At 43.3% G+C, this 1,110,034-nt stretch overlaps 2 protein-coding genes and 2 long non-coding RNA genes across 4 annotated transcripts; 1 reads left to right on the top strand and 3 right to left on the bottom strand.

Annotated features, from left to right (window-relative positions):
* Positions 1-135,167: 135,167 nt before the first annotated feature.
* Positions 135,168-1,022,628, bottom strand: ASCC3 (activating signal cointegrator 1 complex subunit 3). Its single transcript, XM_069726311.1, has 41 exons — positions 1,022,407-1,022,628; positions 1,019,718-1,019,865; positions 1,018,796-1,019,367; positions 939,918-940,035; positions 926,677-926,884; positions 925,332-925,470; positions 925,114-925,239; positions 855,295-855,495; positions 848,447-848,587; positions 773,341-773,505; positions 722,329-722,505; positions 706,997-707,068; positions 615,626-615,760; positions 430,501-430,692; positions 408,542-408,766; positions 384,252-384,371; positions 383,338-383,502; positions 382,532-382,618; positions 372,083-372,259; positions 371,700-371,925; positions 342,017-342,171; positions 336,427-336,525; positions 332,683-332,851; positions 328,845-329,065; positions 327,966-328,051; positions 324,594-324,760; positions 324,363-324,508; positions 322,399-322,519; positions 312,667-312,809; positions 286,429-286,566; positions 286,225-286,345; positions 285,414-285,546; positions 272,188-272,313; positions 242,160-242,271; positions 234,933-235,067; positions 168,670-168,894; positions 145,876-146,027; positions 144,016-144,166; positions 139,902-140,108; positions 138,675-138,850; positions 135,168-138,589 (listed from the first exon to the last, which is right to left on the bottom strand). The coding sequence occupies exons 1-41, from the start codon at positions 1,022,494-1,022,496 to the stop codon at positions 138,442-138,444; spliced, it is 6,615 nt and encodes a 2,204-aa protein (XP_069582412.1). The 5' UTR covers positions 1,022,497-1,022,628; the 3' UTR covers positions 135,168-138,441.
* Positions 411,299-418,021, bottom strand: LOC138637534 (uncharacterized). Its single transcript, XR_011312404.1, has 2 exons — positions 417,508-418,021; positions 411,299-412,151 (listed from the first exon to the last, which is right to left on the bottom strand). It is a non-coding gene; the product is annotated as an uncharacterized lncRNA (long non-coding RNA).
* A 31,424-nt stretch (positions 1,022,629-1,054,052) lies between the features above and the next one.
* Positions 1,054,053-1,058,858, top strand: LOC138637743 (uncharacterized). Its single transcript, XM_069726655.1, has 2 exons — positions 1,054,053-1,057,856; positions 1,058,334-1,058,858. Exons 1-2 carry the CDS (start codon positions 1,057,437-1,057,439, stop codon positions 1,058,856-1,058,858), a joined length of 945 nt encoding a protein of 314 aa, XP_069582756.1. The 5' UTR covers positions 1,054,053-1,057,436.
* Positions 1,058,859-1,059,117: 259 nt separating this feature from the next.
* LOC138680691 (uncharacterized) lies at positions 1,059,118-1,059,867 on the bottom strand. Its single transcript, XR_011321733.1, has 4 exons — positions 1,059,776-1,059,867; positions 1,059,575-1,059,664; positions 1,059,366-1,059,455; positions 1,059,118-1,059,279 (listed from the first exon to the last, which is right to left on the bottom strand). It is a non-coding gene; the product is annotated as an uncharacterized lncRNA (long non-coding RNA).
* Positions 1,059,868-1,110,034: the final 50,167 nt, after the last annotated feature.

Below are 1,110,034 nucleotides of genomic sequence, written 5' to 3'. Positions count from 1 at the left end.
AAACTGTATATTAAGTAATTAGATAATGAACAGAGGGATGATCAGATACTAAACACAGAAGTAAAAAGCATTTGTGGTTTAGAAACAGAAGGAGACACTCCACAAATAGGCGATTACTAATAATACACAGGCTACGGAGATAGGAACAAAGAGAAAGGTAACAAGATGCAAATATATATAGCCTGATACTATACTAAAATAAACAGTTCATGGAGTGATAATGAAGAAACAGAAAAATAAATAATAAAGAGATAGAGTTAAAATGTACATGTTAAAGATAAATAATAAAGATAAAGACAGAGTGAAGAAACAGACCAACAGAGAAATAAAAAATAGATAATGAAGATACATATGTAATAGAGCAAAAAGTGAGGGATTACCAGAGAGATGGTCGGTGGGTGACTGACAGCCTAATGCTAACAATGGACATTTCAGCACATAAGTATAGATGTTCGTAGATTACACTACATAAGGACACTAGGAGTGAATGTGGTAGATGCCAGGGTCGCGGGGGCAGTGTGACAGTAGGTGACCAGTGTGGTGAGCGCACGCGGCCATATATCGCAGGTGTGAGACACTCAGGGCGCGGGGCCGTACTGGTACGTCAGGCTTCTGCTGGGATTACAGAGCATTGCGGCCATTGCAGTCCTTCTCCTGCAGCTGATTCCCGCTAATAGGCTGCAGGTAGCGCCAGTTCTCACCTGCCGCACACTTTCAGTAACGCTGCTTGTGTCACATACATTATTATTATTATTGATCTAACTGGAGATGAGTGAAAGCCAACGGCCAGGGCGCAATATTCCGAGCATGAAACCGCTCACTGTTAGCAAGTGATAACACACCTGTTCACACCTGTCTGTCTGCTATCTAGCCATGAGAGAAGGATCACATAGAGGAGGAGGCTGATGGTAGAGGGACACTGCCAGCTTGATGATGGGAGGAGAGGGACCCTGTCAGCCTAAAAATAGGAGGAGAGGGCCACTGTCAGCCAGATAATGGAAGGAAAGGGCTATGGTCAGCCTAAAAATGGGAGGAGAGGGCCACTGTCAGCCTGAAGATGGGAGGAGAGGGACACTGTCAGCCTGAAGATGGGAGGAGAGGGACACTGTCAGCCAGATAATGGAAGGAAAGGGCTATGGTCAGCCTAAAAATGGGAGGAGAGGGCCACTGTCAGCCTGAAGATGGGAGGAGAGGGACACTGTCAGCCAGATAATGGGAGGAGAGGGACACTGTCAGCCTAAAAATAGGAGGAGAGGGCCGCTGTCAGCCAGATAATGGGAGGAAAGGGCCACCATCAGCCTGTTCATGGAAGGAGAGGTCCACTGTCAGCCTGATGATTGGAGGAAAGGGCTATGGTCAGCCTAAAAATGGTAGGAGAGGGCCATTGTCAGCTTGAAGATGGGAGGAGATGGACACTGTCAGTCAGATAATGGGAGGAGAGGGACACTGTCAGCCTGATGATGGGAGGAGAGGGACCCTGTTAGCCTGATGATGGGAGGAGAGGGACACTGTCAGCCTGATGATGGGAGGAGAGGGACACTGTCATCCTGTTCATGGAAGGAGAGGTCTACTGTCAGCCTAAAAATGGGAGGAGAGGGCCACTATCAGCCAGATAATGGGAGGAGAGGGACACTGTCAAACTGATAATGGGAGAAGAGGGACACTGTCAGCCTGATGATTGGAGGAAAGGGCTATGGTCAGCCTAAAAATGGTAGGAGAGGGACACTGTCAGCCAGATAATGGGAGGAGAGGGACACTGTCAGCCTGATGATGGGATGAGAGGGACACTGTCAGCCTGATGATGGGAGGAGAGGGACACTGTCAGCCAGATAATGGGAGGAGAGGGACACTGTCAGCCTGATGATGGGAGGAGAGGGACACTGTCAGCCTGATGATGGGATGAGAGGGACACCGTCAGCCTGTTCATGGAAGGAGAGGTCCACTGTCAGCCTAAAAATGGGAGGAGAGGGGCACTATCAGCCAGATAATGGGAGGAGAGAGACAATCTCAGACTGATGTGAGGAAAAGGCCATTATCAGCCAGATAATGGAAGGAGAGGGACACTGTCAGCCTGATTATGAGAGGAGAGGGACACTGTCAGCCTGATTAGTGGGAGGAGAAGGACACTGTCAGCCTGATGATGGGAGGAGAGGTCCACTGTCAGCCTGATCAGGTCAGGAAAGTGATACGGTCAGTCAAAAAATGGGAGGAGAAGGCCACTATCACCCAGATAATGGGAGAGGTCCACTGTCAGCCTGATCAGGGGAGGAGAGCTCCACTGTCAGCCTGATTGTGACGGGGTTTGCAACAGAGCAGAAAGAGACATCAGGCCGATAGACAATCCAACAAGATTTATTGGAACAGGGAACTGGGATAACACAAATGAAAGTAGTTCTGCAGCGTCCGTAAGTAGTCCACAATGAGTCCACAATGAATCCACACAAAGGGAGCAGATCTGGGGGCGCCACCCGGCAATCCGACGCCAGGGAAATAGAAATAGTCCTTTAGTGAATGAAATGGCTCCAGCAGATGAGGGACACAACACAGTCCAACGTGGCAGCTTTTTACCCTCCACACTCTGGCACCATGATCTCGCCTCAGCATAAGATCCCAGCCCTTCCAAGTCACCTCACAACTGAATCAGCCAACACATGAGTCTATTGTTCGGTGTCCTGGGATCCACTCTTCCATGGGGGAGTGCTCCCCCCACTGGTTGTTGACTCATGCCTGATTATATGGCAGTCCAGGGATCAGGTCGGGGGAGGGATATGCTGTTACACTGATGACCCGAGGAAAGGGATATGGCCAGCCTAAAAATGGGAGGAGAGGGCCACTATCACCCAGATAATGGGAGAGGTCCACTGTCAGGCTGATGATGAGAGAAAAGGGCAACTGTCAGCCTGATTGTAGGAGGGGAGGTCCACCTTCAGCCTGATTATGGAAGGAGAGGGCCACTCTCAGACTGTTGAGACAGAAGAGAGGGCAACTGTTATTTGATTTTCTTTTCCCCATTTATAATACTTCATGTGTTTTAACCCCTTAGTGACAGAGCCAATTTGGTACTTAATGACTGAGCCAATTTTTGCAATTCTGACCACTGTCACTTTATGAGGTTATAACTCTGGAACGCTTCAACGGATCCCACTGATTCTGAGATTGTTTTTTCGTGACATATTGTACTTCATGTTAGTGGTAACATTTCTTCGATATTACTTGCGATTATTTATGAAAAAAATGGAAATATGGCGAAAATTTTTAAAATTTTGCAATTTTCAAACTTTGTATTTTTATGCCCTTAAATCAGAGAGATATGTCACGAAAAATAGTTAATAAATAACATTTCCCACATGTCTACTTTACATCAGCACAATTTTGGAAACAAAATTTTTTTTGTTAGGGAGTTATAAGGGTTAAAAGTTGACCAGCAATTTCTCATTTTTACAACACCATTTTTTTTTAGGGACCACATCACATTTAAAGTCATTTTGAGGGGTCTATATGATAGAAAATACCCAAGTGTGACACCATTCTAAAAACTGCACCCCTCAAGGTTCTCAAAACCACATTCAGGAAGTTTATTAACCCTTTACGTGCTTCAATGGAACTGAAACAATGTGGAAGGAAAAAATGAACATTTAACTTTTTTTTGCAAACATCTTAATTCAGAACCATTTTTTTTATTTTCACAAGTGTAAAAACAGAAATGTAACCATAAATTTTGTTATGCAATTTCTCCTGAATACGCCAATACCCCATATGTGGGGGTAAACCACTTTTTGGGCGCACCGCAGAACTTAGAAGTGAAGGAGCGCCGTTTGACTATTTCAATGCAGAATTGGCTGGAATTGAGATCGGACGCCATGTCACGTTTAGAGAGCCCCTGATGTGCCGAAACAGTGGAAACCCCCACAAGTGACACCATTTTGGAAACTAGACCCCTTAAGGAACTTATCTAGATATGTGGTGAGCACTTTGAACCCCCAAGTGCTTCACAGAAGTTTATAACGTAGAGCCGTGAAAATAAAAAAATCGCTTTTGTTTACACAAAAATGATCTTTTCGCCCACAAATTCTTATTTTCACAAGGGTAACAGGAGAAATTAGACCACAAAAGTTGTTGTGCGATTTCTCCTGAATACGTCGATACCCCATATGTGAGGGTAAACCACTGTTTGGGCGCACCGCAGAGCTTGGAAGTAAAGTAACGCCGTTTTACTTTTTCAATGTAGAATTGGCTGGAATTGAGATTGGACGCCATGTCGCGTTTGGAGAGCCCCTGATGTGCCTAAACAGTGGAAACCCCCAACAAGTGACCCCATTTTGGAAACTAGACCCCTTAAGGAACTTATCTAGATGTGTGGTGAGCACTTTGAACCTCCATGTGCTTCACAGAGGTTTATAACGTAGAGCCGTGAAAAAAAAAATCGCATTTTTTCTACAAAAATGATCTTTTTGCCCACAAATTTTTATTTTCACAAGGGTAACAGGAGAAATTAGACCACAAAAATTGTTGTGCAATTTCTCCTGAGTACGTCGATACCCAATATGTGGGGGTAAACCACTGTTTGGGCGCACCGCAGAGCTTGGAAGAGAAAGAGTGCCGTTTTACTTTTTCAATGTAGAATTGGCTGGAATTGAGATCGGACGCCATGTCGCGTCTGGAGAGCCCCTGATGTGCCTAAACAGTAGAAATCCCCCACAAGTGACCCCATTTTGGAAACTAGACCCCCCATGGAACTTATCTGGATGTGTGGTGAGAACTTTGAATGCCCAAGTGCTTCACAGAAGTTTAGAATGCAGAGTCGTGAAAATAAAAAATATTTTTTTTTCCACAAAAAGGATATTGTAGCCCCCAAGTTTTTATTTTCACAAGGGTAACAGGAGAAATTGGACTGCAATAGTTGTTGTCCAATTTATCCCGAGTACGCTGATGCACCATATGTGGGGGTAAACCACTGTTTGGGCGCACGGCAGAGCTTGGAAGGGAAGGAGCGCCTTTTTGGAATGCAGACTTTGATAGAATGGTCTGTGGGCATTATGTTGCGATTGCAGAGCCCCTGATGTACCTAAACTGTAGTAACCCCCACAAGTGACCCCATTTTGGAAATTAGACCCCCAAGGAACTTATCTAGATGTGTGGTGAGAACTTTGAATGCCCAAGTGCTTCACAGAAGTTTAGAATGCAGAGTCGTGAAAATAAAAAATATTTTTTTTTTCGCAAAAAATATATTGTTGCCCCCAAGTTTTTATTTTCACAAGGGTAACAGGAGAAATTGGACCACTAAAGTTGTTGTCCAATTTATCCTGCGTTGCTGATGCCCCATATGTGGGGGTAAACCACTGTTTGGGCGCACGGCAGAGCTCGGAAGGGAAGGAGCGCCGTTTTGGAATGCAGACTTAGATAGAATGGTCTGTGGGCGTTATGTTGCGTTTGCAGAGCTCCTGATGTACCTAAACAGTAGTAACCCCCCACAAGTGACCCCGTTTTGGAAACTAGACCCCCCAAGGAACTTATATAGATGTGTGGTGAGAACTCTGAATGCCAAAGTGCTTCACAGAAATTTATAATGCACAGTCATAAAAAAATATATATATATATTTTTCCACAAAAAAGATTTTGTAGCCCCCAAGTTTTTATTTTCACAAGGGTAACAAGAGAAATTGGACCCCAGAAGTTGTTGTCCAATTTATCCCGAGTACGCTGATGCCCCATATGTGGGGGTAACCCACTGTTTGGGCGCACGGCAGAGCTCAGAAGGGAGGGAGCACCATTTGACTTTTTGAGCGCAAAATTGGCTGTCGTGTTTGGAGACCCCCTGATGTAACTAAACAGTGGAAACCCCCCAATTCTAGCTCCAACCCTAACCCCAACACACCCCTAACCCTAATCCGAACCTGATCCATAATCCTAATCACTAACCCTAACCATAATCACAACCCTTACCCCAAAACAACCCTAATGTCAACCCTAACCATAACCCTAATCAAAACCCTAAATCCAACACACCCCTAATCCTAATCTCAACCCTAACCTCAAACCTAACCCTAATCCCAATACACCCCTAATCACAACCCTAACCCTAATCCCAAACCTAACTCTAATCCCAAGCGTAACCCTAATGCCAACCTTAACCCTAATGCCAACCGTAATCCAAACCCTAACCCTAATCCCAACTCTAACCCTAACTTTAGCCCCAACCCTAGCCCTAACTTTAGCCCCAACCCTAACCCTAGCCCTAAAGCTACTTTCACACTTGCGTCATTTGGCATCCGCCGCAATCCGTCGTTTTGGACAAGAAACGGATCCTGCAAATGTGCCCGCAGGATGCGTTTTTTGCCCATAGACTTGTATTGCCGACGGATCGTGACGGATGGCCACACGTCGCGTCCGTCGTGCACTGGATCAGTTGTGTTTTGGCGGACCGTCGGCACAAAAAAACGTTCAATGAAACGTTTTTTTGTACATCGCATCTGCCATTTCTGACCGCGCATGCGTGGCCGTAACTCCGCCCCCTCCTCCCCAGGACATAGATTGGGCAGCGGATGCGTTGAAAAACTACAGCCGCTGCCCACGTTGTGCACAATTTTCACAACGTGCGTCGGTATGTCGGGCCAACGCATTGCGACGGCCCCGTACCGACGTAAGTGTGAAAGAAGCCTAACCCTAAATTTAGCCCCAACCCTAACCCTAAATTTAGCCCCAACCCTAACCCTAAATTTAGCCCTAACCCTAGCCCTAACCCTAGCCCTAACCCTAGCCCTAACCCTAACCCTAGCCCTAACCCTAACCCTAGCCCTAACCCTAACCCTACCCCTAACCCTAACCCTACCCCTAACCCTACCCCTAACCCTAGCCCTACCCCTAACCCTAGCCCTACCCCTACCCCTAGCCCTAACCCTAGCCCTAACCCTACCCCTAACCCTACCCCTAACCCTACCCCTAACCCTACCCCTAACCTTAATTTTAGCCCCAACTGCTGTTCTCCTGCCGGCCGGCAGATGGAGACAGATGGCGGGGCGCACTGTGCATGCGCCCGCCATTTTTTTCTGCCGGCGGCCAAGAGGAGCAGCAAGAGGTTCCAGGGACACAGGTGAGTATTGTAGGGTCCCCGAATCCCCCTATTTCTCTGTCCTCTGATGTGCGATCACATCAGAGGACAGAGAATTACACTTTACTTTTTTTTTTTTTGCGGTCGCCGGTAAACAGTTAATTACCGGCGATCGCAAAACAGGTAAAACCGACCCCGATCATGCTCTTTGGAGTCTCGGCTACCCCCGGCAGCCGAGACCCCAAAGATTCTCCCGGGAGCCACGAGGAGCACCGGGGGAGATAGGTAAGTATTGGGGGGCCACCTGGGACCCCTTTTCTCTGTCCTCCGATGTGCGATCACATCGGAGGACAGAGAAATTAAAAAGAGTTGTTTTTTTTTTTTCTTTTGCGATCGCCGGTAAACGGTTAATTACCGGCGATCGCAAATGCGGGGAGGGTAAAAAAAACCCCAGAATCATGTTATCTGGGGTCTCGGCTACCCCCGGCAGCCGAGACCCCGGAGAAAATCCGACTCTGGGGGGCGCTATTTACTTTTTCCACAGCGCCGTTAATTAACGGCGCTGTGGTTTAAGTACCCTTAGCGGCCGCCGTTAAAAGGCGTATCGGCGGTCGCTAAGGGGTTAATAAGTATGTTTTTTATTGTGGTAAAAATAAAATGTAACATTTTTTAACCAATCTTAAGAAGCGTCAGTTTTGGTGATAGTTATAGATATTGCTTTTTGTTGGTATCTGTTATTGAGTTCACTCATTGGTGTTGATGGAATGAAATGAGCCAAGACAAATATAGCAGTTCAATGGTGGATTATCTGCTTTTATGCCATGCATCCCTATGTATTATGTTTCTAGATTACAGCACAGAATGATAGCACCATATAGCCATGTTTTATTATGAAGAATATCATAATAAAGCAGCATAGTCCAATATTTCAAAATATTGTCCTAGTAATATAATCTATCTCTAATCTTTAATTGCTACAATATTATGCCACCAGATGACAGTAGAAATATTACATTATTGCAGTAAAGCACATTGCAGTATGACAATATTTTAGGAATGACTTTCTATCCTGCCAGGCAGTAGTAGAGTACAAGATTCACACTACATTAACAGGTGTATTTGACAATATATTGTCACAACAGTGTCCTATACAGTACCGCGCATACAGCATTTTATACATTAGTACAAGGTCCATACAGCGTATTATACAGCGGTACAAGGTCCATACAGCATATTATACAGCGGTACAAGGTCCATACAGCATAGTATACAGCAGTACAAAGGGTTGGACAGACCCACCGGGACACCGGTGAAATGCCCAGAGGGCCCCAGAGAGGAGGAGGTAGGGAAAAAAAAGGACGCGGGCCATTTAAATCTTCAAGCGGCAGAGGAGCGCTCGGACACATGCATGCAGTCTCGACCGCTGCCACGACCAGGGCCCGCGGCACCACCCCGGCGAACCCAGGTAAGCGCTGGGGGCCTTGGGTGAATGGGCGGGTGGGACATGGAGTATGGGGTCCATGAGTCGGGGAAGTCTGGTGCCAGTGCTGGCATCGGGGCCCCCTGCTAATACTCACCTCTCCTTGTTCCGGGCGGCAGCTGCAGTGTCTTCAGCGCCCTCTGACACTGCAGCATCTCAGGGCAGAGTGTGCGATGACTTCATCACTGCACTCTCAGCCTCTCTGTCCTGAGCGTTGCAGAGCTGGAGAGACGCTGAGTGTACCGGACCTGCGGTGGGAACGGGAAAGGATTTGACTTTTTTTTTTAATGTATGGGGCCCATGATGTGCTGTGTGGAGGAGTGGGGGGCATAATACTGTGTGAAGGAGCGGGGGGCCATAGTACTGTCTATGAGTGGGGGGGCATAGTACTGTGTCTACGAGTGGGGGGGCATAGAACTGTGTCTATGAGCGGGGGGCATAGTGCTGTGTCTACGAGCGGGGGGCATAGTACTGTGTCTACGAGCGGCAGAGCATAGTACTGTGTCTACGAACGGGGTCCCATAATAATGTACGGAGGAGCGGTGGGGGCGTATTACTATGTTGAGGAGCGGGGTCCCATACTACTGTATGGAGGATCAGGGGCATAATACTGTGTGGAGGAGTGGGGTCCCATAATAATGTATGGAGGAGCGGGGGTGCATAATACTGTGTGGAGGAGCGGGGTCCCATAATACTGTATGGAGGAACAGGGGGGCATAATTCTGTGCGGAGGAGCAGGGGGCCTACAATACTCTATTAAGGAACAGGGGGCCCACAATACTATATGTAGGAGCAGGGGGCCCGTGATGTGCTGTATGGATGAGCAGGGGGCCGTGATGTGCTGTATGGAGGAGCATTGCATGGGATCTGTGATGTTCTGTATGGTTGCCCATAATATTGTATGGCGGACTATGTGGTGCCCATAATACTGTATTGCAGACTATATGGTTGGCCATAATACTGTATGGAGGACTATGAGGTGCCCATAATGCTGTATGGATGAGCATTATTTGGGGCCAATAATACTGTACAGAGAACATTATATGGGGCCAATAATTCTGTATGGAGGACTATGAGGTGCCTGTAATACTGTATGGAGCACTATGTGGTTGCCCATAATACTCTATGGTGGACTATGAGATTGTAACAGCGTGTCCCTCCCCCGACCTGTGTCCCTGGACTGCCATATAATCAGGCATGAGTCAACAACCAGTGGGGGGAGCACTCCCCCATGGAAGAGTGGATCCCAGGACACCGAACAATAGACTCATGTGTTGGCTGATTCAGTTGTGAGGTGACTTGGAAGGGCTGGGATCTTATGCTGAGGCAAGATCCTGGTGCCAGAGTGTGGAAGGTAAAAAGCTGCCACGTTGGACTGTGTTGTGTCCCTCATCTGCTGGAGCCATTGAATTCACTAAAGGACTATTTCTATTTCCCTAGCGTCGGATTGCGGGGTGGCGCCCCCGGAACTGTTCCCTTTGTGTGGATTCATTGTGGACTCATTGTGGACAACTTATGGACGCTGCAGAACTACTTTCATTTGTGTTATCCCAGTTCCCTGTTCCAATAAATCTTGTTGGATTGACTATCGGCCTGATGTCTCTTTCTGCTCTGTCGCAAACCCAGTCACAAACTGGTAGCAAGCAGTGAGGTCAGAGCAGAGGGAATGGAGGACAGTGGCCCATCAATGTCTGGAACCGGAACCTCAGGATACAAGAACTGGACTGTGGGGAGCCTACAAACAGAGGCCTGTGAATTAGGAGTCTGCTACAAAGAGATATAGATTATATTACTAGGACAATATTTTGCAATATTGGACTGTGCTGCTTTTTTATGATATTCTTCATAATAAAAAATGGTTATATGGTGCTATCATTCTGTGCTGTAATCTAGAAACATAATACATAGGGATGCATGGCATAAAAGCAGATAATCCACTATTGAACTGCTATATTTGTCTTGGCTCATTTCATTCCATCAACACCAATGAGTGAACTCAATAATAGATACCAACAAAAAGCAATATCTATAACTATCACCAAAACTGACGCTTTTTAAGATTGGTTAAAAAATGTTACATTTTAATTTTACCACAATAAAAAAACATAGTTATTAAAACACATGAAGTATTATAAATGGGGAAAAGAAAAACAAATACAGGAAAGGAAAGGCAGGTATGGCTTCAAAGTGGCATAATATATATCAGGTGCATAGAGGGCAATAATAGAAGGTGTCCAAAAAGAATTATAATAAATACATATATATTCAGTCTAAATAAATATAGCATCTCAAAAACCTGACCTGCACATCCAAACATAGACTCAGTGTGAACAGGTGCTGAACCTAGAGTCGCCAACTCTAGAGTCGCCAATTTTAGTCTAAGAAGAGGTTTCGCATGTACCCATTCAGATGGAGACGTTTATTCTCAGCGAGGTAAGGCAAGTGTAGGACCTGGTATAAGAGAGATGCCGTAAAGAGGCTACCAGGTACACATAAAATTGGCCATTTTTATGCGCTAAAAGCTCTCATTTTTCATATTTCTAGTGCAGTAATGCAGTTCAAATTTCGTGTTTTCAGGTTTGCATGTTTTAGCGCTGCAGTGTGCTGCCTTATTTACTTAACTATATACGAGTTGGCGACTCTAGGTTCAGCACCTGTTCACACTGAGTCTATGTTTGGATGTGCAGGTCAGGTTTTTGAAATGTATTCTCTAGCCTTCTGATCGTGCACTCCGCCTCCTAGCTTCAGGTGTTTTAATTACAGCAGGTCCAATACCCCTCCATAGAGAGAGAGAATTTTAGTCTAAGAAGAGGTTTCACATGTACCCATTCAGATGGAGACGTTTATTCTCAGCGAGGTAAGGCAAGCATAGGACCTGGTATAAGAGAGATGCCGTAAAGAGGCTACCAGGTACACATAAATTGGCCATTTTTATGCGCTAAAAGCTCTCATTTTTCATATTTCTAGTGCAGTAATGCAGTTCAAATTTCGTGTTTTCAGGTTTGCATGTTTTAGCGCTGCAGTGTGCTGCCTTATTTACTTAACTATATACGAGTTGGCGACTCTAGGTTCAGCACCTGTTCACACTGAGTCTATGTTTGGATGTGCAGGTCAGGTTTTTGAAATGTATTCTCTAGCCTTCTGATCGTGCACTCCGCCTCCTAGCTTCAGGTGTTTTAATTACAGCAGGTCCAATACCCCTCCATAGAGAGAGAGAATTTTAGTCTAAGAAGAGGTTTCACATGTACCCATTCAGATGGAGACGTTTAGTCTCAGCGAGGTAAGGCAAGCGTAGGACCTGGTATAAGAGAGATGCCGTAAAGAGGCTACCAGGTACACATAAAATTGGCCATTTTTATGCGCTAAAAGCTCTCATTTTTCATATTTCTAGTGCAGCAATGCAGTTCAAATTTCGTGTTTTCAGGTTTGCATGTTTTAGCGCTGCAGTGTGCTGCCTTATTTACTTAACTATATACGAGTTGGCGACTCTAGGTTCTGCACCTGTTCACACTGAGTCTATGTTTGAATGTGCAGGTCAGGTTTTTGAAATGTATTCTCTAGCCTTCTGATCGTGCACTCCGTCTCCTAGCTTCAGGTGTTTTAATTACAGCAGGTCCAATACCCCTCCATAGAGAGAGAGAATTTTAGTCTAAGAAGAGGTTTCACATGTACCCATTCAGATGGAGACGTTTATTCTCAGTGAGGTAAGGCAAGCGTAGGACCTGGTATAAGAGAGATGCCGTAAAGAGGCTACCAGGTACACATAAAATTGGCCATTTTTATGCGCTAAAAGCTCTCATTTTTCATATTTCTAGTGCAGTAATGCAGTTCAAATTTCGTGTTTTCAGGTTTGCATGTTTTAGCGCTGCAGTGTGCTGCCTTATTTAATTAACTATATACGAGTTGGCGACTCTAGGTTCAGCACCTGTTCACACTGAGTCTATGTTTGGATGTGCAGGTCAGGTTTTTGAAATGTATTCTCTAGCCTTCTGATCGTGCACTCCGCCTTCTAGCTTCAGGTGTTTTAATTACAGAAGGTCCAATACCCCTCCATAGAGAGAGAGAATTTTAGTCTAAGAAGAGGTTTGACATGTACCCATTCAGATGGAGACGTTTATTCTCAGCGAGGTAAGGCAAGCGTAGGACCTGGTATAAGAGAGATGCCGTAAGGAGGCTTCCAGGTACATATAAAATTTGCCATTTTTATGCGCTAAAAGCTCTCATTTTTCATATTTCTAGTGCAGTAATGCAGTTCAAATTTCGTGTTTTCAGGTTTGCATGTTTTAGCGTTGCAGTGTGCTGCCTTATTTACTTAACTATATATGAGTTGGCGACTCTAGGTTCAGCACCTGTTCACACTGAGTCTATGTTTGGATGTGCAGGTCAGGTTTTTGAAATGTATTCTCTAGCCTTCTGATCGTGCACTCCGCCTCCTAGCTTCAGGTGTTTTAATTACAGCAAGTGCAATACCCCTCCATAGAGAGAGAGAGAATATTAGTCTAAGAAGAGGTTTCACATGTACCCATTCAGATGGAGACGTTTATTCTCAGCGAGGTAAGGCAAGCGTAGGACCTGGTATAAGAGAGATGCCGTAAAGAGGCTACCAGGTACACATAAAATTGGCCATTTTTATGCGCTAAAAGCTCTCATTTTTCATATTTCTAGTGCAGTAATGCAGTTCAAATTTCGTGTTTTCAGGTTTGCATGTTTTAGCGCTGCAGTGTGCTGCCTTATTTACTTAACTATATACGAGTTGGCGACTCTAGGTTCAGCACCTGTTCACACTGAGTCTATGTTTGGATGTGCAGGTCAGGTTTTTGAAATGTATTCTCTAGCCTTCTGATCGTGCACTCCGCCTCCAAGCTTCAGGTGTTTTAATTACAGCAGGTCCAATACTCCTCCATAGAGAGAGAGAATTTTAGTCTAAGAAGAGGTTTGACATGTACCCATTCAGATGGAGACGTTTAGTCTCAGCGAGGTAAGGCAAGCGTAGGACCTGGTATAAGAGAGATGCCGTAAAGAGGCTACCAGGTACACATAAAATTGGCCATTTTTATGCGCTAAAAGCTCTCATTTTTCATATTTCTAGTGCAGTAATGCAGTTCAAATTTCGTGTTTTCAGGTTTGCATGTTTTAGCGCTGCAGTGTGCTGCCTTATTTACTTAACTATATACGAGTTGGCGACTCTAGGTTCAGCACCTGTTCACACTGAGTCTATGTTTGGATGTGCAGGTCAGGTTTTTGAAATGTATTCTCTAGCCTTCTGATCGTGCACTCCGCCTCCTAGCTTCAGGTGTTTTAATTACAGCAGGTCCAATACCCCTCCATAGAGAGAGAGATTTTTAGTCTAAGAAGAGGTTTCACATGTACCCATTCAGATGGAGACGTTTATTCTCAGCGAGGTAAGGCAAGCGTAGGACCTGTGTTGTGAATTCTGTGGCCAAGCTCCCTCCTGTGGTCGTGAGTGGTACTTCGGCTGGTTCTGTCTATGAGCTTCCTTTGGTGGATGAGAGTGGTACTGCGGCTTCTGAGTTTCCTTCCTCAGGTGATGAGGTTAAGTCGTTAGGTGCTGCTCTATTTAACTCCACCTAGTGCTTTGATCCTGGCCTCCAGTCAACGTTCTAGTATTGGTCTTGCTTTCTCCTGGTTCGTTCCTGTGGCCTGTCTATCCTGCATAAGCTAAGTTTTGCTTGTGTTATTTTTGTTTGCTATTTTTTCTGTCCAGCTTGCTATATTGGTTTTTCTTGCTTGCTGGAAGCTCTGGGACGCAGAGGGAGCACCTCCGTACCGTTAGTCGGTTCGGAGGGTCTTTTTGCCCCCCTCTGCGTGGTTGTTTGTAGGGTTTTGTGTTGACCGCAAAGCAATCTTTCCTATCTTCGGTCTGTTCAGTAAGTTGGTCCTCACTTTGCTAAATCTATTTCACCTCTGCGTCTGTATTTTCATCTCAACTCACAGTCATTATATGTGGGGGGCTGCCTTTTCCTTTGGGGTATTTCTCTGAGGCAAGGTAGGCTTATTTTTCTTTCTTAGGGCTAGCTAGTTTCTCAGGCTGTGCTCGAGGCGCATAGGACTGGTCAGGAGCGCTCCACGGCTACCTTTAGTGTGGTTGGATAGGATTAGGGATTGCGGTCAGCAGAGTTGCCACGTCTCAGAGCTCGTCCTATGTTTTTGGTCATTGTCAGGTCACTTTGAGTGCTCTGAACTTCAAGGTCCATTGTGGTTCTGAATTACCTGTTCATAACAGTACTGGAGGCCCAAAGTACTAATGCTTCTCAATAGAGGGAAAAGAGAAGTTCTGAGACCATTTTTTTTCTTTGCACTGTGTTCTGTCTTTCTTTTCCCCTTTACATCAGGGTGGTTCAGAACACAGGTGTGGACATGGACATTCAGGGTCTGTCCTCTTTGATGGATAATCTCGCTATAAATGTACAGAATATTCAAGATTTAGTGGTTCAGAATCCTATGTTAGAACCTAAAATTCCTATTCCTGAGTTATTTTCTGGAGATAGAGCTAAGTTTTTGAATTTTAAAAATAATTGTAAACTATTTCTGGCTTTGAAACCCCGCTCCTCTGGTGACCCAGTTCAACAAGTTAAGATCATTATTTCTTTATTACGTGGCGACCCTCAAGACTGGGCATTTTCCCTTGCGCCAGGAGATCCTGCATTATGCAATATTGATGCATTTTTTCTGGCGCTCGGATTGCTGTACGATGAACCTAATTCAGTGGATCAGGCAGAGAAAAATTTGCTGGCTCTGTGTCAGGGTCAGGATGAGATAGAGATTTATTGTCAGAAGTTTAGAAAGTGGTCCGTGCTCACTCAATGGAATGAATGTGCGCTGGCAGCTATTTTCAGAAAGGGTCTCTCTGAAGCCCTTAAGGATGTCATGGTGGGATTTCCTATGCCTGCTGGTCTGAATGAGTCTATGTCTTTGGCCATTCAGATCGGTCGACGCTTGCGTGAGCATAAATATGTGCACCATTTGGTGGTATTATCTGAGCATAAACCTGAGCCTATGCAGTGCGATAGGATTTTGACCAGAGCTGAAAGGCAAGAACACAGACGTCAGAATGGGCTGTGTTTCTACTGTGGTGATTCCACTCATGCTATCTCAGATTGTCCTAAGCGCACTAAGCGGTTCGCTAGGTCTGCCACCATTGGTACGGTACAGTCGAAATTTCTTTTGTCCGTTACTTTGATCTGCTCTTTGTCTTTCTATTCTGTCATGGCATTTGTGGATTCAGGCGCTGCCCTGAATTTGATGGACTTGGAGTTTGCTAGGCGCTGTGGGTTTGTCTTGGAGCCCTTGCAGTGTCCTATTCCGTTGAGAAGAATTGATGCTACGCCTTTGGCCAAGAATAAGCCTCAGTATTGGACCCAGCTGACCATGTGCATGGCTCCTGTGCACCAGGAGGATATTCGCTTTCTGGTGTTGCATGGTCTGCATGATGTGGTCGTGTTGGGGTTGCCATGGCTACAAGTCCATAACCCAGTATTAGATTGGAAATCAATGTCTGTGTCCAGCTGGGGTTGTCAGGGGGTACATGGTGATGTTCCATTTCTGTCTATCTCATCATCCACCCCTTCTGAGGTCCCAGAGTTCTTGTCTGATTACCGGGATGTATTCGATGAGCCCAAGTCCAATGCCCTACCTCCGCATAGGGATTGTGATTGTGCTATCGATTTGATTCCTGGTAGTAAGTTTCCTAAGGGTCGACTGTTTAATTTATCTGTACCTGAGCACGCCGCTATGCGGAGTTACGTGAAGGAGTCTTTGGAGAAGGGTCATATTCGCCCGTCATCGTCGCCATTGGGAGCGGGGTTCTTTTTTGTGGCCAAGAAGGATGGTTCGCTGAGACCTTGTATTGATTACCGCCTTCTAAATAAAATTACGGTCAAATTTCAGTACCCCTTGACGCTGATGTCTGATTTGTTTGCTCGGATTAAGGGGGCTAGATGGTTCACCAAGATAGATCTTCGTGGTGCATATAATCTTGTGCGTATTAAACGGGGCGATGAATGGAAAACAGCATTTAATACGCCCGAAGGCCATTTTGAGTACCTGGTTATGCCATTCGGGCTTTCTAATGCTCCATCAGTGTTTCAGTCCTTTATGCATGACATCTTCCGAGAGTACCTGGATAAATTCCTGATTATATACTTGGATGATATTTTGGTCTTCTTGGATGATTGGGAGTCTCATGTGAAGCAGGTCAGAATGGTGTTCCAGGTCCTGCGTGCTAATTCTTTGTTTGTGAAGGGGTCAAAGTGTCTCTTTGATGTTCAGAAGGTTTCATTTTTGGGGTTCATTTTTTCTCCTTCTACTATCGAGATGGACCCTGTTAAAGTTCAGGCCATTTATGATTGGACTCAGCCAACATCTCTGAAGAGTTTGCAGAAGTTCCTGGGCTTTGCTAATTTTTATCGTCGCTTCATCAATAATTTTTCTAGTATTGCTAAACCGTTGACTGATTTAACCAAGAAGGGTGCTGATGTGGTCAATTGGTCTTCTGCTGCTGTGGAAGCTTTTCAGGAGTTGAAGCGTCGTTTTTCTTCTGCCCCTGTGTTGTGCCAACCAGATGTTTCGCTTCCGTTCCAGGTCGAGGTTGATGCTTCTGAAATTGGAGCAGGGGCTGTTTTGTCGCAGAGAAGTTCTGATTGCTCGGTGATGAAACCATGCGCCTTCTTTTCCAGGAAATTTTCACCTGCTGAGTGAAATTATGATGTTGGCAATCGAGAGTTGCTAGCCATGAAGTGGGCATTCGAGGAGTGGCGTCATTGGCTTGAAGGAGCTAAGCATCGCGTGGTGGTCTTGACTGTTCACAAGAACTTGACTTATCTCGAGTCTGCCAAACGGTTCAATCCTAGACAGGCTCGTTGGTCGCTGTTTTTCTCCCGTTTTGACTTTGTGGTTTCGTACCTTCCGGGCTCTAAAAATGTGAAGGCGGATGCCCTGTCTAGGAGTTTTGTGCCCGATTCTCCGGGTTTGCCTGAGCCGTCTCTGTCGCGGGATGTGCGTTCTTTTGTGCAGTCCTGTGGGATTTGTGCTCGGGCTAAGCCCTGCTGTTCTCGTGCCAGGCCGAAGAGGCCTTGGACACATATCTCTATGGATTTTATTTCGGATCTCCCCGTCTCTCAAAGAATGTCGGTCATTTGGGTGGTTTGTGATCGCTTCTCTAAGATGGTCCATTTGGTGCCCTTGTCTAAATTGCCTTCCTCCTCTGATTTGGTGCCATTGTTCTTCCAGCATGTGGTTTGTTTACATGGCATTCCAGAGAACATCGTTTCTGACAGAGGTTCCCAGTTTGTTTCGAGGTTTTGGCGAGCCTTTCGTGTTAGGATGGGCATTGATTTGTCTTTTTCCTCGGCTTTCCATCCTCAGACAAATGGCCAGACTGAACGAACCAATCAGACCTTGGAAACATATCTGAGATGTTTTGTTTCTGCTGATCAGGATGATTGGGTGTCCTTTTTGCCTTTGGCTGAGTTCGCCCTTAATAATCGGGCCAGCTCGGCTACTTTGGTTTCGCCGTTTTTCTGCAATTCTGGGTTCCACCCTCGTTTCTCTTCAGGGAAGGTTGAGTCTTCGGACTGTCCTGGTGTGGATACTGTGGTGGATAGGTTGCAGCAGATTTGGACTCATGTAGTGGACAATTTGACTTTGTCCCAGGAGAAGGCTCAAAGTTTCGCTAACCGCAGGCGCTGTGTGGGTCCCCGACTTCGTGTTGGGGATTTGGTTTGGTTGTCATCTCGTTATATTCCTATGAAGGTTTCCTCTCCTAAGTTTAAACCTCGTTTCATTGGTCCATATAGGATTTCTGAGGTTCTTAATCCTGTGTCTTTTCGTTTGACTCTTCCAGCTTCTTTTTCCATCCATAACGTGTTCCTTAGGTCATTGTTGCGGAGATACGTGGCACCTGTGGTTCCATCTATTGATCCTCCTGCTCCGGTTTTGGTTGAAGGGGAGTTGGAGTATATAGTGGAGAAGATTTTGGATTCTCGTGTTTCGAGACGGAAACTCCAGTATCTGGTTAAGTGGAAAGGTTATGTGTTGTGAGTTCTGTTTTTGGGCTCCCTCTGGTGGTTACTGATGGTACTGGGTGATTTGTGTTCTGCTGTCTCTGGTGTCCACCTGTTCTATTAGGATTTGGGAGTTTCCTATTTAACCTTGCTTTCTTGTCATTTCCCCGCCGGCTATCAAGGTTATCAGAGTGTTTTGTTACCTCAGCTTCTGGCTTCAGTAATCTTCAGGACAAGCTAAGTTTTTGATTTTCTTGTTCCACGTTTTGCTTTATTTTTGTCTTGTCCAGCTTGCATATAATTGTTTCTTTGCTGCTGGTTGCTCTAGCGGGCTGTAATTGCTCCTCATGTTCCATGAGTTGGAACATGAGTTCAAGTAATTACAGGATGGTTTTTTGAAGGGTTTTTTGCTGACCGCGCAGTTTACTTTTGTATCCTCTGCTATCTAGTTTTAGCGGGCCTCATTTTGCTGAATCTGTTTTCATACTGTGTATGTGCCTTCCTCTCATTTCACCGTCATTATACAGTGGGGCAAAAAAGTATTTAGTCAGTCAGCAATAGTGCAAGTTCCACCACTTAAAAAGATGAGAGGCATCTGTAATTTACATCATAGGTAGACCTCAACTATGGGAGACAAACTGAGAAAAAAAAATCCAGAAAATCACATTGTCTGTTTTTTTAACATTTTATTTGCATATTATGGTGGAAAATAAGTATTTGGTCAGAAACAAAATTTCATCTCAATACTTTGTAATATATCCTTTGTTGGCAATGACAGAGGTCAAACGTTTTCTGTAAGTCTTCACAAGGTTGCCACACACTGTTGTTGGTATGTTGGCCAATTCCTCCATGCAGATCTCCTCTAGAGCAGTGATGTTTTTGGCTTTTCGCTTGGCAACACAGACTTTCAACTCCCTCCAAAGGTTTTCTATAGGGTTGAGATCTGGAGACTGGCTAGGCCACTCCAGGACCTTGAAATGCTTCTTACGAAGCCACTCCTTCGTTGCCCTGGCGGTGTGCTTTGGATCATTGTCATGTTGAAAGACCCAGCCACGTTTCATCTTCAATGCCCTTGCTGATGGAAGGAGGTTTGCACTCAAAATCTCACGATACATGGCCCCATTCATTCTTTCATGTACCCGGATCAGTCGTCCTGGCCCCTTTGCAGAGAAACAGCCCCAAAGCATGATGTTTCCACCACCATGCTTTACAGTAGGTATGGTGTTTGATGGATGCAACTCAGTATTCTTTTTCCTCCAAACACGACAAGTTGTGTTTCTACCAAACAGTTCCAGTTTGGTTTCATCAGACCATAGGACATTCTCCCCAAACTCCTCTGGATCATTCAAATGCTCTCTTGCAAACTTCAGACGGGCCCGGACATGTACTGGCTTAAGCAGTGGGACACGTCTGGCACTGCAGGATCTGAGTCCATGGTGGCGTAGTGTGTTACTTATGGTAGGCCTTGTTACATTGGTCCCAGCTCTCTGCAGTTCATTCACTAGGTCCCCCCGCGTGGTTCTGGGATTTTTGCTCACCGTTCTTGTGATCATTCTGACCCCACGGGGTGGGATTTTGCGTGGAGCCCCAGATCGAGGGCGATTATCAGTGGTCTTGTATGTCTTCCATTTTCTAATTATTGCTCCCACTGTTGATTTCTTCACTCCAAGCTGGTTGGCTATTGCAGATTCAGTCTTCCCAGCCTGGTGCAGGGCTACAATTTTGTTTCTGGTGTCCTTTGACAGCTCTTTGGTCTTCACCATAGTGGAGTTTGGAGTCAGACTGTTTGAGGGTGTGCACAGGTGTCTTTTTATACTGATAACAAGTTTAAACAGGTGCCATTACTACAGGTAATGAGTGGAGGAAAGAGGAGACTCTTAAAGAAGAAGTTACAGGTCTGTGAGAGCCAGAAATCTTGATTGTTTGTTTCTGACCAAATACTTATTTTCCACCATAATATGCAAAAAAAATGTTAAGAAAACAGACAATGTGATTTTCTGGATTTTTTTTCTCAGTTTATCTACCATAGTTGAGGTCTACCTATGATGTAAATTACAGACACCTCTCATCTTTTTAAGTGGTGGAACTTGCACTATTGCTGACTGACTAAATACTTTTTTGCCCCACTGTATGTGGGGGGCTGCTATTTCTGTGGGGCATTTCTCTGGAGGCAAGAGAGGTCTGTGTGTCTTCTAATAGGGGAAGTTAGATCTTCGGCTGGTGCGAGACGTCTAGGATCAACGTAGGCACGTTCCCCGGCTATTGTTATTTGTGTGTTCAGGTTTAGGGTCGCGGTCAGCTCAGGTTCCATCACCCTAGAGCTCATTGGTGCTTGTCCTTTTGTGATTCCCTGCCATTGGAATCATGACAGTATAGCCGGCCCAAAATGTTTGGGCTGAAGTAGGAGGAAAAGTAGTCTGAGGAAGTTTTTTTTTTTTCTCCTCTGAGGTTGCTGCTTAGCCCTAATTGCAGCCTGGCTGATTTTTTTTTTTTTCCTCCTCTTAATCCTTGAATGGCTCTGACCTTAGCTGTTTATCATGGACGTCCAGAGTTTAGCTTCCAGCTTGAATAATCTTGCTGCTAAGGTTCAAAATATACAAGATTTTGTTGTACATGCTCCTATGTCTGAACCTAGAATTCCTATTCCAGACTTCTTTGCTGGAGATAGATCTAGTTTTCTGAATTTTAGGAACAATTGCAAGCTGTTCCTTTCTTTGAAATCTCGCTCTTCTGGAGACCCTGCTCAGCAGGTTAAGATTATTATATCTTTCCTGCGGGGTGACCCTCAAAATTGGGCACTTGCATTGGCACCAGGGGATCCTGCGTTGCTTAATGTGGATGCGTTTTTTCTGGCATTGGGTTTGCTCTATGAGGAACCTAACCAAGAGATTCAGGCTGAAAAAGCTTTATTAGCTCTCTCTCAGGGGCAAGATGAAGCAGAAATATATTGTCAAAAATTTCGGAAATGGTCAGTGCTTACTCAGTGGAATGAGTGCGCCCTGGCTGCAAAGTTCAGAGATGGCCTTTCTGAGGCCATTAAAGATGTTATGGTGGGGTTCCCTGCGCCTACGGGTCTGAATGAGTCTATGACTATGGCTATTCAGATTGATCGGCGTTTACGGGAGCGCAAACCTGTGCACCATTTGGCGGTGTCTTTTGAACAGGCACTTGAGACAATGCAATGTGATAGAGTTCAGTCTAGAAGTGAACGGCAAAACTATAGGCGGAAAAATGAGTTGTGCTTTTATTGTGGTGATTCAGCTCATGTTATATCAGCATGCTCTAAACGCACAAAAAAGGTTGATAAGTCTGTTGCCATTAGTACGTTACAGTCTAAGTTCATTCTGTCTGTGACTCTGATTTGTTCATTATCATCCATTTCCGTCGATGCCTATGTGGATTCAGGCGCTGCCCTGAGTCTTATGGATTGGTCATTTGCCAATCGCTGTGGGTTTAGTCTGGAGCCTCTGGAAGTCCCTATTCCTTTGAAGGGAATTGACTCTACACCTTTGGCTATGAATAAACCTCAGTACTGGACACAAGTGACCATGCGTATGACTCCCGTTCATCAGGAGGTGATTCGCTTCCTGGTATTGTATAATTTACATGATGTTCTAGTACTTGGTCTGCCATGGTTACAAACTCATAATCCAGTCCTTGACTGGAAAACAATGTCTGCGTTAAGCTGGGGATGTCAGGGGGTTCATGATGATGCACCTCCGATTTCTATCGCTTCATCTACTCCTTCTGAGGTTCCTGTATTTTTGTCGGATTATCGGGATGTTTTTGAGGAGCCTAAGCTCAGTTCGCTTCCTCCTCACAGGGATTGCGATTGTGCTATAGATTTAATTCCTGGTAGTAAATTTCCTAAAGGTCGTTTGTTCAATCTGTCAGTGCCAGAGCATACTGCTATGCGGGATTATGTTAAGGAGTCCTTGGAAAAGGGACATATCAGTCCATCTTCGTCCCCTTTGGGAGCAGGTTTTTTTTTCGTGGCCAAGAAAGATGGGTCCTTGAGGCCTTGTATAGATTATCGTCTTTTGAATAAGATTACCGTAAAATATCAGTATCCTTTGCCTTTGTTGACTGATTTGTTTGCTCGCATTAAGGGGGCTAAATGGTTCACTAAGATTGATCTCCGGGGTGCGTATAATCTTATACGAATAAAGCAAGGTGATGAGTGGAAAACCGCATTTAATACGCCTGAGGGCCATTTTGAGTATTTGGTAATGCCTTTCGGACTTTCTAATGCTCCTTCAGTCTTCCAGTCCTTTATGCACGATATTTTCCGTGAATATCTGGATAAATTTATGATTGTGTACTTGGATGATATTTTGTTTTTTTCTGATGACTGGGAGTCTCATGTTCAGCAGGTCAGGAAGGTGTTTCAGGTCCTGCGGGCTAATTCCTTGTTTGTAAAGGGCTCAAAGTGTCTCTTTGGAGTCCAGAAGATTTCTTTCTTGGGGTATATTTTTTCCCCTTCTACTATTGAGATGGATCCCGTCAAGGTTCGGGCTATTTGTGACTGGACGCAGCCTGCATCTCTTAAGAGTTTGCAGAAGTTCTTGGGCTTTGCTAATTTCTATCGTCGTTTTATAACTAATTTTTCTAGTGTTGTTAAGCCTTTGACGGATTTGACTAAGAAGGGTGCTGATGTTGCTGATTGGTCTCCTGCGGCTGTGGAGGCCTTTCAGGAACTTAAACGCCGGTTTTCTTCTGCTCCTGTGTTGCGTCAGCCTGATGTTTCGCTTCCTTTCCAAGTTGAGGTTGATGCTTCCGAGATTGGAGCGGGGGCGGTTTTGTCACAGAGAAGCTCCGATTGCTCGGTGATGAAGCCATGTGCGTTCTTTTCTAGAAAATTTTTGCCCGCTGAGCGGAATTATGATGTGGGTAATCGGGAACTTTTGGCCATGAAGTGGGCATTTGAGGTGTGGCGTCATTGGCTGGAGGGTGCTAGACATCGTGTGGTGGTCTTGACTGATCACAAAAATCTGATTTACCTTGAGTCTGCCAGGTGTCTGAATCCTAGACAGGCTCGTTGGTCACTGTTTTTCTCTCGTTTCAATTTTGTGGTTTCATACCTGCCAGGTTCAAAGAATGTGAAGGCGGATGCTCTTTCTAGGAGTTTTGTGCCTGACTCCCCTGGAAATTCTGAGCCCACTGGTATCCTTAGGGATGGGGTGATTTTGTCGGCTGTCTTCCCAGACTTGCGACGTGCTTTGCAGGAGTTTCAGGCGGGTAAACCTGATCGTTGTCCGCCTGAGAGACTGTTTGTTCCGGATAGTTGGACCAGTAGAGTCATCTCCGAGGTCCATTCTTCTGCGTTGGCAGGTCATCCTGGAATATTTGGTACTAGAGACTTGGTGGCCAGGTCTTTTTGGTGGCCTTCCTTGTCGAAGGATGTGCGTTCTTTTGTGCAGTCTTGTGAGGTTTGTGCTCGGGCTAAGCCTTGCTGTTCTCGAGCCAGTGGATTGTTGTCACCTTTGCCTATCCCGCAGAGGCCTTGGACGCACATTTCCATGGACTTTATTTCGGATCTCCCTGTCTCTCAAAAAATGTCCGTCATCTGGGTTGTGTGTGACCGCTTTTCTAAAATGGTTCATCTTGTACCCTTGCCTAAGTTGCCTTCCTCCTCTGAGTTGGTCCCTCTGTTTTTCCAGAACGTGGTTCGTTTGCATGGGATTCCGGAGAACATCGTTTCTGACAGGGGATCCCAGTTTGTGTCTAGATTTTGGCGGACGTTCTGTGCTAAGATGGGCATTGATTTGTCCTTTTCGTCTGCATTCCACCCTCAGACGAATGGCCAGACGGAGCGAACTAATCAGACCTTGGAAACTTATTTGAGGTGTTTTGTTTCTGCTGATCAGGATGACTGGGTTACCTTTTTGCCGCTGGCCGAGTTTGCCCTTAATAATCGGGCTAGTTCTGCTACCTTGGTTTCTCCTTTCTTTTGTAATTCGGGGTTTCATCCTCGTTTTTCCTCTGGTCAGGTGGAGCCTTCTGATTGTCCTGGAGTGGACATGGTGGTGGATAGGTTGCATCAGATTTGGAGTCATGTGGTGGACAATTTGAAGTTGTCCCAGGAGAAGGCTCAGCAGTTTGCTAATCGCCGTCGCCGCGTGGGTCCTCGACTTCGTGTTGGGGACTTGGTGTGGTTGTCTTCTCGTTTTGTTCCTATGAAGGTCTCTTCTCCTAAGTTCAAGCCTCGGTTCATCGGTCCTTATAGGATCTTGGAAATTCTTAACCCTGTGTCGTTTCGTTTGGATCTCCCGGCATCGTTTGCTATTCATAATGTGTTCCATCGGTCGTTGTTGCGGAGGTATGAGGTACCTGTTGTTCCTTCGCTTGAGCCTCCTGCTCCGGTGCTGGTGGAGGGAGAATTGGAGTATGTTGTGGAGAAGATCTTGGATTCTCGTGTTTCCAGACGGAAACTCCAATATTTGGTCAAGTGGAAGGGTTATGGTCAGGAGGATAATTCTTGGGTGGTTGCCTCTGATGTTCATGCTGATGATTTGGTCCGCGCTTTTCATAGGGCTCATCCTGGTCGCCCTGGTGGTTCTCGTGAGGGTTCGGTGACCCCTCCTCAAGGGGGGGGTACTGTTGTGAGTTCTGTTTTTGGGCTCCCTCTGGTGGTTACTGATGGTACTGGGTGATTTGTGTTCTGCTGTCTCTGGTGTCCACCTGTTCTATTAGGATTTGGGAGTTTCCTATTTAACCGGGCTTTCTTGTCATTTCCCCGCCGGCTATCAAGGTTATCAGAGTGTTTTGTTACCTCAGCTTCTGGCTTCAGTAATCTTCAGGACAAGCTAAGTTTTTGATTTTCTTGTTCCACGTTTTGCTTTATTTTTGTCTTGTCCAGCTTGCATATAATTGTTTCTTTGCTGCTGGTTGCTCTAGCGGGCTGTAATTGCTCCTCATGTTCCATGAGTTGGAACATGAGTTCAAGTAATTACAGGATGGTTTTTTGAAGGGTTTTTTGCTGACCGCGCAGTTTACTTTTGTATCCTCTGCTATCTAGTTTTAGCGGGCCTCATTTTGCTGAATCTGTTTTCATACTGTGTATGTGCCTTCCTCTCATTTCACCGTCATTATATGTGGGGGGCTGCTATTTCTGTGGGGTATTTCTCTGGAGGCAAGAGAGGTCTGTGTTTCTTCTAATAGGGGAAGTTAGATCTTCGGCTGGTGCGAGACGTCTAGGATCAACGTAGGCACGTTCCCCGGCTATTGTTATTTGTGTGTTCAGGTTTAGGGTCGCGGTCAGCTCAGGATCCATCACCCTAGAGCTCGTTGGTGCTTGTCCTTTTGTGATTCCCTGCCATTGGAATCATGACAGTTATGGTCAGGAAGATAATTCCTGGGTCTTTGCCTCTGATGTCCATGCTGCCGATCTGGTTCGTGCCTTTCATGTGGCTCATCCTGGTCGGCCTGGGGGCTCTGGTGAGGGTTCGGTGACCCCTCCTCAAGGGGGGGTACTGTTGTGAATTCTGTGGCCAAGCTCCCTCCTGTGGTCGTGAGTGGTACTTCGGCTGGTTCTGTCTATGAGCTTCCTTTGGTGGATGAGAGTGGTACTGCGGCTTCTGAGTTTCCTTCCTCAGGTGATGAGGTTAAGTCGTTAGGTGCTGCTCTATTTAACTCCACCTAGTGCTTTGATCCTGGCCTCCAGTCAATGTTCTAGTATTGGTCTTGCTTTCTCCTGGTTCGTTCCTGTGGCCTGTCTATCCTGCATAAGCTAAGTTTTGCTTGTGTTATTTTTGTTTGCTATTTTTCTGTCCAGCTTGCTATATTGGTTTTTCTTGCTTGCTGGAAGCTCTGGGACGCAGAGGGAGCACCTCCGTACCGTTAGTCGGTGCGGAGGGTCTTTTTGCCCCCCTCTGCGTGGTTGTTTGTAGGGTTTTGTGTTGACCGCAAAGCAATCTTTCCTATCTTCGGTCTGTTCAGTAAGTTGGGCCACACTTTGCTAAATCTATTTCATCTCTGCGTCTGTATTTTCATCTCAACTCACAGTCATATGTGGGGGGCTGCCTTTTCCTTTGGGGTATTTCTCTGAGGCAAGGTAGGCTTATTTTTCTTTCTTAGGGCTAGCTAGTTTCTCAGGCTGTGCTCGAGGCGCATAGGACTGGTCAGGAGCGCTCCACGGCTACCTTTAGTGTGGTTGGATAGGATTAGGGATTGCGGTCAGCAGAGTTCCCACGTCTCAGAGCTCATCCTATGTTTTTGGTCATTGTCAGGTCACTTTGAGTGCTCTGAACTTCAAGGTTCATTGTGGTTCTGAATTACCTGTTCATAACAGTCCTGGTATAATAGAGATGCCGTAAAGAGGCTACCAGGTACACATAAAATTGGCCATTTTTATGCGCTAAAAGCTCTCATTTTTCATATTTCTAGTGCAGTAATGCAGTTCAAATTTCGTGTTTTCAGGTTTGCATGTTTTAGCGCTGCAGTGTGCTGCCTTATTTAATTAACTATATACGAGTTGGCGACTCTAGGTTCAGCACCTGTTCACACTGAGTCTATGTTTGGATGTGCAGGTCAGGTTTTTGAAATGTATTCTCTAGCCTTCTGATCGTGCACTCCGCCTCCTAGCTTCAGGTGTTTTAATTACAGCAGGTCCAATACCCCTCCATAGAGAGAGAGAATTTTAGTCTAAGAAGAGGTTTCACATGTACCCATTCAGATGGAGACGTTTATTCTCAGCGAGGTAAGGCAAGCGTAGGACCTGGTATAAGAGAGATGCCGTAAAGAGGCTACCAGGTACACATAAAATTGGCCATTTTTATGCGCTAAAAGCTCTCATTTTCCATATTTCTAGTGCAGTAATGCAGTTCAAATTTCGTGTTTTCAGGTTTGCATGTTTTAGCGCTGCAGTGTGCTGCCTTATTTACTTAACTATATACGAGTTGGCGACTCTAGGTTCAGCACCTGTTCACACTGAGTCTATGTTTGGATGTGCAGGTCAGGTTTTTGAAATGTATTCTCTAGCCTTCTGATCGTGCACTCTGCCTCCTAGCTTCAGGTGTTTTAATTACAGCAGGTCCAATACCCCTCCATAGAGAGAGAGAATTTTAGTCTAAGAAGAGGTTTCACATGTACCCATTCAGATGGAGACGTTTATTCTCAGCGAGGTAAGGCAAGCGTAGGACCTGGTATAAGAGAGATGCCGTAAAGAGGCTACCAGGTACACATAAAATTGGCCATTTTTATGCGCTAAAAGCTCTCATTTTCCATATTTCTAGTGCAGTAATGCAGTTCAAATTTCGTGTTTTCAGGTTTGCATGTTTTAGCGCTGCAGTGTGCTGCCTTATTTACTTAACTATATACGAGTTGGCGACTCTAGGTTCAGCACCTGTTCACACTGAGTCTATGTTTGGATGTGCAGGTCAGGTTTTTGAAATGTATTCTCTAGCCTTCTGATCGTGCACTCCGCCTCCTAGCTTCAGGTGTTTTAATTACAGCAGGTCCAATACCTGTTATGATCTGGTAATTCAGTACCACAATGGACATAGAAGTCAGAGCACATACAGTGACCTGACAATAACCCAAAAACATAGAACGAGCTCTGAGACGTGGGAACTCTGCTGACCGCAATCCCTAATCCTATCCAACCACACTAGAGGCAGCCGTGGATTGCGCCTAACGCTCCCTATGCAACTCGGCACAGCCTGAGAAACTAGCTAGCCTGAAGATAGAAAATAAGCCTACCTTGCCTCAGAGAAATACCCCAAAGGAAAAGGCAGCCCCCACATATAATGACTGTGAGTTAAGATGAAAAGACAAACGTAGAGATGAAATAGATTTAGCAAAGTGAGGCCCGACTTTCTGAACAGAGCGAGGATAGGAAAGGTAACTTTGCGGTCAACACAAAACCCTACAAACAACCACGCAAAGGGGGCAAAAAGACCCTCCGTACCGAACTAACGGCACGGAGGTACACCCTCTGCGTCCCAGAGCTTCCAGCAAGCAAGAAAAAACAAATCAGCAAGCTGGACAGAAAAAAACAGCAAACAAATAGCAAAAGCGGAACTTAGCTATGCAGAACAGCAGGCCACAGGAACGATCCAGGAGGAAACAGGTCCAATACTAGAACATTGACTGGAGGAAAGGATCAAAGCACTAGGTGGAGTTAAATAGAGCAGCACCTAACGACTTCACCACATCACCTGAGGAAGGAAACTCAGAAGCCGCAGTACCACTCTCCTCCACCAACGGAAGCTCACAGAGAATCAGCCGAAGTACCACTTGTGACCACAGGAGGGAGCTCTGCCACAGAATTCACAACAGTACCCCCCCCTTGAGGAGGGGTCACCGAACCCTCACCAGAGCCCCCAGGACGACCAGGATGAGCCATATGAAAGGCACGAACAAGATCGGGAGCATGGACATCAGAGGCAAAGACCCAGGAATTATCTTCCTGAGCATAACCCTTCCACTTAACCAGATACTGGAGTTTCCATCTTGAAACACGAGAATCCAAAATCTTTTCCACAATATACTCCAACTCCCCCTCCACAAAAACAGGGGCAGGAGGATCAATAGATGGAACCATAGGTGCCACGTATCTCCGCAACAATGACCTATGGAATACGTTATGAATGGAAAAAGAATCTGGAAGGGTCAGACGAAAAGACACAGGATTAAGAACCTCAGAAATCCTATACGGACCAATGAAACGAGGTTTAAACTTAGGAGAGGAAACCTTCATAGGAATATGACGAGAAGATAACCAAACCAAATCCCCAACACGAAGTCGGGGACCCACACAGCGTCTGCGATTAGCGAAACGTTGAGCCTTCTCCTGGGAAAAGGTCAAATTGTCCACTACATGAGTCCAAATCTGCTGCAACCTGTCCACCACAGTATCCACACCAGGACAGTCCGAAGACTCAACCTGCCCTGAAGAGAAACGAGGATGGAACCCAGAGTTGCAGAAAAACGGCGAAACCAAGGTAGCCGAGCTGGCCCGATTATTAAGGGCGAACTCAGCCAAAGGCAAAAAGGACACCCAGTCATCCTGATCAGCAGAAACAAAGCATCTCAGATATGTTTCCAAGGTCTGATTGGTTCGTTCGGTCTGGCCATTAGTCTGAGGATGGAAAGCCGAGGAAAAAGACAAGTCAATGCCCATCCTAGCACAAAAGGCTCGCCAAAACCTCGAAACAAACTGGGAACCTCTGTCAGAAACGATATTCTCTGGAATGCCATGTAAACGAACCACATGCTGGAAGAACAATGGCACCAAATCAGAAGAGGAAGGTAATTTAGACAAGGGTACCAAATGGACCATCTTAGAGAAGCGATCACAAACCACCCAAATGACTGACATTTTTTTAAGAGACGGGAAGATCTGAAATAAAATCCATAGAGATATGTGTCCAAGGCCTCTTCGGGACCGGCAAGGGCAAAAGCAACCCACTGGCACGAGAACAGCAGGGCTTAGCCCGAGCACAAAAACCAACAGGACTGCACAAAAGAACGTACATCCCGTGACAGAGATGGCCACCAAAAGGATCTAGCCACTAACTCTCTGGTACCAAAGATTCCAGGATGACCAGCCAACACCGAACAATGAACCTCAGAGATAGGTGGACGAATAAAGTTATCAGGGACAAACAGTTTCTCCGCTGGGCAACGATCAGGTTTATTAGCCTGAAATTTTTGCAGCACCCGCCGCAAATCAGGGGGGATGGCAGACACAATTACTCCCTCTTTGAGAATACCCGCCGGCTCAGATAAACCCGGAGAGTCGGGCACAAAACTCCTAGACAGAGCATCCGCCTTCACATTTTTAGAGCCGGAAGGTACGAAATCACAAAGTCAAAACGGGCAAAAAACAGTGACCAACGAGCCTGTCTAGGATTCAACCGCTTGGCAGACTCGAGATAAGTCAAGTTCTTAAGTCAATTGTATCATACAATTATTAGGTTCTGTAGAAGGACGTAGATCTGGGGATTTATTATGATGGAATATAGGCTGAACTGGATGGACAAATGTCTTTTTTCGGCCTTACTAACTATGTTACTATGTTACTATGTTATGATCAGTCAAGACCACCACGCGATGCTTAGCTCCTTCAAGCCAATGACGCCACTCCTCGAAAGCCCACTTCATGGCCAGCAACTCTCGATTGCCAACATCATAATTTAGCTCAGCAGGCGAAAACTTCCTGGAAAAGAAGGCGCATGGTTTCATCACCGAGCAATCAGAACTTCTCTGCGACAAAACAGCCCCTGCTCCAATCTCAGAAGCATCAACCTCGACCTGGAATGGAAGCGAAACATCTGGTTGACACAACACAGGGGCAGAAGAAAAACGACGCTTCAACTCTTGAAAAGCTTCCACAGCAGCAGAAGACCAATTGACCACATCAGCACCCTTCTTGGTCAAATCGGTCAATGGTTTAGCAATACTAGAAAAATTGCAGATGAAGCGACGATAAAAATTAGCAAAGCCCAGGAACTTTTGCAGACTTTTCAGAGATGTCGGCTGAGTCCAATCATGGATGGCTTGGACCTTAACAGGGTCCATCTCAATAGTAGAAGGGGAAAAGATGAACCCCAAAAATGAAACCTTCTGAACACCAAAGAGACACTTTGATCCCTTCACAAACAAAGAATTAGCACGCAGGACCTGAAACACCGTTCTGACCTGCTTCACATGAGACTCCCAATCATCCGAGAAGATCAAAATGTCATCCAAGTACACAATCAGGAATTTATCCAGGTACTCTTGGAAGATGTCATGCATAAAGGACTGAAACACTGATGGAGCATTGGCAAGTCCGAAGGGCATTACTAGATACTCAAAATGGCCCTCGGGCATATTAAATGCAGTTTTCCATTCATCGCCTCGCTTAATACGCACAAGATTATACGCACCACGAAGATCTATCTTGGTGAACCAACTAGCCCCCTTAATCCGAGCAAACAAATCAGATAACAACGGCAAGGGGTACGGAAATTTAACCGTGATCTTATTTAGAAGGCGGTAATCTATACAAGGTCTCAGCGAACCATCCTTCTTGGCCACAAAAAAGAACCCTGCTCCTAATGGCAACGATGACGGGCGAATATGCCCCTTCTCCAAGGACTCCTTCACGTGACTCCGCATAGCGGCATGCTCAGGCACAGATAAATTAAACAGTCGACCCTTTGGGAATTTACTACCAGGAATCAAATCGATAGCACAATCACAATCCCTATGCGGAGGTAGGGTATCGGACTTGGGCTCATCAAATACATCCCGGTAATCAGACAAGAACTCTGGAACCTCAGAAGGGGTGGATGACGAAATAGACAGAAATGGGACATAACCATGTACCCCCTGACAACCCCAGCTGGACACAGACATGGATTTCCAATCCAATACTGGATTATGGACTTGTAGCCATGGCAACCCCAACACGACCACATCATGCAGATTATGCAACACCAGAAAGCGAATAACCTCCTGATGTGCAGGAGCCATGCACATTGTCAGCTGGGTCCAATACTGAGGCTTATTCTTGGCCAAAGGCGTAGCATCAATTCCTCTCAATGGAATAGGACACTGCAAGGGCTCCAAGCAAAACCCACAACGCCTAGCATACTCCAAGTCCATCAAATTCAGGGCAGCGCCTGAATCCACAAATGCCATGACAGAATAAGATGACAAGAAGCAGATCAAGGTAACGGACAAAAGAAATTTTGACTGTACCATACCAATGGTGGCAGACCTAGCGAACCGCTTAGTGCGCTTAGGACAATCAGAGATAGTATGAGTGGAATCACCACAGTAGAAACACAGCCCATTCAGACGTCTGTGTTCTTGCCGTTCAACTCTGGTCAAAGTCCTATCGCACTGCATCGGCTCAGGTTTATGCTCAGATAATACCGCCAAATGGTGCACAGATTTACGCTCACGCAAGCGTCGACCGATCTGAATGGCCAAAGACATAGACTCATTCAGACCAGCAGGCATAGGAAATCCCACCATGACATCTTTAAGGGCTTCAGAGAGACCCTTTCTGAAAATAGCTGCGAGCGCACCTTCATTCCATTGAGTGAGTACGGACCACTTTCTAAATTTCTGACAATATACCTCTATCTCATCCTGACCCTGACACAGAGCCAGCAAATTTTTCTCTGCCTGATCCACTGAATTAGGTTCATCATACAGCAATCCGAGCGCCAGGAAAAACGCATCGATATTACTTAATGCAGGATCTCCTGACGCAAGAGAAAATGCCCAGTCTTGAGGGTCGCCACGTAAAAAAGAAATAACGATCCTAACTTGTTGAACTGGGTCACCAGAGGAGCGAGGTTTCAAAGCCAGAAATAGTTTACAATTATTTTTGAAACTCAGAAATTTATTTCTATCTCCAAAAAACAAATCAGGAATAGGAATTCTTGGTTCTAACATAGAATTCTGAACCACAAAGTCTTGAATATTTTGTACTCTTGCCGTGAGCTGATCCACACATGAAGACAGACCTTTAATGTCCATCGCTACACCTGTGTCCTGAACCACTCAAATGTCTAGGGGAAAAAAAAGGCAAAACACAGTGCAGAGAAAAAAAAAATGGTCTCAGAACTTCTTTTTTCCCTCTATTGAGAATCATTAGTACTTTGGGCCTCCAGTACTGTTATGATCTGGTAATTCAGTACCACAATGGACATAGAAGTCAGAGCACATACAGTGACCTGACAATAACCCAAAAACATAGAATGAGCTCTGAGACGTGGGAACTCTGCTGACCGCAATCCCTAATCCTCTCCAACCACACTAGAGGCAGCCGTGGATTGCGCCTAACGCTCCCTATGCAACTCGGCACAGCCTGAGAAACTAGCTAGCCTGAAGATAGAAAATAAGCCTACCTTGCCTCAGAGAAATACCCCAAAGGAAAAGGCAGCCCCCACATGTAATGACTGTGAGTTAAGATGAAAAGACAAACGTAGAGATGAAATAGATTTAGCAAAGTGAGGCCCGACTTTCTGAACAGAGCGAGGATAGGAAAGGTAACTTTGCGGTCAACACAAAACCCTACAAACAACCACGCAAAGGGGGCAAAAAGACCCTCTGTACCGAACTAACGGCACGGAGGTACACCCTCTGCGTCCCAGAGCTTCCAGCAAGCAAGAAAAAACAAATCAGCAAGCTGGACAGAAAAAAACAGCAAACAAATAGCAAAAGCGGAACTTAGCTATGCAGAACAGCAGGCCACAGGAACGATCCAGGAGGAAACAGGTCCAATACTAGAACATTGACTGGAGGCCAGGATCAAAGCACTAGGTGGAGTTAAATAGAGCAGCACCTAACGACTTCACCACATCACCTGAGGAAGGAAACTCAGAAGCCGCAGTACCACTCTCCTCCACCAACGGAAGCTCACAGAGAGAATCAGCCGAAGTACCACTTGTGACCACAGGAGGGAGCTCTGCCACAGAATTCACAACAAATACCCCTCCATAGAGAGAGAGAATTTTAGTCTAAGAAGAGGTTTCACATGTACCCATTCAGATGGAGACGTTTATTCTCAGCGAGGTAAGGCAAGCGTAGGACCTGGTATAAGAGAGATGCCGTAAAGAGGCTACCAGGTACACATAAAATTGGCCATTTTTATGCGCTAAAAGCTCTCATTTTTCATATTTCTAGTGCAGTAATGCAGTTCAAATTTCATGTTTTCAGGTTTGCATGTTTTAGCGCTGCAGTGTGCTGCCTTATTTACTTAACTAAATAAATATAGCAGACAGTTAAAAATAAGAAAAATACAGCTATCCTTTATGATTGTTCCAATAATGGCTCATATTGGCAGCAAGTATTGTGCTATCATAAGGCTCACAGTGATCCTCTCCTCTCTCCCAACATCAGATTGACAGTGGTCCTCTCCTCCCCTATTCAGGCAGACAGTGGCCCTCTCATCTCTCCCATCAGGCTGACAGTGGCCCTCTCCTTCCATCATCAGGCTGACAGTGGCCCTCTCCTCCCATTATCAGGCTAACAGCAACCCTCTCATCCCATTATCAAGCTGACACCATCCCTCTCCTCCTATTATAAGGCTGACAGTGTCTCCTTGCATTATTACGCTGACAATGTTACTCTCCTCCCATCATCAGGCTAACAGTTGCCCTCTCTTTTCTCTCATCAGTCTGTGAGTGGCCCTCTCCTCCCATGATCAGGCTGAAGGTGGACCTCCCCTCCTACCATTAGGCTGACAGTTGCCCTCTCCTCTCATCATCAGCCTGACAGTGGACCTCTCCCATTATCTGGGTGATAGTGGCCCTCTCCTCCCATTTTTAGGCTGACCGTATCCCTTTCCTCCCGTCATCAGTGTAACAACGTGTCCCTCCCCCGACCTGTGTCCCTGGACTGCCATATAAACAGGCATGAGTCAACAACCAGTGGTGGAGCCCTCCCCCATGGAAGGGTGGATCCCAGGACACCGAACAATAGACTCATGTGTTGGCTGATTCAGTTGTGAGGTGACTTGGGAAGGGCTGGGATCTTATGCTGAGGCGAGATCCTGGTGCCAGAGTGTGGAAGGTAAAAAGCTGCCACGTTGGACTGTGTTGTGTCCCTCATCTGCTGGAGCCATTGAATTCACTAAAGGACTATTTCTATTTCCCTGGCGTTGGATTGCCGCGTGGTGCCCCCGGATCTGTTCCCTTTGTGTGGATTCATTGTGGTCTCATTGTAGACTACTTACGGACGCTGCAGAACTACTTTCATTTGTGTTATCCCAGTTGCCTGTTCCAATAAATCATGTTGGATTTTCTATTGGCCTGTTGTCTCTTTCTGCTCTGTCGCAATCCCCGTCACACATACACCATATTATACGATGGAACATGGTCCATACAGCATATTATACAGCAGTACAAGGTTCATACAGCATGATATACAGCGGTACAAGGTCCATACAGCATATTATACAGCGGTACAAGGTCCATACAGCATATTATACAGCGGTACAAGGTCCATAGAGCATAGTATATAGCCGTACATGGTCCATACAGCATATTATACAGCGGTACAAGGTCCATACAGCATATTATACAGCAGTACAAGGTCCATACAGCATATTATACAGCAGTACAAGGTCCATACACCATATTATACAATGGTACATGGTCCATACAGCATATTATTCAGTAGTACAAGGTCTATACACAGCATTGGACTGTAGGACCTTGTGCCCAACAGAGAAAATTATTCTTGGGGCCCAATGTAGCTACATAGAAATAAATACAAGACCACCAATTGTGTGGTAAAACGTGTTAATATCAGGGTATAATATAAAGTAGTACATGTCTTAATTATGTGGCAGGGGTTGGTGTAGCCCCCCCTCATAGAATATAAAGTAGCCCCCTCATAGGGTACAATGTATCCCCCTCATAGTATATAAAGTAGCCCCCTCATATAGTATAATGTAGCCCCCTCACAGAATATAATGCAGCCCTCATATAGAATATAATGTAGCCCCCTCAAAGCAAATAATGCAGCCCCCATAGAATATAAAGCAGCCCCCCATAGGGTATAATGTAGCCCCTTAGAGAATAGTGCAACCACTCATAAGGTATAATGCAGCCCCCCACAGAATATAATGTAGCCCCCTCAGAGTATAATGCAGCCCCCTCATAACGTATAATGCAGCCCCTCCATGGAATATAATTCAGCCCCCCACAGAATATAATGTAACCCCCTCATAAGGTATCATGCTGCCCCCATAGGGTATGATACTGCCCCCCTTATAGATTATCATGCTGCCCCCCATAGGATATCATGCTGCTTCCCCTCATAGGGTATCATGCTGTCCTCCTCATAGGGTATCATGCAGCTCCTTCCCCAGAGGGCATCATGCAGCTCCCTCCCCATAGGGTATCATGCAGCTCCTTCCCCATAGGGTATAATGCCGCTCCCTCCCCATAGCGTATCTTGCAGCTATAATGTAGCCCCTTCATAAGGTATCATGCTGCCCCCATAGGGTATGATACTGCCCCCCTTATAGATTATCATGCTGCCCCCCATAGGGTATCATGCTGCTTCCCCTCATAGGGTATCATGCTGTCCCCCATAGGGTATCATGCAGCTCCCCCCATAGGGTATCATGCAGCTCCTCCATAGGGTATCATGCAGCTCCCCCATAGGGTATCATGCTTCACCCTTCATAGGGTATCATGCTTCCCCACTCCCCATATGATGTCATGCAGCTCCCTCTCCATAGGGCATCATGCAGCTCCATCCCCATAGGGTATCATGCAGCTCCCCCATAGGGTATCATGCAGCTCCCCCCATAGGGTATCATGCAGCTCCCCCATAGGGTATCATGCAGCTCCCCCCACAGGGTATCATGCAGCTCACCCCACAGGGTATCATGCAGCTCACCCCTCCATAGGGTATCATGCAGCTCACCCCTCCATAGGATATCATGCAGCTCACCCCCCATAGAGTATCATGCAGCTCACCCCCCGTAGGGTATCATGCCGCTCACCCCCCATAGGGTATCATGCAGCTCACCCCCATAGGGTATCATGCAACTCCCCCCATAGGGTATCATGTAGCTCCCCTCCAAACATCCAGGACTCACTGATATATATTAAAAAAACACAATATTCATCTTTCCTCCTCGCTCCCATGCCTGCGGCAAACACTGCCCGCTATTAAAGAGAAATGAAGTCACTCCTCTCCACGCCCCTAGACCTCAAGCAGCTTGCATTGTCTGTCTCTCCACTCTTTCTGCAGACTCTGGGACCTTGATTTCCAAGGTCTAGTGTGAAGTATCCACAATCAATGATGGTTTCAGAAGCCATGTCATTTGCTGGTGTAGGTCCACTGTGTTTTATCAAGACCAAAGTCAGCACAGCCGTCTACGAGGAAATTTTAGAGCACTTCATGCTTCCCTCTACTGACAAGCTTTTTGGAGATGGAAATTTAATTCTCCAGCAGGACTTGGCACCTGTTCACACTGCCAAAAGTACCAATCCCTGGTTTACAAACAACAGTATCACTGTGCTTGATTGGCTAGCAAACTCGCCAATATTCTCTATGGGGTATTGTCAAGATGAAGACATGAGACACTAGACCCAACAATGCAGACAAGCTGAAGACTGCTATCAAAGCAACCTGGGCTTTCATAACACCTCAGCAGTGCCACAGGCTGATTGGCTCCATGCCTCGCTGCATTGATGCAACAATTGATGCAAAAGGAGCCCTGACCAAGTATTGAGTGCACTTCCTGAACATACATTTCAGTAGGAAAACATTTTGGATGTTAACCCCTTCCCGACCCATGACGCCACGTAGGCGTCATGAAAGTCGGTGCCATTCCGACCCATGACGCCTATGCGGCGTCATGGAAAGATCGCGTCCCTGCAGATCGGGTGAAAGGGTTAACTCCCATTTCACCCGATCTGCAGGGACAGGGGGAGTGGTAGTTTAGCCCAGGGGGGGTGGCTTCACCCCCTCGTGGCTACGATCGCTCTGATTGGCTGTTGAAAGTGAAACTGCCAATCAGAGCGATTTGTAATATTTCACCTATTATAACGGGTGAAATATTACAATCCAGCCATGGCCGATGCTGAAATATCATCGGCCATGGCTGGAAATACTAGTGTGCCCCCACCCCACCCCACCGATCGCCCCCCCAGCCCTCTGATCTGGCCGGTACACTGCTCCGGCTCCCCTCCGTCCAGTGCTCCGCTCCCCCCCGTGCTCTTGTCCGCTCCCCCCGTGCTCCAATCACCCCCCCGTGCTCCAATCACCCCCCCTGCACTCCGATCCACCCCCCCCCGGTGCTCCGTTCCACCCCCCCGTGCTCCGTTCCAGCCCCCCCGTGCTCCGTTCCACGCCCCCGTGCTCCGTTCCACGCCTCCCGCACTCCGATTCCCCCCCCGTGCTCCGATCCCCCCCCCCCACCCCATCATACTTACCGATCCAGTCGGGGTCCCGTCCGTCTTCTCCCTGGGCGCCGCCATCTTCCAAAATGGCGGGCGCATGCGCAGTGCGCCCGCCGAATCTGCCGGCCGGCAGATTCGTTCCAAAGTGCATTTTGATCACTGAGATAGATTATATCTCAGTGATCAAAATAAAAAAAATAATAAATGACCCCCCCCCTTTGTCACCCCCATAGGTAGGGACAATAAAAAAATAAAGAAATTTTTTTTTTTCCACTAATGTTAGAATAGGGTTAGGGTTAGGGGTAGGGTTAGGGGTAGGGTTAGGGTTAGGGTTAGGGCTAGGGGTAGGGGTAGGGGTAGGGGTAGGGTTAGGGGTAGGGTTAGGGCTAGGGGTAGGGTTAGGGTTAGGGCTAGGGGTAGGGGTAGGGGTAGGGTTAGGGCTAGGGTTAGGGGTAGGGTTAGGGCTAGGGTTAGGGTTTCGGTATGTGCACACGTATTCTGGTCCTCTGCGGATTTTTCCGCTGCGGATTTGATAAATCCGCAGTGCTAAACCGCTGCGGATTTATGGCGGATTTACCGCGGTTTTTCTGCGCATTTCACTGCGGTTTTACAACTGCGATTTTCTATTTGAGCAGTTGTAAAACCGCTGCGGAATCCGCACAAAGAAGTGACATGCTGCGGAATGTAAACCGCTGCGTTTCCGTGCAGTTTTTCCGCAGCATGGGCACAGCGATTTTTGTTTCCCGTAGGTTTACATTGAACTGTAAACTCATGGGAAACTGCTGCGGATCCGCAGCGTTTTCCGCAGCGTGTGCACATACCTTTAGAATTAGGCTATGTGCATACGGTGCGGATTTGGCTGCGGATCCGCAGCAGTGTTCAATCAGGTTTACAGTACCATGTAAACATATGAAAAACCAAATCCGCTGTGCCCATGGTGCGGAAAATACCGCGCGGAAACGCTGCGTTGTATTTTCCGCAGCATGTCAATTCTTTGTGCGGATTCCGCAGCGTTTTACACCTGTTCCTCAATAGGAATCCGCAGGTGAAATCCACACAAAAAACACTGGAAATCCGCGGAAAATCCGCAGGTAAAACGCAGTGCCTTTTACCCGCGGATTTTTCAAAAATGGTGCGAAAATATCTCACACGAATCCGCAACGTGGGCACATAGCCTTAGGGTTAGGGTTGGAATTAGGGTTGTGGTTATGGTTAGGGGTGTGTTGGGGTTAGGGTTGTGGTTAGGGGTGTGTTGCGGTAAGGGTTGTGTTTAGGGTTATGGCTACAGTTGGGATTAGGGTTAGGGGTGTGTTGGGGTTAGTGTTGGAGGTAGAATTGAGGGGTTACCACTGTTTAGGCACATCAGGGGTCTCCAAACGCAACATGGCGCCACCATTGATTCCAGCCAATCTCGTATTCAAAAAGTCAAATGGTGCTCCCTCACTTCCGAGCCCTGACGTGTGCCCAAACAGTGGTTTGCCCCCACATATGGAGTACCAGCATACTCAGGACAAACTGCGCAACAATTACTGGGGTCCAATTTCTCCTGTTACCCTTGTGAATCAAAAAAAATGCTTGCTAAAACATAATTTTTGAGGAAAGAAAAATTATTTTTTATTTTCACGGCTCTGCGTTGTAAACGTCTGTGAAGCACTTGGGGGTTCAAAGTGCTCACCACATATCTAGATAAGTTCCTTGGGGGGGGTCTAATTTCTAAAATGGGGTCACTTGTGGGGGTTTCTACTGTTTAGGCACACCAGGGGCTCTGCAAACGCAACGTGACACCCGCAGACCATTCCATCAAAGTCTGCATTTCAAAAGTCACTACTTCCCTTCTGAGCCCCGACGTGTGCCCAAACAGTGGTTTACCCCCACTCATGGGGTATCAGCGTACTCAGGAGAAACTGGACAACAACTTTTGGGGTCCAATTTTTCCTGTAACCCTTGGGAAAATAAAAAATTCTGGGTAAATAATTATTTTTGAGGAAAGAAAACGTATTTATTATTTTCACGGCTCTGCATTATAAACTTCTATGAAGCACTTGGGGGTTCAAAGTGCTCACCACACATCTAGATAAGTTCATTTCGGGGTCTAGTTTCCAAAATGGGGTCACTTGTGGGGGGTTTCTACTGTTTAGGCACATCAGGGGCTCTGCAAACGCAACGTGACGCCCGCAGAGCATTCCATCAAAGTCTGCATTTCAAAACGTCACTACTTCAATTCCAAGCCCCGGCATGTGCCCAAACAGTAGTTTACCCCCACATATGGGGTATCACCGTACTCAGGAGAAACTGGACAACAAATATTGGGGTCAAATTTCTCCTGTTACCCTTGGGAAAATTAAAAAATTCTGGGCTAAATAATTATTTTTGAGGAAAGAAAACGTATTTATTATTTTCACGGCTCTGCATTATAAACTTCTATGAAGCGCTTGGGGGTTCAAAGTGCTCACCACACATCTAGATAAGTTCCTTTCGGGGTCTAGTTTCCAAAATGCGGTCACTTGTGGGGGGTTTCTACTGTTAAGCCACATCAGGGGCTCTGCAAACGCAACGTTACGCCCACAGAGCATTCCATCAAAGTCTGCATTTCAAAACGTCACTACTTCACTTCCGAGCCCCGGCATGTGCCCAAACAGTGATTTACCCCCACATATGGGGTATCATCGTACTCAGGAGAAACTGGACAACAACTTTTGGGGTCAAATTTCTCCTGTTACCCTTGGGAAAATAAAAAATTGCAGGCTAAAACAGGGCAAGAGCCCGGGCCCTGATGGGTTCTCGGCAGGCTTCTACAAGTCGTTCAACACATTGCTTAGTCCAATACTTCTGAAGGCCTGTAATTTTGTCTCTCTTGGGGGTTCATTCCCTACACAGGCACTCATCGCTCACATAACAGTTCTCCCTAAGCCTGGCAAGGACCCTTCTATGTGTGATAATTACCGCCCGATCTCTTTAATAAATCTGGATATTAAAATATATGCAAAAATGTTAGCCAATAGACTATGCCGCCTTTTACCAAAACTAATAAACCAGGACCAGGTGGGCTTTGTTCCAGGGCGAGAGGCGAGGGACAACACAATCCGAACTATCTCTCTAATTGACAGAGCGGGCAGAGAGGGGGACCCCCTGTGTATCATGTCAATAGATGCTGAAAAGGCTTTTGACCGGGTCCATTGGGAATTTATTTCCCAGACTTTAGAGGAAATTGGCCTAAAAGAGAACATGCTGCGTAGTATCTCCGCCCTGTATTCTTCCCCTAGTGCTCAGGTCAAGGTAAACGGTTCACTATCGGTAAGGTTCCCGATCAGAAATGGTACAAGGCAGGGGTGCCCTCTCTCTCCCCTCTTATATATCCTAACAATGGAGCATCTAGCCGTGGCCCTGAGAAATAACCCATCAATTAATGGTATAAAATTACATTCTGAAGAACATAAGCTAGCACTTTTTGCAGATGACATCCTGCTATATATTACGTCCCCCTCTACGAGCCTACCAAACATTATTTCAGAGCTACATAAATTTGGCCACCTAAGTAACTTCAAAATGAATTCCCATAAATCCGAAATCCTAAACATATCACTCCAACTTCCCCTGGTGGATCAATTAAGGAGGGCTTTCCCATTTAAATGGAGCTTTGATTCCCTTACATATTTAGGTATCAAAATTACAAACAAAACGTCTAAACTGTTTGAAACCAACCTTGCGCCAATCCTACAGAAAACAAACTCAGACTTGGAGAAGTGGCACAGGCTACAATTGTCCTGGCTGGGTAGGATCAATGCAGTGAAGATGGACCTCCTGCCTCGCCTCTTATATTTTTTTCAAACAATTCCCCTATACCTACCAGCTTCCTTCTTTTCCCGCCTCAAACAAATAATTACTCGTTTTATTTGGTCTCATAATCGGGCACGAATTTCATATACAACATTGAGTAGATCTAAATCGACAGGTGGACTGGGTCTCCCGGACCTCGCGATTTATAGTTATGCATCAATGGGAACTTGTATCCTAGACCTTTATCATAGTAAAAACAACAAAAAGTGGGTTAACTTAGAAAATGATCTTAATGGATGCGACTCCCAAATTGTACTTTGGAAAGGAGGCAAGGGGCTAGGGCCGGACATCTACATGCCCTTCCTTACGAGAAACCTGTTGCTTCTTATCAAAAATCGAAATAAAGACTTTCAGATCACAACCCTCCCGGGCCCCTTAATTCCAATTTACGATAATTCTGCTTTTCCGGCAGGGCAGAATAGAGAGACATTTCTAAATAAGAGAAAAGAGTCAAAACCCATCATCCACGACTATTTAAATGAGACAGGGATGAAGTCCCTCAGGGAACTATTCCCAGGGGAGGAATCATGCTCTGTTGACTGGTTCTTCTATGAACAACTTAAAAGTTATATCCACTCAATCTCTAAACAAGCCAACATCAACAGGCCGCTAACTCCCTTTGAGAAGCTTTGCATATCAGCAAACCCCCCAGATCATACTGTCTCGCTGCTTTATAAAATCTTCCAAGAGGGGAGGGCTCCGCTGCAGGGTTGGCCATTATTTTTCTCAAAATGGGAGGGCGATCTGGGAGGACCCTTGTCATCTGAAGATAGGGAAAAAATTCTTCTCTTCTCTTCCAGATCGTCATTATGCGCAGTATCACAGGAGAGGAGCTATAAGATTCTAGCAAGATGGTATAGATGCCCCTCCATGGTGCATGCGGTGTTCCCCACGACTCCTGATGTCTGTTGGAGATGTTTAAAGGAAATAGGCTCCTACATGCATATCTGGTGGGACTGCCCCCCCATAAGGGATTTGTGGCTGGCCGTCTTTGAACTTCATAATAAGTTGTCTATCACACAGATCCAACCTTCAGCAGGTTTAGCTTTGCTGTCTCTATGCAACTTGTCAATATCTAGGTTCAAGAGGGGCATCCTAAAACACTTTCTTACCGCAGTCAGAAATTTGATCCCTCGGTTTTGGAAACAAGAAAAATTTCCTTCCCGTACAGATTTTGTGGCAGAACTTAATAACATCTATAGAATGGAGCAGTTGATAAATCAGTCACCAGGTAACACAGAGAAAACTTACAACATATGGGCCCCTTGGATCGCTTTTAGGGAAACTCCTGAACTAGATCTCTGGGTTTCCAGAACCCGACACACTACATAGCCTATTCTCGTATGCTTCCGAGCCGTTCCTCGGCATGCGTTCTGTCCGCTGGGATATGGGGGCAGCCACACTCCTTCCCTGAACCCCCCACACCTTCATCCATCCTTCTTTTCTTCTTCCCACCCTCTTTTCTTTCCCCTTCCTTACTTTCTATGTTTGTCCTCCTCATAACTAGTTCAATTATACATATCGTATTTTGAATATTCACAAAGAAATCTAACAATTGGTACCAATTATCCCGGCTGTTTTTATTGTTTTTATTGTTATCAGCTTATGATTTCGTGATAGCCAGGAGCATTGTTGATCAGAAAAGTCAAATCATAAGACATAAATGCTGTAACTATGCTCCCCTTGTTCGACTTAAAATTACTGCCTATCATTGCACAGATTTACCAGTTTGTAACGTTTGCCTTTGTTCTTTATTGCTGTGACCAATAAAAATGATTTATACAAAAAAATTGCAGGCTAAAAGATCATTTTTGAGAAAATAATTTTTTTTTTTTTTCATGGCTCTGCGTTATAAACTTCTGTGAAGCATTTGGGGGTTCAAAGTCCTCACCACACATCTAGATTAGTTCCTTTGGGGGTCTAGTTTCCAAAATGGTGTCATTTCTGGGGGATCTCCAATGTTTAGGCACACAGGGGCTCTCCAAACGTGACATGGTGTCCGCTAATGATTGGAGCTAATTTTCCATTTAAAAAGCCAAATGGCGTGCCATCCCTTCCGAGCCCTGCCGTGCGCCCAAACAGTGGTTTACCCCCACATATGGGGTATCTGCGTACTCAGGACAAACAGGACAACAATATTTGGGGTCCAATTTCTCCTATTATCCTTGGCAAAATAGGAAATTCCAGGCTAAAAAATCAGTTTTGAGGAAAGAAAAATTATTTTTTATTTTCATGGCTCTGCGTTATAAACTTCTGTGAAGCACCTGGGGGTTTAAAGTGCTCAATATGCATCTAGATAAGTTCCTTGGGGGGTCTAGTTTCCAAAATGGGGTCACTTGTGGGGGAGCTCCAATGTTTAGGCACACAGGGGCTCTCCAAACGCGACATGGTGTCCGCTAACAATTGGAGCTAATTTTCCATTCAAAAAGTCAAATGGCGCGCCTTCCCTTCCGAGCCCTGCCGAGTGCCCAAACAGTGGTTTACCCCCACATATGAGGTATCGACGTACTCGGGAGAAATTGCCCAACAAATTTTATGATCCATTTTACCCTACTGCCCATGTGAAAATGAAAAAATTGAGGCGAAAAGAATTTTTTTGTGAAAAAAAAGGACTTTTTCATTTTTACAGATCAATTTGTGAAGCACCTGAGGGTTTAAAGTGCTCACTAGGCATCTAAATAAGTTCCTTGGGGGGTCTAGTTTCCAAAATGGGGTCACTTGTGGGGGAGCGCCAATGTTTAGGCACACAGGAGCTCTCCAAACGCGACATGGTGTCCGCTAACGATGGAAATAATTTTTCATTCAAAAAGTCAAATGGCGCTCCTTCCCTTCCGAGCCTTACCATGTGCCCAAACAGTGGTTTACCCCCACATGTGAGGTATTGGTGTACTCAGGAGAAATTGCCCAACACATTTTAGGATCCATTTTATCCTGTTGCCCATGTGAAAATGAAAAATTGAGGCTAAAAGAATTTTTTTGTGAAAAAAAGTACTTTTTCAGTTTTACGGATTAATTTGTGAAGCACCTGGGGGTTCAAAGTGCTCACTATGCATCTAGATAAGTTCCTTGGGGCGTCTAGTTTCCAAAATGGGGTCACTTGTGGGGGAGCTCCAATTTTTAGGCACACGGGGGCTCTCCAAACGTGACATGGTGTCCGCTAAAGAGTGGAGCCAATTTTTGATTCAAAAAGTCAAATGGCGCTCCTTCCCTTCGAAGCCCTGCCGTGCGCCCAAACAGTGGTTTACCCCCACATATGAGGTATCAGCGTACTCAGGACAAATTGGACAACAACTTTCGTGGTTCAGTTTCTCCTTTTACCATTGGGAAAATAAAAAAATTGTTGCTAAAAGATAATTTTTGTGACTAAAAAGTTAAATGTTCATTTTTTCCTTCCATGTTGCTTCTGCTGCTGTGAAGCACCTGAAGGGTTAATAAACTTCTTGAATGTGGTTTTGAGTACCTTGAGGGGTGCAGTTTTTAGAATGGTGTCACCTTTGGGTATTTTCAGCCATATAGACCCCTCAAACTGACTTCAAATGTGAGGTGGTCCCTAAAAAAATGGTTTTGTAAATTTCGTTGTAAAAATGACAAATCGCTGGTCAAATTTTAACCCTTATAACTTCCTAACAAAAAAAAATTTTGTTTCCAAAATTGTGCTGATGTAAAGTAAACATGTGGGAAATGTTATTTATTAACTATTTTGTGTCACATATCTCTCTGGTTTAACAGAATAAAAATTCAAAATGTGAAAATTGCGAAATTTTCAAAATTTTCGCCAAATTTCCGTTTTTATCACAAATAAACACAGAATTTATTGACCTAAATTTACCACTAACATGAAGCCCAATATGTCACGAAAAAACAATCTCAGAACCGCTAGGATCCGTTGAAGCGTTCCTGAGTTATTACCTCATAAAGGGACACTGGTCAGAATTGCAAAAAACGGCAAGGTCTTTAAGGTCAAAATAGGCTGGGTCATGAAGGGGTTAAAATAATTTTTTCAAGCTGGTGTTATGCAGCGCCCTGCAGAGTCCTGGTTCGTTGCAGTAATGTTGTTCTTCCATCAGGGGGAGTGATGTTACGTCTGAAGGCAATGAAGGAGATCTTCTGTCCAGGTATCACAACCACAAAACACACTTCACACTCCAGTCCGCCAGGGGGAACCATGCTTCTGTCTATTAGGGCACTCCTCACACTTAGGTAAAACTGGTGGGTTGGTTAGGAAGTTAGACAGAAGCTGACTGGAGGGAGAAGGAGATAGTCAGTGAGTCCCGACCGAGTTTGGCAGAGGCTGGTTGGAGTTGGTTCCAGCCAGCTCCAGACTGCTGCCTGTGGAAGACGAAGGTACACGGAGCTGCGCCTGCATCCCATACGGCAACATCCTAAGAAAGGATACAAAAGGAATTGTGTTGCAGTGAGTGAGCAATGAAGTCATAGCAACAGGAGAGGAACATCAGTGGGAGACCAGCTAGAAGCAGGCTGCCTCCTTCTGAAGCGCACTACCGGTAGCCAGAACACTGAGGGAGTAAGGATCTCTATGCCGTTACTTCAGAGACTGGCAGGACAGTTGATTCCACATCGGCTGCCCGACCATATACCCAGGAGGCAGGGTGGCAACTTGTGGGGGCCAGGGCGTCTCTAGGGTCCCTATAAAAAGCCTCAGGCCACCAGTCATACGGGTTTGTCCTATCCATCAGAGGGACAGAGAGAAGAGACTTAACATCTGAAATAGTTGTGAGGACCTTACCGAGTTGCTCAGCAGGGAGGTACTACAACGCCCAGGCACTAGAGGAAGGCTATTGAATTCCAACTGGATGAGGGGACTCTGGATTTGCCTTCAGACTCGCTGGACTCTGCCTACCCCGTGGTCCCTACCCTGGACTGTGGATGCTGAAGCCTTCAGTAAAGGTAAAGAGACTGCAACCTTGTGTCCTCGTTATTCACTGCGCCTTACATCATCCACCATCCACCATCTACACTCTGCCCTGGGGACATACTTCTCCTGTGGGAAGGTATACCATCTAGCTGCCATAACATCACCCCAGTGGACCCCTAAGCAGCGTCGGTCACCCTGACCGAATACCACAGGTGGTGTCACGAACATTATCCCTTTAAAGACCTTCCCCCCCATTTCATCAACGGATCTCCCGAGGGCCACGGACCGGGTCCGCCACGTGACATCCCCCACTGAGAACCGAAGGGACCCGGTACCGAGTACCCCGCAACACTTGGGGGCGCTCCAGTTATAAAGTATTCTAATTTGCTGAGATAATGACTTTTGGGGTTTTCATTGGCTGTAAGCCATAATCATCAGCATTAACAGAAATAAACATGTGAAAATATCTGTTTGTAATGACTCTATCTCATAAATGAGTTTCACGTTTTGTGTTGAAGAACTGAAATAAATTAACTTTTGATGATATTCTAATTTCGTAATTTTGTGAGATGCACCTACACTACCGTTCAAAAGTTTAGGGCCACCCAGACAATTTTGTGTTTTCACTGAAAACTCATACTTTTATTAATCAAATGAGTTGCCAAATGAATTTAAAATCTAGTCCAGACATTGACAAGGTTAAAAAAAAAAGATTTTTATTTGAAATAATAATTTTCTCCTTCAAACTTTGCTTTAGTCAAAGAATGCTCCCTTTGCAGCAATTACAGCATTGCAGACCTTTGGCATTCTAGCAGTTAATTTGCTGAGCTAATCTGGAGAAATTTCACCCCATGCTTCCAGAAGCCCCTCCCACAAGTTGGTTTGGCTTGATGGGCACTTTTTTGCTTACCATACGGTCAAGATGCTCCCACAACAGCTCAATGGGGTTGAGATCTGGTGACTGCGCTGGCCACTCCATTACAGATAGAATACCAGCTGCCTGCTTCTTCCCTAAATAGTTCTTGCATAATTTGGAGGTGTGCTTTGCGTCATTGTCCTGTTGTAGGATGAAATTGGCACCAAAGCAACCCCCGACCATCACATTACCTCCACCATGCTTGACAGATGCCGTCAGACACTATTCAAGCATCTTTTCAGTTGATCTGCTTCACACAAATGTTCTTCTGTGTGATCCAAAAGCCTCAAACTTGGATTCGTCTGTTCATAACATTTTTTTCCAATCTACCTCTGTCCAATATCTGTGTTCTTTTGCCCATGTTAATCACCACATTTTGAGAGGTATAATTTTTCTATATTTTGGTCCACAGAGTCATGTGACGTCTTGTTTTTTGCGAGACAAGTTGATGTTTTTATTGGTACCATTTTCGGGCACATGACATTTTTTGATCTTTTTTTTATTATGATTTTTGGGAGGCAGAATTAACAAGAACCAGAAACTCATGAATTTGTTTTGGGTGGGGCGTTTATACTGTTCCACATGTGGTAAAATTGATAAAGCAATTTTATTATTCGAGTCAGTATGATTACAGCGATACCTCATTTATATTTTTTTTTTATATTTTTGCGCTTTCATACAATAATAACTATTTTATATAAAAAATTATTATTTTTGCATTGCTTTATTCTGAGAGCTATAACTTTTTTATTTTTTTGCTGATGACACTGTGTCGTGGCTTGTTTTTTACGGGACAATATAATGTTATATCCGTCTTTTTGAGCGCATGCTGTTCCACTTTTTGTTCGGTGGTATGATGATAAAGCATTGTTATTTGCCTCGTTTTTTTTTTTTTATGGTGTTCACTGAAGGGGTTAACTAGTGGGACAGTTTTATACGTCGGGTCTTTACGGACTCGGCGATACTAAATATGTGTACTTTTATTGTTTTGGGGGTTTTTTTACACAAAGAAATGTATTTATTGGAAGGAGGTCCCTGAAAGATCTAAGGACTGGGTATGAAAACAGGTCCCCTCCTAATAGAGAACACAGAGAAGGCTGCAGAAACCAACTGAAAACAGAAACCAAAGATAACAGAACCAGAGATCCCAGAACTGCACAATATCAAACACAGAAAGCTATCAAAGCACCTTGCCAGAACTCTAGTGGATTAACACTGTTGTCCAGCAAGGATTGGGAGGCAGGTGCTGGGTAATAAAGGGTGATGCAATCACCTGACCTAAGGCAACCCAGCACCAGGGGAAAAAGACCAGTAGCCAGAAAACCACAACAAGATGGCAGATGGTCAAAAACAAAACAGATTCTAACAGTACCTCACCTTTTACGAGGATCCTCCAGATCCTCTTGGCCGAGCCTTATTCGAAAATCTCCTGTGAAAAGCCCTAATCAGCCTTGAGGCCGAGATGTCCTCCTCAACTTTCACCCAGGAATTATTCTCGAGACCGAAACCCTTCCAGGACACGAGATACTGCAACCTTCCTCTGTGCCACCTGGAATCTAAAATGCATGAAATCTCAAACTCGCCATCCTCATCAACTGGGGGAACAGTCGGCATCGCCTCCATATATGGTGTGTCAACTTTCTTCAGTAAAGATACATGAAAAGCTGAATTAATTCTCCAGGACGAGGGGCATGTCTAATCTCACTGTGGCCAAGTTGACAACCTGAATGACTTTGAAGGGTCCTACAAACTTAGGCCCCAGTTTTTTAGAAGGGATCTTCAAATGCAGATTCCTAGAGGACAACCAGACCATGTCCCCAACTGCAAACAATGCCTCCCTTCTTTTCTTGTCCAAATATTTCTTTGACCTCCTATTTGCCTCCTTCAGATTAAGGCGTACATTGGTCCAAACCCTGTCCAAATTTCCAGAAAAACTCTCCTCCTCAGGCACCGCTGCCCCAATCTTTGAAAATGGACCGAAAGATGGATGCCTCCCTGTACAGCAAAAAAAAGGAGAACACCCAGCCAAGGAAGACGTATGATTATTAAGAGCAAACTCAGGTAGTGGTAGATATTCCGAACACATATCCTGATTGTCTGCTACAAAACATCTCAAAAACTGCTCGACGTCCTAGTTCTTCCTTTCGGTCTGTCCATTGGACTCCAGATGATAACCTGATGAAAATTACAAATGAATCTTTAATCTGTCACTAAAAGCATGCCAAAAGTGAGCCACAAACTGTGGTTCTCCATCGGAGACAATGTCCATGGGAACCCCATGGAGCCTGAAAATCTCTTTCACAAATGCCTTAGCTAGAGTCTTGGCGCAGGGTAATTTATTGAACAGGACCAGATGACACATCTTACTAAACCGGTCCACAACAACCCAGATGACAGAAAAACCCTCAGAGACCGGCAGATCGGTGATAAAATCCATAGCATGTGACCATGGCGAACTAGGAACCTCCAAAGGGCACAGCAACCCTGCAGCCGGGGCATGTGAGGCCTTCGACCTACCGCACACTGTACACTGACGCACCCACTTGATGATTTCTCTTTGCCACCCTGGCCACCAGAAATTTCGACCGATCGACTTTCTAGTTTCCGAAATCCCTGGATGACCCACCAACCGAGACTCATGACATTCAGCAAACAAAGCTCTCCGCAAGGCTCTAGGCACAAATAATTTACTATACGGAGTGTTAGTGGGTGCAGTATTCAGGGCCTCTAGGATGCTACTCTTCAACTCAGAACCCAATGCTGCCACCACCACCCCTTTCTGCAAAATAAATTCCTCCTTCTCAGTATTAACTGCTGGAGAGAAACTACGAGACAAAGCATCCACTTTAACATTCTTTGTCCCAGGGATATATGTTACGCAGAAATGAAACCGGGCAAAAAAAACCCCAAAACAGTGCCCACGTAGCTTGACGGGCATTCAAACGTTCAGCAGCATCCAGATATATCAGATTCTTATAATCAGTAAAAACCTGTATCGGATGTCTAGCCCCCTCCAAAAAATGTTGCCAATGCTCAAACGTGAGTTTAATGTCCAGCAACTCTCTGTTCCCAACATCATAGTTGAGCTCAGTCTCCGAAATTTTTTTAGAAAAGAAAGCACAGGGATGCACCCCATCCTCTCCCTCCTGGGACAGAACTGCCCCCACCCCTACTGAAGAGGCATCAACCTCTACCAGAAATGGCTTGGTCTCATTTGTCTGGATCAAAACAGGAGCAGAGCTAAACCTCTCCTTGATATGCTCAAAAGCCTTAACAGCCTCAAAAGACCATTGAACAGTATTATTATTATTTATTTATATAGCACCATGTGTTGTGAATTCTGTGGTCAAGCTCCCTCCTGTGGTCATGAGTGGTACTTCGGCTGGTTCTGTCTATGAGCTTCCTCTGGTGGATGTGAGTGGGGCTGCGGCTTCTGAGTTTCCTTCCTCAGGTGACGAGGTTAGGTCGTTAGGTGCTGCTCTATTTAACTCCACCTAGTTCTTTGTTCCTTGCCTCCAGTCAATGTTCCAGGATTGGTCTTGCTCTCTCTCCTGGATCGTCCTTGTGGCCTGTCTTCACTGCATAAGCTAAGTTCTGCTTGTGTTTCTTGGTTTGCTATTTTTTCTGTCCAGCTTGCTATTTTGGTTTGTCTTGCTTGCTGGAAGCTCTGGGACGCAGTGGAAGCACCTCCGTACCGTTAGTCGGTGCGGAGGGTCTTTTTGCGCCCTCTGCGTGGTTGTTTGTAGGTTTTTGTGCTGACCGCAAAGCTATCTTTCCTATCCTCGGTCTATTCAGTAAGTCGGGCCTCACTTTGCTAAAATCTATTTCATCTCTGTGTTTGTATTTTCATCTTTACTCACAGTCATTATATGTGGGGGGCTGCCTTTTCCTTTGGGGAATTTCTCTGAGGCAAAGTAGGCTTATTTTTCTATTTTCAGGGCTAGCTAGTTTCTCAGGCTGTGCCCGAGGCGCCTAGGTCTGGTCAGGAGCGCTCCACGGCTACCTCTAGTGTGGTGTGATAGGATTAGGGATTGCGGTCAGCAGAGTTCCCACGTCTCAGAGCTCGTCCTATGTTATTAGTAACTATCAGGTCACTTTGTGTGCTCCTAACCACCAGGTCCATTGTGTTTCTGAACCACCAGTTCATAACAGTACTGGAGGCCCAAAGTACTAATGCTTCTCAATAGAGGGAAAAGAGAAGTTCTGAGACCATTTTTTTTCTCTGCACTGTGTTTTGTCTTTCTTTTCCCCTATACATTTGGGTGGTTCAGGACACAGGTGTAGTGATGGACATTAAAGGTCTGTTTTCTTGTGTGGATCATCTCACTGCAAGAGTACAAAATATTCAAGACATTGTGGTTCAGAAATCTATGTTAGAACCTAGAATTCCTATTCCTGACTTATTTTCTGGAGATAGAGCTAAGTTTCTGAATTTCAAAAATAATTGTAAACTGTTTCTGGCTTTGAAACCCCGCTCCTCTGGTGACCCAGTTCAACAAGTTAAGATCATTATTTCTTTATTACGTGGCAACCCACAAGACTGGGCATTTTCCCTTGCGCCAGGAGATCCTGCATTATGCGATATTGATGCGTTTTTTCTGGCGCTCGGATTACTGTATGATGAACCTAATTCAGTGGATCAGGCAGAGAAAAATTTGCTGGCTCTGTGTCAGGGTCAGGATGAGGTAGAGATATATTGTCAGAAGTTTAGGAAGTGGTCTGTGCTCACTCAATGGAATGAATGTGCGCTGGCAGCAATTTTCAGAAAGGGTCTCTCTGAAGCCCTTAAGGATGTCATGGTGGGATTTCCTATGCCTGCTGGTCTGAATGAGTCTATGTCTTTGGCCATTCAGATCGATCGACGCTTACGTGAGCGTAAAAATGTGCACCATTTGGCGGTATTATCTGAGCATAAACCTGAGCCTATGCAATGTGATAGGACTTTGGCCAGAGCTGAACGGCAAGAACACAGACGTCGGAATGGGCTGTGTTTTTATTGTGGTGATTCCACTCATGCTATCTCCGATTGTCCTAAGCGCACTAAGCGGTTCGCTAGGTCTGCCACCATTGGTACGGTACAGTCGAAATTTCTTTTGTCCGTTACTTTGATCTGCTCTTTGTCATCCTATTCTGTCATGGCATTTGTGGATTCAGGCGCTGCCCTGAATTTGATGGACTTGGACTTTGCTAGGCGCTGTGGGTTTTTCTTGGAGCCCTTGCAGTATCCTATTCCATTGAGAGGAATTGATGCTACGCCTTTGGCCAAGAATAAGCCTCAGTACTGGACCCAACTGACCATGTGCATGGCTCCTGCGCATCAGGAGGATATTCGCTTTTTGGTGTTGCATAATCTGCATGATGTGGTCGTGTTGGGGTTGCCATGGCTACAAGTCCATAACCCAGTATTGGATTGGAAATCTATGTCTGTGTCCAGCTGAGGTTGTCAGGGGGTACATGGTGATGTTCCAGTTCTGTCTATTTCATCATCCACCCCTTCTGAGGTCCCAGAGTTCTTGTCGGATTACCAGGATGTATTTGATGAGCCCAAGTCCAGTGCTTTACCTCCGCATAGGGATTGTGATTGTACTATCGATTTGATTCCTGGTAGTAAGTTTCCTAAGGGTCGACTGTTTAATTTGTCTGTGCCTGAGCATGCCGCTATGCGGAGTTACGTAAAGGAATCCTTGGAGAAGGGTCATATTCGCCCGTTGTCGTCGCCATTGGGAGCAGGGTTCATTTTTGTGGCCAAGAAGGATGGTTCGTTGAGACCTTGTATTGATTACCGCCTTCTAAATAAAATCACAGTCAAATTTCAGTAACCCTTGCCGCTGCTGTCTGATTTGTTTGCTCGGATTAAGGGGGCTAGTTGGTTCACCAAGATAGATCTTCGTGGTGCGTATAATCTTGTGCGTATTAAACAGGGCGATGAATGGAAAACAGCATTTAATATGCCCGAGGGCCATTTTGAGTACCTGGTTATGCCATTCGGGCTTTCCAATGCTCCATCAGTATTTCAGTCCTTTATGCATGACATCTTCCGAGAGTACCTGGATAAATTCCTGATTGTGTACTTGGATGATATTTTGATCTTCTCGGATGATTGGGAGTCTCACGTGAAGCAGGTTAGAATGGTGTTCCAGGTCCTGCGTGCAAATTCTTTGTTTGTGAAGGGGTCAAAGTGTCTCTTTGGTGTTCAGAAGGTTTCATTTTTGGGTTTCATTTTTTCCCCTTCTACTATCGAGATGGACCCTGTTAAAGTTCAGGCCATTTATGATTGGACTCAGCCGACATCTCTGAAGAGTCTGCAAAAGTTCCTGGGCTTTGCTAATTTTTATCGTCGCTTCATCAATAATTTTTCTAGTATTGCTAAACCGTTGACTGATTTAACCAAGAAGGGTGCTGATGTGGTCAATTGGTCTTCTGCTGCTGTAGAAGCTTTTCAGGAGTTGAAGCGTCGTTTTTCTTCTGCCCCTGTGTTGTGCCAGCCAGATGTTTCGCTCCCGTTCCAGGTCGAGGTTGATGCTTCTGAGATTGGAGCAGGGGCTGTTTTGTCGCAAAGAAGTTCTGATGGCTCGGTGATGAAACCATGTGCCTTCTTTTCCAGGAAGTTTTCGCCTGCTGAGCGTAATTATGATGTTGGCAATCAAGAGTTGTTGGCCATGAAGTGGGCATTCGAGGAGTGGCGTCATTGGCTTGAAGGAGCTAAGCATCGCGTGGTGGTCTTGACTTGACTTATCTCGAGTCTGCCAAACGGTTGAATCCTAGACAGGCTCGTTGGTCGCTGTTTTTCTCCCGTTTTGACTTTGTGGTTTCGTACCTTCCGGGTTCTAAGAATGTGAAGGCGGATGCCCTGTCTACGAGTTTTGTGTCCGACTCTCCGGGTTTGCCTGACCCGGCAGGTATTCTCAAAGAGGGGGTAATTTTGGCTGCCATCTCCCCTGATTTGCGGCGGGTGCTGCAAAAATTTCAGGCTAATAGACCTGACCGTTGCCCAGCGGAGAAACTGTTTGTCCCTGATAAATGGACGAGTAGAGTTATCTCTGAGGTTCATTGTTCGGTGTTGGCTGGTCATCCTGGAATCTTTGGTACCAGAGATTTGGTGGCTAGATCCTTTTGGTGGCCATCTCTGTCGCGGGATGTACGTTCGTTTGTGCAGTCCTGTGGGATTTGTGCTCGGGCTAAGCCCTGCTGTTCTCGTGCCAGTGGGTTGCTTTTGCCCTTCCCGGTCCCGAAGAGGCCCTGGACACATATCTCTATGGATTTTATTTTGGATCTCCCCGTCTCTCAAAAGATGTCGGTCATTTGGGTGGTTTGTGATCGCTTCTCTAAGATGGTCCATTTGGTACCCTTGTCTAAATTGCCTTCCTCCTCTGATTTGGTGCCATTGTTTTTCCAGCATGTGGTTCGTTTACATGGCATTCCGGATAACATCGTTTCTGACAGAGGTTCCCAGTTTGTTTCGAGGTTTTGGCGAGCCTTTTGTGCTAGGATGGGCATTGATTTGTCTTTTTCCTCGGCTTTCCATCCTCAGACAAATGGCCAAACTGAACGAACCAATCAGACCTTGGAAACATATCTGAGATGTTTTGTTTCTGCTGATCAGGATGATTGGGTGTCCTTTTTGCCTTTGGCTGAGTTCGCCCTTAATAATCGGGCCAGCTCGGCTACTTTGGTTTTGCCGTTTTTCTGCAATTCTGGTTTCCATCGTCGTTTCTCTTCAGGGCAGGTTGAGTCTTCGGACTGTCCTGGTGTGGATACTGTGGTGGATAGGTTGCAGCAGATTTGGACTCATGTAGTGGACAATTTGACATTGTCCCAGGAGAAGGCTCAACGTTTCGCTAACCGCAGGTGCTGTGTGGGTCCCCGACTTTGTGTTGGGGATTTGGTTTGGTTGTCGTCTCGTTATATTCCTATGAAAGTTTCCTCTCCTAAGTTTAAGCCTCGTTTCATTGGTCCGTATAGGATTTCTGAGGTTCTTAATCCTGTGTCTTTTCGTTTGACCCTTCCAGCTTCTTTTTCCATCCATAATGTATTCCATAGGTCATTGTTGCGGAGATACGTGGCACCTGTGGTTCCATCCGTTGATCCTCCTGCCCCGGTTTTGGTTGAGGGGGAGTTGGAGTATATAGTGGAGAAGATTTTGGATTCTCGTATTTCGAGACGGAAACTCCAGTACCTGGTTAAGTGGAAGGGTTATGGTCAGGAAGATAATTCCTGGGTCTTTGCCTCTGATGTTCATGCTGCCGATCTGGTTCATGCCTTTCATTTGGCTCATCCTGGTCGGCCTGGGGGCTCTGGTGAGGGTTCGGTGACCCCTCCTCAAGGGGGGGTACTGTTGTGAATTCTGTGGTCAAGCTCCCTCCTGTGGTCATGAGTGGTACTTCGGCTGGTTCTGTCTATGAGCTTCCTCTGGTGGATGTGAGTGGGGCTGCGGCTTCTGAGTTTCCTTCCTCAGGTGACGAGGTTAGGTCGTTAGGTGCTGCTCTATTTAACTCCACCTAGTTCTTTGTTCCTTGCCTCCAGTCAATGTTCCAGGATTGGTCTTGCTCTCTCTCCTGGATCGTCCTTGTGGCCTGTCTTCACTGCATAAGCTAAGTTCTGCTTGTGTTACTTGGTTTGCTATTTTTTCTGTCCAGCTTGCTATTTTGGTTTGTCTTGCTTGCTGGAAGCTCTGAGACGCAGAGGAAGCACCTCCGTACCGTTAGTCGGTGCGGAGGGTCTTTTTGCGCCCTCTGCGTGGTTGTTTGTAGGTTTTTGTGCTGACCGCAAAGCTATCTTTCCTATCCTCGGCCTATTCAGTAAGTCGGGCCTCACTTTGCTAAAATCTATTTCATCTCTGTGTTTGTATTTTCATCTTTACTCACAGTCATTATATGTGGGGGGCTGCCTTTTCCTTTGGGGAATTTCTCTGAGGCAAGGTAGGCTTATTTTTCTATTTTCAGGGCCAGCTAGTTTCTCAGGCTGTGCCCGAGGCGCCTAGGTCTGGTCAGGAGCGCTCCACGGCTACCTCTAGTGTGGTGTGATAGGATTAGGGATTGCGGTCAGCAGAGTTTCCACGTCTCAGAACTCGTCCTATGTTATTAGTAACTATCAGGTCACTTTGTGTGCTCCTAACCACCAGGTCCATTGTGTTTCTGAACCACCAGTTCATAACAACCATGTATTCCATGGTACTGTACATGAGAAAGGGGTTACACACAGGGTTATAGATATAATTTACAGTACACAAATGTATGATGACAGACTGGTACAGAGGGGAGAGGACTATTAGAACCCTTCTTGGTGAGATCAGTTATAGGTTTAGCAATCACAGAAAAATTCTTTATGAATTTTCTGTAATAATTAGCAAACCCTAAAAATCTCTGAACCGACTTCAAACATTCAGGCCTAGGCCACTCCAGCACTGCCTGAACCTTCACCGGGTCCATCTCAAACCCATCACTGAAGACAAGGTACCCCAAAAACTAATTTTCTGTACTGCAAACTCGCACTTCTCCAATTTAGCAAAGAGTGAGTTTTCACTCAAAATCTGTAGAACTTTGCGGACTCTCTGCCAATGCGACTCCAGATCGGAAAAGTACCGTATTTTCTGGTGTATAAGACGACTGGGCGTATAAGACGACCCCCAACTTTTCCATATAAAATATGGAATTTGGGATATGCCCGCCGTATAAGACGGGGGTCATCTTATACGCCCAGTAATCTTATACGGCGTGTGGTTCCCAGGGTCTGGAGGAGAGGAGACTCTCCTTCAGGCCCTGGGATCCATATTCATGTAAAAAATAAAGAATACAAATAAAAAACATGGATATACTCACCCTAGGACGGCCCCTGGCTCACAGCGCTGCTAGCGTCTCCCTCCGTTCCTAAGGAATGTAGTGAGTGAAGGACCTTCGATGACGTCGCGGTCAGGTGACCGGTCACCTGACTGCTCATGTGACCGCGACGTCATCGAAGGTCCTTCACTCACTGCATTCCTTAGGAAAGGAGGAAGACGCTAGCAGCGCTGTGAGCCAGGGGCCGTCCGAGGGTGAGTATATCCATGTTTTTTATTTTTATTCTTTATTTTTTACATGAATATGGATCCCAGGGCCTGAAGCAGAGTCTCCTCTCCTCCAGACCCTTGGAACAACACGCCGACATGCAGGATCGCTCCCTGCACACGCCGTACCCAGCGTATAAGACGACCCCCGACTTTTGGGACAATTTTTAGGGGTCAAAAAGTCATCTTATATGCCGGAAAATATGGAAGATCAAAATATCATCCAAATAAACAATAACACCCCTACCGATCAATGACCTCAGAATTTCATTAATGAAATTTTGAAAAAACGCAGACACATTAGTAAGGCCAAAAGACATCCCCAGAAACTCAAAATGACCTTCTGGGGTATTAAAGGCTGTCTTCCATTAATCGCCCTCCTTCACCAGCAGCAAATTATATGCCCCACGAAGGTCAATCTTAGAGAACCACTTCGCTCTGGTTAGTTGGTTAAACAAATCCGGAATCAGCGGCAACAGGTAAGGATTGCGCACAGTGATCTTATTAATCTCCCGAAAATCCAGACACGGCCTAAGGCACCCATCCTTCTTGTTACAGAACCCACAGCACCAAGAATATGTTGTGCTATATATATATATATATATATATATATATATATATATTTTCTGTATAATAATTTCCATTTGAAATGCATCAGTCCACAGGCTGCGCCCCTGGACAAGATATTCTCTTTCTGACCTCCCCCACCTTTGTAATTCCCACAGTAAATACCAGCAGGCTCTGGCCCCCTGCGGCTATTGTAATGTATGTCTGGCCTGTTTTTTCTATTGGCCTGCCCTGTGTATCTGTGTTATATATTCTGTGTGTTGTAAATAAAGTGTGTTCTTTTAGACTGGAAATACCTGGAGTAGCAGTCAGCTTTTATATGCTCCCATGTAATCAAGAAATTCTAGCCAGCGTCCTCCATTCAGAGTCCAGCAGAAGCGGAGTGGACCTCCTGAAACACGGGGGGTGCTGTAAGAGGTACTACAGCACAGTAGACCCCGTTACACTGGTGGCAGCGGTGGGATGTGATACCCCTTCTACAGGAGGAAAGGAATGAATGGAAGACAACTACCAGAAGTTAAAGAGGACTACACTAAAAGATCTGGTGGAAGCCTGAGGGTTAATCGCCAGCAACAAAACAAAAGCGAATTTGATAGCAGCCATCATGGAACACGACAGTGCTGCGCTCCCCAATGTGAACGTGGAGAAGACTGAATTCCAGAGGGAGGTAAAGAACAGACTGGCGTTCTATGGCCCAAACCCTGCAGTAGAGATCATACGAGAGGTGATGGCTGATGTGCGTACTGATCTGAAGGAAGAGATGGCCGAGCGGACCAGGATAGAGCTAACCAAGATGGAGATGGCAGAGCGGACCAAAGTGGAGCTGGCCAAGATGGAGATGGCAGAGAGAGGAGAGTCAGCGAGCAAGGGGAGCTCTGGCCTCCGCCCAGGTACCTTCAACAGTAAGCCACAAAAAGATCCAGTATAATGCCTTCTGAAAGTTGGGGGAGGCAGAGGAAGACATTGATGGCTTTCTACAGGACTTTGAGCGGCAGTGTGTCCTTCATCAAGTGAAGCCGGAGGAACGGGTTCAAATTCTGGCCAGCAAGCTGACAGGCCGGGCAGCAGACGCCTATCGCACGGTACCTGATGAGGACTGTATGGACTATGAGCGGATCAAAGAAGTGATCTTGGCCCGGTATGCGCTGACACCAGAGGCATACCGCCAAAAGTTCCGCGGACTTATAAAACAAGTAACCGATACCCACGCTGAATGGGCCTGTAAATTACGGCGGTCACTGCTACAGTGGGTACAAGGGAGCCAAGCAACCACTAAGGAGGACGTCCTCCAGCTCTTCTTGTTAGAACGATTCTTTAATGGACTAAACCCCAAGACACAGAAATGGCTTCAGGACAGGCGGCCAATGGCTCTTGAGGAAGCCGCTCGTCTGGCCGATGAACATCATGACGCCAGGAGGCCTCAGTTGTCCGGATCAAAGATGGTCACTAGGGGTCCGCCCATGGACCTGGAGGGCCCCAAACCACCAAATATTGTAGGGGGACCAGCTAGAAACCCGGCCTACCACAGTTCCCCTGGGGCGCAATGCCACACCTGCCGTCAGCTGGGCCACCTGCAAAGACAATGTCCCAACCGGTCTCAGCATACCCAGTGGCCAAAGAAGGGAACAACTACCTTCTGCCGGGCCGCTGTACACTGCTACCAAGGTGAAGCTGACCTGGCATTGGGGGCTACAACTAACCAAGGGGTGGAAGACATGGAGGAAGTGCTGCATGAAGTAGACCCCGTGCAGGCAGCCTGGGCAGATAATCGACAACAGCATCGACAGGTCGTGTGGGTTAATGGGAAACGCATGCAGGGACTAAGAGATTCTGGAGCAACTTTGACCCTTGTGAAGCCTCATCTCGTCCGGGACCAAGAGAAAATGGACCGGACAGTGGCAGTCCGTGTAGCAGGGGGAGCCATACATCGACTGCCCACTGCCAGGATTCACCTGAACTGGGGAGTTGGGGATGGCCTTGTTGAGGTCGGCTTGATGGAGGATTTGCCTGCAGACGTTTTGCTGGGAAATTACTTGAGGCCCATGTTGTCTGCCTTCTCGGTTGCCACTCTGGCTGAGACATATCCTGTGCCCACCTAGAGACAAGCTCGTCTGCGGAGGCGGAATCACACTCAGAGGAGGCCCAGGTAAGACATCCCAGCCCTACACGTATTCCCATAGCCAGACACATTTCTTGGGCCACCCCAGATGAATTTAAGAGGGAGTTACTTCAGGATCTTTCATTGGAGGGATATCGGGGGAAGGCACAGGAGGGGAGAGGGGTACTGGAAGGGGAACAATTTATATGGAAGCAGGGACTCCTCTACCGGATCACAGAGCAGCACCACACAGGGACGAGACCCACTATAAAACGACAGCTGGTAGTTCCCAAGAAGTATAGGAAGGAGTTACTGCGAATCTCTCATGACATACCCTTGGCCGGGCACTTCGGCGTCAGTCGCACCAGGCATCGTCTGACACAAAACTTCTTTTGGCCGGGGGTAACCTATGATGTTCGTCAATACTGCCAGACCTGTGACAGTTGCCAGCGCATTGGCAAGAGGGGAGATCGATGCAAGGCCAAATTACGCCCCCTCCCCATTGTGGAGGAACAATTTAGCCGAGTAGCGGTCGATCTGATAGGGCCATTAGCCAAACCCAGTCCGTCAGGGAAAAGGTATATATTGACAGTGGTAGATTATGCCACACGGTATCCAGAGGCTGTTGCGTTACCTATCATACTGGCAGAGACGGTGGCTGCTGCTCTGCTCCAGGTTTTCTCACTGGTTGGATTTCCCTGGGAGCTTATCTCAGACCAGGGTACCCAGTTTACAGCAGAGGTGACCAACCAACTGTGGAAGCTGTGCGGCATAAGGTCCATTAGAAGCGCCCCGTACCACCCGCAAACCAATGGGTTGTGTGAAAGCTTTAACGGGACATTAAAACAACTCATTGGGACTTTTACCAGGACCTACAGGGACTGGGAGAAATTCTTGCCTCACCTCCTGTTTGCCTATCGAGAGGTGCCCCAAGAATCCACGGGGTTCTCCCCATTCGAACTGGTATACGGGAGACGGGTAAGGGGACCCCTAGACTTAGTGCTAGAACACTGGGAAGGAGAGGGCATCATAGAAGGGGTTCCTATTGTACCCTACGTGCTGGAATTCCGGGACCGCCTACAGGAGCTGACCCAGGCTGTACGTGGGAACATGCAGGTGGCCCAGCGGCACCAGCGCGTATGGTACGATCGGAGGGCCAGAGAGTGTACCTTGGAAATAGGGCAGAAGGTCCTGGTGTTAGAGCCAACTAGGCAGAACAAGTTCCAAGCTGCTTGGCAGGGGCCCTACCAGGTAGTGGGGAAAATAGCCGACACCACCTATAATGTCGCCGATTGTGACGACCCCAGGGTTATCCGCATGTTCCACGTGAATATGCTGAAGCCCTATCGGGAGCACCCTGAAGAGGTAGTGGCCATCTGTGCACCTTAAGCAGAGGATTTAGCCGGACTTCCCTTGCCTGATGTCTTAGGGGAGAGGACTCAGTCTAAAACATGGGACCAGGTACACTGGGGTGAAGACTTAGGTCCCCGGGAGAGACAGCAGACAGAGGATGTTTTCGGGGAAACCCGGGTACACTCACCTGGCACAACACAAGGTTGAGACCCAAGATCAGACCCCCCTGCAACATCCCCCCTTCCGCGTCCCTGAGTCTGTACGAGAAGGGATGTGACAAGAGATACAAGAAATGTTGCGTTTAGGGGTCATTGAAGAGTCATATAGTCCCTGGGCATTATTATTATTATTATTATTATTATTATTATTTATTATTATAGCGCCATTTATTCCATGGCGCTTTACATGTGAGGAGGGGTATACATAATAAAACAAGTACAATAATCTTGAAAAATACAAGTCACAACTGGTACAGGAGGAGAGAGGACCCTGCCCGTGAGGGCTCACAATCTACAAGGGATGGGTGAGGATACAGTAGGTGAGGGTAGAGCTGGCCGTGCAGCGGTTTGGTCAATCGGTGGTTACTGCAGGTTGTAGGCTTGTCGGAAGAGGTGGGTCTTCAGGTTCTTTTTGAAGGTTTCGATGGTAGGCGAGAGTCTGATATGTTGTGGTAGAGCATTCCAGAGTAGGGGGGATGCACGAGAGAAATCTTGTATGCGATTGTGGGAAGAGGAGATAATAGGGGAGTAGAGAAGGAGATCTTGTGAGGATCGGAGGTTGCGTGCAGGAAAGTACCGGGAGACGAGGTCACAGATGTATGGAGGAGACAGGTTGTGGATGGCTTTATATGTCATGGTTAGGCTTTTGTACTGGAGTCTCTGGGTGATGGGGAGCCAGTGCAGGGATTGACAGAGGGGAGAGGCCGGGGAATAGCGGGGGGACAGGTGGATTAGTCGGGCAGCAGAGTTTAGAATAGATTGGAGGGGTGCAAGAGTGTTAGAGGGGAGGCCACAGAGCAGGAGGTTACAGTAGTCAAGGCGGGAGATGATGAGGGCATGGACTAGGGTTTTTGCAGATTCTTGGTTTAGGAATGTGCGGATCCGTGAAATATTTTTGAGTTGGAGGCGGCAGGAAGTGGAAAGGGTTTGGATATGTGGTTTAAAGGAGAGATCAGTGTCAAGGATTACCCCAAGACAGCGGGCTTGTGGGACTGGGGAGAGTGGGCAGCCGTTTACTGTAATGGATAGGTTCGTTGGGGAGATCGCGTGAGATGGGGGAAAGATGATGAATTCTGTTTTGTCCATGTTAAGTTTTAGAAATCTAGTGGAGAAGAAGGATGAAATAGCAGACAGACATTGAGGGATTCTGGTTAGTAGGGAGGTGATATCTGGTCCAGAGATGTAGATCTGTGTGTCGTCAGCATAGAAATGATACTGGGCATCCCCCGTAGTGTTAGTGCCCAAGAAGGATGGGACTACACGGTTTTGTGTAGACTATCGTAAGCTCAATGAGAAAACAGTGACGGATGCGTATCCCATGCCGCGTGTGGATGACTTGTTAGACCGGCTGGCAGGGCAAAGTATTTGACCACCATCGATCTATGCAAAGGCTACTGGCAGATTCCCCTTAGTCCTGATGCTATTCCCAAGTCGGCATTTGTCATCCCATTTGGCTTATTCCAGTTTCGAGTTATGCTATTCGGGATGAAGACTGCAGCGGCGACCTTCCAGAGGCTGGCTGACTGGCTTCTAGATGGTCTCCAGGACTATGCGTGTGCCTACCTGGATGACATCGCCATCTACAGCGTGACATGGGAAGAGCATCTAAATCACCTAGAGACAGTATTAGACAGGATACACAAGGCCGGAATCACCCTGAACCCAAACAAGTGTCACGTGGGCAAAGCAGAGGTTCAGTATTTAGGGCATTGGGTGGGAAGTGGGAAACAAAGACCAGAACCAGCCAAGATTGAGACCATAGCCAAATCGCCCACCCCACGCACTAAAACCCAGGTCATGGCATTTCTAGGGACAGCGGGGTATTACAGGAAATTCGTTCCTAATTACAGCAGCATGGCCAAGCCCCTCACTGATCTGACCCGTAAGAACCAACCCCGCCAGGTAACCTGGACCCCAGAGTGTGAGGAAGCCTTCCGCCAGCTAAAGGACGACCTCACCAATACCCCTGTATTGGCCGCACCCGATCTAACTAAACGTTTCCTGGTTCACACAGACGCTTCTGTTTGGATTGGGGGCAGTACTAAGCCAAGTCGGGCCGGACAGCCAAGAACACCCGGCAGCTTACCTGAGTCGGAAACTACTTGTTGTGAATTCAGCTTTTGGGCTCCCTCCGGTGGTTGTAGAGGGTAATGCAGTTGGGCCTGGATTGCAGGAGTTGACATGTGTATCTACTAATTGCAGGACTGACTGGGGTATATAGCTTTGCAGGATCCTTTAGTCAGTGCCAGTTGTCCATTGTTCTGGAAGAATTCACTTCCCTGCTGGTTTCTCCTGTTTGCTGTGCTTTTCTACAAAGATAAGTCCTCCTTGGTTTTTGCTGTCCACCTGCAGTGGACTTTATAGTTCTGTGCATTTTCATGTTTTTGTTTTGTCCAGCTTAGTCTGTGAAGGATTTTTTGCAGCCTAGATATTTCTCTGGAGATGCAGATGTACCCCCCATATCTTTAGTCAGATGCGGTGATCCGTATTTTATGCGGTGGATATTTTCTAGTGTTTTTGTACTGATCGCATAGTACTCTGTTCTATTCTTTCTTTTTAGCTAGCATGGCCTCCTAGGCTAAAATCTGATTTCATATCTGCGTATGTTATTTCCCTCTCCTCTCACAGTCAATATTTGTGGGGGGCTATCTATCCTTTGGGGATTTTCTCTAAGGCAAGATTCTGTCTTTAGGGGTAGTTAGATCTTAGGCTGTGCCGAGGGGTCTAGGGAGTGTTAGGTACCCCCCACGGCTACTTTTTGTTGCGCTGCTAGTTCAGGGTTTGCGGTCAGTACAGGGACCACCTTCTCCAGAGTCCGTCTCATGCTGCTCCTAGGCCACCACATCATAACAGTACAACTGGCCAAAAATTAGTTAAATGCATCTCAGAAGAAGGGAAGAAAGGTCTTGAGCCATTTTTTTTCTTCAGTCTACTTTGTCTACTCCTCCCTCTTAATCCCTGGGTGGCTGAAGAGCCTTGTGCTAGCATGAATGTTCAGGAATTAGCTTCTCGTGTAGACCAGCTTGCTGCTAGAGTACAGGGTATTTCAGATTTCATTGTTCAGACTCCTGCCTTAGAACCTAAGATTCCCACTCCTGATTTATTCCTTGGTGACAGATCCAAATTTTTGAGTTTCAAAAATAACTGTAAACTGTTTTTTGCATTAAGACCCCGGTCTTCTGGTGATCCTATTCAGCAGGTTAAAATCATCATATCTCTGCTGCGTGGTGACCCACAGGATTGGGCATTTTCCCTGGAATCTGGCAATCCTGCTTTGCTTAATGTTGATTCGTTCTTTCAGGCATTGGTAATTGTATGATGAGCCTAATTCTGTGGATCAGGCTGAGAAAATCTTGTTAGCCCTGTGTCAAGGTCAAGAAGCGGCAGAATTGTATTGCCAGAAATTTAGAAAATGGTCTGTACTGACTAAATGGAATGAGGATGCATTGGCGGCAATTTTCAGAAAGGGTCTTTCTGAATCCGTTAAGGATGTTATGGTGGGGTTCCCCATGTCTGCTGGTCTGAGTGATTCTATGTCTCTGGCCATTCAGATTGATCAGCGCTTGCGCGAGCACAGAGTAGTGCACACTGTGGCGTTGTCCTCTAAGCGGAGCCCTGAGCCTATGCAGTGTGATAGGATTTTGTCTAGAGCTGAACGTCAAACATTCAGGCGTCAGAATAGGTTGTGTTTTTACTGCGGCAATCCTGCTCATGTTATTTCTGATTGCCCTAAGCGTACTAAGAGAATCGGTAGTTCTGTTGCCATCAGTACTATACAACCTAAATTCCTGTTATCTGTGACCTTGATTTGCTCATTATCATCATTTTCTGTCATGGCATTTGTGGATTCAGGCGCCGCTCTGAACTTAATGGACTTAGAATTTGCCAGACGTTGTGGTTTTCCCTTGCAGCCTTTGCAGAACCCTATTCCTTTGAGGGGCATTGATGCTACACCGTTGGCTAAAAATAAACCTCAGTTTTGGACACAGCTGACCATGCGCATGGCGCCAGCCCATCAGGAAGATTGTCGTTTTCTGGTGTTGCATAATTTGCATGATGTTGCATAATTTGCATGATGATATTGTGCTGGGTTTTCCATGGTTACAGCTACATAATCCGGTGTTAGACTGGAAATCCATGTCTGTGATTAGTTGGGGTTCTCAGGGGGTTCATGATCAGGTTCCTTTGATGTCTATTTCCTCTTCCCCCTCTTCTGAAGTTCCTGAGTTTTTGTCAGACTTCCAGGATGTATTCGATGAGCCCAAATCCAGTTCCCTTCCACCATCCATAGGGACTGTGATTGTGCTATTGACTTGATTCCAGGTTGTAAGTTCCCTAAGGGCCGACTTTTCAACCTGTCTGTGCCTGAACATACCGCCATGCGGAGCTATATTAAGGAGTCTTTGGAGAAAGGGCATATTCGGCCATCTTCTTCACCGTTGGGAGCGGGGTTCTTTTTTGTTGCCAAGAAGGATGGATCCTTGAGACCCTGTATTGATTATCGCCTCTTGAATAAGATCTCAGTCAAATCTCAATACCCCTTGCCTTTGCTTACTGATTTGTTTGCTAGGATTAAGGGGGCTAGCTGGTTTACTAAGATTGACCTTCGAGTAGCATATAATCTTATTCGTATTAAGCAGGGTGACGAATGGAAAACTGCATTTAATACGCCCGAAGGCCATTTTGAATACCTTGTGATGCCATTCGGACTCTCTAATGCCCCATCTGTGTTCCACTCCTTCATGCATGATATCTTTTGGAGTTATCTTGATAAATTCATGGTTGTATATTTGGATGATATTTTGATTTTTTCCAATGATTGGGAGTCTCATGTGAAACAGGTCAGGATGGTATTTCAGATCCTCCGTAATAATGCTTGATTTGTGAAGGGGTCAAAGTGCCTCTTTGGAGTGCAGAAGGTTTCTTTTTTGGGTTTCATTTTTTCTTCCTCATCTATAGAAATGGATCCGGTTAAGGTTCAGGCCATTCATGATTGGATTCAGCCCACATCTGTGAAGAGCCTTCAGAAATTCTTGGACTTTGCTAATTTTTATAGTTGTTTCTTTGCCAACTTCTCCAGTGTGGTTAAACCTCTAATCCATTTGACCAAGAAAGGCGCTGATGTGACGAATTGGTCCTCCGCGGCTGTTTCTGCCTTTCAGGAGCTTAAACACCGATTTACTTCTGCCCCTGTGTTGCGTCAGCCAGATGTTTCTCTTCCATTTCAGGTTGATATTGGGGCAGGGGCCGTTTTTTCGCAGAGGAATTCTGATGGTTCCTTGATGAAACCGTGTGCCTTCTTTTCTCGGAAGTTTTCGCCTGCGGAACGCAATTATGATGTCGGCAATCGGGAGTTGTTGGCTATGAAGTGGGCATTTGAGGAGTGGCGACATTGGCTTGAGGGGGCCAAGCACCGTATTGTGGTCCTGACCGATCATAAGAATCTGATTTACCTCGAGTCTGCCAAATGGCTGAATCCTAGACAGGCTCGATGGTCCCTGTTTTTCTCCCGTTTTGATTTTGTGGTCTTGTACATTCCTGGTACTAAGAATGTTAAGGCGGATGCCCTCTCTAGGAGTTTTTTTCCTGATTCCCCTGGGGTTCTTGAGCCGGTCAGCATTTTGGAGGAAGGGGTGATTCTTTCTGCCATCTCCCCTGATTTGCGACGGGTTCTTCAGGAATTTCAGGCTGATAAGCCTGACCGCTGTCCTGTGGGGAAACTGTTTGTTCCTGATAGATGGACTATTAAAGTGATTTCTGAGGTTCATTGTTCTGTGTTGGCTGGCCATCCTGGGATTTTTGGTACCAGAGATTTGGTTAGTAGGTCCTTTTGGTGGCCTTCTTTGTCGCGGGATGTGCGTTCTTTTGTGCAGTCCTGTGGGATTTGTGCGCGGGCTAAGCCTTGCTGTTCCCGCGCTAGTGGGTTGCTTTTGCCATTACCGGTCCCCGAGAGGCCCTGGACACATATTTCTATGGATTTTATTTCCGATCTTCCTGTTTCCCAAAGAATGTCGGTTATCTGGGTTGTCTGTGACCGATTTTCTAAGATGGTTCATTTGGTGCCTTTGCCTAAATTGCCTTCTTCTTCTGATTTGGTTCCGTTGTTTTTTCAGCATGTGGTGCATTTGCATGGTATTCCGGAGAATATTGTGCCCGACAGAGGTTCCCAGTTTGTTTCTAGGTTTTGGCGGGCCTTTTGTGCCAAGCTGGGCATTGATTTGTCTTTTTCTTCTGCATTTCATCCTCAGACAAATGGCCAGACTGAGCGAACTAATCAGACCTTGGAGACCTATTTGAGATGCTTTGTGTCTGCTGATCAGGATGATTGGGTGGCTTTTTTGCCATTGGCCGAGTTTGCCCTTAATAATCGGGCTAGTTCTGCTACCTTGGTTTCGCCTTTCTTTTGTAATTTTGGTTTTCATCCTCGTTTTTCTTCTGGGCAGGTTAAGCCTTCTGACCTTCCTGGTGTGGATTCTGTGGTCGACAGGTTGCAGCAGATTTGGGCTTATGTGGTGGACAATTTGGTGCTGTCTCAGGAGGAGGCTCAACGTTTTGCTAATCGTCGTCGGTGTGTTGGTTCCCGGCTTCGGATTGGGGATCTGGTTTAGTTATCTTCCCGTCATGTTCCTATGAAGGTTTCTTCCCCTAAGTTTAAGCCTCGATTTATTGGTCCTTATAGGATTTCTGAGATTATTAATCCGGTGTCCTTTCGCCTGGCGCTTCCGGCCTCGTTTGCTATTCATAATGTCTTCCATAAATCTTTGTTGCGGAAATATGTGGAGCCCGTTGTTCCCTCTGTTGATCCTCCGGCCCCTGTATTGGTCGATGGGGAGTTGGAATATGTTGTTGAGAAGATTTTGGATTCTCGTTTTTCGAGGTGGAAGCTTCAGTACCTTGTCAAGTGGAATGGTTATGTGTTGTGAATTCTGTGGCAGAGCTCCCTCCTGTGGTCACAAGTGGTACTTCGGCTGATTCTCTCTGTAAGCTTCCGTTGGTGGAGGAAAGTGGTACTGCGGCTTCTGAGTTTCCTCCCTCAGGTGATGTGGTGAGGTCGTTAGGTGCTGCTCTACTTAACTCCACCTAGTGCTTTCATCCTGGCTTCCTGTCAATGTTCCAGTATTGGACTTGTTTTCCTCCTGGATCGTTCCTGTGGCCTGCTGCTCTGCATACTAAGTTTTCCTTTGCTATTTTGTTTGCTTTTCTTCTGTCCAGCTTATCTATTTGTTTGCTGGAAGCTCTGGGACGCAGAGGGTGTACCTCCGTGCCGTTAGTTCGGTACGGAGGGTCTTCTTGCCCCCTTTGCGTGGTTTTTAGGGTTTTGTGTTGACCGCAAAGTTACCTTTCCTATCCTCGCTCTGTTCAGAAAGTCGGGCCTCACTTTGCTAAATCTATTTCATCTCTACGTTTGTCTTTTCATCTTACTCACAGTCATTATATGTGGGGGGCTGCCTTTTCCTTTGGGGTATTTCTCTGAGGCAAGGTAGGCTTATTTTCTATCTTCAGGCTAGCTAGTTTCTCAGGCTGTGCCGAGTTGCATAGGTAGCGTTAGGCGCAATCCACGGCTGCCTCTAGTGTTGTTGGATAGGATTAGGGATTGCGGTCAACAGAGTTCCCACGTCTCAGAGCTCGTTCTATGTTTTTGGATTATTGTCAGATCACTGTATGTGCTCTGACCTCTATGTTCACTGTGGTACTGAGTTGCCTAATCATAACAATATTCACAGTTAGTGGGAACCCGGTAACCTTTCGAGAAATACACCCATGTTCCAGAGGAGTGTTATCAATAGCCACAACAGGAATAGGAGATGACAATGGTTCATAATCAAACTTATATTTGTCTAGGAATTGTTGATCAATCAAATTAAGTGCAGAACCACAATCCACCATTACCTGAAAATCAATGGAATGACCATGATATGTGGTATTACCAGAAAAAAAAACTCCTGCAGATTGTAAAAGCGCAATACAAACTGGAGTGTTTCTCTTACTGACCTTTTTTTTTTCTTTCCTTATGCGAACCTCTCATTGCATAATAAAATGGTCAGCCTTACCACAATTCAAGCATAGCCCTCCCGAAAACCTCTTCTTCCTCTCCTGGGAAGGAGAAGACATCGCCCCAAGTTGCATCGGTTCCCTGCTGTCGACAGGGCTATCTTGATAGGTGGGGTTCAGCCTTATAAGAGCCTTCTCTTCATTCTGTCTGTCTCTCAATCTTCTATCCACACGGATAGCTAACTGCATAGCAGTTTCCAAAGTATCAGGTGCAGGATATGCAATGAGAAAATCTTTAACTCTTTCACTCAAACCTGCTAAAAACTGACTCTTGAGCACTGGGTCATTCCACCTGACCTCTGCAGACCATCGTCTGTACTGGGTCCAATACCTCTCAGCATCAACAGAACCCTGTTTAAGCCGTCTGAGCTCTGCCTCAGCTGATGTGGCCCTATCAGGATCATCATACAACAACCCCATAGCAGAAAAAGATGCTTCTACTGATGTCAAACAAGGATCATCAGTATGTAATGAAAATGCCTAGATTTGGGGTTCATTTCGCAATAAAGACATAATAATCCCCACACGCTGTAATTCACTCCCTGAGGATCTGGGTCTAAGCCAAAAATATAGTAAACATGCATTTTTAAACGTAAAAAATTCCTGCCATTTACCAGAAAGAAACTCAGGTAATCCTACCTTAGGTTCTTCAGAGCATGCTCAAGAGTAATTACTCACGTGCTGTTGCAGGTCGGCTACTTCCAAAGTTAACCCTTGCAGGCGTTGGGCACGTTCTTGGACGCTGCACATATTGAAGGAATCCAGGAACTTTTTTTTTTTTTTGTATGGCCGGACAAACTGTTATGGAACCGCAACACAGAACTAGGATAGAAGGGTGAAAACTGAACCTGCACTGAGGCTAGGCTGATACCCTACGATGGAGTGGGCGACCCATTCCTTGCAAATAGACCCACCGATGATCCTAGGTGTAATGCTCGCGCCAAGACTGGTTGGCACAGGCGTGCGGGGGTGTGGCCCCACTGGACCACAGACCAGACTTCCCTGGAAGGAGTGTAACTAAGTAGCTTCCTAGATGTTCGCTGGAGCCTGGGATGGTGAGGTCAGACTTGAGCGGCAGGTAGCTACCAGCAGGGGTGGATTAAGGGTAGCCAGGGCCCTGGGCCGTTCAGACACTGTGGGCCCCCCGGCCATGTGACGGGGGTCATGTGACGGGGTCATGTGACGGGGGTCATGATATACCCGAACCAGATTATTCCAGAAAAATGGCCGGGCCCTACTCTACTGTAACCTATTAAATATTTGTTAAAATCAGCAATACAATTTAGGTATATTTTGACCAATAATATCACATACAAGGAACAAATACCACCGCACCATGACCAGACCACAAATTACAACCACAGTGATCAAATAATATCACATACAAGGAACAAATACCACCACACCATGTCAAGACCACTTATCACCACCACTTGGTGACCAAATAGCACATACAAGGGACAAATACCACAACACCATTTCCAGACCACATATTACCACCACATAGTGACTGAATACTACTGTACAATACCGATCAATAATAAAAAATAAAAAAAACACAATACTATCAGCATAAGTGCCAGTATTCATAGGAGATCTGTACTTAGTATGCAGTGTCTGTGTAGAGGTAATACAGAGATCACTGGTGGTATTATACACAGGACCTCTGTATATAGTATACAGTGTATAGTGTCAGTGTATAGGTAACACTGACTCACCAGTGACGTCTCTAGGTGAAGTCCTTCATCTTTCATCCAGCACAGACCGCCATCATTTCTTCCAGCCAGGACTCGTTTCTGCAGGAAAAAACACAGTTATCTCGAGCTCCGCTTGCAGAACACATTACTTAATTTTTCACAACTTCTACATTACACCACATGAAGAAAAAAAGGTGATATAGTGTCACTCTGCACAGTAACAGGACTGCCCCCCCCATTTAAAACAGTGTCCTCAAAAAATAAAATAAATACATCACTGCAGTAATAATATCCCTTAATTAGCCCCTATGGTAATAATTTTCCCCATCCTGGCCCGTTTATCTCATTCCTGGCTCCAGCCATATGTTCTCGCATCCTGCACTCATGAGTATCCATTCTACATTTCTACCCCATATGATCTCCCCATCCTGCCCCATCTGTCTTCATCGTATCCATCCTTCCCCATGATCCAATCCTGCCACATGTCTTTCATTTTGCCCCATGTCTCCAATCATGCCCCGCATCTACATTCTGCCCATGCCTCCAGTCCTGCCCCCAGTGTGTCCAGCAATCTGCCCCAGTGTGTCCAGCAATCTGCCCCAGTGTGTCCAGCATTGCCCCAGTGTGTCCGACTCCAGCATATTGCCCCAGTGTGTCCAGCATTGCCCCCAGACAGTGTGTCCAGCAATCTTCCCCAGTATGTCAAGTGTTGTGAATTCTGCTATTGGGCTCCCTCCGGTGGTTATGAGTGGTAGTGCTGCTGTCTCTGGATCGCAGCATTTATCAGGTGTGTTCACTTTTTGCAATTTGGGCTGGGCTATATAGTCTTGCTTGATCCTTTAGTCAGTGCCAGTTGTCCATTGTTTTTGGAGGATTCACATCCATTCCTGGTCTCTCCTGTTTCGCTGTTCATTTTCAACAAAGATAAGTTCTGGCTTTGTTTTTGCTGTCCACATGCTGTGGACCTTATTGTTCAGTGCATTTTCATGTTTTGTTTTGTCCAGCTTTGTCTGTGAAGGATTTTTTGCAGCCAAGCTGTGTCTCTGGAGATGCAGATATACCCTCCATGTCTTTAGTCAGATGTGGAGATTTGTATTTTCTGTGGTGGATATTTTCTAGTGTTTTAATACTGACAGCATAGTACTCTGTCCTATTCTTTCTTTTTAGCTAGTATGGCTTCCTATGCTAAATCCTGATTTCATGTCTGCGTATGTTATTTCCCTCTCCTCTCACAGTCAATATTTGTGGGGGGCTGTCTATCCTTTGATAGACTATCCAAGATAGTTTTCGCGTTTCTGTCTTTAGGGGTAGTTAGTTCTTAGGCTGTGTCGAGGGGTCTAGGGAGTGTTAGGTACTCCCCACGGCTACTTCTCTTTGTGGTGCTAAGTTCAGGGTTTGCGGTCAGTACAGGTACCACCTTCTCCAGAGTAAGTCTCATGCTGCTCCTCGGCCACCAGATCATAACAGTACAACTGGCCAACAATGAGTTAATTGCATCTCAGAAGAAGGGAGGAAAGGTTTTGAGCCATTTTTTTTTTCCTTAGCCTGTTTTGTCTTTTCCTCCCTCTTAATCTCTGGGTGGCTACGGAACCTAGTAATAACATGAATGTTAAGGAGTTAGTTACATAGTTATTAAGGTCGAAGGAAGACTATAAGTCCATCTAGTTCAACCCATAGCCTAACCTAACATGCCTTAACATGTTGATCCAGAGGAAGGCAAAAAAAAACCCATGTGGCAAAGAGTAAGCTCCACATTGGGGAAAAAAATTCCTTCCCGACTCCACATACGGCAATCAGACTAGTTCCCTGGATCAACGCCCTATCAAGGAATCTAGTGTATATACCCTGTAACATTATACTTTTCCAGAAAGGTATCCAGTCCCCTCTTATATTTAAGTAATGAATCACTCATTACAACATCATACGGCAGAGAGTTCCATAGTCTCACTGCTCTTACAGTAAAGAATCCACGTCTGTTATTATGCTTAAACCTTTTTTCCTCCAAACGCAGAGGATGCCCCCTTTTCCCTGTTTCAGGTCTATGATTAAAAAGATCATCAGAAAGGTCTTTGTACTGTCCCCTCATATATTTATACATTAAAATAAGATCACCCCTTAGTCTTCATTTTTCCAAACTAAATAGCCCCAAGTGTAATAACCTATCTTGGTATTGCAGACCCCCCAGTCCTCTAATAACCTTGGTCGCTCTTCTCTGCACCCCCTCTAGTTCAGCTATGTCTTTCTTATACACCGGAGACCAGAACTGTGCACAGTATTCTAATTGTGGTCGAACTAGTGACTTGTATAGAGGTAAAATTATGTTCTCCTCATGAGCATCTATGCCTCTTTTAATGCATCCCATTATTTTATTTGCCTTTGTAGCAGCTGCCTGACACTGGCCACTGAATATGAGTTTGTCATCCACCCATACACCCAGGTCTTTTTCATTGACGGTTTTGCCCAGAGTTTTAGAATTAAGCACATAATTATACATCTTATTTCTTCTACCCAAATGCATGACCTTACATTTATCCCCAATAAAGCTCATTTGCCATTTATCAGCCCAAGCTTCTAGTTTACATAAATCATCCTGTAATATAAAATTGTCCTCCTCTGTATTAATTACCCAGCAGAGTTTAGTGCCATCTGCAAATATTGAAATTCTACTCTGAATGCCCCCTACAAGGTCATTAATAAATATGTTAAAAAGAAGAGGGCCCAATACTGACCCCTGTGGTACCCCACTGCTAACCGCGACCCAGTCCGAGTGTGCTCCATTAATAACCACCCTTTGTTTCCTATCCCTGAGCCAGCTCTCAACCCACTTACACATATTTTCCCCTATCCCCATTATTCTCATTTTATGTATCAACCTTTTGTGTGGCACCGTATCAAAAGCTTTTGAAAAGTCCATATACACTACATCCACTGGGTTCCCTTCGTCCAATCCGAAACTTACCTCTTCATAGAAACTGATCAAATTAGTCTGACATGAACGGTCCCTAGTAAACCCGTGCGGATACTGGGTCATGAGGTTATTCCTCTTCAAATACTCCAGTATAGCATCCCTTAGAATTCCCTCCAGGATTTTACCTACAGTAGAGGTTAAGCTTACTGGCTGATAATTTCCGAGTTCAGTTTTTGTCCCCTTTTTGAATATTGGCACCACATTTGCTATACGCCAGTCCTGTGGTACAGACCTGTTATGGACCTGGTGGTTAGGAGCACCCGGAACGACCTGATGGTTAAACTCCCACAGGACAAGCTCTGGGAAGTGGGAGCTCTGCTGACCGCAACCCCTAATCCCATCACACAACTAGAAATAGCCGTGAAGCGTACCTAACTCGGCCTAGACGCCTCTTCACAGCCTAAGAGCTAACTAGCCCTAGAGATAGAAAATAAAGCCTACCATGCCTCAGAGAAATTCCCCAAAGGAAAAGGCAGCCCCCCACATATATTGACTGTGAGTTAAGATGAAGTCACAAACACAGAAATGAAACAGGTTTAAGCAAAGGGAGGCCAGACTTACCAAACAGACAGAGGATAGGAAAGGCATCTTTGCGGTCAGCACAAAAAACTACAAAAAGACCACGCAGAGTGTGCAAAAAGACCTCCGCACCGACTCACGGTGCGGAGGTGCCACTCTGCATCCCAGAGCTTCCAGCCAGCAAGGCAAAACCATGATAGCAAGCTGGACAAGAAAACAATGAACAATCAACCAGCAGGGACTTAGCCTCTGCTGGAGTACACAGGTCACCAGAAAGATCCAAGAGCGAACTGAACCAGCACAAGAACACCGACAGCTGGCATGGAGTAATGATCTGAGTGGAGTTAAATAGAGCAGCCAGCCAAAGAATAAACTACGTCACCTGTGGAAGGAACCTCAGAAGCAGCAGCTCCACTCAAAGCCACCAGAGGGAGTCCATGGACAGAACTCGCCGAAGTACCATTCATGACCACAGGAGGGAGTTCGATAACAGAATTCACAACAGTACCCCCCCCTTGAGGAGGGGTCACCGAACCCTCAACAGAGCCCCCAGGCCGATCAGGATGAGCCAAATGAAAGGCATGAACTAGATCGGCAGCATGAATATCAGAGGCAAAAACCCAGGAATTATCTTCCTGACCATAACCCTTCCACTTGACCAGGTACTGGAGTTTCCGTCTCGAAATACGAGAATCCAAAATCTTCTCCACCACATACTCCAACTCCCCCTCGACCAACACCGGGGCAGGAGGATCAACGGAGGAAACCATAGGCGCCACGTATCTCCGCAACAACGACCTATGGAATACATTATGGATGGCAAAAGAAGCCGGAAGGGCCAAACGAAATGACACAGGATTGAGAACAGAAATCTTATACGGACCAATGAAACGAGGCTTAAACTTAGTAGAGGAAACCTTCATAGGAACATAACGAGAAGACAACCAAACCAAATCCCCAACACAAAGTCGGGGACCAACACAGCGCCAGCGGTTAGCGAAACGCTGAGCCTTCTCCTGGGACAATGTCAAATTGTCCACCACATGAGTCCAAATCTGCTGCAACCTGTCCACCACAGTATCCACACCAGGACAGTCCGAAGGCTCAACCTGCCCTGAAGAGAAACGAGGATGGAAACCAGAATTACAGAAGAAAGGCGCAACCAAAGTAGCCGAGCTGGCCCGATTATTAAGGGCGAACTCAGCCAAAGGCAAGAAGGACACCCAATCATCCTGATCAGCAGAAACAAAGCATCTCAGATATGTTTCCAAAGTCTGATTAGTTCGTTTGGTTTGGCCATTTGTCTGAGGATGGAAAGCCGAAGAAAAAGACAAATCAATGCCCATCTTAGCACAAAAGGACCGCCAAAACCTCGAAACAAACTGGGAACCTCTGTCCGAGACGATGTTCTCCAGAATGCCATGCAAACGAACCACATGCTGGAAAAACAATGGCACCAAATCAGAGGAGGAAGGCAATTTAGACAAGGGTACCAAATGGACCATCTTAGAGAAGCAATCACAAACCACCCAAATGACCGACATCCTTTGAGAGACAGGGAGATCTGAAATAAAATCCATGGAAATATGCGTCCAGGGCCTCTTCGGGACTGGCAAGGGCAAAAGCAACCCACTGGCACGAGAACAGCAGGGCTTAGCCCGAGCACAAGTCCCACAGGACTGCACAAAAGAACGCACATCCCGTGACAAAGAAGGCCACCAAAAGGATCTAGCCATCAAATCTCTGGTACCAAAGATTCCAGGATGACCCGCCAACACCGAACAATGAACCTCAGAGATAACTCTACTAGTCCATCTATCAGGGACAAACAGTTTCTCCGCTGGACAACGGTCAGGTCTATCAGCCTGAAACTTCTGCAGCACCCGCCGCAAATCAGGGGAGATGGCAGACAAAATTACCCCCTCTTTGAGAATACCCGCCGGCTCAGGAACACCCGGAGAGTCAGGCACAAAACTCCTTGACAGGGCATCAGCCTTCACATTCTTAGAGCCCGGAAGGTACGAAACCACAAAATCAAAACGGGAGAAAAACAGCGACCATCGAGCCTGTCTAGGATTCAACCGTTTGGCAGGCTCGAGATAAGTCAAATTCTTGTGATCCGTCAAGAACACCACGCGATGCTTGGCTCCTTCAAGCCAATGTCGCCACTCCTCGAATGCCCACTTCATGGCCAACAACTCTCGATTGCCAACATCATAATTGCGCTCAGCAGGCGAGAATTTTCTAGAAAAGAAGGCACATGGTTTCATCACCGAGCCATCAGAACTTCTTTGCGGCAAAACAGCCCCTGCTCCAATCTTAGAAGCATCAACCTCGACCTGAAACGGGAGCGAAACATCTGGCTGGCACAACACAGGGGCAGAAGAAAAACGACGCTTCAACTCCTGAAAAGCCTCTACAGCCGCAGAGGACCAATTGACCACATCAGCACCTTTCTTGGTCAAATCAGTCAACGGTTTAGCAACACTAGAAAATTGGCGATGAAGCGACGGTAAAAATTAGCAAAGCCCAGGCTCTTCACAGATGTCTGCTGAGTCCAATCATAAATGGCATGAACTTTAACAGGGCCCATCTCGATAGTAGAATGGGAAAAAATGAAACCCAAAAATGAAACCTTCTGAACTCCAAAGAGACATTTTGACCCCTTCACAAACAAGGAATTCGCACGAAGGACCTGGAACACTATTCTGACCTGCTTCACATGAGACTCCCAATAATCCGAAAAGACCAGAATATCATCTAAATATACAATCATGAATCTATCCAGGTACTTTCGGAAGATGTCATGCATAAAGGACTGAAACACAGATGGAGCATTAGAAAGCCCGAATGGCATAACCAGGTACTCAAAATGGCCCTCGGGCGTATTAAATGCTGTTTTCCATTCATCGCCCTGTTTAATTCGCACAAGATTATACGCCCCTCGAAGATCTATCTTGGTGAACCAACTAGCCCCATAAATCCGAGCAAACAAATCAGACAGCAGCGGCAAATGGTACTGAAATTTGACTGTGATCTTATTAAGAAGGCGGTAATCAATACAAGGTCTCAAAGAACCATCCTTCTTGGCCACAAAAAAGAACCCTGCTCCCAACGGTGATGACGACGGGCGAATATGACCTTTCTCCAAGGAGTCCTTTATATAACTCCGCATAGCGGCGTGCTCTGGCACAGATAAATTAAACAGTCGGCCCTTAGGAAACTTACTACCAGGAATCAAATTAATAGCACAATCGCAATCCCTATGAGGAGGTAGGGCACCAGATTTGGGCTCATCAAATACATCCCGGTAATCTGACAAAAACTCAGGGACTTCAGAAGGAGTGGAAGGCGAAATTGACAGCAATGGAACATCACCATGTACCCCCTGACAACCCCAGCCGGACACAGACAAAGATTTCCAATCCAATACTCGATTATGGACCTGTAGCCATGGCAACCCCAAAACGACCACATCATGCAGATTACGCAACACCAAAAAGCGAATATCCTCCTGATGTGCAGGAGCCATGCACATGGTCAATTGAGTCCAGTACTGAGGCTTATTCTTGGCCAAAGGCGTAGCATCAATTCCTCTCAATGGAATAGGATACTGCAAGGGCTCCAAGAAAAAACCACAGCGCCTGGCAAACTCCAAGTCCATCAAATTCAGGGCAGCGCCTGAATCCACAAATGCCATAACAGAATAGGACGACAAAGAGCAAATCAGAGTAACGGACAAAAGAAATTTAGACTGTACCGTACCAATGGTGGCAGACCTAGCGAACCGCTTAGTGCACTTAGGACAATCGGAGATAGCATGAGTGGAATCACCACAGTAAAAACACAGCCCATTCCGATGTCTGTGTTCTTGCCGTTCAGCTCTGGTCAAAGTCCTATCACATTGCATAGGCTCAGGCCTATGCTCAGAGAATACCGCCAAATGGTGCACAGCTTTGCGCTCACGCAAGCGCCGATCCATCTGAATGGCCAAGGACATAGACTTATTCAGACCAGCAGGCGTGGGAAATCCCACCATGACATCCTTAAGGGCTTCAGAAAGACGTTTTCTGAAAATTGCCGCCAGGGCACACTCATTCCACTGAGTAAGCACAGACCACTTTCTAAACTTCTGACAATACACCTCGGCTTCATCCTGACCCTGACACAAAGCCAGCAAGATTTTCTCTGCCTGATCCACTGAATTTGGATCATCATAAAGCAATCCAAGCGCCAGAAAAAGTGCATCTACATCACGCAATGCAGGATCTCCTGGCGCAAGGGAAAATGCCCAGTCTTGAGGGTCACCACGCAACAAAGAAATAATGATTTTTACTTGTTGAACGGGGTCACCAGAGGAGTGGGGTTTCAAAGCTAGAAACAGTTTACAATTATTTTTGAAATTCAGGAACTTAGATCTATCCCCAGAAAACAAATCAGGAATTGGAATTCTAGGCTCTAACATCGGATTCTGAACCACAAAATCTTGAATGTTTTGTATGTTTTGTACCCTTGCAGTGAGATGATCCACACAAGAGGACATACCTTGAATGTCCATATCTACACCTGTGTCCTGAACCACCCAGAGGTTAAGGGGAAAAGAAAGACAAAACACAATGCAGAGAAAAAAAATGGTCTCAGAACTTCTCTTATCCCTCTATTGAGATGCATTAATACTTTGGGCCAGCTTACTTACTGTTATGGACCTGGTGGTTAGGAGCACCCGGAACGACCTGATGGTTAAACTCACACAGGACAAGCTCTGGGAAATGGGAGCTCTGCTGACCGCAACCCCTAATCCCATCACACAACTAGAAATAGCCGTGAAGCGTACCTAACTCGGCCTAGACGCCTCTTCACAGCCTAAGAGCTAACTAGCCCTAGAGATAGAAAATAAAGCCTACCTTGCCTCAGAGAAATTCCCCAAAGGAAAAGGCAGCCCCCCACATATATTGACTGTGAGTTAAGATGAAGTCACAAACACAGAAATGAAACAGGTTTAAGCAAAGGGAGGCCAGACTTACCAAACAGACAGAGGATAGGAAAGGCATCTTTGCGGTCAGCACAAAAAACTACAAAAAGACCACGCAGAGTGTGCAAAAAGACCTCCGCACCGACTCACGGTGCGGAGGTGCCACTCTGCATCCCAGAGCTTCCAGCCAGCAAGGCAAAACCATGATAGCAAGCTGGACAAGAAAACAATGAACAAACAATCAACCAGCAGGGACTTAGCCTCTGCTGGAGTACACAGGTCACCAGAAAGATCCAAGAGCGAACTGAACCAGCACAAGAACACCGACAGCTAGCATGGAGTAACGATCTGAGTGGAGTTAAATAGAGCAGCCAGCCAAAGAATAAACTACGTCACCTGTGGAAGGAACCTCAGAAGCAGCAGCTCCACTCACAGCCACCAGATGGAGTCCATGGACAGAACTCGCCGAAGTACCATTCATGACCACAGGAGGGAGTTCGATAACAGAATTCACAACACAGACCCTGTTATTATGGTGTCTCTAAAGATTAAAAATAATGGTCTATCAATAACTGTACTTATTTCCTGCAGTACTCGAGGGTGTATCCCATCCGGGCCCGGAGATTTGTCAATTTTAGTGATTTTTAGATGCCGCCGCACTTCCTGCTGGGTTAAGCCGGTGACATTTAATTGGGAATTTTTATCACTAGTCATTTTGTCTGTCATGGGATTTTCTTGTGTAAATACTGATGAAAAATAGTCATTTAGCATATTGGCTTTTTCCTCATCCACCATTTCACCCAGACTATTTTTAAGGGGGCCAACACTATCATTTTTTAGTTTCTTACTATTTATGTAGTTAAAGAATATTTTGGGATTATTTTTACTCTCTCTCTAGCAATGAGTCTCTCTGTCTCAATCTTTGCTGCCTTGATTTGCTTTTTACAGAATTTATTTAATTTTTTGTATTTATTTAATTCCTCCTCACTACCTACTTCCTTTAATTCTCTAAATGCTTTCTTTTTATCACTTATTGCGCTCCTTACAGCTCTATTTAGCCATATTGGCAGGGGCGGATTATCAGAGGGTCAATATGGGCGGTAGCCCAGGGCCCAGTGGTCTGGGGGGGCCCTGGGCTACCGCACAGATTGACCCTCCACTAATTGTCTGAATGCCTGCCGGCATTTGTGTGCCCCCGGACCCGGTGGGCAGAGAGAGGGGGCCCGCATTGGTTGGGAGGTGCGTGTATCAGCCGGTCAGCTGAGAGCTCCGAGTCCCTGCACCCGGCCTGCACAGCCAGCAAACCACATAATGGCTGCTCTGTGCACAGGACCTGTGATGAGGTCACAGGATGGGAGGAGTCAGGGGTCACATGATCGGGAGGAGGACCTCCGTGTACAGGACTTTGCTGGTTGCCATGGCGCCGGAGGAGGGTAAGGGTACCGTCACACAGTGCAATTTTGATCGCTACGACGGCACGATTTGTGACGTTCGAGCTATATAGTTACGATATCGCAGTGTCTGACACGCTCCTGCGATCAGGGACCCCGCTGAGAATCGTACGTCGTAGCAGATCGTTTGAAACTTTCTTTCGTCATCTAGTGTCCCGCTGTGGCGGCATGATCGCATGGTGTAACATATATCGTATACGATGTGCGCATAGTAACCAACGGCTTCTACATCGCACATACGTCATGAAATTATCGCTCCAGCGTCGTAGATTGCAAAGTGTGACAGCAGTCTACGACGCTGGAGCGATATTGTTACGACGCTGGAGCGTCACGGATCGTACCGTCGTAGCGATGAAAATTGCACTGTGTGACGGTACCCTTAGGCAGCGTATGTGTGAGGTCAGGAGGTGTTTACAGGGTGGATGTAGCAGAGCCGTGTGTGTACGAGGTGTATGGATCAGAGCAGCGTGTGAAAGGTCTATGGAGCGGAGTCGTGTGTGTACGATGTGTACGGAGCCGTGTGCATGAGGTGTACGGAGCGCAGCCGCGTGTGTACGAGGTGTACGGAGCAGAGCAGCGTGTGTATGAGGTGTACGGAGCGGAGTCGTGTGTACAAGGTGTACGGAGCACAGCCGCGTGTGTACGAGGTGTACGGAGCGCAGCCACGTGCGTACGAGGTGTACGGAGCGGAGTCGTGTGTAAGAGGTGTACGGAGCACAGCCGCATGTGTACAAGGTGTACGGAGCGGAGTCGTGTGTAAGAGGTGTACGGAGCACAGCCGTGTGTGTACAAGGTGTACGGAGCGGAGTCGTGTGTAAGAGGTGTACGGAGCCATGTGTACGAGGTGTTTGGAGCACAGCCGCGTGTGTACGAGGTGTACGGAGCGGAGCCGTGTGTACGAGGTGTACGGAGCACTGCCGCGTGTGTACGAGGTGTACGGAGCACAGCCGCGTGTGTATGAGGTGTACGTAGCGGAGCAGCATGTGAAAGGTGTACGGAGTGGAGTCGTGTGTACGAGGTGTACGGAGCACAGCCGCGTGTGTACGAGGTGTACGGAGCACAGCCGCGTGTGTACGAGGTGTACGGAGCGCAGCCGCGTGTGTATGAGGTGTACGGAGTGGAGTCGTGTGTACGAGGTGTACGGAGCACAGCCGCGTGTGTACGAGGTGTACGGAGCGCTGCCGCGTGTGTACGAGGTGTACGGAGCGGAGTTGTGTGTAAGAGGTGTACGGAGCCATGTGTACAAGGTGTACGGAGCACAGCCGCATGTGTACAAGGTGTACGGAGCGGAGTCGTGTGTAAGAGGTGTACGGAGCCATGTGTACGAGGTGTACGGAGCACAGCCGCGTGTGTACGAGGTGTACGGAGCGGAGCCGTGTGTACGAGGTGTACGGAGCACTGCCGCGTGTGTACGAGGTGTACGGAGCACAGCCGCGTGTGTATGAGGTGTACGGAGCACAGCCACGTGTGTATGAGGTGTACGGAGTAGTGCCGTGTGTGTACGAGATGTATGGAGAGGAGCCGTATGTGTATGAGGTGTACGCAGCGGAGCTGTGTGTGTGCAAGGTATGCGGAGCAGTGTGTGCAATGTGTATGGAGCGGAGCGGTGTGTGTATGAGGTGTACGGAGTAGTGCCGTGTGTACGAGATGTATGGAGCGGAGCCGTGTGTGTATGAGGTGTATGGAGCGGAGCCGTGTATGAGGTGTATGGAGCAGAGCCATGTATGAGGTGTATGGAGCAGAGCTGAATGTGTACGGAGCGGAGCCGTGTGTGTATGAGATGTATGGAGTGGAGCCGTGTGTATGGAGCGGAGCCGTGTATGCAAAGTTTACGGAGCGCAGCCGCGTGTGTAGGAGTAGCTATGTGTGGCCATTATCATGTGCGGCCAATATACAGTAAGGAGCATCATGTGTGGCCATTATACAGTATGGAGCATCATGTGCGGTCATTATACAGTATTATTGAGCATCATGTGCGGTCATTATACAGTATGGAGAATCATGTGTGGCCATTATACAGTATGGAGCATCATGTGCGGTCATTATACAGTATGGAGCATCATGTGCGGTCATTATACACTATGGAGCATCATGTGTGGTCATTATACAGTATGGAGCATCATGTGCGGTCATTATACAGTATGGAGCATCATGTGCGGTCATTATACAGTATGGAGCATGATGTGCAGTCATTATACAGTATGGAGCATCATGTGCGGCTATTATACAGTATGGAACATCATGTGCGGTCATTATACAGTATGGAGCATCATGTGTGGCCATTATACAGTATGGAGCATCATGTGCGGTCCTTATACAGTATGGAGCATCATGTGCGGCTATTATACAGTATGGAGCATCATGTGTGGCCATTATACAGTATGGAGCCTCATGTGCGGTCATTATAAAGTATGGAGCATCATGTGTGGCCATTATACAGTATAGAGCATCATGTGCGGTCATTATACAGTATGGAGCATCATGTGTGGCCATTATACAGTATGGAGCATCATGTGCTGTCATTATACAGTATGGAGCATCATGTGCGGTCATTATACAGTATGGAGCATCATGTGCAGTCACTATACAGTATGGAGCATCATGTGTGGCCATTATACAGTATTGAGCATCATGTGGGGTCATTATACAGTATTGAGCATCATGTGGGGCCATTATACAATATTGAGCATCATGTGGGGTCATTATACAATATTGAGCATCATGTGGGGCCATTATACAGTATTGAGCATCATGTGGGGTCATTATACAGTATTGAGCATCATGTGTGGCCATTATACAGTATTGAGCATCATGTGGGGTCATTATACAGTATTGAGCATCATGTGGGGCCATTATACAGTATTGAGCATCACGTGGGGTCATTATACAGTATTGAGCATCATGTGGGGCCATTATACAGTATGGAGCATCATGTGTGGCCATTATACAGTATGGAGCATCATGTGTGGCCATTATACAGTATTGAGCATCATGTGGGGTCATTATACAGTATTGAACATCATGTGTGGCCATTATACAGTATTGAGCATCATGTGGTCATGTGGGGTCGTTATACAGTATGGAGCACTGTGTGGCCATTATACAGTATCGAGCACTGTGTGGTAGGGTTGAGCGAAACGGGTCGAAATTGTTCAAAAGTCGCCGACTTTTGGCAAGGTCGGGTTTCATGAAACCCGACCCGACCCCAGTGGGGGGTCGGCCATGAAGTCGGCGATCTTTTGAATCTGGAATCGGAATTCCGATCCCGATTCCCGATATGTTTAAGATATCGGGAATTGGTATCGGAATTCAGATTAAAGTGTAAAATATAGAATTAAAATAAAAAATATTGCAATACTTACCCTCTGACGCGCCCTGGTACTAACCGGCAGCCTTCCTCCTTCGAATCCGCGCTTCTAGGACCTTGCCGTGACGTCGCGGTGACGTCGCGGCTTGTGATTGGCCGCGCGGCCGCCCATGTGACCGCTCGCGCGGCCAATCACAAGCCGCGACGTCACCCGCGACGTCACCGAAGGTCCTGGAAGGGCTGATTCTTAGGAAGGAAGGCTGTCGGAAGGAAGCAGGGCGCTTCCGAGGGTGAGTATATTCCTATTAGGACCGCGACGTCACGGCAAGGTCCTAGAAGCGCGGATTCGAAGGAGGAAGGCTGCCGGTTAGTACCAGGGCGCGTCAGAGGGTAAGTATTGCAATATTTTTTATTTTAATTCTATATTTTACACTTAAATATGGATCCCAGGGCCTGAAGGAGAGTTTCCGCTCCTTCAGACTCTGGGAACCATGGAAACCCAATGCACTGCATTGGGTTTCGAGTTTCGGCCGACCCCGACCCCGACTTTTTTATAGGATCGGCCGATTTCACTCGACCCGACTTTTCCAAAAGTCGGGTTTCGTGAAACCCGACCCGATCCTATAAAAGTGAAGGTCGCTCAACCCTACTGTGTGGCCATATTTTTTTTTTATAATTATTCTTTATGAACAGTGTGATCAGCAGTGCTAAATGGGTGTGGTTGAGACATGGATATGGGTGTGACTAGTGAATGGGTGTGGTCAGAGGTGTGTCCCAAAATTTGCTGCGGCGCGCAACGTGCGCCGCAAACTTTGTCCCTCTTTCCCAACTTCAAAAGTTGGGAGGTATGGTAATATGTGGTCTGGAAATGGTGCGGTGGTATTTGTCCCTTGTATGTGCTATTATTCGATCACTGTTGTTGTAATTAGTGGTCTGGTCATGGTGCGGTGGTATTTTTTCCTTGTATGTGATATTATTGGTCAAGATATACCTAAATTGTATTGCAGATTTTAACAAATATTTCCTAGGTTACAGTAGAGTAGGGCCCGGCCCTTTTCCTGGAATAATCTGGTTCGGGTATATCATGACCCCCGTCACATGACCCCCGTCACATGACCCCCGTCACATGACCCCCGTCACATGACCCCCGTCACATGACCCCCGTCACATGACCGGGGGGGCCTACAGTGTGTGAACAGCCCGGGGCCCTGGCTACCCTTAATCCACCCCTGCATATTGGTTTCCTCCTAATTCTAGTATGTTTATTCCCATACGGTATATACTGTGCACAGGTCCTATCCAGGATGCTAATAAATGTCTCCCATTTTCTTTGTGTATTTTTGTGTCTCAGGATATCGTCCCAGTTAATTGCACCAAGATCATCTCTCATCCGTTGGAAATTTTCCCTCCTAAAATTTAGTGTCCTTGTAAGCCCTCTACTACAAATCTTATTATAGGATACATGAAAACTTATTATTTTGTGATCACTATTTCCCAAGTGACCCCCAACCCTTACATTTGCTATGCGGTCTGGCCTGTTGGTTAATATTAGGTCTAGCAGTGCCCCCCTTCTTGTTGGGTCCTGAACCAGTTGTGAAAGGTAATTGTCTCTCATAGTTGTCAAAAACCGATTACCTTTGCTGGAACTGCAGGTTTCTGTTCCCCAATCTATTTCAGGGTAGTTGAAGTCCCCCATAATAATGACTTCTCCTTGAGTCGCAGCTTCATCTATTTGCTTTACGAGGCTATTCTCCATTGCTTCCATTATTTTTGGAGATTTATAACAAACCCCTATCAGTAATTCATTATTTTTTCGCTCTCCCCTTATCTCCACCCACAGGGATTCTACATTTTCATTAAATTCACCTATATTATCACGCAGGATGGGTTTTAAGGACGATTTTACATACAGACACACCCCTCCCCCTCGCTTATCTGTACAGTCATTTCTGAACAGGCTATAGCCCTGCAAGTTAACAGCCCAGTCATGGCTCTCATCCAGCCACGTTTCAGATATCCCCACCATGTCATAATTATGCTCCAACAACATTAGTTCTAATTCGTCCATTTTGTTGGCGAGGCTTCTGGCATTAGTATACATGCACTTGATGTTCCTCTCTGTACCTCTATTCTTTCTTAAATTATTAACTGTTCTAACCCCACCCCCCATGCCACCGCCACCCCCAATTTCCTTATTTGTGCCCAGGTCTCTGTCTGCACTATCTTCCCCTCCTATAAATTGAATACCCTCCCCCCCCCAATTCCTAGTTTAAACACTCCTCCAACCTTCTAGCCATTTTCTCCCCCAACACAGCTGCACCTTCCCCATTGAGGTGCAGCCCGTCCCTAGCGCAGAGTCTGCAGCCAACTGAGAAGTCGGCCCAGTTCTGCAGGAACCCAAACCCCTCCTTCCTACACCAATTCATGAGCCACTTATTAACCTCCCTAATCTCCCGTTGCCTCTCTGGCGTGGCACGTGGTACAGGCAGTATTTCGGAAAATACCACGTTGGAGGTCCTTGCTTTCAGCTTGCGGCCTAATTCCCTGAAATCATCTTTAAGGACCTTCCACCTACCTCTAACTTTGTCATTTGTGCCAATGTGCACCATGACCGCTGGGTCCTCACCAGCCCCTCCCAATAATCTGTCCATCCGATCAGCGATGTGTCGGACTCGAGCGCCAGGTAGGCAGCACACCGTTCGACGATCCCTGTCTTTGTGACAGATTGCCCTATCTGTTCCCCTAATAATTGAGTCTCCCACTACCAGCACCTGTCTGGCCTGCCCCGCTCTCCTATTTCCCTCCTTACTGGAGCAGTCACTCCTCTGGCTTTCAGAGGACATGCCTGGCTGCAGCAGTGCTACCCCTGTACTGGCACCCCCCGCATCTGCCAACTTAGCAAACTTATTGGGGTGTTCCAGATCAGGACTAGCCTCCCTAGCACTCTTCCCTCTACCCCGCTTCCTAACTGTCACCCAGCTTGCTACTTCACCATCCTGCAGCTCCATCCTACCATCCCCCCCCTCATCTGTCCCATTGAGCGTCTGCTCCGTGAGCAAAAGACTCCTCTCCATATTGTCTATGGATCTCAGTGTTGCCAGCTGCACATTTAGAGTCAAAATCGGGGTTTCCAAATGCACAACGTGCTCACATCTCGCACAGCAGTATGCACCCTCGATCGGCTGCTCAAGGACTGCATACATGTGGCAAGATGTGCACTGGATGGCATTAACAAGAGTGGAGCACATTTCCTAATGGGGATTGCACCAGACAGAAAAGGTAAATAAAAAAATAAATAAATAAATAAATTCAAAGTATTAATAAGAAACAGACAGCAATTCAGTAATTCCTCCCCTGGAAACTCCCTGAATCCAAAGTCACTGAATCACAAGTCACACTTACCGCCGTCCACACTTACACTCAGGCCACACTCAGCTCGCTCACACTCGCTATGCTGAAGATTTATAGATTTTTTTTTTCTTTCTCTAGTTCCCTTAACAGCAATCCACCTTACTGTTCAAATGCACTTCCAAAAAAAAAGTTTCTCGGGTGGATCAGCTTGCTGCTAGGGTACAGGGTATTTCAGATTATATTATTCAGACTCCTGCCTTAGAGCCTAAGATTCCCACTCCTGATTTGTTTTTTGGTGACAGATCCAAATTTTTGAGTTTCAAAAATAACTGTAAACTGTTTTTTTGCATTGAGACCCCGGTCCTCTGGTGATCCCATTCAGCAGGTTAAAATCATCATATCCCTGCTGCGTGGTGACCCACAGGATTGGGCACTTTCCCTGGAATCTGGCAATCCTGCTTTGCTTGATGTTGATTCTTTCTTTCAAGCATTAGGGTTATTGTATGATGAGCCTAATTCTGTGGATCAAGCTGAGAAGATCTTGTTGGCCCTGTGTCAGGGTCAAGAAGCGGCAGAATCGTATTGCCAGAAATTTAGAAAATGGTCTGTACTGACTAAATGGAATGAGGATGCCTTGGCAGCAATTTTCAGAAAGGGTCTTTCTGAATCCGTTAAAGATGTTATGGTGGGGTTCCCCACGCCTGCTGGTCTGAGTGATTCTATGTCTCTGGCCATTCAGATTGATCGGCGCTTGCGTGAGCGCAGAGTTGTGCACACTGTGGTGTTGTCCTCCGAGCGGAGCCCTGAGCCTATGCAGTGTGATAAGATTTTGTCTAGAGCTGAACGACAAGGATTCAGGCGTCAGAATAGGTTGTGTTTTTACTGCGGCGATTCTGCTCATGTTATTTCTGATTGCCCTAAGCGTACTAAGAAAATCGCTAGTTCTGTTACCATCAGTACTGTACAACCTAAATTTCTGTTATCTGTGACCTTGATCTGCTCATTATCATCATTTTCTGTCATGGCATTTGTGGATTCAGGCGCCGCTCTGAACTTAATGGACTTAGAATTTGCCAGACGTTGTGGTTTCCCCTTGCAGCCTTTGCAGAACCCTATTCCTTTAAGGGGGATTGATGCTACACCGTTGGCTATAAATAAACCTCAGTTTTGGACACAGCTGACCATGCGCATGGCGCCAGCCCATCAGGAAGATTGTCGTTTTCTGGTGTTGCATAATTTGCATGATGATATTATGCTGGGTTTTCCATGGTTACAGCTACATAATCCGGTGTTAGATTGGAAATCTATGTCTGTGACTAATTGGGGTTGTCGGGGGTTTCATGGTCACGTTCCTTTGATGTCAATTTCCTCTTCCCCCTCTTCTGAAATTCCTGAGCTTTTGTCAGATTTCCAGGATGTATTCGATGAGCCCAAATCCAGTTCCCTTCCACCACATAGGGACTGTGATTGTGCTATTGACTTGATTCCAGGTTGTAAGTTTCCTAAGGGCCGACTTTTCAACCTGTCTGTGCCAGAACATGCCGCCATGCGGAGCTATATTAAGGAGTCTTTGGAGAAGGGGCATATTCGGCCATCTTCTTCACCATTGGGAGCAGGTTTTTTTTTTGTTGCCAAGAAGGATGGCTCCTTGAGACCCTGTATTGATTATCGCCTCTTGAATAAGATCACGGTCAAATTTCAATACCCTTTGCCTTTGCTTACTGATTTGTTTGCTAGGATTAAGGGGGCTAGTTGGTTTACTAAGATTGACCTTCGAGGGGCATATAATCTTATTCGTATTAAGCAGGGTGACGAATGGAAAACTGCATTTAATACGCCCGGAGGCCATTTTGAATACCTTGTGATGCCATTCGGACTCTCTAATGCCCCATCTGTGTTTCAGTCCTTCATGCATGATATCGTTCGGAGTTATCTTGATAAATTAATGGTTGTATATTTGGATGATATTTTGATTTTTTCCGATGATTGGGATTCTCATGTGAAACAGGTCAGGATGGTATTTCAGATCCTCCATAATAATGCTTTATTTGTGAAGGGGTCAAAGTGCCTCTTTGGAGTGCAGAAGGTTTCTTTTTTGGGCTTCATTTTTTCTCCCTCATTTATAGAAATGGATCCGGTTAAGGTTCAGGCCATTCATGATTGGATTCAGCCCACATCTGTGAAGAGCCTTCAGAAATTCTTGGGCTTTGCTAACTTTTATCGTCGCTTCATTGCCAACTTCTCCAGTGTGGTTAAACCTCTGACCGATTTGACGAAGAAAGGCGCTGATGTGACGAATTGGTCCTCCATGGCTGTTTCTGCCTTTCAGGAGCTTAAACGCCGATTTACTTCTGCCCCTGTGTTGCGTCAGCCAGATGTTTCTCTTCCATTTCAGGTTGAGGTTGACGCATCTGAGATTGGGGCAGGGGCCGTTTTTTCTCAGAGGAATTCTGATGGTTCCTTGATGAAACCGTGTGCCTTCTTTTCTCGGAAATTTTCGCCTGCGGAACGCAATTATGATGTCAGCAATCGGGAGTTGTTGGCTATGAAGTGGGCATTTGAGGAGTGGCGTCATTGGCTTGAGGGGGCCAAGCACCGCATTGTGGTTCTGACCAATCATAAGAATCTGATTTACCTCGAGTCTGCCAAACGACTGAATCCTAGACAGGCTCGATGGTCCCTGTTTTTCTCCCGTTTTGATTTTGTGGTCTCGTATCTTCCGGGTTCTAAGAATGTTAAGGCTGATGCCCTCTCTAGGAGTTTTTTTCCTGATTCCCCTGGGGTTCTTGAGCCGGTCGACATTCTGAAGGAAGGGGTGATTCTTTCTGCCATCTCCCCTGATTTACGACGGGTTCTTCAGGAATTTCAGGCTAATAAACTTGACCGCTGTCCAGTGGGGAAACTGTTTGTTCCTGATAAATGGACTAGTAAAGTGATTTCTGAGGTTCATTGTTCTGTGTTGGCTGGCCATCCTGGGATTTTTGGTACCAGAGATTTGGTTGGTAGGTCCTTTTGGTGGTCTTCTTTGTCGCGGGATGTGCGTTCTTTTGTGCAGTCCTGTGGGATTTGTGCGCGGGCAATGCCTTGCTGTTCCCGCGCTAGTGGGTTGCTTCTGCCTTTGCCGGTCCCTGAGAGACCTTGGACGCATATTTCTATGGATTTTATTTCAGATCTTCCGGTTTCCCAGAGGATGTCGGTTATCTGGGTGGTTTGTGACCGGTTTTCTAAGATGGTTCATTTGGTACCTTTGCCTAAATTGCCTTCCTCTTCTGATTTGGTTCCGTTGTTTTTTCAGCATGTGGTTCGTTTGCATGACATTCCGGAGAATATTGTGTCCGATAGAGGTTCCCAGTTTGTTTCTATGTTTTGGCGGGCCTTTTGTGCTAGGCTGGGCATTGATTTATCTTTTTCTTCCGCATTTCTTCGTCAGACAAATGGCCAAACCGAGCGAACTAATCAGTCTTTGGAAACTTATTTGAGATGCTTTGTGTCCGCTGATCAGGATGATTGGGTGGCTTTCTTGCCATTGGCCGAGTTTGCCCTTAAGGCCGGGGACACACACAACGTATAAAAAAAGTTCCGTTTATGACGGACGAGAATCGCACCAATGTTACCAAAACAGTGATCCGTGTGCAGTGCGAGGATGCGATTTTCTCGCATAAAATGATCCGTGTGACATCCGTGTGATATCCGTATGGCATCCGTATGGCGAGATTTTCTCGCAGGCTTGCAAAATGGACAGATAACGGATTTTACACCAGAAAACATTTAAATCATCACCAAGGACATTATTTAAAGGCCCTAAAACAGGTTCCACCCACCAATCTATGCAGTAGAGTCCCTGCTTGTGTTGGTGCACTTCGGATTGATGAGCAACATGTCTGATCTACTCACTTTTACTGTTGTGAATTCTGTGGCAGAGCTCCCTCCTGTGGTCACAAGTGGTACTTCGGCTGGTTCTCTCTGTGAGCTTCCGTTGGTGGAGGAAAGTGGTACTGCGTCTTCTGAGTTTCCTTCCTCAGGTGATGTGGTGAAGTCGTTAGGTGCTGCTCTATTTAACTCCACCTAGTGCTTTGATCCTGGCCTCCAGTCAATGTTCTAGTATTGGACCTGTTTCCTCCTGGATCGTTCCTGTGGCCTGCTGCTCTGCATAGCTAAGTTCCTCTTTGCTATTTGTTTGCTGTTTTTTTCTGTCCAGCCTGTCAATTTGTTTTTTTCTGCTTGCTGGAAGCTCTGGGACGCAGAAGGTGTACCTCCGTGCCGTTTGTTCAGTACAGAGGGCCTTTTTGCCCCCTTTGCGTGTTTTTTGTAGGGTTTTGTGTTGACCGCAAAGTTACCTTTCCTATCCTCGCTCTGTTCAGAAAGTTGGGCCTCACTTTGCTAAATCTATTTCATCTCTACGTTTGTCTTTTCATCTTAACTCACAGTCATTATATGTGGGGGCTGCCTTTTCCTTTGGGGTATTTCTCTGAGGCAAGGTAGGCTTATTTTCTATCTTCAGGCTAGCTAGTTTCTCAGGCCGTGCCGAGTTGCATAGGGAGCGTTAGGCGCAATCCACGGCTGCCTTTGGTGTGGTTGGAGAGGATTAGAGATTGCGGTCAACAGAGTTCCCACGTCTCAGAGCTCGTTCTTGTTTTTTGGGTTATTGCCAGGTCACTGTATGTGCGCTGACCTCTATGTCCATTGTGGTACTGAATTACCTTTCATAACATTTTACCACCACAGAGTGTGTGCTTTACAACTAGGTACTTTCCCAACGTTTTGGCCAGCCATACCCAGTTATTGTAGATCCGAGGAGGCGGAGACGGATGTGGGTACATCCACTTCTAAAGCAACGGATCAATAAAGGCCATTTCAGCCGTCTGTATGCTGCTCTGAGGACTAATCCGGACAAGTTTTTCAACTATTGTCGGATGAGGATTCAAACCTTTGACATTTTGTTGGAGATTTTGCGTCCAGGGATCACGAAGAAGGACACCAGGATGCGCAAATCTATTTCAGCTGAGGAGCGCCTTATCCTTACCTTGCGGTATGCCTTAATAATAATTGTCCCAATTTTCTAATCATTTTTTGGTCGAGCCCCCTTATTCAAATTAGATACTTAAATGGTTAAGTAACTTCAACATCATTTGGCCTTCTTTCCTAACATTTAATTTTGGCAAAAATCAAAGCCATAGCATGTCCTTAATGTTTTAATAATCATGTTTTTTTTTAAAATTTTGTTTTTGCCCCATATAACCCTGTATTGTGATCATTTTATATTTTCAAACAATATTCTTTTGTCTTTTAGCTTCTTTGCCACTGGCCTATCATATGTGGCCCTGCATTTAGAGTTTTTATTGGGCAAATCTACAATTTCTGGGATTGTGCGGGATACATGCAAGGAAATCTGGGGAAGACTCCATCAAGAAGTGATGCCTGAACCCAAAATTGCAGACTGGTTACGTATTGCTCAAGGATTTCAGGACACATGCCAGTTTCCGCACTGTATTGGGGCACTTGACGGAAAGCACATCCATGTGCGTAAGCCGCCAGGTTCAGGGACCCAATTCTATAATTATAAACAGTTTTTCTCTGTAGTGCTGTTGGCCCTAGTCGACAGCAACTACAGGTTTATAATTGTAGATATTGGGGCCTATGGGAGAACTGGAGACTCTAGAGTCTTCAGTTCTTCCATTATGGGTCGGCGGCTGCGCAACAATGAATTGGATCTCCCACCCCCAAGTCACATACCAGGGGCTAATTTGGATGCGGTGCCTTACATGATGGTAGCAGATGAGGCATTTCAATTATCAAGGAACGTCATGAGGCCCTATCCACGGAGAGGCCTGGACTACCGGCGCAGAATCTTTAATTTTCGTCTTTCCCGTGCCCGCCGTCTGGTCGAGTGTTCATTCGGCATTCTCAGTGCAAAATGGCGGGTACTTCAGTCTGCAATCCAACTGAGTGAAGGCAATGTAAATGGCGTGATTAAAGCATGTGTTGTTCTTCACAACTTTACAAGAGACCATGATTGCCCATCATCTGCTGCAGATGACATTGATTATATAAAATACTGTCTTGACAACTACATGTGTTCGTCCTTCACGTCGTCAGCCCTCTGGCCTAAAAGTTCGTGATGTTTAACCAATTTTGTTGTGTCACCAGAGGGATCTACGGTTTGGCAAGACAATGCTGTTTTGCCTTAATTTTTATATAGATTCTAAGTTAATAAATCACATAATTTGCTTCATAAATTTGTGTATTATGTATCTGATTTGGAAATTATGTAAGTGTGTAAAGTTGACAAATCATGTATGTAGCTGGACAAATACATAACACTCTGATTTCTGAACAAATTTTTACTGCTCAGCGCATATATATATATGTATTCAAAAAACATATTTTCATTCTCATATGTAATTTGAGCCAAATAAACAACACAGTTTTACATGCCAAGGTAACAAAAAACTTAGGCCACAAAAAAGCCCAAATGACAGGCCAAAAATAAAAACAAAAACATTACAGGTTATGGTAGGTTGGGGGTGGTGATGGTGATGGCGGGTGTCCAGCATGTGCGGAACTTTGCCTGGGTGGTTGACCAACCACACTGTCAACCTGTGTTATTGCAGATCTAAATTAAGGGTGTTGTGGCAAGTTGCGATCATGTGTATGAGATAACACTTGATGTGGAGGGTAGAAGGGCATCAAGTCCTGGGTACTGGATTGACCCATTTGGTCAGACCCCCCAATATGGCCATGTCGAGCAGACACATGTTGGGACCAGCCTCCAAACATGTGTCTGTTCAAGTGGTCATATTGGGCATTTGCTGATAAATCATAAATTCCCCTGTTTTGGGGTTGTTGTGTGCTTTGTGCAGGCTGTTGTTGGGGAGCTATAGGTTGCGGGGGTGGTGCTGACACAGTTTCTGATTGGTCCTGTGGAAGGTCTTGCACCGCCAGAAGGTTGGTAGCTGACATTTGCCACCGTTCAAGATAATTAAAAATATTAGTGGGGTTGTTTGGGGGTGTGGCCGCATCTATCAAAATTTGTATGCAACCTCTGGTCCGCAGCCTGAGCGAGCGTGGAATGGGCCGTAAATAGCGGGCAAGACTGCGGAAGTACGCTTCCTCCCCATCGTCATGGGCAGCTCGTGGCAAATAGTCCAACACCCCTGTATCCACTTGCCTCCTGGTGCCAATGTTCAAAGCCACCCTTCTGCGCCGACCACGGTTTGGTCTTGTAGTAGGCTGTGGTGATGTATCCAGAGCCAATGTTGGACTGCTGCTCTGGGCTCCTTCATCAACCTCAGGATTTGCCTCCTGTGTAGCAGAAGACGCTGCTGCTGGTTGTGGTGGTGGGTGGTTGCTGCCTGTTGCTTGCCCAGATGGTCCAGCCATTTCAGCATCTTCACCAACAGGGTCAATCAACAACTCTGAGTCAGATCCAGTCTCTCTTTCTGTCAGATTGGACTCTGTTCTGTATTTCACAAAATATTATTTATATTAAAACATACATACATATTCACGTAATAAGATGTCTATAATATTTGGAGACATGCATGCACTTACGGTCGGAGCTCCATCATTGGTGCCAGAAAATTTAGCCGATCATAATAAAGGTATTTCCTTTTTTGGGGGGCTGCATCACCACTCCGCCCATGAACTTGACGCTCACGCCGGTATTGGTCCCGGCAACTCCGCCAGTGTCTAGTGACATCATTTACTGCAAATATACAAAATATTCGATATAAATATCACACACATAACTCAAACCGTTACAGGGTTTGCAAGAACACATGGGCCCAGGAGGCTAGGGGGACATAAAATTCCTTTGGCCCTATATTAACGGACTATAGGTAAAATACATTTCATCCATTTTTGTGTCTCTTGATAATGTTTTTGCATCTTCAACCAAGAGCATGGATCATTTACTCCCATCATAAACAAAACACATATGATGGGTTCAGGCTTATTTTTATCCTGAACCCACTATTAAACCACATTTTTTGTTGAAGAATGGTACTTACATATTTCTTGCTGAACCTCTTGAGGTCGCTCATCAAAATCGGGGAACATGTGGCGACATATTGACCTCCATGCTGCGTCTTTACGTGCACGGTCCGCATAATGTGCGTCGCATTGGTCCCATAATTCCGGTCTATCATGGACCAGAGCAATCAGCATCTCCACATTAATATGCCTGGCCATGCTGCTACAACAGTACACTCCGTGGAGGCGTGCTTCCTGGTTTGCAATCCAGCGTGGGCCAGAAATTAGCATGCCAAAGCTTCCTGATTATGGATGATTCAATTTCCTGTCACCTGGAGAAGTCTTCCGTATTTCTCGCTATGCACACGCATGGTCCGTATGTAATCCTATTTTTTCTCGCACCCATAGACTTTCATTGGCGATTCTCGGCCGAGATACGCTGACAATCGCAGCATGCTGCGATTTCACTCGGATCCTGAATACGGCTGAGAAAATATCGGATGATGGGAGCTGCCCCATAGATTAACATTGGGGCGAGTGCTATGCGATTTTTTATCGCATTGCACTCGTCCGTTTTACGGTCTAGTGTGACCCCGGCCTAATAATCGGGCTACTTCTGCTACCTTGGTTTCGCCTTTTTTTTGTAATTTTGGTTTTCATCGTTTTTCTTCAGGGCAGGTTGAGCCTTCTGATTGTCTTGGTGTGGATTCTGTGGTTGACAGGCTGCAGCAAATTTGGGCTCATGTGGTGGACAATTTGGTGTTGTCTCAGGAGGAGGCTCAGCGTTTTGCTAACCGTCGTCGGTGTGTTGGTTCCCGGCTTCGAGTTGGGGATTTGGTCTGGTTGTCTTCCCGTCATGTTCCTATGAGGATTTCTTCCCCTAAGTTCAAGCCTCGGTTTATTGGTCCTTATAGGATTTCTGAAATTATCAATCCAGTGTCTTTTCGTTTGGCCCTTCCTGCCTCTTTTTCCATCCATAATGTTTTCCATAGATCTTTGTTGCGGAAGTATGTGGTGCCCGTTGTTCCCTCTGTTGATCCTCCGGCCCCGTTGTTGATTGATGGGGAGTTGGAGTATGTGGTTGAGAAGATTTTGGATTCTCGTTTTTCGAGGTGGAAGCTTCAGTATCTGGTCAAATGGAAGGGTTATGGCCAGGAGGATAATTCTTGGGTTGTTGCCTCCGATGTTCATGCTGACGATTTGGTTCGTGCCTTTCATTTGGCTCATCCTGATCGGCCTGGGGGTTCTGGTAAGGGTTCGGTAACCCCTCCTCAAGGGGGGTACTGTTGTGAATTCTGCTCTTGGGCTCCCTCCGGTGGTTATGAGTGGTAGTGCTGCTGTCTCTGGATCGCAGCATTTATCAGGTGTGTTCACTTTTTGCAATTTGGGCTGGGCTATATAGTCTTGCTTGATCCTTTAGTCAGTGCCAGTTGTCCATTGTTTTTGGAGGATTCACATCCATTCCTGGTCTCTCCTGTTTCGCTGTTCATTTTCAACAAAGATAAGTTCTGGCTTTGTTTTTGCTGTCCACATGCTGTGGACCTTATTGTTCAGTGCATTTTCATGTTTTGTTTTGTCCAGCTTTGTCTGTGAAGGATTTTTTGCAGCCAAGCTGTGTCTCTGGAGATGCAGATATACCCTCCATGTCTTTAGTCAGATGTGGAGATTTGTATTTTCTGTGGTGGATATTTTCTAGTGTTTTAATACTGACCGCATAGTACTCTGTCCTATTCTTTCTTTTTAGCTAGTATGGCCTCCTATGCTAAATCCTGATTTCATGTTTGCGTATGTTATTTCCCTCTCCTCTCACAGTCAATATTTGTGGGGGGCTGTCTATCCTTTGGGGATTTTCTCTGAGGCAAGATAGTTTTCCCGTTTCTGTCTTTAGGGGTAGTTAGTTCTTAGGCTGTGTCAAGGGGTCTAGGGAGTGTTAGGTACTCCCCACGGCTACTTCTATTTGCGGTGCTAAGTTCAGGGTTTGCGGTCAGTACAGGTACCACCTTCTCCAGAGTACGTCTCATGCTGCTCCTCGGCCACCAGATCATAACAGTCAAGCATATTGCCCCAGTGTGTCCAGCATTGCCCCCAGACAGTGTGTCCAGCAATCTGCCCCAGTGTGTCCAGCATTGCCCCCAGTGTGACCAGCAATCTGCCCCAGTGTGTCCAGCATATTACCACCAGTGTGTCCAGCAATCTGCCCCAGTATGTCCAATTGTCCAGCATTGCCCACAGCGTGTCCAGCAATCTGCCCCAGTGTGTCCAGCATTGCCCCAGTGTTTCTAGCATTGCCCCAGTTTCTCCAGCATTGCCCCAATGTGTCCAGCATTGCCCCCAGACAGTGTGTCCAGCAATCTACCTCAGTGTGTCCAGCATATTACCCCCAGTGTGTCCAGCAATCTGCCCCAGTATATACAGCATTGCCATCTGTGTGTCCAGCAATCTGCCCCAGTGTCTCCAGCATTGCCCCAGTGTCTCAAGCAATCATCTGCCCCCAGTGTTTCCAGCAATCTGCCCCAGTGTGTCCAGCATTGCCCCAGTGTCTCCAGCATTGCCCCAGTGTCTCCAGCATTGCCCCAGTGTCTCAAGCACTCATCTGCCCCCAGTGTGTCCAGCAATCTGCCCCAGTATGTCCAGTGTTGTGAATTCTGCTCTTGGGTTCCCTCCAGTGGTTGTAGGTGGGAATGCAGTTGTCTCTGAGTCGCAGTCCTGGCCAGGTGTATCTGCTGATTGCAGTTCTGACTGGGATATTTAGGTGTGCAGGATTCATTAGTCCTTTCCAGTTGTTTCTTGTGAAGTGTTGGTTCACTTCCTGGCTTCTCCTGCTTAGCTGCCAATTCAGCAAAGATAAGTGTCCGTTTCTTTTTCTGTGGCACACATGCAGTGTGCTTATATTCTGTGCTATTCATTTGTTTTCTCTTGTCCAGCTTAGACTGTGTAAGTGTTTTCCCAGTCTTGTTGGATTCTCTGGGGTTGCAGATATTCGCTCCACATCTTTAGTTAGATGGTGGAGTTTTTGTATTTTCTGCTGTGGATATTTTTGGAAGGATTTTTAATACTGACCGCTTAGTATCCTGTTCTATCCTTTCCTATTTAGCTAGTGTGTGCCTCATTTGCTAAATCCTGTTTCCTGCCTGCGTGTGTCTTTTCCTCTACTACTCACAGTCAATATTTGTGGGGGGCTGCCTATCCTTTGGGGTTCTGCTCTGAGGCAAGGTAGAAATTCCTATTTCCATCTATAGGGGTATTTAGTCCTCCGGCTGTGTCGAGGTGTCTAGGTTTTGTTAGGCACACCCCACGGCTACTTCTAGTTGCGGTGTTAAGATCAGGGTTTGCGGTCAGTATAGTTACCACCTACTCCAGTGAAAGTTTTCATGCTACTCCAAGGTCACCTGATCATAACAGTCCAGCATTGCCGTCAGTGTGTCCAGCAATCTGCCCCAGTGTCTCCAGCATTGCCCCAGTGTCTCCAGCATTGTCCCAGTGTGTCCAGCAATCATCTGCCCCAGTGTGTCCCGCAATCTGCCCCAGTGTGTCCTCCAGCATTGCCCCCAGTGTGTCCAGCAATCTGCCCCAGTGTCTCCAGCATTGCCCCAGTGTGTCCTCCAGCATTGCCCCCAGTGTGTCCTCCAGCATTGCCCCCAGTGTGTCCAGCAATCTGCCCCAGTGTCTCCAGCATTGCCCCAGTGTGTCCTCCAGCATTGCCCCCAGTGTGTCCTCCAGCATTGCCCCCAGTGTGTCCACCGTTAGCTTACCCCAAAAAAACACAAAAAAAGAGTTTCCTCACCTGACCTGGTGCTCCAGCAGCGAGCTCCCTCCAGCAGCGCACACTCGCCGGCGATTGACAATGACATCAGATGCCGGCGACGTGTGCGCTGCGGCCGACATCAGCCGCCAGCCTCCAATTGGCTGGCGGCTGTTGTTGTTAACTATTGACATGCGGGCGCGCGGCCGCACGTCAATAGGAAACTGCGCAGCGCCGGAAGGGGCCCGGTGAGCAGACAAGACGGGGCCCGATGTGAGCCCCCTCTCTCTGCCCACCGGGTCCGGAGACACATAAATGCCAGCGGGCAGCGGGCATTCACCACCACACTCAGGGGCGGATTATCAGAGGGTCAATCTGTGCGGTAGCCCAGGGCCCCCACACACCACTGGGCCCTGGGCTACCGCCCATATTGACCCTCTTATAATCTGCCGCTGGCTACCAGGTACCACTACAGGGTGGAGTCTGACTGTGGATGCTGATCCCACTGGGGGACAGGACACAGGCAGGCAGGCACGGTAGTGACACTGGCTGACGGACAGGTACGGCAGAGGCCCTGACGGGCAGACTGGCGTGACAGAGATACAGGCAGTCAGACAGGCACGGCTGCCACTCTGGCAGACAGGCAGGTGTATGGAGACAGGTAAGATCCTGTTCAGACTGGAGGGTATATGGAAACAGGTAGGGACCTGTTCGGACTGGTGAATATAAAGAGACAGGTAGAGACCTGTACGGCAAGTTGCAGAATAGAGATAGGGCAAGGCCGCAAGAGTGGATGCAAAGCAGAACCACAGGCGGTGGAGTTAAGAGGTGGAGTTAAGAGCAGGAGGCGGAGCCAAGAACAGAAACGCAGGAAAGAGCAGAGAAGGAGAAGACTGAGCTAAGAGCAGAGAAGAGAAAGGCAGAGCTAAGAGTAAAGAAGGAGAAGGCAGAGAAGGAGAGGGAGCAGCTAATGATGGAGCCACTGGAGGCGGAGCCAAGAGCAGAGACTCTGGAGGCGGAGCGGAGATGCCGGAGGTGGAGCCAAGAGGGGAGATGCTGGAGGCGGAGCCAAGGGCGGAGATGCTGGAGGCGGAGCCAAGAGCCAGAGGGCACAGAGCCACAGGTTGTGGTGAGCAATGCAAAGAGTCACTGAACCACAGGTAGTGGCAAGCAAAGCAGAGAAGCACAGAACCACGGGTAGTGGCAAGCAGAGCAGAGAAGTGCAGAACCACAGAGGGGTAAGCAGAGCAAAGAGATAGCGCAGAGATACACACAGCAAAGTGGGAAAGGCAACAACCAAAGCAGGTACAGGAACAGACATAAACCAGAGTTCAGACAGGAATGGACATAGACCAAAGTACAGACAGGAACGGACATAGACCAGAGTACAGACAGAAACAGACACACGAACTAAACACAGATAAAGACCTGCGTATTGCAGCCCTCTGAGACAGGAAACAGACATGACCTGGCAGCTCAGTAGCAAATGCTAACTGAGGGAAATAGTTTGCTCAGGCGTCCTCCAATAGGTGAGGACGGTTTAAGTATCAGAGGCCTCTAGGCAATTGGCTGGGGAGACCATAGGACGGTGCACACAGAGTCAATAAGAATCTGGATTTGCCAGCGCCGCCCCCCTATGCACACAGACAGGAAGTGTACACAGAGCGAGTGGCCATGAAGCACATAGCATGGAGTCGGCAGCAGACAGAACTCACAGCATGGTCTGGGGTGAGTGAGTTGATGTATCAGGCAGGTGGGGGATGGAAGGCCATGCAGTGATGCAGGCAGGGTTGTTAACACTAGGTTAATCTCAGTGAAGATCTATAGATAGGGGGAAGGAGGTCCCTGAAAGATCTAATGGCCCCTTCACATTAAGCGACGCTGCAGCGATACCGACAACGATCCGGATCGCTGCAGCGTCGCTGTTTGGTCGCTGGAGAGCTGTCACACAGACCGCTCTCCAGCGACCAACGATGCCGGTAACCAGGGTAAACATCGGGTAACTAAGCGCAGGGCCGCGCTTAGTAACCCGATGTTTACCCTGGTTACCATGCTAAAAGTAAAAAAAAACAAACACTAGATACTTACCTACAGCCGTCTGTCCTCCAGCGCTGCGCTCAGCTTCTCTGCTCTCCTCCTGTACTGGCTGGGAGCCGGAAAGCACAGCGGTGACGTCACCGCTCTGCTTTCCGGCTCACAGCCAGTACAGGAGGAGTGCAGAGCACAGCGCTGGAGGACAGACAGCATTAGGTAAGTATCTAGTGTTTGTTTTTTTTTACTTTTAGCATGGTAACCAGGGTAAACATCGGGTTACTAAGCGCGGCCCTGCGCTTAGTTACCCGATGTTTACCCTGGTTACCAGTGAAGACATCGCTGGATCGGTGTCACACACGCCGATCCAGCGATGTCTGCAGGGAGTCCAGCGACGAAATAAAGTTCTGGACTTTATTCAGCGACCAACGATCTCCCAGCAGGGGCCTGATCGTTGGTCGCTGTCACACATAACGATTTCATTAACGATATCGTTGCTACGTCACAAATAGCAACGATATCGTTAACAATATCGTTATGTGTGAAGGTACCTTAAGGACTGGGTATAAAAACAGATAACCTCCTAATAGAAATCACAGAGAAGGCTGCAGAAACCAACTGAAAACAGAAACCAAAGATAGCAGAACCAGAGATCCCAGAACTGCACAATATCAAACACAAAAAGCTATCAAAGCACCTAGCCAGAACTCTTGCGGATTAACACTGTTGTCCAGCAAGGAATGGGAGGCAGGTGCTGGGTAATAAAGGGTGATACAATGACCTGACCTAAGGCAACCCAGCACCAGGGGAAAAAGACCAGCAGCCAGAAAACCACAACAAGATGGCGGACAGTCAAAAACAAAACAGATTCTAACAATAGTGTCAGATCGCTGATCTGACACTTTGCAGAGCACTGTGTCAGATCAGCGATCTGACAGGCAGGGCAGGAGGCTTGCCGGTGCCTGCTCTCAGCAGGCACTGACAAGCCATCTCCCTGCAGGACCCGGAAGGATCCCGCGGCCACCTTGGATCCGGGGTTCTGCAGAAGGAGAACGGAGGAGGCCCTAGGAACAACGCGATCACATCATATTGTTCTGAGGGTCTCAGGGAAGCACACAGGGAGGCCCCTCCCTGCGCGATGCTTCCCTATGCCACCGGAATTCTGCGATATTGTGTGATCGGAGTGTTCCGGGAGTTAATGTGTCCGGAGCAGTTCGTGACCGCTCATGGCACATAGTGTGGGGTGTCAGCTGTGATGATCAGCTGACACACGGCCGCGCTCCACCCGTGAGCGCGGCTGATCACGTATGACGTACTATTCCCATAGGAATTAAGTCCCAGGTCACATGGACAGGATAGTACGTCTTATGGCAGAAAGGGGTCAATCAAGAGTGGAGAAAAAGTTTTGGTGTTATCATTCATATTCTCTGAAAAAAGGCCAAGAAAGTAAAAATTCATCATTCACTTCTTTATACAGTCACAAATTTCCACCACTTTAGCAAAAATTTTGAGGCCGATTAGTGAAATGGAGTAACCTGCCCTCCTTCTACTTTCTGCTGATTCAGAATTCAGCAGGTCAGCATAATAAAATTACAGTCAACACCAAATGATCAAACTCACACTGATCATTCAATCACTATGTTTACACTGAACTGTAATTGGAAACTTTGCTGGACAAAAAGAAAAATGCTTATTGGATGAAAACTGAGTTACCACTGGGAAAAGGGGCTATACCGTCAGCAAGAGTGAATTTCATAGCAGTCAAATCGCTGCTCACACAGTATATCAGATTTAGTTGATTCAATTTTTATGTCTAAAAACACTTTAAAGATAGCACTACATATTAAAAACGAATCCTGAGCATTGTAAGACATTATCAGTGAAAACTATTGACTCAGCATGTCACATATTCTTAGAAGTACTTTCATCCAATGATGAAGGTTTTCAGCTTTTGATGTTTATTTCCAGACTGATATGAACACTTCCAAAATTCTTGCTGTAACCACAACTGTTTCACAATTACTGTTTTACCCCCTTCATGACTAATTCTGCCTTTAGATTCATTTTTATTGCAGCTTCCTTATCTTACTTTTTTATCTTTACTCTTTAATGAATCCTTCCTGTGGCCAGTAAAAAAATGTCCTTTACTTGTTTCTTCAATCTTAGCAGTAAGCTTGACAGTACTTTTGGCTTAAATCACAGCAGTGTAAAGTACTGACACTGTAATTAATGCATCACCACACACAAAGCACGAGGGATTGCTGTGAAGTGATTTATTTTTTCAAACTTTAATATTATTACGATCTTCCTTTGCTAAATACTTCAACATACTGTTCAAAATGTTAACCTTAACTACAGGCTGACATTTTCACTGAATTCATTCAGCTTTTAAAATTGGATATATCCTATTGTTGAGGAAGAGACATATATAATCACATTGAGCAGCCTTAATTAAAAAAATGAGACAATTGCATAACATTAATTACCCAAAAGACATTATCTTATTTCTTTACTTTACAAGCAGGACTGATATTATACTAAAGCTGGTCATACATAAGGGGCTGTAGATGGTCAGCTTTGAACGACTTGTTGTTCATGATTGGTCTGCATAATTTACGTTTTGCATAGAATGTAAAAAACTAAAACAACAAATTGCAGCTCAATAACTTACAATGACCCGACCCAGTGTTTCATTTATAGGATGCAGATATGACATTTGGTGTGACAAAAGCATATTTATCCAAGAAGTATCGTTTCTCTTTGCGGAGATTGAGATGCTAAGCATGCTGAAATGAGGAGACTTAAAGCCGCAATGCTCTTCTGGGAAATATGCAAATTGTCTCTTCAGAGAGGAAGAGAACAAGAACTCTAGTGCCACCTATTGGAAGGTAGCAATCCTACAAGTCAATGTCGACCCTTTAACGAGCCTTGCCACATGACTTAGGATAGTAGCCAAACCAGAATCTCAATTTGCAGACACTGTGTTTCGGGGTACTGCCCCTCGTCAGTGCAAACTGGAGATCTGGTTTGGCTGTGTGAGAGGCGTCCGACCGATATCCAAGAAGTATATTTTCTCCTTGTGGAGATTGACATGCCAAGGCTTTAAGTCTCCTCATCTCCACATGCTTAGCATGTCAATCGCCGCAAGGAGAAACGATACTTCTTGGACATCAGTCGGACGTCCCTCAAACAGCCTAATCAGATCTCCACTTTGCACTGATGAGGGGCAGTACCCCGAAACACAGTGTCTGCAAATTGAGATTCTGGTTTGGCTATTATCCTAAGTCATGTGACAAGGCTCGTTAAAGGGTCGACATTGACTTGTAGGATTGTTACCTTTCAATAGGTGGCATTAGAGTTCTAGTTCTCTTCCTCTCTGAAAAGACAATTTGCATAAAAAGCGTAATTTACACTGAAAGATCATTGTGAACTCTCATTTCACAATTATGTTGCACTGTAAACAGGCTACAGATCAACCAATGAACAAGCAAAACACTTGTTCATCAGATGAAATGATCCTTTATGCCGCACAAATAAATCATCGTTCTTGGCGGTGCATCATGCTGTGTGAATAGGACACACACTGCTGAAAATCAAGGCAGCCTATGTGCACTGAATGATGTATCACAGATCGGTCAGTGGGCAAAGTTTACTGTAGTTTGTGTAAATAGGCAATTAAATGACTACCAACCATTAAGTAAAGTTGTTTACCGATCAATGGATGTTTAGTGCTCAGTCTGTGTAAACGGACCCAAACTTTTTAGCAATAAGAGTCAACAAGGACCATACACTGTTATGAACTGGTGGTTTAGGAGCAACATGGGACGAGCTCTGGAGGTGGTACCTGTACTGACCGCAGTCCCTAAGCTCAACACAACACTAGAAGTAGCCGTGGGATGCTCCTATCACTCCCTAGGCACCTCGTCACAGCCTGAGAACTAACTACCCCTAAAGATAGAAACAGGAAAACTATCTTGCCTCAGAGAAAATCCCCAAAGGATAGATAACCCCCACAAGTAATGACTGTGAGTGGAGAGGGAAAAGACATACACAGAATGAAACCAGGATGCAGCACAGGAGGCCAGTCTAGCTAAATAGATAGGACAGGAAAGAATACTGTGTGGTCAGTATTAAAAACTACAAAAATCCACACAGAGTTTACAAAAATCTCCACACCTGACTAAAGGTGTGGAGGGTAAATATGCTTCCCAGAGCTTCCAGCTTAACTTAATTAATCCATACTGACAAGCTGGACAAAAACATAGAAAGCACAGAACCAATAAGTCCACAACTCGTGGAGAGAAAAGAGCAAGCAAGGACTTAACTTTGCTGAACTGGTCAGGATATCAGGGAAATCCAAGAGAGATGTGAATCCAACCAGGAACCATTGACAAGTGGCACTGGCTGAAGAGAGAGCCAGGCATAAATAGCCGAGCAGAAAGACAATCAGTGGAAGCAGCTGCAGACTGCTAAATCCAAGGAGCAGCCATACCACTTGGGAGCCCAAGAGCAGAACTCACAAAAGTGCCACTTACAACCACCGGAGGGAGCCCAAGAGCGGAATTCACAACAGTACCCCCCCTTGAGGAGGGGTCACCGAACCCTCACCAGAGCCCCCAGGCCGATCAGGACGAGCCAAGTGAAAAGCACAAACCAAATCGGCGCAATGGACATCGGAGGCAACAACCCAAGAATTATCCTCCTGGCCATAACCCTTCCACTTGACAAGATACTGAAGCCTCCGCCTCGAAAAACGAGAATCCAAAATTTTCTCAACCTCATATTCCAACTCTCCCTCAACCAACACCGGGGCAGGAGGATCAACCGAGGGAACAACGGGCACCACATATCTCCGCAACAAAGATCTATGGAAAACATTATGAATGGCAAAAGAGGCTGGAAGAGCCAAACGAAAAGACACCGGATTGATAATTTCAGAAATCTTATAAGGACCAATAAACCGAGGCTTAAACTTAGGAGAAGAAACCTTCATAGGAACATGACGAGAAGACAACCAAACCAAATCCCCCACACGAAGCCGGGGACCAACACACCGACGGCGATTAGCAAAACGTTGAGCCTTTTCCTCAGACAACGTCAAATTGTCCACCACATGAGTCCAAATCTGCTGCAGCTTGTCCACCACAGAATCCACACCAGGACAATCAGAAGGCTCAACCTGCCCCGAAGAAAAACGAGGATGAAAACCAAAATTACAAAAGAAAGGTGAAACCAAAGTAGCCGAACTAGCCCGATTATTAAGGGCAAACTCGGCCAACGGCAAGAAAGCCACCCAATCATCCTGATCAGCAGACACAAAGCATCTCAAATAAGTCTCCAAAGTCTGATTAGTTCGCTCAGTTTGGCCATTAGTCTGAGGATGAAAGGCCGAAGAAAAAGACAAATCAATGCCCATCCTAGCACAAAAGGCCCGCCAAAACCTAGAGACAAACTGAGAACCTCTGTCAGACACAATATTCTCCGGAATGCCATGCAAACGAACCACATGCTGAAAAAACAATGGAACCAAATCTGAGGAGGAAGGCAACTTAGGCAAAGGTACCAGATGGACCATTTTAGAGAACCGGCCACAAACAACCCAGATAACAGACATCCTCTGGGAAACAGGAAGATCCGAAATAAAATCCATGGAAATATGCGTCCAGAGCCTCTCATGGACCGGCAAATGCAAAAGCAACCCATTAGCGCGGGAACAGCAAGGCTTGGCCCGGGCGCAAGTCCCACAGGACTGCACAAAAGCACGCACATCGCGCGACAAGGAAGGCCAGCAAAAGGACCTAGCAACCAAATCTCTGGTACCAAAAATCCCAGGATGACCAGCCAACACTGAACAATGAACCTCAGAAATTACCTTACTTGTCCATCTATCAGGAACAAGCAGCTTCCCCACTGGACAGCGGTCAGGCTTATCAGCCTGAAATTCCCGAAGCACCCGCCGCAAATCAGGGGAGATGGCAGAAAGAATCACCCCTTCCTTAAGAATGCCAACTGGCTCAAGGACTCCAGGAGAATCAGGCAAAAAACTCCTAGAGAGGGCATCAGCCTTAACATTCTTAGATCCCGGAAGATATGAGACCACAAAATCAAAACGGGAGAAAAACAGGGACCATCGAGCCTGTCTAGGATTCAGCCGCTTGGCCGACTCGAGGTAAATCAGATTCTTATGATCAGTCAAGACCACAACGCGGTGCTTAGCTCCCTCAAGCCAATGTCGCCACTCCTCAAACGCCGACTTCATAGCCAACAACTCCCGATTGCCGACATCATAATTGCGTTCCGCAGGCGAAAACTTTCTGGAAAAAAAAGCACACGGTTTCATCAAAGAACCATCAGAATCCCTCTGAGACAAAACGGCCCCTGCCCCAATCTCAGAAGCGTCAACCTCAACCTGAAAAGGAAGAGAAACATCCGGCTGACGCAACACAGGGGCAGAAGTAAATCGGCGTTGAAGCTCCCGCAAGGCCTCAACAGCCGCAGAGGACCAATTCGTCACATCAGCGCCTTTCTTCGTCAAATCAGTAAGGGGCTTAACCACACTGGAAAAGTTGGCAATAAAACGGCGATAGAAATTAGCAAAGCCCAAAAATTTTTGAAGGCTCTTCACAGATGTGGGTTGAATACAGTCATGAATAGCTTGGACCTTAACAGGATCCATTTCCATAGACGAGGGAGAAAAAATAAAACCCAAAAAAGAGACCTTCTGAACTCCGAATAGGCACTTAGACCCCTTCACAAATAAAGAATTATCACAAAGGATCTGGAATACCATCCTGACCTGCTTCACATGAGACTCCCAATCATCGGAAAAAAATCAAAATATCATCCAAATATACCACCATGAATTTATCAAGATAATTGCGGAAAATATCATGCATGAAAGATTGGAACACAGATGGAGCATTAGAGAGCCCGAATGGCATCACAAGGTATTCAAAATGGCCTTCGGGCGTATTAAATGCAGTTTTCCATTCGTCACCCTGTTAAATACGAACAAGATTATATGCCCCTTGGAGGTCAATCCTAGTAAACCAACTAGCCCTTTTAATCTGAGCAAACAAATCAGAAAGCAAAGGCAAGGGGTATTGGAATTTGACCGTGATCTTATTAAGAAGACGATAATCTATACAGGGTCTCAAGGAGCCATTCTTCTTAGCAACAAAAAAGAAACCCGCTCCCAATGGTGACGAATGACGTCGCGGCTTCTGATTGGTCGCGTGCCGCCCATGTGACCGGCACGCGACCAACCAGAAGCCGCGACGTCTTTCGCAGGTCCTTAATTCCTAGAATTAGGAGTTTTGTGAATGAGAATGACGTCGCGGCTTCTGATTGGTCGCGTGGCGGTCACATGGGCGGCACGCGACCAATCAGAAGCCGCGACGTCATTCTCAGGTCCTAAAGGCGCTCATTTTAAACAAAGAAGCCGGCCGGTTATCAGCGTGATGTCCAGGGGCCGCCGGAGAGGTGAGCATATCAATATTTTTTATTTTAATTCTTTATTTTACACATCCCTATTGATCCGATACCGATACCCGATACCACAAAAGTATCGGATCTCGGTATTGGAATTCCGATACCGCAAGTATCGGCCGATACCCGATACTTGCGGTATCGGAATGCTCAACACTACTAGAGACATAGATTCGCTCAAACCAGTAGGCATAGGGAAGCCCACCATAACATCTTTAAGGGCTTCAGAAAGACCTTAACATAGTGGGAATAACCGAGACATGGTTAGAAGAAAGCTATGACTGGGCAGTTAACTTACAGGGTTACAGTCTGTTTAGAAAGGATCGTAAAAATCGGAGAGGAGGGGTTTGTCTCTATGTAAAGTCTTGTCTAAAGTCCACTTTAAGGGAGGATATTAGCGAAGGAAATGAGGATGTCGAGTCCATATGGGTCGAAATTCATGAAGGGAAAAATGGTAACAAAATTCTCATTGGGGTCTGTTACAAACCCCCAAATATAACAGAAACCATGGAAAGTCTACTTCTAAAGCAGATAGATGAAGCTGCAACCCATAATGAGGTCCTGGTTATGGGGGACTTTAACTACCCGGATATTAACTGGGAAACAGAAACCTGTGAAACCCATAAAGGCAACAGGTTTCTGCTAATAACCAAGAAAAATTATCTTTCACAATTGGTGCAGAATCCAACCAGAGGAGCAGCACTTTTAGACCTAATACTATCTAATAGACCTGACAGAATAACAAATCTGCAGGTGGTCGGGCATCTAGGAAATAGCGACCACAATATTGTACAGTTTCACCTGTCTTTCACTAGGGGGACTTGTCAGGGAGTCACAAAAACACTGAACTTTAGGAAGGCAAAGTTTGACCAGCTTAGAGATGCCCTTAATCTGGTAGACTGGGACAATATCCTCAGAAATAAGAATACAGATAATAAATGGAAAATGTTTAAGAACATCCTAAATAGGCACTGTAAGCGGTTTATACCTTGTGGGAATAAAAGGACTAGAAATAGGAAAAACCCAATGTGGCTAAACAAAGAAGTAAGACAGGCAATTAACAGTAAAAAGAAAGCATTTGCACTACTAAAGCAGGATGGCACCATTGAAGCTCTAAAAAACTATAGGGAGAAAAATACTTTATCTAAAAAACTAATTAAAGCTGCCAAAAAGGAAACAGAGAAGCACATTGCTAAGGAGAGTAAAACTAATCCCAAACTGTTCTTCAACTATATCAATAGTAAAAGAATAAAAACTGAAAATGTAGGCCCCTTAAAAAATAGTGAGGAAAGAATGGTTGTAGATGACGAGGAAAAAGCTAACATATTAAACACCTTCTTCTCCACGGTATTCACGGTGGAAAATGAAATGCTAGGTGAAATCCCAAGAAACAATGAAAACCCTATATTAAGGGTCACCAATCTAACCCAAGAAGAGGTGCGAAACCGGCTAAATAAGATCAAAATAGATAAATCTCCGGGTCCGGATGGCATACACCCACGAGTACTAAGAGAACTAAGTAATGTAATAGATAAACCATTATTTCTTATTTTTAGGGACTCTATAGCGACAGGGTCTGTTCCGCAGGATTGGCGCATAGCAAATGTGGTGCCAATATTCAAAAAGGGCTCTAAAAGTGAACCTGGAAATTATAGGCCAGTAAGTCTAACCTCTATTGTTGGTAAAATATTTGAAGGGTTTCTGAGGGATGTTATTCTGGATTATCTCAATGAGAATAACTGTTTAACTCCATATCAGCATGGGTTTATGAGAAATCGCTCCTGTCAAACCAATCTAATCAGTTTTTATGAAGAGGTAAGCTATAGGCTGGACCACGGTGAGTCATTGGACGTGGTATATCTCGATTTTTCCAAAGCGTTTGATACCGTGCCGCACAAGAGGTTGGTACACAAAATGAGAATGCTTGGTCTGGGGGAAAATGTGTGTAAATGGGTTAGTAACTGGCTTAGTGATAGAAAGCAGAGGGTGGTTATAAATGGTATAGTCTCTAACTGGGTCGCTGTGACCAGTGGGGTACCGCAGGGGTCAGTATTGGGACCTGTTCTCTTCAACATATTCATTAATGATCTGGTAGAAGGTTTACACAGTAAAATATCGATATTTGCAGATGATACAAAACTATGTAAAGCAGTTAATACAAGAGAAGATAGTATTCTGCTACAGATGGATCTGGATAAGTTGGAAACTTGGGCTGAAAGGTGGCAGATGAGGTTTAACAATGATAAATATGAGGTTATACACATGGGAAGAAGGAATCAATATCACCATTACACACTGAATGGGAAACCACTGGGTAAATCTGACAGGGAGAAGGACTTTGGGATCCTAGTTAATGATAAACTTACCTGGAGCAGCCAGTGCCAGGCAGCAGCTGCCAAGGCAAACAGGATCATGGGGTGCATTAAAAGAGGTCTGGATACACATGATGAGAGCATTATACTGCCTCTGTACAAATCCCTAGTTAGACCGCACATGGAGTACTGTGTCCAGTTTTGGGCACCGGTGCTCAGGAAGGATATAATGGAACTAGAGAGAGTACAAAGGAGGGCAACAAAATTAATAAAGGGGATGGGAGAACTACAATACCCAGATAGATTAGCGAAATTAGGATTATTTAGTCTAGAAAAAAGACGACTGAGGGGCGATCTAATAACCATGTATAAGTATATAAGGGGACAATACAAATATCTCGCTGAGGATCTGTTTATACCAAGGAAGGTGACGGGCACAAGGGGGCATTCTTTGCGTCTGGAGGAGAGAAGGTTTTTCCACCAACATAGAAGAGGATTCTTTACTGTTAGGGCAGTGAGAATCTGGAATTGCTTGCCTGAGGAGGTGGTGATGGCGAACTCAGTCGAGGGGTTAAAGAGAGGCCTGGATGTCTTCCTGGAGCAGAACAATATTGTATCATACAATTAGGTTCTGTAGAAGGACGTAGATCTGGGGATTTATTATGATGGAATATAGGCTGAACTGGATGGACAAATGTCTTTTTTCGGCCTTACTAACTATGTTACTATGTTACTATGTTACCTTTTCTGAAAATAGCAGCCAGCGCATCCTCATTCCATTTAGTGAGCACAGACCATTTCCTAAATTTCTGGCAGTATAATTCTGCCGCTTCCTGACCTTGACACAGGACCAACAGGGTTTTTTCTGCATGATCCACAGAATTAGGTTCGTCATACAATAATCCGAGCGCTTGAAAAAATGCGTCTACATTCAGCAATGCCGGATCCCCTGATTCAAGGGAGAATGCCCAGTCCTGAGGGTCACCACGCAGCAAGGATATGATGATTTTAACTTGCTGAATGGGATCACCAGAAGAACGGGGTTTCAAAGCAAAAAACAATTTGCAGTTATTTTTAAAGTTCAAAAACTTGGATCTGTCCCCAAAAAACAAATCAGGAGTAGGAATTCTAGGCTCCAAAGCCGGAGTCTGGACAACATAATCTTGGATACTCTGTACTCTTGCAGCAAGTTGATCCACACGAGAAAACAAACCCTGAACATCCATGCCAGAGCATAAATCCTGAACCACCCAGAGATCAAGAGGAAAAAAAATACAAAACAGAGCACAGAAAAAAAAATGGCTCAGAATTTTTTTTCCTTCTTTTGAGATGCATTTAATTCATTTTTGGCCACTTGTACTGTTATGAACTGGTGGTTTAGGAGCAACATGGGACGAGCTCTGAAGGAGGTGGTACCTGTACTGACCGCAGTCCCTAAGCTCATCACAACACTACAAGTAGCCGTGGGATGCTCCTATCACTCCATAGGCACCTCGTCACAGCCTAACTACACAGAACTAACTACCCTTAAAGATAGAAACAGGAAAACTATCTTGCCTCAGAGAAAATCCCCAAAGGATAGATAGCCCCCCACAAGCAATGACTGTGAGTGGAGAAGGAAAAGACATACACAGAATGAAACCAGGATGCAGCACAGGAGGCCAGTCTAGCTAAATAGATAGGACAGGAAAGAATACTGTGCGGTCAGTATTAAAAACTACAAAAATCCACACAGAGTTTACAAAAATCTCCACACCTGACTAAAGGTGTGGAGGGTAAATCTGCTTCCCAGAGCTTCCAGCTTAACTGAATTAATCCATACTGACAAGCTGGACAAAAACATAGAAAGCACAGAACGAATAAGTCCACAACTCGTGGAGAGAAAAGTGCAAGCAAGGACTTAACTTTGCTGAACTGGTCAGGATATCAGGGAAATCCAAGAGAGATGTGAATCCAACCAGGAACCATTGACAAGTGGCACTGGCTAAAGAGAGAGCCAGGCATAAATAGCCGAGCAGAAAGACAATCAGTGGAAGCAGCTGCAGACTGCTAAATCCAAGGAGCAGCCATACCACTTAAAACCACCGGAGGGAGCCCAAGAGCAGAATTCACAACAATACACCCAGCAGTAATCTGCTTTTGGTCAGCATCTGCCATGATACTTTATGCTACAAATAGGTTAGGATCATCAGTAAATGGTCTAATTCAGCCTTTACGCCAGACCAAAAGTATAATGTATGTTCAACTTAAAACAGGTTAGCCAAAAAAATATTAGATCAGGGACATGTTTAAGCACAAAATAAAGGGACAAATTGCAGTCTCTTAAGAGCTATATTGTAGTATTTGGGTTGTGTAAGGTGGCACCTGGACAGGTCGTGGAAAGTAGGTATGTGTCCCAGAGGTTCCAAGCCTCAGTGATGTAGGATGTTATGATCTGGTGGCCTACGAGCAGCATGAGACGTACTCTGGAGAAGGTGGTACCTGTACTGACGGCAGACTCTGAACTTAGCACCGCAACTAGAAGTAGCCGTGGGATGTACCTAACACTCCCTAGACACCTCGACACAGCCTAAGAACTAACTTCCCCTAAAGATAGAAATGGGAAAACTATCTTGCCTCAGAGAAAATCCCCAAAGGATAGACAGCCCCCCACAAATATTGACTGTGAGAGGAGAGGGAAATGACAAACGCAGACTGAAATCAGGATTTAGCAAAGGAGGCCATTCTAGCTAAAAAGAAAGAATAGGACAGAGTACTATGCGGTCAGTATTAAAACACTAGAAAATATCCACCACAGAAAATACAAATCTCCACATCTGACTAAAGACATGGAGGGTATATCTGCATCTCCAGAGATAAAGCTTGGCTGCAAAAAATCCTTACACAGACAAAGCTGGACAAGACCAAACATGAAAAAGCACTGAACTGTAAGGCCCACAGCATGTGGACAGCAAAAACAAAGCCAGAACTTATCTTTGTTGAAATGAACAGCAAAACAGTAGAGACCAGGCAGGGATGTGAATCCTCCAAAAACAATGGACAACTGGCACTGACTAAAGGATCAAGCAAGACTAAATAGCCCAGTCCAAATTGCAATAAGTGAACACACCTGATAAATGCTGCGATCCAAAGACAGCAGCACTACCACTCATAACCACCGGAGGGAGCCCAAGAGCAGAATTCACAACAGTAGGACCCAGAGAAGCAGGCTCCAGTACACTTAGTGATAAGAGGTGTTTTAATTGGCCGGATTATGGGTCTGGGTTTTATGAGCAGCTGAAAGAGCTAGATGGGATCAGGTCTTGGAATGCTCATTTAAGGCAGCTGGTGCTGTCTCACTATGTGTGTGTGAGACCTTGTATGTGCTGCTCAGAACCTGCTAGAGTGTGAGATTTAAATGACCGACATTTAAACAGGCGAGCCATACTTTATATGGACTGGTTACTTTCCATTTTTGTTCTGTTATACCTTTTTGTACGAGGCTGTTTTTTTGCTAAATCAGACGATTTATGAACATTTAATAAACCACCCATTTTTTTTAATTGGCGAACTGAATCCTGTGTGTGAACCAGCGTCTACCACAAAGCTGAGACCTCACAATTAGTGCTGCAAATGTGGGCGTAGGACAGGTGATTACTGTCTAGAAACTTCTTGACCTAGTTCAAGACAGCTGTAGCAATGCAAGCACATCCTGGAACCATGGAAGAGCTGATTAAACAAGTGGTACAGGTGAATCTGCAGCAGCAGCAAGATCAACAGGAGACCAACAAGATGTTGATACAACAATTCCAGCTACAGCAGCAACTAATGCAGCCTCAGCAAGAACACATGACGCTCCTGGCAGTGGCCATCCGTGTCAGAGAAGTCACATCACCTCCAGGCCGAAGAGACGAGACCCAGGTGAGGAAAACCGTAAGAGGGGCGTTGCAAAAGATTACTCAGGGGGTTGATGTTGAGGAGTTCCTGGCAGTGTTTGAGAGGGCGGCTGACCTTGAGAGACTGCCAAAAACAGAAATTTTCAGAAACAAAGTCCAACAATACCTGTTTTGCAGCCAAAATATTTATTTTCCACCAGTCAAGCACACAATTTACCCCCACTTGGGGACTCTTTTGGGACACTCTAAGACATATATTTCAATCTCTGACAGCGCCATATCTTCCTGGGGAGCCACAGAAGGCATACGTTGATCTGGTCCTGCAAGATGCCAAATAGCATTACAAATTTAAGGCCAAGATCTTGGCTCAACTGGGCAAAAGGCTGGCAGTCAAGGTTCAATGGGTCCATCTCTGGGACCTTCACAGGGGCAAACCTCCCTGGTCACAAATGTTTGACCTAATACACCTGGTACAGAAGTAGCTGCAGCCAGAGACTTGTTCCCCAGCCCAGATGTTTGAGAGAGTGGTCATGGATTTGTTTATCCGCTCTGTGCCAATGCCGAGTCAGTCCTGGTTTGCCCAGGAAAATCCCCAAAATGCAGACGACCTGGTGGGCCTAGTGGAGAGGTACGTACAGAGCGGTAGAGGGTTCCCTGAGTAGTCAAGCAGGGCTTAGGTTACCTTTCTGTGGTACCCAAAGGGGGATGACTCCCAAACAAAGGGACTAAATCCACATTGGGGGGGGGGGGGAGGGGGGGAGTCCAAAGTTCCAAGAGATACCTGAGTCGCAGCCGAGTAATCAGTCCCATGCCGTTTGTGTGTTGGTGGTGTCATGCTCCTGGCCATTTTGTCGACTGGTGTCCTCTGAACTTGGAGCCAATCGACTGCAGCTGGTATGGACTGACCTTGGTTGGAGTAGTGGTATTGCAACCACTAGGGACAGCACAGACAGGTAGCAGTCAGGAATAGCCAGGGAGTTGGTATACAGGAACAGCAATGCAGTTTAAAGGAGCAGCATGTAGTGTAGTCAGGGATAGTCAGGATGTCGGTACACAGGAGCAGCAATGTAGTTTTAAGAAGCATCAAATAGCATAGTCATGAATAGCCATGGGTCGTTACACAGAGCAGCAGCAGAATCTTGAGGACAAAGTTAAAGGAAGCTTGACTAGAGGCTGGTAGCTCAATAATCTCGCAAGGAAGGGAGGGCAATGCCACGTATAAATAGGGTGTTAAATCAGGGTGGAGCCCAGGAACGGACTGGGACTGAAATTCAGCCCTGGCATTTGAAATCACACAGGCCATTGGTGTCCCATACCCCCGAGCAATAGATGGGAATATATTACCCTGCCTGTAGGAAATCAAGATTTATTTATTACAAGACCAATATTTCTAATAATACCTCTAATACTGCCATATAAGATTAAATATTTATATCAACCTAATAGTATTGCAATACTACAGACAAACACCAACAAACTATGACCAAATACTACCAGCATGTATAATACTGATAATGACAGCATACTGATTGTTAAAGTTGAGGTTGAAGTGTATGTAAAGGTACCGTCACACATAGCGACGCTGCAGCGATACCGACAACGATCCGGATCGCTGCAGCGTCGCTGTTTCGTCGCTGGAGAGCTGTCACACAGACCGCTCTCCAGCGACCAACGATCCCGAGGTCCCCGGTAACCAGGGTAAACATCGGGTAACTAAGCGCAGGGCCGCGCTTAGTAACCCGATGTTTACCCTGGTTACCATCCTAAAAAGTAAAAAAAAACAAACACTACACACTTACCTACCGCTGTCTGTCCTCGGCGCTCTGCTTCTCTGGTCTGGCTGTGAGCGCCGGGCAGCCAGAAAGCAGAGCGGTGACGTCACCGCTCTGTTTTCCGGCTGACCGACGCTCACAGCCAGAGCAGGAGGAGAGCAGAGCACAGCGCTGGAGGACAGACGGCTGTAGGTAAGTATGTAGTGTTTGTTTTTTTACTTTTAGGATGGTAACCAGGGTAAACATCGAGTTACTAAGCGCGGCCCTGCGCTTAGTTACCCGATGTTTACCCTGGTTACCAGCAAAGACATCGCTGAATCGGTGTCACACACGCCGATTCAGCGATGTCTACGGGGAGTCCAGCGACGAAATAAAGTTCTGGACTTTCTTCCCCGACCAGCGATCTCCCAGCAGGGGCCTGATCGCTGCTGCCTGTCACACTGGACGATATCGCTAGCGAGGACGCTGCAACGTCACGGATCGCTAGCGATATCGTCTAGTGTGACAGTACCTTAACTTCAGACTTCTACATCCTCATAGCACACTGTGACGATGCTCCGGTGCTGGCATTGGGAGAATTGCGGCTTTGCAGCCATTATGTGACTGCAAGTACTAAGACAGATATTACCACCATACAGTGACCATATAATGGTAATATCAGTAGTACACCAGTGCTCTGCAGACCATATATGTGTATACTGTGCAGGTTCTCACCAGTGACATGCTCACTGACTGCCATAATTCATTTTCCCTCTTCCTTTGCATTCGGTCTAGACCACCATGATTTCTCATTCCATCCATAACTTGCTTCTGCAAAATGTAACACAGACATCTTCACTTTACTGATTTTCCAGAACCCTCCTTACACTCTACCACCTCTATACAAACGCCAACGTTTGATACCTTATAATAATTCCCTTGTGCCTAATTTAATAAAGCTTCCCCGTACATCCCTTTACCCTGTACATCCTTATAATAATAAAAATATCCCCTGTGCTTTCTTTCAGTGGGTACAGAAACTATTCATACCCCTTTACATTTTTCACTCTGTTTCATTGCAGCCATTTCGTAAAATTAAAAAAAAAAATTTCTGATCAATGTACACTCTGCACCCCATCTTGACTGAAAAAAACAGAAATGTAGCAATTTTTTTTATTAAAAAAGAAAAACTGAAATATCACATGGTCATAAGTATTCAGACCCTTTGCTCAGTATTGAGTAGAAACACCCTTTTGATCTAGTACAGCCATGAGTCTTCTTGTGAATGATACAAGTTTTTCACACCTGGATTTGGGGATCCTCTGCCATTCTTCCTTGCAGATCCTCTCCAGTTCTGTCAGGTTGGATGGTGAATGTTGGTGGACAGCCATTTTCAGGTCTCTGAGAGATGCTCAATTGGGTTTAGGTCAGGGCTCTGGCTGGGCCAGCCAAGAATGGTCACAGAATTGTTCTGAAGCCACTCCTTTATTTTAACTGTGTGCTTAGGGTCGTCTTGTTGCAAGGTGAACTTTCAGCCAAGTCTGAGGTCTAGGGCACTCTGGAAGAGGTTTTCATCCAGGATATCTCTGTACTTGGCCGCATTCATGTTTCCTTCAATGACAACACCAGTCATCCTGTCCCTGCAGCTGAAAAAAAACCCCATAGCATGATGCTGCCACCACATTTTACTGTTGGGATTGTATTGGGCAGGTGATGAGTAGTGTCTGGTTTTCTCCACACATACCGCTTAGAATTATCACCAAAAAGGTCTATCTTCCTCTCCCAGAGAATCTTATTTCTCATAGTCTGGGAGTCCTTCATGAGTTTTTTAGCAAACTCTATGAGGACTTTCATATGTCTTGCACTGAGGAGAGGCTTCAGTCAGGCCACTCTGCCATAAAGGCCCAACTGTTGGAGGGCTGCAGTGATAGTTGACTTTGTGGAACTTTCTTCCATCTCCCTACTGCATCTCTAGAGTTCAGCCACAGTGATCTTGGGGGTCTTCTTTACCTCTCTCACCAAGGCTCTTCTCCCACGATTGCTCAGTTTGGCTGGATGGCCAGGTCTAGAAAGACTTCTGGTGGTCCTAAACTTCTTCCATTTAAAGATTATGGAGGCCACTATGCCCTTAGGAACTTTGAGTACTGCAGAAAGTCTGTTGTAGCCTTGGCCAGATCTGTGCCTTGCCTCAATTCTCTCTCTGAGCACCTTGGCCAGTTCCTTTGACCTCATGATTCTCATGCACTGTGAGGTGTGAGGTGTTATATTGACACAAGTGTTCCTTTTCAAATCAAGCCCTATCAGTTTAATTAAACACAGCTGGACTCCAATGAAGGAGTAGAACCATCTCAAGGAGGATTACAAGGAAATGGACAGCATGTGACTTAAATATGAGTGTCTGAGCAAAGGGTCTGAATACTTATGACCATGTGATATTTCAGTTTTTCTTTTTTATTAAATTTGCAAAAATTTCTACATTTGTTTTTTTTTTCAGTCAAGATGGGGTGCAGAGTGTACATTAATGTGAAAAAAATGAACTTTTTTGAATTTACCAAATGGCTGCAATGAAACAAAGTGAAAAATGTAAAGGGGTATGAATACTTTCCGTACCCACGGTATATTAATAATAATATTAATAATAATAATGACTTCTTGCTTCCTCTAAAATAATAACAATCCCCCATTGTGCATCCTTATAATAAAGACCCTCAGTGCCTCTTTATTGTAGTGATGCTCCTGAGTAGGGGGGTACATAGAAATAACTGGCACCTGAGAAAAAATCCCATCACGTCTTAGTCAAATAAGGGCATATCTCCCAACATTTTAAGAATCTGAGAATTTTGCCCCTAGTGAAGCCCCTAAGTGATCTCACTCACTATGATACCTCTTTCATGACCACCATAGAGTATTATGCCCACACAAAGTATGATGACCCCACACAGCATGATTGCCCCACAAACCTTACACAAAGTATGATGCCTCCACAAAGTAAGATTGTCACCACAGCTTCCCATTCAGTATGATATCCACTAGAACCTCCAATACACTGTCCGAGAGGCACCACACACCCTACACAGTATGATGTCTACCACAGACCCCTATATAAAGTGTGATGTCCACCAAAGCCTCCTGTACAGAATGAGGACCCCACAGCCTCATACAGTGTGATGTCCCCCATAACCTTCCCATACAGTATGGACACCACAGCCCCTTAGCATAGTATAATGTACCCCCTAGACCTCCAGACAGAATAATGTCCACCACAGCCACCCCCCACAGTATGGTGTCCATCACAAAGCAAGATGGTCCCCCCACAGCCACCCCACACAGTATGATAGCTCACCCATACTCTTTGAAGATCCCCCATAGCTTCAATACTGCATGACGGTCCCCCCACAACCCTCTTTATGGTATGATGGTCTACCACACAGCCCCTATATAGTATGATGGTACCCCCAACAGCCCCGCATATAGTATGATGGTTCACCTCATGACCCATATATGTTGGTCCATCTCACAGTCCCCCATATAGCTTGATAGTCCTCCCAACAGGCCCCTATGTAGTATGATGGTCCACCCAACAGTACACTATATAGTATGGTGGTCCACACCACATTCCCTTATATACTATGATGGCCCAACTCACAGCGCCCTATATAGTGTGATGGTCCCCCACAAGTCTCCTAAAATTATAAGAATCCCTATACTCACCTAATCCAGGCACCTCATCGTCTGACTCCCCTTCTATCCATTCTCACAGTAGATTTTGGTGGCGCAATGCAGTGACTTCATTGCAGGGCAGACCTTCCCTGTTGGTGCTGGCCTTCGGCAGGTAGCAGGCAGAAGGGACACCGCACCGGCAGCCTTCTGGGGTAAGTGACAGAGCCAGTGACTTTGTGCTCTGTCGCAACTGTTAGCAGTATAGGCGTCTTGAAGATGCAGATTCTGATAACAATGTAGCACAAAAGGTAGCCCACTACCAGATAGGCAGTTCTTAGCATTTGCCAAAATTGCCAGATGGCCAGACAGGCACTAATAGAGCCAATTAGGAGCTCTTGGAGGAGACAATCAGAAACAACACAGGTACAAGTATTTGGGTTAGCATGGAACTGTGCAGCATGCTGAATGGCTCGGAGAGAAGAGCTACCACCAGGTCACAACAAGTGCTGGTTTTGAGTTCTGAAAGTACTCCCCCTTTCTAGGATGGCCTTTGGACATCTCAGGTGCTGACTTCGCTGGATATCTCTTATGAAAAGCTCTTGTAAGCCTGGGTGCAAGGACGTTGCCCTTCGACTCCTTCTGGTCCGTAACCCCTCCATTGCACCAAATATTGTTGTCTTCCTCTAAATCTTCTAAAGTCCAGAATTTCAACTACAATGTACTGTACATAATCATGGACTTTTTATGGTGGAGGAGGTGGCTGAGTTCTTCCTGGAAATGGGTTCTCACTGAATAGTTTAAGCAAGGATACATGGAACACAGGGATGAATTTAAGGCTGTTAGGAAGTTTTAAACAGAATGCAACTGGGTTAATTGGTGCATCTTTCACACATTCCCATTCCTCACCTCATGGTTTTTATACCATTATGAATCCCATTATTCTAGTCCATCTTTTCGTGGTTTTTCTTTATGTCAAGATTTCCCCCCATTACAGTTCTGCGCCTATTCTACTACCCTTTTTTTCCCATGTTGACAGTGCGCCCCAAATATGCACCTCAAAATGGCCGCTCATTGTACTTCACAAAAATGGCGACTTATATGCGCATGCGCACTGCGCTTGATGTCCTTGCAGTGCTGAAGGCCTCGTCCAACTACCATTGTGTAGTTTCCTCCACACATGCCAGAGTTGAATGCCCGCACACAGTGCAGCTGTGACCCAGGGGCGGTAGTGACATGTGCTACACATGATTCGCTGACTGGCCATCTACTATATAATTGTCAAAGGGTCACTTCCATCTGTCCTTCTGTCTGTCACGGATATTCATGGCATCTCTCTGTCATGGAAATGCAAGTCGCTGATTGGTCTCGCCAGCTGCCTGTCATGGCTGCCCCGACCAATCAGCGACGGCCAGTCGGATTAGTCCCTCCCTACTCCCCTGCAGTCAGTGCCCGGCGCCCGCTCCATACTCCCCGCAGTCAGCGCCCGCTCCATACTCCCCTCCAGTCACTGCTCACACAGGGTTAATGCCAGCGGTAACGGACCGCGTTATGCCGCGGGTAACTCACTCCGTTACCGCCGCTATTAACCCTGTGTGACCAAGTTTTTACTATTGATGCTGCCTATGCATCAATAGTAAAAAGATCTAATGTTAAAAATAATTAAAAAACAAAAAACCTGCTATTCTCACCTTCCGTAGTCCGACGATGCGCTCGCGCCTGCCGCCAGCTTCCGTTCCCAGAGAGACCGGTAAGTGATCTGGGTAATTTTGCAATGCATCCTGGGAACAAAAGATGGCGGCAGCCATGCGTGCATCGCCCAGAGGTTAGCGGATCTACGCTGGATCCCGCCGGCGGGTGAGTATATAACTATATTTTATTTTAATTATTTTTTTTTTAAACAGGGATATGGTGCCCACACTGCTAAATACTACACTACTACGTGGGCTATGTTAGATACCGCGTGGCTGCTATATACTACCTGGCCAGTGTTAGATACTATGTGGGCTGTGTTCTGTACTGCGTGGGCTGCGTTATATACTACATGGCTGCTATATACTACGTGGGCAGTGTTATATAGTATGTGGCGGTGTTCTATACTGTGTGCTATATACTACATGGCCACTGTTAGATACTTTGTGGGCTGTGCTATATATTACATGGCCAGTGTTACATACTATGTGGGCTGTGTTATATACTGTGTGGCTGCTATATACTGCATGGCTGCTATATACTGTGTGGGCTGTGTTATATACTACGTGGGCTGTGTTATTTACTGCGTGGCCTATATTAACGCATCTGGTATTCTACAATATGTATGTATGTATATAGCAGCCACATGTTATATACCACAGGCCACGTAGTACTCCTATATACTATGTATCCTGTGCTATATACTATGTGGCTGCTATATACATACATACATATTTTAGAATACCCGATGCGTTAGAATCGGGCCACCATCTAGTATGATGTACATGACAAGATGAGGTAAGATTAGACACACTCCCCCTGAGAAAGCACATCCGCAAAATGCGCGTTGGAGCGCGGATGGGTGTTAAAAATGCACTATGGGTAACCTTGAACATATATTCATTTTTATGTGGTGTAGCTGCCATATTTACTTGGGCCCACTGCACCATGAAAGTGCATTTGATTCAAGGCCTAGACAGGTAAGCACCTTTGCCTGTTTCTTTGGTGTTTTTTCTAGTATAGTAGAGATTTTTGTCTCTTTTTCCTCCTGTTGTGGTTTATTATGTGGTGTGTCTAAATAGTTTTTACGGTTAATACCATATGCACTTTACCATTTTGATATCCTAGGTTTCTTTGGGGCCCATTTTCTCCACTGCTAATTTTCTACCCACAGCCTGATACTATTCCGCTCTACCAATCATTCTTACTTCAGTACTTTCCTCTATTTTGAACCCTACTACAAGTTTCGTGTTTAAACCTGCCTTGATTCATGTCTCTTTTGTAACGTATTAATTTTGAATAAAATTTCGATTATTCTTTCATATACCTCCTTAGAGTGGTGTGTTTTGGATACTTTGTATCTACTTTCTAGGCTGTACATGTGTATAATTCCTCCATGTTTTTGACCATGATGGGGATATTGATTTCTTCACTTTAAGGCCCTTTATAAATACAAGTGCTTCTCACAAAATTAGAATATCATCAAAAAGTTAATTTATTTCAGTTCTTTAATACAAAAAGGTGAAACTTATTGTAGCGTTTCACCTGCTACGGGTCTTGGGGATACTCGCTTGGCAGCAGGATAAACACTTCAGGCACGATATCTCACACATATCAGTCCATATGGTTTATTTAAACTCCGCATAAACCAGACAGGGTACAGTCCGTTTCATCACAGCCATGAAACATTAGACAGTTCATGTAGCAGATAGGCTTCTCTGCTGTATATTATAATCCCGTTGTCCGGGGTTACCTCTTCCAGGACAACTCCACTCCCAGGAGTCTCCAACACCAACCGTCCAGGTCTACGGTCTGCAGGTGCTTCCAGGATAACTCCACTTCCAGGAGCCTCCAACACCAACCGTCCAGGTCTACGGTCTCCAGGTGCTTCCAGGACAACTCCACTCCCAGGAGCCTCCAACACCGACCGTCCGTGCTATATCCAGCACGCAGGCTCTCCAGCCTGGAATTGTCTCTGTGTGCTTCCAGGACGTCCCCACTTGGAACCGTCCAACACACAGGCCATTCTGCAGTGTCCTGCCAGGACACACGGAAGTGTGTCCACCCTGACAGACACTCACTCAATCTCTCACCATGTGCTACACACACCTCTTTTACATAGGTGTAACCACACCTAAGTACCTGTCACATGGCTAGTCAGGTGAGCGTGACATCACCACAGGTCCTTACACACAAAACCATCTTACGTGTTCAGACACGCCTCTTTGGCTGGGTTTGTAGGTGACTGAACCCACCCATCTCTCCAATCACCTGGAAGCCTTCCCAATGTAAACAAACCCCTAGGCAGTAGATCTGCTTGAGCAAAACATACCCAGGCTTCCATCACAGGGCCATCCACCTCTGCGATACATACCATCCATCATTCACATGACCAGTCGCTATGCTACATATTCCCCCCCTCTGCCTAAAGCCGTAGGGCTTTTGAACATTCTTTTACCCGACCAGAGACCCTTCTCTGTCGTCCCTGACAATCAAACCGTCTGTCAACCATTTTCGTCACACGCTTTGATAAGGATGACCCCTTGTCATTTCTTCTGCTACAGGATCTCCCGCTTAGGTCACTGAGCCCTGAGCTAAGTGAGGAGTCACTGCCTCTAACTCTTCCATCTGGCGTCAACATCTGAATGGGAGTCACCACCACCCAATCGGTCATCCTGTAACCTGCAGTCGGCCCTCACACAGGTCACAATTTCTGTTATGGCTACCCCTGCCATCCTGACTTTACCTTGGGGAGCACTATCCTTCCCCTGTGTCAGTACCTCCGTCCGCACAACCTCATACTCAGCTCTAGTGGTTGCTACTGGTAATGACACGTCACAGTCACCTTGCCCTACCAGTCGAGAGAACCGTCTCAGTCGGTTTTGAGCATCACACATCAACATCTCGTTTGGTTTGCCCCGCCCCCAGCGGTCACCACGTAGGCCTTGAGCTTTGGCCCTTACGTCACAGTGTGTCTGTGTCACCAAACCTTTAGTCACTACACTTTTGCTACAAGGTCTTCCACCTATGTCACTCATGCCTGAGTCAACTTCAGGCCCCACTCCATTGGTGGCCTCCTCCACTTCTTCACAAAGTGCAACTGGTACCATTTCTTTGCACCCTTTACGTCTCCAGCGACGGGAAGACTTTTTCTTTTGGTGGGGCTCTTCACTGTACTCCCTAACTTCCTCAGAGTCACAGTCACCCGCATAGTCTGTGTCATACCCCACAGTATGGTGAACCCCCAAGTCACATTCTTTCTGGGCGTCAGCTCCACACGGTTTATCTACCACACCACAAACAGTCATTTCGGTGTACACATTTGGTGACATCATGTTGGTAAGTTGGGCAGACGAACCCTTCCCACTGGTCACCCCGATGTCTGACCTGTCAATTTTGGGACCCATTACTGACTTAACGTACGCCCCTGCAACAGTAATGAGACTTCCACCCTCCAGCTGTAGAGGAACCCCCTCCTCCCACAAGTCTGAGGATAACTTACAGTCCGGCCTACTATCCAATGATGCATTCACCACCGCCTCTCTTTTTCCGCCATCCCTATTCGGGTTACCTCCCCTTTTTTGGACTCCACCCCCTTTTTGGTTACTGCACCCTTGTGGACCATTTTCTCCTTTAGGGCCACCACCCCTTTTAGGGACTCAACCCCCTTTTGGGTAACTACCCCCTTTTGAGACGCAGCCCCTTTTTGGCCAACCATAATTATTTGGGGTCACCACTCCGTTTTGGGACTCCACCCCTTTAGGGACACCACCCCACTCTGGGGTACACCCCGTGGACTTCCCACTGTACTCTCAGGCCCCAGTTCGCACAGCACACCAATGTGACTCTGGCCCTTTAAGAGTCTGCACACTCTAAACCAGCCATGTCTTTTTCTTTTTTTTTTCTTTCTTTTTTCTCTTTGCCGCAACTGCAGCTACACTTGACAAGGCTCTGCACCGCAGATTTCATGGACCCGCCGATCCACAGCAAAGCTTCGTAACCCCGCCGAGTTACCGCCAGACGCCTTCAGTCTTCGTGGCCCCGCCGAGCCACAGCAAGTCGATCACAGAAGAAAAAAAAGAAATACATGGACTCGCCGGTCCACAGCAAGCACTTGCACACGTGCTTATAGAAAAAAAAAACAGTCTCTCACTGACCCTGGTCAGATTAACACAGACTATGGTCTGTTACACACCCGGCTTTAACATAGCCCAAAACAGTTTTTCACTGACCCCGGTCAGTACAATACACGGTTTTCAGACCGTCACCCGTTGGCAACTTCACGGGTTTCTGGACACCCCTCAGCCTCAGAGATGCCCAGACGCACTGTCTCTGTTTTCTTCCAATCTGACCCCGGTCAGTACACACGGACACCTGTCCGTTACCTGTTGGTGCCGGCCACACAGTTTCCTGGATCCCTCTTCTCCTCAGAGGTATCCCAAAACAGTTCTCACTGATCCCGATCAGTATTTACTCACGGTTGTCAAGACCGTCCACTCCTCTGGCTCAGACCAGCCAGCGCTGCAACATGTGCTCCTTGGATCGTTGCCCGCATTCGAAACACCAATTGTAGGGATTGTACTCGCTCAGGTGCGGCGGATGACACTCTGGAGGCACGTTTCATTAAAAGTTCACAAGTTTATTGCTCCATAAACCACATAGCAACAGGAACAACAGATAAACAGTAGGGTTGAGCGACTTTTACTTTTATAGGATCGGGTCGGGTTTCACGAAACCCGACTTTTTCAAAAGTCGGGTCAAGTGAAATCGGCTGATCCTATAAAAAAGTCGGGGTCGGGGTCGGCCGAAACACGAAACCCAATGCAGTGCATTGGGTTTCCAATGGTTCCCAGGGTCTGAAGGAGAGGAAACTCTCCTTCAGGCCCTGGGATCCATATTTAAGTGTAAAATAAAGAATTAAAATAAAAAATATTGCTATACTCACCCTCGGACGCGCCCTGGTACTAACCGGCAGCCTTCCTTCCTTAGAATCAGCGCGTGAAGGGCCTTAGATGACGTCGCGGCTTGTGATTGGTCGGCGACCGCCCATGTGACCGCTCGTGCGACCAATCACAAGCCGCGACGTCACCGAAGGTCCTTCAAGATCTGATTCTAAGGAAGGAAGGCTGCCGGTTAGGACCAGGGCGCGTCAGAGGGTAAGTATAGCAATATTTTTTATTTTAATTCTTTATTTTACACTTAAATATGGATTCCGATACCGATTTCCGATATTGCAAACATATCGGAACTCGGGATCGGAATTCCGATACCAGATTCAGAAGATCGCCGACCTCATGGCCGACCCCACACAGGGGTCGGGTTGGGTTTCATGAAACCCGACTTTGCCAAAAGTCGGCGACTTCTGAAAATGGCCGACCCGTTTCGCTCAACCCTAGTAAACAGTCTTACTTCAGACAGTTGAATCCTCAATGTCCATATTAGAGCTCCGCTCTCTCTCAAACCTGTAGGCATACAGGCTGTGCCATGTCCAGCACGTAGGCTCTCCAGCCTACATATGGTCTCTGTGTGCTGTTCAGGACGTCTGTCCCCACGTGGAACCGTCCAACACACAGGCCACTCTGCAGTGTCTAGCCAGGACACATGGAAGTGTGTCCACTCTTGCAGACTCCCAAACACACTCAATCTCTCTCTTACCATGTGCTACACACACCTCCTTTACATAGGTGTAACCACACCCAAGTACCTGTCACATGGCTAGTCAGGTGAGCGTGACATCACCACAGGTCCTTACACACAAAACCATCTTACGTGTTCAGACACGCCTCTTTGGCTGGGTTTGTAGGTGACTGAACCCACCCATCTCTCCAATCACCTGGAAGCCTTCCCAATGTAAACAAACCCCTAAGCAGTAGATCTGCTTGAGCAAAACATACCCAGGCTTCCATCACAGGGCCATCCACCTCTGCGATACATACCATCCATCATTCACATGACCAGTCGCTATGCTACATTATATATTGTATAGAGTCATTACAAACAGAGTGGTGTGTTTCAAGTGTTTATTTCTGTTAATGTTAATGATTATGGCTTACAGCCAATGAAAACCCAAAAGTCATTATCTCAGTAAATTAGAATACTTTATAACACCAGCTTGAAAAAAATGATTTTCAAATCCAAAATGTTGGCCTACTGAAATGTATGTACAGTAGTGATAGGACTGCTCTATTATGGGTATACCTTGGCGATTGGTGGAGCAGCTTAACATACTTTTTTTTTGCAATAAAACGTATTAACTAAATACCCTGTATTTTTGTATTTTTTCATCTTTTCACTAGCACTTGCTTATTTACTGTGACTTTTTTACAACAGAGTATTTTTTTTTTACCTCTGTGCGCTTTTGTGTCTTCAAGTTATTTGGTGGTGTGAACAGGTTTCTACAGACTCGTTCACTGTGCAAGTAGCCCATGTGTTTTTGGTTTTGAAATGTATGTTCAGTAATGATGAGCGAATATACTCGTTACTCGAGATTTCCCGAGCACGTTCGGGGGTCCTCCGAGTATTTTTTTAGTGCTCGGAGATTTAGTTTTCATCGCCGCAGCTGAATGATTTGCATCTGTTAGCCAGCATAAGTACATGTTGGGGTTGCCTGGTTGCTAGGGAATCCCCACATGTAATCAAGCTGGCTAAAAGATGTAAATCATTCAGCTGAGGTGAGGAAAACTAAATCTCCAAGCACTAAAAAATACTCAGAGGTCACCCGAGCGTGCTCGGGAAATCGAGTAACGAGTATATTCGCTCATCACTAATGTTCAGTAAATGCACTCAATACTTGGTTGGGGTTCCTGTTGCATCAATTCCTGCATCAATGCGGCGTGGCATGGAGGCAATCAGTCTGTGGCACTGCTAAGGTGTTATGGAAGCCCAGGTTACTTTGATAGCAGCCTTCAGCTCGTCTGCATTGTTGGGTCTGGTGTTTCTCATCTTCCTATTGACTATACCCCATAGATTCTCTATGATGTTAAAGTCAGACGAGTTTGCTGGCCAATTAAGCACAGTAATACTGTTGTTTTTAAACCAGGAATTGGTACTTTAGGCAGTGTGGACAGGTGCCAAGTTCTGCTGGAGAATGAAATTTCCATCTCCAAAAAGCTTGTCAGCAGAGGGAAGCATGAAGTGCACTAAAATTTTCAAGTAAACGGCTGCACTGACTTTGGTCTTGATAAAACACGGTGGACCTACACCAGCAGATTAAATGGCTCTCGGAACCATCACTGATTGTGGAAACTTCACACTAGACCATGGAAGTCAACACACCAGAGTCTGGAGGAAGAATGGAAGACAGACAATCCAAGCTGCTTGAGGTCTAGTGTGAAGTTTCCACAGTCAGTGGGCAGTGGGCACTTGTCCACACTGACAAAAGTACCAATACCTGCTTAAAAACAACAGTATCACTGTGCTTGATTGGCCAGCAAACTCACCTGCCCTTACCTCATAGAGAATCTATGGGGTATTGTAAAGAGGAAGAGACAACAAACCCAACAACACAGACGAGCTGAAGGCTGCTATCAAAGCAACCTGGGCTTCCATAACACCTCAGCAGTGCCACAGGCTGATGGCCTCCATGCCATGCCGCATTGATGCAGTAATTGATGCCAAAGGAGCCCCGACCAAGTATAAGTGCATTTACTGAATATACATTTCAGCTAGCCAACATTTCGGATTTTAAAATAATTTTTTTTCAAGGTGGTGTTATAAAGTATTCTAATTGACTAAGATAATTACTTTTGGGTTTTTATTGGTTGTATGCCATAATCAACATCCTTAACAGAAATAAACACTTGAAATACACCACTCTGTTTGTAATGACTCTATATATTATGAGTTTCACTTTTTGTATTGAAGAACTGAAATAAATGAACTTTTTGATGATATTCTAATTTTGTGAGATGCACCTGTATATAGAGTCATTACAAACAGAGTGATCTATTTCAAGTGTTTATTTTTTATTTATGTTGGTAATTATGGCTTATAGCCAATGAAAACCAAAAAGTGATTATCTCAGTAAATTAGAATAATTAACAAAAAACACCTACAAAGGTCCCTTAGTCTGTTTCAGTAGGCTCCACAATCATGGGGAGGACAGCTGATATAATAGATGTCCAGAAGGCAGTCATTGACACACTCGACTAGGAGGGTAAGCCAAAAAAGGTCATTGCTAAACAAGCGGGCTGTTCACAGAGTGCTGTATCCAAGCTTATTAATGGAAAGTTGAATGGGAGGAAAAAGTGTGGTAGAAAAAGGTGCACAAGTGGATAACCGCAGCCTTGAAAGGATTGTTAAGAAAAGGCCACTCAAAAATTTGGGGGAGATTCACAAGGAGTGGATTGCTGCTGGAGTCATTGCTTCAACAGCCAACACACGGAGATGTATTCAGGACATGGGCTACAAGTGTTGCATTCCTCGTGTCAATCCATTCATGACGAATAGACAATGCCAGAAGCATCTTGCCTTGGCCAAGGAGTAAAAGAACTGGACTGTTGCTCTATGGTCCAAGGTGTTGTTTTCAGAAGAAAGTAAAATTTTTTATTTCATTTGGAAATAAAGCTCCCAGAGTCTGGAGGAAGAGTGGAGAGGCACACAAACTAAACTGCTTGAGGTCTAGTGTAAAACTTCCACAATCCATAATGGCTTGGGGAGCCATGTCATCTGCTGGTTTTATCAAGACCAAAGTTAGTGCAGCCGTCTGCCAGGAAATTTTAGAGCACGTCATGCTTCTTTCTGCCAACAAGCTTTATGGAGATGGAAACTTCATTCTCCAGCAGGACTTGGAACCTGTCCACACTGCCAAAAGTACCAATACCTGGTTTAAAAATAACAGTATCACTTCTTGATTGGCTAGCAAACTCGCCTGATATTAACCCCATCATGAATCTATGGGGTATTATCAAGAAGATGAGAGACAGCAGACTCAACAATGCAGAAGAGCTGAAGGCTGCTATCAAAGCAACCTGGGCTTCCATAACCTCTTAGCAGTACCACAGGTTGATCGCCCCCACACCACTCTGCATTTATGCAGTAATTGATGCAAAAGGAGTCCCAACCAAGTATTGAGTGCATTTATTGAACATACATTTCAGTAGGCCAATATTTTGGATTTTAAAATAATTTTTTAAGCTAGTGTTATAAAGTATTCTAATTTACTGAAATAATGACTTTGGGTTTTCATTGGCTATAAGCCATAATCAACAACATAAACAGAAATAAACACTTGAACTAGATCACTCTGTTTGTAATGACTCTATATAATACAGTTTATGAGTTTCACTTTTTATTCTGATTTAGTGAGAAGCACTTGTATATGTTTTTGGATATTCTTTCGTTAAATAGGGTGTTCAATCAAGGTGGAGCCAATCAGAAACAACACAGGTACAAATATTTTGGCTAGCATGGAACTGTCCAGCAATCTGAATAGCACAAGAGCTGCTGGGTTTGAGTCCTTACAGCAGCATAGGATGTCATTGCTCCTATTTTGTCTACAACACAATGCATTTCCTCAACCTGGAGAGGGCCTTCAGGCATGCTTAGTGTCTGCAAATGGGGTGTGACTGACTGGACTGTTGCACCCAGGAAGTTTGGTGACCCTGATAAGGGTCATACCTACTCAATGGCTGGTCCCTGTGAAGGTGCTGGCATCCGGGGTATCCATGGGGAAGCTAAGAACTATTCTGCAGCCCAGGTGGATGTAAGTATGGACTGTGGCACCGCGTCTCAGAAAGTGGGGGTCGTCAAGGCCTTGTTGTACTCTATAATAGTTGGATGTGACTTTGCATTGCTCTGGAACAAGTAGGGGAAAGCAGGGAGGCCTGGTTGCTCAGACGATAGCCAGATAACCACTAAAGAAACCTTATTGTAGGATGTAGTGAACGAGTCTTCCTTGTGTCTGCTTACTGGTGATAAGGATGAGGCCAACATTCTGAGCTGGAGGTGTCTGAGGGAAACTTTGGAGTTGCCTAATTCAGGGACTTAACTCTTGAAGGGGAGTTTGAAAATGTGACGGTGTTAAATGCAGTGCCTCAGGAGCCTGGGGCCGATAGTCGGTTCCCTCATTTTGCTATGAATGGTGATCTGTTTTATAGAGGTGATAGAGCAGTTACTGGTGCCAATTACTAGTGCCAGGGCCCTATAGACGCAAGGCGTTACATGGCTCATTCCCATGTGTTGGGTGGTCACCTGGTTGCAGATAAGACCTAGGAACGGATCCTCTTCTACTGGCCTGGATGCTAAGGAGAAATTATGAGCTATTGTCTCCCCTGCCCCACATGCCACCTAACCTCCCCAGTGGCCCAGTTCTGCAGTACCCTAGTACCGTTGCCCATCATCGATATTTCAAATAAAAGCATAACGATGGATTTGGTGGGGCCCGCGGTGAAGTCAAGAGGAAATCAATATATATTGGTGGTCCTGGAGTATGCTACATGGTACCCAGAGGCGGATGAAGCGGATGATTAATCTAGGTGTCACTGAAGAGTCCACAAATGGCTGGTCCAGTCCCATGGTCTTGGTGCCAAAACCAGAATGGGAGTGGTGGTTCTGTAACAACTACAGGAAGCTCAATGAGGTCTCGAAGCTCGACACCTACCCAATACCCAGGGTAGATGAAATGATTGAAAGGCTAGGATCGACCACGTACAAAACCACCCTTGATATCACAAAAGGGTATTGGCAAATTCCCATGTCATAAGATGCCAAGGAGAAGATAGCCTTCTCAACCCCAGACTGGTACACACAGATGCCGGTTTGGTTTCAAAGAGCTCTGGCTACCTTCCAGGGAGCCATGGACCGGATTATAGCTCCCCACAAGAAGTACGCAGGGGCCTACCTGAATAACATTGTGATCTTCAGCCAAGATTGGTGAAGCCATCTGAGCAAAGTCCAGGCAATACGTGTTAGTCTATGAAAGGCAGGATTTTCCATAAATCTGAAAAAATGCGCCATGGACACAGAGGAAGCTAAATACTTGGGCTATTTCGTAGGCACGGGCGAAATAAATCCCCAAATAAAGTTGACGCAATCCAGAGTTGGCCACAACCTCTCTAAAAGAAGCAGGTTAGGGCCTTCCTGGGCATCGTGGGCTACTACTACCAGTTCATCCCTAACTTTGCCATAATACCTGCCGCTCTGACGGACCTCCTTAAATGAACAAAGTTGGCTATGATTAAGTGGTTTCCAGAAGCTGGTCTTCCAGGGACTGAAGTGTAAGCAGCCAGTCCTGGTGCCATGCCACCGTATTTCTCTAAGGCGTTTGTGGTCCAGACGAATGTATCAGATGTTTCTCACAAGAGGTGATCGGGGAAGAGCACCTCATAATGTATCTAAGTTGGAAGCTGTCATCCTGCAAAAAATAATTACTCTATATTGGAAAAATAAAGTATGGCCATGAAATGGGCGTTGGACATGCTAAGGTACTACCTCTTAGTCAGGAAATTCAGGCTAGTTTTAGACCAAGCCCCACTGAGGTGGTTGAGGGAGAAGAAGGGGAACAATGCCCGAGGTTAAAGCTAGACATTACAGAATTTCGGTGGGGCAATAGTGAACAACTTGTCATAAGTTGTAGAATGACATCTGACACATCACATACAGCTAATGTCAGCAATGCACTTTGATCTCTGTCCTCTGTGACCTGGGTGAGAGCGGCAAGTGATGATGTGTTCACAGCGGTTGGCTGATGTCCACTGGAGACACCTATCATTTGTTATTAACGACTTTTTAATCATTCAGTTACAATTTTCTGTTATCTCAATAAACAACATTTTTTTTTTTTCAACATTGAAGACCCCAAATGAGAACTTGAGAAACTGAGTTTATATCAAAGAGTGTAAATGTTAATGTATGAGTAGGTCTTTTATTGTTCTGCTGTTTGACAGTAGGAAAACTTTTCTTTTGGATATTCCCACCAGCTGTGGAAAAAGGAGTGACTGCACCCAGTGACACTGTAAGAACATCCTTTGGGTTAATCTTTTGTAAGAAAAACAAGAAAAGACACAGATAGCAGCTCAAATATGATTACTATTTATTTGCATAAAGTTCCTATGTCACACTCTCATAAATATGCATATCATTATGGAATCAGCAAAAAAATACCTGGATACAATTTGTTTATTTAGGCATAAGAGACATTCCCTGTGTACTTTATACATAGCTAGTGTGCTTCCGATTGTCTTAGGATGTGACAATCATGTGCTTTTAGGTATGTTCAGCAATTCCATATCTTTTTGCATTTCCAGAAATCAGATATTTCCATACAAATGATGTGAAATTTACTCAAAGCACTAAGTCTGTTTACCCTTCATCCAACTTCAAACTTCTGCAACTGGATGAACATAAGGTAAGGTTATTCAGACAAGTGCTATTGTGTAAGCAAAGAAACAACTTGAGGCTTTGTGTAACAATTATAGGCAAAAGAAAGAAAATCAACATAATAAACTGATTTAATTTGTATGAACCTTTTTATTTTTACAGAAGACTTGTCATATGGTCAAAAGTAGCCAGTTTTTGCTCTTATTTTAGTACTCAGATTGAGTATTCGGATTTTTTTTAATGGGTTATCTAGGACTATATTAGTTTTTTGGCACATAGTGAAAAAAAAAATCTATCCAGCATCAGCTCAGAGCAGACACCAACCACTCCTGCCAGCAATTAAGCTGCTCCATGTCAACAGAGTAGCTCTTCTTTTTCTGGACTGCTCTGTCGATGGAGCATGACTACTGGCATCATGCTGACTGATAGCTGGCTTTGCAGTTAGGCAGTGGGGAGCCAGCTGTTAGTCATCATGACCGACAGTTATGACCCATTAACAGAGCACAGCGGAAGAGAAGCCACTGCCTCATTGATGTGACGTCAGCAGAAGCTGCAGAATCGCCAGCTGGACCGGACTGTGACCACTTTATGCCAGCAGATATCTGTGCTCTGCAGAACAGGCAGGTAATCAGCAGCAAGCTGCCTATTAGATATTAGACACATGGTAAAAAATTAGTATAGTCCTGAATAACCCCCTTACCTGACATATGGTTCTACAGAAATGGCTTTTTCATTTAGTGCTATTTTTTATAATCTTTACTAAGAAGGCGTTGCTCCCAGAGTAACCATGTAGAACGGCCTGTATACTCACCCCTCAAAGAATCCTGTGAGTAACACTTCATTCATAAAAATTAGCACTAAATAAAAAGGCCTATATCTCTGTAACCGGATAGCGGATTAAAAACAAAGCATAAAGAAAAAGAGCAACGGTATGCACAGAGCAGAATCGGGAATAAGAGCAGAAGCTGCCCACTTTTAACCTGGTAACAGGTCCCCTTTACCTGCAGCGAAAAAAGGAAAGAAAAAGAAAAAGGCACAACCGACTTATGTTACGGTCATTTGCGCTATCCAGGTCACTACTTAAAATGGCCAGAAATTTTCTAGAAAATGAAACAAATATTTAATGTAAATTAAATTTAAGAAATTAAATGATTAATCCATGAATAAAACTGAAGTAACAGTCAGTCACTGTAGTCGAAGCTCCTAAAAATCCTATCATTGTTATAACATCATAGCCAAAATAGAATTTACGTCAAAGCTACAAGAAAATGTATAGGTTTCAGGAGTTGGCAAATTAACATGACTTAATTATTGATATTAATTGAAGTCATCAGCACAAAATGACCGTTCTTAGTAAGGGACACTATGGAAATCGTACATTTAGTGTCCCAAATCATTGCTGCGTTTGCCAGAAAGGATTCTTTATTCATATATACGGAGATGTTCGGTGCACCCTTGGTGTGGCTAAACAGGTCAGTGCACCTCAACATCTACTTGATCTCCACCTCATAGTCCTTGGTTGATAGGTCTGACTTTAGAGTAGATACAGAAGGGCGAAGAAATGGAAACAAGTAGGTGGGAAGGTGCACAAAACTAATTTGGTCAGGCGAAGGGAGCACCGGGCACCTCCTTAGCATGACTTATGCTAACAAACTTCCTTTAAAGAGAAAATTTGCAAGAGAAACTGATGACCAAACTGATCTCATCCTTTCTTTCTCACGTTTCAGACCAGTGTATAAAGTGGACTCTTTGTCATAAATTCTGTTCAAATCAAGCAAAAAAAAAACTTGATAATGAAATATGGGAACTAATCTTACAAACATGCAATCGTATGGCCTTGTTTAAAGAAAAGTTGGAGTAATGTCATGTATTAAAATAGCTACAAAACTCCAAAATTATTGTATTTGACAGAAGTTGGAAACTGCCAAAGATAAGACTATTCCAAAAATCATACCAAAGTCTGTGTTGTGTGTCCTATGTCCGGGTCATAAGTCAATACTGTGAAGTATGGTAAGTGTGGACACATTTATTGTTGACGGGGTCCACTACATAGTGTATTTGGCCACTCATAGTTTGGTAATCATTGAGGCACACATTATTCTAGTTTTTGGCAGGGCTTGGCTTCGAGGGTGTTGGAATCTATTGCAGGTTCTTATCACCGCCAAGTAGAAAACTTCATTTGGTAATGTCTCTTAGTAGGATGTTAATAAGTATCGGATATGCCACTGTAATAATGGCAATCAAAGACAAAGCTGAAAACGCAGCTCATCAGAAATCGTTTTTTTTGCTTGGTGATAAGCTTCTAATGTAAACATCACCAGGAATGGTTGATTGCTGTGATCCCTTGTAGAAGACTCTGTCCATATTAGCGCTACGGCTCCTGTTCCCGCAGCTTTCACCAATCAGTTTGGAAAGTGACCCTAATAAATTCAACCAGATGTCATTGACTTATAATGGCCACTTCATATTTCGTTTTTGAATATGGAAAGACTAGATTAGTTTATATTTACAGAAAGAATAGTTCTGGATATTGTGCTAGTCTTTTTTTTAATCAAAATAGCTGAAAATTGGCAAAAGAGCTAATCTGGACAGAGTCTAATGTCTTCCTAAAGCATACACTACTGCTGAAATGCATTTACACGTAGTAAACAGTACCTCCGCTTCATTCATAGTCAGATTATTCAATCCCTAAGTAGCATTAGGGCTGATTTTTCTTACACTTTACAATGTACTCTTCACGGAAAATAAACCTCGATGATTATGACAAAAAAGGCAACTTCAGTTAAGGCCAATATGGCTCCGCCATTCCAGGGCGCCTCGATAAATGTACAAGCAGTTTGTGCTGAGATGGAAACTCGACTCCTCTCCGGGAAACATCAAGCACTTTCCTTTACAGTTCAGAATGACTTAGCAGCTGGTTTTACACACAAAAAAGTGTTCCCCTGGTAGAGTTGTAAAGGTCAGGTTACTTCATGACAAGGTCGTTCAGAGCAGCAGAGACCTCAGTGTTCACTTGGGATGACACGCTGGCGGGAATAATGCTGAGATATAAGTCATACTGTTGGTCCATGCCGAGGTAGCTGTCGCTCATGAGATACAGCGTGTAGATACACCTGAGAGACAGAGGAAACGGAGAAGCAATTCACTATAGCCCTGGTAACCGGGGGCACGTGGCCTGCAATAGTCACTGCCGCTTACCTGCCAGTATTCTCGGGGGTGTAAAACGCAACGGACGCTGTGCTTCTGGTTCTCACATATCCCACTCTCTTAAGTGCAACAAGCTCTTTCTTGTCCACCTCTCCCAGGATTAAAAACCAGCCTTCATCCTTTGCCTTGGGGAACTTCGGAGCAATCGCTTTACTGTCCTGCTTGCCCTGAAATGACAGGTTAGGAATAAATTGTGAGGTTAATAGTGAGAAGAATTTTTTCCATGTAAATTTCTGCTGAAGAGAAAGTGATGAAATGTTCGTCTGCTATCCTGCACCTCGGCCCCTGGTGGCAGCACCCCTAGACATAGAAGCAGTTACAACTTATAGGGTGCGGGAAGAATTAGGCACATTCTACGCCTTACCTCGTGTTTGGCTGGCTAACCTTCTGTATATGATGGCCTGCCTCCACCTGACTCTGAGAGCAGAACTACGTAGGGGCAGAGACCTTGATTACAGCGATGTGCCACTTAAGAGCATTTACACTGCAAGATAATTGTGAACCAGCATAAAAACACTTGTTATCTTGCCGTGTAAACAGGCTACCGATCATAAGATGAAAGCGCAAAATGTGCGTTTATCAAGTGGATTGTTCTTTTATGCCGAATAAAGGTTTACCGATAGGCAGTCATATCGCACCGCTGGTCAGTCTGTGTAAACCGACCCTTCCTGGGCTGCTTGCTGTAATTTTGATAAAATCCCGGTTTTCTCTGCTGCAAATCTAGCAGTTCTTTGAATGCGGAGCTCTGTATAACCCCGCCCATATCACTGTTGACTGCTTTCTCTGTATACTGTGCATAGGCACAAAACTGCCAATCAGTGGTGGGGGCGGGGTTTTACAGAGATCATGAATATGGAGGACTACATGGCAGCCAGGTTACTAGTCCTTTGTTGATTATCCTCTGCTGATAAAACAGAGATTTTATCAAAACTATAGCAAGCAGTGCCATACGTGACACAAAGCTGGAATCAGGGTCTCTGTCTGTATATAATGCTGCTCTCAGATCATGGGGCAAAAACCTGGTGACAGATTCCCTTTAAATACATTCATTACGCCAAATGATAATTTATTATCACATTACAAAACATATACACAATTTCTTTAGCATAGGGAAAAAAAGAGATTACTCCAAATAAAGCAATTTTTCAAAATTAAGAAAACTCTACTTAATAGAATGGCTTAGGATAAGGATGTGTCTGACACAACCTGGCGCTGTACCTTTCTGTATCCAGCCCGAATCCTGCGCAGATTCACCTGCAGCACATACTCCTGATCCGCGTGTAATGAAATCCATTTTTTCTCCTGCGCCCCTGGAAATATGATGGGTACGGAGCGCTCATCGTGTGCTTGTCCTGGATCCTCCCACCAGCCTTTAATGGTCATCTGGACGTCAATCACTGGGAGATTTGACACAAAGTTCCAAGCCTAGAATGAGGAAGAAGACGGAACAAATAGGAAGATGTTCCATCAGATAAGGTCATACAGATGCTGTAGATTTCATGATCAGAAATGCAATCTACTGTGGGGGCTGGAACGTTTTGTAAGGATTTTCTTGCTTTACCACCATGTACAAATGTACTGAGCTTGGGGATATAATGCCAATCGTATCCTGTATGGGAACCCTGCACCAACCGCTGCCATGCTGACAGTTTTCACATAATAGTTTGCATACAAGCACTTGTTTGCCCGCTAGATTACCCATGTACGAGCCATTATTTCTGCACACAACCATATATATATGTGACAACATAAGGCAGATATATACCGCTATCTGTGTACGTCTGCGGCCAGACTGTGGGACTGTACAGGGGCAGCGTATACGCTCACACTATTTCTGCAAGTACTGGGAACACCAGCCAAACATATTTATCTGAGGATTAATCTTCATCTATTGAATCAGACAAGGACGCCACCATGCATACAATTATTTAATTAGCAGCCAAATCCTCTTCCAGTTAGCAGCCGTTGCAGGCATACTGATGTGGCAAAAGATGCAAATCTCGCAGTAGTACTACTTTTTCTCATTACTACTGCAATTAGCACTTAAATTGATGCTTTAAACCTGCTAATTTCTGGAATAATTCAGAATTTTGATGTTACCTGGGATCGCCTCACAGTAGAGTCGGCAGCAGATTGCAACGCAAATTGAAGGGCTTTTCAGCCAAATAACCATCATCCTATCAGACCGAGCCAATTTGCATTTGGTTTAAAAGATAACAGAATGACAATTTATGCAAATAAATTAGGTAAGTTTACTTCCCAGTTCTCCCCGAGCGAATTATAACAATGTCCTGATCAGTTTTTTATCGCATTCGAAACCTGTTGTGCCCGCAACTTCCATTATGGCAGAAAAGTGTAAGTGAATGCTTGTTCCAATTTGTACTAATTACCTTTACTCGGATTCTTTTGTTTTATAGTAATCGAGTTGCTCAAGTAGACAATACATTTGCCATTAAAATGCTCCTAATTCACAACCAAGTTCAGACAGATCTGGTTTCAAAGAAACGGATTACAGGGAAATGGAACAATCAATGGCAGAGTGCCAATATTAACTTTACGGTTTTTTAATAGTTTTTATCCAGCTTGGAAAAATATGAAACTTTTCAAATCACTTTATTAGGGGATTTGTCTTAATTCTTGGAAACAAATTGCATGTAAATGGCTTCACCACATCTATTTGCCTGCATTTAGCTGCACTGATATCAGACGTATGGTCATTTGGAGTACAGATGATGGCAGTGAAAGGGTCAGGCCTGGAATCCTCCCTCTGAGTGCTGTGCTTATCAGGATAATCCCTTGTAGCAGGCATATCCCAAGAGTAGTGAGACCCAGGCGCCAAGCTGACCCTTTCACTGCCATTATCTGTACTCTAAATGAGTACGATCTGATAACAATACAGATAAAGGTAGGCAAACAGACTGGGAAAAAACAGGGATGTAGAAGTCAGCTACAAGCCAATTTGTTTTTACAACAATGAAGATGAATCCCCAAATAAAGTGATTTGCAAAGTTTCATAACTTTCCATGCTGGACAAAATGATTAAAAATAATAAAAGTTTAGTTACTCGTTAATTTTGTTGTCAATTGGAAGAATGTAATATGATAACATACAGGGGTCCTATAAGTGGCTACACATGGCAGTTTCCTAGACCTACTATACAGTTATCAGCCTAAAAAGTGATCTCAGTTGTAATAGTAATAATGGTCAATAACAGTTTAGTAAAGTAAAATTATTAAAATTGCAGCTTGATCTTCTCCAGATCCAAAAACTTTAGCGTGTCATTTATTTTAACAACGGTAAGCTCCGAGCACCAAGTGACCTAAAACATAACCATTATTCTGGAAATGTACATTTTTTCATACACTAAACCATCTAGGAGACAATATGGAAGTGAGGATAGGTGGAAAGAGTCATTAACAATGGATTGAAATGCTTCAACTGCATAAACCCGTAATAAAAGGTATACAATTTACTCCGACATTGAGCATCATACCATAAACACTCGAGGGACAAAGAGGGTCTGGATTAAAATGCTCGCTCCTAATGGAAAGCACATAATAGTCTGTGGAGAAAACATTTCCATGTGTAGGAACAACAGCATAATGAGTAGGAGCAATATCATATTAAGCACCTAATGAAGTGGATAGCCATAAACCCAGTTCTTCGTTGGTTAACAAGTCTAGTTAAGTATGAATGTCATTTCCATTGGAAATTATTGTATTGCTATTCCAAGTTATTTACATTAGCTCTACCAAACGGAAATCACATAAGGAAAGTCAAGTGATTTTTTAATGACATGCACTATTAATGTTTGAGTTTTGTGAGCCCATCTTTAGTTATCTATCAATGAAACAATTTCCAGACACACAAAAATCCATTGTTAGGCTTACTACTCTTTAGGGCTGATGCACATGGGCATATAATGGCGCCATACAACCTTCAAATTGTACAGAGCTCTACTACGGCACATAGTCCACTTCTGAGTTCATAAGAAGATTATACACAGATTGGAAAGGCTCCATGATAAGCTTCCAGGAGAACATCTATCCATAATGTGGTAACATATGGAGGCTCCATACATCAGAACCTAAGAGACACGGTATTTTGGAACAAGTACTATTCTCACAGTAGGGTTATTACACTAGGGAGCATACTTGTGCTCTCTTTCTCCCACTGGACTTCTAGATGAATTCAATAAATGACTTTTCGAGGAGGTCCCATAGCAGTATACAAAACAGAAGAGTAGGAGAGTCTAAGTAGGAAAAGGAACACAAGGTAAGAACTACAGAATATTCTGAGCACCCTCACATACATCTCACATGAAGTGAAGACCATTTCCCTCTAACATTCAATGGGTATCACTTGTACATAAACAGGTTTATCTTCATTTCTTCTTAGTAAGTATTTTTGGATACTTAGACCAGAAGTCGGGAGACACAAAAGCATCCCATACTAATAATTATTATCCAACTGAAATGTTCGGCCATTTTGACTCTCTGGCTTTTCTACTTTACCAAAATACAAGATCAATTTGTCCGTGATCGGATGATTTTCCATTACCTCCCACAGATGCTTTTGAATGAGATCTAGGGAATTTGGAGGTCAAATCACTGCAATCACTGCTGTCATGAAGTGGTGTACTTGGTCCGCAACAATATTCAGGTAGATGATATATGTCAAAGTACAATCCACATAAATGTCAGAACCCAAGTATTCTCAACAGGACACAGCCCTGAGCAAACATAGCTTGCATTTGTCCCATAGGTCAACATTTTCATCCCTCCATTGTCCAGTTGTGATGCTCATATGCTTATTGTAGGCACTTTCGGTGGTGAACAGGGGTAAGCATGAGCACCCTGACTGATCTGCAGCACATAGCCTCAATATATAGCACTATGTATTCATTCATCTTTTTTTTCCATCATATATAGCATTAACTTCTTTAACAATTTGTGCTCCCATATCTCTTCAGTAGGAAGGCTAGCCTTCACTGTCCACACGCATGAATTAGATTTGGACACCCTTAGCGCTATCACCAGTTCATTAAATATCCTTGCTTGGACCACTGTTACTTTTTTCAATGGTACAAACCACAGAATACTGGAACTGGGAATACCCACAAAACCTGCGAAAGCCGCTTAGATCATTACACTTGCCCATTTTTCCCCACTTCTAACATACAGTATCATCTTTAAGAACCGATTGTCCACTCGCTGCTTAATATTTCCCACCTCTCGATGGGTGCCAATATCACATGACAATCAACATTATGTTCTTCACCTGTCAATAGTTATCCTGTGATTGTTGATGAGTGAAACCATAAAATAATTACCTGTGAAATATGTGCAGCTGAGAGATCTTTTTCAACTAAAGAAAAGAACATTTCTTCCTTGCCTCCACATGCCGCCACCAGCTCTGGAAGACACTCAATAGGTCCGGTAACCTCTTCAGAATGTCTAATCCTTTTTCCTGTGTTCCAGTTTCTTGGGGAAAAATATAGGAAATATAGGAAAATGAGCTTTAAGAAATAAGTACCAGTATCCACACAGCATCATCATCATCACAAAATACTACCATAAACATAAGAGTTATGCTCAAGTAGCTTTGACTACAATAAAATTAACTTAGAAGCCTATGCAATAAAAACTATACTGATTGAGAAAAAACCCTGCAATATTCATGATCACAAAATTAAGAGCTAAAATAGAGCCCTACAAGAATGAGACCATTTATGTTTGCGTGGTTTTCCAGGCAAAATAAACACAAATAAGGGAGTTTTACATATTAACTTGTATGTTCTACGAATATAGCTCAACTAGGCGAGGTGACCCAACCACAGGTAGTGATTCCTGTGTTGGTACATGACCAGAGCGGTGTGTGAAAGGAGAAAGCTGGCTGATTATTTCAATAGCTAAGCCAGCCCCCTTCTTGGTCTATTCATTGGCTGTGACAAAGAAGGTCACGTGCACTAGCCCTTTGACTCACATTGGTCAAGGTTCTGTCCATTATGGAAAAGCACACACTAGCCGTAATCACGTTAGCGTGAGTGCAGACAATTAAAAGCAATGTATCAAAGGGGCTGGCCACTACTTTCTATAGATGGCCTATCCCTAAGATTGGCTGTTAATATCTGGTTGATGGGGGATGTGATATCTAATACCCCTGTTGATGAGCTGATAACGGCACCGGTTGGAAGTTCTCGGAATGTTGCTGGAACACTGCAGCATCATGAATTCTGAAGTTACAGGAACTGGGTACTGCAGATCCATCCACTATTTAAAAGAATAGGGGGTGTACACGGCTGAGGCCACTATAGTTCTGATGGAGCTTCTGTGTTCCAGTGCCTTCTAAGAACATCCAGCATCTGCCAGCAACAGCAGATTAATTAGGGGACTTGCAACCCATTGATCAGATCCTAAGGACAGGTCGTCTTTAAAAAAAGTAGTGGCCAATATCTTCAACTACATTTGTTTAGCACATAAAAGCATATAGTTATTTGTTCTTTTTCCCTTCATTTTTTATTTTTTCTTGTTGTATATTTTGAATGACATTTTGTGTGCAGTATTATGGGCCGGCCAATTTGCCTGAGTTGCAAGTAATATTTAGAGGTATGCTTTACAGCAGCTGCATGAAACATAGGAAACAATAGACAGGAGATGTTCCCTGATTTTCAGAGAAGGGTTTTGATAGGGTGCTTGTGACCTATGCAGAGGCCACGCGACAGAGAGGAGGAAGACAATCACCGAATGTGCATGCTGTGATCCTGAATTATCGAGAAATAAGTGATGTTGTCTTTGCAGTTCTGCTTGTGATGACAATGTGACAACTGGGAGAAAAAGCTCCATACAACAGGAAATATTAGGTTATAACTAGGTTGAGCAGCAAGGATAAAAAGTGCAACATTTCAGGATTTTTTTAAATTAAAAAACTAAAAAATAGGGAAAAACAACACCAAAATTAATATGATGATAAAAATGTAACCAGTAAGTAATTTTCTGTTGATTTCTAGTTCCATCAAGTTTCCACAAATTGGATCTCACATTCATACTTAGGGTATGATACTCCAGTAATCAGAAGTATGCTCCATCTTCGCTCTCTTATGTATATATTTGCTACTTTACATAGTAGGAGTTGCAGACTTAATCAAATGGCCTAGTCTTTCCCTAAATGTAGCCGCTTTAAAAGTACATACCTGAAGAGATAAAGATGGTGTTTCTCAATATTGGGTATAGTAAGGAAACCGGAATCATGTATCCAGCGAGCTTGGACGACCATTTGGACCAGATTTGTGATGTTTAGGACTGTAACAAGCCAGCCATGGTGGGCGGCAACATCCAACATAGCCTATGGAAAACGATCAGTAAGATTATGTCTCTCATATTAAACCTCCATGTACCAATCACTGCTAATATAGAGATTATAAATAAATATATACATATATTTCATATGTGTACATGTGTGTGTGCATATATACGGTATATATATTATATATATATACACATATATATACTGTATATACATACACACACACAAATGCACACGTATGAAATATTAGTTATGGAAAAAATGCAGCAGAGTAATAATGCTTTGAAAACCAGAAATGTTAATATCTTCTTATTATCAATTAACAAAATGTAAAGTAAATTACCGTAAATCAATATTTAGTGTAACCACATTTTGTCTTCAACATAGCATTGATTCTTTTAGGCCCACATACACTAAGTAAGCATGTTTGTAGGATGTATGAGTAACCAATTATACAAAGCAGGCGATAATCACTTGGCTATCATTTTGATATGTTTGTTAAAGCACAGTCATTAAACTGACACAGAAACAGCTGAGGCTTAATATTGGGTGAGGAACTACTGCTATGAAGGTGAGGTTGTAGAAGACGGTTTCATGTCACATGTCATAAAACATGGCAGGACTGAGCACAGTGGCAAATCACTCCCCCGAACCAAAATGGGGTTTCAAGATGCGCTCCTCAAGTTCTTCTGCAAAAAGAACAAATGAAATTGGAAACATTGAGGACTGTACGTTGTATGCAGTGGTCAGCCAAGAAATACGCACCATGCTTACTGCCCTTCAAAACCGGAAGATGCACCACACTGCAGAGCTGGCATCAACCAGTGGGACCCAGTCACACCATTCTACTGTTTGGAGAACTTCGGCCAATACTAGTCTGCATGGAAAAAGTGCAGCCAAAAATGATATCTTCAAAAGGCCAAGTGACTCAACTATGTACAAAAATAAAGGAACTGGGGTGCAAAAAATGGTAGCCGATGCCCTGGACTAATGACTCAGAAATTGGAATATTAATTTATTAAAAAAATCTAATCCATCTTGGTGGAAACATTTTTTTTTTGTCTAGCAAAATGGCGGCGGCAGTGCCTGCGCAGTAGCATCTATCAAGGCTGAATAATTTTATATCACCAAATAAAAGAATTAAATGCACATTACACCTGCGATCAGGCTGCAGGGCTGGCACCTGCCTGCTGAATGTGATTTCTTTTTCCAAAACATATATTCAGTATGTAACCTAGGGGGCAGGTCAGTGAGGGGTCAGTGACCTGTCAGAAGCCATACACATGATACCTAATCAGGGCACCACATGATGACCCCCCACAGGCCCCCCGAAGCACGAGCATATCAAAACTGAAAATAAACAACAACCACAAGGCACCATTGTAATCAGTATAACGGCGCCAACCTGACACTGTCTGTAGGTTACTGAGCACAATCCTGCTGACAGGTTCCCTTTAATAATAAGGGATTCTTCACTTGTCATGTCAGACTGATTTTTGAATCCTTATAGTCATTACAATACGGTTAGCCTGTCTTAATTTGAGAACTACAGTATACAGGTATTGTGAAATTGATTTTCAAAGAAAGTACACCAGCCTCATCAGGTCTATTAGATCTTTTTAATAGATGCAGTTTGTATTCTGAAATCTGTTGACATATCCAATGTCTAACAGCTGATAGGGCTGGTGCTAGAAAGCTTTACAAGGCCCGGGTCCTGCGCCCACCACAATTTGCTCTCAGTATGTTGGCACTATTTACGCACTGCGTGCCTCTGAAAGGCGATGCAGCGAATATGGCGGCAGTGCTGTGCATTATTATTTATACGATTGTATGGATATGCTGCCATGTTCGCCACGGTTACTTAGGCCTCATTTTATTTGATGCTTACACTTTGGGATTGTGTAGTTAAATGAACACTGGAATAGTATAGCACACTACAGAGGGGACGAGAAGCACTAATAATGGACCCTACCAAGGAGCCCACACGGAGGACCATGCCCGAGCCAGGAGCTGATAGGTATCTGGTCAGAGACCATAGACTCTCCTAAAGTGGACTTGTCCAGTTCATGGAGCTGCAGGAGAATTCATCATCATTTTCTGCAGCCCTGAAGATGACGGCGATCATGATGTACATTGCCGCCTATCTGAAAAGGAGTTTTAGTGTTTAGCTGCGCCTTATACCATCTTAGTGAAGGGACAGAACTACAAACTGGAAAAGAAACAGAATATCTATAATATCGTGAACACGATCCGTACAAATCCTCCTGACGATAAGGCAGCCAGCACATAGGTATACTTCCCAACGCTATTAATCGCAGCACTGAGTCCAATGTTTTACAGACAAACATCAGGCTGTGGACTTAAGACAAACTAAACCCCCAAAGCTTCTTCCAACAAAAGACATGTGTACACACAGCTTCAATTAAATTAGAGAAATTCTCAAGAAGTGCAGAATTGGGGATGAAGGAAAGCAGTAGAGCACTGATCAGCTGTCACCGCCTCATTATTACTGCCGGGGACATACATACAGCATATAGCGGGGATAAGTCTGATCACACACTGTACCCACTGGTGCATGAATGCATGCAATGAGAATAGTGTGTGGGCTGTGGAAGGAGCGATGGTGGGCACAGCAGTAACGGAAGGTGAACTGGACGTTTCCATCCCCTCCCCAGTATACAGCTTACATCATTACCATGCACACTTCACAACATTACAGTTTTTATTAGAAGTTTATACTTCTTCTAGGCTCCGATTGTTACTCTTTTTTACGTTCTTTCAGAACCCCATTACTTACAGTATATTAATTGGACCAACAAAGATTTCAGTTAAAAATGTCATCCAATGTAAGAAATATGTAACAAAAAAAAAGGCTGCAAAAATAGCAAAATAAACTGAAGGGTTAATCCTATCTTCTTAGGCTACTTTCACACATCAGTTTTTTGCCGTCAGGCTCAATCCGGCAAATTCTGAAAAAAATGGATCTGGCGCAGATTGTGAAAAACTGATGCGAGGGACCTGTTTTTTCAACGGATCCGACTAGCTTTATCTAGCTAATTGGATCCCCCCAAAAATTGTAGCATGCTCAGTTAAAAAAAAACAATCCATTTGACGGATCTGGCGCCCATAGGCTTCCATTCTAGCAAAAGCCGGAAGGCGCCATATCCGGCGCTGTCTGGTTTTTCGCAGCAGACTAAAATGTTACTGTGTACATTTTTTCCAGGCGTCGGAAAGCCAATTTTCACCGGATACGGTGAAAACGGACGAAACGTGAGGCCGTCCGGCGCTAATACAAGTCTATGAGAAAAAAACGGATCCAGCGGCAAATTTCGCCTGATCCGTTTTTTTCAAAATTTGCCGGATTGAGCCTGACAGCGAAAGCTTGATGTGTGAAAGTAGCCTTAGATGGGTAAATAAGCATAGTGCTTGTAAAACCAACTGTGCTCACTGGTAAGGGTAGTGGCTATGGGCTGAACAGGCGCAGTGCTTCCAAGCTGTCGTCCACCCAAGGATGGCGATGGAGGGCGCTGTTAGCTCCTAATCCCTCCACGCCTTGGTCCCACTGCACTCCCGATGCTGCAGAGGCAACACGCTCCTACATAGCAACAACGGCAGTGCGTAGTTGGGGTTCAAATCATTCCCCATTTGCCCCATGCAAAATAAACCAATAACATTTAAAAAAAAACATACACATATTTGGTACCGACGAGTTCAGAATCACCCAATATATCAAGGTAAAAAGACTTAATCCGATCAGTAAACGGCATAGTGAAAAAAAAAGTTAAAGCACAAGAATTAGTTTTCTTTCTGGTCACCACAACATTGCATTAAAATACAATAACGGGCGAACAAAAGATTGTATGCACACCAAAATAGTATCATTAAAAACGTCAGCTTGCCTTGGCACACAAAAAAAAGCCCTCACCCAGCCCCAGATCCCGAAAAATGGAGACGCTACAGGTCACGGAAAATGATGCAATTTTTATTTATTTTTTTATTTTGACCGAAAAATAAAAAAGTTATGGCTCTGGGAAAAAGGGGAGCGAAAAACAGAAATGCAAAAACTAAAAAGGGCCCAGGGATAAAGAGGTTAATGGTAGGTGCATGCCTGTATTCTGCTGCGTAGTGTAGAAGTTGGTGAAAAAGTGGGGAATGTGTTCTGGAAGCAGGGCTCTAAATAACTGTGCTATTTTCTGCAGAGACGAGTCCTGGCTGAAGTACTGATGACGGTCTGCACTGGATGAAGAAGAAAAGAGAAGATAAAAGGCTTCCACTAGAGATGTCACCGGCGAGTCAGCATGTTATCTGTACACTGACACTATGCACTATATACAGAGCTCCTGTGTATAATTATTATTATTATTTATTTATATAGCACCATTAAATCCATGGTGCTGTACATGAGAAGTGGTTACATCAAAATACAAATATCACTTACAGTAAACAAACTAACAATGACAAACTGGTACAGAGGGAAGAGGACCCTGCCCTTGCGGGCTTACATTCTACCGGATTATGGGGAAGGAGAGAGTAGGTCGGAGGTTGCAGTAGCTCCGATGGTGTTGAGGTGGCCATGTGGTCATTACAGGTTGCAAGCTGTAATGCACTTATGATAATATTAGTGTTGTTTTTTTAATTATTAATGATCAGTATTGAAATATTCGGTCACTATGTGGTGGTAATATGTGATTTGTTCCTTGTATGTGGTGTTATTCGATCACTATGTGGTGGTAATATGGGAACTGTTAATGTGTGATTGGTGAGGACATGGTGCAGAAGTGGAATTTTTCCAAGAGTGGGCGGTGGGACTGCGTAAGGTTTGAGAGGTGAGGGCGGGGCTGGGGTGGAGCCTGGGCAAAGTCTCAAGGGTACCCAAAAATTTTGCCAGTATGGGGCTACGAAATTCATGGTGGCAGTCCTGTGGTTGGACTATAATTGACTTACAAATGACTTGTACTAACCGGAAACTTTTTCTTAAAGGGTAGGTCATTAACGTTATTTTGTTTTGCAGTAAATAGGTTAAAAAGGAATCATAGTTTTATTTTTTTTCATAAATCAATAGAGTACATGAATGATCTTTCATTCCAAAAATTCTGAATTCACGGGTACAATGTGTCTTCAGTAAATACAAACTTTTCCATTAGAGAGATAGGAGATGACAGTTGGTGCTCATAAAGTTCTATGGAGAACTGTAACTGTTGCAACAGAATGTCTATGCCTGCCACTAGCTGCTCCCACCTCCATAGACTTGTACAAATACCAAATGTAATCTGCTATCTCAGAATTAGAAATATCGGTCTTCATTAAATACTGATTTTACACATGAACTGAGAGTGTAAGAGGAAAGAAATAAGTACATTTTTCTGATAAGACATATTACACATTTGCTGCCTTTCATGTGTATTATTGATGTGTGAAATAAAAAATGATAAAGACCGTTACACTTTCAATGTTCAGTGCCAATACTGTATTAATAATTTTTCCAAACCACCTACATATTTTGGCTGCCTGCAGCCACCACTAGGGGAAGCTTAAATTACAGACTATTGATTATAAAATTCCTGTACCGTAAGCTGCTAATTTGCCTCTAATGCCTCCCACCTTTGTGAGATGGACTTGGACCTCTGTATCAGAAGTCTTGGGATTACTTGCTTTCTTTATACTTCAAATACTGTATGTAGAAATAAACAAATACGGACCAGTCCTGTATCTAGGTGCCCATAATGGCTTGTGAACAGAGGTAAAGGGTCACTTAATTTCTACCGTCACGTGCGCTACCTATTAGTTTTCTCCCACACTTTGGACAAAAACATGCTAATTTCCAAATAGAGGGAAATGAAGTTCCTTGTGTGCATTCTGCGTCTATTACCGCCAGTCGGCCTCCAGCTGAGCCTCGCTCTCTGTGCAGCCTCCAGTTAGCCGGACAGGAGCAGGGAAGCTAATTGGGAATCAAACACAAGTTCATGACACTCCCCGCTATTCATTAGGACACCGGCTGATACCAGAACTGATCAAGCCTCGCTGTAGTAAATCAACGGGTCTCCCTTGACAACTGAAATCAACAGTTTTTCTTCGGAATGAGGGTAACAACAGGCGTGTTATTTACAATGCATCAATGGACGAGCTGATTTGGCTTTTTTTTTTTTTAACTTGCCAGATATTCTCTCCATATAGAAACATATATTTTTATCCAAATCTTGCAAATTGCATTTGAGCGTTCTGATTTAATCTACAAATTTGGTCTCTTTCAATTTTCGATAGAATAAAGGTTACTTTTTACATATCTCATCCTGGCAGCAAATCCCTTATGTAATAGGTAATTCTCTTTCAGTGCCGGCTTTTGTTCTTAATTAACGTCGGTGGTAACAGAATCATTGGCGAGTAAGTCTCTTATAATGCCATAGGGCTAAGTTTATTAACCTGGGATTTCAGGCTGGGTTTTGGAGGGCTTTCAACCCTTCATCCAAATCTACCAGTTGCTACAAATTTACCAGCACATTTTGACTCATTCACGAATGCAATATTCGGAACCACCACGTAGGAAAAGATGAAGAATAGCACTGACTGCATGTTCATTCTTCACCGATGAGTACATAGGGATGGATATTATGAGACGATGATGATGGATTAAACAGCCATTGGCAGCATCTTATCCAAATATTCCAATATGAATTAAGCCAAGATGCCTAATTGGAACGCTTGGCTTCTAGAATCAGACAGTAAGGGTGCCTTGTCTTAGAAGCATTCAGACAGTTCACGGAATGTGTACTCCACTGTATCTGACCAATCACATAAAAGGGAAAGTATCACCTACACAATATTATTAATAATTAAAATCATATACTGGTTAATAAGATTTAGAAATCCACAATAGACTGGAGATGTCCATTGGGGAGCGAGCTTCTTAGCTATGCTCGGTGCAGAGAGGAGGGACGTGATCTGTGACTATCACCTATTGCTATAAAGGCACAGATGATTGGCCTCGGGGAGACCAAAACATCCAACACCGCGGAGACACCATCACGTGTTTCTCAACGCAGTGATTCCAGAACACTGCCCCCATCCCTTATGGGAAATATGCAGATGCATGTAAAGAAGCTGCGGAGACACCATCACGTGTTTCTCGACGCAAGCAGTGAATAGCCAGGCCTTTCCCCGGGAAGGAACAACCACGGGAAGGGCAGCATCCTATGAAGGAAAGCCACCTATGCCAAGCATGGTATCCATCCACAGACAGCTGTTTCGGGGTTTTTGCCCCTCATCAGTGTGGAGTAGGAATCTGGCTATTAGGAGCAGTGCCTAGTAAAAAGGCTATAAAGGCACAGATGATTGGCCTCGGGGAGACCAAAACATCCAACACCGCGGAGACACCATCACGTGTTTCTCAACGCAGTGATTCCAGAACACTGCCCCCATCCCTTATGGGAAATATGCAGATGCATGTAAAGAAGCTGCGGAGACACCATCACGTGTTTCTCGACGCAAGCAGTGAATAGCCAGGCCTTTCCCCGGGAAGGAACAACCACGGGAAGGGCAGCATCCTATGAAGGAAAGCCACCTATGCCAAGCATGGTATCCATCCACAGACAGCTGTTTCGGGGTTTTTGCCCCTCATCAGTGTGGAGTAGGAATCTGGCTATTAGGAGCAGTGCCTAGTAAAAAGGCTATAAAGGCACAGATGATTGGCCTCGTGGAGACCAAAACATCCAACACCGCGGAGACACCATCACGTGTTTCTCAACGCAGTGATTCCAGAACACTGCCCCCATCCCTTATGGGAAATATGCAGATGCATGTAAAGAAGCTGCGGAGACACCATCACGTGTTTCTCGACGCAAGCAGTGAATAGCCAGGCCTTTCCCCTGGAAGGAACAACCACGGGAAGGGCAGATTCCTACTCCACACTGATGAGGGGCAAAAACCCCGAAACAGCTGTCTGTGGATGGATACCATGCTTGGCATAGGTGGCTTTCCTTCATAGGATGCTGCCCTTCCCGTGGTTGTTCCTTCCCGGGGAAAGGCCTGGCTATTCACTGCTTGCGTCGAGAAACACGTGATGGTGTCTCCGCAGCTTCTTTACATGTATCACCTATTGCTAAACACTACCAATCACCAGTTTGTGGCTGCCTATTTTATTTAAGTAAAACCAACTTTGCCATCATGACTCCAGAAAACCACCCATTATGGACTACCTTTCAATTCCTCCTGATGAACCAGTAATGGGGAAACATGTCAAGGTTAAGGCACTTTTGTACTTGTATGGGGTTCTTCTTATTGAAGTGACTATTTGCATCACCCCATATTGGCTTAGCCCCGAAGCCTGTTTTCACCGTCCCGAGCAGGCCAATTTTTACAAATATGACCAGTGTCACTTTATAAGGTCCTAACTCTGGAACACTTCAATTCATAAAAACGGAAATTTGGCAAAAAAATCGCAATATTCACACTTTTAATTTTTATGCCCTTAAATCAGATAGTCATGGCACAAAATAGTTAATAAATAACATTTCCCTCATGTCTACTTTCCAACAGCACAATTTTTGAAACTTACAATTTTTTGTTAGGAAGTTATAAGGGTTAAAAGTTGACCAGTGATTTCTCATTTTTACAACAAATATTTGCAAAACCACTTTTTTTTAGGGACCACCTCACATTTGAAGTGGTCTTTGAGGGGCCTATATGACAGAAAATACCCAAAAGTTACACTATTCTAAAAAGTGCACCACTCAAGGTGCTCAAAACCATATTCAAGAAGTTTATTATCCCTTTAAGTGCATCACAGGAATTTTTGGAATGTGGAAAAAAAAAATAAACATTTACTCTTCTTTCACAAAAAAATTTCCTTTCGACCTATTGTTTTTTTTTTTCCTTTCGCAAGGGAACAGGAGAAAACAGACCATGCAATCTGTAACAGTGGCAACCCCCAACAATTGGCACCATTTTCCAAACTAGACCCCTTAGGGATTTTATCTAGATGCATATTGAGCACCTTGAACCCACAGGTATTTTAATAAAGTTCATAACGTAAAGCTGTGAAAATAACAAAAATAAAAAATCTAATTTTTCCCAGATAAATCATTTTTAGCTCCAAATTTTGCATTTTCATAAGGGTAACAGGAGAAATTGCTCCATACAATTTGCTGTGCAATTTTCCCTGAGTGCGCAGATACCCAATATGTGGAGGAAAACTGTTTGGCCACACGGCAGGGCTTGGAAGGGAAGGAGCACCATCTGACATTTTGAAAGAAAACATTACTGCAATAATTAGCGGATGCCATGTCGCGTTTCGAGAGCCCCTGATGTGCTTAAACAGTGGAAACCCCCCACAAGTGACAAAAAAATCTTTTTTTAGCTCCAAATTTTGTATATTCACAAGGGCAAAAGGAGAACATGAACCCCACAAATTGTTGTGCTATTTCACCTAAGTTCACAGAGAGCCCACATGACATGCACCCGTAAATTAGGCGGTCTCTCATCAATACAGAAATGCCAAACATGAGGGAGCTAAATTTGGATTAGGCACCCTGAGGCTCAGAAGGGAGGGGTACATTTGGATCCGGGAGCAGAAAATTTTGAATTTCTTTTGGGGGGAAATGAGCCATTTAGCTTTTTCAGAGCCTTTGTGCTTCCAATAACGTAGAATCCCCCTATATTTCTGTTAACAGATGACGGACCTGAGTGAGGATTGGTTTTTTGTGGATTGAGTTCAAGCTTTTGTTGGGAACATTTTACATAACATTTATGATGAAATTTATCCAGCGCTCTATGCTGAGCACTTACTTTGGAGTTTCGATGTAAATCTCTGAGTGATGTGATTCAGATGAAATCTTTGAGGAATCCATTCACTATATTGAGGCAGCAGACCTACTCTGAACTCTGTCTGGCCTCTGTTCAGGGGTGTCTTTCTTTTCATAAGTGCACAAAATTGTGGCCGATGGCACTTTTATGTAATCCTAAAAGACGGACACCGCCGGATCACAGGTCAAACGGCATCCACAGTGCCTCCATCTGCCTCATTATAGGAAATCTTCCTATGGGGGTTCTGTCTGAATCACGTATTTAAGAGATTTACATGGAATTCCCGATGAAAACTCAGCACAGAACGCAGGATAAATGTGCGCTGAGCCTTACTGTGATCTTTGTGATCTTTGGGAAGCAGAATGAAAAAAATCAACAGCAGGTGAAGAATTGGTTTTATTTTTTACGCCATTCCTCATGCAGGATAAGGGATTGGGCGACTTTATTCTTCGGGTCGGTGCGATTACAGCAATAATAAATTCATATTGGGTTTTTATGTTTGGCTGCTGTCACACTAAAAGACGCTTTTTATTGCAAAAAATAGTTTTTGCATCACAATATTTTGAGAGCTATAACTTCTCCATATTTCGTCTGACAGTTATATTATGGCTTGTTTTTTTGCGGGACGAGTTGACGTTTTTATTGGTACTATTTTCGATCACGTGACAGTTTTTGATCGCTTTCTATTCTGATTTTTGGGAGAAAGAATGAACAAAAACCAGCAATTCAGAAATTGCTTTTTTTTTTATACCATTCCGTATATACTAAAATTGGTAAGGTAGCTATATTCTTCGGGTCAGCACAATTACAGGGATACCCAATTTATGTCTTTTTTATGTTTTGGCGCTTTTACACAATAAAAACTATTCTATAGAAAAAATATCGTATTTTTTGGACCATAAGACGCACTTTTCCCCCAAAATTTTTTTGGGGAAATGGGGGTGCAAATATACTTACAAATCCTGCGGTTGTGGCGGTGTGATGGGACTCTGTGGTGTGGTGGTGGCGGGCTGTGCTCTGGGGCAGTAGCAGCAGCTCTCTGTGCTTCGTGGGGGGCTCCGCAGGCATTTCGTCAAAGCCCGGAGGCCCCCGCACATCCGATGCTCCCATGTTGCGGTGGTCTTCAAGAACATGGCCTCCGGGAAGATGGAAGCAAGGAAGATGGCCGCCGGGTCGGGGGCGGTGCATGCTCAGATTCAGATCTAGTCCCGAGATGTCGGGAGACAAGATCTCGTTGCCGAGATTTGAATCTGAGCATGCGTGGCCCCTGTCCCAGCGGCCATGTTCCTGGGGACCACTGCAACATGGCAGCAACGGATGTGCGGGGGTCTCCGGGCTTTAACGAAATGCCGGCGGAGCCCCACATGGAGCACAAAGAGTTGCTGCCACTGCACCGGAGCACAACCCCTGCCCCAGAGCACAGCCCCCTGCCCCAGTGCACAACCCCCCCGGCCCCAGCACAGAGCCCCTTCCCCAGCACAGAGCCCCTGCTCCAGCACAGAGCCCCTGCCACAGCACAGAGCCGCCACCCTTGCCCCAGGACAGAGCCACCACACCAGCTTGGGATTGGATTTCCCGGAGGCCACCGCACCAGCCTGGACCACCGAATGACCCCTGTGACCACTCCTCCACCTGTGCCGATCCTTCCCTGGTAAGCTGAATTCGGACTGTAAGATGGACCCCCATTTGACACATTATTTTTTTCCCCTATTTTCCTTCTGAAAATTTGGGGTGTGTCTTATGGTCCAGTGTGTCTTATAGTCCGAAAAATACGGTAATTATTTTTGCATCGCTTTATTCTGAGAACTAGAACTTTTTGTTTTTTTCCGCTGATGGAGCTGTATGGCGTATTATTATTTGTGGGATAAGATGACGTTTTCAGCGGTACCATTTTTATTTACATTCGTCTTTTTGATCGCGTTTTATTGCACTTTTTGTTTGGCAGTATGATAATAAAGCATTGTTCCCCCACCCCCTTTTTTTTTTTTATCGGTGTTCAATGAAGGGGTTAATTAATCGACAGTTTTATAGAGCGGGTCGTTACAGACGCGGTGATAGCAAACATGTGTACTTTAATTGTTTTTGTTTATTTACATAAATAAAATGTATTTATTGGAAAAATATTTGTTTTTCTTTCTTTGTGGATTTTTAAAAAATATTTTTACACTTTTCAACATTTTTTTTTTTACATTTTTTACATTAACCCAGGATGGGACATCACTGTATAGCGTCAAAACGCTGATCTGATACTCTCCAATGCCTCTGCACTGCAGAACATTGGAGCAGCGACTGACAGGCAGGGAAGGAGATCTCAGGTCCTGCACTGAGCAGGCACTGACACGCCACCTTCCCTGAAGGACCCCGTGGCCATCTTGTGGCCGGGGGTCTCCAAGGAGACCATCAGAACAACGTGATTGCATCGCAAGCCCACTCCCTGTGCAATGCTCCTCGATGTCTCTGTCACTAGTGACAGCGGCATCAGAGTGGGCATGAGGCCGTGCGATCGGTGCGCCGTACCTGTAATGCTCTTTACGGGAATGCAGCACGAGCAGAGCAGTACATGTACAGCGCATGTCGGGAAGGGGTTAAGGACACAGGTGTATACCTATATATTAGTTGGATTAAGCACAATTTGCACTTTAGTATATGCACGGACTCTTTTCCCATACAACATACCGTATATTGTGTAGTTGTTTGACCACTTATGAATAGAAATGGGTGAAACCGAACAGTAAAGTTCGGCGTCTGTACTGAACACCTACTGATCGGGCACGGACAGCGAACAGGGACTTCACCAGTAAGTCCATGTTACTGTTCAGGTTCGGCCCCCTGAACACCGGGTGTTTTTCATGTGCATGGCAGCACATGAAAATCATTAGCACTGTCTGACAGCCGCGGTTCCCATGCTGTCAAATGAAAGCATGAGCTCGCAAGCTGTGATTGGAGAGAAATTTAACCCCGGTCACTGGAGTCGGCTGATAGGACTACTGCTCCCATCAGCCAACACCTGCTGCTGATTATAAATCATTAATTAAAAAAAAACAAACGCGTGGGCTGCAGCCCCCAGCTGTCAGTTTTGCCTGGCTGGTTATCAAAATCTACATGACAGCATGGCAAACACTGAATGTTCGGGCCCCCCATTCAACTGAATGGGGCCCGAGTTCGAGTCTAGGTACTGTTCTGGTACCTGGAACCTTTTTTTTTTTTAAACTGTTCAGCCGAACTCACCGAACCCGAACAACCAGGGGTCCGCCCATCTCTGCTTATGAATATCAGGGGTTATATATACACGACTATATATTGGGCAGGACAGATTTTGACTCCATGTTGTTGGATGCTCTGTCCTCTTTTCAGGTACACTGCCATTGAGGACTTACTTTAGTCTGGACTACCTAAGGTCAGATGACTGTGAGTGGGGGCGCCGTAGCAGGGCTTATCTTTAGGGTGCATCACTGAGGGAAAATGTTAGGACACCACTCTGCCTGATCTTGTTTTCAGCCCTGTTTTTTTTGTGATGTATTAATTGGATATCATTTGGTCACCACAGATATATGTATAAGTATTTGTTGGATAGGAATTACTAAGTTTATTTAGTTTTTATTTTAATAGTATCAATAAAGGTATAATTCATATTAATAGGGATTTATTCACCTTGTTAAAAACTGACTGCAGATGTAGTCATGGAGGGTTGTGGGATCTCACAACTCACAAGTTCAGACCTTCACTATAGAGTTTGGATCCTTTAAAAGTGCTTTAGGGGCTGGTTTCTTTATTATTTTAAGGCTATTTCCAAAAAGTTTTTACTATACGGTGACTCAACCTTGAAAAAAATTATTAAAGGGAAGGTCTACTGTTGAACATTATTCTGTTCTGTAAATAGGTTAAAGAGTACCCATCATTTTATTAATTTATTTGCATAAATCAATGAACATACGTGAAAATAGGAAACTCTGTAATATATTATTAGAGACATCTCTTTCTCCTCCTGGACAGAACTTTCATTCTAAAAATTCTCACTTTATGGGTAAAATGTATCTTTAGTGAATACAGACTTTCCCATTATTCAGATAGGATATGACAGTTGGTGCACACGAAGTTTTATGGAGAACTGTAACTGTTGCATTCATTTCTTAACTAAAATAGACCGCCACATACAAGTGATAGGTGGTCCGTAAGGGTGGGTCACTTGCTATCTGTAGATAAGTGTAACCTTTCATTACAATCATGTGTGGCTAAAGTAAAAACTGCATTTTTTAATCTATATATATAATTGTCTAAGGGGTACTTCCGTCTGTTTGTCTGTAACGGAAATCCCGGGTCGCGGCCGGCTGGCCGCGACCAATCAGCGACAGGCACAGTCCGGCCGTGAATTGGCCCCTCCCTACTTCCATCCAGTCAGTGCCCCCTCCATGGCCCCTCCAGTCAGCACCCACATAGCGTTTTAGGACTGCATTACACCGTGGCATAACGCGGTGTAACGCAGTCCGTTAACGCTGCCATTAACCGTGTAAGTGTGCCCAACTTCTTACTATTGATGCTGCCTATGCAGCATCAATAGTAAAAACATATGTTAAAAATTCTCTCCTTCTGCCATCCGCGCCAGCCTTTCCTGGTCCTCGCGACGCTCCGGTCCCAAGAATGCATTGCGGCAATGACCGGACGTGACGTAGCGGCCTTGTAGGACCGCTACATCATCCCGTGTTATTGCCGAAAGGCATTACTGGGAACGGAGCGTCGCGATGAGCATCAGTAAAGGCCTGGCCTGGATCCGGGGGCAGCCGGAAGGTGAGTATATAACTATTTTTTAGTTAAATTGTATTTTTTAACAGGGATATGGTGCCCACATTGCTATATACTACGTGGGCTGTGTTATATACTATGTGGGCTGTGTTATATACTGCGTGGGCTGTGTTATATACTGCGTGGGCTGTGTTATATACTACGTGGGCTGTGTTATATACTATGTGGGCTGTGTTATTTACTGTGTGGGCTGTGTTATATACTACGTGGCTGTGCTATATACTACGAGGGCTGTGTTATATACTACGTGGGCTGTGTTATATACTAGGTGGGCTGTGTTATATACTGTGTGGGCTGTGTTATATACTACGTGGCTGTGCTATATACTACGTGGGCTGTGCTATATACTACGTGGGCTGTGCTATATACTACATACATATTCTAGAATACCCGATGTGTTAGAATCGGGCCACCATCTAGTACACATATAATGATGTAAACACAGGATCAAAGTCACAAAGAATTCATAAAAAACATTTAAGAAGCACCAGGACATCTCCTCATGACACATTCCCTGTAAAGTCTCATGCACATGGATATATTAGCGCCCCATGTTTTATGCAGATGTAATTCTCTACCAGAAACATTTGGATAGGCCTCAGGGGAGAAGATCTCTGAACTATGGCCCTGTTGGGGTACTATTAGATAACAAAGACCCTGGGTAGTCCCATGCAGAGTCCTTGCATGTCCTGATATGGCTACAGGAGAAACTAAATAGCAAACTGATTCAATACTTAAAGGGATAGTCCACATTCTCTTTATTTTAATAAAAAAGTGTTGTGGACTTATCAAGTAGCCAATCTGTTCAATTATGATAGTGATCGCTAGTCCTCTAAGTAGATATCCATGCACTGTTCCCATTACGCTGGCTAAAAGCATACCTTTTATTACTAAAATCTAGTATTTTGTGTATGCAGCGCTACCATTATGTGTGAACATACCTTCAGGCCTGTAGGGTTAATCTGTGACAACATTTGCAGCATGTTCCATTATGGCTCCATTCTAAATATGAAATGTCTTTGGGGGTCACAAGATAACATTAATCTTAGGAGGCAGCATCCATAGTAAATGGCCCTAGTTATTGCTTTTGGACATGTTTGGCTCGGCATATTAGCATTTATCACTCACACCTTCGCAGTCCGATGCTTCGTGTTGCATGGATGTGTTTATCTAACTTACAAGCGATATTTTGCTTTTCATTAATGAGGTTAATTATTAATGTGTTTGTGCAATTCATCTTCCAGGTTATTTTATAACCCGAGAGTCAAGTGTTTAGAATTACATCAGGTTTCCATCAGCGATCTGCCTGCATTCGTTTCCCTTGTATAGCTGGAGGCCATGACCAGAACATCATTTACCTTTAAAGAGCTGCCGCTGGTTTGAGGCCTCTAAACTTTGTGTATCAGCAGAGATTTGCAAGCTTTCACTTTTCAACAGTATGACTGCCAATGACAAATGGCTGAGCGGGGTTTGTTCTCCAGGGATTAGTCTGGCCATTTATACTCCAACCATAAGATTAAAAATAAAAAATGCACCGACGTTATATGAACTGTAGTTCAAGGAGTCAAACCCTGTGAAAATGCAGCAACCAGATTTGGTTAGCCAGGCATGTTCTCTGCTGCGATCACCGTAGGGTAGATGCAGTATGACATGGTGGAGAGTCAGATGAATGGCTGACTACGTAATAAAACGAGAGACTGCAAGAACAACAGCCACACATAAAGAACGGCTCTCCACTGTGACTCGAAGTGGGGTGTGTGATCTAAGATGTCCGTACCTTTTGGAGACAGCCCCTCAAAGTTCTCAAAAGGTGGACTACATTCCCAATCATGGTATGTTCAGGGTATGTGGTCAGCATTCCCTTCTCTCTACAGAGCCAGGAAGTTCTTAGTCATATCCTATTTTGGTAACAAAGCTCAAAAGGGGATTGTGATTACGGTATATCTTTATGCCACAAAGTTTCAGCAAAAATTGTCATTCATGTTTCTGTATGCCACCATTCCCCATGGTTGACATATATATGGAACTAAGAAGCAAAATATGTTCCTACATATAGTATATGAAAGAGAATGCCAAAATATCAGCTGGATCCCCTTATATGAAATCAGAAACATGCAAGTACTTGAATGGGAGCCGAATTGTGATACTAACGGCATTAGCCATGAGACCTTAGACAAAGCCTTCCTAACCAGACAATGAGACGTGGCCACATCTTCCCATCTACTGAGATGCCATTTCCTTGGCTCATAGAAGACTGAAGATCTATCAAATAGAGACTTGGGATAACTATGCAGCAGCGAGCCATTCTTGCCATGGAAAAGATTAATTTGTACATATTACATTCAAAGTAGATTGTAACCCTCATTCTATTTATGATGGACCAACCATAGATATGATCTGTTACCAAATATCAAATGACAAGACTATGTAGCCCCAGGGCCTGGAGATCTGTTTGATGTTTTCCTATGGAGCGTGGGGTTGACGCAGGATGCAGATTCTCTATCAGAAATTAGAAGGTCACTTTTTATTAAAAAAAATTCTTGAACTTTAATTTAATTAACATAAAACATAAAATAATTCTGTCTAACATCCAGTACTACATTCAAAGGATACTACATTTCTTAAGGGTATGACCTACAAATTGTTCATCTGTGATGTACAGATGTAGTCATATGTAACTTAACAGATTACACGGCAATGGTATATCCGGAAGCAAAAAAGTGTACTGTTACACCTAACCTGATATCGATCAATGGCTTGGGCAATGGTACATTATCTTACATGACCTTCTGAGAGAAGTTATCAAGATGGTGAGTTATTTGTCAATTTAAACTTGACTCCATCTATAGATAACTTGTGGCCATGTACAAACAATAAGTGCAACATACAATTCTATGAAGTTTGTATTCACTTTATTTAAATAGCACCAACATATAGTACAGTGATATACACAGACGGCAATCACATTCAGTAGTATCTGTTAAACAGTATTTTACCCGTTCCACTTTCTTAATAGAACAGCTGGTGTAAAAAATCCATCCACAGTATAGAAATCAAAGCTGTGGCTATAGGAGGGTGCAGAGGTAGCAATCACACCCAGTCACTGGGGCATCAGGAGAACCAAAGGTCAATTTGCCACATAACAAGACAGCAGTATTATAGATGAACCATGGTAGGTGAGGTGCCCCAATAAGATGTATTTATTTATTTATCTAACTTACAGTGCCAATTATTCCACAGTTCTTTACAGACACTAACATCGCTGTCCCCATTGGGCTCACAATCTTCATTCCCCAGCAGTATGTTCTTGGGGTGTGGAAAAAACCCACGCAAACACAGGGATAACATACCAACTGTAATGGGAGTGGTGGAAATACCGTAATCAGAAGAGAGTCTGGAGGGGCGTAACTAGGTGAACACCTGCCTTTTTGCTAGAACCACTGATGGTGGGGTTAGACTTGGCTCCAGATGGATGCCAGGTACTACATGAGGACAGACCTTGGATGCACGGCAGCTGACATTCAAGGGGCAGGAAGCTTGAATGACCTAGAAGAGAAGGTTCAGCTTCTACAGGCAGGCATGGCAGGAACACAGGAGCAGCAGGTGCTGGTGGGCATGGCTGGTATACAGGGAGGCACTGGCAAGTGCAGGCAGATACGACTGTAATATAGGTGGGCATGGCAAGTGCGTACAGCTGATATACAGGTGGGAACGGTAAGTGCACGCAGGTACGGCTGATATACAGGCGAGAACGGCTGGTGTAGGCTGTAAACATGTAGGCACAGCAAGTGCAGGCTGATATATATATAGGCAGGCAAGTGCTGGCGGGCACGGATGAACTACAGAAACACAAGGCAAGTATGGGCAGACAAGTACAGGACAGGTAAAACTGAATGGCGGGTACAAGGGACCTGAGAACTAGCAAGCCTGCAGTCAACTGACATTAAACATTGCTCAGGCACCTCCCATCATTTGGAGGTGCCTTAAATAATTAGTGTCTATTGGCTGGAGACACTTGAGGATGTTGTGCGCTGTCCCCTTAAGAAGGAGCTAGCACACTGCGCAGAACCTGGGCAGCAACTGGAGGGGAAGGAAGTGATGCCAAGGCGGTGATTGAGTCTGTGTCTCTGCAAGGAGGAGGGGAGAAACATGCAGGGTTGCAGGCACTACACATACTCCTTTCAAATGCTGTTCTTGGTGTGATTTAAACCTAGAACCAAAGTGCTGAGAAACAGCAGTGTTACCCACTGAGCCTGTACATTAGTTGTGACTAGCCTGATGACATTTTGTGCACGTTGTGCATCAGTCCCGCAGGCAGAGTTATGCATCATACAGTAGTTTTCTGTCCTGAGTCACAACTGATGTATTTGGATTCCGAATTGGCTCCCATGTGAAAACATGGGATCACTATTGGCATTAGTTTTCTTTTTGTGTTACTGTATGACACAGATCAGTAGACATACAGCGAAGATCAAAATGGTAATAATGTTTAGAACTTTTTACTTTCCAGCTCCATATCTCACCATCCATTTCTGCTTTGATCATGAGACTACCATTATTTTATAGACAATCTTCTTGGCTATCTTATACATAAATATTGACTTGCAACTATTTAGCATATTATTATTATTTATTTATATAGCACCATATGATTAGTTATGCTGATTTTTTTCATGTCACTGCAATGTTACTGTTTTGCTCCTGGTGGTGTAAAAATGTTTTTCTTCCTGTATACTACAAATTACAACTTGTTCTCACATTCCGAAATAGCTCAGTGTATTATGAGGTTGATTCCCAAGTGAAAAGTCATTGGTTCAAATCGAGGAGCAGCCATGAAGACGGTTTCTCAAGAAAAAAGAAACATCATCATCCAGCTCATCTATAGCATTCTCTTGGCCAAGAAAATTGCCAAACTGCATCATGTGAGTGTCATGGCAGTTGTAAGAATTCGAAATGAAGTCCGTCCATCCATTCAGAAGCCAAAAGATGGACATCCAGGCAAAATAATGGAGTCAACAAGTCGGCTCATTACAAGGTCTATCAGTTCTGGCACAACAAACACAGCAGTGGAGGTGGCTCGTATGCTTTATAATAGCGAGATCACAGATGTTGACACAAGCACCGTGCGACGCAAATTAAACAAGTCTGGAATGGTGGTCCGAAAAAAGGTGAAGAAGCCTTAACTTCAATATTGTCATAAGGAGTGTTGGCTCGGGTTTGCAAACAAGTAGTGGACATTTAAAGATTTGAAATAGGTGATTTGGAGCGACGAAACGAAAGTCAATAGACTAGGCTCTGATAGGTTCAAATGGGTCCGAAAAACAAGGGAAAAGGGGCTAACGGATTGAGAAATTGAAGGAAATGTCAAGCTCTGTTGAGAAAGCCTGATAATATGGGGTTGTTTCACAGCCATGGGCATTGGATACTTGATGTTGGTCTCAATTCTGAGCTATATGTGAGTATCCTACAAGATGAATCATTTCATACACTCGAGTACTTTGGGTATGAAGAGGATGACAGTGTTCCAATACAACAACAACACGAAGCATAAGTCAAGATTGACAAAGAAATGGTTTAATGACAATTAAGTAGAAGCGCTGGAATGGCCCCCACAGTCCCCAGACCTCAACCCAATCAAACGCTTGTGGATAGAATTGAAGAATAAACTGTATATATACTCAAGTGAGTCGACCAGTATGCACCAACTTTGGAAATGTGTAGATGAGACTTGAGATCAAATTTCGGTTAACACATGTTTGAATCTGATCGAGAGCATGCCCTGAAGGATTCAGGCAGTGTTGAAATGCAAAAGTGGATTTACAAAATACTAACAATTAAAATTTAGATCTTTAGGAGCAAAGCAGTAACAATGCAGTAACATAACAAGAATCTGCATAAATAATGATATGCTAAATAGTTGCAAGTCAAATTTAAGTATGAGATATCCAAGATGATTGTCTATAAAATGATGGCAGTCTCACGTTCAAAGCAGAAGTTGATAATGAGATATGGAGCCTGAAAGTCAAAAGTTTAAAACATTGTTACCTTTTTGCTCTTCACTGTATGTGAATGTAGCCTTACATGTGCCATATGGCTCTCACATCAGATTGCTGTTGCACAAACAAACACTCGGATGACAGCTATATCTCTTGACTCTCCCATACACTGCATTTTTCAAGAAAGAGCCATCAGAATAATCTGGCGGCGGCTTATCTCCCAGTGAACAAAAAGATCGGCTGTTGGAAATCCAGCTCACTCCCAATATGATCTGTCAGGGGAGAACAGAAGGCCCTCATATGCCTTAGACTAATGGCCGCTCTTGCCACTAGCCAAAATATCTGAGGGGCAAGCATGGTGGCTCAGTAGTTAGCACTGCAGCCTTGCAGCGCTGGGGTCCTGGGTTCAAGTCCCACCTTGGACAACATCTGCATGGAGTTTGTATGATCTCCCCGTGTTTGCGTGGGTTTCCTCCAAGTTCTCCGGTTTCCTCCCACATCCCAAAGACATACTGATAGGGAATCTAGATTGTGAGCCGCAATGGGAACAGTGCCGTGGAATTAATGGCGCTATATGAGTAAAATAAATACGGTAAATAGAAAAAAAAATATCAGCAGAGTGGCATAATAAGAAAATGAATGGATTTATCTCAGTACAACGATGCATTGGCTGTAAATCGCAATGTAGTCAATTTTGGACATAAGTCAGTAACGTCCTCTAGAAGTGAAAATCGACATCTCCCACTATATAACACAATATATGTTTCTATAATAATTTCCCGTGCAACAGTTGTTCCTAAGATCAGCTGCGGTCTAACAAACCTAATTAATGAAAAAGTCATTTCCAGGCGCTATGTGGGGCTGTAAGAGCTTCAAGTATACCAGCCAGTGCCGAGTTAATCAAAATGCTAATGCGGGATGAATTAAAGTTGTGATTAACATTTCCCAGCTAATGCTTAAGTGAAATGATCACACCAAATGGGTTAAGCACTAATCATGTTATCCACTCCCATACAACAAAAAGGTGGGTGGCGAAGACTTGCTGCTTTCATGCCTCCTCTACTTGGATGTGCATCTTAATGCAGTTTAGTCAAAAGGCTTTAAAGTATACACAATTTATGGGCATTTTACAGATCCGATGAATCCTCTGCTGACACCGGCAGGGCCCAATGCTAACTTGTAGTGAGATAAAATAATGATCCTTGCTGGTCATTATAGTGTACTGCTAGCTGCTCGTTTCCCCTGTTGCTCTGGGTTCACCCATCGGTCAGAGGAGGGGTGAGAGCAGAGATTTACTATAGCCTTAACTTCACAAAAATGTAACCTCTGCTCACCAACCGTAACTAATAAGCAAATTGCTTCAAGCAGGTATTAAATGAAACGCTCAGATAAATTATACACGTTATTCCATAGCTTGTGTGCTTTTGTCATCAGACGGACATTTATTATTGATAAAGCCACGGCACATCCATGTGGTGGGCTGCCCGCTCTCCTGTCTACAACCATTGGGAAAGCTTTGGGGCACTTTCTCTGGGAGTACGTGGACTCAGAATCCAGCTAGAAAAACAGCACAAAGATTCAGCCTGTACTTTGGTAAATTGACCGTCCAAACTCTTCTAGATATGAATATCGACTAATTTATACTGTGAAATCAAAATTTGTCAAAACAGCAAGGTTTTATATTATCAAGTTATTTTATAGAAATATCTAGACTTAGATGACACATATCCCACATTAATATGACATGAGATTGGACTTGTCCCTCGTAGGAAATGTTCCTAACCACTAAGTGCTGAACTAATGAAAACACAAACGTGGGTTTACAATCGTTAGCAGTCTGATCAGACACTTATTTCCAGGCAGAACATATTATAAGCCAGAATTATACAATATGTAGAATTTCCTCTGAAATACAAAAGGCAGAAATTTGCTGTCAACATTTTTCTGATTTTGAGCTAAAGGTTTTCTACCACTAGAAGTTCATTTGATGTAATCAGATATTCTGACTTCTATGAGGCACCTTTGATACCAGAGGGCATATCTTTATCTACAGACACCTATACTGGAATGGTTGAGTTCACAATTACCTGACAGACTCTTATGGCTTGATCCAGGACCGTTTTGGTGTCTGTGGCATAGTCCGGACACGGTAATGCTGCCCTACTGAAATGGGCTTGTAGCAGTAGATGTGTTTTAGTGTGTGCGCTGTCCATGGAATGCGGGTTCACTTCAATTGGAAGATGTTTCGCCAGCTCGCTGTTCATCTGGTCTTCATTGTGTCTGACGGGTAGATCAGTGTATTCTTCAGCATCCTACAAAAACAAACAGTCGGTTAAATATGTGACTTACTCAAAATTTGCAGAGTTCACACTTACAGGGGTTTCACAGGAAGAGTCAAATAATTACGAGCTGATCTACAATACCTGGAAGTGGCATCTAAGCAGTGGGATAGATCTGTGGTGTTCCACTCTACACATTGCTTATATCCAAGTGCTGGCGGAACTGACATCAGCTGTTTGGTGGGGTGCCGGATATTAGCCGTCTACTGATCTGATACTGATGACCTATGTCATAGCAGCGGAACATCCCTTATATGGGATGTGCACACAATGTCTTTTTCAGGTGGACTCTGCCTGAAACCCACCTGAAAACACACTAACCCGCCCAAAAATTAATGAACATGTTGTTCCGTCTTATGTAACTGTTTTTTAAACGCTTCGGGATTTGAAAGCTGTTTGAAAGCTTAGAATATTTTTTTATATGGAAACAAAAAAGTGCCAGCAGCCAAAAATGTCCTACTAGGCATCTTCTGCATGAAAAGCTGTGCGGGTACGCCGGCGTCTATAAGATGCGGTGTGCACATGCTCTCTCGCTCATATAAATCACAAGATTATACTTAGGGTAATGGTCACTTCCACCTGGAACTATTGTTATTATCAGAACCTACCTTTTATATTTGTATTCAGACCGATGCCATAATTACGGTATACTCCGGTTATTTATGTGTAGGTGCAAATGTTAGCAAGTTGTCATTGCCATCATTGTACACTACACCTGTCCTGTTTTCCTATTGTTTCCAGCCCTTTGTGTCCTAGTAGCCTTTGGCTCACTAGTGACTGCTACCTCCAGGCCCATAAAGCCATGCTACCACCCTAGAGTTTCCAGACAAAGAACGCTATGGACTAACACAATGTAGTCACACAAAGACAATGTTTGCCAGATTTTCTACCAAATGCATGGTAAATAACAATCCACGCAGAATATGTAATTGCGATTGCTTGTTGATGTAAATATCAAGGTATAAGATGTCGAGTAATACGCATAGCATGGAGATAGGTAATAAAGCATCGGTGCAGCAGCGGCGTTACAATGTGGTGCGTGATGGTAACACATCTTCCTTTCTTTCGGTCTGTCAGTAGTAAACAGTTTTTCTCACACTTTAGGTTAAAGACTCCTCTGGGCATTAGTACCTAGCAGGAGGCTTGCCAATTGAGTTACTGAGTTGTACGACCATATGGCTGATTTTGTGGTCCGCTGTGCACTGGATGGGCTGGGAACGCCCCACATTTCTCTATTAAATGACTACCTGCACTTATACAGACAGGCAGAAGAACAGACATTGTAAATCTGGACACTTGAGGTGTCTATCACAGCCATTCCTAATCTTGTCTATATTTTAAAATCTTTGTCATGTAGTCTGTACCCAAATGTCCTCCATATTTTATATTACATAATCCAGCATTTACAGAAGAGAAGTTAAATGTCTGTGTTAAAAGCAAAAACAATTGCTCTAATACTCATTTGCATTGATTACATTTGATAAACTACTGATTTTGCAAGTTTTCCCACCTACAAAAAATGTAATTGTTATCGTAGCTACACTACAACTGTGAGAGACAGAATCTAACAATAAAAAACAGAAAATCACACTCCAACCTCTCCACTATGGCCAATACCAAAGAGCTGTCTAAGGACCCCAGGGACAAAATTGTAGACCTGCACAAGCCTGGAATGGGCACAGGAAAATAGGCAAGCAGCTTGGTGAAAATGCAACAACTGTTGGCACAAAATCGAAGAAACACAAGATGACTGCCAATCTTCTTCGTCTGGGGCTCCATGCAAAACCTCGTCTCGTGGGGTGAGAATGATTATGAGAAAGATCAGGAACCAGTCTAGAAATACATGGAAGGTCCTAATCAACAACCTGAAGAGAGCTGGGACCACAGTCTCAAATATTACCATTAATAACGCTCTACGACGTTGTGGATTAAAATCTTGCAGGGCACGGAAGGTCACCCTGCTCATGTCAGCACATGTCCAGGCCCGTTTGAAGTTCGCGAATGACCATCTGGATGCTCCAGAGAAGGCATGGGAGATGGTCATGTGGTCAGATGAGACCAAAATAAAACTTTTTGGTATCATCTCCACTCTCTGTGTTTGGAGGAAGAAGGATGAGTGCAAACCCATGAACACCGTCCCAACCATGAATCATGGTGGGGAAGCATCATACTTTGTGTGTTCTTTTCTGCAAAGGGGACAGATTCACTGCATTGTATTGAAGGGAGGGTCAATGGGGTAATGTATTGTGAGATTTTGGCGAACAACCTCCTTACCTCAGTAAGAGCATTGAACATGGGTTGTGGCTGGGTCTTCCAGCATGACAATGACATGTAGCAAACAGCCAGGGCAACTAAGGCGTGGCTGTCACAGGGGTGGCATCGGCACGGCTTCAGTCACCGCTCTGTGTATAGAGAGTGGCAGCTGTAACTGCGCCCCCGTCACTGACTGACACTGACTCTTCATTAGGGTTGGCTGTCAGTCAGTGCTGGGGGCACGGTTACAGCCGCCGCTAAAACCCAAACGCTTCCAGGGGAAAAAAGTTTAATTCCTCCTGGCAGCGGGGCTCTACGTGTGGGTGACTGGGCAGGTTCAGAATGCTATTAAACTGCAAATTAACCCCATATCTGCAGGTTAATAGTGTTTTTTCAGGTGCCAGGTTCACTTTAAAAAGTGTGACGTGATTGTCAAGATATAATGTTATTTATGTGATCTGTCAGTAGTTTTAAGTTGCATTTACACCTTGCAAAATCATTGTGAAACTACATAGTTTTTCCTGCTTTTCTGAAATCAAGAAGGCTTAATGTTATAGCTGATCGGTGTGTATATCGGTATAACGATAGTAGCACAAAACTATATTACGCTAATCAGTTAATGGACAATGTTGTTATTCTGAATGTCATGGCTGGTATATATATATATATATATATATATATATATATCTCAAAGGTTGCCGCACTAACCTATTCAGAATAGATAAATAAATGAAAAGAAAGCACATCAATAATTGGTTAGAAGGCCATTTCTATATTGTCCTTGATGATTTGGTACTTTGTATATATGCCAATTATTAATGAATAGCCAATCTTTATAGATGTACTGAGTGATTACTGATCGCTAACCGATCAATGGTAGCAGCAATCATGCAACAAGAAAAAGTAGCACAATAGGTCCCAGTCATAAACAATATAAAAGAAAACTTACTGGTGTTGCGCCGCTGCAGTGTCGGTGCTATGTTTTTATTGCATCACAATGTGCCAGCAAAGAAAATCAGTGAGCTAAATCCACGTGTGTGGGAGCAATTGGCGCTTAAAAGGACGAATATGCACGCTACTTCATGAAATGCACTGATCTGCAATGCCTCCGTGAGTCCAGTACTGGGGTCGGAGTGGCAATGCGGGGTGGTAGAATTCCGGGGAGCGTCCTCCCCTATTGGAAATGTATCGCTGTGCTCGCCAGGGGTTTCGACAAGCGGCGTTCCTCGGCCGAAGGCGCCGCTAGACTTGTAGCGGTGTGTGAGGGGGGGGCGTGGTCTGGGTGACATCACCTAGAGCTGGAAGCATGGAGCAGGGGGGCGGAAGCTGAACAGGGCCAATTGCCAAAGCGTTTCGAAGGTCCACGGACCTTCTTCATCAGGGCTGTTGGTCCTAGCTGTCATCTGCTCCTTACATAGAAATCTTAAAGCCCGCCCACCGCGACTAGTCATTAACTAAACCAAAAAACCCACAGAGGAAGGGACCAATTACCTGATTGTAAATTAAATGTGGCTGGGTTTGCATTGAAAATAAATTACAATATCTAATATAGAATCCCCCTTTAAACTAAAAATTACCACTATTATATCCCAATATATATCTTAAAAAATATAAAACGTACATATATGAAACCTTTATTACACTAATTTAAAAAATATATAATTGTGCTAAAAAGTACGTCGGGGTGCGTCCAGTTGCGCATAACGGCAGCGGTAAGGTTAACCCTTATTCTTTCTGTCTAATACCTATGTTATAACTTTGTACCTACATGGTGGCATGTGAGACGGAGCTATTGTGGACATTATCATGCATTAACCATTGGGACAGAACTTGTGCTGTCCTCCCCCTAGAGGTCTTGAGGGGATATGTTTGGACACACTATTGGGTAGGGCTATTGACCTTATATACTTTTAGTCCTTTTCGTTGGACGTTCATATTCATATGGTGCTGTATGTTGCTTAATGGTGTCCTTTACCATCATATATATATATTTTTTAAATTGTTTGTCAATATATGTGTGATTGTATTAATAAAGATTTGTCATAAGTTTTTCGACCATAAAACTCCTATGTTTCTCCTTTTGATAGTATATGGTAATGGAATGGTATACAGGTAGCTAGGTGATGGTGCTTGGCTTACTGATTAATAGGAGTCTGGGCATTTTTGTATTAGTCACAATATAGGATACAATTCATTGGAATTCTACCACATAACGTAAAAAGACAATCGCAGTTTACACAAATCATTTGGTGCCATTAACAAGCTCAGTCTTCTTCCGTTTAGTTAGTATTTTCACACTGAACCGAATTTGGATTAATTTCCTGTTTCAAGACTCTTAAATGCAAATTGTTAATTTTCTTATCTTCATGCACACAGCAATTAAAGGAAATTGAGAAAAGCAAGTGAAGCTTTGATTCAGCTTGGAGCGGAGATGAATGGAGGGCAGAGGGGTCAGCAGAGTCCATTATATTCTTATGTGAAATGCTGGTGCGACTGCCCCGTCCTTGTTTGTTTAGTGGAGGCTGGATGGACTACTAACTGCAAATCTGTGCCTGTGATTTGACCAGGCGGCCCGGCATAAAGCTGTCTCCCCGTTGCAAATGTTAAATGACAGTGATTGACAATCTTACGATGAAGTCTGCCTGTAACCCCCTGCTACTGTTTTCAGATTGCAGCAGAAAAGACGGAATAAAGAAACATTCTTCATAATCACATCAAATGGGCCCTGCTGTTCACTCAATATTTTTCATTTTCGTTTCCCTTTTCATTACAAACTACAATCTGTTCTGCAAATGCCATGGACTCGACAGTAGCAACAAAAAGAAGAATGAATTTATCTAAGCACATTCTGCCTGTGTGCCGTCTATATAGATCCAATAAAACTGGACACAATACGCTGCTTGTATATAAATAGCAAGGTAAAATGGTCTATATTCTAGACACAAAGAAAACACTAAATAAATATGGCACAAAACAATGGCGCGTGATATTCTAATTATCTACTATATAATTGTCTAAGGGTCACTTCCATCTGTCTGTCTTTCTGTCACGGATATTCATTGGTCGCGGCGTCTGTCATGGAAATCCAAGTCGCTGATTGGTTGCGGCAAAACAGCCACGACCAATCAGCGACGGGCACAATCCGGAAGAAAATGGGAAAATGGCTGCTCCTTACTCCCCACAGTCACCGCTCACACAGGGTTAATGCCAGCAGTAACGGACCGCGTTATGCCGCGGGTAACGCACTCCATAACTGCTGCTATTAACCCTGTGTGTCCCCAACTTTTTACTATTGATGCTGCCTATGCGGCATCAATAGTAAAAAGATCTAATGCTAAAAATAATAAAAAAACAAAAAACCTGCTATACTTACCCTCCGTCGTCCGATGATGCACGCCACTCGCCCCAGCCGCCATCTTCCGTTCCCGGCGATGCATTGCGAAATTACTCAGAAGACTTAGCGGTAACGCATCCTGGTAACGGAACATGGCGGCAGCCGCACGCGTATCGCCGGAGCTTCGCTGGATCCCATGGGGTGAGTAAATAACTATTTTAATTATTTTTTTAACAGGGATATGGTGCCCACACTGCTATATACTACGTGGGCTGTGTTAGATACCGCGTGGCTGCTATATACTACATAGACAGTGTTATATACTATGTGGGCTGTGTTATGTACTGCGTGGGCTGTGCTATACATTACTTGGCCACTGTTATATACTGCGTGGGCAGTGTTATATACTACGTGGCTGCTATATACTGCGTGGGCTGTGCTATATATTACGTGGCCAGTGTTATATACTGCGTGGCCTGTGTCATATACTACATCGCCTGTGTTATATACTGCGTGGCTGCTATATACTGTGTGGCTGCTATATACTGTGTGGACTGTGTTATATACTGCGTGGCCTTTGATATATACTACGCCGCCTGTGTTATATACTGTGTGGCTGTTACATACTACGTGGGCTGTTATATAGTACGTGGCTGTGTTATATACTGCGTGGCCACTGTTATATATTGCGTGGCCTGTATTAACGCATCGGGTATTCTACAATATGTATGTATATAGCAGCCACATAGTATATAGCACAGGCCACGTAGTATCTGTCTGCTATATACTACGTGGCTCCTATATACTACGTGGCCTGTGCTATATACTATGTGGCTGCTATATACATACATAAATACATATTCTAGAATACCCGATGCGTTAGAATCGGGCCACCATCTAGTATCACTATGTACAAGGAAAGAAAGCCGCCTAAAAGTAGAGTAAACATTTCACTGAAAACCCATGAGGAATGCTTGCAAATGTGAATCAACTACAGATCTACGGATAGGTAATAATGGCCGTACTAGGCAGATATTCTTCAAAACGTTGCTGAAATGGGACTGAAATACAATGATAGATAAAGACAGAACTATGGTTGTGATTAGAAAAAAATACCACAAATTAGATGAGGATGGCCATCAATACTGCTGCGTACATCCAATGCTACAGGACTGGACACACAGCATGCTGTCATGTAAGAAGGACCTAAGAGGTGCCATGAACATCTAACATCCTAGTATTACATATCCTCATAACTGATGCCAGGCTAAGGCTGGGCATACACGGCTCACTTGGCCAGTAGCTGCTGCATTTTCCACCTTAGGCTTATACTCAAGTCAATACGTTTTCCCAGTTTTTTGTGGCAAAATTAAGGGGGGTCGGCTTATACTCGCGTATATACAGTACTAGATGGTGGCCCGATTATAACGCATCGGGTATTCTAGAATATGTATTTAGTTTATTTATGAAGATTTTAGAATAATACATTGAATACACAGGATTTGGCCGGCCGCGACCAATTAGCGAAGCGTGGTTCAACTCCCGCACCAATTCGGGGCCGGACTGCGCCGGTCACTGATTGTTTGCGGCCGGCCACGTAGTATATAACAGCCCATGTAGTAAATAGCCCAGCCACGTAGTATATTGCACAGCCATGTAGTATATAGCAGAGCCACAAAGTATATAGCACAGCCACGTAGTATACAGCACAGCGCACGGAGTATATAGCACAGCCCACGGAGTATATAGCAGAGCCACGTAGTATATAGCACAGCCACATAGTATATAACACAGCCCACGGAGTATACAGCACAGCCACGTAGTATAGAGCGCAGCCCACAGAGTGTATAACAGCCCACATAGCATATAACACAGCTCACGTAGTATATAACAGCCCATGCACGCAGTATATAACACAGGCCACGTAGTGTATAACACAGGCCACGTAGTGTATAACACAGGCCACAGTAGTGTATAACACAGGCCACGTAGTGTATAGCACAGCCCACGTAGTATATTGCACAGCCCACGTAGTATATTGCACAGCCCAAGTAGTATATTGCCCAGCCCGTGTAGTATATTGCCCAGCCCACGTAGTATATTGCACAGCCCACGTAGTATATAGCAATGTGGGCATCATATCCCTGTTAAAAAAAAAAGAATTAAAATAAAAAATAGTTATATACTCACCTTCCATTGGCCCCTGGATCCAGGAAGCGTTTACAGACGCTCCTTGCGCGCTCTGGTCTCAAGAGTGGATTGCGGTCTCACGAGATAGGCAGCATCAATAGTAAAAAAGTTGGTCACACAGGGTTAATAGCAGCGTTAATGGAGTGCGTTACACCGCGGCATAACGCGGTCCATTAGCGCTGCCATTAACCCTGTGTGAGCGCTGACTGGAGGGGAGTACGGAGCGGGCACTGACTGCGGGGAGGAAGGAGCGGCCATGTTGCTGCTGGACTGTGCCGTCGCTGATTGGTCATGGCAATGGTCGTGGGCATTTTGCCACGACCAATCAGTGACTTGGATTTCCATGACAGACAGAGGTCGCGACCAATGAATATCTGTGACAGAAAGACAGACAGACGGAAGTGACCCTTAGACAATTATATAGTAGATAACAGAAACACGTCACCGCTTCTGGATTTATCACCCACTCCTGGTTTTAGTTTACCGATACTTAAAGAAAATACTGACCAAATACTGAACTTGTGAACATTGCCTTAAATTAATTGTTTGTGAGGATTGGATGAACAAAATCCAGCAATTCTAGCATGATGATATCCAACTTATACCATTTCTTTACCTCTTATTACTTTTAAACAAGAAAATCACTTTTTTCTTACTTGCATCTTATTCTGAGAGCCTTGTTATTGTTTTTTACAGAGCTGTATGAGGACATGTTTTGTGTACCAAGTTGCAATATTCATGGTACCATATTTGAATGCATAACATTTTTTGATCACTTTTTATTTAGTTTTTTCTTTAGGTCTGATGAACAAAAATGAAAATGTTGCCATTTTTTTTTGGGTGTTCAAGGTGTGGGCTAAAGAATGATATAGTGTTATAATACACAGCTCTGGCAAAAATTAAGAGACCACCACATCAAAACCCTGTCATGGGAAGCCCAATCTCCAGACCTGAACCTCACTGAAAACCTCTAGAATGTAATCAAGAGGAAAAATGGATAGTCTCAAGCCATTAAACAAAGAAGAACTGATTAAATTTTTGCGCCAGAAGCAGTGTGAAAGACTGGTGGAAAGCATGCCAAGACACATGAAAGCTGTGATTAAAAATCATGGTTATTCCACAAAATATTGATTTCTGAACTCTTCCTGAGTTAATACATTAGTATTGTTGTTTCTAAATGATCATGAATGTGTTTTCTTTGCATTATCTGAGGTCTGAAAGCACTGTTTTTTTTTTTTTTTTGTTTAATTTTGACCATTTCTCCATTTCAGAAAAAACAAACAAAATTTATTGCTTGGAAATTCGGAGACATGTCAGAAGTTTATAGAATAAATGAACAATTTACATTTTACTCAAAAATATACCTATAAAGAAAAAATCAGACAAACTGAACATTTTGCAGTGGTCTCTTAATTTTTGCCAGAGCTGTATGTCATTGCGAACACGACAGTACCAAGAATGTCATGTTTTTAGCTATGTTTAGAGAGAGGGTGCTGCTGCCCAGTGAATCTCTGGAACTTTACAGGAAAAAAGTGCCCCAGTCCCAGTGTGCTGTGCATCACATTCACTTGTAGACCGCAGGTCTCCGCTGTCTCCAGGTATCCATCCTCAGGAGCCGCCGCACACAATTCAGGGGACACCAAGTTCATTGCAACAAGCCAACGTTTACTAGTCAGTTCAAGTTCATCAGGGTGTAATATCTGGTATAGAGCACAGCACTTCATGTTCCTTACTTTCTTAGCACAACTCATCCTCTGCCCTACCATTCGTTCCTCCTTGAGCATCCCTTTGCCCACTGGCTCTGTTAGCCCCAGGGATCTCCCTTTCCGTTCAGCAGTGCACCCGGGACCCATTACCTTCCGTCATGACTGGTCCCTGTCCATCTTCCCCTGTACACCAAAGGACATGATGCGCCCAGTAGCCCCTATGTCATACATTGGGCTCTGTTGTGACGGGAGAGTCCGCTTGGAATTCTAGTATGGCGTCCCACTGCCTTGAATGGTAGACACATGCTGACCCTAGCAGCCCACTGGACTTGAACTTGTTATTACACTTCTCTATCACCTGACACTGTCAGGAAGTGCCCACCTTTTATTAACACTAATCCCCACCAACTGGGCTAGTTCTATCCATTAAGTATATCCTATCCCATAAACTAAACCTATTGTCCTTATCTTATCTCCTATGCAGTTGTTAAGCCACTTAACTATATTAACAGCACTTATTCTACTTCAGGTCTAAAGGTACCTTCACACATAACGATATCATTAACGATATCGTTGCTTTTTGTGACGTAGCAACGATATCGATAAGGAAATCGTTATGTGTGACAGCGACCAACGATCAGGCCCCTGCTGTGCCATCGTTGGTCGCTGAACAAAGTCCAGAACTTTATTTTGTCGCTGGATCTCCCGTGGACATCGCTGGATCGGCGTGTGTGACACCGATCCAGCGATGTCTTCACTGGTAACCAGGGTAAACATCCGCGCTTAGTAACCCGATGTTTACCCTGGTTACCTGCTTAAAAGTAAAAAAAACAAACACTACATACTTACCTAACGCTGTCTGTCCTCGGCGCTCTACTTCTCTGCACTCCTCCTGTACTGGCTGTGAGCGTCGGTCAGCCGGAAAGCAGAGCGGTGACGTCACCGCTCTGCTTTCCGGCCGTTGTGCTCACAGCCAGTACAGGAGGAGTGCAGAGAAGCAGAGCGCCGGGGACAGACAGCGTTAGGTATGTAGTGTTTTTTTTTTTTACTTTTAGGATGGTAACCAGGGTAAACATCGGGTTACTAAGCGCGGCCCTGCGCTTAGTTACCCGATGTTTACCATGGTTACCGGCATTGTTGGTCGCTGGAGAGCTGTCTGTGTGACAGCTCTCCAGCGACCAAACAGCGACGCTGCAGCGATCCGGATCGTTGTCGGTATCGCTGCAGCGTTGCTTAATGTGAAGGGGCCTTAAGGGTACCGTCACACTATACGATTTACCAACGATCACGACCAGCGATACGACCTGGCCATGATCGTTGGTAAGTCGTAGTGTGGTCGCTGAAGAGCTGTCACACAGACAGCTCTCCAGCGACCAACGATGCCGAGGTCCTCGGGTAACCAGGGTAAACATCGGGTTACTAAGCGCAGGACCGCGCTTAGTAACCCAATGTTTACCCTGGTTACCAGCGTAAAAAAAAACAAACAGTACATACTTACATTCCGGTGTCTGTCCCTTGCCGTCTGCTTCCCGCACTCACTGACTGCCGGCCGTAAAGTGAAAGCACTGCTTTCACTTTACGGCCGGCAGTCAGTGAGTGCGGGAAGCAGACGGCAAGGGACCTGACAGACACCGGAATGTAAGTATGTACTGTTTTTTTTTTTTTACATTTACGCTGGTAACCAGGGTAAATATCGGGTTACTAAGCGCGGCCCTGCGCTTAGTAACCCGATGTTTACCCTGGTTACAAGCGAACGCATGGCTAGATCGGTGTCACACACACCGATCTAGCGATGACAGCGGGAGATCAAGCGACGAAAGAATGTTCCAAACGATCTGCTACGACGTACGATTCTCAGCAGGATCCCTGATCGCTGCTGCGTGTCAGACACAGCGATATCGTAACGATATCGCTGGAACGTCACGAATCGTACCGTCGTAGCGATCAAAATGGCACTGTGTGACGGTACCCTAAGGTACCGTTACACTTAACGATTTACCAACGATCACGACCAGCAATACGACCTGGCCGTGATCGTTGGTAAGACCTGTGCTTACCCTGTACTATGCACTACTCACATTATCACTTTACAATCTTATACACTGCACACTACCATCACACAGTATAGCAGACGCACATCACTATTCATATTATATATGAAAGCACATAACACTGTACACATAGTGCGACTATTGTCTTCAGGGGTAGAAACGCAGCAGAAGAGTCCATCATTATTACAATCCCAGTCCATGTGCTGCATTTACCGTAGGGAAAAACTTAAGCCATTAGCCCTATTTTAACTTCTACAAAGATAACTTTCCACATCTGTTACACTCCGCTGTCACTGGTTCAATGAGCAGAAAGGAGATGACAGACTCTCTTCAAGAAATTAACCTAACAGCAGGAAATGCTGTAAAAGAAAAGAAAAAGCAACCATTATTCACCTGTTAAATTCCTCGCCACACCAGGAAGTAACTGTGGTGGTTCTACTGGTCACTGTTTATTTATTCCTGGAATAATGCTGTGCATTAAATCGAAAGGAATTCAGCAATTAATCAGTGGCCTCATGTCTTGTGCCATACATGCGGTCATCACAGCTGAGGCCAGTGATTGGTTGCAGTGGTCATAAGGCTGTACAGATCCTCATCGGTCCAGGTAAACTGCGGAGACCAGAATGTTGTCTATGGAGCAGTTTTTATAAACTCCCAGACAAGCCCTCCTATATATATATATATATATATATATATATATATATATATATATACGGTATATATATATTATATATCAGTGTTTTACTGCCAGGCAGCCTATTGATACTGCCTTAAAGAGGCATCATCAGCACATTTTTACCTATTGAAATATAGTCGCTCCTCTGGCATCCTACTCTTTTTTAACCAAATTATTTAAAGTGGTTTATGAATTTAAAAAAAAAAATTTTTACAACCCTTTACCCCCCCAAAAACGCACGTTCTGCGACAAAAATTGCAGGCATACATAAATTCTTTCCAGAGGGGACTGGAATTCACCAAAATAGGTGAACGCTTATAAAATAGTATTTAAAAGGCTATGTGCACACGTTCAGGATTTCTCGCAGAAAATTCCTGAGAATTCGGACATTTTCTGCAAGAAATCCGCAAGAAAACTGCATGCGTTTTTGCCGCGATTTTGCCGCGGTTTTTTCCAGACATTTCCCAATGCATTTTGGAGTGGGAAATCCGCAAAAAAACCCGGAAAATTAATGAACATGCTGCGTTTTTTGCTGCGATGCGTTTTTTTCACGGAAAAAAACGCATCATGTGCACAAAACATGCGGAATTCATTCTAAATGATGGGATGCTTATTGTATGCGTTTTTTGCGGTTTTATAGCGTTTTTATCGGGAAATACCGCGAAAAACCGTGAAAAAAACACAACGTGTGCACACAGCCTCAAAGAAGCAAATTAAAAGAATAATGCGCAACTTAAAAAGTAGAATAAATTAAAAGGAGCAAAAGCAATTCATGAACTGAGCCTGGTTTCTTTTTGTAGAGATTAGGGTTGAGCGACCTTGACCTTTTTAGAGTCGAGCCGTGTTTCGCGAAACCCGACTATCTTAGAAGTCGAGTCGAGTGGAATCGGCCGATTATCGCGAAAAGTCGGGTATCGCCCGAAACACGAAACCCAATGCAAGTCAATGGGGGAGCATAGTCGGCAGTGAGTGGAGGCCAGGAAAACACCTACACTGCCCATTTTAATGGCAAAAACATCCATTCTTGTTAAAGAAGCTTGTCAATCGTAATTTACCTTATAATAATTGGAAGGCATTTGAAATTGGGGGTCATTTGGCTAAAGTTGTGGGGGGTAGGGCTGGTTCAAGTAATTAGTGGGCCCAGTAAATCTGGACCACGTCACGGCAGTGGAGCAGGGAGAGGTAAGTATTTAAACTTTGCAAGTGCTGTGATCCTGAGCAAGCAGGGGGGGCCCACTCGTTGGCATTGGCACTGGCACAGGGCCCCTCAAAGTACAGCGGTGTGTTTGCACGGCGGGGGCGCCTCCCACCGGCAGCAACACTTTTGCGTACTATGAGAGGCCCTGTGCCAGTGACGTCGCCAACTAGTATTCCTCCCCCCACCTGATGAAGGAACCTGCACTTTCATCTGCACCTTCCTCTTTGTCCCCGTGTAAGGTGGTATGGTATGCGGGAAGAGGAACCTGACTTTCAGCAGGGTCACAATCTTGCTGTGTAGCGTGCACGGGGAATTTTGCGTTATGGGTCAATGTACCAGCAGACTCATCTATCACTGGCTGGGCAATGGGCAGGATGAGGAGGAAACACAGATATAGGCCCAAAGAATAAAGTGGGCTAAATGCAGTTCAAAATTGGTAACACAGGACTAACCAGGGGGCATTGTTTTGTTCAGTGGAGGACAACTGGAATGAGAGGCTGACACAGAGAGTAGGCCCAAATCAGTAAGTAGTCGACATGCAGTTCAAAATTGGCAACCGTAGTAAACAGGCGGCACAGCTTTGTTCAGTTGAGAACAGCAAGGAGTGGCAGACACCGATAGTAGGCCCCAACCCAACTAGTAGGCCAAATGCAGTCTAACATTAACAAATACTTAACAAGAGCCTGAAAATGGAATTTCAGGACAAGAAACCAGGAGAACAGCAAGGAGTGGCAGACACCGATAGTAGGCCCCAAAACAACTAGTACGCCAAATGCAGTTGTTCCATTTAACTACAATTTAATGAGAGCCTGAAGATAGAAGTTCAGGAAAGGCAACCTGGAGAACACCTTGGAGTGGAACACACCATCTCTCTACACCCCATACCCAATTTGTAGGCCTAATGCAGTGCAGTTTTCTACAACTACTAAACGAGAGTCTGAAGACCGAAGCAATGTGGACGAAACCTGGGGAACACCTTGGAGTGGAACACACCATCTCTCTACACCCCATACCCAATTTGTAGGCCTAATGCAGTGTAGTTTTCTACAACTACTAAACGAGAGCATGAAGATCGAAGCAATGGAGAGGAAACCTGGGGAACACCTTGGAGTGGAACACACCATCTCTCTACACCCCATACCCAATTTGTAGGCCTAATGCAGCGTAGTTTCCAACAACTACTAAACGAGAGCATGAAGATCGAAGCTCAGGAAAGGCAACCTGGAGAACACCTTGGAGTGGAACACACCATCTCTCTACACCCCATACCCAATTTGTAGGCCTAATGCAGCGTAGTTTCCAACAACTACTAAACGAGAGCATGAAGATCGAAGCAATGGCGAGGAAACCTGGGGAACACCTTGGAGTGGAACACACCATCTCTCTACACCCCATACCCAATTTGTAGGCCTAATGCAGCGTAGTTTCCAACAACTACTAAACGAGAGCATGAAGATCGAAGCTCAGGAAAGGCAACCTGGAGAACACCTTGGAGTGGAACACACCATCTCTCTACACCCCATACCCAATTTGTAGGCCTAATGCAGCGTAGTTTCCAACAACTACTAAACGAGAGCATGAAGATCGAAGCAATGGCGAGGAAACCTGGGGAACACCTTGGAGTGGAACACACCATCTCTCTACACCCCATACCCAATTTGTAGGCCTAATGCAGCGTAGTTTCCAACAACTACTAAACGAGAGCATGAAGATCGAAGCTCAGGAAAGGCAACCTGGAGAACACCTTGGAGTGGAACACACCATCTCTCTACACCCCATACCCAATTTGTAGGCCTAATGCAGCGTAGTTTCCAACAACTACTAAACGAGAGCATGAAGATCGAAGCAATGGAGAGGAAACCTGGGGAACACCTTGGAGTGGAACACACCATCTCTCTACACCCCATACCCAATTTGTAGGCCTAATGCAGCGTAGTTTCCAACAACTACTAAACGAGAGCATGAAGATCGAAGCTCAGGAAAGGCAACCTGGAGAACACCTTGGAGTGGAACACACCATCTCTCTACACCCCATACCCAATTTGTAGGCCTAATGCAGCGTAGTTTCCAACAACTACTAAACGAGAGCATGAAGATCGAAGCAATGGCGAGGAAACCTGGGGAACACCTTGGAGTGGAACACACCATCTCTCTACACCCCATACCCAATTTGTAGGCCTAATGCAGCGTAGTTTCCAACAACTACTAAACGAGAGCATGAAGATCGAAGCTCAGGAAAGGCAACCTGGAGAACACCTTGGAGTGGAACACACCATCTCTCTACACCCCATACCCAATTTGTAGGCCTAATGCAGCGTAGTTTCCAACAACTACTAAACGAGAGCATGAAGATCGAAGCAATGGAGAGGAAACCTGGGGAACACCTTGGAGTGGAACACACCATCTCTCTACACCCCATACCCAATTTGTAGGCCTAATGCAGCGTAGTTTCCAACAACTACTAAACGAGAGCATGAAGATTGAAGCAATGGAGAGGAAACCTGGGGAACACCTTGGGGAGGCAGACACCGTTAGTAGGCCCTACCAAAGTTGTACACACAATGCAGTTTTAAAATTCCTAGAGGCTGAAAACAAGACTATTGACGCTCAGCTTTTTTCAAAGGAACACAGCTGAATTGAGTGGCGCAGACAGACACAGGTAGTAGGACTCAAACCAAAAATGTGGCTCACTGCAGCAGAAAAAAGTTACAGGGGTACACAAGCTGCAGTGCTCTGGGCAGTGGAGGACAATTTCAATAGTGAACCGCAGACAGACTTTGTACGCCTACTATTAAAAAAAGGATGCTCTATGCAATTATAAATAGGTTCCAGGGGTACACGGGCAGCAGTGGTGTGGTCAGTGGAGGCCTAGTGGAAGGAGTGACCGCAGACAGGCATCGAAGGGCTAAAATAATAACACATGGCTGTAGGCAATTTTAAATTGGTTCCAGGGGTACACGGGCAGCAGTGGTGTGGTCAGTGGAGGCCTAGTGGAAGGAGTGACCGCAGACAGGCATCGAAGGCCTAAAATAAAAAAATTGGGCTGGCTGTAGGCAATTTTAAATTGGTTCCAGGGGTACACGGGCAGCAGTGGTGTGGTCAGTGGAGGCATATTGTAAGGAGTGACCGCAGACAGGCATCGAAGGCCTAAAATAATAACACATGGCTGTAGGCAATTTTAAATTGGTTCCAGGGGTACACGGGCAGCAGTGGCCTGGTCAGTGTAGTAGTAGTAGAAAGAACGGACCGCAGACAGGCATCGAAGGCCTAAAATAAAAAAATTGGGCTGCCTGTAGGCAATTTTAAATTGGTTCCAGGGGTACACGGGCAGCAGTGGTGTGGTCAGTGGAGGCATATTGTAAGGAGTGACCGCAGACAGGCATCGAAGGCCTAAAATAATAACACATGGCTGTAGGCAATTTTAAATTGGTTCCAGGGGTACACGGGCAGCAGTGGTGTGGTCAGTGGAGGCCTAGTGGAAGGAGTGACCGCAGACAGGCATCGAAGGCCTAAAATAAAAAAATTGGGCTGGCTGTAGGCAATTTTAAATTGGTTCCAGGGGTAAACGGGCAGCAGTGGTGTGGTCAGTGGAGGCCTAGTGGAAGGAGTGACCACAGACGGGCATCGAAGGCCTAAAATAATAACACATGGCTGTAGGCAATTTTAAATTGGTTCCAGGGGTACACGGGCAGCAGTGGTGTGGTCAGTGGAGGCCTAGTGGAAGGAGTGACCGCAGACAGGCATCGAAGGCCTAAAATAAAAAAATTGGGCTGGCTGTAGGCAATTTTAAATTGGTTCCAGGGGTACACGGGCAGCAGTGGTGTGGTCAGTGGAGGCATATTGTAAGGAGTGACCGCAGACAGGCATCGAAGGCCTAAAATAATAACACATGGCTGTAGGCAATTTTAAATTGGTTCCAGGGGTACACGGGCAGCAGTGGTGTGGTCAGTGGAGGCCTAGAGGAAGGAGTGACCGCAGACAGGCATCGAAGGCCTAAAATAATAACACATGGCTGTAGGCAATTTTAAATTGGTTCCAGGGGTACACGGGCAGCAGTGGTGTGGTCAGTGGAGGCCTAGTGGAAGGAGTGACCGCAGACAGGCATCGAAGGCCTAAAATAATAACACATGGCTGTAGGCAATTTTAAATTGGTTCCAGGGGTACACGGGCAGCAGTGGTGTGGTCAGTGGAGGCCTAGTGGAAGGAGTGACCGCAGACAGGCATCGAAGGCCTAAAATAAAAAAATTGGGCTGGCTGTAGGCAATTTTAAATTGGTTCCAGGGGTACACGGGCAGCAGTGGTGTGGTCAGTGGAGGCCTAGTGGAAGGAGTGACCGCAGACAGGCATCGAAGGCCTAAAATAATAACACATGGCTGTAGGCAATTTTAAATTGGTTCCAGGGGTACACGGGCAGCAGTGGTGTGGTCAGTGGAGGCATAGTGGAAGGAGTGACCGCAGACAGGCTTCGAAGGCCTAACATAACATAGTAACATAGTTAGTAACATAGTTAGTAAGGCCGAAAAAAGACATTTGTCCATCCAGTTCAGCCTATATTCCATCATAATAAATACCCAGATCTACGTCCTTCTACAGAACCTAATAATTGTATAATACAATATTGTTCTGCTCCAGGAAGACATCAAGGCCTCTCTTGAACCCCTCGACTGAGTTCGCCATCACCACCTCCTCAGGCAAGCAATTCCAGATTCTCACTGCCCTAACAGTAAAGAATCCTCTTCTATGTTGGTGGAAAAACCTTCTCTCCTCCAGACGCAAAGAATGCCCCCTTGTGCCCGTCACCTTCCTTGGTATAAACAGATCCTCAGCGAGATATTTGTATTGTCCCCTTATATACTTATACATGGTTATTAGATCGCCCCTCAGTCGTCTTTTTTCTAGACTAAATAATCCTAATTTCGCTAATCTATCTGGGTATTGTAGTTCTCCCATCCCCTTTATTAATTTTGTTGCCCTCCTTTGTACTCTCTCTAGTTCCATTATATCCTTCCTGAGCACCGGTGCCCAAAACTGGACACAGTACTCCATGTGCGGTCTAACTAGGGATTTGTACAGAGGCAGTATAATGCTCTCATCATGTGTATCCAGACCTCTTTTAATGCACCCCATGATCCTGTTTGCCTTGGCAGCTGCTGCCTGGCACTGGCTGCTCCAGGTAAGTTTATCATTAACTAGGATCCCCAAGTCCTTCTCCCTGTCAGATTTACCCAGTGGTTTCCCGTTCAGTGTGTAATGGTGATATTGATTCCCTCTTCCCATGTGTATAACCTTACATTTATCATTGTTAAACCTCATCTGCCACCTTTCAGCCCAAGTTTCCAACTTATCCAGATCCATCTGTAGCAGAATACTATCTTCTCTTGTATTAACTGCTTTACATAGTTTTGTATCATCTGCAAATATCGATATTTTACTGTGTAAACCTTCTACCAGATCATTAATGAATATGTTGAAGAGAACAGGTCCCAATACTGACCCCTGCGGTACCCCACTGGTCACAGCGACCCAGTTAGAGACTATACCATTTATAACCACCCTCTGCTTTCTATCACTAAGCCAGTTACTAACCCATTTACACACATTTTCCCCCAGACCAAGCATTCTCATTTTGTGTACCAACCTCTTGTGCGGCACGGTATCAAACGCTTTGGAAAAATCGAGATATACCACGTCCAATGACTCACCGTGGTCCAGCCTATAGCTTACCTCTTCATAAAAACTGATTAGATTGGTTTGACAGGAGCGATTTCTCATAAACCCATGCTGATATGGAGTTAAACAGTTATTCTCATTGAGATAATCCAGAATAACATCCCTCAGAAACCCTTCAAATATTTTACCAACAATAGAGGTTAGACTTACTGGCCTATAATTTCCAGGTTCACTTTTAGAGCCCTTTTTGAATATTGGCACCACATTTGCTATGCGCCAGTCCTGCGGAACAGACCCTGTCGCTATAGAGTCACTAAAAATAAGAAATAATGGTTTATCTATTACATTACTTAGTTCTCTTAGTACTCGTGGGTGTATGCCATCTGGACCCGGAGATTTATCTATTTTAATAACAAAAATGTCAATACAATGGTATTGTCAGTGGCAGGCATTGAAGGATGTCAGCGCATAGACTAAACATTGGTGGAGCTGTGAGATAATTTTGCAAGTGGTAGAGCACTGTTTGAGCTGGGGGGGGGGAACTGTCTTGTGGCCGGCGGTACAGGCCCAGGGCCCCTCATATTACAACGGTGTGTCTGACGTTGGGTGCGCACCACCACCGCCAGAGACACTTTATTGTACTAGGAGGGACCCAGTGGCAGTGCCGTCGACCAAAAGCGGGCACACCCACCTCTTCAGACAAACAGCACTCTCACGGGTGCTGTCGCCAAGTGTCGATACCACAGCCCCGTGTGGGGAGTTTGGCCATTTAGTGAGGTGTAAACATGTCGTATGCTGGACAATCAGGTGCAGAAAATTACGAGATTGGAAAAGGCATTCAGAATAGTCCACAGGCAAGACCTTTTCATAGGAAAGCTAGGTGTCAGCCGGGCAAGGTGGGGCAAAAGATTTCGAAATCCAGTTATGGTTCATTTTAATGAAGGTTAGATCATCTACATTTTGGGTAGCCAGATGAGTCCTTTTTTCTGTTAGTATTGAACCTGCAGCACTGAATACTCTTTCTGATAGGACACTAGCTGCCGGGCAAGCAAGCTCCTGCAATGCATATTCTGCCAATTCTGGCCAGGTGTCTAATTTTGATGCCCAGTAATCAAATGGGAATGACGGTTGAGGGAGAACATCGATAAGGGATAAAAAATAGTTTGTAACCATACTGGACAAATGTTGTCTCCTGTCACTTTGAATTGATGCTGCAGTACCTGTCCTGTCTGCGGTCATAGCAAAATTACTCCACAACCTGGTCAGAAAACCCCTCTGGCCAACGCCACTTCTGATTTCTGCCCCTCTAACTCCTCTGGTCTGCTGGCCCCTGCAGCTCGTGTGAGAACGATCACGGGCGCTGTGTGCAGGGAATGCCAGAAGCAAACGGTCAACAAGAGTTGATTGTTTGGTTGCTAATATTAGTTCCAAGTTCTCATGTGGCATTATATTTTGCAATTTGCCTTTATAGCGAGGATCAAGGAGGCAGGCCAACCAGTAATCGTCATCGTTCATCATTTTAGTTATGCGTGTGTCCCTTTTGAGGATACGTAAGGCATAATCCGCCATGTGGGCCAAAGTTCCAGTTCTCAAATCTGCGGTTGTGCTTGGTTGAGGGGCAGTTTCAGGCAAATCCACGTCACTTGTGTCCCTCCAAAAACCAGAACCCGGCCTTGCCGCGCCACCAATTTCCAGTGGCCCCGGAAAAGCTTCCTCATTAAAAATATAATCATCCCCATCATCCTCCTCGTCCTCCTCCTCCTCTTCGCCCGCTAACTCGTCCTGTACACTGCCCTGGCCAGACAATGGCTGACTGTCATCAAGGCTTTCCTCTTCCTCAGCTGCAGACGACTGATCCTTTATGTGCGTCAAACTTTGCATCAGCAGACGCATTAGGGGGATGCTCATGCTTATTATGGTGTTGTCTGCACTAACCAGCCGTGTGCATTCCTCAAAACACTGAAGGACTTGACACATGTCTTGAATCTTCGACCACTGCACACCTGACAACTCCATGTCTGGCATCCTACTGCCTGCCCATGTATGTGTATCCTCCCACAAAAACATAACAGCCCGCCTCTGTTCACACAGTCTCTGAAGCATGTGCAGTGTTGAGTTCCACCTTGTTGCAACGTCTATGATTAGGCGATGCTGGGGAAGGTTCAAAGAACGCTGATAGGTCTGCATACGGCTGGAGTGTACGGGCGAACGGCGGATATGTGAGCAAAGTCCACGCACTTTGAGGAGCAGGTCGGATAACCCCGGATAACTTTTCAGGAAGCACTGCATCACCAGGTTTAAGGTGTGAGCCAGGCAAGGAATGTGTTTCAGTTGGGAAAGGGAGATGGCAGCCATGAAATTCCTTCCGTTATCACTCACTACCTTGCCTGCCTCAAGATCTACAGTGCCCAGCCACGACTGCGTTTCTTTCTGCAAGAACTCGGACAGAACTTCCGCGGTGTGTCTGTTGTCGCCCAAACACTTCATAGCCAATACAGCCTGCTGACGTTTGCCAGTAGCTGCCCCATAATGGGAGACCTGGTGTGCAACAGTGGCAGCTGCGGATGGAGTGGTTGTGCGACTGCGGTCTGTGGACGAGCTCTCGCTTCTGCAGGAGGACGAAGAGGAGGAGGAGGGGGTGCGAACGGCTACAGCCAACTGTTTCCTAGACCGTGGGCTAGGCAGAACTGTCCCAAACTTGCTGTCCCCTGTGGACCCTGCATCCACAACATTCACCCAGTGTGCCGTGATGGACACGTAACGTCCCTGGCCATGCCTACTGGTCCATGCATCTGTTGTCAGGTGCACCTTTGTGCTCACAGATTGCCTGAGTGCATGGACGATGCGCTCTTTAACATGCTGGTGGAGGGCTGGGATGGCTTTTCTGGAAAAAAGTGTCGACTGGGTAGCTCGTAGCGTGGTACAGCGTAGTCCATCAGGGCTTTGAAAGCTTCGCTTTCAACTAACCGGTAGGGCATCATCTCTAACGAGATTAGTCTAGCTATGTGGGCGTTCAAACCCTGTGTACGCGGATGCGAGGCTAAGTACTTCCTTTTTCTAACCATAGTCTCATGTAGGGTGAGCTGGACTGGAGAGCTGGAGATCGTGGAACTAGCGGGGGTGCCGGTGGACATGGCAGACAGAGACGGTGGGGGATGGTATTGTTGCCGCCGGTGCCCTAGATGCAGTGTTTCCTACTACGAAACTGGTGATTCCCTGACCCTGACTGCTTTGGCCTGGCAAAGAAACCTGCACAGATACTGCAGGTGGTGCGGAAAATGGTGGCCCTACACTGCCGGAAGGGATGTTGCGTTGCTGACTAGCTTCATTGGCCGAGGGTGCTACAACCTTAAGGGACGTTTGGTAGTTAGTCCAGGCTTGCAAATGCATGGTGGTTAAATGTCTATGCAAGCAACTTGTATTGAGACTTTTCAGATTCTGTCCTCTGCTTAAGGTAGTTGAACATTTTTGACAGATGACTTTGCGCTGATCAATTGGATGTTGTTTAAAAAAATGCCAGACTGCACTCTTTCTAGCATCGGATACCTTTTCAGGCATTGCAGACTGAGCTTTAACCGGATGGCCACGCTGTCCTCCAACAGGTTTTGGCTTTGCCACGCGTTTTGGGCAAGATACGGGCCCGGCAGATGGAACCTGTTGCGATGTTGATGCCTGCTGCGGCCCCTCCTCCTCCGCTTCAGAACTGCTGCCGCCTGCACCCTGTTCCCCCAATGGCTGCCAATCGGGGTCAAGAACTGGGTCATCTATTACCTCTTCTTGTAGCTCGTGTGCAACTTCGTCTGTGTCACCGTGTCGGTCGGTGGTATAGCGTTCGTGATGGGGCAACATAGTCTCATCAGGGTCTGATTCTTGCCCTGCGAGGGCAATGTTGTGGTCTGAGTCAAAGGACCAGCATAGTAGTCTGGCTGTGGCTGTGCATCAGTGCACTCCATGTCAGATTCAACTTGTAATGGGCATGGACTGTTAACTGCTTCACTTTCTAAGCCAGGGACGGTATGTGTAAAGAGCTCCATGGAGTAACCCGTTGTGTCGCCTGCTGCATTCTTCTCTGTTGTTGTTTTTGCTGAAGAGGACAAGGAAGCGACTTGTCCCTGACCGTGAACATCCACTAACGACGCGCTGCTTTGACATTTACCAGTTTCACGAGAGGAGGCAAAAGAGCTAGAGGCTGAGTCAGCAAGATAAGCCAAAACTTGCTCTTGCTGCTCCGGCTTTAAAAGCGGTTTTCCTACTCCCAGAAAAGGGAGCGTTCGAGGCCTTGTGTAGCCAGACGACGAACCTGGCTCCACAGCTCCAGACTTAGGTGCAATATTTTTTTTCCCACGACCAGCTGATGCTCCACCACTACCACTACCCTCATTACCAGCTGACAATGAACGCCCCCGGCCACGACCTCTTCCACCAGACTTCCTCATTGTTTTAAAAACGTAACCAAACTAACGGTATTTGTTGCTGTCACACAACTTACACGGTGAGCTATAACTTCAGTATGATTTAGCTACCCCTTTACAGGTGAGTGAGACCACAACGAAAATCAGGCACAATGTTACACACTCTGTTGTTGGTGACAACAAATGAGAGACATGCCACACACGCAGGACTGTCACTGAAGCACAAATGTAAATATTAATCTCCCACTGATTTGATTTTTTTTTTTTTTTCAGGGAGACTTTAGGAAAAAAAAATAATAGAATAAAATGATTTTTTCAGGAAGAATTTAGAAACCAAATAAAATAAAATGATTTTTTCAGGGAGAATTTAGAAAACAAATAAAACAAAAAAAGGCTTTCTATGGCCCACTGAGTGAGAGATGACGCACACAGGAGTCAGGAGTGGCACACAAGCCCAGAGGCCAATATTTATCTCATACTGATTGATGTAGTGATTTTTTCAGGTAGATTTTGGAACCCAAATCAAGCAAAAAAATAAATAGGCTTTCTATGGCCCACTGACTGAGAGATGGCACACACAGGAGTCAAGAGTGGCACACAAGCCCTGAGGCCAATATTTTTCTCCCACTGATTGATGTAGTGATTTTTTCAGGTAGATTTTATAACCCAAATCAAGCAAAAAAATAAATAGGCTTTCTATGGCCCACTGAGTGAGAGATGGCACACACAGGGATGGCACTCTAGCAGAAATGTCAATCTTAATCTCCCACAAAAAAAAACAGGGAGTGTCCAACAATTACTATCTTCCTGCAGTAATCTCAGCCAGGTATGGCAGGCAGCAATAAGGAGTGGACTGATGCACAAATTAAATAAAAAGTGTGGACAAACAAAAAAGATAGCTGTGCAGAAAGGAAGGAACAAGAGGATTTGTGCTTTGAAAAAAGCAGTTGGTTTGCACAGCGGCGTACACACAGCAATGCAGCTATCAGGGAGCCTTCTAGGGCAGCCCAATGAGCTACAGCGCTGAGGGGAAAAAAAAAAAAAATGTAGCTTCCACTGTCCCTGCACACCGAAGGTGGTGTTGGGCAGTGGAAATCGCTACAGCACAAGCGGTTTGGTGGTTAATGGACCCTGCCTAACGCTATCCCTGCTTCTGACGAAGCGGCAGCAACCTCTCCCTAAGCTCAGATCAGCAGCAGTAAGATGGCGGTCGGCGGGAACGCCCCTTTATAGCCCCTGTGACGCCGCAGACAGCAAGCCAATCACTGCAATGCCCTTCTCTAAGATGGTGGGGACCAGGACCTATGTCATCACGCTGCCCACACTCTGCGTTTACCTTCATTGGCTGAGAAATGGTGCTTTTCGCGTCATTGAAACGCGACTTTGGCGCGAAAGTCGCGTACCGCATGGCCGACCCCGCACAGGGGTCGGATCGGGTTTCATGAAACCCGACTTTGCCAAAAGTCGGCGACTTTTGAAAATGAACGACCCGTTTCGCTCAACCCTAGTAGAGATGCAATATGGGTGCCAGTCAAGGGGACTTCTAGTGTACGAGCCGTAAGGAAGCAGGAAGTCAACCAGGTCTTATCAAAGCATTTGGAAATGGTTTATGGGCTTATACAGCTAAACCACATAAAAAAGTAACCTTTTAAAGACAGCGCCATATATTTTAACATGTAGGAGACCTGGAGATGAGAAGGCTTTTTTTGAGATGAGAAGGCTACTGTAGTGGAATCCAATGTCTCTCTGCAATTGCATTGTGGGTATAGAGGCTTACACATAGGAGCCCCAATCACATAAAGATGGAGACTGCACTCAGCAGAATTGTTGGGCACTTTCACATGATGTCAGGGATTGTCCATTGAGCAATGTCGAGTTGCAATTTTCCACCACTCCATGGACAACCACTGACATCAATGTCTGATGAAGGGCAAACTATACCATGCAAATACTGTGTCTTTGACTATCTGTGGTGGCAACTGAACTTTTCACAATTCCTGAAAGTGCAAAAGAATGCTGATGAGATTTGTCTCCATCTTTATGTGTTTGGTACCGTAATGGGACCAGAGACAGTTTTGGTCTCTGACAGATGAGCGCCAACATTTGTAAGTGTGCTGTGACCTAAACCCTTGATAACTTACCAAGGGAGAACTTCCCCTCTGTTACACTAGTACCCCAGTAGATATCTATTATGGAATCATAATTTTTTGCAGCAGGGTGCGAGCTGTATATTACAAGTGACCCTATGGCCGATAGTGAGGTCACACCTTCTGGGCCCATCAAATCCCTGCATTCACCTAAAGTGATGTGCAAGAACTACATTCTGTCATAGCCATTATCATATGCCGCAGTGCGGAAGAGGTTAAAGAGTAACAATCCTTTTATTTTAAAACATTGTCTGCGCAGATGAAAATAATCGTTTGATAAATGAATTCTCCCGATGTGGTACTGAATTATTACTATGTGACGTAATGGTTAGAGCAATGACAACGTCTGTTAACACACTGGTCAAAAAAATGTTGGCCAAAATTTTGCAAAAATTGGGGCAATAGAACCCTTCAATGGTTTATTCTGGTGAGAATAAGCTATCACCTACAAACAGGATAGGTGATAACGTCTAGATGGATGGGGTGCATGCATCACCGCTCCATTCATTTTCATTGAGCAACCAACTATAGCAGGACGGCTCCTTCAAGACTCGCACTAGAGGCTCCTAATTTAGAGCCTCCATTAGCAGTGATGTCAAACTGGATGGCAAGACGAGCACAGGAATAAAACAGAAAGGTGACTTTTTATGGTCCTTCTCACAGTGCTGAGCTTTGTAGTATGACACAGCAATGAGCCTTCCAATCAATGGAAGGAACACTAGTTCCTGAGAATAATTGAGAGTTGTCCTTAGTATTAGGCACTGTTAGTTTAAGGATAATATGTATAACATGGTATCTATTTTTCCCAACACATCTACAAATAGGGCAAATGTTCATCCAGTGCTGTTGAAGTCATATGCCACCTCCTCGCAACGTACCGGTAGGCTTTGTCCTAGCTCATGCACACATGCCGATGCCGTCATGTTTTCCGTCCTTGTCTCATTGTCCACAAACTCAGCAGTGTGCATTGTTAGGCGACTTTGTGAAGTCTCCTCTAGAAAACTCTCAGTTTAGATTTTAGTCCAGTTACAATCAAAAGAGCCAACACTTTCGCAGATGGCTTCATGGCATGTGCGCAGGGTTTACGCAAGCTCAGATTTATGTGGGGAAAACAAATAGGAGCATTGGAAAAGCTCTCTCCCCCACACAGGAGCAGAGCACATGGCGAACAGCTGGGAGTTAGCGCTCCTTAAATAACAGTAACCATACTTTGCTACATTTCTCAGTGGTAATAAAAACGGTAGCACAGAAGGTGTTGGCACTAAGTAGCTTGGATTTTCTTACAATGGTGGATTTTCTGATTCAAAGTTCATGTAAAACAATTAAAAGACAAATTCAAGTTAGAGAATAAGACTTGTTAGAAGACAAATTCCTTTTACCGCCATATTCCGGTCAACTCTGTCCATAATGTTTTACTATTGTGCTTCCTAGCTCTATATTTAGAGTGACCAAATACTAAGCAAAGTAGAGAAAAAAAGAAAAAAAAAAGGAAATGTACAGTGCATAGAACTGCTCACATGGCTTCATTTATTACTTAGTATTCATATAGACAATATTCTCACTATCTATACAAGACAGATAGATAAATCTGCACTCCTCCCATTGACCTGCAGGAGGCCGTAATCAGTTCTACCTGCCCATAAATTGTAGGCTAAACCCAGGAGAGACGTGAGTGTTCATTTAACCATAGGTTGTTAGCCCAAGAGTGGCATATACAATAGAACAGGGAGCCATCAGAGGGGGGTCACCTTGCCGTTGATGGGCACACATGAGTTGGCCAATTTATGCGCTAAGAACCTTCATTTTTATTCATTTTTGTAAGCACATTTTTTGAGTAGTAAAATCTGGATTCAATGTTTTTAATGATTTTCAGTGTTTTTACAAGGCCTAAACTTATGCATACTGCTGCAGTGTTTTCCTTTTTCTATATAATGCAGTCTCGCAGCTTGCACATATTCACACTTAGGAGGTGCTGGCCAGGTTTTTTCTGGATAGATGGATAAGGAATGTAGGATGGATAGATAGATAAATAAATAGATAGATAGGGAATGTAGATAGATAGATATGGGATAGATAGAGGTAGATAGATATGGGATAGATAGATAGATAGATAGATAGATAGATAGATAGATAGATATGGGAGAGATAGATAGATAGATAGATAGACAGATAAATAGATAGATAGATAGATAGATAGATAAGGAACATAAGAAAGAGAGATAGAAAGATATGGGATAGACAGATAGATAAGGCGCATAGGATAGATAGACAGATAGATAAGATAGATAGATAGATAGATATGGGATAGACAGATCGATAGATGAGAGATAGATAGATAGATATGGAAAGATAGATAGAGATAGATAGATAGATACAGTTAAGTCCATATATATTTGGACAGAGACAACATTTTTCTAATTTTGGTTATAGACATTACCACAATGAATTTTAAACAAAACAATTTAGATGCAGTTGAAGTTCAGACTTTCAGCTTTCATTTAAGAGTATCCATATTAAAATTGGATGAAGGGTTTAGGAGTTTCAGCTCCTTAACATGTGTCACCCTGTTTTTAAAGGGACCAAAAGTAATTGGATAATTGACTCCAAGGCTATTTCATGGACAGGTGTGGGCAATCCCTTCGTAAAAGGCCTGGAGTTGATTTGAGGTGAGGTGCTTGCATTTGGAAGGTTTTGCTGTGAAGTAAACATGCGGTCATTGGAGCTTTCCATGCAGGTGAAACAAGCCATCCTTAAGGTGAGAAAACAGAAAAAACCCATCAGAGAAATTGCTACAATATTAGGAGTGGCAAAATCTACAGTTTGGTACATCCTGAGAAAGAAAGAAAGCACTGGTGAACTCATCAATGCAAAAAGACCTGGGCGCCCACGGAAGACAACAGTGGTGGATGATCGCAGAATAATCTCCATGGTGAAGAGAAACCCCTTCACAACAGCCAACCAAGTGACCAACACTCTCCAGGAGGTCGGTGTATCAATATCCAAATCTACCATAAAGAGAAGACTGCATGAAAGTAAATACAGAGGGTTCACTGCACGGTGCAAGCCACTCATAAGCATCAAGAATAAAAAGGCTAGACTGTACTTTACTAAAACACGGGTATTACATACCTGGTAATGTGTTTTTTCATGAGACATGACGGCACCACGAGAGAGGGGATCCGCCCATCAAGGACAGGAAACCTTCAAGATAAAAGGGGCGGCTCCTCTCTCCACATCAGTTGTTTTACAGAGTACGAGAGGAACTCCGCTGGTTAGTGTACACATAAATAATACATCCTATACGGTTCTATTCACCGATACCCCAGGGAGTGTATAATACAAATAATGCTAATAATGCACCCAACTAATGACATGATCAAAAGGGTGGGAATATAAGGGTGCCGTCATGTCTCATGAAAAAACACATTACCAGGTATGTAATACCCGTGTTTTTCCATCATACATGACGGCACCACGAGAGAGTTACAGAGATTTGTATTCTCTGCTAGGGAGGGATCACTGCTTGTAACACTCTTCTCCCAAAAGTGAGATCAGAGGTAGCAGATAGGTCTAGCCTATAATGTTTAAAAAATGTAGACGGAGAGGACCAAGTGGCCGCCTTACAGATTTGGTCGATGGTAGCATCTGCTCTCTCCGCCCACGACGTCGCCATGGCCCTCGTGGAGTGGGCTTTCAGACCCTGTGGAACAACCCTGCCTGCACTACTATATGCTAGAATAATGGCCTCTCTCACCCATCTAGCTATAGTCTGTTTTGAGGCTTTAAGGCCCTTCCTTGACCCCTGGAATGAAACAAATAAAGCCCTCTGTTTCCTCCAGGATTTAGTCACCTCTAGATACTGTAGGATACATCTCCTAACGTCTAGGCAATGGAGTCTCTCCTCTTTTTTGTTACTGGGATTGGGACAGAAAGAGGGTAGGGTTATATCCTGAGCTCTATGGAATCTCGATACCACTTTGGGGAGATATGCCGGATCTAATTTTAATACAACCCTATCGTCCATAATTTGTGTGTAAGGAGGGTCAGCTGACAACGCGTGTAAATCCCCCACCCTACGGGCCGATGTAAGTGCCACTAACAAAGCTGTTTTTAATGTTAGTATTTTATCTGAAGCTGCATTTAACGGCTCAAAGGGGCTTTCCGTCAGGGCTGTTAACACTAGATTTAGATCCCATGGTGGAGGAGTAGGAGATGGGACAGAGTCAGCTCTACTACAGGCTCGGATAAATCTCACCACCCACCTATTACTTGCCAGGTCACAGTTGAATAGGGCTGCTAAGGCTGAAATGTGTACTTTGAGGGTACTAACAGCTAACCCCAGATCTAAGCCCTTCTGCAGGAACTCCAGTATTGCCACTATCGGGACCTCCCCTTCCCGTACTGGCCCTGAGCTGGACAGGAATTTCTTCCATATCCTCCCATAGATCTTGGTCGTTACTGGTTTTCTGCTGCTGAGCAAGGTGGATATTAACTCAGCTGAGAACCCTTCTTTCTCTAGTAACGACCGCTCAAATGCCAGGCTGTCAAATGAAGCCCGGAGTTCTGCGGGTGGTTGAAGGGACCCTGAGTTAGAAGGTCCTGGTCTTCCGGGAGAACCCACGGGTCCGTCACTGACATCACTCTCAGCCAGTAGAACCACGGTCTTTTCGGCCAGAAGGGCGCTATCACGATCACTCTGGCCTTGTCTTCCCTGATCTTCCTCAGAACCACTGGGATTAGACATATCGGTGGGAAGGCATACAGGAGTCCAGATGTCCATTTTATGCTGAAGGCGTCTACTGCCAACGGCCTGTCTGTAGGGTTCAGGGAGCAGAATTTTTGGACTTTCTTGTTGACTTTTGAGGCAAAGAGGTCCACCCTGGGTTTTCCCCACATGTGCACTATCCGTTGAAAAACGGACTTTTTTAGGGACCATTCCCCTTGCCTCAAGTGGTTCCTGCTTAGAAAGTCTGCCTTTATGTTGTCCACACCTCGGATATGCAGGGCCGATAATGACAGGAAGTGCTTTTCGGCTAGAGACATGAGTCTTGTGGTTATGTGCATCAGTGCCCGAGAGCGGGTGCCTCCCTGGTGGTTCACGTATGTGACCGCTGTTCGGTTGTCCGATAGGACTCTCACATGATGCCCTGCCAAGTGTGGAAGTAATCTCTCTAGCGCCCTTTCTATTGCTAGGAGCTCCCACTCGTTTGAGGATAGATCTTTCTCCTCTTGAGCCCAGGGGTCTTGGACCCATAGTGTGTCTGAGTGAGCTCCCCATCCCCATGGACTGGCGTCCGTTGTGATTACCATGGAGGCTGTGAATGTCCAGGGAACTCCTCTGGGGGATGACTCTATCTGTAACCACCATCTGAGAGATTGGAGCACAGATAGTGGGAGAGTGAGCTTCTGCTCTAACTGTCCGTGAAGTTCTCGGTCGTTCTGCAGCACACACCATTGCAGTTCTCTTGCATGGAACTGGGCCCATTTTACTGCCGGTATGCAGGAGGTTAGGGACCCTAACACCGACATGGCCCTTCTCAAGGTCATTTCCGGCTTTTTTAATGTGGCCATAATCATCTGTTTGATTTTTTCCTCTTTTTCTTCTGGGAGGCGGCACTCCTGTGTCACGGAGTCCACCGTTATCCCCAGGAAATTCTGGACCATTGCCGGCTCTAACTTGGACTTCTTGAGATTTAGTTGCCATCCCAGTGTCTGAAGAGTGTCCATCACTATCCTGACCTGCTCCTGACAGTGAGAAAAGTTCTTTCCCACTATCAGGAAGTCGTCCAAGTAGGGAATTATTAGAGTGTCCTTTTCCCTGAGATGTGCTGTGACCTCTGCAATCAGCTTCGTAAATACGCGTGGGGCGGTTGCTATCCCAAAGGGCAGAGCCCTGTACTGGAAGTGACGCAGCTGGGACCCCATCTGAACTGCCACTCTGAGGAACTGACGATCTTGCTGTCTGATTGGGACGTGATAATAAGCGTCCTTGAGGTCGAGGACGGACATGTAGCACTGGGGATAGAGAAGTTTCACCGCAGATTTTATGGTCTCCATCTTGAACGATGGTATTACAAGAAATTTGTTGAGGCCTTTTAGATTTATAATTGTCCTCCAAGAGTTGTCCGGTTTTTTTATGAGAAAAAGAGGGGAATAAAATCCTTCCCTCCTTTCGTCTATAGGAACTTCTTCCAAGACGTGCTTGTCTAGGAGTGATGTTACTTCCCCCTCCAGACTGTCTTGCTTCTCTTGGGAGGACTGTACTGGGGTCTGCATATACCTTCTTGGAGGCCAGTGGTGAAATTTTAGCTTTAGGCCTGATCCTACGATCTGCCGGATCCATATGCTGGAGGAGATCCTCTCCCAGGCTGGAAGGAAGTGAGAGAGCCTCCCTCTCACCTGAGAAGGACCGTCACTGGGAGGGTTTTTTGGTGTCTCTGGGGGACTTGCCGAAGTAGAAGCCCTTTCCTCCCCTGGGTCGCTTGTCCAGGTTGCTCCTGTCCCGGTCTCTGTATTGCTGCCTTCGGAACTTTTGGCCTCTCCGAAAGGTGCGACGAAAGGGCTGAAACGGCTGTCTTGGGAAGTTCTTCTTTTTATCACCGGCCTTCTCCAGTACCTCATTTAATGCCGGTCCGAACAGGAAGTTTCCCTTACAAGGCAAAGAACAAAGCTTCATTTTGGCCTGAGTGTCCCCTGGCCAGCATTTGAGCCATACGGCACGGCGTCCAGTGTTATCTAATGCTGCTGATTTTGCTGCCAGCCTAGCAGAGTCTGCTGATGCTTCAGCCAGAAACATAGCCGCTGCCCTCATAGTTGGAAGTGACTCTAGAATAGCTTCCCTGGGAGCTTTTTGCTCCACCTGTTCCTCCAGGTTGTCTATCCAGATCTTAAGGGATCTGGCGACACAAGTGGCCGCGATAGCTGGCCTTAGTGCTCCCGCTGAGGCTTCCCAAGCTGTCTTCAGGGAACTGTCCACCTTCCTGTCCAGAGGTTCTTTTAAAGAACCTAGGTCCTCGAACGGCAGGGAGGACTTCCTGGCCACTTTTGAGACCGCCACATCGATTTTTGGGGCTCTGTCCCAAGATGAGGATGCTTTCTCTTCAAAGGGATACCGTCTTTTAAGGGAGGTAGTTATCTGGGACCTCTTTTCCGGCCTTTGCCATTCCCTTTTGATTAGTTCTAGAATTTGATTATTAACAGGGAATGATCTCCGTTTCTTCTTTTGTAGGCCACTGAACATGAGTTCCTGGGCTGTCTTTTTGGCCTTCTCCTCTACCAGCCCCATGGTAGAGCGAACAGCTTTAATAAGTTTATCTGTAGCCTCTGCCGGAAAGGAGTCTTCCTCCTCAGAGCTACTATCAGAACAGCGGGCCGTGTCAGAATCCTGCTCTGACCCCGAGGAATCCCTTTGGGATGCTATAGAGGGGCTGGATCTGTCCCTAGATCTGGCATCTGTGTCAGGTGTCTGTAATGCGCTTACGGATTTGGAGACTTCGGACTGGATCAGAGATCTTAAGCTGTCCGTAAAGGAGGGTGTTTCCTCCGCCACAGTCTGGTTAATACAGTCCTGACACAGTTTTTTACCCCAAGATGATATTAAGGGCTTTTTACATAAGGGACATTCTCTATTTTTAGTCTTCGTTTTATATTTTTTGGTGACCTCCTATACTCCACCCCGCAATGTATGTAAGAAAAGAGGGGAGAGACGGAGATAAGAGAAGAGAAAAGAACAGGCATTAGCGTACTGGACTTTCTCGTAGTTCACTCACCACTCGGACGTTTTCAAAGTACGGGTACCGGATCCGGAGGTTGGCTGGTCTTCTCCGTGTCTCCCAATGAGACTAGGGACCCCTCCTTGGTATGCCGTATACTGTCCGAGCGGCTTCTGCTGCTGCCATGGCGGGTCTGGCTATTTTCGCTTGAGTGAGACCGCCTCTCCTGCACCTCCTGCTGTGGCATCACATGCTCTGGCGAGAAACTCTCCATTATACGCACCCGCACGCAACAAGAGTAGTCACCTTCAACCTGCCTGGTTTAGTGACAAAGGGCAGCGCAGCTGGCTTGTTTAAATAGATTCACTCTTCTTCTTTTTTTTTTTTTTTTTTTTAATGAATCACCTGGTTGATCCTGCTACCATTGGTCGCTTCATTAATCATGAATGATTACCTGGCTGATCGTGCCTGCACCACTTCCGGTGCACGTGAAACAATCAACTACCTGGTTGATCCTACGCCTGTCAGCTGTCAGCGCGACCCTGCGCTTTATGTATATGTCCAAGCGCGCACCTGGCAACCACATCCGGTGCGCGCTTTAATATCCACCATTTACCTGGTTGATCCTGCCTCTGTCTGAGCAGTGCGCGCGCATCCGGACCTTACTTCCGGTGCGCGCTTTCATATCCCCCATTTACCTGGTTGATCCTGCCTGGCAGAGCAGCGCGCGCGCACCCGGCCTCACTACCGATGCGCGCCGCTGTATTATGCTCCAGGCGCGCATCCGGTCACCACTTCCGGTGCGCGCCGCCTTTTTGGGTCCCCCCGGCGCCATGCTCCTGCACGAGGGTTCCTGCTGCCGCCGGCTTCAGCGCTTTACCTCCAGGCGCGCACCCGGCTCTGCCTGCGGTGCGTGCCGAAGAATCTGTCCCCCCCCTGCTGCGCCCATACCTCCCCGGATACCTGGTGTCAGCTGGAGGGACTTCCGGGAGTATCCACGCCACAACGTCAGGCAGCGCCTCTTCACTCACAAGACTCTGCTTCAAACCTCTGCCTCAGGTACCGTCAAGGAGGAGGGGGAAGGGGGGAGACCTGCACTCGACAGGGAGGGCACCAAACCTCCGAGGAGCTTACCTCGCCCGGGCACCGATGTGCCTCACGGGCTGCATGGCCACCTTTGGTCAACAGGGGGGGCACCATAAAGTGACCCCCGTGGACAGGCAGGATTTCTGCTCGACAGGGGGGGGAACGCGCCTGCGGCCCCCGTGGAGTATCTTCACCCGGGCGTTCGCCTCGTGGGCTGTGGCCATGCTTCGCTCAGGGGGGGCATGATATACATTGACCCCCGAGGCGACTACGGGTACCTGGTGACGGGTGCAGCAGACAGCGCCTGCCCAAATCCACCCGACCCAGGCCCCGGCATCCTCTTCTGTCTTCAGACGACTTCCATCTTGAGGGTTCCCCGTTAAGGACAGGAAACCAACTGATGTGGAGAGAGGAGCCGCCCCTTTTATCTTGAAGGTTTCCTGTCCTTGATGGGCGGATCCCCTCTCTCATGGTGCCGTCATGTATGATGGAAAAAAACATCTAAAAAAGCCAGCACAGTTCTGGAAGAACATTCTTTGGACAGATGAAACCAAGATCAACCTCTATCAGAATGATGGAAAGAGAAAAGTATGGCGAAGGCATGGTACAGCTCATGATCCAAAGCATACCACATCATCTGTAAAACACGGCGGAGGCAGTGTGATGGCTTGGGCATGCATGGCTGACAGTGGCACTGGGTCACTAGTGTTTATTGATGAAGTGACACAGGACAGAAGCAGCCGAATGAATTCTGAGGTATTCAGAGCCATACTGTGTGCTCAGATCCAGCCAAATGCAGCCAAACTGATTGGACGTCGTTTCATACTACAGATGGACAATGACCCAAAACATAAAGCCAAAGCAACCCAGGAGAATATTAAAGGGAACCTGTCACCCCGTTTTTTGAGATTGAGCTATAAATACTGTTAAATAGGGCCTGCGCTGTGTGTTCCTATAGTGTATGTAGTGTACCCCGATTCCCCACCTATGCTGAGAAATAACTTACCAAAATCGCCGTTTTCGCCTGTCAATCAGGCTGGTCAGGTCGGGAGGGCGTGTTCACAGCGCTGGTTCTTCCTCAGCTTTACGTTGGTGGCGTAGTGGCGAACAAGCAGCGCGCGATCTGCGCTGTAATCCCTTGCATCGGTGGGGGCGGCCATCTTCCTGGGGCCGCGCGTGCGCAGATCGAGTGCTCTGCTGCACGGGGCTTCAGGAAAATGGCCGCGGGATGCCGCGCGTGCGCATTAGAGATCGCGGCGGCCATTTTCCCAAAGCCGAGTTTGCATCTCGGCTTTGGGAAAATGGCCGCCGCGATCTCTAATGCGCACGCGCGGCATCCCGCGGCCATTTTCCTGAAGCCCCGTGCAGCAGAGCACTCGATCTGCGCACGCGCGGCCCCAGGAAGATGGCCGCCCACACCGATGCAAGGGATTACAGCGCAGATCGCGCGCTGCTTGTTCACCACTACGCCACCAACGTAAAGCTGAGGAAGAACCAGCGCTGTGAACACGCCCTCCCGACCTGACCAGCCTGATTGACAGGCGAAAACGGCGATTTTGGTAAGTTATTTCTCAGCATAGGTGGGGAATCGGGGTACACTACATACACTATAGGAACACACAGCGCAGGTCTTATTTAACAGTATTTATAGCTCAATCTCAATAAACGGGGTGACAGGTTCCCTTTAAAGCAAAGAAGTGGAATATTCTTGAATGGCCAAGTCAGTCACCTGATCTCAACCCAATTGAACATGCATTTCACTTGTTAAAGACTAAACTGCAGACAGAAAGGCCCGCAAAAAAATAGCAGCTGAAAACTACCGCAGTGAAGGCCTGGCAGAGCATCAAAAAGGAGGAAACACAGCGTCTGGTGATGTCCATGAGTTCAAGACTTCAGGCAGTCATTGCCAACAAAGGGTTTTCAACCAAGTACTAGAAATGAACATTTTATTTAAAATTATTAAATCTGTCCAATTACTTTCGGTCCCTTTAAAAACAGGGTGGCACATGTTAAGGAGCAGAAACTCCTAAACCCTTCATCCAATTTTAATGTGGCGCATTAGCGAATGCTGATTGGCTGCAGGGCTCATGTGACATAACATTATGTGAACTGCTGGAGGACCGGTGCTGACATAGAGGATATTTTATTGTACATGTGAAGATATAGAAACTCAGAAGGGGTTGTCAGACCAGTGGATAACTCCTTTAATAACCTCATTGGTAGCATGACAAAGCGGGTAAGTACATGTATTTCTGTGTGTGGCACTCATACTCAATACTGAATAACAAATTAAATGTTTTGAACAGTTTGCTTCCATTTTTTCCATCATTTGTATATCATTAATATGTCTACCGATCTTGTGGTTTCCATAAGTCCACAACCTTTCCTTCTTGGTGTCGCCATTTCAATGTTGAGAAGGGTATATTATCTAGTAGAGTTGATCAAAAAGATTTGCATAACCCTTGTCCAGCCCATGGTCACCTACCTACCAACGGCATATTTTCTGATTAGCAGTTATGATGCAGGAGGAGATTCACATGGTACCAACATGGCCGCTGAGCCAGGGTTCTGAAAATCTTTAGCTCAATTTCTATTATCTGTTCATCCTTAATAGGACTACAACTGAAAATGAGATGCTTGGTCAGGCTCAGAAGGCCTCGTCCAGAACAGACCAACAGCTGGACAGGCCTGCTGCGGGGGTACAGTACATGTAAGGAGAGCTCACGCTTCCTCAACCACTGTTTTATTACCCTACAGGAGAAATCGGCTTCATTCAGAGGCACTCGTAAAAGAAATAGGCCATGGATGGCAAGCGGTCACTGCTCCACAGTAGGCTAGGCTGAAAGTTGCGGGTACTACATTAATATTCAGTGGAAATGAGAAACCTGTGTACATAAACATATCAACACGTCGCTCAGCCTGTAACAATAGCTCCAGTTGCAGAAATTATGCACGCTCTCATAGGCTTACATGCAAGTTTCCTCTACATATTATGCTGCCATACAACATTCATAGGGCATGGGAACCTCTGCTCTCACTAATCAATAGCTGTATAATAGTACTAAACACTATAATAATACATGCTAAAAATATCAAACAGTAAAATGGTCTACACTTCATCTGATTAATATCGAGCTTCACAGCACCGGTTATCATAGGTATTTTGTCTAAGACCATCTTCACATCTGTGTTCAGGGGATCCTAAAATCCTTTTTATCGAGGGAAAGTCATAAGAAAAACTAACACAAATGGAAACAAATTATCAAAAAGTTAAAACACTTGCTTCAAATTGACATAGGTTATGCTCTAAAACTAAAGGATCCATCTATTTTAGAGAGCTCTATTTTCCTTGTGAGCATAGGCACTTCAAGGGGTTGTCCAATATACAGCATTTATACAAAGGATAGAGGATCAATCTATGATTGCTGGGGTTATGGCTGCTAAGACCCCTATTAATTAAAGGGGTTTTGCCCAGGAACTAAAGTTCATTTTAATCAATAGATCTTAGAATAATAATTCCACAGTTCCACAGGTGGCCAGCAATGAGTTCAGACCTGAATCCCATAGAACACCTGTGGAGAGATCTAAAAATGGCAGTTTGGAGAAGGCACCCTTCAAATATCAGGGACCTGGAGCAGTTTGCCAAAGAAGAATGGTCTAAAATTCCAGCAGAGCATTGTAAGAAACTCATTGATGGTTACCGAAAGCGGTTGATTGCAGTTATTTTGTGCAACCAAGTATTAGGCTATGTTCACACCTTGCGTCGGGTCCCTGCGGGTTCTCCCGCAGCGGATTTGATAAATCTGCAGGGCAAAACAACTGCGGTTTTCCCTGCAGATTTATCGCGGTTTGTTCCGCGTTTTCCGCTGCGGGTTTCCGCCTATACTATTGATGCTGCATATGCAGCAATATGCAGCATCAATAGTAATGTTAAAAATAATAAAAATTGGTTATACTCACCCTCTGATGTCCGGATCTCCTGGGCGCTGCACCCGGCGGTCCGGTTCCTAAGATGCTGTGGGAGAAGGACCCTTCGTGACGTCACGGTCATGTGACCGCGATGTCACCGCAGGTCCTGGTCGCACAGCAACTCTGACCGGACAGCCGCGTGCAGCGCCCAGGAGCTCCGGACATCAGAGGGTGAGTATAACCAGATTTTTTATTTTTTAACCCCAAATATGGTTCCCAGGGCCTGGAGGAGAGTCTCCTCTCCTCCACCCCGGGTACCACCCGCACATTATCCGCTTACTTCCCGCAACGTGGGCACAGCCCCATGCGGGAAGTAAGCGGTTCAATGTATTCCTATGGGTGCAGAATCGCAGCGATTCTGCACAAAGAAGTGACATGCTGCGGGTTGTAAACCGCTGCGTTCCCGCGCGGTTTTTCCCGCAGCATGTGCACAGCGGTTTGCGGTTTCCATAGGGTTTACATGTTACTGTAAACGCTATGGAAACTGCTGCGGACCCGCAGCATCAAAATCGCGGCGGTTCCGCGGTAAAAACCGCTAAGTGTGAATATAGCCTTAGGCTGAGGGTGCCAATACTTTTGTCTGGCCCATTTTTGGAGTTTTGTGTGAAATGATCAATGTTTTGTATTTTACTTCATTCTCTTTTGTGTTTTTTCATTTAAGACAAATTAAATGAAGATAATAATACCAAATAATTTGTGTTTGCAATCATTTTCAGGAAGAAAATGAGTATTATCTGACAGCATTGCAGGGGTGTCAATACTTTTGGCCATGACTGTAGCACAGAGACGTAGTATATAACACAGGCCACGCAGTATATAACACGGCCCACGCAGTATGTAACACAGGCCACGCGGTATATAACACAGCCCACGTAGTATATTGCACAGCCACGTAGTATATTGCACAGCCACGTAGTATATTGCACAGCCACGTAGTATATAGCACAGCCCACGTAGTATATAGCACAGAGACGTAGTATATAACACAGGCCACGCAGCATATAACACAGCCCACGTAGTATATAACACAGCCCACGTAGTGATAACACAGCCCACGTAGTATATAACACAGCCCGCGTAGTATATAACACAGCCCATGCAGTATATAACACAGCCCACGTAGTACCTAACACAGCCCACATAGTATATAGCAATGTGGGCATCAAATCCCTGTTAAAAAAAGAATTAAAATAAAAAATTGTTATATACTCACCTTCCGGTGGCTCCCGGATCCAGCCCAGGCGTTTAGTGATGCTCCTCGCGACGCTTCGGTCCCAAGAATGCATTGCGGCAATAACACGTGATGATATAGCGGTCCCGCAAGACCGCTACGTCATCATCTCGCGAGCCTGCTACGTCATCTCCGGTCATTGCCGCAACGGATTCTTGGGGCCGGAGCATCGCGAGGAGCGGGAAAGGCACCGGAAGGTGACAATATAATGATTTTTTTTTTTTTTAACATTAGATCTTTTTACTATTGATGCTGCCTGGAGGGCAGTAGGGAGGGGGCACTGACTGGAGGGGAGTAGGGAAGAGCCAATTCACGGCCAAACTGTGCCCGTCGCTGATTGGTTGCGGCCGGCCGCGACCAATCAGCAACGCGGGATATCTGTGACAAACAGACGGAAGTGACCCATAGACGATTATATAGATAGATGTAGGCACATAATTGACAGTTGATGGAAAAGTGCTTCACTAGCTATGTAATCTGAAGACAGGAGGGGATAGAGGCTGAGACATAGAATTCAGGGATGTGTCACTAGTCAAAGTGTGTGTAGTTGTTTACTAACTGTGAAAGATTTATCACTAAGAGATTACCATTACTGGGCCAGTCGGCAACTAAGCAGCTCACTGTCTATGGACATTGTGCACACAGTGCCTGTTGTGGGCGGGGCTAGCTTTGTAAGCTCTGCTGCATTGCTAGATCTAAAAGCTCTGATTGTGTGACAACGGCTGCACCCAGTAATCTAAGGAATACATCGCTGGATTCAGCTTCTGTTTGCCAACATCAGGCTGCTCTCAGATGAAGTAAGAAAAAGCTCCTGACAAATTCCCTTTATTACGGCAGCACCATGCCCCGATGAGTTAGTCACACAGAATAAATGAAGGATACAAATAAAAACATTCTGTTTGTATCTATCATGCCTTGACTTCAACATTAAGAAAAAAAATAGAGTTTCTCTCCATCCTTCAGAAAAGATGAAAAACTTACTGAACAAAGTCAATGTAAAGATAACCGAGATTGAAAATACCCATTGAAATCTGTAGGTGCTTAAATAGAAGCATTATTAGCCATTTTTCTGCTTCACTGATGGTACAGGAAATCAAAAAGTACAACGCAGATGTGAATTGTTAATTTCTGGCTTCTGTGGGTCATCTCTGGGTAGGGCATTAAATTCAGCTCCACTATATACTCTCAGTAGCAAAATCTGAACCTAATGGAAAACTTCATAGTTTGCCTGTGTACCACAACAGACTGCAACCGGAAAGCTACAAGAATTGTAGATTGTGAGCCCTCGTGGGCAGGGTCCTCTCTCCTCCTGTACCAGTTGTGACCTGTGATTATTGTACTGGTTTTTATTATGTACTAGCTGAAGAGCCCGGCGTTGCCTGGGCATAGTAAATATCTGTGGTTAGTTATAGCACCTCACTTCTCTTATTTTCCCATCACGCCTCTCATTTTCCCAATCACATCTTTCATTTTCCCCCTCACATCTCTCATTTTCTCCCTCACACCTCTCATTTTCTCCCTCACTCCTCTCATTCCCGCCTAACACTTGTCATTTCGACCTCACATCTGTCATTTTCCGATCACTACACTATTTTCCCTCACTCCTCTCATTTTGCACTCACACCTTTTCATTTTCACCACAGTATATATACATGTTTGTCATCTCCCTTATATATAGTATACACCTGTATGTCATCTCCTGTATATAGTATATACCTGTATGTCATCTCCCCTGTATATAGTATATACCTGCTGTGTGTCATCTCCCCTGTATATAGTATATACCTGTATGTCATCTCCTTCTATATATAGTATATACCTGTATGTCATCACCTCCTATATATAGTATATACCTGTATGTCATCTCCTCCTATATATAGTATATACCTGTATGTCATCTCCTTCTATATATAGTATATACCTGTATGTCATCTCCTCCTGTATAGTATATACCTGTGTGTCATCTCCCCTGTATATAGTATATATCTGTGTGTCATCTCCTCCTGTATATAGTATATACCTGTATGTCATCTTCTATATATAGCATATACCTGTATGTCATCTCCTCCTGTATATAGTATATACCTGTAGGTAATCTGCTCCTGTATATAGTATATACCTGTGTGTCATCTCCTCCTGTATATAGTATATACCTGTTTGTCATCTCCTCCTGTATATAGTATGTACCTGTATGTCATCTCCTCCTCTATATAGTATATACCTGTGTCATCTCTCCTGTATATAGTATATATCTGTGTGTCATCTCCCCTGTATATAGTATATACCTGTGTGATCTCCTGTATTAGACCTCGTTAACACGTTATTTGCTCAGTATTTTTACCTCAGTATTTGTAAGATAAATTGGCAGCCTGATAAATCCCCAGCCAACAGGAAGCCCTCCCCCTGGCAGTATATATTAGCTCACACACACACATAATAGACAGGTCATGTGACTGACAGCTGCCGTATTTCCTATATGGTACATTTGTTGCTCTTGTAGTTTGTCTGCTTATTAATCAGATTTTTATTTTTGAAGGCTAATACCAGACTTGTGTGTGTTTTAGGGCGAGTTTCGTTTGTCAAGTTGTGTGTGTTGAGTTTTGTGTGGCAACATGCATGTAGCAACTGTTTGTGTGTCGAGTTGCATGTGACAGGTTAGTGTAGCAAGTTGTGTGCAGCAAGTTTTGTGCATGGCGAGTTTTGCGCGTGGTGAGTTTTATGTCTGGTGCCTTTTGAGTATGTGCAAGTTTTGTGTGAGGCAACTTTTGCATGTGTTGCAAATTTTGTGCATGTGGCAATTTTTCCGCGTGTGCAAGTTTTGCGTGTGGCGAGTTTTCCATGAGGTGAGTTTTGCACTTGTGGCGAGTTTTGCGTGAGCCTAGTTTTTGCATGTGGCGAGTTTTGCGCGTGGCGAGTTTTGAGCGGCGACTTTTGTGTTTCGACTTTTATGTGGCGAGGTTGGTGTATGTGTGGTGAAATGTGTGCTGAGGGTGGTATATGTGTTCAAGCACGTGGTAGTGTGTGGCGCATTTTGTGTGTGTGTTCATTGTTATGAAAGGCAATTCAGTACTAAAATGGACATAGCGGTCAGAGCACATACAGTGATCTGACAATAACCCAAAATCATAGAACGAGCTCTGAGATGTGGGAACTCTGCAGACCGCAATCCCTAATCCTCTCCAAACAACACTAGAGGCAGCCGTGGATTGCGCCTAACTCTGCCTATGCAACTCGGCACAGCCTGAGAAACTAACTAGCCTGAAGATAGAAAATAAGCCTACCTTGCCTCAGAGAAATACCCCAAAGGAAAAGGCAGCCCCCCACATATAATGACTGTGAGTTAAGATGAAAAGACAAACGTAGAGATGAAATAGATTCAGCAAAGTGAGGCCCGACTTTCTTAACAGATCGAGGATAGAAAAGGTAACTTTGCGGTCTACACAAAACCCTAAAGAACACCACGCAAAGGGGGCAAAAAGACCCTCCGTACCGAACTAACGGCACGGAGGTACACCCTTTGCGTCCCAGAGCTTCCAGCAACAAATTAGACAAGCTGGACAGAAAAAATAGCAAACAAATAGCAAAGAAGAACTTAGCTATGCAGAGCAGCAGGCCACAGGAATGATCCAGGGAAAAGCAAGTCCAACACTGGAACATTGACAGGAAGCCAGGATCAAAGCATTTGTAGATTGTGAGCCTTCGCGGGCAGGGTCCTCATTCCTCCTGTACCAGTTATGACTTGTATTGTTTAAGATTATTGTACTTGTTTTCATTATGTATACCCCTCCTCACATGTAAAGCGCCATGGAACAAATGGCGCTATAACAATAAATAATAATAATAATAATAATTAGGTGGAGTTAAGTAGAGAAGCACCCAACGACCTCACCAGATCACCTGAGGGAGGAAACTCAGAAGCCGCAGTACCACTTCCCTCCACCAACAGAAGCTCACAGAGAGAATCAGCCGAAGTACCACTTGTGACCACAGGAGGGAGCTCTGCCACAGAATTCACAACAGTTCATATCCCCATGTGTGGTGAGTATCTCATGTCGGAGCCCCACCTTAGCAACTGTACGGTATATACTCTTTGGCACCATCGCTCTCATTCTTTAAGTCCCCCTTGTTCACATCTGGCAGCTGTCAATTTGCCTCCAACACTTTTCCTTTCACTTTTCCCCATTATGTAGATAGGGGAAACATAGTTTGGTGAATTGGAAAGCGCGGAGTTAAAATTTCACCTCACAACATAGCCTATGACGCTCTCAGGGTCCAGACGTGTGACTGTGCAAAATTATGTGGCTGTAGCTGCGACGCCTCCAACACTTTTCATTTCACTTTTTCCCCATTATGTAGATAGAGGCAAAATTGTTTGGTGAATTGGAAAGCGCGGGGTTAAAATTTCACCTCACAACGTAGCCTATGACGCTCTCAGGGTCCAGACGTGTGACTGTGCAAAATTTTGTTTCTGTAGCTGCGACGCCTCCAACACTTTTCCTTTCACTTTTTTCCCCATTGTGTAGATAGGGGCAAAATTGTTTGGTGAATTGGAAAGCGCGGGGTTAAAATTTCACCTCACAACGTAGCCTATGACGCTCTCAGGGTCCAGACGTGTGACTGTGCAAAATTTTGTTTCTGTAGCTGCGACGCCTCCAACACTTTTCCTTTCACTTTTTTCCCCATTATGTAGATAGGGGCAAAATTGTTTGGTGAATTGGAACGTGTGGGGTTAAAATTTCGCCTCACAACATAGCCTATGACGCTCTCAGGGTCCAGACGTGTGACTGTGCAAAATTTTGTGGCTGTAGCTGCGACGGTGCAGATGCCAATCCCGGACATACACACACACACACATAGACACACACATACACACATTCAGCTTTATATATTAGATATCCCTCCTCACATGTAAAGCGCCATGGAATAAATGGCGCTATAATAATAAATAATAATAATAATAATATTCCTGCGGTAAAGAGTTAGCGACTTCAAGCAGTAGCAACGCAGTGACTAAGAGGATGGCAGGGAATGACACAATACTCAATAAAGGCAGTGTAACTCAAAAATAATTTCACTAACATATAACATTACCAAACGAAATTGCATTTTCTTAGCTTATTAGGTCCCTTTAAACCCAAATACACAAACATTGTCTGCTTTTAGCAAAGATAGGTTAGGCCACATACTGCGCGAGTTACATAGCAGAGCCTATATGTCTGTTGTATTCCCCCATCCTCCACGGAGGACCCTTTAAAGTGTGTTAAATAAAAGGGTGCTATTCTACCAGCAGTGTGAACACAGCCTAAGAATGTTAGAACTGCTTTATAAGATTAGTCTTATTTGCTTATGAAGCCTCAGTGAGCACACAGACATAACCTAGTCAATATTTAGATTTTAGCAAATCACGGCATATTGTTCACGGCCGAACTTTAAAGAAACCCCCCTTTATTGTCCTGCTCCTGTGACTGTGCTGTATTTACTAACCCTGCTCAAAGCCAACATGACGTGAAGGCAAAATGAATACAAATGACTCCGACTTCCACTGGACTTTATTATCATTACAGCTTTTGTGAAAACAACACTTGATAACCAGTGTGAAACTCAGGTCAGGGGCAGTCAAACAGGTCAGTGATCACTTACAAATTCTGAAGGGCATAGGTTTCCCCAATTCACCTTTTTACTTAAATCACCATGGCAAACACAGTGGATGGCATTCTTGGCCATCAAGGGTCAAGAGCTCAGGGACCTTTGCCACTGTCTGCAGAGTAATAAGAGGTCACTCGCTGCTACCAACACTCTGTGTGCAATTTCAATTATGATTAATGGGCCTTACAATTTACTCTATAATGCTTGAAAATACACAAAATTAATCTAGGAAGAGCTCAACAAGTGGAAACCAAATCAGCTCTCATAATGACCAGAGATTCACTACAGAGGTTATAGGCCTCATTCAGATGTCCCTTTTATGTGTATATGTGTAATCCATGTTTTCCACAGATACCACGCGTACCTTTGACAGTCTACGGGCCATTCACATGTCTGTGATTTTTCATGGACTGAGTGGTCACTGCAAAATTGTAGAGACAAGTCCGTTTTTGATCTGAGAGTTGGATCAGAATGGACAATGCAAGTGTATAGGTCTGTGAAAAAATCGGACATTACTAATAGAATCATAGAATGTTAGGGTTGGAAGGGACCTCAGGGGTCATCATGTCCAAACCCCTGCTCAATCCAGCAGAGGATTCGCTAAACCAGCCTCTGTTTGAAGACTTCCATTGAAGGAGAACTCATCAGACGACTTCTGAGTACAGTTCGATTTTCACGGTCTGTCAGTTCACGGTCTCCTCATAGGTGAGAAAAACAGACGTCTGAATGAGGCCTAACTCACCATCCACCGGTCCAGCACAGAATGTACGCCACTTCTCCCTATGTCAGTAATTGTGTGTCAGGGTTGATGTTACGTCCACACCGCTGCGGTCAATAACTGAGCTCAGTGGCTCTGGCATCTTGTGCTGACAACTCAGGCAGAGCCACCGAGCTCGGTTATTGTATCAAGAGCAAAGAGAAAGGCCCTGCTACACAAAAAGGGATCGCCAGAAGGAAATAATCAAAATAATTTTTATTAGTTATTATTAAACTTAATTATTTCTTATGACGAGCCACACTTCATTGGCGACACACATTGGGCGTTGCGCCCTGTCCTTGTACTGGACCTTTTTTGGACTAGGGTTGGGATCTTACACCACTGGCATCTCTGCTCTTTATGGGTAGGTATCTAGGCCTCTTTTCAGGGCTCTATTGCACTAGCAGCACTGTACAATTTGTGCATTATGCACTCTTTACTCAAACCTCTTTCTTCATTATGGGCAACAAAACTTTATCATTGCTTTTGTTCTATTCACATCTCGATGCCCTCTTGTGCTACTTGTGTCTGTCTATGAGGTTCTGCAGGAGGCCTTTTTGGCTATCAGCCATGGGGAAATGCTACAATTCAGACTGATACAATACTGTGCTTGGTGATTTATTGTTTCTATTATATATGAACTTCCTATTGATATAATATACATTTTGACTGTCTGGGTCTTGAATTACAATTGAGTTTAACTCTGTTCAACACTATTAGTTCAGTATATTTCATATGTCTATAGTTTGTAAGCTTACGAGCAGGGCCCTCACTCCTCTTGGTATCTATTTTGAACTGTGATTTCTGTTATGCTGTAATGTCCATTGTCTGTACAAATCCCCTCTATAATTTGTAAAGCGCTGCGGAATATGTTGGCGCTATATAAGTAAAATTATTATTATAAGTCCGATGTGACAGGGCCCATCCCTCTCATTGGGTGGGTCTGTGTTCAGTCAAATGGGTGACATTTAAGTGTTTTCAATTGTTGTTGTTAGTCTGATACTGATTCTTTTGAATATTTTATTCTGGTGATCCTTTTTGTGCAGCCCGACCTTTCTCTTCGTTCTTGCTATATTCTAATTACATGCTATATACAGCGGAGCCCTCAGTTTTCTCTTTGAGCTCAGATATTGGCTGCAGCGCTGGCAATATGACTCCACTAATAGACACCGGCATCAGCAGGAGAGTCTCAGCGCTGGACCGGAAGGGAAAAATGTTTTTCTTATTTTAAACCAACTGCAGTCGGGGATTAGAGAAAAATGCTTTAATTCTTTGTATCTGGAATATGATTAACAATTACAAAAGTATTCTACAATATAAGTTATAAAATAATTTAATTAGCATATGCTTATTTTTCTAATATCTTTGTGAATTTCTTACAGGCATTTTTAGGCCTCATACAGAATTTTAGAGCATAGCTGACAGCACCCCAAAATGTGCAGCAACAATCCATGGCAAATGATTACATAGAACGGCAGCATATAAAGGCTTTATAATGCCATATTAAGGGCCCTTACAGCCTCCATATGTAGTCATACAGGCCGCCTTACCGCCTCCATATGTAGACATACAGGCTGCCTTACCGCCTCCATATGTAGTCATACAGGCCGCCTTACAGCCTCCATATGTAGTCATACAGGCCGCCTTACAGCCTCCATATGTAGTCATACAGGCCGCCTTACCGCCTCCATATGTAGTCATACAGGCTGCCTTACCGCCTCCATATGTAGTCATACAGGCCGCCTTACCACCTCCATATGTAGTCATACAGGCCGCCTTACCGCCTCCATATGCAGTCATACAGGCCGCCTTACCGCCTCCATATGTAGTCATACAGGCTGCCTTACCGCCTCCATATGTAGTTATACAGGCCACCTTACCACCTCCATATGCAGTCATACAGGCCGCCTTACCGCCTCCATATGCAGTCATACAGGCCGTCTTACCGCCTCCATATGTAGTCATACAGACCGCCTTACCACCTACATATGCAGTCATACAGGCCGCCTTACAGCCTCCATATGCAGTCATACAGGCCACCTTACAGCCTCCATATGCAGTCATACAGGCCGCCTTACCGCCTCCGTATGCAGTCATACAGGCCGTCTTACCGCCTCCATATTTAGTCATACAGGCCGCCTTACAGCCTCCATATGCAGTCATACAGGCCGCCTTACAGCCTCCATATGTAGTCATACAGGCCGCCTTACCGCCTCCATATGTAGTCATACAGGCCGCCTTACCGCCTCCATATGCAGTCATACAGGCCGCCTTACAGCCTCCATATGCAGTCATACAGGCCGCCTTACAGCCTCCATATGCAGTCATACAGGCCACCTTACAGCCTCCATATGTAGTTATACAGGCCGCCTTACCGCCTCCATATGCAGTCATACAGGCCGCCTTACAGCCTCCATATGCAGTCATACAGGCCGCCTTACAGCCTCCATATGTAGTCATACAGGCCGCCTTACCGCCTCCATATGTAGTCATACAGGCCGCCTTACTGCCTCCATATGCAGTCATACAGGCGGCCTTACCACCTCCATAAGCAGTCATACAGGCCGCCTTACAGCCTCCATATGTAGTCATACAGGCCGCCTTACCGCCTCCATATGTAGTCATACAGGCCGCCTTACCGCCTCCATATGTAGTCATACAGGCCGCCTTACAGCCTTCATATGAATTCATACAGGCCGCCTTACCGCCTCCATATGCAGTCATACAGGCCGCCTTACCGCCTCCATATGAAGTCATACAGTACGCCTTACCGCCTCCATATGCAGTCATACAGGCCGCCTTACCGCCTCCATATGCAGTCATACAGGCCGCCTTACCGCCTCCATATGAAGTCATACAGGCCGCCTTACCGCCTCCATATGCTGTCATACAGGCCGCCTTACAGCCTCCATATGCAGTCATACAGGCCGCCTTACAGCCTCCCATATGTAGTCATACAGACCGCCTTACCACCTACATATGCAGTCATACAGGCCGCCTTACAGCCTCCATATGCAGTCATACAGGCTGCCTTACCGCCTCCATATGTAGTCATACAGGCCGCCTTACCGCCTCCATATGCAGTCATACAGGCCACCTTACAGCCTCCATATGCAGTCATACAGGCTGCCTTAGGCTAAACTCCTACAGTGAAATATTGACGCTATGTGTTTTCATTGAGCAAAAATCACAACATCAGCAACGTGGATGGGATTTATAGTAATCTGATGACCACTGTGCTTTTTACCACATTTTGGAAATGAAAAGTTAATTTTTCCAGCGGGTACACTTTGTTTTATATGTGGAATTTTTCCCCATAGAATTGTATTAGAAGTCAAAAATCTGCAAGTAAAAACGCAGATTACGGTATTTTAAATGCATTTCTATTGCACTAACACATCTTTAATCTGAACTTAAAGGATTTTAGAAATCAATTAATCTTCAAGTTGCTTAACAGTTCACAATAACAACAAGTTTGACCAGGGGTGCCCAAACTTTTACATACCACTAAATAAAGCACTCAAAAATGCAAGACTACTAAATTAAGAAATACAGTGGGGAAAATAAGTATATGATACACCGCAGATGTTGACAGTTTTCCCAAGTACAGAGAATGGAGAAGTCTGTAATTTTATTGTGGGTACACTTCAACTGTCAGAGACAAAATCTTAAAAAAAAATTCAGAAAATCACATTGTATGATTTTTACATAAGGATGATTCTTTCTCAGAATCATCCTTACCCCACAAGGCTAGATCTTGCATGGAACCCCAGTCGGACAAAAAATGGCAGTCATCTTGTGTTCCCTCCATTTTCTAACAATTTTGCCAACAGTTATTTGTTGTGAATTCTGTGGCTGAATTCACTCCTGTGGTCACAAGTGGTACTGCAGCTTCTGAGCTTCCTCCCTCAGGTGTTCTGGTGAGCTCGTTGGCTGCTTTGTTATTTAACTCCGCCTGATTCTGTCTTCCTTGCTCCTTGTCAATGTTCCAGTGTTGGATCTGAGCTTCTGGATCTTTCCTGTGGCCTGCTGCTCTGCTTAGATAAGTGTTTTTTTGCTTTTGTTGCTACTTTTTCTGTCCAGCTTGTCTATTCGTTTTGCTGGAAGCTCTGAGACGCAAAGGGTGTACCGCCGTGCCGTTAGTTCGGCACGGTGGGTCTTTTTGCCCCCTTTGCGTGGTTTTTTGCTTTAGGGTTTTTTGTAGACTGCAAAGTTCTCTTTGCTATCCTCGCTCTATCTAGAATATCGGGCCTCACTTTGCTGAATCTATTTCATCCCTACGTTTGTCTTTTCTTCTTGCTAACAGTCATTATATGTGGGGGGCTGCCTTTTCCTTTGGGGTATTTCTCTGAGGCAAGTCAGGCTTGTTTTTCTATCTTCAGGCTAGTCAGCTCCTCAGGCTGTGCCAAGTTGCATAGGTAGTGTCAGGCGCAATCCACAGCTGCCTTTAGCTGTGCTTAGGATAGGTTCAGGTATTGCGGTCTACAGAGATTCCACGTCTCAGAGCTCGTTCTATTGTTTTTGGGTTATTGTCAGATCACTGCATGTGCTCTGACTGCTGGCACACTGTGTCACTGGATTGCCTACATAACAGTACAAGGAGCCAACCTAATGATTCTCAATAGAGGGAAAAAAGAAGTTCTGACATCATTTTTTTTTCTCAGCTCTGTGTTCAGTCTTTTTTTTCCCCTAGACATTTGGGTGTTTCAGGACACAGGTGTGGACATGGATATTCAGGGTCTGTGCTCTTCAATGGATAATCTCGTTACAAATGTACAAAGGATTCAAGATACTATTGATCAGAAATCTATGTTAGAACCAAGAATTCCTATTCCTGATTTGTTTTTTGGTGATAGAACTAAGTTTCTTAATTTCAAAAATAATTGTAAGCTATTTCTGGCCTTGAAACCTCATTCTTCTGGTAATCCTATTCAACAGGTTTTGATTATTATTTCTTTTTTGCGCGGCGACCCTCAGGACTGGGCATTTTCTCTTGCGCCAGGAGACCCTGCATTGAGTAATGTCAATGCGTTTTTCCTGGCGCTCGGATTACTTTACGATGAGCCTAATTCAGTGGATCAGGCTGAGAAAAATTTGCTGGCTTTGTGCCAGGGTCAGGATGATATAGAAGTATATTGTCAGAAATTTAGGAAGTGGTCAGTACTCACTCTGTGGAATGAATCTGCGCTGGCAGCTTTGTTCAGAAAGGGTCTCTCTGAGGCTCTTAAGGATGTCATGGTGGGTTTTCCTATGCCTGCTGGTTTGAATGAGTCTATGTCTTTGGCCATTCAGATCGGTCGACGCTTGCGCGAGCGTAAATCTGTGCACCATTTGGCGGTATTGTCTAAGATTAAACCTGAGCCTATGCAGTGCGATAGGACTATGACCAGAGTTGAACGGCAAGAACACAGACGTCTGAATGGTCTGTGTTTCTACTGTGGTGATTCCACTCATGCTATTTCTGATTGTCCTAAGCGCACTAAGCGGTTCGATAGGTCTGCCGTCATTGGTACTGTACAATCCAAATTCCTTCTGTCCATTACCTTGATATGCTCTTTGTCATCATATTCTGTCATGGCGTTTGTGGATTCAGGCGCTGCCCTGAATCTGATGGATTTGGATTATGCTAAACGTTGTGGGTTTTTCTTGGAGCCTTTGCGGTGTCCTATTCCGTTGAGAGGAATTGATGCTACACCTTTGGCCAAGAATAAACCTCAGTACTGGACCCAGCTGACCATGTGCATGGCTCCTGCACATCAGGAAGTTATTCGCTTTCTGGTGCTACATAATCTGCATGATGTGGTCGTGTTGGGGTTGCCATGGCTGCAGACCCATAATCCAGTATTGGATTGGAACTCTATGTCGGTGTCCAGCTGGGGTTGTCAGGGGGTACATGGTGATGTTCCATTTTTGTCTATTTCGTCATCCACTCCTTCTGAGGTCCCAGAGTTCTTGTCTGATTATCAGGATGTATTTGAAGAGCCCAAGTCCGATGCCCTACCTCCGCATAGGGATTGTGATTGTGCTATCAATTTGATTCCTGGTAGTAAATTCCCTAAAGGTCGATTATTTAATTTATCCGTGCCTGAACACGCCGCTGTGCGCAGTTATGTGAAGGAATCCCTGGAGAAGGGACATATTTGCCCATCGTCATCACCACTGGGAGCAGGGTTCTTTTTTGTAGCCAAGAAGGATGGTTCGCTGAGACCGTGTATTGATTACCGCCTTCTTAATAAGATCACTGTTAAATTTCAGTATCCCTTGCCATTGTTATCTGACTTGTTTGCTCGGATTAAGGGGGCTAGTTGGTTCACTAAGATAGATCTTCGTGGTGCGTATAATCTGGTGAGAATCAGGCAAGGAGATGAATGGAAAACTGCATTTAATACGCCCGAGGGTCATTTTGAGTATCTAGTGATGCCGTTCAGACTTGCCAATGCTCCATCTGTGTTTCAGTCTTTTATGCATGACATCTTCCGTGAGTATCTGGATAAATTCCTGATTGTTTACTTGGATGACATTTTGATCTTCTCAGATGATTGGGACTCTCATGTGAAGCAGGTCAGAATGGTTTTCCAGGTCCTGCGTGCTAATTCTTTGTTTGTGAAGGGATCAAAGTGTCTCTTCGGTGTGCAGAATGTTTCATTTTTGGGGTTCATCTTTTCCCCTTCTACTATCGAGATGGATCCCGTTAAGGTCCAAGCCATCCAGGATTGGACTCAGCCGACATCTCTGAAAAGTCTGCAAAAATTCCTGGGCTTTGCTAATTTTTATCGTCGCTTCATCTGTAATTTTTCTAGCATTGCCAAACCATTGACCGATTTGACCAAGAAGGGTGCTGATTTGGTTAATTGGTCTTCTGCTGCTGTAGAAGCTTTTCAGGAGTTGAAGCATCGTTTTTGTTCTGCCCCTGTGTTGTGTCAACCAGATGTTTCTCTTCCGTTCCAGGTCGAGGTTGATGCTTCTGAGATTGGAGCAGGGGCGGTTTTGTCACAGAGAGGTTCTGGTTGCTCAGTGTTGAAACCATGTGCTTTCTTTTCCAGGAAGTTTTCGGCTGCTGAGCGTAATTATGATGTGGGCAACCGAGAGTTGCTGGCCATGAAGTGGGCATTCGAGGAATGGCGTCATTGGCTTGAAGGAGCTAAGCATCGCGTGGTGGTATTGACTGATCATAAGAACCTTACTTATCTCGAGTCTGCCAAGCGCTTGAATCCTAGACAGGCCCGTTGGTCGTTATTTTTTGCCCGCTTCGATTTTGTGATTTCGTACCTTCCGGGCTCTAAAAATGTGAAGGCGGATGCTCTGTCTAGGAGTTTTGTGCCCGACTCTCCGGGTTCATCTGAGCCGGCGAGTATCCTCAAGGAAGGAGTCATTGTGTCTGCCATCTCCCCTGATTTGCGGCGAGTGTTGCAAAAATTTCAGGCGAATAAACCTGATCGTTGTCCGGCGGAGAAACTGTTCGTCCCTGATAGGTGGACTAGTAAAGTTATCTCTGAACTTCATTGTTCGGTGTTGGCTGGTCATCCAGGAATCTTTGGTACCAGAGAGTTAGTGGCTAGATCCTTTTGGTGGCCCTCTCTGTCGCGGGATGTGCGTACTTTTGTGCAGTCCTGTGGGATTTGTGCTCGGGCTAAGCCCTGCTGTTCTCGTGCCAGTGGGTTGCTTTTGCCCTTGCCGGTCCCAAAGAGGCCTTGGACACATATTTCGATGGATTTCATTTCTGACCTTATCGTTTCTCAAAAGATGTCAGTCATTTGGGTGGTCTGTGATCGCTTTTCTAAAATGGTCCATCTGGTGCCCTTGGTTAAATTGCCTTCCTCCTCTGATTTGGTGCCTTTGTTCTTCCAGCATGTGGTTCGTTTGCATGGCATTCCTGAGAATATTGTTTCTGACAGAGGTTCCCAGTTTGTTTCAAGGTTTTGGCGAGCCTTTTGTGGTAGGATGGACATTGACCTATCTTTTTCCTCGGCTTTCCATCCCCAGACTAATGGCCAGACCGAACGAACCAATCAGACCTTGGAAACATATCTGAGATGTTTTGTTTCTGCAGACCAGGATGATTGGGTGTTCTTTTTGCCGGTGGCTGAGTTCGCCCTTAATAATCGGGCCAGCTCGGCTACCTTGGTCTCTCCATTTTTCTGCAATTCTGGGTTCCATCCTCGTTTCTCTTCAGGACAGGTTGAGTCTTCGGACTGTCCTGGTGTGGATTCTGTGGTGGACAGGTTGCAGCAGATCTGGACTCAGGTAGTGGACAATTTGACCTTGTCCCAGGAGAAGGCTCAACTTTTCGCTAATCGCAGACGCCGTGTGGGTCCCCGACTCCGTGTTGGGGATCTGGTTTGGTTATCTTCTCGTCATATTCCTATGAAGGTTTCCTCTCCTAAATTTAAACCTCGTTTTTTTGGTCCGTATAGGATTTCTGAGATTCTCAATCCTGTGTCTTTTCGTCTGATCCTCCCAGACTCCTTTTCCATACATAATGTATTCCATAGGTCGTTGTTGCGGAGATACGTGGCACCTATGGTTCCATCTGTTGAGCCTCCTGCCCCGGTTTTGGTGGAGGGGGAATTGGAGTATATTGTGGAGAAAATTTTGGATTCTCGTGTTTCTAGACGGAAACTCCAGTATCTGGTTAAATGGAATGGTTATGCTCAGGAAGATAATTCCTGGGTTTTTGCCTCTGATGTCCATGCTCCAGATCTTGTTCGTGCCTTTCATGTGGCTCATCCTGGTCGGCCTGGGGGCTCTGGTGAGGGTTCGGTGACCCCTCCTCAAGGGGGAGGTACTGTTGTGAATTCTGTGGCTGAATTCACTCCTGTGGTCACAAGTGGTACTGCAGCTTCTGAGCTTCCTCCCTCAGGTGTTCTGGTGAGCTCGTTGGCTGCTTTGTTATTTAACTCCGCCTGATTCTGTCTTCCTTGCTCCTTGTCAATGTTCCAGTGTTGGATCTGAGCTTCTGGATCTTTCCTGTGGCCTGCTGCTCTGCTTAGATAAGTGTTTTTTTGCTTTTGTTGCTACTTTTTCTGTCCAGCTTGTCTATTCGTTTTGCTGGAAGCTCTGAGACGCAAAGGGTGTACCGCCGTGCCGTTAGTTCGGCACGGTGGGTCTTTTTGCCCCCTTTGCGTGGTTTTTTGCTTTAGGGTTTTTTGTAGACTGCAAAGTTCTCTTTGCTATCCTCGCTCTATCTAGAATATCGGGCCTCACTTTGCTGAATCTATTTCATCCCTACGTTTGTCTTTTCTTCTTGCTAACAGTCATTATATGTGGGGGGCTGCCTTTTCCTTTGGGGTATTTCTCTGAGGCAAGTCAGGCTTGTTTTTCTATCTTCAGGCTAGTCAGCTCCTCAGGCTGTGCCGAGTTGCATAGGTAGTGTCAGGCGCAATCCACAGCTGCCTTTAGTTGTGCTTAGGATAGGTTCAGGTATTGCGGTCTACAGAGATTCCACGTCTCAGAGCTCGTTCTATTGTTTTTGGGTTATTGTCAGATCACTGCATGTGCTCTGACTGCTGGCACACTGTGTCACTGGATTGCTTACATAACAGTTATTGCCTTTTCATCAAGCTGATTGCCTAATGTCCTGTAGCCCAGCCCAACCTTGTGGAGGTCTACAATTTTGTCCCTCGTGTCCTTAGACAGCTCTTTTGGTTTAGGCCATGGTGGAGAGGTTGGAGTGTGATTAAGTGTGTGGACAGGTGTCTTTTACACATGTAATGAGTTAAAACAAGTGCAATTAATACAGGTAATGAGTGCAGAGGAGGAGGGCTTCTTAAAGAACAACTACCAGGTTTGTGAGAGTCAGAATTCTTGCTGGTTGGTAGGTGATCTAATTAAATTATTTAAAAATCATACAATGTGATATTCTGTTTATTTTTAGATTCTGTCTCCTACAGTTGAATTGTACCTACAATAAAAATGACAGACCTCTCCAGTCTTTGTAGGTGGGAAAAGTCGGCAGTGTATCAAATACTTATTTTCCCCACGGTATATGTTTCCTATTAAAGACGTGTGTATATTTATAACATTTATGGACTGTATGTCAGAGGGGTGAATAAACTTCATTTGGCCTATGTGTAAACTTTCAAAGACTTTTTCTTGCAGCAAGATTTTGGTGCCAGATGTTTTCCAAGACCCCATTTGGATTTTAGCTACTTAGATTTGCAATCATGTTTTTATACATGGTAGTGAGCTTCTGTTTCCTCTGGAATCGGAAAATTAACTAGCTTTGTAGCATCTTCCTTGATCTGCCACCCGTGCCCCGAGGATTACCGACTCCACCTGAGCTTGTTTTACAAGCATAACAGAAAAAATTAATCTCTGCTGGCAGCGCTCCCACTGGGACCCTAATGAATAATGATATCCCTCTCTAGCTGCCCTCTCAGTCCGACAGAACAGCCACTCTAACCTAGAAATGTAGGGGCTGCTGAAACCAATCCAGCTGTGGATTAGCAGTCCGTCAAGCATCCATCTGCTCTTCATGACAGGATACAAAAGGCAGGCTCACATAGAACCCATGACATCAGAAAACATGGAGCATGGTCATGAAACCGTACATCAGACTCATACAACACGTAGATATAAAATCGGGTTCTGACTAGTTGGGATTGTGCCATCTATAAACGAGCCAAAAAGGTAATAATATAGTCATTGTGACATGACATTTGCCACCTTTCCTGCCGATGTGACTGTTTCCATATGTAAATAAGAGCTTGCACTGTTTGCAGAATATTGCATAGACTATATCACATATGCCTGTGCCAGTCATCAAGGTACATAAGCCAAAGTACGGTAGAGGTTTGGAGGGGTATGCGGCAATTCTGCGGCCTGTTTGCACCTTAGCGGCACTACAGTGGTGGAAGAATGCTCAATTCGAGGCGTCAGTAATCCAACGCAAATCTGAAAACATTTTTGACGCTCTATGAATCTGACCCGAATGTACGTGATTGAAGGAAATGAGATTGTGTGAATGATGACAAGCTCTGTGCAGCGCTGGGGAATATGTTGGTGCCATAAAAGCAATGGAAATAAATGACATACTTGGGTGGTCACCGTGCTCAGGGGATATTTAAGCTTTAGATAACACATGACAGGGACAATCTCTGCATACTCTGCACCACGACACGCGGGTGAAGCTCGGCTAAGGGAAAAACGCTGACTTATTTTATTTTCGCAGCAGGGTTTCTATACTACAAAATGATATGAGAAAATGTATTGTCTTATTTCATGGATACAACATACACAGTGAGCTTGTACATAGTTCCCTATATCATTTTCAGAATTTTCAGCAATATGTCAATTTTTTACTAGTCACACCAAAAGGTAAACCCTGCGTTTTCTGCCTTCCACAGAATAACGGTGTAAATGGCCTCCGATTAGCAACATGCTGCCGTTTGGCTTCTACAGGTCGCTCTGGCTTCAGAACAATCTACAATAGATAGCCAAGTACACATAGGCTACCATTGTTCTCGGCAGCGCAGGTCCTATTTACACAATACAATGTGCTGCCGAAAAAGATGATCTGTTACGCAGCAAAAAAAGATCATTTCACCCAATGAAGGAGCATCTTGCTAGTTCATCGGGTTATCAGTATCCGGTTGACTGCACAATTATGGTGAAACAAGTGTTCCTAGGGATGCATGACTACAATAGTCTTGCGATGTAAATGGCCCATAATTGTATACAGCAGTGGGTTCTAGGGGTGTTTAACACAGTACAAGTGTAACAACTCTGCTGGCATCACGGCATGGCCTCTCATCTCTCACACTATCTTACCCACTGCTCCAAGTCATGATGTGGTTTCTGTTTCTTGCCAGCTCCATATTCTGTGCCTCTGCTCTCTGAATGCTTCCTGGCTGTGTGCATAGGGGGGGCGGTGCCTGAACTCTCTGGTTATTATAGGAATCAGATGCACCTGTCTAATCTGTTCCTGACCAATTACCAAGAGGCCTCTAGTATTTAGTGCAGCTCCACCCAGTGGACTGGGCCTGTGCAATGTGTATACTCAGTTAGTGTTTAGCTTCTGAGTTGCCAGGCCTTGCTCTGTGTTCCTCCATCTCTGGAGGCTCTACTCTTAGCCTTGCCTTGTTCTTGTTGGTCTGCCCTCCAGGAGGCTGTATATCCTGGTGTCGGTGTCCTTGCTTTGCCTTGTTTAGGTTTGTCCACCCTCCAGGAGGCAGAATATCCTGGTCCCTGTGTCTATGTTCTTGTTCCTTGTATTGTTCCATTACCTTGTCTGAACTTAGTCTTATCTCGGCCTCCTTGTCTGTGGCTTCCTTCCCTGCTGTGTCTTTCCTTGTGTTCTCAGTCTGCTTATGCTCCGCACTCTTGCGGCTCTGCCTGCTCTGTACCCTTGTGGCTTTACCTCTGCTCCGCACTCCTGCGGTTCTGCTCTGTTCTACTCTGCTCCGCTCCTGTTGCTGCAGGAATCTCTTGCTGCAGCTCCTCTCCGCATTCCTTGTGGTTCTGCTCTGCTTAGCTTCTGCTGCTGCAGTAATCTCTTGCTGCAGCTCCTCTCCGCATTTCTTGCGGTTCTGCTCTGCTTTGCTGCTGCAGAAACCTCTTGCTGCAGCTCCTCTCCACATTCCTTGTGGTTCTGCCCTGCTTAGCTTCTGCTGCTGCAGTAATCTCTTGCTGCAGCTCCTCTTCGCTTTCCTCGCGGTTCTGCTCTGCTTTGCTGCTGCAGAAACCTCTTGCTGCAGCTCCTCTCCGCATTCCTTGCAGTTCCGCTCTGCTTAGCTTCTGCTGCTGCTCCATCTCCCGCTGCTCTACCATTGCTATCCGCAGCCTTGCGGTTCTCTTCCTGTGTGAACAGGTCTCAACCTGTTCCTTCACACTCCATTCCTTCCTGCTCATTTCCATACCTGCATCTCCTGTGTGAACAGGTCCCAACCTGTTCCCTCATGCTTTATTTCTTTCAGCTTTTCTCCTTACCTGCACCTCCTGTGTGAACAGGTCCCTACCTGTTCCTTCATACATCACACAAACCTGCCCTGTGTTTCTGCTGTACCTGCCTGCCCTGTGTCTCTGCCGTGCCTGCCAGCCCTGTATCTCTGCCGTGCCTGCCAGCCCTGTGTCTCTGCCGTGCCTGCCAGCCCTGTGTCTCTGCCGTGCCTGCCAGCCCTGTGTCTCTGTCGTTACTTCCAGTCCTGTGTCTCTGCCAGCTCTGTGTCTCAGCCATGCCAGCCTACTCATCTGAATCTCATCCGTGCTCATCTGTTAGTCCTGCCTGATGCCCGCACCAATGCTGGTGTTCCTGATTCCCAAGTGGGACCAGCTACCACAGCCTGACACTACCCTGGAGTAGCACCTGGCAGCTGCCTGCTGCACAAACCTGACCTCACCATCAGAGGCTCCAGTGAAGACCAAGGCAGCTGTCATAGTCACACCCCTTCCAAGGTAGTCTGGTTTGTGGCACAGTGGGGCCACAAACCCCCCGAGCTCACGCCCACCAGTCAGGGCGTGAGCGTGACAACAAGTTACACAGGGTTCTCTGGAATAATTGGGAGCTGTGGATTATTTCTATCCATAATGGCTTCTCCATATCTGGGTGCATACCATGGGGCACCCCAAGACTCACGCCATTAGGATTTAGTCTGTAGTGGTGATTGCCACAGAACTGAGGAGGGTAAGAATATGTCTGCATTTGGGGGTCAGGGTCTGAATTTATTTACACATTTAATCAGAGGTCTGAATAATTAATTTCATACTCTACACTAAATTATTTTAGACTGCTCAACTGTTTTTTAAGCTGGTTCTAAAATATTTAAAGAGAGCATAATGCTTTACTAACCGAACCGCCCCCGCTATTCTCCCAGCACTCTCTGGGTTCTATGCTGAGCACACTACTTCCTCGTCCATGTGATACCCAATGGTGCAATGACTGCTCAAAACAGAGATTGGCTGCAGCGGTCAGAGAGAGTGGAGGAAGCCCAGTGACAGGCTTATCTGGATGAGGAGCGGTAGTGGATCGGTAACATGAATATGACGTCGGTGATTTTAGAAGCTAGTGCATGTTTTTTTAAAAATATTTTTCAGTAGCGAAAAACCTACAATACTGGATTTAAAGGGGTTGTCCAGGCTTGGGACAATAGTCTGCAGTAATTCTTTTGGCTTCTCTCAGTTCACTTCCATCGAGAGAAGCTGAATGAATCTAGTCGACACGTGACTGCAACAATGGAAACTGAATACATGAAGACACGTGACCGCCAACTAACATGGGGAATTTCAAGTAATCGTCATAGCGAGCACATCACATGCTGTCACAATTCAGCAGTCTGCACTCGCATAGTGTGACCACATACTTTGGTCCCAAATCTGGACAACCCCATGAAATACATTTTGGGGTCTGGTGCTTGAATTAAATTGTGGTTGGGCTCTTAATCACCGTAACTCATAGCTTAGGCCAGACCCCTGATTTAATTCATGGGTTAGCCTTGGGGTCTGAATTAGTTTAGGGTTCTGGCATGAATATTTTTCTCCGTCTGCAGAATATGTTGGCACAATGTAAATAAAATGACTATTATATGCGCTGGGTCTAAGTTCAGGTAGAGATCTAGACTGAGAGGGATCTGAATTAATTTAGGGGTCTGGTAACTAAACAATTCTTCGGTCAGATCTGGGGTCTGAATTAATTCTGGGATCAAAATATATTTAGGGGTGAGTTTCTGAACTAAGACTGCAGCTAAGACAGTGGATAGAACAAACATGCATTTTTCTATGTATCAATACTGGCAATAAAGACATATTTCTCATATTTCTCTATTTTACGTTAAGAAAAGACCCACTCTCACTATTCTGAAAGAGAAATGTGGATGTATTGGATCAGAACTAGAAAGTGTTACACATCCTCCCATTAGAAGGGCAACCAGTTTTTCACTTTCCATTCTGGAATCCGCACACGTTTCCGAGTATAATGGGAATATTCAATATGTGTTGAACTAGCCAAGGGAGCAAAGCATGTAAAGCTGGAAAGGCAACAGCCAAGCTTTAAGGCATCTCATGTGCCCCCTAGTGGCTACTACAGGCTAGCACAGGCTTGACACATGCCAGCATGATCACATATTTACATCTGCGCCGCAGCTGGAATTGGCACTTTCTTTGGTGCTTTAAGATAACGCAGCACATTAACACGTAGATCTAAGGAAAAGCACAGATAAAATGTTGCCTTATCACAAAGACTTATGCCAGTGACACACAAAAATCTGGAGGGCATCGTAAAACTGCAAATAAAACCTTACGACTTAAATGTTACCATGCTCCAAAAAACTCATTTCTCTACATTTATGAATGCTTATCTAGCCAGTGAGATTTTATATTAGCACACCCGTGAAAAAGAAGACTGTTTTAAGCTAAAATTCTGAAATTATAGAATCCAAAAATTATACAAAAAAACCCCAACCAATGAGCTGTTCTCAACAACAGAATATAGACAGCGGAAGAGCTTAACAGCACAGCGCCATCAGCTGTTTAGTGGCCACTGCCAGGTACTGCGCATTCATTCCAATAGGCGCTCATCTGCAGTCCAGGCAGCAGCCACTAAACATTGTATAGAGATGATCTATTCAGCTTTGGATAAGGATACGCATCTAAGTATATAAGTGTACAAGTTATTCTCTGTTATTTTCCATTCATAACACATACCCACTATACAGGGAGATCCGTACACAGAAAGCGGATGAAGGCATGAAAAGAGCCACTGCAGGAGTGTGGGGAGGGTGCCGGCGGCTGGACTCACCAACTTAGGCCCTTACTCCTAGTGGAGCTGCTACCTGCAGCGCCCTCTGGTAACTGGAAACCAGTGGAAATTAAGATCTATATTTTTATCTGAACAGAGATAACCTGCATTAAACGATTAAGATTGTTATAGAAAAAAAATACTTGAAATGCTTTAAATCACATTATCATGTTAAATGTATTTTTAAAAATTGTTTTTTTAATATTATGATTTAAAAATAAAAAAATTATAAAAATGGAAATCTTTAAATTTTCATAATGGCCACTGAGGCTATTGTAGACTTATGCTTCCTGTTGTTTCCGGAAATTCACAAGTACATTAGCAGCAATATACTGTCTCAGGACCTATCTTTTCCATTGAAGCATCTTATGAGCGTGTGCAAAGTTCACCGTGAAGGGAGAAGAAGCAGGGGAGCTGAGAAATCACTTATGGTGAATGGTGGCTCCTGTGTTATCATATGTATATAGAGGTCTTACATGACACTCTAATCCAGCCTGGGATGATAATGAGACTTCTGAAGAGTTTTCTGTCACACAGCCAAACCAGATCTCCACTTTGCACTGATGAAGGGCAGTACCCCGAAACACAATGTCTGCAAACTGAGATTCTGGTTTGGCTTTTACCCTAAGTGACAAGGCTCGTTAAAGGGCTGACATTGACTTCTAGGATTGCTACTTCCATTAGGTGGCACTAGAGTTCTAGTCCTTTTCCTCTCTAAAGAGACAATTTGCATATTTCCCAGAGGAGCATTGCGGTTTTAAGTCTCCTCATTTTGGCATGCTTAACATGCCACTCTCCGCAAGGAAAAACGATATCCCTTGGATCCTGTACAGAACAGGAATTCTAAGCATAAAATAATCACAGCGGACAATGTAAAAATTGCGAAAAAAAAAACTACAGATTGTGATATGATATAAAAACAATGCTAAAAAATATTCAACAATAAATTTGATACATAAACATAATTTAAATAGTACATTATTTTCTGATGATACCTTCCTTTTAAGTGTTAGTATACCTATATGTACAACTAAAGGATTGATTCATCAAATAGTATGCACCAGAAATCTAGCTAAAAAAGAAAAAACGGTTTGAAATGTCACAATTTGTTTTGTGTAATGCATACTTGGAACAAAGCTTTTACAACTTTGGGTGTTTTTCCACCAGCTCTGCAATCTTTATTGAAAAGTGAGTGCAGCTTAGCGAGAGAGGAATGACTAGATAAATTCTTCATTTTTTGTGCCACAAAAGTTGAGTATATGATGACAGAAAGTTAGGTTATTAATGGTTGTCTGAGGAATGTTCTGCCATCCTAAATGCACCCAGCTAAGCTAATCATCAAAATCCGCTGCTGGCAGCTCCCTTTGCAATTTGCCGACTAATTACTTCCACATGTACTCGATGGTAGAGAAGTCCAGAGATACTGCAAGCCATGGAAGCACATTTAGGCCAAGCAACATGTGGCCAGGCATTTTGACATTCAGCATGGCTCTCACATTTGAGACTGAATATATTGAGATGTGTTCAATATGTTGTTTTCATAATTTTACGAGTTGCATACCATTAACATATCTAGCAGTGTCTACACAAACCATCACAAGGTGTTCGTATGACACTGGACTACAAGCCAGACATCCAGCTACAGGTGTTCTACTGAACTCACACCACTCCTCTCAAAGGATATTGTGGTGCAGAACAAGATGGCAATAGAGGCTAAAATGGAGGCTTATTCTCTTAAGGGAAAAGCCCCACTTTTGTCTTGGACGCAATAATAGCTGAAATTGTTCTGGAGACCACCTGAGCAACACTATGAAGAAACCGTCAGGAGGAAACATCACACAGATCGTAATCCTGGAATTATAATGTCAGGTGGAATCAACCAAAGTGACTTCAACACAACACCACCAGGCCGCATATGCTCATGCTACTGTGAGCAACTTGCGTGGCCTTAACGTGCTACCATGGCCTGGAGCTTCTCTAGACTTAAGGCCCCGTCACACTAGACGATATCGCTAGCGATCCGTGACGTTGCAGCGTCCTGGCTAGCGATATCGTCCAGTGTGACACGCAGCAGCGATCAGGCCCCTGCTGTGATGTCGCTGGTCGGGGAAGAAAGGCCAGAACTTTATTTCGTCGCTGGCTCTCCCGCTGACATCGCTGAATCGGCGTGTGACACCGATTCAGCGATGTCTTCGCTGGTAACCAGGGTAAACATCGGGTTACTAAGCGCAGGGCCGCGCTTAGTAACCCGATGTTTACCCTGGTTACCATTGTTAAAGTAAAAAAACAAACACTACATACTTACCTACCGCTGTCTGTCCCCGGCGCTGTGCTTCTCTGCTCTGGCTGTGAGCGCCGGGCAGCCGGAAAGCAGAGCGGTGACGTCACCGCTCTGCTTTCCGGCCGCTGTGCTCACAGCCAGACCAGAGAAGCAGAGCGCCGAGGACAGACAGCGGTAGGTAAGTATGTAGTGTTTGTTTTTTTTACTTTAACGATGGTAACCAGGGTAAACATCGGGTTACTAAGCGCGGCCCTGCGCTTAGTAACCCGATGTTTACCCTGGTTACCGGCATCGTTGGTCGCTGGAGAGCTGTCTGTGTGACAGCTCTCCAGCGACCAAACAGCGACGCTGCAGCGATCCGGATCGTTGTCGGTATCGCTGCAGCGTCGCTTAGCGTGACAGTACCTTTACTTCATTCGAGCACTTTAAGATGTCATTGGTGGGCAATTGTAAAGGGAGCGTCCCCAGTGGATCTGGCCAAAGTGCATTCAGCGTGGCAGAACGTTTCTCAGACAACCACTTATAACCTCAACGATAGCGTAAATGCATGTATTTCTGTGTGTGGCACTCACACCAAATACTGAACAAATGGAGATGTTTTAAAAATATTTTCATTTGTTTTATCATGTGTAAATCATTAATATGTTTATGCATCCAGTGACTTCCATTATTCTACAAATGTTTCTTCTTAGTAATTTCAATGTTGAGGAGTGTACTCAGCTTCTGAAGTAGATTTCAATGCTGTACTTTCTCATTCAAAAGAAGAGAAGCAGTGTTGTGTTAAATTAAAATTGGAGTGGAAGAGAATCGCATCAGATTATCATAGCAGGTTGCTTATATAGTGGATGAAAACATCACAACGTCACTGTGTTACATATATATATAATTATGGAACAGATAATACATATTCAGGATTATGCTGGTATTGGTATGTGTTTTCATCACTCTAGTGCTGGTGTGTTACATTATTAGCCGATTTCCCTTTGACATGTAAAGTAATTAGCACATTCACCCTATGCTGTGTTATTCCCTGTTGCCAAAACTGTTAAATGCCTCCGTAAGTGAAGAGAAAGCATTAGCACTGGACAGATGTAATGTTATGGGATGACAAAGGAGGTGTGGATCAATTGGCTTAATTAGAAAGCTCATTAACTTGCAAAAAAAAAGCTTCAAACTACTGTGGTTTTTCTTTTATGAATCTCAAGCCTTTAGAAACCGCCAATTTACACCTTTAATGGTGAGACTTGGAAAAGTAACTTAATTACCAATTATGTCTACTTTTCCATCAGCGCCAAAATGCATGATATTTTAGTGGGCACAGCTCTAATAGATCACAACCAGCAGGCAACACAATATTAAAGGCGATGGACCAAGTATTACAGCAGCGAAATAACTGTATATGTATAAACAGAGAAGACGGGATATGTACGTGTGCAACCCCATACATGTGGGTTTACTGGCCTTATATCAGTAAAATGGATTCATCTCAACAGGCACCTTTTCATACTTGCATAACCATATGGGATGTCATATGACGACCTCTTCAACAGGCAAAAAGAGCCAACTCACGATTAGGATTCAGCATAATACACTGCCTGCTAAAAATTATTCCTGGTCTAAAAAACCTCTTTGATGGTTGTGCCCCTGGTGAGTTGATGTTATTGCCAGGGGAAGACATGGCTGGGAAATAATTCATCTCCAGCAGTTGGTAATGCAGCCTTGTATTACGGACATGTACGCCGTTGGTTTACTAGACCGGCTCTTTGTTCCAGAACATAGACCCGAACTTTGAGGAACACATACCCGATTAAGACAGGGGATGCCATCCTTTAAGGAACAACAACTGCACAATATTGTTATAAATAATGAGCTAGGCACTATTAATGATAACATAATGGTCGCATAAAAGCATCATGAGGGATTATAATTTAACATAACACATTTGAACTCTTATTTACTTACTGTCAGAACTGATAACAAGTCTTCAACAGAACACTCTGGCTTCAGTCTGTCCTTAAACATCCGAACAGTTTGGTGTTTCAAATAATAATATGAAGCAATCTGTCCATAGGTTTGGGGCTCAATTGTACGATTGTCCTTTGAATAAAAAGAAAAAAAACCTCATTAACACACTTTGGAAACTTAATGATGGAGTTTTTGTCTTAAAGTGGATTTGCCACCAGATTTCACAATGCAAACTGCATATGTTATTAAAAAGATCTCTTAGGCCTGCTGAGACTTGAGTATTTACTTTCAAAAACCATGTCAGATTGGCTGTATCATCCTGATGCTAAAATGATAATTTTATCATCCAGTCCAGCTAAATAATAATCTCGAGTCCAAGTATCTTCAATCTCCCCTCACCCAGCCCAAATGTCAGCTGCAACTTGTACTGAGCAGCGTGAGACGTCAGCAACAGGAATGACACTGAGGAGCTGTCAACTTGTACTAAGCAGTGTGAGATGTCAGTAACAGGAGGGATACTGAGGAGCTGTCAGCTTGTACTAAGCTGTGAGAGATGTCAGTAACAGGAGGGACACTGAGGAGCTGTCAGCTTGTACTAAGCTGTGTGAGATGCCAGTAACAGGAGGGACACTGAGGAGCTGTCAGCTTGTACTAAGCTGTGAGAGATGTCAGTAACAGGAGGGACACTGAGGAGCTGTCAGCTTGTACTAAGCTGTGTGAGATGCCAGTAACAGGAGGGACACTGAGGAGCTGTCAGCTTGTACTAAGCTGTGTGAGATGTCAGTAACAGGAGGGACACTGAGGAGCTGTCAGCTTGTACTAAGCTGTGTGAGATGCCAGTAACAGGAGGGACACTGAGGAGCTGTCAGCTTGTACTAAGCTGTGTGAGATGTCAGTAACAGGAGGGACACTGAGGAGCTCTCAGCTTGTACTAAGCTGTGTGAGATGTCAGTAACAGGAGGGACACTGAGGAGCTGTCAGCTTGTACTAAGCTGTGAGAGATGCCAGTAACAGGAGGGACACTGAGGAGCTGTCAGCTTGTACTAAGCTGTGTGAGATGTCAGTAACAGGAGGGACACTGAGGAGCTCTCAGCTTGTACTAAGCTGTGTGAGATGTCAGTAACAGGAGGGACACTGAGGAGCTGTCAGCTTGTACTAAGCTGTGTGAGATGTCAGTAACAGGAGGGACACTGAGGAGCTGTCAGCTTGTACTAAGCTGTGAGAGATGCCAGTAACAGGAGGGACACTGAGGAGCTGTCAGCTTGTACTAAGCTGTGTGAGATGTCAGTAACAGGAGGGACACTGAGGAGCTCTCAGCTTGTACTAAGCTGTGTGAGATGTCAGTAACAGGAGGGACACTGAGGAGCTGTCAGCTTGTACTAAGCTGTGAGAGATGCCAGTAACAGGAGGGACACTGAGGAGCTGTCAGCTTGTACTAAGCTGTGTGAGATGTCAGTAACAGGAGGGACACTGAGGAGCTCTCAGCTTGTACTAAGCTGTGTGAGATGTCAGTAACAGGAGGGACACTGAGGAGCTGTCAGCTTGTACTAAGCTGTGTGAGATGTCAGTAACAGGAGGGACACTGAGGAGCTGTCAGCTTGTATTAAGCTGTGTGAGATGTCAGTAACAGGAGGGACACTGAGGAGCTGTCAGCTTGTACTAAGCTGTGAGAGATGCCAGTAACAGGAAGGGACACTGAGGAGCTGTCAGCTTGTACTAAGCTGTGTGAGATGTCAGTAACAGGAGGAACACTAAGGAGCTGTCAGCTTGTACTAAGCTGTGTGAGATGTCAGTAACAGGAGGAACACTAAGGAGCTGTCAGCTTGTACTAAGCTGTGTGAGATGTCAGTAACAGGAGGGACACTGAGGAGCTGTCAGCTTGTACTAAGCTGTGTGAGATGTCAGTAACAGGAGGGACACTGAGGAGCTGTCAGCTTGCACTAAGCTGTGTGAGATGTCAGTAACAGGAGGGACACTAAGGAGCTGTCAGCTATGCTACATGGGCAGAAAAGCAGTGTAAACTTCCACAAAGGATTATACAGCCATTGAGACATGGATTATCATAGTAAATACATCATTCTTATCAGGTCTAAGATCTATTTAATAATTTATGCAGTTTGTTTTTTATCTCTAGGCACAGACCCGCTTAAAATGTGGAAACAAAATTAACCCTTTAGTGACCGAGACAATTTTGACCTTAATGACCAAACCAATTTTTACAATCCTGACCACTGTCACTTTATGAGGTTATAGCTCTGGAATGCTTCAACGTATCCCACTAATTCTGAGACTGTTTCTTCATGACATATGCAAGTGGTAAATTTTCTTTGATAAGATGTTATTTATGAAAAAAATGGAAATCTGGCAAAAGTTTTAAAAATTTAGCAGTTTTCAAACTTTTAATTTTTGTGCCCTTTGTGCCCAATTTTTGAAACATTTTTTGTTAGGAAGTTAAAAGGGTTAAAAAAAAGTTGACCAGTGATTTCTCATTTTTCCAGCAAAATTTAGAAAAACCATTTTTTAAGGACAAATCATATTTGGAGTGGCTTTGATGGGTCTATATGATAGAAAATACCCCAAAGTGACACCATTCTAAAATATGCACCCCTCAAGGTGCTCAAAATCACATTCAAGAAGTTTATTACCCCTTAAGGTGCTTCACTAGAACTAAAGCAATGTGGAAGGAAAAAAAAATAACATTTAACTTTTTTCAGAAAAAATTAAGTTTAGACCCAAACTTTTTAATTTTCACAAGGGTAACAGGAGAAAATGGACCACAAAATGTGTTGTGCAATTTCTCCTGAGTACACCGATACCCCACATGTTTGGGAAATCTACTGTTTGGGCGCACGGCAGGGCTTTGAAGGGAGGGAGCACCATTTGACTTTTTGAACGCAAAATTGGCTGGAATCGATGACAGGCACCAAGTGAAGACTTACAGAAAATGTTTGACCTCTGTCATTGCCAACAAGGGATATATAACAAAATATTGAGATGAACTTTTGTTCATGACTAAATACTTATTTTCCACCATAATTTGCTGAATAAATCTTGCCAAATCAGACAAGGGGATTTTCTGGATTTTTTTTTCTCATTTTGCCTCTCACAGTTGTGGTCTACCTATGATGTCAATTACAGACCTCTCTCATCTTTTTAAGTGGGAGAACTTGCACAATTGGTGGCTGACTAATTACTTTTTTCCCCACTGTATGTGTTTTATACAGACTTGTGAAGGAGGCCTAAAACTGAACATAATGCATTCCCAAATCATAAAAATGCAGCAACATCTCTTAATGCATCAATGCCCTCAAATACCATTTTTGGTCCTGAAATTTGGCAACAAGAAGATTTCTAACCACTGCCAAATTTTGTCTTAGCCTGGTGAGGGGGGAGATTTTCATGCTTGTGGAAGTCCATATCCTTAGGCTTGCCACCTCTGATGGAAAACAGAAGAGGGTATGCTGCAGTCCAACATGTGTGACCTTTGTCCTGGGATCTGTTGGGTTATTCCCACAAAAATCGTTTATCACACTGAAAGTGCGAAGTTTGTCCAACCTTGATCTAATGGGTGTAGGCATGGGTGGCCAAAGCTAGGAGACAACAGTGCTTTAGGGAATACCAGTATTGCCATTTTTTGGCACTCCAATCGGCATGAAAACAGGAATCAAGTAATACAGGTTTTGGATGACATTGTGCTTAAATGTTCAATATGACAGTACCGTATATTAAACTTTCTTGTGGTTTTGAAACCTTCTATAAAGTCAGAATCATTTTAAGTTTCACACTGCTTTCCCATGCACAGCTGCCTTGTGCTACATCACAGTTTAACGCCTTGGTTGGCTTCGTATTTTGCTGCAAAAATTGCCTAACTTTAATTTGTACCTCAGAGACATATCAAGCTCCCCATTATGTCTGTCTTTGCTTCTAACATCCCTCTCACTGTATAGTACCGTGTCTTCAAATGCTCCTAATTAGGCACGGACTACCACATATGCCTGTCACTGCACATACATCCACTCACCTTCAAATGGTTTGGTAGAAAAAGAAGTTTTACAAAATAATATAAGAAAAATAAAAAAAAATAGAAAAGAAATTATTCAGGTTCAAAAACAGAAATAAATGGAATGCACTGCACATAACTATGACTTCCTCACCTCCATATTAATATATATAAAAAAAGACTACAGCAATTTATACTATTGGGAAGAAAAAATTCTGATCTTTAATAAAAAAAAGCTTGCAAAAAGCAACAGAGTGATGATGACAATAGTCATTATAACAATAAAACTACAATTAAAGCACACAATGTCAATCTGTTTTAGTGGAAGAATTTTATCGCTATCGCCTATGATACAACGTGAAATTTTCGCATGATTGGTAATAGACTGCTGTCCATTAGGCGTTAAGCAAGGCTATGTTGACAGATCTCATTCTATTTGTTGTAATGGATCAGTGTTATACGGGGCCCCGAATGTTATTCATAAATTTCCCTTAGGTCGGTTTCACACGTCCTGATATTTCCAGTACCGAAAAACCGGTACTAGAGGTGTCAGTGTCCGTGTGTATAACACTTGCGGCACACATGACAACCGTGTGCCGCATCAGTACCATACGCAGACAGCTTTCATGATCTCCCGTGCTCTGCTGGTGATCAGCGCGAGAAGGGGAGAGTTATATTCAACTGATAGCAGCGACTATTACTCCCTTCAGCCTACACCTGCTGCTGCCAATACCAGCGAGAGCAGGTGCCGCTGATGGGGGTAATCATCAGCCGCCGCCTGCGCTATAAATGCTGTCAGCTTCAGCAGCGCTAGTTATCAAGAATTGAGGTGTCCCAACACAGTGTTTTTAAATTATTTAAATAAATAATTAAAAAAAACAAGGGATTCAATGGAATGGACATTAGGTGAGTATAACTGTGTTTGTTATTTTAAATAAAAATGGAAAAGTATGTTTTATTTTATTTCAAATATAGGACTTTATACTTGCCGTGTCTTTATTTAATATATAGACACTGGTATTAGGGACAGCAAGTGTAGACTGATGGAAGTAATAGTCCCATCAGCTGCTGACTGCTGTTATCAGTTGAATATAACTCTCATCATTCTCCCCTGATGTGAGCAGTCTTCAGCACCCGGCGCAGGGGAACAGCACTATCTGCACCAATGCTTCTCAGGCGCCAGTACGTGTCAGACGGATACCATCACTGTGTGTCATCCATGTGAATGTGTGCGGGACATTTTGGGGCTTGTGTTGCTGGTAAAAAACAGACAAATTGTTTTGCCCACGGATACACGGTCCCTGGAAACACAATGACATGTGCACAGACTACGTATGTACTGTAAGTGTCTCCGGTACGTGTGAAAACAGTCACCACATGTAATAATAATAATCTTTATTTTTACATAGCGCTAACATATTCCACAGCGCTTTACAGTTTGCACACATTATCACCACTGTCCCCATTGGGGCTCACAATCTAGAATCCCTATCAGTATGTCTTTGGAGTGTGGGAGGAAACCGGAGTACCCGAAGGAAACCCACGCAAACACGGAGAGAACATACAAACTCTTTTCAGATGTTGTCCTGGTGGGATTAGAACCCAGGACTCCAGCGCTGCAAGGCTGCTGTGCTAACCACTGCACCACTGTGCTGCCCACGGGACGGGACACACTGACATCGGAAAGAGGCGTTATTGTGTTTTCTAGTCCAATCTATTCTCTCATCCTAAGGACTTGCACCACCCACTTTTAGGCATTTAGGGAATCCATTTTTTTAATTAAGGTTTTTACTAATTACTATTTTGAGGAGAATTTCCTGTGCACAATCTCTGAAAATATTTAATAAAAAAAACTAATCATAAAAACTCCACACGTCAGATGGCTGCAAAAGTTAGTAAGAGCAGATGTGTATAGAAAGTGTCCAATACTCCAATGTCCACAGAACCATGAATGGTGACACAAGATTGGTAGATTTTTTTTTAGTACTGGACATCTTTTTTTACTAAATAACGTTACGTGGTAGATACATCGGGAGCACTTTTGGGCTGCACATAGCCGTTAAGCCCCTTCTCACCTGACAGAAAACAAAGTAGTGCCTTCTGCAGTATTATTTCATGCATAATAAGATGTGGCCTATTGTTCCTAAACAGTAGGCCACTGTATGACTATATACATCAGTCTACACGTCGGACATATACCCCAAACAAGATGTGAGTGGAGCCTAACCAGGATTACAATAGCGCGCGTGAAGCAGTCAGTAGTAATGGTGGAAGCGAGGCCGCAGTCACAATGTTGTTGCAAATGCCCCATCACTGGCAAATTTCTCTGCCAGGCAAATCAGACAATTCCAGATTTCGAGTTGAGGCTTTACGCATGATCCCACAAATCTATGAACACATTACACTAGTTTTAATGCACAACACGCATAGAAGCAGAGCTGGATTAACAAGAAAAATGCATTCCTCAAAAAACCAGTGCCATACCATTTCAGATGTTGTGTGGTGCATTGCAGGTCAGGTATTCAGTTATAATGGAGCTTAGACTCAATACCAGATACAGTCAAAGGGTAGGTGTGGCGCTCTTTGTGAGAAAGCAGCCATGTTATTCAAATCCCTGTATAACATCTGAAACACGAGTAGTTTCATAGATTGTATCATGTGAGTCGCTTTGGATTTGCAGCAGTAGCTTTCATCAGTCGACCCATGGCAATAAAGGACCACCACCAATCCGCAAAATGTTTGCCGAATGACGGCTGTTTAATAGCCTTTGTGCACTGGTAGACTGCGCTCCAGATGTGCACAGATTGATCAGCAATAGATTGATCAGTGTGCACAGGCTGTCATTGTTCTAGACAGCACAGGTTCTATTTACACAGGACCACGTGCTGCCGAGAATGATGATCTTTTATTAACCAAGCCAAAAGATCACTGAACCTGACAAACCTGCATTTTGCTAGTTTGATTGTCAGCCTACTTATGTTGGCTGGTCATCACGAAGCAAGCGTTCCTAGGAACTGCGCAGTGTAAATGCACTTTTATAAATCCTGTTATTCTTGTTATACTAAACTCTGATTTTTGATATTAACACGTTATTGTTTTATTTTCTTTGGAGATTGCCTTGTCCTTAACAGTCATTCATAAACAGCACATTTCAAAAATCCCTGTATGAAGGCAATAAGAACAATGGATGTAGCCAGTACTGATGAGTATGTAGCGCTCCTCACCTCCGCAATCTTCATGCAGTATGAATATTCCAGGTCAATGAGTGACTTCTCCACAAGATTTGAAAGGAATTTATTCATTGATTCATGTCCAACATCCTCCAAATTGTAGTAGCTAGAATACAAAAAAAAAAAAAAAAAACAGTCAGCCAATGGCAGTAACGTTCCGAGCCTGTAAATTCACTTTTACGCATTAAAGTCCCATAGTGCATAAAAACAAAACAACAAAAAATAACAAAAAATTGACTCCACGTTGTAAAATTGTAAGAACAATAGTGTTTACCGTAATTACGGCTGGAGAATTGACACAATGCCGGATCATGCTAACTGCCTTGAATCATCCGGTCATTATTACTTCCTTGCTGTAAACAGACAGCCTGCCATTTTTATCAGCATGTTATTTCATTTAATCCACAATGAAACCCAGTTTTACAATAATTGACTTGTCAGGAGCGGTAATTTATAAAGCTGGGCTCTGCCAGCCTCCCAGATATTGGTCTCAAGCAGCATACAAGCGGGGCGGAATATTTACAATGCTGTTAACAGGTGCCGAGTTGTTTAATGACTCTAATAGCCAGAAGCGTACTGAGAAAGCCAGCGGGATCACAATTACAGGCTGTTTGAACACAACAATTACTCGTCCCTCGAGAGGTGTGAAAGTCAAAGGCAGTTTCATACTAACAGCATCTAGCACATGGGCGAGACAGGCAAACTTCTATTAGTATTCCACGGGAGGGGGAAATACCAGAAAATATAGAAGAGGAGAAAATGGAAGCAACTTGTAAAAATACAGAAAATTAATTTCAGCACAGAGCCTCCAAATCAAAAGCCGTGCTCAGACCACGACTTAAATGACATTTTAGCATATGTCACCACAGTACCACTATATAGATTGGTAGCTATCATCTGCTAACATGTATAGGCATGGCTGGTTTTACAAAAATTGTGGCCCTCGGTAAAATTCAAAGTGTGGCCCCTCTGGCATCTACTGCCTCTGAAAGAATCTTAGCTCCTGTGACCCCTCCATAAATATGGATGTTAATTCATGCCCTATGCCGAACGTGGTTAAATCCTGACATCACCGTTCACCAGCAAAAAGATTGCTGAGGCCTGTGATAGGCTGCAGCGGTCAGGTGACTTGAACAGCGCATCATCACACAAACATCCTATGATGCGCTATTCAAGTCACCTGACCGCTACAATCAGTCGCAGGCCTCCGCGATCCTGTTGCTGGGGAACAGTTGTGTCATCACATTTAGCCCGGACAGCCTCTTCCAGTACTAGGACATGAATGAACACCCTGGGAAGAAATCCACAATTGTGGAGGGGGCACAGGAGCTGAGATTCTTTCAGAGGCAGTAGATGCTGGCGAATAACTTCTGTAAAACCAGCCCTGTCTATACATGTTAGCAGATGATGGTAACTAATGTATATAGTGATGCTGTGGTGCATTGATATGCGAAAATGTAATTTGGGAAGAGAGTCACATGTATGGAGGGGGCACAGCAGCCAAGATTCTACCAGAAGCAGCAGATGCCGGCTATATTATATAGCTGGAATCTGTCTCTAACAGCAGCAGCCATAGCCAACAGTGGCATTTAAATAGAACAAGCAGAGATACTTGCAAGCATCGGCTTCCATTGGCTCCCCTTCGACACGATAGCAGGGATCAGTTACCATGGCAGCCACAGTTACTGCCATCTTGGTACTCCTATGGAGCTCAGCCAAAGCAGACCATGACTTTCACTCTGTACTGTTATATTTTAGATGGCAAGTTAAAGTCTCCTAAAACGACTAATAAATATTGCAAAAAGTGATAAAAAGGAAGTTTTCAAAAATAAAAAAAATACGGTATATAAATAATAAAAATTTTTTCCATCACTTAAATAGGTGATTTTTACCACACAATAAATTTTGTAAAAGCAAAATTCCAAAAACAATTACAAATTTCTTTTTTTTTTCACTATTTCATTGCAAGTAGAATTTTGTTCTTGTTTTGCTTCTCGTTTTTCTTTACATTCTATTGGAAAATGAATTGTGCCATTCAAAACTACAGCTTGTCCCACAAAAGTCGATGGAAAAATAAAAAACATTATGGCTCTTGAAAGAAGGAAAGGAAAAAAACTAAAGTCAAAAATTGAAAAATTCCCTGGTCCTTAAAGGGACAATGAATTTGAATTTTTATTTCATATTTGTTCCTTTATTTTTGCCATTTTCACAATTACTCATTTATGAGTAAAGGTACCATCACATTAAGCGACGCTGCAGCGATATAGGCAACGATGCCGATCGCTGCAGCGTCGCTGTTTCGTCGCTGGAGAGCTGTCACACAGACAGCTCTCCAGCGACCAACGATGCCGAAGTCCCCTGGTAACCAGGGTAAACATCGGGTTACTAAGCGCAGGGCCGCGCTTAGTAACCCGATGTTTACCCTGGTTACCATTGTAAATGTAAAAAAAAAACGTCACCGCTGTGCTTTACGGCCGGCCGGCGCTCACAGTCAGTGTGGGAAGCTGACGGCGAGGGGACAGACACCGGAATGTAAGTATGTAGTGTTTGTTTTTTTTACATTTACAATGGTAACCAGGGTAAACATCGGGTTACTAAGCGCGGCCCTGCGCTTAGTAACCTGATGTTTACCCTGGTTACCAGTGAAGACATCGCTGAATCGGCGTCACACACACCGATTCAGCGATGTCAGCGGGTGATCCAGCGACGAAATAAAGTTCTGGCCTTTCTGCTCCGACCAACAATGTCACAGCAGGATTCTGATCGCTGCTGCGTGTCAAACACAACGATATCGCTATCCAGGACGCTGCAACATCACGGATCACTAGCGATATCGTTGTTAAGTTGTTCAGTGTGAAGGTACCTTTACAGTTACTGCCAACACCAGAGTCATTCTTGTACTCCCCATTCTAGTAGTCAGAGCACGTTCACACAATGCAATTGAGCTAGAAATGTGTTGCACATTTTTACCATGATTTCAGAAAATTGTGTCAAGAAAACATAGCACGATTGAATTCTGTGAACAAACCCCTTAATGACCACCAATACGTCTTTTAACTGACCTGAGATTTAAGAGAATAGCATCCCCATACAGGTGACAATCCCGCAGCTGTTAGCTGTACACTATAGCTGACAACTTGCTGCATTATCCATGATCAGTGCTTGCACCGTCCAAATCTGTTTAACCCCTTAGATGCTGCTGTCAATAGTGACTATATCATTATAAATGGTTAACAGAGTGTGGGGGCTTCCTCTTTATCCCCATCGGTACCCTGAGATCATCATTGTATGGTCCTGATATTTGCCTTGGCAATTCATGACCAAATAGCGGCCTTAGAGTCTGATGGCTGTAGTAACCTGTTCAGAAGTTAGAGGCATTTAGTTGGTAAAAATACACTTTTTAATTTCTGTCATGCCACTTTGCATTAATTCCTGAAAAGCACCTGAAGGGTTAATAAACTACCTGACTGCAGTTTTCAATATGTCTGGGGGTGCTGTTTTTAAAATGGTATCACTTTTGGGTGTTTCCCAATATATGGGACCACTAAAAGCACTTTAAACATGGATAGGTCCCTAAAAAAATAAATTTTGTAAATTTCCTTGAAAAAATGAAAAATTGCGGCTACATTTTTAAACCTCCTAAAATGCTAACAAAATAAAATAACATTTTACAAATGGTGCTGATGTAAAGCAGACATGTGGGAAATGTTATTTATTAATGGTTTGCTGTGCTATTGCCATCTGGATTAAAGAAATCATTCAAAGTTTGAAAATTGCTAATTTTTTAGCATTTTTCTCCAATTACTGATATTTTTTATAAATAAACACAAAACATATCAACCAAAATTTACCATTATCATAAAGTATAATGTGTCACAAAAAAACAATCTCAAAATCACTGGGATTTGTTTAAGTATTCCAAAGTTATTACCACATAAAGTGACACTGGTCAGATTTTAAAAATTTGGCTCCGTCACTAAGGGGTTAACACTGGCAGTGCAGTGGGACAGCATAATCAGAGGGCCCTCTTCGTTAATCAGGACTCTAGGCAAGTGCCAAGTTTGCCCCCTAACCACCACAGACCCCAACTTCGGCCCAGTGCATAATGACTAGTGCTAGAAAATTCTGAATTTTTTTTTGACTATCAGAATCAGATGGTAATAAGTTCTTTTTATCCTTTTATATAGTTATCTTTTATTATTTTCAGATGTTAACAGGTTCTAATGATTTCATTTATCACTAGTGACCAATTACAACTCTGGCAAAAATTAAGAGGTCTGAAAGCACTGTTTTTTTATTTTGACCATTTTTCTTAGAAAAAAATACAAAATGTATTGCTTGGAGATTCGGAGACATGTTGTCAGAAGTCTATAGAATACAAGAACAATTTACATTTTACTCAAAAATATAACTATAAAGAGAAAGATCAGACAAACTGAACATTTTGCAGTGGTCTCTTAATTTTTGCCAGAGCTGTATATATAGCTGACTACTCGATATAAGACGTGAATTGCTTTACTGATGACTAAGGTCAATGACTATTTATCGGACCACCAGGAAAACCTTTTGTTCCAGCGAGCAGCCATAACTTCATGGACCATTTAAGTATAATTTTGGGGGTGTGGAGGTCATCCTCCTTTCATTAACCCCCCCCCCTGCATTTTCAGCTTTTCCCAGATGATCATGGTATTCATGGTATAATAAATTAGTTTCATATCCTGTTTGCATGACTTTACAGTTCAGTGGCATTTCTTTCTATTGTATCCACATAAGATGCATTGGCACCCATAATTTACAGCATTTATAAAATATTCTATTTACATGGTATGGAGCAGACTAATCATTAAATTTGCACCATTTTTGGAGTGATTTCCTTTTTTGCCTAATAGATGATCTATTCTTGTGCCCTTTTTTTTTTAGCTCTTTGCCAGTTTTCTGTTGTGTTCATCACTGTGGGTGTGGTGAGCCAGGTTCACATATTTTTCATCTACCGTAATTCATAATTTTAAAAAATTGCACTTGAAGACTAAAATTGTCAGAAAAAGGACAAGTTAGGATAGCACCTACCATAAGTACAGAGTTGTGGGAAGAAAAGGTATGCAGGTACGGCCAAAAAAAAGGGGACGATCCCTAGTCCTTGACAAAATCAAAGCAATGAAAAAGCAGCAACAGCACCCAAACTAGAAAAAAGGAACTTATTCTTTATTGATACATCACAAAATACAGGGAGAACGCCACGCTTTTACCCCAATTATCTGTTTACTGGTGTCAAAAATGTAGTGTTTATCAAGGACGAAATGTTGTGGTCTTCTAGGGTACTTTCACACTAGCGTTTTTTTAAATCCGTCACAATGCGTCGTTTTGCAGAAAAAACGCATCCTGCAAAAGTGCTTGCAGGATGCGTTTTTTCCCCATAGACTTGTATTGACGACGCATTTGCGACGGATTGCCACACTTCGCATCCGTCTTGCGACGGATACGTCGTGCTTTGGCGGACCGTCGGGAGCAAAAAACGCTACATGTAACGTTTTTTCCTCCTGACGGACCGCTTTTTCCGGCTGCGCACCTCCCCGCACCTTACAATGGGGCAGCGGATGCGCCGGAAAAATGCATCCGCTGCACCCATTGTGCAATGCAGCAAACGCTAGCGTCGGAATCTCTCCCCGACGCATTGCGACGGGGAGATTCCGACGCTAGTGTGAAAGAAGCCTTATATTTTGTGATGCATCAAAAAAGAAATTCTTTTTATTTTGGCACTTTTCCAACACTCATTTGAAGACTAATATGCAACATTTTAAGGATCAGGAGACTGTTAACCCTAAAAATAATAATAAAAAAAGAATCTTTGAGTTTGTGCAAAATTAATCAAAGAAAGAAAAGACAAAATAAAAATAATTTTATAATAATGCACATAATAAATTATGGCTTATGTACCTATACCTTACTCAATTGATAACAATTGACTGGAGACATTTAAGAAACAGTAGGTTAGCACTTATAGATAACTGTTTATGCTCTCCCCAATATCTGAAAAATCAGTGCGAGATTTCACTCAATGTGCACAGGAATGTTTTTGATAGAGCCAAAAGTGATGTTACGGTGGCAACCTAAATTCAGTGGTTTGACATGAATAAATGGGATCCTGAGAAATATTCTAGACACAACTAACATGCAAAAATGGAAAGACATGGAAACTGATACCACATCCTGAATAGTGAATGTAATGTTGGAAAGACTAAAACAATAGATCTAAGCTGTCCAGAAAAATCTAATGATTTGTTGCCTCTATTATTCCATCAAGTAGCAAACATGTCAGCTATTTTACGTAGTCTAAATTGATGTAGGAAGAATATCTGTAAAACCGAAGCGGAATAGGGAGAAAATGTAAATTAAAGATTGATGCCAAAGACCACATTTAATAAATAAATAATTTCGAAGATCCGTGAATAAGAATGAGACTTCTCTAATGCATCCTATTAAACCAGTGTGTATAGAGATGTCACATGGCAAAACAACGCTCTGTTGTAGCCTATGACCGCAAAACGCATCAACACAGAATAGTATTTTTTTAATAAAGCTTTTAAAAACTAAGTAAAGTCACTCTGCGCCACGCGACACCATCAGGGGAGAACAAATACGATTTTTCATGTAATTAACACTTTGTTTTACCATCTATTATTACACCAGCGCAGTGTAGACAGTATGGTGATTGTGATGCCTTATTCATGTTCACTTTTTGGTCACAATTTTATCAGTATTTGTAAGTTTCAGGCTGCCGTCACACTAGCAGTATTTGGTCAGTATTTCACATCAGTATTAGTAAGCCAAAACCAGGAGTGGAACAATTAGAGGAAAAGTATAATAGAAACATATGCACCACTTCTGCATTTATCACCCACTCCTGGTTTTGGATGAGGAATACTGATGTAAAATACTGACCAAATACTGCTAGTGTGACGGCAGCCTAACAGTGGACATACAGCAACCATTATCTGCATCATCAACCACATTGAGAATACAGGGAAGTATCGACATTTCCGAAGCTGAGAGGTCATACAGGGCAGTATTGTCAGTAATGTCATCCATGTAAAGTCCCTGTAATGTTATTAAGTCCATATTTTTGTTTAATAAGTCTATGCCTCCATTGCCAATGGATTTCTATGAAAATGAGATTCAAGATTCAAAGCTTTATTGGCAGGACCAAATACACATCAGTTTTGCCAAAGCAAGTGTATAAAGGCAATAGGGATAGGGACTGTGGGGATGTTGGGTAGGAGCTGTAGGGAAGGTGGATGGGGGCAGATCCAGGGTTGGGGCTATAGTCCATGGCATAGGGGAGGTGGGTGGGGGCAGATCCAGCGTGGGGGCTATAGTCCATGACATAGGGGAGGTGGATGCGGGCAGATCCATTGTGGGGGCTATAGTCCATGGCATAGGGGAGGTGGATGGGGCAGATCCACTGTGGGGGCTATAGTCCATGGCATCATAGTTCTCTTTCTCGCAGTCTAGGACATTCGCTCACATACCGCGCTGCTATCTCCACTGCTCTCTCTTTTTCTCCCAGCAGGATATAGGTTTTCTCTTCCTCCTTCATGGTGATGAAGTCTGGGAAGAGATGTGAGAGTCTCCTGAAGTGAGTGTCCCTCACTGCTGAGTATTTGGAGCAGTGTAGCAGGAAGTGGGTTTCGTCCTCTATGGTCTCCTGGTCACAGTGTTGGCACAGTCTTTCCTCCCTGGGCTTGTAGGTCTGCCTGTGTCGGCCACATTCGATGGCCAGACTGTGGGAACTGAGTCTATATCGGCTCATGATCTTGCAGTCTCTGGGGTCCGGGAGTTTCTCCAGATATGGGGCCAGTCTGTAGTCTCTCTGTAGGCTCCGGTACATGATCAGTTTCTGTGAGCTGATATCATTCTTCCAGTCACTGACATACCTCTCCTGGCCTTCATCTGCCATCTTCCTGATTCCGGCTTTTGTCAGGTTGTTGTGATTGGTGTTCTGGTCCGGTTGGGTTTGGCTGAGCTGTTCCGAGGGTTCTGGTTTTTCTGTTTCACATACATGTATCAGGGCTTTATGGTGATGGGAGCTTGGATTGCTCCTATGCAGGTGAGCCCGGAATGACAGCGCCCTCTTTAGAACTGTTAGGTGTAGAGGGAATCTGCCCAGCTCGGCCCGACAAGCACTGTTGGAGGTGCTCCGATGGACCTGGAGAAGGTGCTTGCAGAATTCCAGGTGGAATATTTCTGTTGGACTGGAATCCCACTTTGACCAGTCTGGGTAGGTGTGAGGATCCCAGACTTCGCTGCCATACAGGAGGACTGGGGCGATGATGGAGTCGAAGATTCCATCATGAAAATGAGCCACAAGTGCAGTGGGCTTGGCCCTGCACTTACAGCTCCCAGGTTTCTCTCCCGCTTTCCCTGTATATTGCCGGCCTCCTGTCTGTGATTGACAGGTCAATCTTCTCGGTGACTTGCCACCCCACATGAGATCTCATAGAACGACCATCAACACACAAGCAGAGCACAGGAATGAAGGCACATGAATGAGATCTTGAGTGAAGGTGCATGTCACAGAGAAGACTTGACCTTTCAGTCGATGACCGAAGGCCAGCAGCGGGCAGGGGAAGAGGTAGAGAGGCCAGAAAGCTGTAAGTACAGCTTACTGATGGTGCAGTATGTCCATTTGCATAACACTTTCAGATGGATTTATATAAAATGGAGACACAGACTTCTAAAACAAAGGAATAGACATAATCAACATTACAGGGACTTTACATAGATGACAGGTTCTCTTAACACACTAAGAATGAAAACTGTCCACTGAAAACAGCCTTCCTCCCCCAGCACAATCCTTCAGTGGCTATAAAACACAGCACAGATGTGAATCCATCGATGATAGATTTTCTCTGCAGGTTCCACTTCTGATTTTGGCTTACAAATACTGATGAAACAATGACCATAAAAACTCAAGGGTGGGTAAGGCATAAGGCTCTAGAAGCCATTACACTATGTGCTATTCATACTGCACGACAGAAGCCGTAGACTTAAGGACCAATGAAGCATAAAATACATCTCTTTTGCAGAACAAAAATGTAAATGTAACTTGTTTCCATGCCACTTTAATGACGTTGCAGACGGGATATAAGCCAATATGGCCAGTCACATTCACTACAATTTCCGCCAGAAAGTAAACTGCAAATAACCAACAACCCATAGCCGGCATAGATTTGCCCTGCATGCATACAGACAGGCAAAGATGTGACAACTTTTTAACAGGCCTATGCCTAACACTTTTGTTGCATTTTACCATAGGGCTTTTATCATTAAGATCAGCATAAATAATTCCAGTTGCGGCCAAATGTTCTTAAATGTGTTTTTTAGGGTAGAGATCAAACCAGAAGTTTACATACACTATAAAAAAGACCCATCTGCGTGTTTTTGTCAATATCTGACATGAAATCAGAATAAATCTTTCCCGTTTTAGGTCAATTAGGATTACCATAATTATTTATATTTGTCAAATGCCAGAATAATGAGAGAGAGAATATTGAAGGCATTTTTATTACTTACTGCAAAGTCAATAGTTCACATACATTTCATTAGTATTTGGTACCATTGCCCTTAAGCTGAATGATTTGGATCAAATGTTTGGGATATCCTTCCACAAGCTTCTCACAATATTTGGTCGGAAATTGGGTGCATTCCTTCTGACAAAACTGGTGTAACTGATCCAGGTGTGTAGGTTGCCTTGCTCACACCTGCCTTTTCAGTTTTTCCCTATACATTTTCACTAGGATTGAGATCAGGGCTTTGTGATGGCCACTCCAAAACATTGACTTTCTTATCCTTAAGCCACTTTTGTTACCATTTTGGCATTATGCTTCAGGTCATTGTCCATTTGGAAGACCCATCTCGGCCCAGCCTTCCTGGCTGATGTCTTGAGATCTTGCTTCAGTATTGCAACATAATCTTCTTTTCTCACGATTCCATCTGTTTTGTGAAGCGCACCAGTCTCTCCTGTAGCAAAACAACCCCACAATATAATACTGCCACCCCCGTGTTTCACAGTTGGGATGGTGTTTTAAGGTTTTCAAGCTCCTCCCTTTTTCCTCCAAATATAACGATGATCATTATGCCCAAAAAGTTCAATTTTTGTTTCAACAGACCACAGGACAACTTTGTTCCTGTGTGCATTTGCAAACATTAATCTGGCATTTTTTATGTTTCTTTTGGAGCAATGGCTATCTTGGCTGATTTCTTGATGCTTTCCCATGATGCTACACAAAGAAGCAGTGTGTTTCAGGCGTGCATTAAAAAACATCCACATGTGTGTCTCTAATTAATTAAAGGCATAGTATTCTTAGTGTATGTAAACTTTTGACTTTGCAGAAAGTAATAAAAATGCCTTCAAAAATTCTCTCTCTCATTACTCTAGCATTTGGCAAATATTAATCACTAGCTGAAGAGCCAGGCGTTGCCTGGGCATTGTAAATATCTGTGGTTAGTTATAGCACCTCACTTCTCTTATTTTCCAATCAAGCCTCTCATTTTCCCCCTCACATCTCTCATTTTCTCCCTTACACCTCTCATTTCCCCCTCACTCCTCTTATTTTCCCCCTCACTCCTCTCATTCCCCCCTAACACTTGTCATTCCGACCTCACATCTGTCATTTTCCGATCACTCCACTATTTTCCCTCACTCCTCTCATTTTGCACTCACACCTTTTCATTTTCACCTCACATTTTCCCCTCAGTATATACATGTTTGTCATCTCCCTTATATATAGTATACACCTGTATGTCATCTCCTGTATACAGTATATACCTGTATGTCATCTCCCCTGTAAATAGGATATACCTGCTGTATGTCGTCTCCTCTTGTATATAACTATGTGTCATCTCCTCCTGTATATAGTATATACCTGTATGTCATCTCTACTGTATATACTACATACCTGTATGTCATCTCCTGTATATAGTATATACCTGTATGTCATCTCCCCTGTATATAGTATATACCTGTATGTCATCTCCCCTGTATATAGTATATACCTGCTGTATGTCATCGCCTCCTCTATATACCTATGTGTCATCTCCTCTTTTATATAGTGTATACCTGTAGGTCATCTCCTCCTGAATATAGTATATACGTGTGTCATCTCCTCCTGTATATAGTATATACCTGTAAGTCATCTCCTCCTGTATATAGTATATACCTGTGTGTCATCTGCTCCTGTATATAGTATATACCTGTGTGTCATCTGTTCCTGTATATAGTATATATCTGTGTGTCATCTCTTCCTGTATATAGTATATACGTGTGTCATCTCCCTTGTATATAGCATATACCTGTGTGTCATCTCCTCCTGTATATAGTATATATCTGTGTGTCATCTCCTCCTGTATATAGTATGTACCTGTATGTCATCTCCTCCTGTATATAGTATATACCTGTGTGTCATCTCCTCCTGTATATAGTATGTACCTGTATGTCATCTCCCCTGTATATAGTATATACCAGTGTGTCATCTCCTCCTGTATATAGTATATACCTGTGTGTCATCTCCCCTGTATATAGTAAATACCTGTGTGTCATCTCCCCTGTATATAGTATATACCTGTGTGTCATCTCCCCTGTATATAGTATGTACCTGTACGTCATCTCCCCTGTATATAGTATATACCAGTGTGTCATCTCCTCCTGTATATAGTATATACCTGTATGTCATCTCCTCCTGTATATACCTGTGTGTCATCTCCCCTGTATATAGCATATCTGTGTGTGTTATCTTCTCCATATAGTATATACCTGTGTGTCATCTCTCCTGTACATAGTATATATCTGTGTCATCTCCTCCTGTTTTAGACCGCATTCACACGTTATTTGGTCAGTATTTTTACCTCAGTATTTGTAAATTAAATTGGCAGCCTGATAAATCTCCAGCGAACAGGAAGCCCTCCCCCCTGGCAGTATATATTAGCTCACACATACACATAATAGACAGGTCATGTGACTGACAGCTGCCGTATTTCCTATATGGTACATTTGTTGCTCTTGTAGTTTGTCTGCTTATTAATCAGATTTTTATTTTTGAAGGATAATACTAGACTTGTGTGTGTTTTAGGGCGAGTTTCATGTGTCAAGTTGTGTGTTGAGTTGCATGTGGCTACTTTAGTTTTGTGTGGCGACATGCGTGTAGCAACTTTTTGTATTTCGAGTTGCATGTGACAAGTTAGTGTAGCAAGTTGTGTGCAGCAAGTTTTGCGCATGGCGAGTTTTGCGTGTGGTGCGTTTTGAGTATGTGCAAGTTTTGTGTGAGGCAACTTTTGCATGTGTTGCAACTTTTGTGCATGTGGCAATTTTTTCGCGTGTGCAAGTTTTGCGTGTGGCGAGTTTTCCATGAGGTGAGTTTTGCAAATGTGGCGAGTTTTGCGTGAGCCTAGTTTTGCATGTGGCGAGTTTTGCATGTGGTGCGTTTTGAGTATGTGCAAGTTTTGTGTGAGGCAACTTTTGCATGTGTTGTAACTTTTGTGCATGTGGCAATTTTTCCGCGTGTGCAAGTTTTGCGTGTGGCGAGTTTTCCATGAGGTGAGTTTTGCAAATGTGGTGAGTTTTGCATGAGCCTAGTTTTGCATGTGGCGGGTTTTGCGTGTGGCGAGTTTTGAGCCGCGACTTTTGTGTTTCGGCTTTTATGTGGCGAGGTTGGTGTATGTGTGGTGAAATGTGTGCTGAGGGTGGTGTATGTGTTCAAGCACGTGGTAGTGTGTGGCGCATTTTGTGTGTGTGTTCATATCCCCGTGTGTGGTGAGTATCCCATGTCGGGGCCCCACCTTAGCAACTGTACGGTATATACTCTTTGGCGCCATCACTCTCACCCTTTAAGTCCCCCATGTTCACATCTGGCAGCTGTCAATTTGCCTCCAACACTTTTCCTTTCACTTTTTCCCCATTATGTAGATAGAGGCAAAATTGTTTGGTGAATTGGAACGTGCGGTGTTAAAATTTCGCCTCACAACATAGCCTATGACGCTCTCGGGGTCCAGACATGTGACTGTGCAAAATGTTGTGGCTGTAGCCGCGACGGTGCAGATGCCAATCCCGGACACACACACACACACACACACACACACACACACACACACACACACACACACACACACACACACACATTCAGCTTTATATATTAGATTATGGTATTCCTAATTGACCTAAAATGGGAAAGGGTTATTCAGTTTTCATGTCAGATATTGAGAAAAACCTGCAGATGTGTCTTGTTATATAGTGTATGTATACTTCTGGTTTCAACTGTATGTTCCCACAGAGTGAATATGCAGCAGATTTTCATTTACCGTATATACTCGAGTATAAGCCGAGATTTTCAGCCCACTTTTTTGGGCTGAAAGTCCCCCTCTCGGCTTATACTCGAGTCATATACCCGGGGGTCGGCAGGGGAGGGGGAGCGGGGGCTGTGTAGTTATACTTACCTGCTCCTGGCGCGGTCCCTACAGTCCCTGTCTTCCCCGGCGCTGCAGATTCTTCCTGTACTGAGTGGTCACATGGCACCGCTCATTACAGAAATGAATAGGCGGCTCCACCTCCCATAGGGGAGGAGCCGCATATTCATTGCTGTAAATGATCGGTAACTGTGACCGCTCAATTACAGGAAGAAGCTGCAGTGCCGGGGAAGCCAGGGACTGCAGGGACCGCGCCAGGAGCAGGTAAGTATACGGGGAGCGCAGTGCTGCGCTATATTTACCTGCTCCTCGCTCCGGTGCGGCTCTGTCTGCAGCGTCCTCTAGCAGTGACGCTCAGGTTAGAGGGCGCTGTGACGTAGTCAGTGCGCGCCCTCTGCTGAGCGTCAGTGCTGGAGACGGAGCCGCACGAGGAGCAGGTAATTATTGAAAGCGCCGGCACCCTGAGCAAGAGAGGTAACATAGTAACATAGTTAGTAAGGCCGAAAAAAGACATTTGTCCATCCAGTTCAGCCTATATTCCATCATAATAAATCCCCAGATCTACGTCCTTCTACAGAACCTAATAATTGTATGATACAATGTTGTTCTGCTCCAGGAAGACATCCAGGCCTCTCTTGAACCCCTCGACTGAGTTCGCCATCACCACCTCCTCAGGCAAGCAATTCCAGATTCTCACTGCCCTAACAGTAAAGAATCCTCTTCTATGTTGGTGGAAAAACCTTCTCTCCTCCAGACGCAAAGAATGCCCCCTTGTGCCCGTCACCTTCCTTGGTATAAACAGATCCTCAGCGAGATATTTGTATTGTCCCCTTATATACTTATACATGGTTATTAGATCGCCCCTCAGTCGTCTTTTTTCTAGACTAAATAATCCTAATTTCGCTAATCTATCTGGGTATTGTAGTTCTCCCATCCCCTTTATTAATTTTGTTGCCCTCCTTTGTACTCTCTCTAGTTCCATTATATCCTTCATGAGCACCGGTGCCCAAAACTGGACACAGTACTCCATGTGCGGTCTAACTAGGGATTTGTACAGAGGCAGTATAATGCTCTCATCATGTGTATCCAGACCTCTTTTAATGCACCCCATGATCCTGTTTGCCTTGGCAGCTGCTGCCTGGCACTGGCTGCTCCAGGTAAGTTTATCATTAACTAGGATCCCCAAGTCCTTCTCCCTGTCAGATTTACCCAGTGGTTTCCCATTCAGTGTGTAATGGTGATATTGATTCCTTCTTCCCATGTGTATAACCTTACATTTATCATTGTTAAACCTCATTTGCCACCTTTCAGCCCAAGTTTCCAACTTATCCAGATCCATCTGTAGCAGAATACTATCTTCTCTTGTATTAACTGCTTTACATAGTTTTGTATCATCTGCAAATATCGATATTTTACTGTGTAAACCTTCTACCAGATCATTAATGAATATGTTGAAGAGAACAGGTCCCAATACTGACCCCTGCGGTACCCCACTGGTCACAGCGACCCAGTTAGAGACTATACCATTTATAACCACCCTCTGCTTTCTATCACTAAGCCAGTTACTAACCCATTTACACACATTTTCCCCCAGACCAAGCATTCTCATTTTGTGTACCAACCTCTTGTGCGGCACGGTATCAAACGCTTTGGAAAAATCGAGACATACCACGTCCAATGACTCACTGTGGTCCAGCCTATAGCTTACCTCTTCATAAAAACTGATTAGATTGGTTTGACAGGAGCGATTTCTCATAAACCCATGCTGATATGGAGTTAAACAGTTATTCTCATTGAGATAATCCAGAATAACATCCCTCAGAAACCCTTCAAATATTTTACCAACAATAGAGGTTAGACTTACTGGTCTATAATTTCCAGGTTCACTTTTAGAGCCCTTTTTGAATATTGGCACCACATTTGCTATGCGCCAGTCCTGCGGAACAGATCCTGTCGCTATAGAGTCCCTAAAAATAAGAAATAATGGTTTATCTATTACATTACTTAGTTCCCTTAGTACTCGTGGGTGTATGCCATCCGGACCCGGAGATTTATCTATTTTAATCTTATTTAGCCGATTTCGCACCTCTTCTTGGGTTAGATTGGTGACCCTTAATATAGGGTTTTCATTGTTTCTTGGGATTTCACCTAGCATTTCATTTTCCACCGTGAATACCGTGGAGAAGAAGGTGTTTAATATGTTAGCTTTTTCCTCGTCATCTACAACCATTCTTTCCTCACTATTTTTTAAGGGGCCTACATTTTCAGTTTTTATTCTTTTACTATTGATATAGTTGAAGAACAGTTTGGGATTAGTTTTACTCTCCTTAGCAATGTGCTTCTCTGTTTCCTTTTTGGCAGCTTTAATTAGTTTTTTAGATAAAGTATTTTTCTCCCTATAGCTTTTTAGAGCTTCAATGGTGCCATCCTGCTTTAGTAGTGCAAATGCTTTCTTTTTACTGTTAATTGCCTGTCTTACTTCTTTGTTTAGCCACATTGGGTTTTTCCTATTTCTAGTCCTTTTATTCCCACAAGGTATAAACCGCTTACACTGCCTATTTAGGATGTTCTTAAACATTTCCCATTTATTATCTGTATTCTTATTTCTGAGGATATTGTCCCAGTCTACCAGATTAAGGGCATCTCTAAGCTGGTCAAACTTTGCCTTCCTAAAGTTCAGTGTTTTTGTGACTCCCTGACAAGTCCCCCTAGTGAAAGACAGGTGAAACTGTACAATATTGTGGTCGCTATTTCCTAGATGCCCAACCACCTGCAGATTTGTTATTCTGTCAGGTCTATTAGACAGTATTAGGTCTAAAAGTGCTGCTCCTCTGGTTGGATTCTGCACCAATTGTGAAAGATAATTTTTCTTGGTTATTAGCAGAAACCTGTTGCCTTTATGGGTTTCACAGGTTTCACTTTCCCAGTTAATATCCGGGTAGTTAAAGTCCCCCATAACCAGGACCTCATTATGGGTTGCAGCTTCATCTATCTGCTTTAGAAGTAGACTTTCCATGGTTTCTGTTATATTTGGGGGTTTGAAACAGACCCCAATGAGAATTTTGTTACCATTTTTCCCTCCATGAATTTCGACCCATATGGACTCGACATCCTCATTTCCTTCGCTAGTATCCTCCCTTAAAGTGGACTTTAGACAAGACTTTACAAAGAGACAAACCCCTCCTCCTCTCCGATTTTTACGATCCTTTCTAAACAGACTGTAACCCTGTAAGTTAACTGCCCAGTCATAGCTTTCATCTAACCATGTCTCGGTTATTCCCACTATGTCAAAGTTACCTGTAGATATTTCTGCTTCTAGTTCTTCCATCTTGTTTGTCAGGCTTCTGGCGTTTGCGAGCATGCAGTTTAGAGGATTTTGTTTGGTTCCAATCTCCTCGCTGTGGATTGTTTTAGAAATGTTCTTACCTCCCATCGGAGTATGTTTTCCTGGGTCTTCTTTGTTCAAGTCTAATGTTTTTCTTCCCGTCCCCTCTTCTTCTAGTTTAACGCCCTCCTGATGAGTGTAGCGAGTCTTCTGGCGAATGTGTGTTTCCCAGGTTTGTTGAGGTGTAGTCCATCTCTGGCGAGGAGTCCATCGTACCAGTAATTCACACCGTGGTCCAGGAATCCGAATCCTTGTTGTCTGCACCATCGTCTTAGCCAGTTGTTTGCATCAAGGATCCTGTTCCATCTCCTGGTGCCATGCCCATCTACTGGAAGGATAGAAGAAAAAACTACCTGTGCATCCAGTTCCTTTACTTTCTTCCCCAACTCTTCAAAGTCTTTGCAGATTGTAGGTAGGTCTTTCCTTGCCGTGTCATTGGTGCCAACATGTATCAGAAGAAATGGGTGGACGTCCTTGGAACTGAAGAGCTTTGGTATCCTATCGGTCACATCCTTGATCATCGCACCTGGAAGGCAGCATACTTCTCTTGCAGTTATGTCCGGTCTGCAGATGGCTGCTTCTGTGCCTCTCAGTAGTGAGTCTCCCACCACCACCACTCTTCGTTGCTTCTTGGCTGTACTTTTTGCTGTCACTTGTTGCTGTGTGCCCTTTTCTTTTTTGCTTGCTGGTATTGCTTCATCCTTAGGTGTGCCATCTTCATCCTCTACAAAGATTTGATATCGGTTCTTCAGTTGTGTGGTTGGTGATTTCTCCATGGTCTTCTTGCTTCTTTTGGTCACATGCTTCCACTCATCTGCTTTTGGAGGTTCTCTGACACTTTTTTCACCTTCTGTGACCAGTAGAGATGCTTCTGTTCTGTCTAGAAAGTCTTCATTCTCTTTGATGAGTTTCAAAGTTGCTATTCTTTCTTCCAGACCCCGCACCTTTTCTTCTAAAAGGGCCACTAGTCTACACTTCTGACAGGTGAAATTTGATTCTTCTTCTGGTCGGTCTGTGAACATGTAGCACATGCTGCAGCTCACCATGTAGGTTGTCACATCTGCCATGTTGCTCCTAGATCCTGCTGACTTGCTGTGTGTTTTCCTTCTTGTGTAATCTACTCAGCCAAGCTCTCTTGCAATAATATCCTACAGGTGAGTATGTGATTTTTTTTTTTTTTATGGCAGCACCAGCAGCATTATATAAGGAGCATCTATGGGGCCATAAAGAACGGTGCAGAGCATCATATATGGTACAGCATTATATAAGGAGCATCTATGGGGCCAAAAAGTACGGTGCAGAGCATTATATATGGCACAGCATTATATAAGGAGCATCTATGGGGCCAAAAAGTACGGTGCAGAGCATTATATATGGCACAGCATTATATAAGGAGCATCTATGGGGCCATAAAGAACGGTGCAGAGCATTATATATGGCACAGCATTATATAAGGAGCATCTATGGGGCCAAAAAGTACGGTGCAGAGCATTATATATGGCACAGCATTATATAAGGAGCATCTATGGGGCCAAAAAGTACGGTGCAGAGCATTATATATGGCACAGCTTTATATGGCACATCTATGGGGCCATAAAGAACGGTGCAGAGCATTATATATGGCACAGCATTATATAAGGAGCATCTATGGGGCCAAAAAGTATGGTGCAGAGCATTATATATGGCACAGCTTTATAAGGAGCATCTATGGGGAAATAATGAACGGTGCAGAGCAATATACCGTATATGGGGCACAGCTTTATAAGGAGCATCTATGGGGCCATAATCAACGGTGCAGAGCAATATATATGGGGCACAGCTTTATAAGGAGCATCTATGGGGCCATAATCAACGGTGCAGAGCAATATACAGTGGGGCAAAAAAGTATTTAGTCAGTCAGCAATAGTGCAAGTTCCACCACTTAAAAAGATGAGAGGCGTCTGTAATTTACATCATAGGTAGACCTCAACTATGGGAGACAAACTGAGAAAAAAAAATCCAGAAAATCACATTGTCTGTTTTTTTTAACAATTTATTTGCATATTATGGTGGAAAATAAGTATTTGGTCAGAAACAAACAATCAAGATTTCTGGCTCTCACAGACCTGTAACTTCTTCTTTAAGAGTCTCCTCTTTCCTCCACTCATTACCTGTAGTAATGGCACCTGTTTAAACTTGTTATCAGTATAAAAAGACACCTGTGCACACCCTCAAACAGTCTGACTCCAAACTCCACTATGGTGAAGACCAAAGAGCTGTCAAAGGACACCAGAAACAAAATTGTAGCCCTGCACCAGGCTGGGAAGACTGAATCTGCAATAGCCAACCAGCTTGGAGTGAAGAAATCAACAGTGGGAGCAATAATTAGAAAATGGAAGACATGCAAGACCACTGATAATCTCCCTCGATCTGGGGCTCCACGCAAAATCCCACCCCGTGGGGTCAGAATGATCACAAGAACGGTGAGCAAAAATCCCAGAACCACGCGGGGGGACCTAGTGAATGAACTGCAGGGAGCTGGGACCAAAGTAACAAGGCCTACCATAAGTAACACACTACGCCACCATGGACTCAGATCCTGCAGTGCCAGACGTGTCCCACTGCTTAAGCCAGTACATGTCCGGGCCCGTCTGAAGTTTGCTAGAGAGCATTTGGATGATCCAGAGGAGTTTTGGGAGAATGTCCTATGGTCTGATGAAACCAAACTGGAACTGTTTGGTAGAAACACAACTTGTCGTGTTTGGAGGAAAAAGAATACTGAGTTGCATCCATCAAACACCATACCTACTGTAAAGCATGGTGTTGGAAACATCATGCTTTGGGGCTGTTTCTCTGCAAAGGAGCTAGAACGACTGATCCGGGTACATGAAAGAATGAATGGGGCCATGTATTGTGAGATTTTGAGTGCAAACCTCCTTCCATCTGCAAGGGCATTGAAGATGAAACGTGGCTGGGTCTTTCAACATGACAATGATCCAAAGCACACCGCCAGGGCAACGAAGGAGTGGCTTCGTAAGAAGCATTTCAAGGTCCTGGAGTGGCCTAGCCAGTCTCCAGATCTCAACCCTATAGAAAACCTTTGGAGGGAGTTGAAAGTCCGTGTTGCCAAGCGAAAAGCCAAAATCATCACTGCTCTAGAGGAGATCTGCATGGAGGAATGGGCCAACATACCAACAACAGTGTGTGGCAACCTTGTGAAGACTTACAGAAAACGTTTGACCTCTGTCATTGCCAACAAAGGATATATTACAAAGTATTGAGATGAAATTTTGTTTCTGACCAAATACTTATTTTCCACCATAATATGCAAATAAATTGTTAAAAAAACAGACAATGTGATTTTCTGGATTTTTTTTCTCAGTTTGTCTCCCATAGTTGAGGTCTACCTATGATGTAAATTACAGACGCCTCTCATCTTTTTAAGTGGTGGAACTTGCACTATTGCTGACTGACTAAATACTTTTTTGCCCCACTGTATATATGGCACAGCTTTATAAGGAGCATCTATGAGGCCATAATGAACGGTGCAGAGCATTATATGTGGCACAGCTTTATATGGAGCATCTATGGGGCCATAATGAACGGTATAGAGCATTCTATATAGCACAGTTGTATATGGAGCATCTATGGGGCCATAATGAATGGTATAGAGCATTCTATATAGCACAGTTGTATATGGAGCATCTATGGGGCAATAATGAACGGTATGGAGCATCTATTTTTATTTTTGAAATTTACGAGTAGCTACTGCATTTTCCACCCTAGGCTTATACTCGAGTCAATAAGTTTTCCCAGTTTTTTGTGGCAAAATTAGGGGGGTCGGCTTATACTCGAGTATATACGGTAAATAAGTTTTTGGGATTTATTGAAATTAAAACATTTATAACTTTATATACTAAAAACAAAAAGAGTTGTAGTACAATAGTTATGTAGTGCAGTGTTTTTCAACCAGTGTGCCGCGGCACACTAGTGTGCCGCGACACATGGTCGGGTGTGCCGCGGGGAACGGGAGTCAGCTGTTCTCTGTGCCGACTGTCAAGCTGACAGCCGGCACAGAGAAGCTGCAGCGCGACGGCTCCCGGAGATCAATTGTACTCGCAGACATCTACCAGCTGCCAGCTGCGAGTACAATTGAGGCTCTGACCGCTGGGTCAGAGCGACGCCAGCAGCGTGATCAAGTCATGTGATCACGCTGCTGACGTCACTATCCGGCGCGCAGGAGACAGAAGACACTTGGTGGTAAGTGCTCCTGTGCTGTGGAGCTGAAGACACCGAAGATTCAGCGTGGGGTGGGTTTATGGGGAGTATGTGGGGGGATTTATTAAGTGTGTGGGGGGATTTATTAAGTGTGTGGGGGGGGATTTATTCAGTGTGTGGGGGGATTTATTCAGTGTGTGGGGGGATTTATTCAGTGTGTGGGGGGGGGAATTTATTCAGTGTGTGGGGGGATTTACTCAGTGTGTGGGGGGATTTATTCAGTGTGTGGGGGATTTATTCAGTGTGTGTGGGGATTTATTCAGTGTGTGGGGGGATTTATTCAGTGTGTGGGGGATTTATTCAGTGTGTGGGGGGATTTATTCAGTGTGTGGGGGGATTTATTCAGTGTGTGGGGGGATTTATTCAGTGTGTGGGGGGGATTTATTCAGTGTGTGGGGGGGATTTATTCAGTGTGTGGGGGGGATTTATTCAGTGTGTGGGGGGGATTTATTCAGTCTGTGGGGGGATTTATTCAGTGTGTGGGGGGGATTTATTCAGTGTGTGGGGGGATTTATTCAGTGTGTGGGGGGGATTTATTCAGTGTGTGGGGGGATTTATTCAGTGTGTGGGGGGATTTATTCAGTGTGTGGGGGGATTTATTCAGTGTGTGGGGGGATTTATTCAGTGTGTGGGGGGATTTATTCAGTGTGTGGGGGGATTTATTCAGTGTGTGGGGGGGGGATCTATTCAGTGTGTGGGGGATTTATTCAGTGTGTGTGGGGGATTTATTCTGCGGGGGGGGATTTATTCAGTGTGTGGGAGGGATTTATTCAGTGTGTGGGGGGATTTATTCAGTGTGTGGGGGGGATTTATTCAGTGTGTGGGGGGATTTATTCAGTGTGTGGGGGGGGATTTATTCAGTGTGTGGGGGGGGATTTATTCAGTGTGTGTGGGGGGGATTTATTCAGTGTGTGGGGGGGATTTATTCAGTGTGTGGGGGGGATTTATTCAGTGTGTACGTGGGGGGGGCTGGAATTTATTTAGCATGTGTGGGGCAGGGTGCATTTATTCTGTGTGGAAGGGGATGGATTTATTCTATCGGAAGGGGAGTGGATATATTCTGTGGGGGTGAGTGGGGAGATGGGGTGGACACAGTAGCGAGGGGAAAAATGTGTGCTGACAGTACTGGGAGCAACGGTGATGGGATGTGTGAGGACAGTATGGGGAGTCGGGGGAATGTGTGAGGGGGGAATGTGTGAGGAGGAAATATGGAGAGAGCAAAGGGGTATGTTAGCAGGGGGGGGATGTACAGGAGGAGGCTATTAGAAATGTGTGCAGACAGTATGGGGGGATGAAAGTGTGAGTGGACACATAATAGATACTGAGTAGTGTGAGGGTAACAGCCAGGAGGAGACAGTATGCCAAGTAGGAGGAGTGTAATGAAGGGGCACAGTAGAGAGACTGGGCTCTCTATGAGGGACACCGTATGAGAAGGCAGTGTGAAGTATGGAAAAGAGAGAGAGGGTAGTGTGGATGGCATGTACCATAAGAGGGACAGTGAGGGTCATATTATGTGCTGGGAATAAAGTGAGGGGCAATTATTTACTCAGGGGCTCAGCCTAGGGCAGATATTGTTATTCCGGAGCATTATAATAACACTGCTATCTTTAAGGTTGTTGTGTCGGGATGTGCTGCAGAAGACAGGAGAAGATGGAAGTCTGCAGAAACGAGCTCTGCCGGTGGATGAGAAGAGTCATCATGGCATCTGGACAAGGTGAAGATGAAAAGAAAGAGGCGACTCCACAAACAACGTCATCTATCAGGTACCTGGATGTAAATGTGTTTTTTTTGTGATACTAATTCTCATTTTTATTTGTTAGGAACATTAAAGGGGATGTCCAAGGTTGTGATGAGTCTGCAGTCATACTATGTGACTGCAGACTTCTGAATTCTCACAGTGCACACTGCTATCATAATTCTCTGATGTTGGTGATTTACATACATGCGGTCACGTGCTGACTAGACATGTGTGGCCTCATTCAATGAAAATGAATTGACTGAGGCCGGACACGTCTAGTTAGAATGTGGCCAGAAGTATCCAAATCACATACTTGTGCTGTCATGACCGTCCACTCTGGCCACCGGCAAGGGAGAATCCTGAAAGTGTGCAGTGCTTGCGCTGTGAGAATTCAGAAGCCTGCAGTCACATAGAATGACTGCAGACTTTCATCTCAAACCTGGACGCACCATTTTGTGCCATTTTGGTTGGTGGTGTGCCTCGGGATTTTTTAAGTATAAAAAGTGTGCCGCGGCTCAAAAAAGGTTGAAAATCACTGATGTAGTGGATTTTCATTGCAATGTACAATAGGTCTGTAGTATAGTTTTGTTTATTTTTCCATCACTTTACTGGATATTATCCAGTACCTTATAATAAGAAAACAGTGAGCAAAAAGACTCACTATGAGCAGTTATAGGCTAGCAACATTGAGACTGAGGACAAATGTATGAGGTGGCATCATTAGACTCAAGTGGTCAGTGGACATACTTTGCCAGAAATCTGCTGAATATGGATGAAATAAACATACCGTAGATTACTGTATGGACCAGTGGAAACAAAGCATCAAAGAGGCTAAGTAAATATACTGTATATTAACTTTAACCATTATAGGCCATCCATTGCTATGGTGTAGATAGTAATTCATTGTCCATGCAGTCCGATCTGTGGACAACATGGTAAAGAGAAGAAACCGTGCAGACTGATATATAGATCTACAACACACAAATAAGAACTACAACCATCAGTTAAAAAATGGGTCTAGTTCTGAGAAGTGATTCATATTAAAATTGTATTTTATTAATTCAAAAAATTAAAAAACATAAATATAAGCAAAATGTCACGGGGCTACCGCGACTAAGAGGCTTCAGAGAACCGCAGCGCTCTGGGCCTTGTTCACACACAGTGAACAGAAGCTCTTCTCCTGAATTCTGACCTGGCTGCCTTGTGCCAGCAGTGCAGGAGTTAACCTTGTTGCTGAAGTTGCTGAGAGCTTAGTCTCTCAGCTGAATTGGATTTTGTAATCTCTTCCTCTATATAGACCTAGCTTTGACTACAACTGTTGTCAGTGATCAGATCAGCTGCCTGGCTAGGAGTGTGAAGGAGCGTGGTGTTAGGAGTTGGAGGTTTATCTACTCAGATTTGTGTCTGCTTATTTGGTTGCATGTTAAACCTGTTTTCCCTCCTTTGTTGTTGCTACCCTTTTTCCTACTCAGTGTTTCCTCTGTGGTTGTGTGAGCTTTTGGGGTGTCTCCTATTTAAGTTACCTTGTCTGTATTTCCTGTCTATTTGCGGTTTTGCTATTTTTGTGCAGTCCTCCTTCCTGAGGGGGAGAGGGGGCCACTGATAGGGTCTACCCAGGAGACAGGGATACGCTGGTGGCTCAAGACTCCTTTATTGGTACCCCTGAGATAAGGGCAATTTCAGGGCCCCTTTATAGAGTCAGGGACAGGTGCAGGTCCCAGTACGCCATCCTGCCCCTTTATCGCCGTTTACAGCGAGACACAAAATTATCATGTAGGGGACAATGTTTAGGGACACAATCAAAATTCATAGTTTATAAGTATAGGTATGGAAGCAAAAACGTTAATGACAAACCATAAAAAGCTACAGTGCTATTGTATTATCATTATTATTTATTTATATAGCACCATTAATTCCATGGTGCTGTACATGAGAAAGGGGTTACATACAGGGTTATAGATATCGTTAACAGTAAACAAATTTACAATGACAGACTGGTACAGAGGGGAGAGGATCCTGTCCTTGCGGACTTACATTCTTTGGTATAATGGGGAAGAGACAGGAGGTCGGGGTACTGCAGCTCTGGTGGTGGTGAGGCAGCAGCTCTGGTGGTGGTGAGGCGGCAGCTCGGGTGGTTGGTGAGGCGGCAGCTCAGGTGGTTGGTGACGTGGCCGCAGCTCGGGTGGTTGGTGAGGCGGCAGAATGGTTATTGCAGGCTGTAGGCTTTCTTGAAGAGATGGGTTTTCAGGTTCCGTCTGAAGAATCCGAGGGTGGTGGATAATTGGACATGTTGAGGTGTGGAATTCCAGAGGATGGGGGATATTCAGGAGAAATCTTGGAGGCGGTTGTGTGAGGAACAAATAAGTGTGGAGGAGAGTAGGAGGTCTTGGGAGGATCGAAGATTATGTGAGGGAAGATAGTGGGAGATTAGTTCAGAGATATAGGGAGGGGACAGGTTGTGGATGGCTTTGTACATCAGTTTTTAGTAGTTTAAACTGGATTCGTTGGGGAATTCGGAGCCAGTGGAGGGATTTGCAGAGGGGAGAAGCAGGGGAGTAGCAAGGAGAGAGGTGGATTAGCCAAGCAGCAGAGTTGAGGACAGACTGAAGTGGTGCAAGGGAGTTAGTAGGGAGGCCACAGAGGAGGGTGTTGCAGTAATCATGGCGGGAGATGATGCGGGCATGCACAAGAGTTTTAGTAGATTATGGGCTGAGGAAGGGACGGATTCTGGCAATATTTTTGAGTTGGAGGTGACAGGAGGTGGCAAGAGTTTGGACGTGTGGTTTGAAGGACAGGGCAGAGTCGAGAGTTACCCTGAGGCACAGGATTTCAGGTGCGGGAGAGAGTGTGATGCTGTTTACCATAATAGATAGATAGATCGATAGATAGACAGATAGATCAGGTAGAGGGATACGTGAGATGGGGGAAAGAGGATGAGTTCGGTTTTGTCTACATTGAGTTTTAGGAAGCGAGAGTTGAAGGAGGATGATATGGCTGACAGACACTCCGGGATTCTGGACAGCAGAGAGGCGATATCTGAGCCAGAGAGGTAGATCAGAGTGTCGTCTGCATTTAGGTGGTACTGGAACCATGGGACTTTATGAGTTGCCCTAGGCCAAGGGTATAGATGGAAAAAAGTAGGGGCCCTAGGACAGAGCCCTGAGGGAATCCAACAGAGAGAGGGCGGAGTGAGGAGGTAGTGTGGGAGTGGGAAACGCTAAATGTGCGGTCGGAAAGGTATGAGGCAATCCAGAACAGGGCAAGGCCTTTGATTGTAAACATCCTATACCAATTATAATGCAATTTCAATCTAAAGGAACACCTGTTCAATTATATAAACAATACATATAGTCTAGGCAATGATAATCAATAGAGATGAAATTTAGAAATCAAGTATAAACTAACATATGCTGTATGGTAAAACCATAAAGTGCTAGTGTGCCTATAGGTAAGGTGCCATCTATCCCCGGAAGAAACTGGAGGCGAAACGCGTGTCAGGGTGTGGGGATGCTGTGTTGGGCACATCTATTTGGCTACTGGGAACACTGTCCAAAAGTTAATATGGCACCTAAACACTTTGATTACCCTTCTGAGGCATTACCTTGGTTTAGGCAGGATGCATCTATGAATACTGTTGTAGGCAATTTACATTTAGCATACTATTTGGGGAATAGATGGCACCTTATCTATAGGCACACTAGCACTTTATGGTTTTACCATACATCATATGATAGATTATAGGGAAGATTAGCAAGTGCCAGAGGACCCAGTGGACGTTGCTATAATGTGAGCCAGCACTCATCACTGGCAAATTACCTGCCAAAGTATATGCGGATGAAGTCAGATCTGAGCATGTGTTTTCCTAAGAAGTTAGAATAATGACGTAAAAGGGCATTCGGATGACAGTATTCTTGTGTATATTCAGATTGCTTGTCCAGTGCCACAACACTGAATGAATGCCTGATTGTTCAGCACTGCATATTTCATTCACCTAAATAGTACCATAGCACAAGGTAAACAATTTGCATTCTCAAGGAAAATATGTTTGTTCCCCATGTTTGCGAAGGTTTCTTTTCAAATTGCAATGAAATGCTGAAAGTTTCCTTAGTTTCTTGTGCAACTGGACAAAATGTGTTTGTTGGAAAACAGGAACTGTAAGGGTAGGTGCACACGGTCAGTAAACGCTCCAGGTTGGATGCTGCGTACATCTGCAGCGTCCAACCCGCAGCGGCCAGATGTTACAGCATAGTGGATGAGATTTCAAGAAATCCCATGTCCACTATGCGCCCAGAGATGCCCGCGGATCACCCCCAGAGACAGACATGCAGCGCGTCTTTCCAGACTGCAGCATGTCAATTTCTCTTGCAGAGACGCGAGTTTCCACAAGATAAATTTCACCCATACAATGTATTGGGCGCAGTGATTCCGCACGGTTCAGTGAACACATACAGATTCACCTGCGTTCAAAAGCCGGCAGCACTTTGGACGGAGTAGACATGTGCTGCTTCCAAAGCGCTGCCAATTACTGACCGTGTGCACATACCCCAAGTATCTTTGGGAGTGGGACTGGTGTCAGTGACTACATTTAGTGACCCCATCCATAGAGCACATAGATTCTATATACGGAATAGGGACAAATTAATATGGTATCATTGTCCTTGTGATAAGGCCTCATTCACACATCTGTGCTGCACATACATGTCCTATCTGAACGTACCTATTATAATCTACGGAGCAATTCACATGACCATGTTTTTCTATCGATCATGTGTCCTTAGAAATCTCAAGGAGACATGTCTGTTATTTCCGGTATCACAGATGAAAACGCCAATACAAGTCTGCAGGTCTGTGAAAATCCATGGAATGCCGAAACAGCAAAAAAAATGGACACACAGACAGTACACTGATGATAAAAAATGGACACACGGACCGTACACAGATGTCATCTGTATTTTCGATCAGTGTGTCATCAGTACCATATTTGACTACCGTGTTTAAACACAGACGTTTGAATGAGGCCTAATATACATTTCTGCCCAAAGTCTGGAATAAGAAGAATAACTTCCACCATTGTTACCTGCTGGTAATTGCGTAGTCACCCAGGCTTAGGGAAACAATCTACTTATATTAGATCGCACCAGAAAGTTGTCAAGACTACACGACAAGTAAATGAACTTTTCCGAACAAGCCAATGATGCAGTGACTTAATGGAATCACTGTTACGGAGCTTTCCTCCTGTGAGCCTCGTTAGCAGCCTATTCTGAAGTGGCGCTCTGACATTCCTATAGATGGGCCACCTGCCAGCAGCCACACCCTCCAAATCAGAGGCTCAATTACTCACTTAAGGAGCCATTATACAGACAATGCGGCACTGGGGCTCACCACATCTGGAAACTAACCAACCAAACAGGGATATGTCATGTGCAGATTCTGAACAATGTCACTGTAAATCCCCTTATTAGAGACACACTCTCGCCAGACATGGCTGCACATACACAGCACAAACAATATAAATATAATACAAATTGATTCCTAGGTTCTTGATTTTATAACACACAGCAGCGTTTTGTGCTATTATTTTGTATCACATTTCTATTAATTGGCATATTCATTTCAGCAGTGTATGATATCTGTAGACTGTGTATTTCTTCTCATCATTTGCTTTGCACCATTTTTGTAGGTATCATATAATGGTATTAGGTATTATAAAACAGGCTTGTATGGCATCTATTTTTAATCAGTTTGTTTAGGGAAATCTGTCAGTAAGATGAACCCCACAAACTGAATATATGGGCCTGCAGGTCTTGAAATGTTAATCCACTGGCACTTTTCGATTTGTTCCTGCATTCTAGGGTGATTAGTATTTTCATTCATTTGCAAAGGAGGCAATATGTGCTCTGGGCATGTGACAGAGCACTTTAGGAGCCACTGACTCTCCAGGTTGTTTACCCGCCCAGCGCCAGCCTTGCTAGCTTATTGATATTGCACTGAGCAAGGAAATCAGCTATCAATGAAGCCAAAGCTGCTGGTGTTGGGCGGGAAAACAACCTAAGGAAGGTAGTGGCTCCCTAAATGCTCTGTCACACCAAAAGAACTTTATACCTCATTTGAATATAAATAAAAATGACAACTGCTTGAGAATGCAGCAACAGATAGAAGATATAAAAGTGTGAATGGATTTACATTTCCAAGACTTGCATGCCCATATATGGGATTTGGGGAGGGTTTGACTTTGCTGACAGATTCCCTTTAAGGGAAAAAAAAGGTAAAACAAATGGTCAAAATGCAAGGAGGATTAGCAAGTAGTTTGGCGCGTTCACCTTGGATGCAATACTTTATACCAAAGCATCTGTTAGCGCATACCCCTTTTTTTTTGTTGAGTTCATACCAAATTTTACAGATATATTCTTAGAATGAATTTTCAAACTTTCTGAGCTAAGTAGTGTCCTATAGAAGTCTATTGGTGCTTTATTACACCTCTGTACAACGTTACAATAATGGCCATATGCATATTGCCTAATACTTTATTATCACAGATTGAAAAAAAATATAGCTGATAAAAAATTAAATAAAAGGAAAAATGGCAGAGGCTAACGAGGTTCCCAAAAAAGACATAGAAATAGGCGATAAATGACTGAGCTCCAAAGACTAGCATTTCAGTCAAACAACTGAGGTGAAGAGGAGTAGGGTAATCAGAACTCCATTCCTAGTAACCACGGGGGTCTGTCTAATGGGACTACATCAATCCTAAACTTATCGGCTATTCCGTTAATCCCTTGAAACCTTTAAGCAATTTTTTACTTTTTATTCTACAAAAAAAAACAATAAATTATGGTGAGCAGATTAGAAAAAATCTGATAAAAACAATGACAAGCCTCGTGAACATAACATTCTCAAGTGGTGTTCTGCTCTGTGCTCTGCTGTGCTTGTGGCAGATACGAGATGTATCAATATCTTTAATGAAGAACTTACGGTAGTATAAAAGTAAGTTAAGTAACAGATAAAACATGTTGGTATTATCAAAGCGAATAATTTCAACGGATAAAACGTGGGATATTACGTCTTCAATGCTGCAGAACTAAAAAAATGGCAAAATTGTATTTTATGGCAACGGCATATCTGCTGAAATGGACTTGGAAAATGAATCCCACCATTCAATAAACAAAAATAAGTAAAAAATATTTCACCTCGGGTTCATCAAAAGTCGACGGAAGAAGTAGGTCCACGTGATATAATCCATTGCATCCTGCTTTGAAGTAATGGTTCCAGCTGCAATTTCTGCATTTAAATGGTCAGACAGGACTTCCAGCAAACTACAAAGAGGCGCACATAAAACATACCTGAGTAACGCTAATTAATATCAAACATACTACTACTAATCATAATCTTTATTACATACATCCACTTCTAAACATAGCTCTAGTGAGAAACAAATTCTAGTCTATATGTAGATTCAAGATTTGTAGGTACTTTGAACCACTGTTAACTTATTTTATGGCATTTTATTTTACTAGAAATAATTGCTTTAAAAATTGCGGTGTTGCCCTTGGAAACAGACAACACTTTATCTCGACCTATTGTCAGACATGTGACTGACAAACGTAACGCTATCATCAAAGTCATCTGAGCTTCCAACATCCACTCCTCTCTGAAGGCAAGACTCCATCAGAAATAGAAAATTAGGTTTGAATATAAATTGAGAATAACACAATTATGCAACTAAAATTAGTGAGCGAGAATGCTAGCAAAGCGAACTGCTCAGTACTATGCAACATTTCAAGTAGATTTAACATCTAACAAGGTAACTGTTCCTTAAAGGGAACCTGTCACCCCCAAAATCGATGGTGAGGTAAGCTCACCGTCATCAGGGGCTTATCTAAAGCATTCTGTAATGCTGTAGATAAGCCCCCGATGTAACTTGAAAGAGGAGAAAAAGACGTTAGATTATACTCACCCAGGGGAGGCCCCGCTGCGGTCTGGTCAAATGGGTGTCTCAGGTCCGCTCCGGCGCCTCCCATCTTCATTCCATGACGTCCTCTTCTGGTCTTCACACCGCGGCTCCGGCGCAGGCGTACTTTGTCTGCCCTGTTGAGGGCAGAGCAAAGTGCTGCAGTGGGCAGGCGCTGGGCCTCTCTGACCTTTCCGGCGCCTGCGCACTGCAGTACTCTGCTCTGCCCTCAACAGGACAAAGTACGCCTGCGCCGGAGCCGCGGCGTGAAGACCAGAAGAGGACGTCATGGAATGAAGATGGGAGGCGCCGGAGCGGACCTGAGACACACCTTGTTATATAGAAAATGTTCAGCACAGCCAAGAGGAGGAGGTGCACGGTCATAGGTTCCCAAGCCTGTTATGTAAAATACAAGTGACTAGCACACTCCAAAAGTGTTGTGATGCAAAGTGGGGTTTTTTATTTACATACAGTATACACAAACGTTTCGGTCGTTACTGGACCTTCATCAGTGTGCTAGTATACTAGTATGCTTAGAGAAGCCCCGAGTAGTAAGATTAGATTGCATCAATAAAAGCCTGAAGATATATAGGATGCAGGGGTAGGCACAAGCCGCAGAGATACAATGGTGTGTCACAAGTGACACTAACTGCTGGATGGAGCAGGAGCCACGCGTAATATACCGCCAGAATGGCCTACAAAATAGTGCGCATGAGGTAGACACAAGCTACTGAGATAGGGTAATGTGTCACGGAATGACACCATCTGCTGAATGAAGCAGGAGGCACGTGGTATGTGCCGCCAGTATATGCTGCAAAATAGTGCTCAAGGGATAGGCGCAAACTATGTAAATAGGATAGTGTGTCATAAACTGACACTATCTGCAGAGGAAAGGACAATGTGACATCTATGGCACAGTGGGCTGCTAGCACTATATAGGCACGTAATGCAGAGGACTCACCTGCTGGATGAAGCAGGGGCCACACAGTATGCACAACCAGTCTGGGCTGCAAAAATAATGTCAGTTTATGACACACTATCCTATTTACATAGTTTGCGCCTATCCCTTGAGCACTATTTTGCAGCATATACTGGCGGCACATACCTCGTGCCTCCTGCTTCATTCAGCAGATGGTGTCATTCCGTGACACATTACCCTATCTCAGTAGCTTGTGTCTACCTCATGCGCACTATTTTGTAGGCCATTCTGGCGGTATATTACGCGTGGCTCCTGCTCCATCCAGCAGTTAGTGTCACTTGTGACACACCATTGTATCTCTGCGGCTTGTGCCTACCCCTGCGTCCTATATATCTTCAGACTTTTATTGATGCAATCTAATCTTACTACTCGGGGCTTCTCTAAGCATACTAGTATACTAGCACACTGATGAAGGTCCAGTAACGACCGAAACGTTTGTGTATACTGTATGTAAATAAAAACCCCACTTTGCATCACAACACTTTTGGAGTGTGCTAGTCACTTGTATTTTACACTGAGACACCCATTTGACCGGACCGTATTGGGACCGCCCCTGGGTGAGTATAATCTAACGTCTTTTTCTCCTCTTTCAGGTTACATCGGGGGCTTATCTACAGCATTACAGAATGCTGTAGATAAGCCCCTGATGACGGTGAGCTTACCTCACCATCGATTTTGGGGGTGACAGGTTCCCAGGTTCCCTTTAAAAGTATAGTTATATTCTATATTTTAAGCCTATGCTAATGAAACGGCAACTCTGGGGAAAATAGTAGGATGTCATTTTGAGAATTCATGAGGGGAGTTCTTCACCTTCAAGCTCTCTAATAAATTCACTTTTTATGCATTTAGCTTTCTATGGAGAGAGAGAGTGGGTTGCGAAAGTATTCACTTTCCTTGGCTTTTTACCTATTTTGCTACATTACAACCTGTATTTAAATATTCTTCTAATCCGATGTGTGTGTGACTCATCAGCACTAGTGATGAGCGAGCGTGCTTAGATAAGGTGCTATCCAAGCACACTTCTTTCGTAACAGAGTATCTTCGTTGAGCTTGAATACTATGTTCGATTCACCGTGGCTGCAAGTCTCGTGGCTGTTCAACAGCTGGCAAGACATGCAAAGATTCCCAAACTTACAGACAATTCCTGCATGTGTTGTGGCTGTCGAACAGCCATAAGACATGGAGCCACGGCGAATCGAACATAGCATTCAAACCCACCAAAGATATTCTATTAACACACGAGCGTGCTTGGATAATACCTTATCCGAGCATGCTTGCTCATCACTAATCAGAACTTAATAGTCTAAGTTGGTAAAGTGAAGTGAGAAAAATATAGGCATAAATTAAATTTATGGGATCAAATAACTAAAAATTGTCATGTGCATATGTAGTCACCTCTTTTGCGATGAAGCTCTTAAAAATTTCTGGTACAAGCAATTACCTTCATAAGTCACATGCTTAGTGATAGGAAGTCCACCTGTGTGCAATATAAGTGTCACATGCTTTTCTGAAAGGCAACAGAGGCTGCAACATCATTAAGCAAGTCAGTGACAAGGTGGCTGAGAAGTACAAGTGGGGGTTGGGTTTAAAAAAAATATCCCAATCTTTGATGATCCCCATCAGTAGTGCTGCACAAGGTGGCTCTTTTAGTTACAAATGCCTGAGGGGGTGACAGATTCCCTTTAATCAGAGAGGCAGCACACACAAAAAAGGCAACCCTGAAGGAGCTGCAGAGTTCTCAAGCAGAGACTGGAGTATCTGTCCATATGACACAATTAGCCATACACTCTCTAAAGGTGGCCTTTATGGAAGAGTGGCAAGAAATAATGCCTTTACTTACACACAAATAGTCTTCTTTTGAGTTTGCCAAAAGACATGTGTGAGACTACCCTAAATGTATGGAGGAAGGTGCTGTGGTCAGATGAGACCAAATTAAAAATTTTTTGGTCACCAAGGTAAACACTATATTTGGCGCCAAACCAACACAGCTCATCAACCCAAGAACACCATCCCCACAGTGAAACATGGTGGTGGCAGCTGTTGTGAATTCTGTTGTCGGGCTCCCTCCTGTGGTCATGAATGGTACTTCGGCTGGTTCTGTCCATGGACTTCCTCTGGTGGGTGTTTCTGAGTTTCCTTCCACAGGTGACGAGGTTAATTCGTTAGCAGGCTGCTCTATTTAACTCCACTTAGATCTCTGCTCCATGCCACCTGTCAATGTTCCAGTATTTGTCTAGTTCACTCCTGGATCGTTCTTGTGACCTGTCTTCCCAGCAGAAGCTAAGTTCCAGCTTGTATTTCTTTGGTTTGCTATTTTTCTGTCAAGCTTGCTATTTTTATTGTTGTCTTGCTTGCTGGAAGCTCTGGGACGCAGAGGGAGCGCCTCCGCACCGTGAGTCGGTGCGGAGGGTCTTTTTGCGCCCTCTGCGTGGTCTTTTTGTAGGTTTTTGTGCTGACCGCAAAGTAACCTTTCCTATCCTCGGTCTGTTCAGTAAGTCGGGCCTCACTTTGCTAAATCTATTTCATCTCTGTGTTTGTATTTTCATCTTTACTCACAGTCATTATATGTGGGGGGCTGCCTTTTCCTTTGGGGAATTTCTATGAGGCAAGGTAGGTTTTATTTTTCTTTCTCTAGGGCTAGCTAGTTTCTTAGGCTGTGCCGAGTTGCATAGGGAGCGTTAGGCGCAATCCACGGCTATTTCTAGTGTGTCTGATAGGATTAGGGATTGCGGTCAGCAGAGTTCCCACGTCCCAGAGCTCGTCCTTTATTATCAGTAACTATCAGGTCATTCCATGTGCTCTTAAACACCAGGTCCATTATTGTCCTGACCACCAGGTCATAACAGTACAGGTGGCCCAAAGTACTAATGCATCTCAATAGAGGGATAAGAGAAGTTCTGAGACAATTTTTTTTCTTTGCACTGTGTTTTGTCTCTCTTTTCCCCTTTACCTCTGGGTGGTTCAGGACACAGGTGTAAACATGGACATTCAAGGTCTGTCCTCTTGGATGGATAATCTCACTACAAGGGTACAAAACATTCAAGATTTAGTGGTTCAGAATCCGATGTCAGAGCCTAGGATTCCAATTCCTGATTTGTTTTTTGGTGATAGATCTAAGTTCTTGAATTTCAAAAATAATTGTAAATTGTTTCTTGCCTTGAAACCTCGCTCCTCAGGTGACCCTGTTCAACAAGTAAAGATCATTATTTCCTTGTTACGTGGTGACCCTCAAGACTGGGCATTTTCCCTTGCGCCAGGAGATCCGGCATTGCGTGATGTTGATGCGTTTTTTCTGGCGCTTGGATTGCTTTATGACGAACCTAATTCAGTGGATCAGGCAGAGAAAATCTTGCTGGCTCTGTGTCAGGGTCAGGATGAAGCCGAGATATATTGTCAGAAGTTTAGAAAGTGGTCTGTGCTCACTCAGTGGAATGAATGTGCCCTGGCAGCAATCTTCAGAAAGGGTCTCTCTGAAGCCCTTAAGGATGTCATGGTGGGATTTCCCATGCCTGCTGGTCTGAATGAGTCTATGTCCTTGGCCATTCAGATCGATCGACGCTTGCGTGAGCGTAAACCTGTGCACCATTTGGCGGTACTATCTGAGCATGGGCCTGAGCCTATGCAATGTGATAGGACTTTGACCAGAGCTGAACGGCAAGAACACAGACGTCGGAATGGGCTATGTTTTTACTGTGGTGATTCCACTCATGCTATCTCCGATTGTCCTAAGCGCACTAAGCGGTTCGCTAGGTCTGCCACCATTGGTACGGTACAGTCTAAATTTCTATTGTCCGTTACTCTGATTTGCTCTTTGTCATCCTATTCTGTTATGGCATTTGTGGATTCAGGCACTGCCCTGAATTTGATGGACTTGGAGTATGCTAGGCGCTGTGGTTTTTTCTTGGAGCCCTTGCAGTATCCTATTCCATTGAGAGGAATTGATGCGACGCCTTTGGCCAAGAATAAGCCTCAGTGCTGGACCCAATTGACCATGTGCATGGCTCCTGCGCATCAGGAGGATATCCGCTTTCTGGTGTTGCATAATCTGCATGATGTGGTCGTTTTGGGGTTGCCATGGCTACAGGTTCATAATCCAGTATTGGACTGGAAATCTATGTCTGTGTCCAGCTGGGGTTGCCAGGGGGTACATGGTGATGTTCCATTTTTGTCTATTTCGTCTTCCACTCCTTCTGAAGTTCCAGAGTTTTTGTCGGATTATCAGGATGTATTTGATGAGCCCAAAGCCAGTGCTCTACCTCCTCATAGGGATTGCGATTGTGCAATTAATTTGATTCCTGGTAGTAAGTTTCCTAAGGGCCGATTGTTCAATTTATCTGTGCCAGAACACGCCACTATGCGGAGTTATATAAAGGAATCCTTGGAGAAGGGTCATATTCGCCAGTCGTCATCACCGTTAGGAGCAGGGTTCTTTTTTGTGGCCAAGAAGGATGGTTCTTTGAGACCTTGTATTGATTACCGCCTTCTTAATAAAATTACAGTCAAATTTCAGTATCCTTTGCCGTTGCTGTCTGATTTGTTTGCTCGTATTAAAGGGGCTAGTTGGTTCACCAAGATAGATCTTCGAGGGGCGTATAATCTTGTGCGTATTAAACAAGGCGATGAATGGAAAACAGCATTTAATACGCCTGAGGGCCATTTTGAGTACCTGGTTATGCCATTCGGGCTTTCCAATGCTCCATCAGTATTTCAGTCCTTTATGCATGACATCTACCGAGAGTACCTGGATAAATTCCTGATTGTGTATTTGGATGATATTTTGGTCTTTTCGGATGATTGGGAGTCTCATGTGAAGCAGGTCAGAATGGTGTTCCAGGTCCTTCGTGCGAATTCCTTGTTTGTGAAGGGGTCAAAGTGTCTCTTTGGAGTTCAGAAGGTTTCATTTTTGGGGTTCATTTTTTCCCCTTCTACTATCGAGATGGACCCTGTTAAAGTCCAGGCCATTTACGATTGGACTCAGCCGACATCTGTGAAGAGCCTGCAAAAGTTCCTGGGCTTTGCTAATTTTTATCGGCGCTTCATCGCTAATTTTTCTACTGTTGCTAAACCATTGACTGATTTGACCAAGAAGGGTGCTGATGTGGTCAATTGGTCTTCTGCAGCTGTAGAGGCTTTTCAGGAGTTGAAGCGTCGTTTTTCTTCTGCCCCTGTGTTGTGCCAGCCAGATGTTTCGCTCCCGTTTCAGGTTGAGGTTGATGCTTCTGAGATTGGAGCAGGGGCTGTTTTGTCGCAAAGAAGTTCTGATGGCTCGGTGATGAAGCCATGTGCTTTCTTTTCTAGAAAGTTTTCGCCTGAGCGTAATTATGATGTTGGTAATCGTGAGTTGTTGGCCATGAAGTGGGCATTCGAGGAGTGGCGTCATTGGCTTGAAGGAGCCAAGCATCGCGTGGTGGTTTTGACAGATCACAAGAATTTGACTTATCTTGAATCTGCCAAACGGTTGAATCCGAGACAGGCTCGATGGTCGTTATTTTTCTCCCGTTTTGATTTTGTGGTTTCGTACCTTCCGGGCTCTAGGAATTTGAAGGCTGATGCCCTGTCAAGGAGTTTTGTGCCTGACTCTCCGGGTGTTCCTGAGCCGGCGGGTATTCTCAAAGAGGGGGTTATTTTGTCTGCCATCTCCCCTGATTTGCGGCGGGTGCTGCAAAAATTTCAGGCTGATAGACCTGACCGTTGCCCAGCGGAGAAACTGTTTGTCCCTGATAGATGGACTAGTACAGTTATCTCTGAGGTTCATTGTTCGGTGTTGGCGGGTCATCCTGGAATCTTTGGTACCAGAGATTTGATGGCTAGATCCTTTTGGTGGCCTTCTTTGTCACGGGATGTGCGTTCTTTTGTGCAGTCCTGTGGGACTTGTGCTCGGGCTAAGCCCTGCTGTTCTCGTGCCAGTGGGTTGCTTTTGCCCTTGCCGGTCCCGAAGAGGCCCTGGACGCATATTTCTATGGATTTTATTTCGGATCTCCCCGTCTCTCAAAAGATGTCGGTCATTTGGGTGGTTTGTGATCGCTTTCTAAGATGGTCCATTTGGTACCTTTGTCTAAATTGCCTTCCTCCTCTGATTTGGTGCCATTATTTTTCCAGCATGTGGTTCGTTTACATGGTATCCCGGAGAACATCGTTTCTGACAGAGGTTCCCAGTTTGTTTTGAGGTTTTGGCGATCCTTTTGTGCAAGGATGGGCATTGATTTGTCTTTTTCCTCGGCTTTCCATCCTCAGACAAATGGCCAAACCGAACGAACTAATCAAACTTTGGAAACATATCTGAGATGCTTTGTTTCTGCTGATCAGGATGATTGGGTGTCCTTTTTGCCGTTGGCTGAGTTCGCCCTTAATAATCGGGCCAGCTCGGCTACTTTGGTTTCGCCGTTTTTCTGCAATTCTGGTTTCCATCCTCGTTTCTCTTCAGGGCAGGTTGAGTCTTCGGACTGTCCTGGTGTAGATACTGTGGTGGATAGGTTGCAGCAGATTTGGACTCATGTGGTGGACAATTTGACATTGTCCCAGGAGAAGGCTCAACGTTTCGCTAACCGCCGGCGCTGTGTGGGTCCCCGACTTCGTGTTGGGGATTTGGTTTGGTTGTCGTCTCGTTATGTTCCTATGAAGGTTTCCTCTCCTAAGTTTAAGCCTCGTTTCATTGGTCCGTATAAGATTTCTGAGGTTATCAATCCTGTGTCATTTCGTTTGGCCCTTCCTGCTTCTTTTGCCATCCATAATGTGTTCCATAGGTCGTTATTGCAGAGATAAGTGGCGCCTGTGGTTCCATCCGTTGATCCTCCTGCCCCGCTGTTGGTTGAGGGGGAGTTGGAGTATGTGGTGGAGAAGATCTTGGATTCTCGTGTTTCGAGACGGAAACTCCAGTACCTGGTCAAGTGGAAGGGTTATGGTCAGGAAGATAATTCCTGGGTTTTTGCCTCTGATGTTCATGCTGCCGATCTGGTTCATGCCTTTCATTTGGCTCATCCTGGTCGGCCTGGGGGCTCTGGTGAGGATTCGGTGACCCCTCCTCAAGGGGGGGGTACTGTTGTGAATTCTGTTGTCGGGCTCCCTCATGTGGTCATGAATGGTACTTCGGCTGGTTCTGTCCATGGACTTCCTCTGGTGGGTGTTTCTGAGTTTCCTTCCACAGGTGACGAGGTTAATTCGTTAGCAGGCTGCTCTATTTAACTCCACTTAGATCTTTGCTCCATGCCACCTGTCAATGTTCCAGTATTGGTCTAGTTCACTCCTGGATCGTTCTTGTGACCTGTCTTCCCAGCAGAAGCTAAGTTCCAGCTTGTATTTCTTTGGTTTGCTATTTTTCTGTCAAGCTTGCTATTTTTATTGTTGTCTTGCTTGCTGGAAGCTCTGGGATGCAGAGGGAGCGCCTCCGCACCGTGAGTCGGTACGGAGGGTCTTTTTGCGCCCTCTGCGTGGTCTTTTTGTAGGTTTTTGTGCTGACCGCAAAGTAACCTTTCCTATCCTCGGTCTGTTCAGTAAGTCAGGCCTCACTTTGCTAAATCTATTTCATCTCTGTGTTTGTATTTTCATCTTTACTCACAGTCATTATATGTGGGGGGCTGCCTTTTCCTTTGGGGAATTTCTCTGAGGCAAGGTAGGCTTTATTTTTCTTTCTCTAGGGCTAGCTAGTTTCTTAGGCTGTGCCGAGTTGCATAGGGAGCGTTAGGCGCAATCCACGGCTATTTCTAGTGTGTCTGATAGGATTAGGGATTGCGGTCAGCAGAGTTCCCACGTCCCAGAGCTCGTCCTTTATTATCAGTAACTATCAGGTCATTCCGTGTGCTCTTAACCACCAGGTCCATTATTGTCCTGACCACCAGGTCATAACAGGCAGCATCATGCTGTAAGAATGTATTTGAGCAGCAGGGATGGGGAAAACGGTCTGAGTCAAAGGGAAGAAGGTTGGTGTGAAATACATGGATATTCTTTAGCAAAACCTGTTTCAGTCTCTCAGTGATTTGAGACTAGAACTGAGGTTCACCTTCTAACAAAACAATTACCCAAAGCATACTGCTAAAGCAACACTTGGTGGATTAAGCGGAAATGTGTAAATGTTTTGGAGTGGCCTAGTCAAAGCCCAGACCTTAATCAAATTGAGAATCCGTGGTCAGACTTGAAGATTGCTGTTCACTAGAGGAAACCATCTAACTTGAAAGAGACTGAGCAGTTTTGCCTTGAGGAATGGGCAAAAATCCCAGTGGCAAGATGTGGAGAGCTCAGAGACTTATCCAAAGCAATTTGCAACTGTAATTGCCACAAAGGAGGCTCTCCAAAATACTGATTTTAGGGGGGCGAATACTTATGCACACTGAAGTTTTCAGTTATTTTGTATTTTGTCCTATTTGTTGTTTGCTTCACAATAAAAAGAAAACAAAATGTTCACAGGCATGTTCCTTACATGAACTGATGCAAACCCTAAAAAAAACTGTGAAATTCCAGTGTTCAAAAAAATGCCAAAAGGGTAAGAACGTTCGCAAGCTATGTGCATATACAGTTGGGAAAATAAGTAATTGGTAAACTGACGATTTTGCAAGTTTTTCCACCTACAAAGAATGGGGAGGTTTGTTATCACCTTGACCCGTAGAAACACCAGATGTGAGCGAAACGGCCGTAATCCACAAGCTCTTCTGCATACCGCATAGATGTCTCGAAGATTTGAGAAATAAAGGGCTTTCTCTGTTTAAAGGACTGTTGAGTGTGTCTCTGCTTCTTTAAAAGACTGTTTTGATACAGGACAATGCTAGGCCTCATGTGACTGAAGTGTGTCAGCTGTTCCTACATGATGAAGGCATTGATGCTATGGACTGGCCTGCCTGATCCCCAGACCTGAATCCAATATAGCACATCTCGAACATCATGTCTCTTCGCATCCACCAATGCTACGTTGCACCACAGACTGTCCAGGAGTTGACTGATGCTTTAAACCAGGTCTTGGTGGAGATTCCTAAGGAGACCATCCGCCGCTTCATTAGGACCATGACCAGGAATTGTAGGGAGGTTATACAGTCACTTGGAGACCACACACACTACTGAGCATCATCTCCTTGTCTTGAGGCATTTCCACTGAAGTTGGATCAGGCTGTAAATTGATTTTCCAGTTTGATTTTGGGGGGGAGAGAGAGAGAGAGAGATAGGTATTGTGACAGGATGACTATCGCCGAATGTGAGGGGAGATATATGTTGCAAAGATTATCCTGTTTGATGTGAAAGAAATAAGTTTTTCTCCAGCATGATAGGTGCTGAGAGCAAGTCAGTCGTTCCTAGGGCCTGGCTTTCATGTGAATAGGTATGAGACAGATGGGATGCCTACTCACCATATCTCCACCTCAAGGGTTTGGCTGGGAAATTAAATGTCCAGCCAGTGTTTTTTTTGTATGTCTGTGTGTAGTGTGGAGGAAGGAAGCCTCCAGACTGCATGCTCCTGCGAGAGCTATCATATGTGTTGTCCCAGAAGTACTGGGAAGGACTTTATATGAACTTTTTACTTTTATTTAAGCCAGAAAAACAGTTTTCTGTTAACAGTTTGAGTTTTTGGTTTAAGACGCAGTAAACCACAGAGAGACTTTAACCAAATGTGTTTCTGTATCTACCTCGAGGAGCAGCTAAGTGAGCCAACCACAAGTGGTGTTTCGGATGCGGGCAACATTCCAGGAACACGGGTAGCAGTGGTGGATAAACCATATATCCTTGGTGAAGGCAGCTACAGGGATGGAACAAGTCGGACAAAATGAAAGACTTAATCAAGCACCTGATCCTAAGCCAACAGAAGCAGCACCAGGTACAGCAGGAGACAAATAAACTTCTAATACAACAAATTCAACAACAACAAAGGCAGGAGGAACTGCTGGTGGGAGATGTCCTCAACAGAGAAACCGCCCCTACCCCACATCAAGGTGATGACTTGTGCATCGGGAAAGCGATAAGACGAGACATGCAAAAGATGACCCCAAGGGATGATGTGGAGGCATTTTTGACTGTTGGATCGGGTGGCGGAGCGTGAGAAGCTGCAGCCAGAGCAGTGGGCAGTGACCCAGAAGGCCTATTATGATTTGACATTACAGGAAGCACAGGAATATGCCAAGTTGAAAACAGAGATATTGGCAAGCTCAGGGGTCACTATGTCTGTCAGAGCCCAAAGGGATCATAACTGGGCGTATTATGGTGATAAACCTCCCAGCTCGCAAATATTTGACTTATTGGATTTGGTCCAGAAATGGTTGCAGCCAGAGTCCTTCACTCCAGCCCAGATGGTAAAGGGTGTTGTCATGGACAAGTTTATTCACTCCCTCCCCAAGCCGATGCAGACCTTGGTTGCCCATGGTGACCACCGGAATGCGAATGACCTGGTGGGCCTTGTAGAAAGGTACCAGGTGGTCGAGAGGTCCCTAAGGAAGCCAGGTGGTGATACATCCCTATATTGGGGTACTAAGCAGGAGCCAGAGTCCCAAAAGGGGTAACAGAGCCACCACTGGGGGGAACCAGAGGTCCCAAGGAGCCACTGAGGGGCTGCCAAAGGCTCCTTGTAAAGACCTGATCTGCTGGCGGTGTAACGGATCTGCACACATAGCAGCCTTTTGTCCTATGTCTGCCGAGCAGATGGATTGTAGCCTAGGCAATCGGTGCTCATATTATGCCTATCCCGCCTGCAGTGTGGACTATCAGCCCGGAGAGGGGTCGCAGTCATGCCCTGTGATCATAAACGGAGTACTGGTGCCAGGACTCTTTGAGTCTGGGAGTTTGATGACCCTGATAAGAGCCACGCTTCCCCACCAGTTGATCCCAGAGAAGCTTGTGGGTGTCCGCTGTATCCACGGGGATGCCAAAGACTACCCTGCTGCCAAAGTGCTGATAAAAACAAGCCATGGTATGGAGATACATGAGGTCGGGGTAGTCAGAGACTTGATATACCCCGTGATTCTCGGGCGGGACTTCAGCCTGTTCTGGGACTTGTGGGGAAAGGCAGGGGTGCCAAGTGACACAGGCAGGAGCCAGAACAACCCTGATGATTCCCTGTCGCAGTCGGAGGTGGAGGAGTTCCCCTTGTGTGTCCTAGCTGGTGATGAGGACGAAACGGTGACCAGTTAGGCCGAGGTTCCTGAACTGGGAGTCTCTGGGGAAAATGTTTGGACTTCTCAAATGCGGGATCATACCCTAAGGGCCTTTGGAAATGTGTCTGTGATTGACAGGGTTGCTTAAGAACCAGGAGCAGACACCAGGTACTCACACTTTGGAGTCAATAGCGAATTGTTGTATTGAGTGACTACACTGAGGGGAGGTGAATTAGTGGAGCAGCTGTTGGATCCAGGGCCATACTGGTGGACGGTTCTAGACATGGCCCATTCGCATGTTTTGGGGGGACATCTGGGAGAGAAATACTTCACTGTCTCTAACAATTTCAAGGATGCCAACACTTTCAGAAATGACTGTATCTACACATATACACAAACAAACACATATATATCTTTCTGTACCTAGATTCAACAGGGAATGGTTCATACAGGAACTTCTTGTAGAAATCTTTCTTTATATCATGGACTAGGATGACAGCTTTTCCTTGATCATCAAACTGAGGTCTCCCGGCTCGGCCCATCATCTGCAGCACATCTAAAAACAAAGCAATACCGAACCTGTAAATGTGACTGTAACATATATCAATTATACAACTAAACTCACACATATCTGAATCAATCCGTATTGCCTTTAGCTGTGACTTATAATGAACTACGGCAATGCTGGCAATATAAATTTAAGGGAATGTCAGTCAGACACTGCACAGAGGTAGTGTAAGATCACATAATTCATCAATATGATGTTCTCACATGTTTGTATCACATAGAAAGGTAACTTGGCTACATTTTCCACTCAATATTATGTCAGGTTGTGTATGATCTGTATGTAAGAAACAATGCATATATACATAAACCCAGCAACGTTGGCGTGGACAAACATGTAAGTTTGCCCTCCCACCAACTGCTTCTCATCTATCTCCACCAACGTCTGGCTCCTATAAAGACAGACCTGTCAATCAAGGAAGAGGAGGGTGGAGATGGGTGCAAAACAAGTAAGTGGGAAAGTGCATTGTGCACTTGGGCTTGATTTGTTTAGTCATTTTATGCAGACAGACTCCCTTTAACTAAGCAATATGTGGCACGACTACCATTATTTGTAATAACAAATGTGCCTACATACAGCCAGGCTAGTATATAGAGTTGAAGTTCTCCTGTACCATTATTTAGGGCGAGGAGACCCGATGTAATTTTGCAGTTATGCCTTTTACAATACCTGTGATCGGATAATCCACATATCTTCTTGTTTTACCATCATAGAATTCAGTGCCCTTCACGATAACCAGGTGAGCTGGGAAATTAACACCCCATGCCAATGTACTGGTTGCAATAAGAACCTGTGAGATATGGAAGCACAATGTAAGAAAAATATATGCTTACTATTAAGTCAATGACAGGCCAATGTCTGGAAGTGACATACCTGGATCTTGCAATTCACAAACAGCTCCTCTACTGTTTTACGATCCCTTTCATGTAAGCCGGCATGATGCATTCCAATTCCAAACGCAAGCGTGAGCTTCAAGTTGGAATCCCTCAGCGTGGCAATGATATCATCCATCTGTGCCAAACACAGGAGAAGCGGGCACAGGTTTAGATTACGATGGGAAAAATCATCCATCCCACACTATTTATCAAAATCACATTCTTATCTTATACCACGCTCTTCACGTGGTCTCTAAGTAGACATAAGGGTTAACAGGACTGGATTAAAACATTGCTACAAGGGTAAAGATATGTGCAAAACCACGTGTCAGGCTTTTTATATACCGATATCATTGGCTCTTTTGATTAGACTCATGAGGAATAGCACTGATCCATTTTCTGCTAAGTCTTCATTTCCCAACACAATCCAGCACAGCAGACTCTGCTACTGGGGAACCATGGAACCCCGAGAGACAACAAATCTAATATTATATGTTTCGTTGCCGGTTGGATGTGACTTTTTATCGATATACACGTCACTGCACATGAGACTTGCATGTGACCTGGCAGATTTTTACTGAAACTGCTGCATTACAGCAAGTGGAACAAAGTTTTTTGTTGCTTTTTTTCTGTTACCAATGTTCCCTTTAACTGCTGAAGAGCCCTTTACACAAACAATGTTACTAAAGCCAGTGAAGAACATACCTAGTCTACAGTATCAGAAAAGATGTGAACAGTATCCTTGCTGTGATTACTATTACTTTCCAAAGCAAAAAAGGAACATAAAGCGATGACAGCTTTCCTGCAATATCAGTTTGTATACAGTAGAAGGAGTGTGCCCCGATACGCTGGATCAAGGTGGTTGTGTTACATGGTGAAACTTTCTCTGCTACCTTCACCACCCACCAAAGCTACAGTCATGGAGTGGATGAGGATCTTCTATAACACTCAGTTATTACTGCCTGATCAGGGTGAATATCTTGTTTCTTTTTTATGCACTTTATATTACGTTTTCGTTTGGAACATGGGTATAACACATAATATTGGAGGAAAACTTCCACCACTTGGGGTTCATTTCTTTGTTTTGGATGTTGTAATGGAGGATTTGGAGATATCCTTGCATACAGTGTCGGACTGGGGTGCCAAGTGCCCACCATTAATATTGACTTTTGGAGGGTGGCATTTCTCACCTGCATACAAATATTACACTACCCTCATTCACAAATGTACCTATATTGCTATATAATAATAAAATAGGAGGTTTGGTTAATAAATGATGTTTTTTTCTGTACAGAGTGAATGAAGTGAATTATGCCAAGTACTGCCCAGATCTGCACAGGGGCCCACCGGGAAATTCCCCTGTTCCCCTATGGGCCAGTCCAAGCCTGCTTGCATACACATTGCGGATTCCATTATAGTACAGAGACTTTTTGAATATTTCTTGGAAATTACCATTACCGTACTTTACCAAATATTAATGTTAATACAACTCTTCTATTGGTTCTGATAGACATACAGTGGGGCAAAAAAGTATTTAGTCAGTCAGCAATAGTGCAAGTTCCACCACTTAAAAAGATGAGAGGCGTCTGTAATTTACATCATAGGTAGACCTCAACTATGGGAGACAAACTGAGAAAAAAAAATCCAGAAAATCACATTGTCTGTTTTTTTAACATTTTATTTGCATATTATGGTGGAAAATAAGTATTTGGTCAGAAACAAAATTTCATCTCAATACTTTGTAATATATCCTTTGTTGGCAATGACAGAGGTCAAACGTTTTCTGTAAGTCTTCACAAGGTTGCCACACACTGTTGTTGGTATGTTGGCCCATTCCTCCATGCAGATCTCCTCTAGAGCAGTGATGTTTTTGGCTTTTCGCTTGGCAACACGGACTTTCAACTCCCTCCAAAGGTTTTCTATAGGGTTGAGATCTGGAGACTGGCTAGGCCACTCCAGGACCTTGAAATGCTCCTTCGTTGCCATGGCGGTGTGCTTTGGATCATTGTCATGTTGAAAGACCCAGCCACGTTTCATCTTCAATGCCCTTGCTGATGGAAGGAGGTTTGCACTCAAAATCTCACGATACATGGCCCCATTCATTCTTTCATGTACCCGGATCAGTCGTCCTGGCCCCTTTGCAGAGAAACAGCCCCAAAGCATGATGTTTCCACCACCATGCTTTACAGTAGGTATGGTGTTTGATGGATGCAACTCAGTATTCTTTTTCCTCCAAACACGACAAGTTGTGTTTCTACCAAACAGTTCCAGTTTGGTTTCATCAGACCATAGGACATTCTCCCAAAACTCCTCTGGATCATCCAAATGCTCTCTAGCAAACTTCAGACGGGCCCGGACATGTACTGGCTTAAGCAGTGGGACACGTCTGGCACTGCAGGATCTGAGTCCATGGTGGCGTAGTGTGTTACTTATGGTAGGCCTTGTTACATTGGTCCCAGCTCTCTGCAGTTCATTCACTAGGTCCCCCCGCGTGGTTCTGGGATTTTTGCTCACCGTTCTTGTGATCATTCTGACCCCACGGGGTGGGATTTTGCGTGGAGCCCCAGATCGAGGGAGATTATCAGTGGTCTTGTATGTCTTCCATTTTCTAATTATTGCTCCCACTGTTGATTTCTTCACTCCAAGCTGGTTGGCTATTGCAGATTCAGTCTTCCCAGCCTGGTGCAGGGCTACAATTTTGTTTCTGGTGTCCTTTGACAGCTCTTTGGTCTTCACCATAGTGGAGTTTGGAGTCAGACTGTTTGAGGGTGTGCACAGGTGTCTTTTTATACTGATAACAAGTTTAAACAGGTGCCATTAATACAGGTAATGAGTGGAGGAAAGAGGAGACTCTTAAAGAAGAAGCTACAGGTCTGTGAGAGCCAGAAATCTTGATTGTTTGTTTCTGACCAAATACTTATTTTCCACCATAATATGCAAAAAAAATGTTAAAAAAACAGACAATGTGATTTTCTGGATTTTTTTTTCTCAGTTTGTCTCCCATAGTTGAGGTCTACCTATGATGTAAATTACAGACACCTCTCATCTTTTTAAGTGGTGGAACTTGCACTATTGCTGACTGACTAAATACTTTTTTGCCCCACTGTATGTGGCATTGAGGTGAGAGCTGTAGAAATGTTACATCAATTCTTAAGCTGATCAATTTCACCATGATCAATCAGTGGTTCAATGCTCTTCACCAATGGGACATATAACATTGCAAGAAGCATTCATACTGTACATTGCAGAGTCAGATTACTTTAGTAACACAAATAATAATAAACACATTGTCTGGTTGTCTGATTAAGGCTGCTGCTTGATGGCAATTTTGGAATCAATGTAGGTTGCTTTATGCAGATACAACATTACTCCAAATGTAGGTGAGTGGGGTCACACTATGAGTTTTTGTATGGTGACCCTATTCACCTTTATTAATCTACAATGGAGCATCTGCACAGAACGTTCTGGAGCAGAACAATATTGTATCATACAATTAGGTTCTGTAAAAGGACGTAGATCTGCGGATTTATTATGATGGAATATAGGCTGAACTGGATGGACAAATGTCTTTTTTCGGCCTTACTAACTATGTTACTATGTTACTATGATCTTAGGCCACATGACTTGTGTTGGGGCCAAACTTGCTGTTTAACTCCAGTCTTAAAATATCATATATTTTTTTAAATCAGATTTTTTGTTGAAATACACACAGGTTTTTAATTTCAATTTTGAATACAATGAAGTAAGTGCAACATAAATCCGAGCATAAGGGAAAAAAAAACAAATCACATCAAGCAGATAGAGCATGATAACCAAAAAACAAGGAAATATTTAAAGATTGCATTGCAGTGGAACCCACCATTCCACCATTACAAAGCCCATTTCCACCACAGACAAATGTAGCAGTCTGGCACATATCCCCACCATGCAAAATAGTAAAATGACACATCCTGAAGAATGGCAGATACATAAAGAGACAATGAGGATAATAACACAGAAACCATCATATTTCAGTAGTGTCAGATCTATGCACCAGGGAAGCAAAGATCACAAGTGACAATGTCTCCCTTAAAAAGAATATCAGGGGCACACCAGAGGTATTCAACCTTTAACATTTGTTTAATGCACTCTTTCTTTTGGTATACTCCCTTCTCTCATCTAATGACACTGTTCATTTTGTTTAGAAATTCAGCAAATGTAGGAGGAGGTCTGGCATCTAAACAGTGGAGAGCCAGTATTTAACGAACCTGTAATAGGATACAAGAAAGAAGTTCCTACAGGGAAGTCTGCATCTGTTCCCTTATCAAGCACCCCAAAATACATGTCTTGGGAGTAGCCTGCAGCCTAACAGCATATACTCCTTCAATAAGGGATAATATTCTGTTTCAACAGGCCCCAGGTCAAGCATGATATTTGCATATGACAACAAGGACACAATGAGTCTGAGCAGACAGCCCAGCTATGAAACAAGGTAGCTGTTCTATATATCCCATGTAGTAGATACAATTAAGAAAGCCACTGAGACTCATACAAGAGTTTAGGAGGTTGTTGGCCTACTGAAACGTATGTTCAGTAAATGCACTCAATACTTGGCCGGGGCTCCTTTTGCATCAATTAATGCGTCAATGCGGTGTGGCATGGAGGTGATCGGCCTGTAAGGTTTTTTTAGACAATTTGCCATATCTGCTGTTATTTTCAATAGAACCTAGTTGATCCTGTCGGCCATTTTGCTTTTGTCCTGCTGTATCTACCTTGCCCTTAACCAGCATGGAGTTCTCAGTTTCTATGTTTCCGCCCTGTTCTCTGCCATTTGCCCTTTCAAGCAGCATCAGCTGTTTAATCAGTGCTTCAGAATCAAGTCTGCAGTTTACCTGTCATCTTGCTAATGGAAGTCTTGGACTTGTTATCCTAACCACCTTCTACTTCGAATCCTTGGACATGTGTGGACTCAGGAATCCCTCAGCTTACTATCAACATTGGCAAGGGAAGTAGAGAGAGAGACTTTAACCTGCTTCTGTGACTAGATGGACTTAAGGTTTATTCCTGCCTGTCTTGTCTCCTGCCTGCAACTGTGTTAACCCTTACCTGTATGAAGTAATACAAGAACTACTTAAACAAGCATGTGTCTTCTGTGCTTCATCGCACCTAAGCACAAGACTCTATACAGATTGTATTTTATATTTGACACAGCCTATGGCAATGCTGAGGTGCTATGGAAGCCCAGTTTGCTTTGATAGCAGCCTTCAACTGGTCTGCATGTTGGGTCTGGTGTCTCTAATCTTCCTCTTGACAATACTCCATACATTCTTTATGGGTTAAGGTCAGGTGAGTTTGCTGGCCAATCAAGCACAGTGACACTGTTGTTTTTAAACCAGGTGTTGGTACTTTCGGCAGTGCGGACAGATGCCAAGTCCTGCTGGAGAATGAAATTTCCAACTCCAAATAGCTTGTTGGTAGAGGGAAGCATGAAGTGCTTTAAAATTTCCTGGTAGACATGTGCGCTGACTTTTGTCTTGATAAAACACAATGGACCTACATCAGCACATGACATGGCTCCCCCAAACCATCAATGATTGTGGAAACTTCACACTAGACCTCAAGCAGCTTGGATTGTGTGCCTCTCCATTCTTCCTCCAGACTCTGGGATCTTGATTTCCACATGAAATGTAAAATTTACTTTAATATGAAAACAACATCTTGGACCACTAAGCAACAGTTCAGTTCTTTTTCTCCTTGGCCCAGGAAAGACGCTTCTGGTATTGTCAATTGGTCATGAGTGGCTTGACACAAGGAATGTGACACTTGTCGCCCATGTCCTGGATACATCTGTGTGGTGGCTCTTGAAGCAATGACTCCAGCAGCAGTCCACTCCTTGTGAATCTCCCCCAAATTTTTGAATGGCCATTTCTTAACAATCCTTTTAAGGCTGCAATTATCCCAGTTACTTGCGCACCTTTTTCTACCACACTTTTCCCTTCCACTTAACTTTCCATTAATATGCTTGGATACAACACTCTGTGAGCAGCCAGCTTCTTTAGCAATTACGTATTGTGGCTTACCCTCCTCGTTGAGTGTGTCAGTGACTGATTTTTGGACATCAGTCAAGTCAGCAGTCTTCCCCATGATTGTGAAACAGACTAAGGGACCTTTATAAACACTTAAGAAGCCTTTGTAGGTGTTTTTTGTTAATGATTCTAATTTACTGAGCTAATGACTTTTGGATTTTCATTGGCTGTAAGCCATAATCATCAACATTAACTGAAATAAACACTTGAAATAGATCACTCTGTTTGTAATGACTGTATATGATATATGAGTTTCACTTTTTGTATTGAAGAACTGAAATAAATTAACTTTTTGATGATATTCTAATTTTGTGAGAAGCACCTGTAGGCTGTTGTTATTTTAGTTGGGGGAAATAGTAATTGAGAAGGGCTTGTCCAACTAGTGAACAACCCGTTTAATCTCTGAAATGTATGTTATTCTAATAAATCCTGATGGAAGTGGACCTACTAGACAATCATATAAGAATAGATGAGGCTTGTTCCTGGGTTAACTGTTTGTGCCAGAAGCATGGAAAGCAATTTGGAGTAAAGCAGATAAAACATCTGCATGCTCATTCTACAAAGAAAACCAATATAAGCTTTCAATACTCCAGGTTAATTCCATAAATTAAACCAATTTCTCTCAAAAATGTGCTGCAGATGGCACCTCCCCTAGTTTTTATGGTCATGCTTTCTGATTAAAAATTGTAAGACAGAGATGCCATAGCTACTTTTGGATGCAGTGGGCTCTTGTTTTTCCATAAAACCTAAATTCTATTTAATCAACAATGCAAGAATAACTGGGCCGTAAGATATTTTAAACTATTGTTGCATATTACGATGGTGGCAAGGTGTTTGTCAGCTAAGAAATGGACAAAGCAAACGGATCCTTCCCTCATAGAAATATACATCCACACAGAATGTAAGAGTCAAGGAATATTTTACTGCAATTCAGGGTTATCACAAGTGGATTGCCTTAATGCAATATGGAACTTGTGGGATGTTTATTGGATTTTGTAGGGCCAGCCTGTGGTTTAAATGGGGAATGTCAAATAATGAAAAATTAGAGATTAAATTCACATTGATTAATATTGTTCTTACCATATGGATTAAGACATCACCTCCTGATTTATCTATCCCCACCCATATACCATCATCTACTAGTTTTATATCATGGACAAATGGTATTATATTGTGCATGCTGTGCATAATGTATATTATCCTGTATGTAATGGTTAATTAAAAAAAAGTTTCAACCATTACACTATTTCCTCTAAAGGTTTATTTTCTTACTAGATGGTGGCCCGATTCTAATGCATCGGGTATTCTAGAATATGCATGTCCACGTAGTATATTGGACAGTCCACGTAGTATAATGCCCAGCCACGTAGTATATTGCCCAGCCACGTAGTATATTGCCCAGTCACGTACTATATTGCCCAGTCACGTACTATATTGCCCAGCTACGTAGTATATTGCCCAGCCACGTAGTATATTGCCTAGCCACATAGTATATTGCCCAGCCACGTAGTATATTGCCCAGTCACGTAGTATATTGCCTAGTCACGTAGTATATTGCCCAGTCACGTAGTATATTGCCCAGCCATGTAGTATATTGCACAGCGACGTAGTATACAGCACAGAGTCACGTAGTATACAGCACAGACACGTAGTATATTGGCCAGTCACAAAGTATATTGCCCAGCCACAAAGTATATTGCCCAGCCACATATGTAACAGGTTAAAAAAGACTTAAAATAAAAAATAAACATATACTCACCTTCCGAGGGGCCCCTTGTAGTCCTGGCGCCTGTGTGCGGTGCACGCGGCAGCTTCCGGTCCCAGGGTTGGTATGAGCGCAGGACCTGTGATGACGTCGCGGTTACATGACCGTGACATCATGGAAGGTCCCTCTCGCATAGCATCCGTGGCACCGGAGCCTGCCGCTTGCACTGCCGAGGACACTGCGCACGTTGGAGGGTGAGAATAACGTTTTGTTTTTTTTATTATTATTATTTGTAACATTAGATCTTTTTACTATTGATGCTGAATACGCATCATCAATAGTAAAAAGTTGGCCACACAGGGTTAATAGCTGCATTAATGGAGTGCGTTACACCGCGGCATAACGCGGTCCATTAACATTGCCATTAACCCTGTGTGAGGGCTCACTGGAGGGGAGTAAGGAGCGGGCACTGACTGCGGGGAGGAAAGAGCGGCCATTTTATCGCTGGACTGCGCCCGTTGCTGATTGGTCGTGGCAATGGTTGTGGGCGTTTTGCCACGACCAATCAGCGACTTGGATTTCCATGACAGACAGAGGCCGCGACCAATGAATATCTGTGACAGACAGAAAGACAGACAGACGGAAGTGACCCTTAGACAATTATATAGTAGATGTTTGCTCTTTCAAGATATGAGGTCCGATATAATGTATGTTTTTATACATCATACATCATTTTATACATCATCCTTTCTGGTGTTCTTATTACACTATGAGAAATATTTGAAAAATACAGTTATATAAAAATAGTCTGTTGAAACAATATTTCTGATTTTCTTTGCTAACACAAGGGCAAAGACATATTGCTTCTCATCTTTTAATATATTATAATGTTAAGATGAAATAGTTTACAAGGGTGATGACAGAAAAGACCAAAAAACAATATTTTGCCTTCTTGTTAGCTTGAATACATGCTAAAACACATGGTCTAAACCTTAAACCATAACTCCTATATGACAAATTAAAGCAAAGTCAACACAATTTATCGCCTTTCTCTACTATTATGCAATATACCAAATAAAAATAAAACACCCTATTAATATTGGTGTTAATAACATTCAATCAATTTTGTGAAGTATTTTGAGAAGTATTTCTATTTAGAAGTGTTCCAAATACTTCTCTCTTTTTCACTTAGCTTCCTCCAAAAATGGCGCAACACAATTGATAAATTTCCCTTACAGAATCTCGACAACATCTACTAAACCACGGCTAAAGAAATCTTTATTTGGTTTGCTCCTTCTTTTTCTTTAAAATTTACAGCATTTGTTATGTGCAAAAAAAAAAATAACAACAACGACTTTTCTGGATGGAAGGGTCGCACAGGGGGTGCAAATAAAACAATTTAAGATTTTTCAAGCTTAGTGCTCGAGAGCTTGCATTTCATTTTCCCCCACAATTTTACAGCAATACAGCAACACCATTTTTCATTTCATACTCCGCTCAGATATATTGTTTCTATAACAAATTAATAGTGAATCTCTTTTTTTTCCCCTGGCTTGCTGCCTAGCATGGGTTTGATGCCCCGTGGTGCAGTTAGTCATGTTCCGCTAAGCAAAGTAATTTAGCTGGGAAAAGGATAGAGCCCTTTGCAGGAGAATGTACTAATATACTGTGAGGCTAGCAGCTGGAAGTCCTGGTCACTTCTCACTGACCTCCCTCTAACTTTCACATAAATCACTTCAGCAAACAAAACTATTTTACCTATTTGGCACAAAGCTCAGGGCTTACATTTCTCGTGATGAATCCGTTTTACAATGACTTTTTTTTGTTCTGTGATGCCCTTTTCCTGCCGCAAATGTTTTATCGGTTTTATCATTTCTATTACACATAAATATAAAATATTGTTTTACCTTCACTTTGATCATGTACTCATTTACATCTTGATCAACAGGTGTGAGACAAGAATTTATTGAACACATTTCTAAGAAATGTATAGAATGTATTTATAGGTCGAGATTTCCCAATATGTGGTGGACTAATAACTACGCCTTATTACATGAATTACCGTACTTGTTCCATCTACTATATGGCCTCATTCTTACCCAAGGAGGCTGGGTGGACCACATCACATGGCCATACGCTAGAGATTTAGATCATTTTAACTCTCTGCGGACAACTCACGCCTTTTTATGACATGAACAAGAGTGACAGGAGCAGGAAGATATCTGCTAAAATGTTCATCTGCTGTTGGATGTTCGATAACTGCCCAGACCAGGCCACAGACTATATCAATTATCAATCGGTGATTTGCTGTTCTAACTCATAATTTAAAAAAATGGCAACATCAGGATACTTTTGGCAGCTTTGAAGTACATTTCAAGCTATTTATTAAGAGGGAAATCCACCCTAAAGTTATCTTTCAGCACATCATTTGAAGAGGACAGTCTACAGCCCCCCATAAACATTAGTTTAATGTTGGTTGAACCCGCCGATAACAGGTCAGCCGACAGTCTGTTGTCGGTGAAGTTATAAATGTGGCAAGTCTAATTTTGAACTGGCAATCCTATTGCTCTCCCTATGATAAGCCACTGACAGACATGTTTCATAGAGAACACAGGAAGGAACGCTCCTGTATATGGGAGAGCTTGCCAAGATAACTGCTGACTGTTCGATAAAAAAACTGTCGTTCAGCAGATAGCCATATAATGAGTATTAATGAATTTGGACTGCCACCTATTTTCAAAATTATAGTGCAGTACAACATTTGCTTGCAGCACCCAGATTACTATCACAGCACTCCACATCCTAAACAAAAGGCCAATTACTAGGACCTTGCTGTCAATGTTGTCTTAGATATTTCCAATAAATTAAATAACTTACATGCTGATAAACAGAGAAGGAACATTCATAACCATTGGCCCCTATAATCAAGCTGGGAATCACCCCTATAATCAAGCTGGCATAGGATTACCGTAATTGTTATCAGCAGCACACCCTCTGGTGTAAACAGGGAATAAGCTGCTGACTACATGATGCTGAATAGTGACAAGGCTTTCGTATTAATGATTGTTTCCATCAGTTTTCGTTAGATTGTGCCAAAATCAGGCTGTCTATCTGTATCTTTCTGGTTTAATGGCTGCATAGAGCGTTACTTGCCCTGTTTTGGAAAGTTAGACACAAACTTCACTGATGTAATTGTCGACAGAGCACTACAGTAGGTACGTAAAGTATTCAGACCCCATTCAGTATTTCATCCAGGATATCTCTGTACCTGGCTGCATTCATGTTTCCTTCAATGGCAACCAATCGTCCTGTCCCTGAAACTGAAAAACACCCCCAAATAATGATGCTGCCACCACCATGTTTCACTGTTGGGATTGTATTGGGCAGGTGATGAGCAGTGCCTGGTTTTCTCCACACATACCACTTAGAATTATCATCAAAAAGGTCTAGCTTCGTCTCATCAGAACAGAGAATCTTATTTCTCATAGTCTGGGAGACCTTCATGTGTTTTTTTTTAGCTAACTCTATGCAGGCTTTCATATGTCTTGCACTGAGGAGAGGCTTCTGTCAGGCCACTCTGCCATAAAGGCCCGACTCGTGGAGGGCTGCAGTGATAGTTGACTTTGTGGAAGTTTCTCCATATCCCTACTGCATTTCTGCAGCTCAGCCACAGTGATCTTGGGGTTCTTCCTTACCTCTCTCACCAAGCCTCTTCTCCCACGATTGCTCAGTTTGGCTGGATGGCCAGGTCTAGGAAGACTCCTGGTGGTCCCAAACTTCTTCCATTTAACACTAGGACTACTGGACTCGTGAACCCTGACTAGAACTACTGCAAGTAAGTAGTCAAAATGACTATACCAGTAGTCCTAGTGTTAAGGACTATGGAGGCCACTATGCTCTTAGGAACCTTGAGTACTGCAGAAATTATTTTGTAACCTTGGCCAGATCTGTGCCTTGCCACAATTCTGTCTCTGAGCTCCTTGGCCAGTTCCTTTGACCTCATGATTCTCATCTGGTCTGACATGCACTGTGAGCTCTTATATAGACAGGTGTGTGCCTTTCCAAGTCAAGTACTATCAGTTTAATTAAACACAGCTGGACTCCAATAAAGAAGTAGAACCATCTCAAGGAGGATCACAAGGAAATGGACAGCATGTGACTTAATCATGAGTGTCTGACCAAAGGGTCTATATGCTTATGACCATGTGATATTTCAGTTTTTCTTTTTTAATAAATCTGCAAAAATGTCTACATTTCTGTTTTTTTTCAGTCAAGATGGGGTGCAGAGTGTACATTATTGAGATAAAATGAACTTTTTTTTAATTTACCATATGGCTGCAATGAAACAAAGAGTGAAAAATGTAAATAAGTCTGAATTCTTTCTGTACCCACTGTAATATGTGATTTTTTCGTATCTTGTTGCCTCACTGGCGATTAACCCCTTACCAACTTCCAACTTGAATTTTTTTTTACCACAGGGATTGAAATTCGGTGATATGCACGAGCACTCTGACATGCATTGGTTGGTGTGCTCTTCATGTGCAGTCCAACATACAAGGACAGTACACTGACCAAATATATATTCGTCTGAACCTAGCTGAAGACTGACACTTTCTCATTGCAGACACCAGGATCAATATCTCTGTCTTTAGCTGCAAAGCAATGAAAATCCCTGATTATTACTACAATCCTATCCAAAGTGTGAAGTTTGTCCTACACCTACCATAACTATCAATCTGGAAATAGTTATCTCTACACGATTGGTATATTTAAAAGCTGACATCAACTATCCTTTAATCTGTGCAGTACATTGACTCTCACCTTACTGTGGACCAAAGGACTTTGCAAACATGAGTTCAAAGATGACACAAACCTTAAAGAGCCGTAGAACGCAATCTGAGATCACTGACCTGACACAGAATTCTTTCACTATCCTGCATTTGCCCCTACTTTCCTCAAGATCTCAATGACAAAAATATATGTTGACATTAAATGATTAAAAATACAGACATTTTATAATATCTGCTAAAACATACTACATCAGTGGAATTGGAATAATTGGATCCTCATTGTGACCTTTAATAAAGAAACTGAATAAAAAATAAGAAGAAAATACTACGCTTTACCATTTCAGACAAACACAGTTTAGCAGTCTTTAATATACAATAAAAAAAGATTTCTTTCACTTAGAAGTTGCTAAAGTTTCCTTCATGACAGATCTTCATCTCTTCAAAGCATAGTAGTAGTAAACCCCCCTCGTTGGAGCATGTGTAACACGTTGAGCCATTTGCGTATGGTTCGGAGACCTGCTTCCCAGCGTGTTAGAATTTATTGGTGCCTTTGTTAAGGATGGGATTCCATCTTAGTAGATACATCGCCCTGTGTCTGATGTGGGGTATAACTCAGCACGATGATGACAATGCTGGCTCCAAAACAAAAGGCCAGACCAGATTGGACAAGAATGAGCTAACAGATTGTGCAGCCTAGCTCTGTCCCTTTGAGTGTGATATATTGTTTCAAGATGCTAAGTGCACAGACTTTTCTTTTGGAGCGGATCTGTGGTTGCCGCTGTTGGTTTTACTCTATTTTTACAGAACACTATTAGTGTTCTAATTTCAGGGCACATCAGATTCTTACCATATGCTACTGAGTAATGCCCCTTGATTGCCTGCAATGCCCAGTGACAGAGAGCTGTGCCAAGAAACACAGGTCTTTAACATGGAGATTTACTAACATCACATCTGCTACAGATGTTAAATGAAGTAAAAACTTCTTTCTTATAATTAAGTGTTCACTTTTTACGAGGCACTTTTCTGTCATAAAACCCCAGTTCTCAGGAGAGCTCCGGCATGTTGGCGTTCCATGCTCGCTGCAAACACTGGCAATAAAACAGAATTAATATATTAAGCAAGCTGCTCTGCTAGATCAGCACTTGGATATGTGACATTATTGGCAACCAGTGACTTCTATAGTTAACAGCAAGGCATAAAAACAATTAGGAAAGACTGTTACATAATGTCAAGGTGTATTAGTATTTTCGTTATCAATTAAGACCTTTCCAAGGAACACGTGGGAGCCATTTAATTTTATGTTTTATTAATGTGAGGCTAAACTAGTGCGTGTTGTGGTTGAAGATACATTTCTACAGTCACCTGCACTATGCACACTGTCAGGATTCCCCTTCTTCCCCTTGTTCTAGTGGTCGTCACGGTGGTTGTGACGTAACTGCAATTATGAAATTTGCATGGTTGAGGACATGTGCCGATTAGATTCTTCATCCACTTCCCACAAGAGAGAGAAAACCAAGACAAGTTGCAAGTTGGCACGTGACTGTTGGTTGGCAAAATGCAAACCACTGAAGTAGGCGAAAGAGGTGACACCTGACAGTGTGCATGCTGCACACGGTCAAGATTTTGCGATCTTCAGTGCCTGCAGAAATTTATATGAAGCCAGGGAAATCCAACTGATTTTAAAAGTATTGTCTAATCAAGTCAGGCTCTTATTAAAACTAAGTTGATCAAGGACGTTACGGTTTGTCTTACCTTAGGCAATTAACTGATATCACCTTGGTGCCCTGCATTTAGCCACTGATTTAAAGAGGATATAGCATAAACAACATTTATCACACTATTCCATAAAATAAATGATAAAAGTATGACTGCTGGGGGTCGTCTTGCTAAGATGCTTCCGAGTGGCCAACTGGGGTTTCAAAGTCCAATGTGTAAATGAACAGGAAGGGAGCATGAGTGACAACCTTTCCTACAGACACTGAATAAGGCAATGGTCTCACATGTTTATTTCTGCTTCATTCATGCAGGGGACCTTGGGACCCTGTTCTTATGTTCAGTTAGGATACCAGTGTTGCACCACCCATCGATTGCACAGTTATCACCTACAATGCTTTGAAAAAGTATTCATAACTTTTCCACATTTTTTTGACATTACAACCACAAATTTATATGTAGTTTATTGGGATTTTATGTAATATACCAACACAAGATAGTAAGAATTTGTGAAGTATAAAGGAAATAACACGTTTTTTTTTTTATATAAAAATTGATTTTTTTTTAATACCCTAACCGTACTTTTCTCTTCTCTACAACTTTATCCCTGACCTGTCTGATGTGCTCCTTGGTTCTCATGATGCTGTTTAATCCCTATTATTCTACAACAAACCTCTGCAGTTAAATTATTTATGTGACTTCTGGAGGCAATTGGTTACTCAGGATTTTATTTAGGACTATCAGACTACAGGGGGCTGAATAAAAATGCACATCCCAATTTTCAGATTTATATATTTTTTTAAATACGGTAATTAGAAAACAATAATTTCCTTTACCCTTCACAAATACATGCTACTTTGTTTTGTATATCACACGAAATTCCAATAAAATACATATACTGTAAGTTTGTGGGTGCAATGTGAAAAATTGTGGAAAAGTTTCGGGGTTATGAATACTTTTTAAAGGTAATGTATACGTGTTGTTTTTTTAAAACCACCTTAAGTGGCTGACAAAGGGAAAGTGAAAATTACATGGCAGCCAATAACATGTATCCAGATAATGTACTAAAAGAAGACCCCACTATTAAGCAGCAATACTGTCCTGACTCACATGTGGTTTTAAGCAGGGGACCATCTATGATGTCCATATGAAAAGAGTATAGGAAATTGGTCCATTTGTAACAAGCTGCCTGTAGGCATTTGAAGATAATGGCTATACTATGAAGCTTCTTCGAGGTTAGTCTAACAGCCAGGAGCAGCTGTAACTATAGGAAATTCACATTTTCACAACCTATATGCCAAGAGAAGTTTAAAGCCTGGATAGAACAACATGATCCTTCTATTTCTGAGGCATTTATACAAAGATGTTAATGCACTACTACCTAAATGGATATTTAATTATATATTTTGAAATAGTTTCTGTATTTGATTGGACATAACTTTTACGCCTTCCCAGTAGCACAGTATTCACATCCCTCTCACAAAGAACCCAGCTATGCAGGCATGTTAACATAGTACTCCCTGGAATACAAAATTCATCATTTATGAGCAGAAATATATTCAGAAATCTAGAAAGCATTGATGCTAATGATTGCACATGCACAGCTGTAAGGAGAAAAAACTTTCACTATTGTTAGGTCCAGCACCAGGAGTGCAGGCAGAAACACAAACCTGAAATATGCGGCAAGCGGGTACATCTAATCACAATTAATAAGATTTCTTTGCTTTGTTATATCTAAGCACTTTTAAGTGGTTCACGCTTTTTTTTCAATAAAACATCAGAAGAAAAATGTCCTCGAAAGTCAATTCCTTCACCCACAGTTTCCTGAAATTCTTTGCAAAGTAGTAAGCCATGCATGCCCTTGTATTAGTTGTGGTGTAAGTACACTCCTGCATGCTGATCTGTGCTGAGGCCCCCACTGATCCTAGAAATGAAGGGGCAGAAGCGATACACGATGCATCTCATTGGCTGTGCTTGGCTCCTCCCTCTCAGTGCAGCGGTGAAGGGACTCATGTACGCCTCATAAAGCCATACATCACTAACCCCATTTCTCAATCCAGCAGTGTTATACATAGTCAATGGAGCAAATCACTTATTGGAGGGCTACAACCACTTTGATTTCACTGTTGATCGGTGACTTACAATCTGGACCCTCAATGATCAGTCTTGTCACTGTGACATGTTAACCAGTTCTAGACCAGTTCTAGATCAGACTATTTACCCCCTTTCCTAATCCAGGCACATTTTTGTTTGCTTTTTTCATGCATGCTGTTTAAAGAGCTGTAAAAAAAAAATCTTGGTTTGGATATACAAGTAGTTTCTGCATCTTTTTTTTGTGATACATGAGGATTCATTTTGATGTCACTGTCATTTTTGGGGCTGATATGGGGCAATATTGGTAGAGAACTACGTGTCCCATTTGTTTAAATTTTTTATGACCACAAAGAATTACTAAAATACATTTAAAAATGTGTTACCCATTCTGTAACAATTAATTTTGTATATCAGATCCTTTATTTTTTTTCCTTTCTACAGAGGTGGGGCAAGTAATAGTAGTTTAGATTGAAAATAGCATTTTTATATACCGTAAACAGTGGTAAAAATAAGTATTTGATGCACTGTCGATTTTGCAAGTTTTCCCGCCTACAAAGAATGGAGAGGTCTGTAATTTTTATCATAGGTATATTTCAACTGTGAGAGACAGAATCTAAAAATAAAAACCATAAAATCGCATTGTATGATTTTTAAATAATTAAATTGCACTGCGTTTTACCTGCGGATTTACCGCGGATTTCCTGTGCTTTTTGAGCAGATTTCACCTGTGGTTTTACATCTGCAGATTCCTATTGAGGAGCAGGTGTAAAACGCTGCGAAATCAGCACAAAAAATTGACATGCTGCGGAAAATACACTGCAGCATTTTCTCGTGGTATTTTCCGCACCATGGGCACAGCGGATATGCTTTTCCATAGGGTTACATGGTACTGTGAACCTGATGGAAAACTGCTGCGAATCCGCAGCGGCCAATCCGCTGCGGATCAACAGGCAAATCGGCACCGTGTGCACATAGCCTCAGGATGATTCTAAAAAAGGTCAGGAATCAGCCCAGACCTACACGGGAGGACCTTGTCAATGACCTGAAGAGATCTGGGAGCAGTCTCAAACATTACCATTCGTAACACACTATGTCGTAACTGATTAAAATCCTGCAGGGCACGCAAGGTCCCCCTGCTCATGCCAGCACATGCACAGGCCCGTTTGAAGTTCACCACTGACAAGCTGGATGATCCAGCATGGGAGAAGGTCATGTGGTCAGATGGGACCAAAATAGAACTTTTGGTATCAACTCCACTCGCTGTGTTTGGAGGAAGAAGGATGAGTACAACCAAAACGTCCCATCCGTGAGGCATGGTGGGGGAAACATCATTGTTTGGGGGTGCTTTTCTGCAAAGGGGATTGGACGACTTCACCGTATTGAAGGGTGGATGGATGGGGTCATGTATCATGAGTTTATGGCCACAAACCTCCTTCCCTCAGTAAGAACATTGAAGATGGGTTGTGAATGGGTCTTCCAGCATGACAATGATCCGAAACACACAGCTAGGGCACCTAAGGAGCGGCTCCGTAAAAAGAATTTCAAGATCGAAAGCCAGTTTCCAGGCCTGAACCCTAAGAATATTTTTGGAGGGAGCTGAAACTCAATGTTGCACAGCGACAGCCTTAAAATCTGAAAGATCTGGAGAAGATCTACATGGAGGAGTGGGCCAAAATCCCTGCTGCAGTGTGCAAACTTGGTCAAGAACTACAGGAAACATCTGAACTGTAACTGCAAACAAAGGTTTCTGTACCAAATATTAAGTTCTGTTTTTCTATTGTATCATATACTTATTTCAAGCAATAAAATGCAAATGAATTTAGTAAAAATCATACAACGGGATTTTCTGGATTTTTTTAAAATTCTATCTCTCACAGTTGAAGTGTACCTACGATAAAAATTACAGACCTCTCCATTCTTTGTAAGTGGGAAAACTTGCAAAATCGGCTGTGTATGAAATAATTATTTTCCCCACTGCATACGGTATATATGTTTGTAACTAGGGATGGTACAGTGGGGGAAATAAGTATTTGAACCCTTGCTGATTTTGTAAGTTTGCCCACTGACAGAGACATGAACAGTCTATAATTTTAAGGGTAGTTTAATTTTAAGGTATAACCAGAAAACTGAAAAAACCCTTTAAAATATAACTTTTAATAAATACTGAGTAAAAATACCCATAAAACCAGGTCAGGAGACAGTAACACCTTAATCTATCTTAACACAAACAATATATGAAAGGATAGAGACTAAACGGTGGTGGGGGGGGCGTGATCTTTCCCTCACTCACCCTACCTCACGCGGAGGTTGGCACCCTAAAATCGATGTGGCGCCCCCACTCGTCGACGGCTCTCCCTTGTGACCCTACAGGATCTTATCCAAAATGAAACCACCACCACACCATAACTTAATATAAAGTGTACAAATACTTATAAGGTGTAAAAAGATAGTTTTAAAGATCTAATGTGGGATAGTTTCCACAAGAAGAGGGTCATGTAGACTGTTACCCTTCTATTGATCTTTATATAAGAAAGGTGCACAAGGTGTCTAATGTATAGAGGCAAAATACTCAGTTGCAATATACAATAATCATAAGCCTTTTGTCAACACCTCATGGTATGCCCAAATCATAGGCACAGTGTATCCACAGGAGTATACCTTATGTTAGCAAATGTACTACAAAGACAATCTTATGCCAACATATCAAACACTAGCACCTCTCAGATAATAAAACAATGGTCAAAAAATAAAGGATGTACTCATCCATATGCTGCCGCCCATCCCGACGCGTTTCCCCCCAGGTTAATGCACCAGGGTTCATCAGGGGAAGGAGTGGGGCCTCTAGCGGACCGAGGAAGCTATAATAAGCTGCGTCCCGAAGTAACCGCTCAGCAAGTCCGGGGCAACTATAGTGAGCTGCGTCCCGGAATGACCGCTCTCAGTGAAGAGTGGTCTTTTTGACCATTGTTTTATTATCTGAGAGGTGCTAGTGTTTGATATGTTGGCATAAGATTGTCTTTGTAGTGCATTTGCTAACATAAGGTATACTCCTGTGGATACACTGAGCCTATGATTTGGGCATACCATGAGGTGTTGACAAAAGGCTTATGATTATTGTATATTGCAACTGAGTATTTTGCCTCTATACATTAGACACCTTGTGCACCTTTCTTATATAAAGATCAATAGAAGGGTAACAGTCTACATGACCCTCTTCTTGTGGAAACTATCCCACATTAGATCTTTAAAACTATGTTTTTACACCTTATAAGTATTTGTACACTTTATATTAAGTTATGGTGTGGTGGTGGTTTCATTTTGGATAAGGTCCTGTACGGTCACAAGGGAGAGCCGTCGACGAGTGGGGGCGCCACATCGATTTTAGGGTGCCAACCTCCGCGTGAGGTAGGGTGAGTGAGGGAAAGATCACGCCCCCCCCACCGTTTAGTCTCTATCCTTTCATATATTGTTTGTGTTAAGATAGATTAAGGTGTTACTGTCTCCTGACCTGGTTTTATGGGTATTTTTACTCAGTATTTATTAAAAGTTATATTTTAAAGGGTTTTTTCAGTTTTCTGGTTATACCTTCAAATTATACCCTGTATGCATTGTTTTTTTGGTTACTACTTAGTTTAATTTTAACTTTGAGAGATAAAATATAAAAAAAAAAAATCCAGAAAATCACATTGTATAAATTATAAAAATGTATTCGCATTTTGCAGTGAGAAATAAGTATTTGATCTCTCTGGCAAACAAGACTTAATAATTGGTGTCAAAACCCCTGTTGGCAAGCACAGCAGTCAGACATTTTTTGTAGTTGATGATGAGGGTTTGTGCACATGTTAGGAGGAATTTTGGTCCACTCCGCTTTGCAGATCATCTCTAAATTATATAAGGGAACCAGTCACCCCCAAAGTCAAAGGTGAGCTAAGCCCACCAGCATCAGGGGCTTATCTACAGCATTCTGGAATGCTGTAGGTAAGCCCCAGATGTATCCTGAAAGATGAGAAAAAGAGGTTAGAATATACTCACCCAGGGGCGGTCCTGGTACGATGGGCATCGCGGTCCGGGGCCTCCCATCTTCTTATGATGACGTCCTCTTCTTGTCTTCACACTGCGGCTCCGGCGTACTTTGTCTTCCCTGTTGAGGGCAGACAAAAATACTGCAGTGCGCAGGCGCCGGGCCGCTCTGACCTTTCCCAGCGCCTGCGCACTGCAGTACTTTGCTCTACCCTCAACAGGGCAGACAAAGTACGCCTGCGCCGGAGCCGCAGCATGACTACAAGAAGAGGACGTCATCGTAAGAAGATGGGAGGCCCCAGACCGGACCGCGACGCCTATCGGACCGGACCGCAGCGGGAACGCCCCATGGTGAGTATAACCTAACCTGTTTTTCTCATCTTTCAGGATACATTGGGGGCTTATCTACAGCATTCCAGAATGCTGTAGATAAGCCCCTGATGCTGGTGGGCTTAGCTCACCTTCGATTTTGGGGGTGACAGGTTCCCTTTAAGATTTGAGGATGTCACTTGGCAACTCGGAGCTTCAACTCCCTCCATAAATTTTCTATGGGATTAAGGGCTGGAGATTGGCTAGGCCACTCCATGACTTTAATGTGCTTCTTTTTGAACCACTCCTTTGTTGCCTTGGCTGTATGTTTTGGGTTACTGTCTTGATGGAAGACCCAGCCACGACCCATTTTTAATGTCCTGGTGGAAGGAAGGAAGTTGTCACTCAGGATTTTATGGTACAAGGCTCCATCCATTCCCCCAAAACATGATGTTTACACCTCCACTCTTGACAGTGGGGATGGTTTTCTTTGGGTCATAGGCAGCATTTCTCTTCCTCCAAACATGGTGAGTTGTGCTAATGCTAAAGACCTGAATTTTTGTCTTATCTGACCACTGCACCTTCTGCCAATCACTCACAGAATTATCACTGGCAAACTTCAGACAGGCCTGCACATGTGACTTCTTGAGCAGGGGGACCTTGCGGGCAAAGCAGGATTTAAAACTTTTATGCCCTAATGTGCTACGACTGCCTTGAGATTATTAACAAGTTCCCCCCATGTAGTTTTCGGCTGATCTCTCACCTTCCTCATAATCAACGATACCCCACAAGGTGAGATTTTGCATGGTGCCTCAGATCGTTGTCGATTGACAGTCATTTTGTATTTCTTCCATTTTCTTACTATTGCACCAACAGTTCTCTCCTTCTCACCCAGCGTCTTACATATGGTTTTGTATCCCATTCCAACTTTCTGCAGATCTATGAACGTCTCCCTAACATCCTGAGAAAGCTCTTTGGTCTTTACCCATGTTGTAGAGATTAGAGTCTGACTGATTAATTGTGTCTGTGAACAGGAGTGTTTTATAAAGGTAACTATGTAAGACAGCTGTCTTTAATGCAGGTAACGAGTTGATTAGGAGCGTCTAACTGGTCTGTAGGAGCCAGAACTCTCAATGGTTGGTAGGGGATCAAATACTTATTTCTCACTGCAAAATGCAAATATATTTTTTATAATTTATACAATGTGGTTTTCTGGATTTTATTTTTGACATTCTATCTCTCAATGTTAAAATTAATCTACCCTTAAAATAATAGACTGTTCATGTCTTTGTCAGTGGGCAAACTTACAAAATCAGCAAGGGATCAAATACTTATTTCCCCCACTATATATTAGTGAAAAATAACAGTGACATAAAAATAAATCCCAATGTAGCATAAATAAATAAAAAATAACAAAAAAATACTTAAATATCCAAACTGAGAAAAATGTTCACAGCTCTTTAAACAACAAGGATGAAAAAAACCACAGTATACACAGGGCTTGTTCAGATTCTGTATACAGCAGTAGAGATGGCACATAGAGTGATAAACTTTCTGTGCCTTCTTTATGGGGACCTGTTTGTCTCGGACAGTCGGATTCCCTCTCACGCAGCTACACGAGCAAGTGTAGCTGTGCTCCTATGCAGTGACATTTTACTGTAGAATAACACTGCAGAGAAGGAGCCAGACCGGCTGAAACTTTAAAGTCTATGAGTGGTCTGGAAATGGTTAAAGAATAACTGTTGCTTTATTTTTTTATTTCATAATTCAATGTTACAGATGTAAATGAGGAAATTTTAAATATATCTTATTAGAGAAATCTGCTTTTTTTCCTCCTGTATTGATCTTTCATTCTGAATTCATGGGTATAATATGTATTCCATGAAAACAGATTTTCCTATTAATCAGATAGATGGCATTTTTATTTCTAAAATGACATGACGACGGAGATGGAAGGAGGATAAAGGAGCTATAGACAGACATAGACACTCTGCCGCAAACTCTCCAGAACATCAGTTACGCTTCTCCATAGAACTTTATGAGCACCAAGTGTCACATATGTCACTAATGGGAGAGGCTGTATGTACCGAAGACTGTTTTTCCCTGTGAATTGAGAGTTTTCAGAATGCAAGATCCAGGAGGAGAAAGAAGTTTATTGATCTGATAAGTATTTGCAAAGTTTTTATTTTCAAGTGTGCAATTGATTTAAAAAAAAAAATTTCAGATGACCATTGCTATTTTGAGGTTTTCTGAATATCGACGTTTTCTCTAAAAGGAACAACATTGACATTAAGATTCAAAATTTTCAGACAAATATAATATTTCAATCTGACATTACAAAGCTGCAAATGTTATCTCAAAATGGAATAAACACCTAAGAACTGACTCACGGGAGCAGGCAAGAATTTTTAAACCAGCATTGAGAAGTAAACACAAAGGGCGCCACTACCCCCTTAGTGACCGAGCCAATTTTGACCTTAATGACCAGGCAAATATTTACAATTCTGACCACTGTCACTTTATGAGGTTATAGCTCTGGAACACTTCAATGTACCCCACTGATTCTGACACTGTTTTTTCGTGACATATTGTAATTCATGTTAGTTTATTTTTGGAAAAAAAATGTAAATTTGGCAAAAAATCAAAATTTTTTGCAATTTTCAAACTTTTAATTTTTGTGTCCTTAAATCAGAGAGACATGTCACAGAAAATAGTTAATAAATAACATTTCTCACATGTCTACTTTACATCAGCACAATTTTGGAAACAATTTTTTTGTTAGGAAGTTATACGGGTTAAAAGATGACCAGCGATTTCTCATTTTTAGAACAAAATTTAAAAAACCATTTTCTTACTGACCACATCACATTTGAAGTGACTTTGAGATGTCAATGACAGAAAATACCCAAAAGATACACCATTCTAAAAACTGCACCCCTCGAGGTGCTAAAAAACCACAATCAATAAGTTTATTAACCCTTCAGGTGCTTCACGAGAAGTAAAGCAATGTGGAAGGAAAAAAAATTAACATTTAACTTTTTTCACAAAACATTTACTTTAGAACCAAACTTTTTTTATTTTCACAAGAGTGTTGTGCAATTTCTCCTGAGTATACCGATCTCTTATATTTGGGGGAAATCCACTGTTTGGGTGCATGGCAGGGCTCAAAATGAGGGAGGACACATTGACTTTTTGAATGCAAAATTGGCTGGAATCAATGGAGGGCACCACGTCACGTTTTGGTTACCATTGATGTGCTTAAACAGTGGAAACCCCCCAACTCTAACTCCAACCCTAATACAGCCCTAAACCTAACCCTAATCTCAATCCTAACCACCACACAATCCTAATCACAAACCTAACCCCAAACACAACCCTAACCCCAACCCTAATCCCTAACCACAACCTTAACCCCAACACCCCCACGCTCGGTGCCTCGGGGTGATCCGTGACTCTACCCTCTCTTTCAAGCCACATATCCAAGCCCTTGCCTCCTCTTGCCGATTCCAACTCAAAAACATTTCCCGGATTCGTACATTCCTTGACCATGAAACCACAAAAACACTAGTACATGCCCTTATCATCTCTCGCTTTGACTACTGCAACCTCCTACTCTCTGGCCTCCCTTCTAGCACTCTGGCACCACTCCAATCCATCTTAAACTCTGCTGCCCGACTAATCCACCTGTCTCCCCGTTATTCCCCAGCCTCTCCTCTCTGCCAGGCCCTTCACTGGCTTCCTATTGCCCAGAGGCTACAGTTCAAAACACTAACAATGACATACAAAGCCATTCACAATCTGACTCCTGCATACATCTGTGACATGGTCTCCCGCTACCTACCTACACGCAACCTACGATCATCTCATGATCTCCTACTCTACTCCTCTCTCATCTCTTCCTCCCACAACCGCATCCAAGACTTCTCCCGTGCTTCCCCCATACTCTGGAACTCTCTACCCCAACACATCAGGCTCTCACCTACCACGGAAACCTTCAAAAGGAACCTGAAGACCCACCTCTTCCGACAAGCCTACAACCTGCAGTGATCCCCAGTCTACTGAAGCGCCACATGACCAGCTCTACCCTCACCTAGTGTATCCTCACCCATCCCCTGTAGACTGTGAGCCCTCGCGGGCAGGGTCCGCTCTCCTCCTGTACTTGTGTGTGCCTTGTTTTATTCATGTTTATTGTACTTGTCTATATTTGCCCCATTCACATGTAAAGCACCATGGAATAAATGGCGCTATAAAAATGAATAATAATAATAATAATAATAACACAACCCTAACCCCAACACAACCCCAACCCTAATCACAACCCTGACCCCAACACAACCTTAATCCCACCACAACTCTAACACAACCCTAACCCCAACACAACCTTAACCCTGACACAACCGAACCCCAACACAACCTAAACCCCAACACAACTCTAACCCTAACACAACCCTAACCCCAACACAACACCAATCTTAACCACAACCCTAACCACATCCCTAACCACAACCCTAACCCCAGCTCTATCCCTAACCCCTACTGCAAAGAATGGAAACAATTACATTTTTTTATTTTACTATTTTTTACCTAACTAAGTGGGTGACAAAGGGTGATTTGATTAAATTTTTTTATTGATTTTGATCACTGTTATAGGGTCTATTACAGTGATCAAAATGAACCAATAGGAAAATTCTCCTATTGTTGCCATGTACCAGCCGGCAGATCTCAGCGAGTGCATGCGCCCACCATTTTCTTCCAGGAAGATGACGTGGAGGGCCGGGAGATGGAGAAGGAGGATTCGGGGATGGCAGAGGTACCAGGGGATGAGGGGGGCTCAGGGGACCCCATTTCTCTCTCCTCCGGTATGCTAGATATATCATATCAGAGGAGAGAGGTATGAATGGAAAATCTGACCCGAATCATGTTCTCCGGGGTCTCAGTTACCCCCGATATTCGAGATGCTGGGGGGCACTATACACTTATTTCTCAGTGCCGTTATAAGGTCCCTTAACTGCCGTCAATAAAAGGTGTATCAGCAGGGCTACTTTAGCCCGGACTTGTAGACTTGCAATGACATCCAACATTTTAAAGAATCAGTAATGTACTCAGGACTTGTCGGAGATCTACGAGCAGATCTACTATTTGCAGACCCACGCTCTAGATCATACACAGTGATAAAGAGACCCTTCTAATATTTCACTGGGCATGTTATCTGTTATTGTTGAACTAGACAACCCCTTTAAAAGATATAAACAACACAATCACTTGTATCTGAACCGATTACATGAACATCTAATAGTATTTTCCCTCAATCCTTTAGGAACCAGTTTTACATTAACGCACATCTAAATATGCAAAGTGCTAGCTTCTGGACTTAGTCTTGCACCACTAAAGATGAACAGACGATCTGCCTTCATAATTAGTGCGAGTTGTTCTATTATCACAATTTATAAGATATAGTTGCATTAACCATATTAGTAAGAAAATACTTCTTGCGGGAATATTCAAGCAGTATTAGAAAACAGGAAATGATAACTGCATACCTCCCTTTCATCCATATTGAGCCACTGCTTGGGGTCATTTTCTGTTGCTAGAAATGCAATCAAATCGATAGCAGTGAGTCGGGTTTGACGTCTGGATGACACAAAGATGAGGACAGGCTTTGCAGGAGAGTGACTTCTTATAGCTGTAAGAATAAAAAAGTAACAAACTGTTTAATGGTTTGTGTGACCATACACAGGGCACGCTTCCTTACCTCCACGAATATATTTCTCTTAAAACATTTGACTAAGCTGAAAGCTTAAGAGGAATCATGCTTCCTTTTGCTCATTTCCAAAATGTATTTTGCACATTGATAATCAGTTATACTACAAGCCACTAAGAGAATATAAATGTAGATCTATCTATCTATATGTATTTAGATCTATCTATCTATACACTGTGAGAAAGTCAATGCTAAAGTGCCGGAGGGGAGATATGTTTCACTACGCTTAACGGCATCAGTGAAATAAAACCCTGAGTTTTTTCCTCAAGTACACTAAGTGCGGTGAGTGGTTAAGCTAAGTTGTATAATGGGCTGGCTTTTATGTGGACATCCATACAGCGGGTGGGAGGATGTCCACCTTATCTCCACCCCAGGGAGTGGTCTGGGGCTTAAATAGCTGGACTCCAGAGGCAGTCTGGGTTCAGTAGGGCTGGAGAGAGGATCTCCAGTAGTTTGGGTCCTGAGAAGGAAAGATTGAACCTGAGTTGCTCCAGAGCTGGCAGGTTCCCGCAGATGTATGGACTGTGTTGCAGCATTTTGTTTTGCTTCTTGTTTTTTGAAGGGCTGTGGTTTACTGTTCCCCTTCATGTTGGTTTTGCCTCTGTACAATAAACCAACAGAAGATTTAAAGAGACAGTGTTCCTGTTTTCTACCTATGTGTACCACTGAGTGAACCGATCTACACAACATATACTTTCATTACATATACACTCTTTAAAATTGAAACTGCAGCACCAAGAAGGAAAAGTCATGGAATCTTGAAAATCACAGGATGATAGACATAATAATGATATGCAAATGATGAGACAATGGAAACACCATTTTCAAAACATCTCAAAATATTCAATATCGAGTATGAGCTCCACAATCAAAAATACTTGCACTTACACACTTTGGCACAGTATCAACGTAAGTAATTTTTGGTCGTCTGAGCTGAGGAATGTTCATCCACACTGACTGCACTTGGGCACGAAAACCATCAAGATCCGCTGCTGTCAGATGCCTTTGCAATTCCCACTATTCAACATGACAACACCAGGCTGCATGTTGCTAGTGCTGCTGCGACTAGTCTGCATTGTCTAAATGTACCACCATGACCTGCAGCTTCTCCAGACGTGTCTCCCATATAAATGTACATGCATATATCATGTACTTTCATGTACAACAATTACACAGGTGGTGTCAAACTAAAGTTTGAGGACACATGCTTCTTTTTTAGTTATTTTTAATACTCCTTTAATATGGTGTTGCATAATGTCTATGCCTGATAACCAGGTTTTGAGAAATATGATTTTTTAAAAGCCAAGTTCAGCAACTAAGTCTAACACCCATTTGAACTAATTTGACTCATAGCCTATGCTAATGCCAATTCAATACAAAGGAGGCCATTTATTACTTTGTAAACAGTAAGGTATCTCTCACTTCTGTCCCAACACCACTTCATAGAAGTTGTAAAACCCTATGAAAATGTTATGCAAGGTCCTTGGGATATATTTATCTGGTTGTCACTTTACAAATGTAAGAGCTGTACATTTTGAATGCAATATTGACAAATGTATCAGGATGGTGGTAGTAGTTTTAAGACAAACTTGCTGTAGTATATTGCACCAAAACTTCTAGAATAAATTTGGAAAATACAAATTGATGCATTGAATTTGTAAGCCTGACATGCCCATAGAGCAGAAGCCAACGTTCTGTGAATCAGAAAAACGTCCTGCTCTTTATGGAGGCCCTACATCAATCTTATGCATGTTCTGGAGAAATAACCTGCGCAGACTCTCAGATAAAGTCTGAAAATGTGCATGAGAAGTCTGCTCCACTCATTGCATTCACGTAGCGCTCGCTCATATGAGCATATAACATGGTCGAGTGCTATCCGATGTTTTATCAGCATTCGGCCCAATGTTATACTATGGAGCAGTGCTGATCAGAGCTTTTTTCTCATGTCTATTTGCATGCTGCAAGTGCATCCGAATCAGATCACAGGCACCAGTTTGCAAGTATATGGGTGCGTGTATAACATCAGACTGCAATCGGATGTCTTCCAAGTGCAGTCTGATTACCAAGGACACCAACAATGGAGAAGATGGAGAAATTAAGTTCCCGATCTTCTCCGCACCTGGGATACGATTCACTCATGCAACAGAGTTTCATCCGGGTGACATTAGCATAATCAGCTCAATTCTCTTGTATGAGAGAATTGCCAGCCATATGATTACAGCCTTAGACTGAAAAAAAATAGAAGCCCAACGTATGGGTAGTTTTTCATTGTATTTTTGAACTCCAAGTATTGGAGAAGTAATACTAAACCTGTCCTGGACGTGGAGAAAGCAATAAATAGATAACAGAAGACACACGTTTTTTCCTAACCATGCCGGCAGGTTTGGTACATTTGGTTTACCACTAACATCATTTCAGGTTTTGACATTTCTCGGGCACTTACGTCTGATACAGTGCAGTACATTACCCTTTTTTCTAAGAAGGTGGCTCTCAGGAAATTCTTACGCAGCTTACATTACTGAACACATAAATGGATTTGACATTTTTACAGCTAATGCAGATGTTTGTCTCTAGACAGCGCGCAGAACATGGGGTAAAAAATTCCACCATTTAGAGAGTAAATACTTATGCTGCGCCGAGGGGAACGTCAATAATGAAATAGACTAGCCATCTGATAAGGACGTTCCAGGGTAACTAATCAGAAGGTGTCTAATACAAAGATTACGGCTGCTGAATTATAGGAGATTGCCGGTTTATGCTACAAATGAGCCTGTGGAGATGGCAGGGATACATCATCATTATATACACATACAGCCTGGAAGAATCTGGAGACACAAGATGTAATGGCTTCTCTCTCCCCCTAGAACAGGTGCGATTAAACAGCTACAGCCTGATTTATTGTTCATTAGTGGCTTTTACATAGCGTTTCTGTAGCCCATAAATAAGAGAAATAGTCAGGACCGGTCTAAAATTGCCATCAATACTTCGGGTCTGTCACAAGGCTAATTAGCAAAGCTAACTAGTCATTTCACAGGCCACTACAGGCCTCGATGTAAATTTTATTTCAAAGAATGAGATATCATAAATACCACACAAATACCTAAACGGGAACCAATCCATCTGTGGCTAAAGCATTTAACGCAAAGCAAATTCAAGAGACAGTTCTATTCATCTCCACTGTGCAGTGTGGTGGAATATGGCGTTGGTCTAGAAATAAATGATAAGGAAAACTAATCAGAGCAAAAAATGCTGAAAAAATGCTCTTTGACAAACCTTGAAGTTTACATATATGTATCAGCGCTGAATTTGCTGCCTGTTCATTCTTTCTGTACACGTTTTGCTATGTGGGGCATACCAATTTAAGCAGACTAACAGCTTATTGGTAAGAAACAACTTTGCACAATTTTTTTTCTATTGTTTATTTGCTTCCCAAATGCAAAATTAAGCATTTTTTTTAAATAGTCTAAATTTACAATGTCCTACCATTTTTGCTGCTGTAGAATCTGTGCAACTCTTTCATATACCGGACTGTGCTGCTGCTTTTAACATACGGTAGATCTGACAGCACAGTGCTCCTGGATGCTATATGTTCCCAATATAGTGACCAGGAGATGGGGGAGGAGGTTGTACACGACAAAGCCAGCTTTATTAAAGAGGATGGAGAGCGCTTAGAAATGGGAAGACATAGGCTGTATGATATCAGGAATGAGAGAGAGGAAGACAAACACATACAGGCAGCATCAAATGCATGCAACAACTAAATGCTGCTACAAAAATGGTAATGCATGCAAATTTTTGGATCCAAGGCAATCGCATTTTGAGATTTTTTTTTGGATGATTAAGTCCTTTGTAAGGAGTTTGTGTTTTTTTCACCATAATGAGTTGGATGTATAATTTTAAGACATCTAGGTGTTTCCTAATAAAAGATTACTGCAGTGGATGAGCCAGTTTATTTTCATGATATTCCTAAAAACTCTTCATCTATTGAACAAAGCATCCAACGCTGAAAGTTCACTGGAGTGTCCAAGGAGCGAACAGATTTCTCCTGTGTTCACAAGTGCAAGTCCGAGAACTCAAACATTCTTGTGGTTCCACTCTCCAGCCCCCGCTTCTTGCTATTGATAAGTACACGATGAATGGCAGGGGCCTTCCAGCCTAGCAGACAAGGTGGATAAAAATCAATGTTTTTTTTTTTTAAATAAAAAAAAAAAAATCGGATTTTTTTTATTTAAATCGGATTTTTTTCAATAAACTGCTTTTTGAGGAAAATATTTTACCATCCAAAGGTTCTTCCATCATGAGATAAAGCTGAGTTGTTTAACTCAGTAGAATAAAGGCTGTATATGTGTAACATTCACAATGCCATGTTCTTCCAGAGGTTTCTGTAGGATTAGTGGGCAGTTTCTCTCCTATATTATCACAGACGCTCGCTTTACTTACGCAGTTCTCAAAACTGAATTTGACTCCGCAGAGGTCCCAGCCTCTTCTTCACGGCAAAAATGTTACAACATGAACAGAGTTAAGAAAAAGACCTTAATCCTATTGTTCTACAAACCTATGAATACAGAATCAACCCCTTCAGTGCCAAGTCCAAGAAGTTAGACAATATGTTTCTGATTGTTTGGAGTGGAATAGATCTGCACAACACAAGAAGAATGTGAATCTAAGTGTGAGGAGGAGGAAGGGCAAGCAGACAAGAAAATAAAAGTGAAACTTTGAGCACAATACTGCAGCATAGCCACAGACAGACAAGTCTGGATCTGTTTGTGTGTACGATCTGAGGTTTATTACATTCTTTCCTTATCATGGCAGCAGGCCGTAAAAGAGACCCAGTTTGGGAATATTTTAATGAAGCTCCTTCGCCTATCGGTAAGGCAGGCATGCGTGCAAAATGCAAACGATGCAACAAAGAGATGCAAGGCCTGGTGGCGCGAATGAGGCAACATCATGAGAAGTGCGGTGATGAAGATGACCAAAGAAACACTTCTGAACAGGCAGGATCTTCAGGTTGGTAAAAATTTTTATTGAATCCTATTTCTAAAGACTGAACTGTCATGTGTGAGAAAAATTATATTTCTTATTATTACTGCATGTTACTGTCATTTGGTACAGTTATGAAGAAAAACAAATATTCCTTTTGGGGCAGGGGCAGTGATGTGTTGTGTACAATAAGCAGAAATTGTATAAACAATAAAATAACAGCATTGACTTTTTTTGTTTAGGGGAATTCATGGATTCTGGAAACTATCCACCTCCAAGATCACCATCATCCTTTTCTACAGTTTCAGAGTTATCCATCCAGGATAGTGCTTCATTAGCAGCAGCATCATCATCATCAGACACCCACAGCCACATATCACCATCACCCAAAAGGAAGAAAAAACCTTTACCTCCTGGAACCACCACAGATAGGTTTGTGATAAGAACTAGCAGATTAGAAAAAGAGTTGATTGATGAAAAAATTGCCCAGTTTATTTATGCAACGAACTCTTCTTTCCGTCTGACTGAGAACCCACATTTCATTAATATGGTTCAGTCACTGAGACCAGGATACAGTCCACCCAGCAGAGCTGATGTTGCAGGGAAACTGCTGGATCAAGTGTATGACAGAGAAATGGAGCAATCTGCAACAGCTCTGGAGGGTAAAATTGTTAACCTAAGTATTGATGGGTGGAGTAATGTCCACAATGATCCTATTGTATGTGCTTGTATAACAACAGAAGGTAAAGTCTTCCTTGAACAAACAACTGATACGTCAGGAAATGCACACACAGCAGAATACTTACAAGAAGTGGCAGTAAAAGCTATAACGACATGTGAACAAAAATTCAAATGTCTAGTACGCAGTTTGGTCACTGACAATGCTGCAAACATATCCAAGATGAGAAGAGATTTAGAAGAGCAGGGAGGGAATACAAAGCTGCTAATAACATATGGTTGCAGTGCTCATTTGCTGCACCTCTTAGCCAAAGACTTAAGTGTTCCAGAAATAAAGGCTAATGTTGTTGAAATTGCTAAAAACTTCCGTAATAATCATTTTGCTGCAGCAGCTCTGAAAAGGATGGGTGGAACCAAGCTAACGCTCCCACAAGATGTTAGATGGAACTCTGTGGTGGACTGTTTTGAGCGGTATATCAAAAACTGGCCTATTCTATTCTGATGACACTTTGTGAAGAAAATCGAGATAAAATAGATGGCACTGTCACGGCCAAAATCCTCAACATTGGGCTTAAGAGAAATGTTGAACATATGCTGAGCTTCCTGAAACCCATCTCTCAAGCTTTAAACAAAATATGGAAAAATAGCTGTTTTATTGCGGATGCTGTTGAAATTTGGAAGGAACTGAGTGAACACTTAAAAACAGAACTACACATGGACAGAATTAAATTACAAGCAGTAAACAAACGAATGGGACAAGCACTGACTCCAGCTCATTTTTTGGCAAATATTGTCAATATCCAATATCAGGGTCAAAACCTAAGTGCTGAGGAAGAGGAGTTAGCTATGACATTGGTATCCAGCAATCATCCATCTTTAATGCCAACTACAATAAACTTCAGAGCTAAGGGGGAACCATTCAAGAAATATATGTTTGCTGAAGATATTTTAAGGAAGGTCACACCAGTAAACTGGTGGAAGTCACTTAAGCGCTTGGATTTAGAGACTGTTCAAGTAATGATTTCACTTTTAAAAGCAGTAGCTTCTTCTGTAGGCGTTGAAAGAATATTCTCTTCCTTTGGACTCATTCATTCTAAATTAAGAAATCGGTTGGGACCCAATAAAGCAGGAAAGCTTGTTTTTCTTTTCCAGATTATGAATAGGGACAAAGAAGAAGATGATGATGAAGATGACGACAAGTGAGCTACAGAGGACAGCAGGGACAGTAGTATTTAAGTTTTTCATGTGTCGGCCGGGCTGACAGTCTAAGTTTCTTATAATATCTATAATATAACGCTGGGAGCGTCACTCTGTCCGAAGCCTTTATAGACTGCGCAGGCGCAAGCGCCGGCGAAGTCTGGCCCCCACAGAGTGACGCTCCCAGGAGATCGCGGTATGCGTAAGCACTGAACGCATACCGCGATCTCCACCGGAGCGTCAGGGACCGTGGACGTGCCAGGAGGGAGGGTAAGTATATTCACCTGTCCTCCGTTCCAGCGCTGCGTGCGGCTCCGTCTCCCGGCTCCTCTGCTGTGACAGAGTCCAGTCACAGGCAGAGGAGCCGGAGTGTGTGTTCAAGAAAATGGCGCCGGAAAGCGCGGACTGCGCAGGCGCCGATTCCTGCTGCCGGAATCGGCGCCTGCGCAGTCCGCGCTTTCCGGCGCCATTTTCTTGAACACACACTCCGGCTCCACTGCAGGTGTGTCTTCAAGAAAATGGCGCCGGAGAGCGCGGACTGCGCAGGCGCCGATTCCTGCTGCCGGAATCGGTGCCTGCGCAGTCCGCGCTTTCCGGCGCCATTTTCTTGAAGACACACCTGCAGTGGAGCCGGACGATAGGTGAGTATGGTATTTTTTTTTTTTATATGGCAGCAGCATACGGGGGCATACACACTGGAGCGTCTTATGGGGGGCATATAATACAATAGTGGCGCAGGATGGGAGCAGCACATGACAGAACAGGCGCAGGATGGCAGCAGCACATGACAGAACGGGCGCAGGATGGCAGCAGCGCATGACAGAACGGGCGCAGGATGGCAGCAGCACATGACAGAACGGGTGCAGGATGGCAGCAGCACATGACAGAACGGGCGCAGGATGGCAGTAGCACATGACAGAACGGGCGCAGGATGGCAGCAGCACATGACAGAATGGGGGCGCAGGATGGGTGCAGCACATGACAGAACAGGGGAGCAGGATGGGAGCAGCACATGACAGAACGGGCGCAGGATGGCAGCAGCGCATGACATAACGGGCGCAGGATGGCAGCAGGATGGCAGCAGCGCATGACAGAACGGGCGCAGGATGGCAGCAGCACATGACAGAACGGGCGCAGGATGGCAGCAGCACATGACAGAATGGGCGCAGGATGGCAGCAGCACATGACAGAACGGGCGCAGGATGGGAGCAGCACATGACAGAACGGGCGCAGGATGGCAGCAGCGCATGACATAACGGGCGCAGGATGGCAGCAGGATGGCAGCAGCGCATGACAGAACGGGCGCAGAATGGCAGCAGCACATGACAGAACGGGCGCAGGATGGCAGCAGCACATGACAGAATGGGCGCAGGATGGCAGCAGCACATGACAGAACGGGCGCAGGATGGCAGCAGCACATGACAGAAAGGGCGCAGGATGGCAGCAGCGCATGACATAACGGGCGCAGGATGGCAGCAGGATGGGAGCAGCACATGACAGAACGGGTGCAGGATGGCAGCAGCGCATGACAGAACGGGGGCGCAGGATGGGAGCAGCACATGACAGAACGGGCGCAGGATGGGAGCAGCACATGACAGAACGGGCGCAGGATGGCAGCAGCGCATGACAGAACGGGCGCAGGATGGCAGCAGCACATGACAGAACGGGTGCAGGATGGCAGCAGCACATGACAGAACGGGCGCAGGATGGCAGCAGCACATGACAGAACGGGCGCAGGATGGCAGCAGCACATGACAGAATGGGGGCGCAGGATGGGTGCAGCACATGACAGAACAGGGGAGCAGGATGGGAGCAGCACATGACAGAACAGGCGCAGGATGGCAGCAGCGCATGACATAACGGGCGCAGGATGGCAGCAGGATGGGAGCAGCACATGACAGATTGGGCACAGGATGGCAGCAGCGCATGACAGAACGGGCACAGGATGGCAGCAGCACATGACAGAACGGGCGCAGGATGGCAGCAGCGCATGACTTAACGGGCGCAGGATGGCAGCAGGATGGGAGCAGCACATGACAGAACGGGTGCAGGATGGCAGCAGCGCATGACAGAACGGGGGCGCAGGATGGGAGCAGCACATGACAGAACGGGCGCAGGATGGGAGCAGCACATGACAGAACGGGCGCAGGATGGAGACCATATACCAATATAAATGCTCGCCACCCGGGCGTAGAACGGGTTCAATAGTTAGTATGTATATATTTTGTTTAGCCAAATTAGTTAACAAACATGGATGTTTGTTTAAGCAAATAACTTATGCTGTAATGTTGTTATTGTTTCAGTTGAATAAATCTATTTAAATTGTTATTAAGATCAGGATTATTTTTCTCCTTCCTAAGTACAACAGAACAGTGGTGTCCAAATATAAATGATTAACCCATTAAACTGGGGAGAAAAAAGTAATATAAAAAGTGATTCTAAAAATCTTCATCTACTTGCATGTTAAAGTAGCAAGAACTAGTTTAGGTAGAAACTTTGATTTAAATCACTGATTTAAATCAAGCCTTACTGACTAGTGATTTAAATCGTGATTTAAATCGTGATTTAAATCAGTTAGATTTAAATCAAATCCACCCTGCTAGCAGATGAAATCAGGCACAATGATGATGACTTTATTTATCGGTTAGACACTTACCTTGGAAAGCAGGTTTGTTCATGCTAGCCATACGAGGGCAATAATGTTGTCCAGGGAAGCCCTGAATATGGACTTCCAAAGGTACTGGTCGCACAGATGGACGAAAGTTAAACAGCCCCATCTAAAAAAAAAAAGGAAATATATTATGTTAGAGTCTTTGGAAAGTTTGCATATTTTTTTGAGAACTGTATATTATGATGTGCTAAAAATCGTATAATAAAGATATTTAACCATTTCCATCTCCAGCATTCATGTATTACAATACACTAAAAGCTGCTTGATCCAGTTAGTCCCGATGCTGACAACTGGCGTTGTCTAGTCATTCTCAGCCGCTTTTTCTCCTTTTCTGAGTGATCATCTAAGCTCCAATCTGATTTTATTATATTTGAGCTTAGATAAGCATTCAGATGGGGAGGACGAGAGGCTGGAGACTGACCAGGAGCTGATCCCGTAAGTTGTGAAGCTTGAGACTCAATGGATTCTACCAGCCTAAAGTGTGTTGAACTACACGCACTCTCCTGAGCACAAATAGTTAAACGTTTTTAATGCACTCAACATACAAAGCGGTACATGGGCTTTACAAAGAATATTCTTCCTTAAACTCCAGTTAGAAACCAATAGGGGTGAATATTGTTTTATTACTAATTTCATTGGAGGGCACATTCTGTAAGCTGAATCTCTCCCTCGTGGGGTCTCCATGCAGCTATATTTTTATAATTTAAAGGGGTACTCCCATTGCCAAGATCCTTTCCCAATATGTAGTAGGTGTAATAATAATAATATTAGCAAATACCTTCAGTTAGAAATGTAGCAGTTCTTCTGATTCGCTGTATTTTTCTTCATGTGCAGGCATTGCAGGACCTTAAGTATCCATGGTTATGACCACTAGCAACTAGCTAACTAACTGCCACTATATCAGTGGTCGTAACCATGGATACCTAAGGTTTTGCAATGCCTGCACATGAGGAAAGAGACATAGTCAATCAGAAAAACTATACTACAATTCTAATTGGAGGTAGTTGCTAATATTATTATTAGTACACCTACAACATATTGGGATATGATTTTGGAGATGGGAATACCCCTTTAAATCCATAGCACTATGAAAGATATATGACTTTTAGTAATATGTAGCATAAAAATACAGCTCTGACTTATCTAGGTAATAAATACAGAATTTTTCAGTTATATAAAATAAGAAAAAAAATATTCATTATACCAGGACATTCACTTTAAAACTAATCTGCAATGACAAAATGAAATATATTATTGGCATTAACTAAAATATATGAATACAAATAAATAACGTTCTGTTCTGCCACAATCCCCTGCAGTAGTTCTCATCCTTTTACATTTTAAGAGCTAGTAAATTAGTAGGTAACGACTCCTAATCTTCTTTAATAAATAAATACTAAAACTATTCTGTACCTTATTTGATTCTTTGTACTACTTCCGTTATTCTCTAAGGAGTAGGTTTGATGTTTCAGAACATAAACTATATAGTTTGCAAGGATGCCAGTTCCAGTGACATATAATTATATGCGGCAAAATGGGACCTGGGATATCCCCTCCAAAATGCTGGCCTGCCGCTGGCATCTGCTCCGGTTTATTTATTTTACTCACTTTTGTAGCGCCTACATATTCCGCAGCGCTTTACAGACAATATTTCCACTGTCCCCAATGGGGTTCACAATCTAGAATCCCTATCAGTATGTCTTTGGAGTGTGGGCGTAAACCGGAGTGCCCGGAGGAAACCCACGCAAACAAAGGGAGAACACACAAACTCCTTGCAGATGTCCATGGTGGGGCTTGAAGCCAGGAGTCCGGCGCTGCAAGGCTGCACTGCTAACCACCTACTGTATAGACATATACAATGTTGATGTAAAAGCTGATTAATACATATATATATATAACAAATTAAACCCTCAATGTAAAACTACTGCCATGACGCAAAGGTTACCTACCTGCCCAATGCCCAGCCAATCTGCCAGATCTCTGGCGTTTGCAAGAGCAGTTGATAAACCAACAACTCGCACTGTCTTCTCAGTATGTGAAGAAATAAAGTTAGTCCGAGACACAATGACTTCCAGCACGGGTCCTCTCTCATCCCCTAAAAATAATAAAACGCAGCAGTGTATGACTAGGGACAATGGGAATGTTAAAGTTGTTGATACATTGTTTTCAGCACTACTCACCAAGCAAATGGATTTCATCAATGATTAAAATGGAAACCTTCTGCACGTAACTTCTGTTCTGCCAGCTCCTACTTACACCGTCCCACTTTTCTGGGGTAGTGACGATCAGGTCGGCTTCCGCTATGGCTCTCATATCAGGAGTGACATCTCCAGTCAGCTCTACAACTCTGGTAATGGGGAAATATGTCTCCTTAGTTCAATCATGATCGAATACTCTCTGGAGTCATTATTCATCGACCCACACACCTTCCAAGATCGGCATCACTATTGAATCCCACACCAGTTCTCTTCATCAGTTTACAATAAATCCCACAACTCATCAGTGTGTGCTTATGGCTCCACTGTAATGAATGTTGTGAGGGACGTGTGCTAATATGCCTCATATGAACTGGAACAGCAGTACAAGCATGAACAGAATTAAAAAAATCAGAGCTATTACTGTTATTAATGGTCATTTATTTTTCCAGTTCCACTTTGAGTATCAAGAAAGGAAGATAAATAGTTACATAGACCCCTATAGAGTATTCTGAAGACATACAGTCATTAGGTTTACCAGACATTTATTTCTTAACACTGTCAGTATACAGTGGCTTGCAAAAGTATTCATCCCCCTTGGCATATTTTGTGTTTTGCTACCTCACAACCTGTAATTTCACTGTTTTTTTGAGGGTTTGCATCAGTTCATGTAAAGAACATGACTAAAACTGTGAACATTTTTATTTTATTTTTATCGTGAAGCAACAACAAATAGGACAAAATAATTGAAAATTTCATTGTACATAATTATTCACCCCACTAAAGTCAGTACTTTGTAGAGCCTCTTTTTCGGCAATTACAGCTGCAATTTACTTTGGATAAGTCTCTATGAGCTTTCCACATCTTGCCACTGGGATTTTTGCCCATTCCTCAACCCAAATCTGCTTCAGCTCCTTCAAGTTAGTTGTACCTCTGGTCAACAGCAACCTTCAAGTCTGAAAACAGATTCTCAATTGGATTAAGGTCTGGGCATTGACTAGGCCACTCCAAAACATTTACACGTTTTCCCTTGAATCCCTCGACTGTTGCTTTAGCAGTATGCTTTGGGTCATTCTCTGTTGGAAGGTGAATTTCGGTCGCAGTCTCAAATCATTGACCGACTGAAACAGGTTTTTCTCAAGAATATCCCTGTATTTCACACCATCCTTCTTCCCCTTGACTCAGCCCATTTTCACTGTCTCTGCAGCTGAAAAACATCCCTACAGCATGATGCTGCCACCACCACCTTTCTCTGTGGGGATAGTGTTCTTGGGGTGATGAGCTGTGTTGGTTTGATGTCAGACACAGCATTTACCTTGGTGGCCAAAAAGTTAAAATTTGGTCTCATGACCACAGCACCTTCCTTCAAACTTTGTGGAGTCTCCCACATGTCTTTTGACAAACTCAAAACGAGCTTTACAATTTGTGTGTAAGTGAAGGCTTTTTTTCTGGCCCCTCTTCCATAAAGGTCACCTCTACAGAGTGTATGACTTATTGTGGTCAAATGGACAGATACTCCAGTCTTTGCTTGGGAACTTTGCAGCTCCTTCAGGGTTACCGTTGGTTTCTTTGCTGACTTTCTGATTAATTCCCTCTGTGCACCGACTGAGAGTTTTGGTGGGCGGCCCTCTCTTGGCAGGTTTATCGTAGCACCATGTTCTTTTCATTTGATGATAATGGATTTGATGGTGCTCCGGGGGATCATTAGATAATGGGATACTTTTTTTTTTTTTGTATAACCCAACCCTCACTTGTACTTCTCAACAACTTTGTCCCTGACTAGTGTGGAGATCTCCTTGGTCTTCATGGTGCTGTTTGGTTAGTTGTGCCTCTTGCTTAATGGTGGTGTTGCAGCCTGTGTGACATTTCAGAGAAGGTGTGTATATACTGACATACCATGAGACACTTAGGTTGCACACAGGTGGACTTCCTTTCAGTAAGGATGTTACTTATGAAGGCAATTGCTTGCACTAGAAATTTTTAGGGGCTTCATAGCAAAAAGGGGAATACATACGCACATGCTAATTTTTGGCTATTTGATCCCATAAATGTAATTTATGCCTATATTTTTTTTCTCACTTCACCAACTTAAACTATTTTGTGCTGATGCTTCACACACAAATTGGATTACAAAAATATTTAAACACAAATTGTAATGTAACGAAATAGGTACAAAACGTGTGTGTGCGCTATATAAGTCTTGACTCATCACTTTCCACCTATACAATTCTATACATGTAGACTTTAGAATATACAGCATTATCTACTAAAGAAGGGCAAAAAGTAGAATGATCTGGGGACAATGGAAACTGTACCAAAATAGACATGTAGAAAAATAGCTGTTGTCAGAGCATACACCTTGAGCTAGCAACTAAATTATAGTTACATGATATGGTGCACATACTCACACTGTGTATGGATACTTAAAGGGGGTGTCCACTTTCAATAAAGTAGTCCACGAAGTGTATGAAGCTCAAAAAATCGAAAACTCATCAAGTACAGGTGCTCATACTGCCCAAACTGCTTTGTTTCCTGCGATGTGAATAAAGTGGTGATGTCATGTCAGTAGCACGTGTCACGGCTTCAGCTACTCATTGAGCTCAGTGCTGAGGCGGAGGTGGATGTCACATGACACCGAGCTCAGTGAGGGGCTAGATAGAGCGGTGACGTCACTATTCTACCCAGTCACTTAGCTCAGTGGCGGGTTGCCGTAAATTCTTGCTGGTTGGTAGGTGATCAATTACCGTACTTATTTTGTGCAATAAAATGTTATTTAATTATGTAAAAATCATACAATGTGATTTTATGTTTTTTTATTTTTACATTCTGTCTCTCACAGTTGAAGTGTACTTACGATAAAAATGACAGACCTCTGGAGTATATGACCGCGATCCTAACTGCAACTGTTGAAAACTTTGACTCGGTTTGGGCTCCCTGGGACCACTTTAGGGCACAGGATCTGGATTAGATCAATATCTGAACCTTGACCCTCTCCCCCCTTGGTCTCTGCTCTCTCCCTTCCCTATGGTGTGCGCCTTGTCTTTTTGTATGTTCATATTAGTGATACATGTTTGTTAATTGGCTACAGGTCTTTCCAATAAGTAGGTTGGAGGGATTTTGTTAATCTTCCCATTCCTTTTGTAATGTATTGTGAAAGTTGTTTTTGACCTTTCTATAATTGTCAACAGTTGATAAATCTTTAATAAAAATTTACAATAAAAGAAAAAAAAATTACAGACATCTCCATTCTTTGTATTTGGGAAAACTCACAAAATCGGCTGTGTACCAAATACTTATCTTATGGATAGGTGCTAAAAAGTTATGGCAGGAAAACGACTAAAATGATCTAATACTTACTTTTTGCCAAGTTTTTCTTCAATCCGCACTTTCCAGTCCTCCATTCTTTCACGGACTAGGGCCTTCAATGGAGCTATATAGACTGCCTATGAATGCAAGATAAATGACAAAACTTACATCACATATCCTATGAATTAATAAATACAATATTACAGACCACACAACCTACTAATACATGGTGGCAACATGGAGGAACAGAACGCACTGGTAACGAAATGCGTCAGAATTCTGGTCTACATGCCATGTGCCTCAATTATAAAGGGTTTTAAATAATCATATGCATAGTTACTTGTGGAGTACTCCTGGGGACCCACCACACCCGACGCGCGTTTCGCCCCTGGACGAAGCATTTCATTTTTGAAACGCGCGTCGGGTGTGGTGGGTCCCCAGGAGTACTCCATAGGTAACTATGCATATGATTATTTATTCATACACTTGTATTGCGATGTATATTTTTACTGTGATCTAATGCCAATGTGCGGTTCTTGTGCATAGTTACATATTACCATTTCACTTGTTTTATTTTGGTATCTAGTTATTTATTTATATGGTTGTACATATTTCCTATTTGGGTTATTTCCTGGGTTGCCCACTGTATTTATATGTGCTTGTGGCTCTTTGCCCACCTTTCAATTATTGTATCTTAATGACTTTAATAAAGATTATGGTTAGTTTTATTTTCCTTGTGTGCAGTATGGCTCTTTGGTGTATTTATTTTAGAACTAAAACAAACCAAAATGAAGTGCACCAGAATCACCGAGCAGCATGAGCCCCTGTGATAAATGTGGGCCATTTTAAGACAGTGCTAATTATCACACAGGATTATTAAATCTGCCGTACACAATAATATTTTACAGTGAGCCTCAGCTCATTTCTGACCTTGGATGTGGGATACTTGTTGAAGACTCTGAAGATGGCCAACTCTGCAGCGACGGTTTTCCCAGAACCTGTCGGAGCCCCGAGCAGAACGTTTGTGTCCGTGTGGTAAAGAGTATGAAAGATCTGAGTCTGAACGGGGTTGAAATGTGTAAACTTGTAAAGCATTTCATATTCTCTATGTCCCAAGGCGGAGACTGGCAAGGGCTGCAAATCCAGCAATTCTGAAACGGAAGAATCAGTAATGAGGAGATCAGTTCTCTTTCCATAATGTGCAACAAATGTGTACGTGTCGGATACCAAAAAGGGTAGTGTCTGCTCCATATCAATAAGGTCTCTGAATGCTGAGCTCTGTATACCCCCAACCCATACCAATGATTGACAGCTTTCTGTATACCCTGTGCATAGGCAGAAAGATGCCAAATGGTGGTGGGAGCGGTGTTAACCCCTTCACGACCTTTGACGTACATTTGCCTCAGAGGTGGTTTCCCTGCCTTTGATATGTGCATGCAAGCCGAGCCCACATCTTCTTTCCCCGCAAATGATAACTGATTTCCCTGTGGCTGTTAAACAGTTAAATCCCGCTGTCAATCACTGACTGTGGGATGTAGTACGCACCGGCTGGAAGCACGCCATTCACCCTGCCCATCTGTGCCCCTGTCACGTGATGGCGGGACGCCGATGGGTTGTCATGACAGTTAGGGGTTTGCTAATGATCCCTGTGCCTGTCATTACGATTCTCCTGATGAACCGCTATGTATAGCACAGGCGATCAGACAGTGCAACTCCAAAGGAAATATTAACTTCAGTGAAAAGTAAAAAAAATAAAAATAAAAAAAAGTTTTAAAAAAGATGAAAAAAACACAAGTGTTAAATCACCCCCCTTTTGTCTCATTAAATAAAGCGATTAAAAAAACTAAATACACAAATTATATGGCTGTGTTTGTAAAAAAAACGGTCTTTAAAAATACAAAATAAATTAATCTGATCCGTAAATAGCGTAACGAGAAAAAAACAAAACGCCAGAATTATGCTTTTTTGGCAGCAGCAACATTGCAATAAAATGTAATAATATCGTATCTACCCCCAAATGGTATATAACAAAAAGGTCAGCTCATGGCGCAAAAAATAAGCCCTCACACAGTCCCATATCAAAAAAAGGAAAACGCTACGGGTCTCAGAAAATGGCGACATAAGCACATTTTTTTTTCGTACAAATTTCAGATTTTTTTTCACCACTTAAATAAAAAAACCTATACATGTCTGGTATCTGCATACTCGTAATGACCTGGAGAATCATAGCCAGGTCAGTTTTACTGTATAGTGAACATGCTAATTAAAAAAAAACACCAAATAATTGCGGAATTGCACTTTTTTGCAATTTCAAAGCTCTTGGAATTTTTTCTGACTGTCCAGTGCCGCACATGATAAAATGAATTGTGTCATTCAAAAGTACAACTTGTCCCACACAAAACAAATCCTAATACAGCTATTAATACGGAAAAATAAAAAAGTATGGCTTTTGGAATAAGGGGAAGAAAAAACAAAAGCGCAAAAACGGAAAATTGCAAGGTCATGCAGGGGTTAAACAGAGCTCATAAATATGAAGGACTACATAGCAGCATGTTTACAAGTCGTCTGGTGATAATCGCCTGCTTATCAAACAAAGATTTTATAAAAACAACATTAAGCAGCCCAGTAAGTGATTGATCGCTGGCATCAAGGTCTCTGCCACTACATTATGACGCTCTTAATGGCAAACACCTAGTGGCAAATTGCCTTTAAGCATGTGAGCACCAGCACACTCCCGTGCTTCAAGTCTAAATACATACCGTATATACTCGAGTATAAGCCGACCCGAGTATAAGCCGACACCCCTAATTTTGCAACAAAAAACTGGGAAAACTAATTGACTCGAGTATAAGCCTAGGGCGGGAAATGCAACCGCTACGGGTAAATGTTAAAAATAAAAATAGATACCAATAAAAGTAAAATTAATTGAGACATCAGTAGGTTAAGTGTTTTTGAATATCCATATTGAATCAAGAGCCCCATATAATGCTCCATACAGTTCATTATGGCCCCATAAGATGCTCCATATACAAATATGCCCCATATAATGCTCCATACAGTTCATTATGGCCCCATAAGATGATCCATATACAAAATATGTCCCATATAATGCTCCATGCAGTTCTTTATGGCCCTATAAGATGCCCCATATAATGCTACATTCAGTTCTTTATGGCCCCATAGATGCCCCATATAATGCTCCATGCAGTTCTTCATGGCCCCATAGATGCCCCATATAATGCTCCATGCAGTTATGGCCCCATAGATGCCCCATATAATGCTCCATGCAGTTATGGCCCCATATAATGCTCCATGCAGTTATGGCCCCATAGATGCCCCATAAACAGTAATGCTCCATGCAGTTATGGCCCCATATAATGCTCCATGCAGTTATGGCCCCATAGATGCCCCATATAATGCTCCATGCAGTTATGGCCCCATATAATGCTCCATGCAGTTATGGCCCCATATAATGCTCCATGCAGTTATGGCCCCATAGATGCCCCATATAATGCTCCATGCAGTTATGGCCCCATATAATGCTCCATGCAGTTATGGCCCCATAGATGCACCATATAATGCTCCATGCAGTTATGGCCCCAGAGATGCTCCATGCAGTTATGGCCCCATAGATGTCCCATATAATGCTCCATGCAGTTATGGCCCCATAGATGCCCCATATAATGCTCCATGCAGTTATGGCCCCATAGATGCCCCATATAATGCTCCATGCAGTTATGGCCCCATAGATGCTCCATGCAGTTATGGCCCCATAGATGCCCCATAAACAGTAATGCTCCATGCAGTTATGGCCCCATATAATGCTTCATGCAGTTATGGCCCCATAGATGCCCCATATAATGCTCCATGCAGTTCTTGCCATGCATTGTGCCACATGTAATGCTGCTGCTGCACTAAAAAAAAAAAATTACACACTCACATCTCGTCGCTGCTCCTCAGCGTCCAGTCTCTCCGCAGTAACTGTTCAGGCAGAGGGCGGCGCGCACACTAATACGTCATCGCGCCCTCTGACCTGAACAGTCACAGCAAGAGGACGGGAAGACGAGGCGGCGGTGGAACGCGGAAAGGTGAATATGACATACTCACCTGCTCCCAGCGCTCCTGACGCGGTCCCTGCATGTCCCACGGTCTTCGGGAGCTTCTTCCTGTAGTGAGCGGTCACATGGTACCGCTCATTACAGTAATGAATATGCGGCTACACCCCTATGGGAGTGGAGTCCATATTCATAACTTTAATGAGCGGTACCAGTGACCGCTGAACAGGGGAAGAAGCTGCAGGCGCCCGAAGACCGTGGGACATGCAGGGACCGCGTCAGGAGCGCTGGGAGCAGGTGAGTATTTGACAGGCGTCGCGCCCCCTCACCCGCCGACCCCCCGCCTTCCATGACTCGAGTATAAGCTGAGAAGGGCACTTTCAGCCCATTTTTTTGGGCTGAAAATCTCGGCTTATACTCGAGTATACACGGTATATACAAATACATGGATCTAGTATTTATTTGAAACAAAAACTACTGTGAAAACATTGGAATAATTCATAGATCACAGATCACCCGCATTGGGCCTGATCTCACCCTCAGTTTCAACAAGAATCTTTAAAATTGTGAAACAATGGCAAAACGAATGCTTTTTATGATCTGTGAGCCAACTGGAATCCAAAATGTTCAACCGGTCACAATAATTAAATGGTGAAAAAACTAATGTATTGTGTGCATACATCGCTGAACAATCCTGCACAAGGCATTCCTACCTGTGTGTGGAGGATGCCTCTCTGGCAATATAAGATGCTGGAAATTTATTATGCACACAGCCTCAGCTCCCAGCCATCGGTCAGAAACGGCTCGGATATAATACTGGGAAGGTAAAGGTTCAAAGATGGGGATCGTAAAGACCAGGAATTGCTGTTCTTTGGTGACGACCTGTTGGAAGGAAAATAATGGTAAGAAACACAATCGATCAGCCCAACTATGAAAAGGGACTGTCAGATCTCTGGAGACATCTGTTCCAGTAAGTATAACAATTCTGGGGCATCTCATTTCAAAATCTGCTGCACTGTTCCTGTAATTTCTCTTGGAGATACAAGAAGACATCTTTTTAAAAACTCTATGGTGCTGTTCCTCTAATATTTCTCTTGGAAGTGCACCAATACATTAACAACAGTAATCATTATCAATGTGTCCCAACACATTCTCAACAATGTCAGACCCAGCTTCTCGGGGAGTAGACTGGTAATGCCCAGTTGTCAATAAAGTCATATGTTTCCAGGAGGAATACTGGAGCACCAGCATAACACAGAGGTGTAGACACAGCCTCTCGGGGAGTAGACCGGTAATGCCCAGTTGTCAATACAGTCATATGTTTCCAGGAGGAATACTGGAGCACCGGCATAACACAGAGGTGTAGACACAGCCTCTCAGGGAGTAGACCGGTAATGCCCAGTTGTCAATACAGTTATATGTTTCCAGGAGGAATACTTGAGCACCGGCATAACACAGAGGTGTAACATAGCAACATAGTTATTAAGGTTGAAGGAAGACTTTCAGTCCATCTAGTTCAACCCATAGCCTAACATGCCCTAAGGCTGGTTTCACATTTGCGGTTTTTTTTTTGCGTTTTTGCGGTAAAAAACGCAAAAAAAGCATGCGTTTTTTCCCCCTATATTTAACATTAAAAACGAATGTGTTTTTTTGCATGCGTTTTGACGCGTTTTTGCAACGCATGCGTTTTTCTCTGCATGCGTTGTGTTGCAGAAATGCAACATGTAGTAATTTTTGCGGCTTTTTTTTGCCGCAAAAAAACGCATGCGTTTTTTCGCGGCAAAAAAAACCTATTGATGTCTATGTAAACGCATGCGTTTTTCAGCACATGCGTTTGCGTTAAAAACGCATGCGTTTTTATAAAAAAAAAACAGAAAACACACTGATATGCCACCCCCCCACCATAAAGGTGATAAAGGGATCCTAACCCTAACCCTAACGGGATCCTAACCCTAACCCTAAAGGGATCCTAACCCTATCCCTACCCCTAACCCTAAAGGGATCCTAACTCTAACCCTACCCCTAATCTGGTTAGGGTTAGGATCCCTTTAGGCTTAGGGTTAGGGGTAGGGTTAGGATCCCTTTAGGCTTAGGATCCCTTTAGGGTTAGGGTTATGATCCCTACCCCTAACCCTAACTATTTCTGTTTATAGTGGGTTTTTTACTTTATGTTGATGATTGGCAGCTGTCACACATTTCTCAGCATGCGTTTAAAAAACGCAAACGCATGAAAAAACGCATGTAAAAGCGTCAAAACGCCGCATTTTTTTCACCACATGCAAAAACGCATGGGTCAAAAAAACGCAGCGTTTGCATGCGTTTACATGCGTTTTTTCACCATGCGGTTTTTTTTAAAAACCCATGCGTTTTAAAACGCAAGTGTGAAACCAGCCTAACATGTTGATCCAGATGAGGGCAAAAAAAAAATCACGTGGCAAATAGTAAGCTCCACATTGGGGAAAAAAATTCCTTCCCGACTCCACATACAGCAATCAGACTAGTTCCCTGGATCAACGCCCTATCAAGGAATCTAGTACATATACCTTGTAACATTATACTTTTCAAGAAAGGTATCCAGTCCCCTCTTAAATTTAAGTAATGAATCACTCATTACAACATCATATGGCAGAGAGTTCCATAGTCTCACTGCTCTTACAGTAAAGAATCCGTGTCTGTTATTATGCCTAAACCTGCTTTCATCCAGACGTAGAGGATGCCCCCTTGTCCCTGTTTCAGGTCTATGATTAAAAAGATCATCAGAAAGGTCTTTGTACTGTCCCCTCATATATTTATACATTAAAATAAGATCACCCCTTAAGTCTTCGTTTTTCCAAACTAAATAGCCCCCAGTGTAATAACCTATTAGTCCTCTAATAACCTTGGTCGCTCTTCTCTGCACCCGCTCTAGTTCAGCTATGTCTTTCTTATACACCGGAGACCAGAACTGTGCACAGTATTCTAAGTGTGGTCGAACTAGTGACTTGTATAGAGGTAAAATTATGTTCTCCTCATGAGCATCTATGCCTCTTTTAATGCATCCCATTATTTTATTTGCCTTTGTAGCAGCTGCCTGACACTGGCCACTGAACATGAGTTTGTCATCCACCCATACACCCAGGTCTTTTTCATTGACGGTTTTGCCCAGAGTTTTAGAATTAAGCGCATAGTTATACATCTTATTACTTCTACCCAAGTGCATGACCTTACATTTATCCCCATTAAAGCTCATTTGCCATTTATCAGCCCAAGCTTCTAGTTTACATAAATCATCCTGTAATATAAAATTGTCCTCCCCTGTATTGATTACCCTGCAGAGTTTAGTGTCATCTGCAAATATTGAAATTCTGCTCTGAATGCCCCCTACAAGGTCATTAATAAATATGTTAAAAAGAAGAGGGCCCAATACTGACCCCTGTGGTACCTCACTGCTAACCGCGACCCAGTCCAAGTGTGCTCCATTAATAACCACCCTTTGTTTCCTATCCCTGAGCCAGCTCTCAACCCACTTACACATATTTTCCCCTATCCCCATTATTCTCATTTTATGTATTTTATGTATGTGTAGACGCAGCCTCTCGGGGAGTAGACCAGTAATGCCCAGTTGTCAATACAGTCATATGTTTCCAGGGGGAAAATGGAGCACCGGCATAACACAGAAGTGTAGACACTGTGTAGACCCAGCCTCTTGTGGAGTAAACCGGTACTGCCCAGTTGTCAATACAGTCATATGTTTCCAGGGGGAATACTGGAGCACTGGCATAACACAGAGTAGACACTGTGTAGACACAGCTTCTCAGGGAGTAGACCGGTAATGCCCAGTTGTCAATACAGTCATATGTTTCCAGGAGGAATACTGGAGCACCGGCATAACACAGAGGTTCAAGAAAACCTACTCTACAATTAATGTTGCCTTTCAGCGCTGATGATAGACATGTCAGGAAAGATGACAAGTGTTCTTTAAAAATAATTTAAAAACAATGGATAAATGCACCAGAAGAGAAATTTAGGGCAATTTTGATGTGGATTATTGGAATAATTTAGCAAAACTATACGACTCTTGGGGAGGTTGCCAAGACTGCTCTGGTTTCTTCTCTATTTAATAATCTGACCTAGTTGATGGATCGGATCCTAAGCACTAGGTAAATTGAAAGTTTACTGTTTCCAATATGAGGATGCTTTCCAAACATAATTAATTGGTTGATGGCATTCATCCAAGCTGCGATACTTGGAGGCTTGACATTTTGTTTCCAATTTCTGGTTACTAATTTTTGTGCTAACACAAGGCATTCAAGACACAGCCTCCCCATTCCATCAGCCCGCTATATCTAGTAAGGTGCAGACACACAAGGAAGACAATAAACCCTATATGGCCAGAAAACATTTCATCAATACCTCCCCAGTGGAACCCAGTGGGAAAGTTTCAACACTACATCAACAGTATTAGGAAGTTGCTGTACCTGTTTCTTTTGAAGTAGAAAATATTCTGAATGATAAATATGGTCATTAGTGGGATCTTCAACCCAAATCCACCACGGTTCTCCAACAGTTCCATGAACCTACAGACAAAATGAAGAGCTGAAGGTAAAGAGGAAAAAAAGGGGACCCAAATAATTCCTGGGTTATGGTTCACACACACAGTAAAGGGCTAATGATATGTGTTATTAATTTAGTATAACTGCACATTAATGGGTAGACTCATAACGTGAATAACATCACTGGTTTTAGCATACTTTCTAAATGTATCTTTATAATGGTTAGGACAGTATTTTTATGCTGTGCTAAAAATACATAGGATACACATTGCATTAAAAAGGACCAGTCGCCACGAGGTCAGAGTGTCCAATTTTTGTTCTTATTTACTGTGGCTGCACCCTTGAGTATGCCTTTTTTAATCTACCAAAGTCAGGGTCTCTTTGTATTTAGTGCTAATTTGAATGGTCTTTACCAAATAGGCATGGCTTACAGGATTCCTCAGGGGCATGTCTTTAGGCTACACTGTGAGAACCGCCCACTTATAAAGACCATTAGCAAAATTAGCACTAAACTGGAGCTGTATGGCAGATCAAAGAAAACCCTGGCATACTTAAGGGAGCAGCAGGAATAAAAAAAACTGGCCTTTTCTGACCGGTTGACAGATCCTCTTTAAATGATAAAACGCTGCATGCAGTAGCCCCAAGGAGAAGTGTAGAAGATAAATGTATTATGGTATATGGTTGACTTCAATAACTGGCCACATATTAGTCCTTTGAGATATCTGCGACAGACATAATTATGTAATTAAAAGAGTGTGTGTGTGTGTGTGTGTGTGTGTGTGTGTGTGTGTGTGGGGGGGGCAGGAGAAATGACAAAGTGCCTTCAACTCCAGTTCAGCAAGGATCCTGGAGATTGCACATAATGCGTGAAAAGATGGCAAAACACGTTTTGGTGCTTTGGCCATTATAAATATGTAATACAGTGGCATGTAAAAATGTGGGCACCCCTGGTTAGAATTACTGTTATTGTGAACAGTTAAGTAAGCAAGTTGAAGATAAAATGATCTCTAAATGAACTTAAGTTAAAATTGTATACATTTCCTTTGTATTTTAGGCAAAAAAAACCTTTATGTTAACAATTCTATAATTTCTGATTTACAATATTTTCTATAACAATAATAGAACATTTCTAACTACCAAAGGTCTTCATGTTATCCACTCTAACGGTGGCCAAACACTTTTAATAAGCTCCTTCCACAAATGGTTAAGTGTGACTGTGTTATCATTGGAAAGAGGGGAATAAACTACGGTCATAAACCTCTGAAACCAGCTAATCTCCTTTGGGAACCCAGGACATTGGGTACATTGAAATCCAACATGTATGAACCTTTTTCAACCCTGACATGCTGAACAAACATTTTTCAATTATGCCATACGCATTAGATGGGTGGTCCCATAAGTCAGCTAGAACACGTGTCTCCATATAGCCTTATCATTTATGCTTTATTTTATCATGTGTTTTTCCTGTTTTCCTTTTAAGAATCCCATACCTTGTAGACAGTTGTTGATCAAACTTTCTCTGCTGAAACTTATTATGCACATGTACGCTTAGCCAATCATGCATGTCATCTGTTGACTGAACTCTCTTCTGAACCCCTTATAAACATGCACACTCGGCTGAGAATGGATGTATCATCTGTTAATCAAACTTTCTTTCCTGAACCCCCTTATAAACATGCACAATTGGTCAATCATGCATAAGTCATCTGTTGACCAAACTCACTCTCCTGAAACCGATATACACATGCAAACTTGGCCGATCACTCATAAGTCATCTGTGGACTGAACTCTCTCTCCTGAAACCCATATACACACGCACACTTGGCCGATCATACATGTCATCTGTTGACTGAACTCTCTCTCCTGAAATCCATATCCACATGCACACTTGGCCGATCATACATGTCATCTGTTGACCAACTCTCTCTCCTGAAATCCATATTCACATGCACACTTGGCCGATCATACACAAATCATCTGTTGACCAAACGCTCTCTCCTGAAACCCATATACACATGCACACTTGGCCGATCACACATAAGTTATCTGTTGACCAAACTCTCTCTCCTGAAACCCATATACACGTGCACACTTGGCCGATCACAAATAAGTCATCTGTTGATCAAACACTCTCTCCTGAAACCCATATACACATGCACACTTGGCCGATCACACATAAGTCATCTGTTGACTGAACTCTCTCTCCTGAAATCCATATACACATGCACACTTGGCCGATCAAACATGTCATCTGTTGACCAAACTCTCTCTCCTGAAACCCATATACATATGCACACACTTGGCCGATCACTCATAAGTCATCTGTTGACCAAACTCTCTCTTCTGAAACCCATATCCACATGCACACTTGGCCGATCATACATGTCATCTGTTGACCAACTCTCTCTCCTGAAATCCCTATTCACATGCACACTTGGCCGATCACAAGTAAGTCATCTGTTGACCAAACGCTCTCTCCTGAAACCCATATACACATGCACACTTGGCCGATCACACATAAGTCATCTATTGATCAAACGCTCTCTCCTGAAACCCATATACACATGCACACTTGGCCGATCACATATAAGTCATCTGTTGACCAAACTCTCTCTCCTGAAACCCATATCCACATGCACACTTGGCCGATCATACATGTCATCTGTTGACCAACTCTCTCTCCTGAAATCCATATTCACATGCACACTTGACCCATCACACGTAAGTCATCTGTTGACCAAACGCTCTCTCCTGAAACCCATATACACATGCACACTTGGCCGATCACATATAAGTCATCTGTTGATCAAACTCTCCTGAAACCCATATACACGTGCACACTTGGCCGATCACATATAAGCCATCTGTTGACCGAACTCTCTCGGTCCGATACGCTTTTGATTTTCCTTATACCAATGTTTTACGTACTGATTTTATCAGCATATTATAAATATGATCTTAATGACAAAACCCAGGATTTCTTAAGTAACGTTACACCTCATTCAGCACAAAATAAAAACATCCTCTCTTTTTCTACATTTATCATTATTCCAGAAAACGCACACATTTGTCAAATTGTGGTGTCTTTTATCACTTAACATCTTCGAGCAAGGAAAACTCTCTGCCACACACCAATAATCTGCAATCCTTAATGTTACTTAGAAACACCACGATTATCTTGTTTCCTTAAACCTAGATGGGATAAATAAATGTACAAGCAGGTTCAGTCAGGAAAAAAATTAGATTAATTGCAAGCTAGATCCTATCCAACAACAATTCATTTCCCTCATTTATTGTGTCGCCTGAGCGATGCACTGTATTATGAGATAAATGAAGATTACTTCATAAAACTTAAATCAACATTTATAGAATTTCTCACTCAACGGTGACACCGAGGTAACTAATGTACTATGCAAGCATTAATCTCCCAATGTAATAAGGAAAATACATTCAAATAAATTCAGCACTAGCTTGGGGACTTAACCGCAGGCTTATCACAGTAACTTTTTAATATTAACTTTCAAAGAAAAACGTATCTGGCTGGATCGTCCTAGAGATGGAAAAACCAGACAGGATAATGAACATGTAACACATAAAGGCTGCATTGGAGATAAAGAGCTACGGGGTGCTGACCTTGTGAACTGTTTGGGTCACCACATACTGGGTGACCGAGTGCGTCCCATCATGTTCAGTCTATGTTTTACAAAAGATTGGCAAGTCAGTGAGCTGACCTAAAGGTTAAATCCAACAGCAGGCATTAATGAGCTTTGTACTACTGCCGAACATGACAAAACTGTAACCACCTCATCACTTGGGGAGACATTATCTTCCCTTTGTTTCCTTTTTCAGCCTTGTTATTTTTCTATCATGTTCCATTAATGAATTAAACATCTGTTTAGTCGAATTACATAATGAATTTTAAGCCATTAAGTTGGTACATCTATCAGGACTATCATTTAAAACAAGCCAAAGCCTTCAAGTCTGTAGTATTCATTAAATAGACTAATAGTTACCGTATATACACATACAAATACACATATATGTGTAGACATACGCACATTGATACATATATGATTTATTTATTATGAAAAATAATAAATTATTGATTCTAAAAAGACACAATGATCTGGTTTAGTTTAGGATTAATTTTTCAAACCATTTGAAATTATTTTCGGTATTTTTCTGCTGCCGGCAGATTGAAACAAGGTCACAATTATATTATATATGGACTAAAAAATAATAATAAAAAAAAAAATTCAAATTCATATTGTAATTCAAAATGTATGACTTTTCCAGAATGTTTGAGCAAGATTTTGTTTGGCTTGTATACTAGAATAGCTGTCAATCAATAAGAGTGGATGCAAGTCCAGCCGGCAGTTAAACAGATTTTGTACATGAAAGTACTGAACCAAATCAATGTTAGGCCTCCTGAAACTCTGCCCATGGCTGGGGCCAATTTCTGTATGATTATATTCCACAATTGTGTGCCCACTGGCACGCCGCAGGTAGGAGGAACCACACTGGTGCCACACCATCTGGCTGTACCCTTACAAAGCTAATTAACCCCTTTTTATGTATAGGAGAAAATCTACTCTTGATAGGATTGGGCCCAGTGCTGCTCAGCCACAGTACTAACCACTAAGCCACCCTTCTGTGTTACATAAACATGGCAAATTATATAGCTAAAGGGGTTTTCAGAGATCAGAAAAAATGAGGCATTGTTCATCTGATATATCCCTGTGGTTCTACAACAGACACTCTGGTGCTTCCTGATGTGTCTTTAACAATTATGTTCCTGGCTACTCACGTGACCATTGTAACATGTCATGTGGGTAGTCAAGAATGTCATTGATGCAGCAATGATTGCCCAGATTAATCACATCAACACTATCATGCTGCCCTGATCTGGGGTCCAGTCTGGTCCTCCATAGCAGCCAGACCTGAGCTGTCTTCATGTCTGCAGCTGGCATCATCAGCACATCTGGCATCTACTAGGCCCTGCAACATCTGACGTTGGGTGAGGCTTAATCACTGGGCCTCGTGTGATTTCGAGATGTGTGTCTGATGTGACATCATAGGGTCTTTAAACTCTAGAGGGAATGTTGGTTCTATAGGTCCCTATGGATGCTGGGCCAAATAATTTGGCCACAAAAGTGAGGACTGCTCTGGCCCGGCTGCCTACTAAGGCCCAAACTGGACAAACCTTATTGCTCAACTCTTTTGACCACTGAAGCCAGGTATTGAATACAGCAGTCACATGGGTACTGGAATGGAGTTGGTGCGGACATGGTAAACAGGCAAATAGCACCAAATTAGCATTTTTACTATGTCACAGATTTCAGAAAACCCCTTCAATAACCATTTGTTTATTTTCTATTAGTGGAGCTAGAGGATATTCTTACCTCCAATGGGAACGAATAAATTAGCAAGAAATAGGTTGAAGTGCACACACTGGAACACTGTGACACAAGATAACATAATAAGTATTGTCTATATACAGGTAGTGGGCTATTACCTGGTCGTTCCACTTAAAGTCTGGATTGATACTTAATCGAACTCTAAGAACTGTGCGGGTAATTGGTTGGATAGATGCTTCCATTGTAATGGATGGAATTTGATGGACGCACTGTTTCACCTTTAGCCCGATGTTCACATGATGCAGCATGTGACCTAAAAAAGGTACATTAGGTTAAAAGCGTTTGCATATACAGGAACACTAATGCAATCAGACTTGTAAATCAGCTTTTAGACGAGCATATTACAGCTTGCAAGCTTTGCATTGTGGTGTACAAATCACTGACTTTTTTGACCCGGCATGTTCTAATGTTTTGTAATACTTAACTGGAATTAGTACAGTGCGGTTTTAGTATTAGCAACTCTGAATAATAAGTGTTAACCCAATCAATGATTTCCACACGACAAAGTTAAAAATAGCTACTAAATAATAGATATATTAAAATGGTAATATTCATGAACATTTATGATATGGGTTTTACATGTTTCTAATTTACCCAAACAAATGAGGCAAGTGTGGAACATACAGCAGTGATTTCATTACTGAGAATCTAACCCCAATTACTAAAGTGGGTAGTTAGAGAAAAACTTTCAGGAGCAGGGGGACAAGATGTCTCCTGCCAGCTCCTGTATACTGTATATTAACTTACATAAAGAAAATGTAGTTTTTGAGAGAATTCATCCATGAAAATAATGCATTCTCCAATGTGACTTGTGTGTGATAACAAATGCAGTAGCTTTTGGGATTTTGACTCTTTAACAATGTCTTAGACAATGAAATATCCCATATAATTATTTTGTATTTCAATTTGTAGCCTTACAATGCTATAAAGGTGACTTTTTGAAGCCAGAATTCTTCTGTAATTACCGTAATGAAGTAACTATTAAATATCTCAGAAACTAGAGCCAATCTGGCAAAAACGAAGTCGTATTCTTAACCAGCACCATAAACTTAATATGAAACCATTCAGACATCGTTGGCACCAAAATCTCTGTATACCAGTGTAACCATCTCTAGAAAGCTGAAGCATATTCCACTAATGACAAGTGCACACATTGCAGATTTGAGTTGCGGATTCCGAACAGTAACTCCGCAGCAATTTAGGGGACCATACATGTATGGCAAATGGATTTTTCAAAATCTCGTCACACGGTGTAGAAAAAAGGATGCACAAAAGTGATAGTATGGTGCAGATTTAACATTTTCATTGCAGATTTCCCCCTATTCAACACTTTGTATATGGAGTAAGAAGAAATCTGCCGCCAAATCTGCAATAAATTCTACCTGTGTTATGTGCAGACTTCATTGCGGATTTGTCACGGATTTAATAACCAAATCTATAGCAGAAATTTTAACCAAATCCACCACCAAGATTTTCAGCAACATGTGAACATAGCCTTACGAGTAGTATACTATACTAGTACTTTTGCCGACTGGTGCTAAACAGTGACTGAAGAGGTCCACAAGAAAAAGCACTTAAGTATCGGTTCTATAGATCCCTATGGATCCAGGACTCACTCATTTCACCCCGAAATGGCCCATACAGTAACGCTTGAAGAAACTGTGAAGTTCTTCGTAAATGTGCCCACACTACAATTCATTACTGGGTAATTGCAATGGAAAGCTCTCACTTACACTGAAGTCTAGCGGTAAGTTAAAAAAGCCATCAAAAATATGGTTGAGCAATTTGCGTGAAACGATTTTCTCAGAAGTTTGAGGAAATCTACATTGGTAACTGGAGGGAAACGTACCACAGAAAAGGATATGTTTTCTAGCAAAATGTTTTTTGTTTTTTTGTAGGGGATGGAAGACAGTTTAACCCCTTCATGACCCAGCCTATTTTGACCATAAAGACCTTGCCGTTTTTTGCAATTCTGACCAGTGTCCCTTTATGAGGTAATAACTCATGAACGCTTCAACGGATCCTAGCGGTTCTCAGATTGTTTTTTCGTGACATATTGGGCTTCATGTTAGTGGTAAATTTAGGTCAATAAATTCTGCGTTTATTTGTGATAAAAACGGAAATTTGGCGAAAATTTTGAAAATTTCGCAATTTTCACATTTTGAATTTTTATTCTGTTAAACCAGAGAGATATGTGACACAAAATAGTTAATAAATAACATTTCCCACATGTTTACTTTACATCAGCACAATTTTGGAAACAAATTTTTTTTTTGTTAGGAAGTTATAAGGGTTAAAATTTGACCAGCGATTTGTCATTTTTACAACGAAATTTACAAAACCATTTTTTTTAGGGACCACCTCACATTTGAAGTCAGTTTAGGAGTCTATATGGCTGAAAATACCCAAAAGTGACACCATTCTAAAAACTGCACCCCTCAAGGTACTCAAAACCACATTCAAGAAGTTTATTAACCCTTCAGGTGCTTCACAGCAGCAGAAGCAACATGGAGGGAAAAAATGAACATTTAACTTTTTAGTCACAAAAATTATCTTTTAGCAACAATTTTTTTATTTTCCCAATGGTAAAAGGAGAAACTGAACCACGAAAGTTGTTGTCCAATTTGTCCTGAGTACGCTGATACCTCATATGTGGGGGTAAACCACTGTTTGGGCGCACGGCAGGGCTTGGAAGGGAAGGAGCGCCATTTGACTTTTTGAATCAAAAATTGGCTCCACTCTTTAGCGGACACCATGTCACGTTTGGAGAACCCCCGTGTGCCTAAAAATTGGAGCTCCCCCACAAGTGACCCCAATTTGGAAACTAGACGCCCCAAGGAACTTATCTAGAAGCATAGTGAGCACTTTGAACCCCCAGGTGCTTCACAAATTGATCCGTAAAAATGAAAAAGTACTTTTTTTTCACAAAAAAATTCTTTTAGCCTCAATTGTTTCATTTTCACTTGGGCAACAGGATAAAATGGATCCTAAAATGTGTTGGGCAATTTCTCCTGAGTACACCAATACCTCACATGTGGGGGTAAACCACTGTTTGGGCACATGGTAAGGCTCGGAAGGGAAGGAGCGCCATTTGACTTTTTGAATGAAAAATTATTTCCATCGTTAGCGGACACCATGTCGCGTTTGGATAGCTCCTGTGTGCCTAAACATTGGCGCTCCCCCACAAGTGACCCCATTTTGGAAACTAGACCCCCCAAGGAACTTATTTAGATGCCTAGTGAGCACTTTAAACCCTCAGGTGCTTCACAAATTGATCTGTAAAAATGAAAAAGTACTTTTTTTTCACAAAAAAATTCTTTTCGCCTCAATTTTTTCATTTTCACATGGGCAGTAGGATAAAATGGATCATAAAATTTGTTGGGCAATTTCTCCCGAGTACGTCGATACCTCATATGTGGGGGTAAACCACTGTTTGGGCACTCGGCAGGGCTCGGGAGGGAAGGCGCGCCATTTGACTTTTTGAATGGAAAATTAGCTCCAATTGTTAGCGGACACCATGTCGCGTTTGGCGATCCCCTGTGTGCCTAAACATTGGAGCTCCCCCACAAGTGACCCCATTTTGGAAACTAGACCCCCCAAGGAACTTATCTAGATGCATATTGAGCACTTTAATCCCCCAGGTGCTTCACAGAAGTTTATAACGCAGAGCCATGAAAATAAAAAATAATTTTTCTTTCCTCAAAAATGATTTTTTAGCCTGGAATTTCCTATTTTGCCAAGGATAATAGGAGAAATTGGACCCCAAATATTGTTGTCCAGTTTGTCCTGAGTACGCTGATACCCCATTTGTGGGGGTAAACCACTGTTTGGGCGTACGGCAGGGCTCGGAAGGGATGGCACGCCATTTGGCTTTTTAAATGGAAAATTAGCTCCAATCATTAGCGGACACCATGTCACGTTTGGAGAGCCCCTGTGTGCCTAAACATTGGAGATCCCCCAGAAATGACACCATTTTGGAAACTAGACCCCCAAAGGAACTAATCTAGATGTGTGGTGAGGACTTTGAACCCCCAAGTGCTTCACAGAAGTTTATAACGCAGAGCCATGAAAATAAAAAAAAAAAATATTTTCTCAAAAATGATCTTTTAGCCTGCAATTTTTTATTTTCCCAAGGGTAACAGGAGAAATTTGACCCCAAAAGTTGTTGTCCAGTTTCTCCTGAGTACGCTGATACCCCATATGTGGGGGTAAATCACTGTTTGGGCACATGCCGGGGCTCGGAAGTGAAGTAGTGACGTTTTGAAATGCAGACTTTGATGGAATGCTCTGTGGGTGTCACGTTGCGTTTGCAGAGCCCCTGATGTGGCTTAACAGTAGAAACCCCCCACAAGTGACCCCATTTTGGAAACTAGACCCCCAAAGGAACTTATCTAGATGTGTGGTGAGCACTTTCAACCCCCATGTGCTTCATAGAAGTTTATAATGCAGAGCCGTGAAAATAATAAATACGTTTTCTTTCCTCAAAAATAATTATTTAGCCCAGAATTTTTTATTTTCCCAAGGGTTACAGAAGAAATTGGACCCCAAAAGTTGTTGTCCAGTTTCTCCTGAGTACGCTGACACCCCATGAGTGGGGGTAAACCACTGTTTGGGCACATGCCGAGGCTCGGAAGTGAAGTAGTGACGTTTTGAAATGCAGACTTTGATGGAATGCTCTGTGGGCGTCACGTTGCGTTTGCAGAGCCCCTGATGTGGCTTAACAGTAGAAACCCCCCACAAGTGACCCCATTTTGGAAACTAGACCCCGAAAGGAACTTATCTAGATGTGTGGTGAGCACTTTGAACCCCCAAGCGCTTCATAGAAGTTTATAATGCAGAGCCGTGAAAATAATAAATACGTTTTTCCTCAAAAATAATTATTTAGCCCAGAATTTTTTAATTTTCCCAAGGGTAACAGGAGAAATTTGACCCCAATATTTGTTGTCCAGTTTCTCCTGAGTACGGAGATACCCCATATGTGGGGGTAAACTACTGTTTGGGCACATGCCGGGGCTTGGAATTGAAGTAGTGACGTTTTGAAATGCAGACTTTGATGGAATGCTCTGCGGGCGTCACGTTGCGTTTGCAGAGCCCCTGATGTGCCTAAACAGTAGAAACCCCCCACAAGTGACCCCATTTTGGAAACTAGACCCCGAAAGGAACTTATCTAGATGTGTGGTGAGCACTTTGAACCCCCAAGTGCTTCATAGAAGTTTATAATGCAGAGCCGTGAAAATAATAAATACGTTTTCTTTCCTCAAAAATAATTATTTAGCCCAGAATTTTTTATTTTCCCAAGGGTTACAGGAGAAATTGGACCACAAAAGTTGTTGTCCAGTTTCTCCTGAGTACGCTGACACCCCATGAGTGGGGGTAAACCACTGTTTGGGCACACGTCGGGGCTCAGAAGGGAAGTAGTGACTTTTGAAATGCAGACTTTGATGGAATGGTCTGCGGGTGTCACGTTGCGTTTGCAGAGCCCCTGGTGTGCCTAAACAGTAGAAACCCCCACAAGTGACCCCATTTTAGAAACTAGACCCCCCAAGGAACTTATCTAGATATGTGGTGAGCACTTTGAACCCCCAAGTGCTTCACAGACGTTTACAACGCAGAGCCGTGAAAATAAAAAATCATTTTTCTTTCCTCAAAAATTATGTTTTAGCAAGCATTTTTTTAGATTCACAAGGGTAACAGGAGAAATTGGACCCCAGTAATTGTTGCGCAGTTTGTCCTGAGTATGCTGGTACCCCATATGTGGGGGTAAACCACTGTTTGGGCACACGTCAGGGCTCGGAAGTGAGGGAGCACCATTTGACTTTTTGAATACGAGATTGGCTGGAATCAATGGTGGCGCCATGTTGCGTTTGGAGACCCCTGATGTGCCTAAACAGTGGTAACCCCTCAATTCTACCTCCAACACTAACCCCAACACACCCCTAACCCTAATCCCAACTGTAGCCATAACCCTAATCACAACCCTAACCACAACCCTAATTCCAACCCTAACCCTAAGGCTATGTGCCCACGTTGCGGATTTGTGTGAGATATTTCCGCACCATTTTTGAAAAATCCGCGGGTAAAAGGCACTGCGTTTTACCTGCGGATTTTCCGCGGATTTCCAGTGTTTTTTGTGCGGATTTCACCTGCGGATTTCTATTGAGGAACAGGTGTAAAACGCTGCGGAATCCGCACAAAGAATTGACATGCTGCGGAAAATACAACGCAGCGTTTCCGCGCGGTATTTTCTGCACCCTGGGCACAGCAGGATTTGGTTTTTCATATGTTTACATGGTACTGTAAACCTGATGGAACACTGCTGCGAATCCGCAGCGGCCAATCCGCAGCCAAATCCGCACCGTGTGGACATAGCCTAATTCTAAAGGTATGTGCACACGCTGCGGAAAACGCTGCGGATCCGCAGCAGTTTCCCATGAGTTTACAGTTCAATGTAAACCTACGGGAAACAAAAATCGCTGTACACATGCTGCGGAAAAACTGCACGGAAACGCAGCAGTTTACATTCCGCAGCATGTCACTTCTTTGTGCGGATTCCGCAGCGGTTTTACAACTGCTCCAATAGAAAATCGCAGTTGTAAAACCGCAGTGAAATGCGCAGAAAAAAACGCGGTAAATCCGCCATAAATCCGCAGCGGTTTAGCACTGCGGATTTATCAAATCCGCAGCGGAAAAATCCGCAGAGGACCAGAATACGTGTGCACATACCGAAACCCTAACCCTAGCCCTAACCCTACCCCTAGCCCTAACCCTACCCCTAACCCTAGCCCTACCCCTAACATTAGTGGAAAAAAAAAATTTTCTTTATTTTTTTATTGTCCCTACCTATGGGGGTGACAAAGGAAGGGGTCATTTATTATTTTTTTTTATTTTGATCACTGAGATATAATCTATCTCAGTGATCAAAATGCACTTTGGAACGAATCTGCCGGCCGGCAGATTCGGCGGGCGCACTGCGCATGCGCCCGCCATTTTGGAAGATGGCGGCGCCCAGGGAGAAGACGGATGGGACCCCGGCTGGATCGGTAAGTATGATGGGGTGGGGGGGGGACCACGGGGGGGGGGATCGGAGCACGGGGGGGGGGGGGGGGAATCGGAGCGCGGGAGGGGTGGAACGGAGCACGGGGGGCGTGGAACGGAGCACGGGGGGGCTGGAATGGAGCACGGGGGGGCTGGAATGGAGCACGGGGGGGTGGAACGGAGCACCGGGGGGGGGGGGTGGATCGGAGTGCAGGGGGGGTGATGGGAGCACGGGAGGGTGATTGGAGCACGGGGGGAGCGGACAAGAGCACGGGGGGGGAGCGGAGCACTGGATGGAGGGGAGCCGGAGCAGTGTACCGGCCAGATCGGGGGGCTGGGGGGGCGATCGGTGGGGTGGGGTGGGGGCACATTAGTATTTCCAGCCATGGCCGATGATATTTCAGCATCGGCCATGGCTGGATTGTAATATTTCACCAGTTATAATAGGTGAAATATTACAAATCGCTCTGATTGGCAGTTTCACTTTCAACAGCCAATCAGAGCGATCGTAGCCACGGGGGGGTGAAGCCACCCCCCCTGGGCTAAACTACCACTCCCCCTTTCCCTGCAGATCGGGTGAAATGGGAGTTAACCCTTTCACCCGATCTGCAGGGACGCGATCTTTCCATGACGCCACATAGGCGTCATGGGTCGGATTGGCACCGACTTTCATGACGCCTACGTGGCGTCATGGGTCGGGAAGGGGTTAAGCAAGGTCTGAACTGGTCTTTCTTGTGTAATTCGGGGGGAATGTTGATGCTGAAATACTTTAAGCCATATGGGCAAGAGGATTTTTTTGTTCTTTAGTTACAATAATAGAGTGAGGATGGGTAAAAGTGACTAAAGCTCATAAGAGAAAATATCATGGTTCTATGGGAGAACAAATCATCACAGAAACATTACAGTTGCAGATTGAAAAGTGCCAGTTATGGCAAATAATGATTTTTGCTACCCTATACTTAAAGGGATTATCCTGTTGAAAAAAACCCATCCTTAGATGACAAGTTGCTCATGCGTGGGTGTCTAACGTCGGGACCTGAACAGATCAATACATTGGGGAATTTTTATGCCCGTTTAAAAATGGTGTGCAGGTCAGATGCCCGACTGGTGCTCTATTCACTCTCTATGGGCCAGCCAGAAAAAAGTCGAGTACAAGGCTGCTAGCCCTATGGGGAATGAATGAAGATGCAGTTCGAGAACGCACACTCCAAATCTATGCTAATAGGGATAAAAGTGACTTGTTTTGCCAATTAGTACAGGTCCTAGTAGACGGACCCTCGCCAATCATTACCTACCATGGTGTAAGCGATAAGCTGTTCTAACCACAGAACCCTTAACATGTAGGTAACAGATCATAATTTGGTGTACGTAAAATAAATCCATGTAAGGATTTCTGTGTAATAGGTGGTGTTTTTAACACAGAGAATGTTTTGTTAGCCCACCTACTACCACTTGTACGGTTATGCCCCCTAATACCACTTAAGGTATATTGTTATGCCACTTACTACCACTTATTTAGATTTTACAGAACAAAAATATTATTGCTGACCCTGCATAGTCTATTTATGACTACATATAGTCATACAACATATAAAGCATTTGTAGTATATAGAGTTGAGCGACCTTGACCTTTTTAGAGTCGAGCCGGGTTTCGCGAAACCCGACTATCTCAAAAGTCGGGTCGAGTGAAATCGGCCGATTATGACGTAAAGTCGGGATCGACCGAAACACGAAACCCAATGCAAGTCAATGGGGCAGCATAGTCGGCAGTGAGTGGGGGCCAGGAAAACACCTAGAGTGCCCATTTTAATGTCAAAACCATCCATTCTTCTTAATGAAGCTTGTCAAGCGTAATTTACCTTATAATAATTGGAAGGCATTTGAAATTGGGGGTCATTTGGCTAAAGTTGTGGTGGGTAGGGCTGGTTCAAGTAATTAGTGGGCCCAGGAAATCTGGACCACGTCACGGCAGTGGAGCAGGGAGAGGTAAGTATTTCAACTTTGCAAGTGCTGTGAACCTGAGCAAGCAGGGGGGGCCCACTCGTTGGCATTGGCACTGGCACAGGGCCCCTCAAAGTACAGCGGTGTGTTTGCACGGCGGGGGCGCCTCCCACCGGCAGCAACACTTTTGCGTACTATGAGAGGCCCTGTGCCAGTGACGTCGCCAACTAGTATTCCTCCCCCCACCTGATGAAGGAACCTGCACTTTCATCTGCACCTTCCTCTTTGTCCCCGTGTAAGGTGGTATGGTATGCGGGAAGAGCAACCTGACTTTCAGCAGGGTCACAATGTTGTTGTGTAGCGTGCACGGGGAATGCTGCGTTATGGGTCAATGTACCAGCAGACTCATCTATCACTGGCTGGGCAATGGGCAGGATGAGGAGGAAACACAGATATAGGCCCAAAGAATAAAGTTGTCTAAATGCAGTTCAAAATTGGTAACACAGGAATAACCAGGGGGCATTGCAGTGGAGGACAACTGGAATGAGAGGCTGACACAGAGAGTAGGCCCAAATCAGTAAGTAGTCGAAATGCAGTTCAAAATTGGCAACCGTAGTAAACAGGCAGCACAGCTTTGTTCAGTGGAGGAGAACAGCAAGGAGTGGCAGACACCGATAGTAGGCCCCAACCCAACTAGTAGGCCAAATGCAGTCTAACATTAACAACTACTTAACGAGCGCCTGAAAACGGAATTTCAGGACAGGAAACCAGGAGAACAGCAAGGAGTGGCAGACACCGATAGTAGGCCCCAAACCAACTAGTACGCCAAATGCAGTTGTTCCGTTTAACCACAATTTAATGAGAGCCTGAAGATAGAAGTTCAGGAAAGGCAACCTGGAGAACACCTTGGAGTGGAACACACCATCTCTCTACACCCCATACCCAATTTGTAGGCCTAACGCAGTGTAGTTTCCAAGAACTACTAAACGAGAGCCGGAAGATCGAAGCTCAGGAAAGGCAACCTGGAGAACACCTTGGAGTGGAACACACCATCTCTCTACACCCCATACCCAATTTGTAGGCCTAATGCAGTGTAGTTTCCAACAACTACTAAACGAGAGCCGGAAGATCGAAGCTCAGGAAAGGCAACCTGGAGAACACCTTGGAGTGGAACACACCATCTCTCTACACCCCATACCCAATTTGTAGGCCTAAAGCAGCGTAGTTTCCAACAACTACTAAACGAGAGCATGAAGATCGAAGCATTGGCGAGGAAACCTGGGGAACACCTTGGAGTGGAACACACCATCTCTCTACACCCCATACCCAATTTGTAGGCCTAATGCAGCGTAGTTTCCAACAACTACTAAACGAGAGACGGAAGATCGAAGCTCAGGAAAGGCAACCTGGAGAACACCTTGGAGTGGAACACACCATCTCTCTACACCCCATACCCAATTTGTAGGCCTAATGCAGTGTAGTTTCCAAGAACTACTAAACGAGAGCTGGAAGATCGAAGCTCAGGAAAGGCAACCTGGAGAACACCTTGGAGTGGAACACACCATCTCTCTACACCCCATACCCAATTTGTAGGCCTAATGCAGTGTAGTTTCCAAGAACTACTAAACGAGAGCCGGAAGATCGAAGCTCAGGAAAGGCAACCTGGAGAACACCTTGGAGTGGAACACACCATCTCTCTACACCCCATACCCAATTTGTAGGCCTAATGCAGTGTAGTTTCCAACAACTACTAAACGAGAGCCGGAAGATCGAAGCTCAGGAAAGGCAACCTTGAGAACACCTTGGAGTGGAACACACCATCTCTCTACACCCCATACCCAATTTGTAGGCCTAATGCAGCGTAGTTTCCAACAACTACTAAACGAGAGCATGAAGATCGAAGCATTGGCGAGGAAACCTGGGGAACACCTTGGAGTGGAACAAACCATCTCTCTACACCCCATACCCAATTTGTAGGCCTAATGCAGCGTAGTTTCCAACAACTACTAAACGAGAGCCGGAAGATCGAAGCTCAGGAATGGCAACCTGGAGAACACCTTGGAGTGGAACACACCATCTCTCTACACCCCATACCCAATTTGTAGGCCTAATGCAGTGTAGTTTCCAAGAACTACTAAACGAGAGCTGGAAGATCGAAGCTCAGGAAAGGCAACCTGGAGAACACCTTGGAGTGGAACACACCATCTCTCTACACCCCATACCCAATTTGTAGGCCTAATGCAGTGTAGTTTCCAAGAACTACTAAACGAGAGCCGGAAGATCGAAGCTCAGGAAAGGCAACCTGGAGAACACCTTGGAGTGGAACACACCGTCTCTACACCCCATACCCAATTTGTAGGTCTAATGCAGTGTAGTTTCCAACAACTACTAAACGAGAGCATTAAGATTGAAGCAATGGAGAGGAAACCTGGGGAACACCTTGGAGTGGAACACACCGTCTCTCTACACCCCATACCCAATTTGTAGGCCTAATGCAGTGTAGTTTCCAACAACTACTAAACGAGAGCATTAAGATTGAAGCAATGGAGAGGAAACCTGGGGAACACCTTGGAGTGGAACACACCGTCTCTCTACACCCCATACCCAATTTGTAGGCCTAATGCAGTGTAGTTTCCAACAACTACTAAACGAGAGCATTAAGATTGAAGCAATGGAGAGGAAACCTGGAGAACACCTTGGAGTGGAACACACCATCTCTCTACACCCCATACCCAATTTGTAGGCCTAATGCAGTGTAGTTTCCAAGAACTACTAAACGAGAGCCGGAAGATCGAAGCTCAGGAAAGGCAACCTGGAGAACACCTTGGAGTGGAACACACCATCTCTCTACACCCCATACCCAATTTGTAGGCCTAATGCAGCGTAGTTTCCAACAACTACTAAACGAGAGCATGAAGATTGAAGCATTGGCGAGGAAACCTGGGGAACACCTTGGAGTGGAACACACCATCTCTCTACACCCCATACCCAATTTGTAGGCCTAATGCAGCGTAGTTTCCAACAACTACTAAACGAGAGCCGGAAGATCGAAGCTCAGGAAAGGCAACCTGGAGAACACCTTGGAGTGGAACACACCATCTCTCTACACCCCATACCCAATTTGTAGGCCTAATGCAGTGTAGTTTCAAAGAACTACTAAACGAGAGCATTAAGATTGAAGCAATGGAGAGGAAACCTGGGGAACACCTTGGAGTGGAACACACCGTCTCTACACCCCATACCCAATTTATAGGCCTAATGCAGTGTAGTTTCCAACAACTACTAAACGAGAGCATTAAGATTGAAGCAATGGAGAGGAAACCTGGGGAACACCTTGGAGTGGAACACACCGTCTCTCTACACCCCATACCCAATTTGTAGGCCTAATGCAGTGTAGTTTCCAACAACTACTAAACGAGAGCCGGAAGATCGAAGCTCAGGAAAGGCAACCTGGAGAACACCTTGGAGTGGAACACACCATCTCTCTACACCCCATACCCAATTTGTAGGCCTAAAGCAGCGTAGTTTCCAACAACTACTAAACGAGAGCATGAAGATCGAAGCATTGGCGAGGAAACCTGGGGAACACCTTGGAGTGGAACACACCATCTCTCTACACCCCATACCCAATTTGTAGGCCTAATGCAGCGTAGTTTCCAACAACTACTAAACGAGAGACGGAAGATCGAAGCTCAGGAAAGGCAACCTGGAGAACACCTTGGAGTGGAACACACCATCTCTCTACACCCCATACCCAATTTGTAGGCCTTATGCAGTGTAGTTTCCAAGAACTACTAAACGAGAGCTGGAAGATCGAAGCTCAGGAAAGGCAACCTGGAGAACACCTTGGAGTGGAACACACCATCTCTCTACACCCCATACCCAATTTGTAGGCCTAATGCAGTGTAGTTTCCAAGAACTACTAAACGAGAGCCGGAAGATCGAAGCTCAGGAAAGGCAACCTGGAGAACACCTTGGAGTGGAACACACCATCTCTCTACACCCCATACCCACTTTGTAGGCCTAATGCAGTGTAGTTTCCAAGAACTACTAAACGAGAGCCGGAAGATCGAAGCTCAGGAAAGGCAACCTGGAGAACACCTTGGAGTGGAACACACCATCTCTCTACACCCCATACCCAATTTGTAGGCCTAATGCAGTGTAGTTTCCAACAACTACTAAACGAGAGCCGGAAGATCGAAGCTCAGGAAAGGCAACCTGGAGAACACCTTGGAGTGGAACACACCATCTCTCTACACCCCATACCCAATTTGTAGGCCTAATGCAGCGTAGTTTCCAACAACTACTAAACGAGAGCATGAAGATCGAAGCATTGGCGAGGAAACCTGGGGAACACCTTGGAGTGGAACAAACCATCTCTCTACACCCCATACCCAATTTGTAGGCCTAATGCAGCGTAGTTTCCAACAACTACTAAACGAGAGCCGGAAGATCGAAGCTCAGGAATGGCAACCTGGAGAACACCTTGGAGTGGAACACACCATCTCTCTACACCCCATACCCAATTTGTAGGCCTAATGCAGTGTAGTTTCCAAGAACTACTAAACGAGAGCTGGAAGATCGAAGCTCAGGAAAGGCAACCTGGAGAACACCTTGGAGTGGAACACACCATCTCTCTACACCCCATACCCAATTTGTAGGCCTAATGCAGTGTAGTTTCCAAGAACTACTAAACAAGAGCCGGAAGATCGAAGCTCAGGAAAGGCAACCTGGAGAACACCTTGGAGTGGAACACACCGTCTCTACACCCCATACCCAATTTGTAGGTCTAATGCAGTGTAGTTTCCAACAACTACTAAACGAGAGCATTAAGATTGAAGCAATGGAGAGGAAACCTGGGGAACACCTTGGAGTGGAACACACCGTCTCTCTACACCCCATACCCAATTTGTAGGCCTAATGCAGTGTAGTTTCCAACAACTACTAAACGAGAGCATTAAGATTGAAGCAATGGAGAGGAAACCTGGGGAACACCTTGGAGTGGAACACACCGTCTCTCTACACCCCATACCCAATTTGTAGGCCTAATGCAGTGTAGTTTCCAACAACTACTAAACGAGAGCATTAAGATTGAAGCAATGGAGAGGAAACCTGGAGAACACCTTGGAGTGGAACACACCATCTCTCTACACCCCATACCCAATTTGTAGGCCTAATGCAGTGTAGTTTCCAAGAACTACTAAACGAGAGCCGGAAGATCGAAGCTCAGGAAAGGCAACCTGGAGAACACCTTGGAGTGGAACACACCATCTCTCTACACCCCATACCCAATTTGTAGGCCTAATGCAGCGTAGTTTCCAACAACTACTAAACGAGAGCATGAAGATTGAAGCATTGGCGAGGAAACCTGGGGAACACCTTGGAGTGGAACACACCATCTCTCTACACCCCATACCCAATTTGTAGGCCTAATGCAGCGTAGTTTCCAACAACTACTAAACGAGAGCCGGAAGATCGAAGCTCAGGAAAGGCAACCTGGAGAACACCTTGGAGTGGAACACACCATCTCTCTACACCCCATACCCAATTTGTAGGCCTAATGCAGTGTAGTTTCAAAGAACTACTAAACGAGAGCATTAAGATTGAAGCAATGGAGAGGAAACCTGGGGAACACCTTGGAGTGGAACACACCGTCTCTACACCCCATACCCAATTTGTAGGCCTAATGCAGTGTAGTTTCCAACAACTACTAAACGAGAGCATTAAGATTGAAGCAATGGAGAGGAAACCTGGGGAACACCTTGGAGTGGAACACACCGTCTCTCTACACCCCATACCCAATTTGTAGGCCTAATGCAGTGTAGTTTCCAACAACTACTAAACGAGAGCATTAAGATTGAAGCAATGGAGAGGAAACCTGGAGAACACCTTGGAGTGGAACACACCATCTCTCTACACCCCATACCCAATTTGTAGGCCTAATGCAGTGTAGTTTCCAACAACTACTAAACGAGAGCCGGAAGATCGAAGCTCAGGAAAGGCAACCTGGGGAACACCTTGGAGTGTAACAAACCCTCTCTCTACACCATGGAAGGGCTGATTCTTAGGAAGGAAGGCTGTCGGAAAGAAGCAGGGCGCGTCCGAGGGTGATTATATTCTTATTAGGTATATACTCACCCTCGGACGCGCCCTGCTTCTTTATTTGTAATGAATGAATGAATGTTTATTTGCAATGTGGTTTTGACTTACTCTATTTTTTTGGTAAATAATGATTTTATTATTTTCATTGTTTTGCATCTTCTTGGCAATAATATAAAGAAGACGCGACAGGACAACACTCGGTGGATGCCATATCTGTGTTTTAAATTGAAAAAAACTTTCAGTTAACTACTTGCAGGAGAAAGTTATTGTAGCTGGTGGCCATTTTTAGTACTGTACCAGATTTTTGTTGTATGTGTTTGTTTTTAATGTTAAAATGTCTGCATTTGATATCTCTCCAGTATTTCCTTTTTTATAAGCAAAATACTTATTTTTATATTTTCTGATGTTGGTTCCAGGGGTACACGGGCAGCAGTGGTGTGGTCAGTGGAGGCCTAGTGGAAGGAGTGACCGCAGACAGGCATCGAAGGCCTAAAGTAAAAAAATTGGGCTGGCTGTAGGCAATTTTAAATTGGTTCCAGGGGTATACGGGCAGCAGTGGTGTGGTCAGTGGAGGCCTAGTGGAAGGAGTGACCGCAGTCAGGCATCGAAAGGCCTAAAATAATAACACATGGCTGTAGGCAATTGTAAATTGGTTCCAGGGGTACACGGGCAGCAGTGGCCTGGTCAGTGTAGTAGTAGTAGAAAGAACGTACCGCAGACAGGCATCGAAGGCCTAAAATAAAAAAATTGGGCTGGCTGTAGGCAATTTTAAATTGGTTCCAGGGGTACACGGGCAGCAGTGGTGTGGTCAGTGGAGGCGTAGTGGAAGGAGTGACCGCAGACAGGCATCGAAGGCCTAAAATATTAACACATGGCTGTAGGCAATTTTAAATTGGTTCCAGGGGTACACGGGCAGCAGTGGTGTGGTCAGTGGAGACATATTGTAAGGAGTGACCGCAGACAGGCATTGAAGGCCTAAAATAATAACACATTGCTGTAGGCAATTTTAAATTGGTTCCAGGGGTACACGGGCAGCAGTGGCCTGGTCAGTGTAGTAGTAGTGGAAAGAATGGACCGCAGACAGGCATCGAAGGCCTAGAATAAAAAAATTGGGCTGGCTGTAGGCAATTTTAAATTGGTTCCAGGGGTACACGGGCAGCAGTGGTGTGGTCAGTGGAGGCATATTGTAAGGAGTGACCGCAGACAGGGATCGAAGGCCTAAAATAATAACACATGGCTGTAGGCAATTGTAAATTGGTTCCAGGGGTACACGGGCAGCAGTGGCCTGGTCAGTGTAGTAGTAGTAGTAGAAAGAACGGACCGCAGACAGGCATCGAAGGCCTAAAATAAAAAAATTGGGCTGGCTGTAGGCAATTTTAAATTGGTTCCAGGGGTACACAGGCAGCAGTGGTGTGGTCAGTGGAGGCATATTGTAAGGAGTGACCGCAGACAGGCATCGAAGGCCTAAAATAATAACACATGGCTGTAGGCAATTTTAAATTGGTTCCAGGGGTACACGGCCAGCAGTGGCCTGGTCAGTGTAGTAGTAGTGGAAAGAATGGACCGCAGACAGGCATCGAAGGCCTAGAATAAAAAAATTGGGCTGGCTGTAGGCAATTTTAAATTGGTTCCAGGGGTACACGGGCAGCAGTGGTGTGGTCAGTGGAGGCATATTGTAAGGAGTGACCGCAGACAGGCATCGAAGGCCTAAAATAATAACACATGGCTGTAGGCAATTTTAAATTGGTTCCAGGGGTACACGGGCAGCAGTGGCCTGGTCAGTGTAGTAGTAGTAGAAAGAACGGACCGCAGACAGGCATCGAAGGCCTAAAATAAAAAAATTGGGCTGGCTGTAGGCAATTTTAAATTGGTTCCAGGGGTACACGGGCAGCAGTGGTGTGGTCAGTGGAGGCATAGTGGAAGGAGTGACCGCAGACAGGCTTCGAAGGCCTAACATAACAAAAATGTCAATACAATGGTATTGTCAGTGGCAGGCATTGAAGGATGTCAGCGCATAGACTAAACATTGGTGGAGCTGTGAGATAATTTTGCAAGTGGTAGAGCACTGTTTGAGCTGGGGGGGGGGAACTGTCTTGTGGCCGGCGGTACAGGCCCAGGGCCCCTCATATTACAACGGTGTGTCTGACGTTGGGTGCGCACCATCACCGCCAGAGACACTTTATTGTACTAGGAGGGACCCAGTGGCAGTGCCGTCGACCAAAAGCGGGCACACCCACCTCTTCAGACAAACAGCACTCTCACGGGTGCTGTCGCCAAGTGTCGATACCACGGCCCCGTGTGGGGAGTTTGGCCATTTAGTGAGGTGTAAACATGTCGTATGCTGGACAATCAGGTGCAGAAAATTACAAGATTGGAAAAGGCATTCAGAATAGTCCACAGGCAAGACCTTTTCATAGGAAAGCTAGGTGTCGGCCGGGCAAGGTGGGGCAAAAGATTTCGAAATCCAGTTGTGGTTCATTTTAATGAAGGTTAGATCATCTACATTTTGGGTAGCCAGACGAGTCCTTTTGTCTGTTAGTATTGAACCTGCAGCACTGAATACTCTTTCTGATAGGACACTAGCTGCCGGGCAAGCAAGCTCCTGCAATGCATATTCTGCCAATTCTGGCCAGGTGTCTAATTTTGATGCCCAGTAATCAAATGGGAATGACGGTTGAGGGAGAACATCGATAAGGGATGAAAAATAGTTTGTAACCATACTGGACAAATGTTGTCTCCTGTCACTTTGAACTGATGCTGCAGTACCTGTCCTGTCTGCGGTCATAGCAAAATCACTCCACAACCTGGTCAGAAAACCCCTCTGGCCAACGCCACTTCTGATTTCTGCCCCTCTAACTCCTCTGGTCTGCTGGCCCCTGCAGCTCGTGTGAGAACGATCACGGGCGCTGTGTGCAGGGAATGCCAGAAGCAAACGGTCAACAAGAGTTGATTGTTTGGTTGCTAATATTAGTTCCAAGTTCTCATGTGGCATTATATTTTGCAATTTGCCTTTATAGCGAGGATCAAGGAGGCAGGCCAACCAGTAATCGTCATCGTTCATCATTTTAGTTATGCGTGTGTCCCTTTTGAGGATACGTAAGGCATAATCCGCCATGTGGGCCAAAGTTCCAGTTCTCAAATCTGCGGTTGTGCTTGGTTGAGGGGCAGTTTCAGGCAAATCCACGTCACTTGTGTCCCTCCAAAAACCAGAACCCGGCCTTGCCGCGCCACCAATTTCCAGTGGCCCCGGAAAAGCTTCCTCATTAAAAATATAATCATCCCCATCATCCTCCTCGTCCTCCTCCTCCTCTTCGCCCGCTAACACGTCCTGTACACTGCCCTGGCCAGACAATGGCTGACTGTCATCAAGGCTTTCCTCTTCCTCAGCTGCAGACGCCTGATCCTTTATGTGCGTCAAACTTTGCATCAGCAGACGCATTAGGGGGATGCTCATGCTTATTATGGCGTTGTCTGCACTAACCAGCCGTGTGCATTCCTCAAAACACTGAAGGACTTGACACATGTCTTGAATCTTCGACCACTGCACACCTGACAACTCCATGTCTGCCATCCTACTGCCTGCCCGTGTATGTGTATCCTCCCACAAAAACATAACAGCTCGCCTCTGTTCGCACAGTCTCTGAAGCATGTGCAGTGTTGAGTTCCACCTTGTTGCAACGTCTATGATTAGGCGATGCTGGGGAAGGTTCAAAGAACGCTGATAGGTCTGCATATGGGTGGAGTGTACGGGCGAACGGCGGATATGTGAGCAAAGTCCACGCACTTTGAGGAGCAGGTCGGATAACCCCGGATAACTTTTCAGGAAGCACTGAACCACCAGGTTTAAGGTGTGAGCCAGGCAAGGAATGTGTTTCAGTTGGGAAAGGGAGATGGCAGCCATGAAATTCCTTCCGTTATCACTCACTACCTTGCCTGCCTCAAGATCTACAGTGCCCAGCCACGACTGCGTTTCTTTCTGCAAGAACTCGGACAGAACTTCCGCGGTGTGTCTGTTGTCGCCCAAACACTTCATAGCCAATACAGCCTGCTGACGTTTGCCAGTAGCTGCCCCATAATGGGAGACCTGGTGTGCAACAGTGGCAGCTGCGGATGGAGTGGTTGTGCGACTGCGGTCTGTGGACGAGCTCTCGCTTCTGCAGGAGGACGAAGAGGAGGAGGAGGGGGTGCGAACGGCTACAGCCAACTGTTTCCTAGACCGTGGGCTAGGCAGAACTGTCCCAAACTTGCTGTCCCCTGTGGACCCTGCATCCACCACATTTACCCAGTGTGCCGTGATGGACACGTAACGTCCCTGGCCATGCCTACTGGTCCATGCATCTGTTGTCAGGTGCACCTTTGTGCTCACAGATTGCCTGAGTGCATGGACGATGCGCTCTTTAACATGCTGGTGGAGGGCTGGGATGGCTTTTCTGGAAAAAAAGTGTTGACTGGGTAGCTCGTAGCGTGGTACAGCGTAGTCCATCAGGGCTTTGAAAGCTTCACTTTCAACTAACCGGTAGGGCATCATCTCTAACGAGATTAGTCTAGCTATGTGGGCATTCAAACCCTGTGTACGCGGATGCGAGGCTAAGTACTTCCTTTTTCTAACCATAGTCTCATGTAGGGTGAGCTGGACTGGAGAGCTGGAGATCGTGGAACTAGCGGGGGTGCCGGTGGACATGGCAGACTGAGAGACGGTGGGAGATGGTATTGTTGCCGCCGGTGCCCTAGATGCAGTGTTTCCTACTACAAAACTGGTGATTCCCTGACCCTGACTGCTTTGGCCTGGCAAAGAAACCTGCACAGATACTGCAGGTGGTGTGGAAAATGGTGGCCCTACACTGCCGGAAGGGATGTTGCGTTGCTGACTAGCTTCATTGGCCGAGGGTGCTACAACCTTAAGGGACGTTTGGTAGTTAGTCCAGGCTTGCAAATGCATGGTGGTTAAATGTCTATGCATGCAACTTGTATTGAGACTTTTCAGATTCTGTCCTCTGCTTAAGGTAGTTGAACATTTTTGACAGATGACTTTGCGCTGATCAATTGGATGTTGTTTAAAAAAATGCCAGACTGCACTCTTTCTAGCATCGGATACCTTTTCAGGCATTGCAGACTGAGCTTTAACCGGATGGCCACGCTGTCCTCCAACAGGTTTTGGCTTTGCCACGCGTTTTGGGCAAGATACGGGCCCGGCAGATGGAACCTGTTGCGATGTTGATGCCTGCTGCGGCCCCTCCTCCTCCGCTTCAGAACTGCTGCCGCCTGCACCCTGTTCCCCCAATGGCTGCCAATCGGGGTCAAGAACTGGGTCATCTATTACCTCTTCTTGTAGCTCGTGTGCAACTTCGTCTGTGTCACCGTGTCGGTCGGTGGTATAGCGTTCGTGATGGGGCAACATAGTCTCATCAGGGTCTGATTCTTGATCATTACCCTGCGAGGGCAATGTTGTGGTCTGAGTCAAAGGACCAGCATAGTAGTCTGGCTGTGGCTGTGCATCAGTGCACTCCATGTCAGATTCAACTTGTAATGGGCATGGACTGTTAACTGCTTCACTTTCTAAGCCAGGGACGGTATGTGTAAAGAGCTCCATGGAGTAACCCGTTGTGTCGCCTGCTGCATTCTTCTCTGTTGTTGTTTTTGCTGAAGAGGACAAGGAAGCGACTTGTCCCTGACCGTGAACATCCACTAACGACGCGCTGCTTTGACATTTACCAGTTTCACGAGAGGAGGCAAAAGAGCTAGAGGCTGAGTCAGCAAGATAAGCCAAAACTTGCTCTTGCTGCTCCGGCTTTAAAAGCGGTTTTCCTACTCCCAGAAAAGGGAGCGTTCGAGGCCTTGTGTAGCCAGACGACGAACCTGGCTCCACAGCTCCAGACTTAGGTGCAATATTTTTTTTCCCACGACCAGCTGATGCTCCACCACTACCACTACCCTCATTACCAGCTGACAATGAACGCCCCCGGCCACGACCTCTTCCACCAGACTTCCTCATTGTTTTAAAAACGTAAACAAACTAACGGTATTTGTTGCTGTCACACAAATTACACGGTGAGCTATAACTTCAGTATGATTTAGCTACCCCTTTACAGGTGAGTGAGACCACAACGAAAATCAGGCACAATGTTACACACTCTGTTGTTGGTGGCAACAAATGAGAGAGATGCCACACACGCAGGACTGTCACTGAAGCACAAATGTAAATATTAATCTCCCACTGTTTTTTTTTGTTTGTTTTTTTCAGGGAGACTTTAGGGAAAAAAAATAATAGAATAAAATGATTTTTTCAGGAAGAATTTAGAAACCAAATAAAATAAAATGATTTTTTCAGGGAGAATTTAGAAAACAAATAAAACAAAAAAAGGCTTTCTATGGCCCACTGAGTGAGAGATGACGCACACAGGAGTCAGGAGTGGCACACAAGCCCAGAGGCCAATATTTATCTCCCACTGATTGATGTAGTGATTTTTTCAGGTAGATTTTGGAACCCAAATCAAGCTAAAAAAATAATAGGCTTTCTATGGCCCACAATTGGAGAGAGGGAGAGAGATGGCACACCCAGGAGTCAAGACTGGCACACAAGCAGAAAGGGCAATATTAATCTCCCACTGATTTGTTTTTTTTTTTTTTTTTCAGGGAGACTTTAGGAAAAAAAATAATAGAATAAAATGATTTTTTCAGGAAGAATTTAGAAACCAAATAAAATAAAATGATTTTTTCAGGGAGAATTTAGAAAACAAATAAAACAAAAAAAGGCTTTCTATGGCCCACTGAGTGAGAGATGACGCACACAGGAGTCAGGAGTGGCACACAAGCCCAGAGGCCAATATTTATCTCCCACTGATTGATGTAGTGATTTTTTCAGGTAGATTTTGGAACCCAAATCAAGCTAAAAAAATTATAGGCTTTCTATGGCCCACAATTGGAGAGAGAGAGAGAGATGGCACACCCAGGAGTCAAGACTGGCACACAAGCAGAAAGGGCAATATTAATCTCCCACTGATTGATTTATTGATTTTTTCAGGTAGAATTTAGAACCCAAATAAAGCAAAAAAAAAAAAAAAAAAAAAAGGGCTTTCTATGGCCCACTGAGTGAGAGATGACGCACACAGGAGTCAGGAGTGGCACACAAGCCCAGAGGCCAATATTTATCTCCCACTGATTGATGTAGTGATTTTTTCAGGTAGATTTTGGAACCCAAATCAAGCTAAAAAAATTATAGGCTTTCTATGGCCCACAATTGGAGAGAGAGAGAGAGATGGCACACCCAGGAGTCAAGACTGGCACACAAGCAGAAAGGGCAATATTAATCTCCCACTGATTGATTTATTGATTTTTTCAGGTAGAATTTAGAACCCAAATAAAGCAAAAAAAAAAAAAAAAAAAAAGGGCTTTCTATGGCCCACTGAGTGAGTGATGATGCACACAGGAGTCAGGAGTGGCACACAAGCCCTGAGGCCAATATTTTTCTCCCACTGATTGATGTAGTGGTTTTTTCAGGTAGATTTTAGAACCAAAATCAAGCAAAAAAATAAATAGGCTTTCTATGGCCCACTGACTGAGAGATGGCACACACAGGAGTCAAGAGTGGCACACAAGCCCTGAGGCCAATATTTTTCTCCCACTGATTGATGTAGTGATTTTTTCAGGTAGATTTTATAACCCAAATCAAGCAAAAAAATAAATAGGCTTTCTATGGCCCACTATTTGTGAGAGAGATGGCACGCTAAGGACTGGCACACAAGCCCAGAGGCCAATATTAATCTCCCACTTTTTTTTTTTTTGTTCCAGGGAAAATTTATAAACCCAATAAAAAAAATAATAAATAGGCTTTCTATGGCCCACTATCTGAGAGAGAGAGATGGCACGCTTAGGACTGGCACACAAGCCCAAAGGCCAATATTAATCTCCCACTGATTGATTTATTGATTTTTTCAGGTAGAATTTAGAACCCAAATAAAGCAAAAAAAAAAAAAAAATGGGCTTTCTATGGCCCACTGAGTGAGTGATGATGCACACAGGAGTCAGGAGTGGCACACAAGCCCTGAGGCCAATATTTTTCTCCCACTGATTGATGTAGTGGTTTTTTCAGGTAGATTTTAGAACCAAAATCAAGCAAAAAAATAAATAGGCTTTCTATGGCCCACTGACTGAGAGATGGCACACACAGGAGTCAAGAGTGGCACACAAGCCCTGAGGCCAATATTTTTCTCCCACTGATTGATGTAGTGATTTTTTCAGGTAGATTTTATAACCCAAATCAAGCAAAAAAATAAATAGGCTTTCTATGGCCCACTATTTGTGAGAGAGATGGCACGCTGAGGACTGGCACACAAGCCCAGAGGCCAATATTAATCTCCCACTTTTTTTTTTTTTTGTTCCAGGGAAAATTTATAAACCCAATAAAAAAATAATAAATAGGCTTTCTATGGCCCACTATCTGAGAGAGAGAGATGGCACGCTTAGGACTGGCACACAAGCCCAAAGGCCAATATTAATCTCCCACTGATTGATTTATTGATTTTTTCAGGTAGAATTTAGAACCCAAATAAAGCAAAAAAAAAAAAGGGCTTTCTATGGCCCACTGAGTGAGTGATGATGCACACAGGAGTCGGGAGTGGCACACAAGCCCTGAGGCCAATATTTTTCTCCCACTGATTGATGTAGTGATTTTTTCAGGTAGATTTTATAACCCAAATCAAGCAAAAAAATTAATAGGCTTTCTATGGCCCACTGACTGAGAGATGGCACACACAGGGATGGCACTCTAGCAGAAATGTCAATCTTAATCTCCCACAAAAAAAAAAAAAAAAAACAGGGAGTGTCCTTCAATTACTATCTCCCTGCAGTAATCTCAGCCAGGTATGGCAGGCAGCAATAAGGAGTGGACTGATGCACAAATTAACCCCTCTGTGACCTTAGACGTACTATCCCGTCGAGGTGCCCTGGGCTTATCTGACCCTGGACGGGATAGTACGTCATAGCCGATCGGCCGCGCTCACGGGGGGAGCGCGGCCGATCGCGGCCGGGTGTCAGCTGCTTATCGCAGCTGATATCCGGCACTATGTGCCAGGAGCGGTCACGGACCGCCCCCGGCACATTAACCCCTGGCACACCGCGATCAAAGATGATCGCGATGTGCCGGCGGTGCAGGGAAGCACCGCGCAGGGAGGGGGCTCCCTGCGGGCTTCCCTGAGCCCCCCGCAGCAACGCGATGTGATCGCGTTGCTGCGAGGGTCTCCTCACCTCCCTCCCTGCTCGAGCCCCGGATCCAAGATGGCCGCGGATCCGGGTCCTGCAGGGAGGGAGGTGGCTTCACAGAGCCTGCTTAGAGCAGGCACTGTGAAGCCTGCAGCGCTGCATGTCAGATCAGTGATCTGACAGAGTGCTGTGCAAACTGTCAGATCACTGATCTGTGATGTCCCCCCCTGGGACAAAGTAAAAAAGTAAAAAAAAATTTTTCCAAATGTGTAAAAAAAATAAAAAAAAATATTCCAAAATAATGAAAAAAAAAAAAAAAATTATTCCCATAAATACATTTCTTCATCTAAATAAAAAAAAAACCAATAAAAGTACACATATTTAGTATAGCCGCGTCCGTAACGACCCGACCTATAAAACTGTCCCACTAGTTAACCCCTTCAGTAAACACCGTAAGAAAAAAAAAAAAAAAACAAGGCAAAAAACAACGCTTTATTATCATACCGCCGAACAAAAAGTGGAATAACACGCGATCAAAAGGACAGATATAAATAACCATGGTACCGCTGAAAGCGTCATATTGTTCCGCAAAAAAAGAGCCGCCATACAGCATCATCAGCAAAAAAATAAAAAAGTTATAGTCCTGAGAATAAAGCGATGCAAAAATAATTATTTTTTCTGTAAAATAGTTTTTATCGTATAAAAGCACCAAACCATAAAAAAATGATATAAATGAGGTATCGCTGTAATCGTACTGACCCGAAGAATAAAACTGATTTATCAATTTTACCAAACGCGGAACGGTATAAACGCCTCCCCCAATAGAAATTCATGAATAGCTGGCTTTTGGTCATTCTTCCTCACAAAAATCGGAATAAAAAGCGATAAAAAAATGTCACGTGCCCAAAAATGTTTTCAATAAAAACGTCAACTCGTCCCGCAAAAAACAAGACCTCACATGACTCTGTGGACCAAAATATGGAAAAATTATAGCTCTCAAAATGTGGTATTGCAAAAAATATTTTTTGCAATAAAAAGGGTCTTTCAGTGTGTGACGGCTGCCAATCATAAAAATCTGCTAAAAAACTCGCTATAAAAGTAAATCAAACCCCCCTTCATCACCCCCTTAGTTAGGGAAAAATAAAAAAAAATGTATTTATTTCCATTTTCCCATTAGGGCTAGGGTTAGGGCTAGGGTTAGGGCTAGGGTTAGGGTTAGGGCTAGGGTTAGGGCTAGGGTTAGGGCTAGGGTTAGGGCTAGGGTTAGGGCTAGGGTTAGGGCTAGGGTTAGGGCTAGGGTTAGGGTTAGGGCTAGGGTTAGGGCTAGGGTTAGGGCTAGGGTTAGGGTTAGGGTTGGGGCTACAGTTAGGGTTGGGGCTAAAGTTAGGGTTAGGGTTTAGATTACATTTACAGTTGGGAATAGGGTTGGGATTAGGGTTAGGGGTGTGTCAGGGTTAGAGGTGTGGTTAGGGTTACCGTTGGAATTAGGGTTAGGGGTGTGTTTAGATTAGGGTTTCAGTTATAATTGGGGGGTTTCCACTGTTTCGGCACATCAGGGGCTCTCCAAACACGACATGGCGTCCGATCTCAATTCCAGCCAATTCTGCGTTGAAAAAGTAAAACAGTGCTCCTTCCCTTCCGAGCTCTCCCGTGTGCCCAAACAGGGGTTTACCCCAACATATGGGGTATCAGCGTACTCAGGACAAATTGGACAACAACTTTTGTGGACCAATTTCTCCTGTTACCCTTGGGAAAATACAAAACTGGGGGCTAAAAAATAATTTTTGTGGGAAAACAAAAAGATTTTTTATTTTCACGGCTCTGCGTTATAAACTGTAGTGAAACACTTGGGGGTTCAAAGTTCTCACAACACATCTAGATAAGTTCATTGAGGGGTCTAGTTTCCAATATGGGGTCACTTGTGGGGGGTTTCTACTGTTTAGGTACATTAGGGGCTCTGCAAACGCAATGTGACGCCTGCAGACCAATCCATCTAAGTCTGCATTCCAAATGATGCTCCTTCCCTTCCGAGCCCTCCCATGCGCCCAAACGGTGGTTCCCCCCCACATATCGGGTATCAGCGTACTCAGGACAAATTGGACAACAACATTTAGGGTCCAATTTCTCCTGCTAACCTTGGAAAAATACAAAACTGGGGGCTAAAATATAATTTTTGTGAAAAAAAAAATATTTTTTATTTGCATGGCTCTGCGTTATAAACTGTAGTGAAATACTTGGGGGTTCAAAGCTCTCACAACACATCAAGATGAGTTCCTTAGGGGGTCTACTTTCCAAAATGGTGTCACTTGTGGGGGGTTTCTACTGTTTAGGTACATTAGGGGCTCTGCAAACGCAATGTGACGCCTGCAGACCATTCCATCTAAGTCTGCATTCCAAATGGCGCTCCTTCCCTTCCGAACCCTCCCATGCGCCCAAACGGTGGTTCCCCCCCACATATGGGGTATCAGCGTACTCAGGACAAATTGGACAACAACTTTTGGGGTCCAATTTCTCCTGTTACCCTAGGGAAAATACAAAACTGGGGGCTAAAAAATAATTTTTGTGGGAAAAAAATTTTGTTTTATTTTTATGGCTCTGCATTATAAACTTCTGTGAAGCCCTTGGTGGGTCAAAGTGCTCACCACACATCCAGATAAGTTCCTTAGGGGGTCTACTTTCCAAAATGGTGTCACTTGTGGGGGGTTTCAATGTTTAGGCACATCAGTGGCTCTCCAAACGCAACATGGCGTCCCATCTCAATTCCTGTCAATTTTGCATTGAAAAGTCAAACGGCGCTCCTTCCCTTCCGAGCTCTCCCATGCGCCCAAACAGTGGTTTACTGCCACATATGGGGTATCAGCGTACTCGGGACAAATTGGACAACAACTTTTGAGGTCCAATTTCTTCTCTTACCCTTGGAAAAATAAAAAATTGGGGGCAAAAATATAATTTTTGTGAAAAAATATGATTTTTTATTTTTACGGTTCTGCATTATAAACTTCTGTAAAGCACTTGGTGGGTCAAAGTGCTCACCACACCTCTAGATAAGTTCCTTAGGGGGTCTACTTTCCAAAATGGTGTCACTTGTGGGGGGTTTCAATGTTTAGGCACATCAGTGGCTCTCCAAACGCAACATGGCGTCCCATCTCAATTTCTGTCAATTTTGCATTGAAAAGTCAAACTGCGCTCCTTCCCTTCCGAGCTCTCCCATGCGCCCAAACAGTGGTTTACTGCCACATATGGGGTATCAGCGTACTCAGGACAAATTGGACAACAACTTTTGAGGTCCAATTTCTTCTCTTACCCTTGGAAAAATAAAAAATTGGGGGCAAAAATATAATTTTTGTGAAAAAATATGATTTTTTATTTTTACGGTTCTGCATTATAAACTTCTGTGAAGCACTTGGTGGGTCAAAGTGCTCACCACACATCCAGATAAGTTCCTTAGGGGGTCTACTTTCCAAAATGGTGTCACTTGTGGGGGGTTTCAATGTTTAGGCACATCAGTGGCTCTCCAAACGCAACATGGCGTCCCATCTCAATTCCTGTCAATTTTGCATTGAAAAGTCAAACGGCGCTCCTTCCCTTCCGAGCTCTCCCATGCGCCCAAACAGTGGTTTACTGCCACATATGGGGTATCAGCGTACTCGGGACAAATTGGACAACAACTTTTGAGGTCCAATTTCTTCTCTTACCCTTGGAAAAATAAAAAATTGGGGGCAAAAATATAATTTTTGTGAAAAAATATGATTTTTTATTTTTACGGTTCTGCATTATAAACTTCTGTAAAGCACTTGGTGGGTCAAAGTGCTCACCACACCTCTAGATAAGTTCCTTAGGGGGTCTACTTTCCAAAATGGTGTCACTTGTGGGGGGTTTCAACGTTTAGGCACATCAGTGGCTCTCCAAACGCAACATGGCGTCCCATCTCAATTTCTGTCAATTTTGCATTGAAAAGTCAAACTGCGCTCCTTCCCTTCCGAGCTCTCCCATGCGCCCAAACAGTGGTTTACTGCCACATATGGGGTATCAGCGTACTGAGGACAAATTGGACAACAACTTTTTGGGTCCAATTTCTCCTGTTACCCTTGGTAAAATAAAACAAATTGGAGCTGAAGTAAATTTTTTGTGTAAAAAAGTTAAATGTTCATTTTTATTTAAACATTCCAAAAATTCCTATTAAACACCTGAAGAGTTAATAAACTTCTTGAATGTGGTTTTGAGCACCTTGAGGGGTGCAGTTTTTAGAATGGTGTCACACTTGGGCATTTTCTATCATATAGACCCCTCAAAATGACTTCAAATGAGACGTGGTCCCTAAAAAAAAATGGTGTTGTAAAAATGAGAAATTGCTGGTCAACTTTTAACCCTTATAACTCCCTAACAAAAAAAAAAATTGGTTCCAAAATTATGCTGATGTAAAGGAGACATGTGGGAAATGTTACTTATTAAGTATTTTGTGTGACATATCTCTGTGATTTAATTGCATAAAAATTCAAAGTTTGAAAATTGCGAAATTTTCAAAATTTTCGCCAAATTTCCGTTTTTTTCACAAATAAACGCAGGTACTATCAAAGAAATGTTACCACTATCATGAAGTACAATATGTCACGAGAAAACAATGTCAGAATCACCAGGATCCGTTGAAGCGTTTCGGAGTTATAACCTCATAAAGGGACAGTGGTCAGAATTGTAAAAATTGGCCTGGTCATTAACGTGCAAACCACCCTTGGGGGTAAAGGGGTTAAATAAAAAGTGTGTACAAACAAAAAAGATAGCTGTGCAGAAAGGAAGGAACAAGAGGATTTGTGCTTTGAAAAAAGCAGTTGGTTTGCACAGCGGCGTACACACAGCAATGCAGCTATCAGGGAGCCTTCTAGGGCAGCCCAATGAGCTACAGCTCTGAGGAAAAAAAAAAAAATGTAGCTTCCACTGTCCCTGCACACCGAAGGTGGTGTTGGACAGTGGAAATCGCTACAGCACAAGCGGTTTGGTGGTTAATGGACCCTGCCTAACGCTATCCCTGCTTCTGACGAAGCGGCAGCAACCTCTCCCTAAGCTCAGATCAGCAGCAGTAACATGGCGGTCGGCGGGAACGCCCCTTTATAGCCCCTGTGACGCCGCAGACAGCAAGCCAATCACTGCAATGCCCTTCTCTAAGATGGTGGGGACCAGGACCTATGTCATCACGCTGCCCACACTCTGCGTTTACCTTCATTGGCTGAGAAATGGCGCTTTTCGCGTCATTGAAACGCGACTTTGGCGCGAAAGTCGCGTACCGCATGGCCGACCCCGCACAGGGGTCGGATCGGGTTTCATGAAACCCGACTTTGCCAAAAGTCGGCGACTTTTGAAAATGAACGACCCGTGTCGCTCAACCCTATTGGTGCAGTAATAGGTACTGTGCTCCTCTAACTATTTTAGTGCCAATACATGCTGTAGATATTTAGTATGTTGAGCACTCTATTATACAAACATTATTAATGTAAGTCAGTTTTTTTTTACCAATCTCATCTTTCTGCATATCTTTCAGCTTATCAATGGTTAGTTTCTTCTCCTCCAGCTTTGTTAGCACAGAAGGTTGTAGAATAGAGAATTGCCTAAGAGGGCTCGCCCAGCCCCAGAGACGCTTGTCAATGACTTTGCTCAGGTTTAGAAGTCTGTAAGTCATGGCTGGCCATCTTTTCCTGAGGGCTATCTCAAAAAGAGCTCTTACAATTCGTGCAGCATTCTAAAAAAAACAAAAAAAACAATGTCAATACATGCAAAACGATTCCTTAGAGGAATTTATATTTTTCTTATTTTTACATCAGTATAAAATACCACTGGAAAAATCTAACATTTTAAAACCTCTAATAAGATCGAATATTTAGTCATTTTAATATTACCTGTGCAACATATGCCGAATCAGAGATGAGGGAAAAATTGTCAATTTCTCCACGTCCAATGTATGTTTGAAGAATGATATTTACTTTTCCATAGCCATTTTCCACTCCACCGGCAACCGGCAGTGGACAATAACTATCAATTAAGTGCTCTAATTCTTCACTCTCTTCTTCACGAACCTACCATAGAAAAATAACACATTAAAGATGAAGCATAAAAAAGCTATAAAAGGCAGAATAAGTGAGAAACTGTGGCAACCAATTAAGGTTTCTTACATTTCCAGGGCAATGAATTGTAACACATTGTTAGTGTCATGTATGTGTTGTTAACCCTCTAAAGCGCTTGGTGGTAATCTATTTGTCTACGAGGGATGAAACTGGCAGGTTTTTATAAGGCCGGTCATATGCAACCAAATGTGATAATAACAAGCCTCTCAACTTGGTGAGACATTGACTTGTTATTGTTGTAATAAAATGCACCTGAAAAATAAGTGTTAATATGTGAAGAGGAGAAAGGTGACAATGGAAACTGAAAAGGAGGCAGCGGAAGTTATCGAAACAAAGTCAATGCAAAAAACGTGTCCACAAATCTTAATCATCCATCCACCTCATGAGGGCCTCACACGAGAATAAAACTGACCTGGCAGAACAATCATTTTGTGCGAAAAGAAAAAAAAGAAGTCCATGAGTGCCAAGGTGGCTCAGTGGTTAGCATTGCTGCATTGGGGTCCTCAGTTCAAATGCCACCGAGGACAACATTTGCAAGGAGTTTGTATGTTCTCCTCATGTTTGCGTGGGTTTACTCCAGCTACTTTGGTTTCCTCACATACTCCAAAGACATAGAGAATTTAGATTGTGAGCCCCAATAGGGACAGCGACGATGATGTCTATAAAGCGCTGCGGAATTAATGGCGCTATAGAAGCAAGGAAAATAAATAAAATTCATGCACGATACACAGGTCCTGAGTCAGTGGTGTAGACAATGGAGGAAGGCACACAGTGGACACATGTCATAGTGTGTATATGTGTGTGAATGTATAGAGTTATTGTATACACGGGTTTCACTGTGTTTATCTTTGTATGGATTTGTACGTCATTGTTCTTTACCATTTATATTTGACTGTGAATGCGTGGACGTGTGTTTGTGTGTAAAATGTGTATGTTACGGAATGCTGGGACTGGCCCACAGGGTACAAGTGAATATCCCAGTGGGACCCTGGGGAAAAATGGGCCCTCCACCCATATATATGAGCTGCAGTTGGCATAATAAACTCGATTCATTATGTACAGACATGAGCAGCATGTAATCATTCATTTAACAAACTACCCAGTTTATCGTTACACAAAAGCACTGGTAAGTATGTTTATAAGGGTCAGCTAATATTGCATGGAACTGAACATGTCACGACTCACGATCCATTTTTGGTTTTGTGGTAGCTCTGGCTCCACTATTTTTTAAATGTGGCATTTTTTTCCTTTCAGGAAACTAATAACAAAGCCACTAAAGAGGATAAAAATCCTTCAAAAATAAAAAAAAAAAAACAGAAGAAAAAAGGCAGCACCGCTTACCTGCCCAGGTCTTTGAACAAATGCACTACAGGATGCAGCCAGCCCATATAGCAAGATGTTGGCAACACAGGTGCAAAATACTAAATAGACAGCCACTCACAGCCTACCAGTTCATGGAGGGGGTGACTGCTTAGTACACATTTGCACAATAAAGGCCTGTATAGGGCACTGTTCACATGTAGGTAATGCATAGTGTCTGGTTCTCAGCCTATTAGTCACGCCCCTACTATTCAATTAGGCGGGCTGGCCAGCACTGTCTCAATGCATCCCATGTGAATACCCCTGTACACAAGACCAAACATGCTGGGCTTGGCTGCACCCTGAAAAATATAGTGCACAAAATACATAAAAAAGAGTGAGGTATTGGTCGATATTTTGGCCAAAATATACAGTGGTGTTCACACTGGGATGCATTGAGAGAGTGCTGGCTAGCACGCCTAATCGAAGCATCCTATACATGCCTTTATTGTGCAAATGTATACTAAGCAGTCACCTCCTCCATGAATGGGTACGTGGCGAGTGGCTGTCTATTTAGTATTTTGCACCTGTGTTGCCAACATCTTGCTATATGAGCTGGCTACATCCTGTAGTGCAGTTGTTCAAAGACCTGGACAGGTAAGTGGTGCTGCCTTTTTTCAGCTGCTTTATTTTTCAATTTAGGCCAGCGGGGGTTAATGTCAGTTTCCACTGTTCGCAGCCTGATGCAACTGCAGAGTTGCTATGTCAGCTGATGTGGGTGGTGACCACTCCCATCATCATTTAAATGGTCACCTGATGCATCAGCGGACTGTTGGTGATAGAATTTCTTTATGGAAACCAGCCTTGCAGTTGCAGCTCTCTGGTGTCAGCTACTTCTGGAGTTTGGAGTCCTGTTTCGGTGTCATCTGTGGTGTGGAGCTTGGTAGTGGATTCTGGAAGCTAATTGTGGTGTTTTTATCTTGCCTGTCTAGTGCTTGTCACCACCTTCTGTGTTGTACCATTTGCAGTGGCGAGGTTAGCGCCCTTATCGGCCAGTGAACTAGCCAGGGCAGAGCAAGGTGACAGCAAGGGACGAGGTTTGTGACAGCGGCGGGGGGAAGGACCTGCTTAGGGCATTTGGGGAGTGCAGGGATAGGCTCAGTTTGGAGCTCAGGAGGTGTCCCGTCCATCATTCCCTATCGGTAGGGCCTTCCTCTCCCCATTTCCATCCCGTTGTGTGTTGTGCCGTCCGCTGACCGACCCCCTGGTGGGATCATGATAGAATAGTTGGCTTCCATGGGAAATGTCACTGGTGGGCCTTTGGCAGCCCAGACTGCCACTGTGTTAAGATGTATATGTTTTTTTTGTGTGTACTACATTTACAATGGCTGTGAAATAACACCCCTTCTTCCACCTCCTCAACTTTACAAAGACTTGGATGTAACCCTACACTGGTGAATTGAGAACATCATATTGGCTTCTCAAAATCTGAACTTGGATCTACAGGGAACTTCAGTCAAACAGAAATATCCAGGCTCTGGTCCAGTATGAAACAAGAAAATTTCAACCAGCAGAAAAATATATAATTAAAAAGGTAATATTTTTATATAGTCAAGTAACACAAGAGTTTTTAAACTTTTTTTTACTATTCCCATTACAGTAAATGTAGAGAGCCATTGAGAATTACTATTACAAAAATATTTTTAATCTTAATAATCTTCACAGAAGGTAAGAAATGGGATTAGAGAACCACTGAGACAATTACTTGTTAAAATTATATCTCCACATATTTCACAGTCGTGGACCTTTACAAAAATACATAAAATTATTACTTGCTTCCACCCAATATCTATGTCAAAGCAATTTCTCTCGTAAGGCTGCAGAGAAAATTGGTCTTCTGTAACTAAAGCGACCTAATTGAAAGTATATTAATAATGACACAATTACATTTTATTATTCATCACTATTATTAAGGCTGTCATTGACACAGAAAAAATTGCTATGCTAAACAAATTGGCCTGCTAACCCCACTGTCCTGCAAATGATGAGATTTCATTTCAATTTGACCAAAGGAAAATGTCTATCCATCCAGATTAGAACAATCTTGAATTAACTTGGAATGTATTCATTACCGCTATAATGCCGGTATGCAGCCGGTGGTCAGTGGAAATCATACATGCATATCTTCATAATCCAAGTGCTACGATGCAAAGTAGCAAATTGTCATGCAAATAAAAGTCGTTCCACTGAAATTGAAAGTGATATATGTTGGCATAACTTCCTATGTGAGTGGAGACGCCACCGCACACACAATGGCTGTGCAGATCCTGCTACACTCATTTATCGAGACGTTCAAATATTGCTAATATTGTCTCTGCAGACTAAATACTGCAGTTGTGCTATAAAAAAAACATTTCCTACATCAATTTCTACACAATTGACTTGTAGTAGACCACCATGAAGCGCGAGCAGAAAAAATGGCTAACTGCTACATATGAACAAATCAAAAAAACTTTATACTGAAGCACCCTATTACAAAAAAAACAGCAGAAACAAAAATAACCAAAGTATACTAAAAATATACAATATAAAACCACAAACAATATACGGTACTTTAGTGACAAAAAAGTACCAGTACTACTGTGTGTAGTAGTTAGTACAACCATACCAACAGCTCTGAAAGGGAATCACCAGCGTTTTGCTACCCCATCTGAGAGCAGCATGATATACAGTGGGTATGGGAAGTATTCAGACCCCTTTACATTTTTCACTCTTTGTTTTATTGCAGCCATTTGGTAAAATCATAAAAGTTCATTTTTTCCAATTAATGTACACTTTGCACCCCATCTTGACTGAAATAAACAGAAATGTAGAAATTTTTGCAAATTTAATAACAATGAAAAACTGAAATATCACACGGTCATAAGTGTTCAGACTCTTTGCTCAGACACTCATGTAAGTCACATGCTTTCCTTGTGATCCTCCTTTAGATGGATTTACTCCTTCATTGGAGTCCAGCTGTGTTTAATTAAACTGATAGGACATGATTTGGAAAGGCACACACCTGTCTATATAAGACCTCACAGCTCACAGTGCATGTCAGACCAAATGAGAATCATGAGGTCAAAGGAATTGGCCAAGGAGCTCAGAGACAGAGTTGTGACAAGGTACAGATCTGGCCAAGGTTACAACAGAATTTCTACAGTACTCAAGGTTCCTATGAGCACAGTTACCTCCATAATCCTTAAATGGAAGAGGTTTGGAACCACCTAGACCTGGCTGTCCAGCCAAACTTAGCAATCATGGGAGAAGAGACTTGGTGAGAGAGGTAAAGAAGAACCCCAAGATCACTGTGGCTGAGCTCCAGAGATGCAGCAGGGAGATGGGAGAAAGTTCTACAAAGTCAGCTATCACTGAAGCCCTCCACCAGTCAGGCCTTTATGGCAGAGTGGCCCGATGGAAGCCTCTCCTCAGTGCAAGACATATGAAAGTCCACATAGAGTTTGCTAAAAAACACATGAAGGACTCCCAGACTATGAGAAATAAGATTCTCTGGTCCGATGAGATGAAGATAGACCCTTTTGGTGATAATTCTAAGCGGTATGTGTGGAGAAAACCAGGCAGTGCTTATCACCTGCCCAATACAATCCAAACAGTGAAACATGGTGGTGGCAGCATCATTCTATGGGGTGTTTTCCAGCTGCAGGGACAGGACGACTGGTTGCCATTGAAGGAAACATGAATGCGGCCAAGTACAGAGATATCCTGCATGAAAACCTCTTCCAGAGTGCTCTGGACCTCAGACTTGGCCGAAGGTACACCTTCCAACAAGACAATGACCCTAAGCACACAGCTAAAATAACAAAGGAGTGGCTTCAGAACAATTCTGTGACCATTCTTGATTGGCCCAGCCAGAACCCTGACCTAAACCCAATTGAGCATCTCTGGATAGACCTGAAAATGGCTGTCCACCAACGTTCACCATCCAACCTGACGGAACTGGAGAGGATCTGCAAAGAAGAATGACAGAGGATCCCCAAATCCAGGTGTGAAAAACTTGTTGCATCATTCCCAAGAAGACTCATGGCTGTACTAGCTCAAAAGGGTGCTTGTACTTAACACTGAGCAAAGGGTCTGAATACTTATGACCATGTGATATTTCAGTTTTTCTTTTTTTAATAGATTAGCAAAAATTACTACATTTCTGTTTTTTTCAGTCAAGATGGGGTGCAGATTGAACATTAATAAGAAAGAAAAATGAACTTTTTTGAAATTACCAAATGGCTGCAATTAAACAAAGGGTGAAAAATTTAAGGGGGTCTGTATATTTTCCGTACCCACTGTAGAGGAAAATACCGATTCCAGTGATGTATCACTTACCGAGCTGCTTTCTGTCATTTTGATAAAATCACTGTTTTCTCTGCTGCAGACCTACCAGTATGTTGAGCTCTGTATAACCCTGGCCATGGACAGTGTTGACAGAAAGCTACCAATCTGTGGTTGGCGCAAGGTTATACCGAGCTCATGAATATGGAGGACTACCTGGCAGAAGGTTTACTAGTCCTCAAATGATAATCTCCTGCTGATAAAACATGGATTTTATAAAAAAAAAAAACTACCCTAAGCAGCCCAATAAGTGATACGTCACTGGTAGGGTTGAGCGACCTTGACTTTTTAAGGGTCGAGCCGGGTTTCGCGAAACCCGACTATCTCAAAAGTCGAGTCGAGTGAAATCGGCCGATTATGGCGAAAAGTCGAGGATCGACCGAAACACGAAACCCAATGCAAAGTCAATATTATTTTTTTTTTTTTTCTCTCTCACTTTTGAAAATGAACGATCCGTTTCGCTCAACCCTAGTCACTGGTATTAGGGTCACTGTCTCTACATCATGATGCTGTCAGATTAGGTGGCAAATACTTAATGACAGATTCCCTTGATGTGTTTACCATAACAAATCATAGTAACATATAACAGGTTTACTGGATCTCCATGGGAAAAATGTACATTGTGCAAACAAATTATTATTATGATGGTGTAAAAAAAGTGCACTGTAAGATAAAGTTTGCCAATAGCACCATAGTAAAAACAGAAATGGCATCTTAGAGTAAATGGTTATTTAGCTACATTTTTGGAAAGTGTCGTGCTTGTTACTATGTCTGAAGCAAATAGCAGTGTTTAAAGGGGTTATCTCATGTTCTTTATTTAGGCGTGCACCATACCCCCACCTTCTGGCTTCCTTCTAGCCATTGGAGGGGTAGCATGGGTGAAGTGCGGGGGGGAGGGTAATCCCATAAGTTTGGATCCTTGTCCAGAAATGGACATAATTGTGAGCAGGGGAAATGTCACACCAAAGAATATTTTGAAAAATAAAATGGCTCTAATGTCACCTTTATCATCTGCTGCTTTATCTTCCCATTGTTCACAGATCTGATTTGTAATTGAGTATGTTACATAGGGATGCGGAGACATTACATCATGTTACAGAGCACTTTATACTTTTCTGCCAGCCTCGCTTTTAACCCCTATCTGACCTCGGACGGGATAGTACGTCCGAGGTCAGATCCCCTGCTTTGATGCAGGGCTCCGCGGTGAGCCCGCATCAAAGCCGGGACATGTCAGCTGTTTTGAACAGCTGACATGTGCCCGTAATAGGCGTGGGCAGAATCGCGATCTGCCCGCACCTATTAACTAGTTAAATGCCGCTGTCAATCGCAGACAGCGGCATTTAACCGGCGCTTCCGGCCGGGCGGCCGGAAATGATGTCATCGCCGACCCCCGTCACATGATCGGGGGTCGGGGATGCGTCTGGATGGTAACCATAGAGGTCCTAGAGACCTCTATGGTTACTGATGACCGGTGGCTGTGAGCGCCACCCTGTGGTCGGCGCTCACAACACACCTCCATTTTTGCTACATAGCAGCGATCAGAAGATCGCTGCTATGTAGCAGAGCCGATCGCGTTGTTCCTGCTTCTAGCCTCCCATTGAGGCTATTGAAGCATGGCAAAAGTAAAAAAAAAAGTAAAAAAAAAAAGTGAAAAAAATAAAAAAAATATAAAAGTTTAAATCACCCCCCTTTCGCCCCAATCAAAATAAATCAATAAAAAAAAAATATCAAATCTACACATATTTGGTATCGCCGCGCTCAGAATCGCCCGATCTATCAATTTAAAAAAAGCATTAACCTGATCGCTATACGGCGTAGCGAGAAAAAAATTCGAAACGCCATAATTACGTTTTTTAGGTCGCCGCGACATTGCATTAAAATGCAATAACGGGCGATTAAAAGAACGTATCTGCACCAAAATGCTATCATTAAAAACGTCATCTCGGCACGCAAAAAATAAGCCCTCAACCGACCCCAGATCACGAAAAATGGAGACGCTACGAGTATCGGAAAATGGCGCAATTTTTTTTTTTTTTTTTTAGCAAAGTTTGGAATTTTTTTTCACCACTTAGATAAAAAATAACCTAGTCATGTTAGGTGTCTATGAACTCGTACTGGAGAATCATAATGGCAGGTCAGTTTTAGCATTTAGTGAACCTAGCAAAAAAGCCAAACAAAAAACAAGTGTGGGATTGCACTTTTTTTGCAATTTCACCGCACTTGGAATTTTTTTCCCGTTTTCTAGTACACGACATGCTAAAACCAATGATGTCGTTCAAAAGTACAACTCGTCCCGCAAAAAATAAGCCCTCACATGGCCAAATTCACGGAAAAATAAAAAAGTTATGGCTCTGGGAAGGAGGGGAGTGAAAAACGAACACGGAAAAACGAAAAATCCCAAGGTCATGAAGGGGTTAAGGTGGTTTCACACAGAATATTTTCCAAAAACAATATCAAATTTGTTGCTGCAAAGTATACTTTCTTGAATCTACAAACAGTATTATTATGCTTTGCTTAAAGTGCGCCATTAATTCCGCAGCGCTTTACAGACATCCTCGTCATTGTCCCCATTGGGGCTCACAATCTAAATTTCCTATCAGTATGTCTTTAGAGTGAGGGAGAAAAGTGGATTACTCAGAGTAAACCAACGCAAATACGAGGAGAACATATTATAGTGGTGTTTATCACAGTTGCTAATGTTTTTTGTCCTTGCCTTTTTATTCCCAAAATACAGCATTGTCTAGCTGTGGAATGTGTTTTCCCAAAAGCTCTGGAGGAAAAGAAAAAACTGAATAAAGTGCACGTGTGAATAAATAATAGGCTACAAATAATGTTCATAAAAAATGTGAAATATGCCCCAAAATTATCCCCAAAAAACCCTGTGCAAACCCATTGCAACTTTACATCCTGGGACTAAAAAGTTACCTATTTTTATCATGTATCCTCACCCAACCTGGTGCTCTCCATTTGTTTCCCGCTATCCCCTCTGCTCAAATCGGCAGATGTTCCCTTCTGCTTCCAAGATTGCCATTACAGTGGCTAAAGGTACCGTCACACTAGACGATATCGCTAGCGATCCGTGACGTTGCAGCGTCCTCGCTAGCGATATCGTCCAGTGTGACAGGCAGCAGCGATCAGGCCCCTGCTGTGCTGTCGCTGGTCGGGGAAGAAAGTCCAGAACTTTATTTCGTCGCTGGACTCCCCGCAGACATCGCTGAATCGGTGTGTGTGACACCGATTCAGCGATGTCTTCACTGGTAACCAGGGTAAACATCGGGTAACTAAGCGCAGGGCCGCGCTTAGTAACCCGATGTTTACCCTGGTTACCATCGTAAAAAAACAAACAGTACATACTTACATTCAGCTGTCTGTCCCTTGCCGTCTGCTTCCTGCACTGACTGCTGGCCGTAAAGTGAAAGTGAAAGCACAGCACAGCGGTGAGTCACACAGCGGTGACTCACCGCTGTGGCTGTGCTGTGCTTTCACTTTACGGCCAGCAGTCAGTGCAGGAAGCAGACGGCAAGGGACAGACAGCTGAATGTAAGTATGTACTGTTTGTTTTTTTACGCTGGTAACCAGGGTAAACATCGGGTTACTAAGCGCGGCGCTGCGCTTAGTTACCCGATGTTTACCCTGGTTACCGGGGACCTCGGGATCGTTGGTCGCTGGAGAGCGGTCTGTGTGACAGCTCTCCAGCGACCAAACAGCGACGCTGCAGCGATCCGGATTGTTGTCGGTATCGCTGCAGCGTCGCTAAGTGTGACGGTACCTTTAGGAAGTGCATTGGTCAGTAAATCATGACTTCTATGCCTTCACTATCCCATTGAACAAGAAAGGCAAGGAAGGTATGGTTTAGTCCCATGCTACTAAGGTGACCATCTTGGAGGCCTGAGAAACTCAACACATCAATCTGAAGAAGAGAGGCAGAAAGAGGAAAACAGGGTATTGTGACTATAAAGGTGTAATGTACAGTCAATTATTTCTAGCCCAAATTGGAGGGTTGCTTTAATGATACCTTAATTCCTTTTGATACTATAAAAAATGGAAGGGGGTTGACAAGCTTTAGTCCATTTCTAAACACAGCTTTTACTATAAGGTTAAAGACAACGTAAGAAATAATCAGATTTCACAAAACTTTGCCATAGGTAAACCATGGCAGGTAAACCAAGCAATCTAATGTCACAAACAATAAAGAAATCAAATTATAGACTGAAATGATGATGGATTATATACTACTGGAAGAGACTATTAGTGGTATATGTATTTACTGTCGGGAAGCATCCCACAGATCGGTACTGTAGCGGTAATTAACAAGTCAATGTATTGACAGTTTACTGAAGGCAAAATTCCCCGCTCAGCTTCAAGTTTCTCCTGGGACCAATTACTACAAAAACATCTATTGGACATATTGCAGCATGGCTGGAATGAAGCTCTAGTCATTGAAGCAAATCAACAGACAACTGTTCCACACCATGTCTATAAGTGACAGCTGTAAAAGACACGTTACCAAACGTCTGCCACTTATCGACAACATCTTACCTTGATCTGCTCAAATTCTTCAGCTTTAGATACAATAGACAAAATATCGCCTTCAGTTTTGTGAGCATCAAATAATTCATTGAATGTCTGACAAATGAAAAAAAGGGCAAAAGTGAAACGACAAAGTCCACATTCAACACATTTTATGCATGTGCGATGACCATACAAATGAGAATGTCACTAGTGAGACGCATTACGACTCTGAGAGAAGACTATAAATGGGCATCTTTACACACACTAAGAAGGTAATACGGTAGACTCTGTGTGGAATGTGAGTGAATTTGCAAGAAATAACTCTTTTTAAAGCCAAAATTAAATACCACTATTTATGTACATTTCTACTTTTCATTTCGTTATCCACTCCACTTTTCTATTCCTACCCATTTTGGCTTCCCTTTTTTCTGATTTTAATAAAGTCAAAATAGTTTTTTGTCTTTTTGAGAAACAATCAAAGCAGACACTCGATTTCCAAATTTGTCCTTAAACCATTTTGCTTGACTTGGAATAGATCCAGTTGACTCTGGCACACAAATGTTGAGCACAAGCCAAGGTACTTCAATGGCATGATTCATCTCCTTACCGCAGAGCTCCACTTCTGCCTGCACATTAGGACCTCCGCCAGTCATTCTGGCACCACAGCTCAACTTCATAGCACTTTATATATGCCTCAAAGCACCACATAGGTCCTTGTTTGAAACGACTACCAGACCCACAACAGGTCTGTTCGTGGCCAGTTCTGGTTTTCAGAATGCAGCTGTAGAGCGCCTGATATTAACATTGTACACTGGCAAAAATATATTTAGTACCTCAATGGTATTATATTTAATGTAAAAGTGGCTTGAAGTTCTGCCCAGATCTGTAGAGGAAAAGAATCCAGTTCTTTCTTCAAAGCGAATCATACGAGCTTTGTCAAGTTTCCGTCCCACTTCAATTACCAATTGTTCTCGATGCTTCTCCAATAAGGGATCCATCTGTTGGCAAATCCAGAGAGAACAACATTTCCGTTATGAAAGCTACAGAGTTTAATTACATCCACAGACTGAATAATGATTTCAAAATAACTTACGATTTAAAAACACATAGGCCCCACTTGCTCAAGACTGGTGTTTTGTATGCTAGTTGTGATAAAGCATGTGTCTCTTAATGATGTGGTGAATCTTTCATCAGCCATGCGCCACTCTAAGGAATGTACTCCAATTAGGGACAGGAGTCTATTTTTGGCACAATTTCTGCCATTTTTGTGGAGCAAATTATGATTCATTTTTCCTATCATTCCAAAAGTTCGTGGAGCTACCCGGAGGTGCCGGAAAAGGATCAAAACTTGGATAATTCTTTTTGCAACTGGGAGTTGCCCAAAAGTCTGACAACATTGTTAATCGGTTTTACAATAGACTTCTGATGAAGAGTGTTTGATGAAGAGTGGAAATCGTTGTCACATTATAATATGTGTTATTCTATACATGCATGTATCATTTGGGCGCAGTCATGGTTTGACATCATTGTTGGATCATAGACACAACAGAAGGAGTTAAAATTCGCTAAAGAACGCTGCTTGTTTGTCTACAACCATTTCAATCACCAAGGCCTAAATAAACTGAACTAAACTAAATGAGCTAAAAGCAGGGCTGTTATCATGTCAGAAAACAAAAGCAAATATTTATCCTGGTATTACTGGCTAGAGAAAAGGGGGTTAGATATTCATAAGAAATGGATTTCCTACCTGAAACACCTTATGACTAATGCCGTATACTAATGGGTTTGCTCTCATCCGTACAAAAAGATAAGTGTAACTCAGCCATTTCACTGCTTCCTCCACATTGGTTACTGTTCCGAGGGCGATCTGCAATAAAGAATGACACATATGACCTGGCTCAGTAGCGGGAAGGCAGACTCTTCTGTGTTTATACATATATTCTTCTTTTCACAAGTAAAGCTAGACCATGGTCTCAACGGTTTTTAAAGAAAGGAAAGAATGAAAGAATGAAGTTAAAACAGAGAAAAGAAAACAATAAACAAAGAAAAATAAAGAAAATAAGACAGAAAAAAATAAAGGAAGAAAGTAAGAAAGAAAAAGGAAGACAGAAAAAGAAAGGGAACACATGGGAGGGAGAAAGAAAGAAGGAAAGAAAGAATAAAAAAAACAAAGAGAGAAGGAAAAAAAAGAAATAAAAAAGGAACCGAGGGAAGGAACAAAGGAAAAAAATGAAAAAGAAAGGAAACAAGAAGGAAATAAAGAAAAAAGGAAGGAAGGAAGGAGGATAGGAAGGTGATAGGAATGGAGGAAGGAACAGAAATGGGACAAGAAGCGTAGAGATATGAGAGAAAGGGGGCAATCACTATTAGATAAAGATAGATGTAGAAAAGATAAATAAATGCTAGATAATGAAATAGATATGTAATAGACACAAGACCAGTCACACAGACAGATAGACATACAGAGATATAGACAGACAGACAGACAGCTTTAGATTTGAGATATGAAAGGAAGAGGGATATATATATTACAAAGGGATAGATAATTCACATACGGTAATTGATAAACAGAAAACAGATACCGGTATATGGAATCAAATAATAAAAGAATGATCATTTTATTCTGCAACCACGAGTAATAAGGAAGCGTTCATATTATACAAATTGTGCTGGCCATGTAACATAATAATAAATAGACCTTCCATCTACTCTCGGCATTAGACCAAGTGAAAACAAAGGATTAGGTCACATGTTGCCGGTGTCTACAGTCTGCTCTTATTCTGACTGTGTATTGAACCAAAATTCAATGACTTGCAGTAAGGTAAATGCAACTCCATCACTTCATTAGTCAAGTGTAATACTGTGTATAATGCACATGGTAAGAAATAATTGTATCTTCTTATTTATTTTTCCCTGGTAAAATAATATATTTGCAACTACGCCTTTCTATCTGTTGCGAAGGGCTTACCATAATAATTATAACCTCCTACTTGTGTTATCAGCCTAAGGATAAGGACAGTCGGCAGCCTTCTGAACCAGAAAGATTTCCCTTTGATTGAATTTGTATGGATAATAATTATGTTGTAGTCACTAATAAATATTTTCTGATGTTAATAAAAAATGTAATTGCAGGTTTCCTAACATTCATGCAATTATCCATATCATGTAACAGGGTTAAGGGCAGGATTGTAATAGAAAACACAGTGTAGACATTTCAGAGAGGGGCTATAAGGCAGCAGATATAGAAATGATCCTCAAGTCGTTAAGATTAATATCAATTAAAATGGGAAAAGGAAACAGAAGCAACATACATTAGCGAGCGCTCTCTATAATGGCGCTGGGTACATTATGCATTTGTATAGAATGTGATAGTAAAATAAAAACAATAAAACAAAGAATACAAAGAAATCCCTGTGTATGGCAGATCGGACCCTTGAATAATTCACTTCATCGCTGTCTGCATCTGAAATCCAGGTTCCAAACTTTGCAATCTGCCATCCTGAATTCAATGCAGAGTTTAGAAACTATTTCTCTCTAGAATATTCCCAGTAACAAAAAAAACAACTGTCTTGTTTGGGCCATGAAATGGACAAAAAAATCAAATTCCTAAAAAGCATTAAAAAAAAAATTCACATTTTTCACGCATGTTGTTCTGTGAACAGTAGAATACTAAATAAACAGTTACCTAACAATCAGTGTTTGCTGCTTTAATTTCTCTGTATTCTAAAATACAATTTAAAAAAAAATTACAGCACATTAATCAAAACACACCAACAAGAAGACCCACTGGCGACTTATTACATCGGTGGTTTTAGCAAAGCTTTATTGGCACTCACTACATAGAATCATAAGACACCTATTGCAGGTGACCGCTGGCACTATCCTTTATGGTTTACACCGAGCACCGGGCTTGGTATACATTTGTTTGGCTTTGGAAAACTATTATATGTGTATGTTCACACGCGGGATTTTTGTGCACAGTTTTACTTGCGTTTCCCCCCTCACACACTCATTAAAATGGAGAAAAAAATACAAATAACTGAAATAATTGAAAAAAAAAATATCTGAGGCTTCATGTCCACAAGGAAAAGGTAAGTAATATCTGCATGATTTTCCAAGAACTGGACAAAATTTGCGACAAAATTAAATGACTTTTTAAAAAGTTTCAATTGATGAATTAACCAAAAACATCTGGGGACTGAAAATCCTGTTCAGAATAACAAATATACAAAAAAAAGCAACAAATGATCACATATAAAATAGATATTAAAAAAGAAAGCGCAAAGTAAAATAATAAGGCACAAATGAAAAACAGATGAAACCCCCCAAAACTAGATTAAACAGGAGAAAATGAAATAATGAATTGTAGCCTGACTGCTCAATAATATGAGATCTTCTGAAACCTGAGCCCCAATCCTTGGAACAAGTTGATGTCCAGGGCTAGAATAGGCAGCTGACGGACAATATTTTGAAGAATAGGCCACCAGATCTGCACACTCATGTCCATTTGTCTACGTTGGCTTTGGGCTGCATAGGAAGCCTGCTGAGGATTTCTGTAAGACCCCCAAGTGGTAACAATGCCAGCAGTATGTTTCCCATTTATAAAGCACCAACTGAAAGTAGAAGGCATCGGGTATCAGCAAATAGACTTCTTTATTTCTCCAAATGACTTGCTAAGTCTGCCAACGTTCTCCACAACTGTTACACATAAAAATAATGGAAACCTCTTGCCTAATGCTATCTCCAGATATAGCCAGGAAAGTGCAACATTAAAGGGGCAAATAAAAAGAAATGGTTAATAGCTCATCTGTAACCAGCTCAAAACCAGGAAGTCTTTAAAACTTTGAGAGGCAACATGAAACATGTCTATTGGCACCAGGGTCTCATCCATTGCTATTACCCATTATCCAAGACAGTTGTAAAAGGAGCCATTCACTGGCCATATGTGCTCTCCAATCATTAAAGGTATGGCCAGAGCTTCTCAGATCTTCTATGGGACGGGATATATTTCTATACACATAGGTGATAACTTTTAGCAATTTCTGACATTTACATTTCCCAGGCCATCCACATTGTATTCCTCCTCCGCAATCACAAAGCAGACAGTTATACCTGTGCATTCAATTAGTTGCCAATCAAGAAAAATACAATGTCCCTGATCATAAAAAAAACCCCTTCACTATTCTATACTGAATACCAAATTCTGGGCGAAACGAGAAGAATAGAGTGTGAGAAAAAGGCTAAGATCAAAGGAATAGACCACACAAACTCCCAGATAAATGCAAAAGAAATACATTTTATTCAAAATAACACACATAGGATCAAACTATTAAAAAGAGCACATAACCTCTAATGATACTCATGAGGCTGCCCCAAAGATCTTTCCCTCGATACCCATGCAACAAAAAGGGAGCAAAAAAAAGCATACCAGTATACCCAAGGCAAAGAAATAACAGCATGTGAATGTAAAAATCACATCAATACAACACAGCCAGTCAAATAGGTCTCCATTCATAGAGGGAAGGAGCAGGTAAACTGCTAAAGGACGGGCACAGGCTAATGTAAAACAATAGGGTGTAATACATTTGTCCCATTTGACAATATTACTTTCAATATAGAAAACATACACAAAAAAGAGGTGTGCACACTCACTAAATCTCCTTGTCAATCTTTAATAATCTTAAAAAGAAAGAAGATCTCATATGATTAAAAACATTTAAAAACACATATAACCAACAAGCATCAATAGGAGCTGTCGATTGTCATGAATTTGATAACCAGAGGTTGCCGGACCCCATCCCCACTTCATCAGAGCTAGGCAAAAATGGCATGCCATAAGCCGATAAATTTTAGCGAAGCAACGCGTTCTATCAGCATTTTGTGAATTTTCAAAACTTTTTATGTCATGTAGTTATCACGATAAGGTTCTGCAAAAAAGGCGCACAATATAATATGCCTGGGGAGGTGAAAATATGACTCGGACAACATTGCGATAAGGGGGCATACATAGACAAGTACAATAAACATGAGCAATACCAGGCACACACAAGTACAGAAGGATGGAGGACTCTGCCCACGAGGGCTCACAGTCTACAGGGGATGGGTGAGGATACACTAGGTGAGGGTAGAGCTGGTCGTGCGGCGGTTCAGTAGGTTGAGGATCACTGCAGGTTGTAGGATTGTCGGAAGAGGTGGGTCTTCAGGTTCTTTTTGAAGGTTTCTGTGGTAGGAGGGACTCTGATGTGTTGGGGTAGAGAGTTCCAGAGTATGGGGGAAGCACGGGAGAAGTCTTGGATGCGGTTGTGGGAAGAAGAGATGAGAGGGGAGTAAAGGAGGAGATCTTGAGAGGATTGAAGGTTGCTGTTGGAGCGTAGTATGTGAAATCTCTGATTGTATTGCAACTGCGTGTTCCTTCACAGTCTTTTCTGTGGCACACCTCCCAGATGCTTTCAGTCACAGCTTCGCAGCTGATCTCGCGGTCTCAGAAGCTGCGGAGATGTGATTGGCAGTGTCTAGGAGGAAGAGTTGCAAGAACCCGCAAGCCACCAGAGAAGATTCTGAAGAAACATCCAGTTGCACTACAAGGAGAGATGTTAAACACTGCATTCCAAAAGCAACAAATGAGAATATATCTGCAATGGAGCGATGCAGCACAAGACGGAAAACAAAGGAGAAACAGGGGCGCTCAGGGATTCTCACTAGGGGTTTCACACAAATTATTTATAGCAAGTAACATACACCCGTTCTTCTTTCCAAGTGTAATCCATACATACCTGAGGCTTTCTGAGCTGTGGGGAGACAGGGCTGACACATCCCATATCTTTATTCTTCTGTTTAATCCAACCTTCCTAGATACAAGTCCATAACCTTAATACAAGAGTAATAGATACACAGATGCCACTGAATTCTCTAGATTTCCTTGTAAATGTCCCTCCATTCCCAATAGGGAAAACATCTGCTGAGTTAATTCTACACTTTTTGACAGCTGAAAAATGTTTAATAGCAAAGAAATGGAAAAGCCCCCAAGTCCCATCATTGACAGACCTATATTCACCCATTAGGGACTCTGTCACCTGAATTTGGAGGGAACAATCTTCAGCCATGGAGGCGGGGTTTTGGGGTTTTTGATTCACCCTTTCCTTACCCGCTGGCTGCATGCTGGCTGCAATATTGGATTGAAGTTCATTCTCTGTCCTCCATAGTACACGCCTGCGCAAGGCAAGATTGCAATGCAAAGTGGTGGGGATCAGAAGATGCGCCGAGGACCGGATGGGTGAAGGCGAGGAACGGCTGGGCTGGAGGAGTGAGCAATAAAGCGAGATTAGGAGTTTTCTTAATTTTTGACATCTTCTTTTTATCATGCTCCAGAGCATAATGAGGGACATTACATTTGCAGAGAACAACTTCTCCGTGAATCGAATTTCCCAGGAAACTTTGTGTGAGCAGGGGAATTCTAATTTTGCTTGAGATTTGTAGTCTCCAAAACTGGGTAAATCCAAAGAAAGGGGGGAGTGTACTTTGTACTAATACCTGACTTCTGTGGCTCTACGAATGAGGTACCACCAGGGAAAGCCAATCCAAATCAATGCCAAGTGGCACTCCTTCCTCCTTACACTACATATAGGGTATAGCCGTACTCCGCAGGCAGTGGGGTAACACATTGTGGGGCGTTTTATTTCCGAGTACTCCTTGGGACAAGCACATTTTAGCCACTAATATACACTTTTAAGCATTTTTTTATTTCTTTTTTTATATAAAATCGCATGAAAGTGTCTGCAGAAAGTGCTTAGTGACATTTTGCCAAAGTGTCTATGTTTAGAAAATATAGAGCTATGGGGGTTTAATACCAGCCTTTTATTTTGTCATTTTGATTTTGTCTGTATGTGTCAAGAGGGGGAAAAATTGACCAGGCTATAAGATGAGCAAAATGTCAAAGAACCCCTGCAAGTGAAAGGGTTAAACTGGGATCTGCTTGCATTTTCGGATCTTTGCTGTGGATGAACTGCTTTGTATCGTTTGGCAATAAATAACTTGTTAAAATCTTAAATCAGTCATGGCGTTAAGCTTCATTTGTTGGTTTTCACAGTTGTTTTATGCAGAGCCTCTGAAATCACTTTCACAGTGTCATTCTTTCAGCAGATCAAGCCACTTACAAATACCAGGAGCAGATAATCTATACATTGCTGACCGAAAGAGAACCGAGAGAACCAAGAGCTCAGCATCTTTGGGCTGAGGATGCCATCTGGTGGCAACACACAATGAAATCTTAGCTATTTGGCGCCATCATGTGGTCACTCAGCAAATGTGCTCGTGAACGACAACATACTCTAAATGCATATGGATACTGACATAATTCCATTTCAGATGAATAATAAAATAAAGCAGATAAACAGGTCATAGTGTAAAACAATGCAGAGAAAATACTGCACTTTATAACACAGAAATATATATATATATATCTATAGACATTTAGGCAATAATAAAACTTTTATATATACGTGAACAAGACTTTAGAAATAGTAGCACTAGCAACATCATTGGCATATGTCATTTATCAATGATTTCACAATCATATGTAAAACTCATAATCACATACCTTCCAACTTTTAAACATAACAAAGAGGGACACATACTGTTATTACAGCATTCATTTTATGCTAAACCAGTACCCTAATCTCTCCCACTCCTTTATATGCACCCACATAGAAATACTGCCCCAGGAAGGTTCCCACAGAGTACAGGCCCGCTTGTAAAGCCCCCAAAGTGCTCCTTGTACAATAAGATGCCCCCACGCATAGTATAATGCCCATTACACTGCATGATGCCCTCACAAAACCACCCTTCACACAATACGTTGCCCCCCACAATTCACAAAACCACCCTTCACACAATACGATGCCCCCCACAATTCACAAAACCACCCTTCACACAATACGATGCCCCCCACAATTCACAAAACCACCCTTCACACAATACGATGCCCCCCACAATTCACAAAACCACCCTTCACACAATATGATGCCCCCACAAATCACAAAACCACGCTTCACACAATATGATGCCCCCCACAATTCAAAAAAACCACCCTTCACACAATACGCTGCTCCCAACAATTCACAAAACCACCCTTCACACAATATGATGCCCCCCACAGTTCACAAAACCACCCTTCACACAATACGATGCCCCCACAATTCACAAAACCACCCTTCACACAATATGATGCCCCCCACAGTTCACAAAACCACCCTTCACACAATACGGTGCCCCCACAATTCACAAAACCACCCTTCGCACAATATGATTCCCCCCCACAGTTGAAAAAACCACCCTTCACACAATACGATGCCCCCCACAATTCACAAAACCACCCTTCACACAATACGATGCCCCCACAATTCACAAAACCACCCTTCACACAATATGATGCCCCCACAGTTCACAAAACCACCCTTCACACAATATGATGCCCCCTCAATTCACAAAACCACCCTTCGCACAATATTATGCCCCGCCACAGTTCAAAAAACCACCCTTCACACAATACGTTGCCCCCCACAATTCACAAAACCACCCTTCACACAATACGATGCCCCCACAATTCACAAAACCACCCTTCACACAATATGATGCCCCCCACAATTCACAAAACCACCCTTCACACAATACGATGCCCCCCACAATTCACAAAACCACCCTTCGCACAATATGATCCCCCCCCCACAGTTGAAAAAACCACCCTTCACACAATACGATGCCCCCACAATTCACAAAACCACCCTTCGCACAATATGATGCCCCCCACAATTCACAAAACCACCCTTCGCACAATATGATGCCCCCCACAGTTCACAAAACCACCCTTCGTACAATATGATGCCCCCACAATTCACAAAACCACCCTTCACACAATACGATGCCCCCCACAATTCACAAAACCACCCTTCACGCAATACAATGCCTCCCACAATTCACAAAACCACCCTTCAGACAATACGATGCCCCCCACAATTCACAAAACCACCCTTCACACAATATGATGCCCCCCACAACTCACAAAACCACCCTTCACACAATACAATGCCCCCGCAGTTCACAAAACCACCCTTCACACAATACGATGCCCCCCACAATTCACAAAACCACCCTTCACACAATATAATGCTCCCACAATGTACACACACAGCTTTGCTTCACGAACACATACACACTCAGCTCTGCCACACACAGCTCTGCTACACACTTACTCAGCTCTAGCATACACACACTCACTCAGCCAAACACTCAGATATTCTATACCTTCGCTCAGCTTAGCTATACATACACAGGCTCATTTACTCAACACTGCTATATACTCACTCAGCTCTGCCATACACCCACACAGCTTCTCTAAATACACACTCAGCTCTGCTATACTCACAATCAGATGTGACATGTACTCAGCTTTGTTATACACTCAATCAGCTCTGCCGCTCACAGATCTGTTGGACACACACTCAGCTCGGCTAGACATTTGCCTCTGTGTGAAGTGACCTAAAGTTTCTGGCAAGAACTTTAATCTTTATTTAGACAATGTTGGAGGAAGCATGAAGTTGGCTCCTGCTTCATCATTACATTCAGTTACATCTGTGACCTTAGAACTCAGATACAGCTGACATCAGGACATATCTCCGACCTACTGGACAGCCCCCCCAGATTTGGAACAGTTCCGCTAGATCTGGGGAGGTCGGAAGGTATGTAATCACGGTATTACTCATGATGCCACTCCTGCTTGGTGAGCATTGCCTCATTCATGTACAGTATCTATTTGCAGAACATGCGACCATGTCTACAGGTCTACCCATTAATCCAACACCAGAGTCACCAACTTCACTTCTGCTCCCTGGGAAGGAATCTCAGTAACTTTATGGGCATCTGGGAGAAGCAGAGGTTAATACAGGATAAGACATCATGTGTTTCCAACAGAGAACTTATTTAATGCAGAAGTTTTGCTCTTTGCTGTGTGTATACAGATGAAGCAAAGTTTATCACGGCAAAATGCCCCATCTTGATAAGCTATGGTAGAAGGATTACATTGCACAAGCCATTGGCTGATGTTAGGTGTTGAATAGTGCAGTGCTATCCAAGTGTTGACTCCAACTGCTATTAACCCCTTCACCTTCCCGCTTGTTTTCAACTTTCCAGGTATATGGTCACAATGCAATGTCTCCAGTCAACAAGATCCCATGCTATGGCCAAAAGTTCCACTGCCTTCGTACAAGCTGATACCTATTGTCTCCCAAGTTTTGATTGTCCCACAGCTTTTGTATCTCCAGCCAGTATAGTCTATAGTCAAAGTCATTGCTCCATACTACAACTAGCACATGTCTCCTGCTCCAGCTGGAAACAAGAGTTCCTAAGATAGTTCCTCGCATCCAGACAATAGATATCACAACCATAGCATGTGTATCCTTGTGTACACCATAGCAGACATCTTGAGTTTTTTTCATATGATCCCGCCAACTCCTCGATGGGTGAAGCCCTGAGACGAGGACTCTATATTCAGTTCCCCAGGAAAGGTTCTGTTTCTCCTGCGGGTCCCCCCATATCCACCCCCTGATTACAGGTTTGACCTGGGAAACTCCAGACGTAACTGACGAGAATCGAACTCGTATCCATTGTGTCCAAATACTGCGTCCTCTGCATCCCATGGATCCTGGAAGCTGATGAAGGCAAACAGTGCGATATCGCTTCCTCTGCCATTCTTCAATTTGATGGTACGGATCCACCCATATAGATGGAACAACTATTCCAGCTCCTTCTCCAGTATCTCGGCCGGTAAATTGCCCACTTAAAAGCACCCATCTCCAGAGCACTGACCCCAGCCAGGGAGATGGTCATTTCACAGTCTGGTAAATGGTATTTAGATGGGACAATATCCGGGTTGACCTGGGTGACGGAAGACACAGTGTCCCGAAGTCCCTGGGTGTCCTTCCCAATGTGATTTTCCTCCACCAGGTCACATTCCTTCATGGTAACAGGAATTTTATTTCATTACTCGTCACTGGTGGGGGGGTTAGTCTACATGTTGAGATTGCGCAGTTCCCTCTCGGCTAACGCAGTGGGAGCCAGTCCTTGGCCTAAGGTAATGACATTGGCCCAGTGGCACACCAACCCTGCTCCTAGGTTGTTTCTCAACAACACATTTTTGGGTATCTGTCGCACTACTCCTACATCCACCATTCCATAACTGTGACCTCAGTCTAAATGTAGTCGAGCCAACTAAATGTTCAGAGATTCTACTCTGGCTGCACTGACTAACATGCGGGTGTCAGAAACAATACATTGGTCAGGTACTAAATCTTCTTTGATCAATGTGAAAGAGGTTCCGAAGTCACAAAGCTCCGCAGCCTACACTCCCTCTACTGAGAACGGCTGCAGACATTGGCTCATGGTCGCTGAGGTGTCCCTCCTAGTCTGGGACACTTGTCCTTGAACCACATATGCCTCTTCTTCTTCCAGTCGGGGTAGTGGGATCCTCTCTCCTCAAGAATGCCAGCCCAATTGCAGCACAGTGTTCACCTGTTGGGGACGCAGATTATGTGGGTTAGAACGTTCCCAGCATTCCCTGGCAAAGTGTCTCATGCGTCCACAGTTCTGGCAACTTGTCCCGACATGGGCTGAAATTGGGGCCTTGGGAAACCTCCTCCTATTTGTGAAGTCCAAAATCCCTGCAGTTCATCCTCTCGACGGTACATGGGTCTAGCATGCCTCCCTGTAAACCCATGTTCCCGACTCACTGGGGCTGTCCTTTCATGTAGCCCGGGTTGATTGGCAGGGCAATCATCAGAAAATCTTGCAGCATTTCACGTAGGCTTCTTTGGGAGGCCCCCCAAAGAAGCCTACGCGAAACGCGCATGGGGCTGGCAATCCATCGCCACACTACGACCATAATAGGCGAGGATCAATCTTATATCTATATATGCGATTAGGTGTCTTTTGGGACATACACTGACTGTTGCTATATGGTGCTATAGCCTAAGAACTTGATACCTCGGGTCAGACTTCTTTTAATAGTCTGAACTTTTGGATTTTGTTACCTGGGCCCTTCATCGATGTAGTTACTTTGAGATGATTATATGCACATAATGTATATTTATGAATTGTGACTATAATGTTATTTAATAAATATTATGTTTTTACTCTAAAGACAGTAGCTTTGACTCCAATTGTTTGAATTTTGTATGTATTTGGGAGTTTCTGTCATGGTTTGCAGACTTTTCTAAATGACTGTGCTGCTCTGATCTATATAACTACCTATATTCTTCGGGTCGGTGCGAGTACAGCAATACCAGGTTTATATTGGTTGTTTATGTTTGGCTGCTGTCACACACTAAAAGACACTCCTTTTTTTTTGCAAAAACAAATTTTTGTATCGCCATATTTTGAGAGCTATTCATTTTCCATATTTCTGCTGACAGTCATGTGAGGATTTGTTCTTTGTGGGTCAAGTTGACACTTTTATTGATACCATTTTTTGGACACGTGACATATTTTGATTGCTTTCTATTCTAATTTCTATTCCAATTTTTGGGAGGCAAAATAAACAAAAACAGCAATTCAGGAATTTTTTTTTACGTCTTTTTATACTGTTCCACGTGTCGTCTAATTGGTAAGACAGGTTCACTCTTTGGGTCAGTGCGATTACAGCAACACCCCATTAATATAATTTTTTTTAATGTTTTGGCGCTTTTACACAATAAAAACTATTTTATATCACTTTATTCTGAGAGACATAACTTTTTAATTTTTCCGCTGAGGGAGCTGTATGGTGGATTGTTTTTTTGCGGGAGAAGATTACATTTTTAGGCCGGTTTCACACGTCAGTGGCTCCGGTACGTGAGGTGACAGTTTCCTCACGTACCGGAGACACTGACTCACGTAGACACATTAAAATCAATGTGTCTCTGCACATGGCAGCGTGTTTTCACGGACCGTGTGTCCGTTTGGAAAACACGGAGACATGTCAGTGTTCGTGGGAGCGCAAGTATTACACGGACCCATTAAAGTCAATGGGTCCGTGTAAAACACGTACCGCACACGGATGTTGTCCGTGTGCAGTCCGTGTGCCGTGCAGGAGACAGCGCTAAAGTCAGCGCTGTCCTCCCAGCGTGGTGCTGAAGCCGCTATTCATTTCTTCTCTCCAGCATCGTTCGCTGGAGAGAAGATATGAAAAATCTTTTTTTTTGGGTGTTTAAAAAGCAGATCCCTGTCCCCAACCCCCTCCCACCCCCTGTGCGCCACCCCGCTGTTAATAAAATACTTACCCGGCTCCCTCTCTGGCGCTGCTTCCTGTCCTCGCCGCAGCTTCTCCTGTATGAGCGGTCACGTGGTGCCGCCCATTACAGGAGACATACAGGAGAAGCGGCAGCGAGGACAGGAAGCAGCGCCAGCGAGGGAGCCGGGTATTTTATTAACAGCGGGGGGGGGGGGGGGGGGGGGGCGCACAGGGGGTGGGAAGGGGTTGGGGACAGGGACCCCAAAAAAAAAAAGATTTTTCATATCTTCTCTCCAGCGAACGATGCTGGAGAGAAGAAATGAATAGCGGCTTCAGCACCAGATGCAGGGGACAGCGCTTAACTGTAGCGCTGTGTCCTGCACGGTGCGTGTGGTACCCAGTCGGCACACTGATGTACCACGTGAGAACACGGACACAGATAATTCCGGTACCGATTTTTCCGGTACCGGAATTATCTGGACGTGTGAGACTGGCCTCAGTGATACCATTTTTAACGTAAGTACATTCATCTTTGACAGAGTTTTATTTCACTTTTTGTTTGGCGGTATAATGAAAAAGCATAGTTTTTTTTACTCGTTTTTTTTAAGTGTTCACTGAAGGGGTTAACTAGTTGGACAGTTTTATAGGCTAGGTCATTCCCGATGCAGCAATACCAAATGTGTTTTTTTCATAGAAATATGTATTTACTAGCTGAAGAGCCCGGCGTTGCCTGGGCATAGTAAATATCTGTGGTTAGTTATAGCACGTCACTTCTCTTATTTTCCCATTACGCCTCTCATTTTCCCAATCACATCTTTAATTTTCCCCCTCACATCTCTCATTTTCTCCCTCACTCCTCTCATTCCCGCCTAACACTTGTCATTTCGACCTCACATCTGTCATTTTCCGATCACTACACTATTTTCCCTCACTCCTCTCATTTGGCACTCACACCTTTTCATTTTCACCTCACACCTCTCATTTTCACCTCAGTATATACATGTTTGTCATCTCCCTTATATATAGTATACACCTGTATGTCATCTCCTGTATATAGTATATACCTGTATGTCATCTCCCCTGTATATAGTATATACCTGCTGTGTGTCATCTCCCCTGTATATAGTATATACCTGTATGTCATCTCCTCCTATATACAGTATATACCTGTATGTCATCTCCTCCTATATATAGTATATACATGTATGTCATCTCCTCCTATATATAGTATATACCTGTATGTCATCTCCTTCAATATATAGTATATACCTGTATGTCATCTCCTCCTGTATATAGTATATACCTGTGTGTCATCTCCCCTGTATATAGTATATATCTGTGTGTCATCTCCTGTATATAGTATATACCTGTATGTCATCTTCTATATATAGCATATACCTGTATGTCATCTCCTCCTGTATATAGTATATAGCTGTAGGTAATCTGCTCCTGTATATAGTATATACCTGTGTGTCATCTCCTCCTGTATATAGTATATACCTGTATGTCATCTCCTCCTGTATATAGTATGTACCTGTATGTCATCTCCTCCTTTATATAGTATATACCTGTGTGTCATCTCTCCTGTATATAGTATATATCTGTGTGTCATCTCCCCTGTATATAGTATATACCTGTGTGATCTCCTTTATTAGACCTCGTTAACACGTTATTTGCTCAGTATTTTTACCTCAGTATTTGTAAGATAAATTGGCAGCCTGATAAATCCCTAGCCAACAGGAAGCCCTCCCCCTGGCAGTATATATTAGCTCACACATACACATAATAGACAGGTCATGTGACTGACAGCTGCCGTATTTCCTATATGGTACATTTGTTGCTCTTGTAGTTTGTCTGCTTATTAATCAGATTTTTATTTTTGAAGGCTAATACCAGACTTGTGTGTGTTTTAGGGCGAGTTTCGTTTGTCAAGTTGTGTGTGTTGAGTTGTGTGTGGCGACATGCATGTAGCGACTTTTGTGAGATGAGTTTTGTGTGGCAACATGCGTGTAGCAACTTTTTGTGTGTCGAGTTGCATGTAACAGGTTAGTGTAGCAAGTTGTGTGCAGCAAGTTTTGCGCATGGCGAGTTTTGCGCGTGGTGAGTTTTATGTCTGGTGCCTTTTGAGTATGTGCAAGTTTTGTGTGAGGCAACTTTTGCATGTGTTGCAAATTTTGTGCATATGGCAATTTTTCCGCGTGTGCAAGTTTTGCGTGTGGCGAGTTTTCCATGAGGTGAGTTTTGCACTTGTGGCGAGTTTTGCGTGAGCCTAGTTTTTGCATGTGGCGAGTTTTGCGCGTGGCGAGTTTTGAGTGGCGACTTTTGTGTTTCGACTTTTATGTGGCGAGGTTGGTGTATGTGTGGTGAAATGTGTGCTGAGGGTGTATATGTGTTCAAGCACGTGGTAGTGTGTGGCACATTTTGTGTGTGTGTTCATATCCCCATGTGTGGTGAGTATCTCATGTCGGGGCCCCACCTTAGCAACTGATCGGTATATACTCTTTTGCGCCATCGCTCTCATTCTTTAAGTCCCCCTTGTTCACATCTGGCAGCTGTCAATTCGCCTCCAACACTTTTCCTTTCACTTTTCCCCATTATGTAGATAGGGGAAAAATACTTTGGTGAATTGGAAAGCGCGGAGTTAAAATTTCACCTCACAACATAGCTTATGACGTTCTCAGGGTCCAGACATGTGACTGTGCAAAATTTTGTGGCTGTAGCTGCGACGCCTCCAACACTTTTCCTTTCACTTTTTTCCCTATTATGTAGATAGGGGCAAAATTGTTTGGTGAATTGGAAAGCGCGGGGTTAAAATTTCACCTCACAACGTAACCTATGACGCTCTCGGGGTCCAGACGTGTGACTGTGCAAAATTTTGTTGCTGTAGCTGCGATGCTTCCAACACTTTTCCTTTCACTTTTTTCCCTATTATGTAGATAGGGGCAAAATTGTTTGGTGAATTGGAAAGCGCGGGGTTAAAATTTCACCTCACAACATAGCCTATGACGCTCTCGGGGTCCAGACGTGTGACTGTGCAAAATTTTGTTTCTGTAGCTTCGACGCCTCCAATACTTTTCCTTTCACATTTTTCCCCATTATGTAGATAGGGGCAAAATTGTTTGGTGAATTGGAAAGCGCGGGGTTAAAATTTCACCTCACAACGTAGCCTATGACGCTCTCGGGGTCCAGACGTGTGACTGTGCAAAATTTTGTGGCTGTAGCTGCGACGGTGCAGATGCCAATCCCGGACATACACACACACATACACACACACACACACACACACACACACACATTCAGCTTTATATAGTAGATGGGTACAATATACATTTTAATTATTATTTCATGATATATATACAGTATATATACACAGTGTACAGTTGTGGGTCACCTAGAAATTTCCTTATTTTTGAAAGAAAAGCACATTTTTTTCCCAATGAAGCTAACACTAATAATAATATTAATCTTTATATAGCGCCAACATATTACGCAGCGCTTTACAGTTTAACAGTTTCAAACACAACAGTCATAAGTAACAACATTAACAATACAATAATTAAAGCAACATAAGACGACCCTGCTCGTGAGAGCTTACAATCTACAATGAGGTGGGGGAGATACAACGTACAGGTGTGTATTTACAATTATGTATTTACAATGATTGTCCAGCCATCTTCAGGGAGTGGGGGATAGATGGAGATAGTGAATGGGCTACACACACACATACACACACACACACACACAAACATAACATGACTTTGATTACTGAATGTGATAGGCCGCTCTGGACAAATGTGTTTTGAGGGCGAGCATTAAACTATGCAAATTGTGGGTGGTGCTAATATCTTGGGGTAGAGCATTCCAGAGGATTGGCACAGCACGGGAGAAGTCATGGAGTCGAGAGTGCGAGGTACGGATTAGTGCAGAGGTTAGTTGAAAGTCATTTGCAGAGCGCAGAGGTCGGTTAGGCTGATAGACAGAAATGAGGGAGGAGATGTATGGGGGTGCCGCACTGTGGAGAGCTTTGTGGGTGAGAACAAGTACTTTGAAATGGATTCTATAATGAATGGGCAGCCAGTGTAATGACTGGCGAAGAGCGGACGCGTCCGAGTAATGATTAGCCAGATGGACGACCCTGGCTGCTGCATTAAGGATAGACTGGAGAGGGGAAAGTCAAGTAAGGGGGAGGCCAATTAATAGAGTGTTGCAGTAGTCCAGGCGGGGGTGGATCAGGGCGACAGTGAGGGTTTTTGTTGTTTCCATAGTGAGAAAAGAGAGATGTTCTTTAGGTGTAAGCGGCACGAGCGGGCAAGAGATTGTATATGGGATGTGAAGGAGAGATCGGAGTCAAACGTAACACCCAGACAGCGCGCCTGCTGCCGGGGTGTTATTATGGTGCCACCCACGGAGAGGGAAACATCAGGTTTAGGGAGGTTAGTAGATGGTGGGAGCAGAAGAAGTTCAGTTTTGGAGAGGTTGAGTTTCAGATAGAGAGCAGACATGATGTCGGAGACTGCGGACAGACAGTCACTGGTGTTCTGTAGTACAGCGGGAGTAAGGTCAGCGGATGACGTGTATAGTTGTGAGTCGTCGGCATAAAGATGGTACTGAAAGCCAAATCTGCTGATGATCTGTCCAATTGGGGCCGTGTAGAGAGAGAAGGGGGCCAAGGACTGAGCACTGAGGTATCCCGACAGTGAAAGGAAGAGGAAATGAATTGGAGTCAGGGAACAAAACATTGTAGGAGCGGTCAGAAAGATAGGAAGATAACAGGAGAGGGCAGTGTCCTTAATGCCTAGTGACTGGAGCCTAGAGAGTAGGAGAGGGTGGTCAACAGTGTCGAAAGCTGCAGAAAGATCGAGAAGAATGAGCATTAAATGGTTGAGAAATACACTATATACATTGTTAATGTGGTAAATGACTATTCTATCTGCAAACGTCTGGTTTGTAATGCAATATCTCCATAGGTGTATAGAGGCCCATTTCCAACACCCATCACTCCAGTCTTCTTAGGGTATATGCACACGCTGCGGATTCCATTGCGGAATTTTCCGCAGTGGATTTGATCAAATCCGCAGTGCAAAAAGTACTGCGGATTTATCGCGTTTTTTGTGCGGTTTCACTGCGGTTTTAGACACCTGCAGATTTTTAATATGGAGCAAGTGCCAAACCGCTGCAGATTCCGCACAAAGAATTAACATGCTGCGGAAAATGAACCGCAGCGTTTCCGCGCGTTTTTTCCGCAGCATGTGCACAGCGGTATTTGTTTTCCATAGGTTAACATTGTACTGTACACCGCATGGAAAACTGCTGCGGATCCGCAGCATAAAAAACGCTGCGGATCCACAGCAAAAACCGCAACGTGTGCACATAGCCTTATGGTACTTTGTGTTTGCTAACTGTGTAAGAAGGCTAATGGATGGTTAGAATACCCTTGTGCAAGTATGTTAGCACAGCTGAAAACAGTTTGGCTGATTAGAGAACCTATAAACCTGACCTTCCTTTGAGCTAGTTGAGAATCTGGAGCATTACATTAGTTCGTTCCATTAAACTCTCAAAATGGCCAGAAAATAAGAACTTTCATGTGAAACTCAACAGTCTATTCTTGTTCTTAGAAATGAAGGCTATTCCATGCGAGAAATTGCCAAGAAACTGAAGATTTCCTACAACGGTGTGTACTACTCCCTTCAGAGGTTCTAACCAGAGTAGAAAGAGAAGTGGGAGGCCCCGCTGCACAACTGAGCAACAAGACAAGTACATTAAAGTCTGCATTTTGAGAAATCGACGCCTCACAGGTCCTCTACTGGCAGCTTCATTAAATAGTACATGCAAAAGGCCAGTGTCAACGTCTACAGTGAAGAGGCGACTCCGGGATGCTGGCCTTCAGGGCAGAGTAGCAAATAAAGTAGCCATATCTGAGACTGGCTAATAAAAGGAAAAGATTAATATGGGCAAAAGAACAGAGACATTGGACAGAGGAAGATTGGAAAAAAGTGTTATGGACAGACGAATCCAAGAATGAGGTGTTTGGATCACACAGAAGAACATTTGTGAGACGTAGAACAACTGAAAAGATGCTGGAAGAGTGCCTAACGCCATCTGTCAAGCATGGTGGAGGTAATGTGATGGTCTGGGATTGCTTTGGTGCTGGTAAAGTGGGAGATTTGTACAAGGTAAAAGGGATTTTGAATAAGGAAGGCTATCACTCCATTTTACAATGCCATGCCATACCCTGTGGACAGTGCTTGATTGGAGCCAATTTCATCCTACAACAGGACAATGACCCAAAGCACACCTCCAAATTATGCAAGAACTATTTAGGGAAGAAGCAGGCAGCTGGTATTCTATCTGTAATGGAGTGGCCAGCGCAGTCACCAGATCTCAACCCCATTGAGCTGCTGTGGGAGTGCCACAAGGGAGTGCAAAAAGTGCCCATCAAGCCAAACCAACTTGTGGGAGGGGCTTCTGGAAGCATGGGGTGAAATTTCTCCAGATTAGCTCAGCCAATTAACTGCTAGAATGCCAAAGGTCTGCAATGCTGTAATTGATGCAAGGGGAGCATTTTCTGACGAAAGCAAAGTTTGAAGGAGAAAATTATTATTTCAAATAAAAATCTTTTTTTCGGACCTTCAATGTCTGGACTAGATTTTAAATTCATTTGGCAACTTATTTGATTAATAAAAGTATGAGTTTTCATGGAAAACACAAAATTGTCTGGGTGACCCTAAACTTTGGAACCGTAGTGTATATATACATTTTTTTAATTTTTTACTTAGTCGCACTATGGGACATTCACTTTTTGCAGTCTGATTGTTACAGAGAACAGCAATGCAGGATAATTGCTATGCACTGTGCACGATCTAACTAAGTTGCTAGCCCTGCTGACCCGGATGTTGTGATGATGACATTGGGTCACCATGGCAATGATCGGCCCTTTGCAATGATGCTTACTCTCCCTGCTTTATAAATGCTGCAATTGATATTGATCAAAGCATTCAGGCGGTTAAAACTGCCGGGAGCGGTGTGGGCACCGCTCCTGGCAGAGAGTGTTATGTCAGTTGAACTCCCGGCAGTGAGCACACTCTGTGTGCAAAATCTCGTGGACGTAGCCATATGTCTAAGGTTGTGAAGGGGTTAACCTGCAAACACGCAGAAAAAACGAAGGTACAATTATTTGCAGCATTTTTACTGCAGAAAGTCAATGGACATTATCATGGACAAAGCGACACAAAAACTACCAAAAAAGCAACAAATCCGCATTTAAAAAAAGGCATCTAAACCTGTGTTTTTGCCACAGCTTCTTTCCTGCCAAGAAGGTCAGGTTTTGCTGCAGAAAAAAAAAAGCAGCAAAAACGCCCTGTTTGAACTTACCCTTAATCACGACAAGATCCAACCTACCCATATAAATGAGAGGATTCACTTTAGGATGGGTTCCCAGCAAAGAAGATTGCCTTGTCATGGCTGCTGGGCATTTTTGAATTGGCCAATTTATGCCAACAAAGTATATTTGTTTTTTTCTATTTTCTAGAGCAGTAATGCAATTCCAATTTCATATACTTCATGTTTACATGCTACAGTGTTACAGAGTGCAGCTGTATTTGTTAGTTACAGAGTACTGCATGAAGACGCTCCCTACATCACCCCTATGACTGACCGTAGATGGCCCCCGGAGAAAATAAAGATAATTTCCTCCCGGTAACTGCACTTTCAGGACAGAGGCTGGACACGATTGGTACTTAATTATCCTGCAGATTTACCCTATTTCTGCAGCTTAATATGATTTTGGACATGACAGATTCCCTTTAAGCTAAAGTCAGCTATAAACATTTAAATGGCTGTATCTCCCATGTGTTGGAGCGCTCACTTGTCCAAGCATCCTTGTGTCCTCCATAAGACAGCCGCCACCAGATTTATCGGATGGATGTTTCCCTGACAATACATTTTCTGAGGCACCCATACATAGACTATTGGCAGGTTTAGCTAACATTAGTCTAATGTGTATGGGGGGTTTAATCCTTGCTACATCTCTAACCACAGATGTACTATCTGGACCATGCATAAGTATATATTTGCACTACATGACTATAGATTTTATATGGAAAGAGAAGTCTGTTAGCAAGTGGACACGACTAGAGATTTTTGTTTATGATTTTGTTACTTTGGTGCTGTGCAACCTGTGGAAAGCAATAAAACTACACGTTTGGATCAAAACTGCATTGCATGTGTGAATGCTACCCAAGGTCTAATGCCTAACTAAGAACGAGAATCCCTACAATGTATATACATATTACACACAATCTACTATATAATTGTCTAAGGGTCACTTCCGTCTTTCTGTCTGTCTTTCTGTCTGTAACGGAAATCCCAAGTCGCTGATTGGTCGCGGCAAAACAGCCACGACCAATCAGCGACGGGCACAGTCCGGCGGAAAAATGGCCGCTCCTTCCTCCCCGCTGTCAGTGCCACTCCATAATCCCCTCCAGTCAGCACTCACACAGGGTTAATGGCAGCATTATCGGACTGCGTTATGCCGCGGTGTAACACACTTCGTTAACGCTGCTATTAACCCTGTGTGACCAACATTTTACTATTGATGCTGCCTATGCAGCATCAATAGTAAAAAGATCTAATGTTAAAAATAACAATAATAATAAAAAAAATTATTATATATTCACCTTCCGGATCCAGCCCAGGCCTTCCTTGCTCCTCGCGACGCTCCGGAGACTGGTCCATGCATTGCGGTCTTGCGAGATGATGACGTAGTGGCCTTGCGAGACCGCAAGTCAACATCTCGCGAGACCGCAATGCACTCTTGGGAGCGACGGGCACAGTCCGGCCGCTCCCTACTCCCTTGCAGTCAGTGCCCCCTCTATACTACCCCCCCCAGACATTGGCACGAGATTTAAATCCCGCTTCGCTGATTGGTCGCGCGGAATTTAAATCCCGTTTCGCTGATTGGTCGCACCGGCTGGGCGCGACCAATCAGCGACATTGGCGTGGGATTTAAATCCCGCTTCGCTGATTGGTCGAGCCCGGCAGGCGCGAATAATCAGTGACATTGGCGCGGGATTTAAATCACGCTTCGCTGATTGGTCGAGCCCAGCAGGCGCGAATAATCAGTGACATTGGCGCGGGATTTAAATCACGCTTCGCTGATTGGTCGTGCCCAGCGGGCACGTGCGACCAATCAGCACCATTGGCGCGAGATTTAAATCCCGCTTCGCTGATTAGTCGCACCCAGCCGGCGCGACCAATCAGCGACATTTCCACGGGATTTAAATCCCGCTTCGCTGATTGCTCGCGCCCAGCTGGCGCGACCAATCAGCAACATTGAGCGGGATTTAATGTTAAAAATAATAAAAAATCATTTAAATACTCACTTTCCGGATCAAGCCCAGGCCTTTCCTGCTCCTCGCGACGCTCCGGTGACCGGTCCATGCATTGCGGTCTCGCGAGATGATGACGTAGCGGTCTCGCGAGACTGCTACGTCATCATCTTGCGAGACCGCCACGTCATCATCTCGCGAGACCGCAATGCACTCTTGAGACCGGAGCTCGCGAGGAGCATCGGTAAACGCTTCGCTTGGATCCGGGGGCCGACGGAAGGTGAGTATATAACTATTTTTTATTTTAATTCTTTTTTTTTTTTTTTTTTTTTTAACAAGGATATGATGCCCACATTGCTACATATTACGTGGGCTGTGCAATATAGTACGTGGGCTGTGTAATATACTACGTGGGCTGTGCAATATATTGCGTGGGCTGTGCAATATACTGCATGGGCTGTGCAATATACTGCATGGGCTGTGCTATATACTGCGTGAGCTCTGTTATATACTGCGTGGGCTCTGCTATATACTGCGTGGGCTCTGCTATATACTACGTGAGCTGTGCAATATACTATGTGGCCTGCGTTATATATTGCATGTGTGGGCTGTTATATACTACGTGAGCTGTGTTATATGCTACGTGGGCTGTTATAAACTACGTGGCTGTGTTATATGCTATGTGAGCTGTTATACACTCCGTGGGCTGTGTTATACACTACGTGGCTGTGCTATATACTAAGTGGCTGTGCTATATACTACGTGGCTGTGCTATTTACTACGTGGGCTGTTATATACTACGTGGCTGTGCTATATACTACGTGGCCGGCCGCGAACAATCAGCAACAGGTGCAGTCCAGCCGAATCCTATGTATTCAATATATTATTCTACTAGATGGCAGCCCGATTCTAAAGAATCGGGAGTCTAGAATCCATATATACTTTATTTATTCAAATGTAAGAATAATACAATTAATAAATAATAGTAAGAAAGAACAAAAATAATAGGCAGTATATGGAGAAAACACCAAACAAAAGTTCAAAATTGGTGTGAAAATGTCACTGAACCACTTCACAACTAAATATATATAGTTTTGGTAAATGGTATTATCATTTTTTTGACGAAATTCGGCAGGAGCTTGAAGAGCAACGTCACTGGGCCCGCCTCCACGCAGTAGAAACTTGCTGTGAGGTAAAAATTCAAAAATCACACCAAAATGGCGGGCGGAGTGTGTCACAGTACGGCACGTTTCTGATTGGTCGCTCGCAGCAGGCGGCAACCAATCAGACACTGGACACTGTTGACGTCACTTATCTCCGGACATTAGCTCCGGACATTAGCTCCGGACAGGAAGTTGGCACAAATTGCAGGAAGTAGTATTCTAGGCAATTATATATTAGATAATCTTCATAAATAAACTACCGTACATACATATTCTAGAATACCCGATGCATTAGAATCGGGCCACCATCTAGTATATATATATATATATATATATATATATATATATACTGTATATATATTTTACACGCACAGTCTATATAGATATACTTAGTACTGTTCCCAATTTTAACTCTCTGTGCGAGCTGATAAAACAAACCAACCATTTGTCATTTTCTAGGACTCGTTGACGACTTCTGAAACAATTTATCTGGATGGTTTTAAAGGGAACCTGTCACCAAGTTTGACCGATATGAGATACGGCCACTATGCTACAATGCTGTATTTCTGCCCCAACCCTACCTGCAAGACAAGAAAATTACCTTTTATTATACTCACCTGTGGGGCAGTCCGATCAGAGGGCTGACGTTGGTCTTGGTCTGGCACTTCCCTTCTTCTTTTGATGCCGTCCTCCTTCTTCCTTCGTGTGGATGATGCGTCCCTACGTCATCCACACAGTGTTCCTCGGCATCGTGCTTCTGCGCAAGCATACTTCTCAGCCCTGACTAGGTCAGAGTAACGTACTGCAGTGCACATTTGCCTGGGCTTTTGACTTTTCCCGGCACCAGCAGTACATTCCTCTGCCCCTGCTATTGCAGAGACGTATGCCTGCGCAAGAACACAATGCCAGGGAGACTGTGTAAGTGACGTAGGGACTAGAAGCGAGAAGAAGGACGGTATCGTAAGGGAGGCGCCGGACCAAAACCAGCAACGCCCTGCAGGTGAGTGTAATAAAGAGTCTTTTTCTTGTCTTGCAGGTCGGATTGGGGGCTTATATACAGCATTATATAAATGCTGTATATCAGGCCTGAAACTTAGTGGACGTATCTCATATCGGTCAAACCCGGTGAAAGGTTCGCTTTAATAAGGAACTGGGTCAATCTTAAAGGTGCCTAATCTAGGGATTCTGCTTTTTACAGGAACAGGAAGCCATCATGGTAAGTGATACTTAAAACTAAAATAAAAATGTATTGTTGTCAAATGATAATAAAAAAAAAAAGTTTAGCGTTTACCTCTGCATTCAAATTATCTGAAAGGCTTTCAAGAAACTGACTTTCAATTGGATTTTGCTGCGTAAGCAGAGTCAGGTAATGGCTGAGTTTATCATGTGTTGTGATAATAGTGCCTTCTCCAAATTTATCAAACTGTGGCCGTCCAGCTCGTCCAAAGATCTGCATGACATCCAGAATTCCCAGATCCACAAATGAACCTCTTTTGGCATCGTATATTTGTGTCCCCTGAAATGAAATAAAGATTTATAATTGTGTAAGCCACCACAACAGCCCAACTATCATATTGATTTATTCATGGATACAGTCATGCAGAATACCGGACAGTCAGAGGCTTAATCCCGTTTCCCGCTTACATTCACACATTTCTGAAGACGTCTTATTGCACACTGGTCTGTGTAAAGGACATTTTTGGAGTGATTTGATCGAAATGTATTAAAAGCCATGTGTCTCTTTTAGCAAATACATTTTCATATACAGTATATTCGTAATTTAAGTGGAGATTTTGGACAAAAGTTGCACGATTTTCATCTATTTTTCTTAACAAGTTTGACCCAACCTCTACATCTTTAGAATACAGTTTTCTTGTTGCTTTTCAAATGGTAACACTTCAGCATTTACCTCTTTAACACCAGTTTTGCAAATGCAAGTCAATATCCTGAATTATTTGTAATACATAATACTATGCTACCTTTAACCCGTTCACCCTGAAGCTGGTTTTCACCTTCCCGACCAGGCCAATTTTTACAATTCTGACCACTGTCACTTTATGAGGTCATAACTCTGGAACACTGCAATTAATCCCACTGATTCTGAGACTATTTTTCCGTGACATATTTTTTTGATATCGTAGTTAGAAACACGTGTGCACAACCGTATGAGGTGCACGGGTAGGTTCCTAAACCGTAATCAGCAAATAATACAAAACCCAGCACTCAACTTTGTGGTGTGAAGCAAGTGCTATTCAGCGGCTGTAACTTTTCTCTCTGGATATCCAATACTATATTGGTAGCAACCTCCGGGCAGGCCATATAGCCACTTGAATCTATACATTGTCCCAGTAAACGTTACTGATGAAGGTCCAGTTGTGGGACCAAAACGTTTTCTGATTTGGGATAATAAATCTTTCGTTTCTTCACACCACAAAGTTGAGTGCCGGGTTTTGTATTATTTGCTGATATTTTTTTGATATGACTTGCGTTTATTTGTGAAAAAACAGAAATTCGGTGAAAATGTTGAAAATTTTGCAATTTTCAAAGTTTTACTTTTTATTTCCCACCTGTCTACTTTACATCAGCAAAATTTTTGAAACTTAATTTTTTTTGTTAGGAAGTTAAAAGGGTTAAAAGTTGACCAGTGATTTCTCATTTTTACAACAAAATTTGCAAAATCATTTTTTTTTTAGGGACCACCTCACATTTGAAGTGACTTTGAGGGGCCTATATTACAGAAAATACCCAAAAGTGACACCATTGTAAAATCTGCACCCCTCAAGGTACTCAAAACCACATTAAAGAAGTTTATTAACCCTTCAGGTGCCTCACAGGAATTTTTGGAATGTGGAAAGAAAAAATAAACATTTACTCTTCTTTCACAAAACTTTTCCTTTAGACATATTTTTTTTTAACTTTCGCAACGGTAACAGGAGAAAACAGACCATACAATCTGTAACAGTGGAAACCCCTCACAAGTGACACCATTTTGGAAACTAGATCCCTTAGGGAACTTACCTAGATGTGTATTGAGCACCTTGAACCCTCAAGGTGCTTCACAAAACTTTATAACGTAGAGCCATGAAAATAAAAATATCTCATTTTTCACAGATAAGTATTTTTTAGCTCCAAATTTTACATTATCAGAAGGGTAGCAGGAGAAATTGCTCATTACAATTTGTTATGCAATTTCTCCTGAATACACTGATACCCAATATGTGAAGGAAAACAACTGTCTGGGCACATGGCAGGGTCTCGGAAAGGAAGGAGCGCCATTTGAAGTTTATAACATTAAGCCGTGAAAATAAAAAAACAATTTCCAGCAATCTTTTTTAACTCCAAATTTTGTATTTTCACAAGGGTAACAGGAGAAAATGGACCCCAAAATTTGTTGTGCAACTTCACCAATACCCCATATGTCATAAAAAAAACTACTTTTATGGCACAGTGCAAAGCTCAGAAGGGAAGAAACGCCATATTATAGTGTAGATTTTGCTGCACTTGTTTGAGGATGCAATGTTACAATGACAGAGCCCTGAGGTGCAAACACAGCAGAACCCCCCATAAATGACCCCATTTTACAAACTAAATTGCTCAATGAATTCATCTAGTGGTGCAGTGACTATATTGACACCACAGGTCACAAACTTTTATATACCATTCGCCAGTGAAGATAAAATAATTTAAATTTTTACCACTAAGATTGTGTGCTAGCCCCGAGTTTTACATTTTCCTACTGGGAAATGGGTAAAAATGATACCAAAATGTGTCCCACAATATCTACTGAACGTAGCAATATGCCATATGTGGTTGTACTGTACTACTTAGCCATAAGGGGAGACTCGAGAGGGATAGAGCGCTATTTGCCTCCTGGAGCGCAGATTTTGCTGGAATAGTTTGCGGATACCATATAATGAGCCCCTAAGTGATAAAAGGCAGAATCCCCCCTCAAGTGACCAAATGTTGGAAATTATGAAATGTTAAGTCCTTCTCAGTCCCTGGCTTACTAGAGGTAGGGATCCAGAGTAAATGACACGCAAACAAGGTATTGTGTGATCATATACAGGGGAAGCCCAGGAGCACATCTCTCTCTCTGGGCTTTGCCCTCCCTTTATATAGAAAATAATTATTCTTTTACAGACATGCGCACAAGCGCTCATATTTCACTATCTCTTACATAAACAATCTATACCAGTCTTTATCAGTAGAAAGTTACATCATCTAGAAGGTGAATAAAGGCTGCTATTGAAAGAAGGAATGCACACATGATTACTTCCATAAAAGGAAATGTCAAGTCAGCAGAAATGTATCTTGTTGTAAGCCAGATTTCTCAGGAAGAAGACAAGATGGATTGTTTTAGTTCAGTCTGATCTCCACAATTCCCCCCTTTGACATTTTCTTTTATTTATTTTATTACCACAGGGCCAAAGACAAAGCCTTTATTTGGTATTACACATGTACATGCTTGTATTCAATAAGAGAATCAAATCTAGTATTAATTCTTCCGTTTAACTCTCGCAACCTTTTCTTTGTTTTGCAATAAGTAATGGGTACAGATCCAACAATCTGTCAGGGTTTGTGTATTGTTTAACAAGTCATGCACTAATTTTCTATGATGTTGTACGAATCTATTGTTCAAAGGGGCTAGAGAATTCAGTCTATCCCACGCCTCCGTTGAGGTTATCATTATTAACATCAATATCATGAGTTTATACTGCTTTTCTTGCAATGGCTTGCATGTATCCATGATGCCTTTCCTTCAAGCTTGACTGATGTAGGTGTTGTCAACAGGACTTGGAAGGGTCCGTCAAACCTTGGTTCTAGAGCCTTTCTGGTGTGTCTTTTTACATAGACTTGATCACCTGGTTCCAACTTGTGACTTCCTTCTGTGTTGTCAGGATCTGGAAGGGAAGCAAAAACTTGTGCATGCACCTTAGTTAATTGTTTCTGAAGATTTTGCACATAAGAAGTCAATGACTCAATATTTAACACAAGTTGCTGTGGAAAATAACATCCTAAATTGGCAGTCCTGCCAAACAAAATTTCATATGGAGACAGTTTAGTCTTACCCCTTGGGGTATTGCGTATTGAGTAAAGGGCCAGTGGAAGGCATTCTGTCCAAGGCTTTCCTGTTTCAGCCATGGCTTTCTGTATTTTTAATTTTAAAGTTCCATTCATGCGTTCCACCTTACCAGAACTTTGAGGATGGTACGGAGTGTGTAACTGACTTTCAACACCCAACATTTTCAGTACATTTTGAAATATTTCTCCAGTAAAATGAGTACCCCTATCTGACTCGATCACTTCAGGGAGACCGTAACGGGGTATCAGTTCGGCAACTAGCTTTACAGCAGTGTTTTTAGCTGAAGCCTTCCGAACTGGATAGGCCTCTGGCCACCCCGAGAACATGTCCACACATACCAACACATACTCATACCCATTACTTTTTGGCAGCTGGATAAAGTCTATTTGTAATCGCTGAAACGGGTAGAGAGGTCGGACGTGGTGCTTCATAGGGGTCTTTGCTGTCTGTCCGGGATTATGTGTCAGGCATATAGCGCATGCAGCACAATAGTCTCTTGCATAGTTGCCAAAACCTGGAGCCAACCAGACTTGCTTTGCCAGTAGTGTCATTGCATTTGCAGACACATGAGTAGGGTGGTGCAGTCCACCAACTACAATCGGATACCAGGCTCTAGGTAGACATATTAGTCCATCTTTCTTCCAAATTCCCGCTTGTTCTTCTGCCCCTTCCTTTTTCCACCTGTCCCTCTCCTCTTCTCCTGCATCTTCCTGTGCTTGTCTCAGTCTATCTTCAGTATTTTCTGTGGGGTTTACAGTATGAACCTGTTGTAAGGGTTTGACAGCTGCTGCTTTGGCTGCTTTATCAGCCCTATCATTTCCCCTAGATTCCCTAGTGTCGAGTCTCACATGTGCAGCTACCTTGATTACTGCTACTTCTTTTGTTTCTTGTGCAGCCTCTAAGATCTGTTTGATCAGAGAAGCATGTTTTACAGGTTGTCCTGACGCTGTCATGTAACCTCTAGCTCTCCAGATTACTCCAAAATCAAACACAATACCATGTGCATACCTAGAATCAGTGTATATATTAGCTGTCTGGTTCTCAGCTATTTTAAGAGCTTCAATCAATGCTGTTAGTTCTGCTTCTTGTGCAGACTGTTTCGGTGGAAGTGGTTCTGCTTTGAGAGTTTCAGATTCTGACACAACTGCATACCCTGTATGGAAGTTACCTGTGTCATCTGCAAACCTACTACCATCTATAAACAGCTCTAAATCTGGATTTTGAAGTGGTGTTTCGGATACATTGGGTAAGCCTACCGTTTCTTGTAAAATGAGCTCTGTACAATCATGTGTGTCTGTAGGGAAAAAATTTGCGTGTGTATCAGTGTCCTTATTCCCCCCTTCAGACTCGAGAGGTAGCAGTGTAGCTAAATTGAGAGTCTGAAGCCTAGCAAATGTGATAGTAGAGGGGAGCAGCAAAGAACACTGAAGCCGCAAATGTCTGGCCATGGAGATGTGTTTTGGTTGGACCTGGTTTAATATCCCATAAACATCATGTGTAGTTTGAACTGTGAGTGGATGCTCTAGGACAATTTCTGATGCTTTGTCCAACAATAGTGAGACAGCAACAACTACACGTACACAGGTTGGCACTGCTCTAGCTACGGGATCTAACCTTGCTGAAAGATATGCAATTGGTCTTTGTTTCCCTGCATGCTTCTGGGTAAGAACTCCTGTAGCATGGGAATCAACTTCTGCAGCCATAAGCTGAAACGGTTTGGTGTAGTCTGGTAGCCCTAACGCTGGAGCTGAAACAAGGGCATCTTTTAATTGTTGGAACGAAATCTGACCTTCTTTTGTCAACAAATAAGGTTCACTTTTTACACAGTCATACAGTGGTTGCATTAGTTGACTTGCATGTATAATCCATTGTCTACAATGAGACACTATTCCTAAAAATGCTCGTAGCTGTTTATGATTTCTAGGCTCATTCATCTGTCTTATTGCTTCAGTTCTTTGTGGTGTAAGATGCTTTTTACCTTGAGAAATGCAATGACCTAGAAAGACCACTTTGGTCTGACAAACTTGTAGCTTTTGTCTATTCACTTTACACCCTTCTTTTTCTAAAAAACATAGTAAACTCACAGTGGACCTTTCTGCAGTTTCTAGATCTGGGCAGCAAAGTAGTAGGTCATCCACATACTGCAAAATTACTACCTGTGGTTCGGGTTCAAACCTCTGAAGGACTGTTTGTAGGGCATTTGAATAAAGAGTAGGGGAGTGTATCATTCCCTGTGGAAGGCATGTCCACGCCAACTGTTTGCCCTTAAATGTAAATGCAAACAAATGCCAACTATCTTGGTGTAAAGGAACCGAGAAAAATGCATTTGAAAGATCTATTACAGTAAACACTTGAGAACTGGCTGGTATCTGTGATAGTAACGTATGAGGATTGGGTACAACTGGGGTGATTGGATCTAGAACTTTGTTTATTTCTCTTAGATCATGTACCATACGATATTTGGGCATAGAACTCTTATCAAGAGTTCTCTTTTTGACTGGATACAGAGGAGTGTTAGCAGGTGATTGTATCTCTACCAAAACTCCTTTCTCTTTATATCCCTCTATCTGTTTTGTAATCGCTAGTTCCTGCTGGGCACTCACAGGGTATTGTCTGAGCTGTGGGAGAACAGTTCCTGGTTGCACAGATAGTTTTACAGGAGAGATATGCAATAGTCCCACATCGGTGTCACCCTGTGCCCACAGTGTTTCTGGGACCATTGAGAGGTCTAGATCTGTGGTGTACTCTTTTTCTTCAGCATAATCCTCAAAAGCCTGAATTCTAACATATTGTTCTAATGTTTCTGCATCATCAGGGATAGTCAGTATAACTGTGCCATCTTCCCTAAAATTGATGTTAGCTTCTAATTTCTTTAGGACATCAGTTCCTAACAAACATGTTGGGGCACCTCTGGCATACAAAAATCTGGATGCAAAACATTTAGGTCCTAATGAGACCTCTAGGGGCACAGTATATGGCAGTGTTCGAATTACCCCATCATAACCCTCAGCAAAAGTTGTTTGCTGTGAAATATCTTCTGGGTTCGGAAGAAAATCTTGATTCAAAATTGAGGAAGTTGCACCTGTATCTATCAAAAATGGAATCTCTCTTCCCCCCACATTCACCTGTATCATAGGTCTTCTAGCTGGTAGGGAAGTTTGTAACACATCGAGTCAATCTGAATCTGGTATGGGACCATCTATGATGGTAGATTTCTGCTGGTTGTCCGTTTGGGGAGGGTTATTTCTGGGAACAAATTTGCCTGACTTTATATCTGCCAACTTCTTCCTGCACTCTCTTTGGAAATGACCTGGCTTTTTACAGTAGTGGCAAGGAAAGTTGTGTCTCACTCTTCCTCCTGTATTAGCTTGTGCTATTCTAACAGGCTTACGATTCTCTCTCATATCCATGACTATTCCTAAACATCGTTGTTTCACAATATTTGGTTGTTCAATTGTTCTCCAATCTGGAGTAGAGGATTTAAATTTTTCTCTGATTTTCGGATCTAGCCCCTCTATTAATTGTTTTGTAAAAAGTCTCCTTACTGAAGCATCAGTCAAATCCAATCCTTCATCCCTAAAGCTATTTTCTAATTCTTGACTATATTCTTCAATACTTTGCCCAAATTTCTGCATAATCACACCCGTAGATCCCCTTTCCCTCTGTTTTTCTCTCATGAAAATTATTAATGCCTCTGTGAACTGGGTACCTGATGCTTCTGTCTGTAAGGCACCCCCTTCTGCCACTGGTCTATTGGGCTGTAGGTGTGTCAATAATTCCTGAAAAAGTCCGGGGGACATTTTCATTCTACATAATTCTTCCCCGTCCGCCCAGACCCCAGCATGAGTCTGCATGATTTGTTGTATGTATTGTGCAAATCGGATGGGATATTGAGTGGGATCAGGCGCATTATGCAGGAGGGACATACCTTCAGCAGGGGACCAAGGAAAATACTGTCGGGTCTGGTGATATCTAGTTCCCATTACCCCGTCAGCACCAGGTTCCCTAAACGGTCTTGGTACTACCCTAACAGGGGCAAGTACAGCGCCATGTCTAGGTGTACCACAGACTAGGCAATCATTTCTCCAATCTGGATTTTGTTGTCCACAGTGTGAACATACCCATCCTCCTACCCCACCAAGATTGGGATACAAGGCTGGAAATTGTTTTCCTCCTTCTGCTCCTCCAGATGGTACAAATGATTGGGCTTTTGGATCTAGGTAAGGTGGTGGGATTATGTCACAACTTTTTCCCTTCCCCATAATCCATTTGGAAGTGTCTGGATCATACTTCCAATTCTCCTCTTTAGCTGTTTTTGAGACCTCTATCATACAGTGTATGATTTCTTCCCACCCATTGTCTTTGATAATTCCACCTCGTTCTTTACTCAGTCTTTCCCATTCAGTGCTAAACATAAGTGCTTCTGAAATTCCCAATTTTTCTCTTACCCTTCTAATCTGACTTCTGACTGTCTTCCCACATCTTTCCTGTATGATATCTGCTGCTTCCACTTGTCCTAAGACGGTTTTTGTCTGTTTATTTCCCATTTTTCTTTTTTTTTTTTTCAATATTAGCTATTTCTACCCCAGGTGACGTTTGGACAATCACTTATCCTAGGTGATGTCTCGTTGCCTTCTCTCCTAGGGAGCTAAAATATTGAAGGGCTGATCTGCTCCATTCTTTCTAATGTGCAGAATGTACTTAAGTGCTATTATGCACGCAAACAGACCCAGCAACACCATACAGATCACAAAACTTTCTGTGTCAGTTAGCATACTTGTCCCAGGCTCATGGACCCGCGTCCTGGGCTCATTCTATCAAACCTTATCCAGAAATGAAGGAGGTTAAGCACTTAAATGAGAGTCAAGCATGGGCGGAGGTCTCCCCGAAAGGACGCAACCACATGACCCAGTTAGGCTGACTTCCGTGTATAAGGCTTATACCCCAACTATTTCGGCTTATTTTTCTACGCACTTTTGCTCTTCTTTCACAACATACCACAACCTTAACACTGTTCACACACTGCCAGGGACAGGACTCATAAATCTATACAATATAGTAACCCGAGTTTTATAGGTATCTACTCACTACTAGACTAACCCAGCGTGACACGGCTCATAGAGATCTTTCGGATAATACAAGGCAGATAAAAGAGAACTAATAATGTCTCTTACCTGGCCAGGTTTTTCAGTTCATTTGCCGTCCATTATCCCAGATCTCCATTGTCCGTATCCGCAGGTGAATCTCGAGCAAATACTCTCATCTCGGGTCCCCGTTCGGTGCGCCAAAGAAATGTTAAGTCCTTCTCAGTCCCTGGCTTACTAGAGGTAGGGATCCAGAGTAAATGACACGCAAACAAGGTATTGTGTGATCATATACAGGGGAAGCCCAGGAGCACATCTCTCTCTCTGGGCTTTGCCCTCCCTTTATATAGAAAATAATTATTCTTTTACAGACATGCGCACAAGCGCTCATATTTCACTATCTCTTACATAAACAATCTATACCAGTCTTTATCAGTAGAAAGTTACATCATCTAGAAGGTGAATAAAGGCTGCTATTGAAAGAAGGAATGCACACATGATTACTTCCATAAAAGGAAATGTCAAGTCAGCAGAAATGTATCTTGTTGTAAGCCAGATTTCTCAGGAAGAAGACAAGATGGATTGTTTTAGTTCAGTCTGATCTCCACAAACCCTTTGTGAATTTATCTACAGGGATGCTGAGGAAGGAGACTGACGTCTCCGAAACGCGTCGGAAGTTTTCTGGTCCCCACCACCATCCGTACCTAGTTTCAGACCACGCGCACGGTCACCTGACTCACTGCGGTACACAGGTCCTACCTCGGCGCCGCACACACATCGCGCACGAGTTGGCCTGTCTGACACCGCGCTACTGCACGTGGGGCTGCGTTGAGGGCTATACTGTCACTGGCCGGGGCAGTCGGCACTCACCAGCTGAACATCAGGATCTTCAATCGCTGCAGCGAGGACACTCTTCAGCCGCTGGGATTTCTACTACTTGCGGTAAGAGCATCTTACTAGCGACTGCTTTTCTTATACAGCACTTATGTGGAACTATTAGGTGCTTACTACCCCTAAGGATTTTTTAGGATCATATATATTTATATATTTTACGGACTGTATATTTCTTATGGACTACTATTTTTTACGGACTTCTCTGCATTAACCCATTATATAGGGGGTTTGTCAGCGCGAACATTTGGATACACTTTTGTGTATATTTGTTTCTACACAATAAAAGATGCTTTTTAATGTGAAAACTGTTTTTTGTATCACCATATTTTGAGAGCTATAATTTTTCCATATGCTTGCCTTTTGTGGGACGAGCTGACGTTTTTTATTGGTACCATTTTTGGACATATGACATTTTCTGATCGCTTTCTATTCCGATTTTTGGGAGACAGAATGAACAAAAAACAGCAATTCAGGAATCTCTTTTTTTATACCATTGCGAGAGTGGTAAAATTATATTTTTTTTATGTTTTGGCGCTTTTACACAGTAAAAACAGTTTTATAGAGAAAATAATTATTTTTGCATCGCCTTAGGGTACCGTCACACTATAACATTTCGATCGCTACGACGGTACGATTCGTGACGTTCCAGCGATATCGTTACGATATCGCTGTGTCTGACACGCAGCAGCGATCAGGATCCTGCTGAGAATCGTACGTCGTAGCAGATCGTTTAGAACTTTCTTTCATCGCTGGATCTCCCGCTGTCATCGCTAGATCGGTGTGTGTGACACCGATCTAGCGATCTAGCGATGCGATCCAGCGATGCGTTCGCTTGTAACCAGGGTAAACATCGGGTAACTAAGCGCAGGACCGCGCTTAGTTACCCGATGTTTACCCTGGTTACAAGCGTTAAACTAAAAAAAAACAAACAGCACATACTTACATTCTGGTGTCCGTCAGGTCCCTTGCAGTCTGCTTCCAGCACTGTGACTGCCGGCCGTAAAGTGAAAGCAGAGCACAGCGGCTGTGCTTTCACTTTCACTTTACGGCCGGCAGTCAGTGAGTGCGGGAACCAGACTGCAAGGGACCTGACGGACACCAGAATGTAAGTATGTGCTGTTTTTTTTTTTTAGTTTAACGCTTGTAACCAGGGTAAACATCGGGTAACTAAGCGCGGTCCTGCGCTTAGTTACCCGATGTTTACCCTGGTTACCCAGGGACCTCGGCATCTTGGTCGCTGGAGAGCTGTCTGTGTGACAGCTCCCCAGCGACCACACTACGATTTACCTACGATCACGGCCAGGTCATATCGCTGGTCGTGATCGTAGGTAAATCGTATAGTGTGACGGTACCCTTATTCTGAGAGCTATAACTGTTTATTTTTCTGCTGATGGAGCTGTATGGCGGCTTTTTTTTTTTTTTGCACGACAGGATGATGTTTTTAGCAGTAGCATTGATCGCGTTTTATTGCACTTTTTGACCAGCGGTATGATAATAAAGCAGTTTTTTGCGTCTTTTTTTTACGGTGTTCACTGAAGGGGTTAAACTAGAGGGACAGTTTTATAGAGTGGGTCGTTACGGACGTGGCAATACCAAATATGTGTACTTTTATTGTTTATTTTTTTATTTACATAAATACATGTATTTATTGGGAAAATATTAGTTTTTTTCTTTATTTGGGAACTTAACCCCTTTACCCCCAAGGGTGGTTTGCACGTTAATGACCGGGCCAATTTTTACAATTCTGACCACTGTCCCTTTATGAGGTTATAACTCTGGAACGCTTCAATGGATCCTGGTGATTCTGACATTGTTTTCTCGTGACATATTGTACTTCATGACAATGGTAAAAATTATTTGATAGTACCTGCGTTTATTTGTGAAAAAAACGGAAATTTGGCGAAAATTATGAAAATTTCGCAATTTTCCAACTTTGAATTTTTATGCAATTAAATCACAGAGATATGTCACACAAAATACTTAATAAGTAACATTTCCCACATGTCTACTTTACATCAGCACAATTTTGGAACCAAAATTTTTTTTTGTTAGGGAGTTATAAGGGTTAAAAGTTGACCAGCAATTTCTCATTTCTACAACACCATTTTATTTTAGGGACCACATCTCATTTGAAGTCATTTTGAGGGGTCTATATGATAGAAAATACCCAAGTGTGACACCATTCTAAAAACTACACCCCTCAAGGTGCTCAAAACCATATTCAAGAAGTTTATTAACCCTTCTGGTGCTTCACAGGAATTTTTTGAATGTTTAAATAAAAATGAACATTTAACTTTTTTTCACAAAAAATGTAATTCAGCTCCAATTTGTTTTATTTTACCAAGGGTAACAGGAGAAAATGGACCCCAAACATTGTTGTACAATTTGTCCTGAGTATGCCAATACCCCACATGTGGGGGTAAACCACTGTTTGGGCGCATGGCAGAGCTCGGAAGCGAAGGAGCGCCATTTGACTTTTCAATGCAAAATTGACTGGAATTGAGATGGGACGCCATGTTTCGTTTGGAGAGCCCCTGATGTGGCTAAACATTGAAACCCCCCACAAGTGACACCATTTTGGAAAGTAGACCCCCTAAGGAACTTATCTAGAGGTGTGGTGAGCACTTTGACCCAACAAGTGCTTCACAGAAGTTTATAATGTAGAACCGTAAAAATAAAAAATCATATTTTTTCACAAAAATTATCTTTTCGCCCCCAATTTTTTATTTTCCCAAGGGTAAGAGAAGAAATTGGACCCCAAAAGTTGTTGTACAATTTGTCCTGAGTACGCTGATAGCCCATATGTGGGGGTAAACCACTGTTTGGGCGGATGGGAGAGCTCGGAAGGGAAGGAGCGCCGTTTGACTTTTCAATGCAAAATTGACAGGAATTGAGATGGGACGTCATGTTGCGTTTGAAGAGCCACTGATGTGCCTAAACATTGAAACCCCCCACAAGTGACACCATTTTGGAAAGTAGACCCCCTAAGGAACTTATCTAGAGGTGTGGTGAGCACTTTGACCCACCAAGTGCTTCACAGAAGTTTATAATGTAGAACCGTAAAAATAAAAAATCATATTTTTTCACAAAAATTATCTTTTTGCCCCCAATTTTTTATTTTCCCAAGGGTAAGAGAAGAAATTGGACCCCAAAAGTTGTTGTACAATTTGTCCTGAGTACGCGGATACCCCATATGTGGGGGTAAACCACTGTTTGGGTGGATGGGAGAGCTCGGAAGGGAAGGAGCGCCGTTTGACTTTTCAAAGCTAAATTGACAGGAATTGAGATGGGACGCCATGTTGCGTTTGAAGAGCCACTGATGTGCCTAAACATTGAAACCCCCCACAAATGACACCATTTTGGAAAGTAGACCCCCTAAGGAACTTATCTAGAGGTGTGGTGAGCACTTTGACCCACCAAGTGCTTCACAGAAGTTTATAATGCAGAGCCGTAAAAATAAAACAAAATTTTTTTCCCACAAAAATTATTTTTTTAGCCCCCAGTTTTGTATTTTCCTGAGGGTAACAGGAGAAATTGGACCCCAAAATTTGTTGCCCAATTTGTCCTGAGTGCGATGATACACCATATGTGGGGGGAACCACTGTTTGGGCACATGGGAGGGCTCAGAAGGGAAGGAGTGCCATTTGAATGCAGACTTAGATGGAATGGTCTGCAGGTGTCACATTGCGTTTGCAGAGCCCCTAATGTACCTAAACAGTAGAAACCCCCCACAAGTGACACCATTTTGGAAAGTAGACCCCCTTAGGAACTTATCTAGATGTGTGCTGAGCGCTTTGACCCACCAAGGGCTTCACAGAAGTTTATAATGGAGAGCCGTAAAAATAAAAAAAAAATTTTTTCCCACAAAAATTATTTTTTAGCCCCCAGTTTTGTATTTTCCCGAGGGTAAAAGGAGAAATTCGACCCCACAATTTGTTGTCCAATTTGTCCTGAGTGCGCTGATACCCCATATGTGGGGGGGAACCACTGTTTGGGCGCATGGGAGGGCTCGGAAGGGAAGGAGCTCCATTTGGAATGAGGACTTAGATGGAATGGTCTGCAGGTGTCACATTGCATTTGCAGAGCCCCTAATGTACCTAAACAGTAGAAACCTCCCACAAGTGACACCATTTTGGAAACTAGACCCCCTAAGGAACTCATCTAGATGTGTTGTGATATCTTTGAACCCCCAAGTGTTTCACTACAGTTTGTAACGCAGAGCCGTGAAAATTAAAAAAAAAAATCTTTCCCCCCAAAATTATTTTTTAGCCCCCAGTTTTGTATTTTCCCGAGGGTAAGAGGAGAAATTCGACCCCAAAAGTTGTTGTCCAATTTGTCCTGAGTACGCTGATACCCCGTATGTTGGGGGAAACCAACGTTTGAGCGCATGGCAGAGCTCGGAAGGGAAGGAGCGCCATTTGGAATGCAGACTTAGATGGAATGGTCTGCAGACGTCACATTGCGTTTGCAGAACCCCTAATGTACCTAAACAGTAGAAACCCCCCACAAGTGACCCCATATTGGAAACTAGACCCCCCAGGGAACTAATCTAGATGTGTTGTGAGAACTTTGAACCCCCAAGTGTTTCACTACAGTTTATAACGCAGAGCCGTGAAAATAAAAAATCTTTTTTTTCCCCACAAAAAATATGTTTTAGCCCCGAGTTTTGTATTTTCCCAAGGGTAGCAGGAGAAATTGGACCCCAAAAGTTGTTGTCCTATTTGTCCTGAGTACGCTGATACCCCATATGTTGGGGTAAACCCCTGTTTGGGCACACGGGAGAGCTCGGAAGGGAAGAAGCACTGTTTTACTTTTTCAACGCAGAATTGGCTGGAATTGAGATCGGACGCCATGTCGCGTTTGGAGAGCCCCTGATGTGCCTAAACAGTGGAAACCCCCCAATTATAACTGAAACCCTAATCCAAACACATCCCTAACCCTAATCCCAACAGTAACCCTAACAACACCTCTAACCCTGACACACCCCTAACCCTAATCCCAACCCTATTCCCAACCGTAAATGTAATCTAAACCCTAACTGTAACTTTAGCCCCAACCCAAACTGTAGCCCTAGCCCTAACCCTAGCCCTAACCCTAATCCTAACCCTAGCCCTAACCCTAGCCCTAACCCTAGCCCTAACCCTAGCCCTAACCCTAACCCTAGCCCTAGCCCTAACCCTAACCCTAGCCCTAACCCTAGCCCTAACCCTAGCCCTAGCCCTAACCCTAGCCCTAACTCTAACCCTAGCCCTAATGGGAAAATGGAAATAAATACATTTTTTTAATTTTTCCCTAACTAAGGGGGTGATGAAGGGGGGTTTGATTTACTTTTAAAGCGGGTTTTTTAGCGGATTTTTATGATTGGCAGCCGTCACACACTGAAAGACGCTTTTTATTGCAAAAAATATTTTTTGCGTTACCACATTTTGAGAGCTATAATTTTTCTATATTCTGGTCCACAGAGTCATGTGAGGTCTTGGTTTTTGCGGGACGAGTTGATGTTTTTATTGGTAACATTTTCGGGCACGTGACATTTTTTGATCGCTTTTTATTCCGATTTTTGTGAGGCAGAATGACCAAAAACCAGCTATTCATGAATTTCTTTTGGGGGAGGCGTTTATACCGTTCCGCGTTTGGTAAAATTGATGAAGCAGTTTTATTCTTCGGGTCAGTACGATTACAGCGACACCTCATTTATATCATTTTTTTATGTTTTGGCGCTTTTATACGATAAAAACTATTTTATAGAAAAAATAATTATTTTTGCATCGCTTTATTCTCAGGGCTATAACTTTTTTATTTTTTTGCTGATGATGCTGTATGGCGGCTCGTTTTTTGCGGGACAAGATGACGTTTTCAGCGGTACCATGGTTAGTTATATCTGTCTTTTTGATCGCGTGTTATTCCACTTTTTGTTCGGCGGTATGATAATAAAGCGTTGTTTTTTGCCTCGTTTTTTTTTTTTTTTCCTTACGGTGTTTACTGAAGGGGTTAACTAGTGGGCCAGTTTTATAGGTCGGGCCGTTACGGACGCGGCGATACTAAATATGTGTACTTTTATTGTTTTTTTTTTTTTATTTAGATAAAGAAATGTATTTATGGGAATAATATTTTTATTTTTTTTTCATTATTTTGGAATATTTTTTTTAATTTTTTTTTACACATTTGAAATTTTTTTTTTTTACTTTTTTACTTTGTCCCAGGGGGGGACATCACAGATCAGTGATCTGACAGTTTGCACAGCACTCTGTCAGATCACTGATCTGATAGGAGTGCAGGCTGCTTCACAGTGCCTGCTCTGAGCAGGTTCTGTGAAGCCACCTCCCTCCCTGCAGGACCCGGATCCGCGGCCATCTTGGATCCGGGGCTGGAGGGAGCAGGGAGGGAGGTGAGACCCTCGCAGCAACGCGATCACATCGCGTTGCTGCGGGGGGCTCAGGGAAGCCCGCAGGGAGCCCCCTCCCTGCGCGGTGCTTCCCTGTACCGCCGGCACATCGCGATCATCTTTGATCGCGGTGTGCCGGGGGTTAATGTGCCGGGGGCGGTCCGTGACCGCTCCTGGCACATAGTGCCGGATGTCAGCTGCGATAAACAGCTGACACCCGGCCGCGATCGGCGGCGCTCCCCCCGTGAGCGCTGCCGATCGCATATGACGTACTATTGCGTCCTTGGGAAGAAAAGCCCACCCCACATGGACGCAATAGTACGTCTAATGGCAGAAAGGGGTTAAAAAAATATTTAATTTTTTAAAACTTTTTTACATTGTCCCAGTATGGGACATCACTGTATAGTGTCAAATCGCTGATCTGATACTCTGTACTGCAGAGTATCACATCAGCATTTGACAGGCAGGGAAGGAGGCATCTTGCGGCCCGGGGTCTCCATGGAGACCATGAGGACAATGCGATCGCATCACGTTGTCATGATTGAAGTGCGCAGGGAACGCATTCCCTGCGCGATTCTCCTCTATGTTGCTGTGACTACTGACAGCGGCATTAGAGGGGTTAGATGCCCACGATCAGTGCTAGCACCAATCTTGGGCGTTGCTGCAGGGTGTCAGCTCTTAGACAGAGCTGACACCCGCACCCGATCACTGCGGCGCTCAGTGTGAGGCTGCGCGATTGTGTTGCTGTACATATACTGCTGTGCGCGAGAACGCAGCTCACGCAGAGCAGTTTATGTACGGCACATGTCGGGAAGCAGTTAATGTGGGATACACTGCATCAAGCTATGACCATATCACAGTTCAAGAAAATAGGCCGATCAGTAGGGAACTGGCAATTTCCCTATGCCAATGCTTTTGGCGAGTTTCAGGAAAAAGAAGCTGCATGTATACAGGCCGCTGTGCAGACCTGACCAAGGCTGGAAGGGCTCACCCACATGAGCGTAGAACACGGCCGAGTGCTATCTGATGTTTTATCAGACAGCACTCGGCCCAATGTTACACTATGGGGCAGTGCCGAGTAGAGCAAATTGGCATGGGAAAACAAAAATTGCAGCATAACGCAAAAGCATCCGATATCACACGTCTACAAAAAAAATTGTTATTCCGGTTCCAAGGTTTTTTTGAATGGAACTAGGGTAGTTTGAGGGAGCTGAATTGAAAAATCCTATTACCCTTGCTGAAAAGGTTCTAGTTTCTGAGAGAATTCATCCATGAAATAATGCATTCCCCAATGTGACTTGTGTGTGATAACAAATGCAGCAGCTTTTGAATCTTTAACAATGTCCTAGTCAAATAAATATTTCATATCATTATTTTATATTTCAATTTGTAGCCTTACAATGCTATAAAGGTGACTTTTTGAAGCCAGAATTCTTCTGTAATTTATCAATTAACTATTAAATATCTCAGAAACTAGAGCCAATCTGGCAAAACCAAAGTTATATTCTTATTCAGCACCATAAACTTAATATAAAAGCGTTCAGACATCGATGACACCAAAATCTCTGTATACCAGTGTAATCGGATCATGCGTACCCATACAAGTCTATGTGTGCATGTAAAATATCAGACTGCACTTGAATGTCATCTGAGTGCAGTCCGATTTATGCGAACAGAGACAATGGTGAAGATGGAGAAATGAAATTCTCCGCACCTGTGCTGCGATTTTTGCCCCCCCCCCCCCCCCACACACACACATACACACATATACACACATACATACACACATACGGGGTATTGGCGAACTCAAGAGAAATTGCACAACAAATTTTGTGGTTCCAAAGTAATTTTTTTGTGAGAAAACAAAACTCTTCATTTTTTTTCCTTCCAAATTGCTTTAGTTCTCGTGAAGCACCTGAAGAATTAATAAACTTCTTGAATGTGGTTTTGCGCACCTTGAGGGGTTACGTTTTTAGAATGGTGTCACTTTTGGGTATTTTCTGTTATATTGAGCCCCCAAACTCACTTCAAATGTGAAGTGGTACCTAAAAAAATGGTTTTGTAAATTTTGTTGGAAAAATGAGAAATCGCTGGTCAATTTTTAACCCTTATAACGTCCTAACAAAACAAAAATTATGTTTCCAAAATTGTGCTGATGTAAAGTAGAAGTGGGAAATGCTATTTATTAACTATTTTGTGTGACACCACTCTCTGATTTAAGTGTACAAAAATTAAAAGTTTGAGAGTTGCAAAATTTTCAGAATTTTTGCCAAATTTAATTTTTTTCATAATTAAATGCAAGTTATATCGAAGAAATTTTACCAGTAAAATGAAGTCCAATATGTCCTCAAAAAACAATCTCAGAATCAGTGGGATAAGTTGAAGCGTTCCAGAGCTATAACTTCATAAAGTGACAGTGGTCAGAATTGTAAAAATTGGCTTGATCACTAAGGGTATGTTTCCACGGTCCATATCGGCAGCACTTTGGATGCAGCCCTGTCCAAAGCACTTCCGGCTTTTGTACGCGTGGTGATTCTGCATGTGTTCATTGAACCATTCGGAATGACCGCATCTAACACATTCGACTGTGATATTTATCTTGCGGAGACTGGGCGTCTCCGCAAGATAAATTGACATGCTGCGGTCTAGAAAGACATGCCGCATGTCCGTTTATGCAGGGAAGCCGGAGGTGTCCCTGCACACATAGTGGAGGTGGGATTTCATAAAATCCAATCGATTAAGCTCTAACATCTGGCTGCTGCGGATTGGATGCTGAGGCTGTACGCAGCATCCAATCTGCAGCGAATACTGAACGTGTAAACATACCCTAAGGCAGTGTTTCTCAACTCCGGTCCTTAAGACCCACCAACAGGTCAAGTTTTCAGGATCTCTTAGTATTGCACAGGTACTAATTTCATCATCTGCTCCAGCATTAACTCCATCACCTATGGAAATCCTGAAAACATGGCCTGTTGGTGGGTCTTGAGGACTGGAGTTGAGAAACACTGCCCCTAAGGGGTTAAGAAAACCTAGCATGGCCTTTTATGTTTGGAGCGAACTGCCCCACTACCATCCTGTAGTTCGCTCCAGGCCATGTCTTACAAGTGGCCCATGGCCACAGATTTCATTTAAAAACCCTGCAGCAAAGGGTTGGATGAGTTTTGCTTGAAAATTGCAGAGAAGGTGGCTCTGCAACATCTGGCTTGGCTGTGCAGTAACACAGAGCCAAGAGCAGCGAATGCCTGGCACCCCTCAGCGTGACACGGTGGTGCAGTCGCCCTTGGCAACCGGTCTCAGATATAGACTGTTGAGACGCCACGGCTGCGACCCGGAAGATACCGTGTGCTGTTCATTTTGTGAGTTAATTTGAACATTAAATGACATTTGCTTTGAACTTTCCTGGGTCACTGCCTGTATGTCACACTCCACCAACCCCGCTGCACTACAGTACATTTACATCTATTGCTCTATCGGAACAAGCACTTTTTTGTTTTGCCACCCATATTTATCCATACACTGTAAGCCTTTGTGAGCAGGGACCTCATTACTTTTGATTCAATTATTAAGTAATTACATTGCACAGCAGATAAATGACAGAACTCCATCAAGTTGAACCTAGAGATGTGAGATTATAAGGAGAAGGGGTGTAGGCACATGCATAATGCATGATCCAGTCTATCCTAGAGAAAGTTTCTCCCTCCTGATTCCAAGTGTCAATCGGCTGGTTCAACATTCAGAACAAGAACATTTTACATGTACAGAACTGTATTTGTATTTTCTTCTGTAAAAGCATCCAAGCCGTTCTGAAGTCACCAGTTCCTGCTGTGACCAGGTACACTATTCCACCTAATCCTTCTTACAGTAAAAAGACCTGTCTCCTCCAGACATTGAGCATTTATTTTCCTCCAGATGGAGAAACTTTGTATAAGTTAATCATACCCTCGCTAATTTGTCTCTTTTAAAGGGGTTGAGACTTTTTCTTAAATGCATGTATATTGGACAAAAAAAAAATCATTTTTACAATTGGGTTTTATTACAAATTTTGCACCGTTTGTCTTTGTTTCTCTGCCCATACAACTTTCATGTAGCCATAAAGCAACTGAGAAGAGGTAAGAAAAAGAGATAACAAAGTTACAAACTCACAGCAAGGGCTTGTTCACACGATCGTATTTTCAGTCCTACAGGGAAAAAATGGACAGCACTCGGACCAATATTATTCAATGGGACCTTGCAGATGAGCAAATATTTTCAGGGTCTGAATCTGAGTGTGGAAAAAAATGGCAGCAGCATGCACTAGTTATGGTATTTGCATACATTGGATTAGACTCAACCATTCAAGTTTATAGGTGCATTAAAAAAAAGTGGGAGCCATACAGAGTCGGAGGATAGCATCTGATTTGTTCGTACACATTGCTATCCTATAACATAGGAAACTGTAAATGATTATTAGCTGCTGCTGTAAAAGAACGGATCGTACACAGATTGTACACAGATTGTACACAGATGGCAAGGGGTCAAAAAATCGTCCTACTTCTCTGGATGAAACTGTGAACGATTTTTATACGCTCTTGTGAACCGATTCTTAGCAGGAGCTCACTGACGAATTCTCAGTTAAGTAATTCATCAGCCAGTAATAGACTAAAGTTATTGAAGACAAACATTGAAACTCAATGGACAATGATTTTGATCCCAAATGCATGCATATGAATAAGGAGAAAGAAACATTGACCCCAAAGGTGGACAACCCCTTTAACTCTTTTAATCTTTTCTTACAACTGTGATCCTCATGCGCTTTATCAGCTACGCGGCTCTTTTCTGAACCTTTTCTAGCTCCAGGGCATTCTTTCTATGAACTGATGCCCAGAACAGAACTGCTTTTTCCAGATGAGGCCGCGCTAATGCTTTGTAACGTGTCAGTATTACGTCTTTGTTCTGCGAGTTCATGTTTTTCTGTGATATCCGACCTTCAACATGGATTTACCCTCTAAATTGTAAAAAGCTGTTGAATACATTGGCGCTTTGTGAAGATTATTATTTCTTGGTGTAACTGAAAAAAAAGTATACATTTTTTGATTGTGTTGTGCTGTAACTTTACTGAATGTTGCAGTAGTGTTCCGCCAGATGTCCGGTTTAATAAATGGTCGCATGATAAAAATAATAATAATAGATAAGGATAGCTAAAATGGTCTGGTCTTATCATGTGTGACATAATAGATATAATATGTACGGGAAAAGGCAAAATCCGAGTACCATTTCCATTTGTGCCTTCCTATCTGTGTCGTTTTAGCATTAGTACAGAAGCGAGGGTAGGCTTTTATTTAAGGCTTCAGAGAGCCTTTTAAGCCTATGACGCTCTGTTCTACAATTCCTAGGGCATTATTTGTCTTTTTTACATGCAGACAAGTTGTAGGTTGCTATTCAATTAAATGGAGCACAAGAGGTTTAACCCAACGGGTCATTTGCATTGTGCACATCCCCCGGCAAACTGCGTGTCCCTAGACGGTGCTTGTACAGAAGTGAACTGCCAGGTCTGACTGCAGGTGATTTCCCCTGCTGCGGCGGCGGCGGCTCGGGAATGGTAAGATACCTGGCAGCGCTTTGTGATATGGCTTTATTATCCACTGATGAATACAGAGAAGGGCTGTACTATGCAAAGCTCTGACTGCTCGAAATTACAGCTGGATGTGTGGCGGAAAGGACCTGGACATATTAACAAAAAATGTATCGCTGCTTCAATTGTTCTAATTTCCACGGCAGACTTAGCGGCACACAATGTTATTCCGTTCTGCAGAATAATCTCTTACCTTAATGATAACAGCGTGAGCGGGGAGATTGACACCCCAGGCTAATGTGGCTGTACAAACCAGGACTTTGATATGTCCCTGAGAAAAGAGGTTCTCAACCAAACTCCTATCTTGCCGCAGCATGCCTGCATGATGAATACTAAATCCGTCTGGAAACAACTCTCTTAGCTGCTTATTTCTAGACCTTTGCACCTGTAGAAGACAAAAGCATTTGGTAAATGACTGATTAGTTTATAATGAAAAGACATTCATGTGTGGCGGAAATATGCAATCACAAAACTGACGCAGGCACCATCTTTTCATATTCTAAATACTTCTATTGTTTGCACTGAAGCTAAATACAAAGTATGGCAAACGCAGACATCTCTTTGTTTCATCCCTAACTACGGATAAATATTCTTACCACACATTATTAGTGTTGTACCGCTGACTTCATGTCACAGCTTCTTGGCTGTGCTTGGTTTTAACTCACACATACTGTCAAATTATCAAACACCGACAAGTAAGCCATACACATATACATTCAGACTGGCATATAAGTGACACTTACGATGAGCAAAACAGTCTCTAAAAACAGGTTAAGAACACACATTTTTTCCAAGTTGTGCTACTAAAGGCACGGAGTTTTTGCAGACTTCCCGAAAGTTTCATGCCAATCTACAACTTCAAAAACTAAAGGCCCCCATACACTTTAGACTACTGTTGGCAGACCCCAGCGATACTGACACGGTACCGTGTATATGGGCACCAGCCAACTGATGGCTGGAGGTGATGTCGAATGGCCATGTCCAATTTCGTACTGCCAATCACCTTGCTCTTCCGAAGATAACCTGCCCATGGCTTTCTCGTAGAGAGCACAGGAGCGATCGGCCAAGTGAGCGCTCCTGTGTATGGGAGAGACAGCTGAGAAGGCTGTCAGCCAAACCGTTCAACTAGCAGCTATCTAGTGTGTGAGGCCAGCTTAAAACCAATAATGCTCTTTAGTAGCTGATCATCATTGTGATTGCGGGCAAATCATGAACATAGAGGTTTTAAACTAGTTAGCTTACTGTAGAGTTGCTGAACTTATAGATAAGTAAGAGGACGAGACAGCAGTGATTGGTAAGACTGCAGTTGGACGCATACATTGTTTAGTGCAGGGATCCATCTGAATGTTTCCTTGGTAGTTATTAGTGATGAGCGAGTATATTCGTTGCTCGGGTTTTCCCGAACACGCTCGGGTGGTCTCCGAGTATTTGTTAGTGCTCGGAGATTTAGTTTTTGTTGATGCAGCTGCATGATTTACGGCTGCTAGACAGGCTGAATACATGTGGGGGTTGCCTGTTTTTTAGGGAATTCCCACATGTATTCAGGCTGGCTAGCAGCCGTAAATTATGCAGCTGAGGGGAGGCCCTGAATGGGGAGGGGACGGGGTAACGCTAGTCAGCCCCCACTACCACTAAAGACAAAGCAGGAAGACAGATGAGGGAATACACTTAGCTTGAGATGACACAAGAGCACTGACGTCAGCAATCCCCCAAGAAGAAACTAGTTGACTTCTAGCACTTCCAAAAGACAGAGGTAAATTGAGCTAACACCAGCACCTTGCTTAAGGGACTCAGAGTATTTAACCCCTTCAAGACGCAGCCTTTTTCGTTTTTCTCTCCCCTCCTTCCCAGAGCCATAACTTTAATATTTTTCCGTCAATATGGCCATGTGAGGGCTTATTTTTTGCGAGTTGTGCTTTTGAACAGCACCATTGGTTTAACCATGTCTTGTACTAGAAAATGGGGAAAAAAATCCAAATGTGATGAAATTGCAAAAAAAGTGCAATCCCACACTTGTTTTTTGTTTGGCTTTTTTGCTAGGTTCACTAAATGCTAAAATTGACCTACCATTGTGATTCTCATAGAAACCAAACATGTCTAGGTTATTTTTTATCTAAGTGGTGAAAAAAATTCCAAACTTTGCTAAAAAAATAAAAATTGTGTCATTTTACGATACCTGTAGCGTTTCCATTTTTCTGGATCTCGGGTCGGGTGAAGGCTTATTTTTTGGATGCCAAGCTGATATTTTTAATGATATCACTTTTGTGCAGATACGTTATTTTGATCACCCGTTATTGCATTTTAATGCAATGTCGCGGCGACAAAAAAAACACGTAATTTTGGCATTTTTAATTTTTTTCTCGCTACGTTGTTTAGCGATCAGGTTAATCCTCTTTTAATTGATAGATCGGGCGATTCTGAACGCGATACCAAATATATGTTTGATTTTTTTATTGTTTTATTTTGAATGGGGCGAAAGGGGGGTGATTTAAACTGTTATATACCGTATATACTCGAGTATAAGCCGATATTTTCAGCCCATTTTTTGGGGCTGAAAGTCCCCCTCTCGGCTTATACTCGAGTCATATACCCGGGGGTCGGCAGGTGAGGGAGAGCGGGGGCTGTGTAATCATACTTACCTGCTGTGGCGCGATCCCTGCAGTCCCTGGCTTCCCCGGCGCTGCAGATTCTTCCTGTACTGAGCGGTCACATGGCACCGCTCATTACAGAAATGAATAGGCGGCTCCGCCTCCATAGGGGAGGAGCCGCATATTCATTGCTGTAAATGATCGGTAACTGTGACCGCTCAATTACAGGAAGAAGCTGCAGCACCGGGGAAGCAGGGACTGCAGGGACCGCGCCAGGAGCAGGTAAGGGGAGCGCAGCGCTGCGCGATATTTACCTGCTCCTCGCTCCGGTGCGGCTCCGTCTGCAGCGTCCTCTAGCAGTGACGCTCAGGTTAGAGGGCGCTGTGACGTAGTCAGTGCGCGCCCTCTGCTGAGCGTCAGTGCTGGAGACGGAGCCGCACGAGGAGCAGGTAATTATTGAAAGCGCTGCCATCCTGAGCAAGAGAGGTGAGTATGTGATTTTTTTTTATTGCAGCACCAGCAGCAGCATTCTATATGCAGCATCTATGGGGCCATAATCAACGGTGAAGAGCAATCTATATGGCACCGCACAGCGTGATAAGGAGCATCTATGGGGCCATAATCAACGGTGCAGAGCATTCTATATGGTACCGCACAGCGTGATAAGGAGCATCTATGGGGCCATAATCAAAGGTGCAGAGCAATATATATGGGGCACAGCTTTATAAGGAGCACCTATGGGGCCATAATCAACGGTGCAGAGCAATATATATGGGGCACAGCTTTATAAGGAGCACCTATGGGGCCATAATCAACGGTGCAGAGCAATATATATGGGGCACAGCTTTATAAGGAGCACCTATGGGGCCATAATCAACGGTGCAGAGCATTCTATATGGCACAGCTTTATAAGGAGCATCTATGGGGCCATAATGAACAGTGCAGAGCATTCCATATGGCACAGCTTTATAAGGAGCATCTATGGGGCCATAATGAACGGTGCAGAGCATTCTATATGGCACAGCTTTATAAGGAGCATCTATGGGGCCATAATGAACAGTGCAGAGCATTCTATATGGCACAGCTTTATAAGGAGCATCTATGGGGCCATAATGAACGGTGCAGAGCATTCCATATGGCACAGCTTTATAAGGAGCATCTATGGGGCCATAATGAACAGTGCAGAGCATTCTATATGGCACAGCTTTATAAGGAGCATCTATGGGGCCATAATGAACAGTGCAGAGCATTCCATATGGCACAGCTTTATAAGGAGCATCTATGGGGCCATAATGAACGGTGCAGAGCATTCTATATGGCACAGCTTTATAAGGAGCATCTATGGGGCCATAATGAACAGTGCAGAGCATTCTATATGGCACAGCTTTATAAGGAGCATCTATGGGGCCATAATGAACGGTGCAGAGCATTCCATATGGCACAGCTTTATAAGGAGCATCTATGGGGCCATAATGAACGGTGCAGAGCATTCTATATGGCACAGCTTTATAAGGAGCATCTATGGGGCCATAATCAATGGTGCAGAGCAATATATATATGGCACAGCTTTCTATGGAGCATCTATGGGGCCATAATGAACGGTATAGAGCATTGTATATAGCACAGCTTTATGTGGAGCATCTATGGGGCCATAATGAACGGTGCAGAGCATTGTATATAGCACAGTTGTATATGGAGCATCTATGGGGCAATAATGAACGGTATGGAGCATCTATTTTTATTTTTGAAATTTACCAGTAGCTGCTGCATTTCCTACCCTAGGCTTATACTCGAGTCAATAAGTTTTCCCAGTTTTTTGTGGCAAAATTAGGGGGGTCGGCTTATACTCGGGTCGGCTTATACTCGAGTATATACGGTATATATATTTTTTTTATATTTTTTAATACTTTTTTTTTTTACTTTTGCCATGCTTCAATAGCCTTCATGGGAGGCTAGAAGCTGGCACAACTGGATCGGCTCAGCTACATAGGAGCGATGCTCAGATCGCTCCTGTGCAGCTGAATTACAGGCTTGCTATAAGCGCCGACCACAGGGTGGCGCTCACAGCAAGCCGACATCAACAACTATAGAGGTCTCAAGGAGACCTCAGGTTGTCATGCTGACGCATCGTTGACCCCCGATCATGTGACGGGGGTCGGCGATGCGCTAATTTTCGGCCCGATGGCCGGAAGCGGTAGCTAAATGCTGCTGTCAGCGTCTGACAGCGGCATTTAACTAGTTAACAGCGGCGGGTGGATTGCGATTCCACCTGCCGCTATTGCGCGCACATGTCAGCTGCACAAAACAGCTGACATGTCGCGACTTTGATGTGGGCTCAGCGCCGGAGCCCACATCAAAGGGGGAGACACGACTAGTACGGCGCATGTCGTGAAGAGGTTAAACATCCAGCAAGGGTGTGTCAATGAGCATTAGAAGGTGGAGGTCGCTGCTAGGTCCAAAAGGGAAAAGGATATCACTCCATACAGAGATAAAAATCAAGAAGGTGCATGCAAAGCCAAGCGCAATGACCTTCTACACCCGGATCCAAAATGACTGTCTGTCGCACCTGGCACACCCGTGACACATACCCTAAAGCATTGCGTATTGGGGCATTATCCTGATATTCAACATATGCATATATCTTAGCATCTATTGAGGCTTCAGAGACTAAGCAGGGTCCTCTATTGAAAAGGTAATAATGTTTAGTCTAGGACACCACATGTGTGAGGTGGCCTTGTTATGGTAGCTAGGCTAACACAATTTGGAATAAATATAGGAATGGACCCCCATTCTAAAAGAAAACTGTACGCATCCTATTGTAAGACCGCTGGATAAAGAGTAAACCCATGTAAACCCAGCCTTGGATTAACCACAGTCACTGAAAGCACAGAACTGCTGAAAACGCATTTAGCATTCAAGTCAGTTTTCATACAATATAATTGATGGGACCTAGTGTTCTGATATTAGGTGCCACATCCTTCAACTTATAAAATACATTGGACGCTGATTTGTAAACAATCGCAGAAGCCGTCCTCATCGTCGTATTTCAATATTCTACATTGTCTGGAAGTAATTGAAAAACAGTGCATTAACATTTTTTGTCAACTGCTCGGTGGATATTCATTGTAGCATGAATTTTCAATCTTATGTGTGGGATTAACAGAAAAATATGGGCAATCTGTTAAGAGTGTTTTGGCTGCAAAAGTCCTTCTAAATTGTAGAACTGAACTCAAAGTAACCGTATCTTTATCACAGAAGTAAGGTGGAGGAATAACAGGATGGCAATGATCATTCCCCCACAGCAGTCTCTGCCTGACATTTGTGATACTTACCAACTATCATAGTTGAGCTATGTGAAGCTAAGGAAATAATTCACATAAACATCGAATTTTTAAGCAAAAAAAAAAAAAAACAACAAAAAACAAATCTACGTATAAAGTCTCTAGGTCTGCAATCTAATAGTATGGGGGCACTGTTGTGCATTTGCATAAAAGTACAGTCATTCACAGCGGTGAAAATTGGAACTGCGAGTAGCCAAAGTGTAATGCAAAAAAATTCAAAAGACTCGGTGTAGATGGCAAACTTCTCGTCTCATTCATCCAGACAACATTATGGTGAAATCAGAGTGAAACTACGCATCACAATAAGATCTACTAGAAAATGGAGCTGCGTGATGGGGAGACCTCGGTAGCAACAATCATCAATCATCTTTAGCCATTCGGAGTATCTAATACAACTTGTGCTGAAATAAGCACCGGCTGAGAGCGGCTGACCGTCCTCCTTCTAAAGAGCAAGCTATTAAACTCGCTCCTCATATGTCACTTTTATTGTGGATTCCTTTGTAGTCCCTGGGAAAATATGGCTTGCATGCAGCAAACAGATGTACGTTGCACATTTATACACGCAGTGGAGGTAGAGCTTAAATTAAGAGAGGAAAATCGTAAGAGCACTGTATTATAATTAATTTAAAATAAAAAAAGCACTGGGAATGTATCAAAGGTATGAGCAGTACTAGAAGTCTGTTATCGAAATGAGGTCCACTTCAAATACCAAGAACTCTGCTGTTATAGGATATAAACACTTTTGAGGCCATTGATTTTATTTAGATATTTTACTCACAATCTAGATTCCCTATCAGTATGTCTTTAGATGTAGGAGCAAACTGGAGAACCTGGAGGAAACCCACGCAAACACGGAGAGAACATACAAACTCCTTGCAGATGTTGTCCAAGGTGGGATTTGAACCCAGGACTCCAGTGCTGCAAGGCTGCATTGATAACCACTGAGCCACCATGCATTTGTATTTTTTATTGTGTATTTTTGCATTAAATTAATTTTCACAAAGCACAGTGAACGCATATTTACTGTTAACATGTAGACTAAGCCCAACACAGCTTTTCTTTATTGTACCTTTGTGACTTTTTTCTCTATCTGTCCCTCTGTGCATCCAGCATCACAATGCTGAAACGAGGTCCTGCTAAAACAACAAGGTCTGCTAAAACACCATTTCCCAGCAATATTTGCTTCTCTTCATTGCTGCAGAATCCTCCTCCTCTTATATAAATAATAATAATATGTGCTCCTTACTAGCTGGACATCTCTGAGTTATCATCAAGCTAATCCAAGTGTGAATTTCACCTTGTGCTTTATGTGCAGTCTTCTCTAGTACAGTCCCGTCTGATTTTTATTTTCTATCATCTACATCAGTAAAGCTGCAGTGTGGTTTTACGTCATAAGCTGGTTCTAGCAAAGCTGAACTCTCCTCCAAAATAGCAGAGCTGTGTTTCTTACCTGCTGACAAGTTAATTTTGTGAAACTGCATATTGTGCTCTATTGATGCATATGACCGAAGATAATCCTCTGCCATATGCATTAATAGAGCAGCACTTGCAGTTTCACAAACGTAATCTGTCAGCGGTACATAACAAATACAGATCTGCCATTGTGGAAGAGACCTAGAACCATGTAATGATGTGAAACCACAGTGCAGCTGTATAGATGTAGGTGGCAGAATATAAAATTGGTCAGACAGGATACTGTATATGGGCGGACAGTGCACAGAACATTTGCAGTTACACATCAATGGTCTCTCAGTAGCAGACAGCAAACATGACTCAACTAATCTCAGTCCCCATACACAGACCACCATCTAGCAGTACATCTTTCCTCTCAGCTGCCTATACACAGTCCGTCCTTCGGTACATCACTCCTGCAAGTCCCCTAATGCAGTATTTCTCTCCTGTCAGCCCTGTATACAAAGCCCTATCATGCAGCACATCACACCTCTTAGTGACCAGCACACAGGCACACTGTCGCATCCTAGCATGAGCTCCCAATCTGTAATAAAGGAGGCTCCTTACATTTCTGTGACATCATCCCTCAAAGTAGAAGCCTTGCTCTAGACGTAGCACAGGAAGCCAGCTGAGAGACTGAACTGTTCAGGATTGATGAAAGCCCCTGGAACTACAGGACAGATCCAATGGCAACTGAACAGAAAATAGAGCCTGGAAGCTTAGAAGGTGATATACGCAAAACAGGGATATTTAAAAATGGATTCTATTTTTTACAAATTAATAAACATTATTAAAAAAAACATATTATGATTTTGGGAATAAACCTTTAAACCTTTATATGGTCATAACTCTGATCAGATTGTAGTTTAAGAGAGGAACGATAAAGGGCTACAGACGAACAAGCACACTAATGGATTTGATTGTTCTGCAGTTTGCTATGCACTGTGCTACATAGGGGCTGTAGAATTCAAACTGTCAAAAATGTTGAAGACAAAGACTACAGTAAAATTGGTATACAAAAAAAATACTGTAAAGCTATATAAAAAAATTAATAAAACATAACGGTGAACATTTCCTTATACTTTAACACTTATAGGTGAAGCATTGTGTCTGTAGATCCCTGGTTGGTTTCCGCAAGACACAGATGACTTACTTTACTCATCAGGAGAATCATAAGGTTAACCGTCAGTATCTAAAAATACTGTGGAAGTAAAAATTAGATAAAATGTTCTGGTGAAATTTTAGAAGTAATGGTTGAAAATATATTAAACTTCCTTTGGGCACAGTTGTATCCTGATGAACACGACATATCGATAATGAATCTTGACTGTGTGTCCCAATGAGAACAATGAAGATAATGTATGCAAACCGCTATGGAATATGCTGATGCTATTTAAGCAAGCATACTAAATAATAATAATAAGGAAAAAAAATCTCTTTCACTGATGTCTAAAGCTGCTTCTCATCTTGGGTTATTGGACAAGATGAAGTTCCTGAAATGGCTTCTCAACTACCTCACTAATGCCCCCGGATAGCATGCCAATTGCCAAACATCTATATTTTCAAGAATTTTTCTCATGTGAATAATACATAATAAAAAAAAGCAATCACACCAAAGAATTCTTTGGGTAACATTGATTTTTGAAACATTATGTTGCATGTGTGCAGAAAAGTTTGCGGGTTAACTCCGGCGCATAAAACGTCAAGCCTGATAATTGTGAATTCAGTCACATACCTAGTTGTAGAGTTGATCTAAGGAAAATTAAACTAAAAGTTCAACTTGTCACAACATGATAAAGTATCTGGGAACATCACAACTACAAACGTAGCAGGTTTCTGATTGCACTTAAAATTTGTGCTGCACAGTTTTGTAACTTGAGAGCGGTTGAGGTCTGACGGTTTCAAATACAGGTGAGGGCCTCTGGGAAATAGAGAGGGGTATCCAAATTCTGGAAACTGAAGAATTTAAGGTTTTGTTTAAAGGGAAAACTAATAACTTGGCTTAATGCTCTGCATCATCCCTGTTGTAAGAAACAAATAACACAACTTGCTGTATATAGTGTCATCCATAGAAAAGTTTAAATAAATGGACATGCTTAAGGGTATGTGCACACATTGCGGATTCTCTGCGGATCCGCAGCATTTTTTGCGGTGCAGAAACGCTGCAGATCCGCAATTGATTTACAGTACAATGTAAATCAATGAGAAAAAATGCTGTGCACACTTTGCGGAAAACCCGCTGCGGAAACGCTGCAGTTTAAAAGAAGTAGCATGTCATTTCTTTTTTGTGAATCTGCAGCGTTTTTGTACCCATTCCATTATAGAAAAATGCAGGGGTAAAAAACGCGACAAATCCGCAGGTGCGTTTTCTGCCAGGAGAGGCAGAATCCGCACCAGAAATTCCAAAGTATAATCCGCAACGTGTGCACATAGCTTTAATGCATTCATCAATGCACGTTGGCTCCTTATATGATCATCCTGCCCCTCCTAAATCAATCTACTGATAAGATAAACCTGCTAAATTGTACCAGAAACCGGACAACATAGTCATAACCACGGTCATCTTAAAACAACACCTCATCTAGACATTACTATGCCATGGTGTAAAACAGTCCAAGTAGTAGGAAAACATTCATATTATGAGAGGTGTCAAAGCTCTCCATACATATGACAGACACGATGATTCGTTACCACAGATACCAGACAATATACAGTAAGGCTACGTGCACACATTGAGGAATTGCCGCGGAAATTTCCACGGCAATTCCGCAACTCCTGCCGCGGGTGTATCGCATGTGGAATTGGCATGTATATTCCCGCTAAACACTAGCGTTTTGTAAGCGATCTGTAGCATCGCTTGGAAAACTGATTGACAGGTTGGTCACACTTGTCAAACATAGTGATTGACAAGTGTGACCAACTTTTTACTATTGATGTAGCCTATGCAGCAACAATAGTAAAAAGATCTAATGTTAAAAATAATACAAAAAAATAAAAAATGGTTATTCTCACCTTCCGACGTCACCCGATCTCCTCAGCGGTGTACGCGGCAGCTGGGATGAGGTGTGCAAAGGACCTAGGATGACATCATGGTCACGTGACCGCGACGTCATCGCAGGTCCTTCGCACACAGCATCCCGGCCGCCGCATGCACCGCTGAGATGCGGGAGGACTCTGGGGGCCATTGGAAGGTGAGTATATCACTATTATTTATTTTAATTCTTTTGTTATAACAATTATATGGTGCCCAGTCCGTGGAGGAGAGTCTCCTCTCCTCCACCCTGGGTACCATCCACACATGATCCGCTTACTTCCCGCATGGTGGGCATAGCCCCATGCGGGAAGTAAGCGGATCAATGCATTCCTATGTGTGCGGAATCCCAGCGATTATGCAAATTAATGAACATGCTGTGTTTTTTTCCGGAATGCGTTTCCGCTCAGGATAAAAATGCAGCATGTGCATACAAAATGCGGATTGCATTCTTTCAATAGGATGCTTAATGTGAGCATTTTCTTCGCAGTTTTATCACGTTTTTATAGCGAAAAAACGCAAAAAATTTGAAAAATCCGGAACGTGTGCACACAGTCTAAAACACGATGATGAGAATTTCAAATCTTACTGGCATGTGGCAGAAAAAAAGAGGAGCACAATCTGCAATTATGGAGATTGACATAATGGGAACAAAAGAACGGGCAACGTATATATCCCTGAGGAAGGAATACGTCTATTCCGAAATGCGTAGGAATTGGTCCACCTTGCTATCCCTAGCCAGTCACGTGAGCAATCACGTGACCGTGACGTCATTTCAGCTACACCCGAAGAGTTTGCTCCATGATCCTTATGTGAGATCTCTATGTTTGTAGCAGATTTATATATATTTCCATGTACCTTTGAATGGAATAGCAGCGGACTGAATAGGTGAAATACACTCACAACTTTTTAATATTCGCTCTTTATAAAACTAGATTAATACTGCTGACTATATAGTGGGCACTTCTTACTACTAGCCCATATATATATAGTTTTTTTTTTTTACCAGTGGCACCCACACCGATGCACATTTCGGTATGTTACCTTCATCATGGTAACATTCCAAAACACGAGTCGAGGTGGATATCACTCTCCTCTAGAAGGTCCTGTTATAGGTAAAATTCCACCCATTTTGCTTATTTTAGATTTTCGGTACGACTGCTGGCACTTATATTTATGCAAGTTGACGCTATATATCACTGGTCACTTACACTTTGTGATACAACATATAGAATTATTCCTATTGGTTTTCATTGCAGCAGGTGACTTCATGTTTATTCATGGTATACATACACACCACAGGTCTCCTTTTTTACATATCAATTTTACTATTTTGTATGATCTTAAATGTTGTGAGGTGTGTATGCCTCTCTCCTTTTTTCTTCTGCATTGCTATTGCGCACCAGCTCTACCCTCTCCTAGTATATCCTCACCCATCCCCTGCAGACTTTGAGCCCTCGTGGGCAGGGTCCTCCCTCCTTATGTACCTGTGTGCCTTGTTTCTTGCTCATGTTTAATGTATTTGTCTATATTTGCCCTGTATTCACATGTAAAGCGCCATGGAATAAGTGGTGCTATAAAAATGTATAATAATAATAATAATTGGTTGCAATACAGCTTTATAATATCACTATATACGTCTTATGTAATTTTTGACTTTTATGATTGGTTTTCTTCTGTTGGTATGGGTGGATTTTGTCATCATTTCATAAAGTCCTCTAAGTACAAATTTTGTGGAAATAAAACTCATGCTCCACGTCCAACGATTACTAGTACACTAGAATTCGCCTCAACCATATTCTTTTCGAACATTTCAGTGATCTGCGTTATAGGAAATCATTTTAAGTAACAGAAATTCTGAAGGTTAAAAAGAAAACCAACCTGCCTTTAACATTTAATCCCTGAGCTGAAACAGTACAATTGTATTTTAACAGTAGCAAAACCACAATATCGCTCTCCTATTGTTAAGCAGACCGCAGTCCAGAAGAAAAGTAAAGCACATATGCAAAATAGGGAAACTTTTATTAATGTCTCCAGACTTAACACCTTGCAATTTTCACAATGTAGATAAAATGATGTCAAAATGTGACAAAAAATGATAGGTGCAATGATCCAAGAAATGGAAGCGTGTAAGTCTGAACTGCAGGTGAGAATTCAGTCGAAGAATCTAAAATAAGGATTACAAAAGAAGCTTAGAGCTATTACAAACAATGACTTCATAAATATAAGGAACAAATGGCATTCTGATAAATCATTACAGACTAAGACTAAGGGAAGCAATGAGGACACAACCCTGAATCATTTCTAATACATCCACCCATACTTGAAAATTACAACTAGTAATCACATACTACTACTAGTGATACTAGCAATCACAATAAATTCTAGGAGAAATAAAATATAGATTTAAAATTGTTTGCAACATGCATAATTCATAGTACCAGTACCCTGCCTCCTTATTGTGCCACTCTCCTTATTGGATAGGAATGGTGCCCACATTGACAACAGCCATACATAACAAAATATAGAGCTTCTTCAGAAGTGTGCCCCCGTGCATGCATAAGTCGCCCACACACCTCAATGCTAGAAAAAATGTTATTCAAGGATGCCTCTGTATGGAATAGCATGACAGGCGTATACCTGCTCAATAAAGACCAAAAGGACAGTATTTTAGCTCACTCAATAGGACCCTATTGATATGTTTGATATATGCAGTACCATCCCACAGACTTCATTGGAGAAGTCCCAAACTTCTGGATTCGTCTGCTTCCTAAACCTATGGGTCAAGTAGTTGCTGTGATTTGGCGAACAGAGGTCAAGGATCGTGAGCTGAGACTGAAACCAATCAGGCATTTATGACATGTTACATGGGCACAGTAACTTTTTACTTGGGAGTAAACTTATAATAACAGGCTGTTTATTGAAGTAATAAGAAGTACCCTCCTTAACCGCTTATGTGCTCGTGTAGGTCATTGAAATCTAAATGCACTGGAACATTTGTATTTTCCATCAACATTGAACATTTATCAACATTGAATGAGGCGTTAGGTGTTCAGTCTCACCCAGGGCACCTAGCAAAAGTCTGCTTTCCCCAGATGACTTACATTAGTGCCAACCTCCTTATGTTGATTGATAGCGGACGTCAGGCACTGTGACAGTAATTTTGCACCTGCTCACATTAAGGTGGGTGCTACATAATAAGATGTTCTTATATGAGCATGGCTTCTGCGCATGTGCTGTCCATCAATGGTGAATATCAGCTGGAGCAAAGTGATGTGAGCAGGCGTAAGGTTTACAGGCCGGTGCCTGACAGATTCCCTTTAATAGCAAGATATCTGCATAAGAGTTAAGGACAAAGAACTATAGCCGACGGTCCGAACTACCCTTGGTAAGAAGCCATACTGCTAATATCCAGCCATAGTACCTGAAGTGTTAATGACATTGTGCTATTTACAGTGGGGAAAAAAGTGTTTAGTCAGCCACCAATTGTGCAAGTTCTCCCACTTAAAAAGATGAGAGGTGCCTGTAATTGACATTATATGTAAACTACAACTATGAGAGTCAAAATGAGAAAACAAATCCAGAAAATCACCGTGTCTAATTTGGCAAGACTTATTTTGCAAATTATGGTGGAAAATAAGTATTTGGTCACCTAAAAACATGCAAGATTTCTGGCTCACAGACCTGTAACTTCTTCATTAAGAGGCTCCTCTGTCCCCGCTCATTACCTGTAGTAATGGCACCTGTTTGAACTTGCTATCAGTATAAAAGACAGCTGTCCACAACCTCAAACAATTACACTCCAAACTCCACTATGGTGAAGAGCAAAGAGCTGTTGAAGGACACCAGAAACAAAATTGTAGTCCTGAACGAGGCAGGGAACACTGAATCTGCAATAGGCACGCAGCTTGGTGTGATGAAATCAACTGTGGGAGAAAATAATAAGAAAATGGAAGACATACAAGACCATTGATAATCTCCCTCGATCTCGGGCTCCACGCAAGATTTCACCTCGTGGGATCCAAATGATCAAAAGAACGGTGAGCAAAAATCCCAGAAATACACGGGGGGACCTAGTGAATGACATGCAGAGAGCTGGGATCACTGTAACAAAGGCTACTATCAGAAACACATTACGCTGCCAGGGACTCAGATCCTGCAGTGCCACACGTGTCCCCCTGCTTAAGCCACTACATGCCCAGGCCCACCTGAAGTTTGCTAGAGAGCATTTGGATTATCCAGAAGATTATTTGGAGAATGTCATATGGTCTGATGAAACCAAAGTAGAATTGTTTGGTAGAAACAAAACTTGTCTTCTTTGAAGGAGACAGAATGCTGAGTTGCATCTAAAAAACACTATACCTACTGTGAAGCATAGGGGTGGCAACATCGTGCTTTGGGTCTGTTTCTCTGCAAAGGGACCAGGACGACTGATCCGTGTTCATGAATGAATGAATGGGGCCATGTATCGTTTGAGTGCAAACCTCCCTCCATCAGCAAGGGCATTGAAGATGAAACGTGGATGGGTCTTTTAGTATGATAATGGTCCCAAGCACACCACCAGGGCAACGAAGGAGTGGCTTCGTAAGAAGCATATGAAGGTCCTGGAGTGGCCTAGCCAGGCTCAAGATCTCAACATCATAGAAAACCTTTGGCGGGAATTGAAAGTCTGTGTTGCCCAAAGACAGGCCCAAAACATCACTGCTCTAGGGGAGATCTGCTTGTAGTAATGGGCAAACATACCACCAACAGTGTGTGCCAACCTTTTGAAGACTTACAGAAAACATTTGGCCTCTGTCATTGCCAACAAAGGATATATAACAAAATATTGAGATGAACTTTTATTAATGACCAAATACTTATTTTCCACCATAATTTGCAAAACAAATCTTGCCAAATCAGACAAGGTGATTTTCTGGATTTGTTTTCTCATTTTGACTCTCATAGTTGTGGTCTACCTAAGATGTCAATTACAGGCCTCTCTCATCTTTTTAGGTGGGAGAACATGCACAGTTGGTGGCTGACTAAATACTTTTTTCCCCACTGTATGTTTTTTTTGCTATAAAGTTTCATAATTATTAACAGTGCACTACATCACAAAAAAAGCATAATGAAGAGAGAACTAGCTGATGTTACATAGGAAACAATATAAAAGTTCACCATAGAATTTCTGCTTCATATGTCATTTTTAGATAATTTAAGCGGATCAAAGTGACCTGGCATTTATTGTAATGTGCAGTACAATGCTTCAGCTCATGTTTTAAGAATCTGGTGTGCTAGGCACTCTCTTATCATTCAAAGGCTAGGTCACCCTGAACTGATCACGTCTGGACTTTAAACGTCTTTCAAATTCAAATATAAACTAATCTCTGCATTGAGATACTAAATATTATTAGTGCTCAAGATTAATATACCCAGGTGAAAAGGAAAAAAAAAAGAATGGCAAAGCATAATTTAACAATGGCATTGTGCTCACTTCTGTTATAACATTTGTAATATGTTAATGACAAAAGGGCAGCCGAAATGCAACAGATGAGAACAAAGACAAAGTGTAGGGTATCCATGATAATATGTAGGTACCCAAGCTAAAAAGTGTAAGAACTGTAATAAATGAGTTTATATTTAAGTCATCTAAGTAGCAGTGCCCAAACTTGTTAGAGACCCCACACTGGGATCCTTATGTTCATGCTCCTTTGACACAAAGTTGGATTGATGGACCTGTTGCATCTATGAGAAGTTTCCCTTTTTTGATCCAGTAAGATTAACCTATTGTTTATATGGTAATCTTTGTTCCTTGCATGGAATATCACCAGATTTTAGAACTGATATACAGCATAAAGGTACAAAAAGTGTAATTCAAAACCTAATTTAACATTGGTCCATAGATTGTGCAATGTTATCTTAATTCTTTGAGATAACCATTGGTGACAAGTTATCAAAATGGTGCATTGTGATCCATGATAACCTTTGCTACATCTGTAGTGAATGAGTTGTGGCATCCATTGCTGATGCTCTATTCTGCAAAACTGCTGACCACTGTCAATTCTCCACTACTAGTTCAATCCAAATAAGAAATAAAAGAAACACTACACATGTAGGTACAAGACACAAATATTTTGTTCATAACAAACATATTTTGAACATTATACCAGATTTTCACAAAGTGTCTTATACAGATTTTAAAAGCTTCCTTAGAGGCAAAGTAGGACAAAAGGGAGTAAAGAAAGGAAAGAACGAAAGAAGAAAAGGAAAATAAGAAAAAAATGACACGAAAAAGAAATCAAGAATAAAAAAGAGAAAGATAGGGAAAAAGAAAGAAGAAAAGGGAAGAGAAAGGAATGTAAGGAGTGGAACGGATGGAAGAAAGGAAGGAAGGAAGGAAGGAAGGAAGGAAGGAAGGAAGAAAGAAAGAAAGAAAGAAAGAAAGAAAGAAAGAAAGAAAGAAAGAAAGAAAGAAAGAAAGAAAGAAAGAAGGAAAGAAAGAAAGGAAGAAAGAAAGAAAGTGGACTTCAACAAATGAGATTTAGAAAAAAATCCCTTTACGAAATGGTCTTGTCGGTTGTAAGATTGTTATTAAATTATTTTATCTGATCAGAACCTTGTCAAGCTTTTTCACCGCTTGAAAATACTTCTGTGGCAATTTATCTTAAATGTCCTTGAGTGCCTGGAGGTGTACTGAGGTATATAAGGTCTGCTATCAGAGTCCTAATTAAAATTGATTTTTTCCCCATATCCCAGAGGTTTCTTATATGCCAAATGGTTGACCTTTTTCTGACATGTACACATGCATGATCGGCAAACAGTGATACCTGGCCGCGCCGAATCCTAGATGCGAAGAGAATCTCAGACTTAAGCTTTTGGAAAAACTAAACTTTAACCTTGACTGGGCTTGATTTATTATTTAAAGCCTCAGTCTTTATGGAAGCAGTACTCATGCTAGAGCATTTCCATAAACTTCTAGAAGCAGTTAAAGTATGCTGAGGAGGTAGTGAATGCATTACTTTACGACTCAAGACCGCAGCACACTTGAGGATTGTGACAAGTGTCAACGATAACCATCAGAATCAGGAGACACATTGAGATTCATCTCCTAATTGCCAAGTACAGCCTCTTACACAAAATGAGAATCTGTTAATGTTTGGTTTTAATTTACATTATTTAGTTGATGTTGTGAGGCTGGGAAGCCAGAGTTGAACTTTGTAAAATCTGCTAATTTACTTGTACGGTGATCACAGTGCCTGCATATTAAAGTTGACGCTATGTTGAGTTCCTATCGAAAATGTGTAATTATAAATATATTCCAATAAACGTTGAGGGGGTAAGCGCTTTTGTATTACATTGGCAGCAAATTGTTCTCTAAACATTGTGTGAGCTGCTTGAGAGTAATTACACCAGTAATCAAGGAGACTGACAATAAGCTTAATATTTCCACAGCCTTTTAAAAATATCTATTCTAAAATTAAAGACTTAAAGGAACATTAGACATAAATACAACCAGAATAATTATATGAAAAAAGACAAGAGTTGTGCTCTGCTACTTGCGATATGCAAAGTCTCCAGATGCAATCTTGTAATGTTTACAAAGTTATTACACCAAAATACAGCTGAAGACGCATCACTGTTCATCTTCAGAGACAGCTTTTCCGATAAGATGTAGCGCTGCTCCTTATGTCAGGAATGTGACTGAGGTAGAGAGATGCTGAATGTTTGTGCTAGCAATAAAGCCTCCAAAGGCACAGTACTCCTCACATTACTGATTGTGATAAACACCTTCTCGTCGTGCACTAAATAGGCAACATTAAAGGGAATCTGTCTGTAGCATTACTCTTCCTAAACCCTTTTCAATGGTATTTCGATCGGAACATTGAATAAAATGATACCTATGGGCTAGACTCAGATCTCCCGGGAATCTGCCTTCAGAGCTTAATAAATGAAAGTGTGAGACATGTACTGACTGACACTTTGCTCTTCTGCTTTCACTATAGAGCAAAGTGTATAAATAACACAATACAGCAGAACTGATGTTTGTCTCATTACACATTTGCAGCACCAGTTCTCTTCTCATAGTGCTGTTAGCTCTCTCGCACTGCCCCTTCTCTCACACTGGCTGCCTGTGAAATGGAAGCTGAAGCACTATAACAGGACAAATGCAGACTAGATGCAGATGCAATGTCTTTGTAATAAGACGCAGTTCGGTTCTGCTGTACTGTGTTAGTTATCATCACACACAGCTCTGCAGTGAGAGAAGGACAGCAGACTGTCAGTCATTGCATGGTGATGTCCCCTTTCTGTCAGTCATTGCTTATCATTGCTTATTACATAGTAACATAGTAACATAGTTAGTAAGGCCGAAAAAAGACATTTGTCCATCCAGTTCAGCCTATATTTCATCATAATAAATCCCCAGATCTACGTCCTTCTACAGAACCTAATAATTGTATGATACAATATTGTTCTGCTCCAGGAAGACATCCAGGCCTCTCTTGAACCCCTCCACTGAGTTCGCCATCACCACCTCCTCAGGCAAGCAATTCCAGATTCTCACTGCCCTAACAGTAAAGAATCCTCTTCTATGTTGGTGGAAAAACCTTCTCTCCTCCAGACGCAAAGAATGCCCCCTTGTGCCCCTCACCTTCCTTGGTATAAACAGATCCTCAGCGAGATATTTGTAATGTCCCCTTATATACTTATACATGGTTATTAGATCGCCCCTCAGTCGTCTTTTTTCTAGACTAAATAATCCTAATTTCGCTAATCTATCTGGGTATTGTAGTTCTCCCATCCCCTTTATTAATTTTGTTGCCCTCCTTTGTACTCTCTCTAGTTCCATTATATCCTTCCTGAGCACCGGTGCCCAAAACTGGACACAGTACTCCATGTGCGGTCTAACTAGGGATATGTACAGAGGCAGTATAATGCTCTCATCATGTGTATCCAGACCTCTTTTAATGCACCCCATGATCCTGTTTGCCTTGGCAGCTGCTGCCTGGCACTGGATGCTCCAGGTAAGTTTATCATTAACTAGGATCCCCAAGTCCTTCTCCCTGTCAGATTTACCCAGTGGTTTCCCGTTCAGTGTGTAATGGTGATATTGATTCCTTCTTCCCATGTGTATAACCTTACATTTATCATTGTTAAACCTCATCTGCCACCTTTCAGCCCAAGTTTCCAACTTATCCAGATCCATCTGTAGCAGAATACTATCTTCTCTTGTATTAACTGCTTTACATAGTTTTGTATCATCTGCAAATATCGATATTTTACTATGTAAACCTTCTATCAGATCATTAATGAATATGTTGAAGAGAACAGGTCCCAGTATCGACCCCTGCGGTACCCCCACTGGTCACAGCGAACCAGTTAGAGACTATACCATTTATAATCACCCTCTGCTTTCTATCACTAAGCCAGTTACTAACCCATTTACACACATTTTCCCCCAGACCAAGAATTCTCATTTTGTGTACCAACCTCTTGTGCGGCACGGTATCAAACGCTTTGGAAAAATCGAGATATACCACGTCCAATGACTCACTGTGGTCCAGCCTATAGCTTACCTCTTCATAAAAACTGATTAGATTGGTTTGACAGGAGCGATTTCTCATAAACCCATGCTGATATGGAGTTAAACAGTTATTCTCATTGCGATAATCCAGAATAACATCCCTCAGAAACCCTTCAAATATTTTACCAACAATAGAGGTTAGACTTACTGGCCTATAATTTCCAGGTTCACTTTTAGAGCCCTTTTTGAATATTGGCACCACATTTGCTATGCGCCAGTCCTGCGGAACAGACCCCGTCGCTATAGAGTCCCTAAAAATAAGAAATAATGGTTTATCTATTACATTACTTAGTTCTCTTAGTAGTCGTGGGTGTATGCCATCCGGACCCGGAGATTTATCTATTTTAATCTCATTTAGCCGGTTTCGCACCTCTTCTTGGGTTAGATTGGTGACCCTTAATATAGGGTTTTCATTGTTTCTTGGGATTTCACCTAGCATTTCATTTTCCACCGTGAATACCGTGGACAAGAAGGTGTTTAATATGTTAGCTTTTTCCTCGTCATCTACAACCATTCTTTCCTCACTATTTTTTAAGGGGCCTACATTTTCAGTTTTTATTCTTTTACTATTGATATAGTTGAAGAACAGTTTGGGATTAGTTTTACTCTCCTTAGCAATGAGCTTCTCTGTTTCCTTTTTGGCAGCTTTAATTAGTTTTTTAGATAAAGTATTTTTCTCCCTATAGTTTTTTAGAGCTTCAATGGTGCCATCCTGCTTTAGTAGTGCAAATGCTTTCTTTTTACTGTTAATTGCCTGTCTTACTTCTTTGTTTAGCCACATTGGGTTTTTCCTATTTCTAGTCCTTTTATTCCCACAAGGTATAAACCGCTTACAGTGCCTATTTAGGATGTTCTTAAACATTTTCCATTTATTATCTGTATTCTTATTTCTGAGGATATTGTCCCAGTCTACCAGATTAAGGGCATCTCTAAGCTGGACTTTGCCTTCCTAAAGTTCAGTGTTTTTGTGACTCCCTGACAAGTCCCCCTAGTGAAAGACAGGTGAAACTGTACAATATTGTGGTCGCTATTTCCTAGATGCCCGACCACCTGCTGATTTCTTATTCTGTCAGGTCTATTAGATAGTATTAGGTCTAAAAGTGCTACTCCTCTGGTTGGATTCTGCACCAATTGTGAAAGACAATTTTTCTTGGTTATTAGCAGAAACCTGTTGCCTTTATGGGTTTCACAGGTTTCTGTTTCCCAGTTAATATCCGGGTAGTTAAAGTCCCCCATAACCAGGACCTCATTATGGGTTGCAGCTTCATCTATCTGCTTTAGAAGTAGACTTTCCATGATTTCTGCTATATTTGGGGGTTTGTAACAGACCCCAATGAGAATTTTGTTACCATTTTTCCCTCCATGAATTTCGACCCATATGGACTCGACATCCTCATTCCCTTCACTAATATCCTCCCTTAAAGTGGACTTTAGACAAGACTTTACATCGAGACAAACCCCTCCTCCTCTCCGATTTTTACGATCCTTTCTAAACAGACTGTAACCCTGTAAGTTAACTGCCCAGTCATAGCTTTCATCTAACCATGTCTCGGTTATTCCCACTATGTCAAAGTTACCTGTAGATATTTCTGCTTCTAGTTCTTCCATCTTGTTTGTCAGGCTTCTGGCGTTTGCGATCATGCAGTTTAGAGGATTTTGTTTTGTTCCAATCTCCTTGCTGTGGATTGTTTTAGAAATGTTCTTACCTCCCTTCTGAGTATGTTTTCCTGGGTCTTCTTTGTTCGAGTCTAATGTTTTTCTTCCCGTCCCCTCTTCTTCTAGTTTAACGCCCTCCTGATGAGTGTAGCGAGTCTTGTGGCGAATGTGTGTTTCCCAGGTTTGTTGAGGTGTAGTCCGTCTCTGGCGAAGAGTCCATCGTACAAGTAATTCACACCGTGGTCCAGGAATCCAAATCCTTGTTGTCTGCACCATCGTCTTAGCCAGTTGTTCGCATCAAGGATCCTGTTCCACCTCCTGGTGCCATGCCTGTCTACTGGAAGGATAGAAGAAAAAACTACTTGTGCATCCAGTTCCTTTACTTTCTTCCCCAACTCTTCAAAGTCCTTGCAGATTGTCGGTAGGTCCTTCCTTGCCGTGTCATTGGTGCCAACATGTATCAGAAGAAATGGGTGGACGTCCTTGGAGCTGAAGAGCTTTGGTATCTTATCGGTCACATCCTTGATCATCGCACCTGGAAGGCAGCATACTTCTCTTGCGGTTATGTCCGGTCGGCAGATGGCTGCTTCTGTGCCTCTCAGTAGTGAGTCTCCCACCACCACGCTTATTGCTAACGCCCATTTAAAATAAGCTCTAAAGGCAGATTCTCAGGGAGTTTTTAACAGTGCATTTTCATATAAATAAAAGTGGATTTCTCTGGTGTAAGTAATCAGATTTCAGGTATTATTTTATTCAGCTTCCTATGTTCTGTATGCCCATATACACGGCTTGGGAGGGTCGATCCTACGGAGTTTCCCTTTTTAGAAAAGATAACTTGATTTACATCAACAGTTGTTTTCAGATATAAGAAATAAATGTCATAAGATAATTAAAGGCCTATTATTTAACTGATAAATCTGGTTCTGCTGCTTTGGTGCAGCCCTTCATTCCTTGATTTCGGCAGTAAATTGATTAAAAAAAAGGACTTAATGATTTAATTATCAACACCACACATACAGTGGCATGTAAAAGTTAGGCACCTCAGGTCAAAATTACTGTTATTGTGAACAGTTAAACAAGTTGCGGATGAAATGATCTCTAAAAGGGCTAAATATAAAGAAGGCACATTTCCTTTGTATCTTAGGCAACAACAAAATTTTTTTTATCTTTTACAGTTTAAAAATTACAAAATGGAAAATGGGGCAATGCAAAAGTTTGGGCACAGTGCATGGTTATTACCTAGTAGCATCCCCTTTTGCAAGTATCACAGCTTGTAAGTGCTTTTTGTAATGAGCCAAGATTCTTTCAGTTCTTGTTGAGGATTTTCATCCATTCTTCCTTGGAAAATTCTTCCAGTTCCGTGAGATTTATGGTTCCTGGGTTGTCTTGCATGCACAGCTATTTTGAGGTCTAGCCACAGAATTTCAATGATGTTCAGATCAGGGGACTGTGAGGGCCATTGTAAAACCATCAGCTTGTGCCTTTTGAGCTAGTCTATTTTGGATTTTGATGTGTGTTTAGGATCATTGTCTATTTGTAGAAAACATCCTCTTATCAACTTCAGCTTTTTACAGATGGAGTTCTGTTTGCATCAATAATTTGTTGAAATTTCATTGAATCCATTCTTCCCTCTAACCGTGCAATGTTCCCCGAACCATTGGCTGCAACACAACCTAAAAGCATGATTGATCCACCCCCACACTTAATGGTTGGTGAGCTGTTCTTTTTGTGAAACTCTGTCCCCTTTTTTGTCCATACATACCTTTGATCATTGTGGGCAAAGAGTTTTATTTTAACCTCATCGGCCCACGGGACTTGTATCCAAAATGCCTTTGGTCTGTTTCGATGTTCTTTTGAATACTTGTGATGCTGAATTTTATGGTGAGGATGTAGTAGAGGTTTTATTCTAATGACTCTTCCATGAAGGCCATATTTGTTCAGAAGTCTCTGAATACTAGAACAATGTACCACAACTCCACAGTCTGCTAAATCTTTCTGAAGGTCTTTTGCAGCCAGGCAGGAGTTTTCTAGTTTGCCTCTTTAGCAATCCTACGAGAAGCCCTCGTTTAGTCATACGGGTGTGTTTCATTGTGTTCAGTCAAGGTTGTCCCCATCCACCCCATTTGAATCATGTCCCGTGGTTATCGCCAACTTCACTGTATATCCCACGCTTGTGCAGTTCATTGTGTTGTTTCATTTGTGCAGTGTGTATTGGGGGAGCTGAGCTTGCACAATATGTAACTGGGGAGCTGCGCTTCCGCAATGTCTATCGGCAAGCGGTGCATGCGGCATGACAAGTGGCTCCCTGCACATGTGCTCTGAAGCTGTATATGACTGAAAAATATCAGAAAGGATGTGTATAAGCAGGCTGTTTTTAAAAATATTTTAACACCAAATTTCACCCCAATTTTCTTTACTACTATTGTTTAAGGACAGTTAATCTCACCAGGTAAGGTCCTCCAAAGTAAAGACTAACAAAGGTGTTACTAATATCACCTCCTCCACTTTGAGGACATAACTCTTTTTTATCTCGCTTCAAAAGAAATACAAATTGATATCTACTGAAATTTTCCACTACTTTTAGGTAAAACGCTTCATCTCCATTTTCCTAAAGGATATAATTCAGGCCCAATACAGCTATTAACCTGCAAATTTAAGGTTAATCTGACGGAAAATAACATTATGAAGGTGCCTGTCTGCTCTACAGGAAGCTTGACACTCAGGAGAAAATTAACTTTATTCCTTCCAGGAGCTGCCGGCTTTCAGTCATACAGGCGTGCCAGTGTGGCTACAGTCACTGCTCACAGTAGTGTGAGAGCCAACTGTAAGCTCATCCATACATTGACAGCCAGCTTTGCACTGATGAACTGCTTCATTATCTGCCAGTCTAAGTGTGGTGGCGTGACTGTAGACAATATAGCACGCCTATATGACTGAAAGCCAGCAGCTTCTAGGAAGAATAGAGTTTATTTTCTCCTGGGATGTACGCTTTTAACCCCTTAGCGACCGCCGATACGCCTTTTAACGGCGGCCGCTAAGGGTACTTAAACCACAGCGCCGTTAATTAACGGCACTGTGGAAAAAGTCCATAGCGCCCCCCAGAGGCCGATTTTCTCCGGGGTCTCGGCTGCCGAGGGTAGCCGAGACCCCAGAGAACATGATTCGGGGTTTTTTTAACCCACCCCGCATTTGCGATCGCCGGTAATTAACCGTTTACCGGCGATCGCAAAAAAAAAAAAACGCGATCTCTTTTTAATTTCTCTGTCCTCCGATGTGATCGCACATCGGAGGACAGAGAAAAGGGGTCCCAGGTGGCCCCCCAATACTCACCTAGCTCCCCCGATGCTCCTCGTGTCTCCCGGTGGGCGCCGCCATCTTCAAAATGGCGGGCGCATGCGCAGTGCGCTCGCCGGCCGGCACCGGGAGAATCTTTGGGGTCTCGGCTGCCGGGGGTAGCCGAGACCCCAAAGAGCATGATCGGGGTCGGTATTACCGACTCCTGTTTTGCGATCGCCGGTAATTAACTGTTTACCGACGACCGCAAAAAAAAAAAAAAAAGTAAAGTGTAATTCTCTGTCCTCTGATGTGATCGCACATCAGAGGACAGAGAAATAGGGGGATTCGGGGACCCTAGCATACTCACCTAGGTCCCTGGATCCTCTTGCTGCTCCTCCTGGCCGCCGGCAGAAGAACAAGGCGGACGCATGCCCAGTGCGCCCGCAATGTCTCCATCTGCCGGCCGGTAGGGTTAGGGTTAGGGGTAGGGTTAGGGCTAGGGGTAGGGTTAGGGCTAGGGTTGGGGCTAAATTTAGGGTTAGGGTTGGGGCTAAATTTAGGGATAGGGTTGGGGCTAAATTTAGGGTTAGGCTTCTTTCACACTTACGTCGGTACGGGGCCGTCGCAATGCGTCGGCCCAACATACCGACGCACGTTGTGAAAATTGTGCACAACGTGGGCAGCAGCTGTAGTTTTTCAATGCATCCGCTGCCCAATCTATGTCCTGGGGAGGAGGGGGCGGAGTTACGGCCACGCATGCGCGGTCAGAAATGGCGGATGCGACGTACAAAAAAACGTTTCATTGAACTTTTTTTGTGCCGACGCTCCGCCAAAACACAACTGATCCAGTGCACGACGGACGCGACGTGTGGCCATCCGTCACGATCCGTCGGCAATACAAGTCTATGGGCAAAAAACGCATCCTGCGGGCACATTTGCAGGATCCGTTTCTTGTCCAAAACGACGGATTGCGACGGAATGCCAAACGACGCAAGTGTGAAAGTAGCCTTAGGGCTAGGGTTAGGGTTGGGGCTAAAGTTAGGGCTAGGGTTGGGGCTAAAGTTAGGGTTAGAGCTGGGATTAGGGTTAGGGTTTGGATTAGGGTTGGTATTAGGGTTAGGGTTGGCATTAGGGTTACGCTTGGGATTAGGGTTAGGTTTGGGATTAGGGTTAAGGTTAGGGTTGTGATTAGGGGTGTATTGGGATTAGGGTTAGGTTTGAGGTTAGGGTTGAGATTAGGATTAGGGGTGTGTTGGATTTAGGGTTTTGATTAGGGTTATGGTTAGGGTTGACATTAGGGTTGTTTTGGGGTAAGGGTTGTGATTATGGTTAGGGTTAGTGATTAGGATTATGGATGAGGTTGGGATTAGGGTTAGGGGTGTGTTGGGGTTAGGGTTGGAGCTAGAATTGGGGGGTTTCCACTGTTTAGTTACATCAGGGGGTCTCCAAACACGACAGCCAATATTGCGCTCAAAAAGTCAAATGGTGCTCCCTCCCTTCTGAGCTCTGCCGTGCGCCCAAACAGTGGGTTACCCCCACATATGGGGCATCAGCGTACTCGGGATAAATTGGACAACAACTTCTGGGGTCCAATTTCTCTTGTTACCCTTGTGAAAATAAAAACTTGGGGGCTACAAAATCTTTTTTGTGAAAAAAAAAATATTTTTTATTTTCACGACTCTGCATTCTAAACTTCTGTGAAGCACTTGGGCATTCAAAGTTCTCACCACACATCTAGATAAGTTCCTTGGGGGGTCTAGTTTCCAAAATGGGGTCACTTGTGGGGGGTTACTACAGTTTAGGTACATCAGGGGCTCTGCAATCGCAACATAATGCCCACAGACCATTCTATCAAAGTCTGCATTCCAAAAAGGCGCTCCTTCCCTTCCGAGCTCTGCCGTGCGCCCAAACAGTGGTTTACCCCCACATATGGCGCATCAGCGTACTCGGGATAAATTGGACAACAACTATTGCAGTCCAATTTCTCCTGTTACCCTTGTGAAAATAAAAACTTGGGGGCTACAATATCTTTTTTGTGGAAAAAAAAAATATTTTTTATTTTCACGACTCTGCATTCTAAACTTCTGTGAAGCACTTGGGCATTCAAAGTTCTCACCACACATCTAGATAAGTTCCTTGGGGGGTCTAGTTTCCAAAATGGGGTCACTTGTGGAGGGTTTCTACTGGTTAGGTACATCAGGGGCTCTGCAAACGCAACATAATACCCGCAGACCATTCTATCAAAGTCTGCATTCCAAAACGGCGCTCCTTCCTTCCGAGCTCTGCCGTGCGCCCAAACAGTGGTTTACCCCCACATATGGGGTACCAGCATACTCAGGACAAATTGGACAACAACTTTTGGGGTCCAATTTCTCTTGTTACCCTTGTGAAAATAAAAACTTGGGGGCTAAAAAATCTTTTTTGTGGAAAAAAAAAATATTTTTTATTTTCACGGCTCTGCATTATAAACTTCTGTGAAGCACTTGGGCATTTAAGGTTCTCACCACACATCTAAATAAGTTCCATGGGGGGTCTACTTTCCAAAATGGGGTCACTTGTGGGGGATTTCTACTGTTTAGGCACATCAGGGGCTCTCCAAACGCGACATGGCGTCCGATCTCAATTCCAGCCAATTCTACATTGAAAAAGTAAAACGGCACTCCTTCTCTTCCAAGCTCTGCGGTGCGCCCTAACAGTTGTTTACCCCCACATATTGGGTATCAGCGTACTCAGGAGAAATTGCACAACAACTTTTGTGGTCTAATTTCTCCTGTTACCCTTGTGAAAATAAAAATTTGTGGGCAAAAAGATCATTTTTGTAGAAAAAATGCGATTTTTTTTTTCACGGCTCTACGTTATAAACTTCTGTGAAGCACATGGGGGTTCAAAGTGCTCGCCACACATCTAGATAAGTTCCTTAAGGGGTCTAGTTTCCAAAATGGTGTCACTTGTGGGGGGTTTCCACTGTTTAGGCACATCAGGGGCTCTCCAAACGCAACATGGCGTCCAATCTCAATTCCAGCCAATTCAACATTGAAAAAGTAAAACGGCGCTCCTTCACTTCCAAGCTCTGCGGTGCGCCCAAACAGTGGTTTACCCTCACATATGGGGTATCGACGTATTCAGAAGAAATCGCACAACAACTTTTGTGGTCTAATTTCTCCTGTTACCCTTGTGAAAATAAGAATTTGTGGGCGAAAAGATCATTTTTGTGTAAACTAAAGCGATTTTTTATTTTCACGGCTCTACGTTATAAACTTCTGTGAAGCACTTGGGGGTTCAAAGTGCTCACCACACATCTAGATAAGTTCCTTAAGGGGTCTAGTTTCCAAAATGGTGTCACTTGTGGGGGGTTTCCACTGTTTAGGTACATCAGGGGCTCTCTAAACGTGACATGGCCTCCGATCTCAATTCCAGCCAATTCTGCATTGAAAAAGTCAAACGGCGCTCCTTCACTTCTAAGTTCTGCGGTGCGCCCTAACAGTGGTTTACCCCCACATATGGGGTATTGGCGTATTCAGGAGAAATTGCATAACAAAATTTATGGTTACATTTCTGTTTTTACACTTGTGAAAATAAAAAAAATGGTTCTGAATTAAGATGTTTGCAAAAAAAAGTTAAATGTTCATTTTTTCCTTCCACATTGTTTCAGTTCCTGTGAAGCACGTAAAGGGTTAATAAACTTCTTGAATGTGGTTTTGAGAACCTTGAGGGGTGTAGTTTTTAGAATGGTGTCACACTTCATTATTTTCTATCATATAGACCCCTCAAAATGACTTCAAATGTGATGTGGTCCCTAAAAAAAAATGGTGTTGTAAAAATGAGAAATTGCTGGTCAACTTTTAACCCTTATAACTCCCTAACAAAAAAAAAATTTGTTTCCAAAATTGTGCTGATGTAAAGTAGACATGTGGGAAATGTTATTTATTAACTATTTTTCGTGACATATCTCTCTGATTTAAGGGCATAAAAATACAAAGTTTGAAAATTGCAAAATTTTAAAAATTTTCGCCATATTTCCGTTTTTTTTCATAAATAATCGCAAGTAATATCGAAGAAATGTTACCACTAACATGAAGTACAATATATCACGAAAAAACAGTCTCAGAATCAGCGGGATCCGTTGAAGCGTTCCAGAGTTATAACCTCATAAAGTGACAGTGGTCAGAATTGCAAAAATTGGCCTGGTCATTAAGTACCAAATTGGCTCTGTCACTAAGGGGTTAATACTGCGGCTGGGCAGATATCTAATGCTATTTACCTGAAATGAATCCAATATCTGCAGGCAAATCGTGTTATCCGATCTGACAGGTTCCCTTTAAAAACTCTTCCCTCCTCATAAACTCCACTTGAGATGTTCTTTTTAAGATATCATCAGTTTAAAAACAAACAAATTTGACATCCAGAAATGTCATTTACCTACATATATTGGGGTAATCTGCAAGTAAATAGCATTTAACCCCTTCATGACCCAGCCTATTTTGACCTTAAAGACCTGATGGTTTTTTGCAATTCTGACCAGTGTCCCTTTATGAGGTAATAACTCAGGAACGCTTCAATGGATCTTAGCGGTTCTGAGACTGTTTTTTCGTGACATATTGGGCTTCATGTTATTGGTAAATTTAGGTCAATAAATTCTGTGTTTATTTGTGATAAAAATGGAAATTTGGCGAAAATTTTGAAAATTTTGCAATTTTCACATTTTGAATTTTTATTCTGTTAAACCAGAGAGCTATGTGACACAAAATAGTTAATAAATAACATTTCCCACATGCGTACTTTACATTAGCACAATTTTGGAAACAAAATTTTTTTTTGCTAGGAAGTTATAAGGGTTAAAATTTGACCAGCGATTTCTCATTTTTACAACGAAATTTACAAAACCATTTTTTTTAGGGACCACCTCACATTTGAAGTCAGTTTGAGGGGTCTATATGGCTGAAAATACCCAAAAGTGACACCATTCTAAAAACTGCACCCCTCAAGGTGCACAAAACCACATTCAAGAAGTTTATTAACCCTTCAGGTGCTTCACAACAGCAGAAGCAACATGGAAGGAAAAAAATGAACATTTAAGTTTTTAGTCACAAAAATGATCTTTTAGCAACAATTTTTTTATTTTCCCAATGGTAAAAGGAGAAACTGAACCACGAACGTTGTTGTCCAATTTGTCCTGAGTACGCTGATCCCTCAGATGTGGGGGTAAACCACTGTTTGGGCGCACGGCAGGGCTTGGAAGGGAAGGAGCGCCATTTGACTTTTTGAATGAAAAATTGGCTGCACTCTTTAGCGGACACCATGTCGCGTTTGGAGAGCCCCTGTGTGCCTAAAAATTGGAGCTCCCCCACATGTGACCCCATTTTGGAAACTAGACGCCCCTTATCTAGGTGCATAGTGAGCACTTTAAACCCCCAGGTACTTCACAAATTGATCCGTAAAAATGAAAAAGTACTTTTTTTTTCACAAAAAAATTCTTTTAGCCTCAATTTTTTCCTTTTCACATGGGTAACAGGATAAAATAGATCCTAAAATTTGTTGGGCAATTTCTCCTGAGTACACCGATACCTCACATGTGGGGGTAAAACCACTGTTTGGGCACATGGTAAGGCTCGAAAGGGAAGGAGCGCCATTTGACTTTTTGAATGAAAAATTATCTCCATCGTTAGCGGACACCATGTCGCGTTTGGAGAGACCCTGTGTGCCTAAACATTGGAGCTCCCCCACAAGTGACCCCATTTTGGAAACTAGACTCCCCAAGGAACTTATCTAGATGCCTAGTGAGCACTTTAAACCCTCAGGTGCTTCACAGATTGATCTGTAAAAATGAAAAAGTACTTCTTTTTCACAAAAAATGTTTTTTCGCCTCAATTTTTTCATTTTCACATGGGCAATAGGATGATATGGATCCTAAAATTTGTTGGGCAATTTCTCCCGAGTACGTCGATACCTCACACGTGGGGGTAAACCACTGTTTGGGCACACGGCAGGGCTCGGAAGGAAAGGCGCGCCTTTTGACTTTTTGAATGGAAAATTAGCTCCAATTGTTAGCGGACACCATGTCGCGTTTGGAGAGCCCCTGTGTGCCTAAGCATTGGAGCTCCCCCACAAGTGATCCCATTTTGGAAACTAGACCCCCAAGGAACTTATCTAGATGCATACTGAGCACTTTAAACCCCCAGGTGCTTCACAGAAGTTTATAACGCAGAGCCATGAAAATAAAAAATAATTTTTCTTTCCTCAAAAATGATTTTTTAGCCTGGAATTTCCTATTTTGCCAAGGGTAATAGGAAAAATTGGACCCCAAATGTTGTTGTCCAGTTTGTCCTGAGTACGCAGATACCCCATATGTGGGGGTAAACCACTGTTTGGGCACATGATAAGGCTCGAAAGGGAAGGAGCGCCATTTGACTTTTTGAATGAAAAATTATCTCCATCGTTAGCGGACACCATGTCGCGTTTGGAGAGACCCTGTGTGCCTAAACATTGGAGCTCCCCCACAAGTGACCCCATTTTGGAAACTAGACCCCCCAAGGAACTTATCTAGATGCCTAGTGAGCACTTTAAACCCTCAGGTGCTTCACAGATTGATCCATAAAAATGAAAAAGTACTTCTTTTTCACAAAAAATGTTTTTTCGCCTCAATTTTTTCATTTTCACATGGGCAATAGGATGATATGGATCCTAAAATTTGTTGGGCAATTTCTCCCGAGTACGTCGATACCTCACATGTGGGGGTAAACCATTGTTTGGGCACACGGCAGGGCTCGGAAGGAAAGGCACGCCTTTTGACTTTTTGAATGGAAAATTAGCTCCAATTGTTAGCGGACACCATGTCGCGTTTGGAGAGCCCCTGTGTGCCTAAGCATTGGAGCTCCCCCACAAGTGACCCCATTTTGGAAACTAGACCCCCAAGGAACTTATCTAGATGCATACTGAGCACTTTAAACCCCCAGGTGCTTCACAGAAGTTTATAACGCAGAGCCATGAAAATAAAAAATAATTTTTCTTTCCTCAAAAATGATTTTTTAGCCTGGAATTTCCTATTTTGCCAAGGGTAATAGGAAAAATTGGACCCCAAATGTTGTTGTCCAGTTTGTCCTGAGTACGCAGATACCCCATATGTGGGGGTAAACCACTGTTTCGGTGCACTGCAGGGCTCGGAAGGGAAGGCACGCCATTTGGCTTTTTAAATGGAAAATTAGCTCCAATCATTAGCGGACACCATGTCGCGTTTGGAGAGCCCCTGTGTGCATAAACATTGGAGATCCCCCACAAATGACCCCATTTTGAAAACTAGACCCCCAAAGGAACTAATCTAGATGTGTGGTGAGCACTTTGAACCCTCAAGTGCTTCACAGAAGTTTATAACGCAGAGCCATGAAAAAAAAAAAATATTTTCTCAAAAATTATTTTTTAGCCCGCAATTTTTTATTTTCCCAAGGGTAACAGGAGAAATTTGACCCCAATATTTGTTGTTCAGTTTCTCCTGAGTATGGTGATACCCCATATGTGGGGTTAAACTACTGTTTGGGAACATGCCGGGGCTCGGAAGTAAAGTAGTGACGTTTTGAAATGCATAGTAATATATGTAAGTGGTGCACCCCTGCATAAATCAAGAGAAAGCAGGGTGCAAAACCTGGCCAGTAAACAAATGATAGAAACAAAAGAAAGAGCAGACTAGGCCAAAAATGGTATGCACACCCACGAATGCTATAAACATATGAAACAATTTTATTTACACCTCAGAACAAGACATGTATAGATAAAACCAATTAAAAAGGTCTAGATACAAGACCACATACCATCACCCCTAGACATATATGGCATAAATAAGCCTAACACATAAAGAAGTATAAATACATACATATAGAGTATACATATATATGCAACGTCTCTTGTCCACAAGATATTCCCTCAGATCACAGAGAAGTATATAATGTAACATATACTCAATTTAGAAGGGATGAACCAACTCAAGCATACCAAATGACCAATAATCATAACAATAAACCCCCCCCCCCCACACACATAATAATATGATGTCAAAAGATAAATTATGCTCATGCATGAGACTAGTGAGACCATGAACACAATAGTGCAGGAGAGACAGATAGGAAATACAATCCCTAGGGTTTAGATGTGAACACACAATGGGACCACAAAAAAAGTAGTAAAGATCATGTCCCAGCGGTATACCTATGTGGTCAGTGGTAAGCAGAAATATATCATGGAAGGCAATGCCCGAGAAGGACAAGAGACAAGAGCAGGGGTGAGGCAGCGAGAGACGTTGCATATATATGTATACTCTATATGTATGTATTTATACTTCTTTATGTATCTAGACCTTTTTAATTGGTTTTATCTATACATGTCTTGTTCTGAGGTGTAAATAAAATTGTTTCATATGTTTATAGCATTCGTGGGTGTGCATACCATTTTTGGCCTAGTCTGCTCTTTCTTTTGTTTCTACGTTTTGAAATACAGACTTTGATGGAATGCTCTACGGGCGTCACGTTGCGTTTGCAGAGCCCCTGATGTGGCTAAACAGTAGAAACCCCCCACAAGTGACCCCATTTTGGAAACTAGACCCCGAAAGGAACTTATCTAGATATGTGGTGAGCACTTTGAACCCCCAAGTGCTTCACAGAAGTTTATAACGCAGAGCCGTGAAAATAATAAATACTTTTTCTTTCCTCAAAAATAATTTTTTAGCCCAGAATTTTTTATTTTCCCAAGGGTTACAGGAGAAATTGGACCCCAAAAGTTGTTGTCCAGTTTCTCCTGAGTACGCTGATACCCCATGTGTGGGGGTAAACCACTGTTTGGGCATACGTCGGGGCTCAGAAGGGAAGTAGTGACTTTTGAAATGCAGACTTTGATGGAATGGTCTGCGGACGTCACGTTGCGTTTGCAGAGCCCCTGGTGTGCCTGAACAGTAGAAACCCCCCAAAAGTGGCCCCATTTTGTAAACTAGACCCCCCAAGGAACTTATCTAGATATGTGGTGAGCACTTTGAACCCCCAAGTGCTTCACAGACGTTTACAACGCAGAGCCGTGAAAATAAAAAATCATTTTTCTTTCCTCAAAAATGATGTTTTAGCAAGCAATTTTGTATTTTCTCAAGGGTAAAAGGAGAAATTGGACCCCAATAATTGTTGCGCAGTTTGTCCTGAGTATGCTGGTACCCCATATGTGGGGGTAAACCACTGTTTGGGCACACATCGGGGCTCGGAAGTGAGGGAGCACCATTTGACTTTTTGAATACAAGATTGGCTGGAATCAATGGTGGCGCCATGTTGCGTTTGGAGACCCCTGATGTGCCTAAACAGTGGAAACCCCTCAATTCTACCTCCAACACTAACCCCAACACACCCCTAACCCTAATCCCAAATGTAGCCATAACCCTAATCACAACCCTAACCCCAACACACCCCTAACCACAACCCTAACCTCAACACACCCCTAACCCTAATCACAACCCTAACCACAACCCTAATTCCAACCCTAACCCTAAGGCTATGTGCCCACGTTGCGGATTTGTGTGAGATTTTTCAGCACCATTTTTGAAAAATCCGCGGGTAAAAGGCACTGTGTTTTACCTGCGGATTTACTGCGGATAGCCAGTGTTTTTTGTGCGGATTTCACCTGCGGATTCCTATTGAGGAACAGGTGTAAAACGCTGCGGAATCCGCACAAAGAATTGACATGCTGCGAAAAATACAACGCATCGTTTCCGCACGGTATTTTCCGCACCATGGGCACAGCGGATTTGGTTTTCCATATGTTTATGTGGCACCCCTAGGGGTATTTGCCACAAAAATAGTTACTGACAGTAAATGCAAATACTAAAATAGCAAGACTGCACTACCACCTCCGGCCAGAAGGGGGAGCTCCAGAGACTCCCCTTGATCCATTCTGGTCTGAGAGAAGAACTGGCAGTTGGGCAGTTGGGCTAAGGAGCTGATAGTGAGAGGTCATACAGCTGAATTTCTAACAGCCCTATGACGGTTTCCAGGCCCAAATCACCGGCCTGAGGAGAAGAGGGATAGAGAAAAAGGACATTGTGAGAACCGGGTAGCATTAATCACTACCCAGAACAGGCGCAAAGACGGATACCGGATTCGTGGCTGTATTCATTATATATAATACAGCAACCGGAAAAACGTGAGGTGATATCAGCTTCACTAGGGCCGGACGCAGCAACAGATACAGAGTTCAGCGGTACTCCCAGAGGGGGTAAACCGATAAAAGGACTCGGGTTGCCCGTCGAACCAGGACCCGGAGGGGACAGATTGGGCCGGCAGCCAGTTCACATACAGCAGCAGGGCCACACAGAAATTGCGCACAATAAGAGGCGAAGACTCCGGCAGGGTCAAAGTAATTCAGAGTTCCCATACAGACTCCGGTGACAGGACTGGTTGTAAATCCTTTTATGTTAAAGTAAACTGGTTAAATGTTTCAGTGCCTCAGTCTTTCATTTGGACAATAGCCATCTATCCAGGATCGGGATTGTCACCGCTGGGAGAACCTGCTGCTGATCAAGTAAGTGCCTGTCCCCTCACGATACCCCTTACACTGTGCATTGCCTGAGGCCACAGCACCGGGTCAAGCCACCCGTGACATCCCCCTCAAGAGACAGACTCCATTGGTCCGGTGCTGGGTATCCCGGTCTCTTGGGCGACACAATTGGCGTCACGAACAGGATCTAGCCAGCCCGTATACCGGGTATTGTGTGCCGTGATTGGAGCCCAAAACTGTGAAAACTTGGATGAAAAATCTTGAAAATTGACTTTATTAAAGAAAAATCCATTCTCCATTGAAAACTATTGAAAGTGACTTTTCTCCATTGGTTATAATGGAGTAAAGATGGCCGCCATCCCCTGAGGTAATCACTTCATAACCGTTAGGCACGAGACTGTTAATTGAGCTACGCCATCACCTGAGCCCCAGTCTAACTGAAAAACTTCAGAATCCGCCATTACAGAGCGCGGTGGGTGGGAGCAGCAGGGGGCGTGTCATTGTGGGCGGCACCAAGCTGAGCGCTCTGACATCAGAGCAAGGGGAAAATCGATCCTGCTGCACAGCGGAACGAATCTACACTATTCCGACGGAAGCGGAGGACCGGAAGGGTCCGGATTAACTAAGGGGGCACAGTATGTCGCAGCACGGAGACGCCGCAGCACCCGGCGTCGCTAATGCAGCTGAAAGACAGAGTGTCGATAGAGAGTCCGGTAGCGCAGCGGTGCAAGGAGTGGTGCCCATCATGCCGGTGCTGATGCCATATACCCCGGGTGGCCCATGGCTTCCAATGTATGAAGGTGAGCCTAATACCCTTGACGATTTCAGAGAAAAGATGCTGGCCCATTTTGACATGTTCCCTGTGGGTGAAGTTCAGCGTGTTAGTCTCCTGATGATGCAGTTAAGTGGCCATGCTAAGCGAGAAGTCACAGCATGGGCAGCTGATCTAAAAGGCACTGTTGAACGCATATTTGCTGGATTAAAAGCTACATTTGAATCCACTGCCAGCAGCAAAGCTAAAGTACGATTCTTTAATTGCAAACAAAAAGTTAATGAGGGCGTGAGAGACTTTGCCTTAAACCTGCAGGAAGCCCTTAAATCACTTACACTGGCTGAACCCATTTTTAACACCGGAGCGGATAAACTGCTAAGAGATCAATTTATTGAGGGACTCTACACCCCTTCTCACCGGGGGCATGTGAGCATGCTTGTTTTTAAGAACCCTGAATTGACATTTTCCCAATTAAAGGAGAGCGTTATACGTCTCCAGCTGGCAGAGGCACCTCGGGATCAGGATCCTGCGCAACCCATGGCAGAGGCTCCTCAACAACAGGGAGTGCCAGTGACATCAGCTATGTCCGGGGCCATTGCTAAGCCCCTGGGGCCCAGTACTAATGAGGCTCTTCAACAAAAGCTTGACTCTTTAACTGATGTTGTTGCTTCAATGGCTAAAACCATGCAGGAGATAAGAGGACCCAAGATGGAGTTGTCAAACCGTAGAGAAGGTGTTCCATGGATGAGACCCCGGAGATACCCGACATGGAGAGGACGACCCCGCGACCGCTACCAACCGGATGGACAGCCCATTTGTCGCCGTTGCCAGCAGCCAGGCCACTTTGCACGAGATTGTGATTTAAACGGGAATCCCCTGGGAATGCGGGCCGCTTCGCAGGAATGAACTTTCAAGGCCCAACACCCTGGCACGACAGGTACATCGGAGGACGACCCATTATCCCTATCGTGCTGGACGGAATGCCCCTCAACGCTTTGCTGGACACAGGTTCCCAGATTTCATCTATACCGTATATCCTTTATAAGAGGTACTGGGCTGATGCAGATATTGATAAAGGGCCCTCTGATGTTGAACTAGATATATGGGCCAGTAATGGTAAGTTGGTACCGAAACTAGGATTCAGGGAGATGACCATAAAGATTGGTAAAGTAGAATTGAAGAAACAGGGTATAATTGTTGTTGATGTTGACCGGCGGAACTGTGAACCAACTGTATTGATAGGAATGAATGTGTTAGAGAACTGCTTTTCCGAAGTCATTTCTGTCTTACAGCAAATTGCTGAAACTGCCCAATCCTGCCAGCAGAGAGTTCTCCGGAGGGAAATAAAAGTATTGATGTTAAGGCAACAGGTAGAAGTTGCAGGTGGAGAAATCGGCAGTGTGAGGGTAAGTGATCCAACATCTATTGTAATCCCACCAAAAACAGAAATGCTGGTATGGTGTAGAGCAGCCATTGGTACTAAGGGACGAGATTATCAAGCCTTAATAGAACCAGTGTACACCGACAGCAGGCCCACTATACTCACAGCACGAGGGATAGTCGAGGTACACCGGGGACGAGTGCCGGTACGACTTTTGAACTGTGGAGAGGAAGAGGTCACTTTGCCAAGGTATGCTACAATGGCAAAGCTATATACTGTTGACAACAATGCCATCACAACCATTGAGCCCTTAGAACCAACCTGTCAGGTGGAAGGCAATGGCTCAGATGGAGAAATGGAGGATTGGTGCCAACAGCTACACGTGGGCATAAATTCAACACCTACCCATCAAAAACAAGGGGTGTATAGGCTAGTGACGGAATATGAACAAGTCTTCAGTAAACACCCATTGGACTTCGGACGGATAGAAGGGGTAGAACACATAATCCCCACAGGTGACCATCCCCCAATAAAAGAAAGATATAGACCCATACCGCCCGCTCACTATCAATGTGCAAAAGATATGCTGAGGGAAATGAAACAGGCCGGGGTAATAAGAGACAGCTGTAGCCCCTGGGCGGCCCCTCTAGTGATTGTCAAAAAAAAGGACGGAACCATGAGAATGTGCGTAGACTACCGGAAGATTAATAACATCACCCATAAAGACGCCTACCCCTTGCCTAGGATAGAAGAGTCCTTAACTGCTTTGAAATCTGCTAATTATTTTTCCACCTTAGACTTAACAAGCGGGTATTGGCAAGTCCCTGTGGCTGAGCGAGATAAGGAAAAGACGGCATTCACCACACCAATGGGTCTATGTGAATTTAATCGCATGCCGTTCGGACTCTGCAACGCATCCGGTACCTTCCAGCGGCTGATGGAATGCTGCCTCGGACACAAGAACTTCGAGACCGTCCTCCTGTACCTAGATGATGTGATCGTCTACTCAAAGACTTACGAACAACACTTAATAGACCTGGCAGAAGTGTTCGAAGCCTTATCCAGGTATGGCATGAAAGTCAAGCCATCCAAATGTCACCTTCTCAAGCCAAAGGTACAGTACCTGGGACACATCGTGAGTTCGGAGGGAGTAGCACCAGATCCCGAGAAAATAAGCGCCATAAGGGATTGGCCAAGACCTACCAGCGCAAAAGAAGTGAGACAATTCCTGGGATTGGTGGGTTACTATCGCAGATTTATAAAAGGATTTACCAAGTTGGCAGCACCCTTGCAAGACACCTTGGTAGGGCAGACGAAGAAACCTTCAAACCGAAACCCTCCTTTTCAGTGGAACGACGAAAGGGAAGACTCCTTTGAACAACTAAAGAAGGCACTAACCGGAGAAGAGGTTCTGGCATACCCAGATTACCATCAACCTTTCATCCTCTACACCGATGCCAGTAATGTGGGACTAGGAGCGGTACTGTCACAAAAGCAAGAAGGTCGGGAGAAAGTCATCGCCTTTGCAAGTAGAAAGCTCCGGCCTACTGAAAGAAATTCAGAAAATTACAGCTCCTTCAAATTGGAACTACTGGCAGTAGTTTGGGCTGTGACGGAGCGTTTCAAACACTATCTGGCCGCTGCAGAATTTATTGTCTATACTGACAACAATCCGTTGACCCACCTGGACACAGCCAAATTAGGTGCGTTAGAACAGCGATGGATAGCCCGGTTATCTAATTACAACTTCATAATCAAGTATCGAGCAGGTCGCAAGAATGGAAATGCCGATGCCCTATCCCGGATGCCACACTTGAGAGATGTAGAAGAGGAAACGGGGGAGCTTGAAGAAATTGAACTACCAGCGTTCCATCGTCCCAAGGCAAAACATCATCAGTCAAGTACCTATCAGAAACAACAAGAGGTGAATTTTAATCCGTTAGCACACCATAGATGGGCTGACACCCAAGACAGCAATCCGGCTGTGAAGTTGGTGAAGGAACTGTTGACTGAGCAAAGTGCATATCCCGATGAGGATGCCCCAGAAGAGACGCATCAACTCTGGAAAGAGAGAGGCAAAATGTTCCTGTATCAAGGGAAGCTCTGTAGAAGATACACCAATCCAAAAACACATGAATTGGTTTGGCAGATTATTGTGCCTAAACAAGATGTGAAGATGGTCCTCGAAGCTTACCATAATGGTGCTGGTCACTTCGGTTGGAAAAAGTTAGAAGTACTTCTAAGAGAAAGATTTTATTGAGTCGGGATGAGAAAATCAATCGAACAGTGGTGCAGAAATTGTGGCCCGTGCAACCGCAGAAGAAACGATCAAAAGAACCAAAGAGCACCACTGCAGCCCATAATCACCAAACAACCACTTGAACTTGTAGCCATGGACCACGTGAAGTTGACACCAAGCCGGTCTGGCTATGTCTATGCTTTGACCATCGTGGACCATTATTCACGCTTCTTGGTAGTAGTACCCGTAAAAGATCTGACAGCAAAAACAGCAGCCAAAGCGTTCCAAACGTACTTTTGTAGACCCCATGGATATCCGGAACAGGTTCTCACCGACCAAGGTACAGCCTTTGAATCAGAGATCTTCAGAGAATTCTGTAATATGTATGGTTGCAAAAAGATCCGGACGACGGCCTATCATCCACAAACAAACGGCTTATGCGAGAAGATGAACCATATTGTAATAGACCTACTAAAGACTTTACCTGAGACAGAAAGGAATCAATGGCCAGAGAAATTGCCTGACTTGGTGGATCTGTATAATCATGTCCCGGTGAGCTCCACCAACTGCACCCCAGCTTACCTTATGCGTGCAAGACCCGGCCAATTACCAATCGATCTAGAAATGGGAATTCTGAAACCAGACGCAGAAGTTCAAGACTCCAATTGGGATATCATACGGCAAAAGCAGTATCGCCAAGTGCAAGAGAGTGTGGAAAGAAGCCTTCAGCAAACTAGAGAAAGACAAGAGCGAACTTTCAACCAGAATGCTCTAGCGACCCCATTAAGACCGGGTGACCAAGTGCTCAACAGAAATCGTCGAACCAATAAACTGGGCAATCAGTGGGAAGCCGTACCCTACACAGTTTTACCAACAAGAGTGGATAATCCTAAAATGTGTCTCATTAGCAAAAACGGAGGCTTAACATCTGTACTAGTGTCAAGAGACAATCTTAAATTATGTCCGGAAGCATTGAAAGAGCCAGACGTTGTCCAGCCAGAACCAGAAGTTATTCAACCCATACAGGTTCAACCAGTAAAGGAAAAAGAAGAGGAAGTGTATCACACCTGTATAGGAGACTTTCCCAAAACCCTACTAACATACCATGGTGCAGTAGTGGTTCCCATGGTGGCCTTTTACCCAACACCGAACCCAATACCAGAAGTCCCAAGACAGGAAGAGGCTGGCCCCGTACTACAGGAGGTTCCAGGCCAGGAAGAACAGATTCCTGATCAGAGTAATCCCATTCACGGTGGACTTGCCAACTCCATAGTCATGGAATTATATTTAGCAGAGCGGGCAGATACTACATCCGCAGTAGACAGTAGTACACCACATGAAGAGATACCGCTATTACGTAGATCACAGCGTAGTACCCAGGGTCAATTACCGGCCAGGTATGCAGATTACCAACTATAAAGCTCATAATGTGAATTGTATATATGTTATGCCGTATATAGTTAAACAGAAAATGTAGTATAGTCATTGTTATCAGTCTGCAACGTTTAAGCCCAGTGCCTACAGAGACTTGTCTGTATGAACTTCTTGCATATTCTTGAACTTTTTATCAGCCCGGAGGCACTAAATCAAAGCTCCGGAAAGACTGCTTTTTGAACTTTGCTTTTTGCTCTTTTTGAACTTTCTTTAGACTTTATATTGATAACTCCGTTGGAAAAATGGAACTAAATTCTTGGACACAAAGTGCAGTGCCTTTCCTAGTACCTTCAAGGATAGAACTGTATTAATGGACGCTATTTGAAGTGACTTTATACAGAACTATATTTTTGTTTCCTTGAGTGGTTTTTGTAACTTTTCATTTTTAAGACTCTGTACATATTAATTGTTATTTCAAAATGTTATTGTCCCACAGTCCCGGAGTACTGTTCTTAACTAAGGGGGAATGTGGCACCCCTAGGGGTATTTGCCACAAAAATAGTTACTGACAGTAAATGCAAATACTAAAATAGCAAGACTGCACTACCACCTCCGGCCAGAAGGGGGAGCTCCAGAGACTCCCCTTGATCCATTCTGGTCTGAGAGAAGAACTGGCAGTTGGGCAGTTGGGCTAAGGAGCTGATAGTGAGAGGTCATACAGCTGAATTTCTAACAGCCCTATGACGGTTTCCAGGCCCAAATCACCGGCCTGAGGAGAAGAGGGATAGAGAAAAAGGACATTGTGAGAACCGGGTAGCATTAATCACTACCCAGAACAGGCGCAAAGACGGATACCGGATTCGTGGCTGTATTCATTATATATAATACAGCAACCGGAAAAACGTGAGGTGATATCAGCTTCACTAGGGCCGGACGCAGCAACAGATACAGAGTTCAGCGGTACTCCCAGAGGGGGTAAACCGATAAAAGGACTCGGGTTGCCCGTCGAACCAGGACCCGGAGGGGACAGATTGGGCCGGCAGCCAGTTCACATACAGCAGCAGGGCCACACAGAAATTGCGCACAATAAGAGGCGAAGACTCCGGCAGGGTCAAAGTAACTCAGAGTTCCCATACAGACTCCGGTGACAGGACTGGTTGTAAATCCTTTTATGTTAAAGTAAACTGGTTAAATGTTTCAGTGCCTCAGTCTTTCATTTGGACAATAGCCATCTATCCAGGATCGGGATCGTCACCGCTGGGAGAACCTGCTGCTGATCAAGTAAGTGCCTGTCCCCTCACGATACCCCTTACACTGTGCATTGCCTGAGGCCACAGCACCGGGTCAAGCCACCCGTGACATCCCCCTCAAGAGACAGACTCCATTGGTCCGGTGCTGGGTATCCCGGTCTCTTGGGCGACACAATTACATGGTACTGTAAACCTGATGGAACACTGCTGCGAATCCGCAGCCAAATCCGCACCGTGTGCACATAGCCTAATTCTAAAGGTATGTGCACACGCTGCGGAAAACGCTGCGGATCCGCAGCAGTTTCCCATGAGTTTACAGTTCAATGTAAACCTATGGGAAACAAAAATTGCTGTACACATGCTGCAGAAAAACTGCACGGAAACGCAGCGGTTTACATTCCGCAGCATGTCACTTCTTTCTGCGGATTCCGCAGCAGTTTTACAACTGCTCCAATAGAAAATCGCAGTTGTAAAACCGCAGTGAAATGCGCAGAAAAACCGCGGTAAATCCGCAATAAATCCACAGCGGTTTAGCACTGCGGATTTATCAAAAAAAATCCGCAGAGGACCAGAATACGTGTGCACATACCGAAACCCTAACCCTAACCCTAACTCCAACCTTAGTGGAAAAAAAAAATCTTTATTTTATTATTGTCCCTACCTATGGGGGTGACAAAGGGGGGGGGGGGGGTCATTTACTGTTTTTTTATTTTGATCACTGTGAGATTTTATCACAGTGATCAAAATTCACATTGGAACGAATCTGCCGGCCGGCAGATTCGGCGGGCGCACTGCACATGCGCCCGCCATTTTGGAAGATGGCGGCGCCCAGGAAAGAAGACGGACGGACCCCGGGAGGCTCGGTAAGTATGATGGGGTGGGGGGCGAGCACGGGGGGTGGATCGGAGCATGGGGGGGTGGATCACAGTGCGGGGGTGGATCGCAGTGCGGCAGGTTGGATCGCAGTGCAGCAGGGTGGATCGCAGTGCGGGAGGGTGGATCGCAGTGCGGGGGGGTGGATCGCAGTGCGGGGCGTGGATCGGAGTGCAGGGGGGTTGGATTGGAGCACGGGGGTGGGATTGGAGCACGGGGGGAGCAGACAGGAGGACGGGGGAGCGGAGCACAGGACGGAGGGGAGCGGATCACAGATCGGGGGGCTGGGGGGGCGATGGGTGGGGTGGGTGCACATCAGTGTTTCTAGCCATGGCCGATGATATTGCAGCATCGGCCATGGCTGGATTGTAATATGTCACCAGTTTTTTAGGTGAAATATTACAAATCGCTGATTTGCAGTTTCACTTTCAACAGCCAATCAGAGCGATCGTAGCCACAGGGGGGGTGAAGCCACCCCCCCTGGGCTAAAGTACAACTCCTCCTGTCCCTGCCGGCCGGGTGAAATTACAGTTAACCCTTTCACCCGGCCTGCAGGAGCCCATTCCGGCCATGACGCATATGCTGCGTCACAGGTCGGAATGGCACAGGTTTTCATGACGCATACGGTGCATCAAAGGTCGTGAAGGGGTTAAATTCGGTTTAGCTGGCTCACTAAAGCAGAGGCCACAGAGAAAATTAAAGAAGCATGTTCATCAAAGTTTCTTAATATATTGCAATCATCATATGATATAGCACTGTACTTACAATTGCTCATTTTGCCTTTCTACCCAGCCAATTTTCTACTCTTCATAATTAGCAAAAGTCAAATAGTTTTTTTTTTTCACTTTTTTTTTCCCTCTCACTTCCCTGGCTGGTTTTCTGATTTTGTTTGACCATAAAATAACTTCTAAAAGTCAGCCTGAAGAAAAAACATTTTCCATATGCTAATTTAGAATTTTTTTAAACAACATATGATGACCTACAATTATAACAGATGGTCACTGTTTTGTTTCTCGTTTGATGGCTGTTCTATGTCTCCTTTTTAGCAATATTATTTTTGTGTTGAACATTTTCTAAAAATGCTGCAGTCACCAATACTCATAAAACTATGAATTTCACTTGTGCTATTTACCTGTAGCCATGGCACCAGCATGAAAGATTTTTTCTCACATCTCCAGCTGGTTTTATTATGTTAACCTCGCCTAAACCTAAGGTGAACTGATCTAAATATGTACCTTAATGCTGGAGTAATCACTAACCAGTACTCTAAGGGAACTAATTAAGTGAAAAAACACTACTAATCTGTAGATATGAGGTTAATCTGCAGGTAATAACATAGCGTTCTGAAGTTGTGTAGCTGCAGCACTGGAATACTGGCTGCCAGGAGGAAATGAAATGTACGGTATTCCTCCCAGAAACCTCTGTCTTTCAGTCATAGAGGCACAGGCGGCACAGCTTCATTTACCGGTCAGTATGCAGTGAGCAGCAGCTGAAATTACTCCCCCCACTGACTGACAGCCAGCTGAACAGTATCAGTACAGAGCTGGATGTCAGTCAGTGCCTCGACATGGCTCCAGACATTGCTTACTATGCACTAAGCGGGAACTAACACCAAGCTAGCAACATCTGCATGACTAAAAGCCCGAGGCTGCCAGGTGGAATAAAGTTCATTTCCTTCAACCAGGATTTCGGTGTACCGCTTCAGAATGCTATTAATCAGCAGATTAATTCCAAATTGGCAGGTTAATAGCGTTTTTTAGAATGATAGGTTCCCGTTAACATTTTCCATTTTATTATATAATATATTGGTAGATAAAATTTCCAAATGAATGAATGATCAGTCCAAGAGGAGAAAGAAAAAATTTATCTAATAAGATTGTAACACTTGCAGTGAGACTTACGTGTAGAGACTACTGCTGGGAATACACAGACATTCACAACATTGTTGCACTGCCCTGTGCTACAGCTCCCAGTAGACATTGCTCCTCTCTGCAACATAGGGGAGGAGGAGCAGAAGAAGAAGAGAGAGTCTGATCCTGGAGAGCAGGGAACAGTGGAAGAGAGTGTGTGCTATCAGACTATTCAGTGTGTGAAGGGAGAAGATAATTCTGCATCCAAACCAAATCTGCAGACCAGCCAGGTTACCAGATGTCCACCACCGCCTGCCTTATCTAAGGGAACGAGTTTCCTGTGTCTCCGGTATCTTGACCCTGCAGCCCCAAACTGGATCCCTGAGACCCCAAACCTGCTACATCAAGGAGTGAGTAGCTGCTGCTGGGACTTATGGTTCCACTGTTGAGAACTTAATAAGAGAACTGTTACTCAGGGGATTTTGTTCTGATTGTACAATGTGCACCAACAGCTTCTGCAAGCGTGCCAACAGCTGTTGCAACCAGGCTCCAACGTTGGATTGTGTTACTGGCATTGCTTCAGCCATTATTGGGTTATGTGTTATTAGTTAAGAGTGTGTCTACTAACACTTAAAAGGGAAAGTGTCATCATTGGCTTTTGGATCTACTGGAAAGTACATTTTGAACCTGTATCATATATTGTGTGATATGTTTTTCTGTTCCTTCTTATGCCCTCTGAATTTAGCACCATTATTCATCCCTCTGTAAATTACCTGTTAATTGTTCCAACCTCATCTCTTGTGAGATTGTACAGAGCATGGAAAGGGGTTTCCCGAGTCGACCACTGGGAGAATAAGACACTCCTTCATCCCACTACAGCTCCCAGCAAGATTTGGGTAGAGGAACTGTACCATATTGAGGTGAGAACTACAGAACACCCTGCACACGGAGAAACCTTAAAGAGGTATTACAAGATATATTACAAAATTTAAAATTTTCATGTGTAGTATTGATTTATGAAAAAAATAAAACATTTAATCTCCAAATTATTTAATTCAACAAAACCTAAACTACAGTAAGCAGCTCCTAGTATGACTATCCTATCATAAAAGTGATAATCGTTATAGAAGTGAGCCAGTGCTAGACCGAGGGAGGGTGAGTACCTACTGAGTTTGTAACTTACATAGTTTGGAGCCAACTTTCCTAAAAATGGACAACCCTTTAACCTCTTTTGAATAAAGTTTACTGTTTTATATGAAGAACTTGCTGGATTGCTTCTTTCTTGTCTAAAAAGAAGTTCAGTTTCTGTATAGCCTTTGGCAGTATCAGAAATCGAATAAATGTTCTGAAATATACAGAACAACAAGCAGAAAGATGTTTGTGTTAAAAAAAGATTAATTTCTTTCTCAAATGTTACATACTTATACAGTGGCATGTAAAAGTTTAGAAAACCCTGGCCAAAATTACCGTTTTTGTAAACTGTTAAGCAAGGTGAAAATGAAATGATCTCGAAAAGGCCAAAGTTAAAGATTGCATATTTAGTTTATATATCTGGCCCCAAAAAATATATAGTATACATAGTCATTTTTTACATCTTAAAAATCTCAAAAAGGAAAATGGGTCAATGCAAAAGTTTAGGCAACCTTGGAGATTTGTGTGCTCAGATAACTTTAACCAAGGTTTCAGACCTTAATTAGCCTGTTATGGTTACGACTTGTTCACTATCATCATTAGGAAAGATCAGGTGATACAGATTTCCCAGCTTTATAAAAACCCAGTCTCCTCTAACCTTGAGTCAAAAAACAGCAGGCATGGGTTCTTTTAAGCAGCTGCCTAACACTCTGAAAATGAAAATGGAGGCCCACGAAGCAGGCTATAAGAAGATAGCAAAGAGTTTTCAATTTGCCCTTTCCTCAGTTCGAAATGTAATTAACAAATAGCAGTTAACAGGAACAGTGGAAGTCAAGATAAGGTCTGAAAGACAAAGAAAAATTTCAGTGAGAGCTGCTCGTGACATGGCTCGAGAGGAAAATCAAAACTCCTGTTAGACTGCAAAAGACCTTTAGAAAGATTTATCAGACTCTATAGTTGTGGTACTTTGTTCTACTGTTCAGAGACACCTGCACAAATATGGCTTTCGTGGAAGAGTCATCAGAACAAAACTTCTCCTGCATCCTCAAAATAAAATTAAGTGTCAGAAGCATGTAAAAGAACATCTAAACAAGCCTGATGCAAAATGGAAACAAGTCCCGTGGACCGATGAGGTTAAAATAGAACTTTTTAGCCACAATGATCAAAGGTATGTGTGGAGAAAAAAGGGTACAGAATTTCAGGAAAATAACATCTCACCAATCATTAAGCATGGTGGTAGATCAATGCTTTGGGGTTGTGTTGCAGCCACTGAAAAAGAGGAACATTTCATGTGTAGAGGGAAGAATGTGTTCAATGAAATTTCAACAATTTCTTCATGCAAATATAACACCATCTGTAAAAAAGCTGAAGTTGAAAAGAGGATGGCTTCTACAAATGGATGGACAACTGCAGTGTACTGCAGCATATTTTACAAGCCGGCAGGTGATCACAGATTTGAATCCCCTTGAAGGACTAAGAAAATAATTAAATGAATGTAAACAACAACAAATACAAGCCTCAAATGGGGCAATACACAGAAAAATAAAAAAAAAATCTCCAAAAAAAGATATGGCTTCTTATAACACCTTCCGTTTTGTCTTCAATAACCTTTACCCTGGAAAGATATGTATTTCTGTTTTAATAAAACATATGGTAACTTAATGGGGGAAATCAAAGCTACAATTCATCCAACAAAAAACAAGGCTACATAAGGCTTAGGTTCTTGGGAGATAAGGGTGAAAATGGCTGCGGCATGAGGGATTACAAACAGTCTAGTTTTAAGGGTCTTATTATACAAGTAGATTTTCTGCCTATACGATTGCAGTTCGATAATCAGGAAGCTCTTGACATTGGGTGGGAGTTTGGAAGAATGCACATTTTAATTTTTGTTCAAAAGCACGTGTTTTTTAGATGAAGAAAGGTGCTGCTGACTGACGATAATTTTTAGCCCTGCAAAAAAGATACGATCAGCCGACAAGTGGTTACTGGTTAATTGCTGGCTATGTTAGCATGGTGAATCAGGAAGAGAAATTAACATTTATAAGATGGTGCATTTAGTGATGGAATGTGATCTTACAGCCCACTCGAAGTCCATTATCAAGTAATGTAATAAACAAAATCGGGAACACATTTTGACATACATTTTCTTTAACTTGACATGTTGGTTGAAAACAGCACAAGTCTCCTGGTAAATTTCATGATAATCTTGGAAATGTTTAACACAAGACGATTAAAGAAATTAGGCAGCTTGCGTGTATTTCATGTCGACTCTGTCGAGTGTTTTTGTGGAAGTTCGCGGTCAAACCCCAAGTGAAAAGAAAATCTACATAGACACGAAAGAGTTGCAGAAGAAAATCAATCAAGTCTACAGAAGAAGAGCAGAAAAAATTCAATGCTGCTCGTTACAGTACCAAGATTCTTCTAAAATTGATGCAACTGCAGCAAATTAAAAAAAATGTGCACATACAATTAAGGGTTGCAGCATATAGTGAAACATAGATCTGACTGGTGTCAGCTCCTATAAACAGTACAATTAGTAATGCCTGGTAAATGCTAAAGGTGATGGATGCCGAAAAGACAACAGGCTACATCACAGAGGACTCTGTAACCACACTTAATGCATGATAAAGGCTAGCTTCACCTGGTGACATGCAACAAATTACTATTTTCTGGGCATGACAGGTTAGAGTAGCCCCCGCAATACCAGTACACCGATCTATTTTATCTCTTGCAAGGCTGAATTATAGGAATTGATTCCAGATCCTGAAGAACACAATGACAGTGTGACAAGAGGTTGGCTAAGGTCAGATGGATCATTAGAAGTAGCGAACAGTAAGCAGCTCCTGGCCTGGAATAACATCGCCAAGCTGGATTCCTTTTCAGCACTGAACACTGCCGACGGTGAAGATGAGCAGCGCCATGACCGAGTATTGATGAACACTAGAACGGAGTGGTATAGCTTGATGCTTCACCCTTCTCACAAACTACTAAGTTTATCGCTAATCTTTTTTGCATTGATGCTGGCCTATGATTGTTACAATCACTTGCCTCAGTACAAATCCACATTCAGTCGTCGTTTTTCAAGTGTGTGTCTTATCTGTGATTTTAAATGGGAGAACTTGCTCTTAATCTAGTCTACGGTGCTCTTCACATGTCCGTGGGGTTTTTTCGGACAGTGTGACGGATTAAAATCACCTATTCAAATCTATAAGTTCTAGAAAATCACATCTATCCATCTGGCCACGCGAAGGGCGCACCAAGCACCTATACTTGGTTTGGACAGTCATTTTGTGCTGACAGTCCATAAGGCTATGTTCCCATGATGAGCTTTTAAGAGTTTTGAAATTGATGATTTTCTGCACCATTACTGCATCTTTTAGGTAGCTTAGGTTACTTGCATTTTTTTCACTGCGTTTTTTATGCTGTCATTTTTATCTTTTTTTATGTCAGGTTTTAAATAAAACTGCTTTGTTTTTGATACTTCCTGGTATTTGGCTTTTCCAAAACTTTATTGATACAAGCATGTGCGGATTAAATGCATTTTGAATGTGTTTTCGCTCTGGAAATGCATTAAAAACACATTTGCATTTCTTACCTGTGGATTTCTCGCATCTAATGCAAGTCTAAGGGAACATAAAATTCACGGTACCCACAAGAGAAATTGATATGTTGAGGATGTGAAACACAGCACAGGTTAGTTTATGCTGTGTAAAAAAAACACAGTGGGCATGAGATTTATATTAATCCTTCCCACTTGGCTTTAACTGTAACATGCTGCAATTTCTGCATACGCAGCGTCAAAAACTCACCAAAAACCCATGGTGGGCACACAGCCATAAAGGGATTTTCCGGTTTTAGAAATTGTAGCTTGTGTTAAAGAACAAATGTACTTTACCCACCCTCCAAGGTCCAGCACTTAGTCTTTTGCTGCTTCCATTGTCTTCCAATAACTAAGCTCAGCAGCTTGGCCACTCACAGCCGCTGTGTTCACAGATTGGCTGCAGCATTGCCAACATAATATCAGCGCTGCAGACAATAACGCATACGGGGAGCAAAAACCGGAAACACCTTTAAAGGGAACCTGTCAGCAGGATTGTGCTCAGTAACCGACACACAGTGTCAGGTCGGAGCCGTTATACTGATTACAATGATACCTTGGTTGACGAAATCCGTCTTGTGGTTGTTGTTTAATCTTTATTTTCAGTTTTTAGTTAATGATATGCTCATGCTTCGGGGCAGCCTAATGGGGGAGCTTCATGTGGTGCTCTGCTTAGGTATTCATGTGTATGGCTTCTGACAGGTCGCTGATCTTTCAGTGATCTGCCCCCTAGTTTACATAAGGAATATTATATGTATATATTGAAAAAAAAATCAGCTTCTGCAGGCAGGTGCTGGATCCTGCGCTGCAGCCTGACTGCATCTATAATGTGTATTTAATGCTTTCATTTGATGGTATACATAAATTCATTAAAAAAACAAATCTGTATCAAAATGGTGCCAGCCACGCCTGCGCAGTAGCAGCTATCAACGATCCGATAGATGCCAAGCCACATATCCAAGCCCTTGCCTCCTCTTGCCGATTCCAAATCAAAAACATTTCCCGGCCCGTGCATTCCTTGACCATGAAACCACAAAAACACTAGTACATGCCCTTATCATCTCCCGCCTTGACTACTGCAACCTCCTACTCTCTGGCCTCCCCTCTAGCACTCTGGCCCCACTGCAATCCATCCTAAACTCTGCTGCCCGACTAATCCACCTGTCTCCCCGTTATTCCCCAGCCTCTCCCCTCTGCCAGGCCCTTCTGTCATGATTCCAATGGCAGGGAATCACAAAAGGACAAGCACCAACGAGCTCTAGGGTGATGGAACCTGAGCTGACCGCGACCCTAAACCTGAACACACAAATAACAATAGCCGGGGAACGTGCCTACGTTGATCCTAGACGTCTCGCACCAGCCGAAGATCTAACTTCCCCTATTAGAAGAAACACAGACCTCTCTTGCCTCCAGAGAAATCCCCCACAGAAATAGCAGCCCCCCACATATAATGACGGTGAAATGAGAGGAAGGCACATACACAGTATGAAATCAGATTCAGCAAAATGAGGCCCGCTAAAACTAGATAGCAGAGGATACAAAAGTAAACTGCGCGGTCAGCAAAAAACCCTTCAAAAAACCATCCTGTAATTACTTGAACTCATGTTCCAACTCATGGAACATGAGGAGCAATTACAGCCCGCTAGAGCAACCAGCAGCAAAGAAACAATTATATGCAAGCTAGACAAGACAAAAATAAATCAAAACGTGGAACAAGAAAATCAAAAACTTAGCTTGTCCTGAAGATTACAGAAGCCAGAAGCTGAGGTAACAAAACACTCTGATAACCTTGATAGCCGGCGGGGAAATGACAAGAAAGCCCGGTTAAATAGGAAACTCCCAAATCCTAATAGAACAGGTGGACACCAGAGACAGCAGAACACAAATCACCCAGTACCATCAGTAACCACCAGAGGGAGCCCAAAAACAGAACTCACAACAGTACCCCCCCTTGAGGAGGGGTCACCGAACCCTCACGAGAACCACCAGGGCGACCAGGATGAGCCCTATGAAAAGTGCGGACCAAATCATCAGCATGAACATCAGAGGCAACCACCCAAGAATTATCCTCCTGACCATAACCCTTCCACTTGACCAAATATTGGAGTTTCCGTCTGGAAACACGAGAATCCAAGATCTTCTCCACAACATACTCCAATTCTCCCTCCACCAGCACCGGAGCAGGAGGCTCAGGCAAAGGAACAACAGGTACCTCATACCTCCGCAACAACGACCGATGGAACACATTATGAATAGCAAACGATGCCGGGAGATCCAAACGAAACGACACAGGGTTAAGAATTTCCAAGATCCTATAAGGACCGATGAACCGAGGCTTGAACTTAGGAGAAGAGACCTTCATAGGAACAAAACGAGAAGACAACCACACCAAGTCCCCAACACGAAGTCGAGGACCCACGCGGCGACGGCGATTAGCAAACTGCTGAGCCTTCTCCTGGGACAACTTCAAATTGTCCACCACATGACTCCAAATCTGATGCAACCTATCCACCACAATGTCCACTCCAGGACAATCAGAAGGCTCCACCTGACCAGAGGAAAAACGAGGATGAAACCCCGAATTACAAAAGAAAGGAGAAACCAAGGTAGCAGAACTAGCCCGATTATTAAGGGCAAACTCGGCCAGCGGCAAAAAGGTAACCCAGTCATCCTGATCAGCAGAAACAAAACACCTCAAATAAGTTTCCAAGGTCTGATTAGTTCGCTCCGTCTGGCCATTCGTCTGAGGGTGGAATGCAGACGAAAAGGACAAATCAATGCCCATCTTAGCACAGAACGTCCGCCAAAATCTAGACACAAACTGGGATCCCCTGTCAGAAACGATGTTCTCCGGAATCCCATGCAAACGAACCACGTTCTGGAAAAACAGAGGGACCAACTCAGAGGAGGAAGGCAACTTAGGCAAGGGTACAAGATGAACCATTTTAGAAAAGCGGTCACACACAACCCAGATGACGGACATTTTTTGAGAGACAGGGAGATCCGAAATAAAGTCCATGGAAATGTGCGTCCAAGGCCTCTTCGGGATAGGCAAAGGTGACAACAATCCACTGGCTCGAGAACAGCAAGGCTTAGCCCGAGCACAAACCTCACAAGACTGCACAAAAGAACGCACATCCCTCGACAAGGAAGGCCACCAAAAAGACCTGGCCACCAAGTCTCTAGTACCAAATATTCCAGGATGACCTGCCAACGCAGAAGAATGGACCTCAGAGATGACTCTACTGGTCCAGCTATCCGGAACAAACAGTCTCTCAGGCGGACAACGATCAGGTTTACCCGCCTGAAACTCCTGCAAAGCACGTCGCAAGTCTGGGAAGACGGCCGACAAAATCACCCCATCCCTAAGGATACCAGTGGGCTCAGAATTTCCAGGGGAGTCAGGCACAAAACTCCTAGAAAGAGCATCCGCCTTCACATTCTTTGAACCTGGCAGGTATGAAACCACAAAATTGAAACGAGAGAAAAACAGTGACCAACGAGCCTGTCTAGGATTCAGACGCCTGGCAGACTCAAGGTAAATCAGATTTTTGTGATCAGTCAAGACAACCACATGATGTCTAGCACCCTACAGCCAATGACGCCACTCCTCAAATGCCCACTTCATGGCCAAAAGTTCCCGATTACCCACATCATAATTCCGCTCAGCGGGCGAAAATTTTCTAGAAAAGAACGCACATGGCTTCATCACCGAGCAATCGGAGCTTCTCTGTGACAAAACCGCCCCCGCTCCAATCTCGGAAGCATCAACCTCAACTTGGAAAGGAAGCGAAACATCAGGCTGACGCAACACAGGAGCAGAAGAAAACCGGCGTTTAAGTTCCTGAAAGGCCTCCACAGCCGCAGGAGACCAATCAGCAACATCAGCACCCTTCTTAGTCAAATCCGTCAAAGGCTTAACAACACTAGAAAAATTAGTTATAAAACGACGATAGAAATTAGCAAAGCCCAAGAACTTCTGCAAACTCTTAAGAGATGCAGGCTGCGTCCAGTCACAAATAGCCCGAACCTTGACGGGATCCATCTCAATAGTAGAAGGGGAAAAAATATACCCCAAGAAAGAAATCTTCTGGACTCCAAAGAGACACTTTGAGCCCTTTACAAACAAGGAATTAGCCCGCAGGACCTGAAACACCTTCCTGACCTGCTGAACATGAGACTCCCAGTCATCAGAAAAAACCAAAATATCATCCAAATACACAATCATAAATTTATCCAGATATTCACGGAAAATATCGTGCATAAAGGACTGGAAGACTGAAGGAGCATTAGAAAGTCCGAAAGGCATTACCAAATACTCAAAATGGCCCTCAGGCGTATTAAATGCGGTTTTCCACTCATCACCTTGCTTTATTCGTATAAGATTATACGCACCCCGGAGATCAATCTTAGTGAACCATTTAGCCCCCTTAATGCGAGCAAACAAATCAGTCAACAAAGGCAAAGGATACTGATATTTTACGGTAATCTTATTCAAAAGACGATAATCTATACAAGGTCTCAAGGACCCATCTTTCTTGGCCACGAAAAAAAAACCTGCTCCCAAAGGGGACGAAGATGGACGGATATGTCCCTTTTCCAAGGACTCCTTAACATAATCCCGCATAGCAGTATGCTCTGGCACTGACAGATTGAACAAACGACCTTTAGGAAATTTACTACCAGGAATTAAATCTATAGCACAATCGCAATCCCTGTGAGGAGGAAGCGAACTGAGCTTAGGCTCCTCAAAAACATCCCGATAATCCGACAAAAATACAGGAACCTCAGAAGGAGTAGATGAAGCGATAGAAATCGGAGGTGCATCATCATGAACCCCCTGACATCCCCAGCTTAACACAGACATTGTTTTCCAGTCAAGGACTGGATTATGAGTTTGTAACCATGGCAGACAAAGTACTAGAACATCATGTAAATTATACAACACCAGGAAGCGAATCACCTCCTGATGAACGGGAGTCATACGCATGGTCACTTGTGTCCAGTACTGAGGTTTATTCATAGTGTAGCATGGCTAAAGGGTGTGTAGTCGATGGGAGGTATGTGCCACATAAGTGCCTTGTTGCTGTAATGTAGCCCGGAATATTGCGTTGTTTTATATAACCATATGTTTGTGTTTCAGGACCTGTGGTGATGTCAGACCACATGGCTAATCATGTGATAGATTACTGGGTGTGGTTAGTCCTATATAAGACTGGCTAATCCTTTACACAGCAGATATGTGTGGAGGTGAAACCCTCCTGAGTGTGTTCGGCTTCAGGACTGAGCCGGATGAACTGGACACTTGTTTTCCTTTGCCTGAACCAAAGGCTATTTTGCTTTCTGTTGTTTTGCCACATGGTTTATGAAGCAATAAACCCAGTGAACTTTAAAGGAACACGTCTCCTGAGTGTCAGCCGTCGCAGCTGAGTGAGTGAAATCGCTACAATAGCTAAAGGTGTAGAGTCAATTCCCTTCAAAGGAATAGGGACTTCCAGAGGCTCAAGACTAAACCCACATCGCTTGGCAAATGACCAATCCATAAGACTCAGGGCAGCGCCTGAATCTACATAGGCATCGACGGAAATGGATGATAATGAGCAAATCAGAGTCACAGACAGAATGAACTTAGACTGTAACGTACTAATGGCAACAGACTTATCAACCTTTTTTGTGCGTTTAGAGCATGCTGATATAACATGAGCTGAATCACCACAATAAAAGCACAACCCATTTTTCCGCCTATAGTTTTGCCGTTCACTTCTAGACTGAACTCTATCACATTGCATTGTCTCAAGTGCCTGTTCAGAAGACACCGCCAAATGGTGCACAGGATTGCGCTCCCGTAAACGCCGATCAATTTGAATAGCCATAGTCATAGACCCATTCAGACCCGTAGGCGCAGGGAACCCCACCATAACATCTTTAATGGCCTCAGAAAGGCCATATCTGAACTTTGCAGCCAGGGCGCACTCATTCCACTGAGTAAGCACTGACCATTTCCGAAATTTTTGACAATATATTTCTGCTTCATCTTGCCCCTGAGAGAGAGCTAATAAAGCTTTTTCAGCCTGAATCTCCTGGTTAGGTTCCTCATAGAGCAAACCCAATGCCAGAAAAAACGCATCCACATTAAGCAACGCAGGATCCCCTGGTGCCAATGCAAATGCCCAATTTTGAGGGTCACCCCGCAGGAAAGATATAATAATTTTAACCTGCTGAGCAGGGTCTCCAGAAGAGCGAGATTTCAAAGAAAGGAACAGCTTGCAATTGTTCCTAAAATTCAGAAAACTAGATCTATCTCCAGCAAAGAACTCTGGAATAGGAATTCTAGGTTCAGAGATAGGAGCATGTACAACAAAATCTTGTATATTTTGAACCTTAGCAGCAAGATTATTCAAGCTGGAAGATAAATTCTGGACGTCCATGATAAACAGCTAAGGTCAGAGCCATTCAAGGATTAAGAGGAGGAAAAAAAAAAAAAAAATCAGCCAGGCTGCAATTAGGGCTAGGCAGCAACCTCAGAGGAGAAAAAAAAAAAAAAAAAAACTTCCTCAGACTACTTTTCCTCCTACTTCAGCCCAAACATTTTGGGCCGGCTATACTGTCATGATTCCAATGGCAGGGAATCACAAAAGGACAAGCACCAACGAGCTCTAGGGTGATGGAACCTGAGCTGACCGCGACCCTAAACCTGAACACACAAATAACAATAGCCGGGGAACGTGCCTACGTTGATCCTAGACGTCTCGCACCAGCCGAAGATCTAACTTCCCCTATTAGAAGAAACACAGACCTCTCTTGCCTCCAGAGAAATCCCCCACAGAAATAGCAGCCCCCCACATATAATGACGGTGAAATGAGAGGAAGGCACATACACAGTATGAAATCAGATTCAGCAAAATGAGGCCCGCTAAAACTAGATAGCAGAGGATACAAAAGTAAACTGCGCGGTCAGCAAAAAACCCTTCAAAAAACCATCCTGTAATTACTTGAACTCATGTTCCAACTCATGGAACATGAGGAGCAATTACAGCCCGCTAGAGCAACCAGCAGCAAAGAAACAATTATATGCAAGCTGGACAAGACAAAAATAAATCAAAACGTGGAACAAGAAAATCAAAAACTTAGCTTGTCCTGAAGATTACTGAAGCCAGAAACTGAGGTAACAAAACACTCTGATAACCTTGATAGCCGGCGGGGAAATGACAAGAAAGCCCGGTTAAATAGGAAACTCCCAAATCCTAATAGAACAGGTGGACACCAGAGACAGCAGAACACAAATCACCCAGTACCATCAGTAACCACCAGAGGGAGCCCAAAAACAGAACTCACAACACCCTTCACTGGCTTCCTATTGCCCGGAGGATACAGTTCAAAATACTAACAATTACATACAAGGCCAATCACAACCTGACTCCTCCATACATCTGTGACATGGTCTCCCGGTACCTACCTACACACAACCTTCGATCATCTCATGATCTCTTCTCTACTCCTCTCTCATCTCTTCCTCCCACAACTGCATCCAAGACTTCTACCATGCTTACCCTACAACTCTGGAACTCTCTACCCCAACACATCAGGCTCTCGCCTACCACAGAAACCTTCAAAAGGAACCTGAAGACCCACCTCTTCCGACAAGCCTACAACCTGCAGTGATCCCCAGTCTACTGAACCGCCGCAAGACCAGCTCTACACTCTCCTAGTGTATCCTCACCCATCCCCTGTAGACTGTGAGCCCTCGTGGGCAGGGTCCTCTTGGAAGGTTTTTTTGTTCTCTATCAAGATAACACTGCCGACGCCATTTTGAGACTGAATTTTTTTAATGAATTTATGTATACCATCAAACAAAAGAATTAAATACATATTATAGATGCGGTCAGGTTGCCTGCAGGTGATTTTTTCTTTCAATATACACACTGCTCAAAAAAAGAAAGGGAACACTTAAATAACAGAATATAACTCCAAGTAAATCAAACTTCTGTGAAATCAATCTGTACACTTAGGAAGCAACACTGTTTGACAATCAATTTCACATGCTGTTGTGCAAATAGAATAGACAGCAGATGGAAATTATTAGCAATTATCAAGACATGCTCAATAAAGGAGTGGTTCTACAGGTGGGGACCACAGACCACATCTCAGTACCAATGCTTTCTGGCTGATGTTTTGGTCACTTTTGAATGTTGGTAGTGCTTTCACACTCGTGATAGCATGAGACAGACTCTACAACCCACACAAGTGGATCAGGTAAGTGCAGCTCATCCAGGATGGCACATCAATGCGAGCTGTGGCAAGGTTTGCTATGTCTGTCAGCGTAGTGTCCAGAGGATGGAGGCGCTACCAGGAGACAGGCCAGTACACCAGGAGACATGGATGGGGTCGTAGGAGGGCAACAACCCAGCAGCAGGACTGCTACCTCAGCCTTTGTGCAAGGAGGAACAGGAGCAGCACTGCCAGAGCTCTGCAAAATGACCTCCAGCAGGTCACAAATGTGCATGTGTCTGCACAAAAGGTTAGAAACTGACTCCATGAGGATGGTCTGAGTGCCCGACGTCCACAGATGGAAGTTGTGCTCACAGCCCAACACCATGCAGAATGCTTGGCATTTGCCACAGAACACCAGGATTGGCAAATTCGGCACTTGTGCCCGGTGCTCTTCACAGATGAAAGCAGGTTCACAATGAGCACATGTGACATGTGTCACATGAGTCTGGAGACACCGTGGAGAGCGATCTGCTGCCTGCAACATCCTTTAGCATAACCGGTTTGGCAGTTGGTCAGTAATGGTATGGGGCAGAATTTCTTTGGAGGGCCGCACAGCCCTCCATATGCTCGCCAGAGGCAGCCTGACTGCCATTAGGTACCAATAGGAGATCCTCAGACCCCTTGTGAGACCATATGCTGGTGCGTTTGTCCCGGGGTTCCTCCTAATGCTGGACAATGCCAGACCTCATGTGGCTGGAGTGTGTCAGCAGTTCCTGCAAGATGAAGGCATTGAAGTTACGGACTGGCCCGCCTGTTCCAAAGACCTGAATCCGATCACATCTGGGACATCATGTCTCGCACCATCCACCAATGTCACGTTGCACCACAGACTGTCCAGGAGTTGGCGGATGCTTTAGTCCAGGTCTGGGAGGAGATCCCACAGGAGACCATCCGCCGACTCATCAGGAGCATGCCCAGGCGTTGTAGGGAGGTCATACAGGCACATGGACGCAACATACACAACTGAACATCATTTCCCTGTAGAATGTAAGCCCGCAAGGGCAGGGTCGTCACCCCTCTGTATCAGTCTGTAATTGTTAGTTTGCTTACTGTAAGTGATATCTGTAATTTGTATGTAACCACTTCTCATGTACAGAACCATGGAATCAATGGTGCTATAGAAATAAATAATAATAATAATTTCCTTATCTTGAGGCATTTCCACTGAAGTTGGATTTGCCTGTAATTTGATTTTCCACTTTGATTTTGAGTATCATTCCAAATCCAGACCTCCATAGGATATTCATTTTGATTTACATTGATCATTTTTATGTTTTATTGTTCTCAACACATTCCACTATGTAATGGATAAAGATTTGCAACTGAAATATTTCATTCAGTGATAAGATATCTAGAATGTGGTATTTTAGTGTTCCCTTTATTTATTTGAGCAGTGTATAATATTCATTATGTAAAATAGAGGGTAGGTCACAGAGGGATTAGTGACCTGTCAGCCAGTATGAATACCTAATCAGAGCACCACATGAAGACCCCCAACAGGCCGCACCAAAGCATGAGCATATCATTAACTCAAAACTGAAAATAAAGATTAAACAGCAACCACAAGGCAGATTTCATCAACCAAGATATCACTGTAATCAGTATAATGGTGCCAACCTGACACTGTCTGTAGGTCACTGAGCACATTCCTGCTGACAGGTTCCCTTTAAAGAAAACAAAAAAAAAATCACTATTGTCTATCATTGCACAATAGATCATACTCTCATATAAGATTATTTTAAAGAATGAGGTTTTCTTTGAGCTGTTTATGGACTTGGAAAAGCTTCCTGTTTGTGAAGAACAAGATGAAACGTTTTTACTGTTCATAAAATGTGATTTCTTTTTTCACTTTTATATAATACTTTTCCCTCTGGAACTGCTACCATAGAAACAACATAACTGTCCACATATGATATTCTGAGCAGTATGCAATATCATGCAACACTAATATTCAAGTCCCCAAAATCCAATATATCAAATTTATTTATGATTATGATTGATGTTTCGAAAGTACATTCTTTTGTTTTTACTATACATGATATGACTGATTTTTCAAAATGGCAGCAAAATTATATTCTTCTACTTTTTTGTTGACCACAGCACACAAGCTACGGTCACCCTATGTGTCTGAAAGAGAAGTGTAACAAATCAGACCAAGGAACACCGGACGACCAATCCCGCTTCGTATTTGATGGATATTTCATTGGTATTTCTGTAGAAAACACACAACTGTAAGGGTAGCATTGATTTTGTCAGCAGAGGCTTAGGCTGTGCTTCCGACCACAAGGCTCAGACATTGGAAAGGCTCAGCATGTCTGACATTTCAAATGCTAAGTGCGTACAGTAAACCACGGGGACATTTCATCAGGTTGCAAATGTTAGTTTTTAAAATAAACATTTATTTTACGTTTTTTGTTAATGTTCTTCGCTCTATATGCACTATGGCTTTTAAAACAAACAACAACATAGTAACAAGTTGAACAGAAGAATGGAGAGAAAAAGAAAAAAATAAGACATCTTTATCTAAGGATAAAAAATGTATACAAAGCCAAGCTTGATTCTTCTAGTCAATATATATAATTATGCACATTTCCAACCCTATCTATACTCTGCGACCTACCGGTATTCTGCATGTAAATATAGAGCTCTCAGACCCAAGGCCATGTTTCTCAATAAATATTTCTTTTGTCTGTTTTATGCTTATTGAGAAAACAATATAGTCAGCGGAACACTTCTGCGCCGTAAGTGGCCTCTCTCTGAAGATCAACAAGAGAGATCATCCTTATGGTCATCCATGAGCATGTCCATATTTGGGGCTGGCTTAAGGGGAACGATTACCTCCCCCTATCTAAATAAAGATGTTTATTTATGTAAAAGATTTAAGTCATAAAATTAGACATTATTCAGTTAACAAACCCACTGATCCAGCTGTATTGGACACTGTTGGTCTTTAGCTTTCCTGCTGGAATGACAAGCCTTAAATTGATGTGATCACTGGTGCCAATCACTGGCCTCAGTGACGATGCTAGCATATACAGCATGAGACCACGGATTAACTGCAGCAGTCACATGAACACATGGCTTACATAGGGATTTCACTCTTTGATAGTCGCCAGGTCCACACATGAACAATGCTTCTTGGAGTAAACAGGAAGTTTTATTAGGCTTCATAAACCTTCACATAAAAGAAAACAAAGAGCCATTCCTCTGGCAGACAAAACAAACAGAAAGTAAGCAGTAAGCATATGGAAGCAAGAGCTCATCTGTTCAGACAGCTATCCAACTCTTAAAAACACCAGAGGTTTTTCCTCCTCCACTCACAGACAACTATGAAGCATTTTTTGCTGCCCTTTTAACATAGCTGTACCACCTCCTGAATTGTGGGATGGGAATGACCACCAGTCCCGCCTAACTCTACTAGTCGTTCCTAAAACCCAGCCCAAAAATCTGGGCCCATTAAAAAACCTCTTGCCTTCTTCTCCGGTTTTCACATCACCGAGGTGACACAGGCAGTGCATCAATTACCTTCCCAGCTGCTAGAACTCACTGTCAATGCGGCAAGAAACCTACAGTCCGACAGGGACCTTTGGAGAAGCTGTGTTAGATTAGCCAAGATTTAGCAGATTTCCCGTAACCTACATTTTCACCTGCAAGTTAATTTTTTCAAACCCCTTCAAATTTGCTTGGTGACTTGGGAATGTTCTCAGCGCTAGTCTGTGTCAATTACAGTACATATAGATGTAATACGAGTGAAATGTAGAATTTCTATTACTGCTGCAATACTCAGACTTCAAGAAGTTCAACTTAAAGAGTAACTGTCCTTTTTAATTATTTTTCTCCATAAATCAATAACACACATGAATCTTATCAGAGAAATCTGCTTTTTTCTCCTCATATTTTCACCCACTCCTAGTTTTGGCTTACCAATACTAATGTAAAATGTTGACCAAATACCGAACATGTGAACTTGGCCTTACATAGTCATTCTGACATGAATTCCCATTTTAAGTACACCAGCCTCATCAGGTCTATGAAACATATTTTTTAATATTTAACTTACAGCTCTCTATGGCGATTGACGCTCGGTGACTTGAACCACAAAGTGTTCAGGTCTTTTGGCCATAATATGGATGCCATGTTATGGCCATGTGAGGATTTCAATTGTGTGACAAGAGAAAGAGACAAAGAGCTAACAGTCACTGAAGGTGAAATCCAAATGAATGAGGACCAAATTAACAACCCAATCTACTTTTTTCCATGTCCTGTTTCATAAATGAAGATTGGAAAATAAAAGGTAAAACATACCAACTGTTTATTAGCCCTTTAAGGCTTTGGCATAGCATATGTGCAAGGGCAAGTTAACATATGCTAACCGATGGTTACCGAACCGCTAATGATGCTTACAATTGAGTATATTCATCAAACAAGGGATATAATCACAAGTGAGATAAGCCCACTTCACACTGTTATTTTATTGGGTGAATTTATCAAACATTGAGCTACTCCAGACAATGATGAATCAGGGCTACGGGATAATACTGCGCACAATAAGATATTATCTCATGTGAGATATTACCATCTGTTTGATGAATGCACTGTAACAATAGCATTTGGATATTCATCCTTTACCACTCATGTTTTTAGCACTTAGAGGTCTACACAGTCCCCTGGCTACAGCAGTGAGGTTTACACAGGTTGAAACTAATAAACTTTCACTAGAGCCAATAATCATTTACCGTATATACTCGAGTATAAGCCGACCCGAGTATAAGCCGAGACCCCTAATTTTGCCACAAAAATCTAGGAAAACGTATTGACTCGATTATAAGCCTAGGGTGGGAAATGCAGCAGCTACTGGTTAATTTCAAAAATAAAAATAGATACCAATAAAAGTAAAATTAATTGAGACATCAGTAGGTTAAGTGTTTTTGAATATCCATAATGAATCAGGAGCCCCATATAATGCTCCATAAAGTTCATGATGGGCCCCATAAAATGCTCCATATTAAAATATGCCCCATGTAATGCTGCATAAAAGGTTAATGATGGCCCCATAAGATGCCCCATATAATGCTGCACAAAGGTTGATGGCCCTATAAGATGCTCCATAGAATATTATGCCCCACATAATGCTGCACAAAGGTTGATGGCCCCATAAGATGGTCCATAGAGTATTATGCCCCATATAAGGCTGCACAAAGTTTGATGACCCCATAAGATGCGCCATAGAATAATATGCCCCGTATGCTGCTGCTGTGATAAAAAAAAAAAAATGACATACTCACCTCTCGTTGCTGGGGGAGAGGTGCCAGTGTCCTGAGCAGGCAGGGACACCGGCACGCTATGGGGGCCAGGCGCCAATGTTGCCGCTGGCTCAGGCCCCCAACACTTGAAATATTTACCTGTCCCTATTCCACCACCGCACGCCGCTGTGTCTGCCGGGTCTCTGCAGTGACTGTTCAGACAGAGGGCGCACACTACGTCATTGCGCACTCTGACCTAAACGTCACAGTCAGAGGATGCGGAAGACACAGTGTGGTTGTGGAACGGGGACAGGTGAATATCACATGGCTCACCCTTCACCGTCATACTCACCCCATCCTGGCGCGGACTCCGCTTCTCAGATTGTCTCCGGCACGTGCCAGCAGCTTGCTCCTGTGTTCAGCGGTCACATGGTACCGCTCACTAAAGTAATGAATATGCGCTCAACGCTTATGGGAGTGGAGACGCATCCATATTCATTACTTTAATGAGCGATACCACGTGGCCGCTAAACACAGGAAGAGCTGCGGGCGCCGGAGACCATCTGAGAAGCAGGAAACTACAGAGACCACACCAGGAGCAGGTGAGTATGATGTGACAGCCGCCAGTCCTGCTGCTCCCCTTCCCCGCCAACCCCCTGGGACAATGACTCAAGTATAAGCTGAGAGGGGCACTTTTAGCCCCCAAAAATGGGCTGAACATTTCTGCTTATACTCGAGTATATATTGCAACAATGCCCATTACAACATATAAATGGCACAGACATGTACAGTAGGGGCGGACTTCTGCCACACCATGCTGCATGTCTTAATTTCTTCTGCAGTGATAATAAAGCTGGTAGTCTACGACAATTAAAGCGGGAAAAATAGATAATCTTTGATGTCCACTAAAATACTATATCTTATTAACAGACCTATGTTGGTCTTAACACATACACACATTTACCAGGGTTTCATCTTCACTGATGGCTGTGTTCCCCACTTGGTCTTTTTCCTTCTCTTCTGGCACATGACCACTTTAACCAATCAGCCTTGACATTATGTTCGAACAGGGAGAGAGAGCTAGGAAGCAATTTCCTTTGGCTCAGTTGGCACATCTAAGCTGCAATTTATCAGTGGCCACTGACTAACAGCAGCAGGCAAGTGGTGTCATTGGTGGAAGAGGAAATAGGTAGACCGTCAGGAGAAACAGCCAGATATGAGCAGGGCCGGGGTCTCCGAGAAGGCGGATGGGGCTCACTCGCCGTCGGGGACACCAACACGCTATGTGAGCCTGATGCAAGTGCCCGCGAGAGAGCCCCTCTGCTGCTTGGTCAGGGTCCCGGTATATGCAATACTTAACTCTACCCATTCCAGTGTTGCGGCATCTTCCGCATCATCTGACTTTGACGTTTAAGGTCAGAGGGCGCAATTGCATGACGACTGCACTCCTCTGCCTGAACAGTCAGTGCAGAGAGCCAGAAGATTGCAACGCTGAGGAGTCCGGAGCAAGACAGCAGTCAGCGATGAGAGGTGAGTATTTAATTTTTTTTCATATACTGGAGCATCATATGGGGCCCATCATATACTGGAGCATTATATGGGGCCCTTTATATAAAGAAAGATAACTTCACATACAGAACACTATGCACGTGGTTGCGGAACCACTGTGCCACGGTCCGGGGAGAACCTAGAAGTAAGAAAACACCTGGTTCTTCACTAGAGGCCCTGATGGTGTGGTTAGACTTGGGCCCAGGTGGACATCAGTTGCTACTCCAGGACAGACCCCTGAACCATGGCAGTCAAACTTCAGAGGGGCAAGAAGCAGGGCCGGCCAGGAAATGGTTAGCAAGAGGGATGCAGATGGTAGACAGATGTGGAATCAGGCACAAGCAAGGCAGGAACAGGAACACGGGACGACAATAGGCATGAGCTCACGGATGCAAGTTCACAGGTGCAGATTCAAATGGATCAGGGACAGGAATAGGCACAGGCAGGCCGGGTACGGGTATATTGTACGTATGACAGGATGGACAGGATCAGGTGCAGATAGGATCAGGTAAATGAAACAGACAGGATCAGATTCAGAGCGCACAGGTACAGGGACCTTACAACTGAGTAAAAGGAAACTTACTGATACCAACATGGCTAAGGCCCATCCCATTTGGGTAAGGAACCTAATGTCCATTAGGCTGGGGATATTTTCAGAAGCACAAGCATGGCCCCTTTAAGAAGCAGGGAGCAAGCGCCCTAAGCATTTTCCGAGGAGTCCTGCATACCATGTGCAGGCCCTGGGAGGAGACTGAGATGACTGGGACCGAAGCAGCATGAAGAGGTGACTGAGCATGCTGGTGTCCCTGCTGAGAAGTGAAAGGGGACTCATGCAGGGGCGCCGTACTATCACACTGAAAGCTGCAGAAACCTTCTTCTTGCTTCTCCAGCAGACTCATCTGTCAGTTTATATTTTACAGAAACAAGTGTCCACCAGCGCCCATTTGAATTCTTCCCGCTTTTTGTTAACACAATGAATGGCTGTGGTTGTATCCTTAGATGATGATTCAGATAGAAAAAAAACACAATACGCTTGAATCTATTCAATCAACCCAGTAAGGGACCTCAGTGAAGAAAGGCAAAACATACAACAGATCCACCAATATCCAAGTAGAAAAAAAATGGTTTATTGGTTGTTTTCACAAACAAAATGTAAAAGGCTGTTTTCACTCCAGCGCTGAATAGAAGCACTTCACCTTCTTTTTCAACTAAGTAAATTTGTTTTGGCAGTGCAGGGGTTACTTTGTTCTGTTTAGAGTTCTGGGAGCTGTAGCTCTCAGTTGAGCACTGTGGCAGGATTCGAACCTAGCAGTTCCTGGGCACCAGACGGCAGCTCTTCCCTCCGATCTATTCAGCTCGCTGGACATTGCTGTGCTAACCCAAAGGCTATGATTTTTCCGCAGCGGATTCCAGAAGATTTGATAAATCCGCAGTGGGATTTACTGCGGTTTTCACTGCGGATTTACAACTGCGGTTTTCCATAAGGGCAGTTGTAAATCCGCTGTGGAAAACGCACAAAAGAAGTGACATGCTGCGGAATGTAAACCGCTGCGTTTCCGCACGTTTTTTTCCGCAGCATGTGCACAGCGTTTTTTTTTTCCATACGTTTACATTGAACTGTAAACGTATGGGAAACTGCTGCGGATCCGCCGCTGCGTAAACGCTGCGGATCCGAAGCAAAATCCGCATCGTGTGCACATAGCCACCCTGAATTTCCTGTTGGTTAGCACCCTGAATTCCTGATTGGCTCATCCTGATTGCAAACCCTATTTAAACCAGGCCTGGCTCTCCTTTCCTTGTGTGATTATTGAGCTACCAGCCTCTTGTCAAGCTTCCTTCCATCCGCTGCTTATTCCTTCAAATGACACTGCTGTTCCTGATATCAACCTCTGGCTTTCCGGACTATGATTACTGCATATTCCTTCAAACAACACTGCTGTTCCTGATATCGACCTCTGGCTTTCCTGACTATGATTACTGATCATTCCTTCAAACTACATTGCTGTTGCTGTGTACTGACTCCTTGGCTATCCCTGAGTACGCTACCTGCCGCTGCTGCCCCTAGTGGTTTCAAAATGACTACTCTAAACCAGGTCAGTCCACAACAAACTGTTGTCCACTCCTATCCCCTATATCACCTGGGTCCTGACTGACATACATAGTCAGAGTTCGCTTATGCTGCATGGCTGTAAATATAGTAGTTGGTGGTTATAAGAGTAGGCGTTTGGTGCATTTATCTGTGACTGTAAGTGTGATAATTCAAATTATTCTCCTACTTTGGTTTTATCCCATCCTCCAATCCCCAATGCATTCATCTGTTATATGTGAGTGTATATTTGTATGCCTGATATTTTCTGTTTCCCCAGTTTGTGTTATCTTGTTCGTTTGGTTGGTTTACTATAATGTACTGCTACTCCCCTCTTTTCCAGGTGGGGGAAGGGTGCAGACAGAGGGCAGATTCAGGAGATAAGGCAAGGTACTTAGCCCTGAGATCTTCACCTTCAGAAGTAACCCAGGTAACAGGGAAAGAGAGGCCGCCCCCTTGTGTTAGGGACAGGGAAGAAGCCACTGATCCTGGGTCACCCAGCAACAGAGTCGTGACAGCGGCTTTCAGAAAATCAGTCATCATAATATTAAAGCTGACACAAGTGACCTTACATCGGGTTTATTCCTCCTGAACTGGGAAGTAGGTTGTTACGCCCACAAGTGACACATGGTTTGTGGACTCACTGTACCACAGACCAGACCTACCCAGGAGGGGCATAACTAAGCAGCTACCTGTTTACTGGAGCCTCTAGTGGTGAGATCAGGCTTGAGCGGCAGGTAGCTGCCAGGTGCCACTCCATGGCGGCATCCGGAAGAAGCAGCTAACCACAAGGGTTTATGCCGTTAATCTAGGTTTTCTAGACAGGGAAGGATGTCTACTGAAAAGTTCAGACTTTGCAGACAGGATGGCCACTTGGGACAATTCAGACTGTGTAAGCCGGACGGCCTCTAAAGACAGATTCCGACACACAAGTTTCAGGTAACAGTTCTGGTACAATCGATGAGGCCAAAGGGTACAAATACCACAGGCGTGGTCCCAAGATACGGACGCCGACAAAGCAGTTACAGGAAACAAGCATAACCTATACTGGACAAACGGGACACAGGATACTGAATTATTTATAACAGACTAAGGATGGAGAACCTGGCAACATACAGTTGCACACAAGTAACCAACTAACCGTATCTATAAGGGTTGCTCAGACACCTCCCAATTGGGCAGGGTGCCTTTTATAGAAGACGCTTCCCAGCAATTGGCTGGGAGACACCTTGCAGGAGAACACATTACTAAATGCCTCCCAGGTGTTAGCATGAGGTATTTACCATGTGTGCACGCTGCACCTTGAAGGGCAGGGAAGCGCGTGCACTAGGCATGCCGCTTCAGACACAGTGTGACATGCACAGGAACAGATGGAATAGCCGGGACCACACCAGAGAGCCGGGGCGGTGAATAAGTCGGCATCCATGCATGGAGGGAGAAAAGAACACCATGCAGGGGCGCCGGCCATAGTGCTACATACGGTAGGTGGTAAAATACACTCTCAGCTTCAAAATTACTTGCCATTATAGTGCAGTGAGTCTTAATCCAGATTTGTCCTATTTTGGGGGGCTACAGGACTAGTCTTGTTTTTTTTGCAGAAGGTCTGCAGGACTACATGGATTGAAGTGGTAAGACATTCTCTTCCACTTACTAAAACAAAGATTTCTCTGGAAGACCATAGTACTTAAGTGTAAAACAAGGGTCAATGCAGTCTCTATTCATCCCACGTGTCATTAGTGCAGCACAGACCTGCTGAAGGGTTTCCTCTAAAACTCCTTGGCGAGTTTGACACATACAAGGTTTTCTTGAAGATGCTTTGTGAAACGCCAGCTTTATTTCTCCTAAAGTGTCTTTGGCTAACTTTTTTTTATTATAAGGAATTACGGTAAGTATATCTGGATCTAGATTCGTGAAGAATGATCAGCTCACTTTTTTTTTAACAGCTTGGCATCTTTAGGAACCAGAAGTGGTTAAAAGACTGAACATATGGACAGCAAGTCGTTTTTACATAGAAATACATCTGTTCATTCTTTTGAGTGTTTAGTTAGTGCTATTAAAGACAGGTTTCAGAGCAGGCCAGCCTGGAAAAAATGTCTTATTCACATAGCCTAATAGATTGCGCCTCTTCCTGCTTGGGAGCTCTGCACAGGCAGTATATGTGCCCCAGCACAGGCAGTATGTGTGCCCCGTGCACAGGCAGTATGTGTGCCCCGTGCACAGGCAGTATGTGTGTGCCAGCACGGGCAGTATGTGTGCTCCAGCACGGGCGGTATGTGTGCTCCAGCACGGGCAGTATGTGTGCCCCAGCACGGGCAGTATGTGTGCCCCAGCACGGGCAGTATGTGTGCCCCAGAACGGGCAGTATGTGTGCCCCAGAACGGGCAGCATGTGTGCCCCTGCAAGGGCAGAATGTGTGCCCCTGCAAGGGCAGAATGTGTGCCCCAGCACAGGCAGTATGTGTGCCCCGTGCACAGGCAGTATGTGTGCCCCAGCACAGGCAGTATGTGTGTGCCAGCACGGGCAGTATGTGTGCTCCAGCACGGGCGGTATGTGTGCCCCAGAACGGGCAGTATGTGTGCCCCAGCACGGGCAGTATGTGTGCCCCAGAACGGGCAGTATGTGTGCCCCAGAACGGGCAGTATGTGTGCCCCTGCAAGGGCAGAATGTGTGCCCCTGCAAGGGCAGAATGTGTGCCCCAGCACAGGCAGTATGTGTGCCCCTGCAAGGGTAGTATGTGTGAACCAGCACGGGCAGTAAGTGGGCATGCACGGGCAGTACGCGTGCCCCTTGTTGGTAGTTTAATTGCTATAAAACCTGTGTTCCCATCCCTACATGTACAGTTCTACACTGATAAATTCTGGTGACCAATATCATTCACAGAGAAAGGAAGACTTGATGTGATGTCTTCTTTTATTTGCTGTACTAGACGATTTCCACTCAGTGTACTACAGAGTGGCTGGCACATATCTCATTATTGGGAATATTGATTAGTAACTTTGTGCGGAGACCTGATTAAGAGAGACATATTGAGCATTGCCATAGACAATTTCTAGCCTTCCTGTTGATTGTCCATTAATCTTGGTAAACTTTCCAAATCACCAGAGGTGACTGCTCTCCTGTTATCATCTATATTGAGATTGGAAAATGAACAGACACCAAAAGTTCAATCAAGGCCACAGTCGTTCCTGCTAAACACAGCTATAATATATAAGGTAAAAATATTGTTGGTAAAACCGACAAAACTATATGTCACTCTGAACAGGGAATAAATCCATTGCCTCCGTGTGAACATGATTTACCGTACCTCCGCATTTATATTTTAGATGATATTAGGCAGAATAAGTCATAGTCTCGTCAACACACAGCATTATTCATCAATAGGCTAGGAAAGTGGATTACAGCAAACGACAACTGACAATTAGCTTACGTCCTTCCTGAAGAGTTCCATTTAGCATCGATTTCTACATTCAATAACGGTGAATAACCCAAAAATAGCTGTTGCATATTACATGGTGAAATGAATAATTCAGCCGTTTCACCACTAAAAGGTGCAGTCAATTTGGACCATTAAGATGCAGATTATTTTTCTATTTTGCCTTGCATCATTCAGATTGATTCTATTTACCGTACATAAATTTATTTTTTTGTGAGGCATGAAAAGAACACTATATTGATGGTACAGTCATTTATCGAAAGTATTCCAAGAGCCATTTTTTATGGTAGCGCTGAAAGTGATGCCACGGTCTGCAGCGACTCTGGACTTGTCTCCCATTGAGCACATTTGGTCTTTGGTCGGCAATAGCAAAGGGAGCTGCCAGCAGCGGATCTTGTTGATTTGTATGCCCGAGTGCAGTCAACATGGCGCAATGTTCCTCAGACAACTCTGATAATCACACTGATAACATGAGTGTCTGGATTTAAGTATGTGTGAAGCTCACATTCAATGTTTAATAAATCGAGATGTTTTGAACATTTTGCTTCCATATATCCTTATTTACATATCGCTAATATTTCTATCAAACCAGTTATTTTTTATAATCCCCAAACTGTTCCTTCTTCGTGCTGCAATTTCAATGTTGACGAATATATGCAGTATATAGTAAAAAAACATGGTCTCCTATGAACAGATACCATGACAAGCATGGGGGATGTACAGGAGCCTCCGACTGTCATAGCAATCCATCGGCACCCAGCAATTGCATTACGGTGGACTGATGGGCACTCAGGCATATTTAATGAGATTGATAGCGGCATGCAAGAGGTTAACAGCAGTAGGCGGAGCACAGTGCCACCCGATGTAATGAGAAGAAGATGCAGGCTGAGTAACAAAGCTAGTGTCTGCCGGCAATGATGCAAGCTCAGCTCCTGAGCTTAAATTAAAGAATGGGAACTCAATATATAATGGGAAGGGGTTAAACACTGTTTATTCTACAGTGCAAATAATCTAGGTTTTAGAGGTATTATTTCTCCTCAAGGAGACGACCAGCTGGCAAAAAAAGTGTAAACGGTCAGGCGATGCTTCCTCGAGAAAAAATAATTATATTTCCTCCCAATAAAGAAAAATGGTGTAGTTGGTGCCAACTATTGGAGGCAGCTACTGTATAGTTAAAGGGTCCACCATTTATCAAGCTTTACAACACATCTAAAGGTGTGAGCTAGTCGGCCGTCATTTAAAAGCCTTATTACTCAGTTGTGCACCTAGTGATCTGCATTGGTGCACATAGATTGGCATTGTTCTCTGCAGCACAGGATGATCTGATACCGAGAACAATGTTCTTTTGTGCAACCCAAATGAGCATTTCACCTGAGAAATGAGCACTGTGTTTCTTCATTGGCTGATTGTCAGTCAGTTTAGACTGCATGATTATTGTGAAATGAAAGTTACTAAGAGCATACATCTGTTAATATAATTGCCTTGCAATTATTTCATTTCCTGTTCTGTCCAGATGTCACCATATCCCAGAATTCCAAGCGGAGGAAGTTCACTGACCGCCATATTGGGACACCCAAGTGATGGGTGTCTCAATATGGAAACTGCTGCTGGTACCAACTTATTGCATGGTACCACCACACACACTCTATACGCCGTACACACCACACACACAAACACTCTCACACACACATTCATGCAGCCACTTACGCGGTACCATCAGCGGAACACCGTCGCAAACATGCCGCCGCCGGGATCAGCTGAATGATTCACTGACTGCCGCCATCTTTGTACAGGAGGCGAGCATGCGCAGTTTTAATATGACCACTGCTATCTGTCTGCACAAAGATGGCGGCAGCCCGATTTTCTGCACTTCAGTGAATTACGCCCAGGTACAGTGAATCATTTGGCTGATCCCGGCGGCAGATGTGCGACGTGTCTAAAGGCAGAGGAAGCCGGTCACATTAAAGGGGTTTTCCTACAAACGAAAGTTCATTTTAAAAATTGACCTTGACTGACCGTGTACAGAACATACCACATCTCATGGGCAGGGGAGGAAGCAAGAGTCAATACTGACATTATAGGAGGGGATCACAGTGGATTCATTTTGTGAAATAAAATATTTCACTGACTTTTTATTTTTTAAATATTTTACCTCACAAAATGTATCCTCTGCAATCTCCTGCTGTAATGTCAGTATTGTCTTTGAGGGGAGAACAAAGCACAGGAAGGAGACAGACGGGGGGAGAGCACATTGGGTAGACAGGTCAGAGAACACAACTGATGGTAACTCAAGAGGTAGTCACCAGGAATGGTTTTCACTTCACAGGTGTGCCCTGTTAGGTTTAGTAAGTGGGATTTCTTGCCTTATAAATGGGTTGGAACCATCAGTTGTGTTGTGCAGAAGTCTGGTGAATACACAGCTGATAGTCCTACTGAAGAGACGGTTAGAATTTGTATTATGACAAGAAAAAAGCAGCTAAGTAAAGAAAAACAAGTGGCCATCATTACTTTAAGAAATGAAGGTCAGTCAGTCCGAAAAATTGGGAAAACTTTGAAAGTGTCCCCAAGTGCAGTGGCAAAAACCATCAAGCGCTACAGAGAAATTGGCTCACATGAGGACTGCCCCAGGAAAGGAAGACCAAGAGTCACCTCTGCTTCTGAGGATAAGTTTATCCGAGTCACCAGCCTCAGAAATCACAGTTTAACAGCAGCTCAGATTAGAGACCAGGTCAATGCCACACAGAGTTCTAGCAGCAGACACATCTCTACAACCACTGTTAAGAGGAGACTTTGCGCAGCAGGCCTTCATGGTGAAATAGCTGCTAGGAAACCACTGCTAAAAACAGGCAACAAGCAGAAGAGACTTGTTTGGGCTAAAGAACACAAGGAATGGACATTAGACCAGTGAAAATCAGTGCTTTGGTCTGATGAGTCCAATTTGAGATCTTTGGTTCCAACCACCGTGTCTTTGTGCGATGCAGAAAAGGTGAACAGATGGACCCTACATGCCTGGTTCCCACCGTGAAGCATGGAGGAGGAGGTGTGATGGTGTGGGGGTGCTTTGCTGGTGACACTGTTGGGGATTTATTCAAAATTGAAGGCATACTGAACCAGCAGGGCTATCACAGCATCTTGCAGCGGCATGCTATTCCATCCGGTTTGCGTTTAGTTGGACCATCATTTATTTTTCAACAGGACAATGACCCCAAACACACCTCCAGGCTGTGTAAGGGCTATTTGACCAAGAAGGAGAGTGATGGGGTGCTATGCCAGATGACCTGGCCTCCACAGTCACCAGACCTGAACCCAATCGAGATTGTTTGGGGTGAGCTGGACCGCAGAGTGAAGGCAAAAGGGCCAACAAGTGCTAAGCATCTCTGGGAACTCCTTCAAGATTGTTGGAAGACCATTCCTGGTGACTACCTCTTGAAGCTCATCAAGAGAATGCCAAAAGTGTGCAAAGCAGTCATCAAAGCAAAAGGTGGCTACTTTGAAGAACCTAGAATATAAGACATAATTTCAGTTGTTTCCCTCTTTTATGTTAAGTATATAATTCCACATGTGTTAATTCATAGTTTTTATGCCATCAGTGTGAATGTACAATTTTTATAGTCATGAAAATGCAGAAAAATCTTTAAATTAGAAGGTGTGTCCAAACTTTTGGTCTGTACTGTATATTACTCTGGGCATTTCCCTAGTTCTACTGAGAAGCCAATTGAGAAAATTACCAGAAAGACCAAAATACTATACCCAGAGAACGTTACACTTTCACAAAAAACATTACGGATACCCAAAAAAAAAACACTGTACATGTAGATTTTTCTATATTTTGCTATTTAAAATAAATACCACCAATACTACAGGTTATCATAGTGTGATAAACTGCACTTGCAGCAATACATTCTGAGCTGATTCTGGCCTTTGCATGCATTCCTAAAAGATGTAGACTTGGGACTGATATGCTCATCATCCAGAAGTAAACTGCTCAGTTTCGTGCAATGTAGGAAAAATTAAGAATATGTTCATAAGGTAAAACATAATTTTACTTTGCCCAACATAAAATCGTTCATGTAATAATCAAGTAAATATCCTCTTGATACATAAAGGTTAAAACCTTTCACAACTGCAATTACACAAATATCGATTTCCAATAATGAATTATATGTATTTTTAAACAGTTTGCATACTGCCTCGCAAACACACCATATGATAACTTAATGTAGGAATCCAGGTTAAGCATCTTTTTTTTTTTTTTACATGGATCACTGCAAGGGAAATTAGAAAAATAATTTGCTATTACTATCTCGAAAGAAAATAAGCCCAAGAGTCTTTTCCAATACTTGGCTTTTGATGAAGGTCATAAAGCTAAAGTCAGTCGATAAACAGTTCAGAAATGACTGCCCTTTGTCTATACATGTCCCCTGTATGCCTTACAGATTGTAGCCTAAGGCCTAATTCACAAGTCTAACATTCACCGGCCCAATACAGACAGTGAAATCCAGAAATGTCCCGGGTCTCCTGATCTGAACTGAAAGGCCCAACATTTCTCTGTCAGGCTGAAGAGTTGGGGTCCTGCAACTGGTGTGGACACCACAGTCTGCATCACAAATGTGATGAGAAATCGGCCTCAATGAGCGCCAAAACATTTTCATGGAAATATTAGGGAATGTTACTCGTTTCCAACATGGTGCAATCTGATCAAACTCTGCTTCGGAAGTTGCAGCTCAACTAGAAAAGGACATGACACAATATAAGACACATCTTCTGTAACAAGGGCAGAGCGGTTTCTGGAAAATGATCCTTTAACCCCTTCACCCCCGGAGCTTTTTCCGTTTTTTGCTCCACTTCTTTCCAGAGCCATAACGTTTTTACTTTTCCGTCAGTATGGCCATGTGAGGGCTTATTTTTTGTGCGACAAGTTGTATTTTTGAAAGATACCATTGTTTTAGCATGTCATGTACTAGAAAACGGGAAAAAAATTCCAAGTGCAGTGAAATTGCAAAAAAGGTGCAATCCCACACTTGTTTTTTGTTTGGCTTTTTTGCTAGGTTCACTAAATGCTAAAACTGACCTGCCATTATGATTCTCCAGGTCATTACAAGTTCATAGACACAAAGCATGTCTAAGTTCTCTTTTATTTAAGTGGTAAAAATTTTTTCCAAAGCTTGCTAAAAAAAAAAAAAAAATGTGCCATTTTCCGCTATCCGTAGCATCTCATAATCTGAGGTCGGGTGAAGGCTTTTTTTTTTTTTTTTTTTTTGAGCGCCGAGCTGACATTTTTAATTATACCATTTTGGTGCAGATACGTTCTTTTGATCACTCGTTATTGCATTTTAATGCAATGTCGCAGCAACCCAAAAAACGTAATTTTGGCATTTTTATTTTTTTTTCTTGCTACGCCGTTTAGCGATCAGGTTAATCCTTTTTTTTTTGTTGACAGATCGGGCGATTCTGAACGCAGCGATACCAAATATGTGTATGTTTCTTTTAATTGTTTTATTTTGATTGGGGCAAAAGGGGGGTGATTTGAACTTTTATATATTTTTTTTCTTAGATTTTTAAACACTTTCTTTTAATTTTGGCACGCTTCAATAGGAGGCTAAAAGCATGCACTACACGATCGGCTCAGCTACATAGAGGTGATGCACAGATCACCTCTATGCAGCAGAATTACAGGCTTGTTATGAGCGTTGACCACAGGGTGGCGCTGATAGCAATCTGCCATTAACAACCATAGAGGTCTCGAGGAGACCTCTAGTTGGGATGGCAACGCACCGATGACCCCCGATCATGTGACTGGGTCAGCGGTGCGCGTACTTCCGGCTGCATGGCCGGCAGCGCTTGTTAAATGCCACTGTCAGCATTTGACAGTGACATTTAACTAGTTAATGGGCACGGGCGGATCACGATTCCACTCGCGTCCATTGCAGCCACATGTCAGCTGTTGAAAACAGCTGACATGTCGCGGCTTTGAGGTGGGATCACCGCCGGAGCCCACCTCAAAGCAGAGGATACTGCCAGCTCACGTAGTATTCCGTCAGCTGGCAGAAAGGTGTTAAGTAACCCTGGACAAATCTTCATAATATGTATCTACTATCTATAGGAAGAGGCAAGTAAAAAGTTATTGTTATATAATGTTCAAATTGAATAATATAAAAAGCAATAATTACCACATTGATCGTATTGCTGATCCTGTTCTCATGCTGACTGGTCCCTTTGTTGGGTCTCTTCTCCAGCCGCAGCAATGCCACTCCACCACATCAATGTTACCAAGACAGCCAATGTGTCATGTAGAGACAGGGGACAGTGTGCACCTGCCCGGTCCCTCAAACTGGTAATGCCCTAGTATATCCCAGTCCCCCAAACTACCCCAGATGGTGGAGGCCAGGGTCTCATACCTAGCTATGCTCCTAACTTAACCCTTATTTGATCTCAACCCCCCGGAAGGTGAGTGGCCGAAGTGTATAGGAAAACGCTAACCAGATAGACGGGGTAAACAGGTATAAAAGAAAACTACAATCATACATATACATAAAACAACAGTGTGGAAAACAGGGAAGGTTTAGGAAGGGCAAACGTGAGAGGATAAGGATAAGCATGCAAACCAACTCCACACAGCAATCTTCAGAAAAATTCTGCAACCACCAACCCCAAGAACTGAATTTTCTCCTTCAATACCAAAAAAGTAAAATTCTGCAACCACCAATCCCAAGCACAGAACTTTCTCCTTCAATAACAAACCAGTAAAATTCTGCAACCACCAACCCCAAGCACTGAACTTTCTCCTTCAATACCAAACTAGGAAGTAGAAATTTCAATGACATTTCCCAAGTGCCAGTGGCGAGCATATATATAAGGAGGGGAGTGGCCAACACAGAACAGCTGAGAAAATTCAGGATGGAGATCTTCAGGAGATAAACTGATTAACCCTTGCCATGACAGAGCAAGGAAAAACTTGCACTGTTTAATAGGATGGTGAAGAAGTTCTAATAAATGCAGAAGTTTCTGTAACTTGACGTCACAATCTTCTGGCTCCTCTGTTGCGGTATCCCCGTGACACAATCGTTATCAGAAAGCTGCTAAGCATTTTGTAAAAATTAGTTATTTCACAAACAGCCCCTGCTCCCATTGTAATTGATTGGTTCCCCTCTATTGCGTCACAAATGGCCAAAGGAGTGTCATTTAAATGCTACTGTCACAGATTGACAGTAGCATTTGAATGGTGATAGGGACTCCGTCAGCACAGAATAACTGTTCAAACCAACTGCAGGTGCTCGGTGCAACATGGCAGGTCCAATCATTTAAGTGCACCTCCCCACCTGCTTGTTTCCCATCTCCACTCTTTTGGCTCTATTATGTCAGAGCTGTCCATCAAAGATGGAGGAGATAACAAGCAGTAAGTAAAATGTGTTTAAATGATTGGCCTCACCTTTTTGCACCTAGCGGCTGTACATTCCCTGAATAGTCATTCTGTGCTGACAGAGTCCCTTTATCGATTTAAATGCTATCGTCAATCTATGACAGCATTTAAATTACACTCCATTGGCCGTCCAAGACGCAATAGCGGGAAACCAATAGCTTTGCAATTTACATATTAAATTTCCCTACCTGTTCTTCAAATATTAATATTTTTGTTTACTGCTCCTTGCAAAGGGGATCGACAAACGAACAAGTGCAGTGCTTGCAAGCTCTTTACTATTGAGTTTGTAAGAACTGCATTGAATCTAATCCGCCATTAGCTCCATAACACTTCTAGCTTCAGTCCTGCTGTATTTCCAATGCAGCAGAGACAAAGAGGTCTCATACAGCAGCATCAGGAGTGCATAGCAGCACAACCATTCTTGTCACCTAAGTATGATCGGCTTTAAAACAGACCAACCACAAAGACCACTAGAGCATCTGCGCTAGATCTGTGGGTAAGACATAGTAACATAGTTAGTAAGGCCGAAAAAAGACATTTGTCCATCCAGTTCAGCCTATATTCCATCATAATAAATCCCCAGATCTACGTCCTTCTACAGAACCTAATAATTGTATGATACAATATTGTTCTGCTCCAGGAAGACATCCAGGCCTCTCTTGAACCCCTCGACTGAGTTCGCCATCACCACCTCCTCAGGCAAGCAATTCCAGATTCTCACTGCCCTAACAGTAAAGAATCCTCTTCTATGTTGGTGGAAAAACCTTCTGTTCTCCAGACGCAAAGCATAGATGAGCATAGATTTTTCATTTTAAAACACTTGCATCAGTTGAACAACTCCTTTAAGTCCTGTTGGCAACCAGACATCAAACATGCTATTCCAGCACATTCCACATATGTCTCACTGGATTGAGCCCTGGGTAATTTGGACATTGGGTCAACACCATTTTGTCAAGTTCTTTTGCAGATTCTGGAATATTTTTTTGTAGTGCAGCAAATTATCCTCGTGAAAAAGGTAACTGTAATTATGGACCGGCACTGCCATGACAACATGCACTTGGTCTGCATCAATGTTTAGTTAGGTAGAACATATCAAAGTAACATCTACATGAATGCCAGGTACTGAGGTTGGATTCCTCGTTGATCACACTGCCCCTGCCAGTTCTTCTTCCCATAAAGCATACTGGTGGCAAGTATTCCCCAGGTAAGTGGGATACATACCTGGCCATCCAAAAACAAAATTATGAGAACAGGCCATCTTAAATGAGCCATGGTTTATTTTTGATACTTAAGTTCCCACCATAAGAACCGTCGGTAGAGCTGCCCCTTATGCAAACAATTGTTAGCAGCTGTTTTGACACCTTTCTCTTGTAGCCAGAATTAGTATTTCAGTCACTCAAGGCCCCTTCACATTAAGCGACGCTGCAGCGATACCGACAACGATCCGGATCGCTGCAGCGTCGCTGTTTGGTCGCTGGAGAGCTGTCACACAGACCGCTCTCCAGCGACCAACTATGCCGGTAACCAGGGTAAACATCGGGTAACTAAGCGCAGGGCCGCGCTTAGTAACCCGATGTTTACCCTGGTTACCATGCTAAAAGTAAAAAAAAACAAACAGTACATACTTACCTACCGCTGTCTGTCCTCCAGCGCTGCGCTCTGCTTCTTTGCTCTCCTCCTGTACTGTCTGTGAGCCGGAAAGCAGAGCGGTGACGTCACCGCTCTGCTTTCCGGCTCACAGACAGTACAGGAGGAGTGCAGAGCACAGCGCTGGAGGACAGACAGCGTTAGGTAAGTATCTAGTGTTTGTTTTTTTTTTACTTTTAGCATGGTAACCAGGGTAAACATCGGGTTACTAAGCGCGGCCCTGCGCTTAGTTACCCGATGTTTACCCTGGTTACCAGTGAAGACATCGCTGGATCGGTGTCACACACGCCGATCCAGCGATGTCTCCAGGGAGTCCAGCGACGAAATAAAGTTCTGGACTTTATTCAGCGACCAACGATCTCCCAGCAGGGGCCTGATCGTTGGTCGCTGTCACACATAACGATTTCATTAACGATATCGTTGCTACGTCACAAATAGCAACGATATCGTTAACAATATCGTTATGTGTGAAGGTACCTTTAGTGCTACGGTAGCACTGGTATGGAATCAGACCAGATGGGCTTTGCTCCCCACATGCATCAATAGGCATGGATCCTGTTTCCAGTTCACGTGTCCATTCAGGCCAAAAAAAACCACAATACTGTATATAAGAGGTTGTACTGAAATCATGTAAACATTATAGTCTGCGGCAATCCTCATGTTTTCCTATAGTTATATTTTACGTCATCCCCCAAAAGCAATGTCAACAAACGAAATGTATCCCGTAATGTATGCTTCCTATTTACAAGTCCAATTTATTAAGCTACCCTTAACCCCTTCATGACCGGGGGATTTTTCGTTTTTCCGTGTTCGTTTTTCGCTCCCCTCCTTCCCAGAGCCATAACTTTTTTATTTTTCCGTCAATTTGGCCATGTGAGGGCTTATTTTTTGCGGGACGAGTTGTACTTTTGAACGACATCATTGGTTTTAGCATGTCGTGTACTAGAAAACGGGAAAAAAATTCCAAGTGCGGTGAAATTGCAAAAAAAGTGCAATCCCACATTGGTTTTTTGTTTGGCTTTTTTGCTAGGTTCACTAAATGCTAAAAATGACCTGCCATTATGATTCTCCAGGTCATTACGAGTTCATAGACACCAAACATGACTAGGTTATTTTTTATCTAAGTGGTGAAAAAAAATTCGAAACTTTGCTAAAAAAAAAAAAAAAAAAATTGCGCCATTTTCCGATACTCGTAGCGTCTCCATTTTTCGTGATCTGGGGTCGGTTGAGGGCTTATTTTTTGCGTGCCGAGATGACGTTTTTAATGATAGCATTTTGGTGCAGATACGTTCTTTTGATCGCCCGTTATTGCATTTTAATGCAATGTCGCGGCGACCAAAAAAACGTAATTCTGGCGTTTCAAGTTTTTTTCCCGCTACGCTGTTTAGCGATCAGGTTAATACTTTTTTTTATTTGATAGATCGGGCAATTCTGAGCGCGGCGATACCAAATATGCGTAGATTTGATATTTTTTTTATTGATTTATTTTGATTGGGGCGAAAGGGGGGTGATTTAAACTTTTATGTTTTTTTTATTTTTTTCACATTTTTTTAAACTTTTTTTTTTAACTTTTGCCATGCTTCAATAGCCTCCATGGGAGGCTAGAAGCAGGCACAGCACGATCGGCTCTGCTACATAGCAGCGATCTGCTGATCGCTGCTATGTAGCAGAATTGCACGTGTGCTGTGAGCGCCGACCACAGGGTGGCGCTCACAGCGATGGGCAATCAGTAACCATAGAGGTCTCAAGGACCTCTATGGCTACAATGGAGATGCATCGCCGACCCCCGGACATGTGACGGGGGTCGGCGATGACGTCATTTCCGGCCGCCCGGCCGGAAGCGGTAGTTAAATGCCGCTGTCTGCGTTTGACAGCGGCATTTAACTAGTTAATAGGTGCGGGCAGATCGCGATTCTGCCCGCGCCTATTACGGGCACATGTCAGCTGTTCAAAACAGCTGACATGTCCCGGCTTTGGTGCGGGCTCACCGCGGAGCCCTGCATCAAAGCAGGGGAGCCGGCATCGGACGGTATAGTACGTCCGATGCCGGTAAGGGGTTAAACTCTAACGGCCTGTTTTACTTTTGGACTTCGCATATGTGGTTATCACAGCAGCCGTACGTTCTGTTCTTTACGATAGTAATAAGCACTCTCGTGGTCAGTTTTTCATGAGTCAGACGCCTGCAGGTAGATGAAAATGACAAATTTAATGCAATGAAGTATTACAGCTTCACTAGACTGTTCAGAACAAATAGGATTACGAGCACAAAAGCCAGGTCTTTTCCAATGATAATATTTAGGTGTCAGGCTGATAATTACATACAGTTGTATGAAAAGGTTTGGGCACCCCTATTAATCTTAAGCTTAATGTTTTATAAAAATTGTTTTTTTGCAACAGCTATTTCAGTTTCATATATCTAATAACTGTTGGACACAGTAATGTTTCTGCCTTGAAATGAGGTTTATTGTACTAACAGAAAATGAGCAATCTGCATTCAAACAAAATTTGACAGGTGCATAAGTATGGGCACCCTTATCATTTTCTTGTTTTAAATACTCCTACCTACTTTTTACTGACTTAAGGTACCTTCACACTAAACGATATCGCTAGCGATCCGTGACGTTGCAGCGTCCTGGCTAGCGATATCGTCCAGTTTGACACCCAGCAGCGATCAGAATCCTGCTGTGATGTCGTTGGTCGGGGCTAGAAGGCCAGAACTTTATTTGGTCGCTGGCTCTCCCGCTGACATCGCTAAATCGGCGTGTGTGACACCGATTCAGCGATGTCCTCGCTAGTAACCAGGGTAAACATCGGGTTACTAAGCGCAGGGCCGCGCTTAGTAACCCGATGTTTACCCTGGTTACCATCCTAAAAGTAAAAAAAAACAAACGCTTCATACTTACCTTCCGCTGTCTGTCCCCGGCGCTGTGCTTTCCTGCACTCACTGTGAGCACAGCGGCCGGAAAGCAGAGTGGTGACGTCACCGCTCTGCTTTCCGGCCGCTGTGCTCACAGCCAGTACAGAATAGCAGAGTGCTGGAGAGGACAGACAGCGGAAGGTAAGTATGAAGCGTTTGTTTTTTTTACTTTTAGGATGGTAACCAGGGTAAACATCGGGTTACTAAGCGCAGCCCTGCGCTTAGTAACCCGATGTTTACCCTGGTTACCGGCATCGTTGGTCGCTGGAGAGCGGTCTGTGTGACAGCTCTCCAGCGACCAAACAGCGACGCTGCAGCGATCCGGATCGTTGTCTGGATCGCTGCAGCGTCGTTTAGTGTGAAGGTACCTTTACTAAAGCACTTTTTTGTTTTTCTAACCTCATTGAGCTTTGAACTTCATAGCCAGGTGTATGCAATCATGAGAAAAGCTACTTACAGGGCCACTGTCACCCCCCTCCAGCCGTTATAAGCTAAAAGAGCCACCTTGTGCAGCAGTAATGCTGCATTCTAACAAGGTGGCTCTTTTAGTTTTGTGTTCAGGTATTACTAAAATAAAGCGCTTTGAAACTTTGCAAAAATACCTATCTTTGTCCACGTAGGCGGGTCCTCAATCCCCAGCTTGAACGGTACTCTGCCGTCACTCACATCTTCAGGGGCTTTCGGCACCGCCCCCTCCGCGCTGTTTTCTCTTCAAATCCGGCGCCTGCGCTGTGTAAATCTTTGTGGGGCAGGCGCAGTAAGCTCTGGCGGTCTGACGTCCCAGCCAGGCTTGGAGACTGCGCCTGTGCTGGCAGTGCGGCCACCCACCTCGGTAATCCCTGCCCCGCACTGTGTTATGCATTATGCACAGTGTGGGGACAGGATTCCTGGGCATGCACACTGCGTGTGTCAGACTGTCCCCCGCCTTACAGCCTCTGTCTATTCAGCTGATCGTCCCGGCGATTGCTATGAGGAGGAGGAGGCACGGTCAGCTGAATAGACAGAGGCTGTAAGGCGGGGGACAGTCTGACACACGCAGTGCGCATGCCCAGGAATCCTGGCACCGCACTGTGCATAACGCATAACACAGTGCATTACTGCTGCACAAGGTGGCTCTTTTAGTTTATAACGGCTGGAGGGGGGTGACAGTGGCCCTTTAAAGTGGCCACTTGCAAGTTGTTCTCCTGTTTGAATCTCCTCTGAAGAGTGGCATCATAGGCTCCTCAAAACAACTGTCTAATGATCTGAAAACAAAGATTATTCAACATAGTTGTTCAGGGGAAAGATACAAAAAGCTGTCTCAGAGATTTAACCTGTCAATTTCCACTGTGAGGAACATAGTAAGGAAATGGAAGAACACAAGTACAGTTCTTGTTAAGGCCAGAAGTGGCAGGCCAAGAAAAACATCAGAAAGACAGAGAAGAAGAATGGTGAGATCAGTCAAGGACAATCCTCAGACCACCTCCAGAGAGCTGCAGCATCAACTTGCTGCAGATGGTGTCACTGTGCATCGGTCAACTATACAACACACTTTGCACAAGGAGAAGCTGTATGGGAGAGTGATGCAAAAGAAGCAGTTTCTGCAAGCACACCACAAACAGAGTCAGCTGAGGTATGCAAAAGCACATTTGGAGAAGCCAATTTCTTTCTGGAAGAAGGTCCTGTGGACTGATGAAATCAAGATTGAGTTGTTTGGTCATACAAAAAGGCGTTATGCATGGCGGCCAAAAAACACTGCATTCCAAGAAAAACACTTGCTACCCACAGTAAAATTTGGTGGAGGTTCCATCATGCTTTGGGGCTGCGTGGCCAATGCCGGCACCGGGAAACTTGTTAAAGTTGAGGGACGCATAGATTCCTCTCAGTATCAGCAGATTCTTGACAATAATGTTCATGAATCAGTGACAAAGTTGAAGTTACTGGGATGGATCTTTCAGCAAGACAATGATCCAAAACACCGCTCCAAATCTACTCAGGCATTCATGCAGAGAAACAATTACACTGTTCTGGAATGGCCATCCCAGTCCTCAGACCTGAATATCATTGAACATCTGTGGGATCATTTGAAGAGGGCTGTCCATGCTCGGTGACCATCAAACTTAACTGAACTGGAATTGTTTGTAAAGAAGAATGGTCAAAAATACCTTCATTCAGGATCCAGGAACTCATTAAAAGCTACAGGAAGCGACTAGAGGCTGTTATTTTTGCAAAAGGAGGATCTACTAAATATTAATGTCACTTTTCTGGTTGGGTGCCCATACTTATGCACCTGTCAAATTTTGTTTGAATGCAGATTGCACATTTTCGTTAGTACAATAAACCTCATTTCAAGGCAGAAACATTACTGTATCCAACAGTTATTAGATATATGAAACAAATAGCTGTTGCAAAAAAAAACAATTTTTATAAAACATTAAGCTTAAGATTAATAGGGGTGCCCAAACTTTTTCATATAACTGTAGCATATATTTTTTTTACTGCTACAGAGATCAAGATTAAGAGAATGTTCTTGAGCAATATATGACCTAACAGAGTTATATTATGATTGGTATTCTGCAATTAAAATGTTATTGACATCGAAGACCTTTTACTTCTTATGAAAGGTGGTCTACTAGTGTTTCCAAACAAGTCCTATTGTGGGCAAGATACAGTGTGGAAAATATTTATTATTATTATTTTTTTTATATAGCACCATTAATTCCATGGTGCTGTACATGTGAAAAGGGGTTACATACAGGGTTATAGATATCGTTTACAGTAAACAAATTTACAATGACAGACTGGTACAGAGGGGAGAGGACCCTGTCCTTGTGGACTTCTATTCTATGGGATAATGGGGAGGAGACAGAAGGTCTGGGGTGCAGCAGCTCTGGTGGTGGTGACGTGGCAGCTCTGGTGGTGGTGAGGCGGCAGCTCTGGTGGTGGTGAGGCGGCAGCTCTGGTGGTGGTGAGGCGGCCTCAAGTATATGATACACTGTGAATTTTCCAAGTTTTCCCACATACAAAGAATGGAGAGATCTGTAATTTTTTTGTAGATACACTTCAACTGTGAGTGAGAAGAATTTTTTTTAAAATCCAGAAAATCACTGTCACTATACAATTTTGGATGAGTGGCAGCTCTGGTTCCACTATGTTTTAAATGTAGCTTTTTTCCTTCTCCAACCTACCCCCTTCTTCTCCGGTGGGGGCAGCTGAGGTGCTGCCAGGGAGTAGGGGCAACACTCAACCCTCACAAGTAAACCCCGAGTCTCGGTGTCCTCTTAGGGTATGTGCACACGCTGCGGACCCGCAGATACCCGGGTACGCAGCAGTTTCCCATGCGTTTACAGTATAATGTAAACCTATGGGAAACGAAATCCGCAGTGCATATGCTGCGGAAAAAAAAATGCGCGGAAACGCAGCGGATTACATTTCGCAGCATGTCAATTCTTTGTGCGGATTCCACTGCGGGTTTACACCAGCTCCAATAGAAAACTGCAGGTGTAAACCCGCAGCGGAATCCACAATAGAAACCGTGATAAATCCGCAGGAAAAACCACAGCGGTTTTGCACTGCGGATTTATCAAATCCGCTGCAGAAACATCTGCAGCCCTCACAGATACTTGTGCACATACCCTTAGGAGGAGGGGTTAGGGGATGGTGGTTTTTCCCTTTGTGTGTAGTGTGGGTAATAGTTTGGCAACAAAGGGGGGTGCCTCTGCTGTCGGTTCCTCAAAGGGTTCACTATCCTGTGGCAAACATATGCGTGGAAATAAATGTTCAGGTCCGGACGTGTGTGAATGAGTACGTGTGGGTGTCCACCAAAAACATTAGATGGAAGTACACACCTGGGACCTGGAGTTCTAGGATGATTGGGCCATATCGGGTGTCGGCCATTCTCTGCCGGGGACTTTCCAGCTGGAGTTACCCCCAGTAATGCACGTACACAATGTATTCCACAGGTCAGCGCTCTGGTGATTTGTGGAGCCTCCAGAGCCTATGATAATGCCATCTCCATTGGGCTGTGTTTGTCGTAAACCTGAGGACCAGGTGACTACATAGGTGAACTCTACTGGATCGAGGCGTCCTCACCGTACGTCGTTTTCGTTGAGGTCTGGTGTTGTGGGTCCAGAGGCCCCTCATTGAAAGGGGGGTAGTGTCACGATCCAATTTTGTAGGTGTCACAGCTCTGGCTCCGCAATGTTTTAAATATAGCTTTATTCCTTTCTGGACCAGAAGGGGTTAACATTAGCTTTCCTTGCAGGAATCCTTCTGCAGAGTGACTAGGTCAGATGATGTGAGTGATGACCACTCCCACCATCCTTTTAATGGTCCCGATGCATCAGCTGGCTGTTGGTGACAGAGTTTCTCTATAGAGACCAGCTGTGCAGTTGCAGCTCTCTGGTGTCAGCTACTTCTGGTGTTTGGAGTCCTGTTTCTGTGTCTTCTGCGGTATGGAACTTGGCAGCGGGGTCTGGAAGCTAACTGTTGTGATTATTCCTTGCCCCTCTTGTGTTTGTCACTGTCCCCTGTGTTTTACCATCTGCAGTGGTGAAGCTAGTACCCTTGCCGGCCAGTGCACTAACTAGCACAGTGTGAGGTGACAGCGAGCGACGAGGTTCCTGATGGCAGGAAGAGGGATGGGGGGGAAGGACCCACTTAGGGCGATAGCTGAGTGCAGGGACAGGCTCATGTTTGAGCTGAGGGGGTGTCCATCACTCATTTCACTATTGGTAGGGCCTTCCTCTCCTCTTTTCTATCCCGTTGTGTGTTTGCTGTGCCATCCCACTGACTGACCCCCGTTGGGGCCTTATATTTCGTGACAATCACATTGTATGATTTTTAATTAATTTGCATTTTATTGCATGACATAAATATTTGAAATACAAAAACAGAACTTAATATTTGGTACAGAAACCTTTGTTTGCAATTTCAGAGGTCAGACGTTTCCTGTAGTTTTTCTCCAGATCTTTCAGGTTTCGGGGCTGTTGCTGGGAAACATTTACTTTCAGCTCGCTCCAAAGAGTTTCTATTGGGTTCAGGTCTGGAGACTGGCTAGGCCACGCAAGGGTCTTTAAATGCTCCTTATGGAGTCACTCCTTAGTTGCCCTGGCTGTGTGTTTCAGGTAATTGTCTTCCAGGAAGACCAAAACAAGACCCAATGATCTTCAATGCACTTACTGAAAGGGGTTGTTGGCCCAAATCTCACGATATATGACCCCATCCATCCTGCCTTCAACACAGTGCAGTGTTCCTGTCCCTTTGCAGTAAAGCACCCCCAAAGTATGATGTTTCCCTTACCATGCTTCACTGTTGGGTTGGTATTCTTGGGTTGTACTCATCCTTCTTCCTCCAAACACGGTGACTGGAGTTGAAGCCAAAAAGATCTATTTTGGTCTCATCTGACTACATGACATTCTCCCATGCCTTCTCTGGATCATCCAAATGGTCATTGGCAAATTTCAAATGGGCCTGCACATGTTCTTCCGTGAGCAGAGACACCATGCGTGCCCTACAGGATATTAATCCATTACGGCGTAGTGTGTTATTAATGGTAATGTTTGAAACTGTGGTCCCAACTATCTTCAGGTCATTGACCAAGTCTTCCTGTGTAGTGCTGGGCTGATTCCTGACCTTTCTTAGAATCATCCTTACCCAACGAAGTGAAATCTTGCATGCAGTCCCAGAATGAGGAAGATTGACAGTCATCTTGCGCTTCTTCCATTTTCTAATAATTGTGCCAAGAGTTGTTGCCTTGTCATCAAGCTGCTTGCCTATTGTCCTGTAACCCATACAAGCCTTGTGCATATCTACAATTTTAACCCTGGTGTCCTCAGACAGTTTTTTGGTCTTGCCCATGGTGGAGAGGTTGGCATGTGATTTGAATGTGTGGACAGGTGTATTTTATACAGGTAACAAGTTCAAACAGGTGCAAATAATGCAGGTAATGAGTATAGAGGAGGGCTTCTTAAAGAACAACTAACAGGTCTGTGAAAGCCAGATTTGTTGCTGTTTGGTAGGTGATCAAATAATTATATCATGTAATAAAATACAAATTAATTATGTACAAACCATATGATGTCTCTCAGTTGAACTCTACCTAGGATAAAAAGTACAGCTCTTTTGATTCTTTGTAGGTGGGAAAACTTGCAAAATCGATAGTGTATCAAATACTTATTTTCCCCACTGTAGAGGCTATACAAATCAGTAACCCGATGTTTACCCTGGTTACCGGCATCGTTGGTCGCTGGAGAGCGGTCTGTGTGACAGCTCTCCAGTGACCAAACAGCAACGCTGCAGCGATCCGGATCGTTGTCGGTATCGCTGCAGCGTCGCTTAGTGTGACGGTACCTTTAGACTTCTGTGAACTCTTCATCAGTTTAGCAGGTTAACTCAAACTTTATTATATGCTTCTTCAACTAATATTGAACTCTGCTTGCAATTCCTCCACCTGCAGCCATTTAACCCACTACCTGCTGTGAACATTCTGAACTGTTAATGGTGTGTTACCTACACCTGTGTGCTTGCCTCAGACCTGCCATCTTGCTACTTTTGTCCTCCAGCGTCTGTGGCTTCCATTGTGTCCTGCACTGCAGTTTGTCTGTTGTTCACATTCCCAGTTTTCTTGTTCCATGTGTAGGACTGTCCCGATTAGAGTTACCTTGACGCGATGGGATAGCTTTTGTGCTATTTTTTTTATCCAAAAACAGTATTACTAAAAACTCTGTATTATTTAAATACACTTTTGCTTTTTTATTTAGTTGCATCAGGGTTTTTGCTTAATTTTTTCTCTTGCAGGTTTTAATGTTTTGCGGCCAATGTGAACATGTGTTTAACCTCTGCATGTGTACCAACTCAAGTTAGGCTACTTTCAAACTAGCGTCGTACCGACGCTAGAAGTGAATGCGCCGCACAACGGGGGCAGCGGATGCATTGTTCCAGCGCATCCGCTGCCCCATTGTGAGGTGCGGGGAGGTGGGGGCGGAGTTCCGGCCGCGCATGCGCGGTCGGAAGTGACAGACCGTCGGCAGCAAAAAAACGTTACATATAACGTTTTTTGCAGCCGATGGTCTGCCGCAACATGACGCAACCGTCACACGACGGTTGCGACGTGTGGCAAAGTGTCGCAATGCGTCGCTAATGTTAGTCAATGGCGAAAAAATGCATCCTGCAAGCAATTTTGCAGGATGAGTTTTTTCACCTTAACGACGCATTGCCATGTATTCAAAACGACGTTAGTTTGAAAGTAGCCTTAAACTCAATTTTTGTGTTTTGTTTTCTTTCTCTGTATTGTAGCATTCTGTGCAAACTGGGGTGTGGCTTCCCTGTTTCTGAGCTAGAGATTATATATAAGGCTTCCCCAGTCTGGTGTTTCACTGGTTGGGCCCAGTCCTTTTGTCTGCCCGTATTCCCACTGAGGTCAACAGTGACACATCGTAAGGTTTTAATATTAGACAGTGTAGGACTGTCCCGATCAGAGTTACCTTGACGCGGTGGGATGGCTTTTGTGCTATTTTTTTTAATAAAAAAACAGTGTTACTAAAAACTCTGTGTTATTTAAATGCACTTTTGCTTTTTTACTTAGTTACATCAGGGTTTTTGCTTACTTTTTTCTCTTGTAGGTTTTATTATTGAACTCGGCTTGCAATTCCTCCACCTGCAGCCATTTAACCCCCACTACCTGTTGTGAACATTCTGAACTGTTAATGGTGACTGTTCACATTACCTACACCTGTGTGCTTGCCCCAGACCAGCCATCGTACTACTTCTGTCCTCCAGTTTCTGTGGCTTTCATCGTGTCCTGCACTGCAGTTTGTCTGTTGTTCACATTCCCAGTTTTCTTGTCCCATGTGCCTGACAGTCTGCTGTGCAGACACCCTGGCTCGTGGACATAAAAACACTACAGACACAGGAAAATGGAACAATGGGAGAGACAGAAACAATCCCAATTGCAAAGGGCATAACCGTTGCAAAATTGGAGAAAATCTCTTGTAGAATATGCCCAAAAATGATTTAATATAGCAATAAGTACAACAGTACACTAAAAGATGGGAAGCGCATACTTCAACAACACGCAAAAACACAAAATTATGCATTGAAGAACGTGGAGATAGTAATCAGAACATAGGGATCCCATACTTCACAATTATAGGTTTTGTTTGGTAGAATTCAGCATGGCAGATCCTTTGTTCCCACCACCCGCAGCAGTTGATCTCTTTCCGACTACTGAAATAATCATGTATGTGTGAGCTGTGATCACAGATTGTTGTGTTGCTGGCAAGAGGGATCTGTCAGTAAGCTTCAGCTCCCTACAGCACCTTCACAGGCGAGACAAAGCATTACACAATTCTCATGTAAATCAACGGCAGTCTATAATGCACTGAAGTGACAAGTCCTCCAGACTGAGAGGCGTTGCGAAGAGCTATTCTCCATGGCTCATAGGGTTGACCCCTATCATAACAGAATATTTTAACATTGTATTCTTAAGTCAGGCAACTTTAACACCTTCCCGGTAGTAAAATCTGATGTGACATAAGAGGTACAATTTAAATAAATCGGATATTTCAGGATCTCTGCCATAGAGGACAGAGTTTCTGTTAAACTTGTTGCATAATCTTTAACCATTCCCAAGAGAGCATTTAACTGCCAAATCTACACAGTAAATGATCACAGGGAACACGAGAGTTACTAGTAGAATTACAGACTAGAACATTTGATAGCTTAGCTCCACTGCGTCTGAAAAGTACTTTGAATTACACTAATACTGGAAAACTATCTGAAAGGGGTTAGCACATTACATAATTAAATCTTTAAAGCACAAAAGTACTTATCTGCACCCAAGAACAACTTAAAATTTTACACTTATTATGCAGCAGGTTGAAAATGAGACAGCTTTACTTTTATTTTCCATCTAAATTTAACTGTTCGTGTATTCACAAAATGTTCATGACTCTTACAAGTCTCAGCAATGATATGGACTTGATCTATGAGCTGAAGGGAAATTTAATCTAGAACAAAGGTTTCCTATACAATCTTTTATATACATATATACCTTCTGTAACATTTCCACCAAATATCTCCAGAAATTAATTAAGATGCAAAAACATGTGGGTGAAACAAATGCATCTCCTTCGATCTAAAATTATCAGGCCAATGTTTGGAGCAGTGTTCCCCAAGTCCGGTCCTCAAGAGCCACGAACAGGTCATGTTTTCAGTATTTCCTTAGTATTGCACAGGTAATAATTGCATCACCTGCACAGGCAATTCCATCATATGTGCAATACTAAGGAAATCCTGAAAACATGACCTGTTGGTGGCTCTTGAGGACCGGACTTGGGGAACACTGGTTTGGAGTATATGCATCCGATGGCTGTTATAAATGCCGGCGTACGTACCAAGGTGTTTCATGAAAATGCAGGCAGTGTTTTTCCTGAAGTTTATTCTTTTACCTCTACCAGTCATTTTTTTGCCTTGTATGTATCATCTAGCAAGCAACCGCAAAGCCACCTGAAGAGTCACTTCTTTTACCCACTTCAAGTCTTTACAAATGTGAAACGGTTAAAAGGCAATCAGAGGACTGAACATATGCTCTGCAAGATGTTTTCACATTGTAGTACATCTAATATATAATTGCCTAGAATACTACTTCCTGCAATTTGTGCCAACTTCCGTGGCTTTGTCCGGAGCTAATGTCCGGAGCTAATGTCCGGAGATTAATTGCCTAGAATACTACTTCCTGCAATTTGTGCCAACTTCCGTGGCTTTGTCCGGAGCTAATGTCCGGAGCTAATGTCCGAAGCTAATGTGCGGAGATAATGTGCGGAGCTAATGTCCGGAGCTAATGTCCGGAGCTAATGTCCGAAGCTAATGTGCGGAGCTAATGTCCGGAGCTAATGTCCGGAGCTAATGTCCGGAGATAAGTGACATCAACAGTGTCCAGTGTCTGATTGGTTGCCGCCTGCTGCGAGCGACCAATCAGAAACGTGCCATACTGTGACACACTCCGCCCGCCATTTTGGTGTGATTTTTGAATTTTTACCTCACAGCAAGTTTCTACTGCGTGGAGGCGGGCCCAGTGACGTTGCTCTTCAAGCTCCTGCCAAATTTCGTCAAAAAAATGATAATACCATTTACCAAAACTATATATATTTAGTTGTGAAGTGGTTCAGTGACATTTTCACACCAATTTTGAACTTTTGTTTGGTGTTTTCTCCATATACTGCCTATTATTCACTGACTGTTATACTGAGAGACTGCCGTTTATTAACCTCTTCTTTGCCACATTGGGTATATTGCTCTATTATTTGCCACATAAGGGCATTGTCCATTATTGCCCAGCAATTTCTCTGCAATATAAACTGCCTATTTATTAATATCTGCATTCCTGCAAAGAACTATTGCCTATTATTAACTGGCTATTTTCCTACTACCTGACACTGCCTCTTATTAACCTGTTGTTTGCCACCACCACGCTTAAAGCTGTTTAGCTTAGCCAACATGAGCTCTAATAGTAAGGATACTAATGACACAGAGCCCAAAGCTGCTGATGGCGCACGTAAGATTAGGTCTGATAGAAAGTATACTAATAATGCAGAGCAAAAAGACGCCGATGCCGCACGTAAGCGCAAACAGTGTGCTAACAAGAGTACAGAGGATAGATGCAAGCGCATGGACACTGTTAAGTATACTAATGACACAGAGTCCAAAGCTTATGATGGCGCACGTAAGATCAGGTCTGATATAAAGTATGGTAATGATGCAGAGCGAAAAGCCGCCGATGCCGGACGTAAGCGCAAACAGCGTGTTAACAAGAGTACAGAGGATAGATGCAAGTGCCTGGATACTGTTAAGTATACTAATGACACAGAGCCCAAAGCTGCTGATGGCGCACGTAAGATCAGGTCTGATATAAAGTATGGTAATGATGCAGAGCGAAAAGCCGTCGATGCCGCACGTAAGCGCAAACAGCGTGTTAACAAGAGTACAGAGGATAGATGCAAGCGCCTGGATGCTGTTAAGTATACTAATGACACAGAGCCCAAAGCTGCTGATGGCGCACGTAACATCAGGTCTGATAATAAGTATACCAATGACGCTGAGCGAAAAGCCGCCGATGCCGCACGTAAACACAAACAGCGTGCTAACGAGACTACAGAGGACAGACATAAGTGCCTGGACACTGTTAATGCTACTTGCAATAAACGCATTACTAATGAGTCTTTTGAGGACAAAACTAATCGATTAAGTAATAAAGCTGCTGCTGCACGCTCTCAACGTTGCAAACATAATATTTCCATGTCCTCAGTCATAGATTCTGCCCACAATACAGCTTCTTTGTCTCCATTCATAGAATGTGTGCAGCTTGAAGCTCCTTTAACCGTTGGTAAATCTGCACGTAAGCGCAAACACTGTCCTACTTACACTCCAAATGATAAACGCCGTCGCCTGCACACTGTTAAGTCTGCTTATAAGACATGCTTCACACCTGACTCTTCTAAGGCAACAAACAAACCATTACCAAATGCAGCTGGTGCACGCCGTGAATGGCGCAAAAAAACCGCTTGCACCTCCATATTAATAAACTCTGACCACGATACACCTTCCAACTCCTCAGTGATTGAATCTGTGGACAGTGAAGATCCTCTACCAGGTCCACGCTTTATATATGTTGGCTTACAGAAACATTCCAATGCTCCGTTATCACAACCTGTACCTCAACATCCTACAGGTTTTACTAATGATGACAGTACCATAGTAGAACACTCCTGTGGTCCTATGAACTATTTATGTGAACATTGTCAAGCATTACATTTTAATGCTGAGATACCAGCAGATACAAATTTTACTCTGTGTTGTCACAAGAGTAAAGTGCATATACCTATACCCCAATATCCCGAGGTCTTTAAACGATTGCTGACAGGGGAGAGTGAGTTCAGTAAGAATCTCATGGAAAATATTTGTAGTATTAACAGCTCATTTGCTTTCGCCTCCATGGGTACCAATATATCCCCTCCACCTGGACATGGCCCTTACTGTTTCCGTATACATGGACAAATATATCATCGTACTGGAACTCTACATCCCAGTGATGATCAAGTTCCAGCTTATGCCCAACTGTATATTTTGGATACCGCTATCGCGAATGAACAACGTTTAAACTGTGAACAAAATCAAAAATATCATCCCACTTTGATGAGTATAATTGCTCTTCAGTTAGACAATGTGAATCCCTTTGTTGCTGCCTACAAAATGTTACGAGATGTGGAACATGAAGAACATCTTAAAGCTGAAGCTAATGGCACTCTCATGCCAAATATCATCATGGCCCTTAAACAAGATCGGAATCAAGACCCTCGCCGATATAATCCAACTGTCAATGAAGTTGCTGTCGTATTTGAAAATGACAATGGAGAGCCACCATTTAATCGTGATATTTTAATACATTTACAACCAGACCCCAAAAATCCTTTGGCGCCAAGAACACAACAGGTCAGCATTCTACACAGTAATTTAGATGCTTTACTCTATCCTTTATTTTTCCCTTACGGAGACCAGGGCTGGCATGATGGCCTCAAGCAACAAGGGCAAAGTCCACGCAGAGTTACACAACTGCAATATTACTGCTATGTGCTGTCTGTCCGTAATCAGTTTAATCCACTCCTGAATGGTGGCAAACTCACTCAGCAGTACTTAGTGGATGCTTATGTGAAAATCGAGGCAAATCGCCTAAATTATATCCGTCAACACCAAAAGGATTTGAAAGTAGAGGATTATTGTGTACTCCAGGAACATCTCCAGAAAAAATCCATTGAGAAGGGCATCCCCATTGGAAAAACGGTCATTTTACCATCTTCGTTTGAAGGCAGTCCCAGGAATATGCAGCAGCGGTACCAGGATGCCATGGCTATTGTGACTAAATATGGTCGTCCTGATCTATTCATCACCATGACCTGTAATCCGAAATGGAATGAGATTACTGAGAATTTGGAACCTTGGCAGCGTGTGGAACATAGACCTGATTTGGTGGCACGTGTTTTCAAAATAAAACTGGAAGCACTCTTAAAAGACATTAACAATGGATTATTTGGGAAAGTTTGCGCTATGGTTCATGTAATTGAATTTCAAAAACGTGGCCTTCCACACGCTCACATTTTGATTATTCTGGACAGCAACTCCAAATTAAGGACTGAGGAGGACATAGACAATACAGTGTGGGCTGAAATTCCCAAATCCTACCCACTACCCTCAGCTCCATAAAATTGTTCTCCAACATATGATTCATGGTCCGTGTGGAGAACACAACCCAAATTCTCCCTGTATGGATCTGGGGAAGTGTACAAAAGGTTTCCCTAAAGATTTGCAACCAAGAACCATCATAGCTAAGGACGCCTATCCTACTTACCGCAGACACTTTGGCCCATCTTTTCAACACCATTCTAACATGATTGATAATTCGTGGGTGGTTCCATATAATCCGTTCCTGCTATTAAAATACAAGTGCCATATAAATGTCGAAGTTTGTGGTTCCATTCAGGCTGTGAAATATTTATTTAAATACGTCTACAAAGGACATGATAAAGCCAATCTTGAAATCTGCCAGACTAACATCCAACATGATGAAACACACCAATTCATGGATTCAAGATATGTCAGTGCACCAGAGGCAGCTTGGCGAATATTCTCATATCCAATGCATAAACAATCTCATAGCATCATTCGCCTTGCTGTACATCTACCGCATTCTCAGCCACTCTATTTTCATGAGGATGACTCTATTGGAAACATCAAACAAAAGCTCCATCAAAATTCTACACTTATGGCCTACTTCAAGCTTAATCAGAACGACCATCATGCTCATATTTATTTATACCGTGAAATTCCCGAAAACTATGTTTGGAAAGAAGGTTCTTGGGAAGTTAGAAAGCGAGCAGGTGGTTCTGTGATTGGACGAATGTATACTGTCAGTGTGAAAGACCAAGAACGCTACTATTTAAGATTGTTATTGTTACATGTCAAAGGTGCAACCAGTTTTGACAGCATTAAAACTGTACACGGAGTCACACATGAAACCTTCAAAGATGCGGCATTAGCTCTTGGCTTACTATTTGATGATAGTCTGTGGAGAAATACATTACTTGATGCCAGTATTCTCAACATGCCAGCAGAGCTACGTGACATGTTTGCCTACATTTGTATTTTTGGTCCTCCAGCTAAACCTCGGGACTTATGGGATGAATTTAAGGAACACTTTGTAGAAGACTACTGCCATGCATACCACTCCGACACTCTGGAGTGTGTCAATTGTGAAGGCTATGCTATGACAGATGTCCAACATGTTCTTAAAGCTCATGGCAAAACTTATATTGATTTTAATTTGCCACGTCCAGTCAAGAAACAACACCTCCTCCCACAGTATGATAAAGATTATGAGTTATCAGCAGCTGCTGAAATGAAAGCTACTCTAAATGAGGACCAACTTTTTGCTTTTGATGCTATCACTCAAGCTTTAGAAGACACTAATTCTACAGCAAAGTGTTTTTTCCTTGATGGTCCTGGTGGCAGCGGAAAAACGTACCTATATCATCTACTCCTACATCAGCTAAGAGGACAAGGAGACATTGTGTCACCTGCTGCCACTACTGGAATTGCCGCCAACTTGCTACAAGGTGGACGAACCATTCATTCTCTTTATGGGATTCCAATTCCTGTGAATGAAACATCTGTTTCCAGGATTAAGAATGATACCGATGCAGCAAAAGATTTGCACAGCACAAAACTTTTTATTATTGATGAGTGCACAATGCTATCCAAATATGCATTGCATGTCATTGATAGAGTTTTACGTGATGTCATGACAACAAATGTAGCTCACAAAGAAAAAACACCGTTTGGAGGTAAAGTGATTGTTTTTGGAGGCGACTTTAGACAATGTCTTCCTGTCATCCCTCATGTGACAAGAACTGATGTTGTAGAGAGCTGTATAAAATATTCACAACACTGGCAACATTTTACTCGCCTGCCACTTATTAACAACATGCGCTCCATTGATCCTCACTACAGCAGTTGGTTGCTTCAACTGGGAAATGGTGAACTATCTAATGAACATAACCTTGGAGATGATGTAATTGAAATTCCTCCAGACATGGTATGTACTGGCTCTTTAATAATTGAAATTTTTGGAGATAATCTTTGTATTGATGTGAATGACACCGAAAGTATAAATACAGCTGCATCTCATGCAATTTTATGTCCAAAAAATGAGGACGTTGAGAAAGTCAATTCCCAAGTCATGGATTTATTGATAGGTGACTATACTGAATATATCAGTGATGATTCCATCGATCCTGATGAAGCTGATGACCTCGATCAATACCCACTTGAGTTTTTGAATTCACTAACACCAACTGGTATGCCTTCACATCGGCTGAAACTTAAAATTGGCACCATTGTCATGTTATTACGTAATGTGAACACGAACAAAGGTCTCTGCAATGGTACGCGGCTCATTGTCACTGCCTTACATGCCAATATCATACTGGCTAAAGTAATTAGTGGGTCAGCAGCAGGAAATGTGGTATTCATTCCACGAATTGATTTGTGTCCATCAGAGACTGGATTACCTTTTAAATTAAGACGGAGACAATTTCCCATCAAGCCCGCATTTGCAATGACCATAAATAAATCTCAAGGCCAGACCCTCCATCGAGTTGGCATTTATCTACCAGAACCTGCTTTTGCCCATGGTCAATTGTATGTTGCTTTTTCCAGGGTGAAGCAATGTTGCAATGTGAGGGTTAAAGTGGTTAATACACCACTTCAAGGACAATTATTGGCTGATAGTACTAAAGTCTTCACACGTAATATTGTGTACAAAAATATTTTAGTTTAAACTTAATTTTCTTTTTTTTCATTATTCAGTTTTTCTAATATCATAGACAGCAATAGGCAAATTCTATGTGTAGAGATAAGGAAAAAAAAAATTAGTGTAGCCATAGACATATAGATTTTAAGTACTTATGTAGGAAATACGTATATAACATACATACTCATTAGCATATAGGGTTAATAACTCTATATCATATCTACATAAATTTAGAAATATGATATATCAATACATATTTTTATAGGTAAGTAGAACACACATTAAGTACAAGATGTAAGATGTGTATCATTCAAATGCCTGTATTTGGTGATAGGAACCTGTATTTGAAGCTCCAGCGGTATAGCTGCTGAGAGATTTCATTTTGTTTTTAAAAAGGGTGAGGTTTTTGTGAACAGGTAAGAGACGGGTGGGATGGCTGTTCACACACATCTCTATCTTCAGGTGTGTTCTGTACATAGAAATAGATATATAGATAGGTACATTTTTAGATCTTTTACTAGCACTTGCGGATTACTGCAACATTTTTTCAAACTGAGTGTTTTTGGTTTTACTAGTCTCTTTTGTGTCTTCAGGTTTCTTGGTGGTGTGTGAACATGATCATACAGACTTGTTCACTGTGCAAGTAGCCCATGTGTTCCTGTTTCCATAATTGTTCTCTTGTGTCTACAAGACTGGGGAGTTCCACCACTCCTCTTGGGCTATCTGCACAAAAGCTGTTCTACCCTGTATGCACACATGGATTTTTCCTCTCTGAACCCTGTTCACACAGGTTATATACAGATGATCAGGTTTTTAAATACATCAGATAGGGATTGCATACATTAGTAAGGACTGCTCTGATAAGGGTATACCGTGAAGATTGGTAGAGCAGCTTAGTATACATTTTTTGCAAAAAACGTATCAACCAAATACCCTGTTTTTTACATCTTTTACTAGCACTTGCGGATTACTGCAACATTTTTTCAAACTGAGTGTTTTTGGTTTTACTATTCTCTTTTGTGTCTTCAGGTTTCTTGGTGGTGTGTGAACATGATCATACAGACTTGTTCACTGTGCAAGTAGCCCATGTGTTCCTGTTTCCATAATTGTTCTCTTGTGTCTACAAGACTGGGGAGTTCCACCACTCCTCTTGGGCTATCTGCACAAAAGCTGTTCTACCCTGTATGCACACATGGATTTTTCCTCTCTGAACCCTGTTCACACAGGTTATATACAGATGATCAGGTTTTTAAATACATCAGATAGGGATTGCATACATTAGTTAGGACTGCTCTGATAAGGGTATACCGTGAAGATTGGTAGAGCAGCTTAGTATACATTTTTTGCAAAAAACGTATCAACCAAATACCCTGTTTTTTACATCTTTTACTAGCACTTGCGGATTACTGCAAAATTTTTCAAACTGAGTGTTTTTGGTTTTACTATTCTCTTTTGTGTCTTCACATTTTTAGATAGATAGGGAAAGAATAGAGATTTTGCTTTCACATCAACATTTTTCTGCTATTTGGAGAATTTATGGTGGAAAAAAGGCTATTTCTGCACTTCCTGCCTAAGGGTTGACCCACGCCACTCTTGCTGTAAGTTGCATGCAATGTATACGGAATTTGTACTTCACTTGCGGCAGGTGCGGCACATGTAGTTTCTGCTGTTTTTGCCACAAAATCTCCACTTACCAGTGTTTTTGTTGTGGCTGCATTTAATGCAATTGCCGAAGCCGCGTTTGCTGCATTTACTGCAAGTTAACTCCAAGCTTCATCTACATTGCATGGCACTTGCTGAAAGTGTGTTGTAGGTCAGTTCTTTGGTGCCAAGTGTGGAAGTTGTATTGTTTTTAACATTACTTCTGCAAATATCAGAAACATGCAGATGTGAAAGAGGTCTGAGTATTAAGAAATAGGAATCAGTTAGTTAGGACCCATCAGTTCAAAGGCTACCGTGATGTGGTTGATGGGCATGCTTATATTAGCCCATCGGTGTACTATGAACGTTGATTTCTTAAATTTTACACTTCTGTAAAAATAAACACAAAAAAATTTGGGTACACAAAAAGGCTTTTATTTCTGTTGTACCTATTAGAATTATTTAAAATGAAGGCTTAGCTAAGCCCAAGAGATGATTAAAAACGTTTCATACCAACCCATCAGATGTAAAATTACTGTGAAAATACCTGATGGGCACACAAGTATGCGCCAGTATGGGTACTAAGAGCCTTTCCACATAATAATGAAATATTTTAAAATGTCATAGAACATACCAATATACATAGTTATTGATACATATTATTTATTATTTACATTATTGTTCTTAAGCAAAGAACCGTTGTTGTGGCATTTGCCACAACACGCAAAGTTGTCGTCTGATGTCTTTCATCCCTCCCCTCATAAGCATGTTCATGGATCCTGTGTAACTGTACCTTAAATAACAAGAATTGTCAAGAGCTGGTAAGTGCAGCCATTTTTTGTTCTTTCTTACTATTATTTATTAATTGTATTATTCTTACATTTGAATAAATAAAGTATATATGGATTCTAGACTCCCGATTCTTTAGAATCGGGCTGCCATCTAGTATACAAATAAAAGAGAAAAGACCGGCACCATGGAACATGTGGTTTTATCTGCTAAATATCGCAGTGATCATGCATCAGCTATAACCGTGTACTCAATCAAGATGAAGACATTTACATAGAACAAAAAAGAAGAAAGTGGTGGCACTCGCCGTTTAAGTTTAGAAGTCTAAGGCTACGTTCACATTGCGTTAGGGCAGTCCGTTTAGCGCATAACGCCACGGACTGCGCTAACGTAATGTCCCAAAAGGGATCGCATTTGCCGATCCCGCTAGCGCAGATCCCCGATCTGCGCTAGCGAGGAACGGACCGCGAACGCTGCTTGCAGCGTTCGCGCTCAGTCACTCCAATGACGGCACATCGCTAGCGCATGCCCAATGTGGGCGTGCGCTAGCGATGCGTTCGCCATTACTAGCAATGGTGGCATTAACGGACTACGTTACACCGCGTTATGCTGCGGTGTAACGTAGTCCGTTAAACGGGTTCACATAACGTAATGTGAACCTAGCCTAAGATTTATTCATCACTAAAGAGAGAGGCACATGTAGCGGATAACGCTCGCTTCACGCCTGTTTGCACTTTAACGGGTCCAAGGATGAATGTATCCTCTCTCTTGCCAGACTTTTTAAGTGATATGAAGAAAGCTTGGACTTTTAAACTTAAGCGGTAAGTGCCACCACTTTCTTTATTTTTTTGTTCATTGTTGGTCATGTACGTTGAGCACTTTTCAGGGGGTTATGGAGTGTACCCAACTGAAAACCAATCTGTGTGCACACACCCTAACATGACATGATGAATAAACATCTGCATTTTAGTGCTCTAATAGTATCACAGGCAGCTATGATAAGAAGCAAGAAAGAAGACAGGAAGTAGTGATAACACCAGCACTTTCACACAAGACTGAATGGATCCAGAAGAAAAACATTAAAATGGATCTCTGAAGAAACCTGCAGATCCAAGTAGGCAAACAAGATTTTAAAGAGTTTTTTTTTTGGTATAAAAATAAAATAAAATCACCTTATAATTATAAGCCAGTATAACACCGAGGGCATTCTGAGTAGGTATCCCAGGATTGAATATATTGGCTAAAGAACTAAAAATGGATTAAAAGTCTTCAATTAGTGAACTACCGTACTTCAAATCAAAATTGATTATGTAACATTTTCTGAAATTGTGTCTCTTTATTCAAATGCGATACTAAGTGACATTCAGCTAAATGGAGAGGCAGCAGAAGTCTCAAATTAGACAAAAATAGGTTTATTTCAGTTAAAGAGGACATCTTCTAAAGAAACACTGGTCTTTATGCCTTCCACTCTACTGAACCTGGTCCATCCAAGTATTACATCGATGCTCAGTGATAGCCAGAATCCGATGTTACATGTATCCTGTGCTGGCTTCTGCAAGGGAAAGGAGAGATCTGGATGGAGCAACTCTTCTGGGTCACAAATGATTACTGGAGGTTAAGAGACTGACCCCTAAGGTGAGCAAATTGGTTTTAGGCCTTCTTACCAGTTGCAAAAACATCGCTTTTCTCCAGTAGCCAAACCACAGTGAGCCATAGGGATCTGCTCTGACTGCTGCTTTCTTTTGCTGCATTTCTCCCCTTTTTATTCGGTTATGGTGCAGAATTAAAACAGTGTTTAGAGCTAATTTTGTGTTTTTTTTTTAAAAATACGAAAGTGTTGGGATTCTGCAGATAAAAATGAAACTGTCTATTTTACATGCATTCTTTAGGCTCCCCAAAGAAGCCTCTAGGAGAAAAAAAATGCATGAAAAAACACACAGATAAAGAGTTTTTAAAGGCACATTGGGTATGAGGGTGCATGAAATCACATCCACTAACATGGCCATGTTGGGGCGATTCTTTAAATCATTCTAGGCCAGGCCACGGTCCCCATGTAGCCAAAATGTTGTAAATTATCTACTCTGCTTTTTTTTGTGTAGTAAATCCGCTGCATTTAATAATCAAGCAAAGTGGATGTGATTTCATGAAAACTGATATCTGCTGACCAATCTATAGGCAGCATGTATCAGACTCTGGCTGTATGATTTGAGTCATGTACTCGTATGCACATTGTAGAGGTCACTGGGGACATAGCCCTATGTGTGAATAGTCAGAAAGGGCGGTCCCAGCTGCTTCTTCCTGCCCACGACCATTGACTGACAGACCTCTCCAGATATAAGCATTAAGGAAGAATCTATCAATCAAGAGCCGCCAGGGAACGGTCTTTCTGACTAGTCTCCCATGAGTCGATCGGACAGAATGTAGAAGCTGCCAGGTTCCCTTTAAAGATGCTTTAGACCAGCTGCATTTATAAGAGCAGAATGCTAGTGTTCCTATGCTAAATAACACATTAGAAAATGTTGCTTCTGGATGCACTGACCAGCAAAGAAAGGTTGTCCAGTAAATTTCTAAGTACATGGTCTTTATTTATTCCGTCTCTCCCATTGGGGGTTAAGGAAAAGCTACGAGCTCACTTTGAAAATACCCAATGGTATCTAATGCAGCAAATAGGTGGTCACACACCAATTCCAGAACACAACTCAAATATTCGGTGCACGCAGAGAAGGGTTGGGGAGGGTTAGGGTTGTGGGGACTGGTTATCGCTACGTGATAAGTCTAACTATATTGTTATCTTTAAATTAATAAAAATAATTAAAAAAAAGAAAGAAAATGTTGCTTCAAATTTGCTCCACAAACAAATAAAAAAAGATGAAAAATGCATTAAAACACCCACAATAATCATAGCAGATTGCCAGTATGTATCTTGGTACGGACACCTGCCAGAAACGCAGTGGTAAAAGCTGTGTTTTTGAACAGGAGAACATGGCTGACGTGTGTTACACCAATCTTTTCTCCCATGGTTTAATTTCACTTACATTTACGCCACTTCCTATTCTGAAGCCTTCAGAAGAATAGCAGCATTTCCTAGATCCAGACAAGAGTTCTCTTACAAGGTCAAGATGTTTACGATTCTAACGCTGTCTCAGCAGTGAGGAAAAATGCCCTCTGCCCTTGCCTTGGCAGAGCAAATCTCAAAATATGCACAGCCAAAAAGAAAAATACAAATCTCCTCATATTAGTGTATACAATTGGGACGTCTGGTAGGGCCTTTGTATATTTGCTCACACTTCCCAAGATCACTCCACAGTGACGATCAGAGGACGATGGACATGGGGGGCTTGGTTGCATCAGGAGTGCCCATTTTGACTGTGCAGTGGCATTTCTGGATTCTTATACCCATGGACAGACAAATTTCTTTCCATAGACATTATGGGATATTTTAAAGCAGAACAGATTTGCTACTCTGCTATTATTACTACCAATGAAGCTTTATACTCTAAAATCAAGGCTAAAAACAGAATTGGTTTACAACATACCAACAGACCATTTTGTCTTAGCTTGCTCTCAATTTCACACACGGAGAGTTTGACTTTAGTCCAAACACAACTCATAAACTTTCTGCCATTTTTTTCCAATAAATCAATTCAGCAGAATGAGATTTTGCTGCCTGGCTTATTTGAAGCTTGTGTGTGAAAATTTATATGGTCCATAACTCTACATGTAGGCCTGATATCTTGTCTGTTGGTTTGGACCTGTCAACAGCATAATGACAGATTAGTAGGAGTTCAAAATTGTGTAGGCTGTATAGGAGGAGCAATAAAATTCTCTGCCATCTCTGTGGATGATCAAATTTTATAGCCTCAAAATAAACCGATTAACATGTAGTAAACATCCGACAATGTTATAAGGTTCAGGCTAGGGATGCCCTGAATCTAAATTTTAACACTTGGATGAATATTATGTTCTCCTAGTGAATACCAAGCACATATCTCAGACTGAAATATCATCATCCTCTAGATGGATAAAAGATCTAAAACGGCATCTGTTAATCATTATACTTGGAGGGTACAAAATAAAAGGATAATGTGATACTTTCCCTGGACTTCACGAAAAGCATATATCTATATGTGGTTGGTGTGTGTATATGTGTGTATATATATATATATATATATATATATATATATATATATATATATATAATAGCTTGCCATACTTATGATTTTGTTTTTTTGGGTCTTTATCTTTGGTCATAGAGCTGTAGGAAGGCTCGCCTTTATAACAGGACAATATACAGTTTTTAATAGCACCGTTGAATTCACGAAACAGCTGGAGGTTTTGCTCTTAGTGTTCACTATGCAGGAAATATGGCATGTTATCTTCATTCTGGAGGCCAGTATGTTTTAGTTTGTGCCAAATTCATACACTTTTTATTATTTACTAATTATAAAGAAACTAAATAACCTTTTATAAAAATAAATAAATGATTTGTATCACCATTTGTTCTCCAGTCTATTGAGCTATTTTTTGTGGGGCAAAAGTTTTTTATTGATAGCTTTCATTCTGATTTTCGTTGAAAAGGCTACATTAGCAAAAAAAGAGCAATTATGCTTGTTTTTTTTAACCGTGTTTACCATGAGGGATTAATCATGCAATATTTTTTAAAGTTCATACTTTTACATCAGTTGCAATACTCATTATTATTTTTTTTCGGCATTTGTGGCGAACATCCCTTCTGTCTCATTGCTTACATCCTTCCAGAGTTATTGACCACAGGCGGACACTGACTCCATGATGCACGTGGATGGATACTATTCCCATGCTGTTGATAGCCATCTTTTGACATGGTAAGATGAGTCTTTATATCGCAGTATGACCTCCTAATGAACCGCATGACGGGGAAACGCGTCGAGTGTACGCATACTGAACAATATTAGTGGCTGATTTATTGAAATAGTGACGTGTTTAATGATAATAATGCACAAGAGCATTTTGGGAACCATACAATATGTGATTGATGCTAGTTCCTGAAGCTCTAGTTTTGAGTATCTGTGTGTAGGATCGTGTGCAATACTACATCCGGTATTGGATAATGATAATGCACTAGGGCACTTTATAATATGTGAACAATGCTGGTCCCTGAAGTTATATCTTGGAATAAGAGTGAGAAAACGGGGGTAGATCACCTGCGCTAGTGTGGGTGCCTCTGCTGGCACTAGAAGCTATACACGGGAACAATACCCGGCAGATAGGAGCTAACAATAGTTAGAATGGTGCACTTACTTCATACTGGGAAGATGATGTGGGCGTAGAACTTCCTAGAGCTGAGTGCCTGGCTCCGTACTGCAAGATCAGGGGATAGTGGTAGCGCCTGGATCCGTGCGAGCCTGAACAGCAGGGTGAACGCTGGAACCAGGAAAGAACCGCCAACTTCTAGCGTGCCCCGGCCGGAAGCAACGCCGAAGCGGTGGCGGAGTGTGGGGGCGTGGCGAGTAGCGTGACGTCACAGCTAATGGGCAGGCGCGTATGAGGATTATCCAATCCAACGCGTTTCGAAGGAAACGATCCTTCTTCGTCAGGGCTGGAATTCCCCATGGAGCCCTCCCCTTATATAGCGAACTACCTACACGCCCACTACAGAAAAAACTACCTAACAACCCTGATTAATGCAGCGTAATTGGTATATCAAATGGGCGCTATGCCTGAATATCTCAATAGATGATATATATAGTGTGTACTTGGTGGATTACAAGAAGACCCAGGTGAAGGTACATAGAGTGGAAGAACATAAAAGAAATGTTGGCGCAGAATAAACGCTGGGATAATGGATTGGTGCCCTAAATCCTGGGCTTAACACAATAGCGAAAAAACGGGGGGGGGAAGGCGTGTAGGTAGTTCGCTATATAAGGGAAGGGCTCCATGGGGAATTCCAGCCCTGACGAAGAAGGATCGTTTCCTTCGAAACGCGTCATACGCGCCCGCCCATTAGCTGTGACGTCACGCTACTCGCCACGCCCCCCCACACTCCGCCACCGCTTCGGCGTTGCTTCCGGCCGGGGCACGCTAGAAGTTGGCGGTTCTTTCCTGGTTCCAGCGTTCACCCTGCTGTTCAGGCTCGCGCGGATCCAGGCGCTACCACTATCCCCTGATCTTGCAGTACGGAGCCAGGCACTCAGCTCTAGGAAGTTCTACGCCCACATCATCTTCCCAGTATGAAGTAAGTGCACCATTCTAACTATTGTTAGCTCCTATCTGCCGGGTATTGTTCCCGTGTATAGCTTCTAGTGCCAGCAGAGGCACCCACACTAGCGCAGGTGATCTACCCCCGTTTTCTCACTCTTGTTATCTATTTACAGGGTGATACACAGACCCTGTTTTTTATCACCAGCAGCTTCCATTCCCTCCTATTCTTCACTCTCCGAGCGCCAGTGTATTTTATTATTTTTTTTTCCATATCTTGGAATATTTTTGTGTGAGACCGTGCACACTATTGCACTCGCTTAGGCTACGTTCACATTTGCGTTCTGCCGGGCTGCGTCGGGCGCAGCCGCGACGACGCATGCGCCCCTATATTTAACATGGGGGCGCATGTTTGCATGCGTTTTGTGATGCATGCGTTTTTTTTTGCCGCAAGCGTTAGGGCGCAGAGGACACAGCAAGATGCATTTTTTTTGCATCCAAAATTCGGCAAAAAAGGACGCATGCGTCGCAAAACTATGCGTTTTAGCGTGCGTTTTTGTGTTTTTGTTTGCGTTGTGCATTGCGTCGCCGACGCAACATCGCACAACGCAAATGTGAACATAGCCTTATAACACTCTTTGGAGCCATATAATTTGATGTTGGTTCCTGAAGCCACGCCATGAAAAGAAAAAAAAACTTTTTTGTGTGTTGGGATTGTGTGCAATATCATATACGCCTATATAACCTCACTTTTGTGGAGTACGGATATATACCGAATATAAATATGTTATGGGATTTGGCCCTTTATTGAAAGGGTAACCCCCTTTTTCTTTTGGTCCGTCTCCATGTAAACCCTACCAAAAAAGGACCTCTTTTGCTGTTCCCCTGTGAAATATTGTAAGGTGCGGTATCATTTTGAATTTGCAAAGGGGGACCATTAAGTTGGATCAAAAAAATAAAATCTTTTATTAGTAGCCTTATCTGATATAGTGCACGTACCATATGATATATCAGAGTTGGGGCAAGGTGTGAATTGATCATATGGTACCTTACTCTTTTTTTTTTCCCCTGCACCCTATTATCTTATTAGGGTTTTCTAGGGAGAGGGAGGGATAGCCACCGACGAGCAGGGGCGCCACTGTGCAGGTTCTAGGGTGCCAACCTCCGCAGTCAGGGAGGGATACAGTAGTATGTTAATAGGGTAAATTTTCTCCTCCTCCCTCTGATATTTACAGACAAAAGAAGTTGTGCTTTGTGTTGTCTTGTGAGTCAATTTGGCTAATGTTTTTCAAATTTTTTTTCTTAATTATAGTATTAAAAGTTATGTTTTATTTGATAATTTGCAAAAGATTGGTACACTTTCGGTGAATGGTTTTGATGGTACCTTATACCTTTTGTACAATGATACACAGCATCTAAAGAGTTAACCTGTCACAACCGATATCAGCACATATTGTAGCTAATATAGTTGTCAGTTGCATTATACAAGAACCAAACATGTATTAAGCTCCTGTGCCCACTAGATACATAGAGGTATGTGCATCCAACTTGTCTTGCATGTACATCAGATATATGGAAGGGGTTAAACATAGTAGTGTAACTGCTTCCATAAACTACTGATTTCACACTTTATCGCCACATTCACACAGCAGAGCCCCATATGCTCCCGGTGGTAGAATTGGTGTGATATTCCCTTGTGAAGGCCTCTGTGATGGTGTGATATGCTATGTGGGTATCATTTTTGTGTATATTTCGATTTTACTTATTTTCATGGTGTTCTCTTGTAGGAGTTGCTTGCTGATTGATGAATGGCTGTTGCTGCCATCTGATATCAGCCCCCACAGCACTGTATTGTTTGCTAATATGCTAATGACATGTTGACCTAGCTTGTTGAAACAATGAACCCCTGAGACCTTCCCCCTCCTGACCTGTGAATGAGGAGGGAGAGTTAAAATATCAGGGAGGTGAGACACAGATCAGTCCTGTGTGGAATGATGATGTGTTCACAGCATCTCAGAGAGAATGAAGAGTATATGGACTATGCTATCCTCTGTCTGCTGGATTGTTGGACTTTTATCCTGTTACTGAACTGCATTCGTGTTCTGGACTATTTTATCCTTTGTGTGGTGGATTGTATATGGACCTTTTGTATTTTTGCCTAAATGAAGGTCTTGGAGTTGCTCACTATTCTCTTGCTCTGTTGATTCTGTGATACCGGAGAAGGCCTCCGTGACAGCCTCTTTATGACATTGGTCATCATCTGGAGGCCACATGGGCAGAGGATGTTTTGGAGCAATGGAGACTGGAATGGAGGGTCTATTCACTTCAGTGATAAGTACCTCTTTTATCTTTGTTGCGACAATAGCCCGAGATTAGTTTGGAGACCACATGGGCAATGGTATAACAAGACTTTCACTAAGGAATGTTACACCGTTCCGACTACCAAGTTTATGGAGTGGGGTGGTATAATGTATGGAAAGTAGTAAGACCCCTCTACTCTTCATTCTGGGTACACTGAAGGCTTGGCATATTTCAATTTGGTGGTGGAACCAATGGTGCAGTCATTTCTCTAAAGTGTCCCAAGAACCGTTTATTTTAACCCTGCTGTTCTGTTGGTCAAAAATGACCGACTTTGAACTTCAATATTCTTTAAAATATTCAAGATGCGGCTCTGAAACCCGTGGCCGACCGACCCATCCTCATTTAAGTCAATCAACCACAAGTTTCAGAACCGCATCTTGAACACCCCAAAAAATACCAAAGTTCAAAATAGGTCTCCCCAGACCGAACAGAACAGCAGGGTTAAACGGGACAACACTAGGCCACATGTTGCTCGTGTTTCTGTGAACAGTCTGCAAGGCCTCCTGTGCTATCATACCCACAAAGGACTTACATTGAGCACATCTTGGACATCATTGGTCAAAGGCAGTGCATTCACCATGGCAGAACATTCCTCACATATCCATAACTTAATGGATAGCATACAAAGGAGTGGAAGTGCCTGTATTTCTGTGTGTGGTGCTCATACTCAATTCTGAATAAAGGAGATGTTTTGAATATTTTGTTTCTGGTTTTTCATCATTTGCATATCATTAACATGTCTATCCATCCTATGATTTTCGTAATTTAACAACTTGTCTTTCATGGTGAGCAATTTCAATGGTAAGGATCATATTTAGACCTCCGGTAACTTGGAATGTTTCACATGTTCTGAAAAAATTCTGTATCGTTAATAATGTGTAAGTTCAAGTTTAGCAAAAGAGAAAAGACAAATATGCCCTACTGCATCAAGTAGAACGTAAGCGGTAAGTAAATGTACTGGTAAAGGACATTCAATGAGTGCTTGACTTTTTACCGCTCATGAAACAAGCACCTAAAGGCAGAATCCTCCTTGTGAAATACAATCTAATGTGGCTATGCTCTCCTAACATTTAAATGTGGGAACAATCTAAATATCCTTCATTTTTAATAGAGGAGAAAAATACTACTAATGGAGAAAGATATACGACTTTTTATCTGGCCATAATTTCCTGTTCCACTTCAAATAGTGCTAGACATCTAAACATTTCTGTGGCAAGATTAAAAAGGGCGATTGGCTAAAGTTACATTTTTATGCTTTGAAAGTCTTTTTTACACTTCCAGATTTTGAATTCTATATAGATAAAAAAACATAGCTAAAATAACCGTACTGAGCGGGAATTTGATGAAAGGCTTAAAATAAAATGTAATATTGAGAAACAGTCTTCTATGATTTCCTATAAAGATTAAAAATATCATTGCATGATCTAGGTTCAAATTTAGAAAATGCAAATGAGAAACAAAGCCAAAGACGCATAGATGCCACAGCCATACACATAAAGTAATATAAAGACCACTTTCACTCCTTCTACAATTGTCAGCCCCATTTTAGTGAAATCAGTTTGGTAGCGGTCCTGGAGATAACACGTATAACTTGGGTTCACATCTGCAGAGAGCATGAGTGAGAATTGTACAGCTATACTGGCTACAGGCGCAGTTCTCTCTCACAGCAGGAAGTCCAAGCACAATCTTCCCTCCTGTCCAGAAGCAGAATTCCATTTAGCCTGCAGTCAATCATCTGCTTTTACCCAATCACTTTTTCCTCTTATCTTTCATATGCTCAGAATAAAACCTCATCCATGATTTATATACACACGTCTTTACAGATAAAATATTTACCCATTATTGTCTGTGGGCATGTTCACATTTCAGTTGTTTTTTTTTTTTTGCAGAGTGATTGCAAACATTGTAAAAATAGACATCCCTTGATATTTTTATTTGCAGATCAAACTTGTCCATCCAAGAAAATGGGTTTGTGGAAAAAAAGGATAGCACTTGGATGTCATCACTGTATTAAAAGAACATCTCTTTTTAAATGTTTAAAGGAATCCATCAGTTGTAACTTGCTATGTAACATGATGTAGGTGCAGACAACCTGATTCCAGTGACGTGTTACTAATGGGACGGCTTAGTGCTGTTTTGATAGAATCCCTGTTTTCCCTGCTGCAGTTGTTGCAGTGCTCTGAATGCTGCGCTCTTTATGACCCCGCCCACACCACTGATGGGCAGCTGCCTGTGTATGCTGCATATAGTCAGTGTGGTGGGAGTGGAGTAATACAGATTAGCTGGGCTGCCTTGTATGCGACACCCAGTCCGGAAGGGACAATATGCTGCTGATACAAGTAAAATGGATGCTACAACTGATGGTAAAAATGGACACTATTACCAAAAACAATGGAAATTGGCCTAAGGGAATGTGCACATAGCGACTTTTAAAAACCAATGTACCCACAGGAGATTTGCCAAAAGAAGACGCTTCGGGACATGCTGACATCTTTTGTCTTGAAGTGTCTTTTTGATTATTATTTTTTTCTTTATTTTCACCAGCGGGTTTTTTTGGGGGGATATTTTGATATAAAATATTAAGTGATCTACATGAATGGCCAAGCTATGTAAATTTATAGCCGCGCTACCTTAATGCCACCGTGAACAGTGGTTATTATTGGCCGGCTGCTCCATCTGTACTACTGATGAATATTGCTGATGGAAGCCAACACGGGATGTGTACAGAGCCTGACCTCATCACAAATCAGAGGCATTCAATATGACACACGAACTGTTAACTGTTCCCACACCACTGTATGGTGGATGTTGGATGTCAATATCGCTGAGCTATCGCTCTGTTTATGACAACCTCATGCTTGAGAGCAGTTTTTCCAGAAAAAGAGTAGATATACAACAAGTGAAGATTCACAATTACCCTGAGAACTCGGGTTCCAAAGTATGTTATTATAATCAAATGACAATGCAGAAAAAGCAAAAAGAAAAACTGGGGGGAAAAAATAACGGAAGTTTTTTTGGTGTATTAAAATACCAAATCAGAGAAATTAAGGTAAGTACGTAATCCAATTCCCATGCCATAACTAAGTGGCAGACCTACGTCTTGTTCCTAGTAAGAAACACAGGGTGGGGTTTACTCGCCATTAAGTACACAGCCATAACCCACAATCTGTGTACTTATTAAGTAAAACACTGTATAATCCTGCTTACATACATTTAGGTCCAGAAGTATTTGGACAGTAACACAAGTTCTGGCATTTTAGCTCTTTACAAAAACATATTCAAGATACAGATACATAACCAAAAATCAACAAACAAGTCACTTTGGGCTGGTAGTTGCCCAAGTACGATTCTATCCAGTAGCCTAGTAAGATAAAAAACTTGGCACTCAAATGAATGATTGACTGTAGAGTCTATTAATTAAGTGAATGCAATCCAGCAAATTAGTTGTTTCGGTCTATAGGCCGGACCTTCATCAGTAAACGGATTGCCTAGGAAAAAACATGTAAAAAAAAAGACAAGTGCAGAGGTATGTGAGCGAAATCCACCACTTTCCAAATAAACTCTACATTAAATCATTCATTTGAGTGCCAAGTTTTATAATTTACAGTTGCAGAATCAACATGGGCTTAAAGTACAGACTCTCAGCTTCAATTTGAGAACATTTACATCCTAATTGGAGGCAGGGTTTAGAAATTTCAGCTCTTTAATATGTAGCTGCTTCTTTTTCAAGGGATCAAAGGTAATTGGACAATCATCTCAAAAGCTCTTTAATGGGCTGCGTGGGCTATTCCCTCATTAATTTATTATCAATTAAGCAGGTAAAAGGTCTGGAGCTGATTTCAAGTGTGGAACTTGCATTTGGAAGCCGCTGCTACGAACCCACAACATGTGGTCAAAGGAGCACGTAATGGAAGTGAGACGCACTATCATTAGGCTGAAAAAATGAAGAAATCTATCAGAGAGATAGCAGAAATATTAGGATTGGCCAAACCAACAGTTTTTTTGTGCAAAAAAATAAAAAAGCACACATCCATGGAATATAACAGTGGTGGATAGTGATAGTCACAAAAACCTTTCTATGTTGAAGAAAAGCCCCTTCACAACATCCACCCAAGTGAAGAACACTCTCCAGGAAATGTTTCAGTATCTAACACTTCAGAATCCGACACTTTGTCCATACCACAAATGGCGAAATAAAGGACACTGGAATGTTTCCAAGCTGGTGAGTGTCACATTCTTTTTCTTCCGAGTTTGTGTTTCAGTATCTAAGTCTACGATAAAGAGAATACTTCATGAGAAGAAATACAGATTGTTGACAACAAGATGCAAATCATTTATCAGCCTTAAAAAACAAAAAAAAAAGGCCTTATTAGGCCATGTTCACACAGTGCATTTTTTCTGCCGAACCGCAGCGTTTTTGCCGCTGTGGTTCCGCAGCTGTTTTCTATGCAGGGTACAGTACAATGTACCCTACGGAAAACAGGAACCACTGTGCACATGATGCGGGAATCGGGAAAAAAGCCGCGCTGAATAGCCGCGGTAAAAAAGAAGTACCATGTCACTTCTTTTTTCGGAGCCGCAGCGGTTCTGCACCCATAGACCTCCATTGTGAGGTCAAACCCGCAGTAAAACCCGCAGATCAAAAATATATCTGCGGTTTTTATTGCGGTTTGTGGTGCCTAACCGCTGCAGCAGGAAGTGCGGGGAAGCGGGCGGAAGTGCGTGGGCGGAGTGTGGCTGCCCCGATCCCACCCCCCATGCTCCGATGCCCCCCCTGTGCTCCGATGCCCCCCCCCGTGCCCTAATCTCCCCCCCTTATACTTACCCGGCCTCCCGTTGTCCATCCGGCCGTCTTCTCCCTGGGCGCCGCCATCTTGCGCATGCGCCCGCCGAATCTGCCGGCCGGCAGATTCGTTCCAAAGTGCATTTTGATCACTGAGATAGGTTATATCTCAGTGATCAAAATAAAAAAAATAGTAAATGACACCCCCCCCTTTGTCACCCCCATAGGTAGGGACAATAAAAAAATTAAGAAATTTTTTTTTTCCACTAAGGTTAGAATAGGGTTAGGGGTAGGGTTAGGGGTAGGGTATTTTCAGCCATTTTAACCCTAAAAAACTTCCTAGAAAACACACAGACTCTGCATAGAAAACTGCATAAAAAAACGCATAAAAAAACACATCAAAAAACACACCAAAAAAGCAGCAAAAAAAGGACCTGCGTTTTCTGCAAAGAGCTGCGGTTTCAGTCCTGAAAAAAAAAAGGATGGAAATCAGGAACGTGTGAACATACCCTTAGACTTTGCTAAAAAAAAACATCTAAAGAAGCCAGCCTAGATCTGGAAAAGCGAGTTCTTTGGACAGATGAAACTAAGATTAACCTCTACCAGAATGATGTGAAGAAAGTATGAAGGCTTGGAACAGCTCACGATCCAAAGCACACCACATCCTCTGTAAACCATGGTGGAGGCAGGTGATGGCACGCATGGCTTCCAATGTCACTGGTTTACTAGTGTCTATTGATGACGTGACTGAAGACAGAAGCAGTTGGATGAATTCTGAAGTGTACAGGGCTGTAGTTCTGCTAAGATTTATTGAGCATGTATTTCACATGCTTAAAGGGAAACTGTCACCACATTTGACCTATCTAAACTATCAATATGGGCACATAGGTTGGAGACTGCAGAAAAGAGTGATACCCCTTTATGTAAAATACTCCCCCTTCATGTAAAATAATCTCTGGAGGCAGAGTTATATTCCAGGCACCATCCTCCCCAGAGCCTGGAAGAGGCCATTTTCAGAAAGTGATAACATCTAATGTATCAACAACAAGACATCTGATATGAGACATAAAGGATGACCTTCTTCAGCAGTCTGTAATCTGTATGACCATATTAATAGTTTAGATAGGTCAAATGCGGTAACTTGATTCCCTTTAAAGGGACTCTGTCACCTGAATTTGGAGGGAACAATCTTCAGCCATAGGGGTGGGGTTTTCGGGTGTTTGATTCACCCTTTCCTTACCCGCTGGCTGCATGCCGGCTGCATTATTGGATTGAAGTTCATTCTCTGTCCTCCATAGTACATGCCTGTGCAAGGTAATCTTGCGTGAACTTCAATCCAATAATGCAGCCGGCGGGTAAGGAAAGGGTGAATCAAACACCCGAAAACCCAACCCCTATGGCTGAAGATTGTTCCCTCCAAATTCAGGTGACAGTGTTAGCTGCAGTAATCAGCTAGCAGCGTTTGGTGACATCCATGGCTTCCAGAAGTAATTTGTTCAACTACTTTTGAGCCCCTGAAATAAGCAGGCTTTGTAGAAAATGGTTGCAATTTTTAAATGTTTCACAGGTTATTTTTGTTCAATTTCTTTAATTAAACCTCAAAGTTTACACTTCAATTGTATCTCAGTTTCATTTTAAATCTAAAACAGTGGCCTGCAGAGCCCAAATCACAAAGATTCAGTCACTGGCCAAATATTTCTGTATTTAACTGTATCTAACCCCATGGGTGTACATAAAATTGGTGCAACCTGAGCAGCCGCACAGAGCCCCAAGACATATAGTGTCACACAGCTTCTGTCACAGGCACATGAAGGGGCCCATGTACTGTCCTTGCACAGGGGCCCTCTCCAATCTGTGTCCGCCACTGTATAACACCCATTTTTGCTCCATTTTTAGTGTTTATACAATAGAGCCTTTTGATACTTATACTTTGATTTACCTTACACCCATTATTGCTTGTAGGTATTGGTGTAGAAAAGGCAGACCCTTTGTTTAGGAGATTTCTTCTAAAGAGATGCTTCATGGAATGACAAATAATTGAACGCTATGCCCGGCGCTCAGGATCTGCTTAGTATCATCACTTAGCTATGCCGGTGTTGTTCCCTTTTCCATTTTCTCTAGGCTGCTATTTAGCTAAAATGACACTGTTTTAACATAGGCTTCAAATCACTTTATTTTTGGTTAAAAGCTTTGTGACGTGGTTGTGCTCAAGGTTACATACTCGAGATGACAGCAAGCTATTGTTGCTTCAAAAACGTCACATTTCTACCTAGAAAATCACAGCCGTAAATTAAGCATAACATCGCGACTGGATTGTGCCGCGTTACATTTACCATTCATAATACCTGACCTTCTGTTGAGCTGTATATGATTAAGACTGCAGAGCGCTGACCTTTACTGTTCTGCCATGAACACTTATAAAAGCAAGCAGCGAAGGCCAGCATGTAATGCGTTCGTGTTTCTGACATTGGCCTCGTAGTGGCCAGCTAACATTTCTGGAACTGCTGTTTTCTCTTAGGACGGCAAACCGCTGCTGAATGGCAATGCATCCGTCTGCAACCTAAATTCACACAGTGGCAAGGAAAGCAAACCTCCGCATCCCATCATATACCCAGGTTTACACAACAATTGTTGTTTGCATGCTTCCTTAAATTAATATCCCTTGGAAGTATCCGATTAAATAATGTCATGAACCTAAAAAATGACTTACTGGTCCGCCTAAAATTGCAGAAACAAGTCCAAAATTAATCAGAGTGTTGGATCAAAATCTGTAATGAAAGTCTATGCGTCCGTGAAAAAAAAAAAAAAATCGGACAGATGTTGTTTTTCATGGACTGGTAGGTAGGAGAAAGTAGATGCATTGAAAGTCCACATAGGATGTTTTGCTGCCTGCTAGTTATTTTAAAAGAGAGAGAGGAGAGAGTCATGAGAAAGTAGAGAGAATAGCGCGATAGATATTATGTCTGTGTTCTTTGGAATAACTCTTAGAATGTCCACCAGATCAATGCATTGCTGGTGAAAAGACACAATCATTAGTGATCTGTACTTTGCAAGAATCATTCCACTACCAGAGTCCCGGAGGTGGGACTGAGTGTGTGTCTTTACTGGCATTGGACACTTTAGGTTTATCAAAAGGGTATCAAAAACGTAATATCTGGACTCAAAAACTTTATAAAAAAAATATTACTCCAATTGAAAAAAAAAAATGTTTGTTTTACATGTGAACCTGCAGTTATAGCAACTGCCATTGCTCTTCATATTATTGAACTGTCGACGGATAGTTCGCGTTGACACTGCTGCACCCTGAGCCTGCAGGACAGCTTTAATTTTTTGGGAACTTGATTGAGGGGACTTGTATCAAAGAAACATTTTGACAGTGATGGAACAGGCTGCCATGATAGGGCGTGAGTTCTCCTTCAATGGTAGTCTTCCAACAGAGGCTGGGCAGACATATGTCTGAGATGATTTAATGAATCCTGCATTGAGCAGGGGGTTGGGCACGTTCACCCTGGAGGTCCTTCTCCAACTCTATCATTTTATGATTCTATGATCCTTGAGATTGTTGATAATTATCAACAATTTTGGTTTTCAATTACTTAAGATAGTTCTCTTGTCTTCTTTCTGTTCTCCATGCTAAGTGTGGCAAACACAGGCACACAATGTAAAGATTGAGTCAACTTCTCTTTTTATCTGGTTTCAGGTGTCATTTTCATATTGCCCACACCTGTTACTGCCACAGAAGAGTTTGATTGAGCATCACATGCTTGAAACAAAGTTGTTTACCCACAATTTTGGAAAGATGCCAACAATTTTGTCAGGTCCATTTTTGGGATTTTGTGTGAAATTATGTCCAATTTGCCTTCTTTTCTCAGTTTTTTTGTGTTGTTCCAAAACACACACACAATAAATAAACATGTGTATAGCAAAACGTGTGTAACTGCAATAGGTTTCTGTGAGAAATACTTAATGTTCTGGAACAAGTTCAAGGGTGCAAAAACGTTTGGCCATGACTGTGGATATGAGACTATAAGTTTGGTCAGTCCACCAATCGCGGTGAAACCCAGACATCTGAATTAAGCCTAAACGCAGGAACTCACTAGAATTCTTAGGGGACCTCCAATGCCAATGGGCCAACCATAAACTAAAAGGGATTGACCAACGAACAAAGTACATTTTAATAAAAAAAAACTTGGAATAGTAGTAAGCTCCACAACTGGATGTGTTAAAAAAAAAATATGCCTGTGCTGAGATAATCCTTTAAATGTGCAACTGTTATATGCCGTGTACGACCATGTAGAGCTGCTCCACTTCATGGTCGGCACATACCACAGGTCCTGGTCAGAGAGGGGGAGGGAGGAATATACGCCAGTTATGATAAATGATTATATGGCTGAAAAAGCAGGAACTCACAGCTGCTGCTTTCTAAGGAAATACATTTCCCTGACTGAGGTAACACAGGAGTAAGTGTTTCTGCCATATCTCCAGTCAGTGACATAGTAGTTTCTGCAGCCTGCGCTTATGTCACTGACCCATTTAGGACTGGTGATTAGTGGTGAGCGAGTGCACTCGTTGCTCGGGTTTTCCAGAGCATGCTCGGGTGGTCTCGGAGTATTTGTGACTGCTCGGAGATTTAGTTTTCCTTGCGGCAGCTAGATGATTTGCGGCTACTAGACAGCTTGATTACATGTGGGAATTCCCTAACAACCAGGCAACCCCCACATGTAGTCAGGCTGCCTAACAGCCATACATCATCCAGCTGAGGTAACGAAAACTAAATCTCCGAGCAGTGATAAATACTCAGAGATCACACGAGCAACGAGTATATTCGCTCATCACTACTGGCGATGTGAGAGATACAGTCACTCTTCTGACAAAAGACAGGGAAATGTGTCACCTCCGAAGGCAGTAGCTGTGAGCCCCTGCGGTTTCACCTGTATATTCACTTATGATAAGTGACTGATGCTTCCCTCCTTTGCTAGGAGCTGTGGTATGTGCCAACCATGAACTGGAGCAGCTCTGCATTGGCAGACACAGCCATTACACAGTACACAGCAGGGGCACATTTATAAGATTATCTCGGCACAGGAACATGCTTTTTTCACACATCCAATGATGAAACATTACTATTCCAAGATCTATTAATTAAAATGTTCTTGGATAACACATTGAAACTGGCCTTTGGAAAATAGGAGATATATAATCATGAAGAAGTTTAACTGCTGAACATTTGATGGTGGTTATTTTGGAGTTAAAAGTTTGTAAAAAAAGATGGTGACTGTTTTATCACTAAAAATAAATGGTTGGAAAAATTCTGATGTGCAGTAACATTGAAGTTAATCTTTAACATCTATCTCCAAGAGTAATTTCTGAGAGTTTGTGAACTTTGTCTCACCAGTGGATGCTGTGAACTATGCCATCTGCAGCTAGCACACTCCAGATTACATCTATCTACTGACCTGGTATCAAAGCTATGATATGATACACGCGAGCACGGGCAGAGTGGAGTTTCCCAAATCCTGCAGATCTCGAGACTGACTGTAACTGCTAACACATTTCACTTTGACCATCAGTAAAGTTTATAACAGAAATATCTGACCTTCTAGAACTATAACACAAATATGGAAAAAGGTTCCAGTATACCGATTTCAATTTACAGTACAGCTTTTTATCTGCAGTTAATGAGAGGCTCGTTAAGATTAGAGCAAATATTGGGCTCATGCCACTAGACGATCTAATGATTTCCCTTAATGTAAAAATGATCAATTACACTTTTAGCTAGATGCTATGTGAATTTTTATTACTATTAATATAGCAATCAATTCAAGTAAAATGAGCCCAACTATAGGACACACATCCTGTTTCTATTCTGCACATTTTACACGGTAAGGTGATTCATTGAAAAAAAATTTACCTGTCTTATTTGTAAAGCAAATTAAAAAAGATTACTTAATTATTTGCTGAGGAAGACATCAGCGCTTTATCAGTAAAAAAAAAAAAAAAAAAATCAATACTTGTTTCAGTCAATAACATTGCAGGATTTCCAACCTCAGAACAAATTTTCATCTTCATCTAATGACAAAAGAAGTGAAGTTACATGCATGGAATAAATACAAACACTAGAATAAGAAGACAGCAGGTGCACAAGAAGAAAGCCTGGAAAATGCTACACAAATGTGCTGGAATAACGAACACCTATATTAGGAAGCTAACTGGAGCATTAATGACTAGGTTTAAGGTGTAATCACATGATGCGGATACACGACAGATTTTGCAGGAAAAGAATATGCTCGCTATTATTGGATTAATGGCAAAATGGATACAATTTTGAATTCTGCAGCAGTTTTTTGCTATCTCAAGGGAGAGCAGCATGATGTAAGGCCAGAGATACTAGTTCCAGCAATGCATCACTTAGTTTACTCCGTGCAGCAATTGTGATACAAGCATGGTTTTCTCTGCTGCAGATCTTGCAGTGCTCTGAATGCTGAGCCCTGTACAACCACACCCACACTACTGATTGGCAGCTTTCTTTGTACACTATATATTGACAGAAAGCTACTAATCAATGATGGGGACAGGATTACACAGAGAAGTTGACTAGGAGGCATGAGTCACCTAAGTCTTTGGTGATAATCTACTGCTAATAAAACACTGACTTTATTAAATCAAGCAACACAGCCCAGTAAGTGTCACATCACTGGAATCGGAGTCTCAGCTCATATATCGTGTTGCTCTCAAATTATCACAGAAAAAAAACCTGATATATATACAGTGGGGCAAAAAAGTATTTAGTCAGTCAGCAATAGTGCAAGTTCCACCACTTAAAAAGATGAGAGGCGTCTGTAATTTACATCATAGGTAGACCTCAACTATGGGAGACAAACTGAGAAAAAAAAATCCAGAAAATCACATTGTCTGTTTTTTTAACAATTTATTTGCATACTATGGTGGAAAATAAGTATTTGGTCAGAAACAAAATTTCATCTCAATACTTTGTAATATATCCTTTGTTGGCAATGACAGAGGTCAAACGTTTTCTGTAAGTCTTCACAAGGTTGCCACACACTGTTGTTGGTATGTTGGCCCATTCCTCCATGCAGATCTCCTCTAGAGCAGTGATGTTTTTGGCTTTTCGCTTGGCAACACAGACTTTCAACTCCCTCCAAAGGTTTTCTATAGGGTTGAGATCTGGAGACTGGCTAGGCCACTCCAGGACCTTGAAATGCTTCTTACGAAGCCACTCCTTCGTTGCCCTGGCGGTGTGCTTTGGATCATTGTCATGTTGAAAGACCCAGCCACGTTTCATCTTCAATGCCCTTGCTGATGGAAGGAGGTTTGCACTCAAAATCTCACGATACATGGCCCCATTCATTCTTTCATGTACCCGGATCAGTCGTCCTGGCCCCTTTGCAGAGAAACAGCCCCAAAGCATGATGTTTCGACCACCATGCTTTACAGTAGGTATGGTGTTTGATGGATGCAACTCAGTATTCTTTTTCCTCCAAACACGACAAGTTGTGTTTCTACCAAACAGTTCCAGTTTGGTTTCATCAGACCATAGGACATTCTCCCAAAACTCCTCTGGATCATCCAAATGCTCTCTAGCAAACTTCAGACGGGCCCGGACATGTACTGGCTTAAGCAGTGGGACACGTCTGGCACTGCAGGATCTGAGTCCATGGTGGCGTAGTGTGTTACTTATGGTAGGCCTTGTTACATTGGTCCCAGCTCTCTGCAGTTCATTCACTAGGTCCCCCCGCGTGGTTCTGGGATTTTTGCTCACCGTTCTTGTGATCATTCTGACCCCACGGGGTGGGATTTTGCGTGGAGCCCCAGATCGAGGGAGATTATCAGTGGTCTTGTATGTCTTCCATTTTCTAATTATTGCTCCCACTGTTGATTTCTTCACTCCAAGCTGGTTGGCTATTGCAGATTCAGTCTTCCCAGCCTGGTGCAGGGCTACAATTTTGTTTCTGGTGTCCTTTGACAGCTCTTTGGTCTTCACCATAGTGGAGTTTGGAGTCAGACTGTTTGAGGGTGTGGACAGGTGTCTTTTTATACTGATAACAAGTTTAAACAGGTGCCATCACTACAGGTAATGAGTGGAGGAAAGAGGAGACTCTTAAAGAAGAAGTTACAGGTCTGTGAGAGCCAGAAATCTTGATTGTTTGTTTCTGACCAAATACTTATTTTCCACCATAATATGCAAATAAAATGTTAAAAAAACAGACAATGTGATTTTCTGGATTTTTTTTTCTCAGTTTGTCTCCCATAGTTGAGGTCTACCTATGATGTAAATTACAGACGCCTATCATCTTTTTAAGTGGTGGAACTTGCACTATTGCTGACTGACTAAATACTTTTTTGCCCCACTGTATATATATATATATATATATATATATATATATATATATATATATATATATATATATATATATATATATATATATATATATATATATATATATATGTTATATCAAAGACTATAAGAAACTTTGCAACATATCAGAGAAATATGCCTTCTTTCTCCACTTTTGGGACACACCTTCCAACCTCCACCTCTTGATTTCATCATCAACACTGAAAAAAAAAAGCACACTACTGTTTTGGCCAAAGCAACAGTTAGGTGTCAAATTATACAGTTTATTAAACGAGTGAATGAGGAGTAAGGGCAATGAAAGGCCAGGCAAACATGGGCGGATGGAGATGCGGCTTTCAGAAAATGTATTCCACTTTGTGCTGGATTCACAGACATGCAGTTATATACCATCCAGGCTGCTGCTACATACAGTACAGACCAAAAGTTTGGACACACCTTCTCATTTCAAGAATTTTCTGTATTTTCATGACTATGAATATTGTACATTCACACTGAAGGCATCAAAACTATGAATTAACACATGTGGAATTATATACTTAACAAAAAAGTGTGAAACAACTGAAATTTTGTGTTATATTCTAGGTTCTTCAAAGTAGCCACCTTTTGCTTTGATGACTGCTTTGCACACTCTTATTTCTTATGTAAGTGGTGAAAAAAAATTCAAAACTTTGCTAAAAAAAAAAATCAAATGTGCCATTTTCTGATACCCCTAGCGTCTCCATTTTTCGTGATCTGGGGTCGTGTGAGGGCTTATTTTTTGCGTGCCGAGCTGACGTTTTTAATGATACCAAATTTGTGCAGATACGTTTTTTTGATCGCCCGTTATTGCATTTTAATGCAATGTCGCGGCGACCAAAAAAACGTAATTCTGGCGTTTCGAATTTTTTTCTCATTACGCTGTTTAGCGATCAGGTTAATGCTTTTTTTTATTGAGAGATCGGGCAATTCTTAACGCGGCGATACCAAATATGTGTAGATCTGATTTTTTTTATTGTTTTATTTTGGATGGGGCGAAAGGGGGATGATTTAAACTTTCATATTTTTTTTTCATATTTTTAAAAACATTTTTTTTTACTTTTGCCATGCTTCAATAGCCTTCATAGTGGGCTATAAGCTGGCACCACTCGATCGGCTCTGCTACATAGCAGCAATCTGATGTTCGCTGCTATGTAGCAGAAATGCAGGTGTGCTGTGAGCGCCGACCACAAGGGGGCGCTCACATCAGGCCCCATCAGTTACCATAGAGGTCTCAAGGACCTCTATTGTTACCATCCTGATGCATCGCCGACCCCCGATCATGTGACGGGGGTCGACGATGAGGTCATTTCCGGCCGCCCGGCCGGAAGCGCCGGTTAAATGCCGCTGTCTGCGTTTGACAGCGGCATTTAACAGGTTAATAGCGGCGGGTGAATCGCGATTTCACCTGCCGCTATTGCGCACAGATGTCAGCTGTACAAAACAGCTGACATGTCGCGACTTTGATGTGGACTCACCGCCGGAGCCCACATCAAAGGGGGAGACACGACATGCGCCGTAATAGTACGGCGCATGTCGTGAAAGGGTTAAATATAAAGGGCATTACCAGTGTGATGTGTATTGGTCACCCAGTGTGATGTGTAATGGCCGCTCTCTGCTCTCCTGATCTCACTGCAGAGCTGTGTGTGATTATACTGGACACATCTGCAGGTTCCTCTCTGTGCTTCAGGTTCCATCTCACAGGCAGACACTGTTACAATAGTATTGCAATATGGCAGAGCTGTGAGAGCTGCAGCAAATGTGTTTGTTAGAAGACAAAGATCCGTTCTACTTTTCTGTGTTTATCATGCGGATCAGAGTCCTACCCATAGTCCTGAACAGCTCATTTACATAGAACAAAAACTTGGATTTACCTAGAATAATATATCAGATCACATATTAAGGTATCACTTTATTCAGCTTCATGTGACCTACATGCCCATATAGACAGCTTAGGAGGGTTGGTCCTACAGACAGATTCCCTGTAATCTAAAAAGGAGAGAAGACGTCTTTACCATAAGAACGATTATTAGTATGAGCACTGGTCGTAGCAGGAACAGTTGATGGTTTTAAAACAGGCTTCAATTTTTATTTTTTTTTTATAGAAAAAAATAACAATTAATTCTGTTAACATGAAGTGCTTTTCTGAATGTTTAGTCCATGGATTGATAATTGGAAACATTAGGGAACGTTTAGCTATTTTGGAGAGAAATGGATTATGCATTATGATTGCCCATATAGTAACATAGTTGTTAAGGTTGAAGGAAGACTATATGTCCATCTAGTCCAACCCATAGCCTAACCTAACATGCCCTAACATGTTGATCCAGAGGAAGGCAAAAAAAAACCATGTGGCAAAGAGTAAGCTCCACATTGGGGAAAAAAATTCCTTCCCGACTCCACATACGGCATAGCGAATTCCCTTTATCACTTCCCATCCCTTGGTGGAACTTGATGAACATATAGCTCACCTGGTGAGGGCGGATTTATAAGCTGTAGGTAAGGATGAGAAACATGTACCTGAGGCATTAATTCAGCATGGAACAATTGACCTAGATATGCTGGACAGCACCCACATGAAGATGAAAAAGCAGAGCAGGAGAAACTGAATGTCACCTGAAGCTTGGAACAGCAAGGATCCTGGAAGATACCTTAGCAACATGGAATAACAAAACTGGATAGCACTTGAATATGCAGGATGGCACCTTAGTTGTGGAACTCAAAGCTGAATATTCTGATTGGCACCTTGGTCATGGAACAGCAGAGCCAAGTATTCTGAATGGCACCATGATCTATGCCGAGTATGCACACAGACACCCTGGAACAGCAGAGTCGAGTACACAGACACACCTTGTAATAGCAGAGTGTGTAAACAGGCATCTTGAAACATCAGAGTGTAAGAGAAGATTCACTTTAGGGTTAATGCAGCAAAGCCCTGGAGAAAAGAAGATTTTGGATTGTCTGGAGGCACTCTGGGACCTAGACGAAGCACAGCTCAGTGTAGTGGCTGAGCTAAGTTTGTCAGAAGGTCCAGTATGATGGTGGTGGCAAATACACCTAGCTAACTGTAGAAGTACCTCTGTGGGTGACATGTGAGGCTCATGCTGGGTTACTGTGATAACCCAACATGCACAAGAGCAAAGTAGGGAACACACAGTCAGGCGATGGCGACAGGACAGAAGTGTAACACAATTTGGGAAAGACCTTTTTGCTTGCTTCAGAATGTAAGCCCCCCCGCCGAAACACACAGAAATATGGCGGGGGTCTCATGTCCACATATACCCTAACCCCCACTTTATTCTTCCTATGTTACTGGGGAGAAAATCTTGAGGTAATGGTAACCGGTGTGCTATTAATAGACTAGCCGGCTCTGACCAGTGGCTGTGCGCCATTTTATTGACAAATTTTGATTGGCTGGTAACGGTTTTGGCGGTATTTTTCTGTGATATATCCCGTGTCAAGCTCCTGTCACCTCAGTCTGCGGGCGTACGAAGAAAGAAGAGCCCACCCTCCCTCCCTTTATTTATTTGTTATGAGTTGTCGTATGGTTTTATTCGTGGGGTAAAATCACTCAGTTATGGGTGGATTTGGTTTTACTGGAAATTTGGAATTTATTGGAATTTTAATATATGGAACATTATTTATTGGTTATTTATTAATTATTTATGTAACCCAAAATAAAACCTCACGGCCATTTTATTCCATTACTTTCGTCTCTGTGTGTATTTATTTGGGAATGGGTCTTATGGGGACATGACTATGTGCCTTATTAGAGGGGAAAGCCTCAAAAACTTGTTTTGATGAAAGTGTCTTGTCTGCAGTGGTTAAGTGACATTATAATGTCACATGGCTTCTAGGAGGCAAATCATCAACATCAGTGGAATGGTGCAGATCCGTGATGTATTATGATATTGTCTAGTAAGGAACAACTCCTTTAAATTCTCTTATTCAACTTTTCCATGAGGCCTAGCCAGGCTTGAAGCCTACTGTGATGCACCGGTAGGGTTTGCTGCACACCCACAGACTGTAACCATGAAAGCACCAGCCACACTGTCCCATAAGCTAACTACGATGTCCCCATGCCAATTACATTGCTTGGGAAGGCCATTAGACCCAATGAAAACCAGCCAGTCTTCAGTGATCCCTACTACTCAACAACAGCCTGAGAGCCACTAGGCCCCTTTTGCTATCTACAGCTGACATGACTCTTGCTTAACCCCTTTACCCCCAAGGGTGGTTTGCACGTTAATGACCGGGCCAATTTTTACAATTCTGACCACTGTCCCTTTATGAGGTTATAACTCTGGAACGCTTCAATGGATCCTGGTGATTCTGACATTGTTTTCTCGTGACATATTGTACTTCATGACAATGGTAAAAATTATTTGATAGTACCTGCGTTTATTTGTGAAAAAAAACGGAAATTTGGCGAAAATTATGAAAATTTCGCAATTTTCCAACTTTGAATTTTTATGCAATTAAATCACAGAGATATGTCACACAAAATACTTAATAAGTAACATTTCCCACATGTCTACTTTACATCAGCACAATTTTGGAACCAAAATTTTTTTTTGTTAGGGAGTTATAAGGGTTAAAAGTTGACCAGCAATTTCTCATTTCTACAACACCATTTTATTTTAGGGACCACATCTCATTTGAAGTCATTTTGAGGGGTCTATATGATAGAAAATACCCAAGTGTGACACCATTCTAAAAACTACACCCCTCAAGGTGCTCAAAACCATATTCAAGAAGTTTATTAACCCTTCTGGTGCTTCACAGGAATTTTTTGAATGTTTAAATAAAAATGAACATTTAACTTTTTTTCACAAAAAATTTAATTCAGCTCCAATTTGTTTTATTTTACCAAGGGTAACCGGAGAAAATGGACCCCAAACATTGTTGTACAATTTGTCCTGAGTATGCCAATACCCCACATGTGGGGGTAAACCACTGTTTGGGCGCATAGCAGAGCTCGGAAGCGAAGGAGTGCCATTTGACTTTTCAATGCAAAATTGACTGGAATTGAGATGGGACGCCATGTTTCGTTTGGAGAGCCCCTGAAGTGGCTAAACATTGAAACCCCCCACAAGTGACACCATTTTGGAAAGTAGACCCCCTAAGGAACTTATCTAGAGGTGTGGTGAGCACTTTGACCCAACAAGTGCTTCACAGAAGTTTATAATGTAGAACCGTAAAAATAAAAAATCATATTTTTTCACAAAAATTATCTTTTCGCCCACAATTTTTATTTTCCCAAGGGTAAGAGAAGAAATTGGACCCCAAAAGTTGTTGTACAATTTGTCCTGAGTACGCTGATAGCCCATATGTGGGGGTAAACCACTGTTTGGGCGGATGGGAGAGCTCGGAAGGGAAGGAGCGCCGTTTGACTTTTCAATGCAAAATTGACAGGAATTGAGATGGGACGTCATGTTGCGTTTGAAGAGCCACTGATGTGCCTAAACATTGAAACCCCCCACAAGTGACACCATTTTGGAAAGTAGACCCCCTAAGGAACTTATCTAGAGGTGTGGTGAGCACTTTGACCCACCAAGTGCTTCACAGAAGTTTATAATGCAGAGCCGTAAAAATAAAACAAAATTTTTTTCCCACAAAAATTATTTTTTTAGCCCCCAGTTTTGTATTTTCCTGAGGGTAACAGGAGAAATTGGACCCCAAAATTTGTTGCCCAATTTGTCCTGAGTGCGATGATACACCATATGTGGGGGGAACCACTGTTTGGGCACATGGGAGGGCTCAGAAGGGAAGGAGTGCCATTTGAATGCAGACTTAGATGGAATGGTCTGCAGGTGTCACATTGCGTTTGCAGAGCCCCTAATGTACCTAAACAGTAGAAACCCCCCACAAGTGACACCATTTTGGAAAGTAGACCCCCTTAGGAACTTATCTAGATGTGTGCTGAGCGCTTTGACCCACCAAGGGCTTCACAGAAGTTTATAATGGAGAGCCGTAAAAATAAAACAAAAATTTTTTCCCACAAAAATTATTTTTTAGCCCCCAGTTTTGTATTTTCCCGAGGGTAAAAGGAGAAATTCGACCCCACAATTTGTTGTCCAATTTGTCCTGAGTGCGCTGATACCCCATATGTGGGGGGAACCACTGTTTGGGCGCATGGGAGGGCTCGGAAGGGAAGGAGCTCCATTTGGAATGAGGACTTAGATGGAATGGTCTGCAGGTGTCACATTGCATTTGCAGAGCCCCTAATGTACCTAAACAGTATAAACCTCCCACAAGTGACACCATTTTGGAAACTAGACCCCCTAAGGAACTCATCTAGATGTGTTGTGATAGCTTTGAACCCCCAAGTGTTTCACTACAGTTTGTAACGCAGAGCCGTGAAAATTAAAAAAAAAAATCTTTCCCCCCAAAATTATTTTTTAGCCCCCAGTTTTGTATTTTCCCGAGGGTAAGAGGAGAAATTCAACCCCAAAAGTTGTTGTCCAATTTGTCCTGAGTGCGCTGATACCCCGTATGTTGGGGGAAACCAACGTTTGAGCGCATGGCAGAGCTCGGAAGGGAAGGAGCGCCATTTGGAATGCAGACTTAGATGGAATGGTCTGCAGACGTCACATTGCGTTTGCAGAACCCCTAATGTACCTAAACAGTAGAAACCCCCCACAAGTGACCCCATATTGGAAACTAGACCCCCCAGGGAACTAGTCTAGATGTGTTGTGAGAACTTTGAACCCCCAAGTGTTTCACTACAGTTTATAATGCAGAGCCGTGAAAATAAAAAATCTTTTTTTTTTCCCACAAAAAATATGTTTTAGCCCCGAGTTTTGTATTTTCCCAAGGGTAGCAGGAGAAATTGGACCCCAAAAGTTGTTGTCCTATTTGTCCTGAGTACGCTGATACCCCATATGTTGGGGTAAACCCCTGTTTGGGCACACGGGAGAGCTCGGAAGGGAAGAAGCACGGTTTTACTTTTTCAACGCAGAATTGGCTGGAATTGAGATCGGACGCCATGTCGCGTTTGGAGAGCCCCTGATGTGCCTAAACAGTGGAAACCCCCCAATTATAACTGAAACCCTAATCCAAACACATCCCTAACCCTAATCCCAACAGTAACCCTAACCACACCTCTAACCCAGACACACCCCTAACCCTAATCCCAACCCTATTCCCAACCGTAAATGTAATCTAAACTCTAACTGTAACTTTAGCCCCAACCCAAACTGTAGCCCTAGCCCTAACCCTAGCCCTAACCCTAACCCTAATCCTAACCCTAGCCCTAACCCTAGCCCTAACCCTAGCCCTAGCCCTAACCCTAGCCCTAACCCTAACCCTAGCCCTAACCCTAACCCTAGCCCTAACTCTAACCCTAGCCCTAATGGGAAAATGGAAATAAATAAATTTTTTTAATTTTTCCCTAACTAAGGGGGTGATGAAGGGGGGTTTGATTTACTTTTATAGCGGGTTTTTTAGCGGATTTTTATGATTGGCAGCCGTCACACACTGAAAGACGCTTTTTATTGCAAAAAATATTTTTTGCGTTACCACATTTTGAGAGCTATAATTTTTCTATATTCTGGTCCACAGAGTCATGTGAGGTCTTGTTTTTTGCGGGACGAGTTGATGTTTTTATTGGTAACATTTTCGGGCACGTGACATTTTTTGATCGCTTTTTATTCCGATTTTTGTGAGGCAGAATGACCAAAAACCAGCTATTCATGAATTTCTTTTGGGGGAGGCGTTTATACCGTTCCGCGTTTGGTAAAATTGATAAAGCAGTTTTATTCTTCGGGTCAGTACGATTACAGCGACACCTCATTTATATCATTTTTTTATGTTTTGGCGCTTTTATACGATAAAAACTATTTTATAGAAAAAATAATTATTTTTGCATCGCTTTATTGTCAGGACTATAACTTTTTTATTTTTTTGCTGATGATGCTGTATGGCGGCTCGTTTTTTGCGGGACAAGATGACGTTTTCAGCGGTACCATGGTTAGTTATATCTGTCTTTTTGATCGCGTGTTATTCCACTTTTTGTTCGGCGGTATGATAATAAAGCGTTGTTTTTTGCCTCGTTTTTTTTTTTTTTTTCTTACGGTGTTTACTGAAGGGGTTAACTAGTGGGCCAGTTTTATAGGTCGGGCCGTTACGGACGCGGCGATACTAAATATGTGTACTTTTATTTTTTTTTTTTTATTATTTAGATAAAGAAATGTATTTATGGGAATAATATTTTTATTTCTTTTTTCATTATTTTTGAATATTTTTTTTTATTTTTTTTTTACACATTTGAAATTTTTTTTTTTTACTTTTTTACTTTGTCCCAGGGGGGGACATCACATATCAGTGATCTGACAGTTTGCACAGCACTCTGTCAGATCACTGATCTGATAGGAGTGCAGGCTGCTTCACAGTGCCTGCTCTGAGCAGGCTCTGTGAAGCCACCTCCCTCCCTGCAGGACCCGGATCCGCGGCTATCTTGGATCCGGGGCTGGAGGGAGCAGGGAGGGAGGTGAGACCCTCGCAGCAACGCGATCACATCGCGTTGCTGCGGGGGACTCAGGGAAGCCCGCAGGGAGCCCCCTCCCTGCGCGGTGCTTCCCTGTACCGCCGGCACATCGCGATCATCTTTGATCGCGGTGTGCCGGGGGTTAATGTGCCGGGGGCGGTCCGTGACCGCTCCTGGCACATAGTGCCGGATGTCAGCTGCGATAAACAGCTGACACCCGGCCGCGATCGGCGGCGCTCCCCCCGTGAGCGCTGCCGATCGCATATGACGTACTATTGCGTCCTTGGGAAGTAAAGCCCACCCCACATGGACGCAATAGTACGTCTAATGGCAGAAAGGGGTTAAGACCGGCCTGTGCTTGTTTTGCAGGCGTTTCCCACATCTGCTTTCCCATTTCAGTAGCAAATAAGTAATCACCAACATACGGTATAATACCTAAAAAACGGAAGCAGAGATGACACAACAATACATTACAAGACTGGGGAATTATAGGAATGATTATTTCTGGGCTGCAGCCATATTCTGAAAGCCATAACATTTACTTTTCTGTTGTCAGAGTTGTGCGCACACTTCATTTTTGTGGGATAAATTGATGTTTTCATTTGTAATATTGTAATGCAGAGGTCACTTTTTGATTGCTTTTTATTCACATTTTTGTGAGGTGAGATGAACACTACACAACAACTCTAGCGCAGTATTGTTTCTTTAGTTTTTGGCCCTTGTTGTGCAGAGTAAATAATGTGATAATTGATTTGGGCTCAATCAGATATCAGTGATGTGAATTTTTCTCGAAAGAAGAAAACAGTCTGTATTTCATCAGTGTCTTTTTTTTACCAGAATTTAATCAGAGTTTGGTCAGTGGGTGAGTTTTTTCCATCACAGTTTGGTCAGAGTTTCATCAGATTTTCTTGGATGAAAAAACTGATGAAGATTCCTCTTGCTTCTCCTATCAAACAGTCCAGGAAAAACAAACAGCACGTCAATGGCATCAGAGTGTTGTCCGATTTTCTCATGGACCCACAAACTCACATTGGCAAGTTTGATCCAAGATTGGGACCAACATGTGTCATGTCTCCGTGCTTTAGTGCGGACCACTCAGTCTGAGCAAAAAAAAAATCATATGAACTACTCCATAGACTAATATAGGTGTGATATCTGTGAAAAACACTGATTGCTCTCTTCTGAGAAAAACTGACGTCTGAATAAGCCCTTAGCCCACGTATATTACATCAGTATTTGTAACCGAAAATCACAAGTGGAACAATCAGAGGAAAAGTAAAATAGAAACACGTCGCCACTTCTGGATTTATCACCATCTCCTGGTTTTGGCTTAAAAACACTGAGGTAAAATACTGACCAAATACTGAATGTGTGAGTGTGACCTTCAACTGAATCATTGCAGACACTGACATAAAAATTATATCATTTTTATTCTTTCCAGTTTTCACACAGTAAAGCAATTTTAACAGGCAGATGTTTCTTTATAATTTTAGTTTGAACAATGTTACGGTAGTTATTTTTTTGCCATTTTGTCCATCCCACTTGGGGTCTTGAACATGTACGAGCCTGTTCATTGATATAATAAACTAGATCGTGGCTCGATTCTAACGCATCGGGTATTCTAGATTATGCATGTCCACATAGTATATTGCCCAGCCACGTAGTATATTGCCCAGTCACATAGTATATTGCCCAGTCACATAGTATATTGCCCAGCCACGTAGTATATTGCCCAGTCACATAGTATATTGCCCAGCTACGCAGTATATTGCCCAGGCACGTAGTATATTGCCCAGTCACATAGTATATTGCCCAGCCACGTAGTATATTGCCCAGTCACGTAGTATATTGCCCAGCCACGTAGTATATTGCACAGTCACGTAGTATATTGCACAGTCACGTAGTATATTGCACAGTCACATAGTATATTGCCCAGCTACGCAGTATATTGCCCAGCCACGTAGTATATTGCCCAGTCACGTAGTATATTGCCCAGACACGTAGTATATTGCCCAGTCACATAGCATATTTCCCAGCCACGTAGTATATTGCCCAGTCACATAGTATATTGCCCAGCCACGTAGTATATTGCCCAGCCACGTAGTATATTGCCCAGTCACGTAGTATATTGCCCAGACACGTAGTATATTGCACAGTCACGTAGCATATTTCCCAGCCACGTAGTATATTGCCCAGTCACATAGTATATTGCCCAGCCACGTAGTATATTGCCCAGCCACGTAGTAGATTGCCCAGCCACGTAGTAGATTGCCCAGCCACGTAGTATATTGCACAGTCACGTAGTATATTGCCCAGCCACGTAGTATATTGCCCAGCCACATAGTATATTGCCCAGTCACATAGTATATTGCCCAGCCACGTAGTATATTGCCCAGTCACGTAGTATATTGCCCAGCCACGTAGTATATTGCCCAGCCACGTAGTATATTGCCCAGCCACGTAGTATATTGCAGTCACGTAGTATATTGCCCAGCCTTGTAGTATATTGCCCAGCTACGCAGTATATTGCCCAGCCACGTAGTATATTGCCCAGTCACGTAGTATATTGCCCAGCCATGTAGTATATTGCCCAGCTACGTAGTATATTGCCCAGCCACGTAGTATATTGCCCAGTCACGTAGTATATTGCCCAGCCACGTAGTATATTGCCCAGCCACGTAGTATATTGCCCAGTCACGTAGTATACTGCCCAGCCATGTAGTATATTGCCCAGCCACGTAGTATATTGCCCAGCCACGTAGTATATTGCCCAGCCACGTAGTATATTGCCCAGCCACGCAGTATATTGCAGTCACGTAGTATATTGCCCAGCCACGTAGTATATTGCCCAGCCACATAGTATATTGCCCAGTCACGTAGTATATTGCCCAGCCACGTAGTATATTGCCCAGTCACGTAGTATATTTCCAAGCCACGTAGTATATTGCCCAGCCACGTAGTATATTGCCCAGCCACGTAGTATATTGCCCAGCCACGTAGTATATTGCCCAGCCTTGTAGTATATTGCCCAGCTACGCAGTATATTGCCCAGCCACGTAGTATATTGCCCAGTCACGTAGTATATTGCCCAGCCATGTAGTATATTGCCCAGCCACGTAGTATATTGCCCAGCCACGTAGTATATTGCCCAGTCACGTAGTATATTGCCCAGTCACGTAGTATATTGCCCAGCCACGTAGTATATTGCCCAGTCACGTAGTATACTGCCCAGCCATGTAGTATATTGCCCAGCCACGTAGTATATTGCCCAGCCATGTAGTATATTGCCCAGTCACATAGTATATTGCCCAGCCACGTAGTATATTGCCCAGCCACGTAGTATATTGCACAGTGACGGAGTATACAGAACAGAGCCATGTAGTATAAAAACTTAAAATAAAAAATAAACATATACTCACCCTCCGTTGAAGTTCTGGCCCTGTGTGCAGTGCACACGGCAGCTTCCGGTCCCAGGGTTGGTATGGGCGCAGGACCTGTGATGACGTCATGGTCACATGACCGTGACATCATGGCAGGTCTTTCTCGCAGGACCTGTGATGACGTCGCGGTCACATGACCGTGACATCATGGCAGGTCCTTGTTGCATACCATCCTTGCCACCGGAACCTGCCGCTTGCATGGAGCGGTCACCGAAGCATCGCGAGGAGCGAGAAAGGCGCCGGAATGTGAGTATATGATGATTTTTTATTTTTTTAATTATTTTTAACATTAGATCTTTTTACTATTGAGGCTGCTTAGGCAGCCTCAATAGTAAAAAAGTTGGTCACACAGGGTTAATAGCAGCTTTAATGGAGTGCGTTACACCGCGGCATAATGCGGTCCATTAGCGCTGCCATTAACCCTGTGTGAGCGCTGACTGGAGGGGAGTACGGAGCGGGCACTGACTGCGGGGAGGAAGGAGTGGCCATGTTGCCGCCGGACTGCGCCCGTCGCTGATTGGTCGTGGCAATGGTCGTGGGCGTTTTGCCACGACCAATCAGCGACTTGGATTTCATGACAGACAGAGGCCGCGACCAATGAATATCCGTGACAGACAGAAATGACCCTTAGACAATTATATAGTAGATTACAATGCTGTACTGCGGCATATTATGCCTGTCGGCATCTCAGTACCGGGTGTTCCTTTAGATGTACTGGAAGATGTCAGCTCTGGGTGCCATTGTTAGGTAGATGGGAGAACAGAGGGACCCCACTACTTACGTTTCTATAAGTAAATGATGCAGTTGCTTTTGATTGAGGTTAATATGGCAGGAATCGGAGTTACCAGCGAGAGCCAGGCTGTCAGTCAATCTTTCCTCTACACGTTGTAGATGTCTCATGATTACAGGCAGAGATGTAAAAAGATCATTAGACAAATCTCTGAACAGAGCCCTAAGACATTCATTTTCTGAGTAGCCAATGTAGTGATATTTTTTGCCCATCTGAAGGAAAGTCATTTGTAGATTTATGCCAGGAAGCATTGCCATATCTTCACACCTTTCAGTTTGTTATCCCAAGTACATTACAAAAAAAGAAATGTTAAACAGAATTGTTTTTAAGCATATTTACAATAAAAAATGACAAGCGTTTTATGCACAACAATAACTCCACTAGACACTGAAAAATGTGAATTTCCACATATTGGGATTTTTGAAGAAGAAAATAATATTTATGCCGATGCACTGATATTATGCGGCTGCATTTATTTCTAGAAATGGCTGTCCACAATCATCACACCAGATCTAAAGAGATATGAATGCAAAGAGCTGTGTAAAGAAAGCTTCGCGTCCTCCGCTCCAGAAATCCAGCAGGGGGCGCCCTTTACACGAGTTGGGAGACATTATCATCCGCGTTACATTTCGGCGTAATGATGAGAGGAAAATCTAAAATGGACCATTAGTATTTTCATCTGCAGAGAACAGCTGCTGTCTTTTCATGTTCTGTCCCTCCCAAAGATGTCTGCGTGATACGATTATGGAGAACGAGCTACAGACAATGAGGTACTGGTTAAGTACAAGAACTGCGGTAAACACTGCCTGATTTATGTAAGCGTCCGGTCATACGCAGAAGTCAGAACAGTGCAAATTTCCCGTGCTAAGCCGCACAACCTCATGGTGATCACGACATGTGCATGCGGTCGTCTTCATCACTGGATAACAAGGTCCCTTTAATACACTCTGACCATTGAGTGGTCCATACTGTCCACACTAGAGAGCCAAGGTGCCATTGTCTCACCAATGATGGGCAGAGGGGCATGTCTTGTTCTCTGTCAGCCTCTCATGGTAGATGGTGATGCAATGTATCGCCACAGACGAGGATGACACGCGATATTCTCAACAACAGCAAAAAAACTCCAAAACTAACAACATCGTTACGTAAAGCCTGCCATATAAGCAATATAGCTGACTGTCAAATCTTTGGCTGACAGCTACTTGCCCCTTAATCCACCCAGTAACAAGCCTGGCCAAGCATAGCCATTCATTTGACTAGGGAGAAGGGGACAAGCTCCTGCCAGACCCCTACATTATGTCACGGCTAGGCCTCCATGCACAGTAGGTTATCGTCAGCATATGGATCCATTAACTCGCTGTGTATAGAAAGCTTTAGGCCTCACGCGGCAGCAGGTGTATCGTACACGAACGGCCAAACACTACTAAAGGCACTCTATTATGTCTCCATACAATTAAGGAGTTGTGCAAAGATGAGGAAAGAACAGTACATCAGTCCTAGGGACACATTAATACACCGTCAGCCTGAGAGAGGACTTCACAGGCTGACAACAATATAAGGGGTTGTCTACTTTCAGGAACTTTGTAAATAACTACCCGCCCTCATTCCGGTCTCTGTTTTAGCTCCAGAAGTGAAGTCATGCTGCCAGCGCGACACACCGCTGCAGCTAATCAGTGAGTTCAGCGGCTTTGCCGAGGTGGACAGCACAAGCCGCCAAACTCCCTGACTAGCTACAGTAGTGGTCCATGCTGTCTACATAACATCACCGCTATAGGTGAAACACTGAGACCGCTGAAGCAGCAGCATTTTCAATATTTTACAGCATTTGGGGTCCATTTTCCAGAACAATCGCTGGACAACCCCTTTAAGTGGTGGGTTGCAGCAAAAATGAAATTATGTTTTATGTTTTTTTTTTTTTAAGTTGGCATAATTTACTTAAAAAGGCATGGCTAACCTACTGCAATAATAGTAAAAAAAGGTTTGTCCGATAATAATCGAAGGAGCAACTTAACTCCAATAGGGTCACCGAAGAAGAAAGGCTGGGAAGATCTCAGACTGACTCCGTGAATACATTACAGATTTATCATGAACACAAGACATTGATGTCTTCAATGCAGAAATAAAACAGCACATAGATTACTTCCTAACCTCATTGTCTTCGGCCTTAAAGGACCAAACATGCACCAAGGACAAGATATGCTACTTCGTCAAATGCTGCACACACAACATGCACACCCTTGACTCATGGTGCACGTGCATCAGCCACTTACTAGATCTAGGAACACAAGAACCACTTTCCCAGGAGGCCAATAACATATGCAACACCACCAAGCTGAATATCAGCCCCCTACGATGCACCGATGCCACCTATACCACATGCCACAGAAGAGCCATTAGCACAGCACTTACCCGCTGGACACAAGCTGCCCACGTATCGGAAACATACTGATACGCCACTCACAGATGGCACACCTAGCTTCCACACCCTCACCACTCGTACTACGTGCCGACCATCATGTCTACCAGGACTCATTTCTAACTGCTGAATCCTTTCAGAATCCCTACAGACTGCAACAAAAACCCAACCCAACCTCATGACTTGTCAGGTCCTGCCTAATTCACAACTAATTAGGACCGAGCTCTTAATCTTATTAAAGGGATTTCCTGGTTTCTAAAAATCCCTGTCCCTTTGCTGTGGTTTGTAAAAAAAAAAAAAAAAAAAGCTGCTCCTGGTGTCTGTTACTGACTGCAGCGGTGATGTCACCACCAATACCGGCTGCTAGCGGCTCGTACCTCCTACTTAGGCGCAGCCGATTTGATGTCAGCACTGCAGACAATCACAGACACAGGGTAGTGGCAATGACTCAGTGCCGCACTCAGGGAAGGTGATTATTTTTACGCCAACTAAAGATGGGGAGGAAGGGTTTTCCAAAATCCGAAGACCACTTTAATATGCCAGTCCCTTAGTGTTAGCTTTCCAGTCTTACTGTGGAAGGTTACGCCCTCCCACCCATTCCACCCCTTGGGGTCTATGTGTGGTTGTACCTGGTGCAGACAATATATATATATATATATATATATATATATATATATGTGTGTGTGAATGGCCAATTCCGGTACTGATAACGATGTGAATGTGTGTGAATGGCCAACCACGGTTCACTTCTTCACCCGCCGATTGCAGTCCACCCTAGAGCAGATACACCTGAAGGGCAGGTAGAGCTGGCAGAAGTGGTGAGGTTGGTCCAACTGAACGGGCTCAAGCTTAGCTTATATTTATAAGTCTTTCTGCTCGGTCCGTAATTTCCCCATATGAAATACAGAATGCAGCAGAGTGAGGTTTTAATAAAACTTTGATTTGCATGAAATTTTAATAAAATTGCCAACCGCAGAGATAACACAGCCGACTGTAACAGGTAGGGAAGCTGGAGAGAATAATGTGCATGCATATCTAATGAGACATTTATACAAAGAGTAATTAGCCTGCACACTTCTCGCTTTATTACTCATGCCTCTATGTGTCTATTTCCCAGCACATCGCACGCGGGGCGTGCATCTAAATAATTGCCAATTCATACAGGAGCACTTGTTTCCACACTTCGTTATCCACAGGTCATCGCTGGGAGAATGGGCCAGATCGTGGTCATGACCTTACACTACACACCACAACATGTGCGAGCCACGTACACTACTATGGACCACTATAGGCAATCACCAGCCCAGCGCTCTCCTCCGGAGCCCTCGGAGTGCAGCGTGGGTATCACAGGCTGGATCTTAAATGGAAACGTGCCGACAATGGTCTGGATATTCCGCACCTCATATACACGTGGCGCAATGCATTAGGCAGGTAGTTGAGAAATGATCTAATCGGGCACTCCAGAAACCATTCCATTTAGTTTAATGTAGGAATTGGAGCATGAAATGACAAAAAGAAGCAATTTCCCTCTGCACATTCATATTCCTAAATCGCAGAAATGTGTTATCTACATTATATTTTTTTTCCACTTAGATCCTCTGAGTATTTTACTCTCGGCTTAAAAAGTATAAAAGGGAGATCTGGCAGACAAGGGCTAACAATAGGAGAGGATACACAACACAATGGCTAATAGTGCGCAGCCACGGATATTTCACAGCACTCTGTAATCCAGGGCTATAATGTATTCTACAACACTCTGAAGTGAAGCTTGATCTGATCATCCCATGGAGAACAGGTAAATCACATTGCATTGCATTGATAGGATATCACACATAATATCAATGGCAAATACGATGCAACAGTAAAATAGCATGGGCTCCTGAAGGTTTACGCTCTAAGCCAACATGATCCAGGTGTTTTTGTTTTTAGCCAAATTCCCTGCTGCATACACAGAAATATAAAATACAGCATTCTGGCTGCCTGTTATATAACCTTAAAGGGAACCTGTCAAGTAAAAAAAAAATCCCCATTAACTGGTAGATAAAGAGTTAATTTGCAGGTTAATAGCGTTCTGAAGCTGACCGGTGCCCACACTGAAAGCCCTGCTGCCAGGAGCAATCTCAAACTTTCAGTCATAGGGGTGAGCCGGTGTGGCTTTAGTCACTGCTCAGTGCGTTAGAGTGGCGGCTGATACCACCCCCCAGCACTAACAGCTGGCTCTGCATTACAGCTGTCAGTTAGCCAGTGCTGGGGGCAGGGTTACAGCCACCAATCACTATGTACTGAGCGGTGACAGAACCTGTGCCAGCACCAGCCCTATGACTGAAAGCCCAAGGCTGCCGGGAGAAATAATGGTCATTTTCTCCCGGCAGCGGGGCTCTCAGTGGGCACTGGGCAGCTTCAGAACGCAGCTTAAACACATATCTGCAAGTTAATAACTTTTTTTTTTTTTTTACACAAGAGGTTCCCTTTAACCCCTTAGTGACGGAGCCAAATTTTTGAAATCTGACCAGTGTCACTTTATGTGGTAATAACTCTGCAACGCTTCAACAAATCCCAGTGATTTTGAGACTGTTTTTTCGTGACACATTATACTTTCTGATAATGGTAAATTTAGGTCAATATGTTTTGTGTTTATTTATAAAAAATATCAAAAATTTTAGAAAAATGTTAAAAAATTAGCAATTTTCAAACTTTGAATGATTATCCCTTTAATCCAGATGGTCATACAACAGCAAACCATTAATAAATAACATTTCCCACATGTCGGCTTTACATCAGCACCATTTGTAAAATGTTATTTTCTTTTGTTAGCATTTTAGGAGGATTAAAAATGTAGCAGCAATTTTTCATTTTTTCAAGGAAATTTACTAAATTTATTTTTTTAGGGACTTATCCATGTTTGAAGTGACTTTAGGGGTCTCATATATTGGGAAACCCCCAAAAGTGATACCATTTTAAAAACAGCACCCCCAGACATATTGAAAACTGCAGTCAGGTAGTTTATTAACTCTTCAGGTGCTTTACAGGAATTAATGCAAAGTGGCATGATAGGAATGAAAATGTGCATTTTTACCACCTAAATGTCTCTAACTTCTGAACAGATTACTACAGCCATCAGACTCTAAGGCTGCTATTTGGTCATGAATTGCCATGGCAAACATCAGGACCACAAAATCAAGATCTGAGGGCACCAATTTGGTTAAATAGGAAGCCCCACACTCTGTTAACCATTTATAATGATGTAGTCACTATTGACAGCAGCATCTAAGGGGTTAAACAGAGTTGGACAGTGCAAACACTGATTGTGGCTGATGCAGCAAGTTGTCAGCTATAGTGGACAGCCGACAGCTACTGGATTGTCACCTGTACGGGAATGCTATTTTCTTATATCTCATGTCAGTTAAAAGACGTATTGGCGGTCATTAAGGGGTTAAAAGGTTTGACCTTTGACATCTGTTGAAGGGCAGACCCCTCCTACATACTGGCTCCTACGTGGTGGGATGTGTGCGCTCCTGCCTGATTTGTCAGTTTGGACCAGCGGCATTGAACTGCTGGCCCAGCATAAGGCCTCGTTCAGACATCCATGCTGCACGCATGTGTCCTATCTGAGTTTTTCCAGATAAAACACGTACTCTTTAGAATCTATGCTGCTATTCATATATTTGTTTATTTCTGGCAGCACAGATGAAAAGTACCAATACAAGTCTATGGGTCCATGAAAACCACAGACAGCACAGAGAAGGCATACGTGCAAAACACGGACGTCTGGATGAGGCTAAGAGGAAGCTTCGTCTTGGTGCCCACGATCGGGGGGTTTTCAGTGCACTCCAGCAATCACGGCCAGCGTCAGTATTACAAGCTCTACTGGAAAATGGTTGTAAACAGTGATGTTCGGCCACCACTGCTATATGGCAGAGGTGGCTGGTGCACTAAGCAACAAGCCATAATGAAGAGAACATAACAAGCACTTTGCAAATGCTCTCATCCAAGAAGATGGGAATGATCGTTTAAAGGTTACGTGACCTATAAAAGTATATTACAATAGTTGTGGTATGGCAAAACAAGATGCAATACGCATGCCCAGGTACCCTGCTCTGCAATAGTCACCCCATTCCCCCAATATTTGCACCTAGAAGCACTGACATTTGGCAGCCTGGTCACATTTTATTCTCGTCTATTTTGGGTCCACAAAAAATATGAAAAGTCACTGCTCATGTGACCACCACCCCGTGCCCAAATTTACAGAGTTCATATGCCATTTCCTAGCCGCTGAAGCCTGCTCCATATAGCAAACATCTAAGATATCGTCCCCACCCCGAATACAGCGTGGAGCTATGAGACTGGGGACGATAGCACACACATAACATGGACATCAAGAAAGACAGTGAGAGTAGGTGTATCCTCATCATGATGTTTATGTCCGCGGCATTCTGTCACCGGTCAGCCACAAGAAGACCCTACTCACACGGTATGTATGCAGAGCATCTATCACATGGCCAAGGTTCCATCTGAAACCGGAAAAATGAGATCAAGATGGAACCCCACAGATAGAGCCGTGGAGTGCAATGACAGCACACAGCCCACATAGTCTTGTTTGTGCATTTTTCTAGTGGCGTCTGTCTTTTCAGATGGGCGATGTAGTCTGCATTCATCTATCATAGTCAATGATATACTTAGAAACACAGGGTCTTACACTCATTCTGGCTGCAAGGATTTTATTAATCTATTACTTATCTTGGGGTCAAGAAACACTAGAAAAACATAAGGGCACTACATTTTTTGCTCTTCATTAAAGATAATCTGTCAGTAGGCTTTGTCACGTAATTTGAAAGCAGCAAGATGTAGTGTCAGAGGGCCTGATTCCAGCGATGCAGCACATACTGAACTCCATGATGTAGCTTTTATATAATCCCTATATTCTCTTGGGCAGACTAGCAGTGCTCAGAATGCTGAGTGGGGTATATCCCTACCCACCACTGATGGGCAGCTTCCTGTGTACGCACTGCATTTTCAGCAAGTTGACAATCTGCACTGGGGCTGGGTTACACAGATTAGCTAGATTGCTGGCATGCAACACCTAGTACAGAAGTGATAATCTCCTGCTGATAAAACACTGATTGTATTTAAACTGCAGCACATAGCCTAATAAGTGACACATCCCTGAAATTATGCTGCTCTCAGATTAAATATAAAAAAAACTTGGCGACAGATTACCTTTTGGACTGGTGTAAAGAATTCAGCTCATCTTATCAGTAGCATGCGTCTCACCAGAAATGTTACTACAAAGAGTGGAGTAACATTTTTAGCGTAAGAAACGCTGCTTCTTTAAATTAATTGGACAGGCGGGCATAGGCACGTCCTGCACTGGCACCTCCCTGGCTTCTCCCATTCTGGCACCAGCTACGTACTTGGAACTGGCATGAAAATGCAGAAAGTTGTAATATGTTTAATTTTGCAACTATTTAAAGTGCAAACACTTAGACCTATGCGCTTTGTGGAGTCTGTAGCTTTTGTACTACCCACTTTACATACGATGGGCTTCAGTGAGGGGTAACTGAGGAGTCCAGAAAGGGGGTATTTGAATGACAGGGGGTTAATTGGGTATTTCGAACCAATGAATGTAGTTACCCCACTTTTTTTGTAAATAACTGGGATCGCCCATCTTTTAGCAGTGGCAGTAAAAACAAACGTGCTGCTGTGATGACTGACAGGTTCCACCCCATGTGCAGACCGAGGGAAAGACCTGTCAGTCACATGTAGCAGTGCGGGGAGAAGCCGACCAGGGGCCACATCAGACTATTGAGCTGAGACAAATAGTCCCCGCCTGGCTGTACTCCGAAATGCCGCAGTGTGCCACAGTAACACATGCACGACTACAATCACACACCATTCTCTAACTCATCCTGACCTTAGCAGAACTTTTTCAGTAAAAATTCACTTTGATGTTAAACTTAAAACCAAAATGTATAAAAATAAATAGCCAAAAATACAAAAAGACCAAAACGTGCTTCATTGAAAACCAAACTGTAAAATATACAATATTAGGTAATAAACTGCAATAATTGTCAACTGGTTAAGAAAATGATGAACTATAAAAAAAACAAAAACTGATACAGATACAGCAATACAGACAAACTTACATGGCCGACCATTGTGCATTACCTCCCTGGGAAAGAGATGGCACCAGGAGGCGTCATGAGAAGAAGGCACAATGAGTATCTGAGCAATGTCCACGGCTGTCATCAAATGACTGATAGGGACACCAAGTACTGTAAAACGTGAAGAAACGCTAACATACGTACGGTATATGACCAGTTCTGAATAGCAGAGAGCTATATGGAAAAATAAATGACAAGTAGTGAAAAAGAAACAACTGAGGGCAAGAATAACATTGATCATTTTATGTGGATTATTTTGTGTTATTAGGCAGAATTTCAGCATTCCTGGGAAATACAGGAGCTTCACAATGAAGAACTATGGAAGTCATACTACACCAATATGAACACAATGGGGCAATATTGTCTAATTTTTAGAGTTTTGCAAACCTTGTCTTAAAATGCGTCAGTGTTTCAAGCCGTTACCAAACTATTAGTCGCTAACTTTGTGCCACTAATTTGCACCACGCGTTTGGTGAACGTTTCTGCAAGGCCACGCGTCCTTGTCAGACAAGGCGCAGAAAGTTTCTAAAACTCATAAGGAATATGGACCAGAAGACTGTGAAAGACAGGTTTGGGTGCACTGAGCTGAATAAATCACTCACAATCTTTTCCTTTTGGAGCGTCACATGAAATTTCGAAAATTTTTAACAAAAAACTATAAAATTAAGTATTTCAAACACGGACGCTAAATGGTAACACATGATCCAAATAACATCCAAGTACAGCAACAATACAGGGAACAGAATGACGAATGTACAGAATGGACCAAAAAGCAGTCTCTGAGTGTCCTTCACATGAACACAAACAGGGGCCTAAGCAATAAGGAGTACAGAGGCAGCCATTGCCCTTCCTCTCTGGAGTCTGAGGAGGCCATGTTGCCCTGAGGTAACTTTCTCTGTACAAGGAGCTTGCTGTATAGGTCAATTATTGTATAATGTTGAGTGAGAAATTGAGTAAGGGAAATGTTAGTGATCCTGCTAACAGACATGTAGTTTGGCCAAAACATAGACATCTTGTTCACACAGCAGAGCGGAAGACAAGGAGCTAACTCTGTCGATGTGGCATCATCGGAAGCAGGGGAATTGTTGGCAGAGACTGGCGCCGGGCAGAACAGACAGGTGGTTAGCAACTGCCTGCCTGTTAGTTATTGGGCCCATAATAAAGAAATAATAGTCTTGGATAAGCCCTTTAAGGATGCACCAAACTTGTTTTAGTCATTCCTAAAGTCTGTGATAACTCTCCAACAGGTTTCCTTTGTTTCTCTTCAGTCTAAAGCTGGCCTCCTTCACTTGCATTGACATTTCTTTGAACTATATACTAAGAGCTCCCATTAGCTACCAAATGCGAATTCAACGCTTGAGTCAGCTCCAGACCTTCTATCTTCTTTAAGCAGGACTTGAGTACACTTTCTATTCTATGTAGAGCAGCATATGCTATTGTCAATTATCTAATTTCTTATTATTTCTATGCCTTGTTTATACCTGTTTAAGTTAAATTAGTGCTATTTCAGGGGGATTGAGTCTTCCCCTGTGATTTGGTTCCCCATTTCAGCTCACATTTCCCTTGCTAGTCCTGACGAATTAAGTTAAACCCTCAGAAAGGTATTGAGCTTTGTCTGTCCTTTGACTGAGTGATAACTGGTATGTGTACCCACCCTTACTTTGCAACTGCCCTTGTGGATTATATGGTTGCAGAATGGGATACCTGCCAGCTCGGTTCTCCTTTTGCAAAACTTACCGTAGATCCAGGGGTTGGAATTGGAAGGCAGTGTCTCTGGTGAGGAGGACTCTTCTTTCAGGAGGAGAAAAATAGTGCCCACATATTATAACTTTGGCAATGATTTCACCCAAACTACATATCCCAGTTAGACCTGGATCTACCTAGTCTTTAACTGCTAGAACCAAATGTAGCAAACCTACAGGAACTTCTTATTTGTTAGTATAAAGCTTGTTTTACGAAAATTCACTTGCATAATAGGGCATATTCATCATTTATTACATGTCAACTTAATAATGCAACACAATCAAAAACATCTAATCCTGTGTTTAGCACGTGTGACTTTTTAATGATCTAAGGCTTTTCTTACATGAACCAGCTGGCAGCAACCCCACTTTAAGGGTTTGTCCCATAAAGTACATTTTAATCCATAAAACACAGAATAAAAATAAGTTCAACAATGGGATGTAAAAAAAAAATGTTCCTGTGCTGACATAAACTTATAAATGTTACCCATGCTATATAATATGTAATGGCTGTGCTGGATCATGCAAGAACATGGCTAGCACATACCACAATTCCTGGCCAGGGAAGGAAACAAAAGAGGACACAAACAGGACAGCAGCTGATTATTTATGTTAGGTAAAACATTCCCTTGGCTGTTTTATCACAGGAACAAGAGGTTCTGCTGCTTCTCCAGCGCTCTGAACTAAATACAGTCAGTGACTCATGAGGTCTGCAAGAGCCAAAGTTCTTACTTCCCTGACTTGATTTATGATGAACTCACTGGTATGGAAAAGTGGTAGACATACTCACTCATGTTATAAAGCAAGCGGTGAAATGTTTTACTTTGCAGAAATCAGCAGCTGTGCAAGCCACTTCTATGTCATATTTATAATCATTGAGTCTCCCTCCCCTAACCTAGAATTGTGGTATGTGTAGACCATGTTCCTGCACGGTCAGACACAGCCATCACACAGTACACAGCAGGGGCACATCTATAAGATTATCTCAGCACAGGAACTTTTTTTAAATTATTAACATTCTGTTAATGTTGATGATTATGGCTTACAGCCAATGAAAACCCAAAAGTCATTATTTCAGTAAATTAGAATACTTTATAACACCGGCTTGAAAAATTATTTTACAATCCGAAATGTTGGACTACTGAAATGTATGTTCAGTAAGTGCACTCAATACTTGGTCGGGGCTCCTTTTGCATCAATTACTGCATCAATGCGGTATGGCGTGGAGGCGATCAGCCTGTGGCACTGCTGAGGTGTTATGGAAGCCCAGGTTGCTTTGATAGCAGCCTTCAGCTCATCTGCATTGCTGGATCTGGTGTCTCTCACCTTCCTCTTTACAATACCCCGTAGATTCTCTATGGGGTTAAGGTCAGACGAGTTTGCTGGCCAATCAAGCACAGTGATCCTGTTGTTTATATACCAGGTATTGGTACTTTTGGCAGTGTGGACAGGTGACAAGTCCTGCTGGAGAATGAAATTTCCATCTACAAAAAGCTTGTCGGCAGAGGGAAGCACATGAAGTGCTCTAAAATTTCTTGTTAGACGGTTGTGCTGTCTTGGTCTTGATAAAACACAGTGGACCTACACCAGCAGATGATATGGCTCCCACATAATCACTGATTGTGGAAGCTACACACTAGACCTAAAGCAGCTTAGATTATATGCCTCTCCACTCTTTCTCTTCTTACATAGTACACAGCAGGGGCACATTTATAAGATTATCTCAGCACTGGAACATTTTGTTTTAATACATTCAATTGTGGAACTTATTATTTTTATTATTATTATATTATTATTATTATTATTATTATTACAATGTGTATTGATTAAACGGTCTTTTTTGTGGGACAACTCCTTAACCCCTTTACCCCCAAGGGTGGTTTGAACGTCAATGACCAGGCCAATTTTTTACAATTCTGACCACTGTCCCTTTATGAGGTTATAACTCTGGAACGCTTCAACGGATTCTGGTGATTCTGACATTGTTTTCTTGTGACATATTGTACTTCATGATAGTGGTAAAATTTATTTGATAGTACCTGCGTTTATTTGTGAAAAAAACAGAAATTTGGTGAAAATTTTGAAAATTTCGCAATTTTCAAACTTTGAATTTTTATGCAATTAAATCACAGAGATATGTCACACAAAATACTTAATAAGTAACATTTCCCACATGTCTACTTTACATCGGTATAATTTTGGAACCAAAATTTTTTTTTGTTAGGGAGTTATAAGGGTTAAAAGTTGACCAGCAATTTCTCATTTTTACAACACCATTTTTTTTTAGGGACCACATCTCATTTGAAGTCATTTTGAGGGGTCTATATGATAGAAAATACCCAAGTGTGACACCATTCTAAACACTGCACCCCTCAAGGTGCTCAAAACCACATTCAAGAAGTTTATTAACCCTTCAGGTGTTTCATAGGAATTTTTGGAATGTTTAAATAAAAATGAACATTTAACTTTTTTTCACAAAAAATTTACTTCAGCTCCAATTTGTTTTATTTTACCAAGGGTAACAGGAGAAAATGGACCCCAAAACTTGTTGTACAATTTGTCCTGAGTACGCTGATACCCCATATGTGGGGGTAAACCACTGTTTGGGTGCATGACAGAGCTTGGAAGCGAAGGAGGGCAATTTGACTTTTCAATGCAAAATTGACAGGAATTGAGATTGGATGCCATGTTGCATTGGAGAGCCACTGATGTGCCTAAACATTGAAACCCCCCACAAGTGACACCATTTTGGAAAGTAGACCCCCTAAGGAACTTATCTAGAGGTGTGGTGAGCACTTTGACCCACCAAGTGCTTCACAGAAGTTTATAATGCAGAACCGTAAAAATAAAAAATCATTTTTTCACAAAAATTATCTTTTCGCCCCCAATTTGTTTATTTTCCGAAGGGTAAGAGAAGAAATTGGACCCCATAAGTTGTTGTCCAATTTGTCCTGAGTACGTTGATACCCCATATGTGGCGGTAAACCACTGTTTGGGCGCATGGGAGAGCTCGGAAGGGAAGGAGCGCCGTTGGACTTTTCAATGCAAAATTGACAGGAATTGAGATGGGACGCCATGTTGCGTTTGGAGAGCCACTGATGTGCCTAAACATTGAAACCCCCCACAAGTGACACCATTTTGGAAAGTAGACCCCCTAAGGAACTTATCTAGATATGTGGTGAGCACTTTGACCCACCAAGTGCTTCACAGAAGTTTATAATGCAGAACCGTAAAAATAAAAAATCATATTTTTTCACAAAAATTATATTTTTGCCCCCAATTTTTTATTTTTCCAAGGGTAAGAGAAGAAATTGGACCCCAAAAGTTGTTGTCCAATTTGTTCTGAGTGCGCTGATGCCCCATATGTGGGGGGGGGGAACCACCGTTTGGGCGCATGGGAGGGCTCGGAAGGGAAGGAGCGCCATTTGGAATGCAGACTTAGATGGGATGGTCTGCAGGCGTCACATTGCGTTTGCAGAGCCCCTAATGTACCTAAACAATAGAAACCCCCCACAAGTGACACCATTTTGGAAAGTAGACCCCCTAAGGAACTCATCTAGATGTGTTCTGAGAGCTTTGAACCCCCAAGTATTTCACTACAGTTTATAACGCAGAGCCGTGCAAATAAAAAAATATTTTTTTCCACAAAAATTATATTTTAGCCCCCAGTTTTGTATTTTCCCGAGGGTAGCAGGAGAAATTGGACCCTAGATGTTGTTGTCCAATTTGTCCTGAGTACGCTGATACCCGATATGTGGGGGGGAACCACCATTTGGGCGCATGGGAGGGCTTGGAAGGGAAGGAGCATCATTTGGAATGCAGACTTAGATGGATTGGTCTGCAGGCGTCACATTGCGTTTGCAGAGCCCCTAATGTACCTAAACAGTAGAAACCCCCCACAAGTGACCCCATATTGGAAACTAGACCCCTCAATGAACTTATCTAGATGTGTTGTGAGAACTTTGAACCCCAAGTGTTTCACTACAGTTTATAACGCAGAGCCGTGAAAATAAAAAATCTTTTTTGTTTTCCCACAAAAATTATTTTTTAGCCCCTAGTTTTGTATGTTCCCAAGGGTAACAGGAGAAATTGGACCCCAAAAGTTGTTGTCCTATTTGTCCTGAGTACGCTGATACCCCATATGTTGGGGTAAACCCCTGTTTGGGCACACGGGAGAGCTCGGAAGGGAAGGAGCACTGTTTTACTTTTTCAACGCAGAATTGGCTGGAATTGAGATCGGACGCCATGTCGTGTTTGGAGAGCCCCTGATGTGCCTAATCAGTGGAAACCCCCCAATTATAACTGAAACCCTAATCCAAACACACCCCTAACCCTAATTCCAACGGTAACCCTAACCACACCTCCAACCCAGACACACCCCTAACCCTATTCCCACCTGTAAATTAAATTTAATCTAAACCCTAACCCTAACTTTAGCCCCAACCCTAACTGTAGCCCCAACCCTAGCCCTAACCCTAACCCTAGCCCTAACCCTAGCCCTAATTCTAGCCCTAGCCCTAACTCTAGCCCTAACTCTAGCCCTAACCCTAGCCCTAATCCTAACCCTAGCCCTAACCCTAGCCCTAACCCTAGCCCTAATGGGAAAATGGAAATAAATACATTTTTTTTTATTTTTCCCTAACTAAGGGGGTGATGAAGGGGGGTTTGATTTACTTTTATAGCGAGTTTTTTAGCGGGTTTTTATGATTGGCAGCCGTCACACACTGAAAGACGCTTTTTATCGCAAAAAATATTTTTTGCGGTACCACATTTTGACAGCTATAATTTTTCCATATTTTGGTCTACAGAGTCATGTGAGGTCTTGTTTTTTGCGGGACGAGTTGACCTTTTTATTGGTAACATTTTCGGGCACGTGACATACCGTATTTTTCGGACTATAAGACGCACCGGACTATAAGGCGCCATCAGGTTTTAGAGGGGGAAAATAGGGAAAAAAATATTTGAAGCAAAAAAATGTGGTAAAATATTTAATAACATACTATTATATATAATAACACCACATATAACAGTATGTTATTATATTGGAAGCTGCGGGACCAGTGTGGTGTCTGTGAAGTACTATATGAAGATGCTGGAGGGTGAGTATAAGAATGGGGCACAGGGCTTATATTTAAAGCACCACTCCAGCACTGCAAAATAACACTGGAGTGCTGCTTTAAAATCCAATGGGAGAACTATAACTCCCAGCATGTCCTGCAGATCCTATGACATGCTGGGAGTTATAGTTCACTAAAGAAGTGACAGAGTGCTTTATTGTGTTTTAGAAAGACTAACCTCTTGTGGCAGCCAGCCACACTGTGGTGAGGTAAAAGCATCCCATGACTGCACACAGAGCCCTCCCTCTTGTTGCCTTTCCACAGCACAGGTAATGGAAGCCAGCAGATTCTAGTGCTGGAGTCTGAAGGACCTGTGATGATGTCAAGAAGAGGGAGGGCTCTGTGCTGCCATGTGATGCTCCAGCCCGCCCACTTCTGACATCACCACAGGTCCTCCTTGTGCACACTGCACAGCACTCAGCTCCAGCCCAGGAAGGTATGCAGCCAGCGATCTCCTCTCCCCCGGACCCTGCTGCTGCTGCCTCCTCTCCCCCGGACACAGGGATCTCCCCAGCTGCTGCAGGAATCAGCACTGGGGAAACCATGTGTGTCCCTGCTTAAGTAGAGTATTCATTTGCTGCTCCTGGCTCACCACTCAGCTGATAGGTGGGCGGGGAGTAGCTAATGAATATTCACTGCACTTAATCATCGGGACCACATGGTTTCCCCAGCACTGATTCCAGGCAGTGGAGACATCCTGAAGTGGGATAACAGTGCGATTCCACTCACTGCTGCCCCCCTCCCCACATGCTACATCCGTACCATAAGACGCACCCACACTTTCCTCCCAAATTTGGAGGAAAAAAAGTGCGTCTTATGGTCAGAAAAATACGGTATTTTGATCGCTTTTTATTCCGATTTTTGTGAGGAAGAATGACCAAAAACCAGCTATTCATGAATTTCTTTTGGGGGAGGCGTTTATACCGTTCCGCGTTTGGTAAAATTGATAAAGAAGTTTTATTCTTCGGTTCAGTACGATTACAGTGACACCTCATTTATATCATTTTTTTATGTTTTGGCGCTTTTATACAATAACAACTATTTTACAGAAAAAATAATTATTTTTGCATCGCTTTATTCTCAGGACTATAACTTTTTTATTTTTTTGCTGATGATGCTGTATGGCGGTTCGTTTTTTGCGGGACAAGATGAAGTTTTCAGCGGTACCATGGTTCATTTATGTCTTTTTGATCGCGTGTTATTCCACTTTTTGTTCGGTGGTATGATAATAAAGCGTTGTTTTTTGCCTTGTTTTTTTTTTTTTTTCCTTACGGTGTTTACTGAAGGGGTTAACTAGCGGGCCAGTTTTATAGGACGGGTCGTTACGGACGCGGCGATACTAAATATGTGCACTTTTATTGGGTTTTTTTTTATTTAGATGAAGAAATGTATTTATGGGAATAATATTTTTTTTTTTTCATTATTTTGGAATATTTTTAAAAAATTTTTTTTACACATTTGGAAATTTTTTTTTTTACTTTTTTACTTTGTCCCAGGGGGGACATCACAGATCAGTGATCTGACAGTTTGCACAGCACTCTTTCAGATCACTGATCTGACTTACAGTGCTGCAGGCTTCACAGTGCCTGCTCTGAGCAGGCTCTGTGAAGCCACCTCCCTCCCTGCAGGACCCGGATCCGCGGCCATCTTGGATCCGGGCCTGGAGCAAGCAGGGAGGGAGGTAAGACCCTCGCAGCAACACGATCACATTGCGTTGCTGCGGGGGGCTCAGGGAAGCCGGCAGGGAGCCCCCTCCCTGCGCGATGCTTCCCTGTACCGCCGGCGCATCGCGATCATCTTTGATCGCGGTGTGCCAGGGGTTAATGTGCCGGGGGCGGTCCGTGACCGCTCCTGGCACAAAGTGCCGGATGTCAGCTGACACCCGGCCGCAATCGGCGGCGCTCCCCCCGTGAGCGCTGCCGATCGCTATGACGTACTATCCCGTCCAGGGTCAGATAGGCCCAGGGCACCTGGACGGGATAGTACGTCTAAGGTCATAGAGGGGTTAAAGTATACAAACAATTTTCATCTTTTTTAGTTTCACTTTTTTATCCTCTTCTTCAAACAGCCATAATTATTTTCATTTTTCACCAGCATAGCCATAGGGTTTGTTTTTTTTGCAGGACAAGTTGTAGTTTAAATTAAACTATTCATCAGGAGGGCGTTAAACTAGAAGAAGAGGGGACGGGAAGAAAAACATTAGACTTGAACAAAGAAGATCCAGGAAAACATACTCAGAAGGGAGGTAAGAACATTTCTAAAACAATCCACAGCGAGGAGATTGGAACAAAACAAAATCCTCTAAACTGCATGCTCGCAAACGCCAGAAGCCTGACAAACAAGATGGAAGAACTAGAAGCAGAAATATCTACAGGTAACTTTGACATAGTGGGAATAACCGAGACATGGTTAGATGAAAGCTATGACTGGGCAGTTAACTTACAGGGTTACAGTCTGTTTAGAAAGGATCGTAAAAATCGGAGAGGAGGAGGGGTTTGTCTCTATGTAAAGTCTTGTCTAAAGTCCACTTTAAGGGAGGATATTAGCGAAGGAAATGAGGATGTCGAGTCCATATGGGTCGAAATTCATGGAGGGAAAAATGGTAACAAAATTCTCATTGGGGTCTGTTACAAACCCCCAAATATAACAGAAACCATGGAAAGTCTACTTCTAAAGCAGATAGATGAAGCTGCAACCCATAATGAGGTCCTGGTTATGGGGGACTTTAACTACCCGGATATTAACTGGGAAACAGAAACCTGTGAAACCCATAAAGGCAACAGGTTTCTGCTAATAACCAAGAAAAATTATCTTTCACAATTGGTGCAGAATCCAACCAGAGGAGCAGCACTTTTAGACCTAATACTATCTAATAGACCTGACAGAATAACAAATCTGCAGGTGGTCGGGCATCTAGGAAATAGCGACCACAATATTGTACAGTTTCACCTGTCTTTCACTAGGGGGACTTGTCAGGGAATCACAAAAACACTGATCTTTAGGAAGGCAAAGTTTGACCAGCTTAGAGATGCCCTTAATCTGGTTGACTGGGACAATATCCTCAGAACTAAGAATACAGATAATAAATGGGAAATGTTTAAGAACATCCTAAATAGGCACTGTAAGCGGTTTATACCTTGTGGGAATAAAAGGACTAGAAATAGGAAAAACCCAATGTGGCTAAACAAAGAAGTAAGACAGGCAATTAACAGTAAAAAGAAAGCATTTGCACTACTAAAGCAGGATGGCACCATTGAAGCTCTAAAAAACTATAGGGAGAAAAATACTTTATCTAAAAAACTAATTAAAGCTGCCAAAAAGGAAACAGAGAAGCACATTGCTAAGGAGAGTAAAACTAATCCCAAACTGTTCTTCAACTATATCAATAGTAAAAGAATAAAAACTGAAAATGTAGGCCCCTTAAAAAATAGTGAGGAAAGAATGGTTGTAGATGACGAGGAAAAAGCTAACATATTAAACACCTTCTTCTGCACGGTATTCACGGTGGAAAATGAAATGCTAGGTGAAATCCCAAGAAACAATGAAAACCCTGTATTAAGGGTCACCAATCTAACCCAAGAAGAGGTGCGAAATCGGCTAAATAAGATTAAAATAGATAAATCTCCGGGTCTGGATGGCATACACCCACGAGTACTAAGAGAACTAAGTAATGTAATAGATAAACCATTATTTCTTATTTTTAGGGACTCTATAGCGACAGGGTCTGTTCCGCAGGATTGGCGCATAGCAAATGTGGTGCCAATATTCAAAAAGGGCTCTAAAAGTGAACCTGGAAATTATAGGCCAGTAAGTCTAACCTCTATTGTTGGTAAAATATTTGAAGGGTTTCTGAGGGATGTTATTCTGGATTATCTCAATGAGAATAACTGTTTAACTCCATATCAGCATGGGTTTATGAGAAATCGCTCCTGTCAAACCAATCTAATCAGTTTTTATGAAGAGGTAAGCTATAGACTGGACCACGGTGAGTCATTGGACGTGGTATATCTCGATTTTTCCAAAGCGTTTGATACCGTGCCGCACAAGAGGTTGGTACACAAAATGAGAATGCTTGGTCTGGGGGAAAATGTGTGTAAATGGGTTAGTAACTGGCTTAGTGATAGAAAGCAGAGGGTGGTTATAAATGGTATAGTCTCTAACTGGGTCGCTGTGACCAGTGGGGTACCGCAGGGGTCAGTATTGGGACCTGTTCTCTTCAACATATTCATTAATGATCTGGTAGAAGGTTTACACAGTAAAACCTAGATAGCTTTTCCCCCTATTTTAGAGGCTTTAAAAAAATTCTGAACTTTGCCAAACAAAAGCTTATCCATATCTCGTCTAGATTTCAGACAACAAACTGCTTCCACTTTTGAACAAATCTCTTAAATCAGATACGAAAGTTACTATGATAATCCAAGCTGCAATGGCTGTATAATATGGCCCCTTACCCTGGTTTACAGCCCCTCACTGTCCCTACAGCTTCCGCTGAGATCTCCCATTGCTCATTACAAGCTGCAGCTGTCATTAAGGCTGGGTGACTGGAGACTGAGCAAATTAGGACTCATGAGCTCTCTCATGCTATAGATGGAGTCTTAAAATGTTCATTTGAATATCACGATTATACAGCCATTATGCCATGGATTTTCAAAGTAGGCACATTAACCTCATCAGGACAAAGATTATTTTAATTTGGTGATAAATATGCATTAACAGTTCATCCATATTTAAATTTGGAAGAAAAAAAAATTATTCCACAGAAAAATAACCTTATTCTCTTCTACTTAACAAAGATAAATCCTTCTATTAATATTCGGCGAAGGTCTGATGATGATTGCAATGCAAACAATTATAGTGACACGACAGTATCAAGGTCGTCTATGTTTTCACATACAGCTGCAAATCTTCATACATCTACGTTCCCCCATCTAACCTGGCTCATAAGCTTTAAACGCATTATGTACATCACAAACACTTCCGCTTCCCTCTGCACATGCCATGTCAGCAGTAAGTTTCAGTGCAGAGTCTAGACGCCGATGTCACACGGAAATACATAATGCCCAATATTCCTAATCAACTAACGAGAGAATTCTTGGGCATTAAACAAGTCTTACAAACGATTTCCGAATAGGAATGCTTTCCAGTCCAGCCGTCTCACTGTAAAATCTTCTCAAGCTGTTCCTTCAAAATATTAAGTGGAACTGCCAGGGCTGGCTTCGGATGGTGCCCATATCTCCCCGTGACTGTGCAAACAGCAAGATACTCCGTGTTAACCAGATAAAGCCCGGGACGGCATTGATGCCACGGCTTGATGTTCCTAAAATGACTGAACCAGCTATTGTAGAGCTCTCTGCACCACAATGGAGCAATCAACCATTTATTAAGGTAAAGAACGCTCCTAGAGAGGCAATGAGGGGTTAAAGAGCTGCTGTGCAATGAAGATTTTTTGAATTAATCAAATGCCAATATGAAACAATTATACAAGCTGGAGGCATTTGGCATTTTTAAAGCTCAGGGGACTTTTTTTTATAAATTTAAATCCCCCCTGGGTTTTATCCTGCAATTCTAAGACTAGAGAAATAGATACAATAAGCCTTGTTCTTCAAGGATACTGTATAGCGACATTAATTCACTTCTGAGATCTGTAACCTGCAGCCTTTGATTTAATTGTAAAGTACCATCCAGCATTGCATCTACAAGACGATTCCCCCGGTCACTTCACCTCCCTCCATAATGTGTTTGCATGGCAATGAGCTCAGATCGCAGTCTAGAGCAGCGGCGGTGATCATACGGTGCAGCAGATACGCCACCGGCTACCAGATATTCCAGCTTTTTGAAGGACAGACACCTAATTTTAGAGCAACATTATCATTTGTTTCTGCGGCGAAGCAATTTTTCCAGCAGTAACTACGAGCTACATCGCTTCCCACTCACACGAAGTGCAGTGCTGCTGACTATTAAACTGTTAGAAGCCGAGCACGGGTCTTCGAGATCAGATAGCAAGTAAATTGGTGTGAGGCGAGCGAGCAGCACAACACGGAGAAAAACAGTAAAGGACAAATAGAAATACACAATACCTAAAAGGCAGAAGGATCAAATTGAAACAAAAAAAAGGGGTAAAAAGAAGTAAGACAGAACCTGTATTCAAGGAACGGACAGAAAATAATACCGAAAGAAACATCTGTGAAGAATAAAAAACTGGAACAGGGAAAATATAACAGCCGGACACTGGTTAATCCTGCGCTAAATGTAATATGATGAAAAGGGTGAAGAAACATCCATTTGAAAACAGAAATAAAAATTTGGTAATAGAAAATTCCACAGAAATACTATATCCATACATAACAAATATCAATGAAAATGCCCTTATATTAATTCTGATCGCAGTTTACACTCCAAATGTGAAATTAAGATGGTTTGTATAGGGAAAGTTCCTTCAATGAAAGGATTAAAATTTACACAGAACAATTATTGCTACTATAAAACTGGAGCCAAAAAACATTACATTCGACCTTGAATGCTTAGAAACAGCAACATAATGACTCTACCAGGTTAAACTACCACGAGGGAGCTAAATGTAGCTCATCTTGTGACAATAAACTGAACAAAAAGCATCGGCATCCCTGAGAATCCCCATTAACACTCTAATGGATTATTAAATACATGCACCCCCGGTCAGCAAAGCCAGTCTATGTTTTCACATTCGCTTTCATCCCTCCCCCCTTCATCTAAGAACCATAACTTTTTTATTTTTCCATCGATATATATATATATATATATATACACACCTCATTTAAAGATTTTTTCTGTATTTCATGACTAAGAAAATTGTACATTCACACTTATTTGTTAAGTATATAATTCCACATGTGTTAATTCATAGTTTTGATGCCTTCAGTGTGAATGTATAATTTTCATAGTCATGAAAATACAGAAAAATCTTTAAATGAGAAGATGTGTCTAAACTTTTGGTCTGTACTGTATATATCTAATATCTTGCAGAAAGAGCTGTAGATATACACTACCGTTCAAAAGTTTAGGGTCACCCAGACAATTTTGTGTTTTCCATGAAAACTCACACCTTTATTAATCAAATGAGTTGCCAAATGAATTTAAAATCTAGTCCAGACATTAACAAGGTTCAAAAAATGATTTTTATTTGAAATAATAATTTTCTCCTTCAAACATTGCTTTTGTCAAAGAATTCTCCCTTTGCAGCAATTACAGAATTGCAGACCTTTGGCATTCTAGCAGTTAATTTGCAGAGCTAATCTGGAGAAATTTCACCCCATGCTTCCAGAAGCCCCTGTCACAAGTTGCTTTGGCTTGATGGGCACTTTTTGCGTACTATACAGTCAAGCTGCTCCCACGACAGCTCAATGGGGTTGAGATCTGGTGACTGCGCTGGTCACTCCATTACAGATAGAATACCAGCCGCCTGCTTCTTCCCTAAATAGTTCTTGTATAATTTGGAGGTGTGCTTAGGGTCATTGTCCTTTTGTAGGATGAAATTGGCTCCAATCAAGCGCTGTCCACAGGGTATGGCATGGCATTGCAAAATGGAGTGATAGCCTTCCTTATTCAAAATCCCTTTTACCTTGTACAAATCTCCCACTTTACCAGCACCAAAGCAACCCAAGACCATCACACTACCTCCACCATGCTTCACAGATGGCGTTAGGCACTCTTCCATCATCTTTTCATTTGTTCTATGTCTCACAAATGTTCTTCTGTGTGATCCAAACACCTCAAACTTGGATTCGTCTGTCATAACACTTTTTCCAATCTTCCTGTCCAATGTCTGTGTTCTTTTGTCCATATTACTCTTTTCCTTTTATTAGCCAGTCTCAGATATGGCTTTTTCTTTCCTACTCTGCCCTGAAGGCCAGCATCACAGAGTCCCCTTTTCACTGTAGACGTTGACACTGGCGTTTTGCGTGTACTATTTAATGAAGCTGCCAGTTGAGGACCTGTGAGGCATCAATTTGTCCAACTACAGATTCTAATGTACTTGTCTTGTTGCTCAGTTGTGCAGCAGGGCCTCCCGCTTTTCTTTTTACCCTGGTTCGAGCCTGTTTGTGCTCTCCTCTGAAGGGAGTAGTACACACAGTTGCAGGAAATCTTCAGTTTCTTGGCAATTTCTTGCATGGAATAGCCTTCATTTCTAAGATCAAGAATAGACTGTCCAGTTTCACATGAAATATCTTTTTTACTGGCCATTTTGAGAGTTTAATGGAACCAACAAATGTAATGCTTCAGATTCTCAACTAGCTCAAAGGAAGGTCATGTTTATAGGTTCTCTAATCAGCTAAACTGTTTTCAGCTGTGCTAACATACTTGCACAAGGGTTTTCAAGGGTATTCTAACCATCCATTAGCCTTCTAACACAGTTAGCAAACACAAAGTACCATAAGAACACTGGAGTGATGTTTGTTGCAAAATGGGCCTCTATACACCTATGAAGATATTGCATTACAAACCAGACATTTGCAGCTAGAATAGTCATTTGCAACATTAACAATGTATAGAGTGTATTTCTGAATCATTTGATGTTAGCTTCATTGGAAAAAACTGTGCTTTTCTTTCAAAAACAAGTAAATTTGTAAGTGACTCAAAACTTTTGAACGTTAGTGTAGATGACACCATTTATTTTACCATGATATATTGAAAAACAAACATTTTTCCAAGTGGAGTGAAAGTTAAAAAATGCCATTCTGACACCGATTTCTTGCTTTCATCGCATACATTGTATTAACGCTCATCACGATTCTCCACATCACTTTGATTGCGGTGATATCAAACTTGAAAGCTTTTTTCTTTTTTAATTGAGTAGTGAAAAAAATGCATAGATTTGCAGGAGAAAACAATATACACACACATATATATATATATATATATATACATATATATATACAGTGGGGCAAAAAAGTATTTAGTCAGTCAGCAATAGTGCAAGTTCCACCACTTAAAAAGATGAGAGGCATCTGTAATTTACATCATAGGTAGACCTCAACTATGGGAGACAAACTGAGAAAAAAAAATCCAGAAAATCACATTGTCTGTTTTTTTAACATTTTACTTGCATATTATGGTGGAAAATAAGTATTTGGTCAGAAACAAAATTCCATCTCAATACTTTGTAATATATCCTTTGTTGGCAATGACAGAGGTCAAACGTTTTCTGTAAGTCTTCACAAGGTTGCCACACACTGTTGTTGGTATGTTGGCCCATTCCTCCCTGCAGATCTCCTCTAGAGCAGTGATGTTTTTGGCTTTTCGCTTGGCAACACGGACTTTCAACTCCCTCCAAAGGTTTTCTATAGGGTTGAGATCTGGAGACTGGCTAGGCCACTCCAGGACCTTGAAATGCTTCTTACGGAGCCACTCCTTCGTTGCCCTGGCGGTGTGCTTTGGATCATTGTCATGTTGAAAGACCCAGCCACGTTTCATCTTCAATGCCCTTGCTGATGGAAGGAGGTTTGCACTCAAAATCTCACGATACATGGCCCCATTCATTCTTTCATGTACCCGGATCAGTCGTCCTGGCCCCTTTGCAGAGAAACAGCCCCAAAGCATGATGTTTCCACCACCATGCTTTACAGTAGGTATGGTGTTTGATGGATGCAACTCAGTCTTCTTTTTCCTCCAAACACAACAAGTTGTGTTTCTACCAAACAGTTCCAGTTTGGTTTCATCAGACCATAGGACATTGTCCCAAAACTCCTCTGGATCATCCAAATGCTCTCTAGCAAACTTCAGACGGGCCCGGACATGTACTGGCTTAAGCAGTGGGACACGTCTGGCACTGCAGGATCTGAGTCCATGGTGGCGTAGTGTGTTACCTATGGTAGGCCTTGTTACATTGGTCCCAGCTCTCTGCAGTTCATTCACTAGGTCCCCCCGCGTGGTTCTGGGATTTTTGCTCACCGTTCTTGTGATCATTCTGACCCCACGGGGTGGGATTTTGCGTGGAGCCCCAGATCGAGGGAGATTATCAGTGGTCTTGTATGTCTTCCATTTTCTAATTATTGCTCCCACTGTTGATTTCTTCACTCCAAGCTGGTTGGCTATTGCAGATTCAGTCTTCCCAGCCTGGTGCAGGGCTACAATTTTGTTTCTGGTGTCCTTTGACAGCTCTTTGGTCTTCACCATAGTGGAGTTTGGAGTCAGACTGTTTGAGGGTGTGCACAGGTGTCTTTTTATACTGATAACAAGTTTAAACAGGTGCCATTACTACAGGTAATGAGTGGAGGAAAGAGGAGCCTCTTAAAGAAGAAGTTACAGGTCTGTGAGAGCCAGAAATCTTGATTGTTTGTTTCTGACCAAATACTTATTTTCCACAATAATATGCAAATAAAATGATAAAAAAAACAGACAATGTGATTTTCTGGATTTTTTTTTCTCAGTTTGTCTCCCATAGTTGAGGTCTACCTATGATGTAAATTACAGATGCCTCTCATCTTTTTAAGTGGTGGAACTTGCACTATTGCTGACTGACTAAATACTTTTTTGCCCCACTGTATATATATATATATATATATATATATATATATATTGTAAGGATTTCACTCAGCTGCGACGGCTGACACTCAGGAGACGTGTTCCTTTAAAGTTCACTGGGTTTATTGCTTCATAAACCATGTGGCAAACAACAGAAAAACAAATAGCCTTTGGTTCAGGTAAAGAAAACAAGTGTCCAGTTCATCCGGCTCAGTCCTGAAGCCGTAACACACTCAGGAGGGTTTCAACTCCACACATACCTCCCTGTGTTAAGCATTAGGCTTTCTTTTATATGTCTAACCACACCCAGAACCCATCACATGACCAGACATGTGGTTGTGACATCACCACAGGTCCTGAAACACATATAGGTAGCCATGGTTACATCACAGCAACAAGCTATCTATAAGACACATATCTCCCATCGATTAGACATCCTTTAGCCACGCTACATACCTCCCCCCTCTGCCTAAAGCCGTGGGGCTTGGCACTTTCTCCCACTAGACAAGGGATTCTTGACAGGGCATCAGCATTACCGTGCAGCTTTCCGGCCCTATGTTCCACATGGAAACAGAAGTCCTGCAGGGCTAAGAACCAACGGGTGACCCTAGCATTTCTACCCTTCGTTTCCCTCATCCACCTAAGTGGGGCATGGTCGGATATCAGTCTAAATTTACGTCCCAGCAAATAGTACTGTAATGTGTCGACTGCCCATTTTATGGCCAAGCACTCCTTTTCAACGACTGAGTAGTTCTTTTCAGACGAGGACAGCTTCCTACTCAGATAGAGAACAGGATGCTCCTCTCCATGTAGTTCTTGGGAAAGGACTGCTCCCACCCCAACATCTGAGGCATCTGTCTGAAGAATAAACTCTTTCTTGAAGTTTGGGGCCATCAGAACGGGTTGCTTACATAAAGCCTCTTTCATTTCTTGGAAGACTGAATCTGTTTCTTCGGACCACTTAACCATTACTGATTTTGTCCCTTTTAGCAGGTCAGTCAGAGGCGCCGCCATTGTGGCGAAGTTTGGGATGAACCTCCTGTAATATCCCACGATTCCCAGGAAGGCTTTAACTTGCTTCTTGGAAACTGGTTTTGGCCATGTTTGAATTGCCTCCACTTTACTGATTTGGGGTTTTATCTCTCCATGACCCACTATGTATCCAAGGTACTTAGCTTCTTCTTTACCCAATGCACACTTCTTCGGGTTTATTGTAAATCCGGCCTCTCTTATAGCATTCAACACCGCTTGGACTTTCTCCAGATGACTCTCCCAGTCCGGGCTAAAGATGACGATATCATCTAGGTACGCAGCAGCGTATGCCTTGTGGGGTGCAAGGACTCTATCCATAGCCCTTTGGAAGGTGGCCGGAGCTCCCTGTAGGCCAAATGGCATCCGGACATACTGGAAGCATCCATCTGGTGTAGAAAACGCCGTCTTCTCCTTGGCTTCCTGTGCCATGGGGATCTGCCAATACCCCTTCGTCAAATCCAAGGTGGTTATGTACCTGGCGGGCCCAAGCCTTTCGATGAGCTCATCAACTCGGGGCATGGGATATGCGTCGAACTTGGAGACCTCATTCAACTTCCTATAGTCGTTGCAAAATCTCCACTCCCCATCAGGTTTTGGGACCAGGACAATTGGGCTCGACCAACCGCTCTTGGATTCCTCAATGACTCCAAGCTTCAACATACGCTCCACTTCCTTGGAGACTATTTCTCGACGGGCCTCAGGAATTCTATAGGGCTTCACGTTCACGCGCACATGGGGCTCTGTCAGGACCTCATGCTCTATGACCTTCGTGTACCCAGGCAACTCGGAAAACAGGTCCCTGTTTTTCTGGAGTAACTCCCGGCATTGCTGTTTCTGAGACTCCGATAGCGTCTCCGCTATAGTAACCGCTCCAACCTCATCTTCTGGGTTGCTTAACAACGATGGAGTTACTGTCGGCTCTCTATCTTGCCACGGCTTGATAAGGTTGACATGGTATACTTGGAATGGTTTCCGTCTTCCTGGTTGGTGAATTTTATAGTTTACTTCACCAAGTTTCTCGACAACCTCATATGGCCCTTGCCATTTGGCCAAGAACTTGCTTTCCACTGTCGGAACTAACACAAGAACTCGGTCTCCCGGATTGAATTGCCTCACTCTTGCAGACCGGTTGTAGACCCTGGCCTGAGCTTCTTGTGCTTGGAGAAGGTGTTCTTTCACGATAGGCATCACCTTTGCAATCCTCTGCTGCATCAGGGCCACATGCTCAATGACGCTTCTGTGGGGCGTGACTTCGGCTTCCCAGGTTTCCTTGGCTATATCCAGGAGTCCTCGTGGATGTCGGCCATACAGAAGCTCAAACGGTGAGAAACCTGTGGAGGCCTGTGGAACTTCACGAATGGAAAACATCAAATAGGGTAAGAGACAATCCCAGTCTCTACCGTCTTTCTCTATAGCTTTTCTCAGCATGCTCTTCAGTGTCTTGTTAAATCTCTCAACAAGGCCATCTGACTGGGGATGGTACACCGAGGTCCTCAACTGGGAGATTTTCAGGGCTTTGCATAGTTCCCTCATCACCTTGCTCATGAAAGGTGTCCCCTGGTCAGTCAGGATCTCCTTCGGCAGACCTGTCCGGGAAAAGACATGGACCAACTCGCGAGCTATACTCTTTGAAGAAGAATTTCTCAAGGGAATTGCCTCAGGATAGCGTGTGGCGTAGTCCAGGATGACTAATATATACTGATGGCCCCGGGCTGATTTAACTAAGGGACCGACCAAGTCCATGGCAATTCTCTCGAATGGCACCTCAATAAGGGGCAGTGGCACAAGGGGGTTCCGGAAATGAGGAGTGGGAGCAGTTAGCTGACATGTAGGGCAGGACCTGCAATAGTTCACTATTTCCCGGTGGCACCCAGGCCAATAGAACCTCTGCACAACCCGTTCCTGCGTTTTTTCCACCCCTAGGTGTCCACCCAAGATGTGTGAATGGGCCATGTCCAACACCTTCCGTCTATATAGACCCGGCACTACCAACTGCTCTACCAACTCCTCCCTTATTTTCGTGACCCGGTACAACAACTCCCTGCTCATTAGAAAATGGGGAAACCTTGTGTCTGCCCCCGGCTCCTGTACCACCCCGTCAATAACTGTGACATTATTAAAGGCTTCCCTCAGAGTGGGGTCCCTATGTTGGGCAGTCCCAAAATTTTCACCGGATACCTCTAACTCCAGAATGTCAGATGCAGGGGACACTTCCTCCTCATCTCCAGCCAGGACACAAAAAGGAAATCTGTCTGACTCTGGGTGTGGCACCACCCTTCCCGGGTTCACTGGTTCCCTACTCTTGCTAGGGAGCTCAGAACCTTTCCCCCACAAATCCCAAAACAAACAGAAATCCCGGCCAATAATTATAGGGTGCAACAAGTCCTGAACGACGCCGACTATGTGGGACTCCGTGCCACATGTCGTTTCAATGTTCACACTGGCCACAGGGTAGTCCTTTGCATCACCATGTATGCACCGCACTCCGACCTTCTTTCCCGGGAGCAGGTGGAGAGGAAAAGTGGCCCTCACCAGGGTCACTAGGCTCCCCGAGTCTAACAGTGCCGTTACTGCTTGACCGTTCACCTTCACGGGACATGCTTGAGGTCCCTCGTTGGGCGGAGAGTTCACACTGCAAGCTGGATACGCATAGTATGAACAACGGTGTCGCATGCTGCAGTCCATCTGCTCAGTGGATTGGGAACAACGGGCAGCTATATGTCCTGGCTTGTGGCACCTCCAACAAATAATATCACCCGTGGGGACCTTGGGCACCACCTCCCCCGCCCTTTGTGACCTTGGACGCACCACCCCTTTTTGGGACTCAGCTGCCTTCTGGGATCCCCAGTACGGCATGGGCTGCCTCCCGAAGGAGCCTTCCAACCCTTGGTACCTCTCAACCAGTCCGATCAGCTCGTCGGCATTCTGGGGATCACCCTGGGCAACCCAAGACTGTATAGGCCTCGGGAGGGAATGGACAAACCGATCCATCATCACCCGTTCTACCATCTGTGCAGGCGCAGAGGACTCTGGCTGCAGCCATTTCTGGACCAGGTGCAACAGATCAAACATTTGGGAACGAGGTGGTTTGTCCCGGTGATAGCCCCAGGAGTGAACTTGCTGTGCCCTGACAGTCAGTGTCACCCCCAAACGTGCGAGAATCTCGGCTTTCAATTTGTGATACTCTTTGGCATCCTGCAAGGTCAAATCATAGTACGCCTTCTGGGGTTCTCCCGTCAGGTATGGCGCAAGTACCTCTGCCCACTGCTCTGGCGGAAGTTTTTCCCTCTCAGCGACCCTCTCAAACACCGTCAGGAAGGCCTCAACATCATCCCCGGGAGTCATTTTCTGCAATGCGCGTCTTACCGTTTTCCGGACGTGGGTGTCATCAGCCAAACCTGGGGTTGGGGCGCTCGCCTTGCCCTGGATGGCGGTTGCCAGAAGCTGCATCTGCTGCTGATGCTCCTGCTGGCTCTGCTGCATCTGCTGCCGTTGCTCCTGCTGGCTCTGCTGCATCTGCTGCTGGCTCTGTTGTAACTGCTGCCGTTGCTCCTGCTGGCTTTGTTGCATCTGCTGCCGTTGCTCCTGCTGGCTCTGTTGTATCTGCTGCATCAACAGCCTGTTGGTCTCTTGCTGCCTTTGCTCCTGCTGGCTCTGCCTTTTCTCCTGCTGTGACTGCATCTGGACCAATTGTTTCAGCAGGTCCTCCATTTTCTCCGGCAATGCTTGCTGGCTTGCAACAGCCTTGACCCAGGACATTCAAAATAAACTCACGTCTCCGCTGGGAACGCTGCCCGCATTCTCCACCAATTGTAAGGATTTCACTCACTCAGCTGCGACGGCTGACACTCAGGAGACGTGTTCCTTTAAAGTTCACTGGGTTTATTGCTTCATAAACCATGTGGCAAACAACAGAAAAACAAATAGCCTTTGGTTCAGGTAAAGAAAACAAGTGTCCAGTTCATCCGGCTCAGTCCTGAAGCCGTAACACACTCAGGAGGGTTTCACCTCCACACATACCTCCCTGTGTTAAGCATTAGGCTTTCTTTTATATGTCTAACCACACCCAGAACCCATCACATGACCAGACATGTGGTTGTGACATCACCACAGGTCCTGAAACACATATAGGTAGCCATGGTTACATCACAGCAACAAGCTATCTATAAGACACATATCTCCCATCGATTAGACATCCTTTAGCCACGCTACAATATATATATATATATATATATATATATATATATATATATATATATATATATATATATATATATATATATATATATATATATATATGAGTAATGCCCTGCTTTGAGACTTAGTATTTTTACTTTACCATCTATAGACTCATTTATTGTATGGCGAGCAAACATTTTTTCCTTTTATACCAATTTGGAGTAGATGCAACGTTTGATCGGTTTTTGTTGCACTTTTTAGGAAGGTGTCATGACCAAAATACTACAGTTTTAGCATTTTGATTTGATTCTTTTTACGGCCTTTAAATAAGGGCTAATTATTGTATATTTTGATAGGTTTAGATTTTTATATATGTTTTTAATGGAGTAAAAGAGGATCAATTTGAATTGTTATATTTTCATTTTTTTCTTTTCATAATTTTAAAAATAAATGTTTTACTTATTTCTTAGTCCCCTAAGGGTACTTAAACCTGCGATCAGCAAAGTGGGCCTTCAGCTGGTCTTAACTGTCATGGTAACCCGTAGGTGCTGATGGAAGTCAAGTACTGACAACTGATCAATTTAAATGCCACTGTCAGAGATTCATAATGAAGTTTAAATGGTTAGCAACAGCTATCAGATCTCAGCCCCTACGATGCTATTAGACTTGGATGTTAGTTCCCCAACATAGCTGACATCTGCCACACGTGGAGGGAGCAATGAGGTCTCTCTACACATGCTGACTCCTATACTAATGTATAGAAATGATAATTTGTGCTAAAGGGTTAAAATGGTTTTCCAGCTACAAAAAAAAAAAAATTTCAACTACGAAATGCTGTTTTACAAGCAAAATCCACAGCAGCATTCATTATTAAAATGGGGCCTTAAAGCTTTAATATATGATATATATATATATATATATATATATATATATATATATATATATATATATACATATATATATACAGTTATATGAAAAAGTTTGGCCACCCCTATTACTCTTGAGCTTAATGTTTTATAAAAAAAATTGTTTTTTTGCAACAGCTATTTCAGTTTCATATATCTAATAACTGTTGGACACAGTAATGTTTCTGCCTTGAAATGAGGTTTATTGTTCTAACAGAAAATGTGCAAGCTGCATTCAAACAAAATTTGACAGGTGCATAAGTATGGGCACCCCACCAGAAAAGTCACATTAATATTTAGTAGATCCTCCTTTTGCAAAAATAACAGCCTCTAGTCGCTTCCTGTAGCTTTTAATTAGTTCCTGGATCCTGGATGAAGGTATTTTTGACCATTCCTCTTTACAAAACAATTCCAGTTCAGTTAAGCTTGATGGTCGCCGAGCATGGACAACCCTCTTCAAATGATCCCACAGATGTTCAATGATATTCAGGTCTGGGGACTGGGATGGCCATTCCGGAACAGTGTAATTGTTCCTCTGTATGAATGCCTGAGTAGATTTGGAGCGGTGTTTTGGATCATTGTCTTGCTGAAAGATCCATCCCCTGCGTAAATTCAACTTTGTCACTGATTCATGAACATTATTGTCAAGAATCTGCTGATACTGAGAGGAATCTATGCGTCCCTCAACTTTAACAAGATTCCCGGTGCCGGCATTGGCCACACAGCCCCAAAGCATAATGGAACCTCCACCACATTTTACTGTGGGTAGCAAGTGTTTTTCTTGGAATTCTGTGTTTTTTGGCCGCCATGCATAACGCCTTTTTGTATGACCAAACAACTCAATATTGGTTTCATCAGTCCACAGGACCTTCTTCCAAAAAGAAATTGGCTTCTCCAAATGTGCTTTTGCATACCTCAGCCGACTCTGTTTGTGGCGTGCTTGCAGAAACTGCTTCTTTCGTATCACTCTCCCATACAGCTTCTCCTTGTGCAAAGTGTGTTGTATAGTTGACCGATGCACAGTGACACCATCTGCAGCAAGTTGATGCTGCAGCTCTCTGGAAGTGGTCTGAGGATTGTCCTTAACTGATCTCACCATTCTTCTTCTCTGTCTTTCTGATGTTTTTCTTGGCCTGCCACTTCTGGCCTTAAGAAGAACTGTACCTGTGTTCTTCCATTTCCTTACTATGTTCCTCACAGTGGAAATTGACAGGTTAAATCTCTGAGACAGCTTTTTGTATCCTTCCCCTGAACAACTATGTTGAATAATCTTTATTTTCAGATCATTAGACAGTTGTTTTGAGGAGCCCATGATGGCACTCTTCAGAGGAGATTCAAACAGGAGAACAACTTGCAAGTGGCCACATTAAGTAGCTTTTCTCATGATTGCATACACCTGGCTATGAAGTTCAAAGCTCAATGAGGTTAGAAAACAAGAAAAAGTGCTTTAGTAAGTCAATAAAAAGTAGGTAGGATTATTTAAAACAAGAAAATGATAAGGGTGCCCATACTTATGCACCTGTCAAATTGTGTTTGAATGCAGATTGCACATTTTCTGTTAGTACAATAAACCTAATTTCAAGGCAGAAACATTACTGTGTCCAACAGTTATTAGATATATGAAACTGAAATAGCTGTTGCAAAAAAAAAAAACATTATTTATAAAACATTAAGCTTAAGATTAATAGGGGTGCCCAAACTTTTTCATATAACTGTATGTGTGTGTATATATATATATATATATATATATATATATATATATATATATATATATATATATATATATATATACACAAAGAAGAAATAATGATTAACTGTCATCCAGATTCTTCACGGACAACCTAAATTTGTACAAGAGAAACATTTTCCACCATAAAATGAATAATAAGCGTTAAACTATACTAACAGGAGCTGAATGCAGTTGACTCTTAGGAATACAAATAGACTGCTCAGTCAAGCGATTAGGTATCAATATTTTAGCCAAGAGGCAGAGAAGGATGTTCACTGAATTTACCATGAGTATATGTCCCACTTTCAGGATTTTAATAAGTCATGAACTAAAATATGCCATTTACACATATTCAAGGTAACGTGAACTCTCTAGTGTTTGCTAAAACTGTTTTTCCTAACAACTAAAATATAAGAATGAGAAAAATATTTGAAACACTGAAATAGAATAAGCCAGTGACAAGTAACGGTTTATAGAATTTCTTTGTTTAGAGAGAATCTGTCTGCCTCATCTAAAACAGCATAATGTAGGAAAAGAGACCCCGATTCCAATGATGTATCACTTAATTTACTGGGTGCAGCAGTTGTGACAGTATGTAGCACAGCTCGGAAAGCTAATCCCGCCTACACAACAGCTTTCTGTGTACACGCGCTATTGACAGTGAGCTGATAATGAGAGGAGGGCTGGATTTGGACGATTTGGCACAAGGCAGCTGGTATGGGCAATGATAAAGTCCTAGTGATAAACCCTTTATGTTATGAAAAACAACAGCATACAGCTTAATAAATGACACATCGTTGAAATCTGTATATCAGACCCTATCTCATGCAGTCTGCAGATTACATAGTAAAAACCTGTGGAAAGATTCCCTTTAAGTAATATATTTTGTTAAAGGGAGCCTGTCATTAGATTCATACTGCTGGAACCAAAGGCTGCACGGATCAGAGCTTGGATGTAACATTGAAGCTAGGTATATCAGTCTCTGGAAAGCTGTGGTGTCCGGCGATGAACGGTGACACTAGTCTGGCACCGCCGCCAGCCGACTTCACCTCGATCTGTTCCAGTTGATTGACAGGTCTATGTAGAGAGACCTGTAAATCAGCTAGAGGGGTGCGGGGAGTAGACGGAGGTCTCTGCCTATGGCCCCAACTTTTTGTCTGTAACACAGCAGCTTATCAGAATAAAATATAACTGGCCACAATAATGCCACCAAGCTTCGGTACATGCTGCGCATGGTTTGCAACAGGTTTACTTTAATAATGAGATATCATTTTTAGGCGAAAGGGCCATTATTGCAAAGAAACTGGCTAAGCACATGCTTAAAATGCCACCTCACTCTGCATAATCTTATCGTTCTTAATACAACTATATAACAATCAGGGTGTACACAGATGAGCAAAAGGGTAAGAATGTTTTAGTTTTGACTTTCAGTCTCATATGTCACCATCTACTACTGTTTGGAACGTGAGGCTGCCATCATTTTATAGACAAACATCTGGGCTACCACATACATAAATTTGACTAGTATTTTGTTAGTATTTTGGAAATCCACCTTTGGCTTTCAACTCTGCCTAAATCCATATGGACATATTCTAGATCAGATTCAAGCATGTCTCAACCAACATCTGATCTCAGGTCTCTTCTACACGCTCCCAGAGTTGGTGCCTACTGGTCAACTCACTTGGGTATATATACAGTTTTTTCTTCAACTCTAAAGGTACCTTCACACATAACGATATTGTTAACGATATCGTTGCTTTTTGTGACGTAGCAACGATGTCGTTAATGAAATCGTTATGTGTGACAGCGACCAACGATCAGGCCCCTGCTGGGAGATCGTTGGTCGCTGAATAAAGTCCAGAACTTTATTTCGTCGCTGGACTCCCTGGAGACATCGCTGGATCGGCGTGTGTGACACCGATCCAGCGATATCTTCACTGGTAACCAGGGTAAACATCGGGTAACTAAGCGCAGGGCCGCGCTTAGTAACCCGATGTTTACCCTGGTTACCATCCTAAAAGTAAAAAAAACAAACACTACATACTTACCTAACGCCGTCTGTCCTCCAGCGCTGTGCTCTGCACTCCTCCTGTACTGTCTGTGAGCGTCAGTCAGCCGGAAAGCAGAGCGGTGACGTCACCGCTCTGCTTTCCGGCCGCTGTGCTCACACAGACAGTACAGGAGGAGTGCAGAGCACAGCGCTGGAGGACAGACGGCGTTAGGTAAGTATGTAGTGTTTGTTTTTTTTACTTTTAGGATGGTAACCAGGGTAAACATCGGGTTACTAAGCGCGGCCCTGCGCTTAGTTACCCGATGTTTACCCTGGTTACCGGCATCGTTGGTCGCTGGAGAGCGGTCTGTGTGACAGCTCTCCAGCGACCAAACAGCGACGCTGCAGCGATCCGGATCGTTGTCGGTATCGCTGCAGCGTCGCTTAATGTGAAGGGGCCTTAACCACAAGTGTTCGATTGGATTGATGGCTGGAAACTGTGGGGCCCAATCCAGCACCTCTACTTCATTGTCATTATATAATGTCTTTGCCAAACTCGATGTATCTATGAGTCCTTGTCCTGTTGGAACACAAAGTCGTCCTTTTCATACCCATAGTACGTGAGTGTACAAAATAATTCATCTTGTAGGATACTCACATATAGCTCAGCATTGAGACCACTATCTGTCCTGGTCAAGTATCCAGCGCCTTTGGCTATGAAACAACCCCATATCATCAGGCTCCCTTCACCCAACTTGACAATTCCTTCAATTTCTAGATCTATTTGCCCCTTGTTACCTTGTTTCTTGCAGACCAATATACACCCATCACAGCCTAGTTTATTGACTTTCCTCTCATTGCTCCAAATCACCGAGTTTTTAATATTCTACTGTCCACTTTTTGTACTCGAGCCGATGCTTCTTAGGACTATATTAAATTTGAGACTTATGCACCTTTTTTGGGCCACCATTACAGACTTGTGTAAAGTGCATCGCACAGTTCTTGCATGGACGTCTGTGGTCTCGTTATTATGAAGCATTTGAGCCACCTCCAATGCCATGTTTGTCGGGCCAGAACTGGTAGACCTTGTGATGAGCAGCCTTGCTAACGCCAATATTTTGCCTGGATGTCCACCTCTAGTCTTCTTAATGGATGGACAGACTTCATTTTGTATTCTTCCAACTGTCATTAGGCTCACATGATGCAGTTTTTCAATTTTCTTGACCGAGAGACCACTATTTATGAGCTGGAAGACACTGTTTCCTTCTTGGGAAGTCTTCTTCATGGCTTCTCCCTGATTCGAACAAGTGACCTGTAATGTGGGAATCAACCTTATAATACCCTGAGCTATTGGGGAATGTAAGAACAGGTTGTAATTTGTATTACACGGGAAGAAAAGATTTTTCCACTATCAGGAGCAAAACAGTAACAATGCAGTGACATGACAAAAATCTGCATAACTAATCATATGCTAAATAGTTGCAAGTCAAATTTATGTATGAGATAGCCAAGATGATTGTATATATATAAAATGTTGGCAGTCTGACGTTCAAAGGTGTAGTGGATGGTGAAATATTGAGCCTGAAAGTCAAAAGTTCAAAACATCGTTAACCTTTTGTTTGTCAAAATGTACACCAAGCCATACTATATTTGCTGTTTATGATTGCACGCACTACAGTTTCACATGCCAGTGGGCCATTAACCAATACACACATAGTAGATGATGAAATTACATAATTGTATGTTTCCAAAATATGCCAGCCCCCTTTTGATATGTCTTTCTGAACTATTCTCTACCAAAGCCAAACAATTAAAGGGGTTGTCTACCATTACTTTTTATTTTTCCACAGCCTTGCTTTGAATAAAAATAACAATATCAGCATTACTTATTCCTTGCCAATCTAGCACCTTCTTTCTGTGATGCTGCTGGTTTATGTTTGCATGGCCACGTGGGTAAACCTCTGCTCATGTGCCACCAAGACTTCTACTGCAAAACATCTTTGCAACTTCCCACCTCTGTGCCCGCTCTATTCCATGAAGGGGAATCTGTCACCACGTTTTTCCTACCCTAAGAGTAATATTATGTAGGGAAGAAGACCCCTAATCCAGCGATCTATTACTTTCTTGGCTGCTGAGTGCAGTTTTGATAAAACCTTTGTTTTTATGTGCTGCAGATTTCCCAGTTCTCTGATTGTTGAGCTCTGTATAACCCCATCATCGTGCTGTTCTCAGATTAGACGGCAATAACCTGGTGAAAGCTTCCCTTTAAATTGCAGTGCCCTACAATGCGTTCAGTAAAAGGCAACTTATTAGCAATGGGAAAGTAAAGCAAGGCAGCAGATTCAAAGCCAGTTCCCTCCTGTCTATGTACCTATAATGTAACTTTAAAATAATGACATGAAGATCTGGTCATTTCGGGAAAGGAGTCCCTCTAGGACAGGTGTGGGGAACCTCAGGCCCAAGGGCCATTTACAGCCCTCGATGACCTTTTATCAGGCCCCACAGCAGATTCTCAGGGACTGCATTCTTAGGCAGGGAGCTGTTTTTTGATTGCCACCAGCTCATTAATTTCTTCTTGCTCTGCTTGCACACACATGCAGTGTTCACTACTGAACACTAAAGGGCATGCAATGAAATAGGGATTTTTGTGTACTCACAGTAAAATCCTTTTCTCCGAGCTATTCATTGGGGGACACAGACCGTGGGGTGTATGCTGCTGCCAATAGGAGGCTGACACTAAGTGATATAAAAAGTTAGCTCCTCCCCTGCAGTATATACCTTCCTGCTGGCTCTCAGCTAACCAGTTCGGTGCAAAAGCAGTAAAAACATAAAGTATAGCATTATATATGAGAGTATAGCATGTCAAACTATAAAACAAGCAGAAGCTAATAACAGGGTGGGAGCTGTGTCCCCCCAATGAATGACTTGGAGAAAAGGATTTTAAGGTGAGTAGACAAAAATCCCTATTTCTCCTTCACCTCATTGGGGGACACAGACCGTGGGACGTCCCAAAGCAGTCCCTGGGTGGGTACATCAGATCAGGCCCTGTGTAACCGCTACTTACGAGAGCACCACCGCGGCCTGCAGAGTCGGCCTGCCCAGACTCACATCTGCGGAAGTCTGGGAATTATAGTGCTTCAAGACTGCATGCGGACTGGACGAACCCGCAAGCTTGCAGGCGTGCTTTACCGATGCCTGGTGCCTAGAGCCCAAGAAACCTCGACCGACAGAGTGGAGTTAGGCTGACGTCTAACCCGGAATGACTCTTGGATGGTGTAACGAATTTACCAGGCTAACATGGCTAAACCCTTCCTGTAACCGTCAGGAAGCCTTCCTCTGACCGTCAGGAAGCCCAAATAAGGTATCCAACCTTCAGAAGGACGCCATGCACGATACGTACCTACTCAGAGCACTCACTTCTTCCAGAATATGGAGAAACCATCCCTCCCGTTTTATGGACTGGTGCCGAAAAAGATGAGGGAAGAACGATGCCCTCGTAACATTGCGAATACAATGCCACCATGGTAACAAGGGATGGGGATGGCCTGAGGACAACCTTGCCTTGATGGCAATAAGGAAAAAAGTCTGAAAGAACAGAGCGTCTAGGGACTAGTCAGGATGACGAGATCGCAGAGAAAAAAAGTGTGACCTTTCCTGATAGTAAAGTCTGTCTGGATCAAAAAAAAGGAGTCTGCTGTAAGACTCCCAGGAACTTTTTTTTTTTTCGGGCATGCGCAGTCTGCGCTGCCCTTTGAACTTACAGCGCAGGAGCCGGGGACGTTCATGAAGGAAATGGAGGCGGTGCCCGGAGGCCCTGAGTGATGGCTGGGAGGAGTTTGTGTCAGCGGGAAGACATGCCCCCCTGACAAAATAGAGGTATGAGGGGCAAATTATAAAAACGATTATTTCAGCATTGGCAGGGACACCAAATAAAAGAGCCACCTTGACAGAATGCAGCATTAGTGCAGCACAAGGTGGCTCCTTCAGTTAAAACCGCCTGGGGGGAGGGGTTATAGGTTCCCTTTAAGGTCCCAAAGATCTAATAATATGTGAAAGGGAAGGACCACATGTGAAAACTCCCTGCGAGAAAGTCCCTACTTGCAGTTTTGTTACAATAAGTCGGAAAAAGTACTAGCTCCACAAACAAAAAAACCTAACGTGGTCCGTGCGGATCTCCCACGACCACTGGGGGCCTTCTAGCTTCCAAACGATTTTCGGAAGTAGGGGAAGGGGGGGGGGGGGTTTATGGAAACTGGTACCACGGAAGAACCAGAGCTTTCACTGCAATGGCTTTTGGATATTGAGGCCGAACCATGAACACGAGTACATTGGCGTTCAGTCTGGACGCCATCTGAACAACATCTGGAGTGCCCCAGTGAAGACAGATCTGATGGAAGACTTCCGGGAGAAGTTCCCACTCACTTGAGGCGGGACCCTGATGGCTAAGGAAGTCTACCGCCCAGAGATCTACTCATGGGATGTGTACTGCCGAGATCACCGAATGATAGATCTAGGCCCATCAGAGAATGTGAGGTACCTCGTCCATGCTGCCTGACCGAGGGTACCTGCTAAGATGATTGACGTATGGCACAGCCGTGGCATTATCCAATTGAATTCGGATGGGGTGACCCACCAGAAGGCAGAGCACCTGCTGTAGGACTAGCCGTATTGTTCAGATCCCCAGAACAAAGATCGGGAGAAGAAGGCTGGCATCGGTAGTCACTAATAATCATTGAACTGGAAGGAACTCCCCTGGATGAGGAATAAGCTCAGAGACTATCCTCTAAAAGCCTGTTTGACCCACAGAAAACGAACTTCCATTGCTGTCACCTTTTTTCCTCATGACCCCACACCCAGCAAATCGAATGGAATGACTCAAGTTATTGAGGTCTGAGTTGAAGGGCCACAGCCTTGTATGAAGGGAGAAATACCAACCCTCTGGAAGTGTCCAGGATCATCCTCAAAAAGGATATCTGCTGAGCTGGAAAAGAGGAAAAACCTGTGTAGATGAAGCTGCCAGCCCAGGAGAGAGAGATTATAGCAATTGATATAGACGACTCAGCGTAGTCCTGGAAGAGCGGCTAGAAAGTCGACCGGATAGGGCAGGACGACCACGCCTCTAGGGTGCAAGAGGAACATAACAAACGCCATGACCTTTGCGAACACTCAGGGTGTGGTAGCAAGGCCGAAGAACAAGGTTGTGACTTGAAAATGTTGTTTGCGAATGGAAAAGTGAAGGAATTTTTGAAGAGGGGAAAATAGGAATGTGAAGGTAAGCATCCCGAATGTCGGTGGATGCCAGAAACTCCACCCTTTTTCCATTGAAGTAATGGCTGAGCGGAGGAACTCCATCCAAAGTAGGAGGACCATGTCCAGCTTGGTAAAAGTTTGAGGTCCAGGATCAGTCTTATTTTTCGGCCTCCCTTTTTGGAACCAAGATCCCTTGGATCTAGACCGTCCTGGACCATTCTTCCACTGCTGGTTGGGTCTATAGGAAACATGCAATCCTAGGGAGTGATGTCAGAGGCTTTTTGAATGCAGAGTACGCTTCCATACTCTGAGCTATAATGCCCTTCTGGGTGTAATTTAAGTATATGACTTGGTGCACAGCTTGAGGGTAGGAGGTGCTCAGGTAGGTTCCAACACCATAACCATATATGACAAAACCTGGCACTCAACTTAATGTCTGAAGAGATATTTTATTGATCAGCAACAAAACGTTTCGGTCCCAAACAAAATGGACCTTCATCAGTCACTGAAGATATAAATAATATACAGGATAATGAAAAAACAAAAAACAGGAAGAAAAATAAAGTATATACATAAAAAGACATCTAACAGATGGCAAATTGTAAATAGTATATCGATGTAATCACCTAATGGAACCGTCCACATAGAGGCACAATACTACTATATTGAATAAGTGGATAGACAGGTTAAGGAAGTGGTAACATACCGTGCTATTTGGCGTGTGTTATACGTTTTGTTGCTGATCAATAAAATATCGCTTCTGGGTGTAATGGCATTTGCTGCTGACAGCACCGCGCAACTAGCTGCATCCAAGAGGCGTGAACCAGCTAGTCTCCCGCTGAAGAAATTTTGATTGACCAGCTATACTGTCTTCAGGAAAAGGTTACTGATGTGAATCAAAGTAGTTAAGGTTTCCGATCAGGAGACCATTGCTCTAGCAACCCATTCGGTGGCTATCAAAGGGTAGAGCACTCAACCCGAGGCTGCAAGACGGACTGAACTAGATTTGCTATCTGACAGTCCGTTGGAATTTTAATTGATGACCCATTGGGCAGGAATACTGGTAGACAAACCACAGGAGGCTCTACCCGGTTAATCTGCCAAGACAGAATGCGCGGCTGCATCCAGAAAGTCAGGAAAAGCTGTTTCTTGCCACCTCTGTTCTCTTTTGACAGTGCAAAGTTAAAATGATGAACCCTCGATCCACCACCCTCTTAAGAGGGAAGTGGAGAGGGATTGTCCACCTTCTTGCATCATCTGCTAAATAGTGGAGATGCAGAGGGGGGGTGCTTGGATGCCAAAAAAGGGTGCCACTGTACATCCACAGAGTTCAGGTCACCGGGTGGACAGGGCTGGTTCCGGTGTTAGGCCTGACTGCAGAAGAGTATACATGGAGGCGACACTCCATGTGCTCATCTATTGATGGTGTGGGGAGATCGATGCCCCTTTTAAAGGACCCGTCACCCCTAAGAATCAGACAAGGCATGGCATCCCACGTCGTAGGGGGGTATACGTGGAGGGGACACCCCACGTGTTTAAATATTGGCTGAAAAAGGATACCGCACTTGCAGAGGCTTCTGTCCCGTTGATCGCTTATCCGGACGCTCCCTGTCTGGGTGAATGACAAATGCTCTGCGAGGGAGTTTAGTCTCCTTATGAGGGACACTGCGTGATCTAGAGTAGAACCATAGCCCTCATCAATCAACAGAGATTGGTTGATGATATAAATAGGCAAATCTATCCTTTTCTGAAGTTCTGGTGAGTCCAGATCCAAGGCAGTATCCGATCCATATCAGAGTCTTGTTCTCAGGAAATCATTGGTTGAGGGAGATCAGGAAATGAAGCTTCCATTTTCTAGACGCCTGTACGTTTCTAGAATACTTGCGGCCCCTGCTAGCCGATGGCTCCCATATAGGAGAGGAACCACATATATCGGTCCTGCGAGCACTCCGGGCCACAGAGGGTTCACAGAGGGCTTTAATCTCTTGATCAAAGAAGCCATGGGATGTGGCAGTGATGAAGCCCACTCAGGAGAACTATGGTACTCTGGTATAAGCTGGGATTGGTGGCGGAGGGCTCCGTATTTCATTTAGGGTGACCAGCTTCGGGACTGGTCATGTGCCTTTAAGACAAGGGAATGCTAGTCAAATGCCTTTAAGACCAGGAAATGCTGGTCATGTTCCTTTTAGACCAGGGAATCTTGATCATGTGCCAATGGGACCTGTAGAAGCACATACGTGCGAAGCAGCTGTTGTCCTTTTATCTGCACGTTTTTCCTCGTCTGTAACCGCCTTATGTCCAAATAAAGGAAACTGATTTATGGGACCGGTGAGTGCACATCATTTTTTTTTTTTCTTTTTTACCTTGGACTTTGTTTTGTCTATGGATGTAGCACCCGAAGTGATCCCATATGCGATTTGAGGCATTGCTGACACAGCCAAATGGATGGTATGGAAATGATGGGTTAATTGCCAGCAGCGGTGCAGATTTACATTTTCTCCTATTGTTGGATCTCTCATACATATCACAGCACACAGAGAAGGATTTGTGTTCTTTATTCCCTTACTCCAAAGAGAAAAAGCAGTACGGAGGACATTTTACAACCATATTGTGCAGTGTAGATGAGAATTGAGCTCTGGATTAGGTAAAAGACTTGTCAGAAAGCTCTTTGTCTCTCTCTACTTGTTTCCTCACCCTGTTTCTCTCTCCTCATCCCTTGCTTCTTTATCGAATATATTACCGTAGGCTGTGCAACCTGAAATCTCACTGTGCTGCAAGCTGTGCTGGGTATATGAGCTGTTTTTGCAAAGTAGCTGACAAGTCCATGAGGGTGAAAAAATGTCTCATAAGTGGAGAACGAAAAAGCACAGTTCTGCTATAGTTTCATCTATATACATGTACTATTGATATCTGCAAACTTTGTTGAAAACACAGTTCCTTTTTTTAATAAAAAAAGCTGTTTTGCATCCCAAAGATCAACATAAAGATAAATATAGGGAAAAAAAGCATTATAAAACAGGCAAACACAACACAAACTGAGAAAAATGCAGTTTTTACACAATCAAATTAGTGGTTTAATCTCTGCCCTGAATCTATATTAATCCAAACGTGCTTGATGAGCCCTTCTGGCTTAGTAGAACAAGGCTGCATCACTGAGGACACCTGATGCTAGCTCTTAGGAAACAAATCTTTCTCTACATTGATTCCCTATTTGCTGTAGGGACGCTCCTGTTCTCTTTAAAATTAAGGATGTTTCATTATAACAAATTAGATAACGGAATCTGCGTCGTAGAAGAGCTTGATAGTAGGAGCACACGTGTGTTTTCCGACTATCAATTTATGGGATGCTTCACTTACTGATCGCAGACAACAGTATCAGTAAAGAACAAAAGAAAAATAACAGAATAAAACAAAAATAATTGTTTTACTTCATGGGAATGACCAGACAAAACACAAGTAGCACAAGTCATTGCTAATAAAATGAATGGAATGGCTCATACTGTGCTACTAGGTAACTGCACAGGCCATGCTACAACGCATTGCTGCCAAAACATTTCCGTTTTGCAAACTTTCGGCTTCACGCTACTTACTTCCAATTATAAACGTACAAATCATATGCACAAATTAAAATTCAGAGTATTTGTCTCCAACAATTGAGAATTTTATTTAAGAACAGATGTTTGGATGGGGTCCAAGCTAATGTACATTGCAAAAGCTAGCGCACAAAACAGTGGGACGGCGCTTTGATAAATCTTCCCATTGTTTTCTAAACTTCAGGATGATAAATACCTGGCACAACAAAATACAATGTATCCGCGGCCCAATTAGATAAGTGCAATTCATTAGCGGTTCTGAATGCCCACTTTACATTTTGGTAATTTGTTTGAAAGATTATTCACTTATGGCAATTTAGATTTGGTTACTTTTTTGTTTTTTTACATAATCCTCGGGAAAAAAAAAATAACTTATATAAAAGAGGGAATAAAATACTTTAAAAGGTCCAATATGTGAGTTATTCAATAAATGTACAACACTGAGAATATATAGGTGTTAAACCAATAATTCAAGGGTCACTGTACAGTTAAAGGGGTGGTCCAAGTTTGGCATGAAAGTCTGCAATGAACTTGTGAATCATCAATAAAAGTGAATTGAGAAAAACCACGCACGTCTAGTCGGAATGTGGCCGGAAGTATGCATGTTGCCTATTTGTGGTCACATGACCGCCAGCTCCTGGCACCAGCAACAGAGAATCCCGTCAGCGTGAACTTTGATAATTCACAAGTAGGGTTGAGCAACTTTTACTTTTTTAGGGTCGAGTCGGGTTTCGCAAAACCCGACTATCTCAAAAGTCGAGTCGAGTGAAATCGGCCGATTATGGTGAAAAGTCGGGGATCGACCGAAACACGAAACCCAATGCAAAGTCAATGGGAAATCTATATATTTTTTCTCTCTCTCTCGAAGATCGCCGACCGCATGGCCGATCCCACACTAGGATCGGGTCGGGTTTCATGAAACCCGACTTTGCCAAAAGTCGGCGACTTTTGAATTTGTCCGATCCGTTTCGCTCAAGCCTATTCACAAGTATTCAGTCATATTGAGTGACTTAAGACTGTCGTGCCAGACCTAGACAACCCCTTTAAGCTCCAGTTCACAAAGCCTAATGATAAATGTTCATCTGTATTGTTATCCGTATACCTATGCCCATGTGGAAAAACATTCATGTTATCTGCCCAGATTGGTTAACATTGATACTGTGCGGTCCATTTTCTGCGCAGAGATCACAAGGATTGAAAAAATGTTTATGTTGCGTTTTTGCTGGGGTTTTTTTATGCAAATTTTAAGCTGCCTTTTCCAGTACTAGAAAAAGTTATGAGATTTCAAAAATCTCATGCATCAACTCATGTTTTTTTTTTAGATGGATTTGGAAAACTATTGCGTTATTGGCAACTGCAGCGTGTCACTTTCAGCGTTTGTTTCACCGACAGAAAGTGCAAAAATGCAGCAAAAGACACAGATATCAGGTTTTGGAAAAGTCTTAAAGGGAACCTGTCACCTGTTTTGGCTGCTGCAATATAGGGCCACCGCCTTTCAAGGCTTATCTACAGCTGTAGATAAGCCCCCGGTCCGACCTGCAAATGAAGAAAAATACGTTATATTATACTCAGCTGCGGGGGAGTTTGATGTGGTCCTTTCCGATGGGAGTCGGAGGTCCTTGTCTGGCACCTCTCATCTTCTTGTGATGCCGCCCTCCTGCTTCTTCATCGCTCCCCGGCATCGCGCTCCTGCTCAGGCATACTTATCTGCCCTGTTGAGGGCAGAGGAAAGTACTGCAGTGCGCAGGCGCTGGGCCTCTCTGACCTTTCCCTGCGCCTGCGCACTGCAGTACTTTACGCTGCCCTCAACAGGGAGATAAGTACGCCTGAGCAGGAGCGCGATGCCAGGGAACGATGAAGAAGCAGGAGGGCGGCATCACAAGAAGATGGGAGGCGCCGGACAAGGACCTGCGACACCCATCGGAACGGACCGCCCCCCGGGGTGAGTATAATAAAACTTATCTACAGCATTATATAATGCCCTGAAAGGCAGCGGCCGCATCTTATAGCAGCCAAAACAGCTGACAGGTTCGCTTAAAGGAAGTTGCATCATCGTATTTTCATTTTTGGGGGGGTGGGGGCACTAAACTTTATCCGTGTGCACAAGAGACAACAAAATACGCAGCAAAATGAGCTTTTTGTATGCATCTTTACTGCAAAAATCCAATGTGTGAACATAGCCTTAAGCTGCATTCAGATGTCCCTTTTTCAATCACGTCTTCACTTCGGCATTTTCATGGATAGAACACACACACATTATAACATATGGAGTCGTTCACATGTCCATGTTTTTTATGGACCATGTGTACACAAAAAAATCATAGACACATGTCCTTTTTTTTATCTGAATCACACTAATCAAAACAACCCATACATGATAGCAAGCTCACACTGCCATCCATGTGCAATCTGTGTGCTGTCTGTTGTGAACATTGCAGTGGGTAGAAGAAACTTTGCAGCTTATTTTTTGTCATATGTGAAAACTCACTGACATACTGACCAAGCAATGCGGAAAAGCGGATTCAAAACACTGATGAAAATCAGACTGTTTTCTGCTTATGGAAAAATCACTGGCATCTGAATGAGGCTTCAAAAGAGTGCATTAGAAGACGGCAATTGCTGGAATTTCAGCCTATGCCTCCACATACAGAGCAATGAGTACTAGACTGTGATTAGGGAAAGGTTTCCATGAGTACAAAGAATGATGCTTTACTTTCACGAAAAATGGCAGGGCAGCACTCTGTGTAAGGAAGCAGTATGGTAATGAGCGAGAAACCTAAAGAGACTGTCCAGCCTTTAGCTACAAGTCTGCAATCATTCTACATGACTGCAGGATTGGCGCACACTGCGAGGATTCTCCAGTGCCAGCATTGGGAGCGGCAGGTGCATGACTGCATACACAGCCACAGGCCGACTAGACCTGCTCAATGCAAGTGTAATGAGAGAGGCCGGTCACATCTAGTAGGAGTGTGGCCGTAAGCATGCAAATCGCATACCTGCAGTCATGTGACCGCCAGCTCCTGGCGCCAGCACCGGAGAATCTGCGTGACTGCAGACTTGTAGCCTAAGGGCAGTACATTTCTTCCCAGACTAACAGGAATGCTTGGACTTTCAGGGGGAATATCTTGTCTGGGACACAATATTTAGACAGGCTGTGCTACAAAATTTAGCCGGAATGTGTAATGGTGCAAAAAAAGGAAGGTTTCCGTTTTTGAGGAACAAGTACAGAGCAGTAATATATATGCAGCTTAATTTCAACACTAATTCCACAGCTCATGGACACAAATCAAAACTATTTTCCATCCGAAAAGGACAAAATTAAAATATGACTTTTTCCTTAACATGCATGAAATACAGTCACAGAATTACGCATATATTTTCATGTAGTAATCATGTTTTCTTTCTAAGTGAAACTCTGAAATTTCTCATGGGAAATAAGCAAATTAAAGACACAGACGCTTGGAAGCATCTCATACACAGAATACAATTACCTGCTTCAGCAATGCATTCTGAGCCATAACAATGCGCTAGTCCCTCAGCAAGTCTTACAGAGCAAAGCCGCCATGATTTGGCTTCCTTTAAAGGGGTACTACAGGACTAGAAATACATAGCTGCTTCCCACAGCTTGTGTGTGGTTCTCACGTCAATGGAGATGAGTTGCTATGCCATATACTATAGACAGAGGTAATGTTATCCTTTCTGCCATGCCAAAAACAAGTGAAACATGGGTAGGCAGGGGCAGTATAATAAGGCATCATGGAAGGTTTGTGCAATGTATGGATTTAAAGCAATGGGAATATGGAAAAAAAATCCATTACACTTTATAACAACTGGAAGATTGCTTTGAACAAATAATGATCACTAGGGTTTGGTGGACAAATGTGCAGTGGGGGCAAATCAATTAATGACTGACCAGCTGACAACCCACATGTTGAACATAAGGGGACTCAGGAATGACACGCCATTCACTATTCATGGCACAGAGGAAAATAGCTCAGTTCAGCGCCCAGTTTTCATTCAAAACCAAAACTTTAATAGATCTTACCTGGAGAACAAAGATCTGTTTTGTTAATTAAAGGGGTTGCCCCCTGTGAACACACCTTTGCCCACATGCGATGCCTCACCTGCCACGGCTGACGTCACCTTGACAGCACTGCAGCAAATCATTGCGCTTAGCAGCTCTGCCAATCATAGAATGTTGGAAGGGACATCCAAGGTCATTGAGTCCTACCACCTGCTCAATACAGGATTCACTAAACCATCTTAGATGTCTGTCCAGCCTCTGTTTGAAGACGTCCATTGAAGGAGAACTCACCACCTATCGTGGCAGCCTATTTCACTCATTGATCACCATCGCTGTCAAAAATTTTTTTCTAATATCTAATCTGTATCTTCTCCCTTTCAGTTTTGTTCCATAGCTTCTCATGTTTCCATGTTCAATGGAGAATAAAGATGATCCCTCTACAGTGTGACTTCCCTTCAGATATTTGTACACAGCTATTAAGCCTTCTCTTAGGCTTCTTTTATGCAAGCTCAACATTCCCAGATCCTTTAACCGTTCCTCCTAAGACATACTTTGCAGTCCACTCACCATCCTGGTAGCTCTTCTCTGAACTTGCTCCAGTCTTTTTTTTTAAAATGTGCTGCCCAGAAGTGTGCATAGTATTCCAGATGATGTCTGACTATGATGAGTAGAGAAGGATTACTTCATATGATCTAGACGCTATGCTTCTCTTAATACATCCTAGAACTGTGTTTGCCTTTTTTGCTGCTGCATCATACGGTTGATGGATGTGCAGCCTGTGATCTATTAGTATACCTAAGTCTTTTTCACACGTGCTGTTGCTTAGTTCTATTCCTCCCTTTCTGCAGATGTCATTTGCATTTTTTTTCCCCAGATGTAGAATGTGGAAGGCACGAGCCGTTGAGCTCAATAAAGGGCTGCAGCGTTGTTGACTTTATGACACCACTGCAACGGATCAACACAGACAAAGGCAGCGGCAGTGAAGCAGAGCTGCACACACGGATAAGTTTAGTTGTTTTTTTTTCTACATATAATTGAGCTTATGGGCAACAGATTGCTGAAAGGAAGCAACCCCTATAAATGACATTTTGGCTTGACTACCCAATCCCTCTCCCCAAAAATCATATTTAGCAGCATAACAGAAACAAGCCAGTCTGTGCTTAAAGAGTTAAACTGGATTCTGCTAAATATGTAATTTTACATTAACATGCTTATATGGCTAAACTGGCAGGAGAGATAAGAAAATATACTCAATCTTTAATCAGGCTAGAGATACAAGTGGCACTAAGTAGGGCATGAAGCCCCTTGCTAATTGCAACCTCTCAGATGAAAACACATTCAACTCTACAAACCAGAAGCAAAGTTAAATAATAATAAAAAAAACTTTAGCGTATTTGTCCCTCACTTTTCTAGAGCAGCAAAGAGTTAAATTGTTCCACAAAAAAACATGTTTTATCTAGGGAATACAATTTGCAAGTTTGACAAGTTCAAGAATAAAATGGATTATTCAGCTCCTACCTGTTTTTCAGCGTGACCATAATCAGATCCTTGGTTTGGCAAAAAATATAAAATGTGCCCATTGTTTTTCGCTAGCTCCCTCAAGGCCATTGCTGTCCGCACTGTAGAATTTCTGGCATGAACAAAAACCATTACCTTCAGAGAAAAAAAACAAACACAAATATTAATGGAAATAAGAACAGCCCGTGCAGCTTAGTCATTTACTGAGCAAAACATCGTGTGATCTACAGCCGAAATTATCTGCATAAAAATGCACTTGTTACATTCGGTACAATACAGGTAGATTCAATGTCCAAACATTAATAATAAGAGAATAGAAGGAATCTGAAGCCTGGCTAAGCGTGACTGCGTCATTTCACCGCACACGGGAGCTGGAAAATGAAACAGTCCTCTGGGGGAATGTACAGAGGTGCGCACTTGTCATTGTGGTGTGGGAGCACTGCATTGTTTGCAGGTATTTGACCTGAAGAATGCGTTCTTCACCATTTCCAGCTCCATGTTTGACAGTGAGGATAGCAAGTGTTGTGAAAGATTAAGCATTTAAGAATACATATTCACGCCTTTTCTGTTTGTATCACTACATAGAGAACAATAGTAAAACAGCCTTAATTTAAGAAATTCTTCATGTGCTTGACAGGGCAGCACATACATCATCTCTGGCAGAGGTGTCTGGCACACAAGCTTTCTTCGGCAAGATGGCAAATCTTCTGTCCTCTGCTTCTTCCATGTTGAGCTGTAAAGACTATCCTTCCCCTGGCGAACAGAAGACTGAATACTTCTTTATACTCACTGTCACGCCAATACAAAGCATATGCAGAGATCAAGATAACAAAAACCAGAATATGGAAGATAAAGTATAAGGCAGTGTGGAGTGTTCTACTCAACAGGGGAAAGACTCACCAAATCCGGTCCAGCCTAAATCCGAGAGTGGTCCCACATTCACAATGCTACAGCTGCAGCCAACCAGTGGCCACAGGGTGACCATGTGTCCCTGCTGAGGACAGTGATCGTCGGCAGCAGTCACGTTTTTTCCCATTAAAGGGACACTGTCACCTGAATTTGGAGGGAACAATCTTCAGCCATGGAGGCGGGGTTTTGGGGTTTCTGATTCACCCTTTCCTTACCCGCTGGCTGCATGCTGGCTGCAATATTGGATTGAAGTTCATTCTCTGTCCTCCATAGTACACGCCTACACAAGGCAAGATTGCACCTTGTGCAGACATGTACTACGGAGGACAGAGAATGAACTTCAATCCAATATTGCAGCCAGCATGCAGCCAGCGGGTAAGGAAAGAGTGAATCAAACACCCGAAAACCCCGCCTCCATGGCTGAAGATTGCTCCCTCCAAATTCAGGTGACAGTGTCCCTTTAAAAAAAAAAAAAATGACATAAAACAAACAACTTAATTGGGCACCACCAAAATCGTGACCAGCAGAATAAACCACTATAATTAGGATGCTCCCTGCCTGGTAAACATGGTTGCCGAGGTTGCGTGTTCAACCCTCTGTTCCCTATGGTTGCCTAAAAACAAGTGACTCTTCAAGATCTTCATGATTCTGCTGAGGTCCTTACATGGGCTATAAATGCATAGAAGAGCACATCGGTTTACCACTTTTCTAATTTCTTTTAACCCCTTCAAGTCGCGGCCCTTTTTCATTTTTGCGTTTTCGTTTTTCACTTCCCTCCTTCCCTGAGCCATAACTTTTTTATTTTTCTGTCAATATGGTCATGTGAGGACTTATTTTTTGCGGGACAAGTTGTACTTTTGAACGACACCATTGGTTTTACCATGTCTTTTACTAGAAAACGGGGAAAAAATTCCAAGTGCGGTGAAATTGCAAAAAAAAGTGCAATCCCACACTTGTTTTTTGTTTGGCTTTTTTGCTAGGTTCACTAAATGCTAAAACTGACCTGCCATTATGATTCTCCAGGTCATTACGAGTTCATAGACACCTAACATGACTAGGTTATTTTTTATCTAAGTGGTGAAAAAAAATTCCAACGTTTGCTAAAAAAAAAAAAAAAAAAAAAAGTGCCATTTTCCGATACCCGTAGCGTCTCCATTTTTCGTGATCTGGGGTCGGGTGAGGGCTTATTTTTTGCGTGCCGAGCTGATGTTTTTAATGATACCATTTTTGCGCAGATACGTTCTTTTGATCGCCCGTTATTGCATTTTAATGCAATGTCGCGGCGACCAAAAAAAACGTAATTCTGGCGTTTCGGATTTTTTTCTCGCTACGCCGTTTAGCAATCAGGTTAATGCTTTTTTTTAATTGATAGATCGGGCGATTCTGAACACGGCGATACCAAATACGTGTAGGTTTGGTTTTTTTTTATTGTTTTATTTAGGATGGGGCGAAAGGGGGGTGATTTAAACTTTTATATTTTTTATATTTTTTTCATATTTTTAAAAACATTTTTTTTTTACTTGTGCCATGCTTCAATTGCCTCCATGGGAGGCTAGAAGCTGGCATAGCCTGATCGGCTCTGCTACATAGCAGCGATCATCAGATCGCTGCTATGTAGCAGAAATGCAGGTGTGCTGTGAGCGCCGACCACACGGGGGCGCTCACAGCAGACCTGCATCAGTAACCATAGAGGTCTCAAGGACCTCTATGGTTACCTTCCTGATGCATCGCCGACCCCCGATCATGTGACGGGGTCGGCGATGATGTCATATCCGGCCGCCCGGCCGGATGCGTTAGTTAAATGCCGCTGTCTGTGTTTGACAGCGGCATTTAACAGGTTAATAGCGGCGGGTGAATAGCGATTTCACCCGCCGCTATTGCGCGCACATGTCAGCTGTACAAAACAGCTGACATGTCGCGACTTTGATGTGGGCTCACCGCCGGAGCCCACATCAAAGGGGGATTCACGGCATGCGCAGTACTAGTACGGCGCATGTCGTGAAGGGGTTAATGTATGCAATGCATGCTTTCTAAAGACAAAGGTCCACATTCATCAAAATAATTTTGACTGCATCCTGGTGCAAACGGTTTTGAAAAGCAAAAATGTTGTGACTTTTGGCATTTTCAAACCAGTTTCGCCCAGTGTTGCCAAAATGGACTGAGCTGAGGCGGACACGGCAAGAGTGTGACGACCTAACTCATGGCAATTTGTGCTGTTCCTTATGCTAGACTGGAGTAAGACTTCTGCTGTGGCACACGGAAACAACCGCCACTCATCAGAAGCTCCTGATTCATCAAGATGCTCCAACAAACCTCATCACCAAGACCGCTGAGAAAATCATATCATAGGCCTTGTTGTACTGGAGACACAGAATCCACACAGATGAAAGCCTCAATGTCTGGCAATCCTTTATGCTTTATCCAATGTAAATTTCTTTATGTCTGCAATTTTATCCATGAACAGTTAAACTAATGAACGCCTTGTTGAACAAGCATTGGGAGCGCTACAACTCCACCGCCACACACATCCTGGAGTTGGCTTCTCTGGTCAAGCTGTTAAAAACTCAATTCAACAAATTTATAGTTATACTTGTTTCTCTCTTTATCTCCCACTAATTACTAGCTTTCATCAGTGCTTCCATAGGGGTTGCCACACAGTCAATGGTAATTCAGTCGCAGAAGGCAGTTATACATCAGAAAAATGAATATAGGGAATTGTAACCTCAAGCTAAATAAATGCCCTATTAGAACAAAATTTGCAAAAACCAAAAGAAAGAGAATGGTGCTAGGCCGATTGCAAATACCAATAATATAAATCTTTAAAAGAAATGTAATTAAGAACAAGGAAAAAGGAAATAAATATCCAACATGATAAAATACAGAAAAAGGAGATGATGTGAAAATTGCCACAAGATGTAAAATTCTGTAACAAAACCCCATAGACAAAAATTGCAAGTATCAAAATGACCAACTAAAAGAAATGATATGTGCAAATAGGTTCAAGTGAAAGATCAAAAATATGTTAACCAAGTACCCTTAAATGTAAAGTGCTGCAGAATTTGTTGGCGCTATATAAATAAAAATTAGTATTATTAAAAAAATTATTACCCTATATTATTTTCATGCACTATTGCTATTTATTTAATTACTGCAGGGTATTTGGGACTTTGTTTTTATCTTGGGTTTTGTCTGTTCATTTGCCAGTGTGAACACTCGCCTACATGCTGCATAAATACCAACTTATATTCCAGCTCATTTCTTTCGTTTTATGTTTCAAGTAAAAAGGTAGGTACCAAGATTCATATGTAAAGTAAACAATCAATAAAGAATAAGCAAATAGTTAGAGTGGTGCAATCACTTTATCAAATAGTCCCATTAGAAATGCAAACATGTAGTATTCAAGGGTATGCAAATAACAGGACAAATAAATTAAGGAAAAATATACATGCAGGCTCACCCACCAACGACCCGACGCGTTGGTCATTTCGATACATACAATTTTTGCCTTTGCATTTTCATTACAGAATTTTCATCTTGGGGCAATTTTTTTAGGGGAAAACCAGCAAACAAAAAGACAGTTTTAGTTAATTCCTTCCAAAGTTGATGAATTTTCACAATAAATATGTAAATGGGGCATCCAAATTACAAATTGGGAAGTTTTGTTTTCCTGGGAAAATACAGCCGTAACAGAATCCAACTATTGTAAGCAACAACAAAACACTTTCAAAGTAAGGTTTAAAGTGAGGTTTGTTTTAATGATGTAAACAATGGTTTAATTTGCACTGCAGTTTGGTTTAATGAGGTATAAAAAAAAAGAGGTTTTAGCTTTGTGCATCTAGTTTTTCGACTGTTTTGGATTCTTGGGCCGTATGCTCAGTGAGTAAAATTATGCATCATTATTCTCTTAGATCTACAGAAAATGTTCTACTCGAATCCATGGAAATGAAAGGAATGAAACACATAGGAAGAACGTTTATTATGTACAAGTCATTATATTGCAATAAAATCATTGTTTAGGCGTTAGGGATGTTTAAAACAACACTTTGTGCTTTACTTCTACTCCTCAGTTATGCTCTTAATATAGTCTCGGGTTTACACTTGGAATCACAGAAGCTACAAAAACCAAAAGCTTTTCAGTTCATTTTACAACTGTTTCTTCCACTCCATTACTGCCTATATAAAACTATTTCACATAGAGCTGGGGCACATCCTCCAATCAATATCGCTATATAGTTTTGCTGAGAAAGCACCACAGAGCATAAAGGGTTATTCCCAGAATCACATTATTTTTAAGAAAGCACAATAAATGCGTATTTATTTTTTATATTCAGACTAAACCAAACACAGTTTCCTTCCTCTACTTTTTTGCATTTCTATCCGCCCCTAGGTGCATCCAGCTTCCCGCAACAGAATGGTGGTCTTATTCTCATGTATGGTACTTAAACTACATTTTCCAGCACCACTTGCTTCTCCTCAGTACTGCAGACCCAACCCCTGAGTGCTTCTGACTAGCCTGACAATGTCTGAGTTATCAAGTCAATCTAATTGTAAAATTCACCTTATGCTTCTGTGCAGTGCCTGCTCCTGTACACTTTCCTGTCTGACCGATTTTATCTTCTGCCATTTACATCAGCATAGCTTTCGGGGCGATTTTATATCATTTCCGGGTTCTAGCAGGGCTGACACATGCATCAACTGAGCAGCATTTCGTTTCACCTCACTGATTTGTCAGAATGAAGCAGCAAACACCACTCAACTAATCTCAACCCCTTAATACAGAGTCCAATACTGAAGTATATCTCTCCTCTCAGCCCTTTTAATTCAGCTCATCGACAGAGGGCATACGAATCAATGGGATACGTTTATTTAAACAAATGGCTGTCTGTCCAATGGATAGTTGACAACTGTTAGATTGATGGGGTTTAACTTGTGTCTACTGTTCTCTAGCAGGCCCAAGAATACAGCATGAAGGATTTGGATAGAGATCATTTAGTCTTTGGTACTAAGATAGCTAAACTCAATAAACAGACCCACATAAATGTAATAATTTGTGCAGATTATCAATATCTGGCCTCTGGGGAGGGAAACTACACCCCATTACTTAATGTAAATTGTAATAGTCTGTGAGATTATTAATTTATTCATATTAATTGGAGCTGCTATTAAGTAAACTCACTCTGCTCCATATCTCCCATATGGTCAAACAAGGTATTGATACGCTCAGATATGGGAAAGTCTGGTGGATAATATAGCATACACCAATGACAGGATGGAAAAGTAGGGAGCGAAGGATGGGACACCTCCTGACTCCAACTTGTGCCTGTCCCTAAGCTCCCCTAACGTCCTATGCGGATCCTTCCCCCTGCCACCGTTACGTGCCTAGTCCATGACTGTCACCTCAATATACCCTGTCTAGTGCACTTGTCGGCAAGGACACTAGCCTCACCACTGCAGATGGTATCAACACAGGTGAAGTGACAAACACAGGACAGACATAGATAAAGGGAACAATACTCAGCTACTGGCTCTGCTAGAAAGCTAAAAACAACAGAGGATATGGCACAAGGAACCCGAACTCCACATCAGGAGCTACACGACTGACACCAAAGAGCTCCTAACTCAAGGCTGGTCTGCAAAGAATAACTCTATTAACGACAGTCAGCTGATGGGTCAAGTGACCATTTAAAGGATAGTGGGAGTGGTTACCAACCACATCAGCTGATGAGCCAAAAAAAAGCAGCTGTAGGCAAGGATACTAGACATTAACCCTTGCTGGACCAAAATAAAAAAGTAACATTTAAATTATAGCAAAACCAGAGCTGCCACGAATCCTAAAATTAATCGTGACAAGTATTTTAAGCAAAAGAAGAAAACTACAATATTGAAAACATAGATACAATATTTATCTTTTACATAAGTACACTGAATTAATGAAACTAAAATTGAATATGTGATAATTTCCCTACAGATTTTTGTTTCGAGTCTTGTTTCAGGAAAAAAAAATCTCATTATTTTACAATATGAAAGTGTACTTCTTAGCTGCCACCATACAAGACTATTTAAGGGAATTTACCACATTATCTTTCCAGAAAAAAATGAGATCCATGGTTCTTACACTATGTGAGCAAGTCTCCCTATTATTTTGTCTGGAAATCACAAAGTGAGCGACGGTTTGACAAGCCATTGTAAGAAATAGAATTACTTGCAGCAATCACCATATGATCTGTTGTAAGGGCTAAATCCATCAGACTGATGCTCCACTTAAAGGTTAGGATAACCCCAATTCAAATTGTGGGTCCCCCAGAGACAAGATGGTCACAGCTGTCAGCAATCCACCCAAATGAATCAAAATGCTTACATTCCCAGCAGAAAATGCATGAATCAGCACCCACTGAAATATATACCGGTAGTGTTTCAATACTCTGACCTTAGAAGCACAAACCAGTGCTTGAGGCAGGTCTTGGATTCTAGTTAACAGGACGAGATGGTCTAAATATTCCTAAACACACAATATTAACCCTTTATTGACAGAGCCAATTTGGTACTTAATGACCAGGCCAATTTTTGCAATTCTGACCACTGTCACTTTATGAGGTTATAACTCTGGAACGCTTTAACGGATCCCGCTGATTCTGAGACTGTTTTTTCGTGACATATTGTACTTCATGTTAGTGGTAACATTTCTTCGATATTACTTGCGATTATTTATGAAAAAAACGGAAATATGGCGAAAATTTTTAAAATTTTGCAATTTTCAAACTTTGTATTTTTATGCCCTTAAATCAGAGAGATATGTCACAAAAAATAGTTAATAAATAACATTTCCCACATGTCTACTTTACATCAGCACAATTTTGGAAACAAAATTTTTTTTGTTAGGGAGTTATAAGGGTTAAAAGTTGACCAGCAATTTCTCATTTTTACAACACCATTTTTTTTAGGGACCACATCACATTTGAAGTCATTTTGAGGGGTCTATATGATAGAAAATAATGAAGTGTGACACCATTCTAAAAACTACACCCCTCAAGGTTCTCAAAACCACATTCAAGAAGTTTATTAACCCTTTACGTGCTTCAGAGGAACTGAAACAATGTGGAAGGAAAAAATGAACATTTAACTTTTTTTTGCAAACATCTTAATTCAGAACCATTTTTTTTTATTTTCACAAGTGTAAAAACAGAAATGTAACCATAAATTTTGTTACGCAATTTCTCCTGAATACGCCAATACCCCATATGTGGGGGTAAACCACTTTTTGGGCGCACCGCAGAACTTAGAAGTGAAGGAGCGCCGTTTGACTTTTTCAATGCAGAATTGGCTGGAATTGAGATCGGACGCCATGTCACGTTTAGAGAGCCCCTGATGTGCCTAAACAGTGGAAACTCCCCACATGTGACACCATTTTGGAAACTAGACCCCTTAAGGAACTTATCTAGATGTGTGGTGAGCACTTTGAACCCCCAAGTGCTTCACAGAAGTTTATAACGTAGAGCCGTGAAAATAAAAAATCGCTTTTGTTTACACAAAAATGATCTTTTCGCCCACAAATTCTTATTTTCACAAGGGTAACAGGACAAATTAGACCACAAAAGTTGTTGTGCAATTTCTCCTGAGTACGCCGATACCCAATATGTGGGGGTAAACCACTGTTAGGGCGCACCGCAGAGCTTGGAAGAGAAGGAGTGCCGTTTTACTTTTTCAATGTAGAATTGGCTGGAATTGAGATTGGACGCCATGTCGCGTTTGGAGAGCCCCTGATGTGCCTAAACAGTGAAAACCCCCCACAAGTGACACCATTTTGGAAACTAGACCCCTTAAGGAACTTATCTAGATGTGTGGCGAGCACTTTGAACCCCCATGTGCTTCACAGAAGTTTATAACGTAGAGCCGTGAAAAAAAAAATTGCATTTTTTCTACAAAAATGATCTTTTTGCCCACAAATTTTTATTTTCACAAGGGTAACAGGAGAAATTAGACCACTAAAGTTGTTGTGCAATTTCTCCTGAGTACGTCGATACCCAATATGTGGGGGTAAACCACTGTTTGGGCGCACCGCAGAGCTTGGAAGAGAAAGAGTGCCGTTTTACTTTTTCAATGTAGAATTGGCTGGAATTGAGATCGGACGCCATGTCGCGTTTGGAGAGCCCCTGATGTGCCTAAACAGTAGAAATCCCCCACAAGTGACCCCATTTTGGAAACTAGACCCCCCATGGAACTTATCTAGATGTGTGGTGAGAACCTTGAATGCCCAAGTGCTTCACAGAAGTTTATAATGCAGAGCCGTGAAAATAAAAAATATTTTTTTTTTCCACAAAAAAAGATATTGTAGCCCCCAAGTTTTTATTTTCACAAGGGTAACAAGAGAAATTGGACCCCAAAAGTTGTTGTCCAATTTGTCCTGAGTATGCTGGTACCCCATATGTGGGGGTAAACCACTGTTTGGGCGCACGGCAGAGCTCGGAAGGAAGGAGCGCCGTTTTGGAATGCAGACTTTGATAGAATGGTCTGCGGGTATTATGTTGCGTTTGCAGAGCCCCTGATGTACCTAACCAGTAGAAACCCTCCACAAGTGACCCCATTTTGGAAACTAGACCCCCCAAGGAACTTATCTAGATGTGTGGTGAGAACTTTGAATGCCCAAGTGCTTCACAGAAGTTTAGAATGCAGAGTCGTGAAAATAAAAAATATTTTTTTTCCACAAAAAAGATATTGTAGCCCCCAAGTTTTTATTTTCACAAGGGTAACAGGAGAAATTGGACTGCAATAGTTGTTGTGCAATTTATCCCGAGTACGCTGATGCGCCATATGTGGGGGTAAACCACTGTTTGGGCGCACGGCAGAGCTTGGAAGGGAAGGAGCGCCTTTTTGGAATGCAGACTTTGATAGAATGGTCTGTGGGCATTATGTTGCGATTGCAGAGCCCCTGATATACCTAAACTGTAGTAACCCCCCACAAGTCACCCCATTTTGGAAACTAGACCCCCCAAGGAACTTATCTAGATGTGTGGTGAGAACTTTGAATGCCCAAGTGCTTCACAGAAGTTTAGAATGCAGAGTCGTGAAAATAAAAAATATTTTTTTTTTCACAAAAAAGATATTGTAGCCCCCAAGTTTTTATTTTCACAAGGGTAACAAGAGAAATTGGACCCCAGAAGTTGTTGTCCAATTTATCCCGAGTACGCTGATGCCCCATATGTGGGGGTAACCCACTGTTTGGGCGCACGGCAGAGCTCGGAAGGGAGGGAGCACCATTTGACTTTTTGAGCGCAAAATTGGCTGTCGTGTTTGGAGACCCCCTGATGTACCTAAACAGTGGAAACCCCCCAATTCTAGCTCCAACCCTAACCCCAACACACCCCTAACCCTAATCCCAACCTGATCCATAATCCTAATCACTAACCCTAACCATAATAACAACCCTTACCCCAAAACAACCCTAATGTCAACCCTAACCATAACCCTAATCAAAACCCTAAATCCAACACACCCCTAATCCTAATCTCAACCCTAACCTCAAACCGAACCCTAATCCCAATACACCCCTAATCACAACCCTAACCTTAACCCTAATCCCAAACCTAACCCTAATCCCAAGCGTAACCCTAATGCCAACCCTAACCCTAATACAAACCCTAACCCTAATCCCAGCTCTAAACCTAACTTTAGCCCCAACCCTAGCCCTAACTTTAGCCCCAACCCTAACCCTAGCCCTAAGGCTACTTTCACACTTGCGTCGTTTGGCATTCCTTCGCAATCCGTCGTTTTGGACAAGAAACGGATCCTGCAAATGTGCCCGCAGGATGCGTTTTTTGCCCATAGACTTGTATTGCCGACGGATCGTGACGGATGGCCACACGTCGCGTCCGTCGTGCACTGGATCAGTTGTGTTTTGGCGGAGCGTCGGCACAAAAAAAGTTCAATGAAACGTTTTTTTGTACGTCGCATCTGCCATTTCTGACCGCGCATGCGTGGCCGTAACTCCGCCCCCTCCTCCCCAGGACATAGATTGGGCAGCGGATGCGTTGAAAAACTACAGCTGCTGCCCACGTTGTGCACAATTTTCACAACGTGCGTCGGTATGTCGGGCCGACGCATTGCGACGGCCCCGTACCGACGTAAGTGTGAAAGAAGCCTAACCCTAAATTTAGCCCCAACCCTAACCCTAAATTTAGCCCCAACCCAAACCCTATATTTAGCCCCAACCCTAGCCCTAACCCTAGCCCTAACCCTACCCCTAACCTAACCCTTAACCCTAACCTAACCCTACCCCTAACCCTACCCCTACCCCTAACCCTACCCCTAACCTAACCCTACCCCTAACCCTACCCCTAATTTTAGCCCCAACTGCTGTTCTCCTGCCGGCCGGCAGATGGAGACAGATGGCGGGCGCACTGGGCATGCGTCTGCCATGTTCTTCTGCCGGCGGCCATGAGGAGCAGCAAGAGGATCTAGGGACACAGGTGAGAATTGTAGGGTCCCCGAATCCCCCTATTTCTCTGTCCTCTGATGTGCGATCACATCAGAGGACAGAGAATTACACTTTACTTTTTTTTTTTTTTTTGCGGTCGCCGGTAAACAGTTAATTACCGGCGATCGCAAAACAGGGGTCGGTAAAACCGACCCCGATCATGCTCTTTGGGGTCTCGGCTACCCCCGGCAGCCGAGACCCAAAAGATTCTCCCGGTGCCGGCTGGCGGGCGCACTGCGCATGCGCCCGCCATTTTAAAGATGGCGGCACCCACCGGGAGACACGAGGAGCATCGGGGGAGCTAGGTGAGTATTGGGGGGCCACCTGGGACCCCTTTTCTCTGTCCTCCGATGTGCGATCACATCGGAGGACAGAGAAATTAAAAAGAGATCGCTTTTTTTTTTTTTTGCGATCGCCGGTAAACGGTTAATTACCGGCGATCGCAAATGCGGGGTGGGTTAAAAACCCCCCCAATCATGTTCTCTGGGGTCTCGGCTACCCCCGGCAGCCGAGACCCCGGAGTAAATCGGCCTGTGGGGGGCGCTATTGACTTTTTCCCCAGCGCCGTTAATTAACGGCGCTGTGGTTTAAGTACCCTTAGCGGCCGCCATTAAAAGGCGTATCGGCGGTCGCTAAGGGGTTAAAAGGGCCTTGTCTAAAACAGGCAGTCCTTCTAACTTAGCCTTTAAAAAGTTTCAAAGAAAACGTTAGTAGTCTCATTCATTGAGAGCTCTAAAATACAAACATAAAAAATGAGGATGCCTCTAAAAAGCAACTTTTATTTGTGCAATTAAAAGCTAAACACAGAAGTCGGACAAAGCATTCATTTATCACTGCTGGCACAGGGCGGTAAACTACTTAACAAAAAGGGTCATGATTAATTATATACTTAGGTATAAATAAAAGAATGGTCTTCTAGCCAGGCCCTCATGTACAAGGCTCTATTACAGCTCCATATTGGACTCGTTTTGGTTTCTGTCAGATTCAGAGAAGAAAAAATGCTGTCTAACATGACAAATTTAGAGAAGTATTATGTATCGGGGAGAATATCTTTGTAATATGGCACCTTACTGGGGAACAATGCATCAGAACATGAACACCTGGTCCTGCAATGTGAAGCTGGAATGATTCCTCGATGCCACCACTGCAATGTCTCTGAGCCAAAAGGTGTATGTATAGTAATCACCATGAAAAGAGCATACTGTGTCAAGGGGATATTGCTCCCGTACTTTGTAAGTAAGTCGCTTTCTGTTATAAATCCGTCTATGGTTCTCCGAGGAGATTTAGTATCCATCACCATGATAACTGTGGATGCATAAGATGCAGACAGACCTCATTAAAATCCAGCATTATCGAGAAGCAAGGAGACAGTTCAGCTGTCCCTAAATTTAAATGAGGATTGGCCAGTAACTTCTGCTAAAAAGGAGATGAAATCCAAAATGTTATGGGTTAGGTTGTTTTACTGTTAATCACTTAACTTAAACGGGTTGCCTGGGATAAACTTTTAGTTCCTCAGAGGCATGAAGACACAAAACAATAAACTGAGCTGTTACTCACCCTAGGCTCAGTGCTGTGTCTCCGACACCGCCCCGTCTTTGTTCACAGGCTACAGCGGTGACATCACTACAGTAAATTGACCGCTGCAGCCCATCACTGGTTGCAGAAATTATACTGATGTGCACACAATGAGCTACTGAGCCCAGTGACTGGCTGAAGCGGTCACATGTGCTGTAGTTGTGATATCACCACTGCATCGCTGAATATGAGGAGGGTGAATTTTTGTTTTACATTTTCCAGCCTAGACTAAAAATGTATCCAGGACAACCACTTAAAGTTTTGACCTTCTCCATATATAACAGGGGTTTCCAACCTGTGACTGATGTATGGCTCATAGCAGTCTGACAGCTTGGCACATTAGGTCTAGCAAGTAGCTATGAAGAGCAGGTCTCCAAGTGGTGATTTTTATGAGTATTCCTAGAGAAAAGATCAGTTCTGTATGGACTTATGAAAACTTTGGAGTGTACAGATAATTTAAGGGTGGTACGATGGAGACAGAAGGATAATACCAGTCAGAAGAGATACAGTGGGGCAAAAAAGTATTTAGTCAGTCAGCAATAGTGCAAGATCCACCACTTAAAAAGATGAGAGGTGTCTGTAATTTACATGATAGGTAGACCTCAACTATGGGAGACAAACTGAGAAAAAAAAATCCAGAAAATCACATTGTCTGTTTTTTTATCATTTTTTTTGCATACTATGGTGGAAAATAAGTATTTGGTCAGAAACAAACAATCAAGATTTCTGGCTCTCACAGACCTGTAACTTCTTCTTTAAGAGTCTCCTCTTTCTTCCACTAATTACATGTAGTAATGGCACCTGTTTAAACTTGTTATCAGTATAAAAAGACACCTGTGCACACCCTCAAAAAGTCTGACTCCAAACTCCACTATGGTGAAGACCAAAGAGCTGTCAAAGGACACCAGAAACAAAATTGTAGCCCTGCACCAGGCTGGGAAGACTGAATCTGCAATAGCCAACCAGCTTGAAGTGAAGAAATCAACAGTGGGAGCAATAATTAGAAAATGGAAGACATACAAGACCACTGATAATCTCCTTCGATCTGGGGCTCCACGCAAAATCCCACCCTGTGGGGTCAGAATGATCACAAGAACGGTGAGCAAAAATCCCAGAACCACGCGGGGGGACCTAGTGAATGAACTGCAGAGAGCTGGGACCAATGTAACAAGGCCTAGCATAAGTAACACACTACGCCACCATGGACTCAGATCCTGCAGTGCCAGACGTGTCCCACTGCTTAAGCCAGTACATGTCCGGGCCCGTCTGAAGTTTGCTAGAGAGCATTTGGATGATCCAGAGGAGTTTTGGGAGAATGTCCTATGGTCTGATGAAACCAAACTGGAACTGTTTGGTAGAAACACAACTTGTCGTGTTTGGAGGAAAAAGAATACTGAGTTGCATCCATCAAACACCATACCTACTGTAAAGCATGGTGGTGGAAACATCATGCTTTGGGGCTGTTTCTCTGCAAAGGGGCCAGGACGACTGATCCGGGTACATGAAAGAATGAATGGGGCCATGTATCGTGAGATTTTGAGTGCAAACCTCCTTCCATCAGCAAGGGCATTGAAGATGAAACGTGGCTGGGTCTTTCAACATGACAATGATCCAAAGCACACCGCCAGGGCAACGAAGGAGTGGCTTCGTAAGAAGCATTTCAAGGTCCTGGAGTGGCCTAGCCAGTCTCCAGATCTCAACCCTATAGAAAACCTTTGGAGGGAGTTGAAAGTTCGTGTTGCCAAGCGAAAAGCCTAAAACATCACTGCTCTAGAGGAGATCTGCATGGAAGAATGGGCCAACATACCAACAACAGTGTGTGGCAACCTTGTGAAGACTTACAGAAAACGTTTGACCTCTGTCATTGCCAACAAAGGATATATTACAAAGTATTGAGATGAAATTTTGTTTCTGACCAAATATTTATTTTCCACCATAATATGCAAATAAAATATTAAAAAAACAGACAATGTGATTTTCTGGATTTTTTTTTCTCAGTTTGTCTCCCATAGTTGAGGTCTACCTATGATGTAAATTACAGACGCCTCTCATTTTTTTAAGTGGTGGAACTTGCACTATTGCTGACTGACTAAATACTTTTTTGCACCACTGTACATAAAGAGATGGTGTGGTGGAAGTGACTGATGCAAAATAGAGAATGATGGTAAAGTAGGAACACAGTGGCGTAACTAGAATCTGATGGGCTCTAGTGCAAAATTAGGACCTGTCATCCTCCCTCACACAGACACACACTGCCCCAGGACATTGGACAGATGTATAGGCCCTTGTAGCATTCTAAATACTAAAAGGACATACAAATTGACCCCTTACCCCATTATGTAGTAATGTCCCCCATCTTGGGCTCCTGCCTGGTATATATATCTCACATCCAGGTATATGTCCACCATTCTGCCGCTGTTTTTTAATGCATAGAAGAAAAAAAATCTATTCACCTTCCCTTTGCTGTCCTGCCGTAAGACGTACTCTTCTGAAGCTGACTTCAGTGTACAAGTGATGGGAGCACAAGATATCACTGCCATTGGCTCCTAGTCACGTGCATGCCAATGTCCGCTGCTGGCCTCTGATTGGCTGCCAGCGTGTATTGCAGAGACCCCTGTTTCGCAATACACTTACACTGAATGTGCATCCGGGGATGCACATTCAGCTGAAATTAGAGCTGGCGTCGTAGGTCCTCTTATCAGCACAGGAACGGCTGTGGTCATGCCCTCTATGACTGCAATTGTTAAGCCCATGTAGGACCCTTAGGTGTAACAATACTTTCCCAGTTTGATTTCTGTGAGGAAGCTTTGGTTGTTATAGCGGTAATAGAGGATCTGGGTGTCACTTCTGTGTGGAGGTAGAAGACCCTCTCTAAGAGCTGAATGTAGCTCTTAAGGTACGAGATGTTGGAAAACACCTAACTATACTAAACAGTTTCTGAAATCAGAATAGAATTCAAAAAGTGTTACATAAATAAAATGTAACACAGAGCATCCTAAAACTGCAGAACACACAATGCAATCTGAGCAAACATCAGCAGAGAGGTTAACTATGGTCCATTACACTTCATGGCATGTTTTCTTCTTCAGTCGAATGCGGACACACTTTATAAAGCAAAAAGGGCTACCTTTAATATTGACTCCTTGACACAAGAGAAAAGTAATCAGGGTCCATTCACTATTTTTCTTTTACCAAGTGCTTGGAGCAGATTTCTCCAGATCTCTGAAGTCAATATTCTTCATCACTTAGGTTGTGTCCATACTAATCTACTCTCTATGTAAGCGCAGCATAAATAAATCCATTTGATGCACCTCATTTAATATCCCAGAAAAATAACAGCAAAGCATGTTTCATTCCCAAAGTCTGAATCCACCTTGCTTCAAACTGTTCACCTATTTTTTTCCCCATACGGATGCATTATACGTTCCCTCCATTACATAGAAGGTAAGCCTCTTGCTCTCTAATTCAGAGACTGCAGGAATCCAGTTCTAATCTGCCATTATTGTGAACAGTGTTAGATTAAGTGCTGGGTTTCGATCAAAAGAATTGTACATCCTTTCCACATAATAGGCACTTATTACCATAAAAAATGTGACAAAGCAATATACATTGGTGTGATCGACCATTCCGTTTAAAAGTACTGTAAATTTTATTCTTTCCCAAAATCGTAATGAGAAAAAAAAATAAAATAAATAAGACATTGGAGGTTTTCTTTAATTAAAAAAAATAATAATAATAATTAATTTCCAAAGGCAATAAAGCTGTCCAACATTTTTAGGAAACGTAAAAAAAACAACATCAACATGTAGTACAAATTCCTAGGTACCAATAAAACCTGATGCTTTGAAGGATTTCCATTATGGTATGTCCAATAGTCATGAAGGATTTGAGAAGAGAACATGGTTAACTACTTGTTGTGCATTGTTAGTCAATGATTATTGTAAGATAATAATTTGGGTTGACAATGCCTTAAAGGGAACGTCAAGAACTTTTACAAACCCTACATCCACAAAAGATCTGTAATTTGTTCTCCATGATGTGGTAGCAAAGTCCCAAAATCATTATGAACAAAAATCAGTACCCAAAATAGGGGCAGGTTCTTAGAGGTACTAGGTCACCCTCGTGTCATCAAGCATGAGCCTCACATTCGGGTCAATTGAAAGCCCTGTAAGCTCTGTGTATTGACAGATGTTGCCCAGCTCCCGACTTTGGGCAGAGGTGGTGGGGACAGTAGCAAAGCCAGGTAGAGAGGATTAAATCCTAGCTCTACAGGCTCTGATTATTTGCAACTGGCTGGCTCTGCATATAACCAGGCTAGGTGTTCACCTAAGTCAATCAACTGGGGGGAAGCTGACCAGAGTGGATTTGTTCTGGAGCTAAAGAGAGTGACAAGCCAAAATCTGTCCCAGAGAAGAGGCAGGACAGTCTATCTATGTGCATCAAACTGCAGGTATCAGTGGTCCCTATGGACAACAGCGGTTTTTTCTGAACGAGCTGGAACTAACTCAGAGGTGTCTGAGTAGCCAGGGTCTGTGTTGTTTAGTTAGCACCTGGACAAAGCTAGGGATTTATGTTCATGGTTTTGTTTCGTGCTGTGCAGCCTGTTAAAAATAAAAGCCACATTATTTTAAGACAAGAATTTAGTGCCTGCGTGAAAGCTACCTACTGCCTACCTCTAAATGGAATAAGGAAATCTTTTTTTTTTGCTAAATTAAATAAATGAAAGCAAAATAGCTCCAAATAAATCTTTGCCCCGTGTGAAGAAAAGCAATCTGTGAGTTAAAGAGTAACTAGACTTTGAAGATGTTTTTTTCATATTTGGCAGGCGCTTCAATTGCCTGCATTTTGGAGGTGCGCTGAGACTCAGTCTGATTGGCTAATATCTAACCCCCCCAGTGTGCTACTCAACAGACGGGAGCACGTAGCTCATTTGCACATAGGATGGAGTTGGGATTAAGTAGATAGCTTTATAGTCTACGCTTTTTATTGAGTCCAAATCCCGTTCTGCGAGCACGACCAGACGGTAGTTGTGTGACCTAGTCTCTTGAACAGCCAGCTACTGTCTTCTGAGCTGTACACTTTTGAGGGGCCTATTGGATAATCTGTGGGTGTCTCAGGGTTCGTACTCTCACCAATCTGCAGGTAATCAAAGCACCTGCAAAATATGAACAAAAAAACTAGTTTATTCTTTAGGAACTAAGGAAAAACGAATGATCTGAGCATTAGAACTACTTCCTTCACACCTCTGCCTTTATCTTAATGCCACATACTGTGTGTATATATATATATATATATATATATATATATATATATATATATATATATATATATATGTATGTACTTATCTTGGGCCTAAACAATGTCACGTGTACAAGTATAGGACTTTAGAAATTAGTGACCTGATCATAGCATTTCTAAGACCACCGTGCAGGGTGAGTAATGTTGCCATATGATAAAGTACAGATCTAATATATAATTGCCTAGAATACTACTTCCTGCAATTTGTGCCAACTTCCGTGGCTTTGTCCGGAGCTAATGTCCGGAGCTAATGTCCGGAGCTAATGTCCGGAGATAAGTGACGTCAACAGTGTCCAGTGTCTGATTGGTTGCCGCCTGCTGCGAGCGACCAATCAGAAATGTGCCGTACTGTGACACACTCCGCCCGCCATTTTGGTGTGATTTTTGAATTTTTACCTCACAGCAAGTTTCTACTGCGTGGAGGCGGGCCCAGTGACGTTGCTCTTCAAGCTCCTGCCGAATTTCGTCAAAAAAATGATAATACCATTTACCAAAACTATATATATTTAGTTGTGAAGTGGTTCAGTGACATTTTCACACCAATTTTGAACTTTTGTTTGGTGTTTTCTCCATATACTGCCTATTATTTTTGTTCTTTCTTACTATTATTTATTAATTGTATTATTCTTACATTTGAATAAATAAAGTATATATGGATTCTAGACTCCCGATTCTTTAGAATCGGGCTGCCATCTAGTTAAATAATAATTTGATGGAAATGCACAGAAGCACTGTGGTCTCTTTTCCAGGCAACATTTCATTTGCTTCACATAGCGATTACACAGCCTGAGCAGTTTCTGATATTTTGGAGAACTTACATAGTCTCTACGGACTTTCAATAATACAGTATGCATATTACTGGTTACCAGAAGATAAAACTGGCGTGTTTCTTTAGTCAAGCGTTTAAAGAAGTAAAACTATTTATATAACATGTATTTTTTAGGCACAAGCTGCAGTTTTTATGAGTCTCTGACATTTTTATGAAACATTTAAAGGACATCCAAAGTCAAAATTTGATTTTTCTTACACATGAAGCATTACTGTAAAATGGTCCGCTCTACCAGGAATGCTCACTTCATCGCTGTTCAACAGTAAATGATTGAAAAAAGAATAGATTGCTTAAAGGTACACAAACCATGGAAGCAGGAAATCACTACAATTTGTATCATTTACTCTCAAAAAAATATTCAGACAATAAATTGTGACCGAAACATATCCCAAATAGTTTTAACCTGATGCAGAACTCAGTATGTCTATGAACTCGTACTGACCTGGAGAATCATAATGTCAGGTCAGTTTTAGCATTTAGTGAACCTAGCAAAAAAAGCCAAACAAAAAACAAGTGTGAGACTGTACTTTTTTTGCAATTTCACCGCACTTGGAATTTTTTTCCAGTTTTCTAGTACACGACATGCTAAAACCAATGATGTCGTTCAAAAGTACAACTCGTCCCGCAAAAAATAAGCCGTCACATGGCCAAATTGATGGAAAAATTAAAAAGTTATGGCTCTGGGAAGGAGGGGAGTGAAAAACGAACACGGAAAAACGAAAAATCCCAAGGTCATGAAGGGGTTAAAAACCTTTGTGCTTAAAACACAAATGTCTTAAATAATAATAAGCTCTGTAAGTTGTTTTGTTTCTGTACTGCCAGTGCCACACTACATTAACTTTGAAATGATTGAGAATAAAATATGATTTCCATTAATCCAGCCATTTCCTTTCACCCTGCTATTTAGATAGAATGAGGTATGGCCAATGTGTGACCCTGGATGAGCATAGATCAGAGTCACTCAATTGATGGAAGACTTAGAACTGATACAGAGCCTTGCTATAGTGATTACTCATACTCGCCCCTTGTGGGGTGCACTTACATTGTGCAGGGCAGCACGGTGGCTCAGTGGTTAGCATTGTTGCTTTGCAGCACTGGGGTACTGGGATCAAATCCCACACCAAGGACACCATCTTTAAGGGCTTTTTGCATGTTCTATGTGTGTTTCTTCTGGGTACTCTGGTTTTCTACGAAACTCCAAAGACATAATGATAGGGAATCTAGAATGAGAGTCCCAATGGGGACAGTGATGATGATGTCGGTAAAAACTGTGCTATGCCGGTGCTATTTTTTATAAGCAAGCATAAATAATAAAAAAAAAAGTATGGGGACCATTAATAGGCCATAAGCTGCCATGGTAAAGTACATCTATCTGTGTGACTGGCACCTTATACAAGCCTTGCCCCAGAACATTTAAAATACTAAATAACCACCACCCTCATGGATGGGTGACAGGTGGCCATGCTCACAGGAGGGAAGCTGATAGGTGTTCTACAATTTTTTTTTGCATTCACAGACATCTTTTTTATTCTATACAGGGCCGTATTTGGCATTTGTGCTGCCTTAGGCACTTTAAGTGGTGGCGCCCCCTTCAGACATCTAAATGAGACCTCAGTCTGTGTTGCACATACGTGTTCCACAAATACAACAGGTACCCATTACAGTCTATGGTGCTGTTCACATATCTATGTTTTTTCAAGGACTGTGTGTCTGTGCCTAACTCAGAGATAATTTTTTTTTTCGGTATTATGGATGGAAAGGGTCAATACAAGTCTATATCTCAGGAAAAAAAATACATACAGCACGCGTGTGTCATCCGTGTGTTGTCTGTAATTTACATTATAAAGGATAGGAGAAGCTTTGTCATATATTTATCTATCTGTAAAAACCACCGATAAAACTGTGCACAGCACAGCTCTGGCACTGACATAGTGGCAGCGGCCAGGGACTGTATACCCGCTCACTCACTGCTTTGAATGGGGGTAGATGTGCAGTACCCGGTCGCGGTCACTATATAGTTGATGGAGCTGAGCTGTGCAGCTCCACAAGTGAGCAGTACCGGCTGCCGGCAACACCAGGGAACAGCTGATCAGCAGGGGGTGCGGAGTGTCGTACTCTCCACCGATCAGACATTGATGACCTATCCTAAGGACAAATCGCCAATGTTAAAAAGTAATTGACAACCTCTTTAAGAATAACTTTTATTACAAATGTTGTCATCTTTTTAGACAGTAATTGATTTCCCAAATTTGAAGCAGGAAGAGCACTTTCTTTCTCAGCCATCAAGTACACCTTTTGATCATACTGCACTATGGATCTGATACAAAAGTATATAATGTTATTTATTTTACAATAAAATGGAAAGATCAATGTGTGTGAACATTGCAGTCTGTCTTTCATTATTTCACTATTTGTTAATAACCGAGCTTGCTTCCTTTTCCCCTCTCTCCTGCAAGGCACAGCATTTGGTCTCATAGGTTTCTTTTTATCTTTATATGTGATACACATTTCCCTTCTGGCCTTATTATAAAGCCAATTTTCAATCTACCAACTGCAGGTTTTTTTTTATAAACAGACATGTACACAATAAAGACGTTTTTCTCCCATCAAGTCATTGTGGTAATGTTTAGAAACAAGTAATGCCATAATCATAGTATACAAAATAGTGTAGATAGATATTACAATGACATAATTTGAAGGGACATCAATGGAACATGAGAGGTAGAATATTAACTACGGTAATATTCTGGATTTCTGTACAATTCTGACAAATCAATTGTTCTTTTATGAGTAGAATAACTCTTTTATAGCATGTAGGGCTGCATGGCACAATCATTCTATTCCATTAAAAGGCAGTAATGTATGATCATGGATTATGGCCATGCAGGTCTTTGAAAAGTAAATCAGTTGGCACCTTTCTATTTTCAATCTGTTGTTGCATTTTCAAGTGATTAGCATTCATATGTAAATGTGACTTAGGCTGCTTTTGCCCTAAAAGAGCACTTAATGAGAATCTGCTTCTAGATCTTGTTTCCCCGCCGAGTACCAGCCTCTTTAGTTTTATAGCTCAATGTCTGTGTGAGGTGAACAAGAGAAATTAAATCAGTCAGTGAGCGATCAATAAAGTTAAAAAGGCTGGTGAGGCAATGGGTAACAATCTTTGGGGGCAATGGCTCCTTATGTGCTCTGTCAAGCCCAGAGCACTTAACGCCTCAGTTGTGTAAATATGAAAACACTAATTATCATGACTACATGCACAAAGTAATTTCACTGTAAATTAAGAAACTACATTTCTTTGACTATACATATATATATATATATATATATATATATATATATATATATATATATATATATATATATATATATATATATAATTAGAGACTAATTCACAGCACCAGAGGACAAGGATTTTGAAGGGTAAAATAATTTGTGAAAGTGTTACCACTTCTTGGTTTGTAGTTAAAGGAGAAGTTGTGTTAGTAGCAAGTGTTTGGAGTGATTTTCAGGAGATTTGTGAGTGAAGCTGGTTTGTGCGTTTTCTTCCCTATCCTCTTCCCACTTGGTTTGCCCTTCCTACACGTCCCATATTTCCCACTTGATTGTTTGTGAGTTTATTTGTACGATTGTTATTTTCTTTTATCCCTGTTTATTTACCCTTGTCTGTTGTTTGTGTTATTCCATGCACGTTTCACACACATCCCTTGGTGGGGGAGGGAACAGATCAGTGTTAATATAGGAATATAGTAAGGTACGAGACCCAAGTTTCTTCACCATCAGGAGATTTCCAGGAGACAGGGATAGCTTAGATCGATGGACAGGGCAGGTGCCCATTGTCCCTGGCAAAACCATGACAGCACACTTGTGAATCATCACATAGCATGCACTGCAAGCTCTAAGGATGCTCCGGTGCTAGGAGTCATGTGATCGCAAGTTTGGAATATGCATACTCCAAAGCACATTTCACTTGCAAGTGCATGCAAATTTGAGTGAGTGAGGCTGGAAACAGTCAAGTCAGAATGTGTCCAGGAGCTTGCATATCGCTTCCGGCACTGGAGACTCCTCTCCACATGATGCGAGGATTCACAAGTCTACAATCACATAGATTGACTGGAGACTTGTAGTTTAAGACTGGACAACTTCTTTAATTTCAATGTTTGCGGAAAAATACACCAAAATGCAGACCTAGTGTGTGAAAAATTAGGTAAACCTTAAGCCTTTTAGTTCCCACGAAAGCAATAAGCAACAGGAAGGTGCTGCTAATCAAACGCCCTTGAGTAATTTTTCATTAGCAAGTGCGAAAACCTCTACAAAGGCAAATTTATTTTGCAGTTTACTGGTTTGAAGCATTCAGGCATGTACTGAAACAATGCCCTGGAGCAAAGACATCAGCAATTATCTTAGAAAAGCAAAGTTTTCTACCCGTCAATCTGGTAAGGGTTAATGATGGGAGAACCCATGGATGTTCGGGTCCGGCAGGTTTGGACGGACATCTAAAAAAAGTTTGGTTTGGGTACCAGAAGAGTACCTGACAGCGTGGCAAACGTGGGCTCTGATACACACCAAAAGTAACCTTATTCATAGCCTCCAGGTATTCTAGAACCTAGAAAATCCAGTAGTAACCTTAAAATTTCCCTCTAAGTTTCCCATGAGGTTTCCGCGCCTCTCAGCTGCCGTTAGACCTGATAGCTGTGAACCTGAAAGGCTATCTGAGCTCAAGTCACCATGTCTTCTGATAGCTCCAGTGCCAGACTCATGGGCATTCATCAGTTCGGCACTGACACTTGCAAAGCAAGAGAAACAGTTGATTTGTGACCTTACTACTTTTGTTAAAAAAAAACTATTTTGCCTGCTTTACATTAGAACAATCTGTAAAATGTTCTTTTATTTTGTTAGAATGCTAAAAGGTTTACAATTGTAGTAGTGATTTTTCATTTTTTTTTCAGGAATTAATGCAAAGTGGCATGACAGGAAAGATAAATATTATTTTTACCACGTAAATGTCGCTAACTCCTGAACAGGTCACTAAAGGCGGCAGACTATTAGGCCGCTATTTGGCCTTAAATTGCCCTGGAAACCAACAGGACTACACAATCATGATCTCAGGATGCCGTTTGGATTAAAGAGGGAGCTCCCACACTCTGTTAACCATCTAGATGCTGCAGTCACTATTAACAGCAGCATCCATCCAATGGGTTAAAAGGCATTGGTCGATGCAAACCCTGATCCTGACTGATGCAGCAGGACGTCGGCTACAGCATTTTCACTTGTTGGGGGGATGCTGTTCACTTATATCTGAGGTAAGGGTGTACTGGTGGCCACTAAGGGGTTTAGCAACGTCGTAAGGAACAGTGGCCCAAAGTTCCTCCAGAATGATGTGAGACACTGATAAAGTCATACAGAAATTCATTACTTATAGTGATTGCTGTTAAAGATGGTTCTAAAAGTTATAGATTCATAGGGTGTACATCATTTTTCACATGTCATTTCTACATTTTGGCAAAGATGTTGTTAAACACATAATGTCAGGGTAATTTATCATGTGATCTTATTCATCTGAAGTTGTATATACCTAGTTTCAAGAGCTATTAAGGAAATTTATTTTTTATTACATCCCGATACGTAAAACTAAGTTTTTCTTATCACTGAATATCTAAGAAAATAAATAAACAAAACTTTTTACTCTCAGATTACAAGAATGCAGCCTTTTTAAATAAAGGAATTGCATTTTTAAAAAAAAAACAGCGAATCAGCTAACAAAACTCTACAGGTATCAAGGGGAAGACTAGTGTAAATGACACGCACATTACAGATATTCATTCTGCAGTCTTTCTCCATTACATCTAAGTGAGCATGGCCATATCACTTTAGCGTGAACCATAGAGAACATCACTTTAACAAATATAGGCAGTGAAGCATGGCTCCTTTGTTTCTACAAAAATTTCCAATAAAGCATATCAATCTTCCAGGCTGAATTGAGCGTACTGATGTTGCTTTAGCAAACTGATGTTAATTTCCCAATCTAACCTTTTGTATTGAACCTAGTGGAGCGGGCTACACAGCAGCGCTTGTTTTAGCATCATTACATTGAACGAAATTAAACTATATTTTGGTTTGGCAGAATGTAATCTTTCCTGTTCAGTAGCAGCAGGAAATAGAGTGATGACAGAAGAATAGATAAATTGCACGCTCATAACAAAGAAAACGTGAATAATCGGAATAGATATTAGTAAATACAGAATAATAGCAGTCCAAGGAATGGTCGTCACATACGGGTGGGTGATGTCACGGTTAACTAAACTATGATGTCTACTTAAAGGGAACCTGTCACCCCGAAATTCGTGGGCGAGGTAAGCCCACCGGCATCAGGGGCTTATCTGCAGCATTTTGTAATGCTGTAGATTAGCCCCCGATGTTACCTGAAAGAGGAGAAAAAGACGTTAGATTATACTCACCCAGAGGCGGTCCCGCTGCTGGTCAGGTCAAACGGGCGTCTCCGGTCCACTGCGGCGCCTCCCATCTTCATTACAAGACGTCCTCTTCTGATCTTCAGCCACGGCTCCGGCGCAGGCGTACTTTGCTCTGCCCTGTTGAGGGCAGACAAAGTACTGCAGTGCGCAGGCGCCGGGCCTCTGACCTTTCCGGCGCCTGCGCACTGCAGTACTATCCTCTGCCCTCAACAGGGCAGAGCAAAGTACGCCTGCGCCGGAGCCGTGGCTGAAGATCAGAAGAGGACGTCTTGTAATGAAGATGGGAGGCGCCGCAGCGGACCAGAGACGCCCATCCGACCTGACCAGCAGCGGGACTGCCCCTGGGTGAATATAATATAACGTCTTTTTCTCCTCTTTCAGGTGACATCGGGGGCTTATCTACAGCATCAGACCATAGGACATTCTCCCAAAACTCCTCTGGATCATCCAAATGCTCTCTAGCAAACTTCAGACGGGCCCGGACATGTACTGGCTTAAGCAGTGGGACACATCTGGCACTGCAGGATCTGAGTCCATGGTGGCGTAGTGTGTTACTTATGGTAGGCCTTGTTACATTGGTCCCAGCTCTCTGCAGTTCATTCACTAGGTCCCCCCGCGTGGTTCTGGGATTTTTGCTCACCGTTCTTGTGATCATTCTGACCCCACGGGGTGGGATTTTGTGTGGAGCCCCAGATCGAGGGAGATTATCAGTGGTCTTGTATGTCTTCCATTTTCTAATTATTGCTCCCACTGTTGATTTCTTCACTCCAAGCTGGTTGGCTATTGCAGATTCAGTCTTCCCAGCCTGGTGCAGGGCTACAATTTTGTTTCTGGTGTCCTTTGACAGCTCTTTGGTCTTCACCATAGTGGAGTTTGGAGTCAGACTGTTTGAGGGTGTGCACAGGTGTCTTTTTATACTGATAACAAGTTTAAACAGGTGCCATTACTACAGGTAATGAGTGGAGGAAAGAGGAGACTCTTAAAGAAGTGTGAAGGAACAAATTATGAAAGATTCTCCATTTTGTGCTTTGACTCCATTTTGTTGTTGGTTAAAGATAAATTCTGTTATTTACTTAGGTAGAAGGTTACAGCTGCTATGAAATAACTCTGTCCTGTTTCTCACGAAGATAACATTTTGTTATTCAGCTTGTCTATGGTTCATAATTGGTATAAAGACCTTGAGTATTCTAACTCGAGTGAGCCAGATAAGAGACTCGTGGGGGTATCGCTATACAAGACTGAGGCATCTGTTAATATGTTTTTCTATGCCAAAAAGACATGACCATATCTGTAGTTTAATAAAATAACACAGTACACCCACAGTAGGTTTAAAATGATTTTCCTATCCCTTTATATAGGAGATTAAAAAAATAATAAAATAAAAGAATATAGTAAACCACCAGGGTGCGCTGTGCCCGATTGTAGTGGAAACCACTACATAAATGAGGCTAAAGACAAGGCAATACCACACGGACCAAAAAAGGAAAATATATACAAGGCACGGGAATATTAAAATATTGCTTTATTAAAAGGAATGCCAAATGTTACATAATCAAAAAATATATAAAAACATAAACACTTCCGCGTGACAACAGGATTATACGACTATATATATTAACCAGCACTCTAATCTCCAATTTTACCAGGATTCAAATATTTAGGCTGTACAAGAAGCACTATATATTGCATAAGAAAAAGGAGGGAGGGTTGGGGGGGGGGGGGGGGGGGGGGGGAGAAATAAAATAAAATGAATAATGTGCAAAATCTGCTCATATAAAGTGAATAAGTGCTTTGTAAAGACCAATACGGTTCAGCACATATACAGGGCGCATAGAAGGTGTATAAAATCTTTATAAAGATATATATGATTGCACATAAAAAAACCTAAAACCACAATCAATATGTGAAAAAATGTGGGGAAGGGGGTATAATACCCCTGTTATATAAACAAAATTGGTTTACATAAAGTGCAAAATATGAGGTGCAGTAGAAAAAGTGGTAAAAAAGTAAGTAAAAAACCACCCTTGCAGATAGCTACCATAGGGAAAAACAATGGTGTCCGCCTAAATTAGCATATTGCACTGTGCAGCTGTACGGCCAAAAATATAGTAGTCACATATACCTGGGGAGGAGGGGCCTCTGTTCCTGTGTCAGCGCGTACCCGACGCGCGTTTCGGAGTTATCCTAATCCAGACGAAGGGTGGTTTTTTACTTACTTGGAGTAAGGTTCTGGCACACTATCACTTTTTCTACTGCACCTTATATTTTGCACTTTATGTAAACCAATTTTGTTTATATAACAGGGGTATTATACCCCCTTCCCCACATTTTTTCACATATTGATTGTGGTTTTAGGTTTTTTTATGTGCAATCATATATATCTTTATAAAGATTTTATACACCTTCTATGCGCCCTGTATATGTGCTGAACCGTATTGGTCTTTACAAAGCACTTATTCACTTTATATGAACAGATTTTGCACATTATTCATTTTATTTTAATTTCCCCCCCCCCCTCCCCAACCCTCCCTCCTTTTTCTTATGCAATATATAGTGCTTCTTGTACAGCCTAAATATTTGAATCCTGGTAAAATTGGAGATTAGAGTGCTGGTTAATATATATAGTCGTATAATCCTGTTGTCACGCGGAAGTGTTTATGTTTTTATATATTTTTTGATTATGTAACATTTGGCATTCCTTTTAATAAAGCCATATTTTAATATTCCCGTGCCTTGTATATATTTTCCTTTTTTGGTCCGTGTGGTATTGCCTTGTCTTTAGCCATATCTGTAGTTTCCATTTTTCCTGTATCCTCATGGGTTAAGTTTTTTCTGCATTCTTATAGGTTAAGAACTGTGAACGTGTTCTTATGCTGATTGGTTGAAGTATAATTTCTATGACTATGAAAAGTCAGACAATAAACGGGGGCCCAGAGATTTGCTCGATCCCCCACACAGAGGCACGAGTCTCCGTCTGGTCATTTTCAGTTGCCGGCAACGCCCTTTAACTTAATTTGGAAATCACTGAGTCAACCGTGAAGGATCACTTTAGATCCTCCCTCAACAGCTTGGCGCCCGAAAACGTGGGGCCCCAAACAGGAACACCTCTGCCCCCCGGAGGACAACAAGACAAAGGACCCTCGGAGCGGACACAGGCACTGGAAAATTGGGACTGATCATCCCCCACAACAACCACGGTAAGTTGGCAGTTATACTGTCCAGACTGACCGTTTGGTGTGGTTTTCCTGGGTTTGTTGCTGCAAAGAGGATCTGAGGTTTGTCCCCGATGGTGGGTGATTTTTGGGTGTAATCATATAGAGGTGTAGTTCCGTTGGGGGCCCAGTCCTCGAACCGTACCTCATAAGGGACGGACACCCCGGATTGACCAGTGATGTAATTCTCTTTATAGTCAAAATATCCTGAATTCCTGATCATTGTTAGAATCAGGCGCGGTGAGGTGATCGAAGATTGGGTAGGATACGTAACTCAGGAATATATAGAAGTATACAGTATATATATCCAGAGGTATTCGGAGGGAATGTCTAAGACGCCCTCCTCCTTTCACTGAGTACCGCGTTTTTGGGTTGTCCCAGCGGGGGACAGAGAGACCCAGTGGAACAAACCGTAAAGGCCTCTCGGTATTGTGCACAACTAGGTAAGGATATTTAGCTCTAAAGGAGAATCATGTTTCCATGGAGGTAAGAGAAGACTTTGAATTTGTGTGTTGAATCTGATACTGTTAGCCCAAAGATGAGGAAAATATTCTCAATCATTGGTTTTTCTAAGGTGTTCTGGCATATGAATTGTGTGATGAAGGTTTTGTAGAAATTAATTAAGTCTGAGAACTGCTGTATTCTGTTTCTGTGTAGATTTCCCGATGGGAGGAGTCAAACAACTGCGCTGTGTCTTTCTGCTTTCTGTGCTGAGGAATGCTGTAAATTCTTATCTCTGTGTCTCTGGTATGGAGGGGGCACAATGCCGCGTCCTTTCTGAATTTTCTATCCTTGTGTAGTATGTGCAATAGTACAATATTGTATTGAAGTAGAAAGAAACATTGTAAGTTTAAAGTAAAAAAATGGTGCCTAGTTTTAGAAGGAAACTTGAAAGAGATGGTTATCAGTGTGATTGAAAGACTGGTAAAAGATTCACCCGTTTCAAGTTGAGTGGTTGATATATAGCAAATTAAGGATTAACAAAGGACGTGAATTTGGATTTGTTTTTGTTACGTTGAAAAAAAAGGAAAATTGTCTATTGCTATGACAAAAACTGGATGTTTGTGGTGCAGGAAGGAACTGAGAAAGTGATTGAGGGTAATGTGTTAGAAAGACAAATAATTTAAAAAAAAAAAAAAAATTGAAACAGGGGGGCTCCCTGTTGGGTAATATGATCCCTCCCCAGAAAATTAAGTCTCTTCTCCCGACTCTAAGCACCGTGCCCCTTAACCCCAAAGCTCCAATATATCCTGGGCTGCCAAAACTTAGTGCGCCCCCACCCTATGATCCTGCCGGGTGGATTTGTGATGTATGCAGAGTTACTAATTCTCAGTGGAGACAGGTCTGCTACAATTGTGAAGTAAGAAGACCCGGAGTTGTAGCCCCCACCTTTCCCTTGCTAAACGCTGACGGCACTTATTATCAGCCACCACCAGCACCAGCTCCTGTCATGCCTAGTATTGCTAGCGGTTATGAGTATCCACCCCCTCCTACTTTAGTCACCCGCTCAGAGACGGGATACACAGAGGAGAAAGAAGATTTCCAGGAAATGTATTCCAATGTTATTCCTGGACCCCACAGCCATGATGTGCTCTTTAGGATAGGGACAGGGGATCTTACGAAGCAGCACGTTGGGGCCATAGTAAATGCCGCAAATAATCAACTCCACCATGCTGGAGGACTGGCCGCTACAATTTCACAGAAAGGTGGACCTATAATACAGGAAGAATCTAATTCATATATACAAACTTATGGCCAGGTAGAAACAGGACAGGTCGCAGCAACCAGAGCAGGACAGCTGCCGTGCCAACATGTGATACATGCAGTGGGACCACGATATGATCCTACCAATATTCTAAGATCCCAACAATTACTTACCGAGGCTGTCCAGAATGCAATCCTGTATGCCTCCTCTGCCCCCCCCAGTACGATGCCTCAACGTACAATGGCCATACCATTAATCTCTGCCGGTATCTTTCAATATCCCAGGAAGGATGCCGCCATGGTCATAGTATCAGCAATAGAGCGGTGTATACATAAAAACCCCATAAAATTGGAGGAGGTCCGATTTGTCCTTGACAGCCGCCTAACGGCCCATCAGGCAATACAATCTCTAACTGTAACAGAGCCTCCTGCCCCACTTCCACAGCAGATGCCCCTTGTGCCCGTACTACCGCCACCTCCTCCCGCCTCCGAGTCAGTGATATCAGAGTTTGGAGATGATGTGGAAACTATTCCTGACAGGCCAAAGTATACCCCCTTTTCTCCATCCCAGATGAACACCCTTTGTAACCAGTTACCTGATCCAGAAACATCCCCCATGGCCTTCTATAGACAAATAGCAGCGAATCGAGAGATTTATTCCACTCCCCGGAAAGATCTGTTACACTTACTCCAAGTGAAGGCTGGGGAGGGGTATTTTCCAATTATTGAGGGTGGCATAATGTATAATGTGAACCTGGACGGGGGAACCTATGAGAGTGATGTTGATTTCTGTAATGCTTTAAAGGTTTGGGCATAAGATAGACTAGCGGACCAAGCTACCTCCCTCACATATGTCACACAGGACAAGGGGGAGACTGCCGAGACGTTCTATGGGCGTCTTATGGTAGTACTTAAAGATTTGTGGTTTTCACTGTATAATAAAGCCCATTCACACCTTTTTGTGGTAGCTTTGATGTCCAGCCTTAAATCTGAATTGAAACAGGCAATAATGTCAGTCAGATCCGATATTGAGACTTCCATTCCGGACGTTGCATTGAAAAAAAAAAAAAAAAAAAGTAGTACAAAGTTTCCAGAAGAACTTAACCCACTCTAAATCAGCAGCTGCAGCGATCTCTGCTCGCTCTCTAGCCCCCACCACCGCAGCTTCAAGGACGCAGCTCGGTTCCTTATCAGTGGCCCAAGCAACAGACTTTAGCTCCAGCCCCCCTCCCTTACTCAAATCCAGTCTCATACTCCAATATCCATTTTAACCCTGTGTCTGGAAATCTCCCTTGCTATGTTAATTCTCAGATCAAGAGCTTGTTTTAATTAGAGTAGATGGCAGACCCAATAAATATACTCTTACAAAACCCATCCCTGTGGGTCCTTTCCCTGAAGTTACTGCTCAGTTCGTAATCTCTCCCTCATGTTCGGTAAATTTACTGGGGCAATTTTATTATCACAGTTCAGCTCCAGAATATGATTCCAAGATGATGGTCAAATGGTATTTACGTTATATAACCCCTATGCAGATGAATATAATGAGATGTGTATCTTACATGTCCTTTCCCAATCAGTTTGAGAAAAAAAAAAATATGGGCGAGTGTCGCTAACCCTGGCAGTTAGAATATCCCTATGTCACGCTGCTTCAGTATGTGGGTAATTTTTTTGTTGTGTGCACAGACAGCAGGAAGCCATTGTTGCCACTGTTAGTTTTCACAAGTTTCTGGCAGATCTCAACTGTCGGGTTTCGGCCTCGAAACTTCGGTTCTGCCTTGGTCAAGTGATATTTTTGGGTCACTGTCTCCTTCAGGGTGCCAGACACCTCACAGAAGAAAGAAAAATAGCCGTCAGCTACAAAAGATGTGACTGAACTCCAACGTTTCCTTGGACTATGTACTTATTGTTGTCAGTGGATACCGGACGCATCCCGCATAATGCAACCTCTCTACAAGGCCCTGGAAGACTGTTCAAGATATGCTGATGATTTTGGCAGATTCCACACAGGATACGCTGTTACTACGGAAGATACTGTAGTGCACGGAGCTGCACTCTCTCCCTCCCTGTCAGGACAAGAAGCAGAACGTCAGGCTCTGTCTACTGCATGTGTTCTGGCCAAAGACAGGCGGGCTAATATATACACGGACTCACAGTATGCATTTGGTATTGCTCATGATTTCGGAGCCCTATGGGCCAATCGAGGGTTTATTACTACTGCCGGGACTCCAGTGAAGAATGCTGAAGCTGTTAAAACCCTCATGGACTCAATCAAATTACCTACTCAGGTGGCCATTATCAAAGTTAAGGAGCACGGTCCTAGGAACAGTCCACAGACTGTTGGTAACGCCTTTACGGATATGCAAGCAAAAGCCGCTGCTCTTCTGCCCGTTGAACAGACCATACCAGCTATGGTGACCACACGCTCTCAGCGTAAACAGTTACAAGAAACACTGACTCTACAGGAACCTGATGATCTATGCCAGACTGAGGTTTTCTGCCGGAACCCGCAAGACCGCTTAATGACGATGCAGAGAATGTTTCCAAAGGAAGAAGTGAAGCAGTGGAAAGCTGATGGAGCATGTATGAACAATGGTCTCTGGAAAAAGGACCAACTTGTGTGTCTCCCTAAGCGGATGTACCCTGCTATTGCCACGTGGGCACATGGGCCCACACATCGAGGTATCTGTCAGACCTGCAATCCCGGTCAACTTCAACGTGTACCCCCGAAGTATCTTGCTAAGCCCGACTATCCTTTCCAAAAGCTCCAGGTGGATCTCATCACGTTGCCTAAGTCTGGAAGGTATGCATATTGTCTGGTGGTTGTCGACATGTTCTCCAGTTGGCCAGAAGCATTCCCCGTTACCAACGTGACTGCAAAGACCACAGCAAAGAAACTGGTGATGGAAGTTATATGCAGATATGGTGTTCCAGAAGTTGATGAAAGTGACCAAGGCCCGGCCTTTTCTTCTCATGTGTATCAGGAGGTTCTGACAATGCTTGGATCCACTGTAGCCCTCCATACTCCGTACCATCCACAATCCAGTGGGAAAGTTAAGAGGCTGAACGGCACACTGAAGGAACAATTGACCAAAATGATGCAGGAGACTACGGCTCCATGGCAAGGGCTCTTACACATTCGTACTACCCCTATTGCAAAACATGGCCTGTCCCCATATGAGATATTGTTTGGTGCTAGGTTCTCAGTTGCAAATTTTCAGTCTCAGTAGTTATCAGAAGAAACTGTCCGTGATGTTCAATATGTTATTTAGCTTAGTAAAAATGTTGCTAACACCCATGTGTTAGTTTCTTCTTCCCTTCCAGATTGAGCAGAAACCGACACTTGTCACAATTTGAAGCCTGGTGGTTTTATGGTCGTGAAAAGCTATGTCAGAAAACACGGACTAGAACCCTTGTATGACGGTCCCTACCAAGTCCTCCTCATTACTCCTATGTCAGTAAAGCTGGAAGGAAGGCCTTCGTGGATCCACGTATCGCAGTGCAAGCTGGTCAAACAGACTAGTGGCAAATAAGGGGACATGATGTTTTGGTTTTTCGTATTTCCATTTAATAATATTGATAACCGAATGGGACAGCCTAAATTCCACAACATCCTTGAATAATAAGTTTGTACAATATCATGAAAGATTAATAGTACAGATGGGTATAGCCAATAAAATTGTCAGTTCTATTTTCATTTACCCTATGATTACACAAATGTGGGATAAATTGCTTAGGGCCACAGATTATCCAGATGATCAAATTTGGGGATATATTGGATATACTTAATACTACTGTTGCTGTCCAAAACTAACTTATCATAGTCACTAATCAATACACTGTAGTACTGGATTACTTAACAGCAGCACAGGGTGGTATGTGTCAGATTATTGGACCCGCATGCTGTTATTATACAGATTCCAATAGTACTCTAAAGTTAAAGTTAGAGGACATTCAAAGATTTAGAGATCAATATGATAAAGACAATGACCGTAATAAGGACAGTTGGTGGGCAGACACCTTCTCCTTTCTTAATCCAGACAATTGGTTTGAGGGACTTGGGGGCTGGATAGCTGGAATCTTGCAGAGTTTGTTTCACATCGCTGCCTTTATCCTTGTCATGTATGTAATACTAAAACTTGTTCTTTGGTGTATTTCTGTATGTATTAGGAAAATCTGCACTAAGAAAACTAATGATGAAACCAAAAGCGTTGCCACCCCTGCTCTCTACACCGATTTCACAAGGTTACCAGATGAAGATGTTGAAGCCAAGCGCATGGCTATCTTCAAAAGATCCCCACCACCGTTATCAACAATTGTTATTCATAAATTCTAGTATACAGGGGGGACGGGTATGCCGCAACAGCCATGGCTGGTAACATGGCACCAGTCATGTGAAGACCAGTACCCCTCGAGCTTATAGCTTGGGATAGTACCTCTGATGCTGGACATTAATTAACAAAATTTATCTAGGGGGGAATGTGAAGGAACAAATTATGAAAGTTTCTCCATTTTGTGCTTTGACTACATTTTGTTGTTGGTTAAAGATAAATTCTGTTATTTACTTAGGTAGAAGGTTACAGCTGCTATGAAATAACTCTGTCCAGTTTCTCACGAAGATAACATTTTGTTATTCAGCTAGTCTATGGTTCATAATTGGTATAAAGACCTTAAGTATTCTAACTCGAGTGAGCCAGATAAGAGACTCGTGGCGGTATCGCTATACAAGACTGAGGCATCTGTTAATATGTTTTTCTATGCCAAAAAGACATGACCATATCTGTAGTTTCCATTTTTCCTGTATCCTCATGGGTTAAGTTTTTCCTGTATTCTTATAGGTTAAGAACTGTGAACGTGTTCTTATGCTGATTGGTTGAAGTATAATTTCTATGACTATGAAAAGTCAGACAATAAACGGGGGCCCAGAGATCTGCTCGATCCCCCACACAGAGGCACGAGTCTCCGTCTGGTCATTTTCAGTTGCCGGCAACGCCCTTTAGATTAATTTGGAAATCACTGAGTCAACCGTGAAGGATCACTTTAGATCCTCCCTCAACAGAAGAAGTTACAGGTCTGTGAGAGCCAGAAATCTTGATTGTTTGTTTCTGACCAAATACCATAATATGCAAAAAAAAAAATGATAAAAAACAGACAATGTGATTTTCTGGATTTTTTTTTCTCAGTTTGTCTCCCATAGTTGAGGTCTACCTATGATGTAAATTAGACGCCTCTCATCTTTTTAAGTGGTGGAACTTGCACTATTGCTGACTGACTAAATACTTTTTTGCCCCACTGTACATCTATCTATGGTAAATAGATACAATGCTTTACAGCATTGTCATTATGGGCAGCACGGTGGCTCAGTGGTTAGGACTAGTGATGAGCGAATATACTTGTTACTCGAGATTTCTCGAGCATGCTCGGGGGTCCTCCGAGTATTTTTTAGTGCTCGGAGATTTAGTTTTTCTTGCCTTAGCTGAATGATCTAAATCTGATACCCAGCATAAGTACATGTGGGGATTCCCTAGCAACCAGGCAACCCCCACATGTACTTATGCTGGCTAACAGATGAAAATCATTCAGCTGCGGCAAGAAAAACTACATCTCCGAGCACCAAAAAATACTCGGAGGACCCCCGAGCGTGCTCGAGAAATCTCGAGTAACGAGTATATTCGCTCATCACTAGTTAGCACTGCAGCCTTGCAGCGCTGGAGTCCTGGGTTCAAATCCCACCGAGGACAACATCTTGAAGGAGCACTCCGGTTTCCTCCCACATTCCAAAGACATACTGATTGGGAATTTAGAATGTGAGCCCCATTGGGGACAGCGATGATAATGTCTGTAAAGCTTTGTGGAATTAATGGTGCTATATAAATAAAAATTATTATTAGCAAATCAATTAACTATTAACCAAATCTACTATATAATTGACTAAGGGGCACTTCTGTCTTTCTGTCTGTCTGTCACGAAAATCCCAATCAGCAACGGGCACAGTCCGGACACAAAATGGCCGCTCCCTACTCCCCTACAGTCAGTGCCCCCTCCAATCCCCCACCAGTCAGCGCCCGCCACCCACATAGCGTTGTAGCAGTCCGTTAAACCGACTGCGTTACACCGAGGCATAACGCAGTGTAGCGCAGTCTGTTAACGCTGCTATTAACCCTATGTGACAAACTTTTTACTATTGATGCTGCCTATGCAGCATCAATAGTAAAAATATGTAATGTTAAAAATAATTAAAAAAAATAAAAAATCATGATATACTCACCTTCCGGGGCCTTTCCCACTCTTCCCGACGCTCCGGGCCATGCATTGCGGTCTCTCCAGATGATGACGTAGCACTTATAGTACTTGGGCTGTGTTATATACTGCGTGACTGCTACATACTACGTGGGCAGTGTTATATACTACGTGGGCTGTGCCATATATTACGTGGGCAGTGTTATATATTACGTGGGCAGTGTTATATACTGCGTGGGCAGTGTTATATACTGCGTGGCTGCTAAATGCTACGTGGGCAGTGTTATATACTACATGGGCCGTGCTATATATTATGTGGGCAGTGTTATACACTATGTGGGCAGTGTTATATACTACGTGGACAGTTATCTACTACGTGGGCTATGTTATATACTGTGTGGGCTGTGTTATATACCATGTGGGCAGCGTTATATACTGCGTGGGCTTTGTTATATACTACGGGGCTGTGTTATATACTGTGTGGGCTGTGTTATATACTAAGTCTGCTGTGTTATATACTAAGTGGGCTGTGTTATATACTACATGGGCTGTGCTATATATTACGCGGGCTGTGCTATTATGTGGGCTGTGTTATATACTATGTGGCTGCTATACATGATGTGTGGGCTGTGTTATATACTACATGGCTGTGTTATATACTACGTGGCTGTGTTATATACTATGTGGCTGCTATATACTACGTGGCTGCTATATACTACGTGGCTGTGCTATACACTACGTGGCTGTGCTATATACTATGTGGGCTGTGTTATATACTATGTGGCAGTGCTATATACTACGTGAGCTGTGTTATACACTATGCAGGCTGTGTTATATACTATGTGGCTGCTATATACTACGTGGCTGTCTGTGTTACGTGGGCTGTGCTATATACTATGTGGCTGCTATATACATACATGCATATTCTAGAATACCCGATGCGTGAGAATCGGGCCACCATCTAGTACTTAAATAAATTCGTCGAACATGTAATTTCAATTTCAAAAGATTCTTTCATCTCTAAAATTAAGGCTGTAAGGGTATGTGCACACGTTGCAGATTTCCTGCAGAACTGCAGCATTTTTTCCACGCAGAAACGCTGCAGATCTGCAAGTGATTTACAGTACAATGTACAGTCATGGCCAAAAGTATCGACACCCCTGCAATTCTGTCAAATAATACTCATTTTCTTCCTGAAAATGATTGCAATCACAAATTCTTCGGTATTATCTTCAATTAATTTGTCTTAAATGAAAAAAACACAAAAGAGAATGAAGCAAAAAGCAAAACATTGATCATTTTACACAAAACTCCAAAAATGGGCCAGACAAAAGTATTGGCACCCTCAGCCTAATACTTGGTTGCACAACCTTTAGCCAAAATAACTGCGACCAACCGCTTCCGGTAACCATCAATGAGTTTCTTACAATGCTCTGCTGGAATTTTAGACCATTTTTCTTTGACAAACTGCTCCAGGTCCCTGATATTTGATGGGTGCCTTCTCCAAACTGCCAATTTTAGATCTCTCCACAGGTGTTCTATGGGATTTAGGTCCGGACTCATTGCTGGCCACTTTAGAAGTCTCCACTGCTTTCTCTCAAACCATTTTCTAGTGCTTTTTGAAGTGTATTTTGGGTCATTGTCCTGCTGGAAGACCCATGACCTCTGAGGGAGACCCAGCTTTCTTACATTGGGCCCTACATTATGCTGCAAAATTTGTTAGTAGTCTTCAGACTTCATAATGCCATGCACACGGTCAAGCAGTCTAGTGCCAGAGGCAGCAAAGCAACCCCAAAACATCAGGGAACCTCTGCCATGTTTGACTGTAGGGACCGTGTTCTTTTCTTTGAATGCCTCTTTTTTTCTCCTGTAAACTCTATGTTGATGCCTTTGCCCAAAAAGCTATACTTTTGTCTCATCTGACCAGAGAACATTCTTCCAAAATGTTTTAGGCTTTTTCAGGTAAGTATTGGCAAACTCCAGCCTGGCTTTTTTATGTCTCGGGGTAAGAAGTGGGGTCTTCCTGGGTCTCCTACCATACAGTCCCTTTTCATTCAGATGCCGACAGGTAGTACAGGTTGACACTGTTGTACCCTTGGACTGCAGGGCAGCTTGAACTTGTTTGGATGTTAGTCGAGGTTCTTTATCCAACATCAGCACAATCTTGCGTTGAAATCTCTAGTCAATTTTTCTTTTCCGTCCACATCTAGGGAGGTTAGCCACAGTGCAATGGGCTTTAAACTTCTTGATGACACTGCGCACGGTAGACACAGGAACATTCAGGTCTTTGGAGATGGACTTGTAGCCTTGAGATTGCTCATGCTTCCTCACAATTTGGTTTCTCAAGTCCTCAGACAGTTCTTTGGTCTTCTTTCTTTTCTCCATGCTCAATGTGGTACACACAAGGACAAAGGACAGAGGTTGAGTCAACTTTAATCCATGTCAACTGGCTGCAAGTGTGATTTAGTTATTGCCAACACCTGTTAGGTGCCACAGGTAAATTACAGGCGCTGTTAATTACACAAATTAGAGAAGCATCACATGATTTTTCGAACAGTCCCAATACTTTTGTCCACCCCCTTTTTATGTTTGGTGTGGAATTATATCCAATTTGGCTTTAGGACAATTCTTTTTGTGTTTTTTTCATTTAAGACAAATTAAATGAAGACAATAATAACAATGAATTTGTGTTTGCAATCATTTTCAGGAAAAAAATGAGTATTATCTGTCAGAATTGCAGGGGTGTCAATACTTTTGGCCATGACTGTAAATCAATGGCAAAAACAAATGATGTGCTAATGGTGCGGAAAAATCTGCACGGGACACACAGCAGATTCAAAAAAGGAGCATGTCACTTCTTTTGTGCGGATCTGCAGCGTTTCTGCACCCACTCCATAATAGAAATCTGCAGGGGTAAAAACGCATGAAATCCGCACAGAATACACAGGAAAATCGCACAAAATATGCAAGAAAAACACAGCGTTTTCTGCTAAGAGATGCAGAATCAGCACAGAAAATTCCAGAGGCAGTGCACATACCCTAATAATAAAAGTGGACAAAAAGAAGGTTTGTAGAGAGCTGTGGCGTCTCATTTCTTCAACGTCTACCCATTGCGTCAAAATGACTGGTATAGATTTGCTTTAGCTGATTTGTTAAGTTGATGTGCCATTTCTAGGTTTTCTGAATTTTTTTGATCCTTTCTCCTTTTGATATGGTTCCACTAATGTAGACCTCATTTTAATGATGCCTACTGCTTCACAGAGTGTGTAAAGTCTCATTTATAGTACACTTGCCCTGCCTCCTATTTAATGGCAGTCATATAGTATCATTCCTCTGTACTGGCACTGCTTCAGCCAGTCTTCCCTGCTTCCTACTCATCACAGATTTATCTTACAAGTGAGCGGCAAGGAAAACAAGCTTAAGAAGTATGTCATGGAAATACACTGGAAATTCTGACTGTATATATTACTTGTAGATATAGACAGAAAGTGTCATTCAAACGACAACAACACACACATTTCACATCCACTAAATTATGACTGGATGACGGGGCTCTTTTTGATGAAGGCACAATCTTCGATTCACTAACAAGCCGGAAATGTTGGTTTACGTGAGGTGTCAGCGTTGCTTAGAAGATTTGCCAGTTATTAGTAGGGCACCCCTTTTCTGGGAGTCTTTCTCAAATTCTCAGGGAGCAAGAATATTATAAGGCAGAAATTATGGGCCAGATCCATCAAGACCAACATTGTTCATGCTGGATTTGATAAGGAGATGTTCTGGAGTCAGAAACTCCTGATTCATGAGGAGTCTTACACTGAACAAGTACAACATATAAAAAATGGGCGCACAGCCTATATATGACCACAGAGTGCGCCATTTTTGTATCAATAGTAAAAAAACACAGAAAAGAAAAACAAATACAATATTGATGTGCACACTTAAAATCTGACACATTTTATTAATGTACAATCGATAAAAACTGTAAAATGTAAGTACAAAAACCTGAAACACATCTAATAAGGTGCAAAAAAAAGGGCCAATTGTTCATGCTGAGAATTGCATAATCTGTGCATTGCAGGATCATGCAATGTATAAAATATACACACAAAAGCACTCACCAAGTTCTAATGGCAAACAGTGTAGTGTATTACCCTGGCAGTGATATTACAGTTATTACATGGTAAACCAATACACCATCCCCCACAATGGCTACAGCACACAGTGTGCAAAACAGTATATCACCTATAATGTACAATGATGACAGAATCGGGATACAACATCGGTAATAAAAGGAGGCTGTAACTAAATATCTTATATATAAAGGTGGATGCGTCCTTCTGTCCGAAGCCAGGATGGCTGGCACCTGCGCAGTTTGGCGCTGGATTCAGGGTTTGCGCATACACACTACGGCACCATTTTTTTGACAACACTGTGTGCAAACTCAATACTAGTCTATTCCTTCCTCTCTGCTATATACCATATATACTCGAGTATAAGCCGACCCCAGTATAAGCCGAGGCACCTACTTTTTCCACGGAAAACTGGGTAAGCTTATTGCCTCGACTATAACCCAGGTATGCATTGTCCCCTCATCCCTGTCCTGCTATGCACGGCTTCCCCTCCCCTGTCCTGGTATGAATGCCTCCCCATCCCTGTCTGCATGAATATGCTGGTGAATATATAGGTGCTGAATATGAGCTCCACCCCTGTGGGAGTGGAGACGTGCCCGTATTCAACACCTTAATAGGCAGTACCGAGTGACCACTAAGCACAGGAAGAGCTGCAGGCAGACGCCGGCGGCCGAACTGAGATGCAGAGCCAGCACCGAGGGCGTGCAGGTAGGTGAGTATGATGTGTTCGCCGGCTCCTGGCACCCGCTGCTCTGCCGCCACCAACCCCTGCCGGCTTTCTGTACCGTGACTCGTGTATAAGCCGAGGGGGCATTTTCAGCACAAAAAAAAAATGTGCTGGAAAAACTCGGCTTATACACGAGTATATACGTTACTTTTCAGCTTTATCCCCGTAATCCCATTGGACATACTATCCCATCGAAGTGACCTGGGACTTAATTCCCAGGGACGGGATAATACGTCATGGGCGATCAGGCGCGCTCACAGGGGGAGCTGTTATGATCTGGTGGTTAGGACAAATAGTGGACCTGGTAGTTAGAGCACCAGGAAAGACTTGATAGAACATTAACATAGGACAAGCTCTGGGAAGTGGAACCTCTGCAGACCGCAATCCCTAATCCTATCACGCACACTAGAAATAGCCGTGGAGCGCTCCTATCATGACCTAGGCGCCTCGTCACAGCCTCAGAACTAGCTAGCCCTAGAGATAGGAAAAATAAGCCTATCTTGCCTCATAGAAAATTCCCCAAAGGAAAAGGCAGCCCCCCACATATATTGACTGTGAGTTAAGATGAAATCACAAACACAGAGATGAAATAGATTTAGCAAAGAGAGGCCCGACTTACTAAACAGACAGAAGATAGGTAAGGTCACTTTGCAGTCAGCACAAAACCCTACAAAAGCCACACAGAGAGTGCAGGGAAAAATACCTTCCGCACCAACTAATGGAGCGGAGGCGCCCCTCTGCGTCCCAGAGCTTCCAGCAAGCAAGGCAAAATTAACATAAGCATGCTGGACAGAAAAAATAGCAAACAAGAAAAAAGCAAAGCGAAACTTAGCTTCTGCTGGAGGAAACAGGTAACCAGAAAGACCCAGGAGCGAACTAGACCAATGCTACAACATTGACAGCTGGCATGGGGCAAAGATCTAAGTGGAGTTAAATAGAGCAGCCCACTAACGAATTAGCCTCGTCATCTGTGGAAGGAAACTCAGAAACACCCACAGGCACCAGAGAAAGTCCATGGACAGAACCAGCCGAAGTACCATTCATGACCACAGGAGGGAGCTCGACAACAGAATTCACAACAGGGAGCGCGGCCGATCGCCGCCGGGTGTCAGCTGATTATTACACCTGACATCCAGCACTATGTGCCAGGAGCAGTCACTGACTGCTCCCGACACATTAACTCCCGGAACACTGCGATCAAACATGAAAGCTAAAGATTAACAAGCAAAACGTACGTTGGGGGCTCGGCTGGATCCATCTTGGTGCCATTTACCCTATCACTGTTGATAGGCGTTGTGCTAAGTATATATTTATTAGTAGACCACTTGGTTATATTATGCTTGCACCTTATTGAGTGAATGCTTCCCATTTTTACTGGTTCTTTACTATGGGGCCTGTGGCATCAGGAATCTTATGTATCATCCTTTTCTGCTATTTATTTGTGTGTTTGTATTCAGTGTTACTATGATATGATATATATAAATACTCTTTTTTAAACTAATTACTCCGTTATTCTCCGGTGTTTGATCAAACATGATCGCAGCGTTCCGGTGGCATAGGGAAGCATCGCACAGGGAGCGGGCTACCTGCGTGCTTCCCTGAGACCCTCGGTACAACGTGATGTGTTCGTGTTGCACCGAGTGTCTCATCCCTGCCGGCCCCGAATCCAAAATGGCTGTGGGGCTCCTTCTGGGTCCTGCAGGGAGGTGGCTTGCAAGCGCGGCAAGCCTCCCAGCAGTTCCTGTCAGATCCGCATGCATCGCGGAGAGCCGGGAGAACTCCGGGGGCCGTCGGAAGGTAAGTATATCCATATTTTTTTTTCCATGAATATGGATCCCAGGGCCTGAAGGAGAGTCTCCTCTCCTCCAGACCCTGGGAACCATCCGGGACCGCTCCCTGCACACGCCATATAAGATGACACCCGATGTATAAGATGACCCCTGAAAAGTTGGGTGGCGTCTTATACGCCAAAAATATGGTGGATAAGTTCCTTAGGGAGTCTTCTTTCCAAAATGGTGTCACTTGTGGGGGGTTTCAATGTTTAGGCACATCAGGGGCTCTCCAAACGCGACATGGTGTCCTATCTCAATTCCAGTCAATTTTGCACTGAAAAGTCAAACGGCGCTCCTTCGCTTCTGAGCTCTGCCATGCGCCCAAACAGTGGTTTACCCCCACATATGGGGTATCAGCGTACTCAGGACAAATTGCACAACAACTTTTGGGGTCCAATTTCTTCTGTTACCCTTGGGAAAATAAAAAATCAGGAGTGAAAAGATAATTTTTGTGAAAAAAAATGATTTTTATTTTTTTATTTTTACGGCTCTACATTATAAACTTCTGTGAAGCACTAGTTGGGTCAAAGTGCTCACCACACACCTAGATAAGTTCCTCGAGGGGTCTACTTTCCAAAATGGTGTCACTTGTGGGGGGTTTTAATGTTTAGGCACATCAGGGGCTCTCCAAACACGACATGACATCCCATCTCAATTCCAGTCAATTTTGCATTGAAAAGTTAAATGGTGCTTCTTCCCTTCCGAGCTCTGCCATGCGCATAAACAGTGGTTTACCCTCACATATGGGGTATCAGAGTACTCAGGACAAATTGTACAACAACTTTTGGGGTCCACTTTCTTGATACCCTTTGGAAAATTAAAAAAATATCATTTTTGTGAACAAATATGATTTTTTATTTTTACGGCTCTGCATTATAAACTTCTGTGAAGCACTCGGTGGGTCAAAATGCTCACCACATCTAGATTAGTTCCTTAGGGGGTCTACTTTCCAAAATGGTGTCACTTGTGGGGGGTTTCAATGTTTAGGTACATCAGGGGCTCTCCAAACGCAACATGGTGTCCCATCTCAATTCCACTCAATTTTGCATTGAAAAGTCAAATGGCGCTCCTTTCCTTCCGAGCTCTGCCATGCGCCCAAACAGTGGTTTACCCCCACATAAGGGGTATCAGCGTACTCAGGACAAATTGTACAACAACTTTTGGGGTCCAATTTTTGCTGTTACCCTTGGTAAAATAAAACAAATTGCAGCTGAAGTAAATTTTATGTGAAAAAAACTTAAATGTTCATTTTTTTAAGATTCCAAAAATTCCTGTGAAACACCTGTAGAGTTAATAAACTTCTTGAATGTGGTTTTTGAGCACCTTGAGGGTGCAATTTTTAGAATGGTGTCACACTTGGGTATTTTCTATCATATAGACCCCTCAAAGTGACTTCAAATGTGATGTGGTCCCTAAAAAAAAAATGGTGTTGTACAAATGAGAAATTGCTGGTCAACTATTAACCCTTATAACTCCCTAACGAAAAAAAAATTGGTTCCAAAATTGTGCTGATGTAAAGTAGACATGTGGGAAATGTTACTTATAAAGTATTTTGTGTGACATATCTCTGTGATTTAAGGGCATAGAAATTCAAAGTTGGAAAATTGCGAAATTTTTGCCAAATTTTCATTTTTTTTCACAAATAAATGCAGGTAATATCAAAGAAATTTTACAAGTATCAAGAAGTACAATATGTCAGGAGAAAACAATGTCAATCACCAGGATCAGTTGAAGCGTTCCAGAGTTATAACCTCATAAAGGGACAGTGGTCAGAATTGTAAAAATTGGCCTGGTCATTAACATGCAAACCCCCTGGGGGGTTAAGGGGTTAATGTAATTTTTAATCTTTAGAAATGTATAACCCATGAAGGCCTATGATTCAGGAAACCCAGACCTGGGTCAGATTGTAGGTGTAAATATCAATAATGTATTTCTTTTTCTTTTCTGCATTACACCTATGTGTGGCTCACCACAAATCGTTCTGCAGAGTTTGTGTCATAGCAAATATAGGTAAACTGACTGAACAGCGATCTAGTCTGAACTGGTGCATAACCAAAAAAGACTTACATAGCAAATAGATCAATGGCTGCACTCAACTGTACTAAAGCCAGGGAATGTGTGATACATGAAATGTGAATAGCATAATGGCTTGTGAAATCTATGAAAAAACACATGAGATGCTTAGCACAAAATTGGGCCAAAAAATGTGAGCCCATACACCAAACGTCAAGGTAATCTCAGATCAGATGGGTCCCTGACCTGTCTGCCTAGTGTGAACACTTACCTCTGGCTAATAACATGGTAAAGCCTGCATTTATAGGAAGGTTGGAACCAGCTGTGTTTGGATGTAATTAAAATCACAGCATGGTGAAGGGCGGGGTGTTCAAGTCAGAAAAAATAGTACATAGCAAATATAGGTAAACTGACTGAACAACGATCTAGTCTGAACTGGTGCATAACCAAAAAAGACTTATATAGCAAATAGATCAATGGCTGCACTCAACTGTACTAAAGGTTGGTTGGTTCCGACCTTCCTATAAATGCAGGCTTTACCATGTTATTAGCCAGAGGTAAGTGTTCACACTAGGTAGACAGGTCACGGACCCATCCGATCTATGAGATTGCCTTGACGTTTGATGGATGGGCTCACATTTTTTGGCCAAATCTTGTGCTAAGCGTCTCATGTGTTATTTCATAGATTTGACAAGCCATTGTGCTATTCACATTTCATGTATCACACATTCCCTTGCTTTAGTACAGTTGAGTGCAGCCATTCATCTATTTGCTATGTGTCATAGCAAACACCACCCCTCGTCATGAATTTGACAAGCGGAGATCACCCTGCTCACAATGTCGGAGCTGGGTGACAATAGCATGAGAATGTCAAAAGATGCAACATTTTTGCACAGCCTTGAGTTGCGAGAAAATACTGTCGAAAAAGCTTTCATGAGTTTGGCCCTAAATCTTTACTTGCAAAAGGGACATAAAAAGGAAAAGGGAGAAAATTTTGGAAAAAAATAAGAGTTGCTGAGAGCTTCAAAGAGGGATTTGATAGATAATGTCAAATGTAATGCTTCTACCATGGGGACATGCTTTCTCCAGATACCCCCCTTACGAGGATGAATTCTTGTCAAAAGTATACAAAGAGCTGTATATATAAAGTTGAACTATGCATATTTATGGCTATATATGTGCATTAATACCCACCAGCAGGTGGAACATATTGAAGGTAAAATGCATTTACACACTCGACACAGAGAGGCTGCTGATCAGCCAAGAATATTGGAAAACTTTTACTGATGATCAAGTGTAGAATACACATATAAATGACTACTCTTCCGTAATGCTTTTATTCACTAAACAGACATCCTATTCATCAATAATATTGGAGAAATCTATGATGCATCTGCCATTTACTCAATACACTAGCATCATGTTTTAATCTCTGATAGATTACTATTCGTTTCAGTGTCTCGGATGCATGGCTGAATAGATCACAAAGACAGCTGCTTATTATTCATGCTCGAACACTCAGCCAAGCTATTTAGGGCACACTCTGTGAAGGGTTTTATGAGTTTTACCTAGAATTACCTTCATAATCAATATATGTGCATTATCCCAATGAACGCACTTCACAGTTACCATAACAGCCATTCATCATGTTGTGTGTCCATCAGCACAGAATACATTCACAGCTATTTATGTGGGCAACATCATTTGTGAAAATTGGACAAACTAAATACATACAGTGCTAATGTATCTTTGTAATTGATGTATTTACACAATTATGTGCTTTTATATAAATAGAGGCTTTACTTACTACAGAATACTACTTTTCCCATTCCAAGTGGTATTTTCTCATAGACATTGCTAAATTCAAAGGCATCAAAGAGAATTCTAGCAAACAGACCCATCACAGAACTGACAAGCTGAAGGTATAGAGAGCAGTTCAAAGGATGTGAAATGTAGAGTGCCAGCGCAAGAAGAACTGGCATCCAGGGACTGTTGTCTTCATGGTTGCCTGCGGTTTAAAGATTTCTTACAGACAATTGTCTTGATTAGCATTTAAAACAAATGGTATTTTCTTAGCACATATTGAATATCGGTAGAATATGCAGTAAACTAACCCAACTCCTGGGATCCCCGCCAATGGCTAAAATGAAGGGTCTGCAGATATGTGAAGACCACCCTGCCATTCTGAGCTTACGTTGGCTGAAATGAGCCCTCTGCCCTTTTGAGTTTAGGATGACGGAGATCTGTCTGTGTTTTAGTTTGTTTGGCTACTATTAGTGACATTTGGATTCAACTGGATGAAGTTACGATGAGCTACCTTTCTCAGAGTATGGGCAAGTTCACGAAGGTCAGAAATATTGTTGATTTTACAGGTGGATTTGCACAGGTATTCAACGGATGACAGAACCAGGCATGCAGAAAAGGTTTTAACAAATCTCCACCACAGTCTGTAAAACTTTCTGAAGGAAATTTACCTGCGGGGTAAATTTTGATCAATTCTTGTTAAAGAAAAAAACATAGATTTGTTGTGAATGTTGTGTGAAATGAAGTAAATGTTGAAAGACATAAAATAAACAATCACATTCTAGTGCTGGTTTTTTTATAGTGGATTACCTGTGAATCCACAGCACTATCTTCAGGTGCGGATAATTATCTAGAAACGGACACATATATTTGTGCTTAAAAGTTTGTGATTCCATCAGAGTTTTTGATATTTCTGCAAAAATGTTACCTAAAACTATCAGATTTTCACATAAGTCCTAAAAGTAGATAAAGAGAACCAAATCAAACAAATTAGTAAAACAATATTAGACTTCCAGATTGTGTACAAATGGAGGAAATTCTAGATCATCATTACCTGGCTTAGGAGTGGTTGACAAACAAGATCTAAGAGCATAGTAAGAGAGGCCACAAGGGAAACCAAAGAAGACTCTAAGAAAATAAAGGCCTCTCGCATATTGGCTAATGGTAATGTTCATGAGTCCACCTTCAGGTAGATACTAAACAATATGGTATGCATGGAAGAATTTCAAGCCACAGTTCTCCAAAAAGAACACCGCTGGCCATTTCCAGTTTGCTAAAGATCAAGTGGACAAGGCAGAAGACTTTCGGAACAAAGTTATGTGAATGAGATCAAATTGGAGCTTTTTGTTTTAAATGTGAATCATCATATTTGGAGAAAGAAGACACTGCTTTACACATAAAAACATTGTACCATCTGTAAAACATGGTGGTGGTAATATAGCTTGGCCCTGTTTTGCTGCATCTGGGCGAGGACAGGGCACTATCATTGATGGAACAATGAATTCTGAATTTTGTCAGCAAATTTTAAAAGGAAAATGTCAGAACATCTGTCCATGAACTGATTCTCAAGAGAACACAGTTCATGCAGCTAGACAATGACCCAAACACACAGTTCTAAAAAGAAAATTACAAAATAATATAGTTAAAGTCTTGGAATGGCCAAGTCAAAAGTCATAATTCTATACTCATATTGTGGAAGGATCCGAAATGAGCAGTTCATACAGAAAATCTGCCAACATAACGGTTGCAACTGATTTGTATGAAATAATGGGCTAAAATTCTTCCAAGCCGATATGCAGGACTAATCAATGATTATAGGAAACATCTAGAGGTCGTTATTGCTGTGCAATGGGTCACAACAGATACTGAAAGCAAAGACATGAAATACTGAATACAAAAAATGACAGTCTAATAGTTGTGACTCATTTTGTTTGATTTGGTTCTTGTTACCTTATAGGAATTGTATGAAAATCTTGTGTTATTTTAAAATAAATTGATGCAGAAATATGAAAAATTCTGAAGGGTTACCAAAACTTTCAAGCAGCACTGTATATCAATGTATCTTCTTCAAAGGTTGGAAAAAAGAGACCAGCCGGGAATCAGAGAAATCCTGACAGATGATGGCAAGTTGAGTATTGGTTGCTTTTTTTCGATGCGGATTCAAACAAATTTTAGCAGACTGACCTTTGCAAACGTACCCTAAAGTTGGACACGACTGAGATATGGAACTAAGGGGTTTATAAAACTCAATTTGTAAGCATTATACTGGTATTTAGCAAATTTGGCAGGCATTCCATACTTAAACCTGCATCAAATTTACAGCCTGCTGCCTTATCTGATTTGTATCCCTGCTGATGGGTTTATTCTTTATAAATGAACAAAATATACTTTGATTATTGTAATAGCATGTTTTTATATACATTAGATTATTTTGAACAAAAATTTTTTGTTAGTACAGATATTACATTCTCATATGTAGTAAAAAAATATATATATTTCTGTTTCTATATATATATATATATATATATATATATATATATAATATAATATAATATATATATATATATATATATATATATATATATATATATATATATATATATATATATATATATATATATCTAAGGAAAAGTGGTGTAAGAGGAAGCAGGTACAACCAGTTAGAAAAATGAAACCATTTTCTTTATTCAGTATCCATTAAAAAGGTTTATGATAGTTCATCGACACATTTCATAAATAATCAGATAACTTTTTAATGGATACCGAATAAAGAAAATTGTTTAACCCCTTCATGACCCAGCCTATTTTGACCTTAAAGACCTTGCCGTTTTTTGCAATTCTGACCAGTGTCCCTTTATGAGGTAATAACTCAGGAACGCTTCAATGGGTCCTAGCGGTTCTGAGATTGTTTTTTCGTGACATATTGGGCTTCATGTTAGTGGTAAATTTAGGTCAATAAATTCTGTGTTTATTTGTGATAAAAACGGAAATTTGGCGAAAATTTTTAAAATTTCGCAATTTTCACATTTTGAATTTTTATTCTGTTAAACCAGAGAGTTATGTGACACAAAATAGTTAATAAATAACATTTCCCATATGTCTATTTTACATCAGCACAATTTTGGAAACAATTTTTTTTTTTGCTAGGAAGTTATAAGGGTTAAAATTTGACCAGCAATTTCTCATTTTTACAACGAAATTTACAAAACCATTTTTTTTAGGGACCACCTCACATTTGAAGTCAGTTTGAGGGGTCTATATGGCTGAAAAGACCCAAAAGTGACACCATTCTAAAAACTGCACCCCTCAAGGTGCACAAAACCACATTCAAGAAGTTTATTAACCCTTCAGGTGCTTCACAGCAGCAGAAGCAAAATGGAAGGAAAAAATGAACATTTAACTTTTTAGTCACAAAAATGATTTTTCAGCAACAATTTTTTTATTTTCCCAATGGTAAAAGGAGAAACTGAACCACGAAAGTTGTTGTCCAATTTGTCCTGAGTACGCTGATACCTCATATGTGGGGGTAAACCACTGTTTGGGCGCACGGCAGGGCTTGGAAGGGAAGGAGCGCCATTTGACTTTTTGAATGAAAAATTGGCTGCACTCTTTAGCGGACACCATGTCACGTTTGGAGAGCCCCCGTGTGCCTAAAAATTGGAGCTCCCCCACAAGTGACCCCATTTTGGAAACTAGACGCCCCAAGGAACTTATCTGCATGCATAGTGAGCCCTTTAAACCCCCAGGTGCTTCACAAATTGATCCGTAAAAATGAAAAAGTACTTTTTTTTCACAAAAAAATTCTTTTACCCTCAATTTTTTCATTTTCACATGGACAACAGGATAAAATGGATCCTAAAATTTGTTGAGCAATTTCTCCCGAGTACGCCGATACCTCATATGTGAGGGTAAACCACTGTTTGGGCACACGGCAGGGCTCGGAAGGGAAGGCGCGCCTTTTGACTTTTTGAATGGAAAATTAGCTCCAATTGTTAGTGGACACCATGTCGCGTTTGGAGAGCCCCTGTGTGCCTATGCATTGGAGCTCCCCCACAAGTGACCCCATTTTGGAAACTAGACCCCCCAAGGAACTTATCTAGATGCATACTGAGCACTTTAACCCTGCTGTTCTGTTCGGTCTGGGGAGACCTATTTTGAACTTTGGTATTTTTTGGGGTGTTCAAGATGCGGTTCTGAAACTTGTGGTTGATTGACTTAAATGAGGATGGGTCGGTCGGCCACGGGTTTCAGAGCTGCATCTTGAATATTTTAAAGAATATTGAAGTTCAAAGTCGGTCATTTTTGACCAACAGAACAGCAGGGTTAAACCCCCAGGTGCTTCACAGAAGTTTATAATGCAGAGCCATGAAAATAAAAAATAATTTTTCTTTTCTCAAAAATGATTTTTTAGCCAGGAATTTCCTATTTTGCCAATGGTAATAGGAGAAATTGGACCACAAATGTTGTTGTCCAGTTTGTCCTGAGTACGCAGATTCCCCATATGTGGGGGTAAACCACTGTTTGGGCGCACGGCAGGGCTCAGAAGGGAAGGCACGCCATTTGGCTTTTTAAATGGAAAATTAGCTCCAATCATTAGCGGACACCATGTCGCGTTTGGAGAGCCCCTGTGTGCCTAAACATTGGAGATCCCCCACTAATGACCCCATTTTGGAAACTAGACCCCCAAAGGAACTGATCTAGATGTGTGGTGAGCACTTTGAACCCTCAAGTGCTTCACAGAAGTTTATAACGCAGAGCCATGAAAATTAAAAAAAAAAAATATTTTCTCAAAAATGATTTTTTTAGCCCGTTATTTTTTATTTTCCCAAGGGTAACAGGAGAAATTTGACCCCAAAAGTTGTTGTCCAGTTTCTCCTGAGTACGCTGATACCCCATATGTAGGGGTAAACCACTGTTTAGGCACATGCTGGGGCTCGGAAGTGAAGTAGTGACGTTTTGAAATGTAGACTTTGATGGAATGCTCTGTGGGCGTCACGTTGCGTTTGCAGAGCCCCTGATGTGGCTAAACAGTAGAAACCCCCCACAAGTGACCCCATTTTGGAAACTAGACCCCGAAAGGAACTTATCTAGATGTGAGGTGAGCACTTTGAACCCCCAAGTGCTTCACAGAAGTTCATAACACAGAGCCGTGAAAATAATAAATACGTTTTCTTTCCTCAAAAATAATTTTTTAGCCCAGAATTTTTTATTTCCCCAAGGGTTACAGGAGAAATTGGACCACAAAAGTTGTTGTCCAGTTTGTCCTGAGTACGCTGATAACCCATTTGTGGGGGTAAACCACTGTTTGGGCACACGTCGGGGCTCCGAAGGGAAGTAGTGACTTTTGAAATGCAGACTTTGATGGAATGGTCTGCGGGCGTCACGTTGCGTTTGCAGAGCCCCTGGTGTGCCTAAACAGTAGAAACCCCCCACAAATGACCCCATTTTGGAAACTAGACCCCCAAAGTAACTTATCTAGATATGTGGTGAGCACTTTCAACCCCCAAGTGCTTTACAGAAGTTTATAACACAGAGCCGTGAAAATAATAAATACGTTTTCTTTCCTCAAAAATAATTATTTAGCCCAGAATTTTTTATTTTCCCAAGGGTTACAGGAGAAATTGGACCACAAAAGTTGTTGTCCAGTTTGTCCTGAGTACGCTGATACCCCATGTGTGGGGGTAAACCACTGTTGGGGACACGTCGGGGCTCCGAAGGGAAGTAGTGACTTTTGAAATGCAGACTTTGATGGAATGGTCTGTGGGCGTCACGTTGCGTTTGCAGAGCCCCTGGTGTGCCTAAACAGTAGAAACCCCCCACAAATGACCCCAATTTGGAAACTAGACCCCCAAAGGAACTTATCTAGATATGTGGTGAGCACTTTCATCCCCCAAGTGCTTTACAGAAGTTTATAACACAGAGCCGTGAAAATAATAAATACGTTTTCTTTCCTCAAAAATAATTTTTTAGCCCAGAATTTTTTATTTTCCCAAGGGTTACAGGAGAAATTGGACCACAAAAGTTGTTGTCCAGTTTGTCCTGAGTACGCTGATACCCCATGTGTGGGGGTAAACCACTGTTTGGGCACACGTCGGGGCTCCGAAGGGAAGTAGTGACTTTTGAAATGCAGACTTTGATGGAATGGTCTGCGGACGTCACGTTGCGTTTGCAGAGCCCCTGGTGTGCCTAAACAGTAGAAACCCCCCACAAGTGACCCCATTTTAGAAACTAGACCCCACAAGGAACTTATCTAGATATGTGGTGAGCACTTTGAACTCCCAAGTGTTTCACAGACGTTTACAACGCAGAGCCGTGAAAATAAAAAATAATTTTTCTTTCCTCAAAAGTTATGTTTTAGCAAGCATTTTTTTATTTTCACAAGGGTAACAGGAGAAATTGGACCCCAGTAATTGTTGCGCAGTTTGTCCTGAGTATGCTGGTACCCCATATGTGGGGGTAAACCACTGTTTGGGCGCACGTCGGGGCTCGGAATTGAGGTAGCACCATTTGACTTTATGAATACAAGATTGGCTGGAATCAATGGTGGCGTCATGTTGCGTTTGGAGACCCCTGATGTGCCTAAACAGTGGAAACCCCTCAATTCTAACTCCAATACTAACCCCAACACACCCCTAACCCTAATCCCAAATGTAGCCATAACCCTAATCACACCCCTAACCACAACCCTAATTCCAACCTTAACCCTAAGGTTATGTGCCCACGTTGCGGATTCGTGTGAGATTTTTCAGCATCATTTTTGAAAAATCCGCGGGTAAAGGGGACTGCGTTTTACCTGCGGATTTACCGTGGATTTCCAGTGTTTTTTGTGCGGATTTCACCTGTGGATTCCTACTGAGGAACAGGTGTAAAACGCTGCGGAATCCGCACAAAGAATTGACATGCTGCGGAAAATACAACACAGCATTTCCGCGTGGTATTTTCCGCACCATGGGCACAGCGGATTTGGTTTTCCATATGTTTACATGGAACTGCAAACCTGATGGAACACTGCTGCGAATCCGCAGCGGCCAATCCGCTGCAGATCCGCAGCAAAATCCGCACCGTGTGCACATAGCCTAATTCTAAAGGTATGTGCACACGCTGCGGAAAACGCTGCAGATCCGCAGCAGTTTCCCATGAGTTTACAGTTCAATGTAAACCTATGGGAAACAAAAATCGCTGTACACATGCTGCGGAAAAACTGCACGGAAACGCAGCGGTTTACATTCCACAGCATGTCACTTCTTTCTGCGGATTCCGCAGCGGTTTTACAACTGCTCCAATAGAAAATCGCAGTTGTAAAACCGCAGTGAAATGCGCAGAAAAACCGCGGTAAATCCGCGATAAATCCACAGCGGTTTAGCACTGCGGATTTATCAAATCCGCAGCGGAAAAAATCCGCAGAGGAACAGAATACGTGTGCACATACCGAAACCCTAACCCTAACCCTAGCCCTAACCCTAACCCTATTCTAACCTTAGTGTAAAAAAAAAAAAATTCTTTATTTTTTTATTGTCCCTACCTATGGGGGTGACAAAGGGGGGGGGGGGGGTAGGGATCATTTACTATTTTTTTTTATTTTGATCACTGAGAGAGGTTATATCTCAGTGATCAAAACTCACTTTGGAACGAATCTGCCGGCCGGCAGATTCGGCGGGCGCACTGCACATGCGCCCGCCATTTTGGAAGATGGCGGCGCCCAGGAAAGAAGACGGACGGATCCCGGGAGGTAAGTATAAGGGGGGGGGGGGAGATCAGGGCACGGGGGGAGCGTCGGAGCACGGGGGGGTGGATCGGAGCATGGGGGGGTGGATCGGAACACGGGGGGGTGGATTGGAGCACGGGGTGGGGGATCGCTGTGCAGGGGGGTGGATCGGAGCACGGGGGGGGAATCGGAGCACGGGGGGGATCGCTGTGCGGGGGGGTGATCGGAGTGCGGGGGGTTTGATTGGAGCACGGGGGGTGTGATTGGAGCACGGGGGGAGCGGACAGGAGGACGGGGGAGCGGAGCACAGGACGGAGGAGAGCGGACCACAGATCGGGGGGCGGGGGGGGCGATCGGTGGGGTGGGGTGGGGGCACATCAGTGTTTCCAGCCATGGCCGATGATATTGCAGCATCGGCCATGGCTGGATTGTAATATTTCACCAGTTTTTTAGGTGAAATATTACAAATCGCTCTGATTGGCAGTTTCACTTTCAACAGCCAATCAGAGCGATCGTAGCCACGGGGGGGTGAAGCCACCCCCCCTGGGCTAAACTACCACTCCCCCTGTCCCTGCAGGCCGGGTGAAATTGGAGTTAACCCTTTCACCCGGCCTGCAGGGACGCGATCTTTCTGTGACACAGCATATGCGTCACAGGTCGGATTGGCACCGACTTTCATGACGCATACGCTGTGTCACAGGTCGGGAAGGGGTTAATGTTTCTTCTTACACCACTTCTTCTTTGTCACATATACTCTTCACCTGCATTGACTGCTTCTCGTTAATGCCAAATTCACATGACTGTGAAAGATCTGTCCAGTCGTGTGTGTAGAAAGCGGACGTTTCAGGCCACTATTAACATCATGAACAGGCACATATTCTATGTGTCATTTGTTACAATGTAATTCACCTTAATCTGGTGGTACATGCTGTTATTTTTCACATACAGTTAGGTCTAAATATATTTGGACAGAGACAATATTTTTCTAATTTTGGTTATAGACATTACCATGATGAATTTTAAACAAAACAATTCAGATGCAGTTGAAGTTCAGATTTTCAGCTTTCATTTGAGGGTATTAACATTAACCCCTCTGTGACCTTAGACGTACTATCCCGTCGAGGTGCCCTGGGCTTATCTGACCCTGGACGGGATAGTACGTCATAGCCGTCATAGTCGCGGCTTATCGCAGCTGACATCCGGCACTATGTGCCAGGAGCGGTCACGGACCGCCCCCGGCACATTAACCCCTGGCACACCGCGATCAAAGATGATCGCGATGTGCCGGCGGTGCAGGGAAGCACCGCGCAGGGAGGGGGCTCCCTGCGGGCTTCCCTGAGACCCCCGGAGCAACGCGATGTGATCGCGTTGCTGCGAGGGTCTCACCTCCCTCCCTGCTCCCTCCAGCCCCGGATCCAAGATGGCCGCGGATCCGGGTCCTGCAGGGAGGGAGGTGGCTTCACAGAGCCTGCTCAGAGCAGGCACTGTGAAGCCTGCAGCGCTGCGTCAGATCAGTGATCTGACAGAGTGCTGTGCAAACTGTCAGATCACTGATCTGTGATGTCCCCCCCTGGGACAAAGTAAAAAAGTAAAAAAAAATTTTTCCAAATGTGTAAAAAAAATAAAAAAAAATATTCCAAAATAATGAAAAAAAAAAAAAATATTATTCCCATAAATACATTTCTTCATCTAAATAAAAAAAAAAAAACAATAAAAGTAAACATATTTAGTATCGCCGCGTCCGTAACGACCCGACCTATAAAACTGTCCCACTAGTTAACCCCTTCAGTAAACACCGTAAGAAAAAAAAAAAAAAAAACGAGGCAAAAAACAACGCTTTATTATCATACCGCCGAACAAAAAGTGGAATAACACGCGATCAAAAAGACAGATATAAATAACCATGGTACCGCTGAAAGCGTCATATTGTCCCGCAAAAAAAGAGCCGCCATACAGCATCATCAGCAAAAAAATAAAAAAGTTATAGTCCTGAGAATAAAGCGATGCAAAAATAATAATTTTTTCTGTAAAATAGTTTTTATCGTATAAAAGCGCCAAACCATAAAAAAAATGATATAAATGAGGTATCGCTGTAATCGTACTGACCCGAAGAATAAAACTGATTTATCAATTTTACCAAACGCGGAACGGTATAAACGCCTCCCCCAATAGAAATTCATGAATAGCTGGCTTTTGGTCATTCTTCCTCACAAAAATCGGAATAAAAAGCGATCAAAAAATGTCACGTGCCCAAAAATGTTTTCAATAAAAACGTCAACTCGTCCCGCAAAAAACAAGACCTCACATGACTCTGTGGACCAAAATATGGAAAAATTATAGCTCTCAAAATGTGGTATTGCAAAAAATATTTTTTGCAATAAAAAGGGTCTTTCAGTGTGTGACGGCTGCCAATCATAAAAATCCGCTAAAAAACTCGCTATAAAAGTAAATCAAACCCCCCTTCATCACCCCCTTAGTTAGGGAAAAATAAAAAAAAAATGTATTTATTTCCATTTTCCCATTAGGGCTAGGGTTAGGGCTAGGGTTAGGGCTAGGGTTAGGGCTAGGGCTAGGGTTAGGGTTAGGGCTAGGGCTAGGGTTAGGGCTAGGGTTAGGGCTAGGGCTAGGGTTAGGGTTAGGGCTAGGGTTAGGGTTAGGGCTAGGGTTAGGGCTAGGGTTAGGGCTAGGGTTAGGGTTAGGGCTAGGGTTAGGGCTAGGGTTAGGGCTAGGGTTAGGGTTGGGGCTACAGTTAGGGTTGGGGCTAAAGTTAGGGTTAGGGTTTAGATTACATTTACAGTTGGGAATAGGGTTGGGATTAGGGTTAGGGGTGTGTCAGGGTTAGAGGTGTGGTTAGGGTTACCGTTGGAATTAGGGTTAGGGGTGTGTTTAGATTAGGGTTTCAGTTATAATTGGGGGGTTTCCACTGTTTCGGCACATCAGGGGCTCTCCAAACACGACATGGCGTCCAATCTCAATTCCAGCCAATTCTGCGTTGAAAAAGTAAAACAGTGCTCCTTCCCTTCCGAGCTCTCCTGTGTGCCCAAACAGGGGTTTACCCCAACATATGGGGTATCAGCGTACTCAGGACAAATTGGACAACAACTTTTGTGGACCAATTTCTCCTGTTACCCTTGGGAAAATACAAAACTGGGGGCAACAAAATAAGTTTTGTGGGAAAACAAAAAGATTTTTTATTTTCACGGCTCTGCGTTATAAACTGTAGTGAAACACTTGGGGGTTCAAAGTTCTCACAACACATCTAGATAAGTTCATTCAGGGGTCTAGTTTCCAATATGGGGTCACTTGTGCGGGGTTTCTACTGTTTAGGTACATTAGGGGCTCTGCAAACGCAATGTGACTCCTGCAGACCAATCCATCTAAGTCTGCATTCCAAATGATGCTCCTTCCCTTCCGAGCCCTCCCATGCGCCCAAACGGTGGTTCCCCCCCACATATCGGGTATCAGCGTACTCAGGACAAATTGGACAACAACATTTAGGGTCCAATTTCTCCTGCTAACCTTGGAAAAATACAAAACTGGGGGCTAAAATATAATTTTTGTGGAAAAAAAAATATTTTTTATTTGCATGGCTCTGCGTTATAAACTGTAGTGAAATACTTGGGGGTTCAAAGCTCTCAACACATCAAGATGAGTTCCTTAGGGGGTCTACTTTCCAAAATGGTGTCACTTGTGGGGGGTTTCTACTGTTTAGGTACATTAGGGGCTCTGCAAACGCAATGTGACGCCTGCAGACCATTCCATCTAAGTCTGCATTCCAAATGGCGCTCCTTCCCTTCCGAACCCTCCCATGCGCCCAAACGGTGGTTCCCCCCCACATATGGGGTATCAGCGTACTCAGGACAAATTGGACAACAACTTTTGGGGTCCAGTTTCTCCTGTTACCCTAGGGAAAATACAAAACTGGGGGCTAAAAAATAATTTTTGTGGGAAAATAATTTTGTTTTATTTTTATGGCTCTGCATTATAAACTTCTGTGAAGCCTTCGTGGGTCAAAGTGCTCACCACACATCCAGATAAGTTCCTTAGGGGGTCTACTTTCCAAAATGGTGTCACTTCTGGGGGGTTTCAATGTTTAGGCACATCAGTGGCTCTCCAAACGCAACATGGCGTCCCATCTCAATTCCTGTCAATTTTGCATTGAAAAGTCAAACGGCGCTCCTTCCCTTCCGAGCTCTCCCATGCGCCCAAACAGTGGTTTACTGCCACATATGGGGTATCAGCGTACTGGGGACAAATTGGACAACAACTATTGAGGTCCAATTTCTTCTCTTACCCTTGGAAAAATAAAAAATTGGGGGCAAAAATATAATTTTTGTGAAAAAATATGATTTTTTATTTTTACGGTTCTGCATTATAAACTTCTGTGAAGCACTTGGTGGGTCAAAGTGCTCACCACACCTCTAGATAAGTTCCCTAGGGGGTCTACTTTCCAAAATGGTGTCACTTGTGGGGGGTTTCAATGTTTAGGCACATCAGTGGCTCTCCAAACGCAACATGGCGTCCCATCTCAATTCCTGTCAAGTTTGCATTGAAAAGTCAAATAGCGCTCCTTCCCTTCCGAGCTCTCCCATGCGCCCAAACAGTGGTTTACTGCCACATATGGGGTATCAGCGTACTCAGGACAAATTGGACAACAACTTTTTGGGTCCAATTTCTCCTGTTACCCTTGGTAAAATAAAACAAATTGGAGCTGAAGTAAATTTTTTGTGTAAAAAAGTTAAATGTTCATTTTTATTTAAACATTCCAAAAATTCCTATTAAACACCTGAAGGGTTAATAAACTTCTTGAATGTGGTTTTGAGCACCTTGAGGGGTGCAGTTTTTAGAATGGTGTCACACTTGGGCATTTTCTATCATATAGACCCCTCAAAATGACTTCAAATGAGACGTGGTCCCTAAAAAAAAATGGTGTTGTAAAAATGAGAAATTGCTGGTCAACTTTTAACCCTTATAACTCCCTAACCAAAAAAAAAATTGGTTCCAAAATTATGCTGATGTAAAGGAGACATGTGGGAAATGTTACTTATTAAGTATTTTGTGTGACATATCTCTGTGATTTAATTGCATAAAAATTCAAAGTTTGAAAATTGCGAAATTTTCAAAATGTTCGCCAAATTTCCGTTTTTTTCACAAATAAACGCAGGTACTATCAAAGAAATTTTACCACTATCATGAAGTACAATATGTCACGAGAAAACAATGTCAGAATCACCAGGATCCGTTGAAGCGTTTCGGAGTTATAACCTCATAAAGGGACAGTGGTCAGAATTGTAAAAATTGGCCTGGTCATTGACGTGCAAACCACCCTTGGGGGTAAAGGGGTTAAAATTGGATGAAGGGTTTAGGAGTTTCAGCTCCTTAACATGTGCCACCCTGTTTTTAAAGGGACCAAAAGTAATTGGACAATTGACTCCAAGGCTATTTCATGGACAGGGGTGGGCAATCCCTTTGTTATGTCATTCTCAATAAAGCAGATAAAAGGCCTGGAGTTGATTTGAGTTGTGGTGCTTGCATTTGGAAGGTTTTGCTCTGAAGTAAACATGCGGTCAAAGGAGCTCTCCATGCAGGTGAAACAAGCCATCTTTGAGCTGCGAAAACAGAAAAAACCCATCCGAGAAATTGCTACAGTATTAGGAGTGGCAAAATCTACAGTTTGGTACATCCTGAGAAAGAAAGAAAGCACTGGTGAACTCATCAATGCAAAAAGACCTGGGCGCCCATAGAAGACAACAGTGGTGGATGATCGCAGAATAATCTCCATGGTGAAGAGAAACCCTTTCACAACAGCCAACCAAGTGAACAACCCTCTCCAGGAGGTAGGCATATCAATATCCAAATCTACCATAAAGAGAAGACTGCATGAAAGTAAATACAGAGGGTTCACTGCACGGTGCAAGCCACTCATAAGCATCAAGAATAAAAAGGCTAGACTGGACTTTGCTAAAAAACATCTAAAAAGCCAGCACAGTTCTGGAAGAACATTCTTTGGACAGATGAAACCAAGATCAACCTCTACCAGAATGATGGAAAGAGAAAAGTATGGTGAAGGCATGGTACAGCTCATGATCCAAAGGAAACCACATCATCTGTAAAACACAGCGGAGGCAGTATGATGGCTTGGGCATGCATGGCTGCCAGTGGCACTGGGTCACTAGTGTTTATTTATGATGTGACACAGGACAGAAGCAGCCGAATGAATTCTGAGGTATTCAGAGACATACTGTGTGCTCAGATCCAGCCAAATGCAGCAAAACTGATTGGTCATCGTTTCATACTACAGATGGACAATGACCCAAGACATAAAGCCAAAGCAACCCAGAAGTTTATTAAAGCAAAGAAGTGGAATATTCTTGAATGGCCAAGTCAGTCACCTGATCTCAACCCAATTGAGCATGCATTTCACTTGTTAAAGACTAAACTTCAGACTGAAAGGCCCACAAACAAACAGCAACTGAAAACCTCCGCAGTGAAGGCCTGGCAGAGCATCAAAAAGGAGGAAACACAGCATCTGGTGATGTCCATGAGTTCAAAACTTCAGGCAGTCATTGTCAACAAAGGGTTTTCAATCAACTACTAAAAATGAACATTTTATATAAAATTATTGAATCTGTCCAATTACTTTGGGTCCCTTTAAAAACAGGGTGGCACATGTTAAGGAGCTGAAACTCCTAAACCCTTCATCCAATTTTAATGTGGATACCCTCAAATGAAAGCTGAAGGTCTGAACTTCAACTGCATCTGAATTGTTTTGTTTAAAATTAATAGTGGTAATGTCTATAACCAAAATTAGAAAAATGTTGTCTCTGTCCAAATATATATGGACCTAACTGTATATTACTCATATTAATTGAGTCTTAGACTGATTGTTATAGGGTCTGTGTGCTGATGGTGTGCAGAATGTTCTGGGCTAAGACAGTACAAGAACAAAGGACCAAAAATTGATAAGATTAGCATTTTAAATGCCATTTGTAATAAAGGGAACACTGGAGTAAGCTGTCCCTAATTAAGAGCCATATACCTCTTAATGAATTAGGCATGTCTTAAAATGGTTGTGCGCCTTTGTCACAAATGTTACTCCAGTGCGTAATTTTCACCACTTTAGAGGCATAAACTAGAATATATTTGCCAGAAAAAACACCACAGAAAAACAGGCAAAGGTGCTTACCTGTCTAGGCCTCAAATCAAATGCACGCTCATGGTGCAGTGGGCCCAAGTAAAGATGGCGACTACACAGGTGTGATAATACCAGATAAGACAGCCAGCCTACAATCAGGGGATGGCTGCTTGGCACTTGGGCCCACTGCACCATGAGAGTGCATTTGATTTGAGGCCTAGACAGGTAAGCACCTTTGCCTGTTTTTCTGTGGTGTTTTTTCTAGAATAGTGGAGGTTTTTTCCTCCTTTTTTTTTCCTCCTGTTGTAATATATTTGCCAGGTATGATTTGTCAGGCCCCCATCCAACTCCAGCTCTGCCAATTTTGGCGAAGCTGGCTGAGAATAGCATAGAAAGACCAAAAGATGTGCTCAAATATCAAGACATTTTATGCAATAATTAATCAAAAACATCTTAATGATCCGGGGCCAAAATGTAAGGTTGTGTAAATTAGCTACAATGTCAAAGTGTTTTGAAATTATGTTGAATGTGGCTATTCGTACAATTCATCACTGTAACACGTCTACTGTAAAGTATTTTAAGGAATTCACATCTTTAGGTCTGATAGGACAGAACATATCCAGCCTCATATCAGCGCATAGAGAAACTGTGCCACATGCTAGAAAAACATCCATTGTTATTATATACTGCTGCTGAAAAGAAGGGATATTTAACCTAAGCTAACAATCTTAGAAACCGTGCCTCACGCTCAGTCCCCAATCTGTTCCTTGGGTGTAAGATTAGTAGCAGTATAATCACATATTATACTATAACAATGTTCTGACAGTGTAAGAGACCCAGAAGTCATATAAAACAGTAAATGAAAAACAAACAGCAGGCTGAGTTGTTAAAGGAGGCGAGAGGAGAAACAGAAAACTTGGCAAAGCCAATGCAATTTCTCTGTGTATATACACAATGTTAGCAAATGTAGATATTGCAGAGTGTTAAAATGGTATTTTTAAAAATTTCCACTCAGTTTTGCATCCTGTATATCCAAAATCTATGATGTGAAAGAGATCAATTACTATGAGCTTAGGGTCACCTTGTATTGAGTTTCAATTAAGACCTCACACAGACATCAGTGACTTTTTCTCTTATGTGAAAAAAAAAAACGGACTGATTTCCTTCCATATCCATCTATAGACTAGAGATAAGCGGATACACTCGTAGAGGATTGAGTTGGTGTAGAATTTCCTCAAATTTGCTTTTTCACACAAATTTCAACATTTTAAGATAGGATTAGCGGTTCACAAAGGAAAAAACTTCCCCACCACCATCAGATAGAGGGCTAATGTCTGTGTAGCCATGGATGCCTCCATAACCTATAATGCCCTTCAGCTATGGCATCTTATGGATGGTATGCAATGGTGATCAGTTTGAATGCCAATCGGTTTCTATCTCCAGAGTCGCTGGGCAAGTCTTTCTCTCTTGTAGAGTGCAAGCTTTTATAGTCACCAGGGTCCTATCAATCTATCTACCTCATGTAGAGTGTAAGCTCTGATGATCAGTGGGGTCCTCTTTCTCAAGAGTGTAAACACTTATAGTCGCAAGGATTCTCTCTCTTTATCTCTCCTCTGGAGTATAAAAACTTATGGTAAGTAGGGTTCTCTCCCTCTACTGTAGAGTGTAAACTCTTACAGCTTTCAGGGTCATCTCAATATGTCTCCCGCTCCTATAGAGCGCAAGCTGGGGTCTTCTCTCTCTACTCTTGAGTGTAAGCTCTTATGGTAAGCAGGGTTCTCGCTCACTCCTATAGAATGTAAGCTCTTATGGTCAGCAGGGTTCTCGCTCACTCCTATAGAATGTAAGCTCTTATGGTCAGCAGGGTTCTCGCTCACTCCTATAGAATGTAAGCTCTTATGGTCAGCAGGGTTCTCGCTCACTCCTGTAGAATGTAAGCTCTTATGGTCAGCAGGGTTCTCGCTCACTCCTGTAGAATGTAAGCTCTTATGGTCACCAGGGTTCTCGCTCACTCCTATAGAATGTAAGCTCTTATGGTCAGCAGGGTTCTCGCTCTCTCCTGTAGAATGTAAACTCTTATGGTCAGCAGGGTTCTCGCTCACTCCTATAGAATGTAAGCTCTTATGGTCAGCAGGGTTCTCGCTTTCTCCTGTAGAATGTAAGCTCTTATGGTCAGCAGGGTTCTCGCTCACTCCTATAGAATGTAAGCTCTTATGGTCAGCAGGGTTCTCGCTCTCTCCTGTAGAATGTAAACTCTTATGGTCAGCAGGGTTCTCGCTCACTCCTATAGAATGTAAGCTCATATGGTCAGCAGGGTTCTCGCTTTCTCCTGTAGAATGTAAGCTCTTATGGTCAGCAGGGTTCTCGCTCACTCCTATAGAATATAAGCTCATATGGTCAGCAGGATTCTCGCTCACTCCTATAGAATGTAAGCTCTTATGGTCAGCAGGGTTCTCGCTCACTCCTATAGAATGTAAGCTCTTATGGTCAGCAGGATTCTCGCTCTCTCCTGTAGAATCTAAGCTCTTATAGTCAGCAGGGTTCTCGCTCACTCCTATTGGATGTAAGCTCTTATGGTCAGCAGGGTTCTCACTCTCTCCTGTAGAATGTAAACTCTTATGGTCAGCAGGGTTCTCGCTCTCTCCTGTAGAGTGTAAACTCTTTTGATCGGCAGGGTATCAGGACCCTGTCAGCACCGGCGCACTGCCACGGCTGAGCAGGGTGACTCACCCACACTGCAGGAGAGCCCAACGTCAGATGGCACAGAGAAAGCTCAGGCAGACGGGACCTTCGCAGCGTGCTGAAGGTAGCAGAAAACAGAAGGACCTATGATCATGTGACCACAGGGGGCGGGGCTTAGCGTCCTGCTATTGGAGATAAGTGCAGGGTTCTACAGGCACCCTGAAATAGAGGAAAGGAAAACCCAAGTCGTACAAACGGGGGTCAAACACGGAGAGGGTGGCTTGGTACAGAAGGGGCGAGCAGAGAATAGTCAGAACATAAGCAAGTAGTCATACAGAGATAGCAGCGCAGTACAAAAGGGACAGACAGAACTCTAAACAAGGACAGAACCAGATCAGAACCAGACAAGCATAAAGTAGCACAGGCACAAAACACAGGCACAACAAGGTCACGCACACTTGGCCAAAGGTTAGAGTATAAGCGACAGAGGATGGCTCCACAATGAGGCTATAAAAAGCCTCCCAGAATCCCAGAGTGAGGCCATCCAAGTTAACCCTAAAACCACCTAATCCCAGAAACTCAGTAGACCTTGACACAGGGCTATCACTCTCTCCTATAGGCTATGTGCACACGTAGGAAATGTGGTGCAGAATTTTCTGCACTAAATCTGTATCTGCAGATTTGATGCAGTTTCTGTGCAGTTTCTGTGCAGTTTCTGTGCAGTTTCTGTGCAGTTTCTGTGCAGTACAATGTAAATCAATGTGAAAAAAAAGTTGTGCACATGGTGCAGAAAAATCTGCGCAGAAACGCTGCAGAACTGCACAAAAGAAGCTAAGTGCACTTCTTTGAAATCTGCAGCATTTCTGCACAGAGTTTTCTGCAGTTCTGCAGCAGAAAAATCTGCTGCAGTTCGGCAACAATTCTGCACTAAATCTGCATTGTGTGCACATACCCATAGTGTGTAAGCTCTTTTGCTTACCTAGGTTCTCCCTCTCTCTTCTCCTCCACAGAAATGTCTTCGCCATGAATATAAATTTTGGGGAACATTCAGCTAATTGAATTTTAAAACATCATCTCATCTCTACTATAGATGAGAATGTCTCGGTTTGGTCTGTGACTTAGAACAAAATAGCACACCTTTATTTATTTTTTGTGAGCAAGTAAACAGGAACCATAGACTGCAATGGACACGTTATACATATGAAAATCACATGTATTACATGAGCGTGAAACACGAATGTCTGGATGTCTAAACGAGGCCTACAGTTGTTTAGAAGACATTTGTCACATCGTAATATGGCTGAAACTATACACAAGAAAAAGGTTTTCAGTTTCTGAAACCTGAAACAGAGTTAAGACAGTAAATCTAATTTATCCCTAGAGTCTGGTCTGCAAACGTTTAGTTTAATACCAGTCTCTAGTAATGTATTCACAGCAAACAACATAACGCATTAGCTTCCCGTTAGAAATAGCCCCAGTAGATAAAACCTTTGTAGCTGGATGTTATTTATGTGATTGCTCGTGTGTCTTTTATGATACTGATACATTACATTCTCACTTTATGGCATCTAATATGAATTTGCTCGTAGGAGTACAAATGGAGTTATTCAAAAACTTTACAATTATGAGTGTGAGAGATTAAGAGAAAATGATCACTCTAAGAATCAATCCTGAAAGTCTAAGCTAGAGAAGTCTATCAAAAACCCCAAGTCTAAGTAAGCTATCTATTATTATTAATATTATCCATCTTTGTAACTTACACAGGAGGAGATGGCACACTGGGAGGAAAAATGATAAAGCTGCACATGCATTTGGTAATTCAAAGTGAAGCCTACAAATGAGACGTCTCATTAGCTGGAGCAGATGGATAAAAATTAAAGGCTGAATCGCCAACTTTTAATTTCCCAGTAGCCAGGAAGAGCTTGGAGTCTTGCAGAGTACGACTGTTGAAAAACCAACATGAAAAGATTTTCTCCATCTGTCATAACACATGCCGGAGTGAAATACAACTACCTCCCACTGTCCTTTCTTCTGCAAATGGCAAAGATATGCGGAATGTGTATTAAACACATGAATATAGAACTGTACCCATATATAATCATTTAAGCTGGTTGTACATCCAGACACTTGGCATTTATGCAAGGAAAATTAAGATATCATGCTTAGTTTCTAGAATACTCTGCCACGATCACTGTCTGCTAGGTGCGACCAGAGCCATGAAACAAAACTGCTAAGATGTACCGGCATATCTAAGTGTTTGAAAATAAACTAATCATTTCTTGACATCTCCCCAAGGCAGATTTGGAAGGAGCGGATTAAATTGCTGGACATAAGCCGTCAATTATTTGCAGCTACGTATTGCTTCTGCATGTTAGGTTACTGCTTTCTTGTTAAACACTACAGCATTTTCCTAGACGGTTTCTGAAGAGTACAAGCCCTACGCTTCTAAAGCTCACCTTGTAAATATTATATTTTTAATATGCATTGCTTATATTGCACTACCATATTCCGCAGCGCTTTATATACATTATAATTGCTGTCTCCATTGGGGCTCACAATCTAAATTCCCATCAGTATGTCTTTGGAGTTTGGGAGCAATCCAGAGTACCTGGTGGAAAACCCACGAAAACACGGGGAGAACATACAGACTCCTTGCAGAGGTCGTTCTTGGTGGGGATTTGAACCCAAGACTCCAGTACTGCAAGACTGCAGCGCTGCAAGACTGCACTGCTAACCACTGAGCTAGCAATACTATTACATAAGCCGTGGTACATAATTAGCTCTCCATAATATATGTATCTATTCTTAATAGCTAAAAACAAATCTTATACAATTTCTATTTAATACAATGTCTAGAACAAAAGATTACGACCAATAATGACTTATTTCATACTTGACTTTATATCACGTACCATTATCCTCCAAGGTACTAATTATTTTCTTCCGTTGAAATGTTATGTTTACTTTATTCACAGATAAAATCTACAGAGAAAGTTTACTGATTACTAAAGATACAGGTGCTTTTCACAAAATTAGAATATCATCAAAAATATACCGTACTTTATTTCAGTTCTTCAATACAAATAGTGAAACTCGCTCATTATTTAGAGTCATTACAAACAGAGTCATCTATTTCAAGTGTTTATTTCTGTTAACGTTGATGAGCCAAAAGTTGTTAACTCAGTAAATTAAGAGCACCTTATAACACCAGCTTGAAAAATGATTTTAAAATCTGAAATGTTGGCCTACTGAAATGTATGTTCAGTAAATGCACTCAATACTTGGTCGGGGCTCCTTTTGCATCAATTCCTGCATCAATTCGGTGTGGCACGGTAGCAATCAGCATGTGGCACTGCTGAGGAGTTATGGAAGCCCAGGTTGCTTTGATAGCAGCCTTCAGCTTGTCTGCATTGTTGGGCCTGGTGTCTCTCATCTTCCTCTTGACAATACCCCATAGATTTTCTATGGAATTAAGGTCAGGCGAGTTTGTTGGCTCAATCAAGCACAGTGCTACTGTTGTTTTTAAATCAGGTATTGGTACTTTTGGCAGTCTGGACGGGTGCAAAGTCCTGCTGGAGAATGGAATTTCCATCTCCAAAAAGCTTGTAGGCAAAGGGAAGCACATGAAGTGCTCTAAAATTTCCTGGTAGATGGCTGCGCTGACTTTGGTCTTGATAAAACACAGTGGACCTACACCAGAAGATGACATGGCTCCCCAAACCTCACTGATTGTGGACACTTCCCAATAAACCTCAAGCAGCTTGGATTGTGTGTCTCTCCACTCTTTCTACAGACTCGGGGACCTTGACACCCAAATAAAATGCAAAATTTAATTTCATCTGAAAACAACACGTTGGACAACTGAGCAACAGTCCAGTTCTTTTTCTCCTTGGACCAGATAAGACGCTTCTGGCGTTGTCTATTGGTCATGAGTTGCTTGACACAAGGAATGAGACACTTGTAGCCCATGTCCGGGATACGTCTATGTGTGGTGGCTCTTGGAGCAATGACTCCAGCAGCAGTCCACTCCTTGTGAATCTCCCCCAAAGTTTTGAACGGCCTTTTCTTAACAAACCTTTCAAGGCTGTGGCTATCCCGGTTGCTTGTGCACCTTTTTCTACCATACTTTTTCCTTCCACTCACCTTTCCATTTATATGCTTGGATACAACACGGTGAATAGTCAGCTTCTTTAGCAATGACCTTTTGTGGCTTACCCGCCTTGTTGAGTGGGTCAATGAATGCCTTCTGGACATCTGTCAAGTCAGCAGTCTTTCCCATGATTGTGGAGCCTACTGAAACAGACTAAGGGACCTTTATAAATGCTTAGGAAGCCTTGGTAGTTTTTTTTGCTATTTTAATTTACTGAGATAATGACTTTTGGGTTTTCATTGGCTGTAAGCCATAATCATCAACATTAACAGAAAAAAACACTTGAAATAGATCACTATGTTTGTAATGACTCTATATAATAAATGACTTTTACTTTTTGTATTGAAGAACTGAAATAAATTAACTTTTTGATGATATTCTAATTTTGTGAGAAGCACTTGCATGCTCTCCCCTTTACATTTTCTGTTGGCTTAAGATGTCCTGAGATGGGTGGCATGAATTGCGTAATTCACAGTGTTTCAGCACCCAACAAATCTTTATTTTCTTCCAAAGATGGTAATTTTATTGTACTTATCTTGGAATATCCAAAACCAAAAAAAAATTAAGGCAGGACCTATCATACAGTTTATTATTTACCATATTCACATCAGCACTTACAGACGGCCTGCGTTTAAGACTAGAGTGGTATCTATTTTGCAGCTGGTTGCTGGTGGAAGCAGTCAGCAGTTTGTTGACAGAAAGACACTTAAAAACTTCAAGTAACCCTCTATGCAACCCATTGATCCAACCGATAAAGCTGCACTTCATTCATTCACTTGGCAGCCACGAGAGCGACACAACACTCATTACCAGCACTTTTCAGTTTTCACTCTTTGGATAAGTCACCTGATGAACCTCAAAACTACAAGACAAAACAAGTCAGGACAATCAGCAAATACTCAAAGCTAAGTGATTTGATGCACTATTGTTTTTTGGGTAATTTATTTATAGTTTGCATTCTTTTATCTTTGGCATCTAAATAGTTGACACTGTCATTTGTGTTATAGGTAGATGGCATTTTATGGCAGGGAAGGGGCACCTTTTTTCTGACAAAGGCATTTGCATTTTTACACCATCTCTCAAGGGCCGTACAATTGTGCACTAATTCTGCCCACAAAGTACGTCTTGGCACTGGTGTCATGGCGTACTCTTTCATTACACATGCCTTAGCATTCAGTAATTCAATTCAGAAATTGAAAGTCCGGTGGCTGTTAAAACAACTCTGCCGACCCTAGCGCTGCTGTCATCGGGAATCTACCCAGGGGCCAGAGAAAAGGTAATCACGGAACGTAAATGGCCCATGGTCTGTAAATGGCCTACAGGCAGGAGGTTCCCCGCCACTTACAGGGGCTTCCAATAGGGTTTGTCTATGTTAAGTGGAACTGACACATTATTTTTGTTAGGGTGCCAATCTCCACAGTCAGTAAGAGCATTTCGAGGCTATATAGGAGCTGTTAACATTTCTATTTCTTGTCATTTTTGTGAATGTAACCTATTGTTACTATAAGGGACAGGCCACATGTTGCAGATTTGTCACGTATTTTTGCATGCAGAGTTGTCACAAAACCCGAAAGGTTTTCCTGATGCTAGTAAAGTGATTGGGAAACCTGATTTCTCTTGCACACTTTGTTATTTTTTACTTTCAGATTTGCTATAGTGTGTTTTTTCCTCGATTTCTTCCATAGAAGTGCACGGGGAAAAATTGTAACAAAAAGGCACGTAAAAAAAAAAACACAACAAAAATGCAGCAAAATGCACCTACCGTGGCTTGCAAAAGTACTCACTCCCTTGGCATTTTTGTGTTTTGCTACCTCACAACCTGGAATTTCACTGGTTCTTTTGAGGGTTTGCATCAATTGACGTAAGGAACATGCCTACAACGGTGAATATTTGGCTTCCTCTATATTGTGAAGCAAACCACAAATAGGATAAAACAATGGAAAACTTCAGTGTGCATAACTATCCCCCTACCCTTAAAGTCAGTAATTTGTAGAGTCTCCTTTTGCAGCAATTACAGCTGCAAGTCGCTTTGGATAAGTCTCTATGAGCTTTTCACATCTTGCCACTGGGATTTTTGCCCATTCCTCAAGGCAAAACTGTTCCAGCTCCTTCGAGTTAAGGTACCTTCACACATAACGATATCGTTAACGATATCGTTGCAACGTAACGCTTTTTGTGACGTAGCAACAATCCCGCTAACGATCTCGTTATGTGTGACAGTGACCAACGATCAGGCCCCTGCTGGGAGATCGTTGGTCGTTGGGGAATGATTAGGACCTTTTTTTGGTCGCTGATCACCTGCTGTTCACTTGTAACCAGGGTAAATATCGGGTTACTAAGCGCAGGGCCGCGCTTAGTAACCCGATATTTACCCTGGTTACCATTGTAAAAGAAAAAAAAAAAAAAAAAAAACACTACATACTCACATTTTGATGTCTCATGTCCCCCGCCGTCAGCTTCCCTGCACTGAATGTGTCAGCGCCGGCCGTAAGGCAGAGCACAGCGGTGACGTCACCGTTGTTACTGCCGGCGCTGACACAGAAAGTACAGGGAAGCTGACGGCGGGGGACGTGACAGACATCAGAATGTGAGTATGTAGTGTTTTTTTTTTTTTACTTTTACAAAGGTAACCAGGGTAAATATCGGGTTACTAAGCGCGGCCCTGCACTTAGTAACCCGATGTTTACCCTGGTTACCCGGGTGCTGCAGGGGGACTTCGGCATCGTTGAAGACAGTTTCAACGATGCCGAAGTCGTTCCCCTCATCGTTGGTCGCTGGAGAGAGCTGTCTGTGTGACAGCTCCCCAGCGACCACACAACGACTTACCAACGATCACGGCCAGGTCGTATCGCTGGTCGTGATCGTTGGTAAGTCGCTTAGTGTAACAGTACCTTTAGAGGGTTTCCTCTGGTGAACAGCAATCTTCAAAGTCTGACCCACAGATTCTCAATTAGATTAAGGTTTTGGCTTTGACTAGGCCACGCCAAACAAGTTTCCCTTTAAACTACTTGAGTGTTGCTTTATCAGCAAGCTTTGTGTCATTATCTTGTTGGAATGTGACCCTTTGTCTCAGTCTCAAATCACTGACAGACTGAAACAGATTTTTCTCAAGAATATCCCTGTATTTCGCACCATCCATCTTCCCCTTTACTTGGGGGCCATTTTCCCTGTCCCTGCTGCCCAAAAAAACTTCCCCACAGCATGATGCTGCCACTACCACTTTTCACTGTGGGGATGATGTTTTTATGGTGATGATGTGCTGGTTTGGAGCCAGATTTTATCTTGCTGGCCAAAAAGTTCAATTTTGGTCTCGTCTGGCCACAGCACCTTCCTCCATACATATGAGGAGTCCCCCACATGTCTTTTGGAAAACTCAAAACGAGCTTTACAATTTTTGTGTGCAAGTAAAAGGTCTTTTCTGCTCACTCTTCCATAAAGGCGACATCTATGGAGTGTAAAGCTTTTTGTGGTTGTATAGACAGATACTGCAATCTCTACTTGGTACCCTGCAGCTCCTTCAGATGTTACTGACATCATCGCTCGTGAGACATGACTGCAAGTAACTTATGGAACATTGGACATCGTGATAACCACAATGTATTATGTCGGAACTGATGGGAATATTTTTTTTAATAATAAATGGGTAAATCAGGGAATGTGTTGGGGATTTCTTATTCAAATGAACTTTTAATTTCCTGTGTGTGTGTGTTGTTTTTTTTTCTAAATATTCAGGTAGTAATGGGGGTATCTGATAGATGCCTCTCCATTAGTAACCCATGGGCTTGAAGCCAGCTGACATTACACACAAAGCTTACATCAACCTCAAAACTATTACCCCAATTGCCACCACACCAAAGCAATCATGAACAGCCAAGGCTAAGCTCCAGAATTGACGCATCTAATGAATGCCTTTGAGCTGTCATGATCCAGTTCTGAGATTATGTTCAGCTCTCTTGTCTCTGGACTGGTCATGTGGGAGTTAATCCTCTCTGCCTCACCCTGGAGCTGGCTGTGCTATTTAAGTCCTCTGCAGCCTGGGGGCCAGTGTCAGCTATAGTTCATGCTGCACTGTTTGAGCTCCTGACCTGTTCCCTGTTATAGTGTTCCTGTTTACCTTTGACTGCCTGCACCCGTTTATGACTTGTTCTGACCTCTGGCCTGTACCCCGACTCCGTCTTACGTCTCACATTTTGGTTACCACGTTCCCGGTAGGTTCTGACGTCTTGCTTGTCCCCGACGATTCTCTGCTCGCCCCTTCTGTACCGCGCCGCTATCTCCGTGTATGACCTTGGCTTGTTTCATGTCCCTTTCATTACCTGTGACACCTGTGTTGTTGCTCAGTTTTGCTGCGCTGTGTGTGCAGCCTCCTTTCCTTAGCCAGCACCCCCTGGTGGAGGTTGCTCTATACTGCACTGCAGCAGCACATTACATGAGCTATGTTAACTTTCATCAAAATCTTATTGTTGATGTATATTGAGTCCTGGTTTTCTACCTGTTTTTATCTTTAGCAATAATTCTTGAGTTTTAATGAATTCTTAATGAGAATATTTTTTTAATGTGGTTTGTTTAGATATATTTAGTTTCCAACCAACAAACGTAAAGAGAATGTCCTTTGTTGGTTGGGCCATTATACTTTCATTCTTCTGGCTGCATGGAATAGAAAGGAAGACTTTGTTATTACGTACAGACGCATTCAGTGAAAAAGAAAAATCTACAGTATATCACAGATTGCTTTACGAAGGGAGATAGACACCAATGTAAGCTTATAAGGATTGCATCGAGAGATCCTCCTGACGTACCGTATCTCTCCAAGAGGCAATACAAAACATATAGTATGGCGTCTGAAAGAACACACGTCTCCAACTACAGACTACTCTGCTCTGCGCATTTATCAAGCAGAACGTACATTCTGAAACGTATGAGAAGATCCGCATTTTGACTTGGTGACACACATAATGTAACTCAAAATGTAGCTACAAAGTAACTCAACTTTAAGGCCATGTTCACACAGTGTGTTTTTTACTGTGGAACCGCAGCGTTTTTGCCGCTGCGGTTCCGCAGCTGTTTTCCATGCAGGGTATAGTACAATGTACCCTATGGAAAACAGGAACCGCTGTGCACATGTTCCTGAATTTCAAAAAAAAAAGCCGCGCTGAATAGCTGCGGGAAAAAAGAAGTACCATGTCACTTCTTTTTTCGGAGCCGCAGCGGTTCTGCACCCATAGACCTCCATTGTGAGGTCAAACCCGCAGTAAAACCCGCAGATCAAAAATATATCTGCGGGTTTTATTGCGGTTTGTGGTGCCGAACCGCTGCAGCAGGAAGTGCGGGGAAGCGGGCGGAAGTGCGTGGGCGGAGTGTGGCTGCCCCGATCCCACCCCCCCATGCTCCGATGCCCCCCCGTGCTCCAATGCCCCTCCCCCGTGCTCCGATGCCCCCCCCGTGCCCTAATCTCCCCCCCTTATACTTACCTGGCCTCCCAATGTCCGTCCGGCCGTCTTCTCCCTGGGCGCCGCCATCTTGCAAAATGGCGGGCGCATGCCGCAGCAGCAGCAGATTCGTTCCAAAGTGCATTTTGATCACTGAGATATAACCTATCTCAGTGATCAAAATAAAAAAATAGTAAATGACACCCCCCCCCCCTTTTTTCACCCCCATAGATAGGGACAATAAAAAAATTAAGAATTTTTTTTTTCCACTAAGGTTAGAATAGGGTTAGGGGTAGGGTTAGGGGTAGGGTTAGGGGTAGGGTTATGGGTAGGGGTAGGGTTAGGGGTAGGGTTAGGGTTAGGGTTAGGGGTAGGGTATTTTCAGCCATTTTAACCCTAAAAAACTTCCTAGAAAACACACAGACTCTGCATAGAAAACTGCATAAAAAAAAGTATCAAAAAACGCATCAAAAAACGCACCAAAAAAGCACAAAAAAAGGACCTGCGTTTTCTGCCAAGAGCTGCGGTTTCAGTCCTGAACAAAAAAGGATGGAAATCAGGAACGTGTGAACATACCCTAATAGTCACCTAATAAACACTGTATTATAGTGGTGAGAGGTGAATATGCTTAGAGTATATGGTACCACATAGTTATCATAGTTTTGAAATACAAGAGACACATTGATATATTGCCTGATAATATAGGCACATAAATGAGTAGCAAGGGCGACACTGTGAGAACAGTACACAAGAGATGATCCTAGTTATAAATCAAAAGCAGAGGGCTTGCCATACACTGCAAAAGACAAAAGCCTGGACATGAAATATATCAGAGAAAAATGCACATAAGCATTAATTGTATGCTCTGTTGTGCAACATTTCCACCCTTAGGGAATTTAAATTAAACGGGCTAGCACTAAAGCCCAGAGGAATTGGAACAATGGGAGTAATAATCTGTCAGCGCTGCCACCTTCCCCTCCTCGCTGTAAGTGTGTAGCTAACGTTAAAAGCAAAAGTAGCACATTTTATGGGTTTTAACAATAGAAAGGTCAAACAGTCCTTAAAGAGTTAATTTAGATTGCACATTCAAGGTTTTGTAGGTACTTTTTTTTTCGATTATTGCATTACGTTTACATTAGTCTGCATGCAAAATGAGATTCTGCATATATCCCCCTTTTTTACAGCTGGGTTCATACTGGAGCGTGTACATTAGGCTTTTTTATACATTTAAGAAGCAGTAAACGGGAAGAAACTGATCATGTTTTCCATGGGTGGCTAAAATGGTAACTAGGTGTCAGTTCAGATCTCCATTGAGTTTCCGTTTTTTTCTTTTAATGGGAAAATAGTGCAGCTTGCCGTGCTTTTGTTTCCCTGGATAAAAACAAGCTAAACTAAACTAGGCAGACTAAACGGATACAAGTGTCTGTCAAAGGGATTTAAAGGGAATCTGACAACTGATACAAGCTGTCTGATCCACCGGAAGCATGTATCAGACACTGGCTGCATGAATTCAGCCATATGTCTTTAACTGCGGCATTTCAGATAAAAACATAGCTTAAGAGCCTCCGGGGAACGAGCCGCAAGGGAGACTAGTGAGACAAGCAGATCGCCAGCAGATTCTCCCCGGAAGCATAGCGGGGGCATGATGCCACAGCTCATCAAGTATTAGGCTTCTTACATTGTGGCACACACCACTTTGGACCAGCTACTGAATAAGGCCTCTTTCACACGTCCGTGTCTCCTGTACGTGTGATGACAGTTTTCACACGTACCGGAGATGCGTACACACCTAGACCCATTCAAATAAATGGGTCTGTGCACATGTCAGTGTGTTTCCACGGACCGTGTGCCCCACATATAGACATGTCCGTTTTTTTACCGTCAGCACAGATGGCAAAATGCCCCGCAAACGTAAAACACATTGATGTCCTCTGTGTAACACACTTTGGCACTGGGGAAGAAGAGCTACAGTAAGCACTGATCACGGGCAGCAGGCGCTGAAGACGGCTCTCATCATTCTCCCCTGCTCTGCTGGCGATTGGCGCGAGCAGAAGAGAATGATGAGACTTCAAGCCCGCCCCCTAATACATGCACCTTTTCTGGGCAGCTGCGGGCTGCTATTTTTAGGCTGGGGGGCCTATATCAATGGCTCCTTACCAGCCTGAGAATATAAGCCCTCAGCTGGGAGCTTTAGCAAGGCTGGTTGTCAAAAACGGTGGGGAACCCCACACCTTCTTTATTTATTATTTAATTTAAAAAACAGCGCGGGGACCCCTCTATTCTTGAAAACCAACCTTTCTGAAGCTGACAGCTGAGGGTTGCAGCCCCCAGCTATGAGTTTTGCCTGGTTGGTTCAAGAAAATAGGGGGTAACCCACATCGGGTTTTTCATTCATTTAGTTACATCGCAGGTGGCAGCTGAGGAATACCCATATCATGCGCACCTGCTGTCACTGTTATTAGCGGCAGGAAGTGTCGGATGATGGGAGTAAGAGTCCCAAAAGCCCCCACCTGCTGTCATAGTTCGGACTTTAATATAACTCTCATCATTCTCCTCTGCTCGCGCCGATCGCCGGTAGAGCAGGTGAGCATGATGAAAGCCGTCTTCAGCACCTGCCACCGGGGAACAGCGTACTGTAGCGCTTCTTCCCCGGCAACCGTCCGTGTGGTACTGATGCGGCACACGGTTGCAACACGTATACCGCAAGTATTACACACATGGACATGGATATCTCCAGTACTGTTTTTTCCAGTTCCGGAAATAAACAGACATGTGAAACTAGCCTAAAACTGTTAAAAATCGCCAGTCTTGATGAATGGGGGCCTCTGTCTTTTCAAAATCCACAAAAAAATCCTGATATGTAGCCAATTTTGCAGAAAATTGGCCCAGATTTCAATACAATATGTAGATAAATTAATGACAAATCTACTACAAATTTGCAGCTGAATGGAGTATGCTGTGGTTTTTCTAAACCCCCGTTCACTGGCATACATTGTCATTTATAAAGAATGTCAGCACAGGGTCCACATTGAAACTCTGCACCAAATAAAGCCCAGTAAAAACATATTGTGGTAATGCTTAACAGCCTCGTGTGTTTATGTTGTAAACAAAAAAAATGTATTGTACAACATGAATTTTAAACCAAAAATAGTTTTTTTAGCACATAAAATTCACCTGTTTTTTAATAACATAAAAGGGGATGTCAAGAGACCATGTGACTTGTTTTCTTGAAAAATAAGTGAAAAAACAAGATGAAAAAACAAATGCAACCAGATGACAATAGGTTTGCATTTGTCTTCCAAAGACTGCAATGTTAAAAAACGAACAAACAAACAAAAAAACAACAACCGTTTTTCATCCAATTTTTTACTGAAGAAAAAAATACCTTGAATGTGTTTTTTTGGCATCCCTTAGAAAAATGGATTGACACAAATTTGTTCACAAACGTATGTCAAACAGAAAACAATTTTACATAGGTTTTTCTCATTATATCCTATCTATCGGTTTATATAAGTTTTATTACAGCATAAAGGGATACGTCGAGCACAGCACAAAAATGTGATGTGTAACAAGCCTAAGCGGTTATGACCCTGGCTCTTTGGTGACAGAACTGCTCTGTGTGCTGCTACAAGAAACCTAGACATGAGCTACAAGAGCAATAGCTCATTTTACATCTATAACACAGCTGATGCCCATGGAGGGAGGAAAGATATTACCAGAAAACAGTCGACTTTGTGAAGGTCTTCAGAAAGCAGGGTTTTGACTCTTGTCTCTGTTCTCCTGGACGATCTTCTAAGATATTTTATGGCCACATCAGAGTACATTTTAGAATGGCACATTTTTCATGCAGGAGAAACAGTTGTCTACCCACAGCCTTTCAAGCTAAGGTTTCAGCTGACACGGGGTTTCGCACCGAGTATAGGGCTACATGGCAATGTGCGTGGCGTAACACCGAGACCACAGTGCCACGTTACAGATAATGAGTCGATGCTGCATTGCCATTTGCAATCTACCACATCTGAGCTACAGAGTGGCAAATGTTTACAAACATGTTCAATTTTCTGTGGCGGGAGTGAGTCCTGTGCAACACAGGACTCACTCGCCATAGACTTCAATGCAGCTGTGACCTGTGACTTGTCGGTGATATGAGTGGTTTATTTTACAACAAACCAATAGAACTAAAATTGTGGAGCAACAGAATGTGGCAGACAAGTTGCACAAATATTTTTGGTGATGTGACTTGTTTGAGAATTGCTATTGCATCACGTCGCCACGTCCCTTCCACCTTGTGGCTCATGCAGACTTCTGTGAGTACTAGTCCGATCACAGACCGCAATGCACGGACTGGCTGCAGGTCTGCCAACCGCAGCATGGAGGCTTCATATATTTCTACGAGGCTGTCATGCTCCGGTCTGAAGACCTATGGCCAGTCCGTGCCTTACAGTCCATGATCGGACCAAGATCACACAAGTCTGTATAAGCCCTCAGAAAAATGTGGTAAAAATAGCACACAATTGTGAAAAACCTTACTGTGCTATAATACATTTATTCTGTACTGCAATCTATTGTCTCCTGGTGATCAGAGCTGTGGTCTATACACACTACGAACACTCATTAGCGACATATCTTCTTTGTTTTCAGACCGTAGATCTGATAGGCTCTTATGTTAATCGCATATGATGCAATTTCTCATAACTCATAGTGTGACATAACAAGCTTGATGGTTTTATCTATTCAATACCTTATATTGTATTGTTTCAAAATTGCGGTAGGATATAAATCTTTGACAAGAGCCAATAAGTGTCGTCATGTGAAGAATGAAAAATGGCCTCTTCATTTCAGTCTATTGCCAATAAAAGCAGCGTCCTTGCCCCTGAGTCGTAAATGCAAGGTAGTTTCTACATTAAGCATGATCTAATTAATGAGTGGGAAACAAATGGTAAAAGGTCCACATGAATACCTCACCAGTTCTGGATGTCCATGAATAAATAGGCATTACAAATATGTAAAGGAATGAAAGTGAACGACTGCCACTGACCTCTATTATAAGCCGTTTACAGTGTAAAATCCAATGCAAAGCAGCAGTCGGATTCAGTTCATTTTAATGCTCCACTAAAGAACTTGGCACTAAATTAACTTGCAGCCATGGCCCTGTCCTGCCTTTAAAATAATGCTTTACTAAGTACTCCACATCGGGAATAAATCAAGGCAGATACCTGCTGCTTTTATCCGCAGTCCAGTTAAGTGCTCTGTTGTGGCCTGCCTGTTCGCCGTTCATTTCACACTACTGTTTTTAGACTACATTTCGACTTAATAGTATCATATTTATTCATTATGTATGGTGACTACAAGGATTTGGCCTTCCTGCAAGATTACTTTTCTTGAAAAGCTCTGCCACAGGCTATACCTAATGCACTACAAAGCCTGTATGCAGCGCCGACAAACAGTAGTAACCCAAATAACTCACTCCTAAGAAATATCATCACGTTACTTAAAGAGAACAGATTGCAATATATACAAGTGAGCAGACTCACATTTTAACACCTTGCCATTTACCCCCCCCCCCCCCTCCCCCCCCGTTCCTGACCAGGCACATTTTTAGCTTTTCTCACACGTGCGGTTTAAAGAGCTGTAACATTTTTTATTGTTTGGATATTCAAGTCATTTTTGCTTCTTTTCACGTGATGTATGGAACCTCATTTTCACGTTATTGTCACACTCTATTTTTTGATCAAAATTGATAACTGAAATACATTTTAAAATGTGTTCCCCTTTCCGCAACAATTACGTATATACAGCAGACAAGTTTTTTTGTTTTTCTTTTATAAAAAAAAAGCAGGTCTATAAAGGCGATTTGGATTGACAGCAACTTTTTCAAAAAATGTTTCATGCTTTTATTTTTTTACACACATAATTATTTTTTTTTTTTAACTATTTTACGTATTGTACCACCACCTCCACCCCACAATGAGGTACTTGTGCTCCCTCCTTCTTACACTCAGCGATCACATGACGGAGGAGAAAACGGCGCTAGAATTTCTTACACTGTATACATATCGCTTGTCCCGTTATAGGAAAGGCAAACATGGTAGGAAGCTGTGTCTGCCTTCTATATGGGGAGTTCAGATGGGTCTGTCCACTTGTTATCTATGGGTGTTCCAGATGTAGGTAAAGAGCAACTGCAGCCTTAATCTCAGTTTCATTTCAACTGTCTAAAGTGTAGCTAATTAAAGATTACTTCTGCAAGGGAATCCTGTCAGTAGGACCAACCCTCCTAAGCCATCCATAAGGGCATGTAGGTCTTAGGAAGCTGAACAAAATGATACCTTGATTTGCGATCCAATGTCCGATTTCAGAAAAAATCCATGTAAATGAGCTGTTCAGGACTATGGGCTGGACACTGATCTGCATGAGAATCTGCCTACACAGCTTTTTATAAATGAAAGGGGCATTACCGTTGCAAGTCATGTAAGTAACTCAGAACAGTAGAACTAAACTTGTTCTCATAACAAACATGTTAGCATCTCCAGCTCTCACAGCTCTGCTGTATTACAACAATATTGCACACTGTCTGCCTGTCAGAAGGAAGATGAGGTTGAGAGGAACCTGCAGATGTGTCAGGTATAATCACACACAGCTCTGCAGTGACATCAGGAGAGCAGAGAGCGGCCGTTACACCTCACACTGGTGATGTACCGTTATGGAAAATAATTTCTGGAGGCGATTCTCATGCAGATTATTGTACAATTCATAGTCCTGAACAGCTCATTTACATGTAAGAAAAATGTGGATTTATCTGATATAAAACATCAGATCACAAATCAAGGTATCATTTTATTCATCTTCCTATGACCAACATGCCCATATAGACGGCTCAGAGGGGTTAATCCTATTAATAGATTCAATTTAAAGGAGTTCTTCATGAAGAAAAAGCACAGCAGCTTACTTCAACAGCAAAAAGCACCACACCTGTCCATATGCAGATCAACTCCATAAGGATAAGTTTCCACAATGAGTGTTAAGTGAATTTTTGATAATGTATAATTTTTAAACCAATTTGCTAAATTAGGTTTCTTGCGTTTTTTTCTTTTTTCTTTTTCATTGCATTTTTAAGTGCGATTTTAGAAATGCATTTTCAATCAATCTTTTCAGCTGCTGTTTTTGAAAAAAACAGCCATGAAGTTACCCTTTAAAGCATAGTCTGGTCTATGATAAGCTTACAATACAATAAATGACCTTCATTTACCAAAAGTCTGTTGTATGACAATAACTAGCAAGTACAGTTGTGCTCAAAGGTTTACATACCCCGGGAGAATTTTTGCTTTCTTGGGCTTTTTTCAGAGAATATGAATAATAACACCAACATTTTTTCTCCACTCATGGTAAGTGGTTGGATGAAGCCATTTATTATCAAACTACTGTGTTTTCTCTTTTTAAATCATAATGACAACCCAAAACATCCGAATGACCCTGATCAAAAGTTCACATACCCTGGTGATTTTGGCCTGATAACATGAACAGAAGTTGACACAAATGGGTTTGAGTGGGTACTAAAGGTAACATCCTCACCTGTGTCCTGTTTGCTTGTAATCAGCATGTGTGCACAAAAGTTAAGTGAGTTTCTGCGATACAGAAAGACTCTTGCATCTTTCATCCAGCCACTGACGTTTCTGGATTGTGAGTCATGGGGAAAGCAAAAGAATTGTCAACGGATCTACAGGAAAAGGTAGTTGAATTGTATAAAACAGGAAAGGGATACAAAAAGATATCCAAGGAATTGATAATGCCAGTCAGCAGAACTCAAACTGTGATTAAAAATGCAAAATCTTGGGCTCTGTATAAACAAAACCACGGTCAGGTAGACCAACAAAAATGTAGCCCACAACGGTCAGGAAAATTGTTCGGGATGCAAAGAAAAACCCACAAATAACATCAGCTGAAATACAGGACTCTCTGAAAACTAGCGATGTGGCTGTGTCAAGATGCACAATAAAGAGACACTTGAAGAAAAATGGGCTGCATGGTCGAGTCACCAGATGAAAAGCCATCACTGCACAAATACCAAAAAGTATCTTGCCTACAATCGGCAAAACAGCACAGAGACAAGTCTCAAAACTTCTGGAACAAGGTAATTTGGATTGATGAGACTAAAATTTAACTTTTTGGCCACAACCATAAACGTTACATTGGGAGAGAGGTCAACAAGGCTGCTGATTAAAGGAATACTCTTCCTACTGTAAATCACTACTGTGTATCACTGATGTTTTGGGGATGTGTGAGCTACAAAGGCACAGGAAACTTGGCCAAAGTTGAAGGAAAGATGAATGCAGCACATTATCAGCAAATACTGGAGGCACATGTGAATTCATCATCCCGGAAGCTGCGCATGAGACAACGCCAATACAATCTGCCATTGGCTACAGCAGAACAAAGTCAAGGTTCTGGAGTGGCCATCTCAGTCTCCTGACCTCAATATCACTGAACCACTCTGGGGAGATCTCAAGTGCGCAGTTCATGCTACACAGCCCAGGAAATTACAGGAAATGGAGGCTTTTTGCCAAGAGTGAGCAGCTTTACCATCTGAGAAAATAAAGAATCTCATCCACAACTTGTTGTGAATTCTGCTTTTGGCTTCCCTCCAGTGGTTGTTGGTGGTAATGCAGTTGTCCCTGAGTTGCAGTCCTGGTCAGGTGTTTCTGCTGATTGCAGTTCTGACTGGGGTATTTAGGTGTGCAGGATTCATAAGTCCTTGCCAGTTGTCCATGGTTCTGGGAGGTTTTGGATCTTTGTCTGGTTCCTCCTGCCTTGCTGCCAATTCAGCAAAGATAAGTGTCTGGTTTTTGTTTCTGTGGCACACATGCTGTGTGCTTAATAACTCTGTGCTATTCATTTGTTTTCTCTTGTCCAGCTTAGACTGTGTGAGTGTTTTCTCAGTCTTGTTTGATTCTCTGGAGTTGCAGATATACGCTCCACATCTTTAGTTAGATGGTGGAGTTTTTTGTATTTTCTGCTGTGGAAATTTTTGGAAGGATTTTAATACTGACCGCTTAGTATTCTGTCCTATCCTTTCCTATTTTATCCAGAGTGGCCTCTTTTGCTAAATCCTGTTTCCTGCCTGCGTGTGTCTTTTCCTCTACTACTCACAGTCAATATTTGTGGGGGGATGCCTATCCTTTGGGGTTCTGCTCTGAGGCAAGGTAGAATTCCTATTTCCATCTATAGGGGTATTTAGTCCTCTGGCTGTGTCGAGGTGTCTAGGATTTGTTAGGCACACCCCACGGCTACTTTTAGTTGCGGTGTTAAGTTCAGGATTTGCGGTCAGTACAGTTTACACCAACTCCAGAGAAAGTTCCATGCGGCTCCAAGGTCACCTGATCATAACACAACTACCACAAAAGACTTCAAGCTGTCATTGACGTTAGAGGGAGCAATAAACGGTATTAAGAAATGGGGTATGTGAACTTTTGATTAGGGTCATTTGGATGTTTTGGGTTCTCATTATGATTTCAAAACAGAAAAACAGTAGTTTGACAGTAAATGGCTTTACCCAACCACTAACAATGATTGGAGAAAAAGTTTTGCTGTTATCATTCATATTCTCTGAAAAAAGCCAATAAAGCAAAAGGTCTGCTGGGGTAAGTAAACTTTTGAACACAACTGTAAAAAGAATTGCATGAAAAGGCAGCAATGATTTCACAAAACTGTTATAATAATAAATAAAATATCCAACATGTTGTTATATTAGCCTAATGATTCTTGAGATAATTATATCAATGCATCAAAGCTAAAATAATATAAGCTTCATGGCCTGAAATGTGTTGTCAAATGTGACAATGTTCAAGACTAAATGCATTTTTTAGCACTAGATACATGTGATTAGATCAGGGGTGGGCACTTAATTTGCATGAGAGACCACTGTGGAGGGCTGAGCCAATAGGCTGAAACTAACTATACTCAGTATTGTTATTAAATTATCATTTTTTTATTACAATTAATGTTATAAATTAATATTGAGCAGAATTATTGTAAGTAAGTTGAATAACTTCTACTGCTCATAAATGTTACAACAGAGCTTATTATAACATATAATTTTACAAGAGGCAGCTAATCAAAACCATATAATTAACTGCATTTTATAAAGTAAAAAAAATACAGTAAATCACACTGCTCCTTATTTTCAGCCCTTATAGCTAAATCAACCGCTTCACCCTCATAGTATGATGTCCCCAGTCACCCTCTCGCAGAAGGCTAACACACAGTATGCTGTCCCTGCAGCCCCACGCACAGTAAGATACCGCCAGTTAACCCCTTCAACTCCCCACATAGTATGATGGTCCCTATAGTATGAAATCCCTACACAGATTGATGCCCCCACCCAGTATGATTCCTATACAGTCACCAACACTGTAAGAACCCTCATGTAGTTTGATGACAACACAGTAACCCAAATACTATGACATCCTTCACAAAAGTATAATATCCCAGCAGCTTTCCACACAGTATGATTGCCCACAGCCTGTAAAGCATTTATGATCCCCCACAGCCCTCCCCAGAGTATGATGGGCAACATAAACAGTGTGATCCCCCACAGCCTCCAACACAGAATGATCATCCCCTTAACCCTCCAACACACACATGCACAGTATGAATGCCCCATAGACCTTCACACAGTACGATGGCTCCCACAACCCTCCAAACAGTGTGATTCCCTAAAGCCCTCAACACAATATTATGCTCTTAAGGTACCGTCACACTAGACGATATCGCTAGCGATCCGTGACGTTGCAGCGTCCTCACTAGCGATATCGTCCAGTGTGACAGGCAGCAGCGATCAGGCCCCTGCTGTGCTGTCGCTGGTCGGGGAAGAAAGTCCAGAACTTTATTTCGTCGCTGGACTCCCCGCAGACATCGCTGAATCGGCGTGTGTGACACCGATTCAGCGATGTCTTCACTGGTAACCAGGGTAAACATCGGGTAACTAAGCGCAGGGCCGCGCTTAGTAACCCGATGTTTACCCTGGTTACCATCCTAAAAGTAAAAAAAACAAACAGTACATACTTACCTACAGCTGTCTGTCCTCCAGCGCTGTGCTCTGCTCTCCTCCTGTACTGGCTGTGAGCGTCGGTCAGCCGGAAAGCAGAGCGGTGACGTCACCGCTCTGCTTTCCGGCCGCTGTGCTCACACAGACAGTACAGGAGGAGTGCAGAGCATAGCGTTGGAGGACAGACGGCTGTAGGTAAGTATGTAGTGTTTGTTTTTTTTTACTTTTAGGATGGTAACCAGGGTAAACATCGGGTTACTAAGCGCGGCCCTGCGCTTAGTTACCCGATGTTTACCCTGGTTACCGGCATCGTTGGTCGCTGGAGAGCGGTCTGTGTGACAGCTCTCCAGCGACCAAACAGCGACGCTGCAGCGATCCGGATCGTTGTCGGTATCGCTGCAGCGTCGCTAAGTGTGACGGTACCTTTAGAGCCATGCCACACACAATATAATGGCCTTAACAGCTCCTTAACAGAATAGTCTACCACAGTGATTGACACATTAGGATGTCCCCCCAGTTTTCCTCCACAAGTACTGGCTTCTCCAGTCTGTACAACTTGTGAACTGAGAATCCCAACAGCAGGCGTCATCATGTGACATCATCACGCCTGCGGCAATGGACTTAGATGCATCGGCTGAATGAACTATATAGATTCCTGTTCCACCATTAGATGTACCTGTATCAGCATCCTGAATATGAAGGTACCATTGAAATAGAGACACTGGACTGGGGTATTGTGGTGTCATTGATGGGACGCCACAATTTCCAACCCTTTGTCTTTCCTGGCCCATATTCTGGACAGACACCACCAATGGGTCAAAATTTCTAGCCCGGGACCACAGATCTGGCATAGATAGTTTCTGTTAAGTATTCTGTTTTGCATATACACATGGTCAAAATTGTTGGTATCCCGCGTTTAAAGACAGAAAAACCCACAATGGTCACAAATATAACTTGGATCTGACAAAAGAAATAATAAATAAAAAATCTATGACCATGAACAAATTAAAGTCAGACATTTCTTTTCAACTATGCTTCCACAGTATAAAAAATAAATAAAACTCATGAAATAGGCCTGGACAGAAACAATGGTACCCTTAACTTAATATTTTGTTGCACAACCTTTTGAGGCAATCACTGCAATCAAACGAGACTTCTACACCTCTCGACAGGTATTTTGGCCCACTCCCCAAGAGCAAACTGCTCCAGTTGTCTTGTGTTTGAAGATTGCCTTATCCAGACGGCATGTTTCAGCTCTTTCAAAATATGCTCAAGAGGATTTATGTCAGGTCAATGGTGTCCTCCTTGGTTGTCTCACATGAAGTCCACTTTGGCTCATACAACGACAGATAGTGCGATCTGATACTGATCTTCCTTGAGCTTGAAGTTCACCTTTAATCTGTTTAGAAGTTTTTCTGGGCTCTTTTGTTACCATTCATATCATCCGTTTCTATGATTTGTCATCAGTTTTCCTCCTGCGGCCACATCCAGGGAGGTTGGCTACAGTCACATTATTTTGAGGGTACCATCATTTCTGTCTAGGCCTATTTCATGAGTACTATTACTGTGGAGGTCGGATCCCCTGCTTTGATGTGGGCTCCAGCGCTGAGCCCAACTCAAAGCCGGGACATGTCAGCTGTTTTGAACAGCTGACATGTGCCCGCAATAGTGACGGGTGAAATCGCGATTCACCCGCCGTTATTAACTAGTTAAATGCCGCTGTCAAATGCTGACAGCTGCATTTAACCGGCACTTCCGGCCACCGGGCCGGAAAAGCATGCATCGCCGGCCCCCGTCACATGATCGGGAGTCAGCAATGCGTAGGCACAGTAACCAGAGGTCTCCTTGAGACCTCTATGGTTACTGATGCCGGCTTGCTGTGAGTGGCACCCTGTGGTCGGCGCTCATAGCAAGCCTGCAATTCAGCTACATAGGAGCGATCTGATGATCGCTGCTATGTAGCAGAGCCGATCAGGCTATGCCTGCTTCTAGCCTCGCATGGAGTTTATTGAAGCATGGCAAAAGTAAAAAAAAGAAATCATACCTACACATATTTGGTATTGCCGCATTCAGAATCTCCCAATCTATCAAGAAAAAAAAGCATTAACCTGATCGCAACACAACACACAACAGCGTAGTGAGAAAAAAATTTGAAACGCCAGAATTACATTTTTTTGGTCACCGCAACATTGCGTTAAAAAGCAATAACTGGTGATCAAAAGAATGTACAGTGCCTTGCGAACATATTTGGCCCCCTTGAACTTTTCAACCTTTTCCCACGTATCATGCTTCAAACATAAAGATACCAAATGTAAATTTTTGGTGAAGAATCAACAACAAATTGAACACAATTGTGAAGTTGAATGAAATTTATTGGTTATTTTAAATTTTTTGTGGGGAGTGCAATATTATTCGGCCCATGTAACTACTTTGTTGCTCCATCTTTTGCTGCGATTACAGCTGCAAGTCGCTTGGGGTATGTCTCTATCAGTTTTGTACATCGAGAGACTGAAATTTTTGCACATTCTTCATTGGCAAACAGCTCGAGCTCAGTGAGGTTTGATGGAGATCGTTTGTGAACAGCAGTTTTCAGCTCTTTCCACAGATTCTCGATTGGATTGAAGTCTGGACTTTGACTTGGCCATTCTAACACCTGGCTATGTTTATTTATGAACCATTTCATTGTAAATTTTGCTTTATGTTTGGAAGACAAATCTCCGTCCCAGTCTCAGGTCTTTTGCAGACTCCAACAGGTTTTCTTCAAGAATGGTCCTGTATTTGGCTCTACCCATCTTCCCATCAATTTTAACCATCTTCCCTGTCCCTGAAGAAAAGCAGGCCCAAACCATGATGCTGCCACTGCCAAGTTGGACAGTGGGGATGGTGTGTTCAGGGTGATGAGCTGTGTTGTTTTTACGCCAAACATATCGTTTGGCATTGTTGCCAAAAAGTTTGATTCTGGTTTCATCTGACCAGAGCACCTTCTTCCACATGTTTTTAAACGACACTTTTTATGGATATCTTTGAGAAATGGCTTTCTTCTTGCCACTCTTCCATAAAGGCCAGATTTGTGCAGATTTGTTGTCCTATGTACAGACTGTCCCACATCAGCTGTAGATCTCTGCAGTTCATCCAGAGTGATCATGGGCCTCTTGGCTGCATCTCTGATCAGTCTTCTCCTTGTTTGAGATGAAAGTTTAGAGGGACGGCCGGGTCTTGGTAGATTTGGTAGATTTAATAATAATAATAATAATAATAATAATAATCTTTATTTATATAGCGCCAACATATTCCGCAGCGCTTTACAGTTTAACAGTAGATTTGCAGTGTTATGATACTCCTTCCATTTCAATATGATCGCTTGCACAGTGCTCCTTGGGAGGTTTAAAGTTTTGGAAATCATTTTGTATCCAAATCCGGCTTTAAACTTTTCCACAACAGTATCACGGACCCGCCTGTTGTGTTCCTTGGTCTTCATGATGCTCTCTGGGCTTCAAACAGAAACCCTGAGACTAACACAGAGCAGGTGCATTCATACGGAGACTTGATTACACACAGGTGGATTATATTTATCATCATTAGGCATTTAGGACAACATTGGATCATTCAGAGATCCACAATGAACTGCTGGCGTGAGTTTGCTGCACTGAAAGTAAAGGGGCCGAATAATATTGCACGCCCCACTTTTCAGTTTTTCAGTTTTTCCACAAAAATTTAAAATAACCAATAAATTTCAATCAACTTCACAATTGTGTTCCACTTGGTGTTGATTCTTCACCAAAAATTTACATTTGGTATCTTTATGTTTGAAACATGATATGTGGGAAAAGGTTGAAAAGTTCCAGGGGGCGAATACTTTCACAAGGCACTGCATTTGCACCAAAATGGCATAATTAAAAATGTCAGCTCGGCATGCAAAAAATAAGCCCTCACCAAACCCGAGATCACGAAAAATGGAGACGCTACGGGTATTGGAAAATTGCACACATTTTTATTTATTTTTTACTACTTAGATAAAACGTAACCAAAACATGTTTGGGGTCTATGAACTCATAATGACCTGGAGATTCAGAAGGCAGGTCAGTTTTAGCAGTTAGTGAACCTAGCAAACAAGCCAAACAAAAAATAAGTGTGGGATTGCACTTTTTTTGCAATTTCACCGCACTTGGAATTTTTTGCCCGTTTTCAAGTACACGACATGCTTAAACCAATGATGTCGTTCAAAAGTGCAACTTGTCCGGCAAAAAACAAGCCCAAAGTGCAACTTGTCCGGCAAAAAACAAGCCCTCACATGGCCATCTGTCAAAAGGTAAATAGTAGACAGCACCGCCAACTTCACTGAATCAGAGTGCCTGACATGCAGGACACTCGTTAAAGCTTAGCCTCCAGATCCCGGGTGCTCCTCCGAAAATCATTGAAATGCAATCCATATAACGAAGAAAAGATTGTATAGTTGTATATTCTGTAATGTTCCTACTATTGCATTCTATAGTTTCACACTTTCCTGTCACATCTACAAGCAATAAACGAAGGTTACAACTTTACAGCCTCTTTTCTTAAAGAAGACAGGGTGGTTAGCTACATGTCTCATTGCACACCCTATTAAAGTGTATAAGGACATCATAAAAAGCAATATCTGACTTTCATTTGTTCATTTTCATAGATTTTTAATTTATTATTACTTTTGTCATATTCAAGTTATTTCTGTGACCATTGAGGGGCTTTCTGTCATTGAACGAGGGCTACCAACAATTTTGACCACGTGTGTGTATATAGCGAAATATAAATATGGAGCTACACGTTATATCAGCCTTAATGAGGAATCTAAAAAGATGTCAGTTTGTAGATCATTAGTGATATCCTGATAATGGTAAGCTATATGAGGGTGATTTTTAACAGAAAGAGAGCACAACAATGCCAACACCTCCATTAATACTGTAGTGTATAGGGCTCATCGGGTCTCACAGGGGACTGTTGAGGAAATGACACAGGCAGATAGCGGACATGGCTGTTTAGAAATAGTATTGATTCAGTTACATAGGCGCCTGTTTCTGCTGGTTGGTGTAATTTACTCATGAGTATCCAAGAAAAAGAAGGCTCAAGTGCTGTGTAAGTCAGAAGGGAATATGTTGTGCCATCACATAATAGCTACTCCAATTGTAGGAATGCAGCAGAGATCTAATATTTCACAAATATACAAAGCTTAATTGCCTAGTTTAAAGGATTATCATGCTTCTGCAAATAAAGTCTATTCCATCCACAATAAAAAGTTATACAATTTATTAAAAAGCTTAGTTTAATCATTACTCTTTATTTTGAAGATATCTTTCGAGAGTCATTGAATGTCATGTTCTTTGTTCATTCTCGATCATGTGATGTACCCATTACAAATAATAATACACAACGTTGAATACCCTTGTGATCATCACAGGACAAAGACATCCTCTGGAAGCGAGCAATCAATTCTGATTATTATAAAAATAAATCGTAAAACTGGGACTAGTTAATAAAATCCTTAAAAAAAAATATTATTCGTTCAGTTGTAAGAAGCAGGTATATAATTATAATCTGCTTCTAAATAAGAAACTGTGCACACCGCTAAATTCACTGGATGTTAGTGGATGGCTATGCGTGCTAGGTTCTGTCATTACTGCCCGAGGACTAAATCAGATGTCAAATCCAAGAGAAGGAGCCGCACATCAAACCTAATGTCCAGTTAAAGTGTCATTAAGCCTGAAATAGAGCTGGACTTAGCTTTTCCACATATGTATATGTGCGTGGAAGAGAAAAAGGCAGAAACTCCCAATAAGTATAGACCCATAACTGCAAATGGTGAATACAAGCAATAATAATGATTGCATTGATAATCATTAAGTTCTGCAGCTTACCTGACCTATTGTATAATGAAATAAATAATTTAATTAACTTCATTTAATTTGCTTTGCTAAAACTTAATAAGGAAACACAGATGATGATCTCTCCAGGATTTGCCATATTTTATGTAAATGGTCTCTCCTACCTGTCGGCCAGCTCTAATTTCTTTGAGAACATTCTCATAGCAGACTTCTTCCATGTCATGGAGTTGTTGTGTCTAAAAAATAGAAAGAGACAAACATTTACATACTGAAAGTTTAACTTAAAATATAGTGAAATATACACTTAAATAACTATTAAAACATTTTAATTTTGGGTTGAATACAACAATCTTACTGTATGATCACATTTTAAAATCAGAATTGAAATAGTTTGACTATCGTTTCAATGCTAAAGAAAAACTATCAAATTGCAAATTTCTAAACACTTATATAGGAAATGTCATTTTAAATAAATTTCTAAATAAAATATAATCATCATCATTTTGTCTAGGAAGATAATCACCATAGAATATAAAAAAGCTGCTGTCTTGTTAAACTGACTGAAACCTATCATAGAATGTTAATTTTGCAGTGAGAAGCCCCACACCCTCCCTTAATGAGCAGGAAGATGTGCCCTAATACAGGGGATACCAAAGGTGATGAGGTATGAAGAACAGGCTTACACTGCTGCCCATAATGTAAATCTAATTTTATACTGGAGACACCAGAGGTGTCGAGGCACCAAGTGCTGTTCTCACTGCTAACTACCGTGTCTTTCTGATTGAATAATAGATACCAGGGGTGCTGAGGTAAGAAGAGGCTGCTCATACTGCTGTCCACCGTGTCTTTCTGATCTAATACTGGAGACACCATTGGTGCTGAGGCAATAAGAGGCTGCTTACATTGCTGTTCACCTTTAATAGTGGAGACTCCAAGGGTGTGGAGGAGCTGCTGTCCATCTTGTGTTACTGATCTAATACTGGGCATACATGGGGCGCTGAGGAGAAGAGGCTGCTCACACTGTTATACATTGTTTTTCTGATCTAATACAGGAGATAAAAGGAGTGTGAGGGTAAGAAGATGCTGCTCACAGAGGGTAAGAAGATGCTGCTCACACTGCTGTCCACCAAGTCTTTCTGATCTAATACTGGAGATACCAATGATCCTAAAGTAAGACATGGTTGCTAATACAACAGTCCACACTGGCTTTCTGATCCAATACTGGCGATACCAGGGATGATGAGATAAAAGAGGATACTCACACTGCTGTCCATCATGTCTATCTAATCTCATATTGGAAATACCAGGGGTATTAAAGGGACTCTGTCACCTGAATTTGGTGGGACTGGTTTTGGGTCATATGGGCGGAGTTTTCGGGTGTTTGATTCACCCTTTCCTTACCCGCTGGCTGCATGCTGGCTGCAATATTGGATTGAAGTTCATTCTCTGTCCTCCATAGTACACACCTGCACGAGGCAAGATTGCTTTGCGCAGGCGTGTACTATGGAGGACAGAGAATGAACTTCAATCCAATATTGCAGCCAGCAATCAGCCAGCGGGTAAGGAAAGGGTGAATCAAACACCCGAAAACTCCGCCCATATGACCCAAAACCAGTCCCGCCAAATTCAGGTGACAGGTTCCCTTTAAGATAAGAAAAGGCTGCTTACACCGCTCTCCACAATGTCTTTCTCTTCTAATATATGAGCAACCAGAGGTGCTAAGGTAAAATGAGGCTACTCACACTGCTGTTTACCCTGTCTAATGTAATACAGGATATTGTTGTGAATTCCGTTCTTGGGCTCCCTCCGGTGGTTGTAAATGGCACTTTTGTGAATTCTGCCCTTGGGCTCCCTCTGGTGGTTTTGAGTGGAACTGCTGCTCCTTGGGTTTAGCTTTGCAGCTGCTTTCACTAATCGTCTCTCCTGGCTCTGCTATTTAACCTGGCTCTAGTCTTCAGCCTATGCCACTTGTCAATGTTTTCTGGCTGGATTCACATCTCTGCTTGGATTCTTCTGGTTTCCTGACCAGTTCTGCTAAGATAAGTTCTGGCTTTGCTCATTTCAGTCCACATGTTGTGGACTTATTGTTCTGTGCATTCTATTTTTGTCCAGCTTGTCATTATGGATTTTTTCTGTTAGCTGGAAGCTCTGGGAAGCAGATTTACCCTCCACACCTTTAGTCAGGTGTGGAGATTTTGTAAACTCTGTGTGGATTGTTTTGTAGTTTTTATACTGACCGCACAGTATCCTTTTCTGTCCTATCTATCAAGCTAGACTGGCCTCCTATGCTAAAATCTGATTTCATCTCTGCGTATGTTATTTTCCCCTCCTCTCACCGTCAATATTTGTGGGGGGCTATCTTTCCTTTGGGGATTTTCTCTGAGGCAAGATAGGTTTCCTGTTTCCATCTTTAGGGGAAGTTAGATGTTAGGCTGTGCCGAGGGGTCTAGGCAGTGTCAGGTACCCCCCACGGCTATTTCTAGTTGCGCTGCTAGGTTCAGGGTCTGCGGTCAGTACAGATACCACCTCCTTCAGAGCTTGTCTCATGTTGTTCCTAAACCACCAGATCATAACAGGAGATATCAGGGGTGCTAAGGTAAGAAGAGGCTGCTCACACTGCTGTTCACCCTGTCTAATGTAATACAGGATATATGAAGGGTGCTAAGGTAAGAAGAGGCTGCTCACACTGCTGTTCACCATGTCTTTCTGATCTACTACAGGCGATAACAGCAGTGCTGAGATAAGAAGAGACTGCTAAAATTGCAGTACACACCCTGTCTGTCAGACTGCGGAATGGTTTCTGTGAGATGGAGATAACGTACATCTTGTACTGTAAATCTATCTTCCGGATCATAACTGTGAAGCTTCCAACCACACATGCTCCTAGGCACCTGTCCTGTCTGTGAAAATGATGGCGGCCATATTAATTTAAAGTGATTAACTATCTAGATAAAATGAGTATGATTTGCAGGTCATAAACATTTATGAATTTGATTAAAATGCAATTTCCTTTATGTACTTTATTCTATTCCCAGAGAACCCCCCCCCCACCCCCCTTTTAATCCACAAAAAAAAGGCTGGTGTTACGTCGCAGCAAATAGAAGGGACACATTTTTCCACAGCTTATAAAAATAGGCAGCCCTGAGTCTATCTACATTGGGCACCAAGCTGTTTCTGGTTGTGTGGTATCGGTATTGGTCCCTGGTGAAGCGCACCAATCATTATCTACATATAGCAGGTTTGATCTGTGGGCCATGCTGTCAGACTGAGCTGGTCCAAGGGGTGCAAAAAATACCTTAAAGAGGTAACACCATTTGAGACATTTATGACTTAACAAAATGTGCAAGAAGGTTTTGGTGTCAGTTTCACTTCCAGGATTATATCTAACTAGCTATTGAACCCCTTCTACGCCCAGGTGGTGAGCATTTATATTGGTATATGGTCTCCATCCTGTCATGTGCTGCTCTATCCTGCGTCCCCATCCTGTCATGTGCTGCTCCATCCTGCGTCCCCATCCTGTCATGTGCTGCTCCATCCTGCGCCCCATCCTGTCATGTGCTGCTCCCATCCTGCACCCCCATTCTGACATGTGCTGCACCCATCCTGCACCTCCATAATGACATGTGCTGCACCCATCCTGCGCCTTCATTCTGACATGTGCTGCACCCATTCTGCGCCTCCATTCTGACATGTGCTGCACCCATCCAGCGCCTCCATTCTGACATGTGCTGCACCCATCCTGCGCTTCCATTCTGTCATGTGCTGCTTCCATCCTGCACCCCCGTTTTGTCATGTGCTGCTGCCATCCTGCACCTCCATTCTGTCATGTGCTGCCCTATTCTGTCATGTGCTGCTCCCATCCTGCGCCCCCGTTCTGTCATGTGCTGCTCCCATCCTGCTCCACCATTCTTTAATTTGCTGCTCCCATCCATATGCCCCATACGCTGCTCCATAAAGGTTGATGGCCCCCATAAGATGCTCCATAGTATATGCCCTCGTACACTGCTCCATTACGGTTGATGGCCCCCATAAGATGCTCAATAGTATATGCCCCGTACACTGCTCCATAAAGGTTTATGGCCCCCATAAGATGCTCCATAGTATATGCCCTCGTACACTGCTCCATTATGGTTGATGGCCCCATAAGATGCTCCATAGTGTATGCCCCGTACGCTGTTCCATAAAGGTTTATGGCCCCCATAAGATGCTCCATGGTATACGCCCCCGTACACTGCTCCATTATGGTTTATGGCCCCCATAAGATGCTCCATGGTATATGCCCCCGTACACTGCTCATAAGATGCTCCATTGTATATGCCCCGTATGCTGCTGCAATATATATAAAAAAAAAATTACCATACTCACCTATTGTTGCTGGGCGCCGAGTGCTGGGGGGCCTGAGCAGGCGGGGACACCGGCGCGCTGTGGGGGTCAGGTGCCGGTATCGCCGCTAGCTCAGGCCCCCAACACTTGCTATATTCACCTGGCCCCGTTCCACCGCTGCACGCCGCCATCTTCCTCATCGCGCCCTCTGAACTGAACGTCACAGGCAGAGGATCGGGACACGGAGACGGAGCCGCACGCAGCGCTGGAACGAGGGACAGGTGAATATAGCCAATACTTACCCTCCTGGCGGTCCCTGCCTCTCCGTTGGAGATCGCGGTGTGCGTTCAGTGCTTACGCATACCGCGATCTCCTGGGAGCATCACTGTGGGGTCCACACTGCGCCAGCGCTTGCGCAGTCTATAAAGGCTTCGGACAGAGTGACGCTCCCAGCGTTATTTTATAGATCTGTAAAATGGGGGCTCTCTGCTATGTCATTCTCACTATAGAAAAGTCCATGCATGTGACTCCATTGCAGTTTATCTGAGCTGCTGAAAAAGTCATGTTTCAGAAATCCCATAGAACTATAATAAACTTTTTGTATTGAAGAAGTGAAATAAATTAACTTTTTGATTATATTCTAATTTTGTGAGAAGCACCTGTACAAGTGACCTCCAGGTACAAGCACTGCGGCTAACTTTAATAAGGACAAATAATGACGATACAGCTAACAACAAACATGGCAGAAAAAAAAACTGTACTGCACATTTCATTTTTCTCTCTTTATGGTATCCAATAGCATTTATTGAATATCATTTTCATCGTAACTAAAATATAGCATTAAATATGACATATGCTTAAAATCTAGGGATTGTGGAACGCTTCATATGGTCGTAATGCTTAGGGAAATATGTATGCTCACTTATAAGGGTTGTCTAATGTGATTCTCAGAAAACAGCACATAATTTAATGCATGATGAGCAAAAGTGAATTTCCATAACTAAAACAAGTAAAATGCCATTCTGGCATATTAAAAGAAGCAAACATCCCCAATGAATAGCAATAATCCCCATTCTCATATACAGTATTTCATATGCCACACTACACAGACCTTATCATGCACCAGCAGAGGACTATGGTAATTGATTTATATGCTGCATAGCTGTCACATTGTCAGCTATAGTGTTATTCATTAGAATATTCTTAATCAGGTTTGGAATTGTATGTTGTGATCATCAGCATCAATGTTTTCAGTTGTCGTTGTTAAGTACATTTTGCGAGAAAGCTGCCATATGCTTGCAAATTTAGTTTAAAGGGAAAAAATTGCGTTGCTGGAAAATAATATCCTGGCCAAATGAATATTCAAAACAGTTATTGCATAATAGCAAAAATCAAGACAAGAACTAAAGCAAAAATCATGATAATGGTAGTTGAGACTCTTGAGTACATTATGTATAGTAAAGGTTTGAAATAAGTAAATGGCAAAAAAATTGTTCCGGAAGAAAAATAAAAGTTACCTGGTCTCAATTTGCAACCATATACTGTATATTGTGTTATGTATATGCTGCTTAAAAAGGGCAATCACCTGCTATACACAAAATGAAAATGGTGGACAGATTCAAAATTGTACAAGCAAGATTTTATGTTCTGCAGAAGACAGGATCAATAATTATTCCACCGCAATAGACTGGTGAGATCAGACATTTCATATTCTGAATGTGATGCGGTACAAATACATGTGGAAAATGTGGCAGAAATGTGAAATGTATTATATGGACCGAAGCATTGGGACACCTACAGGAGTTTTTATGACATCAAATTCTAAATCCATAAGCAATAATATGGAGTTGATACCCACTCTGCAGACACACCAGCTTCTACTCTTCTGGGAAACCTTTCGAAAAGTTTTTGGACTATCTCTTAGACTTTTTGCCCATTCAACCAGAAGAGCATTTGTGAAATCAGACACTGATGATGGACAATACAGTCTAAAGCCACCTTCACACATCTGTTTTTTATGGTCATGTGTGTTCCATTTTTTAAGGACCACAAATACTAACATATGCAGACTAGAGTTTATCGAATAGCTTCGGATAAGAGCTTATCAAAATAGCTACAGCACTTCCTGAGTTGCTGCATCTGTAACGTGGATACCTGGAGAACTCTGGCTGATCAGTTGTTGGGCTCTCCATGCATGTGTTGTGACTGTCACACAGACGCGACACATGCAGCTGCGGGGCCGAACAGCTGATTCAATTTGGCACTAGTGAAATAACCGAAAACAGAATGTCCCTAAAAAACTAATGAAAGGACAAGAAGAAAATTGGTCAAGGAGGCTGCCAAGAGGCCTACAGCAACACTAAAGGAGCTGCAGGAATTTTTAGCAATAACTTGTTGTTTACTGCATGTGAGAACATACTCTCATATTCTTCATGTCTGTCTTTTCTTAAAAAGAAAAACATCCTAAGCCAGGCTAAGTGTAGTCAAAACCTACATCATGCCTGTGTCTGCAAAAAGCATGTGGGAAAACGTGTTATTGTCTAATGAGTCCGAGGCTGAACTTTTTTTTTGACATAACTCTAAAGGTTTTGTATGGTGCAAAGCCAATACTGCGCATCACTAAAGGAACACCATGCCCACTGTGAAAAATGGTGGAAGCAGCATTATAATATGTTTTTGAGGCTGATTTAGTCAAGGCAGAAGGAAATTATGAACTGTTCCAAGTATTAGCCAATCTTGCATCAAAACCTTTGGAAGTTTGCTGAATAGCTGAAGATGTATTTCACTTTCAGCATGACGATGACCTTAAGTATCCCTCTAAATTAGTGTTTTCCAAACTCAAGTCCTCATGGCCCAAAACAGATTATGTTTTCAGGATTTCCTCAGTATTGCAAAGGTGATGGAATTAGTAAATTCCTACAGGATCTCTCCCCTGTGCAATACTAAAAAAAATCCTGAAAATATGAACCGTTGAGGGCCATGAGGACCAGAGTTTAGAGTTTGGGAAACACTGCTATAAATCAACAAAAGAATGGCTTCACCAGAAGAAGATCAAAGTTTTGGAATGGCTGCTGGGTTGATCTCAAGAGGGCCATATATAGAAAAATTCTAGGTGTGCCAGACTTCTACTCAAAAACTTTTATAATCAAACCTTCAAAACAACGGAAGGAAAAGGAACGTATAATCATTATTTTTATTCAATTTTCAAAAAATTCCAAAATAACGATACAAATTATATAGTATGCTTCATGTCATGGAGACATGCAATTTTACTGCCCACTATTGGTTAATCAATAATATTAGCCCAATACTACATGATAAATAGCTTACAGGATTTTACTATAATCTTTACCTAATTGTTTATAACATAAACCAGAAGTATACCTTGCTAATAATGTATAGAAAATCATTAATAAAGTGCCTGCAGAGTGGTATACAAAAGGTAAAAAAAACAAATGTGCAGCCTTGCAGCGCTGAGGTCCTGAGTTCTAATCCCACCGTGGACAACATCTGCAAGGAGTTTATATGTTCTCTCTATGGTTGAGTGGGTTTCCTCCGGGCACTCCGGTTTCCTCCCACATTCTAAAGACATACTGATAGGGAGTTTAGATTGTGAGCCCCATCGGGGACAGAGATAATAATGTGTGCAAACTGTAAAGTGCTGCGGAATATGTTAGCGCTATATAAAAATAAAGATTATTATCATTATTATTATTATATGTAAACATTGGCTACTGGATGCAACCCAGAAAGTGCCTTGGCGCATGTAGACAATATTGCAGATTTGAAATAAGCATGAAATCAATAGTAAAGCGGTGCATGTTAATTTAGTTTACCTCAGTGGGGAGTGTCTCCCACCCCCTACTACTCAAAAAGACTGAATGCTGTCAAAAATTCAAAGGGTACTTCAACAAAATAATTTTATTGGTGTGCATATTTTTCAACCACATTATTATAGTTATTTTTCTATTACCAACTTAAAATATTTCAGTTTATTTTTCAACTAAATTGCACAGAATATAGTTGACATTAAAGGTGGAAAAAGTTCTGAAATAATTCTTCTTGGCAAGATTTTTTTTTTAACATGATAAAACCTTGACATATTAACATGGGTGCGTAGACTTTTCATATCCACTGTATATCTAATTGCCTAATGAATATATGGACAAATGTTTTGGCCTACTCCATAGCAGAATGCAGGCCAAGCTTGGTTGTCATTGGACACCTCGTTAAAACAAGGTCAACTTTCAAAGATATAATTAAGCAACCAACTACATGTCTTTATCAAGCTACTCATTTTAATTCAGAACGTACAGCCAAATCGAAGGATAATTAAGGAGAGGCAATGGCAGTTCTTATAGACAGGCACTTGATACAATTAATGAAGGTTAAAATATGCACATTGCAATAAGCACCATATGGCAAACTATCCTTTTGTGTATAAACTTGAAACTGCTCCCCGCAGATAGCAGGTATCTCACTTTACAGAAATGCGGATGAAGAGCCTACTTAACCCTTAACACTGACAGTATTCCAGAAATTGCATATAAAACAGCGGTTGGGTTTCCAGGGCAAACTGATGACACAATGGTACAAATGAAGAGCAGAATGTAAGTGCTTTATAGGAAGCAAGTACTGTTTGGAAGTGCAATAATATCAAGACTAATGAGACTTGCAATGTCTATGTGACAGGCGCGAAGAAACTTCATAAAAGAAAATGAGAGCAGAATGTAATCAGATGCAATTGCCAAGTCATTTTACAGCGTACCTGTTTCTTCGTGTGATATTGCACGGGCTGATTTACCAATTATTCAGAACAGTTTGGGTAAATGACTCTTGCAATAGCTTAGAAAATATTTTATTCTTCAAAATATCATAAAAATAAATAATAACAAGACGATAACAATGGAACATAAAAATAACAGCATCTGAAATAAGGTTGTGAACCTGACCCCAGTAGTTGATGATAGAAGCAAATGGGTATACTTAATGTGCACATACATTTAGATTATAAGCTCTTAAAGACCATTCTGTCCGTTATGCCATTACTTGAAGAGTATTTGTTAAAAAAAAACAATAAAGAGAAGCACAACAAGCTAAACCTCGAATATGCCACAATCAGTGACTAGTCATTTCTAAAGGTGATGGCATCTGTTTAAAAGAAGCAACTCCTCACTCAATATCTTCATAAGGAGTGAAGGAGTATAATCAATATACAACTTATACTGCATACAGCCCCTGTTCAGGTTCAACTCAGGCTAAGTTCACATTTGCGTCGGGCAGAGATGCAGAGGGCTGCGTAGTTCCTTCGTTAAGCCCCACCCACTGCCGCACCTCTTCCAAGAACAACATGTTGCGTTCGACACAGTTTGGCGCAGCGTCAAAGCAACGCATGCGGACACATACATCCACATGGCCTGCATACCCAATGTTAAAGATAGGTACACAGGAGGCATGCAGACGTCAGTCTGAAGCTCTCCGCAGCTCTGCCCAACGCAAATGTGAACCCGGTCTAACATTGCATTAAGTGTGAACAGCACAGCTCTACAGCAGAATAGCACAGCTCTGTCGCACAACAGCATGGCTCTGCCACAGAACAGCACAGCTCTACAGCAGAACAACACAGCTCTGCCGCACAACAGCACAGCTCTGCGCACAACAGCACAGCTCTGCAGAACAGCACAGCACTGCAACAGAACAGCACATCTCTGCTGCAGAAAAGCACAGCTCTGCAACAGAACAGGACAGCTCTGCAACAGAACAGGACAGCTCTGCAACAGAACAGCACAGCTCTGCAACAGAACAGCACAGCTCTGCAACAGAACAGCACAGCTCTGCAACAGAACAGCACAGCTCTGCAACAGAACAGCACAGCTCTGCAACAGAACAGCACAGCTCTGCAACAGAACAGCACAGCTCTGCAACAGAACAGCACAGCTCTGCAACAGAACAGCACAGCTCTGCAACAGAACAGCACAGCTCTGCAACAGAACAGCACAGCTCTGCAACAGAACAGCACAGCTCTGCAGCAGAACAGCACAGCTCTGCAGCAGAACAGCACAGCTCTGCAGCAGAACAGCACAGCTCTGAAGCAGAACAGCACAGCTCTGCAGCAGAACAGCACAGCTCTGCAGCAGAACAGCACAGCTCTGCAGCAGAACAGCACAGCTCTGCAGCAGAACAGCACAGCTCTGCAGCAGAACAGCACAGCTCTGCAGCAGAACAGCACAGCTCTGCAGCAGAACAGCACAGCTCTGCAGCAGAACAGCACAGCTCTGCAGCAGAACAGCACAGCTCTGCAGCAGAACAGCACAGCTCTGCAGCAGCAGAATAGCACAGCTCTGCAGCAGAACAGCACAGCTCTGCAGCAGAACAGCACAGCTCTACAGCACAACAGCACAGCTCTGCAGCACAACAGCACAGCTCTGCAGCAGAACAGCACAGCTCTGCAGCAGAACAGCACAGATCTGCCGCAGAATAGCACATCTCTGCCCAACGCAAATGTGAACCCGGTCTAACATTGCATTAAGTGGGAACAGCACGGCACTGCAGCAGAACAGCACAGCTCTGCAGCAGAACAGCACAGCTCTGCAACAGAACAGCACAGCTCTGCAGCAGGACAACACAGCTCTGTCGCACAACACCACAGCTCTGCAACAGAACAGCACAGCTCTACAGCAGGGGAACACCGCTGTTGCACAACAGCACAGCTCTGCCGCACAACAGAACAGCTCTGCAGCAGAAGAGCAAGGCTCTGCAGCAGAACAGCACAGCTCTGCCGCAGAACAGTACAGCTCTGCCGCAGAACAGCACAGCTCTGCCGCAGAACAGCACAGCTCTGCCGCAGAACAGCACAGCTCTGCCGCAGAACAGCACAGCTCTGCAACAGAACAGAACAGCTCTGCAGCAAAATAGCACAGCTTTGCAGCAGAATAGCCCAGCTCTGCCGCACAACAGCACAGCTCTGCTGCAGAATAGCACAGCTTTGCAGCAGAACAGCACGGCTCTGCAGAACAGCACAACTCTACAGCAGAACAGCACAGCTCTACAGCAGAACAACACAGTTCTGTCGCACAACAGCACAGCTCTGCAACAGAACAAAACACCTCTGCCGCACAACAGCATAGCTCTGCAGAATAGCACAGCTCTGCTGCACAACAGCACAGCTCTGCAGCAGAATAGCCCAGCTTTGCAGCAGGACAGCATGACACTGCAGCAGAACAGCACAGCTCTGCAGCAGAACAGCACAGCTCTACAGCAGAACAGCATGGCTCTGCCGCAGAACAGCACAGCTCTGTTGCACAACAGCACAGCTCTGCTGCACAACAGTCACAGGACCTGAGACCAGCTAAACGGTGGTAAAACCAATCTAATATTGATGGTCTATCCTAAGGCTAAGTCAGTAATGTCTTAGTCTCAGGCAACCCCTTTGTTAAAGGGAACCAGTCACCTGAGTCATGCGTCCCAAACCGCAAGCAGCATGGACCAGAGCCCGGCTGCACAAATACAGCAATCATGTAGCCAGACTCTGATTAATTTTGCCCGAGATTTGAGCATGATTCAAGTGACAAGTTCCCTTTAAGTTAAAACTGACAAATGATTAATATCCCTCTGGTGTGTAGAGTGTTACCTCCAGATAACAAATAATTTACATATTATGAGAAATGGATTTTTCTGGAATAAAACAATGGATTACACATATCAACATGTCCATATAGATGGCTTAGAGGGGGTTAATCCTACTGACAGATTCCCTTTATAATTTGTAGCTTTCCTAATTATCATATAGTTTTTATTTGGTTTTCAAAACCAGTAACGATAATAACCTACAAAGACCCTTCCACTGTATTTTTCCCCACCACCACCCCCCAGGAAGCAGCTCTGGCTTTCTCTACTGAGGGTAATGCAGATCACACAAAGCTGCAGCAGGCGATCTGGCCAATTACTTCAAAGAAAAAATTGATCATATTCAACAGGAAATCATGTCCCAATCCCTTCATACCTTGCACTGTCCTCCCTCCCCCACTGCATCTAGTTCACTCTCTGACTTTGAACCAGTTACAGAAGAAGAAGAAATCAGGCTCCTTGCATCTTCTCGCCCAACCACTTTTGCACCAGTGATCCCATTCCATCACATCTCCTCCAGTCCCTTTCCCCGGCTGTCAACTCTCACCTAACAAAAATATTCAACCTTTCTTCCTCTTCCGGTATCTTTCCCTCCTCATTTTAGCATCCCATCATACATCCATTACTTAAAAAAACATCCCTCGATCAGAACTGTGCCGCTAATTATAGACCTGTCTCTAATCTTCCCTCCATCTCTAAACTCGTCGAATGCCTGGTCCACTCCCATCTTACCCGCTATCTCTCAGATAACTCTCTTCTCGACCCTCTTCAATCTGGTTTCCGCTCTTTACACTCTACTGAAACTGCCCTCACTAAAGTCTCTAATGACCCACTAACAGCGAAATCTAATGGTCACTACTCAATGCTAATTCTCTTGGATCTCTCCGCAGCATTCAACACAGTGGATCATCAGCTCCTCCTCAGTATGCTCCGCTCCATCGGCCTCAAGGACACCGTTCTCTCCTGGTTCTCCTCCTATCTCTCTGACCAATCCTTCACTGTATCTTTTGCTAGTTCCTCCTCCTCTCACATTCCCCTTACTGTTGGGGTTCCTCAAGGATCAGTCCTAGGCCCCCTCCTCTTCTCTTTGTATACCGCCCCTATTGGACAAACAATCAGTAGATTTGGTGTCCAGTACCATCTCTATGCTGACGACACCCAATTATACACTTCTTCTCCTGATATCACGCCTGCCTTTTTAGAAAACACCAGTGATTGTCTTACCGCTGTCTCTAACATCATGTCCTCCCTCTATCTGAAACTGAACCTGTCAAAAACTGAACTCCTCATGTTTTCTCCCTCTACTAACCTACCTTTTCCTGACATTGCCATCTCCGTGTGCGGTTCCACCATTACTCCAAAGCAACATGCCCGCTGCCTTGGGGTCATACTTGATTCCGAGCTTTCATTCACCCCCCACAACCGATCACTGGCTCGCTATTCTTATCTGCATCTCAAAAACATTTCTAGAATTCGCCCTTTTCTTACTTTCGACTCTGCAAAAACTCTTACTGTTTCACTTATTCATTCTCGTCTGGACTATTGTAACTGTCTACTAATCGGCCTCCCTCCTACCAAACTCTCCCCGCTCCAATCTGTCCTGAATGCTGCTGCCAGGATCATATTCCTCACCAACAGTTACACCGATGACTCTACTTTGTGCCAGTCATTACACTGGCTACCCATCCACTCCAGAATCCAGTACAAAACTATTACCCTCATCCACAAAGCTCTCTATGGCTCAGCACCACCCTACATCTCCTCTCTGGTCTCAGTCTACCACCCTACCCGTGCCCTCCGCTCCGCTAATGACCTCAGGTTAGCATCCTCAATAATCAGAACCTCCCACTCCCGTCTCCAAGACTTTACACGTGCTGCGCCGATTCTTTGGAATGCACTACCTAGGTTAATACGATTAATCCCCAATCCCCACAGTTTTAAGCGTGCCCTAAAAACTCATTTGTTCAGACTGGCCTACCGCCTCAATGCATTAACCTAACTATCCCTGTGTGGCCCATTAAAAAAAAACAAAACAAAAAAACTTAAACCATAATCAGGTTCCTCGCAACATGTTCTCATTCACTTTATGCAGTTAATAGCCCTTTGTGTCTGTACTGCTACATACTTAGGCAGTTAACTGGTTCATGCAGCTTTACATGAACACCTGAGACTTACACTATGGCTGGTCCAAATAACTAAAGCAATTGTTACCATCCATCTCTCGTGTCTCCCCTTTTCCTCATAGTTTGTAATCTTGCGTGCAGGGCCCTCATTCCTCCTGGTATCTGTTTTGAACTGTGATTTCTGTTATGCTGTAATGTCTATTGTTTGTACAAGTCCCCTCTATAAGTTGTAAAGCACTGCGGAATATGTTGGCGCTATATAAATAAAATTATTATTATTATTATTAATATATATAGTGTTAAAGTGTGACTATATTACAGGATCTAGGATTCTGGGCAGATCGGTGGGGTCCAGGCCCTGAAGACGCACAAGTGTCCGAGGTGATTGCTAAGGGTCTTAGGGTTCCAATCCCAATAATTTGCACAGAATTATAAGGCCTACAACCTATTAAAAAAATACTCAAAAACTAACTACTCTTTAACATACAGCCCTAATAAATATTGTTCACTTTCACTCTTTATCAATCATAGCTTAGGATCTTGTGTTTCCTTTGGTTCAATAAACTTCTGAATATGATGTCTTCATTTTTAAGTCATTTTTATATATTTGCATACAATTTGCATTAAAATCATTAAATCAGTGAAAGTGTGAAAAAATGATTGTATACCGTTTCTTTAGCTGAACAATATAAATGACTTGTTAAAATTACATTGCTTCGGTATGTTGCAATTATCTCCAAACATGAACTATATCTAACAGAATTCTACACTGTCTTTATTTCTGAGTTGTGCATGGCCTAATCTAATGGCTATCTGCCATTAAAGGGAGTCTTTCACCGGTGTTTGCTACCCTGTCTTGGAGCAGCATTATCTACGGACAACAACCCTCACTTCAGTGCTGTATCACTTACTGGGTTGCTTGCTGTAGTTTTGGTAAATTTTCTGCACACTGAGCACTGCATAGCACCATCCACACCACTGATTGGCAGCTTGCTGTGTACACTGTGCAAAGGCAGAAAGATGTGTTGAGGGAAGGATTATACAGAGCTTGTGAATACGGAGGACTACATGGCAGCAGGTTTACCAGTCCTCTAGTGATGATCTTATGCTTACAAAACTGTGATTTAAAACAAAACTGCAACAAGCAGCCCAATACTTGACACCTCTCTACAATAAAGGTCTCTGCCCGTACTTTATGCTACTATCAGATTAGTAACAAAAAACTGGTGTTAGATTCACTTTAACACTTGGGCACTGCATATGTGAATTTTCCAATATAAGACATGCAGATTCAAATCAAATCAAATTCTATACGTTTTGCTCCAACGCTGTTATTACAGATGTGACAGTGTTTTCATAGAAAAAAGTATGCATTTCCAAACTTTGATAGCATATTTCCAATTAATTGCACCATTTAAACTTGCCTTGTTGGTTGACTTTATTCCAATGAATGTCTGCCCAAGAGGAACAGGTCGGAATCGCCCATCAAAGTAGAAAAGGCCAATATAAGGATTGACATGAAGAAAAGTAGCAACGTCCAAGTAGTTGGGTAAAGTAGCTGAAAGACCCAAGATCCTTATCATACTTTGTGTTGATTCCACCTTAAACAAAAACAACAGAATAGGTTAATATAGGTATGTAAGAAAGACATTTACAACTAATTTAACTGCATTTCTGAAAATACTAGGCTTCTTTTCTCAATGTTCTTTATGAGCCGAGTGATCTGCGAACTCCCAAGACTTTTTGCTTCCAATTATAATTTCATGAAAAAAAAATAGTAAGCGACAAGTAAAGAAAAAGTTACATGTATTATACATGAGCATTTCTTCGTGACCACAGTAAAAAAAAAAAAAAGTATAAATATTGGCCACCCAGCCAAATGATGTTTATGGAAAGTGAAAAAGTAAAAACTATTATTTTTTTTACACACACATATACACTGCTCAAAAAATAAAGGGAACACTTAAATAACAGAATATAACTCCAAGTAAATCAAACTTCTGTGAAATCAAACTGTCCACTCAGGAAGCAACACTGTTTGACAATCAATTTCACATGCTGTTGTGCAATTGGAATAGACAACAGATGGAAATTATTGGCAATTATCAAGACACACTCAATAAAGGAGTGGTTCTGCAGGTGAAGACCACAGACCACATCTCAGTACCAATACTTTCTGGCTGAGGTTTTGGTCACTTTTGAATGTTGATGGTACTTTCACACTCGTGGTAGCATGGACGGACTCTATAACCCACACAAGTGGCTCAGGTAAGTGCAGCTCATTCAGGATGGCACATCAATGCGAGCTGTGGCAAGAAGGTTTGCTGTGTCTGTCAGCGTAGTGTCCAGAGGCAGGAGGAGCTACGTGGAGACAGGCCAGTACACCAGGAGAAGTGGAGAGGGCCGTAGGAGGCCAACAATCCAGCAGCAGGACCGCTACCTCAGCCTTTGTGCAAGGAGGAACAGGAGGAGAACTGCCAGAGCCCTGCAAAATGACCTCCAGCAGGCCACAAATGTGCATGTGTTTGCACAAACGGTTAGAAACGGACTACATGAGGATGATCTGAGTGCCTGACATCCACAGATGGGGTTGTGCTCACAGTACAAGACCGTGCAGGACGCTTGGCATTTGCCACAGAACACCAGGATTGGCAAATTTGCCACTGGCGCCTTGTGCTCTTCACATATGAAAGCAGGTTCACCACTGAGCACATGTGACAGATGTGACAGAGTCTGGAGATTAAGTGGAGAGCGATCTGCTGCTTGCAACATCCTTCAGTATGACCGGTTTGGCAGTTTGTCAGTAATAGTGTGGGGTGGCATTTCTTTGGAGGGCCGCCCAACCCTCTATGTGCTCACCAGAGGTAGCCTGACTGCCATTATGTACCGCGATGAGATACTCAGACCCCTTTGTGAGACCATATGCTGGTGCGGTTGGCCCTGGGCTCCTCTTAAAGCAGGACAATGCCAGACCTCATGTGGCTGAAGTGTGTCAGCAGTTCCAGCAAGATGAAGGTGTTGAAGCTATGGACTGGCCCGCCTGTTCCCCAGACCTGAATCCGATTGAACACATCTGGGACATCATGTCTCGCACCATCCACCAACACCACCACACCAACACCACAGACTGTCCAGGAGTTGGCGGATGCTTTAGTCCAGGTCTGGGAGATCCCTCAGGAGATCATCCACCGCCTCATCAGGAGCATGCCCAGGCATTGTAGGGAGGTCATACAGGCAAGTGGAGGCCACACACACTACTGAGCATCATTTCCTTGTCTTGAGGCATTTCCACTGAAGTTGGATCAGCCTGTAACTTCATTTTCCATTTTGATTTTGAGCATCATTCCAACTCCAGAACTCTGTGGGATATTAGTTGTGATTTACGTTGATAATTTTTAGGTTTTATTGTTCTCAACACATTCCACTATGTAATGAATAAAGATTTACAACTGGAATATTTCATTCAGTGATATCTAGGATGTGGGATTTGAGTGTTCCCTTTATTTTTTTGAGCAGTGTATATAAAGTTAGTAATACATGTCATTAATTAGGGTAAATAAAATGCACAGGTGCCAAAAAAAATCTGCTGCAAATTTTGCCACAAAAAAGTGCAGTAAAACCAGCATGTGTTACATGCAGATTTTCCAGTGGACTTACAAAAGGGGCAGAATAATAGTGGAAAAAGTCTGCGGCATGTTGATGGTAGTTTGTAACCTGTTGTGACTTCTTTTCCATAAACAAAAGGCTAATCAAAGGGAATTTACCATAGAAGAAGAATTTCAGCATGGTTATGGTGACGTGTATCCAGCCTGACATAGATACAATTATGTTATGGGTGTGCTTTCTTTTGGACCCACATGCTGAAGTAAAAAGTGCAAATTCCACAAAAAATAGGGTACTCATAATAAATCTTTATTCAATGCAGCAGAAGTACATTAGGTAAAACAAGAAGACCGGTGCTCCCATGTGACCGACGCCATTTAGCAGGCACGCACACTTTCTCAAGGCCTTCACAAAGAGTGAGTGCAGGCAAAACAGCGTTGGCGAGGTCCTCCCATTTTACCTTATGCTACATTGAATAAAGGTATGAGAAGAATGATGAGAGACACTGAATTTTCCATCTTTAGTGGAATAAACTTGGACTATCTTTTGAGCTTAGCACCATCATTATCTAAGAAAGCCAGCCAACATAAAAAAACATAGGTGGATTCATTGTGGGATTTACCCATACAGTTATGGGACTATGTAACCACAGTACTGGTGAGTCTTTCTTTGGATATGGATATGAAAAGTGCAGTTTTCCGTCATTCACACTACATAAGACAGTTGTGAATATGCACAAGTACCGTATTTTTCGGGCTATAAGGCGCACTTTTTTCGGTGGAATGGGCGAGGTCGTAAGTATAGTTTAATTGAGATTATTATATGAGTTGGTGTCATTTTTTCAATTAAAGGACTTTATTCTGGGTGTCTGTGTTTTCTTACAATGTGACTATGGGTTTAGTAATGGGGGTGTCTTATTGACGCCTCTCCATTACTAACCTCGGGACTTGATGTCACCAGGCAATACATAGGAGACATCAACAACCCCAACTATCACTCCACTTGCCACCGCTACAGGACAAGTGGGAAGAAGCGGGCAAAGCACCAGAATTGGCGCATCTAATAGATGTGCCTTTTCTGGGCAACTGCCGTCTGATATTTTTAGGCTAGGAGGGGCCCAATATCCATGGTCCCTTACCAGCCTGAGAATACCAGGCCCCCAGTTGTCTACTTTAGCAAAGCTGGTTGTCAAAAATGGGGGTGGACTCAACGCCTATTTTTTTAAATTTTTTTTTAGATTATTTAAAAATTAAAAAATTTGGGGGACCCCTATATTTCTGATAGCCAGCCTTGCTGAACCTGACAGCTGAGGGTTGCAGCTCCCAGCTGTGAGTTTTGCCTGGCTTGTTATCAAAAATAGGTAGGAACCCACGCAGGGTTTTTTTTAATTTATTTCCAGCACAGGAGAGGCTGTTGAATACTCCTATCAGCTGCCCCAGCTCTCACTGTTCTTAGCAGCAGAAGGTGTTGGATGATGGGAGCTGTAGTCCTATCAGCTGACATCAATGACTGAGGTAAAATGTATACCTCTGATCACAGCTGAGCCTTCATGCTGTCTTTTGACAGCGTGGGAACTGCGGCTCTCTGACTGGCGGGGATGGTTTCACCGCCAATCAGAAGCTATTAGTCTCCTACTATAGAAGCTGTTATTCTTCTGTTGTGGAAACTATTAGTCTCCTCTTCTATTGGGAAGCTATTATTCTCCTCCTCCTGTAGAAGCAATTATTTTTCTGCTTCTATTGTGGAAGCTGTTTAGGCTCCAGTTTTCAGGCAATATAACGATCAACTGTGATCTGAGCTATGTCAACTTAATTCAAGAACTGTAATGTGAATGAACTAAACAGAGTTTTCTGGAGACTAAAAGCATTAAAATCTGTCATACAGTACAAAAGATAGACATTTTTATTTAGTGTTAATTTGTATGGTCTTCACCAAGGAGGCACGTCTCAAAGGATTCTCTGGGACCGGGTCCTGTGTCAGCAGCAACAATGGGTAAAGACCATAACAAGGTAGAAAATTCAGGGAAGCGGCAGGAATAAAACAAGAGCAAAAATTGGACACTTTTGACAGGTTTTCTTTAAAGGGTTATTGCCATCTTCAAATATGGAAATTGTCAGATGATGGGTTTTTTTTTTTTTTTAAAGAAGCACTTAACATTTTGCGGCTTAAAGGGAAGGTGCCATCAAAAAAAATGTTTTTTTTCAGAAATTGTAAAAATGTAAAGAATTAATGATTACATTTTCTTAAAAAATATTATCATTTGTTTATAATTTAGTAAAATATGAAAAATAATTTGAAAAGTTTTGGAATTTCCACTTTTAAACACTAGGGGGAGCAGCTGCTGAAATTTCAGAAAAACCTAGTGTACAAATAGCTCACATTACAGCACTGCAGTAATTCTGGGCGGAGTCTGCTGACGTGTGTGATGTCTCCTCTCCTCTCCTTCTGGGTGTTTGCTAAGGGATTAGAGAGGATGATATTCAGGAACCAAATGAGCAGCCATTTTGTTGGTGACTGCAGAGTATGGTCAGTATTTTACCTCAGTATTTGTAAGCCAAAACCAGGAGTGGAACAATTAGCGGAAAAGTATAATAGAAACATATGCACCACTTCTGTATATATCACTCACTCCTGGTTTTGGCTTACAAATACTGAGGTAAAATACTGACCAAATACTCATAGTGTGAAGGCAGCCTTATACTGACAAGTAGACAGTCTCAGAGGATGGCGGGCAGCAAGGATTCTGGGAGATATGTGGTGGAGGGAGCAGGGTGACAGCAGCACAGAGTATTTCAGGAGAGCAGTGTGCTGGTCTATGGTGGCCCCCTGTTCGGTGTGCGGAGCAGCCAGGGATTGTACATAGAGCGCTGTCTTTTATACTCATGGATGGACCATCTGCTTGTCTGCTCCACAAAAATCCAGGAAACATTTCTGCGGATTGATGGCCTGTTCTGATCCAGACTTTGCATACAGACCCCATTCCCCTCCTCAGATCCTGTCTTCCCCATCCTGTCCTGGCAATATGTGAAAGCGAGGCGACAGGCGCAGTCTGGGGTGACGCTGGGAAGGAAATGCAGCCATATAGTAACGATAAAAATGAGACCCCTCTCAGCTACCTCACCAGCCTTCCCCTGACTACACCTAACTGGAGGTCATGCTGTCCCCTCTATTACCCCAGACCCGCGTGCAGGTGCTCAGCCAGAACCACCATAGAATGGGTCCGCTTTCTGAAGATAATACTGCCATAGTGTTCTCACATAATACCTCCATATAGATCACACACAATACTATCAAATAGATCACACAATACTGTCATACAGTTCTCACATAATACCACCATATAGATCACACATAATACCGTCAGTGTTCTCACATACCGCCATATAGATCACACATAATACCGCCAGTGTTCTCACATACCGCCATATAGATCACACATAATACCGCCAGTGTTCTCACATACCATCATATGCTTCTCACATAATGCCGCCATATAGATCTCACATGTATTGTAAATACTCGGCCAGAATAAAGTCCTTTATTAATCTTTTTTAAACCATACTGAACGCATAATCCTCGACTCCCTCATCTCCCACAACAAAAATAATAAACCACAATGGGGAAAGACACGCAAGGGGGAGAGGAGTGCATAGGAGAGGATTAGATACTGACTGCTGAGCCGTGTATCTAATCCTGTCCTGTGTGATACTGTGCTGCGCCGTGTATCTAATCTTATCTTGTGTGATACTGTACACAGGAGAGGATTAGCTACACAGGACTAGATTAGCTACATAGGACAGAGGTAGCAGTGGTAGATGGTATATAGAGGCAGGCAGCAGTGTAGATGGTATATAGAGGCAGGCAGCAGTGGTATATAGGGGCAGGTAGCAGTGGTATATAGGGGCAGGTAGCAGTGGTATATAGGGGCAGGTAGCAGTGGTATATAGGGGCAGGTAGCAGTGGTATATAGGGGCAGGTAGCAGTGGCATATAGTATAGGGGCAGTTAGCAGTGGTATACAGGGGCAGTTAGCAGTGGTATACAGGGGCAGTTAGCAGTGGTATACAGGGGCAGGTAGCAGTGGTATATAGGGGCAGGTAGCAGTGGTATATAGGGGCAGGTAGCAGTGGTATATAGGGGCAGGTAGCAGTGGTATATAGGGGCAGGTAGCAGTGGTATATAGGGGCAGGTAGCAGTGGTATATAAGGGCAGGTAGCAGTGGTATATAGGGGCAGGTAGCAGTGGTATATAGGGGCAGGTAGCAGTGGTATATAGGAGCAGGTAGCAGTAGTATATAGGAGCAGGCAGCAGTGGTATATAGGGGCAGGTAGCAGTGGTATATAGGGGCAGGTAGCAGTGGTATATAGGGGCAGGTACCAGTGGTATATAGGGGCAGGTAGCAGTGGTATATAGGGGCAGGTAGCAGTGGTATATAGGGGCAGGTAGCAGTGGTATATAGGAGCAGGTAGCAGTAGTATATAGGAGCAGGCAGCAGTGGTATATAGGGGCAGGTAGCAGTGGTATATAGGGGCAGGTAGCAGTGGTATATAGGGGCAGGTACCAGTGGTATATAGGGGCTGGTAGCAGTGGTATATAGGGGCAGGTAGCAGTGGTATATAGGGGCAGGTAGCAGTGGTATTTAGGGGCAGGTAGCAGTGGTATATAGCGGCTGGTAGCAGTGGTATATAGGGGCAGGTAGCAGTGGTATATAGGGGCAGGTAGCAGTGGTATATAGGGGCAGGTAGCAGTGGTATATAGGGGCAGGTAGCAGTGGTAGATGCATAAGAAAATAAAAACTCTGTACTTACCTTCAGTCCTCTCCCAGGAAGTGTTGAATCCTGTTCAGGGCAGAGCAGTGTGACGATCTCCCTGCCCTGCTCTGAACAGGTCGGCAGTGAGCAGTGATTGCAGCCTGTACTGTAATACTAAGTACAGGCTGCAATCACAGCTCCTGGCTGCAGATACTCACCCCGAACCTCTCTTCCCAGCAGCAGCTTCTCCCTGGCAGCTCCTGCTATGATCGCACACACTGAGCTGTGTGTGCGATGACAGAGGAAAATAAAAAAACAAAATGGCCGCGATCTCCTCTCACTGATATGACGTTGCAGCTCAGTGGGCGTGCCCAAGTCACAGCTGAGAGGCAGGAGAAGCGGCATCAATGAAAGAGATGCGTTCGGTCGGGTCCGACCGTTGGCTCCTATGCCCATGGCTGCCGCAAGTGAGGAGTGCAAGTGTCGTTCCCAGACACACACACCCACTAATGAAAATGGCGGCCTCCAGTGGTAAAAGTAAAAATGAATAAATAAAAAAAGTATGAAAGTAGTACATTTACTTTTGTATTAAAAATAATTGATTATATAATCAATAATTATTAATACAAAAACTAAAATCACGGCACCCTCTCTTTAAGAAAATTTTCAGTCATTCTTAAGATATTAAAGGGCCACTGTCACCTCCTCCAGCCGTTAGAAACTAAAAGAGCCACCTTGTGCAGCAGTAATGCTGCATTCTGACAAGGTGGCTCTTTCAGTTATTGGTGCAGTCAAAGCAGAAATAAAGCGTTTCATAATTTTGCAAAAATACCTGTCTTCAGTCCTGGAGGCAGGCCTTCCCCCCTGCTGCACACGTCACACTGCCGTCACTCAAGGCTTCTTCGGCGCCGGGTGCCACCCCCTCCGTGCTGTTTTCAAATCAAATCCGGCGCCTGCGCTGTTTAGTACTGGCTGGGGCAGGCGCAGTGAGCGCTGCCCGTCTGACCTCAGATGCAGTCTCGCAGACTGCGCCTGTGCGGCCACCCAGCTTGTGAATCCCAGCCCCGCAGTGTGTTATGCATTATTCACAGTGCGGGGCTGGGATTCACAAGCTGGGTGGCCGCACAGGCGCAGTCTGCGAGACTGCATCTGAAGTCAGACGGGCGGCGCTCACTGCGCCTGCCCCAGGCAGAACAAAACAGCACAGGCGCCGGATTTGATTTGAAAACAGCACGGAGGGGGCGGCGCCCGGCGCCAAAGAAGCCTTGAGTGACAGCAGTGTGGAATGTGCAGCAGGGGGGGAAGGCCTGCCTCCACGACTAAAGACAGGTATTTTTGCGAAATTATAAAACGCTTTATTTCTGCTTTGACTGCACCAATAACTGAAAGAGCCACCTTGTCAGAATGCAGCATTACTGCTGCACAAGGTGGCTCTTTTAGTTTATAACGGCTGGAGGAGGTGACAGAGTCCCTTTAATACTTCTTGTATTAATTGCACTGCGCTGAAGTTGGTCACGATTTGGAAGTAACACTATGCTTAACTCCGGACCAGCTTCATCACAGCGCTTACAAGCTCAGTAGAAAAGAGCTAGTAAGCACTGTACATGTACTCTTGTCTAGTCAGTTGCCAAGACAACTAGCTATGAACTAAAGAAAGGAACTGTGTAAATATTTTGCTACAAATTTTGAAAGCAGTAAAATATAAAAAAAATTGTTTGTATTTAGAAGGCATATCTCACAATATCCCTTTGTAAAACAAAAAAACAAACAAAAAAAAACCCTGGAATTGTCATTCTCCCATTTTGCAGTTTTGGTAAAGCTTTTACTTTTTATGATTGGAAACAGAAAAGGAGAAAGACAAAGCCCCATTCACATTAAACAGAAGTCGGCCACCCACACCAGAACCTGCAGACCATGTGAATGGGGTGCATCAGAACAGATGAAGTCTGGGGAGATAGGGATCGGACAGTTTTATCGAAGCTTTATTGTCTCTTTTAAAGAAAAGATGCAAATAACATTTTGCAAAGAAAACCAAAAGAGCCTTTTTAGGTATCATCACAACAAATTAAACCTATACACTTTAGCGTTAATTACAGAGCAGCTTTTCAAGAGTCAATTTTCCAAAATTAAGAAATAGTTGCATGTGAAGTACAGTCTCTATTACTACAGAAAATGTCAAGCACAGCAGCAACTGTTGACAGCAATTTGGCCAATTACACAACATGGTGATTTTTTATTTTTCTTATGAGAATTTCCTACAAAAAAAATGTATACATAGCAAAATATTAGCAAATGTCATGGTAAAGATCATGATTAGGATTCTTGACTCATTTTTTCATTATCGAATGTGGCTTTGGGGTAAACAAAACATCAAAGTCTAATGCCCTTATACAAATGCTTGCCTGTCTCTGCTGGGCGTGTACGGTGGGGAAAATAAGTATTTGATACACTGCCGATTTTGCAAGTTTTCCCATCTACAAAGAATGGAGAGGTCTGTAATATTTATCGTAGGTATGTTTCAACTGTGAGACAGAATTGAAAAATAAAACCCAGTAAATCACATTGTATGATTTTTACATATTTTTATTGCTTGAAATAAGTATTTGATACAACAGAAAAACAGAACTAAATATTTGGTACAGAAACCATTGTTTGCAGTTACAGAGGTCAGACGTTTCCTGTAGTTCTCGACCAAGTTTGCACACACTGCAGCAGAGATTTTGGCCACTCCTCATACAGATCTTCTCCAGATCATTCAGGTTTTGGGGCTGTCTCTGGATAACATTGAGTTTCAGCCCCCTCCAAAGATTTTCTAATGTGCTCAGGTCTGGAGACTAGCTAGGCCATTCCAGGACATTAACCCCTTCATGACCTTGGGATTTTTTGTTTTTCCGTGTTTGTTTTTCACTCCCCAACTTCCCAGAGCCATAACTTTTTTATTTTTCCGTCAATTTGGCCATGTGAGTGCCAGGACGTGCGGGACGAGTTGTACTTTTGAACGACATCATTGGTTTTAGCATTTCGTGTACTAGAAAACGGGAAAAAAATTCCAAGTGCGGTGAAATTGCAAAAAAAGTGCAATCCCACACTTGTTTTTTTTGTTTGGCTTTTTTGCTAGGTTCACTAAATGCTAAAACTGACCAGTCATTATGATTCTCCAGGTCAGTACGAGTTCATAGACACCTAACATGACCAGGTTATTTTTTATCTAAGTGGTGAAAAAAAATTCCAAACTTTGCTAAAAAAAAAAAAAAAAAATTGCGCCATTTCCTGATACTCGTAGCGTCTCCATTTTTTGTGATCTGGGGTCGGTTGAGGGCTTATTTTTTGCTTGCCGAGCTGGCGTTTTTAATGATAACATTTTGTTGCAGATACGTTCTTTTGATCGCCCGTTATTGCATTTTAATGCAATGTCGCGGCGACCTAAAAAACGTAATTCTGGCGTTTCGAATTTTTTCCCGCTACGCCGTTTAGCGATCAGGTTAATGCTTTTTTTTAATTGATAGATCGGGCGATTCTGAGCGCGGCGATACCAAATATGTGTAGATTTGATTTTTTTTTTATGGATTTATTTTGATTGGGGCGAAAGGGGGGTGATTTAAACTTTTATATATTTTTTTTTTTTCACATTTTTTTTAACTTTTTTTTTTTACTTTTGCCATGCTTCAATAGCCTCCATGGGAGGCTAGAAGCATGCATAGCACGATCGGCTCTGCTACATAGCAGCGATCTGCTGATCGCTGCTATGTAGCTGAAAATCAGGTGTGCTGTGAGCGCCGACCACAGGGTGGCGCTCACAGCCACCGGTCATCAGTAACCATATAGGTCTCTAGGACCTCTATGGTTACCATCCTGACGCATCGCTGACCCCCGATCATGTGACGGGGGTTGGCGATGACGTCATTTCCGGCCGCCTGGCCGGAAGCGGTAGTTAAATGCCGCTGTCTGCGTTTGACAGCGGCATTTAACTAGTTAATAGGTGCGGGCAGATCGCGATTCTGCCCGCGCCTATTACGGGCACATGTCAGCTGTTCAAAACAGCTGACATGTCCCGGCTTTGATGCGGGCTCACCGCGGAGCCCTGCATCAAAGCAGGGGATCTGACCTCGGACGTACTATCCCGTCCGAGGTCAGAAAGGGGTTAAAATGCTTCTTACAGAGGCACTCCTTAGTTGCACTGTGGGTTTCAGGTCATTGTCATGCTGGAAGACTCAGCCATGACCCATCTTCTATGCTCTCAATGAGGTTAGGAGGTTGTTGGTCAAAATCCGAGATGCATGACCCATCCATATTTCCTTCAATACGGTGCAGTGTCCTGTCCCCTTTGCAGAAAAGCACCCCAAAGTATGATGTTCCCTCACTATGCTTGTGATGGTGTTCCTGGGCTTGTACTCATTCTTCTTCCTCCAAACACGGCGAGTGGAGTTGATACCAAAAAGTTCTATTTTGATCTCATTTCACCACATGACCTTCTCCATTGCATTCTCTGAATCACCCAGATGGTCACTGGCAAACTTCAAATGGGCCTGAACATGTGCTGGTGTGAGCAGGTGGACCTTGATTACATGCAGGATTTTAATACATAACGGCATGCGTAGTGTGATACTAACTATGATGTCTAAGACTGTGGTCCCAGCTCTCTTCAGGTCATTGACAAGGTTCTTATGTGTAATTCTGGCTGATTCCTGACCTTTCTCAGAATCATCCTTACCCCACGAGGCGAGATCTTACATGGAGCCCCAGACTATAGAAGACTGTGGAAGGTTTATGTCTTGGTCGATACTTGTTCACTGCACTCAGTATACATAGTATATATAGTTATATTGTTGCTATGTGAGACCATGTGGTAGATTCCATATTTTCACTAAAATCACTGCATGGGGGGTTATTTGTTGTGAATTCTGTGGCCAAGCTCCCTCCTGTGGTCGTGAGTGGTACTGCGGCTGGTTCGGTCTATAAGCTTCCTTTGGTGGATGAGAGTGGTACTGCGGCTTCTGAGTTTCCTTCCTCAGGTGATGAGGTTAAGTCGTTAGGTGCTGCTCTATTTAACTCCACCTGGTGCTTTGATCCTGGCCTCCAGTCAATGTTCTAGTATTGGTCTTGCTTCCTCCTGGATCGTTCCTGTGGCCTCTCTATCCTGCATAAGCTAAGTTCTGCTTGTGTTATTTTTGTTTGCTATATTTTCTGTCCAGCTTGCTATATTGGTTTTTCTTGCTTGCTGGAAGCTCTGAGACGCAGAGGGAGCACCTCCGTACCGTTAGTCGGTACGGAGGGTCTTTTTTTGCCCCTCTGTGTGGTTGTTTGTAGGTTTTTCTGTTGACCGCAAAGCTATCTTTCCTATACTCGGTCTATTCAGTAAGTCGGGCCTCACTTTGCTAAATCTATTTCATCTCTGTGTTTGTATTTCATCTTTACTCACAGTCATTATATGTGGGGGGCTGCCTTTTCCTTTGGGGAATTTCTCTGAGGCAAGGTAGGCTTATTTTTCTATCTTCAGGGCTAGTTAGTTTCTCAGGCTGTGCCGAGTTGCATAGGGAGCGTTAGGCGCAATCCACGGCTACCTCTAGTGTGGTGTGTTAGGATTAGGGATTGCGGTCAGCAGAGTTTCCACGTCTCAGAGCTCGTCCTATGTTTTTGGTAAATGTCAGGTCACCTTGTGTGCTCTGAACTTCAAGGTCCATTGTGGTTCTGAATTACCTATTCATAACAGTACTGGAGGCCCAAAGTACTAATGCTTCTCAATGGAGGGAAAAGAGAAGTTCTGAGACCATTTTTTTTTTCTTTGCACTGTGTTCTGTCTTTCTTTTCCCCTTTACATCAGGGTGGTTCAGACACAGGTGTGGACATGGACATTCAGGGTCTGTCCTCTTTGATGGATAATCTCACTATAAGAGTACAGAACATTCAAGATTTAGTGGTTCAGAATCCTATGTTAGAACCTAAAATTCCTATTCCTGAGTTATTTTCTGGAGATAGAGCTAAGTTTTTGAATTTTAAAAATAATCGTAAACTGTTTCTGGCTTTGAAACCCCGCTCCTCTGGTGACCCAGTTCAACAAGTTAAAATCATTATTTCTTTATTACGTGGCGACCCTCAAGACTGGGCATTTTCCCTTGCGCCAGGAGATCCTGCATTATGTAATATTGATGCGTTATTTCTGGCGCTCGGATTGCTGTACGACGAACCTAATTCAGTGGATCAGGCAGAGAAAAATTTGCTGGCTCTGTGTCAGGGTCAGGATGAGATAGAGATTTATTGTCAGAAGTTTAGAAAGTGGTCCGTGCTCACTCAATGGAATGAATGTGCGCTGGCAGCTATTTTCAGAAAGGGTCTCTCTGAAGCCCTTAAGGATGTCATGGTGGGATTTCATATGCCTGCTGGTCTGAATGAGTCTATGTCTTTGGCCATTCAGATCGGTCGACGCTTGCGCGAGCGTAAATCTGTGCACCATTTGGCGGTATTATCTGAGCATAAACCTGAGCCTATGCAGTGCGATAGGACTTTGACCAGAGCTGAAAGGCAAGAACACAGACGTCAGAATGGGCTGTGTTTCTACTGTGGTGATTCCACTCATGCTATCTCCGATTGTCCTAAGCGCACTAAGCGGTTCGCTAGGTCTGCCACCATTGGTACGGTACAGTCAAAATTTCTTTTGTCCGTTACTTTGATCTCCTCTTTGTCTTCCTATTCTGTCATGGCATTTGTGGATTCAGGCGCTGCCCTGAATTTGATGGACTTGGAGTTTGCTAGGCGCTATGGGTTTGTCTTGGAGCCCTTGCAGTGTCCTATTCCATTGAGAGGAATTGATGCTACGCCTTTGGCCAAGAATAAGCCTCAGTATTGGACCCAGCTGACCATGTGCATGGCTCCTGCTCACCAGGAGGATATTCACTTTCTGGTGCTGCATAATCTGCATGATGTGGTCGTGTTGGGGTTGCCATGGCTACAAGTCCATAACCCAGTATTCGATTGGAAATCAATGTCTGTGTCCAGCTGGGGTTGTCAGGGGGTACATGGTGATGTTCCATTTCTGTCTATCTCATCATCCACCCCTTCTGAGGTCCCAGAGTTCTTGTCTGATTACCGGGATGTATTCGATGAGCCCAAGTCCAATGCCCTACCTCCGCATAGGGATTGTGATTGTGCTATCGATTTGATTCCTGGTATTAAGTTTCCTAAGGCTCGACTGTTTAATTTATCTGTACCTGAGCACGCCGCTATGTGGAGTTACGTGAAGGAATCTTTGGAGAAGGGTCATATTCGCCCGTCATCGTCGCCATTGGGAGCGGGTTTCTTTTTTGTGGCCAAGAAGGATGGTTCGCTGAGACCTTGTATTGATTACTGCCTTCTAAATAAAATTACGGTCAAATTTCAGTACCCCTTGCCACTGCTGTCTGATTTGTTTGCTCGGACTAAGGGGGCTAGTTGGTTCACCAAGATAGATCTTCGTGGTGCGTATAATCTTGTGTGTATCAAACGGGTCGATGAATGGAAAACAGCATTTAATACGCCCGAAGGTCATTTTGAGTACCTGGTTATGCCATTCGGACTTTCTAATGCTCCATCAGTGTTTCAGTCCTTTATGCATGACATCTTACGAGAGTACCTGGATAAATTCCTGATTATATACTTGGATGATATTTTGGTCTTCTCGGATGATTGGGAGTCTCATGTGAAGCAGGTCAGAATGGTGTTCCAGGTCCTGCGTGCGAATTCTTTGTTTGTGAAGGGGTCAAAGTGTCTCTTTGGTGTTCAGAAGATTTCATTTTTGGGGTTCATTTTTTCTCCTTCTACTATCGAGATGGACCCTGTTAAAGTTCAGGCCATTTATGATTGGACTCAGCCAACATCTCTGAAGAGTCTGCAGAAGTTCCTGGGCTTTGCTAATTTTTATCGTCGCTTCATCGCTAATTTTTCTAGCATTGCTAAACCGTTGACTGATTTAACCAAGAAGGGTGCTGATGTGGTCAATTGGTCTTCTGCTGCTGTGGAAGCTTTTCAGGAATTGATGCGTCGTTTTTCTTCTGCCCCTGTGTTGTGCCAACCAGATGTTTCGCTTCCGTTCCAGGTCGAGGTTGATGCTTCCGAAATTGGAGCAGGGGCTGTTTTGTCGCAGAGAGGTTCTGATTGCTCGGTGATGAAACCATGCGCCTTCTTTTCCAGAAAATTTTCGCCTGCTGAGCGAAATTATGATGTTGGCAATCGAGAGTTGCTAGCCATGAAGTGGGCATTCGAGGAGTGGCGTCATTGGCTTGAAGGAGCTAAGCATCGCGTGGTGGTCTTGACTGATCACAAAAACTTGGCTTATCTCGAGTCTGCCAAACGGTTGAATCCTAGACAGGCTCGTTGGTCGCTGTTTTTCTCCCGTTTTGACTTTGTGGTTTAGTACCTTCCGGGCTCTAAAAATGTGAAGGCGGATGCCCTGTCTAGGAGTTTTGTGCCCGATTCTCCGGGTTTGTCTGAGCCGGCGGGTATTCTCAAAGAGGGGGTAATTTTGTCTGCCATCTCCCCTGATTTGCGGCGGGTACTGCAAAAATTTCAGGCTAATAGACCTGACCGTTGCCCAGCGGAGAAACGGTTTGTCCCTGATAGGTGGACGAGTAGAGTTATCTCTGAGGTTCATTGTTCGGTGTTGGCTGGTCATCCTGGAATCTTTGGTACCAGAGATTTGGTGGCTAGATCCTTTTGGTGGTCGTCTCTGTCGCGGGATGTGCGTTCTTTTGTGCAGTCCTGTGGGATTTGTGCTCGGGCTAAGCCCTGCTGTTCTCGTGCCAGTGGGTTGCTTTTGCCCTTGCCGGTCCCGAAGAGGCCTTGGACACATATCTCTATGGATTTTATTTCGGATCTCCCCGTCTCTCAAAGAATGTCGGTCATTTGGGTGGTTTGTGATCGCTTCTCTAAGATGGTCCATTTGGTGCCCTTGTCTAAATTGCCTTCCTCCTCTGATTTGGTGCCATTGTTTTTTCACCATGTGGTTCGTTTACATGGCATTCCAGAGAACATCGTTTCTGACAGAGGTTCCCAGTTTGTTTCGAGGTTTTGGCGAGCCTTTTGTGCTAGGATGGGCATTGATTTGTCTTTTTCCTCGGCTTTCCATCCTCAGACAAATGGCCAGACTGAACGAACCAATCAGACCTTGGAAACATATCTGAGATGTTTTGTTTCTGCTGATCAGGATGATTGGGTGTCCTATTTGCCTTTGTCTGAGTTCGCCCCTAATAATCGGGCCAGCTCGGCTACTTTGGTTTTGCCGTTTTTCTGCAATTCTGGGTTCCACCCTCGTTTCTCTTCAGGGCAGGTTGAGTCTTCGGACTGTCCTGGTGTGGATACTGTGGTGGATAGGTTGCAGCAGATTTGGACTCATGTAGTGGACAATTTGACTTTGTCCCAGGAGAAGGCTCAACATTTCGCTAACCGCAGGCGCTGTGTGGGTCCCCGACTTCGTGCTGGGGATTTGGTTTGGTTGTCATCTCGTTATATTCCTATGAAGGTTTCCTCTCCTAAATTTAAGCCTCGTTTCATTGGTCCATATAGGATATCTGAGGTTCTTAATCCTGTGTCTTTTCGTTTGACTCTTCCGGCTTCTTTTTCCATCCATACCGTGTCCCATAGGTCATTGTTGCGGAGATACGTGGCACCTGTGGCTCCATCTATTGATCCTCCTGCTCCGGTTTTGGTTGAAGGGGAATTGGAGTATATTGTGGAGAAGATTTTGGATTCTCGTGTTTCGAGACGGAAACTCCAGTATCTTGTTAAGTGGAAAGGTTATGGTCAGGAAGATAATTCCTGGGTCTTTGCCTCTGATGTCCATGCTGCCGATCTGGTTCGTGCCTTTCATGTGGCTCATCCTGGTCGGCCTGGGGGCTCTGGTGAGGGTTCGGTGACCCCTCCTCAAGGGGGGGTACTGTTGTGAATTCTGTGGCCAAGCTCCCTCCTGTGGTTGTGAGTGGTACTGCGGCTGGTTCTGTCTATAAGCTTCCTTTGGTGGATGAGAGTGGTACTGCGGCTTCTGAGTTTCCTTCCTCAGGTGATGAGGTTAAGTCGTTAGGTGCTGCTCTATTTAACTCCACCTGGTGCTTTGATCCTGGCCTCCAGTCAATGTTCTAGTATTGGTCTTGCTTCCTCCTGGATCGTTCCTGTGGCCTCTCTATCCTGCATAAGCTAAGTTCTGCTTGTGTTATTTTTGTTTGCTATATTTTCTGTCCAGCTTGCTATATTGGTTTTTCTTGCTTGCTGGAAGCTCTGAGACGCAGAGGGAGCACCTCCGTACCGTTAGTCGGTACGGAGGGTCTTTTTTTGCCCCTCTGTGTGGTTGTTTGTAGGTTTTTGTGTTGACCGCAAAGTTATCTTTCCTATCTTCGGTCTATTCAGTAAGTCGGGCCTCACTTTGGCTATGTTCACACTAGCGTTGTTCGCCGCTGCGTCGGCAACGCGACGCACAACGCACCGAAAAACGCGTGCAAACGCACGCAAAAACGCTGCGTTTTTCGACGCGTGCGTCGTTTTTTGACGAAAATCGGACGCAAGAAAAATGCAACTTGTTGCGTTTTCTTGGTCCGACGCTAGCGTCAAAAAAGACGCACGTGTCGGAAAACGCAACAAGCAAAAACGCATGCGTCCCCCATGTTAAACATAGGGGCGCATGACGCGTGCGTCGCCGCTGCGTCGCCCGACGCTAGCGCGACGCACACTAGCCGAACGCTAGTGTGAACGTAGCCTTTGCTAAATCTATTTCATCTCTGTGTTTGTATTTCATCTTTACTCACAGTCATTATATGTGGGGGGCTGCCTTTTCCTTTGGGGAATTTCTCTGAGGCAAGGTAGGCTTATTTTTCTATCTTCAGGGCTAGTTAGTTTCTCAGGCTGTGCCGAGTTGCATAGGGAGCGTTAGGCGCAATCCACGGCTACCTCTAGTGTGGTGTGTTAGGATTAGGGATTGCGGTCAGCAGAGTTTCCACGTATCAGAGCTCGTCCTATGTTTTTGGTAAATGTCAGGTCACCTTGTGTGCTCTGAACTTCAAGGTCCATTGTGGTTCTGAATTACCTGTTCATAACAGTTATTGTACAGTTATTTTATGTCATATTCTTAGTATTTTCCATATTTGACCATCTCAGCATAAACTATATGGATTTTTTTTATTTTTTAGTGATATGTTTTAAGTGTGTTTCAATAAAATATTGCTTTTTAACTCATGGATCTCTTCACTACTGAGCCGTGTGTGACTCATGGCTCGGGTCCATTGTTGTTAAATTTAGATTAAGCAGTAAAGGTACCTTCACACAACGATTTTGTTAACGATATTGTTGCAACGTCACGCTTTTTGTGACGTAGCAACGATATCGTTAACGAAATTGTTATGTGTGACAGCGACCAACGATCAGGCCCCTGCTGGGAGATCGTTGGTCGCTGGGGAATGATCAGGACCTTTTTTGTGTCGCTGATCACCCGCTGTCATTGCTGGATCGGCGTGTGTGACGCCAATCCAGTGATGTGTTCACTGGTAACCAGGGTAAATATCGGGTTAATAAGCGCAGGGCCGCGCTTAGTAACCTAATATTTACCCTGGTTACCATTCTAAAAGTTAAAAAAAAAAAAAAAAAAAAAAACAGTACATACTGTGCTCTGCTTTACGGCCGGCGCTGACACAGTCAGTGCAGGAAGCTGACGGCGGGGGACGTGACAGACATCGGAATGTGAGTATGTACTGTTTTTTTTTTTTTACTTTTACAATGGTAACCAGGGTAAATATTGGGTTACTAAGCGCGGCCCTGCACTTAGTAACCCGATGTTTACCCTGGTTACCCGGGGACTTCGGCAACGTTGAAGACAGTTTCAATGATGCCGAAGTCTTTTCCCTGATCGTTGGTCGCTGGAGAGAGCTGTCTGTGTGACAGCTCCCCAGCGACCACACAACGACTTACCAACGATCACGGCCAGGTCGTATCGCTGGTCGTGATCATTGGTAATCGTTTAGTGTAACGGTACCTTAAGTGATCCAAGTATAAGTATTATGTGACTGCAATGCATACAACCCTAAGGGTTTGCTCACACGAGCAAATAAGTCGGATGAGTACAATACAATAAAAAAAAATCGGATTGCACTCGGCCCAGTGTTATTCTAGGGGGCAGTGCATATCTACAATTATTTTCTCTGATTGGCCACGCGAAAACAACTGCAGCATGCTGCGAATGGCTGTGAGAATCGGATCGCACGCACACATACTAGTCTATAGGTGTTTGTGAAACATCGCACTGCATTCATATGTCGCCCGAGTGCAGTGCGATTCCCCCAGACGCCGGCAATGGAGGAGATGGAATCTCCTCTACACCTGTGCTCCAATGCGAGGGGATTGGATCACAGAGCACTGACACTCGGCTCACGCTCGCAGCAGGGCTGGAGCCTAGTGATGAGAGAACGTGCTCGGATATTGTCTCGGATAACATCTGAATTGCCTGTTTGTTACGTAATCCCCACATGTTGAGTCTGTCTAATAATCATGCAGCCGCAGGGACACGAACATGGTATACGAGCATGCCCAGTGGCTTGGATAACACCCGAGCGTGCTCTGATAAGACGCTATCCTTGCACGTCCGCTCACCACTGCTGGAGCCGAGTGTCACTGCATACGATAGTGTGACTGCAGACTAAAGAAGAATTCAGTAGTTCCAGATAGAAAGCAATATTCAACTTGAAACACGAACAAAACAAACTTCCCTATACTGTACAGGGAATATCTTTAGGTTGCATATTAACACCAGCTTGTATACACAGAGCAGCTGGATGTCTGGAATCTGATTTAGTTGAAATACAACACTGGCATTTTTCACCTTTTTATTTTGTGCACATCTCATTGATATAAATGCAACACCGTACTTCAAACGTACTGACGCCTTCTTTAGAAGTGATCTGCCGACCCCAATATCTTTCCTGCCTATGTGATATAGGCAGCTGACGGCACGCTAAGATGTTATGAAATGGACATTACAATTCAGCCTTGTTTTGACAGATATAAAATAACAATCAGAACTCATGCTGCTCTGCTGAAACAACAGAATGGGGATGATCAATGTGTACAGCTCTCTACTCTGCAAGAATGCTATCAATCTAAAAGATATCTGTACACGTACAGATACTATCAGATGTATCCTATTACAAATATACCCAGCAAAAAAGAATTCTACACAATGACAAGTATGAGAATACATTATTTCATGGACTTTTTTTGCAATTTAAGAACAACATAATTTCTATCACATCCTGGAAAAAGCAACGAAGCAAAGTATAAGATTTAATAAATGGATCATGAAGCACCACGGTAGATAATGACAGAGAACAAATCCGATTAGTTCTCCCAAAATGCCCAACAGGCGACAAAATGTCGGGACTGCTCCAGACAGGATATAACACAAAACAACGGAGCAAAAATGTCCAAAACCATATAATTATAAAAGTATATAAAGTCTTTATTTATTATAGAAATGACACACTTACAACAATTGCAAAAAGTGGTATATGCACTATGCATTTAAAAGGAGACCATAGGGAGGAGACATGACAGTGGCCAGGCATAGGTGGGGATACAAAGGTGAAAATACGTCCCTCATTCGTTTACCAACGAAAGGGTTAAAGCATGAGATCACATATATAGGTATCCCCTTCAGGAGAAGTTACACAGATATAGTGCACAAAGTGCAATAAATCAACGATCCAGCTTACCCATTATAGTCAGCAGAGTGCCCCCTCCTTGCCTGGCGCCCCGCAAAGTATAAGACCCAAACAAATGCTTAGACGAAGGACGCGCAGAAATGTCAACTTCTTAAACAGACAATTCAGATTTTCCCCACTTGTCACAGTTGAAAAAAAATAAGATGGGAATTCGTATGTCGATTTGCCGGTCACATCTAGTCCAGGTCTTCGAAAAATCTGAATGTTCTGAGCTGTACTATAACTGCCATAGAAGTGAATGGGAGATACAGTTGTGCTCAAAAGTTTACATACCGGAATTTTTGCTTTCTTTGCCTTTGATCTGTCTTTTTTCTCCACTCATGATTAGTGGTAGGATGAAGCCATTTATTGTCAAACTATTGTGTTTTCTCTTTTTAAATCATAATGACAACTGTGAGGCAGTGACCGGTGTCACAGGTAGAGGTCGCTGTGTGTTCTCCTCAGTATGCGCACAGAGGCGTATTGAGGCCATGAGAGTGCATTGCAGTCACAGGCATAGCTGTGATTGCATTGCAGACAAAAAATAAGTGTTAGTCCTTGGCAAGCTATTTGTCCAGGACAGATTTAAGAAAACCTGCTGGGCTTTTGTGTTTTGAAACAGACAACAGGGCGGTAGTGGTACAGTCGGTTTCATTCCAGGCCGGGTTTTCCATGTGGCTGAAGGACACAGATTCAAGTTGAAAACAATGTAGTATAGGGTTTGCTTGAGTCAGGTTCAGAGTCAGTGTCAGTCTGGTGTTTGGAGGAGTACTGAGCAGAAGGCTCTGCAGAGCTCCTGTGTGAGGCAACACAGGCAAGCGGAGCCATGCAGCCCGGGGAGCTGAGACACCTGGCACCCACAGGGTGCACAGCGATGCAGTCGCTCACAGTAACTAGTCAGAGGAAGACTGGCATGTTTAGTGACGGTAAATTGAAAGATATGGTGTACTGTGTAAAGCTGTGAGTAAAGACACATTAACTCGGTGGTACAGTCGCCCACGGTAACCGGACAGAGGTGGACTGGCATGTTTAGTGACTGTAATCCGGAGGATCTGGTTACAGGCAGCGATCAGGAGCATACCGGGTTCAATGTAGTGCTGTGAATTGGACTTCAACCCCTTAACCCCCGGAACTTTTTTTTTGGATTTGCATTTTAATTTTTCGCACCCCTCATTCCAAGAGCCATAACTTTTTTTATCTTTCCGTCAATATGGCCATGTGAGGGCTTATTTTTTGGGGGACAGGTTGTAATTTTGAAGGACACCATTGCTTTTACCATGCCGTGTACTAGAAAATGGTAAAAAAAATTCCAAGTGCGTGTAACATTGGTAAAAAAGTGCAATCCTACACTTGTTATTTGTTTGGCTTTTTTGTTAGGTTCACTAAATGCTAAAACTGACCAGCCATTATGATTCTCCAGGTCATTAAGAGTTCATTGACACCAAATATGTCTAGGTTATTTTTTATGTACCGTAAGTGGTGAAAAAAAATTCCAAACTTTGCTTAAACAAAACAAAAAAATTGCGCAATATTCGTAGCGTTTCCATTTTTTGGAATCTCACGTTGGGTGAAGGCTTTTTTTTTTTGCGTCGAGCTGACGTTTAAATTATACCATTTTGGTGCAGATACATTCTTTTGATCGCCCGTTATTGCATTTTAATGCAATGTCGCGGCGACCAAAAAAAGGTAATTCTGGCATCTGGAATTTTTCTCTCACTAGAATGTTAAGCGACCAAGTTAAGTCTTTTTTTATTGATAGATCGGGAAATTCTGAAGGCGGCAATACCAATTATGTGTAAGTTTGATTTTTCTTATTGTTTTATTTTGAACGGGATGAAAGGGGGGTGATTTAAACTTTTATGTTTTGTTTTTTGTTGTTTTTTTTTTACTTTTGGAGTGCTTCAATAGCCTCCATGATCGGCTCTGCTACATAGGACCGATGCTCAGATCGCTCCAATGTAGCAAATTTACTGCATTGCTCTGGGTGCTGACCACCGGGTGGCGCTTACAGCAATCTGGCATCAACAAACACCGAGGTCTTCAGGAGACCTCTGGTTGATATGCCTAAGCACCAATGACCCCAATCTTGTGACGGGGTCATCGATGCGCACATTTCCAGTCGGATGTGCTTGTTAAATGCCGCTGTCAGCGTTTGACAGCGTCATTTAACTAGTTAATAGGGGGGCGTGTCCTAGCTGGCCATGTGAGTGGAAGCAGGGAAGAGTGCTCCTGCTGCCAGAAGGACAAAAATCCTGCTTTAACCCCGATTTTCGGGTAAACTCACCTAAATCCGGCTGGCTGAAGGTCCGGAGAGTGCAGCGGTGCGGAGCAGCGGGTCCGGAGTCGTCAACGATGACCAGGAGGCGGCAGAAAGGCGCTGGCACCAGCGATGCAGGAACTGGCCAAGATGGTGCCGATGCTAGGGAGGACGCCGAGAAGGAGAACGCCGCATGTCAGCGGCGCATGGAGGTGGCCGCAAAGCTGCAGCAGTATGCCAGAGTGGAGGCTGCTGAGGAGGCAGAACCAGGATCTGGAGCTGGAGCTGACCAGGAGGAGGAGGAAGCAAGCAAGGCTGAGCAGCATGAGGTACAGAGGGGGAAGGAGAGAGGCAGCATGGCTGGGGCTAGTGGGGGACCTGGAGGCATATCACAGGGAGAGGAGCTGACTCTTAGAGATGTTATCACACTGATCTCTTCATGTCCGCAATCTCTGAACTCCTTGGCCCAGCAGATGCAGGAAGTTAAAGGGGACACGGCACAGATTAATGCGGCTATGCAGAAAATGGACAAACGTATAGGAGTGGTGGAGGAGAGGGTGAGCACGGCAGAAGATCCCATAGTGAAATTACAAAAAGCTGAAAAGAAGTTCGCCCAAGCAATAGCCGAGCTCGCTGCCAAAAATGAGGATCTGGAAAATAGATCCAGAAGAAATAATATACGTATAGTGGGGCTGCCTGAAAAGACTGAGGGGAGAAATACCACTGAGTTTGTTGAAAACTGGCTGCTGGAGAAGATTGGGAGCACAGTGTTGACAAAAGTTTTTGCTGTTGAACGTGCTCATAGGGTCCCGCCGCAGCCCCCTGCCCCAGGAGCAAATCCCCGTACCATGCTTGCTAAAATACTGAACTACAGGGACAGAGACATTATCCTCAGAAAGGCTAGAGAGATGGAGGATCTGACGGCTGGAGGTCAAAAAATCGCCATTTATCCGGATTATTCCGCTGCGGTTCAGAAACAGCGGATGAAGTTTACTGGAGTCAAGCGGCGACTGAGGGAGCTGGGAGTGCAGTACTCAGTGATGTTTCCCGCCAAGCTGAGACTGGTGGCTTTTAATAAGACCCACTTTTTCTTGACACCAGAGGACGCTACCCAGTGGCTTGATACTCATGAGAAAAAACTTAAGGGAATGGGCGACTGACATTTCGGCGAGATCCAGTTGGGATTTGTTTTCTCTGTCGATAGAGGAGAGTTCTGTGCTCGTTAGCAATGGTTAAAGAGTTGAGCAACTGTTGGGGGTTTTGCTGGGCCATATTGAAGGAATGGCCGGAGGGGACAGTACCAACTACTAAGTACGGGGGAGGAGGGTTATGCTGGGTACTGTGAACTGGTTTGGTACTTTTTCTATATGTTAATATAAGTTGAAATGTTAAGATACAATAAAGTGAAAGTTGGGGGGGAAATTGTGATTGCTATGGCAGCGGGACGCGAATGGAGAGGGTTAAGTAAAGGAGAGTGTTCGCAGTGGGCAGTGGAGCCCCACTCTTGATGAGAGGAAGAATGCGTTACACTGGGGGGGTTAGGGGGGCAAGTTGGGAGGGGGCAGGGGGGTGGGAGGGTTGGGGCAGCTCATACTTGGGAAATTGGATACTTTAAGAAATGATGAGCCACATGATGGGAGATTGTATTAAAATATTGAGTTGGAATGTGAGAGGTCTGGCGGATAAAACACGGCGGGCGGCAAGTCTGCAGTATGTCCGAGAACAGAAGGTCTCAATGATATGTCTGCTGGAGACACATTTAGTGCAGGAGAGGGTGAACGTATTGAATAGGCGCTGGATACAGAAGGCGTATCATTCTACTTTCTCGACGTACTCTAGGGGTGTGTCTGTGTTAATACCTGTGGGGGTGCAGTATGAGGAGGTAATGGTAAAAGAGGATGTGGATGGTCAGTATGTGGTGGTGAAATGTAAAATAAATGGAGTGTTGATGTGTATAGCGGCAATGTATATTCCGCCCCCATACTCAAGTAAGAAGATAAGAGAGGTGCTGGAGAGGGTAGAGCGTTGGGGACCGTTACCATCTCTAATTATTGGCGATCTTAATAATATCTGTGATGACTTTTGGGACAAAAACAAAAATCCCCAGAATAGAACAGGGGGACATATCACTACGTTTGGGACCTATGTCCGGGAAGTAGGTATGATTGATTTATGGAGAGTTAGACATATTGGGGAAAGGACGTACTCATGCTACTTGCCAGCTCATGGTACTTTGTCTAGGAATGACTTGGCGCTGGGTAACTGTTTACTGGACACGATGGTAGGGGAGGTGAGATATTTGCCTAGGGCTCTTTCAGACCATAGTCCAGTTGAGGTGGAATTTCGGCCGGTGGGGACACGGATCGGGAGCAGGAAGGAGTGGAAGATTCACCCTAATTGGCTACACAGTATGGACTTGGAAAAGATAAAGAAGGAGTTGGTGGAATTTTTTGAGATCAACGAGGGAAGTGTAGATGTTCTTACTGTGTGGGAAGCCATGAAAGCGTACTTGAGGGGACTGCTGTTCAGGGATATTAGCAGGTGTAGGAGGAAATCGAGAGAGACAGAGAGGTTGGCGGTTGAAGGGCTGAGGATAGCCGAGGATGAGATGGTAATAGCGGGTACTCCGGAAGCTGGGAGGAGGCTAAAGGCAGCTCAGAGTCAGTTGGAGGAGGTATTGCTCGGTAAGGCTGAAAGGAAGAGGGAATTCATGAATCTGGCTTTTTACCAGGAGGGCGAATCTGTGGGTCATTTGCTATCGATGGTGGCTTCTGCCCAGAGAAACACTTCCTTTGTTCATTCTTTGGTATCGGGGAGCGGTGTGGCTGTCTCTGAGACTTCAGAGATTTTGGACATTTTTTGCGGATTTTTATGCGGACCTATATTCCTCTCAGGTAGATGGGTCGGTGGAGGACATGGTGGCGTTCCTTGAGGAATTGGAGCTCCCAAGGCTGAGTGACATAGATAGAGAAGATTTGGAAGCTCCCATCACGGAGGAGGAGTTGGGTCGGGCACTGCAGTCTATGGCTAATGGGAAGGCACCTGGCGTAGATGGATTTCCTGCTGAAATTTATAAAAACTTTGGGGAAGTGCTGATCCCTAAATTAAGGGTACTTCTGGAGGAGGCTAGGAGTGGCGGTCGTCTACCGGCATCTATGCGGGAGGCCATAATAGTGGTGATTCCTAAGGAGGGGAAGGACCCGACACAGCCGGATTCATATCGGCCAATCTCCTTGCTTACTACAGACGTTAAACTTCTGGCTAAGGTGTTGGCGATGAGGTTGACAAGTGTTATTTCCGGCCTGGTGCACTCAGACCAGTCCGGCTTTATGCCTGATCGGTCCACTGCGATCAACTTACGAAGGCTGTATATAAATTTGCAACTCAGATCCGACAACTGTGGCCAGAGAGTTATTGCATCTTTAGACGCTCATAAGGCGTTCGATAGTGTGGAGTGGGGAGATCTCTGGCAGGTGCTCCGGAGTATGGGGATTGGACCGCAGTTCATATCCTGGATTCGACTGATGTACTCGATGCCGATGGCTAGGGTTAGGGTAAATGGGGAGTTATCACGGACCATACAACTGGCTAGAGGGACGAGACAGGGGTGTCCGCTCTCTCCTCTTTTGTTTGCTCTGGCTGTGGAACCACTGGCTGCTAAGCTTCGACGGTCTGATGAGGTGACTGGGTTTAAATATGGGATGATTGAAGAAAGGGTGGAGTTGTATGCGGATGACATTCTGCTATTTCTGGCTGACCCGGGTACGTCCTTGGAGGGAGCCATTGGGATTATTGAGCGTTTCGGATCGGTGTCGGGACTTAGGATAAACTGGAGTAAGTCTGTCTTGTTTAAGGTGGATGATGATGGTGGGGAGCCACTGGAGGATGGGCGACTGGAGGTGACTAGCCAATTTAAGTACCTTGGAATATGGGTATCTATGCCTGTTACTGACTATATACATAGAAATCTGACTCCAATCTTAGGTGTTCTTAAAGCGAAAGCGGATGCTTGGCTTAAACTGCATTTATCTGTGGTAGGTAGGGTGAATCTTATTAAAATGATTTTGATGCCAAAAATACTGTATATTCTTCATAATGCGCCTGTTTGGATACCACGCGGGAGATTTAGACAGATTAACTCTCTGTTCAGGAATTTGATATGGGGGAGACAGCATCCGCGTATCAAACTGGAGACACTTCAGCGACCCAAGGAAGATGGGGATTGACATTGCCTAACCCTGAAATATATTTTCTTGCAGCCCAGAGTCAGCATTTAAAAGGCTGGGCGCATGAAGGGTCATCTGGGGCGGTACAGCGGCTGATGAAAGTGGTGACAAAAAGAAGGCCAGTGGTACAATGTTTGGAGGATGGATCCCTGGGGGCTCTGGGGAAATTATACCCGACTGTGTTGTTGATACGCAGGCTGTGGGGTAGGCTGAGACATATACGGGGGGTCACGGATTTGACTAGATTCTCACCGCTATGGCATAACAGCAACTTACAGGAGTTTGAGGCACTTGGGGTACTGACAGAATGGCAAGTCAAAGGGATTCAATACGTGTATCAAATAATTGAGCGAGGTGAATTGAAATCATTTTCCCAATTACAGGCGGAATTTGGTCTCGGGACTGTGGGGGAATTTCAGTATTTGCGGATGAGGCATGCTTTTGGAGCTCAGAGTAGAAACGGAGGTATTGGAATTCAGAGGGATATAGTACTGGAGTATGTGTTGTGACAAAACACTCTGGGATCGCCTTTGCTGGGGTCAAAGGACACGTGGTTTGTGCATTGAATCTGAGGCGTACAGCAGGTTTCTGAGCAGGCTGACCTCAGGTCAGATTTATTAACGTGAAAGCAACACAAAAAACAAAACATAAAAATAAATCCTAGCCTGTCCGGCACTAACTAAACAAATACGTTGCTATCTCAACAACTGGGGGGGCTTCTCCCACCCAGCTAACATCATACAGATCTTGAGCAGAGCTCTTCACTCACGTTTGTCTCACACAGGCAGGCAATCTGTGTGCCCCAGGCAGACACTGGAAACACCCAGCTGGTCATCTTTTATTCCTGCAATCATTAACCCATTAGCACCCTGAAGATACTGAGTGGCCTAATTCACATAGGACAAACACCTGGGCGAGATATACCTGCCTCCATCTACCACACCAGCATGAGTCTTACATATCCCCCCCCCTTGCTCAGACCACTCCGGTCGAGCAAGAACACTTTTGAAACAGTGCACTCGGGATAGGGCATCGGCGTTCCCCATCTGCACCCCAGGTCGGTGCTCCACCGTAAAAGAGTAAGCCTGCAGGGCAAGGAACCACCGGGTTACCCGACTATTACGGTCCTTGTGGAGGTGCATCCACTTGAGAGGGGCATGGTCTGTGACCAGCCTAAACTTCCTACCAGCCAGGTAATACTTGAGGGAGTCGAGAGCCCATTTAATGGCTAGGCACTCTTTTTCAACCACCGCATACCTCTGCTCATGTACATTCAGTTTCCGACTGAGATAGAGGACCGGGTGTTCGACTCCGTCCCTCACCTGGGAAAGTACAGCTCCGACACCAGTAACAGAGGTATCAGTTTGTACCACAAACTCGCTGCTGAAATCAGGAGTCACTAGTACAGGCTGAGAGCACAAAGCCCGTTTCAGGCTGTGGAAGGCCTCTTCAGCAGCTGAGGTCCATTTTACCATGACGGAACCCTTCCCCTTGGTAAGATCCGTCAAGGGAGTAGCCATGGCTGCAAAATTGGGTATGAACCGGCGATAATAGCCGGCAATCCCCAGGAAAGCCTGCACTTGTTTCTTGTTCACTGGTTGTGGCCAGCCCTGAATTGCCTGTATTTTGTCGATCTGGGGTTTAACCACTCCTCGGCCAATCACGTAGCCCAAGTATCGGGCTTCTTCAAGCCCGATGTGGCATTTCTTGGGGTTTGCCGTTAAACCTGCATCTCGCAGGTCATCAATCACCGCTTGTACCTTCTGGAGATGAGTTTCCCAGTCCATGCTGTAAATTACGATGTCATCCAGGTAGGCAGAAGCGTACTGTCTGTGAGGCCTCAAGACTCGATCCATCAATCTCTGGAACGTTGCGGGAGCTCCGTGAAGTCCAAACGGCATATAGACATACTGGAACAGACCTTCCGGTGTAGCAAATGCCGTCTTCTCTCTGGCCGCCTCGGCCAGAGGAATCTGCCAGTACCCCTTTGTTAAATCCAGGGTCGTAATGTATCGGGCTTTACCAAGCCGGTCGATCAACTCATCGACCCGGGGCATAGGGTATGCATCAAATTTAGAAACTGCATTCAGTTTCCTAAAGTCATTACAAAACCGGATGGAGCCATCCGGTTTAGGTATCAACACAATTGGACTGGACCAGGCGCTGTGTGACTCTTCAATGACTCCTAAGTCCAACATTGCCATCACTTCCCGGGAGACGGCTTCACGGCGGGCTTCCGGAATCCGGTAGGGCTTCACATGAACAGTGACGCCAGGCTCTGTGACAATCTCATGTTTCACCAACTTAGTCCGGCCAGGTTTTTCGGAGAAAAACTGTCGGTTCTGTAACAAAAATTGCTTAACATCAGATTTTTGTCGTTCTGAGAGAGTCTCAGCAACCTGCACCTCTGGTACAGTAGGTGAACAAACCGGACGGGGCAGATCCGCCGTTAGGGCAGAGCGGTCTTTCCAGGATTTTATCAGATTCACATGATAAATCTGTTCCGGTTTTCTCTTACCCGGCTGGTACACTTTATAGTTCACTTCACCAACTCTTTCTCGGACCTCAAATGGGCCCTGCCATTTCGCCAGGAATTTACTATCCACCGTAGGGATTAGGACCAACACCCTATCGCCAGGTGCAAATGTACGGACCTTAGCGCCTCTATCATAACTTTGCCTCTGGGCTCCCTGGGCCTGTAACATATGGTCCCTAACAATGGGCATGACAGCGGCAATACGATCCTGCATTTGTGTTACATGGTCGATCACCGTTTTAAAGGGAGTGACTTGACCTTCCCAGGTTTCTTTTGCGACGTCCAGCAGTCCCCGGGGACGACGGGCGTACAACAGTTCGAAAGGCGAAAACCCTGTGGAAGACTGGGGAACTTCCCTAATGGCAAACAGCAAATAGGGTAACAAGTAATCCCAGTTCTTCCCATCTATGTCTATCACCTTCCGGAGCATCTGTTTTAAGGTTTTGTTGAAGCGCTCAACCAGGCCATCTGTTTGAGGGTGATAGACAGACGTACGCAACGGGTCTATTTGTAAGAGCCTGCAGAGCTCCTTCATTACCCTCGACATAAAGGGAGTCCCCTGGTCGGTGAGTATCTGTTTTGGAATTCCCACCCGACTAAACACTTGTACCAATTCCTTGGCGATCGTCTTGGTAGCTGTGTTACGCAAAGGGACGGCTTCCGGGTAACGAGTGGCATAGTCCACGATGACGAGGATATGTTGGTGCCCACGTGCGGATCGGGGAAGGGGCCCAACCAAATCCATCCCAATTCTCTCAAAAGGGACCCCGATGATAGGAAGGGGTACCAAAGGGCTACGGAACTGAGATTTAGGGGCCGCGATTTGGCACTCTGGACAGGACTCACAATAGTTACGCACATCACAATGTATTCCAGGCCACACAAAACAATGCAATATCCTTTCTGTGGTTTTCTGTACCCCCAGATGTCCCCCCATTATATGTCCGTGGGCCAAATCCAGTACCTTCCGCCGATAAGGTTTGGGTACCACTAACCGTTGCACTGTGTCTTCCCCTTTTTTTTCTACCTGGTAGAGCAAATCATTTTCAAGAACCATATACGGGTACGCTAGCCTAGTGTCAGGTTCTACAGGTACCCCATCTATCATTTTTACATTTTTCCTAGCCGGAGTCAGGGTAGGATCTTTCATTTGCTCGCTGTGGAAGTCATCCACCTGGACTCCCAAATCTGGCAGGCAGGGTGCCGGATGGCTGTCTGCCTCCGCCTCTCGCTGAGGTTCCTCAGTTTCCTCTGTTTTCCCCGCCATGACGGAGAAGGGGTACTGAAGGTTAGATTCACTAACCTCCCCAGCAACATCTTCCTGTGGGGTCTCCTCTAGGGACTCGGGACCTCCAGATGGCATGGGAGAAGATTCACGGGTACAGCTACCGTGAAGGAGCAACTGATTCTCCCACAACTGCCAGAAATAGGGAAAATCCCTTCCCAGGATTACATCCTGTAACAATGCGGGAACGAGTCCCACTTTGTGCTGCACTGACCCATAGGGAGTAGAAATCCATATGACCGCTGTTAAGTACGAGCGGGTGTCACCATGCACACACGTCACCGAAAACTTGTCAGACGGAAGTGCCACCAGACTAGCTTTCACCAGAGTCACCACACTTCCAGAGTCTAGTAATGCCACAACATTTTTCCCATCAACAGATAATTCACACAGGTGTTTCACTGTATCATTTTGACCCGCATTCACACTCACTAGCTGTGTAACCAAAGACATGCGTTTTCTAGAGTCTATAACGTCGCACTGCATGGGTTCAGCGGTAACAGGACAGTTCGCAGAAACATGACCCTTCTCATGGCAGCGGAAACACCTAACAGGTCCCCTACTGAGACCACCGTCCAATACTCTTGGTCTCGGAGTGCGAGCAGTCCCGGACTCCTCCCCCACAGTTTTAAGCGATTTTCCTTCACCCGTGGTCCCTGGAACAGTCTTACCGGTTCCACGAGGAGGAGGCACAGACCGGGGGTTGGCGGTGTCGTCGGGAAGTCCTTCTGCCACGGAATAACGCTCGACCAACTCCACAAGTTGATCCGCTGTCGTGGGATTTCCTTGGCTTACCCACCTTTTCAGCGCTAGGGGTAGTACTCTCAAGTACTTGTCCAGGACAACCCGCTGGATTATTTCGGGTATTGTCAGTACCTCGGGTTGCAGCCATTTCTTTGTTAAGTAGATCAGGTCGAACATCTGAGACCGCGCCGGTTTATCTTGCTGGTATGTCCACTGATGTACCCTCTGTGCCCGGACAGCCGTCGTCACACCCAGCCGGGCCAGGATCTCAGCTTTCAGTTTCTCAAAGTCCTGAGCGACCTCCGGGTCCAAATCATGGTAAGCTTTTTGGGCCTCGCCGGAGAGAAACGGGGCAATCAAGTCGGCCCATCGTGCCTTCGGCAACTTCTCTCTCAACGCCGTCCGCTCAAACGTTGTCAGGTATGCCTCGACGTCATCTTCTGCAGTCAGCTTTTGCCAGTATCGACTCACATGGATCCTTCTGGACTCTGCTTCCGGGTCAGCGTCAGGCATGCTCACCAGGCGCTGCGCCACCTGTTGGAGAAGTTGGCGGTCTGCAACCGTCATGTCCAGTAACTCCTTCAGCTGTGCGGCCATCAAGCGATTAGCTTCGTGCTGTGCGGCAGTGGCCTGCTGCTGTACGGCAGTGGACTGTACTAAGGCTTTCACCACGTCTTCCATGCTGTCGCCTGTGCCACGGTATGCCCGCATTCTCCACCACAATGTGACAAAACACTCTGGGATCGCCTTTGCTGGGGTCAAAGGACACGTGGTTTGTGCATTGAATCTGAGGCGTACAGCAGGTTTCTGAGCAGGCTGACCTCAGGTCAGATTTATTAACGTGAAAGCAACACAAAAAACAAAACATAAAAATAAATCCTAGCCTGTCCGGCACTAACTAAACAAATACGTTGCTATCTCAACAACTGGGGGGGCTTCTCCCACCCAGCTAACATCATACAGATCTTGAGCAGAGCTCTTCACTCACGTTTGTCTCACACAGGCAGGCAATCTGTGTGCCCCAGGCAGACACTGGAAACACCCAGCTGGTCATCTTTTATTCCTGCAATCATTAACCCATTAGCACCCTGAAGATACTGAGTGGCCTAATTCACATAGGACAAACACCTGGGCGAGATATACCTGCCTCCATCTACCACACCAGCATGAGTCTTACAGTGTGTAATGAAGGGACTACTGGGGGAGTCATATCTACTTTGTATAAAGATCTGTTGCACACTTTCCTATTGGCGTTTCCAATAATGGCGAGAGCTAAGTGGGAGAGGGATCCGGGTCCAATGGAGAATGAGACTTGGGAGTCGGTACTAGAATGGGTCCCACGATTGTCACTTAGCGAACCGTATAGACTGTCACAGCTCTATGTGATACACAGGGTTTATAAGTCACCGATGGTGCTATATAAGGCTGGTTTGCGTGATGATTCTGAATGCCAGAGGTGTAAAACTGCAGATGCTGATATACTCCATATGATGTGGACGTGTCTGAGACTGGCTGCTTTTTGGGTGGTAGTTTTGAGTCGTATGGAAGGTGCGTATGGATGTAAGGTGCCAAGGGATCCTATAGTGTGCTTGTTGGGATGTGTGGATGAGATTGGAGTGGATAACAACCTAAAGATAGCTATTGCCAGATTGTTATACATGGCTAGGAAGGTAATAGCTCGAAATTGCATTAGGGAAGAACCGCCGTCAAGAGGAGAGTTCCTCCAGTATGTGAAGCAGGGCCTGACACTGGAAAAGGGGTTTTATAAAAAAAAAGAGGGAAAATCGAAATGTTCAATAAAATGTGGTCTCCGTGGATTGCTATGGGATAGGGGTATTATAGAGGAAGAGTTAATTAAGGTTCCTAATTAATGGTAATGTTAAATGTGGCTTATATTATTGGCCGAGGGATTAGATAGTATATTGGTCTAATGATGGAAGTGCTAACCAAGGTGAGCTGCTTTGTTGGGTGGGGTTGGGGGGTGGTGGTATTGAAGGGGAATGTTTGAAGGGGGGGGGGGGAAAGCTTTGTATTGAAAATAAGAATGTAACGTCATTTATCTTGTTATTCTTAATAAAAATTTATTTGAATAAAAAAAACTAGTTAATAGCGGTGGGTGGATCGCAATTCCACCTGCCACTATTGCGGGCACATGTCAGCTGTACATAACAGCTGACATGTCCTGGCTTTGATGCGGGCTCACCGCCGGAGACCACATCAAAGCAGGGGATCTGCCATCTGACAGACTATTCAGTCTGATGGCAGAAAGGGGTTAATGGCACATACTTGCATGAATTGGATATTAATGCTGTGAAGTAACTGCATTAAAGAGACTTTGAGTTGGAACTTTGCTTGGTCACTGCCTCCTCACTGCATAAGCTTGCTACCGTTGCACTACACAAACCAAAACATCCAAAATACCCTGATAAAGATTCACATACCCTATTTCTTAGCACTGTGTATTGCCCCCTCTAACATCAATGACGGCTTGAAGTCTTTTGTGGTAGGTGTGGATGAGATGTTTTATTTTCTCAGATGGTAAACCTGCCCATTCTTCTTGGCAAAAAGCCTCCAGGTCCTGTAAATACCTCAGCTGTCTAGCATGAAGTGAATGCTTGAGATCTCCCCAAAGTGGCTTAATGATATTGAGGTCAGGAGACGGAGATGGCCACTCCAGAACCTTCACTTTGTTCTGATGTAGACAATGACAGGTTGACTTGGCCTTGTGTTTTGGATCGTTGTCATGTTGGAAAGTCCGCGTACGTCCCATGCACAGCTTCTGGGCTGATGAGTGCAAATTTGTCTCCAGTATTTGCTGATAGCGTGCTGCATTCATCTTTCCTTCAACTTTGAGAAATGCTTCCTGTGCCTTTGTAGGGCACAAATCCCCATAACATCAGCGATCCACCTCCGTGCTTTACAGTAGGAATGGTGTTCCTTTCATCATAGGCCTTGTTGACCTCTCTCCAAATGTAACGTTTATGGTTGTGGCCAACAAGTTCAATTTTGATCTCATCACTCCAAATTACCTTGTTGCAGAAGTTTTCAGGTTTGTCTCTGTCCTGTTTTGCATGTTGTAGGTGAGATACTTCATGGCATTTGTGCAGTAATGGCTTTCTTCTGGCGACTCGACCATGCAGCCCATTTTTCTTCAAGTTTCTCCTTATTGTGCATCTTGAAACAGCCATACCACTAGTTTTCAGAGAGTCCTGTGTTTCAGTTGATGCTACCTGTGGGTTTTTCTTTCCATCCCAAACACTTTTCACGGCAGTTGTGGATGACAATTTTGTTGGTCTACCTGACCGTGGTTTTGTTTTGACACAGCCCCTGATTTTCCATTTGTTAATCACAGTTTGATCGCTGTTGACTGGCATTATCAATTCATTGGATATAATTTTCTATCCCTTTCCTGTTTTATACAGTTCAACTATCTTTTCACGTAGATCCGTTGATAATTCTTTTGCTTTCCCCATAACTCACAATCCAGAAACATCAGTGACTGGATGAAAGATGCAAGAGTCTGTCTGGATCTCAGAAACTCACTAAGCTTTTATGCACACACACTGATTACAAGCAAACAGGTCACAGGTGAGGATATTACCTTTAGTAGCCACTCAAACCCATTTTTGTCAACTTCTGTGCATGTTATCAGGCCAAAATCGCCAGGGTATGTGAACTTTTGATAAGGGTCATTTGGATGTCTTTGGTTGTCATTATGGTTTAAAAAGAGAAAACACAGTAGTTTGAGAATAAATGGCTTTCCCCAATCAATAACCATGAGTGGAAAAAAGGTTTGGTGTTCTCATTCCTATTCTCTGAATCAAGGCCAAGAAAACAAAAATTCTTCCAGGGTATGTAAACTTTTGAGCACAACTGTATAAAAACAGCATGCAATAAACAGAAGCAAAAAGGAAGAAAAAGAAAAGCACAATACAGCCTGTGAAGAGGTAATCTACAGTTATGTTCATATATATTTGGACAGCGACAACATTTTTCTAATTTTGGTTATAGACATTACCACAATGCATTTTAAACAAAACAATTCAGATGCAGTTGAAGTTCAGACTTTTGGCTTTCACTTGAGGGTATCCACGTTAAAATTGGATGAAGGTTTTAGGAGTTTCAGCTCCTTAACATGTGCCACCTTGTTTGAAAACCCTTTGTTGGCAATGACTGCCTGAAGTCTTGAACTCATGGACATCACCAGACGCTGTGTTTCCTCCTTTTTGATGCTCTGTCAGGCCTTCACTGCAGTGGTTTTCAGTTGCTGTTTGTTTGTGGGCCTTTCTGTCTGAAGTTTAATCTTTAATAAGTGAAATGCATGCTCAATTGGGTTGAGATCAGGTGACTGACTTGGCCATTAAAGAATATTCCACTACTTTGCTTTAATAAACTCCTGGGTTGCTTTGGCTTTAGGTTTTGCGTCATTGTCCATCTGTAGTATGAAACGACGACCAATCAGTTTGGCTGCATTTTGCTGGATCTAAGCACACAGTATGTCTCTGTATACCTCAGAATTCATTTGGCTGCTTCTGTCCTGTGTCACATCATCAATAAACACTAGTGACCCAGTGCCACTGGCAGCCATGCATGCCCAAGCCATCACACTGCCTCCGCTGTCTTTTACAGATGATGTGGTATGCTTTGGATCATGAGCTGTATCACGTCTTCACCATACTTTTCTCTTTCCATCATTCTGGTAGAGGTTGATCTTGGTTTCATCTGTTTAAAGAATGTTCTTCCAGAACTGTGCTGGCTTTTTTAGATGTTTTTAGCATAGTCCAGTCTAGCCTTTTTATTCTTGATGCTTGTGAGTGGCTTGCACCGTGCCGTGAACCCTCTGTATTTACTTTCATGCAGTCTTCTCTTTGTGGTAGATTTGGATATTGATACGCCTATCTCCTGGAGAGTGGTGTTCACTTGGTTGGCTGTTCTGAAGGGGTTTCTCTTCACCATGGAGATTATTCTGCGATCATCCACCACTGTTGTCTTCCGTGGGGGCCCAGGTCTTTTTGCATTGATGAGTTCACCAGTGCTGTTATGACCTGGTGGTGAGGACAATAATGGACCTGGTGGTTAAGAGCACACTGAATGACCTGATAGTTACTAATAATACAGGACAAGCTCTGAGACGTGGGAACTCTGCTGACCGCAATCCCTAAACCTATCACACACACTAGAAATAGCCGTGGAGCGCTCCTGACGCTCCCTAGGCGCCTCGTCACAGCCTAAGGAACTAGCTAGCCCTAAAGATAGAAAAATAAAGCCTACCTTGCCTCAGAGAAATTCCCCAAAGGAAAAGGCAGCCCCCCACATATAATGACTGTGAGTTAAGATGAAAATTACAAACACAGAGATGAAATAGATTTAGCAAAGTGAGGCCCGACTTACTGAACAGACAGAGGATAGGAAAGGTAACTTTACGGTCAGCACAAAAAACTACAAAAAAACCACGCAGAGGGCGCAAAAAGACCCTCCGCACTGACTCACGGTGCGGAGGCGCTCCCTCTGCGTCCCAGAGCTTCCAGCAAGCAAGACAAAAATCAAAATAGCAAGCTGGACAGAAAAAATAGCAAACAGAGAAAAACAAGCAGGAACTTAGCTTCTGCTGGGAAGACAGGTCACAAGAAAGATCCAGGAGCGAACTAGACCAATACTGGAACATTGACAGGTGGCATGGAGCAATGATCTAGGTGGAGTTAAATAGAGCAGCCAGCTAACGAATTAACCTCGTCACCTGTGGAAGGAACCTCAGAAGCCGCAGCTCCACTCACAACCACCAGAGGAAGCCCATGGACAGAACCAGCCGAAGTACCATTCATGACCACAGGAGGGAGCTTAACAACAGAATTCACAACACAGTGCTTTCTTTCTTTTTCAGAATGTACCAAACTGTAGATTTTGCCACTCCTAATATTGTAGCAATTTCTCGGATGGGTTTTTTTCTGTTTTCGAGGTTAAGGATGGCTTGTTTCACCTGCATGAAGAGCTCCTTTGACTGCATGTTTACTTCACAGCAAAACCTTCCAAATGCAAGCAACACCTCAAATCAACTCCAAGCCTTTTATCTGCTTAATTGAGAATGACATAACGAAGGGATTGCCTACACCTGTCCATGAAATAGGCTTGGAGTCAATTGTTCAGTTACTTTCGGTCCCTTTAAAAACAGGGTAGCACACGTTAAGGAGCTGAATCTCCTAAACCCTTCATCCAATTTTAATGTGGATACTCTCAAATGAAAGCTGAAAGTCTGAACTTTAACCACATCTGAATTGTTTTGTTTAAAATTCATTGTGGTAATGTCTATAACCAAAATGAGAAAAATGTTGTCTGTGTCCACATATATATGGACTTAACTGTATCTCCTCTAAATTATTCCAGTATACAAAAATGGACACAGACAAGGCTTTTTTCTTTGGCAATAAGGTTCTTATTAATCAACCAGATGTGTGATTTGCATGGCTAAAATCCAATAGAACAGTCCATAAATGCAAAAACCACTTAGCAATCCGTGGAGACTTACACGGTGGCAAGTAAGTGTGAATGCATACTGGTGTGGTGCTTCGTGGGGATCAACCCCCTTCTCAGTCATGGGCATTGCAATTCATCATTTTTGATATGGAAATGTTGAACTACTATTCACTTTTAAGATAGTTACGGAAAAAGCTTAGAACAACCTACTCAGCAATTTCAGAACTTGCACACAGACCAAGATATTCCTATCTTTGTTATATGAGGCTCATAAGCACATAAATCATTTAACAATCTGATTTTGAAATCACAAAGGATGTGTTGCAAATATGACAATATACTCCTTATTTTTAAAAAATACAAATAGTTAAAAAATGTAAATACAGTTAACCCCTTAACACCCAAGGGTGGTTTGCACGTGAATGACAGGGCCAATTTTTACAATTCTGACCACTGTCCCTTTATGAGGTTATAACTATGGAACGCTTCAACGGATCCTGATGATTTAGACATCGTTTTCTCGTGACATATTGTACTTCATGATAGTGGTAAAATTTATTTGCTATTACCTGCGTTTATTTGTGAAAAAAACAGAAATTTGGCGAAAATTTTGAAAATTTCGCAGTTTTCCAATTTTGAATTTTTTTGCCCTTAAATCACAGAGATATGTCACACAAAATACTTAATATGTAACATTTCCCACATGTCTACTTTACATCAGCACAATTTTGGAACACAAATTTTTTTTGTTAGGGAGTTATAAGGGTTAAAAGTTGACCAGCAATTTCTCATTTTTACTAGTGATGAGCGAATATACTCGTTACTCGAGATTTCTCGAGCATGCTCGGCGGTCCTCCGAGTATTTTTTAGTGCTCAGAGATTTAGTTTTTATTGCCACAGCTGAATGATTTACATCTGTTAACCAGCATAAGTACATGTGGGGATTCCCTAGCAACCAGGCAACCCCCACATGTACTTATGCTGGCTAACAGATGTAAATCATTCAGCTGTGGCAAGAAAAACTAAATCTCCGAGCACTAAAAAATACTCGGAGGACCCCCGAGCATGCTCGAGAAATCTCAAGTAACGAGTATATTTGCTCATCACTAATTTTTACAACATCATTTTTTTTAGGGACCACATCACATTTGAAGTCACTTTGAGGGGTCTATATGATAGAAAATACCGAAGTGTGACACCATTCTACAAACTGCACCCCTCAAGGTGCTCAAAACCACATTCAAGATGTTTATTAACACTTCTGTTGCTTCACAGGAATTTTTGGAAAGTTTAAAAAAATTAACATTTAACTTTTTTTCACAAAACATTTACTTCAGCTCTAATTTGTTTTATTTTACCAAGGGTAACAGGAGAAATTGGACCCCAAAACGTGTTGTACAATTTGTCCTGAGTACGCCGATACCCCATATGTGGGGGTAAACTGTTTGTGTGCATGGCAGACCTCAGAAGGGAAGGAGCGCCGTTTGACTTTTCAATGCAAAATTGACTGGAATTGAGAAGGGACGCAATATCGCGTATGGAGAGCCCCTGATGGGCCTAAACATTGAAATCCCGCACAAGTGACACCATTTTGGAAAGTAGACCCCCTAAGGAACTTATCTAGATGTGTGGTGAGCAGTTTCACCCACCAAGTGCTTCACAGAAGTTTTTAATGTAGAGCCTTAAAAATAAAAAAAATCATATTTTTTCACAAAAAAATATCTTTTTGCCCCCAATTTTTTATTTTTCCAATAATAACAGAAGAAATTGGACCCAAAATGTTGTTGTGTAATTTGTCCATAGTACGCGGATACCCCATATGTGTGGGGAACGACCCCTGATGTACCTAAACAGTAGAAACCCCCCACAAGTGACCCCATATTGGAAACTAGACCCCCCAAGGAACTTATCTAGATGAGTTGTAAGAACTTTGAACCCCCAAGTGATTCACTACAGTTTATAACGCATAGCCGTGAAAATGAAAAATCTTTTTCCACGAAAAATACATTTTAGCCGCCAGTTTTGCATTTTCCCAAGGGTAACAGAAGAAATTGGACCCCAAAAGTTGTTGTTCAATTTGTCCTGAGTACGCTGATACCCCATATGTTGGGGTAAACCCCTGTTTAGGCGCACGGGAGAGCTCGGAAGGGAAGGAGCATTGTTTTACATTTTCAACGCAGAATTGGCTGGAATGGTGGCATTTGGAGAGCCCCTGATATGCCTAAACAGTGGAAACCCCCAATTCTAACTGAAACCCAATCCAAACACACCCCTAACCCTAATCCCAACCCTAACCATAACCCTAACAACACCCAACACACCCCTAACCCTAATCCCAACCATAACCCTAACACACCGCTAACCCTAATCCCAACCGTAAATGTAATCCAAACCCTAACTTTAGCCCCAACCATTACCCTAACTTTAGCCTCAACTCTAACCCTATCCCCAACCCTAACTGTAGCCCCAACCCTAACTGTAGCCCCAACCCTAACCATAGCCTCAACCCTAGCTGTAGCCCCAATCCTAACTGTAGCCCCAACCCAAACTGTAGCCTCAACCCTAGCTGTAGCCCCAACCCTTACTGTAGCCCCAACCCTAACTTTAGCCCTAACCCTAACTTTAGCCCCAACCCTAACTTTAGTCCCAACCCTAACTGTAGCCCCAACCCTAGCTGTAGCCCCAACCCTAACTGTAGCTGTAACCCTAATTTAGCACCAACCCTAACCCTAACTTTAGCCCCAACCATTACCCTATCTTTAGCCCCAACCCTAACTTTAGCCCTAACCCCAACTTTGGCCCCAACCCTAACCCTAACTTTAGCCCCAACCCTAACTTTAGCCCCAACCCTAACTTTAGCCCCAACCCTAACTATAGCCCTAACCCTAACTTTATCCCCAACTCTAACCCTAACTGTAGCCCCAACCGTAACCCTAACTTTAGCCCCAACCATTACCCTAACTTTAGCCCCAACCCTAACCCAAGCTTTAGCCCCAACCCTAACTTTAGCCCCAACCCTAACCATACCTGTAGCCCCAACCCTAGCTGTAGCCCAAACCCTAACCCTGACTTTACCTCCAACCCTAGCCCCAACCCTAACTATAGCCCTAACCCTAACTTTAGCCCCAACCATTACCCTAACTTTAGCCCTAACCCTAACTTTAGCCCCAACCCTAACCCTAACTGTAGCCCCAACCCTAGCTGTAGTCCAAACCCTAACTTTAGCCCCAAACCCTAACTGTAGCCCTAACCCTAACTTTAGCTCCAACCCTAACCCTAACTTTAGCCCCAACCCTCAATATAGCCCTAACTCTAACTTTAGCCCCAACCATTACCCTAACTTTAGCCCTAACCCTAACTTTAGCCCTAACCATAACTTTAGCCCCAACCCTAACCCTAACTGTAGCTCCAACCCTAGCTGTAGTCCAAACCCTAACTTTATCCCCAACCCTAACTGTAGCCCTAACCCTAACTTTAGCCCTAACCCCAAATTTAGCCCCAACCCTAACCCTAACTTTAGAACCAATTTAACCCTACCTTTAGCCCCAACCCTAACCCTAACTGTAGCCACAACCCTAGCTGTAGCCCCAACCCTAACTGTAGCCCCAACCCTAATCCTAACTTTAGCCCCAACCCTAACTGTAGCCCTAACCCTAACTTTAGCCTCAACCCTAACCCTAACCCTAATGGGAAAAAGGAAATAAATACATTTTTTTAATGTTATTATTTTTCCCTAACTAAGAGGGTGATGAAGGGGGGTTTGATTAACATTTATAGTGATTTTTTTAGCTGATTTTTATGATTGGCAGCTGTCACACACTAAAAGACGCTTTTTATTGCAAAAAATAGTTTATGCGTCTCCACATTTTGAGAGCTATCATTTTTCCATATTTTGGTCCACAGAGGCATGTGAGGTTTTGTTTTTTGCGGGACGAGCTGACTTTTTATTGGTATCATTTTCGAGCACGTGTCATTTTTGATCGCTTTTTATTCCGATTTTCGTAAGGCTGAATGACCAAAAACCAGCTACTCATGAAACTTTTTTTTTTTTTTTTTTGGGTGGGGGGGGGGGCAAGATGAAGTTCTCAGCGATACCATGGTTATTTATATCTGTCTTTTTGATCGCGTGTTACTCTACTTTTTGTTTGGCGGTATGATAATAACGCGTTGTTTTTTGCCTGTGTTTTTTTTTTACGGTGTTCACTGAAGGGGTTAACTTTGGGACAGTTTTATAGGTTGGGTCCTTATAGACGTGGCAATACTAAATATGTGTACTTTTATTGTTTTTTTATCTAGATAAAGATATGTATTTATTGGAACAATATTTTTTTTTCTTTACTTACGATTTAAAAAAATTTTTTTTTTTACTTTATAACATTGCCCCAGGGGGGGACATCACTATATATTACCAGATAGCTGATCTGACACTTTGCAGTGCACTGTGTCAGATCAGCGATCTGACAAGCACTGCAGGGAGGCTTGCTGGCGCCTGCTCTGAGCAGGCACTTGCAAGCCACCTCCCTGCAGGACCCGGAATAAGCCCCGCGGCCATTTTGGATCCGGGGCCTGCAGGGAGGAGGCGGTAGGAGACCCTCTGAACAACGTGATCACATTGCGTTGTTCCGAGGGTCTCAGGGAATCACGCAGGGAGCCTCCTCCCTGTGCAATGCTTCCCTATGCCGCCGGAACGCTGCAATCATGTTGGATCGCAGTGTTCCAGGGTTAATGTGCCGGGAGCGGTCCGTGACCGCCGAATGTCAGCTGTAATAATCAGCTGACACCCGGCGGCGATCGGCCGCGCTCCCCCCGTGAGCGCGGCCGATCGACTATGACGTACTATCCCGTCACTGGGAATTAAGTCCCAGGTCACCTTGAAGGGATAGTACGTCATATGGGATTAAGAGGTTTAGCGGGTGAGCCTAAAAAACACACCAAATCCTGTTTGGTCAGAGATGTGTCATGACTCTATTGTTGGGTGTCTCGGGACCAGGGGCTCCTTCCCTGCCCCCAATGCTAGGGGCACCCTAGCTCGCCCTGTTCCCCAGATTACTTCTGATGGTTAAGACGCCAGGGCCATGTACCTTTCATAAGCTCCTGAATCCGCCCTTAGTTTGTACCCTTCCCCACCCAGGGAAGAGGTGAGTAGTAGTGTAGTAATACACCAACCAGACTAACAAGGTAATATGAACAGGTATAAAGGAAAATACCAATCATACAAATATACACATATAACCAATAGAGGTAAACACCGGGGAGTGGAGAATGGGGTTAAACCAAAGTAGGAGAAGAAAGGCAATTATCACACATTCAAAACCAAGCAAGAGTCACAGATAAATACACCAAAAGCCTTCTCCAGCAACAGCCAACAACAACTTCCAGCCATGCAGCATAAGCTAGCTCTTACAAGGAGTGAAGCCATGACCCAGTTTACATAGGAGATGGAAGAAGCTAACAGTGTACAGCTGAGAGCCTAAATGCAAAAAAGCTTCCAGGAGATCTCAACTGAGCAGGTAAACCCCTGAACTGCTAAAATAAATTTAAACCATTTAATATGAAGGTGAAGTGCTTCTTAACAGTGCAGGAGTAGGAGAAATCCTAAACTACAGTCTTCTGGCTCCTCTCTGTCGCAGTAAGCCCGTGACAATATGACAACCATCTTAGGGTATGTTCCCACAGTCAGTAAATGCTGTGTCCAACCCGCAGCATCCAAATGTTACAGCATAGTGGATGGGATTTCAAGAAATCCCATGTCCACTATGTGTCCAGAGACGCCCGTGGATCACCAATGGAGACGGACATGTATTGCGTCTTTCCAGACTGCAGCATGTCAATTTCTCAGAAGCTTTCCCTTCAATGGAACTGAGTCAAGGTCAACTCCTGAAAACTAATGCTATAGAATTATCCCTCCTCCAAACTTTAGAGTTGGCACAGTGCAGTCAGACAAGTACCGTTCTCCCAAACTCCTCCATCATAGTGCCAGATAGAGAAAGAAGAGTAACCACTCCACAGAACACGTTTCCATCATTCCAGAATCCAGAGGTGGCGTGCACTGCACCACTCCATCCAATGCTTGACATATTGCTTGGTAACGCAAGGTTTGTATGGAGCAGCTTGGCCATGGAAGCCCAATCCACAAAGCTTCCGAAGTAGATGCTAATCACAATGGCATAGGAGGTTTAGAAATAGACAAAAAAAGCCCCATATTTTGAAACTCAGCAGATGTCGACTCAAGCAGAGTATAGGTGATTTTTATGCACTATGCACCTCAGCACTCAGTCATCCTGGGCTGTCATTTTAATTTTAGCATTCTGCTTTTATAAACAATCCTGGATTAATGGGTCATTTTAAAGAGCTCACTAATAGAGTGGTACTGTAACAAGATATCACCATTGTAAAAAGTCAGTTTGTGACATTTCTTCCCTCACAAAAATTTAACTTTTAACTATAAGTGGTATTAAAAAACACCAAAAAAGGACACATTCAAGAAAAAACACCAAAGAACAGGCAAAGATGCTTACCTGTCTAAATAGGCCTCAATACAAATGCACAAGCAGGGTGCAGCGGACCCAAACAAAATAGCAAGTGCACAGGTGCAATACCTAATGAAACAGCCAGCCTTCAATAAGGGTTTGGCCGTGTGGTACACCAATGCACTAAGATAAAATACTCTGTATGTGGCATGTTCACACAAGGAATACAAAGCATCTGGCTACAGCCTATTAATGACGCCATATGGCGGGCTGCCCAGTGCTAAAATGCATCCCGTGCGAACAGAGGCCACAGTGTACAGAACAATTTGGGCCCAGCTGCACCCTGCAAAAAATATACGTGCAAAAAAAACATATAAATATATGTAAAGTATTAGTTGATATTAGGGCCATAATATGGAAGCTGGCAACCCACGCCAAGGGTCCTTACGTATTGCCAGTCCTACTGTAACATGAAAAACACCAAAAAAGGACACATTCAAGAAAAAACACCAAAGAACAGGCAAACATGCTTATAAGTGTATTATCAAAAAGTGGAAGCCGAACGCATGTCTGGGAGCTTGATAGTATATACCTGTGGCAATGGCACAGAGTGAAAAACCTGACTTCAACGATTAAGAGGTGTATCCCAATACTTTTATTTAGCATAGCAGCAGGGATCTGTGGATCACCTCCATATTAATGCCAATGGATTGACAATGGAATGTCACAAAAGCTCCTGTAGGTTCAATGTTTCGATGCCCCAATACTTTTGTCCATAGTATTTTAAAACACTGGCATAGGGGTGTAACAGTGAGTCACTTCTCACGAACAAGCCGTAAGAGTAGACAAGGAGTCCTAGGTCAAGAGCCTGGAGGGTACGTCATGGCACAGAGTGAACAGAGGGAAGAGACAAAGGCATAGTCAGGTCACAGGCCAGAGTCAGAATTCCAAGGTCTGAACGCGTGAAGGCAAAAGGGGTAATACAAAAGGGTAGTTAATAGGCAAATCCAGGATCCGGCAACAGAAGATTAGAATGTCTGAGCACAGAGCACATACTACACTGACTGAAAGCTAGGACTTTTTGCACACATTATCATCACTGTCCCTGTTGGGGCTCACAATCTAAATTCCCTATTAGTATGTCTTTGGAATGTGGGAGGAAACCGGAGTACCCGGAGGAAACCCACGCAAACACGGAGAGAACATACAAACTCTTTGCAGATGTTGTCCTGGGTGGGATTAGAACCCAGGACCCCAGCGCTGCAAGGCTGCTGTGCTAACCACTGCGCCACCGTGCTGTATATGGGACTGACAGTTTATTTAAGTAGCTAAGTAATCACTTGGGACAGGGAACACCTGAAGGAAGCTCAGCACCTCCTAGTCCCAGATTGAATGGATGAGCTGTCAATCAAAATACTGATAGCCAAGCACTCCCGTGCAATTGATTGGACAACTGAGTGGTCAGTCACTATTTTTTAATTATACCCTCGCTGATACTGATATTACAGCCATGCGTCAAAAGCAAAATATAACATATTCTGCCCTATAGCAAACACAGGTAGTCTATAAAAAGAGAAATAAGTAATATAAAAACAACCAGCCATTTATGTGGCTATAAATATATATTTTATCATTCTATTTCTATGCATCTGTTGTCCGAAAACATTGTTTTACGCTTCACTATGTTATATAAATACCATGAAAATGAAATATTACATTCTTGTTTGCTTGGGGGAATGAAAAAAATCTTGAAGTAATTGCAAATCCATGGATCATAGGTGACAGTCTTGTACCAAAGCTTTCAGCACATTTTCTAAGAAAGCTTCATTTAGAGTCTTAGAAGAGAAAGAAACAACCACTGGCAATACTAAACTAAAATGTTCATCACTGAGCATTACAAATGGAAAATTTACAAAAGGTGATCCTGAAAATGAAAAGCTAAAAGGGATTATTTTCTCTTTAACCTGCACGGCCATTCTGCTGACATCAATCATTGGTTGTAAATGACAAACCTATCATCTTTTATTCTTCATACTGACACCAGAAAGTTTTAGAGTGACATCAACGTGTGATCATACCATAACTAACCAGAAAGAGTGCCAAATAGAACACAATAAAATTACATCATCTGACGGTCACAAAATAGAAGAATTTAACTTATAATTATGTCTATTAGAGAGGTCGTTAAATGATACAAATCAGCATATATTGATAAGACCCCAGATATGGTTCTATTCTAAAATAGAAATTCACTATAACACATGCACACGGTCAATGCCAGCAGGTTTTTGCTATACAATCTGAGATCTGCATGATATCGCGAAGAGTCCCTGAGTCAATTGATGTGTCACTTGCTAGACAGCATGCTGTTGTTTTGATGGAATCCCTATTTTCCTTGCTACAGATCTAGAACTTCTCTGGATACTGAACCCTATGTAAAACACAAAACAGCTTGACAGAAAGCTGCAAATGAATGGGGGCATGGTTATACAGAGCAGTTGACAAGGAGGCACAAGAAATCTAGTCCAGTAGTGATAATTTCCTGCTGATAAAACATTGGATTTTATTGAAAGCACAATAATACACAGCCTAGTAAATGACGCATCACTGGAATCAGGCTATCAGATTACCGTATATAATCAAGTACAAGCCAAGAATTTCAGGGGGGTGGCGGGTGAGGGGGAGCGACAACTGTCAAATACTCACCTGCTCCTGGCGCTGTCCCTGCATATCCCACGGTCTCCGGGTGCGGCAGCTTCTTACCCTGTTCAGCGGGGAGTGGAGTCCATATTCATTACTGAATGAATTCCCCGCTGAACAGGGGAAGAAGACGCCATGCCCGGAGACCGTGGGACATGCAGGGACCGCGTCAGGAGCGCCAGGAGCAGGTGAGTATTTCATATTCACCTTTCCGCGTTCCACCGACACTCCGTCATCCGCGTCCTCTGCACTGACTGTTCAGGTCAGAGGGCGCGATGACGTATTAGTGTGCGCGCCGCCCTCTGTCTGAATAGTCAGTGCGGAGAGACGGGACGCTGAGGAGCAGTGGGCAGCGATGAGAGGTGAGTATGTCATTTTTTAAAAAAATTTTTTAGTGCAGCAGCATTACATGTGGCACAATGTTATATGGAGCATCTATGGGGTCATAATGAACTGTATGGAGTATTATATGGGGCATCTATGGGGCCATAAAGAACTGCATCGAGCATTCTATGGGGCCATAAAGAACTGCATGGAGCATTATATGGGGCCATAAAGAACTGCATGGAGCATTATATGGGGCCATACAGAACTGCATGGAGCATTATTTGGGGCATCTATGGGGCCATAAAGAACTGCATGGAGCATTATATGGGGCATATTTGTATATGGAGCATCTTATGGGGCCATAAAGAACTGTATGGAGCATTATATGGGGCATATTTGTATATGGAGCATCTTATGGGGCCATAATGAACTGCATGGAGCATTATATGGGGCATATTTGTATATGGAGCATGTTATGGGGCCATAATGAACTGTATGGAGCATTATATGTGGCACATTGTTATATGTAGCATCTATGGGGCCATAATGAACTGTATGGAGCATTATATGTGGCACATTGTTATATGGAGCATCTTATGGGGCCATAATCAGCATTTGTGCAGCATTATATGGGACAGATTTTAAAATGGAGCATCTTATGGGGCCGATCAAAAATTTAATGGAGCATTATATGGGGCGTATTTTGTATGGAGCATCTTATGGGGCTCATCATGAACTGTATGGAGCATTATATGGGGCTCCTGATTCAATATGGATATTCAAAAACACTTAACCTACTGATGTCTTAGTTAATTTTACTTTTATTGGTATCTATTTTTATTTTTGACATTTACCGGTAGCTGCTGCATTTTCCACCCTAGGCTTATACTCGAGTCAATAAGTTTTCCCAGTTTTTTGTTGCAAAATTAGGGGGGTCGGCTTATACTCGAGTATATACGGTATATAGCAAAAAAAACGGGTGACAGATTTCCATTGACAGAATGGTTGCCCTCAAATTTAACCCCTTCACGACCTTGGACATATTCAGTACGTCACGGTCAGCTGGTACTTACCGACCTTGGATGTACTGAGTACTATGCGCGTGCATGATCGCCACCTGGTGATCAGCAGATATCACAGCTGATACCAGCACTCAATGCCAGGAAAGGTGAACACACCACTCCTGACAGTTTAACCTTCTCAACATTGCAAACGATAGCGATCGTAGCATTTAGAAGGCAGGCAGAGGGAGGGGCTCCCTCTGCCCTCTGAACAGCACCTCCGCGACGTCATCGCGAGGACCCAATTGTTGCCATGGTGACCCAACGTCGTCATAATGACATCCAGATCATCGGGCAATGGCAAGATCCTCAGATCATGAGCAGAGCATGGTCTCAGGGGCTTGTGTCAGGGAAGCACTGACAGTTATAATCCATTGCACTGTTCCTGCATTGCAATGGAGTATAACAACGATAAGATTACTGAATGTGAAAGTCCCATAACGGGACATAGTAAAAACAGTTTAAAAAAAAAGTAATTAAGTACATCAGAAAATGATAAAAAATGTATAGTACTGATAAATTTCTATTTTTATGTAAAAAGAAAAATAAGACAATAAAAGTACAAGTTTGGGATCACTGTGTCCAGACTGACCTGCTCCATGAAGATGTCCCACTAGTTAACCTCTTCAGTAAATACCGTAAAAAAAAAAGAGGGGCAAAAAAACTATACTTTTCCATCATATTGCTGAACATAATGTGGAATAAAATGCGATCAAACAGACGAATGTAAATAAAAATAGTATCACTGAAAACATCATCATATCCTGCAAAAAACAATCCATCTTACAGCTCCATCAGCGGAAACAAAAAAGTTCTACCTCTTAGAATGAAGCGACTCAAATTGTTTTTTTCTATAAAACAGTTTTTACTGTGTAAAAGCACCAAAACATGAAAATACGATATAAATGTGGTATTGCTGTAATCGTACTGACTCGAAGAATAAAGTTGCCTTATAAATTTTACCACAAGCGGAATGGCTTGTAATAAAACTTTATTTTTGTGGGGAAAATTGGATCTTTTTTATTTTCTCGGCTCAACGTTATAAACATCTGTGAGACACCTGAGGGTTCAATGTGCTCACCACACATCCATATCAGTTTCCTGAGCGAAGTTTCCAAAATGGGGTCACTTGTGGGGCAGATTTTCACTGTTTAGGCACATCAGGGGCTCTCCAAATGCAACATGATGTCCGCTAATTGTTACAGCAAATTTTGCATTCAAAAAATCAAATATCACTCCTTCCATTCTGACCTCTGCTGTGTGCCCAAACAGTGGGTTTTCCCCACATATGAGGTGTCGGCATGCTCAGCATAAATTGCAGAACAAATTTTAGGGACCATTTTTACCTGTTACTCCTGTGAAAATAAAAAAAAAATGGAGTCTAAATGATTTTTTTGTGAAAAAAATGTAAATGTTATTTTTTTTCCATATTCAAAAAATTCCTGTGAAGCACCTGAAGGGTTAATAAACTTTTTGAATGTGGTTTTGAGCACCTTGAGGGGTGCAATTTTTAGAATGGTGTCACTTTTGGGTAAAAGTCCCTTCAAATGTAAGGTTGTCTCTTAAAAAAAAAGGTTTTGTAAATTTTGGTAGAAAATGGAGAAATCGCTGGTGAACATTGTGTGACACATCTCTGTGACATAAGAATTCAAAGTTTGAAAATTGCTACATTTTACAAATTTTCGCCAAATTTCAGGGGTTTTTTTTTCACAAGTAAATATATCGAATAAATTTTACCACTATCATGAAGAACAGTATGTCACAAAAACAGTCTCAGAATCAGTGGGATCCATTGAAGCGTTCCAAAATTATTACTTCATATAGTGACACTGGTCAGAATTGCCCGGTCATGAAAGTGCAAACCACCTTGGGGGGGTAAAGGGGTTAGGCTAGGGTCACATTGCGTTAGGGCAGTCCGTTTAGCATAGCGCTACGGACTGCGCTAACGCAATGTCCCAAAAGCGATCGCGTTAGCCGATCCCGCTAGCGCTGATCCCGCTTGCAGCGTTCGCGGTCCATCACTCAAATGACGGCACATCCCTAGCCCACATTGGGCGTGCGCTAGCGATGCGTTCGCCATAGACAGTAATGGCGGCGTTAACGGACTATGTCACACCGCGTTATGCCGCGGTGTAACGTAGTCCGTTAAACTGGGTCACATAACGCAATGTGACCCTAGCTTTAAGCATTTCTGAAAGTCCTGAAATGATGGACCATCTTGGCCAAACAGCTGAGACACTGTGCAACGATAACTTGTATAAAAGCTTTTTTTCCCAGAGGTTGAGCTGAAATCTGCTTACCTGCCGTAATGTCCTTGCCACTAAACTCTCCAACACTGGACCTCTATCTTCATGAAGCAAATGAACTTCATCTAAAATCAACAGTCTCACGAGATGAGACAATGCCACATCTCCAACACTCTTTCTGGTAACAACATCCCATTTCTCTGGTGTGGTCACAAGCATCTACATGATAAAAAAAAAAAGCAAATATGATGTCAGGAGCAGAACAGAAATCACTGATAAGCAATGGTTAAAATAATATCATGGCTCTACATTCTGAAGAAAACTTACATTAGAAGGGTTTGTCCAAATGGCAAACACCGTTACATATGTATCATGGCGCATACATTCGTGGTGTCTGTGTTTGTCAGAGTGGGAACACCTCTGACGAATAAGCCAGACCCCTGAGTGGGACCCTTTTTATATTGTCCTATGCGCTAAGATGAATACATATTTCAAATCATCAAAAATATACACGTTACGCCGTTTCTACAGCAAAAGAAACAAAGTATGAGTAAGCTAAACCTTGTGAGACTGTCATCACTGCTAAGTAGTGCAGCAATGGGGCGCAAATTACTAATTAGAAGAAGAAAAGGCAATCAGTGGAAAAACCATATACAATTCTGGGAACTGATAAACTAAATATAAACTAAATATTTCTTATTCTTTAAGATCCGATGGGGCAGATGAATTCTTGACACTCATAGTAATAAAACACTTTCTGACATGGGTAAAATGAACGCATATACTTTGTAACAACGGTCCCAACCCTTCTTTACCTTGAAAGCCACATTCAACTCAGAGATGGTTGCAAGTCAAACCCAGCTTTCACCCCCTCAGTAGTGGCAATCAGAACCCACTATGACCCAAGTGATGATAGCCAAAGATTTTTCACAAAAACTTAGACCTTGTGTCGTATACCTGTACAGGCAGCATACTTGCATCCAATGATTCCCACTTTCCCCCCATTCGTTATTCCTGTATTAGGCACACTCACCACATTATTGCATCCAGCTTCATGTACCTAGTCTATCAGTATCATCTTATCTCCAGCTTCCCATATTTATGGTCTCCTTTGCCCTCCGCTAGTGTATCCACATCCAGATCTGCTCTTCTATGCAGGTTACTTACAGAATTAAGTAGTATCTGGTGACCGGTGATCTAGTGCTAATACACCAAGCTGGCAGAGAACATCATGGGCCTGCGAGCCATATGTGGCTCCAAAACTACAGGATGGGGACCCCTCCTCTATAGGCTGCCTATACTTTACTTGTTTTTCCCATCACTTTTCAGTTTACAGAATAATATTATATAATTTATTTCTAAAGCAAAAAAAAAACTGTCTAGACTCGTGTAGAAAAATAATAATAAAAATATTACTCAGTTTAAGATACCTTTTAATGGCTCCTGTAAAAATGCATGCTAGGGTGCTATTATGAAAAGAGCCTTTATTACAAATGAAATAAAAGATACATTTTATGTAAAATAATTCATTTTTTGCAGTCCTCATGTTAGTGTATGAGCCAGTCTACACATTATATTTTATTAGGCTATTCACATGTCTATGTTTGCCCATTGAAGGTCTATCTTAGGCCATGTTTCCACATTCAGCATTTGGTCAGCATATTACATCAGTATTTGTAAGCCAAAACCAGGAGTGGATTAATAAGAGGGAAAGTATAATAGAAACATATGCACCACTTCTGGTTTTGGCTTATGTGAACATGTGAATATGGCCTTATTTCGGTCCGACTTTTAGATTAAAAAAATGGAAAGCATACGATGCCATCCAAGTTCTGTAAATTCTTTTGTCTCTGACTAGTAGGACAATCTTGAGAACCTTCAATAGTTAATTTTTGCATATGAGAAAATAAGATGACACATTAATTGGTCATTACCATAACTAATAAAACTCTGATCCAGTGATGAATAAAAACGGCTATTACTTTGGGAAGAGAAAAAAATACAGGAGAATTAGGCCTTAAGAAAAATGTAAGAGACCCTCTAATAAATATTTTTATTAGCAGAATCCAGTTTACATCTTTCACTCTTAGCTGCTTCCTGGTAACATTAGTTTGACTTTTGGTTACTTTAAGTAGAAGCCATAAGGCTAATTGGTCGGAATATTACTAGCTTACTAAATGTGGTCTATCAACAGCACAGCTTTCCAGAGAACTGCTGCAGATGGAACAGATAGCATTTGGAAATTAACCATGTCAGCCATTGAGATTAGCAGCTGTACTCCGACACAAGACTAATTAGCAAACTGTAATGGAATACATTTAGCAATGCATATTACAATTTTCAAGGTGTGAAAAACAAGTGATCCCAGCGATTTAAGTAATTTGTTGGAGCTATGCTGCATTTACTGAATAATATTCTTGACATGAACACAAAATACAGGAAGATAAAACTTGTTTTCTGTTTCATTTTCTATTAAATGCAAATGGCTGACCAATAATAATGCAGGCATACATCTGGTATAATTTACCGCATGAACAGAGCATTAAGATCTAAATAACAGAACATAACAGAATAGAATTTTAGGCATTATCCATGACACCATCTTTATTTCTAATTACCGTAGATTACTAATAGTGATGAGCGACTATACTCGTTACTTGAGATTTCCCGAGCATGCTCAGTTGACCGCCGAGTATTTTTTAGTGCTCGGAGATTTAGTTTTTCTCGCCGCAGCTGAATGATTTACATCTGATAGCCAACATAAGTACACGTGGGGATTCCCTAGCAACCAGGCAACCCCCACATGTATTTATGCTGGTTAACAGATGTAAATCATTCAGCTGCGGCAAGAAAAACTAAATCTCCGAGCACTAAAAAATACTCGGAGGACCTCCGAGCGTGCTCGGGAAATCTCGAGTAACGAGTACCGTATATACTCGAGTATAAGCTGAGATTTTCAGCCCATTTTTGGGGGCTGAAAGTCCCCTTCTCGGCTTATACTCGAGTCATACCCAGGGGTCGGCAGGGGAGGGGGAGCGGGTGCTGTGTAATTATACTTACCTGCTCCTGGCGCGGTCCCTGCAGTCCTGGCTTCTTCCAGCGCTGCATCTTCTTCCTGTATTGAGCGGTCACATGGCACCGTTCATTACAGTCATGAATATGTGGCTCCACCTCCCATAGAGGTGGAGCCGCATATTCATGACTGAAAATGAGCGGTAACTGTGACCGCTCAATACAGGAAGAAGATGCAGCGCTGGAAGAAGCCAGGACTGCAGGGACCGAGCCAGGAGCAGGTAAGTATATGGGGAGGGGAGCGCTGCGTGATATTTACCTGCTCCTTGCTCCGGTGTGGCTCCGTCTCCAGCGTCCTCTGGCTGTGATGCTCAGGTTAGAGGGTGCGGTGACGTAGTCAGTGCGCGCCCTCTGCTGAGCGTCAGTGCTGGAGACGGAGCCGCACGAGGAGCAGGTAAATATTGAGTGAAGAGAGGTGAGTATGTGATTTTTTTTTTCTTTTTATTGCAGCAGCAGCATTATATATTGGACAGCTTTATATGGAGCATCTATGGGGCCATAATGAACGGTGCAGAGCAATATATATGGGGCACAGCTTTATAAGGAGCATCTATGGGGCAATAATCAATGGTGCAGAGCAATATATATGGGGCACAGCTTTATAAGGAGCATCTATAGAGCCATAATAAATGGTGCAGAGCAATATATATGGGGCAGAGCTTTCTATGGAGCATCCATGGGGCAATAATGAATGGTGCAGAGCATTCTATATGGGGCACAGCTTTCTATGGAGCATCTATGGGGCCATAATGAACGGTGCAGAGTGTTGTGAATTCTGTTGTCGGGCTCCCTTCTGTGGTCATGAATGGTACTTCGGCTGGTTCTGTCCATGGACGTCCTCTGGTGGGTGTTTCTGAGTTTCACAGGTGACTAGGTTAATTCGTTAGCTGCTGCTCTATTTAACTCCACTTAGATCTTTGCTCCATGCCACCTGTCAATGTTCCAGTATTGGTCTGTTCACTCCTGGATCGTTCTTGTGACCTGAATTCCCATCAAAAGCTAAGTTCCAGCTTGTATTTCTTTGGTTTACTATTTTTCTGTCCAGCTTGCTATTTAATTTGTTGTCTTGCTTGCTGGAAGCTCTGGGACGCAGAGGGAGCGCCTCTGCACCGTGAGTCGGTGCGGAGGGTCTTTTTGCGCCCTCTGCGTGGTCTTTTTGTAGGTTTTTGTGCTGACCGCAAAGTAACCTTTCCTATCCTCGGTCTGTTCAGTAAGTCGGGCCTCACTTTGCTAAATCTATTTCATCTCTGTGTTTGTATTTTCATCTTTACTCACAGTCATTATATGTGGGGGGCTGCCTTTTCCTTTGGGGAATTTCTCTGAGGGAAGGTAGGCTTTATTTTTCTATCTTCAGGGCTAGCTAGTTTCTTAAGGTACCTTCACACTAAACGACGCTGCAGCGATCCAGACAACGATCCGGATCGCTGCAGCGTCGCTGTTTGGTCGCTGGAGAGCTGTCACACAGACAGCTCTCCAGCGACCAACGATGCCGATAACCAGGGTAGACATCGGGTTACTAAGCGCAGGGCCGCGCTTAGTAACCCGATGTTTACCCTGGTTACCATCCTAAAAGTAAAAAAAACTAACGCTATATACTTACCTACCGCTGTCTGTCCCCGGCGCTTTGCTTCTCTGCTCTGGCTGTGAGCGCCGGGCAGCCGGAAAGCAGAGCGGTGACGTCACCGCTCTGCTTTCCGGCCGCTGTGCTCACAGCCAGAGCAGAGAAGCAGAGCGCCGGGGAAAGACAGCGGTAAGTAAGTATGTAGCGTTTGTTTTTTTTACTTTTAGGATGGTAACCAGGGTAAACATCGGGTTACTAAGCGCGGCCCTGCGCTTAGTAACCCGATGTTTACCCTGGTTACCAGCGAAGACATCGCTGAATCGGTGTCACACACGCCGATTCAGCGATGTCAGCGGGAGAGCCAGCGACCAAAGAAAGGTCTGGCCCTCTAGCCCCGACCAACGACATCACAGCAGGATTCTGATCGCTGCTGCGTGTCAAACTAAACGATATCGCTAGCGAGGACGCTGCAACGTCACGGATTGCTAGCGATATCGTTTAGTGTGAAGGTACCTTTAGGCTGTGCCGAGTTGCATAGGGAGCGTTAGGCGCAATCCACGGCTATTTCTAGTGTGTTTGATAGGTTTAGGGATTGCGGTCAGCAGAGTTCCCACGTCCCAGAGCTCGTCCTTATTATCAGTAACTATCAGGTCATTCCGTGTGCTCTTAACCACCAGGTCCATTATTGTCCTGACCACCAGGTCATAACAGTACAGGTGGCCCAAAGTACTAATGCATCTCAATAGAGGGATAAGAGAAGTTCTGAGACCATTTTTTTTTCTTTGCAGTGTGTTTTGTCTCTATTTTCCCCTTTACCTCTGGGTGGTTCAGGACACTGGTGTAAACATGGACATTCAAGGTCTGTCCTCTTGGATGGATAATCTCACTACAAGGATACAAAACATTCAAGATTTTGTGGTTCAGAATCCGATGTCAGAGCCTAGGATTCCAATTCCTGATTTGTTTTTTGGTGATAGATCTAAGTTCTTGAATTTCAAAAATAATTGTAAATTGTTTCTTGCCTTGAAACCTCGCTCCTCAGGTGACCCTGTTCAACAAGTAAAGATCATTATTTCTTTGTTATGTGGTGACCCTCAAGACTGGGCATTTTCCCTTGCGCCAGGAGATCCGGCATTGCGTGATGTTGATGCGTTTTTCCTGGCGCTTGGATTGCTTTATGACGAACCTAATTCAGTGGCTCAGGCAGAGAAAATCTTGCTGGCTCTGTGTCAGGGTCAGGATGAAGCGGAGATATATTGTCAGAAGTTTAGAAAGTGGTCTGTGCTCACTCAGGGGAATGAATGTGCCCTGGCAGCAATCTTCAGAAAGGGTCTTTCTGAAGCCCTTAAGGATGTCATGGTGGGGTTTCCCATGCCTGCTGGTCTGAATGAGTCTATGTCCTTGGCCATTCAGATCGATCGACGCTTGCGTGAGCGTAAAGCTGTGCACCATTTGGCGGTACTATCTGAGCATGGGCCTGAGCCTATGCAATGTGATAGGACTTTGACCAGAGCTGAACGGCAAGAACACAGACGTCGGAATGGGCTATGTTTTTACTGTGGTGATTCCACTCATGCTATCTCCGATTGTCTTAAGCGCACTAAGCGGTTCGCTAGGTCTGCCACCATTGGTACGGTACAGTCTAAATTTCTATTGTCTGTTACTCTGATTTGCTCTTTGTCATCCTATTCTGTTATGGCATTTGTGGATTCAGGCGCTGCCCTGAATTTGATGGACTTGGAGTATGCTAGGCGCTGTGGTTTTTTCTTGGAGCCCTTGCAGTATCCTATTCCATTGAGAGGAATTGATGCTACGCCTTTGGCCAAGAATAAGCCTCAGTATTGGACCCAATTGACCATGTGCATGGCTCCTGCACATCAGGAGGATATCCGCTTTCTGGTGTTGCATAATCTGCATGATGTGGTCGTTTTGGGGTTGCCATGGCTACAGGTTCATAATCCAGTATTGGACTGGAAATCTATGTCTGTGTCCAGATGGGGTTGCCAGGGGGTACATGGTGATGTTCCATTTTTGTCTATTTCGTCTTCCACTCCTTCTGAAGTTCCAGAGTTTTTGTCGGATTATCAGGATGTATTTGATGAGCCCAAAGCCAGTGCCCTACCTCCTCATAGGGATTGCGATTGTGCAATTAATTTGATTCCTGGTAGTAAGTTTCCTAAGGGCCGATTGTTCAATTTATCTGTGCCAGAACACGCCGCTATGCGGAGTTATATAAAGGAATCCTTGGAGAAAGGCCTTATTCGCCCGTCGTCATCACCGTTAGGAGCAGGGTTCTTTTTTGTGGCCAAGAAGGATGGTTCTTTGAGACCTTGTATTGATTACCGCCTTCTTAATAAAATTACAGTCAAATTTCAGTATCCTTTGCAGTTGCTGTCTGATTTGTTTGCTCGTATTAAAGGGGGAGTTGGAGTATGTGGTGGAGAAGATTTTGGATGCTCGTGTTTCGAGACGGAAACTCCAGTACCTGGTCAAGTGGAAGGGTTATGGTCAGGAAGATAATTCCTGGGTTTTTGCCTCTGATGTTCATGCTGCCGATCTGGTTCATGCCTTTCATTTGGCTCATCCTGGACGGCTTGGGGGCTCTGGTGAGGGTTCGGTGACCCCTCCTCAAGGGGGGGTACTGTTGTGAATTCTGTTGTCGGGCTCCCTCCTGTGGTCATGAATGGTACTTCGGCTGGTTCTGTCCATGGACTTCCTCTGGTGGGTGTTTCTGAGTTTCACAGGTGACGAGGTTAATTCGTTAGCTGCTGCTCTATTTAACTCCACTTAGATCTTTGCTCCATGCCACCTGTCAATGTTCCAGTATTGGTCTGTTCACTCCTGGATCGTTCTTGTGACCTGTCTTCCCATCAGAAGCTAAGTTCCAGCTTGTATTTATTTGGTTTGCTATTTTTCTGTCCAGCTTGCTATTTAATTTGTTGTCTTGCTTGCTGGAAGCTCTGGGACGCAGAGGGAGCGCCTCCGCACCGTGAGTCGGTGCGGAGGGTCTTTTTGCGCCCTCTGCGTGGTCTTTTTGTAGGTTTTTGTGCTGACCGCAAAGTAACCTTTCCTATCCTCGGTCTGTTCAGTAAGTCGGGCCTCACTTTGCTAAATCTATTTCATCTCCGTGTTTGTATTTTCATCTTTACTCACAGTCATTATATGTGGGGGGCTGCCTTTTCCTTTGGGGAATTTCTCTGAGGCAAGGTAGGCTTTATTTTTCTATCTTCAGGGCTAGCTAGTTTCTTAGGCTGTGCCGAGTTGCATAGGGAGCGTTAGGCGCAATCCACGGCTATTTCTAGTGTGTTTGATAGGTTTAGGGATTGCGGTCAGCAGAGTTCCCACGTCCCAGAGCTCGTCCTTATTATCAGTAACTATCAGGTCATTCCGTGTGCTCTTAACCACCAGGTCCATTATTGTCCTGACCACCAGGTCATAACAGCAGAGCATTCTATATGGCACAGCTTTATATGGAGCATCTATGGGGCCATAATGAACGGTGCAGAGCATTCTATATGGGGCAGCTTTATGTGGAGCATCTATGGGGCAATAATGAACGGTGCAGAGCATTATATATGGCACAGCTTTATATGGAACATCTATAGGGCCATAATGAACGGTGCAGAGCATTCTATATGGGGCAGCTTTATGTGGAGCATCTATGGGGCAATAATGAACGGTGCAGAGCATTCCATATGACACAGATTTATATGGAGCATCTATGGGGCAATAATGAACGGTGCAGAACATTATATATGGGGCACAGCTATATATATGGAGCATCTATGGGGCCATAATGAACAGTGCAGAACATTATATATGGGGCACAGCTATATATATGGAGCATCTATGGGGCCATAATGAACGGTGCAGAGCATTCTATATGGCACAGCTTTATATGGAGCATCTATGGGGCCATACTGATCGGTGCAGAGCATTCTATATGGCACAGCTTTATGTGGAGCATCTATGGGGCCATACTGAACGGTGCAGAGCATTCCATATGGCACAGCTTTATGTGGAGTATCTATGGGGCCATAATGAACGGTGCAGAGCATTCTATATGGCACAGATTTCTATGGAGCATCTATGGGGCCATAATGAACGGTGCTGAGCATTATATGGGGCAAAGCTATATATGGAGCATCTATGGGGACATAATGAACGGTGCAGAGCATTATATATGGCACAGCTTTAGGTGGAGCATCTATAGGGCCATAATGAACGGTGCAGAGCATTCTATATGGGGCAGCTTTATGTGGAGCATCTATGGGCCAATAATGAACGGTGCAGAGCATTCCATGACACAGATTTATATGGAGCATCTATGGGGCAATAATGAACGGTGCAGAACATTATATATGGGGTACAGCTTTATATGGAGCATCTATCTGGCAATAATAAACGCGGCAGAGCGTTCCATATGGCACAGCTTTATATGGAGCATCTATGGGGCCATAATGAACAGTGCAGAGCATTATATATGGGGCACAGCTATATATGGAGCATCTATGGGGCCATAATGAACGGTGCAGAGCATTCTATATGGCACAGCTTTATATGGAGCATCTATGGGGCCATACTGATCGGTGCAGAGCATTCTATATGGCACAGCTTTATGTGGAGCATCTATGGGGCCATACTGAACGGTGCAGAGCATTATATGTGGCACAGCTTTAGCATCTATGGGGCCATAATGAACGGCGCAGAGCAATATATATGGGGCACAGCTTTCTATGGAGCATCTATGGGGCAATAATGAACGGTGCAGAGCATTATATATGAGGCACAGCTTTCTATGGAGCATCTATGGGGCAATAATGAATGGTATGAAGCATCTATTTTTATTTTTGAAATTCACCGGTAGCTGCTGCATTTCCTACCCTAGGCTTATACTCGAGTCAATAAGTTTTCCCAGTTTTTTGTGGCAAAATTAGGGGGGTCGGCTTATACTCGGGTCAGCTTATACTCGAGTATATACGGTATATTCGCTCATCACTAATTACTAATAATAGAAATAATGTTCAAAAAATTATAAAAAATACAATAAAAATGGGGAATTGTAATTTGTTTAACAATACTCATATCACTGTACAACAAAGGTGGGGTTGGGAACTGACGTGCAGACGTAAGGCGTAGCTCGAATATGTCTTCCATGCCATGCCAATAGGAAACATCGAAGTCAGACGTGTAAAGTTCTTCCCAGCTATACTGAGAATCATACCTTTTCACCATGCATCGTGCATTGTGGCCAGTGACATTATCATGGTATTTAGGAAAAATTCTGCAGACCATTGCAGATCCAGCTATATTCAGAAGATTAGTTTAGAGACTGTAGATTGGCTGCACAATGAAGAGAGCTGTAGGCTCTTTGGGAACACAACTATTTCCTTAGACCAACTCTTGCCCGTACCCCTGCATACCTGGCATGTAGTTAGGAATGACTGAATGAGTGGCTGCTTATCTCCTGTTAGGACCAAAAGATAGGGTATGTTGACACTCTTTGCCCCTCCCACCCAACATTTGCCAAAAAGAGAAATCTAGGACGGTAAACCGATTACACCAACATCTAATACATACAATCTCACATAAACCAAGCTCGTGATAAAAATCTGTGTGTTGGCTTTGAGGATAGCCTGAAACAGAGAAAACGTACATGCTCTGAAATTTAGCCTATTGGGGCTATGTACCTGCAGCATTAAGTCGCCTACTTTGTAGCCGATTTGTTGTTGCTCTTAGAAGTTTCCACTTCATAAAAAAACACTTAAATGAAAACTTCAATTTCAACAAACTTTGCATAAATCAACAGTATAAGCCAATATAAGAATCTCTATAATATATCTTATCAGAAAAATCTGCTTATTTCTATGGTTATGAGCAGCTTATTTACATCCACTCTGAAAATAGGTTACATAGCCTATTATACTCTATGGCGAGGAGCTTGGAAGGAGCAAAGTGAGAAAACAGGCAAAGGCAGGCAACGAAAGAATGTGCTGAGATTTCTATCCAGGCTTTTATCTCAAATGAGAGCTAGACTCACATCTACAATGCTCAGTACATCTGTGCAATTTCCTACATAATGCTGCATCTGTCTGTGCACTAAATAAGGAATGAAGTGCAGGAATCCTTCTGTGTACAGTATATGGGAGAGGTAACCTCTCACTAGCTCAGAGTCAATTACTAATTGACAGCTAGAGATTGCAGAGCGGGCAGCTGTTGAAAATGCAGACTACAAGACAAATAATGGCCAAAAACAGTGTTGTTCCTCATGCACTCACACACAAGATAACTTATTCTTAAACTTTACTACAAAATATAGTTTCCCTTTAAAGGGAATCTGGCAGCAGCATTTTGCCACTTTTAAGAGCAGCAAAATGTAGAGACTGAGACCCTGATTCCAGCAATGTGCCACTTACTGGGCAACATGCTGCGATTTTGATGAAATCACAGCAGAAGCTACATGTGTCGCAGTCGCAACACATGCATGGATTGCCTGTGTGTTGGGCTCCCCATGCATGTGCCGTGACAGTGACACAGCCGCGACACATGTAACTGTGGAGCCGAACAGATGATCAGCCGCAGCAATCCAGGAAGCCGGGTTCCTTCTGCAGCTTATTCGGTAAGCACTATGGCTTGCCAAATAAGGAGGGAGCCGAACATATTCGCTCATCTCTACTCCTGTCCACAGCCAGAAAACACTGACCTAGAAAATGGGGAATTGCGTTCAGAAAATTTCTAGATCTGCAACAAATAAAACAGTGATTTTTAACAAAACTGCAGACAATAGTAAAATAAATGATAAATTGCTGGAACCAAGAACTGCGGCCCTACATCATAGGGTGGCCAAAACCAGCCCCAGATTCCATTTAAAGGTGACTAGGCACCTATAACAAAATCAGAAATACGACAAACCTTGTCCTGTTGACCGCCACCATTCTTCTCTATGACCCATTTAATGTTAATGTTTGTGTATGAAGATAACATCATTATATGGTGGATATTATACACGTTTGTACCGCATGTAGCGAATTAGAAGTGGTGTCCACATAGTTTTAACCCAGGTGTGGGGAACCTCAGGCCCCAGGGCCATTTATAGCCCTCGATGACCTTTTATCAGGCCCCCCGGGCAGATTCTCAGGGACCTCATTCTTGGGCAGAGAGATGTAGCTTGATTACAACCAACATTAATTTCTTCTTGCTCTGTTAGCACACACATGCAGTGTTCACTACTGAACACTGAAGAGCATGCAATGAAAGATTACGTCCTGACACCAGTGCCAGAGTCAGGATGACCTTTGTGGGCGGAGTTTGTACGGCCCCCGAAGGATGACAAATATCCAAATGGCCCTTCGCAGAAAAAAAGATTCCCCACCCCTGCTCTAAAGCAAATAATGGGAATTTCAAAGAAATAGATAGAAAAATAGATGTATTTTATATTAAGAAAGAAATGACAGATCATCTCTAATAAAACTAGTGAAAGACATTTCCATCTAGGATTTCTACAAGGGCACAGCAAAAGACAAATGGGTTAACGAGACATATTTTTGCTGTCAGACTAAATTTTTCTCAGCCCATGTAACCTTTTTTCCATGTCTAAACTCCGTTAGAATTAATATTAGGTTTTGCTACAGGTTTATCTTTCCCATAGGGAAAAGTGTAGACGAGAAGCATTTACATTTTAAATCTCGCTGAAGGTTACATTTAGAAGCGTTACACAGCTTTCCAAAAAACAAATAAATATGTATATTACTCGTTAAAATTACAAACATTAGCATCCGCAACGTGCATATTTAAATGAGAATAGAGTGAAATGATATATTCATAAATGAGTCCAGGCAAACCCTGCTATATTTATCCATTAGGGCTATTATTGGTAAGGACATGTATGATGAGACATTATTAACAAGTTAAGAGCCATATGGGCACACTGAATGTAACAGATGCTGTGGTATTTTTGCATGGAAGGGGTTGTCTACTTGTAAGAAATTACCCACAGATGAGTCTGGAACACGACTATCTGTCAGCGTCAATCCCGTCAAAATAAAAAGGAGTCAAACAGAAGTTCTTAATATTCATTTTCTGAACATATGTGAAAGATTGTTAGTAGAGGAGTGCCACACCTTTTGCTCCTTTTGTTGAAGTTCCACAATATTTTGGAACAATGGGGCTTTAATGCCAGAAAACTGGAGTAAAAGCTTCAAAAACTTTCAAAAAAATTTTCACATCAGTGTGAATGAGCTCTGAGGAAGTAGGGAGGAACCAGGGCAAGATGGAGCATGACTATGTCCGCCAGTCATGATCATCAACAGTGCCAACATTTTGTATGCCAGAAGTGTTACTAGTAGAATTTCTAGCCCAGCACACCGAGACTCCCACCACTCACATGCATTATGTGGTGTTCTTCTAGTAATGAATTTGGTGCCTTCCACTCCATCAGGACGGGCATAGCGAAAGTGTGCACTGCGCGAGTTTTGATGAATCGGCCATGACATGTTATAAACTAAAGGGATGTCTGCTACAGACAACTCCTTATATCTACAGCTAAGGACTTTGTGGCTTGGTCCCAGTCCTCTATTAGCGGAGGATGAGGGCTCTATCTAGTGAAACACTCAGAGTAAGTGGACTATTCAGATTTTCTGCAACCCTTTTTAGGTAACTAATTTATTTTATACCATGTACAGATTATTTTTCCTCCGTAGTTTAGAAAATAATCATTAAAGTGGGACATACACATGTAGTAAAGATTATTATGACAAAGGACTGTCTTCATAATTTGTCTCAAAAGGTTATCTCACTCAAGAAGATCAAGATGACATAATATTGCACAAGGTGTAGCCTGATATAATGTTAGATGTTGAATTATATTTTTTTTGTACAGTGATACCCCAGTGTTGTGTTGGGCAATTTTAACGGGATGTGCTAGTAAGGTCACCTCTCCTAAGCTGTCTACATACACTCCCTGACAGAAGTTATGTCGCTTATCCATGTTATGCAAATAAAAGCTTATAAGCTGACAGTAAATTCATCCATTGGTTGTATAAATTATTCTTTTGAAAGCTGAAACCCTCCGAAATGTGGTTTAGGTTAAGAAAATAAATTGGCATCAATGCAGAAATATTGATCAGTTAATGGACACAGAATGGTCAGATTTTGGCAAGACAAAAGTTTTGTCACCTGGTCATATAATGCACCCGATCCTAGTTTACATCCTCACCTATGCTCAGTAAATGATCGGTTAATTAGCGTGTGTGTATAAAAAGAAACCCAGCACCCCAGACCTTCACTTGAACTGCAACTTGAGCTCGGACAACATGACAAAAATCCACCCTGCGACCAAAGCTTGGAGACTGGATTATAAAAAGGCTGAAGACCAGATGCATTGCAGAGGTGGCTGGCACCTTTAATTTGTCTCAGCGTCAAGTACAAAGAATTAAAAGAAGATCTGAAGAGACTGAAGATGTGTTTGACAAGCCCAGGTATGGCAGACCCTTCAAGACAACTGCTCAGGAGGAACGTTTGTTGGTTAGAAAATCCCAAGCAAGCCCCTCTTCCACTGCAGCAGAGCTCCAACAGGCCTGGTCACCTCAAGTCCCTGTGTCAACTAGAACAGTTTGTAGGATTCTGTCTCGAAATGGCCTCCATGGTCGAATCGGTGCCCAGAAGCCAGCACTAAACAAAAGGCAAATAAAAAACTGTGTGGCATTTGCAAAGTCCCACAGCCTGCTAAACAGATGGACGCTGGAAAAAGTGGCAGAAGGTGGATTTCTCTGATGAATCTTCAGAATTACATCACAGCCGCCGCAAATGCTGCAGGAGACCTACTGGAGCCCGTATGGATCCAAAATACCCCCAGAAAACAGTTAAATTTGGTGGTGGAAAGATCATGGTCTGGGGTTACATTCAGTATGGGGGTGTGTGCGAAACATTTGCAAGGTGGAAGGCAATATCAATAGCCTAAAATATCAAGAAGTATAAGCTACCTCATATTCATAAAAGGGGTCAAATTCTGCAGCAGAATGGTGCTCCATCTCATACATCATCTCTACAACAAAGTTCCTCCAGGCAAAAAAGATCAAGGTGCTCAAGGACTGGTCAGCCCTGTCTCCAGACATGAACATCATTGAGCATGTTTGGGGTAGGATGAAAGAGGAAGCTTGGAAGACAAAACCAAAGAATCTAAATGAACTCTGGGAGGCACGTAAGACTGCATTCTTTGCTATTCCTGATGACTTCATAAATAAATTGTATGAATCATTGTTGAACTGCATGGATGCAGTCATCCAAGCTCATGGAAGTCACACAAAATATTAAATATGACTCTAATAGCACCACAAATTTATTCACCAATGTTATGCAACATATATTTGTATTTTAAGTTAATTATTTGTTTGAATATCACATTACTTTCTGTGGGCGACAAATCTTTTGTTTTGACAAAATATGACCATTCTGTGTTCATTAACTGATCAATATTTCTGCATTGATGCGAATTATTTTCTAAACCTAAACTACATTTCGGAGGGTTTCAGCTTTCAAAAGCATAATTTATACAACCAATGGATGAATTTAACATCAGGTTATAAGCTTTTATTTACATAACATGGATAAGCGACATAACTTCAGTCAGGGAGTATAGGCATGAAGTTGAACACAGTGATTCCCTGATATCTGCGCTCCAATGTCTTATTTCAGAGAAATCCACATTTTTCTCATATGTAAATAAGCTATTCCAGGCTATTGGCCAGACACCGATCTCCTTGAGAATCTGCCTCCAGACCTTATTTTAAACAAAAGGGTTGTTACCAGTATGGGACAAGTAGCGACTGTCATTTTGCTCTCAATCACACACAGCTTTGCAACAAAATCAAAACTAAAACAGTGTAGCAGAAGTAAACATGTCTCATTGCAGACACATGCAGCAGCACTCTCTGCAGAGCTGTGCCTGATTACAACTAACACAGTACAGCAGAAGTAAACATGTCTCATTACAGACATATGCAGCAGCACTCTCTGCAGAGCTGTGCCTGATTGCAACTAACACAGTGTAACAGAAGTGCACTTTGTCTCATTACAGACATATGCAGCAGCACTCTCTGCAGAGCTGTGCCTGATTCCAACTAACAGTACAGCAGAAGTGCACTTTGTCTCATCACAGACATATGCAGCAGCACTCTCTGCAGAGATATGCCTGATTACAACTAACACAGTACTGCAGAAGTGCACTTTGTCTCATTGCAGACATATGCAGCAGCACTCTCTGCAGAGCTGTGCCTAATTTAAACTAACACAGTACAGCAGAGGTGCACTTTGTTTCATTACAGACATATGCAGCAGCAATCTCTGCAGAGCTGTGCCTAATTACAACTAAAGGTACCTTCACATTTAGCGACGCTGCAGCGATATAGACAACGAGCCGATTGCTGCAGCGTCGGTGTTTAGGTCGCTAGGAGACGTCAAACACCGGCAACAGCTGAGCGATGTGGGAGCGATCCAGTGACGCACTTATCGTTCTCACTGGTTGTTCGCTCCATTGAAAACCATTGCAGGCATCGTTGCTTTTGCTGTCAAACATGACGAATCACGCCGACCTGACGACCAAATAAAGTTCTGGACTTTCAGCGATGACCAGCGATTTCACAGCGGGATCCTGATCGCTGCTGCGTGTCAAACACGACGAGATCACTATCCAGGATGCTGCAACGTCACGGATCGCTGTCGTTCTCGTTGGAAAGTTGTTCAGTGTGAAGGTACCTTAACACCGTACAGCAGAAGTGCACTTTGTTTCATTACAGACATATGCAGCAGCATGCTCTGCAGAGATGTGCCTGATTCCAACTAACACAGTACAGCAGAAGTGCACTTTGTTTCATTACAGACATATGCAGCAGCACTCTCTGCAGAGATGTGCCTGATTCCAACTAACACAGTACAGCAGAAGTGCACTTTGTCTCATTACAGACATATGCAGCAGCACTCTCAGCAGAGATGTGCCTGATTCCAACTAACATAGTACAGCAGACGTGCACTTTGTCTCATTACAGACATATGCAGCAGCACTCTCTTCAGAGCTGTGCCTGATTCCAACTAACACAGTACAGCAGAAGTGCACTTTGTCTCACTACATACATATGTAGCAGGACTCTCTGCAGAGCTCTGCCTGATTACAACTAACAGTACAGCAGAAGTGCCCATTGTCTCATTACAGACATATGCAGCAGCACTCTCTGCAGAGCTGTGCCTGATTACAACTTACACAGTACAACAGAAGTGCACTTTGTCTCATTACAGACACATGCAACAGGACTCTCTGTAGTCTGCAATCTGGCGCCTGCGCAGTGAGGATCTCTGGAAAAAAGAGGCGGAGGAAGATGGGGACAGGCGAGGAGATCCTCACTGCGCAGGGGCCAGATTCCCAGCCCCGCAGTGTGAATACATCATAACACACTGAGGGGCAGGATCTGGGGCCTCCTGTCATGATCCCAATGGCAGGGGATCACAAAAGGACAAGCACAAAAACAAAACAAGCTCTAGGGTGATGGAACCTGAGCTGACCGCGATCCTGAACCTAAACACACAACTAACAGTAGCCGGGGAACGTGCCTACGATGATTCCTAGACGTCTCGCGCCAGCCGAAGGATTAACTTCCCCTATAAGAAGAAACACAGACCTCACTTGCCTCCAGAGAAACACCCCACAGAAATAGCAGCCCCCCACATGTAATAACGGTGAAATGAGAGGAAAGCACATACGTAGTTATGAAAATAGAATCAGCAAAAATGAGGCCCGCTAAAGCTAGATAGCAGAGGATACAAAAGTGAACTGCGCGGACAGCGAAAAACCTTTCAAAAAACCATCCTGAAATTACTTGAACTCATGTGCCAACTCATGGAACATGAGGAGTAATTTCAGCCCACTAGAGCAACCAGCAGCAAGGAATCACATCTCTGCAAGCTGGACTAAGACAAAAATTAAGCAAAACGTGGAACAGGAAAATCAAAACTTAGCTTGTCCTGAAGATAACAGACGCAGGGAGCAGAGGTAAAAAGACACGCTGATTACATTGATAGCCGGCGAGGAAATGACAAAAAAGCCAGGTTAAATAGGAAACTCCCATAACCTGATGGAACAGGTGGACACCAGAGACCGCAGAGAACACAAGTCACCCAGTACCATCAGTAACCACCAGAGGGAGCCCAAAAACAGAACTCACAACAGTACCCCCCCCTTGAGGAGGGGTCACCGAACCCTCACGAGAACCACCAGGGCGACCAGGATGAGCCCTATGAAAAGCACGGACCAAATCGGCACCATGAACATCAGAGGCAATCACCCAAGAATTATCCTCCTGACCATAACCCTTCCACTTGACCAAATACTGGAGTTTCCGTCTGGAAACACGAGAATCCAAGATCTTCTCCACAACATACTCCAATTCACCCTCCACCAGCACCGGAGCAGGAGGCTCAAGCGAAGGAACGACAGGTACCTCATACTTCCGCAACAACGACCGATGGAACACATTATGAATAGCAAACGATGCCGGGAGATCCAAACGAAATGACACAGGGTTAAGAATTTCCAAGATCCTATAGGGACCGATGAACCGAGGCTTGAACTTAGGAGAAGAGACCTTCATAGGAACAAAACGAAAAGACAACCACACCAAGTCCCCAACAAGAAGTCGAGGACCCACGCGGCGACGGCGATTAGCAAACTGCTGAGCCCTCTCCTGGGACAACTTCAAATTGTCCACCACATGACTCCAAATCCGATGCAACCTATCCACCACCATGTCCACTCCAGGACAATCAGAAGGCTCCACCTGACCAGAGGAAAAACGAGGATGAAACCCCGAATTACAAAAGAAAGGAGACACCAAGGTAGCAGAACTAGCCCGATTATTAAGGGCAAACTCGGCAAGCGGCAAAAAGGAAACCCAGTCATCTTGATCAGCAGAAACAAAACACCTTAAATAAGTTTCTAAAGTCTGATTAGTTCGTTCCGTCTGGCCATTCGTCTGAGGATGGAATGCAGACGAAAAGGACAAATCAATGCCCATCTTAGCACAGAACGTCCGCCAAAATCTAGACACAAACTGGGATTCCCTGTCAGAAACGATGTTCTCCGGAATGCCATGCAGACGGACCACGTTTTGAAAAAACAGAGGGACCAACTCAGAGGAGGAAGGTAACTTAGGCAAGGGTACCAGATGAACCATCTTAGAAAAGCGGTCACACACAACCCATATGACGGACATTTTTTGAGAGACAGGGAGATCCGAAATAAAGTCCATGGAAATGTGCGTCCAAGGCCTCTTCGGGATAGGCAAAGGTAACAACAATCCACTGGCCCGAGAACAGCAAGGCTTAGCCCGAGCGCAAACTCCACAAGACTGCACGAAAGAACGCACATCCCTCGACAAGGAAGGCCACCAAAAAGACCTGGCCACCAAGTCTCTAGTACCAAATATTCCAGGATGACCTGCCAACACAGAAGAATGGACCTCGGAGATGACTCTACTGGTCCAATTATCCAGAACAAACAGTCTTTCCGGCGGACAACGATCAGGTTTATCCGCCTGAAACTCCTGCAAAGCACGTCGCAAGTCTGGGGAGACAGCCGACAAAATCACCCCATCCCTAAGGATACCAGTGGGCTCAGAATTTCCAGGGGAGTCAGGCACAAAACTCCTAGAAAGAGCATCCGCCTTCACATTCATTGAACCTGGCAGGTATGAAACCACAAAATTGAAACGGGAGAAAAACAGTGACCAACGAGCCTGTCTAGGATTCAGACGCTTGGCAGACTCAAGGTACATCAGATTTTTGTGATCAGTCAAGACCACCACACGATGTCTAGCACCCTCAAGCCAATGACGCCACTCCTCAAATGCCCACTTCATGGCCAAAAGCTCCCGATTACCAACATCATAATTCCGTTCAGCGGGCAAAAATTTTCTAGAAAAGAACGCACATGGCTTCATCACTGAGCCATCGGAGCTTCTCTGTGACAAAACCGCCCCCGCTCCGATCTCGGAAGCATCAACCTCAACCTGAAAAGGAAGCGACGTATCTGGCTGATGCAACACAGGAGCAGAAGAAAACCGGCGCTTAAGTTCCTGAAAGGCCTCCACAGCCGCAGGAGACCAATCAGTAACATCAGCACCCTTTTTAGTCAAATCCGTCAAAGGCTTAACAACACTAGAAAAATTAGTTATGAAGCGACGATAAAAATTAGCAAAGCCCAAGAACTTCTGTAGACTCTTAAGAGATGTAGGCTGCGTCCAGTCACAAATAGCCTGAACCATGACGGGATCCATCTCAATAGTAGAAGGGGAAAAAATATACCCCAAAAAAGAAATCTTCTGGACTCCAAAGAGACATTTAGAACCCTTTACAAACAAAGAATTGGCCCGCAGGACCTGAAACACCTTCCTGACCTGCTGAACATGAGACTCCCAGTCATCAGAAAAAACCAAAACATCATCCAAATACACGATAATAAATTTATCCAGATATTCACGGAAAATATCGTGCATAAAAGACTGGAAGACAGAAGGAGCATTAGAAAGTCCAAAAGGCATCACCAAATACTCGAAATGGCCCTCAGGCATATTAAATGCGGTTTTCCACTCATCACCCTGCCTTATCCGCACAAGATTATACGCACCCCGAAGATCAATCTTAGTGAACCATTTAGCCCCCTTAATGCGAGCGAACAAATCAGTCAACAATGGCAAAGGATACGGATATTTGACTGTAATCTTATTCAAAAGACGATAATCTATGCAAGGCCTCAAGGAACCATCTTTTTTGGCCACAAAAAAAAAACCTGCTCCCAAAGGGGACGAAGATGGACGGATATGTCCCTTTTCCAAGGACTCCTTAACATAATTCCGCATAGCAGTATGCTCTGGCACTGACAGATTGAACAAACGACCTTTAGGGAATTTACTGCCGGGAATCAAATCTATAGCACAATCGCAATCCCTGTGAGGAGGAAGCGAACTGAGCTTAGGCTCCTCAAAAACATCCCGATAATCAGACAAAAATACAGGAACCTCAGAAGGAGTAGATGAAGCGATAGAAATCGGAGATGCATCATCATGAACCCCCTGACATCCCCAGCTTAACACAGACATTGTTTTCCAGTCTAGGACTGGGTTATGAGTTTGTAACCATGGCAGACCAAGCACTAAGACATCATGTAAATTATACAGTATCAGGAAGCGAATCACCTCCTGATGAACGGGAGTCATACGCATGGTCACTTGTGTCCAGTACTGAGGTTTATTCATAGCCAAAGGTGTAGAGTCAATTCCTTTCAAAGGAATAGGAACTTCCAGAGGCTCCAGACTAAACCCACAGCGATTGGCAAATGACCAATCCATAAGACTCAGGGCAGCGCCTGAATCTACATAGGCATCGACGGAAATGGATGATAATGAACAAATCAGCGTCACAGACAGAATGAACTTAGACTGTAAAGTACCAATGGCAACAGACTTATCAACCTTTTTTGTGCGTTTAGAGCATGCTGATATAACATGAGCTGAATCACCACAATAAAAACACAATCCCTTTTTCCGCCTATAATTTTGCCGTTCACTTCTGGACTGAATTCTATCACATTGCATTATCTCAGGTGACGGTTCAGAAGACACCGCCAAATGGTGCACAGGTTTGCTCTCCCGTAAACGCCGATCAATCTGAATAGCCATAGTCATGGACTCATTCAGACCTGTAGGCGCAGGGAACCCCACCATAACATCTTTAATGGCCTCAGAAAGGCCATCTCTAAATTTTGCAGCCAGAGCGCACTCATTCCACTGAGTAAGCACCGACCATTTCCGAAATTTCTGACAATATATTTCTGCTTCATCTTGCCCCTGAGAGAGAGCCAATAAAGCTTTTTCAGCCTGAATCTCTAGGTTAGGTTCCTCATAGAGCAAACCCAATGCCAGAAAAAACGTATCCACATTGAGCAACGCAGGATCCCCTGGTGCCAATGCAAATGCCCAATTCTGAGGGTCACCCCGCAGGAAAGATATAACAATCTTGACCTGCTGAGCAGGGTCTCCAGAGGAGCGAGATTTCAAGGAAAGAAACAACTTGCAATTGTTCCTAAAATTCAGAAAACTAGATCTATCTCCAGAAAAAAACTCTGGGACAGGAATTCTAGGTTCAGACATAGGCGTATGTACAACAAAATCTTGTATATTTTGAACCTTAGCAGCAAGATTATTCAGGCTGGAAGCCAAACTCTGGACGTCCATGATAAACAGCTGAGGTCAGAGCCATTCAAGGATTAAGAGGAGGAAAGAAGCAGTAAGCTGCAATTAAGGCTAGGCAGCAAACACTGAGGAGGAGAAAAAAAAAAACTTCCTCAGACTACTTTTCCTCCTACTTCAGCCAAAACGATGACCAATTTTTTCAGGCCGGCTATACTGTCATGATCCCAATGGCAGGGGATCACAAAAGGACAAGCACAAAAACAAAACAAGCTCTAGGGTGATGGAACCTGAGCTGACCGCGATCCTGAACCTAAACACACAACTAACAGTAGCCGGGGAATGTGCCTACGATGATTCCTAGACGTCTCGCGCCAGCCGAAGGATTAACTTCCCCTATAAGAAGAAACACAGACCTCACTTGCCTCCAGAGAAACACCCCACAGAAATAGCAGCCCCCCACATGTAATAACGGTGAAATGAGAGGAAAGCACATACCGTATATACTCGAGTATAAGCCGACCCGAGTATAAGCCGACCCCCCTAATTTTGCCACAAAAAACTGGGAAAACTTATTGACTCGAGTATAAGCCTAGGGTGGAAATGCAGCATTTACCGGTGAATTTCAAAAATAAAAATAGATCATTATTTCCCCATAGCTGTGCCATATAGTGCTCTACACCATTCATATTTCCCCATAGCTGTGCCCCATATAGTGCTCTGCACCGTTCACTGTGCCCCCTAGCTGTGCCATATACAGTGCTCTGCACCGTTCACTGTGCCCCATAGCTGTGCCATATACGGTGCTCTGCACCGTTCACTGTGCCCCCTAGCTGTGCCTTATACGGTGCTCTGCACCGTTCACTGTGCCCCCTAGCTGTGCCTTATACGGTGCTCTGCACCGTTCACTGTGCCCCCTAGCTGTGCCTTATACGGTGCTCTGCACCGTTCACTGTGCCCCATAGCTGTGCCTTATACGGTGCTCTGCACCGTTCACTGTGCCCCCTAGCTGTGCCTTATACGGTGCTCTGCACCGTTCACTGTGCCCCCTAGCTGTGCCATATACGGTGCTCTGCACCGTTCACTGTGCCCCATAGCTGTGCCTTATACGGTGCTCTGCACCGTTCACTGTGCCCCCTAGCTGTGCCTTATACGGTGCTCTGCACCGTTCACTGTGCCCCCTAGCTGTGCCTTATACGGTGCTCTGCACCGTTCATTGTGCCCCCTAGCTGTGCCTTATACGGTGCTCTGCACCGTTCATTGTGCCCCCTAGCTGTGCCTTATACGGTGCTCTGCACCGTTCATTGTGCCCCCTAGCTGTGCCTTATACGGTGCTCTGCACCGTTCATTGTACCCCCTAGCTGTGCCTTATACGGTGCTCTGCACCGTTCACTGTGCCCCATAGATGCTCCACATTAATCTGTGCTGCCGCTGCTACTGCTGCAATAAAAAAAAAAAACACATACTCACCTCCCTTGATTGCAGCTCCCAGCGTCTCGTTCCGGCGCCTCCATCTTCCCGGCGTCTCTGCTCTGACTGATCAGGCAGAGGGCGCCGCGCACACTATATGCGTCATCGCGCCCTCTGCCTGATCAGTCAGAGAGCGCAGACGCCGGGAAGATGGAGGCGCCGGCCGGGAAGATGGATCGGCGCCCGGCGGCTGGAACGAGGACAGGTGAATATAACATACTCACCTAGTCCTGGCGATCCTCGCGCTGTCCCCTCCTGTCTTCGGCGCTGCAGCTTCTTTCTCTATCAGCGGTCACCGGCACCGCTGATTAGAGAAATGAATAAGCGGCTCCGCCCCTATGGGAGGTGGAGCCGCTTATTCATTTCTGTAATGAGCGGTCCCACATGACCGCTGAAGAGAGGAAGAAGCTGCAGCGCCGAAGACCGTGGGACGGCAGGGACAGCGCGAGGATCGCTGGGACTAGGTAAGTATACCCCAGCGCCCTCAGCCCCTCACCTGCCGACCCCACCGCTACCGTGACTCGAGTATAAGCCGAGGGGGGCACTTTCAGCCCTAAAATTTGGGCTGAAAATCTCGGCTTATACTCGAGTATATACGGTACGTAGTTATGAAAATAGAATCAGCAAAAATGAGGCCCGCTAAAGCTAGATAGCAGAGGATACAAAAGTGAACTGCGCGGTCAGCGAAAAACCTTTCAAAAAACCATCCTGAAATTACTTGAACTCATGTGCCAACTCATGGAACATGAGGAGTAATTTCAGCCCACTAGAGCAACCAGCAGCAAGGAATCACATCTCTGCAAGCTGGACTAAGACAAAAATTAAGCAAAACGTGGAACAGGAAAATCAAAACTTAGCTTGTCCTGAAGATAACAGACGCAGGGAGCAGAGGTAAAAAGACACGCTGATTACATTGATAGCCGGCGAGGAAATGACAAAAAAGCCAGGTTAAATAGGAAACTCCCATAACCTGATGGAACAGGTGGACACCAGAGACCGCAGAGAACACAAGTCACCCAGTACCATCAGTAACCACCAGAGGGAGCCCAAAAACAGAACTCACAACAGCCTCCACTACACTATGAGAAATCGCTCCTGTCAAACCAATCTAATCAGTTTTTATGAAGAGGTAAGCTATAGGCTGGACCACGGTGAGTCATTGGACGTGGTATATCTAGATTTTTCCAAAGCGTTTGATACTGTGCCGCACAAGAGGTTGGCTTAGTGATAGAAAGCAGAGGGTGGTTATAAATGGTATAGTCTCTAACTGGGTCGCTGTGACCTGTGGGGTACCGCAGGGGTCGGTATTGGGACCTGTTCTCTTCAACATATTCATTAATGATCTGGTAGAAGGTTTACACAGTAAAATATCGATATTTGCAGATGATACAAAACTATGTAAAGCAGTTAAAACAAGAGAAGATAGTATTCTGCTACAGATGGATCTGGATAAGTTGGAAACTTGGGCTGAAAGGTGGCAGATGAGGTTTAACAATGATAAATGTAAGGTTATACACATGGGAAGAAGGAATCAATATCACCATTACACACTGAACGGGAAACCACTGGGTAAATCTGACAGGGAGAAGGACTTGGGGGTCCTAGTTAATGATAAACTTACCTGGAGCAGCCAGTGCCAGGCAGCAGCTGCCAAGGCAAACAGGATTATGGGGTGCATTAAAAGAGGTCTGGATACACATGATGAGAGCATTATACTGCCTCTGTACAAATCCCTAGTTAGACCGCACATGGAGTACTGTGTCCAGTTTTGGGAACCGGTGCTCAGGAAGGATATAATGAAACTAGAGAGAGTACAAAGGAGGGCAACAAAATTAATAAAGGGGATGGGAGAACTACAATACCCAGATAGATTAGCGAAATTAGGATTATTTAGTCTAGAAAAAAAGACGACTGAGGGGCGATCTAATAACCATGTATAAGTATATAAGGGGACAATACAAATATCTCGCTGAGGATCTGTTTATACCAAGGAAGGTGACGGGCACAAGGGGGCATTCTTAGTGTCTGGAGGAGAGAAGGTTTTTCCACCAACATAGAAGAGGATTCTTTACTGTTAGGGCAGTGAGAATCTGGAATTGCTTGCCTGAGGAGGTGGTGATGGCGAACTCAGTCGAGGGGTTCAAGAGAGGCCTGGATGTCTTCCTGGAGCAGAACAATATTGTATCATACAATTATTAGGTTCTGTAGAAGGACGTAGATCTGGGGATTTATTATGATGGAATATAGGCTGAACTGGATGGACAAACGTCTTTTTTCGGCCTTACTAACTATGTTACTATGTTACTATGTTACTATGTTACACACAGGTGCGATATCCTTACATCATCTGATGTATGGTCCCGGGCAGCGCGCACGGCGCATGCCCGAGAACTGATTGCAGAGCGCAGGCGCCAGTGATGTCACGAGAAAGAGAAGATGAGGCTCCCAGAGTCCAGAGGGGGATCATGGACGGCTGCGAGGCGGTTGAGTCAGGGCTAGAAAACATACCTCCCTGACTCAACTGCGGAAGTTGGCTCTTGCCCTTTAATAGGCCCTGGGGGGGGGGGAGGCATTGAACATCAAGATTACAGGTGAGAATTCTCATATGGTCTTCTCCAGAGGTCCCCTTTGTAAGGACATTTCCTTGAGACAGGACACTCTAGCTCGCGCTTGCTACTTCTATTGGGTTGATGCGCGAACACCTATTAAAGACAGTTTATTTTGGACCTTTCCAGTAAAATTAAGGGTCTTCGTCTAAGTTACATCCAATTTACCAGCCTTCTCATTAAATGGATATTACACAGTGTTTTACGGATGGCAGTGATAATTAACAAAGATCACAGAGAAAATAAAATATTTTACTTTGATATAGTAATAGATAAAATGACCGCAAGAACAAATGTCAACCTTTTAAACCTAATATAACTTTTTAAAGTCCTAATAGTATCTTTATAGTTCTAATTTATAGTTACCCATTGAAAGAGCAAAGGCATGACACACCTGGGAAATATGCACAACCTTTATACTGAATCACATGAAATGGATAATTCTAATACTAATCAACATGAAAACCCAAGCAGGGAATTCTAGAAGGCAAAGCTTCAGCATTACTGATGCAGAAAAACTGATGTACCATTTCAGCATTGCAAAGTTTAATCTGATAATGCCATAGAAAAAAGCAAACTGCCGTTGGGGTAGAGAAATTAAACAGCTCATTTTCCCTAATATACAAGGAACAGGAACTGGAATCGGATTTTGGCAGCCAAATTCAATACTAATGAAAGCTTAAATCAACATTAAATAGTACAGGAAATCTGCACAATATTCTATAGTACTAACTTTAGTGTATTTTCTCCAAACTAAAGCGTAGTCAGTGCAAGAAAATCAGGTTTGGCAATCTATCTGTGTGGATTTTTGCGTTTGCTGGCACTTCTAAATGGGCAGCATGCTCTATGATTATTAACTGAGGTGCAGATTTTAATTGCAGATTTGCTCATATTTGCTGCACATTTTTTGCAGCAAACATTCCCTGAATAAATGTAGGCATAACTATTTAAAGGAACCTGTCAGCCCTTTTTGCTAAGTAATCTGACAGCAGCATTAGGTAGGGACAGAGACCCCGATTCCAGCGATGTATCACTTAATTTTCTAAGTGCAGTAGTTATGATAGAAGCACAGTTTTAATTGCTGCAGATGTAGCAGAGGTCAGTTGTTGAGCTGTGTACAACCTCACCCACACCACAGCATTCTGTGTACATTGCATAGTGACAGAGAGCAGCTAATCAGTGCTGGGCGCCAGGTTGGACTAGGAGGCATCAGTCCAGACTGATGGTATTGAAACAGCAAAACATATCTTAATAAGTGACACATCAATGGAATCAGTGTCTCTGCATACAATATCTTAATTGCTTTTTATTTTTAAGTTAGGAACTGTAATCCCACCCCCCAAAAAACACAAAAACAGTGCAATTCCTGCATCATGTGTTTTGATTTTTGAGTTTATAATATGGGTTAATTAATTTTATATTGGACTTTTACGAACACACAATACCAAATATGCTTATTTTAGTATACGGTAAATATTTAATTAGGAAAAAGGGATGTGGTTTGAGGCTTTTTTTATCCAAGGCCTGGAATCAGAGGGGGATGAATAGGGCAGCCATTGGAATCCTCAGGAGGTCCTGCGTGAAATGACAGCCAGTCGAGCCCTCCGCAATCAAGTCGTGTGAAGACGGGGTGATAGGAGCTGGGAGCATGTGCACGGTCAATCGCGTTATTAAAATGCCGCTGTTTGCAATTGAAAGTGACATTTCAATACTTCAACAACAGTAATCAGAGCAAGCTCCGGTCGCTGCTATTACAGGCTGATGCTGCCTGTGCAACACAGCTGGTGTCTGTGGTGTATGGTGAAGGTGCAGCTCCTGAGCCCAATTCATATTTGGTAACCGAAGTATGTCCTATGGCTGGAAGGGTTTAAAACCTAAACAAAACCATTTCTACAATAAATGCTTCTTTACTAGAGTGGCTCCTGCATTGGTAACACAGAAGTATTAATTTTAATGGTCAGCATTTAGTGACACAGAGGAAAAAGCATGCTTCAATAGATTAGCATCAGGGTTATAGCTGCCAGACCCTTTGACAGTTTTTTTTTTTGCAAAAGCTTCATGGGATAATCAAAGTAATGTGATAAAACTAAGAAAAATTACTCTTTGGCCTACATCTGATAATTTTTTTTATTTTTACAATGTACAGGTTTACAATCAGCTTAACCTTGTTCCTCTAAGAATTTTTTTTTTCAATTACCATATATACTCGAGTATAAGCCGACCCGAGTATAAGCCGACCCCCCTAATTTTGCCACAAAAAACTGGGAAAACTTACTGACTCGAGTATAAGCCTAGGGTAGAAAATGCAGCAGCTACCGGTAAATGTCAAAAATAAAAATAGATACCAAAAAAGTACAATTAATTGAGACATCAGTAGGTTAAGTCATTTTGAATATCCATATTGAATCAGGAGCCCCATATAATGCTCCATACAGTTCATGATGGGCCCCATAAGATGCTCCATACAAAATACGCCCCATATAATGCTCCATATTAAAATATGCCCCATATAATGCTGCACAAAGGTTAATAATGGCACCATAAGATGCTCCATAGAAACAATTGACCCATACAATGCTGCATAAAGGTTGATGGCCCCATGAGATGCTCCACACATTATGCCCCATAAGATGCTCCATACATTATTCCCCATAAGATGCTCCACACATTATTCCCCATAAGATACTCCACACATTATGCCCCATACGATACTCCACACATGATGCCCCCCATAAGATGCTCCATACATTATGCCCCATAAGATACTCCACACATTATGCCCCGTAAGATGCTCCACACATTATGCCCCATAAGATGCTCCATACATTATTCCCCATAAGATACTCCACACATTATTCCCCATAAGATACTCCACACATTATGCCCCATAAGATACTCCACACATTATGCCCCATAAGATACTCCACACATTATGCCCCCATAAGATGCTCCACACATTATGCTCCATAAGATACTCCACACATTATGCCCCATAAGAGGCTCCACACATTATTCCCCATAAGATGCTCCATAGATTATTCCCCATAAGATGCTCCATACATTATGCCCCATAAGATATTCCACACATTATGCCCCATATCATGCTCCACACATGATTCCCCATAAGATGCTCCACACATTATTCCCCATAAGATGCTCCACACATTATGCCCCATAAGATGCTCCACACATTATGCCCCATAAGATGCTCCACACATTATTCCCCATAAGATACTCCACATATTATGCCCCATAAGATGCTCCACACATTATGCCCCCCATAAAATGTTCCATACATTATTCCCCATAAGATGCTCCACACATTATTCCCCATAAGATACTCCACACATTATGCCCCATAAGATACTCCACACATGATGCCCCCCATAAGATGCTCCATACATTATGCCCCATAAGATGCTCCACACATTATGCCCCATAAGATGCTCCACACATTATGCCCCATAAGATGCTCCACATCATATTATGCCCCATAAGATGCTACATACATTATGTCCCATAAGATACTCCACACATTATGCCCCCATAAGATGCTCCATACATTATTCCCCATAAGATGCTACATACATTATGCCCCATAAGATACTCCACACATTATGCCCCCATAAGATGCTCCATACATTATTCCCTATAAGATGATCCATACATTATGCCCCATAAGATGCTCCATACATTATGCCCCATAAGATACTCTACACATTATTCCCCATAAGATGCTCCATACATTGTGGCCCCATACGATGCTCCATATATTGTGGCTCCATACATTGTGGCCCCATACGATGCTCCATACATTGTGGCCCCATAACATGCTCCATACATTGTGGCCCCATACGATGCTCCATACATTGTGGCCCCATACAATGCTCCATACATTGTGGCCACATACGATGCTCCATACATTGTGGCACTATAACATGCTCCACACATTTGCCCCATATGCTGTTGCTGCGATTAAAATAAAAAAAAAATCACATACTCACCTCTCTTCGCTCAGGCACTTGCGATAGTCACCTTCCTCGTTCCACGCGCCGCTCTGTGTTCCATCCTCTGCACTGACTGTTCAGGCAGAGGGTGGCGCGCACACTAATCGTGTCATCGCGCCCTCTGACCTGAACAGTAAGTGCAGAGGATGGGAGACAGAGCGGCGCGCAGCGGTGGAACGAGGAAGATGACTATCGCGCAATGCTCTCCTGCCCCGATACACTCACCTGCTCCCGACGCTGTCCCTGCGTGTCCCATGGTCTCCGGGAGCCGGCGGCATCTTCCTGTGTTCAGCTGTCACGTACCACTCATTACAGTAATGAACATGTATCCATATTCATTACTTTAATGAGCGGTACCACGTGACCGCTGAACACAGGATGCCACCGGCTCCCGGAGACCATGGGACATGCAGTGACAGCGTCGGGAGCAGGTGAGTATGTCACCATGCCGCTCCCCCTCCCCCACCGACCCCCCCGCTGACAATGACTCGAGTATAAGCCGAGAGGGTCACTTTCAGCCCAAAAAAGTGGGCTGAAAATCTCGGCTTATACTCGAGTATATACGGTAATATTATGCATTGCTTATATAGCGCCATCATATTCCGCAGCACTTCAATCATTATCATCACTGTCCCCATTGAGGCTCACAATCTAGATTCCCTATCAGTATGTCTTTGGAGTGTGGGAGGAAATGGGAGGCCCCGGAGGAAACCCACACAAACATTGGGAACATACAAACTCCTGGCAGATGTTGTCATTGGTGGCATTTGAATAATTAGTGTGCGTGATCAATACAATAATAACCAATGTAGGCTCCGGTTTATTAAGAATGGCATTGTGTAGGTGTTTTAAGAAGAGCACGTGACTTAATGAATGACATGCATCTTAGAACTGGTGCGCACCTCTCCAGAAACCTTATTCCACCCAGAGACTGGAGTAAGGATTCGGGTGTAAAGTAGACCACGTCTAATAATGAATTGGATGGCCGGGTTTTACCATGCCACCATCTCGCCCCCAGCTGTGCCTATACTGAGGTGGAGCTGGCCGGGAGAGGTGTGACAATGCAATAAGTTACAGCATTTTGTGTAATTGTGTTGCCAAAACATTTTCCACTTTTCGGTATTTTATACCATAAAACTAGCATAAACACTTTACCGTATTGGCTCCTTAGATTATAGATATGGTTGACCTTGATGGACACTTGTCTATATGCACAGCTACCCTAACTATGTAACATTTCCCATTTCCCTAAGATCACAAAAGACTTTAACATCATTCAGATTGCAGTAGTTTGCAATTTATCAGTTGCTGATTGAAAAATTGGAAAGGTTAATTGGCCGTCATTCACATTTATTTTTGGAACTAAAGGCAACGCACCGCCAGTTCCTTTCAAATACTAAGCTGATTACATTTTAACAAAAAATGAGAAAAATGAAGTGATAAGTGTCCACGGTAACACTTCAACAATACACCTTACAATGATTTCCATGCAGAGACACTGAACGTTATTTTTAAAGAAAATCTACATCTGACTACTCATGAACAATTCCGCAGAATAAAGAGATTGTGTTTAATCACTTTAGTGGTACTGGAACATTGCATTCAGAATCAAATCACTGGCCCGCTACGCTGCTTCAAGTACTAGAATACAAAACCCTCCTTTCTAAAATCACTAGTTATCACACTGGTTAAATTAGGGACTGCTACTAAAAAATACATGGATTCTGTCTTATTAAAGACAAGGGGAAAATGTCTGCCACACCTATTGGGTGCAGATAACAGCAATTATCATATATGTGGTACATGATGTACAACCTGCCATCTACATTATAATCATTCCTACAAAACATGTGCAATAAACAGAAGCACAGTTCTCTTCTACAATAAAGACATAAAGTATATACAAATAGTAACCAATCACTCACCAGGCACATCGATTCTAGAAATAACACGCTCCCACTACTACAGTTCTACCAAGTATAGGGGGACATTGAGAAAAAAACAGCAGCTTAAATAGGTATTCCCTTCTCAGACAGTTATGGTATATTTTCAGAATATTCTAGAAATGTCAGATAGATGAAGACCCAATTTCTGGGATCTGCACCTGTCTTGAGAAGGGGCTCCTAATTTGTGCCACTGTGAATAGAGAGTTGGTTGAGTGGTCCTCACTAGTCACTTATGGGTATTTCAAACATGTCAAGCATGTGCACATGGGAATTTCTGAATTTCCCACGACCTTTACTTTCTTCGTCTGGGGCGAATCAAAATCAATCAATGGAAAACCTCAGTTCTAAATGAAATACTATGTTTAGGGACAGCTAGGGCTGGGCGAGTAATCAAATTACAATTATTCATTTGCTGTTGGAGATCAGCTCGATTGTGAGTTTTGCTTAAATTAAAAATGTGACTTTAGCTTCACCCCTCCATTCCTGGCAGCACTATTTCTTGTCATTGGTGAAGCAGGCACTACAGGAAGAAGAGCTGCCGCGCATCATGAGAGGAGCAGCTCACACCTGAGCGGGAGCAGTGCAAGAGGAGCAGCAGGAGGAGCAGCAGGAGAAACTCCTCATGACTGGAGAAAATAGTCAGGGGGTGAGCAGTGCCGAAGCCATGCTTGGCTCTCTACGGCACAAGGCAATGCCTGGATTAACACCATGATAGCCAAAGCAAAGATCGGAAAGTTGTTTAAATGCATCTCCATAAAATATTCTCCCTGCCTCTATTGTTTCTCAGCAGTAAAGTGTAAGGTCAGTAATTCTGGCTCTCCTTCTGTGTGGAATAGAGATAACTCTTTCCTTCTGTCATGCATCCGGCTTATTTTTGCTGTGTTGTTATTATTGTCTCACACCAACCTGGGAGATCTAGGAGTACAAAATCACTGCGTATTATGAATCACAGATCTTGCATTTAGCTTGTGTGTTTGGATCCCATATTAAATTAATGTGGTTTCCTTTGGTGCTGAAGAGGTTAACGACCCTTTCTATGCTGGTCAGAAACATGCAGTTCCATTTTAGCTGCTTATGATCTGGTCGCTAACTCTTCCTATAAAACCTGGCCAGACCCTCTCTGTCTTGCCAGCGAAAGTTCTGCTTCCTTGCTCTTAGGAGACACTGTGCTGAATAGGAGTTTGTTGTTGCTATTGGAGATTCATCTTCCTGTGCAGTGTGCTTAAGCTAAGTGTTTGGAGAGATATTGTTATGGAGGTGTTCTGTTTCCAGTATAGGTTATTCCTCCCTGTCCCTTTCCTTCTTCCTATTGTTGGTTGGTGCTTTTGTATGCTAGAGGGTTTCTGTTATCCCTATTTTGTCGTTGTGTCTTGTTAATATTACATTTCTGTCCCAGGCTCCGTGGGGTGGGGGAGGGGACAGATCAGTGATTAACAGGAAAAGAGTGAGCTTGGAGACTCGGGTCTCTCTAACAACAAGAGTACCCCCAGGGCATGGAGAGTTAGGGTGTGTTTCCATGGTCAGGAAACGCTGTGTGTTTGAAGCTGGGTACAGCCACAGAGACAAACACGCAGAGCCCAGATGTTACAGCATAGTGGAGGGGATTTCCTGAAATCCTGTCTCCACTATGCGTTAAAAGACGCATGTGGCAGACCCGCGTGAACGGACATGCGGCGCATCTTTACAGAACACAGCATGTCCGTAAATTTACCATAGACTATCATCAGATGTGGTAAAACCGCATCTAATGATTAGTCATATGCATAGTAACTGCATAAATGCAGCTTACTACGCATGTCTACTAATTTAAATAATCGCTTACCTTTCACACCGCCGGAAATCCGGGTTCACTGCAGTTCTCGCGATAATTTAGCTCACCGCAACAACTGCCATGCATCCTAGGCTAGTTCTCACGGTCAGCTGACCGCAAGAGCTAGCGTGTAGGTGATTGCCGGAGATCTCCAGTAGTCATCCAGATGTAGCAGAGCTGGACTCGTCGTGGGGCACTCAATAAGGACTGTCAGACACAGGGAGAATTTCTGGGGCGGCTGGGAGCTGATATTTGTAGCGGGGGGGTTTTGGCAATATCGGCCCACAGCTCTCTGCATAGCCTTTCTGGATATTAATTATAGGGGGACCCCATGTCATTTTTTGGGGGGTCCCCCTGTTTTAATAGACCGTAAAGGCTACATATACAGCTGCGAAATGATATTCATAGCCTGGGAAGATCCATAGGTATTAACCCCTTCCCAAGCTACAAACACCGGTCCCCCAGTCGCTGGCTTTCCCTCTCTGGTGCAGAAAATTGCGCGGAAGCCTACGTCTTTCTTTTTATTTTTTTTAATTAAACAGATATTGCATTTAAGGCCGGGGTCACACTTGCGAGAAACTCGCATGAGACTCGCACCTCAATACCCATCACTGCCGCCGGCACTCGGACAGGAGCGCTCAGCTGCATAGAAATACATGCAGACGCACGCTCCGGTCATAAGTGGCGGAGGCAGTGATGGGTATTGAGGTGCGAGTCTCATGCGAGTTTCTTGCAAGTGTGACCCCAGCCTAACGCAGATTTCATGTGTGTGTCTTAATTTAAGGCCGGGATCACACACGCAAGAAACTCGGACGAGCCTCACATCTTTATAACCGGCACTGCCGTCGTCACTCGGGAGCAGAGCATGCGGCTACATAGAAATACATGCAACAGCACGCTCCGCTCCCGAGTGCCGGCGGCAATGCCGGGTATTAAGATGCGAGACTCGTTCGAGTTTTTCACATGTGTGATCCCGGCCTAACTCTTTATGTACCATTTTATTATGTTTATTACTAAACATTGGGCTTGGTATTATCTATCTACAGATATATCTATATATTATCTATTATTTTATCTATTTTATCTATTATCTCCAGCCATAAACTGGAGAAGATTTTTGCTATTATTTACTCCACTTTCAGGTGAAGATTATAATGCTTTTGATGGGCTGCAGATGACACACCTTCCTAAACCCCATCCACACAAAAAATAAAGTCTAGATTATAATCGAAAATCATTTTTAGCTTTTTCAAAAAATAACATGTTGGATGTACACATTACACAAAGGGAACTTTTTTGTTATGTCTACGGTGCTCAAACATCTTTTAGTAGCGGACACCAAGGGATATGGTTACACAACATACAACAGAGTCAGTATAAAAGTATTTGAAATAAATTGTCAAAATACCGCACTTATATAACAAGCTAACATGAGAAAATGACAAACAGAGGTGTAACCCCAAAAATTATTTCAGATGTTTAAAATTAGGACAAGACTAAGAAATAAATCTAAAGCAGCACAGAAAAAAATCAGAAATGGAAAAGAATTTGAAAGGAAGTTTTAGTACCGTGTATACCTTCTAACATAGTATGAAACTATCTAAGCTATTCTGTAGTATGTACTGTAACTAAGTAAATTGAGGAACAACCGCTTTGAAATAAATTGTAGCCAATTCAAGCCTGTGGAGTCGGTAAGCCAAAACACCGACTCCGACTCACGACTGAGCATGTACATAAAGTGCAGCACAGATTTATGTAAACTAAAATCCTAGATCCTTAGATCAGGAGCAGAAATCTATAGGACATTTCATACCTTTCCCAAATTCTTATGAAAACATTTAGCGCACATCCTGCACTGAACTACTGAACCCAATTTTAAAGTGGACACTGACACAAATAGCACACCATAAAAGACCTAATACTATGCAGAAAGTTTTAGGTGGGAACAGTAACATTTCTCTAGAGTTTTACAAACTACTGTGCCCTCCATCATCTGATCTATGCAGATTCCATTAAAAGGGTTGTCCGGCCACAACATATTAATGACCCATCCACAGGACAGTTGGTCTACAAGAAGTTGGTGGGCGTCTGTCACCCAGCTCCTACACTGATCAGCTGTTATTTGCTCCATTGGCTTCTGGATGTAAACGACTTGAACGGAGCTGCAGAGCTCAGGGAACTAAAGGACACCTCTGTATACGTCAAACTGTATACAGTTCTTGTGCTGTATTGGAATGCTCAAAATGTACAAAATACGCCAAACTGTAAAGGACCCAATGATACCAGTTTTGGAAGAGAGTCTTAGTGCTCAAAAGGGAGGATATGTTGATGGATGTTTATTTCTTTTATTCGCTTATACAGCGACATTGATTTCCACAGAGCTTTATAGACATCACCAACCATCACTGTCCTCACAGCTTTGCTCTACAGGTCCTTCTCAAAAAATTAGCATATAGTGTTAAATTTCATTATTTACCATAATGTAATGATTACAATTAAACTTTCATATATTATAGATTCATTATCCACCAACTGAAATTTGTCAGGTCTTTTATTGTTTTAATACTGATGATTTTGGCATACAACTCCTGATAACCCAAAAAACCTGTCTCAATAAATTAGCATATCAAGAAAAGGTTCTCTAAACGACCTATTACCCTAATCTTCTGAATCAACTAATTAACTCTAAACACATGCAAAAGATACCTGAGGCTTTTATAAACTCCCTGCCTGGTTCATTACTCAAAACCCCCATCATGGGTAAGACTAGCGACCTGACAGATGTCAAGAAGGCCATCATTGACACCCTCAAGCAAGAGGGTAAGACCCAGAAAGAAATTTCTCAACAAATAGGCTGTTCCCAGAGTGCTGTATCAAGGCACCTCAATGGTAAGTCTGTTGGAAGGAAACAATGTGGCAGAAAACGCTGTACAACGAGAAGAGGAGACCGGACCCTGAGGAAGATTGTGGAGAAGGACCGATTCCAGACCTTGGGGAACCTGAGGAAGCAGTGGACTGAGTCTGGTGTGGAAACATCCAGAGCCACCGTGCACAGGCGTGTGCAGGAAATGGGCTACAGGTGCCGCATTCCCCAGGTAAAGCCACTTTTGAACCATAAACAGCGGCAGAGGCGCCTGACCTGGGCTACAGAGAAGCAGCACTGGACTGTTGCTAAGTGGTCCCAAGTACTTTTTTCTGATGAAAGCAAATTTTGCATGTCATTCGGAAATCAAGGTGCCAGAGTCTGGAGGAAGACTGGGGAGAAGGAAATGCCAAAAGAAGAAGTCCAGTGTCAAGTACCCACAGTCAGTGATGGTGTGGGGTGCCATGTCAGCTGCTGGTGTTGGTCCACTGTGTTTCATCAAGGGCAGGGTCAATGCAGCTAGCTATCAGGAGATTTTGGAGCACTTCATGCTTCCATCGGCTGAAATGCTTTATGGAGATGAAGATTTCATTTTTCAGCACGACCTGGCACTTGCTCACAGTGCCAAAACCACTGGTAAATGGTTTACTGACCATGGTATTACTGTGCTCAATTGGCCTGCCAACTCTCCTGACCTGAACCCCATAGAGAATCTGTGGGATATTGTGAAGAGAAAGTTGAGAGACGCAAGACCCAACACTCTGGATGAGCTTAAGGCCGCTATTGAAGCATCCTGGGCCTCCATAACATCTCAGCAGTGTCACAGGCTGATTGCCTCCATGCCACGCCGCATTGAAGCAGGCATTTCTGCCAAAGGATTCCCGACCAAGTATTGAGTGCATAACTGAACATTATTATTTGTTGGTTTTTTTGTTTGTTATTAAAAAACACTTTTATTTGATTGGATGGGTGAAATATGCTAATTTATTGGGACAGGTTTTTTGGGTTATCAGGAGTTGCATGCCAAAATCATCAGCATTAAAACAATAAAAGACCTGACAAATTTCAGTTGGTGGATAATGAATCTATAATATATGAAAGTTTAATTGTAATCATTACATTATGGTAAATAATGAAATTTAACACTATATGCTAATTTTTTGAGAAGGACCTGTATGTCCAAAGCAAAATAAATACAAAAAAAGGAGAGAAACAAAACGCAGATGAGCACAGCGAATGTTGTACTGAATTTGATGTTATATTGGGTTTAGAAAAAACGGAGAGACATTTTAATTTCAGCAAGGATTTCCATTCCAGATGATGAGGCCACACATTATTTTAGTCTGTCTGATGAGGCCCAAGTAGAAAAAGGTTGAGAAATCTAGTGTCATGGAATACAATATAAATGTATCATTCTCACCCACATAGCTCTCCACTGTGCTGCACCACAATAAATTGTATATCTCCTCCACCCTCCTGTTTATCACCCTACCCTTCCCCTGAAAACAATCTGGGATTATCCTCCACTATAACCCAAATATCCTATTTCATCTCAAGGACATTGCTCATGCTGCACCAGTTTTCTAGAATACACTACACCAGACAATAAGATTTATTCCCATCATTCAGTTCCATAACACAACTTTTTAGGCAAATTACGGTAACTCCAGTCCATTTTTGACCCTTATTTTTCAGAACTTCATCCCTTCAATCCTGCGACAACTTAGGCACCCTTATTCACTTCATATTCTGTTGCCTTCTGGGTACTATCCAACTTGAAGGAACAGATAATTGGACCATTGTACAAAACTAAGGCTTCTACCTTCCTTTTTCCTATTGTGAGCACTTGAATCGCTAATAATTTTGTTACTTTAACATGTCTAATTTTCTATATGTGCCATCTGAAATGTAATGCGCTGTGGAATATGCTGGTGCTATATAAAGACCATTATCATTATTATCATGCCTCGGAAAAGCACGACTCTGTTAGTTGTAGGGTACTGTGTTTTTACAATAAATGTACAATTACGTAGAGAAATGAAAATGCTTTTAACACATTTCTAATGGCAGATGCAAGTCTAAGCATGAGTGGCTCCAATGAGTTCTGTCAATATTGGTATAGAAAGAAATGAGACTTAAAAGCAAATAAATAGGCTTAGCGACTGTAATAATTCATTATACAGCGTGTACTGTGCTTCTAGCTAGCGAGCATACTACTTTATGCACACAACAGTTGCATATACTCCAAGGAGATGTCAATTGAGAGAAGCAATTTCAGCAGTAGGGTCGTATTAACCGTACTGCAAAGTAATATCATAAGAACACCTGCTCCGTGGATCTTCCTAGGGTAAAAACAGTCTGTTTGGAGTCAGTGCAAATCACATTTTTAATAGCTGGACTGCAGATGGGATAGAACAGCTTGTGTGCCTTGAGAAATCCAGCTTTTCAATATTGTAAAATAGATAATTAACTAACCACATGTAAGTTTAAATAATGGTGCAAGTGTTTTAAATGGAAAATTGATCCCAGAACATTACACAGCATTTCTTTTGTCGTTAATCACTTTGCTAATTATGCTTATGCTAACCTCTGATATCACAATGTCAACCCTTATTGTTGCCAATGGCTCCTTTAATCAGATGTGACAACTTTCTACAAGTGTTAGTCTCCAGAGATGTCTAGCTTAACTTGTTGGTTTCACCCAGAATAACATTTCCTTACAGATGTGTTTTTTTTTTTTTTTTTTTTGCTTTTTCTTCTCTTCAATGTTTCCTTCAACAGAAAAAGATGATTGGCACAATGCACGAAGCATATACGTGTTATTGTAAAGCAAGAAGCGTTTTGGATTCAAATCCAGTTAATTATATTTAGGTCAAGGATGACAGGTTTCAATTACAGATCCAGAATGTAAAAATTAATTGGAAAGACTCCACATACAAAGATAATTTGACACCGTGCAACTGATTGGGAATACACCGTTGCAAGACCAAAAAGGAGTTTAATTTACAGTCTTATCACATATCAGAATGTTCACGACTGGCATTAATAAACCAGGTATTAAAAGACATCAAAATAATGGATTCTAAAAATTTGTATGGAGAAAAAAAAAGAAATGTGTAATAGCAAACAATGTGCATGTAAAGAACATACCTGTAAGTGCTATGTCTGGAGTGACTCGGGTCGTCTAGTGAAGATAGTGTTTCTGTCGTCTAGTGAAGATAGTGTTGGGTCGTCTAGTGAAGATAGTGTTGGGTCGTCTAGTGAAGATAGTGTTTGGTCGTCTAGTGAAGATAGTGTTGGGTCGTCTAGTGAAGATAAGTCTTGGGTCGTCTAGTGAAGATAGTCTTGGGTCGTCTAGTGAAGATAGTCTTGGGTCGTCTAGTGAAGATAGTCTTGGGTCGTCTAGTAGATAGTGTTGGGTCGTCTAGTGAAGATAGTGTTGGGTCGTCTAGTGAAGATAGTGGTGGAATATGGACTGCTTAGGGCTGCACACCACGTACCTAAAGGCACTTTGTAAACCGCCATGTATTGTGTGCCTAAGGCAACATATTCTCACCTAGAGACAGCATTTCAAGAGGAGAAAATATCTCTAACATGGCATCTTATGGAGCAATCATTCTCACAGATTATGCATAAATTTGTATATTTAGTAAGCCACACAATTAAGAAAAAAATTGCAGACTTCACCAGTCTAAAAAAATTGCACAATTTTATTTGAAAAGATTAAAAAGCAGCAGAGGCATGCAAAAGGACTTGGTAAGTATGGACGACAACTGTTTTGTGCCAGGTAAGCGCTTCTCCATGATCATGAATCCAGCCCTCAACCACACACATTTAGGCAGAGGACAGAACACGCCTCGTGGAAGCTTTTATGATCAGTGAGTGCTGCAATTTTATTCTTCCTTGTATAAGTTACAGAAACACATGGCTGTTTCAAACTCTGACAAATTATTAACATAGAGAGCCATATGCTTTTTGGGGAATCTTCTTGCTCCCGATATGCGAGAGTTCTGAAAATGGAACCAGCACCTACCACATATTTAAGGCATAAACTTTTCATATTCCCTAATGTCTCACAAGATTACTCCTTTTATATTTTTGTCATGATACATTCTTTGATCCCTATAAATAGTGGGTAGAACAAGTTCATTTGACTTTTTCAGCATCTTCCATTTACTCTTGCATGTGTGAGGGTCCAGGAGATAAGCCAGAAAATGACAACGATTAACCGAAGCAGGAATAGACATACTCTTCCTAAACGTCATACTCACAGTGGACTCAGGAATAAATTAGTAAAAAAAAATACATAAACATGTTCAATAAATGGAATGAAATCAGCATGATTGCCTATTTGGTGTAACATAGGTTATTATTAAAGGATAATGTAGAGGCTTTAAAGAATGCTTTGTATATAGCTGCTTTAATGGATAAGCCACTTTTGGGTTGTTTGAATTTTTCCTCTTCATATTGGTACCCTAATGCAAACCACATGTCTCATTATGCAGAGGCAGCAAGTCTCGTCACACTGCAGTTGCTCTGTTCTGAGTGGTATCTAATGGCAGAAATAATACATTAGTAACATAGAGCTGCTGTCCCCTCTCACACTGCACAGGCTCAGTGTATTTTAAGTGATGTAGTGTCACACTACCCTCTCCATACTGCTGCTTGTGATAGGTTTCTTCCTGTCAGTTGTTATTACAAGCAGGAGGTAGGGGAGAGAAGTATGAAGCTGCATGATATAAGATTCTGTGAAAATTCTATTCATAGCACAAACAGCATACACAATGTGAGTCAGCAGTTTTAGAACTGCAGCTAATCATTGATTCTCAGAACAAATTACAGCTTCAGCTTAATGCTTTACATAAGCAGAAACAGTAGAGTTGGGGGGAGAGAGGTGGTGTCACAGAGCGGCCAGGAGAAAATGCCATACGGTAGTTTACAGGAAGTCAGAATTTGACCTCCTGTCTAATTAGGAAAACATGAACTGGGTTAGTAGTCAGGCTGTAGAACACATGGCCTAGCTGCCCATAACAATTGGTTCTAAAACTGTAGCTGCCACTAAGCTGGAATAAAAAAAAATATGTTTCTAGAATATGGCTGGTGATTTAACATTTTAAAGGAGTGCTACATGAAAATTATTAGGAGCTGATCCATACCAGTACATTTCAGGTTTATAATCCCTTATATTTTAGTTTTAACAACAACAGTAAATGATGAGATCATTCCATAGACTTATTAAAAGTGCATTAGGCACATGAAATATGTTCATGTCACTATTTTTTAATTACAATTATCTTCAAGTAATCAAATATCAGACCAATAATAATGCATAAGACATTGCAATCAGAGTTTTCATCCAAGCTCTTTAGGAAATTATAACGTCAATAAGTTCAAATACATGGTTTATCTTGTCTCAACCACATGCTTTACTTATCTTTCAAAAAAATAATAATAAAAAAGAAGTGAGCAGGGTTTTCTCTGCACCTTAGAACGTAGCTCTATTTGATTTATTTATTTCGTGGTGGAGGGGTCAAACAGTATTATTGTCAACATTTCAACATAATGAGAGCATTTAAAGGGCATATCAGGGATTTTCCCAAAAAAATAAAAAATGTGCCTAAGCTCTAACAGGCAAGTAATTGCCTAAGTTGTGCATGGATGGTGAAATCTCTCGAAAGACCATCACTTTGAGAAGACGATCACCACATCTGGACTGGATTTCCTGTGACAGACCTCCTGCTCCGCTGTATAGTCATCATAGTACTCGCCTTCTTTAACAAGACCACCCCCTGTGAATACTTTGTTCAGTGCAATACTGTATGATTGACTCAAAGAGGTTTTATGATAAATGGCACTGCATCCCAGTTCAGCATTGAAAATATCTGATCACATTGCAATACAGGGAGGGAGGTTTCCAAACCAAAACGCTATCTAGTAGATGATGTCTGGTAGACCAACGTATCAACAAACAAAATTGTCTTTACATCTTAGGCTCCTGAAGACACTATCTCAGGTAACCAGGCAAACAAGTGATACAAGGTAAAATTAGCAGGTAGTCCGCTGTTTACAAACAGGCAACAGACCAGAAAATCTTTACGAGCAGTGCGCTATGAAGCCGGAGATAACACATTAGAAGAACATGCATTTTTTCATACTTTGTTCTAATGTACCATCACTCTACAGAAGAATACACAGCAGGCGCAGATGTTATTCTGAATTTTTTTACTGCTAAATCAAAGATAATTGGACTTCTGAGTACCTTTAAATTGTACTCTGGGAAAAGGGTCTTGCTTAGTGCATCATTTGCATTAACGATAAGGACTGATTTTATTTGGCAGCGTTTATGGTGTCCATCTTGTGTCTGAGAAGGTGCTAAGACGCTGCATTAGATATACCCAAAGTCAAGAAGCATTTACTAAAGGGTAAATAGGGTCAATTCTGTCCTAAGAAGTAAATTATTTGCACAATCTATTCTTGGACCTTGAAATGTATTAAGTATGGTGCAGACAATGAATGACCGAACCTGAGAAGCAACAGAAGTAAAAGCAGAGCGAGCTCACCACAGAATGAAAGCCTATGTAGGGTAGATTTCTAATGGAAGACCAGCAATGTCTGGGTTCATAAAGGAACTGCCCCAACCGGACAATTTCTGTTTATGTCCTATTCAGATGGACACATATTGAAGTATGACGAGATGCTCCCCATGACTCAGGGGTCCTTAGCCATTCTGGTGTTTGATTCCCGCAACAGTGTCTAGTAGGGGTGATGTATGATGGGCTAAAACTAAAAGTGTATGTGACAAGAAGAGGAAGAAGAGGGTAGGAAACGGAGCAGGGAATACTGGAGTCTAGCCATCAGGCCAAGGAGAAAAAAATTAATGTTATGGTAGTACATGCAACATACAATGGTATCAATTACAAGAATAAAACAATCAATGATACAAAAAAAATATTGCTATAAAATATTATAATAACTCGGCATATAGTAGTTAAATAAGAATGTCACACCTTGTATTATTGCCTTTTAGTAAACAAAGGCCAGTAATGGATCTGAAGGCTGAAAAAGCCGAAGCAAACCAGACAATAAGGACCAAGTCATCATTGTTGTTTCTCCAGTTTTCTGGAGTAAATGCCCTTTCTCAATGGCTTTAGTATTTGCGTCTTATTGTCTATACATCTTGTGCCAATTTTGTAAGCAGTCTTTATTTTTTAAATATTTTTTTCCATTTCTTTCAAAGGGATTTTGCTATGTACCCGCAGATCTGCTGCAGATCTCGCAGTGTTCGAAATGCTGAGCCCTGTATGACTCCAACCACACTACTAAATGGCAGTTTTTGGGTACACTGCATATTGGCAGAAAGCTGCCAGTCAGCTCTGGGGGTGTGGTTGGACCGGGAGGCACGAGACATCTAGTCCTGTAGTGATAATCTCCTGCTAATAACACACTGATTTTACTGAAACACAAACCACAGCCCAGTAAGTGACACATCACTGAAATCAGGCTCTCAACCCCTACATCAAACTGCTCTCAAGATTAGATAGAAAAAAAACTGCTGAAAGATTCCCTTTAACAAATTTGCTTGTCCAGACGTTGTAGACAGATCCATGGAATGCGATATTTCTTCACGGTTGTATTTTTGGGCACATTTCCCTCCAGTCTCTGCCTGAGGTATCGCTTTGGCAGAGTTTTTATTTTGTCACAGTTGAAGACTAGCGTGTGACATTTTAAAGGAATGTATTAACAAGTACAAGAGGATTTCCAGCCTATGTAATGTTTGTAAGCACAGTGGACTGCACACAGATAGGGCTATTTCCCACACAAACGTCAGTTGTATATGGCTATGAATCATACCTTGTGCTAGTCTAGTCGAATTTACAAACCACACCAGTGCATGTGAATAGTAAGCAGTTTCAAGGCTTGTCCACTAGGCACAGAGGCACACTGAAAAGCGCATGGAGCCAGGCAAGACCGCAGTTTGTGGATATGACTGACCAGAGTTTATCATACAGCCATGTTAAATCATCCTAATATATATTAAAAAGCGCCATAAAATCACTACTCCAACACATAAAGATAAAATGGACAGCCCCTTTAAGAACATAGGAAAGATAGGGAGACATTGAACTCTGTAGTATATAGTTCCTAAATGCTGCTTGTGTGTTTTTCAGCACTGGAGTGATGCTTCTAATCTAAGGTCCCTGCCCATAGTCTTATACTTACCCGCCACCATCTTCACCTTTTTATAGGCGCTGCTCAGGTCTCGTGCCGCCATCTTGTGACAGCAACTTCTGACTGGCCGAAAGTCAAAAGTGACGGTCACAAGCTCTCAATGCAAGCCTATGAGAAACAGAAAGAGTCCTTCAAACGTGACCTTCGTTCACTCCAGCAAACACTGGAACGATCCGGCAGGTCACAAACTGCTGGATATCACCTGGAGCGGTGGTGATAAAAGGTGAAGATGTAGGTGGTCAAGTATGAAAGTACGGACAGGGACATTACATTAGAGGCACCACTCCGGTGGTAACAAAGAAAAACACAACGGAGTGGTGCTTGCCAAGACTCAGATCGAAAAGCCTGCTCACCACACTCACAGAGAATGACTGTCAAAGAGTGGAAGGAAGATGTAGATTGGGATTCTGAAAAACCTTTGTCTTGAGAAAGTCCCATCTTTCATAGATAGTATAGAGCAATGAATCATTTCATATGTATAAACAGACTGTGCCCCTGAACCTGGAAGTTCCTATGGTTCCAGGATTTCAGACCTACTTCTCTCTTTATTTTTGTAGTTGGCACTTCCTACACAATATTGTTGCTGGTTCCAAAATCCAATTACTGTAATTTAACTAATTAGTTTGACTACTAAAAAAGTAAATGTTATAAAGAAGTAATGTTTAATTATCTTTGCTAATAAGTTTGAGGTAGCTTAATGTAGAAAAGAGAGATTCCCCGCTGTCTTTTAATCTAGCTTTAAACGGCTTCTTGGAATAGAAAACTTATTGAACCGACTAACATCATAACTTCAATTACTTAGACAGCATTTCTGAACACGAGAAACGTACATTTTTCCTACAATAATGATGCCAAGAAAAGGCTGGGATGTGACCAACAATAAACAGAATCATGGCTGAAAAAAAACTGACTTTCCCTCAGCCTTGAACGATAGAAACTAGAGCCGAGCAAGGAGATATACAAGACCCTGGTCATTATTCCGTGGCCAGTAGACGGGAGCCCCGTGTATCGCCTCCTACCTAGCTGCATCCGCTTTTCATCTTTTGATTTGCCTGCCTGGTGCGACATTATGTGTTCATCATCCTGCAGCGATAATATCTCACTTAGCTGGATATTCACAAAATGAAATCTGGATACGGGTATGTAGGGGGAGGTTCACTGGGCTCCTATCCAGCAGCCATGGAGCACTGACCTGGACTCAGCCTTCTGCAATTCACTCATGTCTAATAGAGACACAAGAAAAGCACCGAAATTCCATGCACTATTAATAGCTTTGTACGTTTGGTGTAGTTGAATGGGACAGAACAAATGTATGAAGCTGTGCCTTATAACCAATCGGGAGGCAGCGCATTCTAGAGAGTGGCAGATGATCACTAATGTGGTCGGTTAGTTGGATCAACACTGATCTGATCTTGATGGTCTATCCCAATGATGACTCATCAGTATCAGAATCCTAGAAAACCTATTGAAATCAAGTATCAGCTACTAAAATACATTGTACCCAATCATTCAATATTGTGAATATAGCCTTTCTTTTTATTTTAGCACTGCAGTGGTGCCACTAATGTAAGTTCCCAGACCCTAGCTGTCTTCGGTTGGTCCCGATGCTTCTCTCATCAGGTGGTGATCTGATTAAATATTAATGTGTATGGCTTCAGACAGGTCACTGATCCCTCATTGACCTGCCTCCTAGTTTACATAATGAATATTATACACTGCTCAAAAAAATAAAGGGAACACAAACAACAGAATATAACTCCAAGTAAATCAAACTTCTGTGATATCAAACTGTCCACTTAGGAAGCAACACTGTTTGACAATCAAATTCACATGTTGTTGTGCAAATGGAATAGACAACAGATGGAAATAATTGGCAATTATCAAGACACACTCAATAAAGGAGTGGTTCTGCAGGTGGAGACCACAGACCACATCTCTGTACCAATGCTTTTTGGATGATGTTTTGGTCACTTTTGAATGTTGGTTGTGCTTTCACACTCATGGTAGCATGAGACCGACCCTACAACCCACACAAGTGGCTCAGGTAGTGCAGATCATCCAGGATGGCACATCAATGCGAGCTGTGGCATGAACCTTTGCCGTGTCTGTCAGCGTAGTGTTCAGAGGCTGGAGGCGCTACCTGGAGACAGGCCAATACACCAGGAGAAGTGGAGAGGGCCATAGGAGGGCAACAATCCAGCAGCAGGACTGCTACCTCAGCTTTTCTGCAAGGAGGAACAGGAGGAGCACTGTCAGAGCCCTGCAAAATGACCTCCAGCAGGCCACAAATGTGCATGTATCTGCACAAATTGTTAGAAACTGACTCCATGAGGATGGTCTGAGTGCCCGACGTCCACAGATGGGGGTTGTGCTCACAGCCCAAGACCGTGCAGGACGCTTGGCATTTGCCACAGAACACCAGGATTGGGAAATTCATCACTGGTGCCCTGTGCTCTTCATAGATGAAAGCAGGTTCACACTGAGCACATGTGACAGACATGACAGAGTCTGGAGACGCCGTGGAGAGTGATCTGCTGCCTGCAACATCCTTCAGCATGACCAGTTTGACAGTGGGTCAGTAATGGTGTGGGGTGGCATTTATTTGGAGGGCCGCACAGCCCTCCATGTGCTCACCAGAGGTAGCCTGACTGCCATTAGGTCCCGAGATGAGATCCTCAGACCCCTTGTGAGACCATATGCTGGTGCAGTTGGCCCTGGGTTCCTCCTAATGCAGGACAATGCCAGACCTCATGTGGCTGGAGTGTGTCAGAAGTTTCTGCAAGATGAAGGCATTGAAGCTACGGACTGGCCCGCCCGTTCCCCAGACCTGAATCCGATTGAACACATCTGGCACATCATGTCTCGCACCATCCATCAACGTCACGTTGCACCACAAACTGTCTAGGAGTTGGCGGATGCTTTAGTTCAGGTATGGGAGGAGATCCCTCAGGAGACCATCCGCCGCCTCATCAGGAGCATGCCCAGGAATTATAGGGAGGCCACACAGGCATGTGGAGGCCACACACACAACTGAACGTCATTTTCTTGTCTTGCGGCATTTCCTCTGAAGTTGGATCAGCCTGTAATTTGATTTTCCACTTTGATTTTGATCATTTTTATGTTTTATTGTTCTCAACACATTTCACTATGTCATGAATAAAGATTTGCAACTGGAATATTTCATTCAGTGATGTCTAGGATGTGGTATTTTAGTGTTCCCTTTGTTTTTTTGGAGCGGTGTATATACTGGGGGGGAAAAAATCAGCTTCTGCAGGCAGGCGCCCTCGCCACAGCATGATCACATGTATTATGTTAATTTAATTATTTTATTTGCTGGCATAACTAAATTCATTAAAAAAAAATCTGTCTGAAAATGGCACTGGCCGCGAATGCGTACTAGCAACTATCAGCGATCCGATAGCTGCTATTGCGCAGGCACCAGCAGCGCCATCTTGATAGAGAAAATAAAAATTGCCTCCTCCAAGATTGTGCCACCTGGGCAGTTGCATGTATCGGATAGCCGATAAATGGTACTGCGCAGGCGTCGCCGATGCCATCTTTCTAGAAAAGAAAAAAAATGCATCCACTAAGACGGTGCCAGCCGCACCTGAACTGAAGCATCTATGGGCGATCCGATAGATGCTACTGCACAGGTGCCATTGTTGGATCAACATATCTCTATAAATGAAAATGTATTGATTTCTGAAAATTATTATTTGATCATAGTAAGATAACAGAGCATCGACTTGCAAGGTGGATACCTATATAGTGAGCAACATGGAGGAATATTATTACTATTACTATTATTATTATTATTATTAATATAGATATTGCAAAGCATTTTCACAGAAATAGGTTTCTTCATAAGGATACTACTGTTCCTCTTGCGAACTCCAAGCTTAACAACAGAAATCAGTATGCTTTCAAGGTAAACAAATTGTGGTTACTGCCACCACTATTCCGCCATAGTATATAAAATCTTGTTACTGCCACCATTATTCCACCATAGTACACAAATTCTGGTTACTGCCACCAACATACTGCCTTAGTATGCAAAGTCTGGTTACTGCCACCAACATGCCGCCATAGTACACAAAGTCTGGTTACTGCCACCAACATACTGCCTTAGTATGCAAAGTCTGGTTACTGCCACCAACATGCCGCCATAGTACACAAAGTCTGGTTACTGCCACCAACATGCCGCCAGAGTACACAAAGTCTGTTTACTGCCACCAACATGCCGCCACAGTACACAAAGTCTGGTTAATGTCACCAATATGCCGCCATAGCACACAAAGTCTGGTTACTGCCACCAACATGCCGCCAGAGTATACAAAGTCTGGTTACTGCCACAAACATGCAGACATTGTATACAAAGTCTGGTTACTGCCACCAACATGCCGCCATAGTACACAAAGTCTGGTTACTGCCACAAACATGCAGACATTGTATACAAAGTCTGGTTACTGCCACCAACATGCCGCCATAGTATACAAAGTCTGGTTACTGCCATCAACATGCCGCCATAGTATACAAAGTCTGGTTACTGCCATCAACATGCCGCCATAGTATACAAAGTCTGGTTACTGCCACCAAAATGCTGTCATAGTACACAAAGTCTGGTTACTGCCACCAACATGCCGCCATAGTACACAAAGTCTGGTTACTGCCACCAACATGCCGCCATAGTACACAAAGTCTGGTTACTGCCACCAACATGCCGCCAGAGTACACAAAGTCTGGTTACTGCCACCAACATGCCGCCATAGTATACAAAGTCTGGTTACTGCCACCAACATGCCGCCATAGTATACAAAGTCTGGTTACTGCCACCAACATGCTGCCATAGTATACAAAGTCTGGTTACTGCCACCAACATGCCGCCATAGTACACAAAGTCTGGTTACTGCCACCAACATGCCGCCATAGTACACAAAGTCTGGTTACTGCCACCAACATGCCGCCAGAGTACACAAAGTCTGGTTACTGCCACCAACATGCCGCCATAGTATACAAAGTCTGGTTACTGCCACCAACATGCCGCCATAGTATACAAAGTCTGGTTACTGCCATCAACATGCCGCCATAGTACACAAAGTCTGGTTACTGCCACCAACATGCCGCCAGAGTACACAAAGTCTGGTTACTGCCACCAACATGCCACCATAGTATACAAAGTCTGGTTACTGCCACCAACATGCCGCCAGAGTACACAAAGTCTGGTTAATGTCACCAATATGCCGCCATAGCACACAGAGTCTGGTCACTGTCATCAACATGCCGCCATAGTATACAAAGTCTGGTTACTGCCACCAACATGCCGACATTGTATACAAAGTCTGGTTACTGCCACCAACATGCCACCATGGTATACAAAGTCTGGTTACTGCCTTCAACATGTCGCCATAGTATACAAAGTCTGGTTACTGCCACCAACATGCCGCCATAGTATACAAAGTCTGGTTACTGCCACCAACATGCCGCCATAGTATACAAAGTCTGGTTACTGCCACCAACATGCCACCATGGTATACAAAGTCTGGTTACTGCCTTCAACATGCCGCCATAGTATACAAAGTCTTGTTACTGCCACCAACATGCCGCCATAGTATACAAAGTCTGGTTACTGCCATCAACATGCCGCCATAGTATACAAAGTCTGGTTACTGCCACCAAAATGCTGTCATAGTACACAAAGTCTGGTTACTGCCATCAACATGCCGCCATAGTATACAAAGTCTGGGTACTGCCACCACATGCTGCCATAGTACACAGACTGGTTACTGCCATCAACATGCCGCCATAGTATACAATGTCTGGTTACTGCCACCACCATGCCACCATAGTACACAAAGTCTGGTTACTGCCACCACCATGCCGCCATAGTACACAAAGTCTGGTTACTGCTGCCACCATGCCGCCATAGTACACAAAGTCTGGTTAATGCCACCACACACAGCTTCTGAAATTGATTACCAACGACGACTTGACTTCTCAATAATTATTGTACATGCTTGTGAAAGGCAACTGTACAGATGGTGATGTTATTCCTAAAAGTTGTCAGTGCCGACTTCCAGAAAATATTTGCACCACTGCTACAGACCCCTGTAGCGTTTCACAAAATTAATTACCATTATTAATCAGGACTAAGCAACAGAATACTTTGCTGCAAATATCACAAAGCCGCTTTGAGATGTCTAGAGATTGAGCATAATTTAAATGATATTTCCCTAAAGACTGATTCTTCCATTTGCCAGATGGAGAACTTATGAGGCCATGTTCCCCACCTGCAGGGGGCACTGTTGGGCTTATCCGCAATATTTGTCTGCTGCGGATTGATCAATGATGTGAATGAAATACCGTTACCTTGTACACTTCTGTACCCTCCTTCAGCACAGTTATGGTGGCAGCAAACTAAGGTTTATTGCTTCTACATGTATGTGTAAAAGCAGAATTGTCTAGCAATAAAGAAAAACTTGCGCATAGACAGGAGTTACTGTATTTGCTTTTTAGGAGTCTGGAGATGCAAATGTTCATCGCGGCTAGGGAAAACAAAATCCTGGCCCCTACCTGTGTAGTAAAAGTCACTTGCTTCACATTGGAGATATTTGCCAACAGTAAAAAGAAGAAATGTAATTTCTATTATCTGCAACCTCCTGTAAAAAATCCCAACAACTCGAAGCATAAACTAAAGTGCCGTGCAATGGCTTCCATGCCAAGCAGTGCTTTATGATTTGCTTTAAATCCCCCCAAAAAACACTAAAAGCAAAAAGCCCGTGATGCCGGTTGCAAGGTAAATGTCAGACTCTCCGTTTGCACTTCCACTACATAAAGTGACTGCGTATTATCATAAAAGCCTTTATACTAATGCAGCGCTGGTATAATCCTTCCCCAGAACCTACACGGGCTCAGGAGGATGATTTAGTATGTGCAGTCATGTGGCCACAGCAATTATACCGGCCCCAAATACCAGCGCCGTGAAGCATAACCCACTAGTGGCCCACTATGGAGGTCAGGCCACGGGAGACCCCAATGTCAGGAATATAGTTTTCTTTCTCTACACCAGTGTATATGTCAGTCCAGAAATAAGAAGCCAGAATCCAGCTCTATTACATGCACTCTGTGCGCACTTCCATCCTCTGCTCAGACTTTCTTAAAGCCGTGTCGGCGCCATGTCAGAAGTGCTGGCGCTCTAAACATGGCCGCGATGTTTCTAATCATTGCACTCATCTAAGAGACTAAGTATCAAGAACTATTATTTTATTTTATTAGCAGCAGATTGCGGCTGGGAGTTGAACGCTCACGACTCAATATTACAGTCCATCAGCTGACAAAACCCATCAGCACGGTCATCCATATTACTCAGAGGCCCTGATGCGGCCTGCCATCCTCAGCACTGCGCACCTTATTCAAGTCTGACACCCTTATCATGGTCTCTGTCTCACCATTCACTTCTACTTTGTCATCACCGCTACAATTAATCATCTGTAATCTTTTGGACGCCACAATCTATTCAGCCTTCTAAGCTTTTTCCTCCATTCCAGAACAGCAATCCCAAGTGAGCGGGGAAAGCAGTGAAGCCTTGTACGTGTATTACACAGTGAAAATGTTCAGCAACACAAGCCGGGAAAACAAAAAAACAAGAAGAACCTCAACTAATGTAAGCATTAACGCTATCGGGAAAGGCAATCCTTCTAACCTTGTGTGCTTATGATCTTACCCATTGCACTAAGCCGTGAGCGAGCGACCAACCGACAGTCCCATACACACATTCGTATGGCAAAACAGTACACAGAGTAAGCACATAATCCGCCCCATCTTCTTCGCAAGCACAAAAGGATACAACACATTTACATTCAAATAGATGTTAGAGACGGGCGGCTTATGTTAATCAGATTATCTATCAATTCTATAAATCAGAAGCAAAAGGGGGTTTGTCTAAATGAAAAGGTCTATATTCGAGAGCGCTACATCTTATGGCCCATTTGGATGGGCCGAACTTGGCCTGATAACTAGCACGTCAAATACTTGTCAGTCATCACCCGTTTACAGGCCTTTTTAAAATGGCCAGTGAGAAACGATGGGAACAGAACGTTAAAGGCAATCTATCAGCAGGTTTTGCTATGTAATCTGAAAGCAGCTTGAAGTATGGACTGAGCGGGGATGTGTCAATTATAAGGTCGGGATCACACATACGAGAAATATGCCGAGTCTCGCATGTTAATACCCGGTATTGCCGCCATAACTCAGGAGCAGAGTGTCACGGGGCTACCGCGACAGAGAGGTTCCAGAGAACTGCAGCGCTCTGGGCCTCGTTCACACGCGATGAACAGATGCTCTTCTCCTGAATTCTGACCTGGCTGTCTTGTGCCAGCAGGGCAGGAGTTAAACCTTGTTACTGAAGTTACTAAGAGCTATGTCTCTCAGCTGATTTGGTTTTGGTAATCTCCGCTCCTATATAGACTCAGCTTTGTCTACAACTGTTGTCAGTGATCAGTTCTGCTGCCTGGCTTGGAGTGTGAAGGAGCGTGGTATTAGGAGCTTTGAGGTTTATTTACAGAGATTGGTGTCTGCTGTTTTGGTTGCATGTTAATCCTGTTTTCCTTCCTAGTTTTTTTCCTTCTCTTCCCTTCTCTGTGTTTCCTCTGTGGTTTTGTGAGCATTTGGTGAGTTTGAGACGCTTAGTTACCATGTCTGTATAACCTGTTTAACTGTCGTATTTATACACTGGTGCAGTCCACCTCCCTTGGGGGGAGAGGGGGACACTGATAGGGCCTGCACAGGAGACAGGGATACGCTGGCGGCTCAGGCCTCCTAACCATTATAGGTACCCCTGAGATAAGGGAAAGCCAGGGCCCCATTATAGTGGCAGGGACAGGTGCGGGTCGCCATCCTGCCCCTTTATCGCCGTTAACGGCGTGACACAGAGCGTGCGGCTGCACAGAAATACATGCAGCCTCATGCTCCGCTCCTGAGTGACGGCGGCAGTGCCGGGTATTAACATGCGAGACTCGGCATATTTCTCGTATGTGTGATCCCAGCCTAAGGCTGTGTTGCTGCGGTTTCAATAAAATCAGTCTTTTATAAGCAGTTTTTCGTCATTGTACAATGTACACAGAAAGCTGCCAATCAGTGGTGTGAGTGAGGTTATATAGGGCTCAGCATTTAGAGCACTGCTAGATCAGCAGCAGAAATAACAGTGATTGTATCACAGTGGCTGCATGCAGTAAAGCAAGTGACACATTGCTGAAAACCTCATATTAATCACCAGAATATTCCTCCTTTATACCGGACGGAGAAGCCGATAATCATTATTGTTACACTATGTTGGTCTAAATTATTTGATGACCTGAAAAATGACAGTTTTGTTGGTTCATTGGGTGATAGCCGGCAGATAATTGGGAACAAGTGTTCCTACAAACACTCACAGATTATTGGCCCACTTCAATTAACCATTAGTCTTTACAGGAGATTTGCATATTTGAGTAATAAGCATAAGACCCTGTAAACCTATGAGCAGTTCTGACTGCTAATTGCGGACCCCAAAAGATAGGAGCCCTGGTGACCTGCCCAAACACACCTTTGGATACTGTTTTAAAGTGAACCTGGTTTAGTCGATACAGTTACGGCCACTGCCTTTCAGGGCTTATCTACAGCATTGCATAAAGCTGTAGATAAGCCCCCGATCCGACCTGCCAGAAAAGAAAAATAACTTATTATACTCACCTGTGGGGGGGTGTAGTCCGATGGGTGCTTAACAGGCTCCCCAGCATCGCGCTCCTGCGCAGGCATACTTCTCTGTCCTTTTGAGGGCAGACCAAATTCCTGAAGTGAGCAGGTGCTGGCCCTCTCTGACCTTACCCAGTGCCTGCACACTGCGGTAGTGAGGTACGCCTGTGCAGGAGCGCAATGCTGAGGAGCCTGTAAAGCAAGCAGGAGGGCGGCATCGCAAGAAGATGGGAGGCGCCGGACCAGGAACTACGACACTCATCGGACCGGACCACCCCCAGGTGAGTATACAAATTTTCTTCTCTTTCAGCATTTTTTAGAATGCAGTATATAACCCGTGAAAGGCGGTGGCCGTAACTCGTATCGGCCAAAACCTGGTGACATGTTCCCTTTAATCAGATCATGAATAAAGAAATGATGTTTTAGTCCTCCATGTGCTGCTCTCACAAGCAGTCACGACACACTGAAATGCTCAGATCATTGCACTAAAAAGGACTTGTCATCAAGAAAAAAAGGGGCAGCTTCTGCTTATATGTTAGTCTTAGGCCACATTCACACGTTCCTTTTTATCCTGCGGGTTCTCCCGCAGCGGATTTGATAAATCTGCTGGGCAAACCCGCTGCGGTTATCCCTGCAGATTTATCGCGGTTTGTCCTGCGGGTTCCGCTGCGGGATTTACCCCTACTATTGATGCTGCATATGCAGCAATATGCAGCATCAATAGTAGTGTTAAAAATAATAAAATCATGATGATATACTCACCCTCTGACGCCCCGATCTCCTGGGCGCTGCAGGCGGCGGTCCGGTTCCAAAGATGCTGTGCGACCAGGACCTTCGGTGACGTCACGGTCATGTGACCGCAACGTCACCGAAGGTCCTGGTCGCATAGCAAACCTGAGACCGGATGGCCGCGTGCAGCGCTGAGACTTGAGAGGTGAGTATAACATGATTTTTTATTTTAATTCTTTTTTTTTTAATACAAATATTTTGCAATTTTCAAACTTTTAATTTTTTTACCCTTAAATCAGAGAGCGGTGTTACACAAAATAGTTAATAAATAACATTTCCCACATGTCTACTTTACATCAGCACAATTTTGGAAACATTTTTTTTTTTTATTAGGACATTATAAGGGTTAAAATTTGACCAGCAATGTCTCATTTTTCCAACAAAATTTACAAAACCATTCTTTTAGGGACCACCTCACATTTGAAGTGAGTTTGGGGGCTCAATATGACAGAAAATACAAAAAAGTGACACCATTCTAAAAACTGCACCCCTCAAGGTGGGCAAATGCACATTCAAAAAGTTTATTAACCCTTCAGGTGCTTCACGAGAACTAAAGTAAATTAATGTGGAAGGAAAAAGTGAACATTTTACTTTTTCACAAAAAAATTTGTGAAATTTCTCCTGAGTACGCCGATACCCCATATGTGGGGAAAGCCATTGTTTGGGTGCATGGCAGAGCTCAGAAAGGAGACCCCCTGATGTACCTAAACAGTGGAAGCCCCCCAAATCTAACCCTAACCATAGTCCCAACCCTAATCCTAGCCCAACCCTAACTTTAGCCCAACCCTAACCCTAGCCCCAACCCTAATCCTAGCCCCAACCCTAATCTTAGCCCCAACCCTAATCCTAGCCCAACTCTAACCCTAGCCCAACCCTAACTTTAGCCCAACCCTAACCCTAGCCCCAACCCTAATCCTAGCCCCAACCCTAATCCTAGCCCAACTCTAACCCTAGCCCAACCCTAACCCTAACTTTAGCCCAACTCTAACCCTAATGGAAATAAATACATTTGTTTATTTTATTATGTCTACCTAAGTGGGTGATAAAGGGGGTCTGATTTACTATTTTTTTTCTATTTTAATCATTGTGATAGGGTCTATCACAGTGATCTAAATGAAACAATGGGAAAAAAATTCTATTTTTGCCGGGTGCCAGTCCGCAGATCTCGGCGGGCGCACTGCCCGCCATTTTCTTCCCGGAAGATGCTGGTGGCCCGGGGGACTTCACGGTGGGTGGAAGGGACTCTGGTGGTACGGTGGGGAGATTGGGGGACCCCATTTCTCTCTCCTCTGATGTGCAAGGTCTCTATTATTCCGTGGGAAATATTTTCTTTCCTGCTTGTTATGGAATGGACATACCCACTACGCAGTATAGGCGCGTGTGCAAGATATTGCTGCAAATTACAGTGACACAGGGGAGTCGATATAGCAGAAAAGTTATTCTCTGTGCAATGAGAAGGGTACATGTGACCATATAGTATGTTTTACTACCTTACCCAATGATGTAATAGCTTTTCTGACTCCCATTAAGAAAACATTCTGACTATCAGCACCCATCACTAGATGGAGCTCACTGTGTACCGCTTTATTATTTCATTCAGCCAAGAACAATAGGCACCAAGAACCTCAATGACCTCAGCAAGTTTTTTCCTATTGTGATCTGACCAAGTACCAATTGAGACAATTCAACCTCTTAAATGCCACTGTCAATTGTGTCAGTGGCATAAAAGAAGTTAGGAAAGGGAGTCAACTCCCATCTGACCTCCTGCAATGGGGAAGACAATAAGGGTGACCACTAAAAATGTTATGTCAATAAAGTATGATGAGAAATTGTAATGCTTCATTTTAAGTCTTCATGAACCCTGCTGGGCGTAAAAATTAGTGATGAGCGAATATACTCGTTACTCGAGATTTCTCGAGCACGCTCGGGGGTCCTCCGAGTATTTTTTAGTGCTCAGAGTTTTAGTTTTTCTCGCCGCAGCTGAATGATTTACATCTGTTAGCCAGTATAAGTACATGTGGGGATTCTCTAGCAACCAGGCAACCCCCACATGTACTTATGCTGGCTAACAGATGTAAATCATTCAGCTGCGGCGATGAAAACTAAATCTCCGAGCACTAAAAAATATTCGGACGACCGCCGAGCGTGCTTGGGAAATCTCGAGTAACGAGTATATTCGCTCATCACTTGTAAAAATACAGAAGGAGATCCTACAGCTCAGGACTATGAATATGGAGATATAGACATGAGGCTGTCTTAGGGCACAACATTATGGAGCTATTCTCCCTTTACACAGAGGGTCAAAGGTCTATACACTTGGGAAGTTGTAAAGTGTCATAATACCGCCATGTACGTAAGGTTTAAAATTGTATTACATGGTCCAGCACATTAGTACAATTATAAGCATGGACTTATACTTTGCTCCTAATTTTCTTCTATCGCTCACTTGTGCAGTAAATAGCTATGTTCTCCAAGCACTTACTACCAACGCTGAGGGAAAGGTAATCAAATCACATTATGTCTCCACAATGGGAAGATAGGGAGCAATGTAAAGAACAAATAATCCAATAAATATTGAGATGAGCATTAGGCACACAGAACTGTTAATGCATCCTGCCTGTATCAATAGAGCAAAGTATATTTACATGAGACATCAAAGATCATGTCGCTGGACCTGGTCCACTCAGGTGGTGCACACATTTTTCCACTTTTGGTACTTTGTAGTGTAGTGTTAATATACTAACCTATAGCCACAATTTCTTGTTATTAGCACTGTTACAATCTCCAATGGCACCTAGTGACAAGCAACGAGAACAGCTAGGTCGCACAGCATCTTCTGTGATGAATGGAAGTCAATTTTCAATTTACACCTACGAGACTCAGAAAATGCTATCATACGAATACATAAAAAAGTACCGTAACTGGTCCATGTAAGTTTACATATGGATCAAATAGTGCAGGTGATAATTATATGTATTAGCACATGTATATTAACCTAATTTACATTTTCATGGGAGAATTAGTGCTAAAATTTGCCATTGGATCTTAGAATTTGTAATCAGAAAATGACCCACTGATGAAATCAGATTATTGTGCTCTATAATTTTTATTTTTATTTTTGGAAATGTTCTTTTTCTCATATCACAATCTTTATTAAAAATGAAAAATAGAAATCTTTCAATTTCACACTGGCGACTGGGACTTTTTTTTAGACTAATTTTATGTTGTTTCAAGAAACAACACATGTACATAGTTACAATGAACAGAACCTAACTATCTTTTGCAAGGTCACTGTGAAGGCCGAGCAGGTGGAGCTGTGGCATCTAATGTCACTGCTGGATCCTGTGCTATCAGCGGTGTATGGTTTTACTTGTCATTGTTGAAAACTGTTACGGAAAGAATAGGAAATAGGAGTTTAAAAAGTCCTTAGTATCCGGTGTGAAAATTGTATGATCACTAATTTTAAGGTTTTTTTTTTTTTTTTTTTTTTTAGTAAAGATCATGATATTCGGTGGATAAGACACAAATAATGAAGATGCTCGCTTAAGAATTATATGGAAAATATTGGGAATTAGAAAAAGAAGTGTATATCTAAAGAAAAGTTAAGACAGAATATGCAGCAGAGCAGGAAACTGCAAACACTCTGACTGTTGAGTACATTATCAGCTGAGGATTTAAGACAAAATGAGCAGTTAATACATATTTTATGAGTCCTCCAAGAGAACTAAATCTCTCATTTGTAGCTAAAAGCGGATGAGTCAAAGCATTTGCATTTCATTGCCACCCCAAAGAGGTCACCTGAGGAACGAAATAATGTCAGTAGTCAAATTCTTCTAAATATCTTCAGTGATGGAAAAATATCCAGTGATATATGCAAGTACACTGGAGGCTTTTATTCAAGATCACTGAAAAGACAATGAATGCCGCAGATGCTCCTGCACTGCGATACCTTCTCACAAGAGCAGGACAGGCAGAAATCTGGAGGCGAGCACGTTCTGATTACACTGTAGAAAGGAACAAACAACTGCCATGGTGCAAGGTCTGCTCTTCACCCACACATGGAGCTTGTGGGACTGTTCTGTCTAAATACAGAACTGCTCTACAAAGAGCAGAAAACAGGGCAGATTTGCTACAGATTTCGCACTGCAAATTCACAGCAATTACTGTAGTTTGAAAAGGACATTCGCATGTACAATGCCTTGAAAAAGTATTCATACCCCATGAACTTTTCAGACCCACAAACTTAAATGTATTTTAGTTGGATTTCTGTGTGATCTACCAATATAAACTAACAGGTATTTGTGGCGTAGAAACGAACTGATACATGATTACCGGTGGAAGTCTTTTGGGGTATGTCTCTACCAGATTTGCATATATAGATGTTGAAATTTTTGCACATTATTCTTTGCAAAACTAGCTCTAGCTGAGTATGATTGGATGGAGAGAATCTGCGAACAGCAATTTTCAAGTATTATCACAGATTCTTACTGGGATTTAGGTCTGGACTGTGACTGGGCCGTACACGCACACAGGAATGTAATTTGCTCTAAGCCATTCCGTTGTAGCTCTGGCAGTATGTTTAGGGTCCTCATGTTGCTGGAAGTTGAACCTTCACCTCAATCTCAAGTCTTATGCAGACTCTTCCCATCAACTCTGTCCAGCTTCCCTATCCCTGCTGAAGAAAAGCATCCCTACAGCATGGTGATGCCACCACTATGATTCACAGTAAAGGTACCGTCACACTAAGCGACGCTGCAGCGATACCGACAACGATCTGGATCGCTGCAGCGTCGCTGTTTGGACGCTGGAGAGCTGTCACACAGACAGCTCTCCAGCGACCAACTATGCCGGTAACCAGGGTAAACATCGGGTTACTAAGCACAGGGCCGCGCTTAGTAACCCGATGTTTACCCTGGTTACCAGCGTAAAAGTAAAAAAAAAAAAAAACACTACATACTTACCTTCCGCTGTCTGTCCCTCGGCGCTCTGCTTCTCTGCCCTGTGTAAGCACAGCGGCCGGAAAGCACAGCAGTGACGTCACCGCTCTGCTTTCCGGCCGTTGTGCTTACACAGGGCAGAGAAGCAGAGCGCCGAGGGACAGACAGCGGAAGGTAAGTATGTAGTGGTTTTTTTTTTTTTTTTTTTTACTTTTACGCTGGTAACCAGGGTAAACATCGGGTTACTAAGCGCGGCCCTGCGCTTAGTAACCCGATGTTTACCCTGGTTACCAGCGAAGACATCGCTGAATCGGCGTCACACACGCCGATTCAGCGATGTCTGCAGGGAGTCCAGCGACGAAATAAAGTGCTGGACTTTCTGCAGCGACCAACGACATCACAGCAGGATTCTGATCGCTGCTGTGTGTCAAACTGAACGATATCGCTAGCCAGGACGCTGCAACGTCACGGATTGCTAGCGATATCGTTTAGTGTGACGGTACCTTTAGGCTGGGGTCACACTTAACATATGGAAAATGGGTCCGAGCCTCCCTGCCGAGTGTCGCACGAGTGTTCTCCATATGGTCATCCATGTGTAATGTGTTTGCAATGCGATGATGTGAATTTCTCGCACCTTTGTATCCGTATGACATGTGTGTGGCTTTACATTTCTTACTGATTTTCCCCATTGAATTTAATGGCTCAATGGGCTGAAATGAGGAAAATGTGTGCGCATTTGTCGCAAGTCACACTGATGGTCCGTGTGGTGTTCTCGCACCCATAGGCTTGCATTGGCGAGACTCGGATGATATACGAGTACAATAGCAGCATGCTGCGATTTCACTCGCGCGTAGAATACGCCAGAGAAAAAAAACAGCGATGTGAGCTTCCACATAGATTAACACTGGTCCGAGTGTTATGCGATGGTTTCTCGCATAACACTCGTCCGTATTCTACGGTAGTGTGGCCCCGGCCGAAGGGTGGTGTTTTCAAGGTAAAGTGCATTGTTAGTTTTCAGCCACACACAGCATTTTGCATTTAGCCCAAAAAGTTCTACTTTGATCTCCTCTGACCAGAGAAACTTCTTCCACATGCTAGATGTGTCCTTTTCCAAACTGCAAATGTGACTTCTTGTGGCTTGCTTTAAAAATGCCCTTCTTCTTGAAAACTTTTTGTAAAGGCCAGATTTATGGCGTATACTGCTTACAGTTATCCTGTGGACAGATTCTCCCACCTGAGCTGTGAAACTCCGCAGCTCGTCCAGAGAGCCCATGGGTCTCTTGGCTGCTTCTTTAATTAGTGTTCACCTTGCTTGAAATAACAGTGTACGTGGACGGCCATGTCTTGTTAGGTTTGCAGTTGTGCCATAATCATTTCATTTTTGGATGATGGATTGAACAGTGCTCTGTGAGATGTTAAAAGCTTACTGTTATGGGGTTACCGCAACAGTGTGTTGCTAGAAGACCACAGCATCTGATTACTCCTACTCCTGCGCTGAGAAGAAGCACTTTTCCTTCATTTTAATGGTGTTTATTCCTTCTGGCAGAACAGGGGTTAATCGGCCATGCTGAAAATCTCTGTGCCCGAAGCGGAGATCAGTTAACCACCCCTTTTCCACCTTTAAAATCTGGACTCTGTTGTAAATCCTTGTCAGAGCTAGTATTTGCTGCATGGCTTCCGGAGGGACAGATGTTCATATGAGAAGGAGTGTTGGAGGAGTTATCTGTGACTGTTGCTTGGGTTGTATGTGTAGTAATTCCCTATCCTTCTCAATTTTGGTTTACTCCCCTACCTCCACGCCCCCATGCATTCCTCTGTTATGTGTGAGTGAATATTTTGTTGCCTTGAGTTTTTTGTTAACCCTTGATTGTGTTGCCTTGTTTGTCAGGTTGGTGTACTACGGTGCACTGTGGTACCCCTCTTCCCTGGGTGGGGGAACAGACGGATTACTGACTCAGGAGATAAGGCAAGGCTGGAGGACCCGGCATCCTTACCTTCAGAAGTATCCCGGGGAATAGGGAGAGCTAAGGCACCACCTAGTGTTAGGGGCAGGGAAGCAGCCCACAGTCACCCAACAGCTGTGTGGTGACACTTACTCTTCTCCACAACTTTATCCCTGACCTGTGAGAGGTGTTCCTTGTTTTTCATGATGCTGTTTAATCCCTAATGTTCTCAAACAAACATCTGAGGCAGTCACAGAACAGCTGTAGTTATGCTGAGAATAAATGACACACAGGTGGACACAATTTACTAATTACCGTATATACTCGAGTATAAGCCGAGATTTTCAGCCCATTTTTTGGGGCTGAAAGTCCCCCTCTTGGCTTATACTCGAGTCATATACCCGGGGGTCGGCAGGTGAGGGGGAGCGGGGGCTGTGTAGTTATACTTACCTGCTCCCAGCGCGGTGCCTGCAGTCCCTGGCTTCCCCGGCGCTGCAGATTCTTCCTGTACTGAGTGGTCACATGGCACCGCTCATTACAGAAATGAATAGGCGGCTCCACCTCCCATAGGGGAAGAGCCGCATATTCATTGCTGTAAATGATCGGTAACTGTGACCGCTCAATTACAGGAAGAAGCTGCAGCGCCGGGGAAGCCAGGGACTGCAGGGACCGCGCTGGGAGCAGGTAAGTATACGGGGAGCGCAGCGCTATATTTACCTGCTCCTCGCTCCGGTGCGGCTCCGTCTGCAGCGTCCTCTAGCTGTGACGCTCAGGTTAGAGGGCGCGGTGACGTAGTCAGTGCGCGCCCTCTGCTGAGCGTCAGTGCTGGAGACGGAGCCGCACGAGGAGCAGGTAATTATTGAAAGCGCCGGCACCCTGAGCAAAGAGAGGTGAGTATGTGATTTTTTTTTTTTTTATTGCAGCACCAGCAGCATTCTATATGGCACAGCTTTATAAGGAGCATCTATGGGGCCATAATCAACGGTGCAGAGCAATAAATATATGGGGCACAGCTTTATAAGGAGCATCTATGGGGCCATAATCAAAGGTGCAGAGCATTATATGTGGCACAGCTTTATAAGGAGCATCTATGGGGCCATAATCAAAGGTGCAGAGCAATAAATATATGGGGCACAGCTTTATAAGGAGCATCTATGGGGCCATAATCAAAGGTGCAGAGCAATAAATATATGGGGCACAGCTTTATAAGGAGCATCTATGGGGCCATAATCAACGGTGCAGAGCAATAAATATATGGGGCACAGCTTTATAAGGAGCATCTATGGGGCCATAATCAACGGTGCAGAGCAATATATATGGGGCACAGCTTTATAAGGAGCATCTATGGGGCCATAATCAACGGTGCAGAGCAATAGTAATATACTTACCAGATGATGTTTTTTAGTACCCAAGCGTGCTCGGATAACACCTTATCCGACCATGTTTGCTCAACACTAGTACTGACGGTAGTTCTGATCTTGTACACATGTAGGAATCCATTAAGTACTTCATGGCTATGTTAAAACTGAAATCATCCTCAAAACTTAGTTTTGAGATTATGAGAAGGATTTGGTTGAGTTTATGATCAGCTTATGTTCCACAAACTCAGTGAAGGCTTGGGTGTTTTCAAACAGATTTTTTTGGGAGCAGACATTGAGCATAAACTCTCCAAATCCATCTCAAAACTTGGTTCTGATGATGCGTTAATGTACTGACAGTGGTTCTGGTGATGTATTTATGTAAGTACCCCTTTAAAAAAATGTTGTCGTCCTTGGGATTTTTTCAGTATAATGTAAACCCTTGGACCAAAGCTGTTGTGAAACTCTATTATACAAAGCACACAAAACATTTTGGTGACAGCAGGGTTATACACAACTCAATAACTGAGCTCTGCTAAAACTGCAGCAGAACAAAAAACGTCATTATAATAATTGCCGCACACCGTTTATTAAGTAATGTATCACTGGAGTCAGGGTTTATGCCCTTACCTCATGCTGTTGTCAAATTGCATAGCACAAACTGATCACAGATTAGATTTAATGGATTTTCATGGACACTGATGAACTCCCGGCAACAGTTCTGCCAGAAACCTCTGAAAAGGTCATACAAATTAGGAAGCTATTGTATTCTTCAGTGCGTTGCTTGGGAAGTGAGATATCATAAAGATTCACAGTGCTCCTAGTCACACTCATTTCCGAATAACCAGCCAGTGAAAACAGGCTGCTAATCATCATCCTTCTCGACAGCACATCGTCCTGTGCAAGGAACAACAATACTGAAAGTTACTACAACCAGCTAAGTGATGTTTATAGAATTTAATATGAGCGGTTTATGAATACCAGCACTTTTTGTATGGAACGCCTTTAAACTGCATGTGAAAGTGACTTACATACATTAGTATTCCATGTACTATACACTTTGAGCACATACGCACTTTACTAAACACCATCGAAGCTGGGATCTAAGTTTGGAGGTACTCAGCTAATTAGCAAGAGATGTTATTTTAGCCATATAAACCTCTGGCCTCCAACTATTTGAGACTGTCTTATAGACACAGCTTAGCGGTATCATAGACAACAAGTTCTAATATTGTGCATGTTGGTTTACTGGTACGGACCTAGAATAGGGGCATGCAGGGACTTTAAGCGACTGGCGACGTTGAGCGGGGGCGCCATATTGAATTTTAGGGTGCCATCCTCAGCTGCTAGGTAGGTCATTAGTGTATAAGGGACCCGTTAGGGCCACTGTAGGACTCCTATACCACCCTGTGTATAACCCACTGCCCAATATCTAGATAATATTTCAAAGTCCTGAGAGGTGCTACTTTTAGGTCTACTTTCAAGAAAATCATAAATGTATTGTTCTTAATAACATTTAATATTAAAAGTTACATTTTAAGGGTTGTTTTTTTTTTCAGAATCGGACAAAGACAGAAGAGGCAAAAACAAATGCTCCATCTACATTTATTATATGCATTAGCAATCAACAGAAACCACAGGGAGAAAGTCAGTGAACATGGTAACTTGCTGCAGAAGTGAGGCCTGGCACTTGCTGTTCCAACCATTCGCTCCCTAACCCCAGCTCCATATGATTAACTGAAAACATATGGACATGTAAAATATACGAGCTCCATGTAACTGTCAGCATTAAGACCACATGGAGATCTAATTAACGGTTTAAGACAGATATTAATGAAGGAGAAGAATGCGCTAATTCTTCTGGCTGAAGGTAAAAAGTAATTGAAATCACATCTAAAAGGCTTAAAACAGATTAAGAAGTTGATCAGCGGGAAGTGCCGCGATAAACTAAGAAACCAAACCTGCCAAGAGAAGACATGCTTAGACACCCTTCATCTGAGCGCCACATTGGAACTAAAAAAACGATTCAGCTCCTCAGCAATCTTCCTTCACTGCAAATATAAAAAGATCATCAGCTCAAACAAATGATATTTTAAGAAAAGAAGAAAAAAAACTCGGAGACTGCAATTTTGTGGGGAAATGAGATGGCTATTTTATGCATGCTGGAAATTAAAGCCTCATTATGCTAAAAAGAAGCCGAGAAAGAATGTGGAAGGAGAGAAAAAAAAAAGTCTCCGAATATAGATTCCAAAAGTTGGAGCGGCCTAATCCTGGTTTTAGAAGAGATTTCCCTTCAGATGAACACATTTAGATGTGGGTAAGCAGAAGGTTAGCTGAAAGTCATGCTTTATTGAAGAACAAGCACTGAAGGCCTGAATCGGATTAGCATTTGAAGTACCATAGCGGTCTTTGTGCAGAGAGAACATTGCACTGATAAAAAAAAAAAAAATCATATAATACAGTATCCACTCCATAGAGAATTTAGCAGCTTTACGCCATCACCATTTTTCACCAAGTGTTCCATGGCAGAAATATTCTATACATCATTGAAATGAAACACGCTACAAGAGCAAATATCACAATGACAGTGTCATTACACTCCATCAGACAGAAATAATTAGGAAAGTTTCCAAAGGGCACTGATACTATTATTTGCTCCACCTATTATGAGATCAGGAGATAGCCCATCTTCTAGTAATATTAATACCCTAACGGCATAAGCGCAGACAGAGCCACTCACTTGGTAGACTTTAAATAATCGCACCCCTCAGCATGGAGCACATTTTCGGAAAGCTAGTACACTGGGATTTATTTTTGAAAGCGGGAAATGGCCTTGTTTGGTGCTGGAGAGAGGCTGCATTTATTAGCGGTGCGCCTATTCTTGAGCGCTGTTTAGCAATTTTACACCTGTGCGGGAATAAAGCATGCACGGACCATTGCATTAGGAGACGGGAGTCGGGAACCTTTCTCCCATAAAGTACTAAATAGATTCCATTTCCTAGCAGGCAATTTTGCATGCTGACACCGCACCATAAAAAATGTAAAAGCTCTTCACTCAATTGAGTATAATGAAATTTACCAAATAGCACAAAATGAAATAGTAAGGTTGTTCTGGTGAAATGTCTTCTGTCTGCTTACGTGTGTGATTTGTGTCCTAACTACAGGAGCCATAAGCGTTGGCAGTAAACTACAGTTTGTTCATTTTTAATAAACAGATATTTGGAGCTAAAACAATGGCTCCATCCGTTCTCACGCAAAACGGCAGAAAATCCGACTCTTATTACACGGGAAATATATTGCCGGGCTCTGATAAATGTGTTCTGTGCCTCTTTTTTTTTTTCTTCTCCAACCTGAAAATGAATGTCTCAGCAAAGAGAGTTATGAAACAAGCACCGCAAGGACAAAAGCGGAGTTTTTAAATTAGTCCCATTGTGTCGCTGTATTGTAACCTTTAGTCTAGGAGATTACATGGCACCCGGAAATTTCTGACACAGCACAACATGTACAAAGACGCACTAATTCAATTGAAAAGCCCAGGAAAAAAGTACGGTAAACGCAAGATTTTAGGACAATACATGTAACATTCTGTATGAACGCACGTGCTTAACAAAGTCAACAGTGTAGACCCTTTATGTGTAAAACCTGAAAAAAGATTGAATCGCTGCAGAATCTATTGTTGTCTGGGTAGGAACAATAACGTTAATGTGAGCTAAATGTCCAAAGTCAGGGAAAAAGTGGTATCATACATAAAGAATTGTGCACAAGTTTTAGGCAGGTGTGGAATAAATTCTGAAGAGTTAGTGGTCTATTGTTCTTATCAATTAACAAAATGCAAAGGGTATTAACAAAAGAGAAATGTGAAATCATCAATATTTAATGTGACCGCCTTCAACTAGTATAAAAGCATAAATTCATCTAGGTACACTTGCACATAGTTCTGGGCAGAACTCAACAAGCAGGTTGTTCCAAACATCTTGGAGAACTAACCACAGGCCACTCAGTGGATGCAGGCATCCACAAATCTTTATATTTCTTCGTGTTTTTCCAGACACACAATAAGGTTGAGATCAGGGATCTATGAGAGCTATATAAATCACTTCAAGAACTCCATATTCTTCTTTACCCTTAGGATAGTTTTTAATGACATTGGCTGTATGGTGGAGGACATTATCGTGCTGTAAAATATATTAGGAACCAATCAAATGCTACCCTAATGGTATTGCATGATGGAGCAGTAACTGCCTGTATTTCTCCGCATTAAGGACACCATTAATCCTGACCAAATCCCCAATTTAATTTGTAGAAATACAGTCTCAAACTTACAGAGAACCTCCACCATGATTTACTGTTGCCTGAAGACACTTCTTATTGTACAGCTCTACAGTCTTTCGTCAGACAAATTGCCTTTTGGTAAAGCCAAACATTTGGCACCTGCTATCAATTTTTTTGTCCACCCCAATTCATTTGGCCTTCTTTTCATGTTTCATGTATTTTGGCTGCAATTCTTATATGTAGACCACTTTGGTCAGACTTCTTAACAATGCTGGACAAATTGAAACCAGCTACACTGTCAGCTCAGAACTGGAAGCAACATCCCCTGACTTTAAACCTTTGAAATGCAGAAGCTTTGTTAAAAAATGGTTGCAACTAGTGATGAGAGAATATACTCGTTACTCGAGATTTCCCGAGCATACTCGGGTGTCCTCCGAGTATCTGGAAGTGCTCAGAGATTTAGTTTTCATCGCCTCAGCTGAATGATTTACAGCAAATAGCCAGCATAAGTACATGTGGGGGTTGCCTGGTTGCTAGGGAATCCCCACATGTAAGGGGATTCAGATGGCTAACAGATGTAAATCATCCAGCTGCTGCAAGGAAAACTAAATCTCCAAGCAGTAAAAAATACTTGGAGGACACCCGAACGTGCTCGGGAAATCTCGAGTGACGAGTATATTCGCTCATCACTAGTTGAAACTCCTAAATGTTTCACAGGATATTTTTATTCAACTCCTTTAATTAAACCTGAAAGTTTACACTTCAATTGCATCCCAATAAAATCAGTGGCATGCAGAGCCCAAATCACAAAGATTCTGATACTGTCCAAATATTTTTGGACCTAATTGTATTTGTATAACAAGTAAAGACTTTAATCAAGCAGATTACTGTGTAGAATATACTGTATCTCATACAGTGCAAGAATAATTAAAAGAAAGCAATTAGCTGAACATGGGCAAAAAATTGAAGGAGTTTCTCAAAATCTTATCAAAGATTTAGGCATCGAAACTATGAATTAACACATGAGGAATTATATACTTAACAAAAAAGTGTGAAACAACTGAAATTATGTCTTATATTCTAGGTTCTTCAAAGTAGCCACCTTTTGCTTTGATGACTGCTTTGCACACTCTTGGCATTCTCTTGATGAGATTCAAGAGGCAGTCACTGAGAATGGTCTTCCAACAATCTTGAAGGAGTGCCCAGAGATGCTTAGCACTTGTTGGTCCTTTTACCATCACTCTGCGGTCCAGCTCACCCCAAACCATCTCGATTGGGTTCAGGTCTGGTGACTGTGGAGGCCAGGTCATCTGGTGTAGCACCCCATCACTCTCCTTCTTGGTCAAATAGCCCTTACACAGCCTGGAGGTGTGTTTGGGATCATTGTCCAGTTGAAAAATAAATGATGTTCCAACTAAACGCAAATCGGATGGAATAGCATGCCGCTGCAAGATGCTGTGGTAGCCATGCTGGTTCAGTATACCTTCAATTCTGAATAAATCCCCAATAGTGTCACCAGCAAAACACCCCAACACCATCACACCTCCTTCTCCATGCTTCACGGTGGGAAACAGGCATGTAGAGTCCATCCGTTCACCTTTTCTGCGTCGCACAAAGACACGGTGGTTGGAACCAAAGATCTCAAATTTGAGGCCTTTCACCCGCCATTTGCCAGATATAGCGCCTTAAGGCGCTATATCTGGCAAATGGTGGGTGAAAGGAGATGAGTATCAACATGCATCTGAAGGGTTATGGAATATCTGTTGCTCTTTTATGTGTTATGTGAACCCTGTTGTTTTTCTGGTACATCAAAATCCGAGTGGCTGGGCAGATCTATATAGCCAAAGGGCATTTGAATCTGATTGCCCCTATATTCACTCTAGGATATTAACAATTGTATTTGGGGGTGTATCAGCTAAAAAGGTCTAAGACTATTGGAGTAACATCTATAGCTGACCTGATATTGAAGAATCGAGCACTATCAGGTGCAACACTAGTGAGAGATTTTTGTGTGTAAATCATTTATCACTATCAGATGCAGTATAAATACAAGTGAGAGATTTCTGCACCATAGTGCCATGAATTTGCCTGATGTGTTCTTCTATTGTTTTTAATGTGTTGGGGCCTAGGGTTCCACTAGCATAGTAGATATTTATGTCTATTGATAGGGGTCCCCCTAAATCCTGGGTAGAGGGATTCCCTAGTGGCGGTAGGGTGTAATAGGGTCCCTAGGGATAGCCATCACAGAGCGGGGGCGCCGCAACGTTCCCCCCTAGGGTTCCAACCTCCGCAGGTAGGCAGGTGTGAGCATAGTTTTATGCACCATGGACACCTAGTACACCCCACCTTTTAAGTTTTTTGTATGAGCACAGTTTTTGAGTTTTCATTTAGTCAATTATTGTGGTGTGAACCAATTGTGGGTTCTTTTAATCAATAAAGGTTTTTTTTTGTAAAGGGATTATTATGAGAATGGTTTGAGACTCTGATTGTATAATTATACAAAGTGATTATTTTTGCTTTGTTCTATCTTAGCTGCGTAGTTTTACTTGTAATAAATTATATGAAAAAAAATATATATAAATTGTAAGAAAGCAGGAGGTAAGATTCTGGATGGAAGGTATGTGTCACCGAGGTGCTTTGCCTCAGTGATGCAAGTCCTGGGAGAAAGGGCATCAGTAACAATAGCCTACTGAGATGGTTTTATTTTTGACTGGATTTTGGATCCGGGGTTTGAGCCTGGGTTTGAAAGGTCACTATAATACTCCATGCCATGTCTTCAAGGTCTAATAAAAGACAGCTGGATTAGCTCAACACATGCTATTGTGCTGAAACTGGAGAAAGACAATTCATGGTGGATAGTCTATGCTAGAGTCTGAAAAGTGCCTATGTCCGCAAGTTGGTTGAGACCGTGATGGCCACATGGTCCTTCTGACTCCTGCAGGGAAGGTGGCTTGTGAGCGCCTGCTGAAAGCAGGCATTGGCATGCCTCCTTCCCTGCCTGTTAGATACTGATGTGATTCTCTGCAGTGCAAAGTGTAAGATCAGCAATCTGATGTACTACAGCAAGGTCCCATCCTGGGACAATGTAAAAAAGTGGAGAAAAAAAAATAAATTACAAAGTGTAAAAATATATTTTTTTTTAAATCCCTAAGAAAAAAAAAAAAAAAAAATATTTTTCCAATACATTTATGTAAATAAAAAAACAATAGAAGTACACATATTTGGTATCGCCACGTCAGTAACGACCCGCTCTATAAAACTGTCCCACTAGTTAAGCTCTTCAGTGAACATAGTAAAAAAAAAAAAAGACCAAAAAACCAAGGCAAAAAACAATGCTTTATCATCATACCGTCGAACAAAAAGTGCAATAAAACGCGATTAAACAGACGGATGTAACTGGAAATGGTACAGCTGAAAATGTCATCTTGTCCCGCAAAAAACAAGCCGCCATACAGCTCTATCAGCAGAAAAAATTAAATAGTTATAGCTCTCAGAATAAAGAGATGTAAAAATAATTATTTTTTCCATAAAATAGTTTTTATTGTGTAAAAGCACCAAAACATAAAAAGATATAAATGAGGCATCGCTGTAATCGTACTGACCCGAAGAATAAGGGTATGCGCACACGATGCGGATTTTGATGCGGATCCGCAGCAGTTTCCCATGAGTTTACAGTTCAATGTAAACCTATGGGAAACCAAAAACACTGTACACATGCTGCGGAAAAAAAACGTGCGGAAACGCAGCGGTTTACATTCCGCAGCATGTCACTTATTCCACAGCGGTTTTACAGCGTCCCCTATGGAAAACCGCACTGAAAACCACAGAAAAAATGCAGTAAATCTGCGATAAATCCGCAGCGGTTTTCCACTGCGGATTTATCAAATCCGCTGCAGAAAAATTCGCAGTGGACCTAGAATACGTGTGCACATAGCCTAAAGCAGTCTTACCAATTTTACCACACGCAGAAAGGTATATATAAGAAAAAATTCCCTCCCAAAAATCAGAATTGAAAGCGATCAAAAAATGTCATGTGCCCATGAATAGTAAAATAAAAACGTCAGCTCATCCCGCAAAAAACAAGCCCACACATGTCTCTGTCGGCCGACATATGAAAAAATTATAGCTCTCAAACTATGGTGATGCAAAAACTAGCTTTTGCAATAAAAAGCGTCTTTTAGTGTACGTTCACATTAGCGTTTTGCGTGTTTGCGTCAGGCGCCGCAGCGGCGACGCATGCGCAATGCGCCCCTATATTTAACATGGGGGGCGCATGGACATGCGTTATGCTGCGTTGTGCGACGCATGCCTTTTTTTTGCCGCAAGCGTTGGGTGCAGAAAACGCAACAAGTTGCAATTTTTTTGCGTCCAAATTTCGGCAAAAAAGGACGCATGCGTCGCAAAACGCAGCGTTTTAGCATGCGTTTTGGTGCGTTTTTATTTGCGTTGTGCGTTGCGTCGCCGACGCAGCGGCGCACAACGCAAATGTGAACGTAGCCTTAGTGTGTGACAGCAGCCAATCACAAAAACCAGATATACATCTGGTATAGCTGTAATCGCACCGACCCAAAGAAAAAAGTCGCCTAATCACTTATACTGCACGAGGAGCGACGTAAAAAATAAAACCAATTCTTCACATGTTGTTGCATTTTTTCATTTTGCTTCCCAAAGATCGCAGTAAAACTCTGCACTGAACGCTTACACCGGGGGGTTGCCGTGTGAATCTCTGAAAATACATGATTCAGACAGGGCCCCGGCAGAAGATTCCCTATAATGAGGCAGATGGAGGCACTGTGGACGCCATAGGACCTGTAGTCCGATGGTGTTTTTCTTTTAGGATTGCATAAAAAGTGCCATCGGCCACAATTTTGAAAAGGACACCACTGAACAGAAGCCAGACGGAGTCCAGAGTAACTCTGCTGCCTCATTATAGTGATTGGATCCCTTGGGGGTTTCGTCTGAATCACATCACTCAGAGATTTAGATGGAAACCGCAAAGTAAGTGCTCAGCGTAGAGCACCGGATAAATGTGACCCCAAACATTATGTAAAATGTTCCCAATAAAAGATTCAACTCAATCCACAAAAAAGCAAGTCCTCACTCAGCTCTGTCATCTGTTAACGGAAATATAGGGGGATTCCAGGTTACTGGGAGCACAAAGGCTCCAGAAAAGCAAAATGGCTCATTTCCCCCCTAAAGAAATTCAGCAAATTCTCCGCTACCAAATCCAAATGCCCTCCTCCCTTCTGAGCCCCAGTCTGCCTCCAGTGTGAAAATGTAAAACTTGGGGCTAACAAATTTTTGTGAACGAAAAGTAAACTTCTTGAATGTGGTTTTGAGTACCTTGAGGGGTGCAGTTTTTAGAACGGTGTCATTTTGGGGTATTTTCTATCATATAGACCCCTCAAACTGACTTAAAATTGTATGTGGTCCTTAAAAAATGGTTTTGCAAATGTTGTTGTAAAAATGAGAAATCGCTGGCCAACTTTTAACCCTTATAACTTCCTAACAAAAAAATTATGTACCCAAAATTGTGCTGATGTAAAGTAGACATGTGTGAAATGTTATTTATTAACTATTTTGTGCGCTATAACTCTCTGATTTAAGGACATAAAAATTGAAAGTTTGTAAATTGCGCAATTTTCAAAATTTTTCCAATATTTCCGTTTTTTTTTCACAAGTAAACGCAAGTCATATCAAAGAAATGTTACCACTAACACGAAGTACAATATGTCACAAGAAAAATTGTCAGAATCACCGAGATCTCTTGAAGGGTTCCAGAGTAAGTTATGACCACAAAAATTGGCCTGGTCGGGACGGTGAAAACAGACTTCAGGGTGAAGGCGTTAATGCGGCAGGGCAGATTTTTTTTTCACTGAACAAATATTCGTGTAAAAAAAAATGACAGCATGCACGGGTTTCCTCCATAAATCAGGTGCCATACAGATCCACAGTATAGCATCCAAGGATACATTGCAGTTCTGTAGCATAGGGAACTGTAAACGGTCTTGTAAAATATTAATAGTTGCTGTAAAAAACAATTGTATACAGATTGTACACAGAAGACAAGTGATAATAAATTGTCTGAGTTTTCGGGATGAAACTAAACGATTTTGTATACACTCAAATCAATTGACCCTAAGGAGGGAAAACAAGATGTATGATTTCTACCAATACTACAAATACAAACTGTGAGATGGTGGCAGGATGAGTGATCGGAGAATGCTATATTTCCGAAAGAATATATATGCATAATAGACTGGGTGAAGTATAAGGAATCCAGTAAATGCTGGATATCCCGATCATAGTAGTTTGGTCATTCCTGTTTGGGGCCTGGATTGGTATGGAATGATGGGCAGGTCTAGTAATGTAATGGGGCTTGTCATTCCGTCATGGTCTCTGTAACCCCCAGTCGTGGTGTTGAGCTGATCTATTACTAGGTTAGATAAGATGTGCAGTGAGTGCACTATATAGTGGGAAGAAGATGTCTGTTCATGAGACTCTGCCTCTGACCACTCCTTGCCTCCAGTTGGTGATATTGGTGGGCAACACATGCTCTTTTTGGGTGGTTGGTGGTAGACCACCTGTATAGTCAGGAAAGTCGAGGAGTACATAGTGCTCAGCTGAGCAGGGGTTAATTTGTGTTTGAAGGCTTTATACATATATTGTACACCAACAATATAAATGAAGAGAAGCCATGTGTAAAGCACACTTCTGTGTACCGGTCTCTGGCTGCATTGACCCCATCTCAGCCTACCGCTACGCAGCTAATCCTCCCCAAAACACACACAACGTGGAGAAATCTTTTAAGAGTTCCATAAATGTCAAGGCTTGCGGTGGTGTGGATTTTAGCGAAGGGGTTTACCTGAAGTCGGCAAATCTGTCTGCAGTTTAATGTACGGTAGTTATGAAAAACATTGCCCAGCTTTTATGGAAAAAAACAAAGAAAACTTGTACTTGAAAGTATACTTGGGTTATATATATTTCAATTATTTAAATTCTCCGATGTAAGGTCACAGATGTCTGTAAATTAATAATAGAAACATTGCATTTGGAGGAAAAAAAACAGCAGAGCGTGCTAAAAACAGGAATAAAGTGTGTTTTGGGATGAGACCATATAAACTGCATCTGCTACAATGAGTAGCTACAAGCATTAACGCAACGCTAAAATCACCAATCAGTCATTTTGTGCGGTCCTTTCACCAGTGTCATTTTTCACAAGCGGGACGGATCATCATTTACCTTAATAATACATAGAAATACAACTCCGACAAGTCAAGTCAATGAGGTGAAAGGCATAAAGCAAATGTCATACATTTCACCTTAGCCGAACTTACCTGGGTACGTAAAATTTCACCTTTTGACAACTGCATATCACCAGTCAGCTCTTTCACGGTGACACCCAGTGGCTCCAGACGCTTGCTGAAGTAATTTGTCATCTCAGCTGCCAGGGCCTTCATGGGAGCAACATACACAATCTGCACAAAAAAAGGACACCAGCTTGATGAATGAGCCAAACTCACAATGTCATTTGTCCCAGAGCAAGCAGTACAAATCACAATTTATTGTGAAATATGATCCGCGCCACTTACAGTGAAAAATCTTAATAGTGATATATGAAAAGTCGTTATCTTCCCGGGATAAGTGTGCAGCTGTTTAGAGGACAATGGATTTTGTTTATACAGCCTCATCACTTCCAAAATTGGTTCTGCATCACAGCTAAACGCATTTTCATAGCTTTTCACATGGGTAATAAGATTTTCAGGGCACAAACACGAATTGCTGTAATAGTAATGAACTAAATTAAGCAGCATTCTTTGTGTGAATTACGAATGACTAATACCCTTGAAAAACTTTTTCTTTCTTTACCAGTAATAGACAACAGAACAGTGACTACATGGGATACCCGCTGCCATTCAAAGGGGGATGCCATCCAAAGCACAGTAATCGGAGCAGAATGCAGGTTATGCCGGATTTAGCCTTGTTTTACATTACGATCATGTGCGAAGAGGATTTACCATAACTGCTTCATCACAATCGACAATGACATAAATTAAAGTGAGCATTATAGTCTCTCCACCGTAGAATCTATAAAGAAGCAATGGGCTGCAGTCATCCAGCGAGCATTGCATGCATTTTACTGGATACTGGGCCATCTGGTGTGGTCTGCATGGTGTGCAGTGGTAGTACCCCCATACATGGCTGTTGGCTATCTGCCCCAACTCTCCCAAAGCATTCCTATGTTCTCTATGCGTGACCTGCTGACAGACGTATCTGGCGATGACTGACTCTGGAGAATAAAATGCAGTGGTAGTCCAAAATCACACATGCCGGATGCTTATGACCCCCAACAATCATCTGTCGCCTTAACTCTCCTTACTATTATAGGATTGACCAGCGCTGATCATGGTGAAAGGGTGGGCAGTGTAACAGACTACACTATGGACAGTGTGAATTGATAATCTGAGATACTCGCCTCTGTTATCGGCACTGGAACATCCTAGAGTTTAGGAAGGGTTAGACTACCACTACAGTGTACATACTACTAGCTGTTTCCAGCCAGCTAACGCTCGTCACGCTCATTGCTATCTAATTAACGCTGCTGGTGATTAAACTAAAGTAAATAATGACAACATTCAATAGCGCTTACGCAGGTGGTAAATTAACTTAAAATGAAGTTAATAACAATAATCATTAAAAATCTGAATAATACTAATAATACATTTTAATCACAGTGTAAAATCAAAAACAAACTGGATTACGTAAGATGTGCGTTTTTTATTCATTCCAGCATCTAAACAAATTTCATAACGAAACATAAATTAAGTTAAAATTTCTCTGTAAACACAATTAAATGTATAGTCATTTTCATCATTTACAAAGATCTTTCCTTGACTTCTACCAGGTACAATTTAATGTGTGGGAACAGGATTGTGTGTGGTAATGTGGTGGGGCGCGGGATTATGTGTGGTAATGTGGTGGGGGGGATTATGTGTGATAATGTGGTTGGGGGGCGGGATTATGGGTGGTAATGTGGTGGGGGGCGTGATTATGTGTGGTGATGTGGTGGGGGGCGGAATTATGTGTGGTAATGGGGTGGGGGGGCGGAATTATGTGTGGTAATGGGGTGGGGGGGCGGAATTATGTGTGGTAATGGGGTGGGGGGGGCGGAATTATGTGTGGTAATGGGGTGGGGGGGCGGGATTATGCGTGGTGATGTGGTGGGGGGACGGGATTATGTGTGGTGATGTGGTGGGGGGCGGGATTGTGTGTGGTGATGTGGTGGGGGGCGGGATTATTTGTGGTAATGTGGTGGGGGGGATTATGTGTGGTAATGTGGTGGGGGGGTGGGATTATGTGTGGTGATGTGGTGGGGGTATTATGTGTGGTAATGTGGTGGGGGGCGGGATTGTGTGTGGTAATGTGTTGGGGGGGGCGGGATTATGTGTGATGATGTGGTGGGGGCGGAATTATGTCTGGTAATGGGGTGGGGGGCGGGATTGTGTGGTAATGTGGTGGGGGGACGGGATTGTGTGTGGTAATGTGCTGGGGGCGGGATTATGTGTGGTAATGGGGTGGGGGACGGGATTGTGTGTGGTAATGGGGTGGGGGATGGGATTGTGTGTGGTAATGTGGTGGGGGGTGGGATTATGTGTGGTAATGTGGTGGGTGGGATTATGTGTGGTGATGTGGTGGGGGGCGGGATTGTGTGTGGTAATGTGGTGGGGGGACGGGATTATGTGTGATAATGTGGTGGGGGGACAGGATTGTGTGTGGTAATGTGGTGGGGGACAGGATTGTGTGTGGTAATGCAGTGGGGGGCGGGATTATGTGTGGTAATGTGGTGGGTGGGATTATGTGTGGTAATGTGGTGGGGGGCGGGATTATGCGTGGTGATGTGGTGGGGGGGCGGGATTATGCATGGTGATGTGGTGGGGGCGGGATTATGTGTGGTGATGTGGTGGGGCGTGATTATCTGTGGTGATGGGATGGGGGCGGGATTGTGCGTGGTGATGTGGTGGGAGGCGGAGCTACTGTGCAGGGGGCGGGATTAGCAAGTAATCACGATGTCTCATATATATAGATGTGCACACAATGCGTTTTTGCTGCATTTTTTCCAAAAACGCAATAGAATACTTATGCAAGGTAATTCAATAACACTTCTGAAGTGGTGCGCACATAATCAATAAATTTCCGTCCGTATTTGCAGCATTTTATTTTCTGCTGCATGTCAATTCTTTTTGCATTTCTGCAGCGTTTTTGACTCATTGACTTCAATTGAGTCAGTCAAATCTGCAGCAAAAACGCAGGTGTAAAAAGGTTTGTGTATTTGCTGCAGATTTGCTGCCAAAACACTGCAAATTGTCAAAGGAAATTATGTCAGAAGGAGGAAGTGTGTGTGGGGGCGGAGAATATGCGTGTGTGTCTGTCTTTGTGCGTACCCATAAGATGAACAGCCCATAGTGATTGTACTTAGGCACCGTCTGATGGGACTACTACTCCCATCCAGCTATGTCTTTTGTCACATATAACAGAGACAGCATGAGCCGATGATGAGAGAATCGTCTCATCATCCGGCGCCTGTGTTCAATTGTAAAAAAATCAAAACATTTGCATAATTACATACATATTTACATACAAAATGCATACTCATCGAATGCCTAATCGCCGATGCCCATGTCTCCTGCAAACAATCAAAAATAATAAGCCAACATATATTTACCCTTCCGCCGTAGTCCATTTAATACTGAGTGCCCCACGTCGATCTTACCCGGCCTCCGGCGATACACTGCGGGAGCGTTTACCTCCTGTCAGCGTACCACTGAGCTGCCGTGACAGTTCACCAGAGTTCATCAGTTGATCAGCTCTGGTGCTCTCACTTACAGCACTGCTGCGTGAGAAAGTTCTCACAAGTACCGCAAGTGAGAGCACCGGAGCTGATGGAACTCCGGTGAACTCTCATGGCAGCTCAGTGATACACTGCGGGAGTGATTACCTCCTGTCAGTGTATCACCGGCAGCCAGGTAGAGCAGTCATGTGAGATCGCCGTGGGACACTCGGTATTAAGTGGACAACGTTGGACAGGATAGTATTATATGTTGGTTTATTATTTGTTGATTGCTTGCAGGAGATGAGGGCGTCGGGATTAGGCTTTCAGTAAGTATGGTAAATTTAGATTCAATAAGAGTCTGTGTGATTATTTCAAATAAAGGACTTTATTCTGGGCGCCTGTGTTTTTATACAATAACACTATGGGGTTAGAAATGGATGTGTCTTATAGACGCCTCTCCATTACTAACCTGTGGGCTTGATTTCACATGAGAATACAAAGGTGACATCAACCCCACAAATATGAACCCCACTTGCCACCGCTACACGGCAAGTGAGAAGAGCGAGGCTAAGTGCCAGAATTGGCGCATCTATAAGATGCGCCATTTCTGTGGTGGCTGAGAGCTGATGTTTTTACCCTGGGGTGGTGCCAATATCCATGGCCCCTTCCTAGGCTATTAATATCAGCCCGCAGCTGTCTGCTTAGCCTTTGCTGGTTTGATTTTATAGGGGGACCCAATGTCAATTTTTCTCTGGGGTTTCCCTGTAAACTAGCCAGTATTGGCTAAGCAAACATAATAGCCTTGGAATATTAGGCTATTTGCTCCTTCCCAGAATATTAACATCAGTTGTTGGCTTTCCCTCTGTTGGTCATGCAATTTTTCTCATTAATATTTTGAAAAATGAACAGATATCGCATTACACAAAGATTTCTGACAGTTGCTGTTTTGTTACAGGATATGTAGGTTTATTATGTTAATGCTCCTACATAGGTTGGTGACTGTGTGTGTGTGTGTGTCCTTTTTTAACTCTCTATGTACCGTTTTCTTAATGAGGGTATCTGTCTGACACCTGTTCATTACTAAATCTCGGGCCTGGCATATATACACAAAAAAAACGAAGGCAGCACACCCATTCAGGATGAAAAAAATCTGATTATTTAATTGCCAAAAATGGCGATGTTTCAGCTCAGAATTGTGACCCTTTCTCAAGCTTTTTTTTCATCCTGAACTGGTGTGCTGCCTTGGTTTTTTTGTCTGCATATGGAGGTTTGGTCATTGCCTTGGAGGCACAGCACGGCACCACAATTCTTTTTTTTTTTTTTTTTAGAATATATCTTTATTTAGCTCTATGGATTTAGAAAAACGCATGAAAACACATGCAAAAAAGCATTAAAAACTTGTGTATATTCCGCTGCGTTTTTCTGCCAAGAGATCCAGAAACCTTGCAGAAATTTCTGCAAGCAAATACCCAGCGTGCGCACGTAGCCTAATAGTTTGAGACATCTTGTTATCAGCAGTGGCACATTTTAGAGCTCAACTGGGCAAAGTGCGGCCCATCGGCCACATCTGACCTTCTGGCTGTTCCAGTCCGGCCCATGGACCAAAACAGTTGAAGGGCACTCCTACCCATCCGGTTTTTCTTTTTCATATGTATGGAATGTTTGTATGTATATAGGAGGCTATGTGGGGGGCACATGCAGTACAGAGGAGGCTATTTGGGGGTTCATGCTGTATATATGAGGCTATGTGGTTGCTCATGCTGTACATAGGAGGCTATGTGAAGGTTTATGCTGTACATACGAGTCTATCTGGGGGTTCATGTTGTATATAGGAAGCTATGTGGGGGCTGTGTGTGGGTTCATCCATTATATAAGGGGGCTGCGCGTGGACTCTTACGGTATATAGGGGGATGTTAATATTAATATTGAGCAGAATTAATTTCAGCCTATTGGTTTGGCCCTTCACTACAGTCACGGTCTTTCATGTGGCCCCTTGCTACTCCTGTTCTAGAGCATAGGAAGAGCTTGACTATCACAGCATACGGCACTAGGGTTGAGCGAAACGGATCGTGCATTTTCAAAAGTCGCCGACTTTTGGCAAAGTCGGGTTTCATGAAACCCGACCCCTGTGTGGGGTCGGCCATGCGGTACGCGACTTTCGCGCCAAAGGGGAGAGGGAGAGAGGGAGAGAGAGAGAGAGAGAGAGAGAGAGAGTGAGAGAAAAAAAAAATATATAAAACCATTGCCTTTGCATTGGGTTTCGTGTTTCGGTCGATCCTCGACTTTTCGCCATAATCGGCCGATTTCGCTCGACTCGACTTTTGAGATAGTCGGGTTTCACGAAACCCGGCTCGACCCTAAAAAAGTCAAGGTCGCTCAACCCTGTACGGTACATTATACATTAGTCTTAGACACCTTCTTCCATTATTAGCGCCGCTACATCTAAGAGCAGGAGGGAATGTTATTGTTATTATTGGCAGCATAATAAGTCAAAAGGAGGTGGTCCTGTGCATTCCCAAGCTTTTTTTTTTTAATTGTAAAGAAAAAATAGATCTTCTTGAGTTTGGCTCTATAGGGCTATGTTTCATTAAAAGTTATCCCACAAAACCTTGCAATGAAGGGACAAAAGCACTTATCAATGTCTGCGGCTCAAATTAACACAGATCTGTCACTAGATTTCACTTCAAACATGATTAAATAGATCCCTAAGTCCTGAAGAGACTGGTGTACTGTCTTTGGAAATCCATGTCAGAATAGTTGTATAATCTTTTTTGATTGTTTCTCTGTCTAATATTAAAACTAGCATTTTATAAGGACAACTGTAGTTTGATGCATGCATTACTCATCTTTTTATTGTGATTGAACAACTAATCTGACATAAATGATCAAAGTAAATATACCAGCTCATTAAGTCGTAAAAGATCTACATAATAATGTTTACAGTTTGTATTGTGAAATCTGGTGCTTTAGTGCCACGGTGCTCAGTTGGGAGCGCTGCTAATAAGTAGAAATACCATACGACTTACGTCCCTCTCTTATTGAAGACCCCAGTAATCACAATAAAGCATGCACCTGTGCAGAGAAATTGTAGCTCGCGCCTGCCCTACTGCGGGCAGAGCCAAAGCATACGTGTGCATGTGCCAGAACACGTCATGGCTTATGTGCCGGATGCAGGAGAACTTCAAAAGGTTTTTTGGGAGGTATACAGGGGAGTCAGGGATATAAGCATTAGAGGAATGCAGCACTGACGCTGAATAAAGTAATAATGGTAACAGGTTCCCTATAGCCATGCATTGTTATCAGACACACTACAGCACTGCATGTACATGGGTTTCCTGTATAGCTATGACTTACCTTAAAGTCGTCCTTTTTAATGACACCTTGTTGAATATTTTGACGAATTACATGCAAAACTGTTAGCATGGCAATGTTAGTTTTGCCGGCTCCAGTTGGTGCACAGATGAGCATGTTTTCATTGGTGTTATAAGCAGTTTCAAAAACTATGGACTGGATACGGTTCAGCCGTTTGACGCCCTTGAAGACCAGCTGTCCAATCTGATGGGGGAAAATATACAGAAAAGTTAGAAATAAATAATACTCCTTCACAAATTGAAAGATACAAGACAGCAGTTCAGTATAAATCTGAGGAATGGAGCTGCTGAAAGTGTGAAAAATAGGATGAGGAGATAATCCATGTTGCAAATCCAATTAAATGAGTTTAATGTGACATTAAGCCTCAACAAAAAAAAAAAAAAATGTTAATTATATTAAAATATAATCATATGCTAAGCTGGTCGTGTGTGTGCTCGCAACTCTACAGCAAATGTGAAAGAATCAGAAGTTCACTCAATTTTCTATGGTTGTCAAGTTGTTGGACAGACAGGAACAGCTTACATAGCAATAATCTGTACATTGTATATTAGCCATTAGTCGCAGATGACTTGGTGCTAGCTTTCTAAGGAAAATGCTTTAATCTCATGAAATGTGATCAATGTCATTATTAATGCAATGTCATTATTTAAAGAGGCACTCTTCGCATCAAAGTTGTTATCCTCTTAAGATATAGCAGTTATCATATTATGTAGCGTTGTGTACTTACAATGGCTCATTTTGCCTTTCTACAATCTTTCTTCTATAATTCTTCTCTTTTCTCTGCTCTATGTAAAAACAGGAAGTATTTTGTCTATTCCCCACTTCAACCCCTGACCCAGATGCTCCTCTCCTCCCTCGTCAGATTTTTGCAGTGACTTGTGAGTCATACAGATAATAATCTTTATTTTTTATATAGCGCTAACATATTCCGCAGCGCTTTACAGTTTGCACACATTATCATCACTGTCCCTGTTGGGGCTCACAATCTAAATTCCCTATCAGTATGTCTTTGGAATGTGGGAGGAAACCGGAGTGCCCGGAGGAAACCCACGCAAACACGGAGAGAACATACAAACTCTTTGCAGATGTTGTCCTTAGTGGGGCTTGAACCCAGGACTCCAGCGCTGCAAGGCTGCTGTGCTAACCACTGCGCCACCGTGATAATTGACCTGTATCTACATACAGCTTAGAAGGTTTCATCTAGTCATTTTTTCTTTTTCCCATTAGGTCTATGGCATTACGTGGTTAAAAACTGGGTAGAAAGGCAAAATGAGCAATTGTAAGTACACAGTGCTATTTAATATGAGGATTACAATATAGATGCCTGTTGTGGATAAATCATCTGTTATCACTTTATGTAAATGATCTTTTCCTGGCTCCGGGGGCGGATCGTGCCTGGAAGATAACTCTGCCTCCAGAGCTTATTTTACATGAAGGAGGAGTTACCAGTGTCATGTGTAATGGTTACTAGTGTGATGTGTAATGGTTACCAGTGTGTTGTGTATTGGTTACCAGTGTGAGTTGCAATTGCCGCTCTCTGCTCTCCTGATCTCACTGCAGAGCTGTGTGTGATTATAACTGACATCTGCAGGTTCCTCTCTCAGCTTCAGCCTCCAGCTCACAGGCAGACAGGATTAAAATATTGTCACAATACAGCAGAGCAGGGAAAGAAGCAAAAAATGTGTTTGCAAAAAGACAAAATTACTTTCTCCTGTTCTGTGTTAGTTACAAATCACACTGGTAATAACCTCTTTACTTTTAAAGTAAGCTCTGGAGGCAGAGTTATTTTCCAGTCAACATCCTCCCCCGAGCCTAGTGGAGGTCTTTTATAAATGTGGATTTCTCTGAAGATATCAGATCACATATCAACGTATCAATTTATTCAGCTTCCTATTACCTGCATACACATACAGATGGCTTAGGAGGGTTGATCCCACTGATGGATTCCCTTTCAGAGGATAAAAGCATTGATAGGAGTTCCTTTTTAATGAAAAACTACTCTATTAAAGTGTCTCTTTCTGAAGACAGCACTGGGACTCTGAGTCCTGCTTCTCTCCAAACACATTATGTGGTGAACAGCTTAATTATTTAGCATGTAGAGACAGCTGTCAACCATTCTGTGTGGATGAACAAGAATATTACTGCTAAAATGAATGAATACTTGTTAAAGGTGTCCTAAATAATAGATATAAGTCAGCCGAACCTGCTGGTTTCTGCGGGTATTGGTCGACCATCTAATTCTCCCCCCAACAGATGATTTTAGGGACAGAAGCACATGGCTTGATGAAATTCAACAGCTGATCCTTTTGGTGTCTGGAAGTGTTTCTCTCATAAAGAACAAAAGAGCATACTGGGCACTCCTGTGTTTTAGGGAGTTGCGAAAGAAGCAGTAGATATAAAGGAAAATCTACACACCCTTGTTTAAATGCCAGGTTTTGTCATGTAAAAAATGATATTTAAACAAAGGCATTTCAAAACTTTTTCTGCCTTCAATATCACTCAATCTGCACAATTCAATGGAAAATAAACAAATATTTTAAGGTTGAAAATATGGTATGGTGTAATCTCTAAATTTCAGCCAGCATTCAGTCTTTTTGGGTAGGAGTCTTTCAGCATGGCACATTTTGAATAGGTGAATAGGCAATCTTTGCCCATTCTTCCAGTGCATCTTCTGTGTACAGCCCTATCCAGTTCACCCACAGATTTTCAAATGGAATCAGGACTCGCTGGACCATTTCAAAATGTTATTCTTCTTCTGGAAAAACCATTATTTTGTTGATTTGGAGTTATGCTTAGGGTCGTTGTTGCGCTGAAAGGTGAAATTTCTCTTTATCTTCAGCTTTTTAGCTGAAGTCTGAATGTTTTATTGCAAAATTAAGTATTATTTTGGAACTGATCATAATTGCCTGCACCTTGACTAAAGCCCCATTTCCAGCTGCTGAAAAACAGCCCCAAAACATAATGTTGCCTCCATCATACGTAACGGTAGGTATGGAGTTCTTTTAGTTATGCTCAGTGTTATAATTGCGCCAGACAAACCTTTTTAAATTTTCCCCAAAAAGTTCAACTTTGGTCTCATCAGAACATAAACAGTTTTCCACACGCTAATTTCAGACTTGATGTAGGTTTTAGCAACACAGCTGGGTTTTAATGTTTTTCTTTGTAAGAAAAGGCTTCCATCTTGCCATCCTACACTACAGGTCAGACATGAATACAGGAGATTGGTGTCACATTCAGTACATAACCAGTACTTGCTGGAAATTCCTGCAGCTCCCATTATGTTGCTGTGGGCCTATTATCAGCCTCCAGGACCAATTTTCTTCTTGTCTTTTCATCAATTTTTTGAGGGACGTCCAGTTCTAGGTAATGTCATTGCTGTACCAAATTTAAAGCTACCTATTGATCACCGTCTTCATAGTGTTCCATGGTATATTCAATCGCATGGAAAATCTTTTTACCCTTGTCCTGACTGATTACTTTCAACAATGAGATCTCTTTTTCTGTGCTGTAAGCTGTTTATAGGCCATGTCATTTGCTGTAAAATGCAACTAGGAAAAAGTCAGGAAAATCCAAATAGAACATCTAAACTTTCTAAGGAGTTAAACAGAATCCCAAGGATGGTAGCGGTGTGTTGACTGCTATTTAACATAAACTTAAATGTGATTGACTAATTCTGAACACTACCAATTATAGGGGCATGTTCACATTTATTCAACAGTATTATTTTAGCTTTGTAACATTTATTACGCCCCTCAGAATGTTTTGAGTTCATTTCTCAATGAATTTGTACAGTTTATGGGTGACATTAAAGGTGGAAAAAGTTCTGAAATTACTCTCCTGGGTAAGATTTTTTACATGACAAAAACCTGGCATTTTAGCAATGGTGATAAGATCTGTTATATCCAATTTAGCTGTAAGCCGACAGCTATCTAATCTTTATGAGGTCTTCAAGTGTACTGCATGTCTATTACCAACGACGCCCGGAAGTTAGCGTCACTTTATGGAATCCGTTTTACTTCAGGGCACGGGAGACTGGAAGAGCTGCATATCAAATGTTGGTACAGGTACAACTGGGAACCCATCGCAGGCGAGGACAGGTAATTAGTGCCACACTTCTAAAATGCCATATATCAAATTATTAAAACTGTTGCTTACTACATACAGGTGGCATGCCATTCAACTATGCCTGCCTATTATTTTGAAATTAACAACTAGCTTTATTGACCAGGATTTAGGGTACCGCCAAATGGTTCAGATGACGTCACCGCTGTGCTTTCCGGCCGCTGTGCTTACACAGGGCAGAGAAGCAGAGCGCCGAGGGACAGACAGCGGAAGGTTAGTATGTAGTGTTTGGTTTTTTTTTACTTTTACGCTGGTAACCAGGGTAAACATCGGGTTACTAAGAGCGGCCCTGCGCTTAGTAACCCAAAGTTTACCCTGGTTACCGGCATAGTTGGTCGCTGGAGAGCTGTCTGTGTGACAGCTCTCCATCGACCAAACAGCGACGCTGCAGCGATCCGGATCGTTGTCGGTATCGCTGCAGCGTCGCTTAGTGTGACGGTACCTTTACCCTTCCTTATACACTGTTTTGCATAGACAAGCTGGTGAAGATTTCTACGAAATCATAAATAGGCTATTTAGCTGCTAAAACAGTAAAAAAATAAATACATTCTAAATTAATTCCTTTACTCTGTTGATGGGAACATGCCATTTTGAATGTGTGTCAGGAGGTACCATGTTACAAAGCACTAGTAACTTATCAGATTCATATAAAGCTTTGTAGGAAAAGATTTAATTATTCAACATTTTAGTCTTTGTAATCGCTGCCTTTTCTCGTTTTGAAAGTCCAGTTGCTGACCCTTCTCAGTGACTGACAGCTACATCTGTATGCATGCACACACATGGAAGGCTGTCAGTCACAGCATAACCCTGCCCAATAGACTATAAGAATCTTATAATAATAATCTTTATTTTTATATAGCGCTAACATATTCCGCAGCGCTTTACAGTTTGTACACATTTGAAAAGTTCTGCTCCACACAGTATTAAAAGGTATAAATCAATCTGCTCAGCTACTCCCGGTCTATACAGGAGTTTTAGCGACAGTTTATTTTAAAGAGTAATTCATTTTATTTTTTTTTTAAAGCAGCTAGCTTTAAAATTAATTTACAATGTGGGCATCTGGTTACTGAAATACCCCCAAACCTTTAAAACATTGTGCTGGAGCACTCGGCTTCTACATGAGGCACTCACACAGCTCATCATGCGATCCACAGACTTTCTACTGCGCCCGTACTCGGCTGTCCGCACGGCTCATGCAGGAGCTGAGCGCTTCCGCACCGTTTTTTCCTTTTTTTACGTGATTGTTGCAAATCTCAGGAATGTAACCCCACTGATCTAAGGTACTTCTGAAGGTCTATTGTGATTTGAAATAAAATGACATTTTTTTTAAATGCTCGATAACATAGAATGAAGTTAGTTAAACTAGGGAATACTTACAGGAGGGTACGAGCACAATTTGCAGAAACAGACAATGAAAATTATGGGGTAAAAGAATGGGACTATCAACTCCAAAATATTTAGCTAGACGTTATTTGACATTGTTGCTGGCATAAAAGTAGCTGTAACTATCATTATCCTGATATTGCATTAGTCTTTCACACCAGAGACGAGAAACAAACTGTCCAGGCTAAACCAGTGCAGGTGAAGTTCTGGAAATAGCCATACGTGGCCGAGTTATGTGGTCCCCACACCTCTCACAGCGAAAAAGGGTTACGGAGACGACGTAGAACAAGTGACTAACTAATAAATATACAACATTGGTATTACCTTAATCCTAACAGTCCACAGACTAAAGGTAACACGTTATGCAGGACGGTGAATAACGTAAAATTTTAAACATGAAACAAAGGCAGAATTGTTGTTTTTCTCCCATTCTCCACCATAAAGACTTAATAATATTTCAAAATAAATTATGTGCATCCTAAAATAGTGCCATGGACAAATACAACTCACGCAGAAAAATAAAAGACCTTCCCACGGCTAAATCAAAGGAACCATTTTAAAAAAAGCTACGACAAAAGAACAAAAAAAAAGGTTAAAAAATGTCCAAAATAGGCTTGTCCTGAAGCAACTATCCTAGAAAATGAGCTGCATAGTATATTGCAAATGTGACACATACATCTCACATAGTATATTATAGTATATGTGTATATGTTTATATACATACACAAATTCATCTTTGAGCATGAGCCGCTAGAGAATAATTGGCAACAAAATTAAAGAAAATATGTTCCAGAAAGTACAGTGTAAAGTTGACTCCTAATCTCCTATTCATCATGTGTTTTCAAGCTACAAGGTAAAAGAATCTGAAAAATCCAATACACAGTAAGAAATTCAGTTCTAAAGAGTCAATGGTGACCATTCAATACAAAGAGTCAGAACTTTCCTGGTTCTTGCATAATGGTGCAGGATGCCCTGCTGTTAACATGAAGTCACTCAATACATTGCAGTGAGAGGCATGGCAACAGAATCATAATCATCTCATACAGGAGGAATGGGGAAGAAAACAAAAATCGGAACAAAAAATAATACCTTCTTACAACATGTTAGGAGACTACATATGTTCTAAATATTTATAAAAGCGGCGAATATTTTATCCGTATTTTGTGCTTCATGCTATTCCTTTGTTATCCGTTTTATACATGAAAAGCTGAAAAAAATAATAGAAATACAGTTTCCATGTCATTACTGGCAATGGATCCATAATAAACAGTTGGCACAAGGATGGTGTCGGTGTGGCATCCATTTTTCTTACTCACTCTATGTGTTTAACAGGCGAGCGCATTCTGCAATCTTTTTCTTTTCTAACACAAATTTCGTCTGAACTACCCCGTTGACTTGCATCGGTCCGTGTGTGCCCAGATGGGAGAGCAGTGATCACTACAATATGGATGGCACGATTTGAGGGCAGTAGCCATGGTGGCCACAGTGTGTGGTACAGTCTAAGACCATTGCGGCTAGACCAGTTATGAGGAAAATGAGGTACTATAAAACAAGCCTCATTTGTTGCAGAACTTAGCTTTCAGGAGAAAGAGTATAATTTATATTTTTAGGACTCTGCAGTTGACATTAACTCCTTACGGTCTGGTCCATTTCAGACCAATAGTACAAACATTTTTTTTGTGGTTTCATTGTCACAATACTGGAGCCATAATATACGATATTTTTCAGATTATAAGACGCACTTTTTTCCCCAAAACTTTTGGGAAAAAATGGGAATGCTTCTTACAATCCAAAAGTAGCTTGCCGGCTGCGGTGGAGTGGGGTCCCGGGGTCGCTGCTGCAGGAAGCTTCTGGCAGCAGTGGCAGGAGTGGGCGATACTGCAGGGCCCAGGCTGGTAGGAAGGCGTGTTTGGTGGTGCAGGAGCTCTGTCGTCATTTTGTGAAAGCCCTGACCCCCGCACTTTCCATGCTTTTCAATGAGGTGGACTCCGAGAGAATGGCCGCTGGAGGTGGATCATGCGAAGACTGAGATAACGGCACAGAGATCTCGATTGTGCATTTTCTCAGAATCCACTGCATTGAAAAGCATGGAAAGTGTGGGGGCTCTGGGCTTTCATAAAAAATGTTGGCGGAGCCCCTGCACTGCCAAACGCCACCTTCCTACCTGCCTGGAACCCGCAAGCATCACCCCACTCCTACCTCCACTGGACCTTATCTCCTACAAGCCTGTGGTCTGCAGCATCTCCGTCGCCAGATTTCTGCAGCAGCGACCATCCTACCTGGGACCCCGCTCTGTCAATGTGGCTGGATGACGGCTTGTTTTTTGTGGGATGCTGTATAAGTGTCAGTTGCACCATTTTAGAGTACATAAAACTTATTACCAAACCTTATGAAACTCTTTATGGGAGAGAAATAAAAATGCAGCAATTTAGCAGTATTTTTATATTTTCTAAGTTTTAAAGCACCACGCCAGCATATTTTTTTATTTTGGTGCTGAAATAGTGCTACTTACGTAAGGTCACTTCACCTTAATATTATACTCACCACCAGCTTTCTTCAGCTCATTCTGGTGTAGCTCCGCAGAGGCGCAATCTTATGAACGCAACTTTTGATTGACCAGAACTCAGAGATAACAGTCACAAGCTCTCAGGGCAAGTCTATGAGGGTCCCATTCTTGTTCCCTTAGACTTACATTGAAAAGTGACCTCTGGCTCATCCAGCAAAAACTGGAGTGATCAGACCAGTCACAAACTGCTGTAGAACGACTGGACTGGAGTGGATAAAAGTTGAAGATTGTGGCTGGCAGGTATAAGACTAGCGTCAGGAACCGAATACTAGTAGCACCACTCCAGTGCTGCAATAAAAAAAAAATGCTGCAGTGGTGCTTTAAATTTTGCTCTATTCACATCCCTCAGACAAAGTGTAACTGTATTCTGTCAGTCACGGTGATTGCTGCTATGCCAAATGTATATCGGTTTATTAATGTTTTACGACTTTGCACAATATGTGCACGGTTTGCATCTTTTGCATGACATATTTGGTGCATATGACTTTTTTATTACTTTTTGTTACACTTTTTAGGAAGTGGAATGTACAAAAAGAATTCTGAGATAGTTTTTTCTATTTTTTTCAAACACTTCACTATTCAGTTTAACTGGCATGTTAACATTGTTGCTCAAGTCAATATTATAATGACAATACTGACTTTCTGTAGTTCTCCCACACAGAGACAAACATATCTGGCCGAGCTCATACAGCCAGTGTCTGATACATGCTGTGCAGAGACTGGGCAGCAGGAATCAGCTGTCAGGTTCACTTTCATCTACCTTTTCCTCTTCAGGAGGTTCTGCAACAGTGAAGGTGACCGGTACACAAAAGGGTCATTGCTTATTTGTTATGCTTTACGCTTGTAACAGAAACCACACCACAGTGCCAATTCAGTCTGTTGTTTTCTTGCAATATTCCATGGGACCTCCTAATGTTGGTATGGTCACGGCTAAATAAATGAATAATAAAATAAGAATTACAAGCCAAGTTCCATTCATAGTGAAAGGTTATAGGGAAAACAAGTATTTTTTGGAACGGTCGTTTCACAAGATCTTGCAATCTGAACAGGCGAATGAGCAAAACTCTGAAAACAGGATTTGCACAGCTGAGAACAACAGCAGCCTATGTGCACTGAATGATCTATTACCGATCAATCAGTAACGATCTGAAGCTGGGTCGGCCTGTATTATTAAAACATTCGATCATCGATCAGCTGATCAGCGGCTGTTTAGCGCACCAGATCAACCCGTGTAAATGTACACGAACCCTAAGGCCACAATCACACGATCAGTATTTCTAAGACAAAACCAGGAGTGGAACAATCACAGGAAAAGTATAATATAAGCACGTCACCACTTCTGGATTTATCACCCACTCCTGGTTTTGGCTTACAAATACGGAGGAAAAATACTGACCAAACACTCAACAGGTGAATGTGGCTGTTACGGAATATGTTGTGCAGTTATATGTATGTATAATAGGTTCCATGTGAGATGCATGTCCCTAGTGCATCAGCCCACAGGCTGCGCCCCTGGACAGATGGGGACAAGATATTCCCCTTTTGACCTCCCCCACCCAGTGTAATTCCCACAGTAAATATCGGCAGGCTCCGGCCACCTGCGGCTATTGTAATGTATGTCTGGCCTGCCGCTTTTCAATTGGCAACGCCCTCTGTAACAGTGTCATATATTCTGTGTCCTGTGAGTAAAGTGTTGTCATACTGGAAATACGTGGAGACGCAGTGATGTTTTATATGCGCCAATGTAACCAAGGAACTCCAGCCAGCGTCCTTCATTCAGACTCCAGCCAAAGCATAGTGGACCTCCTGAAACACGGGGTGGTACTGAAAGAGGTACCCCAACAGACCCCGTTACACTGGTGGCAGACAGCGGGATAAGATACCCCATCTACAGGAGGAAAGGAATAAATGGAAAACACCAGAAGTTAAAGAGGACTACATTAAAAGATCTGGTGGAAGCCCGAGGGTTAATCGCCAGCAACAAAACAAAAGCAGATTTGATAGCAGCCATCATGGAACACGACAGTGCAGCGCCCCCCAATGTGAACGTGGAGGAGACTGAATTCCAGAGGGAGGTAAAGAACAGACCGGCGTTCTATGGCCCAAACCCTGCAGTAGAGATCATAGAAGAGGTGATGACTAATGTGCGTACTGATCTGAAGGAAAAGATAGCCGAGCGGACCAGGATAGAGCTAGGCAAGATGGAGTTGACAGAGCGGACCAAAGTGGAGCTGGCCAAGATGGAGAGTCAGCGAGCAGGGGGAGCTCTGGCCTCCGCTCAGGTACCTTCAACAATAAGCCACAAAAAGATCCATTATAATGCCTTCCGACAGTTGGGGGAGGCAGAGGAAGACATTGATGGCTTTCTGCAGGACTTTGAGCGGCAGTGTGCCCTTCATCAAATGAAGCCGGAGGAATGGGTTCAGATTCTGGCCAGCAAGCTGACAGGCCAGGCAGCGGACACCTATCGCACGGTACCGGATGAGGACTGTATGGACTATGAGCAGATCAAAGAAGTGATCTTGGCCCGGTATGCGCTGACACCAGAGGCATACCGCCAAAAGTTCCGCGGACTTATAAAATGAGTAACTGATACCCACGCTGAATGGACCTGTAAATTATGGCGGCCACTGATACAGTGGGTACAAGGGAGCCAAGCAACCACTAAGGAGGACGTCCTCCAGCTCTTGTTAGAACAATTCTTTAATGCACTAACCCCCGAGACCCAGGAATGGCTTCGGGACAGGCGGCCAACGACTCTTGAGGAGGCAGCTCGTCTGGACGATGAACATCATGATGGCAGGAGGCCTCAGCTGTCCAGATTAAAGATGGTAACTAGACGTCCGCCCATGGACCTGTAGGGCCCCAAACCACAGAAGATTGTAGGGGGACCAACTAAAAACCCGGCCTACCACAGACCCCCTGAGGCGCGATGCCACACCTGCCATTAGCTGGACCACCTGCAAAGACAATGTCCCAACCGGACTCAGCATACCCAGTGGCCAAAGGTGGGAACAGCTACCTTCAGCCGAGCCGCTGTACACTGCTACCAAGGCGAAGCTGACCCGGCATTGGGAGCTACGACTAATCAGGGGGTGGAAGAGATGGAGGAAGTGCTGCATGAAGTAGACCCCGTGCAGGCAGCCCGAGCAGATAATCGACAACAGCATCGAAAGGTCATGTGGGTTAATGGGAAACGTAAGCAGGGACTAAGAGATTCCGGGGCAACTTTGACCCTTGTGAAGCCTAATCTCGTCCGCGACCAAGAGAAGACGGACCAGACAGTGGCAGTCCGTTAAAGGACACAGTAAGCACCTAATATACCCACAATTCTCGCCTAAATATGAATATAAATCGTGATGTGTGTCATGGGGTTAAGGTGCACTGTGAAGGCTTCAGTGGATAACCACTGAGAAAGGGGAACCAAACCACCTGCCCACCACAGGATAAGAAATCACCAGAGGGTACCACAGCGCTAAGATCAATAATATGCCTTTATTACATACACTTGGCAATTCATACATCAAATAATATATTTTTTTTTTTAAAAATTGAAACAAGTACATATATAAAAAAGAGATAAAAAACAAAACGCAGGAACAATATTTGTATGGAGCCCAGAGATCCCAAAAGTAGAAAGGAACAAGTTAATAACCCACCGAGGATAGCAAAGCCTTTGCTCGCTGTGCTACACAAGAATGTATATATAAAAATTAATAGTTCTGTAATAGACCCAAAAAATATATAAAATTGGATTGTATATAGCCCATATAGGATCTGCTATATAAAAAAATAAAATAAACTAGTGAAACCAAAACCATATATAAAATATATATATATAAAATATATATTTTTTAACATCAAACATTTGAAGTGGTTTTGGTTTCACTAGTTTATTTTATTTTTTTTATATAGCAGATCCTATATGGGCTATATACAATCCAATTTTATATATTTTCTGGGTCTATTACAGAACTATTAATTTTTATATATACATTCTTGTGTAGCACAGCGAGCAAAGGCTTTTACTTTTGGGATCTCTGGGCTCCATACAAATATTGTTCCTGCGTTTTGGTTTTTATCTCTTTTTTATATATGTATTTGTTTCAATTTTTAAAAAAAAAAATATATTATTTGATGTATGAATTGCCAAGTGTATGTAATAAAGGCATATTATTGATCTTAGCGCTGTGGTACTCTCTGGTGATTTCTTATCCTGTGGTGGGCAGGTGGTTTAGTGGCAGTCCGTGTAGCAGGGGGAGCCATACATCGACTGCCCACTGCCAGGATTCACCTGAACTGGGGAGTCGGGGATGGCCTTGTTGAGGTCAGCTTGATGGAGGATTTGCCTGCAGACATCTTGTTGGGAAATGACTTGGGGCCCATGTTGTCTGCCTTCTCTGTTGCCCCCCAGGCTGAGACATATCCTGTGACCACCCGGAGACAAGTTCGAGCTGCGGAGGCGGAATCACACTCAGAGGAGGCCCAGGTAAGACATCCCAGCCCTACACGTATTCCCATAGCCAGACACATTTCTTGGGCCACCCCAGCTGAATTTAAGAGGGAGTTACTTGAGGATCCTTCATTGGAGGGATATCGTGGGAAGGCACAGGATGGGAGAGGGGTAATGGAAGGGGAACAGTTTGTATGGAAGCAGGGACTCCTCTACCGGATCACAGAGCAGCACCACACAAGGACGAGCCTCACTATAAAACAACAGCTGGTATTTCCCAAGAAGTATAGGCAGGAGTTACTGCGAATCTCTCATGACATACCCTTGGCTGGGCACTTCGGCGTCAGTCGCACCAGGCATCATCTGACACAAAACTTCTTTTGGCCGGGGTAACCTATGATGTTAGTCAGTACTGCCAGACCTGTGACACTTGCCAGGGCATTGGCAAGAGGGGAAATCGACACAAGGCCAAATTACGCCCCCTCCACATTGTTGAGGAACCATTTAGCCGGGTAGCAGTCGATCTGATAGGGCCGTTAGCGAAACCCAATCCATCAGGGAAAAGGTATATGTCGACAGTGGTAGATTATGCCACACGGTATCCAGAGGCGGGTGCATTACCTAACATGCTGGTGGCGGCTGCCCTGCTCCAGGTTTTCTCACGGGTTAGATTTCCCCAGGAGATTATCTCGGACCAGGGTACCCAGTTTACAGCAGAGTTGACCAACCAACTGTGGAAGCTGTACGGCGTAAAGTCCATTAGAAGCACCCCGTACCACCTGCAAACCAATGGGTTGTGTGAACGCTTTAACAGGACGTTAAAACAACTTACTGGGACTTTTACTAGGATCCACAGGGACTGGGAGAAATTCTTGTCACACCTCCTGTTTGCCTATCGGGAGGTGCCCCAAGAATCCACGGGGTTCTCCCCGTTCGAACTGGTATATGGGAGGCGGGTAAGGGGACCCCTAGACTTAGTGCTAGAACACTGGGAAGGGGAGGGCATCATAGAAGGGGTACCTATTGTACCCTATGTGCTGGAATTCCAGGACCGCCCACAGGAGCTGACCCAGGCTGTACGTGGGAACATGCAGGTGGCCAGCGGCGCCAGCGCGTATGGTACGTCGGAGGGCCAGAGAACGCACCTTGGAAATAGGACAGAAGGTCCTGGTGTTAGAGCCCACTAGGCAGAACAAGATCCAAGCTGCATGGCAGGGGCCCTACCAGGTAGTGGGGAAAATAGCCGACACCACCTATAATGTTGCCGATTGTGACGTGACGACCCCAGTGTGATCCGCATGTTCCATGTGAATATGCTGAAGCCCTAAGGGGAAAGCCCTGAAGAGGTAGTGGTCATTTGTGCACCTGAAGCAGAGGATTTAGCAGGACTTCCCTTGCCTGATGGCTTAGGGGAAAGGACTCAGTCTAAAACATGGGACCAGGTACAATTGGGTGAAGACCTAGGTCCCCGGGAGAGACAGCAGGCGGAGGTGTTGTTGAGGCAGTGACAGAGGATGTTTTCGGGGAGACCAGGGTACACTCGCCTGGCACAACACAAGGTTGAGACCCAGGATCAGACCCCCCTGCGACAAAACCACTTCCGCATCCCTGAGTCTGTACGAGAAGGGATGTGACAAGAGATACAAGATATGTTGCGTTTAGGGGTCATTGAAGAGTCAGATAGTCCCTGGGCATCCCCCGTAGTGTTAGTGCCCAAGAAGGATGGGACTAAACGGTTTTGTGTAGACTATCGTAAGCTCAATGAGAAAACGGTGACCTATGCGTATCCCATGCCACATGTGGATGAGTTGTTAGACCGGCTGGCGGGGGCAAAGTATTTGACCACCATCGATCTATGCAAAAGCTACTGGCAGATTCCCCTTAGTCCTGACGCTATTCCCAAGTCGGCATTTGTCACCTCGTTCGGCTTATTCCAGTTTCGAGTTATGCCATTCGGGATGAAGAATGCCCCAGCGACCTTCCAGAGGCTGGCTGACCGGCTTCTGGATGGTCTCCAGGACTATGCTTGTGCCTACCTGGATGACATCGCCATCTACAGCGCCACATGGGAAGAGTATCTAAATCACCTAGAGACAGTATTGGACAGGATCCACCAGGCTGGAATCACCCTGAACCCAAACAAGTGTCACGTGGGCAAAGCAGAGGTTCAGTATTTAGGGCATTGTTTGGGATGTGGGAAACAGTGACCAGAGCCAGCCAAGATTGAGGCCATAGCCAAATGGCCCACCCCACGCACTAAAACCCAGGTCATGGCGTTTCTAGGGACAGCGGGGTATTACAGGAAATTTGTTCCCAATTACAGCAGCGTAATCAAGCAAGCCCCTCACTGATGTGACCCGTAAGAACCAACTCCGCCAGGTAACCTGGACCCCAAAGTGTGAGGAAGCCTTCCGCCAGCTAAAGGACGCTCTCACCAATATCCCTCTATTGGCCGCACCCGATCCAACTAAACGTTTCCTTGTTCACACAGACGCTTCTATGTTTGGATTGGGGGCAGTGCTGAGCCAAGTCGGGCCGGACGGCCAAGAACACCCGTTAGCTTACCTGAGTCGGAAACTACTGCCCCGTGAAGTAAGCTATGCGGCCATCAAGAAGGAGTGCCTGGCGGTAGTATGGGCACTCAAAAAGTTGCAACCATATTTATATGGACGACAGTTTTCCCTCCTAACGGACCATAATCCCCTAGTCTGGCTTAATCGGGTCTCCGGAGACAACGCCAGATTACTGCGGTGGAGTTTAGCCCTACAACCTCTGGACTTCACCATCCACTACAGACCCGGCAAACAGAACGGTAACGCCTATGGACTAAGTTGACAAACGGAATTTGTACCAACCCCATAAACTTCGGTCATCCCCAAACCGATCCGGTAAAGGACCAGACTGTGTATGCCGTTCGCGTCGCTGAAAAGGGGAGCCATGTTACGGAACCCCACAGCACCTAGAATATGTTGTGCAGTTACATGTATGTATAATAGGTTCCATGTGAGATGCATGTCCCTAGTGCATCAGCCCACAGGCTGCGCCCTACGGCAGATGGGGACAAGATATTCCCCTTTTGACCTCCCCCACACAGTGTAATTTCCACAGTAAATATCGGCAGGCTCCGGCCACCTGCGGCTATTGTAATGTATGTCTGGCCTGCCGCTTTTCAATTGGCCCGCCCTCTGTAACGGTGTCATATATCCTGTGAGTAAAGTGTTGTCATACTGGAAATACATGGAGACGCAGTGATCTTTTATATGCGCCCATGTAACCAAGGAACTCCAGCCAGCGTCCTTCATTCAGACTCCAGCCAAAGCAGAGTGGACCTCCTGAAACACGGGGTGGTACCGAAAGAGGTACCCCAGCTTGGTAGACCCCGTTACAGTGGCCTAAGGCCTGTTTCACACATTTGACATTGACAGTTCAAGCATGGTCCACATGTCCAAACCAGCCACAAGTCTCCAAAACTCAACAGCCTCATAGAAACATATGAAGCTATCATCAGGTCAGGAGACACACGGCTGCCCCAGACTTTAAGGTTGTTCCTTGGATCGTGTGAAATCGACCTAAAGAAAAAAAAAATTACTCAAGGACATCCGTAACTCCTGTAAAATTCTCGCAAAAAAAGAAAAAAAAAAACCTGCTCCCTATTTACAGCTTAACTCTTCTGCCACCATTATTTTTAGTCACCGCACAATTTACACTTTTTAATTAGCCATTATTAATGATTACAGGTACCTCTGAGCTCAGAAACAAACAAAAGGATAAGGTTTCCAAGCCAACCGTTAACATTTTATCATTGCGGCTACATACAGCTGCTTCAATATATATTTTACGTGTTCTTCAGAGGTTGTAATTAGAAGAAAGGGAACAGATAATTATTTAATCCATCTCCAAGCCATCCCAGAATGTTTATTGATACAACTGCTAAGGTTTCATTAACAATGAGATACCGGACAGAACTGAAGCTACGCAGCTGCACAATTCTCCGCTCAATTCTACCATAATGGTCAGAGTTTAAAACTTTTCTTAACCAAGATGAAGCCTTTCAGTGATATCACGCTCTCTTCAGAGAATTGTAAGCACACATAATAAACCATGATTTTCTGAGAACGTAATTTAAACGTCCTTTTATGCTGAAGTGACAGAACCATAATTTCCAGCTTGATGTTGCAACATCTAAAATATCGCATGCTTCTAGCTACACTGCCAGAGGAAAAATACCTTAAACAGACTGGTAAATGTCACCTGTAATTGTGTAATAATGCAGCAGTTTGCTGTAAATAGTTCATAAATATTTTTGCAGAAATGTGTGTTATGTGTACTTTGTGTAAATTACACTGGTTTTCAGCTGAGTTTTTTTGTTATACTGGGTTTATCGTCACTCAACAATAAAAGAAAGCAAGAACCATCTAGGAAACAGGTTGTACTCAAATCATCAGGTCATGTCTACATGCCCCCATAAACACTAGACTACTGACAGTTGAACCTACCTGATTTTGGCGGACACTCTAATGTGTATGGGAGACCTAGACAGTTTTATTGTTGTGTGAGATGTTCAATTTAGGCCTTTTGTGCAATAGTTCTCCCAAAGATAAGCTGCCCCAGACATGTCTGGAGACGACTCTCATTGAGAACAGAGGAACGCTGACCAAGATGTCCAGTTCGACTGATAAACTAATGCAGATGGAAGATGGACGAGTTGAACCTTTACATAAACCTTTTTAAATCTTCTTAGAATTGGAAAAGAAGAGTCAAGAGCAGAGGGTGACTTCATCTAGTACAAGGGGGTAAGTGGTAAGAATGATGCTCATCTAGTTGGGTTGTGTGCATCACAGCAATGAAAACCGGTAGTAACTAAGCTGTTGTAGTCACGTCTGCGAAGAGAAGGTGTCCCTCCTCTGCGTGTAAAATTGAAAAGTAGTAGAAAGGCAGACTTTTGGATGACCACGATGATGAAAAGATACAGTGGTTTCACACATATAGATGTGCTTCAAGTAGTCTTTATTATACTTTTCCGGAAAAACAATAGTGTGCTTGGCTTTAATGTAGCTTTATTCTTTCATGAGTTATTTACAAGTTTTTCTTTGTTTACAGCCATTGACATGTCACAGAGGTTAACACGTGAGGAGCGGATAGAAATTGCGTTGATGTCTGGTGAACGCAGTTCCAGGGTCATTGCAGCAGATTTCAATGCAAGACACCCTACGCAAGAAAACTGTCACCATTCCCATGTTACTTAGGTGTATCCATATAAATGGCCCGCCCAAAAAAAGTTTGCCTCATCACGGAACGTAATGTTCTGTGTAAACTGAGGGTCCTGTTACAATTTTTGTTTTGCCCATTCTGCAAATTCAGCACGCCAATCTGGCATCATTAGAACATCCCTTCGGCAGATATTAGCTACTCACAAATGGCACCCTTACAGAATCCAGCTGCTGCAGCATCTCAACAAGGATGACCCACTTTCCCCATTGGAAAAAATTAAGTTGAATCCAAAATGGCTGACTTCAAAATGGCCGCCATGGTCACCATCCATCTTGAAAAGTTTTCCTCCTCCCATATACTAATGTGCCAAAAACAGGAAGTTAATATCACCAACCATTCCCATTTTATTTACGTGTATCCATATACATGGCCCACCCTGTACAAACCTAGATTTGTAGTTTTACATGGAAAAAGGAAATCTTTAGAACCGAAACACATAATAAAGACTACCTGAAGTACATTTATATGCGTGGCACCCCTGTATTTATTCAGCAGCACGGTCATCAAAACGTCAACCTTTCTACTATTCCTAAATCTCATCTTTGGAACACATTGTTTAGCGGATACTCTTTTTTCCTGGATCTCACCCTTCCTCTTCTTCATTCTTACAGTTCCAATGGGACCGCCTTAGAGCCGATGTTCTCTTAGACCATGACAGCCAATATAAAAAGGGAAAACTGTTTTTGTTTTAATTTTTATTCACTTTTATTACCAGAGGTCAGCTCCCATAAATCTCTTACAATACCATGTGACTACTTATAAATTAATATTTTGAACATTACTTGAATTGCAATTCTCGAGTTCTTTCTGTACTATCACGGTTTGTGCAAAATTCAAATAAAAAAAAAATGGTTTAAAAAAACAAACTTTTTTTTTCCAGAGCATCTACCGTAAGTAAAAATCAATGTATGAACCCAATTCTGTGATACAAGCCACAAATTTCGCCCTCCTTTGGAGTGTTCACGGTCTCCTCTTCCGCACCCGCGCACCACTCTAGCATGTAATGTTTCCAGTCTTTCTTTTCTACTTGCTGCTGAGATATTCTTCTCAGTCACTGCAGCCTGCTGTGTGATATTGGAGAGCGGATGCAGCTGAAGGACTAATTGCTGGAGAAAACAGACTGAGTTTTCTCTAAAATGAATAAAACATGCTCAGCAGGAATGCTGCAGAGTATAAAAATGACCCAGCAGCTTTTATGCCATATCTGCAGTGTTCTCCATAAAATAAAATTGCAGAGAATACAATTTCTTAGAACTCTGCATTGTGCTGTTTCAATGTTACTTCTCCTTTAAATGTATGAATAAATTGACTACTAGGGGTTACTATTCATAGGATGTATCTCTACACAGTCTGGCTTTATCAGCACTAGTTGAAAAGTCACCCATTTTGTTTTAACGATTTCATGTGTTAAAGCGAAAGATCTTATAAAACTCATCCCGAAAAAAACGCCCTCGACTATTCATCATTCATGTCGATGAATAGATAAGAACAAAAAAAGTTTGGGCTTTTGGAGGATGGAGGGGTATGGGGGAACCAAAAGCACAAAAAAACAAAAATCACTTGAAAGGGATGAAGAACAGATGCTACTGAAGAGATAGGACGTAGGCTGTAATCACACTAAACGTATATATGAAAAAAGAAAAAAAAAAAATCGATCCGATCCTCACTGCTGAGAGTCGCACGAGTGGAATGCAAGTGTCATGTGAGTGTCATGCGAGTACAATCCGATTTTTCACTCCTAGCATCCGATTTACATCTGAATGCAGTGCGATTGCTATCAGATTGCAATGTGATTTTAACATTAGCTTGTACATACAGCAAATTCTCAGTCATTTACACATTGTTTTTTGTTGGGAAATTTTCCCATGGCTCTCGCACTAACGTCAGATAGGTGAAGTGAGTTCATGGGCTGTGAACTCCCAAGACCTTCCTGATGGCACCGCGTGCAGGAGAACTTTCTCAAGCTCGCAGTGCCGTCAGACAGGTAATATGAGTTCACAGGGAGACACTGGGCAGTGGTAGAACACAGTGCTCAGTGTCTCTACTGGATGACAGGCTGAATGGTCGCATAATGCAACCATGCAGCCTGCCACCTAGATGTAACAGAGCTAGACCCGTCATCGGACAAATGGATTATCATCTTCTCTGCGGAAAGGTGAGGAATATTGTTGTTTTTTTATTTTAAATCATTTGCAGGGGACAACAGCGTTGGTGGAATGGGTGATGTTGTAAGTATGGTTTAATTAAGATTTATTAAAGGAGTCTGTGTATTTCTTTCAATTAAAGAACCTAACTTTGGGAGTGTGTTTGTATACAATATGATTATGGGGTTAGTAATGGGGGCGTCTTATAGACGACTCTCTATTACTAATCTCATAGCTCGATGTCACCTAACAATACAAAGGTGACATCAACCCTCCCAACTACCACCCCACTTGCCACTGCTACAGGGCAAGTGGGAAAAGCTAGGCTAAATGCTAGAATTGGCACACCTTATAGATGCGCCATTTCAGGGGTGGCTGAGAGCTGATGTTTTTACCCTCTAACCATGGCCTTACCCTGTAACCATGGCCCCTTCCTAAGCTATTAATATAAGTCTGCAGCTGTCTGTCTAACCTTTGCTGGTTATTAATTATAGTGGGACCGTATGTTATTTTTTAGGGGGTTCCCTATTTTAATAGTCAGTAAAGGCTAAGCATACAGCTTCAAGATGATATTAATAGCCTGGGAAGCTTCATGGGTATTACCCTATTCCCAGGCTATAAACATCAGCCCCCAGCCGTCTGTTTTCCCTCTGCTGGTTAAGGAAATTACGCGGGAGTCCAAGGCATTTTTTTTCAGACATATCTTTTAAAAATTAAATACATGTACAGTAAGCTGCACACACACACAGTACTAACTGTATATGTCACTGGCATCTATAAATCTATTCTATGTCCTGCTCTATTTTACCGTACGCGGCTGCTAAATTGCCGCAACACTGCTCAAAAAAATAAGGGGAACACTAAAATATCACATCCTAGATGTCACTGAATTAAATATTCCAGTTGCAATTCTTTATTCATTGCATAGTGTAATGCGCTGAGAAAAATAAAACAAAAATAATCAATGTAAATCACAACTAATATCCCATGGAGGTATGGATTTGGAATGATACTCAAAATCAAAGTGGAAAATGAAGTTACAGGCTGATCCACCTTCAGTGGAAATGCCTCAAGACAAGGAAATGATGTTCAGTAGTGTGTGGCCTCCACGTGCCTGTATGATCTCCCTACAACGCCTGGGCATGCTCCTGATGAGGAGGCGGATGGTCTCCTGAGGGATCTCCTCCCAGACCAGGACTAAAGCATCCGCCAACTCCTGGACAGTCTGTGGTGCAACGTGACGTTGGTGGATAGTGCGAGACATGATCTCCCAGATGTGTTCAATCGGATTCAGGTCTGGGGAATGGGCGGGCCAGTCCATAGCATCAATGCCTTCATCATAGAAGAACTGCTTGTCAGAACCTCTGAGCCCAGGACTGGCAGAGAATGGCGGAAACACATGACGGACTGGATATGGCGGACGCCCAGGACTGACAGAGAATGGCGGAAACACATGACGGACTGGATATGGCGGACACCCAGGACTGGCAGAGAATGGCGGAGACACAGAACGGACTGGATATGGCGGACGCCCAGGACTGACAGAGAATGGCGGAGACACAGGACGGACTGGATATGGCGGACGCCCAGGACTGACAAGAGAATGGCGGAGACACAGGACAGAGCAAGGTATGGAGGACCTGGGTCAAATGAGGACAAATGACAAACAGGCAAAGAGCAGAGGAAGGAATTACCTTAAATACCAGACCTGCTGAAGGACTTCCGGGTCCTAAATTCAAATGATCCACAGAGGAGTGATCGACTCCCCAGTCTTGTAGAAACAAGAGAACAATTATAGAACCAGAAACACATGGACTAGACTGGGAGTCCATCACTCCTCTGTGGGTCATTTGCATTTAAGCTGTTCCATCCTGCATGTCCACATGGATATTCCTTCTCTGAACCCTGCTTATACAGGTACTATACAGATGATCAGGTTTTAAATATATCAGATAGGGATTATATACATTAGATAGGACTGCTCTATAAGGGTATACCTTGACGATTGGTGGAGCAGCTTAGTATACATTTTTTTTGCAAAAAAGTATCAACTAAATACCCTGTTTTTTTCCATCTTTTGACAAGCACTTGTTTATTACTGTGCTTTTTTTTACAACAGAGTATTTTTGACCTCACTGTGCTCTTTTGTGTGTTCAAGTTTTTTGGTGGTGTAAACAGGTTCCTACAGACTTGTTCAATGTGCAGAAAAAAACAAAAAAAAAAACACTTAATTGTATTTCTGGTAACAATTACATCCCGGACAAAACAATAGAACAAACAAAAAAACTGCACCTTAACAAACAAGTTTTTGATCCTGTACCAGAATCTTCTTCAGAGGAAGCTCTTGAACTTGAAAATCCTGGTATAGAATTGAAAACGCATTTTTTCGGCCATAGTTTTTACCGTTTCATTGTTCTATTACCACTAATTTGACTGGTTGTAAATGCTACCTGAAATACAAGAGGTTTTAGCAACAGACAAGCCTCTTTTTTTTCCCCATTAACATAATATACTACCCTGCTATCTCACAATACTACCCATAAGTGACCATGTCTCTCAGATATTCTCTCCATAGTTTCTCCTTAACTTGACACAGACTGATGGATACACAAGACATCTCCATTTAACTCGCTGTATCAGCTAGGAAGTCGGATTCATTTTATTCACCTGCCAGGCAATGGAAGCTATCAATATCTAATGCAAGGTTTCTCAACCTTTTTCTAGTGTGGCCTCACCAGACAGAAGAGATGTATGGGTCTCACCATCTGTAATAGAAGAAGTTCATAATAATATTAAAAATATCTGTCTGCCAGTTTAACTTTCTTTGCCTCCGGAGCCATATATAGCATTACATATTAGTCATTCATGTTGTTACACAAGAGCACTGGTCCCCAACAATTCTTAACCTCAGAGCCACAGTCAACTCTGACATATAGTCGCGAGGCCTCCAAGTAGTGACACCCAGAACCCTGCATTACCAGTAGAACGACAGCCAAACCCCTCACAGAAATCGAACGTAGGCTCTGTGCCACTGTGTCTTACAGGCAGTATACTTACACCCTGGGGTTCCCACCTTACCCCCATTCAGTATTCTCATATCAGTCCCTCCAACCACCTCTTTATATTGTGAGGTATCATCCAATGTACATCCAGATCTGCTCTTCTGTTTGGGGTTACACAGAAAGTCACCATCTTGGATCTCGCTCTTCATAGCTGTTTGCTTCACCTGGCGATAATGCACCAAGCTGGCAAACAACCGCAAGCCACAAATCATAGGCACACAAGCCATAAATCATAGGCCCATGAGCCACAAATTGGAGACTCCTGATCTAGAGATTGTGGCAGGAAACAATGACTTCTGTGAAAACTGCCTCCCCACCTTTGCTGCAAAAACAGCTAAAGGACCCTCACTAGTGAGCCCAGCCTCACAGTTTGATAAACACTGATCTAAGAAATGGAAACCAAGAAAATGAATAAGTGGTCCAAAAATCATACACGTATACGCTCACTTCTCCCCAACTAGCAGTTAGATGCAATGGCTGCAGTGAGGTTGGTTAGGAGGCAGCTTGCTGCAGGATGAATTGTCCCTCCACTAAAAGCAGATCAGTAAGCAAACTCCCACCCTAAAATGGAAGGAAAGTTTTTTATTTTTAGGTTGATTTCTTTGTAGGAGTAATTAATATATCGGCATATCATAGAACATTATTTTAAAGGAGTTATCCAGGACTATATTCTTTTTTTTTTTTTTACAGTGGACCCAAGAACCAACAGGCAAGTACTGTACTGTAGTTGCTTGTTGTGCCAAGTCCAGATCTCTGCCAGCACAGAGCGGTCACTGAACGTACCTTCCAGCAATTCTGTGGCTTCTGCCCATAATAATAATAATAATAATCTTTATTTATACAGCGCCAACATATTCAGCAATGCTTTACAGTTTAACAGTTAATACACAAGAGTCATAAGCAACAACGTTAAAGATAACACAGTACAATAATTAAAGCAACATAAGACGTCCCTGCTCGTGAGAACTTACAATCTACAATGAGGTGGGGAAGATACAAAGCTCAGGAGCTTATTTACAATGATGGTCTAGCCATCTTGAGGGAGTGGGAGAGATAAAGGTTGCGTGAACTGGTCACCAGAGAGTATTTGTGGTGCTGCTGGGTGCGGTGGAGTTGGATGGAGGGTTATTCTCAGAGAGTGAATGGGTTATACACACACCCACACACACACACACACTTACACATAAAATGATTTTGATTAGGGAATGTGATAGGCCACTCGGAACAAATGTGTTTTGAGGGAGTGACAAAAACTGTGCAAGTTGTGGCTACTCCTAATTTTTGGGGGTAGAGCATTCCAGAGGATTGGCGCAAAGCGGGAGAAGGAAACAGAGAAGCACATTGCTAAGGAGAGTAAAACTAATCCCAAACTGTTCTTCAACTATATCAATAGTAAAAGAATAAAAACTGAAAATGTAGGCCCCTTAAAAAATAGTGAGGAAAGAATGGTTGTAGATGACGAGGAAAAAGCTAACATATTAAACACCTTCTTCTCCACGGTATTCACGGTGGAAAATGAAATGCTAGGTGAAATCCCAAGAAACAATGAAAACCCTATATTAAGGGTCACCAATCTAACCCAAGAAGAGGTGCGAAACCAGCTAAATAAGATTAAAATAGATAAATCTCCGGGTCCGGATGGCATACACCCACGAGTACTAAGAGAACTAAGTAATGTAATAGATAAACCATTATTTCTTATTTTTAGGGACTCTATAGCGACGGGGTCTGTTCTGCAAGACTGGCGCATAGCAAATGTGGTGCCAATATTCAAAAAGGGCTCTAAAAGTGAACCTGGAAATTATAGGCCAGTAAGTCTAACCTCTATTGTTGGTAAAATATTTGACGGGTTTCTGAGGGATGTTATTCTGGATTATCTCAATGAGAATAACTGTTTAACTCCATATCAGCATGGGTTTATGAGAAATCGCTCCTGTCAAACCAATCTAATCAGTTTTTATGAAGAGGTAAACTATAGGCTGGACCATGGTGAGTCATTGGACGTGGTATATCTCGATTTTTCCAAAGCGTTTGATACCGTGCCGTAAAAGAGGTTGGTACACAAAATGAGAATGCTTGGTCTGGGGGAAAATGTGTGTAAATGGGTTAGTAACTGGCTTAGTGATAGAAAGCAGAGGGTGGTTATAAATGGTATAGTCTCTAACTGGGTCGCTGAGTGGGGTACCGCAGGGGTCGGTATTGGGACCTGTTCTCTTCAACATATTCATTAATGATCTGGTAGAAGGTTTACACAGTAAAATATCGATATTTGCAGATGATACAAAACTATGTAAAGCAGTTAATACAAGAGAAGATAGTATTCTGCTACAGATGGATCTGGATAAGTTGGAAACTTGGGCTGAAAGGTGGCAGATGAGGTTTAACAATGATAAATGTAAGGTTATACACATGGGAAGAAGGAATCAATATCACCATTACACACTGAACGGGAAACCACTGGGTAAATCTGACAGGGAGAAGGACTTGGGGATCCTAGTTAATGATAAACTTACCTGGAGCAGCCAGTGCCAGGCAGCAGCTGCCAAGGCAAACAGGATCATGGGGTGCATTAAGAGAGGTCTGGATACACATGATGAGAGCATTATACTGCCTCTGTACAAATCCCTAGTTAGACCGCACATGGAGTACTGTGTCCAGTTTTGGGCACCGGTGCTCAGGAAGGATATAAAGGAACTAGAGAGAGTACAAAGGAGGGCAACAAAATTAATAAAGGGGATGGGAGAACTACAAAACCCAGATAGATTAACGAAATTAGGATTATTTAGTCTAGAAAAAATACGACTGAGGGGCGATCTAATAACCATGTATAAGTATATAAGGGGACAATACAAATATCTCGCTGAGGATCTGTTTATACCAAGGAAGGTGACGGGCACAAGGGGGCACTCTTTGCGTCTGGAGGAGAGAAGGTTTTTCCACCAACATAGAAGAGGATTCTTTACTGTTAGGGCAGTGAGAATCTGGAATTGCTTGCCTGAGGAGGTGGTGATGGCGAACTCAGTCGAGGGGTTCAAGAGAGACCTGGATGTCTTCCTGGAGCAGAACAATATTTTATCATACAATTATTAGGTTCTGTAGAAGGACGTAGATATGGGGATTTATTATGATGGAATATGGCCTGAACTGGATGGACAAATGTCTTTTTTCAGCCTATGTTACTATGTAAGTCTTGGAGCCGTGAGTGGGAGGTGTGGATGTTAGTCAAAAGTCGTTTGCAGAGTGTAACGAGCGGGTAGGCCGATAGACCGAAATGAGGGAGGAGATGTAGGGGGGTGCCGCACTGTGGACATATAGTGCTAATGTCACATCAACACAACAACACCTTCTCTTCGCTCTACTGACTGCCATCGTCATGGTCAATGACAGCCAGCTCCTGGCTGCTGGAAGCCAGCTGTCAATCAGCATGATGTCGCCAGTTATGCCCTGTCGACAGAGCAGCTTGGAAGAAGAGCTGCTTTGCTGACATGGAACAGCCCAAGAGCTGACAGGAGGGGTCAATGACCGTGCTGAGCAGCACCGGATAGAATAGGCAGGTAGTTACTAACTAGCTGGCAATTACCTGCCTGTTAGTAAAAAAAATAATAATAATTTAGCCCTGGATAAACCCTTCAACTGCCAGCAATCTGGTTTATGAGTAGCACAACTTATTTACCACACGATGATCCATTCTACTTATAACGTTGTAATATAATCACTGCCATTGCATAACCCGGCTATTATAAAAACGCTATTTGTACTACATTAGTGTGTGAATGCTTTTTGTAAAATTATAATTTATGCAATAAAACATTCAGCCGAGCAAAAATAAACCATGTCATGAATCTAGAGTTCAAACATAGGTGAGAAAGTAAAGACATAAACTAAAGAGAAGCAGAAAGCTCTGCAGCGTCCTGTGTAAACCATAGCTAGCACACAAAGCCAAAGACAACAAGTACATATTTAGTGTTTTAACAACTCAGACCCTTAAAAGCATTGGAAAAATGTTGTGCTTTTTTTCCCAATGGAAGGCGCTGACCTTTCCTATCTGAAGTCTAATCCCTTTAGGTATCAGCACTTTTAGAAATTGGAATATCCTGGAAATACACCAATTAGCAGTATTAATTGGAGAAAGAAAACCAAGTGTAACATAATGCACACGTCGCACGGATATGCCCTTGTAGTCCCAGGTGAACCTTTTTTAATTGCTACCTTTCTTATTGTCAGAACCAAAAACCGAGCACAATATCACATTTTTCATTGCCAAGTAACTAGTAAACATACTATTTGTGCATTCCAAAAACTGTCTCCAAAGCGCGGAATCCCTAGTGCCTGCGATGTTACTCCATGCCTCAACTTCACTGGAGTTTACAAATATCTGGCTATGTGTTGTGCAAATCCACTCGGATAAAAGGATTTTCTTCTTTGCACCAAAGAAAGGTTGGCTTGCTTAAAACGTATCACAAGCCAACTTTGTTAAACTAAGCATTTCAAGCAAGACGAGAGAGGCTGGAAAATGGAACACTTTCCTTTACCTCCCATTTTAGCAGGACTTGGAAGAATTTGCGGAACATATAATAAAGCTAGCCATGTACATGACTTATATACTCAACCTATTATGGTGGTATATGCCGTGCCTGGACTATTTGCTAATTTAAGTAGAAAAACACAATAGCTGGAAAAAGCAAGATAATAAAAAGCTGCATTTCTTCACAGTTTATAATCTGTCACTCTGTAATTGGTACTGTCTACGAAATATAAAGTTTGTTAGGAGCAAAAATAAATAAAATATATATGGATACTTAAAAGGAGGAAAAATACAATAAAAATCTGGCAATTACAGTTGCTCCATTAAACCATGGCTTTATTGTGCTGATAAACAGCATTTTATTTGTTTGTGGGTTTAATTAGTTCTTTTTTAAACTTCGAAGAAAACTTATTTAAGAAGTCAGCGCTTATAACATATTCTATATTCACAACGAGCTGCAAAAATCTTTACCAGTATCAGACCATATATCAGAATCATATATTCTTTATAGATAATGAAAAACACAATAACATAAAAAGGGATGTGAAGAACAATATATTAAAGAGAATCTATCAACATGTTTTTGCTATATATTCTGAGAGCGCTATGATGTAGAGGCAGAGAGCCTGATTCCAGTGCGGTGTCATTTACAAGGCTGTGCGTTGCTGTTACAATAAAATTAGTGGTTTATCAGCAGATTATCACTAAAAAATGCGTGCCTGGTGCCTCTTAAGCAACCGTGCCCTCACCAATATTTGGCAGCTTTCTGTGAATGTGCAGCAAACACAGAAAGCTGCCAAAAAGTGATGTAGGCATGGTTTTACAGGGCTCAGCATTCTGAACACTGCTCAATCTACAGCAGAGAAAACACGTACATTACTTACCGGTAATGTGTTTTTTTTTTTCAGAACCCATGACAGCACCAACGAGAGAGGGGATCCGCCCTTGCGAACAGGAGACCTTCAAGATTAAAAGGGCGGCACCTTTTTCCGCATCAGTGGATTACAGAGCACGAGATCACCTCCAAAATTACTGTACACAACATAAAAAGCCAACTTTAATACTATATGCACTCTCCTCACACGTGAATGAATTAAACCACACTCAAGAAGGTGAATGAAGGGTGGGAATATAAGTGTGCTGTTATGGGTTCTGACAAAAAACACATTACCGGTAAGTAATATATATTTTCCTGTCAGCAATGACAGCACCAACAAAATATTTACAGCGAACCAGTGCAATCAAAGGGAGCGACTACAGCTTGAAGAACCCTTCTCTCAAACGTGAGGTCAAGGAGGCAAACAGATCCAGTCTATTGAAAGTAGGAGAGAACCAAGATGCAGCCTTAAAAATCTGCTCGATAGACATGCCAGATCTTTCTGCACAGGGGGCCGCCATTGCTCTTGTAGCTCTTGTAGAGCGGGCTTTGAGGTTTTCTGGTACTGTTCTACCCGCCTCTTTGTAGGCTATCCCAATGGCCTCCCTTATCCATCTTGACAGGGTACCTTTGGAAACCTTGGAACCCTTTCTGGTTCCCTTGAAGGAGATGAATAGAGCACTATCCTTCCTCCATGATTCTGTGGCTGCTATATATTGTAATAAAGCCCTCCTGATGTCTAATGTGTTAAACCTCTCCTCTTTCCGATTTTTAGGGACCTGACAAAATGATGGTAACGTTACCACCTGAGATCTGTGAAATTTTGATACAACCTTAGGTAGAAAGGCCAGCTCAGGCTTCAAGATTATCCTATCCTCCAAAACTAAGGTAAAGGGGGATCTGCAGATAGAGCTTGCAAGTCACTCACCCTATGTGCTGATGTCAAGGCTACCAGAAGTTTGGTTTTAAAAGTAATCAACTTTGTGAAGGTTGAACTCAGTGGCTCAAAAAGAGGTCTTGTCCAGGCCTCAAGCACTAAGTTCAAGTCTGAAGGCGGAACTCTTGACACAGAGATTGGTTTAGCCCTTGTACGTGCCTTCATAAATCTTGTTACCCATCTGTTCCCTGCCAAGTTGAAGTTGCATAGTGGTCCCAAGGGCTGACAACTGAACTTTTAGGGTACTTACTGAGAGCCCGCATTCTAGCCCCTTCTGGAAGAGCTCTAGGATCTCTTTGATGGGTAACTTTCCTTTTAATGCTAAACCTGTGGATGATAGGAATTTCCTCCAGGTACTACTATAAATCTTTGTAGTGACTGGTTTCCTACAGCCCAGAAGAGTAGATACTAGGCTTGAGGAGAACCCCCCACCATCTGATAACAAGCTCTCAAGTTCCAGGCTGTTAAATGTAGGCCATTCACTTGAGGATGCAATATAAGCCCCTGTGAGAGAAGGTTTGGGGTCTAAGGGAGAATCCAGGGTTCTGTGAGAGACATTCTTCTGAGAAAAAAAGAACCAGGGTCTCTTGGGCCAGAAGGGAGCTAAGAGGACCACTCTCACTCCCTCTTCACTGATCTTCCTCAACACCGCTGGGATCATACAGACTGGAGGAAAGACATACACTAGACCAAAGTCCCAGTTGATCAGAATAGCGTCTACACTGTAAGGTTTCTCTCTTGGGATCAGAGAACAAGACTTCTGCATTTTCCTGTTCATCCTGGTGGCAAAGAGATCAATCTCTGGACGACACCACCTGGCTACAATCTGATTGAAAACTGATCATTTTAGGAACCATTCTCCCTGAGCCACTGCCAGCGGCTCAGAAAGTCTGCCTTGACATTGTCCTTCCCTTTGACAATGACTGGATGTTTGCTTCTGCCTGCGTGAAGATTCGTTATGAAATCTGCATCAAAGTTCTGGAGCGAGTACCTCCCTGCGGTTTACATACACCACCGTGACCTGGTTGTCTTAAAGCACCCTTACGTGTTGGCCTTGCAGGGATGGTAGAAACTCCTGTAGCGCTTTCTCCAATGCAAGAAGCTCCCACATGTTTGAGAATGCCTATTTGTCTGTTGACCAATTCCCCTGGAATATGTGGTCAGCTAGATGCCTCCCCCGGACTGGAATCTGTGGTAACCACCATGGAGATGTTGGGAACCCAAGGGACGCCTACCTGGACTGAGTCCAATCCCTTCCACAAGTGAAGGGAGTGTATCACCTGCTGCGATAGTACCAGATAGCCTTCTAGGTTCTCTCGCAGGGCTCTTTCGCTCTCTTGGACGAATCATTGTAATTCTCTTAAATGAGCTTGGGCCCACTTCACGGCTGGAATACCCAGGGGCTGTAGGAAAGAGAGCCTCCCTCCCACTCGGGAAATGGAGTTATTTCAGGGGTCTTCTGCTCTCCTGTGAAGGACCATTGAACAGAAATTCTTTAGATCTTTTGGACCTATCATCCAATTTTCTTTACTCTCTGAATGGCCACCTCTGGAAATTCCTCTTCCTCCGAAAAGGCTGCTTAAAGGAAGAAAAGGGGGTCTGTGGAAACCCCTTCTCCTTATAACTTGATTTTTCCAAGATATCATCCAGGGCGGTGCCAAATAGAAAGCCCCTTCACATGGCAGAGAGCACAACTTTCTTTTTGCTTGTATGTCCCCTGGCCAGCACTTTAACCAGACAGTTCTGCGACCCGAGTTGGATAAGGTCGTAGCACTGGCTGCCAACCTGGCAGAGTCTGCCAAGGCGTCTGACAGGAAAGATGCTGCTCCTTTCATGACCGGAAGCCCATCAGAGACGTTGCACGTTGCTGCAATGGCAGGTCTTAATGCTCTTGTAGTCGACTCCCATGTACCTTTCAAGAAGGTAGCAACCTTCCTATCCAGTTAACCCTGCATCCTCAAGAGGTAGAGAGGATTTCCTTGAGGTTTTGAAAACTGCCACATCTAATCTGGGGGCCTTGTCCCAGGACGATGTTGCCTCCTACTCAAAGGAGTACTTCCTCTTAAAGGCCGATGGAAGAGGGCCCTTGTTTTCCGTTTTTTTTTCCCAATTCTTAGTAATAAGGTCCTGTATCATCTCATTAATGGGAAAGCTTTTGGGTCTCTTTTGGTCCAGAGTCCCAAACGTTATGTCTTCAGACAGATTTTTTTAGCCTTCTGTTCAACTAACCCGATCGTGGCTCTCACTGCTTTTACAAGGATATTTACCTCCCCCAATGGAAAGCAATGGCCCATCCCTGAGTCACTCTCTGACGAGGAGGAATCCGAGGCAGATTCCTGCAAAACCCCCTCGTCCGAGTCTGAATACAAAACCGTAGTTCTTTTACGGCTTCAGGATGTCTTCTCTGAATGGGACAGGGCTTCAAAGGAGCTCTGCACCTCTGCTTTAATGAGGGACCTAAGGCTGGCCGAGAGGTTAGCAGACTCTTCCGACACGGTTTCCTAAATACAGGCCTGACATAACTTCTTTGGCCAGGCTTTTGCTAATCCCTGACCACAGAGGACAGGTTCTACTTGACTTTATGGTGCATTTTCTAGGAACATCCATCAGATATAGAGAAGAAGAGGAAAGATAGAGAGAAAGAGCACCTCATTAACAGGCTGAACTTCCTCGTAGATCACTCAACACTCAAGAGGATCAAAGGGTGGTACCGGAGTTGGAGGCAGGATGTCATTCAAAATCTCTTCTCTGGAGACAGCGGATTCTTCAATCCTGCTGGAGCTGTGCCGACTGGACCTGGAATCCCTGGTCCTGTGTACTCCCCCAGAGCGACCACTTCTCTCTGGATGTGGCTGCTGACTACCCTGGGGATGCTTCTGCTGAGATGGGAGGTGCTGTGGTTGAGGCTCCACCGGGTGCTGCTGGCTCCATTGGGACACAAGCGCCCTGCCCGACCGACGATCCTCTTAAGTACCACATGCCCAGGATCTGCCGGCCGATGCGCTTCTGCAGCTTCAGATCCCGCTTACCGTAAGCTTAGTTCCAGGTGAAAGGTCCCGGCGTGCGTCATTGGGGTGTGAACTTCTGGCGTACACCTCCATGACTGCACATTCAGGACACGAGGCTGAGGGACCCCTTCATGTGATGGTGCCGCAACCCACCCTCTGTCCGATGGACAAGACCCCAACGGGCCCACTGCGGCATTCTAGGCTACCGGCATCGCCGTGGCAGAGACTGTGCACCACAAACATCAGACGGCCCAGGTCTGGGGACACAATCATTCTTCTTTCTTCCTGTCGCCCGTCAAGAAGGCTTCTACCTTCGAGAAAAGGAAACCACTGATGCGGAGAGAGGTGCAGCTCTTTTTATCTTGAAGGTATCATGTTCTCAAGGGCAGATCCCCTCTCTCGTTGGTGTTTTCATGGGTGACAGAAAAACAGTGATTTTATCAAAAGACAGCAAGCAGACCAGCAAGTGACACATCGCTGGAATCAGGGACTCAGCTTCTATCTCATGCTGTTCTCAGATAACATAGCAAAATCCTGGTGACAGATTTCCTTTAATTTAAAAGAAAGTATTGGCATCTCTAAAGAGAAAAGAAAAGGTATCTACATATTATAACATTGTGTTTTAATGAGAAAACATTACTGATGACCTATATGTATAGTGCATCATCAATATCAGATTGATTGGGGTCCAACTCCCGACTTCCTTATCAATCTGTTATGTTACGTCATGTGATAGTCAGAAGCATAGCTGACCTGCAGTAGCCAAGAATGGCCACGAAACAATGTATGGAGCTGTGGTTTTCTGGATCGGTGAAATGTGTTTTTTCACTAGGAAGTCTGTGAATATATATATATATATATATATATATATATATATATATATATACACACACACACACACATATAAAATCAGTGGGGAGTCAGGTAATGGACCACCACCGGTCTGACAGTTATGATCTCTACTAAGGAAAGGTCATTAAAATGGTATTCCAAGAGAACCTCTTTAAGCCAAATTGTAAACGTGTATCACATGCCAAAGCAAGCATGTGCCCTGGTGCCTTCCAACTCTGCAGATGTATCACTAAAAGACTGTATCTATATATGCAAGACATCCTTAAGCAAGTCGTGCAAAAGCATTTCCGATTTCCAAAAGGCCTTAATGTACGAGTCTTGTTATCAAACACAAATGAATAATAACTTGAAAAGTTTCTGGAATGTTGCCCAATTTTGCAGTGAAGAGCATCATACATTCTAGAGACAGAAAAGTCTGAGTATAGTAATACCATCCCTCACACATTGTCAAACACAAGGCTCTAAGCCATGGACTGGAGATATAGAATGTGCAAGACAGAAGGATTTATGACGGCCCACCAGGCAATGGATATCAGGATTACACATGGGATTAGGACACACTATGTCTTTACATACAAAAATGAAAATGTCAGTACAGGACTCCCCTAGTGGGCAAAACAAAAAAGGTGCACTTCTTTAGAAACTTGGGTTGAACACACATTGTAGAAATGTGCATTACTACCTTCTTTACATCGCTGTGAGATTTCCAGATTCATTGGGTACTAGTCCTGCCAGGCCAACAGGCTACTAATTATTCATTACCTGGAACCTTGTGCAAAATACTGTTGGTGAAACGCTTCAACAGATCCCACAGATTCTGAGACTGTTTTCCCGTGACATATTGTACTTCATGTTAGCGGTAAAATTTCTTTGATATGACTTGCATTTATTTATGGAAAAAAACGGAAATATGGTGAAATTTTAGAAAATTTTGCAATTTTCAAACTTTGAATTTTTTTTTAAATATAAATTTTTATTGAAAATATTATAGAAACAAGAACATAAAACAACATCCTATCAGCATAGGTAGCATTGAATCATGACAGATAGACTTCACAGTTATAACAATCATGGCTAATGTAAGTTAAAGTTTTAGATTGAGAATGTCATTTTTCAAAAATAACGAAGGTAACCTTAGTTATGGTATGCAGACTATGAAGGATAACCAATAAGGTTAGCAAAAATACAAAAACGAATAATAGACTAGAAAGAAAAGGGAAAGGGGGAGCCTCTATAAGGGTTGCCTCACTCGTCCAAACCAGCGGTTCAGCCTGCCTCTCATCCAAATAGTAAAACACCTGACCTCAAACACATCAAGAACAATCCTCTGGTAATTGAAGAGGGCCTAAATTGTTTTTCAGTTTTTCTATAAGATACCATCTAGTGGAGGAAAAAGGATCTATCATCCTCCACCTTTCATCATTACTACAAAATTTTCCAATGAACGGACTCCATTTCTTGATAAATGTACCTGCTTGTGCCTTGTGCGTACCCCTGCTCAATTGCCATATGATGATATAACTGGGCTATCAAATCTGACAACTGTGGGGTAGATGAATCGAGCCAATGCCTGAGAATCAACTTTTTAGCCAAAATCAGAATAGTGTGTATTAGTATTGGGATTGGGGGGCCTCCATCTTCGCAACCCTCACCTCTCAAATTCCCCCCATAGTGTAAGATCGCCAATGGTAGAGAAAGTAATGTCATATTGCGAACTTTGAATTTTTATGCTTTTAAATCAGAGAGATATGTCACACTAAGTACTTATTAAATAACATTTACCACATGTCTACTTTACATCAGCACAATTTTGGAAACAACATTTTTTGGTGGTAGGAAGTTATAAGGGGTAAAAGTTGACCATCAATTTCTCATTTATACAACACAATTTACAAAACCAATTTTTTGTAGGAACCACATCAAATTTGAAGTCACTTTGCAGGGTGTACATGACAGAAAATACCCCAAAGTGACACCATTCTAAAAGCTGCACCCCTCAATGTGCTCAAAACCACATTCAAGAAGTTTATTAACCATTTATTTGCTTCACAGGAACTGAAGCAACGTGGAAGGAAAAAATGAACATTTAACTGTTTTTCACAAACATTTTACTTCAGAACCATTTTTTTTATTTTCACAAGTGTAAAAAGAGATAATTAACTACAAAAGTTGTTGTGCAATTTCTCCTGAAAACGTCAATGCTCTATATATAGGGGTAAACCACTCTTTGGGCGCACAGTAGAGCTCGGAAGAGAAGGAGCGCCATTTGACTTTTTCAACACAGAATTGGCTGGAATAGAGATCGGATGCCACGTCGGGTTTGGAAGGCCCCTGATGTGCCTGAACAGTGAAAAAAAACACAAGTGACACCATTTTGGAAACGAGACCCCCCAGGGAACTAATCTAGATGTGTGGTGAGCACTTTGAACCCCCAAGTGCTTCACAGAAGTTTATAACGTAGAGCCGTGAAATAAAAAAATCATTTTTTCCACAACAATGATATTTTCACCCCCCAATTATTTTCTCAAGGGTAACAGGAGAAATTAGACCCCCAAAGTTGTTGTGCAATTTGTCCTGAGTATGGTGATACCCCATAAGTGGGCGTAAACCACTGTTTGGATGCATGGCAGTGCTCAGAAGGGAGGGAGCCCATTTGACTTATCAAACACAAAATTGGCTGGAATCAATGGTGGCGCCTTGTGGCATTTGGAGACCCCCTGATGTACCTAAACAGTGGAAATCCCCCAGTTCTAACTCCAACCCTAACCCCAACATCCCTAACCCTAATCCCAACCTGAACCATAACCCCAATTCCAACCCTAACCCGAATCTTAACCCTAACACACCCCTAACCCTAATCCCAACTCTAACCATAACTCTAATCATAACCCTAACCACAAACCTAACCCTAACACATCCCTAACCCTAATCATAACCCTAAACCCAACATACACCTAACTCTAATCCCAACCCTAACCACAAACCTAACCCCAATACACCCCTAACCCTAATCCCAACCATAACCCTAACCACAACCCTAACCCCAACACACCCCTAACCCTAATCCCAACCCTAATCCCAACCATAACCCTAACCACAACCCTAACCACAACACACCCCTAATCTTTATCCCAACCCTGGCAATAACCCTAACTACAAACCTAACCCTAACACAACCCTAATCCTAATCCCAACCCTAACCATAATCTGAACTTTAACCCTAACCCTAACTTTAGCCAAACTCACTTAAGCGCAACTCTAACCCTAATGGAAAAATGAAAATAAATATATTTTTTATTTTACTATGTTTCCCTACCTAAGGGGGTGATAAAAGGGGTCTATCACAGTGATCAAAATGAATCAATAGAAAAAATGTCCTATTGTTGCCGGGTACCAGCAGGCAGATCTCGAAGGGTGCACTGCGCATGCGCCCATTTTCTCCTGGAAGATGCCAATGGATCGGAGGACTTCATGGGGGGATGCCTGGACACCAGAGGTACTGGGGTGGTGATCAGGTGACCCTATTTCTCTCTCCTATGATGTGTGATCACATCAGAGGAGAAATTGAATGCAAAATAGGACATTTTTTTTTTTTGCTGTCGCCGTTATATCATTAATAACGGAGATCGCAACATCAAGGTCAGTAGTAAAAAACGACCCAGATCATGTTCTCTGGGGTCTCAGATAGCCACTGGGGGACGCTATACACTGAAACCTCAGCGACTTTTTAAGCGGCGCTGTGGTTTAAGTACCCTTAACTGCCGCCATTAAAAGGCGTATTGGCGGTCGTTAAGGGGTTAAGAAAACAAAGTACCCACATATGGATAATCGCTTTAAGATAGACATGTATTCCAGTTTGTGGCTGGCGTAAATTTGTGACATTGGTGCGCTACAGTTGAAAGATGCGTCAAATTAATTTAAAAGCGCAGGTTTATTAAGAGGGTTTTCCCACAACATTAATTATAACTAACATTGTAATCAACAGATCTTGGAATAATAATAAATTCCACAATTGTATGTGTATAAATAAAATGTCCCTGTGCTGAGATAATCTTATGAATGTGCCCCAGCTGTGTACTGTGTAATGCCTGTGTCCTACCATGCATGGACATGGTCTGATCATACCGCATCTCCTGGGAGGGGGGTTGAAAAAAAGTGTACAGACATTACAACATGGGATCACAGCTGATTCTTTCTAGGACATAAAACATTACTTAAACACAGGCAGGGTAATGTTTTACCTCACAGAAAGAACCAGCTGTGATTCCGTGCTGTAATGTCTGTATAATCTTTTGCCTCTTTCCCTGCCCAGGAGCTGAGGTATGATCAGACCATGTTCCTGTACGGTCAGACACAGCTGTTACACAGTACACAACAGGGGCGAATTTATAATAATTCAATAAACTGGAAGCAATTTACTCCAATGACCTTTTGTTTGTTAGGTTTGTGAGTGAAATAAAACGAGCATAAATACCAGTATGGCTCCATTTTTGCATTTTTAATTTAATATTTGTAATACTACTTGTTTATTAAAGGGGTTTACCCATCTATACAATATGTGTCACGGGTTACCCCATAGAGAGGAGCCAGAATACCGCAGCATCTGATGGCTCATATTCCTGCGCTGAAAAGAAACACTTAACATTTACAATGGTGTAAATATCTTTTAGCAGTACAGGGGTTAATCGGCCATGTTGGTGGCTCTGGGAGTCTGAGCTCTCAGCTGAGCACGGTTAGCCACTCCTATCCACTAATCTGGGTCCTGACTGACACACATCGTCAGAATTAGCTTATGCTGCATGGCTGGGAGGGGAGTTATTTGGTGGTTATATGAGAAGGCTGGATTTATCTGTGACTGTTGCTTGGGTTAGCAAGTATGAAAATTCCCTTTCCTTCTCCTACTTTGGTTTTTCCCCATCTTCCACTCCCCGATGCATTCCACTGCTATATGTGAGTGAATATTTGTATGCCTGGTATTTTCAGTTGCAGGATCAGCTGTGGAGGATATCCACTAATAAAACATAACCTTTAATAATAAATACTTAAAAATGCACATCCAACAGGACACAAACAAAAAAGATACATATAAAGTGCTCAGGTGAACCAGTGCTCAATATAAAAAATAATGGTTTGATCTCACCCAAGCTACCCTGTAGCCCCTATGTAACTCCTGTCCTAACAAGGACAGGCCCCAAATGGACCTTGCTCTAAGGGACCAACCCACCCAATGTGTATAAAGGCAGAGTCCCAAATCCTCTTGAGATATAATTTCTTCCTCCCTACGCGTTTCAACTCCGGTCATGGAGAATCATCAGGGGAGTCATATGGAAAGAAGTGCCAACGGGCACAGAGATTGAAAGTCCATATAGAGTCTGGGGCCTGCAGTGGCTAGGCATCCCAAGCTGGAGGTGTCCGTCTGTGTCCACAGTCTCTGGTAGACTACAACCCATCCCAGTAAAGCCTCTATATATACCCTAGGCCCCTCCCCCTAATCAATGATGTTTTGAGATTTGGGAAAAATCCGGAGCGGATCAGGCCACCTAGTAAGTAATGTGCCCTCAATGCAGGGATGCACTATATGATCCAAGTTGATAAATACGCCCGTGAAATATTACCTGTGCCTTAAATAGAAGTGTGCAATATGCACACCCCCCTATGTATAGACATATAGTGCTGCCAAAGATATTTATACGGGGCAAGCATTAGAAAAGGTATATGAGGTACGCCGATATCTACATAGGTGTAGTAAAGGTGCTTATCCCCGTATCAAAAGATACACAGTGCGGCCAAAAAACATCACACAGTGGTTACGCTAAGAAATATATATAGATCGTACTAGCGCATTCATGAGGGGCATAATAAATACCAATATAACCCCCACAGATATAGATGAGGCACTGTTATAGACAGCCGCGCGAAAACAGCACTCACCATATATGTCTGCATGGTTAACGGTTTGTAAACAATAGCGCATGGTAAGCGCGAACACCGGAAGTTGCGGCGCCATCTTGTGCGCGTCACATCCTGTCCGGCGCCCACATGTTGCCTTGATGAGTGCGTTTCAGCAATGGAACGCAAGCCGACTCCCTCGTCCGTAACAACGAGGCCCCGGCCAGCGTAAGTTTAAAAGGGGCGTTCCGAGATGTATCGCGATACTTAAACAAACCCCGATATGCACATCTGAAGTTCTTCAAAGTACCCATGTCTATACATATAAAATACACATGTGATGAGTAAGCAAACAGGCGGAAATAGAATATAAATCCAAGCATGGGGGAGGGTTAGAGACTAACAAAATTACATAAATGGGTGAGGTGACCATCTTTCTAGAGTTGTCACAATATACCATGTAACAATTAAGTGAGGTGTGGGTAATATTGGATGCACATAACAAAAGAACAAAAGCTCATTCTAGATACAGCAGTGTCAGTCACTCAGATCAGAATGATACCCACTGCATAGTTACCTAGATGGCTATATAGGACGTAGCTGTGGCTAGTTCCCAAACAGATCCAAATGGATCATAACATATCTTGCTTTCTTTGGCACAGTAAACTGGCAAAGACCCATCAAACAGACGAGTCACGAGTTACAATAAAAAGACCACAAAATTGGAGAAAAAAATAAATAAATATAGTATGAGAGAAATGGGGGGGAGAGGAGAGGGGGAGGGGAAGGACGAAGGATTGTAGAAAAGAAGACTAAGCAAAAAGGGGGGGGGGAAGGGAACCTAAAGGAAACAACTATAGTTAAGTTGTTTGTTCAAGCCACGTTTGTCAGATCTCAGGGTCATTCTACTCAAAGCCAAAGCTGAGAAGCTGATTAATGAGGACGAGTTCGCCTTCCTGTTGCCCCTCCACCCGGTTATGCCCACGTTCTATGCCCTTCCAAAGATCCACAAGGGCCTGGATCCGTTAAAGGGCAGACCCATCGTCTCTGGGATAGGAGGTGTTGGACAAAATGTGGGCATTTACATCGATAATGTCCTAAGACCATTCGTAACCTCACTTCCATCGTATGTTAGGGATACCATGGATCTGCTTCGCAGACTTGAAGGTATTTCCCTTGAACCTGGCAGCCTCCTGGCCAGTATTGATGTTGAGGCCCTGTACTCCTCAATCCCACATCATTGTGGGGTTCGGGGGGTACAATACTTTTTGAATACAAGGGGGTGCCAGTTCAGGGCTCACAATGAATTTATCATTTCCCTCCTTGAATTTGTACTTAATAACAATTTTTTCTGCTTTGATGGAAGGATCCTCCACCAGCTCAGGGGCACTGCCATGGGTAGCCCATGTGCGCCCACCTACGCAAACTTGTTCCTGGGCTGGTGGGAGGACAGTATTGCCTTTTCCGAGACTCATGAGAATTTTCTGGCCCTTGTGGATCTTTGGGTCAGATATATAGATGATATTTTTATACTGTGGAGGGGCGCCAGGGAGGCCTTTGGTAATTTTGTGGCATCCCTTAAATGATAATGAAGTTGGCCTCAGCTTCACTTTTGAAATACAGGAGGAGAGACTACCGTTTCTGGACGTCCTCATCTCAAAATCTAGGGATGGGGAATGTCTTGAAACCACCGTGTACAGGAAGCCGACTGCAACTAATTCCTTGTTAAGGTGGGATAGCCATCATCCCTTCTCCCTGAAAAAGGGAATCCCTAAGGGCCAGTACCTTAGGCTGCGCCGCAACTGCTCTAGTCAAAGGGACTTCAAAATGAAAGCGGATGATCTCCGGCAGAGGTTCCAGGCCAGGGGTTACCCGGATTGGATCCTCAGGGAAGCATTTCGCCATGCGAATGCATGTGAGAGGGGGACTTTGCTAATACCCCAAAACAGAGAGGAAGAGACCCCTAAAGAGACTAGGGTGATCTGCACCTATAATAATGGGGCAGGACCCATTAGGGACATTTTGAAAAAACATTGGGGAATTCTGGGGATGGACGAGGATGTAAGAGATATCATTGGCAAGGAACCAAGGATTACCTACCGGAGAGGTAGGACTCTAGGTGATAGACTCATGCATAGCCATTTCACTACACCTAAAAAGGAGACATGGCTTCCTCAAAGACCAGTAGGATGTTTTAAGTGTGGAACTTGTGTGGCGTGTGACTTTATTCTTACTGGGAAGGAATTCCATAATGAGAATACACAGCAGTCTTATACCATCAGGGACTTTATTAATTGTAGAACTACAGGTATCATATATAGGGCGAGTTGTGCTTGCGGAATCACCTATATTTGTAAAACGATCAGGGAATTCAGATGACGAGTGGGGGAACACTTGGGGGATGTATGAAATAAGAGGGACACCCCGATTGCAAAACATGTTTATGATATACATGGGGGTGACCCCAAGGTCCTGTGATTTATGGGGATAGACAAGGTGCATCCTCCGCCCAGGGGGGGTGACCTGGACAAAATGCTTCTACAGAGAGAAGCGAGATGGATCTTTCTCCTGGACACATGCCAACCCCGTGGCTTGAACGAACAACTTAACTATAGTTGTTTCCTTTAGGTTCCCTTCCCCCCCCCCCTTTTTGCTTAGTCTTCTTTTCTACAATCCTTTGTCCTTCCCCTCCTCCTCTCCCCCCCATTTCTCTCATACTATATTTATTTATTTTTTTCTCCAATTTTGTGGTCTTTTTATTGTAACTCGTGACTCGTCTGTTTGATGGGTCTTTGCCAGTTTACTGTGCCAAAGAAAGCAAGATATGTTATGATCCATTTGGATCTGTTTGGGAACTAGCCACAGCTACGTCCTATATAGCCATCTAGGTAACTATGCAGTGGGTGTCATTCTGATCTGAGTGACTGACACCGCTGTATCTAGAACGAGCTTTTGTTCTTTTGTTATGTGCATCCAATTTTACCCACACCTCACTTAATTGTTACATGGTATATTGTGACAACTCTAGAAAGATGGTCACCTCACCCATTTATGTAATTTTGTTAGTCTCTAACCCTCCCCCATGCTTGGATTTATATTCTATTTCCGCCTGTTTGCTTACTCATCACATGTGTATTTTATATGTATAGACATGGGTACTTTGAAGAACTTCAGATGTGCATATCGGGTTTGTTTAACCCCTTAGTGACCGAGCCAAATTTTTGAAATCTGACCAGTGTCACTTTATGTGGTAATAACTCTGCAACGCTTCAACAAATCCCAGTGATTTTGAGATTGTTTTTTCGTGACACATTATACTTTATGATAATGGTAAATTTAGTTCAACATTTTTTGTGTTTATTTATAAAAAATATCAAAAATTTGAGAAAAATGTTAAAAAATTTGCAATTTTCTAAATTTGACTGATTATCCCTTTAATCCAGATAATCATACAACAGCAAACCATTAATAAATAACATTTCCCACATGTCGGCTTTACATCAGGACCATTTGTAAAATGTTATTTTATTTTGTTAGCATTTTAGGAGGTTTAAAAATGTAGCAGCAATTTTTCATTTTTTCAAAGAAATTTACAAAATTTATTTTTTTAGGGACTTATCCATGTTTGAAGTGACTTTAGGGGTCCCATATATTGGGAAACCCACAAACGTGATACCATTTTAAAAACAGCACCCCTAAACATATTGAAAACTGCTGTCAGGTAGTTTATTAACCCTTCAGGTGCTTTACAGGAATTATTGCAAAGTGGTATAACAGAAATGAAAATGTGTATTTTTACCACCTAAATGTTGCTAACTTCTAAACAGATTACTACAGCCGTCAGACTCTAAGGCCACTATTTGGTCATGAATTGCCATGGCAAACATCAGGACAACAAAATCATGATCTGAGGGCACTAATTGGGACAAAGAAGAAGCCCCCACACTCTGTTAACCATTTATAATGATGTAGTCACTATTGACAGCAGCATCTAATGGGTTAAACAGATTTAGATGGTGCAAATACTGATCCTGGCTGATACAGAAAGTTGTCAGCTATAGTGTACAGCTGACAGCTGCTGGATTGTCACCTGTATGGGGAGGATATTCTCTTATATGTCAGGTCAGCTAAAAGACGTATTGGCGGTCATTAAGGGGTTAAGTATCGCGATACATCTCGGAACGCCCCTTTTAAACTTACGCTGGCCGGGGCCTCGTTGTTACGGACGAGGGAGTCGGCTTGCGTTCCATTGCTGAAACGCACTCATCAAGGCAACATGTGGGCGCCTGACAGGATGTGACGCGCACAAGATGGCGCCGCAACTTCCGGTGTTCGCGCTTACCATGCGGTATTGTTTACAAACCGTTAACCATGCAGACATATATGGTGAGTGCTGTTTTCGCGCGGCTGTCTATAACAGTGCCTCATCTATATCTGTGGGGGTTATATTGGTATTTATTATGCCCCTCATGAATGCGCTGGTAGCGAACTTCAGATGTGCATATCGGGGTTTGTTTAAGTATCGCGATACATCTCGGAACGCCCCTTTTAAACTTACGCTGGCCGGGGCCTCGTTGTTACGGACGAGGGAGTCGGTTTGCGTTCCATTGCTGAAACGCACTCACCTAGACAACATGTGGGCGCCGGACAGGATGTGACGCGCACAAGATGGCGCCGCAACTTCCGGTGTTCGCGCTTACCATGTGCTATTGTTTACAAACCGGTAACCATGCAGACATATATGGTGAGTACTAGTTTCGCCCGGCTGTCTATAACAGTGCTTCATCTATATCTGTGGGGGTTATATTGGTATTTATTATGCCCCTCATGAATGCGCTGGTACGATCTATATATATTTCTTACCGTAACCACTGTGTGATGTTTTTTGGCCGCGCTGTGTATCTTTAGATACGGGGATAAGCACCTTTACTACACCTATGTAGATATCGGCGTACCTCATATACAGTGGGGCAAAAAAGTATTTAGTCAGTTAGCAATAGTGCAAGTTCCACCACTTAAAAAGATGAGAGGCGTCTGTAATTTACATCATAGGTAGACCTCAACTATGGGAGACAAACTGAGAAAAAAAATCCAGAAAATCACATTGTCTGTTTTTTTAACATTTTATTTGCATATTATGGTGGAAAATAAGTATTTGGTCAGAAACAAAATTTCATCTCAATACTTTGTAATATATCCTTTGTTGGCAATGACAGAGGTCAAACGTTTTCTGTAAGTCTTCACAAGATTGCCACACACTGTTGTTGGTATGTTGGCCCATTCCTCCATGCAGATCTCCTCTAGAGCAGTGATGTTTTTGGCTTTTCGCTTGGCAACACGGACTTTCAACTACCTCCAAAGGTTTTCTATAGGGTTGAGATCTGGAGACTGGCTAGGCCACTCCAGGACCTTGAAATGCTTCTTACGAAGCCACTCCTTCGTTGCCCTGGCGGTGTGCTTTGGATCATTGTCATGTTGAAAGACCCAGCCACGTTTCATCTTCAATGCCCTTGCTGATGGAAGGAGGTTTGCACTCAAAATCTCACGATACATGGCCCCATTCATTCTTTCATGTACCCGGATCAGTCGTCCTGGCCCCTTTGCAGAGAAACAGCCCCAAAGCATGATGTTTCCACCACCTTGCTTTACAGTAGGTATGGTGTTTGATGGATGCAACTCAGTATTCTTTTTCCTCCAAACACGACAAGTTGTGTTTCTACCAAACAGTTCCAGTTTGGTTTCATCAGACCATAGGACATTCTCCCAAAACTCCTCTGGATCATCCAAATGCTCTCTAGCAAACTTCAGACGGGCCCGGACATGTACTGGCTTAAGCATTGGGACACGTCTGGCACTGCAGGATCTGAGTCCATGGTGGCGTAGTGTGTTACTTATGGTAGGCCTTGTTACATTGGTCCCAGCTCTCTGCAGTTCATTCAATAGGTCCCCCCGCGTGGTTCTGGGATTTTTGCTCACCGTTCTTGTGATCATTCTGACCCCACGGGGTGGGATTTTGCGTGGAGCCCCAGATCGAGGGAGATTATCAGTGGTCTTGTATGTCTTCCATTTTCTAATTATTGCTCCCACTGTTGATTTCTTCACTCCAAGCTGGTTGGCTATTGCAGATTCAGTCTTCCCAGCCTGGTGCAGGGCTACAATTTTGTTTCTGGTGTCCTTTGACAGCTCTTTGGTCTTCACCATAGTGGAGTTTGGAGTCAGACTGTTTGAGGGTGTGCACAGGTGTCTTTTTATACTGATAACAAGTTTAAACAGGTGCCATTACTACAGGTAATGAGTGGAGGAAAGAGGAGACTCTTAAAGAAGAAATTACAGGTCTGTGAGAGCCAGAAATCTTGATTGTTTGTTTCTGACCAAATACTTATTTTCCACCATAATATGCAAATAAATTGTTAAAAAAACAGACAATGTGATTTTCTGGATTTTTATTTCTCAGTTTGTCTCCCATAGTTGAGGTCTACCTATGATGTAAATTACAGACGCCTCTCATCTTTTTAAGTGGTGGAACTTGCACTATTGCTGACTGACTAAATACTTTTTTGCCCCACTGTACCTTTTCTAATGCTTGCCCTGTATAAATATCTTTGGCAGCACTATATGTCTATACATAGGGGGGTGTGCATATTGCACACTTCTATTTAAGGCACAGGTAATATTTCACGGGCGTATTTATCAACTTGGATCATATAGTGCATCCCTGCATTGAGGGCACATTACTTACTAGGTGGCCTGATCCGCTCCGGATTTTTCCCAAATCTCAAAACATCATTGATTAGGGGGAGGGGCCTAGGGTATATATAGAGGCTTTACTGGGATGGGTTGTAGTCTACCAGAGACTGTGGACACAGACGGACACCTCCAGCTTGGGATGCCTAGCCACTGCAGGCCCCAGACTCTATACGGACTTACAATCTCTGTGCCCTTTGGCACTTCTTTCCATATGACTCCCCTGATAATTCTCCATGACCGGAGTTGAAACGCGTAGGGAGGAAGAAATTATATCTCAAGAGGATTTGGGACTCTGCCTTTATACACATTGGGTGGGTTGGTCCCTTAGAGCAAGGTCCATTTGGGGCCTGTCCTTGTTAGGACAGGAGTTACATAGGGGCTACAGGGTAGACATATTACTTTAGCCCTGCCTCTTCTCATTTACTTGGATCTCTACTGTGTCGTGCGGAAGTATACAGTGTCCGGCAGCTTGGGTGAGATCAAACTATTATTTTTTATATTGAGCACTGGTTCACCTGAGCACTTTATATGTATCTCTTTTGTTTGTGTCCTGTTGGATGTGCATTTTTAAGTATTTATTATTAAAGGTTATGTTTTATTAGTGGATATCCTCCACAGCTGATCCTGTCTTGAGCCAGAGGGTATATGTATGGTGTGATTTCCACACACCTTTGCTTCTCGTATTTTCAGTTGCCCCTCTTTGTGTTGCTTTGTTTGTTGGTGTACTGCAGTGCACGGCTGCTCCACTCTTCCCTGGGTGGGGGTAGGGTAGCAGATGGAGGGCAAATAAAAGAGATAAGGCAAGGTATGTGGACCCGGCATCTTCACCTTCAGAAGTAATCTGGGGACCAGGGCGAGCAAGGACACCCCCTAGCGTTAGGGACAGGGAAGGAGCCCCTGGTTCTGGGTCACCCGAAAACCAAGTTGTGACAATATACATTCACTTTATGAACATGGGGTCCTTTTAGAAACTTACAAATCCTGAGAAAATGGAGAACAAGTTCAGGTTCTAGCACTGTATCCTTTTCTAAGACTTTCAAGAAGAGCGGTGCATCCCACCACCTCGCTGTTCAAGGAACTGCAACCAATAGTGTAGAGGAAAGCAGATGAAGGCAACTTAGACCCATCTTTCTCAGGCTCAGTGGGGGTGCCAGAGATCACCCCTCTCTTACATTCATATTTTACAAATGTGCAATTAGCTGAAATAAAATCACCTTAAACTCGGCACAAGTGTACAAAGCAAAAAAGGGGACTGTACATAAAATTATTACTATTTATTATTATAGCGCTATTCATTCCATGGAGCTTTACATGTGAAATATAAAAAAGCAGGAGGGAAATAGTAATGTTAAGAAAAATTCTTATTTTCTGAATGCTGAATGGTCTTCAAATCCTGAAATTGTAAACCAAAGCTGTGTTACATATCACAAAGAATTCTTATCTGAAGACTGAATAACTTACATAAATTACTTTAGTTGAGCATGCAGTGAATCCATCTCTGGCTTTTTTTTTATTAAACAACTAGATAATTAATCCTCTAAGGTAAATGTAATAATTTCCTACATCTATGGGAAATAAGAAAGAAAGTAATGGGGGAAAAATAATTTCTGAAATCATATTAAAAAGATCCAAGAATTTGCCACCTTTATTGTGTCGGAGGGATTATAGGAGTTTTTCTATTTTATCTTTATTTAATGATAATTTTGTTTGTTTGTGTTCCGTGGTATCATGGGATATATTTTCTTACTAACTGTTCTGGTATACAAAGGAGAGAGAAAAATTAGTTTCCATTAAAAAGCTGCAAACCGGCAGCGAATCTCCAGGGAACACAAATGACAGCCAATAAGAAAACTATTCAATGTAAAATGGAGAGGGCGAAACGTCAGAAGCTTCAAAAGCGTCATGTGAAAGTCAAGACAGTTTTTCCCCCTTCTCTTCAAGGTTTGCAATGTTCATGATGTGATATATGATAAGCAGCTTGCAGCTCATGATGAACAGCAACGATAAGTGAATTTTGCAAAAAAAAAAAAAAAAAACCCGAGAGGCGAAACGCATCAAAGCAATCAAGACCAAAAAGTTATTGTGTCGGGAGAGTAGTAGCAGCAAACCTCAAGTATACAGGCGGCTGGAAAGAGGAGATAAAGAATATGGTAGGGTAATTTATCTCTCTGTATTCCCCCGGTACTGCTCCCTGATGAGGATTTTTATTGTTCACAAAGATTACCAACACTGCAGGCACGGATCGTGTATTTTAGGGACTACCACACATCGCTTTTATTTTAGAAATCTGGGATAAAAATAGAAAATAATATGCGGAGAGCGGACATGTTTAATGAGTCACTCTAATAGTTGGGAGTAAAAGTAATAGAATTTTTCTTTCCCTTTATCAGAAGAGAATGTGAGAATCTGCCTGATTACATATTTTGTATTCCGCTTTGCAAGGCGCAGCTCGATGTTTGCTATGCAAATTAAGCGAAAATTGGATTTCAAAACAAATTCTCCAAATGCTGAACATGCTTATTATATTTATTAAAAATATTAATACTGTGCGTTACGCAAACATGATTCAAAGCATTGAAGACTAGAAACAAAACGGCAAAGTGGGTGAGAAAAACAATGCTGGAACTATTAGCGGAGGAGAAAACAGCAGCTAAAGCCTGATTTTATTAGCGGTTTATCTGTAATCAGCCATATTCAATAAGTGTGAATAATGGCGCTGAATTTAACACAGCAAATATCACAAGGAAAATGTGTTCACTCCAACCGTTTGTGCCTATTTGTCCCAATCACAGAGAAAATAGGGAGCGTCAAGTCTTTTCATCTAGGGCAACCACAGCTCTACAAAGATGAAAATATTTATTTCATATTTTGTAGCAAATATAGCCCCCTTAGACTTTCTAAGCCCGAGAGTCCCAACCTTTTAAAGCACCAATGCCGAATATGAGAGATGAATGAATATTAAAAAGGGAAAGAAAAAAAATCTACCAATCATATCAGTCCCCTCACCTGGGTGTCATGTATGGAGATTAGTCCACTGCACTATTAGCAAAAAGGCCGAAATGAAAAATTGTGCAGTTAGGCTAATAGTCCAGCTGGTGATGAGATCCACAACATTGCTGGGGAGCAAGAGGACAGCGCTGTCTCCTCTGGAAGGGCTCCATTAGTACTAGATGTCCTGACAGTGGTTAATAAATGCAATTCTACCATAACTACCCCCACTCATTAAGCTGGCCATATACTAGAGACTCTCTCTATAATGCGCCATGATTTCCAATAAGTGGCAGGATGTACTACGACCATGGAAGGCAAAAATCGTGAGCTAATAGATACCCTCTCGTGCACGGTGACGTTCAGGTGCATTCACAGCTCTATGGCCTAATGTCAACAGATTGGTGGAAATGTCCAGAAAATTGCAGGGAGAGGACTCAGATTCTTTAAAAAGTGACTGCTGGACCAGTTTCGCACCTATGGAAAGGGTACCCGGGGCCCTACGAGACCAGGACTGGTGGGAGGACCTCAGAAACCGGTTCTTGTCAAAAGTTTTCATTATAAGGACAAAGGCATAATACAGAAGAAAATGAGTAAGCAACAATATAGTTATATTGCGCTAAATGGGCAGCACATTCTATTTCTTCCCACAAACTTGCAAGGAACCACGACTATGATTCCTTGCAAGACACTCATTATTATACTGCACTCCAACCCTTTGGCAAACAACTTGCCTTATGTTAAAAGCCAAATACTTTTAACTGATCATCAGTCCAAAGGACATGTGGCCATTTTTCTGCATGGATTTACTTGGCCTTGTTTCCATGTCAAAGGTATGGTTTTTGTCTGCAATTCTTCCATTAAAACCACTTCTAGCCAGACTTCTCTAAATAGTAACTGAGTGTAGCTGGGTCTCCCTAGTTGCTTCCAGTTCAGAGCAGGCGGCACTGCAGGACATGTTCCTATTTAGAAGGGAAGTAAGCATAATAGGTCTGCCATCTGCTGCACTAACATTCTCAGGTTAACCATTGCATCTACAGATCTCAATGTTGCCCATTACTTGGTGTCTTCTGTTGAGTTCCTTCAAAAAGTGTGAGCACTTGTATCTAGAAGAACTGATTACTCATCCGGTATGTACCTATGAGTTCACATTCTCAGGCTCCATATAATGGCCCATGCTGCAGTACGCCCCAAGAGTATTCAAAAGTTGGCATCCTTACTGCTAATATGCACTGGTACTAGCTCTGCTTGGATAGTATGCCATATCACAATCGCTTATCCACATGAAATGCAACTCAAATGTACCTTAACCCCTATCTGACCTCGGACGGGATAGTACGTACAAGGTCAGATCCCCTGCTTTGATGCAGGGCTCCGCGGTGAGCCCGCATCAAAGCCGGGACATGTCAGCTGTTTTGAACAGCTGACATGTGCCCGTAATAGGCGCGGGCAGAATCGCGATCTGCCCGCACCTATTAACTAGTTAAATGCCGCTGTCAAACGCAGACAGCGGCATTTAACCACCGCATCCGGCCGGGCGGCCGGAAATGACGTCATCGCCGACCCCTGTCACATGATCGGGGGTCGGCGATGCATCTCCATTGTAACCATAGAGGTCTTTGAGACCTCTATGGTTACTGATCGCCGGTGGCTGTGAGCGCCACCCTGTGGTCGGCGCCCACAGCACACCTCCATTTCTGCTACATAGCAGCGATCAGCAGATCGCTGCTATGTAGCAGAGGCGATCAAGTTGTGCCTGCTTCTAGCCTCCCATGGAGGCTATTAAAGCATGGCAAAAGTAAAAAAAAAAAAAGTTGAAAAAAATGTTAAAAAAATAAAAAAAATATAAAAGTTTAAATCACCCCCCTTTCGCTCCAATCAAAATAAATCAATAAAAAAAATATAAAATCTACGCATATTTGGTATCAGCGCGCTCAGAATCGCCCGATCAACTAAAAAAAAGCATTAACCTGATCGCTAAACAGCGTAGCGGGAAAAAAATTAAAAACGCCAGAATTACGTTTTTTTGGTCGCCGCGACATTGCATTAAAATGCAATAAAGGGTGATCAAAAGAACGTATCTGCACCGAAATGCTATCATTAAAAACGTCAGCTCGGCACGCAAAAAATAAGCCCTCAACCGACCCCAGATCACGAAAAATGGAGACGCTACGGGTATCGGAAAATGGCGCAATTTTTTTAATTTATTTTTTTAGCAAAGTTTGGAATTTTTTTTCACCACTTAGATAAAAAATAACCTAGTCATGTTAGGTGTCTATGAACTCGTACTGACCTGGAGAATCATAATGGCAGGTCAGTTTTAGCATTTAGTGAACCTAGCAAAAAAGCCAAACAAAAAACAAGTGAGGGATTGCACTTTTTTTTGCAATTTCACCGCACTTGGAATTTTTTTCCCGTTTTCTAGTACACGACATGCTAAAACCAATGATGTTGTTCTAAAGTACAACTCGTCCCGCAAAAAATAAGCCCTCACATGGCCAAATTGACGGAAAAATAAAAAACTTATGGCTCTGGGAAGGAGGGGAGTGAAAAACGAACACGGAAAAACGAAAAATCCCAAGGTCATGAAGGGGTTAATACATACCTGCCATTTCATTATTGGAGCTTCCATGTATGGAAGTACCGGTAACTTGCTGGAGCCTGCGCGGAAACTTCGTGAAGCCAATGCCCACAGAAGGGAAAAACACTCAAGTGGAGCGACGGCAATCAAAATGCGTAGGCTGCGCACCTGACATCACAGGGACAGCTGACGAATCGGGAGAAGAAAGATAGAATAATGACGTGAGTGGGCAGCGTTATCTTCCAGAGCCTGGAAGAACTCATTTACATAAAGCGATAAAAGCTGATTTTTCCACAAGGCGTTGGATATGAGGCATACAGGTTTGACATTTTCAGCAGTCTGTAACCTGTATGCCTATATTAATATGTGGTGACAATATTGGACATTAAAGGACTCCATTATCACCCTCCTAAGAACTACTGGATTCTGCTGTTCTATCTAAGCTGCTATTGGCAAAATGGCACAAAATAAACAAAAACATATTTTTAAATTCCAACATAAAATTTAAATTTTCGGTAGCTGAAAAGCGGCCATGAAATATACAGAGGCTAAAAAATGTGCCTCCATAGGAAGCAATAAAAAAAACATTTTAGATTGGATTTTATTATCCTAGGTGACAAAGCAATTTCAAGATTTCATATCAGCCTTATTTTATTATACTATACTGGTTACAGCTGCTTTCTACTATTTTTTTTTGTAGAACAAGTTGCAGGCAAAGATTTACATTTGGGACTTCCTGTCAAACCAGCAGAAAATTAAGAGAGTCAAAACAAGCAGCCCCGGAGTTCAATTTCTTTGCCACCAGCCGGGCCTTTCAGAACTTAAGAGTTTGTGATCAATTCCTTTACATTTCTTTTTCAATGAACCGTGCAATTTGACAGTCCCAAGCATAGAGCGCTACTAGCTCTGCTCCAGGCTCTCTTAGTCCACACTGCAGGGAAACTGAGAACTACAGAGTGACCCCATTGTGTTGTTAAGAAAGCAACAAAAAATAACTGCAGGAGGCATGCAGTTCAACTGACTGTGAACTGGACCAACACAAAACTAACACAGGATCTGATTCTAGAATACAGGGCAGGTCAGCTTCACAAAGTCACTGCTCACTGTCACACATGCTTCATGTACAGTGCCTTTACAAGACATCTGTCACCAGGGATATGCTTCTCACTTTGTGGGCTCCTTGCCGTCATTCTGATTATATCACTATTTTATATGCTAGTCTTCTCAATAATAAGCTCTGATTGACAGCTTTCTGCCTACACTAAGACTTTGCATAAAGCTGCCAAATCAGTAATGACGGCGAGGATAGCCAGAGCTCATGCATATTGAAAACTTCATAGCAGGCAGGGTGGATAAAAATCAATGTTTTAAAAAAAATAAAAAAAAAAAATCGGATTTTTTGGATTTAAATCGGATTTTTTTCAATAAACTGCTTTTTAAGGAAAATATTTTACCATCCAAAGGTTCTTCCATCATGAGATAAAGCTGAGTTGTTTAACTCAGTAGAATAAAGGCTGTATATGTGTAACATTCACAATGCCATGCTCTTCCAGAGGTTTCTGTAGGATTAGTGGGCAGTTTCTCTCCTATATTATCACAGACGCTCGCTTTACTTACGCAGTTCTCAAAACTGAATTTGACTCCGCAGAGGTCCCAGCCTCTTCTTCACGGCAAAAATGTTACAACATGAACAGAGTTGAGAAAAAGATCTTAATTCTATTGTTCTACAAACCTATGAATACAGAATCAACCCCTTCAGTGCTAAGTCCAAGAAGTTAGACAATATGTTTCTGATTGTTTGGAGTGGAATAGATCTGCACAACACAAGAAGAATGTGAATCTAAGTGTGAGGAGGAGGAAGGGCAAGCAGACAAGAAAATGAAAGTGAAACTTTGAGCACAATACTGCAGCATAGCCACAGACAGACAAGTCTGGATCTGTTTGTGTGTACGATCTGAGGTTTATTACATTCTTTCCTTATAATGGCAGCAGGCCGTAAAAGAGACCCAGTTTGGGAATATTTTAATGAAGCTCCTTCGCCTATCGGTAAGGCAGGCATGCGTGCAAAATGCAAGCCTGCCTTACCGATAGGCGAAGGAGCTTCATTAAAATATTCCCAAACTGGGTCTCTTTTACGGCCTGCTGCCATTATAAGGAAAGAATGTAATAAACCTCAGATCGTACACCCAAACAGATCCAGACTTGTCTGTCTGTGGCTATGCTGCAGTATTGTGCTCAAAGTTTCACTTTCATTTTCTTGTCTGCTTGCCCTTCCTCCTCCTCACACTTAGATTCACATTCTTCTTTTGTTGTGCAGATCTATTCCACTCCAAACAATCAGAAACATATTGTCTAACTTTTTGGACTTGGCACTGAAGGGGTTGATTCTGTATTCATAGGTTTGTAGAACAATAGGATTAAGGTCTTTTTCTCAACTCTGTTCATGTTGTAACATTTTTGCCCAGAAGAAGAGGCTGGGACCTCTGCGGAGTCAAATTCAGTTAGGTAGAAACTTTGATTTAAATCACTGATTTAAATCAAGCCTTACTGACTAGTGATTTAAATCGTGATTTAAATCGTGATTTAAATCAGTTCGATGTAAATCAAATCCACCCTGATAGCAGGAGCTACTCATTGCGAGGACTAGCAGAGCTGCAGCAGGTAAAACAGTGTTTGATTAAAACTATAGAAAGTGCCAGCCAGAAAAGGCGCTAAAAAAAGGGTGAAAGAATTAACAGTTGTACAGCAATGGCACAATGACTTTCTGTGCAAGTGTTCAGTCTATTGCAACTTCTTTTAACATCTTCACAGCTTAGAAAGTCATGAAGCAACTAAAAGAAGTGACCTGACCATTCTTCAAGTGGCTTCAACTTGTAAGCTGTCAATATTTTATATGCAAATTTAGGAAAGAAAAAAGAAAAATGCAAGCAGCAAAGCCATCGCAACAGTAACTAAAAAGATGACAAAAAGGCGTATTTCAGGAAAAACTCCACCATTTTTCTGAAACGTCTTTAGCTTCAAACTCTAAGGCTAGGGTCACATTGCGTTAGCAGCAGCCCATTCAGCACATACGCTAACGGGCTGCTGCTAACACAAGTGCCGGTGCTACATCGCACTACATCAGCAGTGACGGACCCGGAAATGCTGCAGCCAGCGTCTCGGGTCCGTCACTCAACGACGGCGCATCACTAGCGCACGCCCATTGTGGGCGTGCGCTAGGCGATGCGTCTGGCATTGCATTCAATGGCCGCGTTAACGGAGTACGTTACACCACGTTATGCCGCGGTGTAACGTACTCCGTTTAACGTTGCCCCTGTACGCAATGTGAACCAAGCCTAAGCGAGTATAATATGGGTACATACCCTTAGACTCATGGCCTCTCTCCTACTTAATGCTGCCTACATATGGGGCAGCACAAATCTGCTGACAGATTCAATCCCCTAACAGGTGAAATCATCACCCACTGGTATTCTGCCTGCATGTTTGAGGCTACATATATTGCACATTTGCTAGGTTTACTACAGTCACCACCTCAAAGTGAATTTCTTGGCAATCACAACACAGAAAAACTTTCTTTGCAGGACTCCTTCCCTGTCCCAAACGCTAGGGGCACCCTAGCTCACTCTCTTCCCCTGATTACTTCTGATAGTGAAGACACCAGGGCCACGAACCTTGCCCTAGCTTCTGGATCCGCCCTCAGTATGTTCAATCCCCTCACCTAGGGAAGAGGGGAGAAGTAGTGTACTGTAATACACCAACCAGACTAACAAGGTAAAACGAACAGGGATAACAGGAATTGCCAAACATACAAATATACTCACAAATACAACAGAGGAATGTACCAGGGAGTGGAGGATGGGACTTATCCAAAGTAGGAGAAGAAAGTGAATTATCACACACTCAAAACCTAGCAACAGTCACAGATACTCTGTACGTAACCCCTTTCTCATGTACAGCACCATGGAATTAATGGTGCTATATAAATAATAATAATAATAATAATAATAAAGATAAATCCACCAAAAGCTTCTCCAATAATAAACACCAACAACCTCCTCCAGCCATGCAGCATAAGCTAACTCTGACAATGAGTGCTAGCCAGGGTCAAGATTATATAGGAGATGGGAGTGACTAACAGTGAACAGCTGAGCTGAGCCTAAATGAAGGAAAGCATCCAGGAGCTCTCAACTGAGCAGTTTAACCCTTGCATTGCGAAAATACCTTACACCATTTAACAGGAAGTGCTTCTAATCAGTGCAGGAACAGGAGAAATCAGACGCTGCGGTCTTCTGGCTCCTCTCTGTTGCGGTAAACCCGTGACAAGTAGTGTATCCGTGTGCATGCACATCCTTTTCTTATTTAACAGAACTGGTCTGAATATCCCACAATCATATTTGATCCAACTGGTCTAAGTTCTAGGATATTTTGTTTTTACTGAAAAACTGCTAATTAAAAGGGTACTTCTGGCTTCTGCACAAAAATAACCAAGCAGGCCTCCTACAAGTAAGTGTGATGTAGAAGTGCTGGTTCATTTCTAAAAAGGTAGTTTCTTTACCAACGTAGTTAAAAGGACCCTGGTTCTCTGGTGGGGACAAGTTATCACATATTCACAGGATAGGTGATAACTTATTGATGAGTAAAAGTCTGACTGCTGGGACCTCCACCAACCAAGAGATTGGGGAACTTTTATTTATTAATTAGAATGGAGAGGCAGTTTGCATATGTGACCTGTGCTCCATTTACTCCCTATGGGGTTGTGGAGTGCTGAGCTCTGCTTTTTCCAGCAGCCCATTAGAAAATGAATGGACTGGAGGTTGGAATATTGGCATTGCCACTCCATTTTTGTAACAGGGTGTAGGCAATCAGTGTTCTTGGTAGCCATTAGGATACACACAGGCAATGTTACTGGTCCAAACAAGCCAAGGTTTATTCAGTTCATAAACTCCAGGGGTCTCCAGACAAAGTAAAGCAGACATTTTCCGGCACAAGGGTAAAACAAAAAACAGTTTGTACAGCAGTAGGTTCACCCGTTTAGTTACAAGTCCAACTCTCTCTCTCCAGAAAAAAAAAACCACATCTCAGAGTCCTTCCCACATCTCACACGCAGAACCGTGAATAAGTCAACGCAGCTGCCTTTTAAATGTTTTTTTGTCTGTATTTGTGATGATGAGATCTCATCTTTGCTCTCAGTTTCTGTCATGCATCTCCAACATAGAAACCCCAATACGACATATAGTGCACAGAATTAAGTACACCACATTGGAAGAGGAACATGTGAATGTCCCGGGAATATTATAGTCCTACAGTGTATTGTGCATCTGTATCCTGTCTTTGGTCTCTACTAGGGATGAGTGGACTTGAAGAAGTTCCTGTTCTAGTACCCGATCGAACTTTAGTCTAAAGTTCGATTCGGGTACCAGAACTGTATCTGAACTTGAACAAGAACTATCTCTCTCAGACTCCCGACTTGTAAAACAAAATTCCAGGAGAAGTCCGTGTTCGGAGGTCAGCACCACACACTAGGTGTCCAGTACGAACCCTGAACTTTACAGTTACTTCACATTGCGAGGATAAGTTCCTCTTGGTGTACCAGAGGGCACTGAACTTCGGATCATGATATTTCTTAAATTAGGAGATTGCCTGTATTGTTTTTAGAAGGTGATGCTTGTTTAGGATATGGTAAAGTTTTTTTTACCAGCTTTTCTCAATACCTCAAGCTGTGGGTTGTAGGTCAACACCAGAGGAACATGATTATTTTCCTTTTTCCTGCTAAATGTTTTTAGCAGACATGCATGTCTGTCTGTCTGTTTTAGTAAATATAGTACCTCTGTTATGCCGTCTGGAAATATATTGAAAATGGAATTACCAATCCCATTTTAAAAAGGAGCATGCTTGTTCCTACACAGTCTGTCAGTAATCGGTACTCACAACAATGCTTACGCACACATACACGCGCACACACTGTGCATAGATCTTCTTTAACTCCTCGAGACAGGTTGTTGCTTGTTTTACTGCGCCGATGAGGGGCAAAAGAAGAATTTCAATATGAGCTTTCAACACATGAGATGTCTCAAATACTTAGAGCAGAAATTAAGATTAACATGCTGTAGTCTGTGGGGAAGAACATTTTCCTTCTAGTTTTACAACCCTTATGTTTTATTTCTCTGTGTCCAGAGGAGGGATCCTATTCCCATGTGTATAAATACGCACACGCGCTTTTTTTTTTTTTTTTTCTAAATAAAGGCAAGACCATTTCCCTAGCTAATAAAACTACTTATAACGTACTATGTATGTAGTGAAAATAAAGAAGAATTTCTAGCCACAAACTGAGAAATATAGATGTTCTAGATACTGTTACAGCTATGAATATTTGATAGGTTGGTGTGGAGGGAATATATAAAAAAAAAAAAGTTGACAACCGGAAAATTTGCCTAAAACAATATCCGAGACTAAAATGATTTAGAGATTATTATTTCTCCATTCATGGCTGAAACTGACTCTTTCCATACATATGATAGCTTTCCACTTAAATGCCGTGTGATTCGGCTGCAAGGAACAATTCCTAGAAGACTTTCAGCTTTAAGTAATAGACATACATAGTAACATAGTAACATAGTTAGTAAGGCCGAAAAAAGACATTTGTCCATCCAGTTCAGCCTATATTCCATTATAATAAATACCCAGATCTACGTCCTTCTACAGAACCTAATAATTGTATGATACAATATTGTTCTGCTCCAGGAAGACATCCAGGCCTCTCTTGAACCCCTCGACTGAGTTCGCCATCACCACCTCCTCAGGCAAGCAATTCCAGATTCTCACTGCCCTAACAGTAAAGAATCCTCTTCTATGTTGGTGGAAAAACCTTCTCTCCTCCAGACGCAAAGAATGCCCCCTTGTGCCCGTCACCTTCCTTGGTATAAACAGATCCTCAGCGAGATATTTGTATTGTCCCCTTATATACTTATACATGGTTATTAGATCGCCCCTCAGTCGTCTTTTTTCTAGACTAAATAATCCTAATTTCGCTAATCTATCTGGGTATTGTAGTTCTCCCATCCCCTTTATTAATTTTGTTGCCCTCCTTTGTACTCTCTCTAGTTCCATTATATCCTTCCTGAGCACCGGTGCCCAAAACTGGACACAGTACTCCATGTGCGGTCTAACTAGGGATTTGTACAGAGGCAGTATAATGCTCTCATCATGTGTATCCAGACCTCTTTTAATGCACCCCATGATCCTGTTTGCCTTGGCAGCTGCTGCCTGGCACTGGCTGCTCCAGGTAAGTTTATCATTAACTAGGATCCCCAAGTCCTTCTCCCTGTCAGATTTACCCAGTGGTTTCCCGTTCAGTGTGTAATGGTGATATTGATTCCCTCTTCCCATGTGTATAACCTTACATTTATCATTGTTAAACCTCATCTGCCACCTTTCAGCCCAAGTTTCCAACTTATCCAGATCCATCTGTAGCAGAATACTATCTTCTCTTGTATTAACTGCTTTACATAGTTTTGTATCATCTGCAAATATTGATATTTTAGTGTGTAAACCTTCTACCAGATCATTAATGAATATGTTGAAGAGAACAGATCCCAATACTGACCCCTGCGGTACCCCACTGGTCACAGCGACCCAGTTAGAGACTATACCATTTATAACCACCCTCTGCTTTCTATCACTAAGCCAGTTACTAACCCATTTACACACATTTTCCCCCAGACCAAGCATTCTCATTTTGTGTACCAACCTCTTGTGCGGCACGGAATCAAACGCTTTGGAAAAATCGAGATATACCACGTCCAATGACTCACCGTGGTCCAGCCTATAGCTTACCTCTTCATAAAAACTGATTAGATTGGTTTGACAGGAGCGATTTCTCATAAACCCATGCTGATATGGAGTTAAACAGTTATTCTCATTGAGATAATCCAGAATAACATCCCTCAGAAACCCTTCAAATATTTTACCAACAATAGAGGTTAGACTTACTGGCCTATAATTTCCAGGTTCACTTTTAGAGCCCTTTTTGAATATTGGCACCACATTTGCTATGCGCCAGTCCTGCGGAACAGACCCTGTCGCTATAGAGTCACTAAAAATAAGAAATAATGGTTTATCTATTACATTACTTAGTTCTCTTAGTACTCGTGGGTGTATGCCATCCGGACCCGGAGATTTATCTATTTTAATCTTATTTAGCCGGTTTCGCACCTCTTCTTGGGTTAGATTGGTGACCCTTAATATAGGGTTTTCAGACGATTCAAAGGCTTAATTCTTGCTGTCCAACTTCACAACAGGAACCAATGGTTTGTGCTATTCTTTATGGCTTCTCAAAAACAAACAAGTCAAAAGTCAACTAATTGTCCTATGGCAAGTAACAGGAGATGATAAGTGCAGAAGCATTTCTGCAGCTCTGGGGGACAATTATGGCCACAGAAGCATATTTCTATTAACTGCTAAGCTTTCCATCGAACGGCATAAACATGGTAATTTATGCACTAATGTGTCTAACTTCACCCGGCCATGCTTACTTGGTAAAATTATAAAAGCAACAAAACATTACTGAAAGAAAGAGCTTTATTGATTTTATAATAATTCCTATGCATTAAGCGGAGAAATCCACTTTTTATTTTGGTCATTAATTATGTACTGTAAGTAAAAGGAAATGAAAATGGCATGTAGCAAAGAAATAAATCCTACCTCAAGAACCCACTTTAGGTAAAAAGCTTGAGCCATTTATCAGGGATAGTGATTCTCAGGAGTGATTTTTTTTTTCTGCCATATGCAAAGTCAACCTGCTTAAAAGCAGTCAATGAAACACTTGTAAGTATATTAAAAAAGACGTGGCAAGAAAGGATGGAATTCCTATATGGCTGGAGTCAGAGGGTTCAACGCTAAGAGCTTATGGTAGCAAGCTTTACGGACTGGCAATATTACAAAGAAGATACATTTTTACAAAACAAGAACAGAAATGTATAAAATGAACGGAAATTGTAACTTCTTAGCTCCATGTTGATTTCATAACGAGCTCAATCCCCTAAATCGAATGGATAAGATCTCTCCAGAATGTTCCGTTGTCTTTCAGACTTCAGAATTCTCAACAGCTCATTCATGACTTTTGTTGTTGTACATATATGCAAGTAGCCTCATAAAAGAAAGCGAGAGCAGGATCTCCAGTGCAAACCTACAAAAAGCCTAAAAGTCAATACCAACACTTTAAGGGTCTGTGCACACGTTGCGGATTTAGCTGCGGACTGCAGCAGTTTTCCATGCAGTGTACAGTGCCAAGTAAACCTATGGAAAACCAAATCCGCAGTGCACATGCTGCGGAAAATTATGTGCGGAAACGCTGTGGTTTATTTTCCGCAGCATGTCAATTCTATGTGCGGATTCCACAGCGTTTTACACCTGTTCCATAATTGGAATCCGCAGGAAATCCGCGGTAAATCTGCAGGTAAACCGCAGGGCGGTTTACCTGTGGATTTTGCAGAATCTGCGCGGAAAAATCCGTAATGGAATCCGCAACGTGTGCACATACCCTTGAACCCCCATGCAGGTCTTAGAAGATATAAAGGTGCCAATGGATTTACCTTTCAACCTGTTGCTGCTTTCTCAAGAAATTAGTGGTTTAATTTGCATGTAAATGAGACATTAAGTGCTATGGCCATGAGAGAGCACTTACAGAGCCTCTGGCTCCCAATGCAGTTTCTCCACCTAGTACCAGCCTCGTTAGCTTACTGTCTGATTGAGATCAGGCTCCAGGCAAGGAATTCAAGCAGTGAACTATTTATCATACTAAAGATGCTGGTGGTGGGCAGGGAAACAACCTCAAGAGACAGAGGCTCCGGGAGTGCTCTGTCACACCCAAAGCACTTAAAGTCTCATTTACATTTGAATTTAAAGGCTAATCTCATGTGAATGTAGCAACAGATAGAAGATATAAAAGTATTGATGGCTTTACATTTCAAAAATCTACAAGCTCATATATGTGGTTTGGAGAGCGGGTGAATCTTACTGACAGATTCGCTTGAAAGAAAGCAGTCAGCGCTCACGATCACTTGTCCTGCCCAGATGACAGGAAGAGAGTGGGCTGCTGGAAGAATACAACTTAATTTTCTCCCTGCAGCCACACATAATAATAATAATAATAATAATTTTTATTTATATAGCGCCAACATATTCCGCAGCGCTTTACAAATTATAGAGGGGACTTGTACAGACAATAGACATTACAGCATAACAGAAATACAGTTCAAAACAGATACCAGGAGGAGTGAGGGCCCTGCTCGCAAGCTTACAAACTATGGGGAAAAGGGGAGACACGAGAGGTGGATGGTAACAATTGCTTTAGTTATTCGGACCAGCTATAGTGTAAGGCTCAGGTGTTCATGTAAAGCTGCATGAACCAGTTACCTGCCTAAGTATGTAGCAGTACAGACACAGAGGGTTAATACTGCATAAAGTGTATGAGAACATGATGCGAGGAACCTTTTTTTTTTTTTTTTTTTTATTATAAACAAGCCACACAGGGATCGTTAGGTTAATGCATTGAGGCGGTAGGCCAGTCTGAACAAATGAGTTTTTAGGGCACGCTTAAAACTGTGGGGATTGGGGATTAATCGTATTAACCTAGGTAGTGCATTCCAAAGAATCGGCGCAGCACGTGTAAAGTCTTGGAGACGGGAGTGGGAGGTTCTGATTATTGAGGATGCTAACCTGAGGTCATTAGCGGAGCGGAGGGCACACATGTATACATATTAGTCCTCAAAAAAACCAAAATACCCAAGGTCAACCATATTGCTTAGAACCAATAAAGGCACATGAAGTGAATAACAAAAAATCAATAACGTTTATTTCAAATAAATATACATAAAATCTTATCACTCACATATAATGGATGCCTCAAGGAACAACTAACGACCATCAGCAGAAAGACACACCAAAAGGCATAAAATTAATTAGACACAGAATAGTGTGATCATGTGGTGATAATGGGAAGCAAATAGTAGTAATCATAATTAAGGCAAAGTGCCATTCATCAAACCAAAATGGTTCAACATAGTAGAAATCTGTTAACCACAATCACCAACCATGAATACAACTAAATAACGTGTCTATGTGCATAGTGCTGTGCTACTGTCATAAAATAAAGTGCATAGTCACATGATATTACTACCTGAAAGGTTTATCAATACTGCGTCTCATCCCGACTCGCGTTTCGCCTATTCTTCTTCCGGGGGCGAACAGGTTCTCTTTAAAGAACTTTGCTACATGACTCAGGACTTGAAGCCAAAGTAGGAGAACTGGTTTGTTAGGTAAAAAGGCATTAACATGGGTCTGAGTGGTAAAGTTTCTATTTGTGGAGGGCTCCACGTTAGCTTAGGGAGACTTACAGACATGCAATGCTGCCTTGGAACTTAAGATAGAAGTTTTAGCATTTCTACTTCCAATAAGTAGCACTGTAGAACCTGTCCTTTCCTTCTGTGAAAATGATACTTGCATACATAAATTCCGAGGGGAACATCGCATGGGAACTTTGTGTTTTCCACAACAAGACACTTTCCTCCTTAGAATTTCTTTTATAGTAAACTTCTATGTCTTTTATTATGACCATACAAATTATTATGACAATACATTTGCTGGCTACATGAACTTTAGTGGAAAGGCCTTGCATGGCAAAACATTTTATACGTCAATACATGCATATTTTCTATCATCTATTTCTTTATTTTTTTAAAGAAAATATAATTTAAAAAAAAATCTGCAATGATGTGTCATCATACTATAGAGACGACTCGCTAAATATGAAGTAAAAACCTTAATAAATTGTAGAATTTTTGCACAACTTAGCACAAAAATGTTGCGATTTTTGGTGTTTACAAGCCAGACTTGGCCAGGAACGTCAATATGGGAGTAGCATAGGTGGCGTGTGGTCTTGCTCGCCCATAAAATTCATCCTACACTACGCCACTATAGTAGCATAACTTACATTTCTGGTGGCTGCAGATGCTGTGTACCAGACACAACCGATTCATCAGGCGGCCATGTTGTTTAATGAATCAGGTCAGGGTACTCCACTGAGCGCTTCATTAAGACTGATGTGCGCTACACGAGTCTTAATGAATCGCTCCCTATGTCTTTTTATGTAGACCTCAAGAACACATAGGTTGTCACTGTTCTCGCTGCACAACAGATCATTTCACAGGATGAACGACGAGACTTTTACTCATTCATTGGGTGATCGGCATCCTGTTTACACAGCAAGATAATCGTGAAACCGGCGTTTTCAACCATGCTCATTCACAATAATCTTGCAGTGTAAATGCCCCTTAAGTAAAGTGTCATGAAATATTTTGCATCGGTATAAAGAGTCACATATAGTACACATCAGGTACCAGATTCGCCAAAAATATTTGTGTGTACAGCACTAAGCCGTGGACATTGCCTATGCATTAATATTAATTATGGAAAAAATGACTTCAGCCTTAAACCTAATAACCTTTGGATTAGGATTCTCAATTTAGTGTGCAGTCAGAGTGCAATTCCCCCATTTATCTTTTGAGGTATGCAGGCACCACTTCAGCTGGCATCACAGGCAGCAGAATTCTGTGACACGTCCTAGTTTATAAACCTTAATGGGATTAATCACCATGGTTAAAAGTGCACTATCCTAGAGAACAGCAAACCAAATAGAGAATTTCATAATGTTGAAAATTAATTGCCAAGGTAAGAGGAAAAAGAAAAACAATCATGCCAACAGTCAAGTCATATCAATAGGACACAATAAATACTAATCCCGGTATCAAACAGTATGCACACATAAGTACTTCCAAAGCTCCTAATTCATTTATTAGACACAGTTGGTTTTGCGCAGCTCTACAAGGGTTCTACTGAAATTTTGATACATTTTGTAATGATATTTTTTTAAGAAAGTTAAATGCAGGCAGAAAGTTTTCCACTCTAAAGGCAATAAAAAGGCCACACACTAAGACTGAGATCACACTGGTGTTCGGAACCGCGATATTCTCTTTAGTCATTGGTATAGAAAAATGACACTCAAGAAGGATGTGGATTTGACCCATGGCATCAGACAGACGTCATTTATTGTAATGAGTTTTGTTGGGTTTCCATTAGGGTGGGCTTAATTTTTACTGAAAAAATAGTGCATGATGTTGAATTTTCCTTTAGATAAAAAAAATGGAACTTGTGACGAAACTTTGGTGGCTCCAAAGCAAGAATGAACTTAGGCTAAGCAGGTGATTCTGTGCAGTAAATATACATCTTGCTTTGTTGGTCTTCACCTTTGGTGTATAGGCAGAAGAGTTACATGTAGTTACATATGGCGCCCATTGACTCACACTATAAAAGATGAACAATCTTTGGCACACATTGGCGTACATGTCAGAACATTTCTGGGATGTGAAAATAGCCTAAGCATTAGCAGTTCATGGGATCGAATTTGCTGAGGGGCCATGGCAGAGAGAAATGTCAACTGAGTAAAGTATGAACATTTCCCAGAGAAGCATTGCATGGCCTAGAAGCCTCCTCACACTGGCATACCAAGCACATCACTCTCCACAAGGAGAAATGTTACCCCTTGCATTCCTAAATGAGCTATGTATTAATGCCATTATAGGTCTTACATTCCTGCTATAGAGCCCAGGAGATTTGCCAACCTCTGCACCACTAATAGTTACCGTATTCCACTGGTTTCCCAATCAAGTAAACAGTCTTATGAAAAAATAGACTGTACTACTAAACACTTGTTGGGTTATTAGCGTGTCTAACATTGTAAGTATGGGCTGCAGGCTAAAGTTTGCATGATCTGCTTAACAGTGTGAAGAATGTATAGCACACAGACCTAATATTGGCCTATGTATAAATTCACATGGGATAGATTTCACACAGACCCAATGTTAGCCTGTCTACTAATTCACACGGAATAGATTTCACAAGGACTCAATGCTGCTCTATATAGTAATCCACTATAAAATTATTATTATTATTATTATTATTATGTTGGGCTCTGTATTAATCCACTTGGACTATAGTTCACAAGGACCCAATGTTGGCCTATATATTAATCCACATGGACTATATTTACAAGGACCCAATGTTGGGCTATTTTGCACACTTCAATCAATGTAAACATTAAGCAACCCTTGCACCCATCCGTTACATGTATATGCACATAGAGAAAGTCACATCTGCATTTTGCAGAATTGACTGGTCGGATCAGTTCAGTGGACCATGTGAACGTAGTCTAAAGCTACCAACTCACTGAAGCCCCTAAAAGAGATGTAGTATTGTACTGAAATGGGAACAACCAATCAAATAAAAGCATTTCTTAAACAATTAGCATAGCAGTGATCCACAATCTTTGTAATCTGGAGACCCATATTCAGCTCCAAGAGAGGGTTACAACCCACATCCAGACCTCTTTCCCTGGAGTAGTGACATCCTGCTCCCATCAAAGCAGCGACGCACAGAACCCCCACTACCAGTATCAGGACAAGTAGTATTCTTACATTCAGGGGTTCCCACCGTACCCAGATTCAGTATTCTCCCATCATGCTCTCCTACCATGCCCAGCTTCAAGCACCCCCTCTATCTGGCCGTATCATCCTATCTCCAGATTACTATACCGAATTTATCTCTGAACCCCCGAGACTAGTATATACATATCAGATCTGCTCTTCTGTGCAGGGACACTCACAAGACACCATCGGGTAATGTTCTATTCATTGCTGTTATCTAGACCTAGTGCTAAAGCACCATACTGGCAGACAACCGCGAGCCATAAATAATAGACTCGCAAGCCACAGGTTGGGGATCGCTGTCCTATAGCACTGTTAATGACATACTGAAATATCTAAAAACTCATGGCTCATTAGGGAATATAAATAGGGTTGCATACACTAATGCCTAATACATAGAGAAGGCATCCTTGTGGAATGCCAAAACTTATACACAAAGCCCCTCTCTGGTCTTATCCTCATCATATTGGTAAGCATTGTGAAAGTCGGCCTCCAGCTGGTAACGTACAATTAAGGGCTTACGATCTATGAACCTCTCCTGTAAATTTTAATACATTCAACAGGTTCCGTAAATGAGATTTATGCTTCAGATTGGCTCAAATTATCAAACTTGAGTGACATGTATTTATTTATGAAATATTACTAATAAAATAATCTAAAATATTTGACTAAATCATGTTTCTAATGACTGATATATTCAGTGGGAGCAGTAAGTTGCCTAAACATTAGGTTACCGATTCATCAAGCATGGCGAACTGCACGCTAATCTTGATGAAGAGTCTCGCTGGAGTAAGAGGTGTCAAATGTAAAGGCTTCCGTGTGCCAGCATCAAAAGAGAACAGCAGCACGTTTGTGTCATAAGCTACTCTACTTTTGTTACGTTACATTTCTCAAAAAGTTGGCGGAGATGGCGTAAAACTCCTAAGAAATGGTTGACATCCAATTTCTGGAGAGCACTGTGTGATGAGTCGGTGTGTGCCAATCAGAGCAGTTAGGTGACATGATGCCCAACAACGACAAATATGTAAGAAGAACTGGAAAATATCATAACAAGCCCATAATAACATACTGAACGCAATAAACCTACCTTACAGGCTCAGGAAGGGTGGCAGATAGCGAGACAGACAGGCCAAGCTTACCCTTTTAGATTGGGTTTAAATGATGGCGAGAATGTGGGTCAGCAGGAATACCAACAGGCCTCCCGAGACATCTTAAAAGCCGTATTATGGAGAAGACTGCACTACCCTACTCATTTGCTTTGACGTCTGTGTATGAGCAGATTTCTTGCACACACAAAGCAATTTCAGGGTGCTTGGGAAAAGTGCTAGGCAATCTCCTGTCCATGTATGATATTCTATTCTCTGCTCCTAATCAGTACTTTGCAATTGAATTCCGTAGCGGAAATCTGACCGAGAAAAGGCTCTTGCAGATGTTTAGCCGGCTCACATGCAGTCCTATACTGTCATTTTCAAGCTCAAGGACATTTTAGTAAAGCATGTGAATGAGGAAGGCAAAAAGCACAGTGCTGAATCTTTACACAATGTATATATAGAACTTTCTATTATTCATAGAATAAAAAAGATTAAACAGAAACAATTTAGGTTTAATAACTATTAAACCTAAAATATTCTTGTTTATTTATTTATTCTATTTAGTTTCATTTTTTTCAGAATGGAGAAAACCATTGTGCATACTATTGTTTAATGAACCCGCAGGCGTAGACTACTTTATTTACAGTCCCATTCATACCCACGAGGGCATCATACATTTTTCAGGGAAGAGTTTTTGGGAAGATTATATTAAAAGGGAAAAAAGGCTATTGTACTAAAAAAAACACAAAGAAATAAAAAATATTTCTGTCTTTCCCAAAATGTGAGTTGTGATACCTATGTCAGCAGCACGAGACAGCTTGTCAGCGCCCCATTTTATTTTATTTTGTTACATATACTCCTCCTGCCTAATATTCTATAAGTCTCCCATATACTGCCAAAACTGGTCTGACCTATAAAGGCATGGACTCCAGAGATGCTCAGGTTGTGTCTGGCACCAAAGTGTTACCAGCAGATTAAATACATATTTATTAATGACATTTTACTATACACCTACAGTATGTTACTGCTGCAGTAATGTGCATGTCATATATCATTCTGTGGGAGCAAGCACAACAGGCTCAGAGCAAGCGCAACAGGCCGAGTGCAAGCGCAACAGGCCTAGTGCAAGCGCAACAGGCCTAGTGCAAGCGCAACAGGCCTAGTGCAAGCGCAACAGGCCTAGTGCAAGCGCAACAGGCCCAGAGCAAGCGCAACAGACCCAGAGCAAGCGCAACAGGCCCAGAGCAAGCGCAACAGGCCCAGAGCAAGCGCAACAGGCTCAGAGCAAGCGCAACAGGCCGAGTGCAAGCGCAACAGGCCGAGTGCAAGCGCAACAGGCCTAGCGCAAGCGCAACAGGCCCAGTGCAAGCGCAACAGGCCCAGTGCAAGAGCAACAGACCCAGTGCAAGCGCAGCAGGCCCAGAGCAAGCGCAACAGGCCCAGAGCAAGCAAAACAGATCAAGAGCAAGCAAAACAGGCCCAGTGCAAACGCAACAGGCCCAGTGCAAGCGCAACAGGCCCAGAGCAAGCGCAACAGGCCCAGAGCAAGCGCAACAGGCCCAGAGCAAGCGCAACAGGCCCAGAGCAAGCGCAACAGGCCCAGAGCAAGCGCAACAGGCCCATAGCAAGTGTAAAAGGCCCAGAGCAAGGGAAACAAGCCCAGAGCAAGCAAAACAGGCCCAGAGCAAGCGCAACAGGCCCAGAGCAAGCCCAACAGGCCCAGAGCAAGCACAACAGGCTGAGAGCAAGCGCAACAGGCCCAGAGCAAGCAAAACAGGCATAGAGCAAGCAAAACAGGCCCAGAGCAAGTGCAACAGGCCCAGAGCAAGGGAAACAAGCCCAGAGCAAGCGAAACAGGCCCATAGCAAGCGAAACAGTCCCATAGCAAGTGCAATTGGCCCAGAGCAAGCACAACAGGCCCAGAACAAAGCGCAGCAGCTAATGAGTTGCATAAATGATTTCAAAAGCCCTAAATTTTTGCTGGCAACCATGATTAGGAAACACACTATTTTTGTGTAGAATAAGAGAATTTAACAGTCGTGACATGCTACACCGTACTTGTATGATGAGATGTTGCCCTATACAATTAGTGTACAGATGTTTAAACACAGTAGCATGCTTTCTGTCAAGATGGCACTTGTTACATCTGTTCTTCTTATACCCAGGTCACACAGTGTCTTTGGGAGTTTTGACTCAGTCCCCCTTCTAATCGGATTTAGCTGAATCCCCAATGGAGCCATGAAATAACAGGAATGTAGTTCAATTAAACTCTGTGGGCTTTTTTTCTGCATGTGTTCCGATGGGCACAGAAATGTGGTCTACCAAGTTTCAATGCCCATCAGAGTAGACACTTAAAAAAAAAATACACAAACTATTAATTTGAACTCAGTATGAGTAATGAAGTCGGTGGCACCGGTGGGGGTTCCGTTGAATCATGCTTGTTCAGGGGATTCAGGGAAAACTCCACAAACTCATTGCAGACAATCAGTGTCAACATAGCCTTAGTTTAATCCATCATACAACATGATTTGGGACCTAGACTATAGACATACCTAGCAATGAGCATAAAACGGACCAAAGGCTTGTATTTTCTCTGCTAAATAGAAGGGGTCATGAAGAGTGGACCACACTAGTATCTTAGAATGTACTAGTAACATTTATGAAAAGGCGGCTGTGAAATAAATATTGCTAATTAGGAGTATCATGGTGTCAAACCCAACTGAATTTTATCTGCAGATAATAATAATAATGGAAATAACCACACAAACCTCATCTAGGTCTTTAATGAAGATTGGTTTCTCTTCCAAACCAATAGGCATTGGTTCAGTGACGGGGATCTTAACTTCTTCATACATTTTGTTGTTTTCTCTTTGGATGCCTTCTGGCAAAAGCAGCTAGAAATAGAAAATATATCATACCATTAGTCAAATAGATTTTTTACGCATTGAGGTAGAAAAAAAAAAAGATACAGGAGCTGTAAGCATACCTTTGCTCCACCGACAAACGCAGACGTTTTCATGGCTTCAGCATACGAGTCATAAACATGTGGAAACACAAATCTTTCACCATAGTCCCTTTCTCTACCCAGAATGGGCACAATCCGGGCATTCAAAAGTGCCTGTTCCCTGTAGGAAAAAAAAAAGAACAAGAATAAAGGAATTGTGATCAAGACAAACTATTGCTGGGTCTGGAACAATGAATAAAAGATTATGATATATATATGAAAAAAAAAATGAAAGTACACATGGAAGTACAGAAAATGTGTGCTGGAATAAAAATAAGCCTTTAGAAGAAAAAGAACATTTTTCTGCACCTGCAAGACACACAGATTTCATCTATGTTACTGTGGCCTGATAATAAACAGATTTTTCTGCACCGAGTTACAATTTTGCTCAAATGAGAATACATCTGAAAAGGTAGAAAAGACCAAACACAGTGCAATGTGAGCCTGCAAACCCTATTATGTGACCATTTATAGCTGCGGGGCACACTCCAGGATATTCAGAGATTCACAATGAGACGTGAAGCTGCGGAATGATATTAAGGCAGAAGTATATTTTTGCATAGAATGAGGTCTCTGGAGTGACCCTAACAAGATCAAGCACAGGGAAGAGGTGGAAGTTTATGCAGCAGGCTGGTGTCAGTGTCACAGTCAATTTAGCAATTCGCCTGCTTTAAGACAAAGAGGTCAGCAAGCGAGTATAAAGACGCTCTCCCAATACCGATTGCAGCAAATTATAGGTAGAATTTGTAGGCATCGGCAACTCAATAACCGCGGGAGACGTTCTTATTTACAGTGCTGTGGTCCCCACTCTCCGCCACGTAACAATGTAGAGATCACACGTTTTATGGGCTCAATATTTAAAAAGCCAACAAGGCTAGGTTTTTTTTTTTCCTTTCACTGCAGCAATGCAACGCCTTATTTGCTTTCCCTTTTTTCCCTATATTTCAAGATGACAACATAGAAAATAGCAACCATTAATCTCCAGAGGAAAAACAGATAGTTTCAATGCATTTAGTACCGACTTCATAAATCTTAAACTAGTGGTGTGTACAGAGCACCTAAGGAAGATAGCTTACCTCCTTAATCTGCATTTCTAAACCGCGTGAAAGCGACCAAGCAGATTCTAATTAAGCAGATCACTGCTTCCTTATCCGGGAAAATTAGGTTTTCATAGAGAAGAAAAAAATATTCTATACTTGTGCTAAGACGTGACCTGAAGTTGAAATCATTTAATCTCCAAAAGCTGAACTTAAAGAAAATAAATGATTAGGATACATTGAAGTACCAATTACAGCTGAAACATTTTTCAGCTTTTGGCATTTATTACCTTTGCATCCGCAGTTCCTTCGGATCAAAGCCTATTAGTCCTTCACCAGAAATCTCTCCTTCCTCGCCGACTCGTTTTTCTCGCTTGGCGTGGCGTTTTTCTTCTCGCCGATACTGCCTCATGAGCTGCTTTTCCTGTTCAGACTGGACAGTGACTTGACAGCCATAGTTGGGTTTTCCGCCATCAGTAGCATTTTTTTTGCGGAATTCTAACAAACAAAAATACACACACTCAGTAAACTGTGGAAAATAATATTAAACAATGGAGACTAAATGTCATTTTTAGATTAAAAAATTGGCCGACACTGAACTTTATTGAGCTTTAACCTGCCTAGTTATACATTCACTAGATGGTGGCCCGATTCTAACGCATCGGGTATTCTAGAATATGCATGTCCACGTAGTATATTGCACAGCCCACGTAGTATATTGCCCAGTGACGTAGTATATTGCCCAGCCACGTAGTATATTGCCCAGAGACGTAGTATATTGCCCAGCCACATAGTATATTGCCCAGTCACATAGTATATTGCCCAGCCACGTAGTATATTGCCCAGCCACGTAGTATATTGCCCAGCCACGTAGTATATTGCCCAGAGACGTAGTATATTGCCCAGCCACATAGTATTTTGCCCAGTCACATAGTATATTGCCCAGCCACGTAGTATATTGCCCAGCCACGTAGTATATTGCCCAGTCACGTAGTATATTGCCCAACCACGTAGTATATTGCCCAGTCACGTAGTATATTGCCCAGTGAGCTATTCCCAAAGCTCACTGATAGCCCCATAGGGATCGACATAGGGACTGTCGTCTCTTCTTTTCCGGATCATCCCCTGACTAGAGGCAATCCGGTGCTCCTTTGCCTACACCTTGGAACTGGTGAGATTGTTCCTTTTTTACTATGCATATAGCCACCAGTAGCACTGGCCATATCATATGCGTCTACTGCTGGCAATTCATTGTTTTTACATGTAACTAGGTATATGATGCTGAGTGTTATATATGTTTTTTTGACTTCAGCTTTTTTACAGGTTATATCCTAGTGTAACTTGATTTCTCTAATAATGAATATCCGTGACAGAAAAAAGGACAGACAGAAGGACAGACAAAGATGGAAGTGACCCTTAGACAATTATATAGTAGATACATCTACAGTGACCTCTCATCTCATAACCATTCAGGAGCTTACAGGGAGACTGTCACCCCGAAAACTCAAATCAAACCATCAACACATTCCTACTCATACTTGTAGTGTAGACTTTATATAAAAACCGTTTTATTAGATAAGCAAATTAGGGAGCTTGGCATGGCCAAGGGCTCAGTGCACCATTCCGCCACCTAAATTACAAGCCTCCTCAACTACCGTTATGTCAATTGACCACACTCACTTTGGAGCGCTGCCTGAATGGAGTTCTCAGTCCTGCACACTGGGACACTGCCGGAGCCATGAACACAAAACCTGTCATTGTGTGCAGGTGCGATACTGGGTCATGAAGGAGGCCCAATTGTCAGTTTATTCATTAATAACACTTTCCATGCAGACTTGGATCTCGGCCCAATCACAGACCACAATGTACGACCCAGGCCTGGCAATGTCATACAAATATATGAAACTGTCATGGTCTGGTGGGGAAACCATGCATTGTGGTCTGTGATTGGACCGAGATCTAGGGACATTTGTTTGAGCACTGAGTGTGGCAATTGCAGGGAACAGAGGGCTCTTAAATTACTAAAAAAAGAAAGCATTAAAGTTCTGGTCAGTTTTGTTTTTTAACCACATTTCAGGTAATCTTTAGATAGAACCTGTCATCTCTCCAAACAAGTACCGTATGTTTTAGTGCTTATATTTCAAAGAAAAAAAAGATATGATAGTATAAATATAGACCTATAAATATGATATAAAATAAACAATTTGGGGACATTTTTTCTTAAAATTTTTGTATTATTGCTCTTCTAGCATTCACTTTGGAAATGTGTTTCGAATGTACGTTTCCAAATTTCCACCAAACAATTACTAATTAGTCATATGTGCGTAGAACACCATTGGTCATATATTTCTGCCATGTAAAAGGTAAAACAATAAATGAAGCTATATGGCAGAAAGATGAAAACAACAACTGGTATTGCACTCGCTCATGAACGCATGGAGAAAAACAACAGGTGAAGATCACTGAAAATAACCTTTGCTTGGGCGGAGAGCAATGAGAACGAAGAGGCAGCTAGAAGGTGCAACATTAGAAGGTAGTGCGCAGGAACGGGGGAAAAAGAGCCAAGCACAGCCTTGTACAACAGCTTTTTATGAAGAATAGAACCAGGAAAGATACAACATAGTTCATGGACAAGCAGAAGTCAAAGAGTAGAGTCACCGGAGAACAAATATGAGAGCAAGAGAGTAAAGCGTTCCTCCCATTTGCAGGTCAGCGTGGCACAACCTTCTCGCACTCTGGCATCAATTACGGTAAACTGTAGAATTGCTTTCTGATAATTACAGACTGTACAGGGCTAGCCTTGGAAATACATTTAGAAGCAATACAAACAATTCACCTTTCTTTAGCAATGTGAATAAAGGGCTAGAGATGTGAAAGAAACATGACAAGAACTCGAGAGGCCAAGAACAAAATAAAGTAAGAAAGATTGAAAGGCTGAGGAAAGGTGAGTCAGAAGAATGGCAGAAGGAAGAAGAGAATGTACGATCAAATTAGTGCAAAGGAGGTAGTGAATCTCCGCCTGAAGGGTAAAACGGAAAGACGACAGCTTTATTAAGACAAAGGATAACTGACGGCAATGGGTAGAAAGGCATCCTAATGGGAAATCAAGAGGACATGATATACTGTAGCCCTGATAGCTTCAGATTGATTGTTGACACGAGTTGGCAGAAGGAAACAGGTTTCCGTAACCGTAATCCAAATGCAAAGCAGCTTCATCCATTACACTGCGGTGATTTCAGAAAGGCAGACAAAGCACATCTGATTGATCATCTGGCCACACTAAAACTAAGCTAACTTCACGTAGCCTTCAGGAATAGTTCTCTGCCAAATCAAAGGCTGAAATCCATGCAGCAGAAACCGTTTCCTTTACATAGTACGATGCCCCAACCTTTGTGCACAGCAATTTTTCACTGTCCATATCCATACACACTCTGGACACATATACATTACCCCTACGGGAGCTTTTCGGACATCCTATTCTAAACCCACAGGCATCAATAAAGGGTTAGTCCCCATTTTGCATCTAAAACAGCTTCAACTCTTTATGGAAGACTTTCTGCAAGATCTTGGACAGAGTCTGATTTTTTTCCAATTCATCCAGAAGATTACTTGTGAGGTCAGACAGAAAACTTAGTGCCGTTTTATCTACTATATGGAAGTACAAATAGTAATTAGAGATGGAACATCCACACTTTATCACAGCAAAAGTTTGTTTTACACCTAATACAACTACACTGCAGAATGCAGCAGCCCCACGGTAAAGGTGAGAGCAGCACACGTGCAACCATCACACACAACTAGCAATTCATGGAATTATAAGGCATGTAGGGCACCAGTCACATAGATGTAGTGCACAGCGTCTGGCTTTTAGCGACGCCCATACTATTAGATCTTTTACTGTGTTTTGTTGTTGATTTTAGAGAAGGGACTCACAAGACAGTGAAGAACCTTGACGTGGGATGTGACCGTGCATATTGTGGTCAAAATATAGACTATACATATTATACAGAATGTTTTTCTTATTTCTAGGCAGGATGTAACCAGGTTCTTTGTGCTGGCCAGGAGTGCTGATTAATTGTATGGGTGCACAAAGAGGCTGTAAGGCAAACACTGTTCCCTCGAAGCAGTAGTGTAACTATGTGGGGGAATTGGAGTGGAGTGGTCACCCCGGATCACTGACTCGGACTGGCCACCTTGAAGTGCAGACTGCGAATACTGATAAACTCTGCTGTAGAGAACTAGGATGTTTTGTAGGCCACAGGTCTCTTTAGACCACAGACCTGCAGAACAGCAAGTCCTGGGCAAAGCAACGTGATGACTTCATCTCGCTGAGGCACTGATGTCCAGCGGGTGCCTTGGTGGCACTATTACATTACCATGTCTGTCCGACTGTGCCTTCCCACTATCTGCCATTGGACTCCCCAGGGTTAGGCGAGTATATGATGTTTATTTTAATATTGTGTGTGCTACTGAAGGGGCCATCATATAACATAGGAGCTGCTAACTTGGCCATTATACAGCGTGGAGGCTACTAGGGGAGCTATCATACAGAGTGGGGTCTACTAAGGGGGCCATCATACACAGTCGTGGCTTACTAAGGGGCCATTATACATCGTGGAAGCTGCTAAGTGATTCAAAAACTGTGTGGGGTCTACTGAGCAAAGGCCATCATATAGAGTGAGGCCATCATACAGTGTTGGGGCTACTGGGGGGACATTATACAGAGTGAGGGCTACTAAATGGGCCATAATACAGAGTGGGGACTAATTAGTGGAACATTATACAGTGTTAGGGCTACTAAGAGTGGCATTGGACATAGTGGGGTGTTTCTAGGGGCCATCATACAGAGTGAGGGCTACTAAGGGTTGCATCATACAGTGTGGATGTATCATACTGTGTGGGGGTTATTCACATAGAAAAAATGGTTATCTAGCTCACCCATAAACTGAAGTCCCCCCCGTAGCGTAAGGACATGAGAGCCTGTGTCGGCAGCAGGAAATGAAGACAACTTGGTAGAGAAGATCTCCAGCAACAGACACGGAGAGGTAAGTGTTAAAAACTATTTATTGAAAAAAAAAAAATTTTTTTTCCTTTTTCAACATTTTTTAATATGATGTTAGTAGAAGTTGCACTTCCCTGGGAATGCACCAGACTGACGCGTTACAACCTAATTGTTCTTAGTCATTGTAAGGTATATCATACTATGACTATGAACAAGCAATTCAAAACGCATCAGTCTGGTGCATTCCCAGGGAATTTTTACTAACATCATACAAATAAATTTTTTTTTATAAATAGTGCTTTTAACACTTACCTCTCTGGATCTGTTGCTGTACATCTTCCCTACCAAGTGGTGTGGAGGTCATCATACAGTGTAGAGGCGACAAAGAGGGCCATCATACAGTGTGGTGGCTACTGTGGGCACAATTATACAGAGTGAGGGCTATTATGGGGCACATCATTCTGTGTAAGGGCTACTGTGGGGGCCTTCATACGGTGTGGGGGTGATCATACAGTGTGTTGGTGCTACTGTGGGGGGTATCATATAATGTAGGGGCCATCATACAGGTTGGGGGCTACTGTGGAGGTCATAATACAGTATGGGGAGTATTGTTGGAACTATCAAACAGTGTGTGAGCTTCTGTGGGGGCCATCATACATTTTGGTGACTAATGTGAGACCATAAATCAGTGTGGGGACTACAGTGACAGACATCATACTGTGTATCTACGATCTGTAGGGGGGAAACTTGGGACGTTAATACTGTGCATGGATGAACACAGGGGACATTACTAATGTATAAGAAGGGGATTCAGAAGACCTTGCTACTGTACAGGGGGTGATTCAGGAGACATTAAATGCCGAGTGGGCACTTATTGTTATAGACACTCAGGAAAATTGTGTATGTTAAAGTAGCACATGGGGGGCGGGATTATTATTTTGTATGGGGAAAAATGTGGGCACCGTTTTCTACAGGGCATTAATATTTTCTAGGGGCAATTTTTACCTTCTAGAAGGAAAAAGGGAGGCATTTTACGGCCACACAGTAGGTCCAGTAACAGGAACAAATATGCCATCATATTGGGGTGTCAGCAGGATGATGAGTTTTGGAACAGATGTTGATGGTGCTGGATGTGTGAGAAGTAAAATGTGTCTTTGTTGTAAACTCTGCAGATGAGTTGTGGCTGAAAAGAAGTTGTCATGTCAGTCTGGTCTAGGCAGAAAAGATAGGAAAAGTGAACGAACATCAGCTGTAAATCAATATCTATAACTGCAATGTAATCTCTTATATATTCAGCAGGACTGGTGTCTACCACCACATGGAGGTAAGATTGGTGTTGGTATTTTTATAAATATGTATTTTTAGTAACATCATGGTGATCTACTGAGTCAATATTTTTGCATCAGTGTTTGTATGCCATAACCAGGAATGGAACAACAAAGAAAAACAATAATTGAGACATTGATACCTGTTCTGAGTTTTGGAGACAGTCCTGGTTTTGGCATACAAATTCTGATGCAAAAATTACAGACCCACATTGTGTGAGCAGGCACTCCCACATTATGTGATCGGGCACTCCCACATTGTGTGATCGGGCACTCCCACATTGTGTGAGCAGGCACTCCCACATTATGTGATCGGGCACTCCCACATTGTGTGATCGGGCACTCCCACATTGTGTGAGCAGGCACTCCCACATTGTGTGATCGGGCACTCCCACATTGTGTGATCGGGCACTCCCACATTGTGTGATCGGGCACTCCCACATTGTGTGATCGGGCACTCCCACATTGTGTGATCGGGCACTCCCACATTGTGTGATCGGGCACTCCCACATTGTGTGATCGGGCACTCCCACATTGTGTGATCGGGCACTCCCACATTGTGTGATCGGGCACTCCCACATTGTGTGATCGGGCACTCCCACATTGTGTGATCGGGCACTCCCACATTGTGTGATCGGGCACTCCCACATTGTGTGATCGGGCACTCCCACATTGTGTGATCGGGCACTCCCACATTGTGTGATCGGGCACTCCCACATTGTGTGATCGGGCACTCCCACATTGTGTGATCGGGCACTCCCACATTGTGTGATCGGGCAATCCCACATTGTGTCAGCGGGCACTCCCACATTGTGTGATCGGGCACTCCCACATTGTGTGATCGGGCAATCCCACATTGTGTGATCGGGCACTCCCACATTGTGTGATCGGGCACTCCCACATTGTGTGATCGGTCAGTCCCACACTGTGTGATGGGGCACTCCCACATTGTGTGATCGGGCACTCCCACATTGTGTGATCGGGCACTCCCACATTGTGTGATCGGGCAATCCCACATTGTGTGATCGGGCACTCCCACATTGTGTGATCGGTCAGTCCCACATTGTGTGATCGGGCACTCCCACACTGTGTGATCGGGCACTCCCACACTGTGTGATCGGGCACTCCCACATTGTGTGATCGGGCACTCCCACATTGTGTGATCGGGCACTCCCACATTGTGTGATCGGGCACTCCCACATTGTGGGATCGGGCACTCCCACATTGTGGGATCGGGCAGTTCCACATTGTGCGATCGGGCAGTCCCACACTGTGTGATCGGGCACTCCCACATTGTGTGATCGGGCACTCCCACATTGTGTGATCGGGCACTCCCACATTGTGTGATCGGGCACTCCCACATTGTGTGATCGGGCACTCCCACATTGTGTGATCGGGCACTCCCACATTGTGTGATCGGGCACTCCCACATTGTGTGATCGGGCACTCCCACATTGTGTGATCGGGCAATCCCACATTGTGTCAGCGGGCACTCCCACATTGTGTGATCGGGCACTCCCACATTGTGTGATCGGGCACTCCCACATTGTGTGATCGGGCACTCCCACATTGTGTGATCGGTCAGTCCCACATTGTGTGATCGGGCACTCCCACATTGTGTGATCGGGCACTCCCACATTGTGTGATCGGTCAGTCCCACATTGTGTGATCGGGCACTCCCACACTGTGTGATCGGGCACTCCCACACTGTGTGATCGGGCACTCCCACATTGTGTGATCGGGCACTCCCACATTGTGTGATCGGGCACTCCCACATTGTGTGATCGGGCACTCCCACATTGTGGGATCGGGCACTCCCACATTGTGGGATCGGGCAGTTCCACATTGTGCGATCGGGCAGTCCCACACTGTGTGATCGGGCACTCCCACATTGTGTGATCGGGCACTCCCACATTGTGTGATCGGGCACTCCCACATTGTGTGATCGGGCACTCCCACATTGTGTGATCGGGCACTCCCACATTGTGTGATCGGGCACTCCCACATTGTGTGATCGGGCACTCCCACATTGTGTGATCGGGCACTCCCACATTGTGTGATCGGGCAATCCCACATTGTGTCAGCGGGCACTCCCACATTGTGTGATCGGGCACTCCCACATTGTGTGATCGGGCACTCCCACATTGTGTGATCGGGCACTCCCACATTGTGTGATCGGTCAGTCCCACATTGTGTGATCGGTCAGTCCCACACTGTGTGATGGGGCACTCCCACATTGTGTGATCGGGCACTCCCACATTGTGTGATCGGGCACTCCCACATTGTGTGATCGGGCACTCCCACATTGTGTGATTGGGCACTCCCACATTGTGGGATCGGGCAGTTCCACATTGTGCGATCGGGCAGTCCCACACTGTGTGATCGGGCACTCCCACATTGTGCGATCGGGCACTCCCACATTGTGCGATCGGGCACTCCCACATTGTGTGATTGGGCACTCCCACATTGTGGGATCGGGCAGTTCCACATTGTGCGATCGGGCAGTCCCACACTGTGTGATCGGGCAGTCCCACATTGTGTGATCGGGCAGTCCCACATTGTGTGATCAGTGCACTTAGGGACGCAACATTTTTACACAGTGACTGGTAACACCCAGCTGTCACTTTAGTCATAAATTTCCAGAAGAAACAACAGAGGAAAAGCACAATACAGAGGTGTGAGAAAAAAACAACAAAATTAATGACAGATCCTCACAAAAAAAGCAAATACATTTAACCCCTTCACCCCAAAGCCTGTTTTCACTTTCCTGACCAGGCCAAGTTTTTCGATTCTCACCACTGTCACTTTATGAGGTCATAACTTTGGAAAGCTTCAATGGATCCAAATGATTGAGATTTTTTTGTGTGACATATTGTGCAACATATTATGATAGTGGTAAAAGTTCTTCGATATGATTATTTGTAAAACAGAATTGGAAATTTGGGGAAAATGTTGAAAATGTTGCAATTTTCAAAATTTTATTCTTATGCCCATAAATCAATTATGTCACACAAAATGGTAAAAAAAAATAACATTTTCCACATGCCTACTTTACATCTGTATAATTTTTAAATTTCTTGGAATCATTCGCGGACGTCATGTCCCATTTGGAAAGCCCCTGATATGCCTAAACAGTGGAAACCCCCCACAAGTGACCCCATTTTGGAGTGAGGTGTGTGTGTGGCGAGCACCTTGAAACTCCTAACGCATCACATAAGTTTAAAACATTGAGCCGTGGGGAAAAAAAAAAAAAAAAAAAAAAAAAAAATCACATTTTTCCCATAAAAATGTTTTTTAGCTCCAAGTTTTGTATTTTCGTAAGGGTAGCTGGAGAAAATGGACCCCAAAATTAGTTCTCCAATTTCTACGGAGTTCACAAATACCCCATATGTGGTCGAAAACTACTATTGAAACACATTGCAAAGCTTAGATGGGAATTTCAGTGCTTTGTGGGTGCCATGTCACATTGGCAGAGCCCATGAGGTGCCAGAACAGCAGAACCCCCCATAAGTGACCCCATTTTACAAACTAAACCTCTGAATGAATTCATCTAAGGGTGCAGTGATCATATTGACATCACAGGGGTGTCACAGAATTTTATAACATTGGGCAGTGAAAAAAAAATAATTTACATTTTTACCACCAAGAAAACCGTGGTAAAATGGTATTTGCCTTCTAGAGTGCAGATTTTCTTAGAAATAGTTTACGGATTCCATATAAAGATCCCCTAATTGCTAGAAAGCAGAATCTCCCCTCAAGTGACCCCATTTTGGAAATTATAACCTTTTGGGAATGTATTTACAGGTGTAGTGATGGCTGTTTTCCAGAAATAAGCAATAGCAGATGTTACTGACTGAAAATTGCAAACTGCCATTGTAGTAACCAGTACATTATAGTGACCAGTATGTTATGCCCAGCTCATGTTTCAGATGACAGAGCTGAGTGGGGACTTTTTTGTGGATTGAGTTAAAGCTTTTATTGGGAACATTGTACATAACGTTTGGGGTCACATTCATCCAATGCTCTACGATGAGCATTTACTTTGGGGTTCCCATCTAAATCTCGGAGTGATGTGATTCAGATGAAAGCCCTGAGGGATCCACTCACTATAATGAGGCAGCAGATTTACTCTGGACTCCATCTGGTCTCTGTTCAGCATTGTATTTCTTTTCAGAAGTGCACAAAACTGTGGTCCCCGTGAGAAAGCAAGCACACCGGAAGGCGAAACGCGCATCAGGGGTTTGAGCTGGTGGATCCTACCCGGTGCCTCCTGTCCTGGTGTCCCGCATTGGTAAGCGCTGCTCTTCACATTTGGTATTTTTGTGCTGTGAGGTACTTCTTACTCACTGGCCAACCTGGTATATGGACTCTTGGCAGCACTTCCCTTTTGCAATTTTGCATGCTGGCTTAATGGACAGCTCACACCGGGGATACCCACTTTGTTTTAATCATCCTTATGCACTTTATTTGGCATTGGCTTTTGTACACTGTATGCACTTTAAGCTTGTTAAATTTAACTTAATAAAGTAGTATGATCTTTTAACTACATATATGCTCCTGTTGTACTCCTTTCTAACAGTTTCTATGGAGTTGGTTATTTGTTATGGTGGGGGGGTTCTTCTGCACTATTTAGTGCTTCATTCTCCCCCCTTTGTTAAAAATGTTGCCTGGTTCCGTTATCATCAAAGCTCTACACAGTGCAGCACCCCCTTACATCTCCTCCCTCATTTCTGTCTATCGGTCTAACCGACCTCTGCGCTCTGCAAACGACTTTTGACTAACCTCTGCACTAATCCGTACCTCCCACTCCCGACTCCAAGACTTCTCCCATGCTGCGCCAATCCTCTGGAATGCTCTACCCCAAGATATTAGGACCACCCACAATTTGCATAGTTTTAGGCGCTTGCTCAAAACACAATTGTTCAGAGCGGCCTATCATGTTCCCCAATCAGTTATTTTATGTTTGTGTGTGTGTAGCCCATTCACTACTTCCATCTATCCCCACCCCCTGAAGATGGCTGGACCATCATTGTAAATACATCATTGTAAATATACACCTGTACTTTGTATCTCCCCCACCTCACTGTAGATTGTAAGCTCTCACGAGCAGGTTCGTCTTATTTTGCTTTAATTATTGTATTGTTAACATTGTTACTTATGACTGTTGTGCTTGAAACTGTAAAGCGCTGTGGAATATGCTGGCGCTATATAAATAAAGATTATTAATATTGTATACATCTCTTTGTGGGAAAGCAGAGTACCGTATTTTTCTGACCATAAGATGCACTTTTTTTCCTCCAAATTTGAGAGGAAAGTGTGGGTGCGTCTTATGGTAGGGATGTAACGTGGGGAGGGGGCAGCAGCTAATGGGTTTCCATTGGGAGGCAGGAGGCAGAAAAATGCCCCTGCTGGGATTCAGGAATCAGTGCTGGGGAAACCACATGGTCCCGATCATTAAAGTGCAGTGAACATTCATTAGCTGCTTCCCCACCCACCTGTCAGCTGAGCAGTGAGCTGGGAGCAGCAAATGAATACTCCTACACAGGGACACATATGGTTTCCCCAGCGCTGGATTCCTGCAGCAGCTGGGAAGATCTATGTGTCTGGAGGAGGCAGCAGCAGGGGGCAGAGGGTACAAGATCGCTGCATACCTGCCTGCCAGGGCTGTGCTGGATGCCCAGTGCTCCAGCACAAGGACCTGTGTGATGTCATGAAGAGGGCGGGCTGGAGCATCACATGGCAGCACAGAGCCCTCCCTCTTCTGATGTCATCACAGGTCCTACAGACACCCACTACAATCTGCAAGCTTACTCCTGTGTTGTGGAGAGGCAACAAGAGGGAGAGCTCTGTGGTATCATGGGATGGGATGCTCCAGCATTTTACCTCACCACAGTGTGGCTGGCTGCCATAATTAAAAGGTTAGTCACTACAACACACAATAAACCACTCTGCCACTTCTGTGGTGAACTATAACTCCCAGCATGCCATAGGTTCTGCAGGACATGCTGGGAGTTATAGTTCTTCCACGGGATCTTAAATCAGTACTCCAGTGTTATTATTCAGTACTGGAGCGGTTCTTTAAATATAAGCCCTTTGTCCCCATTCTTATACTCACCCTCCAGTGTCTTCATACAGAACTTTACAGACACCACACTGGTCCCGCAGCTCCATTTTCTACCCGCAGCTTCTAATATAATAACATACTATTATATATAATAACACCACGTATAATAGTATGTTTATGTTATTAAATATTTTACCACCTTTTTTGCTTCAAATATTTTTTTTCCCTATTTTCCACCTGGGTGCGTGTTATAGTCCGGTGCGTCTTATAGTCCAAAAAATACGGTATATGTATGGTGCATGTTGAGAAGGTGTTAAGGGTCTGTTCATAATAAGTTTTTGACATGTTTTGGCACAGCAAAATGTTGCTTTTTCTTGCGGATTTTCATGCAGTTTGGCTAGGCTTTAGCTGTCGAAATGTGTAAAAAAGGTGTACCCTGTTAAACTCTGTTCCCACAATGAGTATTTGGAGAGTTTTGCTATGGTGGATTTTCAGCACCATTTCTGCATCCATTAAAGGGAACCTGTCACCAGGTTAGATAGATATGAGTTACAGCCACCACCTTTCAGGGCGGATATACAGAATTATATAATTCTGCATTTAAGGCCCCAACCCGGCCTTCGAGACTGTGTGGATGACGTAGGGATGCGTTATCCACACAAAGCAAGAAGGAGGCTAGCATAGAAAGAAGATGGGAGGCACCGGACTAAGACCATCGACACCCCTCGGACCTGACCATCCCGCATGCGAGTATAATAAAAGGTATGTTTCTTGTCTTGCAGGTCAGGTTGAGGGCAGAAATTCAGCCTTATAGAACGCTGAATATCAGGCCTGAAAGGTGGTGGCCATATCTCATATTGGTCAAACCCGGTGACAGGTTCCCTTTAAGTACAATAGGTTACTTGCATTTTTTTGAAAAATCGCAGACTAAAAAAAAAACTCACCAAATGCTCATTGCTTTTACCAATATTTGCAATTAAAAACGAACAAACTAATCACAATAAAAAACTGTAAAATATCACATCAAAATAGAGGTTAAAAAAACAGCAAGTTCCTGCAAACAAATGCACCAAAAGTAAGAACTTTTAAAAGAATTTTTTATGCAATACATAGCCATTTTTTATTTGTATATCTTCCTACCTTGAAAATTATATTGGTTATCATTTTGCCAGTTAAGTGATTTAGCCACAATTTTTTGCCTGTGCTGCAAGAGAACTTCTATCACCGTAAATCCTTCAGGCCCAAGTAGTTCAAAGAACTGCAAAACAAAGTAATACAGATTAACAAGCATTACTTTAAAATATCAAAACTCTTGTGTTATACAGTGGGGCAAAAAAGTATTTAGTCAGTCAGCAATAGTGCAAGTTCCACCACTTAAAAAGATGAGAGGCGTCTGTAATTTACATCATAGGTAGACCTCAACTATGGGAGACAAACTGAGAAAAAAAAATCCAGAAAATCACATTGTCTGTTTTTTTTATCATTTTTTTTTGCATATTATGGTGGAAAATAAGTATTTGGTCAGAAACAAACAATCAAGATTTCTGGCTCTCACAGACCTGTAACTTCTTCTTTAAGAGTCTCCTCTTTCCTCCACTCATTACCTGTAGTAATGGCACCTGTTTAAACTTGTTATCAGTATAAAAAGACACCTGTGCACACCCTAAAACAGTCTGACTACAAACTCCACTATGGTGAAGACCAAAGAGCTGTCAAAGGACACCAGAAACAAAATTGTAGCCCTGCACCAGGCTGGGAAGACTGAATCTGCAATAGCCAACCAGCTTGGAGTGAATAAATCAACAGTGGGAGCAATAATTAGAAAATGGAAGACATACAAGACCACTAATAATCTCCCTCGATCTGGGGCTCCACGCAAAATCCCACCCCGTGGGGTCAGAATGATCACAAGAACGGTGAGCAAAAATCGCAGAACCACGCGGGGGGACCTAGTGAATGAACTGCAGAGAGCTGGGACCAATGTAACAAGGCCTACCATAAGTAACACACTACGCCACCATGGACTCAGATCCTGCAGTGCCAGACGTGTCCCACTGCTTAAGCCAGTACATGTCCGGGCCCGTCTGAAGTTTGCTAGAGAGCATTTGGATGATCCAGAGGAGTTTTGGGAGAATGTCCTATGGTCTGATGAAACCAAACTGGAACTGTTTGGTAGAAACACAACTTGTCGTGTTTGGAGGAAAAAGAATTCTGAGTTGCATCCATCAAACACCATACCTACTGTAAAGCATGGTGGTGGAAACATCATGCTTTGGGGCTGTTTCTCTGCAAAGGGGCCAGGACGACTGATCCGGGTACATGAAAGAATGAATGGGGCCGTGTATCGTGAGATTTTGAGTGCAAACCTCCTTCCATCAGCAAGGGCATTGAAGATGAAACGTGGCTGGGTCTTTCAACATGACAATGATCCAAAGCACACCGCCAGGGCAACGAAGGAGTGGCTTCGTAAGAAGCATTTCAAGGTCCTGGAGTGGCCTAGCCAGTCTCCAGATCTCAACCCTAAAGAAAACCTTTGGAGGGAGTTGAAAGTCTGTGTTGCCAAGCGAAAAGCCAAAAACATCACTGCTCTAGAGGAGATCTGCATGGAGGAATGGGCCAACATACCAACAACAGTGTGTGGCAACCTTGTGAAGACTTACAGAAAACGTTTGACCTCTGTCATTGCCAACAAAGGATATATTACAAAGTATTGAGATGAAATTTTGTTTCTGACCAAATACTTATTTTCCACCATAATATGCAAATAAAATGTTAAAAAAACAGACAATGTGATTTTCTGGATTTTTTTTTTCTCAGTTAGTCTCCCATAGTTGAGGTCTACCTATGATGTAAATTACAGACGCCTCTCATCTTTTTAAGTGGTGGAACTTGCACTATTGCTGACTGACTAAATACTTTTTTGCCCCACTGTATATTATAACAGCTACGTAAGCAAAAACAATCATATTCTAGTGTATGACTGGCTGCAGCGGTCATGTAATGGATGTTCATGCTAGGAGACGAGCGAAGGACAACATGCAGTATGGAGGTGTTTGTGCTGGTCTTTATTTTTCCACCACTCTTGAGCCATTTAAAAGGGGGTTGATTAAGTGGTGGACAACCCCATTAAAAACATCCACAATTGCAAGACAAACATACATTCAAACACTCATTATGAACTATTCCTGCTTAAAAGATACATTCTGTACACTTACGGTACATAAGTCCTCAAAAGTTTATCTTTGTGTTGCCTGCATGTTAGCCTTGTACTCCCAAGAAAATATCTGTATTATAGTTCTTTCACATTGCGTTCTGTGTCCCACATTGAGGAGAGTTCGCTGCAGTTCAAATTCACCACAGTGAAATTCTCGCCCCTGCACCGTGAGACTTTATCACGGTGCTAGCGGCGATCTCACTGAGGTCAACGCAGTTCAGGCCAGATTGGAATGCAGCCTCAGAGACCGGCAGTAACCTTGATGTTACCGCTAATCAGATTTACTGCGTTCGCAGCAAATCCTACATCAGTGGCTCTCTGGATGGTCACATTTTAGCACCATCCAGGTTGAAGACTATTTATCCCCCAGACATGTATTATGGCGTGAGACAGAACGACGGACAGGTGACGGATATTGTGTGGGGGGGGGAGGTTTGTTCTATTACAGGAGATGATGGATGGAATGGGAATTAGGCGAGTATAACTGTGTTTATTATTTTTAAATAAAATTGCAAAAGTATGTTTTGTTTTATTTCTAATAAAGGACTTTATACTTGTGTATTTACCATATAACTACAGGTCCTTCTCAAAAAATTAGCATATAGTGTTAAATTTCATTATTTACCATAATGTAATGATTACAATTAAACTTTCATATATTATAGATTCATTATCCACCAACTGAAATTTGTCAGGTCTTTTATTGTTTTAATACTGATGATTTTGGCATACAACTCCTGATAACCCAAAAAACCTGTCTCAATAAATTAGCATATTTCACCCATCCAATCAAATAAAAGTGTTTTTTAATAACAAACAAAAAAACCAACAAATAATAATGTTCAGTTATGCACTCAATACTTGGTCGGGAATCCTTTGGCAGAAATGACTGCTTCAATGCGGCGTGGCATGGAGGCAATCAGCCTGTGACACTGCTGAGATGTTATGGAGGCCCAGGATGCTTCAATAGCGGCCTTAAGCTCATCCAGAGTGTTGGGTCTTGCGTCTCTCAACTTTCTCTTCACAATATCCCACAGATTCTCTATGGGGTTCAGGTCAGGAGAGTTGGCAGGCCAATTGAGCACAGTAATACCATGGTCAGTAAACCATTTACCAGTGGTTTTGGCACTGTGAGCAGGTGCCAGGTCGTGCTGAAAAATGAAATCTTCATCTCCATAAAGCATTTCAGCCGATGGAAGCATGAAGTGCTCCAAAATCTCCTGATAGCTAGCTGCATTGACCCTGCCCTTGATGAAACACAGTGGACCAACACCAGCAGCTGACATGGCACCCCACACCATCACTGACTGTGGGTACTTGACACTGGACTTCAGGCATTTTGGCATTTCCTTCTCCCCAGTCTTCCTCCAGACTCTGGCACCTTGATTTCCGAATGACATGCAAAATTTGCTTTCATCAGAAAAAAGTACTTGGGACCACTTAGCAACAGTCCAGTGCTGCTTCTCTGTAGCCCAGGTCAGGCGCCTCTGCCGCTGTTTATGGTTCAAAAGTGGCTTTACCTGGGGAATGCGGCACCTGTAGCCCATTTCCTGCACACGCCTGTGCACGGTGGCTCTGGATGTTTCCACACCAGACTCAGTCCACTGCTTCCTCAGGTTCCCCAAGGTCTGGAATCGGTCCTTCTCCACAATCTTCCTCAGGGTCCGGTCTCCTCTTCTCGTTGTACAGCGTTTTCTGCCACATTGTTTCCTTCCAACAGATTTACCATTGAGGTGCCTTGATACAGCACTCTGGGAACAGCCTATTTGTTGAGAAATTTCTTTCTGGGTCTTACCCTCTTGCTTGAGGGTGTCAATGATGGCCTTCTTGACATCTGTCAGGTCGCTAGTCTTACCCATGATGGGGGTTTTGAGTAATGAACCAGGCAGGGAGTTTATAAAAGCCTCAGGTATCTTTTGCATGTGTTTAGAGTTAATTAGTTGATTCAGAAGATTAGGGTAATAGGTCGTTTAGAGAACCTTTTCTTGATATGCTAATTTATTGAGACAGGTTTTTTGGGTTATCAGGAGTTGTATGCCAAAATCATCAGTATTAAAACAATAAAAGACCTGACAAATTTCAGTTGGTGGATAATGAATCTATAATATATGAAAGTTTAATTGTAATCATTACATTATGGTAAATAATGAAATTTAAAACTATATGCTAATTTTTTGAGAAGGACCTGTATAGGATTAGTAGTGGATAGGTGTCTCCATGGAGGTGTCTCCATTAGTAATCCTTGGGCCTGATGTGACCTGACAATACAAATGTGCCATCAACCCCAAAAAACCCACTTGCCACTGCTACAGGGCAGGTGGGAAGATCTGGACAAAGCTCCAGAATTGGTGTATATAATAGCCTTTTCTGGGCGGATGTGGACTGCTGTTTTTAGGCCGGGAGGGGGGCTATATCCATGGCCCCTTACCAGTCTGAGAATACCAGCCCCCAGCTGTCTACTTTAACTAGGCTGGTTGTCAACAATGCGGGCGGGAACCATACCGTTTTTTTTAATTTATTGAAATAATTAAAAAAATATGGCGTGGAGACTCCTCTACCTCTATTCTTGATAACCAGCCTTTCTAAAGTTAACAGCTGAGTGTTGCTGCTCCAGCTGTGAGTTTTGCCTGGCTGGTTACCAAAAATACAGGGGAACCCACGCCTTTTTTTTTAAATGATGTATTTACAGCGCAGGCGTTTTCTGATGAAAACTCTCATCAGCTGCCGCCTGCTTTCATTGTTATTAACAGCAGCAGGTGTTGGTTGATGGGAGCAGTAGTCTCATCAGCTGACACCAGTGACCAGAAGTTTCGATCAGCGCAACAAACACCCGGTGTTCGGGGGGCAGAACACTAACGCGGACTTCCTGGTGAAGTCCATGTTCGGTGTCCGTGCCTGAACAGTAGGTGTTTTGTTACGGACGCCGAACTTTACTGTTCAAGTTCGCCCATCTCTAATCACAATCTGTGTGAAAAAAACCAAAATTAGTAATCTTGCAATTTTCAGTAGCCTCTGGGGCTCTCACAGACTTATGCATCCTATCCGTTCAGAAAAAGATTTTAGCAAGCAGGATTACAATCACAGAGGCAGGATTACAATCACAGGTAGAGACTCTATACACAGCTAATAACCCAGAATCCCTTATTCACAAGAGATGTCACAGATGACCCAACTCCACCTCACTTTACACTGACATTAGCACCTGCTCATTAGATGGTTCAATGCAAAAGTGTTTGAGTCAGTATATTGCTGCTAATGTACATGTATATTTCCGAAAAAAATATGATGTGAGTTTCGAATAGCCTGTGTGAGTGGCCAGTGTAAAGAATGCTCAATCTATATTCTCTATTATTAATAAAGATTGTGATATGTAAAAACACTGCAAATTAAAAAAAAAAATTAACACAAAAACCTGATTTAAACAGTAGGTCATTTTCTAATGGGGGGAGACTTTTTTTAAGCTCAACATTTGCGAAAACATTATACAATGTGGACATAAATATAATATTTTTAGATTCAAATAAGCTCCATTGCTGATCTATGAGCCTGCAGAACTTGGGTGTTCATCACATTCAGAATGTGAAGATTAAAGAAAACTGACTAATAGCGTGCAAATTAACCTCACAACTTCAGCCCTTATGTTATATTAGCTATTAAACCTGTTCTACGCCCGGGTGGCGAGCATTTTTATTAGTACATTTTTTATTTTATGTCATTTTTTTTCAGACACTGTGTCTGCGAATTCGCATATACAGAGTGTCTTCACTAACATGCAGCCAGAGATCGCAGCATACGCACGCACGCACTCTGGCGTGATTTTATTGAAGTAATGTACTACAACAGTGATGGCAAACCTTTTAGAGACCCATTGACAACATGGCAATTTAACCTGAATACTGAGATTTTAGTTTAGAAAAAAACAAGAGAGCAGGCAGAGGCAACAAAGTTCAGCTACAGACAGGAGCAGGGGTACCAGACTGCAGATATAAAGGAATATGCTCCCCTCATCCTGGTATATGCCCCACATCCAGGCATATGCTTCCCCCATTCTGGCATACGTCCCCCCATCTGGGCATATGCTCCCTCATTCTTGTATATGCTCACCTTCACCCTGGTATATACTCCCATATCCTTGTATATGGCAGCCCCATCCTGGTATATGCTCCCGCATCCTGGTATATGCTCCCACATCCTGGTATATAATCCCACATCCTAGTATATGCCCCTCGTCCTTGTATATGGTCCCCAACATTGTATATGCCCCACATCCTGCTATATAGCCCCCATCCTTTTATATGCCTCCCATCCTTGTATATGCCCCCAATCCTGGTAAATATCCCCCAACTAGTAAATATTCCCTAACCTTGTATATGCTTCCCATCCTTGTATATGCCCCTCATCCTGGTATATACTTCTCATCCTAGTATTTGCCCCCCATCCTGGTATATACCCCCTCATCCTTGCATATGCCCCCAATCCTGGTATGATCCCACATCCTAGTATATGCCCCTCATCCTTGTATATACTTCTCATCCTAGTATTTGCCCCCCATCCTGGTATATATCCCTCATCCTTGCATATGCCCCCAATCCTGGTATGATCCCACATCCTAGTATATGCCCCTCATCCTTGTATATGGTCTCCTCCAACCTTGTATATGCCCCCCATCCTGGTATATATCCTCCATCCTTTTATATGCCTCCCATCCTTGTATATGCCCCCAATCCTGGTAAATATTCTGCAACTGGTAAATATCCCCCATCCTTGAATATGCTTCCCATCCTGGTATATATCCCTCATCCTTGCATATGCCCCAAATCCTGGTATATGATCCCACATCCTAGTATATGCCCTTCATCCTTGTATATGGTCCCCATCCTTGTATTTGCCCAACAACCTGGTATATATCCCCCATCCTTGTAATTGTGTAACATCTTGGTATATATCCTTGTATATGCCTCCCATCCTTGTATATGCCCCACATCCTGGTATATCTCTCATCCTTGTATATGCCCCCAATCCTGGTAAATATCCCCCCATCTGGTAAATATCCCCATCCTGGTATATGCCCCCCATCCTGGTATATATCCCTCATCCTTGTATATGCCCCCAATCCTGGTATATGTCCTCCTGCTGTTGTTCAATACATAAAAAAAAAAAAACAATAAACCCTCAAACTCACCGTTCACTCGCACCCCCCCTGCAGCACGTCGTCGTCTTCTTCTGAAGCGGGCAGCTGACTTCAGCGTCCAAGTGATGGGGGCGCATGAAATCACTGCCATGCGCCCAGTCACATGCACGCCGACACATACTGGCCTATGATTGGGGGGCAGCGTGTTTTGCGATGCATGGACCCGGCAAGTTCGTGCACTGCAATACACTCTGGCGCCATTTTGTTGAAGAAACTGTGTCTGAGAATTTGCATACCCAATGTCTTCAATAAAATGGCGCAGTGTGTGCATATGCTGACTCTGGTGCCACACTGCGCAGGAGCCAAAGGCTTCAGACTAAAGGGCACATCTCCGGTTATATTCCAGATTAACTTGGCCTACCTCTACAACCACCTATTCTTTCATATTTGTTTGTGATATTTTGTATTATGATAACTTTGAATATTGTAGATAAGCACTAAAACAGAATATAAACATTTTGTCACATTAAAGTGAAACTGTCACGTGAAAAAAACAATATTAACTTGCAGATATGGGGTTAATCGGCAGATTAATAGCATTCTGAACCTGCTCAGCGCCCCCACATAGACCCCCACTGTAAGGAGGAAATTAACTTTACTCCTCCCCATAGCATTCTGGTTTCAGCATGGGGGGGCTCGGGTTCAGTCACCGCTCTGTGTATAGAGGGGCAGCTGTAAATGCGCCCCCAGCACTGACTGACAGCCATGTCTAGTGCCGAGCTGCTGTCAGTGAACTTTATTTTTACCGTGACTGAAACCGGAACATTACTGGGAGGAATAAAGTTCATTTCCTCCCGGCAGCGGGGCTCTAAGTGCCGACACCGGGCAGGTTTAGAATGTGGTTAACCTGTAGATTAACCCCATATCTGCAGGTAACAGCTTCTTTTCAAGTGACAAGTTTCCTTTAAAAGATATGTAATCTATTAGGAAGGCTTTTTTTTTTTTATAACCATACACTCCTAAAAAAAACTAGAAGCTACTAATGAAGGAGCTTATGGTTTCTCTGTAACGATTTGCAGCTTATATGAATGTACTGGCGTCAGTTGTGTTACATAGCAAGCACTAAAATTCCTGTTAGAGAAATACGTACGCTACTCACCTGGTAGCAGTGTTTTTTCAGGAGCCATGACAGCACAACGAGAGAGGGGATCCGCCCTTCAGGGACAGGAAACCTACAGACATAAAAAGGGCGGCACCTCTCTCCCACGTCAGTTGTTTCCAGAGCATGAGAGGACCACCTTGGTTAATAACACAGATGCAGTATATACATGAATACTTTTTATTATGCAAGTGAACATAAACTTTAACTCAAGATTAACAGGGTGTTGCATCATCCAAAAATATAGGGTAGGGAATCTAAGGGTGCTGTCATGGCTCCTGAAAAAACACTGCTACCAGGTGAGTAGCGTACGTATTTATTCAGTCGCCATGACAGCACAACGAGAGACTTTCAGAGACGAAAGATTTAGGGGGGGATAATAGCTTCTAGCACTCTTCTCCCAAACGTAAGGTCTGAGGAACTACCCAGATCTAATCTGTAATGTCTAAGAAAGGTAGAAGGGGAAGACCATGTGGCCGCCTTACATATGTCTTCGATTGACACTTCTGACCTCTCCGCCCAGGAAGATGCCATGGCTCGCGTGGAGTGTGCCTTTATACCATCTGGAACTTCGTTGCCACCTGCGGTATAAGCGAGAGAGATTGCCTCCCTAATCCATCTGGCTAGAGTGTTTTTAGATACTCTAAGACCTTTCCTTACCCCTTGATAGGCTACAAATAAAGAGTTATCTTTTTTCCAGGAATCTGAAACTGTAATATATCTAAGGAGGCATCTCCTCACATCTAAGCAATGGAATTTACGTTCTTTATCGTTAGTAGGATTGGAGCAAAAGGAGGGAAGGACTACCTCCTGAACCCTGTGAAATTTAGACGCAACTTTAGGCAGATATAGGGGATCGGGTTTTAATATGACCCTATCCTCCCTAACTTGCATGTATGGTGGATGTCTGGAGAGTGCCTGTAGATCACTAACCCTCCTAGCAGATGTGAGAGCAACTAACAGGGCTGTTTTGATTGACAGGATCTTCACAGGAATAGTATCAATGGGCTCGAATGGGGCTTGCGTCAGGGCTGAGAGTACCAAATTTAGGTCCCATGGGACTAACCTTTGTTTAATAATTGGTCTAGACCTGGTGACTGCTTTAAAGAATCTAGCAATCCAGTGATTACTGGCTAAATTAAGATTATATAACGCTCCCAGCGCTGACACCTGAACTCTAAGAGTACTTGTGGCCAAGCCCATTTCCAGGCCTTTTTGTAAAAATTCAAGAACCTGGTTAATACATGGTTCTTGGTCAATTTGAGCCCCTGAAAAAGATAAAAATTTTCTCCATACTCTCACATAAATGCCCGTTGTAGATGGTTTTCTACTTTTAAGGAGAGTATTAACCAGATTCTGAGAGAATCCTTTCCCCCTCAGTAAGGACCTCTCAAGTTCCATGCCGCTAGGTGTAAGTTGGCTACTTGAGGATGGAGGATTGGTCCCTGGGAGAGCAGATCTGGTAGCTCTGGAAGAATCCATGGTTGGCAGACAGACATCTTTCTCAGCCAAGGAAACCAAGCCCTCTTGGGCCAAAATGGAGCTACCAAGATTACCCGGGCCTTGTCCTCCCGAATCTTCCTCAGGACTAGGGGAATTAGATTTAGAGGGGGAAAAGCATACGCGAGCCTGAAGTGCCAAGATATCAGCAGAGCGTCCACAGCGTATGGGTTGTCTTTTGGATTTAGGGAGCAGAATTGATGTAATTTTTTGTTCCCTCTGTTGGCAAAAAGGTCTATCTCCGGACAACCCCATAACTGGATGATCTGACTGAAAATGGCTGGATTTAACGACCACTCCCCCTGTCTGAGCATGTTGCGGCTTAGATAGTCGGCTTTGGTGTTGATACTTCCTTTTATATGAAGCGCCGTCAGGGAGAGAAGATGTACTTCGGCCACCTGAAAGATATGATTTGCGACCTCCATCAATGTACTGGATCGCGTGCCACCTTGACGATTAATGTAGGCCACAGTTACCCGATTGTCTGACAAAAGCCTGACGTGTCGACCCTGTAGGGGTACAAGGAATCTATTTAAGGCATGTTTTACTGCCAACAGTTCTTTCAAGTTGGAGGAAGAGTCCTGTTCAGACAGAGACCATAGTCCCTGAATCCAATCCTCCCCTAAGTGAGCCCCCCACCCTTTGGGGCTAGCGTCCGTAGTCAGCACCCTAGATATGTGATTTATCCAAGGGACCCCCCTGTGTAAATTCGAAGTGTGAGTCCACCAACCAAGCGAATGTACAGTCTCCGCAGAAAGTGTGAATTTACTGTCGAGGTGAGCATTTAGGCGACGGGAATTGTGTAACACGTCCCACTGTAAAGCCCTCGTGTGGAACTGTGCCCAGAGAACTGCCGGGATGCAGGACGTAAGAGAGCCCAAGATTGACATCGCACCCCTGACTGATACTAAGGGATTATTTATTGCCCTGGTGACCAAATGCTTAATCTTCGCAACCTTTGTGTCCGGCAGGCGACATTCCTGCTGACTAGAGTCTATAACATATCCCAGGAATTCTTGTACTTTTAGGGGCTGAAGGCGCGATTTTTTTATATTGATCATCCAGCCCAATTTGTGTAACGCATCCATAACTTTCTGTAGTTGGTCTGAGCAATGCGACTCAGAATGACCCACAATTAGCAAATCATCCAGGTACGGGACTATTAATATATCCTGTTCATGCAAGTGCGCCATAACCTCCACCATGATTTTTGTAAACACCCTGGGTGCAACTGCGACTCCGAACGGAAGTGCCTGATATTGAAAGTGTTCTACTGTGCCAGCTAGTGAGACCGCCACCCTAAGAAATCTCTGATGATCAATATGAATTGGTACATGGTAATAGGCGTCTTTGAGATCTAAGACAACCATAAAACAGTGGTGAAAGAGTAATTTTATTGCTGTCTTAACCGACTCCATTTTGAAGGAGGGTATGAACAGAAAATTATTCAGGCCTTTTAAATTAATAATGGTGCGATATGAACCATCAGGTTTTTTGACCAGGAACAGAGGGGAATAAAACCCCCTACCTTCCTCGCCTGCAGGGACTCTGACTAGAACATTCTTCTGTTGGAGCTCCCGGACCTCAGACTCTAGTGCCAACTGCTCTGTAGAGGAGGAACGAACAGGTGTTAACATAAATTTGTCCCGAGGAGTATGGTGGAAGTCTAAGGTTAGGCCTTTCTCCACAATGCCTAGAATCCATGGATTGTTTGTAATCTGCACCCAGGCTGGGTAGAAGGCCGAAAGCCTACCCCCCACCTGGTCCGCTAGTCATTGTGGTTTCTTAACCTCTCGTGAAGGATTAAACATAAATCCTCTACCCCTTCTTCTGCTGTTGTCATATCTAGTAGATTCTGTTGGAGTCTCTATATGGTCTTCTGCGGTTGGACCATCCTCTATTATAGTCCCGTCTGTAGAAGGGTCTTCCTAGGAAGGGAAAGCGTTTTTTACTATCCCCTGCTTTTTCCAATAGCTCGTCTAGGACTGGTCCGAACAAGTGAGCCCCTTCACAAGGAATGCTACATAATTTTGTTCTAGCTTGTAAGTCCCCTGGCCAGCATTTTATCCATAGTGCTCTCCTGGCTGCATTGGATAATGCCGAGGACCTGGCGGCCAACCTGACCGAATCTGCTGAAGCATCTGAGAGGAAGGCTGCGGCATCCTGGATTGTGGACATAGAGGACAATATTTCCGACCTAGGGACTTTATCTCTGAGCTGATCTTCGAGGTGACCCAACCAAACCATCAAGGATCGAGCGGTACAAGTGGCTGCAATGGCTGGCCTCAGAGACCCTGCTGAAGTCTCCCAAGCTCCCTTAAGGAAGATGTCGGCTTTCCTATCTAACGGGTCTTTCAAATTTCCCAAGTCGTCGAAGGGGAGAGACGACTTTTTGCATGCCTTAGCGACTGCCGCATCCAACTTCGGGACTTTATCCCATGAGGACGAAGCCGCTTCTTCAAAGGGATACCGTCTTTTAAAGGCTGGCGGAAGCGACCCCTTCCTTTCTGGTTTCTTCCATTCTTTTGAGATTAACGATTTGATCTTGTCAATCACTGGAAAGGCTCTTCGGGATTTTCGCTCAATACCCCTGAACATAACATCCTGAATGGAACATTCCGATTGGGTATCTTCTATCCCCATTGTGCTGTTAACTGCTTTGACCAGATGGTTAACCCTTTCTAGGGACAAACAGGCTCGAGCAGACTCCTGATCCTCAGAGGAGGAAGTGGACGGAAGAGACCCTGAGCTCAGCTCACCCGAATCCGAATCTACCTCAGATAAAGGGGATGACCTTTTAGCTTCTGCCCCCCGAGATTTGGATCTCTCGGCACCTTTAATTTCCTGTCTCACCATCTCTCTTATTGTAGAGGTTAGATCAGGCGCCTCCTCCTCCAGTAAACGTTGAATACATATTTTACATAACTTCCTCAAATGTCCATCTGGAAGCGGCTCTGCACATTCGGCACACTGCCTATGTTTGGCTTTGGACAAACTTTTCCTCCCCTGATAGAGGAAAAAAGACAAGGGGAACACAACCATCACTAAGTGGACTTTCACGAAGCTCACTTACCCCGTCCAGTAATGAGTGGTACCGTAGATGGGGGATCCTTCGAAGCCGGCAAATCTTTACGGGCTGAGGATTTTGGTATAGAGATCCGTGCCTCCTTAGCTCCACCAGCGCGGCTACTGCCACTAGACCGACGCTGGGAGCTTCTACGAGGCTTATCTGACAGCTGCTGCGGCTCCTGCTGCTGCTGGCTGGTAGTTCCTTCTGGCGACTCCATTATGGAATGGGTGAGGAACTCTGATTATCCCAGCTTGCCGCATTAAATACCCCCAAGGTACCGCCCCCGGATGGGGGCCAGCAGGGAATCCCAGGTGGCCATTAAACCGTCTGCCGCTGTGCTGCGCTACCCCTCCCTGAAGCCCAGACTGATCCCGCAGCTGGGCGCCGCCATTAGCCGGAGATGACGCTACTGCGCATGCCCAGCCGCGTCATCCGGCCGCGCCGCCCGCCGCGTCATTCGGACACGCCCCCTTCAGGACGCAGCGGCGGCGCCAAGCCGACACGCGGACCAGGACGCCAGCAAACCCCCCGGACCAATGCCGCGTCCCCGCCCGGACCAGCCATGACTCCCGGGACCCTGAGTAGCCAAGCACCTCCATAGGTATGTGCGGTTGCCTGAGAAGCTAGCCTATCAGAGGCTGCTTCCTCCTGCTGTCACCTACACCGCGCAGTGCCCCTGCCGTGTGGTGCTTCCTGCCCCCTGGACGGGCCGAGGTAGGGGACCCCCGCTACCTGTACCGGGCCGCCAGGAGTGGGGAGTCTTCTTACTTCGACCCTCTTGTCAGGGCCTGTCTGCAAGAGGTTCCGCTGTCAGGGACAGGAAACCAAACTGACGTGGGAGAGAGGTGCCGCCCTTTTTATGTCTGTAGGTTTCCTGTCCCTGAAGGGCGGATCCCCTCTCTCGTTGTGCTGTCATGGCGACTGAATAAAATGAAGGCACCATTGAGATGAAACCAGCATTATCCATCCAACTGTTTATATTCGGTGAATTACATACAACTGCCCGTAGGTGGCGCTGTTATAGGACTATTATCCTGATCAGGGCTCATCTATATGGCTGAACCAAGCAAAGACACGATTACATCGGAGAAGCAATGTACACAAGTGCACATGCTCACTGCCGAATAATGCTGAGCAGCAGAGCGCCCGGCCACCAGAGAAGGAACACACATACGTGTAAGGCTATCTTCACACCACGTTTTCTGGCTCCATCATTGCTTCCATCCAAAGTTCTAAACAAAGGATTCTGGTGTATCCAGTGACAGGGTCAGACTCTAATGAGGCAAGCAGGCACGAATTTGCAGTTGACCGCATTTTTGTCCCCACCTGAAAAAGGTGGATACTATATTCATTAAAGTCAATGGATACCCCTGAATCCCACTGTTCAGTACCTCAGCCAGAAGCCCCCAGACATGTGGCATGCCCATGACAGTATACTACTAGCCATTCCCCTCATATACAAGTGCAGGACATACTTCCATCTCCTAGAACTACGACACCTACTACAGCTTCTTACTGAGGCTCCATAACAAGAATCTGACGGACTACTGACAAAACCCGGCACACTGATCCAGGTGTCCTATCATTTCTGTGCCCCCCAGAACACAAATGTTCCTTTTACCTGACAGGGCACATACCACAGAACTACTTTGTGGCCATTTGCATTTTCTCAGTTTCTGTAGAATAGACACAGCTATTTGCATTTTTAGTACCAAGGGGACCTAACTTCAGAATGTGATGCACAAAATCAGAATCAGTGGAGCAGGGCAAATTGGAGGAGGAGGTACTCCGTTTAGAAAAAATCCAGTGAAACTTCCTTTAATTGTAAAGTAGTGCAGAAAAAGTTGGCACTATAAAAATATATATATATATATACATACACATACATATGTATTATTTTTAAATGCTAAACTCAAATATCATAAATACTCAGATGCTTCTATTTGGTATTAAAGGGAACCTGTCACCCCGTTTTTTGAGATTGAGCTATAAATACTGTTAAATAGGGCCTGCGCTGTGTGTTCCTATAGTGTATGTAGTGTACCCCGATTCCCCACCTATGCTGAGAAATAACTTACCAAAGTCGCCGTTTTCGCCTGTCAATCAGGCTGGTCAGGTCGGGAGGGCGTGGTGACATCGCTGGTTCTTCCTCAGCTTTACGTTGGTGGCGTAGTGGCGTAGTGGTGAACAAGCAGCGCGCGATCTGCGCTGCAATCCCTTGCATCGGTGGGGGCGGCCATCTTCCTGGGGCCGCGCGTGCGCAGATCGAGTGCTCTGCTGCACGGGGCTTCAGGAAAATGGCCGCGGGATGCCGCGCGTGCGCATTAGAGATCGCGGCGGCCATTTTCCCAAAGCCGAGTTTGCATCTCGGCTTTGGGAAAATGGCCGCCGCGATCTCTAATGCGCACGCGCGGCATCCCGCAGCCATTTTCCTGAAGCCCCGTGCAGCAGAGCACTCGATCTGCGCACGCGCGGCCCCAGGAAGATGGCCGCCCCCACCGATGCAAGGGATTGCAGCGCAGATCGCGCGCTGCTTGTTCACCACTACGCCACCAACGTAAAGCTGAGGAAGAACCAGCGATGTCACCACGCCCTCCCGACCTGACCAGCCTGATTGACAGGCGAAAACGGCGACTTTGGTAAGTTATTTCTCAGCATAGGTGGGGAATCGGGGTACACTACATACACTATAGGAACACACAGCGCAGGCCCTATTTAACAGTATTTATAGCTCAATCTCAAAAAACGGGGTGACAGGTTCCCTTTAAATCTGTTTAAACCGCAAGGCCCCACAGCAGCCAGCAGGTCACCCGGACGTATGTGGAGGACCAGCTTATACAGTAATATTATTACTAAATATATTCCTTAGTAGGTATAGGTGTTTGATTATAGGTAATACTGATGGGTCTAGTGGTGCTTTTGTAATAGGTTTTATTTTAAAAGGCTTTTACAGGACAGATATTAATTTTATTTGGTACAGGTTACACATATACTAGTAAATCTAGTTCTCATTTACATGTGAGTATGAAGAGTCCCCTTCTCGCGATTGCTGGAGGTCCTAGTGGTTGGATTTCCTTCAATGTGTAAATGATCCTTTATCTTATTGTTAGGGTATAAAGGGAACCTGGCCAGCTGATACATGCGGCCCAGTCCACGTACAGTATGTGTCAAACACTGGATGCATTATCTCAGCCATGTATGTTTAACTAGCTGTGGACTTTCAGAGAACAACATAGTCTGTAGCCACCTGGGACTGAGCTGCACAGGAGGCTGGTCAGGCAACTGGATCCTTGGTGGCTTATCCTAGACGGCTGCCCTAGAGTGACAGGTCTCTCCCTGCGTGCATGTATGGGGAGAGACGTATCACTCCAGGGCAGCGGGACGGAGATGGTGCTGAGGACCAGCTTGTCCGACTAGTCTCTGGGGTGGCACAGTCCACGGCGGTTATTGAACCAGTTTTACTTTGGCACACCGCAGTGTTTAAGAGTTATAATAAACATATATGGTTGAGATCATGCAGCCATTGTCTGATATATGCTGCGCGGATCAAGCAGAATGTATAAAACTGTCAAGTTTCCTTTAAAACTTGGTAAAATACTTTTAATTGATAAACTTTACACAAAAGTACTTTAAGCGCTGATAAAGAAAAACAGCCCCATGTATCTCAATTCAATTTCCAAGCAGGGAATGTACATGATGACTGCTACACTCGGTCTTCATATTTATTAAGCATCTTCATTTCAGAAAAGCATAACAGTTCTAATAAGTTCTTAAACATGATAAGCACATAATCTGCATTAATCTTCTAATTAATGCTAGAAATAGCCATCTCACAAGATAGTTTTACCAACATTAGCTCTAATAAATATTCAAGAACATGCTCACCAAAACAAAAAACGAAGCAGAAAGTCACATATGACTGAAGCCATATTTTAAGGCTCCCAGCTATATGATCATTGCTAGAATACAAAATATCATAAAAAGTTCAGGGTTTGAACACCTACATATCTGCTGTAGGAGCGCCAGGTAGGCTAGGGTTAAATCCTTGCTCTACAGGCTTTGACTAGTGCACCTGGCTAGGCTCTGTATATAACTAGGCTAGGTGTTCACCTTAGTCAGGCAGCTGGGGGGAAGCTGAGCAGACTGGATGTGTGTTGGAGCAGAAGAGAGAAACAAGCCAGAATCCCTCTCTGATACGAGTCCGCACAGGCCACGTGCACCAAACTGAAAGTATCAGTGGTGCTATGAATAATAGCGGTTTCATTTGACCGAGCTGGAACTAGCTCAGAGGTGTCTGAGGAAGCCAGGGTCTGAGATGTTTAGCTAGAGCCTCGGTTTGTTTGGTACTGTGCAACCTGCGTAAAGTAAATGTCACATTGATTTGATACAAGAATCCAGTGCCTGTGTGAACATTACCTTATGCCTACCTAAATGGATTTTCCAAGAAATACATTAATCACCCATCTATGCCTGATGGCTGGGGGAACCACTTATCAAGGGGGTCCCAATCCCTTATTCCTCATCACTCACTTGACTGAATGGAGTGACAGGGTCATCCATGACTGCTGCCAGTCAAATGTCTAGGAGTATGACAGAGGTAACAGAGGAGAGTGCTTATATCCATCAGTTGAATAGTCATTAATGGAAGTGAAATCTAGCATGCCGGATACTTCTTTCCACCAAGATCTAAATTGTAAGAAGTATGCATAAAGGAATAACTAGCAATCACTAAAAAGGCCACACACTGGACCTCTGAGCCAAGAATGAGAAGGGATTTCAAGAAAAATCAAATTCTACAAAATATTTATCCTAAATGGGAATCTGTCAGCAGGATTTCACACTAAAAACCATTTATATGTGCATATAGCTCTTTAAAATACAAGTCCAACAATATCTCTAAATGGTCAGTCTTTTCCTCTATTATTGAGAAATCAGTGTTTATTGATATGAAAATGAGACTGAAGAACTATCATTCCAGCTCTAATCCCTGTCCAGAACCACTTCTTCCAGCTTGACTGGTGGCTCCTTTGCCGGAGGTCACACAGTATAGAAGCTGTTAGTCTAGCAACAAGAGGAATAGAGCTGGAGTGACAGAGGCTTCAGATCTGCTGCATCCATTTGAATATCAAGACAATTGCTGATTTGTCAGTAACAGAGGAATGGACTAGCCATGGAAAGGTATTGCTGGACTTGTCTTTGAAAGACCTACATGCACATATAAATAGTTTTGGGGATGAAATCCCGTTGACAGATTCCCTTTTTTTGGAGTTGTCCTCCTTTGGGGCTTTTTTTCTTTACTTAAATGCATGCATTTGGGGCTAAAAATAAATATTGCAATTGGGTTTCATTAAAAATGTTGCACTGCTTGGATTTCAGGATCTTCATTTCCCTGAACATTCAACTTTTATGTGATCTGTGTTCATAAATCAGCTGAAAGGAGATCAGAAAAAGAGACAAATAACTAGAGGGTACAAACTTTGCAATGAAACACAATTCTTTAGCCCTAAATACATGAATTTAAGTAAAAACCAATACACCAGTCAGCTTCTCATGCTTTATAACAGGCTGCTGGAGGATCAAACCGCATGTTCAGTTTGGCAGGATCCCTTCAATTGGGGAAGGTTAACTGGATAAAACCTGTAACATGTACTAACACGAACGCTTCACCGACACAATTCTGATCTAACATCTTAGAAAGCAGTCTGGGCTTGATACAAGATACCAAGGTTTCTTCTCTTCCACATCACATGCATTTACAATATTTGTCCAGTCCATATACAATATATATATATGTGTATATATACTGTGTATGTATATGTGTATATATATATATATATATATATATATATATATATATATATATATATATATATATATACACACACCAATTAACCTCGGAGTGCTTATCTGCGAGAACGTCCTCCATTCTACCTACATTTATGTTAAACAGTTAAATTACTTGTCAGCTCTACTCTGAGACCTCCAATATAGCCAATTATGAAACAAATATGCCCAATGATGGGGAGAACAGACAGTACCTGCAGAACAACAGTCAATCAGATGTGTTATTCGCTGTTTTCATGGATGCATTGAACCTAAAAGCTTTCTAATTAAGAATCTCTTATCCGATGGACAATTGAGATAGATGCATACTGTTCGGTTTGGTTACTACTTCCTTTAAAAGGATGACAAGTAACTGAAAATATTTACTGAATGAACACTGACATAAATGAAATGGACAAATGAGCAAATGCTGAACAAAACACAGCACAAACCCATTAAGAATAAAAGACACACATTCCCCCATAAATGCGGAAGGGCGAAAAGGAGAGCGGCACAGGCAGAGATTTCTCTGAAACCAGCACACATGAGCTGCGCGCACAGTGAACAAGCCCGTAGAGACATGTTCACACCAGAGATCTCTGTAGCTGGACAGTAAAATTAAATGAGCATTCGAGGACTCAGATTTTCATTTTTTCTTTATATTTAACCCCTTCATGACCCAGCCTATTTTGACCTTAAAGACCTTGCCGTTTTTTGCAATTCTGACCAGTGTCCCTTTATGAGGTAATAACTCAGGAACGCTTCAATGGATCCTAGCGGTTCTGAGATTGTTTTTTCATGACATATTGGGCTTCATGTTAGTGGTAAATTTAGGTCAATAAATTCTGCGTTTATTTGTGATAAAAACGGAAATTTGGCGAAAATTTTGAAAAAAAAATCGCAATTTTCACATTTTGAATTTTTATTCTGTTAAACCAGAGAGTTATGTGACACAAAATAGTTAATAAATAACATTTCCCACACGTCTACTTTACATCAGCACAATTTTGGAAACAACATTTTTTTTTGCTAGGAAGTTATAAGGGTTAAAATTTGACCAGCGATTTCTCATTTTTACAACGAAATTTACAAAACCATTTTTTTTAGGGACCACCTCACATTTGAAGTCAGTTTGAGGGGTCTATATGGCTGAAAATACCCAAAAGTGACACCATTCTAAAAACTGCACCCCTCAAGGTGCACAAAACCACATTCAAGAAGTTTATTAACCCTTCAGGTGCTTCACAGCAGCAGAAGCAACATGGAAGGAAAAAATTAACATTTAACTTTTTAGTCACAAAAATGATTTTTCAGCAACAATTTTTTTATTTTCCCAATGGTAAAAGGAGAAACTGAACAACGAAAGTTGTTGTCCAATTTGTCCTGAGTACGCTGATACCTCATATGTGGGGGTAAACCACTGTTTGGGCGCACGGCAGGGCTTGAAAGGGAAGGAGCGCCATTTGACTTTTTGAATGAAAAATTGGCTGCACTCTTTAGCGGACACCATGTCACGTTTGGAGAGCCCCCGTGTGCCTAAAAATTGGAGCTCCCCCACAAGTGACCCCATTTTGGAAACTAGACGCCCCAAGGAACTTATCTAGATCCATAGTGAGCCCTTTAAACCCCCAGGTGCTTCACAAATTGATCCGTAAAAATGAAAAAGTACTTTTTTTTCACAAAAAATTTCTTTTCGCCTCAATTTTTTTATTTTCACATGGGCAATAGGATAAAATGGATCCTAAAATTTGTTGAGCAATTTCTCCCGAGTACGCCGATACCTCATATGTGGGGGTAAACCACTGTTTGGGCACACGGCAGGGCTCGGAAGGGAAGGCGCGCCTTTTGACTTTTTGAATGGAAAATTAGCTCCAATTGTTAGCGGACACCATGTCGCATTTGGAGAGCCCCTGTGTGCCTATGCTTTGAAGCTCCCCCACAAGTGACCCCATTTTGGAAACTAGACCCCCCAAGGAACTTATCTAGATGCATACTGAGCACTTTGAACCCCCAGGTGCTTCACAGAAGTTTATAATGCAGAGCCATGAAAATAAAAAATAATTTTTCTTTTCTCAAAAATGATTTTTTAGCCTGGAATTTCCTATTTTGCCAATGGTAATAGGAGAAATTGGACCACAAATGTTGCTGTCCAGTTTGTCCTGAGTACGCAGATACCCCATATGTGGGGGTAAACCACTGTTTGGGCGCACGGCAGGGCTCAGAAGGGAAGGCACGCCATTTGGCTTTTTAAATGGAAATTTAGCTCCAATCATTAGCGGACACCATGTCGCGTTTGGAGAGCCCCTATGTGCCTAAACATTGGAGATCCCCCACAAATGACCCCATTTTGGATACTAGTCCCCCAAAGGAACTAATCTAGATGTGTGGTGAGCACTTTGAACCCTCAAGTGCTTCACAGAAGTTTATAACGCAGAGCCATGAAAATAAAAAAAAAATTTCTTTTCTCAAAAATGATTTTTTAGCCCGCAATTTTTTATTTTCCCAAGGGTAACAGGAGAAATTTGACCCCAATATTTGTTGTCCAGTTTCTCCTGAGTACGGTGATACCCCACATGTGGGGGTAAACTACTATTTGGGCACTTGCCGGGGCTCGGAAGTGAAGTAGTGACGTTTTGAAATACAGACTTTGATGGAATGCTCTACGGGCGTCACGTTGCGTTTGCAGAGCCCCTGATGTGACTAAACAGTAGAAACCCCCCACAAGTCACCCCATTTCGGAAACTAGACCCCGAAATGAAATTATCTAGATATGTGGTGAGCACTTTCAACCCCCAAGTGCTTCACAGAAGTTCATAACACAGAGCCGTGAAAATAATAAATACGTTTTCTCTCCTCAAAAATAATTTTTTAGCCCAGAATTTATTTTCCCAAGGGTTACAGGAGAAATTGGACCACAAAAGTTGTTGTCTAGTTTCTCCTGAGTACGCAGATACCCCTTGTGTGGGGGTAAACCACTGTTTGGGCACACGTCGGGGCTCAGAAGGGAAGTAGTGACTTTTGAAATGCAGACTTTGATGGAATGGTCTGCGGGCGTCACGTTGCGTTTGCAGAGCCCCTGGTGTGCCTAAACAGTAGAAACCCCCCACAAGTGACCCCATTTTGGAAACTAGACCCCCAAAGGAACTTATCTGGATATGTGGTGAGCACTTTCAACCCCCAAGTGCTTTACAGAAGCTTATAACGCAGAGCCGTGAAAATAATAAATACGTTTTCTTTCCTCAAAAATAATTTTTTAGCCCAGAATTTTTTATTTTCCCAAGGGTTACAGGAGAAATTGGAGCCCAAAAGTTGTTGTCCAGTTTCTCCTGAGTACGCCGATACCCCATGTGTGGGGGTAAACCACTGTTTGGGCGCACGTCGGGGCTCAGAAGGGAAGTAGTGACTTTTGAAATGCAGACTTTGATGGAATGGTCTGCGGGCGTCACGTTGCGTTTGCAGAGCCCCTGGTGTGCCTAAACAGTAGAAACCCCCCACAAGTCACCCCATTTCGGAAACTAGACCCCGAAATGAAATTATCTAGATATGTGGTGAGCACTTTCAACCCCCAAGTGCTTCACAGAAGTTTACAACGCAGAGCCGTGAAAATAAAAAATCATTTTTCTTTCCTCAAAAATTATGTTTTAGCAAGCAATTTTTTATTTTCTCAAGGGTAACAGGAGAAATTGGACCCCAGTAATTGTTGCGCAGTTTGTCCTGAGTATGCTGGTACCCCATATGTGGGGGTAAACCACTGTTTGGGCACACGTCGGGGCTCGGAAGTGAGGGAGCACCATTTGACTTTTTGAATACAAGATTGGCTGGAATCAATGGTGGCGCCATGTTGCGTTTGGAGACCCCCTGATGTGCCTAAACAGTGGAAACCCCTCAATTCTAACTCCAACACACCCCTAAACCTTATCCCAACTGTAGCCGTAACCCTAATCACAACCCTAACCCCAACACACCCCTAACCACAACCCTAATTCCAACCCAACCCTAAGGCTATGTGCCAACGTTGCGGATTCGTATGAGATTTTTCAGCACCATTTTTGAAAAATGCGCGGGTAAAAGGCACTGCGTTTTACCTGCGGATTTACCGTGGATTGCCAGTGTTTTTTGTGCGGATTTCACCTGTGGATTCCTATTGAGGAACAGGTGTAAAACGCTGCGGAATCCGCACAAAGAATTGACATGCTGCGGAAAATACAACACAGCATTTCCGCGCGGTATTTTCCGCACCATGGGCACAGCGGATTTGGTTTTCCATATGTTTACATGGTACTGTACACCTGATGGAACACTGCTGCGAATCCGCAGCGGCCAATCCGCTGTGAATCCTCAGCCAAATCCGCACCGTGTGCACATACCCTAATTCTAAAGGTATGTGCACACGCTGCGGAAAACGCTGCGGATCCGCAGCAGTTTCCCATGAGTTTACAGTTCAATGTAAACCTATGGGAAACAAAAATCGCTGTACACATGCTGCGGAAAAACTGCACGGAAACGCAGCGGTTTACATTCCACAGCATGTCACTTCTTTCTGCGGATTCCGCAGCGGTTTTACAACTGCTCCAATAGAAAATCACAGTTGTAAAACCGCAGTGAAATGCGCAGAAAAACCGCGGTAAATCCACAGCGGTTTAGCACTGCGGATTTATCAAATCCTCTGCGGAAAAATCCGCAGAGGACCAGAATACGTGTGCATATCCCGAACCCTAACCCTACCCCTAACCCTAGCCCTAACCCTACCCCTACCCCTAACCCTAGTTCTAACTCCAACCTTAGTGAAAAAAAAAATTTCTTTATTTTTTTTATTGTCCCTACCTATGGGGGTGACAAAGGGGGGGGGGGGTCATTTACTATTTTTTTTTTTTGATCACTGAGATATAACCTATCTCAGTGATCAAAATTCACTCTGGAACGAATCTGCCGGCCGGCAGATTCGGCGGGCGCACTGCACATGCGCCCGCCATTTTGGAAGATGGCGGCGCCCAGGAAAGAAGACGGACACCGGCAGGCTCGGTAAGTATAAGGGGGGGGGAGATTAGGGCACGGGGGGGCGTCGGAGCACGGGGGGGCGTCGGAGCATGGGGGGAGGCGTCGGAGCACGGGGTGAGGGGCGTCGGAGCACGAATGAGGATCGGTGTGAGTGCGGGTGGATTGGAGCACGGGGTGGGGGATCGCTGTGCAGGGGGGGTGATCGGAGCACGGGGGGATCGCTGTGCGGGGGGGTGATCGGAGTGCGGGGGGTTGACTGGAGCACGGGGGGAGCGGACAGGAGGACGGGGGAGCGGAGCACAGGACGGAGGGGAGCGCTGCACAGATCGGGGGGCTGGGGGGGCGATCGGTGGGGTGGGGTGGGGGCACATTAGTATTTGCAGCCATGGCCGATGATATTGCAGCATCGGCCATGGCTGGATTGTAATATTTCACCAGTTTTTTAGGTGAAATATTACAAATCGCTCTGATTGGCAGTGTCACTTTCAAAAGCCAATCAGAGCGATCGTAGCCATGGGGGGGGGTGAAGCCACCCCCCCTGGGCTAAACTACCACTCCCCCTGTCCCTGCAGATCGGGTGAAATGGGAGTTAACCCTTTCACCCGATCTGCAGGGACGCGATCATCCTGTGACACAGCATATGCGTCACAGGTCGGATTGGCACCGACTTTCATGACGCATACGCTGTGTCACAGGTCGGGAAGGGGTTAATAGCAACTTGCCTCTTCAGAGAAAAAGAAGACTTGAACTCTATAGCGCCACCTGTTGGAAGTAGTGCACCTACAAGTCACAATCAACCCTTTAATGAGTCTTGCAATATGACAATATAATATGCAATTTGCATATTAAATTTCCCAGAGGAGCATTGTACGGCGAATAAGCCTCCTTACCTTGACAAGCCAGAGCCGGTAGAAACCTTACTCCTTAGACCTCAGTCCAGAGCCTCTCACCTAGCCAAATCAGTTCTCATACTTTGCACTGACAAAGGCCAATAGCCTGAAACCCCGTGTCTGCAAATTGAGATACTGATTTGGCTTTTATCCTAAGTCATATTGCAAGACTCGTTAAAGGATTGATTGTGACTTGCAGGATTGCTGCTTCCAACAGGTGGCGCTATAAAGTTCTTTCTCTCTGAAGAGGCAATTTGCATATTTCCCAGAGGAGCATTGCACGGCGAATAAATCCCCTTACCTTGACAAGCCAGAGCTGGTATGTCACTCTCCACTAGGAGAAACCTTACCCCTTAGATCTTCTTTATATTTAGTAACTTTAGTAATGGAGTTTCAGATTTCATTGCTCTTATAATTCCAACTAGATGGCAGGGGCTCCAGGTCCTGACCCCATTAAAAACTACCCCAAGAGTTGTGCAGCTCAGTAGATAGGAGCACACAGTTCAATGCTTGTATGTGCACAAAGTGGGGTATGGATTCAACGGAAATATGCCTCACAGACGTACTCCAAGCTTTGTGCGCATTTTCTGAGCTTCACGCTTCTCGTGGGATTTGATCAATCGGTAAGGGTTTCACAACCTGGAGCCCCACCACAGATCTGCTTTTAATTGTAAGTGCAATGAAATAGGGAAATGAAGTACGAAACCCCCCACAAACAAAATGATACTACTTTAACACCCTCTTTTCTTTTTGTTTGTGTTTTCAATATAGAGAATGTAGACAATATAGATTTGGGCAGCGCGGTGATTCAGTGGATATCAATGGAGCTTTGCAATTCTGGGGCCCTGGAATCAAATCCAAGAGGACAACCCAGCAAAGCAACAGTGCTAACCACTGAGCCACCGTTCTATAACTACACTTACATCCTTTCACTGGCGAGAAGCACATTCATTTCCACCACACTGCATGTGAATAATATCTCAGTGTCAGATTCTGACTCCATAGATTTCCCGCGGCAGAACATAAATTAATACTAAACTCATTAACTTTCAATGGCAAAACTCATTTTTCATTTGGCATCTGAAGATCAGCATCAATGAAATGAAAGAGTGAAGTTCTGTACTCTGATACGAGAGAATAGAACGTCTACCACAGAAAAGAAAGACATGGGAAGATGCGCTAAGTGGTTAAACGGTTCCTCACAGCGCGGATGGAGCAGGCAAAGTGGACAGTTATTGGGTCAGTCTATCTTCTCAGGGTAAGTCACGCTCCTTCTGTGGAATGTTTTTCTCCAAGGTATACTCTGGAGACACTTTTGTTCGGGAACATCACACCAACCTTAGTTTTTTGTGAGATAAACGGCATATACATTCACGTGACAAAAGTGATAGGAAGACGCTGAAACGAGATACGTAACCAGGCTACAGCCTGGGGAACGAGATAACAAATCCAATTGATTTCTTAATAGTTTTAGTCAAGATAAATTTACTTCTAATGGCCTCCTGACATTCACCAAAATGGTGTAATCTGTCTGAGTCCAATGTTTTACCTTTTGGAAAAAAAAAACGGACAACTGTAACTGTAAATCTAACAAGCGAGAGATGAAGATTAAACGTCGCAAATAAAAAAAAAAAATCAGATTTAGTGCAAGCTAGCATGTTCTTCAAACAGACTACCTCATAAAGAGCAATACAATATAAAATACCAGTAATGGAAAAGAAACCAGATGGAATCAACGGATAAAGCCTCGCCTCTATCTCTACACGCTCACATGTCACTTGTCAGAACCCAGTGATAACGTATCTTTAGATAGTGGAAAAACTAGAAAATAACATGAGCAGAGGTGCAAACAAATGAGAAGACGTATATTACTCTACCTATAAGTAGCGCTCCCTACACAACCTTAGGTAACCAAGATCTGACGGACCACATACAACTTCGACGTCTTGTACAAGAGATCATGGAGCTTCGAGATCATCAAGGGCATACAAAAATATAATCCGATGAAATACAGATTGGAAAATACGGTATGTACTTTGTAAAGAGAGAGAAACCACATTATATTCGCCATGTACAGGCCAGGAATACTCTAGACATGTAGTACAAGAATGGTATACCGTTGGTCAATTTTTTTATATCGCTGTATTACAAGGCATGTTTAATATTTTAATTAGCATTTCAATATCAAGAATATAACAAAAATCAGACCCCTATATCATGTACACACCTACATACAAATCCATGATCCAGAAGCAATAAAGGGCATTTGTGATTTTGGAAAATCCCTGTCTTCTGGCTGTGCAGATTACATGCGTTTTTATCGCCCTTCTGCTGTGAAAATGGAATAAAAATGTGTTTATTTTTTTCTGCAGATAGTCTGAATCTAATTAAGTCTATGGGAAAAATCCGCAAATAAAAAGCATATCGGAATTTTTGAACTATAAGATGCACAGGACTGTAAGACGCACACCAAATTTTCAGAAGGATAATATGGAAAAAAATGAATGCGTCAAATGGGAGACTGTTTTCCAGTCCGAGTTCAGCTTACCGGGGAAGGGGAACAGCAGCGCTGGTGAAGCGTGGTCACAGCGGGTGTTCGGTAGTCCGGTGATGATATGACTCCCATCCCAGACTGGAATGGCAGGTTGGGCGGTGCTCAGTGGTACTGGGACTCCGCCAACACTTTGAGAAAGCCCGGAGCCCCCGCACATCTATTGCTGCAATGCGGTGGCATCTGGGAAAATGTAACCCAGATGCACTGCATGCGTAGATTGAGATCTCGGCACCGAGATCTCATCTCCCAGGATGTTGGGACGAAATCTCATTGCCAAGATCTCAATCTATGCATGCGCCGCCTCCGGCGGCCATTTTCCCAGAGGCAACAGCATCACAGCAATGGAAGTGTGGGGTCTCAGGACTTTCACAAAATGTTGTCGGAGCCCCAGCACCATCAAATACTGCTGCACCAACCTGGGATGGGAGTGAGATCATCGTCCTGCAACGTCTGACAATCGCAATTCGCCCGACTCCTGCTGCCGCCACACTACGGGTAAGGCTTCTTTCACACTTCAGTTGTTTGGCGTCAGTCAGCTCCGACATAGTGACGGATCCGTCACAATTGTTGAGAAAACGGTTCTAACGGATCAGTTTTTTTGACGGGTCAGTTACTTAGGGGTTGTGTGGGAAAAGTATCTACTTTTTGGAGCATGCGCAATTGAAAAAGCGGATTGGTGCAACGGATCCGCCGAAATGACGGCCGCGACGGATCCGTTGCCCATAGGCGGCCATTCTATGGAATGGCGAACGCAACGGATCCGTCGCGAACCGTCATTTCGGCGCAGACAAAAAAACGTTACAATGTCCGTCAATGTCTAGATGACGTCCGCCAAATTTCAACGCATGGCGGATGGAACGGACGACCATCCGCCACAATCCGTCGCTAATGCATGTCTATGGAAAAATAGCGGATCCGCTATTTGAGGAAAATGGCGGTTTCAGACTGACGCCAAAAGACTGAAGTGTGAAAGAGGCCTAATACATTGCAACTATAAGACGCACCCCCATAAAAATTGGGGAGGGGGTGCGTCTTATGATCCAAAAAATACGGTATTCACAGTAAGAGAGATTGACATGCTTCAGAATAAAAAACGGTGCATAAGATTTCTATAACTCTCATCCACTTTGCTGAAACACTTTGCACACAAAAATACGGAGGAGAAAAAAAATTGCACCAAATACTCATAGTGGAAATTGAAGTCACAATTTATTACTATTTTAGCAGAGAAATGGCTGAATAGTAGATAAAGGAGTGAAAAAAATAGAAATTCTCACAAAAAGAAAATATGTTTTATACTATAATTTTGGCACGCCTACACCTTCCTTTCCTAATAAATTTATTTCAGAAGTTTGATAACCTTTTGCATTGTGCGTTGACATTTACTGAAATGGAATACTGGTAAAATTGCTCTGATCAATTTAATATAGATTCTAACATTCATTAGACAGGAATTTATTTTTATTCTTTTGTTTTATAGTGATGCCATAAATAAAAATACACCAAAATAGAGGTCTGGAAAATAAAATAGAAACAAATGTCAATATCTGTATGCTGAAGCTGGCCTCTTAGGGATTCTGCCTGGGATCTCTTTTAAGAAAAGCTTGTATTAATAGTTTATTGAACCAACAGTCTGCACAGCAGGGCTCTACTTTCACTGTTCATTTAAATCTTTTTTCCCCACTTCCCTCAGTGGGCTAGCTCCAGCGAGGATGGACACTGGAAAATCAGAACACAGAACACATTTTCTCAGCGGCTTGCAGTTCAGCATTGCTAACATTATCTACTTCTGAGTGCAATGTTAGTTTATATACAGTACATTTCTTTGAAAAACTTTTTCTTTTTTTTTTTAAATCAGAATTTTTTTTTATTAACCATTTTTCAAATAATTACAACCACGGGGAACATCCCCCCCCCAAATAAATCATCCATAAAACCAGAGTAAGATAATAAAGTAGAGTCTGCATGCTGCTCCTTCTAATACTTATTGTGAGTTGCTAAAATATTTTTCACTCCTGCCATAAAACTACACTGAAGAGACCCTCATTCCTGCACGGCCACCTCTCCGCACATCAAATCTTTTCTGGAGTCAGGAGACCCCCTTTCTGCAAATATTTGGGTGTTCCAGAGAAGGGCATATAGTGAACCATATGTACTTATCTATCCCGGCTCTATACTACGCACATACAAACATGTCTATTACTAGATGTTGGGGGGCCGTGCAGAATATCACCGCAGGCCGCAGGTTAAGCACTCCTGAATTCTGCTTGCTTGTTCTGTTTGCAGCAATACTAAGGTATGGTATCATAATGAAAGGGACAGGGGTGTCCATGGATGTAGAATACAGGCAACATATGCCAGGAGTGCCCTGGCATTCAGGAAGTATTTCCTCCCTATTGAACATGATGGCTAGTTCTACTGATTACCCTATGCCTGAGCAGAGGACCAGGTAAGAAGGCAAGTCAGGAGAGCAGTTAGAATGAGTTTAAAGGGAATTTGTAAGTGGGATCAATAATCCTAAGCAGGAGGTTTCATAGCGGACCATCACTAAGATAATAGCTTTATTAACACCTACAGGCAAGACATGTGTAAATGTATAATGTCTAGCGTCCTACGTCCTGCAGGGTACTCCAGTAACATACAGGGTCTTATCGCCACTATTCTTCCTGCCATCGCTACAAATCCTGCTCTACATTATCCTTCACTTAATTAAGTTTTAACGGAGGCCGGAAAAATTGCAAATAACAATTGTATGCAAAATCAATGTACTTAACTCTTAGTATAGACCCTACTGAGAAATCTGATTATTCACAAAGCCACCCGGGAAATAGGATTATGCATCACACATGCTAAACCCACCAAATTGAAGTTTAAAAACATTCTGATTCCTCTGCATTTTCTAAGGATCTGTTAAGAGTTTATTAGATTAGTAGCTTCCAGCCCTCAATGTATTCTTATACAATATAGTTTGTTTTTTTATACGAGCTTTATCCATCATTTAAAGAGAGAATAAAATCCTTCACTAATAGAAGCACAGAACTTTCAGACCTGCACACATTCAGATGGTTTACCTGTATGCTGCTAATATGGCTAACACATACCTGACACTTTCACTTTATATATATATATATATATAAAAAAAAAAAGACACATACTATCATTGGGAGGTGGCTCACGCTACGGTGATTGCCCAGACAAGCAACTGTGCCTATGCAATCTCAAGGGGCGGATCTGGTCCTTTCACGGAAAGATCTGCTGTGTGGGCCTGGGAGGCTATGTCTGCTTCTAAAGCTACGCCGCTAAAATCAATGGGGAAAAGCTGCAATACCAACTAAAGCCACATGGGTGAGACTGGTGCTGCTAAAAAGGTCACAACATTTGCCTCTTTCTACAGATTGGAGGGCAGCTAAGTCACAAATATTAGGTACTCAAAAAGCCTCTTTGGTGCTCCCAAACCCAGCCTGGGACAGAGCGGTGCAGCTCCGTAACTGAGCAATTCCGGCTGCTACCGACTCTGGGAATAGCTGATCAGCAGCTGCCACCGAGAAAATATGTTAAAGTCCCAGACAACCCCTTTTAATTATGAAAAAAATGCAGTCATGGCCGAAAGTACTGTCACCCTTAAAATTGTTCCAGAAAATGAAGTATTCCTCCCAGAAAATTATTACACGTTTTGCTATACTCATTTATTTACTTTGTGTGTATTGAAACAACACAAAAAAATGACCAAAAAAAGCAAATTGGACATAATTTCACAGAAAAACAAAACAAAATGGGCTGGACAAAATTGTTGGCACCTTTCCAAAAATATTGGTAAACAATTTTGTTTCAAGCATGTGATGCTCCTTCAAAATCACCCGTGGCAAGTAACAGGTGTGGGCAATATAAAAATCACACCTGAAACTAGATAAAAAGGGGAGAAGTTGACTAAATCTTTGCATTGTGTGTCTGTGTGTGCCGCACTAAGCATGGTGAACAGAAAGAGGAGAAGAGAACTAGGTGGTTTAAAAGTCACTACCACCCCTGTCATACTTAAGAATACAGTACGTGGGTGTATTACTAAAATTGAGGGCGGTGGTAGTCAAAAAGGGACTGTATTGCACAGTAATTGGTCAAAATGTTTACTGTATTTTAATATGACAATAACTAGTGATGAGCGAATATACTCGTTACACGAGATTTCCCGAGCACGATCGGGTGACCTCCGAGTATGTTTTAGTGCTCTTTGATGTAGTTTTCATTGCCACAACTGGATTATTTACATCTGTTAGCCATCATAAGTACATGTGGGGGTTGTCTGGTTGCTAGGGAATCCCCACATGTAATCAAGATGGCTAAGAGATGTAAATCATTCAGCTGCGGCAATGAAAACAAAATCTCTGAGCACTAAAAAAATACTCGGAGGACCCCCGAGCGTGCTCTGGAAATCTCGAGTAACGAGTATATTCGCTCATCACTAACAATAACCCCAGTCATCATTAAGAATACATACAGACCATGCTATGGATGTTTTTTCCAGAAACGGCGAAAACTGGACGAAACGCAATGTCATTCGGCACTAATACAAGTCTATGGGAAAAAAAAACGGATCCGGCGGTAACATTTGACAGATCCAGGATTTAGCCCGACGGCGAAAACCTGATGTGTGAAAGTATCCTAAGCCGTGGACTTGAGGTCACCTGACAATACAAGGGTGATATCAACCCCACAAATATGAACCCCATTTGCCACAGCTACAGGGCAAGTGGGAAGAGCCGGGCAAAGCGCCAGAATTGGCGCATCTAATAGATGTGTCTTTTCTGGGCAGTTGCAGGCTGCTATTTTTAGGCTGGGGGAGGCCAATATCCATAGTCCCTTACCAGCCTGGGAATACCAGTCCCCAGCTGTCTGCTTTAGCAAGGTTGGTTGTCAAAAATGGAGAAGACTCCACGCCATTTTTTTTAAATTGTTTATTTAAATAATTAAAAAATACGGCATGGGGACCCCTCTATTCTTGATAACTAACCTTGCTGACAGCTGAGGGTTGCAGCCCCCAGCTGTGAGTTTTGCCTGGCTGGTTAACAAAAATTCAGGGGAACCCACACCATTTTTTAAAAAAAAATAATTTATTTACAGCGCAGGAGCGGCTGATGAATACTCCCATCTGGCGCTCCTGCTCTCGTTGTTATTAGCGGCAGCAGGTTTCAGATAATGGGAGCAGTTGTCCCATCAGCTGACACCAGTGACTGGAGGTAAACTTTATACCTCCGATCACAGCTGAGCGCTCCCGCTGTCTTTTGACAGCGTGGGAACCACAGCTCTCTGACCAGCGGGGATGATTTCACTGCCGATAAGAAGCGGTGTCTACCGCTCTGTCTTGCACATTACAGCGCAGCAAACACTGGATGTCCGGGAACTGTTCTAGTACCAGAACCTGAACTTTTTGTAACTGTTCGGCTGAACCCGCCGGACCCGAACATCTAGGTGTCCACCCATCTCTAGTGAAGACCGACTGGTCCTACCATTCTGAAGATATTCACAAAAAAAACAAAAATATGAAATCTGTAGGGTTTTGCTCTCTCCGGTCGGCATTTGGCCTTGGGTAGCATTCACACAGGCAATGCAGCTTTGGTCCAAACACATGCATTTTTAATGCTTTCCACAGGTTGCACCAAAACATCAAAATCATAAACATAAATCCCTAGCCTTGTCCAGGTGCTAACTAAACAGAGCAGATCATGGCTACTCATACATGACTAAGCTAGCCCCAGCTCGGTCAAACAAAACAGCTATTGTCCATAGCGACCACTGATACTTGCGGGTCAGTGCAAATGCCAGTGGTGGGCTCAACCGAACAGATTAAAGTCCTTTCTCCAGGAGCAAACATAATACACAGAAGAGGTAGAGTCCCATCAGTCTTGGTATCACCTTCAGACCGAGCTCCAGCAGCTTATAGCGCCAAGCAGAAGTGTTCAACTCCAGACACAGTTCATGCTGAACACTGCAGCTTCCACTCGGTTCCCAGACATGTCTCTCTCAGCTACAGCTCACATTTTGGCTGATAAAGCAGCAGTAGAACCCTCGTCTGATTCATTCAGCAGACTGACACTCCCTCAGGAGGCTACCACACAAACATACTTTCTGCTTCTTAAGGTACCTTCACACATAACGATATCGTTAACGATACCGTTGGTTTTTGTGACGCAGCAACGATATCGTTAACAAAATCGTTATGCGTGACAGCGACCAACGATCAGGCCCCTGCTGGGAGATCGTTGGGCGCTAGGGAATGATCAGGACTTTATTTCGTCGCTGGATCACCCGCTGACTTCGCTGAATCGGCGTGTATAATGCCGATTCAGCGATGTCTTCACTGGTAACCAGGATAAACATCGGGTTACTAAGCACAAGGCCGCACTTAGTAACCCGATGTTTACCCTGGTTACCATTGTAAAAGTAAAAAAAAAAACCACTACATACTTACATTCCTGTCGCGTCCCTCAGCGTCCGCTTCCCTGCGTCCCCCAGTGTCAGCGCCGGCCGTCCGTAAAGCAGAGCACAGCGGTGACGTCACCGCTCTGCTTTCCAACCAGCGCTTACACAGTGCAGGGAAGCTGACGCTGGAGGACGCGACAGGAATGTAAGTATGTACTGTTTTTTTTTTTTTTACTTTTACAATGGTAACCAGGGTAAACATCGGGTTACTAAGCGCGGCCCTGCGCTTAGTAACCCGATGTTTACCCTGGTTACCCAGGGACTTCGGCATCGTTGGTCGCTGGAGAGCTGTCTGTGTGACAGCTCTCCAGCGACCACACAACGACTTACCAACGATCACGGCCAGGTCGTATCGCTGGTTGTGATAGTTGGTAAATCGTTAAGTGTAACAGGACGAGATCGGAATCTGAGCATGCGCAGCCCCCCAGCGGCCATTTTCCCGGAGGCCACCGCATCGCAGCAATGGAGCTGCCGGGGCCAGGGGTTTTGAGGAAACGCCGGAGGAGCCCCGACTCTGCACGAAGATACGCCACCGCCCCACAGCACAGAGCCCCGACACTGCACGAAGAGGAGCCGCCGCCCCACAGCACAGCACCCACGCAGCACAAAGAGGAGCAGCCGCTGCCGCTCCCCAGCACAGAGACCCTACACTGCAGCTACAATGAGGTAATGGGGGATACTCCACTCACACTTTCCTGTGAGACGCCCCCTCTTCGTCATCAGGACCACTCCCCCCCACCCACCATATACACATTGGTGTCTGCACCCGACGTACAAGATGACACCCGGCGTATAGGACGACCCCTGACTTTTAAGAAGATTTTCAGGGGTTAAAAAGTCATCTTATACGCTGGAAAATACAGTAGGTAAACCAAGCACTTCAGAAGATTTTTCACTGTTTCTCCAGGACCTGCAGTATCTTGAGATATTTGCCAAAACAAGTAACACACATGCAAATATTAATTTACAGTCAAACAACTCGGCTAATCTATCCAAAATTTGTCATAGAGATAAATCAGCAACTTCGGAAGGTTTTACTCCAGGTTTCAGCTAAATCTTACTATTTCTTGAGTTAATTTGCTAGAAAAAGGGAATACGAAAGCAAATATTAATTTATGGCTAAACATCATCACCAATCTGTACCAAATTTGTCATATAGGCAAATCAGGTGCTTCCAAACAAATTTCACTTCTCTAGAACCTGAAGTTTTTAAAATATTCTCCAAATAATATAAAACACAAACACCAAAGACAATATTTATTTATAGCCAAATATCTGAACCAATCTAAGCAAAATTTCCCAAATACGTAAATCATGCACTTCGGAAGATGTTACAATGGGTTTTAACTTTCTGGACCAATCTGTGGCTTTGTAGTGAATGTAGTACTATATAGGCATCATATGGCAGTATATATTGCGGTGCTGCAATACAGAGTCCGTTCGCACAGTGTTGCCATAAGCATGAGCACTAACTAGTATTTTTTATAAATACAGTCATGGCCAAAAGTATTGACACCCCTGCAATTCTGTCAGATAATACTGATTTTCTTCCTGAAAATGATTGCAATCACAAATTATTTGGTACTATCTTCATTTAATTTGTCTTAAATGAAAAAACACAAAAGAGAATGAAGCAAAAAGCAAAACATTGATCATTTCACACAAAACTCCAAAAATGGGCCAGACAAAAGTATTGGCACCCTCAGCCTAATACTTGGCTGCACAACCTTTAGCCAAAATAACTGCGACCAACCGCTTCCGGTAACCATCAATGAGTTTCTTACAATGCTCTGCTGGAATTTTAGACCATTCTTCTTTGGCAAACTGCTCCAGGTCCCTGATATTTGAAGGGTGCCTTCTCCAAACTGCCATTTTTAGATCTCTCCACAGGTGTTTTATGGGATTCAGGTCTGAACTCATTGCTGGCCACCTTAGAAGTCTCCAGTGCTTTCTCTCAAACCATTTTCTAGTGCTTTTTGAAGTGTGTTTTGGGTCATTGTCCTGCTGGAAGACCCATGACTTCTGAGGGAGACCCAGCTTTCTCACACTGGGCCCTACATTATGCTGCAAAATTTGTTGGTAGTCTTCAGACTTCATAATGTCATGCACGCGGTCAAGCAGTCCAGTGCCAGAGGCAGCAAAGCAACCCCAAAACATCAGGGAACCTCCACCATGTTTGGCTGTAGGGACCATGTTCTTTTCTTTGAATGCCTCTTTTTTTCTCCTGTAAACTCTATGTAGATGCCTTTACCCAAAAAGCTCTACTTTTGTCTCATCTGACCAGAGAACATTCTTCCAAAACATTTTAGGCTTTTTCAGGTAAGTTTTGGCAAACTCCAGCCAGGCTTTTTTATGTCTCGGGGTAAGAAGTGGGGTCTTCCTGGGTCTCCTACCATACAGTCCCTTTTCATTTAGACGCCGACAGATAGTACGGGTTGACACTGTCGTACCCTCGGACTGCAGGGCAGCTTGAACTTGTTTGGTTGTTAGTTGAGGTTCTTTATCCAACATCCGCACAATCTTGCATTTAAATCTCTTGTCAATTTTTCTTTTCCATCCACATCTAGGGAGGTTAGCCACAGTGCCATGGGCTTTAAACTTCTTGATGACACTGCGCACGGTAGACACAGGAACATTCAGGTCTTTTGGAGACTTGTAGCCTTGAGATTGCTCATGTTTCCTCACAATTTGGTTTCTCAAGTCCCCAGACAGTTCTTTGGTCTTCTTTCTTTTCTCCATGCTCAATGTGCTACACACAAGGACACAGGACAGAGGTTGAGTCAACTTTAATCCATGTCAACTGGCTGCAAGTGTGATTTAGTTATTGTTAGGTGCCACAGGTAAGTTACAGGTGCTGTTAGTTACACAAATTAGGGAAGCATCACATGATTTTTCGGACAGTGCCAATACTTTTGTCCACCCCCTTTTTTATGTTTGGTGTGGAATTATATCCAATTTGGCTTTAGGACAATTCTTTTTGTGTTTTTTTCATTTAAGACAAATTAAATGAAGATAATATTACCAAAGAATTTGTGATTGCAATCATTTTCATGAAGAAACTGAGTATTATCTGACAGAATTGCAGGGGTGTTAATACTTTTGGCCATGACTGTATATACAATACTGCTGTCAATTTTTTTACGTGCCATATCAGCGTTCATTATCTGCACTATATACTATAGCAGATATAGGAACATATGAAATAGAAGGCGCTTCAAAGAAATTAAAAGAGCAACACACAATGCTTCGGAGGCCCGATCTAAACACTCTTACAAGAAGCCCCCTCGGGAGGCCACACAAGCCTTGTGATTAGTGATAGATACACGGAGAGGAAGACTGTCTTGCGGTTTCCTTTCAAATCAATTTACTTGTCTAATATGTACTGAAACAAGTTATAAGCTTCAATAATAACACTTTATCCCACTGAAATTACAACCGAGAAATTGCTTCTCTGCAGCGATGCAATCAAACCTCGCGTATGCCCTCAGCATAGGTAACCTGTCAATTAAGGTGCTCACTTGTGAAAGCGAAATGTCGAGTGAGCTTTTAAATTCTCAAGTACCTGCTTTTAACCTTATGTACAGCCCACTGAATTAATTATAGCATACAGAAATAAATAATCCTCCCATTACAAGCAGTCTTAATTAAGTTGTAAAGTGACCTTGGCTCTGGCATTGTTAAAGTAGTTAACAAATAAGGTGCCTCAAAATCAAAGCAATTAATTACTCCCAAAGCTTTTACCTACAAGAAAGAGCACCAACAGTATTTTCTTAAGATGAAGATAAAGCACAACCATCCACATAACTAGAAATCCACCAATGCAGCTGATAATTAAATATAAAATGGGTTTACTGGGTGCCAAAATGATCATTCATTTTGATGTCCATTTTTATATCTCTACCTCTGATTTCAAGAAACATAAAGCAGTGAGCACCGACACTGCCGTGTTCATTTCCAATCCAGATACAAGGAGGGAAACCCAAGCTACGTGACCATACAAACCGATTACATTACCTCTTCAGCCACTTAACATAAGCAAGGTTTGGGGTCTTTATGTCCTGTACAATGTTTCCTATTTTTTATACATGTACAGGTGAAACAGCTATAACGTTTTAGTTTTATTAAGCTGTTAAATTGAACTTACATCTATCTGTAAGACAAATAAGGCTTAAGCTTCAATTTACCTTGTTTTCCTCTTTAGCAATATTGACCTCTATGGTAAGAAAAATAAGCATAATCATATATAAAAAAAATAAGGTAAAATAAAAATTTAATTTTTTGTCTCAATTGTGAAACAGTTATTTTTCATAATACAACCGTTAGGGTCATTGCACTGCGGCAAAGCACTACATGAGTGATTTGATATACAGTATAGGTATTGATTTACCATACTTACTCATTGCAATTTCAGTTGTATATAAAATTAAATGAGATATTATATATAACTTTAACTTCCTTCTTCACCCCCAATGGGGGTGGTCTTTGTTGTCCTTTCTCATTCTCGGGTCCTCTACAAGAGGCCTGGGAGTTTGAGGGTTCTGCGCAGGATCTTAGTTATTCCCAGCATTGCGCTTTTCTGGACAGAGAGCTCAGATGTTGCTCCTTGGATCATTTGTAGCCATTCTTCAAACTTAGGGGTCACTGCTCCAAGTGCTCCTATAACCACTGGAATCACTGTTGCCTTCACCTTCCACGTCTTCTCCAGTTCTCCTTTGAGGCCCTGGTATTTCTCCAGCTTCTCATATTCCTTCTTTCTGATATTGCCGTCACTTGGCACTGCTACATCTATTATCATTGCTGTCTTCTGATCCTTGTTTACTATCACAATGTCTGGTTGGTTAGCCAACACCTGCTTATACCTCTGGATCTTGAAGTCCCACAGGATTTTAGCCCTTTCATTCTCCACCACTTTTTCTGGGGTCTCCTACCTAGACTTAGGGGGACTGAGCCCATATGCTGTGCAGGTGTTCCTGTATACAATTCCCACTACTTGGTTGTGGCGTTCGGTATATGCTGTTCCTGTTTGTATTTTGCATCCTGCCACTGTGTGTTGAACGGTTTCTGAGGTTTCTTTGCATAGTCTGCACCTTGGGTCTTGTCTTGCATGGTAGATTCCTGTTTTTTATAGATCTGGTACTTAGCGCTTGCTATATATATATATATATATATATATATCTCAAGCGCTAAGTACCAGATCTATAGAAATAGGAATCTACCATGCAAGACAAAACACACACGTGTGTGTGTGTGTATATGTATCTGCGTGTGTGTGTGTGTGTATATATATATATATATATATATATATATATATACACACACACAAATACATACACACCCGTTCTTCTCTCAAAATTAGAATATCATCAAAAAGTTAATGTATTTCAGTTCTTCAATACAAAAAGTGAGACTCGTATAGTAGATAGAATCATTACAATCAGTGATCTATTTCACGTGTTTTTCTTTTAATGTTGATGATTGTGGCTTACAGCCAATGAAAGCCCAAATATCTCAATAAATTAGAATAGTTTATAACACCAGCTTGAAAAAAATATTTTAAAATCTGATACGTTTTCCTACTGAAATGAATGTTCAGTAAATGCATTCGATGATTGGTCGAGGCTCCTTTTGCAGCAATTACTCCATCAATTCGGCGTGGCATGGAGGTGATCAGTCTGTGGCACTGCTGAGGTGTTATGGAAGCCCAGGTTGCTTTGATTTACAGCCATCAGCTCGTCTACATTGTTGGGTCTGGTGTCTCTCATCTTCCTCTTGACAATGGGGTTAAGGTCAGACGAGTTTGCTGGCCAATCAAGCACAGTGAAACTGTTGTTTTTAAACTAGGTATTGGTACTTTTGGCAGTGTGGACAGGTGTCAAATCCTGCTGGAGAATGACATTTCCATCTCCAAAAAGCTTGTCGGCAGAGGGAAGCAAGAAGTGCTCTAAAATTTCCTGGGAGACAGCTGCGCTGACTTGGGCTTGATAAAACACAGTGGACCTACACCAGGAGATGACATGGCTCCCCAAACCATAACGGATTGTGGAAACTTCACTCTAGACCTCAAGCAGCTTGGCCTCTCCACTCTTCCTTTAGACTCTGGGACTCGGATTTCTAAAATTTTCTGGGAGAAATACTTCATTCTCTGGAACAATAACAGGAGTGCCAGCACTTTTGGCCACGACTGTGATAGTGATAGATATATATAGGTACTGTGACAGAGTCACTGGTAATGTAATAGAGGGGAGATATGTTTCACTAAGCCTAATGGTGTGAGTAATATAAAATCCAGAGTTTTTTTATCCAGCACAGTAAGTGTTGCAAGGGTTATGTTATGGGCTGGTTTTTAGGGGACATTCATAGGGCGGGTGGGAGAGCGTCCCCCATATCTCCACCTACAAAGCTAGCACCACTGTGTGCTGACAAGACCTTGGTGAGGTCACAGTCATGTGGTTGAGGAGTCACATGGTCTCAGCTTAAATGGCTGAAGGAAAGAGATTTCAGTGTTCAGTGTGTTTGCCTGGAGAAGGAGCACTGCAAGAGAGTGCTGCATGGACTAGTGAACTTGAACAGTGTGTGTTCTGCCAGCCATGAGAGGGAGGAACTCTGCTCACAGAAGGACTGTGTTTGTTCTGCCACCATTTTTGTTTTGTTTTCCTGTTTTGCCCAGAGGGCTGTATTTTCTTTACTACACCTTGGTTTATGCTGCCTACAATAAACCTAAGGAAGTTCTTAAAGCCACAGTGTACCCGTGTCTACCTCCATGTGCAGCCGAGTGAGCCGCTCTATCACAGTATATATAATATTATATTAGATTGTAAATGTTACATTCCCCAAAAGGCCTTCCTAATACTTGATGTTATAGGCCAAGTTCAGACCTCAACTGTCCCCCCTACTCAGTCCCTGGTGTGGATTCTGTCTGAATCCCAGAGAAACGGGAAACACACTTGTACCCGTACAGTCATGTAAACCTACTTCAAAAGCATGAAACCTTGAACTCTGCTTGGCATTCTTTCTGTGGGTGCATTTTTTTGCCAGACCCAATACAAGATTATACTTAAATGTCTGCATTAAAAGACAGAAACAATTAAAAATAAAATGTAGCTAGTGCGCCTCTTAATAAATCAGATGTCTTGTACTCCACACAGCTTCACATTAAAGATGCCATGTGTGGCGCTAGAAATATTAGAATCAATCAGACCAATTCATCAAGACTGGAATGAACAATCAAAATGTGCACGACCCTTTATGAATCAGGAGCGCCAGACGAGTGGTGTACACCTCTGTGTGAGCTTCGCCATAAATCCTACTCTTGCCCATGTTAAAGATGTGTGGCGCAGCGAACGCCGCCGCTCATCATGAATTTGCAAATCGGCAGTCGTTACATCCAGGTCGAACTCTACTGACACATACACGGTACCCCAATATACCCCCAACCTGTTGGAGATGTACCAGAGATAAAGGGACGTTCCTACACATCTGGTGGCCATGCGACAAGAAAAAATCGTTTTGGGACAAGATTCTGAAAATTACAACCAAGTTGTGCAAGCTTTCGAAACCTCCTCAGCAGCGCCTCATCTTTCTAAACTGGCCCAGCGATGTTTCACAGACCTAGTACAAATCACCGCTTCTATTTTTGTTAGCAGCGCCCAAAGTAATTATTCCTACAAAATGGTGCTCTTAGAGCTGTCCAAGTGCTATTGATTGGATCTAAAAAGTTGACCAGTTTTAATATATAGAGGAAATCGGAGCTTACACACATTTCTCACAAGACAAATTTAGAGTAATCTGGGTGCCATGGGTATTATATAGAGAATCTGTTGAGTACCTAAAGGCAATAGGCCAACAGTGTCAAACATTGAATAAGTGATGGTCTGGTCTTTACTCCAAAACTGTTATGATCTGGTGGTTTAGGAGCAACATGGAACGAGCTCAGAAGGAAATGGTATCTGTACTGACCGCAGTCCCTAAGCTCAACACAACACTAGAAGTAGCCGTGGGATGCTCCTAACACTCCCTAGGCACCTCGTCACAGCCTAAGATCTAACTACCCCTAAAGATAGAAACAGGAAAACTATCTTGCCTCAGAGAAAATCCCCAAAGGATAGATTAGCCCCCCACAAATAATGACTGTGAGAGGAGAGGGAAAAAGACATACACAGAATGAAACCAGGATGAGCACAGGAGGCCAGTCTAGCTTGATAGAAAGGACAGGATGGAATACTGTGTGGTCAGTATAAAACAATACAAAAAGTCCACACAGAGTTTACAAAAATCTCCACACCTAACTAAAGGTGTGGAGGGTAAATCTGTTTCCCAGAGCTTCCAGCAACACAGAATTAATCCATACTGATAAGCTGGACAAACACTGAATGCACAGAACGGATAAGTCCACAATCTGTGGACAGAAAAGAGCAAGCAAGGACATAGCTTTGCTGAACTGGTCAGGATAACAGGGAAATCCAAAGAGATGTGAATCCAACCAGGAACCATTTACAAGTGGCACTGGCTGAAGGAAAGAGCCAGGCAAAAATAGCCGAGCAGAAAAGACAATCAGTGGAACCAGCTGCTGACAGCTAAATCCAAGGAGCAGCCATACCACTTGAAACCACAAGAGGGAGCCCAAGAGCAGAACTCACAAAAGTGCCACTTACAACCACCGGAGGGAGCCCAAGAGCAGAATTCACAACAGTACCCCGCCCCCCCCCCTTGAGGAGGGGTCACCGAACCCTCACCAGAGCCCCCAGGCCGATCAGGACGAGCCAAGTGAAAAGCACGAACCAAATCGGTGGCATGGACATCGGAGGCAACAACCCAAGAATTATCCTCCTGGCCATAACCCTTCCACTTGACAAGATACTGAAGCCTCCGCCTCGAAAAACGAGAATCCAAAATCTTTTCAACCTCATATTCCAACTCTCCCTCAACCAACACCGGGGCAGGAGGGTCAACCGAGGGAACAACGGGCAACACATATCTCCGCAACAAAGATCTATGCAAAACATTATGAATGGCAAAAGAGGCTGGAAGAGCCAAACGAAAAGACACCGGATTAATAATTTCAGAAATTTTATAAGGACCAATAAACCGAGGCTTAAACTTAGGGGAAGAAACCTTCATAGGAACATGACGAGAAGACAACCAAACCAAATCCCCCACATGAAGACGGGGACCAACACACCGACGGCGGTTAGCAAAACGTTGAGCCCTTTCCTGAGACAACGTCAAATTGTCCACCACATGAGTCCAAATCTGCTGCAGCCTGTCCACCTCAGAATCAACACCAGGACAATAAGAAGGCTCAACCTGCCCAGAAGCAAAACGAGGATGAAAACCAAAATTACAAAAGAAAGGTGAAACCAAAGTAGCCGAACTAGCTCGATTATTAAGGGCAAACTCGGCCAACGGCAAGAAAGACACCCAATCATCCTGATCAGCAGACACAAAGCATCTCAAATAGGTCTCCAAGGTCTGATTAGTTCGCTCAGTTTGGCCATTAGTCTGAGGATGTTCGCCGAAGAAAAAGACAAATCAATGCCCATCCTAGCACAAAAGGCCCGCCAAAACCTAGAGACAAACTGAGAACCTCTGTCAGACACAATATTCTCCGGAATGCCATGCAAACGAACCACATGCTGAAAAAACAATGGAACCAGATCTGAGGAGGAAGGCAACTTAGGCAAAGGTACCAGATGGACCATTTTAGAGAAACGGTCACAAACAACCCAGATAACAGACATCTTCTGGGAAACAGGAAGATCCGAAATAAAATCCATGGAAATATGCGTCCAGGGCCTCTCAGGGACCGAAAAAGGCAAAAGCAACCCACTAGCGCGGGAACAGCAAGGCTTGGCTCGGACGCAAGTCCCACAGGACTGCACAAAAGCACGGACATCGCGCGACAAGGAAGGCCACCAAAAGGACCTAGCAACCAAATCTCTGGTACCAAAAATCCCAGGATGACCAGCCAACACTGAACAATGAACCTCAGAAATCACCTTACTTGTCCATCCATCAGGAACAAACAGCTTCCCCACTGGACAGCGGTCAGGCTTATCAGCCTGAAATTCCTGAAGCACCCGCCGCAAATCAGGGGAGATGGCAGAAAGAATCACCCCTTCCTTAAGAATGCCAACCGGCTCAAGGACTCCAGGAGAATCAGGCGAAAAACTCCTAGAGAGGGCATCAGCCTTAACATTCTTAGATCCCGGAAGAAACGAGACCACAAAATCAAAACGGGAGAAAAACAGGGACCATCGAGCCTGTCTAGGATTCAGCCGCTTGGCCGACTCGAGGTAAAATCAGATTCTTATGATCAGTCAGGACCACAACGCGGTGTTTAGCTCCCTCAAGCCAATGTCGCCACTCCTCAAACGCCCACTTCATAGCCAACAACTCCCGATTGCCGACATCATAATTGCGTTCCGCAGGCGAAAACTTTCTGGAAAAAAAAACACACGGTTTCATCAGAGAACCATCAGATTCCCTCTGAGACAAAACGGCCCCTGCCCCAATCTCAGAAGTGTCGACCTCAACCTGAAAAGGAAGAGAAACATCCGGCTGACGCAACACAGGGGCAGAAGTAAATCGGCGTTTAAGCTCCTGAAAGGCCTCAACAGCCGCAGAGGACCAATTCGTCACATCAGTGCCTTTCTTCGTCAAATCAGTAAGGGGCTTAACCACACTGGAAAAGTTGGCAATGAAACGGCGATAGAAATTAGCAAAGCCCAAAACTTTTTGAAGTTTTGACCTGCTTCACATGAGACTCCCAATCATCGGAAAAAATCAAAATATCATCCAAATATACAACCATGAATTTATCAAGATAATTGCGGAAAATATCATGCATGAAGGATTGGAACACAGATGGAGCATTAGAGAGCCCAAATGGCATCACAAGGTATTCAAAATGGCCTTCGGGCGTATTAAATGCAGTTTTCCATTCGTCACCCTGTTTAATATGAACAAGATTATATGCCCCTCGGAGGTCAATCTTAGTAAACCAACTAGCCCCCTTAATCTGAGCAAACAAATCAGAAAGCAAAGGCAAGGGGTATTGGAATTTGACCGTGATCTTATTAAGAAGACAATTATCTATACAGGGTCTCAAGGAGCCATCCTTCTTAGCAACAAAAAAGAAACCCGCTCCCAATGGTGACGAAGACGGCCGAATATGCCCTTTCTCCAAAGATTCCTTAACATAGCTCCGCATGGCGGCATGCTCTGGCACAGACAGATTGAAAAGTCGGCCCTTAGGGAACTTACAACCTGGAATCACGTTAATAGCACAATCACAGTCCCTATGTGGAGGAAGGGAACTGGACTTGGGCTCATCAAATACATCCTGGAAATCCGACAAAAACTCAGGGACCTCAGAAGAGGGGGAAGAGGAAATTGACATCAAAGGAGCGTCACTATGTACCCCTTGACAACCCCAACTAGTCACAGACATAGTTTTCCAATCCAGCACCGGACTATGTTCCTGTAACCATGGAAAACCCAGTACAACAACATCATGCAAATTAGGCAACACCAGAAAACGGCAATTTTCCTGATGTGCAGGAGCCATGTACATGGTTATCCGCGTCCAGTACTGAGGTTTATCCTTGGCCAATGGGGTAGCATCAATGCCCCTCAAAGGAATAGGGCTCTGCAAAGGCTGCAAGGAAAAACCACAGCGCCTGGCGAAATCTAAGTCCATTAAGTTCAGGGCAGCGCCTGAATCCACAAATGCCATGACAGAAAAGGACGACAATGAGCAAATCAGGGTCACAGATAAAAGAAATTTAGGCTGTACAGTACTAATGGTAACAGACCTAGCGACCCTCCTAGTACGTTTAGGGCAATCAGAAATAACATGAGCAGAATCACCACAGTAATAACACAGCCTATTCTGACGTCTGAATTCCTGCCGTCCTGTTTTAGTCAAAATCCTATCACATTGCATAGGTACAGGACTCTGCTCAGAGGACACTGCCATATGGTGCACAGCTTTACGCTCGCGCAAACGCCGATCAATCTGAATGGCTAGAGACATAGATTCGCTCAAACCAGTAGGCGTAGGGAAGCCCACCATAACATCTTTAAGGGCTTCAGAAAGACCTTTTCTGAAAATAGCAGCCAGAGCATCCTCATTCCATTTAGTGAGCACAGACCATTTCCTAAATTTCTGGCAGTATAATTCTACCGCTTCCTGACCCTGACACAAGGCCAACAGGGTTTTCTCTGCATGATCCACAGAATTAGGTTCATCATACAATAATCCGAGCGCTTGAAAAAATGTGTCTACATTCAGCAATGCCGGATCCCCTGATTCAAGGGAGAATGCCCAGTCCTGAGGGTCACAACATAGCAAGGATATGATTTTTACTTGCTGAATGGGACCACCAGAAGAACGAGGTTTCAAAGCAAAAAACAATTTGCAGTTATTTTTAAAGTTCAAAAACTTGGATCTGTCTCCAAAAAACAAATCAGGGGTAGGAATTTTAGGCTCCAAAGCCAGAGTCTGGACGACATAATCTTGGATACTCTGTACTCTTGCAGCAAGTTGATCCACACGAGAAAACAAACCCTGAACATCCATGCCAGAGCACAAATCCTGCACCACCCAAAGGTCAAGAGGAAAAAAAAGACAAAAGAAAGCACAGAAAAAAATGGCTCAGAATTTTTTCCTTCTTTTGGGATGCATTTAATTCATTTTTGGCCACTTGTACGGTTATGATCTGGTGGTTTAGGAGCAACATGGAACGAGCTCAGAAGGAAATGGTATCTGTACTGACCGCAGTCCCTAAGCTCAACACAACACTAGAAGTAGCCGTGGGATGCTCCTAACACTCCCTAGGCACCTCGTCACAGCCTAAGATCTAACTACCCCTAAAGATAGAAACAGGAAAACTATCTTGCCTCAGAGAAAATCCCCAAAGGATAGATTAGCCCCCACAAATAATGACTGTGAGAGGAGAGGGAAAAAGACATACACAGAATGAAACCAGGATGAGCACAGGAGGCCAGTCTAGCTTGATAGAAAGGACAGGATGGAATACTGTGTGGTCAGTATAAAACAATACAAAAAGTCCACACAGAGTTTACAAAAATCTCCACACCTAACTAAAGGTGTGGAGGGTAAATCTGTTTCCCAGAGCTTCCAGCAACACAGAATTAATCCATACTGATAAGCTGAACAAACATTGAATGCACAGAACGGATAAGTCCACAATCTGTGGACAGAAAAGAGCAAGCAAGGACTTAGCTTTGCTGAACTGGTCAGGATAACAGGGAAATCCAAAGAGATGTGAATCCAACCAGGAACCATTTACAAGTGGCACTGGCTGGAGGAAAGAGCCAGGCCTAAATAGCCGAGCAGAAGAGACGATAAGTGGAGGCAGCTGATGACAGCTAACTCCAAGGAGCAGCCATACCACTTGAAACCACAAGAGGGAGCCCAAGAGCAGAACTCACAAAAGTGCCACTTACAACCACCGGAGGGAGCCCAAGAGCGGAATTCACAACAAAAACTCAACAAGCTATAACCGGATGCTAATAATCTCTTCGTTGGTTTTATGAAATTATAGGAATAAACCGCCAATACTACTATCCATTCTTAAACTTGAAGCTTCCCTCCACTTTACCCTCTTCCTCTATTTCTTTCCCTACATTTCTCTACCTATCTTTATCAATGTTTTCATATAAGTTTTATAGGTATGTACGCACTGGATTAGAATCCTTCGTGATAAAGCAGTAGGAAAAACGATGGCATACTGATTTACAATGAGAAATCGTGATTTCTACCTGGGCTAAACCTATTATGTAATATGTTAGGACTTATTGAAGCATATTATTGTGACACTCTATTGTTTTAATATACACACCATGTTAAACCAGTGTTGTGTTTGTTTCAAAAACACCAATAACAATACATGTAAGTACAACCTAGCCTTGGTTGGTGACAATTGTGTATAATTAGCAACACAGTGCAGTGATTGCTATATACACATATCATTTTTAGCAGCACAACTCGCCAGATGACCAATATACTCAATATTCTTCTGGTCCCGCAAGGACACTGCGCCACCAATAACAGTACAAGTAAGTACAGCCTAGCCTTGGTTGGTGACAATTGTATGCACCTTATATTTATGTATACTGCACCTTGTTTAATCTCTGTATAGCGTGGTGATTATTTTATATACATAATGCTAAAGAATTCAGATTGTGAAATAAAATGATGAAGTGATGCTAACATCTGCTTAACGATGCTAAACAGCTCTTCTTGTATCAATGATACATAATTAAATGAGTGAATATGCCCCAAGTTGTCACTAATATATACATATTATAAAGTATTAACATATAGCTTTTCCTCCCACATCCCTGATCTTTCTGATATGTCTTTGTAGTGCACACATTTCCCTTCCTATAATTTCGATATTTCCCTTGGTCCAACAGAGATCTTCTCAGGATAGCTTCCAATGCATAGCTACATCTGCAGCGCACTTAGCTGGTATTTTCTTTTGCTCTCATGTGTATTGTGTACTAAAGTGAAATGTAAAAAACCCCTAAAATCCAATGTTTCTTGAAGAGGCTTCAAAAGCTGAATGATTTATGCAGTGTCTCTGGGGATCAATGGAACAAGTGCCTAAATTAAAAAGGCTTTGTTTTCTGACACATCAGAATAGAAAGGGAACACATAAGCAATTACATTCAATTATAAGCTACATTTCACTTACACGTTTTATAGTATTGTTTCATTACTTTCAGGGTTCTGAGCAGTCATTTGCTACAATTCCATCTTTTCTTAATACTTCTTAATTAGCTATAGTTTATATGGTCTCATTTAATGCCATTTTCATTTCATGTCTAGTTTGTCCAGTAGATGTGTTCAAAGTAGCGGAAATTTTAAGTTTTCCATTTTTTTGTGTCAATTTCCTGGGAAAAAAAGTGGTCATTGGCAAGTTGATTGGAAAAAGGTGGGGGGGACTGACAAGATTTCTACCCCCAGAACACTGTTATGGTGCTGGCAACTGTTATGTTTAGACAATGGGGTGCTTTTAAAGGCAAGGTCTTCTAACAGCTAGAGGCTGGGACCAAGCGCCTAAGTTGGGAAAAAGTTGCCCGGGCCGTGTCCCCAAACTGCATTTCATCTCATAGATTTGAGTTGTTGCCTCAAAGACTAGGGGAGTCCATACAGCATAGAGCGGCTCCCGTTCTGGCGGACTCTAGCTGTCCTTATAATGCAAAATGATGCTCATGCACTTGAATGGCAGCCATGTAATACCAAACTTCCCTCGCAGGGAGAAGAAAGCTTGGCTGTGGCCAAATGTGTTCAATGGATTTTTATGCCAAAATTAATTAGGCTACAATCAGCGGGTTGTCTCCAATAAGTTAACCAGTGTAACATAGTAACATAGTTAGTAAGGCCGAAAAAAGACATTTGTCCATCCAGTTCAGCCTATATTCCATCATAATAAACTAGCTATTGAACCCGTTCTACGCCCGGGTGGCGAGCATTTATATTGGTATATTGTCTCCATCCTGGTATGTGCTGCTCCATCCTGCGTCCCCATCCTGTCATGCGCTGCTCCATCCTGCGTCCCCATCCTGTCATGTGCTGCTCCATCCTGCGTTCCCATCCTGTCATGTGCTGCTCCATCCTGCGTTCCCCTTCCTGTCATGCGCTGCTCCCATCCTGCGTCCCCATCCTGTCATGCGCTGCTCCCATCCTGCGTCCCCATCCTGTGATGCGCTGCTCCCATCCTGTGATGCGCTGCTCCCATCCTGTGATGCGCTGCTCCCATCCTGCGTCCCCATCCTGTCATGCGCTGCTCCATCCTGCGTCCCCATCCTGTCATGCGCTGCTCCATCATGCGTCCCCATCCTGTCATGCGCTGCTCCATCCTGCGTCCCCATCCTTATGTGCTGCTGCATCCTGCGTCCCCATCCTTATGTGCTGCTGCATCCTGCGTCCCCATCCTTATGTGCTGCTGCATCCTGCGTCCCCATCCTTATGTGCTGCTCCATCCTGCGTCCCCATCCTTATGTGCTGCTCCCATCCTGCGTCCCCATCCTTATGTGCTGCTCCATCCTGCGTCCCCATCCTTATGTGCTGCTGCATCCTGCGTCCCCATCCTTATGTGCTGCTGCATCCTGCGTCCCCATCCTTATGTGCTGCTACATCCTGCGTCCCCATCCTAATGTGCTGCTGCATCCTGCGTCCCCATCCTTATGTGCTGCTCCATCCTGCGTCCCCATCCTTATGTACTGCTGCATCCTGCGTCCCCATCCTTATGTTCATGCTGCATCCTGCGTCCCCATCCTTATGTACTGCTGCATCCTGCGTCCCCATCCTTATGTGCTGCTGCATCATGCGTCCCCATCCTTATGTGCTGCTCCCATCCTGCGTCCCCATCCTTATGTGCTGCTCCATCCTGCGTCCCCATCCTGTTATGTGCTGCTCCATCCTGCGTCCCCATCCTTATGTGCTGCTCCATCCTGCGTCCCCATCCTTATGTGCTGCTCCATCCTGCGTCCCCATCCTTATGTGCTGCTCCATCCTGCGTCCCCATCCTTATGTGCTGCTCCATCCTGCGTCCCCATCCTTATGTGCTGCTCCATCCTGCGTCCCCATCCTTATGTGCTGCTCCATCCTGCGTCCCCATCCTTATGTGCTGCTCCATCCTGCGTCCCCATCCTTATGTGCTGCTCCATCCTGCGTCCCCATCCTTATGTGCTGCTCCATCCTGCGTCCCCATCCTTATGTGCTGCTCCATCCTGCGTCCCCATCCTTATGTGCTGCTGCATCCTGCGTCCCCATCCTTATGTGCTGCTCCATCCTGCGTCCCCATCCTTATGTGCTGCTCCATCCTGCGTCCCCATCCTTATGTGCTGCTCCATCCTGCGTCCCCATCCTTATGTGCTGCTCCATCCTGCGTCCCCATCCTTATGTGCTGCTCCATCCTGCGTCCCCATCCTTATGTGCTGCTGCATCCTGCGTCCCCATCCTTATGCGCTGCTCCATCCTGCGTCCCCATACTGTTATGTGCTGCTCCATCCTGCGTCCCCATCCTTATGTGCTGCTGCATCCTGCGTCCCCATCCTTATGTGCTGCTCCATCCTGCGTCCCCATCCTTATGTGCTGCTCCATCCTGCGTCCCCATCCTTATGTGCTGCTCCATCCTGCGTCCCCATACTGCCTCTGACCCAGTCGGCGCCGAGTGCTGGGGGGCCTGAGCAGGCGGGGACACCGGCGCGCTGTGGGGGTCAGGTGCCGGTATCGCCGCCAGCTCAGGCCCCCCCAGCACTTACTATACTCACCTGTCCGGCGTTCCATCGCTGAGCGCCGCCATCTTCCCGGTCTCCTGGCTGTGACTGTTCAGTCAGAGGGCGGCGCCGGCGCGCATTAAGCGCGTCATCGCGCCCTCTGAACTGAAGGTCACAGGCCGAAGACCGGGAAGATGGCGCCGCTCAGCGATGGAACGGGGACAGGTGAATATAGGCCGATACTCACCCTCCTGGCGGTCCCTGCTTCTGCGGTGGAGATCGCGGTGTGCGTTCAGTGTGAACGCACACCGCGATCTCCCGGGAGCGTCGCTTGCGCAGTCTATAGAGGCTTCGGACAGAGTGACGCTCCCAGCGTTATATTATAGATCCCCAGATCTACGCCCTTCTACAGAACCTAATAATTGTATGATACAATATTGTTCTGCTCCAGGAAGACATCCAGGCCTCTCTTAAACCCCTCGACTGAGTTCGCCATCACCACCTCCTCAGGCAAGCAAATCCAGATTTTCACTGCCATAACAGTAAAGAATCCTCTTCTATGTTGGTGGAAAAACCTTCTCTCCTCCAGACGCAAAGAATGCCCCCTTGTGCCCGTCACCTTCCTTGGTATAAACAGATCCTCAGCGAGGATACAATATAGGAAACTGCTGTTCAGAATTTCTTTTACTTAGGAGCAAGCAATTGATGGCAGTGTAGAGACAAGTGGTGGGACAAGCTTTGAAATCCAGGCAAAGACTTCATAGTGCCCCCAAGCTAAGGGCAATAGCGGTCATACCTACAGTAGCTTGTGGTACATTGGGGACACACAATTTGTAGAACAATGGCATTAAACAAGGAAGAAATATTGTGACTTGCACTGAAAATATGGTCGTGAAACACATGTGCTCCACCTACACATACTTCACAAACCAGTATAGTCCATACACACAAATTCTACACACTCTCTGGTAGCCAATGGGGCACCCGGATACCTCCTTCCCTTCAGACACAAGATTGTGCACATTACTCAGTCTTGTAAGAGCAATAGCCTTTGATCCAAGTGATAAGGTGCGTGCTCCAATATCAATCTATGTATACTAGCAGTGGACCTGAAGGGAAAGAGGAACTAGCGTGTGCTAGTCTGGCAATTGTGTGGGATCAATGACTGTTATCACATGTCCAATGTACACATGAATCGATTCTGGCCAAAATACCTCAATAGCGGTAGTGCCCTGTTCTGGCAATCAGCACACACTCTAGTTTCATGCACTGTACAACTGCACATGCTCCAGTTTCAAACACTGCACACACACACACACACACACACACATACTCCAGCTACAAACACTGCACACCTACACACACACACACACAATCCAGCAACAAACACTGCACAACTACACACGCACACACAAAGCACACTCCAGCTACAAACACTGCACACCTACACACACACCTACACACACACACTCCAGCTACACACACTGCACACCTACACACACACACTCCAGCTACAAACACTGCACACCTACACACACACACACACACAAGCACACACAATCCAGCAACAAACACTGCACAACTACACACGCACACACAAGCACACTCCAGCTACAAACACTGCACACCTACACACAAGCACACTCCAGCTACAAACACTGCACACCTACACACACACACACAAGAACACTCCAGTTTCAAACACTGTACACCTGCACACAAGCATACACAATCAAGTTTAACACATTGTATACCTGCACACACTCTAGGCACACACACACACGCTGCACAGACCCCCAACTGCCTATGCTACAGGTTCTTGCGCACACTCATCACTCATGCGCTAACTCAAGATACAGTCATATATTACAATCTAGAGAAGTACAAAGATCTCCTGAAAGGTAGAGGGGCAGCTGTAAGGTGGAGACAAGACAGGGTTCCAAGTAAGGGGCATATTTGCGGTGGGGTATAGAATATGGACTACTAGGAGGCAGCGGTAATGGCTGAGCAGTACTCATTGGTTCCTTCAGTGTTTCCTGAAGAGAGGTGTCATCATTCATATGTCATTTTAGTAAAGAGGCTATCGGTCAGCCGCTCCTTACATGTGCACACACATAGTGTTGCATACAAGGATACCGGTTTGATGTGGTCTGCACTCTCTTCATGCTCCTGCAGTTCTCGGCTTGTGCTTATCACAGTGGCTACCACTCTCTATAGCCAATGAGCCATTTTCTGCAGTGCAGGGGAAGTGCTCATCAGTTTGCACGGTATAACAATGATTTTACATCACAGAGCGGCTGAAATGAAGATTTAGCATCTTCCCACCCGGGGGATTTCTTCACTTTTGTTGTTTCCTTTACTTTTTTATTTTTCTGCTGACACAGATGAACGAGGGCTTGCTTTTAAAAAGGAGTGGTAGTTTTCAAACACACAGTTCATTTTACCATTCAAAGTACTTTAAAATAGGAAAAATATTTAAAAACCCAAACCATGCAAATGTGATTTGGGTTTTGTTTTTAAGCCATTCAATGTGCTTGAACCTCTTTCCCACCTGAGACGGATAGTTAAGCCTAAGGTGGGTTCCCCCTGTTAGCTGCATGCTCCGGTGATTTTGCTGCAACTTTCCGGCACATGTCAGCTGATTTGAACAGCTGACATGTGCCCTTAACAGCCGCGGGTGGAATTGCGATCAATCTCTTAAAGCGGCATTTAACATGCTTGCACCAGAATGCATAACTGTGGAATGCAGATGTGTTGGAATGACAACCCGGGGTCTGCAGCAGACCCCTAAGGTTGTCATTGCCGGATAGCTATGAATGCCGCCCAGCGGTCAGCGCTCATAGCAAGTGATCATTTTAGATACATAGAGAAGGGATAAATCCCTGCTCTGTATAGCAAAAGCGATCGGATGATCCAATGAAGACTATAGAAGCAACTGAAAAGTAAAAAATATTTTAAAAATAATAAAAAGTAAAAGTTCAAATCATCACCCATTTGCCCCATTCAAAACAAAACTATGAAGAAAAAAAAATACAGATATTTGCATTGCCGCACTCAGAATCGTCCTATCTATCAGTATATAAATATAGTTAATCCGATCGGTAAATGGCATAACAAGAAAAAAAAGTACAAACGCCAGAATGACTTTTTTTGGTTGATGCAACACTGCATTAAAATCTAAGATCAAAAGATCGTATCTACACCAAAATGGTATCAATAAAAACGTCAGCTCGGCGTGCAAATCCAGCCACAAATCCCAAAAAATGGAGATTCTACGGGTCTTCGAAAATGGCGACTTTTTTTTTTTTTTTAGAAACTTTGGATTTTTTTAAATAAAAAAGAACCTATACATGTTTGGTATCTACGAACTCGCAATGACCTGGAGAATTATAACGGCAGGTCAGTTTTAGCATTTAGTGAACATGGTAAAACAGCAAAGAAAAAACAATTGTGGAATTGCACTTTTTTTTGCAATTTCAATGCACTTTGATTTTTTTTCCCGTTTTCCAGTAAACAATATGGCAAAACCAATGGTGTCGCTCAAAAGTAAAACTCATGGCGCAAAAAACAAGCCCTCACATGGCATATTGACGGAAAAATAAAAAAGTTATGGTTCTAAGAAAAGGGGAGCAAAAAATGGAAAAACCCAAAGTTGCGAATGGGTTAAAATGCCCAGCAAGATGATTCTCAAGGTCAGTACAATAACAGCAATACCAAACTTGCACAGCTTTTTTATTTATTTAAGTGGTGAAAAAAATAAGACATTTGTATAAAAAAAAAAAAAATGTATGGCCATTTTCCGAGATCTGCAACCTGAAAACCGCAGATATCGGATTTACATTTTTGTTCTCTAATTTACTGATTAGATTAAGTTTACATTCTGATAAACCAAAGTTTTACCAATGCAGTGATACCACATGTTTATTTTGTTATTTATTTTTCATGGAGGTAACTGAGGTATTTTACATTTTTTATTTTATTTCTCACCATATTTTTTATTCCGTTAATGGCACTGGAATCTGTGATCATGGCATCACGTGAACTACGTATTGCAGTAAATAGTAAAAAAGTCATGGCTACCTACGAAGCAGAGCCAGAAGCTGGTCTTCACAAGCGCTGTGTCATGGCACGCATTGGGCCTTCAGCAGTCATGTGGCTGCCAAGGCAACCTACCAGCAGTCTGCGATCGCATCACTGGAGTAAGCAAAATCCAGGCAGGAAACACAACCTGGAGTTTAAAGGGAACATGACAGCTGACTTATGCTGAACTGGTGACCGCATTCTAAACATCTATGGTATACTCGGAAATACAGAAAAACACATGGCTGAAAGCACAGCCAGGGATGCTGTAACTAGCACCAAGAGACATGTCCCTAACATCTTGTACCCACACAATTAGCTAAACTGACCACTTTCTTTGTATGCGTGCGCAGACGGAGGCACCTATCATTCTAGCTGTGTGGGTAAGGGTCGCCAGTCGGAACCTGCCTCTTAGACTAGTCACTTTATTCCCTGACTGCAGAGAGTAAAGCACAGATGTTTAGACTGCACTAACCGGTCGGTCGCTCATTCATTTCTGCCCATTCAGCATAAATCTGCTGACCGTTCCCCTTTAAAGATGATCGGTCACGGATTCTCGTTGCTCCAGAGTATTCCCTTTTTCTTTTTAAATCCACCATATAGGTTTCCAGAGCAGAGATACGGCCTTCATTCATTTAGTGCTTAGGCCTCTTTCACACTTCCGTCTTTCAGCTCCTGTCACAATCCGTCGATTTTTGAGAATGCATATTCCCATAGACTTGTATTAGTGACGGATTGTGACAGATGGCCATCTGTTTCATCCGTCTTTCACTGGATCCTGCATTAAAAAACGGTCTGTCGGGCAGAGAAAACATTCAGAGGAACGTTTTTTCTGCAAGTCGGAAAATCGCTCAGCGACGCATCCTGCGCTGCCCGTCACTGGCTACCCGTCACTGGCTACAATAGTGGCCTATAGGCGCAGGATGCGTCGCTGCCTGTGAAAAGCTGGAATCCAGCGACGGGTCCCGTCTTTTCAAAGAGAGCATTCTCTCTCGCTCGCTTTCTCTTTTTACTATTGATGCTACTTATGCAGGATCAATAGTAACAAGATAGAATGTGAAAAAATTAAAAAAAATTAAAAAAAAAAAAAAAAATCGCAATATCCTCACCTACCGGAGTCCCGCGCAGCGATGCTCTCGGCAGTTAGTGTTCATAGTAATACATTGCGAAATCTCGCGAGATTTCGCAATGTAGTACTAGGAACGGTAGCTGCCGGAAGCATCGGTGGGCAGGAACGCCGGTGGGCGAGATGTCAGATATTGAGAAAAACCTGCAGATGTATATTTTTATATAGTGTATGTAAACTTCTAGTTTCAACTGTACAGTGGAAGCTGGATCCTTTAACTATATTGAACATATTCTAGAAGTATCTATCTTTTGGAGTATGTCCAATCCCTCAACTGTATAGGAAAAACATGCCATAAACCTAGCTTCATACATCTTCTGTTGTGATTAAGCCTGGGTGTATATATCAATATGCAGTTAACTCTGTTAAAGTTTCTCCACTATTCTTATTGAAAAATTACCAAGTATGTGATTGACAAGGCTCTGGTTAGATGGATTCATAACTGGCTCAGTGATCGAACTCAAGAAGTGGAAATAAGTGGTTGCACATCCAATTGGAAGAGTGTCTTAAGTGGGGTACCACAAGGCTGTGTCCTGGCCCCAGTGTTGCTCAATATTTTTATAAGTGATCTAGATAAGGGAACTGAAGGTACACTAATCAAATTGGCAGATAAAGCAAAGCTAGGATGGATAGATAACACTAGAGAATACAGAGAAAGGGTTTAGAGGTATCTAGATAAGGTTGAGCACAGGGCAGTAACACATAGAATGGTATTTAATCAAAAAAATGAAAGATTCTATACCTATGCAAGAAAAAACTAAAATCACATCTATAGCATGGGAAGAATAGAACTAAGAAATAGCACGTGTGAAAAAGATTTGCAAAAAAGGCAAAAAGTTCTGGGATGTATTAAGAAGAAGTCTAGATCACGTGAAGTAATTATCTCTCCCTCTACTCCTCCTTGGTCAGACATCATCTGGGATACTGTGTACAGTTCTGGGCAGCACATTTTTAAAAGAATACAGCGAAAAACTTGAGCAAATTCAGAGAAGAGCTACCAGAATGGTGAGCAGACTGAAAGTATGTCCTACGAGGAACGGTTTAAGGATCTGGGAATGTTTAGCTTGCAAAAAAAGGCTAAGAGGAGACTTAATAGCTGTCTATACCTGTAGAGATGTCACAGTGTAGAGAAATCATCCTTATTCTCATTTGCACATGGAAACACGAGAAGCAATTAAATTAAGCTGAATGGGACACAGATTAGATATTAGAAAAAACTTTTTGACAGTGAGGATGATCAATGAGTTGAACAGGCTGCTAAGACAGGTGCCAATTTCTCCTTCAGTGGAAGTCTTCAAGCAGAGGCTGGGCAGACGTCTGTCTGCGATGGTTTAGTGAATCCTGCAGGAGGTTGGACACGATGACTCTGGAGGTCCCTTCTAACTCTACCATTCTAGGATTCTGCACTAGCCCTGGATTCATATACAAACAATTATATCAACTGTCTTGTATATACTTTTGGAGATGATGGAAATAGCTCTCAAATATGGGTACAAACACGGTACCTTCCTTTGCATTTTTTTTTTTTCGAATTAAGCAAACACTACGACACAGCCAGAACTGTAAAAGTGCCAATTTTTTATGCTGTATGAAAAAGAATGCTGACTGGTATCTCTTTGACCTGGTGCCTAAAATACTAAAACACAGTCGCTTTATGAAATGAAGCCAATTTCGTAATACGCTACGATTGTATATACAGTTTTCATGTCATAAAACTGGGTGCACTGGGTTCCCAATTACACTTTGTCCATTAAAACCGGCTGGCGATACTGTAAAACATCTATTACAGTAGCATTTAGCGCTCCAGCAGCTTTACGTGATGCACACAAGTTGCTCTTCTGTGTGCTGTTATCTTAATAGATTCTGACTGCTTTTTAGACCTCAAGGGCTCTATTCTGCAGCGTTTTATATACATGTAAAACTGCTGTTTATCTATTATTGTTAATGGGCAGCATCTGGAATAAAGTAACTGCAGTTACACAGCATTATGTATTCTATTTTAGAGCAATTTTGGGTTTTTGATTAATCTGGGACAAACCAAACTGCTGATTGGGAGACAAGAGGGATAATTGATCCACAGGGATACTTGTCCATCACAAAGACTTAAATTTTGCTCTGTAAAAATAGCTACTCACAGATGTTGACAGTGTTCCAACCAGATCCCTGGCTTCCATCAGACTTTCTAAAGACACATACATATGTTTTTTTTCATCAGTTCTTCTAACAAACAATAAAAGCCAGAAAAAGTTGAATGGCAACAGATTAAATAACAATTAAAGGGATTTCATACATCTGTTAGCCAGCATAAGTACATGTGGGGGTTGCCTGGCTGCTAGGGAATCCCCACATGTAATCAAGCTGGCTAACAGACGTAAATCATTCAGCTGCTGCTGAGACATGTAATCACTGATAGTCTGCTTTCCTCAGCTACATGACAGTCTCACACTGGTAATGCTACCTCTCAAATAAAATAAACTCTGGAAGCAGATTCTCAGGGAGATCAGTACCCTGCCCATAGCTCATTTACATATTAAGAAAAACATTGGTTTCTTTTTGGACAAAAACGCTGGATCACAAATATGAAGATATAATTTTGTTAAACTTTCTCTGACCTGCATGCTCATATTCATAGCTTAGAAAGGTTGAATCTACTGGCAGATTCCCTTTAAGGGTAAGTTCAAACTAGGCATTTTTTCTCTGCTTTTTTCTGCAGCAAAACTTGATCTCTTGGCAGGAAACACAATGTAGAAAAAAAGCAGGTTTGGCTTGGTTTTTCTTACATTGTTTTGTTTTTGGCATGCTAGATTTGTCTCTTGTGCACGCTGATAGAGTTTAGTGGAAAAAAAGTATTATTTTACAGAATCAGATTTTGGCACAAAAAACGCAGCAAAACTTGATACCTGCGTTTTTGATGCGGATTTTCAGAGATTTTTCACTACCTATTCATTACAATGGGTGAAAAATGTTGAAAAAATATTGAAAGAAACGTGAAAGAAATGACATGCTCTATTGTGCAAAAAAAAATGCAAAGCACAAAATAATGACAAAAAAAACCTAGTTGTGTACATGAGGTTTCTTTTTTAAAACAATTATTTTCCAAATAACCCATTAATCTTTTTTATACAACTAAAAAGGTGGGCGGATCGATTTGCAGGACTTCAATCCCTCGACCATGCCAGTAGTCCCTGGCCTCTGGACAGCAGGCTCATAAATACCCTACCTCCTGGGATCCCTGGCATGTCTTTTCATTAGCCAGGGCTGGCGGAATGGTAGTGTGTGCATCACGCCGCAATGACGATGTCACGATAGCCCGGCTTCTTATAAGATCTAAGGAGGTAAGGGATTTTCTAGATTCCTGTACCTCTGCCGTGGACTACAGACCACACTGGTTGGCTAGAGTCATGCAAATCAATCTGCCCATACCTAGGAAATATACATATAAGGAAGTATACTATAAAACTTCGATAAATTTAACTTGGCAGGCATAATCTACTCCCAACACGTCTAGACAATTCACTGAAAAATTAATTAAGGGTCAGTTAAAATATAACCTTTATTTAGTGTCCTTAAAAAGGGGTAGACCGAGCACCATCAAATATACAAACAATAACATTTTTTGTAATATATCATTTTTGTTTGTAAATTTGATGGTGGATTGTCTATTAGAAATATTCTGGGGAATGTTTTTTCTTCACTTTCAGTGAAGTGGTTCACAATACATCTAGGTACAAGAAGGACAAGTGCCTTGTCTGTACTGGATCCTATGGAAAGCTCAATAAAAGCTTAGACTGAATGCTGGATTCACCTTTCTTTATGAAACAGAGTTCAAGGCAGAAGTGAGTCTGTGGGTCTAAGGTAATATACCATTACTCGGGCTAAAAATGACAATTAAATTAGACTGTAATGCAAGATCAATAGCAAGTAGTTGTACATATATAACTGTTGAAAACTGCTGGATGAATTGGTGCCATTGTGTGTATTTTTCCTATTGAATCTCATATTATTTTTTTGCCTATTGAATGTCAGAATATTTGTCCATGGGATATAGACTACAATGAGTACTCTACATCTACATGTTCTTTGCTACGCACTTCATTCTTTCGGCACTTTAAGCAGTGCCGGGTATTGAGGTGCGAGTTTCTCGCATTGCAGTTGCAAGTGGGACACCGGCCTAATCTGTATGGTGGTGCCCACTCCTCCAACTTTCAAGGCTACACTAAGGCTGGTTTCACGCATGCGTTTTAAAAAAAAAACGCATGGTGAAAAAACGCATGTAAACGCGTGCAAACGCCGCGTTTTTTTGACGCATGCGTTTTTGCATGTGGTAAAAAAAACCGCGGCGTTTTAACGCGTTTACATGCGTTTTTTCATGCGTTTGAGTTTTTTAAATGCATGCAGATAAATGTGTGACAGCTGCCAATCATCAAAATAAAGTAAAAAACCCATTATAAACAGAAAGAGCTAGGGTTAGGGTTAGGGGTAGGGTTAGGGGTAGGGATCCTAACCCTAACCCTAAAGGGATCCTAACCCTAACCCTACCCTTAAAGGGATTAGGGTTAGGGGTAGGGTTAGGGGTAGGATCCCTTTATCAATTTTATGGTGTGGGGTGGTTTATCAGTGTTTTTCTTTTAATAAAAACGCATGCGTTTTTAACGCATGCAAACCAATGTGGTTAAAAACGCATGCATTTACATAGACAGCAATGCATTTTTTTGCGGCAAAAAAAACGCCGCTAAAATTACTACATGTTGCATTTCTGCAACACAACGCATGCATAAAAAAGACGCATGCGGTGGCAAAACGCGGCAAAACACATGCAAAAAACGCATGCGTTTTTAATGTTAAGTATAGGGGGAAAAAACGCATGTGTTTTCTACCGCAAAAACGCAAAAAAAAAAAAACCGCAAATGTGAAACCAGCCTATAATGGACATTTTATACTAACAGAACAGCAGTAGAATAACCACTCAATAGACCTAACTGTATTAGATTAAAACGAAAAATGTGACTCCCACTATTAACAAGTTAGGCGAGATGCACCTGACCCGGGTGCATGATGGTCTCACAAAAGGAAAAAAAAAAAAAGTCCAGTGATCACACCAAATCTAGCTTCTCGTCTCCCTGACTGCTGTTTAACATTTTCACTGCTCAAAACGCAATTTTACTAAAACAAACTATCCATGAAGTGAGGTAAAGTGGTGCGAGAGCAGTTTTAGGTTCTGGATCACAAATGGTGGTCTTGACCAAAGAACCCAACTAACTTTCACATGCCCCCAGCCATCCACTTCAAAGAGAATCCGTCAGCAGGATTTCACAAACTATTTATATGTACATGTGGATGTTTCAAAGACAAGTCCAGCACATGAATTGATATGGAAATTAGGATGAAGGATTTGATAGATCTGAAGCCTCTGTCACTCCAGCTCTATTCCCCACCCACGGCTGCCTCCTGCCCGACTGACTGTTCCTTTGCCTGATGTGAAACTGCATGGAGGCTATAAGTCAAGCAGGTGGAGGCGGCTCTGGGAGTGGAACAGAGCTGGAGTGACTGAGGCTTCAGATCGACAGATTTACATGTCAAATAAAAAGCTAATTTCTCAGTAATGGAGAAATGGATTGGCCATGTAAAGGTATTGGTGGACTTATCTTTGAAAGAACTAAATGCACATATAAATAGGATGAAATCCTGCTGACAGATTCCATTTAATGATGCAACATACATTAATATTCTAGAGACTGGAGTGCACCCAGTTTTCTGGCAACAATCTACACATTATCCAAAAATGAACAATACAACTTTGCAAGATTGAAAGGCATTACATAAAAACCTTCCAAAGTACACTGATAAATACTCAAAATGTTTCATCAGTATGCATAATGCAAATGACTGCACTGCACACAGAGAAGGAAAGGTTAGTGCATCCTCGATAATACATTAGAGCAATCATAGTCACAGCAGACAGAATTGGTTTATGCTCCTTCCACGCCATATAATAAATGTGGAGCAGGTATATTATGGACACGTAGGCTCCTGTACGACAGATCTAGCTATTCTTATGATGAAAATGCTATTGTTATATTGGTTTTATAAAATATGGCTAGAATACATACAAAATATTTAAAGTGCCACTTTCCCTTGTAGCTAAAAAAAATAATCTTAGAAAATAGCAAAAGAGATTACTCTGTGATCCCTTGAGGCAAAACCAAGCATGGCACAAAGGAACCTTTCATTTCCAGGGAGTACATTGACATGTTGGGGATTTGCTGCACAGAAAGGCTGCAAGTGTCAAAGGCCGGGTCCATACTATGCTTGGGCTCAGTACGCACTCGACAGTGGGCAAAGTCAGGATGGATGCCAAGGTATGACTCTACCACGGGTACTCGCTGTGTATACACCTCTAGATTCACAGACTATACACAGAAAATCACTGTTTATTAATATCAATTTAAAATACAAAAAAGGACAAAAAAAAAAAAACACAAAGAAAATCCCCAGTCAAAAGATACTATATCCCAGATATAGCAAGGCTGCTTGTTGATATAGGAGGGAGGGCAGGGACCCTATGCTATCCCGATGTCATCCCTACCTACCAGTGGAGGTTGACAACCTCTTCAACGCAAATGGCGCCCCCGCTCCACGACGGCTCTACATAAGTATGTACTCCTGATGAGCCTATTTTGAGGAGAAACCCGTTGAGTGCTACATACTCTGCATTATCCAGGGATTTCCTGCATACTATTCTGATATATATGTTCTATGGCAGGGGTGTCAAACTGCATTCCTCGAGGGCTGCAAACCGGTCATGTTTTCAGGATTTCCTTGTACTGCACAGGTGATAATTTAATCACCAACTCATTATTTGTGTAGGTGATTAAATTATCACCTGTGCAGTACAAGGAAATCCTGAAAACATGACCTGTTTGCAGCCCTCGAGGAATGCAGTTTGACACCCCTGTTCTATGGGTCTCGCACCTCTAGGGGTAACAGTTGGTGCATATTTCAGTTTTGTGATGTTACCTGCTGCATTACTCAGATGTTTCTCAACACCTTAGTATGATCGTGGTATAATCAGGCGCTTATGGAAACCCTGTACATGAGGAATCACATCTATTCTACTGCATATGATTATTGGGATTTTTTTCTTTGAGACCATCTATATATTAAACATATATGTTTCTTGATCATACCTATGCTGTAGATTTGTCTGCTTGAACTATAGTCCAGTGGACAAGGCCTGAATATCCTTTTAGAGGTGTTTTAAGTTGGCTTTCTCCTCCTTCTTATCATGTCACATCAGTAGGGCCTTACAGGGACCCTCAGGGAGAGTCGTCGTGGAGCGGGAGAGCCATTTGCTTTCAAGAGGGTGCCAACTTCGGCTGACAGGTAGTCACGAGATCACGGGATAGCATAGGGTCACTGCTCTTCCACCTGTATCAACAGCCTTGTTATATCATGGCTACAGTATCTTTTCACTTGGGACTTTCTTTTTGTGTTTTTTGTATTTTTAATTGGTCCTTTTTTGTATTTTAAACTGATGGGATACAACTCTCTCTGCATAGGAAAGGGCACTCTGCTGTGCTTGTTTTCCTTTAGTTAACCCCTTAATGACCGCCGATACGCCTTTTAACGGCGGCAGTTAAGGGTACTTAAACCACAGCGCCGTTAATTAACGGTGCTGTGGAAACAGTGAATAGCGCCTCCCAGAGTCGGATTTTCTCTGGGGTCTCGGTTGCCGGGGGTAGCCGAGACTCCAGAGAACATGATTCGGAGGGGGTTTAGCGACCCCCGGGTTGCGATCGCCGGTAATTAACCGTTTACCGGCGGCCGCAAAAAAAAAAAGCGATCTGTCATTCTCTGTCCTCTGATGTGATCACACATCAGAGGACAGTGAAATAGGGGGATTCGGGGACCCTGCTATACTTACCGGTGTCCCTGGGTCCTCCTGTGTCCCCTCCTGCCTGCCGGCTTCTTCATCCAGTAAGAAAATGGCGTGCGCATGCGCAGTGCGCCCGCCATGATCTGCCGGCCGGCAGCTGGAGTAGTTAGGGCTAAATTTAGGGTTAGGGTTGGGGCTAAATTTAGGGTTAGGGTTGGGGCTAAATTTAGTGTTAGGGTTGGGGCTAAATTTAGGGTTAGGGTTAGGGTTGGGGCTAAATTTAGGGTTAGGGCTAGGGTTAGGCTTCTTTCACACTTGCGTCTGTACGGGGCCGTCGCAATGCGTTGGCCCGACGTACCGACGCACGTTGTGAAAATTGTGTACAACGTGGGCAGCGGATGCAGTTTTTCAACGCATCCGCTGCCCAGTCTATGTCCTGGGGAGGAGGGGGCGGAGTTACGGGCACGCATGCGCGGTCGGAAATGGCGGACGCGTCGTACAAAAAAACGTTACATTGAACTTTTTTTGTGACGACGGTCCGCCAAAACACAACGGATCCAGTGCACGACGGACACGACGTGTGGCCATCCATCGCGATCCGTCGGCAATGCAAGTCTATGGGCAAAAAACGCATCCTGCTGGCACATTTGCAAGATCCGTTTTTTGTCCAAAACAACAGATTGCGACGGATGCCACACGACGCAAGTGTGAATGTAGCCTTAGGGTTAGGGCTAGGGTTGGGGCTAAAGTTAGGGGTAGGGTTAGGGTTGGGCTAGGGTTGGGGCTTAAGTTAGGGCTAGGGTTAGGGTTGGGGCTAAAGTTAGGGCTAGGGTTGGGGCTAAAGTTAGGGCTAGGGTTGCGGCTAAAGTTAGGGTTAGAGTTGGGAATAGGGTTAGGGTTTGGATTAGGGTTGGCATTAGGGTTACGCTTGGGATTAGGGTTAAGGTTAGGGTTGGGATTAGGGTTAGGGGTGTATTGGGATTAGGGTTAGGTTTGAAGTTTGGGTTGAGATTAGGATTAGGGGTGTGTTGGATTTAGGGTTATGATTAGGGTTATGGTTAGGGTTGAGATTAGGGTTGTTTTGGGGTTAGGGTTGTGATTATTGTTAAAGTTGTGATTAGGATTATGGATCGGGATGGGATTAGGGTTAGAGGTGTGTTGGGGTTGGGGTTGGAGTTAGAATTGGGGGGTTTTCACTGTTTAGTTACATCAGGGGGTCTCCAAACACGACAGCCAATTTTGCGCTCAAAAAGTCAAATGGTGCTCCCTCCCTTCTGAGCTCTGCCGTGCGCCCAAACAGTAATTTACCCCCACATATGGGGCCTCAGTGTACTCAGGAGAAATTGGACCCCAAAAGTTGTTGTCCAGTTTATCCCGTTACCCTTGTGAAAATAAAACTTGGGGGCTACAAAATCTTTTTTGTGGGAAAAAAAATATTTTTTATTTTTATGACTGCATTATAAACTTCTGTGAAGCACTTAGAAATTTAAAGTTCTCACCACACATCTAGATAAGTTCCATGGGGGGTCTAGTTTCCAAAATGGGGTCACTTGTGAGGGGTTACTACTATTTAGGTACATCAGGGGCTCTGCAAACGCAACATAACGCCCGCAGACCATTCTATCAAAGTCTGCATTCCAAAACGGCGCTCCTTCCCTTCCGAGCTCTGCCGTGCGCCCAAAGAGTAGTCGCCCCCACACATGGGGTACCAGCATACTCAGGACAAATTGGACAACAACTTTTGGGGTCCAATTTCTCCTGTTACCCTTGTGAAAGTAAAAATTTGGGGGTGAAAAGATCATTTTTGTGGAAAAAATATGATTTTTTTATTTTCATGGCTCTACATTATAAACTTCTGTGAAGCAGTTGGGGGTTCATAGTGCTCACCACACATCTAGATATGCTCTTTGGGGGGAGTTTCCAAAATGGGGTCACTTGTGGGGGATTTCTACTGTTTAGGTACATCAGGAGCTCTGCAAATGCAACATGACGTCCGTAGACCATCCCATCAAAGTCTGCATTCCAAGCGGCGCTCCTTCCCTTCCGAGCCCCGATGGGTGCCAAAACAGTGCCCCCCCCCCCCCCCCCACATATGGGGTATCAGCATACTCAGGACAAACTGGTCAACAGATTTTGCGGTCCAATGTCTCCTGTTACCCTTGAGAAAATAAAAAATTGCAGGCTAAAAAATCATTTTTGAGAAAAAAAAAAAGGATTTTTTATATTCACGGCTCTACTTTATAAATTTCTGTGAAGCACTTGGGGGTTTAAAGTGCTCACCACACATCTAGATAAGTTCCTTAAGGGGTCCAGTTTCCAAAATGGGGTCACTTGTGGGGGGTTTCTACTGTTTAGGCACATCAGGGGCTCTCCAAACGCAACATGGCGTCCGATCTCAATTCCAGCCAACTCTACATTGAAAAAGTAAAACGGCACTCCTCTTCCAAGCTCTGCGGTGCGCCCAAACAGTGGTTTACCCCCACATATGGGGTATCGACGTACTCAGGAGAAATTGCACAACAACTTTTGCAGTCTAATTTCTCCTGTTACCCTTTTGAAAATAAGAATTTGTGGGCAAAAATATCATTTTTGTGTAAACAAATGCGATTTTTTATTTTCACAGCTCTACGTTATAAACTTCTGTGAAGCACTTGGGGGTTCAAAGTGCTCACCACACATCTAGATAAGTTCCTTAAGGGGCCTAGTTTCCAAAATGGTGTCACTTGTGGAGTGTTTCCACTTTTTAGGCACATCAGGGGCTCTCTAAACGTGACATGGCGTCCGATCTCAATTCCAGCCAATTCTGCATTGAAAAAGTCAAACGGCGCTCATTCATTTCCAAGCTCGGCGGTGCGCCCAAACAATGGTTTACCCCCACATATGGGGTATCAGCGTATTCAGGAGAATACACAACAAAATTTATGGTTACATTTCTGTTTTTACTCGTGAAAATAAAAAAAATGGTTCTGAAATAAAATGTTTGCAAAAAAAAGTTAAATGTTAATTTTTCCATCCACATTGTTTCAGTTCCTGTGAAGCACGTAAAGGGTTAATAAACTTCTTGAAAGTGGTTTTGAGCACCTTGATGGGTGCAGTTTTTAGAATGGTGTCACACTTGGTTATTTTCTATCATATAGACCCCTCAAAATGACTTCAAATGTGATGTCGTCCCTAAAAAAAAAATGGTGTTGTAAAAATGAGAAATCGCTGGTCAACTTTTAACCCGAAAAACTCCCGAACAAAAAAAAAAATTTGATTCCAAAATTGTGCTGATGTAAAGTAGACATGTGGGAAATGTTATTTATTAACTATTTTTTGTGACATCTCCCTCTGATTTAAGGGCATAAAAATACAAAATTTGAAAATTGCAAAATTTTAAACATTTTCGCCATATTTCCATTTTTTTCATAAATAATTGCAAGTGATATCGAAGAAATGTTACCACTAACATGAAGTACAATATGTCACGAAAAAACAATCTCAGAATCAGCGGGATCCGTTAAAGCGTTCCAGAGTTATAACCTCATAAAGGGACAGTGGTCAGAATTGTAAAAATTGGCTCGGTCATTAAGTACCAAATTGGCTCTGTCACTAAGGGGTTAAAGAAAGGCTATGCCGACCCATACTATCCAGATAGGATCCAAACGAACACACTTTCACCCTTCCTTCCTATGGGAAGGTTACAATATATATGTCCGGAAAAGCTTATAAAGACTTACCGGTATACATAGGCTAGGTGTACGAATGTAGCATGGCCTTAGCCGTACTGCTGATTCCCCTGTGGTCTTAAGCAGCACCTTAGAGAAGATCTGTTACTCGCCATAAATATGTATATTTCTACCTAGGGTAAGTGTGGCTAGTCTCCAGAATCTGGAGGTTTGGTTTTTTATCATCCATGCACCTTTCCATTGCTGAAATATGGCTGTCTTCCTGGTATCTACATGTAATCTTGTTAGCTAAAGGACCATGGTTTTTAAAGGGGTTTTTCCTACGAACAAAAGTGCATGTTAATCAATAGATACTGTAATAATAACAATTTCCACAATTGGATGTGTTATAAAAAAAGTTTAAAAAAAGCCTGTGCTGAGATAATCTTATAAATGTGCCCCTGCTATGTACTGTGTAATGGCCGCGTCTGACCGTACAGGAACATGGTCTACACATACCACAGCTCCTTGGCAGGGGGGAAGCAAAAGAGTATACAGACAGGACAGCACAGGATCACAGCCGATTCCTTCTGTGAGGTAAAACATTTCCCTGCCTCTTATTTTAAACAATATTTTACTGCAAAGAAAGAATAATTTGAGACGCCATGCTGTAATGTCTGCATACTCTTTTCCTTCCTCCACCCCAGGAGATGTGGTATGATCAGACCATGTCCCTGTACGGTCAGACACAGCCATTACACAGTACACAGCAGGGGCACATTTATAAGATTATCTCAGCACAGGAACATTTTATTTATACACATCCAATTGTGGAAATTATTATTATTCCAAAATCTGTTGATTAAAATAAACTTTTCTTCATGGGAAAATGCCTTTAACTGTTCTGTGTGGGTGTCATCTTAAAGAAGCACTCCTGCTAAGTGTTTTATTCATTGAATGTGTGTATATGTGCATGTAAGGCTACGTTCACATTTGCATTGTGCTGCGCTGCGGCGGCGACGCAATGCACAACGCAAATGTGAACGCATGCACAAACGCTGCGTTTTGCGATGCATGCGTCGCTTTTTGTATGGTTTTGGGCGCAGGAAAAACTGCATCATGCAGCGTTCCCTGCGCCCTGACGTATGCGCTGCAGCGACGCATGCGTCGCAAAACACAAATGCAACGCATGTCCATGCACCCCCATGTTAAATATAGGGGCGAATGGCGCATGCGTCGCCGCGGCTGAGCCCGACGCAGCCGGGAGCGGCGCAAATGTGAACGTAGCCTAATATAGTGTGAGTGTGTTAATATACTCACGCACTGCTGCTTTCTCCAGTGTCCAGCGCCGTTCTTCTTACCACAATTGCAGCTAGCCGGCTAACTCTACCCTATGTGTGAGCAGGAAGTTTCTTTTATAATGTAAGCCTATGGAGCTTCATTATGATGCTTCATAGATTTACAATGTAAAAGCCATTTCCAGGTCATGCAGAGCGCAGTGTGACCCGGACACTCTACAGAGCGGTGACGTCACAGAGAAGAGAAGAACGGCGCTGCACACCGGAGAAAGCAGCAGTATTAAAGGGAACCTGTCACCCCCAAAATGGAAGTTGAGCTAAGCCCACCTGCATCAGGGGCTTATCTACAGCATTCTGGAATGCCCCCGATGTATCCTGAAAGATGAGAAAAAGAGGTTAGATTATACTCACCCACCCATGGGCGGTCCTGCTGCGATGGGTGTCGCGGTCCGGTCTGGGGCCTCCCATCTTCTTACAATGACGTCCTCTTCTTGTCTTCACGCCGCGGCTCCGGCGCAGGCGTACTTTGTCTGTCCTGTTGAGGGCAGAGCAAAGTACTGCAGTGCGCAGGCGCCGGGAAAGGTCAGAGAGGCCCAGCGCCTGCGCACTGCAGTACTTTGCTTTGCCCTCAACAGGGCAGACAAGACAAGAAGAGGACGTCAACTGATAAAGATGGGAGGCCCCGGACCGGACAGCGACACACATCGGACCGGACCGGACCGGGACCGCCCCTGGGTGTGTATAATCTAACCTCTTTTTCTCATCTTTTAGGATACATCGGTGGGCTTATCTACAGCATTACAGAATGCTGTAGATAAGCCCCTGATGCCGGTGGGCTTAGCTCAACTTCCATTTTTGGGGTGACAGGTTCCCTTTAATACACTCACACTCAATAATGTGCATAAACACACAGGTAAAAAGATATATCTGGGACATGATCCAGTGGCCATGAACAAAAACAAAGCATCTTGCAGGAATGTAAAAATATCAAATAGTATAATGAATTTAAAGGGGTTATCCGGGACTATTATTATTTTTGTGTATGGGCCTAAGAACTAACAGGCAGGAATTTGTTAACTACCTGCCTGTTCTGGACAGGATTATCTCTGAAGACTTACTTAGTGGATTGTTATGAAAGGCAATTCAGTACCACAATGGACATAGCGGTCAGAGCACATACAGTGATCTGACAATAACCCAAAATCATAGAACGAGCTCTGAGACGTGGGAACTCTGCAGACCGCAATCCCTAATCCTCTCCAAACAACACTAGAGGCAGCCGTGGATTGCGCCTAACTCTGCCTATGCAACTCGGCACAGCCTGAGAAACTAACTAGCCTGAAGATAGAAGCCTATCCAAATAAGCCTACCTTGCCTCAGAGAAATACCCCAAAGGAAAAGGCAGCCCCCCACATATAATGACTGTGAGTTAAGATGAAAAGACAAACGTAGAGATGAAATAGATTCAGCAAAGTGAGGCCCGACTTTCTTAACAGAGCGAGGATAGAAAAGGCAACTTTGCGGTCTACACAAAACCCTAAAGAAAACCACGCAAAGGGGGCAAAAAGACCCTCCGTACCGAACTAACGGCACGGAGGTACACCCTTTGCGTCCCAGAGCTTCCAGCAACAAATTAGACAAGCTGGACAGAAAAAATAGCAAACAAATAGCAAAGAAGAACTCCACAGGAATGATCCAGGGAAAAGCAAGTCCAACACTGGAACATTGACAGGAAGCCAGGATCAAAGCATTAGGTGGAGTTAAGTAGAGAAGCACCTAACGACCTCACCAGATCACCTGAGGGAGGAAACTCAGAAGCCGCAGTACCACTTCCCTCCACCAACAGAAGCTCACAGAGAGAATCAGCCGAAGTACCACTTGTGACCACAGGAGGGAGCTCTGCCACAGAATTCACAACAGTGGATCCCCTGCTTCATTTCACCTCTCAGCAGAACAGCACCTTCTCTTCCGCTCTATCGATGGGGCATCACTGGAGACAACACACTAAATAAAAGCCGGCTCCCCGCAGTTGGGTAGCTGGGAGCTGGCTTTCAATCAGCATAGCCTTGGCAAAGACGCCCTGTCAACACAGAAGAAGACGCTGCTTTGTCGATGTGACGTCAGGGGAAGCTACAGAATCACCGGCAGGAGAAGTCCGTATCTGCTCGGAGCCATAGAGATCGGAGCTGGCAGAACAGGCAGGTAGATAGCAAACATCTGTATGTTATATCTTAGAGCCTTATGCAAAAATAATACAATTCCACAATCTTCCCATTAAAGGGGCGTTTACAGTGCAAAATTATGAGGGATAATTGTAAAAGGTAAACAAGCTTCTGATCAAAAGATCATTTTTGGCAGGCTCAACGATCATCGTTATCGGCAGCGTATTGTCCTGTGCTGCAGAGAACACTGGCAACCTGTGGGCACTGAATGATTTATTAGTGATCGTTCAGTGCACATCTAAAGTGCCATTGGCCTGTAGTAAAAAAAACTTGTAAATTACGGCTCATTGTTGAATATTTACCGATAAATGGTTGTTTAATGCCGCACTGTAACGGCCCCCTCTATTACACTTCCCCTAACAAGGAATTCATCCTGGCAATTTCCCTACCGTGCACGCCATAGTCAATCATTACGTGGACTGGTCAGCTTACGATGCAGGATAGTATGAAGTGCCGGGTAGACTTTCACCTTCCTGTAGTGTAGCTAGCATGCATGGTACACAGAATAAAACTCACTTTATTAACAAGCTCAGGAAGTTGACTTACCAGGTCAACAAGTTATTATACCCGGGACTCTTCAAATTTATTACTGTCATTTGCAAAGTCTAATGTTCCCCAATTCTTGTCAGTTCCTCTGATAGATTTTTTTAAAATGAGTCAGGCAGAAGCTTAAGCAACAACATTTGCCTTTCACTTGCATGTCGTAATATATCATTTCTTGCTGTAAAATGACACGGAGACACACACTCCAAGAGGCATAATGCGAGGCTGGAAAATGCGCCACGCAATAATAATAACACCTTAAGCAAGTCACCCAAGACCAATCTCAGCACAAACTACGCTGTTGTGTCCCAAAGAAGAAGACGTTATTGATTAGACAGTAAGCCTGTCAGACAATGCTCGGCGCAATCAATTGCTCCAGGGATTTAGCAAAAAAAATCTAAATTCTTAAAAACGCTTCCCATCAGATTGTTAAAAGTGTCAGCTCAGACTGAAGTAGGAAAATATTAAAAAGACGGTTGCAATTATCCACAGGACAATTCTCATGTACAGCGGAGCTCCAACAAGAACCCAGCAACAGACTGCAGGCTGCCATTTACAGTAGTCTGTAGGACGCAAAGAAAGCCCCTTTAACATCACGTGTGGGAGACTCGAAGATCCAAAGGAGGACCAAAGCATGACTTACATGAATGGGTGAAATTGCACAGTGCTTGGAAAAACAACTAACTCTGCTAGTTACTTGTTATTACAAATCCTAGGTTCTGAAGAATGGAGGGATTTAGCATTTTATACTTTAATGCTCATTGACTGGCTTACTGCAGTCTATCAGCAGTGGGCAGTCTGCTAAGGCAGGGAGCGCAGCGCTTCCAAGATTTTTCTATACAGCTTGTAAGCAGTGCTATGACCAAATCATGGGATCTGCTCAGCTCCAGTTGTGCAGAGGCAACATTGCAGAATCAGAGAGAGCACAGTGCCAGCCAGTGACGCAATGATGCTGCTGGTCCGAACTGTCAGTCAGTGAGCAGTGCTCTGCCCAAATAAAGAAGCCGGAAGGCAGTGGAACGGTGCGCTCCTGGAAACAACTGATGAGACAACAACCCATTCAAGGGAGAAGACAAATATTCCCTACGGAATTATTCGGGAAGGCCGTTCCTTTCTTTTGAGACACACTATGATTGTTCTACTAATTTATATAGGAAAACACATCTGAGTAGGCTTGGCAGAGTCTCCAGTAGGCTGGGCAGAGTCTCTAGTAGACTGGGCAGAGTCTCTGGTTGGCTAGGCAGAGTCTCTGGTAGGCTGGGCAGAGTCTTTAATAGGCTGGGCAAAGTCTCTAGTAGGCTGGGCAAAGTATCTAGTAGACTGGGCAGAGTCTCTAGTAGACTGGGCTGAGTCTCTAGTAGACTGGGCTGAGTCTCTAGTAGGCTGGGCAGATTCTCTGGTAGGCTGGGCAGAGTCTCTGGTAGGCTGGGCAGAGTCTCTGGTAGGCTGGGCAGAGTCTCTGGTAGGCTGGGCAGAGTCTCTAGTAGGCTGGGCAGAGTCTCTAGTAGGCTGGGCAGAGTCTCTAGTAGGCTGGGCAGAGTCTCTAGTAGGCTGGGCAGAGTCTCTAGTAGGCTGGGCAGAGTCTCTAGTAGACTGGGCAGAGTCTCTAGTAGGCTGGGCAGAGAGTCTAGTAGACTGGGAAGAGTCGCTAGAAGACTGGGCAGAGTCTCTAGTAGACTGGGCAGAGTCTATAGTAGGCTGGGCAGAGTCTATAGTAGGCTGGGCAGAGTCTATAGTAGGCTGGGCAGAGTCTATAGTAGGCTGGGCAGAGTCTATAGTAGGCTGGGCAGAGTCTATAGTAGGCTGGGCAGAGTCTATAGTAGGCTGGGCAGAGTCTATAGTAGGCTGGGCAGAGTCTATAGTAGGCTGGGCAGAGTCTATAGTAGGCTGGGCAGAGTCTCTGGTAGGCTGGGCAGAGTCTCTGGTAGGCTGGGCAGAGTCTCTGGTAGGCTGGGCAGAGTCTCTGGTAGGCTGGGCAGAGTCTCTGGTAGGCTGGGCAGAGTCTCTAGTAAGCTGGGCAGAGTCTCTAGTAGGCTGGGCAGAGTCTATAGTAGGCTGGGCAGAGTCTATAGTAGGCTGGGCAGAGTCTCTAGTAGGCTGGGCAGAGTCTCTAGTAGGCTGGGCAGAGTCTCTAGTAAGCTGGGCAGTGTGTTTAATAGGCTGGGCAGAGGCTCTAGTAGGCTGGGCAGAGTGTCTAGTAGGCTGGGCAGAGTCTCTAGTAGGCTGGGCAGAGTCTCTAGTAGGCTGGGCAGAGTCTCTAGTAGGCTGGGCAGAGTCTCTAGTAGGCTGGGCAGAGTCTCTAGTAGGCTGGGCAGAGTCTCTAGTAGGCTGGGCAGAGAGTCTAGTAGACTGGGAAGAGTCGCTAGAAGACTGGGCAGAGTCTCTAGTAGACTGGGCAGAGTCTATAGTAGGCTGGGCAGAGTCTATAGTAGGCTGGGCAGAGTCTATAGTAGGCTGGGCAGAGTCTATAGTAGGCTGGGCAGAGTCTATAGTAGGCTGGGCAGAGTCTCTAGTAAGCTGGGCAGTGTGTTTAATAGGCTGGGCAGAGGCTCTAGTAGGCTGGGCAGAGTGTCTGGTAGGCTGGGCAGAGTCTCTAGTAGGCTGGGCAGAGTGTCTAGTAGACTAATCGTTTATAAGAAATAGCTTTGCAGTACCAGTTGGACTGGTAATGAAGGCATTTGATAGCAGTAGAGCGATTGATAGTAATTATAATATAATAAGTACCTCCAATAATCCATAATCTTAGTATAATGTGAATATGGCAGTAGTTTTGTTTTGTGTTTCCAAGGTCATCACTTTCTGATATTAGGAAGAAGCAACTTCTTATCATCTCTCAAATAAAGCCTAGCAATATGTGCCTGTACGTAAGAAGAGTGGCCTTACAGCCATACCTGGAACTTTTCCTATACGCGTATTGCCCACATTGCCTGTATTACAGCACCTGTATGCAAGGAGCCTAGCTTTATAGATCAGGCCTATAACTTATTCTAAATGCACACTGTCCACAGTGCCTGTATGTAAGGAGAGTGGCCTTACAGCCATACCTGGAACTTTTCCTATACGCGTATTGCCCACATTGCCTGTATTACAGCACCTGTATGCAAGGAGCCTAGCTTTATAGATCAGGCCTATAACTTATTCTAAATGCACACTGTCCACAGTGCCTGTATGTAAGGAGAGTGGCCTTACAGCCATACCTGGAACTTTTCCTATACGCGTATTGCCCACATTGCCTGTATTACAGCACCTGTATGCAAGGAGCCTAGCTTTATAGATCAGGCCTATAACTTATTCTAAATGCACACTGTCCACAGTGCCTGTATGTAAGGAGAGTGGCCTTACAGCCATACCTGGAACTTTTCCTATACGCGTATTGCCCACATTGCCTGTATTACAGCACCTGTATGCAAGGAGCCTAGCTTTATAGATCAGGCCTATAACTTATTCTAAATGCACACTGTCCACAGTGCCTGTATGTAAGGAGAGTGGCCTTACAGCCATACCTGGAACTTTTCCTATACGCGTATTGCCCACATTGCCTGTATTACATCACCTGTATGTAAGGAGCCTAGCTTTATAGATCAGGTCTATAACTTATTCTAAATGCACACTGTCCACAGTGCCTGTATGTAAGGAGAGTGGCCTTACAGCCATACCTGGAACTTTTCCTATACGCGTATTGCCCACATTGCCTGTATTACATCACCTGTATGTAAGGAGCCTAGCTTTATAGATCAGGTCTATAACTTATTCTAAATGCACACTGTCCACAGTGTCTGTATGTAAGGAGAGCGGCCTTACAGCCATACCTGGAACTTTTCCTATATGTATATTGCCCACATTTTCTGCATCACAACACCAATATTTAAGGAAATCACCTTACAGGGCGTGTCTGGAACGTTTCCTATTGTCAACACTTCCTTTATGTACGGACATTGTTCTGACAGTCCATGTCCATAGCTTTGCCGATATGCATATTGTCCCCATCGCCTGCATGTACAGAGATTGGCCTTACAGACCATACCTGGAATGTTTCCTAGGTGCATATTGACCACAGTACCTGTATGTATGAAGACTGGTCTTACTGTTCATGCCTTTAAAGGGGTTATATAGGACTATTTTATTTACTATGGGCCTAAGAACTAACAGGAAGGTAATTGCTAACTATGGCCCGCTTCTGCAGGGGATTCTGCATGACAATCAGCATGATAATGGCAGCAATGCCCTATCAGAGCAAAGCATAAGAAAAGCAGCTGCTCTGCCGCCATGACATCAGCAGAATCCACGGACCTGCCAGCAGGACATCCCACTGAACCTGCAGAGATCGGCGGTGGGCAGAACATGCAGGTAGACAGCAACTACTTGCCTGTTAGTTCTAAGGTCTATAGTGAAAAAATAAAATGGTCCAAAATAATATGGTCCAAAATAACCCCTTTAATACAGCCTTACCCACCAAACCAAATAAGAATATGTACAATGAGAATTATTGCTTGAGAAAACTCACTGTACGCCTGTACTCTGAACGTTGCCTCTTCAGGACTCCAGTAGTGGCTGATTACCAGTTACCCTTAGAAAGTGGATGCGGCTCTCATTATATTTATTTTTTGTCTTCTATTCTGATCTTGATAAATGTGTACAAAAATGTTACCGTGGTGGATATGTTGGAGGCTGAAGCGAACCGATGCTCTAAGGTTCTCGTTCAAGTACCAAAGAAATAAATAGAATCTACCTGCTGATTCTCCACGATTATTTTTTTAATTAACGTGAACAATTTAGGGTGGCATTAAAGTTGCATATGTAATTAGGAAATAAAGTTATAGCTTACGGGGCATGTAAGAAACAGAAAAAAAAGCAGCACATTCAGCATGGAAAGAATCTGGGTGCAAAACAGCTTCCACGGGCATATACCAAACCTTGCATGTAGTAGTCCAAAAAAGGAAGCAGCATTCAGATTGAATTCTTTACTTCTCATCTGACCTGAGCACACATTTCTAGATTTATGGGCTCCACAATAAAAGTTCTAGTTGTGTTTCTTTTGTTTGCTTGACAGATTTGAGTAACTTCTATAAGAAATATCTGCATGTCCCACAAAAGGAAGCAGCACACCACTGTCTGTGAATAAGGAGCGATTTTATTTAGCCCAAAAAAGGGTAAGTTGCCCTTCAATATGTGAACTACAAAAAGTGCAGAGCATTGTACAGGTCAGCCTAAATCACATAAAGTGCAGTGCAAACATAAAGGGGCATATACAGTGCACATCAAAGCACTAATGGACAATGAAAGCACAGATGTGTGACATTATAGTGAATCCCCTCCATGACCTACCCCATAGCATACCATGAGTCAAGCACATAGTGGCGCCCTATAGTGCTAAATAAGCATGTCAGGAAAAGCAATTCAAGTACGATATTGAGAGCGGTTACTAGCACATGCTGTGCAGTAGGGATCAAGCAAGTTCCGATGCCATATTAGTTAAAGGCAAACAAAGATAAAGGAAATGCGCATATCCGCATAATATTTGTTTGCGAGAGTGTGCTGACTATTGTAAAAAGTAGCGCTGAAAAAATTACAAAAATGTAAAAAAACGTGCTATTATGAGAGAAATATCTACATCAATTTAAAATGAGGTTGTCCCCTATATATGGCTCTGAGGCACTAGATGGCGTTAGGGAGCATTGTACCCAATAGAGATTTGGGGTCTGTGTCTCCCCCATTCTCATGTGGCAAGTCACCAACCCCAGCTAATGGGGGGTTTTCTTGCCCTTTTGGGATAAACCCGTAGCCTTTATCTCATCCATTACAATGGGGAATGCTCTACCATTGTTCCCATTGATGAAGTGGGACAACGAAAGTGTATAACACATTGTGGATATTGTTTATCCCATATCTCCAGTTAAAGGTCTCTCATAATAGCACATTTTTTACATTTTTGTAATTTATTCAGCGCTACGTTTTACAATAGTCAGCACACATGCGCAAACAAATATTATGCGGACATGCGCATTTCCTTTATCTTTGTTTGCCTTTAACTAATATGGCATCGGAACTTGCTTGATCCCTACTGCACAGCACGCGCTAGTAAGCGCTCTCAATATCACACCTGAATTGCTTTTCCTGACATGCACATTTAGCACTATAGGGCGCCACTATGTGCTTGACTCATGGTATGCTATGGGGTAGGTCATGGACCTGATTCACTATAATGTCACACATCTGTGCTTTCATTGTCCATTAGTGCTTTGATGTGCACTGTATATGCCCCTTTATGCTGACCTGTATAATGCTCTGCAATTTTTGCATTTCACATATTGAAGGGCAATGTACCCTTTTTTTACTAATGTTGTTAAATATTTCTAATTACGCACATGCTTTACATATTTAATCTTGTGCACTTTGTTCACTGCTTGAAAAAGGTTCGCTACACTGAACCGAAACGTCGCCATCATGGGCTAAATAAAATAGCTCCTTATTCAGAGACAGTGGTGTGCTGCTTATAGAAGTTACGAAAATCTGTCAAGCAAACAAAAGAAACACAACTAGAAGTTTTATTGTGGAACCCATAAATCTTATATCTAGAAAATTGTGCTCCAGTCACTGGGGAGTAAAAAAGAAAGAAAGTCAGATTAGAAGTAAAGAATTCAATCTGAACCAAAGCTAAAGGTACCTTCACACTGAGCAACTTTACAACGAGAACGACAACGATCCGTGACGTTCCAGTGTCCTGGATAGCGATCTCGTTGTGTTTGACACGCAGCAGCGATCTGGATCCTGCTGTGACATCGCTGGTCGGAGCTGAAAGTCCAGAACTTTATTTGGTCGTCAGGTCGGCGTGATTCGTCATGTTTGACAGCAAAAGCAACGATGCCAGCAATGTTTTTTCACAGAGCTAACAACCAGCGAGAACGATAAGTACGTCACTGGATCGCTCCTGCATCGTTCTGGAGTTGCTGTGTTTGACATCTCTACAGCGACCTAACAGCAACGCTCCATCCGATCTAGTTTAGGTCGGATCGTTTTCTATATCGCTGGAGCATCGCTAAATGTGACGGTACCTTAAGAATCTGATAGGATTAATTTTTTTGTGCAGAAACTGTCCTAAAAAGGGAATGAACTTTATCAGTAGCAAAGATCTATCAACTCTGAAAAAGCCGTTTACAAACCTCATTCTGAAGCTCGTCGTTGCTTTTGGAAGAGGCCAGCATCTCGAATATAGTGTTGCACAAATCTTCCACTGTGTGACCGCCAACAGAACTCTGGACAACATATTTTTCAACTTCTTCGTACAGCAAAGGGCCATCGTCTTCACTGCTGCCGACTTTTTGTGTTGCTCGGGATGGGTCTAGAGAGAAGTCTTTAAGGCCATTTTGAAGTTTCAAGTAGTCAAAGCTGAGATTATCGTCAGTCTGAAGTTCACCGTTTAAAGGCATGTCTTCAGTCTCTTCCAGCTCGTACATTTCTAGAGAGAACTTCACATTTCTCCCAAATGACGCTGTATCTCTTGCAGTGTCCTCCTGAACCATCGGTGTAAGTTGCTGATGCTGCTCATCAGTTAATAATGACATCATTTTATAAGTGGCGTCACAGGCTGCCGCCGCACATGTCGATGGAAATGGGCCAAACATCTGTTTGATAGCTTTAGTAGCTTCTTGATTGACACAATCCTTGTCATAAAAAGTCCTGAATAGGAACACGGCTCCACTTTCGATTGCTTCTTGTCCATGGTCTGTTCCAACTGTAAGAAGACAAGGCAATGGTTTTGGCATGCTGCATGTGTTTGATTTAAATGGCCTCTAAATAAATGTGTGCTATCTCCCCCTGTAATAGCTTAAACCTTTCACTCCAAATCATAAGCACTACAATAAAAATGACAACCTGGGAGAATTACAGCCCCCAAAGTCACCCTTATGTAAATATTTAAGGCTGAATTATTGAACCAAGGATCAGTAGATTGAAATTCACTGGCTGCAGAACAATCAAGTGAGCTTCTCCTCTACTCTGACTAGCCAGGTGAAAAATTACCAAGTTGAATTCACGGCACATCATGAATTTCAAAGAATTTGTCTTTAACAAAAAGTAATTTACCGATCTGTTTTGCAGCCTGTAATATTTCTTTTAGGCCCTCGTTTATTGCTTCATGCTCCTTGTCCACAATGCCAGTGACAAATTGAGTTATTTTCCTCCAAGTAAGGTCAGATTCCAAAACTTGCTCACGCAACTTCGATCTTTTGTTCTGCAAAATGAATGCCGTGTGAGTAGAAGAAATGTATCTGAAACAACTAAATGTCACAATCAAAGAAAGCAGGAGTGCTCCTCCAAATAACTGTTAATGAATATTAGCAAATACAGGCAGAGGTTTCTTTTCTCCCTATTTGTTCAGATCTAAAATGAAAGGTCAAAATATTTGAGCCATAATAAAACCAAGGACTTTTGAGATGAAACAAGATGTCACGTGGTTAATATTATAGCACATTCGGTCTAGAGCATGGCATAAAATAATAAAAGGAGCATAACTGTTATTACTTTATCCCAATTCCCTTGCAATTTTTTGTGTTGATCCTTGACAATCCTTTCTTTATAGGAATCTGTCAGTAGATTGTAGGTGACCGAAAATCCACAGTGCCTCCATTTGCCCCATTCCACCTGGGGTTCCATCTGAATCACGTAGTTCAGAGATTTAAACAGAAACCCCAGTGTAAGCGTTCAATGCAATGTAAGGGAGGCAGAATGAACAGATGAACAGCAGGTGAAGAATTGGTTCTATTTATTTTTTATGCCGTTCCTCGTGCGGTATAAGTGATTAGACGACTTTATTCTTCGGGTCGGTGAAATTACAGCGATACCAGATTTATATCGGCTGTTTAGGTCTGACTTTTTGTTTTTATTGGTACCATTTTAGGACACATGACATTATTTGAATTTGTGGGAGGCAGAATGAAAAAAACAGCAATTCAGGAATTTTTTTAATGCTGTTTCGCTTGTGACAAAATTGATAAGGCAGCTTTATTCTTCAAGTCAGTACGATTACAGCGATACCGCATTTATATAATTTTTTTATGTTTTGGCGAAACTTTTATAGAAAAAATTATTATTTTGCAATCGCTGAATTCTGAGAGCAAACTTTTTAATTTTTCCACTGATAGAGATGTATGGCATCTTGTTTTCATCTATACCATTTTTATTTACATTCGTCTTGTTGATAACGCATTATTACACTTTTTTTTTCAGCAGTATGATGAAAAAGCATAGTTTGCCACTTATTTTTTTTTATGGTGTTCACTCAAGGGGTTAACTAGTGTGACACTTTTATAGATTTGGTCGTTGGACAGGGCAATACAAAAAATTTACTTTTTTGTTTATTTCTTTACATAAAAATGTGTTTTAGTGAAATATTTTTTATTAAAGCATATTTTTTTAAATATATACAATTTTCTTTTTTATTTACTTTTTTACATAGTCCTTCAAAGGGCCTTTGACTTTTTTTTTTTTTTAATTTTGATTGCAGATATAATGCATTACAATGCAATACACCTGTACAGAAAGCTTCTTAGATCATGCTCTAAGCTGGCACCGCTCCTGACTGTTAGTGCAGGACCTCGGCCACTAGCAGCGCCGAGCTCCTGCTCTGATGCTGTGATCGGTTAGTCAGATTGACTGACCGATTACAGCGATCTGAGTGTGGAGACCAATTGGATGGGACCCTTCACCTCTTCCCGTGCTGCTCAGCTGTCACTGATAGCTGTCGGCTATGAGCTTTCACTGCGTGTTTACACACAACGACAGTTCAAAGTCATGATGGGCATAGCACGTCATGCTGCGGGAACCGACACCCACTCATTACGTGCCATGTCCATCATTGGGTGTTAAGGGGTTAATGGTGATGCTGCCTCTGTGGCCTTTTAGAAAAGGTGGGTATATACTTTCAGACCATGTGACACTTAGATTGCATACAGGAGAACTTTCTTTCATTAAGCATGATTTATGAAGATAAATGCTTAAACAATACATTTTGGGGGGCTTCATAGCAATAAGGGTGCATACCTATGCAAATGACAATTTTCATTTTAGCCCATTTAGTGCTGATGCATCACACACAAATCGGACTACAAAAATCTTTAAACACAGGTTGTAATGTAACAAAATAGGTAAAAAGCAAAGGAGGGGTGGGGGATTTAAATACGATTGCAAGCAACTGGAGGGTGAATTCACACATTGGTGTCTGATGGTCCCAGTATGAGGAGGGATGTACAATCTGCCAGCCGGTCTTCTGATCCATGGTCCACAGACTCAAACATACATGAGGCTGTCAAGTTCGAGTCAAGAGATCCAGTCCGGATGTCCGTGAAACATAAATGTGTGATCCTGACCTAAGTGTCACATAGGTTTGATCCTTACCCAACTTACTCTACTTTGTTTGATTCACAGGTCATACATATAAAAAAGGACTTTTTATAAAACAACTCTTGCAAAAATACAGATTTAGAGGGAATCTCTTGTCTACGGATTCAAATTTTGATATGTACGTGCTACTGAAATTCAGTGCTTAGGCTGCGATTTTAGACAAAGGTATACACAGCTGTCTAATAGACAACATGCATGGAATACAAGTTCTGCCAGCAATTGGATCAAACACACTTGAACAATAAGTGCGCTTAGGGATTTTTCATATTTACAAACTACGGTTTGTGAGGACATTGGTAAAACATTGTCGTGTACCACTATCATGAGTCATTCTGAATGTTTAGCACTTTGCGTCCTGGATAAAACATTTTACCATCAGGTCTGTCGAGTCTCCCCTGTAATCATCTTGTCTGGTGACATTTGAAAAGGAGCGCAGCGCTCCTGTGAGACGAGGTAAAACCATCTCTTTCTTATTCAGTGATCCATAGGATGAAAAATAGGATTTTGCTGCAACCTGTAACACCTAAAATGAAAAAAAAGTGGATAATGTTTGATAAGAAATTAAAAAACCCACAACGATGAAAGAAAACAAGCAAATAACAACTGTAGTTTCAATAAACTGCAACAAAACATAAAACTCAAGTAACTTTTTCAATATAATCTAAAAAAAAGGACTACAAAAGGTATGTATGGGCAGCATGGTGGCTCAGTGGTTAACACTGCAGGCTTGCAGCGTTGGAGTCCTGGGTTCAAATCCACATCTGCAAGGAGTTTATGTGGGCTTCCTCCGGTTTTGTCCCACACTTCAAAAACATACTGATGGCAATTTAGATTGTGAGCCCCAATGGGACATTAATGATGTCTGTAAAGCGCTGCGGAATATGATGCCGCTATATAAGCAAAGCATATTAATATGTTAGCACTGGGTAATTAAACAGCTGATTTTCCATTCTGTGCTCTGTATACTAGTACCATCACAGTGGATGAGAGCTCATCGGACATAATCATCTTCAGCATAAATTGAACGGTGCTGCTGCACAAATGTAGCATGTACGCTGTGGAAAGTACAGAAAAATCAACCAAATGTTCACATAGCTTAAAGCTTCAACAGAAATGTTTTAAAAAACGCTTTAATTAGAGTTGAGCAAAAAGATTTGCATGCCCCTGGTCCTGCGGCCATGTTAGTAGTCCATGGATACTGCACCTGAGCCCTGTGAGCTCCCTACCATCTGTGGCATCCCCTATTCTGATTAGTGGGGCTGACGTGGCACTATCATTGCAACATGACATACAAATTCCACAGTGGAATATGGCAGTAGTTTTGAGAAGGTCTCTATTCTGGTGTCAAGTGACTATCAACGTGTCCGCGAGACCAAGGTCCTTGTAAACTTTTTGCTCACTTCCAATCAAGGCTGTAGAGTCGGAGTTGGCATAAAATGGACCGACTCAGACTCCTAAAATATATAATACATTGGGTTCACTAATTCAGTGCAGGACGTGCTGTAAATGTTGTCATAGTAATTTGGAAAAGTTCTGAAATGTCCTATAAATGTCTGTTCTGTTCCTGATCTAAGGATCTCAGCTTTTAGTGGAGATGAATCTGTGCTGCACTTTATGTCCATGCTCAGTAGTGACCAGTGTTGTGGGGTCGGAGGTGAGATGAATCTGTGCTGCACTTTATGTACATGCTCAGTAGTGACCAGTGCTGTGGGGTCGGAGGTGAGATGAATCTGTGCTGCACTTTATGGACATGCTCAGTAGTGACCAGTGCTGTGGGGTCGGAGGCGAGTTGAATCTGTGCTGCACTTTATGTACATGCTCAGTAGTGACCAGTGTTGTGGGGTCGGAGGTGAGATGAATCTGTGCTGCACTTTATGTACATGCTCAGTAGTGACCAGTGCTGTGGGGTCGGAGGTGAGATGAATCTGTGCTGCACTTTATGGACATGCTCAGTAGTGACCAGTGCTGTGGGGTCGGAGGTGAGATGAATCTGTGCTGCACTTTATGTACATGCTCAGTAGTGACCAGTGCTGTGGGGTCGGAGGTGAGATGAATCTGTGCTGCACTTTATGTACATGCTCAGTAGTGACCAGTGTTGTGGGGTCGGAGGTGAGATGAATCTGTGCCGCACTTTATGTCCATGCTCAGTAGTGACCAGTGCTGTGGAGTCGGAGTGGAGATGAATCTGTGCTGCACTTTATGTACATGCTCAGTAGTGACCAGGGCTGTGGAGTCGGAGGTGAGATGAATTTGTGCTGCACTTTATGTACATGCTCAGTAGTGTCCAGTGCTGTGGGGTCGGAGTCAGGGAAATTGAGGAGTCGGAGGTTTGGCTTACAGACTCCACAGCCCTGCTTCTAATGATTTATTCCTGGCTGTTTTTTGCTTCCTCATGAAAACACTTTCTGTGAAATTACCCGGGCTTTACCTAAGCCAGTCAGACATCTACATTCATTCTTTTACACGTGCCAGCAAAAATACAAAGTGGATTATGATTGTTTAGTCCATGAAACCAATTACGTAATCTACAATCATTTGTAGCTTCCAGGTGTCTGGAATTGCATGGAAAAGAATGATGCGCTTTTTTGGCAAGCAGTTTTGCCAAAGTGTGTGATGGAGCCTCCAACGTTGATGTCAACATATTGTAATAAAAGGAAGTGACAAGAAATATGCAAACAAGGCATGTAATAATGCCAAGTGAAAAATCGTATAAATTAGCTACCGTCTAATCCATGCACCAATGCTGGGCACGGCCAATAATCCTCCTCCAGGAATTAGTACAGAACATGGCACCAGCCCCAATCAAGGAATACAGCGAGGTACGCTCTATAGCACCCAGCACAGTCACGGTCACCGCCGTGGGTATCTGCAGATAGGAAGTTATTTATTAGGGAGTCTGAAGGCTTTTTTCCCTCTAATATACCGCACAGCGGCTTCCAGAGATCAGCTGACACGGAGATACATTTATAACATGAAACCTTGAAGAGCTTCACATTTTAGCTGACAAACAAGCGTGAGAAAAGTTTGTGGCCTGTAGTAAAGGCTGGACTTTTTGGCAACTGAGGCAGTGGTGATGCATGTGTTGTCAGTGCTGAGAAGAGGGGAAATGAAAGGTTAGTGACAGAGTGAAGGGTGGTAAAATTGGATTTCAGTTTTTGTCATATTAAGCTTCTGGCAGCTGGATTTAATCCAGCACGAAGAGAGAAAAGACTGAAATATGAGCCATGACCTGTAAAGGTGAAAAGAAGAAAAACATGGGTGGTTTTCTAGTATTAATAATTCTGCATGAACAAGAAGAGACCGGAAAATGCAGATGTCTCTGAAGGAGAATGTCCGTCTGATATTAAGCCTTGTAAAGCTAACGAGACATGGAAATTTGACTAAGGCCAAATATACTGTATATTTCTGTGAATGTAAGCACCAATATGAAAAAATTTGTGGTAAGCCATCCCTCTAGCCTATGTATGCGCTACGCCCTAACTCACATGGCAATACGTTGTGTATTCGGCACTATAACAAGGCATTCAGCCGACATTACGGAATTGCACCAATAGCTTTTTCCTTAGGCTACTTTCACACATCAGGTTTTTTGCATCAGGCACAATCCGGCGAATTTTCAAAAAAAAAGGATCCGTTTTTTTTTCCGCCAGATCTGTTTTTTTCACCATATTGTTTCATTAGCGCCGGATTGTGCCTGATGTCCCAACGTTTCAACAGTTTTTTTGCTGGATCCGTCCCAAAAATTTTTTCCGGCGGACGAAGAAAACGTCCAGAGGAACGTTATTTTTACCGCACAGGGACTGAACCAGCCAGAAACATATGAAACACAAGAAGAAATTGCCGAATCCGGCTACCGGATCCAGTTTTTGAACAGAAATCATGCATTCTCTCTCTCTCCTTAGGCTACTTTCACACATCAGGTTTTTGTTGTTAGGCAGGATCCGGCAAATTTGTAAAAAAAAAAAACAGATCCGTTGCAAATTGTTAAAAACTGATGCACCCGATCAGATTTTTTGCTGGATCCGTTTTTTGTTTTTTTTAAATGAACCCGGGGATAGAGTTTGGACTTCTTGTTCGAGGGAGAGGGACCCCAGAACGGAAATTGTGCATTGTAGAATGAATGGAAAACCGGATTCAGAAGCCGGATTCATCATTTCACATTTCAGTTTCATCCGTTTATCGCTGGAACCGTCGCTTGGTGTTTTTTCGCTGAACAGAAAAAACGTTCCGATGAACGTTTTCTCCGGCCGCCGGAAAAGTAATTTTAGATGGATCCAGAAAATAAGGATGAAACGTGTGGCCGCCAGGCGCAATCCGGTGCTAATACAACTCTATGAGAAAAAAACGGATCCGGCAGAAAAAAAACGGATCAGTTTTTTTCAAAACTCTCCGGATTGTGCCTGACGGCAAAAACCTAATGTGTGAAAGGAGCCTTAAAGCAGTTATCTCATAGTTTGAAATGTGTAAAGTTGCAAATTACTTGTAAAAACTATTTCCTCTTTGCTTCTAATTTTCAATTCTATTGTTTGCTGCTCATTGTCTAGGTTAGGGCTCATTCTCCCTTGCGGTGTAATTGGATGAATGCAACCCGATCAAAAATAGGATTGCATTCGGACCAATGTTATTCTCATTGTGTGTTCATCTGCGTTTTTTTTTTCTCCAGCTCAGATGGGATCACGATCGGACTGGAAACAAAAAAAAAAAAAAAAAAAAAAATCGCAGCATGCAGCGATTGTAATCGGAAATCGGACAGCATTCAGCAATAGAAGTCAATGGGTGAGAGAAAAATAAAATAAAAATCGCACAGCACTTGGACCATATGAGTGCTGTCTGATTTTTACAAATCAATCTCCTTTGAAAAGCCGGCAATTCAGCAGCCGCTTACAGTAAAATCACAGCGGGACCCAACAGGAAAGAAAAGATAGAATATACACATAGAATAGATATAGAGATGTCAGTCACATATACAATTACTACAGTGCGTGTGCAGCTTACTGTACATGTATTTATTAAAAGATTATTTTTCCGAAAAAAAATTGCATGGGCTCCCACGTAATTTTCTTAACCAGCAGAGGGAAAGCCAACGGCTGGGCGCTGATGTTTATAGCCTGGGAAGGGGGTAATACTCATGGAGCTTCCCAGGCTTTACTGTCCTATTACAGCCTCACTCTTCCAACTTGCCGTGATGCGGTGGCAAGTGGGGTAATAAGTGTGGGGTTGATGTCACCTTTGTATTGTCAGGTGACATCAAGCCCTGAGGTTTACACCCACAATAAAGTCCTTTAATTGAAAAAATGACACAGACTCCTTTAATAAATCCTACTTACATACTTACAGCATCGTCCATTGCAGTGAAGCAGTTGTCCCGTACAAGAGAATTAAAATAACGAACAGCAATATTCCACACCTGTCTGCTGAGAAGATAATAATCCATTTGTCCCACGACGGGTCTAGCTCTGCTACATCTAGATGACAGGCTGCATGATGCGACCATACAGCCTGTCTTCCTCCAGAGACAATGAGCAGCATCTGCTATCTCTGCTCAGTGTCACACGGTGAACTGACATCAGTGCTAAAGCCGTTAGAAATTTTCCCACGGTGCTAGCGCTGATGTCAGTTATATGAAGTGAGTTCATTGGTTGTCAACTCCCAGGACCTTTCTGACGGCACCCCGAGTGTAAAAACTTTCTCACACTCCCAGTGACATCAGAAAAATTATAGGAGTTCACCGCGAGACATTGAGAAGCGGTAGCAGACGATGATCATTGTCTCTTCTGGATGACAGACTGTATGGTTGCATCATGCAACCTGCCATCTAAACATAGCAGAGCTAGACCCGTCGAGGAACAAATGGATTATTAACTTCTCAGCGAGCAGGTGACGAATATTGTTATTATTTTAATTCTCTTGAGGGGACACTTACTTCACTAGAATGGGTGATGCTGTAAGTATGGTTTAATTAAGACTTATTAAAAGGAGTCTGTGTCATTCTGTCATGCTGGGTGAAGGACAAGTAAGTGCACAACAACGGGGAGAGGGAGCCCAAACACTAGGGAAGTGGGGAGTGGAGACCCCTAGGCAGATCTACGATCACCCTGTCTGCCCTAACTGTCCCTATATAGGTTCTGCACCTACCGCTTCAAAATCTTTTAATGAGAAGGTGTGTCCAAACTTTTGGTCTGTACTGTACTTCGAAGAGTATTTCCTTTGAAAACTATGTGTGAAAGACAGAGAAATGCTCTATGTAAAAGCTCATGTTAAAATCGTATTGCAATGGAATAGCAGTGGCACTGTACTCGGATGTAAATCGGATGCTAGGTGTGAAAAATCGGATTGTACTTGCACGAAAAACACATGACACTCGCATGACACTCGTCCGATTTTGCAGGAACAAAATCAGACCGATTTTCAAATCACTAGTGTGTCTCCAGCCTTACCAACTACCTCTGCAGAATATGAGAGGAGGCTGATCTTATAATCAAAGAACACAGTGCTTCAAAGCTCATTGCTATAGAGCTTGAAATCACTGATCTGATGCTTGCTGGATCTGCCAGCTTCCGTGCTAGTGCTGCAGACATAAGGCTGTGTGCTTGCAACTTGGACAAAGCACAGATTCGGCCAGCAGTGTGACAATGTTGGTCCACATGGTCAGGCAATCATAAGTGCCCCAGGAATTTAAGAGGCCTGGCGAGCGGTGCACTCCTAAGAAATCTCATCCACGTGATGCAAAGACAATCTGCAGCAGAATTTCACCCATTGCGATGTAAACAGTTAAATGTGGGACGCAACTGTACTATCTCTGAGGATTTAGCTGTGCCGTTCTACTGCAGACCACTTGCAGAGGGTACACATCCTATATTTTTTCTAGATTTTCGATAAAAGTATTTGACATGCCATGTTCGTGCGTATCATCACGGTTTTCAAGCTGTTTGCTATTGGCCACATGATTCGACAGGTAAACAGAACAGTTACCCACAAACTGCTGCATACCTGCAAAATCATGTGGGCTGATTACAGGTAATACTCCATGTTGACCAGCTATACAGAACATAGGACATAATGCCACACACTAGCTCTACCTCCACCAGTGTCCCCCCAAAAATCACCAAATTATGAAATAGGCATTGCTGTCCAACAGTAACCAGATGACAGTGTTCAGGTTTGAATACAAAAATGACAATATCAATATGTCTATATAATACTAGATGGTGGCCCGATTCTAACGCATCGGGTATTCTAGAATATGTATGTAGTTTATTTATGAAGTTTTCAGAATAATGCAATTTATACCCAGGATTCGGCCAGCCGCGACCAATTAGCGAAACGTGGTTCAAATTCCACGCCAATTCGTGTGCGGACTGCGACTGTCGCTGATTGTACGCGGCCGGGCGTGACCAATCAGTGAAGCCAGGGCCGGCTCCAGGTTTTTGAGGGCCCCGGGCGAAAGAGTCTCAGTGGGCCCCCTCTTTAACACATACCACGATTCATGATGCACAGATACAGCAGAGAAATATAGCACAGCCAAGTAGCATATAACACAGCCACGTAGTATATAGCACAGCCCACGTAGTAAATAGCACAGACACGTAGTATATTGCCGAGCCACGTAGTATATAACACAGACATGTAGTATATTGCCCAGCCACATAGTATATAGCACAGCCTACGTAGTAAATAGCACAGATACATTGTATATTGCCCAGTCACGTAGTATATAACACAGCCACGTAGTATATTGCCCAGCCCACATAGTATATAACACAGCCACGTAATATATAACAGAGCCACGTAGTATATAACACAGCCCACATAGTATATAACACAGCCACATAGTATATAACACAGCCACGTAGTATATAACACAGCCACATAGTATATTGCCCAGCCACGTAGTATATTGCACAGCCACGTAGTATATTGCACAGCCACGTAATATATTGCACAGCCACGTAATATATTGCACAGCCACGTAATATATTGCACAGCCACGTAATATATTGCACAGCCACGTAATATATAGCACAGCCACATAGTATATAGCACAGCCACATAGTATATAGCACAGCCACATAGTATATAGCACAGCCACATAGTATATAGCACAGCCCATGCAGTATCTAACACAGCCCATGTAGTATATAGCAATGTGGGCACCATTTCCCTGTTAAAAAAAGAATTAAAATAAAAAATAGTCGGCCCCCAGATCCAGCCCAGGTGTTTACCGATGCTCCTCGCAAAGCTCCGGTCCCAAGACTGCATTGCGGTCTCGCGAGACCGCTACGTCATCATCTCGCGGGACCGCAATGTATGGACCGGACCGTCGCGAGGAGCGGGAAAGGCGCCGGAAGGTGAGTATATAATGATTTTTTATTTGTTTTATTATTTTTAACATTATATCTTCTTACTTTTGATGCTACATAGGCAGCATCAATAGTAAAAAGTTGGTCACACAGGTTTAATAGCAACGTTAATGGAGTGCGTTACACCGTGGCATAACGCGGTCCGTTAACGCTGCCATTAACCCTGTGTGAGCGCTGACTGGAGGGGCGTATAGAGCGGGCACTGACGGCAGGGGAGTAGGGAGCGGCCATTTCGCGGCCGCACTGTGCCCGTCGCTGATTGGTCCCGGTCAAACGGCCACGACCAATCAGCGATTTGGGATTTCAGTGACAGACAGAAAGACAGACAGAAAGACAACCAGAAAGACAGACAGACAGAAGTGACCCTTAGACAATTATATAGTAGATTGTCTATATGCCCTATGTGGACATATGTACACAATAGAGCACATGGACACAGTGCTCAGAGAGGAGCCACCCTTAAACCATAACAGATCCAGACGTGGCCAGAAATATATCCTCAATTTATCTTGTATGGGCATTGTGTATGATTACATTTCAAGCGAGAAATTGCATCTGGCAGTAGACAATCTGATGCACCAGCCAAAGTCGGGCGTTTACCCATCAGATGATGTAGTGACTAGCAACTGAGGCATCTAAGCGGGTAGCCAGAAGGAGGCGGCTCCATCTGTAAATCCAATGGTGCCCCAGTGTTTTGATTTTGGCATGGACTAATGAAGGTCCCAGGGTCTGCCTTCTGTGTGCATCTATTAGTTCCTGATAGTCTTACACTGATACATATAGCATATTACAACTTCAGGACTTAATTGTGTTATCCCCCTTCATATAAGGTTCAGCTCCAGCTGCAATTTGTTAAAAAGTAACGTACTGCGCTGTATTCATTTTCCCTGGGTCCACCGGCCAGTTTCTGCTGCTGAGGTCTGAAATTGACTGCGTCGTTGACGTCACGGTGACCGCACAGAAGCCAATCAGAGAGCTCAGGGGCTTTGCCGGCAGAACCTTTGAGCTCACCGATTGGCTGCTGCACCGCCAACATGACACATGTGCCACAGCCAATACCAGACACCAGGGGCAATGGCAGACACTTGCATGGGGAAAACAAGTACAGCGCATTGTTGAAATTTTTTTTAACAAACTGTGAACATTATCTGAAAGGGAACAAGCACTTTGGTTGTGCTGTGAAAATAACTAATAGTTAATTTATAGGCGGTAACATACAAATTCCTGCTGGGACCCCACCCATCCCCAGAATGGGGCACTTTTATCTTCGTTAGAATAGAGCAGAGGTGTGCATGCTTGGCCATCGCTCCATTCATGCTCAGTGATACTGCTGAGTGCAGCGCTTAGCTTTTTACGGCAAATACTCATCATCTATTTTTTGGATTAGTAAAAAGTTCAAAGTCTCCGCAAGGAGAAGCGATACTTCTTGGATCCCGGTCAGACGCCTCTCACACAGCCAAATCAGATCTCACACTTTACACTGATGAGGGGGAGTACCCCGAAACAAAGTGTCTGCAAACTGAGATTCTGGTTTGGCTATTATCCTAAGTCATGTGACAAGGCTCGTTAAAGGGTCGACATTGACTGTTAGGATTGCTACTTCCAATAGGTGGCACTAGAGTTCTAGTCCTCTTCCTCTCTGAAGAGACACTTTGCATATTTCCCAGATGAGCATTGCGGCTTTAAGTCTCCTCATCTCAGCATGCTTAACATGTCACTTTCTGTAAGGAGAAACGATACTTCTTGGATCCAAAACAGTGCACTAAAATTGTTCTAAAATGTTCGCGCCAAACTCGATTGAGAAAATATGCTAAATAGTCTAAAAATACTTTCTGTTAGATTTGTCTGTGAAATGGCCACGGTGTGCACGTGCTCCTACACATTGCACGTACACCAACCTATGTTCTGGCTTATTTCTTTGGTTTTGCTGTAGTTTCTTGTAGTTTGCACAAAGAGGCATAACCCCCTCTTTCTGAGCAGTGCATTTCATATACAGTAGTATGCAAAAGTTTGGCAAACCTGGTTAAAATTACTGTTATTGTAAACAGTAAAGCAAGTTGAAGTTGAAATGATCTCTAAAAGGCCTAAAGTTAAAAATGACACATTTCCTTTGCATTTTAGGATATAGACGGTATACTAGTTTTTTATTTTTATTTTTTCAAATTACAATAATGAAAATAGGCTGATGCAAAAAGGCATGGTTAGTACCTTGTAGAACTCACTTTTGAAAGTATCCCATCTTGTAAACGCTTTTTTTTTAGCCAGACAAGAATCTTTCAATTCTTGTTTGAGGAATTTTCATCCATTTTTCCTTGGGAAATCCTTACAGTTCTATGAGATTCCTGGGTTGTCTTACATTGACTGCTATTTTTAGGTCTAGCCACAAATTTTCAATGATTTTTCAGATTAGAGGACTGTGAGGGTCCTTTTGAAGTAGTCTATTGTGGATTTTACCATGTGTTTATGATCATTATCTATTTGTAGAAGCCATCCTCTTTTCAACTTTAGCTTTTTTTTTTTTTTTTATAGACGGTACTATGCATCCATCAAGAATTTGTTGAAATTTCACTGAATCAACTTTTCCCTATACCCGAGAAATCTTCCTAGTGCCATTAGCTGCAACACCTACGTCATCATCTCGCGAGACCGCAATGCATGGCCCGGAGCGTCGCGAGGAGCGGGAAAGGCGCCGGAAGGCGAGTATATAATGATTTTTTATTTTTTTTATTATTTTTAACATTAGATCTTTTTACTATTGATGCTGCACAGGCAGCATCAACAGTAAAGAGTTGGTCACCCAGGGTTAATAGCAGCGTTAACGGACTGCGTTACACCGTGGCATAACGCGGTGTAACACAGCCATTAACCCTGTGTGAGTGCTAACTGGAGGGGAGTATGGAGGAGGCACTGACGGAGTAGGAAGGGGCGAATTCGCGGTAGGACTGTGCCCGTCGTAAGATTTCCGTGACAGACAAACAGACAGACAAACAGACGGAAATACCCCTTAGACGATTATATATAGAAATGCATCAGACTTGTTTAGATGTTCTTTTGCATACGTCTGATGCTGAATTTTATGGTGAGGATGCAGCAGGTTTTCTTCTGATGACTTTTCCATGAAGGCCATATCTGTGCAGGTGTCTGTAAACAGCAGAACAATGTACAACAACTTCAGAGTCTGGTAAGTCTTTCTGAAGTTCTTCTGCAGTTAAGCAGGGGTTCTGATTTGTCTCTATAGCAGCTATCACTAAAATTTTGCTTGGTCTTCCAGACCTTATCTTGACCTCCACTGTTAATGTTAACTGCCATTTCTTAATTACCATATTTTTCGGACTATAAGAAGCATTGGACCATAAGACACACCCCAAATTTTCAGAAGGAAAATAAGGAAAAAAAAAAAAAAAAGTCAAATGGGGGTCCGTCACACAGTCTGAATTCAGCTAACGGGGGGTGGGGAATCGGCAGCGCTGGTGGAGTGGGGTCACAGGGGGTGTTCGGTGGTCAGGTGATTACATGACTTCCATCCCAGACTGGTGCCGCAGTATTGGGATCTCCCATACCACTGAGAACCTCCGTTGACATTTTGTGGAAGCTCTGGAGCCCCCGCACATCCATTGCTGCAATGCTGTGGCCGCCGGAGATGGCGCATGTGCAGGCTGAGATCTCGGCAACAAGATCTTGTCTTACAAGATCTTGTTGCCGAGAAGTCAATCTGCGCATGTGCCGCCTTCGGCGGCCATTTTCCCGAAGGCCACCGAATTGCAGCAATGAAAGTGCGGAGGCTCTTGCAGCGTCAGACCACTGAACACCCCCTCTTTCCAGTCAGGGACTGGCAGAATTGCCCAAATAATGCTGCCGCCACACTACTGGTAAGTGCATTCCGACTATAAGACGGCAAGACGCATCCCCATTTTCCACCCAAATTTTGGGGGAAATAGTGCGTCTTATAGTCCGAGCAATACGGTACCTTTCGAACTGAGGAAAGGGGAACTTAAACATGCTTTTCTACCTTCTTATAGCTTTCTCCTGCTTTGTGGGCCTCCACCATTTTCATGTTTTAGAGTGCTAAGCTGCTGCTTAGTGAACCCATGGCTGCTGTGTTTGGCACAAGGATACAGGAGGCTGGGTTTTTATAAAGCTGGGAAATTTGCATCACCTGCCCTTTCCTAACGATGAATGTGAACAAGCCATAACCCTAAAAGGCTAAATAAGGTCTGAAACCTTGGTCAATGTTATCTGAGCACACAAATCTCAAATCAAATGGTTCACAAACTTTTGCATTGGCTCTTTTTCCTTTTGTAATTTATAAAATCTAAAAAGTGACTTTTCCCCCCCTAAAATACAAAAGGAAATGTGTCATCTTTAACATTATCCCTTTTAGATATTATTTCAACTTCAACTGGATGAACTGTTTACAAATAACAGTAATTTTCACCAGGGGTGCACAAACTTTTACATGCCACTACATATAGCTTCTAATGGGCAGGTGTCTGAAAAGTTGTGCCTGGGTCTTGCTCTGCCCTTATCTATACTTAGGTCGACTGACACTAGGTGAGATTTTAATACTAGAGATAGGTCCATTCCGATTTGGGTACACCTTGTCACGGTGGGATGGCTTTTACGCTTTTTTTATCACAATAGTTTTGGTTAAGTGCCCTGTTATTTACATTTATTATTTACTTACAAGGTAATTGTTTATTTTTTTCTTGAGATGTTCTCTGTGAAATGGCCACAGCGTGCACATGCTCCTACACATTGCACATAAACCAACTTATGTTCCAGCTCATTTCTTTGGTTTTGCTGTAAGTCTAGACATAGACTGGACAGTGGAAAGATGCGCCAAGTTATGAAGCCACTTAGCATAACAACTTACACCCTTACAACAAAGGCTGGAAAGCTTAACACCTTAGGCTGAATTCACACATCTGAGAAACAAGGACCACAATCTGATTACAATGCCTGGGCTGGCCCTACAAGCAGGTCTCCTAACCAGAGCTAAATGTCTCATCTGTGCACATGAAGATGCTAATTATGCAAATTGTCTCTTCAGAGAGGAAGAGAGCTAGAACTCTAGTGCCATCTATTGGAAGTAGCAATCCTACAAGTCAATGTTGACCCTTTAACGAGCCTTGTCACATGACTTAGGATAATAGCCAAACCAGAATCTCAATTTGCAGACACTGTGTTTCGGGGTACTGCCCCTCATCAGTGCAAAGCAGAGATCTGGTTTGGCTGATTGAGAGGCGTCTGACCGATATCCAAGAAGTATCGTTTCTCCTTGCAGAGATCGACATGCTAAGCATGCCGAGATGAGGAGACTAAAGGTACCTTCACACTAAACGATATCGCTAGCAATCCGTGACGTTGCAGCGTCCTGGCTAGCGATATCGTTCAGTGTGACACGCAGCAGCGATCAGAATCCTGCTGTGATGTCGTTGGTCGGGGCTAGAGGGCCAGACCTTTCTTTGGTCGCTGGCTCTCCCGCTGACATCGCTGGATCGACGTGTGTGACACCGATTCAGCGATGTCTTCGCTGGTAACCAGGGTAAACATCGGGTTACTAAGCGCAGGGCCGCGCTTAGTAACCCAATGTTTACCCTGGTTACCATCCTAAAAGTAAAAAAAACAAACGCTTCATACTTACCTTCTGCTGTCTGTCCCTCGGCGCTGTGCTTTCCTGCACTCACTGTGAGCACAGCGGCCGGAAAGCAGAGCGGTGACGTCACCGCTCTGCTTTCTGGCCGCTGTGCTCACAGCCAGTACAGAGAAGCACAGCGCCGGGGACAGACAGCCGAAGGTAAGTATGAAGCGTTTTTTTTTTTTTACTTTTAGGATGGTATCCAGGGTAAACATCGGGTCACTAAGCGCGGCCCTGCGCTTAGTAACCCGATGTTTACCCTGGTTACCGGCATCGTTGGTCGCTGGAGAGCTGTCTGTGTGACAGCTCTCCAGCGACCAAACAGCGACGATGCAGCGATCCGGATCGTTGTCTGGATCGCTGCAGCGTCGTTTAGTGTGAAGGTACCTTTAAAGCCGCAAGGCTCCTCTGGGTAATATGCTAATTATGCAAATAGTCTCTTCAGAGAGGAAGAGAGCTAGAACTCTAGAGATAGCTCAGGACAGAACAGACAGCCCTGGACGTGATTGTGATCCAAGCATGGTCTGTTTGAATTCGGCTTCAACCATAGGGCCTCAAAAAGTCCTAAATCAATTCCCTCAAACTTTCCTCTCCACAATTTAGCAGTCATATCTTATTTTTCCTCACTAAAGTATCTGTAAAACGTCTTGAGCAAACCAGGGGAAATGTTATTATTTTTCTATCCTGTTTTAGGGTATACATCGACCCGATTCATCAAAGTGTGTGCACCTTTTAATGAATGGTCTCTGACTCCCAACAAGTCCTCTCATCAAGACTGGCACGAACAACACCACAAATTATTGTTTTTTTTCCTTTTCATTACTTTTATTTTTTATACTGTTGACAAAATGATTGATTAATATTGATTCTTAGAGTAAATACATATATAGTTTTTTTTTGTTTTTAAAGGGAACTTGTCATGTGAAGAAACACTATTTACCTGTAGATGTGGGGGCAAAATACTAGAACAGCGGCTACAGGACGTAAACTAATTAGACTGGAAGCGAGCAAGCGCAGTGAAAATAGGAATTAATTTTCTCCCTGTAGCTACTGCTCCAGTAAGGAAGGCAAGCATGATTTAAATGCCATTACTTGCAGATTAAGCCTATACCTGCAAATTCGCAAGTAAATATAATTTCTGGACATGAAAGGTTCCTTTAAATTATACCTTTTTTTTTGGGGGGGTGGGTGATAGGGTGTCGGTGAAACTGGGGAATCCATGAGACCCCAGTGCAGAAGTAGCAGCTCTGCTATGCCCCTGCCCACACCAGGCTCTGTATGTGCAAAGTCCATAGACAGTGAGCTGCTTATCATGGGACAATGTGGGGCATGGTCAGACTGATGTAGACTGGTAATAATAATCAAAAAGTGATAAAACCTACACTATAAACACCACACAAGGTAATAAATGACACAAAGTTCAACAATGTGTCTCAGCCTCTTCAGATTACATAGCAAAAACCTGCTGCCAGATTCCCTTTAAAGGAGTACTCCCATCCTGAACTAAAACAGAGCTACAGGATATGTGATAAATGCCCGATACACTTCCATGGCTGAGAATGAAGAGGCAGCTGCACATATATAAGTTATATTGGTAACTTCAAAAACTGCAGAGAGCATGAGACGTGGCCCTGCTTTCAAATAAAATGTAAGCCATTGATCTGCCCTGTTGAGAATCAGAAAAAACCTGGGGGACATTCACACATCACACATGATAAGCAACAATAAATTAATTTAACAGCAATTAGTTAATTTAAAACATATCTAAAAAATTACTAATAGTAATTGCCGAAATGTAACTCCTCGTATAAGTTAGATTAACATATATAGAAATACAAATAAAATGAAAAAAGAAAGAAAAAAACAACAAAATAAGTAAATAACTATTTTAATGAAATCATGAAAGGAGTTTATTGGACTTCACACTAGGGAAGTGGAATCAATTATTGCCTGTATTTTCAATACTCCCATTCAGTCTTTTAGGTGCCAAAGTTCCAAGTTTGAATATCCAAAAGGATTACCCTACCTGTTTATTAATTTGGAATATTCTCTTGTATTTCTAAAAGTATTATTAATTTCAGATGGCTGGGATCTTTGTGATATTTGATTTTGTAGGTATGTTTTACATTAACTAATTGCTGTTAAATTCACTTATTGTTGCTTATCATGTGTGATGCTAATTGTAACATCATCACTGGCCCTTTCGAAGGTCAGAGGTGATATCCGAGGAAGGAGTTTGATCAAATCTGAAGCGCGTAATATCTACCTCACTTTGGACATCCAGCAGCACCCAGAATATCCACAAGTTTTTTTATTCTCAAATGCTCACTGTAGTTTCAGAGGTCGTAGCCGCAGCCGTCTCTATTGGACACATATGCCCTCTCCAGTGTTGTGCCGCTACGTACAACCTCCCCAGGTGAGCAGCGCACTATGTGGTATTGAGACAAGATCCACAGATTTACACAAGCGGTTTCTCTGTTTTTGTATTACATATATCTGCTCCTATTTATGTCAGAGGTGCGTAAAGTGTGGCCCGTGACCACATTCGGTCCCTTGGCTGTTCCCATCCAGCACTTTGACCGCGACAGCCAAAGAGCTGAAAACAGAAACCACGGAGCATCCCCTCGCATGGCCTTGATTTGACCGGTATCGGCATTCAGAGGATGCTGGTTAATACATGATGAAACATGGAGCCGATAGATCCCTGCTCCACCATTCAGCCTGTACGACTGGGTATCTCAGCACAGCTGGCCAGGTCACGTCACTACATTGTGCCTGCTGTGTGGAGCCTCAATCCACAGACTGCACCCACCACAGCAGTGAATAGGAGGGAGCAGGGTTAGGTGAGCAGTTTGATCTTTTTTCTTGTTAGTTAGTTATAGAGGCCATTATACTGTGCTAGGGGATGAGATTCATCAAACTGTGTGTGTGGGGTTCATTACATTGTGCATGGTTGTGTAACGGGGGGCTTTGGGTCCATCATACTGTTTGGGGGCTGTATAGGCATCATGCTGTGGGGACATTATACTACTTATGGGGCAGTGGGGAATCATACTGAGTTGGGACTGAATAACAGGAGCAGTATGATTTACTACTTTATATAAACCTTATAATAAAACAGGAATTATATGGATTTGATTAGTTGCTACAGGTAAGAACCCTATTGTAACATATATTAGCAGTAAAAGCTAATCACAGACTTAATTCTGCTCAATACTAAGTGATAAAAATATCACAGAAAATTATGAGCAGAATTAAGTTTAGCCGGTAAGTTTAGCCCTCCACAAGTCACAGTCTCTTATGTGGCCTCTCAGGAATATTAATTTCCCACCATGATCTACATCATATCCTGTGACTATGCTATAAGTGACTGAGATATGAGTACTCCTGGGCTATTGCTGGTTGCTTTGGGGAATTGCAGATTTTCTTGTACGAGTGCCGTCAGCGTTTTTCATGGATCGCACTTGTACCTGTGATGGTCTATTTCACGTGTCCGATTATATCCTTGGACAGAGTGGTCGGCAGAAATCAGACACTTATCGGATACTGATCCAAGTGTTGGACCAAACTCGCCAGTGCCAGCCTATATGGGGCAGTGGCACTCATGTGTGGTCCTCTTTTGATGGAAGAAACCTTCATCTTTTTGTTTTTTTAATTCAACATAAAACTCTGAAGAAACAACACTTATGAAACGCAAATCGTTTTCTTAGTGTACAATGTAAACATGTAATTAAAGGGTTATTTAAAAGTAAAAGGTTATCCTGTACCCATGGGCTAGTTTGCCGATTACAGGTGGTCCCAAGAACGAGCGCCGCAGTCCTGTCCTGCAAGTGGCGCATCAGTGGCCTCTGCTCCATCATCCTCTATGGGACTGCAGGTCTAGCTGTTTATGGGGTGTTGCCCTTTAATACAGAATTGTGGCTGGAAATAAGTGTTCGATATAGAAAAGAACGCCTTCGGGTGGGGGCACAGCGCTCCGCAGCTTTGTGGATACCCTCGATGCGCTCCTTCTGCCGCTTTTCTGCTCGTGGGTTGTTTTATAGTATTTTGAGGTGTCATTTCACTGGGGTTTTCTCATGAAGAAACACTGTGGCATTTTGAAGCCGATATGTTGACGGTTTATATCAAAACTGCGCGGCTGCGGCATCATTTTGCTGGTGCTTCTGCCGCCGTCAGTAGGCATAGTGTGAACGCACCAGAACAAGGACGGTCCCGCACACACCAGTGTGGCATCTGCCTGCGCTGCCCGCCACAGCTCGCGGCCATGGTGGACGTCACCCAGTGCCAGCCTGGCATATCTCACTCCCCAGTAACCAGTGCAGTCACAGCAGCAGCAGGTGGGCGCATTATTACACCCACACAGCGGGCCAGAGCCGGGCTCTGTGACTTGTGGGCAGGCACATTGCGCCCTGTGTACGGCAGAGCCCGTGTGCAGCAGGCAGGTAGCAGAGGTGGCCTGTGACCGGTAATGGCGGTCACCACGTCTACCCCGTCTGTCCTCACACTGTACACTAGCAGCTAGTAGCAGTATGGTCGGGCACTGCAGACACGGCGCCGGTCCGCTCACTCACCTGGGCTGGCTCAGACGATGAATGACAGCTGCGCCTGACCAATGGCAACGCTCTTCCGCGGCCAGTAATACGCAGCTCATTGGCCGGCAGTGGAGGGGGGACGCCGTAGTCAAGGAAATCCGGCTCCCATTGGTCGGCTTGGCTTCCATGACCCCGACGCAAATTGTTGACGTCATCTCCATGCGCGCATACACGAGTGTTGGCGTGCTGGCGACAAGTTCCTAGTCTTCATTTAGGACCGTGTGACGTCAGGCAATCACGTGACCGTCCCTTGGCTTCTGTAGTTTCGGTCTCACTGCTGGCGGTGAACGTGATGCTGGTGATGATCCTTGCATTGTGGCCGGACGGGACGGGGGCGCTGCGGGGATTTGCGGTCTGGGAGGTGGTGGTGCTGGCATTCCTGTATGTTGCCTTGGTGGTGCAAACATTGCAGCGGAGATTACAGGGCCCACTACTGACAACCAAATCACCACACGAGGGGCAGAGCTGTCAGTCACCTGCAGTGTCAGCAGTAATGCGGCAGCATATGGCGCCATAGGGGGAGACGCAGACACCAGCGAGTGATAGCCGGAAATTCTGCTTTATGGTCGTCTCTTGTACTTGAGAACGAGGCTTGTGAGCGTTGAATTGCGTTGTTGATGTCACTGGCAGCACCTCCCCCCCCCCCTCACACACGTGGCGCCCCGTCACACACGACGCCTGCCCCCCCGTCACACGTGGAGCCTGCCCCTCTCACACACGCGACGCCTGCCCCCCCCGTCACACGTGGAGCCTGCCCCTCTCACACACGCGACGCCTGCCCCCCCCCCCGTCACACGTGGAGCCTGCCCCTCTCACACACGCGACGCCTGCCCCCCCCCCCCGTCACACGTGGAGCCTGCCCCTCTCACACACGCGACGCCTGCCCCCCCCCCCCCCCGTCACACGTGGAGCCTGCCCCTCTCACACACGCGACGCCTGCCCCCCCCCCCCCCCCCCCCGTCACACGTGGAGCCTGCCCCTCTCACACACGCGACGCCTGCCCCCCCCCCCCGTCACACGTGGAGCCTGCCCCTCTCACACACGCGACGCCTGCCCCCCCCCCCCCCGTCACACGTGGAGCCTGCCCCTCTCACACACGCGACGCCTGCCCCCCCCCCGTCACACGTGGAGCCTGCCCCTCTCACACACGCGACGCCTGCCCCCCCCCCCCCCGTCACACGCGACGCCTGCCCCCCGTCCATACTGTATAATGGCTGCACATGATGCTTCATACTGTATAATAGCCGCACATGATGCTCCATACTGTATAATGGCCACACATGATGCTGCATACTGTATAATAGCCGCACATGATGCTCCATACTGTATAATGGCTGCACATGATGCTTCATACTGTATAATAGCCGCACATGATGCTCCATACTGTATAATGGCCACACATGATGCTGCATACTGTATAATAGCCACACATGATGCTCCATACTGTATAATGGCTGCACATGATGCTTCATACTGTATAATAGCCGCACATGATGCTCCATACTGTATAATGGCCACACATGATGCTGCATACTGTATAATAGCCACACATGATGCTCCATACTGTATAATGGCCGCACATGATGCTTCATACTGTATAATAGCCGCACATGATGCTCCATACTGTATAATGGCCACACATGATGCTGCATACTGTATAATAGCCACACATGATGCTCCATACTGTATAATAGCCGCACATGATGCTCCATACTGTATAATAGCCACACATGATGCTCAATACTGTATAATGACCCCACATGATGATCCATACTGTATAATGGCCACACATGATGCTCCATACTGTATAATGGCCACACATGATGCTGCATACTGTATAATGGCCACACATGATGCTCCATACTGTATAATGGCCACACATGATGCTCCATACTGTATAATGGCCACACATGATGCTCCATACTGTATAATGGCCCCACATGATGCACCATACTGTATAATGGCCGCACATGATGCTTCATACTGTATAATAGCCACACATGGTGCTCAATACTGTATAATGACCACACATGATGCTCCATACTGTATAGTGGCCGCACATGATGCTCCATACTGTATAATGGCCGCACATGATGCTCCATATTGTATAATGGCCGCACATGATGCTCCATACTGTATAATGGCCACACATGATGCTCAATACTGTATAATGACCCCACATGATGCTCAATACTGTTTAATGGCCGCACATGATGCTCCATACTGTATAATGGCCACACATGATGCTCCATACTGTATAATGGCCACACATGATGCTCCATACTGTATAATGGCCACACATGATGCTCCATACTGTATAATGGCCCCACATGATGCACCATACTGTATAATGGCCGCACATGATGCTCCATACTGCATAATGACCACACATGATGCTCCATACTGTATAATGGCCACACATGATGCTCCATACTGTATAATGGCCACACATGATGCTCCATACTGTATAATGGCCGCACATGATGTTCAATACTATATAATGATTCCACTTGATGCTCAATACTGTATAATGGCCGCACATGATGCTCCATACTGTATAATGGCCACACATGATGCTCAATACTGTATAATGACCCCACATGATGCTCAATACTGTATAATGTCCACACATGATGCTCAATACTGTATAATGACCGCACATGATGCTCAATACTGTATAATGACTGCACATGATGCTCAATACTGTATAATGACTGCACATGATGCTCAATACTGTATAATGACTGCACATGATGCTCAATACTGTATAATGACTGCACATGATGCTCAATACTGTATAATGACTGCACATGATGCTCAATACTGTATAATGACCGCACATGATGCTCAATACTGTATAATGACCGCACATGATGCTCCATACTGTATAATGGCCCCACATGATGCTCCATACTGTATAATGGCCCCACATGATGCTCCATACTGTATAATGACCACACATGATGCTCCATATTGTATAATGACCCCACATGATGCTCCATACTGTATAATGGCCCCACATGATGCTCCATACTGTATAATGACCACACATGATGCTCCATATTGTATAATGACCCCACATGATGCTCCATACTGTATAATACATAGTAACATAGTTAGTAAGGCCGAAAAAAGACATTTGTCCATCCAGTTCAGCCTATATTCCATCATAATAAATCCCCAGATCTACGTCCTTCTACAGAACCTAATAATTGTATGATACAATATTGTTCTGCTCCAGGAAGACATCCAGGCCTCTCTTGAACCCCTCGACTGAGTTCGCCATCACCACCTCCTCAGGCAAGCAATTCCAGATTCTCACTTGCCCTAACAGTAAAGAATCCTCTTCTATGTTGGTGGAAAAACCTTCTCTCCTCCAGACGCAAAGAATGCCCCCTTGTGCCCGTCACCTTCCTTGGTATAAACAGATCCTCAGTGAGATATTTGTATTGTCCCCTTATATACTTATACATGGTTATTAGATCGCCCCTCAGTCATCTTTTTTCTAGACTAAATAATCCTAATTTCCTAATAATGGCACTGCTGATCACACGGTTTCATATACAATAATTATAAACAAAAAAAATGGCCACACAGTGCTCCATACTGTATAATGACTGCACATGATGCTCAATACTGTATAATGACCGCACATGATGCTCAATACTGTATAATGACCGCACATGATGCTCAATACTGTATATTGGCCGCACATGATGCTCCATACTGTATATTGGCCGCACATGATGCTCCATACTGTATATTGGCCGCACATGATGCTCCATACTGTATAATGGCCGCACATGATGCTCCATACTGTATAATGGCCGCACATGATGCTCCATACTGTATAATGGCCGCACATGATGCTCCATATTGTATAATGGCCGCACATGATGCTCAATACTGTATAATGACCCCACATGATGCTCAATACTGTATAATGGCCGCACATGATGCTCAATACTGTATAATGACCGCACATGATGCTCAATACTGTAAAATTGACTGCACATGATGCTCAATACTGTATAATGACCGCACATGATGCTCAATACTGTATAATGGCCGCACATGATGCTCCATACTGTATAATGGCCACACATGATGCTCAATACTGTATAATGACCCCACATGATGCTCAATACTGTATAATGGCCGCACATGATGCTCCATACTGTATAATGGCCACACATGATGCTCCATACTGTATAATGGCCCCACATGATGCACCATACTGTATAATGGCCGCACATGATGCTCCATACTGTATAATGACCACACATGATGCTCCATACTGTATAATGGCCACACATGATGCTCCATACTGTATAATGGCCACACATGATGCTCCATACTGTATAATGGCCGCACATGATGTTCAATACTGTATAATGATTCCACTTGATGCTCAATACTGTATAATGGCCGCACATGATGCTCCATACTGTATAATGGCCACACATGATGCTCAATACTGTATAATGACCCCACATGATGCTCAATACTGTATAATGTCCACACATGATGCTCAATACTGTATAATGACCGCACATGATGCTCAATACTGTATAATGACTGCACATGATGCTCAATACTGTATAATGACTGCACATGATGCTCAATACTGTATAATGACTGCACATGATGCTCAATACTGTATAATGACTGCACATGATGCTCAATACTGTATAATGACCGCACATGATGCTCAATACTGTATAATGACCGCACATGATGCTCCATACTGTATAATGGCCCCACATGATGCTCCATACTGTATAATGACCGCACATGATGCTCCATACTGTATAATGGCCACACATGATGCTCCATACTGTATAATGACCGCACATGATGCTCCATACTGTATAATGGCCCCACATGATGCTCCATACTGTATAATGACCACACATGATGCTCCATATTGTATAATGACCCCACATGATGCTCCATACTGTATAATACATAGTAACATAGTTAGTAAGGCCGAAAAAAGACATTTGTCCATCCAGTTCAGCCTATATTCCATCATAATAAATCCCCAGATCTACGTCCTTCTACAGAACCTAATAATTGTATGATACAATATTGTTCTGCTCCAGGAAGACATCCAGGCCTCTCTTGAACCCCTCGACTGAGTTCGCCATCACCACCTCCTCAGGCAAGCAATTCCAGATTCTCACTGCCCTAACAGTAAAGAATCCTCTTCTATGTTGGTGGAAAAACCTTCTCTCCTCCAGACGCAAAGAATGCCCCCTTGTGCCCGTCACCTTCCTTGGTATAAACAGATCCTCAGCGAGATATTTGTATTGTCCCCTTATATACTTATACATGGTTATTAGATCGCCCCTCAGTCATCTTTTTTCTAGACTAAATAATCCTAATTTCCTAATAATGGCACTGCTGATCACACGGTTTCATATACAATAATTATAAACAAAAAAAATGGCCACACAGTGCTCCATACTGTATAATGACTGCACATGATGCTCAATACTGTATAATGACCGCACATGATGCTCAATACTGTATAATGACCGCACATGATGCTCAATACTGTATAATGACCGCACATGATGCTCCATACTGTATATTGGCCGCACATGATGCTCCATACTGTATATTGGCCGCACATGATGCTCCATACTGTATATTGGCCGCACATGATGCTCCATACTGTATATTGGCCGCACATGATGCTCCATACTGTATAATGACCCCACATGATGCTCCATACTGTATAATGACCGCACATGATGCTCAATACTGTATAATGACCGCACATGATGCTCCATACTGTATATTGGCCGCACATGATGCTCCATACTGTATATTGGCCGCACATGATGCTCCATACTGTATATTGGCCGCACATGATGCTCCATACTGTATATTGGCCGCACATGATGCTCCATACTGTATAATGACCCCACATGATGCTCCATACTGTATAATGGCCGCACATGATGCTCCATACTGTATATTGGCTGCACCTAGCACTTCGTACCATATAACGGCGACACATAGCACTTCGTACCATATAATGGCGACACATAGCACTTCGTACCATATCATGGCGACACATAGCTCTTCGTACCATATAATGGCGACACATAGCACTTCATACTATATAATGGCGACACATAGCACTTCGTACTATATAATGGTGACACATAGCACTTCGTACTATATAATGGCGACACATAACACTTCGTTCCTTATAATGGCGACACATAGCACTTTGTACTATATAATGGCGACACATAGCACTTCTTACCATATAATGGCGACACATAGCACTTCGTACTATATAATGGCGACACATAGCACTTCGTACCATATAATGGCGACACATAGCACTTCGTACCATATAATGGCGACACATAGCACCTCGCACGCACACGGCTCCGCTCCGTACACCTCGCATGCACACGGCTCCGCTCCGTACACCTCTCCCACACACAATGCTCCGCTCCGTACACCTCTCACACACACAAGGCTCCGCTCCGTACACCTCTCACACACACGGCTCCGCTCCGTACACCTCGCACGCACACGGCTCCGCTCCGTACACCTCGCACGCACACGGCTCCGCTCCGTACACCTCGCACGCACACGGCTCCGCTCCGTACACCTGTCACACTCAGAAGGCTCCGCTCCGTACACCTCTCACACACACACGGCTCCGCTCCGTACACCTCGCACACACGGCTCTGCTCCGTACAACTCGCACACACACACGGCTCCGCTCCGTACACCTCGCACACACACGGCTCCGCTCCGTACACCTCGCACACACACGGTTGGGAGCTATGTCAATGCCTTCTCGTATGGTACCAAATTCCACCATGATATTCCTTAGACATACCACTAGAGTCCCTGTAGGACCCAGCAAACATGGCTGAGGACCTTGGACACTGTAGAACAAAAAGAAGTACAACTAAACTATAATTTCTTGAATTATTAAAACCACACCATTGAATATTCGCAACGATTTTTAACCCTTCACGTCTGTTGACGTACATGTACAGTAGCGGCCATGCCTCTGATGCTAGCTCACACGCTGAGCCCCCATTTGGTGGCCTCTAACAATCTCTGATCCACCTGCTGCTGTAAAACAGTTAAAAGCCTCTGAGTCACTGACAGCGGCATTTAACGTGCAGGCATGAAGCGTGTCATTGTTCCTGATCATCAGCGTGATTGCTGGGCATTGATTGGTTGTCAGTTACGGGTCTGCTGAAGACCCCCGATGCCTGTCATCACTATCCTGTGAATGTCGGCACGTGGCCAGCATTCATAGGAGATCGTGATTTTTGCTGAAGCCCTGCTATGTATGGCACAGGCGATTGGATGATTGCAGTTTCAAGTCAAGGGACTATTAAACACAGTAAAAAGTAAGAAAAAAAAGGCTTAAAAAAATTCAAGTCACCCCCTCTTGCCCAATTAAAAATAAAATAAAATACACATATTTGGTATTATCCCTTTCAGAAAAGTCTGATCTATTAAATTCACTCAGTAAACTGCGTAATAAGAAAAAGCAAAACACCAGAATTATTATTTTTTGTCTCCATAATATTGCAATAAGAGGCAATCAAAATATCGTATCTACCCTAAAATGGTATCGGTAAAAATGTCAGCTCATGGCACATAACATCAGCCCTAGATCACAAGATGGTATCTGTGTATTCGTACTGATCTGGGGCATCATATTGACTAGCCAGTTTTTCCACATATTAAACATGGTAAGTAAAAACCCCTTGTGGAATTGCACTTTTTTTTGTAATCTCACCGCACTGGGAATTTTTTTCCAGTACACTATATGGCAGAATGAATGGTGTCATTTAAAAGTACAACTCGTCCCGCTAAAAATGAACTCTCATACGGCTATACGGACAAGAAAGAATGCGCAAGAATAAACATGGCACTCCTATTTAGACACCCGCAGAGGAAATTATAAACCATCAACCGTGCATCTATAGGACAGCATGATTCTCTCTTGGTCAAATGTTGTGCTTTTGAGCCTGGAACATATGGCCATATCACCTCCGCAAGAATAGTATGTGTGAAATGGTGTGATTTCCATTGCACCTAATATGTAGAGCCAGAATTAAATGTCAACCTCTTATGCTACTATCTACTGATCCGGAGAAAGCATTCAATAGAGTGAACTGGGTTTTAATGAATAACATAACATAGTAAGGCCGAAAAAAGACATTTGTCCATCCAGTTCAGCCTATATTCCATCATAATAAATCCCCAGATTTACGTCCTTCTACAGAACCTAATAATTGTATGATACAATATTGTTCTGCTCCAGGAAGAATGAGACCCTTCAGAGACTAGGCCTAAAATCCGACATGTTACGTTGGATATCAGCATTATACTCAAAGCCAATTACCAATGTAAAAGTGAATTTGGTACTCTCCAAGGAGTTTGTTATACGCAATGGTACGCGGCAGGGATGTCCATTATCTCCTCTGATCTTCATTCTTACACTAGAACCATTTGTGAGGAAAATCCGGTCTAATAAGAATATTGAGGGTCTTTGTGTTTGGAGTTCTCCATGTAAAATTGCGGCCTATGCGGATGATCTGCTTTTTTTCATTAATAAACCAGCCAAATCTTTGCCTACTCTAATGGTGGAGTTCAGTACATATATAACGACCTCTGTAATTTTAAAATCAATTTTGCCAAATCAGAAGCCCTGAACATCAATAAACCTCAGTTTATAGTGGCACCCCTAAAAGGAGCTTTTAGTTTTAAATGGGCCAAGACAGTGATAAAGTATCTAGGGATATTACTACCAAGTGATAAGAAATTGACTTATTCCCTTAATTTCCCTAAATTACTCAATACAAGAGAATTGTTCAGGATAGGTGAGAAGTGCCTTTACATGGTTTGCCAGAAATGCGATATTTATTATTATCCCTCGAATCCTGTATTCCAGGCTTCGAATTGCTGTCCCCTCGTCCTTTAAAGATCTTGCCACTGCTCAGATGAAGTTTATCTGGCCCGGTAAACCTCCCCGTGTAGCAAGGAATACATAGCATCGTTCTAAGTCCTCTGGGGATATTGCATGATTTCAGATTATGTTGCTGCCCACCTTTGTAGAGTTCTGGACTGGTGCAGGAATGGAATGGAGAAGGCTTCGGTCAGGATTGAACAAAGGCTCACAAACATCTATGTTAAAAAATAAGGCTAAAAGCCACAGAGCCTGAAATATGGTAGATAAAAAAGATAGAGATAATTTATTAAAATCTAATCTTAAATCTAAAAGAAATAGGGCAGTTAAGCAAAATAAACCGTACGTTTGCCTTCAGTATAGTTCCCATTTTAATGAGATCACATACATTATACAGAGGCAGCTACCAATTTTAGAACAGGATGAAATTTTGTCAAATATACTAAATGACAGCATAAATATAGTAGCCAGAAGAGCTCCAACCATAGGGGACATAATTTCTCCAAGTCAATATACATCCAAATCCAGATCCAATACATGGTTGGAATGCAAAGGCTTCTATAAATGTGGCACTATCGCATGTAGCACATGTGCATCAAGCCAATCAGGCAATATATTTACTAATTATGACAACTCCAAAAGCTATAAAACTAGAGACTTCATAAATTGCCACTCTAAAAACGTGGTATATAAGATCAATTGTACACAGTGTAAAGTTTCATATGTGGGATGTACCACCAGAAAGCTCAAAACGAGAATCTCTGAACACAGAGACACAAGTCATTTTTCTGGTGGTAATAGAAATGTATCTATGGTTGCCAGATATTTTGCTACTTGCCACGGAGGTAACATTGCAGCGATGGCTGTTCAGGGCATAGAATTGGTTAAATGCTCTAATCGTGGTGGGGATATCAAAAGACGCCTCCTTACCAGGGAGGCGTATTGGATATACACTTTACAAACAAGATCACCGTTAGGTTTAAATAAGAAAAACAAAATATAATATTATTGTTGAATGATTTTTATTCATCTATACTTAGTTTTATTGTTAGATGGTTATGTAGTAGGACCTGCGACTTTTCAGTCATGTAATTGTGAAATCCACAGTGACTGGTTTCTTAGTACTATGAATACTGGCAATGTTCATATGTTGTTAGACGTGATTAAGATCGCATAGATCGAAACGCGTTGTCTATCCTCATGACTGCATCCACCTTTGAGCAAGGATTTTAATCACGCTATATTTATATGCACTAATAAAGAATTTCAAGATTTTAGGAGCTGGAGTACACACCTTTTTCCTCATCTTCTGTTCACAAACATCCCTCTAACCATTATTCCCTGGTTTGGACTTTCTGTAGTTAATGGTCTAAAGACACTCCGGCGGTGAGCCCACCTCAAATCCACGACATGTCAGCTGATGTGTGCGCAATGGGCGCGAGTGGAATAGCGATCTGCCTGCGCCCATTAACTAGTCAAATGCTGTCAAACTTTGACAGCGGCATTTAATAAGCGCTTCCGGCCGCACGGCCGGAAGTACTCTCACCGCTGACTCTTGTCTCGTGATCAGGGGTCATCGGTGTGTTGCCATCACAACCAGAGGTCTCCTCGAGACCTCTATGGTTGTTGATGGCAGATTGCTATGAGCGCCACCCTGTCGTCGGCACTCATAACAAGCCTGCAATTCTGCTGCGTAGAGGTGATCTGTGCATCACCTCTATGTAGCAGAGGCGATCGAGTAGTGCATGTTTCTAGCCTCCTATGGAGACTATTGAAGCATGGCAAAATTTAAAAAAAAACTTTAAAAATATATAAAAAAAAAAAAGTTCAAATCACCCCCGTTTCGCCCCAATCAAAATAAAACAAAAAAAATCAAACCTACACATATTTGGTATCGCCACGTTCAGAATCGCCCGATCTATCAATAAAAAAAAGGATTAAACTGATCGCTAAACGGCGTAGGGAGGAAAAAAATCAAAACTCTATAAAATTAAGGGGTTTTTTTTGTTGCCGCGACATTGAATTAAAATGCAATATCGGGCGATCAAAAGAACGTATCTGCACAAGAGTGGTATAGTTAAAAATGTCAGCTCGGCGTGCAAAAAATAAGCCCTCACCCGACCCCAGATCGCGAAAAATGGAAATGCTATGGGCATCGGAAAATTGCGCAATTTTTTTTAGCATTTTTTTTTTATACCACTTAGATAAAAGAGAAACTAGACATGTTAGGTGTCTATGAACTCATAATGACCTGGAGAATCATAATGGCAGGTCAGTTTTAGCATTTACTGAACCTAGCAAAAAAGCCAAACAGAAAACAAGTGTGGGATTGCACTTTTTTTTGCAATTTCATCGCACTTGGAATTTTTTTCCCGTTTTCTGTTACACGACATGGTAAAACCAATGGTGTCTTTCAAAAGTACAAGTCCCTCAAAAAATAAGCCCTCACATGGCCATATTGACGGAAAAATAAAAAAGTTATGGCTCTGGAAAGAAGGGGAGCGAAAAATGCTCTGGGGGTGAAGGGGTTAATAACGGTTGTTTCAGAGTATCCCATTTTGGAATGGGAAACGAATGGCCATCAAAGGAATGCCTTCAAGGTCTTTCCGCCCACTCCTCTCTGGGTTTCTGGAGAGCCGGTCAGCTATCTCCTTTCGGGCACTGTCTTCCATCTAGAGTCCATTACAAAAACATGTTCGAAGAAGAGTGCACGAAAACAGAACCCATGAGGCACACCTTGTCTTTCTCCTACTCCCTACTGATCGATCGCATGGATCAACCCAAAACACATTTCCAAACTCAATGGGAGAGTGATTTAGGCCAAACTCTGACGAAGGATCAGTGGAAACGTAAATGTAATTTAACACACAAATCTTCTATTTGTTCGCATTTTCACGAGGCCAGTTACAAACTGTTATCGCGATGGTACAGAGTCCCAACCCGCCTGCATGAGATATTCCCTGATGCCAGTCCTATGTGCTGGAGATGTGGGGAGGAAGAGGGTGACCTGATACATATTTTCTGGTCTTGTAAGCTTCTTTCCCCTTTCTGGGAAAAAGTGGAACTAGTGATAGGTAAAATCACAAATCTTATCACAAACCTAAATCTGGCTCTCGTCCTTCTCCATCGCAGTGACATCCCTTTTAAAACCTACTATTGAGGCAGTCTTAGCTCATTAGGGAGCTTCATAGTTTCCTTGTAACCTATGATGAAAATGTATGTCATAGGTCATTAAGAGGTTAATAGTGATGGTTACTTTACTTATAGGTTATGGGTGCAGGACATTCTCTTAGGCATAACAAAAGTCACAATACATTTAAAGGGACTCTGGCACAAGGTTTTTGCTATTTAATATATCAGTAGTGACAGACCCCGATTCCACCAATTTTTATAAAATCATTTGTTTTATCTTCAGGAGATCACTAAAGGACAAAGAAACCCGCTATGCAGTCCTCCATATTCCTGAAATCTGTATAACCCTGCCCCTTTCACTGATTGGTGGTTTTCTGCCTATGCACAGTGTATACAGAAAGTTGTCTATCAGTGGTGTTTGCGGTGCTATACAGCGCTTAGAGTGCTAGCATTTCTCTCCAAAAATATAGGTGGAAAAACTAACGTTGAAATATCACCTATTAGAGCTTTTTCCTGTAAATAGCGGAGACTGTAATCAATACAGTCCATAATTTTTTACCATCATGACCATGTTATTAAGTGAAATCCTCTGTTACCTTAATTCTGAATGCTTTCAACAAGCTTAGATTTCCAACTGACTTTTCTATAATTGATGTACTGTAGTATTATCCTAGTACATTTAGTATAATTTCACACTAGGCTTTTTTTCAGTAAAAGCATGTTTTTCTTGCTTTTTTGTGCATTTTTTGCTGCAGTTTTGGCATGCTAGATTTGTCTCTTGTGCATGCTGATGAAGCTTAGTGTTGAAGAAAAAAGTCCTATTCTATAGAATCAGGTTTTGGTACAAAAAAAACAGCAAAACTTGATACCTGCATGTTGGTGTATTTTTTTCAGTGTTTGTTCAACACCCCTTCATTTCAATGGGTGAAAAACACTGAAAGAAGTGACATGCTCCATTGTGCAAAAAATCATGCAAGGCACAAAATCCTGATGACAAAAAAAAACCAAGCTGTGTGCATGAGATTTCTAACATCTCATAGACTTTGCTGATACTGTAGAACGCAGTTGAAAGTTCACATTAAAAAGCTGCAAAAAACGCATAGTGTGAACTTAGCCTTAAAGGGACACTGTCACCTGAATTTGGAGGGAACAATCTTCAGCCATGGAGGCGGGGTTTTTGGGTGTTTGATTCACCCTTTCCTTACCCGCTGGCTGCATGCTGGCTGCAATATTGGATTGAAGTTCATTCTCTGTACTCCGTAGTACATGCCTGCACAAGGCAATCTTGCTTTGCGCAGGCGTGTACTACGTAGGACAGAGAATGAACTTCAATCCAATATTGCAGCCAGCATGCAGCCAGCGGGTAAGGAAAGGGTGAATCAAACACCCGAAAACCCCGCTTCCATGGCTGAAGATTGTTCCCTCCAAATTCAGGTGACAGTGTCCCTTTAATTATAACAGAATTAGACATATCCATGAACATCGGTGCTGCAAACTCTTTTTTTTAAATAACTTGTTTGTAATTTTTTTTTTAGCAAAATAGTCTGTCCACTGCTGAAAATCTGAATTTTGGTAGGATTAGTGTTGGTTGTTTTTTGAGCTAGGTCCTAATCTGGCTACTCTATGTGACTCTGGCTTCATTTGCCTAACGAATAAGGATAAAGCGTATTTCAGCGCTGTTCAGTAACTGTGAAGATAATGTGTAATTTACAAAAATGTCTGTGCACTTTTGTCTATTTGTACTACCTTTACTGGAAATCCATCTAATTGACTTTAGGGTTCAGTAGTTAAATACGCTTGCACTTACAAATGCCAGAGAAATGTCTGTTGAAGGATAGCTTAGGGAATTCATGAAACAGCAATATTAAATTCACCTTAAAACCCCCATGATTTACTGGATAACGTTGACCGCAGTTCATTGTCACTTTGATTGATTTTGCAGTGACATTTATTGACAGTACTTTAATTTTGCAGTGAGAGTTAATATTGTACTAAAATTTGACATTTGCATCATGTAATAAAATTATTTAAAGAATTAACACTTCTAAATCTCAATTTAATGCATATCATTTTTTTTTAGAAATCATTTTGGCAATATTTAGACGAGCTCTGCCTACACATTAAGTAAAGTCATTTATGTTTCAAATCAATGGAGGAATTAATGAAAGTCAGAGCTAAGAGTATGGCGGGCCTTAGCTATGTGCGACTTGTTTAGCTGAACAGAGACCCAGCCGCCAGACCGCACTGGGTACGATGGTGGCCAGAAACTTTGACTAAAGTTCTGATTGACATGTGTAGTGTAGAAGAAGGTTAAGTTAGTATAAATACAGAACTCCTGGATAAGTCGGTGCTCGGATAGGGTCACAACCCAAATCCAAAGACCAAATCCAAAGATTCCAGCACTCAAATGGGGGTTGTGGTGAAATCAGAATGTATGTTTGAAAAAGGTCCATGTATGACCGAAACGTCCCATATTGTACACACAGTTTGGACCACATAATACATTTTTCATCTGATTTCACCACAACCCCCCCCCCCCCCGGAATATTTCTAATTAGTATAGAAGAAGGGTCGCATGGCACATCCACCTGCTGATCATTTGTTTGCCATCCCTTCTGATCTCTGCTCTGCTGGTGTCTCGTGTAGCTTCGTACACTGTATGCTACCTGTCCTCCTCTTCTGAGTTTGGACATTAGGAGAGAGTCTTGCAGCGTGAATGTAAAAGTCTGAGCTTTTTCTCACATAAAAATGCTCAAATATAGTGTTGCCATAACAATTAAGAAAGATGCATTTTTGTAATACTCTTTTACACACGTAACAAGATAACAGGGCCATATCTGCAATCCCTTCAATCTAAACAACTCATTATTTGTGGTTACTCGTACCGTCACACAGTGCCATTTTGATCGCTACGACGGCACGATTCGTGACATTACATCGTCGCTCGATTATCGCTCCAGCATCGTAGACTGCGGTCACACTTCGCAATGCACGGCGCTGGAGCGATAATTTCATGACGTATTTGCGATGTAGAAGTCGTATGGGACAGTCGTACGGTCATGTCACACAAGACAATTCAGAGCACATTTTGCATAATCTGCGCGTGACGTTCACTAGGGGCGTGTTGTGCTGCTAGCTAATGTGCTGATAGGTCATAGGTTATGTGCACACAATTGGTTGGAAAATTTGTCACCTGAGCGCTATTGTTCCCGACGCCACCTCACAGCTTTCAAAATTTCCTTTCTTCACTTTGTACTTGGACACTTGGTGGACCTGGACGTCGGATTTTGTATTTCCCAGACTTTTCCATGCTTTGCACCGCAGCTTCGAGGTATGTAAAACCGCTTGGGCGTGGTGGATGGAACGCTGTATGGTCAGCATGAGCGCTTCGTTCCGCCACTGAAGTGAAGCGGATGGTACGCTGTTGTGGTTACGGTGTGGCAGATGGAACAATGTGTGGTCAGCATGAGCGCTTTGTGCCACCGCTGTTGTGAAACGGGTGGTACGCTGTTGTGGCTTATGGTGGGCTAGGGCGTGGCAGATGGAACAATGTGTGGTCAGCATGAGCGCTTCGTGCCGCCGCTGAAGCGAAGTGGATGGTACGCTGTTGTGGTTAGGGTGTGGCAGATGGAACAATGTGTGGTCAGCATGAGCGCTTTGTGCCGCCGCTGTTGTGAAACGGGTGGTACGCTGTTGTGGCTTATGGTGGGCTAGGGCGTGGCAGATGGAACAATGTGTGGTCAGCATGAGCGCTTCGTGCCGCCGCTGAAGCGAAGCGGATGGTACGCTGTTGTGGTTAGGGTGTGGCAGATGGAACAATGTGTGGTCAGCATGAGCGCTTTGTGCCGCCGCTGTTGTGAAACGGGTGGTACGCTGTTGTGGCTTATGGTGGGCTAGGGCGTGGCAGATGGAACAATGTGTGGTCAGCATGAGCGGTTCGTGCCGCCGCTGAAGCGAAGCGAATGGTACGCTGTTGTGGTTAGGGTGTGGCAGATGGAACAATGTGTGGTCAGCATGAGCGCTTTGTGCCGCCGCTGTTGTGAAACGGGTGGTACGCTGTTGTGGCTTATGGTGGGCTAGGGCATGGCAGATGGAACAATGTGTGGTGAGCATGAGCGCTTCGTGCCGCCGCTGAAGCGAAGCGGATGGTACGCTGTTGTGGTTAGGCTGTGGCAGATGGAACAATGTGTGGTCAGCATGAGCGCTTTGTGCCGCCGCTGTTGTGAAACGGGTGGTACGCTGTTGTGGCTTATGGTGGGCTAGGGCGTGGCAGATGGAACAATGTGTGGTCAGCATGAGCGCTTCGTGCCGCCGCTGAAGCGAAGCGGATGGTACGCTGTTGTGGTTAAGGTGTGGCAGATGGAACAATGTGTGGTCAGCATGAGCGCTTTGTGCCGCCGCTGTTTTGAAACGGGTGGTACGCTGTTGTGGCTTATGGTGGGCTAGGGCGTGGCAGATGGAACAATGTGTGGTCAGCATGAGCGCTTAGTGCCGCCGCTGAAGCGAAGCGGATGGTACGCTGTTGTGGTTAGGGTGTGGCAGATGGAACAATGTGTGGTCAGCATGAGCGCTTTGTGCCGCCGCTGTTGTGAAACGGGTGGTACGCTGTTGTGGCTTATGGTGGGCTAGGGCGTGGCAGAAGGAACGATGTATGGTCGGCATGAGCGCGTTTAAAGTACTCTTTGTCAAACGCCTAACTTTTTTTTTTTTTTTCAGATGTCAAATCGCGTTGAATTTATCCGTGATTTCATCGAGATCTACCAGTCTTTTCCCTGCCTCTGGAAGATTAAATCTCCAGAGTATTGCAACAGGGAAAAGAGGAAGGAGGGATATTCAAAGCTCATTGAATTTTACCATCTACATGCACCTGAAGAGCAAGCCAACGAAGTGGTTATTAAGAAGAAAATTCAGGCGCTGCGCACGGTGTGGAGGAAGGAGCTTAATAAGGTCCTGCACACTACAAAGTCCGGGGCTTCCACGGAAGAGGTGTACGTGCCTAAGCTCTGGTACTTTGAACATATGAATTTTCTTAGGGACCAAGAGGTGCCACGGACATCAACATGTTTTCGCTCGTTGGCACCAGTGGAGCAGACTGTATCAGAGAACCTCGTCGAGCAGGACTCTGAAGGGCAACAAGTAAGTACCTCTTTGCACTACAGGTTCACCAATGTGTCCTATAATTAGATATAATTTATCTGCATTTTCAGTTTTATCCTTCTGATTATCCCATCAATTAGAAGTTATAACATTTTCCTGTACACATAAGTAACCCTGTCGCAGTAAAGTATTATATGGCGACCTTCATAAGTATTAAATGGCGACCTTCATAACCCATACCATCTAAACAATATAGAAAATAGTATCGCTTCCAGCTACAGATAAGTATTTTTGGTGAGACTATTTCGACCATAAAATGTTAATCAGGTTCCCCTAGCAGTCAGAACAGTGTAGTGCAAAGTAAGAAATAAATGGGAATGTTAAATAATATTACTAATATAAAAATATATTACAACATTTTTGCATGAATACGAATATATAGTTTGGATGTGGTTAGGGTGGTTAAACGTTTTTTTTTTTTTTCGGGTTAATAACTTCATTTTTTATTCTCCCCAGGAGGACGGTGCACAGGACAGTACACAGGACAGTGCACAGGACTGCTCGACGAGTCAAATTGTGGAGGCTGCACCTGCCAGGACTCAATGGAGGCAAGGTTCAAGGAAACGTAAAGCCACCTCAGACGTCTCCCTTGAACTGTTGAGCCTGGCCAAACAGGTGTTAACGAACAATGTCAGCCCTGCGTTGCAGGGTTTTGGACACTACATAGTAGACAAACTGTCCAAAATGGAGGAGAGGCACAGAACACTAACGGAGCGTCTAATTTTGGAAGCTGTTAACAAGGGTACTGATGGCAATTTGGATGAGCACACTCGTTTGTTCTGTTCCCGGCCAATGCAGCGCACAGAGTCGTCATATTTTAATGGTTGGTCACAGTCACAGACACCAATACGCAACAATGTCCCCGTTTCCCACTTCGGCCCGCCACCCCCTAACTCCTACACGCCCATACCTTCTCACATGGCTTTGCCCATCAGGCACCAAAATTATCGAACTGAAGATTCGGCGTATCACGAATTGTGATTTTATTTTTTTTTTAACATTATTTTTTTTTATTGTCTTGTGAATATAGTGTGTCAAATAAAACCTTTTTCTTTAACTTCAATCTCGACAGCTTGATTGGTGTGTCTCGATCACAGAGACAAAATGGGTCCACAGCACTGTATGAGGGCAGAAATTAACGTAACAAAGAAATGTACATTTTTAAAAACAAATCATTGAAAATGGAATCAAAGTATTAATATATTTTTTTAATTAACAATGTAATTAAATGTACAAACAGGGAATAGTTTTTATTTTTGCCCCGCCTCCAACTGTTGGCACATGTCCCTAATGTTTTGCAACTCTCCCATTGCCACATTCTGCTGCTCCTGAATCTGCGCCAGAGTGTCGCACAGCCTTTCAATACTGGCTTTTAGATCCACCATGGTCACACTGCCGGCTGCTGTTGGTCAAAAAACATAACATAAATAACACAGTAGGGGGCCGTACATGCAAACAAATCCAAATCACATTATTGTGGGAACCTACTAGGATGTTGAGGCATTGACACGGAGGGCACTTCGGGTTCTGAGGCAGTGTGTGATGCCTCGTGGTGGCGGCGGCGCTGTGTCTTTGCCTCTGTGAAGGAAAAAAAAAAGTTCTGTCAGCATATATGGCAACAGTGACTGCGGGGGGCGGGGGGGGGGGGGAGAGGGGACCTGCAACCAAATCCAAATCACATTATTGTGGGAACCTACTAGGATGTTGAGGCATTGACACGGAGGGCACTTCGGGTTCTGAGGCAGTGTGGGATGCCTGGTGGTGGCGGCGGCGCTGTGTCTTTGCCTCTGTGAAGGAAAAAAAAAAGTTCTATCAGCATATATGGCAACAGTGACTGCGCGGGGGGGGGAAGAGGGGACCAGCAACCAAATCCAAATCACATTATTGTGGGAACCTACTAGGATGTTGAGGCAGTGACACGGAGGGCACTTCGGGTTCTGAGGCAGTGTGGGATGCCTCATGGTGGCGGCGGCGCTGTGTCTTTGCCTCTGTGAAGGAAAAAAAAAAGTTCTGTCAGCATATATGGCAACAGTGACTGCGGGGGGGGGGGGGGAGGGAGAGGGGACCTGCAACCAAATCCAAATCACATTATTGTGGGAAACTACTAGGATTTTGAGGCTTTGACACGGAGGGCAATTCTGGATCTGAGGCACTGTGGGATGCCTCGTGGCCGGGAAAAAAAGGTATATTTAACCGTAATGTTGCGTGCTGTATTAATTAACTAGTGGAGCTGGCCCAGGACAGCCAAGCCAAGGCAGACACAAAATAGTTCGTTTACCTTTCCATATAGTGTGCGCACAAAATGGCAGCCATAGCAAAAGAGTTTGCAAAACGCATCCTGAAGTGCCTCCATTTTGTGCATCGGCTTGCAAGATGCACAAGATGGCTGCCAGAGATGTTTTATACATCTTTCTACCTACTACATAGATAAGCATTGCTGCATTGCCATATAATATACACAGAAGAAACAAAGAACAACTCAAAGATGTCATACCGGGGCGTTGTTATGCAGTGCCTTACAGTGTATTTTCAGCTAAAATGGCGGCTAGACAATGATCTGCTGCTCTGGGGCAGACCGAGCTCCGCTATTTAGTGAGCAAAATGGATGCCCTGGACTTCGAGGGCCTGGAGACTGGACCTGCACCCAGGAACCTCCACAAGCAGGAGGTGCAACGCCGCATTGGGCACATGATGTTGTGGAGGTTTGGCGTCCGGCCGCAGTGCGTTGCAGCTGCGGAAAAAATGGGCTGACCTCCATGACAAAAACCCACAACTTCTGGCAGAGTTGCGTGCAGAGGCATTCTGGTATTTATCGTGGCGGCGGTGCTGTGTCTTTTGCTCATTGAATGTTAATAAAAAAAACATTCAGTGTATGCCGTACGGATCCCACGTGGATAGGCAAATAAAAAAGCCCTATAAAAGTCCCTGCAGCGTACCCCCCATTCACATTAATTACCCAATTAACCCTTCGGCGTGCCATACTTTTGGGTACCTGCGTACTCACCTCTGCGGATCTCGCGGCGAAGCTCCTGCAGGCGCGCTGGGCTTTTGGACTTAAGATCTCCCCATTTTTTCACAATCTGGGCCTTACTTCGAGTTATCCCAAGCAGCTTCCTGAGGCCCTCAGACACCACACGCACGACTTCCTCCTTGTGCTGGTTGCGGTGCAGCACCAGCCCTGTGGTATCGTACTACTTCCGATCCATTGTGCCAATCAGGAACTTAAGCTCTGGGATGCCCATAGGAGGATCACGTCGACTGGCAGCCATTTTCAGGATGTCAGGGAACCAAAGCAAGCTAGCGCAGGCACGCAGGAATGCTGTAACGTACGTTCGTCATCACACCGTCATAGACCACGAGCGTACATTACGTGCCGCTCCGGCGTTATATAAACATCCTTCGAACGGCATTTACTATGTGCGTTCCTTCCGTACCGCTCAGCCGTCACAATTGTGATGCTGTCCATAAACGGCAACGCTATAGCGATGCGGATCGCGTGGCAGGACGGCGGAGTCAATCTCCTCCTCTGGGCGTTGCCGTTCATGGTCATTCAACCTAAAATGGCGTCGAGATTACGTTCTGCTCCTCTGGGGCAGACAGAGCTCCTTTTTATTGTGAGCAAGATGGATGCCCTAGATTATGAGGGTCTGGAGAGTCGCCCTGCCCACCCAAACATCCACAAGCGGGAGGTGCTTGGCCGCATTAGCAGCATGATGAAGAGGAGGTTTGGCATCCGCCGCAGTGTGCTTCAGCTGCAGAAAAAGTGGGCTGACCTCTGCTACAAAACGCCACAAATTTTTGCTGAGTTGCGTGCGGAGACAAGGCCAGGCAAGTACTAGTATGGGGGGATTGGGAGATGCACGCTGTCAGGAGGGGGGGGGATTGGGAGGGAGGCTCGCGCTCATGGTTGCCAACTTGTCCTCAAAATCATTGATAAACATGCCTAGTTTTTGTAAAATGGACTTATTGTCCGAGAGGAATATGCGGTGTCCGTGACAAAAATGGTCAGGTAAGGGGTTCCCTAATCTCCACCACCATCTTTTAATTATTTAGATGTCCGGAATTTTTTGTATCTTGATTGACCAAAAATATTATAGGAGGAGGTTGGCCTAGTGATGAAATAATACATGTCCCAAGCCAGGCAGACCATTGAACACCAGAGCCCACAGACATGTCAGAGTATCGCACCCCTGTGAAGTGTGATCTCTATTTTCAGTTTCAGTATATTGTTAGCTTTGATTTGCAGCACTCTACATTTGTGTTTAAACATTGCGTTTCTTTACTTTATGTGTAGAGAGACAGCGCCGGCAACAGGTACCTGCCATTGCCAGCAGCACCACATCCACCACCAGCAGGAGCCCACAGCCCGGGACGTCACGTAAGTTAACAATCATTGATTGCAGTTTTTTAACTGCATACGGGACATAAGCGGAAATATTTGAATACATTACAGGCGCAGTAATGACCAGGCGGCCTACAACACCTCCACCATCTGTTGCGACCAGGCGCCCTCGCACCCCTACACCACCCTCAACACCTCCCTTCCGCCACTCATCTTCCTCCCCTGGGTTGGCGGCCTTCTCCCCAGAAGCGACCATACGTAAGTGACCAAAACAGCGAGCGCTTCCCAACGGCGTGTTCCATAGTTAACCAGATATGTTATTATTTCCTTTTAGCTGCTGCAGCAGTGGCCAGATCTATGGGATGGCAAATAAGCAGCTCTGGTTCTGGCAATGAAGAACCGGCGTCCCTTCTCCGTAAGTATCCAGACAATACGAGTGGTTATCCGCGGGATGTCACAATTGACAACAACTAAAAATTAAAAAAAAAAAATCTCGCCCTGTGGGGCCGGACCAAATTGAAATTTCCAACACACTCAATTTGGTCCTGCCCCAGAGGTCGAGATGTATTTTCAGCGGAATCACTGTCTGTTCTCCAACCTCTTCTATCCACAGAACCGCCCACCGTGAGAGAGCTCCTGGCTAGACAACTGCGCCTGGAGCGGACAGCAGCGCTCCTGCAGCAGACAGCAGCGCTCCTCCAGGCTCAAGTACAGCAGCAGGGCCTCACGCTGCGACACCTGTTGGGCCGTGGGAGGAGATAAAAAAAAATTTATTTTTTTTTTGTTATTTAATATTTTGTTGGTAAATCGTTTAATACAAAAAAATTGTTACAAAAAAAAAAAACAGTCATCGCATTATTTAACGTTTATGGAGCTATAAGGGTTTACAACACCATTTTTTAGGCATCTCATTTAAAGTCATTTAGAGGGGTTTATATGATTGAAAATACGCATCTGTGTGGGTAAACCATTGTTTGGGTGCATGGCAGAGCTTGGAATGGAAGGAAGGCGCCATTTGACTTTGGAATGCAATATAGACCTATCGCTATAACGTACTATCCCGTCAATGGGTATTAATTAGTCACAGGACACCTTGACGGCATAAGACGTCATATGGGATTAAGGAGTTAACCACTTTATCTAAAATAAACAACCAAGAATAACGGGAGTAATAAATACAATAAAATTTTATTACACAAAAGACAGTTACCTACTCAAACAATTACATTGTGGACACAAAAGCATAACATACATATTGTTGAGTTAACGCAAAACAAAAAAAAAAAAATTTATACGGCGTGATCCTGCCAGGGTACAGCTCCAGAACCATTAAAGTACAGACAGTATTTTTCTCGACAGTCCCTTGCATCGTCTGCCTGTCTGCCAGATCCCAGCGCTTGAAGAGCTGCAAAATTTTCTGGTTGTGTACGCCATTCCCCGGGCACAATATCTCCGGTTCTTGGGTCCACTGCATCAATAAACGAAGGAGGAGAATAGGAGCTCGTATCATGACGTCTCAGGAAATTATGGAGCACACAGCATGCCAAAACCACAAAGTCTATAGACGGCAGTTTCAAGTTGATAGCTGTGTGGAAAACTCTAAACCGATTCGCCATAATCCCAAAGGCATTTTCAACCACACGACGGGCCCTAGACAACTGGTAATTATAGATTCTGCGCTCCGCTATGAGTGTTCGCTGCGCAAATGGCTTCAGCAGATGTGGATGAAAAGGGAAAGCTTCATCTGCGATGAAAACAAAATTGAGGTTTGCTTTTGTGTCTTCATTTTGTGGCAATTGCAGTTGATTGTTCCTCAATCTTTCCCCAAATGAAGTGTGTTCAAAAACCCCACCATCGGAGACTCGACCATTCATGCCAACATCCACATCCACGAACTCATAGTTCGCATTGACAAGGGCCATGAGGATCACACTGAAATATCCTTTATAGTTGTAAAAAAAGGATCCAGAGTTGGCTGGTTGCGTGATGCGCACATGCTTTCCATCCAATGCGCCACCGCAGTTTGGAAACTGCCACAGCTGATCAAAATCAGAAGCAATCCTCTTCCAGTCATCTGCCGTCTTGGGAAACTGCAAGATGAGAAGGAAACATGTACAAATTAGGTAAAATATATTGTTGTGCACATACACTCTCATGTGGACATCCTAGAGTGATTGACACGCAGTATGGAGTAGTAAAACAAAGTCAACAATCCTGAGTATGCAGGCAGCCATTTTATCAGACGGCTTCACTGACTGAGAGGGGGTGCTAAACAATATATCGAAATAATATAACCTATAAAATAACGTTGGGAGCAGCAAATAAAAGAAGGGTGGCGCAGGATTGGAGCAGCACATGTCAGAATGGAGCCGCAAAATGGGAGCAGCACATGTCAGAATGGAGGCGCAGGATCGCAGCAGCACATGTCAGAATGGGGGCGCAGGATGGGAGCAGCACATGATAGGATGGAGACCATATACCAATAGAAATGCTCGCCACCAGGGCGTAGAACGGGTTCAATAGCTAGTATAATATATCGACATAACATAACACAGCAGCAAAAAAAAATAGTAGTACCTCCATATAAGCCTTAAAGGGACTCTGTCACCTGAATTTGGCGGGACTGGTTTTGGGTCATATGGGCGGAGTTTTGGGTGTTTGATTCACCCTTTCCTTACCCGCTGGCTGCATGCTGGCTGCAATATTGGATTGAAGTTCATTCTCTGTCCTCCATAGTACACGCCTGCGCAAAGCAATCTTGCCTTGTGCAGGCGTGTACTACGGAGGACAGAGAATGAACTTCAATCCAATATTGTAGCCAGCATGCAGCCAGCGGGTAAGGAAAGGGTGAATCAAACACCCGAAAACTCCGCCCATATGACCCAAAACCAGTCCCGCCAAATTCAGGTGACAGGTTCCCTTTAAGCTCTGCACAATGGCCTCGCATGTCTCCGGAATCACAACGCTCAGTAAAGGTCTGGAAACAGCAGCGGAAAACTGCAAATCCTGAAGAGACCTTCCTGTAGCCAGGAACCGCAGTGTCACCGTCAACCTTTCATCCACGGGCACGGCTGCACGCATCGGCGTATCACGCCTTTTGTATGAGTGGCGTAACAGCAGCAAGTATAATCTTGAACGATTCCTCTGACATCCTAAGGTAGTTTCGGAAATCATGAGGGTTATTATCACGTAACTCTCTTATGAGACCCATGTGTGACAATGTAGATCTTTTCTGCAGCCAGCTCCGAGTCCACATGCGACGTTTTCGTTTAGGACGTCTCTCCTCTTGGAGAAGTGCTGCCTCAAACACCAGGGCAGCAGCAACGACAGACCTCTCACCGGAAATGAGCATACGTCCTAAAAAGAAAACAAACGTACAATAAATACACGTGCTTACAAAACAATGTTTTGTCCATTGATCTAACTATATATGTTGCTACCGGCATAAACGGGGCAGTCCACCATGCTACAACTCGATCTGTAAAAGGATTAATTGGGCCACGCTACAGCTGTGTACCTGAGGCTCTCTGGCCTACCCTACTCCCCATAAGGAACAATCGTCCACGCTCCAGCGTTTAACATGAGGTATCCCTGTTGAAGCGCAACATCTGCTACGCTGTAGCGTTATACATACCTCTTGCGGTAAAAGTCTGTAGTTTTAAAAGTCCAGGGAATCCAGTGAATATAGGAGTTCTGTTTTCAGCACGTGCTCCAGAGAGAAAAGAATACAGCGCTCGACAGCTCCGGTTTTATCAGCCGGGAACAATAGTCCTTTGTCTGTCGAATGAGCGCACAGTATTGTACCGCCCAATCAGCACACAGGAGGTGGAGAATTTGGCGCTCCTACGTAGCCAGCTCCTCCACCCATTACATCGTATACAATATCGTGCACACCTATGTTGCACGATGCGATCATGCCGCCACAGCGGGACACTTGACGACGAAAGAAAGTTTCAAACGATCTGCTACGACGTACGATTCTCAGCGGGGTACCTGATCGCAGTAGCGTGTCAGACACTGCGAGATCGTAACTATATCGCTGGAACGTCACGAATCGTGCCGTCGTAGCGATCGAAATGGCACTGTGTGACGGTACCCTAACTTCTTAATTATTCTGTGCATGTAGCTGGATGTTTTTGTTTACATGGTAAGCTGATGTATTTATTGGCACAATCTTGGGGTAGAAATTACATTTTAATCATTATTTTTAATTTGGAAAAGTGGGATGCCTAAACATGATAATTGTAGAGTTTTTATTTATTTTTTTATTTTAACCCCTTTCCATGTGTTCTGGGCCTAATTGTCCAGGGACGGATTATTAGGTCCCTGCTCTGGCACACACCGCCGGGTATCAGCTGATTCTGACAGCTGTGGCCCAGCACTAAGTGCCAGGAGCAATCATGCACCGCTCCCAGCACCTTAACCCCCAAAGTGCTGTGATCTAATGTGATCGCAGCATTCCAGGAGCCGGCAGAGGGCTGCCAGTCCCTCTGCCTTTGTATTGGAAACCCCACGGCGTGACACGGTGTCCCGATCGTCGCCATGTAGTGATGAGCGAGTGTACTCGTTACTCGAGATTTCTGAGGATGTTCGGGTGTTCTCCGAGTATATGGGGCGTGCTTGTGTTTTATGTTTGTGTTCCCGCAGCTGGATGATTTGCAACTGCTGGACAGCCTGAATACATGTGAGGATTCCTTAACAAACAGGCAACCCCCACATATATTCAGGCTGTCTAGTAGCCACAAATTATGCAGCTGCGGGAACACAAACAAAAAACACAAGCATGCTGTCAGGATCCTGTCAGCACTGGCGCACTGCCACGGCAGAACAAGGTGACTCACCCACACTGCTGGAGAGCCCGGGGTCAGATACTACAAGGAAAACTCAGACAGACGGGACCTGCACTGTGTGCTGAGTATGGTAGAGAACAGAAGGACCTACGATCATGTGACCACAGGGGGCGGGGTTTAGCGTCCTGCTGCTGGAGATGAGTGCAGGATTTTACAGGGAATCTGAAGTAGAGGAGAGGGGAACTCAGGTCGGACAGGCGGGGGTCATACACGGAGAGGGCGGCGCGGTACTGAAGGGGCGAGCAGAGAATAGAACGTAGCAAGAGATCAGAAAACCAGAACGGGCAATAGACGGTACACAAACAGCAGGCAGGAATCACAACAGGGATAGGACCAGATCAGAAACCAAGCAGACAGACTTTAGTACTTATACAAAGCAGAGGCACACCAGAGTCAGACACACTCAGCCAAGGGTCAGAGTATAAACGACAAGGATTTACCTCACAGTGAGGCTATAAAAAGCCTCCCAGGATCCAGAAAGAGGCCATTCAAGTTAACCCTGCAACTACCTGACCCGAGAGCACAGTAAACCATGACACATTCCCCAGATACTTGGGAAACACCAGAGCATGCTCGGAAAACTCGAGTAACGAGCACACTCACTCATCACTATTGCCATGGTGACCCGATGTTGTCATGACGACATCCATGTCACCAGAGCTAGGAAAGTTACAGACCATGCGCAGTACATGATCAGCAGCTTTCTCTGTCAGTGCAGTGTGTATGGGGATGCTGCAAAAATGATAGTCCCATAGTGGGACAAAGTAAAAAAGTTTAAATAATTGGAAAAATATTTTAAAAATAAATGAAAAATAATAAAAAAATCAAAAGATATTGTATCCATAAATACATATTTGTATGAATTGTTTGTTTAAAAGTACACATATTTGGTATTGCCGCGTCCTCAACAACCCAACCTTTAAAATTGTCCCACTAGTTAACCAAACAAAAAGAATAAAGCGCGATCAAAAAGACGGATATAAATAAACATGGTACCGCTGAAAACGTCATCTTGTCCCACAAAAATCGAGCTCAATCAGCGGAAAAATGAAAAAGTTATAGCTCTCAGAAAAAAGTGATGCAAAAATAATAATTTTCTCTATAAAATAGTTTTTATTGTGTAAAATCGCCAAAACACAAAAAAACTAAAAAAAACCCTATATAAATGAGGTATCTCTGTAATCGTACTGACCAGAGGAATAAAACCGCCTTATCAATTTTAACAAGCACAGAATGGCATAAACTCCACCCACACCCCCAAAAAAATCCTGAATTGCTGGTTTTTGTTCATTCTGCCTCACATGTCATATACCTGAAAACGGTACCACTAATAACGTCAACTCGTCCTGCAAAAAAGAAGCCCTCACATGACTCTGTCAGCCAATATATGGAAAAATTTTAGCTCTCAAAATATGGTGATGCAAAAACTATTTTTTGCAATAAAAAGCGTCTTTAAGTGTGTGACAGCAGCCAAACATAAAAACCCGATATAAATCCGGTATCCCTGTAATTGCACAGACCTGAAGAATAAAGTTGCCTAATCACTTATACCACAAGAGAAATGGCGTATAAAATACATAAAACCAATTCTTCACTTGTAGATTTTTTCATTTTGCCTCCCAAAGATCGAAGTATGGCTCGCGATGCACATTTATCGTGCGCTCTGCATTGAGCGCTTACATCGCGGTTTCCAAGTAAATCTCTGAAATACATGATTCAGACGAAAACTCTGATGGAAGATTCCCCATAACAAGGCAGATGGAGGCACTTTGGACGCCGTCTGACCTGTGATCCGACGGTGTCTCTCTTTTTAGGATTGCCGTAACCTAAATTTTGATGTATTGTATTTTTCGGACTATAAGACGCACCCCAAATTTTGCTGTGAAAATAGCGGAAAAAAAGATTTTTGTAAGATGGGGGTCCGTCTTATTGTCTGAATATAAAGTATTTTACCTGAGGGCTGGCGGTGGTACAGCAGCGTCACAGGAGGCATGGTCCCTTCCTCAGGATAAGTCTGGTCTGGTGTCAGCGGTGCTGATGTTTGGTGTGGGCTTTGGGGAGTGCACCTTAGCAGGGTCCCTTCCTGCTAAGGTGGGCGACGCCGCGGCCTGGTGTCCACGGGGGGGTTGCGACAGTTGTGTGGCGGAGGCAGAGGTGCGGTGATGCTGAGGCGCGGTGGGCGGTACAGCATGCACCTGAGCAGGGTTCCTTCCTCAGGTGGGGTGACGCCAGGGCCGGCGTCAGCACCCGGCACAGCTGGCAAATGCCGGGGCCCTGGGGAGAGGGGGGGCCCACTCACGCTGTCATAGATACAGCTGGGAGAGCAGAGCAGGAGATAACATGCTCTCTCCCCCCACAAAGTCACTGCTGGCTGCGTTCTCTTAACCCCTATGTGCCAGCTCTGACACAAGCATCTTCTCACTCAGTCAGTGCAGCCAGGCAGGCACACATAGGGGTTAACAGAAGGCAGCCAGTGTGACATTGTGGGCGGAGAGAGCACGTTCTCTGCTCTCCCCCCTGGGTGGCTGCAGACAGTGCTGAAGTTTATCAGGCAGATTCCTGAGCTCCTACAAGTGCCTGAGTGAGTGCAAAGGTATCCAGCAGTGGTTGCAGTTGTGGCTCAGTCTGCTGCTGTCTTTCTCCGCTGCCTAAAAATGTGGGTGATGTCTGGAGGAGCAGCTGGTGGGGTGCCGCCTGTAGCCGCCCAGCTCACCCAGAATACATGCATGCTGCACCAAACCTGCACCAGCGGGGTAGGAAGAAGCTTAACCCCTTCCCATCTGTATGAAGGTTATTGCTGAACCTTAAAGACAACAATCCGACCCGCATAAATGGGGTTAACCAGATGCCAGGAGGAAGGGGAGCTGCTGCCATGGATAAAACTGAGCTGTGGGCTGTACATTGGGGCCCCAGGCTGGTGACTGGAGGGACTCTGCCCAGTGCTGGCATGTGGGTGATTTCTGCTCCGGAGTCTCAGCTTCTCTCCTCCACATCACACTGTGCAGTCACAGCAACATTGGTTGTGTCTGTCCAGGTCCCAGCAGCTGCCACTGCTCCCACCAAGGACATGGCATCACTTAACCCTTCCACTGCAGCCACCGGCAACAAATCCACATTATTCCTTGATTAAATCAGGTTCCAACCCAATAGAGGAGCAGACATTTCCTGCTGCCATTAGGGTCCGGGAGGGGGTGACATTGGCTGCCCTGCTACTCTGTAGTGGGGGGTGACAAGTGTAACATGGGGTAACGATGACGGAGAAATGCACAGGATAATAGTGAGAGCGACAGAGGGCAGTGTATGGTATGGAGCAGTCAGGGAGTGGGCTGCAGGATCCCCCCATACTGTACATGACTGCTCGGGACAGGGAGGCGTTTAATGAGCTTCTAATGATGAGGCACTAATTGGGTCATTAGGGTTTGTGGAAAGGATTCAGCATCAGGTCCCTCATTAATGCCCGAGCCACCTGTTACTTTGTAGCACAGATCTGTTGGGGCCGCAAAACCAAACAACGTTGTTTATGTAGAAAAGTCTTTGTTTCATAGAAAAACTCAAAACAGAAAAGCACCTCTCCTGTATATGTACACTGCACAGCACCTCTCCTGTATATATACACTGCACAGCACCTTTCCTCCTGTATATATACACTGCAGAATCTACAATAGCTGTCACTCATGTAAGAAGTGAAATCTGGCATTGTACTATACATTTCTCTGCCGTATCTGTGCATCATAAATCGGGGTATGTGTTAAAGGGGGGGGGGCCCACTGAGACTCTTTCGCCCGGGGCCCTCGAAAACCTGGAGCCGGCCCTGGGTGACGCCGCGGCCCGGTGTCCAAGGCGAGCAGCAGAGCTGGGTTAATCACGGTTTCTCGGTGGTGGCGGCCATCTTTCTGAGGCCGTGCGTGTGCAGCTTGAGTACTATGCTTTCCAGGCTTCAGGAAAATGGCTGCGGGAGACCGCCCGTGTGCAGATTGAGGTTGCAGCGGCCATTTTCCTGAAGCCGAGATCTCAATCTGCGAATTCGGCTTCAGGAAAATGGCCGCCGCGATCCCAATTTGTGCACACACGCCACCTCCTGCAGCTATTTTCCTGAAGCCTCGGGAAGCAGAGAATTCAATCTGCACACGTTCGGCCTCAGGAAGATGGCCGCCGCCACCGAGAAACCTGTGATTCACCCGGCTATGCTCTCCGTGGACACCGGGCTGCGGCTTCACCTCAGGTGCACGCCGTACCACCCACCGCACCTCCGCATCACTGCACCTTTGCCACACCACACCACTGCTGCAACCAACCAGTAAGCCTGCGTTCACACTATAAGTTGCACCCATCACTTTCCTCACAATTTTTCTGGGGAAAAAGTGTGTCTTATAGTCCGAAAAATACGGTAGTTATTTTTTCTTCACTGATCAATGGTATAAAATTCTATGACAAACTTGTGGTGTCAATATGATCACTGCACCCCTAGATGAATTGAGAGTTTTGGTTTGTAAAATAGTCACTTATGGGGGATACTGCTTCTCTGGCTCTCCCAGTGGGTCACAGCACTTGTAAACAATAACAGTAAAATCTGGCACTCCTTGCCTTCTGAGCTTTGCACTGTGCCTAAAAAATATTTCCCGATTGCATGTATGGTATTGGTGCACTCAGGAAAAAATGGACCTCAGTTTGTTGTAAAAAAATATTCCTATTAGCCCTTAGAAAAATTAAAAACTTGGGGCTGAAACAACACATTTGTGAGGAAAATGTGATATTATTTTCACGGCTCAACGTTATAAACTTCTGTAAAGCACCTGGAGGTTCAAGGTGCTCACCACACATCTAAAAACATTCGTTAATGGGGTCTAGTTTCCAAAATGTGGTCACGTGTGAGGGATTTTCACTGTTTAGGCTCATCAGGGGCTTTCCAAATGGGACATTACATCCGCTGATGATTCCAGGAAATGTTACATTCAAAAAGTCAAATGACGCTCCTTCCCTTCCGAGCCCTGCCGTGCGCCCAAACAGTAGTTTTCTCCCTCATATTGGGTATCAGCGTACTCAGGAGAAATTGCACAACAAATTATATGGTGCAGTTTCTCATGTAACCCTTATGAAAATGCAATATTTTGGGCTAAAAACATTTGTGGGGATTTTTTTTTTAATTTTTTTTTACGTCTCAATATTATAAACTGGTGTGAAGCACCTGAGGACTCAATGTGCTCACCTCACATCTACATTACTTCCCTGAGGGGTCTAGTTTCCAAAATGATGTTCCTTGTGGGGGATTTTCACTGTTTAGGCACATCAGAGGCTCTCCAAATGCGACATGGCGTCCGCCAATTGTTCCAGCAAATTTTGTATTCAAAAAGTCAAATTGCTCTTGTTCCCTTCTGAGCTCTGCCGTGCACCTAAACAGTGGTTTTCTCCCTCATATGAGGTATCGGCATGCTCTGGAGAAATTGCACAACAAATTTTGGGGTCCATTTTTCCTGTTACTCCTGTCAAATTAACAAAATTGGGTCTGAAATAAATTTTTTGTGAAAAAGTTAAATGTTCTTTTTTTCCACATTCCAAAAATTCCTGTGAAGCCCCTGAAGGGTTAATACACTTCTTGAATGTGGTGTTGAGTTCTTTGAGGGGTTCAGTTTTTAGAATTATGTAACTTTTGGGTATCTTCTAACATATAGACCCCTCAAAGTAACTTCACATGTGATTTTGTCCCTTAAAAAAATGGTTTTGTAAATTTTGTGAAAAATTAAAAATCGCTGGTTAACTTTTAACATTTATAGCTTTCCAATAAAAAAAAATGTTCTAAAATTGTGCTTATGTAAAATTAACGTGGGAAATGTTATGTTTTAACTATTTTGTGTAACATTTCAGTGATTTAAGAATAAGAAATTTCAAGGTTGAAAAATTGCAAAATTTTCAAAAGTTTGGCCAAATTTCCATTTTTTTCACAAATAAACACAAGTCATATCGAATAAATTTTACCACTCTTATGAAGTACAGTGTGTCACAAAAAAACATTCCCATAATCACTGGGATCCGTTGAAACTTTCCAGAGTTATTATCGCATAAAGTGACAGTGATGAGAATGGTAAAAATTGGCCTGGTCATTAAAGTGCAAACCACCTTCGGGGGTAGAGAGATTAAACCATCTACCATGTGGTTGAAATAATTTTATATTTTGATATGTTTAATTTTTTATCTCAATTTTTAAATGTGAAAAATTATTCAATTATACAGTAATGTCGCTTGTTCATTCTTGGACACTAAAATTTCACATTAAAATATAAAACGCACACTTAGAAAGAGGGTGCAGCAATACTCATCAGAAGCACCTCTCTTCCTCCTGAAAAGCTAAGCCCATTCAGTTTACTGCTTCAACTCCAATACATTGTTACATAAGGCTACGTTCACATTAGCGTTGCGCCGCCCTGCGTCGGCGACGCAACGCGCGACGCATGTTAAAACGCGCGCAAACGCGCGCAAAAACGCGCGCGTTTTGCGACGCGTGCGTCGTTTTTGACAAAAATCGGACGCACAGAAAATGCAACTTGTTGCATTTTCTTGCGTCCGACGCTAGCGTCGGAAACGACGCACGTGGCGAAAAACGCCACCCAAAAAACGCACGCGTCCCCTATGTTAAACATAGGGGCGCGTCGCCGCTGCGTCGCCGCTGCGTCGCCGACGCAACAGCGGCGCAACGCTAATGTGAACGTAGCCTAAGCGCTGCAGTTGTACTTGTACCTAAAATAATTACAGGGAAGAAAGCACACAAAGACAGGTCAGATCCACAAGACAGGAGATTTTCCCAATTTTATTGTATGTGAAACTTCCAAATTAAAAATGTAGGTGTTGAATTAAGCCATTATTTTCCTAGTAAGAATTTCACGTATCATTCACATTTGAACAGCGGGATTGTCGTTTTATAAGTTTTGGGTATTTGCACACGTTCAGGTTTTTTCGCGATAAAAACACGATAAAAACGCATTACAAACTGCAGACATATGCATCCTATCATTTAGAATGCATTCTGCAATTTTTGTGCACATGATGCGTTTTTTTCCGCAAAAAAAACGCATTGCGGTAAAAAAAGCAGCATGTTCATTAATTTTGCGGATTTTTCGCGTTTTTCCCGCTATTCTATGCATTTGGAAAAAACGCACAAAAAACGCAGCAAAAACGCATGCGGATTTCTGGCAGAAATGTCCGTTTTTTGTCAGGAAATTTCTGCTAGAAATTCCTGACGTGTGCACATACCCTTATTAAAGTTTTACACATCTTGCACATTATACATTGGTGAAAAAGACCCTGTAATTTCCATGCTAATAATTTGGGGCACTTTTTCCAGTTAGGTATCGAACAATTTGTCTGTAATAGTCCAGGATATCATGTGAGTCGTCTTTTGCAGAAAAGGTTCAGTCTGAAAAGGCGAAACCCTGAGTCAAGAGAGACATATGAGGCTTGCTGTGATTTTTAACTGATCTTAAAGTCTCATTTTATCCATCTACATGAGTAAAATATATTGGACTTCATGCCAGTTTCTCCTAGCTTTGCCAAAATGGGTGGAGTGGGGGCAGGACAGAGACGTGACTGGGGAATGGCATTGCAGCTTGTCTAATTCATGACAACCTGTGGCTTTCCTTGCACCAGAAATATTACTCCAGGTAAGATTTGTGGCACTTATATAAAGTATATAAATATTTATTGAGAGTTAACCAAAAAAGACATGCATATGAAAACAAGTAAAAGGCTGTACAATGACCAACAAACAAAAAGCAATGATGTAACTTAAGTGAACCCTAAATGCCAAGGTTAACAAGAAACCTCCCAATAATCATATCAAACTAAATAAGATAAAGTACTGGTTTATGACATGAAGAGCAACAAAGCATAAATGCCTGAAAAATACCTAGGCACAGTACATAAGATATAAACCCAATAGGTAGTCATAACAATAAATCTGCTTGGCACAAATACAATAAACTCTAGCAACGATATAAAAGGAATACTACTGGAATATGTGCAAATGTATGCGTGAATGTATAAATAACATACTGCCAGCACAACCTAGGAAATAATATATGAAGGTGGGGAGGCAAGCTTTAAAAAAGATCAACAAGGCAAGTATGAATGTAGACTCCACCTGTATCACCACTAGATGTGTGGCTTCATCGGGGGTATGGGTCCCATACTATAATATTTCATAGTACAGCTTTAATTTGTGAGTTACATACAATATAGTGTGGCTCTCTTAGCTTGCACCTGTTCACGAGCTTTCTGTTTGGGAGTGTTGGTCAGTCTTTTGATACACAGTAGGGAAAATAAGTATTTCATACACAGCCGATTTTGCAAGTTTTCCCACCTACAAAGGTGGTCTAATTTTTATCATAGGTACACTTCAACTGTTAGAGACAGAATGTTCAAAAAAAAAACAGCAAATCACTTTCTGATTTTTACATAATTTGCATTTTATTGCATGAAATAAATATTTGAAACAATAGAAAAACAACATTTTAATTGGTGCAGAAACCTTCCTTTTCAATTACAGAGGTCAGACGTTTCCTGTAGTTCTTAATCAAGTTTGTAAACACTGCAGCAGGGACTGTGGCCCACTCCTCCATACAGATCTCCAGATCTTTCAGGTTTCAGGGCTGTTGCTGGGCAACATTGAGTTTCAGCTCCCTGCAAGTATTTTCTATTTGGCTCAGGTCTGGAGACTCGCTAGGCCACTCCAGGACCTTGAAATGCTTCTTATGGAGCCACTCCTTGATTGCCCTGGCTGTGTGTTTCAGGTCATTGTCATGCTGGAAACCCAGCCACAACCCAATGCTCTTACTGAGATTGTTGGCAAAAAATCTCATGAAACATGACCCCATCTATCCTCCCCTTAATATGGTGCTGTCATCCTGTACCCTTTGCAGAAAAGCACCCCAAAGTATGATGTTTCTTCCACCATGCTTCATGGTTGAGGCGGTGTTAATGGGGTTGTACTTATCCTTCTTTCTCCAAACATGGTGAGCGGGGTTGATACCCAAAAGTTGTATTTTTGTCTCATCTAACCACATGACCTTCCCCAATGCCTCCTCTGGATCATCCAGGTGGTCATTGGTGAACATCAAACAGGCCTGTACATGTGCTGGTGTGAGCAAGGGGACCTTGCCCTGCAGGATTTTAATCCATCACGGCGTATTGTGTTAGGCTACGTTCACATTTGCGTTGCGCGCTGGTGCGTCGGCGACGCAACGCACGACGCACAAAAAACGCGCGCAAAACGCGCGCAAAAACGCTGCGTTTTGCGACGCGTGCGTCGTTTTTTGACGAAAATCGGAAGCACGAAAAATGCAACTTGTTGCATTTTCTTGCGTCCGACGCTAGCGTCGGAAACGACGCACGTGTCGAAAAACGCGACCAAAAAAACGCACGCGTCCCCTATGTTAAACATAGGGGCGCGTCGCCGCTGCGTCGCCGACGCAACAGCGACGCACATTAGCGTAACGCTAATGTGAACGTACACTTACTAATGGTAATGTTTGAGACTGTAGTCCCAGCTCTCTTCAGGTCATTGTCCAGGTCCTCCCATGTAGTTCTAGGCTGATCCCTGTCCTTTCTCAGAATTATCCTTACCCCAACAGGTGAGATCTTTCATGGAGCCCCAGACCTAGGAAGATTGACAGTCATGTTGTGTTTCTTCCATGTTCTAAGGCTGCCGTCACACTGGCAGTATTTGGTCAGTATTTTACATCAGTATTTGGAAGCGAAAACCAGGAGTGGAACAATTAGAGGAAAAGTATAATAGAAACATATGCACCACTTCTGCATTTATCACCCACTCCTGGTTTTGGCTTACAAATACTGATGTAAAATACTGACCAAATACTGCTAGTGTGACGGCAGCCTAATAATGGTGCCAACAATTGTTGCCTTCTCACCAAGCTGCTTGCCTATTGTCCTGTAACCCATTCCAGCTTTGTGCAGGTCTGTAATTTTGTCCCTGCAGCTCTTTGGTCTTGGCCATGGTGGAGAGATTGAAGTGTGATTGATTGTGAGTACAAGTGTCTGTTATACAGGTAACGGGTTAAAACTGCTGCAATTATTATAGGTGGTGAGTGCAGAGTAGGAAGGTTTATTAAAGGAAAACTAACTGGTCTGTAAGAGCTAGATTTTTTGCTGGTTGGTAGGTTATGAAAGACCTATTTCATACCATAAAATGCAATTATTTAAAAATCGTACAATTATGTCTCTCACAGTTGAAGTTTAACTATGATAAAAATTACAGACCTTACCATTTTTTGTAGGTGGGAAAATTTGCAAAATCTGCAGTGCATTTTTCCCTCTGTATGTGCAATGGACCATAGTCATGTGCTGACAATTTTTTAGGTCTTGGTCTGCCAAAAAACTCGATGTACAAAATACACAATATCGTAGAAATAGCCAAAGTCCCTTTTTAAATACCGTATATGCTCGTGCTGAAACCCCCCCCCCCTCGGCTTATACACGAGTCAATTGTTCAGAATGTTGGTGGGGGGAGGAGGAACGGACATCATACTAACCCTCTGTTGCTGCATCTCCGTTCCTGCATCTCTGTCCCTGCATCTCCGTTGTCACAGCGCCGGCAGCTCTCCTCTCCTGTGCTGAGCAGTCACGTGGTACCGTTCATTAAGGTAATAAATATGGACGTGTCTCTACTCCCATAGGTGTGGAGCGCATATTCATTACCTTAATGAGCAGTACCACATGACCGCTGAGGAGAGAAGAGCCGCATGCGCCAGACAAAAAAGATGCAGGCGCGAGGAGGGTGAGTATGATGGGGAGGGAGGCAATGTGAGCCATGCATACAACCAGGGGAAGGGGTTGCTGAGCCATGGGGGATGGGGGGAGCCGAGCCATGTGGACCGGGGGAGCTAGGTATTGCGGGACCAGAGGAGCTGAGCAATGCAGGACTGGAGGAGCTGAGCAATGCGGACTGGGGGAGCTGAGCAATGTGGGACTGTGGGAGCTGAGCAATGTGGGAATGGGGGAGCTGAGCAATGTGGGACTGGGGTAGCCATGCATACAACAGGGGGAGCCACACATACCAGGACAGGACGGGGAAGCCACACACCAGGACAGGCGGAGCCACGCATAGCAGGACAGGGGGAGCCACATACCAGTACAGGGGAAGCCGTACATAGCAGGATAGGGATGAGGGGACAATGCATACTCGGCTTATACTCGAGTCAGTAAGCTTACCCAGTTTTCCATCGCAAAAGTAGGTGCTTTGGCTTATATTTGAGTATATATGGTAATTTGCTATTCTGAAGGATACATGAATGTTAGCAGTAATTAACAGTTGCCTGAGTATGTATTAAAGTAAAGCTATACTACTCAAATAATCCTTTGAAGGGTTGGTGGCCAAAGAATAGTATGCCTACAGTTGATGAAATTTACTTTCACGGGGGATAGAACCCATGTCTCCCACTCCGCAGTCAAAGAGCTTAACCACTCAGCCATCAGCTGACCTAAGAAATTTACTTTCACTGGGGATAGAACCCATGTCTCCCACTCCGCAGTCAAAGAGCTTAACCACTCAGCCATCAGCTGACCTAAGAAATTTACTTTCACTGGGGATAGAACCCATGTTTCCCACTCCGCAGTCAAAGAGCTTAACCACTCAGCCATCAGCTGACCTACAGTTGATGAATACTGGCAGGGTAAAGTTAGGGATAGTATACTAGTGTATTGATTATAGATTATGAGTCTTGTCCCTGGACTTACTCTATTACTGCTTGCACTATAGACTGGTAAAAGATAGTGATATAGCTTATGTGGGTTGACAAGCTGTCAGCGTGCCACATGTATATTACTGTTACACTGCCCTGCAGCTGTTATGTGAGTTGTATGTCCCATGATTTATGCTGCACTGTGATTGTGGTGCTGGTTATAGGTTAATGACAAATAGTGAAATAGCATCTCGCTATATTACTGTGTGTGTTCTCTAAGATAGCAATTGTAACATCAACTGATCTTCATGGTGCCATCGAATAAATAAAAGAATGTGCTCTATAAACAAAGATAGTGAGGAAATACTTAGCTAATTTACATGAATTTAAATTCCCTGGTCCAGATGAATTACATCCTAGGGTACTGAAAGAGTTAGCAAAGGAAATTGCAGAACCATTAGCCAGAATCTTTGAAAAATCCAGTAGAAGAGGAGAAGTCCCAGAAGATTGAAGAAGGGCAAATGTCACTATCTTCAAAAAAGGAAAGAAGATGAGCCAGGAAATCACAGGCTAGTGAGGCTTCTATACCTGGAAAGATCTTTGAACAATTTATCAAACAACATGTATGTAAGTACTTAGATAAGAATACAGTAATTAAGCATGGGTTTGTAGTAAACAAGTCATGCCAGATAAATCTAATTTCCTTCTATGATGGAATCACTGACTGGGTGGATCAGAGAAATGCAGTAGATATAGCATATCTCGACTTCAGCAAAACATTTGATAAAGTATCTCATATCCTTAATGAGAAAATGACCAAGTATCGGATTGGCAAGGCTACAGTTAGCTGGATTCATAACTGGCTCAGTGATCGTACTTAAAGAGTGGTTACATAGTTAAATGCAGGTGCATCTCACAAAATTAGAATATCATCAAAAAGTTATTTTATTTCAGTTCCTCAATACAAAAAGTGAAACTCATATATTACATAGAGACATTACAAACAGAGCGATCTATTTCAAGTGTTTATTTCTGCTAATGTTGATGATTATGGTTGACTGCCAATGAAAACCCAAAAGTCATCTCAGTAAATTAGAGTAATTAACAAAAACACCTGCAAAGGCTTCCTAAGTGTTTTAAAAGGTTCCTTAGTGTGTTTCAGTAGGCTCCACAATCATGGGGAAGACTGCTGACTTGACAGATGTCCAGAAGGCAGTCACTGACACACTCCACAAGGAAAGTAAATTTTGCATTTCATCTGGAAATCAAGATCCCAGAGTCTGGAGGAAGAGTGGAGAGGCACACAATCCAAGCTGCTTGAGGTATAGTGTGAAGTTTCCACAATTAGTGATGGTTTGGGGAGCCATGTCATCTGCTGGGGTAGGTCCACTGTGTTTTATCAAGACCAAAGTTAGCACAACCATCTAGCCATTTCAGTAGGCCAACATTTCATATTTTAAAAATTTTCAAGAATTCTCATTTACTGAGATAATGACTTTTGGGTTTCCATTGGCTGTAAGCCATAATCATCAACATTAACAGAAATAAACACTTGAAATAGTTTGTAACGACTCTATATAATATATGAGTTTCACTTTTTATATTGAAGAACTAAATTAACTTTTTGATGATATTCTAATTTTGTGAGATGCACCTGTAGGTCCATCAGGTTCAACCTTTCTCCACCAATTGTACATTTCGTCACTAATTTATCTATAACCCACAATGTTATGTGTATGGAGGAAATCATCCAGCCCTTTTTTAAAAGCTGTTATAGCGTTTACAATTACTACCTCTTATGATAGGGCATTCCACAGTCTAACTTCTCTAACTGTAAAGAACCCTTTCCTATTTATCTGCCAGGATCGCCTTTCTCCATCCGTAATGGTGCCGTCTAGTACTCAGTATGGTCTTTGGAAGGAATAAGCCACGTGCCAGTGTTTTATACTGGCCACACATATATTTATATATGTAGATTAAATCTCTGAGGTGTCTTTTCTCTAAGCTAAACAAGCCCAACTTTTTCAACCTTTCATCATATAAGAGGCCTTCCATCCCTTGTAATAATCTAGTTGCCTGTCTTTGAACTGATTCTAACTTCTGAATATCCTTTTTAAAATGTTGAGCCCAAAACTGTATCTCGTATTCTAGATGTGGCCTTACCAGTGATTTATAAAAAGTAGTTAGAATATGTTGGGATCACGGGGTTTTATCTCTGTTTTTATACATCCTAAAATCTTGATTTCTTTTGCGGATGCTGCTTGACATTGAGTACTGCTGCTCAGCTTACTTGTAACCAGAATATCCAAGTTTTATATCTTGATAGATCAGGCGATTCTAAATGCGGCGATACCACATATGTGATTTTTTTTTAATTGTTTTTTTTTGAATGGGGGTAATTTGAACTTTTATATATTTTTATTTTTTATATTTTTAAAACATTTATTTTACTTTTCACTTTCTTCAATAGTTCATAGCGATCCGGAATTGACAACCACAGAGGTCTGCTGCAGACCCCGGGTTGTCATTCCAACCCATCGGTAACCCATCGTCACATGATATGGGCGCCGATGGGGGGGATTAATGATGCGCCTCTGGTGCTATCACATTAAATGCTGCTGTCAGAGATTGACAGCAGAATTTAACAGGTCAACAGCCATGGGTGGATCGTGATTCCACCCGCGGCTGTTAGGTACACAGGTCAGCTGTTCAAAACAACTGACCTGTGCTGGGAAAGGTGGGTTCAGTGCCGGAGCCCACATCAAAGAGAGAGACACAACATGCGCTGTATATGTTTGGCGCATGTCGTGATGGTGTTAAAGGGGTTGTCCCACAATGAATACATGTCACCTACCTGGTATAAGTGATAAATATCTAATTGATGGGAGCCACTCCAATCCCTACTACAGGGTTTATGAGCATCCAATCACTACACACTGCATAAATTATGAGAGGAGGATTCAGAATTGGGGGAGTAGTCAAGCAAGCACCCTGCTCTATTCAAAGCCTATTGGAATGATGAAAAGCTGAATATGGTTATTATTTAATGGTCTTCGGCTAAATCTCAAGCCATGGCGACTTGATGGATGAATGCTCATTGGGAAGATCGATCTTCTGTAAGCCTAGAAGGGTCTGCAAGGATCTTCTCCATTATCTTGATAATTTGTTGGTCTTCCTTCTTGCCTTATTATAGTATTGGGCTCTTTAGTCTCCATTCAGTTGAGCAGTTGTACGCATGCTTGACAGCCTCTCCAGTAAGACTTCTCGCTGTAAACAAGAGACTTAAGGTACCTTCACACATAACGATATTGTTAACGATATCGTTGCTATTTGTGACGTAGCAACGATATCGTTAATGAAATCGTTATGTGTGACAGCGACCAACGATCAGGCCCCTGCTGGGAGATCGTTGGTCGCTGAATAAAGTCCAGAACTTTATTTCGTCGCTGGACTCCTGCTGACATCGCTGGATCGGCGTGTGTGACACCGATCCAGCGATGTCTTCACAGGTAACCAGGGTAAACATTGGGTAACTAAGCGCAGGGCCGCGCATAGTAACCCGATGTTTACCCTGGTTACCATGCTAAAAGTAAAAAAAAACAAACACTACATACTTACCTACAGCCGTCTGTCCTCCAGCGCTGTGCTCTGCACTCTTCCTGTACTGGCTGTGAGCCGGAAAGCAGAGCGGTGACGTCACCGCTCTGCTTTCCGGCTCACAGCCAGTACAGGAGGAGAGCAGAGAAGCAGAGCACAGCGCTGGAGGACAGACGGCTGTAGGAAAGTATCTAGTGTTTGTTTTTTTTTACTTTTAGCATGGTAACCAGGGTAAACATCGGGTTACTAAGCGCGGCCCTGCGCTTAGTTACCCGATGTTTATCCTGGTTACCGGCATCGTTGGTCGCTGGAGAGCGGTCTGTGTGACAGCTCTCCAGCGACCAAACAGCGACGCTGCAGCGATCCGGATCGTTGTCGGTATCGCTGCAGCGTCGCTAAATGTGAAGGGGCCTTTAGGATCCCTGCTCCACTAAATGTCCTTTGTGGAACAATCGCTTTAAGACCCAGTTATTTTTTTTCCTCATTTCAGTGATAGACAAAAAAGCATTCGTCTTCACATGAGTGTTAGTTAAGCAGTATTATGCACACTGGTGAATCTCTACTTATTACAGTAATTTGTCTGTGATAATGGCATACTGAAAGGACTATAACAATCAGAACTCATTGTTTCTTCATGGGGCCAGCTGTCAGGATGATTCAGATTCTCTCTTTGAATATGCAATACAGGATAAGTTATTGCTAACAGAACCTATCAGTGGATTTGGCCAAAAATATGCGTCACAATATGGCGTCAGTATGTTTAATAGTGAAAATCAATATAATATGGAGAGCCCAGCCACATAAAACACAAGCTACAAACTGCATGGATAAGTAGTAATTCACAGTACATAGATGGTTGATCTACACTGACAGTTGTACTAATAAAAGGTCAGCACGAACAACCAGAAAATATAAAAAGGTAAATAGAAACGCTACACAACCCCACAAGAAAGCCACAAAAATATATATACATGTGATTGATATACAGTATAAAGAGCAGTATGAAAAAAGCAGGGTGTGTAGCAATGCCCAAAATACATCACGAACTGCAAGCAAACATAAAAAGTAATACACCAATGTAATATAGCACAACCCTGCAGGCAGATACCATGGCTATTCTAATCACTGCCATCAGCATAGGTAGATTAATGTTGCCACTGATCCATGTCTGATTTGAGAAATGTAGGTCTTCCATGCTTGCTGTTGCTCCCATCTGATTGTTGCCCCCACGATGTCATCACAAGGGCCAACCATCATCATGGCAACCCGAGGTCAGCATGACCATCTCCAGGTGTGCCAGCGACAGTGGCCTGTTAGACCATGACAGGATTATGGTCTATGAAGCTTCTGTCAGTGAAACACTGACAGGCATAATGATTTACACTGCTGGAGCATTGTAATGCATTATAGTGTACCAGCAATCAGAATGCTAAAAGTTAAAGTCCCATAGAGGAACTAAGAAAAACGTAAAAAAAAAATCTGAAAATATAAAAGGAAAGATGGAAAAAATATTATACCGGTAAATATGTATCTTTATGTAAAAAAAAAAAAAATTACAGAAATTTGGTAACTCTGCATTTGGAAAGACCTAATCTCTAAAATTATCACACTAGTTAACCCCTTTAGTGTACACCGTAAAAAAAAAAGTAGCAAAAAAATGAAAAATTAGAGCTCTCAAAATATAATACAAGATCTTTTAGCTAAAAAAAGCATCTTTTAGTATGTGACAGCAGTGAAAAATAAAAAAATTCTATATAAATATAGTATCTCTGTAATTGCACCGACCCGCAGAATAAAACCATCTAATCACTTATACCGCACAGCGAACAGCGTAAAAATAAATAAAACCAATTCTTGATTTGTTCATTCTGCCTCCCAAAGATTGCAGTGTGGCTTGGCTCACATTTATCATGCGTTCTACACTGAGCGCTTACACCGTGGTTTCAGTGTAAATCTCCAAAATATGTGATTAAGACGAAACCCACGGCAGAAGGTTCCCTATAATGATGTAAATTGAGACACTGTGAATGCTGTCTGGCCTATGATACGACGGTGTCCATCTTGTTAAGCGTGCATAAAAGTGCTGTCAGGCCACAGTTTTGTGCACTTTTGAAAAGAAGAACAACTCTGAACAGAGTCCAAATGGAGTCCAGAGTAACTGTGCTGACTCATTATAGTGAGTGGATCCGTCATCAGTTTCATCTCAATAACGCCATTTGGTGATTTAGATGGAAAACCTGGTGTAAGTGCTCAGTGTGGAGCACAGACTAAATTTGATCCAAAATGTTATGTTAGATGTTCACAATAAAAGTTTCAACTCAATGTGCAAAAAAACAAGTCACCATTCAGGTCAGCTACCTGATAACAGAAATATAAGGGACTTACGCATTACTGGAACACAAAGGCTATGTAAAAATTAAATTTCTCCCACTCCCAAAAAAACCCAGAGAATTCTGTGATCCCAAATCCAAATGCCCCCCTTCCTTCTGTGCTCAAGCATGCCTAAACCACATCTAGTGTCCACATGTTTGGCACTTCTTTAGCGTTTAGAGCCTGCTTAACTTACGGATGCATGTCTTCAGAAGCACGAACTAGGTATAATGTACTGGGCACTACAACGTACTGGGCACTGCAATGACAGAATTGCAATTTTCACTCAACATCCACTGCTGCTTGTTTCTGGAAAACACTCATCACTGCACTTGCAGATTAATTCACAGAGTGGTGTGATTTGCAAAATGGGGTCAGTTCAGGGGGGGATTATACCCTTGTAGCACTTAGGAGCTCTGTATATGGAGTCTGCAAACTATTCTTGAAAAGCCTGTGCTCAAGGAGTCAAATAGGGTTCCTTCCATTCCAATTCTTGCCATGCGGCTAAGCAGTAATGTGCAGCCACATATGAGATATTTCAGCAGAAATTGTGTGACACATTGCGGTGCCATTCTTACCCATTTTCTTGTGTGAAAATGTAAAACCTGTGGCTAAAACAAAATTTTGGTGGCAAAAATGTAATTATTTTTTCTTCATTGCCTAATATAAAATTCACCTATGGTGTCACTATGATCACTGCACGCACTCATAGATGAATTCATTGAGAGGTGTAATTTGTAAAATAAGGGGGAGTTCTGCTGTTCTGGCGCCTGAGGGGCTCTCACACTGGGTCATGGCACCCGCAAACCATACTAGTTAAAATCTGCACTACAATGTGGTGCTCCTTCCCCTCTGAGCTTTGCACTGTCCCTGAAAAGTATTTCCCGGTTACATGTGGGGCATTGGTTCACTCAGGTGAAATTGCACAACAAATTGTGAGGTCCAGGTTTTCCTATTAACTATTATAAAAATAAATACCTTGAGGCTAAAACAACATTTTATTGGTAAAAATGTAATTACTTTCTTCACTTCCCAATGGTAAAAAAAAAAATTCTGTGAGTCCCATGTGGTGTCAACACACTCACTGCACCCCTAGATAAATTCCATGGGGGGCGGTAGTTTGTAAAATGGGGTCACTAAAGGGGGTTTGCTGTTCTGGTACCTCAGGGGCTCTACCAACGTGAGTTGGCACCCTCAAATCAATTCTAGCGATATCTGAACTCCAATATGGCATGTCTTCCTTTCTGAGCTTTGCACTCAAAACTTTTCTACCACATACTGCATGGGTATGAGCATACCAAGGAGAAATCGCTTAGTAAATTGTACTGTTCATTTTCTCCTTTGATCCGTTTTGAAAATTAACAGCTTATGTCAAAGCAACATTTTAATGGAAAAATTGTAATATTACATTGACCCAATGTTATACAATTCTGTGAATCGTCTTAGAGTTCAAGATGCTCAGTACTCACCTAGATGAATTCATCGAGAGGTGTGTTTTCCAAAATGGGGTCACTCGTGGGAAGATTCTGTTGATTTGACTTGTCAGGAGATCTTCAAATGTGATATGGTGTATGCAAACTATTCCAGCCAAAATTGCGCACCAGAATTCAATTAGCGCTCCTTCCTTTCCGAGCCCTGCTATGTGCCCAAACAATAGTTTTATGTCACTTATGGGGTATCGTTGTACTTAAAAGAACTTGCATAATGAACTGTATGGTCCATTTTCTCCTGTTACCTTAATGAAAATGAAAAGTTTGGATCAAAAACAACATTTTTGTGGGAAAAGTGTATTTTTTCACTTTCAAGGCTCAGCGTTTTAAAATTCTGTGAAGCACTTGTGGGCTTAAGGTGCTCACTGCACCTCTAGATAAGTTCCTTGAGGGGAAAAGTTTTCCAAAATGGGGTCATTTGTTGGTGGTTTCCACTGTTTAGGCATGTCAGGAGCTTTGCAAAAATGACATGACGTCTCCTCTCCATTCCAGTCAATTTTGCACTCCAAAACTCAAATATTGCTCCTTCCTTTCCAAGCCTTGCTGTGCACCCAAACAGTAGTTTTCCGTCACGTATAGGGTATCGGCATAATCAGGATAAATCACATAACAAACTGTATGGTCCAATTTCTCCTGTTGCCCTTGTGAAAATGCAAAATTTGGGCTAAAGCAACATTTTTGTGGGAAAAAGTAAAATTTTCCTTTTTTTCTTTCAAATTGCTATAATTCCTGTGAAGCACATGAAGGGTTAATAAACTTCTTGAATGTGATTTTTAGATTTGTAGGGGTGCAGTTTTTACAATGGTGTCACTTTTGACCATTTTCTTTCATATGGTCCCTTTAAAGTCACTTCAAATGTGATGTGGTCCCTAGAAAAAAAATGGTTTTGTAAATGTTGTTGGAAAAGTGAGAAATTGCTGGTAAATTTTAACCCTTCTAACGTCCTAAAATAATTCTGTTTCAAAAATTACTGATGTAGACATGTAGGAAATGTTTTTTTCATTAACTATTTTGCGTGATATAACTTTCGGGTTTAAAAATATAAACGTTTTAAGATTGTGAAATGTTCAAAATTTTTGTTAAATTTTCTGATATTTTCACAAATAAAAGCAAAAATTATCAACTTAACTTCACCACTTTCATAAAATACAATGTGTCATGAAAAACCATCTCAGAATCACTGGGATATGTTGAAGTATCCCATAGTTATTACCGCATAAAGTGACAATGGTCAGGATTGTAAAACTTGGCCAGGTTAGGAAGGTAAAAACAGGCTCGGGGGTGAAGGGGTTATGCTAACAAAACACTTGTTATCCCACAAGCCTACAACATATCTATGTCTTCCTCCACATACACCTGCTTCTGTTGCTTTTACACATCCTTGACATTAGCCCTAGGGCAACAGTGAACATGCAGAATTTGCTTTTCTTTCCCAATTTTTTGGTTTTCCCATATAAATATGAGGGGGATTGCATAGTTTATGCCACAGTTCTACTCTCCAGATAACCTAAACTCCAGTTTGCCTGCTGCATGATATCAGGGCCAGCTTTAGGAACAGGCAGACTAGGCTGCTGCCTAAAGGCCCTGCTCCCCCAGGGTCCCCCAGCCATTGGCTTGCCTTGAGTCGGGGGGGCTGCCAGCACTACCCTCTCCGCATGCCGCATTCAACTGTACCCGCATCATAGATGTCCATACAGTTGAAAGCAATAATGGAGGAGAGAACGTCAGATGACGCTCCCTCTCCCATCATTCCTCTCTGCCTCTGGCACAGCGGGTGCGCGATGACGTCACTTCATCGCACACCATGCTCTGTGCCAGGCAGTGCAGCTGCTGAGACCGGAGCAGAGCCTGGAGCAGCAGGGGAACAAGGAGGAGAGGTGAGTATTGTGGGCTTATGTATGTATGTACAATATATATATATATATATATATATATACATAAACCCACAATAATATATATATACACAGTGGGGGAAAAAGGATTTAGTCAGCCACCAATTGTGCAAGTTCTCCCACTTAAAAAGATGCCTGTAATTGACATCATAGGTAGACCACAACTATGAGAGTCAAAATGAGAAAGCAAATCCATAAAATCACCTTGTCTGATTTGACAAGATTTATTTTGCAAATTATGGTGGAAAATAAGTATTTGGTCACCTAAAACATGCAAGATTTCTGTCTCTCACAGACCTGTAACTTCTTCTTTAAGAGGCCCCTCTGTCCACCTCTCATTACCTGTAGAAATGACACAGGTTTGAACTTGATATCAGTATAAAAGACACTTGTCCACAACCTCAAACAATCACACTCCAAACTTCACTATGGTGAAGTCCAAAGAACTGTCGAAGGACACCAGAAACAACATTGTAGCCCTGCACCAGGTTGGGAAGACTGAATCTGCAATAGGCGAGCAGCTTGGTGTGTTGAAATCAACTGTGCAAGCAAAAATAAAATGGAAGACATACGAGATCACAGATAATCTCCCTCGATCTGGGGCTCCACGCAAGATCTCACCTCGTGGGGTCAAAATGATCACAAGAACAGTGAGCAAAAATCCCAGAACCACACGGGGACCTAGTGAATGACCTGCGTAGAGCTGGGACCACCGTAACAAAGGCTACCATCAGTAACACACTGCACCGCCAGGGACTCAGATCCTGCAGTGCCAGACGGTCCCCCTGCTTAAGCCAGTACATTTCCGGGCCCGTCTTAAGTTTGTTGGAGTATCCAGAAGAGTTTAGGGAGAATGTCATATGGTCTGATGAAACCAAAGTAGAACTGTTTGGTAGAAACAAAACTCGTTGTGTTTGGAGGACACAGAATGCTGAGTTGCATCCAAAGAACACTATACCTACTATGAAGCATGGGGGTGGCAACATCATGCTTTGGGACTGTTTCTCGGCAAAAGGGACCAGGACGACTGATCCGTGTACATGAAAGAATGAATGGGCCATGTATCGTGAGATTTTGAGTGCAAACCTCCTTCCATCAGCAAGGGTATTGAAGATAAAACATGGACGAGTCTTTCAGCATGATAATGATCACAAGCACACCACCAGGGCAATGAAGGTATGGCTTCGTAAGAAAGATATGAAGGTCCTGGAGTGGCCTAGCCAGTCTCCAGCTCTCAACCCCATAGAAAACCTTTGGAGGGAGTTGAAAGTCCGTGTTGCCCAGCGACAGGCCAAAAACATCACTGCTCTAGAGGAGATCTGCATGGAAGAATGGGCCAACATACCACCAACAGTGTATGCCAACCTTGTGAAGACTTACAGAAAACATTTGACCTCTGTCTTTGCCAACAAAGGATATATAGCAAAATATTGAGATTAACTTTTGTTAATGACCAAATACTTATTTTCCACCATAGTTGGCAAAATAAATCTTGCCAAATCGGAAAGGGGTGATTTTCCGGATTTGTTTTTTCATTTTGACTCTCATAGTTGTGCTCTACCTATGATGTTAATTACAGGCCTCTATCATCTTTTTAAGTGGGAGAACTTGCACAATTGGTGGCTGACTAAATACTTTTTTTCCCACTCTATATATCAGTGAGTGAGTACAGTCTCATCAGCCAGAACCTGCTGCCACTCTTATAAGTGACAGCAAATGTAGCCCAATGGGAGCAGTAGCCTCATCAGCCCATGCCTGCTGACCTGTGGTAAGCTTTTTATCGGGAGTCACAGTCACAGCTGCTGGTTATGCTGACATCTGACAGCATGACTCTGCAGCACTCTGACAGTCTTACTGGTGGTAGCTTTAGTGTGGGTCACCGCTGCAGGACACAGTCACAGCTGCAGGGTCACGGGGACATCTGACAGCATGACCCCGCAACGCTCTGACCAACTGTTTTACCGGCGATAGCATTACTGCGGGTCATCGCTGCGAGTCACAGCTGCGGGGTCACGCTGACATCTGACAGCATGGCCCCGCAGCACTCTGACCTATGGCTATACCTGCGGTAGCGTTACCGCCAATAAAAACCACCATGCCAGTGTTTTCCCATGCTGTCACACAGATAACAGCATGGGAAACACCATAGGAAGCCAGTAAAATGCAAACAAAATCTCCGCAAAATGCACAAACATTTTTATACCTGCATTTTTGCTGCAGATTTGACTGACTCAATTGCAGTCAATGGATGAAAATGTTGCAGAAACGCACAAAGAATTGACATGCTGCAGAAAAAAAGCACAGCACACATAAAAAATGCACTGTGTGCACACAACCTAAAATACCATGTAATGTGACAGCTGAAAGGCATAATTTGGGATGCCTGGGCTGATGCATCTGAGGTCATATAAACATACTCTGGCTGATGCAATTTTCAGCAACGAGTAATATGGAGGAGGATATTTTTTTGGCAATTAGTGCAAATGGAATCACAAATTGCTTGGGTTTGTCTAGGTATAAAAATGTTCTCATATTTGGCATGCATTCAAATAGCATCAAATAATTCAGCCCATCTCTGCTACATATCCATGTGGTTTGGAGCTCATGTTTCTGTGTGCTATACCTTTAACGAGGATTTATAAACAGTATATATATATATATATATACAGTACAGACCAAAAGTTTGGATACACCTTCTCATGTAAAGATTTTTCTGTATTTTCATGACTATGGAAATTTTAAATCCACTCTGAAGGCATCAAAACTTTGAATTAACACATGTGGAATTATATACTTAACAAGAAGTGTGAAACAACTGAAAATATGTCTTATATCCTAGGTTCTACAAAGTAGCCACCTTTTGCTTTGATGACTGCTTTGCACACTCTTGGCATTCTCTTGATGAGCTTCAAGAGGTAGTCACCGGAAATGGTTTTCACTTCACAGGTGTGCCCTGTCAGGTTTAATAAGTGGGATTTCTTGCCTTATAAATGGGGTTTAGACCATCAGTTGTGTTGAGCAGAATTCTGGTGGATACACAGCTGATAGTCCTACTGAATAGACTGTTAGAATTTGTATTATGGCAAGAAAAAAGCAGCTAAGTAAAGAAAAACGAGTGGCCATCATTACTTTAAGAAATGAAGGTCAGTCAGTTCGAAAAATTGGGAAAACTTTGAAAGTGTCCCCAAATGCAGTTGCAAAAACCATTAAGAGCTACAAAGAAACTGGCTCACATGAGGACCGCCCCAGGAAAGGAAGACCAAGAGTCACCTCTGCTTCTGAGGATAAGTTTATCCAAGTCACCAGCCTCAGAAATCGCAGGTTAACAGCAGCTCAGATTAGAGACCAGGTCAATGCCACACAGAGTTCTAGCAGCAGACACATCTCTACAACAACTGTTAAGAGGAGACTTTGTGCAGCAGGCCTTCATGGTAAAATAGCTGCTAGGAAACCACTGCTAAGGACAGGCAACAAGCAAGAGACTTGTTTAGGCTAAAGAACACAAGGAATGGACATTAGACCAGTGGAAATCTGTGTTTTGATCTGATGAGTCCAAATTTGAGATCTTTGATTCAAACCTCCATGTCTTTGTTCGACGCAGAAAAGGTGAACGGATGGACTCTAAATGCCTGGTTCCCACCGTGAAGCATGGAGGAGGAGGTGTGATGGTGTGGAGGTGCTATGCTGTGATACTGTTGGGGATTTAATCAAAATTGAAGGCATACTGAACCAGCATGGCTACCACAGCATCTTGCAGTGGCATGCTATTCCATTCCGGTTTGCATTTAGTTGGACCATCATTTATTTTTCAACAGGACAATGGCTGTGTAAGGGCTATTTGACCAAGAAGGAGAGTGATGGGGTGCAACGCCAGATGACCTGGCCTCCACAGTCAGCAGACCTGAACCCAATCGAGATGGCTTGGGGTGAGCTGGAAAGCAGAGTGAAGGCAAAAGGGCCAACAAGTGCTAAGCATCTCTGGGAACTCCTTCAAGATTGTTGGAAGACCATTCCCTGTGACTACTTCTTGAAGCTCATCAAGAGGATGCCAAGAGTGTGCAAAGCAGTCATCAAAGCAAAAGGTTGCTACTTTAAAGAACCTAGAATATAAGATATATTTTCAGTTGTTTCACACTTTTTTTAAGTACATAATTCCACATGTGTTAATTCATAGTTTTGATGCCTTCAGTGTGAATGTACAATTTTCATAGTCATGAAAATACAGAAAAAACTTTAAATTAGAAGGTGTGTCCAAACTTTGGGTCTTTACTATATATACTAGAAATAGGCCCAATGCTATTGCATCGGGAGTGCGGTGAAATGAACATCTGTGTATCCATAATGGTGCTAACAGGAGCAGTGCAGATTTGAATACCGCTAGCAGCTGAGGTGATTGGTCGCCCGCCGCCGGGTTGCCAATCTATCAGCTGTTAGCGGTATTGCCGATCTCCCGACGGGGTGGCCGCAGGAGATTTTAAACACAGCCCTGTTTAAATCTCCCGCGCCGACACTGCCAGGAGATCAGCAATAACGCTAAGGCTATGTGCAAATGTTCAGGATTTCTCGCAGAAAATTCCTGAGAAAAACCTAAAATTTTCTGCAAGAAATCTGCATGCGTTTTTGCCGCGTTTTTGGTGCGTTTTTTATGCGTTTTTTTCCGGACATTTCCCAATACATTTTGTAGTGGGAAATCCGCAAAAAAACGCAAAATTAGTGAACATGCTGCGTTTTTTACCGCAATGCGCTTTTTTTGGCAGAAAAAAACGCATCATGTGCACAAAACATGCGGAATTCATTCTAAATGATGGGATGCTTATTGTATGCTCTTTTTTTTTTGCGGTTTTACAGCGTTTTTATTGGGAAAAAACTTGATAAAAACGCGAAAAAACAGCAACGTGTGCACACAGCCTAACAGTTGATAGATCGGCAACCCGGCGACGGGCGACCAATCACATCAGCTTCTAGCGGTATTCAAATCTGGCACCAATATTGCTAGCAGCTGGCGGGCAGCTCAGCCAATGAGCGGCGCGGGATTCAAATCCCCCGCCAAAGCCGCACCACTCAGTCAATGAGCAGGGCAGCGCCTTGGCGGGGGATTCGAATCCCGCTTGGCACTGCTCATTGGCTCAGCCTGCCAGCGGCTCAGCCAATGAGCGGTGCAGTGCGGCTTTGGCGGGGGATTCAAATCCCGCGCTGTACCTCTCATTGTCTCAGCCGGCGGGGCAGGGGATTTGAATCCCTTGCCGCTCATTGGCTCAGCCTGCAGCTGAGCCAATGAGCGGTACCATGTGGCTTTGGCAGGGGATTTGAATCCCGCGCCGCTCTATCTATCTCATATCTATCTATTCTATCTATCATCTATCTATCTATCTGATTCCTTCTATCTATCCCATATCTATCTATCTATTTATCTCATTCCATCTATCTATCTATAGATATATAGATAAATAGATGGATAGATAGAAGGAATGGGATAGATAGATAGATAGATAGATAGATAGATAGATAGATAGATAGATAGATAGAAGGAATGGGATAGATCGATAAATATGGGATAGATTGATATGGGATAGATAGTTAGATAGATATGGGATAGATAGATCTATTCATATATCTATCTATAGATATATCTATGGATAGATGTAGATAGATATCTGGATAGATATATTTATGTATCTATAGAACTATCTATCCTTATATCTGTCTAATTATCCATATATCTATCTACATCTATCCATAGGTAGATATATAAGAGCAAGGCCGATGTTTATTAATGAATATGTTTAATAAAAAAAAAAAAAAAACAGGAAAAAATGGCGTGGGCTCCTGCTCAATTTTCTGCGCCAGAGGGGGAAAGCTGACGGCTGGGGGCCTTATATTTGTAGCGTGAGAAGGGGGTAATACCCATGGATCTTCCCAGGCTATGAATATTAGCCCGCAGCTGGCTGCATAGCTTTACTGGCTATTAAAATAGGGGAACCCCCCCAAAAAATGATGTGGTTTCCCCCTATATTTTATAGCAAGAAAGGCTACATAGACAGCTGTGGGCTGATATTCATAGCTTAGAGAGGGGCCATAGATATTTGCCCCCTCCCCAGATAGAAATACCAGCCTGCAGCCGACCCAGAATCGGCGCATTTGTAAGATGCGCCAGTTCTGGCACTTAGCCTCTTTTCCCACTGGCCTGTAGCAGTGCCATATGGGGTAATAAGGGGTTAATGTCACCTCTGTATTGTAAGGTGGCATTAAGCCCAGTTAATAATGGAGAGGCGTCAATAAGATGCCTATCCATTACTAATCCTATAGTAGTGAAAGAGTTAAAAAAAAAAAAAAAGACACAGCCAGGAAAAAGTATTTTAATATTCTTAACTTGACCATACTTACAAACACACCTAATTCCTGCAATGCCCTCGATCACCTACAAAAACTTAAAAATAATAAACCAACCGTATACTTCCTTTCCACCATTGTCCAATTAATAACGAATGTGCCACGATGATTTCCCCTATAGAACAGTGACATCGGGTGATATCACCGCTCTATAGGGTCTCCAATGACACACTGACAGGAGACAATGGCTCCTGCAGTGCATCAATGAAGAGGCTACCTGAGTTCAGGCTCTCACTTTATGGCAAAGCTGTGTGGGAATTCTTCCACACAGCAGTGCCACAAGTGTGAACTATACTCACAGCGGCAGAGGGATACAGTGCAGAAGGATACCTTCCGTCATTGTATCACCGGAGTCTCTGGACAGTGGTCACATCAGCTGATGCGGCAGCTCTCCACGGGAGATTGTCGTGGGACACTCATTAATTGGATTTCTGCGGATCAGGGAGTATATTGTTAGGTTATTATTTTGATATTTTTTACAGGTGATCAATGGCTTCGGGATCAAGGTGATTGGTGCGTTTGTACTCTATGTTGTATGTACTGTATGTACTGTATGTGTTTGCAAATGAAAAACAGGTGACAAAAAGTAGACAAAAATGTAATGTTGCAAATACAATAATGAATTTGGCCCATTGTGGGGTATGAATGATGAATAGTGCAGACATTTTTTAAAGGATAAAACTTAGTGACTAGTTGCCTTTGATAATTCATTCATGCTGAGTTTTTTTTTGGAGTAGAAATTCTCCAAAATATGTTGTTTTTGAACTTCTTGTTGTTTTTATAAACTTTCTGCACTCAAAACTTCTTAAAAACACCATAGTGTTTTCATACATTATGTCATTTTCAGATGGATTCCACCTGAATCTTAACCGGAAGAAGCACGAAAATACATCAGGAATGATGCTTCAGGAAAAACACTGCCAGAGTTTTCTGGAAATTATGTAATAGTGGCTGCTAGGGTTGAGCGAAACGGGTCGAAATATTTCAAAAGTCGCCGACTTTTGGCAAGGTCGGGTTTCATGAAACCCGACCCGACCCCAGTGTGGGGTCGGCCATGAAGTCGGCGATCTTTTGAATCTGGAATCGGAATTCCGATACCGATTCCCGATATGTTTAAGATATCGGGAATTGGTATCGGAATTCAGATTTAAGTGTAAAATAAAGAATTAAAATAAAAAATATCGCAATACTTACCCTCTGACGCGCCCTGGTACTAACCGGCAGCCTTTCTTCCTTAGAATCAGCCTTCCAAGACCTTGCGGTGACGTCGCGGCTTCTGATTGGTCGCGCGGCGGTCACATGGGCGGCCGCGCGACCAATCACAAGCCGCGACGTCACCGCGACGTCACCGAAGGTCCTGGAAGCGCTGATTCTTAGGAAGGACCTTCGGTGACGTCGCGGTGACGTCGCGGCTTGTGATTGGTCGCGCGGCCGCCCATGTGACCGCCGCGCGACCAATCAGAAGCCGCGACGTCACCGCAAGGTCTTGGAAGGCTGATTCTAAGGAAGAAAGGCTGCCGGTTAGTACCAGGGTGCGTCAGAGGGTAAGTATTGCGATATTTTTTATTTTAATTCTTTATTTTACACTAAAATATGGATCGCAGGGCCTGAAGGAGAGTTTCCGCTCCTTCAGACCCTGGGAACCATGGAAACCCAATGCACTGCACTGGGTTTCGCATTTCGGCCTACCCCGACCCCGACTTTTTTATAGGATCGGCCGATTTCACTCGACCCGACTTTTGAAAAAGTCGGGTTTCGTGAAACCCGACCCGATCCTATAAAAGCAAAGGTCGCTCAACCCTAGTGGCTGCAGAGTGGAATAAAATTTATTGTGGTAATGTCTATAACCAAAATTAGAAAAATGTTGTCTCTGTCCAAATATATATGGATGTAACTGTACATCACATAATAGGTTAGTAACAAAAAAAAATGAAAAAAACTCGATAGCAAGTAGAGCAAAAATGAAGGTATAAAACCCAGGAATGGCAAGGTTTATCAGAAAAGTCAATCAGCTTAAGATAGACTGCCCAGTGTAAAAAGATTAAGGTGGCTAAAAAATCATATATTCGGATAGCTGTTTAACATTTTAAGACATTGTTTTTCTTCCAATATTATTTATACTCAAAAAAGTTGAAAAATCTTTTTTTCTTTACACATTTATGCACGTAGCTTTGTAATATTTATCCATTCTGGTTATACAAATTGTTAATACAAGACTTACTCTGTAAAGCAATCTGTGGAGTTGTTATCAGCAGATGTCCATTTCAATTTGCAAGCTGAAAAAAAACAAAAGAATAAAATTTCATTATGTACTGTTTACAAATAATATTATTTTTAGCTCCTTAGTGCAGTTTGGGCCTTAAAAGACTTGTCGCCTTTCAGAAAATTCTGGTCCCCATGGGCAATTTATGAAAAGCAAACCACATTTTACTCACCCTCCCTGGGTCCACTGTTGAGTCTCTGTGCTGCTCCCTATGTCAGGTATTGGGTACAGTGCCAATAACCGAAGTTAGTGGTTCAGCCATGTAAACTTAATGCCCCTCTCGGAGCTCCTGAGTAGCTTCTTTTTTTTATTCATAACAAACTTCTCCCAGGGACTTACATTTTCTAAAAAGTGAAAACCCCATGTCACTTTATGTGCTAATAACTCCGGAATACATAAAAAACAGTCTCAGAATCACTGAGATGTGCCATTTTCTTTAGAAACATTGTAATGCATGTAGTTAGTATATTTAGGTCAATACAGCTTTTTAATAAAAATATTGGAAGTTTGGCAAGAGTTTTGGAAAACTTGAAATTTTCACAATTTGGATGTTTATTTCCTTAAATCAGACACCACACAGTAAAAAGTTGATAAATAACATTTACCATAGATCTACTTTACATTACTTTTCAAATATCTTTTTTTGTTAGGGTGCTTGAAGGGTTTAAAGATTACCAGCAATTTTTCCTTTGTTTTTCAAGTAAAGTTACAAAACTTCTTTTTTTAGAGACTTATAGAATATAAAAGTGACCTTGAAGGGCCTTTATATTTGAAAACTCCCCAAATGAATGCTATTATTAAAACTGCAACACTCGAAGAACTCAAATCTGCTGTCAGTAAATTTGTCAGTTGCTTTACAGGAAGTCATGTAAAGTAAAATGAAAATGTAATTTTCTACTAAAATGATGCTCTAGTTCCAAATATTTTATTTCACAAGCAGAAAGTAGACCTCTTAATTTGTTACACACTTTCTTATGAATGCAGTGATCAAGGTAAGACAGTGGTCAATGTTCTCTGTCACCCTTAGGAAATTGTTATACATCCCCATAGCAGTAGGCACAAACGATTTCCTGAATTTCTCCTTCTTACACCTTAGTAGGATTAGCCAGCTGCTGAATGTGCTCTTCTGCTTCAAGAATAGCTCATATAGTGGGTGTGTATTATTGATCATTATAGCCCTACACTTCTTCTGAATTCTATCCTCCAATACCTCCTCAAAAGAGTCAAGATCAGAGTCAAGAGGCCAACAGCCGCACTTGCCTTCTTGATAAGTTTGTTGAGCTTATTAGCATCAGCTACTCGCACACTACTGTGTGGCGCAGTGGTTAGCACAGCAGCGCTGGAGTCCTGGGTTCTAATCCCACCCAGGACAACATCTGCAAAGAGTTTGTATGTTCTCTCCGTGTTTGCGTGGGTTTCCTCCGAGTACTCCGGTTTCCTCCCACATCCCAAAGACATACTGATAGGGATCCTGGACTGTGAGCCCCATCGGGGACAGTGATGATAATGTGTGCATTATGCATTATGCATGTGTTAGCGCTATGTAAAAATAAATATTATTATTATTATCATTATTACTGCCCCAGCATATGATAGCAAAAAAGAAGGCGCTTGCCACTGTGGACTGGTAAAACATTTTGAGCATTTTACTGCACACATTGAATGACCTGAGCTTCTGTAGAAAGTACAGTCTGCTCATTCCCTTCTTGTTATCCTTCTCCATATGACACCTCCAATCGCGTTTGCTGTCAAGGTGAACCCCCAAATATTTGTAGCTCTCAACAATCTCAACTTCCTGACAAGCAATATTGATCGGTAAGTAATCTTCCCTTTTCCTTCTATAACTCACCACCAACTCCTTGGTTTTCTTTATATTTAGTTCTAGACAGTCCTGCACCAATCCACAAAGTCAGAAACCACCTTTCTATATTCCTCCTCATCCCGGCCCCCCACAATGCCCCCTACAATCACTGAGTCATCTGAGAATTTTTGGAGGTGACAGAGATCTGATTTATACTGAAATTCAGCTGTATACAATGTGAAGAGGAAGGGTAACAGCACTGTACCCTGAAGGGCTCCAACACTGCTCCGTACACTGCCAGATACCACCTCCCCCATCCTTACAAATTGCAGCCTGTCCATCAGGTAATCGCTCATTCAGTTCATCCCATCATCTACCGCCATATCAGTCAGCTTATTACGTAGTAAGGGTGGCTGTAAGGTATTGAAAGCACTTGAGAAGTCAAAGAACATGGTGCACGCTTCAGTTCCATCATTGGAACACAACCCACTGTAACTTTGAATAATTAATATTTCCATATTTTCACAGTTAAGTCACTTGTATGATTCCTTTGTGTACAATCAAACATACCTCAAATTTTATTTACTGATTTGTCTGTGTTCAGAAAAACATACAATGTGGCTGCAGTATGATTACTAGGCAAAGCTGTCTTTAAAATAAATGGAGTCCAATTTGGTCTTCAGAGTAGAATTAATTCAATTACAGAAATTTCAGAAATTAATAGTCATAAAGTAAAGCTTGCTCATTAAAATGCATTTGCTGATTATACAACGTTGCCTTGCTAACAAAGCAGTTGTCCTCCATTTGTGTAGACTAGCAGTAAAAACATGCTGTATCAGAGTGAAGGGCTAAATGTTCAAATTACCAAACAAACAAGATCTCCAACGCATGTTTTACGTATTTTCTGCCATATACAGGTGCATCTCACAAAATTAGAATATCACCAAAACGTTAATTTATTTCAATTCTTCGATACAAAAAGTGAAATTCATGTGATGAGTTTGCATTGGCTGAAAGCCATAATCATCAACATTAACAGAAATAAACACTTGAAATAGATCACTCTGTTTGTAATGACTATATAATATGAGTTTCACTTTTTGTACTGAAGAACTGAAATGAAATAACTTTTTGATATTCTAATTTTGTGAGAAGCACCCACCTGTACCTGTAACTTGATATTTGTATGCCTGCTTATGTATCTGTGACCATTGTGTCTATAATGTGCATAAAAAAATCTCTATGTATTTTTGTTAAAATTGTACAATTGTTCATTCACTTCCTTCTTACCTATGTACTGTTTATTGTTGGTCTTTACACTCTTTTGTTTAATATTTTTAGTATGTTGTAGACAGGCAGCAAGATGGCATCTGCTGCCAACAAGCCCAAAAGTGGGTGATGTGTCACCGAAGTTCCTGGCCTCAGTGATATAACAACTGATAGAATGCTGAGAGGTTTTACTTAGTGGGGCAGCAAGGAGTTAAGGTGTCAGGAATGACTGGTAAGTGATGGACAGGGTCGGTCATTCCCATCCTCCAATCCATCAGGTGCAGCTGGGCTAAAAGGGCAGATGACCTGTTCATAACTGTCTGCGTGTTGAGGTGGAAACATCTCTGAGACCTGGTTTCTGTGGAAGCTGGAGAGACCTGGCTACATCTAGTTACTTATGTCATGTATGTGGTCGAGTCTTCAAGCCAGGATAGGCCCCATCAGGCACCTCACACAGCTCACTCCTCTAAATCCTAAAGTCATGGTCATGATATAATCTACGAAAGACTAACAGAAAACTTTTCCTTTTGCCAGAGGCCCACAGCTGTAGAGTAACTGTGGGGTATTGAGCCAGCTTGGAGAAGGAAGAAGAAAACCGAGCTGCTTGGCATTGGAGTGGAGACAGGACCGAAATTTGGTAAATTTGGTTGAAATAGTAATGAAGTCCCGTGGGGGCATATCACAGCTGTACTGTAGGAGTACTATGTGGGGGAAGCATAGATGGGCATTTTAACTATATTAGGGACAATATTACTTTATTATATTTTATGAGGGTCAAAATTAGGGGACCATATTACTATATGGGGACCAGAATAGAGGGACATTAGTATTATATGCAGGTCACATAAGAGGACATTAGTATTTAGTGATCACATAGAGGTACGTTATTACTATAAAGAAACCAGAATGGGGGACATTATTTTTATTTGGGAGGCCAGAATTAATATTTAAGGGGGTCATATGGGAAAACATTATTAATCTATAGTGGCCATATAGAAAGGAACATGTTAATTATATATGGGCCTTATAGGGGGACATTATGTATGGGAGACACAACTTGGAATATCACTACTATATTGAGGCAACAAAGAACAACTTTACACTTTTTTGATGGCATAATATGTGGACAGTATTATGGGTGGCATGATGGGGTCAATTTGAGTGTATTTTGGCACAAAGAGGACTAAAGCATTACCACCGTATGAGGGACATGTTACTGTGGGACAAAAGGAGGCACTGTTACTGTAGAATTGGGGAATAATGTTTGGAGGTTTCTCTAGAGGTGTGACATTTTGCAGCGATGAATCCTAGCTGGAAGAAGTCATTATAACAGTCTTTTCCAGGTGAAGAAGAAAAGAGAAAATGAACTACCTCAATTGGTGATGTTACCAGTGTGTGTCTGAAGTTACCTATGCGGTATATTCTGATATACTTCCTCTATATGCTGGTATAAGTTGTTCATTATCCGCTCATAAGGTGGTGTTCCAACTTACAGGTTTGCGATAAATGGTGGCTGCATCACCTGTAAGGGATAAATCCAAAAAATGAATTGCAGTGTCAGGCCTGTCAAAAGTAAATTGCAGATTTATATCATTAATATTTAAATACCGTAAAAATGCGATCACCTTAGTTTTATCATCAGACCAAACTATCAGCTTTTCATCAACAAGATGTACTTAACCCCATAATATGTAAAAGAAACATGTTTTTATCACAAAAAAGTATAACTCCTCCCACCAGGCAACATATAGAATGGTTAGCGGAGAGGAAAATCGTGATTCCATCTACGCTCCTTTAACTTGGAAAAAAAATTAAACATAAAAAAATTGTGTTTCAACAAATATTCAGTACCTCTGAGAGTAATTTCTTTGCGCTCAAGCTATATTTGTTTAAATGAAAACGAAATGCTTCCAAAGCTCGGTGCTGTTAATAATGTCTTACTATAGGAAGGAGAAGTTTTGGGACCATTTAAATTTGCCCATGATCTGACGTGCTGTCTTTCAAAAAGCCTGGTGTCCTGACAAACAAAGGATGCAGATGACAATTGATTCAAATACTTAGACCTTCATTAAGAGAATCAATACATGAAATAATAGGGCAGAGTGAGGGAGGGAAAATTAACGCCTTCACCACTGGAGCTTTTTTTTTTTGCTTTGCGTTTTCGTTTTTCACACCCTTCTTCCCAGAGCCATAAGTTTTTTTATTTTTCCATCAATATGGCCATGTGAGGGCTTATTTTTTGTGGGACGAGTTGTTCTTTTGAATTACCCCATTGGTTTTACCATGTCCTGTACTAGAAAACCGGAAAAAATTCCAAGTGTGGTGAAATTGCAAAAAAAGTGCAATCCCACACTTGTTTTTTGTTTGGCTTTTTTTGCAAGGTTCACTAAATGCTAAAACTGACCTAACATTATGATTCTCCAGGTCAGTACGAGTTCATAGACACCAAACATGTCTAGGTTCTTTTTTTAGCTAAATGGTGAAAAAAAATTCCAAACTTTGTTAAAAAAAATTATAAAAAATTGCACCACTTTCCGATACCCACTTTAGCGTCTCCATTTTTCGTGATCTCAAGTTGGGTGAGTACTTATTTTTTGTGTGCCGAGCTGATGTTTTTAATGATGCCATTTTGGTGCAGATACAATCTTTTGATTGCCTGTTATTGCATTTTAATGCAATGTCACGGCAACCAAAAAAATAATTTTGGCTTTTTTACTTTTTTTTTTGCTACACCGTTTAGCGATCAGGCTAATACTTTTTTTATTGATAGATTGGGCAATTCTGAACTCGGCGATACCAAATATGTGTAGATTTGATTTTATTTTTATTGTTTTATTTTGAATAGGGCAAAAGGGGGGTGATTTGAACTTTTATATTTTTCAAATTTTTTATATTTGTAAAAACTTTTTTTTTAATTTTGGCATTCTTCAATAGTCTCCATAGGAGAATACAAGCTGCCATAGCTCTGCTACATAGAGTCGGTGGTCAGATAGACTCTATGTAGTAGAATTGCTGACTTGCTTGCCACTGGGTGGCACTCACAGCAATCCGGCACTGACAACCATAGAGGTCTCCAGGAGACCTTGGGTCGTCATGCCGACACACTGGTGACGCAGATCGCCGGTGTGCGTATTTCTGGCGCAATTGCCAGAAGCACCATTTAAGTGCCGCTGTCAGAGTTTGACAGCGGCTTTTAGCTAGTTAATAGCTGCGGGTGGATCACGATTCCATCTGCAGCTATTGCGGGCACATGTCAGCTGTTCAAAACAGCTGACATGTCAACGGAAAGATGTGGGCTAACCGCGGGAGCCCACATCAAAGGGTGGAATACCAACATTGGCACACTTTTACGCCCGATGTCAGTAAGGGGTTAATTTATGTATTTTAGGGAGACCATGAAAAATGGCTGTTACTGGAAATTCATTAATTAATAGCTTCTTAATTTTTTTGTATCAAATACTCCCATGTTCATACCCTCCTGCATAAATTGATTTGGTATATTTTTGCAAGCATCTGTAGGGTTGGAGGAAACAAGCCGATATGTCTCAGTGTCATTGAGAATAACATAGACTTGTATTTCGTATAGCAACATATTCATAACAACTATACAGCCAGCTTTGTCTGAGTTCTTAATTATGATATTAGAATTTCTTTTTTAGACTATGTACCACTTCAGACTACAGCTGTGTAAGTCCGGGTGCCCACGATCCAGAACAAGCAGCGCTTTGGACGCAGCTCATGTTCGCTATGTCCGAAGCGCTGCCGCCTATTGAATTCAGGTAAATCTGCATATATTCACTGAACCTTGCGGATTCACTGCATTCAATACATTCTATTGGTGACATTTCTCTTGCAGAGACTAGCATCTCCCCAAGAGAAATTGATATGCTGGAAAGATGAGCGCAAGTCTGTCTCCGCAGGTGATCCATGGGCACCTGTGGACGCATAGAGGACAAGGGATTTCTTGAAGCTGTAACAGCTGGCTGCTACGGGTTTGACAATGCATAAGTGCATAGCGTCAAACCCGCAGCAATTCTGGATTGTGGGCTCATACCCTTAGATTATTATGTATCATTGGCAAAACCATGTTTTCACTTGCAAAAATGTTCAGATCCTTTTCTGCCAGTGCTTGAAAAGTATCAATATGCTCCCTACCAACACAATCAATATCAACATTTTCAGATATGAGATACTAAAGCACCAAAAGTGTACTTTGTTCAGGAAACATAACATCAGAAAAAGCATTATCAGGCGAAGAATGGAAGGGTGAAGGGAGTCATTTTTTTCCAGCAAAAAATGTGTTTTGAAGGTAAGCATTCTACGAAATTTGTAAGGCTGCCGTCACACTAGCAGTATTTGGTCAGTATTTTACATCAGTATTTCTCAGCCAAAACCAGGAGTGGAACAATTAGAGGAAAAGTATAATAGAAACATATGCACCACGTCTGCATTTATCACCCACTCCTGGTTTTGGCTGAGAAATACTGATGTAAAATACTTACCAAATACTGCTAGTGTGACGGCAGCCTAAGTGTCCAAAAGTGTTCCAAAAAAGATTAAAATTTTGATTAGGTACAAAATTTAGTCCTTTAGATAAAACTTGGATCTCATCAGATTAAAGGACTGTGTGGGGTCAGAATAATCACACTATCAGAACCTATAATTGATTAATTCCCCTGCTCGTGAAATATCTTCGGCTCGTCAAATACTCTTTCTTGTTGTTGGTACGGCCTCCTCCACCTCCTTTTCCATTTTTTTTAATCTATTGTTGCTATAAAATTTTAAATTTGATTCTACAGGTTCACAGCTTCCAGATGTATCAAATTCAGATGATGAAAATTGACACATGTGGAACGATAACTGTCCTTATTATATGAAGTATTTTTGAGGATCGATTTAGGCATGTATTCAGTCCTATTACATTTCCATGAGTACACCTGGTTGTATTTATAATCCATAGAATCGCTATGAAATCTATTTTTCTTTGCAATCATGCTAGTTTCTTCACCCTTAGTGATGTTTTGCTGTAAGGTGACATAATTAGCAGATTTAGAAAAACCTGATAATGAAACTTTAATGGCTTCCATTTCAGTCTTAAGAGATGCTAATTTGGTTTCTTCTTCTTATCAATCTCATCAACTCATAAGAACAGTTGGATAACACATTGTTCCACTCAGTCAGGAATTCACCTGAGAAAAAATACAGCTCTGGCAAAAATTAAGAGACCACTACAAAATGTTCAGTTTGTCTGATTTTCCTCTTTATAGGTATATTTTTTTAGTAAATTGTAAATTGTTCCTTTAGTCTATAAACTTCTGACAACATGTCTCCGAATTTCCAAGCAATACATTTTGTATTTTTTTTCTGACAAAGAAAAATGGTTAACCCCCCCCAAAAAAAACTAACAGTGCTTTCAGACCTCAAATAATGCAAAGAAAACAAGTTCATAATCATTTAGAGCTTGCATGCATCATGGCATGCTTTCCACCAGTCTTTCACACTGCTTCTGGAGCAAAAATTTGATCAGTTCTTCTTTGTTTGATGTCTTGTGACTATCACTTCTTGATTACATTCCAGAGGTTTTCAATGGGGTTCAGGTCTGGAGATTGGGCTGCCCATGACAGGGTTTTGATGTGGTGGTCTCTTAATTTTTGCCAGAGCTATAGGTTGTGATTTTTTAAGTTCTGAGTCCTCTGGGGATCATCTGTTTTTCAACCTATGATTTGGTTGAACACACTTTGGTAAAAAATAATTGCAATCAAGTGATTCCTATAACCATCACCAAGCTTCTTACACCTCTCTACTGGAACTTTGGACTAGTCTTCTTTTGCAAACTGCTCCAGGTATCTCAGATTTGAAGGGTGGCTTCTCCCAACAGCATTTTTAACATCTCCCCACAGGTGTTCAATGGGATTTAGATCCAGGTTCATAGCTGGCCTCTTAAAAATTCTCCATTGATTTGTTTCCATCTATTTCTGAGTACTTCTTTAAGTATTTTTGGGGTCATTGTTCTGCTGGCATACCTATGACTTAGGACACAAACCCAGTATTCTGACACTGGGCATTACATTGCGACCCAAAATCCTTTGGTAATCTTCAGATTTCATGATGCCTTGCACACAGTTAATGCACCCAGTGCCAGAGACAGCAAAACAACCTCAAAACATTTTTGAACCTCCACCATATTTTACTGTAAGTACTGTGTTCTTTTCTTTGTAGGCCTCATTCCATTTATGGTAAATAGTAGATTGATGTGCTTCACCAAAAAGCTCTATTTTGGTCTCATATGTCCACAAGATGCTTTCCCAGAAAGATTTTGGCTTATTCACATACATTTTGGCAAACTGTAGTATAGCTTTTTAATGTCTCTGTGTCAGTAGTGGGGTCCTCCTGGGTCTCCTGTCATAGCATTTTGTCTCATTCAAATGTCGACGAATAGTTCGCACTGACACTGATGCACTCTGAGACTGCAGGACAGTCTGAATTTCTTTGGAATTTGATTGCGGCTGATTATTCACCATCTTGACTGCCCTGCGCTGCATTCTTTCATCAATTTTTCTCTCTGGTCCAAGTTCAGCACTACAGTGCCATGGGTTGCAAACTTCTTTCTCAAGTCCTCAGACAGTTCTCTTTTTTTCTGTTCTCCATGCTAAGTGTGGCACACACAGACACAGAATGCAAAGACTGAGTTCAACTTCTTCCCTTTTTGTTTGGTTTCAGGTGAGAATCTATATTGTCCCCACACGTTACTTACTACTTGTGAGTTTGAATGAGCATCAAATGCTTGAAGTAAAGTTGTTTACCCACAATTTGCGTATTATAAGATGCTCTGGATTATAAGACGCACCTCAAATTTTGGAGGAAACCTTTTTTAATAAAATGGTGGTGCTTCTTATTATCTGTGGGTCTTATTGATTACCCAGGGGTGGCGGCTGCGGTGGAGAGGCAGGAGTGGGGCGATGCTGCAGACCCCATGCTGGAAGGAAGGGGTGTTTAGAAGCATGACTGTGCGAGTGTTTGGTGGTGCAGGGGCTCTGCCGACATTTTGTGAAAGTCCAGAGCCCCTGCACTTTCATGGTTTACATTGCAGTGGACTGCAAGAAAATAGAGTTTTACTATGTCCCGATGCGTGCATGCGCCTGATTTTGTATTGGTATGTCTAATTAACAAAGCGCCCATCTGATAGGCTAGGTTCACATTTGCGGTTGAGTCTGCAGTGTTTTGTATGCAACTGCAAACGCATGGCAAAACGTATGCAAAAGCATGATAACGCTGCTTTTTTTATCAGCATCAACTTACGCATGACAGATAAAAAAAATGCAATGTTTTCACGTGTTTGCATGCATTTTGCATGCGTTTGCGTTGTTCATGCACATGCGTTTGTTATGAAAATTTTTTTCAAGGAGAATTTCATTGACACAAGCCACGCCCAATGGGCCTGACTCATGGGATTTCTGTATATAGACCCTTGTGCAAACGAACGCATGTCCTTGCGTTCCTATGTGTTCCCATAGACTGTAATGCATTGTTTTGATGCACTCCTGCCACAAGCGTCCGCATGCGTATGGTGGCGGAAATTTGACACCAAAAAAATTCTAACATGGTGCGTTAACTGCACACCGCAAAAATACACATGCTTAAGCAAATGCGGGTGAATGCATGCAAGCGCATGCACCTGCGTCTACAATCTTAAAGATAGGAAATCAAGACGCATGCAGATGTATACATCAGAAACACTGCAGACACATCCGCAAATGTGAAAACAGTCTTAATCCTTTCATTGTGCTTGCGCTGATTTACGCACTCTCGCATGCGCCGGATGCTTGATTGGCACGTTTGCATGTCACTTCCGCTTTCTCTATTTCCACCCTTCTTACTCCGGCATAGTTCCTGCGTCCTGTCTTGTGCGTACTCGCTAGCTTTCACATTGCCTGTCCTCCAGTGAGTGTATACAGCTGATCTTTTATTATAATCTGCTCTTATGTGTATTTATAGTGCGAGCTGCCTGTCTTTACTCACAGACCCCTGAGCAAGCCACATTTCAGTGGCTAAATGCGTTAGGCGTTGTGCCCTGTTCTTATACCGGACGTGTTCCTACCCAGACTACCATGCTTTTTTTAAGAATTCAACACCATTGGCATCTCTACGGTTTTGCATGTGGGTATAAATGCCTCTTGATCGATTTTAGCGGCTCAAACGCACTACTAGCACCTTGTAACGTGTGTTGTGCACTTTATATCTATATTCTTTTCTTGAATTTGGGCAACAAATTATTTATTATTATTTTTGTTCCTTTTTCTCTCCATATTTTGATGCCCTTTGTGTGCTATATGTGCCGATGAATTACTGTAGAAGGCCTCTTGTTAATTAGCCATAGGGCAGTGATAGTATTCTTGGTTTGCTTTGCTTGGTTGTCTAGCTGCTCATTTTGTTCTGTTTATTATGCCAAAATCTGCTACTGATATAACATGTTTTTTGATTGTCTGGGTTTCTAAATTACAATCTAAATTACATGATTTTGTTATATCATATAATGTTATATGATAGGTCAATATACTATACATGTACTATGTAAAAGGGTCCAACACCCTCATTTGGTGGTTATGTGTACAGTTACGTGTGACTTTTAATTGTTTTAAAAATGTTTTGCTGGTAGTCTGCAGAAATAAAGCTTTTTGAATACTTTATTGTGGTGATCCTTTTTGTATAGTATGATCTTTTCTCTTGTTCTTTGTATACTCCCATTGCATGCTACAGGTGATCCCGAATTCTTATACAGTGGTGCCCTCTGTTTTCCTTTTTGTATATTCAAATTATAAGAAGCACCCCCATTTTCCCCACAAATTTTTGGTGAAAAAATGTGTCTTATAATCCGAAAAATATGGTACTTCATTTTCTGTAATAATTTCAAGGGTGCCAACACTATCGACCATGACTATGTGTCACGGTCACTCCTTCTGCGGCCGTGCCTGCTGCCGGGACCACCGCCGCTCATACTTACCCACTGCGGCGCGCTCCTCCTGCAGGCGCACGTCCTCTCCTTCATTCCCTGGTTCTCGTGGAGTGCGCATGCGCACCGCCCACTCCAGCACGTCCTCTTTTTGATTTACAGGTGATCTTTATCTCCTCTCTGTGATCCTGGAGGACCGTGACTCAGAAGTCCTTCAGCACTCCATGTATTTAAGGTGATTCCTTCCTCTGCTCCTTGCCTGCCTGTCATTTGTGCTTCTGTGACTCAGGTCCACCTTTGTCTTTGCACTGCCTGTTCTGAGTCTCCTCTCTGTCCAGCCAGTTCAGCTTCTCTGCCTTTCCCAGGCTTCCTTGTCTCCTCGTCCAGTCCAGCCTTCCCAGTGTCCGCTCCGTACTCTGTTAGTCTGGTGTCTCTGTCCTGTCCTGTTTCCTTTGTATCTTCCCCTTCCCAGTGCTCCTTTGGTCTCGCCTGTACTCAGTTCTTACCAAACTGTACTTCATCTTACCCCACTCTGTCCGTCCTACGCCCGGCTTCTTTATTTTGTACCTCCTACTACTGGTCTCCGGGTTCCAGCTTCTGCGGCAATAGTCTCCAATGGATCTGCCCCTAATGCTCCCTGTATAAGGGGTGGTCTACCTGGTCAGTTCACCCTTGGGATATTCGTTGTTGTGGATCTGCGGGTACACTGCAGGTGTTCCAAAAGATCTCACAGTACAGACAGGCCATGGACCCCGCTGGTACCCTGACTCCTACCCAGAAGGAATTATTATTCCTTAGGGAGAATCAGTCTAGGATTATGTCCTTTTTGAAAACCTTGGAATCTCGTCTCTGCAGGCCTCCGATCCTGGGAGCACTTTGCAGTTCGCATGTCTCGAACAGGAGCTGGCCCAACAGTGTGACACTCAAGCTTATATTCTAAATTTTATGGTTTCTGTGGATGATCGTCTTCACGCTCTCCAGTCTTCGGCTCCTGTCTCTTCTCTGGCCTCGGCTCCTCACCCACCTCCCCGTCTGGCTAAACCTTGCTATAGTGGGGATCCAAAATTGTGTAGAGGGTTTTTAAATCAATGCCAGCTTCATTTTGAGTTCCTTCCATGCAGTATCCCACTGACCGTTCTAAAGTGGCTTTAGTAATCTCTCACTTAGAGGGTGAAGCTTTCGCGCGGGTTAATCCTCTCCACCTTCTTTGATACTTTTCGCAAAGTGTTTGATGAACCAGGTCGTTTGGCCTCTAC

Source organism: Ranitomeya imitator, chromosome 5, assembly GCF_032444005.1.
Source record: "Ranitomeya imitator isolate aRanImi1 chromosome 5, aRanImi1.pri, whole genome shotgun sequence".
NCBI lineage: Eukaryota > Metazoa > Chordata > Amphibia > Anura > Dendrobatidae > Ranitomeya > Ranitomeya imitator.
Note: the sequence above shows the minus strand (reverse complement) of the source record. Positions and strands in the feature narration are given on the sequence as shown.

Excerpts from the sequence above, each read along its gene's own strand:
- ASCC3 (XM_069726311.1), bottom strand. The coding sequence starts at position 1,022,496 with ATGGTTTTACCTCGTCTCACAGGAGCGCTGCGCTCCTTTTCAAATGTC. Across the intron at positions 1,019,368-1,019,717 it reads ACAGGCTGCAAAACAGATCG|TTGGAACAGACCATGGACAA; the intron begins GTAAATTACTTT and ends GTCTTCTTACAG. Across the intron at positions 332,852-336,426 it reads TTCTACTTCAAAAGAAACAG|GTCGTCACCAAAGAACAGCA; the intron begins GTACAGCAACTT and ends TCCTTCCAACAG.
- LOC138637743 (XM_069726655.1), top strand. The coding sequence starts at position 1,057,437 with ATGTCAAATCGCGTTGAATTTATCCGTGATTTCATCGAGATCTACCAG. Across the intron at positions 1,057,857-1,058,333 it reads AGGACTCTGAAGGGCAACAA|GAGGACGGTGCACAGGACAG; the intron begins GTAAGTACCTCT and ends TATTCTCCCCAG.